This window comes from Lepidochelys olivacea (genome assembly GCF_965140295.1).
Source record: "Lepidochelys olivacea isolate rLepOli2 genome assembly, chromosome: 3".
NCBI lineage: Eukaryota > Metazoa > Chordata > Testudines > Cheloniidae > Lepidochelys > Lepidochelys olivacea.
Genome location: NC_140413.1, coordinates 136,262,670 through 137,416,102, shown reverse-complemented (window position 1 = coordinate 137,416,102; position 1,153,433 = coordinate 136,262,670). Strand labels below are relative to the sequence as shown.

At 41.0% G+C, this 1,153,433-nt stretch overlaps 2 protein-coding genes across 3 annotated transcripts; both read right to left on the bottom strand.

Annotated features, from left to right (window-relative positions):
• Positions 1-305,712: 305,712 nt before the first annotated feature.
• Positions 305,713-1,023,612, bottom strand: RYR2 (ryanodine receptor 2). The gene is made up of 104 exons (XM_084622892.1): positions 1,023,380-1,023,612; positions 848,429-848,548; positions 815,246-815,350; positions 787,429-787,449; positions 770,225-770,239; positions 764,049-764,123; positions 763,156-763,234; positions 761,275-761,387; positions 747,546-747,645; positions 743,600-743,696; positions 718,251-718,325; positions 713,245-713,401; positions 701,138-701,302; positions 699,029-699,150; positions 694,539-694,722; positions 693,369-693,504; positions 688,479-688,574; positions 658,355-658,473; positions 658,015-658,148; positions 656,048-656,289; positions 648,743-648,935; positions 646,398-646,614; positions 642,830-642,934; positions 637,354-637,457; positions 630,844-630,927; positions 614,938-615,097; positions 603,625-603,772; positions 595,853-596,061; positions 593,141-593,315; positions 585,260-585,468; positions 583,200-583,552; positions 581,037-581,151; positions 580,046-580,206; positions 578,272-578,431; positions 577,915-578,001; positions 575,332-575,558; positions 572,217-573,018; positions 570,084-570,284; positions 568,930-569,035; positions 565,838-565,981; positions 564,843-565,116; positions 556,467-556,581; positions 555,534-555,666; positions 553,583-553,686; positions 551,420-551,555; positions 550,229-550,415; positions 549,166-549,268; positions 547,138-547,258; positions 541,429-541,598; positions 539,150-539,370; positions 537,293-537,383; positions 530,643-530,783; positions 529,017-529,180; positions 524,866-524,944; positions 524,000-524,089; positions 522,892-523,029; positions 515,976-516,053; positions 512,273-512,348; positions 507,354-507,477; positions 505,262-505,377; positions 499,682-499,746; positions 498,284-498,405; positions 495,000-495,049; positions 484,736-484,796; positions 482,849-483,087; positions 480,376-480,457; positions 476,058-476,188; positions 474,073-474,393; positions 472,084-472,324; positions 465,546-465,633; positions 457,178-457,270; positions 454,121-454,291; positions 452,073-452,132; positions 445,479-445,613; positions 436,394-436,506; positions 434,823-434,919; positions 426,609-426,712; positions 425,821-425,872; positions 425,620-425,673; positions 413,026-413,125; positions 411,479-411,558; positions 403,854-403,930; positions 399,247-399,320; positions 386,613-386,693; positions 385,542-385,630; positions 384,722-384,850; positions 381,684-381,788; positions 379,414-379,495; positions 376,613-377,916; positions 375,556-375,623; positions 372,361-372,508; positions 369,692-369,778; positions 368,512-368,730; positions 361,879-362,009; positions 354,966-355,008; positions 352,967-353,100; positions 334,202-334,262; positions 332,001-332,147; positions 327,246-327,380; positions 322,585-322,741; positions 313,937-314,001; positions 312,077-312,177; positions 310,243-310,294; positions 305,713-307,152 (listed from the first exon to the last, which is right to left on the bottom strand). The coding sequence occupies exons 1-104, from the start codon at positions 1,023,425-1,023,427 to the stop codon at positions 307,057-307,059; spliced, it is 14,868 nt and encodes a 4,955-aa protein (XP_084479018.1). The 5' UTR covers positions 1,023,428-1,023,612; the 3' UTR covers positions 305,713-307,056.
• Positions 1,023,613-1,073,420: 49,808 nt separating this feature from the next.
• On the bottom strand, positions 1,073,421-1,151,811 carry MTR (5-methyltetrahydrofolate-homocysteine methyltransferase). 2 transcript variants are annotated; one of them, XM_084622196.1, is made up of 33 exons: positions 1,151,648-1,151,811; positions 1,147,357-1,147,571; positions 1,144,058-1,144,147; positions 1,142,935-1,143,004; positions 1,141,824-1,141,916; positions 1,141,615-1,141,721; positions 1,140,998-1,141,057; positions 1,140,108-1,140,202; positions 1,122,730-1,122,830; positions 1,121,512-1,121,573; positions 1,120,040-1,120,107; positions 1,118,489-1,118,568; positions 1,116,438-1,116,550; positions 1,112,413-1,112,553; positions 1,111,386-1,111,571; positions 1,110,325-1,110,504; positions 1,107,346-1,107,462; positions 1,107,108-1,107,248; positions 1,102,743-1,102,832; positions 1,100,676-1,100,828; positions 1,099,914-1,100,021; positions 1,096,915-1,097,015; positions 1,095,145-1,095,212; positions 1,092,998-1,093,118; positions 1,089,433-1,089,514; positions 1,083,471-1,083,569; positions 1,082,289-1,082,364; positions 1,080,561-1,080,716; positions 1,079,033-1,079,229; positions 1,077,275-1,077,475; positions 1,076,094-1,076,286; positions 1,075,179-1,075,291; positions 1,073,421-1,075,034 (listed from the first exon to the last, which is right to left on the bottom strand). In XM_084622196.1, the coding sequence occupies exons 1-33, from the start codon at positions 1,151,724-1,151,726 to the stop codon at positions 1,074,948-1,074,950; spliced, it is 3,843 nt and encodes a 1,280-aa protein (XP_084478322.1). In that variant the 5' UTR covers positions 1,151,727-1,151,811; the 3' UTR covers positions 1,073,421-1,074,947. The 2 variants fall into 2 exon arrangements, with proteins under 2 accessions (XP_084478322.1, XP_084478323.1); XM_084622197.1 differs by lacking the exon at positions 1,151,648-1,151,811 and adding an exon at positions 1,151,350-1,151,521.
• Between the last annotated feature and the right edge of the window lie 1,622 nt (positions 1,151,812-1,153,433).

Here is a 1,153,433-nt window from a genome sequence, read left to right as displayed (position 1 = left end):
GCATCAACAAACGTGGACAAGTTTGTTCCAGTTGACATAGCGTACTTGGACTTTCAGAAAGCTTTTGACAAGGTCCCACACCAAAGATGCTTAAGCAAAATAAGCAGTCATGAGTTAAGATGGACAGTCCTCTGATGGATCAGTAGCTGGTTAAAAGACAGGAAACAAAGAGAGGAATAAGTGGTCAGTTTTCACAGAGGAGAGAGGTAAATAGCAGGGTTCCTCAAAGATCTGTACTGGGACCACTGCTGTTCAACGTATTCATAAATGATCTGGAAAAGGGGGATGAATAATGAGGTGCAATATTTGCTGATGATACAAAATTACTAAAGATAGTTAATCCAAAGCAGACTGTGAAGATCTACAAAGGGAGCTCACAAAACTGGGTGACTGGGCAACAAAGTGTCAGATGAAATTCAATGTTGATAAATGCCAAGTAATGCACATGGAAAACATAATCCCAACTATACATATAAAATGATGGTGTCTAAATTAGCTGTTACCACTCAAGGAAGAGCTCTTGGAGTCATCATGGATAGTTCTCTGAAAACATCAGCTCAACGTGCAGCAGCAGTCAAAAAAGCCAACAGAATGTTAGGAACCATTAGGAAAGGAATAGATAATTAAACAGAAAATATCATAATGCATCTATGTAAATCCATGGTACACCCACACTTTGAAAACTACATACTGTTCTGGTTGCCCCATCTCAAAAAAGATATGTTAGAATTGGAACAGCTACAAAGAAGGGCAACAAAAGTGATTACAGGTATGGAACAGCTTCCACCCAAGGAGAGATTAAAAACACTGGGACTGTTCAGTGTAGAAAAGAGTTGACTTAGGGGGGGATCTGATAGAGGTCTATATAATCATGAATGATGTGGAGAAAGTGAATTGGGAAGTGTTATTAACCCCTTACACAACACAAGAATCAGGTGTCATTCAATGAAATTAATAGGTATCACATATAAAGCAAACAAAAAGAAGTAGTACTTCACACAATGCACAGCCAACCACTGGAACTTGGTGCCAGGGGATGTTGTGAAGGCCAAAAGTAAACTGAGTTCAAAAAAGAACTGGATAAGTTCATGGAGGATAGGTTCATCAACACGTATTAGACAAGATGGTCAGGGATGCAACCCCATGCTCTGGGCATCCCTAAACCTCTTACTGCCGAAAGCTGGGATCAGATGACATGGGATGAATCACTTGCTAATTGCCCTGTTCTGTTTTTCCCTCTGAGGCATCTGGTGCTGGCTACTGTCAAAAGACAGAATGCTGGTCTCGATGGACCATTGGCCTCACCCAGTATGGCCATTCTTTTACTGTAATAAGTAATCTCTTTGTAATGTCCCCTAGTGCCCTTCAACATGGTACAGTTTCAAACAGAACTATGTTAAAGCGCACTGGAGAACCTTTAGTGTACAGCAGCATGGTCTACACAGAGCAATTAATGTTCAACATGTTAGCGTGCTTTACAAATCATACCCCCGTAGTCAGCATTACTGCTCCGTGGAGACAAGCCCTTAGATACCAGTAACCATTTCTGCTGTTTTTCTGGTGTTTATTGGATAAACACAGATTTCTTTTTTGTTTGTTTGTTTTGTATCAGGCTTGTTTTATTAGTGTTTACTAGTTAAAACTGAAAAGCAGAAGCCCTATCTTCACTGCACAGGGATTCATGTTCAGAGGGTAAAGGACTGGGTAGAGCCAGGAACAGCTGAGCTCCATGTCAGTTGCTCTTGGGCCTGGCTTGAATGGGGTATTTGAGGGGCTAGGAGAGTAGAAACCAGCTCTGGGTTCTGCGTGCAGCTAGCCTGACAGGTGACAGAGCCAGTATTCTGAACAGTCCCAGTTGCCACTGAAGAATGGGCCAGAGCATTCTTGGATATCCCTGGGAGGACTTTTGGAATGGTTTGCGCTATTATGACAGCTTCAACCTGTCCACACTGTCACTAAACCAGGGCAGGCTGAAACAGTTCTTACTGTATTTAGTCCTACTGAAATAAAATCCAGTCTAACTAGTATACAGCATGCATGTAAACCATTGGAGGCATATTTGTATTGGTTGTTAGGGGGATTAGAACTGATCTTTGAATTGTATATTTCTCTAGTGTAGACAAGGTCTGATTGTGTGGATGTTGTCCACCAGCACAGAATTTGTTTCTGTTTGTCCCAATTTCAAAGTTTTACATTTCAGACAAGGGTAGGACAAAGTCATGTTAAGAATTGTAATATTTCTTGATCCAAGCTTGAACATGTACTGGTTGATAGCGTTTAAGCATTTTACTGGCAGGAAATCAGAGATCACCTCACCAGTGACAACTTTCATAAAGTAAGCATTCTCTTCTAGGGAATGTTCATCATGACTTCCTGGCATCAAGGCTGTAGTGATGACCAAATAGATATAACGTATAATCTGGCTGCCCCTCTAACTGCTGCTCCTAGCTCTACCGCTGTGGATGGTGTCCTGGCAACAGACCTTGTGCGTTCCCCTGCACAGGGGAGGAGGGCAGGCTTTAGAAGACAGCAATAAATCCATTAAACCCTCTCCGAATATTACCCATTTGTGTGAGCCATTATTGTTGATGCCATACAGATGTTTTGCAGTCACAAGTGGGAGGTGGTGGTGCTTGCAATTATAAATGATAAGAGCACAACAAAAGTTTTCTAGAGTTTTATCACACAACAGAGCCAGGAAAAAAAAATTGTCGCCACTGAGCAACATGAAAAAAATACTACTGTTTTAATACCTCCTAATTTCATTTTCTTCCCAGTAAAAGCTGGAGAATAGCGTGACATGTACTTTGGAGGATTTTCTTTTCTAATTTTATTACAATTGCTACTTAGTAATTGGATAGCAAGATAGAAAGAGAGATAAATATGACTATAAACACAGCAAAAGCAAATGAACTTCAGCATTGCTATGACACAGAACAATAACAATCTCCTGTTATTTATGGCATCAGCACTGCATTATCCCTCTGGACTATTACTGCAATAATGGACTATACATTTTACTTCAGCTTCAGTTACTTGAGTAATACATCAATATTTGCTACGACCGCCAAGATTTTCATAAAGACAAGCAGTGATAAATAAAGCACCCATTCCAGAAACATACATCAGGAGCATGGAGCTAAAAACTATGTGCTCCATTTCCAGCTGACTTAGAGGCACTTATTAAAAGGAATCCCAAAAGGAGGTGGTGCAAAAAAATGATAAATTGAATCAGAAGTTTAGGAACATGAGATATAATTAGAATGTTAAATCAGCTTGGGACTGTGTCTTAATATATAACTGTGATTGTCTAGTGTGCTATATGCGAAGAAGTGGAATCTCAACACTTTCCCACACGAGCAGTGGGGATAATGCAGTAGGGTGGAAGAGGAGAAGCGGGCTGCAGTTTGCAAGTATAGACCTGGGGGGTTTTAAAGCCACAGCCCATCCTAAATCCATTACATCCATTATACTTTGCATCACATTCCTTCTAACAGATACATAGTGTCTCTGTGTGTATTATATTAGTATATAAATATATATCTTAGTAAGTGCAATTTTGCCTGATTCATGAAGATGGCCAAACTGATTCAGAGTAATTCAAATTCCTCCACACATAGGGCTGGTTGTTTACCTGCAGATAGATTTAGAGCTGGTTCTACTCTGTGCTTCAAGGGTTATGTGGAGGCAGAAGGGAATCCCCCTGTTCCTGGCTTTGTCAAGCAGCACCCCCTAGAGCTTTCCCTCCTCCGTGTCTGGTATAATAAAAGTTCCCCCTCCTGTTTCAATCTACTTTAACCACTGACTCTACTATATGTAGTATATTTTATTGCCTAGGGACAGCTCCATGTTTGATGAATGTTGCTGGTGTGAGTGACTGCAGGCTATTGAAAGACAGACATTTTCTAGTTTGCCTATGGCATATAAGTCCCTAAAGCAACATTTTCTCAGCAAAATTCTCTCAGTAGCCTCCTTTAGTATTTTTTCAATAGGGTGCCACCATGCCTTTGCTGAAGCATTGAGTAACTCAAAGGTTGAACTACTGCCAAAAAACTCCCAAAGAAACAATATGAGTCTGTGTCAATTGCTAAGATTTCCTTGGCTTTAAATATGTTTTCCTTTAAAAAAACCAGGCAAATAGCATCAAATGCTTTCTCATTCCATTTAGCATCTCTGACAACTCTCATTTGCTCTTTCCATGTAAAGCAAAAATCCCATTAATTTCAATTTGGAGTTTCAGAGGAAAATTGCAAGGATCTGTGGGAAGGGGAAGGAGCCCACATTACATTTGAGTAGAAACATTTTGACCTGCATTTGACCTGCAATTTGAGATCTCAGATCAAACATTAAATTTTAATGGTACATCCTGGGAGAACGAAATATTTAGTTCCTACAATCTGTATACCAACTAAGCCAAGCACATAATGCATCTTCAGGCCTATGGAAACTAAAATCCTGACCCTGCACTCATTAAGTCAATAACAGTTTTGCCATTGGCTTCCTGGGGAGCAACATCAGACCCTAAATGCAGAAATCTTATTTTTAGTGCATTGCAGAGACTTTTTCCCCAGGCATGCCATTTCATGACACTATAAATTGGTGTAACTCCGCTGTTCTGTTACTATCAAAACAGAAGGGAGAAATAGAGATAAAACTAAGAAGCTGATAATACATCAAGAGCAGTCTTTTATTTAAAAATGTGTTAATCTCAAAAAGTTCAGGGGTTTTAGCCTCTGTTCTTATATATGGGACTATTTGTATGGAATGAGTCATATATCCATCAAATTCATACCCAAGAGACCGCTTCTCTGCAGGTACTACCAGAAATTAGAGATGAGCAATAATGCACAATCAATAATTTAGTCATCACATTTAGTTTGTTGCTAAGCTCATGGAATAGCCACAAATAGATCAAATATGTTTCTCATTTGGATACCTTTTTAAAATCTTTTTCTGTGGCTCAATCACAGATTATTCTAAATTTGAGCTAGATGAATAGCTTCAAAGATTATAAAACCCAAAGGTATCCTTGTGACCATCTATTCTAACCTCCTCCATAACATAGGCCTTAGGATTTCCCTGAATTAATTCCTGTTTGAACTAGAGCAGATCTTTTAGACAAATCATCCAATATTTCCAGTGACCGAGAATCCACCACACCCATGGGTCAATTCCAGTGTTTAATTACCAACACTGTTAAAAATGTGTGCTGCATTTCTAGTCTAAATTTGTCTAGCTTCAAGTACCTTGTTATATCTTTCTTTGCTAGGTTGAAGAGCCTTCTATTATCAAATTTCTGTCATTCCCCCCCCGCCTCCCATGTAGGTACTTATAAACCGTAATCAATCACACTTTAACCTTCTCTCTGATATGCTAAATAAGTTGAGCTCCTTGTGTCTTTCACTAAAAGGCATGTATTCCAATCTTTTAATCATTCTTGTGGCTCTTTTCTGAACCCTTTCAAATTTCTCAACATCCATTTTGGAGTATGGACACTAGAAATGGATGCAGTATCCCAACAGCAGTCACATTAGTACCAAAAACAGAAGAAATATAACTTCCCTACTCCTATTCTCCTGTTTATACATCCAAGGATCACATTAGTCCTTTTGCTCACAAAGTTTCACTGGGAGCTCATGCTCAGCTGATTATACCCCACATCTTTTCTCAGAGCCACTGCTTCCCAATACAGAGCCCCCCACCCATCATTGCTTCATTACAATTGATCAGCTAAGTCACATGGTTTTGTCTGAGTTCCCAGAAGAAAGGAGCATGCAAGCATTTTTATACTGATGACTGAAATCCATTTTGAAATTTATTTTCTGTGACCATCCTGTCAGAAAACCAGAAGAGTTGAATGTTTTGTCAGAAGCAAACACAAATGGTGTAAAAATGGCCAAGGTTATTTCATTTTAAGTTAATATTCGTGCATGTTATTTGGCTTTATTAACTCAGCATGCAAATCTGGATAACACAGTGATAACAACAAATTAAATCTAATCTCTTCAAGAAGGCAAACAAACTCAAGCCATCTCTGCTAAATCCAAAAACACTGAGTCCACTCTGTCACACTAGTGTCCTCATGCCTTCCACTTATTTTTTATAATGAACGAGTTGATGCAGAACTTAAATCCTTACTCATATAACCCCCTTAGGTACTTATTTGTTTATAAAAATCAGATTTCCTCATCTTCCAAAAGTTTATAATTTAATAGGAAACAACCCAAGCAAGAGGAGAAAACAGTCTAATTCTGTCTTTTGATGTATAACAAGTGCATCTCATTATATGTATTATTAATTGGTTGATAATACAGACTTAGTTAAGTAACTATTACAGAATTATTTAATTTTCTCTCAGTATTCTCTCTAGAAAAAATGTTAAGGCCAAATTCTCAGCTGATATAAATCAGCATAGCTTCATTGCAGTAATTACAGCTACACCAGTACATACCAGCTGAGGATCTGGTCCAAAGAATTCATACATTCTGGTTGCTGACTATGCTGTTGCAGAGTAAGCTTGGTACTTCTTTCTGTTTCCATTTGGCTGCAATTTCACAGTGAAGAGTTATTAACAGATGAGAAATGTACCTCCAATTTTTATTTTCATAGTTCTCTTTCAGTGGGTGCCCTTGTAGGATAATCCAAAGGATACACAGCAAGTATGTACTTGTGTATTGTCAAGGCTGAAATGGTAAACTGCTGTAAAGTATGAATCAAGAAACACAATTTGACTGGCCCCTTCACCCAAACAGCTTGAGCTCCTGTAGACTTTCCTTTTTCCTCCTTTCACTTTTCCTAACTATTCTGGAGTGCAAAGCCTGACTCCCTGTCTTTGCCCATAGAGATGACATACTGAGAAATGAATTGAGAACATGCTGAGGCAAAATTTTCAGAGGCATAGATTTTCTGGGAATATTTATCAGGTTTCTGCTGAACGGTATTACTAATCTTTGGATCATGAAGATCTTAATTCACTCACTGCATTTTTACCATCAACTGCCTGCCTAGATAGAAAGGTCAGATAATGTATCTTCTGTATTCCCACCATCCCTTATGCTGTCAGATAATGGTAAGGGATCTCTCCCAGAAGCAGCAGCTGTAACATATCTGGAAGTAACTCTAATCATGATACAGTCAGGTTCCCAACATATTGTCATTGTTTTTTTTAAGATTTGGGGGCACAGTTGCAGTGCAGTTTGGGGAGTACCTCAAAGGAGAGGAAACAAACAGGACTGGGCATCTGGTCTCAGGAAGAAGAATTTTGATAGTGAGGGACTTGAGGACAATGTTATGCAGGGAATGTGTCCTCCCATAGAGCAGCAATAGGTGCAAGTAACACCCTGAATAAAGAGCAACACTTTTATGAGGGTAGGAGAAGAGCCAAATGTGCAGGAAGTCTACAGGGCAGTGTTGCATTGGGAGTTCTCCCCTGATGCCAGATATATGCCTCTAGCAGGGGTATGATGTGTAATGCACGATGCCACCATGGCGCTAATGGTAAGACCTAGCCTCACAGTGGCATCATGAAAATAGATATCGCACTGCATTGACTTCCCTGGAGCTACACTATTTTACATTAGCTGAGGATCTGGCCTATTATTTTTATTCAAATGGATATTGAGCAGGAGCAGCATGACCAATGCAAGTTCCGTTTTCAGGTGGTTACGTTTCTCAGAACAAATGTGAAACTTGCGATTTCCCTCCATCGTATCATGGCCGGCAAGGGCAAAGTTCTGGAGGGCTTATCTGAACAAAGTCCCTCTACAAACTGAAAATATGACTGATGTGGGTGTGTGTGGGGGGGGGGGTAAAGGGGTCAGGGCTGGGGTCTGGGAGGTGCAGGGGTCAGGGCAGAGGGCTGGGTGTGTGTGAGGGGGGTGCAGAGGTCAGTGCAGAGGGCTGGGGGCGTGGGCTGGGGTCATGGGGGTGCTCCAAGCCCCCTGTCCAGAGCGGCTCATGGCAGGGGGCTGGAGGGGATATGTCCTAATTCCACCCCACTTCCCCAAGGCCCCGTCCCCACCTCTTCTCTGCCTCCTCCCCGGAGCAGCGAGAGCACTCCAACTCTGCTTCTTCCCCTCCCTCGCAAGGGCCATCAGCTGATTGGTGGCAGGGAAAGAGAGATGGGGGGGCAGGAACCCAGCATGGCAGGGGAGGGGGGACCTTGGCTGCCCTGCAGCAGCAGCCAGCAGGACCAAGCTTCTTCACCCTGCCCCCGCGCGGAGGGCGAGTGGAAAAGAGCAGGCCGGGGCAGGCAGGATTTTTAATGGCACGCTGCTGCCTGCCGCGGTCCCGGCCTGGGTTCAGCAGCGGGCTGAGCAGGGCCAGGCGGCTGGGACCTGGCAGACACCAGTGTGCCGTTAAAAATCGGCTCGCGTGCCATCCTTGGCACGCGTGCCATAGGTTGCCAACCCCTGCACTATTCCCTGATGCAGCATGTGGTGAAGGCAAATAAAATGGGACTATTTTAGTTTTACATGCTGCTTTCTGCAGACTGTGTTATCAAAACAAACAAACAAAAAATTCAAAAACCTACTCATTTTCTCCAAGTGTAACCTAGAATACAAGCAAAACCAGTATTATTTAGAGTAATACTCATTTGCATTAACTCTAAAGAAGAATTAGTAAGAACTTTGAAATTCTGATTGTCTTGTTAAGAGTAAACACACAATTTAGATTCTTGAAGATCTAATTAATAAATCCCTGATTGACACATAATTGAAAGTGTGATCAGCTGAACATAGCTGCTGGTTGTGGTGTAGCTGAGCCATCCTAGTGGTACGGTACAATACATGGTATAAAACCGTCATCATAATATTTTAGTGGTTATATGAAATACAATTATGCAAGCAAATTCCCAACAGAACTGTCTGAAAGCAATTTCAAAGGTATTTTTATTAAAAGCTATTTTCTTCCAACTTGCTTATGTTATGGTGGGAAAAGCTTTATGCCTTGAAGGATTTCTGAATGAAAGGGACAATTGTAGGGTATGTCAAGCTTTCCTCAATTATTAAGAGCACATCTGACACTTCAGTGAGTTGGTTCTCTCCTCTCCTTCCCACTGAATAACCAAAAAATAAAAATAAACAAAGACTCAGGGGGATTTTCCTGTGTTTGATAACTGGAAAATATTGATCCATTTCACTTTCTGTGTAGACACCATGTTACTGTTCGCAAGAGTGACCTGAACTATATCTTCTGATCTCCAGTCTTACACCTTCTAATTAAAGGCCTGCTCCTGCAGGATGAATGGGAAGCCCTCATCTAACTTGAGTCTGGGACGCTCAGCATCTATCAGGAAGCATTCAGAACCTTGGACGATCCAACCCTAAACAAATAGATGTTAGCAGACAAAATTAAAAGCATCAAATCTCTTACTATTCTGATTAAAAAGTGGAGTTCATAGTTAAGGGACTGGGCTATCTTTCTATTTAGATTGTTCATCACTGTGGTAGTCATAAGCTCCTCTTTAAAATAAGCTCAAAGTAAGTTTAAAATGCTACAATTCTAATTTGGTGGCACTTTGCAGTCACTTTGCAGAGAAATTCATTCCTACATGGGGTGCAAGGCAGCAGAGAATCAGACCCCAAATGTGTAGTAGCAGCAAACGGGTATTTCTTGGAATGACTGGAATTGTATCATTATTATTTATTTGTATTGCTTTAAGCACGTAGAGGCCTCACCTGAGAGCAGTTGGTAGGCAGAGGTGGGCAAACTACGGCCCGCAGGACCATCCTGCCCAGCCCCTGAGCTCCCGGCCCGGGACGCTAGACCCCGGCCCCTCCCCTGCTTTCCCTCTTCCCCCGCAGCCACACTGCCGCGCTGGCAGCACCCTAGCCCACAGCTCCTCTCAGGCAGCACAGAGGCGTGGCTGGCTCTGGCATGGTAAGGGGGTCAGGGGGTTGGATAAGGGGCAGGGGGTCCCCAGGGGCAGTCAGAGGACAGGGAGCAGGGGGCAGTTGGATGGGGTGGAGGTTCTGGGGGTGGGCAGTCAGGGGACAGGGAGCAGGGAGAGTTGGATAAGGAGTGGGGTCCCGGGGAGTGGTTAGGGGCGGGAGTGTGGATAGGGGTTGTGGCAGTCAGGGGACAGGGAGTGGGGGGGTTGGATGTGGGGGGATCTTGGCGGCGGTTGGGGAGGTCCTGGGAGGGGGTGGTTGGGGTCAAGGAGCAGGGAGCGTTGGATGGGTTGGGGATTCCGAGGGGGGCAGGAAGTGGGAGGGGGTGGATAGGAGGCAGGGGCCACGCTGTTTGGGGAGGCATAGTCTTCCCTACCTGGCCCTCCATACAGTTGCATAACCCCAGTCTGGTCTTCAGGCCAAAAAGTTTGCCCACCCCTGTGGTAGGCACTGTACAAACACATAACGCTTCAAAAAGCTTCCAGTCTAAATGGACAAGACAGACAAAGGGATGGAGGGGAAACAGAGACACAGAGAGGTGAAGTGACTTGGTGAAGGTCACACAGCGAGTCAGCAGCAGAGTCAGAAACAGAATCCAGATCTCCTGACTCCCAGTCCTGGGCCCCACATCCATCAGAAGCATCGGAGCTGTCTGTTATGGGCGGTGTCACCTTTGTCAGTGTTGTACCGTTCAGGGTTTCCCTATACCAAGAGAATTCCTTGCTGGCTGCTTACGCACCCCTTGAGTGGCTAGGGTTGACAACAGTCCCTTATTACAAAGGACATCCCTTATTTTGTCATCTCTGTACAAGACCAGGAGTTGCTGAGTGCTGCAAAAAGAAGCAAAAAATACCCCTGGCAAATGTGTATGAGTACTGCTTATGATAATTAATTATATCAGGAGGAGGGGTGGGGCAGGGGTGCTAAGAAAATAGTCCCTTATTTTTGAAATACAATGTTGGCAACCCTAAGTGACACAGAGGGATTTAGTCAGTAGAGAATAGTGGAGAAGCCGGCCCTGAATTAATTTTAGAATTCCAAGGACCCAAATTATCACCTACTGGCAGTGAGTCAAACTATACTTGCCTCTGGCTGTACTCAAGTCACTCTGTTGTAAAAGCTGCACTTTCCGGGTTAATTGAAACCGTTTTCTCTGCCGGCAGAGAGATGGCGAGTGACAGCACTGGGATGTTGTGCGGCTGGACGCTAGTTATAGCAATTATGCTCTTGAGTAGTTTGGGTTTAAATAACTCTATCAGCCCCTGAAAAGTCAGTCTGTTGTGTGTCAAGTAAACTTTGTCCGCTTTGTCTGCTTTGTCCTCTTCGGCAATGCTTTTGTATTGCTTTTTTCTTTTTTTTTTACATTATATGGTACATACAGACACATTGGGTCAGATTCCCTGGTAGTCTCTGGTTGCTGTGTGGTGCTCTGGCGATGTCAATGAGCTGTAAACCCAGTTAAACTGTCCAACTGAGCCAGGTTTATGATTATGCAAGGCACTGCATTTAGCCATATGGAATGGAAATCCATCCACCCCATGAAAAAACTCGTACTATGTGTTCCATTCTGTGCATCTGATGAAGTGGGCTGTAGCCCACGAAAGCTTATGCTCAAATAAATTGGTTAGTCTCTGTAGTGCCACAAGTCCTCCTGTTCTTTTTTTTATGTTTATGATTGTGTGCCACTGACGTAGCACAAAGCAGCCAGAGCATACCAATGAATCCTGATCCATTGTCATTGTGTATTATTCCAGACAAGATCTCATTTTCCATCAGCCTCAATTTGCAGAGTGAAAACTAAACAGTGATGAAGACAGAGCCCAAACATTTTACCTTGGTCACAGTATGTTTAATCCTTTTTCAAATCTGCACCAGGAAGGTGTTTGCTTCTTCAGACCCCAAATCCATCTTGCACCATCTGCACCTTCCCCAAGGTGATTGTGTGATATCCACAATAATATTTAGCATTATTATAGATTAGGGAATAGCTTAAACTCATTCTAATTACTGGGTCAAGATGATTAGTGCTTTAAATGCCTTTAGTCCTGAAGTATAAAGATCCAGCAAGACGACATGCCCATTTTTATGTCCTGTTTTATGTTTAGAATCTCCTAAATACAATTAGATAATTAGCACGGAAGGCCTTGCAGACAGTATTTCAGCAGAGTTTTAGCTATATTAATGATTACCCAGTGCTGTGCACAATGGTTTAATGAATCTATGATCCATAGAAAACAGGGCAATTTTTTGGCAGCATTCTCTAGCTCACTTTGGAATTGTGAACAGGGAAGTTAAACAGGGATTTCCAGCCTGTATATGGAAAGTGGATGGGGTAGACTGGGCCTTTTAGCTCATAGTCTAATGCCAGTGTTATTTTGTTAATAGTGATTGGGGGAATGGCATTCTTTTTGGATTACAAATGGAGAAGAATATGCAATATACAAGGGGCTTTTGATCATGGTGAGAAGTTGGGATGGGGGAAGATTGCCTGGTCTATTTATACATAGTAACAGGAAAGATATTGATCTTGGTCTTCTACACTCTGCACCAGATGAAGTGAGAGGGTCGGAACCTTGAGCACCAAAGGCAGAAAACAAAGTTTTATACAGGCAGGCTGAAGCATAAGTAATTTCTCCAAGACAATGCTGAGGTGCTGTGTTATAGGCCAAGAGAACCTTCCTATTAGCCTCCATTGAACCTGTTTAATTCTGCCCAAAGGAGCCATCCAGGGCAATTAAACTTGAGTACCTACAGTTCACAAGGGAATCAAGCACTACAAGGAATTGTCATCCTACTTCACTGAAAAGATCATGCACGTTTGGGAAGGCTTCTCAAACAGCCTGAATTTGCCCAGAATCACATTCTGAGAGTTCCAGAATGTCTGCAAAATTCAAGCTGTTATTTAAGAAAACATTAAGTTCCTAGCTTTTAGGGTTTCTGGAAAATCTTCCGGGTATAAAATAGTAATAGTACCTGTAGACAGAGAGCATGGAGCAATAACTCAAAGAGAGATGCAAACTTCCCATATTCATCTCAATGAGAATTTAACCCTAGAGACTACTGATGACAACTTAAATGTCAAAAGAAAAGGAGTACTTGTGGCACCTTAGAGACTAACCAATTTATCTGAGCATAAGCTTCCGTGAGCTACAGCTCACTTCATCGGATGCATATAAATTCTAAGACTCCATTCCTGTTCTGTGATGCTTTGGCCGGGGACAGAACAGGAATGGAGTCTTAGAATTTATATGCATCTGATGAAGTGAGCTGTAGCTCATGAAAGCTTATGCTCAAATAAATTGGTTAGTCTCTAAGGTGCCACAAGTACTCCTTTTCTTTTTGCGAATACAGACTAACACGGCTGTTACTCTGAAACTTAAATGTCAACACTGTTCATAATTGTAGCAGAAATAACTAATTAATGTGCTTATATCCATTGTGATTGGATACTGCAGATGTTAGAAAAGAAAAAAACCTATTGAATATATTACTTAGTCCCCAGATTTGTTATCTCTCGGGAGAGACAGAGTATTCCTGAGACTGGGCAGAGTTGGAAAGGAAAGAACATCTGTGTGAGCTGATCAGTGGGTTGCTTCAGCAGTTGGGTTGGTTAGCTTGAGGAAGACATAGTTTGCAGGTAATTTTGCAAGCCTTGCTAGTCTCTGAAAAGGTGATTGAGGCTCTGCAAATCCTTTTCTTCACTTTTAACATCTGGTAAGCTGCTATTTTATGTAATTAAAAATATTAAACTTTGGAAGGGATTGAGAAATTTTACTTACAGCTGCTAGGGAAGGAGAATGGATGAAAGGTCTTTGCGTGAGGTTGGGGCAGAATAGAGGTGAAAGGGAATTATGGCCTTTGTCTTTATGAAAGGGTGGGTAAAGTTGAGAGAAGGTTAGCATGGCTTGTTTGGAGGATGTTAGGAGAGGCTAGAAATAAATGACAAGTGCTTTTGCCACAATAAGTCCCTGTGCAGGGCAAATTTAATTGATGCGATGCAACATGATTATGACAACAGTACTGGCATCTGGAAGCCTGTCTGCACTAGAGCTCAGGTGAATTGGTGTTATCAATGGTGGAAAATGGGGGTAGGATATCATTGTTTACTTGACTTAGGATGGGTAAATCTATCCAAGTAAATTAAGAAATGAACCAAACTTTTAAGTGACTAATATCACAAGTGTCCCCATAATTCAAAAATGTAGTGAGACCAAGGGGATCTTATCCAGTTCCTCATAGTATTAACTTTGAGTTTAATGGAAGTGTCAACAGAGTGAAGTCTGTAGATTTGGCCTACTACATAGATAAATAGATAGATATAAACATTTAAAACTTCACAGCAAACCTAGTAAAAGAAGCATACATGATTATGACTGCCTGTTTTATTGCTTTTGTTGCCACTATTGTGTTCTCTCTCTTACACTACAATTTCTCACCTTTGTATCTTTCTGCATCTTTTTTATTTCTAAAAAGCAGTGACACACATAAGCAGTTACTTTCAACATTGGTTTAGCTTACCTAAAAAGTGTCCAATTCTTTGATTCTTTGAACAGTAATCTTAGCCTCTCACTTGATTTCATTACCCACAAGTGCTTGTACAGTAGCATGCTTCCCATATAGTAACAGCATGTGTGGACTGTAATTCAAACAATAACAGTTATGGAAGTTTTATACAGATAGGAAAAGGGATTGTTAGACATAGATTGGCTTGTAATTATAATCCATTTTTGTACAAAGTTGTTTTAGCATTAACTAAAACTTGGGTTTTAGCATAAAAATTGTATGTAAGGGATGTTTTGTTTTTAATTTGAAAAATATTTGTTGATTGCAGAAAAATATTTTAAATGCTTGTTGTTGGGTTTTGGTTTTGGTTTTGCTGCTAGGGACTGAACAAAATCTTTGGAGGTTTCCAGTAACTAATCCTACTGTTGTTTAAAATGTACGGGAGATTTTTTTACTGTCTGACCATTTGATACTGAAGGGTTGTGTTTATAAAATTAAGAACTAGTACCATGAGGACTCATTGTGTAGTATTCTTGGGGCAGTGCTGCAAAATGCAATGTGAAGAGGAACATGTGAAAGGGCTGCTATTTTTAATGTGATTGGAGGATTAAATTTAACCAGTAGGAGAGGTTTTGAAAATGTAATTTGTCTCCCGTATCTTGAACCATATTCTAGCACACATGCAAAGTTAAGAGTTTGGATCTGAAATCCTGATGCTGCCGTTGGGTGGCCTGCAACTCCCTTATCATTTTCAATAAAGTTGGTGCTTAATTATTTAAAGAAGGTGACCTTGCAAACCAAAGAAATCTTGATAGCTGTTAAAAACAAATTGCTGCATTGTTTATTCTTCAGCAATAGAAAATCAAAAGTCAGCTTAAATATTTAAAGACCATATTCGTAAATTTATTTTAAAAATATTTGCACAGACAGGTCACGTTCTTTCTTCTCTGTGTTTGTGTATGTGTAATCCTAATGCAGACTATACAGAATTTTGTGTAAAAGAAAAAAATAATGGTTTAGTTTGCAGTTTCTAGAGAGATACACCGTGAATTTAATGTAGCAATAAAAGAACGAGCATGGGGTAAATACATTTGCATGCAGTCTGGGTTTTGTAGTTCAGATGGTTTCTATACATCAATATATAAAACAGTCTGTACACATCATTCAAATGATTATTTTTATTATTTGTTTTTATTGCCATAACATTTGGGAGCACTAGTCATGGAGCCCATTATGCTAGGTGTTGCACAACACAGAACAAAAAGATGAAGGTCAATTCAGGATCACAGATTTCTTAGGAAAAAAGCAGGACAACAAAAGCATAGTAGGAGTTCCTCTCATCAAAATGTATGGTGGCTGTCTTCCAAATATTCAGTTACACATTTCCCAGCACTTCTGTGGGTGTCGGAATGGCATGTCTCTGATTCAAATTAGTCATCCATTGCAGACTGTGACAGACATCTGGCATGTATTCTAAAGCATCTGTTACAAGTAGCCACTATACATATATATATATATATATATTCTCTCTGGGGACCACTAAAATGTTAGCCGTGCAGAAGACAACTGGTGCATCATACATTCCAGGAGTCTTTTAAACAATTCCTGTATAGCATCAAATGTAATTCTTTAGAGGAAAGGTTACATTCCTTCCACAGTTCATTTTGTAATGGAAATAAAGAATAAGACAATAGAGTAAGACAGTATATCATTCAAAGCAATTTGGTTAATGCAAACATATTTTTTTAAATGTTAGAAGGCCTTGAACCCAGCTCTCCCACATCCTGGGTGTGTGCACTAACTACCGGCATAAGGAGGGGCGAGGAGAAGGGAAAGAGCACCACCACCTCCTCCTCTGTGTCTGTGCTTGGCACCTCTCTCTCCAGCAGGGCCCAATCCTGTAGACATTTTCAGAGGCTGCCTCCTGGATCAGACACTGCTGACGAGATAGGAAGCTAGCTGGAGGATCCTTCCAGATCTTAGGCATTGAGCAATTTAGTGATGTCAACACTTAGACATGGCCACTGGCAGAAACTTCATAGTCTAGGGAATTTAGGTACCTACAGTATTAGGTGGCAGCTGAGAAGGGGTTTTGAGGATCTAAATTTTGGATTTAAATGCCTAAAGTGGCAGTTAGGCCCCTAAATCTCTTCGTGGATCCAGCCCTCAGTGTCTAAAATGAGTCAGTAGGATACCGAGCTGTTTTGAAAAACGGGATCTCTTTTGAGAGTCTGATTTTTAACTTTGTTTGAAAGGATTGCAGGGTCATTCATGTACAGATGCGAAAATTATAGACATGTAATCCATAATCCTCAAAGGTAAACCAAGCATTTATAAGTCAACAGTGGTATAAAGGCCATGCAGAACTGATGTGGAGGTATGCTAGACATATTTGCTAAAAGTTGAAGTATGAATGTTCAGTTTACATTTAAGGATTATGGATTACATTTCTATAATTGTATAGTATTTTAAGTCATAATTGTGATTCATTCTCCACAACGCATAGAATACAAGCAGTAAAAGAAAAAGCAGACAGAAACCGTTAAAATCTTGGATGCACAAATATTTTCTAATTTTTTTTGTTGGGATCGTAATTTTTCCCAGACTTAGACTTGATATTTTAAAAGAATATTGTATAATTGTACCAGCAGCTGAAAACTTAGAGTGCAGATAATAATTGAAATGAGCCTGTCTTTCAATGCAGAACAAAAACCTAACTACTTACAGCTAATTGGCAGCATTTATACTTTCTTCTCTGGCAACACACTCTGAAAATTACCATCATCTAACCCTTTAGGTATCATTACACTGCTTGCACCCACTTTGTTTTAAGTGTGAACCTCATTCCTAGGGGAACCATCATTTGTCCCATCTTAGGAAAAACTGCTGGTTTTCAGGACAGTCCTGGGCTCCAGGTCGGATGGCTAAGAAAAAAATCAATTCTTGGTGTTTGCTCAGCTCCAAGACACACAGTCATGGAGATCCTGTTACAGCTGTGCTGGCTGCCTGGGCCTGCACTGCCAGGGCCTAACTCAGCACACAACCTGCTGTCCACTCCATTGCAGCACAGGGAATGTGGCCCATAGCCTGCCTGCTATAGTGAAAGGTTTCAGAGTAACAGCTGTGTTAGTCTGTATTTGCAAAAAGAAAAGGAGTACTTGTGGCACCTTAGAGACTATGAAGTGAGCTGTAGCTCACAAAAGCTTATGCTCAAATAAATTGGTTAGTCTCTAAGGTGCCACAAGTACTCCTTTTCTTTTTGCTATAGTGAAGTTCATCCAGTGTCCACCTGGCACTGACTAAGCTGGGATCAACAGTTACCATTCTTCCCTTCTCAACTCAGCATCCCACATCTCCAATCTCAATTACCTCCTCCCTCCATTCTTCTTCCTCCAGACCTCCCAACCCAGCAGCATAAACTGCTTGTCACTACTGTGTAAACACCAGAGGACATCGGCCTGTATCCACCATGGCCAGCAAAGACTGAAGAACACCCATGGACTGCCCCTGCTGCTGCAGGTAGGGGGACACCTAATGGAACCTCCATCAGGTGCTGGGGAAGGAAATATGGTGGATCTAAAGGAGTTCAGTTGGAAAGGGTGAGGAATTTTGGAGAAGAAAGACTATGAAGTACGTGCTTTTTTGGAGTAAGGGAGGGGAATATTTTACTTGGGGAATTTAACGTGTATCACTGGAGGTGGAAAATGTTTGGAGGATTCTTTTGTTAAACATTTGCCAATACATCATCATCAGTTGATACAATAAGATCCTTAGTCACTGCCATGAACTTTTACTGTCACACATCTAGATTTGTTTGTTACTTGCATATGGATCTTAATATCTTAATCCTACTTGTGTACCTTGAAAAAATGTCTACAGTAGCAACCCTTCTCCTGCTGGCCAACTTTTCTGATCAATGGGGCCAGCCTGTCACCCCTGTTCCAGCCACTATGCATCACTTAGACTGTGTAGAGTGGCCAGTCTCTGGCCCCGACTGGTGTAAATTTCCACAGTGTTGGTGCGCTCTAAAATAAATTACCACTATGCTTTGACGGACTAGATTTGTACTGGTAAATGTCAGTAAACATTGATTTCACTATACACACACAAACTAATGAAAAAACATTCTCATCAATATTAACTGAAATGTACAGATAGGCAAAGTAAGAATAAAGCTGCTTGAGAACTTATGAGAGTTTGATTTAAGGATATTTACTTTGTATTTGTTGACATGTGATGTTGACAGTTTGTGTTTTAAAGGTTCTAAAGCTTTAACTTTTTGAATCTCAACATCTGTCATTAAATAATTATTGTCTGACAGCCCCATAATTCCCCACAACTGTGAAAATTTAAAGAGATGCAAGTAATTTTAAAAATGCTTACAACTCATAATTTTGCACAACGGTGAAAATGTAAATTGATAAAAATGCTTAAAAATAAACAGCAACATTATCAATCAAAATTATATTTAAAAAAAATTCAAATTCTGCCACACATAGTTACATCTGACAACTCCATTCCCCCAATGGCCCAGGTAACATGCCAAGAGCAGGAGAGAGCATTTCATGGGAAGGTGTGGGGCAGAGTGTACCCATGGTGCACCAGTTCTCAATGGCATATGGTCCCTTGTGGACAATATCCAGCTGGCACAGATTAGATCAGAACTTCAGCTGCTTTAATTTATGCCAGGCCTGGGCAGTTTATGTTCTCTGATTGCTCCATCATTCTCCCTGTCTCCTGTGTCGAGTGAATTTCTGTGCAGGGAAGAATCTGGAACTAAATATTTTGACTTTTCTAAACTGCTGATATTGTTTGTTAACATAAGAACTCCTGGTTCTGCCTGAAAAGAGCAACAATCTCTGTTTTCAGTCCTGACACGCTGCCTCTTTCCCTCACACTGACAGGTAATTTCGAAAGCTTTCCCTACCTTTTTTCTGTCTGCCACATAAATGAATACAGTCAAGAAGGATCAGAACGTCAGAACAACTAAACCAAGTGAGAGAAGGAAATGGCACTAGAAAAGGGAAGAGGGTTGAGGTTCTTTAGTCACCAAAGATGATCACCTGAAAGGCAAATCCCTAACTCGAGTGCTCTTCCTTATCCTGCAATATGACCTATTATCCGCATCTCACACTTTCTGACTTACAGTTCCATTTCTGGAGATCTGACAATCTTATAATTTTCTCATCAGTGTGATGTGCAAGAAACATTTATTTTTTTTAAGTAAATTTTCTACATTCAAGAGAAATATAACCCAGCCGGAGTAGACAGACAGCAGGATTTCATAACTCGGATTTTTTCCTTTAAATATTTATTCACCAAAAATCTATTTTTAAGAATATGATTTTTATTTATTTTGATGCCCTGCCTCACCTTTTCTTTTTAGTTGCTGTCATGTTTTATGTTAACTTCTACAAGCAGGAAGCTGAAGTTATGTTAATGCAGGGCATGGGAACCAACATACTGCCTCTTCCTAATAAATATTGCAGATGGTTTGGGAATGGGGTAGTGATTAAAGCAAGAATTATAGGACCAGGCTACAGTCTATTTTAGCTGTCACACACCTCACAAAGATGTCTCCCTTGAGACAGATTTCACAAAGGTGATTCTTTAGTATTCTAATAAAAAGCAGGAAGCAATAGAGCAGTACACGACTGAAATACTCTACTAGTGTATGTTGCTGCAACGCAGAAATTGAAACAGTCAAGGCGTGGCGGGGGTGGGGCCTCGGAAGAAGGGGTGGAGTGGGGGTAGGGCCTGGGGCAGAGCAGAAGTTGAGCACCCCCTGTCACCTTGGGAAGTCGGCACCTCTGCCATATAGCTAACTGTACAGGTAGCTCTGTGACACAAACCATCTTGTTTCAGAAGACCTGACTTTCATGTGTCTATATTTAGGCGAGGATTTGCTCGTACATGACTAGGGCTGTCTATTTTAGTAATTATACTCTAAACAGATAGGTAGGACAGAGTGCCAAAAAGAGAGAGGGCCTGATTCTCTACTGCCTTGAACCATGTATAGTCTGACCTGTGGGTGTGGGTCACTACTGTTCAGATACAATAACATTCTACACCTGCTTTCCATTGGTGTAAACAGCTGAGCTTCATATGGTACAGATCAATGAAGAATCAGGCCCATGGCCACAAGCTGGGATGCGTTGACGTTAGTGCACTGGACTGGCAGTCAGCACACCAGAATTCTATTCCTGACTCTCTGTGTGACCTTGGCAGGTTGCTTCACCTCTCTATACCTCACGGTACTCATCTGTAGTATGGGTCTAATAAAAGTTATGTATCTTGCAGAAGTGGTGTGAGGCTTAATTAACATTGATAAAGCACTTGGAGATAGTCTTGAATGAAAGGCCACTACACTGATGCAAAGTATTATTGTTAAATGGCTAAGCAGGAACATCATAATTACCAAAAATATTCCACATTGATTAAATAGACTGCATGTAAATTAACTACCAAAAGTACTGAATGTTATGGTATCATCTTATATGCATAGTTTACTATAATTTTCTTAGAAATCTACATATTCCTTTTAGATTTGATATAAGAAGAGCCTAAGGACATATTTACACCTTATGTAATTGTAATACACAGCAGCTACTATAATATAATATAATATATTTTCCTTTCAAATAATGGGGGAAGTGGCAAAAGGAGTTCTTGTTTGCCCACAGCTTCCTCTCTACATGAAACTCCCTTGCCTTGAGCCCAGTGTTCCCCTCCCTCCAACAGACTCAGGCTTAAGTCTTCTGAGGAGGTTTCTCAAAGATGTGTAACTTCCACTCCTGCTTTGATTTACTCTCTTCTGGGGTTGGTGGCTCCTTTCTTGCTCCTCAGGATCTAGTACTTAGTCTCTGCACCCATCTTGTGCCTTGAGGGTCAACCTGCTGATCTTATACCATCCCAGTCCTAGAAAAGTCTTTTGTGGTGGCTGTGAAAACTGTGGTCCACTGTACAGCTTGCTAAAAAAATTGTGTCTGAAATTTTTTTTCAGCAAAAATTGCAGATTCAGCTACACCAAAAAGTTTTGTATCAGTTCGACCAAATTGTTTGTGTTGAACCCCCACTCCTCAAAATTCAAAAAATGTCTAGACATTTTGTTTTGACAGTTTCAAGATGAAATGTTCCAATTTTTCAGTTCAAAGTGGCTTTTTGTTCAGAAATTGTCTTCAAATTATTTTTAAATGACACAATAAGCTCAAAATTGAAACAGAAAATAATGTTCGACCCAAATATTTTTTTTTACTTTTCAATTTGCCAAATGTTTTAAAAAATTCCATTTTCCATTTGACCCAAAACTATTTTTTTCTCCAGAATTTCCAGCAAATTTAAAAATCCGTTATTCACAGAGCTGTAACCTAGTGAGGCTAAATCACTTGCCTTGTGGTCTTGGGAAGAAGCCTATTAGCCAGAAGACCTTGGTTCTAAACCCAGTCCTGATATTAGGTTGCTGTTCAACATTGAGCATGTCAGTGAAAAATCATTTGTTAAATGGGGTGTGATGCAGTGTAAATCCCACACAGGTCAACAAAGAAGGGTTAACAGAAGTCCCATTAGCTTACCTTGTTGCACCTGAAGGGTTTGTCAGGCTCAATTTAGTATCAGATGCCACTGAGGAGGTCTGGGTGACTGCCATAAAGGAAGGAGTTCAGAGCAGTAGGAGGAGGAGATTCAGAGGTAAGGAGGTCCTGTGTCCTTTCTGTATGGAGCAGGCCCTGAAGAGAAACAGGATAAAAATCTTCTTCTATGTGGAGCGGCTAAAGAAGGACCCAGTTGTGAAAAGGTGCTATTTTTTTGCTTCATGTCACTTGGTGAAGACACAGGAAGTAAAGTAAAATCCCTTAAGTGGGGCAGAAACTTTTGTTGTTATTCACTACCTGTATTTTAACACTGGTGAAGGACATTTTTCAGGACTTTGATGCCCTTGATACACTAGAGGGACCTGTCTGGAGGAGATGGATAACAATGCCATAAGGGGTTCTCTGCAATGGTAAAACCGTTATGTGGAAATAACGATACTCACCCAATTCAAAGAGGCACTGTGACAAGTAAGCTAAATAATATTTTAGAAGTGAACGTAAGTCAGGAGTTCCTGGCTTCCAGCTGTCTGCTTGATTAAAAAGATCTGGTGCTCTCTAGGGACCAGCTGTCATCATTGTGTAAATTCAGTCCTGCACATTTTCAAGCAAAAGCGTCTTCCCTGTTTTGCACCTTTCAGTGTGAAGCAATTCCAGTCTTCTGATGTTTTGCAAAAATAATGGAAACCTGGTTGAAAACTCCATACTGTGTTTTTTCTCCACAGTGTTTCATCAATTTCATCCCACTGGAAATATCTTGGCTGTTCTGACAAGGGAAAGAGACCTGAAAGCCCAAAAGGAGTTAGGCACCTAACTCTCAGTTTTGGGACACACCTGCTGAGCCTGGTAGGTGCTTAAATGCACTAGGTGTCGATGTTTTTGCAGTAAAAGTTCCCTGCCTGCCTATGTTTCTGCCTCTGGGCAAGTATACTGCTACCTCTCTAGACACCCGGTCACCTATCTCTTGCCTAAGCCACAGAGTGTGTCACAAAATGCGGATAGATAGGCATTTGGCCACCTAGTTTGCTTATGGGGCCTGATCCATACAGCCTTGAAAATTTGCAGCTATCCATGGACCATGTTTGTGGCTCAGATGCAGATATTAATTTTGTGTCCACACAGGGTTCTACAGATCCAGTAAGTGTTTTTGGGGGGAACCTACCAGATCAGGCCCCTTAGGGTATGTCTACACTACGAAATTAGGTCAAATTTATAGAAGTCGGTTTTTTAGAAATCGCTTTTATATATTCGAGTGTGTGTGTCCCCACAGAAAATGCTCTAAGTGCATTAAGTGCATTAACTCGGCGGAGCGCTTCCACAGTACCGAGGCAAGCGTCGACTTCCGGAGCGTTGCACTGTGGGTAGCTATCCCACAGTTCCTGCAGTCTCCGCTGCCCATTGGAATTCTGGGTTGATATCCCAATGCCTGATGGGGCTAAAACATTGTCGCGGGTGGTTCTGGGTACATATCGTCAGGCCCCCGTTCCCTCCCTCCCCCCGTGAAAGCAAGGGCAGACAATCATTTCGCGCCTTTTTTCCTGAGTTACCTGTGCAGACGCCATACCACGGCAAGCATGGAGCCCGCTCAGGTAACCGTCACCCTATGTCTCCTGGGTGCTGGCAGATGCGGTATGGCATTGCTACACAGGAGCAGCAACCCCTTGCCTTGTGGCAGCAGACGGTACAGTATGACTGGTAGCCGTCATCGTCATGTCTGAGGTGCTCCTGGTCGCCTCTGTGAGGTCGATCAGGAGCGCCTGGGCAGACATGGGCGCAGGGACTAAATTTGGAGTGACTTGAGCAGGTCATTCTCTTTAGTCCTGCAGTCAGTCCTATTGAACCGTCTTATGGTGAGCGGGCAGGCGATACGGACTGCTAGCAGTCGTACTGTACCATCTTCTGCCGAGCAGCCATGAGATGTGGATGGCATGCAGTCCTTCTGCACCGTCTGCTGCCAGCCAAAGATGTAAAAGATAGATGGAGTGGATCAAAACAAGAAATAGACCAGATTTGCTTCCCCCCCTCCCCTGTCTAGGGGACTCATTCTTCTAGATCACACTGCAGTCACTTACAGAGAAGGTGCAGCGAGGTAAATCTAGCCATGTATCAATCAGAGGCCAGGCTAACCTTCTTGTTCCAATAACGACAATAACTTAGGTGCACCATTTCTTATTGGAACCCTCCGTGAAGTCCTGCCTGAAATACTCCTTGATGTAAAGCCACCCCCTTTGTTGATTTTAGCTCCCTGAAGCCAACCCTGTAAGCGCCCCTCCCAGCGTCAGAGCAATGGCAAACAATCGGGCATCTGAGAGTGCTGTCCAGAGCACTCACAATGGAGCACTCTGATGGGGCTAAAACATTGTCGCGGGTGGTTCTGGGTACGTGTCGTCAGGCCCCCGTTCCCTCCCTCCCTCCGTGAAAGCAAGGGCAGACAATCATTTCGCGCCTTTTTTCATGAGTTACCTGTGCAGACACCATACCACGGCAAGCATGGAGCCAGCTCAGGTAACCGTCACCCTATGTCTCCTGGGTGCTGGCAGACGCGGTACGGCTTTGCTGCACAGTAGCAGCAACCCATTGCCTTCTGGCAGCAGATGGTGCAATACGATTGGTAGTCGTCCTCGTCGTGTCCGAGGTGCTCCTGGCCACGTCGGCTGGGAGCGCCTGGGCAGACATGGGCGCAGGGACTAAATTTGGAGTGACTTGACCAGGTCATTCTCTTTAGTCCTGCAGTCCTATTGAACCGTCTTATGGTGAGCGGGCAGGCGATACGGACTGCTAGCAGTCGTACTGTACCATCTTCTGCCAGGCAGGCAAGAGATGAGGATTGCTAGCAGTCGTATTGTACCATCTTATGCCAGGCAGGCAAGAGATGAAGATGGCTAGCAGTCGTACTGTACCATCTTCTGCCAAGCAGCCATGAGATGTGGATGGCATGCAGTCCTTCTGCACCGTCTGCTGCCAGCCAAAGATGTAAAAGATAGATGGAGTGGGTCAGAACAAGAAATAGACCAGATTTGTTTTGTACTCATTTTCCTCCTCCCCTGTCTAGATCACACTGCAGTCACTCACAGAGAAGGTGCAGCGAGGTAAATCTAGCCATGTATCAATCAGAGGCCAGGCTAACCTCCTTGTTCCAATAACAACGATAACTTTGGTGCACCATTTCTTATTGGAACCCTCCGTGCAGTCCTGCCTGAAATACTCCTTGATGTACAGGCACACCCTTTGTTGATTTTAGCTCCCTGAAGCCAACCCTGTAAGCCGTGTCGTCAGTCGCCCCTCCCTCCGTCAGAGCAACGGCAGACAATCGTTCCGCGCCTTTTTTCTGTGCGGACGCCATACCAAGGCAAGCATGGAGGCCGCTGAGCTCATTTTGGCAATTAGGAGCACATCAACCACCACACGCATTATCCAGCAGTATATGCAGCACCAGAACATGGCAACGCGATACCGGGCGAGGAGGCGACGTCAGCGCGGTCCCGTGAGTGATCAGGACATGGACACAGATTTCTCTGAAAGCATGGGCCCTGCCAATGCATGCATCATGGTGCTAATGGGGCAGGTTCATGCTGTGGAACGCCGATTCTGGGCTCGGGAAACAAGCACAGACTGGTGGGACCGCATAGTGTTGCAGGTCTGGGACGATTCCCAGTGGCTGCGAAACTTTCGCATGCGTAAGGGCACTTTCATGGAACTTTGTGACTTGCTTTCCCCTGCCCTGAAGCGCATGAATACCAGGATGAGAGCAGCCCTCACAGTTGAGAAGCGAGTGGCGATAGCCCTGTGGAAGCTTGCAATGCCAGACAGCTACCGGTCAGTTGGGAATCAATTTGGAGTGGGCAAATCTACTGTGGGGGCTGCTGTGATGCAAGTAGCTCACGCAATCAAAGATCTGCTGATATCAAGGGTAGTGACCCTGGGAAATGTGCAGGTCATAGTGGATGGCTTTGCTGCAATGGGATTCCCTAACTGTGGTGGGGCTATAGACGGAACCCATATCCCTATCTTGGCACCAGAGCACCAAGCCACCGAGTACATAAACCGCAAGGGGTACTTTTCGATAGAGCTGCAAGCTCTGGTGGATCACAAGGGATGTTTCACCAACATCAACGTGGGATGGCCAGGAAAGGTGCATGATGCTCGCATCTTCAGGAACTCTGGTCTGTTTCAAAAGCTGCAGGAAGGGACTTTATTCCCAGACCAGAAAATAACTGTTGGGGTTGTTGAAATGCCTATATGTATCCTTGGGGACCCAGCCTACCCCTTAATGCCATGGCTCATGAAGCCGTACACAGGCAGCCTGGACAGTAGTCAGGAGCTGTTCAACTACAGGCTGAGCAAGTGCAGAATGGTGGTAGAATGTGCATTTGGACGTTTAAAGGCGCGCTGGCGCAGTTTACTGACTCGCTTAGACCTCAGCGAAACCAATATTCCCACTGTTATTACTGCTTGCTGTGTGCTCCACAATATCTGTGAGAGTAAGGGGGAGACGTTTATGGCGGGGTGGGAGGCTGAGGCAAATCGCCTAGCTGCTGGTTACGCGCAGCCAGACACCAGGGCGGTTAGAAGAGCACAGGAGGGCGCGGTACGCATCAGAGAAGCTTTGAAAACCAGTTTCATGACTGGCCAGGCTACGGTGTGAAAGTTCTGTTTGTTTCTCCTTGATGAAACCCCCCGCCCCTTGGTTCACTCTACTTCCCTGTAAGCTAACCACCCTCCCCTCCTCCCTTTAATCACCGCTTGCAGAGGCAATAAAGTCATTGCTGCTTCACAGTCATGCATTCATTATTCATTCATCACACAAATAGGGAGATGACTACCAAGGTATCCCAGGAGGGGTGGTGGAGGAGGGAAGGAAAATGCCACACAGCACTTTAAGCACAGCACTTTAAAAGTTTACAACTTTAAAATTTATTGAATGACAGCCTTCTTTTTTTTGGGCAATCCTCTGTGGTGGAGTGGCTGGTTGGCCGGAGGCCCCCCCACCGCGTTCTTGGGCGTCTGGGTGTGGAGGCTATGGAACTTGGGGAGGAGGGCGGTTGGTTACAGAGGGGCAGCAGTGGCAGTCTGTGCTCCAGCTGCCTTTGCTGCAGCTCAACCATACACTGGAGCATTCTGGTTTGGTCCTGCAGCAGCCTCAGCATTGAATCCTGCCTCCTCTCATCACGCTGCCGCCACATTTGAGCTTCAGCCCTGTCTTCAGCCCGCCACTTACTCTCTTCAGCCCGCCACTTACTCTCTTCAGCCCTCCACCTCTCCTCCTGGTCATTTTGTGCTTTCCTGCACTCTGACATTATTTGCCTCCACGCATTCGTCTGTGCTCTGTCAGTGTGGGAGGACAGCATGAGCTCGGAGAACATTTCATCGCGAGTGCGTTTTTTTTTCTTTCTAAGCTTCACTAGCCTCTGGGAAGGAGAAGATCCTGTGATCATTGAAACACATGCAGCTGGTGGAGAAAAAAAAAGGGACAGCGGTATTTAAAAAGACACATTTTATAAAACAGTCGCTACACTCTTTCAGGGTAAACCTTGCTGTTAACATTACATACATAGCACATGTGCTTTCGTTACAAGGTCGCATTTTGCCTCCTCCCACCGCATGACTACCCCCTCAACCTTCCCCCCTCCCTGTGGCTACAAGCGGGGAACATTTCTGTTCAGCCACAGGCAAACAGCCCAGCAGGAACGGGCACCTCTGAGTGTCCCTGAAGAAAAGCACTCTATTTCAACCAGGTGACCATGAATTATATCTCACTCTCCTGAGGATAACACAGAGAGATAAAGAACGGATTTTGGTTGAATGCCAGCAAACATACACTGCAATGCTTTGTTCTACAGTGATTCCCGAGTACGTGTTACTGGCCTGGAGTGGTAAAGTGTCCTACCATGAAGGACGAAATAAGGCTGCCCTCCCCAGAAACCTTTTGCAAAGGCTTTAGGACTACATCTAGGAGAACCGCAAATGCCAGGGCAAAGTAATCTTTTCACATGCTTGCTTTTAAACCATGTATAGCATTTTAAAAGGTACACTCACCAGAGGTCCCTTCTCCACCTGCTGGGTCCAGGAGGCAGCCTTGGGTGGGTTCGGGGGGTACTGGCTCCAGGTCTAGGGTGAGAAACAGTTCCTGGCTGTCGGGAAAACCGGTTTCTCCGCTTGCTTGCTGTGAGCTATCTACAACCTCCTCCTCATCATCATCTTCTTCGTCCCCAAAACCTGCTTCCGTATTGCCTCCATCTCCATTGAAGGAGTCAAACAACACGGCTGGGGTAGTGGTGGCTGAACCCCCTAAAATGGCATGCAGCTCATCATAGAAGCGGCATGTTTGGGGCTCTGACCCAGAGCGGCTGTTCGCCTCTCTGGTTTTCTGGTAGGCTTGCCTCAGCTCCTTCAGTTTCACGCGGCACTGCTTCGGGTCCCTGTTATGGCCTCTGTCCTTCATGCCCTGGGAGATTTTCACAAAGGTTTTGGCATTTCAAAAACTGGAACGGAGTTCTGATAGCACGGATTCCTCTCCCCAAACAGCGATCAGATCCCGTACCTCCCGTTCGGTCCATGCTGGAGCTCTTTTGCGATTCTGGGACTCCATCATGGTCACCTGTGCTGATGAGCTCTGCATGGTCACCTGCAGCTTGCCACGCTGGCCAAACAGGAAATGAGATTCAAAAGTTTGCGGTTCTTTTCCTGTCTACCTGGCCAGTGCATCTGAGTTGAGAGTGCTGTCCAGAGCGGTCAGAATGGAGCACTCTGGGATAGCTCCCGGAGGCCAATACCATCGAATTGTGTCCACAGTACCCCAAATTCAAGCCGGGAACGTCGATTTAAGCGCTAATCCACTTGTCAGGGGTGGAGTAAGGAAATCGATTTTAAGAGCCCTTTAAGTCGAAATAAAGGGCTTCACTGTGTGGACGGGTGCAGGTTTAAATCGATTTAACGTTGATAAATTCGACCTAAAGTCCTAGTGTAGACCAGGGCTTAGGAAAGCTCACACAAAACAGGTAAGGGGAGGACTTTGTAATAACTCTTAGCCCATTTGTTAGTGTACTCACATGGGATGAGGGAGACTCCTGGTTCAAATCCTTCCACTCCCAGGGAACTATTTGACACCTCTCAGGTGAGTTCCCTAACCACTGGGCTATGGGATAGTCCCATATGGAGTCTCTTGTGTTGAAGTTGTTACACTTTTTGGATAAACAATGGAAAAGAAATTGGAACCAGGGGACTGGATCCTTGGTCTTCCATTGCCTAGATGAGTGCCCTAATCACCAGGCTATAGAGTCATTTCCATCTTTCTCTCTGGCCCAAGTGACTCTTTAATGGTGTCCCACATCAGACTATCCCATAGCCCAGTGCTTAAAGCACTTATGTGAAAGGTGGCAAATCCCAACTTCTCTCAAGTGAAGTGGGGGACTTGAAACCTGGCTCTCCCACATTCCAGTTGAAGAATCTAAACACTGGGCTACATGTCTGAGGGATGCCTACCTTCCCTACTTCCCTCTCTTCACCCTGATTGTTGCTAAAATGGTGCAGGTGCCTAACACCAAGAGAGGGTTTGCAGCTGAGAATCCCAAACAGAGATAAGTGCTTCCTTGTCACCCAGATTCGGGTATCTTGCTCGAAGAGAGAGGCGGAGCTAAGCACAAACATGCCGCTGGTCAGCATCTCCCATTGGGTAACTTAGGCAGTTCCCTGTTTTGCTTGCTGGCTTTTGTGAATTGCAGTCTAAGGTACCTCTTTCTCCCCAGTCATTGTACGAGGCTTGGGCATCTAAACCCAGGCTCTGTGAAGCCCAGTACATTTTCCAGGTGCCTAAAAATTAGGCATGGTGACCTCAGCATTACAATGCCCAACTCCTTTTGTGGATTCAGACCGAAAAGCCTAGTAATTGTGAAGACCTAGAGACAGAATATGAATTTACATATAACAGTGTGAACCCAAGTAAATCTATTGACATCACCTGTCAATAGAGTTTATTGGTTTTACGTGAAAGAGAATGTAGGCCTTGGCAAGAGAATTGTGTTTCAATGATGTGTCATGATGGAGTGCTTTTGAGATCTTGAATTCAATCTGCGGTCAGTGGAGTAAGACTTGAAATAATGGTCTCTAATTAATCAACCAATGTTTGAATTGGGGTGTAGATTATAGCATATCCCTATAACTTGTTGAGAAAAAGCTGAAACACATGAGGGGGGGAAATAATTTGAGGGCTGGAGTATACTGGGCATAAGAAGTAAAACTTTTGTGAAGTATGTTCGTACTCATTAAATTAGTTATTACAGCTGGGTGAAAATTTGTTAAAACATTTGTGTGTATTTTTTTCACAATTTCACACCCATGACATTTCTGTCTTTTGTAAAATTTTTCAAGATTGGCAATTTTCCTCACTTTAATCTCAGAATCTGACCAACAGGGTGGACTGTTGGGTTAAGATAAAAGAAACAGGAACATCCTTGTGTGAATAGCTTTTAAACATCTGTATATTTATTCAGCAAATTGGGCTTTGCATTCTCCAGTGGGTCCACAGACGGTTCAGTATCTGAACAGGATTCTTTACTCTAACTACTGATCTACACTACAAAGTTTTAATGATAAAACATGCCTTATTTTCACATATCTTTAACCACAACATAGAAAACCCCAAGCTGAAGCTTGAATTTTACCTGTTTTCCAGCTTGTATGGACTTCAAGCTCTTAACCTCCCTAGCCAGACTGGCATTAGCACTGCGCACTGGAACTTGATGTCTGAATTACTTGAATAAGTTTTCTTACAATGCTTGCTTGGGCACCATATCAAGTTTCAATCTAAGAATGTGAGTATCTGAGCCTACTGACATGTCAGCAAATACTTAGAGCTTGTCTTCATGTACAGCGGCACTGCTGCAGCAATTTAATGAAGACGCTACTACACCCACAGGAGATCTGCTCCCATCGGTGTAGTTAATCCACCTCCCCGCGAGGCGGTTGCTCTGTCGACGAGATAAGCTCTCCCGTTGACATAGCTCTGTCTACACGGGGGGTTAGGTCGGTGAAGGGTGTGAAAAATCCACACCCCTGAGGGACGTCGTTATACCGATGTGGGTCGGTTGTGTAGACCTGGGCTTAGTTTGTACATGCCTCATTCCTTATTTGAGCACAGTTGATTGTATCAATACAGTATTCATCAGGATCAGAAACATTATCTTCTGCCACCAATAATATGAATATATATGGGATGGATCCGAATACATTTGGAAGTGATTGTATTTATTACACTTTCACAGCGGTGACCTTTTGCAGGACCATTTTCTGCATCAATAGCTTTTTGTGTTTTGTGGCTTAATATGTTAGAAAGATGTTCCTTGTGTTTTTCCTCCCTGATTATTGCAAACAAGATGAACTTGATTTGGCTGAGCACCAGTGTTGTGTGATTCAATTTAAATTACTATAATCTACCAAAACTTATTTTAAACTTTCTCAGATAAGCATTCCTCTTAACCAAACATTCTAATTAGCACTTTGTGTTTAACAGCTGTTTTCCCTCCGGTCATCTTAAAAACCATAAGAGTAAACTCTTGTTTTCAAGTCATTTTGTCTTCAGATTTCCAACATTTAATTGCCTTTCTCATATGTTCTTCCCTTTAGCAACAAGGCTACTTTCCTCTGCTTTCCTATTCCCTCTTAGCATAGTTCTAAATAAGATTGAAGCATTTTGTATTATTTTTAAGCATCCAGTACTTAGTGCACTTTTTTTTTTAATCAGATCACCTCAGCTTGGCCATTACTCTATTCAAATGAACACATAGGCCTTGAAGTTGGCCATCGAGCACATCTATTGTGTTTCTCTTAGATTACCCAGAGGATGTTGTTAATTAATTCAAAAATACTATACTACATTCCTGTATAATAATAGGAACTGTTATATCAAATGACAGGAACTGTTCAACAGCTCCTTAAAGCACTAAAGACAAATTAAATTGACATGCCAAAATACGATATTTTTTTTTTCAACAGAAAGTACTGGCCAGAAAATCGCCCTTGGTAGACTGCATTCTGTCCAAAAGGGGTGAGATGAGGGAATTCTTATTTTGAATATGATAGTATCCACTGACTCCAATGAAGTTTGGGGAGCTGTTGTGTTAGGCACTCTTCAAACACATAGTAAGAGACAGTCCTTGCTAGAAAGAGATTACAAGCTATCTAGACAGAGTAGACAAATGGTTAGAGGGGATACAGAAGCACAGAAAGGTGAAATGACCCACGCAGGGTCAGATTGCACATCAGTGGCAGAATTAGAAATCAAATTTACGCCCCCTGACTCCCAGTCCAGTTTCCTCTCCACTAGAGTTTTTACCTGGCTACCACCTCTATTTTATTTTGAAAGCACTGCAGTATGCAGAATGACAGTAGCTGATGAAGAGCGGCCTGAGGCTGTGCTGGTACTGAGTTGATTATGTCTTGGAGGAGAATAAAACTGCACCACCTCCATATCAGAACTGCCAGTTGTTAAGAGTGAGGTCTTTAACTGGGACTGCCAGCAAATGAATTCCAGATATTATACAGTATAGTAAGAACTGATTTACTGTACCAGGCACACTCATGCTGCTTTGGGAGCTGTGATTGCAGCAGGTGTTGACAATACCTGAGCTAGCTTTGATCTAGCAGGGCCTACAACACAACCAGTCTCTGGGCAACCTAACCAGCACAATTGGCTTGCAGTAGGCTACCTAATTGGCTATATCGCCTGATTGGTTAGAAGGTTCAGCAGACCGGCCCTTAAACACAGCAGCAGTTCACTGGCTGCTCCCAGCATTTGCCTATGGCTGAGATTGGACTCAGCCTTGCCCGATTCCAGGTAACCAGGTTCTGGCCCTCAAATCTGATTCCTTGGCTAGTGATGTCTGCTCTAACCACTAGGCATGACCACCCGCAACCCAGTCACTGAGAGTAGGGAGGATGGGACAAATTCATGCAGTCCTCTGTGCAGCTGCAGCTTTGCTGCTATTTCAAGAATCTGGCCTGAGTTTTTTGCGGGGGAAACCCACAGCAGACAATCTGGCCTGAGTTTTTTGCGGGGGAAACCCACAGCAGAAAATTACTTTCATGTAGTTTGGGATTTCATTGTGAAAATTTCCCACAACTTTACTAATACCTCCAAGATTACAGAAAATGAAAGGTTTCAGAGTAACAGCCGTGTTAGTCTGTATTCGCAAAAAGAAAAGGAGTACTTGTGGCACCTTAGAGACTAACCAATTTATTTGAGCATGAGCTTTCGTGAGCTACAGCTCACTTCATCGGATGCATACTGTGGAAACTGCAGCAGACTTTATATACACACAGAGAATATGAACCAATACCTCCTCCCACCCCACTGTCCTGCTGGTAATAGCTTATCTAAAGTGATCATCAAGTTGGGCCATTTCCAGCACAAATCCAGGTTTTCTCACCCTCCGCCCCCCCCACACACAAACTCACTCTCCTGCTGGTAATAGCCCATCCAAAGTGGCAACTCTCTTCACAATGTGTATGATAATCAAGGTGGGCCATTTCCTGCATAAATCCAGGTTCTCTCACTCCCTCACCCCCCTCCAAAAACCACACACACAAACTAACTCTCCTGCTGGTAATAGCTTATCCAAAGTGACCACTCTCCCTCCAATGTGCATGATAATCAAGGTGGGCCATTTCCAGCACAAATCCAGGTTTTCTCACCCTGGATTTGTGCTGGAAATGGCCCAACTTGATGATCACTTTAGATAAGCTATTACCAGTAGGAGAGTGAGTTTGTGTGTGTATGGAGGTGGGGGGGTGAGAATACCTGGATTTGTGCTGGAAATGGCCCACCTTGATTATCATGCACATTGGAGGGAGAGCAGTCACTTTGGATAAGCTATTACCAGCAGGAGAGTGAGTTTGTGTGTGGGGGGGGGGGCGGAGGGTGAGAAAACCTGGATTTGTGCTGGAAATGGCCCAACTTGATGATCACTTTAGATAAGCTATTACCAGCAGGACAGTGGGGTGGGAGGAGGTATTGTTTCATGGTCTCTGTGTGTATATAATGTCTTCTGCAGTTTCCACGGTATGCATCTGATGAAGTGAGCTGTAGCTCACGAAAGCTCATGCTCAAATAAATTGGTTAGTCTCTAAGGTGCCACAAGTACTCCTTTTCTTTTTGTGAAAATGAAAGAACATTACAAATACTCATTTACTTTTCACCTTGACACTGTTTGTTTCTGGAGTAAGCTTGGCTCATTTTGGACAGTGAAATAACTTGGATAGCTTCACTTTCTGGTTCTCATGTGCTGTGTGCTGTAAGACCCAGCTCTCTACATATGCCTTTCCCTAATAGCTGCAGAATGGACCAACCACATTTCTCTGGTAAACAGACAACTGCAGAAAATATCCACCTGAGAAATCAATGGTGTAAGGATGGAGGCATGGAGAGCCTAAACCTTTCAGACAGAAATTATGCCTTTTAACTATAGGAGTTCAACAAGACATAGAGGCAAAGAGGTTTGATTCAACACCACATTACTCCAGGTTTATGCCAGCTATGATTATGGGTATATTATAAATACGTAGGGCCCAATTCTGCTCTCATTTACACCAATGTAAATCTGAAGTAATGTCCTGTGTTACCACAGACTTATACAAATGCAAATTAAAGGAAGAACTGGCTCATATTGCTAGTTGTAATAACAAAATATTTTGTTTGTGTTTCCAGCAGCACAGGGTAACGTGAAATAAAAAAAAATATTACCACAATCTCTTTAATTGACTTTTTAAAATTATTGGAACCATTGTAATTAATATTATTACTTTGGGACAGAAGAATAGAAACAACAAACTACAGTTTTTTAAAATAGTAAATAATGTGCCTACATGCTTAACAGTGTCTCTTTTAAAAGTTATCAAACACATAAGAAATCATTAAAAAAGATTAATCCTTTCTATAACTAAATATGTCAAATTGTAGAACAAGTGACTCACCTCATTTTGGTAAAGTATCTGAGGATTAGTTTTATTGTCTCAATTTAACATTTGAGCTGCTTTTGTAATTCATATAATTTATTGCACTAAGCTATTTTAATATATATAATGACTTATTATAATAAGAGTTATTTAGCAAAGGGAAATGAAAATAATATGAAAATGAAATGAAAATGAAAATAATAAGAGTTATTTAGCAAAGGGAAATGAAAATAGCATCTATTATGAAAGTTGACTTTTAACGTTCATTATTTTTTCTTTTGATGTAATTTACCTTTTATTTGTTTTGCTCAATGCTGTAGTAGGCTAATAATGTAATGATGGTGATGATACATGCCAGAATGTGTCTCTGTAATGAGGCTAATTTAACATCTTGTGCATTCAGTGAATGACATGTGACGATCTGTTTCTCATAGGTGTTAATAATATACTTCTGTCAACATCCTTGGCTAAATGAAGTGAATTCATTCAATGAGTTATTCTTATTATCTGTCTGTGTTATTGTCTCACTGTGTTTTAAATGTTTGTCTAATTTTATATGATCCAGAATACACATATACATGCGCTTAGGGTTATACTTTGTGATTATTGTAGTTGAAGTAATCGTTACTACTTCCAGTTCATAAAATTAAGCATGTGTAACACTTCGCAGGTTCAGGGCCTAAATTATTTTACAACAGTCCGTCTGACTTTTAAGTTCTCTAGACATAAGAGAGTGGCCATCCAGAGCACACTATAGACCAGATCTTGCAAACTCTCACACACATCCTTAGCTTTGCTCATGTCACGTAGACCTCAGTGGAAATGTTTTCATGCCTAAAATTAAGTATGTGCGTAAGTGGTTCGCAGGGCTGACGCCTTGACTGTGATACAAACAGCAAGCCATATCTGCAGTTTGTATAAGTGTATCAGCCTCACAATGCAATGCATAGGTTAATAACACTTTCAAATAAGTATTAAATGTAGTTTTAATGTATACAAACAAAAATTACATCCAGCAGTGAGGTCAGGCTGAATTCTGCAACATATGATATGATCAGAAGTTACACAGGTCCTCTGATAGCCAATGCTGTGCCCTGGCCATAGGATCATGCCGTAAAAAAAAAAAAAAAATTCTTCATGCTGGGAGGGCAGAGAAATCAACAACAGATGATGCACTCTGGTTGAATTATAGCGAATAAATAGGAAAGGAATTTAAGAACAACCTCTGAACTGAGGAAGCTAATCTCTGATGTGTAGGAAGTACTCACAAATTATTGTTTAATTGAGTAGAGTCTGGTTTAGGAGTTAATCACTGATAAATCCAACAAAACAGAAATTTAGGGAGAAACTATTAAAGAAAATATCCAACAAATTATTTTTTTTTTCTCAAATTTGGATTAAAACATGTCAGTGTTTCACGTTGACATTTTTTATTTAAAATAAAACATTTTGACATTCAGAAATCAAAAGGTTTATTTTCATTTTGTGGAACTGACCTGAAATGCTGGACCTGAAATGCTTGATTACAGAAGTCCCAAGGTGCCACCCCCTTCCCATCCCCCACCCCCCGCACATGGGGCAGAAGCCCCGATTTCCTCCTTCCCCTCCCCCCACGGTGGCTGAAGTCTGGAGTTCTGAGCTCCCTGCCCCAGCTGAAGCCCCAAGCCCCGCCACACACCCGGCAACCAAAGACCAAAGCCCCGAGACCTCCCTGCTGAGCCCTGGAGGTTTTTATAATATTTGGGGGGCCCTCAGAACCAAACAGTTATGAACCCCCAGATTAAACAATCTTAATGAAAAATCAATGCAACTCTATTTTTACCCCTCTATTTTTAAAGAGGGCTCAGTTGTCCTCTTACGTACACTAACATAAACAGGATCTAATACCTTCAATGTCAATGTAGTTGAAGTGGTGTAGAACTGCTTTGACTGGAGAACTGGGCCTTTAGCTAAAGTGCTCCTTCCAGCTCTATTAAATAACTTATGAGCCAAACATTTCTTCTTACAGAAGGATTCTCTATGAATTCTCTTCTCTTGCCTCTGAACCACTATAAGCCCTTTTCTACTTTGTGAACAGAACTAGATGGCTCAGGGGACAAGGGCTGGCCTACGAAGCCTTTGATAACCACTATGGTTCAACAATTCAAGCTGGCTGACAGGTTGGTTGTGACTGAAACTGTTAACATGTGATGGCTGTTTCACGGCATATGTGAAATTAATTGGTATTGTCTCATTTAGTCCCTAGTGAGAAGTTCTCTACATCATATGCTCTAGCATCACAATTGACACTAATTGGCGTCCTTATTTTATTGGAACTTTGGAAGTCTCAGAAGAGAACCCACGGACTGAATGGATAGAAAGTCTGAACTAAATTTTCACCCTTCAAGGTGCCCCTCCAGGGCACAGAGCTGAGAATACATTGGAAGTGTATAGAGAGGGAACTCTGCACTGCTGTAACCTGTCCTATATGTTAGATGTGGATAAACAGCGAAGTTCAAACTACAGGGCTTGCGAGGCACAGTTCATGTGAACTAAACACACCATAGATTTTTTTGGAGAGATTTTTGCCCTACCAATTGATAATTCCAGTCACTTCTGTCTAAATTAGAAATTGCTAAGGATCACAATACATCAGCGTTTGGACTTTTTACACAAGCCGTACAGAACTGCTTAGTAGATATTAAGTCACTGATTAGATCTAGCAATCTGATTAAGAGAGGTGGTCACAGAGCAGAATATGCTTTGTCTCTGAATTAATAGAGACTCCTTGCTTTGGGGAGTTTGCAGTCCAAGGATCAGATCATGTCTGCTCATGTATAAGTGTAAAAGGGGGTGAGGAAGCCATCAGGAACCCTCCGACTGTATTTTTTTCCAAGAGTCATTTAGATTTTTGGTGATTGTTGCCCATCAATCTGCAATTCCCCATCAGGCTGCAAGTGCCAGGGGAATCATAGCATGGCCTGTGACAGTAAAAGATATGGTGGGTTGCGGGTAGTGCAGTGGCCCCACCTCCCATCAATTGCAACCAATGGCCTGGGTTTGACATTTGAGGAAGCACCCCTTGCACTCTTACAGTGTGTGGCGGTTGTGTGCACTCCCCTGGTTCACTCAGAAGCATTCTGCTTGCCTATCCCCTATGCCTCCAGCCGCAACCACTGGTGCACTGTACTGCAACACACACCTATTGGCAGTGACTACTGGAGCCATAATCTGACCCCTAGCAGACATTAATACACACACCTAGTGCCCAGTGTCCAGGAATATTAGCTTCTAATAGCCGTTAAAGCAGATAAGAGAGCATGGAGATCACAGTTACTGAATTCTGGGTAAGGCTTTTGAATGGAGTGCAGACAATGTGACTGGAAAGGCCAGTCTACAACAATGGATTACACTTGGTCAAAGTTTTGTTTGGAAAAACTATGCAAATATTTAATTGATGAAAGGCACAACTTTTCAGTTTATTTTTAGATTTATAAAATATGCAAACAAAATACAAACAAGTTGACCAAAGGCAACTTCAGCTATAACTGCCCAGCCAAACCTGCCCTCAGACAATGTATTCAGAACTGGATAGCAGAAATGTGCTGGAGAGGGTTCTTAGGAGTTCCTTTTTTCAATTCTACCAGCAAATTGAAATATTTGTATACACTCCAGAGATAAATCCTCTCTTGCAGGAATGATTTAGAGATACATAAATGGTAAACTTCATCAGAGTCAGTGAAATCACCCTACCATTCGAGACTTATCTCTGGAGCTCATAAAAGTGCTTCTGAAGAGCATATTTTTTTGTCCATAGAGGGGTCAGATTTCACCAAATGGCAGACATTTTAAAAAGTCTTGCTAATATTAACCTTTATTTGTTAAATGCCAACAATGTGTTCAGAGCTGTACAGAACACAAAGGAAGACAGTACCCTTCTGAGGGAGCTTCTAAACTAAGCCTTTACACTGCCAACACTAAGGCATGTGTTTAGCTTAAAGCATGAGAGCCGATCTGCAACAAGATCATTGACATAATGGGCCACCAAGTGTGCAGCTTCCTGGGTTGCCATTTTTATGGTAATCAGTATCGTATATTCCCAAACCTGTATTTTGTAATGAAGTCCAAATGATGGGTCTTACCTTAACTTGATTTAAGATATAAACATTTTTTGATAGGTTCAGTTAAGCTACCCAGAAAAAGGGTATTTTATCACTTATAGGTCTCCACAGCTATGCTTGGAGGAGAGGTCTATAAAACAAGTGATCTGTTTTATCCCACTGGGACTGTTACTATCAATCAATGAGAGAATCTGCTAGTTGCTCTATGTTACCAGGATGCATTCTTATGGGTAAATGTGGAACATGCTCATCTGTAAAGATGCTTCTGCTACTTTAGAGGCTGATACATCTTTTGACACTGACGATGATGAATGGTGTGTAATGTCAATCAAAGAGGAGAGGCTACCAAGTCAGAGGCTCCCTGAACACCAATCAATCTCATGGCTCTGAAATAGCCCTTTAAAGCCTTGACTTGTCTAAATAGCAGTTGACTAGCTAAAAGGCCATAGCATTAATTAATTATCATACTTTTGTTTTTACCATATACAATAGTATTCTGTTCTACTAGCCCCTTTATACATCACTTTTAAGTGACATTTATTTTGATATCAGAGATTATGATTCTGACTGGGATGGAATGCTGTGGAATATCATAATACGCGAGGGAGTCTATTTGCATGACTTGGTCACGTTACTTGGAGGGGCTCACAACTGTGAATGCCGGAGCAGACTGTCAGAAAACAAGGGCAGACACCCCAAACTGGTGGTATGTTCTATAATTAGATTTCACCAAACCAGTAACAAATATGAACTCCTGCATCATTATAACAGACTTACCATAGAGTCAGACAGTCCCCTCAGACTCTCCACTTATCTTGCCACTCACACAAACTTTGTGATAAAAGATCACTTAAATGAAAAATCCCACCACATCAGGTTTCTCCCAGTCCCAAAAGACCAGTCACTTACCCCAGATCAGCTTGTACTCTGGATCTTACACCAAAGGCAATTCTAGCAGCCAATTCTACTGTACACTAATGAAAGGTTTATTGGCTAAGGGAAAAGAATGGGAGTTACTGGAAGGTTAAAGGAAGTAAAATATACATACAAGTGAATCACAGTCAGTAACTCCAAATGGTGGCAGTGATCTAATAAACTGCCAGTTTCCCAAAAGTATTTCAGGGTGTCTCTGGGGATCTCCACTTTCTATTGGTACACTTCCCTGTAAGAGTCCAAACAGTTCAGAGATGAATCCATGAATGAACCTTTTTTAAATCCATTCTTATATCTTCTTTTGACAGGAGACAAGCTCACAGTGTCTCTCACTACCCATATGGACTTTTCTTCTGATGACGCTGAGTGAGGAATGCACTTTGAGTGTTTGACCTGTGGTCATCCCACACAACAGCCATTCTGATAAAGTCCTTCATTGCATTTCACAAGATTTCTTTGATGTCTGATGAGTTATTTAGTTACAGGAGAATTTACAAAGTAAATGTTTGCTATCACATTATGTTAGGACACCTATAAGTAAAAACAACCCAAATAACATCTTTTGAAGTTTAAACACCCAAAACACTTATACATTGAACAATCACTTTGATCTAATAAATGAGTGAATTGGCCTGAATACACTATGACATGACCGGGTCTGCCAGCATCACAACCTGCTGACAAAAGTGAGTAGCAAATTGTGCATGTCAACCGCACATATTCTTCTATCACAAGGGAGGTTGGCATCCATTTCTAATGGGAATAGTAGAATCTGATTTCTCAGAATTCTAAATACCACCAAATTCTAGTGGTATTTGGGATTCTGTAAAATCTTTAGAATTCCTCTAATGTTGTGGTTTTGTGAAACTTTATTGAATTTGGAATGAAAACGTTCATTATTTCACTCTATTACAGTTGCTCTAGATATTACTATATTTTTTATATTTTAAAATTAATAAAAACTGTCCAATTCTGTCTCAAGTTATATGCACAATTTTTAACAAAATGACTTTAATTTAAAGTCTGTAACAGTACCCTCACCTCACCCAAAATAAAATTATTCACCCACCAAGACTTATACTCCTAAGTCACATAAGTACAATTGGGTGGTTGTTGTTTAGAAAATATGTATTTCTGCTAAAATGGAAGCCTACGCTGTGAAGACATGGAGGTCTGGAAGTAACCTTTTGCTCAGAGTCAGATATTAAAATGGGGAGTAGCCAAGAATTTACATTTTCCACACTCAAATGAAATTTGAAACTCAAATTTGTGGTTGCGTTCTAAATCTAGAATCCGCAATATACAAGAATGTTCTAAACATAATATTGCAATCTTATTTAGAATTCTTTTTCTGTAGATCTTAAGGCACTTCACAGAGGAGGATAAGTATCACTGTCTTAATTTAACAGGTAGGGAATAGTTGGGCAAAGAGAGGTGATGTAAAATGTAATAATTATGGATTGGGATTAGCCCACAGTTATCTTGACTCCAAGTCTAGTGATTTCGCCACTGGACCACATTGCCTTCCTAAAGCAGGCTGAGTATGTTGCTACATTGCAAATTCTATATTCATGATATTTGACTTATAACAACTTTTAACACTTAATAAAGTTACAAAGTGGGTTTTGTTGTTGGTTGTTTTTTTCCAGCTACTAGTCTATATATCTTTATTTAAGGACCACTAAAATGACACAAAAACTTAAAAAACAAGGCAGATTTATGGAAATAAGTGAATCATGGGTGATATTTCAAATTCCAAAAGGGGTTACAAAATAGAACCACATTTTTAGTTGTTATTGCGAGCATTTCTGACAGCAGAAGGAAGAAGTTTTGCTGAAATAAGGTATGTTTGTATGTATTTAATCCATGCTGGGAGTGGAATAATGATGATTTAATAGCTTAAAAGACAGATCAGTGGAGAATGTAATGAGAAAATGAGGGCGATATAATAAATATACTGTAATTATAAACTCATGCTGTATTAAATTTAAGCTTCTGCTAGCCTCTTGACCACGTCTTCTGATCTTTCATTAGTACTGTAATGGGGCCAGCCTTTTTTTTATAGTAAGTACTATTGATTCATGACTCTCTGTGTGTGTGTGTGTAAGTGTGTGTGTGTTGGCCTATATTCCCTCATCAACTTTTCTCTCAAAAATAGAGCAAGATAAGATTAATTTATGTACAAATGTATGATGTAAAAATATATGATGTAATGGCATCCCCATCAGGTGGTGTGGTGGCACTGTGACTGATGAGTATACCTAAGAAAGCAATTCTGATTTTGCTTTTCATGTGGAATCTATAATGCAATACTGAATTCTCTCCATGTTGAGGGTTTAGTTTAAAGCAGCCGTTATTTTTCTTCACCACATGATTGACTTTGAAATTATTTCAACCAGAGTAGTACTACAGGCTCCATTCTCACCAGAAAAGATAAGCCCTCACAAGCCAAAAGGTGGCATTTCCTCTTGCTGACCTCATCCTGTGCTTCAGAAGCACCTCTTCCACATGTGAACCCCACCGATCAAATTCAGTGGATAGAGATATTCTCTTTGTTACATTTCCCCCTTTATGGCTGCTTCAGAACTCAGATATTCCTTCTTTATGGCTGCTTCAGGACTCAGGAGGACTGCAAGTAGAACCCTGCACAGACTCTTGACAGCACAACCGAAGTTCGAACTACATTAGTCATAATATAGTGATTTTTTTTCAATATATATGTGATTTGTGTTTACAGGACACATTGTCAAAGGCACAAAGGTCAATTGATTGTGAGTTGTTTCATTGTCAATGGGAGTGAGATGCCTAGCTCCCACTTGTGCACTTGAAAGTCTCCCCATACACCTTTTATATAGTGTATAATGTAGACAACCTTAAAAGAATGACAGTTTTTAGGCCACATTCTCTCCTATTCTACTTGGAGTCAACGTTTCTGACTGACAGATGTGCTAAGGTGTAGCAATCCCACAAGGGGTTAATGGGCTGCGTGGGCTCAGGCAGCTCCACCCCACCACATCTGCAAGGCATGCAGAGACTGGAGGAGGAGCTTAAAAGGGGAGAACAGGAGTTTGCTTGTTACTAGGCTGGAAAGAGAACAGATCATGAGTCCTCAGCCCCTGAGGAAAGGGCTGACTGAAAGTGCTGCCCAAAGGCCCCTCCCTGAGGGATGGGAGGGCCAGATCCTTGATTTGCCCTGAGAGGGAATCAGTTCTCTCTGTTTATTTATGTTAATTCCCCTTTCTTTTTGTTGGTGGACTACTGTGGAAACAAAGAGACTTAAAAGTGACCTGGATGGAGGGCCAATCACAGGAAGAGACAGATGAGCTACTGGCAGCAGACACCCAGTCTGGGGAGCTGCAATGACACACCCAGACAGAAGGAGGTACCAGAGGTGAGTCAATCCCTTCACAGAGGTCAAAATGTAATATACAAAATGTGAAATAGTGGTTATTAATAAGCAATATTTCCCAGCTTAGAATATTACACAATGGAACTCAGGTAATATTGTGTATTAATTGTTAGTAAATATTGAATCTTTAATGGTGACCACTACCGCCAACACTAGGTGACAATCCATGCATTACACATGCCATTGAAAAAGCTGCACGCGGTTGTTAAGTTGCATATGTTTCAAGCTTGTATGTGTTAGTGTGGCAATGGGTCTTGATTACTGTGAAGAAGTTAGCTGTGATGCTTTCTTAATCATACTTCTTTTTCTGAAGTTGTTCAGTGTATGTATTCATTCTAAGATTATCACTCTCTCCCAGAAACACAGAGTAGCTTTTATTGGCACCTGTTTGTTTTGTTAGTTTTGCTTCAAACCAAACATAAGGCTTAATTTTGATAAGCACCTCCATTTCTGCAGGTGCAGTCGTTCAAGTAGTTAAGCATCCAAATAATAGTATTTATATCAACAATTAATTGTTTGCATAAAACTATAGGTACAGATATTGTAGGGGCAAAATCATGCCCATAAATTGGAGACTTTTCAGAAAAAAATCACATATTTTCAATGGTCATCACCCAGTTCAATGGGGTACATAACAAATAATTTGTGAAGCAATTCCAGGTATTACTTTTCGTTTGTCAAAATTTCATCTGTCATCATGCTGCCTCATTGCCTAGCATTATCTTAACTATCCTGAATAATTTTGTGTCCTCTGCTAATTTTGCCATCTCACTGTCCACCCTCTTCTTAAACACTAATAAATATACTTTAACAAGTTCTCCTAGTATGGAATCTCATGGCTTCCCACCGTTAACATTTTGTCAGAATACATGTTCAATTTTCATTATTACTTGTAGATTTCTGTCTCTTAGGGCTAGTCTAAACTGCTAAATTAGGTCAGTTTAAATATAGAGCTCAGGGCAATGAAAAATTTCATGCAACATAACAAAATTGGATTAAGCCCCATGTAGACGCTGTTGGGTTGACAGAATAATTCTTCCATTAACCTAGTTGCCACCTCTTGGAGAGATGGATTTACTACCATAAGAACCCTTTTCGTTACTGTAGTAACTGTTTACATGCACCCCAGCAATGTCATTTCTAGTGTAGACATACCCTTAGCCAGTATCTAATCCATAGCAGAACTTCATCTCTCTTTCTAGGACTACTTAGTTTCCTTTGTAGCCTCCAGTAATATACTTTGTCAGAGACTTTTAATTTTATTTACCAGCTTCTTTTACAATGTTTTTGTTGACATGTTGAATGGATTTTAGTAAATTGGATAGGCATGAATCCTATGGTGGATTGTCCTAGTCATAGTGTTTTTATCTAGGCTGTTTAAAATGCTGTTTTTAACTGTGTCACACAACTTTCTGGGTAAAGAAGTAAGGTTCAGTCCTCTGTTATTCCTAGGATCACCCATAATGCCTCTTTAATGACAGGTAGATAAAACACTTGTTAGCGTCAATTACAGAACAGAAACTGAATTTTAATTAGTGCATTTTTATAGTAACTTCTTTCTTAAGTTCCTTGATTACACTGGGATGTAAATCACCCATTAGTGTTGGTTGTCAGCAGTGAATTTATCAATTTATTCTGGTATCTTCTCCTGTGACATTTAGTCTTCAATTATCCCAAAATTGGATTGATCTTAAACCAGGAAAATTGAAACACAAAAGGAATTTTGGAAAGTTACCAGCAGCTGAAAAAGAGAGTTAAAATGAAAATTGCCACTAAGATTGTTAGTGATCAGTATTACACCAATATAGGAGAGGCTTGGCTTTAGAGAACATGAGAGTCACTGATGAAAGCTATGTTCAGAACTCCATAGAACCACAACAATGTAATACTTTAGACATATACATATAAGAATTAAAAAGAAAAGGAGTACTTGTGGCACCTTAGAGACTAACCAATTTATTTGAGCATAAGCTTTTGTGAGCTACAGCTCACTTCATCGGATGCATTCCGATGAAGTGAGCTGTAGTTCACGAAAGCTTATGCTTAAATAGATTGGTTAGTCGCTAAGGTGCCACAAGTCCTCCTTTTCTTTTTGCGAATACAGACTAACACGGCTGCTACTCTGAAACATATAAGAATTAGTTATACAAATGTGAAGGAGGGGGGACTTGATAGGTGGATCCCTCTTTACACTCTTTAATTATTACAAGATTTTTAACACCTGTTTGTACTTATGAGCACACAGAGCACTGGTGTGAATCTGCATAAATCCATCTAAGTCAATGTTATAGTAATTTACACCATCTGAGGATCTTGTCCTATATTGACAAAGCTGGCTGAAAGGTAAATTTTATGTGTTATACAGGCTTTACCATATAATTGTAAAGAATCACTGTCAAAGAATCATTGATGCTTGCCCAATAATCACTCATGTATACTCCAAATGACTTAATTAATGTATCTCCGCTGTCCCAAAACATATGAACTGTGGAAATTAATTCTTAAACGTGTTTGCAAGTGATTTGTCTCAAACATCATCTAAAAGAAAACATCTGTGTTTTGCTAGAGGCAGATGCAACATTTCTTTAATTATTATCTCTGTCACGTCATTTACGGAGGGGGTAGAGAGGAAGAAGGAAATGATGTAAGAGTTTGGGGCATTTTGTTCCCGGTAAAAAGCTCTTTGCTTTCACTCTTATAAAAGCTTCCACTGTATCCTCTTAAATTGCTGCTTAAACTTACCTTTGTTCTGATGCCTACAAATCACTACTTTCTGGCATTTGTTAGGAAAGTGGTAAGCTGTGACTTCTGCTTTTGTGCTAAACAGTTCATTTTATTTTTACTTCATCCTTCTGGCTGACCAGTCTGTCTGCTTTGCCTACCTGTTGCCTTATTTCTGATCAGAAGATAGTGAGCTCTTGGGGTAAGGACTGTGCTTTCATTAATTTTCTATATGATAGGGTGGTTCCCAAGAGCTACCCTAATAGAAATAATTATCATTGTCCCTAGGGAGACAATATGTAGTCCATTGCTATTTAGCAGACAGGTTTTGACCTGGAGCAATTAGTGACTGCGGGGACTCTGGTCGGATCCTAAATCAGTGTAAATTGGCATAGCTCCACTGAAGTCAATGGAGTTTTGTGGATTATACCACCTGAGGTTCTGGCACCTCATCTTCAGTTAAGACAAACACGTCAGACCTCAGATCTACGTATCCAGTGCTTTTTCTGAAATCATGGCTCCAATTTTGATCCCAGTGAAGTCAACAGGACTTCTGATCCTCTTTGCTCTGCATATTGTGTTGGCAATCTCATTAAGTAGGTTAACTCGTGAGACTTCCTGCCTCTGGTAACATCATGAATGCTAGGAGAACAGGCTTTCTCACAGTATGTCAGTACTTCTGGCACTTGTCTGAAGCTAGGAAGTGCAGTGATATGAAAATGAAAACTAATGGGGCGAAGAAAGTGTTACTCAATTTCTCGACTTCCAAAAAGGTTCTGGATAAAATCAGAAATGACTTGAATCTTTCCCACAACTCAAACAGAATTTTTTTTTTAAGTTGGAAGTCTTTGGATATATTAAAACTGGCTTGCAGATCCCTATCAACCTTTTCTCCACTAATATTTCCTGCACGATTTCTTTTATTTGTTGTATAAATGTTTCATGGTAGAATTCCAATTTATATTGTGGGCGGGGGAGTTAATCAAAAAATGAATTTCCTCCAACTGTTCTCCCTTGTGTTTTTATTTTATTATTATTTTTGGGATGTGCTCTAATAGACATCTATTAAATGTTCCAGCTGAATACCTCATTTAGTAACATAAGTTTAAAAATATCCCCTTGATTGTCTTGTTTACACAGTACAGTTTCACTGCATGAATGAAACAATAAGGGTCATGACTTTGACTTCCTTTGATATAGTTGTTGACAAGGCTGGAGTCACAAATGGAAGAATTGATCAGCTATCGTATAGATTTGGTTAAATGCATACAGTATCTATTGTACCACAATCAGGTTGATTGTGATTTAATAACAATAACAGTTAGTTAGAAAGTCTACTTTCCATTTCAAAATATTTTCTTTCTTCTAGCTCTAATGGTGCTCTCCAAGAGGAATAATGCACGTGAAAATTTTAAATTAAATATTCATGAACTTGGCATGACAAACTTCAGATGCCTTAAAACTATTTGAGATTAATGGTCTTCATCACACCTATGTTCCCTAAAAGTCTTTGTAGCAAGAACGCAGTTCCAGGCCAGCAAGCTGAACAGTGGTTCCCACCCTTTTTTGCTGGAGGCCCTGTATTGAGCTGGATTGCTCTCTAGTTAACTACTCGCTTCCCCTGATCACCATAATACCCCTATGAGGTAAGAGTATTATTATCCCTCCATTGACACAGACACAGAGTTCCTGATTCAATGAAGTACTTTAAGCATAAGTCAGAAACGTGCTTGAGTCATCCAACTGAAGTCAGTGGGTCTACTCACATATCTTGCTGATAGAAGGCCAGAGAGATTAAGTGACTTCACTATGGTCACAAAAGTCTAGACTAGCAAAAGTGGGAGCCCTGTATACTGTAACTGTAATACTTTACATTCATACAGTGTCTTTCCTTTGAGGACTTCACACTGCTTTTAACAGGTGACTATCATCATGTCCATTTTTCAGAGGTGGCAACTCAGGCACCTTTTCATTGATTTGCCAAAGGTCACACCCAAACCAGTGCTCAAGTCAGGAATAGAGCCCCAAAACTGTCTTACTTCAAACGTCATTCCTCTCATGTGCAGGTTCGCTAAAAATTACTGAAAGGCAAGGTTTGTGCTGAGGAGAGTATAACCAGGGGAGAAGCCACAAGGAAGGAGTAAAGTGGCCATATATTGGATGTTCCTCTTTAGAACGGTCTTTCTTCCCTACCAGCAAATCAGTGTTCATCATTTCTGCAGCAAATAGGGATCTAACCTGTGGTAAGGAGAGGAACCATATTTTTTACTTCCTCTTCTAAGAGTTTTAACCTATTGCAAGCTGTGGGATGAAGGCAAACAGATCTACTTCACTCTGATGTTTATCTTTCCGTTTTGTCATTGAGAATACTCTCAGCACATTTGTAGCAGACCCTCCACTGCACACTACAGGTTATACTTTTCAAAAGAACATGGCACCCCCAATGGGGACCAGACTTTCAAAACAGCTTAGATGCAAGATAGCCATCAGAACAAGTGTGCTTCTTTCCCAAAAGATCGCAGCATAATGGGGGGCTTTTGGATGCTGAGCACTTCTGAAAATCGGTCTCTGAACTCTTTGGAAAGTCTGACCAGAAGAGATCTGTTTCTGTCCAATCACCACAGCTCTATGTGGTCATTCCCCCTCAGGCAAGTCACATGGTAACTGGCCTAGCCATAGTACCATTGCTAATGGGAAGAAGGGAATGAATGGAAGCATAGACTGAGAGTATCTCAACTGTGCACAATTGGGGATCTGTGGGGTTTGGAACTAAAAATCGGCAGTTCCCTGGCTTCTGCAGCTTCCACTGGCCCTTCTCACTTTGGAATCCTTATGACTGCTGGGATGACTGGAAGGCAAGTGAGAACTCTGGCTTTTACAGAGTTAAACACCCTGCATGTAAGTTCCCCTTTGCACAACAAAAGAGTAAACAGGCCTGTGTATTGTTCTTGTAATTATAAAATATTTGTTGAGAGTAAATAATAAAGTTTGTCCAGCACCTACTGCTACGGGGTCTTAGTCCATGACTAGGGCTCCTAGGTGCTACACTAACACAAATAAATAATAAATATGGTAGCTTTTTCTTGCCCAGCAACTTACTCTAGAAGATATCTTGTGCTTAGGAGACTCCTGCTGTCTCAGATTCTATCAGATCATTGCAGAACTCAGTCCTTCAAAACAAAACAAAACAAAAAGACAGCAACGTAATAAAAATGCCTCTCTTGGAATTCTCTCGGACAAAGCCAATCAGTCATTCTATCCCCTGGAGATTCAGGATGCGCTGCCAGTGCAGAAAGAGACAATGTTGTGGGTAGGGATAAGAGGAGAGAGGGCGAAGGCTTACAAGGGGAAAAATAAAACAGGGTTTTGCCCATGGGGGAGCTAAAATCAACTTCCTCTATTGTCTTCATATAGTAGGTACCTGCGAGACAGACTCTTCTGTAGCTTCTCTAACTGTTTAGAGTCAGGCCATGAAAAAGGTTTCATCACCCTTCAACTAAAGCTCTGCTCGTCATCAGGAATGAGACGCAAAAATCAGTTCCCCTTAGAGACACTGTGTGATGGGAGAGAGTCCTGTGGATCCTCCAGGCCTTAGGGAAAGGGAAGCAATGAACACCTTTCATACCACTCCGGTACTTTGCCTCAGCAGTCACACAGCTAGAGCAAAAGATTTCTCTTCCACTAAGGCAGCCTATGAGGGGAGTGGAGCACAGCATACACAGATCCCACAATGTTCAGCAGCAAAAGCTCCTCTTAGCTCTGGCCTGGTATTTTCTTGTCTTCTTCCCTCTATTTTGACAATTATTTTTTTGAAATGAACTAGCAATTTCTAATGTTTTTATACATCACCCTTACATTTTAAATAATGGAAGAGGTTTTAGGGGGGGTTGAAGGTGGGAGGTTACCTGTGCTTTGCAAAGGCAGCCCTTAGTCTTAAGAATATATCTCTATAAACACACACTGAAACCATATCACATTGTGAATCGATTCCATACCTTTATAGATCCAAAATCACAAGCCTTGTTTAAAGCTGAAGGAGCAATACAACAAAAACAAATGCAATTACTATGGCATATAAATCAACGCATAGAGAACAATGGCTAGAACTGGTTCTTCAACTCCAGGGGAAAAAATTCTTCCAAAGGAGCTAAAGGATGCCTCTAGCTGCTAGTAGTAATAACAATAGAATAATACCTAGCTCTTATATAGTGCTTTTCATCAGTAGATCTCAAAGAGCTTGATAAAAGAGGTCAGGCCTATCATCTCCATTTTACAGATGGGCATAGAGAAGTGAAGTGACATGCTGGAAAATCACTCAGCAGGCCAGTGGCATAGCTGGTAAAATAATCCAGGTCTCCTGAGTTCCAGTCCCGTCCTCTACTCATAGGTCCCTTGAATCTGTGGGCTAGCCACTAGAAGGCAACCTTACATCTTCATCTATATTTGGCTTCTCCTGTCTTCAAATGTGTGCAGCCAAAAGCCCTGTGGGGAAAAAACCCCACCAGCTGGGTAGGTTGATCATTATACTGCTCAATAGCCTCTACTGATTCTGAAATGACAAGTGTTTGAGTAGTTAAATTTTAAATACATGTTCGTAACTAACCCACACTCTCCAATCTGTCAGCCATCTGACACTTTATTGTAACAAACTTTGCAATGCATGACAGATCATTTTACTGTTTCTTAAGACATTTTTGCAGCCCTTACTCCACAGCTTTATGTATTTGACTATTACTATAATTAATGAACAAGAATGCAAGTAGCAGTGGATTCAACAAGCCTGGTAACGTGGCAGAAAAATACAAGTTAAATACCTCACAGAATAGAAGGGTCTGAGGCTCATGTAAGGGGCATAGTAATTTATTAGAGCAATATGATTTTTAAAACTTCACTGTAGAATTATTGGGAAAGTCTTTCTCCCTTTCTTGTGAAAAGACAGTTCTTTAGACAAATAGCTATGGCTCTGCATTTCAAATGGCTGAAGAGAGTCAGTTCCTTTACAGAGTAATTACTAGATAACAAAATTATAATCTCTGTCTGGACCATTGAACCTTGTTAAAGGTGATTTAAGTAATCTCAGGGAAACTGAAAGCCTATTTAGAGAATAATTATTGCTGCTTAATATCTAAGTAACACAGTGGGAGTGCAAATCCTAGGTAGAAATGGTATAATAACACCACCATTTCAATTACTTGTGAGTAGCCCCTATAGTTTTCTTCAACAGAAATCTACCGCCATTTGTGATCTCCAAGATCATATTGGGCCAAAGAATATATGGTCTGATTCTGCACTCTTGAAGTTAATGGGAGTTTTGCTATTGGCTTCCATAGGAGCAGAATAGCGGCCTTAAAGTATTGCTCGCACACAAGTGCATCCGAGAAATTCTGTGCTTGTTTTCTATATGAAAAACAAATGGAAACTGCTTTTTCATTTGTCTTATGTTAAAAAAAAATTGGCGCAGTGGGGCATATCCTAGCCTGTGTTCCAAGCCTGAAGCTATGTCTATACTAGGAGTATTTTACTGGTATAGGAATACCAGCATACTATACTGGCAAACATCTCCTAGTGTAAGCACAGTTTTACCAGTATAATAAAACCACTCCCCATGAGAGAACAAGCTATGTTGGTAAAAGTGAAGTTTTTCCCAGCATAACTGTGTCTACAGGAGGGGGTTCTGCTGGACCAGGACAGCTCCGTCAGTCAGGGATCACACCTCCTCCCCCACTGATCTGCAGGCACAGCTATACCAAGTACGTAGTATATTCACAGACTGAGCCCCACTCCTTGGTGTAAGAACTCTATAAGATTCAAGAGAGGAATCTGCTCCAGCCACTTCTACAACCCATAAGGCTACAGTAGCTTCTGTCCTGCTGTGCCTTACTCTGTTTGGAAGGTGGGGAGGAGGTCAGTGTATCCACATAATCATGGGTCCACCAGGTCCCACACTTGTTCCTACCCCCCTCCTCAAAATGACTCACTACACCAGCATGGGAGGAGCCTTTTGCTAGGGTGGGCTCAACCTGTAGAGCGCAAATTCCCTACGTCAAGGTTTCAAACACCTTCCCTCCTTTCTGCTAAACAGATGCTGTGGATAGGGCTCTCTGTGGCTCTACTAGTATTTCCTCAGTAAGAAAAAATTACAGACCAGATTCAACGGTATGTGATGCAAAGTAGCCACAAACCTGGCTTAGCTAGACACTCTAATTGCAAATCTGGCCTGAAATAGGTTTAAGTGCAATAATGCACTGTTGCAGAAATAAATCAGAGCAGCTGAGCTGTTCAGCTGAAAATAATAGGACATGTATTTACCATTTTGCTAGAAGCTACAGCCACTGGCAATTTTCCCAGCACAAAAACAAATAGGTTTTTGACTCAGTTGTACAGTTTTTATACAGGAAAACAGATTCCTTCTGTCATTAATAACATTAATTGTATTTCCTCCAATGCACTTTATTTTTAGAGTCATACCAAAATAGATCTGATTAAAATAAATCAGTGTTTGGTGTATGGCTGTTTGCATGATGAAGTTGCTCAAGTGTTAGTGTATCAAGCAAATTCTGTTTACTGTTCAAGCATAAATTCTTTGCAATATAGACCACAAAACATGCATAATCAGATATGAAGAAAATCTCATTTTATGGTAACCTTAGTCTACAATTGTATCCTGACACTACACCCCATATTCTTCATAGTGATATTATGATATGAGTATAGCATAATTATGACGTATTTTATGCAATACAGGTTGCATAAGGTGTTTGGAAAAGTTATGATTTGCTGAATATGATTATCCTATTTGTATGCATGTATCATTTTTGTATCTGAATTTATAAATACAGACTATGTAACTGTACTTCAAATGTCAGTATTTTTCCACAAACTGATCTGGGAACCAAGTTTTGAAACAAAGGGCTCCGGTCATATGCTAAAGCTATATAAGGCAGGGAGTGACATCTTCTGTTGTTCTTCACTCCCCACACAAGAAGACTCATGGAAACACCTGAGAAACAAAGACTGAACTGGAGGAAGTACAGTACTTAACCCAGGCTAAGGGAATTTCTAGCCTGTGTGGGAAAGACCTGGGGATTCAAAGCTGTAAAGCCAGTACAGCTTGTCCCTTAAGAATCTGTAGCCTGCTTGTATCATCAGCCAGGTGAGAATTTGCTAATTTCTATCCTATGTTTCTAATAGTTTAGGCTCAGGTTGTGTTTTTGTTTATTTTCTAGGCAATCTGCTTTGCTCTGTTTGCCATCACTTAAAATCTATCTTTTGCAGTTAATTTGTTTTATGTTTTAATCTAAACCTGTGAGTTTGGAGTGAAGTGCATGAGTGAAGGCAGCTGAGTAATGTCATGGGAACAACATTCTTCCTGTCAGGATCAGGATTAGTGTTCTCAATATGTGCCCTATGATGACTTGACTTCAACTCCATGTTTTTTTTAATAAAAGCAACTAAGCTCTCAAGTAAAAACCTTAGAGGATGGGGTAGGTGTAGCCAGACAGCCAGCCCCCCCCCTCTCAGACCAGCATTGCTGGAAACACAGGAGGAAGACGGAACAGAGCACTTAACATATATTCCAGCACAGCCTTTGAAGCTGTGAAAGCACAGGTGTGCTGCTACAATGTGCCTCTGGGAACAGATACAACGATTAATCTCACAGCAGGCAGAGGCCCTGTGACAGACATGGCTCTTAGCCCCTACTAAATAGCGTGATGCACACACACCAACATCCTAGGTGGGAAAATATTTACCCTAATAAAAGGAATGTCCAGTAGTCGAAACTTATTGTTTCTCTCCCTTGCAAGTGTAAACTACTCTTGCAAAAGCTGGCGTCACCCCGACAGACCAGCCTCAATTTGGCATAAGAAAGGAGAAAGAGAATAAAGGAGTACAGAGGTATAAGTAGGGGACCTACAGCACCATGATTTTTGAGTGCTTTTCACTATCTATCTGCTGGTCAGATAAGTGACAGCCTCCCAAGGCTTCTGCAGCTAAGAGGGTCCCTATGCCTTGTCCCTTATTCGTCTTTCCGCGGAATTGAGTGACCGATCCTGGCTTGGCACCGCTGGAATCGAGAGATGCAAGGAGGGTAAGAAGCACCCACACCTGATCTCCTATCTTTAGTGTACACATATTTTGAAATAGAGCTCTATACTTTGTTTTCTTTCTTTGGGATTGTGGCTTCAGTTTTGTAACTTGTTTGTGTGTGTAACATCTCTACATTTAAATAAGTAGGCACTAGCAATTTTGTAACCACATGATTAGAATCTAGCTTAATAAATTTTGGTAACCATTTGTGCATAAGCCTGACTTGTTTTCTCTGGTTTACTGTAAAGCAGCCAACACAATTAAAGAACCTCAGCCGTTTTGGCTCTAAAGCCTGGCCATTAGGTGAGAGAACTAAGAGCCTAGCGTTGAGTTGTGCCGCCTCCACGGGGCAAACTCTTGGGGCACCTGTCAGTCAATCCTGGCTGCCCGCTGCGAAGGAGCTCTGAGCTCTAGCAGTTAAAGTCACGGGTGTGGAGAGGCTCTTAGTGCTGCCATTGGGGCACCTGTCAGTCAGTATTGACTGCCCGCTGCGAAGGAGCTCTGAGCTCTAGCAGTTAAAGTCACGGGTGGTTAGGACCTTGGGGCATCCGTCAGCCTAGCCCGGGCTGCCTGCCGCGAAGGGACAGTGCGTCCTAGCGGTTAAAATCACGGATGGTATAAACGGGCATAGCTGGCACCTCACCAAACATCCTTGGCCGTCGGCTAACAGTAGGGAAGAGAGTTTCAGCCTTGCTCAGATGAATGGAATAGAGGATGGATGGAGACACACTTCTCACAAACAGAGACATTAGAGATGGACGAGCAGCGCTAGATTACTCAGTCCCATCTCCTGCCACTGCAATTTGTTCTAGGCAGCTAAATTCCCTGTAAGCTGCGAGGCCGCACCGCAGCCTATTTAGCACCATGCAGGTGCTCAGGGAACCCGCCCAGGGACCTGCTGTGGCCGAGGGAGGGGCGCCCCTGCCACAGTCCCAACTTACCCTGCAGCCTGGACCTGCCGCAGCCAGAGCGGCCCGGACCCAGACGTGGCCAGATCGGCCCCAGGTTCAGCCAGGGTGGTGTGGCCAGAGTGTCACGGACCCAGCCACAGCCGGATCAGGTCCAGGTGCAGCCCCAGGCAGCCTTCCCCCAGCCCAGACCTGCTGGGGCCAGGGGAGAGGTGCCTATCCTGCTGCCCCAACCACAGAGCTCCCATGGCACGAACAGGTGCCTCTTTCCCCTCGCCCCCCTTCCCCCAGCCCACGTGCTGCTGTGGGGAGAGAGCGCTGGAAGAAGTCCTCTCTTCCCACAGGAGCACCCTCCTGCACCCCAAACCCCTCATCCTGTCTCCACCCCAGAGCCCGCACCCCCAGACAGAGCCCTCACCCCTTGCACCCAACCCTCTGCCCCAGCCCTGAGCCCTCTCCCACAAGAACCCCTCGGCCCCACCCCCACCACAGGAATTTTGTGATGTGCACCAATATATTGAAGGTGATGTGTCACACATCACCTCCATATTGGTGCACATCACAAAATTCATTCTGCACATGGGTGGGAAAAATTAGAGGGAACATTACTATACAGGGTTTTTTTTTTGTTTTGTTTTTTTTAGTGACTTATCCAGTTTAGTCCTTAAAAGTCTAAGGAATGGACCTCACATCTTATGGGAAACAATTCCATACCCTCATAATATCAGGTAGGTTTTCCTGAAATTCAGCTAAACTCTCCTTTCTTAATTTCACCCCATACTATATATAAGGTATTTATATGGCCCCCCATTACTATACAGTCTGAGTACCTCACAATCTTTATTGTATTTACCCTTATAATGCAGCTGTGAGATAGGGAAGTACCTACTATCCCCATTTTACAGATGGGGAACGGAAAGGCAAATTAAGACTTGCCTCAGGTCAGACAGGAAGTCTGTGGTAGAGCAGGGACTTAAACCTGGTCTTCTACATCCTAGACTAGTGCCCTAATGACAGGAACATCCTTCTTTTTTAGTTTTCTCTGATAGCTGTAACTCTTATACTGCAATTTGTTTAGTCCTCTTGTTGGTGCTCAATAGCAGCCACAGCAGGAACCCAGAGACTGGTAATACAACTCTCGGCAATTTTGCCTCCCGCTCTTATTTGCCTGTGGAAATAATGTGGCTGCACTGGAGTGCTCAACAGTGCTCACCTCCTATGCCCCCCACCTCTGATCTCTCTCTCTCCATCCTCCCCTGAATTCTGTGGTGCTCTGTGTTTACTGAGCTCTACTGGAAATAGATCCATGAGGCAAGCAAGAAGGTAGTGATGATTCAAAGGGGGCACTGCCTGTGGATCCATTACACAGATATCCTTTCTGTGCATAGAGGACCGTCTCCATGCATGGATCCAGGGAGCATCAGCCAGACCACTAACTCTTCTTCACTGGTTTCCCAGATGCCTCACTAGTACAGAGTAATATCCAATCACTCATTCAGGTGCAGAGACTGAAACTGTGTGATGCTCGGCATGAGGGACCCAAACCCATGAGCCACTATGTTACCCCTCTCAGCCTGAGCAAGTGAAAGCTTTGCTGCTGCTAAGCTATGTGTCAGCTTCCTGACACACAACTGGTCACCTGCCCCTGCCAGCAAACTTCAGGATTCTGCAAGGTAATGATCAGTGAATCCCAATTCCTGAGTCCTCTTGAGACTTCTCTCTGCAGCGTCCAGTCCCTCTCACTGGCCACTCACAGAAGTTATTACTAGTTTTGCTACGGCCAAAGAGCTTCTACGCTTCTGCTGGGTCCAAAGAGCTTCTTCGCTCCACCTTAATCCATGGTACTTAGATGATTTGTAGCAAAACTAAGAATAAATTGCTTGAAATTACTTAATCTATATTCTTTGCCAATAAAGAGTGAAAGATATATGATTATGAACAAAACCAAAAAACCCCTCCATTTCTAGTGTCTACAATTCTAGTAAGATATAGCTTTGCCTAACATAGTTTCATACTCATACCAAGTTATTTGCATTCTCCAGCCTGGTTAGCAGGGGGAGCCATCTTTTATAGATATGAAGCACTGGCTTCCTTGTTCTCTCAGGCGATGGATAATCCCAAGTCTTTCAGCCATTTCTTATATCCCCAAAGTTAATCCCTGTCTTCAAAGTGAGGAAGGCCTCTTGGGGACTCAGCTTATTGCATCCACCATGGAGCTGACACCATGTTAATTTTGCAGTCTCCTGTGATTTACAATGCAAATGATCTTTCTGCAGGCTCCAATGCAAATGAATACCTTTTGTCTCGGAACTTGGCCACACCTGGCTCAATTTGCAATTGAGACAAAGAGGTGTTTGTCTTTCTCCTTTGTCTAGGGAGGAAAAAATCCTGTTTTGCCTTCTGTGTCTGTTTCTAGATTCCAAATCATAATATCGCATATTATCCATAATTTCATGCACAGTGTTGTTACATACATTTCACACATTAAATGACCATCATGTTGTTAGTTTCCAAATAATATATTACAAGACCTTTAAAATAAATATCATGACAAGAGTGTGAGAAGGGTATTGAGCTGGTCAGGTCAGCTGAGATTTACTGTTACACATGAGGGTGCCTCTTGCCATCCGGCACTGGGGTGCTCTTAGGGTCACACTATGATAACTATGATATGATAACAGGGTCTCAGTTCTTCCCTTATCTGTTCCTGAAGCTCCATGGACTCTAATGGGAATTTAAATCATTCAGATGCAAATATGACTACACACATTTACTAATAGAAACAAGGAATCACAAATAAGTGATATTTAAATATATAGGGCCTGATTTTCTTTTCTTTTTTTTTTTTAGATGCCAGGATCTTATGTTGTGCCTGCCAATAAATGTATGTACAAATAAATACGGATGGAGTTCATAATATAGATGCTTCACCAGGTTATTTGAAGGTGTCTTTCGGTGTGTGTAACTATTATGAGTCTGCTTTTATGTACTACACCTCAATGTATGTTTATTAGCCGAATAAAAAGGTCTTGTACTAGCCTACCAACACAGCAACCAATATGTTCTGCACTTCAGTGTACAGTAGGGATGAAACTCATCAAAATGCAGATGCCCACATTAGGCTCAGTACCCCAGCATGAGAGCATACAGGCAGAGTGACTTCAGAGGGAGTGTTTTCCCGGCTGCAGTGATGGATTCCGTGATAGAAAGGCCATAACTCATGGAGCCAAGGGGGAGGGAGGGGCGGGAGGGTCACCAAAGGAGGGGCTAAGAGATCTAGTGGCCACAAATACACACTCAAGGGACACAAGGAGGCAGCAGCCACTGTTTCAGCCTACAGTGTGGAACAGCAAATATGGATGGGCTGTGCTACACCTCTGCATCCTGCTTATAAGTTCCGGTGGAGTGAATTAAATTCTCTCAGCCCCTGGAGGTTCCCTTCCCAAAGTCTGATTATTCTGGCCTCGTGCAGGAGAGTTGAATTGCACCGCTTATCTTTTAAACTGATTTCTTATATACATTTAAACTACTTCATGTGGCCAAATACTCCTCACACTTCCACAAGAGTCTTTTCACCAGTGGAACTCCACTGATGTCAGTGGAATAATTCCTGAGTCACACTGATGCGAAATCAGGCTCTGACCCTGTTTTGTGCGTTCTGCCATACATATAATCAGCCTCACTGCTACAATTTCACGCAGACATTTTGAAAATACTCTTGAGGCTGTTGCATGAGGTAGAGTTCAGAGAAAACACTTCTTAATTTTCAGGTCATCACATTCCAACAATCAATATTTTAATTTATTGCGAGACAAGTACCAGTGTGTCCAGTGCTGTGATCATTATACATGTTCTTATGATGTGATGTTGTTTTATTTATAATTTCTAGTCTAAAAGAAATTATAAGTAAAACAACATCACAGCAACATTAGAACATGTATAATGATCACAGCACTGGACACACTGGTACTTGTCTTGCAATAAAGGGACAAATTCTGTCCTGATTTACATCGTACTAAATTCCATTGGAAAAATGTAAGGGAAAAATCTGGCTCAGAGGTTTACAGCATTTTTAATATTTACAGGCTGGACAAAATTCCATTGTTCAGTTGGGGGCAGCTCCACTTGTTAGGAGCTGCACCCAAACCTATTTGAACAGACAAGGCTTTACCACACTCTTCAAGCTCCCACTGGCCTCTCCCCCTTAAGCAACCTGGGCTAGGTTTTTCTTTAACATGCCAGAGAAGAAGATGGAGAATTAACAGGAGAATAAAATAAATAGATCAGGCACATAATCCAAATCCAGGTGCTATAATGACCCGGGAAGCCATTCCACGACAAGAGGAGCTAAAAACCTCAACAAAAATATGAACAAATGGGAGGTGATATAATCTATCTGACTCACAGCTATCTTGACACTGCCTTATCTTCCCCTTTAGACCTGTAAGAATTATGACCTGTAAGAATTAAAAACCTGGGACTTATCAGATAGTTATAAATACCTGTGACGATTTATTTATGTCAAACAGAGGGTAGATGGTAGAATCAAAAGCCTCATAGGTGGATGCATGCATATTATTACTGCTACCAACATAATAATGAATATGGGTTATGCTCATTATATGGTGATCACCTCTGGTGCCAAAACAGTTGTTTTAAAAGAACTGAAATTACTGCACTGGGAATTCTGAGGATACCCAAGGGCAAATACAGGCATCTATAACTGAAATATCCATTTAATTTCTTGTCTCTCTCTCTCTCTCTCTATATATATATATATATATATATATAAAATATGGACTCTTTATTTGTTTTAACTGATAAATACCAAAAAAACACCCCCAAAACCAAAAAAGTATGAAATTGGCATTTATTTAATAAACACCTTTAATGGTTACCTATATCTAAGGGATTGTCTACACAAAGCAATAATGCAACTGGCGGGGATGTGATTTCTAAAGTGCACTAATGTTTTGCAGGTTGATTCGTTCATGTAGACCCTGTTGGTGTCCCCTTAAGTTGCCCTAGTGCACTTTAACATAGTGCTGTTGAAAAGAGTAGTATGTTAAAGTCACTAGGGAACATTACAAACAGATGATTCATTACAGTATATATTACTGCAAGGAGTAATGTATATAAATTACTCATTACAGAATATAAAGAGCCCCTTCTAAAACTTCATGTAAAGTGTATTTTTGTACATAGCTAAAATGGTTTTTAACTATTTCCATGGCAAGCATAGGATTTTCCATGACTGCTCACCAGGCTGACTTTCTATGCAACCACTATACAGGGCCCTGATGCTGGCTCTCAGCACATGGAGTGAATTTCATACTCTTGTGAGTAGTCCTATTAAAGTCCTTGGCAGTTTTCAGTTGCTTGCAAATTAAAGTGTTCTTCAGTCTGCCCCAAATTAATTAACAATTGCAAATTGCTTGGCAGAGGAAACAACTTTGCAAGTGCTGATTGAGAGATAAAAAGGGAATATGAGCCATCTCAAGTAACTGGTTTTGGACTTGGGTGGCTGTAGTAAAGGTATGGCTTTGGTACTTAGTGGTAAGAGCAATTTGTATTGTGCTGTTTTATGTGCCATGAATAAAAATTAAATCAAGTGACCCTGTTGTAAGACTAGTTTTAATAATTCAGCTGGTATCTCACTAGTCATCTCTTTCAACTAAATCCTAAAACTAATTGTCACATCTTTTGGTAATAGCTGCACTAAGACAGACACTGATCAATTAACAAGGGACACCTGAGTCCAGTTAAGGGCTGCCTGGGACCTTTAACACCCCACCCCTCCCCCAGTTAGATAGGAAGAGGAGAGGCAAGTTGCTGTAGGGCTAATGGTGGCAGTGAGAAAGGCAGCTTTCCTCCCTACAAGGGAATCTATCTAACTGCATGCTCCCTTAAGGGAAGGACTGGCACTTGGGACAATAACAAGGCCACCTTCCACCCCCAGAGAAATGGGGGTAGAAAAAGGTATTTCAATTTGTTTTTTGTTTGTGAATTTGTTTCTTTTTGTTCAGTGGAGGAGCTTTTCTTGGGCCTGCCCTGAAGCCTACCTGGGAAATATTGAGACATAAACCCCAAGTGGGGAAGTAAACAGCATCTGGAGTGGGGCTGACTTACTCCAGGCCCCCGGGCCAGAGGAAGAAGCACTGAGCCGGAGGAGGTGCCTTGCCATGTGCTCTTATTCATATCTCCCCAGAAATCAAGATAAAAATATGAAACAAGCAAGTGGCAATTATCATTTGCAGACCACTCATCCAGTCTAATATGGCTAATATCACCAACACAGCATCATTAAAATATTTGTGACAACAGACAGAGCTTAGAATACATGGAGTTAATGGTAGAGCTGGTTAGAACCTGAAATTCCCCTTCTGCTGGGAATTCCTAAAAATATCAATTGTTTTTTTGTTCTGAATCTGAAATAAAAAGTTGACATTTCAAAATTTCCCCTGGAACAAAATTCACTATAGAAAAATCTAAGTAACACTTTGTTTTGGCCTTTATTGAAATGTTCTGACAGGGGGTTGGAGGTGCAGATCTGAAAGTTCTAACTGTGTTCGCATCGCATGTAGGGGGTTGTAGAACCAGATCCCCAGCTGGTGTAAATTGGCCTATCCCCACTGAAGTTAATGGCACTAGGCAGATTTATGCCAGATGAATATCAGGCCTACACTCAGTGTCTCTACTAAATTGATAAATAAAGTAAGATGAAAGCCAAAAAAACCTCAAGACAAGATGTTATAGTGTAGTCTTTTTAAGGGAAGATGCTGAGGAGAAGGTTGGAGGGCCTGCTGGAAGGGCTGAGTTTTGAAGGAGAGAGGTTGCTTTGTGGCTGTCAGGATGGCCATTCCAAGTGCAGGAGGGAACATAATAGAAGAAGTAAAACTGAGCATAGGAATAGAGCCTGATTTTGGTATACTTTAGCTGAGCAATTGAGAACCTAATTACAGCACAGAATTCCCATTACCAGTCAGAGCAAAATTAGTCCCATTCATTTACTAAGCAGTGCTTCTGCCGGGGGGGGGGAGAGAAAAGATGGTTGCAGAGGCTGGAAGCAGCAGGTGGGAGGGGGTGTGAAGTGTGATATGGCAGTAGCCACTATGGAGGCATCAGTGCAGTCAGAGAAGAGACGGCAGCCTGGGACACATAACCATCTTTGGGAAGAGTCTGGTAGGACAATTCATATTGAAATTGCATTGGTGTTTTGGGAGTTTTTTTCATGGTTTTGGAGGGTAATGTCTGGCATTTCTTTCACAGGCTTTTGCAGGGCTTTACTATTTTTTGTAGTGATTTCCCTCACACCCTTGAAGACTCTCTTAGCAACACTGGTTGATCTGATTTTATTCAGTGTATAAGGTGAATCTGAAAGTGATGCAATGACAGGAGAGGAGATTCTACTTTTCAAAGCAGGGAGAAAGAGAATAAGTCTAGCTGAGACCAGTCAACAAAATGGAAAAGAAGAAAATGTCACGGAAATGGTTAGAACCAGCAAGAAAAGATTAATCTTCTAGGTGAAACAAGGGCTGCAGTTTCATGCCCTAAATTACTTTAAATCATAGGTTTTCAAATTGTGGGACATGTATGTCCCCCCACCCCCATGCAGGGACCCAATTAGGTTATCGGGGGAGCAAGCACCTGATATGAAGTAGAACATTCCTACATCCTTGCTACTTCCTGTGGCGCAGGAGTCAGCAGAGGTAACAGGTTTCTGCAGGCAGGTGCAGTGGCAACAGCCAGAGCACAAAGGGAGGCTCCAGAAAGAGGGGTTGGAGAGTTCCCACCCCTGCAGTGCTTGTTATTCCCTGCCCCCTCACACCGAACCCGCACATGCCATGGACAGTAGGCTGGTGGCAGCAGATAGTAGCACAGGGAGCGGGGTACAGGCAGCAGCAGTACAGGGGAAGCAACTGGAGCCAATGAGTAGAGTCAGCAGGTTCCTGATGAGGATTGTGGCCTGGCTGTGGGAAGAGTGGGGCTGCAGGAGGGGAAAACTGGGTGGTAGAATGAGAGAAAGAGGCCTGGGAGGAGCTAATCAAGGGAGTGGGGACAGGGCCCCGGGGGAGGGGTGCACATGGGATATGAATCTCCAAAGGAGGATGCAGTAAAAAAGTTTGTGAATCTCTTCTTTAAATGCTTGCAAATAAATGGGTATTTGGGGCACCCATATTTTTTTAAATAATTTGATCCCAATTACAGTGTGACAAATTCACACGGGAATGAAGATTTCATATGATTTATGGCCCAATTCTTTAGGTTTTGGGAGTCATAGCAGTAGAAGGGTGCTGAGAACCTCACAAGATTGAGCTGATAGATACTAGAATGATATTCTACCACTGGGCTATTTCAGTTCATCCACAATCTGATTGGAGCCTTGTTCATATAAATGCAATATTGCTGGCTGCATGGCACTGATTCTATGATTTAAACCATGTATTAATAAATACCTCTGATTTATTCACTTTTCAAGTACATTTCTCTAGGTTGGGGAAGTAAGCTTTGTTTATCTTGTTTTATGAACAAGACTCAAGGATGCAGACATAGATCTGACTTTAATGCTATTTCCTATATTTCCATCCTTTTCATCTTAAACTCCAAGTTCTTGTCTTGTCTTGTGACCTTTGGCTATGTTGTTTAAGCCTATGAAGGTATGACTTTTTGAGACAGTTCATATTTTATCCACACCCACGCATGATGACTAATAAATTGTCTGATCCAAGCTTCATGCACATTCTTTAAAAATTTGGAGCAGCAAAATGCTTGTTTTCTCTTTTAATCTAACCTATTTGTCTAATTGCAAATTGTTAGACTGAAAAGTTAAGGGTCACACTTAATTTTTTTCTTTTTTACCCAATTTGGGCAAATAATCTACTTGCATACCCAGAGTCTTTGGTGCAGCTTAATGGACCTAACAAGTCTCCGAAGATGTTAAAGACAAAGGACATTATTGTAAATGTTTTTAATTAGATTTCATCACTGATTTTTAGTGGGAAGTTCTGATTTACAAATGATGGCATAACATGGCCTCAGAGATGGTTTAAGTGACTAGAAGTAGAGGCATAGAATTAAGAAACCTAAATATGAGAGAAACTTCCTGCTAATGAGAATTGTTAAATTGTGGAACTATCTTCCAAGAAAAGGGGTGGAAGCTGCTGCAAATGGGAAATTTCAGAAAAAAACTGGACCACACTAGTCAATGTACAAGATGGAATAGGGGCCCAACCTTGCAGCCAGGAAAAACACCTTTGACTTCATTGGGTACTATGTGTAAGAAAGAACTAATGGATTGGCAGAGAGGTACTAAATGACCTAACAGGTCTTTTCCATGTCCTTCTGTATAACCTGAACATTATCCAATTCAGACACCCTTCCCAAAAAAGTTTTTTACCACATATGTTTTGACCCTGTTGTGACATGGGCAGACCAGATGCCAGCTCAGGCCAAGGTCCCCCTCTCTCAAATGGACACTGACAAATACATAGCTGGAATCAGTCTAGCTCACCTTTTTTAATATTGTTAAAAAAATTAGAATTAGAATATATTTAGTGTTTAGACTTTATTGAATGCTTCTGGGTGGCTGCATGCATTAATCTCACTTATAATATCTGTATCCTATATTGTAAGATAATATCTGAGCATTTGTATTGTGAGTCTCTGACTGTAAATCACCAGTCAGGAAAAGACATTAACTTGTGTCAGTTGCTGTGCTCCAACAGAAGGTGTTTATTGCCCAAAAGGGATGGCCAGTTGATACCAGATAGGCTATTGTGGAACACTAAAGAGGACAAAAGATGTTTGTTGCTTTTGCCTCCTCTCTTCCCACACCCTACATAAAGATGAGTCATGCAAGTAAATTCCTCCCATCAGGTCAGAGCACAAGTGAGGAAAGGCATAAAATTGCTAAGAAGGAACTGTATCTCTATGCTGCTTGGACTCTGAGGGGCCAAGTTTCTAGACATAAGAAAGGGATCCTCAGGTACTTATGGACATATAGAGCTTGCTTATTATTGAAGCATCTATTACCTTTTGAAATTTAAGATTTGTAATTCATTTTGTATATGTGTTGCCTGCTTTAACCTCATAAATAACTCTCATTTCTTTTTCCTATTTAACAAATCTTTACATTGTTTACTGTAGGATTGGCTACAATCTTTCATGTAACTCAGGAAAAAAGCCCACTGTCTTCTAACTGGACTGCAAAATCAAATCCACATCTAATCCATGTAGCTACTAATTTGTATATGAAAAGAAAAAATTCTTACAGACCTTATAAATGTAGCTTTTATCAAAAATAAAAGATCCTGTCCTGCAGGATTCATTCCTTATTCAGGCAAAAGTCCCATTGACTTTCCCAAATCTGCACGATTTGGCCCAAAGTGCCTAAATTACTTAAATTATTTTAGTTTTATTATCACACAAGTGTATGAAGATCATTATATCCTGTTGCATTTGTTAACTGAACAAAGAGAAATACAAATGGGAAAAGCTTTATTCCAAAAATTACTAACATGATGGAAATATATTTTCAGCAAAAAATGGAAAAGTCTGGTAATTTCTACCTTGAAATACTTGCATCCTGTATACATCAGAGTCTCAAATACCCTATTTATCTTCTGTTAAAAGCTATCAACGTTCTATAGAGAAGTCACATTAGCAGAATCCTTTCCCACACAATATTAGTATTTCAGCAGAAATCCATACAGTAGTATACACTGCATTTTCATTTGCCCATGCAGGAAATTCAGCTTGTTTCAGAACATAAACAAGATTATTTGAAATAACTTTTTGGGACACTTATCCTTACAACAATGCATATATCCTTTTCTATTTAAAGTTCTGTGAGGAAATATGGAACCCTTTCATTCCTAATATAGAGCATTCATCCCCACAGATTCTCAAGGATCCATAACTGCCAGATTGCTTAAATGGTAGAAAATTCCCTGTTAGCATATATTCTTCACCAATTACAGGTTTCAGAGTAACAGCCGTGTTAGTCTGTATTCGCAAAAAGAAAAGGAGTACTTGTGGCACCTTTAGAGACTAACCAATTTATTTGAGCATGAGCTTTCGTGAGCTACAGCTCACTTCATCGGATGCATACCGTGGAAACTGCAGCAGACTTTATATACACACAGAGATCATGAAACAATACCTCCTCCCACCCCACTGTCCTGCTGGTAATAGCTTATCTAAAGTGATCATCAAGTTGGGCCATTTCCAGCACAAATTCAGGTTTTCTCACCCTCCACCCCCCCACACAGAAACTCACTCTCCTGCTGGTAATAGCCCATCCAAAGTGACAACTCTCTTCACAATGTGCATGGTAATCAAGGTGGGCCATTTCCTGCACAAATCCAGGTTCTCTCACCCCCTCACCCCCCTCCAAAAAACACACACACAAACTCACTCTCCTGCTGGTAATAGCTCATCCAAAGTGACCACTCTCCCTACAATGTGCATGATAATCAAGGTCGGCCATTTCCAGCAAAAATCCAGGTTTTCTCCCCCCCCACCCCCATACACACTCAAACTCACTCTCCTGCTGGTAATAGCTCATCCAAAGTGACCACTCTCCCTACAATGTGCATGGTAAGCAAGGTGGGCCATGTCCAGCACAAATCCAGGCTTTCTCACCCCCCCCCCTTTTTTTTTCCCCGGGGACACGGACACACACACACACAAACTCACTCTTCTGCTGGCAATAGCTCATCCAAACTGACCACTCTCCAAGTTTAAATCCAAGTTTAACCAGAACGTCTGGGGGTGGGGAGGTAGGAAAAAACAAGGGGAAATAGGCTACCTTGCATAATGACTGAGCCACTCCCAGTCTCTATTTAAGCCTAAATTAATAGTATCCAATTTGCAAATGAATTCCAATTCAGCAGTTTCTCACTGGAGTCTGGATTTGAAGTTTTTTTGTTTTAAGATAGCGACCTTCATGTCTGTGATTGCGTGACCAGAGAGATTGAAGTGTTCTCCGACTGGTTTATGTCCGACTGGTTTATGTCCTAAGCCTCACCCCTCTGACAGAGATAGGGCCTAAGTCCAGAGAGTTGCCCATCTCCGCTAGTGATTCACAGCCTGGAACCCCTCTTTTGGAGCCAGATGGCTTAAGTGTACCTTGTGAGAATAAGCTGGGCACTACCTCCAGCTGACTGTTGGGTGGAGTGAAGAAGGCACCTATCTTTTAACTCTTAGCCAGTGATCAGAGCACTCAGCTGGGATATAGAAGAGACAAGTTCAATTCCCCCCTCTCTGACAGACGGTGAAGAAGTTATTTGAACAGGGCTCTCCCATCTCACAGGGCAGTGCTCTAACTACTGAGTTTTAGGACATTCTGATACAGGGCTTCCTCAATCTCTCGTGTTGACCCTGTTCTACTTTGGATAACTCACTAGAGCAGAGGGACTGGGTCCTAGCTCTCCCAACTCCCAGGTGGGCTGTAGAGTCCTTCTCTCTCTCTTGCCCAGTGACTAGATTCATACCAGCACTTTTGTGATAAAAGTATTCTATCTAGGCAGTGTAACAGCCAGCAAAAAGGAAATTCTGTCTTAAACCAGAGACTGACCTTGCCTTGAAGTGAATATAAATTGTGAATATTTCCCCCCATCCCTTCTAAATTAATATCACCACAACCTTCTGAGGAAACCAGTCTTGTTTGTATACTATAATTGAATTCAAAACAAACCCAGTTCTTGTGTCAAAACACACACCTCCTGAGAACAATCGGAAAGCAATTAAATTACAAGGTGAATGTTAGCTCTTCAGAAACATGACAGGACTTCGGTATGGAATCTCACTGAGAAGCCCGCAAACTGTCAAAATCAGCAAAAAGAAAAGGAGTACTTGTGGCACCTTAGAGACTGACCAATTTATTTGAGCATGAGCTTTCGCTCACGAAAGCTCATGCTCAAATAAATTGGTCAGTCTCTAAGGTGCCACAAGTACTCCTTTTCTTTTTGCGAATACAGACTAACACGGCTGTTACTCTGAAACCTGTCAAAATCAAGACAACCTTTTCCCCTTCACATTGAAATTGCCAAGGATGCCAATGCCCACATGGGGGGGGGGGGTAATAAAATAACATATAGGGTGCAAATGTACTGACTGTAGTAATAACCCTAGAAAACAAAGACTAGTCCTTGCAGCAGCAGTCAGCTGCAGCTGGGCTCCCAAGAATAGGACACACCTTATTGTAAATGATAATAAGGAAAGTTGAAGGTTTTCTCTGGCCTGATTGTGAACTCACTTAGCCATACCACCTACCATGGCCTGTCCCCTGGCTTGGGTCTTAAGCCAGCCAACACTAGACCATTGTCATCATTAAGAAGGCTCAAGTAGCTCTGGAGCATACACCACAAGTCTCTTCTGGTGAATGTTACTCTCCTGCAGTATCACAACCCCAATCTCCCAATGGCCATAGTGGCAAACAAAGATCACCATGCCTCCTGGGCTTAATAATGAATCTGGTTTGGAAACTTTCCCATCAAGAAATATTCTGCAAACATTTGAAAATGTAAACTTCAATGAAGGAGAGGATGGCACAGTGTGATGTTGTGTAGACCATGCACATTGCACACACCAAGAGCTCCTTGCATTCCTCTATTCTGCCCACCCTGCACACAAGGTCTTTGTGTGCAACCTTCCCATCCCCTTCTATTTCAGGGAATCCCTGCAACTTCCCAGTCTCTCCGTCTTGCCAAGTTGCTCTGTGTGTCCCCTGTTACCCCCTCTTTCCATGCCAGGGGCTCTGAATACTTCTCATTGTCCCGCTATAACATGGTTCCTCACTCTCCCACCCCATGGTAGGGATTTATGCACCCATTCATTTCCACTTTCCTCCCCAGTGCTGCTCGTCTCCCCATAACAGGGTCTCCCATTCCCATCCCGGCCAGGGCTTCTGTGTGATACCTATTTTTCACATGCCAGGGGCTCTGGGTGCCCCTATAACCACCTTCTTCCTCCCCCCCCCCAGGGTCTCCAGTTATCCCCCTATGCTAGGAGCTGTGCAAACCCTGTTCCTCCTAATTTTCTTTCACTTCTCTCTCCCTTTCCTGGTGTCAGCATTTTTAAATACTATTGCAAGGATGGGCAGAACTGAGTTGGGGGAGTATTTTTATGTAAGCAGGATCTGAATAAGCTCTCCAGTGACATCCAGTGATGCACTGGGAGAAAAGACTTAGGAGCAGACTGTGTTTACATAGATGTGTCTACTCTGCCTAGGTGCACAGAATGATGGAGCTCCTTTGCCAAAATGATCAATTCTGGCTGACTTCAAGTTACAAATCACTCTAGTATTCGAAGGCAGGATTAACGAAATGCTATCCTTAATGTATGAGTGAAGGGCAGCAGAACTGTGCTTTGCATATCTTGATTGAGGGGGTCCCAGTGAAGATGAGAAGGGGCATGGGCATGTGTATGTATACCTACCTTGTGATGTGGATTCTGCCTACAGAGGCCTGGACACCATTTGACCTTCTCCTCTACAGTGTTTAGTCTAATCAGCTCTGTCTTTAAACTCAGTCATTGTTTCGGTTCAGTGATTACCAGAGCTGACTCCCTGATAAGCAGCTCTCAGGGCTATGCCTTAGACCTGGTGTAGGGACAGGGGTGAAATGAAAGACAATGCGGAGGCTGTACTGGCAGTGAGGTTCCCTGCTACATAGTGAAATCATTAGGAGCTGAAGTCACTAAAGACCTGGGTTAAGCAGTGAAGGAACCTCAAAACAAGGCATGGCAGAAGTAGCAGAAAGTGTCCAACAGAAGCAGCCCACAACCGGCAGCAGCAAGCAGCAATCGCAGAAGCGCAGTGACCCCAGAGACAATGCTCAACACCCCTTTCCCCCCACTTCTGGGGTGGGGGATGAACCCCTATAAACACATCTCTGAACTCTGGGTCTTTGCTAAACAAGGACAGCCAACTGTAAGTGGGGTGCAGTGCAGGAAGAGGGGAGTAATGTGTTAAAGCAAAGTTTATTCATTGGACTTTGACACCACAAGGTGGGAAACTGAGACAAAGGACACTGCCCAGCACATTGTGGGGTAGGGTTTTTGCTTATGGTCGCATGCTTTTGAATATGGTTGTAGTGTTTTCCCAGACTAATGCTTGGTTTCCCTTTCCTTGTATTAAAAGTTCTCTTTTGTTATACACAGACGCAGTGCTTGTTCTCTGTGTGTGTGTGTGTGTGTGTGTATGTGTGTATAAATATATATATATATATATATATATATATATATATATATATATATATCAAAATATCCCCTCAAGCCCCTTCACCCCCTTTTCTGTTTTGTTAAGAACCTGATTGGTTTTTTAGTGTCCTAAAAATCCAAGGAGCTGGTCTGTGCTCACGTTGGGGGTAAAGGGGTTTGGGAGGATATTTTGGGGAACAGGAACTCCAAGTGGTCCTTTTCCTGAATCTTTGTCTAACTCCCTTGGTGATGGCAGCGATACCGTTCCAAGGACAAGGAAGAATTTGTGCCTTGGGGAAGTTTTTAACCTAAACTGGTAGAGATAAGCTAGGGGGTCTTTCATGCGGGTCCCCACATCTGTACCCCAGAGTTCAGAGTGAGGAGGGAATCCTGACAGCACCTCTTTCTCTTCTGCTGCTAAGAGTTGTGGGAAGCCGAAGGGGATAATAGGGGATTATTCCTTCACCCACTTACTTCCCTGGTCCTTCTTGCATGAACAGAGAACAACAATACCCGAAGTCTGAAGGTGCAAACGATTCAATGTTTATTGGGGTGAACTTCCAGCAAGCAATGATTCCAGTTTCCTTCCTTAGTGTCCCCCTTCCCAGCTCTGACGCCACCAAGTCTTGCCTGTGTCCCTGTTCCCATTCCCCGCCCCCTTTAGCAAAACATGATTCCAATTCCCCAACCCCCATTCCCATTCTCCCACTTACTTCCTGATTGACTGCGGACTATATAGTAAAACTTGAGTTCTGCTTACCATACCTTAACCAATCACTTTTACTGAAATTTAATTAACCAATCCTAACATATTGTAACATGATTATTGAACCAATTATATCCCACCGCCTTCATTGGTTAACACCCAACAAAAATAATTATACAGCAGACAGAAACAATCACAGAACCTGACGGAGATTATACAGACAAAGAATAGGGAAATGGGGACTACAGTGATAGAACAACAAAGAAATGAGGATTTCACACCCCAGCTATTGATAAGTGAGTTCTTGCCAGATAGGATGCTATCAAACTAAGTTTTCTTTAAATCTTCTAGGCTCTTCCTATTCTCTGGAGGTGATAGATTGGATCACCTTTTTAACAGCCCAAAACTACCTTATTTCAATGTGACTAGTTTGGAGTGTAATGATGTGACAATACACTTCCCAGTTTATGGCTGCCTCTGCTGCTTAGCTAAAGATCTTAGCCTAAGAACATGGCCTCAGACTGTCACAGTAAGAGAAGGCCCTTAGATAGGCAGACAGTGATTTTGATTCTTGTTTTGTATCTCTATAACTAGCTAAGTGATAAGAGTACACCTAAATTCTTAAAGTATAGGTCTTTACAGACAGGTCTGAATATCAATATCGTAGCAGAGGGTAGCGGGGCACTGTGGGTCCTTTCCCAATCCCCCGTGATGCATTGCTTCACATCCCAGCAATCCTTGTCCTTCCGTCCGCATTTACCATCCGCTTTCAATTGTTTGTATACTGCGGATCCTGCCTCTTTGGGATCCTGAATTGTTGACCGGTATGCTGTTCGCTCTGATCAACACGTCACGAATGGCCGTGGAATTATTTCTAAAACTACAAAGGCAAGTGGAGTGCGACATTGATCTCGCCATGCGTAGTAGCTACAACATGAGACTGTTTGTGGCATTCACGGAGGTGCTGACCACAGTGGAACGCCGCTTTTGGGCTTGGGAAACAAGCACTGAGTGGTGGGATCACATCGTCATGCACGTCTGGGATGCCGAGCAGCGGCTACAGAACTTTCAGATGAGGAAAGCCACATTTATGGGACTGTGTGATGAACTCGCCTTAGCCCTGCGATGCAAGGACACAAGAATGAGAGCTGCCGTGCTGTTGGAGAAGTGCGTGGCGATTGCACTATGGAAGCTGGCTACTCCAGACTGCTACCGATTGGTCACTAACTAGTTCAGAGTGGGAAAGTCTACTGTTGCATCCTGAGCCGAAAGACCATGACTCTGGGTAACGTGCATGACATTGTGGATGGCTTTGCACAAATGGGCTTCCCTAACTACATAGGGGCAATAGATGGCACACATATTCCAATTCTGGCACCAGACCACCTAGTCACCACGTACATTAATCGCAAGGGGTATTTCTCAATGGTTCTCCAGGTGCTTGTGGATCACTGTGGGCATTTCACAGACATTAACACAGGCTTATCTGGAAAGATGCATGACGCACACGTCTTTTGGAACACTGGCCTGTTCAGGAAGCTGCAAGCAGGGACTTTCTTCCCAGACCAGAAGGTCACCTTAGGGCAAGTTGAAATGCTCATTCTGATTCTGGGAGATCTCACCTACCCCTTAATGCCATGGGTTGTGCAGCCATACATGGGGAACCTTGACAGCAGCAAGGAGCGGTTCAACAACAGGCTGAGCAAGTGCAGAATGACTGTTGAGTGTGCTTTTGGTTGTTTAAAAGCCGGATGGTGATGCCTGCATGGGAAGCTGGACATGGCCAATGACAATATTCCTATGCTTATAGCCGTGTGCTGTACACTCCATAATATTTGTGAAGGGAAAGGTGAAAGCTTCACTCAGGGCTGGACCACAGAGGCTCAGTGCCTGGAGGCTGAGTTTGAACAGCCAGAGACCAGGGCTATTAGAGGGGCGCAGCACAGGGCCATCAGGATCAGGGATGCCTTGAGGCAGCAATTTGAAGCTGAAAGCCACTAATATTTGTCTCTATGCTCAGACGTGCAGTGCTTGTAATTCTAGGAGGTGATTGGTGCAGATGATGCAATATGTGGGTTTAACATAATTGAATGTTGCTTTGCAGGGCTCTGTTTCCTTTCAATTAATAGAATAAAGATTGCTTTCAAACCAACACAATTCTTTTATTAAACAACAACAATCAGAAGAGAGAGTCAAACCAAAAAAAGCATCGGCAGTGAGGGGGATGGGGGAAGGGAAGGTCCCAGGAGGAGGAGGGGTACAGGGACAGCTAAAGATTTGTGTAGGTCCAGATAAAACCTTCTCCTTTTGAGTACAATGGGTACTGTACTTCAGCAGGGCCAAACTGCAGAGGGATGGGTGTTGAGTGCAGTGGATTGTCCCGCATTGCTGGACTGTGAGGGGGGAGGAGTGGAATGCTGCAGGTATAGATTGGAGCCAGGAGGTTGTTAAGAGTGTGTTGGTGTCTGGGGGGAGCATGGGAAAGAGTTTTTTGCGACAGCAGCTGCAGGGGAGGGCAGGCGCGGAGCTGCTCGGTTTGACGAGCTAGTGTATCCTGGAGCATCTCTGCTTGGCTCTCCATAACCTTTAAGAGCTGCTCCAAGGCTTCATTCTGGCTTGCAGCATTCTCCTTTCAGTCCCTCATCTCACTGTCCCGCCACTCCTTCAATTCCTGTTTCTTAGCGGCAGAGTGCATTATAACCTCATGCAGAAAGTCCTCCTTACAACTTCTTGGCCAATTTCTAATTCTTCGCAGCCATTCACCATGATGACACAGTGGCACGGGAAAGTTACCGTTAATGGGGCAAGAAACAAAGCATCTCTGCCAAAGAACCATCTACACGAGTTTCCTGGAGATTTCTGAGGGAAATTCCCATGAAGTGCGGGAGTCAATCAACAGCCTATTCTGCTGCTCAGACGAGGCATGCGGGGGGAGACAAGCCTGCTTTCTGCAACCCTCCTGCCCCCAACCCTCGTGCCCCCAACTGCTTCAGCGATTCCCAAAATCAAATCCACTTACCAGAGGCCTCTCTCCTGTTTGCGCTTCGCCAGCGTCTGACAGCTGTGACTGGGTAGCCTTCTCTGGGGTAGAAAAGAGCTCCTAGCTACATGCATCTCTGACCTCCAAGTCATCTTCTGCCTCTGGGTCCCCCTTCCCCTCCCCGTGCAAGATTTCCTCCTCCTGGTGCGTGAGCCACTGAAGTATCCACAGTGGTCTTCACAGTGGAGGTGGGGTCACCACCGAATATTGCGTCCAGCTCTTTGTAGAACCAGTAGCTCAAGGGCACAGCAGCAGTTTGCCTCTCCTGCCTTCTGGTAGGCATTCCACAGCTCCTTCACTTTGACCCTGCACAGCAATTTGTCCCAGTCATGGCCCCTTTCTGTCATGCATCGTGAAATCTGTCAGTGGGTATTATAATTCCTACGGCCGGAGTGCAGCTGGGACTGGACAGCCTCCTCCCACACAAATGCCGATGAGGTCCAGCAGCACGGCATTGCTCCAAGCACGGGATCACCTGGTGTGTGGAGCAGGCATGGCCACCTAGAAATATGCGCTGAGACCATTGCTCACATCACCAAGCAAACAGGAAGGGGACTTTCAAAATTCCCAAGGAATTTAAGGGGTGGGGATGACGGTTGGTCACCTGAAGGCAGGGCAGTAGAGTTCAAACCGATGACCAGAGAGACGAGAACAGGCATTGTGGGACACCTCCCGGAGGCCAATCCCAGCGCTGTAATCGACCACAGTGTCTACACGGGCACCACAGCGCTGTAGCCCCGGAGCAGAAAGCTGTACATCTCTCAGCGGGGTGGTTTGTTTTTTTTAAAGCACTGCAAGGGTGCAGTTTCTGCGCACTGAGTGGCGTGGCAGTGCGTACACCTCAGGAGTTACAGCGCAGAAAGCTGCTTTACTGCCCAGAAACTTGCCAGTGTAGACAGGGCCTTAGTCTGTGTCTACGCTACCACTTTCAGCGCTAAAAATTTAGTCATTCAGGGGTGTGAAAAAACAGCCCCCTGAGCAACAAACGCTTTAGCGCTGAAAAGCGCCAGTATAGACAGCTACCACAACTCATGCGGGAGGGTTTCTTTTATCGCCGGGAGAGGACTCCCCCGGCGATGAAGCATGACTGCGCTGCCCACTTCACAGCACTGCCACAGCAGCTCTGTAATGTGGGCAGCATAGACATGCCCTCAGAGTGGTGAAAGGGGTATAGATAAGTGTCATAGGATAAAATTAAACAGAGGACTGTTTGGCTGAACATACAGCTAAGTGTTCTAACTGTGAGGTCTATTAAGCTGTGCCTACAAGATAATAGGTGAAGGTTTAATTGCTTGGCAAGGCCAGAGTACTATACACTACATTGTAAAGAACACTCCTACACTGATTAAAGTGAGGAATAAGTGAGGAGACTGAATGAAAGGCAAAAATAGACATTGCATCGGATCCTCAATTTGTATAAATCTGCATAACGCCAAGGATTTCTATGCTGCCTTCAATGGAGCTACTGTGATTTACATTAGGTGAGGATCTGACTCATTGTAATGTCTCTTTGTTTGTTTTGTTTTGTTTCCCCCAAAAAAGATTTTATTTCACTTCAAGCTGTGGATGCTCAATGTGACTAAGTGGGAATGTTTTGAGTCCTGTTTGTGCCTCAGTTTCTCCTATGTGCTGCATTGTTACCCAATGAGTGGAAGGGGATTGTTTGCTCTCTGGGAAGGCTGAGAGACATAGGCGTGGGTGTTGCCCAGCTGTCTGAGCCTTGGTCTCCATATCAGTGGAGCATAAGACAATGGCAAATCCAATTGCCAGGACATTCAGCAATCCCCAGCTTGAGATCAAAGGACTGGAGGGGTATGAGGTGGGGGACAAGAGCTGGCTGCTGGAAAGAGGAGGGGCTCTCACTTGGAGTCTGACAAAGGAGGCCAGGCGGGGAGACAAAGCTTGAACCAAGGGGTTCACTACAGTTTGGTGGGCTCTGGGCTAACCAGAATGGACTATGCTTTCACCTTCAGTTCTTTGTACTAACATAAGGACCTCCTGTGCTGTGTCACTACTAATAAATCCAACACTATTGTCGTGTCACTGCAAATGCTGGGTGAGGTGGATTAATTCCTGAAGAGCGTGCATGTCTACATCACATGTCTGTCTCAGTTAGACTCACTGAATGAAGCTCATGGTGTGAAGCAAGAGTATTGAAGGTCCAGAGGTCCATTCTGAGGAGGCGGTGAAGCCACATGGCTTACCTTGGAGGAAGAATGAGAGACATGGAGGGCTCTGGCACACTGAAGGGGCTCCTCCTAGAGCAGTGGTTCTCCACCTACAGGCTGCTTGCATATGACATCCTCAGGGTCGTAACTAGGGCAGGGCAGGAGGGGCACTTGCTCCAGGTGCAGAGCCAGCCAGGTGGGTGTGCAAAAATGGGGTGGCATAGGATCAGGCCCAACAGCATCAGCCTCCCCCTGGCGGGATCAGGCCCAGCACATCTGCAGGAGGCAAGGGTGCTCTGTTCCCCCGTCCCCTTCCCCCCATAGGATCGTTGGTCCAGTGACTGCAGCTGGAGAAGGCTCCCTGGCACTAGGACAGCTGAGCTATGTGCAGCTGAGGTAGGAGACCAACGAGCAAGAGGAGGAGAGATGTAGGTGGTTAGGGGTGTGGGGAGGAGGGTGCAGCTGGTACATGAGGGGGACTAGTGGCTGGGGGCAGTCCCTGGATGGGGGTGGGGTTTGAGTGCATAGGGGCTAGTCCATGGGTAGGGAACTGGATGCTGGAGGGGACCGTCCCTGTGCGGGGCACCCTGGTTCTGCAAGGCAGGCATGTTTCCAGCCCAGTGTTGGGGAGGGGGACAGTCTCAGGGGGTGTTGGTGATGCGGGGTGGGAAGTCTGGAGACGGGTTGAGGGGCAGTCCCTGGCAGAAGTAGTCTCGGTACATGGGTGACAGCCCTTGGCCGGGGTCTGGGTGCATGGGAGCAGTCCCTGGTTGGGCTGGGCGGGGGGGCGGGCAGTCTGGAGACAGGTTGAGGGGTGGGCCCTGGTTGGGAAGGTCTGTGTACATGGGGGGGCAGTCCCTGGTGGGGGGCAGTCTGCGGAGGTGCTGGTGGGCAGTCCCTGGGTAAGGGTTCTAGGTGCATGGGGAGGAGCGGTCCCTGGTTGAGTGGGCACCCCGCATCAGGCAGGGCTCCGCAGCCACGCTTTCCGGGCACTCAGCCCAGCTGCTCTGCCATCAGTAGTTTGGATGTGAGGGTGGCAATACACTATGTCATGCCACCCTTACAGTAAATTAATTAATTTTAGCAGTTAACGTTTTGACTTATTTTGCTCATTTAAAATGCTCTCGGTAGACATTTACCAGTGTTGAAATGAAAGGCACTATATTGATTTGAATTGTATTGCTGTCATATAACAAATACTAAACTTTTTTTTTGTAGGTGTACAGGTAGAATCATAGAATATCAGGGTTGGAAGGGACCTCAGGAGGTCATCTAGTCCAATCCCCTGCTCAAAGCAGGAACAATCCCCAACTAAATCATCCCAGCCAGGGCTTTGTCAAGCCTGACCTTAAAAACGTCTAGGGAAGGAGATTCCACCACCTCCCTAGGCAACGCATTCCAGTGTTTCACCACCCTCCTAGTGAAAAAGCTTTTCCTAATATCCAACCTAAACCTCCCCCACTGCAACTTGAGACCATTACTCCTTGCCCTGTCCTCTTCTACCACTGAGAACAGCCTAGATCCATCCTCTTTGGAACCCCCTTTTAGGTAGTTGAAAGCAGCTATCAAATCCCCCCTCACTCTTCTCTTCTGCAGGCTAAACAATCCCAGTTCCCTCAGCCTCTCCTCATAAGTCATGTGTTCCAGTCCTCTAATCATTTTTGTTGCCCTCCGCTGGATATTTTCCAATTTTTCCACATCCTTCTTGTAGTGTGGGGCCCAAAACTGGACACAGTACTCCAGGTGAGGCCTCACCAGTGTCGAATAAAGGGGAACGATCACGTCCCTCAATCTGCTGGCAATGTCCCTACTTATACATCCCAAAACGCCATTGGCCTTCTTGGCAACAAGGGCACACTGTTGACTCATATCCAGCTTCTTGTCCACTGTCACCCCTAGGTCCTTTTCCGCAGAACTGCTGCCGAGCCATTCGGTCCCTAGTCTGTAGCGGTGCATGATAGTACGTGTGTGTGTGTATATATATAATAATATATCCACACAATATATATAATATTATTATTGTGTGGATGCAGCCCACATAACATACAGAAAGCCACATATGTGGCGCCACAACGGTAAATAGATTGAGACTAGAGACTGTTCCGAAGCTGGGGCCATAGCACCAATCCTGTGGATCTGTGACACTCCACACTTGTAAAAACCAGCCTGCTTGGTATCTAATTATGGAATTATTTCCTGAATTTTAGGCACCTAAGTTTGAAACTGTTGGCCTTATTTTAAAGGTAGGTAAAGATACATAAATACATTCCCCTCGTGGTGGTGTTCTATGTAAGCTATTGCCTGTCCTTGCCACAGGGATGATAGGTGATTGTGAATGAGAGGGAGAGGAGAGCTGTGTTTAAAGTCAATGGAAGAAGAAGTTGTCCACATGACTGCAAATGATAGTGAAGTGTCCACAGGACAATCTCTCTGTTACAATGTGGGGCCAGATTTACAAAGGCGCTTGGGCACCTAAAGATTCAGAAGCCTATTGAGATTTACAGACTCACCTAAGTGAGTTAGGTGCCTAACTCCCATTGACTTTCAATAGCTTTTTAAATAGCTACATAAGTCTGGCCCATGGGCCATACTATGAAAACATTTGAGAAACCCTGGACCAAAGGACCAGTTGCATAGCTCTTTTCTTTTTTAACTTCTATGATGTTATACTTCGTCTATTCAATTTGACTATGTGGCTGCCAGTATAACTCTTCTTTATAATGTAATAAGGTTCATTTCCAGGGGACATGATTATACAAAAGAATCCCATATTGGATGGGGCACAAAAGGAAGGTGGCACAAACATAGATATTGTTTGATGGAACTTCAGTGTGCAAAGTGATCACTTTCAACAGCACTATGCAAACTGAATGTTTTTAAATTGGGAAAAATATTGGGGTGGGGGGGGAGAACCTACTGCATATCAGCTAATTAAAATTTCTCCTCAGTTCTGACAGCCTTCATTGCCAAATGAGCTTACCTTGAGGAGGAAGGAAATGTGCAAAGAGCATCAATTATGAGGATTAAATATGTTCAGTCGAGGGCATCAGAATTAATTTCAAAAGTTTGAATGACAGACAGTGAAATGCTATGAAGAGTGAAAGAGAAGAATTGATTCATATGTGGTCTGCATTCTTAAGTGAATGAATATAAAAGGCTATGTGATGAGACAAATTAGTTTCATTTGTCCATCAGGGTAAAATCCCAAGCTTTCCACACCAGCTCTTTTTTTTTTTTCTTTTCCCCTGCCCAAAATCAATGTAAAGGGGGGGAGGGGGAACACTCCCTAACTCCTTCCGTATAGCATTTCATTTCAAATTGATTTGCTATTACTGACTGAAATAGATGTATCAACCACCACCCCCAACATCAGTAATCTTATGGCATTAACCCATTCCCTGGTCTGAAGTGCTTACATGGAAGGGGAATGCACTGATCATCCAGAACTGGTTAGCTTGTGAACAAATCAGAGGATGAGTTAATTAAAAATGAGAACTCTTAAAATTCCCAGATTGTAGTTAGAAATCTCTCTCGCCTGAATTATTTTTTTAAGGATGGGAGGTTATTAATTAAAGATTATCTATAAATATGGTTACAGGTTTAGATAAAAAAGCAGCTTCCTCAAAGCAAGAAGTTGGCAAAAAAGTAACGTTGATATCAAAATGCTGATTGACATCAGTGATTTAAAATTCTGGCTTTCACCCAGTTGCTTGTTTAAACAAAACCATCAACTTCCCTGTGTAAAAGATGAGCTTTAGGACTTATGGAAAGGACTTATTGCATGATTGGAGCCAGATTCACCCCCCGATACACAGCGCACACTAACAAGGAAACAGGGGAAAACCACGAATAGGTACTCATCACATATCAGTCTGGCATGCCAATATTCCCAGAAATACATATTTGCTAGGACCGGCATCCCTGATAGGATTCAGCACAGATAAAAGGGCCAGTTTTTCATAGGACCAGCATCAGAGGAAAGAAACTGTTCCAGCTCCAAATAAAGCAGATGTTGCCAGATGCTGAACACTGCCTTTTGATGTTTAGATGGGTACTCAGTTTTCCATCACTCTTTTATCTCTTAACCTTCAGAGACCCAAATGGGATGTACAGGTATTTGAAACCGGCAGGGTTGAGACTTCTAAAGTTCAAGGTTTTGCTAATTACATTTTTGTGTGCAAAACTTAGCCCTTAATGTCACAATGGGAGCTGGATACTGAACTCTTTGCCCCCCCCTTCCCTCCCACACCCCCCCCCCAGATTTTTTATTTGATTTTATTCTCTCTCCCTTTCTCTCTTTTTTTTTTTTTAAATGCTCCTTTTGTGGTTTTCATTCTGCCTCCCACAGTTTTTGTGAGTGGCTTTTTTTGGTTTCTGTTTTGTTGTTGTTCTCCCAAAGGGACCCCAACAATAATAAAACTCTGTTTGACTTGAGCTTGCAAACCCACCTTGTCTGAGTAAGTATGAAATTAGATAAAAGTAGTTGAACATGCCTACTCTTAAATCTGTGACTAAAGACATTAGGCCAGATCTTCACTTGGTGTAAACTGGTGGTGAATAGATTCTTCTTACAGATTGAATTATTTAACAGGCTAGAAAGTTCCTTCTCCTTTCTAGAAGTGGTTGCTTCTGATCAGCATCCAGGCATTTAGGTAGAGAAGTGTAGTAAAGTTTTACTCCTGCTTTGACACTTCCATGGATAAAGAGTTTGCATCATTTTTCACTGCTCTTTATCTGGCACCATGAATAAACACTACAAATAAAGTTCAAATGGTTCATGTCCTTATACAACGCTATTTCAAATATGTCTACTAGAATATTGTCCCTTTTCACAGTTTCAGGACTAGATTCTTCCCCCCACTCACCCCCTTTACACTTGTGTAATCCCATGGAAGTCTGTGGAGTTCTATCAGTGACACTGAGGGCAGAATTTGCCATTAATCACATATCAAAATAGCTAATTATGAAGATTGAGCAATGTATTTTCTGAAATGTTTTCTATAGAAGATTGAGGGCTGTCATGCAGCACAGCCAGTGACTGCAGCCAATATGATGGATGTGATGATATATTGTTGCATGTCTAATTGTGTGCAGCCTCTTCCGAACATGTTCCCAGGTATGAGTTGCCCAGTTAAGTGCTTATGTGGAATTTTCAGAGTCCGAGATGGAAAGGCTCTTCCAGTTAAACTCCTTAAAGTAGTGGGAAGATTTGCACAAGGAATTACTCAGGATAGCTTTAAACATCCCATAGGGTTTTTTGTGCATAATAGCTCCACTCATAGTCCTTTTACATAAGACATATAAGTGCATAGTCAGCAAGCCATCTGAAAAACAGAGCATTAGAAAATCAGACTTAAAGCTTTAAATCTTTGCCAGATTTCAAACAAACGAGAGAGAGAAAAAGCGAGTTAATGGCTCCCAGTGTGACAAACTATCCATAATCTTGATGCTGAATTAAAAGTGGACCTGAAGTGCCAAATGTATAATACTCCTGCTCAGTCAATTTGCCTATCTATGTTCTTTACTAAACGCATCACTGTGTTATCTGGTCTACCAAGGTAACAACTGCCTGGGGATTCCTGGCAAAGGGATCCTTCCAACCAATAAGGAGATCTTACAGGTCGGATATTATCCAGTCAGCCACGTTTTACTCCATTAGGTATTTCTGGGTGATTCTTTAATCACTGTCCCACAATGCTTCTACTTTTCAGCAGCTTAATGGGCAAAATCCTCAGCTGGTCTAAATGGAAGTCACGGGAGCTAGGTCATGTTCTCAGTTGATGTAAACTGGCATAATACCTCCAGACAATGACATTCAGGAAGTGCAATTCCTTCTGCTCCGCAATGAGGTAGAGGGCCATAACTGAGCCCATATTCTGTAATGTAGTATATCCAAATATAATGAAAGGGTTAAATAATATTCGTTACTAATCAGGTGGGAAATAAATGAAACTCCTGAATTTCTGTGTAACTCCCACTTGGAATTCTCCAACTCCTAGACTGACAGACTGAGCCTCCAGGGGGTCCTACCCTATGGGCCACAACAATAATGGCTACCAGAGCCTCTGACAACATTGCTCAGGATACCTGGGTTGAGGTGGAGGAGAGGTTAGGTTCTGGAAGGGACGGATGAGTCTGTGATTCTATGATTCCAGTTAAATTGTCTCCCAGTGCTGTAAGCCTATTTCAGCGAACTTTTGATGTAGTAGAAATTCCAGCTGGGTCATGAGGTTTAACAACAGTGCAAATATGCTTGGTCCACATTTGTAGCTGACCAAACACCTCAATTCAGCAATATATAGAGGGGTGACGATTAGCAGAAAATCCAGTTAGCACAGACTTCCAGGGCTCACCCACAGGACTGGAAAGCCACCTCTTTTGCATTCTGGTACCTTGAAAAGTAGTATGTTCTCCAAATGTTGGCCAGCCTTTAAAGTGGAATATAAGCCCTGGAAGGAACTGCATCCCTCCCTCCCTCCTCCCCCCTGCCCTCCACCTCCATATTCGCATTTGAGACACTATGAGCATTTTGATTTAAAAAAAACAACTAGTACATGTCTCTTAGCATCAGGGGCTGCAAAAGTTGTCTGAGAACCAAGGATTGTCTAACAGCGGAATCGTGTAATGCTGAAAAGTATCAATATTGTGACCTTCCATAGCAAAGGTATGTTATGTGGGGGGATTGCTCAGCTTCTTACAAAGGAAAAAAAATGCTACCCTTGCCTTTGAACTGGCAGGACCTTTGGCTCTGGAGAGGAAAACCATTCTGTTGGAAGGGCAGGAGCAGCACCCCAAAAACTTCAGTGACTGACTGAGAAGGAGCCTGGAGGATCTGCTCCTGGAAGAACCAGGAGCTGTTTGAGTTTCAGAGGGTGAGAGGATTGGGATCTTCAGTAGGAAGAGAGACAGAGGAATTGTTTCATGGAGCAGCAATCATAGGGAACAGGAACATTCCCCGATGGAGAAGTTGATAGAACTAGTGAACTGAACAAGTGCAGGGTCTGCCTGCTGCCGTGGCCACTGCACCTCTCCATTCACTGGCAACTCCTCCTCTTCTTGCTCCTGCCCAGTCTGCTGTTGAGGCAGAGGCCCCACCCCCCGCCTCAAGTGACCAGGAGGAACCTGATGGACTTCAAGGATGCCGTCACCTTAAATCCCTCACAGAGGAATCCTCTGCCTGTCTAGAAGGGGAACGATGAGCCTGTGGTGCCTGCCCCCCAAACTGGGTACAGGAGACATCCCCAGTTGTCTCTAGTCATTTCTCCTTGTTAGGGTGACAGGGAAAGCAAGGAGATGGAGTCAGAGATGTTAACATTAGGCCATTGTTCACAGATTCAGTCCCGTGTTGTTTCGTTGTTACATTTCCTTTTAAACATATTTCAATTACACTTTCCATGTACTACTTTTAATAAACATTACCGTTTTCTTGACTGAAGATGGACTCTCCTTCCTAAGTATGATGAACGTAAGATGTATTTGGGTGTGGGAGTGGTCCCCATGATTCACAGCACATGAATGGGAAGGTGTAACCGTGTGGTGCCATCATACTGCAAGCACTAAGTTCCCTCTAAGCTGCGCAGCTGTGTGGCGGTCCTCAGGCAGCTCAACCACTGCCTATGGTTAGGAGTGAGCATGCAGGGGGTCCCCCAAAAGAACAGCTGGTACAGTCACATGATAGACAACCATATCATTCTGGGGAATAAAGTTCCTTCTTCTCCCACTTCAAGTACAATCCTCATTTCCTCAGCACTCTGCCATCATGAACCTTTCCAGTGTTTCCCACTTTTGGTATTCATGCATCTGCCTCTGTGGTCTACCAAGCCTTGCAAAACAAATGAATAGTAAACTTCTTGCTTCACATTCTCATTCCCTGCGTGTGGTGGGCAAAGTATAGGTATGGGGTATTGGTAGCCCCTGGGAAATCCCATCCTCTGAAATCAAGCGATTATTGCTGGAACTTTGCAGCAACCACTCATGGGTAGATCACAGTGTTAATTTCCTTCCAAAACTGTGCAACATGACCCTGGCAGTGGACAACCCCGAAGTTATTTGCAACTGATTGATAGCTGTCAGGGTTTGCTGGCTTCCAGAGGGCAATAGCTGTCCTCTTCCGCATGGCTTCCCAGAATAAAGTATTCTGGCGCTGGAAGTGGGGTGCAAGCTCCATAAAGGTCTCTTTCCTCATTTGGAAGTTCAGACACCACTGCTTAACACTCCAGATTTCCAAAATGATGTGATCACACCAACCAGTCTGGTTCCCCTACACCAGAAGTGACGCCCCCCACCCATGGCAATACCAGCAGTCACCATATCTGGTTTGTATTAACGTTCCCCCTCAAGGTCAGCCATCTTCCACCTGCAAATTCCAGCTTGCATGTAGCCAACTGCCTTCTCCACCACATAAATATTTTTCCACAACAGGAAACTGACACAGAACAAGGTCATCCATCATCCAGTTACAGCATGCCTTCCACCGAGTTTTGCAGGAGGGAGATGTGAGCAGGAGCTGTGATCAGCAAATGTGTGAAAACGGGATAGTACCATCTACTCATTACAAAGTGGTGCCAAGAGTGTCTCTCTGTGAGGAGTACCATTGCTGAAAGGGTAGCATCAACGTCGTGTAACAGTGGCCATGTGAAGTGTCTACAGCTTTACACCCATATCCAGCAAGCATATGGAGACACTCTTGCAGGCACTGGCAGATTATCTGGCCAATTTAGGAGCCCACACATGAATGCCAGAATGCTGACCCTGCCATCTGCGCCTTCTCTTCCTCCTGAGGCCCCAGCCCCGGCCAGGCCAGAAGCCGGAGCCTGGCTGTAATAGGATGAGCATATTCCCCCTGCCTCCCTGCACAGAGCTGACCAAGCCACCTGCCGCATGGAGCTGGCCAAGCCACTCTCTCCCCCACCCCACTTGAGGAGCTGGCCCTGATCATCAGTTGGCAAGAGCAAACAGGACAAATGTCCAGTTTTGTCAAAAGAGTCAAGAAGGCTGTGGCAGGGCTTAAAAGGGGACTGTCCTGGCCAAAATGGAATGTATGGTCACTGTAGGTTGTAGTAAAAGCCACCCAGGGAGCCTGGACGGCTGTGGGGTGCCCTGGACCATCCACTTGCCCTGGCCGGGGGAGGGGGGAGGGTTGCCTGAGAGCAGCCCCCAGGCCGTGTCCTTGGCCCACCCAGGGCACGTGGAGGGTTCCCAGGCAGCTCTCACCCCAATCCAGCTTCCAGCCAGGCCAGCAGGTGGGGCCATGGGGGAAGAGAAGGAGCAGGGCCTTGTGGCAGGGGGTTGGGCAGAGGATCCAAATGTTCTTTGTGCCCAGGGCCCCAGTAAATGTTAATCCATTTCTGTTTGCAGAAAACATATGCAAGTATGCACACAGTCTAGTAACCACATAAGCATGCCCGTGTACAAGGCCAGCCTTAGGGAAAATGGTGCCCTGGGCAAATGTGTATGTTGGCTCCCCCAGTTGCCCCACACCCTCTTCATCCCTAATCCCTGTACCCTTCACCTCTGCCCCCTAACCCCTGCACTGTGTCCCCATCATCCCTAACCCCCCTTCTGTGCCACTAACCCTGCACTGTGCCCCCTTTGCCCCAACCCCTGCACCACTTCTGTGCCCCCTTCACCTCTAACCCCTGCCAACTCCTGCACCCCTATCCCCTGCACTGTTCCCTCTTCACTCCTCAGCCCTGCAGTGTGCCCCCTTCACTCTTCACCCCTAACCCATGCACCTCCCTGCACCCCAATTCCTGCATCCACGTAGGGAAACTAACCTGGGTGCATAGAACAGCCAGCATTGCTGCTCACTGCCCCCTCAAATGCTGCTCCTCTGTGCACCGCTAGGGGGTTGTGAAGGGTGGGATGCAAAGAGCTATGTTAGGGCTCCCTGTATCCAGGTCACTTTCCCCACCTGGGCTGCTGCTCTTTTGTCCTCCCCTTTCACAGCCTAGGTGGGGAAAGTGACCTGGACGTAGGGAGTGCTTGGTGGTGGTGTTCCCCTTGCTCCTCTCTGCGCCCTCCCCCCAAGCCCCTTATGAGGGCATGGAAGAACTGTGGGGTGCGGGGGCAGTATCTCTGTGTCACTGCTCGCCTCCCTCCCCGCCATGTTTCTCCGCTGGGAGGAAGCAGGTAGAAATCTGGTGACCCCCCATGCAGTGCTTCCCTGCCAGCCAGGAGCAGCGTCTGACGCTACACCAGTAGTGTGCACCTCTGCACTGCCACATGGAGCGCCTGGGTGGTCAAGCAGGTGGCCCACCCTGACGGGTGTGGAAACATAGCCAAAGAGACGAGTTTTAGTTTTTCAGCTTTGAGTTTAAGAGGTGAGAGAAAAGCAGAATGATTCAGAGAGTCTCCAATTAACTCCCCCTGTCCACAAAGGGAATCTTTCAATAGTGGTGGGATCTAGTGCACAGGCTACTGACAGCCAGCCAAGACCTTCACAGGACTCCAAGCCTGCTAGGAGCCAGGAAAAGCCGTGCCCAGCCCAGGGTTGAAGATACAGTAAGAGAACCCTTTTTGTGTAAGCCGGCCACCGTTCAACGTGCTGCAACATCCTCAGGCTGCCATCTGCCTGGGAAGGTGCCAAGGAAGTAGTTGTGGGTTGGGGAGTTTTAAGAGTGCTGGGAGGTGAAGAATTTGTTGACGTGTTAATACAGTGTTGCAATAGTCATGTCTGTACCAGGATATTAGAAAGACAAGACTCTTCCTCTGGTCTGGGCAAGGTACTCTGAGTATTACAGCTATAGACAACATGGAACAGATCGTTTAGCGTAAGTAGTTAGCACATGTTGTAAGGGACTATTCACAGTAGAGTGGACCCTTAACACCTCTGCAGTTTTAGGACAAAAACAGGGTGTTAATAGTCACTCTACCTAGAATGGTCCCTTACAATATGTGCTAGCTACTTATTCTAAACAATCTGTTCCACTTTGCATTTCGGGAGTACCTTTCCCAAACCTGAAGAAGAGCTCTGTGTGGCTCAAATGCTTGTCTCTCTCTCTCTCACCACCAAGGTCCCACCTTGTCTCTCTTATGCTTAGCTACACTTATGTTTTATAGCACTCTATAAAAATCACCCCCCAAGCGCAGCAAGTCAGAGCGCTTTAAAGTGCTAGTGTAGACAGGCTCCGAGCACTGGGAGCTAATCCCCTCGTGGAGGTGGATTACCAGGAGTGCTGGCAGAGCTCTCTCCCAGCGCTCACGCACGACCACACTCGCACTTCAAAGCGCTGCTGCGGGAGCGTTCCCGCAACAGCGCTTTGAGATTTCCAGCGCAGCCATGCCCTAATAGCCTGGGACCAAAAGAGCTGCAGCTATACTGCATACATCAGTTTAGGTTAAGCATTTATGGACTGGTCTAAGGGCAAGGCTACACCTGCAGATGTGGCGTGCTTTGAGTTACACCAGCCTTCAGAGAGCACAGTAGGGAAAGCGCTGCAGTCTGTCCACACTGACAGCTTCAAGCGCACTGGCGTGGCCACATTTGCGGCACTTGCATGCTGGGATAGCTGCCCATAACACACCACTCCCAATGCAGCTGCAAGTGACTGCAATGTGCTTTTCAAAGGGGGGGGGGGTGGAGTGTGACAGGGAGCGTGTTGTGTGTATGTGGGGGGAGAGAGAGTGGGTTTTGGGGGGGCTGAGAGCTTGTCAGCATGCTGTCTTGTAAGTTCAGACAGCAGCAGACCACCCCTCCCCCGCACCTCTCTCTCTCTCTCTCTCACGCAGCATTCCCCACTAATGGTTGCTTTGTTTCGGAGCAGATAAGCAGCCGGCTGTCAAAAATGGAGCTTTCAAAGGGCATATCCGCATTCCTGCAGCGATCAAAAACAATGAAAAGAGTGGCCACTTGACTTAAGGGGATTATGGGACGTTTCTGGAGGCTGATCAGAGCACAGTAATGCAACACCTCATTCACACTGACATCCAGGTGTTTCAGCCAAGACAGAGCAAGCACTAATCTTCTCCCCGAGGTGGAGTATCAGGAGTGCTCTAGCCGTGAAGTCAGAGCACTCTACGTGTCTTGCCAGTGTGGACAGGTAGTGTGCTAGGGTGCCCGGGGCTGCTTTAATGAGCTCTAACTTGCAAGTGTAGTCAAGCAAGTGTAATTGTAGGCAAATCAAAGCGGACCAGTCAGGAGAAAGCTAGGACCCCTAGAGAGTCTGCACCAAGAGCAGTTGCCAGGACCCCACATGGCCATACACTACTCCAGCAAGTTTTCTGGAGGCTTTGGGTCTGAAATGTTTACAATACTTCCCAAGGCACTGAGGGAGCACAAGTCAGAAGGGGGCCCTCACACATTCTTTTAGAAGAAGATGCCTCATGACCCAATGTCTCCTCACATTTGCACCCATGCAAAATCTGATACAGTATGGTCTGAATCTTCATGATAGCTCCTGATCATAAAGAGCAATACATCTTTTAGAAGTATGTGGCCACATTCTTTGCTCCTTACTGGCCCCTGTGCACTGCTCTGGTGGCATGAAGAGTCCAGTAAGCAACTGAATCTCCCCAGCTAGGGACTCCCATCCACTTTTGAAAATTCTGGACAGGATATTTCAGCATAGATTAGCTGTGTAAACAGTACATACACAATCAGCAGCTGTAATCAAAACTCGCCACCTCATCTCTTTCCAGAAATTGGCCAGTGGCTTTTAGTTTATCCTTAAGAAATCGCTGCATTTGCGTGCAAGTAACCTTCCTCACAGCCTCTTGGTGCATTAGGTTTGCTGTGGCTTGCAGTTTAGCAGTTAGTGAATCAACACTTTGTGAGTTGTTCAAAAACCTGTCCAGAGACATAGATATTGATTTTCTATGTATTTCAAATATCTTTGGAATTTTTCTTTAAGAAAAACAACAAATGTTAAATGCTGCTAGTTTCCCATTTAGTCTGCAGTCACTTCATAATGTGTAACATATATTATGTTAGACAGAATACAAAAGGTTTTGTTATGTTAAACAGAGACGAGTTATTGAGAAATAATCCACTGATTGGCTGGTGAACAGAGAGCTCTTGTGAAATTAAAGGCACACTCTTTCCTCTAACCCACTCCATCTGAACTCCAATGGGAATCGTCTATGCATCTCTGAGGGCAGCATTTGGGCCCAGATCCACAAAGGGGATTAGGTTTTGAGATGCTGAACGTTGTGATTCCTAACTTTCAGATGCCTAGAAAATCACAGGAACATCACTGTGATCCACAAAGCCTGAGGGAGGTGCTATCAGAGATTCTTAGACAATAATAGGGAGAGATAAATGCCTTCAAATGTGATCCACAAGCCGACACGCTAGGCAAGGAGCCGCCTAAGTTAGTCAGTGAGAGACACTGGTCAGATGGGTGCGTGCTAAGACTTGCACCTCTCTTGGAGATAGGTGCCTGAGCACAGGCTGCAGGGAGGCACCTATCTCTGCTTGCGATTCATGGAGCGAGGGAGAGAGGTGTTCAGCTAACTAAGTCACATGTGGGAACCAATTAGATAGGCATGCTTAGAGACCACCCAACTCCACAAAGCAGTCAGGGGAGGAAGACGGACTCACCCAGGATATGGAAAACCCCTGTTTCATCTCCTCCTCCTGAGGGGAAGAAGGGATTTGAACAGGAATCGGTCACCTCTCAGTTGAGTGCCCAAATCACTAGGATATAGAATTATTCTAACTCTTTTACTGGCCCAACTAATATTTAATTAAAGTGGAACAGCGGGGAATTTCTCAGTCTCTCCCACTGAAGCCCTTCCACTGTGAATTAAATACTTAAAAAGAGTCACTGGGCCAGCAAGAGGGTACAAGTAAGTAAGACACTATTGCCTGGTGGTTAGGGATCCCGTGTAGGAGACCCTGGGCCTAGGTTCCCTGCTTCCGTGACTATTTAATGATTTAGCCAAACTGGAATTACATCAGACAGGAGAGAGTGAAAGCGCTCCACATCAAAATATCCCATAGCTCAGGATTTCCAGTAATTGCAATGGGCTTTGGATCAGGTACTTGGGATGGTATTTTTTCAAAAGAATTCAGAACCTAATTATTACTTATTTTCAAGTGCTCATCACCCACAACGAGGCCATCCCACATGCTGACATTTGAATATCTGGCCACTATGTTGGTGCTTAAACTGAACCTGAGATCTCTTGAAAATCTGGTCCCTCCCATACAGGGTTGGAGGAAAGAATTGAGCTTAGGGATCTGACTTCCTCCTCCTAGAAGCAGCCAGGCAGGATAGTTTTACAGCAGACAAAACTGCAGTGTGAATTGAAGTGTCCCACGTCTCCAAGGCAGCTCGCCTGGTTAAATCTGTATGGCATATCCTGCATGCATAGCAGCATGGTATGAATTTGGTGGCGCTGCTGAACAGTGAGAGCGTTTGACAGCACTGGAGGTATGTCTACACAGCAAAAAAAACCCTGTCACAGTGAGTCTCAGATCCCAGGTAGCCTGAGTGACTTGGGATTGCGGGGCAAAAAATAGCAGTGTAGACATCCCAACTTGGAAGCCTGGAGCCCAGCTTCCAAGACTTGGTGGTGGCGGAAGGTGCCAGATCCTAAGCACAAAGTCTACATTGCTATTTTTAGCCCTGACGGCAGCATCCCTACAAACTCGGGCTCTGAGGCCTTGTCTACACTGGCAAGTTTCTGGGCAGTAAAGCAGCTTTCTGCGCTGTAACTCCTGAGGTGTACACAGTGCCACTTAATGCACAGAAACTGCACAGTTGCAGCGCTGAAAAAAAACCACCCCGCTGAGAGGTGTACAGCTTTCTGCACCAGGGCTGCAGTGCCGCGGTGCCAGTGTAGACACACTGGTCGATTACAGCGCTGCGATTGGGCTCCGGGAGGTGTCCCACAATGCCTGTTCTCACCTCTCTGGTCATCGGTTTGAACTCTAATGCCCTGCCCTCAGGTGACCAACCATGAGCCCCACCCCTTAAATTCCTTGGGCATTTTGGAAGTCCCCTTCCTGTTTGCTCGGTGATACATGCAGTAGTTTCAGCGCATCTTTCCATGTGGCCATGCCTGCTCCATGCACCAGGTGATTCCCCCGCTTGGAGCTGCTGGACCTCATTGGCATTTGGGGAGAGGAGGCTGTCTGGTCCTAGCTGCACTCCAGCCATAGAAATGATGATACCTACAGACAGATTTCACGATGCATGACAGAAAGGGGCCATGACCAGGACACACTGCAGTGCAGGGTCAAACTGAAGGAGCTGCAGAACGCCTACCACAAGGCGCGGGAGGCAAACCACCAGTCTGGTGCTGTGCCCATGAGCTGCCAGTTCTATAAAGAGCTGGACGCGATACTTGGCGGCAACCCCACCTCCACAGCACAGGCCACTGTCGATACTCTGGTGGCTCGCGTGCCAGTCGAGAGTGGACTGAGCCAGGAGGAGAAAATCTTGGATGAGGATGTGGAGGGGGACCCAGAGGCAGAGGACAACTCGGAGGTCAGAGATCCATGCTGCCCGGAGCTCTTCTGTACCCCAGAGGAGGCTAGCCAGTGACAGCTGTCGGATCTTGGCAAAGTGCAAACAAGAGAGGAGGCCCCTGGTATGTGGATTTGATTTTGGGAATCACTGAAGGGAATTGTTGGGGGCAGGAGAGGCGCAGAAAGCAGGCTTGTGTCTATATGATGCGCATACCACCACATGCCTAGTCTGAGCGGCAGAACAGGGTGTTGATTGACTCCCTCACTTCTGGGAATCTGCCTCAGAGATCTCCAGGAAACTCTCATGGAGATACTCGTCAATCCACTGCAGCAGGTTCTTTGGCAGAGCTGCTTTGTTTCTTGCCCCATTAAGGGTAACTTTCCCGCACCACTCTGCCATCACTGGGGTGGGGGGTAGAAACTATTACTGCACACAGGCAAGCTGCATTAGGGCCAGGGCAGAAGCCACAGTTTTGAAGAAGACCCTCCCTATTCCCTGCTCATCCTCAGTGGCAAGATATCTTCCATAATCAGCACAGTCTGGAAAATGTGGGGACAGTAATGATTATAAGGCCACCCCTTCAGTGCTGGCTCTCCCCAAGGGCCATGTGCCCAGTATACAATAGGGTCCGGGAACAATGATTTTCCCTGCCCCTGCAGTTACTCACTATTTTGGGGGTCTTGTGGCTCATGTGTGCTTGCTTAGGGTCAGCCAGTTAGTGATAGGTATGTGAATAATGGCTGTGTTTTAAATCACTGAATCAGTGTTCTGTGTGTTGCAAACAATACTGTTTCTGTAAAATGTTGCATTTGGCTTCACAGATACACGCTTGGGAGCCCAGCCTCCCTCTTTGTTATCACGGGCTGAACAACTGCACAGAATTAGAAAGTGGCTATGAAGAACTAAAGAGGACTTTCTGTGTGACGTTATGATGCACTCATTGCACTCTGTGGCTGAAAAACATGACTTGAAGAAGAGTCAGTGAGAAGAGAGACCGAAAGGAGAACGTAGCACACCAGAATGAAGCCATGGACCGGCTCTTAAACGTTATGGAGCACCAAGTGGACACACTCCAGGTGCTACTAGCATTGCAAACAGAGCAGCTCCCCCGCAGCTGCTGTCACAAAACTCTTTCCCAGGTGTCCCCCAAACACCGCCAACACACTCTTATCAACTTCCTGGCTCCAGTCTGTACCCACTGCATTCCACTTCTGACCCATCACAGTCCAGCCCTGCAGACTCCCAGTACCCACTGCACTCAACACCTGTCCCTCTGCAGTTTAGCCCTGCTGAAGTACAGTACTCCAGAGGACAAGATTGCATATGATACCTGGACATACACAAGTCTTTAACTGTCCCAGGACCGTACCTCCTCCTTGGACCTTCCCTTCCCCCATCCCCCACAGCGCTGATGTGTTTTTTGGTTTGTCTCTCTCCTCCGGTTGTTGTTTTTTAATAAAAAAATTGTTTTGGTTTGAAAGCAATATTTATTCCATTAATTGAAAGCAAACAGAGCCCTGCAAAGCAACAGGCAATTTTCTTAAACCTTCATAGTGCATCATCTACACCAATCGCAATCATCTCCTAGCATTACAAACACTACACACCCAAGCATAGCAACAAATATTAGTGGATTTCAGCTTCAAATTGCTGCCTCACGGCATCCCTGATCCTTATGGCCCCGCGCTGCATCCCTCTAATAGCCCTGGTCTCTGGCTGTTCAAATTCAGCCCCCAGGTGCTGAGCCTCAGTGGTCCAGCCCGAGTAAAGCTTTCACCCTTCCCTTCACACATATTATGAAGTGTACAGCACACGGCTATAAGCATAGGAATACTGTCATCGGTCAGATCCACGCTTCCATATAGACAGCACCAATGGGCCTTTAAATGGCCAAAAGCACACTCAACAGTCATTCTGCACTTGCTCAGCCTGTTGTTGAACCACTCTGTGCTGCTGTCAAGGTGCCCCGTGTATGGCTCCATAAATCACAGCATTAAGGGGTAGGTGGGATCTCCCAGGATCACAATGGGCATTTTGACTTCTCCTAGGGTGATCTTCTGGTCTGGCATTCACAATCGATATTTGTATTAATTTGTCAGCATGCTAATATCTCCCTTTTAACGTGATTCTATGTGACAGGAATTGTTCTAAGTCTTACCTGTGCTAATCATAACTCCTTAGAATCGTGCTGAAAATCCAGTTTATAGTATTTCATGTGATTTTTTGTTTATTTGTTCCTTTTTTCGCATATCATCCAACTTGGAAAAACACACTAGAAAAATCAAGTTTTCTCTCTCTCTCTATTTTTTTTTTTTTTTGTAGTAATCATTTTCAGTTCCTGGTTCTCATGCACTTGCAGAATGACGTTTAGGTTCCTAAAGGAGAACATTTTTACACACACCCAGTCTGGCCTCCAACACAGTCCCTGTATGCTGCTGTGTTGGTTTGGAGGCTGTAGAGCTGCCCTAACAGATAGGGATTACCTCAGCATAGGTGAATGCTATGTCGTGAAAACTTTTATATTATAATAAATCTAATTACATTATAAGAAAATTTGGGAATGAGAGTGTTCAAGCTACATGACAGTATCCCTTAAACCTATTTATTCTGTGGGGTTTGGGCACTTGGAAAGGTAAGACTGGCTCAATATTTAAACACACATGCAAGAAAACTAACAATAGAAAAATTGTTGTTATTTAAAACGATACTGTCAGATCCCAGCTAGTGTGAATCAACACAGTTCCACTGACTTCAGTGCAGCTATGCCGATTTACATCAGCCAAAGATGATGGTCACCCATTCCACATGGGTGGGGCCCAGGCTTTAAAAAGCACTCAGGCTCCCACTGGCTGGTAAGACAAAGGCAGCTGGGAGATTGGGGGAGTTTGCCAGCAGAAGAAGGCAGGGAAGTAGGGAGGTGTGTTGTTTTCTTTTCTTTTTCTTTCCTTACCTTGCAGGTACTCTACAAGGAAGAACCTGCAATGGGAGAAAAATGGTGTGTTGCCGGCACCACTGCTCGCTCTTCCTCTGCCTGCACCTGTGGGGCCCCTAGGCAGACAGGGGCATCCTGACCTTGGAGGCTTCTACCCAGGCTCTGGTCTTGACTTGCTGAGAATAAGGCCTGTGTCTCCCTAGCCAGGAGTGATGAAAGCTTCCTAAAAGCATGGGCTGGGGGGGCACTGGCACCAGAATCATGGTGTCCCCCCCCCATTGCCCATTCCCCCAGCCCCCTGTACCACCTCTTCCTCCGAGCCCCCACCCTTGTGCCACCCCATCTCCCTGAGCCCCTCCGTGCTGCCCCTTCTCCTGAGCACCCCCCCACGCCACCCCTTCCTCCTCAAGATCCCACCCCCACTTGCTCCTTTTCACCCCTCCCCCATCACTCACCCTTACAGCCCATAAAAGGGGGGGCATGCTCCTCCCTTTTCTGGCATCCCTGTTCCTACCAATGAAAGCCAGATATGGGGTACCACTTGGTGCAAGTGTCATCTGTTGGTGGAGTTGCTCAAGAAGCAGGGTTGAGAGCTGCAGGAGGTTGCAGCTTATCTGCATAATCTGGAAGCACAAGGACTTCGTCAACAGGACACATGAGGAAACATCCAGGATGGAGAATGCTAGCTGACTACAGATGACACAGCGGCATACCCCACCCAGGTCCCCTGTCCATCGCAGTAAAGAACCAGTATGCTGTACTGGCCACAGAAGCAGACCCCAGTGGCTGAGGAGGAGGAGCCGCTTGCCCCCAAAGCTGAGAGGCTCCCAGTGACCATGCCCAAGAGGAGGACGCATACAGTGCTAATAGTCAGGGACTCCCTTATGAGGGAAACAGCAGCATCCATCTGCCAAACTCACATGATATCCTGGGGTGTCCAGGATAGATGGATGCTGCTGTTTTCTTTTCTTTTGGTAGATGGATGCTGCTGTTTACCTCATAAAGGAGTCCTTGACTATGCTGCTTGCCTGGAGCCCACATCCGAGATATTACAGAAAGATTACTGGGGCTGAACCACTACCCCATACGACTCATCCACATGGGCAGTAATGACACTGCCTACTATGATCCTGAGCAGATGAGCATCAACTACAGGGCTCTGGGAGTGAGGATGAAGGAGTTGGTTGTGTACTTGTCCATCCTCCCGGTTGAAGGTAAGGGCCCAGGCAGGAACATACACATCCTGGAGATGAACGCATGGCTGCACAGATGGTGCCAACTGGAGGGCTGTCACCAGCCTATAGGAGCAGCAGGAGGGAAATCAGTGGGAAAATCTGCTCAACATCTTACATGTCTACATACAAATGCAAGGAATGTGGGAAATAAACAGGAAGAACTGGCAGTATTAGCATGTAAGCTAAATTATGACTTAATGAGCATCAGAGGAACTTGGTGGGATAAATCTCATGACTGGAATATAGGTACAGCTTGTTCAGGAAGGACAGGCAGGGAAAGAAAAGAGGAGATGTTGCATTATACATCAAGAATATATTCACTTGTTCTGAGGTCCAGCAGGAGGTGAGAGACAGACTAGTTGAAAGTCTCTGGGTAAAGATAAAATGGGGAAAAAATAGGAGTGACATCATGGTAGAGGTCCACTCTAGAGCAGCAAATCAGGAAGAGGGGGTGGATGAGGCATTTCTAGAACAAGAAACAGAAATATCCAAATCACAAAACCCGATAGTAATAGGGGACTTTACCCACACACCTGTTGGAAAAGTAATATGGCAAACCACAAATTTTCCAATAAGTTTTTGGAACGTATTGGAGACATCTTTTTTGTTTCAGAAAGCAGAGGAAGTAGCCAGGGGATAGCCATTTTAAATTTGATTCTGATTGATTGGTTGCTAATCTGAAGGTGGAAGGCAATTTTGGTAAAAGTGATCATGACATAATAGATCTCAGGATTCTTAGGAAAGGAAGGAGTGACAGCAGCAGAATAAGGACAATGACTTCAAAACAACAGACTTTAACAAACTGGTGGGTAAATGTTCATGTGAAGAAAATCTAATGGATGAAGTAGTTCAGGATTGCTGGCAGTTCCTCAAGCAGAAAATATTAAAGGCACAACTAACAAACTATCTCACTGCGAAGGAAGGTTAGGAAGAACAGTAAGAGGCCAATATGGCTCCGTCACAAGTTCTTTAATGACCTGAACATCTCAAAGGAATCCTACAAAAAGTAAAAACCTGGATGAATTGCAAAGGAGGAATGAAAACGAATAAAACAAACATGTAGAGGCAAAATCAGAAACGTTAAGGAACAAAATGAGATACACCTACCAAGAGACATAAAAGGCAATAGGAAGACATTATTTAAATACATTATAAGCAAGAGAAAGATGAAGGAAAGTGAAGGTCCTCTACTTAGCAGGGAAGGAGAGCTAATAACTTATGACATCATGGCGGCTCAAAATGCCTATTTTGCTTCATTTTTCACTAAAAAGGATAATAGTGACCATATAGTCAACATAATTAATATTCACAACAAGAAGGAAGGAACACAAGCCAAAACAGAGAAAGAACTGGTTAAAGACTATTTAGATAATTTAGATGTATCTGAGTCAGCAGACCCTATTGCAATTCATCCTAGGGTACTTCAAAAAAACTAGCTGAAGCAATTGTGGAACTATTAGCAATTATTGCTGACAACTCATGGAGGATGGGTGAGGTCCTAGAAAGGCAAAAATAATACCTATGCTTAACAAGGGAAACAAAGAGGTCCCGGGGAATTATAGATAAGGCTAAGTTTTTGTCATGAATATTTTTAGTACAAGTCAGGGACAGGTCGCAGGCAATACACAAAATTTCACGGAAGCCCGGGACCTGTCCCTGACTTTCACTAAAAATATCCCTAAAGAATTGGGAGGCGGGTTCAGCACCCACTGCTCCTGGCTCCCCGACCATTGCGGTCAGTGGGAGCTCCGGGGTCCCCAGCCACTGTAGGGAATGGGAGCTGTGGGGTCCTCCTGCCTTCAGGGTTGGGCTGCTGCAGGGTCCCCTTGCCCCTGTGGCAGTTGGGCACTCATGGGGGTCCCCCAGCCACTTCCCATGGCTGGGCAGCTGTGAGGGGTCCCCTCCCTACCCGCTGTAGCTGGGTAGCTTTGCAGGGTCCCCCACTGCCTGTTGTGGATGGGCAGCTGCGGGGAGTCACCACTATCAACCGCGTCTGGGCAGCTTTGGGGGGGTTCCCCGCTGCCTGCTGCAGCTGGGCAGCTCCAGGGGGTCCCCACTGTTCCTGGCTGGACAGCTGAAGGGTTCCCCCACCAGCGTGGAGGCTGGGAGCTGCAGGGCAGGATGCAGGGAGGGGAGCTGGCTGAGAGGTCCAGCCCAAAAGAAGAAAATGTCACGGAGGTCAGTGGAAGTCATGGATTCCGGGACTTCCGTGACCTCTGTGACATAATCGTAGCCTTAATTATAGACCAGTCAGTCTAAATTCTATACCTGGAAAGATACTGGCACAAGTTATTAAACAATCAGTTTGTAAGCACCTAGAGAATAATAACTTATTAGGAATAGCCAGCATGGATTAATCCGGAATAAATTTTGCCAACCTAATCTAATTTCCTTCTTTGACAGAGTTCCTGGGCTACTGGATGGGGGGAAGCAGTAGACTTGATATATCTTGATTTTAGTAAGGCTTTTGACACAGTCTCACATGACATTCACATAAGCAAACTGGGGAAATGTGGTCTATATATGTTACTATAAGATATGTGCACAACTGGTTGAAAGACTGTAGTCAAAGAATAGTTATCAATGGTTTGATATCAAACTGAGAGGATGTACCTAGTGGAGTCCCACAAGGATCTGTTCTGGATCTGGTACTATTCAATATTTTCATTAATTACTTGAATAATGAACTTTGCAGATAACACCAAGCTGGGAGGAGCTGCAAGTACTTTGCAGGACAGGATTAGAATTGAAAAGGACCTTGAGAAATTGGAGAATTGGTCTAAATTCAACAAGATGAAAGTCAATAAAGACAAGTGCAAAGTACTTCACTTAAGAAAGAAAAATCAAATGCACAACTCCAAAATGGGGAATAATTTGTTAAGTGGTACTACTGCTGAAAAGGATCTGGGTATATAGTGGATCGTAAACTGAATATGAGTCAACAATGTGATGCAGTTGAAAAAAAAAGCTAACATTATTCTGGAGTGAATTAACAGGAGTGTTGTATATAAAACATGGTGGGTAATTGTCCCGCTCTACCAGTTACTGTTGTGGCCTCAGCTGGAGTCCTGTTTCCAATTCTGAGTGCCACACTTTAGGAAAGATGTGGACAAATTTGAGCAAGTCCAGCGGAGATCAACAACGAAACAGGTTTACAGAACCCGACCTATAAGGAAAGATTTTTTTTTCAATTATAATCACTACAATTGCAAAATAAGAATACAAATATGTAAATCTTCTAGCTCTAGTTTAATTCATTAAAACTAAATTAAATGAAGCCTTCATTTCTTTTGCATTTAGTTATAGCTACAGTACCTGCAACAAGAAAATCAGATTTAATTGCACAAATCACACTGGATAATCTGAGGATAAGCACAGTAATAAAGGAAATGATACACAGTGGGAATTTGGTTCCCTATACTGAATTAACTATTAGCTATAAAATGCTAATGAATAAATGCATTTCATTAGGACTCTAACGCTGATTCCCAACAATGGTGCCATTGAATTATACAACAAAAACAGCAGCGTTATCAGAAAGGACATATGGTGGACATGAATTTCCCAGGAAGGTTTGCCTCGTTAGCAATATGTTGTTTCTGTGGAAACACAATCATAACATTTAAAAAAAGTAAAGAGCACTATAGTATTAAATGCTGGCTATTCTATTCTATCCTAGTGCTGCATGGAGGTAAATATAAATAAAGCATCAAGGGTGTTACAGGTCAATGAGTCATGCCAGGTTTTTTGTGTGAATTGCATTTTTCCATTTTAAATCTGGTAAATTTAGGGTATAGTTTTTTGCATTTTCCATCAGGCCGACCGTATCTTTGTTTTGTTTCACGCGTTGTGCCTCTAATTCTGTGCACAACATGTTTTTCTGCCACTCATGTTTAATCCTGAAACTGAAAAACATCCCTTACCCAAAAAGCTTTTTAACTTCAAAAGTAAATTCTGATTCTGAATCAATTCATGTGTACGTCATTAATTGTCACTGCTTGCAAAAAAAAAAAAATTACTAAAAATTTCAAGAGAGTGAGAGACACAGTCTTATGTGAGTGCTTTATCTTACATACCTGTGAGTAAGTTAGCAATATTCCTGCACGCCCACTGAATGCCACTTTTCTGAAATTACATGTCACTGTACCACTACGCCCTTCTGATTCCTCATTAACACCATACAGGTAACTTAGGTCTGATGGACAGTAAAGAAATTCTGTGAAACTATATCAGCATAGTTATACCAGTGCAAAACTATAATGTAGACATGCATCACTGGTGCAAAGTGAAGCTTACACTGCTATAGCTTACTTTGATACACGGGTGCATCCCAAACTACCTTGATGTAGGTTCATGCAAGGCCTTACACTGTTTTTAGCCACCATTAATTAGTTCCAGACCCTAGCATGGCAATTGTATTGGCTTGAAATTGTCTTCATGTTGTCACAGATATCCTATAAGAACTAGTCTGATTTCCATCCACAGCCTGTATAAAGCTCTTCCCGATCAGCTAGACCCATGTACGAATGAAAGTACAATGCTATCTGTGGTTGGTATCACTTCTCATGTCTTAATGAAGCCCACTTGGTAACAGTAACTACGTGGCTGTAGTTAATACTCCATTCTGTCTTTGTTTTGTAGTGTTATGGTTGACCAGGTTTTAGAGCCCAATCCAATTGAATTCAGCAGAAGTTGGACCGGGCACTTAAATCACAAGCTCTCTGGGCAGGGGCCGGATGGGGGCACCATGGCCCAGGTGTCGGGCGGCAGGCACGACTGCGCTGGGGAAGGCACAACCTCCCCTTGCCTATTATATCTGCCACCCAGTCAAATCAGTAGATTTCCTCTTCCTCACTCTGTGCTTGACACTGTGCTTCACACAGTCTTCCCTGTTATGTTCTCCAGCAAGACCAATAACATCAACATGGTGACAGACCGGCAATTGACCACCTCATGGTCTAAAAGCAGCTCAAGCAACAATTATTGCTCTGTGACTGTCTGAGCAAACCTTATTCTCATGAGTAGTCCTATTGCCAGATGAACTTGGCATGATCTATGGTCTTTTTTCCCCACATTTCTGAGGGATTTCTTCCTTTCAAAAAGAAAAGGAAAAACATCTTTACATGTTCTCCCTATTCGCTAACAAAAAAATGCCCACCTCTAAAACCACAGGTAGAATGGACAACAATACAGAAAACAGGTAATTTTCATCTCTCTGTAGTAAAATGCTGGGAGTTATTTCTCAACTTCTTTTCCCTGAAATGCACGCACAAACTCTTTGCTCCCCAATTTTTCTTATGGTAAATGTATGTGACAGATTGACAATATCCTGTAATATCCTGAACATATTTTTGAAATTAAGACAAACTTTATTGAATTAAGTTACATGTAATTGAATTAGATTTAATACCTTTGGGGTACACTGTATTAAAAATTTAATTACATATGTGTTATGGTGGCATGATATGTACCTTCTCTAGTAGGAGGGGGATGGTAATGTAATTACTTGGGTTATCAGCCCTTTGAAGACACCCCTGGGGACATATGCATATACTAGTTCAAACTGGATTTTCCAGAGACCAACAGCCAAAGAATGAAGTTTTGGAAAACTAGCCTGGGTTTAACCTGACAAAGCGCCTTCTTTCTCATCCAGCAAATGGACAGGGTCCCATGTCCATTGAGGGCCCCAATTCCTAGGGTAGGATTGGAAGGCCTGGGCCTACTGAGGTCTCATAAGACTGTGTTTTGTTCTACGTTGAAGCTCTCTTGAACTTGTAACCAAAACAAAGCTCCTAATTTGGGGTGTTGAAAGACTGCTCCTGCCAGACCCATGTTAGGTTTGGGGTGATCTCTGGTAAATCTACTAGCATGTAGGTTCTTTTACTGTTGTTAATTTGGTTTCTCTTAAGAATAAAAGAGGCTTGCATAGGAAGTGCTGTAACAATTACAATTGTTAACCATCTCCAATGAAAAAGCAGGCAGGTGTGCTTGGGAAACCTGTCTGTTCTGGGAGTAACACAGTGACAGCAGGGACTTGAGCAGCCTAGATATACCCCAGTCAGAAGGGAGAGCATCACAGGTCTCCACCCAAGCAAGGAAACAGCTGGGAAGCTAGAAGCCTGCCAGTGAGTGTCCTTTGCTGGACCACTGAGGGGAAATACAGGTGCAATTGCCTTGAAATGTGACATATATCGTGGCAGAGTTTTTGGGATCCGTAACTCTGTAAATTGCATAAGTGCCAACAGCAGCAAAAGCATGTACTGTAGACGGAAAAGCACAAAGGAAAAAGACTCAGTAGTCTGTTTATGGGGGGAAATAGCAGAAAGAGGGAAAGGGGGAAATGAATTATGACCAGCTGAATTAAAATCAGGTGGTTGAGTTATGCTGAGAAGGACAGATCAGCCCTGCGGATAGAACAAAATCCCAGCTAGTAAATTTCCTGTATTTGAACAACCAGTCAAGAAACGATGGTTCAGGTTCACAGAGAACTTCCAGCCAGCTGTCTGAGAGTCCGGCACACTAGGAACGTCTTGGAGCCAATGCCCTGGAGGGAAGCAGGGAAGAGGCTGACAACTGTATTCCTTCCAGACCAAGCACATCACTGAAACAGGAGTAGTGGGCAGCTCAGTAGCTGGAGCAGAAGCAGCTGGAGGGGATCAGAGTGCATCTGGAAATCCAGCAGCTTAGAGACTAGTTGCAAGAGAGAGCGGATCAGTTACCATGTGTTAGAACACATCTTTTTTTTTCCTAATGAAGATGCAGACACAAGGGCAGGACACAATCTAGCCATACAGCGTGCACACAATGTTTCTGACACAGTCTCTTTCATCTAATACACATCATTTTCTTTGCACTGCTAGGATAGTGCGACATAAGTAGTCTGGTGGCCTGAGCTCAAGGGAAGCAGCCGTGCCTCCTGTTCTAATTCTAGCTCCCACAATTACTCACACTCTGTGCTATGGCAAGGCCCTGAAGTACCCACACAAAGTCTTCCCCTCCGTAAAATGGGGATAATAATATTTACTTATCTGTAGGGAAGATGACTTATTTACTCTTTGTCATGTTTCTAGTCATGTTTGAAGTTCTAAGGTGCTAAAGAACATTTAGTCAAACCCTGCAGTCATTACTTCACTGGAACTGCCTTGGAAATCGGTGAGAGTTTTGCCAGAGTAGGGACTGTGGAAGTTGGTCCACTTTTAGAAGCCCAGAAAGCCAAAGTCAGTAGCTAGTATAGTCCAAAGGACTAGAAGGCAAATACAATTTTTAAAAGCCCTTCTTTCTCACCTGCCATGTTTAATATTTATGACAGCCTAAACAATAGAGATGTGTCACTATTCAGCAGACAGCTAAGCTAGCAATGCAGTGAACCTTACACACATAAACAGAGCTTGACCTCAATTAATTAATTATGCTTTAGTCATTAGATAGTGCACCCCTCACTGTGAAGCACCAAACTAATGAGGCACAAAAGTGACAAACTCTTCATCATCCCAAGAGATGTGGCAAACCTTAATGAGGCAAAATGAACCTAGAGGAGAATGTGTCACATTGCTTTTTTGTTTCTTTGGGAATTAACATTTTTAAAATATGGCATGAAAAGAATGAATGTACAGATTGTTATACTGTCAGGTTTATTCAAAGTCTGCATTTGTATGCAATTAAATTAGATGTAATAAAACCTAAATGATACTCATTAGGAAACTGCAGCTACCTAGGGCTTGTCTTTATGAACGGCATTGCAGTGGCTACAGTGAATTTTTCATACCCCTGAACAATGTAGTGATACTGATATGGGTCTGTGGTGTAGACCTGGCTCTAGAGTCATTGGGAGTTAAGAGGACTACACATTGTGTGTTTGTGTAGTGTGTCTGAGACCATCAAAGAAAGTTAAATGGGCGAAGCAGGGCTGTTTGGAGTTTTACAATCAAGTAGCATTTTATCACCTTACCAAAACTCTTCATTACTAAGCAGATGTTGTCCCCACTGAATAATACACACATGAGGAAGTACCACGCAACAGCCCAGAGTCTCCCCTAATAGAGTCCCCTTATGCCACTCTGCATTGAATGCCAGGATATACACCCGTGAGGCTTTATGTAGACAAGCTTTGGAAAAATTGGCCCAGAGTTTCATTTTGCTTTGTTTTTCCTTATCATACACCAGTCAGTTCATGGTGGTGTAAAGTGAGAATAACCAAAAATATAGGATGTGCACTGTATCTCCCGAAACAGGATAATCTGCACCAAGTGTGTGGGCTGGTACCTTCTTCATTGGAGATGTGTGGCACAGGAAAGGCAGCAGGGCAGCTGGGTTCTTCACAGGCACACAAGCTGTAAAGTTAGTTTGGTAAGCTTAATAGTAATCATGCCTAATAATGCCTGGTCCAGCTCTGCAACTTATCTCTGAGGCCCTGGCCAGATTGCCAAACAAATGCACTGTAAAGAAGGCTGAGACAGCTGTAACTCATGCTTGAAGTATAAGTGCTCAGCCCTCCTCCAGCACATGTGTAGCACAGTTAAAAGAGATGTCCATGGACATGACCAATACTGCACTGGCCAAAAACCCCAGGGAGGGAGGCAATGCAAAAAGGACCAGTGTCTGGCAACGGTATATATGAGTCTCCCCAGAATACGGGTCATATACAGATTTCTCTGATTAAGGAATAAGAATATATATTCCAGAATATCACTGTATGCTCCTGTACTTCCCTGAGCGAGAAGTCTTAGAGGAATGGAGTTCTCTGCTTCCCCAATAGGGGAAAAGAGAAATGGCCAGCATTAGCCAGCTTCATTTACATGAATTATAATGTTGCTTAGCCATAGTTCCACCTTCTGTCTTTATGTTGCCTTAGTTGGAATTTATCTATGTTCCTATTATACAAGTAATGGATTGTTACTATGAATGCACTCATAAAAGGCAATATGAATTGTGCAAGATGTGCCTTGAGGTAAGTGGGTCACTAGGCCTGTACAGGGAGTAGATCCTGGTTTAGGAATGGGATTCAAGCTTACCAAGAGGGATATAGAGTGTTGTGTCTGAGGCACAAGGAATTCATGGACTCAGGCAAAGGATCCCATTTTACTCTTAGTTCCTCACATGGAGATTCTGAACCCTGTGTAGAGAGATTCTGTGGGACTGGACTAGGCTGACCTGGGAGCAGTGGTGCAGAGGTGACTTTGCAACAAGGCCTAATTGAATCAGTCGTGATGGCACAGATCTGACTTCACAGTAACCTGACAGTGAAGTGGGGTGATGCAGAGCTGACCTACCAGCGAGGATCAGGCCAGCACCAGCAGAACTGATGTCACAGAACAGGACCAGGTAGCTACACATCGGAGCAGGACTTGCTGGTGCAGCCTCCTGTGGAGTGGAGCAGACAAGCAGAGGAAAGCCATTCTCTGGTGCCCCCTGAGTCTGATTGGGCCCTGAGTGGGATTTTAGATGAGTGGGGATTGTTTTATGTGCAGGAGGTCTGGACTTCAACAAACCGGACGATTAATACTTGGATCTGTGAGGATGGCCATACTTCTCATAGAATAAAATGAGCAAAACCCAATTAGTGTACGTAAATATCTATACGGTGATTCTTCTGTTTGTTTTATCCTCCAAATAAAGAGTTCTAAAGACTCCTGAGTGCATGTTCTCAGGTGTGCTGAAAAGGAGCACTCAAGAAAGCAGGATTTATGGGACACCAAACTATCAAGGGATTACAATCAAGGATAGCAAGGTTATTAGGCCTACCTATTGTGGTACCATCTCCACAATGAAGTGTAACCCAGCAACAAGGTCCATATTCAATTTTTCTAGGGGTCCTTCTCTAAAAGATTTGTGTTCCCTTCGTATTCCCCATCTGTCCTCTCTTTTCCTACAGAAAGCTCAGTTTAAAGTGTTTTCACCGTTTTTTACTGGTGAAATGAAGTATCAAGAACACCCACTCAGTAATGTCCTCCCTACAGCTCAAATGGTGTACAAATATATTAACTAACTGTGCCCACTGTGTATGGGCCTGTTTGTGCTATACACTGTTTACAAGGGATGAGGGATTTTGGATGCTGGCCATTTCAGTTCAAGTTTTTGATTGTTTTTTTTTTGTTTTTTTTTGTAGAGTGGGGGCGGGAAATGGGGTCAGGATGGTCTTCTACGTTCTAGGAGGGAGTGTAAGCTAATGAGTGAAACAGGCCAGGATATCTGGTTTCTTTCCCCCTCTTCTGGGAGGAACTTTGGCATAACGGTTTCAAATCTCTTGCTCTGAAAGCTTTCTTCCCTCTCTAATGCATGCAATCTGTGTTGTGTCCTTTAGGTCTGCAGTCTCAGTCATGCTGTTCAGTCTGTTAGTTGGAGGCAGGGAAAGAATAGGTCTGGGAAAGGAATGAGCATGTGTTACCCATGCCTGCTTGGTGGGGCACTCTGTCCCCCTCTAGTGGCAGCAAGACCAGCTAGAGCTTGATGAGCCTGCTACAGCCTTGGCTAAGAGACATATCTTTTAACTCATGCAGTAGAGGCTCAGGCTCATGCGTCAAGATCGAGATCCCAGGTTTGAGCTCAGCAAAGGCTGCAGCAGGCTCATGCAGGACTAGCTTCCACTAGAGGGGGACAGAATGAAGATGAACATGACTCTATTTGATAAGGCTGTGGTTTAGGAGTTGTTTTGGTTTTTGAAACGATCTCTTAAAAAGAAAATCTCAATTCTTTTCCACTTAGAAAACAGGCAACAGTGATTTCACTATTGCCTACATATTTCTGCGGAATACATTTAGTGATTTAATAGCTGTGCTTATATTATAAAATCTACCATGGTGAAATGAGCCTTAGAAATAACATTTTTATCCAACAAGTCCCTCTTTGCATGGTAAGTGTCACAGGCATTGTCCTGCATTCCAAATGACCTTGCCTGTCCCAGTTTAGTTCCACCAGCTGAGCTGTGTTTCTGCTGTAATATCAAGGGGCAGTTGTGAACAGAGCGACTGCAACACCAGAGCCACATTCTGTAAACCTATATAAATAATTCTTTAGAAATCTCCAAAGGGCTGCTGTTGTGCAACTACCAACATGTTCTACTGAATGTACAGGATGTTCTTGCAATCTATGGACATGGAGAGGATTGGAGTTAGAGGGACAGAGCCACTTGCAACCGAATGTGATTCATAAAGCCCACTGGATGATACAGTTACACAAAAAGCTTATCAGAGGCAAGAATGGGGGATAATCTACTGCATAAAGGTATACAGTCTCCATCTCTTGATGCCTTCAAATCAAGGCTGGATGCCTTTCCTGAAGATATGCTTCAGCTAAAACACAAATTATGCTTTAGTCAAACAAGGTTTGGGGCTCAGTATAGGAAATCAGACCAGATGTTCTCATGGTTTCTTCTGTCCTTAAATGCTATGACTAATTCTTAGAAAGGAGGTGGGTGGGAAGGGAAATACCTTATACAAGTATCCTCCCTCCAAGATGGATTCTATGTTAAGTATTTGCTACATGGTCCAATTCTGGTCCAAAGGGAAAATCAATGCTCCTCAGAAGTATTTTAATAAGCCTTGGGGTGGGGAGTGAATTAGCAGGATCCAGAGGGTAGAAGACTCCATCAGAGTCAGGGAGAACACTCCGATGATTCCTTCAACTCTGGTACTAGAATTTTAACAAGTGACGCCTAAGAGCCTCCTCCATTTCATAGAGGTGCCAAAATGATAGGAGGAGGAGTGTGTGATGGACTGATAGATTATGATTTTAGCAGTTCTAGATGTCTCCTCTTTCTTTATCTAAGATACAATAAGCTAGCTCCTGTACCCTGCCAAAGAAATTTCAGCTGCAGATGGCCCAGAATTTGAAAAGGACCTACTCAAGTCATTACACCGAGGTCTAAAATGTACAATAAGGTCTTGCTATTTGCCATTGAGTGAGAAATACTAGCCAGCTGTCTCTGAGGAAAGAAAAATGCCTTGATATTTCAAGGCCAGTAATTTAGGCTATTCTTTCTGTCCTCTGCTAATTTAGTAAGACTTACAGATGTGAATTTTCTTTAATATTAATTTTTAAATTTATGTTTGTATCATACAGGTTGTGCATAGGAGTTCTGGGGAGGAATTAATGTGATCCTTAAAGCTATCACACACAAATCAGTATGGAACTCAATTGCTGATAGTACTTTCACAGATAGCTAGCTTTAGTCCACTCATGTGTGCTTATAATTCTAGCAGTTAATAATAAAAAGGGAGTCATAAAGGCAGGTTACTCAGATTTGTATATATTTATCAAAATAAAGGTTTTAATCTTGGGATTGTGTTTAACCAAGAAAAGAAATTGTGATGTACATCAGCTGAATTTTAATTCTAGGACCATATTTCACCTGTCTGTCCTGCAGAAAGGAAGTGTATTTTTTTTATGAGAACTTAATGTTTCTCATTGGACAAAACCTTGTAAGAAAGGAGGAATTCAAAGGTTCCAAGGCTGTACATTATAAATAAATAAAATCTCTCCACCCAACCCAGTGAAAAGGTCTGAACCTAGTGAAATAATCATGACATTTGGCTACTACCTCTGCAATGAAAAAAGTAGTAGGGCAAAGGAGTTACATAACAAGGGTGAAGATCACCCATAATCCACACACCTGACATATGAAATTTCCAATATCAGTCATGCTAGGCTAATTCATTAATTTTATTGACACGTCCTAAGTTTTAAGGATAAATATAAATGTTTTCCCCACTACCAGACCTCAGGACACAATTAACATCTATTTTTCTTGATCTATAATTATAGAGCTAGACAGGAAGCATAATTTCAGTTTCTCAAAAATTGAGTTTCCTTAAAATTTTTCATTCCAAATTAGGACATAAAGCCAAACTCTTGCTTGTAACCTTTAAGCTTAACCCCAAGAAAGCTGGTTTGGGTGCTTAATTTTTGTAATTGTTTCTTTTAAGATCTTGCAAAAAGCCTGAGTTCCAGATGTACTTTTTCCCTTTTTGTTTTTAATAAAATTTACCTTTTTTAAGAACAGGATGGGATTTTTTGTGTTCTAAGAGGTTTGTGCATGTTGTTTGATTAGCTGATAGCCACAGCTAATTTCCTTTGTTTTCTCTCTCAGCTCTTCCTCCGGACGGGGCCGGGGAGGGGAGGCAGGGCTTGAGGGTGCCCCACAGGGAAGAATTCCCAAGTGCTCCTTCCTGGGTTCAAAGGGGTTTTTTTGCATTTGGGTGGTGACAAGGTCAGAGAAAAGCTGTAACCTTGAGAGTTTAATACAAGCCTGGAGTAGTACGTATTAATTTTTAGAATCCTTGAGGGCCCCCACCTTCTGCACTCAGAGTGACGGGGGGGGATTCTGCCTTGACTGGGGGTTCCAAACTCTTCAGCTCTTGGTGTGACCTCGACTTTTATACAGTAGGGGCTGGAACTGCAGTCAAGCAACCGGACGGTGACGATCTGCTGGCACAATGCTTCTTGTAATGGGTCTCCTTCATGTGCATAGAGAGATTGTCAAAGGCTGGAATGGCCTTGCTGATGCTCTTTTGACTTCCTTTCCCCAAGATGACTGGTCTTGGAGGTTCTGGAATTTCAGTCTCCTCTCAGGTGGCTTGTTGACATGAAAGGCAAAGTTCTCACCTTCCCCTTGATTCTTGTGGTATTTGGACTCTACTTACTCCCTCCAAGGGTTTCAGACAAATCAGAAGGGAGGTCTACCTGTAAATCAGTGACCACCGCTAGCCCCACTCCCCAAACAATGAAATATCTGGGCACATGACTGGATATTTTTGAGGAAGTTATCGTGGTATTATCTGGGTGAAAGGTCTTGAGCTGACACTCTCACCAGTTCATGGAAAGTTCAATACAGCTTTATCAAAATAGCTGATTGCAAAAGAAACCCTAACAACCAGTCACGCAATATTCATCCAGCAGCAACATTAAAAATATGTTTGAACAAATTTATGATCAGTTTCATCACCCCAAGTTCCTTCTTAAAAACAAGGTATTTACAATAACTGGAAGAAATACAGGCAGAGTAGGGGCTGGAGAAGAGCTCTGTGTAAGCTCAAAAGCGTGTCTCTCTCACCAACAGAAGTTGGTCCAATAAAAGATATTACCTCACCCACCTTGTCTCTCTAATATCAAGAAGAAACTCACTTAAAATGTACAATTTTACATATTATATAATGCCTGTGTTCCCATAAAACTATTCTCTCACAGACTACATACATATTACATTGTGGGATTCCCTGCTTATACCTCCAGTAACTCCACCTGGTATTTGTTCAGTTTATAAGTAAAACATAAATAAATAAAAATATTTCTCTTAACTGCTGTTGCAGAAACTCAGCTTGAGATCTGGAACTCAGGTGTTTTCCTTTCTGTGCCTCACATCATCACTGGCATTATAGATATTTTTTGTTTACAATTCAAGATCAAAGGTAACCTTACTCTCTGTGGCCTGCATCCTGCATGCCTTTGCATGGCACATGGCAGAGAATGCAAAGCTCTTGCGCTCCAATGCAAGTATGACTGGAGGCTGTGGATGGGAGCAGGTAAGTTTAAATACTAGGAGCCATATTCTGCACCGAGAATTAAGTTCAAGTTCCTCCTATATTCCTCCTTTCTGCTCAAGAGTGCAAGGTACAAGGGTGATAGAATGGATGCACAAAGCAAGTTTGAATTCCTTTTCAGTCCTCACCATTAAATAAGGAAGTCCTTCCTATCTGAACACCTTCCACTTGGTAGTAGAGCACAGGTATGTGGGGGATGATGGGACTTTAAACATAATTCTATACAATACCAAAGTTATGCACCAGTGATGCATCTACTGAATTGCTCTAAACTGTACTTAATTTAATTTGTCCTCTGTGGAGAACAGCTTTGAGATGTTAAATACACCATATAAAGAATTGTAGAGTGTCTATAAAAGCTTACATTCATCTATGATCTTTGTGAACTTTGCCGGAGCATTAAACTAGAGGTGATTTGAAAAGCCACTGACAACCCTGAAACTTAAATTATAACAATTAGTCTCTGCTGCCTATTGAAAGGCATAGGAAATTAACTACACACAGTTTGAAGACATTTACAGCAATTGAATTGTAATGGTCAATCATTTTTAATGCATCCAGTTAGAATTTAAAAAGTTTTATACTGAGCTGCTTTATAAATGTTATTCAGTCACTTTATAAATATTTATTTTACAGAGTATTATTTATTCTATGACTTATAAACCTATTTTGGGTACTAATCATTGATGTGCCAACCAGTTTAGAGAAAATAAGAACCAACCCTGACCTCCTCCCTGCTCTCAAACTGCATTTGGTGCAAGAGCTGTGACTATTTTAAAACTTTTCGTTTTGCAGTTCTGATCAAGTTTCAGAGTAACAGCCGTGTTAGTCTGTATTCGCAAAAAGAAAAGGAGTACTTGTGGCATCTTAGAGACTAACCAATTTATTTGAGCATGAGCTTTCGTGAGCTACAGCTCCCGGATGAAGTGAGCTGTAGCTCACGAAAGCTCATGCTCAAATAAATTGATTAGTCTCTAAGGTGCCACAAGTCCTCCAGTTCTGATCAAGAGTGGAAGGAAGGCTATTTACGCTGTATTTCCAGCATGACTGGAGTAAGAAGTCACAGAAATATCACAAGATTGCCCATTAGTGCCAATAAAAAATTTTCTGTCACAAGTGCCTTTCAACAGAAAGGGACTTTAAAAAAAAATAAAATAACCGGGAAAAATTCTCTTTTCAGAAAAAACAAATCTTTGGTTCCTGGGGGATGGAGGAGGTTAATGAAAACCTGAAATTTCAAAGAAAAAAAAAGATTTTGGTCATTTTGGATTTTCATGGGGAGGAAAATAATAGTTTCCCAACCAGCTCCATGGCCTATGCAATTTGCAGACTACAGAGGGGCTTGAGTAACTGTGGCTAAACATCTGAACTTCTAGGTGCTTGATCCTTGGGTCAGGCTGAGGTCTGCTTAGTGCAGGACCCCAGGAAGGCAGGAACAAAGGAGGTACATTGTCTGCATCATGATCTAGGGATTGTCTGTCAGCTGCTTTGTCTCCTTGCTCAAATGGAGCAACACAAGGGCTTCACCAATCTGTACTGGCTGGTAACAGCCTCCACAAGGGATCTTTCAGCAGCCAGTGATCACCAGAGGACAGCAGCATTCTAGCTCTATCCAATTCCCTGGCCATGCCCCCAACATGCCAACTTCAATGCAAAGGTAGGAGGAAGTGGCATAGAGTAGCCTCTATTAGCTTTACACCTCTTGGAGAACTTGCCTGTACTGGGTACTGTTAGAGAGCTTATTCCTTCACTCTCCCACTTCCCTGGTCCTTCTCGCATGAACAGAGAGCAACAATACCCGAAGTTCGAAGGTGCAAACAATTCGATGTTTATTGGAGTGAACTTCCAGCAAGCTTAAATCCAAGTTCCTTTTTCCTTATTTTCGAATCCCAACTTACGTCCTGTTTGCCCCTAATTTATATAGTAATATTCTTAGCTGTACCTTAACCAATCATTCTACTGAAATTTACCTAACCAATCCTAACATATTGTAACATGATTAGCTAACCAATTATATCCCACCACCTTAATTAGTTTACACCCAGCAAAATGAATTATACAGCAGACAGAAACAATCACAGAACCAGACAGGGAGCATGCAAATAAATAATAGCAAAGTGGGAACTATAATGACAAAACAATACAGAAGTGAGGATTTCACAACTACATCTATAAAGACATAAGGGTTTCCCAGCTGTGTCTATTTATAAGTGAGTTCTTACCAGACAGAAAACTATCAACCTAAATTTCCTTTTACATCTTCTAGGCTCTTCCCTTTCTCTGGAGGTGATAGATCAGATCACCTTCCTAACAGCCCAATATTGACTAGTTTGGAATGTGAGGATGTGACCGTATGCTTCCCAGCTTATAGAGTAACAGCCGTGTTAGTCTGTATTCGCAAAAAGAAAAGGAGGACTTGTGGCACCTTAGAGACTAACCAATTTATTTGAGCATAAGCTTTCGTGAGCTACATCCGATGAAGTGAGCTGTAGCTCACGAAAGCTTATGCTCAAATAAATTGGTTAGTCTCTAAGGTGCCACAAGTACTCCTTTTCTTTTTCCCAGCTTATGGCTGCCTCTGCTGCTTAGCCAAGGGCATTGGCCTAAGACAGGGCCTCAGACTGTCATAGTGAGAGAAAGCCCTTTCACAGATTCTTTCTTGTATACCTCTATTAGTAGCTAAATGATAAACACATACCTACATTCTTATAGGCCTTTATAGGCAGGCCTGAATATCTATATCCTAACAGGTACATACTCAGCTGGTTGGTTAAGACAAGTTATGGCCTCTTTATACCACCAGAGTTGTGCAAAGGGGCGATACTAGGGGCCAGAATCTGGCCTCAAATCTCTCATGATCATGAGACAGCTATAAGTTCTAATGATTTCAATGGGCTCTACTCAGAGCAAGGTACTACTCACAGTGAATAAGGGTGGCAGTACTGTGTCCCTCAAAAAGTTCAATGGTAACAGGATTGAGCCTTTCATGAGCCCGAGAAAAAGGTAATACACAGAAAGATTTCTTTGGTTTCCCCTAGAATCCATTAATTGGGATAAAGGGTCAGAATTTCTAAGCTCAAGTCTGGAGATTTAATAAAAACATTAAGTCAGTCTAATCAGACACTGGCGATACTGAAAGTTATACTCATGTGGAAACAGTTTTCACAGGCCTTTATCACTTTGAAGCTGATTACAAAGCCAATTGAAGTAAATGGGAATCTTTCCACTGACTTCGATTGGCTTTGGATCAGGCCCAAATTTAGTAGCATCCCACAGGTCTGGTTTTACTTCATTTTTATTACTGCAAAATGTTTACACCAGGAATGCTGGCTCATGAAGCAGATGAGTGAAATGCTCTTTAAGAAAAAAAATGATTCCCATACCATTTTAAGCTTCAGTTTCTGACCATCATTTGATGTGTGTGTGTCTCAGTGGGTACTTAAAATATTGCTTTTTGCATGTTTATTTAAAGTTACAGCAAGTTTATCATTTCACACACTTAGCTGCTGGAATGTCTTTAAAAGCTTGTATGGGATATTAGATTACTCCTAACTGATCAAGCTTGCAATGTAGTTAAAATCTGTTGGAGGAGTAACAGAACTATTTAACACCCTGTCTTTTCAGAGCTGGCATGGTATTTGTTCATCTACAGTGCCTGAATCTAAATTTCCGTTCCATAAACTTGCTAAATTTGGCTCGTCTCCAGAACAAACATCCTTTGTTGATTTAGGAAATAATGACCCCCGCCACCCTCTTTTCTCTCTCTAAATACTGCAATATAAAATGGTTACCACGCTTTCTATAACTGTTGTTCTTTGAGCTGTGCTGCACATGTCTATTCCATTGTAGGTGACTTACAAGTAAACACGTATGGAGGTGGGTTCGCAGACTATCTGAGTGGAGATTGTAGGACAACCCATCCAAAACTGGCATCATCTCTGGACTGATGGGAAGTAGTATTACATGAAGCAAAAGTGTAGACTGAAGACCAAGTGTCTGTGATAGGCGCTTGCACCAAGAAAGCTGCAGAAGATACCTGTGCTCTGATAAAATGTTCTAACTGGTAGGGTTATATTAGCCAGATGGTAGCATAAACAAATACATGAAGAGATCCAGGATGAGAGTCTCTGAGCGGAAACTGGTGGGCCCTTAGCACTGTCTACAAACACTACAAACAACTGCATAGAAAATCTAAAAGATTTAGTCCAATTCAAGTAAAAAGCTAAAGCCTCTCTCACATCCAATGAGTGAAGATTTTCCTCCTCTCTGTGCTCATGGTATTTCTGAAAGAGTGTGGGAAGTAGATTGCTTGATTAACATGAAAATTAGAGACTACTTTCATGAGAAATTTTGGATGTGAGTGGAGATAAACTTTATCCTCATAGAAAACTATGTAGGGGGCTCGGATAGCAGAACTCTCAACCGGCCTATGCTTCTGGCTGAGATAACTACCACTAGAAATGTTCCCTTCATGGAAAGGTGAAGGGGAATGCAAGATGCCAGAGGCTCGAAACTAGGCCCCATCAATTTTGCTAGGACTAAATTCAGATCCCAAGGAGGAAGGGGTCTCATACATAAGGGTATAATCTGACTAAGCCCTTTAGGAATCGGGTGGCAATGGGATTTGAAAAAAGAGATCTATTATCCCCCAACACGTGGAAGGTTGAAATAGCCATGAGATCCATCCTTATAGATCGAATGGCCAAACTCTGTTTTAGATCTAGAAGAAAGTCCAGCATGAGGTCCAAGGGTGCCCACTTTGGGGATACACCTTTCCTACAAGACCAGATGGAGAAGCGCTTCCACTTAGTCAGGTAAGTATTCCTAGTTGAGGGTTTTCTACTATTTAGAAGCACTTTCTGAATGTTCTTGTGACAGAGTGCTAACTATGAAACCCTGAGTCAGCACTCTGTTCACAGCAGCTTCAATCAGGCATAGTAGATTGGAGCTGACGAGGCAGACCTGTGCCTAATTTGTGGATGGGGAAAAGCCCACAAATAGGCACAGGAAGGGAGTGAAAAGGGGGAAAGTATAAGTAGGGGCATAGCGAGCAGATCGAGGGACGTGATCGTTCCCCTCTATTCGACATTGGTGAGGCCTCATCTGGAGTACTGTGTCCAGTTTTGGGCCCCACACTTCAAGAAGGATGTGGATAAATTGGAGAGAGTCCAGCGAAGGGCAACAAAAATGATTAGGGGACTGGAACACATGAGTTATGAGGAGAGGCTGAGGGAGCTGGGATTGTTTAGCCTGCAGAAGAGAAGAATGAGGGGGGATTTGATAGCTGCTTTCAACTACCTGAAAGGGGGTTCCAAAGAGGATGGCTCTAGACTGTTCTCAATGGTAGCAGATGACAGAACGAGGAGTAATGGTCTCAAGTTGCAGTGGGGGAGGTTTAGATTGGATATTAGGAAAAACTTTTTCACTAAGAGGGTGGTGAAACACTGGAATGCGTTACCTAGGGAGGTGGTAGAATCTCCTTCCTTAGAGGTTTTTAAGGTCAGGCTTGACAAAGCCCTGGCTGGGATGATTTAACTGGGAATTGGTCCTGCTTTGAGCAGGGGGTTGGACTAGATGACCTTCTGGGGTCCCTTCCAACCCTGATATTCTATGATTCTATGATTCTATGAAAGCAGGCAGTGAGGAGAGAGAGAGAGAGAGATTGCTCTTTTCCCCCTGCTTGTAAAGGCATGAGGTATGTTGTGAAGTTGGTTGGACTCAATTATAAACAAACTGCACAGGGTGTTGAACCAGCACAAGGGTCGCTGCATGGTTTGTTGACTGAGACAGAAGCAGGACCAAGGAGGCCCTGTTATAGTCCTTCAAACAGGACTTTTCAAAGGCTGACAGCCATGAAGCATCCATGCTGTCAGATGGAGAGCTCAGAGGTTGGGATGGAGCAGGCACCCCTGTTCCTGGGAAATTACATCTGGATCCAATGGGGGCGACAGGGGAGGTTCGACCAAACAGGATAGCAGGGTCGAATATGAGTGTTGATGAGGCCGTGGCGGCGCTATAAGAATGAGGTGAGCATTGTATTGTTTCACCTTGAAGACAACTCCAGAAAATAAAGGAATCGGAGGGAAAGCATACAGGAGGGATTTCTTCCAGGATAGGAAACAGGCATCGGTCAGTGAGTCTGGGCTGAGCCATCCCCGGAAACAGAACCAATGACATTTTCTGTTGGTCCTTATTGCAAACAAGCCCACCTGGGGAGTCCCCCAGAGTTGGAACATGAACCTGGCTGTGTCTGGGCATAGTGACAACTCATGGTGATCAGAGAAGGATCTGCTCAGCTTAACCACTAATGTGTTCTATTTCCTGGAAAGTAAGCCGTTCTGAGATTCACTGAGTCAGCTATACAGAAGTCCCAATTGCGAACTGCCTCCTGGCAAAAGTTGATTCAACTGTGCCCCTCCTTGTTTGTTTATGTAAAACATGGTTGCCGAATTGTCTATCAGAATTTAAAAAAATTCCCCCACTATGTGGGGGAGGAATGCCAAGGAGGCCAGATGTACCACTCTTAACTCCCTGACATTTATATGAATCTCTAGAATCTTAAGATGACCAAAGACCTTGAGTCTGCAGGGACCCCAGCCTGGAGCGGATGTGTCAGGGTCTAGAGTGAGGGTTGGTAGCAGGAGGAGAAAGGGAACCCCCCCACCCAAACTTTCAGAGGGTCCACCCACCAGTCTAGAGATGACAAAACTGGTAGAAATGCCTTGGCCTTCATGAAGTCTAAGACTGCCCCCGATTAATTCTATTGTCTGTATCAGTTTTAGGATTGATTTGTCTCGATTTACTGGGAGCCCCAGCGTGTCAAACGTTGACAGGACAGTTCATATGCTGGGTAGGACTTGAGCCTCAGACTGACCTCTGATCAACCAGTCATCTAGGTATGGGAACACATGGACACCTTATTTTTGTAGATGAGCTGGTGCGACTGTCATGAACTTTGTGACCACTTGATCCACTACTACATCTGCACAGATGCACTTGGGTTAGCTCCTGGCATCAAAAAGAGTAACTGACGCTTAAGTCCTTAAAGTTAATAATTTCCTATTTTGGAATATGAATTGTCACCAACTGTTAGAACAAAGGCTCCCTACTGTATTTGGAAATAAATCACCTTTCTGTTTAAAGGCTTTAAAAAAGAGCTTGCTTCAGAATCACTGCTAAAAGAAACTAAATCTACGATCAACAGAATAAATGACTGTATCATGTATACAGTCTATTGTAATCTTGGACTTCTTGTCGTGGTTTAAAGCAAATATATTTTTGTGGGTCGATAAACTGAATCTGGTGTAAACTCAGACAAGAATTACTAGAATATAACTCATGCTACTGTTCTCTGTAGATAACTAAAGCACACACTGCTTCTCCAGTAATGATGATAAGCATGCAGACATACAATGTATTTACTTCAGTTGGAAGAGGTACTTAAGCAGAAGCGGTGGCAGGTCTTCAGTGGCGGGTCCTTCACTTCAGGTGTGTTCTGCGGCACTGAAGGACCCGCCCCCGAAGTGCCGCCAAAAACTCTCGTGGGGGCCCCTGTGAGGCCTGGGACAAATTGCCCCACTTGCCCCCCCACACCCCTCTGGGTGGCCCTGGGTTATAAATAGGCTTGGCAGAACTTGATTTCTTTTCTTATTGCAACAATTAATATTGATTTTTATTTTTAAGATTTTTCTATTTTTAACTTATTTTCCAGTTGCTGGAAATTATAGGGAAGTAAGGTTGGGGTTCGGACAGCTCTGACACCAGAGCTGCAGGGGGGCTCACTGCATGGCTGAGGAGCCCAAGAAAGCCAGGCACAAGGTGCAAGGCAGGCTGCAGTCTTGGCCTGGTAGAGCAGAGTCTCTCACCATGGCTGCAAGGAGGAGAGGAGAACAAGCCCCTGGCCATGGGGTGCTTCTGAAGAGTTCCTGGCTGGTGAGTGAGTGGAGCTTCACAGGGCTCCCTGCACAGCTGGGGGGGGGGGCAATGACATCTGATCCCTGCAGGCAGAAGGTGAGAGGAAGGCTGCTGTCCTGGCTGGGCAGAGCAGAGGATTCTGGCACTCTTAGCTAATGAGCGAGAGAGCAGGTCCCTGATAGTGGGACTGCAGAGGGCTCCCTGCACTGCCACAGGAGCCATTCAGCAGCAGGGTGACCTACCCAGCTGCTGGGGGTTCATCCTCACCATGCCCCCACCACACCTTGTGCCTTCAGGGTCTGGGTGTCACTGGCCCTGCAGCTATGCAGGGAGCACTCTGCAGTTTCGCTAGGGTGACAAAATGTCCCAATATTATCAGGACCGTCCCGATATTAGCGGCATTGTCTTATATAGGCAACTATAGCTCTTTCCCCACCCCCCAAAATTTTTTCCTGATTTTTCACACTTGCTATATCTGGTCACCCTAAGTCCTGCTGTCACGCACCTGCTTGCTCACTTGCCAACTGGGGTTTGCACGCTGTCTCTGGGCAGCAGCCGTTAAGCAGCAAGATGCCTTCCTCCATGGCAAGGGGCTACTCGTTTCCTTGCAGTCCTAGCCAGGAGTCTCTGCTCTGCTCTGCTCTGCCCTGCCAGGACCGCAGCCTTCCCCATAACTTGTACCTACAGGGATCAGGTGCCACCAGGCCTGCAGCAGTGCAGGGAGCCCTCTGCAGCCTACTGTCATGGACCTGCTCCCTCCTTCCCTCTCTCCTGTGACAGTAGGGCTGCAGAGGGCTCCCTGCACTGCTGTGGGGCTGGTGACACCCGCTCCCTGCAGGCGCACTGACGGTTACCGATTTTTTTTTGGTTGATTTTAGTGTATCAGCTGAAATCTATGTTTATTAACTGGAATCAAATCCTAACAAGTCTAGTTATAAGGCTTTACTGCTTAAGCAAAAGAAACTATATGAACAATCAGACAGCTTTTTACTGGAAAAGGGGAGATGGTCTTACCCAATGGAGTCCCTCACACTTCTTTTATCTTTGGGAGTGGAGAGGATATTTTTCATAAGGATCCTTTTCTTATTTTAAACACTCTGTGTAACACAGCAATGGGTAGCCATTCTTCCAATACTATTTATGCCTTCTATGATTAACCCCAGTGGCAAAAAAGACAATGATTTTATATATAAAAACACATCATTAGTGTAAACAGCTACTTAGAAAATAATCTGATCATAAATAGTCTATTATTTCACCAATCCTGCCAAATGATATGAAGCAAAAAAACGTGTGAAGTGGAACACTCACAACGTAACACTTAAGCATCTGCACCCTGCAACCTACAAAACTGTTGGTGTCAGAATATGGATGGGAGGTGAGCAGTCAAGAGAGAAAAGTCATAAGAACAATGAACTTTTAGTAACAGAAATATAGTAAGTCATTTGTTTTCAAGTACTCAAATTATAATATGATAATGTTAATTAGTAAGATATTGGAGGTATTCTCACACCCCAGGGTTAGAGAAGTCTGTATTTAACTCAAAGATGGAAAAAGTCCAATTAGATCATCTTGTTTCCGCTTCTCTCATTAGCACTTTTAAGAAAAATAAAATAAATCAAATGATTTAAGAAGGGGCTTGGCTCTGATAGCCACATTTTCTCATCATTATCTCATCTTGCAGGTATTTGTTTCATTGTGTGAAAATGTGTTAGATGTCGCTGTGGACACAAATATCGTCTGCAATCTATAAATGGCTAGAACCACCAGAAAACTCACTTCCACAGAAACCAAAATCTGATACTGGCAGAAAGGGGTGATCATTCACAAGCTTCCTCTCAACCCTACTGCAATATATCTATAAATCAATACAACTTATAGTACAATGTTTAAATGGTATCAGCAGGGAACCCCAGAATTTATCATTTCAGATTGTAACAAGAATAGGTTACTTTTTCTGTTCTCTTAACACTCAGTGACACAAGAAAAGGGATTCATTTTGTGATGGTTATAACCTCATCTCATAATCCCAGTAGAACTACAAACCACTTAGGATGCTCAGCTACGAATGGCTTAAATACTTCACCTTTTAAAAAATCAGCTCCATCACCTGGATGGTTTGCTCCATTTTTTTTTAATTGAAAAAAAGAAAAGAAAAAAAACCCACCCCAAAAAATGTGCTCTAGCCTTCGTCAGTCTTCTATGCCTCATGGACAGCAAGCATGTTTTGCTGACTGAGGACAAAACAGATGTCAGTGATCCCCTCTCAGACAGTGGATAGTACCAGATACTTCAGAAGAAGATGCAAGGAAACCTTGTCTTGAACAAATATAGAATAACCTGTCCATAGAGCTGTTTCTTCCTAGCCTTCATAAATTAGCATTTGGTTTATGCCTTGAAAAATGAGGGATACCCTTCTATACTTACAGGTTTTATTTTGTCATTTTTTTAATGCAATATAATGTAACTGTGGCTATTCCTTAATTAAGTAAGGGGCCTAATTCTTTTCTTCGAAGCTTAATACACACTTGGCCTCAATATCTAGTGTCAAGCAGTACCAAGGCTTAATTACAACACATTATATAAAAATCTTTGCTTTCAATGTGTTACCTTTCATGGGATGTGCTCTATTTTTTTATTTTTAAGAGGAAGCTTTCCGGTGTGAATAGTTGTTTGTAAGTATTTGTCAACAGAAACTTACTTGGCTTGAGTTTTAACTTTTATCTCTCCTTTGTCTCTTATTAAACATTCTCTGTCTTTTTGCCCTATATCCCATCTTCAACAGAACTATGGAAACATAGTACAAGTCATTACTCTGTCACACTCCTACACATTCTTTTTCTTATCTTCAGCAAAGAAAGTGAGTTACTTTTTTATTTGACAAAAACACAAATGCAAATTAGGCAAGTTACCCTAATTAATTCACATTTTTTCTATTTTTCAGAGGTCTGACCTGAAGCTTCCCCGAACTTTCTCTGTTAGCTCTCCCTGTTGAGAGTCTTAAGTGCCACTAATCACATAGTTAAGAGTCAGCGAGGAAAACATGTTTCCGAGTAGCAGCCGTGTTAGTCGGTGTCCGCAAAAAGAAAAGGAGTACTTGTGGCACCTGAGAGACTGACAAATGTGTTAGTCTCTAAGGTGCCACAAGTCCTTCTTTTCTTTTTTCAAGGAAAACATGTCACAGTAAGCAAACGGCCCTTTAACATTCAACTCTGCTGTGTTGCACAGGTTTCTTCTTTGCTAAGCAAAGAACCCTTTTCAAAAACACAAGGACAACTGAAAAAAAGCGGTCTTTTCAGTTGCCTTTTAAAATTTGTTTCCCTGAAGTTTCTATAGTGAAAAATTAAACATACAGCACCGCACAGTAAGGACTATATGTGTACATGCAGATACAAAATTAGATAAATGCTTGAACTATACACACAATTAAAATTATCTGTTGGGATTGATCTTGCTCTCATTTATACTAGCATAAATCTGGGGTCTACTGGAGTCAATAAGAGCAAGGTCAGGACCAGGTTTCTCTGATACACGGTGATTGATAATACAATTACGTGAAGGTAGATGCAATAGAAGTGTTTGAAGCTTGAAAGTGCGAATCAGGGGTTGAAAGGAAATGCTGCCCAGTGTATACTGGGGCATCTGCCACCCCCCAGAGTTATAGGGCCAGTGTCAATAGTGGGAACAGCAGTATTTCATTCCTGTTTGCTGTTTTTGGTAAGAAGGAAATTCCAAAGTGGATCTAAGGTAGGGGATAAAATGGGAGTGTTGGGGGAAATGGGTCAGCTGGCCACCACCCAAAGAAGTCAGGAGAAAAGAAATGGCTTATCTGCAACTCCTCAGAGATATTGGATGAACTTGTAAAAGATCATGAAGCCACAGGAAAATAAAAAGGGTTGTAGGACCTTTCACAGTGTCTTATCTCCTCACTGGGAATGGCCTATTCCCCAGTTTCCCCATCTTGCTGTGCTTGAGTTTCTCTTTTTCTTGGGTAGTATAGCTTTCAGGCCAAACTCAAAAGTCCTTCCTTTTGGGGTAAATAAAGATCCAAACAAAAGAAATCCAAACCTTCTCCTCTTGGGCATGGACTCCATGGAGTCCTTTGCCCTCAGTGGGCCAAAGTCCTTAGCATCTCTGCAATCTTGACTTTAACCCCTTACATTGGGGTTCACATTGGATTCTGTCCTCCCTCTCAACTACATACCACCTCCAGCCCTTAGGTCTGAGGATCAGACAACCCTATTCAGAACCCATTAGAGATAGTCAGCTTTGGTGAAAAATGGGTGGATGCGCTTGTAGGGGCTGCCTTTAAGGGATTATAGGAAAGTAGGCCAAGAGAGAATGAACTCTCCCTCACTTCAGGAAGGACAGAACCCTGCTGCTGTAGTAGTGGCTGTGCCCTCCTTCCAAGATGGAGCACTAGATTTTCACTGGAAGATGAGTCAATTGGTCCTCCTCCTCAAGCTCTACTCAGTTTCCTAAAACAGGGAAAGCTAGAGCATAACCAAAAATCTCAGGGATTGCTACTAACCTCACACTAGCAGACCGTAAGGCAAGGATTGGCAAACAGTCATTCTTAAATTGAATAATCCGATCACACTGAGCTCATTAGCTAGCAATAATAACTGGTTTCAGAGTTGCAGCTGTGTTAGTCTGTATCCTCAAAAAGAACAGGAGTACTTGTGGCACCTTAGAGACTAACAGATTTATTTGAGCATAAGCTTTCGTGAGCTACAGCTTCATCAGATGCATAGAATGGAACATATAGTAAGAAGATATATATATATACACATACAGAGAACATGAAAAAGTGGAGTAATAGACTAATTAATTAAGATGAGCTATTATCAGCAGGAGAAAAAAACTTTTGTAGTGATAATCAAGATGGCCCATTTAGACAATTGACAAGAAGGTGTGAGGATACTTAACTTTAGGGAAATAGATAACCATTCTCTTCAGCAAATTTAATATGAACTCACTCAGCAGCAGGTCTTCAGGGAGATCTCCACCCTTCACTTAGTACCCACACAGTCAAAGCAGAAGACTGAGGGGCTGACAGGCTGATTCCCCACTCTGGCACTTTGAGTGCAGAAGGTGGGGGCCCACAAGGACTCTAAAAATTAATATTTGCTACTCCAGGCTTGTATTAAATTCCCAAGGTACAGCTTTTATCTGACCTTGGCTTGGTAGATGCTGCCACCAACCAAGTGCAGAACCCCTTTGAGAGACCAGGAAGGCTCACTTGGGAATTCCTTCCTGTGGGGTACCCTCAAGCCCTTTCACCTCCCCACCCCCACCCCTGGGAAGAGCTGAGAAAGGAGAAAGAAAAGCAATCAGCTCTTTTCATCAGCTAACTAAAAAAACATGCGCACAACCTCTTAAGACATAGAAATCCCATCCTCTTCTTAAAAAAATGTAAATTTTATTTTAAAAAAGAAAAAATACATTTGGAAGCTCAGGCATTTGCTAGATTTTAAAAGAGTAACTACAAGGATTAAGCACCAAGAATGCTCTCTTGAGGTCCCGCTTAAAGGTTACAAAAAAACCAAAAGCACATGGGGTTAGCACAGAGGAGTCCACAAAGTCCATAAAGAAATAAAAAGAGATAAACCTAATTCTGTCTTCTTAGACATTTCCTGATCTACTTGAATATCTGGGGTTACAAATGAGTAGTTTTTAGGTACAATACCGATAATTGTTTCATACCTGGCCCAAGATTCTTACAACGTAGTTCTACCCTGTCTGCCTCTCCCCCCCGGAGCACAACAGACAGACAAACAAAAGGGGAGTCTTGTTTCAATTTTAAAAAATTCTAGCCTTCCCATTGGCCTACTCACTTCCTTTTACCTGTGCATAGTAGTGAGACTTTTTAACCCTTAACAGGTAAAGCAATTAGAGAACAGCTACTAAGAAGGTTTTTATAGCTGCTAGCTGCATGTTCATAAAAGGGAGCTACCCCTCACCCCTTCATTTATTACAGGGGCCCTCTTGAAAGGGCTCCTAATTAATGAGAATGGGCAGCTAAGGAAGATTACAATGCCCACCTGCTGTTTTGACTTAAAACTGACACTGTTTGTGGAATCAAAGACCGTTTTCACACTAGTACAGAAATATTTATAGACGCTGAGGAGGTTTTCCCCTGCACCTTCACAATCACAGAAAATCTGTAGGATATATATGGGATACACTGACCTTATCCTAACACATGATCCCTGACAAAGTGCCTACATAATTGATTTATGTTAACTCAGTAAGGTGGTGAAATCTCCTTCCTTAGATATTTTTAAGGTCAGGCTTGACAAAGCCCTGGCTGGGATGATTTAGATGGGGATTGGTCCTGCTTTGAGCAGGGGGTTGGACTAGATGACCCCTGAGGTCCCTTCCAACCCTGATATTCTATGATTCTATGATTCACTACTATCATACCCATACTGCCACCTCCGTTCCAGCTTGGTTTTCATGCAGTCAGCATTCATGTTCAAAAATTAAGCTTTACAGCTTTACAGGAAAGAGTAAATAAATGGCAAGTGCAGCATTTAGTTTAAATAGACAACTAAAGCTTATGCTCAAATGAATGTGTTAGTCTCTAAAGGTGCCGCAAGTCCTCCTTTTCTTTTTGCGAATAGAGACTAGCATGGCTGCTACTCTGAAACCTGTTACAACGCAAAGAAAAGAGAGCAATTGTTTATCCAAGGGAGCCAAAAAACAAATTAAAGAGTTCTAACCCCATGAAGTTAAAGGCATGATCCTTTCCTGTTTTATATGCGATGCTTCACCCACCATGATAAGGAGCTATAATTCTAAAATGAAAATAATTAATCAAATTTCAATGGGAAAAAAGAGCAAAAACGTTGAATGCAAAAGGGCTGTCTTGGTTTAAAATCCTCCTGTGATAAATGTGTATTTTATAAGGCATGTACTATACCATAGTTAACTTTGCAATTGAGTGCTAATCTGTGTGGCTTTGTAGGAAACAAAGCAATCAGCAGCTGCTGTGGTTGATTAAATGCTGAAGCAACTCTGAGGCTTTAATCAACTTTAAAAAAAATAGCTTTTTCATATCCAGTTGAATGAACATTTAAAATTAAGAACAAAATGGGTCAAATTAGAACCCAAAACACTGGAAAATATTTTCAGAAGCCCATTTATTGTCATGGAATGGGGGGGGAGGCAAGAGAAAGACAGATGGAAAGAGAAACATAAAAAAAGCAAGATACACTTCATAATGAGAACAGCTAACTTTTGTTTGTTTGTGGAGAATATGTGACACTACAGCATTGTTCCGCATGTGAGTTATTGTTTGGCACCTTTAAGAGTAGGTTTGTGCAGCAGTGTGCAGAGTAAAGACATTGCTCACCCAGCTAACACAGGTATAAATAGCAGTGTAGATGGCAAGCCACTGCCTAGGTGAGGGTGTGTGCCCTAAGGCCTAGAAGATGGCTCTCTACACACACCTCCCATATCTACACTGCTACTTTTAGCTCTTCCGTGTCTCACTGCCTCGAGTCTGTGAGAGCCTTTCCCTGCCCAATGAAACACTTCGAGGGGAGGTAGTATGGAAAGACTCCAGCAGTGGGGAGCTGCAGGAGCCTTCTTCCTATGCTTTCCCCCCGCCAGAGCCTTTCACTGCCATATGTAACTACACATGGCAATGAGCATGTTCGCAACCTGCCTTTTACTGCTGCATATAGCTACATGTATTCTAAACAATGTGAAACGTGTAGACAAGGCCTTTGAAGCATCCGGTGAGCATCTCTCACATCAACATTGCAGGTTTCAGAGTAGCAGCCGTGTTAGTCTGTATCCGCAAAAAGAAAAGGAGGACTTGTGGCACCTTAGAGACTAATCAATTTATTTGCGCATAAGCTTTCGTGAGCTACAGCTCACTTCATCGGATGCATAAAGTGGAAAATACAGTGAGGAGATTTATATACACACAGACCATGAAAAAATACACATTGCATATTCACAGCATCCTAGGAAAGGGGTCTTCTCCACACAGTAACAGATAACTCTCCAGAGTAACAATAAGACAATGAATGACACAAGTTGCTCTAATACACATGGGGCCAAAATCATGCCTCTATAACAAGATCCAATGGCTGGATACTGAAGCAAAATAAATTCAGATTGGAAATAAGGCATAAATTATTAACAGTGAGGGTAATTAACCACTGGAACAATTTTCTAAGAAATGAGGCAGAGTCTCCATCACTGGTAATTGTAAAATCAAGATTAGATGGGTTTTTGGGTGGGTTTTTTTTAAATATGCTCTAGTTCAAACAGGAATTAATCCCGGGAAGTTCTTTACAGGAAGTCAGATTAGATGATCACAGTGGCCCCTTCTGGTTTTGGATTCTATGAAATTCTATTTGCCTCAACAATTTTAATATCCCCCAAATGAAAAGAAAGACCACCATCATACTACAAATTTGCATATGTTTGGTCTTGGTTATAAATACAAATATAATTTAATGTTGCCAATTCATTTTACAAAAATTAAAAAAGAACAGTATATGTACAATAGGTCTGAACCTTTGTATGGCTTCAAATGTTGGGTACCCAGGAAGAGACAGGAGGACATCTTGAATACAGGGAAAATAAAAATTTAAGATGGATGCTTGGAGTTACAGGGATAGATCATGTTTGGAGTGAACGAATTAGGGAAAGTGTGAAGGTGGTACCAACTATACAAAAACGGAGGGAATCCAGGCTTAGATGGATTGGGCACGTGAAGAGAAGATCAGAAGAATATATGGGATACAGGATGTTAAACTTGGAGGGGAGTGTAAGAGAATGGTTTGAAGACCCAAAATTAGATGGATGGATGTCATACAAAAGGATATGACAACCTGCAGAGTTTCCAAGAAACAGCTTCAAGACATACTGTAATGGAGAAAACTCAAATTGCCGACCATATATAGATGGGACCAAGTCTAGAAGAAGATGACGCACAATAGGAATTTACAATCACTAGCCCCCAGCCCCTCCCCCACTGTTCCTCCTCCCCCACAGCCTCAGTGCACTGTGCCACCAGCACTCTGGCCCACCGCTCCTGCTGGGCAGTGCGGCAGCGTGGCTGGCTCCGGTATGGTAAAGGGACGGGGAGAGGGGGTAACAGGGGGCAGACAGGGAGCAAGGGCGGTTGGATGGGGTGGAGTTCCGGGGGGGCAGTCAGGGGATGGGGAGCAGGGAGGGTTGGATGGGGGTGGAGTCCCGGGAGGGCAGTTGGGGTCAAGGAGCGGGGGGGGGTTGGATGGGTCAGGGGTTCTGAGGGGTGCGGGAAGTGGGAGGGAGTAGATGGGGGTGGGGGCCAGGCTGTTTGGGGAGGCACAGCCTTCCCTACCTGGCCCTCCATACAGTTGTGCAACCCCGATGTGGCCCTCGGGCCAAAAAGTTTGCCCACCCCTGCATTAGGATACTTATTGGAAAGGGATCTATATAAGCATTTTCATAAATTGTAAGGCCAGGAGAGACCAGAGGCCAGAAGATCATCTAGTCTGACCCATAGAATTTCTACCCCTGTATTGAGCCCAATAATCTATGTTTGGCTAAAGCGCACCAACAAAAAGAACAGGAGTACTTTTGGCACCTTAGAGACTAACAAATTTATTAGAGCATAAGCTTTCGCAGGCTACAGCCCACTTCATCATACACAGAATGGAACATATAGTAAGAAGATATATTATATTACACTGACACACACACAGATAAGTTGGCATACAAACTGTGAAAGGCTAATTAGTTAAGATGAGCTATTATCAGCAGGAGAAAAAAACTTTTGTAGTAATAATCAAGATGGCTCATTTAGACAGTTGACAAGAAGGTGTGAAGATACTTCACCTAAGGAAATAGATTCAATATGGGTAATGACCCAGCCACTCCCAGTCTCTGTTCAAATGCAAGTTAATGGTATCTAGTTTTCATATTAATTCAAACTCAGCAGTTTCTCATTGGAGTCTGTTTTTGAAGCTTTTCTGTTGCAAAATTTCCACTAATAAATCTTTTACTGAGTGCCAGAGAGGTTGAAGTGTTCTCCTATTGGTTTTTGAATGTTATGATTCCTGAAGCCAGATTTGTGTCCATTTATTCTTTTGCGTAGAGACTGTCCAGTTTGGCCAATGTACATGGCAGAGGGGCATTGCTGGCACAGGATGGCATATATCACATTGGTAGATGTGCAGATGAACGAGCCCTTGATGGCGTGGCTAATGTGATTATGTCCTATGATGGTGTCACTTGAATAAATATGTGGACAGAGTTGGCATCGGGCTTTGCTGCAAGGATGGGTTCCTGGGTTAGTGTTTTGTTGCATGGTGTCTGGTTGCTGGTGAATATTTGCTTCAGGTTGGGGAGGGCTGTCTGTAAGCAAGGACTGGTCTGTCTCCCAAGATCTGTGAGAGTGAGGGGTCATTTTTCAGGATAGGTTGTAAATCTGTGATGATGCGCTGGAGAGGTTTTAGTTGGGGGCTGAAGGTGACAGCTAGTGGGGTTCTGTTATTTTCTTTGTTGAGCCTGTCCTGTAGTAGGTGACTTCTGGGTACTCTTCTGGCTCTATCAATTTGTTTTTTCACTTCAGCAGGTGAGTATTGTAGTTGTAAGAATGCTTGATAGAGATCTTGTAGGTGTTTGTCTCTGTCTGAGGGATTGGAGCAAATGCGGTTGTATCGTAGAGCTTGGCTGTAGACAATGGATCATGTGGTGTGTCCTGTATAAAAGCTGGAGGCATGTAGGTAAGTATATTGGTCAGTAGGTTTCCGGTATAGGGTGGTGTTTATGTGACCATCACTTATTGAGCACTGTAGTGTCCAGGAAGTGGATCTCTTGTGTGGACTGGTCCAGGCTGAGGTTGATGGTGGGATGGAAATTGTTGAAATCATGGTGGAATTCCTCAAGGGCTTCTTTTCCATGGGTCCAGATGATGAAGATGTCATCAATGTAGCACAAGTAGAGTAGGGGTGTTAAGGGACAAGAGCTAAGGAAGCGTTTTTCTAAGTCAGCCATAAAAATGTTGGCATACTGTGGGGCCATGTGGGTACCCATAGCAGTGCCGCTGACTTGAAGGTGTAAGTTGTCCCCAAATGTGAAATAGTTGTGGGTGAGGACAAAGTCACAAAGGTCAGCCACCAGGTTTGCCATGACATTATCAGGTATACTGTTCCTGATGGCTTGTAGTCCATCTGTGTGTGGAATGTTGGTGTAGAGGGCTTCCACATCCATAGTGTCCAGGATGGTGTTTTCTGGAAGATCACCGATGGATTGTAGTTTCCTCAGGAAGTCAGTGGTGTCTCGAAGATAGCTAGGAGTGCTGGTGGCGTAGGGCCTGAGGAGGGAGTCTACATAGAGTCTACCCTGCTGTCAGGGTGCCAATGCCTGAGATGATGGGGCGCCCAGGATTTCCAGGTTTATGGATCTTGGGAAGCAGATAGAATACCCCTGGTCGGGGTTCTAGGCATGTATCTGCACAGATCTGTTCCTGTGCTTTTTCAGGGAGTTTCTTGAGCAAATGGTATAGTTTCTTTTGGTAATCCTCAGTGGCATCAGAGGATAATGGTCTGTAGAATGTGGAGTTAGAGAGCTGCTTAGCAGCCTCTTGTTCATATTCCAACTTATTTATGATGACGACAGCACCTCCTTTGTCAACCTTTTTTATTAGGATGTCAGAGTTGTTCCTGAGGCTGTGGATGGCGTTGTGTTCAGCATGGCTGAGGTTATGGGGCAAGTGATGTTGCTTTTCCACAATTTCAGCCTGTGCATGTCGACAGAAGCAATCTGTAGAAGTCCAGTCTGTTGTTTCGACCTTCAGGAGGAGTCCACGCAGAATCCTTCTTTTTGTAGTGTTGGTAGGAAGGATTCTGTGGGTTAGTATGTTGTTCAGAGGCGTGTTGGAAATATTCTTTGAGTCGGAGACATCGAAAGTAGGATTCTAGGTCACCATAGAACTGTATCATGTTTGTGGGCCTGGAGGGACAAAAGGAGAGGCCCCAAGAAATGACAGACTTTTCTGCCAGCCTAAGAGAATAGCTGGAAAGATTAACAATATTGCTGGGTGGGTTAAGGGAACTACTGTTGTGACTGCTTGTGGCATGTAGCAGTTTAGATAGTTTAGTGTCCTTTTTCCTTTGAGGAGAAGCAAAGTTTGTGTTGTAAATGGCTTGTCTAGTTTTTGTAAAATCTATCCACGAGGAAGTTTGTGTGGAAGGTTGGCTTTTTATGAGAGAATCCAGTTTTGAGAGCTCATTCTTAATCTTTCCCTGTTTGCTGTAGAGGATGTTGATCAGGTGGTTTCGCAGTTTCTTTGAGAGTGTGTGGCACAATCTCTCAGCATAGTCTGTGTGATATGTAGATTGTAATGGATTTTTCACCTTTAGTCCTTTGGGTATGATGTCCATCTGTTTGCATTTGAAAAGGAAGACGATGTCCGTCTGTATCTGTACGAGTTTTTTCATGAAGTTGATGGATTTCCATTCCATATGGCTAAATTCAGTGCCTTGCATAATGACAGGTTTCAGAGTAGCATCCGTGTTAGAAAAAGAACAGGAGTACTTGTGGCACCTTAGAGACAAACACACTTATTTGAGCATAAGCTTTCATGGGCTACAGCCCACTTCATCAGATGCACAGAATGGAACATAGATAGATAGATAGATAGATAGATAGATAGATAGATAGATAGATAGATAGATAGATAGATAGATAGATAGATAGATAGATAGATAGATAGATAGATAGATAGATATTTTGTGATACAGCTTGGCCAGAGGGCAGCAGGAGAGTGTTAGAAGGGAGCCTTCTTTCCTGTAGAGGGAAGAAAGTTTGCTATAAATTAATTAAAGCACCTGAAGCCAATTAAAGCACCTGAAGCCAGTCATGATAAAAAAAAAAAAAAACCCTGCTTGAGTTGGCATCTACACCAGAGCAAAAGTGAAGGAGTGTTAAATGCTTTCATGCTGATTAAGTAGATCTTTATATCTACTTTGCACATGTATAAATGACTACACAAGGTGCAGGGCAATGGCAAATCAAATGCCAGGATTCTAGTGGGCCAGATTCTGCTCTCATTTACATTGGAATAAATCAGGAGTAATTCCCAGTTTACACCAGTACAACTGAAAGCAGAATATAGCCCAGCAGGTTTAAAATCAGATAACTTCAAGCTGTGCGATCACCATGCACTGGGTTCATTTTTGTCATACTATTATTATTAATAAAGTTTTTGTTTGGTTATTTGGAGACTGCAAAAGATATAGACACTCACTCTGTCCAATAGAAAGAAGATTACAAATTCTGGAGGGCAAAATTCTGCTCTCAGTTATGACAATGTAAATGGGAATAACGCCAATAGAACATCTCCAGCTGAATTCAGAATTTGGCCCTAAATATGTTTATACAGCTGGGTCATATTCCCAAGCCACACAGAGGGTGCAGGTGGTTATCAGAGAACTTGGATTTCAACTTGTGAAAGAAAGATATTCTTTCTGTAGCAGCATTTAATTTCTTGGCAGATTCCGCAAGCCTTTGTGTTGAGAGCTAAAAGATTCCCTCCCTCTGGGCTGTCATGTGACTGAATCAGAAACAGCTTATCTCTCTTGCCCTTTCTACAAGCCACACACTCTACCTTTTCAGTCACCTTATGTCCTGAGACTTGGTTTACTTTAGCCTTTGGAAATGGAGTCCCTGAGTCATATCTATTTACGAATGATGTACCAAATTTACTTTTACATTTCTAGGTGAAAAAAGCCTCATTCACACGTTGTGGTTTTCCCCAATCTTACTGAGCCCTACAGTTTCATTAACAGAATAGGTTGGGGCCTCCAATTTTATAGAAAATCCTATGCAAAGGATTGAAAATAGCAGAAGAAAAAGAACAATCTCCAAATATTCCTTCCTCTCTTCCTCAGTAAGAGCCACAGAATCATTATCGGCTGAGCTATTCCAAATATTTGCAGTCAGCCCAGTTTGCCTTCAACCCACCTCAGATCCAAATGCATCCTGCTGTGAAGAGCTGTCATTGTACTTTACTACTGGAAAGATTAACAACATCTGAAATGACTTCACCAGTCCTGGTTCATTCTGTTCTGTGTCCCCAATTACATGATGACCTCTGAAAAATAATTATAATTAATCAAAACTTGGCCCAGACACAAGCCATAATTTGGGATATCACTTATCCCATTCAAGCTAGATCTTTACCCTGAATGGCTGGTAAAATCGAGTGAAGAACCTCAATGCAACCTGGGAGTATAAATACCTCCCTCAAAGGGACTCTCCTAGTGACCCCACAGCATGCAATAGTCAGACTGTTTCTCAAAAAACACATAATTAACAATTGCTATTTCCTGACCCTTCTCTAATCTCACCTTTTTAGGATGTCAGATAGAAAGTAATGGTGAATAAAATCTAGCAGTTCCTGATCTTGGCAATTGTGCTGGCCCACCCAAGCGGGGCTTCACATTTAGTTGGGGCAGAGTCCAAGAGGTTGCTCTGCTGAAGGTTCTTCTTGAGTCATGGACAAAGGAGAAACATCTACGCTACTAAGCATATCAGCAGCCTTTGGCATACTTATCAGGCTAATTGCTTTAAAAGTTGAAAAATAAATAATCCTACAGTGTGTGGCTATCATTAATAGTATCAACATTAATTTCATTCTGTTTCTTTAGCTTTCAACAAGAGTAAATATAACCAAATCCTGCTTATCTTATTCACATCACACAATGAACAGGGTTGTATGATAGGTTTGCCTACAATCACAGGGGACTGGACTTGATGCCCCAAAAGGTCCCTTCCAGTCCAATGTCCCTATGACTTCTGTGAGATTATTCATGGGTAAAGTCACCTATGGGTTAAATTCACACTTGTGCAAAGTCTCAGCATGAGGTCTTGTCATAAATATAAAGGGAAGGGTAAACCCCTTTGAAATCCCTCCTGGCCAGGGGAAAGCTCCTCTCACCTGTAAAGGGTTAAGAAGCTAAAGGTAACCTCGCTGGCACCTGACCAAAATGACCAATGAGGAGACAAGATACTTTCAAAAGCTGGGAGGAGGGAGAGAAACAAAGGGTTTGTGTGTCTGTCTGTAGTCGTCTTGGCCAGGGACAGAACAGGAATGGAGTCTTAGAACTTTTAGTAAGTAATCTAGCTAGGTATGTGTTAGATTATGATTTCTTTAAATGGCTGAGAAAAGAATTGTGCTGAATAGAATAACTATTTCTGTCTGTGTATCTTTTTTGTAACTTAAGGTTTTGCCTAGAGGGGTTCTCTATGTTTTTGAATCTAATTACCCTGTAAGATATCTACCATCCTGATTTTACAGGGGGGATTTCTTTATTTCTATTTACTTCTATTTTTTTATTAAAAGTCTTCTTGTAAAACACTGAATGCTTTTTCATTGTTCTCAGATCCAAGGGTTTGGGTCTGTGGTCACCTATGCAAATTGGTGAGGCTTTTTATCCAACATTTCCCAGGAAAGGGGGGGTGCAAGTGTTGGGAGGATTGTTCATTGTTCTTAAGATCCAAGGGTCTGGGTCTGTAGTCACCTAGGCAAATTGGTGAGGCTTTTTACCAAACCTTGTCCAGGAAGTGGGGTGCAAGGTTTTGGGAAGTATTTTGGGGGGAAGGACGCGTCCAAACAGCTCTTCCCCAGTAACCAGTATTAGTTTGGTGGTGGTAGCGGCCATTCCAAGGATAACGGGGGTAATATTTTGTACCTTGGGGAAGTTTTGACCTAAGCTGGTAAAGATAAGCTTAGGAGGTTTTTCATGCAGGTCCCCACATCTGTACCCTAGAGTTCAGAGTGGGGGAGGAACCTTGACATGGTGGCACAGTGGTGGGATTAACCTGAAATCATTTTGAGATCCAGTTGAGATTTTTTGAACTAGAAATACAGATTTTAAAAAGGAATTTTTAGGAAGTCCAGAAGGCAGCTTTGAAACTGAAAGCAGCTTGGTTTCTCTCTGCTTTGTGGCCAAGCAGAGACAAAAGGGGATTATCTTGTGAATTGCAGGTTTTCTTTGCCTAGAGGCAGGGTACTTAACTCCTGCAGGGAAATTCACAGTCCTCCAACCCAGAGGTTTTTTTTTCTTTTCTTCCTAAAAGTAAATAGGGGGTGTGTGCTCTACCCATTTGCCTGGAGACAAAAGTGGCAGGGTTTTTTTAGGATTTTGATTTTTTTTTTGTTTTACAAGGAGCACAGGGTTGAAAAGAAATTTTTTTTTTCTTTGGGCTGGGTAAGCAGGTTTCCAAGTAGTTGGAGGTTTTTTGCTTTAATTTGGGCCCAGAGCAGACACAAGGGAATTGTCTTTTTCTGTAGGCTGACAATCACTATCAGAGAATAGGTATTCTATTCCAGCACAGCAAAATTTTACAGCCAAGTTTTGTTTGTTTATTTCTGAACCTCGGGTGTAAAGTTAGTTAAAAACAGAGAGGTTAGAATGGGCAAATCCTCAGCTCAACTACAGCTGGAATTAGCCAAATTTCAGGCTGAGGAAAAACAAAGGGAACATGAAAGACAGATAGAACTCATGCGGCTGAAGGAGGAGGAGAAGGAAAAAGAGAGGAAGCATGTGGAGGAGATGGAGAGGATAAAGGCCCAGCAGAATATACCAACAAACCCTAGCAATCCTTCTCCAGGTACCACTTCCCATCCCAGAAAGTTCCCCACCTACAAGGCAGGTGATGATACTGAGGCCTTCTTAGAAAACTTCGAAAGGGCCTGCCTTGGGTACAACATCTCTACTGACCAATACATGGTAGAGCTGAGGCCGCAGCTCAGTGGACCCTTAGCTGAGGTGGCAGCTGAAATGCCTAAAGAACACATGAACAAGTATGAACTGTTTAAATCCAAGGCGAGAGTCAGAATGGGGATAACACCCGAGCAGTCTCGTCGGAGGTTCAGAGCCCTAAGGTGGAAACCAGACATGTCATTTACCCGACATGCCTACCACATTGTAAAACATTGGGATGCCTGGATATCAGGAGCAAGTGTTGAATCTCCAGTAAATTTGCCCTTCCTAATGCAAATGGAACAATTCTTAGAGGGTGTTCCTGAGGAAATAGAAAGATACATCCTAGATGGGAAACCCAAAACTGTAATTGAGGCAGGAGAGATTGGAGCCAGATGGGTGGAGGTGGCAGAGAAGAAGAAAACTGGTCGCAGTTGGAGCGGAGACCAGAAGGGACCACCCCAGACCACACCCTATTACCGGGGGCCGCCCAAAGCCCCACCTACCTCCCAAAGAACCCTCCAGACCCCTTATCGTCCCACCACCCCGTTCTCCAGCAACCCTCCTCGCCCCAGTGACCCGTCAGCTGGACGATGTTTTAAGTGTAACGAGCTGGGGCATGTAAAGGCCAACTGCCCCAAGAACCCCAACAGATTACAGTTCATTGCACCGGAATCACACCAGAGGTCCACAGGCCCAGATACCTCCCAGATACCCTTGGAGCGGAGGGAAACTGTGAGTGTGGGTGGGAAGAAGGTCACCGCGTGGAGGGACACCGGAGCACAAGTGTCAGCTATCCATGCTTCCTTAGTGGACCCCAATTTAATCAACCCAGAGATCCAAGTGACGATTCAACCCTTCAAGTCCAACTCTTTCAATTTGCCTACAGCCAAGTTGCCTGTCCAGTACAAGGGCTGGTCAGGAATGTGGACTTTTGCAGTCTATGATGATTATCCCATCCCCATGCTGTTGGGGGAAGACTTGGCCAATCATGTGAAGCAGGCCAAGAGGGTGGGAATGGTCACCCGCAACCAGGCTAAACAAGCCGTGAGGCCTAGCTCTGTTCCGGAAACTTCTATCAGGACCCAGTCAGAGGTGATGGACCTGGACCCCAGGCCAATGTCTGCAACAGCAGTAGTGGATCCAGTCCCGGAGACCCAGACGGAACCAGTCCCAGAACCGGAACCAGCCAAACAACCAACACCAGACCCCGTGTCAGCACTGAATCCAGTACTTGCAACCTCAACACCAGAGGGCCCCACCGAACCTGAACTGGCAGCAGCCGATAACCCTACACAAGAGGCTCAGCCGGAGCCTGAATCCCAACATAGTGCACCAGCGGAGAGCGGTTCACAGTCAACAGAAACAGCTCCATCCCCTATATCGCTTCCAGAGGGACCAAGCCTAGGTCCACAATCCCATGAGGAACTGATGTCTCCAGCATCAAGGGAACAGTTCCAGACCGAACAGGAAGCAGATGAAAGCCTCCAGAGAGCTTGGACGGCGGCCCGGAGCAACCCACCGCCTCTCAGCTCTTCTAATCGATCCAGGTTTGTTGTAGAAAGAGGACTTTTATACAAGGAAACTCTTTCTGGGGGACACCAGGAAGACTGGCATCCTCAGAGACAGTTGGTAGTTCCAACTAAATACCGGGCCAAGCTCTTGAGCTTAGCCCATGATCACCCTAGTGGCCATGCTGGGGTGAACAGGACCAAAGACCGTTTGGGGGGGTCATTCCACTGGGAGGGAATGGGCAAGGATGTTTCTACCTATGTCCAGTCTTGTGAGGTGTGCCAAAGAGTGGGAAAACCCCAAGACCAGGTCAAAGCTCCTCTCCAGCCACTCCCCATCATTGAAGTTCCATTTCAGCGAGTAGCTGTGGATATTCTGGGTCCTTTTCCGAAAAAGACACCCAGAGGAAAGCAGTACATACTGACTTTCATGGATTTTGCCACCCGATGGCCGGAAGCAGTAGCTCTAAGCAACACCAGGGCTAAAAGTGTGTGCCAGGCACTAGCAGACATTTTTGCCAGGGTAGGTTGGCCCTCCGACATCCTCACAGATGCAGGGACTAATTTCCTGGCAGGAACTATGAAAAACCTTTGGGAAGCTCATGGGGTAAATCACTTGGTTGCCACTCCTTACCATCATCAAACAAATGGCATGGTGGAGAAGTTTAATGGAACTTTGGGGGCCATGATACGTAAATTCGTAAATGAGCACTCCAATGATTGGGACCTAGTATTGCAGCAGTTGCTCTTTGCCTACAGAGCTGTACCACATCCCAGTTTAGGGTTTTCCCCATTTGAACTTGTATATGGCCGTGAGGTTAAGGGGCCATTGCAGTTGGTGAAGCAGCAATGGGAGGGATTTACACCTTCTCCAGGAACTAACATTCTGGACTTTGTAACCAACCTACAAAACACCCTCCGAACCTCTTTAGCCCTTGCTAGAGAAAACTTACAGGATGCTCAAAAAGAGCAAAAAGCCTGGTATGATAAACATGCCAGAGAGCGTTCCTTCAAAGTAGGAGACCAGGTCATGGTCTTAAAGGCGCTCCAGGCCCATAAAATGGAAGCATCGTGGGAAGGGCCATTCGTGGTCCAGGAGCGCCTGGGAGCTGTTAATTATCTCATAGCATTCCCCACCTCCAACCGAAAGCCTAAGGTGTATCATATTAATTCTCTAAAGCCCTTTTATTCCAGAGAATTAAAGGTTTGTCAGTTTACAGCCCAGGGAGGAGACGATGCTGAGTGGCCTGAAGGTGTCTACTACGAAGGGAAATGTGCTGGTGGTGTGGAAGAGGTGAACCTCTCCATGACCCTTGGGCGTATGCAGCGACAGCAGATCCAGGAGCTGTGCACTAGCTACGCGCCAACGTTCTCAGCCACCCCAGGACTGACTGAACGGGCATACCACTCCATTGACACAGGTAATGCTCACCCAATTAGGGTCCAACCTTACCGGGTGTCTCCTCAAGCTAAAACTGCTATAGAACGGGAGATCCAGGATATGTTACAGATGGGGGTAATCCGCCCCTCTGAAAGTGCATGGGCATCTCCAGTGGTTCTAGTTCCCAAACCAGATGGGGAAATACGTTTTTGCGTGGACTACCGTAAGCTAAATGCTGTAACTCGCCCAGACAACTATCCCATGCCACGCACAGATGAACTATTAGAGAAACTGGGACGGGCCCAGTTCATCTCTACCTTGGACTTAACCAAGGGGTACTGGCAGGTACCGCTAGATGAACCTGCCAAGGAAAGGTCAGCCTTCATCACACATCTCGGGCTGTATGAATTTAATGTACTCCCTTTCGGGCTGCGAAATGCACCCGCCACTTTCCAAAGACTTGTAGATGGTCTCCTAGCGGGATTAGGAGAATATGCAGTCGCCTACCTTGACGATGTGGCCATATTTTCGGATTCCTGGGCAGACCACCTGGAACATCTACAAAAAGTCCTTGAGCGCATAAGGGAGGCAGGACTAACTGTTAAGGCTAAGAAGTGTCAAATAGGCCTAAACAGAGTGACTTACCTTGGACACCAGGTGGGTCAAGGAACTATCAGCCCCCTACAGGCCAAAGTGGATGCTATCCAAAAGTGGCCTGTCCCAAAGTCAAAGAAACAGGTTCAATCCTTCTTAGGCTTGGCCGGTTATTACAGACGATTTGTACCGCACTACAGCCAAATCGCTGCCCCACTGACAGACCTAACCAAAAAGAAACAGCCAAATGCTGTTCAGTGGACCGGAAAGTGTCAGAAGGCCTTTAACAAGCTTAAAGCGACACTCATGTCTGACCTTGTACTAAGGGCCCCAGACTTTGACAAACCGTTCCTAGTAACCACAGATGCATCCGAGCGTGGTGTGGGAGCAGTTTTAATGCAGAAAGGACCTGATCAAGAATTCCACCCTGCAGTGTTTCTCAGCAAAAAACTGTCTGAGAGGGAAAGCAACTGGTCAGTCACTGAAAAAGAATGTTATGCCATTGTCTACGCTCTGGAAAAGCTACGCCCATATGTTTGGGGACGGCGTTTCCACCTGCAAACCGACCATGCTGCACTAAAGTGGCTTCACACCGTCAAAGAAACTAACAGAAAACTTCTTCGGTGGAGTTTAGCTCTCCAAGATTTTGATTTCGACATCCAACACATCTCAGGAGCTTCTAACAAAGTGGCTGATGCACTCTCCCGTGAAAGTTTCCCAGAATCAACTGGTTAAAATCGTCCTTGAGATGTGGAAAATATTGTTAGTCTTTATGTACTTGGTAGTATATTTAGAGATGCATGTGTCTTATTAACTCTGTTTTCCTAGAGCTCCAGGAAGAAATCCCAGCCAGTGTTTCACCCTAGCTGAGATTTGGGGGGCGTGTCATAAATATAAAGGGAAGGGTAAACCCCTTTGAAATCCCTCCTGGCCAGGGGAAAGCTCCTCTCACCTGTAAAGGGTTAAGAAGCTAAAGGTAACCTCGCTGGCACCTGACCAAAATGACCAATGAGGAGACAAGATACTTTCAAAAGCTGGGAGGAGGGAGAGAAACAAAGGGTTTGTGTGTCTGTCTGTAGTCGTCTTGGCCAGGGACAGAACAGGAATGGAGTCTTAGAACTTTTAGTAAGTAATCTAGCTAGGTATGTGTTAGATTATGATTTCTTTAAATGGCTGAGAAAAGAATTGTGCTGAATAGAATAACTATTTCTGTCTGTGTATCTTTTTTGTAACTTAAGGTTTTGCCTAGAGGGGTTCTCTATGTTTTTGAATCTAATTACCCTGTAAGATATCTACCATCCTGATTTTACAGGGGGGATTTCTTTATTTCTATTTACTTCTATTTTTTTATTAAAAGTCTTCTTGTAAAACACTGAATGCTTTTTCATTGTTCTCAGATCCAAGGGTTTGGGTCTGTGGTCACCTATGCAAATTGGTGAGGCTTTTTATCCAACATTTCCCAGGAAAGGGGGGGTGCAAGTGTTGGGAGGATTGTTCATTGTTCTTAAGATCCAAGGGTCTGGGTCTGTAGTCACCTAGGCAAATTGGTGAGGCTTTTTACCAAACCTTGTCCAGGAAGTGGGGTGCAAGGTTTTGGGAAGTATTTTGGGGGGAAGGACGCGTCCAAACAGCTCTTCCCCAGTAACCAGTATTAGTTTGGTGGTGGTAGCGGCCATTCCAAGGATAACGGGGGTAATATTTTGTACCTTGGGGAAGTTTTGACCTAAGCTGGTAAAGATAAGCTTAGGAGGTTTTTCATGCAGGTCCCCACATCTGTACCCTAGAGTTCAGAGTGGGGGAGGAACCTTGATAGGTCTATAAACTAATGTCCTACACTAAGATCCTAAGTGGCTCTGATGTGATGGATAGTCCTTGTGCTGCCTTCCCCTTGGAACTATAGCCCATATGAATCTTTATTCAAGTAGGATTTGGTCACAGTTTGTAACAAAAATACTGTATTTCCACTTGCTCAAACTTGATTAAATATGTTCCTGGTCCAAATTCTGATCTCACACAGGTGAAAATTTAAAGTGATTCCATTGACCATGTATCAATCTCTGGCTATTTGTGTCTGTTCTGTGTTGTCCCAGTGACACAAAGTGTGTTTGTATAGCTGCTAGCACAGTAGAGCTAGGATCTTGGAATGGGTCCTCTAAGTGCTACAATAATATACAATCAATAAATAAATGCAATTTAACTGGCTAGATGAGATGGGTTTACGGCTTTTCTGTTCATACGAGTGATGCACAGTAGCTAGAGTATACTGGTGAATCTGCCTCCGAATGTATTCAATGCGGGGGTCACACCACACCACAATTACATCAGTACAAGAGCTGAATGTGGTCCATTGTTTGAATAATCATAGGCTAGATGACCAGGTGCACCAGAGCAGCTCTTGGCACACCCTGTGGTAGTAGAACTTTAGGCTGAGGTCTCTTGGGTCCCAGAAAAAGGCTCCCAAGGAACCACTCTGCTGGCCCAGATCACCAGAATGCATCTCAACCTGACCCCACCTCCTCACAGCCCTGATACATCAGAGGCATCTGGGAGGGCTTGTCAGCTATCTGAAGTTTCTGCTATGCTAGAAGAAATCTTCAACTGTTGATTTAAGGTAGCTTTAAATCCCCTGAAGTAAAAAGGGGACTTCAGAGGAGCTGAAAAACTTGCCCCATACATTGATAAAGAAAAAACTGGCATTTTTTTACCTGTTACAAATAGTATTTTGGCTTATCAATTAGTAGGAAATTTTTAAATGGTTTACTTTTCACAGTTTATTCTGTTTGTTTGCTATTTACATTTCACGCCACTAGAACAATTAAACCAAACTAGTGCAGGAGGTTTTTCTACAATCCCTTTGTAGTCTATTTTGCCTCTTGGTGCTCAGTAGTAGGAAGATGTTGCAAACACTCCTGGGATTGCTCATAGCCAAAATGCAAAGGTATCACTTTTAAAATTTCTAATACATTTGAGACAGCTTGAAACACAGCAACAAATAATCCGCAACATCTAAATTTTGGGCTTAGTCTATTTGTAAATATGTTTCATTACAATTAATAATCTGTCCAATGCTGTGTAGATGCCAGAATACAAAATTCTCCTAAACATGAGAACAAGTCTAGCAACTGCTCAGCTGTTTTTAGGAGTATCATTACCATTTTGCCAAGGTGTTTTTCCTTTACTGCAATCATGGATTCAGAGTTTATTTATTATAGGCAGAGCTGGTAACATTACTTATAGTTAAGCTTTCCTGACACTTCATTATAAGCCCGTTTTCAGTGCTTATAAAACTGTGTCACATTTTAGCTATTCAGACTGAAACTTTGCATGCTGGGCAGTCTGCTTAAGGCTGAATTTTTGGGGGAAAGTTTCAGCTAACATAGTTCAGCCATTTCTGAGAAAGGTTAGAGAAAATATGCTGTTTACCCCTCATCTAAAAACCTTCCAACTGTTTCACTGAGCAACCCCAGTGCCTCCCAGCTTTGAAGCAGGGTTCTGAAGTTTGGCACAGGGGTGCCATTGTGGAAATGCACCCATATTTCACAAAGTTATAAGTCTCCGAACAATTTCAGTTTGCACATGCTTGGTAAAGACTTGATAGAACTTGGCAGGTAAATTCTCTGAAGAGTCAGTCTGCAATGAAAATGCTCCACTCCTTCACAGCTCCTACCTGCAGACCAGACTGTGCACCTGTCCTCCATACATAGCAAGTGATCCATACATGCTTCATGCTAAGGCTGCAGGAACTGAGCAGGACTTTCCATGGAATAATTCCTCCCAGCTGCAGGGCTGCACTCTGCCTCTGGGCACCAGAACTGAGAATCCTGAGTGCTTTCAGTGCTCACCCTGGCTGGCATCCAAGCAGCAAGGAGAAGGAGGAAGCATCTAATTAGGAACCATCTAATTAGGAAGCATCTAATTTTAATACAGAAAGGTGATAAATGGAGTGGATATGCACTGGGGTGAAGTGCGTGTGTGGGGGTGGAGAATAGGGAGGTAGAGCCAGAAAATAGGGGGGTGAGTAAGAACAAAAGACGTTAGGAGCTGGAATTGGGGCACAGAGGTAGAATGGTCTATACCACAAAAGCACACTCCGCTCCCAAACCTGGAATTGAACCCAGGAGTTCTGAGTCTTAACATCCCTCTGTTGTCAGCAAATAGCTATGAAAGCCACAAAGTGAGAGTCTCATCCCCCTCTGCTGGCTGATCTAGATAAAGGATAACACTGAACTATTGCTACCACTTACTCAGTTAGCTAAAATGGTAGAGATCTGTGCCGTGGACCTAAAGTTCTCAACCCATCTGATGACCCACAATGGCTGTCAATATGGTTCCACATGATAAAAGTTACGTTTTTCATCTTACTTTTTAAAAAAAAATATGAAATTACATCCAAAAACTATGCTAAAAGAATGTTAAGGTTCGAAGCTGGGAAACTCCAGAAGTAAAGCTGCCTGGGCATTAGCATACAGTTTATTACATGCTCACACATTTTCTCCACAGGACCCCTGCCTCATTTAGTGCACAGGATGAACCAGCCCTGGGATGAATCAGGTTGCATAGTGAAAGAGACTGCTGTCTATAGGACCCCTGTCTCATTTGTTCCAGGAGTTGGGAAGCATGCAGCAAATGTGTCATTGAACTGAAGGAAGAGAAAGGATAGTCTTGTGGTGAAGGAAGTTGAATACGACCCTGGAATTTTATCCCTGCCTGGGCCACAGAACTGTTGAGTGATAGCAGGCAAGTCACATAAGTCAAAATGTTCAGTTGGCCACTAATTGCCTATTCTTTATTTTCTGATTATCGTGAGACATCTGGGGCTAGATTTGCAGAAATGCTGAGGGTTCACAAATGCAACTGAAGTCAGCAGGAGCTGTACTTCGAACAAATAAAATGCTATAGAAATGTAGAACCCTCTAAAAAATTAGGTCTACAGTGTCTGAAGTTGGGCACTCAAAATTAGTGGATGCCTTTGACAACTTTAGCTTTAATCTCTCTGTGTCTCCATTCCCCAGCTGAAAATTGGGGATAAATAGCACAACATAAACTCACTGAGCTGCTGTGAAGATCAATTAATTAGTGTCTGAAGAAGTCAGACACGAAAGTAAGGATCACCATAGAAATGCCCAGGAGGAAATAAATAATTCTGTATTCAGCGTAGGGTGTTAAATAAGGGCTGGAGCCACACACCAAATGAGGAGGCTAAAAAGAAATATTGAATAGCACTAGAGACAGCTGGAAAGTGAAATTCCCATTCCAGGGGAAATTCTGAAACCTTAAAACATCCTTCATCCCAAACCAGAACAAAAACTGAAATTTCAAAATTTCCTATGGACCCCAAAATTCTGAAATCTTGTTTAGAAAAAGTCAAAAGAACATTATGTTTCAACCATTTCAAAATGTTTCCAAAGCTCCCCAAGTTGCTCAAAGCCTTGACAGCCCACCAGGCAGGGAGCTGGGCAGCTTGTGAAACCTGGGAACAAAGGTTGAGGAGCCATGAACCTTGGAATTCCTAGGAACCCTGCCTCCTACGCAGTTTGCCTGGCAAGCTGCCCTGGAGTCAGGAGTCAAGGAGCCAAGAGCCTGGAAGTCTGGGCTGCTGAGGAGCCAGGAAGGCAAACCAGCAGGGAACCAGTCAAGAGTTTCATTGTAATTTTGTCAAACTCAACACACTCCTGTGCAACATTTCAATCTCAGCAAATCAGCATTTTCCAACAGATAAGCGTTCTGACGGAAAATTTCCATTAGTTTTAATAACTAGGCTTTCACTTATTGAGACAGGGGTCCCGAGGAAAAAAATTGCATGAGATCATGTAATTCAAGACTGTCACAATGCACATGCAGAAGGTGGCTGAATTTAGGTTATACAGGCCTGTGAGGGGCAGGCTGTGTCTTGGGAGAAGAACCACAGCAGAGTGGAGTTAATTCTGGTGTTGGGTCCCTGGAACAAAGGGCTATGTGCTCAGGGAGGTAGCCCTGGGGCTGGTGTTCCAGAAGGGAAACAGAACTAGCTATGAGAAAGAAGGTGGCTGAGAAGGGAAACTGCAAGAAACAGGACTACTAGAGATCCCTGGGAGAGGAGGCTGTGAAACTCTAGGGCTTGGTCTACACTACAGAGTTAAGTTGATGTAATGCAGCTTATGTTAACTTAATTATGTCAGTGTCTACACTTCAATACTGCTTCTGCTGAAGTAAGTGGCCTGCTACACCAACATAACTCCTTCGCCACGAGAGGTGTAGCGCTTATGTCCATGTAAAAAGAAAAGGAGTACTTGTGGCACCTTAGAGACTAACCAATTTATTTGAGCATAAGCTTTTGTGAGCTACAGCTCACTTCATCGGATGCATACTGTGGAAAGTGTAGAAGATCTTTTTATACACACAAAGCATGAAAAAATACCTCCTCCCACCCCACTCTCCTGCTGCTAATAGCTTATCTAAAGTGATCACTCTCCTTACAATGTGCATGATAATCAAGGTGGGCCATTTCCAGCACAAATCCAGGGTTGAACAAGAACGTCTGAGGGGGAGGGGGGTAGGAAAAAACAAGGAGAAATATGTTACCTTGCATAATGACTTAGCCACTCCCAGTCTCTATTCAAGCCTAAGTTAACTGTATCCAATTTGCAAATGAATTCCAATTCAACAGTTTCCCGCTGGAGTCTGGATTTGAAGTTTTTTTGTTGCAATATTGCAACTTTCATGTCTTTAATCGCGTGACCAGAGAGATTGAAGTGTTCTCCGACTGGTTTATGAATGTTATAATTCTTGATATCTGATTTGTGTCCATTTATTCTTTTACGTAGAGACATGCCTACATGCCTCCAGCTTTCACCCTGACCACACCACATGATCCATCGTCTACAGCCAAGCTCTGCGATGCAACCGCATTTGCATCTTTATACACACAAAGCATGAAAAAATACCTTTTTAATAAATATTCTTTTATGTAGAGACTGTCCAGTTTGACCAAGGTACATGGCAGAGGGGCATTGCTGGCACATGATGGCATATATCACATTGGTGGATGTGCAGGTGAACGAGCCTCTGATAGTGTGGCTGATGTTATTAGGCCCTGTGATGGTGTCCCCTGAATAGATATGTGGGCACAGTTGGCAACGGGCTTTGTTGCAAGGATAGGTTCCTGGGTTAGTGGTTCTGTTGTGTGGTATGTGGTTTCTGGTGTGTATTTGCTTCAGGTTGGGGGGCTGTCTGTAGGCAAGGACTGGCCTGTCTCCCAAGATTTGTGAGAGTGTTGGGTCATCCTTCAGGATAGGTTGTAGATCCTTAATAATGCGTTGGAGGGGTTTTAGTTGGGGGCTGAAGGTGACAGCTAGTGGCATTCTGTTATTTTCTTTGTTAGGCCTGTCGTGTAGTAGGTGACTTCTGGGAACTCTTCTGGCTCTATCAATCTGTTTCTTCACTTCCGCAGGTGGGTATTGTAGTTGTAAGAATGCTTGATAGAGATCTTGTAGGTGTTTGTCTCTGTCTGAGGGGTTGGAGCAAATGCGGTTGCATCGCAGAGCTTGGCTGTAGATGATGGATCATGTGGTGTGGTCAGGGTGAAAGCTGGAGGCATGTAGGCATGTCTCTACGTAAAAGAATAAATGGACACAAATCAGATATCAAGAATTATAACATTCATAAACCAGTTGGAGAACACTTCAATCTCTCTGGTCACGCGATTAAAGACATGAAAGTTGCAATATTACAACAAAAAAACTTCAAATCCAGACTCCAGCGAGAAACTGTTGAATTGGAATTCATTTGCAAATTGGATACAGTTAACTTAGGCTTGAATAGAGACTGGGAGTGGCTAAGTCATTATGCAAGGTAACCTATTTCCCCTTGATTTTTCTTAACCCCCCCCCCCCAGACGCTCTTGTTAAACCCTGGATTTGTGCTGGAAATGGCCCACCTTGATTATCATACACATTGTAAGGAGAGTGATCACTTTAGATAAGCTATTACCAGCAGGAGAGTGGGGTGGGGGGAGGTATTTTTCATGCTTTGTGTGTATAAGAAGATCTTCTACACTTTCCACAGTATGCATCCGATGAAGTGAGCTGTAGCTCACGAAAGCTTATGCTCAAATAAATTGGTTAGTCTCTAAGGTGCCACAAGTACTCCTTTTCTTTTTGCGAATACAGACTAACATGGCTGTTACTCTGAAATATGTCCATGTAGTTAGGGCAACACAGTGTCCAGGCAGACACTGCATTATTTACCTCAGCTGTTGGCCGAATGAGGCTGACAGCTGGAGTCCTCCTCCCCCGCCCCAGCACTGATAGCCCGAGCTGTCAGCGGGGTGCGGTGCTCACCCGGTGCCTGGTGTCAGTGCCAGGGCAGGGTGTGGGGACTCCGCTGAAATCATGCCTGTCAGACAGCTCTATCTGTCAGCACTGGAGCGACTGTCAGCATCAGGGAAGCCAGCTGTGAGCCACAGGCAGGGCTGAGGCTGTCAGCTCCAGCTGTTCGGGTCCCACAATGCTCCACTTCAGTCAGTGGAAGTGCTCTTCATGAGGATGCATACCATGGACAGAAGGAGCAAGTGTGGATGTGAATGACCAATTTCATGACTGCGGTGGCTTTATGTCAACTTAACTTAAGTCAACTTAATTTTGTATTATAGACAAGCCCTAGGAGCTCACAAAGGGTGAGCTCAGGAACTGTATTTTGTCTGTTATATGCGTATAGTTGGACAATAAACTCAGTTAAAAGGAGACTAGGCATGGGGAGAAGCCCTGCCATGTCAAAATCCCCATTGTCACTTGGCACTGTTCAAAAAAACACTGAGGGATAGTCCCTGCACCGAAAAGTTTACAATTTAATAGACATGGCAGACAATGGGTGGGAGGGGAAGTGACCTGCCCAAGTCACACAGCATCTTCCAGCCTACTGCCCTATCCAATGAGGGTGCTCTGCCTCTCTCTCTCTCTCTCTCTCTCACACACACACACACACACACACACACATCTTAAATCTCTATAGATTAATTTATTGAATTTTAAGAGGAAAAAACCTTATTCTTGATTAACCCTATTTCCCAAAACATCAATGGGCCATGTTCCAGACTTACATACCTGGACCCATTAAGAGTTTGCTCATTTGTTAGAACAGCTAATTTGATCCCTTCACTGTACTATCTGGTTCTGGATTACAAAATGTGGATTAAATGTTTCCCTTCAGATTCATGCACACCCCTAGTGCTTGTTTTGGCACTTCCCTCCCAGCATTCTGTGTATCCAGGTCAATAGAAATTGCACAGTGAGCTGGAGAGCAGAAAGTATGCTAGAAAAGATCCATAGTGCAGATTAAAGCACAGAAGTTCCCAATTAAGTAAATTTTAGTAGTTGTTGTTTTTTTCCCCAATGACTTGAACTGCTTTCAAGGACAAAAGCAAATTCATATTTATTGTAAACTAAAATATAGGACCTGATTCACAATTGCATTCTGTCTGCTTTATGCCACAAGCCAATCATTAATCCAGTGTAAGCATTTAAATAAGCTCATGGTTGCTTGCATCTCTGGAGTGGCAAAAGAAACTGGAGTGTGCCAGTGAATGCGGCCCTTAATTTTTTGTCACTATATTACTAGTGACCAGATTTAGCACGCTCAGACATAAAACTAGATATGATAAAAAATAAGCCCCTTTTCTTACTAGGTTTTAATTTAGGCATCATGACTGTTGTGATTCTTCTCATCTCTGTGTTTGTGCACCTCTTCTGATATGCATAAATCTTTTTTCCAGATTAACCAGGTCAGCCGTACAGAAGAATGCCCTCTATATTTTCTTTATGCTTTAGTACATCTAGGCTTTGGGTCAGAGTCTCAGCTGAGGTAAATGCTACAGTTTATACCATTGCTTTACACCAGCTGAGGATGTGGCCCCTTTCTTTTAAATGGAGATTTTTTTAAGGAAAGTTCTTTGTATCAGGGAAATGTAACAACTACATTGGTTTAAGCTTTTTGGTCTACCAGTCAGCTTGGATTTGTTGATATTTGCAGTAATAATTTCTCAAAAGGCCATAACCTCGGGTCAGGTACTGGATAGAGCCAAAAGTGCTTCGGTGATGAAATGGAAGGGAGTGTGGCTTATGTCTCCCAGTATGCCTGGTTTTTGTCACATGATCCTCCTGTGACCTGACTCTGGTACTCATTTTCCCTCCTCCCCATGTGCAGAGGTAAGCAAAACCTGTGACAGCTATGGCTGACCCTGAACCCCTTGAAGAGTCAGCTCACCCTTTGACAGTGCGCTTCTTGGTAATAATTTGTTACTAGTTATTAAAGGGACACAACTTCAAAAAATACACACCTCTCTCTGATGACTTTTTACATACTATTGTTACAAGTTCCAGCTAAATTTACTTTCAGAAGAAAATATTTTCTTTATTTATCCATTTGCTTACTTTATGAAATTGATAGTGCTATGTACCAGATTTGCTTTATCCCCTGTACAGGTGGTTAGTCAGTTTCCTTTGCTTTTTGGGTCTCCCCTGTTGCACAACAAAGGGCTTACATTTATATATATCCCAGTTTTGTTATAAACCTCCACATGGTGCCAGAATCACACACTGAATAATAAAATGAGGTTATAAGATATTATAGGGGAATATAGAATATTTGGCTGCAAATGGATGCTAAAATATGCTGCCTAAGGTGCTTTGATTTCAGTTAGCCTGGGACTGGAAACAGAAGATCATCCATGACAGGCTTGATGTAAAGCTGAGTGAGGAGAATGGAGAATATACTCTTGGACAGAAAAACCAGACTGGGAGTCAGGAAACCTGACTAGAGATGAGCAAAAGTCAAAATTTTCATCCCAGGAGAAATTCTGATATTTCAACGATTGTTTTCATTCAAAACAGTTATGAAAAGTCAAAATATCAATTATTTTCACAGAACAAAAAGTTTCAAATAATTTTTATTCAGAAACGTCAAAACATTCTGTTTTATCAAAACAAAACATTTCAACACTCTTGGATAGAAACCTTTCATTTTGCTTTGTTGAACTAAATCAAAATATTTGTTTCAGGTCAGTTCATGATTAAACTGCATCTGCTTATGGAGCTGTAGTACCTTATGGGAGTTATGGTTCAGGTGCTCCTTGCTTTCATTTCTCCATTCAGTCACAACTCCTTGGCTGAACTATATTTCCCATGATGCACCAGTCACCCGACCCTCAACTTGGACAGTGAAGACACCATGGTGCATCACAGGAGATGTAGTACAGCCAAGAAGTCCAGCCCAGAGGAGAGAATGAACTTTTACAGAAACTGGAGTTAGAATGTGTCCTGATTTTAGAAAAGGTTTGACAGACAGCACAAAATGCTCAGTGTGTGTAAAGCTAGCTAAAATGATCAAGCCATGAAAGGACTGAAAAACCTCAATAAAAGGGTAAAAGTGGCAGATCCTCCTCAAATTCAAAACACTGGTTTTCAGCTACACCCTACCTGATTCCTGTGGTTGCCACCTGAAGCCATATGTGGCAGTGGTTTAACAGGTAAAGCATGGCACTTGACGCATCCATGTACTGGATGTCCACTCGCTGAGTTTACACTGAGTTTGTTTGTGCACATTTCCCCCCTCACTTTTCAGATTATTTGTAGATGATCAGTCATTTTCCTATTCCTCCACTCAAAGTCTGGAGAAGAGAGTCTGAAGAAGTCGAGTAAATGGAAAATCAGGAGAATGAGAGAAAACAAACGTAGGCTCAATGCCTTAGCTCTATGAAGGAAAAATTAGCTTCTTCTGTTATCTGTCAGCTGCTAAATGCCTTAAAATGGAGATTTATAGCGGACATGTATAACTTGGTCATAAAAAATACTGCTTGAAGATATAAGAAGATGAACTCCTGAAAGGTTAGGGATGTGTTAACTCTCTTTTTAACTCATCTGCTCATCTAATTGCCAGAACATCCATCACATTTCCCGGTATCTTAGGGGATATGACTTACTGGGGGATCAGTAAGACTTGGCAGCAGGGAGGGGAAGAGAATGGATGCACCAGGAAACTAGAGGGACAGAGGAAAGGGCTGAAGAAACTAAATAGCAATAGTCAAAAATTTAAAAAAAGTTTGTGAAAACTCTGAAAGTTTCTATTTGAAAGTGTTCTCAAAGAACTGATTTTGAACATTTTCACAAAAGGTCCTCCGTTTTTCCTTTTAACCTCTCCCTCCCCTTCCCCCATTTTCTATTTTGTCACTATAAAAAAGGAAAAGGGGAGAGAGAGGAGGAGGGGAGCCATGGGGGGAAGGAATGGAAATTTTCTAAAGACAAACATTTTTTTAAAGTATTTGTCTCTGAAAAAAGGAAATTTTTCATTCAATAGTATTAGACCTTGTCAAAATCTAAGGGCCAAGAGGACAGCTAGAGAAGGCGGGGGGAGAATCTGATGCAAGGGAAAGGACGTAATCACAGTCAGATGTTCTAGAGATCCAGAAAGGCAGCGGAAAGACTCCAACACACCAGGCATTGGGAAGTCGGTGAATAGTGAGAGAAAGGAGGGGAAAGGATCTGATCCCCTGGGGGGCTTGGAAAAGCAGTTAGCAGGGATAATAGAAAGAAGGTATTAAGACACACCAAGGATCAGGAAGGGCTGACAAATTATGTTAAGGTAAGGAAGACACAGGAATGGATGGATCATGGATATGGAATACCAGCTAGGAAAGAGAAAGGAGCGGGGGGGGGGGGGGGAAATCACATATTTGTCTGGTGCTGTCCCTAAGAGTAGAGAAAAAAGAAGAAAAAGTGAGAGAGGAAGAGACAGACAGGAAGAAAAAGAAAGGAGGTAGACCCAGAGAACAAACATACTCTTTAAGTAGCATAGCGACCCAGCAACTCAGCTCCACTGAGTGCTGCTAGGACATCAGAGTTGGAATGGTTAAACTCCCTGGCTTAATTCCATTGTGAATGTGGAACTGTGCATAAAACGCAGGCATAATCAACAATTGTATCTTAATATGCCAAGTAACTGCTCCCCTGGATCAGTCAATTAAAGAATCCCCAGGTTCACATTACCATAATATACGCTAACTGCACCCAAGGAACCATTATGGTGTACCATGCTGCAGTCTAAGGACTCCCCAAGTAGTCATTGTCAGGATACACCCTAAGGTTATTCATTCAAGTTATTATAGCATAGTGTTTAAAATCTATGTATTAAACACTCCCATAATAGGCACTGATGTGATAGAATGTAGCAGCTACTGCCAATAATGTCAGTCACCCATGGGTAACAGGAGAAAACAACACACTTTCAGTGAAATTGAAGAACCACAATCAAATCAAAGGAAGATACACAATCACTATCAGTGTCATTCGAAATTGTAATGAGAGCAGTTTTTCCTACTAGGATTTAAATGACTGAATTTGTTTTACATTGCATTATTTTGAGAGGTTTTTTATGGAAGACTGTGACAAAAGCTCACAAAATGGAACATTCATGTCTCTCTCAATCCTCCTGTTGTAAAAATGTGTGAGAGACAACATTTTTATTTCTCGGGCAATTTTGCACCATCGTTCTACATTATCCTTAATTTCCTCACCCTGATTGTTAAACACATGTAAAATGTAAAACGCCCCCAACCATGAAGCAACCATGAAGCAATCCTCACTTGAAAACAGGTTCATTTTTAAAAGTGGTTTTACTTCCAAAATTTTCTTCAACATTTTTTTTCAAATAATTCCAAAATTTTCCCCTAAAAATGATTACTTATGCTAGTGCATAAAATTGGGGCGGGGGGAGATTTGAATACTTTTGCATTTCATATTTTGCACTAATCTATACTGCTTTAAAAAACCTGTACATATGCAAGATTATATAATGGTTCCCAGTCCCTACAACAGGCCACTGTATTACATCAGGATGATTTAAGAATGGAATTATGATCAGCACCATTCTAGAAATCAACAATTACATTTTAATATAAAACAGAACAAGACAATTTAGGCGCAAGCACATAGTGATAGCCCCCACAGTACAGACAGCATCTACACAGGTCTAGGGTAGTAAATATGACTGTGCTCTGTCCACATTAGCCCTCCCACCATTGCTAACATGGGTGAAGCAAACTGCATCGGTGGTATTGCAACAGTGGCAGATTCCACAAAAATGCTTAGAGAAGTCACCAGAGTGCATTGTATTTCTAGCTCTTTCTCCCCCTCCCCCGACCGTCCTAGCCGTTACAGTCCTAGCTTTTGCTTCTGTCACTAAAGATAATGACTTTGGCCCGGTCAACACTAAAAGGGTTTGCCAGCATAGCTATACCAACACTCTCTCCTTGTGTAGATGCAGCTTCAAAGGGCAAAAAAATCCAGTGAGCAAAATAAACTATACTGGCAAAAATACTTTTATGCCATTATAACTGTGCCGACACTAGTGCGTTTGCTGGTACAGAAAGGTCACAAAAGAGCCCGAACGAAGTCACACCCCAACATTATTATACCAACAAAAAAGTTTGGGTGGGTGCAGACCTGGCCTTAGCAAAAGAAGAAAAGTGCTTCAGCACAGTGGTGAATTCTCTTGAATGCCTCCAGACACCTCTACTGGGGTGGGGCGAGTCTCACCCTCACCAGAGCCATCAGTAAGTCCTGGGTCTCCAAACCTTATATAAATATCAACTAGAATTATGTAAAGAAAAGTATCCACTGCTGGAGGGGGCGGGGGAGAGGGGGGAAAAGGTACTGCTAACCCCACACATTCATAAATCTGAGTCAAGCCTCAAAAAAAGTGAGGCTGTTTCTTTTAAATTCTCATGATTTTTAAACCAGTGATTTGGTGGGTTCTTTTTATTGCATTCTGATTTTTGAGCTTTTAGAGGTCATATTTTCAGGTTATTCCCTGGTAAAGGAGGCTACTCCTCACAATGCCCCCTTGTGGTCAGACACAGCAGGGCCACTTTTCAGCACCTCCCCGGTGGCAACTGCCATGACCCTGCAGTGGTTTGCCTCCTTGAGCCCCATCCTCTGGCTAAGCCATGCCTTTCTGTCCACCACTTTCAGTAATATAGCAAGTTCCATAATAGGGTAGCCCTGTTGGTTAGGTGATGAGCCATCTGTGTCTTCCCTCGCCCAGATTCTCCCATTAAGGGTGGGGTTTATGCTTTCTTTGCATTCCCTGGGGGTTAGCAGAAAAACCCAGGCCTGCCCTCTCCACCAAGTTCCAATTCAGGGGCCAGTGGTATGCAGCTAAGGCCTGTGCCCAAAAGTGTTATACAGCTAGGGTTGCCAACCCTCCAGGATTGGCCTGGAGCCTCCAGGAATTAAAGATGAATCTTTCAAGATTATGCCATGTGATGAACTCTCCAGGAATACATCCAACCAATATTGGTAAGCCTATATACAACCCCTGGATCACTTTGCCTCCAGTCCCCTCTTTTCCAACAGGCAAAGTAATGACCTAATAACTGAAATCAAAGATAAAGTCTCAGACCTGACTGTTACGAGTTTCTCCCCTAAAGGTTTGGTAAGGTGTCTGCAACCAAAGCCTCAGGCAGCAGGACCTCTTGCAGTGGTCCTTCCCAAGAGTTCAGCATGTAGGTCAGTTCATCCCCACTATCTGCTCCTCTATTGTGCTGGCCTGTTCTCCTTTCAAGCTCCTCCTCCAAGCTTTGCAGGTGTGGTCAGGGTAGGGCCACTTGGACTTAGAGCTGCTGCTTAACCCCTTCCTTACCATAACAGGGTTTGTATAACCTGTCACATCTCTGCAGCTAAGAGGGCTAGAAACTTACTAGAAAGAAAGAAAGAAAGAAAGAAAGAAAGAAAGAAAGAAAGAAAGAAAGAAAGAAAGAAAGAAAGAAAGAAAGAAAGAAAGAAAGAAAGAAAGAAAGAAAGAAGGAAAGCTCTCAGCATTTAGTACATGCCTCCAGGAGCGGGGCCTTTAACCAAAACACCAAATATCATGAGACTTGTGATAAATTCATGGAATATGGCAACACTGAAAATGACAAAGTCCATTTTCAAGTTCCTTGGAGATCTGGAGGGAATTTTTATTTCACTACATTATTCTCCCCAGCAGGAAGCTCCCCCCTGCAGGACACAAGGGACCTGCATGAATAGACTCTCAGTGACAGAACTCAATTGAGGCATTTTTTGTTAATTCTTTAATTTAAAAATTATCAAACTAACAGTGGAAGAAACCTTCCGCCCACGCACCCACACTTTGAGCCAGAATTTCATAGATTCCATGCTTCAGGACTTTGCCATCAAGTGCCACTGCAAATCTCTAAAAAATGCAACACAGATTTTTATTTTGTTTCAATTTTAACAAACCTTGATCAGGAGTGCTCTGAATATTCTCAAGCCTCTTTAATCAGGCAGAGTCTGTGAAACATGTCAGGATGGCTTCTGACACTTGTGGAGTTAAAGTGAGCCATGCTACTTTGTAAATTAAAGGAAATGTTTGGTAGGAAGATACAGGTTGAACTTCTAACTTGAGCTGAATTACTGACTCATTGTGTCACTTGGGTGAATCACTTATTCACCTTATGCCTCAGTTAATGGTAAAATCTTACTAAAAGAAAGGAAGAATCTCCCTGGAATCACCATGCTCCATTCTTAGCTGATTATCCTAGATAAATACATTTCCTAATAAGAAAGCTCATCCAGAAACATTTGCTAACTGGCAAAAAGAGACATTTTCCAAAATGTCTAAATGACGTAGAAGTCTAAGTCCCATATTTAAAAGTGACTTGGACAATTAAGCATCTTCGTCCCATTGACTTCATATAGGGACTTTACAAAATTTTATCCTAAGCCCACATAAAGAAATGTGTCAAAACAAAATAAAAACCACCCCACAACCCTCTGAAATGTTTATGACCACGGCTACAAACCACAAAAATATCAAACAAGAGATTTTCATATTGAAGGAGGAGATACAGAATGAGCGAGGAGAAATTTTTAAACCAGACTATGTGCTATAACAGTTGTAAAGCATCTGTTTACACTGAGACTTGAACTGAGACTTCATCTGCACAAGTAGCAGCTCAATTACTTGAACTAAAAGAGAAATTTAAATTAGCTCTGGCAGTCACACTCCTTTTCTCCCACGCAGGCATGACTGCAGAGTATGCTTGGTCATGTCCCAAATATCATGCCTTGGCTGAGGTACGAGCAGTCTGAGATGATAGGTTTGAGCAGGAAGCTTGGTATTTACTCAGAAGTATTTTGTAAGCCTGTATTTTTTGCAAAAACCTCTTACGATTAGTACTTCAGGTTCTATCAGTGCACACAAAGCTGCCCCTCACCAGTAGACAGCCTGGCTCTCTACTGGCTGGAGGCCTAAAGAGGGTGTGGCTACTGTTTCTAATTAAGATACTCCTTTTCAGAATGAGATAGGGCTTGGTTTCAAAAGAAGCAGAGGTCTCAGTTCAAGGGAAGTCAACTTCTATGGTCTTTCCCTCATTTGCCCAGCAGAACCATAGCAATGGTGGTTCTGCTTTTTGGACCAACAACTCCATAGCAATATTTGGTCCCTAGAAGGCAAGAACAATGCTTAGTACACAGTGTGCGAACGTGGCTATCTGAACACCATAGAACAGAAATAGTGGAGGCAGAACCAAAGAGAAAACTCTGCCATTCACTGAAAAGTGTGGCACTTTGGGGCCACAGGTGAACATTTTTCTTAAGAATCCCAACACCACTGATACCTCACATCCAGGGCACAGAAGAGCTTGACTTCTGTCAGCAATAACATGGTAATTGCCAGCAGCCAGTCGCACTGGGGGGAAGAGGGGGGAAATTAGGGAAGAGAACCATGATCTTTCACACATATGACAGCATGCAGCTAGAGCAGGTCATACTTTTTTGGGGGGGAAAGGTGGGGGGGGGATGCAATGTAAGACTTTCATCCAAAAATGAGGTTTTGGCAACACCACACTTTTTAGTGGGTTTTTTTTAAAGAAATTTCAAATGAAAAATTCTCAGGACTTTTTTTGAGGGGGGTAACAAACCCTCTTACTCCCCTCCCCCCTTTTCACTAGAAAAGGTTGCAAAAGGAGAGAGAATTTGGAGAAACTTCTCCCCCTCCCCCTCCCACCCTCCACCCACCTGCACTTTCCAGTAGGGAAAAGTGAAATTTTCCCCATTTTCTTTTATCCCTTTTAAAGAAGTGATGGGGGGAAAGGGATGGTGATGGGAAGGAGAACCATGGAATGGTAATCAGGAGAACTGATTCTGTCTCCACTTTTGACACTGATTTGTTATGTGACGGTGGGTCGATTGCTTATGGCCTGATTTTAATTGTAGCAAGTTGATTTTAAAAGGAGCAGTGGGAAATCAGGCCATTATACTTCCTGTGGCCAGTTTCTTTGACTGTAAAATGGGAATAGTGTTGCTTATGCATTGTGGTAATTTTGAGGCCAATAGATAAAAATGCTGAAGAGAAATGGAGGATGAGTTTGTGGTTGAACACACAGTGCTTGGACTCAATTCTCAGCTCTGCCACAAACTCCATGTGACCTTGGGCAAGTCACTTAGGACCTGATTTTCACAGCTTGCAGTGAATTTAACTGGGGTTTTGGGTATATGCACCTTTGAACATCAAGACATTCATTTTTCTGGGCTTTAATTACCCATCAGTAAAATGGGGATGATAATCTTCTCCTTCTCCAACACTTTCTGTCTAGTCAATTTACATTTAAAGCTCTTCATGGCAGGGACTGCTCTTATTGTGTGTTCCTACAGTTGGACATATTGCATACCATGGGGTTCTGATCATGTTTGGGACCTCTTAGATCATAATCAATGTTATTATTACTAATAATGGTTACATGTTATTTGACTGTTATTCCAAATATGTGCATGACATTCAGTTTTCAATATTCAACCTTTGTAAAGGCATGAATAAAAAAAAATCCAAAGCATGAAATGCTGGGGTTTTGTTCAAATTATACTCAGTGTATAAGTGAATTATGCCTTTGAGGCAGCTGCAAGACCTCCCTGTAGAATGCGCTCAGGTATCCCTGTTGCATACAATTTACTCTTTGGCAAAGAGAGTATACATTTGTTTTGCAATCTACTAAATTTGCAAGCATTAAATGGTTGTGCCCTGTTCCAATTTGAGAAAGTGTAATGGTGCACTGCTATTATGAAAAATCCCATATTTTGGATGGACAGAAAGACTGACAGAGAAGGTTTCATTTCCTGTGTTACTAATAGTTATAAAAATCTAGGATAAGATTTTCAACAGGACTCAGCATCAGTCCAGTTCTTCCCTCCTTGAAGTCAAATACCAGCTTTGTAATTTTCATTAGTGTAGTCTACTTACAATGATTGTAGCTATCTGAATTAAACATGACTTCAGGACTTCACAAGAATATCTTCTTGTGAGACTGTGCAAGGTTTGATTTCATGAGCCAATTTTAAAAAGACTAAAGAGCCTGGTTCCCATTTGCATTAAGGTTCCTTTACACTGTTCTAGAAATGTAAAAAGAGACCTTAGTATAGAGACTTTAACAAACAATAACCACCCTCAGACAACCTGATCACACCTGTGTGCCGAAATCTGAGGACCACTCATCTTGTGTACCCTGTAGTCCAAAGGCTCTCTACACTATGAGCTAGCATGTAACAAAGAGACAAAAGTAGCCTCCTTTCCCCAAACTCTGCTGCTGCATAAAGGCAGGTACAACTGCATTCCTTGTATTCAAGGAGTGCCCAAATCTAGCACCCACAATAACAATAGCTGGTGGGGAGGAGTGGGTGAGGAAAGTACAGCTGCTCCCACACAGGGAGGATTGTCTGCTGCACCCTTTCAAAACGTGTATGCATGCAGCCACTCTCACCCTGCACTGCAGGAGCCATTATATTGAGGGGATATGCCCACCTGCTATCAAAACTGAGCACACTCTACAGGCCCTTCTAGATCCTTCACTGATACTGTAACCAAGATGTCTATAGTTGCTATAAATGCCTTCTTCCATATGGCAGGACGGGAGGCTATAAACTCACCTGACAGAGAAGGATCTGGCCATGGAGGTCCATGGTTGTCACCTTCAGGCTTCACTATTCCAATGCACACTACCTGGTAATGAAAATATCCAATTAATTTAAAATGTATTAACCCAACTGGTAAGCATCACAAGCTTCCACAAATATATCAGCCTGGTGCTTCAGATCCTGCACTGGTTCTCCTGAATAGTTCCTGGAGCTCTAGGAGATCCTGCAAGTGCATGTACCTAACAGGAGCCATCTGAGCCTATATATTTGGTAGTCTCATTTTAATGTCTCCAGCAATGGTGCTGCCTCTTACTCACCTGAGAGATTATTCCACAGCCTACCAGACTCCCACCATCAGGAATAGTTAGCCTAAACTTTGCTTGTGTGCATTTCATCTCAGTACTCCAAGTTATGCCCCTCTAAGCCTTGCTAAACGACTCCTCCCCCTTTTTGTTTCCTCCCTTTCCAGTTCTCAAGCACTCACTCAAGCACCCTGGAGCCGCAGGTGAATGTTTCAGTCTCCACGTAGAGAGCACTTATTTTCATTGACTTTTTTAAACTATCATGCAAACATTTCAATTACAATTTCATTACAATTTCAGTTTTTAAAACCCCTATTTCTAACAAACCATTAAAAAAAGGGGGTGTCTCGTGTCAGACTGGAGTTGTAAATGTTGTTTGAGAGTCATGGATGCTAAAAATATGGGCATGACAGAATATTGATATCCAGATCAAGTCTCCTTGATAGCAGTCCAATAATAGATGTAAGCATGTATGTACTGAGAAGTATCTCTAAGGCCAATGAATGTTGTACTGTTCATATTAACAATGTGAAACCACACAGAGAACTGTATGCTACTAAATCATGTTTGTCAGATGGGTAAAGCAGAAACCATTTGTGGTCTGTCAATGGAGTTGTGTCCTATACATGAGATAGAGACCTGATTACCAATTGCCTTGCACCTTCTGAGTTCCCTTATCCCTGTGCAAAGCATGTATCACACACTATCATTGTGATTATTAGCATTTTATACCCACTTTGCACAGATGTAAACAATGGTGGTTGCAAGGCCATGGGGAATCTGGCCCTATAACTGTGCCATCCGTTGTGCTTCTGTAGTAATTCAGGCTCTGCTGGTTAATTTCAAAAAGAAAAAAAATCAGCTGGCTCCTGGGCACTATATAGAGTATTTATGACACAAGTTGGCATCAGAAGCATGAAGGGACGCAACAACTTCCAGGGAAATTCAAAAATACGGGGGGCAGGGGAGAGAAAGGAAAGCAGACTGCTACCGTTGTTACTCAGCTTAACTAACAACAAGAAAAGATGACTGACTGAAATTCTCAAGGAAGAAGGCATCAAGGCAGTAACTTTGCAAAACCCAGCAAGCTCCAGATGGTTGTCATTTCACAGGGCTGCCTCAGCTGTTTGTGACATGAAGCGAACATTTGTGCCAAGCTTTCAGAAATAAAGTTTGCAGTGGTCGATGGGAATCACAGATGCTCTTTCTGAATGTACAGTATAGAATGTTAAATGTGTTCTTGCAGCATAGCCTCAAGAAAGAAAATGCTAAGATGTCAAAAACACACATATCTATCAAAATGCTTCCTGGGGGATTTAAGTGGTACAAGAATTATTCACCCTACAGTATGATTCACACCGAAAAATTGACCTAACCTGCTTTCAACATACTCTGCCAGGGGTGAACTCTCTCACAAACACACACACTATTTAAGAAGTCTCATCTAAGGGTCTTGTTATTTTACATAGATTTCATGTACCACCCAAATGTGTTTATGAGCAATGTTTACAAGAAAATTCTTAGCATTGGTTTAAAAATTCCCAGATTGAGAGACACGGAAATTATCTACAGAATCTATACAGCATGGGCAGCCGCAAAACAAGTCTCCCTCAAATGATCTACCAATATCTTTCATCCTGGACCCAAAAGACACAATCTGCAGGGTTAGAATAATTCCTCACCGCTATGTGTGACAGTAGCACTGAGTTATGCCAGTCATAGCTGCAGTTCTGTGATGGGAATAACTACTCAAACAAACGTTGGGTCCCCAACTCACTCCATATAAGGCACCAAAATGGTACTCGTGTGGTAATAAATTTTGGTCACTACCATTGCAAGATGGATTTAAACAAGCAACCTAGAACTTCTGATAGTCTCTTTCCAAGCCCCCTGTGTTATCTTATGTTCTTATAGGTTCTAAACGTAGCCAGCTGGGTCAGACCAATAGTCCATCTCACCCAGTATCCTGCCTCTGACAGTGGTCATGCCAGATGCTTCAGAGGGAATGAACAGAACAAAGCAATTTTGAGTGATCCATTCCCTGCCATTCAGTCCCAGCTTCTGGCAGTCAGAAGTTTAGGGACACCCAGAGCATGGACTTGGATCCCTGTCCATCTTGCCAAATAGCCATGGATGGAACTATCTTCTATGGACTTATTGATTTTTTTCTGAACCTACTTACACTTTTGGCCTTCACAACATCTATGATGGGGTGGGTGTTCACCAGAAATCAGCACTGAAGGGATTAAGGTGGCTCAGAAAGGGTCAATTAACCTTACAGGCGTCACTGCTAAACCCTAATTGAAGATGAAGTCCAGCTGGGCAAGAAGCTGAGGTATAAAGCCAACAAATTTGTCCCAGAAAGGGCTGGGTGGGGTAAGCTGGAGTGAAAATGGAGGATTTTCTGACCTTCAAATGATGATATCAGCAAAAAAGCAAAGCCAAAGAAGGAAATAAACCAAAATGTTATAATTGTAAGATCACTAGTCAAAGTAACACGATTAAGTGATGTTAACCCTATGAAAATAGCAGACTGGATTAAAAAAGCATAGGGGATATAGTAAGAGCCATGAAGCTGCAAGGTGGAAATCTTATAGTTGAATGTAAAAACAAAGAACAAGCTGATAAACTGCTAAAAAAACTAAAACACTAGGACAAATTAAAATAAGTTGCCAGCTACCATAGGGAAATGAAGGGAGAAGTCTTTGGGGTGCTGTTAGAACGGAACAATGATGAGATAACCAAAAGGATAGGAGGAAAATAAAGTGATAGCAGGTAAGCAACTAACTAAACGAGGAGGAGAAAGCAAGCCATCAGCACCAGTGCTGATTACATTTAAGAGAGGGACTCTACCTGAGAAACGAACACTAGGGTGTCAGATGTTCAGAACTATGCCATATATCCCCTATCCCATAAGGTGTTACAAGTGCCAACTGTATGGGCACGTAGCTTCTGCTTGCAAAGGGAAAACAAGATGCAGTAAATGTGAGGGAGAGCGTCCCTCTGAAAATTGTACAGAAGGGACAGAGGTCAAATGTAGTAACTGTGATGGTAATCATCGTCCAGCATACAGAATGTACTGCAGAAAGACAAGCTAAAGAGATATAAAAGACAAACATTGTTAACAGATATTATGCGGAAGCTGTAAGGCGACTCTCAAAGTATTAGGCAGAGAAGGATGAGAAAATCAGCACAGAAAAAAATGGAACTGCAGACAGATTCTCATTCTGTAAAGATTATGATAAATACGGTGGAAGGAATAGGCAATAATATATTAGTGGTGGAAAAAAGGTTTATTGCATTTAGGAGAGCAGTGATAAATTGTACATCACAAATGGGAAAAAAATGAAAATTATATCAAGGGCAGTGGAAAAATACTTGTATGTTAGCAATTTGTCAATGAACTGTATTCATGCAAATTTTAATGAGGTTAATGGTGAAATATGACTAGTATGGGAATCACAATGTTTTGCTGGAATGTGCACAGTTTGATAGAACATGGTCAAGAACTAAAAGAAAATATCTTGGAAATGAAAACTAAAATCAGATGTTATATGTATCCAGGAAACATGGTTGATTGAAAAGCTTGCTTTTAAAATTCCAGGGCACATTGCCTCTAGGCAAGACTGACAACTAGGAAGAAGAGGAGGCATTTGTACTTTCATAAGGGTAAGACTGAACTACGTAACAGTAGAGCATGAAGACATAAGCCTAGGATATAATGCTGTTGAGTTCCCAATGAAGAGAAATATTTCTTTAAGAATTTATAATATCTACAATCCATGTGGGAACTGAGAGCTCAGAGCTACAAGAAATAATAAAGAATGCTAAAAGACCATATATTATATGTGGTGACCAAACCAGAATAAATTGTGGTGAAGTAAGACAACTGATTAAAATGGTGCATACTTACAAAACAAATGTAGTGGTTTCAAACGATGGCACTCCGACTAGATCGAATGCAGCAGGTTTTTTTTCCTGCTTAGACTGGGGAATTGTAACAGCAGATGTTGCAAGTAAATGCAGCTGGAACATATATAAGGAAGAAGGAATGGGGAGTGATCATTTCTCTAGACTTATTACTTTTCAAGGGCAATAAGGTAATGGAAAATTACCCACCTGGAATTTCAAGGAAGCCACCTGGGAGCTATTTACAAATTAATGTACTGAATTTGTGAATAATCATGTGATGACATGGAAAATTTCAGTGATAATGGAATAATGGGATTAATAGCAGTAGCTACTGTAGCCATACTTAAGATGTTGAAGTACCTCAAAACTAAAAAACTCACTTCCATGGTGGATGAGGAGTACAACATGGCAATTAGAAAAAGGAACAAAGCCTATAAAAAAAGCAAAAAATGCAATGAATGCCAAAGATATAACGGAGTATAAAAGTAGTATGGAATAACAAAGAATTTTTTAAAAAATGAGAGAGTGTTGGAGAAAGTACTGTGAGTAGATAAATAAAGATACCAAAACATCAGAAATATATACGCAAATTAAAAGAATGACGGAAATTTAAACTAACGGTAGTCAAGTCCTACCTCTTCTTGGGAATGACAACATAGTAGGAAGTTCTGCTGAGAAAGCAGGAGTTCTAGCAAAAGCTAGTTTTACTGTCAGTCAGGGCAGTTTCAGGAGCAGTGCGTCTCATGGCAGTCTCTTCCTTGGATGGACTCCCTCTGTTGACAGCAGTCCCTAGGCAAAGTAAGCTTCTTCCTATTCACCACCCTGTCCTATGGTAAATTCCCCCCTTTAATCTCCTCCCCCTCAGGCTGAACCAGCCTTGCAGGTGTATCTCATTAGCTTAGAACAGGCCCAGAGGAGCTCGTTGGCCTTCTACATACCAGGGTGAGGTTGTCCTTTCACAGTACACCATTGACCACATTATTAAATTAGAAACAGAAATGCAAAAAAGTAGGAGTCACAAAGATTTCGTGCTAACTACCATTCTAGGTATTGAAAGGGCATATGACACATTTTGGAGGGACGGCTTGTTGTACGAAGTAAGTGGACTAGGGAAAGGGGAAGAATGTATGGATGGATTGGAGAATTTTTGTGTAAAAGAACATGCAAGTGAGAGTTGGGAAAGCTATGCTGAATATATATAATATTAAAAATGGTACACCACAGGGAAGTGCTACCATCCTGACCCTATTTAATATTATGGTAAATGATCTTCCAAACCAAATCAGTTAGGTATCACTCTAATTCCCAGGTTTCAGAGTAACAGCCGTGTTAGTCTGTATTCGCAAAAAGAAAAGGAGTACTTGTGGCACCTTAGAGACTAACCAATTTATTTGAGCATGAGCTTTCGTGAGCTACAGCTCACTTAATCGGATGCATACCGTGGAAACTGCAGAAGACATTATATACACACAGAGACCATGAAACAGTGGTGTGGGAGGAGGTATTGTTTCATGGTCTCTGTGTGTATATAATGTCTTCTGCAGTTTCCACAGTATGCATCCGATGAAGTGAGCTGTAGCTCACGAAAGCTCATGCTCAAATAAATTGGTTAGTCTCTAAGGTGCCACAAGTACTCCTTTTCTTTTTTCTAATTCCCAGGTGACTGTAATCTGTGGGTTCAGAGTAGGAATACTGAGTGGCAGAAAGGAAAATCAACAAAGTGTTAGGGGAGACCTCTGACTGAGGAAGTGCATGGGGTTTCAAGCTCTCCATTGCTAAATCCAAAGGATAGGGTCTTTACAAAAAGGGGAGTTACAAAGAAATGCAAATTGTATCTATATGGAGAACAAATAGATATAGATAAAGGGTTTAAATTCTTAGGAGTAATATCTGATACTAAATTACTTTGGAAAGATCGTATAAATTACATTAAAGATAAATGTTCAGGAAGGATTAACCTGCATAAAAGCCTTGCCGAGACTAACAGGGGTGAGGGGCAGATATGTAAAAACGGCTGATAGTATACAGAGCCTTAATCAGACCAGTTATTGACTATGGATGCCAAGCCTTTGGGTCAGCATCAAAATCAGAACATAAAAAATTAGATTTAATACAAGCCCAGGCACTACAAATTGCATATGGTGCATTTATTACAACACCTGTATGTCTACAAATAGCTGCTAGTGAAATGCCAGTTACACTACAAATAAAACTACTGAACCTTACTTTCTGAACCAGAGTTAATGGGAACTGCAATGATGAAAGGACCAAACAAATATAGACCAATGGATCCAAAAAAGAAAAAAAAAAACAGAAGAGGTAGTTATGACATATTGTATACCAACACTGGGAATTAGTACATCTAAAAGAATATCTGATTCTGTTTCTGTCATGGCAGCCAAACTTGTAGCAATAATGCTACCATTAAATTGGATCTGGGATATACCCACAGCAGCATGGGCCATTTTTTTAGATTTAATCTCAGGCCTGATACCCTTTTTTATTGCTATCTCAGTATGCAGAAGTTATTTAATCAATCAAATGATATTTCTAATAACAGAGTTAGTACTGATAGGGACACATGTAGCATTAGCTTGGATCCCAGAGCATATTGGGATAACAAGGAATGAAACAGTGGTCAAAGCAACTAAAAACATCATTGGAAGGGTTTTCACAGAAATACCCTGGGTAAAGAGGAATTCAGAAGTCAAGTACCGAAAAATGTAAAATAGGACTGACAAAAAAGGAGGATTAATGAAAGAAGAGAAAGAAGATTTTTTTTCAGTTGTGCCCTACCGTTGAGGATAATGACATACTTCAGGGTCTGGATAGGAAGGATGAAGTGCTTTGGTTTAGAGTAGTATCTGCCCATTGTGGCTTAAAAAATCATTGTCTAATAAATAGACACAATGCTAGACTATGTACACCCTGTAACGTGGAAGAAACAATTGATCACTTTTTATAGGTGTGTGAGGGCTTTGATAAAGCAAGGGAAAAGCTTTCTAAGGAATTTAAATGTCTAAGGTAAAAAAATAAATTGTGTTATTCAGTAAAAACATTGGGGAAATGAGGTATTAAAAAGGGCTTGTTATATTATCTGAAAGATATAGGGCAGAGCGAGAGGATATAAACTGCTAATTATTGAAGCTGGTGGAGCCTATAGACTATCCAGTCAAATCTGCTTTGCCATAAAAATGAGAAAAAAGGAAAAAAGAAAGGGGCTCCAGGTAAAGTGTCTGCAGCTGCTCTCTGGGCACAGAGAGGTAGGTAGGAGGAAACCCCAGGGGAGCAAATGCCCTGGGAACCTGTCCCTGATGGAAGGAGTTTGGCAGAGGCATTGCAGGGAAGAAAGCCTGTGGAAGGCAGAGTAGGAAGAAGCCCAGAGAAAGAGCAGCAAATGGTTGAGACTGTGTAGACCTTGGTTGCTGATGTATGGACATTTGGTCAGGAGGTCTTTGATACACTCAAACGGGAGGACTATACTGACCAGCCGGAGGGCCGAATCAGGAAGAAGGAAGGAGGGACAACACAGGGTGAGCAATTGATGGGGGGGGGTGCAAACTGGGAGAGAGCTAATCCCCAGATGTAGCCACATGGAGATGCCTCATGCAGCAACGTGTCAACCATTTTACAACATCCCATGGCAATAAGTTTGACAGGTTGACTGTGTGTTGTGTAAAGAAATGCTTCCTTTTGTTTGTTATAAACCTGCTGAGTAGTATTTTCATTGGGTGACCCCTGGTTCTTGTGTTATGTGAAGAGTTAAATAACACTTCCTTATGCACTTTCTCCACACCCATTCAAAATGTTATCAATCTCCCTCTATTATATCTCTGTCATATCTCTCTCCCCCACCTTGTCATCTCTTTTGTAAGCTGAACAGTCCCAATCTTTTAAATCTTTCCTCATATGGAAGTTGTTCCATACTCCTAGTCATTTTTGTTGCTCTTCTTTTGACATTTTCAAATTCTATTTTTTTTTTAAAAATGAGGCAACCAAACTGCATGCAGTATTGAAAATGTGGCCATACGATTTGACTCTCAGTCAGCAGCACTCGTTAATTTTTACAGTCAATCATGGATGCAAATGGAAACAATGGATTCTTTTCTAACCCCTGCTGAGAGCATTTGAATATCAGAAATAGTTTTCTTAGGACTCAAGAAGGTTGCCATATGGATATCCCTAGAGATTGAAATCTTCATTTTAACTACCAAAAAATACATCAAGTTCAGTAAGAGCACACACTTCCCTGAACTGTGTATTCCTCGCACGCTTCTCCATACTCCAATTCTGGCCCTACAAGAAGGGATATTCTTTTTCATATGTACTCAGTGTTGATCAGTGGAATACACCCTACAGAAAATCCTCTGCAGGACAGTTGGAATTTTAAGAAATTTTGGAATTGTGTGGAAATCTCTATGCCTCAGTGTCTCCCCAGTTCCAGATAAAAGACAGGTCTCTCCCCATGGCCCATTGGCTTCTCTGCTGAGGAGGATACCAATGCAATGGAAGTTTCATGATGAACACTTATCCATGAGGACCTGAAGTAGGTTCACCAACTTATTTCACATAGGTTTCCAAAAGGATGTGTGTTTTCTTTTATACAGGGAGAAGGATCTAGAGGAAATCAATGGATATTTTGAAGAGGAGGTAAAAGCTGATGGGAGAGTATACCCTTCATTTATACAGGATGCTACAGTGAAAGATGAGTACATGCAGTTTAAATCATTTTTAAAATTAATGCTAACCCTGGTGTACATGACATATGCTACTATCTCTTCTGTAATCAGTCAGTCCAAGAGATGGTTCCTGACATGGCCACTTCAGTTTAAAATAATGACAGAGATCCCTGCTGTATTCTCTGGGGAATGCTTGTTGCTAAAAATCATCTGAAATTCAGCCTGAAGTCTCCTGTAAATAGAGCAGCACTGAATAAACTGGAGAGAATCCCCGGGCTCCTGATGACATGATGTGAATTGAGCTTCAGAAAAGGATTCTAACATGGATAAAGAAGACTGAAGTAACCTCTTGAAGTTTGCTGATTGAAGGATATCTATCTAGACATTTATACCAAGCTCATCACCTTCCTACCTGAGCCTCTTACAATTTCTAAAAGTAAACAAAGCCAGGCCTCGCAGAATCCCACCAATCTCAGTTTTCAAGATCTTTATTAAGCCATTGGGGAAACTTGTGGGACAATAGCAGACAAAAGTGCCAGTCGTTCCTGGATGACACCCAGTTTTATGTCTCCTTTATGTTGACTGTAACGAGCACCATCTCTTAAGTTTCTGGTGCCTAGTATCGATCAGCACATGGATGAAGATCAGCTGGCTAAAGCTGGATCCAGGAAAGACTGAGGAGATGTTGGTGGGAAGAGGACCCTGCTTTGAAGAGCCCACTTCCTCTCTTAAATGCCCATCTGCCCTCAGCTTGTTCGTCTGCAGTCCTGAGATCTTATTGGACTCCTCAGTGTTACTAAATGCCCAAATAGCCATATCAACAAAAAATGCCTGCAGCCATCTATGATTAGCCAAATGATGGCACTGTCTCTGGTTGGACACAGATCTGGCCATGGAGATCCACGCAATTTATGACATCAAGACTTGATATCCCGCAGCTTAGTATACCTAGGACGGATGGCCCACGCCAGCTGGTACAAAATGCAGCAGCTCATCTACAGTAGTTGCACCTTAAAAGTTCCATCCACTTTGAAAATTGTTACCTTCTTGAGAGGTATTCCCCACTAGTACCAAAAGTACTAGTAGAATGGGTAATATGTCAAACAAGCTGAAAATTTTAAAGCAGACCCACAGTAGTCACAGGCAAAAATTGCTGTGAAAACATCATTCTGATGCTCCTCCCTCTGCATTGGCTCCATATTAAATACAGAATCTGGTAGAACTTGCTACCAGATGAGGTAAGAATTGCCATAAGACTTACCATATTCAAAACTAATGCAAAATTCATTTCTTCAAACTAATGTTCTCACAATAAGTACTACTTTCAGGGCTTACATTCAGCTGAAGCTTGCAGGGCTTCAGCCCTGGTGCCCTCTGCGGGGCTAAAGCCCCAAGTCCTGGGGCTCTAGCAAATAGTTTATGAAAATTTGAGCCCTGACTACTTTCTCTCTCTCTGTCACATACAAACACACACACACAAACCCCAGAAAACCAACAGAATTTTAATTCTGTTCAAGTATTTACTCCTGGCTGTGGAAGGAAGGACGGGGTGTTATTGCTGTCTTTTTTAAATATTTGGAAAGTGCCTAGAGAACACAATGACAGGCACCAATATAAGAACCCAGATAGATATTTGTTCTGTATTCTTTAGTAACCTTGTCTTACACCTGCTTTCACAGCATGAAATTGCCTCATTACATTGACCTTCAGAGATTAGCCCCTGAATAGAAAAGAAGGCTGCATAATATTTAATGTGTATAGGTAAGATTATCTAAAGCACCTGAGTAACTTAGGAGCCTAACTTGATTTTCAATGTAATTTGGGCTCTTATGTCACCTAGATGCTTTAGAAACGTTAAACTTATTAAACCACAGATTTTCATTTATTTACATATGGTCTGAAAATCTCTAGTTTGTTAATCAGTCTTCACGATCGGGCAGTTTCTGCCTCCCTTACTCGCACAGGACCTAATACAATGTCATTGATCAGACACAACAATTAAATTGGACAGTGATGGGGAGGAGATCAGTAAGGAATAACTGAACAAAAGCACTGAGTTCTAAGAAGAGATGTGAAAGAACACATGGTGATTGCTTGGAACATAAAATGAGAGTATTTTTCCAAACTGTAAGAGTAGCATGAAAAATGGTTCAGATGTGAGTGGAAGGAAACAGGTTATTTACAAAAGCGTACTTGCTGAGAAAACAGTTACATTATACGTTTGCTGTGAAAATAACTTGTGCTCTTAAACCAGATATGAGCATAAATTGGAGATCTATGTAATATTGCAAACTAGTGATAAAAGTAGTGATCTAGATTTATTTTGCATATTTCAGACAAACAGCTCCTAATACTTTGACATACTTTACTTATTGTACATACTATATATCAGTCATATATTTTATACACATGTGTGCGTACATATACAAACACACTACATAATATATGAAATATATGATTATGTGGTGTGGTATAAAGGTTTTATCAGCATAAATTTGGATTTGTGCCATCCCTGCCCTGTGGGAAGTCCAATAAGTGATGCAATGAGTGATGCATGTCTTCACAAACAAGTGCTCTTAGAAACATCATACCCCCCATCATGTATTCTGTACATAGAATGTGTTGACATGTTCAGACATGTTCTAGAGAGTTTTTCCAAAACTAGTGGGATTATTTTTATTTTATCATATTTTTTGAGAAACCCACAAAGTTTTTGATCCTGCAAGGTGCTAAGCACTGTGATCCAACCCAGCAAAACACTTAAAAACATGGGAGTGTTTAATCACATGAGTAATCCCACAATGGAGCAGTTTGCATTCTGAAAATTAAGCAGGTGCCTAAATGCTCCACTGGATGGGGGCCAGAATGCTCCACATTTAAAAAGCACAGCAATTCTTTTATAGTCAGAATGACTTTTTTAAATTATGAGACATGCAAAGTACAAAAGAAGAAAAATAAAAGGGCATATCCAATGCCTGCCTCCTCTGAGACAATCTACACTAAGCTAAATAAAAACAGGGTCTCTGTCTGTAGAGTCCTTGGAGGATTAAAGAAACAATATAGAGAAAACGGATGTAACAGTTAGGTGGCTCAGCAGTGTTTGTCCAGCACCTAGCATGTTGGGCCCCAACCCTGAATGAAGCCTTTTGGTATTACTGCAATACAAACAATAACAAATACATGACACTTCCCACTTGCAAAGCCATGCTCCCTTCATTATCACATGTTCAAATGTGCGGTACTCATGGCATGATAAATATATGTAACTCCCCTACCACTGCTACAAGTGTTATAGGAGCTTTAAGGACCAGAGAGTCAGGAACTAGGGCTACATATCATCCCAAAGTGGTTTACACGCTATATTTTACTAGGCAAAACACTAGAAAATATACTGCAGGGAACAAACCTGCTTTGGCAGTGGGATGGACTTGATATAGGACTTTTCCATCAGTGAGTCCTGGGATTTATTATTCATTAAGTATGTGAATTGCCTGATATGACAGTTCTGAATCCTATGCTATCTGATTCCAGCAGATGTAATTTACAATTAGACCTACAACTCATAAAAAGCAAATGATTTCAAATAACTGTACTTATTCCAGTACACAAACAACATTTCAAAGGACTCCAGCTCCTACATTTTTAGGATGAGAGTCCTAAAATGTTATTTAAGGGAATGGGAAATTTGGGAGTGCTCGTTATTTTTCATAACGAAAGCTTTGATATTTTCTTTTCTTTTGGTAGATGGATTTGGAGAAAAAAACATCAGCAGCTTGGAGAATGTTAATTATAAAACCTTCCACCTTGGAATGTTTCCTGAATACAGAGTCCTGTGATTAAAGAGAAGCCAGTTCAAAGAAAAGGTTTTTGCTGCAGGAAATGAAATAATTTTAAAATATAGAAAAGGGAAAAGAAACAAAGGTGAAATTTGAGATAGCTTAATCTATGGAGCTAGTACAGGCGTACTCTTCTAAGAAATATAAAAGAGGAAACAACCAAAAGAAGAACTTCTAATTGGGAACACTGCATTCGCTCTTTCTCACCCAACAGAATTCTTGTGCATGATAAAAATATTTCTGTATAGCAACTGAAACACAAGGAATGAGGAACTAATGTTGAAGCGGATAGGAGATTCAGTATGGATAAGTCCCCCAAAGTACAGACGCTTATCAAGACCTCTAGCTATCGATCTCTTCCCACTTCTAACCCATTTGCTGTATCTCCCCCTTCCTTCCACTGCTTGCCACTCTAATTCTTCACTCCCTCCGTTAAAGGGTAGTAATCTTTATGGCTGACCCCCCTCCAACACTGGCCTAAAGTTGGTGTCTCCCTTTCAGAGACTCCTAGTGTTACTTTTCTTTCTCACTCCTTTCCCCATCCAATAATTCTGTACCAAGCCCCCTTTAATAAAGCCAGTTTATGTCAAGTGGTGATATAAAGTACCCCCTGCTATCCATAGGCTGAGCTAGTACAGTCCATTCTGCTTCTAGTCCATCTACCCAGTGAGAATGAGAATGAACTAGTAAGTGAAATCTAGTTGCCCAAATGACACTGAAGTTTACTATACCTCGGCCAATTCATATTGTCTTTTTTAATTTGCTTAGCTCTCTTCTGGTCCTTAAAATCAATTTATTTTTGGACAATATTTTCATAAATGTTCTAACTCTGTACTCACTGAAATCAGTAGGCATTTTGCCATTAACTTCTGTTGGAGCAGTTACACCAACACTGGGTGCTTTTGAAAATCTTACCTTTTAACACAATGTGTGTGTGTGTGTGTGTGTAACATAAATTTAAACTGAATCACATTGTGGGTGAAGTCTTCGGCCTCACTGACATCAGGATTTCACCATGTGTTTATTTGTCTTAAGTATAATATACTTTAGGTATCAATGCACCTCAGGAAGTTTGGGATCTAATTCGGCATGGTTAGGCCATGAAGTTCTGCAGAATCAGAATTTGGAAACCCAAATCTTGTTGTGTGTTTCACAGTGTGTCTCTGTGAAATGCCTTGGCATCCTAAACTGCTTCCTACGTCAAAACATTTTGCTAGGCCCACAAGGCTTCCATAGAAAATCATCCCTGCTAACATGTCCCTTTCCCCTACCCCCAACAGTTTCAGAACTTCTCCTAATTGCCTCACTAATTGAGAATTTCAGAGTCCAGCAATAATTCTATCAGTGTGTCCCAGAATCCCTGAGATTTCTAACTATGGTGAGAGGTAAGGTGAAAATGAATCAGAGTAGTGATGGGTGGACCTCACACGGCTTGAAGGTTCAGTTTAGATAGACATCCAAAAGCGCAGATGCTTTTCCAAAGTTGGCCCAAATTATTAGGAACATTCTAAGTCTCCCAACTGGGCCCAAGTTGCCAACTTCCACATACCCTCCCCTCTACAATCTCACTACTCCTGCCCCTGAAGATCTGCCACTCCAACAACAGGTTCTGTCTGAGACTAGAGTGATGTGCTTCTTGCCTTACCTCATCTGGCAAATGTTGGTTTGTGGGGGTGTCATCCACCCCAGTCCTCCCCTTGCATAGCAGGTCTTCTGGGAGATGATTGACTGGCTCTCTCCACCTCTTTTTGTGGTCAAGTGTAGGTGATGGGACATAGCATCTGCTCCTCTAGGTCCTATGCTTCTTCACCATTTATTCCTCTGCACTCTGAGAATTTCTTAACATTTAGGGCCATCCAACAGTCATAATTTTTAACCCTGAAGAGGTGGTTTAACAAAAGATCAGAAGCTTGTTGACTGGTACCATATTTGACATTCATTTCAGTGCAGGATAAATAGATGCTAAGCTGACTTTTGATGTATCATAATTAAGGATCTACTTGGATTGCGGGATGATCTTCAAATAATTGCGGGTGAGTTGTGGACAAGACATGGAAAATTGCAGAAATGTAATAATGGAGCTTTATTAATAGTGGTAATTTGGAAAAGCTAGAGTAGACCTATTTTGTTTAAGAAAGAAATGAAGGAACAATATAAACACTCAAGTATTATGTTATGCCTGCTAATTTTTTTCATAACCAGACATTTTGCTGCAACTATATTACATTCATTTGGGGAAAAAAAGTGACGGGTACAATATAAATTTCAGAAGACTAAAAGTCTTAACACAACGGCTATAGAAATTGAGTCCAGTCACTTTAGCCTTTTACAGGCATTGAATGTTAATGCAGTACGAATTGCATATGCAAAATTGTAACCTCTGCCATATAAGCTAATTAAAATCAAAATTGTAGTGGAAGCCTAGTATTTCAGGAGCCGCAATTTCTGCAATATCGCAAATGAAGTAGGGCCTTAATCATAATATATATACTTCTAAAATACTTTACCTATAGTATAGAAAAACAACATTCAAAATGTTTCAGTTACATTATACAGTATATATAAAAATATATTGTACTCTGATGGCCAAATTCTACCTTCAGTTACACCCATGTCAATGCAAATAAGTCAATGGGACAAATTCAGAGCTGGTGTAAGCAATTGCACCTCCACTGAAATCACTGGACCAGATTTCCAGCTGGTGTCAGTAGGCATAGCTGTACCGAAGTCAATGAAGGTATGCCAATCTACAGCCGCTGAGAATCTGTCCCACAGTATCCAAGTCACATGTCCTTTGCACTATGGTTTCACCCCTTTCACAGATGCAATCTAAATTTTCAGTCCATGTGAGAGTTAACATTAAAACACTTGAAAGGCAAGTTAGACAAAATTATTTAATTTAGCCTTCTGTGAACATGTATGCACGCACACACACACACACACACTGCGGCTTGGGTCTTTTAATCTGATAGTGGTGAATGTAGTTTAATTTCAGAACAAAATATGATTGGAAGCAGTGTTGTCTGAAGCTCAGTAAATTAATGTAGCCAAATAGATTTATTTTATTTATTTATTTATTGGCACAGAGATTTTGTGACTCTGACACCAGAAAAAGCTGAATAACCAACTTTATTCATTTGCTCATTTGGTGGCAATTCACACGAGAGACTAGAAACAAGTGTTCAGCACTATGTTTTGACATTATTTCATGTACCATAGTTAAAATCTCATCTCAAAGAAAAGTTCTTGTGAAAGGCTTTAATTCAAAAAAAAGGAATATATAATTCAATTTAGGAAAGTATTTAATTATTCTCAAACCTCCTCTAGGGCTTTTTTTTTTTTCAGTTGTGTTTGTGTAATGATGATTTCCAATGCAAAATAATAAAGACCTCTTATTGATGTACTGTGCACAATTTATTTAGATGGAATATTTAGAGTTTTCTCTTGATCAGTTTGAATTGTATACAACACAGAATCCTCTGAGTATGTCTAAGCAAGGTACCTGACAATTTTTCACATCTTTATTGAAAAGCCTTTTTTCTTGATTCAAATACTAGTCTAATATCATGAATTTCTTAATGCTTCTAGGCTATAATTCAGACAGACGGGTCTATTTTTGCCAGCAGCAGTTTGTGTTCATTTGATATAACATTTGTTAAGCTTGAAGACTGTTTGTTTCGACGTAAACACCTAGCTGACCTTAAAGTCATCGTGACTTTTGTGTGCGTTACCCATTCCCCAGTAGTTAGAAGTGATTATCCCAGGTTAGAATATGGGCCTATAGAACAATTATTTTATTTGTTCTGTCAGCTGAGCTACCCCTGTTGTAAATTAAATAGTTTGAGCCTGATTCTGATCTCACCTATGTTTATTTTATACCAGTTTGACCCCCATTGGGCCAGATTTTCTGGGACATTTCAATTGCTTTGTTCTACTGCATCAATGTGAAACAGCTTTAAACCCAGCTTTACTGAGGAGTTAAACTTGGTTTACAGCTATTTTGTACCACGACAATAGCACAAATCAGCGGTAACATACTAGTCCCTGCTAGTTAAGGGAATGGAAACAGAGCCTAGGAGCAGATGTACACTTGAAATGCTTCATTGATGCAGCTGTGCTGTGCCACTGTAGTGCTTTAATGAAGACAGGCTCTTCTATCGGCATAGTTAATCCATCTCCATGAGAGGCAATAGCTACGTTTGCGGGAGGAGTTCTCCCTCTGATATAGCGCTGCCTACACCGGTGCTTAGGTTGGTATAATACATCACACAAAAGTGGGGATTTTTCACACCCCTGAGCACTGCAGTTATACCAGAGTAATTCTGTAATGTAGATCTGCTCTAATATTCAAATCCTTGTAATAAAGATTAGCTATATTAGGAGGATTTACTCGGCAAGTTTTATGACTAGAAGAGTTTTAAATTATTTACCCCATGTAAATCACAAATTGGTATCTACTTTCCATGTGAGATGTTACGTTTTCTATTTGTCATGTGTAGGCTATCAGGATGACCTGAAAAGCTCAACCTAAAACAGCATCACATCTTGAGGTCTCTGAATCGCCATTATGACACGGCATTGCATGCATTCAGGGATGCACAAGCTTCATTAACCAGATTGTTTATATATGAAATCTAGATGTCATTATGCTTGTTTCCCAGAGTTTTCCATTTTAACAAGAAAAGAGAAGAGAAGAGAAACTAAATGAAACCACTCTACGGTCTTCTTAGATTTTGACTTATTTCTCCACATCCTGATGTGTTCTTCCTCTTGCTGATCCACAGTCTTCTTCTGGTGATGGGACAAATTAGCTGCTTTAAATAGTTCATGCAGTGCACAGCCAGTCCAGACTGGGATAGTACAAATATGGTCAAAAGCTGCTGGTAAGGATCAGGGCCTAAAGTTTTCTTCTCACTTGGAAAACTGCCCTTTCAATCCTTTATCCTCTCTGTATTGTGTCATATCTAGGAGTTTTATTTCAGTTCCGTTTGAACACTTGCATAATCTTTTCCTTCTATGTGAAGATTTTCATCATCTTTTTACAAATTCCTCTGACAATCTGAACTGATTGGACTTATAAATTGTTCAGGGATTTTGTATTTCAGTACATTTCTGGATGTGGGTAGCTCATTAGCTTCCATATTCAGACATTTACAACTTGGAACAGGCTCTCTTACTCTGGAGGGAGTATCAGTATTAAATCCCTAATTATCTGTCATCCCTGTCAATGTATTCCCACAAGTTCTCAGCCTGTCCCTATAACTTTTACTTCCTGATCTGTATAACCAGCTCATTTTAAACTTCATGATCGGGGAAACCAACATCCTTGTCCTCCTTAAGTCATGAAGTCTTTCCTACGACTCTCCCCTGCTTCTCTCTAACATATTACTATGGCATGGTTTAAATCTAATGCTTCCTTTAAGAGTTCAGAGGTCTTGTATGAGTTTAGTCTTTGGGATTCTCAAGTCAAATAATGTTGCCATATTTGGGTCTTCATGTCGTGACATAGTATCAGAGCATGATATTACAACATTTTGTGTAAATATGGAGTAACACCTTGCTGTGATTCTGAATTGTGACTCACCACCATGTCACCATAATGCTTAAGATATAATTTCAGAATGGGTAGAAACCTTGTCTGATTAATGCTCAATTAAGTTAAAACCAACCCATATTAAGCCGTAATGAATTAAGCCACATAAATTGAGTATAGTTCTCCTCTGCACTGGTATGACCTTACTAAAACCAATGCAAAATGTCAGTGTATATCTCCAAATTGAATACAACTCAAAGACTTGTCTAAGACCTACCATGCACCGAGTACAACTGCACTATCCATTTAAAGTGACATATTACAGTCATTCTTCAGAGTACGGCCATAATGTGGGGTTGCATAAATAATGTCTCTCAGCAGCTTCCATAGCTGATTTCTTCAGTTTTGAATAAAATTGTGATTTTTTGTAACTGTCAGCCCTGCAAAGTCACACTCGGGCATATGAAAGTCAGGCACTGGCATTTCTGGCTGGTACATGGGCACCAATAATAATAGTTCTGCACTCTGGGGGTGAGGTCACAATTCCTTTGGCTGTGCAAGAGGTTGGATGCAATCCAGCTCCCTCTCCTATAGCTGTACTGACTCTTCAGGGCTGCAGAAGTGATACACATTTGTTTTTGTCAGTAGAGTGGAACAGATAGTACCTGGACTACCAATGGGGAGAAGATCTGTAGAATAAGGAGGTGTTCTTCTTCATGCATTAATTTATTATAATAACAGCATGTGAATACCCACAAGAGACTGATTTTCATAACAGGCCAGATTACATCTCATCTTAATGACAGCGTCCAGGGGAAAAGAAGGCAAAAGGAGTCACAATCCCTCCCAAAGTTTCCCTGGGGTGTTTTAATTCCATGCCATTGCCAGATTCACTTACACAGAAGAAAGCTTCAAGTGGTCATTTCTGCTGGCATTCCGACTGCTTTGAGAAATCGCTTGGCAAAAAGTGTTTGGAGAACTAGGGCTATTTTGGACAGTGACAAGAGAGTTTTTTCCAGTAAATCAGGGAGACCTGTCATTACAGGATGATTGAGGTTTTTATATAAATATATAAACATGGCCACTTACAGTGCAGTTTGGGACATCTGAAGGCATCTCACAGGCAGCCCCAAGTTTGATAATGATGCCAAGACAGGCAGAGAAGCCACTGTTGAGTGATGAAAGGTTCCCCTCCCCCTCAGACTGAGCACAATGCCTCTGCATTGCTCTCACATAAACAGGGAAAGTCATGAAAATATCAGTTGCTTCAAGGGTTTTTCCTTAAAGGGAGTAAAATTCAGCATATTATGCTATTCAGCTTTCCTGACCAGATAAAGCTGCTCCTTCTCCCTTTTCTAGACGGCTCACGCACTGGGTAATACTCAAGCAGAGAACCTATCTGAAGCAGTTTCTAATTTCAGACCCAACTCTTAAAGAAAAAAATGTACACACCTTGAAATATTTGGAGCTAGAATGTGGCCCTTTTACTCACTTTGTGACATTTACTCATACAAGCAGCCTCACAGAAGTCAGTGGGAGGAAGTGCCAGTATCACCCACACTGGATGTTCAAAAATCATGAGTCAGGCTCCCACAAAACCCAGGAGAATGGACTAAAAATCATGTGATTTTCAAAAAGTAATAAATGTTGAGTTCTTTTGATTTGCCTGCTGAGCCTTTAAGGTGCAATTTGGGTCATATATGCAGTCTCCTCAAACATGAGAAACTTACAAAAAATTATGAGATTCTGATCTAATCACAAGATTCCAGGAGTTGGGGCTTTACATAAAGCATCAGATATCACAAGGCTCTCAATAAATCATCCAGAACTGGCAACACTGAGGCAACAACTTTGGCAACAACTTTATTATCAATAAAATAAATGGAGTGCAAAGAATCATAGAATATCAGGGTTGGAAGGGACCTCAGGTGGTCATCTAGTCTAACCGCCTGCTCAAAGCAGGACCAATCCCCAATTTTTTCCCCAGATCCCTAAATGGCCCCCTCAAGGATTGAACTCACAACCCTGGGTTTAGCAGGCCAATGCTCAAACCACTGAGCTATCCCTCCCCCCAAAAAATAAAAAAAAGTAGTTATCATAGAGTACCAGGGTTGGAAGGGACCTCAAGAAGTCATCTAGTCCAACCCCCTGCTCAAAGCAGGACCAATCGCCAAAGTTGCACAGTACAGTCTTTAGTTCATGTATGTTTCCTCTCCTCCCCCCCCCCCCCCGCAATATGTTGAACTTCCTTCTAGGAGATGCTGCCTTTCTTGTCAATAAAGTTTCTTCCATTTCACACTTGAGAAAACAAAAATGATTCTCTGAGCAGAAACAAATCCTGGGTCCATGCCCAATGTGGCGTGAAAGAATAGCCTTTGCCACAGTCTATGCTCCTAAGACTAATAGTGCTATTTCTTTATATAACTTTTTTTTCCCTATTTTGACTTTTAGACTTACAATGATGGCTCTGATTGCAATCACACTGTAGTTTATGACACACTACTATTACAACATAATTATACAGTTGTTATGCCTTGGGATATTTGTAATTTCCACTAATTCATATTAGCAGGAGATTATATGACTGAATAACTTAGTTTGGAATCCTAGTTAATATGTTACATTGTAATTACTCTGAAGTTACACTGTTTGACATGTGTCCTTAGTACAGTATCCTGAAACAAAAAAGTCAATATACAGGTTTCATTTAATGGACCAAACTCTCTACAGATGTAAACTGGTAGCGTTCCTTTTAAGACAATAAACCAATTTACACTGACAGAATATTTGGTCCAATAAGCTCAGTGCAATTACAGCATAATTACAGTAATTATATTATGTTACCCTTACAACTGTACAGTTGTTATCCCATCCATTATTCTTGTTTATGCAAGATGGCAAAGTTAATATGAATAAAACCATTTTACAGATTTTATTAGAGAAGCAGATAAGGACAAGAACAGCACACACAGAAACAAATATAAAGCCAAGTTCATGTCTCCATAGTAAAACTCTGCATATCGACCTGGCTTTTGCCATAATAAATAATTCAAAACACAAAGCTAGCTCTTAATCCCTTAGTCAAGGAGGCAGAAGAAGTTGGATACTAGGTAACATCTGCTATATGTCATCTGTCTAAGAAATGTAATCCAACCCAAATTCCACAAATCTTGCCTTCAAACTAAATTGGCAAATGAATGTCAGTATGTGTCCAGTTTCTGGGTTCACTTTGTCTTTGGGAAACATTGACTGTTTTATATTATTTATATTTATATTCTTTTTTATCACTCACAATGAACAATTTAGTACAAAATGAAATACTTTTACTAGTCTGCTAGGTGTACATTTAATCAATTTCTTACAATAACTGACCAAGAAAATTCTTAATTTCAGTTCCTATTTTAATACATTTCCTCTGCTTGTCTTCCTTCTGTTGAGCAGTATTTACTCATATTATCACAAAACTTTAAAATAAAATAAAATAAAATAAAATAAAAGGAAAAAGTTGATCTTTCCCACAGGTTTTGCTGAGAACTTACATTTTGAGCACAGCCTCCATCAAAAAACATTTGGATCTTATCTGGTTTGGCATTAAAATTTTTCTTTGAATGAAGGAATGCAGCTCTAGGGGTGTTGAAATAATACAGTGGCAGAAATCCTAAACACAGAAGCATTATTAAGATTTTTCTGCTCACTCTCATCACTTTATTACCATTCTTTAAAAATGAAATCCTATGCACAAAAAATGCATCCAACTTGCACTTGGGGAAAAAAAAGGTTATTCACTCTCCAAATCAATAACCAGAGGAAACCGTGGTAATTTCAGAGCTCACTGAGTACCCTTTGGTTATAAAAATGCTTTGGACTACTCTTTTCATGTGTTCACTTCTTTTACAATTCAGCAATTGATACAGGAAATTCAGGTCACCAAATCATATACAAATGTATATTTAACAGTCCATTTTTTTTCAAATAAAATCCCAATCAATTAAAAAAACTCTCTATCTATTATGTCACCCTCTCAGATGTTTCAACAATGAGCAATCTATTATATAGCATAAAAGGGCACCTAAGCAAAGAAGAAAGTTAACGCTGTGGGTGCATTCTGTTTTACATTGTTTAATTCTTTTAAGTCCTGATTCAGTGCTCATTGAATTCAATGGAAAGATTCCCATTGACTTCAGTGGGAATTTGATCAACCATTTAATATCTTCCTGAGGATTTCTTTAAAGAATCATTGCATTAAATTGTACAGTAGATACAAAGGTCAGTAGATTAAACTGCAAAGTCTACAGAGGTGCTCAAGCCTGCAAAATATAAGAGTGAATTTCAAAAATGTCATGCTTTTGAAGTATTCAAATTGGGAATTTTGATTCAGGCACATCTCTGAGAAAGAAGTCTCAAAATATTTCCATAAAGTGTGTTTCATCAATAATGTGCCTGCTAGCACAGGGCTTCAAAACAGTACACTTAGCCATTACTGCTCTAGCACAATGGCTTGTTTTCATTTTCTTTCCTGTGGCAAACATTTGGCGTAAAATCATAGACCCACTTTGTACTCTTGGTGGTAGTTTTGTGAGTTTATATGTCGTGTGTTACAGGCATACCATTGAATTACAATGGCAGTTTTTAATACCCAAATTCTCTAGTGCAGACAGAAAATGTGTTCTAGGAAGGTTTAATCCCATTCAGCCTGGCCAGCCAAATTCTGTTAGAAACTGATTTAGCCACAACAAAATTTAAACTGTGCATAAGCATAGCGGATAAACTCACTTGAAAGCCTTGTGAAGATGGGGCATTACATTGCCCGAAGAGCAACTATATCTCCTTGCAAAGTAATCAAGCTGGTCTCTCCAGTGAAGTCTTTTCATCAGAAGACATACTCTCCAACAGCAAATGTGTCATGGCAACAAAGAAAAAAATTATTGTTCTGCTTTAGAATTTATTGTACACTATGGCACCTTATACATAATCTTTTTAGTACATTACCAACAGTGACTTATTTTTATTGCAACAAACCACCATATGTTGGTTGTGATGAACTGTTCCTTTACACACAGCTGGAGCAGGATATAAACCAAAATCTGAATATCCCCAAACTTTGGGGGGTATTTGGAATCCACACCTGGATCCAGATCTGAATTTTGCCGCTAGGCTCTCTCTCTAAAATATGGTAAACTAAATCCAAGATTCACACACCCCTTCATTTTGAAGGATTCAAAGTCTGGATCCTACTCTTGTAGCCTGGACCTGATTTTAGTCTCAACAGCTGCAATTGCTTTCTTTATAAAATAATAATCAGCAGTTGGTTTTATATGCTTTGTTGCTAAACCTGTTAAAAAAATGGCTAGTGCACTGATATTACCATTGTAATTCCAGTGACTTTGAACCTGCAGGCGCTGATAGCTCTCAAAGAAACAGATTTTTCAACCTACAGCTGGTCTCCCTTAATCTGATGCATTCTAGAACTATTGGAATGCCAGTTCCTTTGGTTTCTTTCATGCTTAGAAGGGAATACTACCAAAGGATTGAAACTTTTTGTTGTCTTTTATCAGTCCTTGACTTTTATCTTAATCAGGTTATCAAGAATTCTTTCTTAGGGAGGATGATGTGGCCACTCGATGTATCACTAGAACAGGAATATGAGCACTTCTGATTTTTAGTTCAAATGAGTTCATTGCTACTTTAAGGAGACTGATGTGGAGTGGTGAAGAGAACAGAGAAGCTACTTCACGGATAAAATTTATTCTTATGACAGAGACATACATGAAAATAGGGCGTAAGCTTCTTCACCAAGGGCAGTCGATGTAGTGGGACCTAACAAGATAACAGAACAGATACAGGAAACACTGAGCATAATGTAGACATCTCAAGGACTTGGACAAAGACCGCAAAGATCTACGCAGTTTAGCTATTAAAATTTCTCTTTCCACTTTATTTTGATTGGATCAAGCTATTTTCAACCTCAAAAAGGTGCTATGGCTTGAATTCTATATATCTTAAGGCATGGATACGATTTTCCAACCAACCATGTTACAGTGAAACACTCTTATTGGTCCAAATCCTTACTCATTCTCCCTGTGTGCATGGAGCCTGGCCACAGCTCTACATCCTGCCTCAGCTTGCCATGGAGCAGGGCACATAACCAGAGGGCACAGGATTCCTCATCAGCCATGGCTCTGTGCTTACCCAAAGCCCATCGCTCCTCCAGAAGAGGAATCCCAGACTGCTCCCTGCAGTGTCAGATATTTATGGAGTGGCACTGAGGGAGGCAATGCCTACCCAAGGACCCTGTGGGAGGGGGAAGGCAAAAGTGACTATGCACAAAGTGCTATCAGATACACCAGGTAAACAAACTGAGAAAATAACGTCTCCTTATCACAAATTGGATTGGGCTCCCCCTGCTGGTCACCACCCCTGATGGCTGTGAGGGGAAATGCAAGCCTCTGGATTCACAAGTGTTTTAAGCTTCCATTGGTCTCAGGAGACTGCAGCACTGTTTCCTCCCTTGGCCTCTCTGGCATATTTCCTGGGCACCAATACCCAATCAGCTACCCCATCATGGAAATGGAGACCCTCATCCAACTGGCATTGGGACCCCAGGATCAGCGTTCACCCCCAAAGTACCCTAGTAGCTTAAAAAAAAAAACCTTCCCCAGAATCCAACTGAAAGAGTGAGCCTTCTGGATTCAGTTCAACTCTTTCAAGGGGCATATGGGAGTTTTAGCATATAACACACAGAGAGACACTTTCCACAGAGACTAACACATTCTTTGCTTGTTACTTAATCACACAGACCCATACAAAAAATAATAAACCCTTGTGCATTTCCCTTCACTGTAGCTCACCCTTCTCTTGGGGGGTTCTTGGGGGACCATCTGTGTTTAGGTAGGGAGGATTGTTTCCCCCAGCCATGGTTCATCCAGCTCCTGTAGCATCTTACCTCATCTTAACACGGTAGAAAATGTCCAAAGGAGAAAATAGAGAAGCTTCTGCCCTTTTATAACTGTCCAATCACTCAGTCAGGTGTATCCCTTGTCAGCCTCAACAGGTGACCACAGAGTTCTAGGAGGTGACTTCATTGCTAAGTGAGCACTGAGAAACCAGTTCCTCTGGGCAGAAGCTAGCCTTTTGTCTAGGGTGTTTCCTTTTTGAATAGAGGACCATCATGATTTAAAAATGCTCTACTATTAAGCCTTTGCCACTAACACTGTTGCAATTTTAGTCCAACATGCAGGTGAAAAGAAAACAGGAAACAAAAGACTGCACTTCCAAAATAGAGTATGCAGCTTGGTAAAGATATATACCGAGTTCATAATCTCATACAGAATTCACAAATTGTACAGACAAATTCCCCAGTTCATCACACTCCTAACCTCTTTCAGGTATAATAAACTGAGGCGCTACTAGCAACAACAGAATTTAGAGCATTCTAAATACCACCATGTGATTACAGAGTTGGCATTATCCCTTTAACAGAACATAATATGGCACTGGCAACTCAGATTAAATATTACAAATAAGTAGCAAGTAAAATTCCTGGTTTTATTTTGGATTTTTCCATAATATTTTGGTCTCAGATTCCTAAAAACACAAAAACACACACTTGGAATTTCAAAAGTTGCCAGTCCCAGACTCTCCTATTACTATTTTTCTTGCCTCAAACAGAACTCCACAGCTTCCCTGATTTTGTTTGCTCTAGGCATCACTAATAGTAATGCTCCTGCATGTGGAGAGACATTATTAAGGGGAGAGAGACAGACAGACACACACACACAAAGGCAATTTGTTGTTAAGCATTCTTTGTCCATAAATTTCTTTTGTAATTAGACTTACCTGAAGAATGCAAAAGTGATAAGATAACAAAAGGAAGGGCTGTATTAGAGCTGAGTTGAAAGGTATATTCTGTAGTCAAGTATCCTTATCATCCATAGGGATGACTACTGAAAGTTATATGCACCCCTCAAAAGTTGTTTGTCCATTGCCTGTGTACCTAGCATGCACTATTTTTTTTTAAGTATTACATAATAATTATAGGTCATCAGAGGATTTCCTGTCCAGAGCACTGTGAAATAAATTGCATAAACCTATGAAATTAATAGCTTTAATTGTGATATACATATATCTTTCTGGATTATTCTAAAAAACAGTAGCTGAACCTTAATGTTGTTTACTCATTGACATTTTCTGTTTGTTCTACAGTAGCATCAGAGACCCAATCTGAGATCAGTCCCCATTGTTCTAGGCACTCTACATACTCATGCCAAAAAAAACCCTAAAAACCTAAAGAGAAAAGAGAAACAAAGGGTAGAAGAAAAGGGATCATTATTTTCCCAAATTTACAGAATGGGGTTTATCAGTGAGACATAGGCCCAGATTATCATGGACACCAAGGCCCTTCTTTTCCACCACTCTGGAAATGGAAAGTGGCTTTAATGGGGGAGTAAATTACATTTACACCCACTTTACAACTGCTTTCCACTGCCTGAGCAGTGCAAAGTGACATTTGGAGTACATCAGAATTCAAGCCTAAGGTTGTATCCTCTGAGATATTTGGGCATCTAATGACCACTGATTTCTTTTGAGAATGTGGGCCAAAGTGACTTGCACAATATCACATGGGAAATCTGTGCAAGAGCCTAGTGGTGAACTCAGATCTCCTGTGTCCCATCCCAGGTCAGGCCAGGCCAGGCCAGCACCTGAACCACAAGCCCATTCATCCGCCTTCCCCACTGGTGCCCCCAAGATGGCTATATTTTACCTAAGCAAATTACCAGTACAGCAGTCTAGCCCAGCCATGACAGATTGGTGTGCTACAGATAAGAAATTTCACAAGTTTCTTGCAAGGTTTACAGTCAACCTTCTTCCAAAACATATTATTTTTCTAAAATAGGTTTTGTTGCATTAGCATCAGATAGTGTCTCAGAAGAAATGCTAACACTTGGCATAAAAAAAAACTTTTGAAGGCTGAAGTTAAAAGCTGCCTTTCAAACAACTCAGTGAAAATCTCTCTGGGAGAAATCATAAAAATATTAGAAATAGCTAGTGTATCTTTACAGGTCATGATTAATTCCAGACAGTATTTTATATTTGATGTATACTCAAATAATAACCAAGGCCCACCCCAAATAAGGGGTCTAATCAGGTTCAGTGCTTACTTTCAGTTAAAGCTTTCTGAAGGTCAGGCTACATGTTGTTTCAATAAAACCTTGCATAGAAAAACGAAAGAAAAGTTTTACACTCAGGAAATGTAAGAACCTGTTACCCCAACCATCATTTCTCATTCTCCTTATTAGCACATTGCACACAATGAGAAGCCGGAACCATTTGGTAACCAAGGCTAGAAGTTTTTTGTACTATGCATTCATAGTTTATTCATGTAATGTAGAAATGAATTCACACAAGTGTTCTGAACATTCACTGATTCGACTCACCTAGCCTTCTGGATACTCCAAGCATGTTCATCCTCTGGGTATTGAACTGAAGGACAAGCTGAATTTACTTAGAACATTTCCAAATATCACTCCTTTCTTTTAAAAGAACATTTCCATCCTATCTTGCCAACAGGGCTTGGTCCAGCAAACAACCTCAGAACACATCTAGTAGTATCTGTGTATTTTTCAAACATATTTATCACATTTCTTTGAGGTAGGGAACTATCTCTCCCTTTTACAGAAGGGAAAACTCAGGCACGGAGTTTTGGTGACTTGTCCAGGGCTATATGGCACTCTGAGACAGGCAGGAACAAACTTCAGATCACCCCACTGCCAGTCGTGTTTGTAATTTACAAGGTAGTCTTCCCTCCTTTGGAATATAACAATGATCAGTGCATGTGTCCTCAGCAGAAGTGTGGCTGAGGTAAATAGTGCTTTGTGGAAATCCCATTCAGGACTGTTGCAAGTAAAGGTTAAATTGGGACACTTTATTTTATAGTAGACATTTGACCCATAATTAGTTTACACGTGTCCTACCAGGTTGCCAGCAGCTTCTCTCTCCTTACTCCCGCACCATGTACAACTGAGGAAGAAGATACTTCAGGACCACATGAAAATGGCAGCATGGACTAGCTGCTCACAGCATCAGCCAGCTGCAAAACAGTTTAAAGCAACAATTCCCTGGGTGCAGGAAATGAGGAGCAAATGCATAGGCACAGACTTCCAGTTTTCCCCAGGGGTGCTCCAACTCCGCACTGCCCAGAGGTCCCACCCTACCCCCACCTCTTCCCACCCCCACTCTGCCCACTTCCCCCATGCTCCACCTGCCCGCCACTCTCCGCCCTCCCCAAGATACCAAACAGCTGTGGCTAGTGGGTGCTGAGCATCCACTATTTTTTTCGGTGGGTGCTCCAGTCCTGGAGCACCTATGAAGTCGACGCCTATGAGCAGATGCAACCTATATCCAGTTGTAATTCACCACTCTGAGACTCCTTCCATCTCCTCACTTGGCAGCAACCACTCTCTCCATCCCTCTGTACACTGCACTCCTTCAACCAACAGCACCTTGTCCCCTCTGTCACTCCAACCGACACCCCACAAACCACCCCCACCCACTGATTGCCAACAACTCTTCTGTCTTATAAATGATAACATAACACAGAGATCCAAATAATGTAGTCAAAACAAAATATTTTGACCTTATGAGATTTCACCTTTTTGTCTTTTTGATATCTTGGCTGGTGACAAAGTCACACATTCTCCATACGTGTTCAGTCCTTGCACTCAGATGAGAACAGGGCTGATTATCTGGGCATCCTTCTTTTGGGAAATCCTGCATTTTCCTCATCCAACATGCCCTCCAAACTCTGAATATTGTATTAGTGTGACATCTACTGGAATACTGTGTCCAGTTCTCGTATCCACACTTCAAAAAGGAGGGCTTGGATTTGGGGTCTAAACCCCAAACATTCAACACAGGGTTAATTAAATTGAAATCCATAAAGAATTTCCAAGAATAAATAGATAATTCCAAAGTGCTATTTTGGTGCTGGATTGCCAAAGTAACCTTCTGTCCCAAGTACCACAGACTTCAAGGGCACCTTGTAGAACCTGGCCCTCCCTGACTGATTTCACCCTCAGATATCTGCAAATATTCAGATATCTTCCAAATGTTCCCCCACCTAACTAGAAAATAGCAATGAGTGGTGCCAACCTTTCCATGAGAGACCACTTAAAGGACAGAGACTTCATTCATCATATTTCGAGCACTGTGTCAGCCTCACTGAAGCACTATAGAAAAGATTAATTTCTTTTATTTTGTCTTAAAACATGGCTCTAAGCTTTGTTGAAAGGAGCACAGTGAGCCATCACAGCTCAGTATCTTTCACAGAGTAGCAATGGATTTTTCTTTTAGCCTCATTCAGCTACTGCTGTACCTACTCTCAACATGTTTTGAAGTTGGCAATTTCTTGCTTCCTGTCGGAGTATCACTGCTGTGCCTCTTTCTACCGCCAGACTTGACAGAACAGTTCAGGTAGCTTTTTGAAAGAACAGGACTTTGCTTTACTTTAAGCGGGTAAAGGAAGGGATGTGAGATCAGATCCTGGTTCCATCTCCTTTGTGAATTTGGAGAGCTCCCCTAACAAAGTTCATGCAAACAGAATCCCTGGATAGCATAAAACTGACTTAGCCAGCGATATGTGACCCAATCAGAAGCATGCTGAGGCAAGCAGGGGTGTAGTAGCAGGGGTGAAGCCAGAGCACACAGCACTCTGCCTATTCCCAGCCCACAGAGGAGTCCCTAAGGGAACACTCTAGATAATGTAAATTAGAGCAGCACTTAGGCTGCTCTAAATTATTCTTGGGATTCAGTTCAGCCACCTCATTGGCCCAAGGATCAAGAATGTGGAAAAGCAACCTAAAGACACCTTTCCCTCTCCATCCTAGAACCTGCACCAGGCACTGTTCACCCAAACCCAGGGTTCTGGCCCATGGACTTAGCAGCATCCATCCCCCCCCGAAAAAGGTTAGGTACAGTTAATGACACTATAAAATAAACATCTCCTCTGCCCCAGACAGACATATTAAAATCTCACTAGACAAATGTATATAGTTTATGTTTCCTGGAGACAACTATTTTTCATTCACAGATTCATTGTTTTTAAGGCCCAAAGGGATGATTTTGATGGTTTAGTGTAATCTCCTACATAACACAGGCTCTGAACTGTTTCCAGTTGAGTTGTGGACACAGAACTGGACACAGTATTCAAGTAGCAGTTGTAACAGTACCAAAACACAGAGGTAATGTAACTTCCCTACTCAAATAATCCACTGTTTATACATCCAAAGATTGCATAATCCTTTGGGGCACCAAGTCACACGGGTTGCTCATGTTCAGCTGATTATCAACCATGACTTCCAAGTCTTTTTCAGAGTCACTGCTTCCCAGGATCCTATAAGTATGGCCTGCATTCTTGATTCCTAGATGTACAAACTTGCACTAGCCATACTGAAATGCATATTTTAAAACACATTTTTAAAAATGTGTATGCCTCAAATCTCCAATGTGACAAAGTTCCTCCTCTACCTTGGTGGGTCCTGCACTTATTGGCAGATTTGCTTGCCTCAGAGATTCACAGCGGCTCTCAGTCTGGCCGCTTTCATGGCTCAAATCTGCCGTTCACTCAGATAATCTCATCACTGGCCAGCATGGGGAAAAGGAGAAGAATAGTCTCTGCTGAACCACCATGTGGGTCAGGGAACAACCCAGAGACTTCCCCTGTGGCAGAACCCACAGTCCAGGTCATCTTCTCCAGTGTCCGATCAGGAATTGGGAGGTTTGGGGAGAACCCAGGCCCACCCTCTGCTCCAGGTTCCAGCCCAGGGCCCTCTGGATTGTAGCTGTCTACAGTGCCTCCTGGAACAGCTGCGTGACAGCTATAACTCCCTGGGCTACTTCCCCATGGCCTCCTCCCAAAACCTTCTTTATCCTCACCACAGGACCTTCCCCTGGGTGTCTGATAACGCTTGTACTCCTCAGTCCTCCAGCAGGATGTCCTCTCACTCCCAGCTCCTTACGCACCTCTCCCTAACTGAAGGGAGGTCTTTTTTAAACCCAGGTGCCCTGATTAGCCAACCTGTCCTAATTGATTCAAGCAGCTTCTTCTTAATTGGCTCCAGGTGTCCTAATTAGCCTACCTGCCTTAACTGATTCCAGCAGGTTCCTGCTTGTTCTGGAACTGCCCCTTACTGTCCACTTACCCAGGGAAGAGGGATCTACTTAATCTGGGACTAATATATCTGCCTTCGATCACTCTTCTGTAGCCATCTGACCTGACCCTGTCACACCAAGTAATTAAACACCAATTTTTCCAATACTCTCAATAAATTTATTTCACAAACAGCAGCAAACAAATCCTGTTCAACTAATCTCCTGGTGGAATTTCCGTGAAAGCTGACAGAAGTGAAAATCTACCACTTATGTGGTTTCACTGTGGGCCAGTGAATCGGAATTTAATGAAGTTTAATATTTTACTAACTCACTTTTGCATTTTTTAATATCCCCAACGCAATGAGACCCCCTAGGAGAGAGATTCAAGAGCAACATTTTAGGACTTTGGAAAATGCCACATCTAGACCTCCTGAGACAGAAGAACACATTACTCTGACCTTTAAAGATGAGGATGAGATGAAAATAAAAGGAAAAAAAAAGGAGTAATCTTCCTCTGTGGGGGAGGGGAGAAAGACAATTAATCCAATCAGATTTCAAGGTTGTGCTATTTGGAAGTTCCAAATGATGAGGAGTGACACCTGGAAACTACTTGATTAAGCTTCACTTGTGCCGCCATTGGCTGTATAATGAGGGTGTCCACTGCAATCTGACTGTGCTTATAAGAATGAGAAAGAGGTAGGATGGGGATGAATTACACTAATTGAGAGTGGCTCTGACTGTATGAGGTAACAGCTATGCCAAATAAACCAATCAAGCCCAAGCAGTTACATCGAGAAGAGTCTCGTGTGAAGGCTGCCAAGTTGCAGCCATCATGTCTTCCTAAAGATTCTGATGGCAATAAATGAAGCTCCGGCTAGTTCATATGTTTTTATCAGATTTCTTCTAGGTGAGAGATTTTGTTATCAAGCTGTTGCAGAAACGTCCTAAAAGGCATCAAGATATTGATTTAGATAGACTGAGCAGAGATTTATACTTGATAGACGTTTGATTAAAAAAAAAACACACAACCCCGTCCTTTTTCTTAGAAATAGCTATAAAGGTTGAGGCTTCCTGCGGTTAAATATTACAAAATGTACTTAATATCCTTAAGACATGAGAGGCAAACAGAAGGGTATTGGCAGAGTCCTGATGATCTCTCAGTGATACAATGGGGCAAAAAGTTGCTTTAGCCACAAACTAAGTCAGGCTCGAGGGCCACATTTTAATCTGTCATTCAAATCTAATTCTGATTTCACACCAGCATAACTCAATTGACTGCAGAGGAGCTACTCTACATTTCCATGGGTGTAAATTAGAGGACAATCAAGCCTTTAAGTCAGCTCCCAAAACACAGATGGACCAAGCTTACTGAAGTTGTTGAAGAATCACATTTTAAAAACTGAACACGTTTTGACACGTTTCAGAGTAACAGCCGTGTTAGTCTGTATTTGCAAAAAGAAAAGGAGGACTGTAGCTCACGAAAGCTCATGCTCAAATAAATTGGTTAGTCTCTAAGGTGCCACAAGTCCTCCTTTTCTTTGAACAAATTTTGTCACTTCTGCAGAGACCTCTTGCTTGACATCTGGTTTCCGCACTCCAAATCAGATAACACAACCCTCAGGGATTTGCCAGGGGGAAGGGATTTAGAAATTGTGGAACAAAGAAGTAAAGGCAGAGAAGCCAACACTGCAACCCAGAGCCACAGAGGGATTTCTGCACCTAAATCCCAGATTTAAGGCAACATTCTGACCCATAAAACCACCATTTAGCTGCTGCCTAGCCCTGCACGTGCCTAAACTCTCCCTCGTCTCTCCTGCTGAAGCTGTTCCACTTTGGATAAATAATTAAATAAACATTTGCACAGGGGGACTGGAATGCAGGTTTCCTTCTTCCCAGGCAAGTGCCCTACCCACCAGGACAGAGTCATTCCCATAAACTCTCTCTTTCTGGCCCCCTTTACTATTTAAATATTGAATCCAAAGTGGAACAGCTTCAGCAGGAGTGACTGAGGGAGCCCCACATCAGAATATCCCATAGCTCAGTGGTTACAACTTTGTACTGAGAGGTGGGAGACCACTGTTTAAATCCTTTCTCCCCATCAGACAGAAGGGGGAATTGAAACCTGGTCTCCCACATTTCAGGTGAATGCGCTAACTACTGGGATAAAAGTTACAAGGGAGGCATTGATACCACCACTTTCTCCTCATCTGGCATTTCTTGCAAGCAAAGCCTAGGTGCTTAAGCCACCTGACTCCAGAAAAGGGTTTCCGGCAGTGAATTGCAAGCAGGCAAGCACTTCCCAATAGCCTGCCTAACTCTGTGAGTGAGGCAGATATAGGACACACCCTTCTCATCAGCATCTTCCATCATCTATATTAGGCAGCTCCCTGTATAGCTGGCTGGCTTTTGTGGATCCTATTCTTAGGCACCTATTTCTCCCCAGGCATCGAATAGGGAGCCTAACTCGGGCTTTGAAGATTCCAGTGATTGTGAAAGCACCAAAAAGTTAGGCATTGCAATGCGGAGTGCTGCCCCTTTGTAGATCTGGGCCCCCTTCCTTAGGGCCAATGCCAGTTTATGTCTGGCCCTTACTCAGCTTTGCAGAAAGAGGGAGGACAAAGGAGCTAAAATCTTTGTTCTGCCCGCCTAAGAATTAGCACTGGTCCCACCCACTCCCCCCAAACTGGGTACACCACAGAGAGAGGCCTGCACTATCCTAAAAGGCCATGCAAGATACTGCACACATGACCAGATGTGGGTAAAAGAAATATTAATCTCTGTCTCTCAACAAAAAGGTCTAGCTTACAAATACAAAGGAAACCCATTGTGTCTCCTGGGCATTAGAACAGATTTAATTAGTGGAGTCTCCGTCCCCAACCAGTGGCTGGAATAAACATTACTGGTGACAAACTCAACCTGGGACCTTCATAATCTCATGAGCAGGAGTTCTATTAAATGAGCCAAAAGGAATCCTCCCCCAGCTAAGTCCACCAGGAGCTCCTTTAAGCCTGTCCCAGCTAGAAGTCACTCTTTGAATATATTAATATGCCATGGCTACAGGGAGTATTGTTTTTTTAAAAAGTCACATGCTGAAAAAAAAAGAGAGTTTAGTTTTACCTCAAGAAAGTCAGCAACATAAAATCCCTTAAAGAAGAAACTGTAGGGCTGATCCTCAGCTGGTCTTAATCAAATAGCTCCATTGAAGTAAATGGTGTTACACTGTTTTCCAGCTGCTGAAGATCTGGCTCACTATATTCACAATATAGTTGTGCTTACCAAATCTGAGCAGCACCGAAAGAAATAGGAGGCATGAACTCATTTTTGCATTTACATCCTAATTACTCAATATAGAGTTCTCGCACTTCATGTGCCAATCCAATGCTCTGCTCTAGTACTGCAAAGGCGATCGCCCTACATGGGGATTCCTGTGGTGTGAGAGAGTCCCCAGTTGGCATAGAGTCAGTGTGACTGGTTCTTATCCCACTTACCAGCATTCCTCAAAGAAGAAGCTATGTTGGAAGCTTCAGGGGCCAGGACCCAAAACCTACAGTCTATTGGAGACAATGGGAGTTGAGGAAGCTCAAGCTGCCTTTGAAAATCAAGCCACTTATTTAGGTGGCCAAATTATTTATAATAATTAATTAATTAATTGTATCACCATTGAACAAAGTATGGATTCTGGTGCCTAACTTTAGGGATTGATTTTTAAAAATTTTCACACAGTTCCCTAAAAACACTTTGCACAACTTACTCAGAATTTATGTTACTTTTAGAGCTCCAGCAGACAGCATCTCTGCCTGCCAGATTGCTCATCATATACACCTACACATTCCCCCAGTGACAGAAATCTGCCTCTTCTAACTCCACTCTAACCACATTAGAATTTCTTTTTAAGAACTTGTGTGTGGTTCTCTCAGAAATATACACTACACATATTCCCAGCTAGGTTGAATGCAATTCAGTGGTACTCTCCTGGTATAACACATTGCATCAGCATTACCATGGTGTAAGAAAGCGACAGAACCATTAGCTATCTGCCCAAACAGTGAGACCTTCACAGTGTGTTTGAAGTTAAAGCCCCTGTATTTATTTCTCATTGCTGTCCATTCCTGATTGAGCGAGAGGTTGCTCCATAGTGGGATGCCATTGCAGACATCTCTCTTACCCCGTGGCTAGGCACATCACTTTCTGAAGTAAAGTCTTTTATCATTCCTGATCATTTAAAAAAAACCCCTTTTCTCACATTCCCTCTCCTTGCTGACATTGGAGTATAAAGTCTCTCTCTTTTTCAACCACATTGGTGGCATAATCATGTTTTCTGGGTTTGAACTGTGTTTTTGGTCTCTGCGGGCTTGTCTACATGAGTAATTCAGAAAAGTTTACCAAATTAACTAATGGTAGAAATTTAAAGTGGGTTAGGTAAACCGCATTAAGCCCCATGTGGACATTTTTAGGCCTGGTCTACACTACAAAGTGAATTCACTTTGCATTGACCTAGTTTGGCATGTGTTTAAACTCAAATTTGTCTCCACCGATGTAAGTGCCCCATTATAGTGACACCAAGTCTCCAAGTGGCATTGAGCCGTGGTCAGCAAATTGAGATTGACGCAGTGCAAGTGTAGACACTGCATGACCTATGTTGACCCTAACAATCCTCCAGCAGCTGTCACACAATCCCGGACATTGACCACTCTGGTCACAATTGTGAACTCCACTGCACAGGGTTTATGGAGACTGGAAGTCACACATCCCCATTTAAAGCCCAAAGTATTTTTGAAATGCCTTTTTCTGATTGCTCAGCTTGGTGAGCAAGCCTCACAGCCCTCCCTTATTGTGAACAACTACCCAGCAAACCATGTCAGCTTCACGCTCCAGACGCCCTATTGCCTGGAGTAGACACGAGGTATTGGATCTCCTGGGCTTGCAGGAAGAAGAAGCTGTATAGGTACAGGCTGCTAAGGGACAATCGTAGAAATGTGACTATCTGCGAGCAGAGGCAGGCAAAGAGGCATGACAGGGATCAGCAGCAGAGCCGCATGAAAGCAAAGGAACTGTGGCAGGTGTACCGGAAGGCCAGGGAGGCCTATAGTTGATCTGGTGCTGAGCCACAGACCTGCCACTTTCCCAAGCTGCATACCATGGTTGGTGGAGACCTCACCATCATCCCACAGGATGGGAGGAAAATGGGAGACATGACACCAGGGCATCCAGCTTTGCCATGAGCCAGGACCTCTTCAAGACTCCTCTGCAGTCTAGTCAGTTCTGGAAGCTGAGCATGGGCAAGTCCGATGCAGGAGAAGGAACCTCTGGTAAGTGTGTAAATGCATTTCCCATTGCAATGTTTACATGTACTGATGGAGCCTGACCCAACATAGCAGGACCCAGGTAGCAACTTTTCATTAATTTACTCATACTAGAAAAAGTAGCAGTACAACAAACAGAGGTAGAGTTGGCATCTGCTTTTCATTCCCCTCTATAGTTAGATGGGGTGGGGGTATGTATGAACAGGGGATGGCCCTTGAATCCTTCTGAGAGATCTCAATGAAACTCTCTGGAGGTACTCAGCAATCCTCTCCTGAAGCTTTCTAAGGATGGCTGCCTTATTTCTTCCTCCACAGTAGGACACTTTCCCACACCATTGTGTGATGACTTCGTCAGGAACCATTACTATAAACAAGCTAGAGGCATACAGGCCTGGGCAGCTTCAGGACACCAGCAGCCACTCTGCTTTCTGTGCCTTTGTTACCCTCAGGAGCAAAATATCAGCTAACATCACCACTGCGTGTGGAAAATAGTGCCTGTACTCAGGGCCATTGCCCTGCATTCATTGTCATGGAAATAGGGACCAAAATTGTATTGTTTCGTGCAATTAAATGATTCCCTCCCTTCCCCTCCACCGCTGTTGGACCATACTCACGAAGACTTGGAATGGAGAGCAGTACTGTGGACAGGCACTTTGAAGCTGTAGTGTCAATAAGCATGTCTTGTTTAAAACTTTAGGGGAGTAAGAGAAGGGAGTTCTAAAACTTAACTTTCTCTTTACTTTTCAACTATACTTATGATATCTCTGTGTGTTTTATCTGTAGCTGCTTCTGTTGTGGCTTGGAAGGGGTCTCCCCTCCGCACCTGTGGAATGCCTGAGCCAGATAAGGAGGAGAAAGAAGAGTGACAAGCCGTCTGGTGAGGCTCACAACCAGGAGTGCCAAACTCAGGGCAGACTGTCAAGAAACAGAGCACAAACCACAAACTGGCTGTGAGTTCTTTACTTAGATTTCACCAACAAACAATGATTGTTAACTCCTCAAGCACTACAGCAGCCTTAACAAGGAGTCATAGACAGTCTCCTTCAGTACTCTGGTTTATCTTGCCACCCAGGCAAGCCTGCCTTTGTGAAAGATGGTCCCTTACACCAAAAATCTCATCAATACTTAGGTTACTTCCAGTCCCAAAAGACCAGTCACTTACCCCAGGTCAAGTCTGTGATGGGTTGGATCACAGAACCCCACTGGGGGCTGCCAACTGATGTGCCAAGACTACGTCTGCCCCCACTTTCCCTGCCAGCTTGAGACTCCAGCACCCTGTCTTGTGGCACGAGACAAACCAGTCTGCTCCAACACAGACCTGGGGTCTGAAGCATGTGCCCCAAAGCTGCAGACTTAACTCAAAGCAACTTAAGAAGTGTTCCTGTCTTTAACACTCAGATGCCCAACTTCCACTGGGATCCAAACCCCAAATAAATCCGCTTTACCCTATATAAAGCTTGTACAGTGTAAACTCATAAATTGTTCACCCTCTATAACACTGATATGCACAAGTGTTTGCCCCCCACCCAGGTATTAATACATACTCTGGGTTAATTAATAAGTAAAAGGTGATTTTATTAAATACAGAAGGTAGGATTAAGTGGTTCCAAGTAGTAACAGACAGAATAAAGTGAATTACCAAGCAAAATAAAATAGAACACGCAAGTCTATGTCTAAGAAAACTGAATACCTATAAAGCCTCATACTGAGAGGAATTACAGTAAGCTTCCTTTTACAGACTAGTCTCCTTCTAGTCTGGGTCCAGCAATCACTCACACCCCCTGTAGTTACTGTCCTTTGTTCCAGTTTCTTTCAGGTATCCTTGGAGGTGGAGAGGCTCTCTCTTAAGCCAGCTGAAGACAAAATGGAGGGGGTCTCCCCTCCCCAGGGTTTAAATAGACTTTGTCTGGTGGGTGGACACCCCCACACCCCCTGTGTAGAATCCCAGCTACAGTATGGAGTTTTAGAGTCACATGGGCCAGTCACATGTCCATGCATGACTCAGAACTTACAGGTAGCAGCCATGGGTCGCATGCTACCTTGAACATCCTCAAGTAGACTTCTTATGTGGATTGGAACATTCCAAGATCCATTGTGTGTTAAGTGCCTCTTGACTGGGCACTTAATTTGCACATTCCTTTCTCAAGAAGCTGACCAAATGCTTTACAGAGGCTACTTAAAAATCAAGCCAGTACACAGCCAATATCCATAACTTCGAATACAAAAAGGATACATATATACAAATAGGATTAATAGATTCAGTAGATCATAACCTTTACAGAGATATGTTACATGGCATATGTAGCATAAAACATATTCTAGTTATGTCATATATACACTCATAAGCATATTTCCATAAAGCCTTATGGGGGGCACGTCACAAAGGGGACCCTAGATCTCTTACCAAAGATAACACTTGTAGCTAATCCTATAATAAACTAACTAAAGGTTTATTAACTAGGAAAAAGAAATGTTTTATTTACAAGGTTAAAACTGGTAAACAAAAAAGTGACAGTGTTTTAGATTACAAAAGTTGATAGTAGCTGCTATAATAGGCAAGTTTTATATGGCTTTTGGGCTAGCCCAAGCTGAATAGCTGGGGATCCCTTGCTTACGCTGAGAAATCTTTGCCCCAAGAGTTCAAGCAACATAGGGATAAAGTTCCTTCTGGTCAGGAGTTCAAACTGATGGGACCAGCGGAGCATTTTTGCACGTCTCCTCTTCATGGGCATGGGGGGAGAAATCAACAAAGTCTTTGGTCAACTGATGTTCCACAATAGCTTGTCTGATGTCTGTAGACTTTCTTTTGTTGGTCAGGAGATGACACCCCTTGTGGTGAACTAGTATGTCACACTTGGTAATGCTTTTCTCTTGACTGTGGGCATTTCCACTTTCAGAGTAAACACTATAGTTTTATAGTTACAGAGAAAATACTTAAAATATTATCTTATAACATAGGATACAGATATTATAAGTGAGATTAATGCATGCAACAACTTTTAAGCATTTCATAAAGTCTAAAAAATAAACCCCTTCTTATGACTCAGATAGCTATCAATACTAACCCAAAGGTGCGTTAGACTGGTTTCCAGCTATGTATTTGTCAGTGTTCAGTGAGGCCTAGGGGCCTTGGCATGAGGTGGGACCTGGTCTGCCAGAGTCACAAAGAGGACATGGGAGGATATCTTTTCTGAGATTCTGCAAGCCAGCACTGCTTCAGACTGTGAAGAGAATATTTTAGATGCTATGGAGAAGGAAAGCGCAGACAGGAGAAGGCCTAGGAGTCTCAGCAGGAAAAGGAGAAGGAAATGCACCAGGATATAATGGGGCTTCTCTGGCAGCAAACACACATGCTGCAGACTCTTGTGGACCTACTGGTTCAACAAGCATGTGCTTGCGTCCCTTTGCAGTCAGTGGAGAACTCCATTTTAGCACCTTCCTACACACCCCCAACATTCCACATGACATCAGGAGCCACTTCCCTATCCCTACCCCTACCATTCCATGCCGTGAGCAGTAAGGACAGCCACAGTTTTACATACACTGTTCCCTGAGAGCTACAGTCACTGTATGTGTAGCCAAAATGGACATCAATATTCTTTGCCATTGTTAAGTTCTGTTAATTTATTCCAGAAGTTTGTATTGTATTATTTTTTAATTGTACAGAGTTTCCATGCACTGGTTTTGGTATTGTGACAAAGTTCCTGCTCTACCTTGGCGGGTCTTGCGCTTATTGGTGGATTTGCTCACCTTGGAGCTTCACGGCAGCCCTCAGCTTGGCCATTTTTCTGAACCCACAGTCCAGGTCAACTCCTCCTGTGTCTGATCAGGAGTTGGGAGAATTTGGGGGAAACCCGGGCCCGCCCTCTACTCCGGGTTCCAGCCCAGGGCCCTGTGGAATGGAGCTGTCTATAGTGCCTCCTGGAACAGCTGTGCGACAGCTACAACTCCCTGGGCTACTTCCCCATAGCCTCCTCCCAACACCTTCTTTATCCTCACCATGGGACCTTCCTCCTGGTGTCTGATAATGCTTGTACACCTCAGTCCTCCAGTAGTCCACATTCTCACTCTCAGCTTCTAGTGCCTCTTGCTCCCAGCTTCTCACACACACACCACAAACTGAAGTGAGCTCCTTTTTAAAACCCAGGTGCCCTGATTAGCCTGCCTTAATTGATTCTAGCAGCTTCTTGATTGGCTGCAGGTGTTCTAATCAGCCTGTCTTAATTGTCTTCAGAAGGTTCCTGATTGTTCTGGAACCTTCCCTGTTACCTGACCCAGGGAAAAGGGACCTACTTAGCCTGGGGCTAATACATCTGCCTTCTATTATTCTCCTATAGCCATCTGGCCCAACCCTGTCACAGTATGTAATAAAGTTATATTTTTTGGAAAATAATTAATCACAACATATGCTACAGAATGCCTAGTGCTACTGAAAGCAGCCACTATTTGTTATTGCTCAGGGCAACAGAACTCAAACAATCAAAGACAAACACAGTGTAATAATTACAAAGGTACAGGAAGCACCGCAAAATTAATAGGTACAGTAACAAACAGTGTTATCATAAATATGCATAATTTCTAACAGCCACATCACATTTCTGTGTTTGACTGGCAAAGTGTTCTTCCAAGGCATCCCTCAGCCACACAGCTCCACGTTCACTATTCTAATAGCCCATGCATCTGGCTGTTCAAACTCAGCAAAGAGCTGATCCACCTGGGTGGCAACTTCTCCCCCCTTTTGCTTCACAGATATTATGCAGGACTCAACAGGCAGCTATAACCATTGGGATATTTTTCTCACTGAGATCCAAACTTGTGAGTAAGCAATGCCGACATCCCTTCAATCTACCAAAAGCACATTCAACTGTAAATATTCTGCACCTGATGAGCCAGTAGTTGGATCTTTCCTTTGTGCTGTTGAGGTGGCTGTTATATGGCTTCAGGGGCGAGGGGAGCAAGAGATAAGCTGGTTCCCCCAAGATCACTATTGGCATTTCAATATCATCAGTGGGAATCTTCCAGTCACAAAAGAATATCCATGCTTGCAGCTTTCTGAACAGGCTTTTGTTCTTAAATATACAAATGTCATGCACTGTCCCCGACCAGACAACATTAATGTTAGTGAAGCTTCCCTGGTGATCAACCAACACTTGCATAACCATAGAAAAATAGCCTTTCTGTTGATGTACTCCGCAGCATGTGGAGGCAGGTGGAGGGGCTCAGGCTCCGCAGCCCAGCTCCTGGCTTGGCCGGGGAATGGGGCCGCGTAGCCACCACCACCACCACACTTTTAGGAAGAATCCGTTGCCCCAGCACGAATGCCATCAACAATCTTGAATTGGTTTTCACTGTGTCCCACAGCAATCTGCCCTCCACCAAATCATCATGGCCCCTGCTGCTACTACAGTTCTTCTTGCAGCTCTGCAGCAACCAGCAAATTGTTCATCCTGGGTTTGCAATGCTCATGACAGTAGTGTAAGGCCATGAGGGCTCCATGCTTCTGTCAGAGAAGGCAGGCATCAAGAAACGAGGCGCGGTTTAGCGGATTTTTTTTTAAAAGCACAAAATAATGGGATGTAGATGACATTATGGGATGGAGAATGTTGCATAATGGGAACTCTCCCCTGGCTCCCAATCACCCCCTGTGCAATTAGTTTCTGGCCCACCATGCATTGCCACAATTTCCTGAAAGACAGCACATCAGACCATGGCAAGATGCACATTGGGATACCTACCTATGGTGCACTGCACTGTGCATCAACACAAGCATTCCTGTTGAGTATGCTCAGTGTCAACATAAGGAGCCAAGTATGCATGTGCATGAATGATACATTGACTGTGGTGGCTTATGCTGACGTAATATATGTCAACCGAGTGTAGCCATGACCTTATTCACAATTAAAATTGCCTTTATTCAGTTTACTTTGATTGTAAGTGACTTCAGACAAACCAAATTAAGGCCACTTTAATTCTGAATAAGAGCAGCCACACAGGGATTTAATGTGGTTAACCAATACACTTTAAATTCACATCTTTAATTAATTTGGATGAACTTTTCTGAGACCCCCTTGTAGACAAGCCCCCAGTTTCTTCTTCTTCACTGATTCTATGCTTGGTAAGAATCTGCCTTAGCTTTGTGCAGTTCATCAGCGTGAAGTAGTCTGGTCATGTCTCAGTTCCTTACAGTCTAGCTTGTTGCTGGTTTTGATTTATTTCTCCTATTGCCTTTCATATTGGGATTTCATATGTGGGCATAGTAGCTTAAGCAGAGAGGGGTAGAATTGTTTGATCTGCTTGTCTGGAGACTAGTGTTGCCAAAATAAGGAAATGATGTTTTCATTTGGACTTAATTTTTGAAGTGAAGGCAAAATTCACTGTTTTGGATGATGGCACCAGGAGTTGAATGTTATTTTCCTGTATGTTGAGTGGGATGGGAGAATAGATGCATTTCTGCTCAACAGCCATTGTTGCTGGCATTCCTGTGTACATATAATGTTTGTTTGGAGAGCTGAATATGTAAGGTTCACGGAAAGAGGAACTGTATTCTAGTAATCCCTGGCTGCTGGAAAAGCATGCCCTCTTAGCAAGTGGAGCTCAGTCCCATTTGAGAATCAGGCTCTAAATTCAATATTGTAGGGTCAGTCACACTGCTGTCGTTTGCTGAGCTAAAGGTGGGGGGTGGAATCTGGTTCTCTGCCTGTGCACATATTTATGTCTCCACAGATCTTTCTAGTGCTGGAAAGCCGATACTTTCAATTTTAGGTATAACCTTGAACACAGCAGGGAGATTCTGTAGGTGGAAGATATCAGAGTGCAGAGAGTCTTAGGTTAGGATATTTTGACCCACAGGTGTGTGTTTGGCCCTTTTTTCAGTAGCGAGGGACTATGATGTATTTTGCTTGTTCTTAATCCAGGCCACTGGAGCTGGTGGCCCAAAGCTCTGTGAGTAGGGTAAGTGCATCATTCTCCCTGTCTAGGGCTGTTCTCAAACATTAAAGAAAACACCATTGAATTTAAAGACAAATTACCCTCACTTTTAAACAAAGAGCTGAAGTGTTGGCTGCTAATGGCCCATTAATCTCTCAAGTATTTATTGTCCTCATCAATTAAGTCTATTTGATATTGAGCTAAGCGGATCTGAGCTGTTTTAACCCTTCCTGTTCCAAGAGGGAGACATCACAAATAGGAGCTTATCTAGCAAGCTTTATTATTTTAATAAAAAGAAAAGGAGGACTTGTGGCACCTTAGAGACTAACCAATTTATTAGAGCATAAGCTTTCGTGAGCTACAGCTCACTTCCTCAGATGCATATCGTGGAAACTGCAGCAGGCTTTATATATACACAGAGAATATGAAACAATACCTATTCCCACCCCACTGTCCTGCTGGTAATAGCTTATCTAAAGTGATTTCCAGCACAAATCCAGGTTTTCTCACCCTCCACCCCCCCACACAAATTCACTCTCCTGCTGGTGATAGCCCATCCAAAGTGACAACTCTTTACACAATGTGCATGACAATCAAGCTGGGCTATTTCCTGCATAAATCCAGGTTCTCACATCCCCCCACCCCCATACACACAGAAACTCACTCTCCTGCTGGTAATAGCTCATCCAAACTGACCACTCTTCAAGTTAAAATCCAAGTTAAACCAGAACATCTGGGGGGGGGGGTAGGAAAAAACAAGAGGAAACAGGCTACCTTGCATAATGACTTAGCCACTCCAAGTCTCTATTTAAGCCTAAATTAATAGTATCCAATTTGCAAATGAATTCCAATTCAGCAGTTTCTCGCTGGAGTCTGGATTTGAAGTTTTTTTGTTTTAAGATAGCGACCTTCATGTCTGTGATCGCGTGACCAGAGAGATTGAAGTGTTCTCCGACTGGTTTATGAATGTTACAATTCTTGACATCTGATTTGTGTCCATTTATTCTTTTACGTAGAGACTGTCCAGTTTGACCAATGTACATGGCAGAGGGGCATTGCTGGCACATGATGGCATATATCACATTGGTGGATGTGCAGGTGAACGAGCCTCTGATAGTGTGGCTGATGTTATTAGGCCCTGTGATGGTGTCCCCTGAATAGATATGTGGGCACAGTTGGCAACGGGCTTTGTTGCAAGGATAAGTTCCTGGGTTAGTGGTTCTGTTGTGTGGTATGTGGTTGTTGGTGAGTATTTGCTTCAGGTTGCGGGGCTGTCTGTAGGCAAGGACTGGCCTGTCTCCCAAGATTTGTGAGAGTGTTGGGTCATCCTTTAGGATAGGTTGTAGATCCTTAATAATGCGTTGGAGGGGTTTTAGTTGGGGGCTGAAGGTGACGGCTAGTGGCGTTCTGTTATTTTCTTTGTTAGGCCTGTCCTGTAGTAGGTAACTTCTGGGAACTCTTCTGGCTCTATCAATCTGTTTCTTTACTTCTGCAGGTGGGTATTGTAGTTGTAAGAAAGCTTGACAGAGATCTTGTAGGTGTTTGTCTCTGTCTGAGGGGTTGGAGCAAATGCGGTTGTATCGCAGAGCTTGGCTGTAGACGATGGATCGTGTGGTGTGGTCAGGGTGAAAGCTGGAGGCATGCAGGTAGGAATAGCGGTCAGTAGGTTTCCGGTATAGGGTGGTGTTTATGTGACCATTGTTTATTAGCACTGTAGTGTCCAGGAAGTGGATCTCTTGTGTGGACTGGACCAGGCTGAGGTTGGTGGTGGGATGGAAATTGTTGAAATCATGGTGGAATTCCTCAAGGGCTTCTTTTCCATGGGTCCAGATGATGAAGATGTCATCAATATAGCGCAAGTAGAGTAGGGGCTTTAGGGGACGAGAGCTGAGGAAGCGTTGTTCTAAATCAGCCATAAAAATGTTGGCATACTGTGGGGCCATGCGGGTACCCATAGCAGTGCCGCTGATCTGAAGGTATACATTGTCCCCAAATGTGAAGTAGTTATGGCTACCTTCGAGACACCACTGACTTCCTGAGGAAACTACAATCCATCGGTGATCTTCCTGATAACACCATCCTGGCCACTATGGATGTAGAAGCCCTCTACACCAACATTCCACACAAAGATGGACTACAAGCCGTCAAGAACACTATCCCCGATAATGTCACGGCTAACCTGGTGGCTGAACTTTGTGACTTTGTCCTTACCCATAACTACTTCACATTTGGGGACAATGTATACCTTCAGATCAGCGGCACTGCTATGGGTACCCGCATGGCCCCACAGTATGCCAACATTTTTATGGCTGATTTAGAACAACGCTTCCTCAGCTCTCGTCCCCTAAAGCCCCTACTCTACTTGCGCTATATTGATGACATCTTCATCATCTGGACCCATGGAAAAGAAGCCCTTGAGGAATTCCACCATGATTTCAACAATTTCCATCCCACCACCAACCTCAGCCTGGTCCAGTCCACACAAGAGATCCACTTCCTGGACACTACAGTGCTAATAAACAATGGTCACATAAACACCACCCTATACCGGAAACCTACTGACCGCTATTCCTACCTGCATGCCTCCAGCTTTCACCCTGACCACACCACACGATCCATCGTCTACAGCCAAGCTCTGCGATACAACCGCATTTGCTCCAACCCCTCAGACAGAGACAAACACCTACAAGATCTCTGTCAAGCTTTCTTACAACTACAATACCCACCTGCAGAAGTAAAGAAACAGATTGATAGAGCCAGAAGAGTTCCCAGAAGTTACCTACTACAGGACAGGCCTAACAAAGAAAATAACAGAACGCCACTAGCCGTCACCTTCAGCCCCCAACTAAAACCCCTCCAACGCATTATTAAGGATCTACAACCTATCCTAAAGGATGACCCAACACTCTCACAAATCTTGGGAGACAGGCCAGTCCTTGCCTACAGACAGCCCCGCAACCTGAAGCAAATACTCACCAACAACCACATACCACACAACAGAACCACTAACCCAGGAACTTATCCTTGCAACAAAGCCCGTTGCCAACTGTGCCCACATATCTATTCAGGGGACACCATCACAGGGCCTAATAACATCAGCCACACTATCAGAGGCTCGTTCACCTGCACATCCACCAATGTGATATATGCCATCATGTGCCAGCAATGCCCCTCTGCCATGTACATTGGTCAAACTGGACAGTCTCTACGTAAAAGAATAAATGGACACAAATCAGATGTCAAGAATTGTAACATTCATAAACCAGTCGGAGAACACTTCAATCTCTCTGGTCACGCGATCACAGACATGAAGGTCGCTATCTTAAAACAAAAAAACTTCAAATCCAGACTCCAGCGAGAAACTGCTGAATTGGAATTCATTTGCAAATTGGATACTATTAATTTAGGCTTAAATAGAGACTTGGAGTGGCTAAGTCATTATGCAAGGTAGCCTGTTTCCTCTTGTTTTTTCCTACCCCCCCCCCCCCCAGATGTTCTGGTTTAACTTGGATTTTAACTTGAAGAGTGGTCAGTTTGGATGAGCTATTACCAGCAGGAGAGTGAGTTTCTGTGTGTATGGGGGTGGGGGGATGTGAGAACCTGGATTTATGCAGGAAATAGCCCAGCTTGATTGTCATGCACATTGTGTAAAGAGTTGTCACTTTGGATGGGCTATCACCAGCAGGAGAGTGAATTTGTGTGGGGGGGTGGAGGGTGAGAAAACCTGGATTTGTGCTGGAAATCACTTTAGATAAGCTATTACCAGCAGGACAGTGGGGTGGGAATAGGTATTGTTTCATATTCTCTGTGTATATATAAAGCCTGCTGCAGTTTCCACGATATGCATCTGAGGAAGTGAGCTGTAGCTCACGAAAGCTTATGCTCTAATAAATTGGTTAGTCTCTAAGGTGCCACAAGTCCTCCTTTTCTTTTTGCGAATACAGACTAACACGGCTGCTACTCTGAAACCTATTATTTTAATGTTTTCCAGCTGCTCCCATTACAGGGCCACTCCTTCCCCGTGCCATTCCCACATGGTGAACAAACATCAGCAGGTGGGAGGAGCTTGCTTTGGGTGGAATGCAGCATAGTCCAGTGGATTGGGCCCTGCCCTACAACTGAACTAGGTTCTGTTCCTGACTCTGCCACTGAATCACTGTGTGACCATTTCATTTAACTTCTCTGTGTTCAGTTTCCCCATCTGAAGAAATGGGGATATCACTACTTACCTCTAAAAACCACTTAGAGGCAGTGCATCACACTGGCCTGAGCTTTAGAGCACCTGGGTTCTAGTCCAAGTCTGCTACCAGTTTGCAGAATGACAAACACTTCTACTTCCTGTGCTTCAATTTCCCCACCTGTAAAATGGGAATAATGATAGCAACCTCCTGTGTAAAGTGTTTACACATGTATGGATAAAAAGTGCTACATAAGAGCAAAGTATTAGAGAGAGATGAAAAGTGTCTTCTTTCCAAAGCACCTAGTGTCTACAGATACATTTTGCCTGCTGGCAGCAATAGATTCACTACAAACCTCTGTTGCCTTAAGTTTGAAGGAACCAATCTCAAAAATGTTGAAATAACAACTTATGATAATAATCCCATTTTGTTGACATGAGACCCTTTACCATCAATTTTTGCCCAGCCATTTATCAATTCAGTTCATGAATATGAACATCTATCACTATCTTGTGTAAAGTAAGATGAAAAAGACCCAAGTGCACTCATCTCCATGCATTTCTGAGGCACATAAACTAAACTCCAGAAAGGAATGGGTTTTTTTCCACTCAGATTTATTTTTTAAGTAATGATATACATACGATTGAGTGTTTACGAGAAATTTAAGGAAGATTATCTTAAATCTATAGAAAGGAATGTTATTAAATGCAATCCTACTTCTGTAATAAGTAACAGCAGCTAACCTCTCTCAAAATGTTACTGAATTATGAAGGCAATATTGGAAGTTCTTTGGGGCACGGACCCTCTTTCTGTTCTCTGTTTGTAAAGTGCCACAGACTAGCATAATGGGATCCTGGTCCATGACGGGGTATCTAACCACAAAATAAACATATATAATAATAATTAATAGTAATAAACTATAAAACATCAAAATATTCACCAAATCTTTACAAAGATTGTGGAAAAGGCACTGCTAAACCCTATAGTTTTTGTTGACTGCAGAAAACCAGATATAATGTATAAAAGCTTTAAATTATGCATTAAGGCTATCTTTGTTGCACACATTCATAGGGCAGGTATCACCACGTATCTGCTCGCACATTACATGGCTTAAAGCTGTGTCAATTAACATTTTTTCCAGGTAAGAAGAGTAGACATACCACACTCCCCTGCAGGCCACAGCTTTAAAGAAAGACATGGCCAGTTTACTGAGTTCCCAGGATTTCCTTGTTATTTGAAAGCCAGAGCAAAGAGATGCATCTTGCTCAGGTTCAATTCCCATTAAAAGCACTAAGTGACCTCACTGCAGGGTGCTACACTCTTGTGGTGACACTTCGCCTTACCAGTAGCTACAAGTTTAAAGACAAGCATGGTCAGTGCTCCAAAAACTGTGGTTAACAAACTCCTGCCCTTATTGAGTTCCCTTTTCAATACACCACTGAGTTTCAGAAGCACTCAAATGCAGTGGGTCTCAAGTTGTGTGCCTGCGGGAGCACTTGCTTGTGGTCCCTGGCAAGCTGGCTCCTCAATGTCCAGCTGCTAAATCACATTTAAGGAAGCCCCAAAAGCATTACATTTTATTAAATTTATATCTGTATTTAAACGTTATTAATCTTCCATGGAAGCAATTGGTGCAGCTTCACAGGAATGTTATGTGAACATAAATGTGAGGGACCCTAGTCCATTAGAGAGTCAATTGGATGAGACATGTCCATGAAACATTCTGACTATTAACTTGTCACTATGAGGAAAAAAATATATAAAACAACTCCTGCTCTAATCATAAAGCTGAACTGATCACGTCATATTCACAACTGTACCAACACATGATCTCACAAATGCAGAATGATGATATTCATTGAAGGATCATGCAGAAGAGGCAGCTGGGCTGTGAAGGAGAAAGTTATTAAAAACTTGAACATCTGACATAGTAGCAAAAAGAATAGAAACAATGACTGCTCTGAGGAAATGACTTTCTATAATGATAGTCTCTTGTAGCAAGATTATTTCAATATGAAAGTCTCCCTATAAAATTTTGAGCTTAACTCATTCCCTTCTATTTCCTTGAAAGTAAGGGATGCCACTCAGGTAGATCTTGCTGGGGCTGCAAAAGTAGAAGAGAGGTTCTATTTCAGTGTCATCATTCCTCATGCCCTCCCATAACCTTGCAAAGCCCCTTCTGCTGGCAATCCCCAGGGTCAGAGTTCTGCAGAGCTTTCTGGGGGGATGGGGTGGCAGAACAGATCCTCACAGAAGTCACCCTTACTTAGATAGCAGATATCTATGGGTCTACATTGCAATAGGAGGTATGATTGCAGTTCATGTACAAATAAGCAAACTAACTTTAATCTACCTGGCTCAAGTACTGGACTCAGCAGTGAAGCCATGGCAACATAGGCTGTACAAACCCATCTGGAAGCCTGGTTAGTTACCTGAGTGGCCCACCCGCATTGAGCCTGTACTAGTGCAGCTTCATTCTTACTGGTACCCGAGATAGCTAGATAGTTAGCTCACGTCTGTCTACACAAGCTGCAGTCATACCCCTGGGATTGCAATGTAAGCACATCCGAAATGAATGCTTCTTAAATTGGCATTACCGCATTTGCACATTTGGACCCATCTCTGAGAAAAATATTGTGCACAGGAGGAGGCTCAGCAGGTATGCGGAGAAGGAGGAGTGGAGAAGAGGAAAACAGGAAGGCACCAATGATCAGTTATGCAGGGGCTATCCTGGGAATTCCAGACGGCTCTGAGGGAAGATACTGTTTAGGCTGGTTGGCTGTTCTATCAGTGGTCTGGTAGCATTTTATAATCTTTCGGCATCAGAACCGTAGCTCCTAAATACCCTTTTCCCTGGCTTTGCTCTCTTCGTTCACAAAGTACTTGTCTACACTTGAAATGCTACAGAAGCACTGCGGCACTACCTATGCTGATAGGAGTAGGGTCTCCCATCAGCATAAATAATACACCTCATCTAGAGGGGGTAGCTAGGTCGATGGAAGAATTCGTTCATCAGCCTCGGTCGGTATAGCTACATCTCTCAGGGGTATGAAGACATAGCTATGCCAATGTAAGTTCCCAGTGTGGACCACCCCTAAGTATCAGTGATGACCTGAGTGAAAGGAGCAACAGGAAAGATAGCTACAACATCTACGGGGGAACTCTTGTGCTGACTCTGATCATCAGCATCATCAGGAGGGGTTTCAAAATATTATAGCTAGATGGTGCAGCTATAGAAACAGTTCCAGGTGGTTGGTAGCTTGGTAAAGTTATGTTGCTTCCACTCATTTATGAGGTTGAGTTTTCCCAGAGACAAAGAAGGTTTCAATAACTTTGCAGTTATTTTATTTTGCTGAGTCCATTTGGTTATTTGCATGGGTGGTTAATTAAAAGTGTGATAGCTAGTTTAGAAATAGTGTAAAGCTACCAAGGCTAAGGATGAGTGTTAAGAAGTATCAAAAATAATTTAACTAAATAGAGCCTTTGCAGAATTGAGCTGCCCTTCTTCCTGGGGATCAATAGGGTAAGGAAACAGACCCCCAACCTACTCCTCTGCGGGGTTGACTTGCAGGAAAATTTCTGTGAGATGAACCTTGCAGTTTCTTTTCTCCTCCTGTGGGCGTATCTCCAGAAGGATACAATCTGGGCCTTGTTTTATTTTATTAAAAATCAGGAAACAAAATGTTCACTGCTTAGAAGTAATATAATCTACAGATAACAATATAGATGCAAGATCTCGCTTTTTGTACTGCAGTAACCTTTTGTCTTTTACATTTCCTTTTGCAGAATGTCTTAATTTCAACATGATCATTGAGGCCAGAACTTTAGCCTTAGCATTTCTAAAAAGATTTAAACATTATTGGCCATCTCTGAATGGTAAACTCACTACAACACCAGGATCCTGGATGATCATTTGAACTTTGTTGAAAAGGTTTTCTTCTATGCATTTTATTGAGTTTCTCATCATTGTTTTTATATTATCTCAGGTTATCCCCTTTATCTTCATTACAGTTCACAGAGCCTAGATGACAGTTGATGGGTATGGCGGGAGGGGACGGCTTCACAGCTATTAGTCTGAAAAGGTTTTGTGGGCTTCTTTAGATCTGCCATTAAAGGGTCTGATTTTCTACTGGTTTTCACCTTGTACAGTCACAACTATGTAAACTATGTGGGTATAAATCGCTGCCATACAAGACTGACAGCACTGCTGTAAGTAGCTACACAAGCTGCAAGGCAATGAAGAATTAAGCCTCTTGTGTCTATGCTTAATACTTCAGCTCAAATTCCTCAGTAGTAATTCATACAAATGGCTAGAATCTCATTCAATAACTAGATCTGTACAGCTTTTGAGACAAAGAGGAAAGTTTTCAGAAGCATCTAAGAGTCTCAGGAGATTCTGAAAATTTTACCCAAAGCAAGATATTAGCACTTCTAGCAAAAGAGAAGAAAAATATCTATCCACAAAAGTATAGCACCATTACATTTCCAAAATTTAAGAACTGCAACTCTTCAATACTTTTACAATTTGTACAGTGAGCTACTATCATGGCAGTTAATCTATTTAATATTTTAGCGACCAACTAAACGTTTAATGATGCCATTAAGTCCCATGCATAGATGGAGCAAAACATTAGATGGGATTTGCTATACAGAAATGGAAAGGGAATTTTTTCCCATAGATCAGAAGCCTAAAAGTAAGACATTTTTCATATTTCTGTGTTTTTCCCAAATGCAATAATCAGGCACGTACTTTCAAACTTTATTTAATATAGAGAACAAGAAAGAACAAAAGTAAGGTCTTCAATACTGAGAGCGCTCAATGTAAATCTCTTCTATAGAAAGCTACATGTGATCTCAGAATATTCTGCCTCTGTAGCAGAAAGGGGAATCTTAATTTAAAAGTGTTGATTGCAAACCCAAGTCATAATGGATTTAAGTTTCATATTCCACACACATACACATGCTATATGTAAATTCCTACAAGCAAAAAGCAGGTATAAAACAGTTAAGGTTGCTTAAGGAAACACCCACCAATACTAACCTCTAAAAAAGCAAGAAATGCCCAATTAAGATATCTTCTCACACACATTGACCCCTACACACCACAGTCACCATTTTTAGTGACAGTCTCCACCCCTATAAATAGCTCCCATACACTTCTAACCTGTTGTGACATACGAGTGTACAAACCAGACTGAGTAAGGAGTGTCACCCCTACCCTGTAACCTGGGGTGCCCTTCACAGTGCCTTGCTGTTGTAGCTTCCAACCTGGACTGCTCTCAAACAGCTTCCAGCATGTAAGTCAATCCCAACTTTGTCTGTATGTGTGCTGTAGCCAGCCAGTCATACCTTGGCTCTTACCAGCCTTAAACACACTTCCAGTCCCAGATTTCCCCCCAGAAAAGTATATCCTGTACTGCCCAGTACTCTCCTGGGCAGTACAAATAATTAAGTCCATTATTTCTTTAAGGGAAAATCCAAATGGAGTCAACTTGAACACACCGGATTAGATAAAACAACAAAAGTTTATTAACTACCGTCCCACATAATTCACCTAATCAGCATGTTAGATTGCCAGAGTGAGATTCTTTTCTGACTCCTCAGCTTACGCCTGAAGCATGGGATTTGATTTCCCTTATGTTTCTCTGGATAATGTTGCTGTTAATAAAATTACTCAGTCATTTTTTCAAATCAAGCTCAAGTATTTGATTTGATGGCCTCCTGCGGCAACATAATCCAGAACTGATGTCTTGTGTGAAAATAATATATGTGTAAGATGATATATTTGTTGTATATGCACCATAAAATTGGCTAGGGTATCCATGGAATAAACTGCGCAGCCATGTGATAAACTGTATTTATTATGCACCTTTGACTATGTTTTCTTCTGCCCATCAATCAATCTGCTCCAGAGCTAATTCTAATATTCTAAACCACTGAGCAGTTTCAAAAAGCCACCATTTAGAAAAACCCTGCCATAAAAAAGAGTTGCCCTCTTTCCCACAAATATAGAATTACACACGTGCCTAGAGACAGATTATATATACTCCACATATAGCACACTACACACTTATATCAAAACCTGCTGATCCATTTAAGACAGCTGGTCTAACCTACTACTTTAGTTATCATGCACCATAAAGCCTACATTGCTATCGTTGTAACTCAGAATTTGCTACTTTTATCTTAGTAAACCAGTTAAAAATATGTGGCTGACAGTAAATTTACTGAAAAAAATTATCTTGTTCTTCACCTAGTTAACTTGGATTTAAACTTGGAGAGTGGTCAGTTTGGATGAGCTATTACCAGCAGGAGAGTGAGTTTGTGTGTGTATGGGGGTGGGGGGGATGTGAGAAAACCTGGATTTGTGCAGGAAATAGCCCAACTTGATTGTCATGCACATTGTGTAAAGAGTTGTCACTTTGGATGGGCTATCACCAGCAGGAGAGTGAATTTGTGTGGGGGGGTGAAGGGTGAGAAAACCTGGATTTGTGCTGGAAATGGCCCACCTGATGATCACTTTAGATAAGCTATTACCAGCAGGACAGTGGGGTGGGAGGAGGTATTGTTTCATATTCTCTGTGTATATATAAAGTCTGCTGCAGTTTCCACGGTATGCATCCGATGAAGTGAGCTGTAGCTCACGAAAGCTTATGCTCAAATAAATTGGTTAGTCTCTAAGGTGCCACAAGTACTCCTTTTCTTTTCACCTAGTGAGACTCTTAACTACCACTCATATTTTACAGCTGCACATCATTTTTCATCACAAAGAGATTTATGACCATGACTTGAGAAGCCTGAAATCTGAGGGAGTTTTTAGAGTGCAAGGAATGCAGTTACACCCCTGAATAAATTCAGCTTTTCACCCGCTCTAAGAGATAGAGAGGGAAAGTTTTGACTGAGGTTCCTACAGGACTACATAACCACATACGGTTTGACTTCGTCTGGGGTATCTGCACTAAAAAACACAATTGCAATTGTAGTCCTTCCCATTCTGTAATTTCTATGTAAATTAGATAAAAAATTTCAAGTTGTGAACTGAAAGAGTCCTGAAATTATGCTTTTTTCAGTGAATTCATATGACATGTGTCATCCTCAAGAACTAGAAAGAAACCAAGGTCTCTAAAGTTATAAACATTTTGCCTTATAGAGGAGGGTGAATATTAATTTTTTCTTCTTGTGTTTACACTTGTATTCTTTTCCCCCACCATAGTTTATGAAGAAAAAGTGATGCCATCATCATGTTAAAAAAAGTCAATTGATGGTTGATTTTGTGCATAAGAAAAGAATAAATTAAAACAACTAATTGTTGTCAGAGACCAGGATGTGGGTGGTCGTAGCTAGTGACTGGAGCAGGAATCAGTAGCCAGGAATCACAGTCAATGGTCAGAAACAGAGTCAGAGGCCAGATACCAGAGCCAAGGGGCAGAGCCAAAGTCAGACATCAGGAATTGGAGCTGAGAGTCAAAGCTGGAGCAGGCAAGTCAGGGGCAAGGCTGGAGCAGGGTTGGCTCCAGGGCAGGAGCTATCTCAGCTGTGGTCAAATGCTTTGAGCAGCCACTGAACTACTCCTGCTGCTGGGCTTAAAAGCTGGTCTGCTGACTCTTCCCACCAATCAGGCAGTGTTGCCAACCAGGCAGTCTGCTACAAGCCAGCTGTGCTCATTCCCTCACCCAGAGACTTGCTCTGCTGCAGGCCTGAGTCCTGACAATCGTTCCCCAATAAGCAGTTAAAAATTTTGTTTGATAATTTAAAAAAGTCAGTGTACATTTTTGATTGTAAGAAAATGATACTTGGGAGGTTTTTTATCCTGTAAAGTCTTTTTGAGCTGTAAAAATGCTAAACATAGTGGAAATAACATTTCTCGCTTCCACACTATAAAACAAGATACTATTTCCTCTTGGAGGAATAATAGTGTCTTTGTGATATATAGAGATGTGCGAAATAAAATAGATGATTATGGACTTGGCTAGGTCGGGAGCAATGGTAAATTAATGGGTTTTATATCAAAAGTAATTTTTAAACAGATATCTCTGTCTGGAGGCACTCTCTATCACTTCTGTTCCAAAATACTGAAAGTGCATCCATCATCCAAAAAAAATTGTTATGATACTAAGAAGCATGTTCTTCCTGTTTACCCTGAAGAAAATAAGCAGCACTAGTGAATAATATGGAAAGAAACCCAGTTCCATACTAATAACGTTTTATTTAAGCAGCTTCTGGAGTGCCAGAAGAGTATGCGTTCAGAGGTGTCAACATTTGTCTTTAACAGTTTCTACAGCAGGTCACAAAATCTCAGTGAAACATGAAGACCTGGGGTGATCATTCAGTGAGACACATGGTGGCTGATACTTTATAGGTGGGTAGGTGTTCTATGTTTACGTGGCAAGGAAAAAGTTAAATGTAATATTTATGCCGGTAGGGAGAAATGTAGCCATATAGCTTGAAACCAAAAGTTGAGAAAAAAATAACAGGAGAAAATTTTCACAAATATATAAAACGGTACTGTGTCTTGGAGATGAGGAGAAAAACCCAGTATAACTAAAATAAAGTGAACAGGCCAAATTTATCCCTGGGTAGCTACTGGCTGCAATGGAGTAACACTTTGGATGCCTTTTGCCCACCAATTATAATATTGATTTTTTTAAGATAATTAGCTATGAAAGGGTGTTGCAAAGAAAGAAATAGCACCAAAACCATTTTACCTGCTGTAAACTCTCTATGTGAAGGGGGAGGGGATCAGAAAATATTAATATTTACATACATTTTTCACAACAGAAAATAAGCTGAAGCTTTTCATTGCTAATACCTAAATGTATAATATTTCCAAGAGTTATGAATTGCAATAGAATTTTATTACTATCTTAGCTAACATTAAAAATCATATTCATTATCTTTGTAACCTTTCTGCTGGGTGCTTCTCCCAACAGAAGGACCAAGTTAATTAGAATATACCTGACTCATATCACCAAGATTTCATCCTAATGGAAACAACCCTGCAAGGCCCTGAATTTTGGCTAACTACTCAGGTCAAAAGGGCAACAATAGCAACACAGAATCGCAAATAGGGCTAATTGAGAAAAATCTAATATTCTGGCCATAAATTAGCAGTTACAGCCTTTTCCCGTCACACTGCCTGTTAAATCTGCCCATAGGGTACAGTGGCTACCTCCCTTTGAAGTACCTGCCCTTCAAAAGGGGGAAAGCCACCACCCTGTCCCAAAGACAGAGGGACCAGGATGGGGAGGAAAAGATCCAGAGCCTGCCTGTGTTAAAACAGAAAGTCTAAAGAGACAAGAGCATGGATGGCACAGATAGGACAGCAGACATTTAGTGAGCAGGCACAAGCTCAAGTGACAGATCAGCTACCCAGGCCAAATCCTCTCCTGGTCTCAGGCCAGTTCCTTCCACTGGGCAGATGTACACATTGCAAAAAAAACACCATCAAAGTTGTCTGCCTGGACAGAGATGGCAAATGAATGAATCGACATGGAAACTGAGGTATCCTGTCATGCCCACAGCGTGATGACCTTTTTAGGTCCAAGTAATACAGCTTGCACTGCTGCTGCCTGGGCTTTACCTGTTATTTTGATAAAGGAAGATGTAAGTTTTTAGTGCTGCCAGTCAAGCATTAAATTCCATTTCCCCAAACATTCCCACCCCAATACCTCTGAACACAATTGTAAGCATTATACCTCTTCTTCTTCTGAGCTTCTATTGAGAAAACAAATCATAAGATAAGCTCTACCAGAGAAAAGCAATCTTTTCAACTTTTCAAATCTTTTCAACTCTTCAGCAAATACAGATCCTTCTTTACCAAAGGACCAGAATCTTTTCCATCATTATAAATTACATTTGGGGAGGGAAAGGTAGATATGTTGTATGTAGAGGGAGAGAGGTAAAATGTGGTAGTACTGTCATGTTCTTAATTTTCTGTTCTGGGGGGAAAATGGTATTTTGATTCACTTTAATTATTAAGACGAGCAGATTGTTTCACTCTGCCCAAAAAGACACTGTAATATTCATTTTTCATGAACAGCATTTTAATATAATGTGTGAAATATCCCCACAAAGATGTTTATCAAATCAGTGCCTATGTGGGGGATTTTAATAAGCCTGGCCCATAGTATCTCATAGATTACATCCATTCATTATCTAGTGTCTTGGCCAACTTTAATCTCAGTTCCCTAAACAATCTGCCTCCAGCTGTTATCCAACTTTGTCCTTGCAAAAGGTTTTCATCAATCCTGAAGAATTTCAGAAAACAGGCTAAATGTGTTGCATGATTAGGATGGGCATAGATAGATAAGAGGAAGAAAGCATTTGTAGCAGAAATAGTATAGGCTCCAATTCAGCTATACGTAAGGCTTTCCCTGTTCAGTAAATCACTTAAGCATGTGCTTAACTGTATGCAGATAGTTAAGCCCCACTGAGGAACCTAGAGAGTGTTTAATTAATTTATTTTCCAAACAGGTCAGAATAGCAACAGCATAACAAAAAGGAGGACTTGTGGCACCTTAGAGACTAACCAATTTATTTGAGCATAAGCTTTCGTGAGCTACAGCTCACTTCATCGGATGCATTCCTCATGAAGTTTATAGGTTTCCACTCCATACGGCTAAATTTAGTGCCTTGCATAATGACAGGTTTTAGAGTAGCAGCCGTGTTAGTCTGTATTCGCAAAAAGAAAAGGAGTACTTGTGGCATCCGATGAAGTGAGCTGTAGCTTACGAAAGCTTGTGCTCAAATAAATGGGTTAGTCTCTAAGGTGCCACAAGTACTCCTTGTCTTTTTGCGAATACAGACTAACACGGTTGCTACTCTGAAACCTGTCAACAGCATAACGATACTCTCTGGATTTCCCCCCCAAACTTAGTGAAGCCTGTATTTAGCCAATGCTGTCTAACCACTACATTCACTGTCACAAAGCAACATTTCAGAAAGTCATTTAAATAACCGTTTTCCAAATGTGAAGGCTGAGCCATTTAGTTTGTTGTGATTCAGGAGAAGAATGCAACATCAGCTTATTGGAGAAATGGGATATGTGCAGCAACTGGAAACCATTATACATTTAGAGTCCAGAAATGCTAAAATAAGATGAATGGTGTCACCTTAAAATGTAAAACATTGCACTTAATAATATGCTTGATAAAGTGCACTTATGTACATCATATTCAACTTCACAAGCTAGGAATGCAAAGAAGAGGATTGCCAACAATTCCATATAACTGATGACAGGAATGACAAACTACTTAAAATAATCAGAATACTATAGTCCAAAATCCAAGGGAATTAAGCCATAAAATTGTAGATCCAGAAGATTTCTGTTAATGTCTTTGGTAGCTATCAGCTTTGTCTAAAGGAACAAATATCCTTATTTCCTCTCTAGGTCCCCCAAACTCTTTCAGTATTCAGACATACTAAAAGCTCAGCCCTTTCTATTCCAGAACATTTACCTGATCTCAGATACTTCCTTTCCAACTGCCTCTTCTCTCACCCCATTCACAAACTCTCTCCCCAGCTTAGTTTAAGTTGTTATTGGTGTTTTTGTCTCTTTAGAAAGAAACTATTTCACATTTAAAAAATTAGTTAGATGAAATGAAATTTTCTGCTTCTCCCAAAATAGAATATAGTTTAATATCATACTAAATTTCCCTTTTACTGACAAGTATTCTTTGACCACTAAGATTGGTGGATAGCCAGAGTGCTATGGGCTCCCATCCTCTCAGTTACCCTGGCACAACCCCCCTGCCTTCAAAAGGTTCTGAGAAACTCAGTGATTCCCTGAATTCATATTGGTCCATCCCTTTAAATGAGATGAGAATTTGGCCCAGTGTCAATAGAAATATTCAGCAGTAATTAGAATGTGATCATATTTGTTTATGGTGTATACTTATCAAGTAACATATCAAATACTACTAACGTGATTTGTTTAAAGATTTAAGGTTTTGATCTTGCAAGTCACTGCCCCACTTTATAGAAAGTCAACCACTGCGTCTGCCTGAAATGAACTGAAGGATTAAGACTTCAGATCATATTTCATTTCCCACACACACACACATTTTAACTAAATTGAACCAGTTCTAGGACACTTGCTCCTTTGTAGAGCTCACTGGATGACTGGTATCTTGAAATCAATGGGGTTGGGCACCTAAATCTTTGAGGATCTGATAGGCCCAAAGGCTGGTACTACTGGCACTGATAAGGGCTTCTCATTTGACATGCACAAAGTGTAAAACTCTTACCTGACTGCAACTAAGTGACAAAGAGCATTTCAAGAGCTTATTCAAACGAGCCAAATTGTACTGACTGCATGATTGAACACATTCACTGGGACCAACCTATTGAAATCAGTGAAAGTTTTGACATTGACTTCAAGGGGATCACGGTTGTGCCCTTAATAAGAAAGTAGCATGGCGATTTGTGGAACTTAATGAACATCTAGAGATGTTTATGTGCCGAGGTAAAGTAAAGAGCCCTTTTCCCAGCCACTCATTAATTTACAGGAAATACTTCACCTGGAGGTCATGTTGCTATGAATATGGTTTAATACATTAGGACCCTGTTCTGCCTTCCGTTAGATGGGAGTTAATTCCCATCAACTTCACTTGCCATTTCATTAAGATAACTGAGGGCAGAATTGGACCAGTAATCTATTCATGGCAAAAGTGTGAATCTTTAACTACTATGAGAAAAGTAGGACTTTATTTTAAATGTTCCATTAGGTTCATAAATTGAATTATGCCCACTATTATTAACACCTTTATTACTGCCACTATATGACTCAGTGCAGAAAAATATAGAGTTAACCTATTCTATGAATATACCTGTTTTACAAAAATATTGATTTATTTAATTTCAAACTTTAATACTTTTGAAATGAAGGAAAACCAGCCTTAGAGTAAGCATTTAGATAATAGATTTTTCTTTTAAAATTGATGTATGCAATTATACCTCTGGATCTTAAAAATGCTGTTTCAAGCAGGACTCTGTTTTGTAATGATTCATTATTTGCAGATCTGCCAGACATCAGGGAGTTTATAATACCTGCTTGGCAGCATCAAATATGATATATCGGGATGATTTCTTAGTACTCAAACAAATATTGTTAGCAAATTAAATACATGACTTGACTCAGAGGCAGTTGCTGTTTCACAGTCTAGATTTTGAAATGAAAGTATATGATTGACATTTAATAAAAAAGTTGGATACCGTGGGTTTTGTGACTGGGCATCATCCTAACAGGATCTCATAAAGCAATACTCCTTATATTTTGTAACATCAACTTACACATCAACTTATTTAAGTCAGACAGCACCCATGGATCCCGGGTCTAAAAAAACCATGCCCATTCTAATGAAACAATGCAGGGGAACCTGTCTGATTTCCTCCATACTGGACTTCGTTCTCCTGTAAGTTTTTAATAGGTGGGTGCAGCCTGTCTCTAATCAAGCATTTTCAGATTTGCCTCCATTTGGGTAGTGGATTTCATTTTATTAAAAACTCAGTTTCAAAGAGTTAATTATGGATCCAGAGCCTGCTCAGTTGTTGTGAAATGATGTAGCTCCATTGGCTTCCCTGGTGCTATGCCAATTTACACCAGCTGCAGATTTGGCTCATTCACTTAGATATTGTTTCCAAGTCATTTTTTCTTAGTGTACAAGGTCTCCAACGGGGTCTGTATTAATTTGCATCATATTTGACCAAAATTCCGCTTGACAATTTGTAATGCATGTATGAAAAGGAAGGAATTAAACTTGATGCCTACTACTGTAGTTGCAATCATAGCTCACATTAAAATGTTTTTATTTTTAAATATGTTGTTTCAGACACCCAGTGCAATAAAGAGATTCAAATTAGACTCAGTTATACCTTGGCAATACTATTTATGTCAGTATATTTGCGTGCATGTAACTGATGACATAATTTAAACTTTTTTAAATTGCCAAGCCACTTTATTAGTGTTTTAAACAGTTTACTGTGTATGCAGCAGTCACATTTATTGTGCAAAACCACAATTGTAGTGATGGCTCTATGTTAGAGTCTGATAAGATACTAAATACAAGATTTCAGCTGATATCCATTATGTTTTCTATATTGAAGAGTTTTTTTTTAAAAAAAAGGTCTACCCTGATGCAAAGCAGAAGCTCTAGACTATTGAATAATGCATGTTTCAAAAAGCCTGCCATAATATATTTACATGAGTGTAACAGCTCCAGTCAAGTAACTGCTCTGCATGTTTAAAAGTCTGTCATGTGTAAACAGTCGGCAACAGTTTTGAAATTGCATTTGTGGTCAATTTTGTGAATTCAGTTCTGTCATGCCACCCCTTTCTCTTTGTTCTTTTGTGGGGGTTTTTTCCTCCATAGTTAAAGGTAACATAGTTAAACCAGATTTAAGTATGTTAAGGATCTGATTTAAACCCAGAAAGGAACAATATTTTTTGAGTTTTTTAGCTGTTGATCCAGATTCATGATCCAGGCTCTTTCATTCATAATTTTTTAAAAGAGCCACTCTGACCATTAAAATTACATATCAGTTTAGGTATTTATACATCATTTTGCTTGTTTTAATTTTCTAAATGTATGTCATACTCTAAACCACATGGTAATGGCTTTAGCTGGTCAAAAAAATGCGTGTCAGTAACAGGCTTGACTGCACCTTCGACCCATCTCTGTCTTGAAGTGCACCCTCCTAAGATATCAGGCTCTGACTTTCACCTGCCCTGATGTGGAATCTCACTATGTTCCCACTTTCTTATATTGAGTCCCTAGGTTACAACACTCCTGTTTACCAACCATGGTAAATCAACAGGCCCAATAGGATTTGGCTGCCCCTGCGTGACTTCCCTTGTCTAGTGAGCCTAGGGTAACTTTGAGCAGCTTCTGAGTCACCTGCACATCTACCAATGTGATATACGCCATCATGTGCCAGCAATGCCCCTCTACCATGTACATTGGACAAACTGGACAGTCTCTATGCAAACAAATAAATGGACACAAATCAGACATCAAGAACTGTAAAACCAGTAGGAGAGCATTTCAATGTCCCTGGACACTCAATAGCACACTTAAAAGTGGCAATTCTTCAACAAAAAACTTCAAAAACAGACTTCAACGAGAAACTGCAGAACTGGAATTAATTTGCAAACTTGACACCATCAAATTAAGCCTGAATAAAGACTGGGAGTGGGTGGGTCACTAAAAAAATAATTTTCCCTCTGTTGATACTCACACCTTCTTGTCAACTGTTGAGAATGGGCCACATCTACCATGATTGAATTGGTCTCATTATCACTGACCCCCACACTCGGTAAGGCAACTCCCATCTTTTCATGTGCTGTAATATATATACTGTCTACTGTATTTTCCACTCCATGCATCTGATAAAGTGGGTTATAGCCCACAAAAGCTTATGCCCAAATAAATTTGTTAGTCTCTAAGGTGCCACAAAGACTCGTTGCTTTTACAAAATAAAGTATTATTTAATCTTAGCAGTAGGAACAAAGCATAACAAGAAACAGGGTTTTAACATACTAGGCAATATGCTTCTCCTACCTAAAGCTTAGCATTTCCCTATAAACATAGGCAGGTCTAGCTCCTTAGGATCCATTCAGCAGGGCCTGTGTCTCTGTGTCACTCTGCTCCCCTCAAGTAATACCCAGGGGTGGCACAGGGGTGGGGCATCAGGGGGAAGGGATGGCACTGGGGGTGGGGCCATAGTTCAGGCACCGGTGGCCCCCCACTTTTAGGGACCTTCTGCCTCTCCTGGTAGCACCCCAACCAAGTCCCTCTCCCAGGTCCTTGGGAACAGTCTTTATCTGTTTCAATGCTCTTTGTTTCAGTTTTCCTACCTGGAATGACCCAAATGCCACCACCTTGTGCCATGCAGATTGCTGGAACCAGCATGGACAGGGGTTAAACTTCAAAGACACTAAAACCTGTATTGTCTTTTGAGCACTGCTGCTTGGGTTATCTATAGCCATTGTGTGGTTACTTGCCAGATATTCAAAAAATATCCAGGTCTGAATTAACCCCTAGTAATCCTGTAGCAAACACCATAACAAACAGAACATATAATATTCATTAAATATTACAGTCATCTTCCAATTTCTTCACATTATGTGTCATTTTTAAATATATTTTTGTCCATTTTGTTCAAAATTTTTCATGAAACTTTTCATGAAATTTTGGTGGGGAAAATCCCCTGATTTCATTTTTATTTTTAATTTTCCCCCTTTCTCCCCACTACAAAAATATTTTAAAAAGTAAAAAGACACAGAAAGTGGGATTTTCCCCACAATTTTGAACATTTTGCAAAACAATGCATATATCTTGAAATTTTTCATTTCTAGATTTCTTTGAAAAATTCTGTGAAAAAAAATCTGTCATCAACATCCCATTATTTTCAGTAAAAACAAACCTGTATCCAGAAAATTTTGAATAAGTTCTAATAAATGAGTACCCTCTCGACCAGTGACAGTGCTAATAAATCAATACCCTTATTAACTATGACCAAACTTTTGATGCCTATTTCATGTGAACACCCAAAATTTCAGGCAATCAGAATTAAAAGCCAGTTTTGAAAATGTGGCTCTTTCTCTCTCTCCATGGCTATAATTGTTTTTATTTCTCTAAAGCAGGCAGGCCCCCCTGAGAAACAAATCTCAGAGGAAAATGTAATAGATAACGTTAAAAGTAGATATCTCCTTCAAATGAGAAGCATTCTGCTTGTGGCCACCACTGCCACCCAGGTTGGCATGCACAGCCCTCTTGTTCACGATGAGTATCTGTGACACAGGTGGAACTATGCCAGAAGATGGAACAGAAGAGCAGTTAGGAACACAACTGCTGAGAAAGGAGAGCTTCACATACTGAGTTGTGCAGTGGCAGCAATGAACTGATACCGGTTTGGGTTCCCTTTACAGCCCACAGAGCATAGCGGGCATTTATATGAGTGGCAAAGGGCCTCTAACCATGCTCCCTCCTGGCCTTCACTCCTACAAACCCATAAGTCTTCTTCCTCCCCCAAGGAATTTTCTCTCTTCACAAATGACCTGGATCACATCTCTGCCCACCCAAACCACCTTGGCCCTGGTCCACAAGTTGCCCCTTCAGTCTGAGGGATTTGCAAAGCACTACTAGTTGTGAGCCTTGTCTGCTCCCCCATGGCAGCAGTTGCAGCCTGTGCTTCATAGCAGGGTTGCGCGTGGGAGAGGTAGTGTGAGGGAGCATTAATAGCCCCAAGGCTTAGATATCATCGGTCCCACCCCTTTCTGGATCCTGGTTTTGTTTGGAGAGGATGTGTGAAAGTTATAGCTTCAGCTGTGTGAGGAGTGCAGTTGGCAGCTGTGCTCCTACTGCAGCCCCTCTAGCTGGAGAAATACTTATTGGTGACCAGCTGAGCCCTCCCACCCCGCTTTTCTCTGCTTTCCCAAAACCCCCATGGCAGCCACGCAGTTCAGCCTTCTTCCTTAATTTAGGAGACTCAATGTATCAATATAACAGTAAATAAGGAGGGAATTCAAATTCAGGGCAATTTGTAAAGACAGTTTAGCCTGAGTAAATATTACAGGATTGGGCCCTACATTAATATTTACACTAGATACTCCAAGAACCAACTTCAGCATGTCAGTAAAGGGATCTATGTCACCTTCATGTAGATATTGTACTTTTGTAAATGTACTTTATAGAAAATGTTCAGTAGATAGGTCTCCTCAATAATTCTGACCCTACATCATCTCTTGCCTGTGATTCTTTGTCATTTGTACTGTGTTAGTTTGAGTTACGTTGTATTCTTTTCAAGGCAGGGATTGTCTTCTTAACTGTTTTAAAATGCTTTCCACACCTCTGGTGCAAGGTACTTCTTGAAAATCCTCTTACACGTATATTCACAGAACAATTTCATTATAAGTGGAAACAAGTATAACCAGAATTGTAATCTGCATATTGCCATGCCCTAAAATAATTCCAGATTCTCATTTTACTTCTCTATAAACAAAATTTCACCCTATCCAAGTTTGCTGTGGATGAAATTAATTCCAGTTCAGAGGCTCCAAGCTAAAACTTCCCATACTACTTAAACTCAAATCCTGAGCAGCAGAGCACAGCCTGGATACTTGGCTCTGAGTTGCTCTAATGCATTGGTGAGTGGGGAAGGAGCATTGCACAAGTTATGACCCTGCCTCCAGGAGCCTGCAATTTAAAACACAAAGCTGGATCAAAAGAATCACAGAAACCGAAGGATGGTGATAACTTCGACTTTTGACAGATACATGGGAGTGGTGACAGAATTATGTTTATGTGAGTCAGGCCTGGTCTACCCTAAAAAATTATGTCAGTTTAACTATGCTCACCAGGGGTGTGAAAAATCCACACCCCTGAGCTACGTAGTTGATCTAAGTCCCTGTGTAGACCGCATTAGGTTAACAGAAGAATTCTTCTGTCAACCTAGATACCATCTCCTGGGGAGGTGGATTACCTACACCATTGGAAGAACCTCTCCTGTCAGCACAGGTAGTGTCTACATTGAAGCACTGCAGCTGAGCAGCTGCAGCTATAGTATTTCAAGTGTAGACAAGCCCTTAGCATTTGTCTTAAGAGAAGACATAGGGAGTTCTGTCATTGAATTCAGTGGGATCAGAATTTCACCCAGAGATTCTTATGTGAAGAGAGCGTGAATAACTGGAGCGTTATGTTAAGGCGGTCATTTGAGGCATAGAGGTCTTTTGGGGCACAGATGACAGCAAAGAAAGACTTGAAGATGAGATGGAGGGAAGAAAATGAAGGGAGCAATGAGGCTTTGCAAGTGATTAACATTATTATAGTAATATGTTGTCTCAGTGGTTAAAATAGGTTGAAGCTGGAGGGGAAGCACTCATTATACCAGCTATAGAGGACAGTAAGCTGTGCACGAGTGCAATTTACCCAAGCCAGGGAGAGAAAAGGAAGTTCCCTGTGCTTTAATCTCTAGGTATTCCTTACACTAACTACAAAGTAAGATAACACTATCTCTTTGCAAAGGCCAGTTTTTTAAAAAATAAAGGTTAATGTTAGCCATTTTACACACAAACTTTGGGTTTAACTGTTGGCAATGACTACAGTAATCCCTGCCTTTGCAGGAGGACCAAGATTTTAACTTTTCTCTCCTCTAAATCATTTAAAATGGTCTTACTGAATAGGTCAGTTCAACTAATAATTTCCTTTATGTCACAGCTGATCCCTGAAATCACACCAATAGTCCATTAACAGCAAATAATTAGGTAAGTGTATCGATGAATTCTAAGGGGAATGAATCTGTTATAGAGAGTGTAGCGTTCCAAAAGAGATGGCTGAATGAGAATTTACATACATCTTTGAAGGCAGGTGTTAGCATTTGTGATAGGTGAGCTGATGTGAACGCCATTTCCAATGCTGTGAAATTGATCATTGTGTCAATAATGGTGACTACCTCATTTTGGAGCTATGAATTTATTAACAGAAGACTTGCCAGGATAGATCAAACTAGTGGTTCATTTAAACCAGTGTCTTGTCTTTAACAATGATTTTCAGAGCAGTGTTCACGTCTACCTATGATTTGTACATCTCCTAGCATAAAGGAGTTTCCAGTGGGCCCCAATTTGGGTTCTACCATAATAGATATATAAACAACATGTTTCAGAAGGTGTGAACTGCCATAACATTCAGTCTGTAGCAGCTTGCCTATGGCAGAAAGCACTTCCTAACCCAGAGTAATTGATACTTTATCTCTTGAAGCATGAGGATTGATAAATACATTTTTATATCTAGGTAATGCAATCGTAATAATATTCTTTTCCACCACAAAGACTAATCTTTTAAAATGTTATTAAACTCTTGGCCTTTATGATATGTAGCAATGATTTTTGCAGGTAAATTTTGTATCATGTAAAAAAGCATTTCCTTGGATCAGGTTTAAATTTGTTGCCCATTAATTTCATTAGTTGTGCCCTAGTTCTTGTACTGAAAAAGTTCTTGTACACTATTAACCTGCTTCTATGGTAGGGTGACCAGATAGCAAGTGTTAAAAAATCGGGACGGAGTAATAGGTGCCTATATAAGAAAGAGCCCCCAAAAGCAGGACCGTCCCTATAAAATCGGACATCTGGTCACCCTAATCTATATTTAAAAACTGACCATTTATTCCAACATTTTTTCCTTTCTCTTCACCAGCTCTTAATCCAGGACCCTTACTCAATGACTCAAGATGCCTGTACACATCACTTGAAAGGCTTTTCCTTCAGAGAATTGCCCTCACTACCACCACCAAGAATGGTTTCCAGACCAGACAGAAGATGTGCACACTAGTCCTAGATGTTACTGCTAAATAAGATACAGTCAGGCACACAGACCTGCTGTAAAAATTATCTTTGAAGCTATTGAAGTGGGTTCTTGTTGTGGAACCATTGGTGATAGGCTGCCAGTTCCAAGTTTTACTTGGACAGAAAAACAGCTCCTAGAGGTCCGAAAACGATGGTCTACTGGAGGCTCAGTTCTAGCGCTGACACTTCTTAACCTCTTCACAAATATCCTTCCCAACACCATTGCCGAACATTTTACCGATTCAGGTGACATCTGTCTGGCAGTACAAGACCAGAATATTAGTTACCTTGACGAGGTTCTGAATTCTGAAATGAAAAAGGGATGGCTATTGTATTCACTATCGTAAAACATGTAGACTTAAACCTACTACCAAAAAGACAGTTTCCAGCTGCTTTCATCTATACCACAGAAAAGCAAATAAACAGCTCAATATCTTCCGGAATGAACACAAGCTGGATCAGGACCCAAAGTCTGTGTATCTAGGTGTTACCCTGGACCGTATCTTTACTTTTAAGGAACACCTTACCAAGACCTTGCTGAAAATAAAAGACCAAAAAATAACCTGATCAGCAAATCAGCTGGTTCTATCTGGGGAACCAATGTGTAGACATTAAGGATGCATTTACACTTGGAACTCAGGGTGTGATTCCCAGCTCGAGGAGACATACTTGAGCTAGTTCTAATCGAACTAGTGTTTTCCAGATAGAACGTAGCCGCAGCAACACGACAGATTAGCCATCCCAAGCATGTGTCAGTTAGAGACTCTCGGCGTGGCCAGCCCATTCCATAGCTGATGCTGCTACATTCTACTTTTAGCTCAATGAGAGCTAGCATGGTTATGTCTCCTTGTAGTTGAGAATTAGACCTCTAGCTACAAGGGTCAACATACTCTAAGAAAGTCTGGGCTTGCCTTCTGCTATTTTGTAGCTAGTACGGCTCAGTTCTTTTCACACAGGACTAGTAGATATTCAGCTGAATGAAACAGTACATATAACAACAGGTACCATGAGATCAACCAACCTGTCCTGGCTGCTGATCCTATCCAATATTGCCCCTCCTGATATCAGGTGACATGCTGCCCTGCAGAACCTGCTCCTGAAAGTGAAAGATATGTCACATGTCTAAAGATGTGTTTAATTCACTGAGCTACAGTCTCAGCTCAAGGCACCCATTTTGGGCAATTCCCCTAAGGAACCCTGATATCACTGCAAGGTGGCATACCAGCTGGCAAGAACAAGCTTAGTCAATGCCTGTCTTGTGACAGACTCAACAGTCCAGACTCCTGGTTTTGACTTTTCACAACATCTTTGGGTGAAGTTCATTTGCTTCAGATGTGAAGAGATCAGAGGTGCCACGGAGGACTTTCCAACAAACATGTGCAGTCTCATTCATGTCTCATAATTACAGTTAAAACGTGCTCTTAAGTGCTTTGCTAGATCAGCACCAATTTGAGGTGTAATCATTTCAAATATTCTAAGTTTTTGCAATATTTTTAAGCTACTGAACATAAAATAAATATACAGAGATTGAGAAAAAGAGCTAAGTCTGATCAGAAAAGAATCTATGAATTCAGTAATTCAGGGAAGCAGTGGGGGCAAAAGATCTATCTGGCTTTAAGATTAAACTTGATACGTTTATGGAGGAGATGGTATGATGGGATAACATGGTTTTGGTAATTAAATATTCATGGTAAATAGGTCCAATGGCCTGTGATGGGATATTAGATGGGGTGGGATTTGAGTTACCCAGGAAAGAATTTTCTGTAGTATCTGGCTGGTGAATCTTGCCCGTATGCTCAGGGTTTAGCTGATCGCCATATTTGGGGTCAGGAAGGAATTTTCCTCCAGGGCAGATTGGAAGAGGCCTTGGAGGTTTTTCACCTTCCTCTGTAGCATGGGGCACAGGTCACTCGCTGGAGGATTCTCTGCTCCTTGAAGTCTTTAAACCACGATTTGAGGACTTCAATAGCTCAGACATAGATGAGAGGTTTTTTGCAGGAGTGGTGGGTGAAATTATGTGGCCTGCGTAGTGCAGGAGATCAGACTAGATGATCATAATGGTCCCTTCTGACCTAAATATCTATGAATAATCTGGCCTACAGAGAGTATTTAATTTCCAAATAACAACTAGAGCAGAGTTTTAGAGTTATGTGGGCAATACAGAGCTTGATCACCTATAGAATGTCTTTATATTTCCTTTGATACCATCAGGCCTGATGCTTTTTCCCACTGTCAGGCAAACATGAGCAAATACCAATGAAACTGCACATGGCAAGCACAGAAGTTGAAGCATAGCACCCCGTGCACCCCAGCTCCCTGCCCTGAGCCTCCTGCAACACCCTGTACCCTTCCTCCACCTCAAACCCCTTCCCTGAGCCCCCTGCTGTACCCTGCACCCCCATGCACCCCAACCCCCTGCTCTGAGCCCCCTGCCACACCCCGCACCTCTCCTGCACCTCTCTTGCACCTCTGCCCTGAGCCCCCTCCTGCACTCCGCATCCCTCCTGCACCCCAACCCCCTTCCCTGAGCCCCTCATACACCCCGCACCCCTCCTCTGCCCCAATCCCTTGCCCTGAGCTATTCCTGTATACCGCACCCCCCACACACACCCCGCACTCCCTCCCACACCCCAGCCCCATGCCCCGGTCCTGCAGACAATTTCCCCACCCAGATGTGGCCCTCGGCCCAAAAATTTTTCCCACCCCTGACTTAGGGAGTGATCCAAAGCCCAACTAAGCCAGCGGAAAGATTCCCATTGACTTCAATAGCCACTGTTTTATAAATAGATTTCTCATCATAGTGGACAGCAGTTGACAGTTAAATGAAGGGGTTGAGCATAAATAAGCAAAAGGCTGTCCTACTGTAATAACTTAAGTGTCACTCTCAGAGGTGTTCCTGTTAGACGAAAAAATATGTATTTTCTCTTATTCATAACGTTTGTGAGGCGATGCTTCCTCCATGATGATGATGACGACAACCTTTCACGCAAGGGGATCTTAAATTACTTACCTTACTGCTTGTACAGTCTACATCCTGTGTTCAGAAATCAGTTTGCTGACCACTGAAGTATAGTCACAAGAGGAAACTGAGGCAAATGGGAAAGCAAGTTAAGTGACTTCTTGACACAAAATGAGCTCAGTCTATTAAACCATTCTGTTTTCTTCCCTAAAGTAGCTGAAGTGTAATGCCTTCTGTGGGCCACAGTTTCTTCAACGCAGCAAACTATACATTATGAGATTTTTTTTTTAATTTCTTGAAGAAAACCTGGCCCAGATTCTCAGCTATTGCTGAGGAACACTCATGGCAGCCCACTACTTCTGAGCTGGCTGTGTACCAGCCTGACCTCCTAGCGTAACTTAAAGCAGCCTGAAATAGGGCTTGGCTGGCATCCACTGTTGTAGGAGCTAGAGGTCACTTGTAACTCAGGTGTTCAACTTTTCAAAAGTTTTATCAGAAGAAGGTTCACTTTTCCATTTTGACCCAAGCCATTTCAAAACCTGCTTTCAGTTCCTTTACCTCTTGTTAGCAACGACCTGGAACAAACGCTGCATCCACATTCTACTACTTCCCAGTTTTATTTGACAAGTTTTTATTTTGGGCTTCCGTTTCTATTACAGTGGTTCTAAAACAATCAAGGTATTTCAAGCTCATCTCAGCAAATCAAGCTGAATTTTACTGTGCACACTCATTCTTCAATTTATTTGTTCAAATCAGCAATTTGTTGCTTCATGACTTGTTTCTTCTGTATTTTCCTACCTAAGAAATAGTCTGTCCATGATAAATGAACAATCAGATACTCTGTTACTCTTCCACTCACTGTCTGTGAGAGTCTTCCTTACACCTAGCAACTCTGCTCTGTTACCATATTCCCATCTGCCAGCTTCTTTCTGCTGTATCCCTGACTATAAGCAGTCAAGTCTCCAGAAACATATGATCTAGCTCAATTCAAAATATGATCATGGCCTTCAAATAGTACCCATGCAGGTATAATCTTCACATAACAGTGAATAGAACATAGGGGCAGTATTATGTGGAGTCCTGGATTTGATCGTGTCTTGAAATTGTAAAAGGTCACTGTCATGCGGTTGGTTCCCCTAGGGTGCCCCCAAAGGGTGTGACAGCATTCTGAGCTCACCCAGCCTTCAGTCTTCAATCTCCAGGTGGCCAAGAGCACAGGTCCCAGTTATGGGAGACAGCCCTCTGACTAAATCTGTTAAAGTCTACCCTTTCCGGGGTTATCAAAGATCAGAAGCAAAACCAAACAGAAATGAACACACATAGCATGGTAGGACTTTCTTCATTCAGAAAGCCTATGGTATCCTATAGCCCCATTCAATGCCCGCTGGCAAATCTCTAGTAATAGTCCCAAAGTAATGGTTCAGCCTCAGGCCCTTCTTTCTCTTGAAAGGGGTCACTTGAACAGCTCCTGCCCTCATCCAGGATCTCTTTAGGAGCTGGGGACTGAAAATCTGCTCTCCTACCAGATCCGCCACCAGTTGAACTGGGCTTTTCTCTTTTACAATTTCTCTCCAGGCCTGACACATCTTGCAGGTGTGTGGGGGGGGGGAAGGGAAGAGGAGGGGCAGGGCTGCTTGATCCCAGAGCGGTTCATTAATGCTTGCCTGCTCAATGTGGGATTTATACACCCCATCATATTCACATTGAATTTGACCTCTACCACAACATCAGAGCTTCTGTGTGCACCTCATTTCAGGCCTTTGGGGAATCCCTTTCTATCAGCTGACTCCACCCTGAGTGGCAAAACTGTACTTCAAAAAGGCTGGCATAGTTACCAAGCTAAGGTGTATTTAATGCAATTTTTGTAGTTGGACAAACATAAAAAAGGAAATGGTATTGAGCAAAGCTGAAGCAGATGCTGAATTTTAAATAGAGCAATCAAACAACATAGTCACATGTTTTATCTTTGATCACTGACTGCAGGAGGATTTTAATTAATAAAAACCCAGCAGCAATAGTCAACTGCATAACCTCACAAAGCAGAACACATTAGTTACAGCATGGTTTTTGCTGTTTTATTGCGTTAATAATTTACAATTGTCCCCCCACACAATGGGCCTACTTCATCCTAGTCTCATTCCATGGAAGTCTGTAGAATTAGAAAGGAAGTGAATCAGATTAATTGTGAATAAAACACAATAAAGTGCAGACAGAACAACTATTTTTGATGAAATAGACCTCTTAACTTCATACGTTAGTGAACACCATCCAAGGTGTGCTATAATCTTCCAAAAATTGTAGTCGTTATCGTGTATTATTCCTTAAATAAGAGTGTTGCTAAAACCTGAGAGTAACAGAGAACTTAATTAGTAGTGCTTTTTTCTTCACATAAATCAGTAAATGAGGTATGTGTGTGGCACACTCCATCCAAATTCCTAGGAAACCAAACCAGAACAACCAGAATGGAAATGTACACACTGTGCTATATGACACCAATGCAATTAAGGAATTGGCCACTGCAACCAATATTGAGAGGGGAACATCATGCCAGTCTTTTGTTTTGATGTGGACTACCTTTAGTGGAGAAGAATATTTAAGTTGGAACAAGCTATTGTAGGTATTGGACTGTGGGTCAACTCCTGCCATGAATTGGAGGATAGGCATTAAACAGAGAAACCACAACTAATGGGCAACATCAATCCTCATGATAGGCTGAAAGGCTTTTATTTAAGTCTGTGAAACTGCATTTCGCTGGCCTGAAGTCTATTAACCTTTATTAGTGCAGCGGATAGTTGACTCAAGTGACTGAATTTTAAAAGCACCCCTTAACACACATTCACACAGTAGATGAGCTCTGAATGAAAGATGACCAGATCAGTAAACTATATTTTCAAAACAATTTTGATCATGTACTTATTAAAATTCAGGAGATGTGTTTAAACTGTCTAAAACTCACAATCTGCCGTTTGTCTGTTATGGTCATTATTCACCATGAGCCTGGATTTGCCTAATATAAAAGCCAATAATATAATGTAATGTTTTCTATACAAATAATGGAGACACTGTTGGAAAATAGGCTTATAATAAGATAAAGTTTAAACTAATAGTCAGAGGCTACTTAAGACAATCTGCCGCCCTAGGCAAAATTTCAGTGTGCCATCTCCCCCTACGCCTACAGAAGTAAACGACAGACCCCAGCACTTCTGCTGCTGCTGCTCCCCCCCCACACACACACACACACACCCCCAAACCAAGTGCAGATGTTTGGAGGCTGACAGGACAGAGCGGGTCCTGGGGCGGCAGAGGGCACTGGGCCCTGGTGACAGACTCCCCGCTCCCTCTGGAGTGGGAACAGTCTGAAACCCAGGTGCGCTGAGCCAGGCCAGGATGAAAGTCCCCTGGGCCTCAGCACTAGGCCTTGCAAGCTGCTGAGACCCACACCCTGACTTGGCAATCCCCCAGTTGTTTTTGCCCTTCTCAATAACCCTTTCCAGAAGGGTTGGCACAAGATGCCCAGAGCTCGAGATGGGAGCACTCCCCAGGTCAGCACCCCTTGACAGCAATAGTTCCTTCCTCTGGAGGCACTCAGCTCAACCCAGCAGGTCTTGGGCACGGGCAAGGGGCAGCTCCCAATCTGTCAGGCCCATTTAATGGGCAGGGCAGACCCCCTCACCTTGCATAAAGCCACCCAGGCTGGGGTTGCTGATCCCCCTAACACAGGGGCAGGCTCCTTCCCAGTGGAAGAGTGGGGTTCGATGCACCTCAGCCCCCATACTTCTGGCATGGCTTTGCACCTGACTCCCCCAGTTCAGCCTCACATATCAGCCTCTGCACCACTATTTGCCCCTATTCTGCCCCCTGCTCCTGGCCTAGTCCTCAGCAAGACCCACACCTCCCAGTCCACCTTACTGCACCTTTCCAGGTGAGCTCCTTGCTGATAGCCAGGCTAGTGGCAGCGCCTCCAGAGCCCAGACACAGTGGAATTGAAGCAGCGGCTGCAGTTGCAGGTCAGGGTGGAACTAGGAGCTGGGGCAGGGTCTGAGGCCTGTCCAGGCAGCAGGGCTTGCAAGGGCCAGATGCGGAGCGGCATGAGCACCAACATGAAGCCAGGCAGGTCGCTGGGCTCGTGGCTGAAATGTGAAATGCAACCTACATGGAGCTACTATAAGGTGGGTGCAAAACCATTTTCAGAGAGTAGTTATCAGTGGTTCACAGTCATGCTGGAAGGACATAATGAGTGGGGTCGCACACGGATCGGTTCTGGGTCCGGTTCTGTTCAATATCTTCAGCAATGATTTAGAGAATGGCACAGAAAGTACATTTATAAAGTGTGTGGACTACACCAAGCTGGGAGGGGTTGCAAGTGCTTTGGAGGATAGGATTAAAATTCAAAATGATCTGGACAAACTAGAGAAATGGTCTGAAGAAAATAGGATGAAGTTCAATACGATTTCTGAGGATGGCAGTTTTCTGGGACTGTAGACTTGCGCCTTTAGGGCTGCCAATAGGTTGATCTATCTTGTGACCCCTATACCCAGCCTGTTGTCTGGGGCTGGTCTCCTGCTTTTGAGGCCTCTCAGCCTGGGCACAGGCTCCCTCCAGAGTTGATATTGGGGGCTTTTACCCCACTCTGGGCAGCATTATAGTTGCTGAAGTATTGAGCAGGGGTTGCACTGGGAATGACTGATGCCCATCATCGCCCTATTGGGGCTCAGCCTGGCTTGCGGGAACCAGCTCAGAGCCAGGTGAGAGCCTCAGGTGCCCTGGCTTTCTCTACCCCTCACACCAGTTCAGCTTTCCACCTTGGTTCACTCCATGGCGGTGGGAGATGAGGCTGGTGGGGCTGCCTGAGAGAGAGTGGTCACCAACCAGCTGGGGCCCCAAGGAGCAGGAAGTGGCTACCAGCCAGGCTTTTGGGGAAAATGCTACTGCCCCTCCCCAGCTGCTCTCTGCCCCCAGCATAGATAAGATGGTGGCTGTGTGTGTGGCACAAGTGTCAAGCAACTCAGGCCTGCTCCTGGGTCCTGACTGCGGCCGTCAGCACCAGCTTCTGGCATGAGACAGGCATAGAATCAGGCCCACCGATGGGGAGGGGGGCAATTGCCATGGGGCCGAGGCGATTTAAAAGGGCCTGGGGGCCCCAGCTGCCACTGGCAATGCAGCGGGGCTAAAGAAGGCTTCCTACCCGCCCTAGCTAAGTACTCCATTTAGGAAGGAACAATCAATTGCACACATACAAAATGGGAAATGACTGCCTAGGAAGGATTACTGTGGAAAGGGATCTGTGGGTCATAATGGACCACAAGTTAAATATGAGTGAATAGTATAACGCTGTTGCAAAAAAAGAGAACATCCTTCTGGGATGTATTAGCAGGAGTGTTGTAAGCAAGACACAAGAAGTAATTCTTCTGTGTGCTCTGCGCTAATTAGGCCTCAGGTGGAGTATTGTGTCCAGTTCTGGGTACCACATTTCAGGAAAGATGTGGACAAATTGGATAAAGTCCAGAGAAGAGCAACAAAAATGATTAAAACATGACCTATGACAGAAGATTGAAAAAACTGAGTTAAGGTAGTCTGAAAAAAAAAAGACTGAGAGGGGACATGATAACAGTTTTCAAGTACATAAAAGGTTGTTACAAGGAGGAGGGAGAAGAATTGATTGGCTTAACCTCTGAGGATAGGACAAGAAGTAATGGGCTTAAATTGCAGCAAGGGAGGTTTAGGTTGGACGTTAGGAAAAACTTTCTGTCAGGGTGGTTAAGCACTAGAATAAATTGCCTCGGGAGGTTGTGCAATCTCCATCATTGGAGATTTTTTAAGAACAGGTTAGACAAACATCTGTCAGGAATGGTCTAGATAATACTTAGACCTGCCATGACTGCAGAGGACTGGACTAGATGATCTCTCAAGGTCCCTTCCAGTCCTATGATTCTATGCAGGCGTGCTGACAACGACTCCGGGCCCCAGGGCAGAACAGTCAATGGGCCCCCCATGCACGCACAAGCCGCACCCGTGGTCCACCTCACATTTGGGCAGTGCTGAGCCTGTGCTGGCTAGTGCCCAGCAAGCTTTTCCGGCATGGCCAGGGCTTCCACATGCCTGTCTGGTAAGGTTGCCAACTGTCTAATCACGCAAACCCAAAGACCTTTGCCCCACTCTCTCAGTTAGACCATGCCCCTGTCCCGCCCCTTCTCCAAGGCCCCACCCCTTGCTCACTCCATCCCCCCTCCCTCCATCGCTCACTCTACCCCACCCTCACTCACTTTCACCAGGCTGGGGCAGGGGGTTGATGTGCGGGAGGGGGTGCATGCTCTGGGAGGGAGATTGGGTGCGGGAGGGGGTGCAGGCTCTGGGAGGGAGGCTGGTGCAAAGGGTTGCAGTGCAGAAGGGGGTCAGAGGGTCGGTGCTTATCTCAGAAAAGCTCCCGAAAGCGACCGGCACACCCCTGTGGCAGCAGGTCCTAGGCAGGGGGCCCAGAGGGTCTCTGCGTGCCGCTGCCCACTGGTATCACCCCCGCAGCTCCCTTTGGCCGCAGTTCCCAGCCAATGGGAGCTGCAGAGTCGGGGCTCAGGGCGGGGGCAGTGTTCAGAGACCCCCTACCCAGGGGCCGTAGGGACATGCTGGCCGCTTCCGGAAGCGGTGCGGAGCTGGGGCGGGCAGGAAGCCTGCCTTAGCCCTGCTGCACTGCCAGTGGTGGCTGGGGCCCCCAGGCCCTTTTAAATCGCCTCGGCCCCATGGCAATTGCCCCCCTCCCCATCGGCAGACCTGATTCTATGCCTGTCTCATGCCAGAAGCTGGTGCTGATGGCTGCAGCCAGGACCCAGGAGCAGGCCTGAGTTGCTTGACACTTGTGCCACATACACAACCACCATCTTATCTATGCTGGGGGCAGAGAGCAGCTGGGGAGGGGCAGTAGCATTTTCCCCAAAAGCCTGGCTGGTAGCCACTTCCTGCTCCTTGGGGCCCCAGCTGGTTGGTGACCACTCTTTCTCTCAGGCAGCCCCACCAGCCTCATCTCCCACCACCGTGGAGTGAACCAAGGTGGAAAGCTGAACTGGTGTGAGGGGTAGAGAAAGCCAGGGCACCTGAGGCTCTCACCTGGCTCTGAGCTGGTTCCCGCAAGCCAGGCTGAGCCCCAATAGGGTGGTGATGGGCATCAGTCATTCCCAGTGCAACCCCTGCTCAATACTTCAGCAACTATAATGCTGCCCAGAGAGGGGTAAAAGCTCCCAATATCAACTCTGGAGGGAGCCTGTGCCCAGGCTGAAGGGCCTCAAAAACAGGAGACCAGCCCCAGACAACAGGCTGGGTATAGGGGTCACAAGATAGATCAACCTATTGGCAGCCCTAAAGGCGCAGGTCTAAAGTCCCAGAAAACTGCCATCCTCAGAAACCTGCTGTCATGGACAGCTGCTTAGTTTGCCTATAGCTAGAGCAGCCTCTGTTAATGACTGAAAATAGCAAAAGCGACTATGTCAGAAATTGATGCTAGATCTGAAAAGGAAATCTGGCATGAGAGTGAACAGAAACTTAAAACCATCAGCTCAGTGTCGAGCAGTGAATTAGAAAGCGGAGACAACCAGGATGTATGAATAGGTAGGCAAAGCAAAAATCTGAAGAACACTGTGGAACTGTATGACAAGTAACAGGAAACTCATTCAAATAAGAGTTGAATAAATAAATAAAACTGAAGGGAAAAATACAGTAGAGGACGAATTTGAGAGAGATATATAGGTGGGTGATCTTGAAAAGCTTCAGTCTACTAAAAACCTGAGAGAAAAAGAGAGAATAAAGCCAAAGTTAAAAAAAAAAATTCAAGTCAATTTGAAGAGAAGCAAAAAGAAAAGGAGTACTTGTGGCACCTTAGAGACTAACCAATTTATTTGAGCATGAGCTTTCGTGAGCTACAGCTCACTTCATCAGATGTATGCCGTGGAAACTGCAGCAGACTTTATATATACACAGAGAATATGAAAAAATACCTCCTCCCACCCCATTGTCCAGCTGGTAATAGCTTATCTAAAGTGAGAGAGTGAATTTGTGTGGGGGGGTGGAGGGTGAGAAAACCTGGATTTGTGCTGGAAATGGCCCACCTGATGATCACTTTAGATAAGCTATTACCAGCTGGACAATGGGGTGGGAGGAGGTATTTTTTCATATTCTCTGTGTATATATAAAGTCTGCTGCAGTTTCCACGGCATACATTTGATGAAGTGAGCTGTAGCTCACGAAAGCTCATGCTCAAATAAATTGGTTAGTCTCTAAGGTGCCACAAGTACTCCTTTTCTTTTTGCGAATACAGACTAACACGGCTGTTACTCTGAAACTTGAAGAGAAGCAGTGATTCAGTGACTGGCAGGTGCCATCCAGAATAGCTGGGGCAGCATAAGTTAAAGAACAACTCCACAAATGTGAAGATTTAAAACCAAACACTAGATCCACAAGATAAGGTGGTTCAGGATAATTTATATATGATCTCAAAGTGATATTCTATTATCTTTCTGTGTTTAGTGTGAAGTATCTTGGTAGTCTGGAAGAAGTGGGGAAAAAATCCTGTTTGTACAGCTCTGAAGAAACCTGTGCAACCCCTGCTCAACCCCTACAACCACAATAGGCCTGATAGAAAAGAATGAGCACATATCTCTTTTTATGAGATGATAAACAATATTGTTTCCTGACATGAGACATCACCCATAAATATTAATAGGATTGCAAATGGCAAAGTATGGCAGTTACTTGACATAATATAATCCCTGATTCATCAAGACATTTAAGTCCTTGTGAAGTCCCACTGAAGTCTACTCAAGTGTTTAAAGTTAGGCGTGTGCATACTTACCTTGCTGAACAGTACTATGATCTTGACAGGCAACACTGAGAATTCTCATTGTTCAATCTGATTTCTTTTCTTTTCCTTTTTGGTCTCTAGTTTCTTCCTAGAGTCTGATTCTCATCTCACTCACAACAGTGTGACTGTGGAGTAACTATTGGAGCTCATGGAGTTACACTAGCATAAAACAGATGTAAATAAAGGAAGAATCGGGCCCATCATGGGCTGTTTTCCTTGCATTTCTTTCTGTTCCTTAATATAGAAGCTTCCACTCTTATTACATTTGGACAAAGTTAAACAGTTTATAACTCTTTGGGGGCAGGGATCATCTTTTTATTCTGTGTTTGTGCAGAACCTAGCACAATGGAGTCCTGGTCAAGGACTGGGGCTCTGAGGTGCTACAATAACACAAATAATAAAGAAGAAGAATATAGTGCAGAGGAATGAATGCCTAGAATTATTTCAATTCATTTCAATGTGCAAGTTGCAGATCATGTTTGTGTCACAGCCCAGATCAGTAAGGGATTGTGTCACTGCCTGCCCTGCACCTCTGGGTGCCTGAAATACCACGCTTCAGTGGCTCACAGCCTTGACACCAACAGCTAGCATACAAGCATGCAGGTCACTCCTGGGCTTCCACCACCCAATAATTGTTTGCAGGATGATCCCAACACCCTCTCAGTCCCAAATGTCCCCAAAACCATCTGCTGTGTAGTGTCCAGCCCTCTAGCAGAACACTTACAGAAGTTATTAAATTCACTGCTCCCTTAGAGAGACAGAACCCAGCAACTAATTACTTTGAGTGTGGGGGGGATTGACAAACACTCAGTTTTAATCAAGAGTAAAACAAGTTTCATAAACAAAAAGTCATACATTTAAGCGATACCAAGTAAAAGAAATAAAGATAGAAAGGGTTACAAGCAAACAAAAGTTAAAATATGCTTCTAAGACTAAAACCTGATTTAACAAACTAGAGTCTCTTATTCAAAGAAGTGTTTTTCACCAAGTATCTTTTCCAGCATGGCTGACCAGACTCTCCAGCCAAGACCCTTCACAGAGCTCAGATGCTCAGTTCCTTTGTTTCCACAGGTGAAGGATGCCAAAATGGCTTTTCCTCTCTCCTTATATCTTTCCTAGTTCATTGCTCCTGCTTCAAGAGGCAGACAGGCTTCCTGTAGGTGCTGTCTCCACTTCTTCCCTCCCTCCCACATCAACATTACTTTCCTCACTTGCTCTCCTGATGGCTTTGTTTACATTGCATGTAAATGTGCTTTTCTTTGGTCACACCTAGTTTAATTTACATCAGTGATGCATTTAAGCAGGGGGAACCACCACATTCCTTTTCTGGAATGTATTTGGCATGGCTTAGGCACTGTCTGTCAGACACATTTTAAGAACATATTTCCAGCACATGTCTATAAAGTCCTTTCTGGGTTTACCGTACATACATCATACAAGAATATTAATGATCAGTGAGTTATTAGTTTTCCAGCAATATATTAAATGCCACCTTTTGAGTATATATCATGACAACAGTGTGCCAATTGGCATTGGGGTGCTCTTGTGGTCACACACCTATAATAGGAAGTTGTGTGAAATAAATGACATCATTAAGGGGGTGGGTGGTTTTATTGAATTTTATCTGTTTAACAGAAAACTAAAAATGCTAAAGGGACTGTTCAAATATTATGCTTCGCCCTGCACATGCTGACAAGTTATGTATTTTGTAGATCATTGCTCTGTGCTTATTATATCAATGGCATTTAAAGCTAAAGATTTATTAAATGTTCAGTACTTCACAATATGTTATAATTTACAGCACAGTGATTGGAAAATACAAATTGTTATCCAAAAGCCCTTTGCCTAGCACAGATATTATTCTGTGTGGAAAAACACAAGATAAAATGTTTTGTACAATTCTTCTTCTGCACTAAAGCTTCATCAATTTTATAACTACAGTGTTTATACACAGCGGCCCTATGATTTTTAATGATGGAATTTACTTCACTCCCACAGGAAGCTTTCCTAGTGACAGATTACTATCATCAGCCACCATCTTCTCCTGAATTATAGATCACCCAAAGGGAGAGACAAAGATGGTCTTCCCATACGAAAATGCTTACTGATGAAAGTTCTTGTTTACATGGCAGAGCCATGTGGTGTTTGACAAATATCGGAGCTAAATACCAGATCCAGGCACTGGGGTATCAGAAGCACACTTTAGGCAACAGTGGTTCTAGGCTTGAGTCCTTTTTTATTTATTTATTTACACTAGGGACAAAAACCTACATTTTTTTCCTACTGAAGTTAACAGAAATTTTGAGTGTGCAAGAATTGTAGATTGAGGCCCTGATGGACAAATTTGTTCTTTGTTACCTTCACCTGTGCATCCCTATTGACCTCTGAGAGCGCTGTGGGTGCAACTGAGACTAAAATATAGCCCACAGTTCCAAATTCTGTTTCCATTACACCATTGCAACCCCACTGACATCAACACCAGTGAGAATGAGAGCAGAGGTTGGTTCCATGGGCTAGATCATCAGATCCTGAGCCTCTGACCTAAATTTGGCAAACCTGAAGTGATGGAAGAGCACAGGTGACTTTCTGCCCCCTTTCTTTCTGACCCTGGATGATACCTGTGGGCCATTCTAGCCCCTGGCACAAGTTAGAGCAGTATCAGTGCTATTTGTAGTAACTGTCCCCTGGAAGCAATCAATCAATCAGCCTTGGTATTTATATCATCTCCAATGCCTTGGCTCTGAGTGACCATATGGCTGTGCAGTGCCTTGATTCCATCTCTGAAAATGGGATGGGGTTGGGCAGTATCGTGTAGTCTGAAATAGCCCCAGTTTATTGATCTTAAAGGTAAACTGCAAAGCCCATCTTCTCTCCCTAAGATTTTGAAGAGGCAAGAGAAATATGAGAGCGGTTAGTAATGGTAGAGAGGGGATTGTTTCACTCTTAAATATGCCAGGTTTCTGATGGTTGGATTAGATGGAATTGCTGGAGCAGCAATGAATGGTATATTTTGATGATTGTATTGTAAATTATGTCAAGGGTGCCTAGAGCAAATGGAGAGGTGTTCTTGTTATAAATCTAAATTCATAAATAATAAGCACTAGATGGCTGCCTTGGGTTGCTGGGTTTTTTTCTTCCTCTGCTGAGCTCTGCTTAAAGAAATAAAAATTGCAAATCTTCTCTCGATATAATTTAATATTCAGGGACTAAATCATCCCTTCTTGTGAAAAAACTATGGGTGGTGTAACAACGAGAAAAAATGTCAATAGTTTTTGAAGCTGCAGAAATTCCATTCAGAAATCTTCCCTTCTGGGGAAGAGATTTGTAAGGACATTTCAAGAGAAGAAAGCACGACTAATTATACGTGTGCAATAATCTCTAAGGAAATCCCACAAGTGCAACTAAATGAAGGGCCTGTCCTTCTGTGCTGCTTTTTGGGCCCCTCCACATGCCCTCAGAGCTCACTAATGAGCTGTAGGATCACTAATACCCATGTAAGTTCGGACGGTCTCAACCTGGAGACCCCAGCACCACCACTACCACACAGTGACCTGCATGGAACTCAGTTTAATCACTTTGTGAGGATAAACAGCAGGAGTTAAAATTGGTTCCATGGAATCGAGGGTCCTGATCTGGGTCTCACTTGCACTGGATTAATAGCAGTGCACCTTCACTGCCTTTAGTGAAGGTAACCCTGGATTTTGTAACTGAAATCAAAATCAGGCCCTATGTATTTCAGACTTGATACTTGGACAGCAAGCCACTGTCTGCAATTTCTCCTAAACAGAAAAGGTAGAACATTAAGAGAAAAGAATCAGTCACAGCTTTTGAATTCTTGAGTGTTGATAAAATTCTTATAATGGATTATCCACGATTAACTGTAGTTAAAAGGAGAGTCAAACCCTGCTTATGCTTAATTTAAGTCTTAAAAAGAAATGTGGTATTATTTGTTGTTGTTATACTTGCATTGCTCATTTTTCTTTTGAGACATAATTGGCTTGATTCTGACCTCACTGATACTGGTTTTACCATAGTGTAGGTGTAAACTTCAAGCAGTGCAAATTGATGTAGCATCATTTATTTTAATGGACCTACGCTGATTTACACCAGCTGAAGACCTGGGATTGTAACTCCATTAATTTCAGTGGAGTTAAAACTCATTTTCATCTGCATAAGCAAGATCAGAATCAGGAACGATATGAAAATTGATGAGATTATTTTTCCTTTTGTTGTTCTTTATTGTTTATAGTTTAGTAACAGGGTACTTTTTAAGCCTTTGATTCATTAGTATTTATTTATGTAATATTTTAAAAATAACTAATACAATAAAGAAATGTTACTGTCTATTAACGACATTGATCTTTAGTGAGGTTAATGCTTTCACAATGAAAGTTCAGCTGCGGAAGTCACGCTTCAAATCTTTCCACTGATCTGAGAGACATTTCCTTTACATAAAGCATTTTGAAAAGTGCCTAAGAACTAGACCACAAAGGGACTTAGACTTTGCTATGCACTTTGACGTGCCAGTTAGGTTGGGTCAATTAGGCACCCAACCTCCCTATACAATGCATAAGGAGAGTCACCTAACAATGGGATCCACAAAAGCCAGCACACTGGGCAGGGAGCCACGTAAGCTAGCCAGTAGGAAATGTCAAGGAGAAGGGTGGGTCCTAAGTCCTGTCCCTCAAAGGGACTTAGGCACCTAAGCCCAGGTCAGACTTTCCACTTGGGATTCAAACTCATAAATCCCTAGGCTGGTTTTTGGCCAAAAAAAAAAAAGGTGGAGGAGGAGGTGGTGGTGTCCATACCCTCCTCCCCTTTTTAACTTTTAGCCTAGTGGTTAGAGCACTCATGTGGGATATGAGACACCCAGGTTCAGTTATCATCTCTGCCCAGTGTGGAGAAGGGATCTGTACTAGGGTCTCTTCTCGTCCCATGAAAGTACCCTAACCAGGCTCTCAATCTCTCCTGTTCCACTTTGTATAAATATTTAAACATGCACGGGTTGGAGAGAGAGTGACAATGACTCTATAACCTACTCTTTCCGCACCTAATGGGGAGAGCCGGGATCCAGTCCTCTTAATCTAATTCATCTTTAATTAAACATTAGACTAAAACATCTAGTTGGGGGTGGGGATAGCTCAGTGGTTTGAGCATTGGCCTACTAAACCCAGGGTTGTGAGTTCAATCCTTGAGGGGGCCATTTGGGATCTGGGGCAAAAATTGGGGCTTGGTCCTGCTTTGAGCAGGGGGTTGGACTAGATGACCTCCTGAGGTCCCTTCCAACCCTGATATTCTATGATCTGTGCACATGTTCACTGGCAGAAACATAGGCACCTAAGAGATTTTCACAGAGGAAATGTAGTCACCGACTGAGTTAGCTGGTAACTAAGTGGAGGTTTTTATGTTGTCAGTGGTTCCTAAATGTTGGATTTAGGCACCTCAGGTGGCAGTTAAAGAGCTATGTTTTTGTGTGGATCTAGCACTAAGTGATTTATGTTCTTAAGTCCCATTTTCAAGAAAGACTTTGACCCTTAAGAGCTTAACTCATTAACTGTCAATGGGACTTAGCATCCTAAGTAGCGTGACCATATTTCCCTACACTGAAAACAGGAAACCCAGGGTGTATATAGACCCTTCTGCCCTAGAAGGTTTCCCCATCCCCTCCTCTCTGTCCCTCTCCCTGACCCACTCTGCTTCTATTTCCCTCATCCCCTGCCCTCTGCTCACCTCTCTGCACTAAGAGAATATGAGTTGCCTGGTGTAGCCACTGGCCCGAGCCCCAGCACCAGCAGCCGCTGCTCTCCGGCCACCCAGACAGTGCTCAATTTGTCCTAGGGCTTAGCCCCAGCACGTCGCTCATTACACATTAAGCACTGCAGGGATGTCACAACTTTTTTTGGCAAAACTGGGCATCTGTCCCATTTGCTCTTGCTTGAACGTTCCTCTGCACCTCCATAGGGCAAGAGCAAATAGGACAAATGCCCAGTTTTGCCAAAATGTCATGACATCCAGGACAGATCTTAAACAGCGGACTGTCCTTGCCAAAACACGACATATGGTCACTTTACTCCCAAGGGCTAGATTTTCAAAGGCATTTAGGCATGTAAATATGCAGATAAGCACCTAGCAGGATTTTCAAAAGGGCTTATGTAAGGTTAGGCATTAACTCTCATTAGGATCATTGATGGATTATTTGAAAATTCCACTGTCACATATCTGCACCTTCAAGAATCTAAACACCTTTGACAATGTAGCCCTAAATATCTAAGTCACTTTAGAAAAATATTGTGGGATTCCAGGTATGTCCCACATTCCAGGTGAGTGGCCTTACGACTGGGTTATAAGCTATTTTGGCCTCTCTTTCTCTAGAAATTCCATCCTGGACCTGAAAGAAGTTTTGGTTTTGACAAATCAGCATTTTCCAACAACAACAAAAACTTAGTCTAAAAGTACCCAATCAGCTCTAGCTGGCAATCCTGCATATCACAATAATGCTGCACTACTGCTGTTTCAACTCCAGGCACAGATTTGTCTCAGTACAAAGTGAAGGCTGAGAAATGAAGCAGTCAGTACTGAGGTGTAGACCGTGCCTCCTCGTAGTCTGGTCTGCTAGAGTACTTCTCACAAACAAAGGAAAGGGGAATTAGCAGTACGCAACGGGCCCCAGCCTTCAAGCAGGGCAGGGCAGCAAACAGTCAGGGCTCTGGCCTGCAGTCAGATAGAGCTGTAGTAGTTTATATGCCCAGCTTTCAGGTAGTGGGAGGCAACAGTCAGGGCTCTGGCCTGCAGTCAGGCAGGGATGAGCAACAAGCCCAGTCTCAGGCAGAGGTGACTGAGGAGAGGAGGCCTCCTGGCCTATGGAGGGGAAGTACTGCCACTCCAGGGGTGGTGTGGAGGGGTAGGGGGACACAGACGCACCCAACTCCACCATGTCCCGGCCCAGAGCCCTAACAGTGGCAGAGTGGTCTGACACTTGGTCAGCAGGGAATCCACCTGCAACACACTTACCATGTTTCTGGTGGCACCACAGCCAGACGGTAGTCTGATTCCCTTGGGCTGCTTCCTATTCTCCCCCTCAGGTGTACCTGCATCTAGGCTTCTCCTCAGTCTCCCCTGGATACACCACCAAGGATAGCAGTGACAGCCCCTCAGCGTCAGGAGTGGCACGGTTCTCTGGAGGGCTCATGCAGGTCCTCGGGGCGGCAGCAGTTCTCCTTGGCATCCCACTCCAACAGCGGGGAAGAAGCATTTGCCTCCTTTGGCAGCTCCCTCGCTCAACTGAGTTCCACCCCTCTGCTTCCAGCGTGGAAGCATGGCCGTCTTGGTTCCACCCACCAGGCGACTTGTGGCCTCCCCTCTGCATCTGCCTCTGAGAAAGGCCACGCCTCCTCGCTACATCAGGTAATACAGATTTAAGACCGACAGCTCAAATTTACCTCTGCCTCCCTATGCTTATGCTTTAAAAGAAATTATCCTCTTAGACTGTTCTAAATTACTGGTAATTTATAATTTCTATACAAATGCCAGTTTCAAATAGAACCTGTCACTCAGTGATTTACAGAATCATACACATTCCCCAAAAATGGAATTTAATTGTGAATGTCTACCAACTCAGGGACAGATATATTTCTCTCTCACTCAGCTGTCAGTGGGAGGATTGATTCTGGACACATTTATGAGATAAAACATTGATTTTAACATACAATTTCTTTGTATTTGACTCCCTGCCCTCTCTCCTTTCACTCCTCTTCAACATAGTGAATTAAATCAGGGTGCTCTTAGAGACAAAGAGCTAGCTTTTGCCACTCTTCTGTGACCTGGACATCATGGGGCTAGATCCTTTATAGTACACAGCATGGTGACTCTCCAGCTGCTTTCCCTGAGAGACCAGGCACTGCTGTCTATCCTCCATCGGGGTATGCCCTGTTCCCCCTCATAGTCGACCTGCTGGTACAGACTGGACAGTCGCCAAAAGGTGAGTCCTGCTGTCTAGGTTCAAAGCAGCAAATAGTTCTACTGGGAAGCTTCAACCTGTTACTCTTATGGGGAATGTGAAGGAGGTTTTATTCAGCCCTACCCATTATGGTTATATGTAGTCTCTTTTGCATTACACGTGTGAGATTATGGGTTGTGAGCAATTTGATTTTAATGAGATTTATTGTTAGGAATTCCAGTCAGAACAATGTTTTGTTTTCATCTCATGATGATGACACTCTCACTATTAGATTTTGCATGGAATTGCTCTGCTAAGTGTCCCAATTTATTAACCTCACTGATATGCTATTAAGCACTCCAAATTTAAGGAGATGACTGATTCAGGTGTAGGACCCCAAACTAGCTCAGCTGTGCAATAACACTTGGGCTTTGCTGGTTTGATATTCTTACTAGAGCGGGGCTGAAGAGGAGAAGAAGCAGGTGTCATCAATCATTGTTTCCAACTGACTGACGTGCAGAACACTCACTCTAACGGTAGGGGGACTGTATAATCTATCATGAGGCCACCATCTCCTCTGAGAATCAATCCAGTAAACAGTGATTCCATGCTTCTCAGAATGAAGCACCCATGTTAATCAAATGGTGTGACACTGATGTGTCAACGTCTGCTGCAAGCAAGTTTCTGTGGAGATAGATTTCAAAGTCTGTCACCAAGCTCAGATTGCCAACTTCTCAATCAGATCCCCTTATCTGAACCAGTATGCCACTGGCATAGTTGAAGAAACAGACTAAGTCAGACAAAACCTTAAGGCCTGGTGCAAAGTCTGCTGGAGTTAGTAGAAAGACTCTCATTGAATTCAATGGGCTTTGTATCTGGACCATAGTGTGTTTCTTTTCACTATCCTGTGCAATCTTTGAGTCTGAGTGCATAAATCTGGCAGTGATTTTTTTCTGTCTGAATAGTCTCAAAAAGCAGAGAAAGAAAACGAAACTAAAAGCCTTGTTGTTATATGTGTTTGCTTGCTATTCTATTACCACACCATGAACTTAGTTAAATAAGTTAAATAATAAGGTGGCTCGCATGCAATTAACATTGACACAAACCGTCAAAATCCAATAAAGAAACCATTAAATCTCTATATGCCTAAAAGGCTAAACAAAAAGATTCACATACTCTGTATGGTACATCAGCACTTGCTCACCAAACAGCCACATAACATCACCACAGTCACTCCCAGCCTTAACCGTGGCCACTGATAATGAGGTGGTTTTGGAACAAACTGATAAATTAAACAATAAAAAGTCTCCAGAACCATATGGTAATCTCCCAAGAGTTCCGAAGGAACTCAGATATGAAATTGCAAAACTACTAACTGTGGTATGTAACCTATCACTTAAATCAGTCTCTGTACCAGATGACTGGAGGGCAGCTAATGTAATGCCTATTTTAGAAAAAGCCTCCAGAGGCTATCCTGGTTAAAAGATAGGAAACAAAGGGTATGAATAAATGGTCAGTTTTCACAGCAGAGACAGATAAACAGAAGGATCCCTCGAGAATTTGTACTCTGACCAACGCTGTTCAATATATTCATAAATGATCTGGAAAAAGGAGTACACAGTGAGGTGGCAAAGTTTGCGGACAATAAAAAAATACTCAAGATAATTCAGTCCAAAGCTGACTGCAAAGAGTTACAAAGGGACCTCACAAAACTGGGTGACTGGGCAACAAAATGACAGATTAAATTCAATCTTGATAAGTGTTAAATAATGCACACTGGAAAATATAACCCCAACTATACATACAAAATGATAGGGCCTAAGTTAGCTGTTACCACTCAAGAAAGAGATCTTGAAGTCATTATGAATAGTCCTCTGAATATATCTATTCAATTTGTAGGCAGCAGTTGAAAAACCAACAGAATGTTAGGAAGCATTAGGAAAGGGATAGGTAATAAGACAAAAAAATCATTATTAATATATAAATCCATATAAGCCCACATCTTGAATACTGCATTAGAATTGGACAAAGTACAAAGCAGGGCAAAAAACATTATTAGGGGTATAGAACAGATTCCATATGAGGAAAGATTAAAAAACTGGGATTGTTCAGGTAAGAAAAAAGAGATGACTAAAGGGGAATATCATAGAGGTCTATAAAATCATGAACAGAGTAGAGAAAAAGTGTTATTTACCCTTTCACATAACACAAGAACCCGGGGTCACCCAATGAAATTAATAAACAGGTTTAAAAAACATAGGGAAGTACTTCTTCATATATCACACAGTCAGCTTGTGAAACTCATTGCCAGGGGATGTTGTGAAGGCCAAGACTATAACCAGGTTCAAAAAGGAACTAGATAAGTTCATGGACGATAGGTCCATCAATGGCTAATAGTCAGGATGGGCAGGAATGCAAAACCATGCTCTGGGTGTCCCTAAGCCTCTGACTGCCAGAAGGTGGGTCTGGACAACAGATCACTCAATAATTGCACTGTTCTGTTTGTTTCCTCTGAAGAATCTGGCACCAGCCACTGTCAGAAGGCAGGATACTGGGCTAGATGGACGACTGGTCTGATCCAATATAGTCATTCTTATATCTTGGATTGATAGTTGTCTCACTTCTTTCAGCAAGAAATCTCTGTTAAACAAAGCACTATAAGAGGTAGAAGCCACTCTGCTTACTACGCTGGCTCCCCACAGAAAACCAGGTCAATTTCAAGGTCTTAGTACTCTTTTTTAAGGCTATCTTTGGCATTGGCCCATCTACCAAAATCTACCAAATCTACCATTTCACCTTGAGATCACAAGCTTCCTCTTCAGCCATGTTTCAGCACAGAATAATTTAACCCTCAGCACCATGAGAGGGTTTGTAGACTGCTGGCCCAAAAGTATGGACTTCCCTTCCAGAGGAAATGAGAATAACCATAGATTTTATTACTTTCCAAATTAAGTGTAAAACACACTTCTTTAAGCTTTCCTACAATATAATCAGTGAGAGAAACTACGAGGAAGAGGAGCCATACAAACACACACACAATTTTAAAAAAATCCAACGTTCAGCTACCTCCTAAGGAGAAATCTAGCCCACTTGTTAGATTAATTCTGGCATTTGGTGCGTTTGTGAGGTGTTCAGATACTACGGTAATGCGTATTAAATAGATCTGGATACAGGGTTGGAGTCCAGGTCCCTCTGAAATGAAGGGGACAGGACAGAATAGTTTATAAACACAAGGAATGGCATATGAAGAAGAATGGCTTCTTCTTGTCACCCCATTCTCCTCACAGTTTTTCTAAAACTACGACCTTGAGGCAGGCTGCAGCAAAATTAAATTGCATCAGCACTAGAAGACCTACATAAATCACACAAGCCATCTAAGTAACAGCAACAGGAATAAAAAAGAAAGAAAGAAATGAAAGCAGTGTTATTGATTAGATCATCAAGATTTACATATGCTCCTGAGGCCCCATACCCAAGCAGCCGGTTTTAAAACTAAACATTTCTCAGTCACACATTTCTACTAGGCTAAGCTAATTGTCATTGTGGATAGGAGAATAATGGAACCTCAAATTAGCCTCCTCTGATAGCATGCCACATCTGTTTATCTGTCAGTGTGGTAATACACCAGGAGTGTTGAGTAATTTGTTTACAATAAAAGACCAATTCACTTAAAAGTTTTGCAGCTGAAGAAGTGCATCAGGAGAATAGCAACTTTCCACTGATTGTGTTGCAAAGTTAAGAGTTAATCAAACATCATTTGCAGACCATTAGTCAACATACTAGTAAAAACAATGATGCTCTTTCAAAATGATCACAAGCTAAAAACTGCTAACATTTACAACTGGTGGTTCTAGCAGTCACAGAATGTCCTTCTGCCTATCCCAATTCCTATCATTGCAGCAGTGGTTCTCAACCCACTGGCCTTCGGGCCGGGATGGTTTGTTTACCTGCAGCATCTGCAGGTTCGGCCGCTTCCCTCGGCCCATGCCACTTCCCGCAGCCCCCATTGGCCTGGAACGGTGAACTGCAGTCAGTGGGACTTGTGATCAGCCAAACCTGTGGACACTGCAGGTAAACAAACTGTCCTGGCCTGCCAGCAGATTTCTCTGACTAGCTGCATGCCAAAGATTGCCGATCCCTGGATTAATTGAAAGAGAGCCTATCCTGGCAAGCACCCCACACTGCAGAGAAAGGTAAAAAAAAACAAAAAAAAAAAACCCAAGGTCACAGCTAATCTGACCTGAGAGAAAATTCCTTCTCTACCCCATATATGAAGATCAGTTTGACCCTTAATCATGTGAGCAAGAACCAGCCAACCAAATACTGAGGGAAAATTCCCAGGGCTAGCTCAGTACCATATAACAGGGTGAATATCAGAAAGTTCAGATAAATATCAAAATGTTTGGGGATGTTTATCTTTACCTCATCTAAACCATTTGAATTCATTAGATCTGCAGAACTGGACTGAATATTTTGAGAAGAGATTTCCTTGCAATGTTTTGATACTTCTTCCAGGAAATACAGAATTTCCAAACTGTAAAATATAATAAAAAGGAAAAATAACTTTTTTTCAAACAATAGACAAAAGTTCCATTCAGATTCTGATTGAGTCAAGAGGGGGGATTATTATTTTATCTCAAGATGGGTTCACATCAAAATATTCAAATCCAAATTTCCACCCAAATTTACCCAAAATTCAGGGTATGTAGATCCAGAATTTTGCTTCAGTCTGAATTTTATCAAAGCCGCACCCCTAAGTTGAGATTTAAAATACAAGGACACAGACTTTCATGAGCTACATGGTGAATCAATCGTTCTACTCCACCCCCAACCCAGCTCCATTCCATCCCCATTCCATTTTGGCAGTAGAAGCCCTATTATAGAAAAAAAAATTGTAATGCAGTGCAAGGGTTTTTTTATTTTATTTTTATTTTGAAAGAGTCAACAAATGACTAAAAGAGGACAGGACTGCAAGCCATATACCTGTAGCACAGAAATAAGAGAGAATTATATGACATTTTGACATTCTTTCTTTGTGTCATACTTTATTAATTTAATCCTTATGTTTTTATCTGTAAACAGTCCTTAACTCGATAATACAGTAGCATAATACTTTAAATATGTTAATTAGCCAAAGCAATTTGTTGTTAAATAATGTATTTCTGCTTTGGGGAATTCTTTCTTGGATACATGTCCCTCCCCCCCTTCCCCAATCCCATTTCATAATCAAGTTAAAGCAAATAGAACAAATCCTGAAGCCTTTACTCAGTTTTCACCCACTCCTTACTCAAGCAGACTCTGTTGAAATGAATGTGACCTTTGCCTGAGTAAAGTATGAATAAAAATGAGTAAGAATTTGGGCCACTGTTAAGATGAAATATCTTCCATTAATTTTCTTCAGTCTATTAAAATGCTGCAGGTTTGTATGGATGAGTTAAGACACACTCAGGAATGTTAAGATTTCTTCCTCAGCGTGGTACATATTTCACTTCAGGAGTTTTAGTCAGAGGCAAAACATTCCACAGTGTCAGTCTCCGCCACTGAAGGTGGGCTGAGAGAAATATCTATTCCTGTTTATCTCGGGCTTGGTTAATCATCAGGAAATTGAATCAAACCTGGCATGCTCACCAATCTCTCCGGGCAGATTTCTAGATGCAGTAGAATAATTGTATATAAAGGGCACTTCTATAGAGATGGAAGTACTACTAGAGATATCAGCTTTAACTTCAATAGGAAATAATATTAAACTTGGAAAAAAATACCTTAAACACAGAATAATAGTAATCCCTAGTGTAATGAAATCTTGAGGATGCTTCCTAATTATAAAATAATAATTGGGCTGAATAAACTTCAAGGAGAAAGGACAACTGCCTTGCTGACCTATAGGGAAGTGAGGAATATCATGCCAGAAAAGGGCTGATCCTGCTTCCATTGCTCAAAACTCCCATTCACATTCATGGAGAACAACACTCTGGCCTGAGGAAACTAATGAATCAAAGCACCCTTAAAAGCTTTATTTAAAATCCTTTCCCTTTGAGCAGTTTGACAGCTTCACTTAGTTTTTCTAGTAGTTTCTTCCTCTCTCATTTAAAAATGATAACTTCCCAGTAACTACCCAGAGGGGTGTTGACTATCATATGAAAACTGATGAAGGACCAGAAAGCAAGACCCACCAAATCCACCATTATGCCCAAACATTTGGTTCTGACAGACATTTATCCTCAGTCTCTATTATGCCTTGATCTTTTTCTATCTATGTCCCTAGAGCTCCGTAACCTGTTTGTTTTCTTGTGTCTCTCCACTTACTGCAAGAGCACTAACTCACATCCTACAGCTTTGATCACAGCTTCTACTGATACTGACAGCAGGAAAGCTTTCCGGAGTGAAACAACACTGGCAAGCAGCAGGTGGAAATAAAAACAAAGAGGCTCAGGTGTTCTAGGGACATCAGTGACACTACAGGCCAGAAGACAGCAGCTGGAGTACAAACGGGATCAGATGCACCAGCAAGAGCAAGAAAACACACAAATTAGTGACCTGGAATTCCACATATTTAGAACAAGAAATAAGAAGGCAAATTATACCAGGATGCCTGTCAAAACAATTTAGCAGACTAATCCACTAAGACCCTAAGATACCTTATCCAAATCCTGGATACTGCCAAAGCTCTTAATACTCAACAAACAGATAAAGGAAACTTCTTTCCTACAGTGCAGAGGCAGACTACACTTTCTGTAAGCCAGAACATCTTGGAAATGTCGTCACTCGTTGAGCCAGCTTATCATCAGTTTCATTTCCAGCAGTACCACAAAGAATAGAGATACAAACGTAGTGGTATTTTTATGTAATTGTAGCATTCACTATGTGCCAGGCATTTTTTAAACATTCAAGAAGGGATGATCCCTATTCTGATGAGTTCACAGTATAAAGGACAGATAGACAAGCAGACACAGGTTGAGGTAAAATAGTTGTCATTGTACATACAAGTCAACGTGATTCACTGTAAACAGCATAGCAAAAACAAGAGGGGGTTAAAGGTGGACAGATTAGGGGCCTTGTAGATAAACTCAGGGAACAACAATGGAATAGAGGGGATGGAAATGGGGGCTGCACAAAACTCAAGAAAGATAAATAGGGAGAACAGAGTCATTTAGCGTTTTGAAGACAGTGACAAGTGTCTGGATCCACAAAGGTATTTAGGTGCCTCAATCCCAGACTAAGGTACCTGAGTCCCAGTTTTGGCTCCATTGCAAACCACAAAACTCAAGCCTAACATCTGTAGGAGCCTTAATTCACCTAGCAACTAAGTTTTTGGAGGAAAAGGTCCCTCAGTGCCTATATTTCTGCTTCTAAGACACGCACATTGCAGTCTCCCTCTAAGCACTCAGGTGCCTATCTCCTACCAGAACCCCGGAGTGATTCACAAACCAGGCATTTGGTTGCCTAAGTGGCTGTGGGGCCTGATCCAGTAGGCATGCTCAGAGGTGCCCAAACTATTGGACTACAGAGCCATTTATTCTCACTCCCTCCCACTCTGGCCCAATGACTATTCCACTGTGGAAAAAAATACTTAAATAGTCATTCATTCAGAGAGAGAGAATGACTCTGCAGTCCAGTGATTCAGGCACCCACTGGGAGGTAGGAGACCCTGGGTCTAGTCTCCCCTGCTCCAATCACTCTTTCATTGTTTATTCACAGTGCAAAAGCCTCAACAAGCCCCACATCCATTTATTACATTCCCCTGAGAATTGGAAGAGCCCTGTTCAAATCCTCTCCCTGACTTTGGATGGGATAGAAATTGAAGCTTGGTCTCCCACAACCCAGGCAAATGCTCTGACCTCTGGGCTAAAAGTTTTAAGGTGGACACCACCACCACCACTTCTTCCAGCTTGCTGCAGAACAGCATAGGCACCGAACTCTAAAGAGGGCTCCTGACTGTGACTCACAAGCCGAGATAGGCATCTATATTCATTAGACAGGTGGGTCTTAGTACACAGCCCTTTCCTCAGTGTCTCCCATTGGCTCCCCACCTAGCATGCTGCTTTTTGTGAATCTCAGTATAAGGTTCCTATCTCTTCCCATTCATTGTATAGAGACTTAGGTTCCAAACCCAGGATTTGTGAATCACAGTGATTTTCCAGACAGCTAAAAGTTATGTGCTGTGGTACTCAGCTTCATAATGTCGAACACCTTTTGAGCCTGTGGGCAAAGAAGTTCTGATACGATGTGGATAGAGTCATTGGATGGATTTAAATAATCAAACTGATGAGCAAGGAAAATTACTTTAGTAGTTACAATTAGAATGGACTTAAGGGGACAAAGGGTATGTGTGGGAGGCAGGGGAGCAAGATGTTGTAATAGCAGATGATATAAAGAATATGATGAGGGCCTAAATGAGATAAATGAGATTTGGCTGTGAGGATGGGGGAAAAGAAGATGGACTCTGGAGATCTTGAGGGGGAAAAGGTAGCAGGATTTAGATATGGCCTGGATGTGTGGAGCCAGGAATAGGGAGGAGCCAAAGGTAACTCCCAGAAGACTGGCGTAAGACAGTGATAGGGAAATTAGTAGTGTTGTCAACAGTAATAAAGAGAGGAGGAGGAGGAGGCTGGGGAGGATCTGGTCTGCCCATGTAAAACAAAAGTTGATAACAAAGCATGCAAGAGGGGATACCAGAGAGACACACTAAGATACAGGGTTAGATGCAAGTAGACAGCTCAGTGCTGGAGAGATCAATTTGTGATTCATCAGCATAGAAGACATAGCTGAAGCCCCATGTGCTAATGAGATTGCCAGAGACAAGGTGGAGAAGAGGATGAGCAAAGGACCAAGGACAGATCCTGGGTACAACTACAGAGAGTGGAAGAGAGTGGAGGAAGAAGGAAATGGGAATAATCAAAAAGAGAAGAGATAAATCAAGAGGACAGTCTTCCAAAACCCTGTGAAGACAAGATGTCAATAAGGAAAGGATGATCCAACTGCATCTAAAGCAGAGGATAGACCAAGGAAGATGAGGAGGATGACTTATATGGCGCTTAATGCAGTCTAAAGGGTCCACCCACAGAGTTCCAGTTGCATAGCTGACACTCAACTTTCTGACCTGAATTTTACCTAAGGACTTTAGAACTGGGCTCCAAATTGTTTGAGACCTAAAAGTAAGGGAAGTTGTGTCATTCAAACATGGTAGTACTGCAAATTACTATTACTCGTCTAATAAAATGAAAATAACTGGCATGCACTCGCATAAGGTTTTTAAAAATCCTTTCTGTGATCATCATTGATTTATTCAGCCGGCAACCGTTACTTTTCAACTGAAAAAAAAAGTGCTGATGGGGCAATTACCCACTAGAAAGAGTTTGCAGCACAACTCTGTGATTTACAGCAAAGCACTGATGATGAACGACCGAACCGCACAAGTATCATTATTATAGGGACCGTAACAAACCATTTTGCATTCCAAAATAATGGATTAATATTGGGAAAACATTGCTGAAGCTGGACTCTAACTCTCCAGCTGATAAAATACATAACAATGTGATATCAAATTATCCGATTATTAAATGAAAAACATCCATCTTTTTTTTTTAGTTCAAGAATATTTGAAAGGGAAGAATAAAAAAAATATTTTCATGTGATGATTAATTTTCTTGGTATGAAATACCCTCAATGCATCGCAGAGAACTACAAACCTTAATACATTTAGAATTTCATTTGCAGAAAGACAGACAGGAGAAGTCTGATTCTTATTTGACAATATAAAGGGGCCTTACAGGGGGTAATTTACATCCAATTCACACTGCCAGAACTGTGTAAAGAGACTTCAGAATAAATGAGAATGAAGCTTTAAAACATTTTTTCAGAATTCTCTTACTGGCAATAAAACTCTCAAAAATCTATTTGACAGTCTGAGTTGGCAAAACTTAGGATCACACACATACCAGGAGCCAACATCAAATTCATGAAAATGTGCACCATATAAAAGTTACTCAGAAAGAGGGGAGAGAAAAGCATGATGATAACATGCTTTTGAAAAGGGTGGGAGTGCTGTGGCTGGTGTTGATGTACTGGGTTGTATTGTATGGCTAGGATTAGTTGGTGGGGTGAGGGTGTAGAGTGAAGCATGTGTTTATGCTCCTCTGGGCAGGAGACAGAATTTTCTCAGGGGCTGGTCTATGATTGTGGAATGAATTCCCCCAGAAACTAAGGACCATCACAAATCTCACCATCTTTCAGCTCCAGGTGCAAGGTGCATTTTTTTGACCTTGACATCTCTAACATAACCATAGAGGAAGAGTATATAAACACCCTACTAAAACAAGACATTCCACCGCACATGCTTCACCCATGGGGACCAGAGGAGCGAACAATCAATACATGACTGTCAAGGTTCCTTTCCCACTCTGAACTCTAGGGTACAGATATAGGGACCTGCATGAAAACCCCCCAAGCTTACTTTTACCAGCTTAGGTTAAAACTTCCCCAAGGTACAAACTATTTTACCCTTTGCCCTTGGACTTCCACTGCCACCACCAAACGTTTATCTGAGTTTATTGGGAAAACGTTGTTTGGAAACGTCTTTCCCCCCAAAATCCTCCCAACCCTTGCACCCCACTTTCTGGGGAAGGTTTGGTAAAAATCCTCACCAATTTGCATAGGTGAGCACAGACCCAAACCCTTGGATCTTAGAACAATGAAAAAAGCATTCAGTTCTTGAAAAGAAACATTTTAATAGAAGAAACAGTAAAAAGAATCACCTCTGTAAAATCAGGATGGTAAATACCTTACAGGGTAATTAGATTCAAAACATAGAGAATCTCTCTAGGCAAAACCTTAAGTTACAAAAAGACACACGGACAGGAATATTCATTCTATTCAGCACAGCTTATTTTCTCGGCCATTTAAAGAAATCATAATCTAAAGTATACCTAGCTAGATTGCTTACTAAATTCTAAGACTCCATTCCTGTTCTGTCCCCGGCGAAAGCATCACACAGACAGACCCTTTGTTTTTTCCTCCCCTAGTTTTTGAAAGTATCTTGTCTCCTCATTGGTCATTTTGGTCAGGTGCCAGCGAGGTTATCCTAGCTTCTTAACCCTTTACAGGTGAGAGGATTTTTCCTCTGGCCAGGAGGGATTTTAAAGGGGTTCACCCTTCCCTTTATATTTATGACACGCCCCCCAAATCAGAGCTAGGGTGAAACACTGGCTGGGATTTCTTCCTGGAGCTCTAGGAAAAAACAGAGTTAATAAGACACATGCACCTCTAAATATACTACCAAGTACATAAAGACTAACAATATTTTCCACCTCAAGGACATTTTAACCAGTTGATTCTGGGAAACTTTCATGGGAGAGTGCATCAGCCACTTTGTTAGAAGCTCCTGAGATGTGTTGGATGTCGAAATCAAAATCTTGGAGAGATAAACTCCACCGAATAAGTTTTTTGTTATTTCCCGTGGCGATATGAAGCCACTGTAGTGCGGCATGGTCGGTTTGCAGGTGGAAACGCCGTCCCTAAACATATGGGCATAGCTTTTCCAGAGCGTAGACAATGGCGTAACATTCTTTTTCACTGACTGACAAGTTGCTTTCCCTCTCAGACAGTTTTTTGCTGAGAAACACTACAGGGTGGAATTCTTGATCTGGTCCTTTCTGCATTAAAACTGCTCCCACACCACGCTCGGACGCATCTGTGGTTACTAGGAACGGATTGTCAAAGTCTGGGGCCCTTAGTACAGGGTCAGACATGAGTGTCGCTTTAAGCTGGTTAAAGGTCTTCTGACACTTTTTGGTCCACTGAACGGCATTTGGCTGTTTCTTTTTGGTTAGGTCTGTCAGTGGGGCGGCGATTTGGCTGTATTGCGGTACAAATCGTCTGTAATGACCGGCCAAGCCTAAGAAGGATTGAACCTGTTTCTTTGACCTTAGGACAGGCCACTTTTGGATAGTATCCACTTTGGCCTGTAGGGGGCTGATAGTTCCTTGACCCACCTGGTGTCCAAGGTAAGTCACTCTGTTTAGGCCTATTTGACACTTTTTAGCCTTAACAGTTAGTCCTGCCTCCCTTATGCGCTCAAAGACTTTTTGTAGATGTTCTGCCCAGAAATCCGAAAATATGGCCACATTGTCAAGGTAGGTGACTGCATATTCTCCTAATCCCGCTAGGAGACCATCTACAAGTCTTTGGAAGGTGGCGGGTGCATTTCGCAGCCCAAAAGGGAGTACATTAAATTCATACAGCCCGAGATGTGTGGTGAAGGCTGACCTTTCCTTGGCGGATTCATCTAGCGGTACCTGCCAGTACCCCTTGGTTAAGTCCAAGGTAGAGATGAACTGGGCCCATCCCAGTTTCTCTAATAGTTCATCTGTGCATGGCATTGGATAGTAGTCTGGGCAAGTTACAGCATTTAGTTTATGGTAGTCCACGCAAAAACGTATTTCCCCATCTGGTTTGGGAACTAGAACTACTGGAGATGCCCATGCACTGCCAGAGGGGCGGATTACACCCATCTGTACCATATCTTGGATCTCCCATTCTATAGCAGTTTTAGCTTGAGGAGACACCTGGTAAGGTTGGACTTTAATTGGGTAAGCATTACCTGTGTCAATGAAGTGGTATGCCCATTCAATCAGTCCTGGGGTGGCTGAGAACGTCGACACGTAGCTAGAGCACAGCTCCTTGATCTGCTGTCACTGCATACACCCAAGGGTCATGGAGAGGATCACCTCTTCCACGCCACCCACACTTTTCACTTCGTAGTAGACACCTTCAGGCCACACAGCGTCATCTCCTCCCTGGGCTGTAAACTGACAAACCTTTAATTCTCTGGAATAAAAGGGCTTTAGAGAATTAATATGGTACACCTTAGGCTTTCGGTTGGAGGTGGGGAATGCTATGAGATAATTAACAGCTCCATGAGAATGACAAATAGGTAGTCATGTTGTTTAATACACTACTGGAAGGCTCTCAGATATTAGAGTGATGAGCATGATATAAGCACCTGCATAGAACAGAACAGAAATGCTGTCCTGAATAGGTTCCCTTCTTGCATAAGGGCCTGAAATACAAGGTCTTTAGGGAAACACAATTACCCAGATTGGAATTTGGCAGGACACCAGTGTTCATACTTCTATTCATAGATTCATAGATTCATAGATATTTAGGTCAGAAGGGACCATTATGATCATCTAGTCTGACCTCCTGCACAATGCAGGCCACAGAATTTCACCCACCACTCCTAAAAAAGACCTCACACCTATATCTGTGCTATTGAAGTCCCCAAATTGTAGTTTGAAGACCTCAAGGAGCAGAGAATCCTCCAGCAAGTGAACCGTGCCCCATGCTACAGAGGAAGGCGAAAAACCTCCAGGGCCTACAATATTCCTACAATAAAAAAAAAGCATTAATATTTTTAATTACCTAATGTGAACAAGTTGTATGTTTCATCCAAAAGACACATAAGGATGTTTGATGGCCCACAAATTATTCAGATTTTTTTAATTGTCTCTTCACCTGCCGTTATGGGCATCCCTATATTGTTCACATCACTGCAGGATTGTGAGACTTGTCAGGGGCTCACCAAGCAGATAATAATGCACCATAGTCCACCCTGTATACAGGAAATCACCATCGAATAATCAAAAACATATCTACCTCCACCATTGTCAATACATGTATAAATGGTATCTCTCGTGGTGTTTCATGGGCTATGCAAGGTTCAGACTCAGACTCAGTTTGGAGCCTGGCCTCTGGGACCCTGTGATGGGGTTAGCTCTCAGATCCCAGGCTCTGGTCCTTCCCCAAATGTCTACACCACAATTAAAGAGCCACATAGCCCAAGCTCCATGAGACCAAGTCAGCGGATGCAGGCCAGCCGCGAGTGTTTAATTGCAGTATAGACATACCCAATATGGCCATCCAGATGAGTATGGACATATTAGGGCTATCTAAATTGCAGCACCAAGTGGAGGTAAGGGTCTTAAAACAGGGGCTGCACATCGAATATGTCCATATTGCAGCAATTGGATAGGAAGGTTGTGGCGTCTCCACATGTCAACCAGCAGAGATGTTAAAGTCCAAAACTAAGGGAAATAAGCTGCATTTGAAAAATGCAAGAGGTAAGCAGTGGAGGAAATATAAACAGGGACACACCTCTTTCTTTCCCAATGCTCCTCCAAGGGTGGTGCCTCTCCACACTGCCTTACTCCTGAAGTGGAATCTAAAAGCCTTAACTTAATATGAAGTTTGCATATTTAGTAGTGAAAGCCAAGGAACTGACTGATTTCTGGGAGTCTTATGATGTTATCTTCATTTTTCTACTATTGTATTGTTTGTTTTCCCCCATCTTCTGTGACATATTGAACTTCTCAGTAAGGGAAACGGGAGTTTTAAAAGCTTATCTGCATAATAAAATATGCTATCAAAAGCAGTAAATCTCTTTCTTCTATCCACTGTAAAAAGCTCTAGTGTGAAAGGTGGGGGCGGGGCCTTGGGGAAGGGCGGGAATCAGGGTATACCCCCTCCAGCCCCCTGCTGTGAGCCGCTCAGGGCAGGGAGCTGGGAGCGACCCCAGTCCACACCCGCAGCCCTCTGCCCTGACTCCTGCACCCCCCTCACACGTCCATGACCCCAGCCACACCCCCAGCCCTCTGCCCTGACTCCTGCACCCCCCCACATCCCCACCCCCACCCTGAGCACCAAACGGGAGCTCCTGCAACCTCCCCACCCCACATACCCACCTGCACCCCTTGCACCGAATGGGAGCTGCCCCAGGTAGGCGCTCCACACCCCAACCTCCTGTCCCAACCCTGAGCCCCCTCCCTCATTCTAGCTCCTGGACAGATCCTGCACCCCAACCCCCAGCCTGCTTCTGCACCCTAACTCCCTCCCAGACCCTGCATCCCCAGCCCTGTTCTCAGTGCACCCCCACCCTCAGCTTGGTGCAGAGAGAGACAAAGAGAATGGGCTAGAACCAGGGAGAAGGTAGGTACCCGCTCTGTGTGGGCAGGGGTGTGGGGGGGGATCCTGTTTATCCCCTCCCCAGCCCTGCTGCCCTTGCAGTTTACCCCCAGCCCCTCCCTTGCTCCATGGCCAACTCTAGCTCCTGCCCCACTGTGTTTTTGTCCCCAGCCCCTGCCTTGCTCCAGTCAGCAGGAACTAATTCTCCCCCCATGCCTCACTGCGCTCTTGCCCCTGGCCTCTTCTTTCCCCAGGGGGGCCCTCAAATATGTTTGGCGCCAGGCCCACAAAAAGTTAATCTGGCCTGGGCCCTTTAAATTGTCCCCAGAGCCTTGTTGCCAGAGCCCTGGGGTAGTGGCAGTGGGGCTCCAGTGGCAAGTTAAAGGGCTGGGGCGGTAGCGGTGGCCCGAGGCCCTTTAAATAGACCCCTTTAAATCACCCCCGAATCCCAGGGCTCTCAGTTGCCTCTGCAGCTGGGAGCTCAGGGGATGATTTAAAAGGCCAGGGGCTCCCAGCTGCTGCTCCCACAGCCCTAGCCCCAGGCCCTTTAAATCCTGATTTAAAGTGCCTGGGGATTTAAAGGCCCCGCCTCTTCCGGTTGAGGCCCCGCCCCCTCATCAGGAGTCCGGAGTACCGGTAAATCCTTTAAGTTACTTTCACCCCTGTATAAAAGAAAAGGTTCTACCAATCCCAAGGGATCAGACACATTACCTCCCAAATTAATGAATGTTTCAGATCTTACTCAGATACATGCTACAGCCAATTCTTATTAACTGAACTAAAATTTATTAAAAAAACAAGAGAGAGAGTATGGTTAAAAGATCATTGTACATACAGACATGAGTTCAATTCATTGGGGTGCAGATTCATAGCAGAGATGGTGAACTTCGTAGTTGCAAAGAGTTCTTTCAGAAATAGTACATAGTTTATAGTCCAGTGTCCAAATCTCATATTCAGGGCATACCAGCATAACTGGGACCTCAGTCTAGTGACTCAAACTTCCCCTGATGAAGCATAAACAGATCTGAGATGACAGAATCAGGACCCAAGGATCCTTTATACAATTTCATGTCTTTTAACAAGTTGGCGTTTCTCAGGGAACAAAAGATAATTAGAATGACTTTGAAGGAGGTCTATCACCAGTACTTAGCTATACGAATTAACATAAGGCAGTTTGCTTTTTCCTCCACCATTCACAGTACATTTCAAAGAGAGATGAATACTGAGATATCCCATGTTTACAATTCATTTAAATGCTAGGATCTTCTTTGATCCCTAAATTATCAGAATACAGCATAGACAGTGACTGTTGATTCCATTGTCCACCCTACTCATACATATGTAAATACACAGAAACACAAACATTATCTCCCCACATGTCTTTTGAGGGTTATTTATTTTGCAGGATGTTTAACCCTTTCTAGCCATGTGTCACACAGTTTATTTGTGTTAATTCCCCTTGCTTTTATGTTTGTGGATTATTCTGAAAGGGGAGAGTCTTTAAAATGAACTGGCTGGAGAGCCAAGTCACAGGAAGAGGCTGGTCATCACACAGTCAGAGTGACCGTTGGCAAGAGACACCCAGTGGGGAGAGAGAGCCTATGACATGCCTGGCCAAAAGTAGATGCCAGCTGTGAGTAAACCCATTCACACCAATCTACAATATAGATGAACTCATTTAAGAAAATATCTAAATTTGGCTTTGTGAGGAAAGACTGAAGAGCGTCACTGAGCTTTAGAAGTCAGACACCAAACAATCCCAAACCCGACAAGACCTGGATCACCCTTATTCATAAACTAGCTTGAATACAGAGTGCACATAAGAAAGAATTGACAAGAGACTTCTAGCAGACATGAAACTCATTCCTTGATCCTCTCAAAGAAATATGACGAAGATATATTACCGCTTAATCAAAGCAACTGCAGTCAGTCTAAGTTTATAATACGGTCCCATCTTTACATTTCCAGCTTTTCATAAGTTTCCTTAGTTTTCTTTGTAGTCGCCACTCTGTATCTAGAATCTTCCAGTTTTTAGTACTCCCAAGTTTCTGGACTTAGCATGCCTAGAGTTCTCCAGTTCCTGAATCCTGCAGTTCTTCTCAGCTCCAAAAGTTTTACCCTCTGTATGTAAATGAGGGGTACACAGGCAATTATTCTGATTAGCTTGTAAACAACTCGATCCTGGGTGTGTCTAGGGCATCTATTGTCATAATACTTACTTGCCAAATACAGTAATTGAGAATCTGAAAGCTGTGCATAATGGACTCTGCTCTTCGCCTCTCTTGGATTTTGCTTACTAGACTTAGTTTCTGGTTATGTGTTGTTAATCATTCCTTTTCAAATCTTCTTATTGGTTCATGCTCTGGTTTCACTTTCCGATATCATAGATAGTAAATGTTCTCTTCTTGTTTATACTTATGTAAGACTGTCATAAATCTAAAGGGAAGGGTAAACCCCTTTAAAATCCCTCCTGGCCACAGGAAAAAATCCTCTCACCTGTAAAGGGTTAAGAAGCTAAAGGTAACCTCGCTGGCACCTGACCAAAATGACCAATGAGGAGACAAGATACTTTCAAAAGCTGGGAGGAGGGAGAGAAACAAAGGGTCTGTGTCTGTCTGGGTGATGCTTTTGCCGGGGATAGAACAGGAATGGAGTCTTAGAACTTTTAGTAAGTAATCTAGCTAGGTATGTGTTAGATTATGATTTCTTTAAATGGCTGAGAAAAGAACTGTGCTGAATAGAATGAATATTCCTGTCTGTGTGTCTTTTTTGTAACTTAAGGTTTTGCCTAGAGGGATTCTCTATGTTTTGAATCTAATTACCCTGTAAGGTATCTACCATCCTGATTTTACAGAGGGGATTTCTTTACTTCTATTAAAATTCTTCTTGTAAGAAAACTGAATGCTTTTTCATTGTTCTCAGATGCAAGGGTTTGGGTCTGTGGTCACCTATGCAAATTGGTGAGGATTTTTACAAAACCTTCCCCAGGAAGTGGGGTGCAAGGGTTGGGAGGATTTTGGGGGGAAAGACGTGTCCAAACTACGTTTCCCAGTAAACTCAGTTAGAGTTTGGTGGTGCCAGTGGAGATCCAGGGACAAGGGATAAAATTAATTTGTACCTTGGGGAAGTTTTAACCTAAGCTGGTGAAAGTAAGCTTAGGAGGTTTTCATGCAGGTCCCCACATCTGTACCCTAGAGTTCAGAGTGGGGGAGGAACCTTGACAAAGACAAACTTTTAAACAGACAGAGGGATAAAGAACTAAATCCTAAACCATTTTATGTTAACATAATTATATCCAACTAATGTGCCACAAATAAAACAAAGCTTAACCACACAAGAGTTGCATTTGCCCTCGACCAAAACACAGTTGCTCCATCTAGTGACCTGGTGAGGTATACTTTAGACCTAAGTTTGCAGAGATTTCACCGTGGGTCTTTTATGACAGCCAAGAATCCAATATATGGATATATGGTACTACTGCACTCATCAGTTCTTCTGATACAAACCCCATGTTTATTTTGATGTATATCCCATGTGATCTTATTGACCTCCAGGTGGTTGTAGTCAGAGCTCAGTTTGATCCCATGTCTGAGTTACAATGTGCATGGTGGTGTGTTTTGATACATCTATCTTGGAAAATAAATACACACACACACACTTATTTAAATAGGCTTTATACTTTACACAACAATAACATTGTCATTATAGGAGCAAAGTGTAAAAGAAATGTAGGGTATTCAGATGGATCAGGAAGGTGTCACATTCTAGGGTGCAATCCAGACCACTGAGGGGATGACAACATCTGCCCTGTAACCTTGGGTGCCTCACAATGCTTTGCTGTTGTAGCTCCCAAAATGGGCTACTCATAACCAGCCTACAGACATGCAGGTCACACCCTGAATCTGTATATAGTTGCAGCCCTGATTCAGCAGCTCTAACCCAGCAGCCTGCCAGCAACACACCAGTCACCATCTGGCTCCCACCAGCCTGGGTTACAACCATCAAGATGACCCCAACACACTCCCAGTCCCAAATTTCCCCAGAACTGTGTGCCCTGAAGGGTCCAGCCCTTTCCTGGACAGCTCAGAGAAATAAGGTGTGTTGCTCCTGTAAAGATATAAAAGCCACATCACAGTTTATTAACTTGACTGGGAGTAAATACAGAATTCCCTTCAAACACAGAATTGGTAAAAATGAAATAAATTTATTAACAAAACTTACATAGGATTAAATGAGTTCAAGTATAAGGAATGAAGATACAAAGAGTTACAACAAAACAAAATACACTTCTAGAATTCTAAAACTTAATCTAGTAAGGTACAATCTTTGCCTAAGCAGGTCTCTCACCTATATTCAACCAAGAAGGGGTTGATGTCTCTGGGAACTGAAGGCAAGGGCTCTGAACCTTGTGTCTATCTACTGAAGGATGCCAAAGATTGCTTCTGTCCTAGTTTATACCTTCCAATGTTCAATGAACTTGTTTCAAGAGGCAGGATGGCCTCACGCATTTCTTCCCTTCTTGTGGGTTTCCCATCTTCCTGTATGATTTCTATGCAAATGGGGCTTCCAGTTTTTTCCTGATTCCACCATGCTTATTTTACGTAAAAGACAAGAAGATAGCCGTGACATCTCTTACTGTCTGGGCGGACTGTACAGCCTAATATCAATGAGTATCCAGAATTCATTATAGAATGTTAATCCATACATTTCACTATATTAATTACCTGTTGTCATTAGCTTTCAGTAAAAAAAAAACCTCACTTATGCACTCTTATAATACAACAATATTATATACGATCATTTGATTCAATTGCTTATCACTTGAAGTTCGGCCCCCATCTTCATAGACCAGTAAACCTTTGAAATGGATTCTTCTGAGGTTTACCCCTTAAAGTCAAGTTCATTCAAACCGTGACGAAGGAGACATGGAGTCTGGTGGTGAAGAAAGCTCCATGTTTTTTCTTCCCCCACTTGTTTGCTGAAAGGCAAATTGTTCTACTTCCTGTCATCTCCTTCCCTTGCTGTCTTGATAGTCCTGTTTCTGCTTATATGTAAATACAGACCTTCATTGTCTTTGCCTGAATATTGGGCAGGTCAGAGAATCAAAGACACATTCCTTTGTCTAAGATAGACCTATTTAACAACTCCCCCTGACATACTTGATTTACACACACCTTATTGATAATTCCAGCATATATTCATAACTCTTAATACACATCACATACATACATCATGAAAGAATATTAATTATCATTGAGTTATTAGTTATCAGGTGAAAATGGGCAAGAATTATTATAATAGTGTGTAGGGTGTGAATACAGGGGCACTTAGTGTCACAGAAGGATAACTTGATTTTTATCCTTGACTCTCCAACTCTTTTATTGTGTTACCTTGGGCAAATCTCTTACCCTTCATCACCTTAGTTTTTCCAAGTATGAAGTGAAGATAAGATACTTACCCATTTTATAAAGTGCTTTTAAATCTACAAATGAAAGGCTAGTTGAGTGCCAAGTATTGTGATTAGAGTCAAAATAACCTTACACATAAAATTGCATGCAAATTGGACCATACCTTCCAACAGCCTGACTCCTCTCACCTGACTGCTGAAATTCAATGCATGTCACTCACCAGCTGTTGCAAAATGCAAAGTTTAATATAGAAAAACATGAGTATCTTTTTATATTCCATTTAAGCAAAGAAAGCTGCTTATTTCTTTTGGAAAATAGGGACCTAGATGTACATCTCCAAATTATGTTCTTGTCTTGCCAATGGCTGTGCTCTCCACCTGTACATGAATGTCTAAGGAATTAAACCAGTATTGTGAATATTTACAATAAATTATTAAATAGCAGTGACAATTTGAGCCAATGGGAAATTTATAGAGATTGATTGCTGCTTTACAAAAATGATTTGCATTCTAACAGGTGTTTTATTATAATGTCTGTGAAGCTTTCAAATGTAGGCACCAGGAATGTGCTCCATGCCATCAGATTCTTCTAAATAAATGTATATGATTACAAAGAAGTGTAATGAAGCCAGTGAAGCAGTGCTTCATGACCTCCATTTTGCCAGTGTATGAATCACTCATTCAGCAGCATCTTGGGCTGTGGTTGCCATGCCAAATGAGGTTAATGAACAGCCCACTGTGTTTCTTTGCCTTTGCTACCATATGGAACAGAACAATACAGCGCCACTTGGACAAGGCAGGTGCTGAAATGTGTCCAAGTGAACGAGTCTGTATACCTGAAAGAGTACAGCATCTATTATGCTCAGTCCACTTTTCACTTCCTTTTTAATTCCATCTCTGAATAGTTCTTCTTTGCTTCCTTTGGTGCTCAGAGATCATTTGCATTTTGTCAACAAATTGCAGTGGAAAATCTGTTTAATTTCTTACCTCTTTCTCATGGGATACCATTACTTAAAGATGTTCTGGGATTTCCTTGAATCTAAATTCCCACACTCCATCCATCACTTTGTGTGCGCGCACCTGTAATGGGGGGTCACTCACCACTGGGGGGCCCCTGTGGGGCTGGATCTGTGGATCAGCTCTCATCCGGTCTAGTGCCATCCTCCATCGCTCACTCATCCCACAGCCCTTCTCACTTTTCAGGACTTGGGGTGCTCTCTGTGGCTCAGCCCTCCAGCCAAGTCACTGATTAATCCCCTCTTTCCAGAGTATCAAAGCTCCTCCAGACAAACTTCTGGATGCTGTATCAGGCAGTCTGCTATGCCTGCCAATTCCAAGTCTATGCCACTTTTGTAGTGGCTGGCAGGGGTACCCAGGCCCACCTGCTACTCTGGTTTCCAGCCAAGGTCTACATGATCTCAATCCTCACTGCTCTTTCCCTGGGCTTCTTCCTACTCTGCTTTACATAGGCTTTCTTCCCCGCAACTTCTCTGGGTAAACGCCTTCCAACAGGATCCAGGACTTTTGCTCACCCCTTGGTTTCCTCCTACCCACCTCTCTGTGCCCCAAAACCAACTTCAGACACTCTCCCTGCAGCCTCTTCCTGGCTTTATACAAGCTCAGCTTGCTCCTGCCCAGCTTGGCAGCAGCATCAATTAGACTTCATCAGTCCCTGACTCTCTTCCAGGTGCAGCTCATAAGGTTAACTGGTGGGAGGGTGGACTCCCCATCACAGCACCTTAGGGTTGTACTAAAACTAATTTACATGGAAATTAAAACCAAGCTATATTAACAATGATTGTCAAACTTTCACTTTCTATTCAACCTATACCAACTATTTTAAAAATGTCTTATTTTAGGACACCAGTTTCACTGCAGTTCAGCTCATATTGGCCCACAGTGAGTGAAATTCACCCCATATGTCACAACCAGGATGTGGGCAGTCAGACCTAGTGGTCAGAGTGGAAGTTGGGCCAGGTCAGGTACCAGAAGGCCAGAGTCTGAGATAGGCCGGAGGGTAAACAAAGAGGTAGTCAGCAGGAGGCAGGCAGGGATGGACGACTGAGTCTGAAGTCTCTTACATGCAGGGTGTGAAGCAGACATAGACAGGCAGTCTGTGCTGTTGCTCAGACAGCTCCCCATCATGGCTTCCTGGCTTAAATATTGGTGCCAGCTAATCAGTGGGCTGTGAGGAGCTCCCACTCAGGTCCTGTTGGGCGGTACTTCCTGATGAGCCCAGCCTCACGGGGTCCTCCTGCAGGAGTTTAGCTTAAACCTCCTGTGGTGATGTGGAGGCATCAGTGGCCCAGAACCCTTCCCCCTCTGCCATGGTACCAGATTCTAGCCCTGCAGGATCGCACATCAGGCAGAGGGCCAGCAAACAGCCCACTTAAACCCTATTTAAATCCTCAGTTTAAACCCTCAGGTGGGATTTAGGTTATGCCTACAGTAGGGGTATGATTCCCTGCTTGTGTACATCTACTCATGTTGCTCAAGAACTAGCACAGGTATAAATAGTAGTGTAGCTGCAGTAGCACGGCAGCAAGGCATGGTTGTGCTGGGCTGAGTGTGTATCCACCAGTTTCAGGCAGGTTTGTACATGGTATGGCTTAGACATGCCTCCGCTGCCACTACCAGCGTATATACTCACCCTAGCTCAATGAGAGCTAGAGCGAGCATGTGTATCTCAGCGGGGGAATCAGATCCCTAGCTCCTAGTGTAGACATAACCTTAACTGAGGCATAGGCCTTGCACTTCTGCAGGAGGTGAATTTCACCCAGTTTGAGCAGCCAGGTATAACTGGAGAGTTCCTCCACGGAGAAGGAAGAAGAAATCCTCCACCAGGCCACTGAATATCAGCGCAGCTCTTTCACAGTGACCAATCCATCATCAGAGCTGAAGTAGCCTCACTAGTGGTTTCCTTTCCTTTAACCACACATTGGGAGGGGGCTGCTGGATCAATATAATGACATGTCAGACTACAATTTACACCGGATCCATGAATCCTGCCTAAATGCAGCAGAAATACTCCTGCTCCACCACAAGATGGTCTTTCTTGACTACTTGCGCCTTCTGGGAAACCTTGATGCTAAGAACAAGAAAAATAAACCTTTAAGATAAATTGAGCCTTTATATGACAGTACTGGCCTCAATTTTTGAAAAGGGCTCCCCTAATCTGTGTGCACAATTTTTGTAATCTGATACACCATTTCTGATATCCTGAATACCACCAAATAATCTAGATTCCTCTCTCCCCTTATTTAAAAGGAAACTAATGTCCTCACTTCTTTCTATCACATATCTTCCACTAAAACTCAATTTGACTTCTACGGGAGCAGAATCAGGCCCACTATATATTACCTACACCCATGAAACCAGAAATCAGCAGTTACATTTTTATTTATAAACCAAGTCAGAGAATGTGTGTCTAAATCATATTATGTCCAGCTCTTATTGTAGATTATTTGTTGATTTGTTTTGTAACATGAAATGCCCGTCAGGGTGTACAAGAGGAGAAAAATCACTGAAGAGAAGAGATGACTATAATCAAGTTTAAAGACACCAGCTGATTCGTACATTTGACAAACATTGACTCTTCTTGGATTCTGAATAACTATGTAGAGCCTGAAGTTTGCAGATCGTTATAGACATTTTAAAAAGAAGAACAGAAGCAAATAAAAATAGTGGAAACTTAATTACCAAAGCTCAACTACTGTATAATATTGATTCAGAAAATTATACTGTACTTATAAGCTGTATTTCTCATACATTGTAAGACCTTATTTTTTCCATAATTTGGTCCACTCATCTACATTGAGGGGGGAAAATCTATGTTGAAAGCATAAGCAATATCTGGCAAGTGTAAGTCAGTTTCTGAAGTCTACTGTATGTCAAATGTGATCATAACCATAAGATAAAAGCATAATTCAGATATGTGTGCAAGCATACTCATAGTGGGCTCTATTAATATCCCAGTGCAGAGAATTCAAGGAAGACTTATGTACTAATCAAATTCCTCTATAAGGACTTAAGTGGTAGCTGGTCAAAATGTTTCATTTCAAATGTTTATCCAATGAAAAACACCTTTTTTTGTCTAAAAGGAAATTTCTACTGGAAACATCAGTTTCTGATAACATATTTTGGTTTTTCATTGAAAAACCAAACACCTAAAAACTGAATTTTCAGGCAATAATCAATTATTGCAGTTTTTAACAATCAAAAAAATTCAGCCACAAATATGGTTTTCAGCTGAACATTTTCTGTTTTCGGGTTTCCAGTTTTTCAGCAACAACATGAAAACTTTTAAAGAAAATGGTCAAAGAAAACAAACTTTTGTTTTTGTTAAACTTCTCAGGAGGGAGGAAATATTTTCTGATCAGTTCTCTTAAGCACTACTTAGGCTTTGTGCTATGCTGGACCTTCACACAGGAGTGAATTTCATTCAGCTGGAGCTTCCACACACTAAGAGAGGTGATTAGGCCCCTAGAGAGGATAGTTCCTTTCTTTTCCTTAGAGATGCAGATTTTAGTCACCATTCATTCTTTGAATAGATCCATCAAAGCCAAAATCCTGGCTGTAGATTGGAATTGAAGCTCATAAAAGTAATCTCTTTTCATAGTGGCTAAATCTGAATACTCTCAACTTTATGAAAGTTCAAACACTTTTGGCATCCAGATTTGTGTGCCACATTATAACGATTCAATTTAGACCGAGATCTGGAAATAAGATTCTTGAATACTCATGCTATTGCCCGGACAAGGAAGTCAAGACAGGATTCTGTTCTTGCCTTGCCATTGACTTAGCATCCAATACAACCCCTATTGAAATCAATGAGGATATTTCTATTGCTTTCAATGGGAGTTAGGTGCTTAACATGCTTAAGCACTTTTGAAAATCCCACTGGTTGGCTATCTGCATCTCCAGGTGCCTAAATATCTTTGAAAATCTGGCTCACTCTCTGTCTCTTATTTTCTCTCTAAAAAGGGGGTTAATAATATAGACTTACTCAGCATTGTAAAGTGATTTGATATCCTCACATAAAAGGCTCAGTGGAAATTATTATTATAATAAAATGTAATTGTCTTTATGAGCCTGACATATCACCTAGTGATGACTTCCTCATATGCTTCATCATATATCCAATTATATTTTTAATCAACTTAATAAAAAACAGCATCAATTATAATGCAAGTGAGCCTGTCACTTAGGTGGAATCACCCATTTGATAGCAAAGAATAATTACTATTTATTAGAACTGCATTAAAATTTTCAGAGTAGTTTTATAAGGTTCCATAAGGTCATATATTCACTCCAATCATTAATCTTCTCTAGGCATCTTTAATCAGGGGGCTTGATTCAGAGCCATTAAGTAATACGTTTGCCCTCAGATCTTAAATTATAATGCCCAGATTAATTTAAAAAAGAATCAACATGATTATTGAAGGATTCCCACATGTAAAGCTGCTCCCTGCTTCAAGTGAAGGATGACATAAAATTCAGGTTCACACTACACAAATTATAATATAGGCATTAAAAATAATTTGGGAGTCTGGGAGGAAAAGACCACAGGATTATATGCCTCTAGAATTTAAAATGAGGTTGTTGAAGTCAAGAAGTCATGAGATGGGTAGAGAAGCTTCTTGTAAAGGCGAAGAAAAGCACCAGGACTCAAACTTGTAACATCTAAGGTTGTCAGCTAAATTGTATGGAACAAAGAGATAGAATATAAATCCTTATTTAAAAACAAAACCGAGTGCAAAGCTTTTAGATACCATAGTGATCGACAAATTGTAATTTGAGCTGGGCAAAATTTTCCAACTAAAACTCTTTTTCACTGAATGATGAAGATTCAGGTCGACATTTTGAATTTGGCCCAAACAACAAAAAAGTGGAAATGCCTAAATGTTTTAACAGCTCCAAAACATTACATTTAGTGTGTGTGTATGTGGGGGTGGGGGGAACAGATTCACAAGGGGATTTAGGCACCATTCACAAAATGGAGGCGGAGGCACCCCCTGTTATAGCCAATAGCCCAGTGTTTAGGGCATTCACCTAGAATACAGGAGACCAATGTTCAGATCCACAATCTAGAGCAAGGACTTGAATCCAGTTCATTCCGCTCTCAGAAGAGTGCCCTAACCACAAGTCTATATTCTAAGGTGGGTGCCTCTTGGTCTCTCCTGTTGAAGCTGTTCCACTTTGGATAGCATACCTGAATAGTCATTGGGCCAGAGAAAGAACAAATAGGAATGACTCTGTAGCATGGTACCTGGGACACTCACTGCAGGGAGGGGAGGGGACACCTGGGTTTTAGTCCCTACTCCAAGAATGTAAGATCCAAATTATTAACATTAACTATAATTATTTACTTCCAAATACTCCCTTTATTAATGTTTTTAACTCATGAGTTTAGAATTCCTAGTTTACCTTCCAATAGTTAATAACGATAATATTTCACACAAACTATTCCAGGCAGCACTCCTGCTGAGTGCAGCCCCAAGAAAGTGTTCCCACCTGTTTCTCACACCTTGCTGATGGCTTCACTTGAAGCTGAAGAATCTCAGCCCCACTGAGGACCAGGACCGATGACTGTAAACTCTTTGGGGCATGGCCTAGCTTCATTTTGTTTTGTTCTGAGTTGAGCATATGACTAATCCCTCCCCCTTCCAGAAAAGAAAAAATGCAGAACAGTCATGGCAGAAAATCAGCCTGAATTCTTGCTCCAAAAATTTATTCATCTTAAGATTTCTAGAAGTCCCTGTTTGTTAGGTTGAAACTATAATAGTCTCAGATTGTATTTCAGCCAAAACGAGTGCAGAAGAACAGAAAAAGTAAGTTCAAATTTGAGTAACTTTAGAGATTCACATGTGGGTCATTTTAAGGGCTGGGCAAATATTTCTACAGGTCATTATTTTATTATTCAAACCAGTTTTCCCACCTTTAAAAGAGTGACAGGATTATGTTTTGCTGCAGTATGTAACAAGGTGTGGTACCACCTCATGCAAATAAACTGCTGGCTCATTTGGCAAGTATAAATCAGTTTCCAGCCTGAATTCAACAGACAGGAGTAGCCTTTTAGCAGAGGGAGCTAAGGACAGCAACACCATCTTCAGTGACTAAAAGGAATGACAAAACAGTTAATCAGTAATCAGTGTGATTGCCATTTGAAGCCTACATTTGCCTATTCTAACTATAGGGAAATAATGTAGTACCTCCTACCACTTTGTGTTAGCTGTTGGCAAAGGGAGACCACTATACAGTACTTATACAGCAAAGGAAAATGCAAATGACATTTCAGACACTAATATGAGCTCATAGAGCCACTTGCAGCCCATTGCCTCATTCTGTATCACAGGTAGCACTAGTCTGATGTTTTTCCACTTTAACTGAATTAAAAGCCATTGAGATTCTCAGAGACTCAGGCTGCAACACGATCAAATTATTCCACGTGTGGCAATAGATGTTTGTCTCACAGCACAATATGCATCATGCTGAAGGTTATCAAAGGCCCTGCATGTTTTGACAGCAGGACTGTCTGGCTATGTAGACTCCCTCCTCAGGCCCTATGCTACCAGCACTCCCAGCTACCTTTGAGACACCACTGACTTCCTGAGGAAACTACAATCCATCGGTGATCTTCCTGATAACACCATCCTGGCCACTATGGATGTAGAAGCCCTCTACACCAACGTTCCACACAAAGATGGACTACAAGCCGTCAAGAACACTATCCCCGATAATGTCACGGCTAACCTGGTGGCTAAACTTTGTGACTTTGTCCTTACCCCATAACTATTTTACATTTGGGGATAATGTATACCTTCAAATCAGCGGCACTGCTATGGGTACCTGCATGACCCCACAGTATGACAACATTTTTATGGCTGACTTAGAACAACGCTTCAGCTCTCGTCCCCTAACGCCCCTACTCTACTTGCGCTATATTGATGACATCTTCATCATCTGGACCCATGGAAAAGAAGCCCTTGAGGAATTCCACCATGATTTCAACAGTTTCCATCCCACCATCAACCTCAGCCTGGTCCAGTCCACACAAGACATCCACTTCCTGGACACTACAGTGCTAATAAACGATGGTCACATAAACACCACCCTATATCGGAAACCTACTGACCACTATTCCTACCTACATGCCTCCAGCTTTCACCCTGACCACACCACACGATCCATTGTCTACAGCCAAGCTCTGCGATACAACCGCATTTGCTCCAACCCCTCAGACAGAGACAAACACCTACAAGATCTCTATCAAGCATTCTTACAACTACAATACCCACCTGCGGAAGTGAAGAAACAGATTGATAGAGCCAGAAGAGTTCCCAGAAGTCACCTACCACAGGACAGGCCTAACAAAGAAAATAAGAGAACGCCACTAGCTGTCACCTTCAGCCCCCAACTAAAACCCCTCGAACGCATTATTAAGGATCTACAACCTATCCTGAAGGATGACCCAACACTCTCACAAATCTTGGGAGACAGGCCAGTCCTTGCCTACAGACAGCCCCCCAACCTGAAGCAAATACTCACCAGCAAACACATACCACACAACAGAACCACTAACCCAGGAACCGGTCCTTGCAACAAAGCCCGTTGCCAACTGTGCCCACATATCTATTCAGGGGACACCATCACAGGGCCTAATAACATCAGCCACACTATCAGAGGCTCGTTCACCTGCACATCCACCAATGTGATATATGCCATCATGTGCCAGCAATGCCCCTCTGCCATGTACATTGGTCAAACTGGACAGTCTCTACGTAAAAGAATAAATGGACACAAATCAGATGTCAAGAATTATAACATTCATAAACCAGTCAGAGAACACTTCAATCACTCTGGTCACACAATTACAGACATGAAAGTTGCGATATTACAACAAAAAAACTTCAAAACCAGACTCCAGCGAGACACTGTTGAATTGGAATTCATTTTCAAATTGGATACAGTTAACTTAGGCTTGAATAGAGACTGGGAGTGGCTAAGTCATTATGCAAGGTAACCTATTTCCCCTTGTTTTTTCCTACCCCCCCCCCCACCCAGACGTTCTTGTTAAACCCTGGATTTGTGCTGGAAATGGCCCACCTTGATTATCATACACATTGTAAAGAGAGTGATCACTTTAGATAAGCTATTACCAACAGGAGAGTGGGTTTGTGGGGGGGGACCTATTTTCCCTTGTTTTTTCCTAACCCCCCCCCCCCCCGCCCAGACGTTCTTGTTAAACCCTGGATTTGTGCTGGAAATGGCCCAACTTGATTATCATACACATTGTGAAGAGAGTGATCACTTTAGATAAGCTATTACCAGCAGGAGAGTGGGGTGGGGGGAGAGAAATCCTTTTGTAGTGGTAAACACCCATTTTTTCATGCTTTGTGTGTATAAAATGATCTTCTATACTTTCCACAGTATGCATCCGATGAAGTGAGCTGTAGCTCACGAAAGCTTATGCTCAAATAAATTGGTTAGTCTCTAAGGTGCCACAAGTCCTCCTTTTCTTTTTGATAATATTACTGCTTGTTCATAGATCAGAGGATATGTCAAGGGATGACTGCAGTGATTAGTAAGATTATGAAACCCAAGAGTCAAGCATCACTAGGGGGTTTAGAAGAACCGCATGTGGTTTTATATATTGCCCATCATAATTTTTTTCTGATGGACATAATTCCCAAGCAGCATTACATGGAATCTTTTGCTACTAGTAATATGCTTTGTCTGTGTTAAGTCTTGTCCTATCATTAATTGTCAGCCACCACAGTGGAGCTGCCATTCACCTTGGCAAAATTACTTTAGTAAGATATTAATATAGCTAATATCATTGGTAACATGCAATAAAGAAAAAAGTCAGGAGGAATTGTGAGACATTTTCTCTCAGTAAAATGAATGCTAACATATGTGCTCTAGTTTACTTCCCAGTGCACAGCCCTTGGGTGCAATGCTGTTGAAAAATTCCATTGCTGTGGTCTCTACTTTCTTCCTCTTGCCAAACCATTGAAGATATTTTAAAAAATCAGTTTCTGTGTTTATTTTATTTTAAATATTTCTAAATAAATGTAGTGCTAATGAAAGGCATGAATGGAGACTGACATCTTCTGTTCATCCACTGTATAGTACAGGTACAGCATTGGCAATAACTATGCAAGCTTCCATACACAGGTCTGGCTTCAAGCCGTCTGTCCACAGCTGAAAGGCAATGAGAGTCAGTTGCTAATCACCTGAGCCAGCTGGTCTCTTCTAACCTTTATTTGCTCTTTTTTCCTGAGTTCCTTGCTGCCTTATGAAAAACATGTGGCTCTGATTCTACATGTAAGCCAAGGTTCCTTCCCCACTCTGAACTCTAGGGTACAGATGTGGGGACCTGCATGAAAACCCACCAAGCTTACTTTTACCAGCTTAGGTTAAAACTTCCCCAAGGTACAAACTATCTTACCCTTTCCCTTGGACTTCCACTGCCACCACCAAACATTTATCTGGGTTTATTTTTATTAGGAAAGCGTCGTTTGGAAATGTCTTTCCCCCCAAAATCCTCCCAACCCTTGCACCCCACTTCCTGGGGAAGGTTTGGTAAAAATCCTCACCAATTTGTATAGGTGACCACAGACCCAAATCCTTGGATCTTAAGAACAATGAAAAACCATTCAGTTCTTGAAAAGAAACATTTTAATAGAAGAAACAGTAAAAAGAATCACCTCTGTAAAATCAGGATGGTAAATACCTTACAGGGTAATTAGATTCAAAACATAGAGAATCCCTCTAGGCAAAACCTTAAGTTACAAAAAAGACACACAGACAGAAATATTCATTCTATTCAGCACAGCTATTTTCTCAGCCATTTAAAGAAATCATAATCTAACGCATATCTAGCTAGATTACTTACTAAATTCTAAGACTCCATTCCTGTTCTGTCCCCGGCAAAAGCACCACCCAGACAGACACAGACCCCTTGTTTTTCTCCCTCCTCCCAGCTTTTGAAAGTATCTTGTCTCCTCATTGGTCATTTTGGTCAGGTGCCAGCGAGGTTACCTTTAGCTTCTTAACCCTTTACAGGTGAAAGGATTTTTCCTCTGGCCAGGAGGGATTTGAAAGGTGATTACCCTTCCCTTTATATTTATGACAGTGTACTTTATTGTTCCATGGGGCAGATCCTCAGTGGGTATAAGTTATCTCTGTTCAATTCAATGGAGTTATGACATTTTACATTAAATGAGACTATTTCCCCTTTAAGTTTAAGCTTGTGGTGGAATTTCAAAAGCTAAAATTAATGAATGAAATTTGGACCATTGAAGTCGATCACAAAGCGCCCTTGACTTCAGCATGCTAGGATTTCATCCTGTGAATGTATCATTCCCTCTCTCCAGATTGAGGAAAATTGGGGGAAGAAGAGGGAGTTAAATAAGGGCTATTCAGCACATTCTAGGACTCAATTCTCTTCTATAGTCGTATGTCATTAAGCATGGTGATTGCTTACACTAGGATGTCTCTAAAACTCTCTGTTTATTTTTCACATTGGTTTACATACATCAGAAAGGTAATGACAGTATGTGATAAAGAAAAGGGAAACTTTTCTGAAAGAGGAATTATTCATATTTGAAACCATCAGGAACTCCCCACTCAGCTTTTCAATATTGGAGCGGGTCAAACTTTGTTTTAAAAATGTTTTTCATCAAAAAATGCCCCTGGCAACAAAATCTTTCCCAAAAGTTTGTCATGATTGTCAAAAAGATTTCATTTTCACCAAAAAAAAGTACTAATTTTTACATCTCTTTCAAAATATTTATCAAAAAAGGGTTTCAAAATGTTTCATTTACTGAGCACTAGTCCTCAGTCAAATACAATTTGTAAAAAGTTCAGTAACATTCAATAAAGCTTTTAAATACCATAAAATTGTGAAACATTTTGGGGAAAAGAGATGTCCATTTTGAAAATTTCAAAACAAAAAACTTGAATTTTTTCCCTAAAACAGATTTTCATTATTTCTATTAGCTCTATCTGAAATTAAAGCCAACGTATGGGCAGAGAAGTTTTCTAAAAGTTTGAATGTTTAGTGCTTCTGAACATGCTGGTCTATTTGAATTCTAGAAGGCAGTGGGCGGAGCCCACCAAAGATTTGCCCCCTCTTGTGAGGGAGGATCCACAAGACCCAACTGGAAGTGCTGGTTTTATAGATTTAGCCAGGCCTACACAAGAAACTTTTGCTGATACAATAATGCCACATAAGGGTGTGATCTTTTATGACACTTTTATACCAGAAAAAAGCCCCCATGTAGATGCAGTTATATCAGCAAATAGAGTTCTTTTGCTGATATAGCTTATTTCATTTGTGGTTTGGTATAAATTATACCAGCTAAAAGAAATGTTTTTAAAGATATATGTTGTGTCTTCATTGGGCGGGGGAGGGGTAATGTAGGGAGTGTTTTCTGGCATAGGTATACCAGCAAACCCTTTCGAATGGAGACAGGTCCCTAGAGACTGAAGTCAAGTTTTCAAAGTAGTACAGCCAGAGCAGCAATTATACAAGTTACCCCACATTACCTAGTGTGCCTCCAGTCTGTACGTGAGGGCCATTTTGCGACTGAAAGGACAGTTTAGTCTCTATGCTGAGGCAACCCAGTTTTCTGCTCTGATTGCTGCCAAAGGGGCCAGTTAGTGCAAATGGTAATGTGGAAGGTTTGGGGATATTGATGGTTAGGAGCTTATCCTAAGAGATTAACTCTCTGGGTATGGTAAAAGCCACAAAGGGAATCCTAATATTTATCACTGATGCTTACTCCCCCTTTCCTCTCTCACACACATACCTTCTTTTTTATTTGTTTTTACTAATTTCCTGTAATTAATTCCTTGCTGATTAGTTGTCTAATTTTGTGTCTTTAAAAAGTACATCATTGATCACAATACTTCTCAACATTACAAACAGCAAATCTCAGATCACAGTATTGTTTCACTTGGCAACAACTGGAAAGGAAAGGCAGGTAATTATACACTGCTGTTATCAAAATCCCTTAACTGCATTCTTTAATGTTCCTTGGATTGCTAGATGACTGAGCTGTTTAGATTATATATTAATGTGACATTCTCCTATCTTCGTCCTCATTTACCAGAGGTAATACATGCTCATCTTCTCCACCAGTATGGGCAATGTATGTGTAGAAAACAATTCCTTCTACTTTTTAATGAACTCTTAATGGGCACAAGCTGGAGAGGCTGCCTGTCATCAATTTATATTTATTACACATTTACCTAAAGTGGTGGTGAATCATAAAAATAACTGTTTAAACTGCAGTGCCAACCAATCTCCATCATCTGTGTCATTACCTCCTGATTTCATTTGTCGCACGACTGTGTCCGATTGCATTAAATGCAGTAGTGTATGGGTCTTCAGTAAAACATTTTGGCTTTTGCAACTCCACAGATTTATTACATATTAATTCAAGATTTTAAATTTAGAAATGGGCACAGATCAAATGTTAAATCTGCATTTCCAAAGCCTGAACTTGTGTAGAGAGTTTTAGCTCAGGGGTCAGAGGCCCTAGATGTCAGTAACCGGTATGTGGGTGCTCATGCCTAACAGTTGGAGTAGGAGTCAGGAATTGGTAGTCAGAACCAGAGCCAAGGCCTAGGAATCTGAGTCAGGAACCAAAGCCCGGGGTCCGAGCTGGAAAAGTGAAGCAAGGTTGGACTGACTGAGGCACTGGTAATGTCAGAAGTAAGACAGGCACAGGAGAGATTGCAGCTGCGGGCATGTGCATTGAGCAGCCACAGGTATGTTGCTGTTAGGATTCAGAGCAGCACCAAGCAGGTGGAGTGGTCAATCAGGTCGCCCTGCTATGGCTCAGCTGTGCTCATAGGCTGCCTGGAAACTGGGCAGGCACAGCTGCAAGATCTCGCTGCTGCTATTAGAAGCATGAGGAAAAATCTCAACCTACAATTGTCATCAGATTTCATCCTGATTTTTAAAGCAGCCACAACAATATAATCTGAACTCCAAATGAATTGCAGACATAAAATAACACAACATAAACTTACAAAACACAGGCCATTTCTGAATATCAAGCCGTAAGTGTCCTTTCCAGTACTGTGCTTCTCATGATCCTATCAATTTAAATATTACAGCCCAAAATATCAATGCACTAACCTTGAGGTCATCATTTCAGATGTATTTGGTGGGTAAGGTGTAAAAAGTAATCAATTTTTTTCTATGGAAGTGAAGTAATGTTTATCCTAATATTCAACTGTACTTCGCTGCAGCTGCCTGTTGGGTCATGAATGACCCTTGATGAGTCCTGAGCCTTTTTGTATTAAATGTGGTTACAGTTTTTAAGCACTGTGCAAACATTAACAAATTTATACTTACAGACTTTCTATAAGGTAGGTATTTTTATTCTTGATTTACTAATGGGGAAATTTAGCAACAAAGACGTTATACGGCTTACCTCACACAAATCCGTGGTTGTGTCAGGAGCAGAACTCAGGATGCATGCCTCCCAGCTCTGTGCTCTACCCACCAAAAAGTAATGTCTCTCCTGAACTGGCTACCACACAACAACATAGAACTCATCTTGTGCTACCAATCAACAACCAACCAAACAAACCAAAACCAGAGTGCTAATAAACAGGTAAGAATTTGAATGGAAATGCAAGGTGGATATGCAAAACTGAAGGAGAAATTAAACAAGTAAAAAAGTACATTCTAAATGTCAAATTGCACTCGAGAGGAATTCAAAGGAGGGACAATAACAGATAAATGAAAGAACCAGCTCCTTTAAAGATAAAGTGTCATCAAAGGAATAGAGGAATTGTGGCCATTCAGAATATAATTTTTAAATCGAATAATCAATCCCTTTGAAGCAACTTGAAAAGCTCCAAATTAAGTTCTCATTCCATGTTAACGAAGTTGCTAGGGATCAGAACATCTAGAAGTCATTACAAAAAAAGTCCTCCAAACACAGAGATGAGGCATCAAGCCATTTTCTTTGGTGGGAGTCTCCTATGCTAAATGAGTACACAAGCAGTCTCCTTTATTCAAGTATGTCCCCTTGCAAGTGTAACTTCCTAAGCTGATGTGCAGGGGCAATGGGAGGGGTTAAGTACATTTCATTAAGGTCAGTGATATTGCCTTACCCTTACACTGAACCTCCATCATCCTTCATTCACAGCCAATAAGTGTGGGTAGGAAGGAGGGAGAGTAAAGGAAAACGAGGAATAAGATTGAAGAGAAAAAAAGGCGGCAAGGGGGTGGATGAAATTCTCCCTTTTGCTTAAAGGGAGCTTGGGGCGTTCTGAAAGGGAGAGGGAGGGGGGCTTTCGGATGGAATGCTGATGCCCAAAGATTCCAGGGCAGTGGGTGCAGGTTGTTGTGGGGAGCTGTCAGATGGAATGCTGATGCCCAAAGATTGCATGGCAGTTATGAGTGACAGGTTAGCTGAGTGAGACGAGGGAGGAGAAACTATTAAGCACTGCTCTGTCCGCTTGGGGGCTCTTCCTCTCCCAGCCCGAACAAGAGAAATGAAGTCTCACAAAACCTCTGAGCACTTAAGCCAGGTGTGTGATGGGGTGTATGCCACATCCGCATGGATGAAGAAGGTGCCAGAGGGGTCCTGGGAGCGGAGCAGGCCCTAACAATCATGTATGATAGGAAGGAAACTGCAGTCAGCACGAAGGGGTGCGTGGCAGTGATCGCCCTAAGCAGCAAGCTGCAGGAGTGACTCCTGAAGCCACGGGCGGAACTCTGAGCCCGGAGACCTTCAGCTGGACTCTACGGAGATTACAGCGAGCTCCCAGGGTGAGCCAGACAGATTAAGCCTGACTCAGCAGCCTAGCAGGGAGATATTTCAAAACACACTATGCAGGCACTGTATTGTTGGCAGCACTGTGAACTTCCCCACGCACACACACACACTTTTGAGGGGTCCTGGGAAGAAGTTGAATGCATTGCGGTTTGTGCCTTTCCTTTTGATCACCCCATCCAGAGAGACGTAAGAAGGCCCACAAAGGGCAGGGCCACTTTGCCAGTAGGTAAGGAACTGGGGTGCCACCCAAAGCAAATAACTGGGTGCAGTCAGGCTCTCTCACCATCCGGGAGAAGAACGGCAGGGGACTCGGTTATAGGATGAATAAAGTCAGTGCTAGACAGCATATCCCATGAACCCCTCACCAGCATGCTCAAAGGGCAGGTGAGCAGAGTTCGTGTTAGTAACTGTCCTGCATCAATAGATTTCTCCCAGTGTTATCAAGACGAGTGAATCCATTTCCCTCTCAGTGCAGAACAGAGAATTTTTTCCCACCTCACAGACACCTGCTGTCTCCCAGTAGAAGTAATTATCTTATTACTATTACCTCGTGATACAGGCATTTCTTGGGATACATTCACTCCTGCACTAGTAGGAACAACTGCACCTCTTGTAGTGTGACAAAACACATGGCATTTGTGCTACTTTCCTCTCCCCAGTTTCTACCAAGGCAGTTACAAAGCATTTTCTGGTCTCCCCAGGAAACTAAGTGCATCCTCCAGCCAACATTTGGGTGCTCCCTCCCAAGCCAGCCCCATACATTTTCTGGTCTATATTGTCCAACTCTGGGCTCCCATCAAAGCAGTGGTCACTGATGCATGCTGCTGATACGCCCCCTTTCTTGCAGATTGTCTACCACTGGGGATTTGGTATACAAAATGCTGTAACTGTTAGGATTTGTTTCCTGTGTACTGTACTTTTCAATTTTTTAGTAGGCTGTCAGTCCGCAGGGCCAGTGCCCCAGGAAGGCACATAAGTGTTAGTTTGTTTTATATACAGAGAAAACAGGCACAAAGAGATATTTAAGGGACTTATCTAATGTCACACAAGTCAACTGTAGTGTCAAGAATAAGCTCCCTGGAGTCATAATGTGCTGCTCTAGATATACCAGATTGCAAACTATCAATATGAAATAGTTCAAGATTAAACCTAGTGGGGACTTACTGAAGTTCAAAGAACGTATTATGTGTAAACCTAATAAACAAAATGTTAATTTCCCAGAAGATCAAAATGTAGGTTGAGCAAGTCATAAAAATGGCTTTCATTTCAAACCAGAAGAGTTCTTATATTATGTCGGTATTCAAAAAGGACAAGCGGGGTGAGCTGGAGCAACTGACCTCAATCCATGGCAAAATAATGGAAAAGCTAATATGGGCCTCAACTAATAAAGAAATTGAAGGATACGAATATAATTGGTGCTGATCAACATGATTTTATAGAAAATAGGTCATTGCAAGCAAACCTGATTTCATTTTTTGAGGAGCTTACAAGTTTAGTTGGTAAAGGTAGCTGCACAGATGCAATCGGCTTTTGAAGGCATTTGAATTGGCACAAACCACATCCTTATTAAAAAAAGATAGCACTAGATGGTGTCAACAAACCATGTTAAATGGATTAATAACTTGGTAACTAACTGATAGATCTCAAAAAGTAGCTGTCAATGGGGAATCATGATTGAATTGGAGTGTTTCTAGTGGTTTCTGCAAGGATTGGTACTATGCCAGATGCTCTTCAATATTTGTATCAATGAGCTGTAAGTAAATATAAAATCACTGCTGATAAAATCTGTGGATAACCCAAACATTGGTGGAGTGATAAATAATGAGGATGACAGGGCAGTCACAGACAGAACAGTCTGGATCTCTTGGTAACCTGGGCCCATTCAAGCAAAATGCAAGGTCAAACATCAAGGTACAAAGAATGCAGGGCATACAACAGCATGGGGGGGACTGTATCCTGGAAAGCAATGACTCTGAAAAGGATTTAGGTGTCCTAATGGACAAACAACTCAACATGAGCTCCCAGTTCAATGTTGTAGAAAAGTTAACATGAACCTTGGATGTATGAACAGAGAAGTAGAAAGTAGGAATAAGGAGGTGATTTTTCCCCCTGTAATGGCATTATGAGCAATAATGGAATACTGTGTCCAGTTTTTATGTCTTTATTTTTTATTTTACTTTCATTATATTACTTTTAATGGATGTTGAAAAATTGGAGTGGATGCAGAGAAGAGTCACACAAATTATTTGAGACATGGAGAAAATGCCTTATGGTGAGAGACTGAAAGAGCAACATCTGTCTAGCTTATCAAAGAGATGATTCAGAGGTGGCTTGATTACAGTGTATAAGTGCCTTCAAAGGCAGAAACTACTAGGTACTAAAAGGCTCTTTAATCTAGCAGAGAAAAATATAACAAGAAACAATGATTAAAAGGTAAAACCAGACACATTCAAATTGGAAATAAGGCACAGATTTTTACAAGTGAGGGTGATTAACCACTTGAACAAACTGCCAAGGGAAGCAGTGGATTCTCCATGTCTTGATGTCTTCAAATCAAGACCAGAAGATGTGCTTTAGTCAAACAAGGTATTGGGCTCAAAAAGGGGTAGCTGGGTGAACTTCTATAGTCCTAGCATCCACTTTTACTGCCATTTCTTTGAGTACCCGTTCTAGAGTATGAGGAAGCTGAATTCTCATTCACTGGAGACAAGCTTGCACTCATGCATTCTGTCACAGCCACCTAGTATTGTGAAATGGGGATTTCAGATCGCAGATGTGATGACAGGAAAGTGCACATGAAATTGACATCAGGCAGTGCTCCCAGTTTGAACTTATTATTAGAACTTTCCCCACTAAGAATTAGTATCTCAATTCCATACAGAAAGGAGACCAAATCTATTCTACTTCAACCCTTTTGGAGACTTTCCCAGAACATTTTCAATGAACAGTGAATTACATCAGAATTATACTGCATAACCTTCAATATTTGGGAGTTAAATGAACCATGAAAGGAGCTGTCTAAGTACAAGTAGGTAAATTACGACTTGTTTGTTCTTTTCTCTTCTTGTGCTTTTTTCTGAAGCGTGGCAAGGATTCCTATAAATGTAAATAGGTTTAATTGGCTTACATTTTAAGGTTTAAGTGGAAAATGTTGGATAAGACACTCCGCATACAGCTAACATTAATAGAGTGGCAAGGCTATACCATAGTCTACTGATGCTCCATGTTTATTGCAGCTGAAAGTACCTGATAACATTCAGACTGCAGTACTTGCTGGAATTAATATTGTACTGGGGAGGGAGGTGAGCTATTTGTTTTTAATTATTCTCTTCTACTTTGTCCAATATGCATTATACTGGCTATCAGTAGCACATATTTTTTCTTTTATGTTTTTGCTGTTAGGAGACTTTAATGTCTCCACATCTTAATTAAAAGATGTTGACTTTTGGCAATGAAGTAAAATACAATTTAATACAATTTATTTTTATAGTATCTATACAAACAATATCCCAAAATACAGTGTTAAATACATGGTATAAATAATTCATAGCAATGAAAGAACGGCAATAAGAAGTATAGACAAAGGAGATGTAGTTGTTTTCAGATGGGATTTGAAAAGAGGTTGGCAGTCAATGTTGCAAAAAAGCAAAGGAAGGCTTTTTTAGATGGCAGAAATTGCAGAGGAGAAGGCTCTCTCAGCAAAAGTAGTAAAATTATATGACATGACAGAAAGGAGGGTGGTGTTTTAGAAAATGGGATGGAACCGGAAGGGGAAAAGAGATCCTGCAAAGGAAACTGGTAGAAGTCCACTGAGGGCTCTTAAAACAAGGAGCGGCAATTTTGATCTGGATCCTAATATGACTTAGAGAGCTAACAGAGTCATTTAACAATATGGTCAAGCTTGTTTTAACATGTTGAAAGCCAAGAAGCAGTAACCAATAAAATCCCTTGGCAGTAGACGGCGCTTGTATGCAGTAGAAGGAAATTTTAATAAAAAAAAAATCAAGAGAAAAATGGTAAATGTTGTATAGTAACCTAAACTGCAAGGATACAGATAACAACAATCACATATAGCCAGGTTTTCACACATGTTGAGATGTAATCTTCCATAAAGCTCTAGATAGGCTTCATATTACAGACTCATGTGAAACTGATGTTATTGTAGAATGATAACTCTTATGGGCTTCACAAACAAATTGGTTTGAAACTGGTTTCAGAGTAACAGCTGTGTTAGTCTGTATTCGCAAAAAGAAAAGGAGTACTTGTGGCACCTTAGAGACTAACCAATTTATTTGAGCATAAGCTTTCATGAGCTACAGCTCACTTCATCGGATGCATACTGTGGAAACTGTTACTTCAGGTGTAAATACAGTTGTCACATCACACATGGCTTGTAATTTCAACAGGTAAATCTTGTGTCCCTAAAGACTGAAAATATAATGATGAGCATACAGAGGGTTTCAGGAGATGTCAGCACTGAAGTTAACTAGGGGAGAACACTTATCCCACAGAAAGCAGAAGTGGTTGTTCAAGAGGTATATTATTAAAAGAAAAAAACTAAAATCTTCATCATGACCCTGCTTCAACAAAGCATTTAAGCATATGCTTAACTTAAAGTGCTTAAGTTCTTGCTGAGTAGCAATGCACTTAAGCATGTAGTTAAGAGCTTTGCTGAATTGGGGCTTGTGTGATTATGTATAAAAATTTCAAAGAATGGTGTGTTTTGCTTATTTCTATCCCTTCTCTATTTCCATTCATCTCTGATTTCTTTCCATCTTGAACTCTTTTCCCATCATCCTTATGTTTTATTGTCCTTCCACACCTCCTGTCTCACTTTTTCAACTCTTATCGCCTCTCCCACAATACGTTACAGAATGAAAAAAATAAGTGAAGGGTTAAAAGGGGAATTGAAAAATACATTAGTAGCAGGGTGTCAGGTTGCATTACCCCAGTCTGATGCAGGCCAGAATATCAGCCAAAGGGATTCTTATATTCTAAGTCAAGCAATTCAGAAATGAACCAGCTCAAGGCTCCAAGTCAGTGTTGTTGGGGTTTTATCCAATTCTTTATTCTATCCTGCCATTTACCAAAATTCCCCCCTGCAGTGGCAATAGCATACAGTATTCTTTACTTCTCATCCTTCACTGATTTTTTTAAATTGCTAAGCACTGTTATGCAATTGCCATCTTTCACCCCCTAGAAGAAGGGTGTTAGAGGCAGTGTATGATCCTGTTATATTGAAAGCACTTTAGGATGAACCACAACGTGTTATGTAAATGTAAAAACATCATCAGATCCATGACACTCCAGTATGATCTGCAAGAGTCCAACATTATTTTGGAAACTCTCTCTTTCTGACATAGCAGAAGGATAGGCTGTTTGCTGAGCAATCATGCCCCTATTTGGGGCCAGATTCTGCCACCTCACTCACATTGAGTATCTTATTGTATAATCAGATATACTCAGTGAGAGTAAGGGTGGCAGAATTTGGCTGTTGGTACTTACATGGCATCCATCAGGGTAGAATATGAGTGCCTCCTAAATATTAAAGAATGTATCCTCACAGCACAAAATTGTCATTATCTCCTTTTTACAGATGAAGAATGGAGAGACCTAGGATAAGTGAACTACCTGAGCTACCACGGGAAGCATGTGTAAAATCAAGGAACAGAATCCAGATCTTCTGAGTCCTAGGGCAGTGCCTATACCACCAGCCTTTCCGCTCGTATCTTTTAACATAATAAGTAGCATATTTGTGTTTCAGGCATCTCATTAAGCATGTATGTAGAGACCACTGATGTTTAACTCACTCTCTTTTTAAAGGTGATCTCCGTATAATAATCTCTGCATTGATAGTAACACAGATCTGGCTCAAATGAAGAACTGAACCATACCCCCAGTGTTTTTTTCTTTAAATAGGAATATTAGGTACCTGGTGACTTTATGGTATTTGTTCTTTTTACTAAGAAGTAGTTTTTTATGGTTGTCGTACTGATACTGGAGTAGTTATCAAACTAAAATCAGCTGATGAGGCTAAAAGGCTACAGGATGTCCACTCGTAACTATAAAAGCTGTTCATATTTATATGGCCCCAATCATCCCCAAAGCTGGGAATACACTCTTCATAGATTGGAATCTCTGGCTCACATCATTCCTTCCCATGTTGAAACTCAAGAGAGGAAGCAGTTAGTAGGAAGTCTCTGCAAGGATTTCCTAATGGAGAAACCCAACATTGCCCTGTCAGGGGAGAGAGGGAATGTTCCCCACATCTCTTTCTACATGGTAAAAGTCATAGCCCTGCCTTAAAACTTGGCAGATCCGTAGAAGGTCTCCACCTCTGCACTGGTTTGCCTGTCTTACCAGCCCTGCATGTACCTAGCACCGAGGCTCTACCATGGATTCACCCTGGCTACTTCAGCCCCTAGAGTTCCAAGTGGGGAAACTCTGCAGATAAACTAATCTGGCCTCGGTATCTATTAGGCCAGGAAGGGGGCAATGTTCTTTTTTCTCTGTCTAACCCACTGGCACTGCTCATTTTTCTCTCTTTCACTATGCAAAGCCTCAAACACTGTGACGGGCCTCAGTTGGATCAGGATAGTGGGGATGACAGTGGTACAGAAAAAGTTGAGTACTCCTCTCTGCACAGATCAGATGAGGTACAGTTCAGCTTTTGCACTTCCTTATTTCATCCAAAATCAGAAGTGGCACTGAAATTTCCCAACAAGAATGGAGTTCATGATATACCTTGCTAACGAAAACAGCTGGTACCAGAAAGCTTGCAAGAAAATCTGTTCTCATCAGATTTCCAGTCCCATTTTGCAGGATCAGATTAGTATGATGGGTGGATCCTATGCTGCTTAGAGAAAGAGAATTCTAAAAGCTTGATACAAAGCCTTTATTTTAAAGTGTTTTCCTTAAGGCAGCAATTAAATTTTAGAGCCTTAATTACTTTATAAATGAGCTTTGATCTCTCGGTTGTGACTGCCTTCAGTTCTGTAGAAGATGTCTAATTATCTTATCTAAGTCATTAAATATGCATTTGCTAAAGTCATTTTCTTTTTCCCAAAAAGATGTTATCATAATTATTGATTTTCTTTCCTTCACAGATTATGATTTGTTTGTGTATTGTTATGTTTTATTGACTATCTATTTATCTTTGTGACCAAGTGAAGTCTTACCATCCTCCTTTAGAGACACTTTTCTTATAATGTGAACACTTGAAGTTCATGATTGCAGAACGAAAACAACATGACAATCAGTGAATTAACACCAAAGGAGGATACCTTTCCATCATCCTCTTTTTTTTTAATTGTTTGACCTTTTGTGCAAAGTTTAAGAAAAGAAGACTAAGAAGAAAAAGAGTAATACTATATAGAGAAACAATGTGTGCATTTAGCAGCACTCACTGAACACTAGAATAACTCCTCTTCCATTAGTGGAGAAAGTGATCTGAAAAACAAACAATAGCTGACTCACTGACAGCTCAGATATAGCGTAAAGGAAAAACATAAGTCTAAATTGAAGACCACTTTGAACTCTACCTTCCAAATCTTTCCACCTCTCATGGGCACAGGGAGCTGGAAGAAAATCCCAGGCTGAGTGCTGATCCCTGAAATGAACTTAGTTAATTCTGCTTCTCTGGACTTTTGTATGGAATTTATTCTTTCTGCAAATGTGTATGTTGTAGTGTTTTGGAAAAAATAATTTAAACTGTATTCAAAATTCTACCCTTGTTTATACCCTTGCAACTCCCACTGAAAAGTGCATAATTGTAACAGAGGGGAGAAATTAGCAAATTCATTCCTATTTATCTATATTCCTATCATTTATATGTGCACAAGTCATTTAAAGTCCAATTTAACTTTATGGAAAGATATGGTCTTGATTCTGATCTCATGCCAGTGTAAATAATGAGTAACTCCAGAGCAATAAATGGAGTTACACTGATATCAAACCAGTGGAAAATCAGAATTTGGTTCTGTAATCTTATGATTTAAGACTATACCAATTTATTAGAGTTTTGAAGATTATCCCCTGTACTACATAAAGCCTCTCCTTCCTTAGGAATTTTATTCATGCTAGTGCCTTTTAATTGTATTATGCAATATCATTGACTGATGAGGTTCTCTGTAATGTACCATAACTTGAGATACTCACAATTTGCATTACTTAAATTATTTATTTACCATTTCAGCTGGTTGTCCATTTCAGATATAACTATTGAAAGGGCTATGATGAGATTGGAAGTGATGGATCATGGGACATTTCCTGGGAAAGCACAAAGTTAAAGGTCTTGACAAATGACAGAAGATAACAAAAGAACTATAGATTGTTTGGCAAATGTGTTACATAATAACATTCTGTTTCTTCACCTTTCAAAGGGTGCCAGCAAAGGCATAGCTAGAATCCCTTTTGAGACAGCAAGAAACCGCAGTATAAACTTCAGCTGCGGCTGTCTCATGTGAAAAATCATGTAAATTGCCCACTTCAGTGGTATCCTGCAAAGCGTGTGAACCCCTTATGCATAACAATCTGTCCCACCTTGCATTTAGCTGATTTCCTTCTTCGGACCCGAAGAAGAGCTCTGTGAAGCTTGAAAAATTTATCCTTACACCAACAGAAGTTGGTCCAATATAAGATATCACTTCATTTGCTTTGTCTCTCTCATATGAAAAGGTTACAATGATAAATTACCTGATGAGAATAAGCAAGTCTTTTTTCCTTCATAGCTTTGGTGGAGATTTCATTTCCTTAACATTTCAGCCATGAAAGTCATAGGTGATTCCTATACTGGTGATGTTTTGCTGAGGATCCAAAAAATGACTTTTGGTAAAATTTTTGAAAGCACTTAAAATGACTCAGGAGCCTAAGTCCTGTTGACTTTCAATTGGCCTTAGATTCCTAAGTCACTCAGGCACTCTTGACATTGTTTTATAGTCCTGTAGTCTTAAAAATTCCTGCAGTACAGGAGTGCTTTTTTTACAGGAACTCATTGCTATTCAGGGCTCCTGCAGGGCAAGAGCAATTTTCCATTCATGTAAGCATGAAATAACCAGTAGGATGTTTTTGTAAAGGACAAAGAGCATACTATGTCTATGGAACAAGTTTCCCAAGGAAATCAAGTGAATCCAGAGTCTGACTGTCTTTAGGAAACTCTACAAAACCTTCTCTCTCAAAAAGGTGTATCCAACGTAAGACGGACACATCGTTGACACTGCCTTCCACCCAAAAAAATCCAACTGGCCAAAACAAATAAACCTTGAAACAAATCAAGCTTTAAAAAAATAATTGTAACCCTTCTACCAGATGGTGTAGGCAGCAACAAAAGCTGGGTTCAATATGTAAGGTTTCCTCTTAAGAATACAAAACAGAACTGGCTCCCATACACTCAGAGCATGGCAAAAATGTGCTGGTGGGACATGGATCCAAAACAATTAGCCAGATCGAGCCATGTTATGGCACATTGCTTCCATGCCCTCCTGGCCATCTCAATGGCAGTTTGAAGGACAAAGTTGTGTTTCCAACAGTCTTCACAAGACATGTTGTCCTTCTTGATGGAGCTGATGGCCCTTCCATTCATTGACCAGTCTATAATCCTAGCCCCAATGCAGCTGGCATACAGTTTGTACATGGTGGAGCAGAGAGAGATGGGTCTCCAATCCATCAGAGACTTCTTCCAGGAGCTGGGAGTGTGACAGAAGTGTTTGCACTTGATGAAAATGGCAGTTAGAACCAGACAACCTGGATCTTGTTTTTTCAGGAAGTCGTAGTGAATGCCATCTTTCCTTGGGGCTGTGTTTTTTGTCTTCATAAGTCTGGTCATTATTTCCTGTGATGTAAAGATTTCTTCCAGGCCCCCTTCATAGCTAAGCTGGGACAGAGGATGAAGGCATCCTGGACTACATAGTCAAACACACCACTAAAGTACAAGAGGCGGTTCTTGGATGGGATAGTACACTAGGATGAGAGCCTGTCCAGGATCTCTCTCATAGCCTTACAGCAGTTTGACTGGTATGGCTTCTGAATCCTGGATGCTGCTGCCAGATCGTACCAGCAATTGGTATTTCTTCTCCCAGCTTCCCTGCTGTAATTGTTATAGCTGGATGCAGGGGTTCTGTAAAAAGGCAGTGTGTTCTCCTGATTTCTCCCCCCCCCCATGCAATTTCTGCAGACAGGTCTTTAGTGAATCTGTCTAGAAGGAGGTCAAAGTCATCAAAGGAGTCTGTCCTCACCAACTCCTCCATCCAAGCAGCTTGCAATGGTGTGGCAACTCCCTTTCTAAGCTGCTGCTGCTCCTCTGGCTGCTCCATCTCAGAAGACATAGGCTGTAGGATTAGCCTGTGGCCACTGCGCATGACTTCTTTGTACTGAATCTTGAGGGGAGATCTCCAGTACAAAGAAAATGTGGAGGAGAGGGCATCCAGTGTTGCTTATTGAATGAGAAGTGACACAAGATTGTCTTGCCTTAGGAGTGGCAGGAGAGAGAGAGCAGGCCCTGTGCTGCTAAGTAGGAGATCCCCCTGCACAAAAATCTGGGAATCTGAGGAGGAGTCCTTAGCAAAGGCCAAAGGAGAAGCAAACAGTGGAGGTAGAGATGGTTGTCTGCCTGGTTCAGAAGGTACCGGAGAACTAGCAGGTACCAAGGAAATATAAGATCTCAGTGATTGAATGGGGCATCAAAGCAGTCATTGGTGGTATTGAAGATGGCATTTGCTTTGGTGGTACCAACCTAGTAGATGGCATTGGTACCAAGGATGTTGACACCTTCAGAAGTACCAGTGTAGTAGTTGGGGACACCTGTTTAGGTCCTGAGGGTAGCACGGATTGCTCTGGACATGGTACAAACTTTAACAATGCAGAGAGTTTAGAGTCTCTGCTGATTCAATCCTGATCAGAGCCCTAGTACTGAAGTATGCTTGGTACCATGGTTCTTTGAAGAGCTTGAATTCTTCAATGAGCTCCAGGGAGCAGAGAAGTCCAGAACTTCAGTGGTACCATTTTTCCAAAACAGTCCATTTCTGTAGTGGCTGAGATTTTTTGAAGCAGGTTGTATGGGAGGAGCTCTGGAACTCCTCTTGCTGGGTGCTTTGCCAGTACCCTCCATGTCCTAATCCCAGGAAGATCTAGGCAAACAGGATACAGCAGTTGACAGGGCAATGTGCTCACATGAAGGCTGATGCACAGGGGAGCATCTGGACCTGGATCCAAGGCTGGTTGAAGGGAGGGCTCCATCATAAGTAGCTTCAGTTTTAATCTCCTTGTTTTTTCTGGATCTGCTCTTAAAGGACAAGCAGTTCTTGCACTTGAATGGTGTGGGTTTGTCTCCCAGGCAGTGGATTCAGAAGGCATGTCCATCACTGACCAGGTAGAATGCTGGCAGATGAGGCAGTGCTTGAATCCCGAGGATCTGAGCATACCACAGCAACTATCCATCCCAAGGAGAAGCCCCTATCAGGAAGGGGGAAAATGGTTGTTTAACAGAATAAAACCCCGAAACCAAATAGAACTATAAAACTGTAAAGTAAAGGGAAACTAAGTAACTGAACTAAACTAAAACTAAAGAATCCTAAAGGCTAAGGTCTAAGCTACAGTCTAAGGTTGACATGCACATGCTGGATGCTCCATGTCACACCACAGGGTAGTTGAGAAGGAACTGAGTGCGGTTAGCCTGCGCAGTTCTGTATATTCTTGGTGCAGTGCAAGGGGAAGTCTAGAGTGTGTGTGTGTGTGCAGGCTGAACAGGCACTGCTATCAAAAATCTCCCATCAAAGGCGCCTGTGTACATCAACTGAAGCACCCATATGGACACTACTCAAAGAAACAGTATTGCCTTCCTAGATGCGTGATCTGCCTTTGACAGGTGTTTGTATACATATGGTAGGTTCTAGTTCAGGGGTGGGCAAAGTTTCTGGCCTGAGGGCCACATCGCGGTACGACACTGTATGGTGGGCAGGGTACGGTAGGCTGTGCCTCCCCAAACAGCCTGCCCCCCCGCCGCTATCCGCCCCCTCTCACTTCCCGCCCCCTGACTGCCCCCCTCAGAACCCTCCATCCATCCAACCCTCCCCCCCACTCCTTGTCCCCTGACCGCCCCCTCCTGGGACCCCACCCCTATCCACACCCCCTACCCCCTGACAGGCCCCCCAGGACTTCCACGCCCATCCAACCCCCCATTTCCCATCCCCTGATTGTCTCCCCCAGAACCTCTGCCCCATCCAACCCCCCCCACTCCCTGCCCCCTTTACCATGCCACTCAGAGCAGCAGGAGCTCGCAGCCACGCTGCCCAGCAGGCCAGAGCACCGGCAGTGCAGCAAGCTGAGACAGCGGGGGAGGGGCCGAGGGCTAGCCTCCCCGGCAGGGAGCTCAGGGGCCGGTGAGGACAGGCCCACAGGCCAGACGTGGCCCGCGGGCTGTAGTCTGCCCACCTCTGTTCTAGTTACTGCATAACTGCAGAATGGCTAGGTACAGTAGGTGTCTTTCCACAGTTTCATGGTTTGTCAATGGCTCTGGACCTGACCCTTTGGTATGGGGTAACAAGAGAAGGAATTCCTCTCAAGCATTTCTCCCCAAGAAGCAAAACATTGATCCATGACTTACAAAGACTATTATTGAGATTGGCCTTCTAAGGACTTGTCTTCACAAGACTATTTTAGGCAGTTTGAGGCCTACTGTTAAAAAAATAATAATAAAAAAAGCATACAGCCTGGATCAAATGTGTGGGGAGTATACACATGCCTTTACAAGCATGTTAATTACCTCAAGCTAATTGGTAATCAATTATCTCAATGTAAAAAGCTTGGTGTAGTCATACTCCAATTCCAGGTTGTCCAGGGTTAGAAGGTGTCTTAGATGTCCCCTGAATTTCTCTGCAAAGGCTAATCACAATCCATCTCTTCACAGAATATTGACTCATACATATAAAACTAATTAAACCATGAGTTAGGGATCACAATTTCCCTACTTACTGGTTCTGTATGATCACACAGCACAGGGAATTCTCTAATTAGCCCAGATTTGCACATCATTTACATGCGAAGGATCAGATAGAAAGGTCAAAATGCAGAGACACAAAAAAAGCATGATTTCCATCTATTGGGATATTAGTCATAATAGCTTGTGACTCTCTAGGGGAAATCAGAGGGTCTCTGTATACAGGCTCCTGTTCTTCTGATTCAGTTTTTGCTTTTAGAAATAATAACAAAGTGGTCAGTTTAAAAAAATTACATCTTTGAAATATTTTGTCTTAACTAATCAGGAATTTTTGGTGTTTTGTTTTGACTTTTTTGTATAGTTGTTTCAAAGTATTGCAGCAAACCTCCTTCTGCAGGAACGCAGAAGTGTGGATCATTGGAAAGCATAAATCAGACTATGTGCCTGGTGATAGTAAAGAATAAAGGAGAATACCTTTCTAAGATTGATACAGAAAGGGAGGTAAAAATCTAAGAGGACTTGCTCATCGCTTTATTGTCATAATATTTTAGACTTCTCTGGCATCTTCCATCATAGTTGTCAAAGAACTGTAGGGAGCTGGGTTAATATTTTACACATGTGATAACTGAAGCAGACTGCTTGTGACTTGCCAAAGTCCACAGAATGTCAATGGTAGAGTGAGAAACAGAACTTTCAAAAAGGATGTTGATAAATTGCACAGGGTTCAGGGATGAGCCACAAGAATGATTAAAGGGTTAGAAAACATGCCTTATAGCTGTGGTTTTCAACCTTTTTTCATTTGCAGACCCCTAAAACATTTCTAATGGAGGTGGGACCCCTTTGGACTGACTGAATAGAATTCAACTATAAATGCTGCATGTGCTCAGCATGCCATTTGATGCAGTGACAAAGGGCACCAGAAGTGGTGTTTTACCCACGAAAGCTTATGCCCAAATAAATCTGTTAGTCTTTAAGGTGCCACCAGACTCCTTGTTGTTTTTATGGTAACAACAACACTTCTCTATTTTGACCTGTAGGTGGTGGTATTCACATACTTTTGATTGATCAGAAAAATGGAATGCCTTTTCTGGGTTCTAAAACTTTATTTTCATAGTCACCTTTCGTGGGCCCCTTAGACATAGTTTGTGGACCACCAGTGTCCGCGGACCACAGGTTGAAAACCATTGCCTTATAGTGATAGTCTTAATGAGGTCAATCTATTTAGCTTAACAAAGAGAAGGATAACTCTAGGGTCTATAATTGCCTACATGGGGTAAAAATGATAATGGCTCTTCAATTTAGCAGAGAAAGTTATAACATGATCCAATGTCTGGAAGTGGAAGCTAGTCAAATTTGGACAGAAAATAAGGCATTCATGTGTTACCAGTGAGTGTAATTAATCATTAGAACAATTTATCAAGGGTCATGGTAGATTCTCCATCACTGGCAATCTTTAAATCAAGATTAGGTGTTTTATATCAGAGGTTTGAGCTGGGAATTATTTTGGGGAAGTTCTATGGTCTGTGTTATACAGGAAATCAGACTAGACGATCACACAATGGCCCATTCTGCCTTGGACTCTTGGAATCTATGAACTTTGGTCTCTGGACTTCCCATTGCATGATCATTCCACTAGATCAGTTATCCTAAATAGCAGAGTGATTTTTGGGAGCTCTGTGAAGGACATTGTAAATTCTTATATTTTAAAGTTTTGTGGGCTCCACAGCAAGAAAACTAAGCATGTTATATATCATGTGACCCCAGTTTAAGGAGGGTGAATAAATTATGTCAAGGTCAGCAATCTTTCTACATACACTGTAACAAAAATAATTTGGAATTAAGGCATAATTTAATAGTAACTGTTGTGGGCCATAAACATTTTCAGATAACACACGAACGACTTAAAAACTATTCTCAGTAGGCATATCATATATATTAGGCCACTCACTGTAACACGTGCTAGAGATGCCTAGAAACTAACTCTTTCCTGTCGTTAAGTATTAGTGTTGGAAATCTTGTCAGCTGCAATGAAGGAAGTCAGAATCTATTTCCTACTACTACAGTGGTGCCTGCTATGTTTCCCATCGCAACTTCAGTATTTTTCCTCGTTATTAGTAAATTTTCTCCCTTCATTGATTTAACAGAGTTGGTGAAATGGAGTCAATGGATTTATACTGAGGAAGAATATGGCTTGTTGTCAACAATGAGCAAATTGTCAGAAAAAGGATCATGTGATAAATGTAGCCTTCTTTTTTGCTCAGGAAGTGCTTGCAAATATTTTAGTAATTTGTAGTCTGTTGCCAGGTAATAGACAAAAAACAAATACAAATAATCTATTGTCATCCTTTCTCTTGCATTGAAGAGGGGAGGGAAAACATTCCTTCATAGCTGGCAGCATTCTATCTGACTGATGTCCATTACCACAGCACAGAATAGCAGCTGCATTAGATGTCCTCGTAAAAGACAGCAGTACTCAACTATGCCATTTCAATTTAGTGTGGGACTACAGAGACTACAGGTGTAAAAAATAAGTGTGTTCATTAATCTGGTTCATAACAAGAGATACCACCTTCTTCATAATTACTGCAAATGATCTCCCCAGTGATACTAGAATAGATCATGCACCTATCCATTTTAAGCATATCCATGGCATATATTTTCTAGGATGGTATTTGATGGAAGATTTATAATAATTTCAAGCTTCTTACCATAATTCTTCTCTTCCTTAAATAAACTATGCAAGAGCTAAAATAGAGGTGACCTTTTGAGAACATTCTCTCAGATATTCATTTTACCAGAACACACCAGTGAGTTTGATATTAATGGATGTTACCTAACTCCACTATGTGTTTTACAGTAATGATATTTTATAAACACACAAAATTGAAATTAGCTACCTTACAATGCAATGCCTACTTATCTGTAATATGTGCAAGACATCTCTGGACAGCTTTCAACAATCAAGTCATTTTCCTTTTACATGCCCGTATTTCCACTACAGATACTTTAATCTTTGTTTTCTATTGTTGTTGTTTAAGAATGCTATACAGAAAAAACTGCTGAAAAAATTCATAAGGGTACACAACAGCACAACAATATCAATATTTGTTAAGTACTGTGATCATGCTTGACTGCATTAGGGATTTTCTGACTCAAATTTGAATGTGTGGATTTCATGCCTGGGTAGACTGGACCAATGATGTAAATGAAAAGTACTTCCATAGAAGTCAAAGATGGATGAAGCAATCACCTAGTGAGGAACTGTACAAAACCCATCAATTATTTTCATGAAGTGGTACATTTATATTTAACCCCTGGAAACAGGAGAAAAATCAATATGCATATTTTCCAGTGGGAAAAGACACTAAAGCCTTGTCTACACTGGCAAGTTTCTGCGCAGTAAAGCAGCTTTCTGCGCTGTAACTTCTGAGGTGAATATACTGACACACCACTTAGTGCACAGAAACTGCACAGTTGCAGCACTGTAAAAAAAAAACCTCTCTCGACGAGAGGCGCTGGGATTGGCCTCCGGGAGGTGTCCCACAATGCCTGTTCTCGCCTCTCTGGTCATCGGTTTGCACTCTACTGCCCTGCCCTCAGGTGACCAACCATGAGCCCGCCCCTTAAATTCCTTGGGAATTTTGAAAGTCCCCTTCCTGTTTGCTCGGTGACTCATGCAGTGGTCTCAGGGCATATTTCCAGGTGGCCATGCCTGCTCCACGCACCAGCCAATCCCCCGCCTGGAGCAATGCCGAGCTGCTGGACCGCATCAGCATTTGGGGGGAGGAGGCTGTCCAGTCCTAGCTGCGCTGCAGCCATAGAAATTATGATACCTACGGACAGATTTCACGATGCATGACAGAAAGGGGCCATGATCGGGACACACTGCAGTGCAGGGTCAAAGTGAAGGAGCTGCAGAACGCCTACCACAAGGCGCAGGAGGCAAACCACCAGTCTGGTGCTGTGCCCATGAGCTGCCAGTTCTACAAAGAGCTGGACGCGATACTCGGTGGCAACCCCACCTCCACTGAGAAGGCCACTGTGGATACTTCAGTGGCTTGTGTGTCAGTCAAGAGTGGACCGAGCCAGGAGGAGGAAATCTTGAATGAGGATGTGAAGGGGGACCCAGAGGCAGAGGACGACCCGGAGGTCAGAGATGCATGCAGCCAGGAGCTCTTTTCTATCCCAGAGAAGGCTAGCCAGTCACAGCTGTCGGAGCTTGGCAAAGCGCAAACAGGAGAGTAGGTCCCTGGGAAGTGGCTTTGATTTTGGGAATCACTGAAGTGAGTTTTTGGGGGCAGGAGAGTTGCAGAAAGCAGGCTTGTGTCTGTATGATACGCCTATCACCCAGGCTGTGGGTTTATAAGAGTCCCCTTTAGACAGTTGCTGGCGCTCCTCCAATCAGCTTCCTCTTTGTCCTATCCCAGCTATAAGCTGTTCCAAGAAGCCATGGTGATTCTTTTAGAGGAAATAGAAACAAGGCTGGGAAAAGAGCTAATTAAAAGGATCCCACCTCACCATCAAAGGCTCATGCCAAGCCACCAGCCTAAGATCAGTGGTTTGCTACCCTTTGCCATAATGCTTACAAATATTTTAACAGTGGTTAGGCTCTTGGTGTGCTGAGGCTGCCTATCATGCTGGTCAGTACTGTTTCATTGTTCACTTGTACATCCCTGTCTGTCTATATAATTTCTGCTGTCTCTCGTTTCATACTTAGATTATAAGCTATTTGGGGCATGCACTTTTTTTCCTGCTTGTACAGCATCCAGAGCTGGGGTTCTGTAGCGGGGTGGTCACCCACTCCTGCCTTAAAACTGCCCGGGGAGAGGGCTGTGGCAGGGAAGGAAAAGCGGGGCTGATTGAGAGAAGCAGCCTCAGCTGGGGGCCATGCCCCAATCAGGCCATAACTGCCCTAATCAGGGCCCAGCTGGCCCTTATAAGAGGGCAGTGGGCCAGGAGCAGACAGAGTCTCCTCTAGCTGTGGAGGAAGAAGGGCCTGGCTGCTGGGGAGTGTACTAGGGTACCTGAGGTGAAGCAGGGCTTGGAGGCTCCAGACTGGAAAAGCCCCAGGCTACCAGCCTGGCAGATGGCCTAAGACAGGGTACTGGGGTTGCAACAGGGAAGCCCAAAGGTAGGCAGAGGCAGCAGGTCCAAACCCCCCTTGCCTATGATGACTGGCTTATACAGACTGCAGTCAGCCCCAGTGAAAGGGGGCTAGATGGTGACTGGCAGTAGCCCATAGGCTGAGGCGAGGTGGGGGTGGCTGGGGTTCCCCCAGGGAGGGGAGACCAAGATCTGTGGGGTATTGCCTAGAGTGGCAGCACCCTAGGTAAAAGGACACTGGGGTCCAGGAGGGACACAGGGGCCAGCGATGGCAAGACACTGGCAGAGGGTGCTCTGGAGCTGGTAAAAAGAGCTAATTCCCAGACAGCCAGCAGGAGGTGCCGCTGGGTGAGTCTGTGCCCCGTTACAGGCTCCCAGAGTGGAGAAGGGAGCAGCTTCCTCTCTGCCCCAGCTTAGGGCTCCAGCCTCCTGCCCTGCATCCATGGTCTCCACTTCCAGTCTTCCCTGGCCTGGTCAACTCATATGGAGATCATTGCAAAACTGAGGCCCAAGAGCAGAATGTTAAATCTGAACTTGTTATGGTGTAGCCCTTCTTGTGGTCTTCACAATGAAACATTTTGAGGAAAAAACCAGCAAATGGATCAGTGGCAGAGCTTATTGCAGGGTCAGTGTTTTAGACTGTACCTGTGATTCCCAACATACCAAGGAAATGTCTATTTCACAGTGATTATTTCTCATATTAACATCTTCTATTTATTCTGCTAACTCAACATTTTCCATGTTTCCACTCTGCCCCTTGTTCTTCTAATTTTTCCAACAACCAATTCATTTGAGTCATACTGCTGCAATCCCATTCTGCTAGCAATGTGAAAAAATAAGTCTTTTATTCAGAATTTTTCATTCAATATAAACTTCATACTACATGATTCAGCCCTATTTATTTACCTTCTTTTAAACTGTTCTTAAACTCACCTCCCATTTAATGTATTCCAAACAGAGATGCACTTAGATTCAGATAACTGCAATATTCACTTTGAGTATTTAGTAGAAGCTCAGAGTTAGGAACATCTCGGGAATGGAGGTTGTTCGTAACTCTGAACGAAACTTTATGGCTGTTCTTTCAAAAGTCTGGACTCTGACTTAATACAGCTTTGAAACTTTACTATGCAGAAGTAAAATGCTCCTTTCCTTTTTTCAGAAGTTTATGTTTAACACACAGTACTGTCTCTGCTGCTGCCTGATTGTGTACTTCCGGTTCCAAATGAGGTGTGTGGTTGACTGGTCAGTTCGTAACTCTGGTGTTTGTAACTCTGAGGTTCTACTGTATTATATGCAGTAATTTACCTTACACAAATTTGCTTTGGAAACATATAAAGGCAGAAAAGAAGAGGTTACTCACCTTGTGCAGAAATTGCAGTTCTTAGAGATGTATCCCTAGGGGTGCTCCACTTCAGGTGAACATGCGCCTCTTGAGGGGTATGCACACCTGCTGTAGAGCACCCATAGGGACAGTACTCAAAGAAGGTGTCATGTCAGCAGACAATTACATCTTTCAGTTAAGTGAGGAGGATTTACACAAGGGATTAGTTAGGTCCAATTTGGTTTTGTTTGTTCTTTTTACTTTCAGGAAATTTAAAGGCTGATATGTCAAGTGTATTTTGGCCCAGATCTTCCCATCCAATACCTGATGATATAGCTCCAAGACCATGTCATTGTAGATCCACGCCTGGTTGTACTGGTATGCAGGAAACTGTTATGGTGCTAAGTTCCACACTGTGCAGACTCCTGGCCTCCATTTGCACAATAGATACATGAAATTTGGCTCCCGGAGAACTTCAGCATTGGTGGAGAAAGTTCCTTTGTCCACTTATGTCAGTCATGTCTTTTTTGCCTGAAACAAGATTCCATACAAAAAAACCCCCATAAAGACAACCAGAAAGAACAGATAAATTGCAGAGATACCATTAAAATATCACAGGGACTACATAGAAAGATGTAGAAAGAAAGCCATAGGGAGGAGACAGCAAATTAAATATGAGCTTTTAGTGCAAAGCTATTGTGAAAAGCCAGTATTATTCTTGGATGTATTTGTAAATGATTACATGTAAAGTAAGAAATATGAGTGATACTCTATTAGCCTGGTGTGGCTCCATGTGAAATATTGTATGCAGCCTTGCCCGCAACTTTTTCGGAAGACTGTAGGAGAACTAAGGAAAATACAGAGGGAATCAAAAAACAAACAAGGATAAGAGATGGAGACATATGAGGAGAGACTGAAGGAGCTACATTTATGATAATTAAAATTAGACACAGAACAGACAGTCAGCAAACAAATCTACCCCTGCTTTCTGAAATGCCGGCTACTGTCTCTTAATTGAGGTTGTACCAGATATTAAACTGATACTACATTTGGTTAGTTAAGAAAGAAGGAAATTCTTATCTTTGTTTTCTAGACTATAATATATCTAAGGACTGGAAAATTATCACAGCCAAGAAATATTTCAAGGTAATACTGTAAATGAAGGGAATTAATCACAGTCTCAGAGGATCGTAGCAGTTATACCACTGGCCTGGAGATGAAAAATGAAAAAAATTATTAAAGACAAAGAAAATGCTACATTAGTAAGAGTAACTTGATGGTGGTTCACAATGCACCATACCTGCAGCTCTTGAAAAATGGCTTAGACAAGACATGAAAGGGAAATATATAGGGATCAAACTTGTAAAATACAGAGGGTGAGAGCATCAGCCTTAAAGGACTAAGTGGCCTCTATTTGTTCTTTCTGTGATTCTCTCATGTCAAAATTACTAATAAAATGACAGATGGATGTTCGTGATTGATAAAAAGAGACTGCTAGTGCTTGTGAAAGGTGCTACAGTGATCACAGGTACAACATAGATGGGGGCCTCCTAAGGTTCCTGAATCCTGACCACAAAGCAGGAAATCCCTTCCAACATCTTATAGAATCAAAGAAGATTAGGGTTGGAAGAGACCTCAGGGGGTCATCTAGTCCAACCCCCTGCTCAAAGCAGGACCAATCCCCAATTAAATCATCGCAGCCAGAGCTTTGTCAAGCCGGGCCTTAAAAACCTCTAAGGATGGAGATTCCACCACCTCCCTAGGTAACCCATTCCAGTGCTTCACCACTCTCCTAGTGAAACAGTGTTTCCTTATATTCAACCTAGACCTCCCCCACTGCAACTTGAGACCATTGCTTCTTTTTCTGTCATCTGCCACCGCTGAGAACAGCCAAGCTCCATCCTCTTCGGAATCCCCCTTCAGGTAGTTGAAGGCTGCTATCAAATCCCCCCTCACTCTTCTCATTCCCCCCTCACTCTGCAGACTAAATAACCCCAGTTCCCTCAGCCTCTCCTCGTAAGTCATGTGCCCAGCCCCCTAATCATTTTTGTTGCCCTCCGCTGGACTCTCTCCAATTTGTCCACATACCTTCTTATAACGAGCTAGTCTTGAAATATTTTGTATAACTTGTTCAAACCTTAACCACAAGGTAAGGGCTGAAACATAAAAATGCAAATATTAATGTATGTACTTACAAATGTAATTGGACCTTAAAATATCTAATGCTACATTAGATAAGTACTGTAATTGAATTCTTGGACATAATACAATAATGCTTTTTCAACGGGTGCATTGTCACATAGCCTTGTACTTCAGACTGGAAGTAGCTTTCTCCCATGCCACATTTCTGACTTCATTTTAATGTTTAATTCTTTCCAGACAGTTGCAAAAGAGTTAATTCTCTGCTGAATTTGGCAGCTGTCATGTGAATAAGCTATTAGTTATGCTGAATTCCTTTTTTACAACATCTCATTTCAGAAGCTTGCCAACAAAAATCTCAGGAAATCAGTTTAATCAGTGAGAAATAGTTTGTTAAAAGCTATAACATTTAAAGATTTCCCATCCTTTTTGCATGAATCCAAAATGCAGTACTTGAATAGCTTTCCTCCCTTTTCAGTATCTGACAGATTTGTTTGAAGGATTTCATATTTGAAGAACTGAATATCACCATTAGAATTAGAGTGAGTTACTGAAAATTCACAATTTAATAAGAAAAACATAACACTCTCATTACATGTGTTTCCATTTTCAACTTTTTGGAGTTTTCTTATGAATTTTATGTTTTGAATACCGAATCCAGGTCCCTGTAGCAAAGTGTGGGCTTGTATCTCAGTGGAGGGAGCAGGGGATGCAAAGTAGAAGACATTCACACCCATGTTCCACAGTCACTCCATGAAGCATACCTCCACCCACTTCCAACAATGCCAGCCAAATCTTGCTCATGTGAATGAACCTGTTATCAGCTGGGAGGAGGCATATGTCCCTGTGAATGGGGGGTGGGTGGCTGGGCAGATTTACTCAGTAGGTGCAGATGTATATAATGAAATGTTAAGCAGGGGGAAGGATAGCTCAGTGGTTTGAGCATTGGCCTGCTAAACCCAGGGTTGTGAGTTCAATCCTTGCAGGGGCCATTTAGTGATCTGGGACAAAAATTGGGGATTGGTCCTGCTTTGAGCAGGTGGTTGGACTAGATGACCTCCTGAGGTCCCTTCCAAGCCTGACATTCTATGAGTATATGCTGGATCTGTCCCACCACCAAAGATTGGCCCATTGTACTTTAACCTGGTTTCACACACATTGGGTGCTACAGAGACTTGGGCTCAAACAGTAGAGAATGCAGCAGCAGCTTTCTGATGTGGAAGGTCGAGATTAAGGAGATATCCCTCTTCTATTCATATAATCTGTCTGCAAAGTCCATATTCTTCCTTCTGAATTTAGTTTTTGAAACAAGTACTTCATTGATCTTTAAAACTAAGTCAACACCATCAGCCTGGCTCTCAGGAGCAAAATCTATAACAAACCATTACATGTACATATGTGAGAAGGAAAACCTCTTCTGCTAACATCTCAGGAGGACAGTGAATAAGAAAACAAATCAATTCCTGGCAGCTGTTTCCTATTTTTATAATCATAATTATAAACCAAAATCCTGGGTTCGAAGAGCCCCGGAATGTTAGGGTATTTGAAATCTGAACCCTGCTCTGCATCCACATTTCAAAATGACACCTGTATTTCTAGTCAGCTGAACTGAAAGCTTACATCTGAACAGTCCTGAAGGTTGGGAGGGATTGAAATATGTTTTTTGTGGCTTCTTTTCAACATCATATTCATACCAATTACTTCCCATTTCTCTTAGCTACAACTGAGTGCTAGTGAAGATACTAATTTGCCTTTATGACCGGATGAAGTTGTGGGCTAGGAGTGAAAAAGATGCAAAGTAGGATCACCACAAAGCACAGGAGAACAGTAATTTCAGCAGAAAGATGGCAGAGTGATCCTGATTGTTAAATCTGGTGTTAACTAGCAAACTCAATAAGAAAAGGCTCAAATGTTAGCAAAACCACCTTGCTTCCATTCTGAATTTCTCTTTTTATTTGTAAAGACTGTCATTACAATTGAAAAGGACTCAAAATGGACTGATGTACACATCATTGGTGCTTCATGATGGACCTGATGGACTCCCTGAATGGATATTGCTTCAGCTTTGATTTTAAAAAATGATCTAACAAGAAAATCTTTAACTCCACTATTGATCACAGGTGGCAAAAATGAAAGAAAGAGAAAAAGAAATTAAACCAAAACTACCGTTAAGTTCATAACATATACATTGTTGGCTGATGACACTGGTTCCAAATGTACAATAAAGCCCACAACACTTTATTACTATGAGTATGATTATTGTGATTGTTTTTCTCATGTTGATCAACTTGCTTTTGAAGGTTGTTGTTTTTGTTTCTTGGTTTTAAACTTGCATAATAAACATGCAATGAAATATTTCTTTTTAAAGTGTTTTTCAGACTTTCTGTTTTCATACAAAGATTTCATAAAGTTGCAGTGTTGCATCAGAGCATTACCAAAATAAGAGCAAGAGCAAAAGAGGAAGGTAAATGTGAATTTAGCTTGATGAGAATAACCTACTCTTGTCCTGAGACACGCCACTGTCTTATTAAAAAGGTGTGCACAGTCAAACCCCTCCCCCCACAACCTCACCAAAACACAAAATAAATATTAACTGGGAAGAAAGGGAGGGCACAAAGAAAAGATAAGATGTCGTCATGCACTCATCTTCTGCATAGCTCAACCCACATATAGTAAGGCACTATTTCCCCACAACTTAGTGTCCAAAACAATCCTTTACAGTGCTTTGTGAACTATATAGTTTCTTCCAGGATGATGAAATAAATAGATTGAATAAATGTCACTACCACATTATCCCACGTGTATTCTCAGAGTCAAGGGATTCATCTGGCAGTCTCATAAAATAATTGCCTCTTTGTGTGCGTGCATGTTATGTATGTGGATTTATGTGTGGGTGTATGTTTTTCCCCCCCATGAGTTGCTGTTTTAAGTTTTCATTGTTCTTTGCTCCATTGTTCTCAAAGCAAATAAACAGGAAAAAAAACCCAGCAAAGTCAGGTAATCAGAAACACAGCTTTGGTGCTCCAAAAAGCACACAGCTTTGGAGAATCGAGAAATCAGTTATTCCCTAAAGAGCTGGGAAATGGATGGACATATTTTCAGTGGTGATCCTCATTCGTATTTAGTTGAGCTGGTCTTCATACTGTTTTCGGAAGCAGTCACCAGCAGGGAAAAACTCCCAGCACCGTTCTTGATACATTTTCCATACATAGGATTCCTGCAAGACACAGGAGATTTAAATAATTAATCTGATTCAGTGAGAGTACATTAGCCACCCATCTTTCAAAAAAGTCTACACGCTGCTCTAAATTTTCTGATTCAATTCAAAATTGATCTGCTGTATTTGAACCTACATGTGATGGAACACAGTAACAACTGAGTTCATTTTAGTTTAGGCTTTTGGATTTCTATCTCCTGGATGAAAGTATTATAGAAACACATTTATGTTAGGCTAGGAAGTAGTTTAAAGAGACTCTTGAAGAGCTCAAGAATTTTGACCTTTCTGGTGAAATAAAAAATAGAGACAAAACAATTAGTTTTGCTCTTTTATGTCCAGGAGCAACTTGAAGCTCAAATACAGTTGCCTGCAATACCAAACTGTAGCTAAGGATTAGTGTTTTAATGATCCTTAACGGAACCCCAGCTGAATTTCTACATCAGCATTTCCAACATGCCTGTGTACAATGTATAAAATAATACAATGGCTTTAACGATATCAGTTTCTGGTAGAATCCATAAATGGGAGCAGTTCCCCCTAACTATAGGTTTTATCCCCACCTGTTTTAACATATAGTTCACTGTCCAAGGGCTCTAGTCTTGTCCTGATGTATAGCGCTTATGCCAAATATATCCCTACATTCATTGAATCTGGTGTATTCCACATTTTAAGGGTGACTCTTCAACTTTTGAATAATACAGTAAAAACAAAACAAGACAGCATTTTATTGTAGCAAATACCAGAGCCAGGAGGATTCAGTTGATTAGATAGCTCAGAGGCCTCTCTCATTCCCCACCTCTAAATGAAAGCATCGTATAACTAACCAGACTGGAGTGATTATTGGTAGTCACTGTCTGGACTCAGTGTATACAGTGGGTCAAAACACACAATATGTAACATCAAACAATGATGATCAAACAATGCAGCAGTATTTTTCCATAACAAATATTATCAATTTACAAAACAGAGGTAAACATCCTAGTCTAGTTTAACATGTCATTGTCCAAGGACAAAACACATATTCAGAAATAGTAAAACAAGTTTATAAAATGTGCACCCAGTCAAGACTGACAGGCTGTATATAGACAGAACATGATAATAGTAGTTCAGTATATTTGTCAGATTTCAAAGAGAACAGCTTAAACAAACAGAGCAAAAATGTGCTGTATCCCTGTGGTGTACTGCAATTTGTTGCTCTGACAGCAATCTGTGTGTGTGTAGGACCTGCAACTACCAACCACTTTACCGATCACTCTTACACAGCTCTCAGTGGGAATTCCAGCTGTCTGAGCATGTCTGGCACACTTTTTTTCCTGTTGACAATTGTAGCTACAAGAGGCTTCAGGAAGTGTCAAAAGGTTTGGAAGAACATTTCGAAGAGCAGTGAAGGCAAGAAAAAAAAATCTTGGTAAAATAAATCTTTGGGGCTTCATCTTCCAAAGGGTTTACCTTTTATCTGCACCCAAAAAAGCATGTAGGCACCTACATCTGGACTCAAAATGTGAATGTTTGTATAGAAAGCAGATCTTTACATTCCAGTTTATACAATTCATGCACATAGATGCGCATTCAAAAAAGGAAAATGTGGCCTGTGAAGCAGGCCTAACAAGCATCCTTGCCAAAAATATGGCTTAATTTTGGTTGCCCTTGTGGAGGTGTAAAAGGAACGAGGGCGAGGAAAGTCTCTTCTCATCATGTGCACCTGTGCAAGATGCAACCCATGTCACAATGTTTGTCGATTTTGAACGCAAGGAAGCATTAGTGCCAACAGTGTTTCACGTAACAGGGGTGTTGTGAGGAATAATACATGCATGACTACTACAGTGAGGTGAGCTTTATAGGTATGTAGCTAGATAGGAAGACAACCCAAAGAGGGCATAGGCAGGGCTCCACCTCACAGTAGTGCAGCTGGTCAGCACTGTGGGAGAACCTATGATACACTTCCCAAAAAGAGAAGTAGGAGGAGGCTCTGAGTACACTCGCCTCAGAGGACATTCTCTCTGGCCACATCCCTCTGGTATGGTGTATCTGCTCACCATCCATGGCTGTGCCATCTAAAGCCCCTGCAGAGTCCACTGAAATTAACAAAAAATAAACGAGAGTCCGCCATTCTCATCTGTTCAAGAGTGATTTGGAGGTGGTGTGCAGCAGTGTACAGTGTCTCTGCACGGCCCCTGTGCTGGATTGTTCCTTGGGTGAGCCAGCCCTATTCTGCATGGCGGTGTTAGGGGGGAAGGGAATGGATCCACAGTCCTGCCTCCTTGCTCTCCAGGTTGGGGAGACAGAAAGTGAGCATAGGGACTAATAGGCTGAGCTGAGCAAGTGGTTAGAATTTCATTTTGGATAAAATGTTGTGAAATTTAAGAAGCTTTAGTTTTATTTGTTCTTCTCTTAAATGAATGTCACCTGCCTGAATTTCATGTGTATCTGGGTTGTGTGTCATTAATGGACACACTGTTACACATTGTACATGATGAGCAAATTCTCCTTCCCTTGCCAAATTTGTGAATGCTTATTCCAATCTAAAAGTTAGAATCCAGTTTGTTATCCTCATTAAAAGGTGCCAGCCTCACTATGATTGTCCTTATGTCTAATAAGCCTGTCTCTTATGGAAATCACCAGCTTTCAATATTGCTTATACAATACCATGAGAGACAATGGTATTTTACAGAGAAGGATGGCACTGTCCTGGCTTTGAAAAGAATACAATATAAATTACAAATGACCAAGTAAGTAATAACAATAACAAAGGAAGCAAGGAAGATAGTCAATAGGAAAAAGTCTAGTGACTCGTTATTTTAATGGGATGTACGTATCTTGTTAGTTGCAATTTTTCTTTCCTGCTTATTTTGGGGAGAAAAGTTTTAAGGGTACCAGAACAGGTGCAAAGGTGCTGAAGAGGAGGTTAACAATGAAACTCTGGCCAAAATAAATGAGTTTTAAGGAACGTTTTGAATGAGGTCACTTGTTCCACAGGGAGAGCTTCACACGATTGGTAAGAATTCTCATCTAGTTGTGCCATAGTGAACATTCCTGACTTTTATCACTAGCACGTTTTAAATAGTACTGGAGTAAACAGTGCTCACTTACCTGCCCTGTATGCTCTGTTTCATCTTTGTTAATGAGATACATCAGAAAAAATCTACAGACAAAGGTATTTTCATCAGAAACAAGCACAGGGAAAGATCAGAAAACCAAGGTCAAATACAGATGGATGTTTACCATTATATTTTATAGAATAAGAATAATTCTGTTAATGGATATACAATATACGCATGCCATTTAGAATTTTAGATATGTATTAAACCACATACAATCTCAACACTTCTGAGGTTCACTCATCATTCATTTTTACAAGCTGATTACAATTAATAATGGATGACCCTCAAAAGAGTAAGAGATTCAGGTTTGGTTTACTATAACCATACAGCAGTTATGATGCTTAGATGAAGCTTTCCCAATGCTTCTAATATGAAAATTATTACTGCATTTTCTTGTCCCAGACCAGGGAATTAGGGCCTTACTGTACACACTTATGCTGGTGAATAGTCAAGCATTATTCAAGATGATTAAGGGTTTCAGAATCAGTTTATTAAACAGTTTATTAAAGAGGGTGCTTTATTAGACCTTGTGGTTCAAACTAGTCAATACAGATAAAAATCTGACAGCAGAATATAACCCTGTGGTTTTATTAATACTCTAGGCTTGATGCTTTGGCATATTTACACACAAGTTGATGATTTCATAATCTATCTCATTTTTATATTAAATCCATTTCTCTAGACATGACATCTCTCTCTCTAAAATATAAACAAAGCACGACCACTAATTTTGGGTGCCCAATTTGAGGTACCTAGGACCTGATTTTTCAGAGTACTTAGCATTAGATAGAACTTTATATATTTAAATGCAGCTTCCATTGACTTTAGTTGCAGCTGTAAGAACCAAGCACTTCTGTCTCAAGTTGGGTATCCAGACATAGGCGCCGACTCTGTGGGTGCTGCGGGGCTGGAGCACTCACAGGGAAAACTTAGCGGGTGTTCTGCCCCCACCGGCAGCCAAGCTCCCCCCGCCCCCACCCCCTCCTTCTCCAAGCACACCGCATCCCTGCTCCTCCCTCTCCCAGCACTTCCCGCCCACTGCCTAACAGCTGTTTGGCAGCGCTTAGGACTTTCCAGGAGGGAGGGGGAGTGGGGATGCGGCACGCTAGGGGGAGGAGGCGGTAAAAAGGTGGGGCAGGGACTTGTGGGAAGCGGGTGGAATTGGGCCGGGGCGAGAGTGGTGCAGGGGCAGCCAGGGGCAGGGACAAGCACCCTCCGGGCAGAGGAGAAGTTGGTGCCTCTGCATCCAGATAATCAACAATACACAATTAGTGACCACTTGTGAAAAAATTAGTTCAAATGGCTTGATTAGCACCACACAGGAACTCTATAGCATAGACAGTGATAGAATCCAGTTCTCCAGGGCTGCATTCCCTGCCTTAACTGTGAGGCTGTCCTGTTTATTCTAGCTGTTCCCTGCTTCATTTGCTATACACCTTCCAGTTTCTGCAACAAGTAACAGCTTCTTTCACTACACAGTGCTAATTCATTCCCAGAGCAGGGCTCATCCTGTGCACTGAATGAGATAGAGGGCCCATGGAATAAATACTGTGCAATCATGCAATTAAAGACTGCATCATAATACATATGCATAGTGGGGCTGAATTAAGGTTGCACAGGCAACCTTTAAACTGGCATTTCCTATCACAATGAGAAAAATGGAAAGGAATCTTTCTCTGTATCTCTCTTGTTCACTCATACAGCATGAGTGCATATAAAATCTATACAGTGGTCTTTCTCCCTTATTTTGTGGGACTGATCAGTTAGTTGCAAGGGCTGATGGAAGTAATGAGTTATTGAAGAGTTCGTAGTTCTGTACTTACAGATAATTGGCCAAGTTGTGCTCCTGCAGGGTGTGTGTTTCAAAGCCATGGGGCACTGTGTCAAAGTAGTCATTGCCTATCCCACAGACAAAGCATTTGGTCTAAAAAAAAATCCAGAAAATATACACGTTGTTGAAACGCTCTATAAGAGTGCTAGCTTCTTTGGAAAAAATACCCAATAAGCACACAACAATTTATTTGGAAATTCTGAAACATGAAGTATAATGTGTGCTTAATAAAGACTTTTGCTTTAAGGACTCAGCCTGAGCCTCAGCCAAGCACATGAACAGAAATGTAATTGCTGTCACAATCACTTCTTGATGTTTGGTAAAAAATCTTTGGCATCAACAACTGAATGGGAATAGATTGGGAGAAAGGATGGCATGAATTAATCAAGGCTGAAAAGCAATTTTTCCTTCTTATTCTCTCCAGGCTACCTAAACGAATATAAGAGTCACTGTAGTCCACAGCAATCTTTACCTCAAAGGCAGTTATGTTTACCCAGCTGAAACTGAATACACCCTCAGTTGAGATTACAGAACACAGCAGGTACCTGATACCCTTCTGGACTCTGACAGTCAGATTTTAACAAGAAAATGGGAACTCTGCAGGAACAGAATACTTTCACTTAGGATATCCAAAGAAAATACACAAGTGAGATTAACCATAACAGGGGACTGGACAAGGTGACAGCTTCCAGTCCTATGGTTCGTAACCTGGTTTCATTAATGCTGAACATTGGGAACCTCCAAGCTAAACTCAAAAGGCCTTCACCAACCACTGAGGTTAGTTTTGTTCTATTCAGGCACAGCTGACAAAGTTAAAATAAAATAAAATCCTTAGCATTAACATAAAAAGACACATGAAAATAAATTGGTAAGGGTTTTGGTTAGTTTTGTTAGTTTATCACCTATAAAGAGCCAGACGTACCAAAGAGCCAACTGAAATTGCAGGTAGTGGACAAATAGGTCTAAATTTGTCCAGAGCAGAATATCAGTTTTGATGAACTGTGACTGTGTCCTGTGTGATTCTAACTAGTAGTGCCAAAGTGCAGTCAAAGATCTCTCTCTCTACTGTACCCCTTTCACAGTCAGAAATGGGCAACAGTGAACACTATTCTGTAACCTGGCTGTTAGCAGAGCACATTGATTAAAAGGAATGGTACTAAGACTCTTCTACTGAATGCTACAGAATTGTTTATGTAGGCTTGTATATGATATAGTAATATCTTTGCTCTAAGTCCATATTTGAAAAGTCAATCCGTCGAAAAGTCAGCCATGGAAAGTCATCTCAGCAGACCAGACTCTCAGTTTTATTTGTAAAAAGAAAAGGAGGACTTGTGGCACCTTAGAGACTAACCAATTTATTAGAGCATAAGCTTTCGTGAGCTACAGCTCACTTCCTCAGATGCATATCGTGGAAACTGCTGTTACTCTGAAACCTGTCATTATGCAAGGCACTGCATTTAGCCGTATGGAGTGGAAATCTATCAACTGCGGCAGTTTCCACGATATGCATCTGAGGAAGTGAGCTGTAGCTCACGAAAGCTTATGCTCTAATAAATTGGTTAGTCTCTAAGGTGCCACAAGTCCTCCTTTTCTTTTTGCGAATACAGACTAACACGGCTGTTACTCTGAAACCAGTTTTATTTGTGTGACTTCAGTAATAGTTTCCCTTAGGTGTAACGGAGGGCAGAATCTTGGCCAGCATGCTGTTTGATACCGAACCCTTTGCATACTGCATACTTTCCTGTCAGTTTAAAATTACTCTCTGCATTTGGATAACGAATGGACATTCCAGCAACCAGCACTTTACTTAAGTATGCTATGGTGCAGCAACTAGGAGCTTATAATTTCTTACCTCCATGTCTTCTTTAACTTGTTCTTGTTGGTCTCTTAATTCTCCAAAAGCATCAATAATTAAACCTGGTGTTTAAATAAAAATGATACTTAACATTCAAGAGTACAATATGGCGAAATGTGCATACCCGTGGAAACCAAGGTTGAGCTCGGACGGAGAAAGATCAAATGGGAAGTTGTCTCCTGAAGTAGCAGAAACCTTCATATATTTTGAAAATCACTCTAGTGTCTAAATATGTGAAACAAAGCTGACTACACAAAAAGGAAATGAGTCCCTTCAACTAGGCTGGCAGAGATTTTGTAAAATACTTTTTAATTGGGTGCTATGGGACAAGTGGATTCCTGTTTTATATGTACAGCCCTAGCCTTTTCTTTTATAGAGTAGGTAAAAGGTAGACACACATTTGTAGGGTCATGGAGTCTTTATTAAAAAAAACCCCACTAAACCCACTAAGGATACTACTATATACTTAGCAGAGTTCATAGCTTTATTATCTGAATACCAAATATGAGAGATGGCCAGGGGCTATGTGCATCCTGCAGCTCCTGCGCTCACTATGCTTGTCGCTTAGTAATGGAATTCCATTAACAGAGCTCCGAAGAAGTAATGGGCCATGTCTTAGAGAAACAGAAAGGGAAAAAAATCCTAGGGTCAGAGGCCTATATTATAAATACAAAGGGCCCGATTCTTCCCTCACTTGCACTGGAATAAATCAGACCAATGCCACTTAAGTTAATGGAGTTTCCTGCTGTACAATTTGTGAAAGTGAGATAAGAATTAGGCTCAGGTTTTACAGTTAAGACCTGTCAACATATATTCAGTTAGTCACAAACAGGGAAACCAAACTGGAAAAGCAAACAGCATGAGATACACTGCTTGAGGATATCAGAACATGGAATTCTGTTTTTTACAAATGCCATTTAAAAACAAAAGTTTGCTTGAATCCTTGAGGCAACACATCAGAATTGTAAACAATTTGCCACACAGCTGAGAACCCTTATCTAAACACACCTATAAGAAACTGGGAAGTATCCTCTCAGAGCAAAACTCATCATCTAACTAAATGTTAGCTGGTACAAGGCAATCGAAGATCATTATTTATAAAAGCAGTGAAACCATCAAAGTCTTGGCTTGTGTTACTCCAAAAGGATGTATTTGTTGATTTGAATTTTTACAAACTGGAACTATAATAAAAGAATATCCTCTCCAATTCTCTGGGCATCCTTGACAATTTTGCACCACCACACCTTCTCTGGTACTTTTAGCCTGAACCAGCTAGGTTAAAATTAGCATGGGTATGCCTACACAAGCTGCAATCACACCTTGATTGCATAGACACATTGTAAACAAACAAAAATCTTTTAAATCTCCTAGAACAATTAATACCCCAGCATCAGCATAAATACAATAAAAAATAAATAAAGTCTCCAGAGTACCAAAGCATCACAACTAGCTCTACCCAACCCTCCATCTCCTCACGGCAAAAAAGGAAAAGTGGGTCTTGCAGAGTGCTCTGAAGGCTGACAAATTCAGGTTGTTATGGACTTGAGGGAAAGCAAATTCCAAAGATCCAGAGCCCTGTCAGCCACCTCCTCTCTTATAATGATTGGGCTTATGCTCGGGCATCTCCACTGACTACCTTGGGATAGTTTGCCACTTGGAGAAAGAAAGTCTCTGAGGTAGGTAGGTCGCAGGCCACTTTGGGCTTATAGGTCAAAACCAACCGTCTTAAAATCCAGTAACCAACAGTCAGCCAGTGCAGATCATGGGGTACAGGTTTCCAGCTGAGTCTCAATCTACACCCTATTCTCTCTCAAATAATGAATAAGGCAATGACATCTCCATCTGGGACAGTTTAAATGGAGATATAAAGCTACATGTCATCAGCACACTGAAGACATTGCAACCTATGCCTCCTCACTAACCTTTCCAAAGGCCTCATGTAAACAATGAACAAAAGAGCCGACAAGATGGAAACGGGGAATTTCCCATTGGAGAATGCCCTCAGGCAAAGAATTGTCCAACATGTATGAGCAAATCAACCTGACAAAATGACAGATAGCACTATACTATGTAGCCTTAATTGCAACATCCCGCCTCCCAGAACCCAACTATTTTGGTTGTATGGCAAATCCTTCAACTAATGATCTCAGTACGTTCATTCTAACAGGCACGCATGTTCATCTCTTCCCATCTGATATTGCTTTTTTAAAAGGTAAGCTTAGCCTTCACAAGAGACAATGGTGAAAAAACAGTTACCTACCCATAACTGCTGTTCTCCAAGATGTGATGCAGATGTGTATTCTACTTAGGTGTGTGCACACCCAGTGCAGCAGAGCCAGAGAACTTTGCCTGGCACTCATGACCTGTCCCCTTAGCCCTTCGTCTGGCCATATGAGTGGCCTGACCCTCTCAATTCCTTCACACTAAACGTCAGAACTACAGACTCCGATGCAGAGGGGATAGAAGGTGGATTGTGGAATACATGTCTGTGCCACATCTTGAAAAACAACAGTTACAAGTAGGTAGCCTTTTTTTCTTCTTCAAGCAGATGCAGCCATGTAATTCCAGTTAGGTAATTTACACACACTACTTGTAGGAGGTGGGGCTCTGATTCTCTTTTAACAAGGGCTGCAGGACTGCCTTCCCAAAGTTTCCATCTGATCTGGATGCAGCAGTAATGGCACAGTGGCTTTTAAAAGTACATACAGAAGACCAAGTGGCAGCCCTGCAAATGTCCAATATTGAAATGCCATTGATATTCCCTGGGCTCTTGTGGAATGAGTAGACATAGTCTGGGCTACTTCGTATGTTGTCAGGAAACAAGAATGTATCCACCTGGAGCTCATCTGTGAAGAAACTATGTGACCCTTCATTCAGTCTGCATATGAAACAAATGAGATGAGAAACAGAAATGTTTGGTTTTACCCAGATAAAAAGCTAAATATCGCCTGACATCCCGTGTGTGAGATGTTGTTCCTCTGGGGCTGAATGGGGCTTAGGGACGAACACTGGTAAATATAAGCTCGGTTCAACTGAAACTGGGAAACCACCTTGGATGAAAACTTAGGATGCAGCATCAGGGTTACTTTGTCTTTAGAAAACTGCATGTAAGGGTGCTCCATTGTCAAAGCCTGCAACTCACGCACCCTCCTTGCAGACGTTATTGCTACAAGGAAGGCAGTTTTCTGACACAAAGGGAGAAAGAAGAAGTTGCCAAAGGCTTGACAGGAGGTCTCATAAGGGCCGCTAAGACAGTATTAAGGCCCCATGCAAAGGAATCATTCTTTAAATAGTGGGTAGAGACAAGTGATTCCTTTCAAGAATCTCACTGCCATGGGGTTTGGAAACACTGACTTCCCATGGATTGACAGATAAAACACTGAAATTGCTGCCAGGTGGGCTCTCAATGAACTAAGTGCAAGACCAGAAGACTGAAGATGTAACAGGTACTCCAAGGTTTCCTGGATACAATCCAACTTCAGGATGATCAGGATTGGAGAAAAAGTATATAGGGGTGCTGATTCCCAGCTCAGGTGAAAAATATTGGTCAAGGAGCCCAGACTGAAACCCCCTCAGGAGCAAAAGAGCTAGCATTTCTTATTGTTTCTTGTGGCAAACAGGTAGATTGTCAGAATGCCCCAAACTGCAAAAACGAACCACCTGATGCTGGGGTTCAGAGACCATTTGCGCTTCAGTGAGAAATCTCTGCCTAGGTGATCTGCCGGGTGATCCCAGGTAAGTGGTCAGCAACGGGAGTAATGTTTCCTCAGTGAAAAACTGCCAGAGTTTGATGACCTCCTGACACAGCATGTTGGAGTGTTCTCCCCCCGTCTTGTCACATAATACATTGCAGTGGTATTGTTGGCAAGGATGTGCACCACCCAGTCCCTGATGAGATCTTGAAGAGCCTGTAGATGGCATGTAGCTCCAGGACATTGCAGATGGCATGAAGTTCCAGGACATAGATATGCCGAAAAGCTTCCTGTTGTGACCACTGCCCTTGAACTTTCCAAGATGAACTCCCCAATGTATTAAGGAGGCATTGGTGACAACAGTCTTGGTCATTGGGGACCAAGCGAAGGGAATGCCCTGGCACACATTGCCCTGAACCACCCACTATCATAAGACATCTGCCGATCCTGGATCAAGTCAGACTAGTCTGTCCAAGCGATGACGATTCAGATGATAGACCAACTTCAGCCACATTTGAAGAGAGTGAAAGTGCATTCTGGCAAATTGGACTACCTGTGTGCATGCAACCAGATGACCTAGTAACCTCAGGCATGCATGGGCTGAGGTTGAGGGTTGAGACTGCAGTTTCAGACATAGGTGGCAAATAGTGTAGAATTAGTCAGTCAGCAGAAATGCTCTTGAACTTGCAGAGTCTACCAGGGTCCCAAAGAACTCAATTCTTTGAGTTGGAACCAATGTTAATTACCCATTGTTTAGGATGAAACATAGACAATCAAGAAAATGTAGCATGAAGCGAACATGAGAGAGGATTTCTTCCCTGGACCTGCTCTCAGGAATTAATAGTTCATATGTGGGAAGATATGAATGCCCTCTTCCTGAGATATGTTGTCACTACAATCATGTATTTAATAAAAATCCAGGGAGTAGAGGACAGACCAAAAGGGAGCGTGGTGTACTTACAATGACAGTTTGCCATGACAAACTGGAGAAACCTCCTGTGACTCAGAAGAATTGCTACATGGAAATAAGCATTCAGAAGGTCTAGAACAGCAAACCAGTCATTATGATTTAAGGCAGGGAAGATAGTTGATAGGGTAACCACACAGAATCTCACATATCTGATGTATTTGTAGAGATCATGGAGGTCAAGGATAGGTCTCAACCCTCCTTTGGGCTTGGGGATCAGGAAACATCAGGACTAGAATCTCTGTCCCCGATGCTGTAGGGGGATCTGTTCTACAGCTCCATGCACCAGAAGAGACTGGACCTGCTTGAGGACCAGTGTCTTCTGAGAGGTGTCCCTGAAGAAGGATGGATTACGGGGTGGGGAGGAGGGATGGAGAGGAACTATATGGCATATCCCAACCTGATGGCGCTTAGGACCCAGATGTCTGTGGTATTCGAGTCCTAATATGGGACCAGCATTGGGAATGAAGAGGAACTGAGGATCAGCACGGGTGGTATTGAATGAGACACACTCCCATTTGGTACTGAGGCTAAGTTGGTATGAAGTTCAATGAAGGGATCTGCCACCAAGACAATGATGGTGCTGAAGTATGCATCAGTGTCTACGGGGCCTTCAGTGCCAGGCCCAGTGTTGGCCTCCATTAAACGATCTGAGGCCTGGGCAGCTCTGTGACACAGCCAGGAGATGCCAAGAGCACAACAGAGGATGAGGCAGTAGAAGTGATGGCACCAGAGCGCTCATGAATCAGTGGAGAGTCTGGGATTGAGAGCAAAGCAGGTCTGATGCCACCCAGTATGCTGCTCGCATGGAAACAGTCACTGCTAGTATCAACATCATGGATACTGCACTCAACAGATGCCCCATGGCCGAAACCAGAGTTGATGGTACAGGCTCTCACTGATTTCAGTCCAATACCAGGGAGAAGTTGGATAGACCTGCTCCATTCCACATGCCAGAGGGAGTATGGTGCAGGTCATCACTCCTCTTAGGAAATGAGGAGGAGTCTCCCCAAGCCCTGGAATGATCCCAGTTCATTTTATCAGACCCCTTCCTCACTGTACCAAAGGAGAGTGAATGACCTCTCTTCCTCTTGAGGGAAGTGCCAGAGCCCGAACACGGAATGGAATCGCTTGTCAGATCCAAAAGTGACCACTTATCAGATAAAAAGATGAAGGTCTCAGAGCTGAAGCAGTCTTCACGGTCTGCTCTACCAGGTGCCAATTCAGCTGCAAGTCTCTCGCCACCAGAGTCCTTTTTGTGAATGACTTGCAGATGGATCATAACTCTCTAATAGCTTAGATATATGATTATATTATATAATATGATTATATTAGCTTTAGATAAGCTATTACCAGCAGGAAAGTGGGGTGGGGAAGAGAGAAAACCTTTTGTAGTGGTAAACACCCATTTTTTCATGGTTTGTGTGTATAAAAAGATTTTCTGTACTTTCCACAGTATGCATCCGATGAAGTGAGCTGTGGCTCACGAAAGCTTATGCTCAAATAAATTGGTTAGTCTCTAAGGTGCCACAAGTACTCCTTTTCTTTTTGTGAATACAGACTAACACAGCTGCTACTCTGAAACTCTCTAATGTTTTCTTCACTGAGACACAATAAATAGCTTGCATGGGGATCACTATTGGACATGGTTCCCTCCCACGATGGACAATGCTTGAACCTGGCTGACGGCGCATCACAGGGCAGCTAACTACTCTAACTAAAACTTGTACTAACATGAAATTTAACCAAAGAAGAAGTTCTCAGAAATGGAGAACAAAAATCTGAGGTGAAGACACTGCAAAGAGCTCCAAATCTAGCCATGGGTAGTAAGAAGAAACTTATTGAATGGGTCAGAGGGCACTGCCCTTATATGGCCAGGGGAGGGCTAGCACTGCCAATACAGATACTGCTGGGCAAATTTCTCCAGCTCCGGTGCACTGGGTGCACCCATGCCTAAGCAGAATACACAGTTGCATCTACTCAAAGAATGTAAGTGATAGGATTCTTACTGAAAATTTGACAAAAAACAAGTATTGGATATTAAAAGCCTTGATTTTGTATTCCTTTTACGGGAGAGACTCTGTCTTCATTGGAAAAAGATTGAAAGGCTTGTTTACTATGGGCCAAACACTCCCCTTTGTTCTTCAAAAGGCACATAGAAGGAGGGCAGAACTATTGCCTCTGCTGCTCCTCCATATCTTCTCTTCTGTTGTATTGAACTTCTGTACTGCACTCACTGTGCTAGTATATGAGTGCCTTGAAAGTGGGACAACTCATGGAACGGATCCAGAAGGGATAAGGGCCAAAATGGATTGGAGGTCAAGCTATACTGGAGAGAACCTCAAGAGTCAGTAGTCTTTTGCACTACAGGATCCTGCCTACATGCATCTCCTCCTTCATATCTGTGGCAGTGATATGCGGTACACCCATCTTGGATGTGTGGCCCCATTCTCTGAAGAGAAAAGCCACGATGGAGGAGCTAGTATTGCTCTTAGTGGCAATAATGCATTGTGATTAAAGCACTGTAACTTGCCACAGACTTAAAGAGAAGCATGTCCCATTGTGATTGTACCTCAAAATGACACCCTGTACCTACATATTCACCACGGCTATGTGACTATGGTATGTTTTGTCCAAACTATGCCTTGTGAGGTATCATTTGAGAAGTCATGATCCATTGAATATTACTATCCTATTGAATTGTATGTACTACCATGGTATGTGAAATTATGAAGTTTGCTATATGGTTGTTATTGAAATATATTGTGAGTCTGGGAGATGCCTACAACTAGCCTTCAAGTGGCAACAAAGGAACAACTAACATCTCCAAGACAGATTAACATTAGGACTAGCCAGTCATGTATTGAAGGCCCATTAAAAAGAATCCACTCTCCCAGTGAACCCCTCCTGAACCACGTAGACAATGCAGGCCCAGTGTCTCAGCAGGGTATCTAGAACACATGATCCCTGACTCCATGTTTTAGACAGTATATTTCCATTTACATTGATTGGGGGTTATAAATTGGAGATTGTGACATCAGCCCCGGGCCTCTCTCTTCCCCCACCTACTCTGAAGACAAAAAGAACATTTGAAAGAAAAGACTTTGAACTGGGGAGATTGGCTCCAGGCTGAGCAAGGAATTCAGTCTGTGAATTAAGAACTGTGAACTGCTTATAGTGTCTAGTGAGGTGAGAAAAACTGCTTGATTCAAATCTTTCTTAGTCCGACAAAGTTTAGAATTTAGACTGTGATTTTACTTTTATTTCTTATGTAATCAACTCTGGCCTCTATGCTTAACACTGATAATCACTTAAAATCTATCTTTCTGTAGTTAATAAACTTATTTTAATATTTTTTTATTTTTCAGTGAGTTTGTCTTAAGTGTTTGGTGAATCTGCTCAGATTACAAAGGCTGGTGCATGTCCACTATCTTTTCATGAAATGGCAAACTAATTAATGAGCTTACATTGTTCAAGAGAAGATCTTGAGCAATGTAAGATGGTACATTTCGAGAGTGCAAGGCTGGGAAGTGTGGGGGATTTTCTGGTGTTTCCCTGTGTATGGTTCATGAGTGGCTTAAAGGGCATTCATGCAATTTAGCTGGGTGTGTCCCTGCATTTTGTTGACTGAGTGATTACAGCCTCTGGAGGGATTTGCTGTTTGTCACTAGCAAAATATCATGAGAGACAGGCCAGACTGGAGATTTAAGTGGGCACAGCAGTCCCACAATTCGAGGTTGTACCCCAGGTTATCACACATATCAAACAGTTTTTCCTCTGAATCCCCCTCTCCTTGCCCTGTCCTCACTCCTGGGGTTATGTGGAGTTGAGGAAAACATCCTACCTAGCCATTATCACCCCTCTTTGGTGAAATGTTGGTCTTTTAGTTCTCATTAACATCATGTATGTGGAGGGATGACTGTGGCACTAAGATTCCAGTGGTTTCAAATATCACTTCCCTGTGGCCACAGAGTATGAACACATACCTTGTATGATGGCTAGCAGAATGACAATTACAAAGAAGAAGAAAGTAATGTCAAAGATGATCCGATAGATCTCATATTCATCTCCTGCTGGATCCTCAATTTCATCACCAATGCCTCCGCCCGCACGCACTCCAACATACATATGAAACATGTAGCACTGGAAAAAAATGAGAAAATGAAAGAACACATAACCATTTAAATAACCCATTCTCCAAGATTTTGGCTACTTATTATTATGTATTTGTATGACAGTAGTACCTAAAAGCCCCAACTGAGAATGGGATCCCATTGGGAGGTCCTGTAGAAACAGAGAGACTGTTCCTGGATTGAAAAGCTTACAGTCTAAATAAGCAAGGAAAAGAAAGGGCAAATTTCTTATTTATTTAGAGAAGAGGAAGAGGAAACAGAGGCACAGAGAGGTGAAATGAAATTGCCCAAGGTCACACAGCAAGTCAATGGCAGAGCTAGGAATAGAAATGCAGTTTCCTGATTCTCAGTCCAGTGCCTTATCTATTAGACCATGCTGGCTCTCTTTTTTCCCCTCTTTGTTTGGGGGGAGGTTGGGTGGGGGTGGGGGTAATTTTACAGCAAGATTGGAAATGCTGCTGAGATTCAAGATGCAAAATTTCATGTTTTCCAATTGCACCATAAAACAAAAAGGAAAGAGTGTTACAACAATTTTACCTGATTGAAAAAAAACTGCTAATTGCTCGTAAGTTATATGGTCTTATTGTTTGCATAGCATGGCCTGGTGAAGTAAGCATGAGGCGACAATGCAGGCACTGCTATATTCTAATTCTGGCTCTGCAACTGAATTGCTGTGTCCACCTTTGATACCGAAGAGTCTGACTCTGTGTCTGTAGATATAAAGTGGAGATGAGAATACGTATTGCAAAGTTTCTCTGAAATGTAAAGTGATAATGATTACTATTATTGTAATCTGTTGCCTTTTAAATAAAATTGTATTTCTTTATTCTTTCCCCATCTTCAGTACCTCAAAGGAAAAACAGCTCCTGCGAATCCTTCTTCAGAGGACGTGTTAGAGATGCATGAGATAATTAATGTGCACTTCCATTCTGAAGAGTGACTAGTAATAGCAATGTGGGGTGTCTTGTTTACCACATCACAATGATCTCATATCAAATGTGCTCAGTTTAAGAGTTAAAATATTTTTTTTCTGACTCCCAACCCTACAGACCCACTCTGGGATCTTAAGATCAAGCTGGGCTCTTTTCTGGAATGACCACAACTTCACAAGTCATGATGATTCTACAGTGCGAATGATGTTCTCAGTTATACTTGCACAAGACCTTCCAGAGCCTTGTACAGGTGGTACTGAAGGCACTGTGCCACCTGCAGGATCATTATTGCTGCTGATGAGGCTGCGTTAGAAAGAGAAAGCTTGTCTTTTCAGAGCCCAGGTTGAGTTTTAGAGGGGGTGGTCATTTTTATCTGTAAACTGAGTAAATGGGATATCAAATTGGTGATATGTAAGAAATACGGAATCCCAAAGGTGCCATTTACATAAGAATTTTTCAGAGTACAAATCATACTTTAAGAGAACAAAATGAAAGTTTTAAGAATGAGAAATCTGGATTAAAATCCTGCATCTTTGAAAAGCAAATCAAGATGTTACACACTGATATTAACTCATTTGGTCCGGAGGAAGGGGCAACAGTGACAGGTGGTAGAATTAGTATATGGAATTGTGCTCTGTGCAGTCCCAAATGCACATAGGCAGGTAAAGAACATAGCTAGCTGTGTGCAAAAGTTCCAGCAGACGGATTTCATGCCTGATTCCATGACCATTGCTTCCACTGAGTATTATTTTACTTCAGGAGTAGTCACATTTAGATCTGGGGGCTATATGCAGACTAAGTTCCTCCTCAACATACATAAGGATAGCAGAATCTGACCCTTTCTGATTAAGGACAGTGCAAGAAGCTGCAATTCAGGGCAATTACTGTAATTTTTTTTTAGTCTGCAGGGGATGGGGCAGGAAGAAATCTATTTTGTTCAGGTTCATATACCACCTTTGTCACCTTGGTATCTGAGCACCTTCCAGTCATGCATTAAACAATTTCACTAACATCTGTCACATGTGGTTCAATTTCTTTCTCATCCTCCCCGCAGGGAGAAAATTGTATGTGTTTTGATAGCTTTTTGGTTTGGGGGGGGCTGAATAATCGGCTTACATGTGTCATGCTATCTTATACAAACTGTTCCAAATCAGAATTTTTTCACTCTTTGAATTTTTCACTCTTTGGATTATTTTACACTTTCCCCTCCTCTTGTACTATGATCAGAATAGGATCACATCACATCTCCATGTTGCTATCATTAGAAATGTAACCTCAACACACATCCTAAAAACATTCTTCATTTGATCCAATCAACAAATATGGCAAGAAAACTAGGAGCCACTCTGCAAACTGCACAACTGCATAGTATTTCAGACAAATGGAACACCTTTGAACACTAGGGCTTTCCCAATCTGAAGCTACGTTTGCAACTTGGGCATACTATTGTAGAACGGCAACAAACCCTGCCTGCTTATAAACTGTATTAGGTCCAGAATTATGTTGTTGGGTTTTTTTGGCACGATGGGGATGAAATTTATTTTTCTTTTGTGATGGACTGCTACTTGAGGAACCAGTTTCACACATTTGTCTTCCACTTGTAAGCACTGAAATAAAGTGGGCTTGATTGTGTTTTTGCAGTCTTCCCTGTATAAGTGGTGCATATGGTGCTGAAGAAAGACCAGTGCAGTAAAGACATCAGGCCTGAGAAAGTCATGTTTCCTTCCTTCATCCCCACTTTCTCCTCTGGCACTTTCCACTTGCAGAGGACAACCCCATAGCACTTCCAGTTTAGTTGCATTGACCAGTGCATTAGGAGAGGTGGCGTCAATGTTCCAGCCATTTCCACCTCTCCCCACCCACTTACATGGTCAGGGAGCATCAAGTCCACAGTCCCCATTTACTGCTATGCATTTAGACCCAAGTTCTGGGAAGGCCAAGCAGTTTCTTATTCCCCCTTGAATCCCAGTGTGGCCCTGTAGCACAGGCCACAATCTATCCCATTAGCAGTTTATCTTTATTCCTTTGATTTATCTTTATACAGAAAGTGTCCATTCATTGCATCTTGCCTTGCCTCCCTCCCATCCCTACAACCTCCACTCCCGACTGGATCAGATGATTCTGAAATGCAATCGATTCATTTCTCTCTGAAATCAATTGGAAATTCAAAATGGAATTAATTATGTCAAGCTACAAAAGTGCCAAGGAGATATCGCACTGTCGGTTATGGTACTTATACTTGAAAGTGGATGTTCTCTACTGGCTAATTTACAAACATGCTAAAGCTAAAAAGAAAACCTTTCCATTTCCTAATGAGTATTCCTAATGTATTTCAAATCAAATGGACTTCAAAGCACAGAGAAAGCTGACAGGTATTGTGGGCCAAATTCTGATCTTGCACTCTTGTAAATCAGTAGTAGCTCCATGGAAATCAGTGGGATTACTCTGGATTACACTGGCATAACATAGAAGAATCTGGCCCTGTATGTCATTGCTGTACAGCTAGTCAAATTATGCTCTGGGTTGCACTGATGTAACTCTGCATTAGTTCCACTAAGTCAATTTTGTTCCTATAGTTTTCACTATAGTTTAAGCCAGTGAAACTGGGTGCAGAAATTGGTTCTTAAGAAGTATCCTGTGGAGAGTGTAAGGCTACTTCATCTTAATAAAATACCTGTAGAATGTACCAACACCAATAACTAGGGGCTAAGAAAAGGCATGAGAAATCCAAGAGCCATAATGCGGTATACAGTAACAGGAATGATCTTATAATTATTTTGTTCACAAATAGTTCACAGCACAGCAATTTGAGACTTACAAAGCCACGGCCAAAGGAGGAAAGTGCACTCCCGTGGAAAATACCATAGCATTTTTACAAGGGTTTTTAGTAATGTTATTTTCTTTTAAATTTTTTCTGATTATTAGAATTTTTAAAATATGTGGTATTGGTTATTGGGAAATGAGGTAAATAATATGTAAAAAATACATCAGAAAGTCATTACATTCCTTAGATTTTGTAATGATCTAGGCAACATCTTCTGAATCAGCAAAATTTGACACTATCAGACCCTTTCAAATGGCAATTTAAAACAATTGGTAAATAACTGTCAGGCTAACATGCACCAGAAAGTTTCCAGTGACAGAGATGTCAACGGAAGACATCCAATCAACCAATTGAGGTTAGTGGGAATCATTGGTAACAGTTTACAATAACCACACAACTGTCTGTATGGCCTGTAAAACTGCAGCATTCAGAAGTCCTTTCATGCAACTTTTGAGAAAGCCTCATGCAGTGAAACAACTTTCTGACTTTGTTTGATTTTTTTAGTCTCACATAAATCATATCAAAGACTAATGTCACATTATTTCATCTTCATTTCATTTGTGGACACGTTCTCTAACTCCTGCAGGTTTGTATTACATTTTTTATTCCTTCATGCTTCACTGATAATCTTCCTGTTGTGAGCAGCCATCCTTCTGGCTATAGATATTATTCAGGAACAGTTGCATGAAAATAGGGGAGGGGAACAGGAAATATCATAATAACTTAAGTAAAGATGAGCAAAAAGCAAACAGACTTACTGTTAGCATATCATCACATTTCATATCTGGCATATCTCCATCTTCACTCTTGTTGTAGAATTTACGGAAAAAATTGAATGCCACTACTGTGTACAAGTAGACTACCACTGCCAGTAATCCCACTGTTAACACAAGCTAGAAGAGAGAATTATATGATGGATGTATTAACACCATGAAAGCATGCAGTGCAATTTTCTTATATGATGGGGAAAAGAGAGAAATAATAAACTACATTTACTGGCGAAGATAAACTCACTTTATTTACCCCCATCTCTCTCCCTCCCCAATCTGGCATTTTAAAAAGGAATTTTTGTTTTATTTTAGTAAAATATAAGTGTATTTTATGCAATGTTAGAGCATTTAAATTGGCTCATGAATGTTAAAATGTTTCTAGAACTTTGAGGCAAATGAACAAAAAAAATTAGCAAAAATGTAAATTCATATCCATACCGATATGTGCTCACATACAGACAGAAAAGAAGGTATTTCTATTCTGTAAGCTTAAAAAATACATTCCTGTTTCCTATTTATAGTATCAGTGCAGGTCACAAGTACATTCCAATGCAACAATTATTAAATTAAATACCAAATGTCTGGGAAATTAAAACGGTTGTAAGTCAATTCTGTGTACATACAGCATGTTTTGAGTTTGCCAGATACTCACTTGGAGCTTCTATCCAAGGATCTCAAAGTATTTTATGAACATCAATTATGTAAGCCTTTTACCTACCTATCCATGGATTTTAAGTATTATTCCCATTATATAGAATGGGAAGCTAAGACAGAGAAAACTTTCCCAAGGTCACAAAGCAAGTGTGCTGCAAAATAAGAAAAAGTCTCCAGAATATTCTAATTTCCTTAGCTTTTGTATGGAACAGTAGAAAATATGAGATCTTCGCTTTTGTGTTTGAAATTTTAAATGAGCAAAATTTGTAATGAATGTAGATTTAGAATGGAAGACAAATTTTTCTAGAAGTTAAAACCAGTTTTAGATTTACTGACCAATTAGATTTAAGAGTATTCTTTGATCAATCTGTAAATCAGTGCCACTATTTGAAAGTGTTATTTCATCTCCATGCACTTCCACTTTGATGCAAAACTACACTTCAGAAGCAAATTGCACAGACCCGACTTGCAAAATTTGGTGCATCTTGGAGTTTGTGTAGAAAAGTGGTATTAAAAAAGTTTGCTATCTAGCTTGGTGGCAATCTTATAGTGACACAGTTTCAGTTATATCTGAGGGATCCTAGAAAAAACAGCACATTAATGTTAGTGTAATATCTTCTCTCATAAATGGCAATAAATCCCCCCAAGTCCTCAATTGCTAAAGCATTAAAATATTGACTTGAGCCAGATGAAAAGTAGTTAGAAGTGAATTACAATTTCCTGCAGCAAATATTTGAAAAGAATGAATATTTTAACAAATAATTTTCATAACTATCTCAATTATGAAGTACTATATCACCTTACATTCTATGTACTTAACTTGTAAAGGCTTCATGTAAAAGCTGCAGATCTGCTCAATCATATCTGGACATTTAAAAGGACATGTGGCTGGAACGCTAAAATTTGACCAACCTAAAGTGAACGTAACTCAGTATTGCAAGTCTCTCCAAACTTGCATGCATCAACCTTGCAAAATTCTACCTGCCCATTGGTCAAGGACAACTAATTTTTTTTGGGGGGGTGGGGGGGACGACAACAGGCAAGTAAAAGATAATACTTTTTCTGTATCATTAGTCATCATTGTAATGGGCAAACAAATAGATATTGTGCTTCCCTTGGTAAATATGAGTCACAGTAAATGAAAAAACTTAGCACTGGTTTGTAATTCTCAAGTTGAAACCAGAGCAGGGTTTGCTTTTCTAACATATAAATTATCATTGTTTGCAACCTTTTAAAAAAGCAATTTTCTAGGCCCTGCAAAGAGAATCATGCAATTTTTCGAACAGGTTAAACTTTGAGGTCTAGTAATCATGTCAATGAGTGGTCATTGATCTTGTGTGACCAAATGTGCTTCTAGTTACCGGGCTAATCCTGATTTAAACAGGATTGACAGAGTACTGAATTTGGCTTTCTGTGTACACTAGTGATACTCACTATCTAACTGGGATGGGGCCTTTCTTAAATCATAGCAAGGGATATCAGTCACTTGCATTCACTTTCCTATCTTACATGCCACATCTCTGTGGCTGTCCTGTCCCATCTATTTTAAAAAACCAGAAACTTAATGTTATCTATGGTGATATTATAGCAGAGGTATGTACAATGTATGTCCATGAGCCTGCAGGGGTTGTTACTTTCCAGGACATAACTTTAAGACCTCAGCCCTTCAGTAGTAGCTGTATGAGCACTCTTTTGCCCACACAGATTTGACCTCATTATCAGGGCCTAAAGTGCTGCAATATAATAGTAACGCAATTATAAGCTCCCCACCAGAAGCTAAAGTATAGGGTAATTTCATTTTATTCATGCTCACACTCTATTTTATTATTCTAAGAGCAAAGGCTGCAGTAGGTTGGCTTGTATACCTGTGTGAGACTCACATTTTCTACTATACAAACCAAACTCATTTATTTAGTTACATTTTTAAAAAGCTCTTCTCCAGTGCTCTAGGCACTTGTTCAAACATTACAGTAAATAACTTGTCCTTTTGGAGAGTTGCTTCAAAGTGTTCTACTGGATAGCCATCTGTCAGGGACAGATTTCAACTCCCAGCAGCCACTGTAGCTGCTATGAAAAATAGATTAAAACACTTGTTTAAACATTTGTTGAAACACATTTAAATGAAGTTGTAGTGGCTACTGAGAGTGTTAACCATCCCCTGCACAGATCATGGAATGGAAACACAATGGGGACAATCCACTGTCCTACAAATATTTGAGGGACTCCAGAAAGACAAAGCAGAGACTCAGGGTGGCCACTCTTTCCTTTGCCTTAAAACATATTCCCTTATATTTCCTTCAAGTTTCAAGCAAATAGAACTTTGCACACATGGGGCCTACATAATTGTACATAGATCAGGCAAATAGATAGTTTTGCCCCACAAGTTTCCTAGAACAACAAATCTGAGATGAGAGGCAGAAAAAAAGTGATTTTTCACTATGTATCCCATAAAACTATTGAGAGGGAAGTCCTGGGTTTTCCTCAACTGGAAAATAAATTTTTAATCTGACAATTTCATATAAAACAAGGAAATATTCTCAGTTCAGTCTGTAATATCACTTTACTATAATCCAATATTGTGTAAATACAGTCTCTGATTAGCAGTATTTGAATTTTATCCATCATTTCCCAATTAAAGCAGCATTTCCAGGTCAGTGTTCTCCAACCCCCTAATTCTGAACCTAATTCTAATAATGAACCTCCCCTCCCAACATCCCAAGAACCCTATTGCTTCCCTCTCAAAATATTTAGTTCTACAGACAGACTTTGTGAGCCCCATAGGGTTTGAAAATCCCTTTTTTAGATAAGAAACCTGATTAATAGCTTATCAATGTGTGTGAATAAGCAGGACTGTCTCCTGCCTTTAAATATGAGGGGCTGCCTCACTGCATAATTTAGACTATAAACAGTGCCTGTAAAATTGGTGATATGGACAACCTAGCTGAGGGCAGGATTCACCTTGCATCTAATAGCTACTCACATCACACTCATTCACACAGATGAGGAGCCTGCTAAAGACTTACATTCAGATTGCATTAATTTGCTTAAAATAAAGCATAGTAGTCCATTTCTATAAATCACTCAACAATTAAACTGGAGCCAGATAGATATAGTTTAAATTGAAATTTTTGTGATGCAAAATGCAGTCTGCCAGCTGATGAGTTACTAACAGCAAAATCATGGAATGCTGTTTTTGTGGTTTACATTGCTGTGGTCAAAATCACGCGTAGCCAACTTGAACAGTGTTGTGTTTTGTCAACAAAAATTTTAAAAAAACCCAGTGACTAATCTATCAGGATCTTTAATCCTGATGTGCATTGTAGGTGAAATTAACCCAAGCTCAAAGGGTCATATGTAAAGAATAAGCCATGCTTAAACTCTGCATTAAGGTACAAAATTTCAGCCCAGTCCCCCAACCTGTTTAATTTAGCTCGGAGCTGGATATATCCATGGCTGGGGAGGAAAAGAAGGCTACCAACTAAATACATTGCCAGTCTATGGCTATTTATACAGCTCCGACTGTAGTAACCACTAGAGTTCTAACACACCCTCTGCACAGAGAGGCATAATGGAAGGATCCATGTAGCAGCAGATCCTCTGGCCCTCTCTCTGCCTCACCCCTAGCATGGTTGTACACAAGATGACATTGCAGAGAAAGCTCCCAAACCCTTTCCTATCCCTCCTTGTATATCAGAACTGCATCAGGTGAGTTGCTAGGAGGGTGTCTGCACCCACAGAGGATGACCTGTATTTTCCCTGAAGTAAGTACTTGTGTGGGCCTTTTGCTCTTGTTAGACTTTCAATATACTAGAAGCCAAGGATCATAGCAAGAGTGCTGCTATAACAGAACTAAATTGACAGTAAAACTTGGTTATTTTCTTTAATATATGTCTGAAATATAACTTCAGACATCATGATTATCCTCCAGCCCAGCTTCCTCATCAATACAAGACTAAACTGCAATTAAAGAACATTTCTCCTTTCAATCCTTGAGAAAAGTTTTCCCCAGTCAGTTTGAATTCAGCCACGGGATGAACCTAACTGAGCATTCCTTCAGCAAAAAAGAGAGAGGGAGATGAAGCTTGATACCTGTTTGCCATTATGGGTTACTGATGACAGAATAGTTCGTAGTGTCTTGAATCCCATTGCAATGTCAAGGAGATGAGCAGCAAAGAAAAAGTTGTTGTAATGGCCAAGGATTGACATAGTCATATACCAGGCTAGGTAAAGGAAAGACTATTAGGAAAAAAAGAGAGAGAATTGCATTAGGAAAACAGGAAATGAAATCTACAGCCTTTGAGTAATAACCAGTCTTACCTTAGTCACAAAGTAAAAGAGAGAATTATATTAGAGCTCAAACTTGCCTTTCTGTTGGGTATTCAGGTATGGTGGTTTACTACAGTGATGCTTGCTAGAGCTGGTTAGGAGTTTGATGACAAAATATTTTTTGTCAAAAATGCCAATTTGTCAAAACTCAAACCTATTCAGAAGAAGAGTAAGTTTTTACAAAATTTTCAACTTGAAAATTTTTTGAAGTGAATTTCAAAATTCTCCTTACATTTAGTTTCAACATTCTCCAACCAAAAAAATTGTTCTTCTGATTCCAAATTACTTTTCGTTCAGAAATGCAAACAAATTATAGTAAATAAAATACAGAAAAATTAAAAATGGTTGAAACAGAAATGAAATATTTTGAATTATAGAAACAAAAAGTTTGAATTGACCTGAACCATTTATTTATTTATGGATTTTCAGTGTGCAAAAATTTTGAGATTTTTACTTTTCATCCCAATTTGGGACAGGAAAATCACTTCCTACAAAGCTTTAATGTTTGGATCTCTGCTATTAAAGAAGGACAAACCTTAGATCAGGCTTGAAAACACATGGATATTTATAAAATAAGTTCAGGTTTGTCAGGGTTTTATTTTTTATTCTGAATGCTGTTGTTGCAGATATTTATAACGGAATAAGAGCTTACGACTCCACAACCCAACTATATATGATATTATAGCATTTTGCTCTCAAATGGTCAGGATTATAATTTCACCCAGCATTCAGCAAGAGAAGTAGATAGAAGCTGAGGGAAGAAATATCTTTCATAGTTGGCAAAAGAGGTAAGAAAAAGTATGAGAAATATACAAGAAAATGGATGCGTAGGCGGGCTTACATCCAATCCAGCACTGGTCATGTCACTGCTTTGGTTTACCTTCAATTTCACATCAAACCAATCACCACATCTGTTTTTTTCACAGTACTGCTCCCCTTCTAGGTGTGGTTTATTACTATAAAATAATACTCTAAACCTTCCAGACCTCTTCTCTGGGCTCATTTAGTCCTTTCAATTTATGATGGACTTTAGCTTCCATATAACCCTCCCTCTAGACTCAAAAGTCTTTACAGTCCTCAATCAGAGTTTCCTCTTGCTTATAGTTCTCCCTTCAGGCTCACAGTCCTATGCACCCCTCCGACCTCAGTGGTCTCTTGTTCCCTGCAGGTCCCTAAGCCTGGGAAAGCAGGAGAACTGCCACCTGCCCTTTCCCAGTAAGCTCCCACCCCAAACTCAGGCTCAGCAGGCCTGCTTCTCAGTCACCAGTTCTCCATCCTTTGCATGCATTCCCTTTATCTGGGGAGGTGAACTAGGCCTGGGATGGGGGAGGCTGAGTCCTAACCCTCAAAGGTCGAGCTCACCCTGTGACAGGATATCATTTGATAGGTTGGGTATTTTTTTAACATGGAAATGAAGAAGAGTAGAGTTAATAAATCACATTCTGTGCCATATTCTTCTACTTCCAGATATACCAGTGTAAATCGAGAGTAACTCCACTGAAATCAACTATCGCTATCTGTACTTGTTCTAGTAATTCTCAGTGGCTCCACATATAAAATGGAAATAGATCTAAGCCTGGCATGAGAAATTGTGATTAAAGTTGATACCCACACTAAAATAGTTCAGATTCACTCTTTTCTAATTTTTACAAAATACCACACACAAATTGTTGCAAGTTTCTGTGCACAACTGAGGTGCACAAAAACAAATCAGAGAAAGACCCAGCTGAACTCTACTGAAGTCAAGGAAGTTTCTGCAGATTTTTACCTGTATAACTGAGACAGGAGTTTGGCTTCCTGTCCAAGTTCACAGGTCAGGGTTAAAAAGCAAAATTACCTCCCTTATCAGATTAGTAAATTGTTATCAGTAGCATACAGAAGTAATCAGATTCATACATTTCAACCAATTTCTCATGCTTAGAACTCTGTTTTATTTTATTATACATGTAGTAAAATGAACTTACATTATCAGTGAAAACAACTCCTAATTTCCACATCTGATACTTTACGTCAATGGAATTTAGCCTGCAAAAAAAGCAGATGCATATAAAAGTTCAGTGAGAAATCACACAGCATCCATTCTACTGTAAGTGCATTATCCTGTAGGTATAATAAGCTACAATTGTCTTGTTTCTCCTAAAGTTGAAAGGAATAGTAGAATTCATATAGAGAACATGCTGTTATTGTGGGATGTTCCTATCTGAAACATTAGCAGGAAAATGTTTATATAAACAGATCTCATGTGTCTTTGTCCTACTGAAACCAGGGATGAGGGCTATTGAAAGAAAGGGGTATTAGGATACTACAAATGAAGCTGGGAAATTTGTGAGAGAGGAAGATGAGAGGGTTTAATCATGGAGGAGAGCAAATTTAGTATGTTTAACAACAGCAGCAGCAACAAAATGAATGGCAACTCTCTGACTGTGGATTAGATTGTGCCATTCTGGCATAGCCCTGCACTGGGGGCAGTGTGGAACTCCATGCCAGCCAAAGCAGCATAACAGAAACTATCTCAGAGAGGCAGAATGCCACTCGGAGTTCCCCAGTACACAGGGGCATCACACAAACTGTTACACTCCACTTTATGGGCTGCAGCATGTAGCTTCTCAACCAGGCCAGCCAGTTCCACTGGCCAGCTCAGCTTCCCATTACTCTCTACAACTTCCCTGGTCTCTTAAGGCAACTGATGCTATAAGGGAAGGAATTAGGCAACAGTTTCTACATTTGAGTGCCAGGGTTGTCATTCTGTCCAGTCATTAGAAGAGCATAGAAGATTCTTTACTTCCTTCTTTACCACTACACACCCATTAAAGGCTAAGTCAGAATCCAGTCTATACTTGTATGTTGCATCCCTTTCCCCTCACTCATTGTCTGTCTTTGTCCTTTTTAGTCTTTACACTCCATAAAACAGGGAATACGTCTTCTGTGTTTGGAGAGCTCCCAACACACCTTGGGTTCTACTGCAGTAGAACAGACACACATGAGAGATTTAAAATTAGGGATATTCATAGATAAAAATGAAATATTCATTCAGAAATCTACACCTGTTAGTATTTTAGTAAAATTATTTCCAAGAAATTTTCAATTACAGTTAGCATTCTATTACCAGTAAAAAATATTGTATATCCACTCTACAGTATTTACTCATTTGCTGTATTGCTACCAGTTACCGGCCGTTTTCATAAGAACGGCCATACTGGGTCCATCTAGCCCAGTATCCTGCCAGGTGCTTCAGAGGGAATGAACAGAAAAGATAATCATCAAGTGATCCATCCCCTCTCATGCTGTCCTTCTCCAACCATTCAACCCCTTCAGTGGCACAGCATCACTTACCCATGACCACTATGCTTCTCTCCTTCTTCCCCCTGAGATTGATTCTGACTTCTTACTCCAACAATCTCTTCCTCTCAACCCTGATGCTTCTTCCCCCCAATAGACCCCAAAAACTTAAAGCTAAATTTTTTATAATACAAATAAACCATTTTTTGTAAGCAGGTGAGACAAGAAACTAACAAGAGCCATCACCATGGCTGCTTGCTTGGGCATTAAGCCCTATTACATGTTGAGCCACTTTCTGGTTCTTTATCTTTATGGAGTGGAAATTATTTGAGCTATCTGTGAAGTGTTTAGCACAAATAGACCCTATTCTGATTGGGGACTTTGTGGACAATTATAATGTAGATAATTATATTAAAATATTATCCACCTTCTCCATATAATTATGAGCCAATTAAATGCTCCTTCAAATAAAGAGCAAACAACAATTATTAGTGTTAGATATAGTGTAGACAGGTGTAGTACCCTTGTCATCTCAAATTGTGTAGTGGTTCTCTAATGGGTGCTTGTGAGAGTTTTACCTAAGGCCACTAACATAATGTAATCTACTCGGGGCTTAAACCCAGGTCTCCCAAGATTAGAGCAGGTTTTGTTAGATTCTCAATTTCATGGACAGGACAATTCACCAAAAATAAAATAATTTCTCTGCTTTGATTAAGTGTTAACCATTCAGAGAAGATTTTGCCATCAAATCAGTTGAACTTCCATTCAAAGTAGTAGTAATTATTATTTATATAGCGCATAAGTCTACAAGGAGATTTACAGGTCAATAAAAAAGCAGAAGACCAAGTTCTATCTTATGTGCACTAGTATAAATCAGTAGTTATTTCACAGAAGTCAATGAAGTAACAAGGATATGAAACCTATGTTGAGTGTGATCAGAATCAGGACAACGTTCTCTGTCCAAAGGAACTTACAACATATTTAATTGTGATTCCGCTGATTTTACTTATAACAATGCCAATTTACTTAACACAGAGGAACTGTAAAGGTGGTGGTTGTTTGGATTAGTGGGAAATTTGTCCTTTGACTCATTCTCACACATATTTTTCACTATATAAATTTAATTTTACCACAGAAATGATACAGACGATACAGTAAATCATATACCATATTAACACTTATTTAGTCTCTTGCCACACGCAAACACGCATTGATTTCCATAGGACTGCTCACTGTGAGTAGAAATGGCACCATTGGGTTTTTAATAAACAATCTCTGCTGACAGCTGCAGCAGCACAGGAGCTAGCAAACAGAGCTGTAAACAGGGGAGTTTGAGTGGGAGTTCTGTTGGAGGAGAAGGTATTTGTGTTTGTTTGGCTTTGTATTGGTAGTATTTGTATGTGTAGAGGCTTGTAGGGGCTTTGTGCTGGGAGAGAAGCTGAGCCCTGATTAGGGGGCGGGGCTTCACTGACTAGGGGTCCTATAAAGGTAGCAGCCAGTCAGGCAGCAGCACAGACAGCTGCAGCAGCACAGGAGCTAGCAAACAGAGCTGTAAACAGGGGAGTTTGAGTGGGAGTTCTGTTGGAGGAGAAGGTATTTGTGTTTGTTTGGCTTTGTATTGGTAGTATTTGTATGTGTAGAGGCTTGTAGGGGCTTTGTGCTGGGAGAGAAGCTGAGCCCTGATTAGGGGGCGGGGCTTCACTGGCTAGGGGTCCTATAAAGGTAGCAGCCAGTCAGGCAGCAGCACAGACAGCGGCAGCAGCACAGGAGCTAGCAAACAGAGCTGTAAACAGGGGAGTTTGAGTGGGAGTTTGAAAGCGGAGTTTGTCTTGTGGTGCTTGTGTGGGGTTTGGTTTTGCTGTGGGTGGTGGTGTTTTGGTGTGGTTTGTGTTTCCCAGATTAACAGGATTTAGGTGGGAAGGCTATGACAGATTCAGAGGTGGCAGTGGGAGTGACCCATGTAGCAGATGACACAATGAAGATGACTGGATGTGGAAGCTGTGGTATGTACATGATCCTGGAGGGGGCACCTGGTAAGAGTTTTGTCTGCATGAAATGCCGTCTGATAGAGCTGATGGAGGAAAAGATCAGAGGTTTGGAGATGCAGGTGGAAAGTCTGGTAGAGTTTAGGAAGGGGTTTGAGCAGATTATGGAGCAAAGACATGAGGTATCTGAAGGGAAAAGCTCAGACTTGCAGATGGAAGCAGGACTAGGGAATTCTGAGGGGAGACTGGGTGAGGAAAGTGGTCAGTGGAAGCATGTGACTAAAAGAACTAGGCAGAGGAAAAGACGGGCTAGTGAAGGAGAAATAGAGCTTCAGAATAGGTTTGCAGAGTTGGAAAATGAAGAAGGGGCTCAGCAGGTAGTCACTGAAGGTGACAGGGCAAGGAAGAAGAGAAGAGCGGTTAGTCCTATAGGAAAAGGGGAAGAGTTAATGGAGATTACACCAAATATGAGCCCCAGGAGGATACAGGATGGGTTAAAAAGGATTACAAGGGAGAATGGGAATGGAAAAAACTTGCAGCCAGAGGGAACAGGGGATAGACTGGAGAATAGCACCGTCACTAGGAAAAGGCAGGTCTATGTGATTGGGGACTCTTTATTGAGAAGAATAGATAGGCCTGTAACCAGAGCTGATCCAGAAAATAGGAGGGTGTGCTGTCTTCCAGGTGCTAAGATACAGGATGTAGACCTGAGGTTAAAAAGGATTCTAAAGGGAGCGGGAAAGAATCCCCTAATTATCCTTCATGTGGGAACAAATGATACGGCTAGATTCTCACTGGAAAGTATTAAGGGAGACTATGTTAGGCTGGGGAGGACGCTTACGGAAATTGAGGCTCAGGTGATCTTTAGTGGGATTCTGCCTGTTCCTAGAGAAGGGCAACAAAGGTGTGACAAGATTATGACTATCAATAGATGGCTTAGGCAGTGGTGCTATAAGGAGGGCTTTGGGATGTATGGCCATTGGGAGGCATTCATGGATAGAGGACAGTTCTCTCGGGATGGACTTCATCTGAGTAGGGAAGGAAATAGACTTCTAGGATGGAGGCTGGCACAACTGATTAAGAGAGCTTTAAACTAGGAATTTGGGGGAGATGGTTGGGAGATGTCCAGGTAATCTCCACGCCAGAATTTAGCATAGAGTGGAAAGAAAATGAAGTAAGAGTGGATACAGCTGTAGGTAGGAGGAAGGGCAGTGTAGATACAAGTCTAATAGGTTATACTGGTAGTAAAATAACCGTGCCTAATAGGGTACAGAATGTGAGTGAGGCCAAACAGCAAAAATTAAGATGTTTGTACACTAATGCAAGGAGCCTAGGTAACAAAATGGAGGAACTAGAGTTACTGGTGCAGGAAGTGAAACCAGATATTATAGGTATAACAGAGACCTGGTGGAATAGTAGTCATGACTGGGCTACAGGTATTGAAGGGTATGTGCTGTTTAGGAAAGACTGAAATAAAGGTAAAGGTGGTGGAGTAGCACTGTATATCAATGATGAGATAGAATGTAAAGAAATAAGAAGCGATGAAATGGATATGACTGAGTCTGTCTGGGCAATAATTAAATTGGGGAAGAAAACTATTAGAGCCTCCCCTGGGATAGTGCTTGGGGTGTGCTATAGACCGCCGGGATCTAATTTGGATATGGATAGAGCCCTTTTTAATGTTTTTAATAAAGTAAATACTAATGGAAACTGTGTGATCATGGGAGACTTTAACTTCCCAGATATAGACTGGAGGATGAGTGCTAGTAATAATAATAGGGCTCAGATTTTCCTAGATGCGATAGCTGATGGATTCCTTCAACAAGTAGTTGCTGAACCGACTAGAGGGGATGCCATTTTAGATTTGGTCTTGGCGAGTAATGAGGATCTCATAGAGGAAATGGTTGTAGGGGATAATCTTGGCTCAAGTGATCATGAGCTAATTCAGTTCAAACTGAATGGAAGGATTAACAAAAATAAATCTGCAACTAGGGTTTTTGATTTCAAAAGGGCTGACTTTCAAAAATTAAGGAAATTAGTTAGGGAAGTGGATTGGACTGAAGAATTTATGGGTTTAAAGGTAGAGGAGGCCTGGGATTATTTTAAATTAAAGCTGCAGAAGCTATCGGAAGCCTGCATCCCAAGAAAGGGGAAAAAATTCATAGGCAGGAGTTGTAGACCAAGCTGGATGAGCAAGCATCTTAGAGAGGTAATTAAGAAAAAGCAGAAAGCATATAGGGAGTGGAAGAAGGGAGGGATCAGTAAGGAAAGCTACCTTATTGAGGTCAGAATATGTAGGGATAAAGTGAGACAGGCTAAAAGTCAAGTAGAGTTGGACCTTGCAAAGGGAATTAAAACCAATAGTAAAAGGTTCTTTCTTTGTTTTCTTCCTATTTATATGACTATAGAAGAAGTGGGACCGCTAAAAACTGAGGATGGAGTGGAGGTCAAGGATAATCTAGGCATGGCCCAATATCTAAACAAATACTTTGCCTCAGTCTTTAATAAGACTAAAGAGGATCTTAGGGATAATGGTAGCATGATAAATGGGAATGAGGATATGGAGGTAGACATCACCATATCTGAGGTAGAAGCGAAACTCAAACAGCTTAATGGGGCTAAATCGGGGGGCCCAGATAATCTTCATCCAAGAATATTAAAAGAATTGGCACAAGAAATTGCAAGCCCATTAGCAAGAATTTTTAATGAATCTGTAAATTCAGGGGTTGTACCATATGATTGGAGAATTGCTAACATAGTTCCTATTTTTAAGAAAGGGAAAAAAAGTGATCCAAGTAATTATAGGCCTGTTAGTTTGACATCTGTAGTATGCAAGGTCTTGGAAAAAATTTTGAAGGAGAAGGTAGTTAAGGACATTGAAGTCAATGGTAAATGGGACAAAATACAACATGGTTTTACAAAAGGTAGATTGTGCCAAACCAACCTGGTTTCCTTCTTTGAGAGAGTAACAGATTTTTTAGATAAAGGAAACGCAGTGGATCTAATTTATTTAGATTTTAGTAAGGCGTTTGATACTGTGCCACATGGGGAATTATTAGTTAAATTGGATAAGATGGGCATCAATAGGAAAATTGAAAGGTGGATAGGGAATTGGTTAAAGGGGAGACTACAACGGGTCCTACTGAAAGGTGAACTGTCAAGTTGGAGGGAGGTTACCAGTGGAGTTCCTCAAGGATCAGTTTTGGGACCAATCTTATTTAATCTTTTTATTACTGACCTGGGCACAAAAAGTGGGAGTGTGCTAATAAAGTTTGCAGATGATACAAAGCTGGGAGGTATTGCTAATTTAGAGAAGGACAGGGATACCCTACAGGAGGATCTGGATGACCTTGTAAACTGGAGTAATAGGAATAGGATGAAATTTAATAGTGAGAAGTGTAAGGTCATGCATTTAGGGATTAATAACAAGAATTTTAGTTATAAGCTAGGGACGCATCAACTAGAAGTAACGGAGAAGGAAAAGGACCTTGGAGTATTGGTTGATCATAGGTTGACTATGAGCTGCCAATGTGATATGGCTGTGAAAAAAGCTAATGTCGTCTTGGGATGCATCAGGAGAGGTATTTCCAGTAGGGATAAGGAGGTTTTAGTACCGTTATATAAGGCACTGGTGAGACCTCACCTGGAATACTGTGTGCAGTTCTGGTCTCCCATGTTTAAGAAGGATGAATTCAAACTGGAACAGGTACAGAGAAGGGCTACTAGGATGATCCGAGGAATGGAAAACTTGTCTTATGAAAGGAGACTCAGGGAGCTTGGCTTGTTTAGCCTAACTAAAAGAAGGTTGAGGGGAGATATGATTGCTCTCTATAAATATATCAGAGGGATAAATACCAGAGAGGGAGAGGAATTATTTAAACTCAATACCAATGTGGACACAAGAACAAATGGATATAAACTGGCCACTAGGAAATTTAGATTAGAAATTAGACGAAGGTTTCTAACCATCAGAGGAGTGAAGTTTTGGAATAGCCTTCCGAGGGAAGTAGTGGGGGCAAAAGATCTATCTTGCTTTAAGATTAAACTCGATAAGTTTATGGAGGAGATGGTATGATGGGATAACATGGTTTTGGTAATTAAATATTCATGGTAAATAGGCCCAATGGCCTGTGATGGGTTTTTAGATGGGGTAAGATCCAAGTTACCTGGGAAAGAATTTTCTGTAGTATCTGGCTGATGAATCTTGCCCATATGCTCAGGGTTTAGCTGATCGCCATATTTGGGGTCGGGAAGGAATTTTCCTCCAGGGCAGATTGGAAGGCCCTGGAGGTTTTTCGCCTTCCTCTGTAGCATGGGGCACGGGTCACTTGCTGGAGGATTCTCTGCTCCTTGAGGTCTTCAAACTACAATTTGAGGACTTCAATAGCACAGATATAGGTGTGAGGTCTTTTTTAGGAGTGGTGGGTGAAATTCTGTGGCCTGCATTGTGCAGGAGGTCAGACTAGATGATCATAATGGTCCCTTCTGACCTAAATATCTATGAATCTATGACAGAAATAGAAATAGTTTTAACACAGAAAGAAGTATGGCCTAGTAGGCCACACATGGGGACTAAAAGTATTTGTGTCCTAACCCCAATTTTACTACTGATTTGGTGTGTGGTCTTAAACAAGTTCATTGACCTCTCTGTGATTCAATTTCCCCACCTGTATACTAATTATCTAGTTCACAGCACTCTAAATCATGTGAAAATTAACGTTTTTATGCAAAATACAAATGTTATTAATGTTTTTTAAAGAATGTGTTGTTACTTACCTTCATACCCATAGCAATTTGTTTTCCATATCATCTCTTTACCCTATTTATTTCAAGTTTGCACATCACTTGATATAGTTGAGAAAATTAATAAAATGTTATCATATAAAAGTTACATGGGGCATGCTATTGCAGACACAAATCAAAAGGACAAACTTGCATGGTTACTAGTTCCCCTTGGAATATTATTGGCTAAGTTCACATTGTGTTTGATAGGCCTCTTGGTCAGAAAAGTTTTGTATAATGTAACTTTTTCTCCCCAGGACAACAAAATTATGCTGTCTTTGTATCTGACCACCTCCAAACTACTTAATGAGATCTCAGTGTCTGTCATACTTGAATGCACATTTGTTGCTCTAACATTCAAAAAGAATAAGCAATTGTTGCACTCCTATGGGTTTGAGAGCATCCTTGAACAGTGCTTCTGACTTGGACACTGGCCTAGGAACAGAGAGCTTTAGATGACTTTACCTGGAGGGAAATAATAGATTCCTCTGAGGACTAGTTATTTTGGGTCTTGAGTCCTCCAACTAGATGACTGCTAGAGAGTACTCTGCATAGGATGACCAGATGTCCCAATTTTATAGGGACAGTCCCAATTTTGGGGTCTTTTTCTAGGCTCCTATTACCCCTCACCCCATCCCGGTTTTTCACATTTGCTGTCTGGTCACTGTAACTCTGAACCTTAGTACAGTGAGGCAACAATGGAAGGGTATTAGGCTAGATTCTGCTGCCATTTACACTGGTGAAAATCTGAGCAATCCCATTAAATCTGTGCCATTGTTTAGAACATATCCTTCAAAACTACAAGACTTGACCCCTGCAGAGGAGAAGAGCTGGGCCCTATCTTGACTGATCAAAATAAAATATTGCAGTTTGTCTTTTGGGATGTGATCTGTTTTCCTTTCAGAGTTGAAATATAAAATCTAAGAGCCAATATTATGGTTCAAAGCTGTTCAACTGTTATACAACCTGGTCTCTTGCAGTTTCCAGACCATGAACTGCAAGGTGACACTCCGACCCTAAACTGGATGAAGAAATGGGAACAGTAGAGCCAAAAGGTACTGCCACCATCTGAGGACAATGTATTTAGGAATAACTCTCTTCACTGAGTGAAGATGATACAACAATATACCATGGATACTAATGGAAACTTAACTTTGACTGTAGAAGCTGCATTCTTAGATTCACAAAAGGGGTGACAACGATACAGGAAGGCCATCAGAACCCATATTGTTATTTAAGATCTGACTATTCCTACTGGTTGCCCTATTGCCTTGACAATGGCTTTTCTTAAGCTTTCAAGTTATCTTGCTGAAGGAAAGCAGAATTCACTTTAGAGTCTATAATTGCTTCCAGAAAAGTTAATGTGGTGTTTATCCTGATATCTAATTTCCTGAATAGAGACTAGGTATGTGTAGGATATGGATTAGTCTTTGAGCCAAACAAGCTCTGATGATATAGATGTCAAAATAAGGGCATACCAGGAGCTCAATATGGTAAAGATAAACTATTTTCAATCCCAGTCACTTTGGGTTGGATTTTAACCTTACAATCTAGCCCAATTAAGGGGCAGCATTTAGTTGAGCAGGAGCAGGGCACAAACTGGACTGAGATACAAATTCTTAATCATTCCCTGCTTTTCTCTTGCTTGGGGCAGGAGGTGGCATGGGGTGGAGTAAGCTGTGCCATTCCACTTTCCACTCATTCCATTTTGCATCAGTTCAGCTGTACAAAGCCCCACCCACTCCCTGTCAAACTCTGCAGGAGTGGAAGTAGGAGCCTAGTGGCAAGATGGGCAGCCTGAATAAGGGAGTAAGCAGCTCCTTACATCCCCCTTATTTTTCTGCATGGGCATGCACCCACAGAGGGCATGCACTCATTCGTGAGGCCAAGGTAAAAATTGAGGCTCTGCAGATATACTTAACGAAAAGGAGCTGTTGCCCAGTTAGAACATAGGAAACCTACTGTGTGAATCCTAAAGGTCAGGAGAACTGAACCAGTCCTAAAGGAGGGGATTATGCAGACCCTAGAAGCACCATTCAGAACTGGATGCTTCTGATAACTTAGGCCTGGTCTACACTGGGGGTTGGAGGGATTGATCTAAATTATGCAACTTCAGCTATGTGAATAACATAGCTGAAGTCGACGTACTTGGATCTACTTACCGGGGTGTCTTCACTGCAGTGAGTCAACTGCTGACACACCCCTGTCAACTCCACCTGTGCCTCTTGCCTCAGTGGAGTACCGAGTCGATGGGAGAGCGCTCAGCGGTCGATCAATCATGTCTTCACTAGATGCGATAAATCGACCCCTGCTGGATCGACCATTCCAGGGGGAAGTGTAGACATGCACTTAGTGAGTACACCTCTCAAAATGCCCCTCATTTTAGTCCCAAAGTTACCTCTATTTCAGAAAAAAATGGTGTCCTCTCACTTTTCATGTTGACATTTTTTTAAAATCAAAAGTAAAGAATCAAGCAACAGAGGTTACAAAAGCATTATTTACACTACATAAACGAATCCTACAGCATTTTAGTTTATTGAGTGAATAATTTGGTTTCTCTCATTTTGGGTCTTCTTTTGCAAACTGCACCCCACATTTGGGCGTTGGCAGGTCAAGAGGCATTCTCTTGAATCCCGGAGGATCTGGTATTGTATGAAGACCCAGTTTCGGAGGATAAGAAAAGTAACGGCAGTAAAAACTTCCATTGCTTCAAGTCTTGTGTCCGTCTACTCTTCCTGCCTTGGATGTATCACTGGATTAACAGATACTAGAGACTTTTCATGAGGAGAAGAAAATGCAGTCACCTTCTTGAGGTGCATGGGAGAAAGACTAAGTGGAGACCAAGTAAGATCTTTCTGTCCGCTACCGACTTGGAAAGTCATTAGAGCTTTTTGGGTTCTGGATTAGGGTGGTTACTCTTTTTGGTTTGTGTTAGGGGTGACCTATTTGTGCTTAATGGTTGTATGTTGTCATAAATATAAAGGGAAGGGTAAACCCCTTTAAAATCCCTCCTGGCCAGAGGAAAAATCCTCTCACCTGTAAACGGTTAAGAAGCTAAAGGTAACCTCGTTGGCACCTGACCAAAATGACCAATGAGGAGACAAGATACTTTCAAAAGCTGGGAGGAGGGAGAGAAACAAAGGGTCTGTGTCTGTCTGTATGCTGCTTTTGCCGGAAATAGACCAGGAATGGAGTCTTAGAACTTTAGTAAGTAATCTAGCTAGGTATGTGTTAGATTATGATTTCTTTAAATGGCTGAGAAAAGAACTGTGCTGAATAGAATGACTATTCCTGTCTGTGTGTCTTTTTTGTAACTTAAGGTTTTGCCTAGAGGGATTCTCTATGTTTTGAATCTAATTACCCTGTAAGGTATCTACCATCCTGATTTTACAGAGGGGATTTCTTTACTTCTATTAAAAGTCTTCTTGTAAGAAAACTGAATGCTTTTTCATTGTTCTCAGATGCAAGGGTTTGGGTCTTTTGTCACTTATGCAAATTACTGAGGATTTTTACCAAACCTTCCGCAGGAAGTGGGGTGCAAGGGTTGGGAGGATTTTGGGGGGGAAAGACGTGTCCAAACTACGTTTCCCAGTAAACCCAGTTAGAGTTTGGTGGTGGCAGTGGAGATCCAGGGACAAAGGATAAAATTAATTTGTACCTTGGGGAAGTTTTAACCTAAACTGGTGAAAGTAAGCTTAGGAGGTTTTCATGCAGGTCCCCACATCTGTACCCTAGAGTTCAGAGTGGGGGAGGAACCTTGACATATGTACATTTGGGAACATATTTGGTTGTTCCCAGTCTTTCATTCCTGCACTTCTACACTTTTGTTATGGTAACAATTAAAACACCTTATATTTTATAAAACAGATTAAGAACTAGTTCTTCTCCAGAACTTTGCTTTTCTAAGAACCATTGCCACCACATTATCTAATAATTTCCATAATTAAAGAGTGAAATGGCATTATGAAATGATGGAGAAAATAGTTCTAAAATCCTCTCAAATGCAGAAAAGTAGAAACTAAGACTGGTTGTGATGGTGAATTTTTAAAATTTTCATAATGCTTATATTGGTGGCTAGTATGCAAATATCACCTGAACGATTAACTGCTTTAAAATAGTTGCAGGATTTCTAAGACACAATGCATAACTGAAGTATCAGGGGGTAGCCATGTTAGTCTGTATCCACAAAAACAACAAGGAGTCCGGTGGCACCTTAAAAACTAACAGATTTATTTGAGTATAAGCTTTTGTGGGTAAAAACTTCACTTCTTCAGATCAACACATGCACAAATCTACAACTCCATTAAGAAAAAAGTTAAGTCTGGCGCTTTTACCTTAGTTTCAAGTGAACATTTGCCTAAACACTATGGAACACAAAACCACTATGGCAACAGAGAGCCAAGTCTGCAATAGCTGGGATGTCACAGGTCATAGTACTGATGAACTTGCAGAGTCGTGCCATAACAGTTGTACAGAACTTGCCTGCACTATGTTTGGCAACCACCTGTGCTATTTCTCCATCACCTTCAAAAGCACCAGTATAATCAGAGTTTCTTTAAAGGTCCATTTCATTCAGCTACTACATGCAAAAGGTTTTTCTTTTCCAAATACTACATTTTTTTTCCTCCTCAGGAGGTCTACTGATGCTGTAATGTTAATTGGAATTATAACTCTGAACTTTTCAGCCTGAAACATCTTAATGTGCATAAATAAAAACTGTTCAAAGCACCTACAGGGAAGCACCAATTGAAGAATAACTATCAAGTTAAAAAAAACTTTTCATCTTTTAACATTTTCCTAGAATGCTGTCCAAATCAAAACTGTGAAGAGCCATTTTCAATCAGCAAGGCATATACATTAACTTTTTTCACAGGTGCAGTCATTTTCTGTTCAGTGGAAAGCATGTTGGTGGTGGTTTACATATAAATAAAACTGATATGAATTTAAAAAAAAACAACACAAGTATGTAGGGACAAAATTAGAAAGGCCAAGGCACGCAATGAGATTAAACTAGCTAGGAACATAAAGAGTAACAAGAAAGCATTTTACAAATACATTAGAAACAAGAGAAAGACCAAGGACAGGTAAACCCATTACTCAATGAGGAGGGAAAGGCAAAAAAAGAAAACACAGCAATGTCCGAAGTGTTAAATGTCTTTTTTTTCAGTTTTCCCCAAAAAGGTTAGTAGTGATTGGACAACTAACACAGCAAACATGCATGTAAATGGGTAGGCTCAAATAAGGAAAGAACAACTTCAAAATTACTCAGACAAGTTTAGATATCTTCAAGTTGGCAGGGCCAGATGAAATACAACCTAGAACATTTAAGAACTGGCTGAAGAGATCTCTGAGCTTGAGAGATCTGAGCCTAATATCCTTCTCTGAAAAGATACCAAGCCTTGTGATGGGGAGAAGCAGTAGATGTGATATATATCAACTTTAGTAAGGCTTTTGCTACTGTCTCACATGACCTTCCCATTAATAAACTAGAGAAATATAGCCTAGATGAACCTACGATAAGGTGGGTACACAACTGGTTAGAAAACAGTACTCAATGGTTATCAACGGTTCACAGTCAAGATGGAAGGGCACGTGGAGTCCTGCGAAAATCGGTTGTGGGTCTGGTTCTATGCAATATCTTCATAAATGATTTGGATAAAGGCATATAGGGTACATTTATAAAGTTTGTGGATGAAATAAAGTTGGGAGGGATTGCAAGCACTTTGGAAGACAGGATTAGAATTCAAAATGATCTTGACAAACTGCAGAAATGGTCTGAAATAAATAGGATGAAATTCAGTAAGGACACATTTTTTTGTCTAAACTAAGAAAACATAAGAACAGCCATACTGGGTCAGACCAATGGTCCATCTAGCCCAGTATCCTGTCTTCTGACAGTGGCCAATGCCAAATGCTTCAGAGGGAATGAACATAACAGGAAATCATCAAGTGATCCATCCTGTTGTCCACTACCAGCTTCTGGCAAACAGAGGCTAGGGACACTCAGAGTATAGTGTTGCATCCCTGCCCATCCTGACTAATACACATCGATAGACTTATCCTTCATGAACTTATCTTGTTCTTTTTCAAACCCTGTTATAGTTTTGATCTTCACAACATCTCCTGGCAAAGAGTTCCACACGTTAACTGTGCATTGAGTGAAGTACTTTCTTTTGTTTATTTTAAACCTGCTGCCTACTAATTTCATTGCATGACCCCTATTCTTCTGTTATGTGAAGGAGTAAATAACATTTTCTTTCACTTTCTCCACACCAGTTAAGACTTCATAGACCCCCTTATTCCAAGCTGAAAAGTCCCAGTCTTTTTAATCTCTCCTCATAAGGAAGCTGTTCCATACCGCGAATGATTTTTGTTGTCCTTCTCTGTACCTTTTCCAATTGCAATATCTCATTTTGGAGATGCGGCAACAGGATCTCCACATAGTATTCAAGATGTGGGTGCACCATAGAAGTATATAGAGGCAATATGATATTTTCTGTCTTACTTCTATCCCTTTCCTAATGGCTCCTAACATTCTGTTAGGTTTTTGACTGCCACTGCACACTGAGTAGATGTTTTCAGAGAACTATCCACAATGACTCCAATCTCTTTCTTGAGTGGTGACAGTTAATTTAAACCCCATCATTTGTATGTATAGTTGGGATTATGTTTTCCAATGTGTATTACTTTTCATTTATCAATATTGAATTTCATTTGCCATTTTGTTGCCCAGTTACCTTTGTAATGCTTCGCAGTGTGCTTTGGATTTAACTATCTTGAATAAGTTTGTATTGTCTGCAAAATTTGCCACCTCACTGTTTACCCCTTCTTCCAGATCACTTATGAATATGTTGAACAGCAGTGGGCCTAGTACAGACCCCTGGGGACACCACTATTTATCTCTCTCCATTCTGAAAACTGGCTATTTATTCCTACTCTTTGTTTCCTATCATTTAACCAGTTATTGATCCATGAGAGGTCTTTCCTTCTTATCCCATGACTGCTTATTTTCCCTAAGAGCCTATAGTAAGGGACCTTGTCAAAGACTTTCTGGAAGTCTAAGTACACTGTAGCCACTGGATCACCTTTTTCCACGTGTTTGTTGACCCCTCAAAGAATTTTAATAGATTGGTGAGGCATGATTTCCTTTTACAAAAGCCACGTTGACTGTTCCCCGACAAATCGTGTTCATCTATATGTTGGACAGCTGTTCTTTACTATGGTTTCAACCAATTTGCCTGATACTGAATTTGGGCTTACCTCCTGTAACTGCCGGGATCACCTCTGAAACCTTTTTTAAAATTGGCATCACACTAGTTATTCCCCAGTCACCTGGTACAAAAGCTGATGTAAGTGATAGGTTACAGGAAAAATCAATTGCACAAACAGAAAATGAGAAATGATTGCCAAGGGAAGAGTACTACCGAAGAGAACCTGGGGGTTATAGTGGATCAGAAACCAAAGGTAGGTCAACAATGTAATACCATTGCAAAAAAAAAAGCAATCCTCTGGGATGTATTGGCAGGAGTGTTATAAGAAAAACACAAGAAGAAATTCATCCACCCTACCGAGCACTGATAAGGCCTCAGCTGGAATATTGTGTTCTGTTCTCAGCACCACACTTCAGCAAAGATGTGGACAAACAGGACAAATTCCAGAGGAGAGCAATAAAAATGATTAAAGGTCGAGAAAACATGACCTATGAGAAAAGATTGAAAAAACTTGGTTTGTTTAGTCTGGAGAAGAGAAGACTGAGGGGAGAACATGATAAAAGTCTTCAAGTACGTAAGAGGTTGTTATAAAGATCAGGGTGATAAATTGTTCTCCTTAACCTCTGAGAACAGTACAAGAAGGAATAGGCTTAAATTGCTGCAAGGGAGATTTAGGCTAGACATTAGAAAAAACTTTCTAACTATATGGGTAATTAAGCACTAGAACAAATTACATAGGGAGGCTGTGGAATCTCCGTCATGGCAGGTTTATAAAAACAGGTTAAATCAGGAGCCCCGTATCCTTCATAAAAATGGAGGGTGCATGAGGCCCCACCGCTTTTGTGGCCCCACCTGTTCCCCCGTGGCCCTACCCCCCATCAGGCCAGAAGCCGGGCGAGGTAAGAGAAACCCAGGGGTCCCGGGCCACTGTGGGGAGCCCTGGACCATCCATCCAACTTGGGCAGGCGGCCCAAAAGCATCCCCAGGTCCATGTCCCACCCACCCTCCCCCTGGGATGCACCACTCAGAGCAGGTGGAGGGTTTGGGACACCCCACAGTGGCCCAGGTCTCCTGGGCTGCTCTTACCTTGGCCTGGCTGCTGCTCTGAGGCCTCTGAGGCTCCACCCTCTGGCCAGGCCAGAAGCTGGAGCCTGGGGCACTGTGGGGTGCCCCGGACCCTTCACCTGGCCTGGCTGCGGGGCCCAAGAGCAGCCCTCAGGCCATTTCTCCACCACTCGGGGCTCTTTCCTTCTGGCCTGGTTGGGGGGCAGGGCCTCAGGTGAAAGAGGAGGGGCAGGGGCCTATCCCACCTCCCCTTTCCTCCCCACAGTTTCGGCACCACTGGGTTAGACAAACACCTGCCAGGCACGGTCTAGATAATATTAGTCCTGCCTCACTGGAAAGGGACTGGACTAGATGACTTATTGGAGTCCCTTCCAATCTTATATTCCTCTGTTTCTATAAGTGGTAACTAGATACAGCAAGATACAGCCTGAAATCCATGTTGATATTCTTTGCTCTGCTAGTCCATGAACAGTCTAGGTTTTTCCTAAAGGGTTTTGTTCTCTGAAGGCAGAACAGCAATGCTCAACATACATCCAGAGAATGACAGGTTTCAGAGTAGCAGCCGTGTAGATCTGTATTCACAAAAAGAAAAGGAGTGCTTGTGGCACCTTAGAGACTAACAAATTTATTTGAGCATAAGCTTTCATGAGCTACAGCATCCGATGAAGTGAGCTGTAGCTCACGAAAGCTTATGCTCAAATAAATGTGTTATCCAGAGAATGGAATCTCTGGTCTTTACTGATAATAAAAGTTTAAGAAGTATGGGCTGGATGAATGGATTATAAGGTGGATAGAAAGTTGGCTAGATTGTCTCGCTCAACGGGTAGTGATCAATGGCTCCATGTCTAGTTGGCAGCCGGTATCAAGTGGAGTGCCCCAAGGGTCGGTCCTCAGGCCGGTTTTGTTCAATATCTTCATAAACGATCTGGAGGATGGTGTGGATTGCACCCTCAGCAAGTTTGCAGATGACACTAAACTGGGAGGAGAGGTAAATACACTGGAGGGTAGGGATCGGATACAGAGAGCCCTAGACAAATTAGAGGATTGGGCCAAAAGAAATCTGATGAGGTTCAACAAGGACAAATGCAGAGTCCTGCACTTAGGACGGAAGAATCCCATGCACTGCTACAGACTAGGGACCGAATGGCTCGGCAGCAGTTCTGCAGAAAAGGACATAGGGGTTACAGTGAACGAGAAGCTGGATATGAGTCAACGGTGTGCCCTTGTTGCCAAGAAGGTCAATGGCATTTTGGGATGTATAGGTAGGGGCATTGCCAGCAGATTGAGGGACGTGATTGTTCCCCTCTATTCGACATGGGTGAGGCCTCGTCTGGAGTACTGTGTCCAACTTCTCCAAGCTCATCATCAGAAGCAAGATCCCCACAGACCAAGATAACAATCTGTAACCTCACTAATCCCCTCTTTGTCCTATGACTCCAGAGGTGTTAACAGGCCACTCTACCTTGAATGGTCCCTTACAATATGTGCTAACTACTTCTGCTAAACAATTCATTCCACCTTGCATTTTGCCGGTATGCTGGGAGTTCCTTTCCCAGACCGGAAGAAGAGCTCTGTGTGGCTCAAAAGCTTGTGTCTCTCATCAACAGAAGATGGTCCAATATATTACCTTACCCACCTTGTCTCTCTAACATCCTGGGACTGACACGGCTACAACTACATTGCATAAAACAAATGAAGTAAAGTTTCTAAGACTACACATCTAATTTTCTAAATTATACAGGATTCATGGCATTAACCACACGTAATTTCTTTTCACTTGTTTTTAAAATTGGAATGTACGGTGTACCACAGTGTCCATTTTTTCTGGCTGATTAATATTGCATGGAACCATCAAACGAAGATAATAAAACTTCCAGCACGGCTGTCATTAGGTCTTATTAAAATAATGGCAATATTATGCATTCAAACACTAATATAACAAAATAAATCCACAGCTCTAAAATAATTTGCTGTCCTATGACTTCTCTGTCTACCGTATCTCTCTAACTTCTGTTTGTCCATGACATTCACTAAATCATAAAATCAAGAACATTTATCATGTACAGAATAAGTACAGCATAGGTGCAGACTCATTTTCCTTCGGAGTGCTCCACCCCCCTCCGCCTGAAGCCTCGTCCCTCGACCCCGCTCTCGCTCTGCCCCCACCTCTCGAGGCCCCCATCCACCTGCTGTCCTCCCTGAGCCGCCAAACAGCTGATTGGGGGCAGCGCTGAACAGCTGTGGGTGGCGGGTGCTGAGAACCTGCTATTTTTTTCCCTGGGTGCTCCAGTCCCACAGCACCCACGGAGTCAGCACCTATGAAGCACAGCCACAACATTCAAAGCTAAATAACAAAATTCAAATCATTGGTTTTAATTTATACACAAAAACAGAAGGAAGTACTTACACAGCAGATAAGGAGCTATCTTTCTTTGGTTTCTTTTTTTCTCGGGCATCGCTAAAATCCAGAGCAGCCTTGTCCATTCCTAGTAACTCACTGATTCTGTCCCGGCCATAGAACTCCCCATATTTATCCATAACCTAAAGATTAGAGGAATGTTCAATACAATCAGTTGGGTGGGAGCATGGTAATGTTTTCATTATTATTTTTTTTTACATCTTATTAAACTAGATATAATTGTTTCCATCTTAAAATAAGTTACTCTAAATATGCTTATACAGCTGGTTGCAAAAACAATTAATTTATAATTTTTTCAACCAAAAAGGGGACAATAATTTTTGCACAAATGTTCACAATTTTTTCAATCAGCTCTAATGTTTAATTATATAAACACATTTAATATACTTTTAATAATGTGTACAAAATATGTATTATACATACACATGTATCAAACAAAAAACCTCATTAACAGGACTTACAGTTGAAAATGAGTTTCAGTGAAATCCAGCTAACACCCAAAAATATTATTACGTCTATGCTCACATAGATTCTGCCCCTTTCACAAAATAGCTGCAAATATTAAAATAGCTGGATATGAACAATTACGGGATGTAACCAGCTCCCCATCACTTCCGAATACTTTATTTCTCACTCTTATCGCACAGGATTTACTTATTTTTAACCTTTACAAAAATATACCCAAAGGAAAAAACTACAGACTACAGGCACATAACTGAATAAGAAATAGTATTGTATAGTCTCCTAATAATTTGTGGTTTAGACCTTGGTGGATATTTTTTGCACATTTTAAGGTCTTTTTTTTTTGTTCATGCATAAAAACAGCTCTGCATGATTGTGATTAAGGCAGTATCCTGGGGAGCAGAAAAGTGTGTGAAACAAAGAACCCTTCCTTAACACCACATTTTGCCTCTTTAAGACACGTCTGTTCAGAGTATTTCTCTACCCCAGCATACTAAACCAGGCATTCTACAATCTGATTGAAAACATAATCCTTTCTTTTTCCCCTCAGCTTTCCATTGGCTACTTTTTAATACATTTTCATTTATGAGCCCCTGATTAGCCTTCCCAGACAACTTTAGTGCAGACTTTTGCTATCTATCTATCTCCCAACAACCTTCAAATGTACAAATGGCATCTTCCTCAGCAAGGCTAACAAAACATAATTTTTTAGCCAAGGTAATAATTATTACAAGCCAAAAAAGTGAGAAATATTTTAAAAGTCAATTTCTGATAAATTTTCAATAAAAAACATTATTTCTCTGAAATCAGTGGAGTCACACCATCATGAAGCCTGTGTGACAGACATGAAACTGATCCAACAACTTTAAAACTCCTTTTTTGATCTTTATCAAACTCCTTAGAAAGATTTTTTTCCTGTGAGGATATTGTGATCTATAAAATTATCAGGAAGATCAGGGTTTTTTGGTGGGAACTGGAGAAGTGGCTGACAGTAATATTTATAAGAAATTAGCATCAATGTCCATATTTAAGCAGCTATCACAACTCCTTAATATTATCTATCTGTTGATGGATAATCTATAAATAGGTAGATATGTATGTACACACACACAAAACATACGGTTGCGTGTATGTAATATACACACATACAAAATTTCACACGCATCTTACATTTCTGATTTTTATTTAAAAAGGCAAATAGACTCATCGACTTATAGACTAAGGTCGTAAGGGACCATCATGATCTGTAAATTATGTGGAACACATTTTCTAAATTAATTGCCCAACCTGTATGCAAAAAATGTGTAACTACATATACAAAGTGGGTAAGAAATTTAAAATAGTGTAGAATGGTAGACACTGTAATCTACAGTGCATAAGCATTTATATATATATATATATATATATATTTTTTAGAGAAATGTACCATCTTCTATTACAACAAAAATCAGCACAAAATTCCAATAAACTTAAAAAAAATGAAAATAAATAATAAAGCCTAATGAAAAACAATATAAAGCATTACCTTTCTTTTAACAAACTTGTCCCAATAGTTGTTAGGAAAAGATCTGAAAAAGACAGAGGAGAAAATATACTTTGGAGGATTATTAGTGGACCGAGAAGTATAAAAAAATAACAAGAGAGAGAAAATACACACACATTGGTCTGGTCTTGCAATCCACAGACAGGCAATTCCTGTTGAAGGCAGTTAAGTTCTCCTATGTAGGGGCTCCAGAAACATTGTTGGAAGGTGATGTAGAATTCCTATATCTGCAGGGTTAACCTAAATCAAATACAGAGCGTACCTAGCTGGCAATTAAAATGTTGCCATAAAAATGATGGTGGCATTCGCCCTGTCTAATGTGTAGAGTTTATAAGGCTTGATCTTTCCCCATCAACATCCACATTAAGCCATTAGAGAACACTGCGATATGCTATGGGCTCACTTATCATCATCATTATTTTTATCTATTATTTGTACTACCATAGCACCCCAGTCATGGATCAGGCACTGTACAAACACTGAACAAAAAGATAGCTTTGCAGATGTTTATGGGGGCAGGAGGATCTTCTCCTAAGCATGAGGGGCAGCATGAGAGAAAGGACAAAGTTGCTTGTTTCAAAATTTAAAAAGTGGGAAATAGAGGTCTGATTAGAGTGGGAACTGACATTTCAGTATTGAATGACAGATGACAGGAATGTAAAGGACTGATGGTAAAGAGTCTTAAAAGTGAGGACCAGCAGCTTCTCTTTGATGTGATAGAGAAGGGGGAGCCAGTAGAGGGATTCAAAGAGAAGGGTGACATGGCCAATGCAACAGCACAAGAGAATTATCCTTGCCAAATCATATATAAGCGGGGCAAGACTGCATTTGTCAAGTCCAGAGAAAAGGCTGTTGCAAATACTGAGATGTGAGATGAAAGCTTGAACAAGAGTTTCAGTTGCGTAAATGGATAAGAAAAGCCATATCTTACATATGTTATGCAGAAAGAATCAACAAGATGCAGACATCCTGGATGTGAGGACCTAAAGAGAGGTCCAAATCAAAGATTATGCCCAGGTTATGGGCTGGAGTGCTGTTGTCCATGGCTAGACATCAACTAAGATATCCTGAAAGAAACCAGTGAAGAGAGAGAAGTGGCGGAGGGGAGGGTCTGAGGAGACTAAGGTAGCAAAAAGGTGGCTGGGATTGTGGACATGTAATTCAATTAAGTTGAAGAAGTAGAGTTGTTTAGCTAGGAAGATGGCAGAACTGAGAGGAGGGAATGAATTTGTAGTGGAGGAAGTAAGTATGGCCACAAGATTTCTGCCAGTGATGGTCTGTGGGAACAGGAGTGAAGGACATCCTTCACATGTAAATGAAACACAGCTACACTAAATGCATCTGCTTCATCTGGAACAGAAATTTTTGTCACCACAAATGTCATGGATCACTTCTAATTCAGGATACAAGTCAGAAGAGGAATGCACTTTGTAAATCTAGCAGAAATCATAACTGTCCCCTCAATCTAGGGCCTCAGCACATCACCTTGTCAATCAGTGGGCAATTTTTGATTAATATTCAATTCAGTTCTCTGTCTGTCTATGTATACATGCATTTATAGGGTCAATTACTGTAGTATCTAGGTGACAAATACAAGAATTTAAGCTTCAGCATTCACTGTGCAGGGCTGCATGCTCACCTAACCTGCTGATGATGTTGTATGCCATGTGATGTCTTTTCTTTTGGGTGGAAATCTACTGGGAGTGGAAAGTAATTTGGTTCATGATAGAGTTGGGTTAAATGATGAGAGTGCAATGCTCTGAAGGAAGAAAGGTCAACCTGAAGTAGGAAGTTTCACAGTTAGACTTTTCCTCTGAAAATTACTGGTATCTAGATCAGATTAGCCTTGTTTTGGATACCAGCAACTTCAGTGTACCTGCTGATGGCAATATTTGTTGAATGGGAGAGGGAGAGGTGATCCATTAGGCAGTTTATCCTTCCCCCACAAGAGACTTAAAGATGAGAACTAAGAAAAGTAACTATAAGAAAATAAAACAATATATAACAAATGGGAAAAGGGGTAAACTGATAGCAACGGATATAAATTAGAAGCTAGCAATTGTAGAAAATTGATAAGGGAAGGAAAAAGACACAGAGAAATCAATGACCATCAAAAGCTGGGAATGGGTGACGGGATTGATCACTTGATGATTACCTGTTCTGTTCATTCCTTCTGGGGCACCTGGCATTGGCCACTGTTGGAAGACATGATACTGGGCTAGAAGGACCTTTGGTCTGACTCAGTATGGCCATTCTTATGTTCTTATGTTCAGAGCAAGAAAAATAAGAAGTTTAAGTATATTAGGAACAAAAATGAGCCTAACAATGATACTGATCCATTGCTCTATGGAAATGGTTGAATTGTCAATAATATTATTAAAAAAGTCAGATGTTTTGAATAAATATTTCTGATTTGTGTTTGGGAAAAAGCCAGATTATGTATTCAGACCATAAGATGATGATGACGACATACTTTCCATTCCAATGGTAACACAGGAGGATACTAAACAGCAGCTACCAATGTTAGACATTTTTATGTCAGCAGAACCAGATAGCTTGCATCCAACAGGTTTAGAATAACTGGCTGAAAAGCTCTCTGGACTGCTAATGGTCATTTTCAATGAGTCTTTGTACACTGAGGAAGTTCCAAAGGATTGTAGGAAAGCTAATGTTGTGCCAATATTTAAAAAGGGTAAGCAGGTAATTATAGACCTGTCAGTCTGATATCAATTCCAGGCAAAATACTGGAATGGCTAATATGGAACTTGATTAGTACAGGATTAAAGGAGGGTGACAGAATCAATGCCAATCCAAGATGGGACTGGTTCTTGACCCTGTGCTATTTAACATTTTTATCAATGACCTGGAATAAAACACAAAATTATCACTGATAAAGTCTGAAAATGACACAAGGATTGGGGGAGTCATAAATAATGAAGAAGACAGGTCACTAACTCAGAGAATCTGGATTGTCAGGTAAGCTCAGTGCAAATAAACGATATGCATTTAAATATGGTCAAAGGTAAAGTCATACCTCTAGGAACAAAGCCTGCAAGCTCTACTTACAGGATGGGGGCTCTATCATGGGAAGCAATGACTGTGAAAAAGACTTCAGGCTTATGGTGGATAATCAGCTGAACATGAGCTCCTAGAGTGATGATGTGGCCAAAACGGCTAATATAATTCTTGGATGTATAAACAGGGGGATATCAATTAGGAATAGAAAGATAATATTACTTCTGCATTTGGCACTGGTTGAACTGCAACTGGAACACTGTCCAATTTTGGTGTTCACAGTTCAAGAAGGAAGCTGAAAGATTGTGGGAGTTCAGTGAAAAGCCACAAATCAGTAAAGATTTGGAAAACACGTCTTATAGTGAAAAAGTAGAAGAAATCAATCTATTTAGTTTAGCAAAGAGATGGTTCTGAGTTGACTCCATCACAGTCTATGGGTGTGTCTACTTTGTGATAAAAAAAATTAAATAATCGGCAGCACTGAGTTTCAGAGCCAGGTCAGCTGACTTGGGCTCACAGGGTCAGGCTGTAAAGCTAGAAAACTGTAGTGTAGACATTTGGACTCAGGTTGGAGCCCAGGTGCTGAAACCCCACGAGGGGGGAAGGGTCTCAGAGCCCAGGCTCCAGCCCAAGGTCAAATGTCTACACTGCAATTTTATAGCCTCTGAGTCTGAGCCCCAGTCAGCTGACCCAGGCCAGACACAGCCATGCCACAGATCTTTTATTGCACTGTAGACGTATCTTATAAGTACCTACACGGGGAATAGTAATTTGATAATAGAGGACTCTTCGATCTAGCAGACAGAGATATAAAATGATCTTATAGCTGGACGCTGAAGCTAGGCAAATTCAGACTCAAAATAAGGCACAGAATTTTAACAAGGTTTGGGACAACCCATTAGGGTTGTGGTGGATCCTCCACTGGAAATTTTAAATCAAGACTGGAGTTTTTTTCTAAAAGACAAGCAAGTCTTTAAACAGAAATAAATAAATTCAAGGAAGTCCTTGGCCTGTGTTATGCAGGAGGTCAAACTAGATGATCACAATGATCACCTCTGGCCTCACAATTTATTAATAAGATCTTGAACTGGACCTGATACTCAATGGGGAAACCAGCATATTAGGAAGAGCCCTAGCATGACATTTTCTCAGTTACTTTTATGCTTAGGAGACAGAAAGCTGTATTTTGGACTAATTGCCATGTCAATGCAGCTTCCGACAGCCCCAGGAAACAGGTATTGCAGCACTGCAACTTTGAGTTAGCCCAGGGGGTGATCTCTGTGATCAAGTTAACCAGGAGTGGGCTTCGTTTTCTTCTTAACTGGTGGTATAAAAACAAGTTCCCAGCCTCTTTATCAATTTGGAGTAATTCTGGTGTAAAACTAGGTTAAGTGTGCCTTAACATCTGAGCATTTACGCCACAGTACTTGGACTAGTGTTCTCAACTGAGGGGGCTGTCACAGCCATGAGCCTCTGCTAGATCTTTGAAATAATTTCACCTACCCACTAACTTTGTCTTCCTCATCCACTTAGATGACTAGTTGCAGCAGTGGACAGAAACACTTTTCCACCTCTCACAAGCAAGAAGACTGAAGACTCTGTTATTGATCTATGTCTGTGTTACTTCCATGCTGGATTACTGTAATAAGTTCTACATAGCAGAATCATAGAGTCATAGAACTGGAAGAGACCTCGAGAGGTCATCTAGTCCAGTCCCCTGCACTCAAGACAGGACTAAGTATTATTTTCAAATGCCTGTACTCTGAGTGAGATGACACACAGGAATATATTACTTCAAGTCCCTGTGTGCTGCACATGGCTCCCATTTCATTTTAAGTATTTGGCTCTCATTTTCAAAGCCCATAATGAAACAAGGGGCCCAACCACCTCAAGAACTGCCCTTTCTTTGCTAAGACCTTCCCCTCAATAAAGGTAGCAATAAACTAACAGGTAAGCTCTCTCTTTCTCTCTGAAAAAAAATAACACAACAAACCCACAAAGGAACAGAGAAGAGAGTCCTACTTGGATGACAAAGGGAATTTTAATTCTTCCATTGATGGCTACGTATCACAATGATCAGCACACTACAAATAGATACATCACTGTATCTAACTTTCTGTTTACCACCATTCATCTTTCTATTTTCATATCTCTCAATTCCTTTTTCCTGTTATCTTCCCTTTCCCCCCATGTCATCCTCTTTCTGGACCCTTTTTAAATGTATTTTTCCCTTTGCTCACCTCTTCTCTTCACTCTTCCCTGCTTTTATATATTTTTCCCTTTCTTGTATCTCCCTACCACTTCCTTTCTTTTATTTTCTTTCATTCTTGACCTGCAGACTATAGAACACTCTGTAACCTAACAAGAGCCAGAAACTACTCTTCAGTTCTGGAGAGAGGCAGGCCACAGCAGAGGAAGCTCTGTAGCTTTTTAATAATGTCTGAACAATTTTATTATATCTGAGTTTTCCAGATACTGTATATGTCTTCAAGTGTTATTCTTATTCAGTTAAACAATGCAAATAAAGTTGCTATGTTAAAACCATTTAATTATCTTTTCAAAAAACATAACAAGAAAATCAAGTATTCTGAGAAAGCAACATCTGTTTCTATTTCTCACTCTTCTTACTCTGCACAGCAGTACAGTACATTCTGAAGGCAGACTTTAGCTAGCTTCATTGTGTGTGTCAAATTTAAGGATTTTTTCCCAACCTGAAGAAGCTTTATTTTGTGTGCATGTTTTTGCCCAATATTTTTCTACTGTTTTGTGTCCTGGTACAGTGTTAGCACAACGGTGATGAACTGGGAAATAACTTTTATGTTTCATGAATATGGCACCTCCCTCTGTGTATATGTTTACGATGAGTTACTTGTTATAGAATTAGCTAAAAAGGGGTTGTTAAAGCAACCAAGTGGGAAAGAGAAAACTACGATAGAGCACTCAGAATAGCCAGTTTTATAGCTGTGAAGAGGTGACACCTCAGCCCCGATGACATAGTTGTTTTGCCAAGGTCAAGAAGAGAGAGGTCAAAAAAAACCCACTAAGCCACCGAGGCCTAGACAAGGGTGGGAGGTTAATGAGTGGCCAGAGACGGCCCTGGGAGTGTCAGTGACAGCTGACAGGCTGGCAAGGGAACACAGGGAGATAGAGAAAGCCTGCTGGGAGCAGGATAGTCTGTTTCTCCTAGCAAGAGAGGGGGATTAGCTGGGTGAAGGGAGTTTACAAAAATCTGGCAAGGAAAGATTGATGTGTAATACCCATGCCATTTATTGGTTCTACACTTTGTTATGCATGCTTTGTACCTTTGGGGGAATGAATAAATAATACTTTGTTTGGAAGACATTGTTTCTGAGTTGCTTTAGTCAACTTGACTGATCACAGGTCCCCAGAGCGAAAGGGCTTACAGGTGCCAAATTGAGTTTGGCTTGTCACATCAACACAATTAGGATTGATGTCCAGAGACCCAGTCCCAGAGTGGCTGGACCATGTGGTTCTTCCCAGAATGAGGTGCAGGAACCTGGGCCTGTCACCTGAGGGGTACACTCAAGGCAGTCTAAAGGGTTCCAAAGTGCAGTTCACCCAGTATCTATTGCAGTCACACTTGTTAGTAAATATAACACTCACCAACGTGAACTTTATTGTGCCTTGTTTTTTTTGCAGGACAAAAGTAATTTCAGATTCAGGCCCTCAGAACACGGATTAATAATCATGATCTACAACAATTCCTACAGATGCTTACAGTCTATTAGATTATTTTGCTGGAAGCCTAAACCCCATTGCCATCGTCCTCTTCTGCAAAACTTGAGAGCTAGCTATATACAATGTGTGTATTCCAGAAAATTCTGTACACAGCTCTAAAAGCTAAAGTAAAAACACTCACTGTGTGTTGATGACGAGTCTGTCCCACTGCCCTTTAATATCATCTTCTGAAGGCTGTTCTGTAATGTACAGCCCATCAAATTCCAATTTCCTTGCAACTTCCTTTTCACGCTTAAAAATAACCAGGGGAACCTGCAGTAGAAAAATAAACATATTAAAAATTAGTTCAAAATCAATGACAGCTCTGGGAGCTACTATCTTTTAAGAACAGCTAGCAGCTCATAAAAATTGCATGCACAGATTGAATAAGCTAAACCAGCAATCAGAAGGAAAAATTACATACTGCACATAACCTACGGTAGTCTTTCAAACAGTCAAGTATTTGACTAATGCCAGTAACCTGAGTATGTATAGATGAATGAGGCCCAGACCCTTTCGTGCCATACAATGACTTTGCACTGCACTGTTTCAATACTGTGGCCTCAGGAAGGCTCAGACAAATGCAAGGGGGCTCCTACAGTGGCACAGAGCCAATATAAGGGTTTGTAGATCACATACCTTCCCTGCTGTCAGCATAGCAGGGTGAAAAGGGACATGGCTAAAAAGTGAGCATATTGGGCATGCTCCTATGTCAGGCTCATCTGGGGTTGCATTAAGGCACCTGCGGCTGTTAAAGATTGGCATGAATTAAAGTAGTCCTGAGGCTGCTCTTAAGACACAGCAGGGGAAACAGCTGCACTGGGATGAAAGTAATGCAAAAGACATTGTTAAACTACTTTTGCACACCACCTCCTTGAGTTGTGCTCGGTGAACTTTGCCTGCCCCTGAGGATCTGGACTGCAAGGCTCTGGAGCAGGGTTGGCCTTATCATGAGGTGAACTGAGGCGGCCACCTCAGGTGCCAGACTGTGGGGTGTCGGGGGGCACCACTAGGACCCAGAGTGTAGACAATTGTGTCTGCTGCTGGTGCATATGTATTCTCTCTGCTCCAGATGCACAGAGATGGTGCAGTGCTGTGCCGGAGGAAGGAGGGCACAAGAGACATAACAGGCAGGCAGGAGAAAAGGTGAGAGGAATAACAGAAAGCAGCAGGAGCCGCAGGGAGAGAGAGGAGGAGGAGCCTCTTATGTACCTCTCTAGTACCCCCGGGAGCCTGGACTGATTAACACCAGCTTCTCAGGGAGCTTCCTGTTTCCTGCTGCTTCCCTGAACCCACTTGAGGAGAACAGGCAGTCAACTGACACAGTTGGAGCCAGTTAGGCCCTTAAGACACTGATATCTTCCCTCACTCGGGCCCTGCTACCAGCCTACTTATATGTCCCCTTCAATTGAGTGTTGAGAGCCACTATAGCTGGCACAGAACAGCAGTCATGAGTGAAAGAAGAAAACACCCCTCTGGGGCAGCATTCAGAAAAAGAAAGAAAGCAAAGGAAGGTTTTCTATCTAAGCAGGAAGGAGCTCTCCTGAGATACATAGACACACATGTTCACGGTGAGCCTTCCGGCCCCAGTGAGGATGTGAGTGGTGAGGAGATGCCTGATCTTCCAGTTAGTCAGACTGCAGGTGAGCTGGCAGCTACTGCAGCATCCATATCTCCATCTCAGATGGATGTAACCATGCACATTCCTGAAGAAAAGTGTAGATCAGAGAAGACTGTGGCGGAGGTGCAAGAAACAGCTGCTGCTGAGTTTAGTTCCTTAAGTCTCAATGGTCCAGGACTGTGGACCCACTTGATCAGTAGCCTGACGGACTTCCTTGTACTGCATGGGCCACAGCAAGTGAAAAACTTCATGTTCCCCAAAAACAATGAAAATAGACGTTTCCATCCAACACATTACTGGTGTGAAATCCCCAATGGTGACAAAGTGGAGAGGCCATGGCTTATGTACTCAAAAACCCAGAATGCTGCATACTGTTTTTGTTGCAAACTCTTCCAGTCTAGTATTCCAGCCACATTGGGTTCTACAGGAACAAAGGACTGGAAAAATCTATCTAGAAATCTGGCATGCCATGAGAAGGCAACAAATCACCAGAGAGCATTCCATAGGTGGAAAGAGCTTGAGATGAGACTAAGGTTAAAGACCACCACAGATGATCAGCATCAAGAGAAGATTGCATCATAGTCTCTTTACTGGCAAAATATTCTGAAAAGGCTCACTGCCATTGTTAGAATGCTTGCTACCCAAAACCTAGCACTGCGTGGCACTTCAGATCAGCTATATATGCCAAACAATGGAAACTTCCTTAAAATTGTGGAGCTGATGGCTGAGTTTGATGCTGTACTCCAGGAGCATCTAAGAAGAGTGACAAGCCAAAAAATGTACACACACCACTACCTTGGAAAAACAATTCAAAATGAGATCATACAGTTACTGGCAACAAAAGTCAAACAGAAGATTGTGGCAGATCTGAAGTCAGCAAGGTATTACTCTGTTATTCTGAACTGCACACCTGCCATCAGCCATATGGAACAAATGACTTTAATGGTGCGTTTTGTAACAACAACAGAACCTAGTGAAAATGTCCCTGCAATGGTGACTGTCAGAGAGCATTTTCTAGAATGTATTGACATTGATGATGTCATACCAGGAGCTGGTATGACAAATGTGCTTCTTAAAAAGCTGGAAGACATGGGAATTGCGAGAGCTGACATGAGAGGTCAGGGCTACGATAATGCTGCCAACATGAGAGGAAAGAACAGAGGAATACAGACACGGATCTGAGAGTTAAAACCTCGAGCTTTTTTTGTCCCATGCAGTTCTCATTCATAGAACCTAATGGACAGTGATGCAGCATCAGTTTCTAGTGAGGCTGCTGAATTTTTTAATGTAATTCAAAGCATCTATGTATTTTTCTCTGCATCAACTCATCGATGGCAAATTTTGAACATCTGGGAACATCCTCTCTGACACTGAAACCACTGAGTGCCACACAATGGGAACGTTGAGTGGAGGCGATAAAGCCTATCAAACAGCAGATAGGGAAGATAGATGATGCCATAGTTGCCATTATGGAGGAAAATGCTATGACAGGAACTGTTCGTTGGAGAATAATAGCACACGGAAATGGAATCACCAGAAACATACATAACTTCAAATTTATGTGTGGCATGACATACTATTTGAAATAAATGTTGTAAGCAAGAGACTCCAAGGTGTTGACCTATACATATATCTGGAGCAACTGGACAAAGCAAAGTCACACCTACAGTCTTACCGGTCAGATGAGGGATTTCAAAAAGTTCTGAAGAGTGCACAGAAAATGGTACAGGAACTTCACACTGAAGCTATTTTCCCACCCATTCAAGAATACAAGAGTCACTGAAGAAGAAATTTTGATTATGAGGCACAGGATAATCCCATAAGAGACCCTAAACAACAATTCAAAGTAGAATTCTTTAATCAGGTGCTAGATTGTGCAATACAGTCAGTTGAACATTTCATGGAACTCAAGGAACACAACAATACATTTGGGATGTTGTATGATATTCCAAAATTCCTCACTATACCTGAAGAAGACCTACACCAGCAAGGCAGGGCACTAGAGACAGTGTTGACACATGATGACATGCGTGATATTGATGCGAGTGATTTAGGTGATGAACTGAAAGCCCTTTCAAGATACATTTCAGCAGGACCAACTCCAAAGGCTATTCTGGAATATATGTGTACAAATAAGATGACCACCCTCTTTCCAAATGGTTTTGTTGCTCTGTGCATACTTCTAACGCTTCCTGTAACAGTTATCGTTGGAGAACGCAGCTTCTCCAAGTTGAAGTTAATAAAAACACATCTACACTCCACAATGACACAGGAAAGGCTGGTCGGCCTTGCAACCATCTCAATAGAGCATGAGCTGGCCCAGACTGTGGACCTTCAGCAGGAAGCAGTTCAAATCTTTGCAACCAAGAAGGCACGGAAAGCACCACTTTGATTATTCAAACAGATAAAAACACCAGTGTCATAAATATAAAGGGAAGGGTAAACCCCTTTGAAATCCCTCCTGGCCAGGGGAAAGCTCCTCTCACCTGTAAAGGGTTAAGAAGCTAAAGGTAACCTCGCTGGCACCTGACCAAAATGACCAATGAGGAGACAAGATACTTTCAAAAGCTGGGAGGAGGGAGAGAAACAAAGGGTTTGTGTGTCTGTCTGTAGTCGTCTTGGCCGGGGACAGAACAGGAATGGAGTCTTAGAACTTTTAGTAAGTAATCTAGCTAGGTATGTGTTAGATTATGATTTCTTTAAATGGCTGAGAAAAGAATTGTGCTGAATAGAATAACTATTTCTGTCTGTGTATCTTTTTTGTAACTTAAGGTTTTGCCTAGAGGGGTTCGCTATGTTTTTGAATCTAATTACCCTGTAAGATATATACCATCCTGATTTTACAGGGGGGATTTCTTTATTTCTATTTACTTTTATTTTTTATTAAAAGTCTTCTTGTAAAACACTGAATGCTTTTTCATTGTTCTCAGATCCAAGGGTTTGGGTTTGTGGTCACCTATGCAAATTGGTGAGGCTTTTTATCCAACATTTCCCAGGAAAGGGGGGGTGCAAGTGTTGGGAGGATTGTTCATTGTTCTTAAGATCCAAGGGTCTGGGTCTGTAGTCACCTAGGCAAATTGGTGAGGCTTTTTACCAAACCTTGTCCAGGAAGTGGGGTGCAAGGTTTTGGGAAGTATTTTGGGGGGAAGGACGCGTCCAAACAGCTCTTCCCCAGTAACCAGTATTAGTTTGGTGGTGGTAGCGGCCTGTCCAAGGGGTAATATTTTGTACCTTGGGGAAGTTTTGACCTAAGCTGGTAAAGATAAGCTTAGGAGGTTTTTCATGCAGGTCCCCACATCTGTACCCTAGAGTTCAGAGTGGGGGAGGAACCTTGACAACCAGTGTTTACTATGTAGACAAGAAAAGTTACATTTGCTGTTCAGGCATTTGAAAGTTAAGTGTTACTTAAAATTTTTGAACAAGGCATTTTAAGTTCTTAGTTCTCCTTTATTGAGGGAGGTAGCAGAGCAGTACCATAAGAGGAGTAGAACAGGAAGAAGGCAGAATTGAGACCTTTCAAAGTTTTGGCCCAAGCGAAGGGGCATGGGGGCATCATTTGAGCTCCCCGACTCAGGTGCCAAAATTTTTTGGGCTGGCCCTGCTCTGGAGGCCTTCCCTAGAACAGAACTTTCTCTAATGAGCTGGGTGACATTCAAAAGAAGTGCCTCCCATTGGGACTGGATGCGGCTGGAAGATCTTTAAGTTCCATTTGAATGGACTTTCCTCAGAAAAGTACATTCTGGTTGCACTAAAGCATTAATTACATACGGAGGGCTGTTTTATTGAACTTTTATTTTGAAAAGTGATTCTCAGCATTATTTCTGAATTTCCCCAAATTCACCTTTTATTTATCCACCCCACATCAGTGACTGTGCACCTAAACCATTCCCTACAGCTGGACAGCATTATATTGGAATGATAACAATTAAAACTATATTGCCTGATAATAGGGTGGATATTACATTCGATATAATAACTGTAGTTCAAATATTATTTGAAGACAGCTTCATAAAAAGTGTTTAATGGATTTTACTCACTCCCATTTTAACAGCAATTTCCAGACACAAATCTTGCACACATATAAAAAGCAATACAGTTGAGATGGATTTTTTTTTTAAAAGCAATGTGTGTCTACAGCAGCCACAGGCTGAGACTAGAACTGCTCCTTTTAAGGACAATGTCTTCCATTCAGGGCATCAGGAACTGTTGGAAATCATCATGGCAAACAGTTACTTTAATAGTTTTTTAATTCATGTCTACCAAGAGGATAAACATAAAAAATTATTTTTGAGAGACATTCCATAAAACTCACACAGAAAAAAGAAAGCCATATCTCAAAAGGCAGGACGTGGAGATGGTACTGTGTTTGCCACCTGACACCCAATCATGGAAAATGCGTTTCACTATGTATTGGTGTTGTGGAAGTATTTAAAGTGCATAAGGAAATCTGCCACCTAGTAACCATTTGCCTTCACTTGCAAAGCAGATCCTGTCTCTTTGGCAAAGAAAAGGTAACCGATTAAAGATAAGATGGAAAAATAACTAGAAGCCAAATAATTTCCTGCAGCATAAAAACCTGTGCAAAGAGAAATGCTATTCATGTGCCTCCTTTGAGTGGAGCTGCTGATCTGTTGCATTCCACTCCTGATAAAACAAGACTGGCAGAGGTGTAAAAGGGACAATAAGAAGGCCTTGATCAGTCAGAAACTCTAGTCCAACTACCACACACCCTTGGCAATATACGCTTCTTGTGCAGCACAGCCGGCTGACATGCAATGCTGCCATTGTAATCCATCCTCCTCTGGTCACATGTATCCCCCTCTACTTGTATTTGAAAGCCACAGGTGGCACCTCAGTCAGAACAGGGCTGGATTAATGTACATGGCAAATGGCCATGTGTTGAGCCTATGAGAACATGCCATACGGAGGGATTCCACCTCCCTCAAATGACAGGCCTCACTTTCTGAATTCTTGTGAGGTTCATCACATGCATAACTTATTTATAGGGGAGACCAGCAACATAGTGGCTCTTCATGGGGGTCCCCACCCTGTTTGTGCAAAATTTCTGTGATTTTGTTCCACTGCACATCACTCAATAGAAAGGAGAAAAGAGGCCTACAAAAACAAACAGTGTTAAATTCCTCGACCTCTTACTTTCAAACAGTAATATCCAATGATGCAGAAAAAGGAGATGACTGTGTGTAGGATAGCCAAAATCCGCAGTGTGGGTTCCATATAGCCACTGCTTTCTTCAAGGACATAGTGCACAGCGATGATCCTATGGGAGCCACTTTCCAGGCTGTTTAACTTGGAGTCTTCCTCAGCATTTACCACAAGAACTTCCTTTTCTTCTATCACAGCAGAGGTGGAGACCTGTTCAAATCACTCAAAGTCAGTGGGACAACTATTTCATTTGACAGGAGTTTTGCATTTCTACAGGCTAGGTACTATAAATCACAAGAGACAAACCAAGGGTGATGTAAATGGGGGGAAGGGAACCTTTTTTTGTGACAAAATCTCCTCTAGAAATACCTCAGAGATCCCTCCACTTTATTCCACTGGGATGACTGGTTTTGCCATTCCCTCACCATAGAAGAGCTGCCCCGAACTTGACGGATCACTTGGGATCCATGAGAGGCCATGTTCTGACCAACCCTGATCTGAATCCCTGATAGCTTGGCTCTGCCAGGGACTCGTCTAGGTATGGCAGCTTCCAGGGACAGGAGAGAGTCATCAGTGGAAAAGCGAATATAGCCTGGAGCAGCATTATCTAACTACCTTTTGAAGGACTGATTTATGCACTCCCTCCACAAATTGCACTCCCTCTCTTTGTGCAGTCTCTGAACTATGCAGACCAACTGGGGCAAGGTCTAGTGTGCGGGCCGAGAGGGGCTGTGCTCTGAGATGGTCTTCTGTGATGAGGAAGGTGAAGACCCTCAGTGTGCAGGCCCAGTAGGCTCTAAGTAGCCTTGTGCCTTATTTAATTTGAGTATTTAAATCGTTAACCCTTTCCTGCCTTGTCTCTGTGTGGAGAGGTCAGACATATAGATTTTTGGTATGTGTGGCATGTTTTATATAAGATTCTCTGATTGTTTAGAATTGTACTGATGGAAAAAATATTAACAGAAATTTTAATAGAGGTATCACTTTAACAAGATAAGCACTCAACACATTTGAAATATTAAGTCGACCCTTAATCCACTAGGCTATGCATTCTTTGGCTAGTTTTAATTGGAAGTTAGTGTGTTAATTTGGCTACGCAGTCTCCCATATTTTTCAAATTCATGTAATTATGCAGCACAAGGGTTGATTAGTAATAATACAACAAATTTACCTTATAGAAGAGCAGGATGAAGTTGATGGCAAAAGCAACAAACAATGCCAACATCCTCATGTTATAAAAATTGCGAGCAAAATAGTTCTGAAAATAAAAATAAAAAATACAGTTTATCTATAAATTATTTTATATATCGAGTTTCAGAGTAGCAGCTGTGTTAGTCTGTATTTGCGAAAAGAAAAGGAGTACTAGTGGCACCTTAGAGACTAACCAACTTATTTAAGCATAAGCTTTTGTGAGCTACAGCTCACTTCATCGGTGAGCTGTAGCTCACGAAAGCTTATACTCAAATAAGTTGGTTAGTCTCTAAGGTGCCACTAGTACTCCTTTTCTTTTTATATATCGATTTAGTCAACTTTGATGAACTCATAAAAATTACTTCTAAGAACCTTATGTTATAAAAATTATTCAAAGTATCCAAATCTAGAAAACTTGCAGAGTTTTACTGTTAAAAACCCTCAGAAGAACACCTCTTCCCACAATCCCCTCCAAAAATTGCTTGCATGTTTACCAAGGTTTTCAGTTAGAGTGGGAGAATCATAAAACCCAGCTGAATTTGGAACCAAATCTTAGACCTTGTGAGGAGTGAAAAGCTTGGATAACTTGGTCTTGAAATTATGTTGTAAGGCCACTGTACTTTCTAGTTCCAACTGCAACAGGATTGAAAGTGGAAATATGTTAGGCCACTGTACTTTCTAGTTCCAACTGCAACAGGATTGAAAGTGGAAATATGGGAAATCCCATGGAAATCCTGCTCCCATAAAGTCTGTAGCCTGACGTGGTTTGAAAAGTTCAGGTAAGTTTCAGATGTGCAGCTAAACTTGTAACCTAACTAAATCTTTTGGATCTTTCCAATGGCTAATTTTTAAAACATCCATAGTTGCTGCTCTTATCTCTCTCTACACGTATATAAAAAAAACACCATAAAAGAATGCTATAGTTGCAAAGTGAATCACTCAAAAAATCAGGGAAAGTTGAAGATAAGGCTGGACGTGTAACCGTAACTCTCCACCCCCTTTTGTGAATGCATTACAATTTACAAGATGGCATAAATATGTATTTAAATGGGGGGGGGAACTGTATTATTTGAGAAATATGTTCCTTTAATTAGTCTTATTTTCCATAAATATGGGCTTTCAAGACAGATTTAAAAAAGTAAATATTTCATGCAAAATGTACGACATCTCTTTTACACAGATTTAAATCTAGATAGGAAATTTTATATGAAGTACTGGGTTTTCAAAAATTCTTTAAATTGGTTTGTCACATGCCTCATAAATTTCTATCTCTCTCTCAGTAAAGGTAAAATTCTGCAGTCCCATGTGCTGCTGTGAAAGGTCTCACATACAAGGGAAATTGTCTATCACTGCCCTAGGGGCTAGAAAGCAGAAAGGCAGTGAAAGGTGACCCTGAAGACCCTTGAACACTATGGCCTCAGCAGTAGCTCTTTTTACAGGAATATGTGTGGTCGAGTTGTCATGCAGGCAGGTGCAGAGCTAATGGATTAGAGAGTTGCTTGGATCCATGGGTGGCTGGGAGAGAGCAGAGGAAACCTGATATACCTTGTGGTAGTTGTCATGGAAAGGCTCTCTAGCCACTACCACAGGTCTGAGACCAAGTTTCTTCAACCTTGTGCCTTTCAGATATTGAGCAAAGCCTCTGAATAGTGCTGGAGCCTGAGAGACAAATGTAATTTACCTGTGAGAGAGGATACTGCCATGCTTCTGAACTCATCAAATTTTGCTCTGAGTTCTGAGATCTCTCCACTCTAATTTTCCCCTTCATAGATTCCAAGGCTGTGGGAAGTGGTGGCCAGTACATCCCTCGGCCTGCACGGCTTCCCGCAGCCGCCATTGGCCTGGAGCGGCGAACTGTGGCCAGTGGGAGCCGCAATCGACCTAACCTGCAGACGCGGCAGGTAAACAAACCAGCCTGGCCCACCAGGGGGCTTAACCTGGCAGGCCGTGGGCCATAGGTTGCTGATTCCTGATCTAGTTTGACCTGTTGCATAACATCAGCCACAGAACTTCCCCCGAACAATTCCTTTTGAACGTCAGTATATCTTTAAAAAAAAATCTTGATTTAGAAATTGCCAGTGATGGAGAGTCCACCATGATCCTTGGAAAACTGCTCCAATGGTTAATTACCCACACAGCAGACTTGTGCTGCTTACTAATAGGACTTCACAGCTGCAATGCAGCTATGAACATTTGTGGCAAATAATTTTCAAGATTGCATATAATTCTTCCACCCCCTAAAAATACAAAATACATGTGCATCCATTCCCAGCCACAAACCCCCACATTTGCATTCACAAATTGGGTAACTGCATATACAACTAACAGCTTGTGGGGAAAAAAAAAAGAATGGTTTTGTGGTTATGAAGAGTGTACACGCATATTTAAAGGCACACATTACACGCAGCTTTGAAGAAGGCCATTAATGTTTTTAAAAAAATATATATAATTTTGCCTAGCACATTGGTATTTTCACTGTCATTTTGTTTTTATGCCTTTTTTGGGGGTGGGTTGAGGACAGAGAGTGAGTGAAGGTTGCTACAGCTTTCTCAGATGCACAGACACTTTCTGCAGTCCTTTGTAACAAGTTCCTGGTACACATAATTGGCTAACATGCAAGTACTCAGTCCAATGTAGATAACATCTTACAAGAAGTTTCTGCTGGTATGCTATGATTTTCTTCCAGAAGGCTGATTCCTGGACTTCTGGTTCTCCATATCTGTGTGCATGAAGCTGTCTCAGCTTCTGTTTCCCTTTGTCTTCTTTGGCTTTTTCTTCCTTTTCTCCATCTTCTCCCCTGAGAAAAAAAAATGAGCTCATAATGTGTGCTGAGTCACTGAAGATGACTAGAGATCTATTATAAACTTTTTCCCCACCCAGATGTTTACAGTCAGGGGTTGGCACCACCATGTTGTGCAACGGACACGTGACAAAATGCCCATACTTAGTGACGGACGTTGGGGGAAGGGGGGATTATGTCATTCAGTCATTCAATTTTTTGAAAAATTACCATGGACATCAACATTTTTACCACGGACACATTACTGACTCCTGTTTACAGTCCCACCACAGTAAGGGGGAAATCCTGTCCCCTCATGAAGCCACAGTCGCCATGATTCGTGCAGGGAAGAAGACGTGAAATGAAGAGGAATTCTCCCTCTCAGGCCACAAAGAAACGGCAAAAATGTTCTGTGGGTGATACTGCAGCCACTGCATTACAGTAGCCTCTCTTAAATGAGGATATTTGACTGGTGAATCCAGGTAATTATGGATCCATCTGCTCCACCCTTCCTATTTCCAAGCCCCACTCCATATTATTGTAGTTAGTACCAATAGAACTAAGCTCTGTTATGCACTTTGGGTGGCTCTCTTCTACCCTCAGCACTACATCACATCTGCTGTGGTGAGGACTCCAGGGTGCAGAGAAAGCAGCAGGATAGCACCATAACATAATATAGTTGACTTAAAACTTACAATACATTTATGTTTTGAAACAGAATAACTGAAAAGCATTTCCTCCTCTATTTACGAACCAAGTCTTGAGTTTAGGATTCTGTATTTCCTCTCCAACAGTCATGGATACCACAAGCACTTACTCAAATGGAGGAAGGAACAAGAATTGATTGTTGCAATTTCAGGTGTTTGTCATGTATCAGCTATACTAAGGAAAATGAGGAATCCTGAACTATGGGATGTAGTTTCACTCTATGTTACCAGTTAAAACCAAACACTGTATTTTGTATTCCATTACATTTATTTGATTTTTAACTCAGTCCTTCATTCTATTACTAATTTGGGACCTAAAACAGTGTTGCACTAATTTAGAAAAACAAAAGCAAAGAGAAAGGCTGAGTTGCACATTTGAAGAAAACTGACAAAGTTTGTGCTGCATAAAAATTTAAGAGCACTGAACTGTGATCCTGCAGTGAGCCATGCCCACACAGAATTTTGCTAAAGCCAAAACAATATTGGACTGACAAGGTTTGTAAAATCAAAATCACCCTGGTTTACATACCTAGCAGCTGCACACAGTTCATTAGGTGAACCTGTACCCAAAGACTTTGCCAAAGACCGTACACCTTACTATAAAATTGTTCTCTGGAACTTATGTGGTTCTGTCTGTATGTTTAATGCTTCTAGCCACTGTGTTTGCCAAGAAAACTTTAGATATGGACTAAATAATGCTGGTCAAACATTTTCTGATGGAATCTTTTTCTCCATTGGAAAATTCTGATTTTATGGAATCAATATATGTTGTGGAAACATTTTGACTCTGTCAAACCTTTTGATGGAAACCAGTCAGGCAAGCAGGTTGACCAGCCCGTCTGGTTTCCTCTCTGCCTGCCTACAAGCTGACTGGAGGGTCGGCAGGCAGACTGCTTGGGTCCCCAGCCTCCCAGCACACTGGGCAGCCTGTCTGGTGATGGCTCCCTCAGCTGCCGGCTTCTTGGGCTTACCAGCTAGTCGGCTCCCTGGGGTGCCCATCTGGCAGTTGGGCTGCCTGGCACCATAGTTTACATCCAATAGAAAATTTTCATTTTCAAATTTTAATTCCAAGTCAAAAGGAAAAACATTTGGAAATGTGACATTTTTCATAGGACAGGAATTCTGGTTCTGGCACAGCTCTAGAGCTGAATGTAAATCAAAGCATTTTCTTCCTTAATCAGCAGATAGCCTGGAACAATAGTTCTAGGAGTGATAAACTCCCTCTTCCATCTTAAAGGGGTTTTAACTCTGAACCTTAAAAATAACTATTAAATTTCAGGCATGTTCGCTTTTGTCCCACAATCCCACTCTGCCTCCCAAACCTGCTCAAATGCCAAAGGCCCTAACTATTCTCTGCCAAAACCTCCAGGGTTCCCCTTGGTGTGTGTGATGACATGTGTGGAAGATTGAAAAGTGAAATCTTTGGAACAGCATACAATCAATTGCATTCAGTATCACAAACAAATGCACGCGGGGCTACTTACATATTTAGCCTTCTAGTTTTAAATTCAAATGTTCCTGTAACTATGAGTCCGGTGGCACCTTAAAGACTTACAGATTTATTTGGGCATAAGCTTTTGTGGGTAAAAAACCCACTTTTACCCATGAAAGCTTACGCCCAAATAAATCTGTTAGTCTTTTAAGATGCCACCGGACTCCTCATTGTTTTTGTGGATACAGACTAACACAGCTACCCCTCTGATAAATGCGCCTGTGGAATTTCTGCACCAGAATGCTACAGAAGCTGGGGTTGTTGAAGTAGACATTAGGTTCAGTTTTATGTGGAGTACATGGGGCCTTGAACACAGGAGAACTTAGTTCCAAGTGAATTTGTCTGTTCAAGCAGCCCAGCCCTGGCTTGGACATACAGTGAAAGTTACACTCTTAACTCTCTTGGGGAAGGGAGGGAGGTAGTGTGAGACTATATTATGTTATGGTACTATCCTGCTGCTTTCTCTGCACCCTGGAGTCCTCACCACAGCAGATGTAGTGTAGTGTAAATTCTAGTCATTAAAAGACTTATCATAGAGCAGCACTATAGAGAAAGCTGACTGCTATCCCAGGTGTCACATAAATACAGTGATCACAGTCGGAAACAGGACTGGGAAGGATGGACTGGAATAAAGAAAGGCATAAAACCACCATAATGGCATCAATTTTATGCTGGTTTCACTGCATTGGGACTGTGAGGGGCTCCTTTGCCAGCGAGGATGATGTGTGAAAGGAAACCTACATTCAGACATGTGAGATGTCTCTATGACACAGAAATGAAGTAGCAAGGGACTACCTGTAAAGAAAACTGACTTCTCAGAAAAGCAAACTACAGTTCTTAGGAGCAAGATCTAGGGTTATACCTACTCTGCTTTTTCAGGTTCCGATTTAGTTTCTTCTTTCTCCTCCTTTTCACCTTCATTCACTTTCTGCTCCTTGAATGAGTCAGATAAAAAATGTCATAGAGTTTAAGGCCAGAAGGAACCATTAGATCATCTGGTCTGACCTCCTCTATATCACAGGCCACCAACACCACTTATCACCGCACACTGAACCCAACAATCAAACTGAGATCCAAGTATTACAACCTACAGGATACTAAATTGGTAGGTGAAACAGGAAGAGACTAGGAAGGGCTGACATGTACCATTGATCCAAGCCCTGCAATGGCAGGGAAATGATTAAGTGATACCCAGATAATCCTGGCAAGTGACCTGTACCCACAGGCTGCAGAGGAAGGTGAAAAGTCCCCCAGGTCACTGCCAATATGACCTGGGGAACAATTCCTTACCAACCCCATGTATGCTGATCAGTGAGACCCTGAGCACATGAGCAAGAACCAACCAGTTATGCACCTGAGAAAGAGAATGCTCTGTGCCCTCCATGTCCAATGTCCCATCTCCATTCCTGATGCTTCAGAGGAAGGAGATTGAAACAAAACCCTCCTAGAATACCTTGATGAAACCCTGAAGCATGAACTTTAGGAACACAAGACAAAACAGAAGTGTGCCCCAGGTTGAGCTCTTCCCCTTACCAACACAAACAACCCCATCTACAAAGTCTAAGCAGCATTATACGGTATGCAGCCTCCAAAACATGGCTAAAAGGCAACAGTCATACTGCTGAACATCAAGGCATTTTTTATTAACCAACACTACAGTGAGGGAAAATGACATTTCCTTTTGCATTTACAAAAGACACACTGAATTTTGAATTTAAAAGCAAACCAAATAACATTGACTAGTCTGAGCAGCTTCAAGCTCGTGATCCCAGAAAGACTAAACTTTGGTAATTCACTGTTCTTCTTTAAAAAGCATGCCACACTTAAGAAAAAAACTAAAATCACACAAACATAGCTGTAAGTTTTATTTCTGATCCACACAGAACAGACTGAAACACGGTGGATAAAAATATAGTTTGTTACCTGAATTTTTTCCTGCATCTCAGGTAATGGAAGTAAGGAAGGTGTGCTCAACAAATCACTCAGACCAGCATTTGGATTATGAGGAATCAGCTTATACTGGCCTCCTTCTCTTTTCAAATCCAAGCCAAATATGTCTGAGAGTAGGTCACCATCATCTGATAAAGCTGTCAGATCAGTCAGATCTTCTGCTGGCAATGCAGCTTCTGTGGGTTTCCTCTCTCCCTCTTCCCCTTCGCCACGTACCTCATCCTGAGTGGGATCTGGCATATTGGCTAAAAGTTCAGCTACCTTGATCTTCTTAGCCCCTTCTACCAAGCTTCCTCCGAGTAGCAAACTGTACATGATGCGAAAGAAGCCTCGGAAAACACTACAGGTGAAATGCAGTAAGCCCATCAAGATGCTCCAGTAGGAAGAAAATAAAGCCATGAACATGTCCTTCATGGTCATTTTCTTCATTTTCTTCATCTGCTTCTTTAGACTCTTCATGCTGAGCATTTTTGTAAGAGTCATTATATTATACTTGAGGGCTACCAAGGCTGACTTGACAGTCACAAGGGAGAAGAAGCCCATTCTAGGGTCCTGTTCCTCAGGCTTATCTTTTTCATTCTCTTCTTTATTTGTGGACCTCTCATTCAAATCTGACTCAGAGATCTGGGCAGCTAGCTGCATTTCAAAGATGGTATCCTCACAGAAATTAACAAAAAGTTCCATCTTTTCCTTCTCTCCTCCTTCATTTACTACATCAAAGATAAACTGCCTCTTTGACTCTTTAACCTGAGGTTTCTCCCACTGAGTTCGACTTGACTCACTTATTTCAAAGTAAACTCGCTCAATGCGCTTTGCACTACCCATGATTTCTATGCGTCCAAGGAAGGGCTGAAAATAATTCAGAACGCTCTCTGCTAGCTCAAGAAAAGTCTGTAACCGGGTATCATGGCGCATGTGCTCTGAAAGGTTGGTCAGGAGAACAGCAACATTGAAACCAATGTCTTTGGCAGGTTCATGGAACCGTTTCACAAATTCCTCATAATCCAGAGTCTCATTCTCATCCGTCTCAGCGCAAGATAGTAGAAACTCAGTTTCAGACTGGGTGTAGTGCTTATGGCTTTCCATGGCCTTCTGAAAGTCCCTCTTTGAAATTATACCCTTACCATCAGGGTCATATTCCTTGAATGCATCAGATGAAGTTAAATCCTTCAACTTTAAGAACATATCAAAAAACTTCAGAATCATCTCCACGTTGTTGGAAGACTCCACTAGCATGTCAACCATCTGCTTGCCAATAGTTCCATTCACAACATTACCTAAAGGTGGCAACATGCAATAACCAGTCATTGGTGACAATGAACATTTTGGCAAATAAAAGCATTTAATAATGATTACTGAAATCATCACATGGTAAGATTTACAAATTACTAAATGATCTGGTTGCATGCAAGTCTTCAGTGTATAACTATACAGGTTATAATTTAAAAATACTATACCAAATCAAAGATCTATGCGGAAAGATTGAAAAAACTGGGTTTGTTTAGTCTGAAGAAGTGAAGACTGAGGGGGCCATAATGACAGATTTCAAGTACATAAAAGGTTGTTACAGGGAGGAGGGTGAAAAAATTGTTCTTGTTTGCCTCTGAGAATAGGAAAAGAAGCAATGTGCTTAAATTGTAGCAAGGCAAAATTAGGTTGGACATTAGGGAAAACTTCCTGTCAGGCAGATAAGCACAGGGACAAATTGCCTAAGGAGGTTGTGGAATCTCCGTTATTGGAGGTTTTTAAGAGCAGGTTAGACAAACACCTCTCAGGAATGGTCTAGTTATTACTTAGTCCTGCCTTGAGTGCAGGGGACTGGATTAGATGACCATTCGAAGTCCCTTCCAGTCCTACACTTCTATGATTCTACAGAGATGCAATAACAGAAGTAAGTATAAGCACTGCTTTTGAAAGAAGGAGATAAATGTCAGTATGTATACATCAAAGACTTCTTTCACATTTAGTAGAGTGCTGAATGGGAGATGGAATTTAGGAGTGACATTAAGACTTTTCTTGCCATTCCTCTGACGAGCTTAGATATGCTGTGGAGATTAGGCTTTCTGGTTCTGAGGGAGAAAATAGGTATCTTTGGGACGATCTTTGTTCATTCAATGCCTAGCACAATGTGGTCCTGGTCCTTGACTGAAGGTCCCAGTGGCCACTGCAAATCAATAAATAAAGCCATATTTTACAATGGCTGTATGCTACTGCGTGAAGTTGAGGTGCAATAGTAGCTTTTGCAAATGTTAAACAGGACAATCCCCCAGAGCCATGATAGACCTACCCAGGTGAATTCAAAGCCCATTCTTTCATGGTTATGGTAATTGTCAATACAAAAAAAGTGTGATGTTAAATGCAGCACACTGAAGTTGCTAACACACAGTAAATAAAACAACTGATAAATAGTGAAGCTTCCTTCTGTAGCAAGAACCTTGGATTCTAGCTTCACCAGCAAATAGCATCTCATTTGAACCAAAACAGAAGCCAAACACATGGAAATAAGTAAATCTTCGTAATGATTCAAACTGAGCTGGCATGTGCATAATTAACACTGATTTAATTAATTTATACATTATTGCTCACCATGTAAATTAGAGTTATAATAATTCCCATGAGCCTTTAAAGATCAACAACTCTTCTGATAATAAACTAATGAACATTAAAATACTAAAAAAGGAAGAGACATTGGTTTTGCTGTGAAAAAAATATGCAGAGGAAAAGAAACAGTTATAATACTTGCAAAATAAACTTTTAAAATAAATTAAAATTACCTTCCAGCATAGACAACAACATGACCACCATATCCTTCTGAAGATCCATTAACTCTTTCAGTAATTCAATTTGACTGGAATCCTGCAAACATGAATCCATTGTAAATAAGACTATTTTGGGCCAATATTTTTAACAACCTCAACCCAGCCTCTGATCTTGCATGCACATATTTTGCACAAATAGAAACTTGTCCTTGTAAAACAGGTATTTTACACACACAACTGCCAACTTGAACTAGTGTTTGTGTGTGCACATGTAGGTTTCATTTAGGGAAAATCAGACTGAGAAGCTGAGAGGCCATTAGTGTATTTGGCCCTTTATGTCAGATCTGAAAATAAAAGGAAAACACATTTATCCAACTATTTACTCTCATATAGTAGCAAAACACATACACACACTCTTATATGTTTAGAAGAAACAGCAATTTAATACAGCCATAGTGCAAGTTGAGCTACTATGGAGAATAAAGAAAAGAAAAGCTTTTCTGATAGTATGCAGCTGTGTTGGAGTTGAAGAGATGATGCCTATATAATACTTTATGTTTGCTAAACTGATGTTAGTGTTGGGATGATCAGGTTCCCACCCACATGGCCGTAAGAAAAGTGTCATGACAGCAATAGCATTGAGTTACAAAGAGCTCAAATAAGACCAAAAAAAGTGACAGATCAGTCATAGTTGGGAACATTTTATAAGAAGTAAAACAAAGTTATTAAACTTCAATTACATAGAACTTTGACAATCTTTAACGATTTCATCTGAAATTTCCCCATGTTTGTTCTGTGCCTCATGCATATATTTCACCATAAAAAGTTCAGTGGCTTCCGACTACAAAGTTAGGGAAAATGAGTAGTTTTGCTGACGTTCAAATCTATTTCCAACCATTCTTGGAAGAGCTCTAGGGCCAGCCTCTATGAGGTACTCCAAAGAGGTACCATTTGCCAACCCCAATGAAATCCACCCAGATTTCGTCAATTTATGAAAGACTCTGAAAATCAGTATTTACACTTGTTCCGAGGAATTTATTAAAACTTTGCTATGAAAATACCTGAGCATCCCATCTGCATTAGGCGTGTTCAAAGCCTCAAAGATCTCTCAATATGTCAACTATACTGAGATACTGAACATGCTCCCAGTCCCCAAGAGCTTGAGCTCCAAATGGGAAAAAGACATTGCCACTGTCCCGTAGACTAAGAGGAAACCATCAGGTCTAATCTAGCAACTAATATTAATAATTCTATAAACTTCCCTCGCCCTATTATTAAGCAAAGCCTCATGGCTATGACATAACATGATCACATTTTTTTTTTACCATAGGAGTCCTGCATCATTCAGTGCAAAGGATGAACAGTGAATAAAGCAGAAAGCAGAAACTTTTAATAAGAGAAAAGGATGTCTTCTCATACTTAAAGCACTGCACTAGGACCCAAGAGGATTTTACTCCTGGCTTGGCCACAGACTTTCCACACGCTGTGGAACAAGCCTACTTTTTCATTCTTAAAATAAGTATATTTTGGTAACCATGACAATATGTGTAGGCTTTTGGTACACCTCTATTTTTGTACGCGTCTCCTCTTTATCATTTAGGAAAGGCTGCACTCATTACAGTGCCACCTGCTGTGAGAATATGCCTATTCATGAAGACGAAGAATGTCTATAGCACTAAGAAGTTCAGCAGAACTAAGAAATCAACCTTCACTCGACACTAAATCCCAACTTTCATCTCTGTGGTACATGCAAAGACTGGATTCTTGAATCATATCAGAATCTAAAATAATAATAAAAATAGCCAAAATCTTGGTCTTCAGAGCTCTATAACTTTAAATATTATAAAAGTAACAACAGAGATTAAAAATAATGATAACAACAATAAAAAAACATTTCCCACTTGTTGGGCACCTTTAATCTGAGTACATCAAATTATTTTTCAAATATTCCACCACACCCCCCGAGACAGGTAAGAAGGTATGTATGACTCTGCTTTACAGATGGGGAAATTGAGACACAGAGTGACATGCCCAAAGTTACAGAGGAAGTTGGTGTCTGAAGAATGGGTTGGATCATAGGAGTTGCTGTGTCATTCTGTAATCACTTGGCCAAGTTTCTCTCCCACTGGTTCATAGCCTATGCTGTCTCAATTCTTCTATATTCCCTTGCATTGTTGTTCTGGTCACGCTCTCTTAATATGAAAATAATTTGTTCGATCAACAATTCAGCTAATGTATTGTAAAAAGTTAGTAACTAAAAAATAAGAAAAAAAAGTACATGATACCTGAGATAGTTTCATCTGCATGTGGGCAAACACATGAAGAAAACCAACCACTGCGTCCCACAGCCTGCTGTGTGCCAGACTCTGCTGGTTCCCTGTACATGGACCCTACCATGCAGATGACAAGAAAAGGAGAACAGGGTTTATATGCAAGAGAATTACATCAAACATTAGGATAAAATTAGAATCAGGTTACCTAAAATATGACCAGCTGAGAGCTGCTACACAAGCATTTTAGGAACTGTTAAGGAAAGTGGAAACATAAATGGAATGACAATTTCATTTGATAACAATTACTGTAGAATATCCCTACCACTTCCTTTGCTTTAAGGCAACTAAAGCCACATTTTCAAAGTTCTGTGTAAAAAGGGAGCCACAAAAAATGGATCTCAATATTCACGGAAGAGTACCAGTTTGCACCTTTAAATTGGAATCTCATGAGGGGCACAGATGTTTAGTCTAATTCTCCTCTACTTAAGCAAATGTAAATCAGGACAGGTTTCAGAGTAACAGCCGTGTTAGTCTGTATTCGCAAAAAGAAAAGGAGTACTTGTGGCACCTTAGAGACTAACCAATTTATTTGAGCATAAGCTTTCGTGAGCTACAGCTGAAGTGAGCTGTAGCTCATGAAAGCTCATGCTCAAATAAATTGGTTAGTCTCTAAGGTGCCACAAGTACTCCTTTTCTTTTTGTAAATCAGGAGTAACAATGATAAGGTTCTGGTAAAATTATTTTAAGAAGAGTTGAATCAGGCCTCTTGTTTTTTGTTCAGCAAGTTTCACCTGTTGTAAAACATTGTCTGGTGTTACAATGCTATAATAATATTTTTACAAAAATCAGATGATATTTCAAAGGACAATGAATAAGATATTTATTAACACCGTGAACAGAATAGTTTGGGTGTAGCGGGCCAAATCTGTTAGAGCTGTGTGTATACATTTGCATATCACCAGCCTCTGCTAATACTTATTCAAGCTAGTACTTTCACAATTCACTCCTATGAAGTCTAAAATAATACAGATTTCCATAATGAAGATTTGAATGTGAATAAAAAAGTATAGTCTGTATGCTCAGTCTTTAAATAAATCCTTCCCAAGAGAAATTACAATGATTAGGGGCCTGAATCTTCACTCATATAGGTTTCATAGTCCTGTAAGTCCATTTAGTTTCAATGGAATTACTCCTGACATATAATGTGATCAGAGTCTGTCCCTATCTTTTAAGCATTAATTTTTGGGATAATTTCTCAAAAATAGTTATCAGATAAAGCTACTTTTTGGCTTATCAAAATGATCCTTTCATTGATTAATATAATTGCCATGATTTCATATAGTGTAGTTTTAAACACTCTCCTGACAGTTGAACCTCAACTTCCATAATGAAAATATTGTGTAATCAGCAAAAAGGCCCCAAATTATTTTAAATCACTTCATATTGTCATAAGCAGCATTTCTCACTCGATTATTTTACATGGGAAAAGACTAGTATATTGTAGCATACTGGTAGTGACATTCACTAAGAAATAAATGAATTATATGGGACCTCAATCTGCACATAGAGTGCCCACTTATGGGGAAAGAAGTTCTGTACATGGATAGAGGATCCAATATAGTATAGGATGAATGGCAGTGAACCTAACACTTTCCACTAACATTTATCACACATCCTTTTTTAAGAGAACAATAAAGGGTACATTAAAATTAAACCTAGGAGAATTTGATTGCCATTTTTTTCTTTAAAAATTCTAGCTAGTTACATAGAAAAGAAAAACTACATTAAATAACGTTATGAAGATTGCAAAGTCAAGTACTCAAAAGTTAGGAAATGACAGAATTCAAGTTTTTCCATAGGACCGAGCTTCCAAGGGGAGTAGTGGGACAAAAAACCTAACTAGCTTCAAGACTGAACTTGATAAGTTTATGGAGTGGATGTAGCCAATCTGCAACTGCTAGTAGCAAAGACCTACAATGATTGGTGATGGGACACTAGACTGGAAGGGCTCTAAGTTACTACAGAAAATTATTTTCCAGATGTCTGGCTGCGGAGCTTGTCCACGTGCTCAGGGTCTAACTGATCACCGTATATGGGTCCGAAAGGAATTTTCCTCCAGGCCAGACTGGCAGAGACCAGGTTTTTTTCCCCCCTCCTCTGCAGCATGGGGCATGGATCACTTGCAGGTTTAAACTAGTGTAAATGGTGGGTTCCTTGTAACTTGAAGTCTTTAAATCAAGATTTGAGGAATACAGGAACTCACAGAGGTAATGGGTCTTTTACAAGAGTGGATGGGTGAGCTTCTGTTGCCTGCAATGGGCAGGAGGTCAGACTAGATGAACATGACGGTCCCTTCTGGCCTTAAAGTCTATGAGACCCCTTGCCTTAGTCAGTGCACAGAATGGATGGTTCTCCATCCATGGCATGGAGACAGCTATTCCATTTTTTTCTTATCCTTCAATGTGGCGCTCCATATTTTGTTGCACCCCTTCCAAGCCCTGCACTCAGTACAGAATTATTAATTTCTTCTAGAACTTTTTTATGGTGCTCATTACATCCTGCCAGCAGTTTCTTCTTGTTTATTGCAAAGAGGGTCCAGGTCAGGCAAGTCTCTGCAGATCTGAAATGTGGCAATATGTCATGGGGAAAGAGTTTTCTCAAGCAGTGTATTCAGAGCTTTATAATCAAACTGACAAGAAGCCAGAGCACTGACTGAATATGCCATGATATTCCACTTACTAAGCACACAGCCACATTCTACATTAGTTTTACTTTTCAGATAAAGCAAATGTGAAGAACATAGTATGATACATTGCAGTAGTCCAGTCTTGAGGTGCAAAACAAATTATAATGGCAAGGTTCCTGTTGGAAAGAAAAGGACACAACTGGCTACATACTGGGACACAAGAAGTCTTGGTTAGCAAAAGAGGAGATAATTCAATGATACCTGGGAATCTGCTAGATTCTTAGTTTGCAAAAAAATAACAAAGGGCTACTACACATATTTCAAAACATTATTTCTTACTAATTTCATGCAATGAGCAGTTTACCTGAATATACTCTGTGAGAGTATTGAAGACCTGTTTTGCAACTTGAATTGCTTTGGAGAAATTACGTTGTCCTTGCTCATCAATAACATCCTTCCCAGAATAATACCAGTAGAAATCACTAATTGATTCCTATAAAACAGATGTAAGAAACAACACATGTAGGTCAGATATTCAAACTGCCACTCCTGTGTTCATCAGCATTTTCATAAAGTAAACTTTAAAAGCAAACTTCGTTGTGAGCAAAAAAAATATCCATTTATTCATATGGATTTAAAATAATCTCAGACATTTTAGGTATCATCAACATAATGCATTTTCTCTCTCATCTCCAGTGAAACCCACAGGGAAAAACAAAACAAAACAAAACCAAAAATCCCTTCAAAATCTAACTTTTGTCTAGATTACCTGGTCTTTTTGTTTATTTCAAGTTTTACATACACATATGGGCCCTTAAACTGACTAAATCATTAACATAGTGCTGTGTGCTGTTCATGTGAACAATGTGACTTTATACTGTCTGCCTGCCAGCTAGCTAAATCAAGGAACTGAATATTCTTTGTGCATAGAATTCTTCTTTCCATCTCCCTTAAAGAATGTCAGCTGAAACTTCATCAAAATGAGCTCCAAAACATAAAAAGGTTTATTGTTATTACCACCGAGCCTCTAAAGAACTTGCAAGGACACACAGTAATACTGACAACAGCAACAACAACTGAAAAAAGGTTGATTTTCCACATACTGGAATTTTTAGAAACAACAACAAAAATGCTAAAATACAGCTACCTGTATTTATTTGCAATTAGTATGTAAGATGGTTTACCTGAACTCTCAGTAAGTAATCCACAGTGGAGATGATAATATTGACAGTTGTGTTGTTACCAGTTTGAGTTCTCAAATAGTTCTGAAAATCTAAAAATGAGAGGATGAGTTCAAATTAACATTTATTTAAATCTCAAATATTTTCAGAATTATTTATTAAAATAAATTCTGGTACAATCCATTGGTCAAAGCCTACTTTAAAGGATTGAAACATCTTCTAAGTAACTTTCCTGTTTAAATCCATATTTTAATTCACTGAATCGTTTACATCTGCCTGAATGGTACCATCTTATTGAGGAGATCAAGTAACAGTTTACAAGTTCTAATATCTGGTTTCTCCTGTGAACATATTATAAGTCTGACTTTGATCTCACTTATATCAACTTTACACTGATGTCACTACATTAACGTCACTAGAATTATTCCCAATTTACACTAGTCTAAATGAAATCCGAATTAAATCTTATGCCATTACTGATGACAATGATATGAATATGTTTGACAGCTATAAACTGGAATCTTTTTTTATAATACCACAAAGTATATGAGTAAGTGAACTAATATTAAAAATACTTTAAAAGAAATTGCTAGTATTTCCTTATGTTATATATGAAAAACTATTGTTCCTCCTTCAATGAAGATCTACCATATGCTCCTGGGATGACATTTAAGCCCCCTAACCACCTTCAGTGAGAACCAGAACTCTAAAAATACTTTGCATGCCAAAGTACAATATGTTTGCTGCAAAGCCCTCCTTTAAGACTTTCCTCCCATTTAGTGATCAGAAGCTAAAACTAGAGTAAACTTCATTTTCTATTTAATTTACCTTTCACATAGTTCATGCTCCAGGAGTTTTATCATTTTGTGAGCCATTTTTTTCTCCCAATGTTTAAATGAACAAGGAAACTTGACATTTTAACTCCACATAAATATTTTTCTTTCATGTACAGTTCAGCTACTCAGGAACCTTTCATAATATTTCCTTAAAACTTGCCAAGCCTTCAGCACTGATGAGCTTTTATCCCTGGTTACCATCACCTTGGCTCAGCTGACTGGCAGCCTGCCCACAAACCTGAACTGTGTCCTTCACAAAGCAACTGGAGGAATCGGAAGAGGTCACAGGTGAATTCGTCATCCTGCATTACCTTTTCTCCTGTGGAAAGCCCAGATGGAGGTACAAATTATCACAGACTGTCAACTAGCTCCCCACTTCCCTTACCAAATCTCCATATTTAATCTAAAGTCACCATTAACAAACATATAAAATGCAATTTATAGCCACTATTCTATCTGAAGCATGGCATGTGGCTGGCAGATAGGTGCTATTTCTCTTCCATAAGAAAAGAACATTTACATTTCAAGACACAAATTTCTCTCTAAAAAATGCAGCAGCATGGGCTTGGCAACATTTTAGAAAAAATCCATCTTTTACACTCTTCTTTTATTTTTGTTGGCATGAAGTCTGCATCATGTACAAAGCTTAATACTGGATTTACTTTGTTCCAATGTTTGATAAATATTGAAAAGCCTGAAAAATTAATCAAGTATTGCAGAAAAGAAGACCTCTAAAAATATATTTTTAAAAGCAAACTAAGCCAACAACTTTATAGACATTTATGTTCTCAGAAAACACTCAACCTGGGATTTTCAAATGAGTCTAAAAGAGTTAGGCAACCAATTCTCATTGAAAGCCAGGGGATACTAGCCACCAAATTCCCTTAGTTCTGGTTAACCAAAGCACTAAGTATGTGCTTAAGTGTTTTTTCTGAATAGGGATGGACTTCAGCGTGTCCTTAAGGACTCTTGCAGAACTTGGCCCTACAGCCTAGTTTTTCTATAGATAGCGGTTATCCAGGTGTCTAGAGCTGTAAAAGATCTTCAGAATTGCTGAAGAAAATCTGGTACACTAACATGGTATCCATTCAATTAATTGTATCAGTACAGAGAGTCAACCTGGAAGTTTAAATGAGAAAAGGGGAAGCATTAGTGGCTCTAGGAAAGATCAGGGATTAACAAAGTAGAACTGGAAGCTTGATAAATTCGCACAGAGGGAAGACATAATAGCAAGCAAAACTACACTGGAGTATTAAAGGCAAATGATTTCATTATTAGGGCTTTATACAAATATTTTGGGGACAAATGGTTTCTTGGCAAAAATGGAAACAACTTTTTTTTAAATATAGAGAATTTTAATGTGCAATCATTTGTTACTTGTAGATGATGGCATAAAAATAAAAGACAAAAATGCAAGTAAATTGAAAAAGTACAGTATATTAATTCTGAAAGTTTTCTTAAAAATAGGAGGCATTTTGGACTGGTACCTGAACTTCTAAATCCAATGTGATATTAAGAACATTATCCTTTTTCAGTTGGTGAATAAAAGAAATAATGAGAGTTAAACAAAAATATAAAACTTCTCCCAGACTGGGAGTGCTTGAATTAGAGAGATAATATATATGCATATATAATGTATAAACAGGAATATGATTGGATGCTTACTGTACATAAAAATTATGAATGATTACAATTACAAATAGCCAATGGACTTACCAGTCCGCAGTCTGTGACTTTCAAAGTGAGAGGCTTCAGTATAATGGTAGGGTTAGGAAGCAAAACCATTTTGAAAACTAATGTGAACATTAAAAGAAGTATATAAAATCATTTCACTCTTTTCCCTGTTGGCCAGCAAGACACAATATTTGGTGACCAAACCAAGTATCACCAGGTGTATATAAAAATGCGGCAAACATAGGGAGACTTAAAATATCTTTTTTTCCTCCCCCTAATTCTTGCTGCATTCTCACTGAAATGGCAAAAAGAAAAAAAAATGCATAGTCCTCTCCCTGACAATGAATCAAGTACTACAGATGATGTTTAACACAATTTGTCTCTGGGTCAGACATTAATACCAGATATATAGCTTTTCAACTGTACAAGATTGAAAATCCGTTCAACTAATTAAATAACAAAACACAAAAGACTAAAAGAGGCTCCTGTGCATACAAGTAGTATATTAATCAACAGTACTATATATGAGCTCAATTCTGCAAGATGCTTAAACACTTTGCTGGACTTGGAATGTTCAGCATCTTGCAATATTGAGCATTTTATTTTTATAACTCAGTCGGATTCCTCATGTTTTAATATTAAGTATGTGCTTAAGTGCTTTGCTGGATTGGGGCCAGAATGCTCAGAACCTTGCAGGATCGAGTATTACTTTTGCAGAATCTCAATTATCTCTATGGAACCTGAGCCTGCAAAAACATATGCATGTAACTTTACTCACGTGAGACTTCAATGACTTCAAGGGGACAACACATTTAAGGAAAATTAATCATACATAAGTGTTTCCAGGATCAAGCCTACAAAAGGCCTAACCACACATTCCTTGAGTATCCAAATCTCTCAGACTTCAGTGGCAGTTTGGCATAAACAAAGAACACAGATCAAGACTATTAAGGAAATATTTTAAAAAAAAACCTACCTGCATTAATAATTTATAATAATTCCAGTAAAATTTATTTATATTACTCTTACAGTTAAAGATAGGTTCAATATAACTTTTTTTAATAGAGCAATATTTCACATGTATTTTATGTAGCCCACCCCACACGCACCTTTAAAAAAAAAGTTTGCCAGGTGGATATTTTCTTTTTCTTCTAAGTGAAATTTAACTCTGCCATGTGGGCTAACTGACCACTTTCACTTGGAAAAGGTGGGCGGTGGGGGAAGGGCATAATAAAAAGTGACATGAACAATAAGTTCAGTAGACGCTGCAAAATTAGGACCTCAACTGAGGAAAATATTTAAATATTTAAGCACATGAACACTTCAGCATGCTTTCCTGAATTATGGCCTAAATGAGGTGTGAATGTTAAAGAAGTACAGTCACAAGAAAAAACAGTGGCTTTTCTAAACAAACTACTGTACAAAGCTTGGTAGGAGCTTTCAACAGCACTTAACTGCACTGGTTTCTCACTTTCATTTCTCACTCAAAAAGTTTCTCAAAAACAATTAATATTCATATTGACTTTGATAATACAAGGTGCTGAGCACTCCAGACATGAATTTTAATGGAATATTCGTGCTTGAACAGAGCACGTACTTAAGTCCCTATTTCAGCAAAGCACTTAAAAGCATATGCTTAGCGAGACCATAGTGCTTATAACCTGGCAATACTGAGTGTCCCAGGCCTGACTTTTAAGTGGTTGTGTGTGTGTGTGTGTACTGAATATTAAAAATATATATTAATAAAATACATAAAAACAACACTAGATACAAGTTTGGTGCTATTAAAAACTTCAGCATCACTTTGACTATGGTGAGAGGGAAAGTCCAAAGTAAGAGGAATGGTTGAGGAGGACTTTAAAAATATAAATCTTTTGATAATGTCCTTTAAACTGGCTGAAAATATTTATTTTCATTTCCTCTTCTACCATTTCACCTCCCTCTTAGTACCTCTTCACTTTTGCTTTTCTTTCTTTTCCCCTTCTCAGGTTTTGGAGACATTCAGGGAAGGTGGGGAGGGACAGGAAAGCCTTGAATTAAATGATAGCAATATTCCTTTATAATGAAATCATTTCCTGACACATCAACTTCACTATAAGAATCAGTTTGCTGTAAAAGAAATTGCAATTTGCACACTGCAAAGCATTTGGGTCTTTCATTCAATGTCTCTATACAGAAGGTTTCATAATTTGGGTTACTATAAGTGGGTTTTCATTGAGATAATGCGTATTCAGAAAGACTGTCTTTTGAGGTTTTACTGTTTCAGTTTTATCCTCCCTCCTTCTAATATATTGGATCTGATCATTCACAGTACCTCATGGAAAATGTATTTACATCTGTGTAAAATGAGTACAAATCATACACAAAATTCTACCAAGTCAGAAAGGTAGTGTTGTATGCCCCCCATCACAAAGAACAAAGGCAGTGGTGAATCAGACCCATAGATTCCTTTTTAAAAACAAATGATATACATGTTTCAATGTTAATCACAAGCAGTTTTGAGCAGTATGCCTGTACTGATTACAGAGATCAAATTCTTCTAACCAGTAAAATATCTGACTCTCTTTTAGAATGACAAATCCTTGGCACTAAAAAAACAGACCATAATCTGACTCAGAAAGAAATGCTGGTAACATCAGCATTTTTTCAGGATAAAAACATTATTTAATAACTACAGAGAGGTGTCTCTTTGGAGACTACAAGTGACACCTCTGGAATTCAGATCCATTTCTTTGCTTAAAATCTAAGCAAGCCACTTTTGGCGTCACATACACAAATTCATGCCTCCACACACAAACATTTATACATATAGTGTACTTACAAATATACGTATTGCATATAGCATGACTTAGGGAGGTGAGTCACTGCTTAGGTAAGCTGCAATTGATGTGATGTATATACTATAGTACATTTGCTTAAACATGTAACTATTTGGTTAAAATGCTGCCATTGCCCATGTTGCACATAAATGGTATGGTTACACACATGAATGGCTTTATGCCTACAGTGTGTGCAGTTGCGAGTCTGATAATATGATGTATACAAACAGAAGCAACGTCTGCAGTAAAATAAAAATAAGACTGAATGTAACAAGCATATGTATCTCCTTGAAAGTGTTTGATTCTCAGTTCATTAATTCTTTCATACCCCCCATTTTGAAATCCCCACTGCTACTAATAGTTAAATAAATCTGTGGGACATTATATATTAAAAATATTTACCATTCTAAAAGGCACAAAGGCCCAATTTTGATGAATGCACAATTGTCAAACAACAAAGATCTGCCATAGTAACACCAGTTAATTTATTTCCACTAAAAGATTCAGAAGTTGTTTGGCTGAGTTACCAGTGCCACATGTCTGTCATTGTCTCTTTATTGCCCCACAGTTACAATAAATCTCATAGGAAACAGATCATTCAAGAGCTCAAACCAGATAAAGTAACCTACTCCCCCCCCTCCACTGAGCCACGCACAACTACCTCTGCTAGCCCAAGCAAACTAGTATTCGTGTAAACAGAAGTGCAGGGCCCTCATAGTTGGAAACTCTGCTAGTGAGATGAGAAGATGGAAAGGATTGCTACAGCACAGGCTGAAGCAGGCAACTCTCCCAAGTAACAGGATGCAGTAATGCTAGCAGGAAATACACCGATTCAGAACACTTCCTTATCAGCTTCAACAGCTTATAAATATTGCTGATATGAATTTAATTTCAAGATGTATGTGACTGCCACTAACACGAGGTCATGTCCTGCAAAAACTTAAGCACATACTTAAAGTTAACTGCTAAAGGAGTACGAATGGACCTCAGTGTAATAATCAGGCTCAATGGCATTAAAAACATGCTTAAAGTTAAGAGAATGAGTATGTTTTTGCAGGACTGGGGCCTATTTAACTAATTTGTACTATTATTGATTTTTAACAGCTCTTCTGTATTTTATTCTATCTGTGTTATGAAATGGAATGTATGCCAGTCATGCAGATTGGTGAAAGGCTAATCTTTAAAGGGACAACAATCAGGTCACATTTCCCATAATATTTAGATTTTATAAAAATAAGCTTTTTAAGAACCTAAGACAAACAGAAATAATTCCATTACATTAAAAAAATCCAACGGAACACTACACACTTTATTAATCAACATTTCCCTGCAGTGTTTTTCCCCCAAAGATTCCAGCACTGTACTGGTATATAAGACTATCACAATAAAATTGGCTAGAAACTAACTACAATTGTTCAACTGGGGAGAAATTAAAAAAGCACCTAACAACATAAAAAGAAAAAATAAATTTTGATATTAAAACAATTTCCTTTTTATAATTTACATGTCATTCACAAAACAGATAAAAAATTTTGTTTTTGAATTGATTTGGTTTTGATTTGAATTGATTCAAAATTGATTTTCAAATTTACAATATCTGTTTAAGAGATGTCAGCAGATTATAATATTAGATACTTTGCAAATTGTATTTAAAGGTATCTTTTAAAAAGTGGAAGTTAAATCCTATTGAGGAAAACAGAACGGACCATAAACTCTGGCAAGTGAAGTGTAAAACTATAATTAGGAAGGTCAAAAAAGAATCTGAAGAACAGCTAGACAAAAACTCAAAAAGTAACAGCAATTTATTTTTTAAAGAACATCAGAAGCAGGAAGTCTGTTAAACAACTAGTGGGGCCACTGGATGATCAAGATGCTAAAGGAGCACTCAAGGAAGATTAGGCCATTGCAAAGAAACTAAAGGAATTATTTGCATCGGTCTTCATGGCTGAGGGTGTGAGGGAGATTCCTGAAGCTGAGCCATTCTTTTTAGGTGAAAAATCTGAGGAACTGTCCCAGATTGAGGTGTCATTAGAGGTGGTTTTGGGAAAAAATGATAAATTAAACAATAATAAGTCACCAGGACCAGATGGTATTCACCCAATAGTTCTGAAGGAACTCAAATGTGAAATTGCAGAACTACTAATTGTGGTATGTAACATACCATTTAAATTAGCTTTTGTACCAGATGACTGGAGGATAGCTAATGTGATGCCAATTTTTAAAAAAGGCTCCAGAGGTGATCCTGGCAGTTACAGGCCGGTAAGCCTGACTACAATACCAGGCAAATAGTTTGAAACTATAGTAAAGAACAGACACATAGATGAACATGATTTGTTGGGGAAAAGTCAACATGTTTTCTGTAAAGGGAAGTCATGCCTCACCAATCTACTAGAATACTTTCACAGGATCAACAAGCATGTAGACAAGGGTGATCCAGTTGATATAGGGTACTTAGATTTTCAGAAAGCCTTTGACAAAGTCCCTCACCAAAGTCTCTTAAGCAAAGTAAGCTGTCATGGGATAAGAGGGAAGGTCCTCTCATGGATCAGTGATTGGTTACAAGATAAGGGAACAAAGGGTAGGAATAAATGGTCAGTTTTCAGAATGAAGAAAAGTAAATAGTGGTGTCCCTCAGAGGCCTGTACTGGGACCAGTCCTATCCAACATAGTCATAAATGATCTGGAAAAAGGGATAAACAGTGAGGTGGCAACATTTTCAGATGATACAAAACTACTCAAGGTAGCTAAGTCCAAAGCAGACTGCAAAGAGTTACAAAGGGACCTCACCAAATTGGGTAACTGGCAACAAAATGGCAAAAGAAATTCAGCTTTATAACTGCAAATTAATGCACATTGGAAAACATAATCCCAACTATACATAAAAAATGATGGGGTCTAAATTACCTGTTACCACTCAAGAAAGAGATCTTGGAGTCATTGTGGATAGTTCTCTGAAAATATCCACTCAAGGTGCAGTGGCAGTCAAAAAAGCTAACAGTGTTGTGAATCATTAGGAAAGGGATAGATAATAACATAGAAAATATCATATTGGCTCTCTATAAATCCATGATATGCCCACATCTTGAACACTGTGTGCAGAAGTGGTCACCCCATTTCAAAAAAAGATACACTGGAATTGGAAAAGGTTCAGAAAAGGGCAACAAAAATATTAGGGGTATGGGACAGCTTCCATATAAGGAGAGATTAATAAGGCTGGGACTTTTCAGCTTGGAAAAGGGACGACTAAGGGGGAAATATGATAGAGGTCTATAAAATCATTACTGGTGTGGAGAAAGCAAATAAGGAAATGTTATTTATTCCTTCTCATAACACAAGAACTAGGGGTCATCATATGAAATTAATAAGCAGCAGGTTTAAAACAAACAAAAGGATGTATTTCTTCACACAATGCTTTCAACCCCTGGAACTCTTTTCCTGAGGATGCTGTGAAGATCAAGACTATAAAAGGATTTTTAAAAGCACTAGTTTAAATCTTTAAGTTCATGGAGGTTAGGTCCATCAATGGCTATTAGGCAGGATGGGCAGGGATGCAAAACCATGCTCTGAAGAGTCCTTGGCCTTTGTTTTCCAGAAGCTGGGAACTGGCGACAGGGGATGGATTACTTGATGATTACCTGTTCTGTTCACTCCCTCTGAAACACCTGGTATTGGCCACCGTAGGAAGGCAGGATACTGGGCTACGTGGACCATTGGTCTGACTCTGTACAGCCATTCTTATGTTCTTAAAGAACACCATTCTAAAAGTTAACAATTTTAACAATAGTTTTATGCATCTCTCTAAACCTCATTCCATTTTATTGTTTAAAAATGAATGGATTATTCAATACGGCTGAGAAAACAAGTAGAGTTTTGCCTGTGAAGCCCTCAACTACTGTTTAAGTGTCCTTTCTATAGAAATGCTGTTGTGGAAATTTGAGAGTCTTCTGAAGATAAAAATCAACTGGCCTTGAACCAAAGGTGACACTGTAGCACATGACAAATATTGTCAGGCATCAGAAATAAAGTATTGTTATCCTTTGTAATTTAAAATTACATGGCAGTATTTTAAAGCTGTCTCTCAAGTGAGATCAGTCAAATGCAATTACAATATTCCTCTAACAAAGGGCAAGATTCACAAAAGGTTTAATGAAATGAAAAATGGGTCTAAAAATCTATTTTCAATTAGTAAAGAAGTTCTTCTAAATCTTAGTATTTTTTTCAAACATACTACTATTTAGTAGGTTGTAGAGATTGTATTAAATGAAGAATATGAATAATAACTCCAATTAAAATAAAATCAATCTCAGATAATTGTAGTAAGTCTATGTTTTTAAGGAGACTGCTAATCAATCTTCTATTGAAACTCTTAACAGGATAGCTGCACAGTCTGATGGTTAAAGGAAGAAAGTGGATGTCAGAATTTCTGGGTTCTTTTCCCAACTTGGGTAAATGACTTGCTATGTCATCTTGGAGAAACCACTTAATTTCACTGTTTTATTTATCCATCTATAAAATGGGTATAATTATGGTTACCTATTTTAGAGGGGTTTGTGGGGCTTAATTGTTTGTAAAGCCATTTAAAGTTTTCAAATAAAAGGTGTCAAGAGTATTATTGTTGTTAATATCAACAGATTTCAAAGTGATTAGTATTTCAGGGATATTGTATTTGGCTAAAGCAGAACTCCAGTAGCCTGACCCAAACTCTCTTTTCCTTGCTGCATTGTAAGTTTGATCTATTTAACCATACATCACAAACAACAATAATGATTTTAGGCAAACCACGCCAGTCATATAGGAGGGTATGTGTTTCAAATGGCAAGTAAGTTTTACAGAAGTTTCCTCACCAGCTAATTGTGAATCAGGTTTAGGAAAAATCATTCTGACCCAAGAACATATTCAAGTTTCTTTGTGAAGTCTTGTTAAAAGAAAAAAAAATCCTGTACGAGAAGAGTGCCCAACAATAGAAAGATAATGCAAGTGTAGATTAAGCAAATGCATTCCATTATCTGTTAACTAAAGAAAGGGCTTTGGGAGGAGAGAAAAATTGCACTTTCAAGGTTATCATGATCATGGTGAGACAGTATAGACAGAGAGAATTAAATGAAAAATGGAAAACCATCAGATGGGATAATGAACATTTGTGCGACTTTGATTCTGAACCTTTTTTTGTAAAACAAACATGACAATCAAAACAAATATACATACAGAAAGATACAACATTAAGTACACCACAAAAACAAGTAAGAAACACATTTGCTGAAGAACCGTCAGTGTTTTTACCAGTGGGGGTTCCAGGATTTTGTACAGGAAGGTGGTACTAGTGAAAGAGGAATCAGGACAAGGAGCTTAGGTGGTGATAGCACAAAGAGAAGAGTTGGAAAAGGGCAATAAATCTTACATCCATCTTAACTCACTGCAGGATTTTCTGCTAATGCCAATGTGGAGATGGGAAAAGAAATCGAGTTTTACAGAACACCACCGCTAGCTAGAGGTCAAAGCCTACTCCCATTGAAGTCAACAGGAGTTTTTAGAACTGACTGGAGTGAAAACTGATTCAGGCTCATAGTCAGTAATAACAAGTTAACAACTCACTGAAAAATACGTGCATCAAATGTAGAAGTCGTAAGGAACAGGTTATAGTATGTACGGTTATAGTATGTACTCTGGACCTCACTCCATTCCCCTAACAATCAACCACATGCTTCTGAATCTTGGAGTAAGTATCTGTCCTGTAAAACGGAATGGAAAAAATATATTCTCCCTGGGTCACCCAGTCTAAACCTTGGTGCTGTCTTGGAAGGACTTTTTAGATGGGTATTTGTAGGATTGCTAGCAGTTATGAGAGCTCAGCTACCCCATAAAATATAGAATGTCTAGCAATCATTCACAGCAGAATCTATCATTTCTCCTCCAGACACAATGGCTGGGCTTTCATAATGCTATCAGGCATTAATACCAGTGGCATTGGGCTGCCTATAACTCACATTCAGTGAATTAAAGTGAGCGTGCTCAGTGACAGATGAATTACTGTTACTCCTTGCCTCTAAGGGATACACATTTTCTCTGTTGTATGAAAAAGCTCTCAAAGTGGCAAATTATCAGGAATAACTGGTAACATCCTGATATAACCCTGAAAAGAAATAGCAGAGGTGTTTTTTGTTTTGTTTTTAAACTATCAGCTACTTTGGCAAGTACTGTAGTAGAAAATGAATTCTGACTGCATAGTGTAAACCTAGCCAGTGACAGCCAACATCTCCTTTCTATCCCAACCTCCAGCCCTCTCTGGATCCACCACTGATTTCCTGTGATTGCACAAAATCAATGCAGCGATAAAGCCACATTAAATGCACAACAAAAATACTACAGGAGGATTACAGCACAAGGGTTTATATATACAGATATATACTTTTTTAAAAAAACATCCAACCATTGCAAATACTGGGCCCACTAAAAAAAACAACAACCAAACAGAAAAATAAATCAAATAAATTAAAAAAAAAGCTTGCTGCTCTTACATCTAGTGTGCCAGTTACTGTGCAAATCCTGAGAAAGGGAGGAAGAACAAAGAAGTGGGGAAAGTTGGCATAAAAACGGAAGAGTTTGGAGTACACAATTATAATAATAGAAAAGAATCCACTTGTTTAAAAGCCTTATAGGAACAAAAAAAAAAACTCATGGTGTTCAGGAGCTGTACAGTGCTGACACAAAGCTAACAACAGGAAAAAATAAATAAAAGGCAGCTTGTTTTAATAATTACCACGCTCATGAGTGATGACTGAGGAAGGGAGGACAGGACATTTAGTTAAAAGAAAAGAAAACAGGAAAAAAGAAAAAAAAAGTTGAGAATTTGATTTTAGCAGATACAAAACATACTCAGTATTGGTTCTGGCAAATTAGTTCTGCACTAAAGAGAAAGAGCAAATACAAACAAACAAACCAAAAAATTCTCAGATGAGGAAGCATGAAAATACCTTGATATGAGAAGAGTCACTTATGCAGTTGTCAAAGGGTAGTTTATAGTTGCATGCCAAATTTGTAATTTCTAATAACTTTGGTAGATGATTAAAAGAAAAATGATCCTGTATCAAAAAACCCTTTTCAAAAGCCAAAATTATTAATAATAATTTCAAAATATATATATTAATGGAACTTATGCCCAGAATGTCCAAACATTCTGGAGAATAATTTGCAGAGAAACATGAAAGCAATGGTCAAAGCAGCCTATGCCTTACAAGACAGACAGCACTTCGGGAATGCAGAGTCACGGGGTCAAAGTTTATTCATGTAAATTGACTTTAATGAGATTACTCAAATGAGTCAGGCAAGGAGGATATGACCTACAATTTATTAAGCTATGGGAGCACTTTGGATGTAAGAGAAAATAATTTTAGAAAAGTACTTGTGATCTGTCTTAAAGGCATTCAGTCAAATTAAACAATGTGATGCAAGCATTTGAACAACCAAGAAATATGTCATGTAAAACAGCTACAGGCACAGTAGCCAAAGACATACGCAGTGAAGCAGGTATGAATTACGACCTCCAAAATACAATAATGAATATACAGTCAAGCTTTTTTTTCCCTTGTTTTTAAGAATAAAACCATATAACAGGATTAGCTAGTTGTAGGATTTAAACACACACAAAATATTATGAATGAAGAATGTAATTGGGAATAGAGAAAATGCGCTTTGGTAGCACTATTAGCACATAAAAAAATTACCCTATTGGTTCCAGACAACCACACTAATCGGATGACAGAACACATTATGTGACAAAAGAAAGAAACTAGCAATGAACTGACCACACAGAAGGTAGAAAACCCGAACTGTTCCAAAATCAGAAGTAAACATAAAATATCAGAATATTTCCCAAAAAGACAAATTACACTGTAAAACAGAAACTTTCACAACCAATGTCTTCCAAACAGCAGCTACTGTTCCTCGGACCTCTGATATTTAATGTATTCCTTGCTAAATTGTCTATTTTTCATTCTACCGGAGATAATTTAATAAATCAGTTGGGAGCCCTTCATTTTATTTTATGCTGAAACTGGTTAGCGATTTCGAAGCTGTTTGACATAAACACTGCTGTTTGTGATTGGAATCTCCTTTCAAATTTATTCATAATATTTTCTTTGCTACTTCAAAATGTTATCCTGCATTCCTCTGAGACATTCCCTCACTCTCAAACGTGCTCTACTGATCTTTTATTGTCTAGTACAGTCTAAAGTAGGCCAGTTAAATTATAAACTATCTGAAGAAATAATATCTCAACTTCACGCTTAAATATCTTGGTGCAGATTTACAAGGGTCCTTGACTATACAGCTTTGATGAAGAACAGTAAAAAGAAAAAGGTTATTTTCATAAGATGATAGTACCTGATCCCTCTTCTGTCACCATGCCAAGGCCCTCTGCTTTGTTTTGGCGTTCAAATGCATTTAGGTCAAGAACGCTGCAATGAGAAAAACAATATAGCATTTAGATTCTTTGACAAATCCAAAATTGTATCTTGTTGATTTTCAAAATTATGGAATTAAACTTAGAAATATAATTATCATCTTAGCTGGAAGATGGGAAATAGAGTTTAGGAGATAACTGAAATGTAATGTCACTAAAGCCAGGTACGCCATTCTTTAACAATGGGCCAAATTCAGTTACATGGTTGCACATTTGGAGAAATTCCAGTAAGTCAATTAAATTACACTGGATTTACTGTGGAAATGATAGCAGAATGCAGCTCATTATGATTTACTGAAAAAGAAAGTATATGTATATTATCTACATATCTCACGTCATAAAAATAATACATTATTATTTGGGTGTACACATAGTCCTCCATTATCTACTGGGAAATTACATAGTTGTGTAAGCCCACACAGGTCACTGTCTTGCCACACCGAAAGGAGGACAGGAAACATTTTATATGGATTTAATCAGACCCCAACTTTATTATGGGATGTCTGGGACTACCCGGCAGATAAAACTGTACAGTGCAGGTTTATGCCATAATTACTGGGGAGCTTCCCCCTTTTTCTTACTATTCTGTTCTACATGGAGCCATGCGGCTGAGACATGCTGAAGTGTTGTGTGCCCTCCTGCTTCAGCCTGCTCCATGTAAAAGGGAGACTTGAAGCGCAGAGCTGCCCCTTTTAAACCCTGCATTCCTCGGGGCTTTTGCAGCAGTTTTCAACCTCTCCCCCCTCCCCCAGCCATAAAGCACGATTCCCTTCATTTCACCCAATGTATTTTTACATTTTCAATTTATTTTGGTTTACTAAGATGTTTAAAGGTCTGTAGTACCATGCGGATGTACTTTGAAATCCAGATGGCATCAGCACAGCAGGCCAACATCTCTACATTGTTATGGTAGAGATAATTAGATTTTTTTTTTTACTGAAATATTTTTCCATCAATGTTTTTTTTGTTTGTTTTATTTTGGTGGAGAAAATGTAATTTGCTACAGAATTTTTCTTATTATTGATGGGAAATTAAACAAGTTTGCATTTTGTTTCTGTTGGGGGGGAAATCAATATGAATAGAAAGAAAAAAATATAATTTCATTTTGAATTTTCCTAGGAAAAATCTAAATGTTTTGAATGAACATTTTCAAATAACTTTGAATTAAATATTTTTCACTGGGTTGGGGAAAGACGCCTGTTTTGCTGACAACCTCTATTCTCTAGGCTGCTTAATCCCAAGCAGCAAACTCCCGAGGGAGCTGCGTTACTACTGGCACCCCCACCCCGCCATCTTCTGCAAAATAGACATAGCCAAAGGGGTCTCTATGGTTAGTTATGGTGTTTTTGGAAGTATTTACTATCATGTGGATTTCCACTCGTTAATCTGTAGAGACCGGAAGGAAACATTCAAGGTAGAGAAGCTTTTCACCAGCTCCATCATTGCCCTCAGGGTGCAAAAAGTGCCATGGAATTCTATAGGTTTGGGGAAGAGAGAGTTCATGCCATAATGGCTCCATCTCCTGCCTTCCCTGGGTTTAGTTCATTGTGCCCTACTTTACAACCTGCTCTCCTATGAGCCACACAGAGAAGAAATTATACAGCTCCATTTATCATAAATCTGTATACTTTGTTGATGGCTCATCTACCTTGCTGCAGGGATTCTCATTGTGACAGCTATTTTGTTCTTTGGATAACATAACAAAGGTGATGATCTGCAATCCCAGATGGGTTGTAACTTTCTGACGAACACTTCATATTTTATTTTTTTCTTTGCCAAATTGATCTTTATATTTTTCCAAAACTTCATAACCATTGTTATCATTCCAAAATATTCTACTTTTAATGAAAAAATACTTAAACTGCTATTTATTTTCAGGAAGAAAAAAATAATATAGTAGTTAGTCCAAGCCCTAGGACATCTGTCATGCAGCAGATTGTGCAAAAGAGAATCTTCCAGCAGCCAGATAAAACAGGATTAGGGATGTTTTTCACCAGCCTGGAACATAGCAGTCATAATGTAACAGTGACTTGGGCTCAATTTTAACTTTCTGTGCAAGTGTCTTTATACAATTATTGTATTTATTTATGCACTGCATGCTTATTACAAACACATTCAGAAACACGAACCTGCAAAAAGACCATAGAATGTCCTCCTGTCCACTCCAAATCAGATGACTCAGTTCCCTTCCCCACCTTCCAAAATTCTATTAACTCCCTCCCCACACAGAGGCCTCCCTGGAATTCTTGAGGAAATGACCCTTGTAGAGTTCCTTGAAGTTATTCAAATCTGGGCTCTGTTGGAGGATGGGAGTAGATGAGTTCCAGAGTCAAGGACCCCTCAATGAGAATGCCTTACCACTAACTCTGCAGGCTATTATCTTGGACACATCAGTCAATTACAAATGTCATATCATGTGAGGAGAGAGGTTGTGGCTAAGGTAGACAAGACCCAAATCATATGTCATTTATATGTTAGAACCACCACTTTAAATTTCACCCCCAAATTAAATGGAGTCCAATTCACATCACAGGCCCCATGTGCAGTGCACTCTTTGCACAAAACATGCAAAAATCCAATATCCCTAGACTGCAAATGTGAGTGGGAAATGGTGAGCAGACATTTCCAAATGGTTTAACAGCCTGTAAACATCAATGGGACAACTCAGAAAATAAGGTACTATTTGTTGTAAGGGTGGCAGAATTGGGTACACTGAAATCAAGGAATAAGTCATGGCAGCTGGCAAGGTGAGTAGCTGTGTAATTAGTCACAGGGACTCAGAAGTGGGGTACAAATATTCAAAAAGACAATGATTTACATAATCCTGCCTGAAAGCTGGAGATAAGCATAGCCCCAGGACAGTCCCACTATCATAGCATCATAGAAGATTAGGGTTGGAAGAGACCTCAGGAGGTCATCTAGTCCAACCCCCTGCTCAAAGCAGGACCAACCCCAACTAAATCATCCCAGCCAGGGCTTTGTCAAGCCCTGGGCCTTAAAAACCTCTAAGGATCAAAATTCCACCACCCATTCCAATGCTTCACCACATTCCTAGTGAAATAGTTTTTTCCTAATATCCAACCTAGACCTCCCCCACTGCAACTTGAGACCACTGCTCCTTGTTCTGTCATCAACCACCACTGAGAACAGCCTAGCTCCATCCTCTCTGGAACCCCCCTTCAGGTAGTTGAAGGCTGCTATCAAATCCTCCCTCACTCTTCTCTTCTGCAGATTAAATAACCCCAGTTTCCTCAGCCTCTCCTCATAAGTCATGTGCCCCAGCCCCCTAATCATTTTCTTTGCCCTCTGCTGGACTTTCTCCAATTTGTCCATCTCCTTTCTGTAGTGGGGAGCCCAAAACTGGATGCAATACTCCAGATGTGGCCTCACCAGTGCCAAATAGAGGAGAATAATCACTTCCCTTGATCTGCTGGCAATGCTCCTACTAATGCAGCCCAATATGCCGTTAGCCTTCTTGGCAACAAGGGCACATGTTGACTCATATCCAGCTTCTCGTCCACTGTAATCCCCAGGTCCTTTTCTGCAGAACTGCCACTTAGCCAGTTGATCCCCAGCCTGTAGCGGTGCATGGGATTCTTCCATCCTAAGTGCAGGACTCTGCACTTGTCCTTGTTGAACCTCATCAGATTTCTTTTGGCCCAGTCCTCCAATTTGTCTAGGTCACTCTGGACCCTATCCCTACCCTCCAGCGTATCTACCTTTCCCCGCAGCTTAGTGTCACCCATGAACTTGCTGAGGGTGCAATCCATCCCATCATCCAAATCATTAATGAAGAAGTTGAACAAAACCGGCCCCAGGACTAACCCCTGGCGTACTCTGCTTGATACCAGCTGCCAACTAGACATCGAGCCATTGATCACTACCCGTTAGCCAGCTTTCTATCCACCTTATAGTCCATTCATCCAACCCATACTTTTTTAACTTGCTGGCAAGAATACTGTGGGAGATTGTATCAAAAGCTTTGCTAAAGTCAAGATATATCACGTCCACCGCTTTCCCCATATCCACAGAGCCCGTTATGTCATCACAGAAGGCAATCAGGTTGGTCAGGCATGACTTGCCCTTGGTGAATCCATGTTGACTGTTCCTGATCACTATGGCTACATTCCAGGCTTATAGGAAAGGCTTTTCTCTCTGTGGTCATTTCATGTTCCTTTTCTCTCCCACAAAAACGTTTTTGTATTTGTATTTTATTTTTTGGCCCAGTTGCTGTTTAGCTGGGAGGGTTCTCTGGGTGCTTAGCCCAGCTTGGTTTAATTTTTTCAGTTATTATTTATAAAGACCCGGATATTGCTTTGAGTTAGTGGTTTATACATTAAATTAATTATTATTGTTTTGAAACCCTAGGAATATGAAAGGAAAACAATTTGGTGTGTGTCTATGTGTGTGCATGTGCTCCTTCCTGTCTCACCAGGTAATTCTTCCAACATCCTACTGATGTTACAAATCCTGTAGAAAAGAATCTAGATACAAAATAATAGATGTATTATAATAGATATTGTCTTACCTACATGACTGCATAAGACCAGCAAGGCTCTGAAAGAAGCCCACATCCTTTTTGTCCTTGAGGTAGTCGAGCATTTTCTACAGCAAACAAACCACATAGTATAAATGTTAAATCATTGGGTATCTGTTATTCTATGCCAATTAGGCAGTCGTGAAATAATTCTGATGGCATTTATAAATTAGATAAAACAGACCAATTGACTAAAACCTTGGTACCACAAGTCATGAGGATATTTTGTTACTGACCAAACCTTCCAGAGGAGGCTGCCACCATGACATGGACACTTTTAAAGGAATTATAGGAAATAACAACACTCACTAACCTCAGCACATTCAGAACTAAATGCAAACTTTAATCTTTGACTTAGCTTTCTGCTAGTTCATTCTACACATGCACACACACAAACTATAACTTAATCTATTTCTCTAACAAGCTGGAAAGGAAGAAAGAAGGAGAAATTGTTATTTCTTTTTAAAGGCATTTGGAAGGTTCTCTGACGTTTTGGTGATGACAGTTTAGATAGAATTACCAATATGAAAAAATAATTTCCATGGAATGATATTGCAGTGTTACAAATTCAGATTAAATAACTGTGACAGAATGTATCCCTCTGTCCACACCCTATTATTATAATCTTTGTACAAGGTATGTCTTGTAAGGTATCATTTGAGGTCTCACAATCTGCTGGTCAATATTGTTCTGATAAAATGTGTATGGCAACATTGTATGTGAAGTTACAAGATTTCCCTGTATGATGTTATTTACATATGTTCCAAACTGAGATTGGCAAACAAGTCAGTCTCAAACAAAAGAATGTATGCTCTGCTTAATTTGCATTTAAGCAGTAACCAGACCATTAAGCATGCATGCAGGAAGGGAGACAAAGGGAGTTCAAGCGGGTGAGAAAACCAGCAGGAGATATCCTTACATGTAGATTCCTGAATCTCAGCTTGAAATGTTTTGTAAGAGAGGGACCTCCTCTATAAAAAGGATATAAATGCCTCCAAGGGACCCCCCCTTTCTCTGTCCATCGATTTACTACACAAGACAGGACAAAAGAAGCAGCTATCAAACTGAAAAAGGGGTCCTGGCTCAAGAAGTTTGGCCAGTAAGACTGTCGAGAGCATGTAGTGAGAAAAACTTTGCTTTGAATTTACCATAGTTTGTTAAGTTAGATACTAGTTGCATTTTGTCTTTATTTCTTTATTTGTTTTTATTTCTCTTGTAACCATTTCTGACTTTTATGCCTCATTATTTGTATTCACTTCAAATCTCTCTCTTTGTAGGTAATAAAAACTTGTTATTAATCCAGTGTGTTTAAATTGAAGTGTCTGCAGAACTATTTGAAATAACAAGTTGGCATATTTTTATCTTAAGAAATAACAGACTTAAAACACAGTATTTGTATTGTCCAGGAGAGGGCTGGGCAGTACAGGACATACGTTTCTGGAGGAAAAGCGAAGACTGGTAATTTTCACGTACAAATATGTTTTTATCTACACTGTGTCTTGTTACTGCTAAAATCAGATAGACCCAATCACACACAGGCAACCCTGAAAATCCCAGCTCAGTCACCCTGAGCTATCACCAAGAACAGTTGCCTTGATCACTGTCCACATCTCTCAAACCATCCTTCCCCCTGCTACACTACTGTCCTCTACCCTTTCTTGAAACACTACCACTCTCCACTGAGGAGCCAGAAGAGCATCAGCAGATTCATCACACGACCCTTTGCTGACCTATTATTGTTCAGAAGATTTATTATAGGTGGTGCAGGAAACACTACCTCTAGTTAAGGTTGCCAAACACTTTCCTTTATCAGTCCCTGGTTTTGGTTGCTTATAACTTCACCAAACTAGAAGAGTTCAGCATCTCAGAGAATGAGGTAGGCTTAAAAATATCTTACTGCTGTTTCTTTGAGAAGCCACTACATCTTCATTCTTGGGAGCAGGGACTTGAAATTTGGCAGCAGGGTCACAGAGGTATCAGGGATGTGTGTTTTGCCATCCATACAAAAATTCAACCAAATTTGACCAAATTATAAGCATTTGCTAAGTAGAAACTTATTATAGGATGCTATCTAAATCATGTTAATTTTGTCTGGACTGCGCATGCTCCATCCTCTCACAGCTACTACGTGTAGACTGGTTAGTGCCACCCCCACTATCAAAGTGTGTGTCTCCAAACCTCACTAGTGGCAGGTCCACACAGAGGATAACAAACAGTTATCCTACAAGTTACTCTGTTAGCTCAAGTGGTAGAGGGCTCTGCTGTGGTTCTGAACCCTGCCAAGGATCCATGTTGGGGGGACAATATGGTTCCCTAGGATGAAACGGTTATGTTTTTAAGGTAGGTTTTTTGCACAGGCAACCTTAACTCTGGCATTTAATTAACTTCTGGGTGCTTGATTCTGCAACCTTAATGTTGTTGTAACACAGTTTGTCTAGATGTAATTATAGGGCAGTACTCAGACTGACCCATGCTCACAGGCTTCCTATTCAATCCCTTTTAGGGCTAAAGAACTTTAGACACAAAGAGTATAGAATATACTGAGCACTTCCAGCTCAGACCTCTTCCCCACCTCCGGAGCAGCATCCAGACCTCCTCCCCACCTCCGGAGCAGGGGCCCAAACAGGGGAAAGCTGCAGCTGAGGGAGTAAGGAACTTGCCAGTCTGTGATTTCAAGGAGGCAGCAGGTAGGTGCCTGTGACTGAAGGGGAAAGGAAGAGCAAATACTACCTAGTGCCAAAGCTCCAGTTCTCGAGCAAATAATGAGAGAAGCTAGCCAAAGCCAAACTACAAGCTCATCTAATTGAAGCTAATATTCTAGACCCAGCACATTCTGGATTCAGGCCATGACATGGAACTAAGATTGCTTGAACAGCAATGATGGATGATCTTCTGCTATCAATGGATACAGCGCAGACATCCATTATCATCCTTCAGGACGTCTCTGCAGAGTTTGACACTGTCAATCATCAGATAACACTTCCTTGGCTGAGAAGGGGTTGTAGGGATCCAGGGTAATAAATGTCTTCAGTCCTTCATGAAGGGACACATCCAATGAGTAGTTATGGGACACTACACCTCCATTACTAGACCCCCTCTCTTGTAGAGTCCCACAAGGATCAATATTCTCATTCTCTCTGGTCCTTTTTAACATCTACATGAAGCCACTAGGTGAACTCATCAGTTGACATGGACTCAAGTATCTGCAAAATGGAGATGACATACAGATCCCCCTATCTATCCCTAGGAGGTGCTGTAGCCATAATCAACAGGTCGGATTATGAACAGGAGGCTGCCAGGCAACTCTCCAACACCACATTCTACAGGCCACTATCCTCCGATCCCACTGAGGAATACCAAAAGAAACTACGCCATCTGCTCAAGAAACTCCCTGCTATAGCACAGGAACAAATCTACATGGACATCCCCCCCCTCCCGAACCACAACCAGGTGTATTCGATCTGCTATTAATGATCCATGAACCTGGAAATCCTGGACGCCCCATCATCTCAGGCATTGGCACTCTTACAACAGGATTATCTGGCTATTTGGACTCTCTCCTCAGATCCTAGGCTACCAGCACTCCTAGCTATCTTTGAGACACCACCGACCTCCTGAGGAAACTACAATGCATTGGTGAGCTTCCTGAAAACACCATCCTGGCCACCATGGATGTAGAAGCTCTTTACACCAATATTCCTCATGAGGATGGACTACGAACTGTCAAGAACAGTATCCCCGATGAGGCCACGGCACACCTGGCAGCTGAGCTTTCTGACTTTGTCCTCACGCACAATCATTTCAGATTTGGGGACAACTTATACCTTCAAGTCAGCGGCACTGCTATGGGTACCCGCATGGCCCCACAGTATGCCAACATTTTTATGGCTGACTTAGAACAACTCTTCCTCAGCTCTCGTCCCCTAGTGCCCCTCCTCTTCATCATATGGACCCATGGGAAGGAGGCTCTTGAAGAATTCCACCTGGATTTCAACAATTTCCACACCACCATCAACCTCAGCCTGGACCAATCCACACAAGAGATCCACTTCCTGGACACTACAATGCAAATAAGTGATGGTCACATAAACACCACCCTATACCGGAAACCTACTTACCATTATACATACCTACATGCCTCCAGCTTCCATCCAGGACACAACACACGATCCATTGTCTACAGCCAAGCCCTAAGATACAACTGAATTTGCTCCAATCCCTCAGACAGAGACAAACACCTACAAGATCTTTATCAAGCATTCTTAAAACTATAATACCCACCTGGGGAAGTGAGGAAACAGATTAACAGATCGAGACAGGTACCCAGAAATCACCTACTACAGGACAGGCCCAACAGGAAAAACAACAGAACATCACTGGCCATCACATACAGTCCCCAGCTAAAACCTCTCCAGCACATCATCAACGATCTACAACCTAACCTGGAAAATGATCCCTCACTCTCACAGACCTTGGGAGGCAGGCCAGTCTTCACTTACAGACAGCCCCGCAACCTGAAGCAAATACTCACTAGCAACTACACACCACACCACAGAAACACTAACCCAGGAACCAATCCCTGTAACTAACCTTGTTGCCTACTCTGTCACCATATCTACTCTAGCGACACCATCAGACGACCCAACCACATCAGTCACACCATCAGGGACTCATTCACTTGCATATCTACCAATGTGATATATGCGACCATGTGCCAGCCATGCCCCTCTGCCACGTACATTGGCCAAACCGGACAGTCTCTATGTAAAAGAATAAATGGACACAAAACAGACATCAGGAATGGTAACATACAAAAGCCAGTCGGAGAACACTTCAATCTTCCTGGACATTCTATAACAGATTTAAAACTAGCCATACTTGAACAAAAAAGACTTCAGAAACAGACTTCAAAGAGAAACTGCAGAACTAAAATTCATTTACAAATTTAACACCATTAATTTAGGCTTGAATTGGGACTGGGAGTGGCTGGCTCACTACAAAAGCAACTTTACCTCTCCTGGAATCGACACCTCTTCATCAATTATTGGGAGCGATTGTATTGGCCCTGTCAGCGCTGGTTCTCCACTTGTGAGGTAACTCCCTTCTCTTCATGTGTCAGTATAATAATGCCTGCATCTGTAATTTTCACTCCATGCATCTGAAGAAGTGGGGTTTTTTACCCACGAAAGCTTATGCCCAAATAAATCTGTTAGTCTTTAAGGTCCCACTGGACTCCTTGTTGTTTTTGTGGATACAGACTAACACAGCTACCCCATGATACCAGATCCTCCTATCTTTCACCATATATGACCACTCCATCACTACCACAGTGGCCCAGTGCTTGAACTAGCTCAGATCATGGAGGAAGAATAGCAGGTTGAAGCAGAATCTGAGGAAGACAGAGGTAATGCTAGTGGACAGACAAAAGCATTTTGAATAGCATGCAGCCACTGCACAGTCTCCATTAGATGAAGGCCCACATCCACAACTGGACAATTTAATCTATAGTTTAGCAGTGCACTTGGATTCCTCACCGATGCCAGAGTCTCGCATAACAGCATCCACAAGTAACACTTTCTACCTCCTTTAGTTGACCAGAAGAGACTGTGCCATCCTGGCGGACAGTAACATGGCCTCAGTTATTCACACTCTCATCACTGCTTGGTTGGATTACAGCAATGTGATGTATTTGGGAATGACACCTTTTGTGTTTAGGAAACTTTAACTAGTACAGAACATTTCCTCAGCAACACTGGCTACCAAGGCCCATCAAACCCACCTTCCACTGTCTACGCTGCCTTCTGTAGAATTTCAAATCAGGTTCAAGGTCTTGGTCCCATCTTCAGGGTGCTCCATGGCCTCGGACCAGGATATCTAAGACTACCTAAAGATCTGGGATGAAGACTGTGGTTGACAGCTACACTCCTCTGGCACAATGAAACTTTGTATATGTAAGCAGAGTCAGGATGAGCTCCACCCTGACATCTGGTGGTGAGGTGTGGCAAGTTGTGGAAAAGAACTTCAGGGGCTGATCTCATTTGCATAGGCACACCCACCCCGCCTAGAATGAGACCATAGCTGCCCAAATGGTCACTTTGGCTGCTGTGGGATCCCCAGTGTCTTTGTTATTGGGGCAGGAAGAATAAATTGTTATTACCCTGATTATGGGAACTGTGCTTGGAACTGTACTTGGCCTTTTGTTATGATGGAGGGACTCACCATCAACTAAGTCGCACTCGCTAGGCAAGGGTCATGGGTTCCAAAACTCTGTGAATTGAGAGAGGCTGGGGACAAGTATTAATACTTGGTGGCATGGGCCCCTTGGTGAGGGCCTTACATGCTAATTGCACTTCCTCCTCTCTCCACTGTGGAATATCAGAGCTAATTTTGATTTCATTAAAAGTCTAGTTACAGGCTGCTGAGCTCACTTTGGGCTAATGGTGCACCAGCACTGAGGCTCCCCTACTACAAGCTGAATTCACCAAAGAGCTGAACTGACTAAGAGCTGAAATCACTGAACGTTGTGTTAAGTAGTGGGGGAGCCTAAAGATATATTGCGGAGCCGTTTGCGGGATGGCTGGAGTGCCTCGTGGACAGGCTGGTGGAGCAGTTCATAGGACGGTGGGAGCTGCTTGTGGGCCGCAGAGCGGAGCTGAGCGAAGCAGTTCGTGGGGCGGCGAGCGGAGCGAAGGCCTATGGAGCTGTGGGGCGGTCAGCTTCAGATCATGTAAGGTGCCTCTTACCTCCGTCCCCATCTCCACCCAGGTTGGGAGGTAAAGCTCTGTAGATTAACTTTTGAACTCTGGGGCTGCCCTGACCAGGGACAGAGACTTTTGGGGCATTGGACTTTTGTGTCTTTGGGTGATTTGGGGTTGCTGGACTCAAGAACCAAAGGGAAAGGGCATGCCCCAATTTGCTTGGGGTGGGTTTTTTGCTCATGGGTTGTGTTATGAATCCTGTTGGTGGTGTTTCCCCAACATAAGGCCACATTGTTTCTCTCTGTTATTAAAAGACTTTTTGCTACACTCAGACTATGTGCTTGCGAGAGGGAAAGTATTGCCTCTTGGAGGCACCCAGCGGGGGTGGTATATATTTGTCCCAGGTCACTGGGTGGGGGCTTGAGCCGGTTTGCATTGTGTTATTGGAATGGATCCCCTAGATATTGAACCCGGCCCTTGTTGCTGCCAACTCTGACGGGCAGAAGGGTTACATATAATAAAGGTAAAGCTCATCTGCGAGTGGGATAAAACTGCCTAAGGGAGCCAGTCTGAGACTTTGGTGTTAACTCCCCAGGAGCTAAGGACCATCACAAACCTAACTGTCTTCCATTCCAAATGTTATCTCCATTTCTTTGACCTTTTCTGCTTTCACATAAACACACAGCAACACGTATATTTAAAAAACAATAAAAAAAAAAACCCACCAAAACAAGAAACTCCACTGCATAGTTCTCCCCTCGGGAGAGGAAGGCAGAACACATAACACATGACCAATGTTAGTCACATCACGTAATGTGCTACTGGAAGGCATTCAGATACTACAGTGACAAATGTCTATTAAGAACCTACATGGAATAGATTGGATAGAATGGAATGGTTTACCCTCAAACAGTTTACCTGTTGAACTGTAGAATTTCCTCCATTTAAGATGGCAATCCCAAGCTTTAAGGTGGCTGCAACCATGGGCCCCATCTCACCTTGAAAATATTAAACCATTATTTTAAGTTCATATTTAAAACACCAACCAACCAACCAACCTATTCTAACTTACCCTGCCTTAGGATGTGCACAGCATGGAGTGATTTACATGGAAGTTTACAGGAGAGGATCATTTAAATAATCTCTCTTGTAAAACAGACACACACATTTTTCCTTCACCATATCTATTGTGTGATTTAGGCCAGATCTACAGTACTGCTTGTCGATATAACTTTTGTCGCTCAGGGGTGTGAAAAAGCCACCTCCCTGAGCAACGCAAGTTACACCAACCTAAGTGCCGGTGTAGACAGCACTATGTCGCGAGAGATGCTCTCCTCCTCTTGCTGAGGTAGAGTAATTATGCCAACGGGAGAGCTCTCTCCCATTAGCATAACGCATCTTCACCAGACATGCAATAGTGGCACAGCTGCATAGATGTAGCACATAGGTGCATCTCATACTCTCTAAGAATACATAGATAAAGACTGTATTAAAAAGGAAAGAAAAAGATGAAAGACATGAAGAATTGTCATCAAAGAATATAAATTACTCTTCAGTCATGACAGCCTTGAGCAGCTGGTTCTGAGGTTGGATGCATAATTTAAAACTGCCTTTTCAGTTTAACAATGCCTTCTTACTGTATGCCCACATAGACAAAACTTTGACACTTCCTCAAGGACTAGCTGTGCGGTGAAGAATTTAAATATAGTAGCTAGAGGAAAGTTGGTTAGTTTTGCTTATGAAGGAGAGAGTTGTTTAAGTAATAGTGCAGTAGACACAGCACAGAAAGGTAGATGACAAGGAGAAATGATTGGTGAAAGAAGGGGCCTAATCATAGGTGTAGTTTGACTTCTATATTTGGTGAGACAGCTCCAGTCAGCCAATAGGGCCATGCATGGAAGGGCAAATTCCGCACCTGCCTGAGGCTTGCCGTTTTGGGGGTGGGCAACACCCCCCTACTCCCTCCCAAACTGCACCCGTAGGCCCGATGAACAGAAGCCTAAAAAGTTATCCTTCTTAGCAATATACAGTGAAAGGATATCGACGAGGCAGGGGATGAACTGATTATAAATGGGCATGGGTGAACTTGTTCAGAAAAAAATCAGAGCCTGTGCTAAGTGCACAGACATATAAATCCCAGTAATTCTGGAGCCTCACTTTGTCATTACACATTCCCAGTGCACATCAATGACCTCCCCACCATCTTTCACTCATTTCTACATCATCTGGGCTCCAGCCAGGGCCAGGAATACAAAAATACCACAAGAAAATTTCTTGTGATTGTTTTTCAGCAAACTTTTGCAGAATCAACTTCTAATCATCACCTAAATTTGGGGTATTTATTTGAAAATGAACCTAATTTAAGGTGTAGCCACCAATAATTACAAGGAGCAAGTTCTAGAGCCAACAAATCTTCAAAAAATAATCCCAAAGATTGTATATGTACATAAGCGGTAGGTCTTTACCTTTGCTGGCGCTGATTGTTTGAAGCACCATCTCTGCAGCACCCCGATCATGCAGTCTTGCTTGCTGGTACAGAAGCTTCTGTTTTTCCATTTCTTTTTCCTGAACAGAAATTCCAATCATTTAAGTTGAGGACTTCAATGACCATCAGCTCGCCAAAGATATTTTGTTATCTCTTAGTATATGGGCTCTAATGCAACATCATAGACCTATTCAACGCACACACAATGCTACTGAACAAATATTTAACATGTTCAATATTTCCCTCTGTGTTTTTCTTTTTATCCTTTTAGTCCTTTGTTTATCGGGAAGGAGTTCTCTCAATTGTAAATCATTTGGTTAGTTCAAAGCCCATATTCACAGTATATATGTACTGCATGTATCAAACTTGCACTTCTGTGCTATGTTTTGTGCAACACTTTATACTCTCTTAATAATCTTCTACAGCATGACCATAACTTGATACTGCTCAGCACATGGCTCTTGATGTGCAAGTTGTCCCTGAATGATAGAATAGCTTCATCGGGAGCTTCATTCATCTGGGAAAATTTGTTCAAGAAAGAATAATAGGCAGAGTTGTATATTTCAAGTAAGATGCTGACTTATAATACGAGATAGATTTCCCTAACCCACAACATATCCCAAAAGGATATAAGACAGAATACATTGTGCCTTTATATTTTGCATTCTCTGGTGGCAACAAACAATACTGCATGGTGCTGCTTGAGCAATGGCTGAAGTTTGCTCTTCATTATTTAAACTACTGAAAACATAAAGAGAAAACATAGAGGCACAGCTAATTCCAGGTGGGTATGAGCTTTCACAAGGATAACTGAAGGTTGCTGGAGAATTGAAAATGACTAAGCAGTGTAAGTTGCAAAATGGAAGTTGCATAGAGCCCTATGACTACGAGTCCATCGGATGGCGTGGTAGAAAAGCGTAGTCAATGGGGCATGACACCATCAATTAGTATCATGCCCAAAAACACAACGGCCAAAACACATATGACCTAAGAGCAGGAACAGCTGCAGCAGAAGTAGCCAGAGTGACAGCTTTGCTGCCATAAACTTTCCATCCAAAGTACAGAAAATAGACACTGGAAGATGGAAGAGGTTTAAAAAATGAAGGCTTGCTAGATACAGACCATGAAAAATAAAAACTAAAAAGAGGTAAAAAATAAAATGGGTTCAAATGAATGAAAAAAGAAACTTTAAAATCAAAAGCAAACCAACACAGACATTTATGCTGTTACCAGAGAGTTCTCGCTGGGGCTGGCAAATTTGTTTCTTAAATCTTTGATAATATCGTGCTGCGGAAACAAAATTCATCAAGTTTTTTTTTTTCATACTACAGTTAGAGCTCCTGTGGTTAAACTTTTCCCTTAAATTATGTAATAAGTCGAAATGGAGGCACAGAAAAGAAAAAGAAATATGGCAGCTTTGCTTCATGTGCAGCCATGCTAACGTCTGAAAGGTTTGCCTTCATGTTTAAACCTCTTCCTGTGAATTAAAAAACAGAACAAAACCATACACGTACACACAACCAAATAATCATTATACAAAACCAAATAATCATTACAACACAGTTTCAATACAGCTGCAACAAAATATTTTCATCTGCTTCAGAGGTCATGGAAAATCGATTAACATTTGATTTTTCTTTACATTTTCCTTTGTTTATTTTTAGACCCAACAATCTTTTCTCTCTTCCATTGCAAGAGTCACTTATTTACTTTTGTCTTCAGTCCTAGGTTTATTATGAAAGGACCTTTCGTTGGTAGCCGGATGAGGAAAGCACAGTAACATGGAGCTCTACCTCCATCATCTACAGACCAAGAGAATGGGTAAGTATGACGCCTGCAGTTGCACAACAAAAGAGAGGCGAGAAGATGCCTGGTCAAAAGGGTTTAAAACCAGGTTGGAGAGAAAGGAACTTCATGGGTTTTTGTATCCCGCTCTGGGAAACTCAGACATATAGATAGTTGCCAATGGCAGAGTGGTTCAGCAAAAACAAGATATGAAGACGATCAGTCCTTGGATAAGAGCTTCTAAAACTCACATTTCCCCTCTCAGTCTGGCTATATTTTCTGGTGCACCTTTCTCTAAAAAATGAAGGAGCAAGTGTGTACATGGGCTCAGGAGAGAAGGCAACCTGCCAGGAGTACAAAAATATGCCAGACCACTAGGTGTCCTGTTCAAGTATTATCACTTCTCTGAGGTGTCCACATTCCTAGATACAGTTGCTACTACTGAGGCAGCTATAAGGCTGGCAGTTGTATTTAATTGTGTTCACTCAAGCTGATCTGAAGGAATCTTGAGAAGGTGTTAGCTTAGTGAATTAATTTGACCTCATTCATCACACCATCACAACCACACACAAAAAATCATGCTAAAAGAAAAGTTTGGGATAATAAAAAAATTAAACATTTCACAGAGAGGATATTTTTAAAACTCTGACACTAAAAAAAATCAGTTATTTCTTGTGTGATCTTAATTTATATCATATAAATGAATATGAACACTGAGAAGTGTACATGTCATAAATATAAAGGGAAGGGTAAACCCCTTTGAAATCCCTCCTGGCCAGGGGAAAGCTCCTTTCACCTGTAAAGGGTTAAGAAGCTAAAGGTAACCTCGCTGGCACCTGACCAAAATGACCAATGAGGAGACAAGATACTTTCAAAAGCTGGGAGGAGGGAGAGAAACAAAGGGTCTGGGTCTGTCTGTATGCTGCTCTTGGCCGGGGATAGACCAGGAATGGAGTCTTAGAACTTTTAGTAAGTAATCTAGCTAGGTATGTGTTAGATTATGATTTCTTTAAATGGCTGAGAAAAGAATTGTGCTGAATAGAATAACTATTTCTGTCTGTGTATCTTTTTTGTAACTTAAGGTTTTGCCTAGAGGGGTTCTCTATGTTTTTGAATCTAATTACCCTGTAAGATATCTACCATCCTGATTTTACAGGGGGGATTTCTTTATTTCTATTTACTTCTATTTTTTATTAAAAGTCTTCTTGTAAAAAACTGAATGCTTTTTCATTGTTCTCAGATCCAAGGGTTTGGGTCTGTGGTCACCTATGCAAATTGGTGAGGCTTTTTATCCAACATTTCCCAGGAAAGGGGGGGTGCAAGTGTTGGGAGGATTGTTCATTGTTCTTAAGATCCAAGGGTCTGGGTCTGTAGTCACCTAGGCAAATTGGTGAGGCTTTTTACCAAACCTTGTCCAGGAAGTGGAGTGCAAGGTTTTGGGAAGTATTTTGGGGGGAAGGATGTGTCCAAACAGCTCTTCCCCAGTAACCAGTATTAGTTTGGTGGTGGTAGCGGCCAGTCCAAGGATAACGGGTGTAATATTTTGTACCTTGGGGAAGTTTTGACCTAAGCTGGTAAAGATAAGCTTAGGAGGTTTTTCATGCAGGTCCCCACATCTGTACCCTAGAGTTCAGAGTGGGGGAGGAACCTTGACAGTACATATGTGGATTTTCACCCTGAAGGCTTTCCCCAGCAAAGCTGTGCATGAGCTAGGAGTCTTCTTCGTCATTACCTTCATCAGAAGTAGAGTCTGTTCAAAACTTAGACATTTTTTCTGTTTTATTCTCAAAATTTTAATAGGTAAAAAGCAACCACATGGCAAAGGCAGATGCTAAATCTGCCCAGTATTTGTATCACAACTAAAAATTAATTTACTTATGGTTATGCTACAGTGGTATCTGATAGAAAAAAGTATAATATATCTTAGAATATGTAATAATTACAGTACATCAAAATATTACAGGTTTGTAATTGCTGAGAAATGTTGACATTTTTAATGTTAACCACCAACTCTCCACTACAGGAAGACCATTTGTATTGTCTAAAGTTTACATGCCTATAAATATTTTTTGTGGGTAAGCATATGACCAAGATTCATGATGTTACTTGCTCATTTCTTTGTATTGCGTGCTTGGCTTGTTTCTTTCTTGTACTGTGGACTATAGATATTCAGAAGACTAAGATAATCCAAGTGTTCTATTGCTTAGTGCAAGCAGTTTTCTTCACGTAGGTCTACACTTCAAACAATATCAAGAGGAGTTTGCTCTTTTGTGACGTAGCTAGTGATTTTGGATTCCTAATGGAGGAACTATATTTTTATTCACTGAGTTGGATGCTAGAAGAAAGGAGTCTTGTTTAAAGGCCACTGTTGTCAAAGATTTCAAAATTAGGATGTGGCACATGCAATTAGTCTGTAAGAAAAGCGGCTACCTGCAAATGCTTTGGGACAGGCTGGTTTTAGAGTATGAGTTCTAGGTCCCTGCTGAAAAGGAGATTGACCAGAATTATTAGAATGGGAGACTATTACCAAGAATGTTACTTTTATTTGACTTTCCCTCTTAGTAGTGGTATTGGTCATTGTAGGATAAGCGCCTCCAGAATCTGTGCAATCAGCAGACCCAAGGTAAGAGGTCTGGATTCTATTTTCATTTCATTTTGGTCTCAGTCTCTTTTCCAAGGACCACAGATGTGACTGAAATTCCTAGTTCATGGTTTATTAACTTTCCCATTTTCAGTAGTCTTCTTTCAAGCCACCAGCACTGCATACTGACAAATGGTCTTGAAAAATTCCATAATTTCTCTGGTTACTTACCTATTATCTGAGAGGAAAGACTGTGATAGATGTTATGTTGTTTACAGCAACTTGTGGGTTTCTAAGGGCTTTACAATTTTACTTTCTTCAGGAGGCATAAGACATTCATTTTAAATGATAGTGTAGTTGACTGAACCCGACAGGAAGATATACTTACGCTTCTCTCTCTGCATAAAGTGTAATTTATTTTTTAGTAGTTCTATGGGGGGAGGGATAGCTCAGTGGTTTGAGCATTGGCCTGCTAAACCCAAGGTTGTAAGTTCAATCCTTTAGGGGGCTGTTTAGGGATCTGGGACAAAAATGGGAGCTTGGCCCTGAGGTCCCTTCCAACCCTGATATTCTATGATTCTATGACTGCTTAAGCCTAATTCTTTGTAGTTGTTATCAAGGGACTGAAGAGCAAATTGGATTTGATGCAGTTTTTTTTGTAAGTAAATCTATAAAGCCTCATAGGTCTTTCAATCAAAGAGCTGGGGTCATACCTGGGATTAATTTGGACCAAACTTTCATATTTGGCTAACATGGGTGTGGTAAAATTTTAACTTGAAATATTCAAGCAGGAAGGTACTGTAGGGAGCCAGGTGATATTACGCGTGAGCAGGAACTGACAAGAGTGGAGCTCTGGAATATTATATACTAACACAGCATGGCTCTTTGTCTCTTTCTAGTAGCTATCTCGCATAGGATGGTTTGAGTCTACTACTCATGGAGTACTACTGCCTTTGAGGTCATGGATCTGGCCCGTTAGCTCAAGCAGTTGACACTTGTGCTATTAGATCCAGAGGCCTAGCTTCAAGTCCTAGAGATAGCCAACTAGGGATTTTGTTATAGTAGCAGGAGCTAAGTACCAATAAATCTATAATACTTATATAAAAAGTTATGAACATGTTCTGAAAGTCTGAAATAACTGAAATACATAAATGAAGATTAAAACAGAATAACCTGAGAGAAGATAAAAAGGAAAAGAAACAGTTACTTTAAGCTCATTCTGCAATGATCATATCTCCTTTAATTTATCCTCAGTTATCTGCTTTCCAAGATCTCCTCTGTCCTACAGCAGTAAAGGTCTCCCCCATCTTGTATGGTGTAGACAAGCTAACGCAGAGAATAAATCCCATTGCAGTTCTTACACAAGCAAAATGTTCATTTATGTCAGGGGTTGCTATGCATGGGGTCTTAAAAAAGTCTTTATGTTAAACCTTTAAATTTGCTTCATTCTACATTATGTTCTCTGGAGTAAGTCTGTTTTTAATCCTAAATTACACATGTTGAAATATACATAGGGAAAGTAAATGGACTGTAACACAGTGACTACTCAAAGCTTAAAATGTAGGCTTCAGAAGTGTGTGTGTGCACGCATGTGTGAGATAAAATAAACTTTTCCCATTCTGCTTGACAAAAATAATTTAAGTATTGCAATCTCTTGCTGCTGGAAGTCTGGTCCCACCAGATTTAGTTTTTCTTCTGGTTAAAAGTGCATTACTGGGATAATACCCAGCTGAGTTGAAACATCTTTTCTACACTGGAGTCCTGCTAGCATTATACAAAATAACATAACACAAAAGGAATTTTTCAAAGCACAGATGACAAAGAATGAGAATGAGGGAGGTAAAAGCAAATTCAGAAACTATCTAATTAGCACCTACAGGCAGGTACATGTATCATTAAAGTACAGTAGATTCATCTTGAAAGCAAAATTCATAATAAAAAAATTCTCTGCAATTATAAAAAATGATTTTCTCCTCTACTTGCAAAGCTCTCTTTTTTATACTTTGTTTCTTCTGTTTAAATTCTTTCCATCTTTTCTCCCCAGAAAGACAAATTATTGGCAACCGCTCCATGATGTCAAAATCTTGATAGAACTGCGGGGTGTGGGGAATGTCACTAAACATGCAAGTTTCAAAATATTGGTACATGCATTATTTGTGGGTCGGTGACTGCCTCAAACTTTGAAGATGTTCCTTTGGGATTTTTAGTTTGATCTGGTGCACTGTATACGGTATAAATGTGGTAGGGGATTGGGTACTGTACACATATGATTTGTGAACAATTCAGTTATCAGGACCGTATGTATATGGCAAGGAAAGATAGAGTTATATGTGTAAAGTGGAGAAAACTCTTTAAGGTTACTAAGACCATTCTTATAAGCTTCTTGGAGCACAACCAGGTCTTCCTTTCTATTTTTTGCCACACATGCTGATACTCAACAAATATTAATGATACAATGAAAACGTGGCTAGTCAAGCCATTTATGGCTACTTTTACCAGGCGTGCTGAGAATGCCTACGTGCTTGATTTCCTGGGTCTTAATCTGTGGTAGTTGCAAGGAGATGAGAAGGGAGAAAATGAAAAATAACATTCGGTCATAGGATATTTTGAAAAAGGAAGAAAATTGGGTTGAACTTTCTACTCCTGAATTTTTAAATTTTGCACCTAAAATAGCAGAAGAAAGATAATACTTCTTTGTATATAGTAGAGAAAGGAAAGATACTACAGTGCCAATTATTGTGTGTTAAAAAGTTATATGTTTTTAAGATGTGTGTTGACAAGCATCAACCAGCAGTACTTAGTGTGTTACTAGTGTCATTGGCTCTGTTGATCCTATCCCACAATAAATGCATTGATAGAAAATTTTTATATGATATTATATAGTTAGATTTTGAGAAATAGTATGTGACCATGTATTTATAGGTTGTATAGGAATGCACCTGAGGGCGGAATTAGGGTTGCATAATCAATCTAATTGTTTGCATTTCTGGATTTTGAACAGTTAAACGGAAAACATTTTTATTGCACGATGTTACATCTATATTATATATATATATACACACACACACACATATATATATATAGTGTGTGTGTGTAGATACTTGTAATTTAACAAAGACAACATAATATTAAACAAAATACTACTCTGAATTCAGTGAGCATTAAAGCAGAGGTAAAAATCTACAGGAACAAAGAAATTCAGAGTTAAGACTGCCACTGCACACTTATTACAGCAAAATGGGACTGAATTGTCTCCACGTAGACTTGCCTCAACATCTTTATTGCTTTCATTTTGACATTAGCATTGCCATGCCATTGCAACCTCATCCCCATAGACTTACATTGATATTGTTTTGTTTCATGTTTCCTGCATCCATATACTGGTTTGCAATGTTGTAGCAGTGTTATACTTGCAGTGTAGGTCAAATGAGATCACTCAAAACACTCATTCCTATTCAAATAGATAGGAATGTACAAGATTACAAGCATGCTCTGAAAAGAAACACACTTGGCTAGCAAGCTTGCAAAGCTATGTCTTCTGTGTTCCAATATTTTTTTCCTAAAATACTGAAAAGATAAATTCCTTTAAATAACCTATAGAGTTATACATTATTTCAATTAATCTCTTTGTTTACACCATGGGGTGGAAGGGGAGAGTGACATCTTTGAAATAGTTGCAAATTATGTTTTTTGCATCTGTATTATTAAAACAGTCCAGTGAAATTAAAAGATTTTTACAATCCAAGTTGGGAACCTATTTAGCACATCTGAGTCCGCGGTAATTTGAAATGGTTAATATCTCAAACTCTCCTTCCAGGCTGGGAGACGCTCAGCAAGTTGGGATATGCTCAGTAAGATAATTACGTAACTACTCTGTTAAAAATAATTAGGGGACAAATAAGGAAGTTACCAAACTCATCACTTGATTATCGTGGCATGTTTGTTTGCACCATCATGGAGGGGCAAAATTGTCCTCTTCTCTTTGACCACTGAGGGCTTAGCCAGAACCAGTTTGGTTCCTAAGTGCTGCAGTATAGGATTTGAGAGCCCATATAGAAGGTTTGAACCACCAATGCCCCATGCAGCCCAGCTTCACAGGGGATCACTCCATGTCCCCTCACTCAGTGACATGAGGTGGTCAGGATTGGTGAATTTTGCATATTCACTATCTGTTGCTCCAGACAACATGCAGCAGACAAACAGCAACAACAACAGGCCTCAGTATCAGCTTTGGAGTAGCTCCACTAATGCTGTCTAGCCTATGACAAAAGGATCTCCTCCTCTAGTACTCCTTCGCCCCCGCACCGCCCCCACCAGCATGTTGCTAAGGTCGGGGGATTGGGCTATGACAGAGTAAAACTTTTGGTCTTTTTTGTCAGCTTGATCTTGCATTTGTTATACAGGCAAAATATCCATTGGCTTCAGGAGTTTTTTTCTAAGTGCCAGTATGGGGTCCTTCGTTCAGAACAACTTAAGGATTAAGCTGTGCATAAAGCTATGCAACAAATGTATCCATTTGTCTCTTCAAAAACGTTTCATGCAGACTCAGAATGGCAAATTCTGCATTCTCCCTTTGACCGTAAGAGAAGATGTGAATATTTAGTAGCAGATTTTTGGCTCTAGATTTATATAGGATTTGTAGGGTGACATTTCACCATTTCTGTCAGTGAACACAACTTTGCTCAGAAATTCAAATCTCTTGCAACAAATTACAAATTTGCCACACTATATTTTCTTCAAGGAAATATTGGTTGTTTGCACAGATCCATTTCACTCTAGAATTTGGTATAAAGAGGTCCATCAGAAAAAAACCTTGAAACACCTAAACATAGAGGGGAACCTTGAGCTGGAATTTGTGTTATGTTGATATTAGTTTCTTTGTTGATAAAGTCAAGTCCCTGGGATTTGGCGAGTTTGACTCTATAAAGTGTGTGCAGACTTTATTTGTAATAGGGCTGTACCTAGAATGTGTGTAAAACTGATGAATAAATCACTGAACCAAAATGAGAGATTTTAGAAAAATAAAATTGACTAGATAATAGAAGTGACAACTGGGGGTGTCTAAGTACCTTAATTTCTATATACAAAGCCTCTGGCAAGAAATCAAATTCAATGTGTGGATCATTTCAATGGGATGAACCTTAGTTACATAAAATAAATTTGAGAGAGAACCTCTTCTTAAAATGCCATACAAAAGTCTCAGGATAATGTCTCCTTCAGCTATCAAGATAATCAACAAGTGAAACAAATTCTCCTCCAGATATACATACTGGGCTCACACTGAAGTAGATGGAAGTTCATCATGCAACATGGGAAGGCAGAATTTGGCTATTAGTTCCCCACCTTTTTACAGCCCTTAACAGGCAAGTTTTCTGCATCTTACTCTGTTGGCCAAAAATCACTCACATTCTATTAACGAAATCTTACTAATGAAAAATAAATTCCAAGGGAGCAAATGCAAGAAGTCTGCATGCCAATATTGCACTGGGGTGCAGACAGACACTTACTAAGGCCTGAACATCATTACAGCGGGTTTATATTCTGACCTGTGTGCTGCTCATACAGAGGCCCCAATATAGATTATTCATGCCAAAAAGCAAGAGTAAACTGCACAGGACATGGGCTGACCATGTCCCTTGACTTAAAGCTCTGTCAAAGAATGACCCTTCTGAGGTTCTGATTGAGAAGGAATTGCAGAGAGTTGAACATCAACCACATTGTACTGTCACTATTTTTCCAGACCCACAGAACATGGAATCAGTGGACGACATTCAACATTGGGATCCTAATCAGACAACTGTATTTCTAAGCCTTAACATTTCCTCTTGTCCTGCAGGAAAGGAGTGTGGGTATTTTAGAATTTATTGTTTCCTTGCTTTTGTGGGTTTGTGTCATGCATGCTGTAGGTGTATCAACTGCACCTGCTTCCACACAATGTTTTTTGTGTATTAGTTTCCTAGGGGCTTTTTTAATGCTTTATTTAGTGGTGATTAGACAAAAGCGTGCAGACTTGTGGGAGGAAGAAATGCAGCTGATCATGGAGTATATTTTATCTGTCAGCACCTATGAATAAACTTTCATGTATTAGCAGCTGCACAAAAAACTCCCTCTTCTGTAAGATAAAATCTGACAGAAAAACATAACTCCCGATGGAGCAGGTTGTATGTGCTCTCAGTCCCATCATGTGGCTGGAGTCCTGTGCCTGCTGCCAGGAGCCCAACCATCAGTCATGTGCATTCCTAGTCCCAATCAATCATCAGATTTGTATGCACCGTGCATAAACTTGAAGTTATCAGGAAAACAGCAATTAAAAATGGCCCTAAATCCAACAATCAAATTACCTCTTACTCTAGATCTACCCTGGACACACCAATCTAGCAAGTTTTTTGTAGATAGACAAAGTTTTTTTAAACAGATTTCAGTCAACAATGAAAAGTAAGACTGCCAAGCAAAAACTTCAGCTGGAGCTGAAATACAAAGTCTTCTGTTAAAAATGTATGAAGAGAAATCATACAAAGCCTATGTAGGAAATTCAATGAGCATAAAAACTAACTCTATGTGAAGTTGCACACCACCTGGCTACACACTTTTTGAGAAAAACAGAAATAAATGCCCCATTTTAAGCTCATTTTAGATTGCAACCCTAACTATAGAGTTTCTACCTGGTGCCCCATAATGAAAGATAACAACCACCAACCATTTTCATTGAACATGTTACAAATATTTTAGATTAAATGACCAACAGTCACTTAATCTACAATTCTATATTTAGATCTTTCAATTAGTGGAGAATTCGGAAAAAGTGTCAATTCACTCCAAAGAATTTAAATTGCAGAAAAGGTAACACACTTGATATTAGGCTGTGACCATTGGAACGACGACTTTGTTGGAGGAATCCTGGATTAATATGATGCCACACAAAGTTGGCTTGTTAAAAGAAAGCAAAAGTATGACAGTATTCCCTTCCGATCTGAAGAAGAACAGTTTCAACTATAGAAATTAAAGAGTGATAACTGGAAAAGAAGGAAACTGACATTTCTTGGAATAATGCCAGCAATCATTTTTTTAAAAGTACCATTGGCAAGAATATTAAGATAATATGAAAAAAATAAAAAATAAGTCAAAGGTCATTCCATTTTCCCTAGAAGGGAAAAATGTTTTTTGTATTTAATGGGGTCAAAAAGTTTCATATTAATCAATCCTTGAAGTTTTAAGATGAATACATTTTTGTTCAAAATGAAGGGTGCTGTGAAGATAAGTTATGCGAAAGCTGAAAATAGTTAGAAATATTTTAGACCTTTTACATGAACTTATCCAAGATGTTGGATCTAAAAGCTAAAAGTCACAAAATTAGACCCAGACAAATACACACACTTTTTTTTTTTTTTTTTACCTTGCTGCGTTGTGATCCTGTGACCTTAAGGAAGGGTGAGGACAAGAAGTGAAATAGCAGTAAGAAAAAATATCCAGAAATATTTTGCAGATAAGTGATTGATCAAACACATATGCAGATCTCCTGTCTCTCATTTCTGTGCTTTAGTCACAAGACCATGTGCCCCCTCATATAGTAATCACGATTACAAAGTCAACATTAATCTACCGTAAACGTAGAGTAGTGTCTGAGTTAGTGCAGTTATTTCCTATTCTAAACATCGGAAATAACATGCTACCTGTGGATAAATATTGACCTTTTCTTAACAGTCATTGCTCTATAAACAGAGATGCAAATAATGTACTAATTACTGCTACTATATATATGATATTATTGCAATAAACACTATTCTTTCAATATTTCTTACCCATCCAAACTCAGTCACCATTGAAAATCTTGTCAGACAGTTCTCATCAGAGTTTCAGAATGATTTGTGGTTCAGGATAGCAATTGAACTGTTACATGTTTGTCCAAATGGACTCTTTTAAGGTTCACTCATCAATTTTATATATATATATATATATATATATATATATATATATATAAAATGTGTGTGTGTGCTTGTATGTATATAATTATGTAACACTATCTTTTCTCTTTCTGTTTTACTACTATGAATCTGATTACTCATATTTGTTAATCCATCTTGTGACATGCAGTTCATTTACATAATAAGTTGCAGGAAGCCATGAAGCAAGAAACATAAATGTCAGTTAGAAGCTATGGAATAATGTATAATATGAAACAAGAAACAAAAAAGAGGACTTCAAACTTACTTCAAAACTCTTCACTTCTTCTTCACCATCATCATCCTCTTCATCATGACAGCTCTGAGACCATGTAAAAACAAAACATTCACAAATAAAGTTTGCTTTAAAAAAAAAACATGGCCACAGCTTGATATACACCAAAACTCTTTCAATCTCCCTTACATTCTCTTATTAAAAGGTAAATGCAAAAGATGGGGAAAAAGTTACCTTTGCCATAATGTCAGCATATGCCATATACAAGTAATCTTCCTCCAGTTTGCTAGGGAATAGAAGGGAAGAAACACTGTAACCATCAATGTAATACAGCATCTCCATAAACAATTGAAAACCTCAAATATTCAGAAGAGGACCAGAAAATTGAACATTCTTAAATAATTCTAGTTTCCAAGAGCACACCTTTTAAATAGGGTGTCCTGATTTTTGTTTTTAACCTCCTTTAATTTTTTATAAGGGTATTTCTACTCTCTTGTTAATTATAAGGGTCTTTTCAGGAAAAGAATGAACTAATAAACTAATACAGGCTGAACAGTGAAATTGACTACACAAATAGAGCTGAACAAACTGAAAACACAATTTTTTTCTAACTTCTTTAGTTGTAGGATTGTGAGGAGTTACTTCTAGCTATATTGTAAATCCAGCATTTTCAGATAACATAATTTTCAAGCTGTGGGTATCCCTTTCAATGTGGAATACAGACATTACTGAAGACACCATGGGACAGATTTTCAACAACAACCATAAATGTGACATTGACATTTGTAGGCATATCTGTTTGTTTGCAGAAAATTCTATGTACCCGCTTCTCAGTTATGGTAAGGCCTCTCTGGCAATATAATAAAGAATCAGGTCTCACATGTGCGGTCACATGCAAATCTGTCAGTGCTTGCTTAGCACTTTGAATATGTGACATATTGCATGGCAAAGAGATGCAATTTAAAAAATGGAAGCAGCTAGAAATTTTGCAAAAATTTCACAGCCCCTAACACCAACATTACCATTTTTCAGTTAAGGCTGTTCGACTGAAAAGCAGAATAAGCTGATGCAGCGGATCAACTCTTTTAATGCCTTCATCCTCCTCTGGTGGCTCCGCTCCAGGTTTCTGTGGAGAAAGAAAATTGGAATAGAAAAAAATATGTGCATTCTAAGTTATTTGTTGTGAAATCTGTCAGACTGTGAAAGTCGTATTAGATATACTATAATAATACATATCATTTGGGCTCTTTGAATACATGAACTGAACCTGTCCTAGATAGCGAGGATTTAAAAGTCCAGCTCCATGGAGTACCTTTGGGAACGGGTAGGCTAGGATCCTGAACACACTCAAACCATGAAAGTCCACAGCCCTGGATCACCCCATTCCTCATAAAAGCTACCCCCCCCTTTCCTGGATACCACCCCAAACCCTGCCACTGCTGTTTTCAGGATTAAGTTGGGGGGTAGCCTGAACACAGTATGGGCTACCACCCTAAGGCTGACAAGGCACTAACTATCTGCTCTACCTTACTGTAACCGCCTGCCTCAGCAGAGTGAAGAATTTTTCCTTGTTCCTACTACTTTATGGTGATTATTGTGACCTGCCAACCATGCTGCTTCTTGCTCCCTAAAGAGCCTGATGCATTGTGCAGTGGGGGAGGGGCTGTAACCCAAACTTGCAGGCCTCCCCATCATTTTAAGATGGGTGATTTCATGTCTACCAATAACACTCTTCAAGTTGGCAATGGTGGATCCTTTGACTAGTCCACATTCTTACTGTTAATGTAGATTTTTCTTCTCCTCGCTTTAAAGCTCTACATTGGCCCAAGTTTTTACATGCTTAGAAAAGGGCATCTTTGTCTGGTTGGTAATTTTTTCTTTTAGGTTTACACTCCTCTAGGGCTGACTTTTCTTTTAACAATTATTAATAAAGTGGCAGTTACCAGAGCAGCCCCTGAAGGTTTGGATTTGAAAGTATCTTCAAAGCATAATATTTAACCTGGTTTTATGGCCCTCCATGAATTAGTAGAAAGCCAACTTTCAATTTGCCAGCATAGTACTTCAGATAGTTTCAGTCTGCAAACCAGGGGTCCCCAAAACTGTAATATGTTGACCATCAGTGTTCCAGAGAACACTTGGTGGTGGTTCAAGGAGAACTGCCTAAGCACATAGTGCTGGATCCTCCTTGTTTCCACCTGCTCAAATACATTAAATTACAGATAAAAATATGCCCAATGCATAGCTGAGATTAATATTCCAAGTCAACAATTGTTGCCACAGGCATGTTATTTGATCACAATAGGAGGGGGTTGGCCATATGATGATTGCAAGGAGATTAGTGTTCAAAAGATTGTCTCTCTGTTAAGTGGCACACATTATGAAAAAGTTTGGGAATCCCTGCTTTAAACTTCAGGAAAGAAATCCTCAAGGAAAATACACTGGAACCCTATTTTACTCTGAGATATACACGTGCAACTCCCATTGAAGTCAAAGAGAAGTGAGTAGCACATTGGGGCAGAACAGAGCAAATTCTATTTTGAACAACTTTGATTATATATGAACACTTTCACATTTCCCTTCCTTTGGTCTTTATTATTGAGGGTATCTGCTGATAATTAATCTACTCCTGAGATTTATAAGAACTTATGTAAATCTTTTTTGAACCCCATTATACTTTTGGCTTTTACAACATCCCCAGAAATGAGTTCCACAGGTTGACTGTACAATGTGTGAAGAAGTACTTCTTTTTGCTTGTTTTAAACCTGCTGCTTATTAATTTCATTGGGTTATCCTGGTTCTTGTGTTATGTGAAGTAGTAAATAACACTTCCTTATTCACTTTCTCCACACCATTCATGAATTTATAGACCTCTATCATATCCACCCTTAGTTGTGTCTCTTTTCAAGCTGAATAGTCCCAATCTGTTTACTTTCTCCTCACACGGAAGCAGTTTCATATCCTTAAATGTTTTTATTGTCCTTCTCTGTACCTTTTCAAATTCTAATATTGTATTCTGAGATGGGGCAATCAGAACTGCACACATATTTAAGGTGTAGATTTATATAATGGCATTATGATATCATATGATTATGATATTTTCTGTCTTATTATCTCTTTCCTAATGGTTTCAAATCCTTATTCCTTCGATAAATGTATAATCCTCTCTTTCTGACTGTGAAGCATGAATTCAGTTGGGGAATAAGGAATAGTAACCATTCTTATTTTTAAAACAAACACTGATCCAGTTTTAAAATGTCTTTAGTCACAAAGAACACACAGGATACATAAGCAATTTAAATGTAATTAGAAAGTATTTCATAGTTACTCACAAGGAATCAGTTGTTCATTTTTGACTTTTCAAAGAAAATGGGGACTTTCCCATACTTACAAATTAAAGCTGAAATTCACCTATGCAGAATTTCAGCAAGAGCTTAAGGATCACTTGAGACCACTTAAGACCTCAAAATAGGTGCTGGTCCTACACACAAAGGTGAATTTCACTCAGAGAGATTTTTCTCATATAATAATATAGTGAGTTACTAGTAGCTATATTTTCTATAACTTTATTAAAAAGATGAACACGCAGTATAAGTCTTCACTTCACCAAATTGCTTTTAAAAAGAGAGTACACTTTGTAAATTCCCACAGATAATTCTATTTTTCTAAAAGGAAGAGAGATGTAAGATCTAAACTGCTTTGTGAATTTGTTCCTGAAGATCTTACTCAGGCAAAATACCAGGTGACTTTCCATTATAAGGACTAAGGAAATCACCCTGTCAGGAAAAGGCAGCTAAGCCTGAAAAAGGACACCATATTAAATTCACAAACAACAATTGTCAATTTTCACTCCAAGAAACTCAAAGTACTTATGCGCATTCATAAACGTATCCTCACTGCTTCTTTGTCATCCTCATTATTCGTTTTACAGATGAGTAAATTGAAATATTAAAAGATCATGGGTGAGATTATCTGATCTGCTCCAGTCTCTTCGCAGAGGAGCTGGAAAGCCAGCTTTGACGGCTAGCTGTGGATTCCATACTCGTATGGCACAGAGATGGCTTCTAGGCTATCCACTTCTAGCCCTTCTGGTATTGAGGTTGCGGCTAGGGTGCTGCTGCATTCCTGTTATCCCCAGCTAGTTTACCAGTCATTTGGGCAATAGCTAGCAGGTGTAGTTTAGAGCAGACCAAATACTGCTCTAAATTGTGTGAGTGATTGGATCAGTATTGAACTGGGCCAATTATCAGTGAGCTACAAATGGCTCATTCACAACTCGCCCCCCATTCAACTGTACCAAGTACTTACTGGATGTGGGTTTGGTTCCTACCTCGTCAAATATGGCAGTGCCTGTCTCATAATGCCTTTAAATTAGCCCATTTTCAGTGAAATAAGTCACCATTGTTATTATCCAGGACCAGGAGTGTGCACAAACGTTTAACAATACAAATCAGTGCTTACAATAGATAATTATGTCTGAATAATGCAAATTATAACTGCAGTCATATTTGATCATCATAGTGGCACTTTATTCTCTTTAATTAAATGACAACTTTCTATAACCCATGATTTCATCATCCAAAATACCTGCCTAAAGTTATAAAAACTGATCAAGCTAAAGAATGGAAGTTATATTCATTTTTTAATCCACGATATTGGATTTCAAAGGCCTACTACAAATTAAATGTAGGATCAAATTTACCAATGACTGTGTTAAGTGGAATTCATTGCATTATTATACTGTAGCATGGCAACAAGAACAAATGGATTTTCTGGTGTTTCTGGAATGCAAGGGTTCTTAATTTTCAATGTATTAATTAATAAAGTTTTGATTTATATTTATTTAAATCTAAAATTCACTACCTGTACAAACTTAACAAAAGTGGGCAAAACAAATACTCTAGGCATTATTTTAGGGAAGTTCTATGGCCTGTGTTATATAGGATTTCAGACTAGATGTTCACAGTGGTCCTTTCTGGCCTTGAAATGTATGAATCTATGAAAAAATTAATTGGGAACATTGTAAATTATAGTATTTCTAAATATTGAAGTGCCACATAATATAAGTTGAGTTACACTAACATTAATTGATTCAGTATCATTCCTGTTAAATAACTGCACTCAGTAATAGTTCCTCAACATAGTTTATTGCCAGAAGTCATATAATATCTAGTGTATCCATATAAACACAGGTGCATATATGATCTGTGTCTTTTTATTAAATATAGGAACAGTGTTTTTTGTAACAGTAAATTAAAAAAAGGAGGGCATGGTATGCCATCTGATTTAATTTCAGATAAACCCCCATTTGTAGTAGGGCACCACAGTCAAAATGTTAAAAAATAAATTCAAAATCTCATAATTTATTTTTGTGATACTTTTCAATAAAAGTAAACTTTTCCTTGCTACAGCGTGACCCTGGTGAGAGACTTCAGGCTGAAACCAACATTGTCCTTCTCTTTGTGAAGGGAGCGGCACCCTGAAATGTATTGATGCTGATATCATTACCTCATACATTAAAATGTGACAATGTTGAAACATTCACAAGAGGAGAAAATGCAGCTGTGGCCAAATTGCTAGTGTCATCCTTTCAATGTAGGGCTGTGCTTTTCTTTTGGGTTTAGCAGTTGTGGCAACTCTGTCAGACTGGAATAATCACAATTTGAACAGCAAAATGTTGGCCCATCCGTGGAATTTTAAGAAGCCAGGGAATAAGGGGCAAGAAAAGGTGAATTCCATTTCTATTATTGGAGGAAATAAAGTAGAAATACTGATTTCCTTTCATGAGAAATTTTCCAGATTACTTTGGTTTTTATAGCAAGTGTCTGACACCCTTGGCTGGCCTTCTGCATGTGAACAGGGTGCCTGAGCCTGCAAGGAGCTTCTAAGATTGGGAGACTGTATTGTAATTTACGGTGCTAACTTCAGCAGTTCCTTCCTCCTCCTACACCAGCCAGCAGAAAGGAGCTGGCATGGATGGAATGCATGCTGCCCTCTATTAAAGGGCACTGCAGGAGCCAATCTGCTTTGTGTTCCCCAAAAGGCATACTGGTGTGAGCCTTCTAGCCATCTGCTGGCACAGAGTTTATTTTGATCTTCCCAGAACATACACACATATCATGCTGAGATGAGGAGGAAAGGTGGCTAGATAGTGAAGAGAGAGCCTTTCATGTTATTTTAAGTTAGTTACTGTACCAGATGTCTGCATACACACCCACACACTGCTGCCACAAAACTGTCACTTCTTGCAATTTTGGGGAATGTCTCTGGGGTCACAAAGTAGTTCTGACAGCAAGGGTGAGTGTAAAGACTTTCTGTTATATATTTTGGTTAATTCATCTATGAACATTTTGTGTTTTCTTTTTCCAAGCCCTTACAGTTATTTTTTCTTTCCCCTTCTATTCTCCAGGCCATTTTGCCCTGCTTTTTTAATTTTTGAAAATACATGGGGGTGGATATCATAGAAATAAACTCGTACATGAAATAAATATCACCAGGGGGTGTCTATTTCCAGTCTTTCTCTTGGTCAGTGAATGAATGTTGCAGCAGGAGCCCCCTCCCCCACCCAAGAAGATGTGCTTCTGTGCTCTCTCCTGGATGCAAGCTTAGTTGCACATAAGTGGATTTGAGTTTTAAAGATTTTGCAGGAACAGTGGATGTCAGGGCACAGCATGTTCAGTAGTTCAGAAGTTGAGCAGTCTGCAGTTAGGCTGTGTGTATTGCGAAAAACAACTACAATAATTTATCCATTGTTTACTTCCAAAGATCAGGAACAATTCCTTAAGTGTTCTTTCTAGAGGTTTCCATTTGTAATCATTTTAAAGAGGCACTAGCTGCTATTAAATGCATTACCCTCTTTGTGTATGTGAATTTATTAAGAGTTATATCTGTAATAAAAAGATTTTTTCAAACTCTTCTGTGCTCTCATCTGTCTAGGGAATATAACTAACAGCATGAGGCCAAAATAGACAGTCAAGTCACGGAACACTATACACACAAGGGAGAAAAGGCCCAACATTATGCATAGGTGGAGGAAGCAAGGACCAGTTATGCATGGAGAAGGGTCTAATTATGTTCTAATCACTCTAACATCTTCTACGCTTTAGTTTATGACAGGTTTCAGAATACCAGCCATGTTAGTCTGTATCCGCAAAAAGAAAAGGAGGACTTGTGGCACCTTCGAGACTAACAAATTTATTTGACAGGTTTCAGAGTAACAGCCGTGTTAGTCTGTATTCGCAAAAAGAAAAGGAGTACTTGTGGCACCTTAGAGACTAACCAATTTATTTGAGCATGAGCTTTCGTGAGCTACAGCTCACTTCATCGGATGCATGCCGTGGAAACTGCAGCAGACTTTATTTATACACAGAGAATATGAAAAAATACCTCCTCCCACCCCACTGTCCTGCTGGTAATAGCTTATCTAAAGTGATCATCAGGTGGGCCATTTCCAGCACAAATCCAGGTTTTCTCACCCTCCACCCCCCCACACAAATTCACTCTCCTGCTGGTGATAGCCCATCCAAAGTGACAACTCTTTACACAATGTGCATGATAATAAAGTTGGGCCATTTCCTGCACAAATCCAGGTTCTCTCACCCCCTCACCCCCCTCCCAAAAACCACACACACAAACTCACTATCCTGCTGGTAATAGCTCATCCAAAGTGACCATTCTCCCTACAATGTGCATAATTAAGGTGGGCCATTTCCAGCACAAATCCAGGTTTTCTCACATCCCCTCCACCCTCATACACACACAAACTCACTCTCCTGCTGGTAATAGCTCATCCAAACTGACCACTCTCCAAGTTTAAATCCGCTTTTGTGAGCTACAACTCACTTCATCGGATGCATTAGAGAGCTGTAGCTCACAAAAGCTTATGCTCAAATAAATCTGTTAGTCTCGAAGGTGTCATAAGTACTCCTTTTCTTTAGTTTATGTCATTTTCCAGCTTCTCATAACCACAATAGATCCTACCAATAAAAAAAAATAGGGAAAGAGAAATGCCTGACATTAAAGTGTTAAATTTGTGATACTTGAGCACAGGAGGTTATATGTGTTTAGACTCTGAATAGACTGGCTGTCTAATCCTCACAAAATCATAGTTAATCACGTAATAAATTAAGGCTTTTTTGGGGTTAATATCTTATTATATTATTCTATTCATTTCTCTTTTTAACAATACTTCTGCAATATTCTGTTTCTCAAATTCTGGATAATCTTCAGAAATCTTCGGAATTGCTCAAAGCTATTAAAGACAATATCTACAAAAATCATTGTTAAAATATGCTTTTCAACTGTATGTTATCTTATGACTATATTACAAAAAGTGGAGAAATTTAATTTGTTGTTATAAAGTTGCTGAAAGCTAGATTCTGAACTGATTATTTTTAAATAGCCTGTTGTAAACAATTATTGTAGACAAGCAAGAACATTGTTAAATATTTTCTTGTTTTTATAACCACTGTCCAGTGAATTGCAATTCTAACCTAATCAGGAACATTTTATTTTACGCTGACAATGTAATGCATTGCACAAAAAGGGATCTACAGAAAACTGACTTCAACAAAACTAACTAGTTTTTAAAACTTAGGCAAAAAACAATTTTCCTGCCTACTACTAGTAGAAATCTCATTTACAGTTTGGCAATTTACTGATCGTATTCCCTCTTCTGTTTCAATCTTTGTCTGCTTTCAAAACAGTTCACAGTCTCTCTCAGCATAAACTCAAAACAGTTAAAATTAAATTAAACATTTTATTTCTTAATAATAGCAGCTCAGTTTTCCTCCCTTACCTTTGTGTATATAGAGGGGACCCTTCACAAAATGTTACGACTCATACCTGACTTCAGTGTGCACTGCATTGGGCCCTCAGTGTGAAAGATGGGGCTGAGCCATCTCCTCAGGACTGGTGCCCTTCACCCAGGCCCTACAGAGTGGGAGGAGGCTCAGCAGTGGACAAGAATACAGAGCCTATTTGCCGATGGCTCCCAGGATCTGACGGGTTTGGAGTAGGAACCATGGCCTTTTCTGCAGGGCTCAAGCTCTCCCTCCCTAATAGATTTCCTTTCCCTAAGCAACTTCTGTGGGTGCTCCTAAGGCAAGGTCTGGTCGGGGCCAATCCTAATACCCTGGTTTTATATTTTGTTCTTTTCCCTTAAATTCCTGTCTGTTCATTACACATGATTATCAATAAATATAATCTACAATCCCATTATCCCTGCACCCAGAACATACTGCTAAATCTTCTATCAGTTTATCTTCAAAGTAATGCTCTTCTGTTTCAATCCAAGACTTTTCGTAACCTTGAAGAAAGAGATTGACAGCTCGGTGCCTAAAAAAAGCATATTTAAAACAAAACTATTAATCTATCAGAAGAAGCTTTGCTCAATTTAAATTCATCTTATTCAGAGAATTGTGCAGCTAGTACAACAACCACTTGCACAGGGGGGGTAATATTTCCTGGTAAGACCTGTCAAAAAATATCCCTTTGTTTAATTAAGACTGCCCTAGAATTTTCAATGATGTCCCCTGTTCAAAAGTGTCTGGCATTAAAAACATCTACACAAACTAGCATCAGAATTTCAATAAATTATTCCGAGATCTAATCATTCAAGTATCTTTTGAAGCAATTAAAAATAGTAATAGAGAAATGCAATCCTTTCAGCGACGATGATCTTGTGGGATTCCATTAGTGTGTTTCATCTTGACTGTAAAATTTTCATTTAACACTATACTGCTGGGACCAGCAGCCATGGATGACTTTTTGTTTGGACTGGTGGCCAACTAACTGTATTTTTAATTTTCACGATTAAACTTGCATATTCAAAATCATAAATTAATTTATTCCAAACTAAGTAAAATTAAATCAATGCAGAGTAAAGTGAATTTCGCACCATGTTTTTATTTCAGAGATACTTGCAAGATAATAAGCAAAAACAAACTTTTTGTGTTTATAATTGAATCAACGGCGTATACCCAACAGAATAATCTTATGAATCCCCTCATTCATTTCAGCAATCATTTTCAAATGTTTGGGGTGAATGAAGAATGAAACAGAATTAACAAAAATATACAAGTCCAGTATGCACATATGCAGAAGCCCACTGAACCACTTTTAAAAAGTAAGAATAAATTAGTGGCAAAGGTGTCTCAGCCCCTATATCTAACAGTAGTTTCCTTTTAGAAGCAGGTACATAAGGCCAGAATCAACCCAATGTGACAGCCCAAACCATTGCCACCTTCCCTGGGGCGGAACCACAGACTCAGCCTCTGCAATTGTCATTGCCTTTGGGCTTGATACAGAATTCCCTTTTCCTGACTGAGCTTGGCAAGAGGCCAACTGATTTCTTGGCAGTGGTAGCATGCTGTACAATGGACACACACATTCTAGAAATACTTTTAGCTGGACTCGGCCAAACAACAATGTGTCTAGGGGAAAATCCTTCCTCCACAGCCACTGAGATTTCTCGAGTCATGGATTCTGAACTTCTGCTACACAAGGAGGAGTAGGGTACACAATCCTGCGTTTGGGCCATGAGCTCGATCATTGCATTTGGGTGTAAAAGCAGACCAATAGGAAAGAAATTTATACCCAGAGGAATGTAACAGAAGGGTTCACAGAGAAGGGAAAATCATGATCAGCTTTTTTTCACTTAGCACTTTTAGCAGCTCTTTTCAAAAGACGTATGACAAGAATGTAATAAATCATTGTAAATTTTCATTTCGGAGATAAAAACAGAAAGCAACATTATAGAACCTTGGTATGTGTATTTTCCTTTGTTTGAAGCTTGCCACTTCATTCTTACCTTGGCAGATTATACAATGGAGCCATTCTAAAGCAGGCCACTACTGCTCTTTTTCTCTGTTTGGACAGCAGTTTGTGCCACACTGCCTTTTTGGACCTCTGAGGATGCTCAACCTGGTAGACAAATTACACAATGAAAAGTAAACAATGCTTCTTTTCCTTGACTGACTTTTAATAAAAAACTAACCGGGGCACAGTCAGAGAACAGATAACAGAAAGTAACTGGCAAAAATGTTTTCTACACATTATTCAAGTGACCAGACAAATATTATGTGACCGACATGATTCAATGTCCCGTCTGGACTCTGCATTATTTTCCTCCTTTACTCTTACCCTAACCCTAGGCCATTTGAACTAGAGATTAGTATGTCACTGAGGCCATCTCTCATGTAATACTGGAATTCAATGAAAAAGAAATTACTTTTACTTATGTTTAAAATGTCTCTGTTTATACTCCTCTAACTACACTTGCTGTGGCTGGCATTGACAAGTAATGAACTTATCTATCGATCCCAATAACCCTGTATCCCCTTCCTTAAGCATGAATGGTCAGGATGAACATAGGGTGACCTAAAACACCTCAGTTGTGCCTGTGAATGCTGGAAATTAACATAGCTTTCTTTGTGACATATCAGTTAACATTTTCTCCTAAAACAATTATTTTATTCTACTCAAAACTATGTAATTCTTACTCAAGAATCTATTTTTTTTCCCATGGACCACCAATTCAGACAGAGTCATCATGCTGTTTGACTGTGCGCCAGTGTATTCAGTTTCTCTACCTCCTCACATCATCAAAAAGGACAATGGAAGTTAAATGTCACCTTAATGAAAGGTTTGATGCTCTCATGCATAATAAAGGAAACTATAGTACTTTGAAATGCATGACAATGAGAACATTTTTAAGGATACAAAACTGAATTTAGGGAAAGCAGTTATTAAACAGTATTTTATTAGTTTAGTGACCCATTCAAAATAAATAAAACTCACAAACAACACACCTAGCAGCTGTGAATGGAATCACTTAATTTAACAGGCAAAGAAATCACAGGGCATCCACAGCACAGTGGAGAAGAATTAATCTCAGTGAAAGACAGATTAAAGGCCACAGCCCCTTCCAAAAGAATGAGTAAAGTGAACCAAAGTTGTTATGAGAAAGGGTATGAAACAAATCACTCTGTTGCATTCATACTGAGAACCACAAAACAAAATGAAGCCATCAGAGCTATTAATACTCAGCCAAGCACACCCCAATGTGAAACTCATTAATAATATATTTACAAACTACAATAAAACTCTCTATACTTCCCAAACAGAAAAATCTCTGGCGCATTTTAGAAGATTGCTGGAAGTAAGAAAAATAGAAAAAATTAGACATGCACGAAAGAAAAAAACCTGATGGCACCTCCCTGCAGATGCAATAGGCAAAGCTTTCTGCATAATGACATCTGGAAAGCACTGGGATTTGCTGGGCTATAACGAAGTACCATAAAAATTAATGGAACTGATTGCTCCCATGGCTAATATTTTTCACACAAGATTAAAGAAATGGAACTACCCATTTACATGAGGGAAGCAAATGTATATGAAATACATAAAGAGAATAAAATACACAAGGCCATACAATGAAACATAATATGAATTTAAAGAGAAATGCATTAGAAAATAAGAGCAGGGATGTATGCAGACTGATCAGTTTAAAAAAATACACAGATTTCTTTTAGGGCTGAATGGTAAAGGGCAGCTACTGGTGTGAAGGAGAGAGAGTCTCAAATAATGATCTCAGTGGATCCAAAACAGGATGTGATTTGGGTTTTACAGTTACTTTAGTGTAGGAGTGTTAGAAAAATTTAAAGTAACAGAGAATCCCAATTCAGCAAGGTTCCTTAGTCTCTTGACATCCATCGGACTATTCACTTGTTTAAAGTTAGGCTGTGCTTAAGGGCTTATGTACACAAACATTTAGTTCCTGGCAAGTTGCAGTACGAATCTACCATGCACTAGCCTGTCATGGAATGTCTACATAGACCCTGCTAATACAACTGTTTGTTAGTGTGCTTTGATCTTCTGTTTCAAAGAGAACTAGATCAAAGTGAATTAACAGATTGTTAAAAGGCATCAGCAGGGTTCATGTGGACAGTTAGTCCACAGCAAGCTAGTGTGAGGCAGGTTCACACCCCAGCTGGCCATGAATTAATTGTTTGTGTAGATAAGCCCTGAGTAATTTGCTGAAGTGGGACCAGAATTCACATTGATTAGTAGAGTGTTTGCAGGATCAGGCCATAAATGGATACAGATACTAAATCTAACTAATGTGCATCATGAAACCAAACTCCTGAACAGAGAGAATTCATTGCTAGACGTTTTTGGCCAGTTCCAGTCAACGTTGTACAGACTGAGCTGTGCAATGTACATTCAGTGGACCAGAGAAGCTTACCACTTATATCTACTTTAAGCGGAGCATGGTAAATTAAGTGGGGGAAATAGATTCTCAAATATAATCCAGTGAATGAAAAATGCGTGAAGAGTCCGTATTTAGAATTTTCAGTTACTCCTATTGCCTCAGTCAGGAACAGTGAGACTTCAGTGAACCCCCAGTCCACGTCAAGACTGGACAGATATAAAAGTCCCTCTTGGGTCCTATACCATGCACAGCTTGACCTCACTAGAGAATGTGGGCTATAGTTTATTATCTATTACAATGTTAATAAAAAAAGGTCACATGAACTTATAATATAAAGCAAAATACTAGAAAACAAGAGAATATAAATACTGGTTGGATTCTAAGGTGGGCAGATCCCAATGGTGAATTGTGTGACTTTGCACATGCCGCTCAATCTCCAAGGGTACAATCAACTCAGCTAAACACAGGAAGAAGACAAGAACTTGAAGAAAACCAAATGTCTGTGATTATGTTTGCTGAAAAAATTTTAAAATATTATTGAAACAAAGAGGGAAAGTTATTGTGGTTAAATTTGAAATGCTGAAAATTCCCAAACTTTCATGAGAAGTCACCAAGATAACTCATCACAACTCATCATTTTGAATTACATTGTAATAAAGAAAATTACTATTACCAGTAGTTGTTTCTAATAGCTGCCTCTCTGATCTCAGGAGATAAGTTACTATAAAAGATTCCCACCCTTGGGTCCAATTTTTCAGAATAAAGCTACTGAATACTCTCCTAGTTCTAATTTTAAAGCTACTACACTGCCTCATCAAAAAGTAGTATCTACTGAGGAACAGCTATGGTCCCAAATGCCTTTAATAGTCAACTCATTTTCTGAGGAAAGTAATGATAAATATCACCAACACTGCAGGGAAAATAGATGGGTGAAATGGGTGAGTAAATTGGCACCCAGTATAATAACTACAATAACTTCTGAGAACAAATATTACAGGTATTTTTCCTTTTTTCAAAGGTATTTTTTTCTAATATAACCCTATTCCTGGGATCTAAAAAAAATGCAAGTAGTGCCCTAATATATGTTGCTATTAAACATAATAATAATAAAACTGAAACCAGAAACAGACATATTTTAATTGCATGTCAACTTAAGAAATATATCACTAACAGAAAAAATAACAAGATCAGAGGATTTTAATGATGAGAATTATAAAACACTTCTTAACAGATGTAAAAGATCATAGAATCATAGAAATGTAGGACTGGAAGGGACCTCAACAGCTCATCTAGTCCAGTCCCTTGCACTAAGTGAGGACTAAGTATTATCTAAACCAGTGGTTCGCAAAGCCGGTCCGCCACTTGTTCAGGGAAAGCCCCTGGTGGGCTGGATTGGTTTGTTTACCTACTGCGTCCGCAGGTTCGGCCGATCACGGCTCCCACTGACCGCGGTTCGCTGCTCCAGACCAATGGAGGGGGGTGGGAAGCGGTGCATGCCAAGGAACGTGCTGGCCGCCCTTTCCGCAGCCCCCACTGGCCTGGAGCGGCGAACCGCAGCCAGTGGGAGCCGCGATCGGCCAAACCTGCGGACGCGGCAGGTAAACAAACCGGTCCGGCCCACCAGGAGCTTTCCCTGAACAAGCGGCAGACCGTCTTTGAGAACCACTCATCTAAACCATCACTGACATGCGTTTGTCTAACCTGTTTTTATAAACCTTTAATGATGGAAATGCCACAACCTCCCTAAGCAATTTGTTCCAGTGCTTACCTACTCTTACAGTTAGGAAGTTTTTTCTAATGCCCAACCTAAACTGTCTTTGCTACAATTAATTAAAGTTTTTTTCTTCTTGTCCTATTCTCAGAAGTACCAGGAGCCAGCTTCCTCCCTGGGAAGGAGCAGTTTCCTCCTCCCTGGTGGTGCTACTGCACTCTTCTCCAGCTAATGACTAATCACAGAAGCATCCTAAAAATGCATTAGCAGGGTATGATCTGAAAGAGCTGACGTACTTCCGGAACCAGAATTCAGGCCACGATGCTATCCAAGCAATAATTCTTTGTAACTATATAGAGAACTCTATGTGGTTTACCTGTAAATCTCCTGGACAGAAACAGATCTGAGGCTAGCTACCAACTCTGCCACTTTTGTGCGCGCGTTAACATACCCACTAGTTTCAGGCCTGTGAGAAAACTGCAGTGACTGATGCAGTCAGACTGCTATTTAGACATGGTTTCCCTGTATGCAGCTTGACCTATTGTAGAAGCAAAACAAAACACGATGTGGATTTTTGTGTAGTACACTCAAATGATTTTTCAACATCTAATTCGTAAAGAAGGACCTGCCAGATTGTGCATGATGACTTGGACAAACTGTTGGGGTTCGTGGGCTGCTGAAGATGAAATATTGTCATGCTCTTGGGAAGGAATTTCAGATGAATCTGTAACACTACCTAACTTCTGAAATTTAGCATAAAATCTATCAACTTGCAGGAGAGAAGCTCTTCCTGCCCTTTCAGGGAGCTGTGAGATCCCACCCCTTCTGCAGCCACGAGTTCAGCAAAGAAAGAAACTGCTGGGAGAGTACTCCCAGAAACTCAGCCATCAGGAACAGTCGCAAGCAGCTGCAGGTGGTACAGCTGCCCTATGGGAAAAGAGGGGAGCTGAGACCCAGCTGGATTTACCAAGGTTATCTCAGGACCCAGACGCAAAACTGCAGGGAGATACCCAGTTCTGGGACAACAAAACCAATGTGGTCTCACTCCTTCCCACCAGTCATGGGAGCTTGCAGAAGAAAGAACCTCCTGAGAGGGGCCTCCCAGAAACCTGGCCAGCAGGAGCAGAGAAAAGCAGCTGCAGCAGGGACCTTTGGACCCTGATGACCTCATCAGTGCCTGATTGATTATTTCAGTTTTCACTCTGGACATCCTTTTCCCCAAGTGGCTGTTATGTACAACTCCTTCACTTACAGCCTCCTCACTTTAGCCTCACTACATCTGCCCTCCTTCTTCCCTGGCTCTCCTCTTTTCTCCTAGTCCCTTTACACCTCACTTCCATGTACCTTCTCCTTTCCTTCGCCTCCTTTTTTAGCGAACATTACATTTGTTAATCATCATTGTTCATTCTGCTTGTATGGTATATTCCTTTCCTCTTGTCTACTTAGACTGCTATCTCTTCAGGGATGAAATAGTCTCTTACCTGTGTTTTGTACAGTGCTTCTCACAATTTGTGAAAAACTGACAGGGGAAGCCAAGTGACACAAGAAGAACTCTACAGCCTGCAGAGTTAAGGACAGTAAGAAGGAGTTTTCAAGATATTTTAGGAACTAAAAGAATCCTGACAATGGTATTGGTCTATTACTAGATGGAAATGATAGAATTATCAATAATAATGCAGAAAAGACAGAAGTGTTCAATAAATATTTCTGATCCGTATTTGGGAAAGAGATGATATTCTCATCATATGATGATGATGATGACGACACCATTTGCATCCCACTACTACCTCCAGACAACGATAAACAGAAGCTATTAAAGTTAGCCATTTTTAATAAGCAGGTCCAGATAACTTGCATCCAAGAGTTTTAAAAGAGCTGACTGAGGAGATCACTGGACCGTCAATGCTGACTTTCAATATGGTTTGGAGCACTGAGGAAGTTCCAGAAGACTGGAAGTAAGCTAATGTTGTGCCAATTTTTAAAAAGGGTAACCAGGATGACCCAGGTAATTATAGGCCAGGGCAAGACCCTGGGCAAGATAATGGAGCAGCTGATACAGAACTCGAGTAATAAAGAATTAAAGGAGGGTTATGTAATTAATGCAAATTAACATGGTCTATGGCAAATAGTCATGTTAAACTGACTTGATTTTTTTTATGAAGTTACAAGTTTGATTGATAAAGATAATAATGTTGACGTAATATACTTAGACTTCTGTAAGGCATGTGACTTAGTAACACACATGTTGATTAAAAAACAATCATGTAAAATTAACATGACACACATCAAATGGATTAAAAACTGGCTAACTGATAGGTCTCAAAATATAACCGTAAATGGGGAATCACCATCAAGAAGGTGTGTTTCCAGTGGGGTCCCACAAGGATTGGTTCTTGGCCCTATGCTATTTAATATTTTTATCCATGGCCTGGAAGAAAACATAAAATCATCACTGAAAGTTTGTAGAGGACACAAAAATTACAGGAGTGGTAAATAATGAAGAAGATAGTCACTGATTCAGAGTGACTTAAGAGTGCTTGAAAAACTGGGCACAAGCAAACACTATGCGTTTTAATATAGCTAAATGTAAAACTATGCATCTATGACCAAAAAAATATACACCATACTTACAGAATGGAGGACTCTATCCTGGGAAGCAGAGACTCTCAAAAAGATTTGGGGGTCATGGTGGATAATCAGCTGAACATGAGCTCCCAGTGGGATGCTGTGGCCAAAAGAGCTAATGCAATCCTGGGATGCATAAACAGGGGAGTCTCAAGGAGGAGTACAAAGGTTATTTTACCTCTGTATTTGGTGCTGATGTGACCACTGCTGGAATAGTGTGTCCAGTTCTGATGCCCACAATTCAAGAAGGATGTTGAAAAATTGGAGAGGGTTCAAAGAGCCACGAGAATAATTAAAGGATTAGAAAACATGCCTTATAGTCATTACAGTCAATAAATATCTACATGGGGAACAAATATATAATAATGAGCTCTTCAGTCTAGCAGAGAAAGGTATTGTAAGGATCCTGGGATTCATTAAATAACAAACCAGTGAATGAGTAAGGAATAAAACTTTTATTAAAACCTAAAGCGCATCCATATTGAACTACTGTACACAGTTACCCTTTGTTCTCAACCCCCTGCTTCCAGGGCACATTTCAAAATTCCTATATTCATAATACTGCCCCTTCTGAGGGAGCCTCTCTAAATTATAATATTTCACAAACATACCTCTAAAGATATAACATGACCCAATGGCTGGAAGTTGAAGATAGATAAATTCAGACTGGAAGTAAGGCATAAATGTCTCATGGTGAGAGCAATTAACCACTGGAACAATTTACCAAGGATCACGGTGGATTCTCCACCTCTGACAATTTTTAAATCAAGATTGGATGTTTTTCTAAAAAATCTGCTCTAGGAATTATTTTGGGGAAATTCTTTGGCCTATGCTATACAGGAGGTCAGACTAGATGATCACAACAGTCCGTTCTGGCCTTGGAATCTACAATGGGCCCCAATCTCTGTTGGGTTCCCTCAGCACTAAAGCAATGCAAATAATAAAAAATAAATCAGTAGGTAAACCTTTAAACTCATTCACTATTCAAACTCATATTTTAAACTCTAAGTGTAAAGTCTTCCATATTATAAACTGGAAGCATACAGCCCAAAGGGAGGCTTCCTTCGCTGACCAAAAACTATGTATAGTGTAAATTATCCACAAAACCATCTACTAGCATTGAGGTCTCAGACACCTTTTATTCTTCCATGTCCCATCATCTGAAGTTATGATCTAGGGTCACTGAATTGTACATCTGTCCAGCATATACCCCCATTTTATGGGCTTTCTGGGCCAAACTCACCCAGAGATACAAGTGGCAAAAAGTGGTAGAGGGAGAAAGGATACGTACATAACTTAAGGAAGCCCCCAAAATGGGAGGTACTACAGTAAGGGCATAAGGGGAATGCACTCACTAAACATATCCCCTAGGCACTTTGCCAGTGGGCTTCAATGCAGACCCCAGCAGACATTCTCATTTGAATCCCCACTGGAGTGCAGCAGGCCAAACTGGCACTGAACAATGTAGTCTGTACTCATTTCTGTACCAGCAAGAGTGAATCTAACTCCTGTTTATTGAGTAACAGTTTGTGGAATTATTATCAGAACATAGCTTGTGTTGCCAAGCAGTTTGGATAATCAAGAGTTTATTGTATTTCACAGGAAATTTAATTATTTTTAAATGTACATATATTTACTCAGATTCATTTTACCAGCAGCCCTCACCTGGATTTTGAAAGTTATAACAGATACTTTATCAACAGGGTATCTCTTTTAAAAGCTATTTGAAAAAACAGTTTACAGTAATTAGTTCTTTAAGATTACAACAGGACAAGAAATCTATTGATAATCTGAATAGCCAAACTTCATATTAATACACAGCTTGTTACCAGAGGTTTGGGCAGTTTGAGATTAAGTATCCTTCTATGTAGAAAATCTACTGGGTCCAGGAAATACTAATGGGAACAAAATGAAAAATGTACTGATCTTGAGAAACTTCCATATTTTGTTATTTAACATAATGTTTACCAAATCATGGTCCACAGACCATTAGAAGTCTGTGGAGCATTTTTTGGTGGTGAATAGACAGATGGCTGGTCCGATAGTGCCAGCTAAAAGGCACTAAAAGAGTTAAAAATACACTTTCCTAATAATACTTTTCCAGGCAAACAATTGCTGGAGGTGCTGCAAGGAATTTATGTGATCACAAAGGATGAAGATTGCCAGAAGCTAATCTGTCTGTTAAGAGATGGTTCATACTATGAAAACATTTGAGATCCTCTGGTCTAAGCAGAGGATGCTTTCTTTAACCCACAGTTAAGAGTGTGAAACATTACCTGTGATTGCAAATACTTCCCATCATCTGCTTTTTAAAGTAGGATGTTATAGGACTGAAAAAAATCTAACCTGTTCCAGGTGGAAAAGTACATTAGCTATATGCAGAACTCTTTCCACGGTCTTCTCTGGATCTGAAGTATCTTCGGTCCTGTTTGGTAAATCTTTGTAAAGGGCCATCTGCCACCTAATGGCAGGATCCTCGAGCTGCAAGAACAAGATATTTCACACATAATCTAAACAAAGTACTCCAAACACAAGGGTCAAACAGTTTATGAAGTATTATTAACACTGCTTCTAAGACAACAGAAGGTCTTTTTCTTTTGCTAAACCTTTCCTTTTGAGTGTCTAACTGTAGCAGCCGGTACTGCTGTAATGTGGCACTGTTCCTTGTAAAGCAATGGGACAATGTATGCAAATAGAACTACTTAGCTACTGATTTGCTGAAAGTTTCTTGAACACTTAAAGGGGTCTAAAGAGATAATATACCAAGGAGGATGCCCAGTCATTAGGAACAAATCACCACCAGCAGAAAAGGTGATAAGCATTGTTTATATGGGATGTACAGCAAAATACTACGTTGTAGAGAAACTTTTATACGTTTGTCTCAACATCAAATCAAAGAGTACTGACTATGCTGCTGCATTTGGCACTGCTTAGCACTTCCAACTATACTGCTTTTCATTATGACTTTATTTATAGTCTTTGCACATTAGCAATGAACAAGATTAAAGATTTTTGACTTGCTTTTGTTTTCTTGAATTTTACCTTTTATCGTTAATGGCAAATTTCTAACATGACAGTAGTAAAATTAAAAAGATTAAAAGATTAAAAAATGTAGCCTGATGTACAAAGCAAAAGTGTTCTTTTCACTATTTGTTTCTATTTTATATGTAATTTTAAGGGAAATAAGTAGTTTTCTGCATTTCAATGATTTGCAATTTTACACCAAAATTAGCAATCTCACTTTAGTTCTTTTGTCACCCCAGTATTTGTGCTAATAAACATTGATGCTTGAAACACTTCACACACACAGCTATCACTAATTTTTGTGTAAGTGACATTGGTGATAGCAAGGCAGCCTGGTACATCTGATAACAGATTTTACTGAGAGTTATGAACCTGGGTTCTATTGCTGGCTCTGCCATCAACTGTGTGTCACTTTGGGCAAGCCACTTTATTTGTCTATGCCTAAAATGGGGATAATAATGCTTACTCACCTTTACAACACTTTTTATGATGTATGCATGAAAAGCACTATAAATGTGCTCAAATTATTATAAACTTATAGGTTTGCTCAGTAATAATTGATTATATCCTAGAATCTACCTTTAGGTTTTTGCATTTCTTAACAGCAGTCACATCCACCACAGTCTTTGTGTGAGCATATGATTGGATCATCATGACTGAATAGTCCACCAAAGACTTATTAATTGCAGGCAGAGTGGTCTTTTGAATTGAGGGCCCGCTGCTTTCAAGCAAGCTCTTTTGTTTAGGTAGTTTTCTACGGACACAAATGATTGATATTTCAAGGATCGAGTTAGCATGCTTGGAGTAAGACTTTCGTGACTGGATCTTCATCCATGTCAAAATGATGATGAGTCTTGTCAGCAGTTTCTTGAAAGAAAGGCTTGGTACTGAGTAATAGCATGCAGGCATGCAAGGAAAGGGAAGGCAGAAACAGTGAGGACAGGGGGAGACGAATGAATGATATTGACAATGCAACATATAAAACAAAAGAGACAATTTATCTAAGAAGGTCCTCAACCAATGCAAACTAACAAAGTGAAATAAAACAAACAGAAAATTACATTTAAGCATTAGGAGATTTATTGCACAGAATATGGTATCAAGTGAGAAGTGTAAGTAATACCATTTGGGCAACACTATAAAACATTTATTAAGAAAATAATGCTGCTGTTGTGGAGGAACTTTCTGCAAGCAAGAAAACTAGCCTTCCCACAAGGAATGAGAGTCAGTTGAGAAAAGCAGCTTCCCAAAAATAGAAATAAGTCCTAACATAAGAGATCCTGGATCATTAGGCCTATGTTTCTCACATGTGGATCTAGGTTGAGAAAGAAAAACAGGCAATTCCATGAGAAAAACAAGTAATCTGCCATTCTCTATTACAATAGAAACAAGATTTTTTGAAGGTGTCAGGGATACCTGAAGCCTTAGCATAACCAAAGGTTAATAAACTCAGAGAAACATGAAATTACCTACACAGATAGTTCTGCTCATTTTGAAAATTGTAAATATGCTTTAGTGTAATTAATATCAGGGCAAGTCATTCAAATATAATATTTTAGAAGTGTTAATTAATGCAAAGGAATCATACATTTTAAACTAAAATCTCCTTTTAAAATTTGACAGTGTTTATTGGTTTCAGAAAGAAAGTTCTTTAAGGCTATGAGGCACAAAAGTGTTTAAGAAGAACAAGTTTTGAAAATTAGGGTCTTGTATTTAATATGAAGTTACAATTGTAACTACACGTTTTTTACATGCTGTCAAGGTTCCTCCCCCACTCTGAACTCTAGGGTACAGATGTGGGGACCTGCATGAAAAACCTCCTAAGCTTATCTTTACCAGCTTAGGTCAAAACTTCCCCAAGGTAACAAATATTACCCCCGTTATCCTTGGAATGGCCGCTACCACCACCAAACTAATACTGGTTACTGGGGAAGAGCTGTTTGGACGCGTCCTTCCCCCCAAAATACTTCACAAAACCTTGCACCCCACTTCCTGGACAAGGTTTGGTAAAAAGCCTCACCAATTTGCATAGGTGACCACAGACCCAGACCCTTGGATCTTAAGAACAATGAACAATCCTCCCAACACTTGCACCCCCCCTTTCCTGGGAAATGTTGGATAAAAAGCCTCACCAATTTGCATAGGTGACCACAAACCCAAACCCTTGGATCTGAGAACAATGAAAAAGCATTCAGTGTTTTACAAGAAGACTTTTAATAAAAAATAGAAGTAAATAGAAATAAAGAAATCCCCCCTGTAAAATCAGGATGGTATATATCTTACAGGGTAATTAGATTAAAAAAACATAGAGAACCCCTCTAGGCAAAACCTTAAGTTACAAAAAAGATACACAGACAGAAATAGTTATTCTATTCAGCACAATTCTTTTCTCAGCCATTTAAAGAAATCATAATCTAACACATACCTAGCTAGATTACTTACTAAAAGTTCTAAGACTCCATTCCTGTTCTGTCCCCGGCCAAGACAACTACAGACAGACACACAAACCCTTTGTTTCTCTCCCTCCTCCCAGCTTTTGAAAGTATCTTGTCTCCTCATTGGTCATTTTGGTCAGGTGCCAGCGAGGTTACCTTTAGCTTCTTAACCCTTTACAGGTGAGAGGAGCTTCCCCTGGCCAGGAGGGATTTCAAAGGGGTTTACCCTTCCCTTTATATTTATGACACATGCAGTTTAAAGGAACAGTTTGAAAATATAGTTTCCACTGTCTAGTGATGAGAGATGCATATTGATTTAGGATAAACTTTATTCATTATGGTGAGCAAACACTATTGTTCTAATCCAAACTCTCCTCCTCATCCTCAAAACCATTTTGCAAATAGGAAAAGAAAAGCACATCCCTGGAGAGTTTGTCAATGGAAAATCTATTCTTTTACTTTAGATTCACTGAGGTTACTCTAGCCTTTATCACCAAGACAAGCTTGGATTTCATTAATAGGAGAAATCAAGAAATCATTTTCTTTCAATGGGTTTCAAACACAGGACACAGTATGCTAAACAGCAACAGACTTCACACTAAGAAAAGGAAGTTTCTTGAGTGAAAGCATAGGCTGAGGTCAAGGTATTAGCAAGTGTCATTATCTTAAGTCAATCATGAATGCAAACATCTTAATGGGGGCATACAAAATAAAACCCAGAAGAAATTAACTGGAAATTGAACACACAAAAACTACTGGAAATGGTAGACTCAGAGCTAGAAATCAGCATGAAATGAACAACACTTAGAACTGGGAAAATCATAGAATGGATTGAAAATGTCAGGATAGAAATACCTCTTCTCATTAGGGAAAAAACGCTGCTCAACTTTATGCATAAAATTATGTAATAAACATGCCAATTTGAAATCTGCCAGGTCGTTTATTTAACAGCCATTTTGCATGAGTTTTACCAAAGATCTCCACAACTCCCTTTTTCATTGCCTTCTTAGATTGCATATTCCTCTTTGCTCCTCAAAGTTAAATAGCTTTTCCATATCTAAAAGGGCCATTATCTTAGGCACTTTCCGGCTCAGAAGATGGTACTGCTACCTCTGGGGAAACTGGGAATCTCCTGTCTCAAATGGTATAAGCTTTCAGTGTCTAGTCCTACAGAGTCAACAAGATATTGGACCTTAAAATTTGGTGTGTTTTTAAATCATACTAAGATATACACCTTAGTCTTGTGAGATTCCCAGTATTCCCACCATCCATAAATCTTACATCATTACACTTCAGTGCTATACAAACAACACAGGACAATGTAAGAATATTATCAAGAAGATCTATGGTAATTTCATACTCACTTAAGTGATTTAGGAGCCTAGCTCCCATTTTCAAAAGTGACATACCTATTTAGGTTCTTAAGTCCCACAGGCTTTTGTCAAGGCTGAATCCCCATTCTGTCACTCCAAGTGCAGAAGGTGGGGGTCCGCAAGGATTCTAAAAATTAATACTTGCCACTCCAGGCTTATATTACACTCCCAGGGTTACAGCTTCTCTCTGACCTTGGCTTGATAAACACTACCACCGTCCAAATGCAAAAAAAAAAACCCTTTGAACCCAGTAAGGAGCACTTGGGAATTCCTCCCTGTGGGGTACCCTCAAGCCCTTTCACCCCTCCTCCCCCCAGGGAAGAGCTGAGAAAGAAAACAAAGGAAATTAGCTGGGGCTACCAGCTAATCAAACAATATGCACAAACCTCTTAGGACACCAAAAATCCCATCCTGTTCTTAAAAAAGGTAAATTTTATTAAAAACAAAAAGAAAAAAATACATCTGGAACTTAGGCTTTTCCTGGATTTTAAAAGAGCAATTCCAAAAATTAAGCACTCAAACTAGCTTTCTTGGGGGTACAGCTTAAAGGTTACAAGCAAACAAAAGCATCAGGGTTTAGCACAGAGGATATCCACAAGCCAAAATAAGAAATAAACCTGATAGCGTCTAACTAAACATTCCCTATCCAAATTATTTCTTCTAGGTATGGAAGTTACTTTTTCATACCTGGTTCAAACCTTACACAGCATTGCTGCTCTGTGTCCCTTCAGCCCAGAGAACAACAGACAAAGGGAAAGTTTCTTTCCCCATCTTAAAAAGTTCAAGCCTTCCCACTGGCTCTTTTGGTCAGGTGCCCACTTTTTTTTCTTTACCTGGGGGACTTTTTAACCCTTTACAGGTAAAGCAAGTAAAGAACAGCTACCAAGAGGGATTTTACAGCTAATTGGCTGGCTGGGTGTCCATCAAAGGGAGCTATCCCCCACTTTATTTATCACAGCTTTCAATAAGACAAGCTTCTTACATTATTTTGGTACATAAATGCCTAAATCCCATTGACTTTCAATGGGATTTAGGCTCTTAAACACAAAGCTGTTTTAAAAATGAGACCTAGGCTCCCAAATCCCTGGGCTCTTGACTTTTTTCTTAGGTGCCTAAATTACTTCGAAAATGAGATTCTGGCTAATAAGTCACATTCATGCGTTTGAAAATTCATTCCAATCATTTCACAAAAATGTTAAAAAACTAAACACTTCGACTCATTGAGCCAAATCTGCTGTTCCTTGGGGAGGGAGGCAAAAGTGAGTTTAAATCAAATTTGAGCCTCCAGCCCTGGAAAAAATTAGAGCATCTCAAGTCTACCGTACTTTGTGTCAGTTTGTAGCTTCTCCTGGGCCAATGCGCTCTAGCCACACTTCCCTTTTTCTATCACACCCTCTATTCCAGGGCTGCAAAGCAGGGGCAGTGTAGTGTCATTGTGGCAACACTTTACCAACCGGGGAACTCCCTTATACTGGGAGTACTCCAAAAGGGCTGGTTCTGCTTTCTTTATAACCCAAAATGTCATAAAGAGGCCTCAGCATTCTGCAGATTCCAACCCAGGTACGGGATGGCAGATTACAAATAGAAGAGCTTTTTCAATCTCAATTGTCACATTGCTATCCACTCTGAGCATATCACATTGCTCTACACTGCATCATTTAAGGCAGTGGGATCCTGGGGGTCTGCAGATTATGTCTAAGATTTACAAAGGGGTCCGCACCCTCATTCAAAATGTTTTAGGGGTCCGCAAATCAAAAAGGGTAGAAAGCCGGTGATTTAAGGTGTCAGTGTGATGAAATAAGAGATTCACCCTAAAGGGCCATGCATTATTATATATCAGATACATACTGTTAATATAAATGTAGCAGCTACCAAATAATCTGAATTTCTGGCAGAACATTTACAAATACTCTCTGAGCAAATAGCTGGATTTTTGGGTGCATAAATTAGGAGTAACGTGTAGGCAACATCAGATGAAGCTGAGACACTTGACAGCCTAGAGAAAGGGTATTCTAAATACACATTGGCTGGTCTTGAACAACTGAAGGGTTTCTGTTAGTTTTATGAAAAAAGAAAAAGAGCATACTTAAATATTGCATTTAAATTACCTTGCCCTGCAGATGAAGATTACTGTGGATAATATCCCTAACTTCATCTTCAGTGTCTTTCTGTGAAGGAAAAATACATTGTATCACATACATCATACAGAACATTCACTGAAATAAAGCAATTACTTGTGTTAAACAGGGACGTCATAGGCTATGCATACCATGTTAAGGAGCATTCTCTTGGGATTAAGATAGGCCTCAGAACTTCAGGATTCTATTCCCAACTCAACTGTGCTGACCTAGACAGCTGACAGCCGCTATGTACCTCAGTTTAACAAACTGTACACTGGGGATAACAATATCTGCCTATCCAGCGGGCATGTATTGAGGGTTAAGAATTATTCATATCAAGTACTTTGATATCCTCAGAGGAAAAGCACTGTATAAATGCAAAGTATTATTCTGATGATGTCTTATTCAAACACTGGGCAAGATTATGACTTTTATCCTTCTCTAATGTAGGTAATGACTTAAAGAGAGCTGCATACCAGCTGCAGTTCCTGAACATATTGTGCTGGAAACTGGTACAATAACTGCAAGTATTTGGAAAGCAAGAGCATAAAGTGGCCCCTACATACATCCTTTCACTGGTGTATGCTTTCTTTGCATCTGCACAGACGAAGCTGTTTTTGTCAGTGTGGAGGAAGGAGAGGCATTGGACCCTCCTTGTCCCTACTCTCTTTGGGGTGTCTAGCACCACTGTCCACATTGGTCCCCTCTCCTCTTAATTCTTATACACTAGGAGTAGCAAGACCAGGCTTGTGTCTGGACTCTGCACCAAGTGCAACTGAAGGCTCCCGGGGCCTACCTCTTAGGTATCTGGGTATGGCTAACCCCATTTTAGCTCTCCGGGAGTAGGTCTAGATTCCATCATTTATATCTGCAGTTATATTTATAGCTACCTATAGTCATTCAGCCCGTTGAACGATCATTTGCATTAAAATCATCATCATAAATACAGTCTGGAACCCTTTGCCCAAATCAGTGTAATGAATGGTACCATATGGAATTCTTTGTTGCCCACTCACCACTAAACAGAGAAGGACGGTCTTCTCAGACTTGAGTTCCCTTCCCCTCATCAAAAACCGGTCATTTTAAAACAGTATAGCTGTCTGAAGGTCATATATGCTTCTATGACATAAAAGCATTGCAGCTGCACTCAATTGTGATCATACTGTCAAACAAAGCTACTTGACTGTGGAATCATTCCTAAAAGTACCATCTGTATGACAGTGAAACCTCTAGGCCAATATAAAACTATGTAACCAATTGGGAGTGGTGAAAGTAGTACTGTATTTGGGAATCAGTTATGTTAGTATATTTATAGTTTCTATCTGTATTTCTAACTAACCAAAGTTTGTTAATATCTATTACTGGCAATTTTTCATAAAAAAAAATCAAACAGAAATAACTTTGTTATAATTGAACCAAAAAAAGTAGTTTAATCTTTGCCCATTCCAAGGCTTAGCTAGAAAAAAATACACTTACACAAAGCAACATATCCAAAAAAACATTTTTTTCAGCAAATCAAAATAAAATTAAGAGGTGTAAATGAATAACCATGGTGGTCATCCATGGTAATTTTTTACATAAGAGAGTACACTACTCAGTTATCACTGGGAATCCTTACAATTATGTCCACAAATCAACATTTAAATAATAAAAAACAGGTTTTAATGCTTTGCATTTAATTGTAGTCATAATTTCTTACTCTCTTGTCTGCAGGGTTGCAAAGACAGAACACTCAGCCCCAAGAAAAGAGTTTGAGAACGTCTCACATTTCTTACCGATCAATTCTGGAATGTTTTGATAGTCCTCTAAATTGAGTTCCATCTAATCCTTTTAAGCATGATCATTAGGGTCTGATCCAAACCCCACTGTGGTCAATCAAAAGACTCAATGGGCATTGGGGTCAGGTCCTGAGGATAGAGAGGATTAAAACAAGGAAAAGCAGGGAAATCTCACAGAACTCTGTTAGAGGAACAGTGTAATGTCACTTCTCCACTGCCCCAGATCTAGAAGAAAAAAAACACATGAAGAGGACCTACCATGCTGAATCTGTTTTTGGCCAGTGCAATTAACTCTTGGTCTCTGGGTGCACAAATATTTAGACCAATAGGTAGTAATCTCTTCAGTGCTGCTACAATGAGAGATGTCTGCACAGAATACCGGTCCCCTTTTCGCTTCATTTTCTTTCTCTCCTGATCAGAAAGAGCTGCCTAGAGCATATAACAAATATTTTATTATTATTAAATATCTACATCTGCAATGACATTTTAATTTACATTTTTCTACTGTTGCCTAGTTCTGACAATTTCATTACCATCTATCCAGTTCCATCCTCATCCAAAGATATTGCTCACTATGCCACACTGCCCTGTGTTTCACTCAAATACTTCATAAACATGAATATTTTCTAGAACAACTGTCTTTTTACTTGATCCCACACACTTATTTCCCTTCCTATATGTGAATGGACACTGTTCTTCAGTAGACACACTTGTCAATAGTCCTTTTATGTCTTTCCTCTTTGCAAACATGTGTCATTTCCAATTTCCAGTCTCTGAGTCCTGCCTTCTCTGTTTTTGTTGTTGCTGTTTAAATACCGCTACCTTTTCTGGGGGAATCACCATAGTTTACCATAGGAACCACTGAGTTCTGGCTGAAAAAGTGGTGACAGTAAACAAAAGTGTTGTCTGGAACCATGGAAAAAAGTGTTGTCTGGAACCATGGAAAAAATTGAAGTATCTGCAGCAGAATTTTCTGAGCTGAACACTAAAAACCATAAGAACATTTCTTTATAAAACACAGCATTGTCTTCTGGACTGAACACAGTATTGAGAATCAGACATTCCAGTGCCAGTTCTGCCACCAGTTTACATGCTGTCTCAAAGGCCTTACTTCGGTTTACGTCAGTGTAAAGGAGACCAGGAAGGTGGCCTTCCTCACCACGGGGGTGTTTTCAAAATGAATTCATTAACATTCATTTCATGCTTTGATTATGTAAAGTGTTATGTAAATACTGAGTATTATTTTAATTATACATCAAAAAGTGGAGTTCTCATTGGCTTTTGTTTGATGAGATTTTGCCATGTAGGAAACAGCAAGGCCATGTGAAATTAATAGGTCATAGAAGTTGGATTGTTTAGCTGTCTGGAATTTCAAAGAATCATGTGCATTTCAAAAGATGACATTCAATAGTTTTCTCCTGTTTGAAGACAAACACACATAAAGGGATACATGAAAAAATAAGCTAATGGGTGAAAAATAAGCTATTGTATGAAATGTTTGACATATATATGTGAAAAATACAAACTGATTAATTAAATTCAATGTTTACTAGTTGATATGCAGCTTTTGCAAAAAGAATCCTTTGAAGTGACACTTATTTAAGTGACTAAAAAGGAAATGGAGAATAAAATACAGTTTCATCATAATAATGCCTTGTCTGAATCAGGGTTGACAGATGAAAAGCTGTGCATCCAGTTTCATGTACTCAGAGTACACTGGTACATTTAGAAACTTCTGACACTTCCATAGCAATTTAACTGTGCTGTAACTGAGAGAACCCATTCACATTTACATGTTTGACCCCAATGTAGTCAATGGGGTGGCATGGGTGCAACTGAGATCAGAATTTGACACAATTTCTGGGAAAACTTGTTCACATACACTACATTTTTCTGTAATAAAACAAAAACTATAGAATACATGATAAAACTGTAGAGTTATACTTAACAATTAGACAATAACTGTCTAATATTTCTACCTTATTAATTAAGGGGAATTAACACATACTGCTAATGGGAGACAAGAGAACAGAGTATGTAAAATATCCTGGAAACAGGAACTGGGTTTTAAAATATATTGACTGTGTGTCCAAGGAGATCTGACTGACCCACGCCAGTAGATGCACATGGGTACACTATCAGCATTTCCCCAGAGAAGACAGGGTATTTGGACATTTTATCTGATTGAGTGAGGAGAGAAGATGAAGGAGGATCACTAAGAGGCATAGGAACACAGGGAGGAAAGGGGAAGTTAAATGAAAAGTTAAGTTAAAAAAATTGTTTTGATTCTCTGTTCAGGTTCTGATGCATCCCTCTTCACCGTTGTATCTCAGCACCTTGCAGAAGTGCATTAAATGATGTGACTAGCAGTTGTCATATGTGACGTTCTGTCTTCCCCATATTTTCTCTCCCAGGGGAAAATTATGTGAGGTTTTATTGGATGGGGAGGGGTGTTAATTTAAAAAAAAAATGTCTACTGTGCTATACATGTTTGTTATTGAGGACCACATCAAAGTAGTAAACCTTGCACTTGGACCAGAAAGCTGGGAAGTTTGGGGAAGTTCATTCTACAGCCTTGGACTGGCCCCAGAAAAATCTCTATTCCTGATCCTCCTAGTTAGTGATTTGCTTATTCCTTTAAGGATGAGGGATTATGTCTCGCTGAGTTCTGCTCAGCACAGGACTCAAGAGTTGGGGAAGATAAGGAGGCATTATACCATCTTTCTAAATCTCCCTCTCTCCCCTCCCCCCACCGAGTCTGGCTGCTCCAAGCTGTAGCCAGCTGAAATGCCTGCTCTCTCTTACCTTCATCCTGGTAACTACAGATATTCCCTGTAATTATAGTGGGGAATAACTCTAGAAATGGAAGACATGCACACACACTTTGCCCACGGTAGTAGGCATAATTGCATCCCATCATGCACCAGAGGCCAGATCCTGCATTGTTAGCCTACCCAAAACTCCTGTGGACTAGGACATTGGAGTGCAAAACAATTAAGGATCAGGTCCAACACCAGTAAAGAAGATAGATCAACTACTGTGATATGTGCAGCCAGTGATATAATAATCGCATGGCCTTTAAGCACACCTGATATTTCTATCCACCCTAGCCAAAGCAAGTAGCAGCAGCACAGTGAATTTTCAGCACTACTGGAGGGACCATCATAAATGGCAGGACCCTGAAATTTCACAGGAACATTGAATTTAAGGGATTATAAATGCGGAGACTTGCCGTTACAACCTACAAAGCTAAAACACTAAGAGGAGAGAAAGCAAGACGGGATAACAATATTTAAACTTTGCAGCTCATTGTACCTTAGACATCTTGGATTTGGTGTCAGTAATAAGGAAAGACATGTTGTTGATTTCATTCTGTACCACAAAATTCTGCTCTTCCCTTTTGAAATTCTGAAATGTTACACAGGAGATCTCAGTTAAAAGCACTTATTACATGTGAGAAATCTGTCCATACAAGTCTTGAATAATAAATATGGGTTCACTGGAACTCTGTAGATTCCACAAAGTTACAGTCTCTATGTTTTTAACAGATTCTCAAGAATATGCTAAATTCTGGCATTATTTATATTGGACAAATCTCAGATTTTTATCCACTCTGAACATAAAGTGGATCTACAAACAGATATCCCCTGATTTAAATGAAAGAGATGTATTTTTATTCTCGGAAGGGTCTGGTGCAGCTTTGAAAATCTATTAGGGAAAAGAGAAGGAAGGCAAAGAATTACCAGGAGCGAATGATATCAAAAGATATGATTGAAATTTTAGCCACAGTGCTTAGAAAGCTCTTCAGAAACTATTGTTGTATAAAAGAATATGATTGTGCAACATAATTAATTTGTATAAATGAAGTGAGCATTTTTATATCTGAAGTGAGCTTTAATTTCAATATTTTTTTCTCTAACACCTAAGGGAATATAAATTTCCAACGCGATATTAACATTTACATCTGAGCAAACAATATTTCCAATAACCTGACTCATTGAACTTAAACTTACCCTTTTAACATACGCAATAAGACTGTCATTACCAGCTTCTTGAACTGACAAATTATGTTTATCAGTTGTTGTTTTTTTAAATGGACTTTTCATTGTGAACAACAGCCCACTGTGGATATTTGAAATTCCAGCTGTTAGTTGTGATGAATCACATAAACCAGCGGTTCTCAACCGGGGTCCAGGAGTCCTTTCAAGGGGGCCGCAGGGCCCCGCAGCTGAAACCCAGAGCCTGATACCCGGCGCCCCTGCAGGGCTGAAGCCGGGAGGTGCGGGGCTGAATCCCCGAGCCCTGGTGCTCCCTGTGGGGAAGAAGCCCTGAGCCCATGGGCAGAGTTGGAGACATGGAGGGCATTGTGCCCCCCTCCCCCCAACTGCAGTGCAAGAGCAAGGCAGTCCCGGTGGCAGCTCCACACCTCCCCTGCACCATCTCGTCTCCTTGCTCCCTGGCCAGCTTGGAGGCGGGAAGCCGGAGCTGGGCAGTGCAGGACAGTTGCTGCTCTGGTTGGTGCTATGGAGCAGGGCGTGGCAGCATTCCCTTCTCTCCTCCTGGTGCCCCGGGTTGAAGCTGCTCCTCAGCTCTCAGCCCCCTTTGCTCCTGCAGAGGCAGGCGGTAAGAGCCACCCAGATGGGGAGACCCGGCTCCGAGGCTGGCAGACCCTTCTGGGAACAAGGACCGCAAGGGAGCCCTCCTTGCACACAGCCCCTAGCTACTCTACTCCCTGCCCCCTGAACTACCCCCCTGCCCGCACACAGCACCTACCTACCTCCTCCCTGCACCCACAGCCAGTGTTCCCTCTAATTGTTCCCACTCATGTACAGAATGAATTTTGTTATGTGCACCAAAATGAAGGTGATGTGTGACACATCACCTTCATATTGGTACACATAACAAAATTCATGTGGTGGGGGTGGGGCCTAGGGGTTCTTGTGGGAGGAGGCTCAGGGCTGGGGCAGAGAGTTGGGGTGCAGGGGTGTGAGGGCTCTGGCTGGGGGTGCAGGCCCTGCAGGGGGTCAGGGATGAGGGGCTCAGGGCTGGGGCAGAGGGTTGGGTGCAGGGGGTGAGGGCTCCAGCTGGGGGTGCAGGCTCTGGTGTGGGGCTGGGAATAAGGGATTTGGGGTACAGGAGGGTGCTCCAGGGCTATTGTGGGGAGAGAGGACTTCCCCCAGTGCTCTCTCCCCACAGCATCATCTGGGCTGTGGGGGAGAGGTGCCGGGGTAGAGGTGCCTGTCCCCGTTGTGGGAGCTCTGGGGCTGGGGCTGCAGGATAGGTGTCCCTCCCCTGGCCCCACCAGGTCTGGGCTGGGGGAGGGCCACCTGGGCCATGCCTGGGACCGGGCTGCTCCAGCTGCGCCTGGGGCCGGCCTGGGCCATGCTGACCTGGCCACGGCTGGGTCCGGGCCGCTCCGGGCCACAGGGTGAGTTGGGGCCAGGGGAAGGGCGCCCCTACCCCACCAGGTTCCCGGGTGGGTTCCCTGCGTGCCTGCACAGAGCTAAATAGGCTGCTGTGCGGCCGCACAGCTTACAGGAAACTTAGCCCACAGATACCCCATGTGCACACAACTCCTAGGTACCCACTCTCTGCACGGCGTGCTACCCCCGTGCCTGCACACAGCTCCTAGCTACCCCATCCCTGCACCCTAAGCTGTTTTCAGACTTTCTGAGCTGAGCCCTCCCACCTTTGAGTGATAATTTTTGGTTGTGTCTCCCCGCAACCCAGACAGGCTGGGTGGCCTGATGACGTGAGTCGGGGGTGGAGGTGGCGCTCCCTCTCTGAACCCAGCCATGCAGAAGGGACTTGAGCCTTGCTGGCCCCTGTCCTCTCAAAACAGAAGTCAAACTATGCCTATGCCCAAGGCCCCTGCCCCAAGGCCCTCCCACTCCCACTGGGCCCTGGAGTTTTCATAGCGTGTTGCGGGGAGCCACAGAGAGAAAAAGGTTGAGAACCCCTGATATAAACCACATGGTTTTACTTCTGTCCTCTGGCTGAACTAGTGTAATTTTTATAATTTGGAAGAAGGTTTAAGGAAGCCACGTTGTCTTTTAATCTCCTGTAGAGGTATCAGTTGATAGAGAGGCAGCAAATAAACAGGATTAAGGAGTTTTAGATAACTAAGCACTTTCTACTCTTGCCAACAGTAAGTTTGGCTCCAGACATCCTGCTTAAAAAAGTCCGATTACTGTAAAATATATAACCCGAGTGCAGAAATTAAATTAAATTTTGTCTTGTGACATTCACACACAGTCATTGTGTTTACTGAACTATAATTCAATGTCACTAAATAAATGCATGTGTACACATGGTCCAATCTATGAAGGTTGCCATCAGATCTTTATCTAACTTATTTAATTAACTCTGTGCTATGGCTCTAGTGAGGGATATTTGGAACACTGGATACTATTTTGTACGACAGGGAGGCAATCTCATATAGTATAGACCACTATTAGTGTGAATGCTAGAGTATGTAAGCTTCCAAATTCACTCTGTGAGCATTCATGAGTGTGAAAATTGATCACTCAAACATTCAAAGGAAGTGAGCACAAAAATGGATGCAAGCACCGCCAAAGCAAATTCATTTTAAAGTTTGTGAGAGTATTCACAAAATTGTTCTCTTTATTTTCTGAGCTCTAATTATATGACATATTTGAAATATATAGATAGGAATATTGTAGAAAGATCTAAAAATACAATGTCATTACTAGGGCTGGCTGGAAAACAGGAGTATTTTGTGAAAATGTTTCAGGTTTCAACATTTGCTTTTGTTCTACAACAGGACAACACCAAGACCCTTTGGAAAAACAGAGCAAGAAAGACAGCCGATTGATTATGGCACAACCCTGAAATATGACAGGTTTCAGAGTGGTAGCTGTGTTAGTCTGTAACAGCAAAAAGATTGAGGAGTCCTTGTGGCACCTTAGAGACTAACAAATTTATTTGGGCATAAGCTTTCATGGGCTAGAACCCACTTCATCAGATGCATGGAGTGGAAAATACAGTAGCAGGTATAAATACACAGCACATGAAAGGATGGGAGTTGCCTTACCAAGTGGGAGGTCAGTCTAACGGGACAATTCAATTAACAGTAAGATAACAAGGGAGGAAAAATCACTTTTGTAGTGATAATGAGAGTGGCCCATTTCAAACAGTTGACAAGAAGGTGTGAGTAACGGTAGGGGGAAATTAGTATGCGGGAAATTAGGTTTAGCTTTTGTAATGACCCAACCACTCCCAGTCTTTATTCAGGCCTAATTTGATGGTGTCCAGTTTGCAAATTAATTCCAGTTCTGCACTTTTAGGTCTGTTATGAGTGACCAGGGAGATTCAAGTGTTCTCCTATTGGTTTTTTGAATGTTACAATTCCTGATGTCAGATTTGTGTCTATTTATTCTTTTGTGTAGAGACTGTCCGGTTTGGCCAATGTACATGGCAGAGGGGCATTGCTGGCACATGATGGCATATATCACATTCATAGATGTGAAGGGGAACGAGCCCCTGATGGTGTGACTGATGTGGTTAGGTCCTATGAAGGTGTCCCTTGAATAGATATGTGGACAGAGTTGGCACTGGGGTTTGTTGCAGGGCTTGGTTCCTGGGCTGGTGTTTTTGTTGTGTGGTTGCTGGTGAGCATTTGCTTCAGGTTGGGGGGCTATCTGTAAGCGAGTACTGGCCTGTCTCCAAAGGTCTGTGAGAGTGAGGGATCGTCCTTCAGGATAAGTTGTACATCCTTCATGATGCGCTGGAGAGGTTTTAGTTGGGGGCTGCAGGTAACGGCTAGTGGCGTTCTGTTACTTTCTTTGTTGGGCCTGTCTTGTAGTAGGTGACTTCTGGGCTCTGTCAATCTGTTTCTTCACTTCAGCAGGTGGGTACTATAGTTTTAAGAATGCTTGATAGAGATCCTGTAGGTGTTTGTCTCTGTTGGAGGGATTGGAGCAAATGCGATTGTATCTTAGAGCTTGGCTGTAGACAATGGATCGTGTGGTGTGGTCTGGATGAAAGCGGGAGGCATGTAGGTAAGTATAGCGGTCAGTAGGTTTCCGGTATAGGGTGGTGTTTATGTGACCATAGTTTATTAGCACTGTAGTGTCTAGGAAGTGGATCTCTTGTGTGGACTGGTCCAGGCTGAGGTTGATGGTGCGGTGGAAATTGTTGACATCCTGGTGGAATTCCTCAAGGGCCTCCTTCCCATGGGTCCAGATGATGAAGATGTCATCAGTGTAGCACAAGTAGAGTAGGGGTGTTAGAACAACGCTTCCTCAGCTCTCGTCTCCTAAATCAGCCATAAAAATGTAGGTATACTGTGGGGCCATAAGGGTACCCATAGAAGTCCCGCTAACTTGAAGGTATAAATTGTCCCCAAATCTGAAATAGTTGTGGGTGAGGACAAAGTCACAAAGTTCAGCCACCAGGTTTGCCATGATAGTATTGGTAATGCTATTCCTGACAGCTTGTAGTCCATCTTTGTATGGGATGTTTGTGTAGAGAGTTTCTACATCCATAGTGGCTAGGATGGTATTTTCTGGAAGATCACCAAAGGACTGTAGTTTCCTCAGGAAGTCAGTGGTGTCTCAAAGATAGCTGGGAGTGCTGGTCATTGGATCATTACAAAACCTAAACCTAATTTCCCCCATACTAATTTCCCACTACTGTTACTCACACCTTCTTGTCAACTGTTTGAAATAGGCCACTCTCATTACCACCACAAAAGTGATTTTTCCTCCCTTGGTATCCTACTGTTAATTGAATTGTCTCATTAGACTGATCCCCCGAAATATGAGACACCCAGGTTCAAGTCCCTTCTTCTTGATTCAGAACTCGCATCTTTGTGAAAAGTTTCAGTTTTTACAAATTGGCATTTTCCAACAAAAAATGTTTTCATTGAAAATTTCCCAACCAATTCTAGTAATTACACGTCTTGAATTAAAATATTAGAAAGTGTTCATATTGAAAAAAAATCACGTACACTTGATTAAGCACTATAAAATACTACAACAAAACTTCTATATATTTTACCTTAGCTATTTTCGTTTGTTTTACATCAAATATTGTCATTGACAACAAAAAGATTTTACAAAATATGCTGTTCAGTTTGCACACCTTAAATGATTTTCCACATAACAAAATAATAAGCTAACCTAGCTAAACTTTGACGCAAACCTCCAAGGCATAAAATCAATTACTGATGACAATGACTTTGCTGAACTCCACTGCTTACCTACAGGCAAACAAACTTTCTAAATTCAATCAAAAGTCTTTGCATTTGAAAACTCTGACAGATTATAATAAAGCGTAAACTTATCCAGTTTCCATTTCAAATATTAATTATATTAGATAAATGATTGTTTCCTCACATTTGCATAGTGAAATGGCATAAAATGCAAACTGCATCACAATTAGATAAAAAATAATTGCCTAGATATTATCATATTGGTAATTCTGTCTATCTTAGGTTTTTCTACAGTGAACATCACTCGAGTACCACTATCTAAAATCCTGATCCAGCAAAGCACTTAAATATGTGTGTAAATTTAAGCATGTGAGCAATCCCTTTTAACTGGCATGCTTAAAGTTATTAACATACTTATATGTTTTACTGAATCAGCACCTAATTGTTGAACAGGTAGTTAGGTTGTGCCTGGTGGGCTTCATAGATAATGTTAGGTAAAATACTTCTAAGTACAGAAATGCTACTATACTATCACTCAGACTTGCTGGTCTGTGGTTATAGTGGTAAAAGCAATTTATGTAAAGATAACACTTCTTCGCTCACCTATTCCCTGTGAGTGTTCAGTCTCATCTTATTGGCAGTTTTCTGTTAGTAGTTTTACTGCTTTTTACTCTTGCACACATCGTGAGCTGCATTCTATTCTAAAGCACGTATAATCAGTGAAGTCCATAGCTTAATTCTTAATGCACAATCTTTGTTGCTGGTGTACAAGCTAGAAAAAACCCAGGTTGAGATCCCAGGACAAGTTTTGCAGGAATGGCATTAAGAGGAAATCTCCTAACTTGCAATTTAGCAAACTTCAGCTAGAAGTCACCAAAGATATGTTTATACTGCAATTAGGCACCCATGGCTGGTCTGTGCCAGCTGGCTCGGGCTTACATGGCTTGGGCTGCAGGGCTGTTTAATTGCAGTGTAGACGTTCCAGCTCAAGCTGCAGCCTGAGCTCTGGAATCCTCCCACCTTACAGGGCCCTAGAGCCCAAGCTCCAGCTGAGCCCAAACACCTACACAGCAATTAAACAGCCCTGCAGCCTGAGCCCTGCAAGCCCAACTCAGCTGACACAGGCCAGCTGCGAGTGTCTAGCTGCAGTGCAGACATACCCCAAGAGGCAAACATGGAATGCCAGGACGTCTTTTACAGTGACTTTTTAAAGCAGAACCCTGATTTAAAACATGCTGAGCTATTTGTCTGTCTGCTCTGTGCACAGAACTCCCATTGACTTCAGTCAGACACCTTCTCATACAGAGCAGTTACTGAAATGGCAAAATAAGTGAAATGCTTTCCTTTAAACTCTGTTAAAGAAACAGAAATCTGCAATGCAGTGTTAAGTCAGTGGAAGTAAAGTTACACACTCTCTTCAAAGAACTTCTGGATTTCATGTGTGCCAGTCTCATCGAGGATTCTTCGGTTACATACATTGTATCATAACCATGCCTATAGATTGAAGGAGGCTGGATATCCAGCTGTGGTGGGTAGATTTTATCATTTTCTGGTGAGTTACATCAATTTAAACTGATTGATTAGCTACATATTCAGACAAAGAAGGGAGTTTGGGGGGGAATAAAAATATAAGGCTGGTGGCAAGAACTCAGTAATGACCATCTGTACAGGAGCCTTATGAAAGAAATATGAGTTCTCGTGAAGAAATACATATTGTCAGAACTACAAGACACGACTGTATTTCTTCAACTTCACAGAACTTCAGGAGTGGCAGGAAATTAACAGACTCCTTGTCCACAGACTCCTCTCCATCATTGAGTACGTTTTTCCATGCAACCATTCAAAGATCATTATTACTGGTGGCAAACCGGAGACCCAAATTAGGACTACTCATAGCCCTTGCAGCTCTCAAGTGGAACAGACTGGCTACAAGGGATGACACGTTTAGCATCTTACAAGAAAAAGAGGATGGCAAACTCCTCATGATGAAGCACTGCTATCTGATTAATGGGGAGACAATAATGCCAGCCTCAACAGAGAAAGTATGATCCATCCTCACGGCCAGAAAAAAATGTGTCAATGGTGATTTATAAGTAAGGAGGATAAATTGCATTTGAGTCTATCTTGGAACGTTGCAAAAGGAAACCTCAAGTCAGGCAATCAGAACCAGCTTCCCCACACACTGTGGGATTGTTACAAATTATCCCATGATACTTCCCCCCACAACCAGTTTTGCTTGAACGACGCACCCAGCTGTATGATCCAATAAACTGATTTGCATCAGTAGAGCTATATTGCATTGCACTATATATCTATCCTTTTTGTGTCATATGGTTAAAGCAATTGGAATACCGTTAAAGAAAAAAAAGAAAAAGGAAATTGACGTGGGCAGGGGGTAACACACAACTTGCACCTCCTTCTCAAGGGATGGACATTGCTGTTAGTTAAATAACTGACCTATCTGCCAAGAAAACCACAGTAAAATAGAAAGTGTAAAAATTTACTTACGTGGGATTTTGACCAATAAATGAATACTTCAGCCACCATGCGGAACAATTCCTCTGCTTCTGAGTTGGGTTCTTTCAGCCATTTTGCCCTAAAATTAGATAACAAGAAGGAAAAAAAAACAACTTGGCGTTGATCCTTTCTGGCTTGGATAACGCAATTTTAACATTTCGCTTTGAAATCAATTTTTATACGACATCACCAGGAAAAAAGCAGAACGTTATGTGCATGTGTTTTAATTTATGCTAAAGTGGTCTTTTGATGCCCTACTTCAACATCTGAATACAGTTTTCCCATAATATCAATGTGGCAGGCTCCGACCTTGTCCCCGTGGGTCCCACACTTCCAGGCGGTTTAGGCTAGCTTCAGAAGCTCACTGCAACCCTCCATGTAGCCCTTCTCTCTCTAGGGCCAGGGATACAGTCTACTGAGCCCTTTTCATCATAAACCAGCAAGTAGGTTGGTGAGAGAATTCCCAGAGTCTCTGTTGCTCCTACGGCCTTATACCAAAACAGTTTAGCCTCCTGTCCTGACAGGGGCCTGTATCCCCCTCCCAGGAGGTAGTTCTGTAGTGGTGGGTTGGGGGGAACCCGGGCCTGCCATCTACTCCGGGTTCCAGCCCAGGGACCCTAATGGTAGCAGCTGTTGGCAGCCAACCTTTCACTGCCAGAGTTGCTACATTTCCCTGGGCCACTTCCCCACCGCTCTCCTGTTTCTCCCTTCTTCACCCTTACCTATGACTTGAGGGTGTCTTCATTAACCAGCCTCACTTCCTCTCATCTGGCTCCCTGGTTCTCCTCTGCCTGACTGGAGTGAGCCCTTTTATAGTATTAGAGGGGCCTTAATTAGAGTTAGGTGATCACATTAGCTTAATGGCCTGACCTGACTCTTTGTAGGTTAATCGGAGTCAGGTGTTCTCATTAGCCTGGAGCAGCCCCTGCTCTGGTCACTCAGGGAACAGAAAACCATTAATCCAATGGCTAGTATATCTGCCTTCTGCTACTCTGCTGTACCCAACTGCCCTGGGTCTATCACATATCCCTCCCCCCTGCTCAACACCAAGGGGTTGGGCAGCGTGGGATGCCAGATAGCGTATGCATGATAAGCCATCGGCGTTGCCATGGCGACTCCCTGCTCTGTGCTGTATGCGTAACTGGAAAGGTTGGAGGGATAAGAACCACCTGGTTACCCTTGTGTTCCTTTCCTTGTTCCATTGCATCCATTGAAGAGGGGCATGGTCGGTCACAAGGATAAATCAGCGCCCCAGCAGGTAATAACGCAACGTTTCCATGGCCCATTTTACGGCCAGGCACTCTCTCTCTCTACCACTGCGTATTTTTGTTCCCTCGGAAGCAGTTTCCTACTGAGGTAGAGAATTGGGTGTTCCTCTTCCCCAACCATCTGCGACAGGACGGCCCCTAACCCCACCTCGGATGCAACTGTCTGTAGGATGAATTCCTTGGTGAAATCTGGGGCTATCAATACCAGGTTACTGCAGAGGGCAGTCCATAGGTCCGCGGATGCCTTCTCCGCTGCATCGGACCATCTGACTGGATCAGGACCACGGGCCTTCACTAAGTCCGTTAAGGGACTTGCCCTTGTGGCAAAATGGTGGATGAAATACCGGTAAATCCCCACCACCCCAGGAATGCTCGGACCTGCTTCTGATGACTCAGCCGTGGTCAATTTTGGATGGCCTCTAACTTATTCAGTTGGGGTTTTACCAGACCTTTTCCTACCACGTAGCCAAGGTATTTGGCCTCCGTGAACCCTACGGTGCACTTAACACGGTTCACCGTAAGGCCAGCTTGCCTGAAGGTATCAAGGACTGCCCCCACTTTTTCCAAGTGGGTCTCCCAGTCTGGGGTATGAATCACATCATCCAAGTAGGACGCAGCATAACTGGCATGGGGGCATAATAACTTGTCCATGAGGCGCTGAAAGGTAGCTGGGGCACCATGTAGTCCAAAAGAGAGGACTGTATATTGGAAGAGACCCTCTGGTGTAGAAAACGCCCTCTTTTCCTTTGCATCTTCGGCTAGGGGAATCTGCCAGTACCTCTTAGTCAAGTCTAGGGTTGCCAAGTACTGGGCATTCCCCAGATGGTCTGCTAGTTCATGTATGTGGGGTATAAGGTAGGCATCAAACTGGGATATCTCGTTTAGTCGACGGAAGTCGTTGCAGAACCTCGTGGTGCCATCAGGTTTGGGCACCAACACTATTGGGCCGGACCACTGACTGTGGGATTCTTCTATGATCCCCATCTCCAGCATTTTCCTGACTTCCACTATTATTTCCTCCCTTTTGGCTGCTGGCACCTGGTAGGGCCTCATAGTTACTCCGGCCCCAGGGTTTGTGATGATGTGGTGATATGTCCCGGTTGTGCGACCCGGCTTTGCTGAGAATACATCTTGATATTGGGTGATCATCTCAGTTATCTCTTTCTTCTGGGCTGTCGTTAGATCAGAAGACACCCTCACCTGTTCAGGATTTTTGGGTCCAGCTCTTCTCAAACTACTGTGCATGCCTCTCGCGCATGCCAGGGTTTCAGAAGGCTGACGTGGTATATCTGCTCTAGTTTTCAACGTCCCGGTTGTCACACCTTGTAATTTACTTCCCCTCCGGGTTCAACTATTTCATAGGGCCCTTGCCACTCAGCCAACAGCTTATTTTCGGCCATGGGTACCAGTACCATTACTCAGCCACCAGGTTGAAACTGATGAACCTTGGCTTGACGGTTGTAGTAGGTTCTCTGGGCCTCTTGGTCCTTCTCTAGGTGCTCCCTCACTATGGGAGTGACCCGGGCTATCCGGTCCCTCATCCGTAGCACATGATCTATGACGTTCTTCCCCTCACCTGGTTCCTTCTCCCAAATTTCCTTGGCTATGTCCAGGATGCCTCAGAGGTTGCATTATGGAATCCAGTGGAAGCTTGGGGGACCTCATGGATGGCGAACATGAGGTACAGTAGTAGGTTGTCCCAATCTTTCCCATCCTTGCTTACCACCTTTCTTATCATGGCCTTGAGGGTCCGGTTAAATCTTTCCACCAGACCATCGGTTTGTGGATGGTAAACTGAGGTCTGCAGGGTCTGGACATGTAGCAGGGAACAGAGGTCCTTCATCAACTTGGACATGAATGGTGTTCCCTGGTCTGTGAGGATTTCTTTTGGTAGCCCTACCCGGGCAAAGACTGCCACTAATTCTTTGTCAATGCTCTTGGAAGCTGTGTTTCATAAGGGGACAGCTTCTGGGTAGCTGGTTGCATAGTCTAGGATGACAAGCACATACTGGTGACTTCTGTTCGTTTTCTCTAGCGGCCCCACAAGATCCATGGTGATCCGCTCAAACGGAACTTCGATGATCGGCAGGGGTACCAGAGGAGCTCTTAGATGTGGACAAGGGCTGTGCAGTTGACATTCGGGGCAAGAGGCACAGTACCGCCAGATGCTTCATGTACCCCTGGCCAGAAGAACTTCTGTAAGATTCTCCCCTGGGTTTTCTCCACTCCCAGGTACCCTCCAAAAAGTGACTGTGAGCGACGCTTAATATTGCCTTCTGGTGTTTCTGGGGTACAAGGAGCTGGTGTACCTCTTGCTCCTGCATTTCCACGACCCGGTATAGGAGATTCCTCTTGATCACAAAATAAGGCCCTGGCCCCCGGGCCTTTCCCTCTATAGGTACCCCATCTATCTCAGCCACCTCCTTCCTGGTGTTCTCGTACCTTGGGTCTTCCACCTGGTCCCGTCCAAAAGTCTCTCTCCCAGGGCTTATCAGCCCGCACTCTGAGGGATGTGTCTCTGCCCTCTCGGCTGGCTCCATGAGGTTGGGGTTGGAAGTGGTCTCTGACCCCTCCTCCATCTCGGGACCCTCCCCTTCGGTTGCCCGTGTACGTCTGCCTACAGAGGCGGCCCTCTGTCTTTGTATCAGGATTTGGGTACCCAAAGCCTTGGCCGCCCTTCTTTCTCTCTTGGTCTTCCTGCCTTTCCATGGGACAGGGAATAGCTCCTGGGAAATTTCCACAAAAAATGGGAGGTGACATTCTGCCGCAGAAGCCTCCTGAAGTTCGGGGAGCTCCTCTCCCTCCAATTCCTCCTGTGGGAGCAAGTTTCCAAACCTGGGGAAATCTCTACCTATGAGCACGGGGTACGGGAGGTTTGGGACTACCCCTGCTTTTACCCCAGTGACATTTCCCTGAATTTCAATTTTCACTGGTATGATGGGGTAGCAACTAACAGTCCCATGGACATGGGTTACCCCCGTATGCTTACCCTACATTAACTGGCTGTGCTTCACTAATTTACCAGAAATTAGGGTGATAGCACTCCCCGAGTCTACGAGTGCCATAGTTTCTACCCCATTCAACTTTACCTGCCTTGTATATTTATGTGGGGTGACTGCAACCCCTACAATATTGAGTAGGCTGCATGGGTCTAACCCATCCCCCAGGTTACACTGCATGGACTCTAGACATTGGGGCACTGGGCCGCTATGTGCCCCAACTCCCAGCACCTGTAACACTTATAATTACTTCTAGTCACTCCCCTATCACGTGAGTTAGGGGTTTATTCCCAGGGTCCCCCCCACTCAGGGCTTTTCCTTCCTTCTGGGTTCCCGGCTTGTTTTTGGTCCCCCTCTTTTTCCACCTAGGACTCCCTGGGGATTTGGCTACCCGACCCGCCAGGGTCAGGGTCAAGTGTTTGCTTCGTGAGGGCCTTCCTTGGGGAGTTGGGTCAACTCCCTGTCTGTCATCCATCTTTTCACCAATGTGATCATTTCGTCGTAGGTGGATGGATCATTCTGGCATACCCATTTGCGGAGATCTGGCGGCAGTCCCTGCATGTAATGGTCCATTACCAAAATCTCCAAAATCTCCTCTGGGCTGCATGCCTTGGGCCATAGCCACTTCCGAGCGAAGTGTATGAGGTTGAATAGTTGGGACCTCGGAGGTTTATTCTCCCTGTATTTCCACTCCTGGAACCTCTGGGCCCATACCGCTGCTGTCACCCCGATCGTGCTAGGATCTCTGCCCTCACCCGGGAATAGTCAGCGGTGTCCTCGGTGGGCAGATCAAAGTAGGCCTTCTGGGCCTCTCTGCACAAAAAAGGGGTGAAAACGCTGGCCCACTGCTCCTGGGGCCAGGCCTCATGCTGAGCAGACCTTTCAAATGAGAGGAGATATGCCTCTACATCATCCTCTGCTGTCATCTTTGGCAAACAACCGGTTGCCCTCAGGGTTTGGGTCCCATTGGACCCCCAGGCCTGGGTGGTGAGGATCTTGAGCTGGTCCATTATCTCGCGCAGGAGGGCTCGATATTGGGTTGCCTGGCTCATTAATAATTGGTTGGTTTCCTGCTGTAGCCTCATGGACTCCTGTTGTGCCATTGCCTGAGCCCAGGTTGCCTCCTGCTGGGCCGCCGTGGCTTGCACCAGCGCTCTCACCACCTCCTCCATTGTGGTACAAACAAAAACCCCAAACCAAAAACCCTAGTACACTTTTTTTTAAAAAATCTCTTTGTTCCGCCATGCTGTGAACAATCACAATCCCACTACTAACACCAGTTGTGACAGAACTCCGACCTTGTCCCCGTGCGTCCCGCGCTTCCAGGCAGTTTATGCTAGCTTCAGAGGCTCACTGCAACCCTCCATGTAGCCCTTCTCTCTCTAGGGCCAGGGATATAGTCTACTGAGCCCATTTCATCATAAGCCAGCAAGTAGGTTGGTGAGAGAATTTCCACAGTCTCTGTTGCTCCTACGGCCTTATACCAAAACAGTTTAGCCTCCTGTCCTGACAGGGGCCTGTATCCCGCTCCCAGGAGGTAGTTCTGTAATGGTGGGTTGCGGGGAACCCGGGCCTGCCATCTACTCCGGGTTCCAGTCCAGGGACCCTAATGGTAGCAGCTGTTGGCAGCCAACCTTTCACTGCCAGAGTTGTCAAATTTCCCTGGGCCACTTCCCCACAGCTCTCCTGCTTCTCCCTTCTTCACCCTTACCTTAGGGCTCCCTCACCAATGACTTGAGGGTGTCTTCATTAACCAGCCCTTCAGCCGCACTTCCTCTCATCTGGCTCCCTGGCTCTCCTCTGCCTGACTGGAGTGAGCCCTTTTGTAGTATCAGAGGGGCCTTAATTGGAGTTAGGTGGTCACATTAGCTTAATGGCCTGACCTGACTCTTTGTAGGTTAATTGGAGTCAGGTGTTCTCATTAGCCTGGAGCAGCCCCTGCTCTGGTCGTCAGGGAACAGAAAACAGTTAATCCAATGGCCAGTATATCTGCCTTCTGCTACTCTGCTGTACCCAACTGGCCTGGGTCTACGTCACCAGGTAAAATGCAATGGGAAATTATTTTTTGTGATTTTGCTCCAAATCCCTTCCCTAAAATTGAATTAAGTCTGCAATAAGGTACCATTAATTTCACTTTAAAATTGATTGTGTGAAGAAAAGTTATTTAAATTGAGTGTAGAACATAATTAAGACACAAAATGAAGTATCAAGAAACATAACTAGGTTTTGAAAGGATTCACTAAATTTTTTCTTTTCACGTACCTGTTATAGTCCACAAATCTAATCAACAAAGGGTAGAAGGCATAGAGGTCCCGTGCCAAAATGGTGAACTCATCTAGGATAAGCAGTTCAGCCTCAGACATGTCACCTCTGCCTTCTGCTCTTAGATGGTCTTCATCTGATACAACCATTGCTGCTTTTTTCTTCAACTTATCCATCAGTGGCAGGAAGTGGGTCTTTAAGAGCTGGGGCTTCACTTTGCTTATGATAGGCTGGGAAAACACTATTTAAGGCAAATCAATACTATAATAAACACTTGACCACAAAGCGTAATCTAAAACCTTTACCTTTTTTATCGTGTATTTTATTTTAAAGAACTAGGGTGAAATCCTGGTCCCATTTAAAGTCAATGGGAGCTCTGCACGGACTTCAGTGAGGCCATTTGCGGCAGGGAACATGTTTGCCTATGTTGTTTTACAGTGACTATCAAAATGGGGTTCCAGTCCTGGATGTTAACAAAAACATAAGCATCAAAAACAACAGAAAGAAGACAGTAAGCATTGAAAACTCATGTGAAATTGAATCAGAGGGCAAAAGTGACTTTTCCAGGGAGGAGAGAAAGTTTTACAGGGTGACAAATCAACAAATCAACTGTGTTTTCAGCCTTTCACCTTTGTGATTCTGAATAAGACCCAATGTAGTATCATCTTTCTTTAAAAAAAAAAAAAAAAAAAAAGCCTAAAAGTGAGCTCCCATCTCAAAGGAGTGTGTGCTGAAGTGGAAATTCTGATAATATTTTTATGATTCCTATGAGTGCCTCAGTTTCCTTGTGCTTTGCATTGCTATGCATGGAGTGTAAAAAGCTGTCCATGGGGCAAAACAGAGGATATGAGGTGTTGAGTCATGCAACTGTTAGGGTGATATGAATGGGTCATTAAAGGATTGGCTGAAACCAACCCATATCAATGGAGGATCCAGAAAGAGAATGGGAACCCCAATGGCCAAGACATTCACATTTAGCAACCAACAGCCAAGAAGAAGGAGATTCCCTCCCATATCTCTGCACGGAGAAGCAGAGCAAAGGCTCCAGCTGGAGAACAAAGGGGAAAGGAGTCAGGTGGCTGGGTTAAGAGCTGGCCTTTGGAGAGACACAGGAACACACACACATGGGACTAGGAACTGAGACTGAGAGAGAGCCTAGATAGCTTTGATGGCAGCATGGCTCAAGGGAGTCCTGGCCTAGCATTGGCCATGCTGAACTCTTAACCTTTGCCTCTCTACCCTAACCTAAGGATTTCCAGATTCTGTACATCAGGTGATAAATAAATTGTTGCTTTGTTTGGAAAAGGCTGCCTGGACTCGCTGCAAATAATCACTAAGAGCATTGCACCCTGAAGGGGCACAGCACAAGCCTTCTGCAGGAGTCTGGCTTTGGCTGGACTCGCTGCAGGGAACCATAGAGACAGATACAGTTTGTGGGTGCCTGAAGGCTCAGTTCTGGATTCTTGGAGGCCACAGGCCTGCCTCTGTGGAACTGTGTGCATCCTTGGGGCCCAAGCACACTAAAGGGGTCATACTCCCAAGGAACTAATTAGAAACTGGGGCACAGAACAGACCCTGTGGAATGGCGATAGGGTGTTAGTCATAAAGCCTAATGACAACACTTCAAGAACCAGATTTTGTAATAGCACGCAACTGCCTTCTGTACGTATAGATAAATGGTGGCACAAATATAATTCTTTTAGTTCAGTAAATGGCATATTACAATGCAGTGATGGCCATGGCTTATTATGAAGTTCAACATGATATATACCAATTAGTTTAAGATATAGTATCTCTCTTTCAAAGAACTGCTGTTTTATTGTCTCATTTAATTAGACTTTATATTATTCAAAGAGCCTGTAGAATATGGGCTTGATTCTCCTCCAACTTCAAGTGGGGTAAATATACAGTAAATCTATTGACATCAATGTGAACTGATGTAAGAGACAGAAGAATCAGACCCAAATTATTCATATCTTTAAATCTTACCTGCTAATCTCTTCATCCAGGCTCCCTCATCAATACCCAGGTTGTTATAGATGATTTTCAGTATGTTACCCAACAGAGTGTTCATGTGCTCTGAGGTCAAGGCTGTGCAGCACATTTCAGCCTTGTCGGGATTGTTTTCTGGTCCATGTTCCCACCAGTGTGACATGTAGCTACACAGCATAGGCAATATCACTTCCATTATATGTGGCATTTGTGTGTAACGGATACCAGACTCTGCCAATTCCACAATTTCTTCCATTAACTTCTCCAGGGAAGGAATTTTTGGACAAACCTCTTCTACACTGATTGGCAAATTGAGAGCTAGAAAATAATAAAAATAAAATGTATCACAAAGAGAAAACACATATAAAATATTTATATCCAAATGTTTTTCCATTCTACTTTTATTTTCTCTTTCACAGCATGTCCATCTGGCAGATAAAGCTTGCGATACAAAGAAAGAGTGCTTTTATGGAACTGAGTAGAGAGTTATACATTAGCTTCAATGGAAGTGTCAACTTGTGTAGTAAGATTAGTGCCAGTACTGAAGTTGGAGCCAAACTGTTTGTATCTGCCTATACTCTGGGCTGTTTTTCAAAATCAGGCTACGTCTCATTTTAATACTGAATACATCACACATATTTGTTCACAGAGCTGCATTAATGCTTGCTTAATTGAAGTTTGGAAAGCATTCTGAAATCCTCAGTAAAAGTATATTCAAATTATTATTATTACTATTAATAAAAGGATATTTCTTTCCACAAGAGATAGTATAGGCTAGTGTGGATGTACTAAAATTACCAGAACATATTACCTATTAATGTAGACACTGACATTTGCCAGATAGACTACTGTAGCTCTATAGAAGAATGAATCAGTTGCTCTTCTTTTAAAATTGAATGGCTGAAGTTATACATAAGATGCCATTAAGTAATTGTTGTATACTATAGCATAGTGTTTTTCATTTTGCAATATTTGTAGTATGCATTATATTTAGAATGAGAAATAACAAAATAAAACTATATTCTACTACTATGAAAGGTAGCTGTCCAGTTTTTAATTTCACCCATGGTAGTTTGAAATAATACAAGTTAATCAACAGAACCTCTAAAATATTTGCAATAGGAACAGCATAAGGCACAGCTTTAATTCCCCAATTATGTTTTTATTAAATAGCCCTCTGAAGGGGGCTCTACATTAACAAATTTCAGAGTAACAGCCGTGTTAGTCTGTATTCGCAAAAAGAAAAGGAGTACTTGTGGCACCTTAGAGACTAACCAATTAGCTCACGAAAGCTTATGCTCTAATAAATTGGTTAGTCTCTAAGGTGCCACAAGTACTCCTTTACATTAACAAATGTTTACTTATTTATATTTGCCTTTGCTGTGGTATTTCCTACACTTAAAATACAGAATACACCATAGCAAACAATTTATGTCATGCTATCCTAAGTATTTACTTGTTAAGGGCATACAGTGTATCAAAATATTTAGTCCCAATTAAAGATACGGGTAAGTCCCAGAGATGGAAGTAAGAGTTGAGGCTGAAAATGAGAGATGAGGAAATAAAACTGTTCATTAGGATATGCCATTTTATTACATGATAGTAGGCAGTATTAAAATCTCTACCTGATTTGCCATATAAAATAAACCTTATATAAAACCACTTATTTATATACAATACAAATAGCTTCTGTGTTGCAATGTATCAACGTGATCAGAATGAGGAGGAACTAGTTTGGCAAGTTAATTCCAAAATAATAATAATATCTCCATATGCAACACTGGGCAGCTCAAAAAGGAATGAAAAAATTGAGTTTTGCAAGATTTAACCTACCATCTAGCAAATGAATATAAACAGATCAGTAAATGAAAGGCAGGATTGTTGTAATAGAAAATGCATGTAAATATGCAGTGAGTAAGACAACCACAATTGTGTGTGAAATCCAGATGTTAAAATGCCTGCCTGCGAGGGTCTGGATATACCTGCTCTGTCTCTTGAAGACTTGGTGTTGTAGATAGAGTAGGTATTATGTTTGTTCAGATGAGTTTCCAAAAAGGCCACAGGGAAGGCACCAGCAAAAGCAGCCAAACATTCTCCTAAGGCTGAGCGCTGCCTGTGAATTCACAAATGCTCATTGTTATTTATACACACATATTTTTTTCTGAATATACTCAGAGCTAGTTCAGTATCATCCTTACTTTTATTATAAACTATAGTCTTCTCAAAGAGAGAATCTGCTACATGGTTATTACTACTAACACAGTAACAGAAAAATCCATTTAACAGATATCAGAGAACATCAACTTTCTGCCATTACACAAATAAAATGTTATATATAAAATGTCAAAGCTGGGCCTACTTATATTTGCCGAGAGCTACCAAGGAGCATACAAGGAAAACACAGCACTAGTACAATAACAATAACGATAGTAATCCTATTATTTCCTCTCAATTTCAGATAATACTGACTAAACAGTGTCTCCCATTGACCGAAAGCTACTGAATAAACTGATGGATCAAGAGGCCAAATGTTACCATCATTATATCTAAATCAGTGGTTCTCAAAGTCGGACCGCCGCTTGTTCAGGAAAAGCCCCTGGCGGGTTTGTTTACCTGCCGCGTCCTCACGTTCGGTTGATTGCGGCTCCCACTGACCGCGGTTCACTGCTCCAGGCCAATGGGGGCTGCGGGAAGGGCATGCCAGCACATGCCTCGGCCAGCACCGCTTCCCGCAGCCCCCATTGGCTTGGAGCTGCAAACCGCGGCCAGTGGGAGCCACAATCGGCCGAACCTGAGGACGTGGCAGGTAAACAAACCAGCCCGGCCCGCCAGGGGCTTTCCCTGCACAACTGGCGGACCGGCTTTGAGAACCATTGATGTAAAGGGTACATTAGATCCCACAGGCAAGTCAATTTTATTGTAGTACGTGACTGTCAAAATGACTATCAGGTGTTGTACCATTCTGAAAAGCTTGTGGGCAGCTTTAAATAAAGATGGCTTAGTATCAAGAGATGAACAAGCCATTTCTAATTTCTTTTGGACTAAAACATGCACGAGGAAGTAAGAATCAAACTGGAGAACTTGAGGAGATTCCTAGAAGTCACAGAAATTCTGCAGTTTTGTCAAAATCCTGCCTTCCTTTCTGACTTAGGAGAAAGGAGAAACCTGGAATTTCTGCTGTAACAGACTGCCATTGAATTCCCAATCCATAATACCCACAATAAACACAGGAACTTCAGCTTCTGACTCCATCATATCTAACTCCACTCTCATAGCTATTTACCCTCCTGATTTCCTCCCTGACCCACATTATGTCCTCATGAAAAGAACATGTTTCACATATATCTGTAAGATAGCATGCTATTCACTTTCTATATGCATTGATGCTTGTGGACTATAATAGATGAAAGAGGCCACTTCACTTTCACAATAGCTCTTGTATGAGTCAATATATAATTTCATATAAGACCAATATGTAAAATATAAGCCACTTAGAAAGCATTCACATATAATTGCATATATTTTTATTTCTCATTGGAGAGTAATTATTTTTAAACTTAATTCTATTTGTGATTAGATGGGGTGACAAGTGGGGGTGAGGTCAAAGGCTGAGGTGGCCATGTTTGTTATGAGCACAGTGTTATAGATAGATAGCAGTTCTGAAGGCAGTAGCCATTTGGAGTACAGTGACTATGTATGTCTCTCTGGAGTTACACATCCTTCCACTCTTATTGGATAATAATGGCTCTTTGATAGAGTACAGAGATTTCCAGACTAAGGGCTACTGAGAAATAATGTCGGTCATCATGCAAATCAGAGCCCTTTTACCAGGATGCAGTGGTTTGTAAAAGAAACAAGTTTACATAGTACAGAATCCCTGAATTTTGATAGCTGAAACAATGCAACTTATTTGACTTGACTTTAATTGACTTGTTGCAACCTTACATTCTGACTCCCAAATTGGTTGCCAGGAGTCCGGTTTTCGAACGGAATACCCAGTCGAAAAGGGACCCTGCAGGCTCTGGTCAGCACCGCTGACTTGGCCGTTAAAATTCCAGTCAGCAGCGCAGCGGGACTAAGGCAGGCTCCCTGCCTGCCCTGGCTCCACGTGGCTACCGGAAGCGGCCAACATGTCCCTGCAGCCCCTAGGCGCAGGGGCAATCAAGGAAGCTCCACGCACTGCCACCGCCCCGAGTGCTGGCTCCTCAGATCCCATTGGTGAAGAACCGTGGCCAATAGGAGCTGCAGGGGCGGCACCTGTGGGTGTGGGCAGCATGCACCATGCACAGCTGCCTTGCTGCTCCTATGCCCAGGTCAGGACCCCTTCCCACACTCCAACCCCCTGCCCTATATCATAACCCCCTCCTGCACCCTAAATCCCTCCCAGAGCCCACACCCTGCACTGCCTCTCACATTGCAAACCTCTGCCCCAGTACTGAGCCCTGTCCTGGACCTCAAACCCCTCATCCCCGGTCCCATCCCAGATCACCCCCCCCCAGCTGGAGCCCGCACCCCCTCCCACACCTTGCCCTAGTCCAGTGAAAGTGAGTAAGGGTGTGGGAGAGCGAGCAACGGAGGGAAGGGGGATGGAGTGAGTGGGGACAGGGCCTTGGAGAAGGAGGAGGCATGGGTGGGGTCTCAGAGAAGGGCAGGGGCGAGGTACAGGTGTTTGGTTTTGTGCGATTTGAAAGTTGGCAACCCTACCCGTATACAAGCTATGAGATTTAATGGAAAGGGGTAGAGAAACAGACACCCTGGCAAGGAAGTGGTCATTACACTCCTCAGTGCTATTCTGGGTCTGCTACTGCTTTGCTGTGACCTTGAGCAAGTCACTTGATCTCTCCTATTTGTCAGTTTCCCCCCCGGCAGACTGCAGATCAGGGTGTGCAAACTAAGGCCGAGGGCCAGATCCGGCCCCTCAGGGCTTTGGATCCGGCCCGCAGGATTGCCCCCCGTCGTGCCGCAGGCCCCGTGCCGCTCTCAGAAGCGGCCGGCACCATGTCCCTGCGGTCCGGGGGCAGGCAGAGGGCGTGGCGTGGGGCCAAGGCAGGCAGGCAGGGAGCCTGTCCTGGCCGTGGTGCATGCCGCTGCCACCCCGGAGCTGCTTTAGGTAAGCGGCGCCAGGCCAGAGCCCAAACCCCTCCTGCATCCCGCCTCCCAACTCCCTGCCCTGAGCCCCCTGTAAAATCCTGCACCCGTCCTGCACCCCTCCTCTGCCCCAATCCCTTACCCTGAGCCCGTTTCTGCACACCACACTTCCCCCCACACCCCGCACTCCCTTCCGCACCCCAACCCCCTGCCCCAGCCCTGCATACAATTTCCCCACCCAGATGTGGCCCTCAGCCCAACAAGTTTGCCCACCCATTCTGTAGATAATTAAACCTGCTGGGATGTTGCAGACTGTTGTAAAGTTTAATTAGTGTTTTGATGAAAGTACACACGGTTATGAATAAAGTTCTCTCTCTGCCTTGCTTTATGGCCTATCTGACTGATTCTGTAGAATCACTGATTGTTTTCAACAGTGATTTTTTGAGAATGAGTCCTTCCAGACCTGATTCAAGAGTCTTGAATTGTATAGCTCAGATCCACCTCTACTTGAAGTACAAATGCAAGAAATACATTTTTGATGCATTATGATTTTTTCATTTGATTTGTTAATAGAATCATGAATGAACAAAATTCAGTAATTCTGACTGGGTGTCTTACCCATTAGAATGAAACTGCAAAACGAATAGATAACATTTTATTTACAAAATGTAAAAACACCACATTTCTGTAGAACAAAGGTAAGTTTTTAACATCAGTCACGAACAAAGATAAATGAGGGATAACCATAAAGTACAGTGAAGTTAATCAATCTACAAGGAACAATTATAACAATAATTGAAATGAAAATTTGCGTTTTCCCCTTCTAGAACTCATAAAATTCTCTAAGTTCTCCTTGTAATTATACTTGTATACTGCTTGTATTATACAAAAAAAGTCAGATCCTGCAGTCCCAATGCAAGCATGAAATATATTTTAGAATAAGAATCTCTTCGGTTTTAATTGAAGACTATCTTTTTACATAGTTATATGCGAATATTTAAATTTTATTATACTAAATCACAATTCTCTTTTCTATTAGGGGTACTTGATTTTGCCCTGCTCTCACCCACAACTTCTCTCTACACTCCTTTTTGTGCTTTATTAAAGCTTCCACCTGAGAAAACATTCTAACAAAGAACACATGTGGTGACTACTTATACGATTAAGTGTGTATATGAAGATTCCAATTATGTACATGATTTTTCATCTTACCGCTCCACATAGATACTCTTGCTGGTTCCTAGAGAGTACAAGCTGGCCAATATTCTGTAACAAGAGACCTGAACATCTTCCACTAAGGGAAACAGACAAGGAAGAAGTAAAAAAAAAAAAAAAAAAAGGTTTTAATGCATTCCATTTTAGTCTACACAGTGGGTTTAAAATATAGAGACAATCTAATTATATTTAACTTGACAACCTGCATACTAATGAGTTCAAGCTACCAAACACCAACTATAGAAATCACTGTGTAAATCCAAAAAGTAGTCCTATGGCCAGATGCTGACATAGCTTTTTATGAAAAAATGCCACTTAATTCAATAGAAAGCATATACTGAGAACAATATCATATTTAATGTACCATAAACGCTCTCTATTTTGCTGTGAAAAATGGCAAACCATCTTTGTTAGGATAATGCATAGTTATAGAAGCTGAGACTTGATTTATTAAATAATCTATGCACTACAGTGTACTGAATCTTTTCCAATTGCTAGCAGTGCTTTAAAAGCAGGGAATTCTCACAGCAACTATCTAAAGTGTTAAATGAGTAAAAGGAAAATATAATCAGAGAACTAACCAATTTAAGAATGCATTATGCTTTGTAAAATATACAACAGTAGAAAAATACTCTTGCGGAACAGATTTTTAATTTTGTAAATTACAGTTAATGATTAATGATAGTATCTCATTTTTAGACAAAGCTACAGGTAAATAGCATCTAAATGATGTATTCATTAGTCAGGCAAGGGAACCAAAACACCTGATCCCCAAAACAACTTTTCTGTTCATTGCTTGTTTTCAGGAATAACAATCATCATATTATGCATTCTAGTGTAAAGACCAACACTGTTTTTCTATGTGCAGCTGTAAAAAACTGAATTGATCAAATTGGAGAGTAAAACAGTAGAGATGGTTTTTCAGTCCCTCACACAGTATGAGGCAGAGGCAGATATTTTTGATTGGCTGGGCTGACATTCTAGCTAACTCCTCCCACTTACGAGCCACTCCAGAGACTCTCTTCTAAAGCCAATAACTGTCATATCTGAATAAAACACTTTTTCAAAATTTATTAACAACAGATAAAACTGCCCAGCATTAAGAAGTAACTGCCCAACTGAGGGAAAAAATACACAAACTGGGATGACAAGGAGGGCTATCTCCTCCACAGCGAAATGGCTGTTATTCCTAAAACACAATGTGAAGAGAAGTGGTGCTTGTGTGCATTACATAAAATAGGTAAGCACAGTTTAAATTAACCAACAATTCATACTATTAGTGGGTTTATAATAACTGAATAACAATCAGATAGAATAGGTGATTAAAATCTTGTAAGTAATAAAGTATCAGAGGCTACTGATGAAATTCTATCGGGATCAGAAAACAAAAAGGAGTAGGAGTATACCTGATATTCTATAGGTATAGTCCCACAGCTTTTAAGTTTTGGATTATGTTAATTAGACACTGAAATTAAATGTCTTCAGCCATCATTTATAAAGAAATAAAAATTATAGTATAGCATCACCCAGTCAAATTATAAATATCAGAAAACCATTTTCCACAGAGCTATTTTATATTTTCTCAGGCATAGAAAATGCAGATGACTGAGTCTGATCTTTTTCTAGATCCTCCCTGAGTGGCCTCCTTCCTTGAAGCTGGCCAGCTCAGAAATGGAGAATTGTTGAAAGAGAAGAATTGCTGCCCACAATAGAAGGGGAGCTGGCTATTAGAATTCCCATGGGGCTTCTAAACAGTACAAGATTGAAACTCTGCTTTGTGGACTGTAAGAGGCACTGTGAGAAAACAGCTTTAGTCTCTCCAAAATGAGGTGATTTACAAAATGTACGTTCTACATCAACTGTGCTCCTACACTCCACAGAAATGGAGCTTCAGAAGTACCTCCCCACATCAGACCCTTGCAGATGTCTTCAGCAGTTCCTCCTGTTCTGTCTCATGCACCCATTTGACACCCCATCAACTGAAAGAAGGTCATGTTTGCAGCTAAAGTCAGGTGACATAACCTTGCTTGAAAAGTTTGAATGAATGAGGTTGCATTACAACAGATATCATCAGAGAACTTCAAAGTTCTATACAAAAATTAAGTTTGCAACACGCCTGTGTGATAAATATTATTATTCCCATTTTACAGATGGATAAACTGCTGCAGAGTGAGACTCCGTGATTTATGCCAGATCACATAGCAAGTCTATGGCAGAGCCAGAAATATAATCCAGATTTCTAATCCTATCTTCTAACCACAAATCCACACGCCTTCCCAAATTTGTACACAATGAGATAAAACCTGCATACCTTATTCTAAGCTTAAGACAAATTCTCATTTAAATCAGTGAACATTTTGGCAGAGTTTTGTCAGGATTTGTCCCCATATATTAGAAGCCAATCTGTAATAACCCTCAGTACAAAACAAGAAAGATCATTAGCTGTCTGGCATTTCTAAATAATACATACATATTATGTCTTCTCCAAATTGATGCTGTCCAATGTGTTCAAATAATGAAGAGAGCACTGGAAGGAGAGCCACTGTGGTGTAGTTAATGATTTGTGTCACTCCTTTTGGCTGATTTCTTGTGTGTGTAAACTGGCCTTGCTTAAGATTTTCCATTGTCTTCTCCAGATCTTCTGCGGCATTATCCAAAAATGCTCTCAATGCCATTTTAACAGACTCCAGACCAGTCTTCATCACAGTCCTGTGCATTACATATAAAAGAATTAAAGATCATATTCTGTTAGAGAAAGCACAAAACAAAGTCTATTCCTGACTGATATAAAAAAAAGACACACAAGATCTTGGGAAAACCTTCCTATTGGGTAAAATCTTCTTTCCCACAAGAAAGCAATTCAAGCAAGCATGTTCCAATTGAAAAGCAGTGTCAGAGTGTCACTCTGCAGACCAGAAGGGATTTCAATTCATTTTACATTGACTCGGCTTCTTAAGGAAAGGGCTTAAATGCTTCATAAGAACAAGGAATGAGGAAGCCTGCTAAATCATCAAAATAGAAAGCTTATGGTTGTTTGCAGCTGCAAGCCAAAATGCTACCCATAGCCAGATTTTGCTTCAGCAATTTTAAAAATCAGAATGGGTTTTCTGAAAGCCACAGTTAAAATCTGTAGTAGAAAAAGAGCAACATGAACATGTTGGTCATATAACTACAATCACTTGTATGCAATATTGTAATTCAGTGTCACTGTCCTCAAACAGAAACACAAGGCTAGCTGAGTTGACTGTAGGGGTCCTCTATTCATAGCAAAGTACAATTTCACAGAGTTTTCATTGTGATTGTGTGAGAGAACTCAGCCCAGGTGAAAAACGCTAGATTGACAGGCCAGGAGACTAAAGTAACCTCTTTTATTCACAGAATATGTACTGCATGGGTGGCAGCAATGCAAACTTCCATATACAGCTATATAAAAGTGCCTCAATCCTGACCTGGAGGGACCTTTCTATGGGTATGCCTTCACTGAAGAGTTAACTTGGGTGACTGGCACCTGAGTTAACCTAGCCTAAGTGTGGGCAGCCATACTGCAAAGCCATACTCAACTCACTATATCCTCACTGCTACTGCACTCACCCATGTGTCACCAGGCCTTCTGGGGGGGCACATGCCATGGTTCTTAGCGCTGGTGTGAGCTGCTCTGTGATTCTTCTACCTAGTGAATTGTGGGAGAACTTGTCTGTGCTTCTGGACATGTCAGGGGGAACTGTGAGGAGGGCATCCGAGGACTATCAGCACTTGAGTGGTTGAGTGGGCACTTTACTGGCTTGAACAAATGCAACAGCCACACTTTAGCCTATAGACCCAGCTGAGTCAGCTAGCCTGGGCTGAAAACACCACTAAACTCAGGTCAGAATTTTTGTGTTTGGACAGGTTAAGGGCAAATCTCAAATAATCACCCGAGTTAGCTCAGCAGTAAAAACATACTCAAAGAGTGAAAGCATGCCTCACTCTATGCCAATTCAATTCTTGACTTCTCTGATCATGAGGTTGTAAGCAAAACAGTAATTTATTTCCAATAGTTATGACAGTTTTTGAGACACTTATTCACTCGAGACAAAACCCATGAACAGCCAGCAGTTTTTGGTCACTACTGAACTGGCCTGGAGTTGGAACAGTGAGCTAGAGATGAAAAGCTCTATGTTCTCTTATCAAACCCTTGGGTTATCAAGAACAATAAAGAAACAACATTCAGTATAGGAACTATTTCAGCAGGACAACCCTTTTTTATTTTAGAAATTCTGTGGCCATGTACGGATAATCAGCCCCCCAATTCTACTGTACATGTGCTATTCAGTTTTAAGTGATTTTTGTATACTTTAGAAAATGTATTCAGCATTACCTTGCATCCAAAGTCTGGCCAAGTATATGAAGACAGTTGACTATTGATGTTGCATCATTTCCTAAACAGGAAGCAAAATGATCCACCAATTAAAATGAGTTTGCATTAAAGCATTCCTATTTTTGTTAACTTTTGTCATTTTCAAAGAAGCAGTAAATGACACAGCAGGGGCACAATTCAGCTTCTGCGTGATTTTAACAGTCAAGTTAAAAACATGCAGTTTGTTGCATTAACTTTATTTACACAGACAATAAAGCATTTCTGATCAAATAGCTGAGGCACTCAAAGCATCTCTCCCTCAAACATCTGAGGCACTCATGAAGCACTTAGATGTGATGTTAATTAGAGCTGCAGTGTACTATTTGTATTTCATTTAAGTTGTTGAAAATTTCACTTTAATTGATTCCAGTTTATCTGAGCATTCATTTTCTTTCTCTCAGGTAACAAAGGTTATCTAATGCTCTCAGTTTGGTGCTGCCTCACTGATACAAGAAACAAGCATTCATATAAGATGACAAAGATGTTAGACCCTGAACATAGCAGCTAAGCTGAAGTGATCTACTACGGGATCTTTGAAATCAGATATATCTTCCTGAAAAGCAACACAAATACTTCTCACAACTCTTGCAGTTCTCCACCTAATGCTCTATAATAAACTTTCTTATGATGAAGTATCAAGCACAAATTCAGACATTGGCATAAATGGATATCATCCACTAAAATAAGGAGTCTCATTAGTTAACACACAGGGCAGAATTTGGCCATACATACATGATCCATATATATTATTTCACTGTTTTAGAGTTAATTCCCCCACCTGTTTACAAAGATGGATTTCTCTCTCTCTTTCCTTTCTACACTTCTAAAATTACTTGGTCTTCAGGAACCAACAATTGAGTAGTAGTATGTTTTTAAACATTGATTTGTACCTACAATGAAAAATGATGTTTTTCAGTGAAATAGAGATTTTCAAAAGGCAGACCATAGAGAACTAGATGCAATGGTGGCATTTGGGAGGGCTTCTTTACATTACTCATAATTAAGGCTACGATTTACTCACAGAGATCACAAAGATCCATGACTTTACTGGACCTCTGTGACTTCTAGGGCTTCAGGAGAAAGAGTGGGGACTGTGAGCCCCTGCCCTGCAACTGGGGCTGGCTGGAACCAGGACCCTGCAAGCCCCAGCCCTGCTGCTTCCTCCGGGGGGCTGCAGCAGGGGCCAGGGACTGTAGCCGGAGCCCGAGACCCACAACTTCCACATGTCTGGGGCTTGGTGCTCCACAGCCCCAATATGTCCTGGGCTTGGCGGGGGCCATGGGCCACAGGCCTGTGGTGTCCCGGGCTTGTGGGGGCGGCAGCCAGGCCGTGCACCACAGCCCCGTGGCGTCCCGGGCTTGGCACAGGCTTGGTATGGGCCATGCGCCCCAGCCCCACGGCGTCCCGGGGCTGTGCGCCCCAGCCCCACAATATCCCAGGCTTGGGCGGACTGCAGCTGGGCCTGCCCCAGGGCTTCCACCAGTGGCTGCAGCCAGGCTGTGCACTCCATCCCCACGGCGTCCTGGACTTGGCGCGGGCTGCAGGCCCCGGCCCCATGGTGTCCCAGGCTTGGCAGGGCTGCAGCTGGGGCCGTGCACCCCAGCCCCAGGGCTTCTGCCAGCAGCTGCAGCCAGGCCATGCGCCCCAGCCCTGCAGCTTCCATCGGTAGCTGCAGCTGGGTCCATGCACCCACCCCAGCCCCACAGCATCCCGGACTTGGTAAGGGACACATGCCCTGGTCCCACGGCATCCCAGGCTGGCGGGGCTGCAGCCATAGCAGTGTACCCTAGCCCCACAGCTTTCGCCAGGGGTTGCAGCTTGGGGTGCACGTGCCCCTTGCGGCTTCCCAGTGTCATGTGCCCCCATGCTGGGGCTTGGTGGGGGCTGCAGTGGGAGTCACTCACCTCTGTCCCACAGCTGGGCCAGCTCTGGAGCAGGGGCTGTGCGCCCCCCATGGCTGTGCCCTCTGCTGTGGCCATATGGTGGGGGGCTTGGCCTGTCAGTCCCCCCACATGGGACTCCACTCCTTCCCCCTACCTAGCCCTGCCCCCCATTTATTTGTAGTAAAGTAATGGACAAGTCATGGGCTCCATGAATTTTTGTTTATTGCCCGTGACCTGGTCATGATGTTTACTAAAAATAACCGTGAAAAAAATTGTAGCCTTACTCATAATCTCACAGCAGGAACTGGTTGATACATTCTCTTATTTACATTCACAGCAAGAGTCCTGTGCTTTGCCAGGGTCAGCTAGTCTCTATAGTGAGGGTCAGTAGGGTGGAGTCTACTATAGTCTAAACATGCTGAAAACAAGCCAATTTTTAAGACTACCCCCCCAGAAGTTGTGTGCGTGTGCTTTCTTTCTGATAGTAAAAATAGGAAAAAACTTCACTGGGACATATCAGACTTACACTGAAGTAATATTAAAAGATTAAGAAATTAAAGAAAGTTTAAAAATTCCAAAAATTCTAAATTAAGGCCCTGCCTGAAAAAAGTGTATTAACAGGATTAATTTAGCTTCAGCAGGACCATTCACGTGCACAAGTCTTTGCGGGAACTGGGACTTAGGTAGAAAAACCAACCTTAATTCACTACTCTTCATTTAGTTATTGTTATATAATCACAATTCATTTGGAAACCTCTGCCCAACATGTATTAAACATGTTTAGAAGACAACAGTGGTTACAACACTGATGATCTGTCTACACTAGCACTTCCACTGTTCCTATTACTTGTGGGGCCATATATTTTTGAGAAAGACATCTAGTGTAGACATAGTCTATGATAGCTATATTTTTGCAACAGAAAGGGGTGACTTTTTTTTTTTTTAAGAAAGCTTAGCAATTGTGGAGAGAACTAAAAATCACAAGATCCGTATTGACATCCACTCCTATAACCTTCCTCATGTAAATTAGCACAGCAGCAACTGAAGGGTACGGCCTTCCTCCACAACTATGCTTTCCCAAATAGACCATAGCATCACCAATGTCTACCGACTTTTTAACTTCAAATATTTGAGATATTTGGAAAAGCATCCGAAGTTCAGATGCTTATCTGAACCCCTTTGGTCTGGAAATGTGCCTGGAAATTTTACAAGAATGAGGTCCATTATGAGATTTCCAGTACTTCCTTATTTTGTTTTGCCTGGAAACATTGTGAGAAGAAACTTTCATGAGGTATTTTCAAAGCCCAGGTTCTGATTCTGGATGTAGCTAAGGAAAATTGAATTGCTAACACTGTAAAAAGCAAACTAAACATTTTTGAACTTCACATATATGTTTTGTTTGGACCTAATTTGGAGAAAAGTATTCAAAATAACTCAGTACTTATTACACTCAAAGTTATAGTAAAACTACTGCCAGTAATTGGGAGACCCATTATACATGAGAGAACTTTGTGGATTAGCATGTATGCTCCTTTCCTCCTGGATTGTCTGCCCTAGGTATGTCAGGAAAAATTATGCTCTTACTTACATTGGTGAATTTGGCCCAACATCTTCACAGCACTATTTGCTTCTCAAACATAGGAGCAGGGACAGTGAGAATTCTGGGCTTTGCATTTCTTTAGACTTAGAGCATTTAGTTTTTTCCACTCTGTTTTCAACACATATAAGCACAAAAAGCAATTGGGGTGCCCTCGCTTTTAATTTATGTATATATGCCACTAAATTAATAAAGACCAGACCAATCTTTTTTTATTTCAAAATGTTGGGAGGCTATTTTGCTTCTAGGCTGAGACCACATATCAAATTTCAGATCACCATGATTTTTTTAAATGAGTTACAAATACCTGAAATTAGGAGTTTCTAATTAAGTGAATTCTACTGATGCAACACAAAGTTCTACAGCAGTAACACAACTGTGGCAGGTCTGCCCAAACAGACCTGTAGCCAGAGCACGGTACTAGAGCCTAATGCAGAACACATTCTTCTAATCCATAACATAGCCTTTCCATTATAAAACACTTTAAAACAACAGGGTACAGTAAATCAAAGCTAAGAAACCACTAGACCTTAAAGGAACTGCATACTTAAGTAACTGCTAAAGGAACAATAAAAATTGCAAGTGCAAAAACATTTTCACTTAAAGAGTTCAGGCTAAAAGCATCCTAGAAGTTAGTGTGATCACTGGGTATCTGAATGATTGTTCAACCCTGGGCTACAATCACAACAGATTTCATAAGCAAAATGATTGGGTTTAATCAGCACTTGGATGGGAGACCTTGAGGAAAAAATCCTAGATACTTCAGGAACTGATGTTAGTGATTAAATTCAGTGTTAACACCCTGCACTCAAAATCCCATGGATACTCATCTCCAGGATGCCTTAATGGAGGGATTTGTGCAGGTTCCCAGGAAGGAGCAAACAATCAGGCAGAAACAGCATCCCCTCCCCCTTAAAACACCACAGAGTTTTCCTCCTGAGTAATATCCTCTCTGTTCATGAAAGTGAATGGGATAAATCTGGTCAGTTAGCAGCATGGCTAACATTTGTTTCAGACTGTATGTCACTTTGTCATCAATAGTGAGAATAAAGAATTGGGCTGATACACTGATAGCTCTGAAAATAAAGAGAAAGCATCTCATACCAGAGTTAAACAATATTGAAAAGTAAATTAAACTATTCATAGAAAAAAAATTTTTAAATGAGGAAAATATAATTTCAAAGGCTCATTCCACTGCAAATAATTTGTGGAAAATTCAACCCATTAATAATAATGAAAGTGCATAAACGTACTCTCCTGAGTGCACAAATACAGCTCTCAAACAGTAAATTATCCTTGTTAAATCTCAGTTATCCAATAATCAGCATATAAGAAGTCCATGCTGAAGAATAACCTTAACAAAAATACTAGTAATTGTGACACTGGCAGACCAGCCAACCTGTGTATGACCCATAACAACTTAATGAGGCATTACAATTGTATCAGGATTAGGGTGACCAGATAGCAAGTGTAAAAAATCGGGACAGGAGGTGGGGGATAATAGGTGCCTATATAAGAAAAAGCCCCCAAAATTGGGACTGTCCCTATAAAAATCAGGACTTCTGGTCACCCTAATCAGGACAATTCACTTGTATGTGAATTTCAAAGAGATGTATTAGACCAGCAATCATTAACCCATTCATTTGCAGTAATAGAAATCAAGGGTAGATGCTAAGTCTGTGTTTACCTGTATCCTGAAAGAAGTTTAACAATGTAACCCAATTAGCTTGTAGATGCTTATTCCTTTCATGTCTCAATTGTTTTTACATTGTGTGTGCAACTGTGTTCAGTAGACTTTAAGATCAAAGATGTGAGACACTGCATGAAATTAACAATATTACATATATTGTCTTCATCTTATTTATCCAGGATATAATCTATGATCGGCATTCACCTTACATTAATCAGTATAACTAGATTACCTGTGTATGCACCGTAAATAGAATGTTAACTTCAAAGTGATGGGACAGTGTGCTCTCAACAAAGAAGAAACCTCAGTCACATGTTGTGCTCAAAGCACTTGAAAAACCTGCTTCAGCTGCCTGATCCTTTCATCTTTAGTCAGCTAAACTTTGAACATGGAAAGTTTAATCTGTGGGACTGAGATCTTCCAAGTAGTTACATGGAATACTCTGGAAAAGGCATGGAAAGACTCTAGCAGACTCTATATCTAAGCTGCATTTGGATTCTAACCTTTTAGGATAATTCCAAAGAGACTTTTGCAAGCCAGCAGATGGATCAGGATCACAGCAGTGATGTTATATGAACACTGAAAATCACTTGTATGTATATGATTCCTTAACCATTTAATAACTCCCTTCTTTTCTTTTATTAATAAGTCTTTAGTTAGTTTACAAAGGATTGGCCGCCAGTGGGCTATTTGGGTAAGATCTGAAGTACATTTTGGCCTGAGGGTAAGTGCCTGATCCTTTGGGATTGGTAGAACTTTAAGTATGATTAATAGGGTTTTCAGGAACCTATCACTTTATTACACTAGACTGTCTAGATGGGAGCCAAGGGCTGGAATGCCTAAAGGGGACTGTGTTTGGCTTTTTGTTAACCAGTGTGCTACTGCAGAAGCTCTTTGGTAGGTCTAATTATAGCATAAAATACCAGTTTGGGGGATTGTCTGTCCTATTTCTTGCAGTCTGCCCTGAGTCTGGCATTCTCAGTGTGGTCCATCCAGGCACCCAGTCACAGTAATCCAGTGTGGTTAACACACTTCAGGTTCTTCTGTATGGCAAACAATCATGCTTAGCTTCTGATTTTGTGTGGCGCACTCCTCAAAATTAAGGCAACACAGCTTTTACAAATGTCTTTCCTTTTACTATACACAATATGCTAATCTATCTTTGGGAGTAGTGTACAGATCCCATACCACTCATAAGAACGGACATACTGGGTCAGACCAATGGTCCATCTAGCCCAGTATCTTGTTTTCAGACAGTGCTTGGTGCCAGATGCTTTGAAGGGAGTGAACAGAACAGGGTAATTTATCTAGTGCTCCATTCCCTGCTGTCCAGTCCCAGCTTCTAGCAGTTGGAGGTTCAGGGACACCACTACAGTACATGTAGTTAATATCCAGCTAGTAGCAAGTCCCATACTGAGGCTACAATTAAGCTTGTTTTGTTCATTCAAACACACATTCCAAAACACATAAGAAGCAAAGTAAATTCCTAGGACCTGACTATATTCTAGATCTGCATGTGGAGCTCTTCCTCTTCCAGACAGGTCTTGTCTTCACTAGAAAAAAACGTGAGTTCTTAAATGAAGTTAGCTAACATAAATTCTAGTGAAGAGAAGGCAGTTTGTCGTTTTCTCGTGTGTTAGCAGTTCCAGGTGAAACTCTAGGCTCCTCCAGTCTTTATTTCAACCTGCTAATACACATGAAAACTACAAACTGCCCTATATAGTCATGAGGATTTTACTTTGTGGTATTTACCATATGTTAGCTAACGCAGATTAAGAACCAACTGTTTTTCCTAATGAAGATGCACCCACAGTAGTTAGGCTCAGCTGTTTCTGTGGCACCTATACCCTCCATCACATAGATCCAGCAAAGCCCTCTCCACACAATCCACAAATGGAGGCTGGTTGGGCTGGGATGTACAATGCAAACTGTCTTCCGTCTAGCATCACAGACCTTATATGAAGTTCACAATCTCAGTTTTTACAGTTTGCCCATTATCAATCCTACAAAAATAATCCAAGAGATTAATCCATGAAAGACTACTCCTGAAAATATTTCCCCAAAATGTAAAATAATAGAATACTAAGCTGGACAATCTGTCAAATCATGCTAACTGTGACTGTCTTGGTAAGCACCAAAATAAACCAACAGAGGTTGTAACATTCTGTGGAAAAGCAGCCTACCATACATGAAGAGCAGTGGTGTGACACACTTTACACTTTGTTTCATCTTTTTGTGGCGTAATGTCAGTAATCTCTCACATTTTGGGCATAGAATCATAGAATATCAGGGTTGGAAGGGACCTCAGGAGGTCATCTAGTCCAACCCCCTGCTCAAAGCAGGACCGACCCCCAATTAAATCCTCCCAGCCAGGGCTTTGTCAAGCCTGACCTTAAAAACTTCTAAGGAAGGATATTCCACCACCTCCCTAGGTAACGCATTCCAGTGCTTCACCACCCTCCTAGTGGAAAAGTTTTTCCTAATATCCAACCTAAACCTCCCCCACTGCAACTTGAGACCATTACTCCTTGTCCTGTCCTCTTCTACCACTGAGAATAGTCTAGATCCATCCTCTTTGGAACCACCTTTCAGGTAGTTGAAAGCAGCTATCAAATCCCCCCTCATTCTTCTCTTCCACAGACTAAACAATCCCAGTTCCCTCAGCCTCTCCTCGTAAGTCATGTGTTCCAGTCCCCTAATCATTTTTGTTGCCCTCCGCTGGACTCTCTCCAATTTTTCCACATCCTTCTTGTAGTGTGGGGCCCAAAACTGGACACAGTACTCCAGATGAGGCCTCACCAATGTCGAATAGAGGGGAAAAATCACATCCCTCGATCTGCTGGCAATACCCCTACTTATACATCCCAAAATGCCATTGGCCTTCTTGGCTACAAGGGCACGCTGTTGACTCATATCCAGCTTCTCGTCCACTGTCACCCCTAGGTCCTTTTCTGCAGAACTGCTGCCGAGCCATTCGGTCCCTATTCTGTAGCGGTGCATTGGATTCTTCCGTCCTAAGTGCAGAACTCTGCACTTGTCCTTGTTGAACCTCATCAGATTTCTTTTGGTCCAATCCTTCAATTTGTCTAGGTCCCTCTGTATCTTATCCCTACTCTCCAGCGTATCTACCACTCCTCCCAGTTTAGTGTCGTCTGCAAACTTGCTGAGGGTGCAATCCACACCATCCTCCAGATCATTAATGAAAATATTGAATAAAACCAGCCCCAGGACCAACCCTTGGGGCACTCCGCTTGATACTGGCTGCCAACTAGACTTGGAGCCATTGATCACTACCCGTTGAGCCTGAGAATCTAGCCAATTTTCTACCCAACTTATAGTGCATTCATCCAGCCCATACTTCTTTAACTTGCTGACAAGAATACTGTGGGAGACTGTGTCAAAAGCTTTGCTAAAGTCGAGGAACACCACATCCACTGTTTTCCCTTCATCCACTGAACCAGTTATCTCGTCATAGAAGGCAATTAGATTAGTCAGGCATGACTTGCCCTTGGTGAATCCATGCTGACTGTTCCTGGTCACTTTCCTCTCATCTAAGTGCTTCAGAATTGATTCCTTGAGGACCTGCTCCATGATTTTTCCAGGGACTGAGGTGAGGCTGACTGGCCTGTAGTTCCCAGGATCCTTCCCTTTTTTAAAGATGGGCACTACATTAGCCTTTTTCCAGTCGTCCGGGACTTCCCCCGATCGCCATGAGTTTTCAAAGATAATGGACAATGGCTCTGCAATCACATCCGCCAACTCCTTTAGCACTCTCGGATGCAACGCATCCGGCCCCATGGACTTGCGCACATCCAGCTTTTCTAAATAGTCCCGAACCACTTCTTTCTCCACAGAGGGCTGGTCACCTCCTCCCCATGCTGTGCTGCCCAGTGCAATAGTCAGGGAGCTGACCTCATTCGTGAAGACAGAGGCGAAAAAAGCATTGAGTACATTAGCTTTTTCCACATCCTCTGTCACTAGGTTGCCTCCCTCATTCAGTAAGGGGCCCACACTTTCCTTGATTTTCTTCTTGTTGCCAACATACCTGAAGAAACCCTTCTTGTTACTCTTAACATCTCTTGCTAGATGCAAGTAATTTCGTTTCTCTCATGGTTTTGTAAAATGATTAACAGGTGAACTGTGTCCACTTTGCTTATCCCAGAAGTCTGAAACTTCAAAACATGATGCCAAGCTAATTTCCATTTTTTTTTCATTTTACTGATTACAAGAAGGGTTTATAAACTTTTGGAATATCACAGTGCGGCAGCAAACAGATATTTTCCCTTCAAATAGAAAGGAATATATGGGAACTGGGTTAAGAACTGTATTTTTAATCAAATTGGAATCATCCAGATAATTATCCAAATGGATAATGATGGATGCTGAAGTCCTCACTGCTCCCATTATAGAAGATACGTACATAGGGACAGATTTTCAGCTAGCCTTCTATCAGCATGACGTTAGAAAAGACTGCAGAGAGTGAATGATTGTACCATGGGTGTAGAATAGACAATGAAGTGATTTTCACCAGGCAGAAATTAAGGACTCACCCGACCACTTTTATAGTCAAGTGATGTCTGAAACATGATAGACATGCAGATCTAGAGTTAAGCACATTTGGGAGAATGGAAGAATTCCACGGAATATCAGCTAAGCATTTCAGCCCACAACAGACTTTGCTTTAGTGACTTTCAGAGATAAAAAAAATGTGCAAATGCTAATCTGTTTCGACTTTAGCAGGCCAGTACTGAATAGGTATACAGCAGCAAATACTTTTATAATGATCTTGTTTGAATTCTGTTCCTTGGTAGGACAATGAGCCTGAGAATCGATCTCCTCTTAATCAGATTTACACACACTTTTTTTTATTACTACAAAAGCTCTTTTGTCCATCTAAAAACTGCTGTGATCTAACAACCTAAAGGATCATTAGTAGCCCATGAAGACCATGCATTCAGCCATGCAACATGCAACAAGGCAGTACATAACACAGCGTAAAAATGGCAAAGTAAACCAAGTGATGGCCATGCTAGTATTTGTCAACGGTCTCCTTACCAAACAGTGAAATCCTATGCCTGACAAGAACTCCAAGTTTGCAGAACAGGCTGAAGACAAAAGAAAAATAAAGAGAAGAAGGGGAAAAAAGAAAAAAAAGGGAGAAGAAAGAAAAATAACAGCTGATATATGAGCAGGAAAAAGCAACATGATGTCACGCAGAAATTCTCTGAGCAGAATGTGGGACTGAGAGTACTAAAGAAAGAGATTTAAAGTGCATATCCTTAACAAACATGGTTAAATAAGCACGTATTCTAATTAAAGAAACAAAAAACTGAAAGCAAAGCTAAGTAATATAAAAGCGTTCTATATGAACGTTTTATGAAAAACCACAAGGAAATAATCATTGAAGTGTTACAAACTAAAATGCAGTCAGTGGGCTATTCAAAATATCTTTGAAAATTTGCAGGGGAAATGTAAGGAAATCAGATTAATAGAAATGTCTGATGGTAAATGTTTAATTAGTCCAATTTGGATCTCATCATATTTAATAGATTAAATAATTAAAATGAAATCTTGTCCATTAAAACATTTAACTTAAATGATTTAAGATTAGAACTAAATAAACAATAGTTTAAGTGGTTAAATCAAACAAAATATGACCACTGGTTTTGTTTAACATGTTTAAATTAATTTTAGCACTGATGAATGGTGCCCAGTTGAGAGCAATGGGTAATAAAGTTTTATGTTTATTCATAGAAAAGGGAACAGCAGTGCAAGCTTCACCACACTGCCCCCCAACCATCGACTCAACCTTCATCTCCATCTCCACAGAGAGAGTAGTTCACTCTTCATGGCCCAGTTCAATCCTTTGCATCTTTTAGGAGAACATCACTCCGGGTGTATGTTGGTGTCTACTGTGGTGTCATTTTCTGTGGCAAGGACCTTAGTCCATTAGAAACTGTATTAAGAATATCATCTCATTTTACTTTGGCCACCAGCATCCTGGGCCTAATTCCAACCACTGATGTCAAAGTGAAAGACACTATATGTCCCATTATCCAGCCCCTGACCCATCTAGTCCACTATGAATAGTTTTTCAAAAGTATCTTATCATATATAATTCGTTTTGATTTAAAAAGTAACACATTAAATAGAGGTCAATCTATTCCTCCTGCCAGTGTATGAGCACAACACTCATCGACTTGAGTAGAAGCTGTGCTCACATAGTTGAGGCTGGAATTGAGCTCATGAAGCATGTCTAGCATGCCTAGTATGACCCAGCTGGCAACAAAGCCAAGGGCCTGATACTTGGGCTCATATCCAGAATCGATCCTACAAAATTGCAGTACTAAGAGGGGCTGTCTTGCTAAGTAGGCTGGTCTTAACAGAGAAGACATTAAATCAAAGTCCATGCCATCAGACTCTGGTCACTAATAAGGTAGAAGTTAATAATTCCATGGTACTTTATATAAAATGCTGGGGATAACCTCAGTGTCTTGGCCCACATTCACCCAATTAACACATCAAGATTTAATGTCCAAGGCCGTGTGTGTTTGCTGAGCACTAAGTGGTTGTTGGATTTGCCTATACAATCACTACATTGCCATTATCAATTCAAAACTCATCTACTTTACTGCCAAAAAGAAAACGTAGGTTTTGTTGGGTATTTCAAAAGACAAACTGTCTTTCCATCCTGGGAAAAACCTACATGAAGCCAGGGTCCAAAGGAAACTGAAAACAATTAAGAAATAAAAAACAGCTTTGGTGAATCTCATACCCCTTCCTAAATTCAATACTGAAATTAAACCTTCCCTCTTGAGTTTTACCTTGCCTTTCTCAAGGCCCCTGAAATCTTTGAACAGCTAGTAGGATGGTTCATGGCAGAGGACTGTAAGATGGAGTTCCTATAGCCCTTGAACATTCATCATCAAGAATTAATTTTGCAGGCTAGTAATAGATGGTTGGTCAGATGTGTTACGGTGTCTTTTAAATTCCTTGAAGGACTCCAGACAAAGCAATGTTAGAAACAAGATGTCAGAATAAGTGGGCCATTAGTTTGCTCTAATATGCCAACTATTATGAGTCATGTTCAATAAGGCTACCAGAGAATAGCCCTCATGTAAACACGTCAGCCCTCCGTATCTGGGTCACCTACTGGGGTGTGTGTGCTGATCTGCAGAGAACATCAGTCTGTGAAAGCCCTACCTAGTGAACTTTGGCTCAAACTGTAGCAGCTCATGCTTGCAGCTCTGGAGAGCCCCAGTCCGTTCTCCGGCATCAGCCAAGATGGTGGCTAAATATGCTGACTGATTCCTGCTGACTCATTGTGACTGGTGTGGCTTTTTTAATTCCACCCTTAGTTTAGAGCAGCAGTCCCCAAACTTTTGAGGGTCACACCCACCCTCACCCCGTCCACACCCTGGGGTGGGGGGCAGTGGACAGAGGTAAGGGGACTGCAGCCAGGTGCAGCTCCACTCCCAGCTCACCCCAGCCTTGGCCTCGGCCCCAGCCCTGGGCCAGGAACTGAGCCGCAGCTAGTGGCTGAGGTTGAGAGCTAGCGAGGTGATGGGAGCAGAGCCACACTGAGTCTGGAGATGGGGTCAGGCACAGGGCTGGGAGCCAGGGACACAGGTGGGGGCGGGACCAGAGCAGAGCTGGGAGGGGCTAGTGGCGCTACCTCCCTGCCCCCTGTAGGGGCTGGCATGGGCCTGCCACATCCCCCTGATATTCCTCCATGCCCCCTAAGGGGTGTGCGCCCCACAGTTTGGGGACCTCTGGTTTAGAGGAGGTGGAAGTGACAATTTAGCAGGAGTTTACATAAGACAAACAGGTATCTGTAGGTAAAGCCTAAGAAGAGACAAGCTTCGGGAGAAGGGTTGGGCTGAGACTTATGTTGTGTTACTATTATTAAGAAAGTCCCAGAAAAGATGTGAGTCAAATTATACACAGAACATCTTGACTCTTCTCAGAGCAGGGTGAGAATATGTTCTCACAATCTGCCATGGTTAAATTTTGTTCTTGAAAGTATTTGTGAAATTTTGCATGAACAGCAATTTTTGCACAGTCTTAGTACTTGTCTGTACTGTACATGAGTAAATTTAGATTCCTGTCCACCTGAATAACAACCACTGCTTTTTAAAAGTAGCATTGGATTCAGAGTCTGAAACACACACAGACTTTTGTGTGTGTGAATTCTCCCTTCTAACATCAATGAATCATCTTAATACAAGAAAGAAAATGAAAAACATTAGATCACTTGTGTTTCCATAAGGCTACTTTACCTCCCCTAACTAAGCTAAAACCTGCCTACACATCAACTATTGTTCTTTATTTATTTGTACCTTGTCACCATTTCTTTCTCCTTGTTAGAGGCATGTCCCCCGCTGCTCAGAGGCCTGCTTGCTGCAGATAGGAAATACAGCCGATGATTTTTGAAATACTGATCAATTAAAGGGAGCACAACCTGAAATACATCAGAGAAAAACAGGCACGGTCAACTCAGGGCTTCTTGTGCTCTAGTTCATAATATTCATTTCACATCACAGTTTCATGGCAAGAGGGATTTCTTAACGTGTAACATTTTTTTTCTCTTTAAATTCTGTTTATCCTTAAATTCCCCTTCTTTTTAAACAAGTATTTAGGATGTCAACCAAAAACATGAACTAAAGTGAATTTCTACTTTCCTCCTGGATTTTTAGGAGGGATATGAAGGGGGAAAGGTTATTTATTTATATTTCTAATAAAATATATCTATTATTACTCCAGATGCCTTTGACATAGCTTAAAAAAAATCTAATCAAAACAGCAGCCAGCCTGAGAGCAGCTCCCTGCAAAACTCAGTCTCCAGCAAAACTAACTGTTCTCCCCAACGAACATCTTTTCCCATCATTCCCCCTTCTCCTGCAAAAACCTCCCATGCCACCAAATGGAGTTTAACCCATGAACAGAGCATACTGTTCAGTGCCTATGGCTGATCCATCACCAGGCATGGATTCAAAAAAATAAAAATAAAAAATTCCAAACCTTATTTCATTTGAGAATAATTTTGAAAGGAAAAAGCAACATGAGTTCCCCAGTGGATGAAACTGCAGATGGTGATATATTTTGTGACAGCACTTTATAGTACAAAGACTATAATTTACTGCTAGGGAATCAGGGTCAGAGAATGTTGCAACACCTGTCTGCTTATTCATTAATGGATTGAAAAGGCACCTTGAATATGCACACACCAGGCAAGCTTATGAGTGCCAAAGGTGTAAGCAGAATTTCCTAATGTATAAAAGATAAATCCTTTTTGGCACAACCAGACATCAAGATAGTTTTAAAACAAGGAAAGAAAGCAGGAAGGTGACATTGGGAAATATCTAGTTGTATGTTCTCCAAGTATAGCTCACATTAACTGTCTAAAGATTATATAATAGAGACACAGTCTACCCTCCTTCATAACTGGGCGAAACCAGTACAGGGAGAACGTGGGGAGCTTATGAATACCTAGCATGATATGCTGTATACTGTAAAGAAAGAAGATAAAGGGAATTTAAGGAGAAAAAGGTAATTTTTTTCATAGATATATTTCATGTGATAGTCTGCTCAAGCTGTGTAGCTTTTCATTTGTCAACAATATAACAATAAAATTCAATACACATTTAATGTAGACCAATGCAAATATAACAAGAACAAACATGTTTCTTAACAAGCAGTTTCTGCACTGAAAAGGGATAAGCAAAGATATACTCTACTTTGGCAAAGAACTTGATTTCTTGCTCATAAGGGAACTGTTCTCCTTTGCCTCTGCTGCCACCATCTGTGAGTAGGAAGAGTTTAAGATGCATACTGAATAAATAAAATTACATGCTATTCTATACTTTAAATATGCACACTTCAGAGGAAGTAATTTGCTTCTCTTCTTTAGGGCTAGGTTTTAATATGCTTCAGATAACATATATTAGTTACATATGTATTTTAAGACTGCTTCATCCGATATAAGATACATTATAAAAGGGGGGTAAAAATAAGGAGCCAAAACCTCTGGTGGTGTATATCAGTGTAGCACCCTGGAAGCCAGTGGAGCTATGTCTAGTCAAGAATCTGGCTCAATGTTCTTATTTTTGAAAAAGCTGGTAACGTCCTATAAAGACCTTGCTAACATATATAAATAAAGCTAAAAGTAACAAAAAAAGAAATCAGAGTAGCTTTTAATTTACTTCATTTGATACAAAAAAGCCCATCCAGAATTTGGGGCCCCAACTTGATGTAGCCAACTTTTTCCCCATTATAAAAGCCTGTCTTGGGAGCCACTTCATGACTTTTTCTGTGGAAAGGCTGTGTCTAGGACAAGAGTAGCAGGAAAGGAAATTTGACTCTGTGTTTCAATCACAGATCTAGCACTCAGTTCTCGTGGCCTGCTGTTGTGGTTCTCTTGTTCAGTAGCAGTGCTCAGTATGATGCATACTGAGTGTAAGCACAGAAAAAAAACATAAGAAATAAAAGAATAAAGGAGAGAAAAATCTCTCTCTCTCAAATCACATAACTGAATTCCACAGAAAGAATTAAAGTTAGATTAGGGAAGCTCAATACCTCAAAAGAGTAATTATATATATGAACTACAAAGATTATGATTAAACCAGCTTTCCCCCATAATTTACAAAACTATTGGATTTTGATTGCATGGTTAAGAATTTTCTGTCTAAAGAATGCAATTAATTAAGAAGTACTCACTGGAGAGTAAACTTACTTCACTTGCCACACTACAATGAAACTCAGATACCATTTGATAAACACATCTGTTGCAATCTGCAAAATCCTGATAAGCAATTAGTGTTAGACACATGTCCAAGTGAAGCAAAAAACCTGTAACTTTTTCCACCCCATTTGTTTTGCGAAGAGGAAGGGAAATAAATCATTCTTTTTTTCAAGGAGTTTGAAACATTTACCGTGATCAAATGAGCAACAACTGTTCATTGCACAGAATAAAACACATGCTGTTTTAGATGGCTCTGAGCAGGTAAGAGTCTTCCTCACTTTAACAGTCCAGAAGGTTGAAAAAATTTAACCGGGGCTTTGATATTGTCCAACCAGTGTGGCAAATTACATGCACCAGGAGTAAAACCTGTGATAATGTAAGAAGTTATATGAACGAACTGCATCCTTTTTTAAAGTTTATTAGTGTGCTCTTTCACGCATATTCAGGGTTGGAATGCATCTTATAGGATCTGTCCTGTATAGGGAGCATTGAAGAGCTTCACTGTCCCAGTGGAAGCACAATTCCTCCCAGACCTTATCTAATTAGGCATTTTTCATCTGATTCCCCCAAACAGTGTGGTGTAGATAAGCTGAGAGAAGAAATTATGGGAGCACTAGTGTAGACAAGGTACTTGGGGCCCTCTGGTATTTTAAACCACTGTGTCCTCCAGGCAGCGGCGTATTAACGCCTAGGCCAACAAGGCCTAGGCCTAGGGCGGCAAATTTGCAGGGGTGGCAAATTTATAATAGCAGCCAGAGGCTGCTTCCCCCGGTGCCGGTTCGCGCCCTCCGCCCCCAGCCCCGCCCCAACTCCACCCCTTCTCTGCCCTCATTCCCCACCCCCTCCCTGTCCCTAATGGTCCCCTTCCCCAAATCCCCGCCCTGGCCCTGCCTCCTCTCCTGAGTGCGCCACGTTCCCCCCTTCCCCCCTCCTTCGCGAAGCTGTTTCGCGCACAAGCACTGGCAGGGAGCGGGGAGAAGCAGGACCTGGGGGCGAGCTCAGGGGAAGAGGCAGAGGCGGAATCGGAGCGGAAGTGAGCTGGGGGGGGCAGCAATTATTTCTGGGCCTAGGGGCGGCAAAATCATTAATCCGCCACTGCCTCCAGGACTACTTTGACCATAGTTAAGACAACACAGCAGTTAAAATTAGGGTGACCAGATAGCAACTGTGAAAAAATGGGACATGGGGTGGGGGGTAATAGGTGCCTATATAAGAAAAAGTCCCAAAAAACGGGACTGTCCCTATAAAAACGGGACATCTGGTCACCCTAGTTAAAATGCTAGCAGTTACTACCCCGATGGACGTGTTCTAGTGGTATGTCAATGACAGGAAATTTGAAGAAAAATGCTCATGCAAAGAGGGTGGATGACTGGGCACTAACCTGGGACATGGGAGACCTGGGTTCAATTCTCTACTCTGCCACAGACTTCCTGGGTGACCTTGGGCAAATCATTTAATCTCTCCGTTCCCCATCTGTAAAATGGGGTCTACCTACCGGCATGTTGTGAAAATAATGCTAAAGACAGTGAAGGACTCATCTACGATGGTAATGGGGGCCACTGAAGTGCCTAATCTAGATAGGTAGATAGCCCTAGAGCTCCTGTGAGCAAGGGGAGTGCAGAGTGGATGCACTACAAGAGGATACAACATGTGCTTTCCTGAATAGACGTCCCAAAACCAGGGGAACTTGTTCCACCCTCCCACTCTACAGACTTGTGCAGAAACCTCTATCTAGGATCAAATTCACCCAGTTAACTAAATGGGTAAAGTGAAATCAATGGGAAATCAGCAGACTGATCTGTTTCTAAGGGCTATATAGCCCCACAGTTCAGACTGTGGGGGGCCTGAATTGCAATGTGCACTAGCCTGCGGCACTGTAACTCCTCTGTGTGGACTCTATGGGCAGACTAAAAGGTACCAAGTTTGCATTAACTTAGTGCTGTTTAAATAGGACTACATTATCATGAACTAGGTTTGTGCCTACATTGTCCACACAGGGGAGTTACTACACAGCACACTAGTGTTCACTGCAGTTCACACTCATATAGCCCAAATTGTGTGTAGACAAAGCCTAAATCTCAATGCCAGACTACCAATCATAAATTAAATTTCCTTCTCTCTACTTGTCTACTCATGGAAATGTATTCTTTAGAGGTGCATCTCTAATCTGTCACTATTTATGCACTGTGCATCTTTCACTTACATTGGGCAAAAACTGGCATGAATTCTTTTTCTACCTAAATGATGTCAAATCTTTATTCTCCTGTTGGCATAACTCCATCTTGCTGGAAAGGCATGCTGAGCTGAGCTCACTTTTTATGACATTTCTGGGGTTATGTATGCAGGGCTGAACATTCAAGCCTTGTGTTCAGCCTCAGAAAATGCTTGGGGTGGGATGAGGGGGAGAAAGGACATTCCTTTCATATGCTCATGGACGTTTCAGAAGCCACTGTGCACATGTTCCACTGCCAGTAGGATTTACATGGCAGCGCAGGTGCCTGGTTTGATTTGCTCCTTTAAAAGCAGATGATAGTGAACCTTGACCGACTTGGAATAAATCGGGGTTAGAGAGTCACAGTGTTTTGTGAATTAAGGAGAAGGGAGTTTACATTGAATGGAAATTGGAAGTTCTTCATCCCAGCTGGCCAGCCCTCCCTCCCTCTCACCAATAGTTGATTCCCTCTAGTCAAGTCCGAGAACTCTCTACTGGTGTCTTTAATGAGGCCCTGATGTCTCCTCCCTCTCCCATTGCCTCCCAAATGAATCTTCCCTGGGTTCTATGACTGCTAAATAGGGCCGATACACCTCCCTAATCTCCAAGGTAATTATGGAAAGGAGAGAAACTGGCCAAACTCGGTCAGGTATGGCATATGGCTCTGTAAAGCAAGCAAAGCCCTGAAGAAATAGTGCAATACTGTAGCTAGCAAATCCTCAGAGGTTCCCTCACAGTCAACACTAGGAAGTGAAGCCCCATTATGTCCTTTGTGGTTACTAGAGAAATCTTGAATTGGAACACTAACACCATGTGGAAACTGAATCTAGCCACGAGTGTGGTGGCTTACTTGTTTAATGGAATACATTGGCATAAGCACAAGGAATCCGAACTTCCATGAGCCTGTGGGGTTTTGAGTAGAGTGTAAAATATTGATTTTCATGTGTAAAACTGTAAATAACTCAGGAATGTGGTTCACAACCTTTTCTATACTGGGCCTTTCCCCACTCCCCAGAGCCTCCCCCTCACCTAGCTGGGATTCCTCTCACGTTTAGCAAGATGGAAGGTGCAGGGGAGTCATGACCTCCTGACATCTGGCTGTGACCCCCAGCTTGGCTTTGGACTTACCGACCACAGATACCACTTCTCTCCCCTTGCCTTACTCCACAGATGAGAACAGCAGAGCCACTTGAACCAAAGTCTCATTGGTGTAGATGAGAGGTGGATGCTGGTTCTCTGTGAGGAACCCATAGCTTTGGAGTTCACTCCTCCCTACATGCTCTTGGTATAGCCTGAATTGGATGGCCTGCAGGGCACATGAAAGAGCTCATTTTTTCTAAGCTTTTGAAAAAGGGGGGGGGGGGATTGTGAGGGAGGAGAACTGATGAGGAGAGAGGCAGGTTTCATTTTTATTTTGTCTGGTTTGCTGATTGGGGATTACATGATTTAGAAGTGATGTTGAATTATGGTGGAGTTGATATTTGTATTTATATTTTATGGAAAGGACATCTATATTTATTTATTTATTTAAAAGTATAAACTAGGGGGTAATTAGCTCTGAAGCTTAGTGTAGCACCATCAGAGAGGAAGGTTTACTTCTACTGTTACCCTCTGAGAACTAGGAGTGGACAGGCTATTTCCTCATCTGCAAACATGATACTGCCGAGGTTTTTTTTGAGGGAGTGGCCAGCTGGTGTACCAGGAAGATGGGGTCACCAGGTTCAGTAGGCAGCTGGAGTCATACAGAATTGTAAGTAAGATGTTCCAGAATATGATGGAAGGTTCCAGAGAATAAGAAAATTATAGGTTTGAATTCATCGATCTGAAGGGGTTGGTTTGTGGCCACCTGCTGCACACAAATATGCAGAATATAGATTATCACCACAGAGCAAAAATTGCAGTTTTCTCACTGCTTTATATGCAGAGTCAGGAGACATAGTTTGTATTCCTCACTTCAGCTCTAGCTCTCTGAGACTCTGGATAATGATATATTCATTAATGTTATATTACTACTACTACTGTTGATAGTAATATTACAAATCTTAAAGATGATATGATTCAAAGGATTTAAGTTATCATATGGGTAGGCTGAAAGCCTTTTGTCTCAAACCTATACCTCAGGAGTGACTAGATGAAGTCTGAAAGGGCTACCCCACAGATAAGATGTTAAATCAGTCTACTATGCTAAGTTCTATTATAGCCATTGTACTGACACCTTCCAAAAAACATAATTAATGTCCTTCAGAAAAAGACCATACACTCTAAGAAAAGGATATTTTTGGAAACTATACATTTGTTTTTAATTTTTTCAATGCAAATTTCATCAGTTAAAATATTTAGTAAAAACATAAGTAGGTACTATACCAAACTCCAGAATGTACTGATGGGCTTCATCCACGTATCTTATCAGCTGCTGAAGGAAACTGTAAGCGAATCGTTTCTCAATGGAAGGTGTGTCTAACTCCAGGTCCTTTAATCCTCTGAAATAAGAAATAAATAATTTCCCACACACTGAAGGATGACTCAATGCAGTCTTAATTCACTAAATAGTCCAAAGCTACCTACTCTGGTACTTCTCAACTGTCTGTTAGGATAAGAAACATTTCTTATTTGGAGCCAAATTTTCTTCTGTCACACAAATTTGTCTTCTTTATACCTTTACTTATACTTTAGCCAGTTACACAAAAATACAGATTCCTCAAATAAGGCTTATGGAAAAACGGTTTTGCTGAAGATATTGCTCCCACATTTTAAGCTTCTTTCTCAGTTATGTGTTACTGTCTTACATTGTTTCCTAAGCTTTGACCCCTCCAAGATGAGTAATTTTGAAGCTATCAAAATATTCATATTCACAGAAAAAACATTCAGTAATAACAGTGCATCAAAACTCAAGTTTTATTTAATCTTTCTCATTGAATTTTTGCCAAAATGGCACTAAATTTTTGTCAGCAGTTCACTCTTTTAAGTTAAACTCATAGGCTAAAATGTCCATAACTGGATGTCTGAGGTTAGACACCCACACACACATTTATATCTTGGATGGTTTAGACACAACAAATCCTGCATGTACGCAGAGAGTTAGACTAGATGACTCTTGTGGTATCTTCTAACCCTATGATTCAGATAGCTAAATAACACCCTTAATTTTCAGAGGGAGTTAAGTGAATAGGACATCTGAGGATCAGGGCCTCTTACTGAATTGTGATTCCCAATCTGGGGCACCCAATTTTGAATTGTTTTACCTTTGACAATCCTATACAGTATACGACTACTTCCCAATGATTGATAACTACAATATAGCAGTAAATTTTATCTAAAGTACCATATATTCAACTACAATGTAGTTTGAATTTTAAATGCCTCTCCCCATCTCAATGGAGAGAAGTTTGGTTGGATCAGCAGGAAATGGCTAACTCCTAGAAAGGAAAAGAGAGAGCTCATGCCGACATACTGGAGCTAAGCTTCTTCATGCCTCAAAATGCACATAGGAATGTGCCTCAAGGAGGGTGAGAGATTATTCTGCCTCTCATCCAGGGGAGATGAGGGGAGGTGACTGGCTCTCTCAGCCAACCCCACCTCTATGTAAAGCCTTCTTGGGCCTCCAGAGACTGCTATTTCTGCAGAACAAACAGCAGCTGAGCAAAATGGAGCAATGTCTGGAATGACAAACTGCAGGAGAGCTCACAGATGTAGCAGCTAGGGACAATTCTGACTTCCACATGCCCCCGGGAGAAGAAGAGGCAGGACACCCCACTCCACGAGTTAGGGACTGGGCAGCAGCAGTGGCAGCTGGAGCAGAGGCCAGCCCTGAGGCAAGAGGTAGAAGATCAGCAGCAGCAGCTGGGGATGAGTGGAGACAACCTGGCAGAAGCAGGAGGTCAATTCACAGGCTACCTCTAAGCCACAGAGGGATCTAGCCAGGCTTTCCTAGAGGGAAATAGAGTCCTGGCCAGCTGAGGTGGGCAGAAACAATTCCTTGGTACTGGGGCAGGGAGGAAATTGTAGGCTTGAGGCCTGTTTCCCCTCACCCTCTGGATAAGACAGTCTCTCAGCATCCCCAGGGCAGTGGAAGGGGCTGGGAGTCCTCCCCTAAGTGTGGGATATAGAGTAGAAAGCAGGAGATGGAGCAGGGGAACCCAATGGAGCTGACAGTACTCAGATACAGGGGAGCTTTCTGAGGAGCACTGAATAACTGACATAGAATACCTCCCAGAATTCCCCAGTATACAGGGATTAGAATTCGGCCTGGGCTCTGTAAGCTAGGTTGGGGAAAGTTTCTGTTTCCCCACCCTGCCCTTACCAGGTACTCATGTAAGGGCCAAGCAGATTTGTTCCCTCATTATCTTAAAAAAACCCTTAAGCTTAACACTCCTTTAGATCCTTTTATATTAAACAAGATATTAAGGAGGGTTAATTATCTGCTGTGAAGCAAATTCTGTATTGGATGTGAATTTACCTGGAGACAACATATCCATTGATCTGTAGAAACTTGAAAATATCCTGTGCTTTCTCTCGGTCTTTGGCTTTTTCTTTGGCTGTCAGCGTGTCATAGGGAACCAGCAGAGGATGGTTGCCTCCTCCTACTACAAAATGTCAAGAAAATGACAAAGTAGTTAGAAACATGTGGTTAGATGGCACGTCCTTGTTTGTAACAAGCCTGTGACAACATGCAGTGCTTTGTAGGTCACTCTAACAACTAGTAAAATACATGATAGGTTCCTCTTTACTCTAAAGTACCAATAATTTACTTTTTTGTTTCACTAAGCACATTGTTTTCCCACACGGAGTATCTGAATATACATCTGAAGTATATTTATAGACCTGACTACATACATATTTGTAACTTAGTCAAATGTTCCCAAGACCTGCAAACCTCATGGTAGAAAGAAGCATCAACATCCTTGATAAAAAAAAATTCTAGTAGGGAAAAAGCACTTAAAAAGTTACAATTACGACTTCACATTATGCCAGTGGTTACGCTTCACAGCACATCACCACTCCCTCACTGCTAAAACTTGTGTCTGGTTAGATTTTACATTTTTGCTTTTTTCTCCTCTTTCCAAAGAAAATGTCCAACATGATCAGCTGTAGTTATCTTTAAGAGCTCACTATAGTATAATTAGTATATAAATAGTATAATTCAAAAACACTGCTGCTAAATACTGTGTGTCATTGGCTAGTCATACTGAAGTCACTGGCAGAAACTTCCAGGGGGACCAAAATTGCCCCTTTGAGAAGCAGAGTTCTTTGCTTTTTATAAATACAGTGGTAATAACAAAGGGCTCACATTTTTAGCAAAATAAAAGTGTATCGAGATAAATATCAAATTGTGATGTGGATCTATTTTATAGTAATACAAAAGTCAATACTACATGGAAAAATGTGCAAAGCATGATATTCAGGGATAATTCAGACAACTGATCACTCTGACCAGCTTTTTGTGGTGGAGAGAGAAAAAAAGATAATTAAGGAAATAAAATTTAAAATTTTCCAGAAAAATATGGCTTTATAATTTCTCACTGGTTGCACATACAGTCAGTTTTTCATGAGTATAAATCCATAAGATAATTATTACAACTACCAGTGTGCATATTTACATAAAAACATTATCTTTGAGTTTTTCTTTGGACTTAAGAATTCATTGGCTCTCAGTTCTTATTTCTCACCCAAAGTCACTATTCTTTAACAGCCCACAATTAATTACTGCGGAAATTACTATGACGTCACAAAAAATGATAACTTCAGGTAAGTATTTTGCTACCACAGCAAGTCTCTAATGAAAATATAACAGCAAGGAAGCAAATCCAATTCAGAAAACACTACACATAAGAAGAGATGTTTTCAAAAAGGAGATTCTTTAGAATTTTTCAGGAGGTCTGAGTAAGGTCTTTAAAATGCATGAAAAATGAAATCCTGGCAGACAAATCTATGTTTTCTCCATTAAAACAAATGGGTGCAGATACTAAATTAATATCAGGTATTTTTGGTTTTCGTGTCATGTTTCACACATGCTGCTGAGTTCTCAATGCTATTCCTTTAGACAGACATGAAAAACACATACAAAATAAATAGACATCCAAATCCAATGTAAATCATAAGAAAGCAAAACAACCGAGTTTTTCATTAGTAAGAAAAGCTTGTGCATTTGAGGGAGATGTGCATACGTGAAAAATGTTTAATAAAATATAAAACTGTATTGTCTGACGAAAAAGTGTCAACATTCATTATACAGCTGACTGCATGAATATCAATTATAGATACTGGGTGAAATCCTGGCAGCACTGCAGTCAATGGCAAAACTCCCATTGACTTCAACAGAGCAGGGTTCAACCTTTATATCTAAGGCCCCAATCTTGTAAACCCTTAGCCACGTGAGTGGTTCTTATTCATATGAGTATCTCCAGAGAAGCAAATGGGACACCTCACGTGAGTAATGGTTACTCATATTTATAGGAGTTTCATTTACATGTTGCTATTTTTATTTTTACTTTCTTACCATTTACAGAGTCAAATTTCTAAAATGGAAGTTTTGTAATTTATTATTAGTTTCTTAATTGTTTGTAGATTTCATACAAACTTTTTACTTAAGTTTCACATTTAAAATGCTTATTTATACTAAAAAAACCAAGCTTCATTACCACCCTTATTGCAAAAACAACTCAAACACGAAATTAATAAGAAAATATACCATACCAAATTTACATCCAGCACTATCTTTCTATATATTGAACTGCCACAAGTCATGAAAAATGAAATTCTTTGACCAAGTTCCATCAAGGTTTGCAGTTTGAAGTCAATGGCACTTGTGTATCTAAGTCACTTAGGTGTTTTTGAAAAGCTCACCCTTAGGTACCTAAATATAAGCTTAGAAGCCTAATTTTAGACTCCTGGGGGCAGATCCTCACCAAGTATAAACCGTACTGTACCATGTACTGAAGCACAGGATCTTTCCTTTATTTTTGAAAATTTTGAACTGTGTATAAAAAAGTTCACAAAAACTTAACATGCTGAAAGTATTGATAACTTTTCACAAGTTATCAATTTTGTTTAGAAGTGGCCAAGATTTTGTGTCACTAAGACAAAAACTTTTGATGAAAATACAGTTTTGGCCCCTGTTGCTGCAACACTTATGAACATGCTTAAAGTTTGGCAACATATGCAGCTGCACTGTAGTGAGTGGGACTACTCATGTGAGTAAAGTTTTGTACTAGCCTAAGTGGTTGCAGTGTCAGCGCCTTCACTTTCAACATTTTTGTTTCCTATATCAGTTTTATAATATTCAAGGTAGGGAAATTTTCAAAAATTTCCAGCATTTATGATTTAGTTGACTATGAATTTATATCTACAATTGCAATAGCACACATTTGAATTAGGTTTATAAAGTCTCTATGTAATTTAAATTATTTTTCCAATCAATGATTTAAATTGCTCTACCTTGAATGAGATGCTACATATTCTGTATGCAATGCATGGGGAATCTCACTGGATAAAATGCTCTACAAAATTAACATTTTAAAGCCTCCCAGGAAAACCAGAAAACTACAGCTTTCTGGAATCATGCATTTTCCCTCTGTGAAATAGTAACCCACATAAATATGCCCACACATCAAAAAGACTCATATTTCATAATTAAAGACAGTGAAAAGATCCACATGTACAAGGCGAGAACTCTATAAAGAATATTATTGTACTGAATGTACCTGACCATTAGGTGACAGCAGAGGATCATAATTTGAAAGATCTTTCTGCAAAAAGATCTTAAAAAAAACATACAAGATAACATAACCTTATGTATATACATGACCTGTATCAGACAGCTAAATTATTAGTCTGCCATTTTCATCTGTGGGAAAACAGATATATTCACTATATCACAAAATGGCAAATATATTGGAAAATTGTAACCATTTTTCACCTGCCAAACCAATCCACACTTCTTACCAAGTAGCACATACCCTCTCTATCATTCATCATAACTCCCTGCAAGGTTTTCAATAAAAACACACCCCTCTTTATGCTGCCTTCCTTGCCTGTAAATCCCCTTAGTTAATGAGTACACAGCAGCAACACCTCTGCCTTTTCAGGTGTCAAATACACCTCCCCGTTCCAAATGTCTAATCATCCTGCAACATTCTTCAAAAGTCCAAATCCCCTCCCCCCAAACTGGCTATTTAGGTTAGATAAATTTTATTTTAAAAAAATCACAAAGAAACTGAAATGAGGGGAAACATAATGTAAGATATGGAAATTCATTCTCTTATTTATCCAACACAAGGTCACCCAGATAAGGCCTTACTGCTCAGTAATACTAAGGCTTCATTTACACATTCACTGACAACGGTTTCAAAATTCTGCCTTCAGTCATACCCATGCAACTCCATTTGAGTCCGTAGGATTGCATATGATTAACACAGTGCAGTCAGCCAATATCTATAGAGCTCTAGTTTAAATACGTGAATAGTGGTGTCAAGCCATCATTAAAACACTAGCTACCACTGTACGGTAAATAGAAACTGAGATAAAAAGGAAAAAAAACAATTTCCATATTAGCTCTTTGCCTTGACATCTTTTGATGAGAAAAAAAACCTAAATTCCAGTCAGTGAAATGTACAATGCCATCACTATTTTTTTCCATGTAGCAATTAAACAATTATAACATCTACAGAATAAAATGTTAGCATTAAGGCGCAAAAAAAATAAAATAAAAACCTTAACTTTCTTTAACACAGAAGAAAACATAACAGGTAACAACTATCGTGTATAGTAATATTTACCATCTGGACCATAAGAGATTAGACAGAGTACACTATTTTCCTTGTAAAGCCAAGGAACTAATCTAGGTTTAATCACGTTTGTCAATTTAATCTGTAATGAATATAATTCTTGATTAATACATTGCTGGATAACTTGGCAATATGTAGAATAGTATGAATGAAGTCTAATTCCTGTGACCAAGAGTCTGGTATCACAAGGGAAATAAAATAAATAAAAGAAACCAAATGCAACACAACCATCAAGATGTTTACAAGTCTTAGTTAAACAAGCTCTTGCCCTCTCTTTTTCCTTATTGAATTAGTCTAATTCTCTGGGTATGGATGTCTCATTCTGTATTTCCATGAAGTGTCTAACACGTTTCTGGATGTTCAAAAATAATAATGATCATGATAATAAAGTAATTTGAAAATTTTGAACAATTGTTCTGTCTCGATGTCTGATTTTTCAGGTCAAGTTTAAATAAATGGTTTAATTTCTTTTTTAATTTGACCTTTCTTAATACTGCATCATAAACACATAACCTAAGTTGAGTCACTCTGAACTTAAAACACCTCAAAAAAACCCCAAAAAACAAACAAGCAAAAAACCAGAGATGATTACCTTTTGCTTCCAGTTCCATTTTCTTTTTCTTTGCCCATATGTTATGGTAGTTTTCAGCCATCATCTCAGCCATTGCCTTAAGAAAATGGAGAAGTTAATGATTAATGTTATAAATCTCAAAGAAAGGTAATTTTACAGTTTATATTTAATATCAAGATCTTGCAATGGCATTGTAATGTAGATAATATATAAAATTACATTTAAATGTTCACTTGCAAACTATCATTTTTATTGATCAGTCAAGCTGACAAATCTGGAACTCAACAGCTAAACCCAATACAGTTATTTATTCTGCACTGAACTTCTCCCTCAACCTTGCACAAAAGCCAAAGAAACCAGTTTTGTATGAAATACTACATCAGGCGGGGGAATGGAATCCATCCCCAAGCTGCAAATAGGCACAGAGAAGCTCTCTCCCTATGTTCCTGCTGCTCCAGTACTTAGTCTGTAGTGTGTCAGCAATGACTTTGCACCCCTTACATGGGTGTTTGTATTCACTGGATCCAGGTAATTGTGGATCTGCTGCCACAATCACAATTTCACTTCTCATTCCTGTAGGGGACTGGAGAGCTCCCATATGGGCTGTACCCTTAGATGCTCCTGTATCCCTGGGGTGAGGCAAATTTGTCCTTCTTGTTTTAATGTTCATCTCATCACAGTTTTAGTATGTCTTGATTAACGTTGTAATACATGTTTAGGTTCCTCATTTCTCACCAGTAGAGGGAGCTATTATGAGGCTGTCTGGGCAGGCTCGGCAAGTGACCTATAAGCCATGTGTATAACTTGAGAGAGATGGGGTGGGGTTAAGTGCTTCTATGTGTTGAGAGGTAACAGACTTTGAACAGAGAGGAAGTTTTGTCTGCCAGCATCTAGTACGCCTTGCCCAGCTTACTTACTTTAATGGCTGTATTGTAGCTTAGGAGCATTCATTTGGATTCTATTGTGGTTTTCAGTAAATAGTTAAAACCTACCCAGGTCTCTCAAACTTAACTGAATTGCTCTAGGGGAAAGAGCAGTTTGTAACATTCCTTTTGGGCTATGATATGTAGACCTGGTGCACAGTTCCTATTGCCTTCAATGCAATGTTTCGTTGCCCAGAATATATGAAAACCAGTCCACTCATTTAGGGGACTATCTATGGATTTAGATGCAAATTTTGGCCATAACGTGTCTGCATACTAAGACAATCTCTAGGAAAAGATGGGTATAGTAGAGCACCTTCATAGGACAAAACACATTATTTATATATATTTAATTTAACAATTCCAAAAATCCAAACACCCACTTTTTACTACTGTCAAAGCAGTTGCCTTTCCAAAAGCTACCAACTTAAGTCAAAGTTGGAGTATGTAGGCTAAGCTCTTACTTAAGATACATTAAAACCTCAAGTTACACCAAAATGAATCACACCTCATATTTCCCCTTATCTCTCACAAATGCATTGCTCATGCGCTTGAAAATTACAAGAGAAATCGTAACCTGACATAATGATGCAAATGAAATTTTAGTTAAATTTGCTTAGTTCTGGTGATGTTATTGATTGCGGAACAAAAGTAGGCTTCTAACCGAAAGCTAGCTTCAAACATAACTGGTGAAACCAGTTACTCTCGATCATAAGGACGGTCAGTATTGACTTCTAACTCACTGGAGGGCTGTAAACAAAGGGAAATTATCAGTGACAAATGGCAGATAGTGTGATGTAAAATCATGAGTATGGGATTGGTATTCACAAAGTCCTGAATTCTAAATTCAGTTCTAGTTCTAATGCCAGTTATTTGCAGTTTGGCCATGGGTAAATCACTTAGCTCCTCTGCTTTAAGTTTCCCAATCTGTAATACTGTGATAAATGCTTATCCACATCCCAGCAGTATTGTGAGGGTTAACTAATGCTTGTATGGCTTTTTGAATATGTGAAGTCCTGTATAAGTGATAAGCATAGTTATAATAATGGAGTAAGTCCCCAGTGGAATGCTGCAGGAACTAGTGTGACTCAATTTTATTCACCATCTTTAGTAAGTATTTGGAAGTTTAATGGCTTACTAGTTAAAATATAGCAAGGATACTTAATTGGGAGAAATTGCAAACTCCAGGGAAAGATACACAGAAATCTACAGTGGTTAGAAATAGAGACTGGAAACAACAAAATAATATTTAACCTGAGAAAATTTAGCCTGAGACTTTGGGGAAAAATAAGCTAAAACATAAATATTCGAAGTGACAAAGATATTGAACTTGGAAAGCAGAAATGCCAAGAGACAGCTAGGATTGGTAGTAGACCTGAAATTAGATCTATTAGAACTCTGCAGTACAATAGTTTATCCACTAAGTGATATTTTAGGATTGCATACGCAAAAAAACCAAAAAACAAAAAACCAGAGACCAGGTAATAGTGCCACTCCACACAACTCTGTATAATGCATCTCAATGCCAGAAATACACAGGAAACTCAGAGAATAGTAATAAACATCATGAATAAGCCAAAGGGATATAACTAAACTACAGACGAAAACCTAATTATGTGTAGACTGACCACATAACAGCCAAAGGAGAGATGATAATCATCTACAAGTGCTGTGCATCTGACTTGTGTTCAGTAAACTCCAGAGCAGGAGAGAAAATGCTTAGAGGAGTCACAGGGGATATTAATTAGAAGTAATGGCATGTAATTAAAGGGGAAAATCAGAAAAAATGAAATAGCAACAAATCATATATTTTAATACCAATAAATACTCCACTGTCAATACTTGTTATGAAACTTACATAAATTTCTGCATCTCCCGTTGTATCAAAGATACACAGGAGGTTTAAGTTAGGCACAGAGAAAGAGGGATGCTGAGATTGTGGATGTGCTAAGTACCACCTTCTCTTTTCCATTTCTACAGTGTTTCAAAACTTTCATTTTGTTATTAGAATTGCTGGGCAAAGAGTCTTAAATTTCATTTCACAATGGAAAAAACTAGAGCACCTTGTTCTTGGTACCTGACTTCAAGTAATCAACCTGGTGACTAATCTGGATATGATACTTGCAGGAAGTTATTTCTAAGGGAACTGTGTGTGGTGGCCATCCTGATTTATCAGATGATAAACAATACTGACTTGGTAGTTCTTAATAGTAGTGGACGCATTGGTATAGGTCTGTAAATCAACCACAGCTGATAATATTTCTGGAAAAAATAAATACTTTTAAAACACCATTGTCCATTTATTTATCACTTCAAAAGTTATTTTATTTTTACTGGCTCCTGATTATAAATCTGCTGAAAGATTAAAATTTAAAATCATGCCCCCAGTTAATTTCTCTTTTTCCTTCTTCATAAATACAAGGTGGTTTTTCATAAGGCTGACTCATGACCTGGCATTTATTTATTTTAGAAAGAAGAGTAGGCGAGGCATTTATTTTGAAAAACATCATACCATGAACTTTGCTAATAGCTACACATAAAAATTAAAGACTGATCCTGCAAGCCTTTGTGTGCGGAACTCCCATTAAAATCATCAGATTCTCTGCACACAGGGGCTTCCAGGGTCAATTGTTCCCTATATAAAACGTTAGGTTTTCAGCCTTAACAGTGCCTTTTGAACTGACTAAAACTACAGGACACTGAACTTTTGTTTTACATAAATCCACAAAAATTTAAGTAAAGAAAAAAGAAAATTTAAGTAAAAAAGAAAATACAAAAGCACTAACTACAATAAGACTTACATGCAGATCTCTGGAGAGGGTAACATTGCTCATGTCGATAGCTCGAGGGGTGTAACCATGGGCAGCATCTACAGACACCTGAATGACAGATGTGCAAAAAAGCAATGAAGTATTACAAATACTAGGTCCTAATAGATTTATGTCACCTAGATATTTGAGGCAATCGAACAGCTAAAGAAAAAACAAACTTGAGGTAGAAAGGAGCACTTACATATCCATTGGCGGAAAAACAGAGAGCATTACATTAGAGTTACATGAGTTTTCTTTTTTTGCCTAACAGCAATAATACTAAAAATGGAACAGATTAACTGGAACCAGGGGTAGATTTAAGAATGCAGATTAGTCAGATAACTGGCAATGTCTGCATTGTAACTATTTCCAGAGAAAGGTCACAATCAGGCAAAAATCTCTCCCCTTTGTCATAGGATGTCCTGGAGGACATCTTCAGAATACAACGGCTGGCGCAGGAGGTGTGGCTAGGATGTCTTATGTCTTGGCAATCCCTGGCAACCATATAAGCATAGTATTACAAATACTAGGTCCTAATAGATTTATGTCACCTAGATATTTGAGGCAATCGAACAGCTAAAGAAAAAACAAACTTGAGGTAGAAAGGAGCACTTACATATCCATTGGCGGAAAAACAGAGAGCATTACATTAGAGTTACATGAGTTTTCTTTTTTTGCCTAACAGCAATAATACTAAAAATGGAACAGATTAACTGGAACCAGGGGTAGATTTAAGAACGCAGATTAGTCAGATAACTGGCAATGTCTGCATTGTAACTATTTCCAGAGAAAGGTCACAATCAGGCAAAAATCTCTCCCCTTTGTCATAGGATGTCCTGGAGGACATCTTCAGAATACAACGGCTGGCGCAGGAGGTGTGGCTAGGATGTCTTATGTCTTGGCAATCCCTGGCAACCATATAAGCATAGTATTACAAATACTAGGTCCTAATAGATTTATGTCACCTAGATATTTGAGGCAATCGAACAGCTAAAGAAAAAACAAACTTGAGGTAGAAAGGAGCACTTACATATCCATTGGCGGAAAAACAGAGAGCATTACATTAGAGTTACATGAGTTTTCTTTTTTTGCCTAACAGCAATAATACTAAAAATGGAACAGATTAACTGGAACCAGGGGTAGATTTAAGAACGCAGATTAGTCAGATAACTGGCAATGTCTGCATTGTAACTATTTCCAGAGAAAGGTCACAATCAGGCAAAAATCTCTCCCCTTTGTCATAGGATGTCCTGGAGGACATCTTCAGAATACAACGGCTGGCGCAGAAGGTGTAGCTAGGATGTCTTATGTCTTGGCAATCCCTGGCAACCATATAAGCTCCTCTGAGCCTCCACTAGTCAGTGTAAATTACAGCAGCCTTTAGGGTATGCTAATATACCCCAAGAACTAGCCTGGCACTCAGTGGCCAGTATTGAGGGGGGAGACAAAAGGACACATTTATATCACAACCCTTCACGGAAGCTGTGATTAGCACTTACAAAGCTGACAAGGAGCCTAGCCTGTATGTAAAAATTGGTATTGAAGCTATATTGAATTGAAGCTATATTGTCTTTTCTATAACCTTTTGTATTGACAAAATACTGAATCCATAGTAACATTTCATAATGACAAAGGCTAAATGCTTAAGCAGTATGTTTAAACAGAACTGAGTTCTCTCCGATTACCCAAGCATGACTTTAGAAATGGACTTCAAAATCTGGATGAATTCAACAATGTGTCAAAAGGCCATGATATTTTCTCTCAGACTTGTATTCTAGGACAGCATTTTTTATTCTGAAAAGACCATTACTTCCATGTAAAATTAGGGCAATGTGAGTGTAAAATGCTACCACATCTCTTGTGATGATGTAAATGACTATTCATAGGGTAAGGCAACACAGAGCAAGGCTCCTACTTTCTGCCACATGCTTTTCTGTTTGATCAGGCAAAATTAATACATCAAAGAAAGGCAGAAGTATGAAAATAGTTTGTATTTTACTAATATATCCAAGTCAATGTCATCTAGCAGTGTTGCAGGCCACATGTCTTTTTTTAAGTGAGAGTAAAACTGAGATCATCAATACTGGTCTTTCTTTTAAAATTATTTTTAATTTTAGTTTTGGCTGTCCCCGAGACTCTTCTGTGGCACATTTAGAGGATGCCTCCTCCCACATTCCCTACATCATCAGAAAGAAGGAGCACCTGGGACATACTGACAGCTTAAAGACAAAAGACTGCTTCTTAAAATGGCAGCTTCAGCAGCCTAAGATGCCCCTGAAAATATTTTGGCAGCATGGGGAACTAGGGAAAATACCTCTTCTGCCACAAGAGGCAGACAGTTTCATGGGGGGAAATTAATTGTCTGGCTATGCAGACTCCCTCGTCAGGCCCTACGCTACCAGTACTCCCAGCTATCTTTGAGACACCACTGACTTCCTGAGGAAACTACAATCCATCGGTGATCTTCCTGAAAACACCATCCTGGCCACCATGGATGTAGAAGCCTTCTATCCCAACATTCCACACAAAGATGGACTACAAGCCGTCAGGAACAGTATCCCCGATAATGTCATGGCAAATCTGGTGGCTGAACTTTGTGACTTTGTCTTCACCCATAACTATTTCACATTTGGGGACAATGTATACCTTCAAATCAGTGGCACTGCTATGGGTACCCACATGGCCCCACAGTATGCTAATATTTTTATGGCTGACTTAGAACAACACTTCCTCAGCTCTCGTCCCCTAATACCCCTACTCTACTTGCGCTACATTGATGACATCATCATCATCTGGACCCATGGAAAAGAAGCCCTTGAGGAATTCGACCATGATTTCAACAATTTCCATCCCACCATCAACCTCAGCCTGGACCAGTCCACACAAGAGATCCACTCCCTGGACACTACGGTGCTAATAAGCGATGGTCACATAAACACCACCCTATACCGGAAACCTACTGACCTCTATTCCTACCTACATGCCTCCAGCTTTCACCCAGACCACACCACACGATCCATCGTCTACAGCCAAGCTCTACGATACAACCGCATTTGCTCCAACCCCTCAGACAGAGACAAACACCTACAAGATCGCTATCAAGCATTCTTACAACTACAATACCCACCTGCTGAAGTGAAGAAACAAACTGACAGAGCCAGAAGAGTACCCAGAAGTCACCTACTACAGGACAGGCCCAACAAAGATAATAACAGAACGCCACTAGCCATCACCTTCAGCCCCCAACTAAAACCTGTCCAACGCATCATCAAGGATCCAGTCCTTGCCTACAGGCAGCCCCCCAACCTGAAGCAAATACTCACCAGCTACCACATACCACACAACAAAAACACTAACCCAGGAACCTATCCTTGCAACAAAGCCCGTTGCCAACTGTGTCCACATATCTATTCAGGGGACACCATCATAGAGCCTAATCACATCAGTCACACTATCGGAGGCTCGTTCACCTGCACATCTACCAATGTGATATATGCCATCACGTGCCAGCAATGCCCCTCTGCCATGTACATTGGTCAAACTGGACAGTCTCTACGTAAAAGAATAAATGGACACAAATCAGTTGTCAAGAATTATAACATTCGTAAACCAGTCGGACAACACTTCAATCTCTCTGGTCACTCGATTTCAGACCTAAAGGTCGCAATATTACAACAAAAAGACTTCAAAAACAGACTCCAATGAGAGACTGCTGAATTGGAATTAATTTGCAAACTGGATACAATTAACTTAGGCTTAAATAGAGACTGGGAGTGGATGTGTCATTACACAAAGTAAAACTATTTCCCCATGTTTATTTCCTCCACTCCCCACTGCTCCTTGGATGTTCCTGTTAACTGCTGGAAATGACCCAGCTTGATTATCACTACAAAAGGTTTTCTCCCCCCCGCTCTCCTGCTGGTAATAGCTCATCTTAAGTGATCACTCTCCTTACAGTGTGTATGATAACACCCATTGTTTCATGTTCTGTGTGTATATAAATCTCCCAACTGTATTTTCCACTGAATGCATCCGATGAAGTGAGCTGTAGCTCATGAAAGCTTATGCTCAAATAAATTGGTTAGTCTCTAAGGTGCCACTAGTACTCCTTTTTTTTTTGCAAAGCTAAAGTGCTGTCACAACGTACATAGAATAAAAATTAATGTATATTTCAGATTTGTTTACAGTTGCAGTCAATTTAGTTGTTACTTGTACCTCTGAGAGATAACAATATTTCCAGAAAGAGGCATGATTTTTAAATTTACAAATTCTATTTAAAGTTTAACCCACTGGTACAACAAAACAAAGTTACAGCTTAAGTTTGCCATTTGTGTGGATAACTTGAAGGACAAAAGGAAGCTGGTTAATTGAGGCAGGTTCCCTCATTTGACCATGACCATTTATCTATTCTCTTTTCCTTCCCATAATCTACATACTGTTATTTGACAATGGCATTATTACCACTAGGCAGATTTCCCCATATTCCTCACTGATTTTTAAAAGATGTGCTTTACGAAGTGTGACAAAGTTCCTGCTCTACCTTGGTGGGTCTTGCGCTTATTGGCGGATTTGCTCGCCTTGGAGCTTCACGGCAGCCCTCAGCTTGGCCGTTTTTCTGAACCTACGGTCCAGGTCGACTCCTCCTATGTCTGATCAGGAGTTGGGAGAATTTGGGGGGAACCCGGGCCCGCCCTCTACTCCGGGTTCCAGCCCAGGGCCCTGTGGAATGGAGCTGTCTATAGTGCCTCCTGGAACAGCTGTGCGACAGCTACAACTCCCTGGGCTACTTCCCCATGGCCTCCTCCCAACACCTTCTTTATCCTCATCATGGGACCTTCCTCCTGGTGTCTGATAATGTTTGTACACCTCAGTCCTCCAACAGTCCGCGTGCTCTCACTCAGCTCCTAGTGCCTCTTGCTTCCAGCTCCTCACACGCACACCACAAACTGAAGTGAGTTCCTTTTTAAAACCCAGGTGCCCTGATTAGCCTGCCTTAATTGATTCTAGCAGCTTCTTGATTGGCTGCAGGTGTTCTAATCAGCCTGTCTTAATTGTCTCCAGAAGGTTCCTGATTGTTCTGGAACCTTCCCTGTTACCTTACTCAGGGAAAAGGGACCTACTTAGCCTGGGGCTAATATATCTGCCCTCTAGTACTCTCCTATAGCCATCTGGCCCGACCCTGTCACAGAAGTTAGATAACTTTGCCTCATGGCAGCACTGGCTCAGATTTTCAAACATGAGAGTTAAAAAAAAAGACAGCCATTTATGTGATTTGGTCTAAAATACCATCAGTCTTCATAATGACACATCTTCTGAAAATATTTATATGTATGTACTGGAGAGTCAATGGACCCCTTTGAAAAATGCCTCCTGTTTATCCTTAAGAATATCTTTTAGGGCAGTGTACTTAGAATTATGCACACAACTCCTATGAACAACAGAATGTAAACATATTCCTTCATTTCTCTCTGATACAAAATAATGTTTTCCTAATTACAACAGTTCAAACAGCGCTGTACATAAAAATGGCCACACTGGGTCAGACCAATAATCAATCTAGCCCAGTATCTTCTGACAGTGGACAGTGCCAGATACTTCAGAGGGAATGAACAGAACAAGGCAATTATTGAGTGAGCCATCCAGTCGCAGCTTCTAGCAGTCAGAGGACACCCAGAACATGAGGTTGCATCCCTGACCATCTTAGCTAATAACCACTGATGGACCTATCCTCTATGAACTTACCTAATTGTTTTTTAGCACAGTTATTCTTTCGGCAACATGCTCCACAGGTTAACTCTGCATTATGTGAAGAAGTACTTCCTTATGTTTGTTTTAAACCTGCTATTATTTTCATTAGGTGACCCTTAGTTCTTGTATTATGTGAAAGAATTAACATTTCCCTATTCACTTTCTCCACACCAGTCATTATTTTATAGACCTCAGTCATATCCCCCCCTCGTCATCTCTTTTTGAAGCTGAACAATCCCAGCCTTTTTAATCTGTCCTCATCTGAAAGCTGCTTCATGCCACTCATCATCTTTGTTGCCCTTCTCTGTACTTTTCCAATTCTAATATAGCTATTTTGAGATAAGTATTCAAAGTGTGGGCGTACCATGGATGTATATAGTGGCATTATGATATTTTCTGTCTGATTATCTATCCCTTTCCTAACATTCCTAACATTTTTACCTTTTTTGATTGTTGCTGCACACTGAGAAGATGTTTTGAGAGAACTATCCACCGTGACTTCAAGATATCTTTCTTGAGTGGTAACAGCACATGAAGACCCTATCATTTTGTATGTGTAGCTGTGACTATGTTTTCCAGTGTGCCTTACTTTGCATTACATTATCATCATAAATAGCATCATAATTGACCCTAAGCAAAGTGAAAAATTTCAAAAATTACATAAATTTTTCAATCTCAATTTAAAAAAAATGTTTAATACCAAATTATGTGGGAACTACTCTATTGGGAGATCTAACAAACTGGACATTTTCAGCTTGTTAATTCAGTCTCTTTGAGATGTATTTTTTGTTTACACAAAGTTTTTTTTTTCCTTTTTTTAAAACCACAAGCATTTTTTCACCCTGGCACAATTTGGAAGCGTGGTAACAGATTTTGCTTAGATTTTTATGTTTGGGCTATGGCCAAAAAGGGAACATTACAACTGAAAAGGAGAGTTTTCATGAAGTTTTGAGCATGTGAAATAAGACGTTAATAGACATGTGAACTTTACCTTCAAGTGAGTGCTATAATAAAGACACATGGGGGAAGCTCAAGAACATCTCAAGCAGATTTTGACACTTGCATTTTAAATACACCATTCCGGTAAAAAGACAGAGACACACACAATATCAGAACATAGTCTTTAATAAAATGGCTTGAAGCCTGTCACAGTACTCACCTGACTTGTCTGAGATATGCGACGTGTCCGATTATAAAGGGCCATACTATCTCCTTCCCTTGTCCTTTCAATCCGCCATCCCCAAGCTAGCATGGTTTTCAAAGATTCTTTGATTGGCCACCGATAAATTTCTTTTTCCTAGGGTAAGTACACATGGGAGTGACTGACTATCTTGATGATTGTATAACTGAATGGAATAAAATCTAATGCACTATTACTAGCCCTCTGCCCTGTTGTGTAGCACTGCAAATTTACATCCATTGAGACAAATTGCAAACAGCCTGCTGTGGGATAGAAACAGCAAAGAAGCAGTCTGTGCATGGATAAGAAGGCCAATTAAGAGAAACAGTAAGGGCAACTATTTATTCCTGAACCACTTATGCAAACCAAATCATATGGACATGTGATACATGCACTTTTTCAGTATCACGGATGAGTAAGGCTACGTTTTAGTCACTGGTATTTTTAGTAACAGTCACGGACAGGTCACGGGCAGTAAACAAAAATTCACGGCCCATGACCTGTCCATGACTTTTACTATATACCCCTGACTAAAACTTGCGGAGGGCTGCCTGGGGGCATCATGGGTGCTGGGTGAGGGTGGTCTGGGTGTTCGGGGACCTCCGTTGGTGCTGGAGGAGGGGGTTAGTGGGGCCGACAACCTGGCTACGTGCTCTCCCCACCCGCACCCCCCGCACCAGCAGAGTTTGGGTGTGGGTGTGGGAGTGGGCAGGGGGTTGGGGACAGGGTGAGGTTTGCTATCACATTGTAAAAACAAAGTGGAGACAAGACACTTTAGTTTTAACACAAGATAAACTCAGTGAGGTCAACCATGATTGGGGGCTACGGTGCTGACCTCACCTAGCTACCTCGCAATAAAAACTACAAGTGTTTTGTCTCCATTTAGGATTGTACAGTGAGGTAACAACCACATTAGCTATCTTGCTGTGTAAAACAAAACAAAAAAAAACAAACAAAAAACATCTTTGTGTCAGTGAAGACAAAGACAAAATGCCAAATTTCACAAACAGCCAGTTGCCTCTTACCAAAGATAGAGAAACAAATGTTTAGAAACATCTGTGTAATGAAGAATGAACAAATTCCTCACCTTTTCTGATAATAATTTATATTGTTTCATTAATGGCTGCACCTTGGAAGACTCAGAATATGTTTCACCATACATCCATCCATTTGCAAACTGAAAAAAGTGAAGGAAGAAAGGAAAAAGCAGTGAGAATATGAAGAAAGAATAATCAGAAATCTTATATTTATTTACTTATAAAAAAGAATTGGCATAATGCATCTGTAAGACTATTTTCTTATTCAAGTCTAAATCTTTTGCTCCCTTCCCCACCACTCCCTCACAACCTAACCTCCTGCCCTCCCCCCCTGCGTGCACGCACACACACACAAACACAGTGGAATCAGTTAGGTCCAATGTCATTTTTACTTCTGAATGTCCAGACTTTTGTTATTTTATCACAACATTTATGTTATCTTAAAGTAAATACATTTGAATATACTTTCTTATTTACTATTCTGCCAGGGTGTCTCTATGAATAGGGACAACACTCTTTGAGGCAGACAGCAGATTTTAACACCAAGCCTGTGGTTTTTACAGAGATATAAAATGTCTTTTGAAAAAATAAAACTTAAAGTGTGAAGTAACAAAACTACTTAAAAATCTACCAATTACATTTTTCTCAAAACAAACACACACACACACACACACACACACACAAACAAAATGCTGGTATGTCCAAGTTCTGACCAGATGAGTGCAGCTATAGAACTCTTGAAAAAAGCAACTCAAGATAAAAATGATGATACAGTCTTAGCCAGACATCACTAATGTAATGCTACAACAACCCCAAAAACTTGAGTAAAAACTTAAGTAGAATCCTCAGAAAATATAGGTAGAGCGTTAATATTCTGAATGCACCTCAGAATATTAAGAAAATAATATAATGTTACCTTTTCCATTGACCATTTATCATGAGAATGTTCTGCATATTTGTTAATGAAATATTCTAGCTTTTCAGGAATTGTAATACTGAAAAAGAAAAAAAACAAATTTCAATACATTATATATGTTATAATTTGAAAGGGTTCTTTTAAAGAAAATTTCGAAAAATTATAGAGCACTATATACTGCCAGTTAGAGTGTACTGTTGTGCTGCATTCCCCATACAGAAAAGGAGGACTTGTGGCACCTTAGAGACTAACAAAATTTATTTGAGCATAAGCTTTCGTGAGCTACAGCTCACTTCATCGGTTGCATCCAGTAGATATAGAAAAATGTTAGGACCATTATACAAGGCACTGATGAAACCTCATCTGGAATACTGTGTGCAATTCTGATATCCCATGTTTAAGAAAAATAAATTCAAACTGAAACAGGTGCAGAGAAGGGCTACTAGGATGATCCAAGGAATGGAAAACCTATCTTAAGAGAGGAAACTCAAAGAGTTTGGCCTGTTTAGCCTAACCAACAGAAGACTGGGGGGAAATATGATTGCTGTGTATAAATACATCAGACGGATAAATGCCAGGGAAGGAGAGAAGTTATTTAAGGTAAGTGCCAATGTTGATACAAGAACAAAGGGCAATAAACTGGCCAGCAACAAGTTTAGGCTTGAAATTAGATGAAGGTTTCTAACCAACAAAGGAGTGACATTCTGGAACAGCCTTCGAAGGGGAGCAGTGGGGCAATAAACCTAACTGGCTTTGAGACTGAGCTTGATAAGTTTATGGAGGGGATGGTATGATGAGACTGCCTAACAATGGTGTGTGGACCATCAGCGACTGCTAGTAGGAAATATCCTCAATGGCTGGAGATGGCACACTAGATGGGGAGGGCTCTGAGTTACTACAGGGAATTCTTTCCCAGGTGTCTGACTGGTAAGTCTTGTCAATGTGCGCAGGGTCCAACTAATTGCCATATTTGGAGTGAGAAAGAATTTTCCCCTAGGCCATGTTGGCAGAGACCCTGAGAGTTTTTCACCTTCCTCTGCAGCATGGGTCACTTACAGGTTTAAACTAGAGTAAATGGTGGATTCTCTGTAACCTGAAGTCTTTACATCATGATTTGAGGACTTCAGTAACTCAGCCACAGGTTATGTCTCTATTACAGGAGTGGGTGCGGGAGATTCTGTGGCTTGAGATGTGCAAGAGGTCAGATTAGATGATCACAATAGTCCCTTCTGGCATTAAAATGTATGCGTGTAATGACGTACAAAATGTGCTGAAGTTTTCTGATATGGATTTAGATTATTAACATCAACTTATTTGTGTTTTAACATATATTTCAGTTCCTATTTTCCAGAAATACAGTGCATATTATATACATAATATAAATTCACTGTCAACCACTTCTTGTTAAAGCAATTATAAACCTGCAAATTTCATTATATAGTTGAAATACTGCAGTTTATAGCCACTCAAAAAGGTACAAATTTCAGATCCCATTGAACGCCTAAAAGCCATTCAATATGAAAAATAAAAAAATCAATATGCAAATAAACTAGCCATCTTTCAGGTGCGCAAGAGGGTACTGAAGTTGAGATTGATTTACCACTACAGAAAGAGCAGTAATACTTTTCTTTCAAACAAAAACAAATACTACAGTACAGTGGTCACCAACTGGTCGATCCCGATCTCGGGGCTGCCACTAAGACAGGCTCCCTGCCTGCCCTGCCCCCACACTGCTCCCGGAAGCAGCCAGTGCAGCCCTGTGGGCAGAGGGCAGGGCTCTTGCAGAGGGGGGCAGCATGCGGAGCCATGTGCCGCCCGCCCCCCCCGGGACCACAGAGGCACGTTGGCCCCTTCCAGGAGTGGGGGGGCCAGGGTAGGCAGGGAGCCTGCTTTAGAGATAAGTGCTACCCCAAACCCCAGCCCTGAGCCCCCTCCCGGAGCCAGCAACCCATACCCCCTCCTGCACCCCAAACCCACTCCTGCACCTCAACCCCAGCCCTGACCCCCCTCCCAGAGTCAGTACCCCCACCCCCTCCTGCATCCAAACACTCTGCCCCAGCCCTGACCCCCCCTCCCAGAACCAGCACCCTGTACCCCCTCCTGCACCCCAACACTCTGCTCCAGCCCAGAGCTCCCTCCTGCACCCCAACCTCCGGCCCCAGGCTCAACCCAGAGTCCCCTCCCACACTGCGAATCCCTTCGCTCCAGGCCAGAGCCAGCACGCCCTCCCAAACCCTACCTGAGCCAAGTGAGTGAGGGTGGGGGAGAGTGAGTGACAGGGGGTGGGGGGGGGTGGGGAACAGAGTTAGTGGGGTGGGGCTTTAAGGAAGGGGCAGGACCTCAGGGAAGGGGCAGCGTAGATCCTGGGTTGCCCTTACATTCAAAAAGTGATCTTGGGTGTAAAAAGGTTGGAGACCACTGCTACAGAACATTTTCTAATGAACAATTTATCATATAAAGCAGTCTCCTACACCTGTGCTCCAGAAAAGGAAAATTGCTTACTGATAATTGTTTGTCATAGTACCCTCTTCTCCCATTCTATGACAGCGGATTAAGGGATAGACAATGTTATAGTGCCATCTACTGGGAAGCAAGGAGCGTCTGTCCTTTAATCCTTTGTCATAGGATCAGAGAAAAGAGAGATGTACAACAGTAATTATTCCAAGTAGTTAACAATTAGTGTAGTACTGTGCAAAAATTTATCGAGGTATGAAGTAGGAAGAAGCCACAAAAGATTCATCATGTGTGCTCAGCAGGGGGCTTGGGGGGGGGTTTAGGGGGCGCAATACAGTACTCTGCATGAAGTCACAAATTGAACAAATTACAGCCTGCAGCCATATCACCTATAATCACTTCTAAACGGGGTCAGGCCTGGTTAGTACTTAGATGGGGGACTGGCAGGTAAACAGCTCATGACGGAGGTGATATTGGTAAGGCAGTACTTTCTCTTTGAACCAATACCTCACCAATGCCTTAGTATGGCGCTAAGGGGAAACTGTGATGCTTCAGATGATGTCTTTTGAAAGAGGTTAAAAACCAGTCTTGACAAATTATTGTCCTTGAAAGTCCCATAACAACACTTTTTCACAGCCAGGAGTGTGGCCACCAGAGAGTTGGGCAAACTCTAATTATTTGGTTATTTATATTCTGTCTACCTAAAATTCACTCCAGCAATATCAACTGGATAAAGTAATCTTCATTTCATGTCCTAAATGGTTGTGTAGGACTGTTATGTAGTTAGACACTTAGCACATTACACTTCAGAGGTGATTGTACTTTAGTGGTGGGCAACATGATTCCTCTATTCAGGGCTAGATTGTGGCTTTTGCAGCCATCGTCACATTATGGGCGTGTGTGTGCATAAGCCCAGTGCACCAGTGGCAGCTCTTTGAGGTATTCTGCCTGTTGAGTGCTGAGATAGACAGAATGTCTATAAGGGCACTTGCGAAGCCATGCCTACAAGTAATCTTGTTGAAGAAGTAGCATGGTGGTCTTATTTCTGTCAAGTTTTTATCATCATTGTGTGTGCAGAAGTATGGGGCTATGGTCACATCCAGGATATTAAATCCATTTGGGCTTTGTGCACTTTGGGTGTATAAAATCGCTGGCTCTTGCACTCATAGGACACAAACAGTGGGATTCTGGCTGCCCATTGCAAAGATGTGGCAAGCTAAAGAGAGCGCTCCTTCTGGCCACTCCCCATCTTGGCACACCTGTGCAAAACAGCCAGAACGTGGGCTGTAGCTTGGAATCCTTCTGGATAAAAAGGCATTACATCAATGTACAATCACCACCACATTTTGCAGAGTAATATTTAAGTGGCAGTCACAGGAATTTAGCACTTGGCTCCTGTTAACTATTAATTACTTTTACAACTCCCAAAAGTGTGCTAGGTGCTTCTGAGAACGAATGGGTTCAGGTAGTTTAATTGCCATGCTGAAAATTTATCTCATTTGTGGTAAGGTGTCCAAGGAATATATAGTGAACCACTTGTGGCTTTCATGTTTTACAACCAAACAAGACCCCCATTCTATCTTAAGGATGGTAATTCAAGATGGGCATGCACTTATGTGTTTTCTTTACTACCATATTTCAATTACAGGCTTAAACTGTTCATGGTAAAAATGAGCTGCAACAGAAAAAGTTCATACTTTGAGGTATCAACAGGTTGTGGGTTAAAGTTCCCATCTGAATCCATTGAAGCCTGTTTTTCCATCATACTGACATAATTGGATTCCATGTAGTCTGGGGGTAAAGCTCCTGCAACTGCACTCAGGCAGGGCAAAGCCAGTTTGAACAGTTCCTGTTCATACTTCTGTGAAGAAACATGGGATAAAAAGACACAGTGGTGAATGGAGATTATTTCTGTTATTGCTGAAATTGACTCAACATTATAGCCATACATGAAGCCAAATTGTAATGGAACAACTTTTTTACTCAATGTGAAACAGACTCTCAGTTCTGAAAATAAAAAACTGACGTCTCAACTACACTGAAATACGACTGAATACTGAAGCTGGACTTAGGACCAAATCCTGCTTTCATTGAAGTCGAATGGAAAAACGATTATTCACTTTGGTGGGAGCCGGACTGGTCCCGCACAGGGTGCCAGAACAGAGTAAAGCAAAGGAATATCCAACATTTGTCCAAGAACCTGGATTTTCTATACCAAATGGCTTCCCATCATGGTGAAATCCTCATCAGGCTGGGGGAAAAAAACACTATATAATGTCCAAATGCATTATCTAAGTCTTGTTCAGCAAAGGTATAGATGATATTTCAAAGATAGTTGAGCTCATGTTTAAAATTTTTAAATGATCATGAAAAAACAGCTGTAATAAACATTTGCATGATTTAAATTTATTAAATTATCAATAGTTTTTCTTCCAAGGAGGAAACAAGTCCTGAAGAGATAATATGATGGTACTTATCACAAATTAAACTTAACTTCTAGATACATTTCATTAGCGCTACTATAGTGTATAATATAGGGCCTGATCCTACAAACTCATACTCGTATAAGTAGTCCTTATTACAGTGAGTGGGTGCATGGAACTAAAAGGTCCTACTGTGTAAGCAAGGATTAAGTATGCTTCCCTTCTTAGACTACAACAGCCAGAGGTTGTTAACCTTCAGGACACACTAAAAGGCCCATTTTTCCTCCTTACCTGTGATGAGATAGGTGATGGGGAGGACTGAATAGAGGTGGTGTAGGACTCTGGTGGGAATTTGGTGAAGAAGTGAATTAACATTTGTTATATTAATGCTGTTGCTGCATGAATTGATTTCACCTGTGGTAACAGATGGGTCTGTGTATCGGTGTGTTTTTAAAGATTGTCAAGGTAAGATCATTGGAAGGGCTCTCTTTTACTGTACAGTAATAAGAAGTCATATAAACAAAAAGACAAATAAAATGTAAGGGTATACAGGATTGGACCCCTACAGGATTGCATGGATACCATTTTATTTTTTAAAATGATTATATTTATCATGGAAGCAGCATATTCCTTGACAAATTGTTAAACTTAAGCATTTTGAGGATCTTATAAGTGTACACTATTATTAGCGATTTGATTAAATAGTATTAAAAACACATATAGCTTTAGCACATTCGATGTTTGCCGCATAATCTGTTGTGCATGTATTTTTCTTAATTGATGCAGAAGAATTTATAATGTAATTACATAATTTTGATGTTATTAATTCAGTTGAAATAAATACTTTGAATAGAAATGATCAGCGTATGTTGTGATCATGGAGAACTACATAAAAATTACCTTTTGAGACAGGGCATCAAAGATACCCCAGAACAACTTTCTGGATAAATGAAGTTCTTCTTCTGATGCAGCACCAAAGTTGCCCCACCCACTTGGCAGGCAATAATACTTCCAGCATCTTTCGTAATGATTTGTCAGCAACTAGAACACAAATATTTTGAAAGCATCCAAAATATATAACATAATTGATTGTGTTTATCTATCTTGACTTTCAAACACTATTCGATCCACACAATAATTACACACTAGAACAGTCTCTCAATTCATTCAAGAAGTTCATGTTCTAATATACTGTTTGCCTTTACAATCCAATAAGGAAAATTATTGATAATAATTACAATTTAAAAACAGTGGCTAAGCATTTTACAGTTTTCCAATTCTTAATATTCTGTAATTCTTTTAGATTTCAGATTAATGTTACTGCTTAACCTTAGATGGCACTTGTTGTAACATCTGTGGTCTAGTGCTTAAGCATAGGAAAGAAGGTGAGGTCCTCACCCTATTGAAGTCAATGGCAAAGTTCCAACAGACTTCAATAAAGCCAAGATATCACCCAGAGTGTTTGCATCCTGCATTTTATTCTGGACTCTACAATGACTGCTGCAGGAAGAAAACACAAGACATCAGGAATGTGATTTAACTAGGCAGCAAAATTATTAAGCAATACATCTTGGAACTATCCAGCAATAACTCATCCAGTGCAGGTCATCCTTCCTTCTGTAATCCGTACAATTTGGTAGAAGGCTTCTGTAAACCCCCAACCCCTCTCTTCTGCCTGATTCCAGCATCCCCTTGTATGAAGGATAAGTGGATAGGGAAGAAGGGGTTGTCTCCTTACTGTACCGGACATTAGGAGCCCCATCCCCATTCTCCACCTTCTTTAGGAGCTGCCTTCTCCTAATCTGCTTCAAATTCTAGTTTTTCAGGGAACCAGACTGTCTAGTGAACAAACATTTGCACTGGACACCTGCAAAATTGTGACAAAATGAATTTAAAAACCTAACCTCTTTCCACCAGCTCCCTCGCCTGCTGAGAGGAAACTGAAAAAAACCCTACATTGCCCACACCAATTTGGCACTAAGGGAAAAATTCCATCCCAACCCCAAAATACATCTAGTATGATGCTCACAGCAAGGCCCAAAAACCTGGTCCTCCTCTAATTCCAACTGGCAGAAATGGGCACAGAATGGTGCCCTGGAGAGGGGGAAGGGTTTATAAGCTCCCCCTTGGGTGCACAGTGGCTAATAAGTTTATATTGCCCCCTTCTGACCCAAAACGTCCCCCCCTTCCTGTCCTCAAGTCCACAAAGAGACTGGGTTCCCATGAGGAGGGGAAGAAACAAGGGGGAAATCTTTAAAGGGGCCAAGGGATTTATTTTCCTCCCTGCTCGTCCTTCCCACCTCTGAGGCTGAGGAACAGTGAGCATTTTGTGATCTTTGTCCAATCCGTTCACCTCTCAGGCACTGAGTTTACCCACCTGTGAAACAGGTATAAATAATACTTACACCTCGTGTATCTCAAAGGTGCATTCTTAAACTTAATTGAGATAAAGTGCTCTAAGAATTTAGATGAAAGATGCTATAAAAAGGATAAATAATTTTAATCCTTCATGATTCACTTAAAAACTGAAAATTAAAGGCGCTCAAAGAAATAAACTCCTTGAAACATGACAATTTTTGCTTTTAACTTTAACATTGATTGTAAAAGTTGAAAACAGACTGCTGGAGATTATTTTATTTCTGCACATAATTTACTTTCTATACAATATTTCTCTCTCAGAAATCCTGGGGCAGTCTTAAATCTAAAGAAGTTATTTATGTTGAGAGCAGCATACCATTTATCATCCTGAAGGCATATTGATAGCATTGTTCTATGACAGAAGTTCTTAACCTTTTCAATACCATGACCCTATCTTACACCAGCAAAGAGTTTCAGGATCCCCCTTTCCATCTGGCTATAAATGAAAAGGAAGGGTGGTCAGAGTCCCTTGGACCTGTTTGCCCCACCCTGAGGATCATAACCCCCAGGCTGAGAACGTACGCTCTATGAAACTTTTGTGAAAGACAACAAAAGTGAATTCTTGATATTTTGAAATTGCTTTCACCAGGAGGCCAGCAGCTATAAAGTAAAATTTTTGTCAGCACTGCAAAAGTTGCTGAGTCAGACTCTTAAAAGCAATAACAGAACATCAGGGGGCTGCATTATAAAAGCATGATTCCATTGTGTCTGGAATACACCTTTTGGAAAGCTCTTGGTTCCTATTTTCATTCTATTTTAGTCTTCTGGGCTGGAATCTTGAGATTATTATAGCTTCAAAATAACGTCACTCATGATGTGTTAGGATATAGATATTCAGGCCTGTCTGTAAAGGCCTATACTCTAAGAATTTAGGTGTGTTCTTATCACTTAGCGAATTATAGAGGTATAAAAGAAAGAATCAAAATCACTGTCTGCCAGTGTAAGGTCCTTCTCTTACTGTGACAGTCTGAGGCCCTGTTCTTAGGCTAAGATCTTTGGCTAAGCAGCAGAGGCAGCCATAAGCTGGGAAGCGAACGGTCACATCCTCACATTCCAAACTAATCACGTTGAAATAAGGTGCTATTGGGCTGTTAGGAATACAATCCTGTCCTGATAATGCCTATCGCCTCCAGAGAAAGGGAAGTGCCTAGAAGATGTAAAAGGAAACTTAGTTTGATAGCATCCTGTCTGGCAAGAACTCACTTATCAATAGCTGGGATGTGAAATCCTCATTTCTTTGTTGTTCTGTCACCGTAGTCCCCATTTCCCTATTGTTTGTCTGTATAATCTCTGTCTGGTTCTGTGATTGTTTCTGTCTGCTGTATAATTAATTTTGCTGGGTGTAAACTAATTAAGGTGGTGGGATATAATTGGTTAAATAATCATGTTACAATATGTTAGGATTGGTTAGTTAAATTTCAGGAAAATGATTGGTTAAGGTAAAGCTAAGCAGAACTCAAGTTTTACTATATACTCTGTAGTTAATCAGGAAGTAAAGGGGGGGAAATGGGAACAGGGAATGGGAGTGGGAAAATTGGAATCATGTTTTGCTAAGGGGGGGACATGGGAACAGGGACACAGGTAAGGCTCTGTGGTCTCAGAGCTGGGAAGGGGGACACTAAGGAAGGAAACTGGAATCATGCTTGCTGGAAGTTGACCCTAATAAATATCGAATTGTTTGCACCTTTGGACTTCGGGTATTGTTGTTCTCTGTTCATGCGAGAAGGACCAGGGAAGTAAGCGGGTGAAGGAATAATCCCCTAACATGATGTATTGTCACTAAAGTGGAGGACTCTTTAGAATATCTAAAGAACAGTTGTTGGCATGGAAGTTAAACAACAGATATACCGTTATCTCTTTACTGGAGAGTTCCAGGGAATAAAAGAAAAAAATATTAAGCTAGATTTTTTTGTTCATCTATTTCAACCATCCTGCAGAGAGAGAAAAAGTTCCATAGATAGATGACTCAAGTAAACAAACAAAATATTCTGAATTACAGCCAGTATACAAGGCACTGGACCTTCATCTTCTCATAAGTCAGAACAAGTCACGAGACACAAAACTTAAAATGTTCATAGTACATTATAATAGAGATACTAAATTCAAAGTTATAACTCCCTAAAATCTTCAGAAAGTCCTGTAGAGAACAGACGAAAGGAGGATTTTGACTCCAACCAAAAATGTAACTATATATCTGAAGTCCAGGTGTACTGCTCCCATGGATTTAAAAAGAGAACACAATGTTGTAACTATTTTCATAACTAAACAAAGACCAAGATATGTAATGGGAATCACCTAATTCTTCATCACACCTGTTGAATCATAGCTGTGACAGATCTGACAATTTCCTGCCATATCCTTATTGAATTAAGTTTAAATACCTATAGCATCCATTGTATTAAATGAATGAATTAGTGGTATTGTGGGGCGAGACTGTATGTAACCTCTTGAGGAGGGAGATGTGACAGATGTGAGAACTGGGGGTTCAAAGGACCACATTAAACAATGTGCCAGACAAGAATGGACTTTTTGGAACAAAAAGCATTACGTGGTTTTCCTGGGGAATATTTAGGGGGAGGTGAATGGCAAATCCCTCAACTCCAGTTATGCAAAAACCCAGTCTTTTGGGGCTATGCCCTGTGTGCTGCTGATCTATTACTGAAGACCAAGATCAAAGGCCTGAGCTGTAAAAAGAAATGGCTGCTCTGCCCAACCCATGTGCAGGTTCTGAGACAGTCATGAACTTGTAACCACTGGGACAATCCAGCTATGGGTTTTGAAGGACTGACACCTACCAGAGCCCAAGCTTGGAGCTGGGGTGATCTCTGGTAAGCTTTTAGAATACATGTAGGTTTTTATATTGTTTTTAATACTTTTTCTCTGTAATGCTTTCACCTTAAGAATAAACCTGCTTGCTTATAACAAGCTGTGTGGTTCCTTGTAATTGAGGGCAATCACATTGTTCATAACCTCCGGAGAGAAAGCAAAACGCAGACACTGGCCTTCCATGCACTCTGGCTAGCTGAAGATACCACAGTGCAGGCAAGAAACTCTGCAGCCTGGAAAACCCCCAGTCAGGAGGGAGAGAGGCACAAGTCTCTACCCAAGAGAGGTGACAGATGAAATTAAGTATGACCTGCTTCTTATAAAAGGAGGGAGAAAAGGCAAAATAAAAGGAGAATAGCTGAATGCCTTGCCGAAAGCTGTGTTGGGAAATCATCAGAAGCGATTTTTCATAGTTCACTAAAAAGCGGTAGCATATACAGTGGTGAATGATTCAGCTCTTGGCACACTAAGGCTTTACTCTGAGGACTCTGTGTTGGGGATCTTGTCTAAGTAAGGATATAAGTGTATGCCTTCATGGAACAGAGCCGCAACCAGTATCAACAGGAGACGATAAAACCTTTGGAGCCCGAAGACAACCTGAATGGTAGGAAAAAGATCTGGATTCCTCAGACGTCCCAGAGTAGCCCACTATCAGGCCTCATCCTCAAAGGAAACCTGCACAACACTTCCAGAAAATGAGCCCGGGAGTTCAAAATTCATAACTTTGCTAGACACTAAAATTCACGGTCTTAAACAAGACACTCGATTTATGGCTTATTACAAAATTCTATAACCCACTAACCTCCCTTTTTGTCCTATGACTACAGGGGTGTTAACAGGCCACTTCACCTTGAATGGTCTCCCTTAGAGTATGTACTAGATACTTATGGTAAACTATCAGCTCAATCTTGTATTTAGTGGTGACACTCTGAGTTCCTTTCCCAGACCTGAAGAAGAGCTCTGTGTAAGTTCAAAAGCTAGTCTCTCTCGCCAACTGAAGTTGGTTCAATAAAAGATATTACCTCACTCAGCTTCGTCTCTCTAATATCCTTGGACCAACACAGCTACAACACTGCATACAAAGAAAATGAATCAGTTTTCTGGTAGGAGAGAGACTAACACAAGAACCCAAGCTGGAGATCCTGGGGAGACACCCAGAAATTTACATGACCTTTGTTCTATTTATGCCTTGGAATCATCTCTCTCTTACCCTCTCTCCATCTTGTTTCTTTTTTACAAGGTGTCATAAATATAAAGGGAAGGGTAACCACCTTTCTGTATACAATGCTATAAAATCCCTCCTGGCCAGAAACAAAATCCTTTCACCTGTAAAGGGTTAAGAAACTAAGGTAACCCCGCTGGCACCTGACCCAAAATGGCCAATGAGGAGACAAGATTCTTGCAAATCTGGTGCGGGGGGTACAAAAGGTTTGGTCTGTCTGTGTGATGCTTTTGCCAGGAACAGATCGGGAATGCAGCCTTACAACTCCTGTAAAGTTCGTAAGTAATCTAGCTCGAAAATGTGTTCGATTTTCTTTTGTTTAATGGCTTGTAAAATAAGCTGTGCTGGAGGGAACGTATATTTCTGTTTTTGAGTCTTTTTGTAATTTAAGGCTTTGCCTAGAGGGATTCTCTATGTTTTGAATCTGATTACCCTGTAAAGCATTTAACATCCTGATTTTACAGAGGTGATTCTTTTACATTTTCTTTAATTAAAATTCTTCTTTTAAGAATCTGATTGATTTTTCATTGTTCTTAAAATCCAAGGGTTTGGGTCTGTGTTCACCTGTACCAATTGGTGAGGATTATCATCAAGCCTTCCCCAGGAAAGGGGGTGTAGGGCTTGGGGGGATATTCTGGGGGAAGACGTCGCCACGTGGGCTCTTTCCTTGTTCTTTGTTTAACGCTTGATGGTGGCAGCATGCTGTGAAAGGACAAGGCAAAGTTTGTACCTTGGGGAAGTTTTTAACCTAAGCTGGTAAGAATAAACTTAGGAGGTCTTTCATGCGGGTCCCCACATCTGAACCCTAGAGTTCAGAGTGGAGAAGGAACCTTGACACAAGGGCTTGAAGAAAGGACAGAATTGGAAGAGGAGTCAGAGATGAGGCATGAACTCTATGCTTCCGTGTGGACTGATCAGAAGTGAGCGTTAGAGGCTGTCACAAAGAATACTTTTTCTCCTTGCTTCCTGCTAGAGAGATAACATGATATTGTCTCATCTACAGGATGGAGGCAAGGCAACATACAAGAAATAGTACATTGTATAGAAGAAAATTAAAATATACTTTACGGTAAACCACACATACCTTCAGAGGCATCTTTGTTTGCTCGTTTAATAGAGGAACATCAAACACTAATCTCCTTAGCAAGTGTTGCATCATGGAAGGCCTCAATTGGCTGCAGGTAGACAGACAGTTTCAACAAAGCATACAAGTAGCTTTTATGCAATAAATAGACAACCCATTAAAGTAACCACACACTCCAAGGATCTGTGCCAATTGTCCTACTCCTTATGGATTTAGGAATATCTGAAAGTGATGTAATTGACACAGCAGATTAAAAATGCGTGGGAAGGAAATGAAGAGCAAACAATAACAGATGCATACTAAACAAAACTTCCAGAATATGCTACTTCCAGTGTGAACCATATAAAAAAAACTGTGAAAACACAAGCTCTAAAATAGAGAAGAGAAGGACAGGCGAACCAGAAAATGTAATATTCTGATACTGTATTTGATTATCACCGTGCATACTGTAACACATAAAAAAAGCACATAAGAATAATCTTTTGTATTGTATTCTTGCATTGAAGAAGCCATATAAACTAAGTTTTGACACTGTGGATGTACTATATTAGGGCCCAAAGAGTATTGGGCATCAGCTGGAAAGAGAACAAACAACAGGGATTTATCTATATGCCACTCTATATTAGGCAGAGAATATACATATAAAAAGTCTCTCAATAACAGCAAACCATGAACATATATGATATTGACATTATCAAGATTAAAATATTATTATTAACTACATTGAACTAAGGTTTAGGAAAAATGACCTTTGAGAAAAGGTTAAAAAAACCGAGCATGTTTAGTCTTGAGAAAAAGACAACCGAGGGGGGACCAGATAACAGCCTTCAAATATGTTAAGGGCTATTAGACAGTAGGATAAGTCATAATTGGATTTATATGCATCAAGAGAGATTTACGTTACATATTAGAAAAATCTTTCCAACTATAAGGTTAGTTAAGTACCAGAATAGGTTACCAAGGAGTGTTGTGGAATCCCCATCACTGAAGGTTTTTAAAAACAGATCAGACAAACATCTGTCAGGGATTGTCTAAGTATAATTGGTCCCGCCACAGCACGGGGGATGGTCTAGATGATCTCTCATGGTCCCTTCCAACCCTATATGTCTATGATTCTATAATATATGGCATAAAGAATTCAGTACACTGCTTTTATTTGCCCTGAATTTCTTTCAGTGGGACTTAGGTTCCTGAATGCTTGCACATTTTGAAAATGAGACCTGGGCACTTTTGAAAATTTTGCACTTGGGCTGCTAGATTGAGAAGGGAGAACATAGGCAAACATTCCAAGATGGAAAGAAGGTGACACTAACACAACTGATAGGTTGGAGAGTGTGCTGATCATGAACTACTATGTAATTAAAGATCAGCTAGGATTTAAAATGTAACTGATAACTGAATAGCTTCAGCAAGCAATATAACCTTCTATAATAAATCACAACATGGTATTATCAGTTTGCAATGTTAAAAATGTTCTTAAAAATAATACTCTATTATGTTCATAATTCCCTATTTATATAGACTTTTGTCCCCAATACAGTGCATTCTTTTGGTTTTCTTACTGAGGTTAATTGAGAAGAGTCTGTTAATAGAACAATAACTGAAAAATCTACATGTAATTACCAACTGTGCAACATGAATATCGTCAAGTATATATTTATTTAATACATCTTTCCCAGACTTCAGCAAAATGGAAAAATACAGTCTCTAAAGGGTGACAGTGTATTCAATAAAATCCATAACCATGCTACTGATAAAAGGTGATATGTAGTTAGCTAATCTGCCTTCGTGCTCTCGTATACATCACATCTCAGTATAGCAACTCATCTTTCTATGGAGTCTGGTATATTCGCTTACCCACAAATAGAGAGTAAACATTCTTCAATGGAATCCCGCTGAGCTTTGGTAAGAGAGCAGCCCTTGGAGAGTCTGTACACAGTATGTAATAAGGAATCTATGAGGGAGGCATGGTGCTCTGTGCCAGCAAAAAGAGGAGCACATCTGGTCAACAAAGGCAAGACTGCAGTACAAAGGTATCGATTCAGAGCCAAGGCCATGTCTGTAGCACTCAGAGCAGCCTACGAAACAAATTAAACCCAAACAATGAGACTTGTTTGATAAATATTGTTACAAAGGAAAATAACTACATTTTTCAGCTTTTGCTTATATAGTAGATATAAAAGGAATTAATTTTCAAAGGCACAAAGGGAAAACTCTCCTCCCTACATGCCATGTATGATACAATTACACACTAATTTTTCAATTATACTATAATTATTTTGTGGAAAATGTCAAAGAAGAAGGTGAAAATTGGATAAGCAATGAGACTTAGTACACGGAGAGACAGACAATATACATCCTACAGCATGCACACTCCATTCTAACCTCCTATATTCAGTCACTTGTTACTTTCCAAACATGTCACTTGATATGTAGAGATTTTTCCAGATGAAAAAAAATGAAAAAAAAAATATTTAAAAAAATTCGATTATATATACTATTTTTTCCCTGAAAAAAACATGCTATAGAGAGTTGGCAAAAATGGGGATCTACAAAATGTTAATCATTATTCAACTTATAAACTGTATGATATACAGATACACAGATATTATATATATAGGTGGGCTCAAGCTGCAGAAATTATTTTGAACTGTCTAAAGTTCATGAACCATTTGACAAGGGGTTTAGGGTCAGCCATTAGGAAGACTAGAGTTGCTTACAAAATTCAGATGCATCTTTAGATTTTGAACACACCACATATTGAGGTACAATAGAAGGTTTTGTTTCAAGTCCATTCTCTCTCTTTTAAACACACAAGGCAGTGTGTTTAAAGTATCACCTCTGGGTATTCACATCTCTGGTAATGTTGAGCTTTGAAACCTTCTGGAAAATAAAGGCAATTGAGGCACTGAACAATCAAAGTTGAGGTTATGCATTTTCCAATTGCCTTGATTCCTTCTGCAAAACTCAAGCATCCTATGAAGTCAAAATTCCTGGAAAGGTTCACTTCTTGGAATTGATGTTCTTGGTGTTCATAATAAACCTGGGCCCTACAGCTCCAAACCATCCAATAGTGACTTGTCTGGCATTTAAGTCAAAAGCAGCTTGCCTTGTTTCTTCACAAAAATGCACTTGTTTATACTTCATTCACGTTTGCAAGTTCTTTTCCCATTACTCTGAGGACTAGAAACTTTTTTTTTTAATAAAAACTTAAACTCTACAAAATCTGATCATATCAAATATACATCCAGTGGACTATGTTTCTGATACCTCTGCTCTAGGGTGCGCTCTTCCTGTTGCCAGCACAATTGTATATGATCTGTTTTCTGTAACTATAGAATGATGATCTGTTTAAAAAACAAGTTTCAAGTTCCTGAAATGAGACTACTAACATATAGTACCTTCTCGTTCAAAGTATCTGCTTCGGATGTAGAGAGTTATAACTTACTGATTAATGACAAATATTTTCCCTTTTAGCCTTGCAGAACAAACACAGCCAAGAATAATATGGATTTTATTCCTTATCCTTCAAAAAAGGGCAAAAATTCTGTGCCACTGGTATTAATGCTCACTTCTCTTCAGACTTTTTTGCCACCTTCCATCTGGAATCTTGAAGCCCAAGTCTCAGCCCTCAGACTCCCTTTTTTCCTTCTGGTCATATAGGAAAAATTACAAGGGACAGACGTCTGAAAATAGGAGACGGGTGATTCCAAAGCAGAAATAGGACAAGGTCAAGAGAGTTCGAGAGGTAAGAGGCAGACCCAGATCACAGAATTCTGGAAAAGAAATCTTTTATTTCTGTTCCCTAGGGAGAGGCCCTTAGTTATATCCACAGGCACCTGATCTGATTTTAGATCCAGGACTCCGGCTCTGAAAGTTTCTTTGCTGGGAAAGACACTGGGCCTCTGCAGGCTGGGGCCCTGGGCTTGAGGTGTGAAGGCTCTATAAAACAAGCATAATTTCTGGAGAATATGCATCTTTGCTGTTTTTTAAAATGTTCTCAAAGGTCAGCAGCACCATGGGATGCATCTAGCAAGTGGGAATGGACAGAGGCCACCTTGAAAGAGAAGAATGTCATTTTGTGAAGTGCTTGACAAGCTGAGGGAACTGACAAATCAAAGAATTTAAATCTTTACCGTGTCTAAGGAAGCAGCGGCACGGAGATCTGGCAGAAAGCCAACTTCAAGGAGATGTAGAAGGAAATCCTGGTCCTCAATTCCATAGACTCTGTCAAGGAACAAAACCATGGCTGCCTTGTGATCTGGGCAAAACCCCGCTGACATGTCAGGTTCCACCACAGTACCATCTAAAAGGAAGCAATAAGGCTTCAATAAAAAGGATTATTCTGCATAGGTAAGGGTATTGAGTATCTGTTAATATCCGAACATTTTCCACATGTTTATGTTACACAAAGGCAACCAGTTCATAGCTTGACTGAATAAAATGCGTATGGCAACCTAAATCCAGGTAAACCTTATAGTATAAGTATGTGGTCTCATTCATACTCTGGGTGTCAAAGCAGTCACGCTACCTGACTCTCTTATGTAGCATAAGAAAAATACCCTGTAATATATAGTGTTCACTAAAAAGGTCCAATGAAAAGTGAGCGGCAAAATGATTCTGACTTGTATATCCCTGGAATGCAGCACTGGTGAGAATACCTGAAAGGCAGGTTCATTAACAAAGGAAATGAGAACAAGAGATTACAAGAAAAAAATCTCAAAAAGGACCATTTACTAGAAGATCTTAAAAGGTGATGGAAATTCAGAGCTATTTTTTGAGCTTTAGGAAGTTTATACATGAAAACTATCCTTTGATGACACAATCAAGATGCTGGTAGTAAAGGATCTGTATAGTTATGTTTGAAAACATAACAGAAATGCTAATCCTTTTGATATTTTCTTTCCAAATAATTCTTTTTATTCCTGTATTTTATAGAGTGCTGTTTAGTTATAACTTCTGTCTATAATATGTTCTTATTTGTAAGGTAAATTAGCATTGCTGTGTTTATAACACTGTATTAGAATCAGGATATTCTTGTGCTGTAAGTGCTGCACTGAACCAAGCTGCATCCATGCCTGCAAATGCAGTGATAATTCTACTAAATGCCAGCAACATGGGGCTGACCCTGCTCCTGCCATGAGCCCTATGTGGGCTGACTTGGAGTCCCATTGAATTTATTGGGTCTCTGGTGTGACTGGAACAACAGAGACTTGGTGGGGTAGCTCACATGACTGGAGCGCTGGATGGGTATAAACTGTTCAGGAAGGACAGGCCGGGGAGAAAAGGAGGAGGAGGAGTAACTGTATGTAAGAGAGCAGTATGATTGCTCAGAGCTCAAGTATGAAACTGGAGAAAAGCCTCTTGAGAGCCTTTGGGTTAAGTTTAGAGACAAGAGAAACAAGGGTGATGTCGTGGTGGGCATCTGCTATAGACCACCAGACCAGGAGGATGAGGTAGACGAAGCTTTCTTCAGACAACTAACAGCAGTTTCCAGATAACAGGCCCTGGTTCTCATGGGGGACTTCAATCAACCTGATATCTGCTGGGAGAGCAATACATTTTTGGAGAGTGCTGGAGGAAACAACTAGGGGACATGCTCCTCTTGACCTGCTGCTTACAAACAGGGAAGAATTGGTAGGGGAGGTGAAGTGTGTGGCTACCTGTGCAGCAGTGAGCATGAGATGGTTGAGTTCAGGATCCTGACAAAAGGAAGAAAGGAGAGCAGCAGAATACGGACCCTGGATTTTAGACAAGCAGGCTTTGACTCCCTCAGGGAACTGATGGGCAGGATCCCCTGGGAAGCTAATATGAGGGGGAAAGGAGTCTAGGAGAGCTGGCTATATTTTAAAGAAGCCTTATGGAGGGTCGCAGGAACAAACCATTCCAATGTGCAGAAAGAATAGCAAATATGGTAGGCGACCAGCTTGGCTTCACAGAGAAATCTTCGGTGAGCTTAAACACAAAAAGGAAGCTTACAAGAAGTGAAAACATGGGCAGATGACTAGGGAGGAGTATAAAAATATTGGTTGAGCAGCAGGGGTGTAATCAGGAAGGTCAAAGGACAACTGGAATTGCAGTTAGCAAGGATGTGACGGGTAACAAGAAGGGTTTCTACAGGTATGTTAGCAACAAGGTGGTGGTCAGGTAAAGTGTGGGACCTTTGCTGAATGAGGGAGGCAACCTAGTGACAGATGATGTGGAAAAAGCTGAAATACTCAATGCTTTTTATTGCCACGGTCTTCACAGACAAGGTCAGCTCTCAGACTGCTGCATTGGGCAGCACAGTATGGGGAGGAGGTAAGCAGCCCTCACTGGTGAAAGAATAGGTTAAGGACTATTTAGTAAAGCTGGACATGCAGAAGTCCATGGGGCCAGATCTAATGCATCTGAGGGTGCTGAGGGAGTTGGCTGACGTGATTGCAAAGTCATTGGCCATTATCTCTGAAAACTCGTGGCAATCGGGGGAGGTCCTGGACAATTGGAAAAAGGCAAATATAGTGCCCATCTTTAAAAAAGGGAAGAAGGAGAATCCGGGGAACTGTAGACCAGTCACCCTCACTGCAGTCCTTGGAAAAGTCATGGAGCAGGTCCTCAAGGAATCCATTTTGAAGCACTTGGAGGAGAGGAAGGTGATCAGGAACAGTCAACATGGAGTCACCAAGGGCAAGTCATGCCTGACCGTCCAGATTGCCTTCTGTGATGGGATAACTGACTCTGTGGATATGGGGAAAGCAATGGATGTGATATACCTTGACTTTAACAAAGCTTTTGATACAGTCTCCCACAGTACTCTTGCCAGCAAGTTAAAGAAGTATGGGTTAGATGAATGGACTATAAGGTGGATAGAAAGCTGGCTAGATTGTCGGGCTCAAGAGGCAGTGATCTTGGAGCCGGTTTTGTTCAACATCTTCATTAATGATCTGGATGATGGGACGGATTTCACTCTCTGCAAGTTCGTGGCTGACACTAAGCTGGGGGGAGAGCTAGATACACTGGAAGGCAGGGATAGGGTCCAGAGTGACCTAGACAAATTGGAGTATTGGGCCCAAAGAAATCTGATGAGGTTCAACAAGGACAAGTGCAGAGTCCTGCACTTAGGACAGAAGAATCCCATGCACTGCTACAGGCTGGGGACTGACTGGCTAAGCAGCAGTTCTGCAGAAAAGGACCTGGGGATTTCAGTGGACAAGAAGCGGATATGAGTCAATGGTGTGCCCTTGTTGCCAGAAGGCTAACAGCATACTGGGCTGCATTAGTAGGAGCATTGCCTGTAGATCGAGGGAAGGGATTATTCCCCTCTATTTGGCACTGGTGAGGCCACATCTGGAGTATTGGTTCCAGTTTTGGGCCCCCCACCACAGAAAGGATGTGGACAGATTGGAGAGAGTCCAGCAGAGGGCAACAAAAATGATTACGAGGCTGGAGCACATGATTTATGAGGAGAGGCTGAGGAAACTGGGCTTATTTAGTCAGAAGAAGAGAAGAATGAGGGGGGATTTGATAGCAACCTTCAATTACCTGAAAGGGGGGGCGTTCCAAAGAGGAGGGAGCTTGGCTGTTCTCAGTTTGACAGATGACAAAACAAGGAACAATGTTGCAGTGGGGGAGGTCTAGGTTGGATATTAGGAAACACTATTTCACTAGGAGGGTGGTGAAGCACTGGAATGGGTTACCTAGGGAGGTGGTGAAATCTCCATCCTTAGAGGTTTTTAAGGCCTGGCTTGACAAAGCCCTGGCTGGGATGATTTAGTTGGGGTTGGTCTTGCTTTGAGCAGGGGGTTGGACTAGATGACCTCCTGAGGTCTCTTCCAGCCCTAATCTTCTATGATTCTATGTTGGGCCCATATGTGGGTGCAGGGCTATGCCCAGGAGGAGTTAGTTGCAGGATCAGGATCACAGTGTACATCTAAACTAGAGCTGGAAGGTGTAAATTCCAGTTTGAGGAGATATACCGGCACTAGCTCAGATCAAGCTGGCACACTAAAAATAGAAGTGTAGCCACTGTACATGAGCCATGGGAGGGACTAGTCACCTCAAGTACAATCTGATCTGAGTACATACTTGGGGCAGCTAGTCCCTCTCACCTCTGTGACTACACTTCTATTTTTAATGTGGTACCTCAATCAGAGCTAATGTGGGTATGTTAGAATTTTAACTTACCTTCCAGCTCCAGTGTAGGCATACTATAAGTTCTGCTGGAGATAAAGAACAAACAACAAGATTGTGGTGCCAGAACTAGGGGTTAGATTACCAGTCTCTCAGGAAAAGAGATGGCGAGTTGGATTTTTAAAAATTTTTTGTAGAAAAATAGAGAAAATATGTTTGTGGGTATAAAGACATGGATTGTCCCTATGTTCCCATTGTGGAGCTGCCGATGTGCCACACCTTAATTTCCCCTGATTGGGACAGCAATAAATTCACTTCAACAGCCCAGGGCAAGGACAATCCAACACACACTAACAAAATAGCATGTCCCTTCTAACAAGCTTTCTGGACAGGAGCCGTCACAATAAACGGTTTGTAAGGTTCTCACCTCAGCACCCTAGTTCAGAACTCCCAAATGTTGAAGTTGACAAAACAAAATCTGACTTTGGTGTGGTTAGTCTGTCAGAGAAACCACCACCCACTGCAACCTGCAGGGCTCCTTGTCCCCCGACCCTCCCAGGCTCAGTTAAGCTTTCTGCTGAATGCTGTTTAACGCAGCCTCACCCTAGGGCAGGGCAGTTCCTCCTTGATTACACCCCAGGCTGTCAGGGTCCTATGCTCTAGCTTTTCCTTTAAAGGAGCAGCACACTCCATCACAGTGGGATTATTTTAAAAAAGGTCTTAAGGGGTTCTTCATATCTATTTGTTAGTATTTTCCAGAAAAAAAGAAAAAAACTTTATCTGAAACCTACCAAAAAAGAACAGCATCTTAAAGGCTTAAAACAAAAAAAAATTCCTTAAAAAGCAAACAGAATGTGCTAAAAGTAAATAGTATGTGCTAAAGTGGGGATCAAGCTCCAGTTTCTGGTGTCAGCATCACAGCCGTACTGTCACCCTTCCCCTCCAGCAACAGAAACATGGAGGAGCATGAACAGCCTTTTGATACTTGTGCCCAGTGCACATACTTCAGGAAAGAAAGTGCTCCCAGTGCTATTATAGATTCAGAAATGGTAATGTTGTGGCATTGTGATAAAAGTAGGGCTCTATAGTAAAAAGTGAGGGGCTTGTTCCATTCTCTGAGTGTCAATATATTCTGAAAATACAGAAATGTTGTGTTTTATTTGCCAAGAATGAAAACAATAAATAATGTTCATGGTATATTAAATGGAACGGTTTAAATTAAAAAAATCAGATAGACTTTTTAATAAAAGCCAGATATGAACAATGGAACCTGTCTTAAGTGTTACCACAAGAAGCCAGCTAATTTTGCTTGCTGAATAAATTGCACTGGAAACCTAAAGGATACATTAAACTAGTTCCTTAAAACAGAGGGCGCTTAGAAGGTGATCCTTCATGAAACTTATCTTGTTCTATTCCCAGTAATTAGCCTTCTCTACTTTCCCTCCTGTGCACCTTTAAAATTCCCACTTTGTCTACCATTGTTAGGAGATCTGATGGCCATTGTAGACCCAATGACGATCCCACTGAAATCAGTGGAGGTTTTGCCACTGATTTAAAAATGGACATAGAATCACTATCTAGAAAATCAAAGAAAGTGGTATGACTTTTCTAGTTCACATCATGAATAATTAAATTCCCCAGTGTGGGAAATATGGATATAAATATTCACATATTAATAGCAAAATTCAAAAGAATGAGTTGACGCGGGAGAAAGAAATGCACTGCAATCATCTTACCTTTAGCTATTGTTGGCATGTGGAAAGGAATGCTAATTACACCCACCAGATCTTCCAGGGGAATCAAAGACCGCAGAATTGACCTGATCCTAATGGCTTCCCCTTTGCCAGCATGGATTAGCTAATGGAAGAGTAACAAAAATTAACATTTTTTTCCCTGTAACTATATTTGCCTGCATACTCTAGAAACCTTCAGAAGTACACATTTACAAGAATGAGTGCTGAGCCAATGATAAAAAAACATACACATTTCACTCAATATATATTTCATTTTTTTTTACCCAGATGCAAATTTGTGGGACTTAGTGCTATAAAGGTTTTATTATTAATGTAGAATGACTACATTTTCATGGTGAAATGCTGAGACCCCTGGGAAGAGGGCAGGGTGTCAACGTGTAGTAGGCTTGGTGAAAGAAAATCCATGAGATGCTGATGAGTTCAGCTATTCTATCATCATCAGCTTCACTATCTTAGTTAGCTTACGGCTCCTTCAGGGTGACCATGGGTTTATGAAAACTAGTCAAAATAATGACAGGTTTCAGAGTAGCAGCCATGTTAGTCTGTATCCGCAAAAAGAAAAGGAGTACTTGTGGCACCTTAGAGACTAACAAATTTATTTGAGCATAAGCTTTCGTGAGCTTTTATTTTATGCTCAAATAAATTTGTTAGTCTCTAAGGTGCCACAAGTATTCCTTTTTTAGTCAAAATAATGTTTATTCTTCAAACAAAACAACACAAAAACACATACAGAGAATTTATAATATAGATACTTCCAGTTTTTGAGGATGCCTAACCCTGTATAAACCTGACATTTGGGGGAACCTGTGCAAGACAGTGTTATTTAGAGAAATGAGGCCATAGTTTGAACTTCAATGAGCACAAGTGGTTCCTACCTTATACTTCCCACTCCCACTTGTCAGTTTGCCTCATCCACTTGTTGCATCTAGTCATAACCCAGGCCCCAGTAATGAAAAAAATTACATACATATTTAAATATGGGAGTAGCCCTAATAAATTTGGTGAGACCACTGACATGCATCAAGTTAAGCATATGCATAAGCCTTTGCAGGACTGGGGCCTAGACTGTAAACTCTCCGGGGTGGGGTCTGTCTGTTTATCATATATCTGTATAGCTCCTAGCACAAAGGACCCTGATCATTGACTAGTATCCCTAGGTGATGCTAATACAGTACAAAGATCATGGTGGAATACCACAGTCTATCTTTGGGAGTGGAATTGATTGTTCATGTTTTAATGGATGGCAACATCATTTTTACTTTCTTTTATATGTGAGTGATGTGAGTTCAAGTGTATGTAATGCGAGTAAAAAAATACTGCTTGTTGTTTAAGAAATAGTTTACAGCTGTGAAAAAAGAGGGCAGTTTGGTCTGGATAGTCTCACTACCACATGGGAGAACTTAGTTCAAGAGTATCTCTTTGATGCTTCAGGCAACTTTATGGGATATTTTCAGTCTCCTCGTAGGAAAGGAGGCAACCTGACATTTTGCTTTGTTCCTGTTAGCGACTGCAGAAATGCACAATAGGTTTCAGTGAGAGACAAAACAGGGAAGATTCAGGGGTTCTCCAACATTTTTCTTTGACTAAACCTTCTCGTGTATTCGGGCAAAATGGTGATCTTAGAGCCAGGTGGTATATCTTGACTGATGATTCTCTGCTTTCCCTACAAGCCCATACATACTGGTACACCCATTGGAAGTTCTGCACATGTAATAAGGGAAAATTACTGGAGCTCAGATGTGCCACACAGATTCTGAAGGCAGAATTTTGCCTCTGCACAGGTTACATGGAAATCCTTAAGAAACTGGCAACTGGACATTGGATTTAACTAATATCAAAATGATCCCACATACAGTTTATTTAAATCACATCTGCACATTTAAATATTATACTGGCATAACATTGTTTCAATACTAAGGGATAACATGTATTGCAGTGAAAAGGCCAATGAACTAAAACACCAGACTATCAGTAAGAAAATAGCTGTACTTGCAGAGACAAAAAACTTACATGCATTTCAGGGGCACAACGTCCTAACAGGTCAATCAAAGCAGCGTAAAAGGTCATGATGGCATTTCCCATGTGGATAGTGTCATCTTCTTCTTCCATCTCACTTTTTATTTATTTGTGACAGGAAACAAAATACAAAAAAAACAAGAGTTTTTCATCAGCTATGAAATCAGCACAAAGTTGGAGCCAAAGTCAGCTCACACTTACACTGGTTAAAATCCAGGGAGACTCCATCACCCTCAGAGAAGTTATTCTGGATTTATACTGAAGCAATTGAGAGCAGAATTTGGTCCTCAGTGATCATACTGACATTTCCATTCTTACTTTTTAACCTTTCGTTTTCTACTGTGCAAGCTATGTAATCCAATTTCAAGCACTCCTCTTTCAATAGGGGCAGCATTGCAGCAAGAGTAAAGTAACTAAGAAAGAGAATCTGTGTTTGTGGAGTAAAGAGGCATTTTTTTTTAACCTGAAAATATCTAAGGCAGCCATGTTGAGGCTTGGGCTGGATCCCTGGCTCTAGGACCCTGAGAAATGGGAGGGTCCCAGAGCTTGGGCTGCAGTCTGAGCCCAAACGGCTATACTGCATTTAAGCAGCCCCTTAGCCTGAGCCCCACGAACCCTAATCAGCTATCATGGGACAGCTGTGGGTGTCTAACTCCAAGGCAGACATACCCTAAGACTCCATCCAGCCCTATGGTGTTTGAGAAGAACAATAGGGGAAGCACAAGCTACATGCAGTCTCTCCCTAACTCCACAACAGGAGACTGGTTCCTATCTACACCTGACTGATAGGAGCAAGAAGGAATCCTAAAGATGCTGTTCATCTTGAAAATAGTCATCCAGACTGACATTTGTGAGTTCAGGGACAGTTGCAGGGGCCTCACTTGGCTGAAGATGCACACCCAATGGAATTTTCGGAAGAGGAGAGAATATTTCCTGCCCCACATCGTCAGATTATGTGATAATATTTTAAAAATATGGTAAAAAGAAATACTGAATTCCATAAATAGGATTATAAAACAAAAGGTGTAGGTAAACTGAACAGCCCCATTGCACCTACAGAGTTTTACTGGATCCATTACTTGGGGAAGGTCCATCTCTAGTAGAATCTTCTGATATTTTTATTGCTTCCTCCATGGCAGCAAGTAACCCGTTACCTCCTTCCCCTCTCAATGCTGGACCAAAGCACTCAGGACGACGAATAAGTAGCCTGACCACAACATTAGCATTCTCTTCAACACTCTCTCCTAGCATCATACAGAAAAAATATTGGTAAATGGATCCATTCAGTGTACATCTGAGATATGATCTGATATAAGGTGGGTGATGAATACACATTACATATGCATCAGTACAAGGCAGATTGGACTTAAATATGAAAGACAAAATTCAACTTTATTCAGCTGTTCTTAAAAAAAAATCAGATGTATGAAATTGTGTAATGCCAATAGAAAGAAGCAAAGAAGATTAGTGTTTACATATTTAAATTCTTTCACTCTTCTGTTGTTCAATTCTGCCTTCAGAAATTTCATATGATTAACACTTACTTGATATTGTGAAATCAAAGAGACGGAAAGTGTTAGACCTTGTGTGAATTTCATCAGCATATAGCTAAAAGATTTATAAATGAAACTCAACAAATCTAGTAGCATGGTTATAAGCTATTAGACCAATAGGATGAAGCTGAATTTTATATTACACACACACAAGCACACAACTTCTGATGATTATTGCAATGAAAGTTAAGTATACAGTAACAGAATATTTATTTCACTGAATTTTAAATTAAGTTATGGTCCAAAAAGTGACTAACACATATGCCATTCACCTATGGTAAAATTCGTACCAGTGCCAGAGGGCTAGTGCAAGAATCATTGCACCAGTTAAACACTTAAACCAGATCTTATATAGGCTTCCTGAGCCATATAAGTTTACTTTGTTCGTTATGTCATGACCTTTGACTGTATCTGTAATTTAAGTGCCTGTCTGTATGGCGATTTAGTGCCCAGCAAGCTGGGGCATGAACCTAGAGTGCTCCAATCTGCTGTGTACTAAGAGGCTGTGCGGATCCTGCTGCTATGCACTACAGAAAATTTAGTGTGCTATAGCAGTCCACATAGCAACTTAGTGCATGGCAAGCTAGAGCGCTGTAGAGTCAGACCTCAGCTTTCTGTGCAATAGATCACCATGTAGACAAGCCCTCAATGACAAATTTTACATATACAATTATTTAAACATTACAGAACAGTACCATTGCAAAAAACTGCAAAGCGAAGAAAATCCAGATACCGCTCTCCTTCAACTGGATTCCATCCAATGTCTGGATATCCCTTAAAAACCAGCAAAGGGCAGCTTTGCAAACCACATCCAGCCAAATAGCGAACTACCTAAAAATAAGGTAAGATGAAAAAAGACAAACATTTATTGTTGAAAAGGAGAAAGTTACTGTTTTTAAAAGGTAGTTTACTCAAACTCCCTCCAATCTGGCTTCCACCCTCTAAGCTCCACTGAAATGGCTCTAACTAAAGTCTCAAATGACCTCCACTTGGCCAAATCTAAGGACTAGTACTTCATCATCATCATCATCCTCAACCATCATCTACCAAACATGATCTACATCATGAAATCTTGTCCTCTCTCTTCTCTTCCTTCTTCTCTCATCATTCCTTCAGCACTTTGTTCAGCACTTCTCATTTCTGCTCCAACTTTCAGCGAGTGTCCCAAATGACTCTATTCTTAGTTCCCTCCTGTTCTCGCTTCACACTCTATCCTTATTCAAAAATAAGTTTACAACTAGTCTCTTTATCCTGACACCTTTCAGATATGCTCTTCCATTCTAACCAATCTCCTTCTGTCCAAACTAAACTCTTGGCCTGTTGTTTTTTTGGACATCTTCTTACCGATATCCAGGCATCAACTTAAATTCAATGTACCCCAAAATGGGCTCTCATTTCCCTCCTGTCCCCCAACCTGGCCTCTTCCCACTTCCTCATTTCTCACTCACCATCGACAACAATTCCATCATCCCTGAGACACAGTCCTGTCACATGGGTGTCATCTTTGATTTGGCCATTCCTCTAGACCCACAAATCCAGGCTACACCTAAGTCATCCTGCTTCTTCCTGAACATCTCTAAGATCCAGCCTTTCTGTAAGTGCAGATAAAACTCCCATCCAAACTTTCTTCATCTCAGGTCTTGACTACTGCAATCACCTCCTTGTTAACCTTGGAAAATGCCATCTTGCCCTTCTTAAATCCATTGATGCTGCTGCAAAGATCATCCTCCTGACTTGGAGTTCCAGTTATCTCACCCTCCTACTTCTCTCCACTAGTCCCCCTCCTTCTCCACATCAAGCACAAATTACCTGTCTACACTTGTATGGCCCTTCAGAACTTAGCGCCATTCTACATTTTATGATACTGAGATGTCCTCTCTGCTTTATCACCAACCTTTAATGACCACTAGTTGAATCTTCCTTTAAACACATTTGCACTTACTCTCAGGCTGCTCTCACACATGAGAGGAATGCCCCAAAAAAATCTGCAAAGCCCTTAACATTTTCTTCTTCATGGGAAGATCTATCGTAGAAAATTTTGCCAGTTTGACTACACCAGAACACCTGAACCAACAAAACCCTCCCAGCGCAGACACTGTTATATCAGTATAAAATTGCTTATACTCTTACAGCTTATGCCAATTTGGGGAACAAGCATAAGCACTTTTATGTCAATATAACTATGCCTACATGAAAACAATGAGGAGTCCAGTGGCACGTTAAAGACTAACAGATTTATTTGGGCATAAGCTTTCATGGGTAAAAAACCCACTTCTTCAGATGCATGGAGACTACACTGCAGCTTTTACTGATTAGCTATGTCAGCAAAAAAATCACTCCCTTATCCAACATAATAACTATGCTGGTAAAACTTTTAAGTGTAGATTAAGTCCCAGTACCTCCTTAAAACTCACTTCTGTTGTGATGCCTACAAAACACTTGACAGCGGCTAGGCAGCTGTAGTGCTGTAATGGTTGCTTATTAGGTTAATCATAATTGCTACTTTGTGCATCCCCACATGTGTTATCTTTTGTCTCATACTTTAAAATGAAGCTCTTTGGGACAGGGACTGTATTTTTGTACTTGGCCTAAGACAATCTGGTCTGCACCAAGACTGGGGTCTCTAGGTCCTACTGCACTACTGCTACATCGTAAAATTTTTCCACTGAGTAAATGTAAAGTTTTCAGATTGAAAATGTTCGAAAGCCTAGCATAGATAATACAAACAGAAGTATCACATGTCCAAGAAATATATGACTTCAGGTAATCCATTACTTGTAGTTATAGATGCTTGTTGATTCATATTTTATGTACCTACACACACCCTGGGAAAATGCTAGAAAAATACTATCATTAACCTTCTCCAGGTCAGGCTCCCTTAAAGCTAGTGCAAGTTCATTGTTATCCATCACAGATGCTGCTGCAACATCTAGAGGGGTTGATCCTCGCATAGAAGGGGAAGCTGTTAATAAAACAGTTGCCAAAGTTAGTAATTTAAATAAAAAATAATAAAGATGCAATAGCTTATAAAAATACAAACGTATCCAGAGGACAAATATATTTACCATTAAAGTTATAATAAACCATGGGGCAAACATCTGAGGTTTGGGCATTAATAACCAACTAGTAGCTGAAAGTCCATGCAGTTGTATGTGTATAATTTGTAATATCATGTGTGAAGAAAAAAAACAAGAGATGGCTGACAACTCAAAAATGTGATGCTAACAGACCACGAACCCCAGTGATGACTGAACCTGGTGATATTCTAAACAAAAAGGGCTCTCAGCTGTGCCTGCAGGGAGGGGCTATGCATGCCTGTTCTATGTATTTGCCTGTTTGTGTATGCTGGTTGTGTTGTTTTGTGGGTGGTTGCGTTTTGCTGGGAGGGTTATATGTATGGGGAATGAAGCAAGTGTGTTGCCATGAGGGGCTTTCAACAATGCTTGTAGCTGTTTTTATCACTTCATACTGACAAACAGACATTCTAGACGCACTCCAGGGACAATCCCAGAATTTTATTACACAGATACCACTTAACTATTTTTTTTTACCAATACCATTATTAACACTATAATATAAGCGTTCATGGTGCTGAAATTTCCAAGTGTGAGGCCCATATCAAGTCCCCTTGTAACCTTGTGTTTTCATTCAATGAGAACTTTATGCAAAATTATCTTTTTAGTCTACAAATACAAATGCTTCATTTCAGGTGGAAGATGATTATTGTTTTAGAGGGGAGGGTGAGTGGGAAGTTTAAAGAAAATCCATTTAGACATGGTTTGAGTTATGGATAATTGGGAAATATTTTTCAGATTTAAAATAAAAGGTTTTTTTTTCCCTTTTCTTAAAAAAAATGGAAATTAAATGAAACCCCCCCAATGTTAACATAATATTAGCAAAAGGTCTCACAGTAACATTGACTAAGTCCAGTACAAACACAATTTAACTGTTTTCACTCTAAACATACTTTTGGGCTATGCTTCTGACATGTAAAAATATGTTAAACATGAAAAATTTGGTAACTAAATTTTTGAGCATCAAAATAATCAGATACAACTATGTAGTCCAGAAGAAAAGCAGTAAAATAAAACAAAAGTGGCATTTCACATTTCTGTGCCATTTCTGAGCCTCAGCATAAGCATCGTGGACAAGATAATGTTAGCACGAAAACCTTACATTAGGATTCAGTTGTGAACTGCCTACCACACCCATGTAAGTGAACAAGCACCAGCTACTCTCCCACCCTCCTTGTACAGGTGGGCAGGCTCTTGGCTCTGCCTCTTCCCTATACAACCCAGAGCGTCTTGGCCTGTGTGGGTAGGGAGAAAAGCTGTCCCAGGAAAATCCCTGTAGAAAGGGGGAAGCAGGCATTGACCAGTGACTCTTACAGTTAAACTGTTCTGTTAAAGATCTTCAGCTCCTAGAGCAGCACAAATAGACTCTGCCCTTTACATGGGGAGGAGGGAAGGGGGTAATTACAAGGTGCAATCCAACCCAAAGGCATGAAATGATATTTTTGCTGAAATTGTGTCCATAATTTTGAATTCATGTAGGGTGGGCGGTTGTTTGTTTATGGGGTTTTCTGCATTAAATAATACAATTGCATAAGGTCTTTTTCACATTTAATAATATAGAAACTTCAAGTTTAAAAAAATAAAATCATGCTACCAAGCAGAATGTTGTGTTTTAAACATGGAGTTTGAAGGTTTTTGTACTGTTTTTCTGTTTGTTCATAACTTATAAATCAATGAAAACATTTAAAACTGTATTTTACACACAATTTAGGATACATTTTATGTTACTACTCACCAAGTCCAACACTGCTGTTTTCCAATAAGTAACTAAGATGATCAAACATAGCCTTTTGATTCTGCCTGCTGATGCGGCAGAAATAACATAGAAAACGACAGCAATTTGCCACCATCTTAGGAAACGTGATTTCCTAGACAAACAAGACTAAGTTAGAGTTGCAAAAATGTCTAAAAATCACCAAAAAATCATCATATGCTGGGTCCTTTTACATATTTGTCTTCACATATTTTTTTTGTGTGTGTATGTAAACACAATTAGGTAGGTACCAATCCCGCAAAATGATCTTCCAAGGGCAGATCCCATTGAAATCAACGGGACTCTGGGCAAGTGCATGGTTCATTAAGTTTAGTTGCACAGATTGTGGCCTTAACAAGAAAGAGAACTGGATTCACACCTAAACCCTAGATTCAAACACTGAAATATAGGAAAGCTCAGATGCAGAGCCTGATGTTACAGCCATCTCTAATCAGATGTTTCCAAAAAAAATCTTACTCTAAAACACTCTTCATTTTGGAAATCCCTAAGTATCCTTTTTGGTTTTTATATATATTAGAATCTTTTCCACATACCATGCAGATCAAGAATCCTTTGAAACCAATACCTATAAAACATAGTAGGTTATAAATGCTTTTGGCTGTCCTTCCTTTCCCACGTGAGAATATAGTACTGCTCGTATCCTATTCTAAATTCACAAACAAAAATGGAATCCTTGTAATGTAATATTATTAGGATAATAATTAGAAGATATACAACTTTTTCAGTAAAAGGTGATTCTACTCATTAAGAACTTGACCTTATATTGTGCCAATGGGAAAAGAACGGGAGTATAGGGCTCTCAGCACTTCCATGAGTTTCTGAGCACCTTGCAGAATCAAAGCTTTAAAAGGCCACATTCTAAATTCCCTCTCTTCTGCCAGTGAAATTCTTTACCTTGGATTCTCCTCCTCCGAGTACATTGACCATCACTTCCATGACAGTCTCATGCATTCCTAGAGCCCTCATAAGATTAGGATGTTGGTAAAACACTTTATTATTCATGATGTCTCTATAAAGAAACATAATAAGAAAATGGATTAAAATGTACTGTTCAGGGAACACATTTTAATTTCTCTGTCACATGATACTCACACAACTACCAGTCTGAAGAACAAGCCTGCTCTTGCAGTTCTTACCTAGGTATACCGCCCTGTGTTTGCACAGGGACAGAAGGACTGGGCACAAATAAAGTTAAGTGTTAGAAATTATTGAATTTTATTGATTGATTTCAATCCTTGTAATTTAATGAAATTCTAGAAAATGCACAAAGGATTGAATGCTTATTTCACTGTGTATTACCTACATGGAATGTTCGCAAAGCCACATGATACAGAGATCATAAGTCAAGTTAGAGGCCTTAGTTCAAATCCAGTGGAAAATACCTCGTCATGATGATGGCATGATATTTCCTCTCCTAACAGGTTAGCTGGATTTCAGCACATTCATACAGTTCGTGCATTCAGTGCACCTGAATTACATACATACCAATTTGATAGAACAAAACTCCTAGGGCTGTCAGAGGGAAGGGAGCAGAGCCAAAGAGGCATCATTCCGCCAGCCTCCGACTGCGTGCTGGACACCATACAGTCCATGGGCTGAGGGGTAATGTGACTGGATGGCATAGAGGGGGGTGACAAGTAGAGCTATTCTCTGCTGCATCATTCCATATAAAACCCACAAGGAAATTGGCCAAGGGGCAGGCAGAGAGGCATTTAGTTCTGAGTGGGTGGAGGAGATACCCAAGGGGTCGTGCCAAGGTCTAGCACCTTTCACAAAGGCCCCAGAATTAGTAGCATTTCCTCATGGTTTTAGGACATCCATAAGGTTAGAGGGTCATGACCAAGGACATTGTGGATTCTTCATCACTTGAAGTCTTGATTTAAACACTGGATGTCTGTGTAAAAGATATGCTTTAGCTCAGACAGAAGTTATGGGCTTGAAGTAGGAATTATTGAGTGAGGTTCCATGGCCTATATTATGTAGGAGGTCAAACTATATCATCATAATGGTCCCTGCTGGCCTTGAAATCGGTGAATCTAACATTTCCCTGACATTCCCACCCCATAGTGTCACCCTCTTCTTTTTTTTTTTTAATAACTAAAGCCTAAATCTGATATTTACTCTAATTTATTTTCATGCCACATAAATATTGGTTAGTACTGTATACTACATAATTTACATAGATGTAACCAATATGATAATTCATAATTATAACATCCTGGATTACCCCTATACAAATTGGTCAGACTGCTAGACGTGTTTTTTAATTAAAAAAAAAGATTTTAATAAACAACAGTCATAGTGGAATAAAAACCAAATACAGTTATCTCACAGAATAGCAATAAGATTTCCACAAAGAGGAAAACAATGCCGCAAAACAGGAGCCGTGGGTAAATGATATTAATAAATTAACCAGTCTAAGCCCAGTCCTTCAGTCCTTACTCCCACTGAAGTCATCGTGATCTCAGCCTGAGTACAGAATGGAAAATGGAACCCGAAGTGATGTGACAATGGAAGCTTCAATTATCCATTAAATAACAATTATTCTGCAGTCAGAGTTTCTAAGATTCATTCTGTCTAATTAAAAGATTGTACTATACAGGACAGAAGTGAAGGAATTTTTTTTTCCAGTAACAGAATGCACATTTGCAAACATTGCCCCAAATAACAGCACTAACAGTACTTGTACCATAGAAATGTGCCAGTTACATCTCCAAGCCTTAGACGTTTGCCTGTGGAATCTCCTATCAAGATCAGAAAAGAATTTAGAGTCTGGATAGGAAAGAGAATTTACGACATGTCTACACCGCCACACAGTTTGGACTACAGAGGTGTGAATAGCAGTACACACCAAAGTACTGTGCTGTAACATCCCTGTATGGCTGCTGCAGGCATGAACAAAAAGGTTCCTAGTTCACATTAATGTAGTTCTCTTCCAACAGGACTACAATGATGCAAAATAGGAAACCTTTAGTTCATGCCTGCAGTAGCCACACACGGGAGTTACAGTGCTATTCACACCCCAACAGCCCCAACTTCAGGGCAGTGTAGACATGTCTTTAGTTCCAGTTATCCTCCTGTCATCAAGTATTAGCCACATAAAGAACAATAATCATAAGAACTTTACTGGTTTTCCAATAAATGTTAACTTAAGTGAACTACTGCTCAAGAGAACATTCTTTCCTTTCTAGTGCACTTCAGCAATGCAGCTTTAAACATGAGCACCAGTTTTGAAAATTATGGTGTCAACATTATTTTACATAAAGATAGAGATGTCTAATAAACATGAATATTTTTTACAGTAATTACAATTTAAAAGCTGTAGCAAGCCTACAAATTATATACAACGTAGAAATAAATATGAAAGCAATGTGCCTCAGGTCAGAGGAAAAATGACTAGATAATTATAAATGAAGCAACAGTATTGTTAATTCTCCTGCTAATATTGTGAGTCTTGTGATATTTGCTGTTCTTCTTTTAGCTTCTGCTCCTGGAATTATGTGATTATGTAACTCAGCTTTAGTTAAAAAATGGTTGTGAAGAAAAGCTTGAAAACATGAACACTAAAATCTAAAAACCAGATGCATCAGCCACACTACACAATCTCTGTAGTGTAGTTGGCAGCTGTGTCATTACTAATAGTGCTTAACTCTATTAGCCCCTAATGACTTAGGTGCCCTCTCTGCCTGTTCCCCAGACAAGCCTTCAGGTCAAAGTTGCTATGGGATCTGTACCAGGAATCTCAACCCAGGAAAGCTGCTCCTGCTACGTGCCACTACGTGCCTGGCATCTACTCTGTGTGCCATGGGCCATGACCTTTTTAAAAAAGAGGGGCAAATCAAACCTTTCAGGGAGGCCACAGGCAGGCTGCTTTGGCTGTGTTCAAGAGCCTTAATTGCTTACTACTCTGAATAGCCATAAACTCTTCTATCTCTACACCACACCATGGCTTAGATTTTCCTCCTTCGTTGGGAACTGAGCCGTCCTGGACATGTAAGACACTTCAAGGATGGGCCAGTGGTATCAAGGACAAAGACTCTTTGAAAGCATAACTCTTACAATACTTGGCATAATTACTGAGCATATTATAAAGTGTGACAACTGAAAGACTCTGCTGTATTAGCTTATCTGCTGTATCTCTGAAATAACACTGTGATGAAAAAGACCTGAAGAAGAGCTCTGTGTAGCTCAGAAGCTTGTCCCTTTCACCAACATAAGTTGATCCAATAGAAGATATTATCTCACCCATCCCGTCTCTTTATTATGATGAAAAAGAAAATTGTGCCTTTAAATGTGATTGAGCAGTGCTCCCATTTATCCACTGGAAGAGACGGATAGTTGACACTAAAAGAACAGGAGTACTTGTGGCACCTTAGAGACTAACAAATTTATTAGAGCGTAAGCTTTCATGGGCTAGAGCCCACTTCATCGGATGCATAGAATGGAACATATAGTAAGAAGATAGATAGATATATATACACATTACAGATAAGTTGGAAGTTGCCATACAAACTGTGAGAGGCTAATTAGTTAAGATGAGCTATTATCAGCAGGAGAAAAAAACTTTTGTACTGATAATCAAGATGGCCCATTTAGACAGTTGATAAGAAAGTGTGAGGATACTTAACTTTAGGGAAATAGATTCAATATGTGTAATGACCCAGCCACTCCGAGTCTCAATTCAAACCCAAGTTAATGGTAGCTAGTTTGCATATTAATTCAAGCTCAGCAGTTTCTCACTGGAGTCTGCTTTTGAAGCTTTTCTGTTGCAAAATTACCACCCTTAAATCTTTTACTGAGTGGCCAGAGAGGTTGAAGTGTTCTCCTACCAGATTTTGAATGTTATGATTCCTGATGTCAGATTTGTGTCCATTTATTCTTTTGCATAGAGACTGTCCAGTTTGGCCAATGTACATGGCAGAGGGGCATTGCTGGCACAGGATGGCATATATCACACTGGTAGATGTGCAGGTGAACGAGCCCCTGATGGCGTGGATAATGTGATTAGGTCCTATGATGGTGTCACTTGAATAAATATATGGACAGAGTTGGCATCGGGCTTTGTTGCAAGGATAGATTCCTGGGTTAGTGTTTTTGTTGTGTAGTATGTGGTTGCTGGAGAGTATTTGCTTCAGGTTGTGGGGGCTGTCTGTAAGTGAGGACTGGTCTGTCTCCCAAGATCTGTGAGAGTGAGGGATTATTTTTCAGGATAGGTTGTAAATCTGTGATGATGTGCTGGAGAGGTTTTAGTTGGGGGCTGAAGGTGACAGCTTGTGGCATTCTGTTATTTTCTTTGTTGGGCCTGTCCTGTAGTAGGTGACTTCTGGGTACTCTTCTGGCTCTGTCAATCTGTTTTTTCACTTCAGCAGGTGGGTATTGTAGTTTTAAGAATGCTTGATACAGATCTTGTAGGTGTTTGTCTCTGTCTGAGGGATTGGAGCAAATGTGGTTGTATTTTAGAGCTTGGCTGTAGACAATGGATCATGTGGTGTGTCCTGGATGGAAGCTGGAAGCATGTAGGTAAGTATAGCGGTCAGTAGGTTTCCGGTATAGGGTGGTGTTTATGTGACCATTGCTTATTAGCACCATAGTGTCCAGGAAATGGACCGCTTGTGTGGACTGGTCTAGCCTGAGGTTGATGGTGGGATGGAAATTGTTGAAATCATGGTGGAATTCCTCAAGGGCTTCTTTTCCATGGGTCCAGATGATGAAGATGTCATCAATGTAGCGCAAGTAGAGTTAGGAGACGAGAGCTAAGGAAGTGTTGTTCTAAGTCAGCCATAAAAATGTTGGCATACTGTGGGGCCGTGTGGGTACCCATAGCAGTGCCGCTGACTTGAAGGTATATGTTGTCCCCAAACGTGAAATAGTTATGGGTGAGGACAAGGTCACAAAGGTCAGCCACCAGGTCAGCTGTGACATTATCGGGGATACTGTTCCTGATAGCTTGTAGTCCATCTTTGTGTGGAATGTTGGTGTAGAGGGCTTCTACATCCATAGTGGCTAGGATAGTGTTCTCTGGAAGATCACTGATGGATTGTAGTTTCCTCAGGAAGTCAGTGGTGTCTCGAAGATAGCTGGGAGTGCTAGTAGCGTAGGGCCTGAGGAGAGAGTCCACATAGCCAGACAATCCTGCTGTCAGGGTGCCAATGCCTGAGATGATGGGGCGTCCAGGATTTCCATGTTTATGGATCTTGGGTAGCAAATAGAATACCCCTGGTCCAGGTTCTAGGCATGTGTCTGCACAGATCTGTTCCTGTGCTTTTTCAGGGAGTTTCTTGAGCAGATGGTGTAGTTTCTTTTGGTAATCCTCAGTGGTATCAGAGGATAATGACTTGTAGAATGTGGAGTTAGTGAGCTGCCTAGCAGCCTCTTGTTTATATTCCAACTTATTCATAATAACAACAGCACCTCCTTTGTCAGCCTTTTTGATTATGATGTCAGAGTTGTTCCTGAGGCTGTTGATGGCATTGTGTTCAGCACGGCTGAGATTATGGGGCAAGTGATGCTGCTTTTCCACAATTTCAGTCCGTGTGCATCGACGGAAGCAATCTATGTAGAAGTCTGCATCCCTCACAAGACTTGACACACTTATGAGAATGACAGTGAGGCTTGAGCAAAGATTAAAAACCATCAGCCTTTTCATTAAGCCAAATATCTTGGTCTGAGCTCTCAGATGGTCAAAAGCTATTTTACTGCTCGCTGTACTCCCTGGATACAGGAATGGCTAGAGGCAACAGAGACATATTTGTATCTTCTTTACTGGTGGAACATAATAAGAATGGAATTGTTTTCCTTATTCCTTTTAAACATCTAGCTATGATATATCTGCCTCATATTTGAGATAGAATGTAATTGGTCACTGCACTTACAATAATTGATACATTGCTTTCTTTTCACTGAGCAGCTATTACGGACTCTGCAAGTGTTTGACTTTGTGAATCAATTAAACTATAATCTCTGGTTTCAACTGCATAATTTAGTTAGAGACTAGCCATTTATCAATCCCACAGAGGTGCTATGTACATGGCCCTACAGTTACCTCTTGAACTGTTAAGACAAGGTACTTTGAGCTGTTTCCCATGTGCATAGATCACTTAAGGGCTATCTTAGCAGTGTGTGTGGATTTAAGAATAGATATAAGATGATACATAGAAAAAATGTTTAGGGCAATTTGAAAATGTATATTCCAAGTTTTGGTAAAATTATACTAATACATCAGATATGTCATGGGCTTAAACTTGTAGATAGAACTTTTTTGTGGATAGAACTTTTCTGAAGAGGTTGAGACAAGGCGGACACAACATTTCAAAAATATAAGAGTTCAAAACTGAGCTGATTTCATTTGAGGTGGGATCACCAAGGGCAGACCTATACGCCCTCATAAGAGACTCCTCAATCAAAGGTAGGTGGAGGAGTCAGAGGAGATCATGGCCTGCTCATACCAGAATCTCATATCAGATGGGCAAAGTATCAGATCTCCACAACAAATATAGATCATGGAATGCTGCCTCCACGAGGTCCTGTTCAGAACCAGGACTACATATGGATACAGGAGAACTGCCAGGGTAAAGGGAGCAAAAATGACAAACAGATCCCTGACAATGAGTTAAGGCATCCCCCAGTTCCAACCTTTCTTGGATCTGGAGGTCTGCTTGGAGCAGACAGGTGCCTGGATCTGTGGCTTTTATGATACCTACAAGTTCCAGTACCTGGGCCTGAGAACTCACATGTTTCTCTTACGGCAGAGGGGACTAGATCTGAGGACTCCCTATGGTTATTAATCGTTTACCTACAGGGAAAAGGTCAGAGTTTTAGTGGCTTACTTGGTAATTCAAATAATTAAAATAGCACTAACTACATTTTGAGAATTAAATGATTAAATATATATGAATAATGAAATGCAAGTATAATTAGACCTACACAGAATTACAAATGGAAGAAAATGTAGGGAAGTTCTAATTCAAGTAGACAGATGCTATCTCATTAATTTAAGATCATTTTTGACCATACTTATCTACTGACAGTCATACTCTGGAGGGAATCTCACTGCTGCTCATAAAAGTACATTGCAATAAAATAATGTCACCAAATATATAATGCTTGAATCCACATAAAAAGAGAGAAAATGTAAGAGGCAAGCTGACCAGCACTTCCTGTGAGGTACAGAGCATGCTCAACTCATCATGCAGAATCAGAGTTAAGAGATGTGTACAGAGTGTAATTGCTACTGAAAAGTCAAATATATTTCACTAGTTACCACCAAAGGCATTTTTGAGGAACTAAAATGTTCCCAATTTGTCAAAACAATGGTGCAACTTCATACATAAAGTTGGGGTTATTTAACCAGGACTGACAATGCTCTGGGTCCACAGTCAACATGAGGGGGACATAAAAAAGGGATGTGCATTCTAGGTGTGCTCTACTAGGTGTAAGGTCTAATAGTGGGCAAGCTACGGGAGTGGTAGAGGAATCGGTGTGGGGATTAAGGCTGGGTAAAAACTTCTTTCTTGTTCTCCTAGACAACTAATGGCTGTTACATAGCATTCAGGGCTATGCTGCTTCAAGAGGAGAAAAAACACTGCCTCAAGCAATAGTAAAAAACGGAAGTGGAAAATCCAATTTTTCCCTTTTAGTGAACTCAGAAACATGAATTTGTGCTGACAGTTAGAAGATTTATGGAATAAACTGGTCTGAGTGCAATCATCACTCTTTTGGTAGCTGGTTTCAGCAACGCCAAAGCCCATTAACATCTCACAAATAAATGTATTCTCCTTAAACTCAAGTGGATGAAACCTCTGGCTTTGGTGTTGAAAGTCCCAGGGTGATCTTTACTGATGGCAGGGCTACTTATATGAATATGCAGCCTCTATCCATTCAATTTATAGAAAGGTCTAAATGCTGAACCTGATTGTATCCTTTAAAGTGAAGTTACAGTGTTTCAAATAGGACTGATATATTACTGTAGAACTGTAATGCTCTTCACTTTTGCTTCTCCCCTCTATGAATTTTCCAAAAAGATAAGACCTTATAGTGCAGTTTACTACTATTCAAAAGACATCTTTATTAACAATGCTTCAAAGCCTAGATCTTAGAACTACTGAAGCTCCTATCTATTTCAACCCAAAACTTCACTTTTAGCCTCCTTAAACCACAGAAATCATATTTACAGTCAAACAATATGCTTAACCCAAGTGATAACAAAATGAGACAAATAATTGGAAAGTAAGAGATCTGTCAATCAAATGTTACTGTACTCCAGTGATTTACCCTAATCCACGAATCATAAGCTTCTCTTCCTCCTTGCCCATTCTGACGCTAAGCAAGGAACGGATCTGGCCCAGGGATGCCAAGAGGTTGATTGTATCTTCCACTGATACACCATTTATGGTGTAGGTCTTCGGTAAGCTTCGAACCAGACCACCGATACCATCATACTGGCGATGCAGCAATACAAACATGGCCCTCACTAACTCCGGATCCTCTATTATTGACTCCTGAGCCCAGCGTACCATGGTCTCTGAAATCAATTGCTGAAGAGTGGCTAAAAAAGAATGAAGAATGAAAAAAATCAGAATTAATTTCTCATGTTTCTAATAACAGTCTCTTTGAATGCATTATGCAGCATATTAGAATTAGCACAATCAAGAAAAAAAATTTTTGTTTTCTTAACAGGCTGAGGTACAATGTAATACATTGTGTCAAGAGAAAAATATGCCATTATAGGGAAAACAAGCAGTAATATTTTGCTGCAAGAAACTAGCTTTAAAATAATAGATATCACTTCCACATATGACAGTGTAAAAGAGCACGAAGATGTACTGGATCCTCACTGGAGAGTGACTTTACAGCAGTGGCCAGCTCCACTTCCAGATACTTTTTCCATGAGTTTTGAAAGCATGAGTTTTTATTATTATTTTATTATTATTATTTATATGGTAGTATCACCATTGTCAGCTCCTGTGTATTGGACTATTAATTTAGGATACAGTGATACATATCTTATTTTAAAAAAAGTAAGTGTTTTGGCTGACATTTCAGACAATAATTGGGTTGAAGCAAAGATCCCATTGAAAAACCAATATTGTACACTCCAAAAACTTCAGTTAAGCCTGCTTTGAGTCAGAGCCATAAGCTTAAAGGTACACACAGAAGCTTCCCTTAAAATCTAACTTCCTATGACACATAACATATACGGAGATGCCAGAACTTTCCACCCCCTTCCCCTTCAGAGCAGGACTACACTGGACTTTAATTTTACTTACAGGGCTTCTTAGCATCATTATCAGCTGGTTTCTCATTTTGTTTCTTCTTTAAATATGTGACTTTTTCTACTAGGTACATCAGGCGACCTCTAATGGTTAAATCACTGTTTCCATCCAGGGCTCCATCTTCATCTAATTCAATTCCTGAAAGCAACAAATATTAAATGGCTAAAAAAATACAGTTGAATAGATGACAGCTGTGCTCAGTGTCCAAATGTGAAAATATACCAAACTGATTTTGTTCTGCTCTGTTAGCTAAGTGTCCCACAAACAAATACATATATAGTACTGCTTCAAAAGTTATACCAGTTTAAAGGTTAGAGTAGAGGACTGGGAGCTGGGAATCCTGTCTGCTGCTGTCATTTAGTCAGTGTGTGACTGTGGGTCAGTCTCTTAGCCTGTGCGTGCCTTAGTTTCCCCATGTGCAAAATGGGATAATACCTGCATTCCAGGGGATTTAGTGATGCTTGACTGAGGTTTGTATTTTGAGATCCTCAGTGGAAAGGCATTATAGAAATGAGGGCATTGGCATGGCTGTTAATTCATTTTTCAATGAGTAGGTATGAGCAAGTAACTCCATTCATTATATCATGGCACATGTGATAGGCAGCTATAAGGAAAAACAAGGTGTGAAAATGCAAAATATGTTGATTTGATGCAAGATTTGTTCTTCATTTTTATGGTTTCATCTAAAATAATGTAACTGAAACCTAAGGGTTTGGTCCAGGATGATAACTAATATTAAAGTGTCATGACTATATGAGTTCAAAGTAAAAATGACATTCAGTATTTTTTTTCAAATTCAGAATTATTCAACTTTTAAAAAATATGATGGTCACTTTTACAGCAGGATTCTACCTCACATTAGATCATTCTGCTTGCTCCTTTGGTATTTTTGAAAAAGAAGTTGGGTTGTTTTTAAAATATATTTGCCTTTTTTCCATTAATCCCTTTGTGGGATGCGATCTATTCTCTGTTTTCTTGCTTTTCACCCTAAGGAAAATGTTAATGCATAAGTCATTGATAAGACTACAATTAAGACATGGGTATTTTTAGTAAAAGTCACCTGTCCATGATTTGTACTATAAATACCCCTGACTAAATCTTAGCTGGGGGCTACTGCTCTGGGGAGCCCCTGGGAGGCTGCTTCTCTGAGGGGCCCCTGGGGCCAGCCCCACTGGCTCCTGCTCAAGATGTCCACGGGGCCAGCAGCACCAGCTGCCGGGGACTGCTGAGCAGCGGCTGCTTCGGCCACCCCCCGGACCACTGCTCAGGTGGTCCCCGGGGCCAGCCATATCGGCCGATGTTCGGGAGGTCCCCCGGGCCAGCTGCCGGGGGCCACCGAGCAGCGGCCGGTGCATCTATCCATGGGGCTGTCTGGGCAGCTGGCCTCTGGGCCAGCTCCTTTGGCAGCCCTGGGGTCAGCCACACTGGCTGCTGCAGAAGTCACGGAGGCCACGGAAAGTCATGGACAGACATGGAGCCCTAGTCATCAATAATCACATATTTTAAGAATTATAAACTGGTTTGTAAGGAAATCGCAATCTGATTGGTGGAAATTCCTTTTAATTTAAGTAATTAACAATAATGTAACTGAATTATCTAATCCAGTTAGAGTACAGAAACACTCCTACAGTTATTGATGCAAAAATGCCAGTTCCATGTGTCTGATTTGCAGAATATCAGAATGATTATTTCTTAACCAATACACAACATATGAATTCCCAAATTATGATTGGTTGACAGTCATCAGTAGCCAGTTATCTACAACCAAGAGTTGCATAATCTGTGTTTGTTTCCTTTTGACTACATAAATCTATGTACTCTGCCCTACTATAATCCCTCTTCTCATTGGCTTCTGTCTAGGTCTTTCGGTTTTTTGTAGCTTTTCTTTTCCATTTAAAATTGGAATATTTAATTTGAAATGTCATAACAACAACAAGAGTCCTTGAAGGTCCCTCCTGTTAAAGACCCAATTCTGGAAGAAACTCAAGGCAAAAAAATCAATTGGGTTCTAGACAAGTACGAAGCCCTGAGTAGCAGAGTCCCTTCCAGGATCAGGGCCTGAGTTAGGAAAAAAATAATAATCACATGACTCAGCTGCAGCTTTCTCCATGTGGGAGGGGAGGAGGGAGAATTTAAATGTGAAGCAGCTCAACTGCCACCTCCCTCTGCTGCTTGTCAACTGCTGGCTCCTTTTACAAACTGAGCAGCTAATTTTTCCTGTTTTCTACAGGTGATTTACAGAAGAAGGCGGCATGAATAATTTTAAATAGAGAAGTGGTGATTAACCACAGCTTTGTCTTATCAGTCTCTAGGAGACTGAAGCAAAATTTAAATGGAAGGAACCTCTTCACTGGATCTGCAGTGTCCACAGATGCGTGTTTAACATTTGAAAAATTATTTTGTTTTGGTTTCTTGGCATTTACTTTATTTTCTTACAATGGTCAACATTTCGACACTAAAGAGACTGTTGCATTTCATGTAATTATTGTAACAAAAATATTTGGACTGAGCTTAAGCACCATTTTCTCTGTCTGTCTTCAACAAAACCCCCAGCCTCAAAGTGAACTATAATGTTTTTTTAGCATGTTCATTTTTCATTTTCATTTGCCTTTGGAGAACTGGAACAGCTGTTATTGTGGTTAATAGGACCACAGTTATTTTGATAGAGTGAAATTCACCTATTGGTGAATGGGAGCAGTTTACCTATGGTACTGGGGGAAAAGAGGAGCAACAGCTGCTATTCTAGCCCCAGATTATTACTGAAGAGCTATAGAGCTTCCCAATACCCACAGGAGCTAGATTTCATTCACTAACCTCTGAGGAGTACCACACAAGTTCCATTTATTTGGAGCTTGTGTGGGAGGAATGAAATTTCCTCTTGTCGACTAAAATGTAACGTGTTTTCTTCTATTCTGATCAGATGAGAGGGTGCACTTGTATTATAATGACTGAGGAATCCACACCCCCTTGTGTATTATCTAGCTACCTGTTGCTGACATAATTTAATGGGTAGCTTGGTTTTGCTGAAGTTATTGAATCTGGCTAATACAGTTTCAGAGACAAGAACATTCCAAAATAGGGTTTACCACAATGTGTCATTAAGTCCTCATGGAACTCCAAGAGTTGATCTCTAATTTCTTCAGAGCAAGGACAATCACTTTTATCATCCTTAAAATTCAGAAGCATGTTAATCTTAAAAAGAAAGAATACAAAAGAAAGTTTAAAGCTTTGGGAGCATCTTTTTGAACACTTTGCAGTAGGCTAGAAGGGAATACGGAAAGCCAAGGATGCCTGGAATCCAAATATGTACTTAGAAGACCAATAAAGTATCCACAAGGTTTACAGTTAATCCGCAAATACTGCATTTCTTTTTGCACATTACCTCCATAAATATGTGCAGATAACAAATTTTAAAACATTTTTTTCTATTATAGAAATCTTTTAGGTAAACTGAACTACACAAATACCAGAGGAACTATGATTTCTGAAGAGGAAAAAAATCAGGCATTTAAGTAGAGTAGGTAAAAAAGGTAATAAAATGAGCATCAGTGTGAACTGACGGCTAGAGCACAGGATAGGATCAGGACTCCTGGGTTCCGTTTCCAACTCTGCCACTAATTAGCTGTGTCACCTTGGTCAAATCACTTAATCTCTCTGAATATCAGTTTCTCTATGTTTAAAATAGGTTAAAAAGGGTGTTGTAAAGTTTAATAAATGAATGTTTGTAAAGCATTCTGAAATCCAGAAATGTATGTCTATGCTAAGTTTTATTATTACTGCAGAATCTCATCTGAGAACTGTCTACTTTCCTATAATGCCATTGTATACATAGACAGAAGAGCATGACAAGGCTGTACTCTAAAAGCTTGTCTACACTGGGAAATTACACAGCACTAGACAACGCTAATACATATGAATGAACACAACATATTACTCAGTGTAGATAAAGACTAACATCCCGTGGTGTCATGTCATGATTAGCCCTAGTGTGGACCTTAGGGCTCACCACAACCGGCTGACTGACAATGTTAAACATGACCTATCCTTGACTGCACTGAAGTTGTACATCATGTATGTTTAAATACTTGATTTACCAGCATAGAAAAGGGTGAGAACCGAATGAAAATTTGAATGTTAGGACACAGCACTCTGACTGGGCTGGGATCCTACTTCCCTGCTTTGGCTTTTCTGCCACGCTCACAGTCTGGAAAAAAGAATAACTGCCCATTTTAAGTGGTACCTGCTCTTGAGGTGGAGACCGAAACTCTCTTGTTTTTCTTGCTGTCAGTGCGGCAGACATGTTTAAGGCCTGCATAACTTCATTGTATCGGAATCGCTGATTCTCTTGAAGCTTAAACACAAAATCATCAGAAAATGCTACAATGGCTTCTATCCGGTGACGTATCTGGCAGTCACAGAGGTACTGGAGTAGGTAACACATCTGAGAAAATATCAGAAAGAGGGCAACAAAAAGTAGACAAACTTTTAAAATATTCTGTTAACATATAACTGAGTGTGGGTACTGTAGACTTCAAGTGATAAGGCAGAACCTGTTATCAGATGAATTGACAGTAAGCTGCGATACAGCCATGCTTGAGTTAGTATTGGGGCTTATAAATTGCCATCTGCAGGAGATCTATCTGCCTCAGAAACATATACAAGGACATGGGAATTGAGCTAGAGTGAAAAGATAATAATATAGATTTAGACCTTGTCTATATAGCAATTTAGTGCACAGCAAGCTGAGGTGTGAATCTACAATGCACCGGCCTGCCGTGCACTAAATGGCTGTTTGGGCCCTTAGTGCTCTTAGTCTCTATTTCCAGTGGGTCATCTTTTGCATTTGTACATGGAAGCTGCAGAATGCCCTATTAAATTAGTTCCTTTTAGAAATTAATTCTGACCAGATGATAACAGTTGTTGCTAGGCTGATGGCTAAAATAATACCATTTTATTAGCAATTTAACTCCACAGTTTACTACCAGTAAAGATCTCCCTTAGGCCCAACTAATTACCACAGGGCAGCTCAAATGAGAGAGTACAACTTATAAAAAACAGAAATGTATCTGAATGTATTTGGTTAAATGTTTCATCAGCCCTCTAGTTTTTTTGTTTTGAGAGAGTGTGTGCACCTGTGCAAATGAGATAGCTCAGTGGTTTGAGCATTGGCCTGCTAAACCCAGGGTTGTGAGTTCAATCCTTGAGGGGGCCATTTAGGGATCTGGGGCAAAAAGTGGGGATTGGTCCTGCTTTGAGCAGGGGGTTGGACTAGACGACCTCCTGAGGTCCTTTCCAACCCGGATATTCTATGATTCTATTAATTCCTTTATCTTTCTTTATAAAATAATCACATCCATCTCTTATTCATTAAAGGTGAGGTCACCCAGAACAAAGCCTATGCACCACTTTTATCCCAATTAATCTAATTTGATGGCTTCCAGGGATTTAAGTGGTACCTAGGCCTTGTCTGTCTCTCTGCTCAGGGGTGAATTTCATCCTAGAAACTACATTGTGCCATTTAAGATTCCTTATAGAAAGGGGTATTGCACAGTCACACGGCTTCAGGGCAACAATGGGAGGCCTTCTGCCTAAACTGACAAAATGACTCCCACAGCTTCTGGGCATGCAGAGGCAGAATGACTATGTCTGCTACTATGCCAGTGCCGGTTCAGCCTTTTGTTGTTGTTGTTATTTGGTTGGTTGTTTTTTTCCCTCTGCTCTGTTGATTGACCAGCCCTTTTTTCTTGGCTTAGTCGCTCCTAGGAGGCACCAAAAATGGCCAAATACCTGACTGTTCCTGAATAAGCTCCATGTAGACAAGCCCTCAGCTCAACCTCTCCGATGTCCCTTTTCGGTCTCCTTATGCCTAACCACCCCGCCCCCAGGCCAGTCACTGCTCAACTATGTAACAGCCAGGAAGAAAATAGCTCTTAGAAGCTGCTCTCACTTGGTTATCTACTAATAGCCACAATTCTCCAAAGAAAGTTGAAGGGAAAATGTAATACATTATATATAAGTCGCTACTTCTAAATTTATAAAATGACAATTTTATTTTTTTTTAATTCAGAAGATATTTCTGACCTAATTATGTTTTATTTATGTCAGATTTGGTTCGAAACAGGTCTCACAACGTCCACCAAGGCTACTGTTATCATAGGGCAATAAAGAGGATAATGCAAAATTATATCATTAATAGCGATTATATTTTTAAAACACAATGTAAAAATGCACTACAGATGCACGTGTGCCTGCAAAAAAGAGTGCATGGCTTGAAATATGCTTCAAGACTGCTGTGTTCCTTGAAATATTTGAATGAAAGGAAGAAGGAAGTCTGAAATATACAAACAGCCACTGATACTGTCTCAGTCATTACCTGTAATTTTACTGGTTCAGGAAGTTTCATTTGAAGAAGGCCTTCCGTCAGCACCCGCCCCCCTTTGACTTCTTCCTCTCCTCTTTCTGGCTTTAGCTCCTCTGTACTCATCTCCTTCTCTGGCACTTCACTCTCATCCTCCTGGCTCATGCCTTCCTTGAAAACGCTGGGCTCAATCAGCTGCAAGATGTGTTTCAGATCCCCATTATGGAAGACTCCCATGATTAGCAGAGTGTAAAAAAGCTTGATGAGAGGGACAAATAGAAACTCTGTCGTACCCCCTACTGGATCTCTGACATGGAGGTTGCCCTCTTGAACAGCCTCAGTCAGCATCTCTATAGTTTTGGCCTTTAAGATATCCAGAGGAAATTCAGGGCTAAATTGATAGCACTCACTGCTAATGCTTACAAAACTGGGAGACGAGAACTGGATTCTAGGTCGTAGTGAGGTGCTGAGTCCTATACCAGGGAGGCCATGTTTTTTGTTCTCATCAGGGAACAGAGTAATGCTCTTGGTCTCATCTGTCATCGGAACAATAAATTCATTATTCATCATTAACCTGGCCGTGGCATAGGTGTTGAGGTGGATGTCAATGAGTAAGTCGTAATAGCCTGTGCGAAGCAAGCCTGGCATATACTTATTCTCAATGCCATACAGAAGCTGAGATTCATCCACATGGCTGCACATAGCATGTGCCACCCGGTTGTTCCCTAGAGCACAAACAGCTGAATACAATCGGAGGGTATGATAGTGAAATTTCAGCAATTCTTCCTGTTCTGTCAGTTCTAAAATATCTATAGACCTGTAGAGAAGAAGGGAAAATAGAGGAAGTTCCATATCAGTGCAGTAGCTAGGAACATAGGACTCAAAAAGCAAGAAAGTTATTCAGAATTCTACAATTGTGCAATATGGGCAAATTAGCCATTGCTCTGGACCTTGAATTTTTGAATTCCTAACTTTCAGGTATTTAAATTTGCAATTTTATAGACAACAGACGGCTTAAAAATCATGAGCCAAGCCTTGAAATTGTTTAGACTGTATAAAAACTATCACTTCAAAAAACTCCAATCGTCTTCAGTGGGAGCAGGATCAGGCAGAATTATTTAAAACAAATTTCCCTTTAGATTTAGATTAGAAAAAAAAATTAGATAATTGAGAACATAAAGACAACATTCAAACTAAATTTTCACTATTCATGCTACTTATTTAGTTTTCATTTCAGGCTGGACAATGAAAATAGACTACTCACTTTCACTTTTGGTTTCTCATCATCATTAATGTAATATTCTAGGCAATTTCACTTTCAGGTTCTTGTAGATTAGCACAATGCTGCAATATTTGGGTCACAAATATTGTGGGGGGGATGTATTACACTTGTTTTGAGGTTTTATTTAAATGTTTCCTTTAGAATTTAACATTAATAAAATCATGGAAATGCTTCTATTGGTCACAAGTTTTGTAAAAGCTTACTTTTACAAAAAATAATTTTGGGGTTTTTCATAACATAAATGTAGATTTTTGCTTTCAATTTCCTTTTTTTAAAAAAAAGCAAATAAAACCTATATGCATTGGAGTTGAGTAACAATCCTGCAAAGTCTTTCAGGTTTGAAACACAACAGCAATGGAGATTTCAAAACAATCTAGTTCATGAATACCTCTTGCTCTCATCTGTACATTTTTAAAAGTGAGATTAGATCATAATACAAGCTAATCACTTTTAGGCCTAAATCCTTCTCTCAGTGCCAAGACCAAAGTGTCAGGCATGCACAAGGAGATATCACAGGGGCAAAAAGAGACACCCTGCTCTGCGGCCAGCATGCCCCTGTCCTCAGACTTGATTGGTACTTTCAACTACCTGAAAGGGGGTTCCAAAGGGCTCTAGACTGTTCTCAGTGGTAGCAGATGACAGAACAAGGAGTAATGGTCTCAAGTTGCAGTGGGGGAGATTTAGGTTGGATATTAGGAAAAACTTTTACACTAGGAGGGTGGTGAAACACTGGAATGCGTTGCCTAGGGAGGTGGTAGAATATCCTTACTTAGAGGTTTTTAAGGTCAGGCTTGACAAAGCGCTGGCTGGGATGATTTAACTGGGGGTCGGTCCTGCTTTGAGCAGGGGGTTGGACTAGATGACCTCCAGAGGTCCCTTCCAGCCCTGATAGTCTATGATTCTATGGTATCTGAGCTAGCCTCTCCAGCACACCGGGGGGTGGCTGCGCCTCACCAGCTCCAGACCTGCTTCCTGTGCTGTGGAACCAAGTCCGTTCCACTTCCCCTGAGGCCCCTCATAGCCCTGGGAGAAGTAGCAGAATTTGCCCCACAATATTTTTTAACAAATATACTCAAGCTGCACACGATATTTTGGTTTTTTACTACGGACCACAATGCACTAATTCTCACTCTCCACATATTTCATGCATAGGTTTGAAGATAATATATCTGAAGATAATCAAAACAGTCCATTTGTTCTACCGAAATTGAGTTTTGATGAGCCTTAAAGCACACAGCATATCAGTTGTTTGATTATTGCTAACACAAAAATCCAAATAAATTACTAGACTACAAAAAAAAAAGCACTGAAAAACTTTGTACACACACAAGCTACAACTGAGGCTCCCTCCCTTCTGACCTATCTAATGCTTTGTAAGGATTAGTTTCAAAATTTACCAGCAGCTTTGTACATATTTCCCCTCTCAGCAAAATAATATACAAAACAAAATCAGGTATGCCTTGTCTACATCTCTATGTAGTTCTGGCGTCCACAGAAGCATGTGCTTCTCCCTGAGGAGAAGAAACCCAAATCTGTCATAAATGCTAATTGGCAACGTGTCTTTAATTCAAGAGATCTCTTGTTGTTGAACATGACTAGAAACAGTTTATTAAAACCAGTGATTATATTTATGTGACCCAGTTAATAATTCACTAATTGAATTTAATTGGGGCCCACAAGAAGGGATTCCTTTCTATGTCAGAATATATTATTTGTATTTATATATATTATACAAATGCAAGAGAGAAAGGGAACTGACTGTCTAGCAGACTATTTTCTTGCTACTTGTCTGACCTTATAAAACCCACACCTACTCTCATTCAGTTTATACATACAAACAAAGCCAACCTGTTTTCTTCTGGGATATGGAGAGACATGAACTGCAAAGGATCCAAGCACTGTACCATCCAGCCTTGACGTTCACTGACCCGTGAGATATCAACCTTCAGAAAGTGGTTTGGCATTCTGCTCCACAGCACATGGGTCAAAAACTGGACATGGAGACGGGGAGGGCATTGAGGGACTGGGTTTTTATGCTCGCTTTTGAACAAGCCAGCAGACAATGGCATTACATTCTGGAGACAGCAAGAGAAGAGACAGTTAGTTTTATAATCACTATAGGACAATGCAGTGTATGATAATACACAAGACAAATGTGCTACAAACAGATATGAAATCAATGCAATGAAACAAGCATAGTATGGTAGGAATGTCGCATTTTATGCAGCTCCCAAAACAGGCTGGGGACTGGTGGTTCTCAAAGCAAAATATAAAACACTAAATAGAACTTGCCTAAAGGGATGTCATAGAGGTTTAATATCTAGCTGCCCTGAAACCAGAGATATGAAATCCAGTAATCCTTACGCCCGCTGAAACCTCAGTCTTTCATTCCTCTGAGACAGAGTTCAAGTTCTGTGCAATTCAAGTTCGCTAGAAGCAAGCAGTTTGGGTGAATCCTTGAAAACTGAAGCCCAATCTCTTCTGTATGGACATTAATGATCCCATGGCCCTATTTGTAAGAGTAAGGGTTTGCCCTGGTATTTAAACCAAAAATTGTACCCCCATCTCCACCATCACAAGTTATTATGTTCTCCTCCTAATTCAGAAGAAGCTAATTTCAGCATGAAGAATAGGATTTAAAGGCTTCCATGGAACCTTAAAAAGTCTGTGTTAGTTCTTCTGGGCTGCAACCCTTTTCATGAGACTACACAGTATCCCATACATATAAATTGACTCTGAGCTAAAACAGACATCAGTGCATTGGATATATTTAAAAATGAAAATTCTCACCATTTTTACCTACACAAGTGTACATTTGAATTCTATCATTTTGATATTATTTATACTACCAATACTGATTGTTTATATTGCGATAGGACCAAGAGGTCTCAGTTAGGATCAGGGCCCCCTTGGGCTGTAAAAGCACATAAGTGGCAGTCCCTTCTCCAGAAGGCTTGCCACTCTCTTCTATTGCAAAAAATCACTTCTCAAGACTTGTTGCTGATTGTTAAAGCCAAACCAAGGTCTTAATAAAGGCATTTTGAGCTTCAGAAAAATAGGCACTGAAGACTAGATTCGGCTCTGGTCCTCTATAGATACACAGGGCAGTAAGGCCTCTACTACCCCCTGTCCATGTCCAGCCACCAAGGACATACCCAGATCGTGCCTCTGAGCAGGGGACAGGAGAGATAGCAGGGGCTGCCCAACCTATACATCCAGCGACAAGCCTATGGGAAGGGAATGGACATGGAGTGGATGAGTCCTTAGTTTGCACAGCAAGCATTACAACAGTTAGAGTAGCTGGCTGTGCGGACAGATATGGAGTATGCTACATCGCCAACCGTATTTTATGAAATTACTCCCTGCAACAAGAGAAAAGATGGAAGAAGAATCGTGCCTCTCGAAGCCACAATTGTTCCTGATGCTCCTCCTGAGAAGGCACAGCAACACACTGCTGCACAGTAAGCCTGGAGACTCAGGCCATGTCTACACTAACACTTATGCTGGCAAAATTTTTGTCGCTCTGGGGTGTGAAAAAATGCTCTTGCACCGACATAGATTGTTGAGCTGGTTTTATTATGTCGATGGGAGAGCTCCCTCCCATCAGCATAATGCATCTACCCGAGCGCTCTTACAGCGGCACAGCTGTATCGGTACAGCTGTGCCACTGTAAGCTTGTAAGTGTAGACATGGCCTCAATCCAGCACTAAATATCCCAAATCATTAAATTCAGCTAATACACACAGTAACTTTTGTGATACAAATCTGTATATAACTATCGTAATTGTTCTTTGCTACAGAATGACAAAATATAACCAGGCTCGGGGAGTGAAATATGAGAGTTATAGAAATTGACTAAATTTGCAGTAGTGACCGATAAAATGAGCATATAGTCCCTTTCACAATGTGAATAGTACCTCACACATTCGCACTGCAGGAACGTGTGATTTTAGAATCTTTTCACAAAAGGGTGAGATTCCTCCACAATGTTCGCATTCATTTTAGCTGTGACTACCTTACATGTTCATACCATAGATGTGATGGCTTCAGAGAAGACATGATATGATCTAATGAATAAATAGTGCATACTTTAAAATTGATCTAGTCATTTTTATTCATTGCATGACATACAGCATGAAGGGTGACAAGCATAAGAAATAAATATTGTATTTACAGTTTGGAAATATTTAAGTTCTCAGATGCAACCTTAACAAAATTGTTTTATTCTGTGCCATAAGATCAAATTTCCAAGCCTACTTGCAGGCAAGAACCAAAATATGTGCCTTACAAAATGCCATACTAAACAATTGCACAAACAAAAATATCCCTAACACCGGGAACATACTGAATTCAACAAAATAGCAACAACTGGATATTATCTGATATAACAATTAAACTTATAGAGAAACGAATAAGTGTGGTCTTATTTACCTTTATCCTTCCCAACTCAAACTGGAAAACATTGGGGCTTGTAGCTTGTGCAAATACTGCAGGAAATAACTTAGTACTTGGTTCAACCTAAATCACAAACAGAAATACACAGTGACACAAGATAGGAAAACACCATCAATGCTAGGAAACCTATCACTTGTGTCAACTGCTTGTAGGTACAAACTACTTCGTGAAACTCTAGAAGATCATAATTGGGGTTCAGAAGAGAGAGAAGATTACAATCGCATCAGAGGCAATGTCTTTTCCTTTCATTTCTATTAATAAATAAGGCTAGTAAAATTCAATCTACTAGCTTTTCTCATCTGGATGAGGTGACAAAACCAAATAAATATATACCTGATAATAGGTGCTCAGTTCCTTGCCATTAGCAGTGAAGGTTAGCAGACCACTGGCAGCATCGACCACGCAACCAATCTCTAGTCCATTGTTGTTGCGTCCTTGTCCAGGGCTCATGCTCTCTCCAGCGCACACCATATAGCAGTTGCTGCGTTTGATACTGAATTTCAAGAGATACATTTGTGGCTAGCAGGTGAGCTTGTATGGGAAGGTAGAGTTGTAGTCTGTTTATTCAAATTAAATTACACTGTTGCAACCATCAGGCTACTGCTGAAACTGGAATGTTGTATTAACGTCATGGTTGAAATCCTGGCCTTATTCATAGCAAAACTCCCACCGATGGCAATGAAGCCAGAATTTCACACCATGGATTTTCCAAAGTTCCGTAAAGATGGAAGAATTATTTCTGACAAAACAAGAACCGGCCCAAACCTTTACATGAACCAGACAAAAGAGATTCCAGGAGTTAACATTTTAAATCATTTATTTTTATGCATCCCTGAACTTACAGATTCTGACCTGCACCATAAGCAGAAATGCCGTGAAAGCATAAGAACAGCCAGCCTAATTCTGGCCTGACTAGAAGCAGGACGTACCACAATTCTAACAAGAGACTGTTCTCACTTGACTTTGCAGACTGAAGATTTTGCAGGCTCGGGGCCTGAATGACTGAAATGGCACACAAAGGCGGTACTGCTTCTATTTTTCAATATACATAATTTTGATCAGGCAATTATTTCACGTATTCTTCGCAGTGGAGATACAAACAGGTAAATTATATTAGTGATGAAACTTTACCGCACCTTTACCTGTCATCAGTTATTTTACTTTCAATAACATGGTACTACATCCATGGATCTTGACTTCACGTTTCCAAACAAAAACATAACAGCAGCTATACTGGGTCAGATCATTGGTCCATCCAGTGGTTCTAAACCTTTTCCGACAACTGTACCCCTTTCAGGAGTCTGATTTGTCTTGCGTAACCCCAAGTTTCCCCTCACCTAAAAACTACTTGCTTACAAAATCAGACATAAAAATACAGAAGGGTCACAGCACACTATTACTGAAAAATTGTTTACTTTCTCCTTTTTATCATATAATTATAAAATAAATCAATTGGAATATAAACGTTGTACTTACATTTCAGTACATAGCGCAGTATTAACAAGTAATTGTATGAAATTTTAAGCTGTACTGACTTCAGTAGTGCTTTCTGTGTAACTTAATGTAATACTAGGCAAATATCTAAATGAGTTAATATATGCCCTGGAAGACCTCTGCATACCCCATTTGAGAACCACTGCTCTAGCCCAGTATCCTGTCTTTTGACAGTGGCCAATGCCAGGTGCTTCAGAGGGAATGACCAGAACAGGTAATCATCAAGTGACCCATCCCCTGTCATCCACTCTCAGCTTCTGGCAGTCACAGGCTAAAGACATCCAGAGCATGGGGTTGCATCTCTGACCATCTTGGCTAATAGCCATTGATGGACTTATCCTCCATGAATTTATCTAATTCTTTTTTGAACCCAGTTATACTTTTGGCCTTCACAGCATCCCCTGGCAATGAGTTCCACAGATTGACTGTGCATTGTGCGAAAAAGTACTTCCTTTTATTTGTTCCTGCTCCCTATTAATTTCATTGGTTGACCCCTCAACATTTACAAGCCTGATTCTCCTCTGTAATTCCCATTTTATACCAGGTGCTAGATGTTTAAAAACATACCAAGTATAAAACAATTCAATTAAAAAGAAAAATAATTGGAACCAACCTCTCATGAACCTTTCCTTTTTCATCCCCTAGTGTCACTGTAACGGTGCGTACTCTGTCCAAGTCAAAGGTCATGTCATATTGATGGAAGTCAGATGTAATCCAGCCCACCCAGACATTAGCAGGTTCTTGCCCAGGAAATATTCTCACTGAGTAATAGTACTGTCAATAAATTAACAATATCGCATGGCGTTAATATCTGGTGTATGTTATAATTTTGATTCAGAATTAATTTGTTGTTTTAAAATCTCGTAGTTTATTTTTCACAATCTAACTGGGATGAATCAGCTTTTGTGAACAGATATAGTCTTGTCTGAGAGTAATTCATTACTAGAGCAATGGAAGAACGATGATTGCTTTGCACGGACATGTTCTTCAAAAAAGCGGTCTGATTTAAACTGAAAGACAAGAGGATAAAAAAAATGCATGCAGAAACATTGGCGGTATGTTCACATTACAGTAGTAGAGGATTAATAGACATACAGGTGCATTATTATGCCTGCAAACTCTGGAAACACAGTAAACTGAGCAGATTTAAGGGGCTGAGCCTGTCACTGATCCAGGCACAAAACTCCCATTACTTTCAATGGGACTTCCACATTTCATACTCTGAATCAGGATCATGTATTTAGTTGTTGACTCTAACTCTCTATGTTTGAGTAGCTCTGGGCTTGACTAGCTGTTTCAAAATAGGGCCATATTCTGCCTTTGTTCTGTTGCCCATGGAAGTTCTTTTAAGCACAGATCCAAGTTAAGTCTCTTCAAATAGGAGTTGTTTGGGATTTGGGGCTAAGTAGGAGGCAGGTCAAAATGGAATGAGTGTGGTGATCTCAAGTTTTGTTACACAGTACTACTGCAGAAAAGTGCATAAAAAATATGGCCTGGAAATAAAAGGGAGAAAAATTGAATGTGTTCACTGTGACTCCTACTAGCAAAAGTAAGCAATTGTTAGAAAAGCAAATAGCAAAAATATGAACACTGCGTTGCCATACCGTAGAAGTATGCATCAAGTAATCATAGTCATCTCTGTCATCTGCCAGAACATCCTCTGTGAGCCGTGCCGAGTGGCTTGTGCTGTAATCTGGCTTTGTCCTTCTGAGCATAAACCTGTAATACAGCAAAGTACTGAGGACGGAGTAAAATCACAACCTATATCAATTCTGAGCAAATCAATACACACAAACACGCACACACACACACACACACACAGGAATTCCGCAGATATAAATTACCCTAAAAGATTTAGTAGTTGGGTCCAGATTGTTATTTATTGTTTACATCAGGTATGGGTAGAATAAGTGCTTTACAGAAGACACAGGGTAAAATTTTCAAACTTGCCTAAGTGACTTAGAAGCTTAAATTGTTGGATCATATTAAAGAAGTTCTGTATTAAAATCACAAATGAGTTTGATTCCCCAGAGTTTAAATTCCAGGGTATTACTAATTAAGAGGTCTCTTGGTTTTTGGTACTGTTTCTCTCCCTCTATGTGTGAAACTTGCAAGCTGCTAACTGTGTTAGTACATTCTAAGACAGAGTCTGTTCTCAAAGCAATTCACAAGAGAGAGAGACTCAAAGCAATACTCTAACAACAGAAACAGCACCCAGAGACTCCCCACCCTTTTGTTGTATTAACAATTGTGATTAAAATAGAGATAGAGGATGTATGTGGATGGATGCTTGGTGTGGATAATAACTGAATGATCAGGGAGGTGCCAGCCTAAGAATCCAGTGTCCATCGGCTGAAGAAGGTGTCAAGTGGAAATAACCAGAGGACCCCACCCGGAGGGCAGACTGGAATCCACCCAACAGCCTCAAGAATGGGAGAACCAAAGAACAAGATAACATCTTGGAGCCGTCAGGAATGTGCTATCTGCTGATTGATTCAGCAACAGCATGATGAAGCAATTCCCATAGACTGGCATAGGAAGAAATTCCTATAAAAATAGACTCTAAAAAGTGAGAACTTTGGGGTCTGATTCTGCAAACCAACTTCCAGGAGCATCAGATGAGCATCTGACAAGGCCCTGCTCCCTCCTCATGTCCAGGCCACCTGGCCAGTGGCTTGGCATGAGCAACTCTAAGGCTGGTAACTATGATAACAACCTTGCAGAACCTGTGTGTGTGTGTGTTTGTATGAATGAATGTGTGACTAAATATGAGATTGAATGGAATGTTATAACTATAACTAACTGCTTACTATGATTCTTTCTGTATTCACAATAAATGTGGTGTTTTGCCTTTTTCCCTTTAATAAGATCCTGCTGGTTTTTATTTTATTGGTACAACAAAATCCTATTCTCAAAAGTCATTTAGGAGCCTAAGTTCCATTGACTTGAAATGAGTGTTTGTCTCTTAAGTACTTATGTCATTTATAAAAATGGACTTAGGCTCCTAAGTCAGTATGGAGCTTTTGAAAATTTTATCCACTGCCCCTATTCTAAAACTTTACAATTTAACATAACACAACAAGCTAGGGGGCGAGCAAAAGTACAGAGGGAATGGAAGGATGAAGGTTTCAGTAATATGTCTGGACAGTTACTAAGTTAGGTATGTGTATCTCATGGATCAGATGGGGAAGGGGAGGGTTTGTTTGATTACCTCTGAAAACGATAAAGATATAACATAGTGAATATTCTTGCCTCACTTAATTGGGGCATGGGGAAAGACCATGAAAGTTCAGATGTTCACCAAAGCTTATCTAAATATCTTTGGCCTTTGCTGGAAGTCTTATAAGCATCATTTTCTGATGAAATTTCCAGTATTTCCTAGTTTTGACAGGATCAGAAAAAACCCTCTGGCACTTTTAGAGTGCCTTTCATCGGAGAATGTCAAAAGACTGCATTTAGCCTCACAATACCCTTAGAGGAAGGCTTCTTTTATAGATTTCTGTTTCTTCTATTTAACAGATGATGAAAGTGAGGTACAGGGAGGTTAAATGATATGCTTATTGTTACACAATGATTCAGTGGCGGTGCTGGGAATAGAACCAAGGAGTCCTGACTGTCAGTTTAGCACTAACCACAACTTTACAAACTCTCCACAGAAAACTTTTACTGGTGATATGGAGAGGGATTTAAAATGAATTTTCTAGTAATGTTTAAAGCAAACCCTACCCACCGTATTATGACAAAAACAGATCAAATATGTTACTGACCTTTGTTTAAGACGTGAAGGTTTCTCTTGAGTGTAATCCTTGTGGTTATTGAACTCTTGTTTTGTAGCTTCTTTTTCTTTTTCTGCCCGATCAGGCACTAGGTGACCATGAGCTGTCTTCATCAGAACCTCAAAATCAGAATCAGCATCATAATCCTCCAAGTCGCTTTTTGGGCCAAAAAGACCAGTGCCTGGCAACCCTCCTGCTGATGTTTTGGAGAATACTTCTGCACACTCAATTGGCATGCTCAAGCGAAAAAACATGATGCCTATTTTGCTGTTCTGTGAGCCAAAGGACTTCTGTGTGACCTTCAAACAGGGGGAGCTGTCTACGGTGCCATCTATTCTCATCACCTATCAAATATAAAAGCTCATCTATTATAAAAGTATATGTCTTCTCCGCCTCCTCCCAAATGTTCCAGTTTGATTTTTAGCATAATATATTTAAAGTATTTAGAGTTACAAAATGATTACATGTTACAATATGGCCTAGACATTTAATTAAACATCAGCATGCCCTATAGCAGCAAGAGCAGGTAAATCCATTGACAAGTGAATGGAATTGCTTCCTTTTAGCACTGATAAACTGGATATACAGTCAAAGACTATCCCCACTATTTTTTGCAATAGTAATCCAACCTTGGCCAGTATGATCCATAATAACTCAAACACAAGGCACAGATATAAGAGAAAGAACAATATTTCTTTTTACCTATGCTTCCTGATATACTTCAATAGGGACAGAGTTTCTATTTCATTCAAATATGGCTTTCATGTGGTCTGGTAAAAACTGATCGCAATTGTGTAGAGTTATATGTATTTTGAAAACGTATGCATTTGTACAGATTTTTGTTATTGGATAAAACAAACAATCTGCAAACGGCCTATCGTCTATGCACATGGGTCCATATATAAATTGAGTAACAATTTCCGTTGAATTCGTGAATTTAGAGTATTACATTGAATTTGTGCACGAGAGCATAAAAAGGTGACCGGAATTTCGGTTCCTGTATTTAAATGCCTGTGGAGGACAGTCAGCAACAGTACATGTACAACTCTGAAGTGTCTTTATATATTACAGTCCATATTTTGAGAGAGAGAGAGAGAGAAATACTATTAAGATCGCAAAGGTGAGGTCACAGAAGTTAGGAAAATACCAGAGATGACGGTTACCAAGGCAGTCTTAACTCTGCTCCCTTGTGCATATGCCTTATGATACAGGGTAATATTTTCAAAAGAACCTAAGTCATTTAGTACCCTAAGACCCAGATTTTTAAAAGTGTTTAGGTGTTCCTTTGCTCAGCTGACTTAGGAACCTAAGTCCCTTTTGAAAATGAGACTTAGGAGCCTAAGGCTCATTAAAAGTCAATGAGAGACTCCAAAGAGCCTGTGTCACTTTTAAAAATGATATTTAGGAGTCGCAGTGCTGATTAGAGAAAGGTCTACATACCTCTAAAAACTGAGCTTAAGTCACTTAGGTGCCTGTGAAAATATTACTCATAATCTTTGACTTTTTTTTTTTTTGGGTAGAATCCTTGTCTCATTCAGTGTGGAGTTTGTATAGAGTGCAGTATAAAACTTATGGGACAACAAGATAAAAGCAAGTATTAAAAATTTACCTCACCCATGGAGCACTATCTGATCTACACTATTGAATGAAGTAGGAATCTAAGTTAAAAACAATATAATTCAAGATTGTTTCATGATGTACTCATGCAAAGGGGTAGCATTAAGGTTGCACAAGCAACCTTAACTCTGGAACTTTCAGGCTTTTGACAGCTCAACTTGGCAAGCTTAACATATTATTTTATTATTTAGGAGTCTAATACATTCATGCTCTTCCAAGAGATCACTCATTGGCTGACAGAATTCATCATCATGTTCTCATTGAGCTACAATCATAGTTTACCAGGGTGAGTAAGTGCATGTCAGATGCCAACACTGATATTCATATTCAAAGGGAAGGCTGAAATAGCAAAAGCAGCAAGTTAACTGTAGAGTTCATTTAATTAAAACAAATTTGTGAAAAATTAACAGGAAACCTTAATGTAGAACACAAACCTCAACGTGTTCATGGTTTGGTGGCACTGGGAAAAACTGAGGGAGTCTCTTGCTCAGCCACATGGTAATGTCTCTGTTTGTATTAACAGCAAAGGGTTCATAGCCTTCTTGTAAGCCACAGATAGTAAAATATTTCAGTGAGCTGACATCTTTGCCAAAGTTCATTCTTCCCACTTGAGACAAGCCCAGGCTGCACACAGGTATAAATCCTATAGAAAGAAAGAAAGAAAGAAAGAAAGAAAGAAAGAAAGAAAGAAAGAAAGAAAGAAAGAAAGAAAGAAAGAAAGAAAGAAAGAAAGAAAGAAAGAAAGAAAGAAAGAAAGAAAGAAAGAAAGAAAGAAAGAATTTATGCATCCCATATATTACAGAAGTGTTTTCTTGACATAACACAGCCAGAAATGGTTTGGGATAAAAATGCATGAAACCCAAAAAGTTCAAACTCCTGTATTAGGGCATAGTAGTCTACCTTCCAGGAATCAGCAAGCAGCACATCTCTGTTATTGTTCTGTATACAAGCCTCTCTAAAAGGAGATGCAGCAAGAAATAATATCACATACCAGATAATTCACTGTTCAGAAATATCAGACAGTGATTGCCATATTGACCATAAGGCCAAATTCTCTGCTGATGACCAGTGCTGCCAGCGCTCATGATTTTACAAGACTTACAGCATTTGATTTTGCTCATCAAGCTTCAGCTCAGAGTTCTGGGGGTTTTCGTTTTTTTTTTAAAACAAGAACCTCACCTTTCCTTTAAAAAAAATGTTTCTGGCCCCAATGGCTGCAGAGAAGAACTTGAAAACATGGCCCAAAGGTAACCTAAAGGTTTGAAAACCAGACGGGCAAATAAAAAGAACCCACATTTATTTCTTTAAATCTCATTATTTTTGTACCAATCTTATGATATTTTGGGGTCAGATTCATGACTTATGAATGCTTAGGGTAGGCAATATTGTACTGTAACTTCCGTGAAGTTGATGGATGGGGTTGTCCTTGTGTAGCATCAGGTGCAAGTTTGGGGCACAACGCGAGAACAAGATTGGTCTCTTGGTACTTCACATCTAAGAGAAGACCCTATTCATTAAAGAATGAAATTCACTCCTGTGCTGAGTAAACACAAGACCTATGCACCACTTCAAAAATTACATTAAGACATCTCTGGTTGTTAGGTTCAGTCTGTTATTTTAGAAAATGAAGAAAATGTATTTTCTTTCTCCTGTTCATCCTTCTTGTTCCCCTTTCATCTAACAATACTATTGAAAACTTATTTGACCTCTCTGCTAAAAAAAATAATCTATTAAGTTTAATAAAAGTGTCAAAAAGGTAATTCCCGTATTGCCCCCCAAGAAATGTAAATCTGGATGCTCCACTCCATTACGCTGGTAGAGGTGAGTAGAATCTAATGAAATTGGGAAGGAGAAATGGTAATGGTCAACAGGCAGAGCAGCTGGATCTTCCCATTCTTTGGGGCCCCTGAAATTAGGGGCTATGCAGGGTGGGAAGGAGCAGAGCCTCCATTCATGACATGCTCTGCATACACAAGTAGAAGAATGTCACAGCCAAAAGCCACAGTGGTTAATGCTGTTCTGCATTAACTTCCAGACTTCAAAACTTCCTCCGAATATTTCATTACAGATAAAAGAGATTCACTGTCATTTACATGTATGTTAAGCACAATAAACATAAGGCCAGAAACTACAAGCCGTAGACTCTAGTCGGTAAGATTAATATCTGAACTTCTATCTTTGTGGCCAGGCTCTTAGTAATGAGACATCAGTTTCATACACAGATAATGAGATTGCTCAGTCACTGTGATTTATGACTACTTTTTATTGCAAATCTATTAAATATCTATTGTTAAAATATTATACAAACCATTTCTCAGCAGAATATGAGAACTAAATGGGAAAAATCATATTAAACAATTTATAACAAGAGGAGTTACATTTGCATAAATCAATATATATTTAAATTAATATTTGCCTTGCAGTTTAACTTACAGGGAAGGTAACATGCACGCTGCACAGTTCAACGAACCATGAATGATTGCAAATGTTTTTAGGCAAAGCCAAAAATCACAGCTCTGTCTGCAGTAGGATGACAAATCTTGATGCATCACTCAAGAAGAGTTGTTCTTGGGAGCAATTGTCCCTGGGGGCAGCAGTTAGTGTAGTTACAGGAAGGGTGTTCAGAGAAGACAGCATGGACCTCTGTAATGCAACTCATCACTTGCAAGTTTCCACTTTATATATGGCAGGAGAAACCCATCTAGATATAAGTTTATCAGACTTACAGCACATGCCTGCCTGCCTAACACCTTGTCTCCCTTTACCCCTGTTTCTTATTGATGTAAAGCACTTTGAGAGTTCTTCAGCATGAAGGTCAACATATGAAGGTCAGTCACTCTTGGGTAGAACTGCCCAGCGCTGAGCAGGCATTCAAGAGGAAGAAGGAACAAAAAGCCTCCCTTCCCATTTCTCCCCTTGCAAAAGGGGAAAGCACAACTGCAATTCTTGTGCTAAGGGAGCACAAAGACAGTACAAAAGTAGGTACCGCACAGCAGCATTAATCTTTCCAGAGTGGGTGGTATTATAGCCCGGCCCCACACTCCACAACAACATGCTTGTAAAGAGTGGTGTCAGGATTCTCCTCCCCAGGCACTCTAAGGAAGCAGGCACTGGAGGAAGTGATGTGTCTCAGTGACTCAATGTCTCCTGCAGCTCTCAGTGGAGCAGTACAGCCCTGCACCATCCTCAATATAAAGAAGTCTTTAAGTAGCATTGATATAACATACACCTTGATGCAAATGACTCTGGAAACAACATACAATATTCCACACAAAACCTGATTTCATTTTTTTTTAAATAGCATTATAGATTGAAAACTATGAGTGCATGCCATGTTTGTATGAGGAGTTTTGGAACAGTCAGAATGCTATTGAAGTTATTAGTGACAGTACAGATGAAGCATTTAAGAAACTGTAGGTGTATTTCTTTGATGTAGATAGGATTTTGTCTCATAAAGGAAAAAATATATATTTAGAATGAAATTTCTAAGAAGTCCCTGTCATCCACTCTGAAGAAAAAAAAGTGAACATGTAAAAAAGAGCTCCAAAATTTACTCAAAAACAGGAAAGTGGAAGAATCAAATGCCATCTACATCAAATTCATGAGAGTTTGCAATATAAGAGCAGCTAGTTAAGGTGGGTTTTAGCAAGGGTCAATGTTTCATGTAAGGAAGTGGCAATATTTTTACCAAATTCTGTATCTACAGCTATTGGAGATCCAACTCAGATGAGATAGTCCCTTACTACAGCAATCAGCTCATAAATGAAAGAGCTTAGTTATGCATAATACAGGTAGTGGCAGTTGCTGTGATGAGCAGAAGCAGGCAGGAAAACAGTAGGAGTGTAGAAGCTGAGTATATAAAGAAAATGCAGTCCTGCATCTCATCACCCCTAACAAGAAAGGGAAATGAGTGGTGTACAAGATGACACACATACATTATTAATTCTACTACATGCATGCATGCATGTCTGTCAGATCTGGAGTAGCATTCTCACAGAGGCACACATTATTAGAAATATAGTACACAGTTGCTTCTCATCACACATTCACTAACTTGGTAAAATGAATAGGAATCATAACCTTAGCAGACACCTGTTTTTCAGAGATACCTTAGTACAATAAATACATCTGTAAGTTGTCTTTAAGTTACGCATATCTCACCACGCAGCCTACATTGCAATGAATTTTGAACTAAATCCTTACCCAGGAAAATTTTTCACTTGACATCAATTGGCTAAATGCAGAAGGTTCTCATTAACTCAGTAACCAGTCAGTGTGACATGCAGATGAGAATTCTGTATCATCAGCCCAGTTCCACAGGCACCAGATTAATCACCAACTCATTCTGCAATAGCCAAAATCCCCCAAATACCCCACAGTGGACCAGTATTTGCTGTGGTGCCTCATAAATTGAGTGAAAATGGTTGAAGATGCCTGTGGCAGCATTAATTTGCTCCACAGGTTAAATCCTGCCTTGACTTACATGCAATGCAACCACACCAAAGTAGATGCAGTTGCACAGGGCATGAGACAGGGTAGGATTTGCCTCTCCCCTCTCCTGCAGGTTGCTTCTGGCAGATGCATATTGAATAAGGGGTTTGATCCTGACTACAACTCCATCCACTTTTTCCACATCCAAGGTGAACCACATGATGCCACCCTTTGCTCACTGCAAAAGGATAAGGGCAGCATAATTTCTGTGTAATTTATACTCTTTTGGAGAAGACGGGGTGCAACTTGTAACCTTTTTGCCACATATACAGTGCAGACATGAAAATCATACTCTGAAGTTGCATTGGTGTAACTGGGGACGGAATTTGAATCATACTATTTACCTGGCTGAATATTCAGAATTATAATGCATGAATACACCATGCCTCCTGCATGAAATCTCTCTTGCACCTACATATATAAATGTGCAATTATCATTTAATAGTTATGTTTACTACTGACAAGAATGATATCTCAGTTCTGCCACAATTCTGTGGAACTCTTCTTGTTGGCAGCAGACCCTAAAATAGGGGCCTGTGAACCTGATTGGTAACTTGGCAGAGAGCCATGTTCCTTTTTCCCTGTTTGTAAATATGCTATAACACTAGCACTGGCTTATAAGTAGGCTGTGTCCTCTAAAGCAGGGCAGATGGCTCTGACAAATCGTCATCTTTTTCCTGAAGTGAAAAGCTTCATTCTGCAGCAACCTAAGTCTCCAACTGCCTGAAGCTGGGAGTGGACAAAAGGGGATGGATCAGTCAAAATTTCCCTCTGAAGCATCCAGTACTGGCCACTGTTAACCTCTCAATTACCCTATCAGTTCAATGCTTGCGGTGGGGGGTGGAAGAGATCATTCTTGCCTGCTTTTTGAGGGTAGGTCTACACTACAGCAGGAATGGACACTGAGATCGATCCACCAGTGGTCGATTTAGTGGGTCTAGTGAAGACCTGCCAAACTAACAGCAGATCACTCTCCAGTCGACCCCTGTACTCTACCCCCAACGAGAAGAGTAAGGTAAGTCAACAGGAGATTTTCTCCCATTGACTCCCCACAGTGTAGACCCTGCTGTAACTCGACCTAAGGTACGCCAACTCCAGCTACATTATTCACGTAGCTGGAGTTGCGTAACATAGGTCAACTTTCCACGGTAGTGTAGACATAGCCTGAGTTACAGCTGTAAGACTTTGTTCAGTAATAAGGGCTGCGAAGTTCACAGAATTGTGTACACTAGTAGGTGGAAGCAGGAGTCTTCTACTCACACTCACCACATCTTCTTTGAGTGGGGAATGTAAATGAAACCAGGAGCAGCTCTAGGGCAGCACTGACAAAAATGAGCACTTCCTTTTCTTATGGCAGAGCTGGGAAAGCTGATGCAGGAGTAGTCATTTAACTTTCATCAGTTCTACTAACTCTACATCCTACTAAAATAGAGGCCAAAGAAAGTACAATGTAACCTGTTATTAAAAGCTATAATTTTGAAAGCACAGTAACATACTCTAAGAGATGTGTGCTCATCAGTCAATGTAAGCGTCCTTAGCATGTAGAGACACATGCCATTTCAACTGACAAATGCACATGCAACAATGTGCTATTGCTCAATTACATCAACTTACTTACACTCTGTGAATATGGCACAGAAAATATTTACAGTGGGGATTAATGCTCACTATAGCAGACTAGAAAACTGAAGCTTTTTTTTTAATTAAGAGAGAGAAATAAGAATTTATTTTCATGACCCCAGAAAAGTGCTGTTATATTCAGCATTGTGTAGCACGGGGACAAGGCCCAAAAAGGAAAACCACTGTCCCATGACATGAATATGGGACAGGCAGCAGGGAAGTCATAGAAAGAGGATTTGATTCAAAGCCAACTCAAGTGAATGGAAAGACTCCCAGTGGTTAACCGGTCTTTTGATTAGACACCTTCTGCACTCTGTGAACTGCTCCACAACACTTTGATGACAATGTGGAGAGGAACTTGTGAACAGGATAAGGACTCTCTCTTCTATATATGTTTCTATTACAATGGGATCACACTCAGTGCTCTATAAATAATTAATATCAGGCAAGGCTTGAGGAAGCCCATTGTCTCTTGTATGTCTGCAGAAACATCTCTCAGAGTTGTTTCAATGCCTTTTTGAAACTGGAAGCACAAATTGCGTCACATAATACTGCAAATGCAGACAGAATGAAGCAACTTTGTGTTCTACATTGAATATTTTGAGGGTGAAATTCTACTGGGCAATACAATCATGTTTCTAGCAAGCCATTTAGAGATTATTTACCAATATATAATCATTCAGAAAAACAGAATACAAACTTTCAAAATATGCAGTGAACAAACACAAATCTCCATTAACAGGGACCTGTCAAGTCTGAGAGATTTAAAATTCCATCTAGCACTTTAATTTTTGTTTGTGGGTGTGTGCATTTTTCTGAGCACCACACTAAATTATTCAGAAACACTTTTATCAGACATTTGCAGCCCTACAGTGGTTCTGCAACTGTAGCTATTAAAATCAATTCTTAATTCTACATCCCTGTCACTGAAGCAAACTTGAGAATTAGGCCTAATCCAAAGCCCACCAAAGTCAATGGAAAAACTTTTCATTGTAAAAATCAAAATCAGAGCTCATCTTCTTTGCACCAACATTTAATTTACCTTCATTTTTCTTTTGAGGGCCTGAAGATAAACCTCAGAAACAACCCCCCCCGCCCCCCAAGTGCAAATATTGTTACACCCAACAGTGGTTTGATTACATATGGGAGTACTAACAGTCTGCAGCCAATTGCCTAGAAATGGGACAGCAAGATGCACTGTTTACCTGCGGTACAACAGTATAATGGCACAAGACATGCCTATTTGAGAGCTGTCTTATACAAGAATGCCCGAACGGTATTGCCATAGCTGCAGTGAATGGCGGTACTTGAAGTGTAGATTTCTTCGTATACAAGAAAAGGTGCAGCTTTCTGCAGGAGTGGCCCACAATTTTGGAACCTATTCCTGCCCTTTGTACAAAACGGATTAGATTTGTTGCCCTTCAGGACAGACTGAAATGTTTATTTATTTACTTACTCAAGCTTTAGATGTGACTGAAAGTTTTCTTTAGCAGTTGTACCTTTCATTGTTGATTGGCTTCTCCCAAAACACACAGTTTATTACAAAATCTTTTGCCATGATGCGATGCAATGGGTATGTGGTGTTTGTTTTGTTTCTATGTTATATTGGCATTAGGATATTTTTTAACCATTATTTATATTGTAAATGAAAGTTTATGCATACAAACCCCAGGGATGGGAAGTGGGTGCACATAAGCCCAATTAGGTGATGGGGGAAAGAGAGGTACACGTAAGCCTGGTTTGAAGGGAAACAGAAACACATAAAACTTCTTTATCAGGAGAAAAAAGAAAAGGAGGACTTGTGGCACCTTAGAGACTAACCAATTTATTTGAGCATAAGCTTTCGTGAGCTACCAGTTCTGAAGAAGTGCCTCAGTACTGTAACAAAATGATGAACCAAGCTGCTCTAACTGAAATCACTAGTGCTCAAGATCAGCATCATACAGTAATTACTATTCTATTTCCACTGATGTTCACCCTTTTGCCCTATGCAGTTCTCAGCTAAATGAGAGAAAGCAAAGTTACTGTAAAGCAATGCCAAGTAACAAGTATTTTTCTGCCAAACTATGCTGTGCACATGTGACAAAGCTGCATTCTCATCTGCTTGTACACCCACAAAGAGCATGTTAAAAGGATGTCAACCCACAATAGGCACAATCTAGCAACAAAAGCAAGTTAACAGCACAAAGCGTGCAACCACTTACCATCACCAACCTCGAAGTCCTTGAATGCAAGCTCTGAACCTGAGTCATCGAGCAGGATTTCACCATTCAGGGTGAACATCATGGTGTGCTCGTTCATGTCAACCATACATCCCACAACATCCCCTGCCAGCCAAGAGCGGCCAAAATGCTCATTACCCTGGTGCCACCGCTGGGCCTGAAAAGGATTTCAGAGAAGGATAAAAACAATGAGAGTATTTCCCTCCCCCTCAGTGATATGACTAATAATCATCCCCCTCAATTAACACAGCACTAGAATTAATACTTTTACAGCAACTCATTCTGAAACAATGCTCATGAGTATCACAATTATACTTTGAGAGTGGCAATCCTACAATTAATTTTGTTGAAGCTCTCCGAACATCAGCATTATAAAATGAGGCCCAGTGAATAGATGAGTTAAATTGATATTTCAGCATATTAGTAACACATGTAAGAGCATATTTTATTTTTATTTGGAAGATCTACAAAAGGTCTGTCATGAAAATAATATGGTCTCAATTGCAAAGTTAAATAGCTGCTTTATAGTATTTTTTAAATTTTATGCTTCCAAGCAATCTTCAAAAATATGTTATTCTTGATGAATTTATTTAGATTTATGCAACATGCTTGCCATGCTCTCTATCGGCCTGAACATGCTGAGCAATTCTTGGTGCTGAGCAATTCTTGGAAGTGATGAGCACCCTCAGTTCCCACTTGTTTCTATAGAAGTAGTTGAGGGCATTCATTACCTCAAAGAGTGGCTCAGCACCTTGCATGACTGACCTCTAGAGGAATAAATATTGCAGGTTTGGATGGATGCCTGTTGTGGAGTTTGCATGAGAGCAGAATCTAAATAAATACATACAAATTCTTAGAAAATTTACACAAAAAAACCCCACTATCAATGTACCTCTTCCTAACACACCCATTCTATCAGGACTAAGTTTCCATCCCTTACTCCCACTCCTCAAAAGCCTGGGAGAACACATGAGACTTGCGGCATGCCCTGAAAGTCAACAATCTCAAGCTCTCTTTGACCAAGGGGGGAGTGAATTCCAGAACTGCCGAACCTTCATCTAAAATCCCTCCTGTAAACAGCCTCCCAAATAAACTGGAATCTGTTAATTCTAGCACCTCAGCTGATCTCAACTTCTGTGGTACAAGAGGATAGAGCCATTCTTAAAAGATAGTCACAGCTAAAGTCCTTAAGAAATGTATCAGTCAAAACCAACACCTTATACAGCACCTGGAAATCAGATGGGAACTGGAATAGAACACACAGCAAAGGTAAAATGTGCTTCTTGCAGGAAATACAACTAAGAAGGGGGATAATGTCCATTTCATTAATCTTAGCAAAACAAAAAGTATTACTAAAATCCCAATATTGGCTTACAAATAGACTGAAGGAGTTTTTACCTGAGATTGTATTAGCTTGGAAAACTTGACTGATGACATGGTTTATATCTAAAAGAAGGCAGGGAGTAGCATTCTCACTGCTGCTTTAGGTGTTAGTGATCTTACACAGTTGCAAGGAAAACATCAAGGTCCCAACTCAGGATTTAGCAGGACAATTGATTCTCAGCTTTTTATTGTTATCATTTTCAAATATATTCAGTGCTCATCCTCTGCTAATGATAGGACACTGTGAATGGTTATTTAATTTGATCAGTCATTTAAAAAATTCTGACTTTTCAGTTCAATGTTAAGGCATCTCAATTTGTATCATACAACACTGTCAAATAGAAATGCAGTAACAACAATAAAATAGGGCTGAAGTAGGCTTGCTTGACAATCTGCAGTTCTGAAATTGAGTTTGTGAAGAGTAATGCTAACTTCTGTCAAGTATTATAACAACAACATAACTGTATTCCAACTCCAGACACAAAATGCAGTTAATATGCATTTTTGTACTAAGACATGAGTCACCACTAGTCTAGATAGCAACTGTTATCATGGCAGAGATTTCACATGCCTTCACACTAAAATGATGTTTTACTGCCACACTTTAATGAGTCATTTGACTCTTGTGAAGGATCAAAAACCAGTGGCATAAAAAAATGTTATGCTTATCTACATATTACCCATACAACTAGATTTCAGTCTTTCATTGTTTCTTTCATACTCAAGTTGGAGCTAGAACTACCTGCTTTCTCATACTTAATTTGTGCTAAATACTATCAGAAATTTCCATTAAAATTTAGTCTTCATTTTCATAACTTTTACATTCCTATATTCTTAACCAAATTCAGTCCAATGGAATTACTGCTGACAATGAAAATCACATTCTCTTTCCTATAGCTATTTCCTATCGGGAGATCACTGCACTAGGTTTCAGGAGAAATGGGTTCTAATCTCAGCTCTCCCAATGACTTGATTTAGGGTAAGTTACTTAAGTGCTCTGTGCCTCAAATACACACCCAATTTTGTACAGCATTTTGAGATTTTCAAACGAAAAGAGCTATGGAAGTGCCAAGTGCTCTTACTGTATTTTTGCCAAGTAATACGGTTCTACATTCTAAAATATTATTTTACCTTTCATTTCACCCAGACCCTAAAGAGGATTCTTAATATTTTCAAACACTGAAACAAAAGCTAAGGCACAGAAGGGCATTAAGCTGAAACAACTAGAATAGGAAGAAAAAATAAGTGATTTTTGTTAACAACTTACTGTCACTACTTACAATCAATCCCACCAAAACAAACTATACAAACCTTGAAGCCATCAAAGACAAAAGCTTGCTCATCTGAGCCAAGTTCCTGGTCTGGCTGGCAGCCTGGCCTGGTCCAGCCAACTCTCATGTCTCCTGCAGTGACAGCCTCAAACTCAAAGTACCATTTTCCAGCCTTTACTGCGTAAGTCTTCTCAGTGCGGAATATCCGGAACCTTTCCATTATCCCAGTGCACATGTCTGACCTTGTAGCTGCAGGGGGAAAAAAGGGCCCTTATGTTTATCTGATAACAAAATGAAAGCAATGAAAATAAACGGAGATTACTGTATAGTATCCATACCTCTCAACCTTATAGAAAAATATTAGGAAGTAGATAATGGGATTTAGCAATGATTTACCATAAGTCATGATGCTGTATAGCCAAGAATTGAAGCCCTGAAAGCTCAGTTAATCCAGTGACCTAGTGGTACCAATGATTGGTAATGCACATGAAAATATCAGAGACTCAGATTTTAAAGGCCAGAAGGTTAACTATGAACATCTACTCTGGCCTCCTTCATAACACAGACTACAGAATTTTTACTCAATATTCCTACTTCAAGCCCATATTGTATGGTTGAGATAGATCATATATTTTTGAAAGACATCCCATCTCGATTTAAAGACTTCAAGAGATGGAGTTTACACTACATCCCTAGATAAATTGTTCCAAAGAGTAATTACACCTCACTGTGAAAAAAAAGTGCTTTATTTTCAGTCTGAATTTTTCTAACTTCAACACCCAGTCTTTGGATCTTATTACGACACTCCTTGCTAAATTAGAGTCCTCTACTATCAGAAATCTTCTTCCCTAGTTGGTACTTAATCTGATATTTGATATGTTAATTAGATAGAGCTTCTTAAATCTCTCAGTGTAACACTGCTGTACAAATATTTATTTACTGTAATGAGTCCTACCCACAGTTATATGTGCATAGCTAAGGGTACTTGGACCATGTTATTTTAGCATCCTTTTTCTGCAGTGGGAGGAGTGGGCAGAAGGAAAGGATACATTTATCTGCATGAGTCTCTAACGCACCAGATGACCACATTTCTGCATTAGAAAAAATATCACAAGGAGAAAGGGCAGAGGGTTTGAAAAAACAGATGCCCTTTAAAATACAGTGTAGGACAAATAACTGGCATTTCTTATTATAATAAAACTGACTCATCTGAGGTTAAGTGGGTGAGGTCATATCTTTTATTAGACCTACTTCTATTGGTGGGAGAGACAAGCTTTTGTGAATACACAGAGCTCAAGGCTGTAAACTGTTCAAGGATAAAAGAAAAATCAATGTTTTTATGATGCTTGAAATCAGACCCAAAGAGGTATTTAGAAAATATTGCTGAACACTGAAATAACATATACGTTTTCAATTGAATAGACTATCCTTATTCACTTCCCATCTGTCATATATATAAAGGGAAGGGTAAACACCTTTAAAATCCCTGCTGGCCAGAGGAAAAAACCCTTTCACCTGTAAAGGGTTAAGAAGCTAGGATAACCTCGCTGGCACCTGACCAAAATGACCAATGAGGAGACAAGATACTTTCAAAGCTGGAGGAGGGGAGAAACAAAGGTTCTCTCTGTCTGTGTGAGGCTTTTGCCAGGAACAGGAAAGGAATGGAGTCTTAGAACTTAGTAAGTAATCTAGCTAGATATGCGTTAGATTGTGTTTTGCTTAAATGGCTGATAAAATAAGTCATGCTGAATGGAATGTATATTCCTGTTTTTGTGTCTTTTTGTAACTTGAGGTTTTGCCTAGATGGATTCTCTATGTTTTGAATCTGCATACCCTGTATTTACCACCCTGATTTTACAGAGGTGATTCATTTACTTTTTCTTCAATTAAAATTCTTCTTTTACGAACCTGATTGCTTTTCCATTGTTCTTAAGATCCAAGGGTTTGGGTCTGTGTTCACCTATGCAAATTGGTGAGGATTTTTATCAAGCCTTCCCCAGGAAAGGGGGTGTAGGGTTTGGGGGGATATTTTGGGGGAAAAGACGTTTCCAAGCGGGCTCTTTCCCTGTTATGTATTTGTTAAGACGCTTGTAAAGTCCAATAAAAAGTCCAAGAGCGAAAGGTAAATTAGTTTGTATCTTGGGGAAGTTTTAACCTAAGCTGGTAAAAATAAGCTTAGGGGGTTTTCATGCAGGTCCCCACAACTGTACCCTAGAGTTCAGAGTGGGGAAGGAACCATGACACCATCCTAAACTGTTGTATAGATATTGTGTCCTATTAAACAGTTGCCCTGACTGCAACAGGTAAAGAACAACACACAAGTTTACAGGCTAAAAGGTTACAGGATAAAAGTATCACATTTTCTGCCTTAACATACTTTTCCTTCAAGACTACTATGGCTACATAACAATTCACTCAAGAGGGGCTCAGCATGAAACACTATTTAAAAAATCTCCAGTAGACGGACACATTAATCTTACTCTTACCACTGACATTATTATGCAAACAGTGTGTCATGTATCTTGATCACAACAGATGTAAACTCCACAGAAAGATTAGTGGTACATGGCATAAGTGAACTATTGCAGTTCCTAATGCACCAGAGAACTGTGGAGTGGTTGGGAAATGCATGGGTTTAAAAAATAATCTAAGTCAGTAAATAAAATGTATTTAGATTTTAAAAACGAAAGAATGTGCATGTGTCACTTTGAAGTGCATGAATAAATCTATTATTCTCTCCTCTTTTTCCCTTACAACTGACACTGAGGTTTCACACTTTATCTCTAGCCTCTGACCCACTCCACTACTCTCCTGAGCCGATACCTGTTCTGGCCTCCTGCTTTCATGCACTCCTCTTCCTTCCTCCTCAACCGCCAACTCTTCTCTGGCTCCATCTCCTCAGAATGTAAGTATATTATGGTTTCCTCCACAGACAAAAAAAGCCAGCCATTGATTTTGTCTCTCTCTCCCATTATGCCACCACTCCCTTCTTCCCCTCAGCTCTAACCTTATTGAGCATGCAACCTACAACCATTGCCTTATCCTCTCCAACTTCGCTTCTGTCCTCCTCACTCCAACGAAACTGCGCTCACAAAGTTTTCTAATGCCCTCTTCTAGAAAATGTCTCAAGGTTTCTACTTCACCCAGAACTTTCTTGATCTCTATGATACTTCTCATACCTTCTTGACATCTTATCCTGTCCTCTTCCTATCTCTCTGGCTGATCCATGGAAAGAGATACAGAGGAGGAGAACCCACAAAACGATGTACCCAAAGGGCTCTCATGTTGGCTGCCTCCTTTTCTCACTTTACAACCTCTCTTTCATCCTCTTACACAGCTTCAACTACCACCTCTAAACTGATTACTTGCAAACTCTCACTATTCCTAACTTATCTTCCCCCATTCAGTCCTGCATTTTATCTGTTTCTGACACTTCCTTCCAAATGTCTCATTGTCAACTTAAACTTAACACAGTCACCCTTGTGCAAAGTGGGTGTAAATGGCAATGATCACATTTTACAAAGCTGTAAAGGACTACAAGGCACAAGAAGAAGGAGAAGGAGAAGGCCCCTTATTGCCTTCCCAATTCCCATATTCTCTGTCATTATAGACAATGTCATCATCTTACCAGTCAGTCAGGCCCACAACCTGGGGCTCATCCTTTGATTCTTCTGTTTCCCTTCTCCTGCATATCCAGACTATGTCTGGATCCTGCTACTTCTTTCTCCATAAGATTTCTAGAATTCATTCTTCTACATACAGCTAAAACGCTTATTCAGGGACTCGCTCATCTTGATTACTGTAACATCCTTCTCATCTCTGATCTTCCTGTTAGCTCCACTGCTTCCCTTCAGTCTGTACAAGAAATAGCTGCTAAAATCACCTTTCTTGCCTGCTGCTTTGACCATGTCAACAACCCACTCCCCATTTCACCTCTCCAATCCCTCCACTACCTTAAGTCCCAGCTTCTTGTTCGAGCCTTGAAGATTCTATGTAACTGTCTCCTCTGTACTTATCTGTTCTTGTCTCTTTTCCTGCCTTCCATCCCCTCTTCTCCACCCTGCCAGTGATGCCAGCCTCAGCAAAACTGCCCCGAGCTTTCTTCCTCACAGCTGTTTATAAATTGCATTTTCTATTCTTGCTGCTCTACATACCCACTGCCCTCGCAACATCAAATGCCTCCTGAAAACCCCCGGTGTCATAACTCTACAAGAAATTAGCTGACTACTAATAGCAAGGTTGAACAGAAGTTGGGAATAGTGTATATATCTAATTAAAAAAAACAACTAAACATCACCCAACAACTTGTATGTTTCACCCATTGCCCCTACACTTTGTCTGATTCACTGTATTTTTAGATGCCAAATAGCTCTGTATCTTCTTATGATGTTTGTACAGCATCTAGAACATTTGGGGTGCTACTGGAAGCAATAAATAACAATAAGGACACAGCTGAAGATACTCCATTTGGTTAACCAAGGCTTAAAAAAAAAATCATGAACCAAAAACCAGAAAACCACTAGAGATCTCTAAATCCTTTTACAATACACAATACAGAATTTGAATGACGAAGAGGGGCTTCCCACAATGTTCCAAAGGAAAACATCCTATGTCAGACAAGAAAACCGGAGAAAGCAACAATTCTGCAAAACAATCATATTATGTAACACATATATATAATATAGCAGTTTAACTCTATCAATTCATAGTATTGTCATATTCTAAAAAAGAATAAAAATACCCCGCCACAAGCTTTTCAAATACCTTGAACATATTACTTAGAAAAATGAAGGTTTATTCTTTATTTGCATTTATTTAATATTATTATTCAAATTTTATTAAGTCTAGGCACTAAATTCAGCATGTAATACATTGGCATAAAAGCTAAGTAGTATGCAACTAGAAACATCCAATTTAGTACAAACATAATAAAATAACTAAAAAACAGGACCCACTTCTGCGACACTTATTCATGAACGTTAGGGCTAAAAGCATCTCAGAAGTGTGGTATTTGTGCGTGTGAACTGTGAGTGTGTGTGTGTGTAACAATTGCAAAGTAAACCCCAAGAAGGGGACTCCATACCCCAACATACACCACAGAAGAGTCCTCCGTGGCAGTATAAATCTCCACACTACACTACAGAGGATGCAATATCCAGCATTTAGACAATCGATATACACAAGCATTGGTTCATGTTCTCTCAAGCATAATGTATTCTAAATAAATAAAATAGAAGGATATTGATAAAGTGAATTCAATATAAAATTACCTTATTTCACTTCATTTAGCATATTCCTAGAAAAACCTAGTGAATATGAAGGTATTTTGCATAATTTTCTCCATCCCAGCAGGCTCATATATTAATTGCAAAATAATTTTTATACGCATCCATACTCTTCCTCACATTAGCTTTATACCCCCACCCTCTTGCAAATTTTATTCTTACTAAGAATAGGAATATTTTGTGTGTGTTCCTGGGGGTAATGACCATTCTTTCTTCTTGGTAGCCTCATATGTACTCACCCACTTTCCCATCACGACACCCTGTTAAGCTTCCTCTGCAATGCCAGTCAAGGAGAAACCTCAAAGCAGTTTCTCTCTGAATTCTCAGAGGAGAACAATGGAGGTAATCAGGCAATTTTTCTTGGGCATTACCATTTCTGCTCTCAAGATTTCTGGCATACACCTATTTAAATCAGCACCTAAAATAGGGTTCTGAATATTTAAATCTTATAAATTGGGTTTAAATAATGCTTTCTTTTCATTATTCTTTCCTTCAGGATTATTGTAAACACAGAAAACTCTTTTTAATATTATTGAGAAGTTAATAACTGAGACTTATGAGTTTCATTCTACAATTCTACCATAGAAACACAGGCCACACATCTTGAAAAATAATTAGCTTTGGGCCCTGATGCAATCTACCGGATAGCTGAGAGTATCATTAATTAAAACATATGCAGACTTAAATGTTTAAGTGTAGTGAGAGCCATTCTGTTGAATTTACCATCTGTTATTTAATGAGCATGGCTAGTGGGACAGTGCTGTACGGTACACACAGCAACTCTCAGTCCTTAGTTTGCTGTCTAAAATGGACTAACAGCACATTTCAGACGCCAGCCATTTAGGGGTAATCTCAAAGTGGTACGGGCATATTGCCTTAATGATTTCATTATGTACTTATGTTCTGATGAAGTTAGGGACATCTTCTTAACTATCACCGAAGCACACAGAAGAGAACACCCAAGCACCAACATGCATACTCAAACCTGTCAGTTTATTTCCAAAGCCATGTATCCTAGAGCAAGCTTTATAATACATAATTATGAAAGCTGCCCTAAAACATATTTTCTCTGCGTATATCCAGTTTATAATTTCTGATTTTTTCCCATAATGTTTTTTCCCTGCAGCCATTATCTATTTTATTTCTTTATACAGCTGATTTCTTTTAAGAAGCAATGATAAAATAACATCTCCTCTGAGTGGCAGGTTATCTCCAGTAGGTATCAAATGCCAACTAAGGAAATGATGCAGGAAGTATCTTCCACACTCTAGATGTTCTGTGATTAGAATACTCATGAGCAACACTGCACAGTCTGTTCATTATCTGTAAATTTAAACTGACTGGGAAAGTGACCATCTTTGAAATAAGGGCACTCACAAATTGATCAGAAGTCCTTTCTAACGGCTCCCTACTATTAGAGCAATCATCTAAAAACTATTATAAAAATGGTGTCACTAGAGTCACAGTTTACAAGAATTTGTCACCTATTTTCTTGTCTTTGAGATTAGTTCTTGCACTGGACATTAAACCAGGATGAAACACTGGACAACAGCTCGCTTGCTACTTGCTTAAAAGTAGTTGAAAGAATATAAAGGTTCATTCTTTCTTGAACACGCATGCGTAACATCCAGTACTGCAGCCTTAAGAAAAGTTATGCCCATACACTAAGAAAGTAAACAAATCCTCAGCTTTTAGAGAAAAGTATTTCAGAGCCAATGATTTCACACAAACTAAGTTAAACTGATGTGTAAGAATAAAACAAAGTTGTCTACAGTCACATTCATTCAGGTCCACACTAAAGGATCCTTTGCAGTATTGGGAATTACATTATTAAATTTCTTACATACAGTATGTGTAAATTGGTTCTGAATCTGACTACAACCAAGCAAATTCACCAAATTCTGAGGTCCTTACTCAGTTTACACGGAGTTCTTTTACTCAGTTCTTCAATGGCTCTGTTGTGAAAGCTTGATGTAGAGGTTGAGGCAATGCTTGATTCAGACACCAGTTCTTGTGGAACACTACCATAAGGCTGAAGGACTCAGAAGATTGATTAGCATAACCCAATGGCCTGGGAAGACTTAGCGGAGTCCCTACATGCTGAGGTGTTTTTAGGGACAGAGCCTTTCTGGGTACCCATTCCCATCTCAGGAAAACAAGACACGGACTGAATGCAGGGTCATCAGGCAGACCAGAGCTGGAAGACAATAACTCATGCCACCTCTAAGAAATGAAGCTTAAGGCAATTTTCCTTGGCAATAGATGTGCTGCTAGCAAGTGACTTGAACGTGGAACACTTTCCTGATTTGGAATAGACATTGTGCTTGTTCATCAATGAGAGATGGGCACAGCTTGAAGCTAGTGGATTTGGTCATCCTCAGCAGCCCTGCAATGCCTCACGAAACAGTTCAATAGGGCTAAAAAAAAACATAATAAACTTAACAACAAATAGATATGCCTCCGTCATTACCAATACCTACTGTAACATTACATGGATTCTTGAGAGTAAAAAAATTAAATTAAATACCGTGATCTTGATCAGGAGCCTCCAGGTTGTAACCATAGCCAAGAAGGGTGCGGACGGCCTCCCGGAGGCTATCTTTGTTTGACTTCTTGGTACGATCATCCAGAAGGGCATATGGGACAAGGCGGGGGTTTCTTCGATTCTTCACATCCTACATAAGGATAAGTTATTAAAAATCATTGCAGTTTCAGAGAGACCAAGCTAAAATGAAACATTTTTCTTACAAATAAAATTGTAAGGACAGATAAAATGTACAGTAGCTTCAGTTTAAAAAATATGATTTGCACAAAGTGAAATGAAGACTTGCATAACACCACACATACAACAAGCATCTTGCAGAGGAAACTGAAGTTCTTGAAATCTACACGGACACTGAATTCAAAAGAAGCAAGTTATTCACAAATATTGATATTTAATGGCATGGCGTAAATTTTCTTTCATTTTCCACCAAATAATTTAATGGAAATATGTTCATGCAACACTAAGTGTGAAAATCAAGAACAGAAATGAATTGTTTACTATCTAAGATTTTGCACTCTCTTTGGAATGGGGATCATGTTTTTCTTCTATTTGTACAGCAACTAGCACAATGGTGTCCTCGTCCATGACTGGAACTCCTAAGAGCCAACATGATATAAATACTTGATAAATAATAGCACCAATGTTACACTACCCAAAGTGAATGGCTGGTTTGCCATTCATTTGAATGGAAGCAGGATCATCAGTCTCAAGATTCTTATCTTTATGTAGAAGAACAAAACTGCCACAACACCAAAATGTAAAACAACGGCTGCTTCTAATGTGAAATACTCAAGGCATATATTTTTCCAAAGAAAGTATTGGATTTTACAGTTCTAGTAAGAATCCAAGTGTAAATGCCCTTCCCTCAGTGTGATGCTCTAGTGTGGAATTTTTTTAGCATAACATAAGATAAACAAACACAGCTCTCTGCTCCCAGCGGAATGAAGCTATTAAGTGAGTTAAAGTTTGTTTTTAACATAAAGTTATTTTTTTTCCTTTGCAAAGGTCATTTCAATTGCAAATGTTGATTATATAGTCTATTTAGTATACATTATGACAATTCTAGTGAGTATTATAATTTGCCTTTCTATGTTTTCACTTTTGCACTTGAGAGTCTATTGGCAGTGGCAGAAGCAGTGCAATAGATCTCTCCATATCCTTACTAATTGTGTAGATATTAATTTTAAAAAAAAAATAGAGGTTAAATCTGCCATAATAAGTTGACTATTGTATAGGAACAAAAAGCAAAGATATTGGGAACTTTCTACTAACGGGAGATACCAACAATTGTGAAAATGAAAATATCACAAAATATTGTCTTAGTATTTTATTCTATTATGGTTCTGATTCAGAATTTTTCAGCTTTGTTCCTGAACACACTCACACACATTTCTGCATCCTCAAACAGCAGATACGTTTTGGTAGTACAAATACTTGTGGCTGTTTTCCTTCATTAGCTATGACATATCTAGCGATCTGATTTAGTAGCACCCTGGTAACTAGATACTTAAAGTGTACTAAAATGTGTTTTTTGCATGTCGAAAGGCTCAATTCGTTCCCAATGCAAAAGGGAAATTTGATCTTTCCTGTGGATTTTCTTTCTAGGACAAGCCACAGCATAAAAATTATATAACCTGGATGTTAAATGGGCCACCAAGGGGATAACAGAATATGTAGCAGACACACAAAAGGTGAGGTGCTGCTCTCCCCAAGAATGTTACAGGTCACTCATTTGGAGGAGCAGTGACACTGTTGGTGTAGAGATCATGTTTTTTATTACGAACTATAAAGAGCCCTTTTGTGGCTCTCTAGCCACACATTCTCAAACCATTTTGAGGGTGACCTCTACTCTTCTGTAGACACATCATTTGGTAGATGAGTGTTGCAGAACATGGCACCTCCAAAACCTTTACGTTCATTTTCAATTTATATATAAATTCAATCCTTCTTACTCTCCTAAGGACAAGTTACTGCTTTATAATATAAAGATTGCTGGGACAGAGAAGGGAAAATTTGGTCTAACCTGTGAATTTTTTTTCTAGAATCTTCCAGATTTGAAAGTCTGATTCTCCATTGGAGGACTGCATTATGTGCAGAGGTTTTCTAGTAATTACTTACTTTTTAAATAATTTAAATGACGAGTAGGTTTTCTTCAGGGAAACCCTTAAATATCTTGTCAACACTACTACAAATGGTTTGAGTTAAATAACATTTGTTAACTTTTACATATAGTTAGTTTTTTCAGCTTTGGAAGCTATCATTCTATCAAACACAACATTAGTAATTTACACCTGAATTCTGGATTGCTTAAGGAAAAAAGCATGGGGACTAGAAAAGTACCTGCAAATATATGCTGGGAATGGAACAGAGAGATATAGGAGGACATGAATTAACATGTTTGAGCATATATAGTGGAAATGCAGGTTCTAAAGGCTCATATCAGGCAAACAATGCTCCATACCAGCGACAGCTACCAGGAAATAGGTAGAAGGGATGGCCCAAAGAAATGCATACAAATAAGAACAATGTGGGCCATCTAAAAGGCTGTTAAAACTACTATTAGAAACAAAAGGATCAGGCCTATCAACCCTTCACAGTAGAAAGCGATAGTAAGGTGTATATGTGCATACATGCATGCTATAGGTATGTGGCAGGCACACAGAATGGATAAGTGATTTAGTGAGGGCCACATCATATATAGAGAGACTTGTATGAGAAATGCCACATAAAAGATAGTATGTGAAGGAGTGAGGCTGCAGAAGCATCTGTAGAACATTGTCCATAGCAGCACAGAATAACAATGTTAAACAGCCAGTTCGCACAAGCAGCTGTAAGGAAAGCAACTATTTAAAAGATCCAAAAGGAATCTCAAAGTCAGAGTTGTGCACTTTAGAGGTAAATCAACAACAAAGTGCTATTTTCCTATATAATCCCCTACTATAATGACATGCAATAATGCAGCTTTCAATGGAACAACTTACGAGTATGGTATGCAATTAGATTTAATGAACCTATGCACTGTTGTACTCGGACACTGCTGTGGAGTTCAACAGAAATGCAGGTCATCAGCTAAGTGGTTTAAGGAGAAGACAGACAACTAGACACACATTACAGCGCTTCTCAAAGAAGAGGAAATAAAAGGCACAACCACAGAAAGCATGTAATAGGAGGAATATCGGAAAGACATGGATAAGCAACTGACATGGTCACAAGTTAAGTGATTTAGAACATCAGGTATTTATATATATCTATTCCATTTATATATATCTATTAGAGGGGACCTAATTATTTCGTTCTCATAGCCGTGGATGCTGACAACAAATGGATCAAAAAATGATTAGTAGTCACCTTCTATCACTGAATTTAAGAAAAATTCTCTTGAAAGTGGATTCTATTCAATATCAAAGGAGCTATTCCAATAAAGTTCTATGTAATACCTCTTTATTTGGCACTGGTGCAATTGCAATTGGAATATTGTTTCCAGTTCTGATACCCACAATTCAAGAAAGATGTTGGTAAATTGGAAAGGGTTCAGAGAAGAGCCATGAGAATGATTAAAAACTATTCCTTATAGTGATAGACTCAAGGAGCTCAATCTGTTTAGCTTAAAAAAGAGAAGGTTAATGGGTGACTTGATTACAGTCTGTAGGTACCTATACGTGGAAGAAATATTTAATATTGGGCTCTTCATTATGTCAGAGAAAGGTATAATACGATCCAATAACTGGAAGCTGAAGCTAAACAAATTCAGACTGGAAATAACACACATTTTAAACATTTTTCACCATTGGAACAATTTACCAATGGTCATGGTGGATTCTCCATAACTGACCATTTTTAAATCAAGATAGGATTTTTTTTTTAAGATATTCCTTGGGAATTATTTGGGGGAAGTTCTATGGCCTGTATTACTCAGGAGATGATCACAGTGGTCCTTTCTAGCCTTGGAATCTATGAATCTTGAGTTTAGCTCCCTACTGAAGACCCTGCTCTTTCAATAACCTCATCCCTGTTGAAGAACACAAGAAGGAAAGCCAATGATTTTGACTAACTGCAAGTGTAAGCAGTAGGATAGCTGCTATAGCAGTCCACCTATTAAGCCTCTCCCCTTACTCATCACTAGTATTTGTAAATTGTGGCATGGGACTTGCAGGAGACAATGGCAAAATGTGGTATGATTGAATTCAGGTATTGCATAAATAGGATCCTGCTCCCAGATATCTTGAGTAACATCCCCACTAATAGTCCTTTAGCAGGCAATATTAGTCCTATAGAAGAGAAGTACTGGAATAAATGATCCCACTCAGGAAATACATTTCTCCACATATGATCCAAAGACACACAGTTCCTCAGAAGGTATATAACCCAGTTACAAATTTACCCCAGGGGTTCACACAGAATAGTACCTTGAACCTGCACTCAATTACTGTGACATGATTATACAAGAGCTTCTCCCAGGTGTCCTGCCTGTGGCACAAATGGTGTCTGCGCAGTTTCTATGCTAATCACCATTGGCATGATTGTCTGCAGTTCTATCGCAACCATGGCACCTTAGGCCTGTGCACAGCACATGGAATGAAAACTGAGTAGTTTATTTGCACAATACAAATAAGCTTTCTGGTTCAGAGTAATACATGTGTCCTACACTCCACTATGTCTTCTGCAGTTTCCACGGTATGCATCCGATGAAGTGAGCTGTAGCTCACGAAAGCTTAGGCTCAGATAAATTGGTTAGTCTCTAAGGTGCCACAAGTACTCCTTTTCTTTTTGAGAAATATTCTAGTTTGCCCAAAATGTATGGTGTCATCATAATTACTATGGTGTCTTGGTTCTGAAATTTGTTTATCCACATAATTCCTATATATATTGCCCACCGTTGTCATGTTTGACCTTCAAATACCACTTTACACTTCCAAGATATGGCAAAAGATCTGTCTTTTTACAATGCTATCTGGACAATTCATTCCACTTCTGAGAGTTCCCACTTTTTCTTCTCTTACTAACATGAAGCTACTGTTTTATATCGTAATCTTATGACAGAATTTGGCCCTTACAGAACATCTTACTGATCTAACAAAACAGCAGAAAAGGGGTGTGAATGTGTTTGTATTTTTAAAAGATACGTGAAGTATCAGCTGCATCATTTTTCCCCCGGTAGAAGCCAGTGACTGGCTCTGTTCCTCTTGTGGTGTCACAGCACTAGAATTGTGTGTGTCTCGGTACCAGTCCCTCCCCTCATCGCCAAGATATCTGAACACCGCAAGGGCAGGAGGACTGGATATTCCTATTCCAAGGAACGGATTAGCTTTTCTGCCTTTTCAATGCCCTGTGCCACAAACAGGACACATTGCTGTTTAGCAGTCTTCGGGGTTGATATACAGCAGTATAAATAATGGCAGGATAAATAATGAAAATGTAAAATAGTCATGTAATGCCAATAATTTTTAAAAGACACACCTCTGTATACTTTAATACAGCAAAATCAATTTTCACGTTTGAAAGAAAAGTAAGTGAAAAATTTTGAGTTGGAGGTTTTTTCCTTCCCCGTGTCTATGTTTCATTCACCCATGCGTTCTGATCACTTCCCCCTTCTCGTCTCAACAGGAGGGAAGTTTGGTCAGACCAGCACAGGGTTGACCAACTCCAGATCAAACAATGGTTTAGAATATTTTATATATGTGACTGAAAATTGTTTGACCCTGTCTTCATGCGAACCCACAGTGACACCTGTTGTCTACCATGGGTAATTTTTCCTACAATACACAGGGACATGGTAACCTATGCTTCATAACAACTTTAAAAAAAAACATCCTGTCTACATAAGGTAACAAGAATTTATTTCATGAAAACTGCTTTTTAATAACGGTTTTCTAGCACTCTCATTTTTGTGAAGTAGTGGCTTCAATGTCTGGGTCCTTCTGCAACAGAACATAACCAGACTGAAGAATGAAAAGGATGCCTTGCTGCAAAGTTATTAGATGAAGTAATGTACCATTTCTACTGTCTTTGAGGTCACACTTAAAAAAAAAAAAGCTGCATGTACAACATAGTGTATATAGCTGAACCCAGTGTCTCTAATCATAACATCAATATGGCCTATTTCCTACTTGTCATAGGCATGCCTGCCCTGTAGCCCTTCCCCCCACCCAGTTGCCACGCATGGGGCTGCAGATGTTCCCTGCCTCAGTTTCCCCTCACCAGAGTTTTCTCTTTCTCTGGAATTCCCATGGCTTAAGCCTTCTGGCAGGGTCACTCTGAGTTTAATCCCATACATGGGTAACAAAAGTCCAAATAAAAATCCCAAAGAAATAAAAGGTTCTTCTGCCCTGCTTGGGCTCCCCTTCAGCCCACCCTCTGGGGTCAGTTCCCAGTTCCTTCTAGGTTACCTTTGAGTTGTCTCTGGCTCTAAGATAGAGCACTGACTCCCAGACTACTTCACTGGAGTGCTTCCAGACCCTACTCCCTATGGTTCCTTCTTCAAATTGAGCTGAGTTTTCTCAGCCCCTTCATGAGGCCCAGATGTTTCAGGCTGTCATCTGACCCCAAATAATCCAGTCCCCTTAGGCTGGTAGGCAGCTAATTATGGCACAGGTGGGACTGAGTGAACAGGGCTGGTGAGCCCCAGGCCTCTTGCTCTTTAAAGAGGCAAATAGGCTGCTTACACTCCCCCTGCCCCACTGGTAGGCCCAGAGGTCCAAAAAGGGAGCAGAACTAGTGTAGTACTGCTCCACAAGGGTGTCAAGCTACAAAGAGCCAACGCAGGAGCTATCAGCAGCCCCAACCACGCTACACAGCTCTACATCATGAACATCCATTTGTGCCAGTGCAGAGAGAGGTCTTAGAGGTCTGGTGGACTGGAGAAGGGTCAGGCTATAGCAAGTATACCCATAAGTATGTGGCTAAACTATGTGGAGCATGAAGCGGGAGAGAGTAACAACTGTGGAGACTGTTATAGTTGACCTAGAGTATGTTTACACTGCAATTAAAAGCCCCTGGTTGGCCTGTGCCAGCTGACTCAGGCTCACAGGGCTCAGGGTAGGGGTCTGTTTAATTGTGGTACAAATGTTCTGGCTTGGGCTGGAGCCTGAGCTCTAGGATCCTATGAGGGGGGAGGGTTCTAGGGCTTGGGCTGCAGCCTGAGTTGAAACATCTACACTGCAGTTAAACAGCCCCTGAGTCTGAGACCGAGCCCTGCAAGCCCAAGTGTCTAATTGCAGTGTAGATATACCCTTCAAGCATAGCTCAGGGCTTTGCAGGATGGATTCTGTCTCCCACCCTCCAACTCCAGCAGAGAGAACCCAATAGTACAAACCCCAAGCGTTTGATAATCATGAGTCAGTCCCCAACACACCATCAGACTGGCTTAATTATCATGAGATTTTAAAAATAATGTATTTTGAGTTCTTTTGCTCTCTGATCTTTAAACCATTAGGATACATGTTTTCCATCTAATCTCTGCAACGAGGGCTAGAAACCTACTCTTTTTTTTAAAATGAAAATTGAAGATCTTCAATATTCATCTGACTCCAGAGTTATGAAAAGCACCAAATATTGCAAGATTAGGGACAAAAGTACAAGAGTTTGCAATAATGTAAACCCCATTTTTTCAGCAGGATTTAGACATAAATGCCCCCTTCCAAGCTGAAAACTTATTTTTAATCAGTTTGATCACAAATATGGTTTGAAGTTAGAGAGATGGTGAAGTACTTAAAGACATTTGGGACAATGAATTATGACATATCCTAGGCCAAACACCATCGACAGATAAGGATAAAATGACCCATAGTACAATCCTAATTACTGAGTTTACCAGAGATATATTTCGTCCCGTTTGCCTTACCTATTCAGGTCACATTCATCTCCCTCAGTTCAGAGAAAATGATCCGTCTGAGAGCAAACATGTTCTTCCTTAAAGGGACACTGTCAAGTATTTTCCTATTTTATTTATATCTATATATATATACACACACATTTGTTTTTCACGTACCATTGATATTCACTACCCTTCCATAAGATAACAAAATTATATTTTTCCTACTTGTTTTGTCCTTTTTCATTTCATAAACACTTGTTTGTGCCTCCTGCCTTATTTATGAAGCACAAGCTAATGTGGCTCTGACTTATTTACAGTACTTACTTGTTTGTGATCAGTGTCAGCATTGATGTCAGCATAGTTCTGGGAACAGGATTTATTATTTAACTTGTGCTCCCTCTGCTGGCTGGCTGGTTGGCTCTGCAGCAGCACAACAAAAATACTGGGTACAGTCATGCATAAACAGCAGCTATCATTTGTTAAAAATGTCCTTGTAAGCAGTGGTGGAGTGAGGAGACGATATGTAGAATCTGGAGGGCATTTCCCCTCCACATTATAATAATAAAAATAGGTTATATTTGGAACGTAAACTACTTGACAGTATCCCTTTAATTTGTAGCAGTTTTAGAATCACAGAATTTTAGAAATTAGATATAGAAAAGACCTACTATATAATTTAGTCCATCACCCAGCACAATTGTTCACTATGATATATTTTCTAATGATTGGTTCAATCAACTTTCAAATCTCGCCAAGCAATGAGTTTCCTTCCCCAGCAGACTATTTCACAGAACTATTTGATCTCACTATGTATAATACTGTATAGCAAACCATCACATTACCTTATGCAGTACTGTAACATGTCACAGTAACATGACGAGATGACAAAATGTAGCCCATGGTATAACCCAGTGTGGAAGCTAAGCAGAAGCACATATTAGCACAGATATGCATTAGCAGCTATGTTATGTGTATGACAGAACGAAATGAGAAGGTTTTGTTTTTGTTCCAATCTGGAACAAAAACGATTTTTGAAATGTCAAAAGTTGCTGCTAAATGAAATTGTCATCCTCCAGTCAGTTCTACTTATGAGGAATAAGTGCCATACCACATCTATTCTTTACAAAGTGGAGCCTTCCATATCTACACACAGGCACACAAAAAGAAACACACAGAGACCCTGTACATATGAATAATCTGAATAATGCAGAGAAACTGTATCTACCACCCATTCCTGCTCTGCCTCTTTCCTCTCCTCTCCAACCCAACCTGATAACATTTAAGAAATTCTTAGCTGGCCTCACTTACTTCCTTTATCACTAAGTATCTCAGTAATTCAAAGAGTATATAATTTGGTGGCAAAGTTTATTGTAATAAAGTTGGCAAAATTAGTCATTCTACAGAAATTCAGATGTACAAAGTAAGCTAAATTGCTCTCAGGACCTAAGGAACCTCAACCTTTACACCGAATTTACCTTGGATTGTCTATATTTTGCTAATACATTACAGTTTAAACCACTGTGTTAATTAGCAAATATAAACACACATTTTTGATCTACTGTGTTCTTAACTTGTTATTAACTGGTCCATTGTATATGCATTACTAGATTTGATTTTAGGCAAAGCAAAGCTTCCAGTGATTCTACCAAAGCTATAAGAATACCCCCATTTTTCACGGACTTTAAATCCTCTCAATTCAAGGCCACGAACTGCAACCATTTGGCTTCTGAAAGTAGATGAAATTATGGGTTGCAACCTGGAAATCACTGATAGCATTCTTTAATTTGCCAGTGATGTTGCAGTTGAGCATTAGGAAGCATTCCTTCATTCCAGGCAATGAATGCACTGCCTTCACAAAATCAACATGTGAAATTGTGGATAGAAAATACATGTGTCCACTTCTCCTATATGGCAATGTAGGGAACTATTTCTCTCAGAGTCTATTAGACCAACTCTCTATCGGAAACATAAAGGCACTTGAAAATGTCTGCATTAACACTGCATCTGTGAATGTAAAGTACATGATGGAATTTCACCAATGCTGAAGATGGCTCTGAATGTCTACACAAAGGATATCAGAGCCCATATTAAAAACATCCAAATGTAAACAAATATATTTGTTGTTAGTTTGCAAGCTGCTTAGACCCAAATATGGAAGATAGGTTTATACAATGACTTGCAAAGCCCCAAAATGAAGATACACTAATTGAGGGTGCTGGAAATGATATGTGGCATATTTCTTCAACATAAACAGTCTGTCAAATGTGATGAATAAAATTAAGTGATTCACTTAAATAAAACTGTAAAAACAGCAGGTTGTTTACTGACAGGAAAGCATTGCACACAGAATTAGTTTTGTTCTTGCATGTCAAACAAAATTCAAGATGTACCGAACTGCACTGTATAACTTGAATTCTTAACAAAACCAAAATGCAGATTTTGCAGGCAGAAAACAGTTGTGGTTCCTGCAAAATGCTGTTTTTCTTTTCAGAATGTCTTTTTACCCCCCAGCACAAATCCATGAAAACTCAAACTTTTTCCCAGAGGGTGGATTTTTCTATAGTTTCACTGTGAAATGCTACTGTACATTCTTTGGCAAAAGTGAAGATACCTGTCCTAGTTTGAATTCACAAATAATCACTACAGGGTTGGTGGATGTGGTCCACAATAGAAAACTGATACAGTGGTTAACCGTTAATAGTTACCGCAATAGATTACATTGTACATCTATGGGATTTTTATATTTATTTATCTTTGTCTAGAACAACTAGAGATCTTGAGTTTTGCTGCTAACAATCCGCCATGCTTTATTTTTACTCACTCCTGACACATAGAAAAAAACTCAGCACCAGAACTGGCACTTGAAACCCAGGTTGCTAGCCTCAATGAAGGAGCAAAAATTTGGATGGGCCATGGAGACTGAATTACCCTCCCACCCTTAACGGTGGTCTGCTAGACCAGATATGATGCATATTGTAGGGTAATTAGTAGAAGTTTACACTGTTGCTACTTGGGGGCTTTAGCTGTTCAGTGGACAAAGAGAAAAAGGTAGTCTCCCGGATGAGGGTATGTAAATTATTTTCCTACTGTAAATCATTGCCTACACTTCCTTAAGGGCTCAGAGGACAGCATTTCAGAGGCAGAGGGGAGCCCAAGACTTAATCTGTATGCTTTAGACAACACACAAAGAAATGCCATATCCCTTCCCCCAAGGTAGCTGTCCAGAGAATGCAAAGACACACCACACATTTCATTATGGCTTTCATAGAGAGTACTCTATGTGTAGAGAGTAAATCATTTATTGCTGGCAAGCTTAGCTATAATATACTTATTAACAACAGAAACCCAGATGCCAATAGTTTGCCCTCTTGACTGAGAGGCTAACATTCTGTCAGTGGTTTCCTCTAACCTCATATCCCAAATTCAATTGTACAATACCTCAATATGTGGCTGAACTTTCAAGTGTCCAAGTTTGCTCTTACCTGCTGGATACCATATGTCCAACCCTGCCTGATACGGTCCCTTGCCCACACATTATGAGCATTCTCTGCTAGTTTATCCACCATGGCTTCTTGAGAGGGGGTCAACTTGATAAAGCTCAGATCCATAGGAGCAGGCTTGTATCCACTTGATAACTGGTAACTGTCAAACAATGTAGAATTTGCAATTCGTGATTTAAAAAAAAAATCACATATTTCACTGAGAAAACACTAACAGATATTACATAGGAAAACTACTGCATCCACTGATAAAACCACAGAAATACAAATATTAATAATCCAGATAAGATCTAGGTTATAAGAATAATGCATGGAAATAATGCACAGAAATTTAGCTTTGGTTTCTATTTAACGATATCTAGAGTGACTGAAGAAGTCCATTTCATTAGGCAGTAACATGTGTTATTGGATGTGTAAGTGACTCAGAATTACCGAAGTCCAAAAAAGCTTTAATATACTTATTCTGGCATTTCTTCACATGCTTAAAGCAATGCAGAGATTAAAGCTGATATCTATGGAGGTTGACTAGATGATCATAATGGTCCCTTCTGACCTTAGTATCTATGAATCTACTATATGCACCACCCCCACGCCCGATCACAGTATCTAAGCACCTCACAATCATGAATAGATATCTTCATCCTGGGAGGTAAGGAAGGATATCCTTGTTTTACAGATGAAGAACTGAGGCACTGTACAGATTAAGTGGCTTCCCCAAAGACACACAGGAAGTCTATAGCTAAGCATGTAACTGAACTCCGGACTCTCCTGGCCCAGTGTAATACCTTAGCCACTAGACTATCCCTCCAGTACTCAACTTCCTATGACTTGAATAGGAAGCACTGCAAGTAGAGCGCTGAAAACGGGGAATGTAATGAACCTTGAAGAGTTCCATGTTATCATTTTATTGTTTCCCCATTAGCATTATTTGTGTGCATTTCCCACTCTGTCAATGTTTCCCTATGTGGGGGCAGGATTCCAATAGCATTCAAAGTAGTATTGTGAGGCCCATGCTCAAGAAACCAACTCATGATGTTCACAACCTGGCTAACAGTCTATCATTTTTAGGGAAGGTCATCGAAAGCCTATGACAGGCAAATATAAAAGTTTCTTGACATTTCCTTGACACTGGTCAATCTGGCTACAGGGCTGAAGAGGTGACAGAAATTGTATTGGTTGTATTAGTTGTGATTTCACTGACCATTGCTAGGAGGAGATCATCAAACTGTTGAATAGACTATTTCACTGGACTGAAGTGTCCACCTTACAGAGACTACAAATGATGCAGAAAATTATGAATGCTAAAAAAAACCCAAATAATTAATTTAATCAAACTATGAAGACCTATTGCCAAGAAGTGGGGGGGGGAGAGGAATTAGAGGTGAAATCACATGTATTTTCAGTAAAAGAAAAAAGGTACAAGAAATTATTTGTCCCTACTACTTGATCAGTGTCAAAAATAAGTTTATTGTAGACGTGGTAATAGAATCCAGAACTCCTAACTTTTAGTCCTGTGTCTTTTATCTTGTTTGTACCAGAGACACTATCTATAGGGAGAATTGAATGGCGGGCCTCTCCCTGTAAACTGTTATCTTCACAAGATGAGCTATGTTCACTCATTTATGTCTTTCTTAAAAGCCTTTAAATGTGATTTCTGATAGCAAAGTATAACAGACCTCTATGCAAAAACAGGTATCATAGCATGTATTTAATTTGAATTCTACAGTAATCAGACCTTCAAAGGGCCAAACAGAACAACACCACATCTTTGTTTTAATCTTTAGTTCACTTCTGCTGATACAGCACAAGAAATCAATTTTCAGTGATGGTTATTCCAGATGGTTTTTACTGTGCCCTTAATGCTTAATCAAAGCATTAATAAAGCGTTATGCAAATCACTGAAATAGTGCTAGGAAAATCTCATACAGTAATTTTGGAACTCGTGTCTTAAAAAAGCAGCTAGTTAATATAGATGGATTTTTTTTTAAGTACATTGAAATACTGCTATGCTGATGGTTAGAGTTCAGAATAAATGACTTACCCAACATTAATAAGCTGTTGCTGCTTTTTTTTTTTTTACCTGTCATGTAACTCATAGCTCTTTAGATCTGCCAACAGATATAAAAGAGCTGAAACTGAGTCTTCATTCTACATTTTTATTTTCTGTGAATATTCTCACTGGTGGGTTGGATAAGGTTCTATCAGTACAGTCACTTGCTCTCCACTACTGCTGCCTGTCGTTCAGTCCACCTGTATGTGGTAAACCGTTTAATAAGATGCAGCTCAGCAGAAGTGGATCAGCTTATTATTTTGTTAAGACTTTCTTTCATAAGGAGTCTGTTAAACTGAACAGCCAGTTAAACAGAGAGATAAAACAGGCTGATTAACAGATTTTTTTCGCCATGAGCGCAGATAAAACATATACCATTTTGGTCACAAAGGCATGTTGGTCTGTCGGAAAACACAGTTCTGGTTTCACATAAATTATACACATTAAAGAGCTGCCAACTGACATGGGAAAACAATAAAAACACTGAATTCAGAGAGTTTAACTAATCCGGATATTTTCTTGTATCTCCCTTGACTAGAGAATGAGAATACAATATTAACTCATCTTTTTTATCCATAGATCCTAAAGTGCTTTGCAACATTAATTAAGCTTCATAATACCCTTGTGAGGTACCTACTGCATAGTTCACTTAAGTAACAACTGGGGACATAAAGGGAAGAAGCCTACAGTCTAACAAAGTCTCTTAAACCCACATACTAATAGTTATTCTGAAAATAATTTCTTGTTCAATTTATTGCCCATGATCTGTAGATGCTTTTCTAAACTGTGCTTGTAAATGCTGTAAAACAATAGACTGGAATTAAAATATGTTTTAAACTTTGCAACTATTTTAAATTGTATAAGCCCTACTCTATTTTCCCTCCATCTTCCCTTTTTGACCCTCCTTTAATCTTGCTATAGTCAACTGAAGTCTTATTTTTTCAAATAATCATGACAAATAGGAGCTCAGAGGAAGGGTAAGTTCAGCATGATTGCTGGAATATTAATTGGAAACGGAGGTTTGTAATGAAGACATCACACAATCTGAACTAATTTATCAGAGGCATAAACAGCATCGTGATGATGGTAAATGTAAAATGCAAAATGTCCCAATCTGTTTTCTGTCCAACTATAAAAATACTTCTAAATAACTTATCAGCAACACATTCTCATATGTAATTTATGTAGTCTCAACAGTTACCAAAATTGATTTAGTTTGTTAATTAATTAGCTTTGTCTGGCAACTGTAACAATTATATCTAATTCCTGGCTTCTGTCAATCAATTTGTATTCATGAGATCAATTTATAGGCTAACATTTAATTGTTCTACACACAAATCATCTTCTCAGCATGACTTACTACAGAGCATTTTAACACTCCTGTTTGGGGGAATCAGTGAGGTGGCAAAATCTGCAGATGATACAAAACTATTCAAGATAGTTAAGTCTCAGGCAGACTGTGAAGAGCTACAAACGGATCTCTCAAAACTAGGTGACTGGACAACAAAATGGCAGATGAAATTCAATGTTGATACATTCAAAGTAACGCACACTGGAAAACATAATCCCAACTATACATAAAAAATGATAGGGTCTAAATTGGCTGTTACCACTCAAGAAAGAGATCTTGGAGTCGTGGATTGTTCTCTGAAAAATCCGCTCAATGTGCAGTGGCAGTCAAAAAAGCAAACAGTGTTGGGAATCATTAAGAAAGAGATAGATAAGAAGACAGAAAATATCATATTGCCTCTATATAAATCCATGGTACACCCACCTCTTGAATACTGCCTGCAGATGTGGTCGTCCATCTCAAAAAATATATATTGGAATAATGGAAATGGTTCAGAAAAGGGCAACAAAAATGATTAAGGGGTATGGAATGGCTGCCATATGAGGAGAGATTAATAAGACTGGGATTTTTCAGCTTGGAAAAGAGACGACTAAGGGGGGATATGATAGAGGTTTATAGAATCATGACTGGTGTAGAGAAAGTAAATAGGGAAGTGTTATTTACTCCTTTTCATAACCCTAGAACTAGGGGTCACCGAATGAAATTAATAGGCAGCAGATTTAAAACAAACAAAAGGAAGTATTTTTTTCACACAGCACACAGTCAACCTGTGGAACTCTTTGCCAGAGGATGTTGTGAAGCCAAGACTAGAACAAGGTTAAAAAAAGAACTAGATAAATTCATGGAGAATAGGTCCATCAATGGCTATTAGCCAGGATGGAGAGGGATGGTGTCCCTAGCCTCTGTTTGCCAGAAACTGGGAATGGGTGATAGGGGCTGGATCTCTTGATGATTACCTGTTCAGTTCATTCCCTCTGGGGCACCTGGCATTGGCCACTGTCGGAAGACAGAATACTGGGCTAGATGAACCTTTCATTTGACACAGTACAGCTGTTCTTATGGTCTTCTAAAGCTAAATTTCTTCTCAGAAAAGATTAATGCAATGGTAGACGACTACATACAATTAAATGACAAAGAGCTTTTGTGTTTTTCTACTGTATTTTTATATTTTATACTTATTTTCTGACATAAAGTATGTGACACACACATCATAAGTGCAAGATATGACTAGTAGTATATTTTAAAATTAATTTCTATTTAATCTGTCTTTAGTCATACAAAAAATGAGATAGTATTCTGTTTATTTTCTCAGAAAAACATAAATGTTGTTGATTGTGCCTATGAAAAAATGCTGTGCATGTCAGTGAAAAAAAAATCTGTGTAACTAAACATGACACCAGTTTTCTCCTTTGAGTTGTACCTACAACTTTAGCACGAATCAAGTTAAATGGAGCTGAAAAGTCACTACATTGCAAATGATATAAGGGAAACATATGCAATTTATGACCAAGTTCAGGGGATGTTAGCTGTAAACTCCATTTCTAAATCTGCTATTCAAGCACCTCACAACAAAATGGGAAAATCTCAGTTGACTGCACAGAGAAATATTAAGAATGTGTTTTGTTGTGAGCATGTCTTTAGAAGCTGACAAGGGAGTGAATTTTCAAATATAGTTCCTTTTGTCTTTCCTTTCAATTTGTCCTTGTCTTGTAGAGGACCAGGCATTTTCCCTTCATTGTGTGTCTCAACAATGAAGTCTCAGTTATGACAACATGGTTAAGGAAAATTGTAGCAATCATTTATAGTATCTGAGATAGTTAAATAGTCTACATATTTAATAGTGTGTATAATTTATATATTTTATAGGTTTACCCACTTTTTAGGAAAACAAATGACAAAATTATTCTCAGTGAGTAGTATTTAAAGAACCTGTGTTGCACTAAAAATGAATGTTCAAAATAAGTCTTCAGGAATATTTGTCACTTTTTCACTAAATGCCAGCATAAATAATATTCATGTCATTGCATCACCGCTTGCCCATGTACATCTTCTGCTCTTTTCCTAAGAGACACTAAATCCCAAATGTCATGCCACCTTTTGCCTTCCAGCATCTCCAGAGATGGGGACTCATGGACCCTCCCAGATCTCCTGCCACTACCATCTACCAGATTGGACTTGATGAATAAGCAGGCATTTGGGAAAACAGATTCGCCAAGCAGTGCTTTGCGGGGGCTCCCCAAAGTATTTGAAAATGCAGTACTTGACTACAGAAGACTGAGTAGGACAAATGGCAATTTTCTTTCATCAAGAAAAAGAGGTGGCTGATCATACGTTTCTCACAGTTTTCTGTAATTACTCAGAAAATAGATACTCAACTCGCATAAGGTAAAAATAACTGCACAGATATTTGTAAGATCTATTAAAGATCTTGTGGTTACACTAGCTCTATATGAAAGAATAGAAGCTCTTTAATGTTTCATAAAAGAGCATAAATTATCTACATATCACTTAAAAGTGAGAATATCAGCTGCATCGGTATGCCATTACTGATACTGCCCTCCAATAATGACATCAGAGTGGGAAAGTCAGAAAACATGGGATCCAAATTCTGGCCCTCAAACTGATTTTAATGGGATGTAAATGTTTTCACTGAGCACAGGATTTGTCATGTGGGTTTTAAACCAACTCCAGCAGCTCAGGCCAGAGAGCAAATGGATATTTTAAAATGAAAACCATGGAGCAAAGTCAAAGGTAGTATGGATCTACCTCACTAATGTCTAAAATCTGCCCCCAGATATACATGCAGTTTTGTGTTATGTGCCTGTATTTGAATTGCACTAATTACATAAAAGAACAACAGTTTTCCCCTTTTCCCAAGTGGGTAGTCAATATTTGGGGCCTTGATGGAATCTTTCCATTAGGAGGAGAAATTTATTATGCAAGTCAGGTGGTTCTTTGGTGCAGTCCTGTTTATTTACAAAGAACATATATAAAGTCCTGTTTTCCTGAATCCAATAAGAACAAACAGGAGGCATTTTCCTTGCTTGCAATTTCCAAGCCTGCCTCTTCAGTGAGCATTCTGCCCAAAAGAAGTCCCCTCTGTTAGCTTCCTCACACAGCCACACTCACACTGCTTCTCTTGGTGTCCGCTTGCTTCCCCTTTGCTTTCTGTTTCTGAAAAACACACACACACACACACACACACACACACACACACACCCATCTCCACTAATCATTATCCCAGCCACTGTGACTGCAATATGTCCCAGGGAAACCCCTCCTGTTTTCTCTCAGTTGGTTCTTCCCATGTGGCCCAGCACTTTCTGCATGATTTCTACTATTTCACCTATCCTACTCCATATGGAGATTCTTACTCCATAAAAGACCTTATTTGTTTCTTTGAATGGTGGCTAGCACACCCACCAGTTTCAGTGAGGTATGTGATTGCCCACAGACCAAAGACATGCTTGCTGGCAGCCATCAATATCCTCTAGCACAACAATACATTCTTTAATTACACCTCTGACTTGTGCAGCACCTTCCATTAAAGGGACTCAAAAGTGGCTTATAAACATTAATGAATTAAGCTCACAACACCATCGAGAGGTATTTAAGCAGTTTTACAAAGCATATAGAATTAAGTACCTGGTTTACAGAGTGGTTTGACCACACCCATCTCAAAATGAAGTCAGCGGGAGCTTCTTGTGGTGTAACAGGTTTTATTGCAACTTGTTTGTTACATCTCTCTGAAAAAGGCCCTAAGTAACTTGCTCAGGGTCACGCAGGAATTCTATGACAGCACCAGCAATAGAACCCACCCCTCTTGGCTCCCAAGTCTTGTGCTTTGGCCATAAGACAACTCTTCCCATTTCTGTTACCTTTAACTCTACAAAGCTCTACTGAGGGGGGGCGGGGGGGTTCAATCTAAGTTACGCAACTTCAGCTAAGTGAATAACATAGCTGAAGTTGACGTACATAGATCGACTTACCGTGGTGTCTTCACCGCGGCGAGTCGACTGCTGCCACTCCGCCGTCAACTCTGCCTGCGCCTCTCGCCGAACTGGAGTACGGGAGTCAATGGGAGAGCGCTCAGGGGTCAATTTATTGCATCTAGACTAGACGCAATAGATCAACCCCCGCTGGATCAATCGCTGCCCACCGATCCGGTGGGTAGTGAAGACATACTCTTAGAAACACACAGTGGAGTAACTAGACAGCATGTTGTGACTTCAGAATTAGAGAGAAAATAAAATAGGAGGCGTGTATCTCTCCAAATGGTGGCAAAATTGCTCTTTCAACAAAACAACCATGCACACCATGGCCATAACTGAAGGCAAGTTTGATCCTGAAAGATAAGATAGGAAAAATACCCCAAAGATAAACAAACAAGTTACAATAAAACCTGTTACACCACAAACTGTTGTGAGAGTTCAAGGAGCTAACAGAAAAATCACTACAGCATATCCAATTATTATAATTTTCTTTTGACTTGAGTTTGGCCATTCTGGCAGGGTGACTATTCTGTGAGCATCCATCCACCTTCAAGCATAGATTACCACCCATGAGAATGTACACTGAGTATCTACTCAACCTACATTGATCATAATGTGAAACACTACCACCCTCCTGTCCAGAATCATCATGAGACAGAAGCATGTGAAAAAGAATTAAGTTTAAAATAGTTAAATATGAAAAACAAAATGAACAAAAAACAATATTAAAGTAACTACTTGAGTTTATTCTTCTTTGAGCCTCACAGGGGAATCATGATATTTTTGTCATTAGTAGCCAAATGCACAAAATGTTACACTAATCGTACATCTCGGTATCCAAAACAGTTACAGAAGCCAAGTTAACATTAATAATACTGTACCACTGATCTATTGGAATGAGCCTATTCGTGAAGTAAGCTAAGAAACCTAAAACCAGAAGACTGTTGAGGTACAAATGAATAGTACAACAAAACAACCATTTAAAATGGGCCAGATTATATTCAGATACATGCACACAAGTCTTACTGGAACTATTTCTGCTCTCAATCTCATTGTGTAACCCTACTGAGCCAGTGAGCTTCCAGAGGTGTAAATGAACACAATTTCTGATAATCCTCTCTACAGAAATGTTAAATGTGTACCTAAGGGGAGAGTTTGACCCAGTGTTAGAAGTTTTTTATTTGAGCTACCTTTGTTTTACAAAATAAGATCTAATCAACCGGTTGGTTTGTGTTTTGCATCATGACTCTCTCAGATGTTTTCTTGATCAACATACAACAAATATACCAGAAAACTCTCTGCCTGGACAGTCGCCAGTGAAGTTAATGGTAATTTTTTTTTTTTAATCTAAGGGTAGAATCTAGTCCCTTAATTTTGAAATAACATTTTCAAGCTTGCAAGCACACAGAGAAATTTATAACTAGGAGAAGGTTCCCTGTGAAATAACAAGCAATCCTGACAGTTTCCCACTTAGAGATCTGTCCTACAAGGTGCTGAGTATTGTCAACTCCCAGTTAATTCAATGGAAAGTAAGGACACTTTGGCATTTCACAGGATTGGAACCATAAAGATTTCAGTCAAAATGTCAAATGGACCATCTTAAAAAGTTTTAGTTGAGAACACAGAACCTTTTAAGGAGAAAATACACAGTAATATGCCTTGTGTGGTCTGGAGAGGAGACTGTTAGTTCACCAGTGACATGACATCTTTAGCTGAGATGTAAAGATTTACATTAGACATATATCCTCATAATATGCAACTTTATTTTGTCCCAATTATTTTTAAGAATAGTTTTACTAAAATCTTTACATATTAGTCTTACAGATGAAGAAATAGTTTGGAAAATAATACAATGAACAGTTATGTACAAATGAAGAGATGGATATTTAGGATGCATACATTACACTGTCCAGGAAACTCCATTTTGGAAGGCATATGTATGAGATGCTGGAAGCATTTTAAAAGATTAAAATGAGAGTGAAGAACTGAAGAAAGAGTGACATAAAAGTGACATAAGCAATATTAAAAAGGGCCTAAAGGATTCCATGGGTAGTTTACCTGTTCACCTCACACTCATGCACATGACTTTAGTGAGACTACTCACAAATGTCAGGCTCAAAGGGTAATGATCAATGGCTTGATGTCTAGTTGGCAGCCAGTATCAAGCGGAGGACCCCAGGGGTCGGTCCTGGGGCCAGTTTTGTTCAACATCTTATTAATGATCTGGATGATGGGATGAATTGCACCCTCAGCAAGTTCACAGATGACACTAAGCTGGGGGAAGAGGTAGATACACTGGAGGGTAGGGACAGGGTCCAGAGTGACCTAGAAAAATTGGAGGATTGGGCCAAAAGAAATTTTATGAGGTTCAACAAGGACAAGTGCAGAGTCCTGCACTTAGGAAGGAAGAATCCCATGCACTGCTACAGGCTGGGGACCGACAGGCTAAGCAGTAGTTCTGCAGAAAAGGACCTAGGGATTACAGTAGACAAGAAGCTGGAGATGAGTCAGCAGTGTGCCCTTGTTGCCAAGAAAGCCAATGGGATACTGGCCTGTATTAGTAGGAACATTGCCAGCAGATCGAGCGAAGTGGTTATTCCCTTCTATTCGGCACTGGTGAGGCCACATCTGGAGTACCGTGTCCAGTTTTGGTCCCCTCACTACAGAAGGGATGTGGACAAATTGGAGAGTCCAGCAGAGGGCAACAAAAATGATTAGGGGGCTGGGGCACATGGCTTATGAGGAGAGGATGAGGGAACTGGGGTTATTTAGTCTGCAGAAGAGAAGAGTGGGGGGAGGGATTTGATAGCAGCCTTCAACTACCTGAAAGGGGGTTCCAAAGAGGATGGAGCTAGGCTCTTCTCAAGTGGTGGCCGATGACAGAACAAGAAGCAATGGTCTCAAATTACAGTGCGGTAGGTCTAGGTTGGATATTAGGAAACACTATTTCACTAGGAGGGTGGTGAAGTACTGGAATGGGTTACCTAGGGAGGCTGTCGAATCTCCAGCCTTAGAGATTTTTAAGGCCTGGCTTGACAAACCCCTAGCTGGGATGATTTAGTTGGTGTTGGTCCTGCTTTGAGCAGGGCATTGGACTAGATGACCTCCTGAGGTCTCTTCCAACCCTAATATTCTATGATTCTATGCAGGACTTGGCCCAACTGATCCAAATTCTGAATCATTTGTCATTTCTTTGAGTCTAATTTTGCACATCTAAGGGTCTGTCTATATGAGGAGTTATTCCAGAATAGCTATTACTGATTAACTACATGTTAACTACTGATTAACTACAAAGCTATTGCTGATTAACTAGATGCTTTAATCCCTAATTCCACTTTCTGAGTTAAACTAATTCTGAATAATGCACATGTCCTACAATAAGGGTGTCTTCACAGAGTGAATCAAGAATATTTAATCCACTTTAAATTTACACCCAACCTTATTCCAGATTAATTTACATGTCTAGACAAACCTTTAAACAGATCTCCCATTGAAATCAAGGGAAGTTTTGCACAGGTAAGGTCAAAACCCTTAAATACTGTAGCATGAATGGAAGGTATTAGCTTAGGCTGCATGTGAAAGTTGTGATACAGATGAAAGAAAATGTCCCCAAACTTCTAGCTGTCATGCAATCAATTACACTGTGACTACAGCAGTGGTCTCCAACCTTTTTACGCACAAGATTACACCTTGAATTTAAGTGCAACCCAGGATCTACCCCGCCCCTTCCTGAAAGCCCTGCCCCTTCCCTGAGGCCTTGCCCTCCTTCCCTCCGTCACTCACTCTCCCCCACCCTCACTCACTTTCACCAGGCTGGGGCACAGGGTTGGGGCTCATAAGGGCTGCAGGCTCTGGGCTGGGGCCAAGGGGTTCGGAGTGTGGGAGAGGGCTTGTCATAAATATAAAGGGAAGGATAAACCCCTTTGAAATCCCTCCTGGCCAGGTGAAAGCTCCTCTCACCGGTAAAGGATTAAGAAGCTAAAGGTAACCTCTCTGGCACCTGACCAAAATGACCAATGAGGAGACAAGATACTTTCAAAAGCTGGGAGGAGGGAGAGAAACAAAGGGTCTGTGTGTCTGTCTATATTCTGTCTTTGCTGGGGATAGACCAGGAATGGAGTCTTAGAACTTTTAGTAAGTAATCTAGCTAGGTACGTGTTAGATTATGACTTCTTTAAATGGCTGAGAAAAGAACTGTGCTGAATAGAATAACTATTTCTGTCTGTGTATCTTTTTTGTAACTTAAGGTTTTGCCTAGAGGGGTTCTCTATGTTTTGAATCTAATTACCCTGTAAGGTATCTACCATCCTGATTTTACAGGGGGGATTTTTTTATTTCTATTTACTTCTATTTTTATTAAAAGTCTTCTTGTAAGAAAACTGAATGCTTTTTCATTGTTCTCAGATCCAAGGATTTGGGTCTGTGGTCACCTATGCAAATTGGTGAGGCTTTTTATCCAACATTTCCCAGGAAAGGGGGGGTGCAAGTGTTGGGAGGATTGTTCATTGTTCTTAAGATCCAAGGGTCTGGGTCTGTAGTCACCTAGGCAAATTGGTGAGGCTTTTTACCAAACCTTGTCCAAGAAGTGGGGTGCAAGGTTTTGGGAAGTATTTTGGGGGGAAAGACGTGTCCAAACAGTTCTTCCCCAGTAACCAGTATTAGTTTGGTGGTGGTAGTGGCCAATCCAAGGACAAAGAGTGGAATATTTTGTACCTTGGGGAAGTTTTGACCTAAGCTGGTAAAGATAAGCTTAGGAGGTTTTCATGCAGGTCCCCACATCTGTACCCTAGAGTTCAGAGTGGCGGAGGAACCTTGACAGGGCTCCAGCCTGATCCTGGTGCGGGGGGTTGAGGTGCAGAAGGAGATGCAGGGTGCGGAGTCTAGGAGAGAGTTTGTGTGAAGGAGGGGACTCTGGGCTGGGGCAGAGTGTTGGGGTGCAGGTGGGGGTACAGGGTGCTAGTTCTGGGAGGGGGCTCTGGGCTAGGGTAGGGGTGCGGGCTCCCGCTGGGGAGCGCTTACATCGGGCAGCTCCCAAGCAGTGGCGCAGTGGGGCTAAGGCAGGCTGCCTACCTGCCCTGACCCCTCACCACTCCACAGTTCCCCATTCCTGGCCAACGGGAGCTTCAGGAATGGTGCTTGCAGGCAGGAGCAGCAGGCAGAGACCCCTAACCCCCCACCGCCACCGGGGGCCACAGAGGCGTGCTGGCCACTTCTGGCAGTGGCGTGGGGACAGGGCAGGCAGGGAGCCTGCCTTAGCTCTGCTGTGCAACTGGACTTTTAGCAGCCAGAAACTGCAATTGACTGTCAGAGGCTCTGGGATCGACCAGTTGAACACGACCTACCAGTTGGGGACCACTGCACTATAGTATTATTTTATAGAAAAAAGTAGTCAAACTGGCTTTTTTACTCCACATGGTGTGACCACACCATTGTTAGAAAGATGACTGAGCCAGCCAAGCAGAGTCTACAAAAATGCTAGTATTCCACTACATAGAAGAGAGCTTTATTAAAATCACATTATTGTTGCTGTAGGACTGCACTAATCCTGCTTCCACATAAACTTTATTCACAAAAACTAGCAGACAAATTGTATATCAAAATATTGCAGGTGGATAGCTTCCTGGTCATTACAGTTACACTATTTCTTGACTGGATAAAAGGACCTTACATCTGGAAAACAGTACAGATTTAACAAAAGTCTACCAAAACTGAGTTTACAAGTGCAGCCAAGCTCTGACAGCATCACAGAGCAGAGCATATGTAATATTTCCTGTGATAGGCCACAAGCTTTCTGTTGTGGTGGCCATTGTTTCCCAGTAACAAAGTGGGTCCATATTGCGAGAGAGTAGATGGAGTGGGTTTAGTATTGTCTTTGTAGCGTGACTATACTTGTCCAGAATTAATATTTTAAGTCGTGGGAATTGGGTCCATGTTTTACACATTTATTTTTTGGACTCCAGAAACAAAATTAAAAGGAATATAAAAGAAATGTCATTGTTCCAATACAAAAAGCAGAAGAACACAGTCAGAATGTCACCACGTGCTGACACCTGTTGGCTTCATCTGGTGTCTTTGTGGCATGGCACCTTCATGTTAAAATTGTGTTGCTGCAGTAATCATAAAACTTTTAAAAGAATCCAGAACAGGTGAATGAATCTTTCTATCAATCTGGATAATCTTAATCCAGCCATTCTAGCTATGGTAACATGATTTTTCCAACATGGCTCAAGTCTCAGTGTATCATTGAGTTTTATATAGATTTGCACACATTTCAGAATCACCACAACTTCACCAGATATTACTTTTGTATCTAACCATGTTTCATTGGCCATTTTCCATCCTCATATGCTCAGTGAACCCCAATTATGTATTACATTTCTCAACTAGTCAGATCAATCCAGAGTAGCAACTCATTTCATGTATTTTGCATGAAGTTGGAACATTTTGAGTGCCTAGTGGCCCATAACAAGTGGCAATTCCTTACAAGCTTTTGTAAGTGATCATGCTATTAACCTGATCTACTCATCCTGTAGCCACTGAAATCATGGGAGTTCTGCATGTTGAATGGCTACGTGATTGTGCGCTATAAAACCAATGTACCACCCTGAGGGTTAAATTGAGTTCATTGGGGAAGACCACTGACTTCATTGTGATTGCATGGTTATAACTGACAGAAGAATTCGCTCATCTGTATTTTCTACCAGAAGGGATGCCAGTAAGTCTAGGCACATATGAATTGATCCTTATTCATTCAAGCCATCATAATACAGCAGTGACCTCTTCTTCCACTTTACAGAAATCCTTGTTGCTTACTAGTAGCTCCTAATGTTTTGGCAGAGTTTCAATGAATTCTGCTAGTTGGGTACAGAAACCGTATCTCTATCGCAACTGTTATCATTCTCAAGTGTTGTAGCAGGTAAATTAAAATGATGGTCAGATTAATTCAAGATTCCTTCAGAAGGCCCAAAATAAACCTGATACAGAATGTAGTCCAACCTAACACCAACATAGCTAGCTCCTAATCCTGAAGTCCTTACTGAGTTCTTAGTCAGACACAACTGTATCTTGATGTCAACAGGAATTGTCACAGTAATATTATTTTACTATTAATTTTCTTTAGTTTTTTTTTCTGCCCACATCTCAATTTAAAGGGTCATTTGTTGGGACCTCTGATTTTTTCAGAGGCAATGAAGTTATGATCTCCAGTCCAATGGAATTCAAAAACTCTGAACATTGTCATGGATAGAGTGGCATAGTTCTTGTATTACCAAGTATGATTTCCTGTTACCTAGATATTGAATATGCACCTTAGTTAGTCTTAACTCTCCCTTTTTCAGAATGCCATTAATGAAGAAGAGTTTGGGGAAGTTTATCCAATTCCTTATTTTCCTTTCTTTATTCTTGCAAAGAAACTAGCTGTAGCCCACAGGAGTCAGCGGGTAGTGACATTCTAACTTTGATCATCTTTTTGAGTTAGAAATTATAGTCCTTCATCCCCTTAAATTTTTTTTCTTGACTCCAGAAAACAAGAATAAAAAACATACCTGGCTCCGCATGGCTCCCCAGAAGCAGCGACATGTCCCTGCTGCTCCTAGGCGGAGGAACAGCCACGAGGGGTTCGGCGTGCGGGGCTGGGGCATGGGTGGGGGGTGTGCAGTGCGTGCGCTCTGGGACAGAGTTTGGGTGCAGGAAGGAGCTCGGGGCAGGAGGTTGGGGTGCGGGGGGGGTTGGGGTGCCAGATCTGAGGGTGCTCCCCTCAGGCGGCTCCCCACAAGCAGCAACCTGTCCCTGCTGTTCCTAGGCGGAGACACAGTTAGCCTCCACCCGCAAGAGCCAATGGGAGCTGCGGAGCCAGCACTCGGGGCAGGGTGGCGGCAGCGCGCAGAGCCGCCTAACTGCACCTCCACCTAGGAACAGCAGGGACAGGTTGCCACTTGTGGGGAACCACCCAAAGTGAGCATCCCCCGGATCCAGCACCCCGCACCACGCCCCCACACCCAAACTCCTTGCCTCTTAGTTAACCGGAATTTTTCACTTACCAGCACCCCACATTCCCCCAACATCCTGGATAAAAAAAGCTTTTACTGAATATGTATGTATATGAGGGGATTTTGAAAAACACCTAATGAGTTAGGAGCACAAGATCCAAAGAAAGTCTTGTGATGATAGTAGGTAATATGAACATGCATGACGTACATGCAGTGCAATGGTATGCGTGGACCCATGTTTTATTCACTTATTTTCTGGGTACCAAATACAAAATCAAAGTAGATGAAGGAGGTCCGTAATACATTTCCAACCCAAAAAGCTGAAGATCACAGTCAAAATGTCACTACATGCTGACTCCTGTGGGCTACAGTTAGTGTTTTCTCTTCTCCCTCTTCCCTCCCTACCTTTCTTCCACACACACTTATTAGAACTCAGTCTCCTCAACTCTTCTTCCCTCATTAAACAATAAAACAAAATAAAAAGGATGTGTTTGAATTTTGACTTACTTCTTAGGAAGTTTCAGTTTTTTCACTTTTTCTTCAGCATATTCATCAGCAATTCCTACATGACAACCTAATGCCAACAGGGTTCTGGAAGGCAAAACCAGTGATAAACTGTCACTTTTATATATTGGTTTCTGTTATCAGATATACAGAACAGGACCCTTATGTCAAATTAGGCCTACAAGAACTACAACATAAAATTCCTTTTTTATGTAAAGATTCTTACCGCACTTCTTTTGAGGTGTGTGTTACACACTTCTGTATACTGTTGGAAAACTTTATTAGGATACTTCTAAGTAGCCTATTTAAAATGTTAGATCAGACTTGTTATTACAAAGGAGCTGTCATGGGTAAAAGTTTCAAATACATCTGACTAAGATAGTTGGATGAAAAACTCCTCCCCTCCCTCCCCCCCAAAAATGTTTATTAAAAGTAAAAAATTATATTGGTCAAGTACATTTCTGTTTCCATACACATTCCAGAAAAGGCTCCTCAGGTAAGCAGAGCAGATACTAAATACTCTCTTTTGAGTTAAATACAATATAAATATAATACGCACAGCTGTAAATTGACTCTGAATAGATTGGTATAGCCTTCTGAATTTTTTCAATATACCATCTAAAAATCATGACTATAAACTGTCATTCTTTTTGTATTTCCTGATGTCTTGAGACAATTAGCAACTCTTATTTTCTCCCAACTCATAATCAAGGAGTCCATGAAACACTGACTTCACTTCCGAAAAGGAGGACGATAGGTTGTTTACTCCAGGTAGTGTCAATACTGCTCCTTTGATATGCCAGAGAACTTGGTGGACGAATGAAACAAGGTGTTCCTTTCCCGAAGAGACAGAGCATACTACCTCTGCAGTGATCTCAGACTCTGGCCAAGCCAAACAGCGTACTGATACTCTACTTTTAACTTTCTTTCTTTAAGTGGGACTCCCATTTTGGCTTTTTAAAAAAAAGGTGGCACCCTTGTCATATCAAAGGATGAAATACTGGCAGGAGTCAAAGATCAGAAATTCTAGGAAGGTGCATTCAGTTTATTTCTTTAGAAAATGTTTGATTTTTAAATGCTATTGTTTTGAAACAACACCACTACACTTTTTTCAGCATGGAACCAAATAAACTTCTGCAACGGCATGTTATATAACATACACAAGTTTTTACTCAGCCAATGAATACAACCCCCAAAGGTATCACAGAAGGAAATCGGAGGGGTCATGAGTCATTGAAATTTTTAGTACGATCTAAAAAAATGAAACCTTCACTACTCTGCCTACTTTCCACACGCCTTTATCCTTCAAGATTAAATATTCTCCATCCATCTCTCAAAATCTACACACAAGTGAATTATACAGGTTTATCACTGATACATTTTTATAATTACTTTTATAGTAAATTTAAAGGAGTCCTGAATTTTTTTTCTTTGAATAAACGGTCATCAACCTGAAAAGGCTGGACAACACTGTCCTACGCCATGACCATTTTATCTGATGTAATCGAACCTCTACTGAAGCATTTTACAGTCCTCTATCACAGGCTGAACAGACAGGTTATTCAAATCCACAGGCCTACAAATGATCATATGTTGCCTTGTGAGGACAATGCGTACAATCTAAGGGTCCACAGTTTTTGTTCTGGTTTGCCAAAAACTGTGATTACATTTTCTTGTTGTTATTGTTAGCCTAAAGCTATCAACTGAGGAAAGACCATCATGTTTGTGATAGACTGAATGACTGTTGTTTTACATTATAATATGCTGTAAAAGTTCAGATAGATATATTTTATTGACTTTTATCACGCAGTCTGAGGGCAGGAACATCTCCCTTTTAAGTACTGACAATTTACTAGTGGGATCACTGCTCTCAGTTAACATCTTTTTAGACTGTGTTCATTTCTAAGATGATATGAAAGGAAAAACATCAGAAAATGTCACCTGTCATCTTTAAAATGTGATTCTTTTAGGAAGACAGACTTCAGATATTTTAATTGGCAACTAGTGGGCTTATCTGTGCTAGAAAATATTTTAGCTGATATTAGAGGGGTAAGTGTCAGACCCTAATTTTTCCAGTGTCAGAGTTACAAATTTGCTGTTAGTAAGATGGCTGGATATGTTTTAGTTCTCTTAAAACTACAGAAGTGTATAAGTCCTCAAGTTTGGACCCAGATTAGAACTTTCCCCGAATTTGAGGGTGTTTTTATCCATAACTTTGGCTCAGACTGATTAAAAGAGAGACCCAAGAGATATGAAATCGGGATTAAGATCCCAATTTTCCCATCACTCAAAGGGCTGGGGATGGAAGGTTTGATTTGGGCTGATTCTAGTTATACCATTCTTTCTTGATTTTACTTTCCGGTGCATACTGCTGCTCAGGGTGTTATGCAATACCATATTTATTTCTCCTTGCAGATGGATCATATGCTTCAACTGATTCTTAAATCTTATTTTTTCTACTGTATGAAAAATAAATAGTATTGTTATCTATTATGAACCCAAATTTTCTATTGATTATTTTTCAATAAGGAATTATGTTTGTTGGTCTATTTTTTAAAACTTATGCTCAGTCCCATAAATTCGTATTTGTTTTTAGTATCAAAAAGAAAAAATAAGCTCTGAAATAGAACTTATTAACACTATTTTCAATTGTTGATGCACAATACAAGACTAGATGATGAACTGAGTTATACCACTGACCCTCAGAAAACAGAAATTTAATCCAGGACAAGGGGCTCAGTCTTCTACATTGCCTCCAACTTGCATGTGCAAAAATATTCTGACATTGCACAAATAACTCTTTGATAGCTGAAGACTTACTTGTCAATCACCAATACAGTATTTCATAGTGTATAAATGTGTATATTAGACAAGAGGCTCAACCCTTTAATCACATCACTTTCTCCTATCCAGGGTAAGACTAGACACTAAGACCCAGATTCTCCATTTCACTAAAGCCACCAGCTGGAGATTCCCATTGGAGAATGCCCATAGGGAGCATCTGCTAGCTTACAGCTAACAGTGTATCGACCTCCTATGCCAGCTCTCCCAACCATCACCAGTGTAAGGGGAGGGGAGGTGTGTTGTGGGAAGAAGGTGTACGGGAAGATTTTGGCAAATCAGTAAAATGCCTGAAACCACCATTGCTTATTGCTAACAGTAGCCAAGTCAGCAGGAAGCACTGAACCACTACTGCTTATAATTAAAAGTAGCCAAGTCAGCAGGTCGTAAATTGGCCATGCAGCCTTAATGTAACCAAGGCAGGAGGGCAGGGGGGTTCAGGTGCCACAGACAAGGCGGCTTGACCCCACGTCCTTCCTGCTAAGAATGTTAAAATTGCTGATATATGTATTTTAGAAAAATAGGAAGTCTGTCTATATGTGCCCCCGGGAATGTTTGTCAGGGCCCCTAGGCATGGACACATTGGAAAAAACAAAACATATGTGGTTAAATTGATGATCAAAAAAAACCCTCTTGCTGGACCTTTAAAAACTGCTTGCTTAGCAAGTTTTCTTTAAGGGATATGTCATTGTATTACTAAGGGGGAAAAGTTTGAGGTAGCTGCACTTCTCAGAAGGGTTTCTTCTGGGACGCTCCCTCTGGATGCATCTTGGGGTCCCCACTGACAGACGGAAGTTTGGCCAGCGGGAAGCCTGTCACGGTGCCACTCGAAGGCCACACTCAGCTTCAGTAATTATCTAGGGTTTGGGGTGTTTTACGAACCTGTTGCGGATGTGTGTAAATGCTTGAGACTAAGTAAAGTTTAGCTTTAAATGAAAACACTCTTGTGTTGTCCTGTTTGTGCCAGCCATCTATCGGTCGGATGGCCGTGTCTCCCTTATTTCCTGACACCACTTCGCACACAGTAAAAGTTACCAAGAGCTTTGGATTAAAAGAACCCCCGCTAACAGAGGTGGAATGGGGAAATTGAGTTCTGCTACACCAAATCCTCCCTGGTATAAGAGAGCTTACACAAGCAGAGTAAATTATAGCAGTAGCCTTCCTGCTCTAATTTGCATCCAGACCAACTGGCACTGAATCAGGGAGCCACAAGTGGAGGAAGGGGAAACTGGGGCCTTGAGTCAGATTATAATCACCCTTAAATTTACAATTCACATAGACCCACTGAAATCACTTGGACCTCTCACAGACTAAGGTATATAGTATAGCATGAAAACCAAATAAACATATTTTAATATTAAACCATTTTCAGTGACAACTCATTCTTGAATTTTGACATTTTACAGTTTATATTATTTTTATACTTCATATTTGTGAAGGTGTACCATAATACTACCAAAAATACTGAAATAGAAGCATAACAAGAAGAAAAGATGTGGCAGATGATATGATTCAAGTCTTTTTTGATTTCTGCATCTCTGATCTAGTAAGGCTGGCAGAAAACTGTCAACAACCACAAAATTAATTAAAGTGCAGAGCTATTCCTCAAACCTCGAGACAGCGCTTTCAAGTTTTGAACGAACACTCTAATACAAAATGTGAAGACTATGACATTGTTGTGTAAAGGGTTATAAGAAGCTTTAAAAAAAAAAGATGCTTCCTTTCCCTCTTTCTCCCCCCCCCCCCATTGAAGTTGAGTACTAATAGATTTAAAACCTCAGTTAAAGGACTATTCAAGCTACACTGAAAGTACCTTCAGATTCAAATCACTACAGGGGACATTAAGAGTGGATTAATGCACTATTCTTCCACTCGTGTAGACTAGCAGAAATGAAAAGAGTCTGACACTCTCATTCTAGTTCCTAGTGGATAAATTTCTACATGACAAAGTCACCATAATACAACACAACTAACAGTGTGTGCTTAAGAAAGGTCCAGTATTACAAAAGTAAGGCTCTTGCAGGACTATAATCAGATGCATTATTAAAGCGGCAGGGTGGGCAAGCTGCTATACAGTGGCCCTCCATTCACTTAACTAGCAGATTCTATATATTATGAGTAATAAAAATATCACTATACAAAACAACTAATTTCATATTATACATACACAAAATGACTTATGTTTTTTCCCAGGTCAGATTAGAAGGCTATGAGGACCTGGGACTGTAAAAATGTCAGGACCCCATAAAAGCCATGATGGGTATTCAATGGGATATTATTAGTATACATTAAATGTTATGAGAGACTGTGGCTTCCTATGTTTATGTCATGGTTCTATAAATCCAACAATTAATCTGGCCCTGAGACTGAAGGCAAAATTGATGGCATCACTTTTGGAGTTTCACAAACTGGACAGAGATTATCTTGGAAAATGACAGTGCTGTACTGATTGAGAATCCCATGAGCTGTTCTTGAAATGTTGCCACTTAGCTGAACAGAAAGTTGGGCTGATTTTCCTGCATTGGATGGAGTTCACCTTATAAGTGGATACAGCCAAAACATTCTTGCCAGAAACAATTTTTCACCAGTGCTCATAGAAATGTATCTGAAGAGCAATTTATTTTAACCAAGTATCTGGTATTTCCAAAACGTGTTCTGGGGAGGATGCTTCAAGCCCCCTAAAAGTTCTTTGCACCTACACTCCATGGGTATACACTGAGTCATACTCTCAATATACACAGCATATTTTTCTTAGAGGAAAGTAGGAACATTTCCATCAAAGTGCCACTTAAAATGTATGTTGATTCTGCAGGGTCATCTCTTTTCTAAATTAAGGTTACAAAAAAGGCCATATATTTAAACTGGAAAACAAATTAACAGACTGCAGAGAAGAGAGATAGGGAAAACCGATACACATCCTAGTTTTGACGTTTTTATTACAGGTAAGGAGAGAATTTTCAAGAAAGTCTCTTATTAATATAGTGGCAGCATCACACTGCAGATGGAGGATGAGCAATAGTGACCAGCTGAAATACTCTAGCATTCCAAGTTGGGAGGGTCTGTAAAATTCACACATGTATGTGCTCATCGGCAGGTCGGAGGTGGTGGCAACCATCCAGATAAAGTATGCTGAAGTAAGTCTTATCCAGCTTCTCATGACCACAAATCACTGTTTATTGTAAAACTGTGCCTAAAGAATGAGAACTAAACAACGTTAAAAATAAAGGGTTCCTCCTACTTCTGTGAGGTACACTTTGGACCCACTTCTCACACCTTCTGTCCCAGGGGAAAATGGCTCTCCTTGTCCTTTCATCATTATCAAACTGTCATTGTGTTGGTGTGACAATCTCAAACATACCAAAGCAGGCAGTGCTAGTCAGTACTAATAGGAAGTTGCTTTGAGGCAGGGAGATAATTATTGTTATAATACCTTGGACAGTTTCAAATTCCCTGGAGACTGAGAAATGGACTTTCAGTACCACAGTTTGTTTAGCTAGTATGGCCTTTTCTAGTCTCAAGTCTATTATTCATCAATATACAGTAGTTTGTCGTTTCTGTATTACTACCCTACAGATAAACAAACTTCATTGATTGGATTAGAATTTATGACACCACAGCTGCTTAGTTGCATGAAAAAAACTTGCTGTAAGACTGTAGATGGTAGAAACTTACTTCAGCGTCTCAAGTGACATTTGTAAATTATAATTTCGTTCCTGCTCTGGCAACTTTGAAAACTCTACCAAGCACGGGTGTTGTCTTTTGTTGTCATCTCTAACCTGCAAGACAATAACGGAGAGAGTTTAAATGTGCCTTAAGAACCATAGTAATGATTAAAAAAAAAAAGACCCTCAAAACTTGGAACTGATCGTCAGCCCTACTGAAACAGGGTATTTCTTTGATCCAAAAATAGCCCCAATTTCAGAACATAAAACATTAATCATTAAGGAAGATTGGCAAAATTTGGCTCTCAGTAAATAAGACAAATCCAAAATGTAATACATTTTAAACATGAGCATCAGTACATATTATTCAGTAGTTCACAACAGGTACACACTGAGACAAACATACTGAAATAGACTTAAAAATATTATTCAAAGATAACCAAGACATTAAGGATTGCATAGAACTCAGCATAATTTGACAGACTGCATCATAAAAAGTCAGTTCAAATATCATTTAGGGACTGTCTGTTCCCATTCTCAGAGTAGTTTGTGCAAATTTGTGTATGGGACTTACATGGCTCAACTGATGTGCATAATACAGAAAAAAATAACAATGATATTCAGTTAAGGCTAAACCTCCCCTTCTCTTAATTCAGGCAATAATGTGTTTCAGAAAATGACTCAAAGATGGCCAGCAGGATACCAGCAGACAGAAACTGTAAAGCACACATACAAAATTGGCATAAATAATGTACTCTTATTAATGGGAGGTAGAGTCAAGAAGGGAGTCATTTTCAAAACCTTTTCATTTCATCCAGTCATAGCTTTGCCAAAAATATTCCTTTCAGGCTGAAACTTTCCATTCTTAGCTTCATTCTGACATCAGCCTCAATCAGGGAGTGGAGCCTAAGAGTTAGAACAATAGACAGGGTGACAGATGTCATGAGTATTATTTCTAGCTTTGCCACTGAAGTGAGAAAGCAATAACCACTGTGGTCTCAATTACACCATCCATAAAAAGATTATAATACTTCACAGGGATGTTTCAAGGCTTGAGTAATTAAAGTTTGCTTTGCAATTATTAGCTAAAAGGTGCTGTGTAAGTGAAAAGTACAATAATTGCTGAACTGAAAGTACTTTTAACTCAACAAATTTAGTTCAAAAGTTTTTCAATAGAGGGCTAGAATGCAGGGGGAAATGGATGTATATTTTTTTCTTTGGCACTCATACAAGTTTGTTGTTGAAACTTGAATTAACTTTGCTTCTTGACAGATGCCAGTCTCTGAAAATGGCATAGTAAACATGAAAATTTAGGTCACCAGTTCTGCAGAAACATTCAGGGGGGAGAGCTCTGGGGAAAAAAATCCCTGAACACAAGTTGAGGATTCTTCTCCTCTCTACTGCCCCTGCACCTGCTGGAAAAAGCTGCAATACCTACTCCTAAACCCAACAGATCCTTGGGAGGGCCAGGTGCCTTTCATTCTAAGGCCCTGTGTCCTTGCAACAATTCAACCCCTTTCAATCCCTGTTAGCATGGCTTCATTGGATCCACACTACCAGTGATTCCCTTGGTTGCAGCCATCTTTGCAGGGCTTCATGAAAAACAATACAGATGCAACCCTTTCCCATGCATATGTGTAGGGACTGAAAGAGATGGAGAACGTGCATCCTTCTGGCTCCATCCCAAACTACCAATCCTTGTGCACTTCTGTAGGATCTAGATTAGGGGTGGTACCTTAGAGGTAGATGGCTGAACTCTTTGTTCCATATGGAAGTTGGGGGATTCCCATGCAGAGGATCCCTTCTGTGTGCAGATACCCAGGAAGCACAGTCTGGTCCTTAGTAACTTTCTTTCGTTTGGGTCATTTAAATTTTGAGACTCTGAGAAGCAGCATCTTGATTAACATTTTCCATTTGGTCATGTCAGCGTTTGTTAAATGGCCATAGGTAAACTAAGGTAGGGAAAGGGACATGTGCCAGTGCTTCCTGCAACTATACAACTCAACTGGCCAAAAGTTGAACCGAGGCGTATAATGAGATGCAGCTACCCTACAGTCTGACAGCTGCAGTAACCTCCACACAGTGGATCTGCCACTGCTCTACCCACTGGTTTCAGGTTGAGAAGTAGGAGCATCCCATTATCTCAGAATAGATCCTCATATGAAGTCAGTTCACTCAGGTGTTTTGACAGAGAATGAAAATTTAGCCCTCAGTTATGCAGGAGCCTTGTTAAATAACAAAAGAATGTCACTATATGATATTTTACCCAACAAGAAGTCCTTCGTATTATTTTAATACACATTTTTAATTTACTATTTCCCCCCCAGGGAATGAGAAAATGCAGTGGATTGGTTATTGTGATATTCATAATATTTTGTGTATTTAGACTGCCACAAGCACGTAGGAGCCTGATCTCAAAGATGTATTCTGCTCCCTTGATACCAGTGGTACAATTACCCTGACTTCCATGGGATCGTGATCAGATCATTTATCTCTTTGTGCCTCAAGGTTATTTCAAATCTATAAAATTAGGATCGTAATACTTACCACATGGGGCTGTTGTGAAGATAACTTCATTAATGATTTTAAAACACTCAGATCTTTTTGCTGCAAAAGCGAAGTATTACACTATTGCTATTAAAAAACAATATTTATATGTCAGAGGAGCAGCCGTGTTAGTCTGTATTCGCAAAAAGAAAAGGAGTACTTGTGGCACCTTAGAGACTAACCAATTTATTTGAGCATAAGCTTTTGTGGCCTAAAACCCACTTCATCGGATGCATGCAGTGGAAAATACAGTAAGAAGAGTAAGAAGATATATATAGACACACAAATAGAACATTTGTATTATTATTTAAACTGGATTTTTTTTACTTAAAGCTATAAATAGGTTTTTGTTTACTTGTTCCAAGAAAAGAAAGGCCCTCAATGAAGTGCAGATAGCAAACCATGTACAATTAGTTCCCAACTCTTAGCCTGATCTGTTCTTCTAAAATGCTGAATTTGCAGTCACAGTTAAAAAATAAGAAAGTCTGTAATAGTTGTGTTGGCATGAAGGTGCTGCCAAATAAGTTTTTTGGACCTCAGAAAAAAGTCATCTACTATATTTAAAGTGATTGCCTGGCCCAGCATGTTGCATCAAATCCAGGAGCTTTTCCCTTCAATTTTTATTTAAGTTTCTTAATGAAAAAAAGCAGAAACATCATAACAATAAGTCCAAACGCAGAATGAAATACTACAGATTTTTTTTTAAAACTTTGTGTTCTTTCGCAGATGTGGTACTGCTAACAAGAAATTTGTTCTCTCATCAGACTCTCTCTGTCTTATATATGGAAAGTATCAGCTCACTATCTCCTATGTATCAGTAAATGAACTGGACACCATTTGCCATGGTATTTACTTACCATAGCTTTTTCATATCACAACACCCTCAAAATATCTTTAGTCATCGTTCCTTTTCATTTTTTCTGTCAAACTCCGTGATAATGGTTATCAAGCTGAACTGAGTACAACAGGTTATTTATTGATTTTTAACATGAACAGAATCTACATGGAATATTTCTTCAGGTTAGATGGATTACATAATGTTCTTTGGCCAGACAATGGAAAGATTTACCCACTCCCACATGGAGCAAAATCATTGGAAACTGATTTGTACAGTCTGAGATAGAGAACACTGAGATAAGAATTGGATGCGCTTTTTAAATGTATTTTGAAAGCTTTCAATTTCAGAATTTGCTCACGGTATATAGAGATCCACATGGGAAAAGGACTCAATGCGGGGTCCAATGAAAATCCACGCTTCAGTCATGAATTGAATTTACTTAGTCTTGGATCACAGCTTCTTCCCCCCACACTCTAAACTTGAAGTAAAATCAAAATAGTACTGTAAGATTCTTCTGCTCTACAAACTGTAAACATTATTTGATAATAAGATTGTGTGTTCAAAGTATGTTTGTAGGTTGTATGTATTTTTTTCTTTTTGAAAACAACAACTTTTGCATTTTGAATATGTTGCTCTCCTCTGGACTTTCTCCAATTTGTCCACATCTTTCCTGAAATGTGACGCCCAGAACTGGGCACAATACTCCAATTGAGACCTAATCAGCGTGGATTACAGCAGAATAACTACTTATTGTGTCTTGCTTACAACACTCCTGCTCATACATCCTAGAATGATGTTTGCCTTTTTTTTTTCTGCAACAGTGTTACACTGTTAACTCATATTTAGCTTATGATCCACTATGACCCTCAGATCCCTTTCCACTGTACTCCTTCCTGGGCAGTCCTTTCCCATTTTGTATGTGTGCAACTGATTGTTCCCTCCGAAGTGGAGTATTTTGCATTTGTCCTTATTGAATTTCATTCTATTTACTTCAGACCATTTCTCCAGTTTGTCCAGATCATTTTGAATTTTAATCCTACCCTCCTAAGTACTTGCAACCTCTCCCAGCTTGGTATTGTCCGCAAACTTTATAAGTGTGCTCTGTATGCCATTATCTAAATCATTGATGAAGATATTGAACAGAACCAGACACAGAACTGATCTCTGTGGGACCCCACTCAATATGTCCTTCCAGCTCGACTGTAAACCACTGATAACTACTCTCTGGGAACAATTTTCCAACCAGTTATGCACCCACCTTATAGTATCTCCATCTAGGTTGTATTTTCCTAGTGTGTTTAGGGAAATACATAAACAATAAAATCATAGTTTAACATAGGCACAAAAAGAATATAACTCACATAAGGGGTTGAGGGACAGTTGGAGATTTCCTGGCAACTCTCTTTCCTTGAGAGTCCACAGAATTATTTTTTTCCATGAACACTCAGACTGGGACTCTAGCAGGTGCTTGTTGATCAAGGGAGGCAAGGCATGCTGAGGAGCACCGGTTCTGTATGGCTTATTCCCTTGGCAACCCAGTGAGTTTACCAACAGAAGTCCATCCAAGAGTTAATCCTGATCTTTACTTCATTGACTCCATGACCATGATTTCCACTTCTATCGGGGAGGGAAGATAGTGCACACCCATGGTGGGGGAGATAATGACAGCATGCCCCTGACATGTTACAGGAGCCTTACGGCTGCTTTACATTGCACTGCACTGCCCCCCAAAAACTGTTTTGCAGCCAAGACAGATGTGGTGCTCCACTTGCAACTCTTTTCCTCTGACGGTCTCCTGTCCAAGTGCAAGTTGAAAAAGAAGAGCCAGCTGTGCTGTTTCTACACCAGCCTGGGAAGCCACACCTCGCCAGTTAGACCGACTTTAAAACTCACCATAAAGCAGCCTTAATGGACACCAGGATTTGGCCCAATAGCTTTGCTTTTTGGCTATATGAATACTGTTGGTTTCCAACTATTGGGGAGAAGGTTAAAATCTACCCCGTTTTAGCAATGGAGAAAATCCAGTATGATCAGAGTGGTGTCACCACACAGTACAAGAAGAAAATAATTAACAGAATGTGAAATTTAAAAAGGTACTTACTGGGCCATATTGCCAGCCAAGTTCAATTTTATTCATAACCCAGAGTTCATGGATGTTCTCCGCTAATTTTTCTCTAATTCTTTCCAGGTGAGGAGGCAATACAATCTAAAGACAGAAGAGAGACAGAGCCTATTACAGATAAATTGTACTACTGTGCAATCCAGCTACTGTACTCTCATAACCAACACTGTTAATGTAAATAGTCAGTTAGACTAAATTAGAGATCTCTCAAGCCAACCATAATGAAATTCATATGTTTTTCAAGTGCTCTTTCAACAGATACATGTTAATCTGTGCATTTCTGAGTATTTTATGGCTCTAAAGATGGGCCAGAAAGGGGAAACGGAGAAAGAGATGTAGACACAACATGGAAAAAAAATTCCTCCAAAATATCTAGAAGCTGTCCAAACTGACAGTATTTCTTCAGTTACCTGATAAAACACTAACACAAATGTCCATTTTTCAGCAAAATGCTTTCCATAACAATTGTTTAAGGGAATATAAATACTACAGACTCCTCCATTGGTGCAGGAGCCTCAGCCTGCCTCAGAATCATAGAATATCAGGGTTGGAAGGGACCTCAGGAGGTCATCTAGTCCAACCGCCTGCTCAAAGCGGGACCAATCACCAATTTTTGCCCCAGATCCCTAAATGGCCCCCTCAAGGATTGAACTCACAACCCTGGGTTTAGCAGACCAATGCTCAAACCACTGAGCTATCCCTCCCCCAGCAGACAGAGAGGTTCTGATGTTTTGGTGATAAGTAGAGCACATGGCGCCTGGGGAGAAGGAAAGATTCCCCAGTATCCCCCACGAAACTCCCCAGTACACAGTGCAGTTCCTAAGACAGTGAGTGCACTGGAGACAGAATTGGAGTCTAAAAGTTTACCAACGTTTTCCTAGAAAAGCACTTTGTCATTTTGCCAACACAAACTTAAAAATTCAACAGTTTGTCTACAAATGTACGGAATAGAAAGGAAAAACTGAATTTTTAGGCAGAATTTTGGGGAGTCTCTGACTCCCGCAACACATTAAAGATCATGAAAATAGGTCAGCCTTCACTTTTCATAAAAGCAGTGACTTGCTCTTGACCAAAATGTCACCTCTCCCCAATGTTATTCAGTGAGCTTTGTGCAAGTTTCTGTCCTCAACTCCAGTCACGTTGCTCTCATACCTGCCTGCTCGCTCCCCTCTCTACACTGAGTAGGAAAGAACCAGTAAGGTCACACACACAATGTAAGTGTCTTGATGGGAAGTGTTGTATCAATATGTACAATGCATTTTCACTCTCTTCCAGAGCTTATACACTATTCTAATGGTGGCCTTATAAGAATCTAAATAAATGTGTAGGTAAGTTGTGCTCACAAAATATATCCCACATTACCCACTAGCTTCAAATGGGTACTGAATCTAGAGAAAACAATTACAGATTCAATATGCTATATAATCATTGGTACTATTTCTCGAAGGGCTTTCTTCTCCCATGTAGTTTTGCAAAAACAAGCTACTTTTTTTGGAGACTGAATTCTTAGGATATCTTTTGTTCCTGTAAAATAGAGGCAATGGTAGTCTGGGGGTTGGAATTTACATTTTTCCCCCATCGCATTTAGATGTTAACACTGAACCCTAACGATGATGCTATTAGCGTGAATACTGTTGACTATTTTACTGCTGATAATTTTAGTATAAGCTGCTAATGAATGTCCTGGTCTGTTGTTCAGGGGTGCACTGGGAAATACTATGAGGGAACAAAAGCAGCCACCCTTTCACACCAAACACACTATTTTACAGGGTAATGCTATAAATGGTGGAGCCCTTACAAAGTTCCATGGCCTGTCCTTAAATTATCCCCAGAACGCCAATGTTAATGTTAGCCAAGACTAGGAAAGGTCAGGGGCAGGAAGGAAGAAAATCTGCCATTGGGCTTCCTTCCAAGAATCGGGATTGCGTTGCAGGGGAAGGGTCCCCTTCAGTTTTGTGATTAGCAGGCAATTTTGATTTGTCCTCCCTTCGGCTGATCCACCTTGCTGCTGCTTCCCTACTCAGTGCACAAAGGGGAGCTAGGAGGCAGTTATGAGCGTAACTGGCAAAAGTCAGAGCAAGAGTGGCACTGATCCAGGAGCCTGATGCGGGGATGCATGAGAAAAAGAATTTGCCGCTGAAACCACTCCACTATATCGGTGAGATGAAGCAGAGGTGCTGCCAAACAAACCTGCAGAAGATCAATCTTTTGGGGCCAACTTTGAAGAAAGAGTAGGATTGGGAGGGGACTGGGTAAAAAAAGCCCTGTAAGGGAAATCAGGAATACAAATCACCCTAGCTCTCCCCGAAATCAGTTCCACTCTCCTGCAAAAAACAGACTCCTGGAACATAGTGCTAAATTATTAACAAACCTGATATTACATTACTCACCACTATTACATGACAGGACCCACAAAACAGAAGAGTTATATTTATTAAACATACAAATCTCCAGCAAGCTGTCTCAGAGTCATTACTGTATAAAAGAGCACTGTCAAAACATGTATGCCTCAGCCTTAGTCTACCTTAAAAGCTGCATATTACATAGCTGGACATGTGCTGTCTGTTTCACAGGAGGATTTGTTCTTTCTTGTTCAACCATTTTATGGCTGAAAGTTCACTAAAAGTGAACATTTAGGGCCTGATCCTGTATACACTGAAGCCAATGGCAATATTTCCATTCATTTCAGTGGGAGCAGGATCAACAGGCAGGCCATTCATCCAGTTTTAAGCCAGTCCTGTTTTTGGAAAGGTTTGTCCCTGCCTGGTGGTACCGTGGAGAATGCCATTTTGCTCCATCCCCACTGGTGCGACCTCACATGCCTGGTGTGTGGGAGGTCATGCCAGTGGGGGCGGGCCCACACCATTCCAGAAGTGTAGCAATGGCCGGCATTCTGGGGATGCGTCAGTTGCCTCTCTAAGGATCAACCCAATTAAACAGACTACTTGCTATCTGTTGTCATAGCTGGAGCTAGAAGCACATTTCTCTTTAATGTTAGCCTTCATTTGTCAACTTTTCTATTTCTCCATAATAAATACCGATATTCAATAAAGCACAAGGATAATGCAAGTTTAATTTATACCATTTTCTGTGCATAATGAGCCAAACTCTGCTCTCAGTCACATGGCAACCTCAGTAAATAAAACAGGGTTAAACGTGGCCCAGTGCACCTAACATGATCACAAGCCTTCACCTTTAAAACATTGTATCAATAAAAAGTTCCATAATAAAATACTTGTATCATCCCCACAGTTACCACTACTTCAAAGGTCACTCTGTTTTAATCTAGTTTCACTCCAAGGATAAAACAACATGTGATGTCCTAAGGCTCATGAATATGAAATAAATAAAATTTCTAAAAGGTAGCAACAAGTTCTTTATTGTGCTTTGCATGTCCCAGTATTCTCAATGGTTAGCAATAAAATGTACCAAATCAGCACAGAAAGGAAACCCACATGTTTGAAACAAGTTGCAAGCTCAAACATGAAGCTAACCTGAGCCTGCAATGTCTATAGTTGAGAAAGACTGTGGTGTTTAGTTCCCTTACCTGGCTAGTATCCACGGGAACTGGTGTGAAGGCTGCTTGGGATAAAGAGATGGTTGGACCCAATAGATCTCTTGTACATTGGTGATCCTGTTTGTATTCTCGGCTATGTTCTACTTTTAGCTTCTCTTTTGGTAGAACAGCTTCAAAGCAAGGTGCATACCCAAGTGGAGGCAGGAATTTGAATTCTCCATGGCGGCCTCCAAGCAGAAAACGTACCCTGTAAACAACAGCAGCAATTTATGCAATCATAACACCTCCAGTACAAATCTGTGGTTAGTCTTTTGCCCTCAATGGCAACCTAAAACCTGCAACTTCTTCACCATATTAAACATTTTCCTCTCAAATGTAACCTGGTAATTAGCACTGGGGATTGTGGGGAGAAAGAAGGAATGAAGAAGGAACAGGTGCATAACTAGAAGAGATTTGGCCACTCCACGAGCTAATCTCCACCTTTTATTCAAGAGTTTTAGAGAGATGGAGGATAATGGAGAAGAAAGTGAGAGAACACCAGCTTGCTAAAAATGCCTAGAAGTCAATAACCTTCCAAGCATCCAAAGTTTGGCCACAACCCTGGAGACAGACAGATTGCCAATCAGAGCTAAAACTAGGCCCAGAACCTTTCCCTCTGACATCCCTGAAGTTTGGGAGATTTGAAAAATGAGACCCAAAAACTCAATGGAAAATCATTCCATACTCTCTCCAATAGCATGTGAAACCTTCAGAACATGACACAAAAAAACTCATTTTACTTTCAACAGTACAAGTTTTCCACATTTCCATGTTCTGTAGCTGTACAATGATGCCTATCACTTTTGCCACTGCAAGGCTCTCTGAGTACAGAGATGAGCATAAATTAGTGATACAAAACTGAGAAATTCATCTTGGTGCAGTGTGATTTGGAAGATACCAAAAAAAAAAGTCAATTAATCCCTAGTGTAACTATAATGGCTTCAGTAGAGTTACACCACAGGAGAACGTTGTGTATTTGAATTTTATTCTATTCTGGTTCTTATATGGCCCTCATCCCAGTAGTATCTCAACACCTTCCAGAAGTCCATTGAGCTATTTGACTAATATCATTCACATATGGTTCTTTCTTTCTTTCTCCTTCTCCTCAAGGAGAAATTATGTGGGGAGGATTTTTTTAATATAATTTGTTATATGTACATTGTATTATATGTATATATTAGCAGAAGTAATGTGGAAAAAGTACACTTTGCATTTAGAATGAAAGGTATGATTGATGATGGTTAATTCCTGTAGGAGTTTGTCCCACAGTCTTGGAGCGGCTACCAGCAAAGCTTTGGGCCTGCATAGATTGGATTTAGCCTTGCAGCATGTGGTTCCATTGTGCCTGGGCAACAGGCCTGCAGACGGTACTCTGGATCCCAAAATGTGAAGCAATCTTTTCGGTAGCATGAGCCCAAACCATTGAGCACCCTTGAATTAGAGGACCAAGACCTTGAATCTCAGTTGTTATTCTATTGGAAAACTGCACTGTGAGCAGAATACAGGTTAAATGTCCTAGCAGTAGCCTGTGTTGCTGAAGAAACAAGCTACTGCATTCTGTGCTAGTTGATGGTCCTTGGGGGCCCACAGCTGCATATGCAGGAAGATAGCATTGCTGTAGTACAGCCAGGAAGTGACATGAGCATGTGTAACTGAGGCCAGATTATAGGTGCTAGAACATTTTACTGGAGAGACAAGGTAGATGAGGTAATATCTTTTTATTGGACCAACTTCAGTTGTAGAGACACAAGCTTTCGAGCTTACACAGAGCTCTTTTCCAGGTCCCAAAAGAGCCAGCTTTTAGTTTTAGTTAGAACATTTTACTGGTAGACGATGCTATGAGAGTTTAGCTTTAGCAAGAAATCCCAGAGTGCACCTAATCAGCAGACAGAACTGACCAATTGTGCTTGTGTATCTTCAACTAACAGAGACTACACTGCCATTGGTGCATTATGGAAAGTACATTTTTTTACATTGCAGAAATCAGAAAAATTCATGTACATAAATGGATGTTTTTCTTTTAGTTTGGCTTAAAGGCTGGCCTGGCACCGAATGTTAGCAATGTATGTTGTGCTGGCAGCTAAGAAAGGAGACAGAAGATGTTGTTAAATCCTAAGTGGAGTATATTAGTGAACTACCTGAACATGTTCGCATGCTGACAAATGCCAGGTGCACTATCCCTTCAGGACTCCTTTCAGCTCTTACCTCACTCCACCTTTATGGAACAGGCAACATGCCAAGAAGGCAGATGTCAGAAAGGGAAATGAGGGGGATGGTAGCAGGGGAATAATTGGACATGTTCACTGAAAACAGGAAAAACTACAATGGATGCTAACTTTATTCCTGCAGCAAAGCTGACAACTGGAAAGAAGAGGCCATCTATGTTGAAATTCTCAAACATCCCTTGAACTGGTTGACCATTTATCCGGAATGAGATGCTTGGGGCACTCAGATCCAAACAGCAGCTGATGACATCATCCGTTCTTAACAGATGAGGATTGGGAGAATTCACTGTCCGTGCAATACAGCCTATGGAGAAAAGGAAATACATTTAGAACAACTTTAGAGAGTCACATAGAAAAGGTTTCACTAAAACCTAAAAATTTTACTTAAAAAAAAAAATAATGAGGTAAACAGATGGAGTACATGTGCCTGGATTCAGAGATATCAATACTAGATTATCAAAGAATTAATAGTAAACTTGTAATAAAGTGCAGATATGCACTCACTGGCATCTGCAAATATTATTTTAATTATTGCACATTTGTGCTTAATGCATCTGGAAATAAATAATGGTCCTATTTTGAGGCTCAAAAAAACTCATAAAACTGAAATTTTACCCCCATTTACACCACAATTCCAAATTCCAAAAAGTGGATTAAAACCTGAAGGAGAAAAAAATACACCTTATTTAAAAAATGCCTACATTAGCTGGCCAGGATCTTACCTGGGCTCTCTAGGGATGCTTCTGAGCCACTGACCAATAGAAGATCAGTATTTCAGACTTTTGGTGCTTGTTGCCAGGGAGGTTGGAAATAAAAGTCCTTCATATCACTACTGAGCATCCAAACCCCACAATCACAACAGGAGCTTGTGTCAAAAATTCCTTCCTTTTATATTCTATGTAAATATAGTTTAATGTATACACTCAACGAACCCAACTCCCCAGAACATTAATTGAAGATTAAACTAACAATGCATGTCACACGTTTGCGTTAGAAATGTGTATTATTTTGACTTTTGTTTCAGTTATCAAATTCTGTACAACGTATGAGGAGTGCTGAATATCTTAATCATAAAAATAAAATTAGATCTTCTCTTCTATCATCAACGAGCCCATGATATAGTGTGGAGTAAAATATATCAAAATGCTAATCTATAATATGTCTCATCATCCAAGATAAACATAAATTTGTTCTTTGTAAAGTGATTTGAAGATGTAAAATCAGGAAGTATCATTATTAAGGGCCAGACTGTGGTACGCTTGTTTACTCTGTGGAGTACTGTACTACTCAGCGTAAATAAAAGGTATCATAATCAAGCTCTAAAACAGAAATAATGAAGATTTGTAAATACTTTTTCACCATAGAGGTGTCTGTTACTTTGCTCTGATTTCAATTAACCCTAGACTGTATCATTCTCTTCCCCTGCACCCATTTAAATAACACATCTCATTGTATTACATATAAAATTCCTGATCTCCAAGAAGAATCATCTACAGAAGAAATTGGAGGTAAGATATAACACACTTCTGGCATTTTGTTTATCTATAACATGAGATATGGGAAGAAATATGCAAGTGAAAAACCTCTGGAAATGGATTTTAAAAATGAGACCTATAATTTTTGGAATACGTCGGGCAAAGCAGAGTGCATATTAAGTACAGAACCCTACAGTTAAACTGTATTAGCCACTTATGGTGTCAAAAAGGGCTAATGTGACCCTTAGTTACATAAACTGAGTAGTAAGCAATAGCAGAAAGGTGATTTGATCTCAGTATGCTTCATTGGTAAAACAGATATTAGAATACTACATACAGTTCTCATTAGTGGTGCAAATGTAATCCATTTCTTACCGGGTGGGGGGCAGCAGAAAATGGGAGGCACGTGACCTCCTCACGTGACTCTCCACATGATTTCTCCCCACCCGACCCCCAGCCTGATGCCTCCACGCTCTCCCTGTCCCCTCCCCATGATCCACCCTCCCTTACCCTAGGGAGAGGTGGGTCCCTGTCCTCCTCCCTCCCACTGCACTAGAGACTTCAGAACCACAGTGCGAAAGGAGCAGAACTTGAGGCCCCACGCCTGCAGCTCCTCCGGTGCGGCTGTACCACCCAACCCTTCCATGCAGGGTCTCCTCTGTCTGTACAGCAGCCCTCCCAGAAGACAGGGCCGGGGGTGGGACTGGGGGCGGTACAGCTGCCAGCGTGAGGAGCTCCTGGCGTGGGGCCACCTCTTAGCCCAACTTTCTGCTCTTTTCCCCACTGCGGTTCTTGGGAGAGCCCTGTGGTTCAGGAGAGGACACGCTGCGTGGGAGGGCTGGGGGCAATACAGCTGTGCCAGAGGACCTGCCGGCATGGGGCCCTTGTCTTTCCGGTATGCCGTACCAGCTATAAATATCTTGCTGGTGTGGCGGACCGGACCGCCCCACTTGCACTGCCAGTTCTCAGGTCCTCCCTGTAAAAATAAGGTTGAAAATTCGATAAGGTGCAAAAAAGAGCCACAAAAATAACTTGAGGAATGGAGAAAATGCTTTACAGTGAAAGACTTATGCTGAACAGACTGAATTCTTTATCAAAAAGAAGATAAGCCCTTTCTGTGCCAAAGAGCTTCAGGAACCTCCTGGGAAAACAGTGCTCACTAGGACCTCATGAGCACCCATCACCTTGCAACACTGAGATTACAATAGGTTGTGTGGTCCCCAGATGTCTCTTTTCCTTCCTTTTGGTGGCAAACTGTGGGTATAGGGACCTTTGCTCCATGCCCCAAAAACTTTACGCTGTCTTAACAAACAAAAAACAAAAAACCTTCCTTTTTTGTAAGAGCAGTTGTGATCGAGACAATTTTAACTTAGCTTTAGATAATATTAGGTCATTTGAGATGTTGGTTGTGCAGTTTAGATTCACAGATCATCCCCGGCTGAGCTCTGAGGAATCATTTCCAATACAGACTCTAAAGACCTGGATAAAAAGTCCAGGTTTAATCATTGTATGTCATGGCCTTCCATTTTCCTGGAGTCAGGTGTCCATACCTGCTGCCTTATGTGTTTTGAAAATTCTACTCTCCAGAATCTTGTTTGATGTTCAAACTCCATCACTTTTCCCAGGCATGTGGAGGCTGAGTAGCTTGAGGGGGGATTTTCTATTGGAGCATGCGGTGGAGAGTCAGTTAATTACTTTACGTGATGGCTCTGATCAGGCTATTTGTTGTGGCATGAAATTACTTGAGACTGGTCATTTTAATTTTTCTCATAGCAACGAAAAATATAAGTGACTGTTAATTGGATCTTCTTTTTATTCAATAAAAAGAATAATTGCTTCTAATCCTGGAAATTTTCTCAGCAAAAATGGAAAATAAAAATATGAACGTACAAACCTACTTTTTTTAAAATCAAAACTGACCTCTGTTATCTTCCTCTACTCAGCAGAGGCACAAGTCACAGGATCAGCTGCAAGTCTTTCTCCATGTATTAAATAGTAACAATCATAATCATAAGTAAATCTTATATGTAAATTGGAAAAATAATTTCTCCTCTGTCTTGTTTTATGGTAACTGGCATTTCTTCCCTGACCTTTCCAGGATCAGCACTAAGAAGCAACAGCTTAATATGTTACCAGATATTTGAGTGCAATTTATCATGGACAAAAAATACATACTGTATGTTACCCCTGCTGGGACAAAAACAGCTCAAGGACATTATGTTACATTTCACTCTGGAAATGCAACAGCAACCTTAAATGAAAATGAGATTACTGGAATCCTGGAAGAGGAACAAAGTACAAGAGCACTCTTGAGAGAGAAAATTTCTACTGTTTTCTCTCAAAAAACAAAACCACTCTCCCCCGCTCCATTCATTTTATATTTAAGTAGTTTCTGGCTTCTAAAGTATTCTCTTACCTACAGTACCTCCTGCCCATCCCAGAGCTCCCGTGCTGCTGCGTCTCTGAGATATTTCATTATGATTCCTTTGAAGCTGAGGAGGTCTCAGGCTCCAAACCAAGCCCAAACATCTACACGGCTATTTTTAGCCCCACAACAGGAGTTTGAGTCAATTGATCCAGACTCCAAGACTCACTGCCACGGTGAGGGGGGTTGTTTTTGGTACTATGTAGGCAGACCCTTAGAGTTCAATTAATGCTCAAGTGCATATCCTATCAATTCAACACTTAAAAACATCAGTTGGGACAACTAACATCCAGACCAACCTCAATTTACACGCCTTACCAGATCAGAATATCCAAATGCTCTCACACACACCTCGACGACACAAACATCCCTTTCATTTCCAACGTACAGTGACCTATAAGGTCCAATTCTTCACAATCACACAGCTCTAATTTCAACCCCAGCTAAACAGAGAATTAAAAACTCATAGTTCTGTGGAGGAGAAGGTACCTTCTCCATCTAGCAAGACTTCTTTAGTTCACCAGTCTAAGTCACTGGGACAAGAGCTCCAACTGGCAAACTTATTCAGTTTGCAGGAGACTCAGAAGGAAGACATGCCAGGGATAGAGGTTTAAAAAACAAACAAACCTCAGCTCAGGGGATGCACATGATCAGCACAGATGAGGAAAAAAGGGAGACAGTGTCAGAGAATAGAAATATATGGATACTGTGCTATGCATAGGCTTTCTTGGCATAAGTTTATGACAAATATGGAGAACATATTTTTCTCTGTGATACTTGATATCACCACAGTGGCCTCAGTCAGCAATAGAATAAGGTTTTTGCAAAAGAAAAAACAAAACTGATTAATTCCAATAGTATATCCAGTGCCTCTCCTACAGTTAGCACACAATACTTCTCTCATGTAAGGGTAAAAACTATGATTTCAGATTAATTCTATCCTGGGCCAGTGACACTTTTATGATTGGATTTCCAGTCTAAACACACAAACATTCATGAGACATGCAGTCAATCTAAATTTATGCAACTAAAATATTTATATCACTGCTAAATAGTCTCTGTTTCTTCCATCTTCCCTACCTGGTGAATATCATATATTGTATTCTATTAAGATAACCCATTCACACACATCACATGCATACATACTTAATATCCAGCATCTAAACTTCTCAGAACATGTCCTGTAATGGCATCTACAGGAGTGGTTTACACATTTACACTGAGATTTTTCGAAGCTGCTTAAGGATTATGTCCAAATCACCTGGGTGGCTTTGAAAACCCCACCATCAATGCATTCCCTTCTATCTGAACAGAAACACAGAGAAGTACTTTTAAAATGTATGACACAAAAGTTTCCTTACTACATATTCAAACAAACTCAATATGCATCACATACACAGAATGGATAGGCCAGTATGCTTACGTAAGTCCCCATTGTCTGGCTTTAAGAATTTCTAAACATTTGAACTAAAATGAGTATATCAAAGAACCCCCACCCCACCCCAAATTGATATGGCCTAAATATCTCATGTTGGTTTTATAATATCACAGAGGGATTAGAAATCCAGTCTACCACTGTGAGAATGCTTGTCAGACTTCATTTTCTGTACCTTTGAAGTTTTAAAGCAAAGCTTTGGAATGCACTGTTAAAAAAAAAAAAGCCTTGGGCGGAACCAGATTATGATTCCATCTATAAATTGCATTGTTTTGAATTCAACTGTCTTTTAGATGAAAGTAGTCAACTTAAAAAAACCCAGAATGGAACTCTGATTCTGCATTTTACCCCAAATGCCCTAGCATTCATAGAATCATAGAATATCAGGGTTGGAAGGGACCTCAGGAGGTCATCTAGTCCAACCCCTTGCTCAAAGCAGGAACAATCCCCAATTAAATCATCCCAGCCAGGGCTTTGTCAAGCCTGACCTTAAAAACTTCTAAGGAAGGAGATTCTACCACCTCCCTAGGTAACGCAGTCCAGTGTTTCACCACCCTCCTAGTGAAGAAGTTTTTCCTAATATCCAACCTAAACCTCCCCCACTGCAACTTGAGACCATTACTCCTTGTTCAGTCATCTGCTACCACTGAGAACAGTCTAGAGCCATCCTCTTTGGAACCCCCTTTCAGGTAGTTGAAAGCAGCTATTAAATCCCCCCTCATTCTTCTCTTCCGTAGACTAAATAATCCCAATTCCCTCAGCCTCTCCTCATAACTCATGTGTTCCAGACCCCTAATCATTTTTGTTGCCCTTCACTGGACTCTCTCCAATTTATCCACATCCTTCTTGTAGTGTGGGGCCCAAAACTGGACACAGTATTCCAGATGAGGCCTCACCAATGTCGAATAGAGGGGAACGATCACGTCCCTCGATCTGCTCGCTATGCCCCTACTTATACATCCCAAAATGCCACTGGCCTTCTTGGCAACAAGGGCACACTGTTGACTCATATCCAGCTTCTCGTCCACTGTCACCCCTAGGTCCTTTTCCGCAGAACTGCTGCCGAGCCATTCGGTCCCTAGTCTGTAGCTGTGCATTGGGTTCTTCCGTCCTAAGTGCAGGACCCTGCACTTATCCTTATTGAACCTCATCAGATTTCTTTTGGCCCAATCCTCCAATTTGTCTAGGTCCCTCTGTATCCTATCCCTGCCCTCCAGCGTATCAACCACTCCTCCCAGTTTAGTATCATCCACAAATTTGCTGAGAGTGCAATCCACACCATCCTCCAGATCATTTATGAAGATATTGAACAAAACCAGCCCCAGGACCGACCCCTGGGGCACTCCACTTGACACCGGCTGCCAACTAGACATGGAGCCATTGATCACTACCCGTTGAGCCTGACAATCTAGCCAACTTTCTACCCACCTTATAGTGCATTCATCCAGCCCGTACTTCTTTAACTTGCTGACAAGAATGCTGTGGGAGACCGTGTCAAAAGCTTTGCTAACGTCAAGAAACAATACATCCACTGCTTTCCCTTCATCCACTGAACCAGTAATCTCATCATAGAAGGCGATTAGATTAGTCAGGCATGACCTTCCCTTGGTGAATCCATGCTGACTGTTCCTGATCACTTTCCTCTCATGTAAGTGCTTCAGGATTGATTCCTTGAGGACCTGCTCCATGACTTTTCCGGGGACTGAGGTGAGGCTGACTGGCCTGTAGTTCCCAGGATCCTCCTTCTTCCCTTTTTTAAAGATTGGCACTACATTAGCCTTTTTCCAGTCATCTGGGACTTCCCCCATTCGCCACGAGTTTTCAAAGATAATGGCCAATGGCTCTGCAATCACAGCCGCCAATTCCTTTATCACTTTCGGATGCAACTCGTCCGGCCCCATGGATTTGTGCATGTCCAGCTTTTCTAAATAGTCCCTAACCAGCTCTTTCTCCACAGAGGGCTGGCCATCTACTCCCCATGTCATCTACATACATGATTTATTTTGATGCTGCTAGATACCACAGACTTACTGGAAATGGCTGTCCCACATCCCTTTATCAAAAAATTAAAAATGCTTTACCTGACCACAGATGAAGACCATCAAATCCATAAGAGTACAGGTCATCGCCAACACCATTTCCACCCCATTCTTCACCTCCCCCAGGGTAGGGTGAATAGCCCTCTGTTGAAGCCCAGCCCACTCGAAGATGAGTAGCTTCTGCTGTCACAAAGGGCTCCACATAGTCCACCATAAGCTCATAGTACCATTTTCTGTATTGGGCGGAGCCTTCGCTGATCCCAAGGAAGATATTGGGTCTCATGCTTAAAACAAAGGGGGAAAATGGGTAGCCATAAAAACAGATTAGAAGAACATGTTACAGTAGTTAGATTTCTTTTTCTCAATTTGTGTTTACCACTTATTGAATGTATGTCTTGTTTCATTAGAAGTGAAGAACAAAATGAAAGTTCTTCAAAATTTCTGGTGGAAAAGCTTCCCATACAGTTCAATCAAAATTGTAATTTTCAGCAATTAAACCAGCACTACTAATCAAACACCTGTAATAATACTGTGCACTTTTAAGTACAGTAGAATCTTGGGAATAGTGGTTGTTTGTAAATCTTATGGTTGTTCTTTCAAGTTTACAACTGAACATTGAGTTAATATAGCTTTGAAAAACTGTACTATGCAGAAGAAAAATGCTGCTTTTAACCATCTTAATTTAAATGAACCAAGCACCAAAACAGTTCCCTTTCCCTTAATTTTTTTTATTCGTTTTCATTTGTTTCTGCTGCTGCCTGATTGCATACTTCCGGGTCCAGCTGAGGTGTGTGGTTGGCCAGTCAGTTCGTAACTTTGGTGTTTGTAATTTTAAGGTTCTACTGTACAACTTTACTAATTCACATTGCACACCTTCAAATTTGCACACACAATAATGACAGCCTCTTCCCGCACCAACAGAAAAAGTATAGTGAGTAGATACTGTAGAATGGTCTCATTCTGCAGTACTAGGACTTTATTACACTTATAAAATGTACTACAGAACACTTTACTGTGAAATGTTATAACTAAAACTACAATAAATTTGTAAAATAAATGTTCACTTATTCACCAATTTGTAAATCCAATAATTCATAATGGTATACCAGCCATTCGTGCAAATTAGCAATATAGATCACTAAAATGAGGTACAGAAGTTCATTCATAGATTTTAAGGCCAGAAGGGATCATTGTGATCATCTAGTGTGACCTTCTGTGTAACACAGGCCATAGAACTTCACCCAACAATTTCACAAGTCCATAAATTCTGTTTGAGCTAGAGCCTGTGGTTTTGTTTTGTTTTTTAAGGAAGGTATCCAATCTTGATTTTAAAAGACTTTTAAAAAGTCTGTTATCACATTTCAGAGTAGCAGCCATGTTAGTCTGTATTCTCAAAAAGAAAAGGAGTACTTGTGGCACCTTAGAGACTAACCAATTTATTTGAGCATAAAAAATTTCACTGAATGCATCCGATGAAGTGAGCTGTAGCTCACGAAAGCTTATGCTCAAATAAATTGGTTAGTCTCTAAGGTGCCACAAGTACTCCTTTTCTTTTTGTTATCACATTGTTATCATTCACATTTTTATATTTACGTTTTTCCTCCCACTCAATGATTAAATTACTTATTTGCTGGTATAGGACCCTTCACTTGAAAGGTCAAATTCTCTCCTGCATAAACATATGCTCAGTGTAGGAATGGGGGTGTATCAGGGAGCCATTTAGAGCTGTCCGGTTCTCTAACTACTGCAACACTGCCCCAGAATTAAGTTTAGGTTTGCTTTTACTTACGACAGCTGGCTATAGTTCCTGTTCAGATTCTTATGGATATAATTTATCAAAGCCACAATATGCCAGTTAACACATTGTCTTTAGAAAGATTCACAGAGGTGATTCCTGTGCTATGGTTAAATAGATTTTTCTCTTAATGACTGCAGATATCGTCTTAGCACAAGAACTCAGATTCCTTTTGCTTTGATGATCTATATTTAAGTAAATATTTTTCTTTTACCTGCTCACATGGTTCACAAGGCGTGTCTGTAGGAGGAGATCTCTTCCTGGTAGGAGATTGTCACAGATTAGATGTTGATTAGACCGCACAGCGACTCCATGGCATACACAGAGAGAGCACAAGACATCTAAAACCTATAAAAGAAATTAAGTTCTTTTCACTGTAATTTACTTTTCATATTAGAACATTAAGAATCAGCATGGACTACTGAAGGGAACTGTATTGATACCCCATCCCTTCGAATGAGATACACATTTTACCATTTGGAATTTCACTTTTACAGATAACCTGCTTTTCTTATTCAGTGCAGTTCCTTTATTCAGAGAAATATCTTACATACCTTATGGTTTCTTCCATGTTTGTCCAAAAGACAGATAATCGATTTAATATGTCCTTCCTTAATAATGTTTAGAGCTTCTGGACTTTCCACCAACACACAGTGCAAAACCTCCAGAATTCCTGAGAAGGTAAAAAATAGTAATCATGTATTGATTATATAATCTCACTAGCTGAAAGTCTGTGCTATTGCCCCCATGAAATCTGTAGAGTCATGTGACTCCTGGACAAAAATATTAGGCAACAAGCATATGAATGCAAAACATGTAAAAATTGCAATTTAATAATGTGCATGTGACAACTTCAGTGCACTTCACCTAACTCAAACATACCAACCTCTGTTCTAGTTCTTTGTACCCGAAGCACCATTTCCCTGACTCCCCCACTCTCCAACTGCTCTGGGGTTTCTCCTCTGCCCAGGTCCCAGTAGCACCACTTCCCAAATTCCCCCTCCTCCAACCACATCATGCTGCCCCTGGACCCTTTCTCTCCTATAGGGCATTACATGAAGGCAGGGCTCAGTGGCAGGGCAGGTCTGCATCCTCAGCCCCAGGGCTCTAGAACAGAGTGCTGCCAACATGACCCCTCCTGAAGACTGTGGGCACAGGGAAGCTTCTTGAGTCATCCCTAAAATCCTGGGACTTGTGATCAGTTTGTGAGAGCTGGCAACACTACAACACTGCCTTCCCCTGGCTGCTTGGAGGGGACCCCCCTTACCAACCACTACACCCAGGCTGGGGGAGCTGTTGTTCTACCCCCTCCATCTCCCATCCCCACCACTATCCTCTGTGCCCAGCTTAGCCTCTCTCTTGTCCCCAAACAACACAGCACCCCATTCCCCTGAAACATCATCAGACTCCTGGTCCTCCCCAGCACCCCATTATCCCCATTCACCTTTCACAGAGTCTCTACTTCTCCTCACATTCCCTGTGTAGTACATCAATGATAGTGTGGCAGCCATTGTGTGTGTGGGGATGGCTTCAGTCGCATTGAAAACAATGGGAGGAGGCAGCCAACCTCATTAAGGGCAGCCTCATTCCCCCATGCGGATAAACTGTAGGGAAACAGCAGCCACTTGCTGGCTTCAGGCCCATTGACCAAAACAGGAGATGGGTAACCCACTGTCTGTCCAGTCACCCTCATATAACCAATAAAATTGCTGCATGCACGTTAAGTAAGGGTAATAATCGGTTGAGCCACCTCCAATATCACAAAGGTCTAAAACTCTCGGCATGGCACAGATACATACTTTATACCTGTGTGATGTACAGCTACGGTAATTCATAAAGTCAAAGTGACTGAGAAATTAAAAAATTGGACAGTAACAGACTGAAAGCTCTCAACCATGCTTGTAGCAGCTTCCATCACTTCACACTGATTTAGACAGTTTAGGCTTCAGAGTGACACAGAGAGTGACATCCCAGTAATCTTATTATATAGATAACTACACATGGGCGTCACTGCACATTGCATTTGCCCAGCAATCGACAAAGTTTTAAAATTGCTGCCTTCAACAGTATACAGTGAACAAATAAAATAAAAGAATATCATGTTGATATTGTTACTGATAGGCTTAGCAGAACAAGTGGATTTAGGGACAAGGTTAACAGAAGAGTAGTATATTACAATTCACTTTGATCTCTGCAGATACATTTGATAATTATTGTTCACAAGCAAAATATGAGAGAATTCCTGGCCCCACTGAAGTCAATGGCAAAACTCCCACCAACTTCAAAAGGCTCAAGATTTCACCCTACGTATGTACTACAGACATAACACACACACTGTGTGTGTGTGTGTTTGTGTTTATATTTTCCCGCAGCATAATATTGTCTGAAATATGTAAAAAAAAATTCAGTCACACTAACAATGCACCAAAACTGAAACTTTGAATCCTGCCCAATGCTGGAGGAGGGGCAGATGTGAGATTCCTAACACAGTGACCCGGTGTATGTCACTGTTTTGGAGGGAACGTTCTCGCAGCCGGAGCAAGACATCCTGAAGCACTTCAGAGTAGCAGCCGTGTTAATCTATATCCGTAAAAAGAAAAGGAGTACTTATGGCACCTTAGAGACTATCAAATTTATTTGAGCATAAGTTTTCGTGAGCTACTGCTCACGACATCGGATTCATGCAGCGGGAAATACAGTGGAAATTCCACTGCATGCATCCGATGAAGTGAGCTGTAGCTCACAAAAGCTGATGCTCAAATAAATTTGTTAGTCTCTAAGGTGCCACAAGTACTCTTTTTTTTTTAAGCACTTCATACGCTCTGTGTATATCACAGCTAAGCAGGGATTGAAAACTGCTGTTGTTTAAGAAGCAAACAAATAGAATCAGGATGAAATTGAGACACACAAAGAACTAAGAACCACTAAATCACCTGTAGCCTCCCAATTAAACGTAATTACCATCCCAATAAAGCAGCAGTCATTGCCATTAAGAATCATTAGACTTAAATCCCTACAATGTGCAGTAAGACAGGATCCCATGTGTACTGGGTCCAGGCACCATTGCTTCAGGGGGCCTCCAAATTTGGCAGCCATAAGCATCATGCATGCAGTTAATTGCTATCAACTGCTGCTGTTGCTGCCTCCTGAAGAAACAAGTCACAGGATTGAAAAGGAGGGCTGAGAAGCAGTATTGAGCTTAGCAGTTACACAAGGTCTAGTGTTAATCCTGTCATGTCATGCCTCTTGTGACCTTCTGCCTCTCCCCCATCCCTTGTCTCCAAGATCACACCCTGACTCTCTGAGTGAGATACATGCTCTCTTTTCCTGGAAGCGGGCAGTGGTAACACCACAGCATCTATTCCCACTCTGCTATGGAAGGAAGCACCACCCAATACTTCTCTGTAAGACCCAGCTGCATAAGAGATGTCACATCTTTCCTGTTAGTACACGGAGTGAAGGGAGGAATAAAAGATCAACTACTACCTCAGAAACAAGAGCACCCATCACACCAAGCGTCAGAGAGGAAGAGGACAGAAATCCCTCATGTTCTTGCAGATAGGAATGGAGGATGTATTTGCTGACCTCACAAAAACTAGAAATGAAGAATATTCCCATTTGCTAGTGTGTCAGTCGGAAGGGGAAATCCTGCCACCACTCCTCCCTGCAGCTAAAAGGGCAGAGATACACTCTCACTCTTCTCAGAAGCTAGAACGAAGAAAAGCAAAAATAACATCACTTCCACCAATCAGAACTCCTCACCCCTCAGTGAGGGTCCTCAGTGCACAGGATGGACAGTGTGTAGTGAATGAGTTAGAGGACACTTACTGAAGAGTAAGGATAAATATAAATACTGGTCATCTGCCGCATCCATTACACTACATCTGTCATGCACACTGAGGGTATGAAACAAATCCCACGCAAGTCAATGAGATTTTTAACACTGACTGCAGTGGGCCTAGGATCAGGCCCTAACTAAAGAAGAAATTATAGCATGTGACCGTGACACTGAAGACTACAGCATGAGGAAACAACTGTCCTCAACATATAAAATCTAGAACAAGTTTCTGTCAAAACTCGGCAAGCGTTTGCCAGAGGGGTGTAGAAAGCATGCTTCTATGACTTTACGAACATGTTTTTATTATTGAGTTCCAATTTACTCACAATAAAAAACACTATTTGGACACACAAAAGAAGTATTCTTCAAGTGACAAAAGGTTTACTCTGATTTATTGATGTGAATTTTGTTGCTGTTGTGAGGAACAGAACACCCAGATGAGAGAAAAGAAGCAATCTAAACCAAGGCTATTACACCAACCCTCCAGTAAGGATGGAGAGAGCAAAACAAATTTAACACAACATGCTGACATCTTTTAATGAGAAAAATAAATGCTTTGGTGGACAATCTGAGGAACAACAGAACATAGTCTGGCATGCAATAAGCTGTTTGTGGGGACTCAACGAATCTAAAAATATTCTAAACTACCTAACAAAACAAAAAATAACAAATATCTGAAGAAAACACATCATTATAGCGTTTATGAAATGCCACATTATGCAAAGTAATCAGTGTTTCTGAAAATAAAACAAAAAGAAGAAAAATTGAAATACAGCAGGCATGGAAAGAATTAAAAGTAGTTAGTATCTTTCAAGTGGCCTTAAAATGAACCCACTTGCATTAACTAACTAACTTCTTAATGTATGAAAGAAATATGGAATAATATTATAAGCATAATTCAGGAATCCTTTATGATAAAGTAATCTATGGTCTCTATAAAAATACCATAAAGTTCCCTTCTAGAGGAGTTGCAAATAACTTCTCTAGTATATTTGTATTGTCAAAGCTAAATAACTTAATGCCATTAGTAGCTTTACTGTAGGAATAAGCCACAACAGGCATGTATTGGTAGACTAGTGATACATGCTTCTTTGTGACACATAAAATGGAAGGCCCAAAACCTCCAGAGAAATTCATCGGTATCTAACTCCTGGTGTGGTTTATTGCTTTTAGTAAGAATGCTAGTTTTAATTTTAAAATAAAACAAAAACATTTTACATTAGTTTTATTGGGGGAAGGTGTGTAGGTTGTGCAATGTATCATCCTATGAAAAATAAATGCTAGTAGAAAGATAAAACAATTGCAAAGAAAGGATTAGGGATACCTTTTATTAAAAAAAAAAAATTTTAAAGGTTTTTCTGGCTTCTTCAGACTCCTACCTCCACCTACTTATCCTCTATGAGCCAGGGCTGCTCTGTCTGTAGCAATGTATGGCACAACAGCCAATTTCAATTCATTTGATATTGAAAGCCCAGATTAGTTTTATTCCCCAATAAAATGTGAGCTAATAATTGTCACTGGGATTTTCAAGGACTTCACTGAGAACTGGATCAAGTCCATAGTAATGCTGAACAGCCAGCCAAGCTCACTGAATAGAGGAGGGTAAATCTTAGGGCCAAGGGCAACCACTCCTCGTAGAATGGAGTCCTAGTCGGTGCAATATTAGGCCTGAAATTTCAATGCACAGAAGTCAGCACATTCCAACACAGTGTTAGTTCAGTCACATCTCACTGCCTCACTGTAGCGTACATTTAACAGCATGGCCATGAACAGTAATCCAACAGTACTCCACATGTCATGAGATCCAGTGTTACTAAGTTATGGTTACTATGGCAACCATAACTTTTGAATTTCCAGGCTTGTGTGATAGAACAACACTAAGATTATGGATTCAATCACAATATTTTGGGTTTATTTTCAAAGATTTTTGTTTGTTTTTAATACAGTAAAAAAAGCCTATGTTGAAGAAGTAAATGATGTTGAATAAGCAAGTATTATCTCCTCGACTCCATTTCCAGACCAACCAGCCACCTCTCTATCTATCACACATTATCACTGTAGCAACCGAGCCCTGGGTATCAAACACAGAAAAAACCCTACAGATGCAGATGCTCTCCCGGCAGCCATATCCTCCCATGGACAAGTGCCCTGCGTTCTTGGACAACATCTTCTGAATGTGTAACTTGATCACACATTGATTGAAATATGCCTATTTGTTCATGGTAAAACAAAATGGGCCTGTCCCTCTCTCCTTGGAGCTGCCTAACAGTGATCCAGTCAAGAAGAATGTGTTTACTGATATGAGTTCCTCTAACAGAAACAATGGAAACACACAAAGTATCACACCAACAACTCTATCTAACAGAGATTTGAAACCAAGGATGTTTCTACTTTTACATGATCTTTTCATCCACACAAACAACAGTGGGATGTGGAGGGTTTTAATTATAAATGCTGGCAGGAGATTCTATTTTAATGGGTCAACATGAAGTGGAGAAAGAAGTTTGAAGACTAGCAGATAATTTCAGTCAGATGCAGTGATCCCTAGTGTATGAAATTTGAGATACCTAGAATAAAAATAATTGTTTTTCATACGTGTCTTTAAAAATTATTTCTCCCTTACTTACTCAAAAACTAATCTCTGCTGTTTTCTGGAGATCAACATTTAGAAGATTAACAGATTTTCAGTTTGCACTTTACAAGTTTATCCAGTATGCTACTGTTTCTTTAAATTTTTAGAAGGATTAGTTAATATCAGCTGAAGTTTATTCCAGACAGTGAGACACTACACTTGTTTTAATTTATGCATCGAAGAGACAGAATATTTGCATTTTCCACTCTGTTTCTTCTGTGATGTCTCAGTGCTAAAGAGGTCCAATCCCAAACACCTTTTTACTCACACAAATTCTCATCTTTTAATTTTGCTTCAATAAAGAACTCCAGATCAGGACAAAAATAAGAACGGTCTCCCAGTACTGGTTTCTGCTTTCTTCAGGCCTGGTTTAATTTTTAATCTAATTTGTATCCTACATAATTTTTTTACATATATGTTTGACTTTTATAATCAGTTTCCAATTCTACAGCATTCAAGAATCTGAAAAAGTTTTAGAAACATTAATGAATTAAGCTACACAACACTCCCAAATGGCAGGTAAATAAGTATTATCATGGGGAAACTGATGCACAGAACAGTTACGTGACCTCCCCATCATACAAAGCAAATCACTAGCAGAGTGAGTAAAGGCACTAGGAACTGCCGCCTCTCAGTCTTGCTCTCTAATCACCAGTCCACACTCCTAGCAGAAACACTCTCTTCTAGGGCTAATTGACATCTAATGGAATTTTGCTAGAAGCATTATTTTGGATACAACAGGACTGTTTTTAGTTTAGAATTTTTCCATTTAAGACACTCTTCAAACTAAAGATGGGACAGAATATGAAGGCTAGTTTATTAAGCAGTGTATGTCTTCATAAGCACATGACACCAAAGCTCAATAATCTGCATTCCACAGATGGAATTTAAGGGTTTGTGTTTTTTTATAAAGCTCTAAAATACTGTGGGCAGTCTCTCTCTCACCATTTTAGACTCACATGTATGTAGCCTGCAGAAGTGTAAGCCTCCTCAGTAAAAAGGGGTGGGGAGGTATGTCAGGAGGGGCACTCATCTGTGGAACCTACCAGTCTTTGGGACAGGGACCTTGTTTTCAAAGAATTAAGAAACTAAACTGAATTGTTTTTATTTTCACACTGGTATGAATAACCATTGCACTGTTGTCACTGCATGATGGAAAACCCAATGGAGGCTGTTATATGAGAGTTTTAAATGTATATTACATTTGTAAGTATTCAATCTTTTCTTACTGATTTGCTTCCTTGAACATTGATTTGCTCTCACTGGAAGCAGGATAGCATTCTAGTTCACTTCAGTGAAGGGAGAAAATCCAAATAACTGATCAACATGTCTCCAATATGCAAAGTTAACCTAACAGACATGGATAGTATTGAGAGTCAGGAGTTGTCCTTCCTCCCCTCCACAAGTGGGCAAGCAAAATATAATAATAAAAACAAAAAACCCGAGCGACATAGAAGTATGGTGCCTCCTGGAAGTAGGCATGTCCTGCTCACCCGCCCCTAGAAACGGCCCTGCTTGGAGTGTTCCACACAGAAGGCAAAACAATTCCTTAGCTCAAGGGTTAGGGGTCTGTACTGAGGATCAAAACTGCCTCAATTCAAACCCTGCTGCCAACTACAAGGGAGGAGAGTCCTTATGGTTGAACGTGCCAGCTTATGGTGCCAGTCCTTATGGTTGAAGTGCCAGCTCTTGCCAAGGCTGTAGGCATCAGCTAAGCACTGACAAATTCATAGCTGGAAGCCAGACCAGCTCACCTGTATGTTCATGTTGTTCAGGATCGGTGTTGAACTTGTAAGAATATATTCAGTGTTTAGACTCTATAAGATGCTTGTAAGTTGCTGCATGCATTAATCTTACATGTAATGTCTATATCCAGTGCTATATGGTTTTTCTTCATCATTGTAAAAATGCCTGCTCTGAAATTTGTGAACAGAGTCAGAAAAAGTGGTTCCCCTCCCCATCCAGAAGAACTATCAAGACCAGATGAACCATTGTGGAACATCGCCATTCAAAGGCTGGTAGAATGGCCCTCTTACACCCATGACGGTGCTATGTGCAAGAAAGCACATCCCAGGAGTTTGAGTTCTGGAAGGGGGAAATAAAGATAGCTAACATGAAGATTTTTCATCTCTTTGCTGTTTGAACTCTTACAGGGGCTGGAGCTAAGAAACAAAAAGCAGAGATTCATGGGGTCAACCTGGGTTAGCCCTAAAAAGACATTCAATTCTGGCAGATTACATATCTCTGTCACCTTTTGGAACCATAGACTGAACTCATTTGTGCATAGATGTTGCCTGCTTTAAACTGAAAATAACATTTCTTTTTCCTAGTTAATAAATCCTTAATTAGTGTACTATAGGATTGGCTACCAGCATTGTCTTTGGTATGAAATCAAAGGTACAGACTGATCCAGGGTAAGTGACTGGGAGCGACCTGAATATTTTGTGATTTTTGGTGTAAGTGACCATTTATCACTGGAGTGCCCAAGGAGACAGTCTGTGACTCCATGGTAGGACTGTTACAGCGATCCAGGAGTTCACATTTGTTACAGGGTTGGTGAAATCTAATTATAGAATGCAACACCAGTTTGGGGTGTCTGCTGTGATTTTGACAGTCTTCCCTGAAGTTGGCACTCATGATCATGAACCCCTTCAGACAGCATGACAGTTGGAATTTCTGTTTTTCCACTTTTCTATAAATTTTAGAAGTATGATCAGGAGACTACAAATTTGGTTTTCCAGGCCGGCTATACCCTATATGTACAGATCATGTCCTTTATTAAGAGGGGTTTTTATGTTTTTCTGGGGTTTTTTGGTGGGTTAGCTATTTTGTATGCACAATAAGGTCACTTCAGATATAAGATGCTGTGTTTCGTTTTAGCTGGTCACCTTCCTTAGCAGAAGGCTGTGAAATCATAAAGCATTCTGAGTTAGGTGGCCAGAGAGCAGTGGGCTGCTGGCTGGGCATCCCACTCTGAAGGCAGCACTGCAACCAACAGCAGCAGAGGAGTAAGGGTGGCATGGTACGGTATTACCACCCAGACTTCTCCACTGCCACTAGAAACAGCACTGCCTTCGGAGCTGGGCACCCAGCTGGCAGCTGTCGCTCTCCCCTCTGCCTTCGGAGCTGGACAGCCAGAGAGCGGGAGCTGCTGGCCGGGAGCCTGGGGGAGCAGGCGAAGGCGTAAACCACTACAGACACAAAGAAGGGGGACGCTATGAAACAAGCTTGAGAACCCCTGCTGTAGGACACACAGATCCACGCACTCCACATCTCACATGAAGTCTCTTATTTACAGATAAATATTGCTCTGAAAGTTAAGTTAACTTCTTTTCAGTCTTAAAGATTTTGATTACTTGTATTCCAACCAAATTCTACCTCATATCTACTTGACTCTGCAAACTATATCCAGTAAGCCCGAGGGAATATAAATTATATATGGGAGTTTTAAAATGACTTTTATATCATTTTTTAAAGTGAGAAGAAAGAATCTAAATGGTTTATCTTTAATAAGATTTTCAGCTCAAAACCCAAAGGCCAATTAGGATTCTAAGTGAGAGATTTGAGAATGATCTACTTCACATAAATATCTTAAATCTGGAGATAGCTAACATTAAGGTTTCCTAGCTTTCTAAAACATGATGGTACCTGCTTGTGATTTACAGATATTTACAAACCATTGCTAATTAGAATAAGAATAAAATAAATTTAAAATATTTTATATGTTGAAAGATTTTCAAAAAGTTACTGTTACTTATTATAAGAGATAGGATCAAATTCTGTTAATCTGATTCACATGAATACATTTATTGTCTTCCATGCAAGTATGCACATAAGTAAGCAAGCACAATTTTGCCCAAAGTGTAAGTCATTCTTAATAAGGAGAATGAAATGTAGAACTAAACAAAGCCAGGCTAATCTTGGCTCTGCAAAATCTCAAGAAATACTCTTCCCCACCCCCCCAATCAAAACCAAAACAAGGGGTGATCTAAAACTGGATCCTCATTCTATTTAAACTCCAGAGTTTAGACAAATTATTCCGGTTTTAGACTCTCTTTTCTGAGACTCTTTTGCCAAGTAAGGTGTTGTGGTGTTTTAAGTGTTACTGTTATTATAACCAAACTGTCTGGCAGCAGAGAGAATAGACAATTCTATTTTAGAAAGCTTGCCTGATTTCCTGGCAGAAATGACCACATTCCCCTGACATATCTTCAAAGTGGTTTACTTGAAGAACAGAGAGTCTACACTCAAATATAATTGACCTCAAATAGCTTCTTCCTTCTGAAATCTCCTTTGTAATGCAGTTGGGATTCAGACAGGAGTGCTGAAAACAGCCTAAGCTTCAATTTGGTGAGTGAGAATACATCAGAGAATCACTAGAAATGTACTTATTATGGTCCCAAATGGTTTCATGCTATCATTTCATGTAGTGGTACTTATAATGGGAATATTAACAGATTACCATCTATGGTCTTAGAAATGGCACTTTGTATCCTAACTACTCTCACTGAAAGGCATCACTGAAGAAATGGATGTTCTGCTTAGAACCATACACATCTTCAAGTCCTTATTTTCACTGGAAGAAATTCAAGAAAACATTCACTCCGGAGACAAAATTTAGAAAATTTCCATAGTAAAGCTGAATTAAATTTCAATCTGGCCAAGAAAAATTACTATTTTTCCTTTACAAGTGGCACTTTAGAAAAATTGATTATTTTAGGGGAATACATCATGTCATTATACTTTGGTTAAAAGATGTAATTTCAAGAATCATTTATTCATTTTGTATACATATCACTGCAAAGCATGTGGTATGTATACTTTCTGGCACCAATCCAAAAAACACAAAGCTTAAAGTTAAGCATAAAAGTCCTCTTAATTTCAATCAATATTAACATGCTTAAAATTAAGCAAATGCTTAATTGTTTCAGAGGCCAGAGCTCTTGGTAACTTGCAGAATTGAGCCCTAGATGTTATTCTGGAAAACTCAAACATACGAGTGAATTTGCAGATCATGCTGGAATCAGGCGGCCAGTACTAAAGTGACCTACTTTTCATAAGACTGATTCAGAACAACCTGAATCTGAACTCTTGTACCACAAATAACAATCTTCAAGACTTCTGTGACCTAGCACAGAAGCTGGATGCATTAGATTGATTGATTGAAGGTGGGATTTTCAAAAGCACCTAAGTGATTTAGGAGCACAAGTCCCACTGAAAGTCTATTAGGTGTTTCTGAAAATCTCACCCCTAAACTTTTATACAGTGCTTATCACTAGCTCCAAGATCATAAAAGCACAAAAGTTAACATTTTAACAACAAAGATTTCAAAAATCTTTCCAGCCTCTACTAAGCTCCTCAATAGAATGAGCCTCGTTATGCAAAAGAATTGAACAGCCAACTTTTTAATAAAGACTCCTTTACAACTTATAAAATACACATATGATCCCTTACTACATTATCATAAAAATGAATTTTCAAAGTTAAATTTTCAAAAGTGACTAGTGATTTTGGATCACAAAAACATGATGGTTGGATAGTGCCCAACTTGAGATAAATTAAAGGGAACCTGATAAGTATCATATACTCAGGTCCCTTTAAGGGGATTCACGTTGTTAGGTTAATTCTCATACTGTCTTTCGGACAGCGAAACAGCCACCAAATGCATTGTGTGTCTCCTGGTGTCCTGTCCTGAGCCAAATCTGGTGTGTTACTAGGTAGGATGCCTGTGAGAGACAGGTGTCCATTGATGACATCCAATGATTGTGTTTTAGGTATTACAAGGGAATGGGGACCTTTTTCAGTGGGATTCAAATTGGACCCACCTCCCCGCAAAAAAGTCTATGCACCCAAAATCCTAAACTGTTTCTGAATATCATAATCCCAGTATGTTACATAAAATGTGAAACAATCTATTATAAAATTATTGCATTGTCGACTATTCAAAAAAGCTTTCAAAAGAACAAATAAATCGGTACTCAAACTCTACGCAATTTCTAGGTTGTGACAATAAGGGATCTTGAAAGTGGCTCTGTCAGTTTTTAAGCGACTGATTTTCTTTTCAACTCTCTCAGACTCAAGTGTTCATGAAAGCAAGGAGCTGAAAGAACCAACCCAGTAGGTAGCCCCAAAATAATGCCAACAACTTCCATCTTGCGCTGCAACATCTACATGTAAAGGACCTTTTCTTTCTTATATGAAAGCACCCATGTTCTTCCATGTTCTTCCAGTACTGCCAGCACCAGTGACGTTCCCCAGCCCTTAACTGCAGCAGCCCTCTACTAGGCATCAGTGCTATGGGGAGCTGCCTGTGCATGCACTAAGGCATCAACGCTGGGAAAGCCCAGGCAGCAGCACAGAGACCTCAGTGCAACCTTAGCTCCATATACAGTTGCTGCCTCAAATCCCCAGCTGCATTAAAGAGGAGTGCCACGAGGAGCCAGGAGCCCAGCCATATAGGGGCTAGGTGAAATCAGCACTGCTGTGGGGGCAGCAGGCAGGTGTGGATGGAGACAGGTGTATATTAGCATTTGTGCTCCCCCCACCATGCTGCACCTTCAGATCTCCTGCCAGAATTGACAACATCTCTGTGGAGAACGAGAGAATAGAAGTAAGAGTGGGAAGGAACTGACTTGTTGGGAGCAGGAACCGTCAAAGTGGGGCTCTGTGCAGGGATGCACGTGATAGAGAGAGAGTCAGCATTGGTGCCCTGGAAAATAGGTAAGAATTATTTTTAAAATTATTCGAAGTAGGGGCAAACCTGACACCCCAAAATCAGAAATGCACATTCCCAGCAAGGTCAGTGGTTCTTATGATATTTTAACCCTAAAATGGAGTGATGATGATATAAAAAGTCTTATTTTTTCCATGAGGATATCTCCACTGTCCATTACTGGAAATAACCCCTGAAAAAGTTGTTTTCAATATTTTGAGACAGCTGTTTTCAGGGTGCAGTGTGACCAATACAAGTAGATTTAGATTAGAGCTGTTAGGGACTGTATTTTGCTATGTCTGTAAAGTGTCTAGCACAAAGGATCCCTGAACAAAAATGGCACTGTGAATCATAGAATCACAGAACTGTAGGACTCGAGGGGACTGTCATAAATATAAAGGGAAGGGTAAACCCCTTTGAAATCCCTCCTGGCCAGGGGAAAGCTCCTCTCACCTGTAAAGGGTTAAGAAGCTAAAGGTAACCTCGCTGGCACCTGACCAAAATGACCAATGAGGAGACAAGATACTTTCAAAAGCTGGGAGGAGGGAGAGAAACAAAGGGTCTGTGTCTGTCTGTAGTCGTCTTGGCCGGGGATAGACCAGGAATGGAGTCTTAGAACTTTAGTAAGTAATCTAGCTAGGTATGTGTTAGATTATGCTTTCTTTAAATGGCTGAGAAAAGAATTGTACTGAATAGAATAACTATTTCTGTCTGTGTATCTTTTTTGTAACTTAAGGTTTTGCCTAGAGGGGTTCTCTGTTTTTGAATCTAATTACCCTGTAAGATATCTACCATCCTGATTTTACAGGGGGGATTTCTTTATTTCTATTTACTTCTATTTTTTATTAAAAGTCTTCTTGTAAAACACTGAATGCTTTTTCATTGTTCTCAGATCCAAGGGTTTGGGTCTGTGGTCACCTATGCAAATTGGTGAGGCTTTTTATCCAACATTTCCCAGGAAAGGGGGGGTGCAAGTGTTGGGAGGATTGTTCATTGTTCTTGAGATCCAAGGGTCTGGGTCTGTAGTCACCTAGGCAAATTGGTGAGGCTTTTTACCAAACCTTGTCCAGGAAGTGGGGTGCAAGGTTTTGGGAAGTATTTTGGGGGGAAGGACGCGTCCAAACAGCTCTTCCCCAGTAACCAGTATTAGTTTGGTGGTGGTAGCGGCCAGTCCAAGGATAACGGGTGTAATATTTTGTACCTTGGGGAAGTTTTGACCTAAGCTGGTAAAGATAAGCTGAGGAGGTTTTTCATGCAGGTCCCCACATCTGTACCCTAGAGTTCAGAGTGGGGGAGGAACCTTGACAGGGACCTTGAGAGGTCAACTAGTCCAGTCCCCTGTATTCATGGCAGGACTAAGTATTATCTAGACCAGTGGTTCTCAAACTAGGTGTCACTTGTTCACGGAAAGCCCCTGGCGGGCTGGGCAGGTTTGTTTACCTGCTGTGTCCGCAGGTTTGGCCGATCGTGGCTCCCACTGGCCGTACTTCACCGCTCCAGGCCAATGGGGGCCGGGGGAAAGGTGGCCAGCAGGTCCCTCAGCCCACACTGCTTTCTGCAGCCCCCATTGGCCTGGAATGGCGAACCGCAGCCAGTGGGAGCTGCAATCGGCCGAACCCACAGACGCGACAGGTAAACAAACCGGCTCAGCCCACTAGGGGCTTTCCCTGAACAAGCGGCGCCCCTAGTTTGAGAACCACTGATCTAGACCATTCCTGACAGGTGTTTGTCTAACCTGCTCTTAAAAATCTCCAAAGATGGAAATTCCACAACCTCCCAAGGCAATTTATTTCAGTGCTTAACCACCCTGACAGTTAGCAAGTTTTTCTTAATGCCAGCCTAAACGACCCTTGCTACAATTTAACCCCATTCCTTCTTGTCCTATCCTCAGAAGTTACCAAGAACAATTTTTCCTCCCTCCTCCTTGTAACCTTTTATGTACTTAAAAACTGTTATGTCCCCTGTCTTCTCTTCTCCAGACTAAACAAACCCAATTTGTTCAATCTTCTGTCACAGGTCATATTTTCTAGACCTTTAATCACTTTTGTTGATCTTCCCTGGACTTTCTCCAATTTGTCTACCTCTTTTCTGAAATGTGGCACCCAGAACTGGACACAATACTCCAGTTGAGTGGAGTAAAGTAGGAGAATTGCTTCTTGTGTCTTGCTTACAACATTCCTGCTAATACATCCCAGAAGGATGCTTGCTTTTTTCCAAGTGTTACACTGTTCAGTCATATTTAGCTTGTGTCCCACTATGACCCGCAGATCCCTTTCTGCAGTATTCCTTCCTAGGTATCATTTCCCATTTTGAATGTGTGCAACTGATCATTCCTTCCTATGTGGAGTACTTTGCATTTGTCCTGATTGAATTTCATCCTATTTACTTCAGACCAGTTCTCCAGTTTGTCCAGATCATTTTGAATTTTAATCCTATCCTCCAAAGCACTTGCAACCCCCACCCAGCTTGGTTTTGTTCGCAAACTTTATACATGTACTCTCTATGCCATTATTTAAATCATTGATGAAGATATCGAACAGAACCGGACCCAGAACTGATCCCTGCCCTTCATGTGCCCTTCCAACTTGACTATGAATCACTAATAACTATTCTCTGGGAATGGTTTTCCAACCAGTTTTGCACCCACCTTATAGTAGCTCCATCTAGGTTGTATTTCCCTAGTTTGTTTATGAGAAGGTCATGCGAGACAATATCAAAATCCTTACTAAAGCCAAGATATACCACATCTACCACTTCTCCCCCATCTACAAGGCTTATTGTCCTCTCAAAGAAAGCTACTAGGTTGATTTGACATAATTTGTTCTTGACAAATCCATGCTGACTGCTACTTATCACCTTATTATCTTTTAGGGGTATGTCTACACTACAAAATTAGGTCGATATTTTATAGAAGTCGATTTTTAGAAATTGATTTTATACAGTCAATTGCGTATGTCCAAACTAAGCGCATTATGTCGGCAGAGTGCATCCTCACTACCATGGCTAGCATCGACTTATCTGTAGCTATCCCACAGTTCCCGCAGTCTTCGCTGCCCACTGGAATTCTGGGTTAAGCTCCCAATACCCGCAGAAAATTGTTACAGGTGGTTTTGGGTACATGTCGTCAGTCGCCCCTCCCTCCATGAAAGTAATAGCAGACAATCGTTTCATGCCTTTTTTCCGCGCAGATGCCATACCACGGCAAGTGTGCAGTCCGCTCAGCTCGCCAACACCGCCGCTGTTGTGTCCTGGGTGTTGCCGACAGCAGACGGTGCAGTAGGACTGCTAACTGTTGTCATACACTACTTCCACTGCAACTCTGCTCTGCTGCTATTGTCTCAATAGCGAATTTCTCCATGTTGTCTGCCATGGGCTCCCAGGTACGTGTGTTCTTCCTCAGGAAATGTGCGGAGTGCTAACCATCATCCTCCACTGCTTCCTCTGCAACTCTGCTCTCCTGCTCTCTTGAATTCACCTCGCAGGTCCTCTCGTCATTCTCTATAAATATCTATTCTCGTGGCATCTGTCGTCAGCCACCGCTTCTGCTGCAACTCTGCTCTCCTGCAGACGCCATACCACAGCAAGCATGGAGCCTGCTCAGATCACCATGGCCGTTATGAGCATTGTAAACACCTTGCGCATTATCCTGAAGTATGTGCAGAACCAGAACCTGCAAAAGCAGGTGACGGCAGCGCGGTGATGAGAGTGATGAGGACATGGACACAGACTTCTCTCAAAGTACAGGCCCTGGCAATGTGGACATCCTGGTGGCAATGGGGCAGGCTCATGCCCTGGAACGCTGATTCTGGGACTGGGAAACAAGCACTGACTGGTGGGACCGCATAGTATTGTAGGTCTGGGATGATTCCAAGTGGCTGCGAAACTTTTGCATGCGTAAGGGCACCTTCATGGAACTTTGTGACTTGCTTTCCCCTGCACTGAAGCGCAAGAATACCAAGATGAGAGCAGCCCTCACAGTTCAGAAGCGAGTGGCGATAGTCCTCTGGAAGCTTGCAACGCCAGACAGCTACCGGTCAGTAGGTAATCAATTTGGAGTGGGCTGCTGTGATCCAAGTAGCCAGCACAATCACTGAGCTGCTGCTATCAAGGGTAGTGACTCTGGGAAATGTGCAGGTCATAGTGGATGGCTTTGCTGCAATGGGATTCCCTAACTGTGGTGGGGCGATAGAATACATTGGAATACATATCCCTATCTTGGGACCGGACCACCAGGGCAGCCAGTACGTAAACCAAAAAGGGTACTTTTCAATGGTGCTGCAAGCACTGGTGAATCACAAGGGACGTTTCACCAACATCAACGTGGGATGGCCGGGAAAGGTTCATGATGCTCGCATCTTCAGGAACTCTAGTCTGTTTCAACAGCTGCTGGAAGGGACTTACTTCCCAGACCAGAAAATAACTGTTGGGGATGTTGAAATGCCTACAGTTATCCTTGGGAACCCAGCCTACCCCTTAATGCCCTGGCTCATGAAGCCATACACAGGCACCCTGGACAGTAGTAAGGAGCTGTTCAACTATAGGCTGAGCAAGTGCAGAATGGTGATAGACTGTGCATTTGGGCATTTAAAAGCACGGTGGCGCAGTTTACTGACTCAGTTAGACCTCAGCAAAACCAATATTCCCATTGTTATTGCTGCTTGCTGTGTGCTCCACAATATCTGTGAGAGTAAGGGGGAGACATTTATGGTGGGGTGGAAGGTTCAGGCAAATCGCCTGGCCACTGATTACGCGCAGCCAGACACCAGGGTGATTAGAAGAGCACAGCAGGGCGCACTGCGCATCAGAGAAGCTTTGAAAACCAGTTTCATGACTGGCCAGGCTACGGTGTGACAGTTTTGTTTGTTTCTCTCCTTGATGAAAACCTGCCCCCTTGGTTCACTCTACTTCCCTGTAAGTCAACCGCCCTCCCGCCTTCGATCACCGCTTGCAGAGGCAATAAAGTCACTGTTGTTTCAAAATCATGCATTCTTTATTAATTCATCACACAAATAGAGGGATAACTGCCAAGGTAGCCTGGGAGGGGTGGGGGAGGAGGGAAGCACTGGGTTGGGTGGTGGATGAGGGGAGGAAGGAAGGACAAGGCCACACTGCACTTCAAAACTTATTGAATGCCAGCCTTCTGTTGCTTGGGCAGTCCTCTGGGGTGGAGTGGTTGGGGGCCCAGAGCCCCCCCACCCACCGCGTTCTTGGGCATCTGGGTGAGGAGGCTATGGAACTTGGGGAGGAGGGCGGGCGGTTACACAGGGGCTGCAGCAATGGTCTGTGCTCCTGCTGCCTTTCCTGCAGCTCCACCAGATGCCGGAGCATATCAGTTTGATTCCCCAGTAGCCTCAGCATTGCTTCCTGCCTCCTCTCATCGCGCTGCCACCACCTCTCATATTGCTCGTCCCTCCTGTTCTTGCATTCATTTTCTGCTTTCCTGGACTCTGCCATTGTTTGCCTTCATGCATTGTGCTGAGTTCTTTCAGTGCAGGAGGACTGCATGAGCTCAGAGAACATTTCATCGTGAGTGCACTTTTTTCGCCCTCTTATATTCTTATCTTTTTTCACCTCTTTATTAGCCTCTGGGACGGAGATGATAGGGGGAGCACTGAAACATTTGTAGCTGTGGGAGGAAAAGAAGGGAGAGTAGTATTTGAATAGACACGTTTTAGAGAACAATGGGTAGATTCTTTCACTGTGAACCAAGCTGTTAACATTACATAGCACATGTGCTTTCGGTACAAGGTCACATTTTGCCTCTTATATTGAGGGCCTGCCGGTTTGGTGTGAGAGATCACACACGCAGGGCCGGGCAACAGAACTCAACTTGCAGGCAGCCATGGTAAGCCACACTCTTTCAGCTTCTTCAGTCTTCATAACATGTGCGAATGGTTTCAAACAGCAGAGCCCTCCCTTCCCATACCAAGCACCCATGGGGTTGGCCATTTAACAGGAGGAGCTGTGCTGGCCACGAATGCATCCCAAATCTTCAGGGCAAATGAATCATTAAACACGCTTGCTTTTAAACCATGTATTATATTTACAAAGGTACACTCACCAAAGGTGCCTTCTCCAGCTTCATGGTCCGGGAGTCCGCCTTGGGAGGGTTGGGAGAGTATTGGCTCCAGGGTGATACACAGTTCCTGGCTGTCGGGGAGAATGGTTTCTCCGTTTGCCTGCTGTGTGCTATCCTCATCCTCACCATCATCTTCTTCCTCATCCCCAAAATCTTCATGCCTGTTGCATGAGACTCCCCCCTTGCAGATGTCCAAGGACAGCGGTGGGGTAGTAGTAGGGGCGCTCCCTAGAACTGCATGCAGCTCATCATAGAAGCAGCATGTTTGGGGCACTGACCCGGAGCGGCCATTTGCCTCTTTGGTTTTTTGGTAGGCTTGCCTGAGCTCCTTAATTTTCATGTGGCACTGCTGCGGGTCCCTGTTGTAGTCTCTGTCCATCATGCCCTTGGAGATTTTGGCAAATATATTGGCATTTAGTCTTTTGGAACAGAGTTCTGATAGCATGGATTCGTCTCCCCATACAGCGATCAGATCCAGTACCTCCCGTTGGGTCCATGCTGGAGCTTTTTGGCGATTCTGGGAAAGCATGGTCACCTAAGCTGATGAGCTCACCACGCTGGCCTAACAGGAACTTTTGAATTTCATTTCCCAGGGTTTTTCCTGTGTACCTGGCTAGTGCATCTGAGTTGAAAGTGCTATCCAGAGCACTCACAATGGAGCACTCTGGGATAACTCCCTGAGGCCAATGCCATCGAATTGCGTCCACACTACCCCAAATTCGACCTGGCGATGTTAATTTCAGCGCTAATCCCCTCATCAGGGAGGAGTACAGAAATCACTTTTCAGAACCCTTTAAATAAAAAAAAATGGCTTCGTCGTGTGGATGGGTGCAGGGTTAAATTGATCTAACGCTGCTACATTAGACCTAAATTTGTATTGTAGACCAGGGCTAGGTGTTTGCAAATTGATGGCTTCATTATTTGCTTCATTTCCTTTCTGGGTACTGAAGTTAAAAGCTGACTGGTCTGTAATTCCGCAAGTTATTTCCCTTTTTATAGATTAGCACTATATTTGCCCTCTTACAATTTTCTGGAGTTTCTCCCACCTTCCAGGACTTTTTTAAGATAATCGCTAATGGCTCATATCTCCTTGACCAGCTCCTTGAGTATTCTAGAATGTATTTCCATCAGGCCCTGGAGACTTTAGAAAGAAAAGGAGTACTTGCAGTACCTTAGAGACTAACAAATTTGTTTGAGCATAAGCTTTCGTGAGCTTTAAGACATCTAACTTGTCTAAGTAATTTTTAACTTGTTCTTTCCCTATTTTAGCCTCTGATCCTATCTCATTTCCACTGGCATTCACTATGGTAGAAGCCCAATTGCTACTAAACTCCTTGGTGGAAACAAACAAAAAAGTTATTTAGCACTTCTGCCATTTCCACATTTTCTGTTATTGTTCCACCGAGTAACGGGCCTACCCTGTCCTTCCTCTTGCTTCTAAAGTATTTGTAGAATGTTTTCTTGTTACACTTTATGTCTCTAGCTAGTTTAATCTCATTTTATGCCTTGGCCTTTCTTATTTTGTTTCTACATACTTATGTTATTTCTTTATATTTATCCTTTGCAATTTGACCTAGTTTCCACTTTTTGTGGTACCCTTTTTTGAGTTTCAGATAATTGAAGATTTCCTGGTTAATCCAGGGTGGTCTCTTACCATACTTCCTGTCTTTCCTACACAGTGGGATAGTTTGCTCTTGTGCCCTTAATAATAGCAGTTTTTCAAAGAGACAACTCTCTTGAACTGTTTTCCCTTTAGACTTGTTTCCCATGGGATCTCACCTACCAACTCCCCAAGTTTGCTAAAAGTCTGCCTTTTTTAAATCCCTTATCTTTATTGTGCTGTTTTCCCTCCATTACTGTATCCAATCCTTAGCATGGGATTCAAGAGGTTAAAGAATCCACATCCTAACTTCAGCACCAGCAGCTCCCATCAGTGTCTTTGGTGCCCTCTGCAGAAGCCCCAGGTACGGGGGATGGGAAGATCTGGGCTAGGCCAGAGGAGGGAGTGGACCAACTCAAGCTTGGCAGAGGTGGTCTTAACACCTTAGTATTTCCTCACTGCCACGCACCCCATAGGAGTACTGGGTGTCCACTGTCGGCCAAACCAGCCCCCACAATTCCACAATCATGAAGGCATAAGCCACCTCCCTTCAGTTCCGGTAGAAATTTTTCACAATGAAGAATTCCATCTAAGTAAAAAATTCCATACGAAACTGATGAAATTCCTCAACTGGATTGTGGGAAATCAAGGCTATTTCTATTTATTTTTAAAAGGTGATGCTAAATGGCAGAGCCAAAGAGGTGATTTTAACACAGGTGTCTGCTGTCTTGCACCAGGAGTCCCCTCTTTTGTAAGCTCCTCATCAAAGGCAGTATTAGACGTCACTGCATGAGGAGACCTGCATGGCTCAAGGTCCCAAAGTGACAACTCCACTTCCCTCACTAAAGAGAATCAGACTTCTAAACATTGGCATATACTGTCAGAATACCCCGTAAAATGGTGGAAGCGTCCTTGTAGAATCATTCATATCAGTTGTAATCACCCCCTGCTGAGACATGTCACTACTCGGTAAACAGTTGTGACAGCTGATCCCTGTTCCTATGGTGAGAGCAGTGCTTGCCCTGACATTGACTGAACATTTTCCCTTGGCGTCTCAGGGAAAGAGAGTAGTAGTGAGGGACAGGGATATGTGTGTGTTTCTTATTACAAAACTAGGGGGGAAACTGACAAATCAGTTGCCTAGGGATATGTCTGCCTCCACGGCTGCTGCTGATCCTTTGAAGGTGACTGAGGCAACAAATGTAACAACTTATACGAAGTGATGATCCATGACTATAGCATTAAGGAGGGCCATTCAGCAATGGAAATATGCTGTTTTGACACAGGAATACCACAGAAAAAGGCTGAAGAGAACAAAAATGTGCCTGTGACATTGAAAACACAGCACGAGGTAACTTTTCCAATTTCTATGATTCTGATACATCTGGTCAGCGTTGTGCAACATTCAGGGCACCGAGGGCGGGCACCAATGCCCCCTGGTGGCACTTCTGCTTTAATATGTCAACTGACAAGTATATATTGGCATATGGGAGAAGCATAAAAAAAACTATTGCTGGAGAGGAAGCAGCAGAGGATGGAGCAGCAGGTTAGAATTCTGATCAGTCTTCTCACAAGACATTTAGAATCAATGAATGATGCAAGTGAAAGGTGGCTGATTATGCTGCTGCCAGTTCACAGAGCAGTGTTGCTGGCATCACAAATAGCGGTAGTATGCATTCTATACATTATGTTGGAGCCCCCTGAAATGGCTGGCACCCCAGTATTGGGACAAATAAGATCCAGTTGCCTTGTATCCCAGAGAGAAACAGTGTAACAACCAAATGACACAACAACAAGGGATGAAATATGACTCAAATCAAACATTCAAAAATGCAATCAAGTCACTGTTATTATTATTATTGCTGTGATTACTCTAAACCTCTTCTGTTCTTAAAGCTCCTGACTTCAATATGTTGAAGATTAACGCACAAAAATACCAGAACCACATGTAGATTTGTGTGAAAAAAGTGGCGCACCTTGATGACAAGTGCAGTTCCATATAACCACAGATTTGTGAACAAGTAAGCAGGGCAAACTGAAATCATGACATTACCCTGAATGAAAAGGAGTACTTGTGGCACCTTAGAGACTAAGTACTCCTTTTCTTTTTGCGAATACACACTAACACGGCTGCTACTCTGAAACCAGTACACTGAATGTTGTTCAGTTCCATTACCCTTCTGCTCCAACCCAGAAGTCTTAAGCCCCTCCCTCCCAGAGACTCAATACCTAAAAGTTATTGCTGATCCCACTACTAATGGTCAACTCTCAGAGTGCTGCATTATATTACTGTAAATGCCATTATGTCCATACTCATTGTGAAAAAATAATGAAGAACACACTGAAGAACACAGGAATTGCCATATTTTATCAGACCAGTGTGTCACAACCAGGACATGAATGGTCTGACCTACTGGCCGGAGCTGGCGTCAGGAGTCAGACAGGGTTAGGTTCAGGGGTGCTGCCACACCTCTGGCTTGAAGAGATTTCAACCATATACAAAGGTTACAGTTTTGTTCAGTGACTTTCAAACCCCCACTATACAAATTGTTCCAAAGCCGCTGGTCAGGTTTCCAGGAAATCACAGTCCGAGACAGGCCAGAGGGCAAATCAAGGTCAGGTGTCAGTGAGGGTCAAGTTACCAGGAGATCAGCAGCAGCCAGTAGGAGCAGGTATCTCAGGGGAAGCAGTACAAAGCAGGAACAACCTAGCTGCATGTACATATTCCTGTCCTGTGCTGGGTTTTTATATAAGCTGCCAACCAATCAGGACCCCCAGCATTCTGCCACTCGGATTCCAGGACTGGGGTCCTCTGTGGAGTTCAGTTCCTATTCTGACAACAACTAGCAGGTCACTGGGTGGCAGGTTGGAGCTTACAAGTGCTAACGAACCCTCTGGACCATGATGGTTCCTGATACAGTGGTTGTCAATGACAGTGGCTAGAATCAGATGTTTCAGAAGAGAAAGTGCAAGAAATCCAATACTAGACTATTATATAATAACCTGACTACAAGAAAAGTTTTTCCCCCCAGCAGAAAAACAGTTGTTGGTTGGCTTATGCCTTTTATAAGGTTAATATAATATACCTTATACATTTTAAGTTATGTTATGTAATGGTGATGTTGTTATCCATATTACACCAAATAAGCGTTAATAGAAAAAGTTAAGACTGTTAATGTTGCAATGTCAGACAACCAAATGTTAGGAAATTCTAGAATTAAGATTGCCTGTACAGCTGTAATTTGGCCCTCTTGTGTATATGCGTTATGATACAGTCTTTAATTATATGGTCACGTACTATTTTTTTCCCCAAAACTGGTATTTCCTAACATTTGTATTTTTTACTTTGCAACTTTAATGTTCTTTTAACAAAGATTTGTGTAGCTAGTGTAATAGGCAAGCTGAAAGCAAACTGAGAAAAACATTAAAGCTAATGGAATTGTGCTGATTGATCATCAGCAGAGTGGGAACCTTTAGCTCTATAGCATAGCCCTCTGCCATGGGAGCTAATGGAGTGACTGATAGCAATAGAAGCTTGTGGGGTACACACACTTTGCCCTTGGCTTTCACAACTATTTGCTGATAACAGAGGAATGGTGAGAATTAGGCTTCCTTTCAGTTCTGGAGAGGAGAATACTCTCGTGGTCACAGACCTTTCTGCACCTACTCTCCCCAAGCCTGACCTCTTCTGCCCATCGTACCTCCAGTCACTCCATCTCCTCATCCCATTCCCAGTCTCTTTGTCCAGCCAGTCTCATCTCCCCGCATGAAATGTTAGTCTTCACCCCTGCTTGAGTCTTCCACAGCCAGGCTCCTTGTCCCGCTCTCCTTGCCCAGCAAGGTCCAGACTCCCCAATACTCCCAGTTCCTCATTTAAACTCAGCCTCTCCATCCGTTGGTTCCCAGTCTCTTTGCCAAGCCAGTCTTCCCCATTCCACCCCACCAGCTCCCAGACCTTCATCCCCTGCCCACCAACTCACAATTTGTCACCCATCCAAATGCTTGTCCCAATCTACTCCCTATGCTCCCCCAAATCCAACTCTTGTGTCCCCTCTCCATATTAGTCACTCTTCCTCTTCACTGCAGGGGCACCAGCATGGGAAGCATTAAGGAGTAGAAGAGGGAGTCTCTCTACTCTCTGTTCCAGGACAGTGCAACAGCCACCCACAGTCGCTGGAAGCAGCAATTACAGAGGAAGTCCCACGCAACCTCTGAATCCCCGGGCTCCAGCATGCCCAGAAGAGATGAGCTCTTCGTAGGACTAGGGCTGGTTAAATACAGGTATGTTTCAATCATATTTAAAACAAGTTTTCTTGACAATTTTAATTATTTTTTTTGAATTCTCCAATTAAAATACAAAGCCAAAAAAACTTAAATTGATTTTTTCAACTTTCAGTTTGTTTTCTGTTATTGTTTCCCCATCCCCTTTCTGTCCCTTGTGCCCCCTCTTTTATTTTCCCCTCTTTCCATTGTGCAGCTGAATAGATAGATGAGTGGGAAAGGTAAAAAGTGGAGATTTTTCATCAAAAAATCTGAAAATCTGGAAAAATGGCCATTTTTCATCAAAGACCAGTATTTCATGAAAAATTTCAGCCAGCTCTATCTAGGACGCAGTAAGTCAGTCAGGATAAGCCTATCAATCATATCCATTTAAAGCATTCAAGTTTCTAAACAATTCACCAAAAGCTACATAGCAAATGCATGTCTTTCTTTCCTTTGTAAAGGATTAATGGCTTTTGCTCCTGGTGAGGCTTGTGAATTGGTGGTGAAAAGAAATTTGTGCAGACTATGCAAGTAGTGACAGAAGAGTCTACTATGTTCAAAAGCCTCAAGGCAATAAAAAACCCCTATGCACTAAATTCATATCAGATGTGCGTGTGCCCCTGATGTTGCTTCTTTTAAAATTTGTTTATATCCATTTTTCCTTTTTAGTTAAAGCTGAAATTTGCAAGACAAATTATTTTGGCAGAGAACAGAGAAGTTAAATAAAACTGTGCTATTCTCTGCTAGATTGTTAAATTATCTACACTCTTGAAAAATAGCTCATGAAAAATGGGAAAAGAAAGAACGGTTATATTGATATCCCTTTTATATTTTTTCCTCAGCTCACCTGTTTCTCAGCTCTTCCTCTCTGTCTTATGACTCACCCCCAGTTTGCAAGTTATTCACCAAAAGAACTCATTGCCTGGCAATCTTTAACCAAAACAATAAAGGTATACACATTTTTGTTCTGCATTGCACATGGAATTTTGAGCAAATCTAAGAGGTATGGAATTAATTTGCATGAAGTGTACAAGACAGGTGTCATAGTAGTCCTCTTTTCTTCCCATAAATACTTTATTTAACCCACTACATTGAAAGCGGGGGAAAGAACAACAGGCTAAAAGGTTATGGTCATTTTTCTTTGCAATATTACCTGTAATAGTCATCATATTACTTCGCCTTCACATCAGTAATGTGACTGTCAGCATGGAAAGTGTTCTTGGGAAACAGTCAAAAATCAATCTCAAATGTCTAGACCCAGCCACTCCTCCCTGGATCCCAATTTATAGCTGTTAAGTCAAGATTTGATTACAATCTACCTAACTGCCTGTGTGACATCATACTGGTACATTCTCAGTTTGACAAAGATAATTTTTAAAAGAATGAAAAAAATTTATTTAGAACAGAAAAAAATATAACTATTACATCAACAAATTAAAAAAAAGAACTGGATTAACAGCCCTTAAATTAGCATTTTAATTTATAGAAATACAACCCTGGTTTCTGGCTTGGGATGCAAGAGATTCTCTAATGCTAGAAAATTTGTCACTGGTATATTTTCTACTGGATCAAAATGAAGGAGGTGGAAACGGGCAAAAAAAAAAATAAATAAATCACACTATCAAATTTTAAAAAACAAGAGTTTTGTAATAAATAAGCAAATTGACTGTTTTAAACTAGTGGGAAGTGAGACACTTTGGTAAAATAAATAAATATCTTTCAAGTGGTGCCCAGATTCCCAGGGATGTGCACTTCAGAGCTATAAAATAAAATGCCTTAAAATATTTACTGTATCTCTCATCAAGCCACCCAGGCCAACAGAAATTTTGTTTTGACTTAATGGAGTTCTAGAAATATTAAGGTCATGTTGAATATGCATAGCTAAGCAGAAGAGTACTGCTGAGCATCCTAAATGCCAATTATTTATTATTCCGCACAACTATTCCTTTTCAGTACAATCCACGGTACTACTCAATCAATTTCCTAGTTTTGTATGTTCGAAGGCGGTGGTTCTCAAATGTATTTGATCGTGCCTTACTTCTTTGTGTTTGTAATAATTTCTGCCCCGACCCCTGCCACACAAGTACATATAGAGCTGCCTAGCCCTGAAGGCAGAGTGAAGAGTGGTGGCTGCTGGCTGAGCACCCAGCTCTGAAGGCAGTGCCACCGCCAGCAGCAATGGATGGCATTACCACCTTTACCTCTCTGCTGCTGCTGCTGGCAGCGGAGCTACCTTCAATGCCAACACCGTACCATGCCACCCTTACTTCTCCACTGCTGTTGGTGGTGGCACTGGTTTCAGAGCTGGGTGCCCAGCCAGCAGCCGCCACTCTGTGGCCATGCAGTTCTGCAGGCAGAGCGGCTTCTCTCACCCCTCCACTTCTCCAGAATACATTCCACACCACCTGCAGTTTGAAAACCTCTGTTCTAAAGTTTTAAAAGAATTACCTTGAATGTTGGTAAGTTAAAAACAAAAGTATGTTGAGCCGCCAGAGTAACATTAATGATAATGTGAATCCCATGCTTAGTTTATTACTTCCAGAGGAGGTAGAAGCAGGGATCCTTGGAAGTACAATTCAGCAATCAAAGGTGCCTGGGTCCATCATTATTAGCTTCTCTAGAGAAAGTGCCAGTTGGTCACCCCAGACATCAAGATGTGCTGGGCATCTGGCACAGGGCCTAATCAAGATAGTAAGGAAATTAGGTAATTACATGGGGAATAACTGAGATACTATTAAAGAGTCTAGGTATAAGCCAGGCAATTTCTGACCCACCCATGCTCCTTCCTGTTCACCTTGTACAAGGCTAACTGTGAGGGGTGGAAAAATGATCAGAAACAGAAAAGGGAAGAAGTGGAAAATGTATGTATCCAAGATAATCTCAGTGGTTAATACTTACAATATCGCCTATGTCTTTGTCAATTTATTAATTCCATTTTGGTTCTGTGAATGCCATGTTACATTTCAACCTCCACGTTGAATATAAGCTTTAATGTCGCTTTGAGCATTTATTTTTAAGTGGAAATTTAACATATTATGGAAAGACTATACAGGGGAAGCTGTGACAGAGCAATCAAGAGCTATCAACACTGAATGTGCCTACCCTAGTGGAACAATGGATTTGCTACCAGCAGAACCACTGACCGAACAATGCTCTGCCCAGAAGCCCTGAGTTATTTCACCACCAGAAGACAATCAGGCTAAGAAGGCTGGGAAGGACACTCAGGAGGATTGCATTCAGCAGTTCATTGTTTTCCATACATCTGGAACTCGATTGTGCTTTTCAAGGGAGAAGTGTGTGTATAAGAAATTCCTTTGCTTAGCCTGTAATTCCTTGCTTTACTGCCACAGTGTCCATGAAGAGCATAACTAGGAAACCAGAGCTCCCACAATGAGTGGACTCTGAAGAATGTATCTAAGCAACTGGGGCTCTGGGGAGCTGTGGCAATGGTTCCAGAGTCAGACTGTGGGCTCCTACTGCTGAAGTACTTGAGAGCGTGCATGAGACACCCCTAGAGCTAGGAACAGTGATCAGTCATTTCCCAGACCCAGTGGGTATTAGATGCAGATGGGAGCAAATGGCTGGATCCAATCACAACAGACATATGCACCACTTAAGTCCCTCTTGGGCTTTTACACTGTCTCTCTGGACTGGGGTAAGCTTCACCCGAAAGGATTTGAGCAAAGCAAACTCAATTTAAGACATAGGTGCTTAAAGATAATTCTTAAATGCATGAGGGATTCAGTGGTTGGAGAAGAGTTAGACTTTTTATTAATGCTTTAATTATTATTATTTTGTTATTTTGAAAAGCAATCAGCAGCCTTAAATGTTGAAATAAACAGTATAACAAAGACCTACTCCTTTTTGACAAACTTACTTGAGGGCCATCTTTCATGGTAGCATTCTGCACCCATACTCATTGAATTATCAGCCACTTTATAAAGTGCTTTGGTAAACTCTTTCCCTTCCCCCTCCATCACCCAAATGACATGGATAATCTGACCAATACCAGCACTGTTGCAATTTACATAATACCACCAGATTTTGCATTGCCAAGATCTTTTGGAGATATAAAACCAAATCATTAAAATACAAAAATAAGAATTCTTCAGTATCACATTTAAAATAAAACTTCGTTCTGGCTTTAAATATGCTGATAAAAGTAATATTCCCAATAACCAAAACCAGAGTTTCAAAACAGGCAAATGTACTTTATGAGGAAAAAAACATAACCAATAGTTAGAGCCTTCTGACAACCACACATATTATTTGAGAAACCAATCTACCAATGAACTTGGAAGGTATTGTACACTAAAAGTCCTACCTTAAAGCCAACACAAAGATTTGCTGGCAGGATATGCTGTTTGGGGACTATTCATGTGAGCAATCCTGCTTCTGTATTTTGCATATCAGTGATAGTACCTCTTCAGAAGGAAGCTACTTTCCATAAGGTTCCACTGAATTTATTTTAGATATGAAGAGAATGCCTCCTGCATTACTTTCCACAGTGAAATAAATTCACTAGTGTATTTGAGTTGTTTGAAGAGAGACTTTAGGCACATAAACCTGGGGAGTACTTCCTATCTGAGCCAGTCCAGCAACAAAAGTTTGTATCATACAAAGCATGAAAGACTCTAGAACACTGTAAGCTTATAAAAAAATCTCATAACTAGGCAAGGTTGAGCCTGAACAGTGATTAGCTGGGAAACCTTCAAGGGAAATTCAGGGACTACAAAAATCATGTTAATGATTCACAAGGTGGCACCTTTCCTCATATCATTATAAAACCAATGCATACATATCATGCTGAGGGCAATTGTTGACAGGAAGATAATCTTCTGCATGAACTGTAGAAAAAAAAGTCTTAATCACCCATTAAAAATCCAATAGCACCTTTCAACAGGAATAGGCTTCTGACTTTGGCAATCATATTCTCACTTATCAAATACAGTTACCTAATTGTGCCTATATTACAGATGCACACACCCCGTGGTTCTTGAGAACAACATACACTATATAAATTTAAGATATCTACCATTATAGTTTGATAGACTTATTAGAACAAAAATAGACTTTGACGTGAAGGGAATTATAGACTCTATTGGTGAAAGAGACAACCCAGAAAAAATAAAATTGTGAACTTCACAGTTTGGGCTGAGGTCCTGTTTGCCTCAATTGGAAAATGGTGGTGATAATATAAAAAGGTAACCAAGGATGAGACCAAATTCAAATGTTATTCACAATAGAAATGAAAGAAAAAGGAAAAAAACCAACAACCCTAATTCATTGCTTTCCATAGATCTCTAGATTGACCTAGTTTTTATCACTATACAGTAGTAAACATTAAAAGAGTATCAAAAGTATACCTAGAACTACAATGATAACCAATGAAAGTTGTGGGTCAAATCTTGCTTTCCCCACTCCAATCTATTATCCCATCCGCACAAAAAATTCAGAACAGTATGACTGAATGAGTGCTTGATCATTTCTTTATAAATTTTTGAAGAAGAAACTGGGAGGGATGAAAAAGGAGATACAATACTGAAAAACATACCAGAGGAGGCTTCCAATCTTTCCAATCTGCTGATCAACCAGTCAAGAGATCCAGAAAACTGAGCACAGTTTTTACGATTCCCCCTAATAAGTGCCGCTATTAAAAGAAGAAAAACAGAAAAAAAAGTTAATAAATGTGTCCAATTCTCATGAACAGAAACCCCATAATTCCTGTGATGAACCGTGATCCAACCAACCAGATGCAAAACAACTTGGCAAATGATTCTATTGAATAATAAAATTTGTAGGATTTTGTCATCATCAAATTGCCCATCACTGTAAAAAAAATTTATCTAAAGCCAACAGTCATCTTCCTAGATCCCTTCTTGAATATCAAAGTAGTCCATTTTGAAGGAACAAAAAGTAAGTCCATTGGTATTTCTGAACAAATCCTACATAGCATTACTGTTGGAGGAGCAGGAGGGTATTGGAAAGGAGGAGGGGGAACACACAAACCTAAGGGGACAGTAGGATTTACCTTGTACTGGCAAAATAAGTATGTTCAAGAAAGAAAAAGAAAAAAGATGACAATGAATTTTATGTTCAGGAAATGTTTGTCAAACTTTCTGCCCTTATGGGATTTGTACTTCACAGTACTATAAAGGTACGATATTAAAAAAATTTGATCGGGAACAAAGGAACTTCTACATAAATTCTAAATGGAAGAATTATGCTACCATCACTTATCTCTAAATTAAGGAGACCAGAAGAGGTCTCTGATGGTAACAAGGCTTCACTCTTCAAAACATCATGTCTTAAGATAGTTTAAAAGAAGCATTTACAGTGTTATCACAAGTAGTGTTAAAGTCATCCAAAAAAAAAAAAAAAAACCCTGGGCAAAGTTCATCCTTGGACAGAAATGGAATTACAGATGGTGAGAAGTAAATGTGGAGAGGAGTACACAGTGACAATTTCAGGACTTGAAGAACCTCACCTTCTTCCCAGGGGGGAAAAAAACCTACCAGGGACTAACAATTCCATCTAGAGTGTGGAACAGTGCAAACTGCTGTTCTTATGCAAGCTTCACATGCAGCTCTACCAAAGCATCAATCTTAACCAGAAACTTCCCCTGCCATTCTCGTCAAGAGAGATTGCTGATCACATTGGGAGACTGTGTATATTTCAAGGGCTAAGGAGACCAGGTCTGTACCTGGCTTTGCCACTGATTCACTGTGTGACTTTGGGCAGTCTCCGAATCACCCTATACCTCAGTTTCCCCATCAGTTAAAAGGGCTAATAATACTTGCATAACTTCCTAAAACACTTTGTGAGCTACAGATGAAAAGCACTCTATGAGGGCTAAGTAATATTGTTTGGTTCTTAGTTATGTTATATTGCGCTATGGTTTTGAGATATTGATTCAATGCCATTAGGAAATGCATTTACACCCTTAGAATTGTGGCCTCAGTATGATTTGAAGCTGGGTCTGCTGCAGACATGAAAGGCCAGGGTATGAATGCTAATCCTTTACATCACTAAACCAGTGAGTTGACAGAGTGGTTTTAGGGAAGCAGGGGAAGAGAGGCTGAAAACCTAATGGTCTGTGGCAAATCATCTTTCTCTGTTCCTGTAGAACCACACTCTGAGTGGGAAATGGTGATCAGAGAACAGTTCCACTAAAGCTTCATTTAGAGGCATTCAGCTGTAGCTGTAGATAATTTTAGTACTGTTCAGGTAACCAGCACAACTAATCACAAAGCACAGAGAATCCCTAATGGCCTATTATGGCAGAAGTGATATAGAAGAGATGCATTCCTAAAATCACACATTTGAGATATAAAATTCATCAAAATTACAAACGCTCACATTCTACATAGAAGCTAACTCATTTAAATATTCTTTTTTCTTAAAAGGGTCATTCTTTGTAACAACGAACTATAAGACCATGTTTTGAGCTAGTATATTTAATAGGCTATCAAGCATTTTGATTACACATTTCATTTTTCAGAGAGTTTCTGAGCCATAGCATTTTTAATGTTACTGTAGTGTTTAGATGCTGCTTGTAATTATTAGAACTGGGAGCACTGGCTGTTGGGAGTCTGAAAGGACAGGAAGCAGGAAGGAGGAGGGGAAGTTGAGGAGGCGGAGTGAGAGCTACCGAGGGTGCAGCAGCAGCTTGGTAAGAGATTTCCACTTTAAAAATAAAGTCCTGTTGACGTTTGTTAGTACCTTGCCTGGTTGCTATAACATTTTGGCGACAAGGAAGGGATCTTCTGCCTCTGAACCCACCTGCACCCTTTCTACAAAGCCCGGGTGAGCCTCCAATTGCTTTTAATGCCTGGATCCATACGTTTGAGACTTATCTGCTTGCAATCAGTGCTACAGAGATTTCTGAAGTAAGAAAGTGTGCTCTGCTAATCCACTGCCTTGGAGCAGAAGGGCAGCGTATATTTTACACGTTTCCCCTTGCAGATGATAAATATGAGACTGCACTCATAGCATTAAAGAACTTTTTTGTGTCAAAAGTGAATGTAGTAGCTAATCGCTACAGATTTCACCAGAGTGTTGCTTCCCTGAGGAGTCTGATTGTAACTTGTGACTTTGGGAATATGGCAGATGAGATGATTAGAGACCACCTCATTGAGAAAACAACCATGCTTCCTGTAAGGGAACACTTACTTCTAGAACCACAACTTACACTAGAAAAAGCAATAACCATTGCTACTCAGATTGAGTCAGCTACAGCTGAAGCCAAAATTTTGAGCATGGATACAGGAGGCACAGTCCATGCTGTGACTCCTTTGCAGAAAAGTTCACTATCGCTGCAGACAAACAATTACAAGAGGAAAACTAATGAAAAACCACCGAATGGCCACTGGGATTAAGTATTCCAAAGAGCTACTTGATGAGCACACACTACAAGTAATACAAAGAAAAACATAAATGCAAATATATCTAGTAGCCACTCCATTCATTTATTAGTGATAGATCTGGTTTCTCCGATATTGCCACCATATACCCTATTTTGACACCTGATGCTCTCTCATTCCCTCATCACCATCTACCACTCACCCACATTCTCAGTGACCTAATGTTGATTTTCTGTCCAACCTGATAGACTTTTGTTCCCCCACCCTTTTCTCCTCATTCAACTTTTAGCCCTGGATCAACTCCCCCACTTACCAGAATGGCCACTCACTTCACCTTGTCTTCATTAAAGAGCGCTCCTTCTCTGATCACTCAATAGTAGAGTTCCTTTTCTCTGAACACTATCCACTTCCTCCTTCTGTATTTCATATTTTCCCTCTGTCCACTGCCCTCACCTGGCTCTTCTGTGACCATCAGTCCATTGGTATCTGTGACTGCTCTGCCTCTCCCAGCCTCCACTTCTCCACTATTGATTCAGTTCTCTCCCCACCTCCCAAGATGCATTTGCCGCTCTCTATTTTACACCACAAAATGCTTTCCATTTATTCCCAACATCCAATTCCTTTTAGACTTGATGCCAAATGCCTCTGAATAAAGTCAAGATGCTATGCAGGCTTCCATCCACTACAACTTTGTACTCTCTCTTGTTAATTCAAACAGCAGCACTGACTCTCATCCCCACAAGCTTGGCTGCCTATTCACAGCCTTCAGCTCCCTCCCCTTAAAAGCCTTTCAGACACCTCTTCCCTCTCCACACAATATCCCACCAGCTTTCTGCAAAAAGATTGATCAGAACTCCTGTGATCCACCTCCTCTTTTTGCTCCTTTTCCCCCTCATCCTCTGAAGTTTCCCACCTAATCTCCACCTCCAAAACCTCCCATATGCCTCAGTAGTGACTGGGACTGGTGAGGTGAGGAAAATGGGACTGTAATGAGGAGTCGGGTGGGGAAGAGACAGGACTGGGGCAAGTTGGAAGGGATGATTTGGGGAGTTGTGGGGGAAAATGGGCAGAAAGGTCTGTGCCCACTAGAGAACACTCCCCTCTGGAGCCTGAATGAGACCCAAGATTCCCGAGTCTCACCATTCCTTTGTGGTCAGCAAATATCTGAAACCCACTGGCAAAGTGTGTGCAACATCCCCCTCCAGTGCTAGTCTACATATAATGCAACATGATTTCATGTAGCAAAATCTCTGCTTTTATCTGATCCACACTGTGAGGGAAAGAATGGAACATTCCTGTGGCAGATTTTGTCTGTTTTATTTGAAGAAAATGGCATCTATTTGAAAGCTGCTCACAAGGTAAGAAATGTTCAATTAGTTTTGGCAGAGTATGGGTGAGGCAGGAAAATATAGCAAAATAAATGCAGTTTATTATGTTGATTTTTAAGTTTATTCCATTGGTTTAGAAGTGAAGGATTTATTTTTATATAGTCATTTTGCCCACAACTGAAGAGCAGCCACCTCTGGGATGAAAATCAGTCAACAGGAGCAGCATATAGTAACAGAACAGAAAGTGAAGAATACTGTATCCAATTGAAATTATTGGGAGAAATGTTCAGGAAACAGAAGGCTACCACATAAGTGAAAATTTGGCCAGGACACCAAAACCCTTACAAAGAAGGTAATGGGAACTTTAATGACCACAGGTAGTCAAGATCTTAGTTTTACATCATCCAGAAAACAGCACTCCCCACTCAGAGACTGTGCCTTTATGCGTGTTTATACAGAACCTGACAATGTTGACTGAGACCTCTAGGCAACACTACAATATAAATATTTTTTTCCAACAATGTGCAAGATACAAATGCAAAAATCATGGATTTGTCAAGATATCCATTTACTTTAATCAAGGCATACTCACTTCCTTTTATTCATAACTACTCTTCCACACTCACTGAAATGGAAGGTCTTCTCCAATATAGTCCCTAGATAATTTCAGTGGTCTTTGGTTTCAGATTTCCATTTCACCTGAATAGATTAGTTTGCTGTCAAAAAATCCCAGACAACCATAATATGTCTTACCTAGTAATTCATACAAAGAATTTAGAATAGATTTCCAAGTCTCTCCTGCTTCCTTCCCAGCTACGTCAGCAAAATGGGCTGCACTGCTGTACACGTGCAAGCGATCAATGCATTCAAGGACAAGGTTGATCATACCCTAGAAATAAAAAGTTCAGGTTTTCAGAGAAGAAAATATCTCTTCAGTACAAAGATGTCAATGTAGATTAAAAGACGACAAGAAAAAAAAGATACATGACAAAAAAGAAAAATAAATGTAAAACACAAAGTAGATATGTAGCAGATGCAGCCAGCTATCTCTGGGGGAAGTTATTAAGGAAAATGCTGAAGAATATTTTACAGTGCTTTGTTACTAGCATATTTGCTCTATGAGTCTTCCAAAGTGAAATTAAATACCTGAGTTCCAAGATCAATTACTAGTGGCACCAGTGAAGTAAATGGGATAACTCTCATGCTTAAACTAAGGCACATGCTTAAGTACCTTGCTGCATCAGGGCATAATCCAGTACAAAGAGAGGGAGCTAATGAGTCTTTTATGACAGTAATTACTAATTACATTTGAGGGGAGAACATAAGATCATAATTCAGGGATCCTGAATGGCACCTTAGTAATTCTGATGTTCAGAAAATTGTATTTTTTTTAAAAAGGGAAAGGAAATAAAACCTTTAATTTCCCCTCCAAAAAATCCAAATAAGTACAGATCACAGGCAGGAGCAGACCCGAAAAAAACTAATGGATATCCCACATAAGCAAAACTAGTATCAGATGTGCAGCCATCTCAAAATTAAAATAAATTTTAAAAAATTACTGAAATGATTTATCAGATTGGATTCTGACAATTGATGTACTGCAACAGAAATTTACTAAAACTAGGCTCAGCATTACAGGTTGCCAGTTACATGAATCATCCATGAAACTCACAAAAAGAAATTAGATTTTCAAAATGATGCTATTAGTGCAGATAGTTTAATATCAAAATGTCCTCCCAAAAGCTATTTTCATAATTGAAAGTGTCCCCTCTACCATACTGAGCTCTATGGTTACTCCTAAACCTGGGTTTCCCACAAGACACCCAGCTACCTATAACGTTATTGTTAGGTCAAATCAGGTAAAAACCCTACTGGCGTACACAAAGTGGGAAGTACAGTAACAATGTAAAGAAAAAATGTTACCTCTTCCTGGAAGAGATTTTGTCGATTCTTCAGTGCTCTTAGCCTGTTCTGTTTGTCTTCATGTTCTAAATGTTCATCTGGCAGGTGGAAGTAGCCGATCAAGTCCTGAAGGCTCAGACTGACTGACTCAATGGGAAAGTCAACTGTGGAAGACTTCACTTTCTTGCTGAGAGCATCAAGGCCCCTAAAGTGAGTTTCAAACACTTCTCTAAGTTTTGAAAATGAATTGATTTGTCATTGTCTTTTTTTCTCTTCACTGCTTTAAAATCAGACCTGAGTTCTCTGCTCTAAGACTGTCCTCTCAATGCTTCCTCCTCGCCAACAATAAGTCAAATGCATTGCGAAAAGAGAATTGGTAAAGGAGACTTATATCAGTTCCATTCAGCTTCATATTTGGAGTGATGAAGGAAATACCATGGACAAAACAAAGGAAACACAACTTTTACACCTGCTCAGAGTGTTTCTGTGTTATCAGGTCTGTCAAGGTTCCTCCCCCACTCTGAACTCCAGGGTACAGATGTGGGGACCTGCATGAAAAACCTCCTAAGCTTATCTTTACCAGCTTAGGTCAAAACTTCCCCAAGGTACAAAATATTCCACCCGTCGTCCTTGGATTGGCCGCTACCACCACCAAACTAATACTGGTTACTAGGGAAGAGCTGTTTGGACGCGTCTTTCCCCCCCAAATACTTCCCAAAACCTTGCACCCCACTTCTTGGACAAGGTTTGGTAAAAAGCCTCACCAATTTGCCTAGGTGACTACAGACCCAGACCCTTGGATCTTAAGAACAATGAACAATCCTCCCAACACTTGCACCCCCCCTTTCCTGGGAAATGTTGGATAAAAAGCCTCACCAATTTGCATAGGTGACCACAGACCCAAACCCTTGGATCTGAGAACAATGAAAAAGCATTCAGTTTCTTACAAGAAGACTTTTAATAAAAATAGAAGTAAATAGAAATAAAGAAATCCCCCCTGTAAAATCAGGATGGTAGATATCTTACAGGGTAATTAGATTCAAAAACAGAGAGAACCCCTCTAGGCAAAACCTTAAGTTACAAAAAAGATACACAGACAGAAATAGTTATTCTATTCAGCACAGTTCTTTTCTCAGCCATTTAAAGAAGTCATAATCTAACACGTACCTAGCTAGATTACTTACTAAAAGTTCTAAGACTCCATTCCTGGTCTATCCCCGGCAGAAAACCAGCATATAGACAGACACACAGACCCTTTGTTTCTCTCTCTCCTCCCAGCTTTTGAAAGTATCTTGTCTCCTCATTGGTCATTTTGGTCAGGTGCCAGCGAGGTTACCTTTAGCTTCTTAACCCTTTACAGGTGAGAGGAGCTTTCCCCTGGCCAGGAGGGATTTCAAAGGGGTTTACCCTTCCCTTTATATTTATGACAAGGTCACTTACACACTAAATGAAGAGCTAGAACTAGAAAACATTCTGAAGGAATCACTGTAGGAGCAGGAGGAATAGTTACCAATGAAGAAAGAAGGATCTCAGTTACAGAAAATAACTCAAAAACATAACTAACACTTATTATGGCCCTGCCCCTCCTTCCTTTGAAGTGAGCTTTGCAACTGACTTCAGCAGGAGCAGGATTGGGCCCTATGCAATAATCTTTCTATTAAGGTCACCAACTGTTGAGGTCCCAGGCCTCGAGTCAGCAAGATTCTTCAGAATGTACCCAACTTTCAGCATGTGAGCAGTGCCATTGAAGTCAACGGGATTGCTCATAGGGTCAAAGATGGGGGACATCTTTAAGCAACTTGTTGGGGTCTACGATATGATTTATTTTACAATGTGAAACTCTCAGGCAGAAATAACTATCATAGTTCTTTATCCTTTTTGCAACCTCTTATTCAAAGTCAATACACGACAGTATTTTCAGACAAAACAGTAATTTATGGTTTTACTTACCTGGGTGAGCTAGAAAGAACCAAGCTACAAAAATAAAATCTCAATAAATAGCACACAATCAATTTACTCACAGTACAATAAAGTATGTCAACATACACAAAAATGGTGAATTCTCATAATTATTTCCAAAAGAAATCTAAGAAACATGCTCCTTCAAAGAAATTCGTAAATAATGCTTTGAAATACGATCTAATTCAATTTGTGCTTCTTAGAATAACATCATGCTAAAACTGGGTTGTTAGAATAGAAATATGGATGCCACTTGTACTTCTACATAATTTCTCTTCTTCAGCGTTACCTACATTTTTAAAATTGTTACCATAACAATACTTTTTCTCTCACTTTTTCCTGTATAGCATTCTTAGGAGCTTCTAAGAGAGCCTTCACAAAAAAGAAACTATCAAGGGCTTTACTCTACATTCTTTATTTCGAATGTCACATAATAGGCAACTCTTCTAGCAGGCACTTCTGTCTGTCACATCATGAGTAAATGGAGATTTACGTTTTCAATAAATTAGCATATCTATATATTATGGGTGAACATGGATCCAGGCCAGACACACTTGAAACCAATATCTCAGCTCTCTTTTGGCTTTGGGAAGGGAGTAGCATGAGACTCACTCATTATTTTGCTACTTCCAGCTACAGTCAGAAACAATACAAGAATGTCCTTTTGTGAGCTATTGGGTTAACAAAGAGGTTCAGGAATTAGGCTCTTACCAGTGCCATTTAAGAGAGGGTTCAGAGTGGGAAAGTTTACTATGCTGAGTTGCCTACAATTCTCTCATTCTCAGCAGGCCAAAATATTAATTGATAAAACAATTTATATACACTCCAAGATATTAGAGAAACAAATAACAACATAAAAGACAAAAAAGCAAACAAAGGGAGCACAGTGGAAAGAGAAAACTCGGTAAAATAATGATCTAATGGTGTGATGGGAAGGAGGAAGATTCAGGTTTTTCAGAAGAAAACATTTACAGCAAAATATTGAGATTACGAAGAAATAAAAATAAAATCTTTTTAAAAGATATAAATGGTAGGTGGAGATGTCAGAAATCATGACAATTCTAATGGTTCTAGAATTCCAATTCTTGGATTATTTTAAGACGGAGGAGGGAGAGGGATATGTTCTCTGAAAAAATTTTCCCAAAAAGTTCTAAAATGTTTTTGCAGAATCTCTCATACATTTCCAAAAAACTCAAAAGGTTTTATTTGTAAATCCATATTTGTCCAGGTTTGAAATTTCACAATACAGCAAAGAGTAAGAACTTAACCCCTGATCTAGCAAAGCACTCAAGGTCACGATTAATTTTCACATGAGTAGGTCCTTTGACTTCTTCTGGAGCTACTGTGAAGGTAAATTTAAGCATTACTTAAGAGCATTACTGGAACTGGGCCTAAGTTTGCAAAGTAAAATGATACAGCAAGGCAAGCAAGACAAGGAGGAGGAGAAAAGCAATGGAATTAAATTAAAGATTTTTGAATTTGAAAAATGACATCTCCAATTAAGTAGTGTGATGGAAAGGGCTATATCCTGCTTAACCTTGCATAACTATATAAGGAGCCCATAGGTAACGAGGTAGCGAAGGCAGATATCTTGCAATGCAGATGAGGACATGGCTCTAGTGTGATCCTGGCATAGCCTGCTAAGGACACTAGCAGATGCAAATATACCATGAAGGAATGTACATTCATGCCCACAACCCAAGGTCTGAAGACGAAAGTGCTTTGCTTGTTCCAGCTTTATTTTTAACCAGCATAAGGCAGTCTGGACACCTGGCAAACTATCCATAGAGTGGCCTTGAGCTAGTGGTATAGTTGAATAAAACTTATATTTTGTGCCACCAAATATATATGATAATAAACTGATTTTTTTATTTTTCTTTCGTGTCTTCACAAAACGATTTTGAAGGCCATGGTTTAGCTAACAGCAAGCTTATGACTTCACTCTTTAGTGTTGACTAAAAATCACTTAGTTTGGTCATAAGGCAATAAGAATAATATAAAACATATCAGCCAAAATGCAGTCACACTCAGTATTTTATTACCCACAATCAGAACAAATAAACAAAATCATAAAAAGCTCTAAGCAGGAAGGATGATTGCAATAATTGGTGCCCATCTACAACAGTTATTGTACTGTACTGCTACTATTTTATGCAACAACACTATTCTTTCATTTTTCCTGGCAAAAGCATCAATTTTAACTGTAGTTAGAAAATAAAGCACCTCATGGCCTGCTTGATAGCCTCACAAATTCTGGCAGATGAAATTTTTCTTTTATGTTTAGTTCGAATCTTAATGTCAACGTTAATGTTTATAAATTTATATCAAGGTTGGAGAAGGGAAGATTAGAAATGGAGAAAATAAATGGACAGTAATTCTTCTGCAGATTCCCCTTTGCTTATTGTTGATAAAGAATTACAAGGCCTATTATTGCAAATATTGGTCTATTTTTTTTTTGCAAAGCTAAATTGCTCACCGTGATGTCAATGATCATTTGGGGTGGGACATGGGAAAGGAAAAGGACGACAGAAAAGGTCCACAGTAAAACATACCTTATAAACCTGTTGAAAAGGAAGACTGTACTACGGATGACTCGTGCTGTATGGGATTCTTCATGCTGAGATCTGGACAAGGTCAAACCATCATCCATGTGGCCTTCATGGTGCATTATAGCCTGCAAGACAGAGACAAAGACCAGCTATTGCAAAGAAAAACAGAAGGAAGTTCCATGTTCCTTATTTGTAAAATATGTAGTGTGAGGGGAGGGGTGGAGTAAATACAAAAATACACACAGAGAAACCAAAGTTAATCAAAATCAGATTAGCCTGTAATTTAGTGCCTGGTATCCAGTTATACCCTGGTATTACTTAAAGCATGTCCAGTTCCATGACAATTTTAGTACTACCACTTCTGAAAGGCTTATCTACAAAGCCATCAGAAGTCAGTGTTTTCCACATTAAGGTCATATCAAAATATATATGGCTTTACCTCCATAGGAAAGTAAATATATGGGAATATATTAGGAATGGGAAACATAAGAACTATGCTGAACATCGGCTCTTTCCCCTTATCCACCTGCACATAAAACCTTCTAAAATTCAGCCACGTCCAGAAATGGCTGACCCTGGATGCCAACCCTTTTACTGGCCCTCTTTCTTAGTACACCCTGGATCACTAGAGAAAAGCCTAGATTTGATCATGACATCATGACTAGCTATTATGTTTTTAAAGATATTAAACCTAGTGTATTAAACGATGTCAGTTAACATATTCTTAAACACCACCTATGTTCTACCGTAAATGTTTGGGGATACTTTTCATGTAAAAAAATGTTGTACATACTAACAACATACATAAAGCAAACACTTTTCTTAACAGAGCTGTGTTTATGTTGATCATATGAGAAAACAACTTCAATGCACTGTTGTGCTTAACATTTTCCATGCACAAGAATAAAAAATCAAAGTTATGGTTTCCCATTACTTGGCTGTTGTAGGCCTAATCCAGTGCCCACTGATTTCAGTAGTAGTCTTTCTATTGAGTTCAATGCATTTTGGATCATGTCCAAGTTGCTGTGCAAATTATAACTTCAAATTTCCTGAGTGTGTGAGAGTGTAAAATCTTAATCATAATATTACATTGTTGTTGTTGCCACCTTACTTGTTAAATATTGAAAGATAAATTTAAACACAGAAAGGCAAACTGCTGGTGCATTTATCCGATGAACTCATTCAAATAAATTGATATTTCAGACAAACATTCACAGTGAACACAGGATTTATTTTATCTCAGGCATTTTCTTCATTAAGAATTAATGTCATGCCATGTTAGAAATTTAAAAATAAAAAAAATGTGCAAATATAGCATCTGAAACATGGCTCAAGAGTGAAAAGCACCTTTTCCCCTCCTTTTCAATGCTCCGATAACCACAAATAGAATCATCATATTTCAGGGGAAAAAATACACCTCTGGACTGAAAATAAGAATCAAAAATTTCTGCACAAAAGGCAATATTTTCAGAACATTGCCCACACCTGAAAGCACAGATGTTCAGTTCAAGTGCTTTCTCAACACAACTATAGACCACTGGAGAACAGAATTCTACATGGTACTGTTAGCATTCTCAGACGGTTATATGGTTCTTTCCTGCAATGAGCCAAACAGCTTTCCTTTGAGCACTATCAAATTCAAGAACATTTGTAAGCTAACAGCTGTAGACTAACAAGAGTAGTTGGATTTAGTTTTTAACTTAAGGAATTGATGCAGGCTGCCATCTTGATTTTCAAGGCTTTAGGATACATCTCCATTGCAAGAAATGATGTGTCTTAACTCTGGTTAGCTAACCCTACGGAGCTTACTCAGGTTAAAACAGTGAAGGCACAGCGACTTGACTTTCAACACGGGTTAGCAGCTCGAGTTAAAAGTCCTTAGGGGAGCCAAACTGCTCTGTCTTCACTGCTATTTTAACCTAAGTTAAGACCACACTTTTATTTTATTTTTATATTTATATTTATTAGAAGACAACCCCTAATATTTGATAGAAAGGAAGGCTTAAAATATTGAAGATGTAGAAATTAACAGCAGCCTTTGATTTTCTTCAATTTTTCCCATGTCGCACACAGTTGTGAGTGAATGAAATGTATCCTTACTCACGGTCTTACCTTGCGTTGCACAGATCCCATTCTTACAGACTTTGCATCCACAGACTGGTACGTGAGCCACAGGCCTGTGTCTGCATGTTGTATGTAGCATACTGAGTCACCATACTTTATTTCAGATGCTCCCATTCCATCAACCTCTTTTCTCATCCCTATATCCAATTTTTCCTAAAGTGAAAAAAGGTGCAAGCCCAATTAATCAATAAACACAGCAACAAACATTGAATGCTGGATGTTATTTTCATTGGTTGAAGGAACTGTAAGAACACTGTAGACATTGTTGTATTCCCTCATTGCCAAAATGATTAATAAAGGGGGAAGCAATAAAAACCACTAGCTTGTCAGCCAAATACTTGAATGAAGAGAGAGAGAGAGATCTTCTCTGTACAAAATCCAGGTGAACATTATTGAAGAACATATTTTATATTCTATGATCTGATTTTCCAGTCAGTTTAATCCCAGTGAGCTAGCATAAAATGGTATAAACAAAATGGAGAATCAGACCTTATATTGGTTAATCAGATTTCAGTTTTACTAGCCTATGCTCTCTGCAGAGCATTCCTCAGAGGTACAAATTCTGCTCATCCTACTCAATCTTCAATTAGCAGGAGTTCTGCACAAGCAACACCAGTACGACAGATCTCAAAGTAGTTCAGGTAAAGAAAACAAGAAAGTCTGCTCCAGTATACAACTATGTGTCTGAAAACACGAGACATAACAGGCATACTGGGTCAGACCAACGGTCCATCCAGCCCAGCATCTGTCTTCTGAGAGTGGCCAATGCCCAACGCTTCAGAACACGGCAATTTCCAGTGACCCATCCCCTTTCATCCACTCCCAGCTTCCGGCGGGTGGAGGTTTATGGGCACCCAGTTGCATCCGTGACCATCTCAGCTAATAGCCAATGATGAACAGGGATTGTTTAGCCTGCAGAAGAGAAGAATGAGGGGGGATTTGATAGCTGCTTTCAACTACCTGAAAGGGGGTTCCAAAGAGGATGGCTCTAGACTGTTCTCAATGGTAGCAGATGACAGAATGAGGAGTAATGGTCTCAAGTTGCAGTGGGGGAGGTTTAGATTGGATATTAGGAAAAACTTTTTCACTAAGAGGGTGGTGAAACACTGGAATGCGTTACCTAGGGAGGTGGTAGAATCTCCCTCCTTAGAGGTTTTTAAGGTCAGGCTTGACAAAACCCTGGCTGGGATGATTTAACTGGGAATTGGTCCTGCTTCGAGCAGGGGGTTGGACTAGATGACCTTCTGGGGTCCCTTCCAACCCTGATATTCTATGATTCTATGAACCTGTCCTTCATGAAAGTGTCTAATACTTTTTTGACCCCACTTATGCTTCTGGCCTTCACAACATTGCATGGCAACAAGTTCCACGGGCTAATAGCACCATGTGAAGAACTACCTCCTTTTAAGCCCACTGCCTATTAATTTCTTTGGGTGATCCCTGTGAAGGGGTAAATAACACTTCCATACTCATTTTCTCCACACCATTCATGATTTTATAGACCTATCATATCCCCTCTCCCCCTTAGTCCCCTCTTTTCTAAGTTGATCTTTTCAATGTCTAATCATTTTTGATGTCCTCCTCTGTACCTTTCCCAATTCTAATACATCTTTTTTGAGATACTGCATGCAGTTCTGGTTGCCTATTTGAAGTGTGCCCAAACCGTGGATTTATGGAGTAACATTATGACATATTCTGTCTTATCTATCCCTTTCCTAATGGCTCCTAACATTATTAGTTTTTTGTTTTTTGGTTTTTTTTACTGCCGCTGCCCATTGAGCGGATGTCTTCAGAGAATTATGCACAACAATTCCAAGATCTCGAGTGCTAACAGCTAATATAAACCCTATCATTTTGTTTATATCATTAGGATTATGTTTTCCAATGTGTATTTCTTTGTACTTAATATTGAATTTCACCTGCCACTTTGCTGCTGTCACCCAGTTTTGTGAAATCCCTTTTGTAAGTCTTTGCAGGCAGCTCTGGACTTAACCATCTTGAATAATTTTGTATCTGCAAACTTTATCACCTCACTGTTTCCCCTTTTTCCAGATCTTTTACAAAGATGTTAAACAGCCAGGTCCAAGTACAGATCCTTGAGGATCCCACTATTTCCCTCTCTCCATTGTGAAAACTGATCACTTTTTCCCACCCTTTGTTTTCTGTCTTTAACCAGTCACTGATCCATGGGAGGACCTTCCCTCTTACCCTGGGTTTGCTTACTTTGCTTAAAAGCCTTTGGTGCTTGTCAAAGGCTTTCTGAAAGTCCAAGTACATTATATCAGTTGGATCACCCTTGTCCACATGCTTGATGATTCCCTCAAAGAATTCTAATACATTGGTGAGGAATGAATTCCCTTTACAAAAGATGTGTTGATTCTTCCCCAACATATCGTGTTCATCTGTGTGTCTGATAATTCTGCTCTTTACTACAGTTTCAACCAATTTGCCTAGTGCCAAAGTTAGGCTTACTGGCCTGAAATTGCCAGGACTGCCTCTGAAGCCTTTTTTTAAAAAATCAGCATTACATTAGCTACCCTCCAATAATCTTACAGAGGCTGATTTAACTGATAGGTTACATACCACTGGTCCCTCATCTCCAGCCCCTGCCCTGAGCCAGGGTCTGCTGCGGTCTTGACCTGGCGGATTGTAAGCAGGCCCTGCAGCCCAGTGGGAGCCCTTCCAGTCGCAGTTTTGTTATCTCTGGCTATTCTCTCATAGCCCCAGCCACTGCTAGCCTCAGTCTCAAGGAAGGAGCCTGTTTCAAAAGGTCTCTGAATAGTCCCACAGTCCAGTTCTGCCTTAAGGAATTTCTCAATAAGGTATGCTGCCTCCTCCAGGCAGGTTACCTGGTAGCATATGACAAAACTTCTCCTGCACCACCATCTCTACAGTTTTCTGTGGGGAACATACCTCGAGCTTTAACCAGCAAGAACAGAAATCCCATAACTGTTGAGCCTCTGCTCAAAGCCAAGAGTCTGGGACAAATTCTTCCAATCATAACTAGCAAAAATATCCTTCTTTGCTGGTCCCAAATAGTCCACATGCCTGCATTCAATGCTCGATAGGCCTTTGGGGAGGTCCCCTCCATAGCACCATGTGCAGTCTGAGCCTTCCCTGTCAAGGACAGGGTTTCTTTTGATGGCCCACACATCTTAGGGCTATTGGTGCGCACCTGCCCCCTGTTCAAAGATCTCCAGGGAGGCCTCGGGGTTCTCCTCCAGCCCCATCTTAGTGAAGAAATCCTCCCCGATACAGAAGTAACCAAGGCATCACCCTCATCTGAGAGTTCCAGCCATCCTGATCCAGCAGTTAGAGCAGAAACCGCTGCTGCTGCCATTGAGACTACTGTTGCTGCTTGTGCTTGTTGTGTTGTTGCTTCTGGATCAAGAGCTGCTGCAGCTACTACAGTGGCTGACATCATTTCCCCAGCCATTTCAACAGGGCCTCCCTACCTATTTCTGTCTTCCGGCTATAGTAACTGTTTGTATGTATTCTCCACCAAGTGTCAGCTGGCGGGCACAATGTATTATTTAAACACAAAAACGTGAAGTAACACAAAACAAAGCGATTCCCCTGACCAACACCAGCTGCAGTCTCCAAAGGTCTTTCCCTACCCCTGCTCAGCTACAAAGAGGGCATGCCCCTTCCTTCAGTCCCCTGCAGAGTCATGTGACAGGCTGGTAGCTGTTAACCTTCTCTTGGCTGTTCCACCCTTTCACACCAATGCTTTGGGAATGACTAGAATGGTTCTAGCATAGCAACCGCAGCAGTCTGGGGACGCGGCTTGATAGTGAAGGCTGTCAAGGGATATTTGTCTTGAATTAAAGAGAAACACAATCTCCGAGTTAGTGAGGGATTTGCAATGCATTGCTTACGTAAATGGAGTAGTCATGAGTATCATCAGAAAGTTTTTGTTCACAAATATGACTGGATTTCTACCTCCTACAAAAATTATAAATGCATTCTGAAGCACTTGAAAAAAGTTCTAAATTATTGTTCACAGAGAATTCTTAAACTTAAGTTTGGTAACATTAGGCATCCTAAGAAAATATATTCATTGATTCACTTCATTAAATTGCTTTTGATGCAGATTTTAATCTTGCTCTGTTTGAATTCCTGGGGTGATTTAAATTCTTTTCTTCCTCCAGCCAATTATTTGATATATTGTAATAGTTGACTTGTTCATGCATCTGATACTGATTGTAGAATATACTTTTAGCTCATAATTAATTCATGGATATTTGCTTTAGATATATTATTTGTTCATATCATGTCTCTTAGTGTTGTATTACATTACATTATTTTAAAATGTAATACAAATATGTGGAGATAACAAAAATGTAAAAATGTGAAAGCTTTTATAATAGGAAGCTGTGTGCAAATACTGATGCAAGAATCACCACATTAGGTCCCATTGTTACTTGAACAAATGACTGCCCTGCACTGTAAGCAGGGTGGCCTTTGTTCAGGCTTGCTGGAGGAAGGCAGTAGTGCTTTATGGCGGTGGGGATGAGGGGGAAACAAGGTCAGAACCTGCTGTAAAAAGGTGGTGTTGGTCAGCTTTGCAGCCCTGATGCACCCCCTTGGAATGTAAGGGTGTAAGGCTTTAAAGGTGCAAGTTCTGGCATTGGAAACCCCTTTCTCCACACAGCAGGCAAGGTAGCAAGTTGTGTGCAAATACTGATGCAGTAATCACCACATTAGGTCCCACTGTTACTTGAACAAATGAAAAGCTGATTTCAAGCTTCTGAATTGCCAAAAAGCACTAGTCTTTTTTAACTAGAGGCATTTATCCATGTACTTCCACAGTCTAAGATTGTCTTTTTCAGTTTGGCTTCTCTAAGACTTTACTACAAACTTTAAGCATAGGAAGTTTTTGTCTCTCTCCTGTGGACAAAAGGTGGAAAACGTCTAACAAAACCACAATTTGAAAGAGTGGCCATCTCAGGTTCTGATGTCCAGAAACAGATAAAATCAGTATTATAAAGAGGACAGGGCTCCACTGAACATGGGTAACTATGGTAGAAAAAATATATTTACATTTGTCCCTACTAACATAGGGTATTATAATACTCACTGCATTGTTTTGTTAATTCAAAATGTGTATTAATAAATGTACTCTGTAAAGTATCATCTTAACATGATATATATGGAAAGGGAAAGGAAAGTTTAAATTAAAATATTCAGTACTTTCTTTAACAAATATCAACTGTTATAGAGAATAAAGACACGGCTAGAACATATCTGAGGTGGAGTGGAAGCTACAACAATGGTTAACATCATTCACTTACTGTGTAAGGTTGCATGCTGACAATGTGAAAAGCACGATCTCAGTCCCCACCTCAATCCAAAGAACTTTCCTTGGCAACTAACAAACAAGTCAAGTTTTTGTTTAGAATGAACTGAAACACATTCAGCTTAACTCTTTCCATAATTGTTATCAGTGTTACAAGGCACTCCGGGACCATCAGCTATTGCCCCATATAGGTCATGCCTATATCAATTTTATAGTATTTTGAATTCTATAGACAGCATGATGACGTGTGAAGAATATAGAGGCTAGGAAAGCTAGGGAGTGAAGGATGGACTGTGGTAGATGGGAAACTGGAAAGGAGGAGATGTGAGAGGAGGCATGGGTATAGGGGAAAGTGGAAGTAGCATGGCAGAGAGGAGGCAGTTGTATGCTGGGCTGCACATGAGGGTAAGAGGAAACTGCAGGGTGCTCCAGGGAAAGTCAGAGCAGGATGATGCCTTCCTGGTAATACATACGCAGACAGTTTAAACAGGTTCAGAGGACTCATCATATGATCTAATATAAACCACCTCATCGCTGTCAGAGAAAAGGTTGAAATTATCACACTATGATTTGGTAGTGATATGATGCCTGCTGGACAATCTCCACATTATGAAGGACCCCATGCCACTTTATCTGTAATGCTACAGCCCTTAATTACATGATCACATGCTATTTTCCTCTTTCCCCCCTCCCCCAACTGGACATTTTCCCCAGTGTGATTAACTTTATTATATTTATAAAGCAAGAGCTCTGCATAGTTATATCTCCACCGTACTGAAATCACACTTGTGACATTTTTCAGAGTAACAGCTGTGTTAGTCTGTATTTGCAAAAAGAAAAGGAGTACTTGTGGCACCTTAGTCTGTAAGGTGCCACAAGTACTCCTTTTCTTTTTACTTGTGACATTGTCAGCACACCAACTTCTAAAGCACGCTAAAGTTCAGAATTCTTCACACTCCATTCATTAAATCAGAATACAAAGAACCGAATTCACTGGTATGCTCCACTCCAGTGTAGTAAAGCAACCATAAACCTATCTTAACTGGACAATTTTAGTTTGAACAATTCTAACAGAATCTTCCAAAATTGAGCCTGGTGAACAGCTCTCCCCAAAAGGAAATCATCATAAATACAGGTCTTTTTCTGTGCATACCACCTTGTACTTTTAAAGGCTAATGTAACATAACTGTATCTTAATATCAGTGTTGAATGTGCATGATTCAATCTACTTAGACTTGAAAGTGTGTTTTTACTTCAATATTTCTATATAGTGCCTGTGCAATATGCATACTAAAGATTCACATAATTAAGTTTTGCTCTTGGAATTTTACCCTTTATCATCATCCCCTTCCCGTAATTTTTGTGGCATTCCTTTGACGTTGACATTCTATCAGATGTCAATGAATAGAAAGCTACAGTATGACTTGTGTTTTCAAGTGACATTTTAATGGATTTCCTGAGCTCTTTTAAAAAGAGTCAGACTGGATGCGTAATACTCACAAGTGTATCATAATGCAGCATTTTATTAAAATTGACATATTTCAGCCCCCTCAAAAATCAGGGGGTGTTGTTTAAAAGTTAGTGGGAGAAAAGAAGAGACTTTTGTATAGAAAGAAGAAACATGATAAAGCTGAATATTTATTATGTAATGATATTTTTCCACTACACAAAAAGAAAATGCTAAAGTCTTATTTACAATATACAAACCCCACACATTTAAACTACTGCAAAAGGCATATTTTTATGGCAGTTTTGCTTACTTACTTAGGGCTGCAATCCTGCAAATAGTTCCACTCTGGCAGACTCTGCTCCCAGAAGCCAAAAGGACATCCACATGGAACAGTTTGCAGAAACAGGGCATATGAGATTGTTCAAACCTCCTTTACTAAGAACCTGCCAACATGTCTCCAGTGTTCTATTGACTGTGGAGTAACCAAACTTCTGATCATCCAAATGTATTTTAGTTCCCCCATGCATTTCAAGAATCTGAATCCCACTACAATTCTCCTTTATGTATGTGTTTAGCCTCCCTGAAATGAGGGTTATCTGCTGCAGCATCTGTATTTTGTTTAGCATGTCCTGAGGAGGATATTTCAAGCACTTCTCGGGATTCCAAGTACTCAGTGTTCTGTGCCTAAGTAACCCCTAAAGAATTTTCAATGGGTTAGGAATGCAGCAATTTTAAAATCAGCATATCAAAATAAATCTACTTTACATGATCAATTATTGGATTAAAAAATGGCATTTACATGAATTAGTTTTTTATTCTTCTATAGAAAATGCTAGAAGTAATCCTAGACAGCTGTGTGCTATAGGGCAATAACCTCTACATTCTATCAGCCTTATTGACAATTAGAATTGTTTGCTTAAATTATTTCAAGAGAAAAAAATTATATTAAACTTATGTTTTACATTAATACCCGAGTCCTTACTCAATAGTTCAGTTCATTACTATAGGTTGATCATTGTTTTACACATTTTGATGGGGGCACTTACACATTTGGACATGGCATTTGACAAGACAGAGTTTAAGACCCAGTCCTTGGATGTAAGAAGCTGTGTAGCTACAGCCAACAACCCAGCAATTTAACTAAGAAACCACGGAACTCCTTCTGATTTATCAAGTCTGTTTAGAAACAAGCACCTGACTCCTAAAAGAGCTGGGGAATTTAAAACAGCAGCCAGAAGAACATCTCCTCCAGCATCTAGATATAGACAGATGGTATATTTCCCTATTCTCTCCCATGGCAGATTTTCAATTACAGCATTCTTTAGCTACATCTTCAGTTTGCACTCTAGTGGATAGAAGTTTTAATTTCTCTTTTGAGCTGTGATTGGGGGGAAAAACCCTTATAAAGCCCCAGTCAACTTCTAAATCAAATTTCCAGCTGAAAAATTTGTTCTTGCTATTATAGCAAGCACCACTGAAGATTACCACAACTCAAATAGAAAATCTCTTTTTTTCCCCAGTTTGTTTGTCTTGTGACTATGTATATAGTTAGCTTCCCTGATTTGTCACTGGTCAGGTGTCCTACCCTCATGTAGAACTCTCACATGAATGGTCCTCCCCAGGCTCTGCAAGAGCATTTACCAGTGACAGCGGCAAAGCTGAAATTGAACACACTTCAGGCCAGCATGTGCACACAAATGTAAGGAGGGGTGGCCCTAGGTATGTTGCTCCCAGGACCCTCCAATGATCCTTATAAAACACAACAGTGAGCAGAAAAAGGCCCAAACTTATTCTTTATTTATTTAAAGGAATTTTTAAAACCTCAGGACAAACTATTTAAAATGTGCCCTCTCTGACAACTTGAGATTATCCCTTTGACTATGTCCATTCCACAGCTTCCACAAGCTGGTGAAAAAGCTACTATATTGACCAACCTCACACAAGAAATAGGAGAAATTCCCATTAATCTTGAATCTGTAATCCTCTGTTAGTAGAGTATAGTTGTGTATTCCCAAGCTACATTAAAGGATGCAGTTATGGCATTCAGCAGCCCATAAACAGCTACATATAAAAGAGTTGACGAATACTGAATTCTGCATCAGTATTGGTTTTAATTACTGACCTCAAACAATTGTTTGTGAGAAATATTAAAGAAAGAAAGAGAGGGAACTGACAAAAATTTAGATAAAGTATATAACAGAAATGGGCATAAAACAAATCCACTGATCTGAATGCCTGTGAACTTTACATATGGATCAGAACTAAGTGGTTTGGAAGTTTCTCACATATATTGGTGGCCCCGGTGTAGGAGGAGGAGAAATGGTTGTAAATTTAAAAGAAGAAATAAACTATCTTAAAAACCGAATGCATTTTAGTTCTGTTTTATTTAACAATGATCATTCTTACTGAAATATATAATTGGTCAAAAACCTGACTTTCAGAAAATAATCCTTCCCACGTGAAAATGCTGTTTGTTGCTCACAATATCAATTTTCAAATTAAAATTCTAACTATTTAATGTGTGATGAAGTTTTGGGCATCACATTTCTTTATTTTGCAAAGATGTTTAAAGAACATTAATACGAGAGAATATTCTGATTTTTTTTTTCAGTTCCTTCTGCCAGTCAAAACCGGGTCCTGATATCTAAACTGTAAATAGCCCCACAATACATACTGTGTTCAATTCATGACACAAGCCATAACAGTGCTTTCTCAATTGCACCTGCAGTTAGTTATTGCCTGCAGAGGTGCTGGTGTGTACCTCTGAGGTCGTGGAAGGAGGCATTATAACCAAAGAAGCACTGGAATGAGGGTGAACAGGACTTGCTGCCCCCGTAGGAAAAATGTAGTTGGCTTTCTTGACATATTCCTCCTGCTGATGTTCGTCACTGTAGAGGTAGTCAAGGCCATGCCCTGCTCAGATACATTCCTTCTGAGCTGACTAGTATTACAGGCTCATGAGCACACAGCAAAATTTCAGCTGCTTTCTCCAATTCAGGGGAAAGAGACTCCAGACTTCCCTCCTCTAAAGAACTCATTCTGGGATAGCTATGATTTGACCACACTTAAGTTTGATACCATCGAGCAAGAAACTTTGGGTTAATTTTTCCCCCACTGCTAAATCTGAGGCCTGACAACTCTATTTCACAGCAAAACATGACACTAATTTAACAAATTCTGAGTTGCAAACTAAGTGTAATGAATTCATTTTCAGCAATTAAGTGCAGACATCCTATGGTCTTTCCCCAAGCTCTTCCACAGTCTATAGTTAAAATGGATTTTGACGATCACAAAATTAACATCAAGTCAGAGGTCATCTCCCAATGTGACTTTTCCAGCAGGTTGTTGGGCTGTCCCTGAAGCAGCCCCAGAAGGAGACTGACTAGGGGAGTCACAATTGCCTTGTGTTCACCCTACTGCTCCTGTGAAGGAGTAAATTGTGCCAGGTCTATACCAGCTGCAGCATATCCTCCCCAGTGTGCCACTATAATTAGAGAGACAGATTCCAGATTTTTCCTAGTTACGACTCCTTCCCCCACACCTACATGAAGTGGGAGGGATGTAAAATATGAGGAGCCAATTTCCCCCTGCTGCCAGAAAGCAGTAATAGTCAACACAAGCACAAGAGAACATGTTAAGCCCCCACTGGTCTCTTCAGCCAGCACATAAGCTGGGCCACAGTCTTGCCCTTCAGTAATGGTAATAATGATAAATACTCCTCTTTAACATAACAGATTATCAAAACTTTTGGCCTGAGGCCTCCAAAGATTCTAGAAGTTGGGTTGCCTCTCAAATAATAGCTTAAAAACCACTACTAACTACCACTACTTTAAACACTGCATTCATAACAACTGATGCAAGCTTACTGAACACTTGGATTAAAAATAAAGGAAGTAGATCTCAAGAAATTGGATGTTGTAATTCTTAGAAACTCAAAGATTAAAATGCCTCAACAAGCAGAGTACTTTAACGAATCAAGACACGTGAAGCATTTCCTAGGCTGAAGCCTTCACACAGGTGCATCTTCTACTAAATTAAATGGAATTTCTGCCCGTGTAAGGAATACAGGATCAGACCACAGGACCCCTTTCTCTGGGTAAAATGTCTAGAGTGGCAAAAAGGGGCAAGAGCAGAGAGGAGGATCTCAAACCAGAGTGTAACTTTTTCAAAGCCCACAAGCTAGCTTCCCCTCCACCCAAATCATCATCATGTATCTGAAGCTTTAGAGCATTCCCCTAAGAATTCTGTATACACAGGATTTCACTGTTTTTCCTGCCATGTCTGAGGATTCTACTGTCACAGTGCTCTTTTTCACTATGTTTTTCTAATTGGGAGAGAGAAAGCCATTGTCTGAGCACCCAAACTATAGCCACCAGATCTAGCCACCAAAAATCCCCAACACCAGATTACACAAAAAATATATACCCAATTTCAGGTGCCTAATTATTGTTTATGACCCTTAGTGTACAATGGAAGAAACTATACAATGTCTAAGGAAAATTCCCACAGAAATGTTAATACAATTGTTAAAATTTGTAACAAAAAGCAAACATTGTAAAGGATAAACTAACAAAAGTACTAATTTTGGAAAAACGAAAATTTTCACTGATATTAGGCTGCAACTGCAAACACAAATTGAATCACAGCACATTTTAAACTGTTCACTCACTACACAAAAAATGTACACTTCCCTAATTTGAAGTACCTACAAAAAATTTTAAACGAATATGCTGAATACATAATTTCAGCTAACCTAAATGTACATTAGATTCACAGATAAATCGTTTAATTCAATAAAACGGATTTCTTCATTTAATTTAAAAGAAACAATCATGTAACTGCCTCTCATCTCACCAAACGAAGTAAAAACAGTGAAAGAACTACGGAAGTTCCCAGAAAAATTGTTAGAGACACCTGGAGATTTTTCATAAGTGGGTAAACAGAGTAACAAAACCACCAAGCAGCACTACCCAAGGGAAATAATGTAATATAGCTTTTTGGAATTAATTCTACTATTCTGAATTTCCTTATTTATAGTGAAAAGGTAGAAAAATAGGAAGGATTCAGCTAAGCCATATAGTGGAAGATGTATAAATGCCACAAGGAACGGACAAACGTAATTCAGTTCATAGAAAGCCTAAGGTGCAGCATTGAGTCTGGGCTAACTGAAAGCTTGAATACAGAAGCAGATAATAGAAGAGGCCCACAGGGATAAAAACGCAATTGAATGTTTGGTAGCACCTTCACTTCATTCATTTCTCTATTTTTTCCCTAAATGTATTTGAATGCTCATTAAAAGAGAAATCAAACATTGCCAGGCACATTAATGCTGCATTTGTTTTGTACCTTGGAAGACCGAAAACAAAATGCTGTAGATTTCACGTCAGCTTTCTCTTTGTCCGTAAGAAGAAGACTCTTGTCATCCATGAGGCTTAAATATTTCCCTGTTGTTATATGTCTTAGTCTGAATAGCTGTCCCCATCTAATGTGGCTTCCACTCCACCTAATAAAGCAAGTTCAAAGAAGGATTCTTAAACAAAATGTTTAAAATTTAATGTTCTAGACCAAACAAACATATTTAAAGATTCATTATTATTCAGATTAGTTGCAAAATCATTGGCACAGAATGTCAAAGTCCACCCGTCATAGTACAGTATTAACAGAAAAAGCTACAATGTTTTTGGCTATCTGACGCGGTATCACTCCAAGAGGTACAATAAACTCATGTTTAAATTAACCTGTTAATAAAAAGTATTATGACAAAAGAAAAAGGTAAATGAATTATGACTTTTTCCAGTCCCAAAGAAGTGGAGACAGGAGGCTTTGACTAGAACCAAGAACACCATCAGTACAGTTTAACAGGTTCTTTTTTTTTTTTTTAATCTTTTCACTGGTGGAAAAGATTACTTCTCTGAGCTGTATTTTCTGCACTGACAAAAGGAAATACCATCCGAATGGCTTGAAACCTGCATATGCAGTGCCTCTCCCCTGAGCCACTCTGCCATAGCTCAAGAGAAGTCCTCTCAGGTATAATGAAAGGAAGCTGTCAGTGGGATATTTGAGAGGAAGTTTAGTCCCCTTTCGTTACAAAAAAAAAAAAAATCAGATGTTGCAGAAATGGCTGCTTACTGACAGAAAAACAGAAATAATTCACAGATGGATTTCAGTAACTAGAGGATTTTACAGATACCCTATTGCATCCAGGAGAGGAGATCTCAGCTCCAAAGTATGAGCCAAGACCAACCAGGTCCTCACTTCAACATTTTATCCACTTGTAGCTAAGTTCACTGAGCTTCCCAGATCACTCCTCTGCTCAGCTGTCTGTGCCCTCAGATACAGTGCTCACAAAATGATTATAAAACCAATCAACAAGAGCCTGCCCATATGCTTCACATTCTGCAGGAGATAAAGGGAAAGAAGAAGGGATGCTCCCACCCTGGAGTTCCACTCACAGTGGACTTCAAATTGAGGCACAGAAAGAGCAGGGTTCCAACTCCCTGCTTCAGACTGAGCCTCCTGTACTAATCTCCTGGCTGTACTCCAAATGTGTCGAGGTACTCCTCCATCAGCTTTCTCTCATAGGACCTCTCAAACTTTACTTAGAGTGGACGCTTGGGAGGGAAGGGACCATTCTTTTGTTCTGTGTTTGTACAGTGCCTAGCACAATGGGGTCCTGGTCCATGACTGGGGCTCCTAGGTACTATCACAATACAAATAAAGAATATTCCATTTTGTTTGAAACAGCTCAAACTCATCATTTATGGGTCAAATATCACTGACTGGTATTGGTGAACCTACAGATATTCTATTTCAACTAAATCTAAATTATCCCACATATCAGAAGCTTGCATTGCCCCTTTTTGTTTTTATATAAATTCTTATGTACTTTTAGAATGAGCCCAAGCACATTCCAAAACAAATTAAATTCCGAAACAAATTAAAAGTTTTTCCCTGTATGTGTTTCATATGCATCTGTACACTAGCCTAGGTCCTATTCAAGGCACATCACATACGTCATTATCACTGTAGACCAGTGTAACAGATTTAGACTATTATCTGTGCAATAAAAATATCCATTTGTTTAAGCACCTCTTCATAAGTGCTAGGTATACTGTCTGTGTAAATCCTGAAAACACATTTGGCAGCCATTTTCACAATATAAGTAACCTCTTGGCTTCCATTTTCTTAAAGAATTGGGGAGGTTCTTGGTTGTTTTAAAACACACTAGAGAGACAGGGTTTATTTCTGTTGCCTACTCTTTTTTTTTTTTTAAATGACAGTAAAAATGTTGAACTCTGCTGTGGGATTTTTAGGTGGGGAGGGAAGGACGATTTATATCTCATAAATGCATTCCCCCCCATTAAGTCTTTTATATGGCAAGGTGAGCACCCACTACCAAAACACATCCAATACATACTACTGTCAGCTGGCATGAAGATTCCATCATTCAACCATATAAAGACCCAGGGCCTGAGTCTCAGTGATCACGTTGCAGCACTTGGGCCAGGGAAGGCAAAAGTGGCTGAAAATCTCTGCGTTCCTCATTATGGAGCCATGCAGGAGCCTACCTTAGAGCAGACTAGGGCTGCTCTAACTTACACTGCTTCACATGGCCATTATGGACTATAGGAAGAAGAGAATAGCTGAAGTGTAATGCACCCCAACCACACTTCCAATTTGCCCTTGAGAGATGGCAGCAGAGCGCGCACTGCCCTTACACTAGCTCTAACCACTGAGGAAGCTTTCTGGGTAGTGAATATTCTGAGCAGGCTGTTTCTGACCACTTAAAGGCCCCCTCTGCACAGCCAGAATGGCATAAAAGCGCTTTAGCATAACAGACTCAAGCCCACAGACTACTGTGAGCAAAACAATGATAAACGCTACCACCAGCTGCTCTGTACAAAAGATTCCTAACAGTCTGGTGTGAATTTACATTGAGACTGGCTACGGAATCAAAGCTGTGCAATGCTTCAGGGGGTTCTGTGCTAGTGAAGAGAATTCAAAAACAAGAATGGAAATTGTATGGAAAAAATTGTATGGAAAATCCCATCAGCATAGTCTGGGGGAGGAAGCTGGACAGCCAGAGCACAAGTTCCAGGTTGTAGTGGGTGGAGAGGAGGAAAGACAGTGATTTTAAGAAAAAAGAAAAATTGGGAAAAGGAAGTAGGACCGGGGAACAGTGATGCATTGGTGACAGGGCTTGCACAATTGTAAAAAAGAGGGGGTGTTGATTTATGAACCAACAGCAATAATAGTCTTAGAACCAATCTTATTAAGAAATATTCTTCTAAAGAAAAGATGAATAGCATAAAACAAGATCTTTCAAGAGCTCTAGGTTCCATAAAAGGAACACTAAGCTATTCCAATTCCAATGTATTTTCCTTGCAATTACTTAGGCCTTTCTCTCATTTCCATCCACCACTTGATCTTTCCTTTTCTAGTCATAGCCCGTGCTATCCTTCCCCCTCTGATAATTCTTTGCCTAAACCCTATCTTTTTGCTCTGTCCAAGCCTTCCTCTCCTATTCTCTTCTCAGAGGAAATACTGAGTCCACTTTCTGTTGTCACAACCTCCCTCCCTACTGGACTTTCAATATCCAGGTGCCTGTGCCAGGGTTTATATTAGCGAAAACACGCATAAATCTGGGCTGTTGTATATTTCCTCTGTGTTGAATCATAAAAACTCCCAGATTCAAGTAACCTTTCCGAAAGTTTCAAGAATGTGTAAGAATGCACATGCATATTATGTTACTCCATCTAATGTACCAGGAAACTCTGTGACCATATCTGCACACAAAACCGTGTAGTATAATACTTACTAGAGCAAGCCTTGCCCCCGCAAAAAAAAAAATCTTACAGTCCAAGCCTGGAAAGACATTAATCTAAGTAGCCTCATGACTTCTATGGGATAAAGCTAGGTATGTGCATAAATCTCTACAAGATTGGAGTCCTAGAATGTAAAATGTTGGGTTTACTCTCACTAATCAGCACTACTTATTGTGGTGTTTGCAGGTCTGAGTCATTGATAGAGAGATTTTCAGGACAGGAAACAGATTTTAGTCTTTATTTGTTAAACATGTAAATGTTGCACAATATAGTGTTGTATAGTAGTAATAACAAACATATATACAGATTAGACTGATTTGTCACAAATCATGTGTCCAATTCGATACATTCAAAATTTATTTCTAATCACTGATGCACATAAATTTGTCTACTTAGCACCAGCTGGAAAGTTATAAGATGACACCTTTGGTAACAAAATAATACATCTGAAATTTGGCAATAATTGTGTCCCACCCAAAAAAAAAAAGTTTAACATTTTGATAGTAACAGTCATGTTCCTTGTAAAGAAAGATTACTCCTGTCAGGGCTGACTTGTATTGCAGATTCTTCTGACAAGTTCTCTAAACCTGCAGTCTGTACACATTGCCTGTCAGTTATGCCATAAGACTATCAAATTGTAACATAACTCACTGTTCCTGTTCCATTATTTGCCAGGTGGTACACACTGATGGTAAAATACTACCCTGAAACATGTGAAGAGAAAGGTTTGGGAAACAAAAAGGCAGCGATTCTCTCATGGTTTCATTGCTGTTGCTCAAGCACAATTTAGTCCAAAAGCAACTAAAGGGGAGTGGAGGGAAATCCTTCCATTCCCCTTATATATATATTCAACGTCTTTTAACATCATCCCTTTAAATGGCATGCACAGATTAAACAACATCATTAGAGTGTAACATTTCCCCACAGCTATTGTCATTTAGTCTCTAAAATGATAATTTGTCACTTCACATTTTATCATAACTGCATACTTGTGAGTGAAACTTTAAGGCATGCTTGTATATTACAGTCACAGCTAAATAAGACACAATTCCCAGCAAGCAATCCAACTTTACATCATACTTTTGTGCGAGTTTTTCGGTTTATTTGGGGCTTTTTAAAATGCATCAGAAATTTATGGGGACAAAGCATAGTAACATAAAATCTTATTGGAATATGACCACCATGCAGGAGCTGTCCATAACCATAAATGACTGGAAAAGGGAAAATAAAACCACAAATATTTGAAATTAAAACAGAATAATCGAACCTGGATGTGATTCAGCAACATATTTAAGCACACACCTATCTTTAAGCACAAGTAGTCCCAGTGAAGACAGTGGAACTATTCATGTGCTTGAAGTTAAGTACACGCTTAAGTACCTTGCTGACTCAGGGCTTTCATGTTTGCTTCTAGTTTTTACCTACTGTGCTACTGACTTAGAGACTGACCCTACTCTGACTGAAGTCATACAGCTGATCGAGTTTGATTATATTGTATATATTTTTTCTTTGCATATTGTTACTTACGCAACTCTTAGAGTCTCTAGTCGCCAAAGGGAACGAGCATGAATCGACACAGCACCACCTTCATAATGGACAGTTCTGTAAATCAAACAAAGCAACGTTCTGAGATGAAAATTCTGATATCTCGTCTTTAACTTTCAATTTGTTCGGTTAATTGAGGATTTTTAATTTCAAGGTCCAAGACAATCCAGTTAACTGTTATTTAACAATTATGGTTATCAAACTCAAAAATAACTTGTCCCTTAAATGTTCTGATCCACTTGTTCATATACATTATTTTGTTTTTAAAATGCATAATTTTATCAAACATTTCTTTCCACTATCACATTTATACCACATTCAAAAATGTAAACCTCAGTGTTTCTAAGGATCAATTTGCCAGGGGAAAAAATATATAATCTGAAGATTAAAACATTGAATAGCAAAACTCAACACTAAAATAGATATTTCAAAACCAGAAGTAAGATGGTGGTGTTCGAATTTCTCATTAAAAACAACAGAATAACACAAGAAGTTACAAATGTGCCAAAATACTTATTTGAAGATAAGGAAGGACTAATTCCAACTCCAACGCGTCAACGGGAGGCAAATAAAGCATAAGAGGAGCAAATGTTAAAATATTAATCCAGGGCTAAAAGATAAAGCTAAAATGTTGGGGAAACAAGTTAAACAGAGGGAGCCACATTATTGACATCCTAGATGAATGAGGTTTCAAATTATGTGAGAAAAAAGTAACTCAAAATAGAAGCAAAATATGCTTTGTGTAAATTCAAATAAAAATCACTGACCCAGATAACTCCTTCCAAGATCCATGCACAGTCAGTCTCCTCTCTGTGCGCATCTACCTCAAGAAAAGGTGTAGGGGCAGTTCCTTAACATTGGGGGTAAAATCCTGGCCCTCTCAAGGTCAAAGAGTTCTGTTGACTTCAGTAGGGCCAGGATTTCACACCAGGCTTTTTGTTTGTTTTTTTAAAAATGGGATTTTAGCTAAATTAGAAATAGGCTTTTAACCATTTGCTTGTTCGTCTGTTAGTATGATCTACACAATATGTTAGGATGGCATTGCTGATGAGCCAAACAATGGACCTGATCTTGCGAGTTCTTACTCAAGCAAAACTCCCATTGACTATTTACATTGTAATTAGTGGATGGTTTGCCTGAGTAAGGACTGGGATGATATTTTTAAGTAGTCATGGCCAGCCTTTCAGCTGGCATATACAGTCAGAGTTCTATTGACTTTAATAGATCTTTGACAATATGCACAAGTTGAGATCTGGCCTTGATTTCTGGCAGGGGCTCCTTTTCTTCCCCCATCCCCTCCCCCCAAGTACAGATTGACACTGATCCTTTTAACACTGTTCCATTTATGAGAACATATCAATTATTTTAATAATTTGGATCATCCTAAAAGCTTTTTTCTTTATCAACTGTAGGTGTTAAAAAGAATTAAAGCTCATTTATGTCAAGGCAGATTGCTTCTTAAATATTATGAACCAGATGACAAGCAAAAGAAACTTTTGCCATATTGTATCTGAACTTATATATTCAGAAGTTTGCCTATGTCAGTACGTGGCATTTTTCATACAGCTGTGGTTGGCTTAATACTTTCATACTGCATGAAAAAACAATATTACATCAAAGTAATATCACTGATCATGAGTCCTGATGTAATGCCTGGAAAAGGTGTAAGGCCTGGAAAACATTTGCACTGGATAAAACCCTGTGCTGGTTTCTCACCATCAAGTCTAATATTTTCTATATTTAATTTCCTGGGTCTGTTGCAGGAATAGCTTATCAGCAACAGCATGAGGGGCCTCCAACAAGCTCTCAGACGTCTCTGCAGAGGGAACAACAGTGCCAGTTAAATCTTAAACTTTTATTGAAATCAACCCTCAAGAGCACAATAAACATTCTGAAAACCTGTGCTCCAAGTCAGGTACCATGATTTCATGTTTTGTTCTTTTTTTGTACATGGCCTACCACAACAGAGGCTCTACTAAACAACACATAAGCAGCCACACACTGTTTAAAATCATAAAATTCTTAATTAGCCTTTTGCTTATTTCCCTATAAAATTAGCTGACATTTCACAAAATACCAAAATTCAAGACTGATGCTATATGTGGTTGGAATTCTTTCTTTCAAATAGTATAAAGGCTTGTTCTAGCAGTTAGAAGGCCATTAAAATGTGTGTGAACTCAGTGAACTCTGTGTGATATCCTGAAACCTGCAGGAGACAAAATTATTTCTAATGTTGGAAAGCCTGAAATATGGCACTAATCTCATACTCTACAGGTATTTGTTTGGCAATGATCCAGGATGGAATATATAATGAATCCCAGACCAGTGTAATTTAAAATACCTTTAGAAATACATGGAGTGAAACTGAAAGAATGGGTTCTTTATGGTTGAACTGATTTGTTTTATGTCAACCTACATCCTCTTTTGTCCTCAAGATCATTCAGATATCCTAAGGGCCTAAAGCCACTGGCTGCCCCACTAACGGGAAGGATGAGTCCTGGAATGCTCACCTGGGAGGAATTTGGAGGCTAATGGGAGAGGAAAGCAGGCTACAGGGAAAAAACTGGGAAATGTAAATACAGTATTTAGCAGCCTCTTACTGGAAAATAGTTTCTAGCACATTCTCACCCATTTTCTATGAATGAATATGGTACCATGGAGTAATCTCTCTTTGTGCTGTAGCTTTTCTATGAATAATGCTTTGCAGGACTGCAAAGTGAAACTGAGTGCTTCTACCCTGAAAGTGCTTCTACCCTGAAAGAATGAGTAACTCCATAATACAAAGAGAGCTACCCTCAGGGCACCATCTGCATTTAAGAAGAGAAAGCTACAGGATAGGCACAGACAAAAGTAAATAACAGATTAGCCAAATAATGAAAGTTTATTTTTTTAACATTAGAAATATAATTTCTCTGCCCAATGTGAACTTCTAAAGAAAGCACACAAAAAAATCTCCCAAAGCCAGGAATACTTGCTCCATGGCCAGTCAATTTATTCAAGAGAAAGGGTGGCATGCTATATGTACAATAATGAACACTCAAAGCCCTATATCTGGGAATTAGGAGGGTATTTGTTTGGCGTGTGAGAGTGAGGAGTAGACAGAGCTAATGTAAAATAAAGTCCCCACTAGTCTAGGCACAAGAAGAACAGGTCCTATCCAACCCTCGTATCATCTAAGAAAATTACCTTGTAGATGTGGTGGCTGTCACCCCTAACTCCCAGTCAACAGAGAGGAGCAGGGATGCCACTACCTTCTCAGCTGTGGCAGAGGACTCACTGAAATTCTACAGTCAGTCTCCCTCACTTCATAACTGTCTGCAGCAAGTTGCTACCCCAACCCACCCCATTATGATCAGATGTGGTGTTGTGGCAGCTCTGCCTCAATTTTCCCCCTCCCTGCCAGACTGTCCTTTGGCCTACTCCAGCCATAGGAGTGCCCTGTCCCTCCAGCCAGACTACTTTACAGAGTTCTACCCCTTCTGGGTCCAAGAGTCCTTTATCAAAGTACTCAAGTAATATATACAAAATCTAAACCGTCAGCATGGCTGGACTCAGCAGCCAGCCACCTCATTGCAGGCATGCCTCTGTTGCTTTAGACTGTTCTTCTGTCTCTCAATCCACCACATCATTCAGGGGCTGGACCACTTCTCCCCATAGTCATGTATTCAGGGAGGCTCCAACTGGGCTTCCAGCTAGCCCCTAGAGAAACCTGTCTGGTCTTCTCCCCTTTTTCTTCCTCAGACTTCCAGGCAGTTCTTCAGAGAGAGTGAAAGTGAACTCCCTCACCTCCAACTTTCCTCCTCCCAACTGGGCTCACCCAGCTCTTTAGGGAAACAAGCCCTGATTTCCCCTAGCTGGACTTTGTTTCTAATTAGGCTAGGCCCACATTCCAGGTGCAACAGGCAGATTAATTGGCCTCTCAGATCCATATTAATACTTTCACAGCATGTGTGGGGTAAACTCCTCATCACACTGCTGTTTGGTTTCAAAGAAAGGCAGAGTGAAATCTGTGGCCAAACAAACAAATTTTATTTCTTCCAAAGTAGATTTAGCTTTTCTTAAACAAATTGTAGCATATATAAAACTAAGAAGCTACTATCTTCAGTTACATCAGTGCAACCTTGCGGAAATCAACAAGGTTACACAGATAGGCAGAATTTGGCTTGAAACTTAGAATGTTAGACAAATAACAGATGTGTGTGCGTTAACATGAAGTCTAATCTTCATTTGTTACCTTCTTCCATCCCCAGAAAATAATTATTAGAATTTACTTTATATCAAAGTGGCTTTCACTGTTGTTCCATTTGATGTACCCCATTACTACCATTTATCTAGTACTTACAGCAGTTCAGAGTCCAAATGAACTGTGTTTCATTACATTTTAATCCTTACTGAAGGAGACCCAGAGTTTTTACAGTAACCCTTAACAGCAGGTGACATTACTGAGATAAAACACTCACTGCTTTCCGTTACACCTGTGCAAATCTGTAATAATTCCTTTGGATACAAAGGAGTTATTTCAGATTCACACTGGAATAATGGAGAAAACAAAAATATACGTTGTTAAGTGCAATAAAGATTCAAATTACTAAGTGAAGAGCAGTACAGAGAAACAAATCCTGCAATAGTTTATATTATTCATAATCTGATAAATACAGACAAATATAATGGCAACAGAAAATGAAGAGGGGGCAAGAGCCCACACAACAAGCCAGGCTCCTCTCCCTAAAAGAGGAGAAAAAGAGTATAGTCAGGGCCACAAAATACATTCCTCTTCCCCAGTGAGGCGCTCCATAAAACACTCCTGCCATTTTCCTTTCCTTTTTCCAATACACCCTTTAAATATTTTTTCTAAGCTTACAGACCCATGCCATTAGGCATTTTTATTTCAAGAGAACATAGTTGTAATAAACTCAGAGTCCTCAAGAGTCTGACGTTCATCTTTACTACAAATCTTTAGCTTGTTCAGTTAGTCTGTATAACGAAGCTAGAGAGACAAGGTGGGTGAGGTAATATCTTTTATTGAACCGACTTATGTTGGTGAGAGAGACAAGCTTTCAAGCTTACACAGAGCTCTAGGAAGACCTGAAGAAGAGCTCTGTGCAAGCTTGAAAGCGTCTCTCTCTCACCAACAGAAGTTGGTCCAATAACAGATATCTCACTCACCTTCTCTCTCTAATATCCTGGGACCAACACAGCTACAACAATACTACACACTATAATGACGCTGTCTTTTGTCTGACCTATGGCTGTTTATTAAGCCTAACACAACCAGTTCTTCTTGATCATGACATTAATCTATTTAATTCCTTCTAATACAAAGTCACTAGGGCCTAGAACTTGCTAATTTGCTCACTAATTCCTTGGAGTTCACATACTGTAACTACAGCACCAAGGACAGCTCATCCTTTCCTCTGTTCTTCAGCTCTCTGAACAATTCTTGGCTCCACACTGCACAATTCTTGGCTGTAAGTGACATTACTGGGACACGAAAGTAGGGGCTAACCAGAATTAATCATGTTCCCACTTGCTGATTCCTAACACACTTGTGCTTATCTTTGTGAGATGTACAGCAGGAGTTTGCACTTCATGACAATTGGTAAATCTCAAAAAGGCAGCAAGACAACTGAACATCCAATTACAATAATGAATTAATTACATGGGTTAAAAATAGATTACTGTATACCAACTTCCCCCAGAGAACCATGAGCCAATTCATATTCTTATTACAATATTGCAGAGCAGTGTGGGGACACAGCAGCCACACCAATTAAATTCACTAACTGCAATGCAGGGCACTAAATGAGATAATCTATTCCATTTTGATATTGTTGAAATGTACCTGATTCAATAAAAAGCAAATATTAAATTATACTGTGAGGAGATAATGAAGTACAACCAAATGATTTGAAACAAATCTAGATGTCACAAATGTTAACAGCTTTTCTTTTTATTTCTCAGTGTCAAAAATGTTAAGATCTTATCTAAACAGCTTTCCTTTTTATTTCATATTTTTAATTAACAATTTTCTTTTAGTTTTATATGCATAACAGCATGGTGCTTTGCATGGATTATAAATGGATTAATAAATAAAATAAACTTCAAGGGCTTAGTTATAGTTCTTAGAAAAAGAACCATACTGGGGTCCCTAGGGGATGGCATACTGCCTACGTAAAGGTGGCTGGAGGTTTTATGCCTCCAAAGATCAAGACCAGATGTAATGACTCTGGAGACATTGGAGGAGGTAGGCTCACCTATGAGCTTTGCTATACTTTTGAGGGAAAAAATAGCTTGTATCCTCCCAACACGGAAGTTCTGCTGCACAGGGAGGTTGGAACTATGGCTGTAACCTCATTTCACCCTCTGGGGCATGGAGCACTGCCTGTGGCAATAGCTGCTCCTTTTCTTCTGGGAGTGAGACAGCGCAGACACCGACTGCCTCTGTTCTGGAGCACTAGAAAGTGGAAGGAAAGCCCACACTGTGCTCTCTACCACACTTCTGATCACAGAAGCTCAGAGTCGGAAGGGACCTCAGGAGGTCATCTAGTCCAAACCCCAACAGGAGATTATTTATCTCAGTTTGAATTGGCAGTCATTTTATTTAAGACTAACATGGGTTTATTGTAACTGTCTAATAAAGTTGGTGTCCTGGCACAATTCTAGTTCAGATGATGACATTCAAAGTTACACTTAAAAGCCAATTATATAAGATAGTCTCTTCATATCCTGCTCAAACCTGCTGCGTGTTTTCTATGTACTCAGATAGCCGTTGTATTTCACACACAGGTGGCTACACGCTTAAGTGATGGACCAAGTTGTTCTGTGTTTAGTTTATTAATCCACTGGTAAAGCGTGTGAAGAGCTTGGGGTCCTTCTGAGTGAATATATAATGCAACATTGTTACCTTTAAGATTATGGGGGGTTTTAAAAAATCAAAGAAATTGTCACTTGTCAGTGTGAATTTTGGGAGCTCAAGCCTTAGTCATAAATATTCCTTTCCTTGTGTCAGATATCAACCTTTTCTGGGTACAGTGCATATTTGTGAAGTTATTAATGCTATATCTAAGAAAATGTTTACAGTTGAAAGAGACTGATATAGGTTCCATTACCTGTAACAAATAATTTGCCTTTTTGGATTGTTGACCCATATATGCTAGGCTAAGATAGGTATATTAATATATGTGGTGTGAATTTTATATATCTATATAACATTTCTAGCAGCTACATAACCTAAATTGGCTTATGTCTCTCTATAATTCTGTTCACTTATGCTACATATGCCACAACACCTTGCATTAGCTGAAAAAGTAAATCAGGATCACAACATATGGGTGTTTACTATAGAAACAGGTAAGGAGTTACTTTCACAGGCCAGTACTGGAATGTCCCAAATGCAAAGGAGAAGATTCATGAGTGTTCTATGCTGGTACAAACCAAGGGGGTGCCTTCATCCCCTTGGTACTTGGAATGCATGTGTGCAGAACACAGAGATAAGGGTAACACCATGGTACCATGTCAACATCTGTACCCTAGAGTTCAGAGTGGGGGAGGAACCTTGACATACCAGAAAAACAAAGTGGAAAGTTTCTAGTTTCAGATGACACACACAATGCATTTTTACCTGTAAACACATTGACTAAAAAAAAACAACAACAGCTTTAGGGGTATAACTTCAGGAGCACACCTTCTGTATAAGGTGAATTTAACAACACTGAATGAGACTGCTTCCCAAAAACTGGTATCTTATTGAACCTTTCTTCCTATACTATAGTATTATTGACTTTTAGCAATAAACCTGAATGGCATTGGTTATTTGGTCTTTTAAATATATTTCATACCAAACCAAAGTGTGATCAAGCAATTGACTATACAATGTATCAACAGGATCTAATCTCTGTTCAGCCACTTTGAATATGAGTTTCTTTACTTCATACACTGCCTATCCAGTTCTGAGTCTAGCAGAAAGTCCTAAACCTCATTTGCAAATCCTTAACTGACCAGGACCTAGAACACTTTAGACTAGAGAATTCCAGGTACTCCTCAAAAGGAGGGGAGGCAGAGCTGTTGAACCAGTTTCCAATAAATTAGGCTGAGCCTAATACAACTCTTAATACAGTAATTTTCCTACTGGATAATTTAGGCTCCTGACAAACCGAAGCCTGACCCCTCCAATGAGATCCTGTGTAGAAGTCAGGAGATCCATGATCCCTCCCAGGGGCATGTGTTATATAATATGACATTTGTGGAAGAATCCCATGGTGCAGGATACTTTAAAAATGCATATAACCGTCAGAATAGTAAATTACTTGTCATCTGTAATATTTTAGGTCCTAATCCTACACTGAGAACTGTATGGGTAAACCTCACAGCACAGAGCCCCACTGAAATCAAACTCCGTCCCCAGTGCCCTGTGCTGGACTGGCATTCCATTTTATATTTCTTAGTAATAAAAGACAGCTGCTCATTCTTTTCAGAGGGTAATTATTATCGTTACAAAGAGTAACAACTCTAGCTCATTATGATGATCATGGTCTTGTGATGAGTCAGTGATTTTTTATAATAAGCACCTTAGAATTGGGACCTAAAGAGGAGCTGGAGAATCCAGCATGGTGACCCATCTCACCAATAATGCTGCTGTAGACTGGATCCCAAAATTCAAAGATGGGAAAAACAATTAAAATAATAATAATAATATAGTTATTGTAGGGCTGAAGCCCTCTATGTAAGTCCTTTCTGTTTCTCAGTCCAGTACTATATTAAGTGTCCTCAACTTTGCTGACTGCTTTTAACTTTACTATCAGTCCTTGTTGGACTGACAAAAGACAAGTATAGGAGGGAATTTCTCTCTTAATTCTTTCCTTCCTGAGACAATATATGCAAGAGTATTTCTCTGATTTCACAGACAGACTACAGGAAAAGTGATTACTTACCAATCAAAAGACAGATAATTTTTGGGTGGGTTTTTGTTTTCTTTGTTCCCCCACCCAAGACCTATAGCATAGTGTCCCTTTCAGAATTTTAGTTTTGAAGAAAAAGCAGTTATGATTTTGAAATTCGAGGTCACAGTGGAGAGATTTCCATATTTCTGAATAAGCAATTATAGAATATCAGGGTTGGAAGGGACCTCAGGAGGTCATCTAGTCCAACCCTCTGCTCAAAGCAGGACCAATCCCCAATTTTTGCCCCAGATCCCTAAATGGCCCCCTCAAGGATTGAACTCACAACCCTGGGTTTAGCAGGCCAATGCTCAAACCATTGAGCTACCCTCCCCCAAAAGCTATCAGTGTTCACATGCTGTGATATCGCTGTCAAATCGATTTTGAATTAATCGATTTACTGATTCATTTATTGGCTTCCTATCAAGATCAATTGTCCTTAGAGAGCTATAAGTTAACTTTGTCCTTCACTCAATCAATATTTTCCTGTTGATGCAAACAAAAAGCCTTTATATTCACCTCAAGAGAAATTGATGACCACATCCAGCCCCTTTGAATCTTTTCACTTGCTTCTTTCTTTGTCTCCTGCATCAAATTCAAACTCCTCATCCTCACCCCCCTCTCCTCTTTCTGCTCCCTTTTTCACTCTGCTGAAGCCACATACATAATTACTCACTTCATGTCCTTCCACTGATCTCCATGCACTGTCCCATGTGGCTGATCCCTCTAGCACACGCTCCCCTCCACCAGAGATCACTCTCCCTCCTCAAAGTCCTGCCGTAAAACACGCTTTTTCCTACAAATCCTAAACCATGAAAGAAATGCTAACAAAAAGATTAAAAAATGCTTATTCAAAATTAAAAAAAAAAAAACTCATGGAACTAACAATGCACATGATGAACTTCAATGCCCATTCATTTTGTTTTGCTCTTGTATCTTGTATCCCATACATTAGTACATTATTTATACATTAGTACAGTATTTATAGGATCATTTTATCAATTACACATCTTTTTACATGACACTAAAAGGCAAGCCATCAGTTCCTCACAGCTCCTTAACTTGTTGTTCAGTTCCTTTCCTTATCTCTGTTTTGCATACTAGCATTCCAGGTATTGGTGCATGAAAGTACATCCTTTGTTTGTAACAGGGTAGAACAATCATATATCTTGTCCTTTCCCTTTGGGACATTCCACTACTGGCCTGTGAAAGAAACTCCCTACCTGTTGCTAGGAGAACACATTTATATGCTGATCATGACAGTTTTCCTATCTACTTAAGCCAAAACTTACTTCAGCTAACACAGGGTATTATGGCATAGTTAGCACAAGAGAAAAGAATTATAAAAGATAAAGGCCAATTTGGGCTATATAACTGTTATTAATATTATGTGCTTAATGCATTCTCTCTCTCTCTCTCTCTATATATATATATATACACACACACACACACACACACACACACAAACACACACGGTGCAACTAATATACATTATTACTATGACAAAGACATGTGAATGTTTAAATACTTTGGGCCTTATAACAGCATTGTTTATAACAGCATTGATCAGTATATGCTGGGCATATAATTTTAAACACCAAAGAGATGGACCCCATACAAGAATCCAGATAGATTAAATTTGACAAATACAGTGCAAAGAAAGAAGCTATAAAACTTATGCACAACATGATCAGGACTCAAAATTTCTGACACTCCTTATCTCTCTTCACTCCTAAGCAGAATGTAATAAAGCCATATGAACTTTAATTCATATGATTTCTGCTTTTAGACAGGATAGCCTTTGACATCTCATCAGGATCGTGAGCCATGTCAGAGGAAATATGTATTCTCTAATTCTCATAATACATATTTTTCTACCCTTCGGCCACTCTGTCCCAACTAAAACCATAGAGAAAAATAGTTACTATTTTGCTGCCACATTCCATTCCTACTGTCAAAGTTTCTATTAGATTATTTGTCCACTCCAACTGTATTCCTGAGCCCCCCAGGAAAGACCCAACATTCTATGTGCAGCAGACAAATTAGATGATTCTAAATGTTTCTTCATTTCTCAAAGCTTAAATAAATGACAGTGTCTTATCCACAATGGACCTTTCCCCCCTATATTTTCCTTGATATTCTTCTCTAGCCCAGCAGAAATGTTCAAAATAAATGAATTTTCTTGATGATATTTGATGTGACATTCGTTTTTCCTTTAAAAACTCGGTGCCCTATGGATGTTCACTACACAACTAGAAATTATTTTAGCCACATCACATATGTAGACAGAACATCCTCAAGTTCCATGCAACACAATCAGCAACATCAGAAGCTCCAAGGCCCTTCACGTGCAGCTCAAAAGGGTTTACTCAGAGCACCTATTACTGCACCAAAATCTTTATTTCTAATAACAGTTATTAACAGAGAAGCTGGTGTGGACTTGACTGACTCTTCTGCAGCAGCCAATATCATTTCCAAGTCCTGTAATTTTTCAGTTGAGCAGCCTCTCATTTTCTAAATATACAAAGACATACACACAAAAAAGAGTCTACAGCATTATAGATGATTCCATCTCATCTAATAATGCTTTTAGAGGTACAGATTTGACAGGTGGGAAGTGCCCAGAAACCCACAGACAAGATTAAATATTCTCCCTGCTTTTGTTGTGCTTTAGGATGAAAAGGTAGAAATCTGCTCTCTTTCTTTCCTCCTATTTCTTCCCATTTCCTTCCTTGTTTTCCTTTTTTTCTCTTACTGGATATTACTTCATATTTTGTAACTTCCATCAAACTCATCTGACATGGAATGTCAGAAACATAAATCAGGAAAGTACTACAGCTTCAGAGGCAAGTGAACGCTATAGCTAAGTTTGCAAACTTTTATTTCCTTCCTATTTACAAAGTGGGGAAAATACTACTTCCCTACCTCGTGTGAGGTATTGTGAAGATAAAGAACTTGTATTACATTACTGAAGATCATAGAAGTACCTAAGATAGACATAATTGAAGAAAACGTGCTCATCCAGATGGGAAGAGGGGAGTTAATACAGTCTGGAAAAGATGAAAAATAAATACTTCACACTTTTATTTTACGACGTGGTTATTGCGCACAGACCTGATGCTTGACAGTTGAAATTGTGCAGATAAATAGTCCGAATACTCAGTCGTGCCCTTGCTTGACTTGAGAGGAAAAAATGTAAAAATACATAAAGATAACTAACTGAGGAGTCACATATGAATGTGCTCATGGAGCAACTGCTAAAATGTTAGCAGAGCCTAATTAACTCCCATACCCTTTTATACGTCCCTTTTGCCTTAGTACTAAAAGGCTGGGCCAGCACAGGGGCTGCTGCTCTCCTGCTGATTCTTGGTACAGTTTTCAGGCAGGACTATTTGTAACTATTTGTTACTTTTCAGTGAAAGACTCACAAACCAAAAGTCTCCCAACAATTTGCCACAACATAGTATGCACACTATGTTAAAGGCATGAAACACTATGTCAGCAGGTGTGAAAAAGTTATGCATTCCCCCAGTTTTAAGGCCTCTAAATTCTTCCTGCATTCTGCAATACACTGAAAATGTCAAATAATCCTTTGAAACAATGTAAATTTCTATTTTTTCCCACTGCAACTATACAGCCAGCATAATGTAATTAGATACGTTATTTTGTTAACCAAATCTTGCAGAAAACACTGTCTGCAGCCAAAGCAGAACAGGAGCCAGGTTGGAATTCATCCTCTTTCTCCGCAGCCCTTAGGCATCCCTCTTTATCTCTAGCCATGTAGCCTAAGATAGAAAGGAATTCCAGGGAAGGAGGAGCCAGCCCCAAGAGCCACACAGACTCTTTAGCCAGCAGGGGCAAACATAAGCAATAGCCTTAGGAGATTCAAAAGCATGAAGAGGATATGAAGCACAGCCAGGTTTACTCCTTCCCCTGGGAACTCCCAGAACTATACAGGATTGATTCCCCCCTACGCTGGAGATACTAAGACCCAGGCAGCACCTTCCCCCCTGCTACTCCTAGCCATGTGGGCTCAAACAAAGAAATTCCAAGGAAGAACCAGCCCACAGGGCTACAGAAACTCAAGCCAGCAGGAGCAAAGGCAAGAAGCAGGGATTGCGGAACAGTGATGTCACATCAAGCCACATTTCCACAGTTCTGACTCAGGACATTTCCATGTGCTGAGTGGATATTTGCTTCCCTGTTGCTCCCTCCCCTATAATCCCATCAGCTCAGACTTACTCCACAGGTTCTCCATGCTCCCCACCTTCCTTCCCTGCTGAATGTCCTCTTGCTTTCCTCTGTCCCTTCTCTCTTCCTTTTTCTTCTATTTACATAATCCCAATTTAACAAAATTCCAACTAAAGATTTTGAAAACAATGAAGAAATCAACCAAGCTCTACCCCTGGAAAAAATAACTGTGGCTCTAACACAATGTTTGAAAACTGTAACTCACTTCCTTCTGCATGTGCATTCTATCTTGTTTCTTGATGTTGTGTCTGTTTTACCTAAATTGGGGCAGGAACTGTTTATTACGCTAGGTTAACAGAGTTCCTAGCTGGGTTTTTCATTGGGCTCTACACAAATAATGATACAATCATAATGAGAACCCAACGTCAGAATCTAACTGGAAATATCTTTACATACTAACAAACAAGAGCAATTTCAACATACATTTGTGGTATAAGGTTTGCTTGTTTTTAAAAAGGACAAATACAAAAAATCCACATTTACATTCATGCAAAGTTCCAAAACAAGAGACTCAGGAAACACAAAATTTAAAATTTCTACAACAACACTAACTTGGCCGCATTGCGCATCATGTGTATTTTATCACACACCTTCAAAAACATAAAATTAAATAATTAAGTTGTACAGTTAACAAGAAAAATAGCAACATCTGTTATGTGGTTGAGTAACATTGCTGGAGGAATCTTACACATGTGTATTTCCTGACTCTCAAAAAAAAAAAAAAAAAAGCTGTACATCCTTAATTTAGTATTAACACAGCATCTTGCTTTCAGCTGTTTAATTAAAAAACAATTCTATGTAATTTCTCACAAGCAATTCAGTGCATGTCTGCTCCAGACACCAACTTGCCCCCTAATTACAATAATTTTAGATATGCCCTGGATGTTATGAATTCATAAATAAATCCTCAAAATTATAATCAACAAATAAAGAAAAAATGCAGTGCTACAATTTCAAGAGAAGACACAAAACACAATGCAGGGACCATTTCAAGCTGCTTGGAATCCAAACAATGTTTTAAAGCTTCTGTGTCAGACAAAAAGAAAAGGAGTACTTGTGGCACCTTAGAGACTAACCAATTTATTTGAGCATGAGCTTTCGTGAGCTACAGACAGTTCTCCAAAAACAGGATTCAGAAACATTGTTAACAAATTACTCAAATTTAAAGAGGAAGAAGATAAGAAGGGATTCTCTAGCCATTACTTGAGTTTATAATTTTTTCAAAAACGCTGGTAAGGAAACCATTTAGCCACAGCAGATTCTTAACATCATATTTAGATCATGCTGATGACTTGAATTAGACAGCAGGTGAAAAGGTCATTTTCTGTATGCTGACTGCACAAAAAAGAATGCATGAAATCATGGCCCTGTTCAAGTCAATGGCAAAACTCTCATTGACTTCATTGGAACCAGGATCTCACCCATTCTTTTTCTTCTTTATTTCCATCAGTACATATTCACAGTAGATTCTGAGCCTCAAATACTGCTACAGTACAATATGTTTCTGTTACACACTGTAATACTCCCTAGGGATAAAGGCAAAGAAAGTCAGAGAAAATCATACCTATAACAGTGGGGGGGAAATGCACATGGCCGGGGAGGGAAATAAATCAGAGAAAACAGTTGAAATTATTGCAAGTTGCACACTTCAACAAATTGCATTCAGGGAATGGCCTATTTTGTTGCAAGCTGCATAAGTTCCACCGTAAAATTATGAATATGTGAAATATCTTGGATGCAAAACCAGACATCTGCCCAAACATTCTGCTAAGGAAAGGGGAATAAGTAGCAGATAGCAAAGTGGGTCTAAAGTAAAACATGGGCCATGCAAGGAAATGGGATGAAATAAGAATGGAAAAAGTAAAGGGCATTTAAGAGTGTGTTTCCTGGGACTATTTGTCTTCAGAATGCAGAGGCCTTGAAAAGAATTGTAATCTATGCACTGGTGGGTCAAATATGATCCAAAGTTCAGGTTTTGTAAAATCAATATTTCACAAAACTTACGTCCCATAGAAATATTTCTGGAAATACATTTTAAAAATGGAATGAAAGCACTTTAAATATAAATATATATTTTCATTCTACTATTAGAGTTGCCAACCCTCCTGGATTGGCTGGGAGTCTCCCGGAATCAGAATTAATCTCCCAGTGGCTACTGAAACCAATCTGGGAGATTTTAATAGACCGCTAAAAGTCCGGTTGGCGTGCTGCCCTCCCCCCCCAACCGAGTTCCAATTCCACAGCTCCCATCGATCAGGAACCACAGCCAACGGGAGCTGCAAAGGGCGTTGCCTGCAGGCAGAGGCAGTGCACAGAGCCACCTGGCCAACCCTGAGCCTAGGAGCCGGACATGCCGGCTGCTTCTGGGAGCTGCCCAAGGTAAGTGACACCCAGTTGGAGTCCACACCCCAAACCCCCACCTGTACCCCAACCTCCTGCCCAGCCCTGAGCCCCTCCTGCCCCCAAACTCCCTCTCAGAGCTCACACCCCAACCCCCTGCCCCACTCCTGAGCCCCCTCCTGTACCCAAACTCCCTCCAAGAGTCCGCACCCTATCCTGCACCCCAGCCCCCTGCCCCAGGCTCAGCCTGGAGCCCCCTCCCACACGCCAAACCCCTCGGCCCCACTCCCCAGCCCAGAGCCTGCACCCCCTCCCAGCCCCCTACCCCAGCCCGGTGAAAGTGAGTGTGTGCGGGGGAGAGCGAGCGACGGCAGGAGGGGGGATAGAGTGAGCAGGGATGGGGCCTCAGGGAAGGGAGTGGGACAAGGGTGTTTGGGTTTGCGCAATTAGACAGTTGGCAACCCTATTTACTCTATCATTATGCTTATGCATGAGAAACTAAAAGTGAAAACAACTAGAAGTGGGTCTTAAATAAAGAGAAACTAATTAATTTTCATTGTCCAAAGTTAGAGAAATGCAAAAGTATTTCAGCATAAACAAGTAAAAAGTTTAAACTAGTGTAAATGGTGAATTCTCTGTAACTTGAAGACTTCAAATCATGATTTGAGGACTTCAGTAACTCAGCCACAGGTGATGGGCCTATTACAAGAGTGGGTGGGTGAGGTTCTGTGAGCTGGAATGTTCAGGAGGTCACACTATATGCTCATGATAGTCCCTTCTGGCCATAAAGGCTATGAGTCTATATCATAGAATATCAGGGTCGGACGGGACCTCAGGAGGTCACCTAGTCCAACCCCCTGCTCAAAGCGGGACCAATCCCCAATTTTTGCCCCAGATCCCTAAATGGCCCCCTCAAGGATTGAACTCACAACCCTGCGTTTAGCAGGCCAATGCTCAAACCACTGAGCTATCCCTCCCCTGCCCCAAATATAATATATCTGATATTAAAATGTGTTCCTATTGTAATAATCAAAGGAATTATCACTAACACAGAGATGAAGAAATGTGCTTTTAAACTGTATGATTTTTAACTGGACATGCTGCCTTCAGCCTTTGCAGTTATAAAGAATATTAGAGGAACAGGTTTTATTCCAAAGCAATATTCTTTTCAAGTTTTAAGAGAAAATAATACATCAAAGTATATTTGGTAAAGCTCTCTGAGGTTTTTCTTGGGAATAGACTGCTGGTAGCTACTGTGACATCTTGATCCCACTGACTTTTATAAATGAGATCAGTTTGTATAATTTTAATATTTTGCTTTCCTTCAATTAATTTCATATCAATGATGCATTCGTCTTTTGTGGAAACCAGCTAGCCTTGTTGTATCTTATTATTTAATATATTTTGGGGTTTTTAAACACACAATTCTTTGAATCGTAAAATCACTGATGTCCAGGTCCCATTAAGGCAACATCCTGCAAGGTGCTGAGCTACTCTTACAAGATGCTGGGTTTTTTCAGCTGTGACTTAAGGTGCTCAACACCATAATTAGTAATAGCTACTCTATTTTTTTCTGCTTACTTTTGGATTCATTTGGATTCATGGAAAAGCCAGCCATGCCTCACTTGTGTGTGATCATCTCAGGTTCAAAATTTAACTTTAAGTAGATGCCCAAACTGCAGGCCTCCCTGTGCTCTACTCAGAAGGGACTCCACTTACCATCATCCTGGATGTGAAGAGCTACCACTCTATTCCTCTGTATCCCTCACTAAATAAAGAGGATAGGTAGCTGTCCTACTCATATCGTCCCTCCCACAGTCTGCTGTCTCCCACCTGCCTCTTATATTCACTTGCCCCCAACAGTTCATGAATCACAAAGAGAAAGGCACCAGAGCCAAATCAACCCCAGCTCCCAGCACTGTACCTCAGGAATATACCGTCTTGCACTGCTCAAGATGGGCACTTCGTACAAACTCACTGGTAAAGATAAAAATGTATTACCATTAAAAGGTAGATTTTAAGTGATAGGCAAAAAGTCAGAGTTAATTACCAAAAGAAATAAAATATAACCACGCAGTCTAAACTCTCAACCCTATTAGACTGGGTAACAATTAGATTAAGCAGTTTTTCTCACCCCATTGGATATCACAGTCCTTAATATACAGGTTTGTTCCTTAAACCTGGGCCAGTCTCCTGTATTGGAGTCTTGTCTTCCTCTCAGTGTCTTGGTTGCTTGCAGCGTAGGTGGGGGCAGGAGAAGGGCCTAGTATGTGTCTGCTCTGTTTGTTTTATGCTTCAGACCACATGCTCGGAAAACAAAAGTCTAGGCATGTCTGGGGGCATTGCTAAGTCTCCCCAAGCAAGGATGAGCAAGGTGTGGCCTCATACAGGTGAGACATTGCATCGTAGCTCCCTTGCTAGACAATGGTTGTCGATGGGTTGATTGATACCCCACCTGGGTGTTGGCTACTTTCCTTGCTGTTGCCTTTGGGGAGCAAATGTCTGGCTGATTCCCCAACTTACAGCATGTTTTAATGACCATACAGCACAATTCTCATAACTTCATACGCATTAATTAATTAATGCAATATATATATATATGGATAGAGAAATGACTTTCAGCAGGTCATAATCTTTCCCCTGATTCCTTACAAGGCATGCTGTATACGTAAGATCCCAATTATATAAAAATGAGGACTATGGGGGTTCCAGGATGTTCCCCCAAGGTATAGAATGTCACACCCTGCATTCCTTTCAATCTGCCCCCCACATTCCCTTGATACCTCATAGTTTCCTAACATCCCAACTCCCTGCTGCCCACATAGTCTTAATCCCTGCTCCTCCACATTCTCTTGTGTCTTGTCTGGCCCTCACATGTCACAGCCTCATTTCAGCCACATTAGAAACAACATCAGTTGACAGCCATCTTGTTGATTTCAGTCACACTGACCTATAATGAAAGGTGGCAGCCATTTTGGTTAAGGATAAAACTTCACATGGGTGTAGGCAGAAATTTGAAATTCATGGGAATCCTTAAAACAAAAACTCTAGCCCTGGAGCACCCCCAGAGTCAGCGCCTATGTAATGGGCTCTTCAGTCTAGCAGAGAAAGGTATAACATGATCCAATGGCTGGAAGTTGAAGCTAGACACATTCAGACTGGAAATAAGCAGGAAATTGTCAAGAGTGAGAAGAATTAACCATGGGAACAACTTACCAACAGTCATGGTGGGGTCTCCATTGCTGACAATTTTTAAATCAATTGGATGTTTTTCTAATTTACATGCTCTAGGAATTATTACGGGGAAGTTCTATGGCCTGTGTTACACAGGAGATCAGACTAGATCCCACAATGGTCCCTTCTCACCTTGGAAACTATGAACAATCCCAACATTCACTTTTTCATTTATTTTATGGCACACACCACATTTTTGTGTTTTGTCATCAGGGTAAGCTAGCTTCAAAAACAGACCAGAAAATAGTTGTGTCTAAATTAACTTATTTTTTTTAAAAAAACAACAGCTTTAACCTCCTTCCCCACCCACCTCCCAAACAACAATATAATCTATTTGCTTACTATTAGTGCATCTGTAAACTTCATGACAAATGCACAGTCTTGCAACTGGCTGCAGAATCTGTCCCCAGCCACAAAAATGAACACAGAATCTAAGCTTTCATATTACAAATGTTACAGTCCTGACTCTCCACCCTATAAATCTGTTACACCAGTGTAACTCCTTTGAGTATGCAATAATATATTTTGTGAAGAAAACCTTCCAAACGTGAACTGAGTGTAACCAATGCAGTGATGTCTGACTTGTCTACAGGCAGGCAACTGTGAAAGGTATAAACTATCTCTCATTCTCCTCAGGTGTTAACGATGATACCTAGTGATGGAAATGTAACATCAGTATTATTGACTATTGTACTTCTGATCATTTAAGCAGACAAATTCAGCTAATATCTTATTCATCGTTGCTGAATGCAGAGGCCAATACTGAGGTGGGAGATTGGGAGAAAGCTAGTTGCTGTCAAGGGTGCTCAAGTGTGGAACTAGGAGTTCAAGTCCTGCCAAAAAAATATAGTCTCTTCCAATCCAGCTCACAAGGAGAATGAAAGAGGAGATGCATTTTCCTACCCCATGCCAAAAACCTCCGTCTCTTACTGTGAAGCTCTCATCAGGAACCCAGAACCATAAGCCATTGTGTTACCTTTCTGTCTCAGCAAGAGTGAATTGTGCTGGAAATTAGACTGTGTCCCCAGATCCCTGCCACACCAGTCAGTACACCTCACCAGCAAACTTCTTGAGATTCTGACAGTCTATATCTTGCCCTTCAGATAACATGGAGTGAACCCCAATTCCCAAATTCTTCAGACACACCTCTCTGCAGTGTCTAGTCCTTCTTACTGCGCACTCACAGAAATTATTAAGTTTGCTGCCTCCACACAGACAGAGCACACACCAGTCTGTTAGCTTAGGACTTACTCTTTACTAAATAACAGCACTGAGATGGTTTATAGTAAAACTAAGAATATGTTTATTAATAAAGAACAGAGACTTAAGTGATAATAAGAAAAAGAAACAGATTTGTTTACAAACAAAAACAGAACATGGTTTCTAATGACTAAAACTTAAATTTTAACATGTTGCAATCATTGCCTAAGCAGTTTTCTCACTTACATCAAGTTACCAGCATCACTAGCCCTCTAGGCCAGAGGATCCAACTTTCACTTTTCACCAACTGAACCAGAGGGTGCTGTACCCTAGGTCCCCAAAGTGATGGATAACTAGAATGTCCTTTTCCTCTCCCTTATATTTTCCAAAGACTACTGTCTTTGTCTCTGTCTAAAGAGCCAGAAAGACTTCCTGGGATGTGCACTCTGTCCCCCGATGTGCTCACTGGTTTCCTCTGCCACTTATTACCTTGATGGCTTTGTTAACCTTCTATGTAAATGTACTTTTACCTCAGCCTGTATCCAAGCTCGTCAGACAGGTAAATCCACATTCCTTTGTCTATGGCAGACTTGATTTATGCACTGCCTCCAAAACACATTTTAAGAACATATTCCCGGCACACATACATAACTCTTTATATACAACCCGCACATATATCATGCTATGATATTCCTAACCAGCCCATCACCAGTTTACAAGATAACTTTTGGATATATATTACAACAACGTGTTGGGGGTAGAGAGGGTGTCAGGCCTTATATGAGTTACATTATAGTGGGCCCTCTGCCAGTGGGCATCGCGGGACTCTGAGGGTTACAGTTAGCTACCAAAACCTCCACTTTAACCTTTAGCAATTTCTATAATTCAGTTACGAGTCATGTCTACTGAAATCTGAAAATTAGGGGGCAGCATGAAACAATGAATTTAATAACTTGAGAAAAACAAGGACTTTTGAACTGAATGTATTATTCCTTCTCCTATATAATTCTATTAAAAAAATTTTTTTTTTTTTATTTACCCTGAAGCTGCTGTAGAATTTCCAGCCTGCCTCATTGGAGTGCTACAAAAATCAACACTACATACTTCAGATCTCGCTTGCTACAGATTATACACAGCCTTGCTTAATATGCATATAGATTGGGGGGGGGGCAGAATAGTAAAATACAGCTTTAGGGCACCATCCCACTATGTTCTGTACCCTCTGACCTCAACCCAACACATGCTTAGATTAAGTATGTGTGAAGCCCCATTTTAAGTGCTCTTGCTGGGTCAGGGCTGGAGTGCTCAGCTCCCTGTCAGGTCAAATCACAATATCTATGAAAAATAATACTGTTGCCTCTAAAACACCACAGTATTCTACCACTTGAACTAAAGTATCATCACAAACAACTTTTTCCATCCTCCCCACCTCCCACCCTCCATTCTACCCTCCAACTAGTCGTTAATTACTTGATGGGTTAGGTATCTACAAGTTCAAGATGAACCTGCTTAAAACTGCTCCCTCATTTGCATGTATTGAGGCAGACTAGTCTGTCTCCTATGAATACATTATAAAGGCTAGTGAAGCCTCTTTTACGAGCAGTCGTTCCACCTGGCATTTGTGGCAAAGGCACTGCTCCCAAAAACTCTATCTTACTTTACCGCATTGATTTTTTTTCTAAATTAATGAATATTGTCAGAACACTTAAATGAGCTTTCAGACTTTCTTCCCTTCTTCACATCTGTACTTTTCAACAACCTACACAAATTTTTAAATAGTTTTAAACAATTTTTAATAAGGGACATATATCACCACAAACAATACAGCCAAATTCCAATCATATTACATTGGAGTATAAGGAGTGTAAGGGTTTGAGAGAGGGTCACATGTTGCACACAATGCTTGTATTATTATTGATTTTAGTAACCTTTAGAAACCTACTCAACCTATCTACCCACATGCAAATTCAAATAAATTTAACATGCACTGGAAAACATAACACAAAAATAAACTGTTAAAACAAAGCTGTCTGGTACAGAAACCATCATACTTAAATGATTTATTCATTATAGACATCTGATGCCAGGCAACAAAATCCAATAAAGTTGGTATTTTAGGGCTATCTAATCTTTTGAGTATTTGAGAAAAAGGTTTAGGAGAAAAATATCTTTTTATTCACTAACTGAGCAAATCTGATTCAGAAATCAGTGAGTCAGAATGGGTATAGGATCCTGCAATGCAATTTTTAAGCTGTCATTTTGAAAGGTAGAACTGGTCTTTGAAGACTTACTGAAACAAAACACAATTCTAGCTTTATGATTAAAGCCTGCCTTCAGACAATTCCAAAAGTTACCAGCACAGATGATGCAGAATAAACATACCTCCAAATATAGCACAACTTTAGTACATACATTGTGTACAAAATGTCCTATATCTAAGGCAGTGATACTCAGACTGAGGCTCATGAGTTGCAAGTGGTTCTTTAATGTGTCTCCTGCAGCTCTTTGCAACACATGATATTAAAACACTGTGATTTAATTATTAACCAGTTTAAGTTATTAACCAATCGGGATGCTTTTACTATGTTGTCAACCAATTGTATTTGATAAAATAATAATACTAGGTGAGTCATTTTGCTGTGTGTGTGAGAGAGAGAGAGAGAGAGAGTGTATGTGTGTGTGAGAGAGAGACAGAGAATGAATTCACACTACTGTGGCTCTTTTGGGTAATGCTGATTGCTAATTTGGTTCTTGAACCACTGAAGTCTCAGTATCCCTGATCTACGTTGATTAAATGCATGAGAAATAAGGACAGGGCAAATAATTAATTCTACAAGGCAAATAGTGAATCCTACAAGTTTACCACCCACCAAAATTGCCCAGACCTTTCTGGGTGTAGCCCTGTCAGTAGCCAAATGCCACATGTCAGATATAAAGTATGCATACATTTCTAACAACTGAAATTAGGCTCCACAAAAATCTCCCAGAGATGAGTGCATCCTCCTGTCAGAGACCGGGGGCGGGGAGTACTAGTCCACAATAAGATATAAAAAAGATTTTATGCAGTAGCTAAGTTTGTGAATATGTCAAGAGGAGAAAAATGTGAGACATGTTACTGTGTTTCCTAATTTCGGAATGCTGGACTTTGCACCCTTAAGCTTCTTTTAATGTATGGGATTTTTTATGTTGTATATTAAGTTTAAGAAGAAATATAATTCCCTATCGTAAAGGTACAGCCCTATTTTCTTCTTTAATTTGTGTTTAATTTAAAGCTCATTAAATCAGTACTTGATGCTGCAAGCCCTTATGTGTTATCTCACTGCAGTTAAAGGAAGCTTTGCAGGATTTACACAAAAAGGTGGACGGGCAATATTCAAGATCCTCCCCCTACTTCTCAGTCTATTCACAGTAGCACTTCCTGGGGGGAAGCAACAATAAATGCTTCACCATATGGGCCTATTATATAGTATCTAAATCTAATACATGCAATGGTCACACTTCAAAAAAATGTCTCCATTTTGAAACCATTCTAGGGTTCAAGAGATATTCCAAAAACTTTAAATGGGGAATACCACTGGAACTAGTAATATTGGAGGGGAACGGACTTAAGTGCGACCACTGTAATTCTTTTCATTAGCCTAAAAAAAAAAAGTTTTACCCAGCAAGGGCTATCTAATTTCTTTTAGCTGTCTTAGAAGACAACTTGGAAGGGAAAAGATTTGTTTTATGAGCAAGCCTAATATGGAAATTAGTGAATCACAAGGAATATGGGGAGAAATATTTTTGAAACACTAAGAGAAAAATAATTCTTTTGATTATATGCTGTTCCTATTTTCCTATATCTAAGCAGCTTTTCACATCTGTATAAGTGTATATCCTATCCTGGCCTGCTTCTCTCTATAACGCCTCTGCTTGCATTAATAGATTATGTAAACCGTTTTTTTTTTTTACGTCTTCACTTTTTTTCCCAACTTTTCAAACTTGCCAGCAAACCAAAAAAAAACCAGTTATCTGCCCTGCTATAGTGCCTGAAACTAGACTCACAAGCCAGTATTTAGCCACCTGAATCTGAGCTCAGAAGCCTACCTTCAGTCACCCTTTTCTTTAAAAAAAATCTTTGACTTATTTATTGTGTTTAAGAGGCAGGAGAGAGAACCCAGAAAAGCAGACATGCAAGGCAAAACCTTAAATCTGCAATGCTATAAGCAAGAATGAAGCAAAACATAATCCAGGGAGCTCTGGGGCATATCTAGCAAAATGGCTACCCTACAAACAAACTGGTAGGTTACAAACAAAGTAATTTACTGTCTTGAGATAACAATTTACTTTGACTGCTTAGAAATCAAACAATTATTAAAATATTTCAGGAGTTATATACAAGTATCTTCTCCTCCATGTACTAGTTTCTATAATCATTCAGCTAATTCAACTGAAGAAATAATCTGTCCTGATAAATCAGTGCGAAAAATCACATTTTCATACAACATAAAAACTACATTTTGGAGTGACAGACCATACTATTAATTTATAGTTCAATAACACCTCAAAAGTAAAGAATTCTTATTTTACCTCCCATTTGAGTCATCCATCTGACTACTCATCTGAGACACAGCAACTCCCCAAATACTGTTCCTTATCACCATGCTGAGGTAGTGGTGAAATGTAATGATTCAAAAGACAGACTCACACACTGAACTACCATTACAAATTCCAGCTGCATTCTAGATTTCCTTCAGAGGCTCCCATCAAAGAAATACCTATGCCCCCCAGCTTGTAAGATCTTGCTATATCACCTCCTGAGGTAGTGTGTATGCTACAGAATGGATCAGTAGTGAAAAAACTGATGAAGTTTGCCTACAGGTCTTTGTGGACATTAAGGAATCAAATCAATCATAAGAAGAGAACATAGTTAATCCTGCCATTCTGTCCATCGCAACAGGTCAGTTGCTAGCACAGTGGGCGTGAAGGTTTCTTGGCATTTATGCTCCCAGATTTGGTTTTTGGCTAAGGACACAAGCAAAAAGGTTACTCAAGTCATTAATTTAAAAGTTGCTAACTTTTTAAATTAAATCTGTTTCCGTTTTCTTCTGATTTCAGTTGACCTGCTTGATGTTCCTAGATTAAGTCCACTTCCAATAGAGTTTATTTCTTTTGCAACTGAAAAGGAAGTAAGGTTAATGAAACTGAAAAAGGGAACTCCAGAGTAGGCTGTAAGTTTCATACCAAGAGTTAATCTCAATGGGATCTCTCCTTAGGATAAGCGATGGCTGTATCAGTCTAACATGCTGAAATATTGCAATATCAGTGACAGTCAAAATTAATTCAATAAAGCTTGTTACTCCTGTATGTGTTTTAGTCTTCAAGTCCTACCTTCGCTGTTCTTCTCCATGTTCCCCTGAAGGAACAGTCAGGCATTCATCCATGTGACCATGCAATAGCCTCAGCACATCACCTCCTATCAGATATCCTTGAATGAAAGGAAGAAGAGAAAGTCATGGATATTGGTCTGAGCTGAACCACAAAAAACATGTTCAAACAATGTTAAAAGCTCACTTGCTGGCTGGCCTCAGAACAGTCTCCAATTGTTCCCCATATCCATACCATGGGTGCATATACAGATCTGGGACCTGCAAGCACACACAAGTGTGCATGGTACACAGCACATGTGAAATTGAAGACAGTAGTAATAAATCCCTAATGAACTCACTTAAATCTCAAAAGTAAAAGTAAGAACATCAGGAAATTAGAACCTTTTCCTTCAGCCCCATTTTCTTTGTGCATGTGGTACTAAAAACTGACTGAATGTTATGATAGCCTCACAATGCCTTCCTATAATAGGATGAGCTAAGAGGACAGAGATTCAGTCAATTTCCAATTCAATTCAATGAGATTTTATTACCCTGAAAAGCTATACTAGTGTTGCCAAAATGTAATAAATTCAGTGCCTAACCATGAATTTCTCCTTGCTAGTATGGATTTATATCAGGATCTGCATCTGTACATGATTTGAGGGCTTAATTGCCTTGGTTTTACTATAGTAGCAAAAAGGAAAGTAAAATTGCCATTGGCATCCTACTGGTATAAAATCTTTGTATCAGATATTTTGTCCTTGGATAGAAATAGATTTAGCCACATTATGGAGCCAATCCTGCCTTTATCTCCCTGGGTGCAGCACTAGTGCCCGCTCTTTCATGAGAGAGGGAGCAGGACTGGGTGCTTGCATCTCCAGCGCAGCAGTGCCAAGCTCTTTGCATGGCCATGCTCCAGGAGTAGCCTCCACAGAGCGGTTCTACTGCCACTATGTGACAGGGGTATGTGAATTCCTCGCCTCCTCTTGCACAGGTCTTCCCAATGTCCTGCCAAGATCCTCAGCCTAGGCACTGGGGACTCAATTTGCCCCTTTGCGAACCATTCTTCATATGTATTTGATGCACTCATATGTTCATAACCCATTTGTTTTTCTCCCAGGTTTTTCATTCATTCATTCATTCATTCATTCAACAGACAGCTGAACAGGTAGATGCAGGCGATGGGAGCGTTTTCCTTAACAGGAAAAAAATTGATTTTTGTTTTGTTTTTTGAAAGTAGGAGCGGGGGAGAATGTCCCACCCTCCTCATACTCAAAAACAGTTATTCTCGATATACTTTTGTTCAACTTTTTGAAAAAGCATTTATCTTTGGGTACAAAACAAGCCTGGAAAAAATTCAGCCTGAAAAGTATTCATTTCAGAAAGTTATGAACATGTGAAAATAGGATGCTAGAAAGGAAATAGTTATATAATCTTATAACAAGAAAGGCTGTGACTGCTATAGATACTTTAGCCATATTGCAAAGCAATTACAGTGTACAGAATTTCAAATATAAATGTTAAAAGTAGCACATTTATGAATATTTGAAATCTAAGTATATACTAAGAAAAAACCCTTTCAACCCTATATGCTCTTGAGCAAATTCAGTGCCTACATTTATGATTCAATATTGGATTAGCATTTGGCTTTCTTCTCTTTTATTTTGAGATAGTACAAATTTATTTGGGGAGTTTTCAGAAGTGAACTTTTGATTTGTAGGTAAAGGATTTTGATATGATAGCTTATTATGATTCCTTCGGAGTCATTACCAGACACATTTTAATTTTGTGATATGGATCGATATTGGGGTTAATACAGATATGTGTATTCAGACGTATGCCCATCTTCAAAAGGCAAAACACTGCCCAAAGAAACTCTTTGTAAACTGCCCCCATGCAATTTACAGTACAGTCTTGTTTGACTTGTAGTTAAAGACCCACTTCCACTAAGCAACTTACGTTTGCTGATTCCTTAACACAGGTTTGTGAAAAATAGTGCAACCAAGTTTTACAAAGTAACAAATTCATTTAAGTTGGCTACAAATTCCTATTTCACATAATGGACTTATGTACATTTTTACTTAAATAAAAGCCATTGTTATGTTACTGAAATGTTTCAAAAATCTGACACAAATGTCTTCTTGTTTCTACAAACTAATGTAAAACAAAGAGCTAAAGTTATAACAGTTTTTTTTTAAGAGAATGGAAAATTTTGATCCAGAACAGGTGTTCTCTGGAATTACGTATACCTAGAACCAATAACTTTGCAGTTTGCATTCAACGATGTCAAAGCATTTAATAGACACTAATTAAATGAATGTCACCTTGCACTCTGGGATAACAATTATCCATATTTTAATTATAGATAAAATAAGGCACAGAGACCAAGGTGATTTGTCCAGGGTCATACACAAAATCAGTGCTTTAACTTCAAGATCACCCTTCCTTCACAAAGGACATAGACTTAATTACAGTAGTGATTGCAGGCTTTGCTGTAATAAAGTCTTCACTACTAATAGTAATTGTTTCTGACGTTACCCAGATGATCACCTATGCAAGGGAAAATGCTGCTCCCAAAAATTAAGTCAAATTAGGTAGTTAAATGCCTATACCTATAAAAGGGACAAAAAGGAAAAATTGTATTGACTTGAGTTTCAATCAAATGCTCTGATACAAAAATGCAAAACTGGCATCATTTTCACATGATTGTCTGTGGGTATGAACACCTCATCTGCTACTACTTTTCAGTCATGCTAGACTATGCACTGATAATTGCCTAACAATTCACTGTAGGCAGACACCATTTTATTCAAGCTCTGAATGTGTAAAATGGCTCTGTTACCCTCACAGAACAAGGAAAATGAAGATAATTGGTGTTAATGACAGTGTTAATCAAATCAGAACAAAACCAGCAGAAATACCTTCCAGAAAAATCTGTCAGTTAAAAAAATTTAAACTGGTGGGTGTTATTTTGTTCTGTTTATTTTTTAAAAAACAAAATACACCCTGCAGTAGATTGGGAAAGTAAGTATGTCTGTGAGTTTGCTAAAAGGACTGTCAGTACAGTATTTATAAAAGTAAATGACAAAATTAACTTTCTACAGAATTACAAATTATTGAGTTTTCTGCCACAAGAGATTATTTTGTAAGAAGGATCCCTCTTTCTCCTCTGCCTCCTTCCACAGATGTACTAACGTGTCATGGTGTTGAAATTCAGGAATCCTTTGCCCAAATTTCACTTCAACAGTTGAATAAAAATTCTTTCTAGACCCTAAATATAACAGACCCATTCTACAGCCTGTCCCATTCCTGGCTCGTCCTCATCCATGGCCCGTCTCAGTCCCATTCTCCTCACACAAGCAGTCCCATTCTCCTTGCCCAGCAAGTCCTAGGCTCGTCCTTCAAGACAGATGCAGGGAATGAACCCAGGCCCTTTGGATTTAAAAGCATGAACATCTGCTGCCTGAGTTAAAGAACAAGGCCCTTAGCTGGAAGCAGTAGCAAACTCATAATCCTCTAAATGTGCTCTAACTATTAGAGGTGGACAAACAGCATCACTGTGTTAGTGTGGGCTACACACATATATAGAAATTGTTTGGTAACCTAAACATAGGGGTCACTATATATATTGCAACCTTAAGATTGATATGAGAGAGTAATTTTAAATTTGGACTGTAAAGTACTCTATCATTTATTTTCAACATAAATGTGACTTTAGGATAAAAACATTTAGTTCATTTTTTTCATTCCTCAGAAATAAGTGTGTAGAAAATCATTATTATACACTTCAGCACAGTTTTTATTCTTTGTTTTTGGAACATATTTTTTTATATCCATTTGTGAGATCAAATGTTCATGCAAGGGAAACCCCATTGCTACAGTACACTAATCATTGGCAGATTTTTTGAGGGGGATTATTTAATTCACAGTCCGGGGGACTCTAATAACTAAAATCAAGTCAATCTTACCTTGGGCTACTTCACTTCCTGAACTGATTGGGGCTACACTCCAGAGTGTTTGCTGAAAGGCTGCATCAACATGTAAGCTACCATTGCCATAAGACAGATGCTACACAAAGGAGAGAAATTAGATATTTATTACAGATTTTAAAAATTCCTATCAGATTTTAATTAAATCACATGGAAACATTCATTCAGTATTCACACACAGGAATAGTCTCCCTTGACTTTCACAGGCCAGGCTTACATATTCAGTACATTCTATCACAGGGACACATGTACAGTAGCTACAAATGAAAAATAAATCCTCTGAACCATCCAAAATTGTTATATAATCCAATCCTGATTCATTAAATTTTATCTCTACATATGAAGCCCAGCAATATGTATCTAGGTCCTCAGTTCACAACATACAAGCATCTGCTCCTGTCCTGTAACATTATGGTTTTTATGTAGGGTCAAGCAGGTCAGGGAAGCCACACCCCATACATGGCAGATACAAGAGAAATCCAATGAGGGGAGAATTACAATAATCTAGGATAGATTGGTAGAGGTGCGAGTGCCCCAGGCATAGTCCACATTAGAGAGAAAGAGATAATCCATCTAAACACCACAGAAATGGCGAAGTCTGCCATAAAGTTAGCTGATCTTAACTAAAAGCAAGGAGAAAACATCCTGGGTAGGAAAGATTAGTCTTATCAAAATGGAAATCTGCCCCTATTTTATATCACTTCCCCTTTGATATTCCCAAAATTATTTTTCAAGTTATTCAAAAGTCTCTTGTAATTTTATTTAGCAGTATCCTGGACCATGAATCCATCTGATGATTTTCTGACACCTGAAAATGAAAGGTGGTTTAGCCCTACTCAATATACAACATCACTGGAATTTACACTTGTTATCATTTATAGGTTGGCTATACTAGAATAGAGATTGTTTATGACTTCTTCCTCGGAGGGAAGCAGAAAGTCTGGTGCCAATTCATTGCCTCTTTCACCACTACTAACATCTCCTCTGAGTGTTTAGACTCAGTGGTTGCCTATTCATTTCAATCTGGGAACAGATTATAGATTTTCTAAATTTGGCACTGGTTTATTCATCCTCCGTGCTTCTCAATGCACTTGGGGATGGGGGGAGGAGATATGCGTCAGGATTTACATCTCATGAATTAAATGTATGTCTAAACTGCATTCACCATGCCAATCTATATCTGCTGCACCAATCACCAAGTTCACCAGAAGTATGATGCAGATACAGGTTCTCCCTGATCCAAGTAAGGTCCAGGTTATATTGAGCCATTATAGAGGAGAAAATATCTATGTGGAGGAGAAGTAGGCAGAAAAGGGAGGAAAATACCCTCTGAAACAACTGAGTGAATAATGACATACCTAGTCACTGTTTCCAGGGAGTAGCGGAGGCAGCACTAGACTAAACCCATAACAAGTCTCTATTTGCATTAGAAAGGAAGTCATATAAGTGATTCTGCAGAACATAAAGGTTCTTGGTGCTTTGGAACAAAAAACAGTTTCTACTAACCTTTCTGGTGAGATCCAAAAACAAAGAAATCTTTTAGCACTTCTGCCATTTCCACATTTTCTGTCATTGTTCCCACCCCCTCCCCCATATTGAGTAACAGGCATATGCTGTCCTTGGTCTTCCTTTTGTTTCTTATGTATTTGTAGAATATTTTCTTGTTATCCTTTATGTCTCTAGCTAGTTTAATCTCATTTTGTGCCTTGGCCTTTTTAATTTTGTCACTACATATGTCTCCCTTTTTTTTTAATGTGTAATCTGCTTTGCTAATGTACTCTCTACTATCTTGGAGTGAGTGCCTAATACATTGCCCTCCTTCTCAGGTTTCAGAGTAGCAGCCGTGTTAGTCTGTATTCGCAAAAAGAAAAGGAGTTCTTGTGGCACCTTACAGACTAACCAATTTATTTGAGCATAAGCTTTCGTGAGCTACTTCATTGGATGCATTCAGTGGAAAATACAGTGAGGAGATTTATATACACAGAGAACATGAAAAAATGGGTGTTATCATACACACTGTAAGGAGAGTGATCACTTAAGATAAGCTATTACCAGCAGGAGAGCAGGGAGGGAGGGGGGAGAAAACCTTTTGTAGTGATAATCAAGGTGGGCCATTTCCAGCAGTTAACAGAAACGTCTGAGGAACAGTGGGGGGTGGGGGAGGGGAGAAAATAAACATGCGGAAATAGTTTTACTTTGTGCAATGACCCATCCACTCCCTGTCTCTATTCAAGCCTAAGTTAATTGTATCCAGTTTGCAAATTAATTCCAATTCAGCAGTCTCTCATTGGAGTCTGTTTTTGAAGTCTTTTTGTTGTAATATTGCGACTTTTAGGTCTGTAATCAAGTGACCAGAGAGACTGAAGTGTTCTCCGACTGTTTTATGAATGTTATATTCTTGACATCTGATTTGTGTCCATTTATTCTTTTACATAGAGACTGTCCAGTCTGACCAATGTACATGGCAGAGGGGCATTGCTGGCACATGATGGCATATATCACATTGGTAGATGCGCAGGTGAACAAGCCTCTGATAGTGTGGCTGATGTGATTAGGCCCTGTGATGGCGTCCCCTGAATAGATATGTGGACACAGTTGGCAACGGGCTTTGTTGCAAGGATAGGTTCCTAGGTTAGTGGTTCTGTTGTATGGTGTGTGGTTGCTGGTGAGTATTTGCTTCAGGTTGGGGGGCTGTCTGTAGGCAAGGACTGGCCTGTCTCCCAAGATTTGTGAGAGAGATGGATTGTAGATCCTTGATAACCCTCCTTCTCAGTTTCAGTTCTTTATGTGCCCAATCAGCAACCATCACATGGCTATCTTTTAAGTCTGTTGCCTTATCTGTTTTTGCTGTTTTTCTAAGTAGTGTGAAGATATCTTTTGTTGTCTCAGACATTCTACTATTAAAAGATGTCACTTGCAATAATCCTACAAAGCCGGCACGCTACATAGTCAGAATCAGTTCCATTAATAGGTATTTGGGGACTTCTGATGTACTGTAAAGACTACAGAGAAGCTACTGAGAACTGTCCGGTAAATAAGAACTTCGATTTTTAATTATTATTATTTACTTTACCAAATTAACAACTGTTCACATACAGTAACATTTAGACAGTTATCAGAAGTGTATTTTAAATTATTGGACTGTAACAGTAACCAAAGTAATGAGTGCTTTAGAAAATCCTAAACTAAGTTACCTAGATCAGACCTGAGGAGCAATGGCAGATTCTTGACACCAGTGACTTTAACATGGGCCTTCATTTTTTTTTTATTATATCTGACATACATTCAGATTGCTGGGAGACAGTCTACAACAGGTAATCACTAAAATAATAGATTTCAGAGTAACAGCCGTGTTAGTCTGTATTCGCAAAAAGAAAAGGAGTACTTGTGGCACCTTAGAGACTAACCAATTTATTTGAGCATGAGCTTTCGTGAGCTACAGCTCACTTCATCCGGGAGCTGTAGCTCACGAAAGCTCATGCTCAAATAAATTGGTTAGTCTCTAAGGTGCCACAAGTACTCCTTTTCTTTTTGTAAAATAATAGAATGTCAACTACCAACAGCATAATGGTGGTATGTCATCCCATCTTTCTGTTTCCTGCCTGGTCTCTCTGAGTACATATCTTACTGCTATGACATAATACAAGCATTGCAAATCTGCCTACTGAGCTCCCAGCTCATTGAGATGAATCAGGTAACAAGCATTAATGTGAATAGAATGCTATCTCCTAGTTATGCTTTTTCCACAGGACACCTGCCTCATTCAGTGCATAGGATGGTTTGTTCTCACTGAATGAGCAGGTACTTTATATTTTCTTTTCTCTTCATTGTTCAGTGTGTGGCTCCATGTGTCGCATACTGTGCACTATTCAAATCCTGCTCTGAATACAGAATTATTAATTTCTTTATGGGCTTTTCTATACTGCTCATCACTGAATCACCTGAATGCTTCACCAACATTAATAAATTTATCTTTCCAACACCCCTGCAAGGAAAGATGGAATAATTATTTCCATTTTAGAGATGGGTGACTGAAGCACAGAGGCTATTCATTATTATTAATCTGTATTACCGTAATGCCTAGGAGTCAGAGGTGGATTACTGTTTCGTGGGGCCCTGGACCAGAGCAAGTGGGGGGGAAGGGGCCCTCAGCATACCTTCCACCTGCAGGCTTGCCCCCCATTCCACCTCTTCCGCCTGTAGCCTGCCACAACTGCACATCATTCTGCCCCTTTCCCCAACGGCCCCTCCCCGTTCCACCCCATTCTGTCCCCTCCAACCGTGTCCCCCATTTGCTCCTTTCTCCCCCCTGCCCTACTGCAGCCCAAGACCGGAGAAGTTCTGTCTCCACTGCCAGGGCCCTGGGACCGCAGCTGCAGCACAGAGCCAGAGCTCCTCCAATCCCAGGCCCGCAGCTTCCCCTGCTACCCCACGCTTCTGCACGGGACCGGGTTGCCACTTCTCCCGCTCCACCCACCCAGCACTGCTGCCAGGGAGTGCAGCATTGTTAGGGCATAGGGGTTTGCCCCACCCCGGCACTTGTCTGCTGGGAGCGCAATGCCCATTTTTCTGGGACCCCCGCAATTGGCCGGGGCTCCTGAGCACAGGCCCTGTGGGCCCATTGGCTAGTCTGCCACTGCTAGGAGCCGTAGTCATGGACCAGAACCCCACTGTGGTAAGCACTGTACAAACACGTGAATATGGTCTGATTTTTCAGAGAACCTAGTATTTTATAGCATTTTATTTCACCGCCCATCTCCCGTTGACTTCATTCGCAGCTGTCATTACTTAGAACTTCTGCAGACCAAAGGTATCTCAAGTTGGGTACCCAGAAAATTAGCAACATATGTTTAGTGGCCACCTGTGAAAAATTTCATTTAAGTGACTTGCCCAGTATCACATAGGAAATGTGTGGCAGAGAGAGAATCCAGTTCTCCTGGGAAGCATTCGACTGCCTTACCTATGAAACCTTCTTTTATCTTCTTGCAGTACCCTGCCTCATTCACTGCACACCTTTCAACTTCTTAACAAATGAAACACAGATCCTACAGACAACAGCCTCATTAACTATCCAACTTGACTCACCCCGTTAGCACCATCCACTGAGTGCACTGAATGGTCCAGTGAAAAAAACAGAATGTGACCATGTAATTAAAGATTATATCATGCTGTTTTTAAAAAAGCAAACTGAAAAAAAACCTCAGAAATTCCACCCTATGGAACCATACTGACTCCCACACTGATCATCAGGGTTAGAAGGTTTAGATGCAGAGCAGAGGCCTCTGGCACTTGACATAACAAGTAACAGAGCAGTAGCAGGTTGTCACCACTGTATGGACTGCCAATACAGGAAGAAGAGGCATACATTTTGCCAGTGGGTTTTACAGTTATGGACAGACAGGAGAGGAATGTTGAACTTAGGATTCCTAAATTCTATTCCAGGTTCTGAGGAAAACCCATGCTCTTCCACTAGTCTGTCCCTTTCCTGCCCCATGTCCTCCAGGCTGTCCTTGTCCCAGTTTCTCCACCCTCCCTATTTCTCTCCAGGGTCCAATACCCCCAACGACACCATTTCATCCCAGCCCCCCCACACCACCCACCCTCCTCTTGTCCCACTCTCCTGTCCACCTTTGTCCCAGTCTCCCACATTGCAATTCCCTCATCACTCCGCTGAGGGATGTTTTCTCCTTGCTGCCTGAGAGCCATCAAGGAGACAATGACAGCGGAAGAGAGAGAGTCTCCCAGCTCTCAGTTCCTGCACCTGGCACCACAGCCCCTGCTGCCACGAGCCAGGTGGAGCAAATGCAGGTGAAGTTCTGCTCAGCCCTTGCAGCTTCAGAATGGAGCATGCTCAGTACAGACAAATCTTTGGAAAATGAATCAGTCAGACTTTAAGATGTCTCTACTGAATATGTGAAAACATTTTCAGGGGCTGATAATTTGGATACATTTGGGCTGATTTTCGCAGAGATGGCAGAAGGTACATCCTTACAGTGAACTAGCTGTAGGACCTTTTTCAAGATGGGCAAAACTACATACTTTTGCCCTAATCTCATTCTGAGAAACAGCTGGACCATTTTCACTGAAATTAAAAAAAAAAAAAAAAAAAAAAAAAATCCGACTGAGGCAGACACCCATCACGGAAAATTTCAGCCCAAATTCTTTGGCAAACTAAGCAGCAACTGAAAATAGTGTCTTGTAATGGACAGCATCAGGCAACCTTAGTTGCTAGCTGCACCCCCTCCAACAGGAAAGGAATCAGACCCAAAAACAGCTGTTAGTCAGTCATAGTGTTTAAATCAAAGGAAAGCACAATATTTTATAAATATATGTAAACTCTGCAGCCTATCTATGATTTCTGAAAAACTGAAATCTCCTCTAGCACAGCAGGTTCTCCAATAATTTGTAGCCTCATTTAACATAATATATATTGGCCTAAAGGAAAACAATCTCTCACAATCACAGCTCTGTTCATTGGTGTTCACTGCAGAATCTTGTGCATTCTGATTTACTGAAATGCTTAAACATGAGAAGGAATCTCTGCACGAACCTTCAAGCCATGCCTCTAGTATCACAATTACATCCAGAAAACAATAGCTCCAAATGACTAGCTCATTTTATTTTAAATTCAGCACTCAAGGCATGCACAAATGCTGACACGAGAGAAATACAGAGTGCACTCTGGAAACAGGCAATATATTTCAATCCACACATTTCCTTCACTCAAGGAAAAACATACTTAAATACTTAAATGTACTTAATGTTTCTGTACTGAAGAATGTGCTGGTGTGCACAGACCAAAATAAGAAGAAAACAAAAAGCCTGCTGGAGGCTTCCTTACAGCTAAGCCATGTCAGTGCTGATATCTCATCTAGTGGTAGCTGATAATTATGTGCTCTTTAAATTTCTCAGCCCTTCCCAAGTAGCAAAAAAGGCTTCCTTTCTGGTGCAACTTGAGAAGTGTATGTTAAAGATTATACTGCAGCTATTAAAGCCACTGCTGCACTGAAGGAGAGAAAAGGGTTCAGGGGGGCACCACACCAGTAGCAGTGTCTGGAAATATTCTGCCTGCAAACAATGCCTCCTAGGGTGCTTCAGGACTCTACATGACACCAGCAATGGCAACATCATTGAAGCAGGCTCCGTATCACCTAGTGTAGGAAATGGAGGTCACAGATTTGCTCCAGCTTCTTTGGAGCACGTTAGACCCTCCAGTGGGGCTATCACCCTTGCCCTTTTCTTCTCTTTGCTTAGAGCAACGGGGGGGTTGGGAGGGGGGCACGCAACCCTGGTGTTGCACAATGAGATTACCAGGGGGTATAAGGACCTGACAGGGTCACACTGAACAGCCAGAGTCAAGAGGGAGCTCTGTTTGGCGAGGCTCTATGCAGTCAGTCTTAGCTGCTTGGACCAGGCTCCCTGACCGTCTTACTCCCCCACCACTGCAGTTACCTTCCTCTGCTGGGAGGCTGGTGGGGACACTGAGTGGGGAGCTGAAAGCTACACCCCAGAAGTACTCATCCTCTGGAAGAGAGAGCCCCCTGCTGACCCCAGCCCTTCAGCACAGCCCCATTAGCTTCCGCTGCACAGGTGGGGAGCGAGACAGGCAAGGAGCCGGGTCCCAGCAACTGAGACTGCCCAACTGCTACAGGGAGCAAAAGACTTCTGCAGCTGCACAGGGTGAGTCCCCCCCTTAGAAAGAGGGGGGCATGCATGGGACACGCATCTCTGATGGAGGGCTTGGCAAAAAATGTTGTGGAACCTCTGGCTTAGAGAACCAAGTAGCTGACTCTTGCCCTCCAGGTACCCTCTTTCTCCCCAACTCCATGCAACTCTGCAGCAGCATCCAGAATATGGCTCTAAATGAGTATTGACCCTGTCAGCCATGGGAGAGAGGGACATTTTTTATTTCTCAGAGTATTGACCCTTGCCAGCCAACCAAGCAATACCAGTAGGTTCCAAATCATGTCTTGAAAGGACCTGCCTCACAAAAGCTGTGCCTCTGAGAGGGAATTCAATGGAATAGAAAGGATGTCTTCACAATTTTGCTTAGTTCTCCTTATAGAGACTGGGATCGGGCAAAGGGAATGTGATGTAAAATAACCATGGTATGGCCATTTTTATGCCAGGCATGGAATCAAAGTTCACATAACTGTATTTACAGCTAGTTAGCCTCATGCTTTCTGTTCTTTATACTGCGGGAGGGAAGAACATTTGATTTTAAGATTATTTTAAAGTAAGCAGTCTTCAAAAAAAGCATAAGGGAGAAAACCGGCTTAGTGCCTTCACAAACAAAAATCACTGAACAGCACCCACCCTGCTAATTTGGCACGTATAACTTCACTTCTGATTCAACTTGTTTTGTCCAAGTCAGCGGACATACATGATACTGACAACGGTGGATGCTGTCAAAAGAGCATTTAGAAACTATATTTGCTTACAAGAAGGAAGAGAGGAACAGGGAGGGAAAGTAAAATCCCTAATATTGTAGCTGAGTAAAGTTTTCATAACACAGCTAAAAACTTGACAGGTTTGTATACAAAAATGAAATGGAACCCAGGATCACCAAAAGATCTCTGAACCTTTTGAGCAAACCTGAGTAGAGGTTTTTTGGTTTTGTTTTGTTTTGCGGTGGGGGGGGGAGTGTGGGCGGGGGGAAGAACCAGCCCCTTGCATTCTGGGAAAAGAGCTGAAAATTCCAGATTTTGACCCAAAATTAGGCAAAACCCAAGAAATTTTAGTAGGATTGAACACTTTGCTAAACCCCAGTCCCTTTACATCCATCTGATGGAGCAAAGCAGCCAGAAAGGTAGCATAAACAGCCAGCCAGGGACCCCTGGGGCCATGGTAAGTCCTTAGCTGTTGTAGAGCTGGGACTGCTAGATATACACTACCCCTTTCCAGCCTCCCCCATCTACAGTAGGGAATGTCAGAGGTGGGTGGGAGGGAGGTTGTAGCCTGAGTCTAGGAAATATATAAATATAGGAAATGCCACTCTACATCAGACACAAGGTCCAAGGTCCAACTAGTCTTGCATCATGATAGTGGCTATTTCCAGATGCTTTAATAGGCAGCAGGTTTAAAACAAACAAAAGTGAGTATTTTTTCACACTTTTCACAGTCAACCTGTGGAACTCCTTGCTAGAGGATGTTGTGAAGGCCAAGACTATATCAGGGTTCAAAAAATAAGTTCATGGAAGACGGGTCCATCAATGGCTATTAGCCAGGATTGGCAGGGATGATGTCCCTAGCCTCTGTTTGCCAGAAGCTGGGAATGGGCAACAGGGGATGACCACTTGATGATTACCTGTTCTGTTCATTCACTCTGGGGCATCTGGCATTGGCCACGGTTGGAAGACAGGATACTGGGCTAGATGGACCTTTGGTCTGACCCAGTATGCCCGTTCTTATGTTCAGAGGAAGGAGAAAGAATGCCTCAGTAGGCAGATGTGAGATAATCTGTCCCCCATGTTAGGTATCAGCCTAATCTCTAATAGTTTGACAGTTTAATATCCCTTCCAAATTTTTATCATAATTAATTATGATTACATAAAAAAGCCTATCTTAAAAAGGAACACTATTAAGGTTGTACGGTCAAACACTCAAAAATTAGGAAATACCAGAAATGAGGTTGCCTGTGCAACCTTTATCCAACACATACAGTCTAATTACATGATCACATATTATATTTTTCATATAAACCCTGCTTTGTTCAGTGCATAGGATGGATGGTGTTCACTTAATCAGCAGCTATTCAATTTTATTTATTTAATTTAATTGTTTTATTCTAATTATTCAGTGTGTGGCTCCAGGACTTATTTACTAAAAGCTATTCAAAACCTGCTCCGAATACATGGGAAAAACTATGTATTCTTCCATCCGCATTTCCACAAATGACTGAATCACTTGGGCTGAAATTTTCAGACCAAACTGTTAAAGTTTAGCCAAATCATAAGCAAGTAAAAAGAGGGTCTCATCATCAGAACTGTAGGGCAAGCTTAATAATAGGCTGCACTTCAAACCCCACCTGTAACAACTTTGGTTATTCCCTTGCACTCTCTGATTGCAGGCTCTGATTGCATAATGGTTCTTGTATTCAAGACCCTTTTATGGCATAAATAAAGATTTAGAGTGAGTACCTTTCCTATTTCACAAGCAGCTGTTCCTTTGTCCTGGGAGGGTGACAGAGGTCAGCTGCACTGTATTAGAAAATCTTCCAAATCAAGATACATATTTTTTTGAAAGGAACCTCTCCCTGCCCCCAGTCAGTCAGCAATGCAGAAACATTTTCAGGAAGAAGCTTCCATTACTAAAGAGATCAAAGTATTAGTTTCCTGTATTTTAAGTCATTGTCATCTTGGATGTGAAAGAGAAGCAAATCTCAAGACTTCTTAGATTTGCATAATACAGTTGCAGACCCGCATTATACTCAGTACAGTAACTATGTGTCTCTTATGATGTAGAAATTATTACACTGTATTGAACATCTCTGCACTGAAATAACTGCAGTTTTCAAGTTTTTAAATTAACTTTCTGTACTTTTCTAACACATTACTCAGCCTGAGCATCACTGACCTCATTGCTACTAATTCTCATTTTATCTTCATCATTCCTCTTGTACTTCATTTTCATATCTATGGAGTTTGTTCTGAGGGATGTTTAAAAGACTAACAATTCATTGTTATCCAGATCCTTATTAACTTGAAATACACAAAGTGTTAATTGAATGTTAAAAGATTGGCATATTTGAAAGCTAGCAGTGGTGAGCTCTGCTATCAACCACACATATTTGGCACACATCAGTGAAGCAGCAGTTTTTAAAAATACACATTAGATGGTGGTACATCCTGGCAACATTTAGACATGTTTACAGAACTCTGTTGCCCCAACAGGGAATACAGACTGGTTATGGGTCCAGTCTAATGGCCAGCAACATTTATAAGAGAACATCATTTTGATCTACACTGACTGGGTTGGGCAGAGTCACACTGTCCCTGAAAGGAAGTGGTCACAGCCCAGTGCAGATACTATAACAACACTTTGCTTTTATGGAATGTTTTTAAATCAGTACGTCAAATCACTTTAAAAGAGATGCGACCCGTGCCTGCCGATAGTGGGGGGAGGTGGTGGCGTGGAGTGAGGGCAGCAGCTTCAGCAGTGTTACTGAGCATGATCAGTACAAGCCAAGCAGCAAAGGAGAGAAGGGAGGACTTGTGGCACCTTAGAGACTAACCAATTTATTTGAGCATGAGCTTTCGTGAGCTACAGCTCACTTCATCGAATGCATACTGTGGAAACTGCAGAAGACATTATGTACACACACAGACCATGAAACAATACCTCCTCCCACCCCACTGTCCTGCTGGTAATAGCTTATCTAAAGTGATCATCAAGTTGGGCCATTTCCAGCACAAATCCAGGTTCTCTCACCCCCTCACCTCCCTCCAAAAAACACACACACAAACTCACTCTCCTGTTGGTAATAGCTCATCCAAAGTGACCACTCTCCCTACAATGTGCATGATAATCAAGATGGGCCATTTCCAGCACAAATCCAGGTTTTCTCACCCCCACCCCCATACACACACAAACTCACTCTCCTGCTGGTAATAGCTCATCCAAACTGACCACTCTCCCTACAACGTGCATGGTAATCAAGGTGGGCCATGTCCAGGTATTACCAGCAGGAGAGTGAGTTTGTGTGCGGATGGGGGTGGGGGGGTGAGAAAACCTGGATTTGTGCTGGAAATGGCCCACCTTGATTATCATGAACATTGTAGGGAGAGTGGTCACTTTGGATGAGCTATTACCAGCAGGATAGTGAGTTTGTGTGTGTGTTTTTTGGAGGGGGGTGAGGGGGTGAGAGAACCTGGATTTGTGCAGGAAATGGCCCACCTTGATTATCATGCACATTGTGTAGAGAGTTGTCACTTTGGATGGGCTATTACCAGCAGGAGAGTGCGTTTGTGTGCGGCGGGGTGGAGTGTGGGAAAACCTTTGTGCTGGAAATGGCCCAACTTGATGATCACTTTAGATAAGCTATTACCAGCAGGACAGTGGGGTGGGAGGAGGTATTGTTTCATGATCTCTGTGTGTATATAAAGTCTGCTGCAGTTTCCATGGTATGCATCCGATGAAGTGAGCTGTAGCTCACGAAAGCTCATGCTCAAATAAATTGGTTAGTCTCTAAGGTGCCACAAGTACTCCTTTTCTTTTTGCGAATACAGACTAACACGGCTGTTACTCTGAAACCTGCAGGGAGAGAGTGACCCTGCCCCGCCACCACATGCATTCCCTGGTCAGAGCAGGGAAGAGACTTGCTCTAGGTGTCACAACACCTCAGCAAAAAAAAAAAAAGGCAGAACTAGAACTCAGGTCTCTTGATTTACAGCCCATTGCTCCACCTACTGGACCATAATGCCTCCCTAACAATGCAGTAGTTCTTCCTTGGATTTGGGACAAGACTGTTCAGCCGAGAAAGTGTGTCACATACTTTATTACTGCTGGTAAAGTTATTAATTCTCCACACTCACTTTTTACACTGCAAATAGAAAGCAGTCTTTGGCAAAAGAGATCTGGCATTGACCACCCTCTTATATGGAAGATTATGCTCACTTCTGACGTAGTAGATAGTAAGCAATCTATATGCATTGCTTTCCATCCCTTCCACCTACCCCCAACAAATAGCCAAGATGGCAGAATTACAACACAATAATTCTCTTGTATTTTAGGATGTAGTGTGCTCTCTTTCTGCCCTATACTACGCAAGATGGGATGATACAGTCAAAAAGATTTACACAGAACACCAATAAATGGGTGTGATGAAAAAAAATTACTCTAAATTATCTTGTTTACCAAAATATATATATGGCCAAGTAGGTTGTAATAGCCCCAAAGAGGTTACTTATAGACTATAGGTAAAAACACACTTTTTTGCTTATGTATTTTTTTAAAATCTACACTTTTCTCAGTCTTAATCATATCTTATTTAAATCATAGATGGACTATATCTTGATATATTTCCAACTTTTTCTTTAAAATACAATTAACAATGAATTTCACAAATTACAAATGGTACTTGTGATACAAACAAACTAAAAAAGCACTGAAATTCAAGGCCTGAGAAAGAAAAGAGGAGTTAGATTACTATTGTAATGATGTAAGATTATTCCCTTCACAATTAGATGAGTTTAGACTCATTATCTGTTTTTAAATGATTATTGATTCATTGACCAGTTTGTTTTTCAACCTTAACCTTATGCAGGTAGATTTTTTTTTAATTCTGATATACAGTTTTATTTCATATATGAAAAGGCTGTTAATCTCAGATCTAGTATACAATTCCACAGTTATGTTAGGATCTTCTATTGTATGAATCCATAATTACTATTTCATTTTCATACAATTAGTAAATTTATGCAAGAACCAGTAATATCAATATCATTATCCTATATACCAATGTCACTACTTCCAGACCTATGAAATTTTGGTTTATGTAATGATATCCGTGTTAGCTCTTATGCTCAAGCAATATTAACAGCTATTTATATCTTATCAAACACTGAGATTGTATTATTTAATCTATACTTTAGAGAAAAAATTGCAAATCAAACTGTAGAGCACTAGCTTTATTAATTTCCTTGTCATTTTCTGGAACATCATTTCTATAAGACAAGCACAATCTACATATTCTTACTGTAGCACTTACTAAGTATCTTTCGGAAGATATACTAACTAAGATGAGGTCATCTCCAACACGCACTTTTTCTCCCTCTGATCGCTGTTTGGAGGCAGGATGTATGGTCCACCAGCAGGCTTCACCTTTGTTGTCATGGGTTAATGAAAGAGACATTAGAAAGGAAATGCTTGGGATTATTCTTATTTCTTCAGTTTTATTTGGATTTTTTAAAAATTCCTTATTAATGTCCATATGTACTTTAATACCTTGTATATAGTTAACACTTTGTTTGACATACCTTCCAGAAATATGATTCATGACAGTATATTCATCAGCTAAATCACTAGGGGTAGTCAATCTCTCTGATTTTAGTTATCATCTGTAAAATATGGGCAATATTTCCTTTCCCCCATCCTAGGAGACTGAGTTATAGAGATATTAAAACCTGTTATATTTGAACGTATTTCTTAACCTAAATACAAGTTCAAAGGGTTTATTTTTAATGATTCAAAAGGTCTGAGCCCTGATGTCCTGACCTCGCTTTTACTCACTTGGGCAACACACCCCCCCATCCACCTTTCCCATCCCCACCCCCAGGCCTGAGAGTCCAAGCTTCAACCCAAGTCTCAATATCAAAGCACCGTCTACACAGCTAGTTATAGAGCACTAGCCCCACGAGCACAAGTCTGTGGACCCAGGCTCAGAGGCTCACTCCCTGATGCAGTGCTGGCCTACCCAAAGTCAATGGGAGTTTTGACTGGCTAAGGACAGAACAAGCTGTCCTTGAGTTATCGCTCCTGCATTACCCATAAAAAAAAATCAGTTATGGCTCAGAGGCTTATATCCTTCCCTAGCAGAGATGGGAATATTGAAGAGGATACGTGCTCAGCCAACAGAGTGTAGGAACAACTCACATGTGTTGGAATAACGGTCTGGTCATGATCTGTGATGACAAGATAGGACTAAATTCTAAACTCTTTAGAAAATGCAAACCAGTCTTCTTTCACTAAGAGACTTTCCTGGTCACTATGTCACAAGGTTTTGAGTAAGGATGGGGAAAAAGAAATTCTCCTCTGAGAACGAGGGCACAGATATTGAGGGGAAATCCACCAATGAGGACGCAAAAGAGATTATCAAAAATTAACCTGCTAATTTAACAATGTTTACTTTTACTACGACTATAGTCAATTCTTTGTTCTAACTCCACTAGAAGGCACTGTACATGAAGCTTTCACTCATAACAAGAGTATTTGTTAATTTGTTTGCAAATTAGTTTCCATAATGAAGCCCGTTATTTTTGACAGTAGTTAATATTTCAGCTTTTGGAAAAAAATTGTTCCTTTTCAAATATATATTATAAAATCTTACTAATTAAACAATTTTGTAGCCCTGTGAGCCTTGTAGGAAATTGTCTCCAGTCAACAGCAGCAGCAAAGGAGAAAACTCATCTGTACCCCTCACCTAACTTTAGTAAGCAGAGGTGATTTCTCTCTCTCCCTCTTTAATATTAAAAAAAAAAAAAAGAAAAAAAGAAAAAGAAAGAAAGAATCAAGGAAAAGCCAAACCACCTACATTACTGCAACATTAATGATGTAGAATTAAAATAAAAAAATGCACAAGGATTTTACCGCAACAATAACTTGGGCATGTGCCATATCCTTAATATCCTATGGCATGCATTTTATAGCCTAAAAAGACACATTAAACTACATATTCAGTATGAAAAAAATGGAATATAAAATATTGCATATGTGGAATATGGCCATGGTAACGTTGTAAGAATCTTAACTTCTGCACCTTTAACTTTGTAATCACACCTTTTTAAAGTAGTTTGCATTTATATTAATTTAATCTAATGATTAAACAAAAGGAATCCTCAGTGGCATGGGGTTCCTTAAGAGATAATTTCACCTGTTGTGTCTTCTTGCAATCCCACATCAAATGCCAATTTATCCATCGAAGACCGTGAGGTGGAGAGGCAGCAGAGATACTACCGGAAAAAAATAACATGTATCAGTAGTTTTTCTCGTGCCTGATTCTTATTCTGTTACAAGCCATCAGCCAGCTATTACAGAACTTTATATCACTTCTTGAACAATCCTAACCACTCTATTTTAAAGCACCAGGATTTTAACTGCCTGTTAATGAGAACAGCACTTGAGCTAAGATTAATGTTCTGAAATAATGTCGTCAGTCTTCGTCTATGTCAGCTTTTCAGTGAAAAACAGGGAGAGCAATGCTGGCAAGAGCAGAATGATTTCCACTGGAGTCTAATTTCTAAGATTTTGATGGGTCTTTTAGGAAGCTTTGAACCTGGAAGCTCCAGAAAGGGATTGAAAATGGCAAGATTTCTGTCTGAAATATATGCAAGGTTCTGTCTCCTTGTCCATTCAATCTCTGGCCTGTGTTCAAATTGTCAACCAGATGGCAGTTGTGGCAATACTGTAGGTTATGTAATGTGAACAACTATCCCATTGGGAAAGGAAATGAGAAATCATGAACCCATTTAACATAGGTCAACAGACAGGGATCAGATATTAATTATTTTGGTCTGTATCAACATGGGCTGGATTTCAAAAGAGAATCTACAATTGAAAGACTCTTTCTCCTAAAGACCAGTCTCCTAAACCATTTTGTCTCCATATGTTCAGTGGGAGAAACACTTCTCTTGTGTGAATAATTCACAGGATAATTTTAAATGGCAATAGATTGAGTGTTATCACTTGTAGCTACCATATACTGACAGAAAATAGATACCAACACTGGCATCAACATCTACACATCAAGGTAAAATTCATACATACCATGCCACTGTAGGAATGGCGCAGCAATATTGCATGTCCATAGAGAAGCGTTCGATGACCACCACCTTGTGCAGTCTGTACAGATAAAGAAAAGTGGTTGATGGGCAGGTTAGATTAAAATTAGACCCTTTTACCAAACATAATTGGTTTCCAGGTAACATTTCCTTTTATTTCCATTCAACACCCTCAAACCACAAAGGTATCTGCCCCCTGCTAGTTAAATTAATTTTTTGATACAGATGAAGTTCGATGATTTGACAGTAGTTAATATTGCCAATGTGTTCTCTTTAGCTGTGTAATCCAGTCACGAAACCTTTGCTGCTTCTTACCATAGTGAAATTTTAATCAGAATATATTACTTCAGTTGGAGACTTTTCAGAAAAGACTTGGACAAGTGATTCCTGAATTAAACTGTCATTTCATATCACATGTTCTTATCTGACTGATATGGGCAAATTATGGATTTTGCATCCAGCCATAAAACTCAGTACAGATGTTCTTTGTAGAGGTCTTCGGGGAGATAAAAATCTTTCCCCTTAGGCTGAAAATGGAAGTGAAGCCACTCTTCAGGCCTCAGGAGTGATGTAACTTTGATGTGTGTTGTGTTACCTTCCATATGGGAATGGCCAGTGCATCTGTGTAGCCACAAATCAACAGGTCCTGTCAAGCCCCTTCCAGCCCAGATTCCTGAAATATTGTCCCCCATTTCCCAAGCACTATCATCACACTTCTTCGACTGCATTCAGGGATGTCCAAATTCGCAGATGTTTGCCTCCCGGTGTCCAAGTGATATCAGACAGCTTGCATTGTCTGACAGGACATTAAAGCCAAAATGCTCAAAATTGCCCAATTTTTCATGCCCATCCTGAGAAACCACTTGTTGAAAGTCAACAGGATCTGTGAAGGGTCAGAACGTTCAGAAATCAGGCCCAAGGCATTTCAAGTTGGACATCCAAAACTGGGAATGATACTCTTGAAAATGCCAACATGAGTGCACATTGTCTTGATGAAAATGAAACTAGGCAAGTAATAAAATCAATGTTAACACAAAGACACTGCAGGTAAGCAATTTTTTACAACACTGAGATGTTTTGTTTTATATATAATCAGAATACTCACTGCCTGCCAACAAAAACTAATAATTTTTGTTACAGCACGAGTCACTTTTTAATAGAGTGGACTTCATTACAGTGCACATTTATTTTCACAGCTTCCTGTACATTACGTATCATCCACATGTAAATATGTTTTAAGTCTATAGCTACAATGGTTTTATATAAAGATGTAACCAATGTTAGACTTTGATGTAAGAGTACTCCCATTTGAAAGCCCAAGTTTTTATTTTCTCATCCACAGCATTTCCAATTTCTCTTCCATCAAGGTGGAGTGAGCTCTTAATTGACTGGAGCTTCAGATTAAAAAAAGTGTACTGTACCCAGCTAAAAAATGAATTGGCAGCAACAAGACGCCATTATCTCACTGGCAGTTTGATAGCAATGCTGAAGCTCAATCTCACTGAATTGCCATGGTGACAACTCTCAATTTTTCCTCAAATAACAGTTTTGCTTCTCCTAAGTTTTACCTACCACAATCAAACATTCTATCATGAAGGCAGACAGTTTGTAAGGACATACAACTCAAAAGTAATAATTTTAGTGTTTTTAAGGACGATCCATGGATCATGGCATGTACTTAATATCAAGTTTTTGGCTTTTGTCAGAGTATCCTTTATTTTCAATAAAATAAACTGGGCATATATACAGGTACATTTGTAAAAATTCATGGAAGATTCTCACTCAGTAAACGTGTTGTTTGGGACATCAAAGACTGTGAATTCTTATTACAATAAACCCCAAGTCATGGTTTCTCTCACAAACACAAAGTCTTAATTATTATATATAAAAACCTAGCTGGAGACACTAATTGTCCAAAGCCACATGATGATTGGATGGTTGGTACTTTAAGGATGTCACACCTGTGTTTTTTCTACTCCATAGCCTTGCCTATATATAGAAGTTGCACTGATATAAATTCCATCACTTCAGTGAAATCAATACAGATATTTTGGTGGAAAGCATTCCCACAGTTAGGCTTACACCAGTGCATGCTGCAACACCTGTGTCCCACATAGCAGCACACTGAACCGATGTAAGTCTAGTGTAGTATAGAATGGTGTTCTTATTCCCCGGACCCCTGAACTGCCTGCAGGCTCACTGCTAGATGGGAAGTTTCACACCATAGTGCACAATATGACTGGCATCTAAGGGAATTGAAGGAGTAGAGATCAAACACACATAACCTCCTCCATTGTATCCTAGAAGGCATCTGTTGTCTGCCCCAGTCCAAACTCTTCACTGCGCATGTGGATGACGGACAGAGGAATGCAGTTCTCATAGAATCATAGAATAACAGGGTTAGAAGGGACCACAGGAGGTCATCTAGTCCTGCTCAAAGCAGGACCAATCCCCAATTAAATCATCCCAGCCGGGGCTTACCTCCATAGGTAACCCATTCCAGTGCTTCACCACCCTCTTAGTGAAAAAGTTTTTCCTAATATCCAACCTAAACCTCCCCCACTGCAACTTGAGACCATTACTCCTTGTTCTGTCATCTGCTACCACTGAGAACAGTCTAGATCCATCCTCTTTGGAACCCCCTTTCAGGTAGTTCAAAGCAGCTATCAAATCCCCCCTCATTCTTCTCTTCTGCAGACAAAATAGGCCCAGTTCCCTCAGCCTCTCCTCATAAGCCATGTGCTCCAGCCCCCTAATCATTTTTGTTGCCCTCCACTGGACTCTTTCCAATTTTTCCACATCCTTCTTGTAGTGTGGGGCCCAAAACTGGACACAATACTCCAGATGAAGCCTCACCAATGCTGAATAGAGGGGAATGATCACGTCCCTCAATCTGCAGGCAATGCTTCTACTTATACATCCAAAAATGTTGTTAGCCTTCTTGGCAACAAGGGCACACTGTTGACTCATAGCCAGCTTCTCGTCCACTGTAACCCCTAGGTCCTTTTCCGCAGAACTGCTGCCTAGCCACTCGGTCCCTAGTCTGTAGCAGTGCATGGGATTCTTTCATCCTAAGTGTAGGACTCTGCACTTGTCCTTGTTGAACCTCATCAGATTTCTTTCGGCCCAATCCTCTAATTTGTCTAAGTCCCTCTGTATCCTATTCCTACCCTCAGGAGTATCTACTACTCCTCCCAGTTTAGTGTCATCTGTATCTCATATCCATTGTTAGATAGGAAAGCCAATCCTTTTATACAGGTGATGATTCCAAAGGCAGATAGACTTGCCAGAGGATAACCGGAGTATTGATGCCATTGAGGAGTTCCTGGTTCCACACAGGTCAATTCTTCATTGAGTGGTGTGGTGTTGGATAGGAATGGGAGGACTTCTTGCTCCGGTGTTACTACATCAGTGTAAGTACAAGACCATATTGCCACTACCTCAATTTAACTAGTGATGTAGAACTGTGCCAGTAAAAAACAAAAACAAAAAAAAAAGAGGAAGAACTATATGAAGTTAACTCATGGATCTACTGGTGGGAGACAGGCATGTGTAAATGTATGACTGCTCTTACCCAAATGAAGATATCAGTGCAATTTTCTATGTAGAATAAATCGCAGTAACTTCTGATACTCTTTGGAGCATGACCACAGAACTGTAATGCTTGAATAACTGAACAGAAGTCCTAATTGCATCTCCTTTAATATATAAAAATTTAAGCAGTTCCAGTCACCAAAGCCAGCAATTAACAACATCCCACAACTGCTGAATGTGTGAAAAGAAAGCAAGAGCTAAAGTGCATTGTAATGAAGAATTATTCACTAAAAAGACTCTGAGTTTTTAAGAACAAGTTAACAGCTTTTTTGCAGCTGCAAAAACTAATTTTATGATGGGTACCTCATGAGAAGGGAATTATGGTAAATGTAAGTGCAATGATTGGAATTGTAAGGAAAAATTGTTGTGAAGCTCTAACAGGAGTTAAAGTTGATTAAAATAATAATCAACTGTTCCATATTAGAACCTTCTAAAATATGGGCCCCATGATCTACACGAAATATGGAAAAAAACAAAAATGCTACCGATGTTTGGCTGACCACTGTATAACACGTAAACTTTTATTTTCAGTAAGAGCAGTTATTAAATACAGAGAGAGTGGTAATACCTTCCTTTGATTTCTTCAGCAATGTCTTCTAAAGCAAAGACTACAAGATACAGTGGTAACTGTTCCAAATGTCGATTTTTTTTTAATGGCAACTACTCTAATGTTTTTAATCCAATGCTTGTAATCTTTAAAACAATATGTATTGATGTTGTATTAAAATGTAGTATTCCTCGCATAAAAACCTGAGGCACTGCATTATTTCCCAGAGCAAATTGGGCCCTCAAGGCTGCAGATAATTTATTACTATCATAGGCTTAAAATGCTAAAATGGGCTTAAAAACTGCCACATGACAAATACAGTAAATAGGGAATTACGCACAAGAACATTGTTGACTACTCTTTTTTTAATGTCAAGTTCTTGATACCTGTCAAGTGTTGATGCTGGGTAAAGCTAGTCATTCCACCAAATATATATGATTTTATTGTAGGAATTGTAGTTGTAGTTGCTTTAATTCCTTTTTCTCCATACAGAGAGGTGAATGGAGGACACTTTAATGCTGTAAGAGCTACTGCAATGACAACATTACACAATTCTTGTAAATCCAAGTTTGGTGGGATCTTGCTCTTTAACCTTCAGGTCACTGATTTGCCCAGTTTTACTCCATTCAGACTCAGAACGTTCAGCTCATTAGCAAAATAATACAAATAGAGACTATAAAAGTACTATTTCATGTTACAGAGAGAATGGAGGCTATTAATAAAAACAACAAACACAAAAAAAATATTCATGGGGGGAAGCTTTCCATGCTTAGCTTATCTATGCTCCACCTATAGATTTAGAGAATCAGTCTAAAAGGAGGAGATTTTCAAAGGCACTAATGGCAGTTCTGGTTCTACAGTGACAATTTGGATGGTGATAATGGGGCAAGCAAGAGGTGTACCATGAGAAAGCATCAGTAATTATACAGATACAGGGTGGAGACATTATTCCAGCCCATAGGCTAGAGCAGCAGATACAGGAATGGAAGGTTGCGTGCTGTAATCCCAAACCCAGGTTGTGGGTTTACAACATATTGAATTATTCTACCTTTATTCAGTTTAAAAGAATTTCACTTCTTTCAGAGAATATAAACCAATAAATACATTGGTAGTCAGATACATTGGAGAAAGAGATTACTATTTAGAGGAAAGGGCAGAAAATAGACAAACACCACATTTTGGATAAATCACTGAATAAAAACTAAACCTTTCAGGGTTCATGTGAACTTTTCAAAACCTTTTGAAATTTACCTAGCACTTCCTTATGCCCTAAGTAAAAGAGTTTCCAGAATTAGGGCACCATATCCAGGAATGTGTTTATTCAGATGACTTGGGGGTGGAGATGCCATTGCCATAGAAGAGCTCAGCCATCCCAGCTGATGTATTAAACCATCATGGCAGCATTCCAGATACAGCAGAAGCAGAATGCGTTGCACCTGTTTTCAATATGTTCCATTATTTTTTTTACTGGGACATTTATCTGTTTATTGCCACAAGATGTATTATTATGTGCCAAACCCTGTATGACGCCAATCCCATTGACTGCGTAACAACTAATTGGAAATCGCAGAAATTGGCCAACCATAAAAAGAGGTGATACAAAGAAAGAATAGAGACAACAAATATATAAAAGCTATTAAATATGTATCAAATGTTATCTTTTCAAAATCATTAAAATACAGTTTAGCAAAGGTTGGGAAAGTTTTTCACCTCTTTAGAGAATTGCTTTAAATATTTTAAAACAGTTCTTAAGAAAAAGTTTATCTGCCACTGTTAAAGTTATGCCTTCAAATATTATTGCCCTACACAGTCCAGAGTGCCTACCTCCGCCCATCCATGATCATTAAAAAAGCCTTAAACTAAGTTAGTGTGGTTTCTAAATCCAAAGCTTTCAGAAGTCCAAGAAGTAAAAATCTGGTGAAAGTTTGATATTTACTTTAAAAAATAAGAGATAAATAATTAATTAAATGGAATAGTCAAAAGTCATACAAAGTACAATACTAATTTTTTAGCTTGCTTACCTTCATCATAAATTTCTGCAGAGCCATGGGGCCGGGGGAGCAAAAGAGAAAACATAAAATGAATATTTGCTCTCAGTCACTTAAAAATGTGTTGTGTTTTCCTTAAAATAGTCAACAAGATGCACTGAAGTAAAATAATATTTAAAAGCAGAATTTACCACAACAATTACTATACAATTACAGTATATGCTAGAAAGCACATCTGCTCAAAACAATTCTTCATAAATTCTGTACAATAATTTCCTCAATTTTAGTCTCATATTAAAGCATACATCAGACTAAATAGTTTTTATTGTATAAATTAAAATGGAGTGCAGTGAACACAGGGGTCACAGTTGAAATATTTTAATAATGTGCTCTGCAAATGCCTTCTAACTTCACTGCAGGTTTCCACATTCAAAATGCAGTGATCCAGACAGCAACACAACTGATAGCAGTGACCATGTTATAAATAGCATGTACATAGTAAACTAAGAAAACATAATTGCTACTGATATTTCTTGCATATTAACTCTAAAGAATAACTCCAAATGCCATATGTACTATGATGCCAAAGAATTATGGAAATGCATAATATAGTTTTCAAATAACTCATATATGAATTAAGTTGGCGGAAGAATTCTTCTAGTTCTACATAGTTAGAATACGTGGTAATTACTTATGCTAAACTATTGTTCCATCTTGTACTTAGCTGTGATACTCTGAGTCATTTTTCCAGACCCGAAGAAGAGCTCTGTGTAGCTTGACAGCTTGTCTCTGTCACCAACAGAATTTGGTCCAATAAAAGATTATCTCACCCCACTTGTCTCTCTAGTAACCTGGGACCAACATGGCTACACCATCACCCAGTAAGAGGTAAAACTAGTTCAAATTATTCCTCCCAGTGTGCTTTACCTAGCTTTGTCAACATTTAATTTCATCTGCCATCATGTTGCCCTTTCCTACTAAGTCCCTCAAGAACCTCAGTTCTCTGCTTGTCACTCACCTACGTAACTGTTATCCACAAATGTTGTGCTATCCTTGCTCAGACCCTTCTTTAGGTAATTAACAAATATATTAAACGTCAGTCCAAGTACAGAACCTTGTTTTCTGTCTCTTAGCCAGTTTCCAATCATTTACAGTACCTTTATTTCTTATCCCAGGACTCCTTAGAGATTCCTTAAAAGACTCTTGAGAATGCCTTTATCAAAGGTTGGTTGTTATGGTCTTTTTTCTTTCTCTTTTTTTTTTAAAACCCAAATTAAATTTACCACTTGGTTCACCTTTGTTGACATGATCAAGGAATTCTAGAAGATTATAGAGACAATTTTTCTTGATAGAAGCTGTACTCTTTTGTCTCTATCATATCATGTTTGTCTGGGTATTGTATAACTCTAGTTATTGTTTCAGCCAGTTTGCATGGTACTGAAGTAAGGTTTATTAGTTTATAATCCCTAGGATCACTTCTGTGCCTTTTCTAAAGACAGCCCCACTGGCCACACACACTACTACACGCCATGTGCACCAGAAATAACCAGAGGGAGGATAGCCCTCAAGAGCTTTCCCCCAATCAGTAGTACTGGAGGGGCAACTCTGCATGGCAGGCACCTATCTGCACACAGTGCCTGCTTGTAAGGGGCACAGCTGTACAGTGCAAGCCTTAGGGGGAACCTCCGGACACACCCCACAAATTGGTACCACTACTTATTGAACAGAACTAGAGCATTCTAGATACATCTGCCACTACCTGGTGAGAGAAGGTTCTTTTAAAAAAAAAAAGTGTCTTCAAACTACATCTCCTATCTCTCATTCACTGCAAAAGGAGAATGCTGACTTTCAACAGGATTAAAACACCGCTGAAAAAAAATCTGCCATTCAGAAAGGGAAGCGTGCAATGTATAACAGTTCCACAGCTATCGCAACATCTCCCTACACTGAGACACAGAGCTCCCACGCTACTGAAATATCAGCAGATGGCTTTGATGGACTCCCAGGAATGTGGCGGGTGGGGGGGGGCATACGTTGGAGGCACTACTCCGTGTATTCTGAGCTCAGGGGCGGGAAGCTAGAAGTGGGGACACTCTTCTGCTCCATTATATTTGTCCCTCTCCATGCCTCACAGTGGAGGTAAACACAGGGCTCTTGGCTAGGAAAAATAATCCTGAATTTATCTTTGGAAATTAACTACACAGAGTTATACTATGAGATATCTTAATGCCATCCTAAACAAGGACTTGAATACTGACCTTGAGAGATATTGCTTAAAGACAGGATTATATTGAAGTTTTAAAAAATACATAATATAGATTTATAAAGGCATGAAATCTAACAGGGGAACAGATATTAAAACAATGAGTAAAATAACATCACCCATAACTAAAAAGCAAAACGAAAGAAGAGAATTAACAGTAGGGAAAAGTTTTTTCTAAGTTACATGCAACTCCACTGGCCTGTCAGTGAAGTTGCAATAGTGTAATTGAGATCATAGTTTGCCCAAACATGTTTAGTCACATAAACCTATGAAAAATGACTATATGTTTCCAAGTCCATTACAATAACAAACAGTACATACAAAATCAATTTTAAGGATGCCACAACAATAAGCTCTATATTACAGGCATTAAAGGTCTGAGAAGTTATTGATTTTCATTTTAGTAGGGTTACCAGAAACAACTGTGAAAAAAAGGGACAGGGGTGGGGAGTAACAGGTGCCTATATAAGAAAAAGTCCCCAAAAATGGAACTGTCCCTTTAAAAATGGGACATCTGGTCACCCTGCATTTTAGCCAATAAGGCACAAAATAATATTTTATTACATTCTGAAATTTCAGGATGCATTGTAGGTTCTCCTAATATTTAGAGGCATGGACCAGAAGACAGATTCAGTTCTGATGATACTTTGAGTTCTGAGATATTTCTACAATGAGTATTAAAGACTTTAGGTGAAAACCCAGCCCCACTGAAGTCAATGGGAGTTTACCATTGACTTCAATGAAGCCAGTATTTTCCCCCTAGATTCATCATTAGAGTTCATCACGAGGTGTTATAGTTTAGAACACACTCAACTGGTATTTCATCTAGTAACCAGTTTACTAAGAAGATGGCTATAGTTGTGACTGTAATTTATAATACAATCTATTGGTCTATAAAAAAACAGATCATTGTTCAAATGCCTCCCTCTATCCAATGGTGCTACACAATTCTTTTTTTATTCATCTTTACATTGAGACCGACTCATAAGGCATTGAACTGTAGTTCTCAATACAAATTAAAATATTTTGAACATTTAACACGTTTTGTTTTTTCTCTGAAGTTTTGCACATATGGATTTCCATAGATGTGCTGCTTGGTAGAAGAAGGATGTTTTTCCAGATACAATATCATACTAAGGTCCTGACCACTTGAAAGAGATGAAGTATCCTAACCTGATTCCAGTTTGGATAATCCCAATCTGCCAGCCTGAATTCCCTACATTCAACCGCAAATGGTATTTAATCTCTTGGGGCCAAATCCTGGGAAGAGAATCAAAGCCTAAGTACAGGTTTCAGAGTAGCAGCCGTGTTAGTCTGTATTCACAAAAAGAAAAGGAGTACTTGTGGCACCTTAGAGACTAACCAATTTATTTGAGCATAAGCTTTCGTGAGCTATAGCTCACTTCATCGGAAGCATTCAGTGGAAAATACAGTGGGGAGATTTATATATCTAGAGAACATGAAACAATGGGTGTTACCATACACACTGTAATGAGAGTGATCACTTAAGGTGAGCTATTACCAGCAGGAGAGCGGGGGGGGAGGGGTGAGAAACCTTTTGTAGTGATAATCAAGGTGGGCCATTTCCAGCAGTTGACAAGAACATCTGAGGAACAGTTGGGGGGGGAGAGGGGAAATAAACATGGGAAATAGTTTTACTTTGTGTAATGACCCATCCACTCCCAGTCTTTATTCAAGCCTAAGTGAACTGTATCCAGTTTGCAAATTAATTCCAATTCAGCAGTCTCTCATTGGGAGTCTGTTTTTCAAGTCTTTTTGTTGAAGAATTGCAACTTTTAGGTCTGTAATTGAGTGATCAAAGAGACTGAAGTGTTCTCCGACTGGTTTTTGAATGTTATAATTCTTGACGTCTGATTTGTGTCCATTTATTCTTTTACGTAGAGACTGTCCAGTTTGACCAATGTAAATGGCAGAGGGGCATCGCTGGCACATGATGGCATATATCACATTGGTAGATGTACAGGTGAACAAGCCTCTGATAGTGTGGCTGATGTGATTAGGCCCTATGATGGTGTCCTCTGAATAGATATGTGGACACCGTTGGCAACAGGCTTTGTTGCAAGGATAGGCTCCTAGGTTAGTGGTTCTGTTGTGTGGTGTGTGGTTGCTGATGAGTATTTGCTTCAGGCTGGGGGGCTGTCTGTAAGCAAGGACTGGCCTGTCTCCCAAGATCTGTGAGAGTGATGGGTCGTCCTTCAGGATAGGCTGTAGATCCTTGATGATGCGTTGGAGAGGTTTTAGTTGGGGGCTGAAAGTGATGGCTAGTGGTGTTTTGTTATTATCTTTGTTGGGCCTGTCCTGTAGTAGGTAACTTCTGGGTACTCTTCTGGCTCTGTCAATCTGTTTCTTCACTTCAGCAGGTGGGTATTGTAGTTGTAAGAATGCTTGATAGAAATCTTGTAGGTGTTTGTCGCTGTCTGAGGGGTTGGAGCAAATGCAGTTGTATCGTAGAGCTTGGCTGTAGACAATGGATCGTGTGGTGTTTCCTGGATGGAAGCTGGAGGCATGTAGGTAAGTATAACGGTCAGTAGGTTTCCGGTATAGGGTGGTGTTTATGTGACCATTGCTTATTAGCACCATAGTGTCCAGGAAGTGGATCTCTTGCATGGACTGGTCCAGGCTGAGGTTGATGGTGGGATGGAAATTGTTGAAATCATGGTGGAATTCCTCAAGGGCTTCTTTTCCATGGGTCCAGATGATGAAGATGTCACCAATGTAGTGCAATAGAGTAGGGGCATTAGGGGACGAGAGCTGAGGAAGCGTTGTTCTAAGTCAGCCATAAAAATGTTGGCATACTGTGGGGCCATGCGGATACCATAGCAGTGCTGCTGATTTGAAGGTATACATTATCCCCAAATGTGAAATAGTTATGGGTGAGGACAAAGTCACAAAGTTCAGCCACCAGGTTTGCCATGACATTATCGGGGATACTGTTCCTGATGGCTTGTAGTCCATCTTTGTGTGGAATGTTGGTGTAGAGGGCTTTACATCCATAGTGGCCAGGATGGTGTTTTCAGGAAGATCACCAATTGATTGTAGTTTCCTCAGGAAGTCAGTGGTGTCTCGAAGATAGCTGGGAGTGCTGGTAGCGAAGAGCCTGAGGAGGGAGTCTACATAGCCAGACAATCCTGCTGTCAGGATGCCAATGCCTGAGATGATGGGGCGTTCAGGATTTCCAGGTTTATGGATTTTGGGTAGCAGATAGAATACCCCAGGTCAGGGTTCCAGTGGTGTGTCTGTGTGGATTTGTTCTTGTGCTTTTTCAGGGAGTTTCTTGAGCAAATGCTGTAGTTTCTTTTGGTACCCCTCAGTGGGATCAGAGGGTAATGGCTTGTAGAAAGTGGTGTTGGAGAGCTGCCGAGCAGCCTCTTGTTCATATTCATAATGACAACAGCACCTCCTTTGTCAGCCTGTTTGATTATGATGTCAGAGTTGTTTCTGAGGCTGTGGATGGCATTGTGTTCTGCACGGCTGAGGTTAATGGGCAAGTGATGCTGCTTTTCCACAATTTCAGCCTGTGCACGTCAATGGAAGCACTCTATGTAGATGTCCAGTCTGTTCTTTCGACCTTCAGGAGGAGTCCACCCAGAATCCTTCTTTTTGTAGTCTTGGTAGGAAAGTCTCTGTGAGTTGGTATGTTGTTCAGAGGTGTGATGGAAACATTGCTTGAGTTGGAGACGTCGAAAATAGGATCTTAGGTCACCACGGAACTGTATCATGTTCATGGGGGTGGAGGGGCAGAAGGAGAGGCCCCGAGATAGGACAGATTCTTCTGCTAGGCTAAGAGTATAGCTGGATAGATTAACAATATTGCTGGGTGGGTTAAGGGAACCACTGTTGTGGCCCCTTGTGGCATGTAGTAGTTTAGATAGTTTTTCTTTTGTAGAGAGGCAAAGTGTGTGTTGTAAATGGCTTGTCTAGTTTTTGTAAAGTCCAGCCACGAGGAAGTTTGTGTGGAAGGTTGGTTTTTTATGAGAGTATCCAGTTTTGAGAGCTCATCCTTAATCTTTCCCTGTTTGCTGTAGAGGATGTTCATCAGGTGGTTCCGCAGTTTCTTTGAGAGCGTGTGGCACAAGCTGTCAGCATAGTCTGTGTGGTATGTAGATTGTAATGGATTTTTTACCTTCAGTCCTTTTGGTATGATGTCCATCTGTTTGCATTTGGAAAGTAAGATGATGTCTGTCTGTATCTGTACGAGTTTTTTCATGAAGTTGATAGATTTCCATTCCATATGGCTAAATTCAGTGCCTTGCATAATGACAGGTTTCAGAGTAGCAGCCAGGTTCATCTGTATTCACAAAAAGAAAAGGAGTACTTGTGGCACCTTAGAAACTAACAAATTTATTTGACCAGGCGGTCTGTGCTGCTGGACAACAACAACTAACACAAATCAGAGAGTTGGTCCTTATTCTCCCTCTAATATGGATTTGGCCCACTAGATGGGTGCAGCATACTGAACCACTGGCCACTGACCTAACACAGTACTGACCTTCCCACAGAGAGTGTAAGGGAAATGCTATGCAAGTTTCTCTCTGGGGATTATAGGAAGTGTACAGACTCTTCTGCTTCTGCTGCCCCTCTGTGAAGCAAACACACAGCTTTGCAGCTGTCTGGAGTATTTTTACCCCCATTGTGCCTGATTTTTTGGTGCTAGGTGAAGTGAGTCCTGTGTATGTAGTTTACAAAGTGCTCTGCGTTCCCCTGATGGATGAAAGGGGCGATATAATGTAAAACATTATTTGATATTATCTACTGAAGTAGTTGCCATTTTCATAGTTTAGACCACATTTTAGTACAGAGAGTGTTTCCTTACAATACCCCTTTTATTCTTTATCGTAACATGCCTCTGACAGCTATAGTTATTGCTTACATGAAAACCTAATATTAGGAATGTCTTTGGTGTATTTTTAGCTTGGTTTTATTGTGGTTTAGCTGCTGGGAATAAAAAGAAATAGGCAATCCAATGGCAACAGAGTTTTCTGCAGTCCACTGGTGATGCATGGACAACAGTTCTACAGCATGATGTTGAATAGTAAAGGGGAAAGGATTCATAATAGAATATTAGAAAGATATTTCTACTGGTGCATACAAAAATTCAGACCTCACATCAATTCAGCCTTGGAGAGAGAAGTGCATTTAGGCAATCACCACATTTATTTCCCTTAAATGGAACTGAGCTACAATCTCAAAAGTAAAGAGCTTCATCAAATCACATAATCCATAATACTCTTAGATTAATTTAAAATAATTATTTTTTATGCAGGACTTTCAGTTCTGGATTAAATTATGCCTTTAGGCCCTGGTCTGTAAAACAGTAATTCCATATTAAAGACAACTTTTAGTATAACTCTTTATTTGAGCCTCATGTGGTTCTCTCTTCCATCCTTCTCTCAATTTTCACTTAAGTCATCAAGATGTGTATATGCCTAAATTGGCTGACCATGTGGTGACATAGCTGAGACCCTTGTTCTTCCTCCATTTGTCCTCCATATATTTCAGGTGATGTCCAAAATAAGAATGTAAGTTCTTCAAGGAAAGGGCCATGTCTTTGTATTTGTTCTGGAACATTCTTAACATGGTTCTACCCATAATAACATAAAATATCTATACTTCTATAGATGTACTCAGTGATACAGTGCACACAAGAAAATTCTCACAGAACATTCACATTCTCAGATGACTTGTTAAAAACATTTGAAACTGTGGTAATTAGGCCTCCTAAGCTATGCAACTAATTACTTTTAAATGATATTGCAGATGTATTGTACCCTTTGCTATGCTTTGCTGAAGCTTAGTTCCTCGCTGCCATTTTAACCTCTGAAACACCCCCAGTTTCTTTTTTCTGCTCATCTCCAAACTGTATTTCCTAGAGGCCAGCTCTTCTGTTTTATTCTGTTCAACTCATTTTCTGTTCCTCTCAATCCAGATTCTCTGTTACCTAACCAAGCTCCATGTGGGATTTGAAAGTAAGTGTTTTACAAAATATCTAAAATGTGTTCCTCTCTCACTGTAAAAGATTTACTTGCATACCAATATGAAGAATAGCCTTATCACCAATGTACATGTGGGCTGAAACAAACAGAACTCATTTGAGGGAGAGAAAAAGGCTAGTATTTGATTTCAGCAGAAAAGGTTCATCAATTTGATTTTTCCTTAAATATTTAGGGCACAAGTGTACACCACTGAAGTCAAAGGGAATTTTGTCATTGACTTCACTGGGTGCAGGATAAAGCACCTACTCTTCAGCATTTTAGCATTTAAGAAAAATATCTCTTGCTTTCTGAAGGTTATGTAAAGGAAACATTTTGATGAGGATTATCCACATGGATTTAAAAAAAAAAAAATCACACCTGGACATATGAGGGTCAAATTTTCTGAAGAGCTAAAATGTTACCATTGCTTTCAATCAGAGCTATCGGGTGCTGAGCAATTTTGAAAAAGAGTTGGACAGCTTCTGCACATAGAGAAGAAGACCTGGAGCCACCTTGCTTGTTGATATAGACAACTGCTACCACGTTGTTGGGTAACATGAATGGGAGGAATGCCTGACAGACAAGACAGGCAGTTCTCAATTCCAGGACATTAATGTGCATCCTGGCCTCTCTTGGTGCCAGAGGCCTTGGACTGTATGACCATCCAGGTGGGCACCCCAACCAGTAAGGCAGGAGTCTGTGGTGAAATTAGCATGGGGGCTGGGAGATGTAAACAGAGTGCCGACCAGGACCTTGCACAGGTTGGTACACCACCTGAGGGAGGCCAGGACAATCTGGGGGAGCAGGACGGGCCTGTCCAAAAGGTCTGTCTGCAGTTTGTAGATCAACTTGAGCCATAGTTGGAGACAGTGCATGTGGAGGCAGGCATAGGGCATTATGGGGGTGCAGGCTGCCATGTGGCCAAGGATGGAAAGACATTGATGGACATAGGTGTGCAGACTGCAGTGTAAGTCCATAATGAAAGAAGTGAGAGTTGCAAATCAGTCCACCGGGGAGAAAGCCCAGATCACGAGAGTGTCCAGGTAGGTCCCAATAAAGGTGATCCACTGAGTAGGTATGAGGACTGATTTTTCCTTGTTGATACAAATGCCCAAAGGGCCCAGACAGCTGAGAGGAGTTGGTTGCATGTCATCACAATTAGGAGCCAGTCATCCAGGTAGGGAAACACGGAGTGGCCAAGGCACCACATGTGGACTGCAATGATGGTGAAGACTTTTGTGAATACCCAGGGAGCGGTGGCGATACCAAAGGGGAGCACAAGAAACCGACAGTGGGTGTCACCAACATTGAAACAGACAAATCTCCAGTGAGCTGGGTGAATGTTGATGTGGAAATACGCATCTTTCAAATTGAGAGCCACAAACCAGGCTCCCTGGGAGAGGGAGGGGATTACGAGGGGGAGCATGACCATCCAGAACGTGAATTTTCGTATGAACCTGTTGACTAACCAGAGGTCCAGGATCAGACAGCGGCCACCTCCCTTTTTCAGAATAAGGAAATATGGTGAATAAAAGCCATGGCCCTGGTAACACAGGGGGACTAGTTCTATGGCACCCTTCCAGAGAAGGATGTCTGCTTCCTCTCGGAGGAGAAATCCATGGGAGGGACCTCCACAGCCACCATGGAGAGGGCAGCGAGGGGGGAAAGAAGAATTCTATAGAGCACCCCCGGTGAATGATGTGGAACACCCTGCGGTCCATGGTGTTCATGCCCCAATTGTGGGCAAAGAGGGCAAGACAGCCCCCAAAGATGACCTGGAGCCCCATGAAAGGGATAGGAACAGTTTCTCGGTTCTCGATGGAGGAGTCAAATCTGCTGCTTAGATTGATGTTGCAGGAGGGTTGATGGAGCGGAGGTGGTAGCGGTGGAGTAGCAAGACCACTGAGCACACTGGTGATGGTGGGATGGCTCCTGCTGTCTTTGAAAGTAGGGAGGATAGAGGGTGTGGGGCATAGGCAAAAGGACGACCTCTGCTGCCCATGAGATGGGGTATAAATGCCGAGCAACCACAGCGTGGCACAAGAATCCTTCAGTCAGGGTAGGGAATCATCTGTCTAATCACTGAAAAGTTTATGGTTATAAAAGGGGAGGTCCTCATGCGTGGTCTGGACCTCCTTAGAGAACCCAGACGATTGGAGCCAGGAGTCTCCGAATACACCAGAGAGCATGATGCATTGTCAGCGACATCCACAGCTGCTTAGAGGCTCAGCTTGGCAACCAATCTGTCTTTGTCCAGCAGCATCTGGAAGTCTCACTGCTTGTCTGGTGGTAAAAGAGCCTGAAACTCCGAAAGCTTGCAGTAGGTGAGAAAGTCATATTTCACCAACAGGACCTGATAGTTGGTGATACAGAGCAGGAGTCCCACAGAAGAATAAACTTTCCTGCCTAAAAGGTCCAGCTTTTTTACTGCCCTGTCTGGAGGAGTGGACTTGAGGTGTTGTTGGCAAGTGCATTCGATCGCCGCATGAACTATCAGTGATTTGGGGAGTGGGTGAGTGGGGGAAAAGGAAGTGTGTGCCCTGAGACGGGACAAAAATACCTTTCTGCATGTTTAAGAATAGGGCTACAGGCGGCTGGTGTATGCCAAACCGACGGCACTAGTTGCAGAATGGCCTCATAGACAGGGAGGGCCATCTGGGAGGGTCCCGGCAGTGGCAGAATATCCAGGAGCTGGTTTTGTGGGTCCTGGATCTATTATACCATGAGGCCAATGGCCGCAACTACTTGCTGAAGCAGGTTGTAGTATTTTTCCTGGTTATAAGGAGGAGAGAGGAAGGGTGGAATCAGTGCCTCATCCGTTGACAACAAGGCTATGGTAGGGACCGATAGCACCAATGGTACTGGCTGCGCTAGGTCTTCCCCAGGGTTGTCATAAACTGAAGAGGGCATGGTGTGGACAGGGGATGGTCGGTAAGATGTCACTGGCGGAACCCCATGGTCCCGATACAGGTCCTAGGGAGGCCAGTAGGGTGAAGCATAAAGATCACCGGTGTCAGCAAGCCACAGGGATAGTGGAACCATGGCTCAGCAGTAGGGCCGGATGCCAATGGATAGCGCAGTCGGTGCCTGGGATCTGGTCTGCAACACTGAGTAGGGGGAAAGGAGGGATCCAGCTCTGAGAAGCACTCTGACTCTGAGGATGGTCTGGCAGGGGAGGAGCTGAGAGTGCTGGTGGTGCAAAGCGGGCGGAAGAAGGGTGCCAGTCAGCAAGGAGCAGGAGAAGTTCATCCACCGGAGAAGGCAGGAGTGAGGTGCCTGGGGTATTGGAGAGCAGTGGGGAACCAGGGTATGGGAGCAGAAGCTCCTCAGGAGGCATCAGCTATTCCAGGTGACCGGACGTATGGGGAACCACACACGACAGTCCAGAGGGGCCCGGCAGCGTCGACAGTGATGGCAGTACCAGACTGGTGAGCAAGGCTGGCAGCAGCACTGACGGATCACATCGGTGCTTCGCCTTGTGCTCGGTCCAGGGCTGCTTGGGAGTTGGAGCAGCTGGATTGGTGCGTGACTTTTCACCCAACCTGGCTCGGCTTGTGGAGGCAACACTGTGCTGTGGAGCGGTCCCTATGGAGGAGCTGCCCTGATGTTCACGTCACTGCTTCTTATGTTCACAGTGTGGCTTCATAGGCTATGGCAATACCGATGGCTCCAGGGCCTGTTAGGAAGATAGAGGGGCACTCACTGGCAGCGATGGATGCCGTTCTGACAAACCCACCAGTCCCACATCTAACTGCACACATGGGCGCATAGCCTACTCCACTAGAAACCTCCGGAGGCGAAGTTCTCTAGCTTCTTGTGTCCTGGGTTGGAACAACTGGCAGATGGTGCAGCCAGAAGCAAGGTGGGCTTTGCCGAGGCAGAAAAGGCACCATTGGTCCTCGTCACTCACAGAGAAGGAACGCAGGCACGAAGTACAGTTTTTGTATCCAACTGACCCCTGGGAGCGGGGGGAGCTCCCTGATGGGGGAAGAAGTCCGATGGGGGAGCCTAACTAGCTGAGTCGATCAGACACTATATGCAACTAATACCACTATAAACCCTATATACAAGGGGAAAAAAGTAGGCAATCAGCTCTTTTAGCAAGCTAAGAACACCAAAGAACAGGGGTTCTGACTCTGGCTATGCAGCAATAAGAGGGGACTGGAGCAGCATTGACCCGTACGGCCTCTTACAGCCTTGGATGTAAGCACACAGACAACGCATGACACAAATGTGGGTGAATGGACACTACGACAAAAGTGTTCTGACTCCAGTGCATGGCACACATGTGCATCCACCTTGGGAATCCAAATAGGGACTATCACTTGAAGAAGAATATATGATTTTCTTTCATCTTTTCCTGTCAGTATTTATACTTCCTTCATCTTAAAGAAAACATACCAGGAAAATAAAGTTCCTACATATTCAAGTATGAAAGTGATATTTTTCAAGCAGTTGGACCCTGCAGTGCTGTCTTGTATTGGTGGCAAGGTCTTGGGGCCCCACCACTTGATCTGCTGTCCACAATTACACAGAAGCCTGTCTTTTGTAAACTCCAAAAGTATAACTGGGTTAAAAAAATTAGATAAGTTCATGGAGGATAGATCTATCAATGGCTATTAGCCAAGATTGTCAGGGACACAATCCCATGGTCTGTGTGTCCCTAAACCTCCAACTGCCAAAAGCTGGGACTGGATGACAGGGCCTGAATCACTAAAAATTGCCCTGTTCTGTTCATTCTCTCTGAAGCATCTAGCATTGGCCACTGTCGGAAGACAGGATACTGGGCTAGATGAACCATTGATCTGACCCAGTATGACCATTCTTATGTTCTAAGAGGAAAGATAAATCATGCAAAAAAAATCCTTTTAGACTCTCTATTCCCTGGATTTACACATTCAATTTTTTTTTGATAGCTTGCATTTTCATTCGCATTATTACTGGTGGAATGCATAGCAACCCCTATATTAAGATAGCCCAAGCATTTCCATTCTGAAAAGGGCATTTCCAGTTTCTTTTAACTTTCTCAAAAGTGCATCTTTTTAGTTGAAATTTGGTACACTTGTTCTCAGTTATTTTTTTCCTGAAAGTTTCACCAAAAATAGTTGAGCTGTTTTCAAACATGAAGGAGTATGGGGAAAAAAGAGGCTTTTGTGTTACTAATCTTTCTGAACTTTTTATGAGATGCTCTTAGTGCCTCAGAGGATGGTGATGGAAAGATAACATTTTGCAGCTACATAGACCCTGATCCAGCAAAGCATTTAAGCATATTCCTGTTTCTCTGATCAGGGCCACTGAAAACCTCTCTCTGATCAAAAGCCCACTTAAGACAATGGAAAGACTTCCATGGGCTTTGGATCAGCCCCACAGTTTCTAGATTGCAGATATGACTTTCAGCGATCCGATAAAATCATACATATTTGGCAGAGCAGAAATAGTTTAAAAAAATTCACTCATGTGCACTGGTTTATGTTTTACAACAACAACAACTATCTACTGGTGCACACCTGCATAAATAAAAAGAGTGGAATTTTCGAACAAGTAAATTATCTCTCTGCATTCTATATGATTTGTTCATGCATAAGGAAGCTGAATGGAATTTCAATTTCCTGTGAAACTGTCTGTGAATGGATATATGGAATGAGGCAAGGGATCCAGCCTCAATGATCACGTATTCAGTATATTGAACAGCTTTCTGCTACTGTCTAGAAAATAGTTGCACATTTCTTATGCAATTTTCAAGTTGCTATGTTCCTTTAATATTAACTGAATTAATCCAATGTAGAGCTGGGTGAAAATTTTTGGACAAATAATTTATTTGCCAAAAAAACGTAGTTCCAGTTGAATTGGCCAAATAGTTTCAACTCCAAAACATTTTTTGGGATTCAGATGCAATTGATCCCTTACAATTTTTACCCCAGTGGTTAGAGCATTCACCCAGGTTCAATTCCCTCCTCTGCCTGATGTGGAAAAGGGATTTGGACTTGAGTCGCTCACATTGCAGGAGAGTGCCCTAAACTGGTGGGTTATAGTATGGGTCTCTTGTTTTTGTGAAGTGGAATAGCATCAACAGATCAGTGGAGCAGGGATCTGAACATAGATCTCCCAAATCCTAGGTGACTACTTAACCACTACGCTGTAAAGTAATTCTCTCATTCTAGCCCCATGACTATTCATTGTCATTATGAAAGATTATGAATTGCCACTATGCATGACAATCAATACTCATGGAGACATAGAGAAAACAAGTTTTCCTTAGATTTTTTTGGAACCAAGCAAAAAAAAATAATCAGTTATTTACCAAGCTCTAATCCAAAGAATATGTACCAAAAAACATACTGAAGGCCAGATGCCCAGCCTTGGTTAAGTCCTCTTAGCAACCTCCAGCAGTGCAAAAGCCACTTCAAATTACCCTAAAGTTGGGGATTTTCCAAAAGCTAGAGGAATTTCACAATGATTTAAAGCTAGCACAGCTGGCTTTATACCACCTACTCCACACCCTCCAGACAGGAAGCATTCCAAACTGGGCTTTAGCAGAGATGGTCAAGACATGGGTGCACTGAGTTAAGAACTGTGACTAATCTAACTTTCACCAGGGGTCAGTTCAGTCCCAGTATCCTGGGAGATATAAGGTAGCTTAGAGTCATCTTTCCCATCCCAGCTACACATGCTTGGCACAATTAGGATCCAGCCCAAGATTTCTGATGTTATGAAAAACAGGACTTAGCAACTTGAATTAAACTTTTCTCCAAAGCAGAAATACGGAGAATGTTCGGATATCCGGCTTATTCTTATAATTGGATAAGTATCTTCAAGAATAAACCAAAATTATTATTTTGATTAAGCAGTAAACAGTGTCAGAATGTGCATTATTAGGCTTCCAATTCACATCTCAACTGCTTTGTAAAGCACAAGGACCAGGGCCAGATTAACCTGTCACTGAGTTCTAGGCCCCTACTTTCTTATGGCTAACAACAAACAGCCATGCAAGTACACCCACCATGGCCAGGCTGCAGATTTTCTGGAACCAGCTTCTCATCCTGCTGCTGCTCAGGGCAGTGCTCACCATGCTGGAGGGGCAGCCAAGCCAAATCTGACTGAGTGGTGTTATGACCTGGTGCACTGGATTGCAGAACTACAGGATCAGCTGCCCATCCGTCACAGTGAGCAGCACCCTGAGCAGCAGCAGGATGAGCTGCCAGTCCCAATAGATCCATACCATAGCTAACCCAGTCACAGTGAGTATGATGCGTGTTGCCACCCCCCATTCCCCCAAGAATTTGTGTCTGAGCCACATGCCTCGTTTGCCTATACGTTCATCTGTCCCTGACAAGGACAGGTGCTTCTACACCTTAATACGGTATATCCTGGTGTGGCATATTACAAACAATGTATTTATCCCAAATCCCAAAATGTATTTTACGCTGAAAAAAGCTTTTCTATTTACTACTATGCCAGAAAAACAATGCCGGAAGTTGGTGCAAAGTTGTGACATCACTAAGAGATTCCAATCAACTAATAAGAACATGACTTTGGTCATGGCCCAAGTTACCTCTCAATTACACTGATGCAATGCCAATAAAAACAATGGAGTCACATGGGCTAACCTGAGAGGAGCATTTGGCCCTCACTGTTTAAAAATACACTCCATTCCCTATCAACACTTAGTTCACTAATGCTTTATAAAGCATTTGAGATCCTCTCACATAAAAATTGTTCCGCTACTCTTATATTAAGCAAACACTTACAATTAGACTGTAACAATCTATAACTGTTGAATTAATATTTATTAACCAGCTATTAAATATGTATTAGTCCTCTATAAATGGAACCTTAATAAAAAGTGTAACTATAGAACTGCTGTTCTTCCCATTTACATACAGGAACAGGATGCCACAGATGTTCCAGATTATTTGCAGATAAAATTAAGGACTGATGAATCATGAAGGTCTTTAGACTTTCTGGGCCAAATTTTCAAAAAGGCCTCTACCTTCTTTCCATTTGCATGTGCATAAGCACCTTCACCCCTAGGTGAGCAGATGATAGAAATTACATAGGATAATTACACAGGAAAAACCTATTTGTGCAAATGGATTTTTAATATGGAAATTATATCACGTTTGCACAGAGACCTGCATCTCAAATCCTAATACAGGCTGCCACTTGTGATGCCCTGGCTCGGGCACCAGCAGCAGGGATAGGACCTAGGACATCTGATCAAAAGCATGACCTTCAACTGCCTGAACTAAAAGATCCAAGTCTTATAGCTCAAAGGCTTTATCAGATTCAAACTCATATGTGGTCCAGCCATTAGAGGGGGAGAAGGGACAGAGAAACACATTTTGTAAGCATGGATTACACACTAGTGTTGAAGGCCACTTTTTGAAAGTTTGACCCTGCTGGCTTGAAATAGTTCAATACATTACATTTAGTAAGAACTTATGTCTGGAACACAAAATAAAACATTTGTGCTGAGAGATTTTTCCCATAACATCTATAAACCATTTATATTTATATATTCTGTAGCAGCTGTTCACCATTTTAAAATATTCATCACACACAGAATTTGGAGCTGCATAAAATGACACTATTATTTATCAGTATTAACAATTATCTTATTGCCATGCATTGCAAAATTACAATGTGTGCATTGGAAAGACAGTAAGGTTTTACAGGATGGAGTTAAAACATTAGATAGCAAGGCTCAAAATTGTAAGGCAACAGTCAGAATTTTATAGGGCTTAATACTACAAGAGAAGTTATAATTACAAAAGAAAAAATAACAAAAATCCTTTCTGTGTGTGATTTTTGATGGAAAAATGATTCAGAAATCACCAGACCCTGCCTGGTGTAATAGCCTCTCTTTTGAGCCCTGCAAGTTCAAGTGTTATGACACACACAGGATACCAAAAACAGACATAAGAATTAATGGCAAATATGGAATTTTTTTGATCAAGCAAATAAAAGACAGAAGCACATACCCATTTTTCCACATCAACTAGCTGTAGAAAGAAAAAAGCAAAAAATCAGTCATCTATATCTTTGAATATAGTGAACCACAGTTTCAAATTTTCAGAAATCTCTAACAGGGATGATAAGTAAGAAGCCACTGCCCATTTACTTCCCCTCCTCCCCCACATGCCAACAGCTATGTTTTTCTGAATATTAATTTCTGCAAAGTACTTCAAATTTTGAAAGCCTAAAATATCGACCATGAAGTCCGATAATTAACTACAAGATTAACACACATTTGGAGTCGAATTAATTCAATACTACATTCTAGAACACAAATCTAACTGTATTCTGAAGTACGCCACAGGCTTCCAATATGTACTGTACTGTACTACACTAAAGAATCTGCCTGTTCTCCCCTCTGTGCGCGCAGCCACAACAGTACACATTTTGCTTCAGAGGGTATAATGGCTTCCCTCCAATGTTTTTCATTTTAAGGGGGTGCTATTAGATAGAAAACTAATATGAGGTGAGGGTATAGCAACCCTAATCTCTGCAGCAATGTCACCTGGAACATATAACGCCCAACATCAATGGACATTACGTGCAAAACAGTAGAAAACAAAACACCAAAATGTCATTTTATACTTTTGTAAGGGGGAAAAAAACTGAGTCAATCAGTTTCAATGTTTAATACGGTAATTAATTTAAAAATTATCACCTGGGAAAATGTTTGGGCCCTCTCTATAAAGTTTCAGAAAGACAAAGGACTGTCTACTGAAATACACTGGCTGCCACTAAAAAAAATAGCTCTGTATTTCCTTATATTTAGAATAAAAAATACTGCAATACAGTAAATCATATGCCCTAATGTTTTACTCCTAACTAATGCTGCTGATCTTTTGTTAACGAAGACCACTGTAGTAGTTCTTCATAAATTTTCACTGAATGCTTTAGTGCAAAATATGAGTAATTTCAAACAAAAATGTTTCAGTTCCTTATTACCTGAGGAATCCCTATAATATAATGATCGCTCAGGCCCCAAATGTAGGTTTTATTATAAAAACTGTTCAATAAAAATCAAATGTTTTCTCTTTTTTGATGATATATCATTTCAGTTAATAGAGAGTTTTGGATTTCCAACACTACCACATTCCACTAATGGAGAAGAGAAACTGTTATACAACTTTCAATTTGTCATTCGTTCTTAGTTTTCTGGGATTTTGACTGTTTGGACTGAGATCCATTATGACAATTCTAACAATTGTCGATAATATGTGTTACCTGAACCCTGAGTTTGTTATCTACTGCAGTCAATATTAGAGAAATCCTTTCAAAATTAAGCTTCCTATGTTTTTAAATAAATTAAGATGAATAAGAAATAACGACCATGCTGTACAAAAAAAAAACAAAACAGGTAATACCTAAAGCCAAAAAAAGCAATAAGACAAAAGATATCTTACTAGATGAAAAGGAGTAGTCAGGTTAATTTCACTTGAGAGTTTGCCATTCATCATCTTGTTTTCTTGACATCCCTTATGCTGAAATTGTACGTATGTGCTATTTTGCTTCACAATCAGATGGGAAGTTGATGCAAGAGAGAGCTAAATTAATTAAAGCTATATCATGTTGCCATGGTTCTTCTGGAAGTTTTTCTGCAAACCCAAAATTTACTTAAGTGAATTAGGCAGCCAGAATTGTTTTTGGGAAGGCTGTGAATCCACTTAAAGCTCAAGCTGCATTATTACTTGTATTAATCAATTGCCTCCTTATTGCTGACTTGTCTATTTGTTTTAGCAGACAGCAAAAACATTTTACAGTTTCAAGAGTCAAGCTTAACTTTAGACCACGTTCTCAGAGGCTGCAGTACACATTGTACCCATGTATTGGCGCTCTCAAAACCCTACCTTTGCAAGTACTTGCAGGCTTTTGAACATGCAAAAAGGACCTGTACAGATTGGTCTATGAGTGGAATTGTTTGAGTTGTACACATTATGTATATCAGGCTTTGCAAGCATAATGGCGCATGGGCAATTTTGTGGATGCACCCCTTGCACCTATCTTTGAGGGAATGACCCTTAATCTAGTGTAAGAATACACATCCTTCCATTGGAAACCCTTCATTCTTAACTATGGCCAAATCCTGCAGCCTTTAGTCCTTACTCAGGCAAAATCATCACTAAAACTATATTACATACACTCATTATTCTAGGAGAGCCTCTCACTCTTGTTGTAAATAGTAAGAATGCTGGGGTGAAATCCTGGTCTTGATGAAGTCAATGGTCAAACTCCTATTGACTTCAATAGGGTCATGAAATCACTCTACTGTAGATATAGCAATATATTTTTCACAGCATGGTGATAAACACACCAGCAGCCATTCTACACTAATGCTGCCATATTTCTAATGCTGGTGCTGTCAAGGGAAGTTGCTGGAGGCGCAGTACTTTTCAAAAATCAAGCCAATTATGTAAATGCCTCAGTACTGCCTTAGGATCCTAATTTTTAAAAATCTGGCCTGTAAATATTGACATTTTCCTCTACCATTATTTATTACGCAGGACAACAAATTCCCAACGAAATATGGAAGGCAATATAAGTAGTGTGGCATAGACTCTAATGTTTATATTACAACTTTTGCCAAAAGAAAGAAAATAGCATTAACTAAGGCTGGATGACCACTATGCAAAATTTGATGAACTTATGTAGATGTGGCCAGCTAGCAGATCCCAAAACAGGAGACAAGAGTACTTTGCCCAGAGATTGTTGCTGCTCCTAAGGACTGGATTTTAATGCTTAACTGACAAAGGAATATTTCTTGAATTTATGTAGGGAATGAATGCTATTACAGTTATGAGGACTATCTGAATTAGAAGTACAGTACTAGTCCACTAGAGAACACTCCAATTTGCAAATTAAAAATAAACTCATCTGATTGGAGATAATCACCTTTAAGAGGCCTACTCTAAAGACAGGGGTATATGACCACCTCCTGCAGGAATTCAATATGTGTAGTGCTATAAAGAGCAGAATGAGGTCCAGGGTTATATTCTATTACTTTGTGGGGTTGGAATTAGAGCTGGATAACATTTTTTGTACAAAAAAAAATTGTCAGTGGAAAATACAGATTCAGCAACACTAACGTTGAGCATGAGTCAGTTTTGCTGAACTGTTTTGATAAAAAAAATTCAACATTTTTTAAATGAAACATTTTGATTTTTCAGTTCAAAGTGACTTTTTATTTCAAAATGTCTGTTTCTCATGAAAAAATCAAAACCATTAAAAATTAAAATTGAAACAAAACTTTTCAATTTTGTCAAAATAAAATATTTCATCAACCCAAAAATAATTTTCAATTTACCAAAGAGTTTAAAAAAATTCATTTTCAGTTCATCCCAAGTGATTTTTTTTTCACAACTGCCAACAAGGAAAATATATATGTTTTTCTACACAGCTGTAGTTGGAATAAGGTTGATACTCCCATGAAGCATATAATATTAGGATTCGTACAATATTTTCTTTTTATGACCATACTGACAACATACTACAGAGCAGTCACCTTTTGCTTGCACACACTTGTACAAGCACAATAAAGCTCTCCTGAAGGAACTTAAGGCTGTTTCACTGGTTTAACATGGTAGTTAGCTGTGGACTTTGCACCAACCAATGGAATAAGTTCTATTTCTTGGCATCTCTATTGGAGTCCATGAAAGAAATCATCATATCACCCAAGTATTCATTTTAAATCTGTCAGGTCTCAGATGAAGGACAGGTTATGTGACAGCAGACCGCTGTGAAATCCAAAGTTTCAATTCTAAGTTAATCAAGCCTGAAAGCCATAGTCTCTTCAGCCAGAAAGGCATAAACAGTATCACTGCTACTGTCTCATTCCTATCTTTTGTATTGCTGTGAGTAGCAGTGGAAAAGGTGAAAAGACATGTAACAGGGACCTTGCCCATTTTGCAAGAGGTCATTCTCCATTTCACCTCCCAGGTCTTGAAACAGGGAAACAACAGGGCACTTTATTGTTTCCAGATGCAAACCAATCAAGAACCAGCCCACCAAACTGACTTACCATGAGTGAGATATTTCTGGGTGTAGGAGTCACTCTGCTAATCCAATTTTCTACAATTTAAGTTGTGGTGTTCATCTCCTCCTCAGTGAGAAGTGCACATTCAGAGAGGAAAACTTTGCTCCACCCACGATGGAACTTCTCTCTCAGAGGTAAGGCTGATCACATTCTTCCTAGTGATTTATGAAAACTCAATCAGACATGTTGACTGCCATGACCTACACAGGTCTGTTATCTCTAGAAAGGATATTGCTTCAAGACTTCAATGTATTATTGTGCTCTAGCTGGTGGATGTTGTGTTCTCTCTCTTTTTGGTATCCATTCCCTGACATGAATTGGGAAGATCCCTTAAAAAAATTGATTCTCTGCATTCACCGGGTGAGAGAGTACAGAGTATACAACTAGACCTGGATCTCTTCTAATGAATGAGATAGGGTGGGATGCAAAGGCGTGACCTCGAATTATTGGACAGAACTCATCTGAACTCTAGAATATTGAAGCATGCCTGTGAGTGATATCAGAAGTCTCAACAGGCTCCAATAAGAATTGATTTTCTGTTTCTGTGATGCTACTTGTTTTCCTTTATGGCCATCTTTATCTTCTGTTAACATTCTTCTGAGATGGGATCTGGTACCTGATAGCATTCATCCTCAGCCCAGGCCTAGGATTGATTTCTCTGGCACCATGTGAGTGTTCATCCTGAATCCAAGAACTATATCACTGTGTATGTGTGTTTCAGCTTTGTCTCTGTACTGAATTCTGTTCAGAAAAAATTGTCTCGGAAGAGATAGATGAATTTTCTTCTTCCCTAATGCTAATATTTCTTGCTACCACGTTCCTGGATACCCCAGGAGCACATGTAAGATCAAATGGCAATAATCAAAGCTCGGGGTGGGAGAAAAGGAAGGCTCCCATCCATCTGAAAAACAAAAATAATTGTCTGAGAATGGTGACATGGGAATGCTTTGAAGGTAAGCCTCCAGGGAGAATTTATTTAGCTGTTTCAGAGAGGGCCCTGCTCTGTTTGTCCCCAATTCTGAGGGTAGAAATAGGATGCAGAGTGGGTTGTAATATTCTGATCTAAAGTAGATGATGGATGATTTTATTCGTGTCATGAATAAAACCCCCTCCATAGGTTGCTGAGACAGGGAATGGGGTAACACTGTTCCTGTAATTCTTCCACAGTTTCACAGGGTACCTACCCTCCTTGGACATAAGAATGTAAGAATGGCCATACTGGTCCATCTCGCCCAGTATCCCATCTTCCAACAGTGGCCAATGCCAGGTGCTTCAGGGGGAATGAACAGAACAGGAAATCAAGTGATCCACCCCCGGTGCCCATTCCCAGCTTCTGGCAAACCTCTAGAGGCTAGGGACACCATCCCTGCCCATCCTGGCTAATAGCCATTGATGGACCGATCCTCCATGAACTTATCTAGTTCTTTTTTTGAACCCTGTTATAGTCTTGGCCTTCACAACATCCTCTGGCAAAGAGTTCCACAAACCTGCTGCCTATTAATTTCATTGGGTGACCTCTAGTTCTTCTGTTATGAGAAAGAGAAAGTAACACTTCCTTATTTACTTTCTCCACACCAGTTATGATTTTATACGTCTCTATCTCTCTCCCCTTAGTCATCTCTTTTCCAAGCTGAAAAGTCCCAGTCTTATTAATTTCTCCTCATATGGAAGCTGTTCCATACCCCCAAGCATTTTCGTTGCCCTTTTCTGAACCTTTTCCAATTCTAAAATATATTTTTTGAGATGGGGCGACCAGATCTGCACACAGTATTCAAGATGTGGGCATATCATATTTATATAGAGGCAATATGATATTTTCTGTCTTCTTATCTATCCCTTTCCTAATGATTCTTACCGTCATTTGATCAAAGCTATAGGTAGCTCTTTTTGTTCCCAGACTTCAATCTGAAGTCTGATTCTGACAGCTGCCCTCTATTGCCTCAGAGCTATTAGCGCTGCACTTGTTCTAGCTATGACTTGAAAAGAGGTATTTTTTTCTTGTTGCACTTCATTGGAATGCTTCAGTCTGCCATACGACTGTATTCCTTTCTACGGTATCTTGCAGAAGTCAGGATTGTATGTCAACTTTTCTGACTCTAAATAGCCTCAGCTTGCCATAATGTTTCCCAGTACATCACTAGCTAGAAACCAAACCCCATATACCTGCATGAAACAGGTTTGAATGCCACTTTTTTCCCTCTGCACCCAGCTATGTATCACTGTCCTGTCCACCCATATTAGTGTTCCTTGTGAAAGCATATGGGGGCACTTGCAGTGTTAGATGACAGTTCATATTTGTTTGTTTATTGCTGGCCTGATACCACTTGAAGAAGGGGGCTGAGGTAATGCCTGCCTGTCCTCAGCTGCCCATGAAGGGCCTACATCATGAAGAGTCCACTCTTTAAGGTAAAGCTCTCCCCTGCTTAGATGTGCAAAAACCCTGACCAGGGAAAACAGCCATATTTATGTTGGGTAGCAATACCAGTTACATTTGGACTAGTGCAGAGGCCCATTATTGCTCTTTCTAATGTTGGCAACATCTGTGCTATATCATGTGCCCTCTCCCCATGGTGTGCAGGGAAATGAAGCGCAGCTGAGCACCGCAGTTCGAGGTGTGGTAGCTGATCCAGGCTACAGGGAGATCTTCCATCTGGTGTGCTGCCCTTCTGGCTTTACTCCCCTCATGGAGAAAGGAAGGAGCTCCTTGGCCCAGAGCCAGCATCTTTCCAATCCCACCCACTTCCTTTCCTTCCCAAGGGAAGAAAGCCAAGGCAACCCCACCCAGACTGGGCTATGAGGGAAAACTTTGCCCACAGAACCAGCTGAGCTCCCCAGCAAGACACTCAATTAGTCAGAGGGAAGCAGGATATGCAGACCCTTGCTTTTGCTTCTGTCTTTCTTTCCTCGGCCCAGCTCACCCCTCGACAGGGCATCAGCCTCTTCAAACACTTCACAACAGGAAGCAGAACTGAGAAGACAATCTCCCCACAGATTTGAATCAGACCGACACCAACTTTGTTAGTCTAAGATTTGAACAGAATTTCTCTGAGAAAAGTTCTGCAGCAGGAAGGGCTGGCTGAACTTCAAGCTGTTGTGATGGCATTAAAAACTGGAGGGAACTTCATGAGGTGGGCCTTTCCCCTGCTGCTAATGACTGAAAGGTCTGGTTCTGTCCCCCAGGCTGAAGTACCCATGGTAACAGAACTGTGGACATTACCACAAGGAAGAATGGAGAGCAGATATAAATCCAACCTACTCCTATCCTCCACTGTTTTCAGCGGAACACAGCAACTTTGGCAACTGGGTACTGCACACTGCAAATTAAGTCTTCATATTCATTATTTTGCGGGGGGGGGGAGGGTGTTATTAAAAGAAAATAGAGGGGAAAGTCTATTCCTCTCACTGCTCAACCAACCCCTCAGAAGTCTCCTCTACAAAATCATTCTTGCTAAGACAATTATGAAGAGATGCAAAAGAGCAGACTTCTACACAGTGAAAGTGACAAAGTACATTTCAGACAAAACATCCAGGTCTTTACGTGAAAAAGAGCATACAGGCATAGCCATTATTTAAAGTTTAGAGAGCTAGACAAACACAGCACTGAGCTGCTATACTGGGATTTGATCACATAGATTGTTACCATTAGTGGGAGTAATGAGGCTAAATCCTGGCATACGGCACTAAACATGTGCCCTTTAGACTTGATTACGAAATGAGTGGCTTTAAAAAAAACAAAACAAAACAGAACACATTTGTGAAAAAAAGATGGATTTAAATTTAAATCATAGACAGTCACCAAAGCAAGCAGGCTATTTGTGGTGGCCCAAGTAGAGTTGGGCAGAGATCTGGGGTAACAGATCTAACCTCCTTCCCCTTGCTGCAGTAGCAGGACTGTCACATCCATAAGACATGACCCCCTAAAGTCCGGGGTGGAGAGAAGGGTTAGCAGACAGATCTGAAATATTCATAAAATTATCAGCTATACTTGGACTCCTTCCCAAACCAATCATTTTCCTCCATTCTAAGACTGTCAAGGCTGAATCCCCACTCTGTCATTTTGAGTGTAGAAGGTGGGGGCCTACAAGGATGTTAAAAATTAATACTTGTCAATCCAGGCTTGTATTAAACTCCCAAGGTTACAGCTTTTCTCTGAACTTGGCTTGGTAAATGCTGCCACCACCCAAATGCCCAAAAAAAAAAACCCCTGAACCCAGGAAGAAGCACTTGGGAATTCCTCCCTGTGGGGCACCCTCAAGCCCTTTCACACCCCCATCCAGGGAAGAGCTGAGAAAAAAAACAAAGGAAATTAGCTGCTGCTAGCAGCTAATCAAACAACATGCACAAACCTCCTAGGACACCAAAAATCCCATCCTGTTCTTAAAGGTAAATTTTATTAAAAACAAAAAGGAAGAAAATACATCTGGAACTTAGTCTTTTGCAAGATTTTAAAAGAGCGATTCCAAAAATTAAGCACCCAAAATAGCTTTCTTGGCGGTTAGCTTAAAGGTTACAAGCAAATAAAAGAATCTGAGGTTAGCACAGAGGAGTCCGCAAGCCTTAAAAAATAAACAGAAATAAACCTAATCATGTCTTCCTAAACATTCCTAATTTACTTATATATTTGGGTTGTTAAAATTAGTTCTCGATATGATCTGATGGTTTTCATATCTGGTTCAAACTTTAAACAGCGTTCCTGCTGCCCGTCTCTTCAGCCGAGAGAGAACAACAGACAAAGGGAAAGTTTCGTTCCCGATTTTAAAAAGTTCTAGCCTTCCCATTGGCTCTTTTGGTCAGGTGCCCACTTTTTTTTTTCTTTACCTGGGGGACTTTTTAATCTTTTACAGGTAAAGCAAGTAGAGAACAGCTACCAAGAGGGATTTTTCAGCTAACTGGCTGGGTGTCCATCAAAGGGAGCTACCCCCCACCCACCCCTGCCACACACACACTTCATTTATCACAAAGGCATAGAAAGTCATTTAACTGTGTTTCGCTGCATACAGGGAGTTCACATAGGCTTTCCTCACATCTTTGCACCCCTCCCCAAACAGACACAGAGGAATCCAACTGACTCGACTTCCTACTGAGCCTTAAGTGACCGAGGAAGTGGGTCAGATTTTGCCCTTTGTACACAGGCTACCCTGAAAATAAAATCAGATAATAGTTTCCTGTTCAGTGGTGTGAAAAACAAGTCTTAAACAGGACAACCAGGAGAAGTGATTAATTAGCCATGACTGGATGATTAGCTAGGAGTTAATAGGCTCATAATACAATTAGGTTGGGACACAGTTTTAAATGAGCGGTGGCCATATACAGCATTTGCCTGAAAAAACTAAATGATCTAGGAGTTGGAGTGAAATCTGTGAAATTAAAATTTCAGTCCTCTCCCATGGTAGGAAAATGGGTTATATTTCATATGCATGTCCATGTACACTGTGGGCAATCTGACTCTGACAGTCTGTTAATAAGACCTGACATGGATTAAAGAACGTGCAAGAAGAGTCTGCCAATATTACTCTCAATATCAAAAAGGGTGAAGATATGCTCACACATTACAATTAGGACACCGTATTAAAAGTTACTACATGAGTTTATTCTATGGTTGGTTAGCTTCTCATATAGTCCAGAGACTATAGTTTAATGCCCTGCTTTCAGAGCTCTGATACACAATATCTTTTGGGCATGAAAAAAGATGACAATTTGATTAGCATAGTTTACTACAAAATCATCATGCTTTTTATAGAACAAAACAATGGCATCCTGGAGACTGGAAACTGTTGCTATCGGGGGGGAAAATTCTGATCTTGGATCCAGAGAGCAGACCCTGACTCTGCTATTCTACTCAGCTCTATGTTAAGAACTGTTATCAATAACAGTTACCATGTATCAATATCCAAGAGCTATCAATTCCACTTGAGAGGTGGAGGCGGAGGGGGGGGGGGAATGTTACAAAAGGTATAACCAAAAATAATGGGATGAAATTAGGAAAGCAAAATTTAAACGAAACAAGGGAAACTTAGTTTCTCACTTGTCATACAGACAGAACGATTGTGTTTGATACAAAAGGAATTCAAAGTTACATTGTTCACCACTGAACTCTGAAGTCAGTGGTTGTGTCCAATATAAACAGGTTCAGGTCATCCAATGACAGTAAGCAGAACCTTTTACAGTTAGAAAGGTGTGACTAACTGGTAGCACACTTTGATTTATTTGTTTAAGACTGAAAACCACTGGTCTATGTCTATGCAGTCACCTCTGACAGTGGACAGCAGCAGCTGATTATCTCTACCTAGCAACACAAAATAAGAGTTTAGAATATGAACTGAATACCGTATCCAGCTGAAATTTAAGGAGAAATTTAGATGCGTGGTTTTGATCTGCCTCAGTTGGAATTTAGTAGAATGTTTCATGAAAAGTTCCACAAATGGCCAGGTCTATCTGTGCAAGTCTCAGCCAAAATGTAGCACACCTCTCGCAGCACAAAGACACTGAAGCAGCTTAGGCAGAAATGTTTAAAAAGAGAAAAAGATGCCCAGTTGGTGGCTAATGTGTCAATCTTGTTCATATGGGGAAGTCAAACAAAACGTTCTAAGGTTCTTTGGACACAAGCACAATACAAATTGCATGTATTTGTCCTAGTCAGTTTGATTTCCATACTATGTTCACCATTCTAGTGTCTGCATGGACATGTATTTTGGTTCAACAGGTCCTTTCATCCATTTAAGAAAGAGGATTTCATCCACGGTTAGTTCAAATTTTATTTGCATCACCAGTTAATTACATGCAAAAATCCTGCTTAAAAGAACATTATTAAGGTTGCAAAATTAAGCTCTCAGAAGTTAGGAACTGCCAGATTAAAGTTTTCCCCCTTGTGCATGTGCATTACAATACATTCTAATTACAGAATCATGTAGTATTTTTTCTCTGCTGACAAGAGTAATGATGAGACTCAAGAGATCTTGGGTTCTAGGCTTTAAAAGAAAGTGGGTTCTAGTGAGCACAAATGCTTCTGCCTATTTACCCCATTTCTTCCCAGTCCCATTCTCCTCACCTAGCCAGTCCTAGTCTCCACTCCTCAGGCTTTTCATCCCAGTTCCAGTCTCCTTTCCAAGTCACTCAGTCCTCCCACCCCCCGTACTCCTCATCTGATCTGTCTGTCTCTCCCCACCTTGCCTCTAGTCTCCCACCTTGCCACATTCCCTGTCCCCTTTAGTTCCCAATTTCAGACTCCTTCCTGAGGTTCCTCATCCAAGCACGGTCTCTCTCCCTCCACCATTTTCTTGTCCCAGTTTCTTTGCCGAGCCAGTTCCAGTTTTATCCCACATCCCACCTCCTCATTAGATCGGTCTCCCCTCTCTCCTGACCTCCTACCCCATCCCATTGATCCTCAATCCCAGGCTACCTACCCAGCCAGTCCTAGTTTCAATCCCAACTCCTCATCCAATCTCAGTCTACCCCTCATCCCCATTTGCCTCGTCAGTCCCACACTTGTCCAGCCTCTCCCCCTGCTTGCCAGTACCAGACTCAGTCCCCACTCCCTCCTACCAGACTCAGGTCCTAGTTTTACTCCCCTCAGGCTGTTTATCCTAATCAACTGCCCTTGCAGATCAAGGTCTTGACTGTAAGAGCATCCCAATGACAGAGGGGTGCTCAACAGACACACTCCGTGCAAGCTCATATACTGGCTGGGAGCATCGGCAGACAGACAACTACAGCCACAGAGCATTTTAAGGCACTCAGGGTTCCAGAGCAATAGGTAACCACCTCTCACTGGTTTAGGTTGACCCCCAAAATATACCAGTCCTCTATCCTTTGAAATCAGGAAGCTTCTTCCTCCACATTACCCAACCCAGCAGGGGTGACACAGACAGCATAGGAGAGAGTTTCCCTGCTCTCAGTTCCTGTGTCCGACTTTGGCTTGGCCCACAGCAGTCCAGAGCTACAACTGCAAGGAAAGTCCTGCTCAGCCCTGCACTGGGGGATGTTCAGTGAGGACAGAATCACCAGGGAAAATAGCTGCTAAAAGAAGTTGCTACTGATCATTTGCATACTACAATTTTTCAAAAGCTTACAACGTAGTGAAACTTGGGCAGATTTTTAATGGGATGGAAAAAGTCACAGCCTTGACACAATGGCCATCCCCCTGGCCAAATGGCAAGCTTCTGCTCCAAAGCAGAAGAGTACTTGTTATTTTCAAATAAAAGGTTATCCAAATTCTTTAACATGAACAAAACATTGTGTTCTTCCCTAGCCTCATTCTCAGGAACAGCAGAACCGTTCTGACTAATGATTTTCCAAACAAGTTCTGCCTGTGACACATACAAGGCTTGGATAAATGCTTTGGATAAAAATTATAAGCAACTGAAAAAATGGTCATATTACTGAAGGTGACAGGCAACCTTAACGCTTAACCTTAACCCTCAAGGGAGAGTTAGTCAGGCAGCTCTTTCATGATAGCTCCTCTGTTGTCAGTATATCAAATCATAAGACCAATTCAGAGATGAGTCTAAGGGAGTCTTGGTCGGATCCATCAGTGTGTATGTTACACCGTTTTAGCCTCCCTTATACCTCATCCATTTACTAAAGTGTAACTTACTCTCCCTTACCATATCCCTTCTGAATTTGTCCAGTGAGACAGTGTACAGGAGTCTAAATTGGTTTAATTCAGTCCAATGGTCCAGAGGAAGGAAGTAGCAAGAAAAGCCTCTAAGAGGAGGTGTATAATTTTGTGGGCTGAAATAGGCTACCCCCATTCTGAACCTATGACATATCCTGGCTCCTCACAAGTAAATTACCTGCCTTTAGACTCTTTTATATCTAACTTACACCATCTTACATATCACCTCTCAATTTGACTTAAACTGGAGAAATCTAATAAACCAGGAAGAAACCAGTACTACTTAAATTGATGGAACCGTAAAATCTGTTCTGAATTGGGAGGCAAAAGGGCTGAAAGTTCAACTCATAAAAACCCACTTTTACAGCTAGGAGAGTTGGTCATGAATCAAAAATCTAAAACTGCTTTAAATATGGCAAAAAGACATAAGATAAGGCATTTGGGAAATTGTTCCTATTGCATAAAGCACTGGTTAATGTTTGTAATCTCCAAATCCTCAGGAGGTTTGCATCCCGTGTTAACAAAGGGTTTAGAGGTTTTAGATTTAAGTACGAAACCATTTCAAAGTGGTTTGTGGCAAATTTAAAAAAGACACATTACACAGAAGATCCGTTGCTAGAAAGAGAACCCTAATGCTTTCCTAAGTACTCCAGTATATGACAACAGACATTTCTTCTGCCTTATTGAGAAAGAGATATTATATCAACTGGAAAGTGATTATTTTTAGATTGTGAATGCTGCTCCCCCTTCCCTTCTGAAGAGTCTAGGTGACAGAGTGCAACTTTACCTATTGTACAAAAGAGTCTTTTGTTAGAGGATAATTTTTATAAAGAAGATTTGGTTTAAATCTAACAACATGTGTGAAAAGTCACTGGGGTTTCAGACAACAGTGGTAAACAGGGGGCCTGACAGGCACAGAGCGTTTCTTGTGTGTACATTTCCCCACACAAAGTCCACAATATGGTGTGTGCTGTGCACTGTGGTATGGATGGCAAGGAGCAGGGGTTTGAGCTACAGACAAGTGTGCACGCACACACACAAACCCCTGCACAGACACACATACATATACCTTGTCTACACTGGTGGTGGCAGCACATAGGGTATATACAGCTACATGCCGCAATGAAAAGCAGGCTGTAGATACCTGGGACAGGGAAAGGTTCTGGCAGGGGAGAGCTGGCAGAACCTTTCCCCACTTCCTTCCCCCTGCCAGAGCCTTTTCTCCACAGCTGGAGCCTTTCCTTCCAGTGGGGAGGCACCAGGATGCTAAACTGCTAAAAACAGCAATGTACACATGGGGAACACTAGTTGGATGTATAGAGAGCAGTGCAGGGTATAAAGCCTAAGGTTCTAGCATGTCTATACTCTACTCACCTATGCAATGTCACTCCATATACACTGCTATTTATACCCATGCTAGTTAGATGTGTAGTGTCTGTATGCTACACGTTGCCCAAAGTGTAGATGGTAACTTAACTGCCAAAATAAAAATCCCAAACAAAACCATTCCTTCCACTTCCCACCACCAGTTTTTCCTTTTACGTATGCACATCTAGGCTGTATTCTCCCCCTCCCTGTTGCTCCTGGATGCACCAACTTGGTGTTGATTACTGGAGCCACCGGCAGGGGTTGGGCCCAGACCTCCTCTAGAGACACCTGGGGCACAATGCTGTAGGTGCAGGCAGCCGGTGAGTTCCCCACCTTCCCAGGGGCAGTGGGGCCCAGGCTTCAGCCCTGGGGTGGAGAGGAGGCAGGCTCTGGCTACAGGGCTTTGGGCTCCAGCCCCAGGTTCTGGCCGCACAGCAGCAGTCCCCAGACTCTGGCCACACAGCTTTGGGCTCCATCCCGGAGTCCCATCCTCTGGCCATGAGGCTTTGGGTTGTGGCAGCAGGGATTCAGGCTCTAGTCCCCTACTGCTTCCCCAGGCCTCCATCCAGGACTTAATTTGTCCCCAGGGTTGCCAGGGCTGAGTAAGTCTGCTGTGAAAAGTGATACGTGTATGTTTGTTGATAGCACTTTACATAATAGATTTATTAGCTAGCAATAAATAAATTACAATGATTTGGGCATGTATACATGCATACTTATTTGGTTTTCCTAAAGCTAATTAAGCATTTTAGGAAAAAAGTGTGTGAGCGGCCACCAGCAAGAGTTGGTGGCCGTATTCTGAGGCCACCAAAAAATTTGTGCCGAGAATGCAGTTTAGACTCATCACATTAAGTGCTGAATATGAAATACACCCCTAATAATAATAGAAATTAAAAGATCAGCAGCTCATTAAGTTTATTTTCTGAACTTTGTTTTTTTTTAAGGCCTGAACTTGCAAGATGGTGATTTCAATGGGAGTCAGAGCATTCAAGACCTTGCAAGATTGGGCCCTTTTGAGTAAAGCAGACAAACTTACTCAGCAATATGAAATATTGCTAGGATTTAGCAAGCAACAAAAATAGATCTGGGCAACCAACAGCGTTTTCGACTTAGACACCTCATGCACTTGTGGGAGGTTGGCAGACAGATTACTCCCTTGTCTCCTCACAACATCCTCTTGCATGGTTATGGTAGCACCACCTTTTTTCCTGTCCATTTTCTCCCTCTCGTCCTGTTCTGTCCTTTTTTGTTTATTTAACTTCCTTTACAAAAAGAATTGCTCTTTATCTGGCTTCCTTTTTCTCTTGTAATGCCCTTTCTCTGTTCCCCCACAGTATACTGTGGAAAGTGGTAGCCGTCATGAGGTTGGGCCCCATTTGAACTCAGCTCAGCTGGAAGAACAGAAAGCATAGGTCAGCATGCTGTTGCCTGAGCCTCTAAGGGCTGGTCAACAGAACAAAGTTAATTTGACCTAATGACATTGCTGAGGGCTGTGAAAAACATCATGCCCTGTGCAACATAGATAAGCTAACCTAACCTAAGCCGCAGTGTAGAATTCTTCTGTCAACCTAGCTAAAGCCTCTCAGAGAGGTGAATTTACTACACCAGTGGAAGAACCCACTGATGCATTTCTAGTGTAGAAGTACCCTAGCTCTCAACATATGAGCTGCTCCTACGATTGGCTGCCTTAAGTGGCCGCAGTGGGAGAATAATGAGATCATGGGCACCTTTCAAGGGGCTGTGTCACTTTACCTGCAGCTGTGGTAGCATGTTTGCAAAGGGAAGCAAAGTGGCACTTGGGCCAGGAAGCTATCCTCCTCCTTTCTCCTCTTTCCCTCCAGCTGGTTTCCAGGTGCTGCCCTCTCTGTGCTCACACCACCAGATTTGGAAACAGTGCTCCAACAGAACACTTTGTGCACTGCTGTGAATCAAAAAGCAGTGATGGGCAAACTAAAAAACTTGGTTCTGATAAGGACCTAAAAGAAACCAAAATAATTTAGGGACAGTATCCAGACTTTTCTAGCCTCTAAAAAGCTTCAGTTTGGAGTTTTGGGAGAAGGTTGAGGTTCAATCTTATTTCAGCCTGACTGATTTGTCCATCCTTACAAATAAATTGATCTATTAACATAACACTGTGGGTTTTAGGCTCCCTGCAATCAGATCTGTGCGAGTGGGCCCAAGCACAACCCCACTGACTTGAATGAGGCTCTGCACAAGCATAATGGTCTGTCCACAAAAATCCAATTCCAGGACAAAGGTCTTAAATCAGGAGAAAGTCCATACTGGCTGCTGAAGCACAGAAATGGGAGACAGGAAAGCTGGGTTCTATTCATGACTCTGCCAAAGTTTTTGTGGCCTTGGACATGTTTCTTAACCCATCTGTCCCTCACTTTCCTCATTTATAAAAGACAGAGACAACACCAAGAAAGGTGCTACAGAAATACAGAGTACTATGTACAGGGGAGGATTAATTTTCCTCACTAGAATACAGTATCTCCACCATTTGAAAGGTGTTTGTAACCCTCCCTTGGAATTTGCAAGCTCCTGAATTGCCAGACTGAGCCTCTAGGGGGCCCTACCAAAAGACTACAACTACAAGGGCTACAAGAGCCTGGCATTTGTGGACAGAGGGATGAGGACAGAAGGGATCTAGAAATGCTTTCTGAGGCCAACAGTGAAGTTTCTCCATGGGGTGATCTGGACAAGCAGTCCATTGACCCAATGACAGGACTTTACTGCCCCCCAGCCCAAGGACAGCCTGACTTAGAGAGACAACAGATTTAGTTTCAGTTTTGAGTTTGGAAGCTGAGAGTGACACCACAGCTCAGTGAGTCATTACTGAACTCCCACTCACCACAAAGGGAGTTCTTGCACTGCCATGAGATCTAGCTGCACAGATTGGGCAGTTCCCACTATGCAGCGACCAGCATCCCCAGAGAAAGATCTGACCTGGCACTGGCTACTGTGAGCCAGCCGAGACCCACACAGGACTCCAGATCAGGGAGCCAGCAAGCCTGGTAGGGGTTAGGAGAGGACCCTGCCCCACCCCAAGGTGAAGATAAAGCAAGAGAGCTATTTTCATACTTTTGCTGGAGCTTTTGTTAATGTATTTTATTTATCCCTTGTGTACTGGGCTTTACGCTCCTTGCCAGCTAGTTGTATTGATTTTCTCAAGGGACAACACCCTCTGCATGGCACTGTGAGGAGTCATCTTAGATAGAGGCATTAGGAGCCAAAAAAGAACACAGGATCCAACCCATGAGAGGAGAAGGGAGAAGCTGCTCCTAATATTGGTGATACCAAGCTTCCAGGAGAGAGAAGGGCAGAGTCTTAAACCGCGCCTCGGGGAGAGCTACATTTGTTATTCCCATTATACACTCAGGGAATACCTGTTTTCTAAGAATAAAAACTTTTTAACTGTACCCACTGTTGGTAGTAACATCAAAGGAAATTTTGTATCAACATCAGCACAGAGGAAAATTCTTACCACTAAGCCTATAGTGGGACTGCTATTATTTCAGGCACTCTAAAGGCCAGATTTTGCAGGGTCCTAAAATATCCACCACATCCTACCATTCAATGATTCTAAGATGATTGTTTCGGGTTTTCTTATCAGAATCATTTTTAAAGGTTTGCATATAGATTTTAAACCCTTCTCCCTTCTTTAATGCCCCTCCAAAAATATACCCTTCCACACACACTTTTAAAGGGTTGCCAACCCTCCAGGATTGCACTGGAGTCTCCAGGAATTAAAGATTGCCATGTGATGAAGCTTCCAGGGATACATCCAACCAAAACTGGCAACCCTATCTCTCTCTCCACACACACATATTTAGCCAATTAAATTAAAAAAAAGAATTAGAAAGTCATTCTGGTTGTGAAGATTAAAAATATTATCCTTCATCCTTCCCTACTTCCTACCTACCCTTAGATATGGAATAGGGAAGTGTCAAGAGTAGAATAATAAAGCATTTAAACAATAGAGCATCCACTCCTGTCTTGCAGGGTTTTGTGTTTATTCTTTTATTGGGTCAAATGAAAAAAAGTGGATAGCTCTCTAGTATTTCCCAAACAAAATAAAAAAAATTGATTATTAAAGAATAGCCACACATCAAAGGATGTTATCTGACCACACAAACAGTTGTTAAGTAGAGTAGAACATATGTTCTCATTGGTCCTGTCATTTCATTTAAGATATTGTAGATTTAATCAAAGGTGAAGCTAGTGTGGCTTCAAATTTCATGTTGCAAGTGGAAGCTGCAGATCTGCTGTTTATATTACAAGTTTGCATGTGCGATTGCAGCATGTCTTCCATCCTTAGGCTTTTAATAACACTTCAGAGCTGCTCAGTGACAACCGCCTGGAAACCTCACAGGTCTTTCAGATACTCTGTCAGACCCTACAAGCTGTGCAGGGATGGACTTCATCCCTTCCCAGATTCTCCTCCCTTCTGTTCACCATACCAGACCCTTTCTCACACACATAACTATACACACAGCAGACTCAGGTGCAGCTGAGACAGCAACTGGCTGTATTCCAAGAATACCACACAGCACCTAACGGATGAGGTCCCAGGCAGCTGTTGCGTTGAGCGGATGCTGGCTGGCACGCGCAGAGTTCTTATATAACTGGTGTGGCATCCTCCAGTGGGCCACAACCAATAGGGGGTAAGCTATACTAATTCAATTACAAGTTCTGGACAAACTGCATAAGTTCCTTGCACAAGGTTAGTGTGAAGTAATACTTTGTAAAGCTAACAGCCAATAGCTGCAGGTATCACAAAATTATAGCAAGTGTGCATATTATAACTGATCTGTTTATATTTTAACTGCATATTCACTTATATTATTGTCAAACATTTTCCCCTAAGCTTATAAATATTTGGTTCTTATATTCTCAAAAATAAATATTTAGCTATCTGCTAAGTTCTCTTCTTCTTTCTTGTCACTTCCCTGTTCAGGATCGGCAACTTTTATAGCCTTCTTCCAAAACTCATGATCATATGCCAGGCTGTCATGCAGATTGTTCTCTCCAAGATCTGCCAATATTTAGTCCACATACTGAGCTTTTGGTCTCCCTGTTGGGCAACTCCATCCACAATCATTGCAAGAGCAATCCTAGCAATATAACTCTCTGATCTCTGCTGGACATGCCTATACCAACATAGCCTAGGCTCCCTCCCCCCTCAGCTTGTCTTTAGTTGGAGTGACCTGCCTTAAGTCCCTCACAAGCTCTTTTTGTTTCCCATCATGGAGTGTCCTTAATGTCCTTTTAATGTATTTTTATGTATTATAGGAATTATATGCCCAATTCCTACACTAAAAATGCATTAAAAACATTAAAGTTGTAAAATCAAACTGTCAAAAGTTAGGAAATGCCAGAATTAAAGCTGCCTATACAACCTTAATTTGACTCACTAATGCATATGCATTATGGTACTTCTTAAATTACATGAGCATACACTATATTTTCCACAGGCCTCTTCCACATTCAGTGCACAAGATGGATAGTGCTCACTTAGTGAGCAAGCTACTCAATATTTTGTTTTCTCCCCATTGTTTAATGTATGACTCCATGTCTTATTTACTTTAACTATTCAAACCCCTGCTCCGAAGACATGAATTTCCTCATGGACTTTTCTATGGTGCTCATTACTATAGTATCGGAGTGATTCAAAATATTAATGAAATTTATTTTTACAACACCCTTGTACAACAAGGGGCTTGTAGTCTCCCAGCTGTACAAATGGGGAACTGAGGCCCCAAAGCCCAAATTCACACAGATACTTAGAGGTTTCAGAGTAACAGCCGTGTTAGTCTGTATTCGCAAAAAGAAAAGGAGGACTTGTGGCACCTTAGAGACTAACCAATTTATTAGAGCATAAGCTTTCGTGAGCTACAGCTCACTTCCTCAGATGCATATCGTGGAAACTGCAGCAGGCTTTATATATACACAGAGAATATGAAACAATACCTATTCCCACCCCACTGTCCTGCTGGTAATAGCTTATCTAAAGTGATTTCCAGCACAAATCCAGGCTTTCTCACCCTCCACCCCCCCACACAAATTCACTCTCCTGCTGCAGTTTCCACGATATGCATCTGAGGAAGTGAGCTGTAGCTCACGAAAGCTTATGCTCTAATAAATTGGTTAGTCTCTAAGGTGCCACAAGTCCTCCTTTTCTTTTTACAGATACTTAGGTGTCCAAAGAGTCATTGAGCCAGAGAGAGAAAGCCTCTCTGCCAAACTACAACTGACGAGCCGTATGCGGCTCTTTTACAGTTAAAGTTTGACTCACGGAGCCCCTCACACACTCCCCCCCTCCCCCCCGCCCATTCTCCACCTACCAGACTGGAGGGAAGGAGCATAGGTGCCGACTCCATGGGTGCTCCAGAAAAAAATTAGCAGGTGCTTAGCACTCATCAGCAACCAAGCTCCCCCACCACCCACAGCACCTCCCGCCCACAGCCATGCTGATCAACTCCTCCCCCTCCCTCCCAGTGCCTCCTGCATGTTGCGTAACACCTGTTCAGCAGCATGCACAAGATGCTGAGAGGGAGGGAGACGAGCAGGGACGAGGCATGCTCAGGGGAGCAGGCAGGGCAGGGGCAGAAAGAGGCAAGGTAGGGGGAGATTGGAACATGGGTCCCCCACATCCCAGACGAGTGCACAAACCACTGCACCCCACATTTACGTGCCTGTCTCCGGTGAGAAGGGCAGAACTTAGGACAAACCCCATTGGTCAGCATCTCCCATTCGCTGGTGTAAGTGGCCTTCTGCTAATGTGCTGGCTTTTGTTGATCGTCTTCTAAGGCATCTTCCCCCCGCCCCACCCCCTCATTGTAGGGAGCCTAGGTGCTGAACTAGGCTTTGTGGATTGCAGTGTTGTTCCAGTGATTTTCCAGGTGCCTAAAGATTAAGTATTGCAATGCGTTGCATCACAGCATCTAAGTCCTTTTGTGTATCCAGGCCAGAGAGATTAAGGTCAAAGATTTCTTCTAATTTTGTGTGCCCAATTTCAGACACCAACAACCTGATTTTTCAGAGTACTCAGCATTATATAGCACTTTATATGTTCAAAGCACAGCTCCCACTGACTTCAGTAGCAGCTGTTAGCTCAGCACCTCTACAAGTCTCCAGTCAGGCAAATGCAAGCTCTGGAGAGGAGCACTCTCTCATGGACACAGACTCTTGCTCCTTCCACCCAAGTGTGATCCCATTCTGGCCTATCCCCCACAATATGTCGCTGTCCCAGTTCTGTCTTGTCCCAACCACTGGCTCCTTGGCCCAATCCCATTCTCCTCACCTAGCCAGTCTCAGTTTCCACTTCTCAGTTCTCTCATCCTGGTCCCAGTCTCACCCTTCCAGCTTCCCCTTCCCAGTCCCAGTCTCCCTGCCAGTCTCTTGTTCAGTCATTTTAGTTCACCCCCAATCTTCCAGCTCCTTGTCCTCAGTCTCCTTGCCCAGCTAATCCCAGTTTTTTATCCAATTTGTCTTTCTCTCCCTCCGCCCCACCCCAGTCTCCAGTCAACACTACTACTCACATTCTCTAGTCCCAATCTCCCTTGCAGAGCTCCTCACCCAATCTGTGTCTGCCCCACCCAGCTCCTTGTCCCATTCTCTTTGTCCAGTCAATCTCAGTTCTTTTCCCCACACCCTGGTTTCTCATCAAATCTCTCCTTCCTCCTAACCTTCCTCCCCCGCTACACTTGTTCTCAGTCCAAGTCTTCTTGGTGAGCCAGTCCCAGTCTCCTGCCTGGCTCCTAGTTTCCTTGCCAGCCAGTCTCAGACTCCCTCCATCCCAACTACCAGTTCCTGTTTCCCACTTCACACTCTCCTGCCAGACTCCAATGCCAGTTCCTGCTCTCCCCTTCACTCTGCAGACTTCCTGTCCCAATGTGCTCCCTTCACATCTCCCACAGGTCCAGCTTTTGTCCTCATTGCATTTGAATCAGGCAACTTCCTCCTCCATGTCGTCTGGACCCAGCACAAGGATCAGAGTAAAGGAGAGAGTTTCCCTGCTCTCAGATTCAGAACCAAGATATGGACCTGACCTGTTCATCATCAAGCCAAAGATGCAGTTGCAGGAAAAGCCCTGCTCAGTCCCAGGCAGTGAAAAGAAAGGCCACACCCACCAAGTTTCAAGTCCCTGTTCCAATACACAGGAGCGATAGAGCTTTTCAAATAAAAAGCCCACCCAATTTTTTTTATGTGGAAAACACATTTTTTTCTAGCCTTGTTGTCAGAAATGGCTGAAATTTTCAAAAACAGAATTCAGCTTGAGGCAGATACCCATATGGAAAATTTCAACCTAAGAGGTAAAGTTTAGCAAAGTTATAAGCATCTGCAAACAGGGTCTTATAATGTGAAGTGTTGGGTAACCTTAATAGATGTTGGTACCTGCCCCTATTATAATAATCACATGTCCTCTTAATAGTGTCATTTTTACTCTATATAGTCCTCTCTGTGTAGAACTTTTTCCATGACTCTAATCATCCTTGTCAACCTAACCTACATTGGATTTCACCTGTCACAGTGTTCCCAACTGTGTAGGCTAGTTAGGGCCTTCTTCAGTTCTTCATAATCTTTTCTAGTCATGACAAACTCTGTGTCATCTGCAAATTTTGCTACATAACTTTTCATCTTTTTCTTTGGAACAATAATATTAACCATGTGTGTGTTAATGGTGCTAGTAGAAATCAATGGGGCTTCAGTTTCCCCATATGTAAAGGTGGGGAGAGGGGATCTACATCACACAGATGTGAAGATTTTATTCATTATAAGGAATTTTGAGATCTTTGTTTGAAACATGCTTTTTAAAGTATGATTCATTTTTTAAAGGATTTTTTTTTTTTTTGCTTTCACAAAAAGACACTGGCTACTGACAAATTTATTTGACAAGCAGCTAGTTTCATCTTTCATTCTACTACAATGTATTTATTATTTTAAAGAAAGATCAAATAAATATCTGATGAATAAACAGTGATACACAAAATTAAATTAACCTGGCAACAAACGATAATTTACCATAATTGAACATGAGCAGAAATACAGCCTTTATGCTAGCTAGAACAAAAACCTGCTTCTCTCGTGGCTGAATTAAGTTACATTTGTCCTTTGTGTTGTGTTCCCTGAAACAAACCCAATTATACCATGATACAAGTCATTTGCTCTCCTTTGTCCTATAATATTTCTTCTACTCCTCTGTATTTATGATTCACCTACATGAGGCTCGCTAAGCTAGTACCTTAGAGTTATATATTAAACGCCCCCCAAAACAAGTCTAACCAAAGTATACAAAATGTAACTGACGTACAACTTGCCAGTATCTTTTTATGTGAATGTGTGAGAGAGAAAGATCAGTATGTACTATACAGGTAATGTCTGTCCATCACAGATATTCATAAAAGTGATTCAGGCCAGGAGTATTTTCTTTGATAGTAACATTAGCTATGTCTGTCACAACGGTATGATGCATTCTCTTCTCACTTTGGCCTGCAAGGTGGAGCCCTGGCCCCGGTCATTTTTTCTTGTTTTTGTAAAACAGTAGTGTCTAGACTGAGGCACCAATCAGAATCCATTTTCTTAGGATACGTAGAGTGCAAATAGAATGGGAGAGTCCCTGCTCTGAGGCAGGCTTATTTCAACAGTTCTGGTATACCCACCCGCTGAACAGGACCTAGTTCTGACAACATGGGAAGGAGGGTAGGAGTGTGTGTGTGTGTGAGAGAGAGAGAGTGTGCGCGTGCATGCGTGCACGTCAGGGCATGAAAGTCTGTCATGGATTTGCTATTCTTATCAGAAAAAATTGAACAGAATTCTCCACAGCAGGATGTGGTCAGGTTTGGGTTTGCAAGTGACTTCTGAGTCAGATCAGCTGCATTGGTTGAGATCTGGCAGGTGCTGTAATCATGGAGAGGGAACAGGACAGGTCCCTGTATATTCTTTATGATGGGGCTAGTTGGCTTTGGGGTGGGTTTCCTCATGACCAGCACTCCTGCCTTATATTTCATTTTTTTTACTTTATTAGAGAATCACGGTTACTAGTGGAAATGTAGGAGGGCTTTTGGGGGCTGGGGTGCCATTTGTAGAGAACAAGTAGTGTACACACACACACAGACACACGTGTATATATTTATATATTTTGTACAAGATCATTGGCTAATGATGAGATAAATTAGAATGATGTTGCAAAATCTCTGTCATGATATATTAAGATGACCTTATACTAATACTCAGGAGTCCACACAGTATCTGCTTAGTATCTTCTGAATGAGACATAATGAGAGTGAACTTGAAGTACATTTAATAGACTGCCACATCTTCCCAGTCTTCATTCCACATAAATATTTGAGTTTCTCATTGTCTTCGATTATGTGGCTCTAGGGATATGTATGTTATAGTTTTAAACAAACAATAAAATTTTGTAGAATTTCATTTACTGTTTCCTGTCAAGTGGTCTTCATTGCTAAATTTCGTAGTGAAATTTTCAAGTAAAAAATACTTTGTGTTTTACTTATTTTTCCATTGTATACAGCTGTTATGCTTTAATAGTTGATATTATGCTATATGACAATGGCATAAGATTTTTTTCCCCCCCAGATATTAAGGAGACTGTATCTTAATGCACATGCAGATGGGAGCTAAATTAAGGTTGCACAGGCAAATTTAATTCTGGCATTTTCTAACTTTTGCCTGCTTTTCATTGCAACCTTAATAGTGTTACTTTAATGTATTTTTATGTGTAACTAAATATATAAATATGTATGGCTTAGAAAAGGCAGAATGAACTCCTTTTAACACTTTGGTTTTTGATGTTATTTTAAAAAAATAAAAAATAAAAAAGGAATACTGCTTACTGGAAATAAAGGCAAAGTGTTTTTTACAAAAATGACCACCATGAAAATATAATAAATAATCAACCTGTAGATTTCAAAGTCTCAAAATATTGGGGGCAAGAACTAAGCAGGATATTTAAAAGGGCTGTAAAGAATTGTCCCTATTATTCTTCATGGCTGAGCGTTTGAAGGAGGTACCCCGACTGTCAACAACCTTAACACATAGGAATCTGCTCCTAAAAGAGCTAGGTTATTTATGAACAGCAATATCTGATTTCAGCCTTACTTTGTGTAAATCCCACACACTGATCTCTGCCGAAGGTACACAATTCTCAATAAGGACGATGGACTTCTTACAATATCTGGACAAGCCTTACACCTGATCTGGAATTCTTTGCGCACTCAAATCTGCAGCTAAAGTCCATGGCATTTTTCATGTGTAAGGAATCCAGAATCAGGCCCTTTTTTTGAAGATGATGTATTGCTGATGTTTTTCTTACCTGTATCAGAAGTGGGGATACTGAAATGCTAACTACATTTCATAACCAACCGCAATACAACATGTGTCACCATAGCAAAGCCTTGCCTAATCCAGTCTCAGTCAGCCCCTTTCTCCTTTTTGGGGTCCCTAGTAATGGCACATAGACTTGTATTTCATTCAAGTACATTCCCTTCTTGAGGTTCTGGTTTATTAAAATAGATCAGTGTCATCTCAGATCAGGCTCATCTTTCCCAGACTCGACAGTCTTTCAGGCCCTTGCTGGGCTCAGCAGTTCCTTCCCAACACAACTGCCTGGTATTTCTTAAGCCGCCATTTTTGTAGGGATGCCCCCCATGGCAATCAGCTCCAACCAAGCCTTTCCAACTCACTGATATAGCGAATCCCTCCCCAGGTCCTCACTGACCCTGGATCTCCTGAACAAGCCTTCCCATTCTTTGTGAGTGTCTCTCAGATGCTCTGCCTAGGCACTCTGGGGAGTTGCCAGTAACCTTCCCTCTTCCCAGAAGACTTGAACTCTCATGGACTGTTCCTCGGCTTGCCTTCTGTTGCTCATCAGGCTGGATTCCTAATCTTTTGTTCTCAATGTACTTCTGGACTGAGAGATAAACTAATCACAAGTGCTCCTTCAAAAGGCCAGCTTGCCCTGTGACTGCAACTTACAACTAAAAAAATTATGGCTAGACAGAAAGTTTGCCAATAGAACAAAACATTGTAAAAATACGAAGATTAAGAGCAAAAGAAAAATGTTTAATACTGGACTTAAAAACAGTCCCTTCTAGTGTTCTGTTGTGGCCCTTCTGAAACCAGAATAGAGAAGCGAATCTTATTTTTTCCTCAGCGTGGTACAACATGCACATGCTCCCTTCCGCCATGTGCCGCAGCTCTGGATCCCTCTTGGATTCACCCCAATGGTGCTCCTGCTATTGTTGGCCCAGACCTATCCTTACTGGGGGCAGAATGAGAAGTCACAGGAACACAACAACTGAGTTCCTCAAATATTGTCAGGTTTCAGAGTAGCAGCCGTGTTAGTCTGTATCAGCAAAAAGAACAGGAGGACTTGTGGCACCTTAGAGACTTATGCTCAAATATTGTTGTGGACATATTGCCATCACTACAGTTCCATTGCAACATCTCTGGACGTCATTTGCAATTGCACAGTTTTGGGGTTTTTTTTCCGAGGGCAGGGGCAGTGTTGACAGCTCATGCTTTTTTGGTGGATGATTGCAGTACGTGCTTGCACTCCTGGTGTATGCTTTCTCCATGGATTTGCTTGCTATTAGTTGCAGTACTTGCAAATTCCAGAAAGAGCAATCCCAGCCTGTAAGTATGTAATTACGCGCAGATCTCAAACATACTACTCTGTGTACTGCTGTTGCAGTTAGTCCTCGGAACAAATGCTCAGAGACACCACATGCTCTGAAGCATGCATGGGAATGTTCCTGGATTTCATATCCCAACTATCATTTTTTAGGCTCAATGCCTGACATTTTCTGGGACTGACTACAGCATATTAGTTTGGAGCTTCCTTTCTCCCAGGCATTCTCAGAGCTTCCAGGGGGTCTGTTTTTCTCCTGCCAGCTATCTTGAGTGACAGATTTGCTATTAATCCCTTCCACTGTTTTGTCTCTGTATGTTACTCCAGTGCTACAGCCACTCTTCCCTTGCCACTCTTCCTCAATTGCAAGCAGCATTCAGGATACAGTCCATGCAAAGTATGTGTGCAATCCTAAATTATGTGACTGTAAGGTAAATGAACTATCCTCTATACACAAAATTAATCATACTATTATGATTTATTTGTAGACAGTTATTTGCTACTCAGAGTTGCTATTTCCTTCATCACTCATGAATACAAGGATGCCTAATTTCCGTATTCATCTAACACCTCTGATTAATATGACATCTTCAATTTTAAATCTGAACTAGTGGACATTTTTGCTCAAGCCACATAGAATAGTGTCATCTTTTTAAAAGAATTAAAAACATGCCTGATTCTGCATTTTAATATTACTGAGTATTTTGATTTGATACAGTGGTGTTTATATGCCACTAGGATGCTCTACAGGCACATAGCCCTGCATTTGGATAGGAGCCTTAATTCTTCTTAAGCCATGATTTAATTATGTGTCTAAACTATGATTATTTTGTTATAGTGATAGTAAGAATGCATTTTCCCTAAGCCACCCTTAATCATAATTTCGCAAATCCTACAGTCAGCTCACTAATTTAGGGCCTCATCTTAAGAGGTGCTGAACTCCCACAACTCATTGACTTCAATGGAAGTTGCAAGTGCTCAGCATTCCTCAGGATGAGGCCCTTACTGTACTGAAGAATGAGACTAAAACTACACAAAAAGGAAGTCATCGTGTTAGTACTGTGGAAGAAATGTTATATATCTCCAGTTGATCAAAAAAGTCTAGGTTGGATTACTTACCCCTTCTGCTTTCTCCTCAGTGTTAGCCAGCATTTCTTGAAGAGCTCGCACTGACAAGGATTGTTCCAGCACAAAAGTACAAATGGAGAGATCCGGTGGAACATTCTAATTGAAGAAAGAATACAAGATTACGTTAATGATGTGGTTGCCATCAGCCAAAGGTTGCTATAAAATCGCTTCCCAAAGCTTCCGTTGCACTCTTACTGTCTCATTGAATCTGAACGGATCTACTTCTAAAGCACGAACACAGAAAACAGAGCGATTATTACACAATTTCTAAAGAGGTGTGTATACACAGATCTATTTTATCTTAAAAGCGGTTTATATATTGTACAATATTCCAAACAGAGCTACACTGAAACATTAAGGTTGCAAAGTTAAACACTCAACAATCAGGAAACGACAAAGCCAAGGTTGCCTGTGCAACCCCTACTGAGTCAGTGTGTGTTATGTTCCTGATCCACAGAGGATATGGGTCTGTTACCAGCTCACGCTGTAGCGACTCATGCATTTAGAGCTAGAGGTCCTTGGTTCAATACTCAATATATCAGCCAAGATGGTGGCAACCAAACCTACATTCCTTACCTTTCCTCCCTAGTGTGCATGCACTATGATGCAATCTTTAATATCACAAGCTGGACAGATAAAACAGATCAGTAGCAATCTATAATATAGGCAGATACAAGTCTAAATGCAGTTTTGCAGATTTCAGGTGTTCTTGCTTTGCACATCTTCATAAATACTGGCTTTATTTACTGCTTATGGTAATGCTGGGGTTTTATTTATTTTTTTAAACATATTTGCTCATAAAGGTACCCTACACATAAATTAGGTTCCTTATCTACTGTCTTGACTACTGCAACCTCTTTCTCTCTGGCCTCCCTGAAATCCCTACCTCACTCCACTCGGGTTTTTTCTTCTCACAAGCACTACTGTACTTTCTTCTAAGCAACCCTTTACGCATGGAACATTATTTATTAACATTACCATAGCACCTTGGAGCTCTAGTCCTGGGGCAGAACCCCATTGTGCTAGGCACTCACCACAAACTAGCTTATAAAGCCACTACCTTCTTTCAAATCCCTCCCTTCAGACCCACTTCTACTATGATTACTATGAGGAACTTCCAACTGTCTTCATAATACTGTAGTATCCTCAGCACAGGGACTCTGCTTTCACGCTGTGTTTGTATGGCACCTAGCATGATGAGCCTCCAGTGCTGACTGGGATCTCTAAATATGGCTATATGAATAATTAAAATAAGTAATACATTTATTAATTAATGGATACTTATTAAGAGAGATTGGGAAACTCAATTTTCCAGTGAAAAGCAGGAACATATTTTTCACAAAACATTCATGGGGAAAAATTTCCTATTTTTGGACCTACTCTAGTTGGTTAATTAAGAATTAGAGGAAAGAGAAAAAACACGAGTTTTTGGCTTGCGTATTCCATGTAGATACCATTTGGGTAAATATGATCGATACAGGATGTAATTAACTAACTCTTCAATATTCTAAGAAGCTTTAAAAATATTGCAAATATGCATTTAAAAAGGCAGACCAACACACCTTCTCTATTTCCATTTTAAAAAACCATTCAGGAACATTTGCAAATATTTGCAAATATGTAGGAAGCTTGGCATAAGAGATTCAGGACTACGATAGTGAGAATCTGACTCAACTAGAAACTTATAGACATGTGTTGGTGATGTCCCATTGCAAAATAAAGATATTATCAATCTATACTAGATTAAAATGGCAAGAGTAAAAGTCACCAAATACCTGTCATTTCCGGTTTGTGTCCATGATCCTGATCCCATAAATTGGGGAATAAGAACCTATATGTAAAGCCCTGGACCATCCTGTGAACTTTCCCAAATAACAAGAATCTGTCACAGGGAGAGAACATCCTGTCTGAGGGAAAGTCTATACTACAGCATTATCTCAGCACAGCTGCACCGATGTAGCAGAACCACTGTGGCACTTCTGGTGAAGATGTGGTATGTCAATGAGAGAGCGCTCTCCTGTCGGCATAACTACTCCACTTCGGCGAGAAGCGTGATGTAGTGCCAGTGAGGACAGCACAAAACTTGTGTCACTGGGGGCGGGGGAGGAGGGCTTTTTCACACCCCGAGGGACGTAAGTTAGATCAACTTAAGTGGTAGTGTAGACCTGCACTGAATGTGTTACTTCTGTATTGCTCTTGTTCAGCTGAAATACAGTGGCCCACACAACTCTGATAACCTCTACTTTTGTGTTGCCAGGGAATGATTAATACAAACAGAAGGTAAAAAAGCCACATATATTTATAATTGTGTGACTAGATACGTGCAACACCAGATGACCTCTCAAGGTCCCTTCCAGTTCTATGATTCTATGAACACTGTTTTTAAAAACTAAGCACATTTATATCCACACCCCATTTTACTCTGAAGGTATTTTATCTCCTACTCTGAGAAGGCACCAGTCCTTTTTATAAACTCCTGATTAGATAACGAGGCTCACCTTTCCTTAATTGTATCAGTTTCAGGAAGTAATCCAGTTGATTTCTTTTTATTCTACCCACTCACTCTCATGGACCAGGGAATTTAGTTGTCCATCTCAGACTTTCCAAGGGAGCAGAGGTTCGGGTGGAATCCACAAAGGGCTTAGCATTGCGATGTATCTCTCTCTGGCCTGATGACTATTCCACTGTGCATATACACTTAAATAGTTTATCTGGCCAGAGAGAGACAGAAGGAATGTGAGAGAATAACTCTGTAGTCCAGAGGCTGGCACACCACTGGGCTGCAAGTTATAAGGCAGGCACCATCACAACCTCCACCTCCAGCTAAATTTTGAACTGCACCCAATCTGGGACTAGTGTTCAGAGGCTGCCTCCCAGGATGGGCCCCGCATGTGACTTAGGCAGCCGAATGCTTGTCTTTCTCCAGTGTGTGAATTGCTCCGGGGCTCAGGCCGGAGACAGGCATTCAGACACCTAGAGTGGGACAGCAATTCACATACCCCAGTGGAAACATTCTAACACCTAAGGTACTTTTACAGTGGAAAGTTAAGTGCCAAGTGAGTTTAGGCACCTAGGAGGCCAGGTGGCTGCCATGTGAGAGTTTTGTGGATTGTAGTGGTGCTGAAGATGGGAAGTTAGGCATCTGAACTCCAGAATAGGGCACCCAGGTTGCTTTGTGGATAATACTCTTCATTTCTTAGGGCACTAGTCGCCTGAACCTGTCTCTGTGCCACTGTCCAGGTCAGGGTGGATTCCCTTTAGTGAGGAAACAGTGATTGTCAAGGCTAAGAAAGCATTTCTTGGCACATACAGAACTTGCATGCTTTGTCACAGTCTAAGCTTATCTAAGAAGTATAGAATACAGATAATACAAGCTTGTATTATTGCAAAAAGTTGACATTGAAAAAATCAGGTTCACAGCCCAGCATAAAAATGGATCACAAAATTAAGCAGAACGACTGTGTATGAAACAGTAATGCCTAAATTACAAGCTAAGAAAGTAGAATCTCATTGCATGTGAGGACTTTTCTTATGTTAATCAACGTACTTCTACTCATACTTCTACACCTTTCCTTCGTGTATCCAGCACCTCTCTTTTCCTTTGTTCTTGCTCTTTTCTTCATATATTAGTTGTATAATTTAGTTTCAGGAACATTTTACTGAGTATTGTAGATCTATTTTACATCATATATATTTTGCATTACAAGATTGTGTTCACTGAAAATTCATGGACTTTTTAAAAAAAATAAACCCTTAAATATAAAAGTTAGATGTTTGCAAATTCATTTTCCTCAAGTATCATTCCCTCTATGAAAAAAATGTTAGTGTATCTGTAATACACAATACTCATTAAGAGCTCATAAAATGTTACTTATTATCCCAAAGTTTAAAGCAATCCTACTCTGTTTTATAACCAATACACATTTCATTACCCTCCAGGATTTTATTTAAATAAACTAAAAGCAATTTAGCAAGAGACATGGTAGATCACCTATCACTGGCAATTTTTAAATCAATATTAGATGTTTCATAAACGAACTGCTCTAGAAATTATTTTGGGGAAGTTCAATGGCCTGTGTTATACTGGAGGTCAGAGCAGATGATCACGGTTTTCCCTTCTGCCTTGGAATCTATGAATCAAAATATTGCTTGCATTTTAAAGTATTACCCTACGCTAAGAAACTCAAAGTTGAGCAAATGTTTTCTTGTTTTCTTAGAAGTATAAAAATAATTTAAAGTAAAAACGTGCCATCACCCTGGTCCATGGCATATATTAAAAACACACATTCAGTCAAACTTCCAACATCAAAAAAAGCCTAAGTATGTATAAGTTTCATTACCACTCTCCTTACTATGGTTTCTCAATAGCTTCCTAGACATTAATATGGCCTATTTTGTCATAGTATTAAAGCACCACACAAAACTTTAGTTTGTCCTTACAATGCACCTGTGACATGGAGAAGAATAGTTATCCCAACTACACGGTGAGAGAACTGAGGGCTCAAATGTAAAAGAGGTTATTCACTGCTAAGAGGTCCACTTGGTAAACACTTGAAGTTTTCCATTCTAATTTAATCTCAGAGAATTGAGCTGCCTGTAACATTCCAATCCCCCCACCAAACCCTCCCAGCCATGGTCAAATAAAAGTTCAAACAAACGTCTATTCCACTGTGCTCAGAAGTCAGCTATTCTGGACCTGGTACACTACTCTTTTTACTGCTTGTTTTCCAATAAATAAAAATCAGGTTAATTGTTTTCAAACCTCTCTTTTTACTTTATCATCAACTCTTACAAAAAACTTTCCTCTTGTTATCCTCACTTTTTCACATCTACCTGCACTGGGAATTGCATTTCCTAGCTGCAGTGTAGCCACCCTCATTGCCTTCCATGCGAATTGGGACTCTCAACTCACAGGATGAGGCCCTTATGACATAAGGGCCCAATTCACAGGCCACAGAAGTCAATGGGAGTCTTGATACTGGCTTCAGTAGGCTGTGCATCAGGCACTAAATGAGCAAATTTAGAGTTATATTAGGAACATTTTGCTACAAAACCATCACTACCCACCAACTCATCCCTGCGGTGCCACACAAAGTCACAAACACCAGTGACCAGTTGAAAATTTACAACAGCTTAATAGTAACATTGAATTATTTCTAAGTTCCATGGAGGATAATTGCTACCGACACTAGCAATTATTACCTCTGCATTCAAGCTAGAAGTCAAATATTGTTGGATCATATTAAAGTACTTCTGTATCAAAATCACAAATGAGTTTGATTCCCCTTAATTAGTAATATCCTGGAATTTAAACTAAGACGTCTCTTGGTTTTTGGTACTGTTTCTCTCCCTCTCTGTGTGAAACTTGCAAGCTGCTAATTGTGTTAGTACATTCTAAGACAGAGTCTGTTCTCAAAGCAATTCTTTGTAACAACAAACTACTCACACAGAGAGAGACTCAAAGCAATACTCTGTACCAACAGAAACAGCACCCAGAAACTCCCCGCCCTTTTGTTGTATTCATCTCGCTTTGTTAACAATTGTGATTAAAATAGAGATAGAGGATGTATGTGGATGGATGCTTGGTGCGGATAATAACTAAATGATCAGGGAGGTGCCAGCCTAAGAATCCAGTGTCCATCGGCTGATGAAGATGTCAAGTGGAAATAACTAGAGGACCCCCGGAGGGCAGACTGGAATCCACCCAACAGCCTCAAGAATGGGAGAACCAAAGAACAAGATAACATCTGGCAGCATGGAGCCATCAGGAATGTGCCATCTGCTGATTGATTCAGCAACAGCATGATGAAGCAATTCCCATAGACTGGCATAGGAAGAAATTCCTATAAAAATGGACTCTAGAAAGTGAGAACTTTGGGGTCTGATTCTGCAAACCAACTTCCAGGAGCATCAGATGAGCATCTGACAAGGGCCTGCTCCCTCCTCATGTCCAGGCCACCTGGCCAGTGGCTTGGCATGAGCAACTCTAAGGCTGGTAACTATGATAACAACTTTGCAGAACCTGTGTGTGTGAGTGTATGAATGAATGTGTGAATATAAATATGAAATTGAATGGAATGTTATAGCTATAACTAACTGCATACTATGATTCTTTCTGTATTCACAATAAATGTGGCATTTTGCCTTTTCCGCTTTAATAAGATCCTGCTGGTTTTTATTTTATTGGTATAACAACATCACTGTAAAATCTGCTAAAGTAATGGTTGTATTCATATCAGTTTATTTGAAGGTTATTTCACGTACATTTGCAGAATTGGATAATGTGCGAATAATGGCCTTTAACATGAAATATGGCTGATGACTTCAAGAGCAGCAAGTAATGCTTTATCTGTTTCCATCTGAAGTATTTTTAAAGGACTAGATTTTCTTTGTTAGTTCTTGTTTGGTTATGTACCATCTATATTATAGAAAAGTTGTCTGGAAAACCCAGTCATAATCATACACTAACATGCATATAAGAACTTAAACAAGTAGGTTTTCCAATTATCAGACCAGCAATATATTAAATTTCAAAAGATGATGCAGTAGGGATAGGGGAATGAAAAATAAACTATATCGGAATAACTATTAAACTTTGCATCATTGATTATGATATGTGAATCTCGAGGTCAGTAATGTTAACCAAATTCATATATTTTAACTCATTCAACTCTATTCAACATAAGGAAATATTGTATAACTGTCTTTAATATTTACTACAATAGTTGGTTTGTTTAGAGATAATTACCTACATTCTAGAACTCTTTGTATAATAACCTCTCTGGGCATTTTACTATGCTTATTGCCACAGTATCTCTGTACTAAAACACTCCATGTTAATATTTGTGTAGTAAAATGTGCTTCACTGGCATACCTCCATGGGCAGCCTGATATGCCAGTTAAGCAACCATTCCCTTTATTAGAAGCCTATTGAACGAGGCTTTAGCATTACTGATCATGAATAAAAGACAATGGGTGGATTTTTTCCATATTATTTCAGGATCTCTAATTCTAATTCTGACTCATCACAGAAACAACCCTGGAAGAAAATAGGCACATATTCAGGACAGGCTCTGTCAATTTTAAATTAATTTAATTTAAAATAATGCCAACAGCCACACTAGCCTAGGCTGGCAATGAAGGCCATGGACTCAAAGCTGTCCCTTGGTATGATTATTCTGCTGTTCATTCAGTAAAGAAAAAAAACTATGTATCTTTTCATATGAAGGGGGTTATGATCTACTTGCACAAACAATGCTGACCTCAATGTCTCATGAATGTGTGTGTAAAACGGAAGCACCATCATCTTCAGCTGTAAAGACGGTTGTGTCTCTTCTGCTTTCTCTCTGTTATAAGTTATCAGCAAATTCCCTGGTTCCTCTGATGGAGCCCATGACATTGCTTTTGCTGTGACATCCCTCCACTTCCAATCTTAGTTGCTAAGGGGAACTGACTTGATGTTTACACAGGTCTAAAATGTTCAAACTCAGGTACCTAAAGTTAGGTTCCTTATCAAGTGACCTGATTTACAAAATTGCTGAGCATCCACATCTTGCACTGACATTAATAGGTACCATTGCTGCCCAGCACCTCTGAAAAACTAGGCCATTTTGGTGCCTAACTTTGAGAATTGAGGTGGAACAGTGGGAATGAGGGTTTAAGCAGAACATCTGTACCCCTGTTCATGGGAGTAGACTGACAGAATTGGAATGAATTACCCACTTCCAAACCTGCTCAAACTTCCAGAGCCAAAAATCTCTTTTTTCAGTCCTACTTATTCTGCCTTTTTTGAAAACTGCTAGTGGAAAAGCCCCTTGTATGTGTATGTGTGTGTAGTTTTTTCTTTTTCTTTCTTTTTTTTTTAAAAAAAGAGACTAAGATATAGACCATATCAACTTTTAAAAGTCAAAGCGAACAGGGAATAGCAAGCCAAAACTGTTCCTCAGCCAGCATTTATCCCATGGATTATCTGATGATTAATGGTTCCATCCCTACTAAAACTGTGTAATAGGTGTAAATGTAATGGGTATGCTTTGTACATAAAGGCTGAAACCATGGGGCTTCCCCAACAGAATGGTCACTCCCATGGTGTAAGCACTCCCATGGTGTCAGCTCACCTGTATTCATCACAACCAAGACAACGAACCATTTCTCTCAAGTTTATGAAATGAAAATGACTTTTTAAAAATTTGTGATGTAATTTAAAGAGATTTTGCAATATTGGCGCTTAAAGAGCTTGCTGGAGCCAGTGCTAGGTTCTTTGGTGCCCTAAGCCAACAGAGGATGTGATGTCTTTCATTCCATTGTTTCCGGCTTACCTTCTCCTAACAACCAAGTCAGCCCCCTCAAAACATCATTCATTTGGGTCCCTCCAGCTTCCAAATACTCTAGAAATCAGATTCAGGAGGACTAGTGGATATATAAGGCACTCAGATGTTACCATGTAAGGGGCAGTCAGTTTCTAGGATCCTGTATACAGGTGCATAGCTCTCTCTAGACTCAGACCTGTTATAAAGCACTCAGACTGTGCGTAAAAAACACACCACTCTGGCTGCCATGGGAGTCAGCAGAAAACAATATAATAGATATAAATCCAGAAATATAAAATGTTGGAGTGTCTCTCTGTGGCAGAAGGAGCTAAGAGCAGGGTTAGAGGAGTCCTTAACACAGCAACCTGAGAAAAAGCAAGTTCAAGAAGCAGCACAGGTTCAGGTTTAAAATTTGTTATTTAAGTTACCAATAAAGGAATGGGGTAAGTATGGACCATATCAGTGTGCATACACTGAATTAGAAGGAGGATGATTTGAGAGAAACCCATTGGGTATCATTAGAAATAAGTAAAATCTGGATACCATAGATACATCTATCAGATTTATTAAATACTCTGCAGTCAGAAGATGGTGGTTTGTCTGGCTATGCCGAAAGAATGACAGGAAACATTAGATATGGGTTTAATCAGGCTGCAACTTTATTATTAGACAGATGTCTAGGACTAACCCAGCGGCTAAAATATGTGCAGTGCAGGTGCAAAATTTATGTCCCTCCAGCAGAGTCACTGCCGGGACCTTACCAATTCAGGGGGAGGGGGGGCTTTCACCAGCTCCCCCCCAACCTTTTCATCCAGGTACCTCCAGCAATTCCCTTGCCAGGACCTTATCGACCACAGCCCATCATAGGAGGGGTTAAGGTGGACTATAATGATGGGGGGGTTGGCTCCGTGCTGTACCAATCACAGGAGTCCCCAACTGCCCCCGGCTTGCTCTATTACCAAGCACCTCTCCTTAATTCCTTTTCCAAGCCATTTTTTCATTCTTTTGTGCCTTAACTTATGGAGTACCTGCACTGAACATCCACCATAAGGAGGCACCAGCCATTAGCTTGGCTGCCTCCTCCCCACACCCACCTGCATTCCCAGAAATCTCCAAATGGCCTTTTGCCTAGCAGCCCTTCTGAGGATAAAGGACCCATTGTCCCATGTGTGATTGTTGAGGGGCACCAGCAGCTGCATTGTCCTTGACCCGGTTCTGCAACAACCGCCCTCCACGGAGGGCCTCATAGGTGACTCATCCTCCGGATCCTTGAATAGACAAGAATCCTTAAAAGAAAAAGGAAACAACTTGTAAGCTGGAGCCAAAAATCTGCATTCCACTGACCACATCACATTCCAAGGTTCCAGAAAGCCCGTGGCATGTGCTGGGTTCACCGCTATCCCTTGTTGGAAGCTCATGAAATCTGTGCAACTGGAAATGAGACAAGGCGTCTGCTATGCCATTATTCATGCCCGGCACGTGCTTGGAAGAAAAACAGATGTTGAAGGTTAAGCATTGTAGAACAAACACCGAGGAAGGCGGAAAAATTCCCCACTGCACCTGGCCAATATGGTGGTAAGGGAAAAATTCCTTCCCATCCCCCCTTAGTGGGGCTAGCTAGCCCACAGCAGATATAGCTAAATACCTGGCATATTTGTGACCTAATTTGCTGCCCAGCCTATTTGAGTGAAGAGGGGAGTGGCCAGGCCCAGATGACCTCTTTAAACCCCTCATTCCTAGGTGATGAGTCATCCACAACGCTGACTACTCTTTCAGCAGCTTTACGTATCCCCTCCTCCCCCAAGCCAGAAAGCATTGCCTTCTTCTCCCGGCCAGCCAGCTAAACTCCTCCCTGCTTAAGTGCAGGGCGGCGATTAGTAATAGCCTAATGACTGGATGACCACCCAGTTTTCTGTGCTGTCTCCTCAGAAATGAAATACCATAAGTCAGATGCCTATGTAGCTCATACCTAAAGATGCCCTTAGACTGTTTTGTTTCCATGCTTCAGTAGCTACCTAGCTGATTACCATCTCAGTTTTCTGTAGCTGTTCTCACAGACTAAGAACACCACACACTCACAGGTGTCTTGTTACCATTTGGAGACTAGTTAGCATGCCTATTGTTGAAATCAGTTGTTCCAGTTGTGATGGTCCAATGTCAGTCTCAATCAGCCTTCAATTAGCATGATATTGCTTCATCTCTTTATCATATCTCTGATGTGGTTCCTCTACATCCATAATGGGAAGGAATATCCTGAAGTGTGAGGACTGTAATTTCAAAGCCCTATCCAGATCTAAATCACCCTGAAGCATATCAGCCTTAAGAAGGAGAGTGTCCCAGGTTTTAGAAGGATCCATGTTCTCTGCGTCCCATCTCAGACTTCATGAAGTGTCTGGATTATTTTGACATTAGATTTGTGCTCTACAGATTTCCTATTCATTTCAGATCACTGAAAGAAACTTGTAGAGTTAAGTGGAGAAAAGACAAATAAGTGGATGTTTGAATCTTTCCTTTGAGTTGACACTACAGTTGTCAACTAACAAAGCATCTTTGTTTCCCAGTTTTCCACATTTTCTACTGCAGAATCCCCTCCTAAAACATCTAGCAGTAGAAAAATCCAACCATCGATGAATTAGCAAAAGGTATGCACAGAGAAAAATATAACTGTCCTGGAACAAGCAGTGCAGTAGTTTGTTTCAATTTATCACCAGAAATCACTCTTTCATTCCCAGACAGGTTAGCATGACAGTAAAAAAGACTGAAATCATCTCCTTGTCTAAATTCCAGATGGTGAGCATCAGCTGCTACCTCGTGACAAGAATTGAATCAGGGTGGGCAGTGGAAACGTTCAGTTTGTTGACACAGTTTTCTCCTGATAGTTTCCTTTAAAAGTCACATACAGTCTGTTTCCAATGGCATGGTCACATTAGTAAGACATTGTTTTTCCGCACATTTGTAGGCAGCTCCTAAGCCTTTACTGTAGTTTTTGTTGTTGTTACTTCCTCATTTCTACATGGGTCTTGAAAACCTGCACCTTTGGCATCTTTGCCTGTTAAAGCCACAGGTAAGGTGTATTTTCTTCTAATATTTTTCCCCGTCCTTCCCAATGGTGGTGAAGTTTTAACACTGGTGAGCCACTGAGACACAATGATTTCCCTTTGGTGATTATGTCTCCCGGTTTGGTCTCTGAAATGTTAAAACTCTTAGCAGTAGATAACAGTGACATGGCTGGGGATTCACACGTCCAACATTTTAACCTTATTAGACAAACTCGGGTCAGTCTGCCTGGCAACCATGATAGCAATAGGAACTGCCAATGAGGGAAAACTCAAATGGACAATATCTTGTAGTAAATCACCATAAGTACAAATGTACTAATTTTGCAAGTAATTAGGACAACCCCATGCCAATTAATCAAAAATAGAATCCCATACAGTGGTTCACAGGCACATATACAAGTTAACAAACATCTTGTTTAACTGTACACTGATCAAATGGATTCTACTGTATTATGTGAATCTCATCTGAGCAATTCAAATTTTTTGTAAAAATACAGCTCACTTTAATTTTTAAAAAGTATTAGCTCCTCAGTAACTTGCATCTGCCACATAATTAGCAGTCTGCCACATCTGAGAGCCACTGAAACTTGGCCTTGCCGCAGAAGTTAGGTGTGTAGATCCCTGTTGCAGGAAATATAAGATCTTGCTTATGGATACAAAAGTCACATTGAATGTCTGAGTCCTGTTTCGTTTTGTAATGCTTTCAGTTATTTCTTATACATTCAACACTTGTACCCTGGTTCAGTGTTGGCATGATGATCATAATGTAACCTTGCTTGTTTTTAACCAAATAAATCAGTTCAAAATACCTAAACCATCAACAAAAATTACATTTCTGTCAATGTCAAACCTCATATAGTAAAAGGAAACACTTAAAAATACTATAATAGCAAGAAATTAACTGAAAAACAATATCCTGCAACAGGCCAGAAGAATGTTTGAGAGCTGTGTAAAATGGCCATAATGCAAATGAGAATAGGGCCATTGCATTTTGCTTCATTTAGACAATATGATTTGATTGGCCTGCTTCTTGAGTTTTCCTCAGTATTTAATGGCTCCTGCCTTTGACAAACATTTCCATTTCATAACATGTGTTTTTCTCAATGGCAAAACAGAAACACTGCATCATTTTGCAGCAAGCTACTACACGTGCAAATCAGAGTTAAGTACAGAGAAGCCAATATATATGATCATTTAGGAGTCATTGCATTGCTGTGGTGTTTCTTTTTTTCTTGCCTCCCCCTTTTTTTGTCTTGTCATCTCAAGTTAGCACACAAATTTTATTTATTATCTGAAAAATCAGTGTGGCAGTCTCTTGATCAGACTCTCAAGATGGAGGTTTTCCACGTGACTAATTATGCCTTTATATTACTATTTTTAAAAGTTTTACTAAGTAACTGTTGTTGGTAATTAGAAATAGCGTGTGGAGTATATTTTTATGTAAAAGAAAATTGAAAGCTTTTGTGCCAGCTTTTTTATTTTAAATTCTCAAATGATATGACCATAACAGCACATTTCAAATTAGGTTTTACAATGGAGTACTCTGTATTTGAAATGTAAGCAAAAAAACAAATACTTTTTGGAAAACATATCAATACTTTTATTTATTACGGTAATAAATTTAATCACTTTCATTTGCAGAGGCAGCACTTTAGAACTTTTAGGAAATTAATTTTTGATATAGCACAAGCAAATTATCTATTTTGTTTCCATGGTGATGAATTAGTTTTGTTTGTTACACTAGATCTGTTTTGCTGCTTGAAACATGGATGGAATCATTTCAGTCTCTACTGCCCACCTAAGAAGTCTTAATAAGGAAGACTATAAATGGTCCACAAGAGCCATTATGAACAACTGAGTTAATCACGGGATTTTAAGGAGTCTAAATGAATATTTATGGCTCTGATCCATTCTTTCAATTTCCATTCACTTTTTTAAAATCAACATCAATCTAAGAACCGCACTATACAGTGTCTTTTCCTGGGTTTGGGGGGGACAGATGTCTTAATAAACCACCAAAATACATTTAAGAAATGTATTTTGGTGGTTTATTACAGTGCCACACTAGCAATCCTCTATTATCTGTGCCTTAACTTCCCTTTAAATTACCTTTTTGGAGTTGAAATTTCTCTTGCTTTTCCTCGACTAAACAGAAAAGCATACTTTAATATGCACCATTCTCCTCTCAAATATACAAAATGGATTTTTATTCCAATTTTCTGCTTTCTGCACAGGTACAAATTTCCTATTGACATCAGTGAGAGATTCATTCCTGCAAGGTGATTTGAGATAGAGATCCACTGTATGGAAAGGAGAATCTAGCCTTAAGCTTGAAGGAAATTTGTTTAGCTGATTTTAAGTTACAAGCATAAAAAATTGTTTTATCTATTACAACATTCTTTAGGCCCTTTTTATTTTTAGTTACTTTGTGCTGACTTTTACACTCAGTCTTTCACAGTTGGGGAGAAGCACAGTAGGATAAAAAAATTACCAAGCAGCGTTTTCAGCTCAGTATATATGGACAGACGAAACTCAGCAACTTCCTTATGAATGGAGAAAAAAGTCACTTCATACCAATCTATAAACTACACAGCAACTCAACTGAAACAGATTTTTATAATCAAATGTGCTAAACAAAAGCAGAACAGATTTTTTTTGTCCCAAGATGTTGAAAATTAAAGTGCATAAACTGGTCCACTGAAGGAAAAATCCCCAAAGATTAAGGTACAGCGGAAGATACAGACAGTCCTAACCCTCATTCTGATTAGTTGGTTTGGCCTTCTCAGTATCACCAACTTCCAACAGAGAACAGCTGGGACCTCATTGCTGAAAGTCAAAGCAAAAAACTTTCTATCACCTTTGGCCAAGATCAGACTTGTTGCAAGCAGGTGCATTTCCAACTAAACTTGATAGAGATGTACTTGTCCTTGTCTGGTCTTAATATATTACATGTGGAAGGGAAAAAAGTCAGTGAACAAAGCTCACAGAGGCAAGCTGGCTAAAGGGAAGGAAAGCAGATGGAAGGGCGGGAGGACCGCCCCAATAACCCGAGAGCAGGGTGCCCTTGGGCTGGCAAGCAGAGCAAGAACAGATCTCAGCAGCACTGTGGAGCTGAGTGTACTAGAGACTGAGCAGGATCTGTCTGCACTGTGGAAGCACGGTCTGGTTTGCTGCTGGGGAGAAGGCTTTTCAGTGGGATAGAGGCAGCTGGAGAGCAGAAAAGCAAAGCAAAGATCTCATTTTAAAAAGAGGTAGTGTTGTAGAGGATGGCCTTCTGCCAATTTACTTGAAGTTTAACAGTGGGGTGACAGCTTGTGGGATAGATGGCTACAGTTACTAAGGGTACAAAGCCTAAATTGGGTGGGTGGCCAACAGCCATCCCGTGGAAGGACCGCACACCCATGTGCACTCTGAGGAGAAGCTCCATGATTCAGTGTTCTTGGTCACCTAGGAGAAGCAAAGCCAAGGCAGTCATAGATTAGTCCAGGAATTCTAGTCACCTCTTCAGCCTTAAAACTGAACTGCATGTGCATGGATGTACATGCTGGCTTACAAATGCATGTCCAACATCCCAAGTGTCACTTACTGTGCATATATCATATCAGATTCTCTCTCATCATACAGGGTTGGTTATGTCTTCCCTTCTCTTTAGTGCTCTCAGCATCCCATGTTATTTACTCTGTCCAAAGTTTCTACAACTGCCATTTAGAAACAAAAAACAGTGGCTATTTCCTACAGTCTCCAGTGTTTGGATTCAGGCTGGTGGTAAATACACCAGGTGTAATGCTGTAAACTTTAGCTATTTAGTTAGTATTTAGTCTCAGAAGTATTTCAAAAGTCAGGCACCTTTTGTCTTCCCTATGATACAGGAGCAATCTCTTGTTGCAAGCCATAAAGTATCTTGAATGGTGAAATCTGGTTCCCTCTGTTGCTGCTGCTGCAATCTTACATGAAGAATTTGTAAATGCTTGGAGCTCGATTCTGATCTCAGCTGCAAATCTGGAGTTGATTCCACTGTCTTTCAGTGGGTGGTTCCAGATAACTCCACAAAACAGATGAAGTCAAGCTCTAAATTTACACTACTGTAACAGAGCAAAATCTGTCCCGTAAGGGTGAATTCTGTCTTTAGTTAGTTATGCAGATTTAGTTGCCTTTTTAAAAAAAGTGACAGGATTGGGTACATGTATCTGAGTGTAGAATTTTGCCTAACCATTGTCTTTTTGTTGTTGTTGTAAGACACATGGTACAAGGACTAGGAATGTGGTTCAGTTTTGAAAGCAGCAGCAGGATTTATGTGCCTATATATACACCCACACAGCATGTACACACAAGTTGAGCATTTGATTACTGGTGTTGAGGACAGGAAGGTACAGATACTCTAGGGCAATCTAAAAAAAAAGATCAAAAATAGAAAAAATTAAAATACATATTCAAAATAGCTGGGACGGTTCTCTCTTATGTCTCTAAAGGGAACTATTTCTCACTGAAGTATACAGTGCAAAAAAGTCATCCAAAATTTTTAAGTTTAATTAATGAGCCATTGTTCCAGTAGTGATCAGATCCGTCAGGAGGCATGCATATTAGTATTGAAGTGCTACTGATGCACATCTCTGATTGCATTTGGCTTTCCCTCTCACACCACACATGCAACCAAGGCATGCAGCAATATCCAGCTAATGCACTCTACCACGGCTCATTGCTATGCTACCATCTATCAAGCTAGCTTTGGGATGGCATCATCCTTGGGAAGTAAAAGTTGTTATGAGAGCACTTAAAGGGCTTCATGCTGAGTCAGAGTTAAGACTCAGCTTCAGTGATACACATTGCCCACTCCAGGCTTCCAGATGCAGGACAGTAATTTGCTCATGGAAAGTAAATTTTAAATGGTCAATACCATTACCCCCGTCCCAACCATATATCAATTTGCTACAGAGCTAATTTCAGGCAGGACTGAGGCTTTCAAAGGAATCCAAGCTTACTGACCATTAGCCATTCTTCCAGAGTCCATGGAAGGAACAGGAACAGCATTTCTATAAATTTGCTGAGAGAGAAAATCTACATTGCAGCACTTTCCCATTATTCATACTTGTCTAATGGATATTTAAATGATTTTATAGGCAATCTCTTTCATACTTCACATTTCAGAAAGTATAATATTTTGTTTTAGAAAACCTCATACAATACTTTTCACGTAAGTTTTGTACCCAATCGTTCTCTTCTTTTTATACTATACTTCTGCTCTAGCAGGCAAAATATTACAGACCTTGATATTATAACAATTTGGCTTTGCTCTTTGCTAATGATCAATCCACAGCTTAGACATTAAATTAATCATAGCCTAGTTAATTTTAAATGGGTTTTGATAATTTATGTGGTTATCATTAACTTTGATTAACATCTCCCAGAATAATTGCCTCATTTATTTCTGGTCGCAAACGTTCCACAGTTGAGTCGTAACTTAGAAGAATACCAAGAAATACTGAAGTTTTTCCAACCTTTGCTACCATTAAGAGACATTCAGATTGGGGTGGATGGCTCATAGGATTTGTATGGGAGCACAGATCAAAGCTGGCCCAAGTTCGTAAAGATTCAAAGTCATCGTTTCTTATGGTTCTTTGGTCACATGTAACGTAAGGTGGTCCTAGTGGGAAGGTAATCACAAACTGTCCCTTTTTTTTTTCACATCAGCAAAGAGATCTAACAGCTTGAAGTCTGAACTAGCCTCTCACCCCTAAACATCTTCCCTTCAGTAGAGGGCTAGGATACATGGATGGGGAAAGCTTTCATTACTGCTGTTAGGCTGGGGACTATAACCTGAAGAGGGACTCATCCAAGACCTTCCACGAACACTCAATTTCTTTATGAGATTTTATTTATTAGTAAAATATTAAAGCCTGTTGCTAAGTCAAACTGATCATTTGGGCAGGAAAGATTAGATAGTAGCTATCAGTACGGGCATCACCATACTATTGTGACATTACACCCTGCCATTCCTTTTAGTGACAAATTAATCTCAGTAGGACTGACTTGCTGTGAATTTCATATCCACACATACATTTGAAGAACCTAAAGCTCAGCAGCTCCAATGTCCTCCAGGTTACACGTGATTAATTTAATTTGGGCATTCTAAGGCTATGCACATAGCCACCCAATCAGTGTGCAAAGCCAGGGCTCAGACAGAAAGGACTATGAAACTCACTTCAGCCTATAACTGAAATTTGGAAGCTTTGGAGAAGACCCAAGACACTACAAAGATAAGAGATGAGAGAAAAGACTAGCCTGAACTATCAATCAGGAGAAAAAAATAGTATTTGGCATTTATATACAATCATAGAACTGGAAGGGACCTCAAGGAGGTCATTAGTCCAGCCCCCTGCACTCATGGCAGGACTAAGTATTATCAAGACCATTCCTGACAGTTGTTTGTCTAACCTGCTCTTGAAAATCTCCAATGATGGATATTCCCCAGGCAATTTATTCCAGTGCTTAACCAACCCGACAGGAAGTTTTTCCTAATGATCAACCTAAACTGCCCTTGCTACAGTTTAAGCCCATTGCTTTTTGTCCTATCCTCAAAGATTAAGAAAAACAATTTTTCTTCCTCCTCCTTGTAACAACCTTTTACATACTTGAAAACTTATGTCCCCTCTCAGTCTTCTCTTCTCCAGACTAAACAAACCCATTTTTTTCAATATTTCCTCACAGGTCATGTTTTCTAGACCTTTAATCATTTTTATTGCTCTTCTCTGGACTCTCTCCAATTTTTCCACATTTTTCCTGAAATGTGGCACCCAGAACTGGACACAGTACTCCAGTTGAGGTCTAATCAGTGTGGAGTAGAGTGGAAGAACTACTTCTTGTGTCTTGCTTACAACACTCCTGCTAATACATCCCAGAAGGATGTTCGCTTTTTTTGCAGCAGCGTTACACTGTTGACTCATATTTAGCTTGTGATCCACTATGACCCTCAGATCCCTTTCCGCAGTACTCCTTCCTAGGCAGTCATTTCCTATTTTGTATGTGTGCAACTGATCATTCCTTCCTAAATGGAGTACTTTGCATTTGTCATTATTGAATTTCATCCTATTTACTTCAGACCATTTCTCCACTTTTTCCAGATCATTTTGAATTTTAATCCTATCCTCCAAAGCACTTGCAACCCCTCCCAGCTCAGTATCATCCACAAACTTTATAAGTGTACTCTCTATGCCAGTATCTAAATCATTGATGAAGATATTGAACAGACCCGGACCCAGAACTGATCCCTGCGGGACCCCACTCATTATGCCCTTGCAGCATGACTGTGAATCACTGATGATTACTCTCTGGGAATGGTTTTCCAACCAGTTTTGCGCAAACTTTATAGTAGCTCCATCTAGGTTGCCTTTCCCAAGTTTATGAGAAGTTCATGCAAGACAGTATCAAAAGCTTTATTAAAGTCAAGATATAGTGCATTGAAGCTATAGATTTCAAAATGGTTTTCTAGAGGCAGTTAAGCATTATTCCTATTTTACAGATGAGGTAGAGATGACAATTCTGTAGGGCAAGAACGGTGGAGGTGCCAGTGTGGTTTGTGTGTCGTGCACATCATGTGTGCCTATATAGATTTTAAAATCTATATACACCTACACAGATAAAAAGCCCACTTTAAATAATCATGCTGGTGGTAGACTCAAATAGTCTTTAGTTATATAATCATACTATTTTTTCATCAGGATCCTTAATTTTTGAAGGCATATTTGTCCTCAGTGAGACAGCTATTTATTAACTTTGTGAACCCTAAAAAATATTATATTTTCGCTTGTGTATTTCAGCCCCTCTCCACCACAGTTGGGATATTGTTATTTAAAAACAGCTTGCATTTATTACTAAATTGTATATCCTCCTCACTCAGCCAAATCAAGGCCAATGTTCACTGGAGCAGTGAAACATCTTTCCAACTTAAGGAGAGCTCTCCCTGCCCAATTTTAGATCTCTACCCCAAACCTCCGAGAAGCCTGCACTGTCCAAAATATGGTCACAACCCTTTTTTTCTTTTCTTTTTTTTGGTGGCAAAAGTATACTTTATTCATTCCCTTTGCTGTCAAAACAAGCCAAATGTTTTTTGTTCAAACTTTGAGGAGCCGGGGGGCAGGAGCGGCAGGGCAGGAAGAAATATAGTCTTTGGGCAAAACGCAGAATCTGGAAAATTTCAGCTGAAAAGATGAAAGTTTCAGAATGGTATAAGCAAATGTAAAAGTTTTTGGAATGGAAAAAACTGTCTTCATTTTACATGTAAAATGAAGACAATCTCAGAGGCATATTGGGAGAATGTACTGATTCATAGGCCATCTGATTCATGCAAGTAGTTCCATTGGCTTGGGACTATTCACACAAGTCAGGTGAACAAGATTTAACCCCATGTTTTGTAGTGCTTTAAAAGTATTCAGTGCTAAGCAGTAATCTCAGTTTTACCATGGCTACATGAACAAATTAAACAAGTATCCTGTAAAGTAACAGCTTTCAAGGGCCTACTGTAAATTAAACACTTGTAATTTCGTGTGTTCTGAGTTTAAAATATACAATATTATAAATCTGTCAGTGATTCGAGGATCTAGGATTGTCAGCTACATTATCAGCATAATTAAAATGTAAAAGTGTTTTTATAACTACTGTACGTGTATTAAAATGTATTCTGCTTTAAGCAACCGAGAGAAAATTAAAATTTCTGAGCCCTACAGTGAGAACTTCATAGAATATGTCACTGCAACTTTTCATTAGCAGTTCTATAACAAAATAAAATAATAAGCAGGACTACAGTGGTACTGTACTTAGAGCCAGCAGCCACTATTTTGTTACTTTCACCAAACAGCTGTCACAGAGCTGGGAGGAAAATGTCTTTTGTCTATAAAAAGCTCAGAATGTTCCTACAGTTACTTGCACTATGCACAGTCAAATCATCTATTGCCTGTCCCACTGCACCTTTTCCCAAGACTTGGTGCTTTTGTACTAAAAGACAAAAAAAAAAAAAATCCAACTGGATTTGCAAAGGCTCTGTTTTGAACAGGATGTGAAAGTCTCCCTGCCATTGTTAAACAGATTAACTTGGTTAAAGCAGAACATCACAAACTATAATGAAACAACAAACAACTATTTCTAACAGGAGAATGACGACACAACAGGAACGTAAAACAAGTGGATTCCAGAAACTAGGCAAATACTCGCTAATCCAGTTATGCGGTTGTATGGATTGTTAGATTTGGCAATTGACTTTGTTACACCAGATTTCTATTTTCATGGCAGTATCTCAGTCAAGATTCTCTAGCATCATAACTGATTTTCATTTTGACTGAACAGATCCATAGATGTATAAACAATAGCAGAGCTAAACAAATAGAACAATTTCCCATAAATATTTATTCAGATTGGACAGTGAATTTTCATTTGACAGTATTTGTGAACCTTTCAAGTTTTGCCAAAATCTGAGTTCTCTAGATCTCCTCTAGTCCATTCAATTTGTGCATCATCGTGCCATGTTACCAGAAATATTTTGGAAAAAGCATATTTTTTTGAAATCATGAACACTCAAATATTTGCAAAAAATAAACTACAAATTGTAGATTATACTGAAAATTCACAATTCATGTAATACTGGTTAATTACATAAATTACATATTTTTCCCCCCGACTGGATGACTTATGCAACTAACCAAAGAGTAACTTCAAATTAAAAGTATCACAATCAAATATGCAACTTGTGTTATATTCTGTGGTGGTTGGTTAGTTATATTTATTACATAAATTAACAGATGAGAAATTGTCTATTTGATTGCAATATTTACAGTTCCAGTGGTCTGCATGCAAACAGTTACGCAAAATTTTGCAGATAATTTAAAATATATCAAACTGTCCAGACACTTCAACAATGGGTGATGGGAGTGAATCAAAGAAAATTATATGTTGTGAATTACTAGAGATAAAGAAAAAGCCTATTAGGTCTAGTCTATTCTCCCTGTCACAGTCAGGTTGGCTCCCTACATTAGATTTTCTGGTTTTGTCCAGTTTTTAATGTGTTACGCAATCTTTTAAGGTCGCAGTGTTTCCAACACCTCACTTGGGAGGCTCTTCTATAGTAGCGTTCCAAAAGATTCCTGTAATTGCTTCTGCTTCAAGCACAACGTTACACCATTCAGTGAAATTCAGCATTGGTTAAGGCATGCAATATTCCGAGTACTTGGCTGCACAAAACCTTACTCTCAGTCCCCTATGTAATTCTTTATCCTATCTTGTTCATATACCTTGTTATCAATGCCAGGATACAATGCCTGAATTTCTCTCTGATATGGAAATTATGATCTCCATAATCTGAACCTTAAAGGATTATTACTGAGTAATAGAGAAGATTCTTTTGAAAAATATGCCCTTGAAAATTCCATATGAACTGACCGATAGCAACATAATATTTTGAAGTAATAGGATAAGTGGTTGGGCTCTGAAAAGGAATTCCCATTCCTTGCTGAGTGTACACTTTGTTTCTCCATTTTTTTTAAATTGAAAAAAAAAACAATAGTGGCATTTATAGATAAGCCTCAAACTTAAACACATGTATGCTATTGACTAACAAGGTAACAAGGTAAGCTCTTCCAGAGAGCAGCCAGTCAGAGACTCCAGCCAAAGCAGGAACCTTTGGACATTCCAGGCAAAACTGGACAGTGTTCTCTGACTTTCTCTGCCCTGTGCTGATAGGCTGTTTGCTCCAACTCTCCCCTTTCCTCTCCCTCACAGTCTCTTCACCTCAGTTTCATTCCACACCTGCCCCTCTTACTTTCTTCATTTCCCTCTCCCCATCACCTCCCTCTCCTTGTCTATTCTTTTTCCCTCCTACGTAAATCCATCCCCCAAAAAAATCAATAAATAATTGTGAACATGGCATCTGCTGCCACTACATTGTTCACTCTTCTTAGACCCTTCCACAATATTTTCTCATTTTTCTCTTGTATTCCCCCGCCTGCCTCTATCTATAGTCACTTGTTTTGTACTTAGATTGTAAGCTCTTTGGGGTAGGGAGTCTTTTTTGTTTTGTGTTTGTACGGTGCCTAGCACAATGGAGTTCAGGTTAATGACTGGGGTTCTTAGGAACTATAGGAATAGAAATAAAATACAATAAAATAAAATGAATAAAGGCTTAAGCAAGAAGTAGGTTGTATACTAATTCTTATTTTGTGCTGCTAAATCTAAAGTTAAAAATTAATATTTAGCCTCTCAAATAAAGGCTAGATATTACAGCCAAGCACCAGGATCCATCCTGGAGCAATGTACTCTCACTTCCAGCTGATCTGCTGCACGGGGAGAATGAGGAAGAAGAAACCTTCCCAACTTCACATTTAGTTGCTCTGTATGTTATGATAATTAGATTCCTTCTGAACTTCCTTTAAAGTTAACAGTGCCTTCAGCATAAATTATGATCATCATAGGAATCACCAAATTGTTGCAATACAGACTGTAGCTGGAATCCCTTTATTAGCGACTACTGAAATAGGGGCATTCAGGCTATCCAGGAAACAGCTGTAACAATAGTGTAAGTTTATCCATTTAGTTGTGTCCACCATAAGATGAGTGATTACTATCTCTGAGTCTAGGTCATATCTTACTCAACTGTGTAAATGTTTTTCTGGTTTATGGTTTTGTTTTTTTTAAACAGGAGTGGGGCTAGGAAATCTGAGATTCCATGCCTGCCTTTGTCAGATTTTCTGTGTGATCTTGGGAAAAACAATTAGCCGCTCAGTTTTCTCATCTATAAAATGGACATGGGCATAAATAATACCTCTTTCACAGAAATGATTAATATTTAATTAATATTTTTTAAACAATTTGATAACCTGCTATGGATTGTGCTATAGACATAACTTTATCATCTCTATAAGTACTAGGCCAAATCCTCAGTTGATCTAAAACTGCATAGTTCCGATGCCATTTTACATAAGCTGATGATCTGGCCCATTGTGGCTTGCATTGCTTAAGAGGTATATGTTATAATCCTAAGGAATATTGGAGAAGTTTGTTGAGGTAACATCTTTTGTTGGCCCAACTTCTGTTGGTGAGAGAGACAAGCTTTCAACCTTACACAGAGGTCTTCTTTAGGTCTACCCAGATTTTTGATGACCTCTGTATAAGCTCAAAAGCTTGTCTCCCTCACCAACAGAAGCTGGGCCAATAAAAGATATTATCTCACCCACCCAATAACCTGGGACCAACATGGCTACAAGACTGCATACAATCCAAAGGAATACCACTTCACTGTATAATTGATTCAGTTTGGCATTCCATGCCTGTAAGCGTTGCTCAGTGTTTGAAATAACACTAACTCGCAGTTTACCTATGCTTTATCAGTGTGCCCAGTGGGGATGATTGCGAACAAAAATTGTGTTCATATTGTGTTTTGAGTAGCCCTGTGCAGAGTTTCATCTCCTTTATGTGTTATGGCCCAAATCCACAAAGGGACTTAGGCACTGCAATGCAGAGCATCACAACGCCTAATTTTAGGTGCCTAGAAAATCACTAGAAGAACAATGAGATCCATAAAGCCAGAGTTTGGCACATAGACCTCTATATAATACATGGAGAAAAAGATAAGCACCGAAGAAAAAGGGATCCACAAGAGCATACATGCCAGGTGGGGAGCTCCCTATGCTAGCCAATGAAAGATGCTGCTGAGAGGGGGTGTCTCCTAAGCCCCGCACCGCTCTCACAGCAATAGTTATATAAGTCTGGGCTGCAGGACAGCACCTATTTCTGCTTGGGACCCACAGTCCAGAAGCCTTCTCCTACAGTCAGGCAGCTTAGGCACCTAAGCCATTTCTTGCAAGCAATGCCAGAAGAGAAGGATGTGGCAGTGCCTTCCTTATAACTTTTAGCTCAGTGGTTAGACCATTCACCTCGGATGTGGGAGGCCCAGGTTCAATTCTCCCAACCCCACTCTGTCTGATAGGGAGAAAGGATTTGAGCAGGGGCTCTCCCACCTCTCAGAAGAGTCCCCCAACCATTGGACTATGAGATAGTCTGAAACGGGGATGCATCAGTCTCTCTTTGTGAAGCTGTTCCACTATAAAAAATTATTGGGCCAGAAGGAGAACAATTTTATAGGTTCATGGGTAGAGCACTCATGGGGGGGAGGGAAGGGGCGGGGTTAGGAGACCCATGGTCCCTCAGTCCTCCTGCTCCAATGCCTATTTATATGCTGGGTTGGGGGGAGAAATTGAACAATTTCACATAACCTGCTGCTTGATTGTTCATTTATTGAAAGACATATTAGCTTCATATACACTACCTCAAGAGATTGACTGAATTGTCTGCATCTAGCAAAGGGAAACTTTTGAAAAGCCATTTTTTGATACACAAACTTCTTGCAAGTGGCATTTAGATGTAGCGTGATCTTTATACATAGTTGAAAGTAAATTATCCTCTCCAATGAAGAGCCCAGTTCCAGGAGGTGCGGAGTTCTGGCTCCTGCTGAAGTTGGTGGGAGTAGCAGGAGCTCAACACATGTAACACGACTGGGTCCAAAAAGAGCAGGATCAAGCAATGTGGCGAGTTCACTTGCCAAACACGACGGATGAATATTATCCCTGAGCTTTCTGTAAAATTTCCTCATACCTACCCCACTGCTAGAAAGCTTGTGCACTGTATAAATGGAGTAGATTAAAGAGTACCATTTGGTTTTGTATTACTACTAGAACCTACTATGCTTCTCTGTTTCCACCAACATCTCCAGTTTCTTACAGGCTAACAACTGTTTGTTGAACTAGAAAGTATCTTACTCGCTGTTTTGTGAAGCGGGAAAAAAAGCTAAAATAGTGGCAAACCTGGGACATTCTGGGAAGAGTCTTTAGTGGTGATCTTCAAATAATTTTAATCAGCTAGAATGTGCCTTCACTGCATGATGCCCTTTATTATATTGATTTTCTATGCACCCATCATAAGCTCTAGTTGCATAAACAATTTACTTTTAACAGGACAGGAATTGTAATTAACCAATGGTAAAGCTTTAGAACACTTCCCCATCCCCTATAAACTAAAAACCAAACTCCTTGGATTAAGCAGTGTCCCAATCAGCCATGCAGCAGGGGTCCCAGTGGACTCAGGGATGGGATTAAAGGTAGGGTTGCCAACTTTCTAATTTCAGAAAACCGAACACCCTTGCCCAGCCCCCTTTCCCCACAGCTCCTCCCCCACTCACTCCAGCTCCACAGAGAGAGCTGCTGCAGACCCCCTCCTCATCCCCTCACCACTGGCCGGAGCCTCCAGCGTCCCTTTTCGACCGGGCATTCTGGTCAAAAAACCGACAAGGTTGCCTTCTGGCAACCCTAATTAAAGGGTGGGAGGCAGACTGCATTCTGCAGCTGGGACAGAGTACAATTTGACACTCTCAATGGGCAAAAGGGTAGGGATCAAGAGAGACATAATTGGGAGACTATGGTGAAATAGAGGGAGTTGCCAGAAAAGAAGTTTTCCTTTTCTTTGCCTGGTTTATTTCCTGCTGCCTCTAGCCTGTAGGGTGGGCCCGCATTTGTGCTTGCTGCCCTTCAGTAGCTGGTTATATAAAGACTAAGAGCACTAACCCTATAGCAAGCTAACAGCTTTACTTCAAATTATAGATGCCAAAAGTCAAGAGATCTATTCCCCAGGAAGCATGAGTGCAGTTTAGCAGACAAATGTAATGTCTGTGTATGCATCCAGTCATGGACCACTACAACATGACTGAGCTGAAAGAGCACAGATCTTTCCTAATGATTAGCTGGGCAGGAACAACATAATCATCAATAGCTGCTTTTCAAATCAGACAAGTACAGCAAATTCCTCCTACTCAAAACATAATTCACTGAACACCTATCACGGCTAACAAGTTATATGATGAGCTGAAAAAGAAACTCAAAAATTAGTGGAAGTCAGAGACTAAAATAGTAGTGGGATAGTGAGCTAGCTGGCCCGTAGAAAAGAAAAAAGAAAAACCTACTGTGAATCAGTTCATGTGCAACTGATAGAAGATTAAATCCTTGGATGAATAAAGGGACATTTCCCATTCATTGCTTGCTAAGACTACGTATGTAGCTCTTGTGGACATTATGGAGTGATTATTCATGTAACGCAAGGCACCAGAGCAATACCCCTCCAAAAGGAGGAGATTTTTTTTTTTGCCAGTCTCCTTCCCCTGCAATCCTTAATGTTATTTCAGAAAGCATGCATGGTTGGTAAAACAACGCTACATGAAACACTATTTCTGTAACCAGAAATCAGCCCCAATACGCCTCTGTTCATTCAGTTCCTGCTTAGTGAAACCTAAAGGTGGTCCTTGATTTTCCGAAACTATGGTAGATCACTGATAAGTGCAAGGTATGCTTTACATGATAGACACCTGTGCAGCTCCCCCAGCTACCATGGGAGTCATGCATATGAATTCACGGGCAGGATGTGGCCCTCGCATTGTGAGAATAAGTTTTTTTTTAAAAGTCTGCCCCCAGTTAAAGCTTTGTCTTCTAACAAAGCCATCATTACACCTAATTAGTTAACATTATGCAACAAAAAAAAATGCACAGCATCAATCCCACTCATTCCAGAAACTAGGACAGTCATCTGACATCGACTCTCAGCTCAAAGAGCAAACGGCTAAGACAGACAACTCCAGTTACTGCAATAATGTGAACAAATTTATAATTAAGATCCTAAATTTTACTATACATATTCAGGAACTTTAAATACTATGCTCCCTAAGAACAAATGATCAGCTTCTATGATGTCTACTTTAGCCGCCTGAAAAATGAAGCATTTTTCAAACTAAATGCTCTGACAAAAGCATTTTAAGGGCTAAACCTAGTTATAAACTGACTTTTATATTGCCTTAAATAAAAAAAGATATACCCACAGTGTTTCTATTTAGTACCGTCCTTCTGCACTCTATAAGCTCCCAATATGGAAACAAAAATATGGAGAAGCCCACCCCATAACACCAAATATTTTCCCAAATATGTGACTTTTGTCTGACAACTCAGTAATTGCTTCTGAAACCTTTATAATCAACCCCTCTTCCTCCCTGCATTTCTACCATTGATGGTAGATGAAATGCAGAACACTAGCATGCACTGAATTTGTTGAAATATTTTCCCTTTGCATTATTAACAGACCTATTTGCTCCACTTCAACTTTTAATTTATTCCACAAACTTAGGCCACTTTCCTAGAAATTAACAAAACAATTTAAGTTGCCATAAAATGTTCAGAGTATTAAGTGGCAAAAGCAACAGATGGAGACGGTGGTGAAAGGGGATAGAGGTCATCCAAGAAGCTGATATTCAGACTTCCTCTTAACATTTGTATAACTCCACTCTTCAAGCTTTGCTGACACATGAAGTAAGATCACCATTTATTTCTTCATTCTGTGATAATTCCTGAGTTTGCAAATTAGTGGTTTAATTAGTAGTGAGGTTCTACTGTAAAGTTCAGAGAACATACAGCACCATTTATTCCCTTTATATGAATAATTCATAACTCTCAACGTGGTTCTACTGCATAAGGGTGTATTCTACCTTAAGGAATATGCACTAGAAGGCTGAATTTGGATACCTGTGAACACAAACAGGACAACCAGTGCAAAAACATTCACAGCGTATGCAGCTTGTCCAATGAAAATACAAAAAGGGCATTGCTTCAGTTTGCTGAAAAGCAGCATATCAAATACACATTAGGTCATCCTTAAAAAGTGCCAGTAAAATACATGTACATACGCAAAAAATAGATTACTGAGCATGCACACATCCATTTCAGACAGAAAATGAGTTACATGTTGGCCCAACTTCCTTGTTTGCATCTGTATATTTGTGCTCTCAAGTGCTATTACAGTACTTATTTGCAAATAAAATAATCTGCAGGCACAACTTAGACTCTGGCTTTTGTGTCTCATAACGGCAATATTTTCATTGTATGCTAGTTTACTTAGGCCACGCTTGTGACTTGGCACAACACTGCAGGGAAGTAAGGAATAAGACCTCCACTGCAGACCCTGTCCAGCTGTGCCAGGTTTACCCAGATTATGAGCCTCAGTCTGAGAGGACAACAATGGTTATGCACCTGTTAGCTCCCCATGAACGAGTGAGGTAAGTTGGAGTGTAAGCGGACACATGGTTTCTATCCCCTTGTGCGTGCCACAAGATGTTAGTCCAGTGACAGATAGTCAAATCACTTAATGAACAACTGGAAGTGCACAGGTGAGGACCCAACAGAATAGAATAAGCTGGAAATAAGATGAGAAGAGAGTATGCTACATCTACTACAGGGCCAATAATTCTTACTCTTCCCCTCCTCCCAGCACAAGACAGAAGCTCCAAAGGAACTTAACTTGTCTGAGGGAGAGATCTTTTCTGGAGCTCCTCCTGGGGCAGCACAGCTACCCACCACCCCCTACAGAGGAGAACAGTATATTAATGGGTTAGTGGCTGTGTTTATGAGCTCCATAGAAGAAGTGAAACATGCAAAAGGATACGACTGAGAAAAGAGAAGGCGGCCAGAGCAGAAAACAGCATGATACTTTTATTATTACCTCTTATCCTCTCTCCTCTTATTTTTAGGTTTATTACAGTAGTATCTAGGGTCCAACAAAGACCAGGGCCCCACTGTACAACACAATGTATAAACTGATTAGTAGACAGTCCCCATTCAGTAATTCATTACACCCATCATTGAATCCTGTCTTAGGGGTAGTGACTGAGCACTCCCACAGTATAAAATAATTATACCACCACCACTGGGAGAGGGAGCTCCCTCACCCTCCCATCATGCATAGCACACCTAAAAGCAAACAAGTAGTAACGAGAAGGAAATACTCACTCCGGGCCTGGGCCTGCTCCCAAGGAAATCAATTCCACCTCTGTTACTGGTTTCAGTGGGAGCAAGACCAGGCCCTTTGCGACTGACCCAGCTCCCTTTGAAATCAATGGCAAATCTCCCATTTACTTCAATGGGTACTGGATCAGGCCCAATGTCCTCAGAGTCTGATAAACACTCAGACCCCCAAGCTATCAACTAAACCAAAGAAAAAACTAAGGAGACTCTCACTCACTATCCCCCACCAAATTAACGAATCAACAAGAAGAAAAAATTCTGGAATCTCACTAAATACTTTGGGATGACTGAATTAGTGGAATCACCATGAGGGGGGCTACCCCAAACAATGTTACCCCAAATAAGGGCCAATAGAACCTTCACTCCATATCATCCTACTTTGTTTATGATGTTTTACAAAAATAAAAACCTAACTTTAGAATAACAAATTTATTTGAGCACTTCAATCTCTCTGGTCACTCGATTACAGACCTAAAAGTCACAATATTACAACAAAAAGACTTCAAAAACAGACTCCAATGAGAGACTGCTGAATTGGAACTAATTTGCAAACTGGACACCATTAAATTAGGCTTGAATAAAGACTGGGAGTGGATGTGTCATTACACAAAGTAAAACTATTTCCCCATGTTTATTTTTCTCCCTACTGTTCCTCACACGTTCTTGTCAACTGCTGGAAATGGCCCATCTTGATCACTAAAGGTGGGTTTTTTCTTCTTCTTCTTCTTCTTCTCTGTCCTGCTGGTAATAGCTCACCTTACCTAATCACTCTCATTACAGTGTGTGTGGTAACACCCACTGTTTCATGTTCTCTGTGTATATAAAATCTCCCTATTGTATTTTCCGCTGCATGCAGCCGATGAAGTGAGCTGTAGCTCACGAAAGCTTATGCTCAAATAAATTGGTTAGTCTCTAAGGTGCCACAAGTACTCCTGTTCTTTTTGCGGATACAGACTAACTTGGCTGCTTCTCTGAAACCTAACTTTAGAATGTTTTTGTAGCTTTTTAAAATCTTTGAGACTATTTTTAAATATCCTCACTATTTATAAAGCCAGGATATCTTAGTTCCATGAGTCCAAATTGCAGAGGGTTCAGAGGGATAGAAAAATTATAAACAGTACATTTTAGAAAACGCTAAAAAGAGATATCTGATTTATAGAAGAACTATTATAACGTCATGATGTTTAAGGTCTGTCAGCAAGAGGGAAAAAATCCCTTATGCTATTAGAAAAGAGGGATTCTTAACTCTCTAGTGACAAAGCTGCCATTTCTGGCCCTGGTGGTTCACAAAATATCAAAACTCAAACCCAACAATAGTGGAGGGCTGCATATTCCCAATCCTGAACTCCAGACTACTGTAAGGTTGTGTTTGGGACAGGGGAAACAAGTTCCACATGTGGGATGAAAAATATTTTTGGAGGGCTAATATTGGAAAGGACTACTCCAGTACCATGCATTTAGATCTTAAGAAGAATGATTCACTTTAGAAAGCATAACATTTTTTCCATATCAGTGAGATTTGTATATACAAATAATGACCTGGTCTTCAAAACAAAGAAACAGATCCTATTGGCTACAGAAATGGATTAAATGTCCCTTTAGTTCTATAAAGCCTAACTAAGGTCTGGGTTTTCCACACAAGGAATAGAGCTGGTTAAAAATGCCCTTCACCCCCAAAAAGTGAACTTTTTTTGCCAAAATTTAGAAAAATTTCTACAAGCTCTAACATCATGAAAGCTACTTAAAATTGAATTCACCTGCAAAAGAAAAAAATAGGTTTGTGCCTTAGGTGTCACAAAGAAGCAACAAAGTAGGATTGGAAGTTTTTCCATTTTCTCCTTGCTTGTTGAGTAAAAATTCAAGACTTGTGTACCCTAAGGGGTTTTTTGTGTGTTTGTGTGTCTCCTGTAAAACTCTGAAGAGTTGTTGGAGAACTAGAGTATGACATGAGTGACAATAACATGAACCTTGAGCAACTGAGGGCTTGTCTTGACTAGGGTGTTTACCTCACGTTATTTGATTGAGGGAGTTACCATGTTTTCAAATTTATTGGCAAAGGCTAGTCTGGACACTCCCCAACATTTGTTCAAGGACACAAATGTCTGTGCTGACTTGGACTGAGAATAAAAGGTAGCTGTAAACATTTTTCACTTGAACTATTACACACCTATAGATGAGATCTGGCAAGACTGATTTACATTTACTGATAGTTGACTTCTAACTGATTTTTTTTTTTTTTTATAATCTACCTTGTCTGGCCTCTCAAAAGGTTATTATTATTATCTATATTACTGTAGTGTCTAGGGACGCCAGTCATGGACCAGGACCCCATTGGGCTGGGTGCTGTACAAACAGAACAAAGACAGTCTACAATATCCACAAAACCCTTTTAAATGCTCTTGCCTAAATAACAACACATACTTAAGTATTGTAGAGATAATGTTTTTGCCTGCCCATAATGCCTCTCTCATTTTCTCTTTCTCCAGTCAGCTTTGTGTTGCTGGTCTCATAATTCTCTGACTCTCTCAATGCTTCATTTCTTCAGATGGGCTCATTTTAAGACTTGTAAGCCTTTGAAAAATTAAAAACGACGGCCTTTAGTCTTCTCCCCTTCCCCCGCAACTCTTACAGAGCTAACAGAGTATATGGTGACTTATCAGGCACCTGGAAAAGATGGTACTGAAGAATTAGAACTGCTTTGAAATTTATAATTCTCTTCACAGTCATGAACATTTTATATGAGATTGGATGTTTACTATCCAAAATTATTGAATGATAATTCACTCATTAAATAAACTAGACTTTCTGGCCTTAGAGGCAGCTAGTACTGCAGTTCCTTCTATCCTGAAGTATTTTTATAATTAAAAAGACTCACTTAAAATGGAACAGCATGAATGAATTCATCCAGATCATTGCTATTATAATGAATCATTAACATTCTAATAAAAATTTTATGATGATGAATAATACAGTCAAAATGATGAGACATGGAAAATAAAGCATTACTCTGCAACGTATGAGAGATAATGTATTTAATGATAAAGTGATGCTATGGAAGTTGGTAGGCTAAGTTTTGGGGGTTTTTTTAAACAACCTCAATACTGATCCCTTCTGGAGATCTTACTTTCTAGATGCTTTTCATATATTTAATTCGCTCACCAAACATTTATAACTGATCTGGAGAAAAAAATATTTATAAAAATAGAAACACGTGGCTACTTAATATCAATAAATATCAGTTAACACAAACAGCTGTCTAATTTCCTCCCTTAGAAATGGCTTTTTGATTTCAGTGAGAGATAGCCAAGTTTATGAACGCAGAACTGAATCTCAGTGTGTGAACACTCATTTGTTGAACAGCAACCTTCATTGAAAAAAAAAAAAATCTTCTTATCATTACCATACTATATTATAGAAAACCATTATGTAGGTTGGATACAATTTGATATTTGCACCAGGATTGTGTATCTTGTCACATTAGAGAGATTCAAACAAACAATTATCCCAAAGCAAACAGCACAAAATAAACCCTTACTTTTATCACATATACCCACTGGTGGGATAAATATCCTCTGGCAACAGCCTCAATGCCACACTAAAGAAATGCATCTTTGCACTGCACTAAATTTGCTCTGTAGCACACCAAATTAGCACACTAGTGAACTGGCAGTAAGGAGCAAAATCCTAAGATGAGCTTCAAAGACCAGCCCCCCAGTATATTGCAGTCATCCAGCCTGTAAGTGACAAAGGATTCAGCCTGCAAGTGTCATGAGGGATTAAAACCTTCATTATGGTATCTGGAGATTTATTTGACTTGCCCATGCCTTTAGATAACTTGTTTACTATATGTCACAGCAAGCAATATTGTACCAACAAGAAATTTTCCCCTTGTTAATGACATTACAAACAGCGCTACATTCAGACAGCTTGCTATACCTTAGAATTTGAAGTGGATTCCAAAAAACAGAGCCTGTTGCCAAATCCTTCTGCCGCAAGGCACAGTTTCTGTTGCTCCTTGTGAACAGTTGCAGTGCATTGCAGAACCACTTCATCATCCTACAAAAAACAGACAAAAATTGAACATGGTTATGGTTTCGATCCTATAGGACTTTGGGAAGCATTTACAAAGGCATAGCTAAACATCAGAAGTAATCAGCCACAAACAGCAATAGAAGTAAATCCCAGGGTAGCTTTCATTCCCGGAAGGGAAAATTTGGATGATTCAGAGGGAATCACCACAATAATGCGCTAAGATGCATGTTGTTTTGTTTGTTTTGAATTATAATGAACATCTCATCTATTAATATTGATTTTTGTTTCAAGGATAGACACAACAATGATTGGGGCCCCTAATCCTACTATTACTGTAGTCAAAGGAAATGTTGCCCTTGACTTTCACAGATCCTAATTTAGACCCCAATCCTGCAAAGGAATCTGTTCCCAAAGTCTTTCAGATGGCTCCCTTTCCAGTTTTGGGGCCTTAGATGTCGCAGTAAAACATTGCTACAATGTGTTTATATTCTAACACCACATTTCTTTTTAAGAAATGCATCACAACAAAAATAATGTACTAATGTAATGTAATAAACACTAAACACTTTGCTGACTCTGACTTATGAAACAAATGAAACAATGGAAAAACAAACAGTTTTTCCAGAATAAATGTCATTCAGGTGACTATGAAAAGGTTGCACTTAACATCAGGTGCACAAAATATTACCTAACAAAAATGTAGGTTGATCAATGCAACCAGAAGCAGGTAGGAACCTGTAAGTATGAAACTCATTTTTATGGTCATCAGTGCAGTTCTTAATTAAACACACACACAAGCTGCTACATTTCTTCTATGTCCTATATGTAGACCAAGCATTTTCACGATAAATGATTGAGCTTCAAGTTGCTGGAGATAATGGGGTATGGTAAAGTTAAGTAGTGTTAATTCCCAGGAAATGCTATGCATCTCAACCACTTCTGTGAAATATTTTATTGACCCAAGAATCTCTTTACTTACATTCAATGGCTCTTTGTAGCTAGACATGTGCTGCTTACAAGATAATTTTAATTAACTATATAATATACCTGAATGTAACCATGTAATAACACCTGGGGAAGAGTCACTTAAATGTCTATTGAACTCACAAGGAGAGCAGAACTGGGGTGGGAAAAATGAAAATTCTTATCTACTCTGCTCACCATTTTTTACTCCTATGCAAAGGAAGGTTGTATATACTATGTGAACCAAGGGACTTTTCATCCTTAGCATCAGTCTGTGGATTCCAGGACCTGTTACTAATGCATTTTACATGACTGCTTGGCACTGAAAATTCAAGAATTTGCTGAAATATATTACTGCCCAAAAATAAATAAAGCCTCAGTACAGCAGTACATTAACTTCACACATAAAAGAGCTGGGCGATCAAGTATCTAGAAACTAGTACCTCTCCTCTGGGTGAACTCTTCTTATACCCTGTATCTATCCACATGGGCCTCTTGTACACCAACTTTCAGTACTTCAGAGCTGCTTTGTTCATTGAGAGGCAAAAAAAATCATTTCTAATAAAGCCTTAGTTTTAGAATATTAAAATAAAAACTTGAACGTTAATTTTTGTTGTTACCAGTCTGGAAACTTAAGTCCTCTCTTTCTCCAAAGAACACATTCATAGAACCTTTTCCTGTCCCCTTCCCCTAACCAATCCAAACCCCACTAGAACAGCAACCACCGTTACCAGTTGCCATTGGTTCACCCCACTGCCTGCAATGACCCTGCCAATAGGGTGTGCAAAGCAGAGTGGCAGCGTAGCCTTGTGGCTACACCAGAGACAGGGAAGTGAGGAAGTGCAAGTTCTCTTCCCAGCTCTGTCATTGATTCGTGATCTTTCTTTGTGCAAATAATTTAATCTCTCTGAATCTCTGTACCACTCTGTATAACGGAGCTAGCAATGACAATCCACCTTTGCATAGCGCTTGGAGATAGAGTATTAAAAAAGTATTGCATTTGCACGCCATCTATCATTATTATTTGCTTAAAGCAGCAATAACTAAAAGGGTTCTTTGGCTTCAGAAATGCAGTTCCCTGACACGCAGCACCACATTTCCAGACTACTGCTACTTCCACCTGGCCATGCCCCCATTACTGGTATACAGCCCAGAATACATGTTGGTGTGGAGGAGATGCTGATAGTTACAAGGTAGGAGAAAGCATACAGTGTAGCTGACACACCCCACCACACACTCCCTTAACCCATTTTATACAGATTTTCTCTGATTTTGCTATCTTGTGCAGTGGAACATACGGCCCGTTGCCCTTAAATTTGTAGCTCAAAAACAAAGTATGCTATCTTAAAAATAAGATAAAAATAAAATAAATAAATAAAAGTTTGAATAGCTCCTTCCAAATGTACTTCCTATGACTTAATAGGTTACCATGAGATTTTCACTGACTAGAATGTGAATCAGACATGTTTTGCAATGTACACAGATATGTATAAATTTGAAATACATGCTGTATAATCATGGAGTGGTTGAGCCTCTCATTTTAGTTAGCAGCTTGGGCTTGATGGAACTCACATATCCATATTGTCCAAAACATTTGATGTCTTTGTCAGAGTAAATCAGAGTCAGATTTAGTTAATTATAATGCTCATTTGAGTTAATTTTCATTCTTGTGCATGCCACTAGAAAAGCATCTAAACAGTAATACCCTGAATTCAATCTTCTGCTTTTGTTGGCTGTATGTTTAGAGGAGTCTGACATATTTGCACCATCACTGCACTGCAGAATTGGACTCAGAAAAAAAATCCCATTCTTTTTCTATAGACTTTAGAACTTTAAGTAGACCATTTTCTGAGTATCAGTGCATTTTTCACACCTATTTATAGATCAGGGTATGTTCTCCCATTAACATATTTCTATAACCATAGGTGTTAAAATATAGAATTTCCTTAATTGTAGTTGTTATAAAGTCACTACAAAAAGACCTTGTGACATTCAGAACAGCCCCAGGGCAAAAGGATTGGGCACCACCCTGATATCTAGCAATAAGTTTCAGCTTGCATGACCAGCCCAGTGTACCCCAACTCACTATTGTTATAACCTGTATCTAAAAGGTGTCATGTCATTGAAAAGCTCATAACTCACTGATTATTAATACAATTGTGTAATGTAGGTGCAAGCAATTAATGCAAAGTGACAGACGCCAGCACCTTGTACTTTTGTGGAAACTCCTGACAGATGGAAAGTCAGCCGTGGCTGGAAAGAGAAACTATCTTGAACAAAGCCTACATGTTGGTAAATTAAGTTTTAGACTTTTAGATGCAGGTTTTCACTTTTGTTTGCTTGTAACCCTTTCTAAGTTTATTCCTTTTACTTAGTATCACTTAACTTATGTCCTGTTGTTAATAGGTTTGTTTTATTTTACTATAAACAGACCCAGTTTTGTGTTTGAAACTGTTTACCCCAGTTGAGTTAAAAAGTGTGATGTGAATGTCTCTTTACAGGAGCAACAAATATTTCTCCGAAGTGGACACTTCAGGGCACACAGTTATGGAGAAATTTGGGACCGGGAGTGTGTTGGATTCATCTTATTGGCAATGGCATTGGAACAATTTGTGTAGTGGGGGTGCTAAGAGCCATTGAAGAAAACTAAACCCTGTATATGATGGAAACCACTTCAAGTCAAGCAGTGCGGCAGCACCCCCAGAACCCTTAGTTCCAGCACCCCTGCTTATTGGTTGTAACCAAGGCTGGTGGGAGCCAGAATGGGGCTGTGGGGATGTAGACAGGCTGCTGGGGCCAGAGCTGCTGAACCAGGGCTGTCTAAGCACATAGACACTCAGGGTGTGTCTACACAGCAAAGAAAAACTTACAGCTGGCCCATGCCGGTCAGTCAGCTCAGGCTCACAGGACTTGGACTGCGTGGCTTTTCATTGATGTGTAGGTTCTAAACTCAGACTGGAGTCCAGGCTCTAGGACCCTGCAGGGTGGGAAGGTCCCTGAACTCAGGCTCCAGCCCTAGTCCAGAAGGCTGCACAGTAATGAAACAGCCCCATCCCCACAAGCCAGTCAGCTGGCACAGGCAAGCCATGTGGTTTTTCTTTGCTGGATAAACATAGCCTCAGTGTATGACCTGCAAGCTTCTTGCTGATTGTGTGCATCCCAGGCTGGGAGCTACAGTAGCAAGGCATTGTAAGGCACCCAGGGTTGCCGGGCAAGTGGAGACACCTCCACACTGGATTGTGCCCCCCAAACCCTGACTGGACAATGAGACCTATTTCTAATTTCCTCTCAGCCCTCATGTAAAGAGGACTGAAGTATGCCTTATCCTAACTATTTAATGGGCACTCAATGTACTTTTCAAATATTCTTAAATCTTTAATTAGGAAGTTTCCCAAACTGGTTCCATTCCTTCTTTAACCTTCTGAGCACTTTTACACCCCATCCATTATGTTGGAGAGGTTTTCTGACATCACAATTTTAGCTGTCAGTCACCTGTCAGGTTCAAATTGATAAAAGCACTTTATGTCTCAGATGGGTATAATTGCATCCTTCTAAAAGTTAGGTAATCACATTTTATTAGATATTCCTACTCCTAATCACTTCTCTCCTACCCTCCTGATTTTCTGCTTAAAGTCCTTTGGTACAGTCAACAGTAGTTGACAAAAACACCTTAAAAACATTTAAAGAATTCAATAATTCTAAATACCTCGTACACCCTCTAAGTTGTCCACAGTCATTTGAATGCCCCATGTCCTCTCTCCTCCTGGAGAGAATCTGTCCTAAAGTTCACAATACCCCCAGTGATGTTGGGAAGTATTGTTATCTCCATTTTACGCAAGGGAAATGATTTACACAGATTGAATCACCTACCCCAGGTCACACAGTATCTGTGGGATAATAGGAATTGTATCCAAATCTCTAGTATCCTTCATCACAGTCTTAACCACAAATCATTTTTCCTCCCAAGCTCACAAAGAATTTGTATCCCTGCTAAAGGTAATGCAGTACCCACCCACAAGTTCTCATTTTAGAGTCATGAGAAGGTTGCAGGCTAATCTACTTATCCACACTAGACCTCGAATGTCAGCCAGTACCTAAATAAATCATTAAATTATAATGTCTCTGCCAACGGAAAGATATCCTGCTTTGCATTACGGCAAACAACAACACAGTCCCAAAGAGGATGGAGAGGATGCTACAGCTGATTATCCAACAGTGTGACATTCCAATAACTTCTTGCATTGTTCTGGACTATAACTGGATTGCTCATTTTTGAGCGTGTTCCTTAAAATAACCTTCTTCAAGCTGTATTCTTCAAGCTGCATTTTTGAAAAATGGATAGATACTGTGTATCCCACAAAGTCACTCTTGTTTAAATATCCAACTCTGAAAAAGCCAGGACTACTATTGAGCCAATAGCAACAAGTAATCTAAATAATAAGATTTCAGTAGTGTCACTCTGTGTGTCACCCTGAAGTCTAACATGTCTGAGTCACTGAGAAGCAAGGGAAGCAGCTACAAGCATGGTTGAGAGCTCTCTATTCAGAATGTCACGGTGTTGAATCATCACTGAGTTTTGTGGTCTGTTGCCATCCAATTTTTAATTTCTCAGCCATTTTGACTAGGAATTACACCCATGCAATGTACAGCTTCAGTAAGACATAGCTATGTCATGCCAAGAGTCCTAGACCATTGTGATATCAACGGTGACTCTCACAATCACCACTCATACTCTACAGCTAATTTGCATGCAACACTTTCATTGACTGTAGAGGAAGACTGGAGAGACGGTGTCTATCTTTGCCCAACTGCCACAGTTCTTCAAAAACCAACCCCACACAACAATCAGCACAGACATCTACAAACACAGAGAGACCCTCTCCATAGCACACCCTCCTCACTCACCACCTGCATAAATCTCTCAGCACAACTCCAGACAACATAACCAACCAGCCCCAGCACACAAAAATCAACACAGCCCACCTTCCTTCCCCACTTGCACAAAACACACAAAAACCCCAGACACAAAACACAACCAGCACACACAGTAATCCCTCACTGCAGCATACACCCTGCATTAACCACCTACATAACTCACCACGTCTCCCAGAACTACCCCATACCACAACTCAACACAAATCTCCCAGCATACCACACACATATTTACTAAAAAAAAAAAAAAACCAGAGCAATAAAGCCATGGGTCATCACGAGTAGGATCTTAATATGCAATATAGCTGTTCATTATAAGCTACTTGATTACTTAATAAATTGTTTCTACTTGGTGGAACTATACCAGCAACTAAATGATTCAGCAGAGGAAAAGAACCCAGTATCCATACAATACTATTTAAAAAGAGTCCTAAAAAGAAAAAGTTTGCCAGTTCACAGCACAAGACATGGCAAACTACATGCCCAAAGAGACACACCAGAGGGCCAGGTTAAGAGAAGAAACTGTTTTCTGTGGGTAGCAAATATCCACAGACAACTAGCATAGGCCTATAATAGATCTTTATTTCTTCTGCAGCGCTCAGATAATCTCTGTTCTCCAACCTAGTCTCTCCTGATTACTTGAATGAGTGGCACGCATTTCATGTAAAGGGTGGCTGATGGCACATTTTAAAGCGTTGGCATGCTATCTTTTATCATCAGATCATTTCTATTATTGATCATTTTTAAGTCACAGCTGAGCATGAATGATTTCTTTGAAATAATCATACTATTTTGGTTTTGCCCCTTTAAGGCCATGAAAAGTAACACTATGTGAGTAGTCAGACTTGCCCAGTCCTTGAGCTGTCCAGAGCGGAACTCTGGTAATTATTTTCAAACCCCTGGAGTTTTTATAGCATGTTGGGGGCACGGGGTGGCTCCAGGAAATACTCTAAGAATTTAAGCCCTGGACTTGACTAATCCTTAACCTCCTCAGTATATTACAACTATTTAAAGGATTACAGCTGGCTGACTGAATTCCCACAGATCATTGTTCAAATAGGCTTAGTCTACACACATACCCAACTTTATTTCTGCCCCTCTATTACCTTTCATAAATGCTCTATCAGCGGTGGGGGAGGGACCAGGACATTTGCATTCTGTGTATTTCTGACACACCGTTTGGTAATAGTTTTTGAACAATCCTGTCTCATTTTTAATTCTGCATTGAACTTTAAGCATTATACTTTTCAAAATGTTTATCAACCATGCCCTTTGCCTTTCTCATCATTCATGGACTGACATTCATTTCATAGTGGCTAGACTCTACAGAGCTTACCAAATACAGTGCCGATCATTTAGCATTGAAACAGTGTCAGTGATCCATCCAGATGTGTCTCAGATTTTAAAATAATATGCACTTGAATAGCACATTTCACCCATGGATCTCAAAGCATTTTCCATACATTAATTAAGCTTCACATCAACCTCCTGAGAAGGAAGGAATGTGGAGGAAGTGTTCACTACACAAGTAAAATGCAGTCTGCTCTTAAGTGAAATGCAGCTGTTTTTCCAAACCCCAAGTTGTGCAGCTGGGTTGACTTAATTTTTTTAGTTTAGGCCTGGCCTATGATTAATAAATTTCCTTGCTAAGCCAATGTTTCTTGTCCCAACTATTTTCTTTGGAATTTACTAGCTCTCTCTATTATTGCACCCTTCCTTTCTCTCTGTCAGTCTGTCTTTCTCCTTCCTGCATGCTATTTGCCCACCCACCTCAATTCTACTACTCATCTGTACAATCTTCTTTCCATCATTTTTGTCCTTCTCTGTGCTATGGCCTAATGGAGAGAGTTGATTAAAACATCACACAGTCTGTATGCAAGTCTGCTTTAAAATAAGAATATCTTTAGTAGAATCTGAGTCTCACAAGCATCTAACCACTGAAAAACTTCAAACCCAGGACACTTGATTGGGCTCAAAGCAATAGTTATTGCCACACTTCCTCTTTTGCAGATTATTTTCAGTCTGAACCCTTTTAACTGAAAGAGAACAACTAACTATTGAATTGGTAGGGTGAGGAAGAGAGAGAAAAAAATGCATGTCATATACACTGCATATGACATTTCCTGAAAATCCTTTAAATTACATGCTTGTCAGATTAAAGTAGCTACATTTCAAATGTGAAAACCCAACATCATTGATTAATACATATTTTCAGAGTGCCTAATGACTATTCCATTTGTTCATCAGAATAGTTCAGTTAAGATAAAAATGAAGGGTATCCAATTGTTTCTTCCTATACAAAGTTACCCTGGAAAAGATAGATAAGGGAAATAATGTTATACTGTAAAAAGAAAAGGAGTACTTGTGGCACCTTAGAGACTAACCAATTTATTTGAGCATGAGCTTTCGTGAGCTACAGCTCACTTCATCGGATGCATACCGTGGAAACTGCAGCAGACTTTACATATACACAGAGAATATGAAACAATACCTCCTCCCACCCTACTGTCCTGCTGGTAATAGCTTATCTAAAGTGATCATCAGGTTGGGCCATTTCCAGCACAAATCCAGGTTTTCTCACCCTCCACCCCCCCACACACAAATTCACTCTCCTGCTGGTGATAGCCCATCCAAAGTGACAACTCTTTACACAATGTGCATGATAATCAAGTTGGGCCATTTCCTGCACAAATCCAGGTTCTCTCACCCCCTCACCCCCCTTTTGGTTTTTGGGAGGGGGGTGAGGGGGTGAGAGAACCTGGATTTGTGCAGGAAATGGCCCAACTTGATTATCATGCACATTGTGTAAAGAGTTGTCACTTTGGATGGGCTATCACCAGCAGGAGAGTGAATTTGTGTGGGGGGGGTGGAGGGTGAGAAAACCTGGATTTGTGCTGAAAATGGCCCAACCTGATGATCACTTTAGATAAGCTATTACCAGCAGGACAGTGGGGTGGGAGGAGGTATTGTTTCATATTCTCTGTGTATATATAAAGTCTGCTGCAGTTTCCACGGTATGCATCCGATGAAGTGAGCTGTAGCTCACGAAAGCTCATGCTCAAATAAATTGGTTAGTCTCTAAGGTGCCACAAGTACTCCTTTTCTTTTTGCGAATACAGACTAACACGGCTGTTACTCTGAAACAATGTTATACTGTATAAATTACAATCCCTCTGAGGATTTACTCTGCTTCTACAAAATGTAATATAAACTTTTCTTCCATATGTCCAACCCCTTCTGATTATTAGCTCCAAGTTTGTTGCTTTAACTATGCAAGAGAAACAAAATACTGTAGCTTCTACTACTACTAAGGTTTTTGCATGAAAAGTTGATGATAGACAATCTAGAAATTTGTTGCAAGTAAACAGTTATTTACAGGAAATATATATAGCAGTACATTGAATAAAATATCTGAAAAACTTGACTACTACTTTTCCAGATGCTTCAATATTTTACAGGATTTAACAGCCGCAAGGAGGATATAGTAAATAAACATGCAATATTACTTTAAAGATTTAAGAAGTGGTTTGATGTAATTATGACATGCTGATGTGGTATTCATGTTATCCAATACAAACCACATCAAAATGAAAAATCTGATGCAACTTTAACTATGGTCTTGCTCATGTTCCATCATGGTACTACTTTATTCTGAAAATACCATATAAAATACTTGGAGACTATTAAATCTGCAAAATTAAGCACCTAATGCCTGAAAATGTCAAAAGTTATGGCTGCACATGCTGATTTAGTTCTGCCCCTTCATATTTATGCATACAGGGCTTGATCCAGTTAGTACTGTAGTCAATGGAATCTTTCCATTGATTTCAATAGGCAGAGAATCACGCCCACAGTGCAACTTTTAATCACATACCATTATTTCTGCAGAACTGTGTATCATTCAGCAGCTAGACAGTGTGCAATGAATGACGAAGGAGTTCACACATTTGTTTTAAATTAAGGTATTACAACAGAAATCAAGACAACTGCACACTTGTTTTCTGCCTAACAAAATTTTAGAATAATTTATGCTTTACAAATATTGAGTTAGCCTAACACCACCCAGGGGAGGTAGGTATTATTCCATGAAAAGATTAAGTGACTTGCAAAGAAGGCAAAGGAAGTCTGTGGCAGAAGCAAGAGAAGAACCCAGATTTTCTGACTACTAGGCTTGTGCTTTAGCCACAAGCCCACCCTCCTCCCCTTTAGCAACACAAGACTGCGTATAATTAATACTAATAGTAAAATTCCATTTACACAGTAAATATTAGTGCCTGCACTATCCTGAGGGAAAACAATCCTAGAGATGTTGGAAATGTTAGAGCTAGAAAAAGAAGCTGTCACTGGCCTACTCAGGATATATACAGTGTTGATTCTTTAATAATTTGTCTTGTCCTGTACAAAGAGTCATTTTCATAGGCATTAGATAGTCTTCCTCAGAAATCATCCCGCAGGACAGGAAATCACCTGGAGTACAAGTGAAATTGTGAAGACTACTGTTGGGGAAACTGGGGCATGGCCACTAGGTAACTCGAGGGGATGGAAGACCACGAGTGTTGATGAAGCCCCCTCGCACTAGGCCCAGGTGTCCTTGGCCCCCCCTCCTGCCTGGAGGCACTGCAGCAGCTCTGCGTACTAGGCCCAAGTGTCCTTGGCCCCCCCGCCTGGAGGCACACACAGCAGTTCTGCTGAGAATCTGCAACAATATGTTGCAGAGTCAGACTGCCTGAAACTAAGCAAGGCCACACAGGGCAGATATGGAAGAACAATGCTGAATAAAGCAGCTTTATGTATAGTTTAACAAATGATACAGAGAACCAGGGAACTAGCTGGGAACTGGATTGGCTGGCTATATGGATACTTGGGGCAGCTTGCTATTGGATAAGTATGCTGGGAAAAGGGATGTATAAAAGCCTGTGTAACTTCCTGCTCTGTGTACAGGATTTGAGATTCAAATCTCCCTGTACCTATTTGAAGCTTCAAATAAACTTTTCTGCTTCTCCACCCCGTTGTGATTATTGGGTGTAGCACACCGGGTAACGAACCACTCAAGCTGTTGTTCAGCCTCTCGGCACTGGGTGCCGGCAACACTACCGTAGTAGATGGTGGTTTTGTTGCAGTAATCGATACAGCCTCTAGCAGCAGCATAAACCAGTTGGTTCCACTCCCTTTCCCAAATTGCTTTCTCTACTTTAGTCATCTTCTTACTTTATAAGTTTACAACTGTATCATGCTGATCCACAATACCAGATTTATTTGTCAGTAGAGAAATTGTATCTCAGGACATTTAGATTCGTAGTTACTGCATGGTATAAAACCTTTTTGTGCCAGAGCAAGGACACACTGGGCCTACCAAACAACAAGCCCTGAGTATAAGGTAGAAAACCTTTGTGCACCTCTTGAACAGAGCAACATTACATGGGCAGAGCAGAGAGTTTATCTAAGCATGGTATATTGACATAGCACAAAGTGCGAGTTCTAACTCATGTCAGCAGACAGATTCTAGAGCTGCCAGAGCAAAAAGAAGATAACCTTAGTAGGCTTCAGCACAGCACAGAACTGAGTAAAACTGAGCAAGTGGTTCAGCACATTTGGGTAACAAGAAGATTACTCTCTGTGATCAGCAGAGTGCTTTCTTCTGAATCACACTGAGTTCAGTGTCAGACCCTGCCAGACCAGATGCAAAACCTGCAGACTTCTCTCCACTGCTACAAATGATCAATGCTCCCCACAGACACACTTTCCAGATCCATGGGTCTGACATGCTCACCACAACAGGTGGTATACCTTATCAAATGCGCTCAATACGCCAACAACTATGTGGATGAAACCAATCACTATGCTCTTGAATGAACTCATACAAGGAAATGATTTTAAAAAAAAACAACCCTAACACACCACATCAGCTGTGGGAGAACACTTTTCACAACTCAATCACTGTATCTGACCTATCAATACTCATCCTCAAAGAAAACCTGCACAGTGCTTTCAAAAAGATAAGCCTGGGAGCTTAAGTTCATAACTTTGCTAGACTCTAAAAATCATGGCTTGCATAGGCACACTGGATTTATGGCTTATTACAACAATCTATAACCCACTAATGCTGCCACCACAGCTGCGTCCCCCTGCCCTTTCTTTTCCCCAGAGGAATGTTAATGGGCCAGTTCACCTGAATTGTCCCTTGAAATATGGTTTAACTATTTACGCTAAACAATCTGTTCCACCTTGTATTTAGCTGTGACAATTAGAGTATGTTTCCCAGATCTGAAGAAAAGCTCTGTGTAAGCTCAAAAGCTTGTCTCTCTCACCAACAGAAGCTGGTCCAGTAAAAGATATTACCTAACCCACCTTGTATCACTGAGTTAAAACTGACAGCATTGCTCTTCAATCACCACTATAACCTTCAACTGTGGATTCTTACAAATCTACAATTCTCTAGTGACACTAATGGTGCATGGCAAACTGAAAACAGATTTCTGCATATGACTATAGTCATGTTACACAGTTTCCTCCAGAGACTATCATATTGAGTCAATATGAATCAATCTCAGATTTGGTTTCAGGATACAATGAGCTTGTGTGTGCAAGTTCTTGATGGATTCCTAATATAAATATTCTTGGAAATGATAAATGAGTCATCCCAAATGAAAATGTTATTACTTTTCCACTATCTTTGTGGCCCTCAAGCTTGAAAACGTCAAGTTCAGTTGTCAGTTTCTAATGACAATTATTATATCTGTCTACAATCATTGTTAACAATGGCAACCCTATTATCTAACTTTGTTGACAGATGTGGTGGAAGATATTTTCTATAAAACATATTTATCAATTTATACATGAAACCAGCTGCAGGATTGATTTCAGCTACTGAACAGCCCTTCTCAAAACACACTGGGTCAAATTCATCACTAGTGTAACTCTGCTCAAGACTTCAGTGGAGAACTCGGTTGTTTACACGAGGAATTAATTTGACACACTAGCCTAAGGGCTTATCTACCTGGTAAGATAATGTGCTGCACAGGTGTGTAATGCACAACATGTTAGTGTGCACCAGAAATCAATTAGCCCATGTAGACCCTGCTGGGGCCCTTTAACACAGTGCTGGGTGAAACAGTACTATTTTAAAGCACGCTAGTGTGCACCAGCAGGGGTACATGGACCAATACACAACATGTTAATGCCATTTAGAAATCATATCCCCGTAGAACATATTTTCCCAATGTGTTGACAAGCAACAAGTCTTGCTCCCCCTCCACTGAAGTACTATCAGACTGAAACCAGAGGATCAGGTATTAGCAATGGTTGCAATTCTACTTCTATAATAAAGCTTGTTAGAAAGTTTCTGTGTAGATATTCAGCTGTATGTTAGGAAATAAATAATGTTACTACGGAGACCGGTCCTTTAGATTAAAAACTGGGATTATTTTGAATGCAAACAACTAGAACAGTTTTTAAATCCCTTAAATAAACCTTTCCCTCTGAGACACTCATTCACTGTAGTGCATGCTCTCATTTCTTAGAGTGAAATTAAAGATAAGAGCTCTGTCTACACTTCAGAACCTATGCCAGCGTAGCCATCTCATGGAGACTCATTTAAACCGACTGAAGGCATTTTTCTGCCAGTGTGGGAACACTACCACGCAGAACAACATTAGCTAGGTCAACAGAAGCACTCTGTTGGCATAGCTGCAGCTACACTGGGGTTTTGTTGGCATAGCTATGTCGGACAGCGATGTGGGGTTTTATGCCAATATAAAAAAAATGTAACTGTAAACCAAGTCTCATTCTAGTGTCCATCTGTTTTCAGCACTGTACTGCACTGTCAATATATTTATCCTTCTTTCAATCTGAAACTGCCTTATTTAATGAAATGAACTGCTCCAGTTCATCCATTTCTCATCAGAGGCCTTCTCCTTGCTATGAGAAAGCCACTGTACCTTTGATGACTATTTCCTTCTTATGCTCAAATAAATTGGTTAGTGTCTAAGGTGCCACAAGTACTCCTTTTCTTTTTGCGAATACAGACTAACACGGCTGTTACTCTGAAACATTTCCTTCTTGTACTCTAGTTCCTTTGGAAAGTTTCTTTGGCTGGTTTCCTCAATTTCCTGTTACTATCTTTGACATGCAGTCCATTCCCTCCTCCAGAAATTAACAAAAAGATTACATATGAAAAGGTCATGACAGCCATACATGAATAATTCTCCTAGGCATGTCAACGATTCAATTTCCAGCCAGGTTGAAAGGCCACAAAAAGGCCATCAATTTTTAACAGCTTTCCCTCACTACCTTCCTGGTCTGGATTTGAAATGGTAACCTGAAAAGTGTGCCCTATTACAAACCCTTGAGCAATCTCAACCCTGACAACACAGTTCTTAAGCATTTCCACCATGAGAACAATTGAAAGAGATAAACCATTAAAACGAACAGTTTCCAGGCCAAACCCACCTCCAATCAGATGATTTCACACAAACACACACACACACCCCACTAATCAATGGAACAAAGATTATGATGTCTTAAAATCCTGGTTTGAAAACTTCATAACCAAAAACACAAGCCCAAGAATCCAGCTATCAGGAAAATAACCACACACTATACAGCAGAGGTCTACTGGTTAAGTCACTGGACCAAGCCAGGAGGTTCTGTTTCCAGCTCTCCCACTGACCAGCCATGTAACATTGGGCAAATCACCTCCCTGTACTTATGTTTCTCCTCCCTTTTCTGCTGAGACCGTACACTCTCGTGAGACAGGGGCTGTCTCTTACTATGTGTTTGCTGGTGCCTCGCACAGTGGGGCTCTGATCTCAGTTGGGGCTCCTAGGATATCCTAACCGCAGCAATAACACAGCACAGTACAAAAAGAAAGGAGTAAACAGTGTGAAACATTTCCTTGTGCCGCATGAAGCACTTTACCTGAAATTATAACCACAGTTTGAGTGGCCATAAAGGCTGACAAACATTTATATCTCTGCCAACTTGTACCTGTTGGGATTCAGATATGTGACTCACAATAAGCTGGATATTACAGCAAGAAATTAAGCTTGTTGGCTAAATTGTAGATTTAAGATAGTTAGAACTAATATCTCATGGAACATTTAGAGAAACACATTTAATACCTCTTCTCCCCATCTTTCCACATCGATGTGGAGACAGGCCAACCTGTGGATCAATGTGGACATGCAGCCCGTCCATCTTAAATACCATATTGTTGATATTAAATCTGCTATTTGAGATTTACTGATAAAAGCACTGTACACGCGCACACACACATTATTTCCGTGAAGCATTTTAGGGCTTCTGGTTTTGTGGGTTTATTAACTTAATTTGGAGGGGTATTTTTAGCAATTTTTAAATTCTATGTAGATATCCAAAAATTAGGGGTATTCAGGGCTTTCTTTGTATATTGTAATGAGTAGTGTAACAACATCCATTACTCCTTACAGTATATACGGCATTACCATACTGTAGTGAGTAATGTCTTTGTAATGCTCCCTAGTGCACTTAAACGTAGTATTGTTTCAAAGAGCACCATGTTAAAGCACACTGGGGAATCTTTAGCACGTACCAGCAAGGTTTACATGGACCAATTACTGCACAACATTTTAGTGCCCTTTAGAAATCACACCTCTATAGTCTGCAGTACTGCTCTGTGCAGACAAGCCCTTGGATACATGGAACCATTTCTGGTGTTTATTGGATAAAACACCAATTTAAAAAAAAAAACAGGATGTTTTATTGGTATTTATCAATTAGAAATGAAAATCAGAAGCCCTAAGCATTGGCAACTCTATTAATGCATGAGAATCTCAAAGTGAAATTTGTCAGACTATAAAGGAACTAAAAATACTAGTCTATTTCCAGAGGCCAAGCGAAGAGAAATTAAAACAGCATTGATAGTATATTTAAAATTTTCAGGTTTAATAATCAGATGTGTTACTTGTAACAAAGGTAAGGCAACTTGTTAAAACAAATAATGTTAATCTTATTGCGTTCCTTTGAGTGATTCCTGCTACAAGAAAAAAAATATAGGTTATAGATTGTAGCAAGGTTCTGTGTGCCCTGCAGCTGTTGAATTTACGAGGGAATCCACTTTATTCCACCCTTTCCCACAGCCATGTGCTCCAGAATCTAAGCTTTCAGTTTAAAACCAAAATGTTGCTAGTCATAGTGGTTGTGAAGATGATTTCAGTATGAGCCAAGTAAAAAAAAAAAAAGTTGTATAGCCTAAAAACCAGTACCCATGAGAGGTGTGAACTGCATTTGTAAGTATTTTACCATTGTGGCAGATGTATCCAGTTAATGGGCTATAATCCCTAAATACCACACCAATGCCCTCAACTGCGCTGTACCCAGCTACCAGAATGTCCAGCTTACTCCCTGGCAACTTCTATGATGCAGTTGTGCGCTGTCAAAAAAAAAAAAAAAAAATCTGTATCACAAAATCAAGTACAAACATTTAATATAAAAAACACAGGGATTACTATTTTGACTGCTTTATTCATTTTCACATATGGCGTTTTAAAATTTTCTTATTTAATTAAGCTGCGACAGAATGTTCATTCTGTCAAAGTTCAGGATCTCTGCTGAATTTAGGTCCAGCTTGTCAGGGAGTGCACGAGGCCATGGTTTTCTATGTGTCAGGGAATCTGTGTTTCAAAAAGTGCTGCAACTGGGTTACTGCCATGTTGACACTTAAGAATGCCAAAAAAAACCATCGTCAACTAGAAATGAAATACAACTGTATAATGTCTGAATATTTTCTGTTCAAGTTTTATTTTTCAATCTATGAAAGAATGTTAGTTAATAAAAAAAACAATTCAAGATTAAAATATTCAAGCCACTAACATTATATGCTGGTCTGCTCAGATCTACATAAGAAAACAAAGCAGGCAGCAGTAGAAGACTAGATTATTATATACTGTGTATGTCCAGTTATTAACAGAACATTTAATAAGCAGATCCCAGTGCATTCTGTGTTAAAGCAATCTTGTAAAATAATAAAAATGTATGAGTTACTAAAAGATTTTTTACCCCTCCCTGCAGGATACTTTTAATTTTTAATCATTTCTCTGTAGTCCTTCATAGAATTACTGTAGAGCTGAATGCTTCACAGAAAACTGAGAGACTCCACTAGCATGCTGCATATTGCGGCAAATGCTAACCAAGAAAAATTAAGGGGCCTTCAGCTACATAGTAAAACAGTTTCTTAATATGAGGTGCTCACACCCACAATAACCCTTTGCAACTTCTAGTCAGGTGCAGTATGCAGGCAGGAAAGCAGAAGCTGAGAAAAGAAAAAAAAAAAAGGTATAGAAATGCACAAATCTTTCAAGCTTGTGAATATGATGTAATGTTCGGACAATGTTTTCTACTTCTTCCCCAGGACAAAAACGCAGTGGCTATCATAAATGAGCCAGGGAATGGAAAATTGTTACTAGTAGGTACCCAAAACACCAAGATATCTGTCATTTATTTTTACTATAATTGCATTGGAAATCTCTTCACTTGCATAGTTAGGTAAAAGCACAAAAATCAAACCTTATCAATCACGTATTTTAACATATTTTCTTCTTCTGACAATATTTACAGGATATGATGCACTTCACTTTCCACCCTCCCTCAAAAATAACACACAGACACTAGAAAAAGCTTTGCAATAGTCTTATAAATGATTGCAAAGTGAACTTTCCAATGCTCTAAAATAAAAAAAAATATATCAGGCAAAGGTCAAGTCCGGACCAATCATAATCAGAAATGTTAAGTATCAAATGCGGGCATGTTAACATGTTGGTCTCAACTTATTTTCAGTATTACACATGGAAGGGAAATTTTGTCATCATTTCATTTGTGCTCTGACCACCATGGCACTAAGAATGTCATTGTGGCACAAGTAGAATGTTAAGCTTCACTTAAACAAGCTTAAAGGATTCTCATTCAAGGAGATAGTCCCTAGGAAGTTCTCATGGTGAGAACTGCTGAAGTAGACAGCTGCTTCTCTGTTTTACTAAAAGTAAAAATTAAATCACTACTAAGATTAAAACATATGAATCAACCATTTTCCGGAGGCAGCTATCTGCTGCCCTGCTTGCTTTGATTGCACTGGTACATTTATTAGATGTAAGAGATACCAGTGAAAACTGAATTAACATTTTAACCAGGAAAAGTAGATTCAGAATAATGGTTTAATCACAGGTGAGACAACATTAGTCCAGGATAAATTTAAAGTGTAGGCTTTCTATTAAATATAGCTACATGAATATTTTTTCTAGCTTTCCCAAATACTCTTGATGCCTGAACAGCTGTATCTTACTAAAGATTAAAAAATTGTAAGGTATAGTGCTTAGTTTGAAAAAAAAATTGTAGCTAGTCCAAATCGGACACTGAACAAACCCTAGCGTGCCTTCCTCTTCACAAGATTAGTTTGCAGTGACTGTTTCATTCTTTCATGCAAACCAACTGTTGTAACGTTAAACGTTCAGAAGTAGGAACGATACATGGCTCTGATCCTGCAAATACTTATGCACGTGTTATTTAAACTATGCAAATAATCCCACTGAAGTTAAACACATGCACAAAGGTTTTGCTTGTAAAGGACTGAGGCCTGTGATCATATTCAAACACTTGACAACAGAAGTGTGAATTATTGTGTTAATTTACAGCAAATGTTAACCTCATTGCTTCCCAATTATCGGATATAAAAGGGAATGACAGTGGAGTTTCATTCTTAACTTTCCTACTGGTTCACTGCATTACTTGAGGAAAGTCCTTTAACATCTTAATGTCTCAGTGGTAAAATGGCAACCTACTTAGATTCTTCCCAAAATGGTTTCAAGACTTCATTAAATAGCACTTGTAATGGGATCCCTCCAATATAAATACTAATACATCATAAATTCATGTTAACAGTCAGCTTTAAAGGAACCTTATGCAAAATTTGAGTAGCTATTGAAATTTGGTATGTTGTGAATGATGGAAAATATCACATCTCTTCCATAAAGAGCTTTTATGTTCCATTATTGCCCATTACCTTAGCCAAGGAACAGATAACTAAGATTGAGGGACCAGTCTGGCAAACTCACTTGAAGCTGACCCAAGTGAACCACTGTGTATTCAGATTAAACTGCTGAACAGTTATCCCAGTTCTACCTATAACCCAAAGATCCCTGCATCCCCTATCATGACTTCAGAATTTGGCCTTTTATACCGGAGGCTTTGCACTCTACCCCATTTCTTCCTTTATCTACAGACAGCTGCTGTGGACATCATGTTAAGAGGGAAGTAGTAACAGGAATTTAGAGCCAGGAACTGGGCTAACTGATGAACCATCTCTAAGGCCTAGTCCACACCTAAAACTTAGGTCAACCTAGCAACATCTCTCAAGGCTGTTAAAAAATTTCACTCCCTATATGACTTACTTAGGTTAATCTAACTCTGGTATAGATGCAGCTAGGCTGCCAGAATAATGCTGTCAACCTAGCTACCGCCTCAGAGAAGTGGATTACCAATATCAACACAAAAACCCCCTTCTATTGACATAAAACCAGTCTACACTACAGTGCTACAGCAACACAGTTGTAGCTGTGCCACTGTAGCATTGTCATGCCCCAAGATATTCCTCAAGGCAATTTAAAAATGTAGTAGAGAGGCGGTGAAGACAGGGGAGAGAAAATGCACATTCCTGGAGGGCTGTAGGAGCTCCACAGCGCTTGCCAGCTTCTTCAGACAATAGTAACAGACTAATGGCATGCTGCTAGGCCAACTGGACTTTTTTTTTTTGGTAATGGCTTAATATAGAGACTATTATACCACGATTTAGGTTAGTACTAAAATTTCAGTATCTGAACAGTTTTTCTGTTCAGACTTAAGGTATAAGACATAGGGACATTAAGAAATCGATCACAGTCACAGCAACGTCACATAGAAATGTGTTTATTATAACAAAAACTTTGGACATTTCTAAAGGGGTAGAACATATTGTTCACATTACAGCATAATGGCCAGAGATAGTGCAAGACGTTTACATATATATTTCAATGCAAGACCACTCCTGAGAATTGAAGCTATAATTCAATGTTTCTGGTTTTACTAGGCCTCCATTCACCAATAATGCTACTTCAGCAGCAATTAGACATAAAAAGTTTGCCCTTTCCCATCTGTTGCCATATATTTTAGCAGAATTTATGGTTACCTAGAGAGTCTCATAACCCTTTTCCAACAACGCAGAGATCTTAATACCAGAGATATAAAACAACCCACTTTGGAAGGTAAAGGTGTATATATTGCACGCAATATTGGGAAAAGGTCAACATTTTACACCTGAACTTGGCTTGCACATTATACTGCATTGTGCACAGCATCTATCGCAGTATCAATTAGTCTTGGTATGTTCATTGTAATGCACATTCTTACAGCAAAATCTACAAAGGCAGTAAAAAACAAGTAGGAGCCAAATCTCAAGCTTGCACTTTGCTGCACCGAGAGAAGGCAGCCCTTTTAGGGCATTATCACTCAAGATACTATAATATGCAGGAGTCAAACCAATTTAAATCAGAGAAGCCCCAACACAGCTGAGAATCAAGACATGACAGCAGTAATGAATAATCAATAGTCTCAATGCCTCAGAAATAACACTGGAGAGGTCAGGCCAAGAAACAATTAAAAAACTTGATCAACAATGCCCATAGCAGGGAAACGTAACACAAATCTCTGAAAGAGGTATGGAAATAGACATTAAAGGTGAATATTAAGTTAGTAACCAAACTACTGGATTTTATCCTTCTTTAAGATTAATATTTACCTACAATCAAAATCACCACAAGGATAAACAATTTAGACAGTACAGTGGTTTAGGGGCTTCGAGGACAGGACTATAATCTAGTCCTGTCCTCGAAGCCACAGACACACTAAAGACAGACACACTAAAGGCTTGATTTTTTAACACTAAAACCAATGGGGGTTTAGTGATTGACTTAAATGGGAGCAAGATCAACCGCTACTACAAGTAGTTACTTGTGATCTTAGCAGTGCAACTACACATTACTAATTAGATACCTGTTGTGGGTATCTTGTAGACAAATTCTACTTAAAGTGAATAATTTTAAAACCAATCAGAACAGAGTAGGACAGTTTATTGGCAAATGAAATAAATGTTGTGCTCAGGAGGAACTTGCTCTTGGAAGATGCTCAATACCCTCTATTTCAATGCCACAAGTACTCCTTTTCTTTTTGAGGATCCCCATAGTCATTTTGTACCCTCACCTCACGGATATCATAACAGGTTCCTCCTAGCTCATGTCCCCATTTCCACAGTAATCCTCTGGATGATTAGGACATACATATCATAGGCAGCGACTACTACAGTTAAGGACGCAAATACACAGTATTCACATGCTTACAACTTCCCAAATAATTAACAATTTGAGCTATAATATCCATGCTGCATGTCTACTCAAAGATTAACTTTTTTGGAACATTTTATTAAAATTCCTTCAGCCCTTTTTGAGTTCCATGAAAGTAAAAAATACATATTCTCTCATTTTAAGAAAATAATCTAAATTCACATGTGCATGGAAAGGGCTGCAGTGAAAACAGTTGAAGTTTGAGATTTGAAATTTGGTGTGGAACTAATCCTCACAGGATTAGTGTTTTTGCTTGGCTTGAAACAAAAAAACAAAAAAGCCAAAAACAAAAAACCCTTTGCTTTGATTCACTAAGTTATAATAGTTTAAAATGTAAATATTGAACATATATCCCATAAAAAACATTCACGTGCAGAGATGCTCATCTCACATGGTTGATTCAAGAAATGTACACACCTCTGGTAAAGCTGATGGACTTCTGTGCTCCATAAGACAGCAAGCAGCCCTGCTCCAGTCCAATAAAGCCACATAAGCTAGTAAAATGTGCAAGCCAAAAAGAGTTTTAATTTCTTCTATTTCTAAACCCATCTGCTTTTTTTTTTTGGGGGGGGGGGGGAGGAAGGAACCACCTAGGAAACTAAAAACCAACAACTGCAACGTTAAGCACGCAAAGGTAAAAATTACAAAAAAAAGTCAGGAAATGCAAAATTTAAAGTTCTAAACATAATTGGGCTGCAGTGCTCATTTGCTCTATTTTTTATTTTCTTCTCTAGAAATATGTAAATTAAGATATTGCTGCCTATGCCCAGTCCCTAAAAGGTGCTAAGGACCTGTGCAAGATGTTACTTCAAAGGGAAGAGACAGGATTCATCATACTGTACGGAACACTCAGCACCTGGCAGGATCAGTCCTGGGTCATGACTGAAGGATCTGGGCCAGATTGATTAGGGGAACTGCCTTCAGCACAATCACAGAAATAAGTCCTAGCAAAAACACCTTTAATTGAAAATATTATAAGAAAATGATTTTTTCATTTATTTTCAGAAGCACCGAAAATCCGTTCAGGTGACTACATCTATTCCAGCTTCCCTGCATTGAGCTAGGCTTCCAATTAGTTCCATTCAGCAGCATTAAAAATGAAAGGGGATAGGGAAGGAAATCAAACATAAAACTAAAAATCTTAAAATCTATTTTGATGCTTGTTGACTAATGGTACATGAAGCACCAGTTACACATTGACACACTTATGAGAATCCATCAAAGCATTGATATACTTTTTGGCATGAAGCCTGTACACCACCTAACTAATTGTTTATTAATAAACATATTACTTTGTTTTCCCAAAGTGTCAATTAAAGCATAGTAGTGCAAGCACTGCTGATGGGTAACACCAGCACACACAAAGTATACTAAGAAAAAGAGACAGTCAAATATCTTTACCAAAAAAATATTTGGGGGGGAGGGTAAAGGTAAAGTAAAGAAGATGGTTATACAATAAGTGCTGTATTATACCGCTCAGAGAGGACTGTATAATATTTATATTTGTTACAAAGTTATCTGGTCTTACTGGTGGCTATTTGTAATTATTATTATTTAACACATATTGCAGCAACACCTAAAGGCCACAACCAGGGTGCACCCCATTGTATTAGGTATTGAACGAACATATTACATAAAGGCTGCAGTCTCCAAAAGCATAGCAGCATAGTCAGTGAGAGCCAAGAGCTACTTATCTTCAGTGTCCTCTTTGCAGGCTGGAGCCAGAGATCCCTTTATAATGAAAGCATAGCCCAAATGCTGGCGTTTGCAATATCTGATGGAGCTATGTGAACTTTTGACTTTAGTCTTGTGGCCTTTTGGGAAATGGAGTTTAGTAACTGGAAGCTGTTTAGTTGCAAGCAGTGTTGATTTTTTGCTTAAATTAACGAAGTGACTCTACTAACAGAGTTTTTGTACTGTATTAAAGATCAGGGAAGAGTTACCTGCAGCTCCTGGAGATAAATGTTTTTTGCGGACAAACGTGGTGTTTGTTTGTTTTTAAATGGAGAAGCTGATTTTAATTCTTTTGGGTGAGAGGTTAAGTAAGTTCATACTTTACTTCCGCCAGCAGCCTGTGGCTACTTGGAAATTGGAAAGACTCCTGTGGACATCAGTGGGGCCAGGATTTCACCCTCAGTGAGGAGCACAAGTAACTGCCTCTGGTAATTGTTTCTATGCAGCTGGACGCCTTTGCCCACACGGCGCTCAATTGGCATCAGTTGAATCCACACTGGCACATGGGTTCTGTTACACAGACCCAGTTGTAAGACCAATATAAGAAAGTATAGTAAAATCTTGGTCTCATGGGGAAAAAAAATTCTCATGTGATTCATAGAATCACGATTTTGTCACAAATTAATAAGCCATCTTAAACTGTTAGTAGTAACTTCTTGTATTTTGACTATTTTTCTTCTTTATTTTTAAATAAAGAGATTTATATAATGCTTTCCTAGTTTTTCAGTGAGGGATCCCAGCCACTCATAACATTATATTTGGTTCTCTTGTATCTGTCATGTACTTGGATTCTGAAGACATGCTGTATTTGTATATGTAAATATTTACACCTACGTGTGTCTTCTCCATCAGCAAAAGATTTTCTTTAAAGAAAGATCATCTACCTTTCCAACTGATCTAACCAAATCATTCTTTTAATATTTCCCCTTCACCACCACATAAAATTCAACCTTCATGTCCTTGTCACCAAAGCCCTGCATAGCTCATCCCACTTCCTTCTTGTCCAGCCTAGTCTCTTAACAGGTTAGCCCCTTCCACCCTCCTCTGAGCTAATAATGTTCAAAAGCACGAGTACATCTTTGTCACAAGAAAAAGAAGTAAAGATGATAAACACCAACTATTTTCAGAAAACTGAGCTAAGTATCTATTTAAATTAGAGGTGCACCTAATTGTACTGAAGGAGGTAATAACTCAAAAAGACAACAAATCCCTCGGGCCCAGATGGGTATAAGAAAGCAAAGATTAAAAAATTAGCCTCTTTGCTAGTTAGATAATGCCAATTAATACTGAGTGTAGGACCCAAACATGCAAGTGTTGAGCACCCTTTTCACGACATGATTAACACTGTGTATGTAGTAGCTGCAAAATACAGTGTCTATGGAGCTACCAGAGTAACAGCCGTGTTAGTCTGTATTCGCAAAAAGAAAAGGAGGACTTGTGGCACCTTAGAGACTAATAAATTATGCTCTAATAAATTGGTTAGTCTCTAAGGTGCCACAAGTCCTCCTTTTCTTTTTATGGAGCTACCGACTTTTGTGCTGCTCCACGGAACATTTTACGTACATTTGATTAAGTAATTGGTTTATTGTAAATAATTTGCATATAGCCACAAATTCAGCTATCATCTCTAAAGGTGGTGATTCACAGATCTATCCCTCTACTCCTCCTTTAAGCCAAACTTCAGGCCAAACTAAAAATCTTGGCTTGTCTTTCTGATATCTTACCATGAATGTCCAGCTGTCAATTTAAGGTCAAAATAGCCAAAACAGAGCTCTTAAACCCAAGCTCTCCCAGCTCCCTATGGACACCACCACCATCCTACCTCTCGCTCATGTCTAACCTGTGCACTAGTTCTGACTGCCCTCTCCCTATATCTTCACCTTCACGCTATGTTTAAATCTTGCAGATTCTTCCTGCGTAACATCTTTAAGATACGCATGGGCTTTCCTCTCCATCCACCTACCTAAAATTTTCATCCAAGCTCTCACCATCTAGAGTTTTGATTATTGCATCCTCTTCTCTGGCCTTGACAAATATAATTGTGCCCTCCTCACATCCATTCAGAATGCTGCTGCAGTGATCATTTCCCTAGCTCATTGCTTCGACCAGGTCATCCCTCTTTGCACTCCTCCTCTGGCTCTCTGCCTCTCCCATACACTTTTGCTGCTGATGCCACCTGCTCCTTCTCATGCTTGGCTCCAGCTGGAGAAGCAGAGGCAAAGAGACCATCTGGCTGCTTGCTCAGTAAATAAAACAGTGGCTCCTGGTGGCTTCCAGCAGCCACCCGACAGCCCAGATGAATGTGTGACATCACCAGAATGTGTCAGGTACCAAATGTGAGATTGATATGGGGCTGCTAATTACCATGCATCAACTACAGCTCATCTTATACAGCAGTAGACCACATAAAAACTCTCACTTGTGAAGACCTAAATCAGATATTAATTAGAGCAGATCACAAAATAGTTTTTCCCTCATTAAGTTTTGATGAACAAAAAATTCATTTGCATTTTCTTTAAATTTTTTCAAGTTTTTTTTTTTTTAAAAAAAAGCTAAAAATATTTGGGTAGTTGCCCAAAAAAACCCAATATTTTTCACTGTTCAGGCTTTGTTTTTCAAACACAAATATGTATATTTTCAAAGAAGATTAATATTTGTGTAAAGATTTCCATTTTTGTGGGAGAAAAGTAATTTTCCATTGAAAAAATGTTTTGACAAACTATTCAACCAGCTCTAATGCTAACATTATACCGAGAACATTGGCCTCCAGGCTAAATAAATTCATTCCTCATCTGGGTCTCAAGAACTAGAAAGGGTTCATTTCTGGCTGCAGTTATCTTTTGTCACACTTTCCTACATGCTTAGCCTGTCTACTGAATCCTTTTTTATAATTAGATACAGAAAATGCCTTTGTGTGATTGTTTTTCAATTTTTCATTATTGCTAAGTTTTTATTTAGCATGTATTTTTAAATTGTGGAATGGGGTTCTTTAAAGTCTGAAAACAAACTGGACTTTTTAATTTGCAGATGTAAATGGGGCAGGAGGCCCTCTCACCATTTTTGTTTTCTATGGCAGGTTGTAGGCGCTGCTCTGAGTTAAGTGCTTCCATGGACCAGCCACCAAGACATTCTCCCCTAAGAAGGAAAATGCTTCCTGGAGCTCTCTTGTGCATGAGGGACTGCACAAAATACTACAACAAGTACATGGGCAACATAAGGGGAGGCAACTCCCCTACTTTCCACCCATCTCTTGGGGCACCATGTAATCTCAGACGTTATCATGGAGCACAGAGGACTCCAGTGCAAGGCTGCCCAGACCTGATGGAGGTGAAATACAGGGAGCAGGCAGCTCCTTACTTCCTCCATTAACTGTGCACCCACAAAATGTAGTCCTATATTAAGTGAGCTGTTTGCCTGCTTGATAAAGCAGTGTGGTCTACATGTTCGCTATTTGCAGTATGTAATTGTATCTCTATTCAGATCTCTGAATTGTATCTCTTTCAGTCTCTACCTTAGGAGTGGGGAACCTATAGCCTGGCTCTGACCTGCTGCTTCATTTAATCTGTGCTGCGGCAAGTCTCCGCACTCCAGGCCAGAAGACCCAAGCGTCAGTGCCCCTGGAGCTGAAAGCACAGCTCGCCGGGTTGCCAGAAGTCCGATTGGGTTCGCGCAGCTCCAGGAAGCGACCGTTATGTTCCTACAGCCCTTTATTGCTCCTGCTCCTGGGAAGCTCCGCACGCTGTCCCTGCCCCCAGTGCCAGCTCCACACCTCCACAAAACCAACATCAGTATGAGGGCTCTTGAGTCCATGAGTTTCTAGCAAAGTGGCTACGTTTTAGGCTTATGCAAAAGTGAAGCAAAGTAGTACTAATAAGCACTTACACGGCACTTTTCCTTTCCATGCACTTTACAAACAAGCGTTCAGAAAATTAGAACAGAACTATGTTAAGTAACAAACAACCACAATTCTGCAACTGGATCTGTGTTGGCAGACCCCTACAACTGTTCAGAGCTCCACTGAATCCACCCCCTACATCCAATTGCAAGACTGGAGCTAATGTTAGTAATAACACTTTAAGTTTATATACCTTTTTAGTCCAATGATCTATTCATACAAAGTAGATTGAGGCATGACTTCATCCACTAGTGAAATGTAACCACTTCAGAGTGGAACTCAGCTTTTTTTAGGAGAAGGAATGAAACCTTCTCCAGTTGTTCCTTGAGGGGGAATTTAGGCAGGCAGGATGTAAACACATGACTTGAAATTAAACAAGGACTCAGGATCTACAGCCTCTACTCTTTCAAAATACCAGTGGACCCTGTATCCTCACACATTGTCATGATTTGTGTTTCATGGCTTCTCCAAAAGGTAGCAGTACTAACAGCACAGTACCCTCCCATCCCCCCAAGCTCTATGCTAAAGCACTTGCTAAGGACTTACTCAAAAGCAAAGATCTTGATCTAGTGAATCACCTACACCTGTTATTACAGCAGCTGCTGTTCCATAGAGGTATCCCATGTTAGTACTGACCAACATTCAATCTGGCTTACTTTCTGAAAATCAAGGAGGACACACAAAGCCTGGCCACAGTCAAATAGCTGCCACAACCCTATCTGAATATATTTCTAAAGAGATGTTCCCCTTGCATTCCCTTTCTTTTACTTTCATTCAAGCAGGCAAATAAACCCTGAAAAAGAGAGCAAAATGAATGAGAATGTTTGGTGGTGTAACACCACTGTGGGCTTGATCCTACACAGCGCAGATGCTGTGTTTTGAATATAAGCATAAACTACAACATGAATATAAAAAACCAGGGACAGAGGAGACATGACTCATCAGCAAGCATACTGCTGCATGGCTACCAAGTTGCTTTTTTTGCCTAGAAGATGAGAGAAACAGGTGATGTCTTTTAGACATAGAACCATAGGATTAGAAGGGACTGCAAGGATCATGTAGTCTAAACCCCAGCCAAGATGCAGGATTTCTTGTGTGTCAACCATCCAAGACAGATGGCTACCCAGCCTCTAAGACCTCCAGTGAAGTAGATTCCATGAACTGCTTAGGCAGTCTGTTCCATAGTTCTACTGTTCTTACAGTTAAAAAGTTTTTTTTCCTGAGATTTAATATAAATCTATGATATAGTTTGAACCCATTGCCGCTGGTCCTGCTCCCCCTGCAAGAGAGAACCATTCTACCTCCATCTTTTTTATGGCAGCTATAACGTCCCGCCTTAATCATCTCTTTTTAAAAATAAATAAAATAAACAACCCACACCCACACCCAGTTCCTTCAGCCTTCGCTCATACAAGCTTGCATTCCATCCCTTTGATTATCTTTGTCCTCTCCTCTGTATCCTTTCCAGTTTCTCTACATCCTTTCTACAGCAGTGACCAAAAGTGGATACAGTACTCCAACTGAAACCTAACCAGCACTGAGCAGAGTGGTACTATCACCTCCCGTGATTTGCATGCTATGCCTCTGTTAAATCAACCCACAATTGCATTGGCTTTTTTTTTTTTTTGGCACAACAGCATCACATTGACGACACACATTGAGGTTGTGATCCACCACAACTCCCAGATCCTTCTAAGCAGTGCTGCTGCCAAGCCAGTTATTCTGCATTCTGTATTTATGCATTCGGTTTTTCTTCCCTAAATGTAGCACCTTACATTTGTCTTTGTTGAATTTCATTGTCTATAGCCTAGTTCTCCAATTTATCAAAATCCCCTCTGAATGTTAGCTCTCTCCTCCAAAGTGTTTGCAACCCCTCCTAGCTTTGTCATCTGCAAATTTGATTAGTATGCTTTCTATTCCTACATCCAGGTCACCAATAAAGATGTTCAGTCACACCAGACACAGAACTGATCCCTGTGGAACCCCACTTGAGACCTCTTTCCCATCTGACATCATGGAATGCCCTTATTCTACCCACATATGCCCACTTTAAGACTAAGGAAAGCTGGTTCACAAAGTTCTACCACTTCTACTCTGTGCAGAGAAACACCATATTGCTTAATCGACATGGACATACATAGCCTCTGTTCACCCTCACATTGGAGTAGGAGATCCTTGCATGTTGTGCATGTAGTTGCAAGGATAGAGCTCTAAGTATTCTGAGGAGAACACAGGGTATAAATTCTTTGTTCTAACAGACAGAGATCCTGGCCAAAAACTTTTCAAACCTGAGTGCCTAATGCGAGTATTCTAAATCCATATCTAGTCATCTAAATGTAAGTGGCCTCACAATGGACACCCAATAATTCTTTTGAAGTAAAAAGGATCTGGGGCTGCTCAATTCCACGCCGGAGAAACCACCCACACCCCCAGAATAATTTATATTTTACGTGCCTGAATATGAATTTGGCAGCCTAACTTTAAGCAGTCAGCACTGAAAACTTTGTCCTCTGCCTTTTCTATATATAAAATAAATGTATACTTAAAAACTAAAGTGATGTGCTCTTTCCTTGTACCTATCTGGAGAGAGAAAGATCAAGTAAGATCAACTTGGAAAACTAGATGCTCTCCTGCACCGAGTGAAAAACTGCAAAGATACAAGCCCCACATTGCCAGTTAATTTGCTAACATCTAGCACTGCACACCTGTCTTAAGAATTCTAGAATGTCCCAAAGAGACCCTTTTCGTAACAAACAAAGCCATGGCCTTGTTTCAGTTTCATCCGTAAAGACATGCCTCTGCCCCAGCATGTCACTGACCTGCCTGCGACTCCAGAATGCAATAACTATTGCAACCACCACCCTAGTAATAATGTATCTCTGTCTGATCCAAACAGAAGGTGTTTAGAATATAGATTATTTTGGGAGGACTGGCTAGCTAAGGGTTTACCTGTAGGTGGTGGATTTCAATCTAAACCAGATCAGTAGCATGGGTCACTTACATTTGCAATCTGATAGCTCTTCTATTCTGTGGCTACGTAACAAGGAGTCTGGTGAGCTATTCACATCACAGAACATCACTACAACTGTCTAACCATGCTGGCAGTCCCAGTAGAGGTGCCATGGACTGAATTAGCATAGAAACTCAACTATCCTGACATCCCTAGAGATGGCCACTACAGGTCAGGTTTGAGGCTCGTGGCAGGCAGGGGCATCATGGTGAATCTGGCACAAACACTTCCCATTTCTTTTTCATACCTGTTCTGTGCATACACAGAGGAACTTGCATCTCAAGGGCTCTCAACCACATTCCTTTCATGAACACTAAATTCACACACACACAAATATAAACATTTTAAGAGCATCAAACCCACTCTGAGCCTCCTGTTTGACTGCTCCACTCCATAAGGCCACACACGAGGACTGGGCTAAAGTTTATAGAATTAACGGGCATACTATGCTGAAACAGTCGTCTCTCCTGCAGCCTCCTAATCCACCTCTTGCGGCATCTGCCACTCACAACAATCTCCAATCGCCATCTGTTCCCAAATGGTTCCTTTGCAGGTACTCACCCACACCTACATCCAAGGTGAAGTGGTCACAGGGATAGCAGTGACTGGGGAACCCTAAGAAGGGACGCTACAGAGAGATGCGTCTTTTGCTACATCTACCCCTGCCTTAGTCCAAAGCTTCCTTTATATACTCCAGTCCAGACTAAAACTGGGCCAGTAGAAGAAAAATAAAGAACATTTCTAGAAACTTGATTTACTAACATGGGGAGGAGGGGAAATAGACCCAAATTTAAAAAAAAAAATCAACACCCGACAGTAAAACAAAAAGATGATTACAAAGGTGAAAAAAATGCCTTCCCCCTAGGGGAGAAGGATGGGAACACGCAGCCCATTGTAGAGGATGAGGACTATTTTGTGCAATAAGATGCAGTGGCCCTTGCTTTCTGAAGTTTTGCAGCAACACCCTGCTGAGTAGATAAGTTAGCACCCAGAGCTATAAGCACACATCAGATGTATACCAATAAGCTAAAGATATCAGGCAAACCCAAGGATACAGTGAAGATCAACAAAAGAGGGATATGGAGATGCTGAGGAAGAGGCAGGAGATATAGAGGAAATTAACTGGAATGGAATACAAAATGTACATATCATAAGCCTACCTAAGAGGTAAGAGTGTCTGAAACCCACAGATTCCTTCTAGTCAGGGTTACCAGATGTTTTTAAGAATCTCTGTAAGGAAGATCAGATCAATACAGATTAAGATAGCAGGACAAAATGCCAAAAGGATAAAAATGCCAAAGAACTATAATAGTGAAAATACACAAGGTGAAAGTGATAGAAGCAATTCAGAAAAAAGGAACAGTGTGAGAATACACGTGACAGAATTTGTTGTCCAACACATTTTAGTCAGCTACAAAACAAGAAAATATCAAATTCATAGAAGTAAAGAAGCTACAGCAATTGAGCATTAAGTTTGTGAGGTATCAAGCAAGTAGTGTTAGAAGTATATCATAGAAATGTAATTTATTCATTCTTCACAAAAAATCAATGGCCCTGATAACTTTCCTGAATAATCTATTGGTAAATGTGACACCTCAGAGGAGAGATGCTGAGGTTTAAGCAGGAACACACATCAGTACTAGCTTGGCATGCAAAGAATTAGGTTTAGTATAAGTAATTATGATTTGGAGTGAGGTTTTTTTCCCCCCTCCTTTTCAATACTCTTCTCCATGGGTACAGAAGGAGAAATCATGGTAATGTCATAAGGTTTTTATGGATTACTGATTTTAAGGGCAGACAGTATGTTTGGTGCTGTACAAGACAAAAAGATATATAATCATATTTTTTGTGATCATAAGACACAACTGACAAAAGCCCATCTGTGGTTCACTACTCTCTCAGCAACAGGCCTGACACTCTCACTACACTACACACAGTAGTGTCATTATTTAAAAAGGTGACATGTAATATATCATTTGAAATCTATCACACTAGTCATTAATGTCACTGTGAAAGGTTTGTAACAACTCTGTAGGTGAAATTAAGGATACTCTCCAATATGTCCTGGAGACTGTAAACTGTCTAAGGAGACAATAAAGGTTTCTTCTACATAAAGGGGAAACTAAATCTGGTGGTGAACACCCTCTCCAGGAAAGAGGACTCTGACCTGTTGCCTCCGGTCAGCTAGTGGCACCTGCAGCTTTGTAAAGTGGGAAATGTGACCCAAAGAGGATCCCAAAGCCAGAGAGCACGGGGGTTCTTGATATCTAGCACTGAGTTTCAGATGGCTTGACCAATGTATCCCTACTCATTGGTGTCAAGATCTGTATCTAAAATGTTTCTTTTAATATATCATTGGAAAATTAAATGACACTGGTGAATAATATAATTGTGAAATGTATGTATTAACGCTATGAGAAATAATGAACATTCACAGATATTATGCCTTAAAGTCTCTGACCAAACACAGAAACAAACAGGTTTTCCTCCAGACAGGAGGGAAGACAACTATCTACCTGTCCCTAATTAAATTAAGCAAGGTGTGACCAAAAGCCGTGGAAGCTCTATTTACATACAAATCAACAGGAGGATGGAAAATCCACAGGAAGAGAAGAACAGCACAAGGTCATCTTGAGTCTGAGGACAAAACATGGAGTATGGTTCTAAACTTAACGTGCTGCATCAGCACAGCTGCACTGATGCAGATATGCTCCTGTAAGGCTTAAGTGAAGACACTCCTCAGCCAATGGGAGAGCCTCCCCATCAGTGTAGTTAATCCACCTCCCCAGGAGAAGGTAGCCATGTCAATGGGAGAAGCTCTCTTGTAGACAGTGCTGTCTACTGGGGGGTTAGGTCAGTGTAACTGCATAGAATCATAGAATATCAGGGTTGGAAGGGACCCCTGAAGGTCATCTAGTCCAACCCCCTTTCAAAGCAGGAACAATCCCCAATTAAATCATCCCAGCCAGGGCTTTGTCAAGCCTGACTTTAAAAACTTCTAAGGAAGGAGATTCTACCACCTCCCTAGGTAATGCATTCCAGTGTTTCACCACCCTCTTAGTGAAAAAGTTTTTCCCTAATATCCAACCTAAACCTCCCCCACTGCAACTTGAGACCATTACTCCTTGTCCTGTCCTCTTCTACCACTGAGAATAGTCTAGAACCATCCTCTCTGGAACCACCTCTCAGGTACTTGAAAGCAGCTATCAAATCCCCCCTCATTCTTCTCTTTTGCAGACTAAACAATCCCAGTTCCTTAAGCCTCTCCTCATAAGTCATGTGTTCCAGACCCCTAATCATCTTTGTTGCCCTTCGCTGGACTCTCTCCAATTTTTCCACATCCTTCTTGAAGTGCGGGGCCCAAAACTGGACACAGTACTCCAGATGAGGCCTCACCAATGTCGAATAGAGGGGAACGATCACGTCCCTCGATCTGCTCACTATGCCCCTACTTACACATCCCAAAATGCCATTGGCCTTCTTGGCTACAAGGGCACATTGTTGAATCATATCCAGCTTCTCGTCCACTGTCACCCCTAGGTCCTTTTCCGCAGAACTGCTGCCTAGCCATTCGGTCCCTAGTCTGTAGCGGTGCATTGGATTCTTCCGTCCTAAGTGCAGGACCCTGCACTTATCCTTGTTGAACCTCATCAGATTTCTTTTGGCCCAATCCTCCAATTTGTCTAGGTCCCTCTGTATCCTATCTACCACTCCTCCTAGTTTAGTATCATCCGCAAATTTCCTGAGTGTGCAATCCACACCAGCCTCCAGATCATTTATGAAGATATTGAACAAAACCGGCCCCAGGACTGACCCTTGGGGCACTCCACTTGATACCGGCTGCCAACTACACATGGAGCCATTGATCACTACCCGTTGAGCCCGACAATCTAGCCAACTTTCTACCCACCTTATAGTGCATTCATCCAGCCCATACTTCTTTAACTTGCTGACAAGAATACTGTGGGAGACCGTGTCAAAAGCTTTGCTAAAGTCAAGAAACAATACATCCACTGCTTTCCCTTCATCCACAGAACAGTAATCTCATCATAGAAGGCAATTAGATTAGTCAGGCATGACCTTCCCTTGGTGAATCCATGCTGACTGTTCCTGATCACTTTCTTCTCATCTAAGTGCTTCAGGATTGATTCCTTGAGGACCTGCTCCATGATTTTTCCAGGGACTGAGGTGAGGCTGACTGGCCTGTAGTTCCCAGGATCCTCCTTCTTCCCTTTTTTAAAGATTGGCACTACATTAGCCTTTTTCCAGTCGTCCGGGACTTCCCCCGATCACCATGAGTTTTCAAAGATAATGGCCAATGGCTCTGCAATCACAGCCGCCAACTCCTTTAGCACTCTCGGATGCAATGCATCCGGCCCCATGGACTTGTGCACATCCAGCTTTTCTAAATAGTCCCTAACCACTGCTTTCTCCACAGAGGGCTGGTCACCTCCTCCCCATGCTGTGCTGCACAGTGCAGCAGTCTTGGAGCTGACCTTGTTCGTAAAGAGGCAAAAAAAGCATTGAGTACATTAGCTTTTTCCACATCCTCTGTCACTAGGCTGCCTCCCTCATTCAGTAAGGGGCCCAAACTTTCCTTCGCTTTCTTCCTGTTGCCAACATACCTGAAGAAAGCCTTCTTGTTACTCTTGACATCTCTTGCTAGCTGCAGCTCCAGGTGCGATTTGGCCCTCCTGATTTCATTCCTACATGCCCGAGCAACATTTTTATACTCTTCCCTGGTCATTTGTCCAATCTTCCACTTCTTGTAAGCTTCTTTTTTATGTTTAAGATCCGCAAGGATTTCACCGTTAACCCAAGCTGGTCGCCTGCCATATTTACTATTCTTTCGACACATCGGGATGGTTTGTCCCTGTAACCTCAATAGGGATTCTTTGAAATACAGCCAGCTCTCCTGGACTCCTTTCCCCCTCATGTTATTCCCCCAGGGGATCCTGCCCATCAGTTCCCTGAGGGAGTCAAAGTCTGCTTTCCTGAAGTCCAGGGTCCATATTCTGCTGCTTACCTTTCTTCCCTGTGTCAGGATCCTGAACTCGACCAGCTCATGGTCACTGCCTCCCAGATTCCCATCCACTTTTGCTTCCCCTACTAATTCTTCCCGGTTTGTGAGCAGCAGGTCAAGAAAAGCTCTCCCCCTAGTTGGCTCCTCCAGCCCTTGCACCAGGAAATTGTCCCCTACATTTTCCAAAAACTTCATTGATTGTCTGTGCACCGCTGTAGTGCTCTCCCAGCAGATATCAGGATGATTGAAGTCGCCCATGAGAACCAGGTTGTGCGATCTAGTAGCTTCTGCGAGTTGCCAGAAGAAAGCCTCATCCACCTCATCCCCCTGGTCCGGTGGTCTATAGCAGACTCCCACCACTACATCACTCTTGTTGCTCTCACTTCTAAACTTAATCCAGAGACACTCAGGTTTTTCTGCAGTTTCATACCGGAGCTCTGAGCAGTCATACTGCTCCCTTACATACAGTGCTACTCCCCCACCTTTTCCACACCCCTGAGCAACATAGTTATAACAATATAGGTCTGTAGTGTAGACTTGGCCTGAGTCTGGGAAGAGAAGGAGAGAGAAGAAGCCATCTTGGCATCCATCGCTGAATGGACAAGGGGCCAGAGCTCTTGCAAGCTGAAAAAGATGGGCTGAAGTCTCTGGAAAGAAAAAGACTGGGAAGAAAGCTACTCTGAACCAAGGTTGTAGCTTATAGAGTTAAGCCTTAACCATTAAAAAGTATATTTTTATTTTTGTTTGTTTGTAACCTTTTCTAGCATTATTCTTTCTAATAGACATCACTTAACCTACATCCTTTTGTTAATAAACTTGTTTTTTTACAACGAAAAACTCAGTGCTGTTCTTGAAGGGAAGGGTGTATTTACCCCAGTTAAGTTAATAAGCTGTAATGTGCTTTTGTCTCTTTAAAGGAACAAATGAACTCTAGTATTTCTTGGAGTGTTGCAGGAGAGGGCTGAACACTTCAGGGCAAATAGCTTTGGGGGAAACTGGGAGTGTGTTTGGGGTCACCCTTGCATACGATGTTACTAGGCAGTGACACAACCCCTCCTTTGGTCTGGATTGGAGCCCAGAACATGACAACGACATCTAATCATAATAGTTGTGTTTAATATAGCAGCACCTCTTCCAGCCCTCACCCTAGTGGAAGCACTCAGATCTCCACATAGTAGAAATGCAAACAACCACAAATACCTCACCCACTTCAGTATTATTTGTATAAGGGCAAAACAAAAATATCATAGAACACAGTCTAAAAATTCAGTACAATACTAACAAGACAAAATGATGGGGAAAGGAGAAGAGTCAAACAGGGAGGCTAGCAGTGGCTAAATCCGAACCTACACCCTGAAAATGAAGTACGTTTAGTGGTCTTTTATAAGCACAGAAGAATGAGGTGAGGCAGATTATTAATGGGAAACAAGTTCAACACTATAGGAGGTAAGACAATAAAGGTTTAGTCACCTGCAGATCTACAAGGTGTTGGATGTAAAGTTAAAAGGCAAGTGGTATAAAAGCACAGATACCCACCAGGCTGAGGCTCTCAAGAAGGTACCATTGTGCAACAACCCCCATGGCTGGGTCATCCGTGGGGAACGAGCCCTGCACCTCTGCATCTAAGTGCATGAGACTCTCTTGCCTGAGCTAAAGGACCAGATCCATTCATTGAAAGGCAGTAGCAGACTCAAACTTCTTTATGTGATCCATCTGCTAGAAGGAGACAAAGACCCACAACTGGGTTATTATATGGGGTGCAGGTTGTAATGGGGGTACAGTTTGGCACCACATGGCTACTAGAACCCCACCCAATGCATTCTCCTGTGTTCTTGCTCCAGAATGTTTTGGTTTTCATGAAATGTCATTGCCTGGCTCAAAGACAGAAGAAGAGGGTTAGCTTTAAAGCCTACTTCTAGCCATTTAAAGAGGCCCAGCAGATAGGGCACAGGACAATGAGTCAGGAGTGCTGGGTTCTGGTCAAAGCACTACCACTGGCCTGTTGTGTGTCCTTGGGCAAGTCACTGTGCCTGTTTTCCCATCTGTATAATAGGGATACTTACTCACCTTTGTAAGACATTATATCAATGGAATTTGTGTCCTTAAATCATGGTGCCCTTAACTAGACTAAATTTAAATTTTAAGACTTTCAGACTAAATATAATGTGCCTTTTCAGTAACATGGCAAACTATATTTCAATTTATTTTCTTTAAATCTAGCAAAAACATTTGAATAGCATGCTTTGAGTCGAAGTTCAGGGTCTGGTACAACCATATTGGCGGCAAACATTGTGTATGGCATGACATCCCAGAGGTAGATTTCAAATACTGACTATAATTTCTAAGCATTAAACCTGGTGAAATAATATTTTCATCTGACTCACATTTCTCCTAGATTTTAAAAATCTTGGAGTATAGGTATGTTGAAATTTATTAAAACTATTTGTGGTCAAAATGTAGAACTTAATTTAATTAACTGAAATATTGGCTATCTGCAAAAAGAAATTTGAGAGTTTTCAGAAAACAACAGTCCTAGGATATGTCCAGATGCATTAAAAAAAGGAGAGTAAAATTATTTTCCCCAAGTTTCAATTTGAATTCCCTTTACTGCTCTAGTCTCACTTCACCATCATGTGTCAAAATGAACACAATCTAGAAAATGACTATAAACTTATAACCAAATCCTTTACTTCTGACCTAAGTATAAAAGATACATATTTTTCCCCAAGTCATATTTCCTCCCTTTAGACCTGACCACTAATGGATGGTTAGGCTGAAATTAACTACCTTCTAAGAGACTCTCCCCCCATACTCTCAGGAATCTTCCCACTTAAGGGAAAAGTGTCTCAGTTTTAACATAAATACATCTTTCTAAATTAAATACTGTAATAGTGAAATTAAGCAAAATACACAGTTATTCCCACTAACAAAAGCATTAAATACTATGCTGAAATCAGTGAGACGGATAGATTTAGAAAACAGAACTCTACCTCAAACAGCCATAAGAATGTAAGTTAGAGCAACCCCAAGGAACAGAACAGATGAGAGGCGGAGATAAAATTGAAAGCAGAAGTAGGGTATAGGTTTAAAATTTTCAGAAATACTTATTAAATACAACTAAAAATACATAAATACTTCCCTAACATAAAACTTTTCCATGTGTAAGGAACTGCTGTAGCTGACACAAGGAAGTTACCAGTGAGAGTCAGTCAGTTTCACTCTCTCTCTCAAATATATATTAATTATATAATGGTATGACATAATGGTATGACAAGAGACACTTGCCAATGCTGGTCAGCTGCAAAGTTCAGCTAGTACTTTGTTCCTACTGCTCTTCAAAGATGGCAGTCCCTTGTGAGAGCAGATGCTCTCTCCAGTACATGCAGCTCTAGTCTCTGCATGCTCTCTAGATAGATTGTCTGAGCACACTAAAGACTAGGAGACCCATTGTCAACTCATTTACTTAGTCAGCAAAAGAAAGAAAGAAACAATCAAAATAAAATCAAGGATAATGCAATATCAGATATTTCTTAGTATACAAATAAATGTTCAATATTTTCTGAGACTAATTGAATTTCAATAGTGAAACCTGATCACAGCAGTTGTTAGTAAATCTTGGCTTAGAAATGGGGTGGGTTTGTCTAGTGATAACTATCAGTTTGGTGAATCAGTAAAAAGGTGAGACTAATTAAGTCTCTACTGCTCATATGAGGGAAGGAAATACCTCAGCTGTTGTAAAACAAACTCTCATTTCATAATAGGCATCACTGTTTTTCGTCATCTGTTTCCATCAGAAATTATTTTCCCTAGCTGGTCTGGTGGCTTTCTGCAAACTGCCCTAGATTTGCAATAAATCGATGATCTTATTGCTCACCAAACAGCAGAAGCAGAATATGATACCAAAGTCCATATACCTTGGGCTCTAGAGAAATAGCAACATTTACAGGAGATTATGTTTATAGAGTTGACCAGCATTAGCATGGATCTCCAGGAAGATGTTGATCCTCCTTTTGTCTAAAGAAGGGGTCTCAAAGTCCCAGCCCGCAGGCCATCTGTGGCCCAAGAACCTCCCCACTGCGGCCCATGGAGGAGAGACGCAGGCAGACACACTGCCAGCAATGTCTGCTGCAGGCTCCCCCCCTCCACTCCCCAACTCCCATTGGCTGGGGGAGAGGGACGGAGATACCATCACTAGTCACTGGGCAGAATCAGCCATGGAGGCAGCATCATTAGTTGCCGGGCAGAGTCAGCCATGGAGTCAGCGTCACTTCTTTTCACAATGAATATAAACAAGTCAAAATACCAAACAACTATCTGATGCACACCTTGCTGCAACCCTGACGGTTTCAACTGCTCAGTCACTGAGGCCAAACATCAACAAACTGAAGCATTGCCAGGTGTCTGGCACACACTAAAATCTCTGGCAGGTGAAGAATTGTATAAAGTTGTATCCCAGTTTTATTATTTCTAAGAAGTTCAAAATAAAAAATACAATATAAACGTTTTCTTTTCTAAACACCAACTTCAGTAACATTATTGGCCCGCTGGGAGGATTTGAGGACTGGCACTGACCCTAAGGTAAATGGAGTTTGAGACCCCTGGTCTAAAGTGAATACCACTGCCTCAGAGACAGATGGGTTCCTGATTTATCTAGCTTCTGATATGGCCCCAGTCACCATATTATCTGAATGCCTCTGTGTCAGTGAATGAATTTATCCTCACACACCTGTGAGACAAGAAATTATCTCCATTCCCAGGTGGGGAAATGAAGCATGAAGAGATTAAGTGACTTGAGAAGAGTCATATAGGAAGCCTATGGCAGAGTCAGGAATTAAATCTATGTTTCCTGAGCCCATGTCCACAATTTAAAATTATATTTCCTCCCATATGGTTTACACCTGCACCCCGCTCCCAAAGGAGAAGGGGGGGGGGAAAAAGAGTCCTAGAATAAGTGTAGGGGAAGCTTAAGACAGAAGACCTTTGGAATACTCAGGATGAAACAAAAAATTTACAAATTCATAACTACAATATGAACCAGCTTTTAATTGCTAATGTTCTGAGATTTGTATCTTAATTACGTGTAAGTAACAATTTTTGCCTTAATATTTAATATTCTACAATTAAGAAGCCAGAGGAATTTCTCTGCAATTTTAATGAAAAAGCTATTTTCAAGGTCTAGGGGCACTTGGCTGATGCTGCAGAGACGTTCTATAAGCCTGAGGATACAGGATGGACTCAGAATACAAAAGTTGTGATAGCACTACAGAGTCACTATTTTTTATGTACTGGGAAGGAAGTTTTGAAGATAACCACTCAAACTAGATCCTCTGGTATGTAGAGATTTCAGATACAAATCAAAACAGATTCAGATCCCTGGGATGGGATAAAAATGGCAGTGTGTGGAAAACCTAACAACTCCGTTCAGTCTGGTGCTGGTTTACTTCCCAGAGAAATAATACCTTTAAAAATTATATTTTTAAATCACATTTCATAGAAATAAACAGTGTATCAAACCAATCAATGGTTTCAGAGTAACAGCCGTGTTAGTCTGTATTCGCAAAAAGAAAAGGAGTACTTGTGGCACCTTAGAGACTAACCAATTTATTTGAGCATGAGCTTTCGTGAGCTACAGCTCACTTCATCGGATGCGTACCATGGAAACTGCAGCAGACTTTATATACACACAGAGAATATGAAACAATACCTCCTCCCACCCCACTGTCCTGCTGGTAATAGCTTATCTAAAGTGATCATCAGGTTGGGCCATTTCCAGCACAAATCCAGGTTTTCTCACCCTCCACCCCCCCACACAAATTCACTCTCCTGCTGGTGATAGCCCATCCAAAGTGACAACTCTTTACACAATGTGCATGATAATCAAGTTGGGCCATTTCCTGCACAAATCCAGGTTCTCTCACCCCCCTCCCAAAAACCACACACACAAACTCACTCTCCTGCTGGTAATAGCTCATCCAAACTGACCACTCTCCAAGTTTAAATCCAAGTTAAACCAGAACATCTGGGGGTGGGGGGGTAGGAAAAAACAAGGGGAAATAGGCTACCTTGCATAATGACTTAGCCACTCCCAGTCTCTATTTAAGCCTAAATTAATAGTATCCAATTTGCAAATGAATTCCAATTCAGCAGTTTCTTGCTAGAGTCTGGATTTGAAGTTTTTTTGTTTTAAGATAGCGACCTTCATGTCTGTGATTGCGTGACCAGAGAGATTGAAGTGTTCTCCGACTGGTTTCTGAATGTTATAATTCTTGACATCTGATTTGTGTCCATTTATTCTTTTACGTAGAGACTGTCCAGTTTGACCAATGTAAATGGCAGAGGGGCATTGCTGGCACATGATGGCATATACCACTTCAAATCCAGACTCCTTGTTTCCCCTTGTTTTTTCCTACCCCGTCTCCCCCAGATGTTCTGGTTTAACTTGGATTTAAACTTGGAGAGTGGTCAGTTTGGATGAGCTATTACCAGCAGGAGAGTGAGTTTGTGTGTATGGGGGTGGGGGGGGGTGAGAAAATCTGGATTTGTGCTGGAAATGGCCCAACTTGATTATCATGCACATTGTGTAAAGAGTTGTCACTTTGGATGGGCTATCACCAGCAGGAGAGTGAATTTGTGTGGGGGGGCGCAGGGTGAGAAAACCTGGATTTGTGCTGGAAATGGCCCAACCTGATGATCACTTTAGATAAGCTATTACCAGCAGGACAGTGGGGTGGGAGGAGGTATTGTTTCATATTCTCTGTGTGTATATAAAGTCTGCTGCAGTTTCCATGGTACGCATCCGATGAAGTGAGCTGTAGCTCACGAAAGCTCATGCTCAAATAAATTGGTTAGTCTCTAAGGTGCCACAAGTACTCCTTTTCTTTTTTCTTTAAACCAATCAATGTGAATGTTGAAGGGAGAGACCTACATTTTTCCAGACATACCTTATACCATTGGTTTATTACTACAGATTTAAAATATTTTATTTAATTTTCCCCCTCGTATCACAAGCTAGCTACAAAGCTTTTAAGCTCTCTGAATGCTCCACTTCCTCCTTTTCTAGGGTTCTTTCTATTTGGTCTTCTTGACAAAGGTTTGATTTTCTTAACATGCTTGACATAGCTTCTAGCATCACTCATGTTGGTGAAAAGCATCTTCCTCAAGAAATGCTCTCCTGACATTGTCTCAGTTTATACCGAATAGCTGCTTGAACTAAACATGGAGCTTTTGAAGCAGACATGACTTGATTACATTTACATAGGAATTCTGGGTTCTCTCTTGTCCTAGGCAAATCCCTGAATCTCTCATATGTAGCAATAAGGGTTGCATAAGCCTCTAATCGCCACATTTTCTGAAGCTACTCTCGCCTAATTATGCACATTTTTCCAATTCTGTACAATGGATGCCTTTGAAAATAAACCTTTACATTATGTATAAATACTGCACTATAGTCTAAAGAGGAATTACTGCAGTATATTTGTTTACTTAATTTTTTTAAAGTTACTGTGGGCACTATTTAAATGAGTGGGGGAAAGAAAATGTTAATAAAGTCAAATGTGATATGTATGACTGTATGGCACCAATGTGAATTTAAACAAACGTAGGGGGGAAATCTAGATGCAATATAACCCATTTGTTTTTAAATGTTATGATCTTGCACAAGACACTTTGTCAATTAATATGCAGGAGATAGACAGACCACAGCAGAGTGTTAAATGGAAAACAACTATTAGTCTAATTAAAAGCAGCACCTAAATAAAAGGCAACACACCACAATCTCGGTCCTTCTTGGCTATTGACATGCTTTAGGCATACAAATAAGCTAAAAAATTCTATTACAAAGCATAGAGTTGTTTCTCAATTAATAAATTATGCGTTTTACTTCAATACTGGATGTAGAGAGCTTTCTGAGCTATTTCTCCTAAGACATATTATGAAGAAAACTGAAATGAGGCTGCTGCTATCTGGTAAAGTATAATTCAGAGTTTTAATCTGGAAAGGATTTGTGTTGATGTAGCAAACGTTATACTATCTCTCTAAGGGATATTAGTACATATTTAACACCACTAATAATGGGTAAATGAGGTACAGAACTGTACTCAACAGCACATGAATACACTAGAATAGATATCAGTAACGTGTTTTTTGTTGTTGTTGCTGTTTTTAAGTTGAAGGAAACGTTTTTGTACTATTGGGCCAGGTTGTTATGCAAACAAGTTCAAAAACCAACAACTCTGATTTCTATTTATTCTTTTCTATTCAAAGCCAGTCCTTAACAAAACACTTGATACTTACATGGAAATGCACAGACGAATCAGTTATGCCTTACAACAACCCTGTAAAGAAGATACATTTTAGCCATTTCAGAGATGAAGACGTGGAAGAGAAAAATTAAGGCTAACATTTGCAAAAGTGACCTGTGATTTAGGTGCCTCCCTTATTGAGTGCCCCACGTTAGACACTTCAAACCTTACTTTCAGAGACAATAGCAAAATGAAATCAGTTGCTGTAGGTACTCCACACCTCTGAAATCAGGTCCTAGGTGTGTCTAATTGAGCACACAAATCGGAAGCTACTCTTGAAAATTTTGTCCAACATGACTTACTTCACTGCACATCAATGACAAATATGACTTTTGGCACCATTTAATTCAGACAAGCTATTTAAAGAGTCACTTTCAAAGAACTGAAAAACAAGAGAAATCTGTTAGGAAAAGGAATCCTAGCCCCATGCTATCCATCTAGCTTAGGTATTGCAGTGGCACTCATCTTCATAGTATATGGACACCTTACAATATTTATCTTTACAAGATCCCTGTGAGGAAGGAAAGTGCAATTATCCCCATTTTACAGATGGGAACTAAAGCACAGAGAGATGGGCAAGTCTACACTATGGGGTTAAGTCAACCTAAATTACGCAACTCCAGCTATGTGAATAACATAGCTGGAGTCGAAGTAGCTTAGGCAGATTTATGGCAGTGTCTACACCACACTGGGTCGATGGGAGAAACTCTCCTGTTGACTTACTTTATGCTAGTCGTTCCAGTGGAGTACTGGAGTCAACGGGAGAGTGATCAGTGGTCGATTTAGCAGGTCTTCAATAGAGCCACTAAATCAACCCCCGGTGGATTGATCACCGCAGTTTAGACATGCCCTAAAGTGACTTGCCCAAGGTCATAAGAAGTCTATGGTGGAGCAGGGAATCTAGCTTGCATCTCCCAAGCCATAGGCTAGTGCTCCAAACACTTCCTCATGCTTAGCCCACTAGATTATTGTAAATAAAGAGATGAGGAATCAGAGAGGAGGAAAAAAGGGGGAGACTCTGGCAGAAAGCTGGTGTAGTAGAAACAATGGAATCATGTCTAAAAGAGGGGAGGAGAGAATGGGAGTGGGAGACAGAAAGAGCCTAAATTTGGCAGACAGAACAAAGCTAGTTGGAATATAGAGGGAAAGGACCTACTTAGGAAAATTCATACTATTTTTTCCTCCCAGATGAAGGCTTTGATTTTACTGTTTTTGTTCCCTTCCATTTTAACCGCCAAGATCCAAATCCTGAAAACTGTACTCAGTTTCTACTCTGTCTTTATACCAGTAAATCATGTGTTGATGTCAGTAGGAGTTTTGTTGCATTCAGGACCCAAATAGAAACTGAGTAAGGAATTCAATATTTGCCCCCACCCCTCCAAGATACAAAGCATCTTTAGAAATTGTAGACATCATATTTTGTTTTCAATCTGACTTGAATCACCAGGATATGGAGGCACACAGCGAGAATACAGGCTTTTTAGTAACACAGCTTTGGCACCAGGCTATGATGTAGACAGAAGACCTTTTCCATCAGGCTTTTAGACGGTTAGCACATCATTTTAAGAAATTATTCACTGTATGTGTTTTTGAAGTAAAAACTTTTTGTACTAAAAATACTTCACAGTCAAATGCTTATTTTTAGTTTGGAACCTGACCAAATATGAGATATTGACCAGATACTTCTCCCACCCCACCTCCATACACCTGTGTTGTGCTTCTAGGAATGTTTTCTTCTTATGATAAAGAGTTAAATTCATCCTGAGCATGTGTGCGAAATGATATCGCTACATTCTTGACAAGTAAATCACAGTGCTCCTTCAAAGCCAAATGTACCAGTCTCTTGGCTACTCAAAATACAGGTTTACAAATCATAGGTTCATAGAAGAAAGTATACAGCATTACGAACATTTAGTCTGACCTCCTGCATACCACAAGCAGTACAATTTCTTCTCTCCTGTGTAAGTGAACAATGTATTGCCTACACAAATAAATCAAGGACAATTATGGCAACAGTTCAATGGGGATATGACGGTGGATTTGTTTTAAATCCCTAGTCAGGAAGACTCGATTTAATCATGGATTTCTACATAAAAGTGCATTCTCGTTGGTTATAATCTTCATACATATTCTTCACTACTCAGAGATAGATGTAGGTTTCATTTTTAGAAGGTACACACTATACATTTTTAAATATATTTTGAAAACTTTTCAGATTAGTTTTACAGCTATATCAGAAAATGATTGATTGTTTGGTTATTTCATTTACCAAAGGTAGCTGAAGCAGATATTTATGAAGTCATTGGGAGGTGAACTATCATTAATATTTGGAGGATTTTCTTGCCATGCTGTATTAGGTGGAGAACATCACCAGACAGACATTTAAATTGTTTTATTTAATAGAACAACAACATTATGTATTCTGGATTTTTTTCTTCAACAGCAAACATAACAAAACGAGCATATGAATTTTTGAATTTAGTTAAACATTCAAGGTTTTTAAAATCAGGGCTGTTTTTGTTAAAACTGTTTTTAACTAAAATAGTTAAATGAGATTTTTTTAAAAATCGACTGTCAGCCAGGTCAACATGAGAAACTTAAAATATTGGCTTCTGCAGCTAACGCCATCATCTTCACCTTCATTTTCCTGTTTGTTCATAATCTGAGAAAGAAAAACAAGCTTTCCTGCTTTTTCAGGACCCAAATGATTTCTCAATTTGGAATGAATTAGTCCAAAGGAAGAAAATATTCTTTCTACACTGGCAGAAGAAGCTACTGCTGTTAAAAGTGAGATTATCACTTCAACAGTCTCTGAATCCAAGCGCTTAAGTGACTTCCACCAGTTCGCTGGTGTGACTTCCTTTAAAACATCAGCAAACATGTATTTCTTGAATGGTTCACCCTTAGCTCTGAAGTTTATTATAGTTGGCATTATGGGGGGATGATTGCTGGATGTCCATGTCAAAGCAAACTCCCCTTCTTCAGCAGTTATGGTTTGACCCTGGTACCAAGTACTGAGAATATTTGCAAGAAAATGAGCTGGAGATAGTGCTTGTTCCATTTGTTTTTTTAATGCTTGTAATTTAACTCTGTTCATTGCATGTTTCTCTTTTTAAGATCTCACTCAGTTCCTTCCAAATTTCAACAGCATCAGTAACAAAACAGCTATTTCCCTGCATTTTCTTCAAGGCTACAGAAATAGGCTTCAGGGTACCCAGCATGTGTTCAACATTTCTCTTAAGCCCAACGTTGAGAACTCTGTCTGTGACAGTGCCTCCTATTTTTTCATGATTTTGTTCACAAACTGTCATCAGATTAGGCCAGTTCTTGAGACAGTGCTCAAAACAGTCCACTACTGAGTTCCATCACACGTCTTGTGGGAGAGTTAGCTTGGTTCCTCCCACTTTTTTCAGAGCAGCTGCTGCAAAGTGGTTGTTACGGAAGTATTTTGCAATTTCAACAATATTAGCCTTTATTTCTGGAACACTGAAGTCTCTGGCTAGGAGGTGCATCAAGTGAGCACTGCAACCGTATGTTATTAGCCTGGGACTCTCTTCACTCTCTTCTAAATCATTTCTTCTCATCTTGGATACATTTGCAGCATTGTCTGTGACTCCATACTAAACATTTGAATTTTTTTCCACCACAGTTAGTTATAGCTTTTATTGCTACTTTTTGTAAGTATTTGCTGTGTGTGCGCATTTCCTGATGTATCAATTGTTTCTGTAAGGAAGACATTCTCTTCTTCTGTTGTCACACAAGCACGTACAACAGGATCATTGTTGACATTGCTCCATCGAGATTCAGGTTCACAATTTCACCCTCTAGACCTTTTGCACACTGGTCAATTTCTCTTTCATACACTTTATCCAGCAATTTGCCTGTGACATCTGCTCTGTTGGGTGGACTGTATCCTGGTCTTAATGACTGAACCATGTTAATGAAGACTGGGTTCTCAATCATATGGAAAGGAGACTTTGTTGCATAAACAAACCAGGCAATTTTTTCATCAATTACCTCTTTGTGTAATCTGCTGGTTCTTATCACAAACTTATCTATGGTTGTTTCTGGATGATGGAGATGTTTTTTTTCTTTTTGCTACAGGTGATATACTGTGGCTGTGTGACATACATGATGTGACTGACTCACTATAATTGGAAGATAACTCTGAAACTATAGAAAATGATGGTGATCTTGAAGGTGGATAGTCTTCAGAGTCCTGTATGTTGTCGATGGATTCTCCTAAACAAAATAAGTCAATGCAGTTATTTAATTATTACCATACTGCTCATTTAGTATTACTCATTGCCTTCACTGATACTCAGTACTACTTTAAAGGTGAAATTGTAAAAGGAAGATCTGCCTATTTCAGCTATTTATTTTGTATCACAACTGCATCTAAAAGGATAGTACCATAGTGCAGGGGTGGCCAACTGTGGCTCCAGAGCCACATGGCGCTCTTCAGAGGTTAATATGTGGCTCCTTGCATAGGCGCTGACTCCAGGGCTGGAGCAACAGATGCTAACTTTCCAGTGTGCCAGGTGGTGCTCACTGCTCAACCCCCTGTTCTGCCCCAGGCACTTCCCCCACTCCATCCCTTCCCCCAAGACCCCTGCCCCTTCCCCCGAGCCTGCCATGCCCTCATTCCTCCCCACCCACTTCCCCCCCAAGCCTCCTGCGCATGTGAAACAGCTGACTGCGGCAAGCGGGAGGTGCTGACTGGTGGGGCTGCCAGCAGGCGGGAGGCGCTGAGGGCTGGAGCTGATAGGGGGCTGCTGACGTATTATTGTGGCTCTTTGGCAATGTACATTGGTAAATTCTGGCTCCTTCTCAGGCTCAGGTTGGCCACCCCTGCCATAGAGTAGCAACTATATTTTTTGCTCAACCATGAGAAGTCAAGAATAGTCCAGAAGGAAGACTGGCAGTCCTGAAGAAAGAAGTATGAAATAAAGAAGTTTACCAACCTGAAGATCCTGCAAGATCAGACATGTTCCATTTATCATCTTCAATGCAGCTTCCTCCTGAGAAGGCATGCTTCTCATGATGTTGTTTTATTCGGGCAACCAGGTCTTGCATTTCTTTGTTGCACTGTTTGCATTTTGCACACATGCCGGTCTTACCCACAGGTAGAGGAACTTCATTAAAATATTACCAAACTGGGTCTCTTTTACAGCCTGCTGCCATTATAGGTTTTCCCTTCTAGCGAGAGAATGGTATGGTAGATCTCAAATCAATGAAGGCTACACTCAGAAAGACCTCAAGACTTCTGGAATGTGCTGCTCAAACAGTTTCACTTTTGTTTCTACTGCCTGCCCCTCTCTTCTCACATTTATCTCCAGACTTATTCTCCTTGTCCAGATCTATTCTGCCCCCAACAATCTTCTATTCATTGAAATTTTTGAAACTTTGCACTTTTAGAGAGGTAAGGGATTGATTCTGTGTACACAAGTTTGCAGAGGCACAATAGGGTTGAGGTCTGTTATTTCTCACCTCTATATATTATTTATTTAAGAACATTTTTGCTGTTAACAAGCATGTTATCTCTGGAGACACAAATCCACAGTTTGAGACCTGCAAAACAAAGCATCTCTGGTGGTATCTTCTAGACTGAGCACTGAGTCCCATTGGGTAGATAGAAAGATTAACCTAAAGAATCTATTCAGAAGCCCCTGGAACCCCATAAGATTGGGTCCCTTAATCTGTGAACTATTGGAACTCATTTACAAAACTTTTCTTAAACATTTCCTGAATATATTGTCTCATGCTATAGAATTAGAATTTATAATCCCTATTCCATGATGAGATACCTTTGAGCTGTAATGTATCTGTAGATACGACTTTTGAGGAAAAAAGCATTTTATAAAAAATCAGGTTTAAATTTTAAAAAATCTGATTTTTTAAAAAAATAATTGATTTTTATCCACCCTGGGATGTGAAAAGTTACTTATAGTACAAATACATATAATAAAAAGAAATCAAAAATACCAAATGCAATACAGTTGGAAAATACTCTGAAGATAACAACATGCACAGCTGGACTGGAAAAACTTCATAAGCTGAGTTGAGGTGGTTCTCTTTGTAGAAGAGATGGTATGGTTATGGTCAGCTTTGGTGAGAGCTGGGGGGACACTGGAGATCTAGGTAAGGAATAGAAGAGAATCGGGGTATTGGGGGGGAGAAAGGATGGAACTGGTAGTTATTGCCAGCTGGTAAAGTTCTGTAGCAGAAGAAATTAGCAAATTCTGTAGAGATGATGGCAAGCTGAGAGATGGGTGGGAGAAGGAATGAACAAACAATTACTGCCCATAATGCTTATTTCAAGAGCCTCTGACAATCATTACATATTTTTCCTTAGGGGCAAGTATCTTCTCAGTGTGTTCAGCTTGCCTGTATCAAAGCTATCTGTTTTAAACCAAGGAGAGTCAACTACAATAATTTTGTGGCATTAACTTGTATTACTTCTATATTCATGATCAATAAATCATATACTTCATCCTACAAGTATCCTTTTTTATAGTTTTTTTTTATCAGCAAAAAAACCTGGGCACAGATCATTTTGGCTCTCCCCCAGACTTTGTCTCCCTCTCCCTCCCCCACCTCCTTAACAGCCATAACACGGAGAGTTGGTTGCCCTGTGGTGCTACTCTCCTGGTTTCTACTTGTTAAATCCCACTAGAAGATGGCTAAATACAAATATTTTCCTAATGTGAGTTTCCTATGAGAGGAACTACTGTAGTTGCCAGTCGACTAGGATGGGATTATGCAAGGGAAGGGAGGTGATCCACCCAGTTGCAAATGGGAGAAGAGATGCCCCCACAGGACAAACGGTTGAAGTGTGATCCACACTATCAAAAGTCTTAGAATTCTTGTCACAAGACTGGTTTCAGAGTAACAGCCATGTTAGTCTGTCTTTGCAAAAAGAAAAGGAGTACTTGTGGCACATTAGAGACTAACCGATTTATTTGAGCATGAGCTTTCGTGAGCTAAGCTGTAGCTCACGAAAGCTCATACTCAAATAAATTGGTTAGTCTCTAATGTGCCACAAGTACTCCTTTTCTTAGCTCACGAAAGCTCATGCTCAAATAAATTGGTTAGTCTCTAAGGTGCCACAAGTCCTCCTTTTCTTTTTGTCACAAGACTATCACAGTCATTAGCCAACTGGTCATGAAAAATCCATTAAGTTTCAGTATTCTGTTATTAATATGCAGCAAATACTGTATTTTTCAATTTTGCTCTAGGAAGTAGCTTTTTCAATTTACTCTAAACTTGGCAAACTACAAACTGGAAGAGAGAGAGTCAAATCTTTCCTTACAAAGACTCAAGTGAATATCAAAGAGCTTTAAAGCCCAGTTGTGTATCTCCATTGCCAATCTCACTCCTTAATATAGGTGATGCAGTAAAACATGTAGTTGTAGCTACACTGTTTATAGTGCAAATATAGTAATGTGGTCAATGCAAAAAACAGAGGGACCAAATCTACAAAGTCAATGGCAGTATTTCCAAAACCATGCTCTAAATTAATTAATGCATTATTGGTGAAAATTTAAGCATAAAGTAAGTTTGAAATTACAGATTTGCATCAGCTGCAACTCATTCTATTTGTACGTATAATACTGTTTTTATGATGAGAATAAATAGCTTGCATAAATTCTTTTTCTTTAATTACATGGGCAATGTAAGAGGTATGCCTGCTATAGAAATTATGAGTCAAACTCATCCCTGGTATAACTCCATTGATTCTGATAGAGTTATAGGGTTAAATTCAAAACCTGCCTAACTTTAAAATGGCTTGACTTTTGTGTCACTAAATTCAACTATAATGTTGTATTAACAGAGATTTTATAATTGAATTCCTTGTTTGCTTTTTTCTAATAGTGAAAGAAAACACTGAATGTCCTTATACTGGACTAAATACAAAGTATGTCCTTATTTCAATGTACAATACAAGATTCAGATAATCATGTACAGAAATAAATGCAGAGAATGCATGTTAGAGGGTTCAGATAAATGAACACTTGTATACCCATCCCCTGTTTTTAATAACTTGGGACTTTCCACTGAAAGATTTAACAAGATACAGGAGTGCAGTATGTGATTTTTCAAACACTCAGTATCTTTACTTTTATTCTTCAAATATGTAAAAGAAAAAATCAAGCTTGTGTGATGCATGGAGCTACAGAACTATTATTCTTATAAGGGCAAGACACGCAGGAGTGCTGATAATTTCCTGGCATGGGTGAGGATCACAAAAGGTTATCACACCCCTGTAACACAGCAGTTGTCAGTATCCAGTGGCTACTGTTAGATAGAGAAGTCATAACTACTACTCCTTTTACTCCTTTTTTCCACTCAAAATGTAAACTACCATAGAGTCACCATAACCATAAAAAACACTGTTCTCATGGAGACTTTATATTTGTTTTTTCAATAAGCTGATATCACAGTCATTCAGATTGAAGGCAGACTGTTGCTTTTTACTTTAGATCAAGAAAAACAGAGACAAAGGTATGGTCTGATTTTCAGATGTTTTGTGCACTTATAGCTGAACATGCTTGACACTTCCAAAAACCAGGCCTACAGTTTCATAAAAAGAGCTCTGTGTATCAAAGCACTGTTTGCTCGCTCTGTAAGCGTCCAGATGCTATGACATACTGACAAAAAGAAGTCTAGCTGAGATCCCCAAAAGGATAGTAAATGAAACCTACAAACATAGGTTTTAACCTTTTCCCTTTAACTAAATTTTCTACCAGCATTATTTTTTATTAATTGTTATTAAGATAACCTCCAGTTACTGAGATATTACCAAATGGCTTATTGCCTATCTGGATTTGTAATGAGATAGCTTTCAGCACCAGTTCAGCTGAACCCACTGTGGATTCTCCTTGTCAGTGCCTAGTTTAGCCATTGTAGGAGAGTCTGAACCGCAGTATTTCTGGCACTCAATGGCTGCCTGGTTACTCTCCAAAGCAGGCCACACTCTTGTGATGCTTAATATTGTATACTGCACTTGTCACATGGCAGCTACTGTTGTAAAGAATGCACATCAGTTTCCATCTAAATCTTTTTCTAAACACAACTTTTAAAAAAGTACTCTTTGGGGTAAATTTTACATACTTGGTCTGACCTAAAATGAACTCTGAATAAAAACCATTTAGCTTTGAGTTGAGAATTAAAGAGAAAGGGGAGATACTTCCCTCTTTTGCCCCCCCCCCACTCCCAACTTAAATACATTATGACTGATTTTTTTCCAAGGGCAGGAGAAATAACTTAAAATTGCTATACTTAACAGTTCCGGTTTAGCATGTAAATAGTACTTAAAGAGAAGTGTGTACTTGCTAACTCAAAATTATTAACATCAGTGTTTACATTTTAATGAATATTGAACTGAAGTAGAAGGCTCTACATGAAAGTAAGTGTATTTTATTGTTTGTATTAGTTATCAAGTTAAGAGCAGCAACACCACTTCCTTTTTCAGTTACAGTTTAATAAGATTTAACTTTCTAGAATTTAATTTAGTTAAAATTACATCTTCTTAAAACTAACATCCTGGTCCAACTGAAAAAAAGTGGAAAAACTCCACTTATCTTCCATTAAGATCTGGAATAGACCTTATATAACATATATTTCTATCCAATAAAGGGGCTTCTAAAGAAAAGAAAAAAATACTTGCATTTACACAGCACTTCATATGTTCAAGACTCTGTAGACATTATCTGACTAATTACGATTGCACACAGTCAGCAGTTAATTAATGAGTAACAAATACATTTTATCAAGATTAGCTTCTTCCTCTTCTGGAGCAAATATATATCTAAGCACTTATAAGTGGCTGAGAGCTTGATTCAACATGTAAAGATCCAGAGAACTAGAATCCAGTTCTGCAGGGCCACAGGTGACCAATGCTTCCACGCCACAACCTGACAGCTATAGCAGAGCTGTGATCAATGTCTTATAAACCTTGGGGATTAAGCACCACAGGAAGTGCCTTCCATAGAAGACCTGTTTGGCACTACTCCCCTATATCTCCATGACCTCCAATTGGTCCAGGAATACTATCTGAGCATGGAAAGTGTTCCAGGAAGCTTGCTGTACAACCTGGCAGTAACCAGCCTGTTGCTACAACAGACCCTGCACTTGTTCCTTACTTCAGACGGACTCTGCTCTTCATCTCTAATTCCTGGCTAGATACCCTGATTCTGGGTCTGACATTTGGCCTCCCTCACCCTCCCTGTACTGTGATTACTGCAATGGAATGTTATTTCCCAGAACAGATGGCTGAGAATATTATTCTTTCCCTATCCTTCCTCCTCTAAATCTTAACCAAAGCCCCAAAGCCTAGTATCAGTACATAAGCAGCCAAAGAACTTGAATTTGTGCTCCTAAATCAACTACGCACTTTGGAAAATCCCACCCAAAAAAAGATTATGCCTTTCTTCATAGTCTGCTGCAGATCTATTGTTGAAACAACATACTTAAGCACATACTGAAAGAACACATTATACGCTACAGCTTTTGTTAGTGAGCCTCATGGATCCATCCAACAGTCTAGATCCATCCTCTTTGGAACCCCCTTTCAGGTAGTTCAAAGCAGCTATCAAATCCCCCCTCATTCTTCTCTTCTGCAGACTAAATAAGACCAGTTCCCTCAGCCTCTCCTCATAAGTCATGTGCTCCAGCCCCCTAATCATTTTTTTTGCCCTCCGCTGGACTCTTTCCATTTTTTCCATATCCTTCGTGTAGTATGGGGCTCAAAACTGGACACAGTACTCCAGATGAGGCCTCACCAATGCCAAATAGAGAAGACTGATCATGTCCCTCGATCTGCTGGCAATGCTCCTACTTATACAGCCCAAAATGCCATTGGCCTTCTTGGCAACAAGGGCACACTGTTGACTCATACCCAGCTTCTCGTCCACTATAACCCCTAGATCCTTTTCTGCAGAACTGTTGCCTAGCCACTCGGTCCCTAGTCTGTAGCAATGCATGGGATTCTTCCGTCCTAAGTGCAGGACTCTGCACTTGTTCTTGTGTGGAATGGTCCAGGCTGAGGTTGATGGTGGGGTGGAAATTGTTGAAATCTGGATGGAATTCCTTAAGGGCATCCTTCCCATGGGTCCAGATGATGAAGATGCCATCAACATAGTGCAAACAGAGTAGGGGCACTAGGGGACGAGAGCTGAGGAAGCGTTGTTCTAAGTCAGCCATAAAAATGTTAGCATACTGCTAATCTGATGAAGAATAGGACTTTTAAATGGTGAACAAGTTCCTCTGATTTACGAAATTCAGTAAATCAGGATTTCTTAGTGTAAGTACTAGAATTATGAGCTACAAGTTTTGGAACCAATATTTCTACCAATGGAATAGATAACACGGTAGCTAACAACTGCACTGCTTTCTTTTAGAAATTCTTTAAATAGTGATACCTTTGCAGGGAACAGCTGAACACTTTTTAGTCACTAATTTTGTTTAGTTACAGAAAACTTACACAACTGAGTTTAAGATATCTTAAAGAAGAATTTTGGCTTGATAAAAGTAAGCTCTTTAGATATTTTAGTTGTATCTTAGAAACATTCCAAAAAGAGGGAAAGAGATCTTTGACTTTTGTTTTTAAGTCAAACATCTCCTCTCTGAGAGAGGAGATGCAGATAATCAGCCAGAATTCATGATCCAGCAGGTAAATTTTTTCCCCAAAAAATCGTATTTGTTAGCAGCTTTTAAATACAAAATCTTTCTGCACAGATTTTTCTTATTATAAATTGGGGAAGATGATATCAGGAAAATGTATTCAGAATGTAAAGCACTAAGCCATGTAACATGGCATAAAACACTCCGAAATTCATAGGTGTGTGCATCAGAGTTTTTGGTTCTGTCTGCTATAAAAGTAAGAGGTTGTTTTTTTAGCACTTGGAGCAGTAAGTGCAGTTCTATGACCTGTGCTAAGGGGAAGGTCAGAGTAGGTGATCACAACAGTGCCTTCTGACCTTGAAATCTGTGACTCAATCAGATAATTTAGACCAAGACCATATTTCAAACACTCCCAAACTTGCTGTGCCATCTCTAATTATGCTGTAGTCCATTAGGATTAACATATCACTTGTTTTATAGTACAAAGAAGAGTAATACAACAGGGTCTCAATTAATAACTCAAATTACATCCCAATTCAGCTCAATATTTGAGCTGTTTTCCAGAAATCAGTTAGGTTTCTGTAAAACTGATAACATTTGTGACATTCAATTTGTTGTATAATTTGAAGTGACTGCTGATCGCACTGCTTCTTACACACACATCCCACCTTTGATCTAACATAAACATAAAAGTTTTCTTAACACTTCATACAGATTGTGTGGCCAATGTTAAACAAAATTCTATGTACAGGGATTGTCAAATCCTGCATCTGCTTCTTTTTTAAAACTACATTTTGAAAATGTTCCCCATTGATGATTATTGGTCTTTGCATATCTGCCTTAATTTTAGTTTGCAAAAAGCCAGATATGACCCTAATGATATTTTTCTGTCTCTCACCATCATCTAGTAAGGTACACTAACACCACATCTTCAGTGAAATGCTGCAGTCATATTTAAAGGTGAAGGGTTATAACTTTTTTCCACAAATCAGCTAGAATCTTTTCTTCTGTCATTTCAACCAGCTCAGTGAACTATGATCCCCCTTCATGAAATGGATATCTAAATGGAACTCTAATCCAGTTATTCAGCTGCAAGCACCACTATACTATAGTACGGCTAGATTACAGAAGTGACACTGTGTCCAACATTGCTAAATTGTGTCTTTTGCTATGTCATTGACTTGGAATAATGGGTTTATAAGCTGTACACTCCCTGCACCTATGTGGCTATACAAATATGTTTTGGTTGTACCAGTCATTCATCCTCTCCATTATGTTAATTTACCAGCTCCACACACAGTGTTTCAACTAAGAACAAACCTGCTTTGTAGCTCACTTTTCTGTTTTGGACAGGCATATAGTTTCTCTTGTTGAAATGTGGAACAGTCACTATAAAGTTGTTGAGTGAGTTTGAAAAATAGATTGTCATCACATAGGTACTTAAGTTACGGAAAAAGGGTACCAAAGAAACCATCTTTTCATTTGAAATAGTATTATTACACTGCATGGTCAGGTACCAGATTTTTTTCTAAATTGATGCAATAATATGCCACCAATTTAGTAAGACTGAACATTTGCATTAATTTTTTTTTCAGGACATGAGCTAAATTCTGTCCTTAGTTATCCCAATATAAATCCAAAGTAACAACCCTTTGACTTATTGAAGTTGCTCTGGATTTGCGCCAGAGCAACTGAGAGCAGAATTTAGCCCAAGGTACTCAACATTACACAATTTTAAAAAGTCAATGTGAATGCTGTATATCTAGAAATTAAAGCTGAATACTTTATCATAAATTCTATTCTTAAGGTTAAATCATCTCAGAATTCAGAGTCTCTGAAGAAAATTATTCCACTGTTATGATGGAAGCACAACTGGACACAATTCAAAAGGCCAACATGGAAAACAGAGGCAGTGGACTTCTCTGCAAAGAGTTTTATAGGTATTACTGACAGTTTTTATTAGGCTTCATTTTAGAAAATCATTGTGTTTCTCTTGCATGGTCAACCAGCACAATTCCTTTTAATAGGTTTTTTTTTGCAGTGAGGTGCATCTCTGAAAGCTCCAGGTTGGTACAACATCTTTTTCTTAGGTATAATTTGTATGATCCAGCTCTGCTAATAAAACTAAATAAATACTCACACTATCGTGAGGCAAGGAAGCAAATCTAGCTCGTTTTTACTTGTTTTCTTATTTTTGCAGCAGAAACATTAATATTTTACTTCTGTTTTTTTCCCCATGGATGATCAGTTAATTTTCTAGCAACGCATTTACAAACTAAGCATGTTAGATTAATGCTTTCTACAAGAACAGTAAAGCAATACCAGTTCTTTCTCTTAGCATTTGCAAGAAGGGGGGAAATTCCACCCTTCCTCCCTTTTTAAAGGTCAGTCACTAAAGGGGAGTGGAAGACACACCAACTTGTTTTCTTACCTCTCCCTCCATTTGACCTCGCAACTGATTATCTCAGATTCTGATGTTAGCTAATAATGTTTCACAGAGTTTGACCACGCTATAGGCACAAGTCTCTAAGGGTAAAAAGCATTAAGTGGCTACTAGAAATTCTTCCTTCCTGTCACACAGATGTATTTGTGATGTAGTGCCCAGCGTGTGGCATGTATTCCTGGATAGGTTAGATAGCTGTTCTCCCAACACTAGCTCTCCAGTATGTTGGATCCATTGCCATATTAGTATATCGTTATGAAAGAGGTCTTGGTGGCTTACAGTGGTGTTTATCAGAGAGTCATTAAAAAGTAAGATGTGGGTTAAAGCAATCTCCTTTGTCTGACATTAAAAAAAAATCCAACACCACCACTCCCCACCCACCCACCAAGAGCTTCCTGTGCATTGAACAAGAGTTACACCAAAGGAATCCTGATAGCCACACACATCTTCAGAGAATGGAGGTAGGGCTGGAGCAAGGGTTGTGAGTTTAAACACACAGTTTAACTACCCATGAGAAATTCTCGCAAAGATAGTGTGAGGTTACGTCTACAGTTGGAGCTGGGGGAGTGTTATTCCCAAATTGAGGACACATGATTTCAAGCTAGCGTGCTACAAATAGAGTGCCCAGGCCATAGGCACATACTTGGGGCTGACAGTCCTGGCAGTGCAAGTGGCAAGATGGGCTACACTTTATTTAGTGTGCCAGCTCAGAGCTAACTCGAGTACATCTCCTCCACCTGGAATTTACACACCCAGCTCTAAGTGTAGACATACCTGGGTGTTAAGCTTCAAATAGTCAATTTTTGGCTGAGAGTCTGTGAGAGCCACAGGAAGAGAGCTGCTGCTTGCTTAGGGACAGGGCAGAATTGCTGGGCCCAAGGTCTCTACCAAAGGAAACTAATTATTTGTGTGCTGTTTTTACCATCCCTGCTTCAGAAAACAGGACTCAGGTCAGAGATAGTGGAGGAGGCAGAGTGAGGGCTGCCAGCTCCAGCAGTGTTATTGAGCATGCTCAGCACAAGTCAAACAGCCAATCTGGGCAGGGCACATGACCCCCTCCATTGCGTTGCCTCTGACTTTGGTAATTTTTGTAGCCCAGTTTGTTTGTTTACACCATGCACACATCTATTTTTGCTCCAAAGCCGTGAACGGCCCTGTGAGGCTCCAAAATCTGATTCTGCTTAGCAGAGGGGCAACATTATCAATATTGTGAATATGTCCTCATTCCAGTTTCTTTTCCATCTGTAGCAGAAAGGGCACTAGGGAAGAATACAGACAAGCTCTGCAATGAAACCGAGACAAATAAATAACTGCAGTGATAATACCTTTTCCTTATTCTAATAAAGTTTCTCGTTCAATATTAGAAGAAAGGAACTCTTCACAGTGATTCTTTACCATTGTCATATGAAAATATCAGCCTTTTGCTTTAACTTCTTTGCTCCCAGTCAGAATTAGTGGTACATTCAATTGAAAGTGAGGAAAAAAAACAAGAAAATGGATCCATTTAACACTCTCCTCTCCATATCTCCAGGGACTCTGAGATCACTGGCCTGTGCCACCATATCTACACTGTTATTGTTTCCCGTGCTAGCTAGATAAAAGATAACACAGCTATGCCAACCCATGCTATAGTCACATCTTCGTTTGCAGTTTAGACATACCCTGAGTTTCATCATCAAGTCGGGTAACTCTGCAGCAACACAGCACCCACCAGCCCTGAGAGTCATGTTAACTAATGACAGGTTTCAGAGTAGCAGCCGTGTTAGTCTGTATTCACAAAAAGAAAAGGAGTACTTGTGGCACCTTAGAGACTAACAAATTTATTTGAGCATAAGCTTTCGTGAGCTACAGCTCAGAAGTGAGCTGTAGCTCACGAAAGCTTATGCTCAAATAAATTTGTTAGTCTCTAAGGTGCCACAAGTACTCCATGTTAACTAATGTTGCTAATTCACGGTGAGGAAAGAGTATTAAGCCAAATTGGTATAACTGAACTTAAAGCTATTTAAAAAAAACTGTAAATGACTTTTTAAAAACAGCTTGTATAAATATTAGTTATTGTTAACACTGTGTTCATCAGTGTATATCTAGAGAAGTATAAAAAAATTAAAGAGGAACTCGTAGCTACAACTCCCACTCCCTCCTTAAGTCCCCTGGCACCTTTCCAGATCAGTGAGATAGCGTAAATTTCTAAAATACACAGCAAAATAGGCAATTTCACCACAACAAATATTTTATAAACCTGCAAAGCAGCGCTGAGATTACAAGGTTTGCGTGGCATTCTGTCCACTGAATCTTGATCAGAGTTACAGAAAACAAAGCAGGCAAAATAATATCCCTTATTTCCTTATACTGGCAACATGCATTGAAACCATGCTCAAATCACAGACAGTTTACTGGTGGACCAACGAGCTCTTTTACACACACTGCTTCTCCCTACCCTCATCAAAGCCGTAAGCCTGCCCACTGCTGCTGTCTTTACTCTTTGGAATGCCGCAGTGGAACAAAGCTTGCCTTATCAGCACAGGGCTCTCTGGAGACCTAAGGATGCAGGCTGCATCATCCGCAGCCTATTATCGCTGCAGCCATTTGACAAGTACATTCAGATGCTGAGCACTTGCTGCAGGCCTTGGCTTCAATCACAATACACTGTATAAAGCAAACTGGAGTGGAGGGAAGCTTTCCTTATTTCTTTTCATAGGCGAACAGGGATATGGGGAGCTTCTGCAATAAACACACATTTATACTTACTGCATTAATAATCTACCTGAATAAAGCTGTGGCTCTTATTGCGATACAGCTACTAAAGACATTTCAGTATTAATCTGAATAGCTTTATTCATGACATGGATTGTGATAAGACATTTCCTGGCAAACAGAGTTACACATTGGCAGCAAATAAAACATCATGTCACTCACATGTCATTACTGCATTTAGTTTGTCAGTCACCGGCAACTTAGTAGACTTAAAGGATATACAGTAAGTTTTTTCTGCTGGTTTTTTACACTCCACACACAGTTGTATGGTGTAAATGTCTTCTGAGGTGACCATGAAGCACCTAGATTTATTAGTAAAATGCAGTAGGTGTCTGGTCCTGCAAACCATCCTGCACTCACTTGAGGCCTGAACCAAAGCCAGTGAAAAGACTCCTCTAAGCTACAGTGGATTTTGGATCAGGCCCTTGAAGCCAACAGGACTACTTGCAAAATTAAAGTGTATGTTGCAGAATCAACCCTATAACTTGGAAAGAACAGTTATCGGAGTGCACCATTGTGTCACACAGAAGGTATTCCAAGATACAGTGTGACTACACCTCGGCTACATAATCCCCAAGCAAAGATATCCCATAAGGAGTTAGGGCTTCGCACACCTCTGAGCACCATAAAAATAAAGAATTTAGTAGCCCTTTCTTCAGAACAAAATAGAAAGACATCGCTGCACAAAGAGCGTGCAATCTAGTTTTTAGGTACAATGCAATGCGTGTCAGTAACAAATGGTAGGGAGGCTACAGAGTGAAGAGCAGCAGTAACAAGCACACACAAGAACATAAGAATGGCCATACTGGGTCAGACCAAAGGTCCATCCAGCCCAGTATCCTGTCTACCGACTGTGACCAATGTCAGATGCCCCAGAGGGAGTGAACCTAACAGGTAATGATCTAATGATCTCTCTCCTGCCATCCATCTCCACCCTCTGACAAACAGAAGCAAGGGACACCATTCCTTACCCATCCTGGCTAATAGCCATTAATGGACTTAACCTCCATGAATGTATCCAGTTCTCATTTAAATCCTGTTATAGTCCTAGCCTTCACAACCTCCTCAGGCAAGGAGTTCCACAGGTTGACTGTGCGCTGAGTGAAGAACTTCCTTTTATTTGTTTTAAACCTGCTACCCATTAATTTCATTTGGTGGCCCCGAGTTCTTATATTATGGGAACAAGTAAATAACTTTTCCTTGTTCACTTTCTCCACACCACACATGTTCATATACCTCTATCATATCCCCCCTCAGTCTCCTCTTTTCCAAGCTGAAAAGTCCTCGTCTCTTAAATCTCTCCTCATATGGGACCCTAATCATTTTAGTTGCCCTTTTCTGAACCTTTTCTAATGCCAGTACTGTACATCTTTTTTGTGATGAGGGGACCACATCTGAATGCAGTATTCAAGATGTGGGCGTACCATGGATTTATATAAGGGCAATAAGATATTCTCAGTCTTATTCTCTATCCCCTTTTTAATGATTCCTAACATCCCATTCGCTTTTTTGACTGCCGCTGCACACTGCGCAGATGTCTTCAGAGAACTATCCACGATGACTCCAAGATCTTTCTCCTGATTAATTTTAGCTAAATTAGCCCCCCATCATATTGTATGTATAGTTGGGGTTATTTTTTTCCAATGTGCATTACTTTACATTTATCCACATTACATTTCATTTGCCATTTTGTTGCCCAATCACTTAGTTTTGTGAGATCTTTTTGAAGTTCTTCACAGTTCTCAATCCATGAAAGGATCTTCCCTCTTATCCCATGGCAACTTAATTTACATAAGAGCCTTTGGTGAGGGACCTTATCAAAGGCTTTCTGGAAATCTAAGTACACTATGTCCACTAGATCCCCTTGTCCACTTTGTTGACCCCCTCAAAGAACGCTAATAGATTAATAAGACATGATCTCCCTTTACAGAAACCATGTTGACTTTTGCACAACAATTTATGTTCTTCTATGTGTCTGACAATTTTATTCTTTCCTATTGTTTCCACTAATTTGCCCGGTACTGACGTTAGACTTACTGGTCTGTAATTGCCAGGATCACCTCTAGAGTCCTTCTTAAATATTGGCGTTACATTAGCTGTCTTCCAGTCATTGGGTACAGTAGCTGATTTAAAGGACAGGTTACAAACCATAGTTAATAGTTCCGCAATTTCATACTTGAGTTCTTTCAGAACTCGTGGGGTGAATGCCATCTGGCCCCAGTGACTTGTTACTGTTAAGTTTCTCAGTTAATTCCAAAACCTCCTCTAGTGACACTTAAATCTGTGACAATTCCTCATATTTGTCACCTACAAAAGACAGCTCTGTTTTGGGAATCTCCCTAACATCCTCAGCCATGAAGACTGAAGCAAAGAATTCATTTAGTTTCTCTGCGATGACTTTATCATCTTTAAGTGCTCCTTTTGTATCTCAATCATCCAGGGGCCCCACTAGTTGTTTAGCCGGCTTCCTGCTTCTGACGTACTTAAAAAACATTTTATTACCTTTTGAGTTTTTGGCTAGCTGTTCTTCAAACTCCTTTTTGGCTTTTCATATTACATTTTTACATTTAATTTGGCAGTGTTTATGCTCCTTTCTATTTACCTCACTAGGATTTGACTTCAACTTTTTAAAAGATGCCTTTTTATCTCTCACTGCTTCTTTTACACGGTTGTTAAGCCACGGTGGCTCATTTTTAGTTCTTTTACTGTGTTTTTTAATTTGGGGTATACATTTAAGTTGAGCCTCTATTATGGTGTCTTTGAAAAGTGCCCATGCAGCTTACAGGGATTTCACTCTAGTCACTGTACTTTTTAATTTCTGTTTAACTAACCTCCTCATTTTTGCATAGTTACCCTTTCTGAAATTAAATGCCACAGTGTTGGGCTGTTGAGGTGTTCTTCCAACCACAGGAATGTTAAATGTTATTAAATCATGGTCACTATTTCCAAGCGGTCCTGTTACAGTTACCTCTTGGACCAGATCCTGCACTCCACGCAGGACTAGATCGAGAGTTGCCTCTCCCCTTGTGGGTTTCTGTACCAGCTGCTCCAAGAAGCAGTCATTTAAAGTATCAAGAAATTTTGTCTCTGAATTTTGTTCTGAGATGACATGTACCCAGTCAATATGGGGATAACTGAAATACTCCACTATTACTGAGTTTTTTATTTTGATAGCCTCTCTAATCTCCCTTAGCATTTCATCATCACTATCACTGTCCTGGTCAGGTGGTTGATAATAGATCCCTACTGTTATATTCTTATTAGAGCATAGAATTACTATCCATAGAGATTCTATGGAACATGTGGATTCATTTAAGATTTTTATTTCATTTGATTCTACATTTTCTTTCACATATAGGGCCACTCTCCCTCCCCCCTTCCCCCCCCCCCCCACTGCACGACCTGTTCTGTCATTCCGATACATTTTGTACTCCGAAATGATTGTGTCCCATTGATTGTCCTCACTCCACCAGGTTTCTGTGATGTCTATTATATCAATATCCTCCTTTAAGACGAGGCACTCTAGTTCACCCATCTTATTATTTAGACTTTTAGCATTTGTGTACAAGCACTTTAAAAACTTGTCACTATTTATTTGTCTGCCCTTTTCTGACGTGTCAGATTCTTTACATGAATGTTTCTCAACTGATCTGGCCCATACTTTATCCTCTTTCATCCCCTCCTCCTGACTAAACCCTAGAGAATCTCTATCAATGGACTCTCCTCTAAGAGAAGTCTCTGTCCGATCCACATGCGCCTCTGCAGCAATTGGCTTTCCCGTATCTCTTAGTTTAAAAACTGCTCTGCAACCTTTTTAATGTTAAGTGCCAGCCGTCTGGATCCACTCTGGTTTAGGTGGAGCCCATCCTTCCTTTATAGGCTCCCCCACCCAAAAGTTTCCCCAGTTCCTAATAAATCTAAACCCCTCCTCTCTGCACCATCGTCTCATCCACGCATTGAGAGACTAAAGCTCTGCCTGTCTACCTGGCCCTGCACATGGAACTGGAAGCATTTCTGAGAATGCCACCATAGAGGTCCTGGATTTCAGTCTCTTTCCTAGCAGCCTAAATTTGGCCTCCAGGACATCTCTCCTACCCTTCCCTATGTCATTGGTACCTACACGTACCACGACCACCAGCTCCTCCCCAGCACTACACATAAGTCTATCTAGATGCCTCGAGAGATCCGCAACCTTCGCACCAGGCAGGCAAGTCACCATATGGTTCTCCCTGTCACCACAAACCCAGCTATCTAGGTTTCTAATAATTGAATCTCCCATTACTAACACCTGCCTTTTCCTAATGACTGGAGTTCCCTCCCCCGGAGAGGTAACCTCAGTGCGAGAGGATACCCCAACATCGTCTGGAAGGAGGGTCCGAGCTATAGGAAGATTTCCCTCTGTTCCCGTTGACTGCTCTCCTTGTCTGGGCCTTTCATCCTCCTTAACAGCGCAGGGGCTGTCTGACCGGAAGTGGGACAAATCTACAGTGTCCCAGAAAGCCTCAGCAACACACCTTTCTGCCTCCCTTAGCTCCTCCAGTTCTGCCACCCTGGCCTCCAAAGCCTGTACACAGTCTCTGAGGGCCAGGAGCTTCTTGCACCAAATGCACACATACGCCACCCGCCCACAGGGCAGGTAATCCTACATGCTACACTGAGTGCAATAAACAGAATAGCCCCCATTCTGCTGCTGGGCTTCTGCCTGCATTTTCTCCTACAGCTACCTAGGTTAATGATAGGGTTTTTTTTAAATCAAGACGTTTTGATTATAGTTTAAAGGTTTTAAAGAAGGGCAAGTGTACCTTGCCCCTTTCCCACTCCCCTTCTAAACTCCCTCTCAAAACTCCCTGTTAGTGGTCCCTGGTTGCTTGCTCACTGCTTTATAAAGCCCCGGCCTTCTTGATAGCCCTCCCCCTGACTAAGGCTCAGCCAATGAACAGAGGCTTCTAGAGTTCAAACCTTGTTTAGAAGCTCACAGCTTCCAACTGCTGGCCACAGCACACGGTCCTTCAAACAAACAAAACAAACAAGCTCAGCACACAGCAAGTAACCCCCGAAACACAAACACATACTACAGACAGCCACTTACCCCAAGGGTCTCGTATTTGCTCCTCCTTCACCTGGAGAACTCCCTCTCGAAACTCCCTGTTAGCGGTCCCTGATCACAAAGCTCCCTGGTCGCTTGGTCACTGCTTTATAAAGCCCTGGCCTTCTTTTAGGCACACACTTTTAGGCATAAGCATTATCTTGATGGCTCAATAAAGCGTTGACGGGGGGTTAAATAAAAGTTATGACTCACACCTTGTGAGCATAAATGAAAGCTGTTGAATGAAGAAAGGGTAGCAGTTAAGCTAATCAGAATGAGGTAGAGATTTTATGTCTAAGAGAGCGGGGGGAGGGGAGGAACCAGAGGTGCTTGTGGAAGAAGTGTACAAACTAGGAATCATAAAATGACAGATTGGAATAAGAGGTTAGAGGGGAGTTACATGATCCTGTGAAACAGCCCCACTGAAGTCAGGGTGTAAAGTTAAACACCTGTTTCTTTGCAAGATCAGAGCCTGGTCTACACTTAAATTTACATTCACACAGCTGTGTCAGCCAGGAGCATGAAAAATCCACACACCTGAGCAACACAGCTGTGCCAGCCTAAGCCCTCGTGTAGACATGCTAGGTTCAGAGATGAAGGCTTCTTTCAACTTGTCATTCAGGGAGGTGGGGTTCCTACACTGACAGGAAATCCCCAGCTGTTGCTGTAGGCTGTGTCTAAACTATGGGGTTATGCCAGCATAGCTATGGTGCTGTAGCTATCAGTATCCTTTCATAGGGTATGTCTTCACCATGGGGACAAGGACAGATGTAGGTAGGGATGAAGCAACTGGAGAGCCCTGATTAAGAGGATCTGCGATTAGAATGTTTGTTGACTTTGCAGATGTCCTGATTCAGTAAGGCCTCAGCAACACAGGGTTTTTGTACCAATAAGATGTGAAGTTCTACTGAAATTATTAAAGCATTACAACCCCAAAGTGATAATGCAGTTATCTTAATTCCCTTACAGAAGAAAATTGTAGTGCTATAAGCACCTTAATAACAGTATGTCTGCCTCCATACTACATTATAAGATAACCTATCACTATAGTTAAAATGTTTTGTAAAAAGAAAAGGAGTACTTGTGGCACCTTAGAGACTAACCAATTTATTTGAGCATAAGCTTTTGTGAGCTACAGCTCACTTCATCGGATGCGTTTAGACAAGCTCCAAGGATAGTTTAAGTTACTCTTAAACATGGAACAGAATATCATAATTGGGAGGAGAGAAGGAAGGCATGGGGAGATCACATGTGCAAGATCATGTGAAATTTAACAGGAAGTTGATTTCTCACATAGATAGATCTGTGAGTTGAGATTCATGTTAAATTACTTTGTTTTCAAAATCTCACTCTTTTGAAACTATATCACAAGAGCTGACAAGCTCATGATTTAAATTGGGTATTAAAAATGCACAATGATTTGACAATATGCTTCCAAGTAAGCTAGGCTTCTAGTTCATAAAGCATATGTCCTGTCCATACTACAGCAAATGCTAAGATACCAACAGCATTTTAAAAAAGAAAACCAGTTTGATTGCAGCTTTCAACGCTTTGCCCTGAGCATTGATTATGCATAGTGGTATTAAAATTGGTACTGAAAACTGTTGTGAAGACAAGGGACCAAATCCTGCAGCTTTTACTCAGGTAAGGAAGGGTGGCAAGAATAGGTCCTTTTTACAGAAGTGGACTGAAAACTTCAAGTGTATTCAATTTTATGTTTGAGTTACTGTTCAGGTTATGAAAGAAACTCACTAAATAGTTATTTTTACTGTTAATTGTGTTCATAACTCAAGTGATCATTTTAAAAAAATGTTTCTATACTAAGGTTAACATTTTTGAATGTATGCACTGTTTTTGAGTGCCTTGATTTTGGGACCAGGATTTTAGAAGGGTTCTACACACACAGTTGGGGCCAGATTTTTCAGAAGAGCTCAGCTTCCCCTGATGCACCAAAATACATGGCCAGATTTCCAGAACAGGTCAGCAAATTATGTAACCAAGGGTGCTCAATTCTTTTGAAAATCTGTCACAATAGAAGCTGCTAGACATCAAGCCCTTCTGAAAAGCTGGTTGAAAACAAACCAATCACCTTCCAAGCACCCCCTCATGACCTGAGGTCACTCTGCAGGCACCCTGCCTCAGTTTCCTTTTTCAACCATAGGATCATTCTATCAACCTACTAAACACCTCTTCTCTAACCCAACCACACCCCTTCTTTGGGATAGATTCATTAAAATAACAAAATCAATTCCACAATAAAGTTCACAGATCTTCAAAAAGGTAATACTCACTATCTTTCCCAGTAGGGTTTTGCTACCTGGGATCTTTTTCCTGAACACTCAGGATCCTCTACCAGAGCCTGACCACTCTCAACAACTACTCCCTGCATTAGCTGAAATCTTATTCCAGCTTCATACTGTGTCTTTCTAAGCACCCCGCCACCGCTACTCTTTATAGAGAAATCCTCTACTCAGTTCCCAGCTGATATCACTAATTAAACCCATACCCCATTCCAGGTGAGGCAGGCAGAGAATTATGCAGGGTTGGCCAGCTTCAGCTCTTAAAGGGGCAAGACCATACACTACAACTGGCTCTTATCTAAGTGCAAAAACTAGGAGCAGAGCTCTTTTTAAAATCTGACTCCTTGTGCCTGATCTTTGGAAATGCTGCAATGGCACCTCAGGGAAGCAGTTGCTCAGGTGCCTCATGCTCCCATTCTCCTCTATGAGCTAGTTTGCCTGGTCAGACTACATCTCACCTGATCTACCACAATCTCCCCTCACCGTGATGTATCTGCCTGGGTAGCCCAACACTTAGAGGAGAATGGGGACATGAAGAAACTGAACTAAACTCCCAAGAGACATCACAGCAGGCTATTCAAATCAAACTGAACAAATCAAAACATTTTGCTTTTCAGGCATTTGTTTTTTCAAAAAAAAAAAAAATCCATGGAAAGCAGACTCTTCTTGCAAAAAAAAAAAAAAAAAATTGGTGCCCCAATTAGTCCTGCATATGAAGGTACCATACCAGCTTAAGTGGCGTGGCTGTGCTCTGGAGACTACCATGGGCCTGGGAATCCTTCCTGCCAGGCCACAGAAGGGCAGCAGATACACTCCACGGACATTATTTCAGCTGCAGACGTTACCCAAGCTAGTACAGCACTTCCCACCTGTGCAGGAGTATGGGGGGTGGATCAACAAAGTCACACTTCCACCAACATGGCTATCATTTTCCGGAGGCCCATCTATCCCGAAAGCATGCTGAGGCACTGAGAGCTCCTACCGAGCAGACTTTCACGCCACATAGGCAGTGAAGACTTCCTATATTGAGTCCTTAAATCCTGCCTTGTTCCTTTCCACAAAAAAAGCTCACTGATTCTGGAATTTCAGAGTCCTTTGCACTTGTTGAGGAGTGGGCAGGATATAACTCAGATACCCACAGTGAAGGGTTCAATATAAAAACCCTATAAAATAGAGTGAATATAGGTATTTATAAATAATGTTTTCAATATTTGGAGAGAATTAACAGGTACCTGAAGGGACATGAGAAAGGAACAAAGAGCAGCAGTTCTATAATGTAGCCAACAGCCACCCTTATCTTTAATTAATGAGCACAAGGATCAAAACCGTAGTGTTTTAAGCTGGAATGTTTAATTGCTGTGCAGCAACAACCACTGTATTTTATTAAAGGTGTTGTCACCTTAAGACTCCTGGCAGGTTACAATGTGGCCCTCAATTGGGTAAAGTTTTGGCAATCTCAATGTATTGTCTTTGTGAAAAGCATATATTCACTTCACACTACATAATGTTTCCTGTCTAGTGCTATAGTCAATACTTATTACAGTCTGGTGATGAGGGAGGTAGGTGTCTCATATTTCAGAGAGGAAATGGATATGCTTCCTTTACATCTGTTTCGAATATGGTTTATATTGCTAACAACTTTGTAAAACCATACATTTACACTGATCATTTAACAGAAAATAAAATGATAAGGACCTCTGTGGGTGAAAAACTATTTTAAAATACCTTCTCATTAGCTAAATTAAGCTAAGCTACAAAGCAGATATTTTATTCATGGTGAGAAGGGTTTTTCCCCCCTCTGTACATTTTATCTTCAAAAACAAGAGCTGTCCTGAGGAAAAATTAATCAAATCATTTATTTAGAACTTATATTCTCTCCCATTTTTAAATAGGGTGGATTTATGAAGTCTTCATTGACTCAGCTATACCATTTTATACCATTTGGGGATTAATTTTGTTTGTGTTTGTTAAAATATTCAAAATCACCAGAGTCATTAAAAGTGAATTTGCCATTTGGAAGTGTTCTTTCTATTGTCAGAAACTAAAGAGATTCCAGAGAATTAAACAAGTAGCATCATATCCTTATTTACAAAGTCCCTGTAAACTTTGTTCTTATCACAGCTGCTAAGGTGAAATTCAAAAGGCAAAAGCAAAAGCTATTGGGGAAATGATTTAAGGGCTATGAATCATCTGATGGATACAGACTTCCACATCTAGGGCAGCTCAAGTGGTTCAAATCTCAAAGCTCAAGTAGTTCAAACCCACTTAGCCATCAGGTTATGATGACTTATTATTACCTATTTGGAATATTATATATCTTCTTAGAGTGCTCTCTATTTTTTAATATAGTGACTTCCATCTGAGGTTCATAAAGAGTTATCTAAAGATGTATTCAGCTTCACATCTCCCCTAGAAAGTAGATGAATTTTATATTTTATAGAAAAGAAACTGAGGCACAGAAGAGTAAACAACTCACCCAAGGTCATACTGAAAGTATGATGCATAGCTGAGAATACACGCCAACTCTCCCAAGCTTTAACCTCTCTCTCTCTCACACACACACACACACACACACACTTTCTGATCTAATAAAAGGTTTTATTCTGGTTTTAGAATAGTTCTAATGAGGCTCTGCAAGGCCCTCTCTCTCATGTTCTTGACCACACCTCACTGAAAATTTCTTAGAAGAATCAAGTATGCAGTGTAGTTGCAGCTGTGTCGGTCCCAGGAATTAGAGAGACAAGGAGGGTGAGGTAATGTCTTTATTGGACCAACTTCTGTTGGTGAGAGGCAAGCTTTCAAGCTACAGAGGGCTCTTCTTCTGGTCTGGGAAAGATACTCCCAGCATCACAGCTAGGGGGAATGGATCAGCATTCATGTTGCACTCCCCGTCAGTACACAGCCCAGGCTGAGGAAATTAATGATCCAACCAGTGGACCAAATTTGATGATGAATCCTGGTCACATACCACCTGAGGCACATTGTGCATATGCTAAGAAGTGTCACAGCTAAAATGCAAGATGGAACAGATTGTTTAGTGGAAGTAGTTAGTTCATATTGTCAGGGACCATTCAAGAAAGAGTGGCCCATTAACACCTCTGCAGTTATAAGACAAAAAAGGGGGAGGGGGGGCAGTTAGTGGATTACAGATTGTTGTAATAAACCACAAATCCAGTGTCTCTATTCAGTCCATCATTTTTCGTGTCTAGCAGCGTAATGAATTCAAGGTTCAAGGCTCATCTTTTGAAAGTGTTGTGCAGGTTTCCTTTGAGGATGAGGACTGATAGGTCAGATACAGAATGATCACTTTGTGACAAGTGTTCACCCACAGGTGATATGGTGTTTTTGTCTTTTAATGTTTTCCTGTGTGACATCATTCAAGAACAGAGTGATTGTCTGGTTTCACCCATGTAGTTATTGGGGCATTTAGTGCACCACAATGTATACCACATGTTGTGATACTCGATGGGCATCCTGAAAGAAATCTTTCCTGAACCCCCACTTCTGGCCTTCAAACAACCCCCCAATCTCTCCAAGCTCACCAGCAGAAGCAAGCTCCCCACAGACCAGGACACACCAACTCAAAGCAGCACCAGACCCTGCCAGAACGAGATACAAAACCTGCAGACAAGTCTCCACTGCTACGATCATCAACACACCCTTCAAGATCCAGTGATCCTGCACATGCCTGTAATCACTCCATGTGGTATACCTCATCCCGTGCATTAAATGACCCAATAACAACTATGTAGGTGAAACCAATCACCATGCCTTCAAATGAACTTGCCCAGGAAAATCATAAAAGACAAAAACACCTACCACCTGTGGATGAACACAAGGGTTGCCAACTTTCTAATTTCTAAAAACCGGACGCTCTGCCCCGCCTCTTCCCTCTGAGGCCCCACCCTGCCATACTTCTTCTCCTGAGGCCCCACCCCTGCCCCTACTTCTTTCCCAAGGCCCTGCCCCTGCTCCATCTCTTCTCTCGAGGCCCTGCCCCCGTTCACTCACCGCTTTCTCCTCTCAACTCCAGCATGAGCAGCCCCAAGGGACTTGCAAAGCCCCACTCCAGCAGGCCACCTGGGAGTGCAGGTCAGAAGAGCGCTGCAGCTGCACAAGAGCAGCCAGTCCCGCTGACAAGCTAGAACGTGGCCCTCCTGCACAGCAGCCTCCTGCCTCCCTCTGCGCTGCCTGCCCAGCAGCCTCCTTCCCCGACTGCTCGAGCCCTTCCCACATTGGAGCTGCCTGAGACCCCAGCTGGGGGAAGTGCTGGCTGGTGTGGAAGCTCATGTTGACTTCCCTCCCAGGGACTGTTCCATGCAGACTGGGAGCCCCTTACCCTGCTTGCCATGGGCCCCTGCCCTATGCTGCAGCCCTGCAAACCGTGCTCCTCCAAGGGGCCGCTTGAGCCAGTGCATGCATGCTGCCTTGGGATTCTTCAGAGCCAGGCAACTCCCTGCCCATGGTAACCGGACTTTTAGTGCCAGGTCCCCTTTTCCCCATCACCTTCAGATAGCTGAAGAGGGCATTGGGACAAAATCTATCTCCGGTTATTGTTTAGTAAATTGTAGTGTAGAGGTATAAGGCTTTCCCTATGACTTCTTTGTTAAATGTGGGATTTTGTACCAAAGTTCTGCAGCCATTTCATGGTATTGAACATATCTAGCTGTGCCTCCTAATCAGCTCTTTTTGGAATGTAGTTTATTTATGGTGTGTAGTTTTCTATCCATGCCAAAAGGATTTTTATTTAATGCTATGGAGGTCATAACTCCATATGATTAATGGAATGATAAAAAATACTGAGATAAAGAGAAAGTTGTTTTTTTATGTATTTATTGCATGCTTTGTGGCAGCTAGGTACATTTGATGTGCCAAGAGAAAAAGTATGGAATATGATCCTTATTCACATAAATTCATTTCATACACATTTCCTCTCCCATGCACACCAAAAGACGGCTGAATAGATAATGGTCCTTATAAACTGTCAAGATAGAATATAATAAACTGATAACATACATATCAAAAAGAACATTATCAGACAACAATTAAATATAACATTTAGTCATTCTCTTGCACCCACTCCTGAAGTTAGTTGAAAAAATTATTCAAATATTTTTAAACACCAATTAAATAAACATTGCCAGGAATATCCTTTTTAAAACATTTACAGCCTGCACTTTCCAGTGCTCTTCAAGCAATGGATAAAAGTAGCCATTTTCACCTGATATACAATCGTAAATGAAACTTAAGGGTTGTCACCAAGTGTTTCTGAAAAATGTGTCATTTTCTCATTGTGCTGCCAAGTAAGATTTAATGCCTGCAGTATCGATACTTTTTTCCATCCTTTTTATTTAAAAGCAGGTTATTTTGTCAGTTCCAATTATTGCTGAGTCTCTAAACACAGGTTCAAATGCTGGCCAAAAATGAATTAGAAAACACAAAGCAAGGTATTCAGGACAGCAACTAAAAACCATTAACTCAATAATCATTGTATAAAGTTTTAGGAATCCTGGCAGCACCAGGACTGCAACATGGGTATGCACCCTAAATACACACAATATGCAGAGGGTCACAGAATTGACACCCTAATGAAGGTCATTTCAGTTAAACTCTTGTTTTCACTCTTAAGTTAAAACACTGACACACAGGCTGAAATTTCTCTATCAAGCCAAAGAGAAATTTCTTTAACAAGCTTCTACAAAATATGATGTTCCTTTTGATTTATGCTGCCTTGAAGAAAATGTTTCTATTTTTAAAGTCTTCCCACATTTGTAATTCGAAGAGCTTTAAAAAAAAAACCACTTTTCTATGTACTTATTCCTCAGTGGTAATTAAATATTCATGGTAAATAGGCCCAATGGCCTGTGATGGGATATTAGATGGGGTGGGATCTGAGTTACCCAGGAAAGAATTTTCTGTAGTATCTGGCTGATGAATCTTGCCCATATGCTCAGGGTTTAGCTGATCGCCATATTTGGGGTCAAGAAGGAATTTTCCTCCAGGACAGATTGGAAGAGGTCCTGGAGGTTTTTTGCCTTCCTCTGTAGCATGGGGCACGGGTCAGTTGCTGGAGGATTCTCTGCTCCTTGAAGTCTTTAAACCACGATTTGAGGACTTCAATAGACATAGGTGAGAGGTTTTTTGCAGGAGTGGTGGGTGAAATTCTGTGGCCTGCGTTGTGCAGGAGGTCAGACTAGATGATCATAATGGTCCCTTCTGACCTAAACATCTATGAATCTATGACTCAGTGCAGGCATCTGAAATATTTTTAAAGAAAAATACTTTTACTGTTGTTATTATTATTTTATTATTGAATTTTATTCCATTGATACATAGGAACTCTGATCAAGGATCAGGGCGACTTTATACTTGGCATGGTACAAACAAAAGAAAGATCTTTTCCCAAGAGGAGGAAGAAACAGAGAAATGAGATGAGGAGGGTTAGAAGGATCAAGTAGCAATAAAACCAACAGAGGATAGCAAAAAAGCAGTTTTACCAAACAATTTTTTCAACATATACCATACTGTGGACATACTGGAGTGTTTCCCAAACGGTGGGTCCCAACACACCAATGGACTGGGGGAAGGGTCTAGGTGGGTCACATGTGCAAAGGTGATCCCCTTGCACTCTCACTTCCGATGCACAGCAGCAGGACAGAGGAAGCACTCAGAAACAGCAAGTGGTGGTCAGCAACCTAGTAGTGAGCACCTCACCGGGGCCCAGCCACAAGGAAAGACAAAGCAACTAGGGCTGCAGAAGGGGGAAGGGCTGGGAGAGTGACAGCAAAGGGGTTGGGTGGGGGGAAGCCAAGGAGGGAGATGTAAGGCTGCAAAGGGGAGGAGGGAAGCAGGAGCAGGGGTAATGGTGTGCCCTTAAAAAAGACAGAACACAGTTGGTGGATCACCACAGTAAAACATTTGGGAACCACTGATCTATTGTGATGCACAAATTGAGAACAACAAAGACAAGCACCAATGCAGCAGCCAAAGCCCTAGGATAAACATCTAGCTGTCAAGGCCCACACCTAATTCTGGCTGGGAATTTCCTGATGGAAAACGCAGTTTCAGCAAAACTGAAATTTTCCATGGCTCTCAAGACTCCTCAGGCTGCCCGGTTCCCTGGCTTCCCAGCAGCCTACCTGGTGGGGAGTCTGGGAGCCAGGGCTTCCCAGGCTCCCCAACTCTGTGGCAACCCCACCTAGCATATCCAGTTTTTTGTTCCAATTCAGCATGAATATTTTTTCAGAAATGCAGGATGGAAACTCCAGCTCCTGCACAGGTCTATCCCTAAACCTGCTCAGCTGCCCATCTGTGAAACAGGGATAATGCTTATCCACTTTTCTAAAATGCTTTTAAAACATTGGGTGAAAGGGGTTATATACAAGCAAAATTCTTGCCACAATTCCCAACCTCCAACCTTTGGCTACTGACACTTGTGGCTACTAATATTGTCTCTGCTTCCTTATACTCCCCTGTCTGTCTGTATCCATCTGTTGTCTCTTGTCTTATACGGAGATTGTAAGCTCACTTTGTTCTATGAGCTGTACAGGACTACGCAGAGTAGATTCCTGGTCCTTGACTGGGCTCCAAGGCACTACAATAATATAAATAATAAATAACACAGTGTAGCCTACAATCTGGGTGCCTGCAATGGGGTGTTCACTCCCACACTAGCCCAGAAAGGGTAGCTGTGGCTCAGAAGGGGTTAAATAACCAGAGAGGCCACACCTGAGGGAGAGTTAGGCTTGATAGGCGATCTCTGATTGGGAGAGGAGCCCAGCTGAGCAGCAGAGGTGGGACTAGTATAAGACCAGAAAGAAAGGGCAGAATGGGGGCTGCTGGGTGGATGCTTGCAGTCATTCTCTGGGCTGACTCAGAGGGAAAAGGAGAACACCAGGGGGAAGCAGAAGTCCTGGAATCCTGGCCCATATGGAATGGTTTAGCCAAAAGGGTGATACCTTGTTATAACCCCTGTCTTGCAAAGTTTCTTTTTTACCTTTAAGTGGTTTTGAATGTTCCCTCTGATAGTTTCCCATTCAAAGCCTTAATATTGCACAAAGGTAATACTTGAGCCTTGCATTGCCTCACCAGCCCAAAAAGGCAGGGTGACCAATCCCTCTTGGCCAAATGGGCCATCACTGAGACACATTATCGCCTGGTGACTAATTTCTACTCCAAGTCCATAAAGTATACTTTCAATATAAATACATTATTCCATAAATATTACCCATCCTATGAATCTTGACAAGTTGTAAGCTTTCTGTAAATACCGTACATGTTACTCTTTATGGATAAATATCCTGGGAGGTAAGTTTGGTAGGTCTGAGATGAGGGATGTTTGCAAAAAACGGGGGACACTCTGCAACAGGGTGTCTGTGTCACAGTGACCAGGCCAGCCTTAGGGAAAATGGCACCCTGGGCGAACTTTCTTTGATGCCCTGTAAGTATTTCTCCCTGCACTGCCAGTGGCTGCTCAGCGGACAGAGCAGCAGGCAGAGCAGCAGCGGTGCTGCAGGTGTCATGCTGCTAGGAGGGCGGAGAGGGGATGCGTGTGAGCACCTGGCTCCCGCCCCGCCGCCCCCTTTGTCCCTTCCCCCCACCTCCTGGGTGGGCATGGCCCTTTTGCGGCCTCTTGACCATGACACATACACCATGGCGCCCTGAGCAGTCACCCACATTGCCCACCTGTAAGGCTGGCTCTGACAGTGACCAATAACAGTTCTGTCCCCTATAAATTGATTGTCTGATATGTGAACAACATACAGGCTTTTTAGGGGTTATTTTAATATATTGGACAGGGTTTTTCTTGTCTGTTTTATGTAAGGTAGCTCTAACTCATATAATCTTGTCTCTTTTCTCCAGATGAAATTCTTTCATGTGATTTTTTTTATTGCAATCTTGAAAATCCATTCATCAGTGAAATGTATCCATTAAACATGAGTTTACAGAAATTTCTTAAAACCTGTCTACCCAGACACATCAAGATGATTTTCCATATATGGGGCAGAATGCTAAACAAAGCAGTCTTGAAAAAGAAGACTTTTAGTATCCATTATTAATCGACACAAAACAATCAGTGATGAAAACAGTAGTTGATGCACACACTATACAGTAACCCAAGGAGTTAAATCCATAAGGAAAAAAGAATAAAAGCCTGCTGCTTTCCTTTTGCCATTGTAGCATCTGCTCTTTTAATCACACCTACACGTTCTGGCCTAATACTCTCCTCCATGTTGATGTACTGTGTTTCTCTCTCTCATCCCCTCCCTTTTTATTTAATCTAGAAAAGATTATGAAAATAACCTAAAGACAAGGTTGTACATCTTAATCCCTTTCTGGACAATATTGAAAGAAGGAAAGGAGCTTAAAGTTAATGTTTTTCATGGCGTCACAACACAGAAATGCTTTGCTCTGCTACAATCTTAGTATGGTGATTTCAAAACACCAGAATTCACCTTAGGGAGGACCGAACACATGATGTATTCATACTAAATGTGCAACCTTGAGCTGTGATCTTTTCCCAATCTCACAGGGTATCCCTGCTCACTAATTGGAGACCTTTGATTGGGGGAAAAACCCACACTGGTGCTAGAGGTGGCATTGACAAGTCAGTGAGTGGCACTGTTCTCTCTGAATCAATACTGACCCAATGCCCCAGGCGTGTTGGAGTGTCATTTTTTTAACTGAAACAAAACAGAGAGCCTAACCACTTGTGATCAGAACAATCTCAAGGTACCTTTTGTCAGGGTACAAAATGCCACTTGAGTAACTGCATTCAGTTTACCTAGATTTGCCCTGCAAATTCAATAGGATATCATATTATTCTTCAGTCACTTCACTAAAAATGTTGAGTAGTGTTGCTGTGTGCTGAAAAAGAGCCCATATATTCCACCTCAGGAATTTTTGTGCAAGTTCAGAAGGATAAATCAGCTAGACCAGAGGTTCTCAAACTCTGGTCCATGGACCACCAGTGGTCCGCAAGCTCCATTCAGGTGGTCCGTGGATAGTTCCCTCTAAGGTGCACACCTGGGCAGCCCACACAAGAGAATGAAGGGCCACCCACCTAATTAGTGGAGCCGCTAATTAAGTGCCTGGATCCTGGAAAAGACACACTGCAAGGTGAGGTGGTGCCCGTAGGGGGAATACAGGGTAGGTGGGAGGGGGCAGTGGGATGAGAATAGGGGTGGGGGCAATTTGGGATGTGCAGGGCTGCAGTGGCCAGAGAAAGAGGTGACCTTCCCCAGCTCCAGGGCTGTGGCTGCCAGGGAGGGACAGCCATCCTTCCCAGCCCCAGCTCGGGGGCTGCTGTGGTGAAAGAGAGAAGGAGAGACTCCCCCTCCCTAGGGGCTGCCGCAGCAGGGGAGAGAGGGCACATCCATTGCATTAGAAAGGTATTAGAAAGGTACTGATATTAAAATATGAGTTGTGTGCTTTTATTTGTAGAACATAAAAACATTAATTATTATTAAGTTTTTTTATGTAGCACTTTTATCCAAAGCGCTTTACAATAGTTAGCTAACGGTACAAACAACATTTGGAAAGATCATTAAGTGGTCTGCCGAGAACATCAGCAATTTTCAAGTGGTCCGTGGAAAAATAAGTTTGAGAACCACTGAGCTAGACAACTGTGCATGCCCAGCTGCGTAGTGAGTAAAACAATGTTACCACTTGTTAATTAGCACCCTTGTTAGCAGGCTCAGAAGAGAGGTCAGATTTAGTTATCTGCTTTTGCCAACAAACTGATAGCTCAATTAACATTTTTTGCAGCCCATCACTAGGACTCACTCCAATGTAATTCCTCAGTTTTGATATGGAGGAGGAGCCTTGTTTTGTAGAAAGATGTTATACCAAAGTTACTGAGTGACAACGTCTCTGTCGGGAAAATTTTGATGATCTTATATAATATAACCCATTTTATACAAATCTGGCAAAAACTCAGATTTAAGTAACCAGTTGCGAATCAATCAAACTCATTTGAAAATGCCACAAGACAAAAGAACTTTTTTTAGCTTCAACTTGACAATTCATCTGTTCAAGAAAATTAATAACCTCAGATACTCTGATTCCAATATGTTTAAACTCTAATATGAAGCTCTTGGACATAATGCTGATGATACAGCTTGTGTGGCCATGTAGAATAAAGCACATCACTCAACTGATTTGTAACAAAATAATTAAGTGACAAACATGGTTTACTCTTGATTTAACTTTGTACAGTAAAGTGACACTTATTACAGTACTTCACAGTCTGTTCCTCCCTCCTCCTTTCCTCTTCACTAGTATGTCTACAAACTCAGTTTAATATTTTAAAGGCATTGTTTGGTAGCAATATTTTTTCTTGATGCATCTTGATTTCTATATCCATGTCCAAACTGGTTTACACAGGATTTTCCTATGGATACTAAATGCTCTAGACGACCATCATCCAAAATCTACTTTTTCAAATAATTAAAAGAAATACCATAATTCCAGAATCTTAAAGCCAAACTATGAAGCAGTTGAGGCAAAGATACATAGTGTACTGAACCAAGTCAACACTTACCAAACTTCTGACCTACCAAAGGTACACAAGGATTTAAAGGACTATGGAATCTCTGTGTCCTTATTTAATCCTTTGCCTCTGTTCGAAGAGATAAAGGAGGAATCTGAGGGCCATAATCTACTGGATTTCTCCATGGATTTTAGAATATCCGTAAGGACGGCAAACTACTCTGCATTATTTTTTTTTGGCAATCATCCCCTGCCTCCACGGGCTCTGCATCACAACTGGTACATCTACATTGCAAAACAAACCAACAGCAGCAAGTCTTAGCACCTGGGTCAACTGACTCCAGCTAGTGGGGTTCGCGCTATGAGGCTAAAAATAGCAGTGTAGACATTCCCACTTGGGCAGCAGCCTGGGCTCTATGACCCTTGCTCCCAAGAAGGTTTGATATCCACAGAAGTTAGTGCTGACAGGGTCAGTTTGCTATACATAATTCTTATGGGTTTCTCAGGGACCAGTGCTCCATAGAATGGATGTCCTTCCTGCTCCAGTCCCCACATCTGCCTCACAAAACTGCAGCACCCAAGCAGCAGGGGTGTCTGATTATCATTTGTTTACTGACCAGCAGGATCATATGCTAGGATAATTTTTTTCTACAGCCTTTAAAGCAAATCACACAAGGAATTTAGGAAGTTTTTTTAACTAAGAGTTGATCTTACTACTTGAAACGACTTGATTTTTTCAGTCTGAATGTACTGGCAAGGACTTGTACCTTTGACTATTGGGAGGTTTTTCTTGGTGGAATTTTTTTCACTTATTAAAAGCAGTCAATAAAGCCAAAGTTATACTCGGAGTCAACTCAGCATATCAACTTTTACAGAGCTCAGGAAGTCCACTGCAGCTGGAGATGGACTTCCTAACTTGCCCAAAAGTTACACATGGGCTTTTAGAACTCCATGTGATGCAGCAGTTCTACTGCAAGCTTCCTATTGTGCCTATTACAGCCCTATGAAATTCCAGTAATGTGTGCATAGCATAGAGATATTCTTTAGGAAGCCAGCAACCAGCAGATGCAGGTTTCCTAAAGCACTTAGACGTCTACAGTAGAAAGCGGTGCTGCTTTCAAGAGAGCCCTCATGATCTAGAACAGTTTTTCAACCTGGAGGTCACAACCCCAGGGAAGTCACAAATACATATCAATGGTTGCAACTATTCTGTCCTTCTCACATTGCTAAACGGGATGGAGTCCCAGATAGACAGAAGGGACGGTCACAATATGGAAAAGGTTGAGAAATCCTGAACTAGAGATTAAAGGAATATGCAGTGAGGGCTATCTAAGATTCCCAGATACCTTCCTGGCAAAGATTAAGCCTCACCAGTGGAGGACAACTTCTCTGTTCTTTCCAGTACCATTCACTCTAGATCTTTCCCCCAACCAACCAGCATTAAGTCCATCTTACAAGGTTTGATCTTCAACCATCTTGTCTTCACCCAAGTCCCCGTTTTGTTGAGCCACTAGGAAAGCAAACACACTTTACCATCCAGATTATATCAGAAAATGAAAAAGAACAGATAGTACATCTGGCCATACTTCCTCACTATCTCCCTCCAGTAGCCCCATGGAGTGCAGAAGATGTGACAAAACAGAACCCTGCACAAGAGTTCCCCAGGACTAATGAGCAACTGCTCAACAATTATCTTCTGGGTGAAATTCGGGGTCTATGCACCAGTTAAGTAAAACTTCACTCTTCAAAATGGGTGGTACAGATAACTTGTGCTAGATCTCTGCAAAGCATAAATTCCATCCTAAGAGAGAGAGGAAAGAACAGAACAATTGAAGACTGATCCAGTTTGGAAAAAAAATTCCATATTGATATCCATAACTAATATTTCTATAACATATATACATACACATTTTATATATAAAATGTATGCTATGGAAATATTATATAAATAAATACATATATAGCAATTCGGGGTTGTTTTTTAATCAGGCAAGACAATTACTAAAAATGATATATTCATGTAATTCTCTGTGCAAGCACATTACTGTACTTTTCTACTAAAAATTTCAATTTATTTTGGCTGTGAGATTAAATGTGTGCCAGAGAGAGCATTCACACACTGGTCTGTGACAAAGGAGAAAATAATTAAAGCTATCATCTTGAGCATAGTGATAAATTGAACATGACTGGAGGTGCAGAATCAAGTCCCTCTACAACTTCATGACTAAAAGCAGCAACTAGGACTGTTGATTAATCGCAGTTAACTCATGTGATTAACTAAAAAAAATTAATTGCGATTAATTGCAGTTTTAATCGCACTGTTAAACAATAGAATACCAACTGAATTTTATTAAATATTTGTGGATATTTTTCTACATTTTCAAATATATTGATTTCAATTACAACACAGAATACAAAGTGTTCAGTGCTCACTTTATATTATCATTTTTATTACAAATATTTGCACTGTAAAAATGATAAATAAAATAGTATTTTTCAATTCAGCTCATATAAGTACTGTAGTGCAATGTCTATCGTGAAAGTGCAACTTACAAATGTAGATTTTTTTTGTTACATAGCTGCACTCAAAACCAAAACAATGTAAAACTTCAGAGCCTACTAGTCCACTCAGTCCTACTTCTTGTTCAGCCAATCGCTAAGACAAACAAGTTTGTTTACATTTACGGGAGATAATGCTACCTGCTTTTTATTTACAATCTCATCTGACTATGAGAACAGGCGTTCGCATGGCACTTTTGTAGCCAGCATTGCAATGTATTTACATGCCAGATATGCTAAACATTCATATCCCCCTTCATGCTTTGGCCACCATTCCAGAGGACATGCTTCCATGCTGAAGATGCTCATTAAAAAAATAATGCATTAATTAAATTTATGACTGAACTCCTCAGTGGGAGAATTGTATGTCTCCTTCTCTGTTTTACCCACATTCTGCCATATATTTCATGTTATAGCAGTCTTGGTTGATGACCCAGCAAGTGTTGTTCATTTTAAGGACACTTTCACTGCAGACTTGACAAAACGCAAAGAAGGTACCAATGTGAGGTTTCTAAAGAAAGATACAACACTGGACCCAAGGTTTAAAAATCTGAAGTATGTTCCAAAATCTGAGAGGGATGAGGTGTGGAGCAGGCTTTCAGAAGTCATAAAAGAGCAACACTCTGGTGTGGAAATTACAGAACCTGAACCAACAAAAAAGAAAATCAACCTTCTACTGGTGACATCGGACTCAGATGATGAAAATGAACATGCGTCAGTCCGCATGCTTTGGATCGTTATCGAGGATCAGCATGGACGCATATCCTCTGGAATGGTTGTAGAACCATGTTGGGACATATGAATCTTTATCACATCTGGTACATAAATATCTTGCGACACCGGCTACAACAGTGCCATGAGAACGCCTGTTCTCACTTTCAGGTGACATTGTAAACTAGAAGCGGGCAGCATTATCTCCCGCAAATGTAAACAAACTTTTTTGTCTAAGTGATAGGCTGAACAAGACATAGGACTGAGAGGACACGTAGGCTTTAAAGTTTTACGCTGTTTTATTTTTGAATGCAATTATTTTTTTGGACATAATTCTACATTTCTAAGTTCAACTTTCATGATAAAGAGACTGCACTACAGTAATTGTATTAGGTGAATTGAAAAATACTATTTCTTTTGGTGTTTACAGTGCAAATATTTGTAATCAAAAATAAATATAAAGTGAGTGCTGTACACTTTGTATTCTGTGTTGTAATTGAAATCAATATATTTGAAAATGTAGAAAACATCCAAAAATATTTAAATAAATGGTATTCTCTTATTGTTTAACAGAGCGATTAATCACGCAATTAATTTTTTTAATCTCTAGACAACCCTAGCAGCAACTACCTTTAAAAAAGAGAAACAGCAACTAAATGAAAGATAATACATATGCCTGCCCACTTGCATCAAACTGGCGCAACTACAGTGATTAATCTTAAAACAGAATGTCGCCAAAACGTAATACCAACAGTGGACCTACATGTGACTTGGGCAGACCAAGTGCTAGCTCAGGCCAAGATCCCCCTGTCTCAACTGAACACTGCCAAATACATAGCTGGAATCAGTCTGGCTCACCTGTGTGTTACTATTGTTAAAATGGGTATTAGAATTACCCACCTTTCAATTCTTGTACTGATCCCCATATTGTCCTTCTTAAGTAATGATTTCTCATGTGGTACAATATCTAATGCTTTACCAAAGTTTAGATAGAGAAATGTGATAGATCTAATCTATCTAAAAATAACTTATTAAAGAAAGATATCAGGTTAGTCTAGCATGACCTATCTTTGGTAAACCCATGTTGCATTGTATCCCATTTTCCATTTACTTCCATGTTTTTTATTATTCTTTCCTTAAAATTTTGTTCTAAAGCCTTGCATGCTACTAAGGTCAGACTAACAGGTCTGTAATTGTCCAGTTCATTTACCCCGGCTTTCTTAAGTATAGGTACTACACGTGCTAGTCTTTTGTCACAGGAGCCCACCGCCCACTTGGTAGAGTTCTTAAAAATCTTTGCTACTGAACTTGCAATTTCATGTGCCAGTTCTTCAGTTCTTACAATATTCTGGGATGATGATTATTCTGTCTCCCCAGCTCCCACCTCTGACTAGCTCTGAGTTTTACTTCCACCTCTGATTTCCATTTTCATCAGCCACCCTGCCTTTGCAGAGGTATAAGTAGAGTAATGCCTTGGGCCAGAGAATCAAAGATGAGGGAACAGCAACTGTCCTCCCCAAACAGCAATGCAAGGACGCTGGCTGAGGTCATTGAGAGCATGGTGAGAGAGAACAAATGAACAGCACCTATTTTACCATAACATCCAAAATAGACAGACAACAATATTCACATAACAAATGCTCAAAAGAGCCATCCCAAACTTTGAAAGAAATTTGGAAGTTTAGCAGGGAAATACAATAAAAATATAGGAACAGCAAATAAAATGGCCCTAACTTAAAAAAAATATGAAGAGACAGCTTTTACCTCCTTCCATTTCTCTTCAGTTTCTCACCATCCTTCTCTCTTTCCCCCACACAATTGTTTTCTCTCATTTTATTCAGGCTTCTCCGCTTCTTCTTCTCCCTGAGTCTCTCTTCCTACCCTTTCAGCACCAGCTTTCCTTTTATTCTCTATTGTCTTTCATTATTTTCCGTCTCCCCACCCCCCAACAGTGTTGTCCACCCCCTCACTTTCTTCCCCAATATGTTATCCTTACCCTCTTGCTCCCCTTCTTCCATGGGGCTGAACTTTATCCCCCTCAGCCCTTCCCTTTGTTCCTACTTCGCAATCCATTGTCTCTCTGAACCTTCCACATCTCTTCCTCCCTCAAGACTGCCTTCTCAACACCTTTTTGGTCTACAGCTTCTTCTCCCCCGCACATCTGAATCTTTCTTTTCCTACCTGCATCTCACTTTTCTATGGCCCCTGCGGTGGGAATCTACCCTAACATGATCATTCCCTCCAGTCTCCCACCCACCTTGAGATTCCTCCTCCTTCCTAAGTGTCCCCTTCCCCCTAGTCCTTGGGTCTCCTCCTCCTTCACCTTAGCCATGCAATCTCTTGTCTTTCCCTAGGGTCTCCTATGCCCTTGAGTATCTGCCCCCTCTCACTACCCATCTCTCTTTCCATCACCACTCTCTGACAGTGTCATGGTCTTTACCACACACCCAAATTCTCATAAGCATCAAGCCACCAAGCCATCAAGAGACGGTTGGAGGGCTGATATACTGCACTCTGTTGGTGCCTTTGCTCCTGGTCTATAGCGAGTCACAGACAGAAGTATAATGAAAATGCAAATTCCCCAACTGTAATCCCATCTGGCTCCACTTCTCAATGAGGGTTTTTTAAAACAAAAATAGTGTAACTGCAATATAGAAGCTTATATATTTTCCAATTAAGTTGAGTTTTTCCCCTTGTTGTACTATCTTCTTAAGTTAGCACTCAGACATAAAATGGGTAGCGCACCTCAGGATATCACTGTTGGCCTAAATGTGAGCCTTTTTTGTAGCACTCCAATCTGTGAAATGAATGACACACTATGAAATGTGGGAAAGAGAAATTAGATGCTAGATTTAGTGACAAAGAGATGCTAGAATGTACCATGACTGTAGATGCCTCCCCTGTATTTTTTACAAGGCTGCCTAACTTTCCTGTGATATCTGATACCTTCTCCCACACTAGGCAAGTAACCACTTGGTTCTCTCAATCCTCATAGACCCAGTTACTGATATAGTTCTATTCCTCTATGACTACAATCTACATCTTCTAATGACTGTACTCAGCATAACTGGCTCCCCCAGCTGTCCTCTTCTTTCTTGGAGTCCTTCTTCCAGAATTTCTGCATCTTCTTCTGAGGAATCAGGGCATTTCTCAGAGTATGTCTTTGTCGTGGGTACACAAGCACTTATTGGACCACGGGATGGATAAATTGCTTTTTGGCCTGTTAAGCTTAGTAATTTACACAGTCGCAACTTATTGCTGAATCCAAATATGGAGAAAATACTTATTCTTCCAATTGTACAATAAGGAAACAAATCCAAGGTCACCTTAGTTGGGGAGTAAATGTATAATTCTCAAGTCACCTTGCAGCTTTACAACTTCACCTGTATCCACCTCTTTATGCACCACACTGTCATATCATACTGAGCCAAAACCCTTTCTAATATTTTGCATTAAAGTTAGTAAACTTCTGGCTGGAAGATCTGATCATTCAGTTTTTTTAAGTTGGGGTAAGGAAGTTTATCTATGCACTTAACTGGTCTCTGGAAACTGTTGAAACATAATATTTTGGGGGAGCTGGGGTGGACGACAATTCCCCAAGTGCTAAATTTTCACTGGCAATGCTGTAGTTACACAGACCTGTTAACGTTAACTGGAGTTGAGGAAACAACTTGCCAATAACCGAAATGAAATTACAACCAGGGTTGTTTCCACTTTAGCCTGTTTGTGATAAAATGCACAGCACAAGTCCATATGGCTACACAAGTGTCTTTGTTGGAAATGTTTTATGATACATATAGCAAGGGCACTCTAGGCAGACTGTATAACAATTTCCAGAGAACTGTAATTTACTATAAAAGTGGGGCACATTGGCTGCCTTCTTGCTTAACCTTTAAGCAAAGTAGAAACATCAATTAAAAGATACATCATTAGATTATCATCTCTGTATTTTTATAGCAGTTCTTGAAAAGACAGTTCCCTGTCCCAAATAGGTTAGATGCAACCCTTGATCCTATGGCATTGTATAATGTTATACATTTATTTGACACACACCCCAGTTCCATATACTTTTTAATAGACATCCACAGTGCTGGTGCTTGTGCATTTTCTTAAAAAACAGGCTTACTATCTCCTATTATTTTAAGACTTATCTATGTCATCTTGTCTTTTATTCTCCATTGTTTATAATATCTTCTTAGAAGATGGAATTTTTAAAACAAAATCTAATTGTCCTTTTTCATTTAACTAATATTGATTCCCTTTCCCCCTTCCCATGCACGTGGCTTAAGTTAAACAAAGCCATCTACATTAACAACTTCATAAAGCTCATAGTTTATCTGTGTACTGGCTTCATCAGATATCAGAAGCCCAGCTCTGGGAATACTGTGAGGGAAAGGGGTAAAGTTCTGGTTACAGGGAGACAAGGCTGTATCAGGGGGACTCTTGGGACTCGAGGCAGTATCAACACAACCTACCTCCTCTCCTCTCCTCCCTCAAATGGCAATTCTCACCTCCTTCCTCAGACAGGGAAGCAGCAAAGGAGAAGATAACTGCTGCAGCACATGAGATCAGAGGCAGCAAGAAACCAGCACAGGGCCTGTACTGGTAAGTGAAGTGGCCACAGATGTCAGGAGGGTGGGGCGTGCCACCTTCTGGGGTGGAAGATCTCTTTTGATCTACATTGGGGGATGAGGTGAAGACTAGAGAGTTGGAAGGAGTCTCTCCTGGGGAGTGAGAAGCAGCATGATCTTATGCATAGGGCAGTGGACTGGGACTCGGGAGGTTGTATTCCACACTCTGCCACTGACCTACTGTGTGACCTTGATCAAATCACTCCAGCCCAGATCAACAAAGGTATTGAGACACCTAACTCCCATTGATTTCAAACACCTTTGAGCATCTGGGCCGCCTTCTCTCTGAGCCTGTTTCCTTCCCTTTCCACCCTTTGTCTGTCTTGCCTATTTAGATTTTAAGCTCTTCAAAGTAGAGATTGTCTCACTCCATAGAGTGCCTAGCATAATGGAACCCCGATCTTTGTTGTGATTTCAAGCCACTACTGTAATACAAAGAATGACCAACTGGAGGTAGGAGCAAGATGTAAGATGAGTTTATTCAGCTCTTTTCTATTACTTTAGTCCACTCAAAAAAATTAAGCAGCCTTCTCTGCAGAAAAAAATTAGTAAGCTAATAATTTGCAAATGTCTTTGCCAGTGCAACTCCTGGACCTACACTATTTTGTGTGGAATATAAAACTGTTAAATAAAACAAAACTGTTAAGTAAAAATATGTGAAAATGATTCCTCATATACCAGAAAACACAAACACACACACACACACACCCCTAGTGGTAAATTTTGCAGCTTTCAAGGGCAATTCTTTGCCACTTGTACATAGAGAGAGAGATTAGATTAGATTAGATTAGATTAGATAAAATAAGATAAGATATGTGGTCTTTGGAGACTCCATACATTCCAAATTTCACACGGGAATGCTGTATACGTGGCTAGACTTCTCTTTTGAAATGAAGTGTTCTTAACTCATATATAGCTTAAGTCAACACAGAGCAAGTAGAGGGAGCTGGTTCTACACTGAATTAAAGGAGCAGAGAGGTTTTGTTGAGGGGTTCTCTTTTTTCTTAGAAATCGTTGGAAAGGTCATAGTCTGCTGGACACAAATTCTATTTGTCTGAGAATAATAAAGAAGGTCAGACCCTGCTACAGATGAAAGTCCTTCAAATAGACTATGAGGAACCTAGCTAACAAGTGGCAATTTGTTACTATATGCAATCAAGCCTTTCAGCCCAGCAAAACCTTAACATAGGGCAAAATTCCTGAGTTACTGCAATAAATAATATGGGAAACTTTCAATGATGTAGGAATAGTTTATTTTAGCAGACCTAATATATTATAAACTTAAGTTACATCATTCAGCTGGGTAGCTTCACAGAAATTGGTGAAAAGAGGTGTCATTGTGCCTCCCTGTGCCCAAGATGGACCCTTATGCCCCAAAAGGGAGAACAGGTGGCATGGCAGCTGTTTGCTCTATTTTTGGACTTCTACTAGGGTTGAGCAGCTTTAAGATAAAATCCAAGTTTCACAGGAATTCCACTGGCAAAGTCTGCCCAGGGGCTTCGCTGAAGACATGCACCTCCCCAGCCATCACTATTTTTCTACTAGTTCCCTAGTCTCCCAAGCAGAGGGGAGGTCGCAGCTGCTTTCCACTCTCACAGCCTCTCTGCCCAGTGGATTTACCAGTGCCAGAAGCCTCCACTATAGTCTATGCTAGCAAAAGCAGACAGATTTGAGGCAAAGATTTGCCAGTAATATTTCTCTTGTAGATTTATCAGAATAAAAGGAAATAAGATTTCATGTGGTTTAGAGGTAAATTTGAGGCACGCTGAGAGATGTTTGAGATTATACTGTGTGGACCTTACTGCTGGACTGTTTTATACATTTGTATATTATTTGGGGACATAACAGGATTTTTTTCCCTATCTTCTGATCTTACTTCCTTTGTCTGGCTGACCCTCAATGCAGCAGCTTGTCTCAACCCTAAAGTACATGAGCAACCCCATGTAACTCTATAGGGAATCTGTAGTGAATTTCCATTGCACTACCAGTAAAGTTATATCATACATATTATTGATGCAGTGCATTGGTCCGAAGACCTAAGTCAACATTATAGACTATGGAAAATTACTAAAAATAGCAACTAAATTAATTCTAAATTTATCTTCAAAATCGTGTCCATGATCCCACTGACTGACAGAAAAATGTCATTTTCAGACAAAAATATCAACAAGTTAATACAGTTCTAAAGATATTGGGAAAAAATAGAATAACTATTATTAATCTACTCCTATACCTCTTTCCATGTTCTCTCACACAAAGGCTAAAAGCACTATAATCAAGGTCTGAATCACGAACTGAGTTTGAAACACTTGCCATTTGCTATTTTGAGTCTTTTGTGTCACTATGATATATTTTGTGGTTCACAATAGGATAAGGAGTTTTTAGTTCAACTTTGGGGCTTATTGTAATGATAGTGATGGTCTAAAAAAAATTCAGAAACATTGTTAACACAAACCATTTGTTTGCAACTTTTCTTGGTGTTACAGATTCCTTATCATTTAGTCATTCTGACTCCTAACACTTACCATCTCAAGCAAAGTTCAGTTAACAACTCAGATAATGTTCCCCCCAGCAAATGCAGATAAACTATAATAAGTCTGCTGTTTGAGAGCCTGGAATTGTCCAGGAGCCCTTTCCATTTTAGAACTCCTACTTTCATTAGATGGTAAATATTGTCACACTATAATTTTACTCCTAATGGAAGCTTGTATGCAAAATTCTGAGTTCTTTGGGACTCCCAAAGGAAATATTCTTTTGTGATCATGAATATGCCACACAATTACAGTATATACTGTTGTGTCATATATGGGTTTTTGATAGGCTAGAATATGAATGAACAAATTCAACATTTTTCTAAACCACTGCACTGCATAATTACAGGGAAAAATTACAAGAGTCACTCTGGGATAGCAAGCTCCTGATGAGACTCAAATGCTATCTACATTTGTTCTTTTCTCTAGATAGCTTAAAAGCTTGTCTCTCTCACCAACAGAAGTTGGTACAATAAAAGATATTGTCTCTCATAAATATTTAGGTATTTCTAAATGGCTGATATAAATATCAGCAAGCAGGTTATAGATCTGTTTAGTTAAGAAATGGAACTTTAGATTGGAGGTTTGTATGGGGGTGGGTTTGTTTGATTGTCTTTGGGTTTGGATTTTTTTGTTTTACAATGTTCCCCATTAAACACAAGTCTGATGCATTCACAGAAGGTATACAGCACATAACAAGTGGACCACCAAATTCTGCACTGGCTTCAGCTACAGGTAAGCTGTAGCCCATGTAGAGTGCATTGCAGTAGTCCTATTCTGAGTCAGAGTTTAAGGCCAGAATGTAACACCATATCCTCTAGTCTGACCTCCTGAGCAATACCACCACCCAGTACCCACACACAAAACCCAAAAACTGCAATTAGACCAAAGTATTATAGCCCACAGGAGATTAGACTACTGTGTACCCCAGGGAAAGAATAGCAGAGACCTAGGTGAACCTATATCTGAGGCCCTTGCAATGGCTGGGAAGTGATTAAGTGAGATGTACCCAGATAATATGCCTGCAGTGAGATATACCCAGATATTTGCCTCCAGAAGAAGGTGAAAAAATCCCCAAGGTTACTGCCAATCTGACCTGGAGGAAAAATTCTTTCCCAACCCCACATACAGCAATCAGTTACACCCTGAGCATGTGATTAAGAACCATCCAGCCAAGCACCTGAAAGAGAGACTGCTTGGTACCACCTCAGAGCACTGGCCCTTCTCATCCAGTGTCCCATTTCCAGCTGTGGTCACCTCTTATACTTCAGAGGAAGATCGAACAGCTCCAGAATACATTGAGAGTGGGTGGAGAGAACCCTTCCTGACCCCTGCAAGTGGTCTGTTGAAGCCCTGAAACATGAAACATAAGATATAAACCAAAAGAGACCCCCACAGCTGCCACACCCTCCCCCCACAATCATAAGCAGGGATCCTAGTTTTCCCGTGGTAAAAAAAAAAAATCTCTGATTAAAAAAACCATAAAAATCCACAGTTTTCCGCAACTAAAATGAAATGCTGAACTTTCATTTCCCTGACCACAATATATACAGCTATCAGTTGAACACAATGTTTTATTGATATAGTTACAATTTTTAAGCTGACAGCCAGAGCCCCAATCATTCTCCTGATTACCCAAATGTTTGATGATCTGGCCCCAGTCCCACTTAGATCAGATAATCAGGGTTCCACTGTATATATTTTTATTTTTTCACAAAATGTAAAAACTAAAGATTCTCTGTAAAAAACACAAAATCTGTGTTTTTCCGTGGCAAACAGATTTCTAGAATCCCCGATCATAAGCAACCCTATTATACAATCCAACTTAAATTTGCCCAGCTCATGCTGAAAACAAATTAAGTTGTTTGCTCCCCACAACTCCTATTGGGAGGCTGTTCCAGAACTCCACTCCTCTGATGATTAGAAACCTTCTAATTTCTAGTCTGAATGTGTTCATGGCCAATTTATACCCAACTGTTCTTGTGTCAACATTATTGTTTAGTTTAAATAGTCCTTCACCCTCCCTGGTGTTTACTCCACAATGTATCTTCTATAGGCAGTAGTCATATCCCCTGCTCAGCCTTTGTTTGGTTAGTCTAAGCAAGCCAAGCTCCTCTAGTTTCCTCTTGTAAAATACGTCCTCTACTCCCCTGATCATCTCTGCATCTTTTCTAGTTTGAATTCATCTTTCTTGAAAAGGGGTGACCTGAATTGTACACAGCATTACAAATGAGGTCTTATCAGTGCCTTGTACAATGGCATTAATTCCCCTCTATCTCTACTGGAAAAACCTCATCTGATACATCCTAAGATTGCATTTACCTTTTTCACAGCCACATCACATTGGTGGCTCAGACATCCTGTGACTGACCCACACATCCATGTCTTTCTCCTCCTCTGTCACTTCCAACTGATGGCCCCCAGATTGTAGCAGAAATTCTTACTATTAGACCCTAAGTGCATGACCCTACACTTTATACTAAGGAATTTCATCACATTTGTCCCTCCAATCTTCAAGGCCATCCAATTCTTCCTGTACACTATTCCAATCCTCCTCTGTATTGATGATGCCTCCTACCTTTGTACCACCAGCAAATTTCACTAGTGCACTCCTACTTTAATAAATAGGACAACAGTCACTAATAAAAAACTGAACTGAATAAAAATATTGAATATTGAGGTGATGAAAGCATGGATGACAGCTGCAAGATCCACACCTGGAAGAAATCATCCTAATTTGTTTTGCCATATGAAGATGAAAAAAATAAATCCAGCTATTGCTACTACCTAATCGTCTAATAACGGCTTGAAGTCTAACCAGATTCCCAACTAGGGCCATGTCTACACTTACCGGAGATCAATGCTGCTGAGATCAATGCAGCGGGGGGTCAATTTAGCAGGTCTCATGAAGACCTGCTAAATCGATCACAGAGCACTCTTCCGTTGACTCCAGTACTCCACTAGAATGAGAGGAGTAAGGTAAGTCGACGGGAGAACGTCTCCCACCAATGCAGTGCGGTGCAGACACCGTGGTAAGTCGCCCTGAGCTACGTCAACTCCAGTTATGTTATTCACGTAATATGAGTAACGTAACTTAGGTCGACTTACCACGGTAGTGTAGACAAGACCTACCCCACAGCAAACATAACCTCACTTGGAGGAGCTGATATTATGTATATTGTTGCTTCTCGTTGCATCCTTCAACCAACCATCACCACCTCAGTCTTATCCAGACTGAATTATGCCCTGCTAGTTTTCATCCCTGCACTAATCTCATCCAAACACATTGATTTTAATGACTGCTCTGGCCGGTCAGAGTGGAGGCAGAGCTGAGTGTCACCAGCTCTGCAATCCATCTCTCCTCCTAAACCTCCCAAAGGCCTTAGCTGCTTTTAAACATGAGGGGTAACGACACGGGACCCCACATGGGAGCATGAAAGAGCAGCAATTGCCCACCAATTCTCTTTGGTAAGGCCAGCAAAGTAACAGGGGACTCTGCAGGCTGGGGAACATATGGGTACCTCACTTTTTCCCCAGCCAACTGGCCACGCTGGGACATGAGGAGGCACTGTGATGTATTCAGAGTTGTGTTTTAAAAGAAACACCCAGAAACATGTGAAAATGTATATTATTATGCCTTTCTGACATTGTTTTCTGCCTATGGAGGTTGCTTGAAAGAGAATATTTATCATACCAAAAGAGAAGAAACAGAAATGAAAACGTTTCCAAGTTGGAAGCTGATGTTTTCTAATTTAAAAAAATGTTACTCACTGTTTTGTATTTTCTTCCTCACCCAAACAATCAGAAAGGAACAGTCCTCAATTCACACCTCTGGTTGATCTGTTAGGTATTTTATCACCCATAGCCTAACACACACACACACCTGCCTACTCCCTCAGAAACGCCTGCTCATAATTTAGTCTGCTATGTGTCATTCCTAAGAGTGATAAGATTATTTTACAGGATAAAAGCAGTGTTGCATGAAGACATTTAAAGAGTGTTGTCATGTTTCTGCCTGCCATTATCTTTACCAAAACCTGGCGTAAAGAGGGGGAAGGATTCTGCAAATAATCCATAAATAATTTTATGATGGGATTTCAAAAGGCAGCATATTACTGAAAAGAGATAATGGCCAGATAGTGATTTTATGTTATTATTTTAAACCTAAGGCTGGATGAAGTAATACATCACTGGAAATGAGTGTGCCTCCAACTGGTATTGTTTTCTGGGCTTTTATGTGGTTTCAGAAGCTAATAGAAATTAACTGTTCTATCTCTGACAAGCTGTACAATGCCATTTGGCACAGATGCAAGCTGAAAAAACAGAAGTTTGAAGATCGAAGCTCATTAATGGCTTCATTATATTAAGAGAAAGGAAGGCTGTAATTAGTCTGTCACCATTCCACTTTTGAAAGCCTACAATGACATAATTTGGGTGTGATCAAATTGGAATCACTTGAGTATATTTTTCCAGCCATATTGTACATTGATCAATAGGGGTGTATATCCACTAAGCCTTACAGTTGCCTATTGCTTAATCATACTTTACATCACAAATGAAGTATCTTGTAGCCTTTGTAAAGATATTATTTTCTCATTACCATGAGATATTTTTCTGTTAAGGCCCGGATTCAGGAGAGCATTTAAGCACATGCTTAAATCCATCCCTGTCCAGGAAAGCACTGAAGCATGATTTAAATTCAAGCATATACTTAAATCCCATTGATTTACATGAGACCTGAGTTAGATCTTAAATACTTTCCTGAATCTGGACCCAAAATTGTTAAAGTAAATATTAATTTAAAGATAGATCTGTGCAACAGATCTAAGTGCATCTCTTACAGTGTATTTTATAGCTCCTTTTGACCTCTGGATTGTTCAGTAGTTTTTGAAAATTAGGCAGATATCTAAATATGGTTTTAAGAGCCTAACTTTAGATGCTTATTTTTGGAAATTTCGGCCTAAAAAAAAAAAAATCTTAAAATCTGTTCTCCACCAATAGAAAAGAACAGAATTAAATTTCTGTAGGAATACAAGATGCCTCTCATACAATAAAGAAAATTTTTAAAAAAAATTGAAATTGAAATTACAGAAAGTTAATTGAATTACATGTCATCTTGAATTAGGCATAATTTAGGTTATACATAATGATATTATATATGAATGCTAAGGATGTGACTAACTCTTTGAAATTATATGGTTACAGTATTTTGAATTACATGTTTGAAGAGGGGCAGGGAATCCAGTAAACTCCCTTCTATGCAACTGCATTTGCAATGTCTGCTGTGTTTAAAAGGATTGCCCAACAAATTTCCCTAAAAAGTAAAGTAATAGTAATTATTACTGGTAATTAATTTCACTCATGTAAAATCAAACCCATGAAATAAATCGTTAGGATGTTTTAACCGTTAAGGTCCAAATTTTCAAAAGGAATCTCTAATTTTCGGTACCTTGAGAAACCTAGGCCCTGAATTTTAGAGGTGCTGAGTATCAACAACCACAGCTGAAGTTACTGGGAGCTGTGGGTACTAAGCACATCTGAAAAGAAGACACTGAGTGTCAAGTTGGACACTCAGGAACTGGGGCATCCAAAACTAAAGGGTATTTAAAATAATTTGATGCTAAATGTGGATTTACCTTAAAGTGCAGATGATTTCTCATGAAATAAATCATACTCCTCAATCCATTATCATGAGGTTCTTTATTAATATGCTATCTAAAAAGTTATTTATTCAGGGAACACATTGTAAACTATAAAATTGATTTGAGCTTCTTCAACTTGTTGTATAAAGTCGGTTGGAAATGATATAAAAACCAAATGGCCACTTAACTTTTGATTACACATTCGGCCAAAAATAAAACCACACAGAAGACACCGGATATTCAATCATACTTCAGTCCAAAAGTACATACTTATGTCAGTGGCTGGGGGTGCCCCATAGTCATTTTCAAAACAACTTGCAATTCTTTAGCATTCATGCTTTTGTGTCTGTCTTGCACGAGACAGACAGTAAAAGAGAAACCATTATATGTATTATTCAGGGCATCCCACAGGACGTTAGGAACTTTATAGAAAAGTAAAAACACACTTCCTGCCCCAAAGAGCTTCAGACATAAGTTAATGTGTATAAATTAGGTCAAAATGACTACTAGTCTCAATAAGATACAGTCACTCACTATCAAAAGAATACAGAGAAGCCTCACAACCCCTGCAACAGAGCCAATTGCCAAATCAGACCACTCTGTCACTGACAGAAATCTACCTCGGTTCAAAAGAGACTGCTTGCTAAGAGACAAGTTTAAATTAATATGCACATACACCTCCCATTGACTTCAATTGGAGCCCCTTATGGACATCAGAGGACAAAGTATGCCACCTTGGTTAGCATGGGACCAGTGTCACCCCTCCTTTGCAAAGCCTGGAAGGGATTAAAGGAATAGCAAACAGGCAGTGCAACTTGCAGAATGAGAGGAGTGGCACCTAAGCAACTCACTTCCTTTCCCTATTAAAAGTTGTTCTTCCGCAACCACCACTCAGCTGTGGCTCTACTGAATTTGAGAACAATATGACTGATATGGGGAGGAGCCAGGGACAAGCCTCTACATGGAATGAATGCCACTAAAAACTGGCATAAATCCTTAAAGAAGTTACTGATGCTTTGTGCTTTCTACTCGCTTTGGGGAAATGGGGGAGAGAAACTGTTCAAGCACAGCAGGGAAACGAATGGCAGCAATGCTCAGGTGAGACATGCTGCCAGGGGAGAAAGGAGAAAGGAAGTAGCAAGGCGAGACAGGCATTCTGTATGGATGTGAGCTTGGGATTGGGTTCCCTGTGAACCTTCAGACTCAGCACTAAAAGCCATGCAATTCTGTCTCTTCGTGCAACCAATAATCTTTCTCCCTGCAGTTTTAAGAGTCTTCTTCCTGTGCCCGTGTGTTTTTCTGCAATAGGGGAGCATAAAGAGCTATGGCATTTATTCCACTTACTGTACACTATTACTTCTGCTTTTACCAGTGTCTTCATAGAAATAGGTTTCAGAGTAGCAGCCGTGTTAGTCTGTATTTGCAAAAAGAACAGGAGGACTAGTAGCACCTTAGAGACTAACCAATTTATTTGAGCATAAGCTTTCGTGAGCTACAACTCACTTCATCGGATCCGATGAAGTGAGCTGTAGCTCACGAAAGCTTATGCTCAAATAAATTGGTTAGTCTCTAAGGTGCCACAAGTCCTCCTTTTTGTCATAGAAATAGCATTTTATAGCAGAACTTGTGAAATTAAGAAGTGCTGATTAAGCACTTAGATATTTGTTGAGGCAGGGGTTGAATCTTCCTCTAGTTTTGTGCTATGTTGAACATGCTGTCAGTGCTTAACAAAAAAAAAAAGTATATAGTTTAAAACAATCTAAAGATTTATCGAAGACCTGGCTTATCCCTATATTTATTCAATCGTGAAATTCAAAACAACTGCCCCTTCAGAAGCTCACTCTATCCTCCTTGGTGATTTCATGTACAAGCAAAGCAATAACTAACAGATCATCCATTTTTCCTATTTCTGAGCGTTCTTGTAAGCCATAAAGGCAGCAGCCTGCACGTCCCCGATGGTTCCACAGAGGTTGACAAGCACAACAGGAAGAAGTTTAGCAGGTTTTATATAGATATAGCACAGTGTATCTTACTAAGCCGAGACTATATGTTGGCTGTAGTAATCACAAAATTGGTCCAAAATATTAAGGGCAGAGAAATACACAAGAAAAAGTTACAAGAAGAGGTGGCAGGTGATTGAAGCAATCAGAGGGATTTTAACTACTGGTTTACTGACCTCTCAGTATTTACTAAGTAAAACTACTGGTTTACTAAGAGCTTTAGTACTGTATGACCTTCAGGGCATATTATTCGTATTAACTCTCCTTCTGTACGTAACTAGTTTTGACCTCTGAAATGTCCTTAAGTCTTTCTATATTACTGAAGTTACAAAGAATGTCAATTTAGTACTGGCTAGTGAACCCAGAACGGTAGATTTTTTTAAAAAATGAGCTGTATAGCTAATTACCAAATCTGCTGGTTCACAGGCTACATTGCTTATCAGCAAGATTTAAATGTTCATACATGTTAACTCTACCTCTGAACTCATGACTGGCCAAAACAGAAATGTAATTTTAAAAGTAGCTATTTAAATTAAAATGTCTAGAATAGGGAGTAGTCTGTAATAAAGCTGGGAAATAGGATGCAAAAATTAATATTAGAAAAGAAAACTTGTATCACCCATGTCTATTATTGCTTTTACTAATGTTAATATGGCTTTACACAGTTCTGCATTTTTGTACAGCAAAAACTATAAAATTAGATTAAAAAAATAAAGAAAAAAAGGTAGACATTAGTCTGGTACATTTTGTACCAGAAGAATGAATGAAATGACATTCAGGGAAAAGCTGAAAGGTTGTGTAGTCCATTAACCTGGCTATGTTGAATGTTTCTCTGGAAGGCAAATACCATCATAATATACCTGGCCCGAGAACTGTACAATATTATTCTACCATGTGTGTGTGATAAGAAAACGAAGGAATTCTTCCTGACCCTATCTGGTGATAAATTTATAACCTGAAGAATAAAGTTTGATAGTCACTGTAATTTCCCTCCTAGCTTGTGATACTTCAGATGCTTCTCTTATTCACATAAAAACACACATTTTGTGATAAAAAGGCCATGGTTGTTTATATGCTAGAAACACAATGTGTGCTCTTTTATCATGTAATATTATTATTATTTTATTTGTATTGCCAAAGCACCTAGAGACCTCAGTCAGGGATCAAGGCTCCATTGTGCTGCGCCATGTACACTGATGTATTGTACAAAAGACAGTCCCGGCCCCAAACAGCTTACAGTAGTAGCATATGACAAGAGACATATGGTGATAAACAAGCAAATGAGGAAGAGAAGGGAGAAAGGAGACAATTAATAACGTTTGGTAAGCACTGACACACACAATCGTCAGGGGTGGAGACGATTGATTGCTCATCAGTGATGGCGCCCCAATGACCAATGCGGTTATGGGCGTGATGATGATAATGATAATAATAATAATAATTAATAATTAGCAGCCACAGCCTACCAACTGCCTAGACACTGTCAATATTTTGTAGACATTGTAACAGAGAAATCTGACGGACAACAATCTGGTAGTTTTGGATTTTTCAGGGATTTTCCTCTATTTTATGCCACTATTTTATGTTCAGAATTCCCATTAACTTCAATGGAAATTTGATGCTGATCATTGAAATGGCCAGGCCATAACTGGATAGTGAAAATATTTTGTAAGGGGATTGTTGATTAAGTTTCTGAGTAAACCCGCTTCTCACCAACTCTACTACCCGATAAAAGTGTCACATTTGTGATACTAAAGCCAAGCCACTTTCAGTCTCTCCATTTAAAAATCCCCATTTTAAAGGATTTATAACTTCACACACGTGATTAGTTCCAGGTTGAAAGTGCCAGAGAGTTTTCTCAACATAAAAAGGGAAATGTCTTTGTAAAATCTGAATAAAAATTGGTTTGGCCAGCATTTTTTGTTTTTTTAGGTAGCTGACAGTTGAAAAACAAAAGATCTGATTCTGATTCCACTTACACTGGAGTGGGTCAGGAATAATTCCATTAAACAGTAAGTGAAACTGGCATAAAACAGAATAATTGAGATCCAAATCAAGGCCTCTACTTTTCAGTTTCTTAAAAGACAAAAGAATATGAGAGAGATGGAGAGAGAAGGAGGGTGAGTTATAGAACATTAACTTGAACAGGCACTTAAGAGTAAATATATTCAACGTGCTCCGCAAGTTTCCCAATATCCCAGCACATTGTGCTAATATCAGTTGAATGGATATTGTGGGGAAAAAATAATTAGGCACAGATTTGAGACATTTTAAAATGTGACTATTCCACATGTGCAGCAAATTAATTAGAAGAAAATTTTCACTAAGGGTCCAATCCTGCTCCCATTGAACTCAATAGCAACATTTATACTGATTTCAATTATATATAATTAGACCCTAAGCCTCTCACTTCAATGAATAAACTAACCACACTGTATAACTGTCTGATATTTCTCATGATTCTGTCAGCTGCAAAAGCAGCAAATGGGTCTAAATTCAAGAACGTTAGCATATTGAGATCCATCATACTTGAGATGGCATCTGGATTTTATTACATTGGTGGAATGCCATCTATTATTAATGGGTTCTTTAATTTTCTTGGTTTGCAGAATAATGGGATGGGGAACAAAGTTAATCTATCCTTATATACTTGTCACGCACTAAAATGTATAGCATGCCTCTGGACAATGCACAGTACAGGTAAGGTACAGTATATGCTGCAATAACTAGGCACAGTGGGATGGAGATTGGAGTTTCACAATTAACTCAAATTTATTTGCTTTAGAATATTAAAGATGTTTCACAAAATTTTAAAAATAATTTTTCACTCACTCAATCTCCTTTCCACTATCTCATGGAAGATCAAAATCTGAATGTTTTCTTAATGGCTTAGTCTCTCTCTGTTTCGGGAACTGTTAGTGAATTGGTTGTTATGGTACTTCTATTTTTAAAAGAGCAGACTTCTGTCTTCATCTAGATCTGGAAGCACAAGCTAAATGAGAATCAAAAAGTATTTAAAAATCAGTATAATGGGAAATTATGGAGCAGGAAAGTACATTCAGAGTGTGCCTGTATCCCAAACTTTATTGTTAGACTAACAATAAATTCTGCCATTAAAAAAAAATCATTTTGAAAACAAACATAGCTTGAAACAGGATGTTTGCTATAACAAGTTTTAAAGTTATATCCTTTTCTGGTCCTATACATCTTGAAGCATGAACATTGCTGTTACATATTTTTCTCCTTTTATTTGAAAAGTTATTTAGTTACCAAAATTTTTTAAAGTATTCATGTTTCATTATTGGTTAAAATGATGACTGCTACAGAATTTCTGCTGCATAGAATCATACAATATCAGGGTTGGAAGAGACTTCAGGAGGTCATCTAGTCCAACCCCCTGCTCAAAGCAGGACCAATCCCCAACTAAATCAGCTTATGTCAACCTCCAAAATCAAAATGGGAAACCTTTCCCCTCCCCTAAACTCATAAAACTTTATAAAAGTGCACATTTTCAAGTAATCACAGAAAGAATAAATGTAAATCAATATAATTTCCTACCTACATGTATAATTTCATACATTGGTATGTGCAGACATAAATACAATTGATAGTGTCATCTAAACACAGTACAGCACAATACTTTGAGTTTATCAGCTGATATGCTAAGTGCATTTTGTAGCACTGAAACCACAATTAAATCTTCAGCCCTAACTCTTAATAGCATGGTTTATTTTTCTGATGATATTGTGGTCAGCAAACACAGGAATTTTGTCTGTTTGCTTCGTTTATAAGTAATGTGGCACCTGAATTTTCACTTGCAGTTCTTGAGAGTCCCCTCTATCACTTTCAAGAGAAGTGCACAGTTGGACAGGATGAGAGGTATGGAATTAGACCAGGGGTTCCCAAACTTTTCTTCCCTGAGCCCCACCTGTGCAGCTGCAATACGCATACGGCCCACTATTAATACTTCTTGAGGAAATTATTTATTACATACATATAAACAATAATGCTGTAAATAAACAATGTATGTTTCCTTTTCGTTTTAAGGTATACAATTGAATGATAGAAACCCCTAGCAACATCCAGTCAAAGAATTGCTTCAAGATCTTTGAAACCAAACAGTTTTAGTAAAATTACATTTTAAAAAACGTTGAGAGCCAAATGTGGTGTTCAAACAGGAAAAACACAATTTTGTATAAAAACTGAACAAGATTACATGAGTCACGTGGCTTTAAAGATTTACTAAGAGCTTGACCGGAGGATGCAGTTACAACTTGCCCCCCTGAATCACCCAGGACTGTGTCGCGGCCCACAGCCCATATTTGGGGATCCCCTGATTTAAACCACTCTTGGGGAAAGTATCTCATATCACAATGACAGACAATGCTGTTTCTGGCAAGTTGGACTGTCTCTATTCTTTTTTCTCTGAATACCTTTTCTCTATTTTTTTCCTACCTCTTCTTTCCCTCTTTCCCCTTGTTTCTCTCCACTCTCCCCCTCACCTTCACTTCTCTTCTGTCCCCGCTCATCTTCATCTACCACCTCTCCCTTCTGATCCCTCCTGCTTCACTTTATATTTCTCTTCTCTCCCAAGAACAGGCTTTCCTCTCACCATCTCTTCCCCATCTTTCTGTCTTCCCTTCTTTAACCCTACTTTTACCCTCCAGTCTCTGTGCCCCTTTTCTTTCTTGCCCCGACTCCACTCTGCATTTCCTTGGTTGTCTCCATATGGTTTTCTCTACTTCTCCCTTTTTTTCTATCCCTGTGCCCCTTCTAACCACCCCTCTGTACAAAATCCCCTGTGCATCAACAATGGAAGTTTGGGTCCCGCTTTCTTACACCTTACAATTGGCACCATAGACTAGTTCTAAAATTATACTTGACGTTCCCAAACAAGAAACCTGTAGATTTTATTATGAAAATTACTTCTAACAGAACAGTGGTCATCAAGTGTGGAGATGGTTCAAGTCTCCCACATTGAATGAACAATGGACTTCCACAGGAATCTGTACTCATCCCAAAGCTCTTTAGCATATATATACACAGCTGACCTGCCACCCACCTTGGCAACAAGGTTCGTGTACACTGATGACATCTGCCTGGCAATAGCTAGAAGCTGTGAAGAGCTGGAATCCTGCCTGTTATCTGACCTTGACATAACACTTTACGAAGTGGGGACTTAAATTAAACATGCTGAAGACACTGACATCTTGCCAACCTGTTAGCTCATCGACAGCTGCAGGGCCTTCTGAACAATAAGCCAAACATTTCTGAACCATACCCTCCTTATTTATGCCCTCTGTCTTTTTGACAAACTATCGAGAAGACATGCACCAAAATCCAGTCGTAAGTTGCACTCCTCCGCAGGCTTGCTGGCAACTCATGGGGGCGGGGGGGAGGGGGGAAGTAGCACTGCAACCATATCTACCAATGCCCTAATTGTTGCACTTGCCAAATACTGCATGGCACCCTGGGTCTCCAGTTGTCAATGTTGCAAGTTGGAATCAGCGATCAACTCTGCCCTTTGTATCATCACTGGTGCGACCCAGACAACTCCAGTTTCCAACCTTCTGGTCCTGGCAGACATTGCTGCCCCAGCAATTAGGCAGGAAGGCCACATGACTGTGTGTAGCCAACTATCAAGACAGTCTACTTTACAATTTCATCTCAAAGTCACATCAAAAATGCTGATTCATATCAAGACACCCATTTTCTGAAATAGTTGTGCTTCTCAGACAGTGCATCAGACACGACCTTTCTAAGGAACAGTGGCAACAGGCAGTGCAGGACTATATTTTGGATCGATGGTGCACTTCTTGGCAGATAGTCAACTCATATCTGCATCCCCTAGTCTCATCCCAGATCAACTCTCGCATGCCCCTCAGAACACACATGTGAATCAAAAGATCCTTCTTCATTACAACATTGTAGTCACAGGAGGAGATTAACTTACATCTTTACCTTTGGGGCTTCTTGCGCTTCCCATCCTGCCACTATGGAGCTCAAGAATAAACACCACACCATCTGGTTATGGACTGTCCTCTTTATCATCTTGATGGTGGATAGATGCACCTGACATCTCCGGATGATGCTGCTATGATGGATTGGCTACATCACTTAGTCCAACACCTAATTCATTGTTTGTGCTGCCACACAGTGCACCAGTCACCGTCTGGTGTCTCCCCCTCATCATTTTGAGGATTAGCTCGAGCTAGAGGCCCTCCTTCCACAGTTTCTTTTCCCCACATCTTGATTCGATCCGTGGCTTCACTCACTCCCATATCTGCAGCTCTCTCCTCGTGGCTTGGCCCCCTGGACAGGTCACTTAAGTCCTCCATGTCAAGGTTCCTTCCCCACTCTGAACTCTAGGGTACAGATGTAGGGACCTGCATGAAATCCTCCTAAGCTTACTTTTACCAGCTTAGGTTAAAACTTCCCCAAGGTACAAAATTATTTTACCCTTGGATTTCCACTGCCACCACCAAACTTTATCTGGGTTTATTGGGTGGTTTGGACACGTCTTTCCCTCCAAAATCCTTCCCCACTTCCCACTTCCTGGGGAAGGTTTGGTAAAAATCCTCACCAATTTGCATAGGTGACCACAGACCCAAACCCTTGGATCTGAGAACAATGAAAAAGCATTCAGTTTTCTTACAAGACTTTTAATAGAAGTAAAGGAATCACCTCTGTAAAATCAGGATGGTAGATACCTTACAGGGTAATTAGATTCAAAACATAGAGAATCCCTCTAGGCAAAACCTTAAGTTACAAAAAAAGACACACAGACAGGAATAGTCATTCTATTCAGCACAGTCTTTTCTCAGCCATTTAAAGAAATCATAATCTAACACATATCTAGCTAGATTACTTACTAAAAGTTCCAAGACTCCATTCCTGTTCTGTCCCCGGCAAAAGCAGCATACAGACAGACACAGACCCTTTGTTTTTCTCCCTCCTCCCAGCTTTTGAAAGTATCTTGTCTCCTCATTGGTCATTTTGGTCAGGTGCCAGCGAGGTTACCTTTAGCTTCTTAACCCTTTACAGGTAAGAAGATTTTAGGTCTGGCCAGGAGGGATTTTAAAGGGGTTTACCCTTCCCTTTATATTTATGACACTCCCCTTCTGGGGAATCACAGTCTTTCTAGACCCTGCTGTCTAGTTGACCTCTTCCACTCCCTTAGACACTACCCAGTGGCTGGGGGGAGGACCTGGGCCCACCCACTGCTCCAGGTACTGGCCCAGGGGCCATCTGTAGAGCCCTGCGCAAATACAAATTTATATCCATGAATGTGGATATCCGCGGATATAAATCACAGTCCGCAGGGCTCTCCCAGGAACTGCAGCAGCAAAAGGAGCTGAATATGGGGCTGCCGCTCCTAGGAGCCAGGGCCGGCAGCTCCTCCAGCATTGCTGTACCGCCCCCAGCCTGCCCACTGGGGCGGACACAAGGCTCGCCTGTAGCTGTCCCTGGTCGTGCTCTTGTGTTCAAGCGGCATGCATGCCCCCAGACAGGAGATGCAGACAGCTGTGTGGAAGAGGCAAGGCTGGGGGTGGGGCTGCCAGCATGTGGCGCTGGCTCCTGGAAGCGGCAGCCCCATGTTCTGCTCCTTTCACCGCTGTGGACCCTGGGAGAGCCCTACGGTTCTGCCAATACCGATTTATATCAGTGGATATCCGCATCCATGGGTATAAATTTGTATCCATGCAGGGCTCTAGCCATCTGTACCACAGTCACCTACAGTAACTCCTCACTTAATGTTGTAGTTATGTTCCTGGAAATGCGACTTTAAGAGAAATGATGTTAAGCGAATCCAATTTCCCCATAAGAATTAGGTTCCAGAGAAATTTTTTCACCAGAGAAAAGACTATATATATATATATATACACACACACAAACACACACAGAGTATAAGTTTTAAACAAACAATTTAATACTGTACACAGCGATGATGATTGTGAAGCTTGGTTGAGGTGGTGGAGTCAGAGGGTGGGATATTTCCCAGGGAATGCCTCACTGCTAAATGATGAACTAGCAATTGGCTGAGCGCTCAAGGGTTAACTCGTTGTTAATGTAGCCTCACGCTCTACAGGGCAGCAAGAATGGAGGGAGGGGAGACAGCATGGCAGACAGAGACATAAACCGTGTGTGTGTGAGAGAGATGTGCATTGCCCCTTTAAGTACGCTGACCCCACGCTAAGTATACTGCCCTGTTAAGCAGATCAGCAAGCTGAGAAGGCAGCTGCTGTCAGAAAGCTCCCTCCATCTTGAGCCTTGTCGTGTGTCCCCTCTGCTCTATGGAAGATTGGGTAAGCAGGGTGCAGGAGCAGGGGGACACCCTAACATTAGCTCTCCTCTTCCCTCCCCCCCCACCCGCACAGCAAGCAGGAGGCTCCTGGGAGCAGCTCCAAGGCAGAGGGCAGAAGCAGCACATGGCAGTGGGGGGAGGGACAGCTGAACCGCCACAACTGATAGCCTGCTGGGCGGCTGCCACACAGGGACCTTAGGGGAGTGGGGAGCTGATGGGGGGCTGCCGGTCCATCCTGGTTCCAAGCCCCACTAGCTAGCTGCAACGGGCTGCTCTTCCTGCAAGCAGTGGACAAAGCAGGCCGCTGCCAAACGACATTATAAGGGAGCATTGCACAACTTTAAAAGAGCATGTTCCCTAATTGATCAGCAACATAACAACAAAACAACATTAACTGGGACGACTTTAAGTGAGGAGTTACTGTACTACGTTCCTTTGCCTCGACTATCGCTGCACTTTCCTGAGCCACGTCCCTGAGGCCAGAGCACCCTACTCAGTCCCAGCTGTCCTCTGGAGCTCCTTCTCTACTCCCCAGATCCCTGCCTGCACTGCTCTGTCCAAGGTACTAAAGGGTTGCAGCCTACTAAGGACATAGTCTTCTCTCCTTGAGCCCCCAGCAGCTACTGATCCTGCTCTGGCCCTGCAACTCTTCTTATATGGGCTGCTGGGCCTGGATTGGCTGCTCCTCACAGCGCCCCTCCTATTGGCCACTTCCCTGCGCAGCCTCCCCAGGCCTTCTTTAACCCCTTAAATACCAGTGCAGGACACACGCCCCATCCCAGTGCCATCAGAAGACATACTTCAGAAGGTTAACAGGACAGTAAATCACTACAGCACATCAACTTGTCAAAACAGCTGACTAAATACAAACATTATTCACAAGATAAAATCTAAATCCTCTCTAAATAACTGTTGTACTAAAGGGAGGTTTCCCTGCCCTAATGCACCTAATTAACGTTATGCACAATTTAAAAGGTTAAAATAAAGATTATCAGAGTCCTCTGAGTTCTTAAACTTCTTTCTAATGTTTCCTAAACCATACAAACCTTATTTCCTTCTTTACAGATAACAGGAGTTAAATCTCTTCCACAGCTTATCTGCCTGCTATGGAGAAAAGAGTGGGAGGAGGGCAATGCTGTCAAGTCCTTCATAGCATTAAATTATTCCAAACAGCAGAGACCCTTGTGTAACAATGTTACACTTCAGAGTTTACTCCTTTATGTTCCAATAGAGACATGAAGTGGGGTTCTGTTACATTTGAGTTATACCGCTATACTGAGCTATTTATTCTGAATCAACATAGAAGGCGATTAAAACATCTAATGAAGAGGCAGAAGTTTGTCTTGCACTACTTTGGAGAAGGAATGCCTGAATATTGAAAGGGTCTATACTCTGAAAGATGGATTTCTTTTCACTGGTGTTTATGCTTCCCACCCCCAGGAGTGATGTGGGAGATTCAACCACTGCAATCCCCAGAAAGCACAGCCTACTCATAACTGCCAGCAGGGATTCAACTAGAACTGTACTGCAGAGATCTGCAGCAGTCTGTTTCATCAAATATTCAGTAATGCTTTCAAAGCCAAATAAAGATCCTATTTGCTGCCCCCCCCCCACAACTATCCCCTTTTGTAGGTTTCCACGACCTTTATGTAAAAGATTTGTTGCCTAAACTGTACTTAGGAAAAAAATCATCTGTAGCCACATCATCTCGTGTTATTTTATATAATCTATGTAACTATAAGACCAATAATAAGTAATTACCACTTAAAGGTAAGTGAAGTCTCATAGTCAGAAGCTAAGAACCAATAACAGTAAGAATGTAGTGATCTCTCTTCCCTTTCTGTGAACTAGTGGAAAAGCAATGAAATTGTCTGAAGCTGATGCCAACTTCTGCATTGCAGATAAATTCAAACTAGTACTGAAATTAGCTAGAGCAAATATGCTCCCAATGAAGATTTATTAGAGGGATACTATACAGAAAAGAGTTATATTAGAGCAGAAAAAAATAACTTTTACCACTCAATGATGGTTGTTAGGTTGTTAACATTGAAAGCATTTGTAAAATGTAATGTTCACTGTTGATTTTATTAGTTTACTCTTAAATTTTATCTAATTTTTTTAATTAGATTAAGAAAATTAGAAGTTAAATATGCCTTGCTCTGAGCATGCGCTGCTGCTAGAGGAGATGGCTCTTTGTTTAAGTCCTTTGTGACATAGCGGGATTAGCCATGCTCATCTGAGACCCTTATGGCTGATTAAGGAGTAGTATCGGTGGGTCCAGAAGCAATCCTCTGACATAGGATAAATGCTTCCTTTTTTATTATTACTACTATTTAGTGAGTTACTGACTGGTTGCAGCACATGATTGTGTAGTCCTCACTCACATCACCAGTTGTCACAGGCAGCTGGTGAAGATATTTTTGGTGGAGGGAGAGGGACTGTGCTTGCCCTGCACTCATCCCGCAACAGAGGCTCCTGTCCTTCAGGGCTGATCCCAGTTCTGCATTTCAGTCAATTGGCTCTCACCACTCAGATTTGGAGGTGCCTGTCACAAAGTTACTTGATGAGCACATCTGGATGCAGAACACCCCTCCCCACTCCCTTCCTGGTCCTAGTGCAGGAGCCTCAGGACTTCCTCTCCCCCTCCCACCAGGACTCTCTGCTCCCCCCATAATCACCTGAGGATCTTCTCCCTCCTCAGGACTACCCTTCACCCCCTAATCCCTTCAGGATCTCTCCTCTTCCCTGCGAGCCTCATCCTGATCCCCAGTGTGGGGACGCTAATCTCTGCTCCACACCACTATCATCTCCTCCACCCGGGAGACCCCAATTCTTCACTCAGACAGGCCTCTCCTGCTCCTCTGCTGGGGCTCAACAAATGCCATAGCTTTTCTTCCCTGGCCTGAGGCCCACTCTAGATCTGGCTGCTGAGCCTTCCTGCACAGCAGAGCCTGCTGCAACCAGCAACTTTGCAAATTTCAGCCCTCCCAGGACTCAGGAATTTCGCTCAACCTGTTGGGAATCCAGTGTGCAGGTGGCCCACTCCCCCCAATGAAGTCCTGCCCAATCCCATTCCTCGCCCTGCCACCAGCAGACACAGGACTTTGCCACCCAAGTGGAAAGGTGCACAGGCAGCAATGAGGCTCAGAAAATAACAATGCAAAGAGAGATTCGGAGGGGGCGGCGCTCTATCTTATGATATTCTATGATTCTATCTTGTCACCTACTACCTATGCTAGTTATGTGTCTCATGTGCACATATGCGCACAGTTTTTGTTTATTCACTCAGGCAGAATTTATTGATCTCAAAAGGCATTTGTGCGTGTGTTATATATGTAGGTACTGTTCATCTTCCTCACTGATTTCAAAATATCAAAGCAAATGTGCTTTGAACACCAAAAAGAAGAACTTTTTCAGGAGGCATTTGGAAAGGATGAATCATACTCACCATGAGTCTAATTACTGAACTCAACAGAAGGCATATAAATGCACTGTCACATTTCAAACTACATTTAATTTGATAAAGATTTACCATGATTACACAAGAATACCTCCTTGTACTTTATAATCTGAGTTACTAAATACAGAGAATCTGATATTAGTAGATTAGAAGGCACTTTTTATTTCCCAAGTATGTGGGAATGTGTTGTGGATGTAATGTATTTACATACCTTTAAACTAACAGAATCATTAAAGTGCTCTGAAAAATTACTATGGCCAGCTGAAACAATGATTAGAAGGTTTCATCTGTGCTTGTCCTTTTCCTAATTCATCTGTCATTAACAAACCGAAACTAGCAAACGAACCATGTAATATTGTTTCCAATAATAGCCTCAGAAAGACTGCTTTGTTACAGATAATTATTCAGAAGCTATCGAACAAGGGTATCTTGTAATATAGCCTTTTATAAAAGAAATCTCTGGAAGCCTAGACCTGTTTGAATTTTCACTCAACCCTTCCACACCATGGTAGAAGAAGGGCTATTCAAATGCTAATCAAAATTAAGAAATTTCATTACACTCTAAAACCACTGAGACAGTAATAATGTAGACATGAGAGAGCTTCTATGTCCCTGTCAGAATCAAGATTGCCCCATTTTCTCCATTCACACCACAGCCTGTCCTCAAAGCTATATTCACCATTCTTCTGGACAAGGGAAAAGAGGCTCCATTCAAAACTTGTCAATACTCAGCCCTTAATTACCCCAAGGAGTCACTGTAGGAGGACATAAGATAAATACCTATCTTCTCCCTGTGGTGATCATATCATCATTACTCCAATCCAAGGAATGAGAGCCTGGACTAGAAGTGAACCCAGATATCTCCATAGGACACTTTAGTACACTACTGCTTGCCAACCTAATAACCGGAACCTATTATAGAAAGTTCAATAGAATTTAATAGGGAATGTACCAATAGGGATTATAGAAAAGTAATAAGGGTCTATAGAAATTACTTTTAAAAACAAAATTTAATAAACAAATCTTTCTATAGGCTTTTTGAATCATTGTATACCAGCAGAATTCCATAGCAGAAGTATAGTTATTTATTACATTTTCTAGAATGTGTCAAAAACTATAGAAAAGGTTGTTCAAGGATTTTTCAGTACAGGTTGTCTTTACTTCACTTAACTTACAAATGCAAATAGAAATCAAGTATCCTCTTTCTCCTCCTGCCCCTCACATTCAAAGAACCCCCATTTAAGCAACTCTGACTTGCTAGCATTTAGGATATATTAAAAGATTTAGTACCACTTGAGAGGTCCCAGTTCACATTTGTTTTAAAAAGCTGACATTGTTTATACTTATAATGCTGTATAGTTTTTCCCAATCAAACAATAACCCCAAACACTGTTTCTCTAACAAGACAAAGAACACTGTCTATTAAGGTGGCTTGTATCTCCCACTAATGTAACTGGGAATTTTTAGTGTGAATGCATGGCAGACCAGACCTGTTTTATTTTATTAGAATATGTGCAAGGTTAGACAATGTAAACAAAGTAGGAAACAGGCTATTTCATCTATCAAAAGAAAATATATCAAAATTGTAAAGAATTAAACGTTCCTACACGATTCTTGCATTCAAAATATAACCATTCATTAGAAAGACTAAAATTACATTTCTCTGTAGTTTGGGGTGGGTGAGAGGGAGTTCCCACTGACTTCAGAAGGCATTGTGCATGCTAGGACTGCAGGATCCAGCCCAATTTAGAAATGAAATCTGAATTTTTTTTTAAAGAGACAGGACATACTTAAATGTGTTATTCCAGGAAGGCTTTTCACTCATTTTTAAGAATTCAGTACTAATTGACAGTTCAGTCATACATAAGTCACCCACAGTGTAAGGCTGTACACTGAAGTGTACCACCCCAAAAGGAAGCTCAGGGAGGAGTTCCCCCTAGAGAAAGCAGAAATCTTTCTGCAGTTTCCCAGCATGCCGGGGAAACACTCCTACTGCCACGCCACTTCAGGGGTTGTAGCTTCTCCATGGCCCAACATCCTCCCTACCTCTTTTGGTGTGTCTTTCACTCTAGGAGCTGCACAGGGGGTGTACAGGGGCTACAACTGTGCCTGACTGCTACAGAGGTGCAGAAGGAGGATACCTTGCATACCTGTGGAGGAGCAGGCCACAATCTAATAATAAATCCTGCCAGTAGCAGCTGTAGCACTTGTCAGATGTTTTGTAGGACTTTTAAAACTCAAAAGATATCCATCCATATTTTGCTATAGGTTTCCACAGGTCCCAAATAATGGGGAAAGTGAGAAAACATCATTATTTGGGAATTCCTGAACTTTGAGACAACACTAGGAAAGAGAAGCAAAAGATATCTACCTAGACTCCTCCTGCTGGTGAATTAGTCATAACAAATTTCTTTGAAAACATATACCAGTGAGAAGTCAGTCCAACCCAAGTTACTCTACTGCTTTTGACAAATACAACCAAAGGTGAAACAGTAACATATTACATTGACAAAATCATAATTCAACCTACCAGAAAATCCGAAAAATCATTTTGCAGTATTCTTGGAATGGTTCAGAACACTAAGTGCCATTTACATCTTATATCCTCTACCTCATATTGCTCCCAATATTAACTATAACAAAGCAGACTCCCATTAAAATAGCTGATGTGATTTCTCACTTCCCAAAGCTTGCTGTGAAACCATTACTGCCTCAACTTCTAAATGTCAAATGTATTGGCAGCTATATAATAATTTTCATAGCAAAGCTTATAAAAATTGTGCACAATTTTTATAGATTGTGATTTCCCATAATTCCCATCTATTTACCCAGCTATCATTACAACTAATAATAAGTTTTAGAAATCTGTGTAAGTCACCCTACATACGAATCACCAAAAAAAATAATAATTTAACTGACCAAAGCCTGGCATAAAAAATGTATACAATAGATCAAAGGAATTAAATGCCATATTTACCCCAACTTTTTAACAGGCAGGGGCAAGTATGAGTGAAAATTTAGGGAGAATTCCCTTATTTACCATAGCTGAAAATAGACTGTTATGACCAGATAAATTGGTGTCATATATAAATGATTATGATATTATTCATATTGAGCAATAAGTCAGTAACTGTTTGTTGTTTATCGCTTCCAAATGATCTCAAATACCAGTAAATATCTTCTTATTTGCAACTGTAACAGGGTACACTCCATTCCTATCCTCTGATGCCCCATCTCAGACTCTGTCCAGCAACTTCGCGTGAATTTATTTATATTCGAAACACCGATATAGTCTCACGCTGCAAAGTATTAACACTATTTCCTGCCCTTTCGTACCGAGCCAGGAACAGATGTCTCTCTTCCTTGACCTTTCAGACCTCTCCTGACTCAGCTAGCCCAGCTCCTCCCCCTCATCCTTCCTTTGTCTTCTTTTTTATCTCTCAAGGAATGGCTAATTCGTTCATCAGCCTTCTCAGCCTGATCAGCTACATATCCCCATTCACCCTTCTCCAGGGGAACTGATTGGTGCCTAAGTGATCAGAGTGCTGGCCCACCCTAGACCAAAAGGCTCTCCAGATGAGGCACCCCCCTCCATTTGTTAAACTTTTGAATACCTTATTTTTATTAGCCCATTTCATGACTTTGATGTATGATTTGCATGCATGATTAATCCCTGTCATATAAGATTATAAATTTGCATGCTAGGATCTGTAAATCTGTATTTATTCATGCCAGATATAAGCAAATAAAAAAATTGTTTCCTCTAACCTTATACAAATTTTTTTAATTTTAAGAATAACTGAAATGAAATAACTGAATTTATGCTTTGCTCCTCAATTTCTTCTGCACTGGGATGATCACTACTGCCTAAAGCCCAGTCTATGTTGTTCTGTTTCAAATACTTTCCCATCAAATTTGTCCCTTGCTGCAACCGAGATTTCAGTTGAAATTGTCGCTTCCTATACTGAGCCCCTGAAAGCGTCTTTGGGGCCATTTTTTATTTTCTATGGGGAAAAACAGACAGTATTAGGGAGAGTAAAAGTCTATGTTCCACCTCAGAAAATCATCAAACATTAAGTGTTAAGCATGGCAAAAGAAGTAACAGTATTTACGTGTCAGACAAGGTCAGCTCCCACACTGCTGTCCTGGGCAACACAGTATGGGGAGGAGGTGAGCAGCCCTCAGTGGTGAAAGAACAGTAGTATTTAGACAAGCTGGATGTGCACAAGGCCATGGGTCCAGATCTAATGCATCCGAGGGTGCTGAGGGAATCGGCTGATGTGATTGCAGAGCCATCGGCCATTCTCTTTGAAAACTCATGGTGACCAGAGGAGGTTCCGGACGATTGGAAAAAGGCAAATATAGTGCCCCTCTTTAAAAAAGGGAAAAAGGAGAATGCGGGGAACTGCAGACCAGTCATCCTCACTTCAGTCCCTGGAAAAATCATGGAGCAGGTCCTTAAGGAAACCATTTTGAAGCACTTGGAGCAGAGGAAGGTGACCAGGAACCATCAACATGGATTCACCAAGGGCAAGTCATGCCTGACCAACCTGATTACCTTCTGTGATGGGATAACTAGCTCCGTGGATACGGGGAAAGCAGTGGACATGATATATCTTGACTTTAGCAAAGCTTCTGATACGGTCTCCCACAGTATTCTTGCCAGCAAGTTAAAAAAGTATGGGTTGGATGGGACTATAAGGTAGATAGAAAGCTGGCTAGATTGTCGGGCTCAGCAGGTAGTGATCAATGGCTCAATGTCTAGTTGGCAGCCAGTATCAAGCGGAGGGCCCCAGGGGTCAGTCCTGGGGCCTGTTTTGTTCAACATCTTTATTAATGACCTGGATGATGGGATGGATTGCACCTTCAGCAAGTTCACAGGTGACACTAAGCTGGGGGAAGAGGTAGATACGCTGGAGGGTAGGAATAAGGTCCAGACTGACCTAAACAAATTGGAGGATTGGGCCAAAAGAAATCTTATGAGGTTCAATAAGGACAAGCGCAGAGTCCTGCACTTAGGATGGAAGAATCCCATGCACTGCTACAGGCTGGGGACCGACTGGCTAAGCGGCAGTTCTGCAGAAAAGGACCTGGGGATTACAGTGGATGAGAAGCTAGATATGAGTCAGCAGTGTGCCCTTGTTGCCAAGAAGGCTAACGGCATATTGGCCTGTATTAGTAGGAACATTACCAGCAGATCGAGGGAAGTGGTTATTCCCCTCTATTCGGCACTGGTGAGGCCACACCTGGAGTACCGTGTCCAGTTTTGGGGCCCCCACTACAGAAAGGATGTGAACAAATTGGAGAGAGTCCAGCGGAGGGTAACGAAAATGATTAGGGGGCTGGGGCACATGATTTATGAGGAGAGGCTGAGGGAACTGGGCTTGTTTAGTCTGCAGAAGAGAAAAGTGAGGGGGGATTTGATAGCAGCCTTCAACTACCTGAAGTAGGGTTCCAAAGAGGATGGAGCTAGGCTGTTCTCAGTGGTGGCAGATGACAGAACAAGGAGCAATGGTCTCAAGTTATAGTGGGGGAGGTCTAGGTTGGATATTAGGAAACACTATTTCACTAGGAGAGTGGTGAAGCACTGGAATGGGTTACCTAGGGAGGTGGTGGAATCTCCATCCTTCGAGGTTTTTAAGGCCCAGCTTGACAAAGCCCTGGCTGGGATGATTTAGTTTGTGTTGGTCCTGCTTTGAGCAGGGGGTTGGACTAGATGACCTCCTGAGGTCTCTTCCAACCCTAATCTTCTATGGTTCTATTTCTTTTATACTGTTGTGTTGATAGGGGTTCGATAGATATCTCCGCTGTCTCATTAAATATGTCCTTTACTAGTCGCTACTTATACTCTTGAAGTCTTAAAACACAAGTACACTTTCACAATTACACAATAAAACAAGGTTCACAATATTGAAGCTGGGGTTTCACTTTGTTCTTATATCTCACTGATTGACTGGCACGCCCTGCCCCTTATATACTCACGTGGGCATGGCTGACAACATTCTAGGAGGTTCGAGGGAAATGTAGTTCTCAGAAAGCCAGGAAGGTTCCATGACATGCTACAAAGGTCCAGAACATTCTAGGAGGTTAGTGAAAAATGAATCCACATACAGAATACCGGAAACATTTTACTTCAAACAAATTCTATTTTCCCTTTTGTCACTAACAACAAAAACAGCACCTCGAGCCTGGCGTCCCCCACGCTCAGCACCCCAGGTGCTAAATCCGGCCCTGGGCTCACCTGGTTAGTTTCCCACACTCTGTCACAGCAACCAATCCTTAGTCCTCTCATACAAAGTCCTTTGGGACAGAGCTTTTATTTGGTGTTGCTACACAAGTTTGGAAAGGATGTGAACAGTGATATTGCTGCAAGTACAGGGCAGCATGCAAATGTGGTCTATTAATAATAAGGTGCCAGGCAAAATGTAATGAGATCTGCTTCAGATTTCCCTCAACCCTCAGTTCCTATACAGCCATTTCAGTGTAAGCACATTATAAAACAGTATCTGCTCAGCCACTAAGCATTTACAGTCCTCCAGTGTTATGAAACACTATGTTACCAGCAGCAGCGATGGCAGCATTTCATGCCTCTCGCAGAGCAGTGAGGAATCAGTAAAAGCATATGAGGAGGCTATTTAGCTTCTTTGTGGTAGAATATTCCACTGTAATATTTTCACCAAGGGTGTTCTTACATTTAAATATGCTGCAATGCCTAGAATAACAACTATGGGAGGGAAACTGTATGATTTATAGTATGTTAATCCTTCCCAATGGGGATACATATCAGTGTGGGATTGTTGGGGACACTGGGCACTACACTAGGTAACTCGGGAGGGTGGAAGACCACGAGTGTCGAGGAAGCCCTCCTGTTCTAGGCCCGGATAAACCAAGGCCCCTTTGGTCCTTGAACCCTCTGTGATCCTGCATAACTCTGAGGAAGCTAGCAAACAAACAGACAGGTTTGCACACGGCTTGCCAGCCAAGGCCAGCTTCGGCCTGGGAAACAGATAGATAAGGCAGAAATGTTTAGTGAAAACCAGTAACAAATAGGACCAAATAAGGCAAGACTCAGGCAATGTTCCTGAGGAAAAACACAACTGGCTGCTTTAGCTGATTGACTACGGTATTGTACGGGGCAACAGGTAATTGGTTGCATAAGCTTGTGTAGTGAAGTAGGAAAAGGTATAAAATGTATACTGGAATCTGCTGCACTGCTGCAGGATTTGAGACAGCTTAGTCTCCCTGCACCCTATTTGGAGCTCCAAATAAATCTCTCTGCTTCTCCACCCTGTTGTGGTCATTGGCGTGACGCACACCGGGCAAAGAACCCAGCCGTTGCTTGCCTCGGGCACTCTGTGCCGGCAACAGGATTGTAGCTTCATAAGTAGCATGGGTATCAGAGACTCCTTGGTTTTATTTTGCAGGGTTTGCCCCAGCTCCAACACTCACAAGACCCATCCCAACTGCATTTATTAATTTATGGCACAGATGCTTTGAGAGGACACCAGACATTTGGAATCCAGCGTCCTAATGGTTCAGAGTTTAAAAAAACATAATGACAGTTAATTATTGACACTTGTGACTCTTTTGGATGATTTTACAGCCAGCTTTCTCACTCTGAAATGTGATTTTCTAACATTGTAAAGAAGAATGTTACATTTTGTAGAAAAATATGTATTTCAAAGTAAAACATACAATTTACATGCAATATGAAAGTAGCCCTATGGGTGGTATTAAGGAAAACATAGAGCCACGCAGTCAAAGATTCAACGTCCAAGTTGACCATTTAACATATGTGACAATTATTGGATGCAACAATAAACAAAATGGAGGAACAAGAAGTGTATGTCTGATTTTTGGTTGAATATCCTAGCTATAATAAATACAACCACTGCACATCTAGCACAAATGTTTGTTTTATTAGTTTGTACAGCACCTACCACAATGGGATACTGATCCCTGACCGGCACCTCTAGGTGCTACCACTGTATAATTTATTTTTAAAAAAACAGACTGGACTTTAACTATGAATGAGCCACATATATCTGAAGAATTCAGTGATGCAGTAAATACATACTATTTCAGGCATTCATTATAATTTCTAAATATTCAATATTTATATGAGAGAGAAAGTGAGTACTTGATATAGGGGAAAAAATAAATATCCTGTCTTAAGAGCTTAAGGTCTAACATGACAAGGGAAATAGATAAGAAAAATCAGTTCTGCTAATGGAAATGGTGCAGAGATCAACCTGGAGACAGAGGGATAGACAGGACCTGCCACAATGGAGAAGTCCAGCGTAACCAAGGCAACAGATGACAAAGGGTAGACACAGTTATTGGTATCAGGAATAATGAAGAAAGAATAGATTCTAGAGAAATTATAAAGGAAAGAAATATGATTTGAGGAGAGTTCATATATGTGAGGAACACAGACTCAAAGATGATGGTGAGAAACAGGGCGAATGGTACAGCTGTCAAAGATCACAGAGAAGGGCAGAGGTGGAGAGAGGATAGAAGGAAAAAGGACAAGATTTGTACAGACTGAGTTTGAGAGGGTGATGGAACATCCTTGGTGAAATGTCCATAAGACATTTGGAGAAGGGAGATTTGACAGAGAGAGAGAGATTATGGTGCCAGATAGGGTTTATTTAGTCATGGAGTCATGTAATCAACTATTGCAGGGAAAACACAGAACTCTAAATTGAATGCTTTGCAGGTAAAACCCATCTATATACTGTATGTAGGGTTTTTTTTATCTGTGACAGATATAAAACTGATCATTTTATGTATAAAAATGTCAGTTACTAACAAATTTGAAATGTTCACTTTATTTAGTTACTTCACTGTATTATCTAGGAGAGAACACAACAAAAATTTCTTATAAAAATGTAAGAAGGAATTGCACAGTTCTGTGATGCATAATATGGATCTGAAGTAAGAAGTATAACACACTCTGGTTGGTCCATAAAGGTGTGCGACATCTGAGAACATACACAGGTATATTAGATAGGATTTTTTTATTTTTTTAAAAGAAGAGGGACAAAAACCAACCACTGATTGAGAGGGTTAGGAAAAGGCTTCCCTGATGGGCAAGTTATTCTATAATTATCCAGCATGGGAATTCTAACACTTTCCTCTCAAGCATTCTCTCCAAATTCTGGACTAGATATACCACCAGTCTGATCCAATATGGCAATTCCTATGTTATTAAACTCCAGATTATAATATGCTTATACATTCATTTAGGAGGTATGTTAAAATATACTACCACTGTGAAAGCAAAATGTAGTCATACATAGGGCCGAATTAACCATTAGTCAAATAAGGCTATAGCCTTAGGCCCTCCTATTTTAAGGCCCCACTGGTCAGGCAGGGGGTGCGGCCAGGGCTGGGTGAGGGAGGGCAAGCTTGCTCATGCAGTCCCGTTGAAGCGCTCCTGCCAGCAGGAAAGGCAAAGCAGCCCACTGTGGCTTGGAAGGAGCTCAGCCAGCAGTTTGCGGCTTCTGCTCTCTCCTTTCTGCATCTCCCCGCGCTGCATGAACACACTGCCAGGTATGCAGTTAACACTGGTGACCGGACACTGGTGCCAGCTGTGGGTGTAGTTTGCGCAGGCTTCCCCCTCCCGCCCCACCGCTCTCCCCACCCCTGATTTCTCCAGACCTCTGCTTAGCTGTCAGGGAGGGAAGAGGCTCCCTCTGTCCCTTTCCTCCGCTGAGGCTGGTAGGCAGCTCCAGGACACTGCCTCCTGGAGCCATCATATTATATGTGTGCTGTGTTCCACTTCTGGACAACTGGTGAGTGCCTGAGGGCGGGGGGGCAGGGCAAGGGGCTGGCAGGGGAAAGAGGCAGTACCAGAGCGGTAGGGTGGGCAGCTTGCACAGAATCTGCACACACTCAATCCAGCTCCATCCAGAACTACTGCCCCTTCCATGTATAAGGAACGAGTTCCTACACATTTGTAGGAAAAACAAAACAAAACATCCCATTCTGGATACCAGTACTTTAACTTTTACAGTACCTTCCGTCGAGGGGCTTCAATATTTATGATGTACTGTGTTCAATACTGTATTGAACTGTACTAAAAATCAAAAAGATCCATTTTTTTTCTTTGATGTCTTTTTGTGTACTGGGATGCACAGGCAACCAAGTTCTTTCCTTATGCTCAGCCTAGTTCCACAGGCCAAAGCATCTTTGTACTTTTAAGGGTTGCAAAAGCACTGGAGGAAGCTCAACACACAATGTTGCAGGTTTCTCCCTCCCCTCTCCCTCAAGGATTTTAAATCCACTTCTTAGCAGGCTATGATAGAAAGACTGGATGAACAGGCTAAAGGCAGGTTCTGTCCATTTGCTGGTTCTCTAGCAGTTCAATCCATCATAAAAGTACTTCACATTTAATTTCTTTTGAGTTTCATCCCAAAAACTTAAAGCTAAATAAATGGAAAATGTTGGGTAAGCATGGAATGTGTGTGATTCAAGAAGGAAATGAGAACACAGGCCAATTCCTGCTGACAGTTACACCTGTATAGCCTTATTGACTTCAGGGAGAACAGATTTTTGCACAAGAATAGATTTTGGTCCCTTCTGCTTTTTCCCACCTAGTATAAGCAGAATCTCATTCACTTTCCTCCCCTAAACTCTGAACACTTTAAGGGGAAAAAATAAGCAAGGTCTGCTTGAATTACACATGCAAAACAGGAAGCTCTCCTTTCATACTACACCAACCTTAATCAAACACCAGACCTGATGTAACAAGGGTGTCACTACAGCAGCCTTGGTTGGGGGCAGAGAACACAACAGAGAATAGGTCTGTTTTGTCAACTCCATTCAAAAGATGAAAGGGTTTAGATTAAGTTTGTTTAATGTTTGCATAGTGATTTTGAAGAGTTAACATAGTGCAGAAGTGATAAATATTATGACTGGGCAAGCATCTAAAGATCTGAGTCACGTCCAGCTGTTACCTTTTTCTTACAGATAGCTTAAAAAGAAACAAATGCAAACCATAGGGGGCTGGTGCACACAGAACTCGTGCTTAAAAAACCTTATGACAGAGCTGCTGACCACACATTCAAGAATAGATAATACTTAGTCCTGCCATGAGTTCAGGGGACCAGACTAAATCACCTCTTGAGGTCCATTCCAGTCCTATGATTCTATTCTATTATTCTAATTGTGGAAGAGCTCGGTGACAGAATGGCCTGATGTGGTGATCACTGGAGACTAACTACACAAACTGGGTATCATCCCACAAATAATATTTGGGTTCAATGTGAAAACAGTAATTCATTGTCCTCAGCCAGTGCAACACTGGGAGGCAGCTTTCAGAGCAAGACAGCATAAAATACAATGCCACCCAATGTAATTTTCCCACTACTACTTCCTCTGTTCAGTGGATTTTACACCTGAGTGGTTTTCTTTTACATAACAAAAGGGTATGTGGTGTAGAGTCCATAGCTTGGGGGAAACACCTGCAGCTCTTGGCTTTGCACTGTGTCATGTGGAGAGCTGAGGGCAGAAAAACAAGGTGGAAAGAGGTGAGCAGGATCAGGAACGTTGCAGTGTTCATCCTCCTACAGATGAGCACTCCACTACCTGGGAGGAAGGAGGCCTAAGAGAAGGACAGTGTGGCATCCCTCGTCCTACCTCTTACTCAGAAGTATCTGTTTGAAGAATTGAGTGTCCTGAGAGTAGAATAAACTTGTTAAATTTGCATACATAAATAATATGTAAATATGTATGTAGATAAATGTTTGATGACTTCATAATTTTTTTTGCAATACGTAATTCATACTTAGGCCCTTCCCTCACATTAGCTTAGGCCCCTCATAAACTTAATCTGGCCCTGTTCATACATATAAACAAGACACAATACTTGATTCCTGCTACCTTGCAGTTTTGTACCTTGTATTTTCATTTACGCTTGTCCAAAGTGAGTAGAAACACTGCCAAATCAGAGTGGCAGTGTTCTATACTCATTTTTATAGGCGTAAATGACTATACAAGGTGAAAGGCCATGGAGAATCAATGCTATTGTATTTCTTACTCCTAAATATATTTGAAGATGCAGTTTCAGTACATTTTCTATTTCCTCACACAATGTTAATCTCAGGCTCTATGCAGTTATAAGTTATTCACTATAAATAAATGGCTAGGAAGCCTGTCTTCAGTTCAACAGGCAGAATAAGGCACATGGCTGATAAAAAGCACATAGAGACAGATCCTCAGTCAATAGTGCCAGACAGTAGCTAGCCCATGGAGTGCACAAAGGAAGAAGGGAAGGCATATAGGCCGTGATTTGTCACTGTTTCAGCACTGAAGCTGGTACAGGGACAGTGGGAAGACAACTAGTTCTGCCCTTAATCTGGGGTTGTGAAGTATGGCTCAGTAGACTATTGCCACAATGGGCACTTTAGAAGTGCAGAATAACCAGGGTGTAAGAGGGCCCTGTCCACTCCTGACCCATACCCAGAATACCCCCTGCGCTACAGATTCCTGAAAGAAGTGAGGAATTTAAGAGTTGGAGGAGCTGGCTCAGTGGTTCCCACAAGAAGCCTCTTGCACCAGAAGCATGGCCCCTCCTTACTCCGCACATAATGTGCGTGGCTGCTTAAAGCCCACAGAGAATTATATGGGAACAGCGGGTTACAGAAGGTTCAGTCCTAATCATTTTGGCATAAACGCAGATATGGAAATCCTGCCCACGGTTAGTTCAGCACACACACAAGCCAGCAAGAGAAACTCAGCAGCATGCATTGTAAGATGTGCTGCTCATATAATCCCCAGAGATGTATGCTCTTTTCGGCCATTCTTTCTCTCTTACTTTAAAAAACACACACACACACTGCACTAGTCTGCAAAACAGTAATAGATACAATGTGCTATCTTATACTCAAGTCTCATTACTTTTATATCACTCTCTATGTGCAGGGGTGCTGTGTAGAAAATTCTGTGTAGAATTTACACAGTAATACGTTTTACAATTATAGCTCAGCTACTGCTGCACCACATGTAAGAATACTTCCCTGACTGCTCTGAAAGACTCAGACTCGGTCTACACTACAGACCTATATTGCTATAATTATGCTGCTCAGGGATGTAAGAAATCTATACCCCTTAGTGACCCCTATAGACAGTGCTATGTCAACAGAAGAGCTTCTCTCATCAACATAGCTAACACCTCTCTGGGAGGTGGATTAATTACACCAATGGGAGACACTCTCCCATCAGTGTAAGAGCATCTTCATTTAAGCACTAGAGTGGCACAGCTGTACTGATGCAGTGTATTAAGGGTAGACCTGCCCTTTGCATTCCTTACAGCTGTAGTTCATCAGACCCATGCAAGGAAATAGCAATATTACAGGCAGAGCAACTTTAATTCAGCCCTCCTGTGCACATGAATTATGATGCAGCCTTTAGCTACATAAGTATGTATTCTTTTTTCCACAAGACCCTGACCTCATTCAATGCACAGTATAGATTAGGGTAGGCAAACTACGGCCTGGGAGCCACATCCAGCCCTTCTGGGGCTTGCCCCGCTCCAGGTGTGCCAGGGCTCCACACGGCTCCCGGAATCAACAGCATGTCCCCACTCTGGCTTCTACACATAGGGGAAGCCAGGGGGCTCCATACGCTGCCCCCACCCCAAGCGCTGCCCCCACAGCTCCCATTGGCAGGGAACTGCAGCCAATGGGAGCTGCAGGGTCAGTGCCTGTGGACGGGGCAGCACGCAGAGCCACCTGGTCATGCCTCCGCATAGCAGCCAGAGAGGGAACATGCCGCTGCTTCCAGGAGCTGCTTGAGGTAAGCGCTGCCCGGAGCCTGCACCCCGACCCTCTCCCATGCCCCAACCCCCTTCCCGCCCTCCAAACCCCTCGGGCCCAGCCCGGAGCACCCTCCTGCACTCCCAACTCCTCATCCCCAGCCCCATCTCAGAGCCCGCACCCCCAGTTGGAGCCCCCCCACACACACCCAAGCCCCCTGCCCCAGCCCGGAGACCTCTCCTGCATCCTGAACTCCTCATATCTGGCCCCACCCAAGAGCCCGCACCTCCAGCTGGAGCCCTCACCCACTCCCACACCTCAACCCCCAATTTTGTGAGCATTCATGGCCCACCATACAATTTCCATACCCAGATGTGGCCCTTGGGACAAAAAGTTTGCCCACCTCTGGTATAGATAAGGGGCTCATGAAGTAAGCCCCTTTTCAGTATTTTCTTTCATCCTCATTGTTCCATGCATGGTTCTGTATCTTATTTACTATACACCATTCAAACCCTGAAGACAGACTTGCTAATATCCTCATGTGTTTTTCTATTGTTCTTATCATGTAGTATCTCTGTGCTTCATAAACATTAAAGAATTTCTTTAAAACTGTCATATGAGATAAAGTCGTAGTCTTATTCTCATTTTACAGATGGGTAAATAAGGCACACAGAAAAATTACAGAGATATAAATGTGTCCGATAATTTTAGGTGTCCAATTTGAGAATGCCACAGGCCTGATTTTTCACAGAATACTTGGTATTATGTAGTATTTAATATGTTCAAAGCACAGCTCCCACTGACTTCATTTGCAGCTGTGAGTGCTCAGCACTTCTGCAAATCAGGCCCCATCATCTCAAGTGGGGCACTCAGAAAATGAGGATATACAATTAGTGAACACCTGTGAAAAGTCTGGTTAAAGTGACTTGTCCAGCATCACATAGGAACACTGTGGAAGAAACAGTCACATACTCAAATTCTCCAGGGCAGCATTCATCTGCACTAATCATGAGACCATCCTTTCTCTTCCTGCAGCCCCGTGGCTCATGCCCTACACAACTTCCATGTTCAGCAACAAATGAAACAGGGGCCCTACAGGAAACAGCCTCCTTCACTATACAACCTTGATGCACCCACAGAGCAGGTCCATCCTGTGCACAAAAGAGCATGTGATCATGTAATTATCCTGGTACACAAAAAGGGGCCAAATTAAGGCTGCAGAGGCAGTTTTATTGTGTTGCTTAGGCTATTAGTGCTCTAATCAGAAGCATGGATTGGACTGGGCTTTACAGCTACAGACAGATAGTTCTAAGGAGAGCTGGATGGAATGTTTTGGACAAAATGCAACTGGGGAGGGTTGGAGAGACCTTATGGCCTAGGATATTGGAGACCCAGGTTCAAATCTCTGCTCTGCCTGATTCAGAGTGATCTGTGATTAAAAAAAACCCCTGCTCTCAACCTGGCAGAGCGTAGGCTCAAACTTGAGTCTCTCCCGCAAGAGCCCAGTGTCCTAACCATCAAGACATAGACAGTGGTGTTGGAACAATTTTTATAGTGGGGGTGCTGAAAGTCATTGAACAGAACTGTAGATCCGGTATATGATGGAAACCACTTCAAGCCAAGGGGTGCTGCCACACCCCCAGTACCCTTAGTTCCAGCACCCCTGCACATAGAGAGAGTGATATACACCAAGCGTAGCAGCAGCTAGGTAAGAGACAGTTTGGTCTGATTCGATTTTTAAAAGGAAAGTAAAATTTACAAGCTCTAGGCTGGAATTAGGCAGTCCAAAGACAGTAATATTTCCCAGAGAGGCAAGAGATAATTTAATTTGCCAACCAAGCCAAAGTAGGCTTCATAGTAAACTGAGCTACTCGATTATTGCTGCTGTGAAACAATTTTATTTGATTTTTGAAGAGAGGTAGTTTCTCTCTAATATTTTGTTTAAATCTTTCAGTTGCAAATTTTGCTGCTGCTGTCAGGAGCAGGAAGTTTAATTTGCAACTCAATTCTTGATTTATATACTGTTTTAAATACATTTATATAAAAAGTGCTTGGTCTTTAACATGGCCATAATTTTGGCTCAACCTACATTTGACACTCACAGAATGAAGAAGGAACTTGCAAAATTTCTTAGGGAAGTGTCCCAGGCTACATCTACACTAAAGCACTTACAGCAGTGCATTTGCACCACTTGTGGTGAAGATGCTCTCAGCTGATGGGAGAGAGCTCTTCTGTCAGCTTAATAACTCCTGCATCCACAAGAGGCGGTAGCTACATCAGCAGGAAAAGCTCTCCTGCCAACACAGCGCTTTCCACACCGACACTTAGGTCGATGTAACTTACGTTGCTCAGGGGTGTGAATAATCCACACCCCTGAGCGACGTAAATTATACCTAAGTAACTTGTAGGGTAGACAAGGTCTCAGAAATGCACACAGAAAGCTACATTTATTACTGTACGTGTTGATGGATCCACTGACACTTCTGTAATTGAGCAAGCATTATCATGCATCAGATTTGTGCAGGATGGAAAACCCTTTACTTTTCTTGTTGATATAGTAGATTTGGAATCTGGCATAGCTGATGGCTGACAACTGGGAATTAATAACAACTTTCGAAGTTGCGGGGATCAAGGCAGAGTGGTGCTGTTTTGAATGATCAACTCTATATTTCAAACCAAATGTACATCATTCATAATATCACTTGAGTATTAATTTTTTTATTTGAATTTGAAATAAATTGCTGCATAATCTCAGTTAGTGCTTGCAATCTGACTGGATGTGGCAGCGGCATTTTAATTTGTGTTGAAGTAAGTGCAAAGCTAAATGATCAGATATGCCAATAAAAAGAGAATGAAAGTGATGGGCCTATCACAGTAATTGAAAACAAAACAGTTTGCAATAGAGAATTTGGGGATTCACCCAAAAATTGGAACAGATGTGTTTTGTTTGTTTGTTTTGACAGATAAGCACATTTGAAGTCTTAGCAGCCCAGAACTAGTGATTGAAAAAGATTCTTAGCCTGGTACAAAATTCTCCTCTTAATCTCTTCAGTTTATCATTCTTCACGGGCCTACAGTCAGACAGTAACCAGCCAGAAAAAAATTATTTCTTTAGACAGATAATTACTTGTATTGACAAAAGGAGCAGAGCAATTCTCTCACAGTGTCACTAAGCTATCAGTGGCATCCAAACGAATATATATATCAGTGGCAACCAAACTAATATATATATATATAATTGTACGAGATAGTAGTAGTATGGGGCCACAATGACAGCTAGCTTGATATTCTTAAAGGAATTGTGTCATTTGTGGTAGCTCTAAAAATCACTCTGATGTGCACGCATCTTTGAACAATACCACGTCTGTCTGTTGCATCCACTTGTTTCTTTCTTGTAAGCAGGTGGGCTATTCTAAAAGGGAAAACTCCTGTTCTCAGACAAAGTATATGTCAACATCATGCCCAAAGAATAGAGCATGGAGGCAGAGCAAAGGGGCTCTGATGTGCATAAATATGGCAGACAAACCCAGTGTCTTGGGTTTATTGTTTGTAAATCACGTGGGGAGAAATACTGGCCCCGCCAAAGTTGATGGCAAAATTCCCATTGACTTCAATAGAGCCAGGATCTCACACTCAGTGTTTTAACAATATTGCAGCCCATATTTGGAAAGAGCAACAGAGTTATACAGCATGTCAAAAATAGTTTTTACTGCCGGCTTGCGGCAACACCAGAGCTGGTGTCCCTAAAGCAATAGTCCTGAAAATGAAGACCTGAATCCAGAGCTGGCTACGGGCCAGATCTTTATTGAACCCAGCCAGGAGGAAGTCTAAGCTGTGTTGGATACTTCATTCACTAAAATCCACTGTTAACGGTACAAGACCACTAGACAACACGGTTTCAATTAAGCAAACAAAGGATCTCCCCCTACTGTAGAGAGGTGAGTCTTTGTTTTCCTAGTCAAAGTGTGTATCATCATTCTGAGCAAAGAGAAATCACTTGACAAATACATCACTACTCCTACAATCAAACACCGTTAAACACACAGGAAACTTTTCAAACTTAAAGTAGCAATTTTATGTTTTAGCAGGCAAACTCAGTACAGCAAGAAAAACAAACAAACAAGCCACAGGCAGCAGGTAAGTATGAATAATCTAACAAGTGATGAAGTGAAAAAGGACCAGTCACATTTTGAGATGTAGTACAAGGTTATTACACCAATTTAGTTTTTTTAAATTTGAAATTGTCTGTACATTTCTTGTTATTTTTAAAGTGTATAAGTAACAGAACAGGGCTTTCTTTACATCAACATTGCTGCTTTTATCTCCATTACTGTATCAGCAGTGCCCAGAACTATCAAACAATGTTGGCAGTGTGCCTATAAACCCAATTAATCACACTGATGACTTAGTAAAATGCAAGAAACCACAAAATTAAGATGAAATAAGTATGATATGCTCTGGCTGATGGTTATAGGTTTCAAAAATAAATGCACGTAGAAAAGTGAATGCAGTTACCAAAATTTCACTCATAAATCAGACATTTGTGCACACAAATATCCTGAATTGTCCATTATACACACAGATACTTTATTTGATTTGCATGCCTAGTCAAAATAATTGCACATGCAAGTTCCATGTTCAAATGCATGTGCATTTTTTAAATTTGGCCCAGAGTGGGTGTGCGTACACGTATATACATACATATGGTATCTATCTATATTCTCCCTCTTTACCCACACATATAGTTTGTAATGTTCTCTGGGTATCTTCAGGTTGAAATAGATTAGGTATGATTATTAGGTAAGCTACAAGAGAAGACCAAGACTCCAATGTATTATAATTTTGGTTTCATACAGACAGACAAGTTTCAAGACCTTTAGCAATAACCCCAAACATACAGCATGAGGCAAACTCCATCAGAACACCTTCCATTCTCTATTTGGTACTCCAACAGTCAACAAAGTGACAGGTCTATAATATAACTAGAAATGATAAATGCTATGACATCACACAGTATGATTTTAATGGCATTGATCTGTAGATGCAGCTATCAATAATAGACTTTTTTGTCTCTATCTTTTGCAAAATCATAATACAAAAGTGAATTGAAATTTGATTACTTAAGCAAAATAAAATATAAATCAATCATTTTTATGTCAAAAGCTTTATTTTCTAATATACTAAGTAACCCAAGTTTGTGTGTTTGTAAACACACACACACATGCAGCTACATATATGTTAATACATATACATTGAAAAGATGGTACAATATCAATTAAGTGAGGAAATATATCTGATACTAGTTCCTAGTTAAATACATCAAAAGATAATTATGGCCACCTCTGATTGCATTGGAATCCTAACCAAGAGACATGAATCACAAACTGAAACAACTATACCTCTACCACATGGTTTGACTCAACAAAGCAATGAGGAGTCAGTAATCTGACATTTGCCATCAATTAAACTACTAAAATAGGTAGATTATACATCAAAAACCAGTACTGGAAATAAATTAACGGAAAGAATAAAATGGAGGAAACCCAAAAAGAAAACAGGCAATAAGATACACTCTGAAAAGACCTGAATAAAGCAGACTAAGGGATTGTCTACACAAATAATTAGCCTGCAGAAAGCAGGGGAATGAATTTACCCTGCACTAGCCTGCTGCTAACTAAGGCCCTGTCTACACTGGCAAGTTTCTGCGCAGTAAAGCAGCTTTCTGCGCTGTAACTCCTGAGGTGTACGCACTGCCACGCCACTCAGTGCAGCGCTGTAAAAATACCACCCCAACGAGAGGGGTACAGCTTTCTGCGCTGGGGGTACAGTGCTGCGGTGCCAGTGTAGACTGGGCTCCGGGAGGTGTCCCACAATGCCTGTTCTCGCCTCTCTGGTCATCAGTTTGAACTCTACTGCCCTGCCCTCAGGTGACCAATCGTCATCCCCACCCCATAAATTCCTTTGCAAATTTGAAAGTTCCCTTCCTGTTTGCTCGGTGATACATGCAGTAGTTTCAGTGCATCTTTCCACGTGGCCATGCCTGCTCCATGCACCAGGTGATCCCCCGCCTGGAGCAATGCCGAGCTGCTGGACCTCATTGGCATTTGGGGAGAGGAGGCTGTCCAGTCCTAGCTGCGCTCCAGCCGTAGGAATGATGATACATATGGACAGATTTCACAATGTATGATAGAAAGGGGCCATGACCGGGACACACTGCAGTGCAGGGTCAAAGTGAAGGAGCTGCAGAACGCCTACCACAAGGCGCGGGAGGCAAACCGCTGCTCCGGTGCTGCGCCCATGAGCTGCCAGTTCTACAAAGAGCTGGACGCAATACTTGGTGGCAACCCTACCGCCACTGCAAAGGCCCCTGTAGATACTTCATTGGCTCGCGTGCCAGTCGAGAGTGGAGGAGGAGGAGATCTTGGATAAAGAGGTGGAGGGGGACCCAGAGGCAGAGGACGACCCGGAGGTCAGAGATGCATGCAGCCAGGAGCTCTTTTCTACCCCAGAGAAGGCTAGCCAATCACAGCAGTCGGATGTTGGCAAAGCGCAAACAGGAGAAGAGGCCTCTGGTAAGTGGATTTGATTTTGGGAATCGCTGAAGCGAGTTGTTGTGGGCAGGAGGGTTGCAGAAAGCAGGCTTGTCTCCCACCGCATGCCTAGTCTGAGCAGCAGAACAGACTGTTGATTGACTCCCTCACTTCACGGGAATCTCCCTCAGAGATCTCCAGGAAACTCTTGTGGAGATACTGGGCAACCCACTGCCGCAGGTTCCTCGGCAGAGCTGCTTTCTTTCTTGCCCCATTAACGGTAACTTTCCTGCGCCACTGTGCGGTCACGGGGGGTAGGGAAGACCATTGCTGCACACAGGCGCGCCGCATAGGGGCCAGGGTGGAAGCTGCAGGCTTGGAGAAGACTCTCCCTTGATTCCCTGCTCACCCTCAGTGCCTAGATATCTTCCATAATAATCACATCCTGTGGAAAGTGTGGGGACAGGAATAATTATCAGGGCCCCCCCATATAATGCTGGCTCTCCCCAAGAGCCACATGCCCAGTGTACAGCAGGGTCTGGAAAGAGGGATTCACCCTGCCCCTGCAGCTACCCACCATTTTGGAAGTCCTGTAGCTCATGTGTGCTTGCCTGGGGTCAGACAGTTAGTGACAGGTGTGTGAGTACTGGCTGTGTTTTCAATCATAGAATCATAGAATATCAGGGTTGGAAGGGACCTCAGGAGGTCATCTAGTCCAACCCCCTGCTCAAAGCAGGACCAATCCCCAATTAAATCATCCCAGCCAGGGCTTTGTCAAGCCTGACCTTAAAAACTTCTAAGGAAGGAGATTCTACCACCTCCCTAGGTAACGCAGTCCAGTGTTTCACCACCCTCTTAGTGAAAAAGTTTTTCCTAATATCCAACCTAAACCTCCCCCACTGCAACTTGAGACCATTACTCCTTGTCCTGTCCTCTTCTACCACTGAGAATAGTCTAGAACCATCCTCTCTGGAACCACCTCTCAGGTACTTGAAAGCAGCTATCAAATCCCCCCTCATTCTTCTCTTCTGCAGGCTAAACAATCCCAGTTCCCTCAGCCTCTCCTCAGAACTCATGTGTTCCAGATCCCTAATCATTTTTGTTGCCCTTCGCTGGACTCTCTCCAATTTATCCACATCCTTCTTGTAGTGTGGGGCCCAAAACTGGACACAGTACTCCAGATGAGGCCTCACCAATGTCGAATAGAGCGGGACGATCACGTCCCTCGATCTGCTTGCTATGCCCCTACTTATACATCCCAAAATGCCATTGGCCTTCTTGGCAACAAGGGCACACTGCTGACTCATATCCAGCTTCTCGTCCACTGTCACCCCTAGGTCCTTTTCCGCAGAACTGCTGCCTAGCCATTCGGTCCCTAGTCTGTAGCTGTGCATTGGGTTCTTCTGTCCTAAGTGCAGGACCCTGCACTTATCCTTATTGAACCTCATCAGATTTCTTTTGGCCCAATCCTCCAATTTGTCTAGGTCCTTCTGTATCCTATCCCTGCCCTCCAGCATATCTACCACTCCTCCCAGTTTAGTATCATCCGCAAATTTGCTGAGAGTGCAATCCACACTATCCTCCAGATCATTATTGAAGATATTGAACAAAACCGGCCCCAGGACCTACCCCTGGGGCACTCCACTTGACACCAGCTGCCAACTAGACATGGAGCCATTGATCACTACCTGTTGAGCCTGACAATCTAGCCAACTTTCTACCCACCTTAAAGTGCATTCATCCAGCCCATACTTCTTTAACTTGCTGACAAGAATACTGTGGGGGACCGTGTCAAAAGCTTTGCTAAAGTCAAGAAACAATACAACCACTGCTTTCCCTTCATCCACAGAACCAGTAATCTCATCATAGAAGGCGATTAGATTAGTCAGGCATGACCTTCCCTTGGTGAATCCATGCTGACTGTTCCTGATCACTTTCCTCTCATGTAAGTGCTTCAGGATTGATTCTTTGAGGACCTGCTCCATGATTTTTCCGGGGACTGAGGTGAGGCTGACTGGCCTGTAGTTCCCACGATTCTCCTTCTTCCCTTTTTTAAAGATTGGCACTACATTAGCCTTTTTCCAGTCATCTGGGACTTCCCCCGTTCGCCACGAGTTTTCAAAGATAATGGCCAGTGACTCTGCAATCACAGCCGCCAATTCCTTTAGCACTCTCGGATGCAACTCGTCCGTCCCCATGGACTTGTGCACGTCCAGCTTTTCTAAACAGTCCCTAACCACCTCTTTCTCCACAGAGGGCTGGCCATCTATTCCCCGTGTTGTGATGCCCAGCGCAGCAGTCTGGGAGCTGACCTTGTTCGTAAAGACAGAGGCAAAAAAAGCATTGAGTACATTAGCTTTTTCCATATCCTCTGTCACTAGGTTGCCTCCCTCATTCATTAAGGGGCCCACACTTTCCTTGGCTTTCTTCTTGTTGCCAACATACCTGAAGAAACCCTTCTTGTTACTCTTGACATCTCTTGCTAGCTGCAGCTCCAGGTGCGATTTGGCCCTCCTGATTTCATTCCTACATGCCCGAGCAATATTTTTATATTCTTCCCTGGTCATATGTCCAACCTTCCACTTCTTGTAAGCTTCTTTTTTATGTTTAAGATCCGCTAGGATTTCACAGTTAAGCCAAGCTGGTCGCCTGCCATATTTACTATTCTTTCGACACATCGGGATGGTTTGTCCCTGTAACCTCAACAGGGATTCCTTGAAATACAGCCAGCTCTTCTGGACTCCTTTCCCCTTCATGTTAGTCCCCCAGGGGATCCTACCCATCCGTTCTCTGAGGGAGTCGAAGTCTGCTTTCCTGAAGTCCAGGGTCCGTATCCTGCTGCTTACCTTTCTTCCCTGTGTCAGGATCCTGAACTCAACCAATTCAGGGTCACTGCCTCCCAGATTCCCATCCACTTTTGCTTCCCCCACTAATTCTTCCCGGTTTGTGAGCAGCAGGTCAAGAAAAGCTCCCCCCTAGTTGGCTCCTCTAGCACTTGCACCAGGAAATTGTCCCCTACGCTTTCCAAAAACTTCCTGGATTGTCTATGCACCGCTGTATTGCTCTCCCAGCAGATATCAGGAAAATTACAGTCACCCATGAGAAGCAGGGCGTGCGATCTAGTAGCTTCTGCGAGTTTTAAATCACTGAATCAGTGTTCTGTGTGTTGCAAACAATACTGCTTCTGTAAAATGTTGCATTTAAACTTCACAGAGATGACCTTGGGAGCCCAACCTCCCTCTTTGTTATTGGCAGCAGAACAGCTGCACAGAATTAGAAAGCGGCCAAGAAGAACTAAGGAGGACTTTCTCCATGAGGTTATGATGCACTCCGCCACTGAGAAACAGGAATTGAAGGAGTGGCAGGATAGTGAGAAGAGGGACTGAAAGGAGAACGTGGCACACCAGAAAGAATCATAGAATCATAGAATATCAGGGTTGGAAGGGACCCCTGAAGGTCATCTAGTCCAACCCCCTGCTCGAAGCAGGACCAATTCCCAGTTAAATCATCCCAGCCAGGGCTTTGTCAAGCCTGACCTTAAAAACCTCTAAGGAAGGAGACTCTACCACCTCCCTAGGTAACGCAGTCCAGTGTTTCACCACCCTCTTAGTGAAAAAGTTTTTCCTAATATCCAATCTAAACCTCCCCCACTGCAACTTGAGACCATTACTCCTCGTTCTGTCATCTGCTACCATTGAGAACAGTCTAGAGCCATCCTCTTTGGAACCCCCTTTTCAGGTAGTTGAAAGCAGCTATCAAATCCCCCCTCATTCTTCTCTTCTGCAGGCTAAACAATCCCAGCTCCCTTAGCCTTTCCTCAGAACTCATGTGTTCTAGACCCCTAATAATTTTTGTTGCCCTTCGCTGGACTCTCTCCAATTTATCCACATCCTTCTTGTAGTGTGGGGCCCAAAACTGGACACAGTACTCCAGATGAGGCCTCACCAATGTCGAATAGAGGGGAACGATCACGTCCCTCGATCTGCTCGCTATGCCCCTACTTATACATCCCAAAATGCCATTGGCCTTCTTGGCAACAAGGGCACACTGCTGACTCATATCCAGCTTCTCGTCCACTGTCACCCCTAGGTCCTTTTCCGCAGAACTGCTGCCTAGCCATTCGGTCCCTAGTCTGTAGCTGTGCATTGGATTCTTCCATCCTAAGTGCAGGACCCTGCACTTATCCTTATTGAACCTCATCAGATTTCTTTTGGCCCAATCCTCCAATTTGTCTAGGTCCTTCTGTATCCTATCCCTGCCCTCCAGCATATCTACCACTCCTCCCAGTTTAGTATCATCCGCAAATTTGCTGAGAGTGCAATCCACACCATCCTCCAGATCATTTATGAAGATATTGAACAAAACCGGCCCCAGGACCGACCCTTGGGGCACTCCACTTGATACCGGCTGCCAACTAGACATGGAGCCATTGATCACTACCCGTTGAGCCCGACAATCTAGCCAGCTTTCTACCCACCTTATAGTGCATTCATCCAGCCCATACTTCCTTAACTTGCTGACAAGAATACTATGGGAGACCGTGTCAAAAGCTTTGCTAAAGTCAAGAAACAAGTCAAGAAGTAAAGTCAAGAAGCCGCGGAGCAGCTCTTAAACATTATGGAAGGCCAAGTGGACATGACTCCCTCCACTTTCCCATAAGTCTTAGCAGAAGAAGAGAAAGAGGTGCTCTGTGGGATAGCTGCCCAGAGAGCACCACTTCGAATAGCGCTGCAAGTGCCACAAGTGTAAACACGCTCTTGCGCAGGCAGCTGTCAGTGTGAACACACAACAGTGGCTTTCCTTTGGCGCTGAGTGGCACTGCAACTGCCAGCGATGTAACTCTGCCAGTGTAGACCTGTCCTAAGGCTATGTCTACACTAGAGATCTTACAGCAGCACAGCCGTACCAATGCACTTGAGCCGCTATAAGATCGCTCGTGTAGCCGCTTTATGGCGATGGGAAAGAGCTCTCCCGCCGACATAATTAAATCACCCCCAGCAAGTGATGGTAGCTATAGGGTGAAGGTCTCCCGCCGACATAGCGCTGTGCACACAACCACTTATGCCAGTGAAACTCATGTCGCTCAGGGGGGTTGTTTATTTCACACCCCTGAGCGACATAAGTTTTGCTGGCATAAGTTATAGTGTAGACAAGGCCTAACTCTAGTGTGAACTTTGCTGATGCATATTAACAGTTCATTAATGTACTCTGATTAGTCCCATTTCAGAGAGGACTACCTCAAATTGAATTAACGAACTGTTAACTCACTGCAGCTGTGTCTACACAGATAGTGGGTAGCGGACTAGTGTGGGGTAGATTCATACCCCAGCTTGCCATGAACTCATTTTCTTTGTGTAGCCAAACCCTAAAAAGTACAATAATTTTACCATTGGTAGGGCCCATAAGAGTGATTTATGAATGAATTAAACATGTAGATGGATGGAAAGGAGAATCTGGCTCTAGCACAAAATACAAAGGCAGAAAATATTAATTGAAAAACAGGTTGAGAGTCTAGAACTACCCATGCTGAACTTGACTGAATCTGTTGCAAGGTAACCTGTGGTATTGCATGTAGTATTAGAGTGGATTCATCAATAAACAGACCTGATGAAACTGAAGCTTGCATGAGCTAATATGCAAATTAAAATCTGAGATAGGACTGCTGGCACTTACCTTGTGTATAGTTATGGACCATTCTAAATATATTTTTGATAATGTATCGCTGTAACAACACCTGATTGCTGGAAGATGAAGTTGGGAAAAAAGTCAAAGTGGAAATAGGATGCAACATTTTAACCCTGAGGACAATCAATCTTTGGGACACGTTATCAAGGGAAATGGTCGATTCATCTTTACTTGGAATATTCTAATAGAGATTGGATGTCTAGTCTAAGACACTTGCCCTAGTTTAACCACAAGTTATTGGGCTTGATAAAGTTCACTTACGACTTCAAACACCACCCACTGAAGTCAATGGATATTTGATCAGATCCTTACATAGTAGGGAAGAATAATGCCCTCTAGTCCAGGAATCACTAGGTGAAACTCTATGGCCCGCATTATGCAGGAGAGCAGACCAGATGATCACAATGGTCCCTTCTAGCCTGAATCTATGTCCCAGGGCTAAGTTTCTGATGTTTTGTAGTTGAAGGGCTACCTTTAGTTGTGTTACCTTTACATAAAGAACTAAAAAAAAAGGCAGAGACCACAAACATTACCAGACAGCCTGCTCAATTGATGATGGGAGCTAGGTTCAAAAGCTGAAGGCATATACAATTTTAGGTTTCTGGCAGCTGCTATGTATTTAGGATCCACCTCTCACAAGGTGCTGAGTGCCCTCAGCTCCCATGAAAATCAGTGGGAGCTCTAGGTGTTGAGCACTTGCCAGAAGATGTTCAGCACCTCACAGATTTGACTCCTTGGAGCCCAAAGGCTTTTATCAAAGTTGCCATAGATAAGCCTTGGGGTCCTATGGCTAAGCACACCTGTTTGAATTCTTATCCAGCTCGTACTTTGCTATGCTCAGAACAATGCTTTAGTAAGTAACTGAACTATTAATGTCATGTGACAGGGCTACTTTGGACCACCACAAACAGGCTGGATAATTTTGAGTTTACAAACACCAATGTGTTATTTATTAGATCCCCTCTACCAGTTTATCAGTACAGCGGTAGCCTGGTGCAGCAACATACAAGTGGACATAAACTTCCCCCTTAGCCACCTCTTTGGGAAGGGACAGGGTAAGATCTCTAGATCCTGGGGCTCCTACCCCCTGCCAACCTCCTCCCCTTGTACTTAATTCCTCTCCTTTAACTGTTTCCACCTGATAGGTTGATAGTTCTCATTAGCTCATCAGCCTCTGCCCAATTAAGCCATTAAGCACTCATCTCCCAAGTAAGACCACTTCAGGGGAAAACAACTAGTACATTAGTGACCAGAGTGCCAGGTCAGCTCTAGGCTCCTAGCGCTCTATCACATGTCACAATAATAGAACATGCAATGCAACACTAAAATACATAACTGCTACTTCCCCCAGGGAGGGGCATACCAGCAACAAAATAATACAGCTAAAGATTGTCGTTTTATCTGAGTAGTTGAACTATCCCTTGCCAAGTCACGCAACCTAGCAATTTAGCAATGTTTTATTTGAGTACTTGAACTATCTATTGCCAAGTCATGCTGTGTACTTCCCATAAGCTCAGAAGACTTGAGTAACACTGATCCTTATACTCATACCACATTTCAGACTATGATTTCTTGAATTATCATTATCCAGAGCAGAAGGAAGGGGCTTTTCTGATCACTTCAGGAAGGGCATTCAATATGTAAGGGACAGCATGGAGGAAGGTAGGAATAGGCTTGTGTAAGAAGATGATGTAACAGGGTATGCTGAGTCATGAGCTGACTCAGTACCCTATCACTCAAATCCCCACCATTATAGCTTAATTGGGACCTAACTTGAAGATGAGTTAACAAGTGGAGATGCAGCTAAGGGGCTAATTAGAGGGGGTGGCAACCGAAGCAGCTGGGAGCAGGTAAATTGAGAGAAAGCAGAGGCAGGCACTGCTCCCTTTCCTAGAATCAAATGGGAAAGTTAGGTTTGGAATTTTAATAGCACTACAGGTTGTAGCCTTCTGGAACAAAATAATAAAGCACAGGCTGGTGAAGGAGACCTGAAATGGGTGTGGTCTGTACTTAAGGCCGGAGAGGATTCCCAGGGGGCCATTTTGTGACAAATGACAAATAGGCAGACAAGAATAACATCAGTGCAAGAGCAGAGGATGCAGTCAAGTGACGTGATAAGAGTTTCTAACAAATCAGACAGTGATCGAGTTTCTGCTAGAATCCGTATTTACAATGATTTTACTCTATAAGATGATTTATTTTACCGATAGGGTTGAGAAAGTCACACACCAGTAATTTATACTTTACCTTTCAACTAAAAAAGAGTGATCAAAGTTCCTAGGTCATTTGGGTGCTCAACTTTTAAGAACGCCCAATGTCAAGCTGACTGTACTTCATCAATCAGTAAGACAATTGTGGTAACTAATAATATAGTTTAATGAACAGTAATAATTTGTCACTGCTAGCTCAGCATTTCAAAGTGCTTTACAACATTTAGTTAATTAAATCTTACAACCACCCTGTGAGATGCATGTTGTTATCCCCATTTTACAAGTAGAGCAAAGGTGCAAATAAGAAAATCCCCATATTTGCCTTTTTAAAATGTCATGATTTTTCAAGCCTGGCCCATGATTTTTGAATGTTTGGGGCTGGCGAAACTGAAAATGTAAACATTTCACTGGATCCCAAAGCATTCAGGGTTTTTCTGTGGAGAGGTGGGAATTAGGGGCCTTCATCTCAGTCCGTAAGGAGCTCAAAACTGCTCGCTACTCATATCCATATAGCATATCTCCCTACTTACAGATGTTCTCATGTGCATTGCACAACTTCCCCCAAAAAACAGCTCCTGTGTTTTCTCTCTCTTCTTTAAAATCTCTCCAGTGGGTGTCTCACTTGGTAGGATTATCTGTCCCACAACAGTGTAGTCAATTTTTCCCCAGGTCAGATTGGCAGTGACCTGGGGAGAGGTTCATCTTCCTCTGCAGTAGGGGCTCAGGTCATTTGGTAGGATTATCTGGATATTTCTCACTTAATCAATTCCCTGCCCTTGCAGGAGCCTCAGCATTGGGCACCTCCGCCTATGGCCCAGAACAGTTTAGTCTCCTGAGGGCTGTAATACTTTAGTCTAATTCTGATAAAGCAGCATGGGCTGTGGCAGTGTGGGGGTGGCTGGATGGTGGTTAGTGGCCTGTGATGTACAGGCAGTCAGATTAGATCATCTGGTGGTCCCTTCTGGTCAAACTATATGACTATGATGTTATATACTGGAGCAGTCTAATTAGCCCCTATATACTGTAAAACTGACTAGACCCAAAACTAACAGTCTATTTTCATTGTTCACACACCTTTATGTAGTACAAAAAGGGAACCCACACCATAAAACTCGAAAAATAAATTAGCTTTTTAAAATTCTTTCCTTACTAATACCTTGGATTATTAAACAACATTTGTACAGTAAATTGTTTAATATAAATATTTTTAACCTGACATTCTGATAAATTTGTTTTTCGTCATTGAATATAGTTCTTCATGAGAAATACACTAATACTGGGATGATTTATTAGGAGTCAGATTTCCCAAATTAAAAGGATACCAAAATGGTAAGAAAGGAACAATATGCCTAGGTAATGCTATTTCTCTGGCTTAATGAGATAGAAAGGTTATGCACCAGGAACTGTAGTTCTCCAATATGGAATGAATGCCCACAAGAACTAAGGACCATCAAAAACCTCCCCACTTTCCACTCCAAGTGTAAGGTGCATTTCTTTGACCTTGCCTTCTCCACTAGAAACACACGTATATTTATAAAAAAAACCAAACACCTCTACCAAAACAAGACACTCCACAGCCCATGCTTTTTTCACTGAGCAGAGGATGAGAGAACAAACACCACATGACACATATGTCGTCATGTTGCTTAATGTACTATTGGAAGGTGCTCAGCTATTACGGTGATGAGCACAGTATAAAAACCTATATAGACTAGAAAGTGTATTCTCTTTGCATAAGCACAGTCAAAGTATGCATACTGGTGCTGCAAAGATTCAGGAATCTTCTAGAAAGTAGTGCCCATTGAGGCCCACTTCCAAATTGAAATATTTGGACCTAAGCCTATAAAAGGACCAGAGGTCCCTAAATTCCTCGGGTCCTTCTGCAAAACTTCAGACTTTTGATAAAAGAACAATTTCCAAAGACAAGGGGAAGGTGAGCGGGGTGGGTGAAACTGCAGAGACAATACATACAGAACTAAACTGAAATTTTCAAAACTGAAAGGTTTCTAGAAATTATTTTGGAATAAAGCTAAAAATAATTCCTTTGCAAAGTCTATGGAACAAGCAATGACTTCAATGTTATTTGCAAATATCTAACATTGTTCAAGCAGTTCTACTCAAAGAGGGAGATGGGGCACTTTCCATAAAAAATTATATTGTAAAATTGTAAAAGCTGCAATTCAAAGATAAAAAGCAACACTGTTTATATTATCACAGGTATTAATGACAGACTGTACAGAAGGCTTATGAATAATGATAACCATACTGCCTTTATAACAGTGGAAGACCTACATGAGGAGTGCTCCTCCTTTTGGGACTCTCAGACAATTGCCCCAGCCTGCTCTATGTTTATACATCCTCTGAGAAAGTTATCCCTGTAACCTTGGTGTTAAGCAGAAGCCGTGTTCCTACTTAGCCTGTCTATAATTATAATTTAATCATTTTATAGCTCATTAATTTGTATCTTCTTAGGGACTGCAAGAAAAATAAACCTCTAATATTAGTCAGCTGCTTAATTCTACAGCCCCCCATACATACACATGACCAATAACTGCAATTAGCTGGAATACAGTTTTTTGTTACTGTTTTTATGGGATCTGCAGTGAACTAACAGTTGGGTAACCTTACATAACACATTTAAGTACGAGACATCTGCAAGTGCGCTCTTGCATATTAAACGTGCTGCATAGAATGGCTACTTTAAGATGAGAAACATCCCTGTTGGGGTTTATTCTTCAGATTCCACCTTAATATGGTATTTTTGCTCTCGTTAGAAACATCGTAAATTACAGACCTGGTAGTATGGCAGCCAACATCCCTCAGAGCGGTTTTGGTTGCTTTTTCTTGACTCAGAAATGTACAGGAGCTAGTTCACATTTCAGCTGGATCAGATACGCTGGGTGATAACATCAGTGTTATTTCTGACAGTGAATAAAGCTGCCTATTGCAGTGCCTTTTGGTTTTATTTCAGCCTAGTAAAATCCAATTAAATTCCTGGATATTGATTATGCTGGGGCGGGGAAGAGGAAGAGATGAAAGGAGACTTTTGGGAAAGCATTCTATCACTGTATTTCAACACAATTAAAGAGTCTTGATCCATCTGAAATTTAATGAAGGTGGCCTCCAAGTGGCAAAGAGAAATTCAATTTCAAATGCCTTAACCCAGCAGGAACACCTCTGTTACTGAAGTTTCAAAGATATGAGGGTCATCTGTACGTTACACTACTCTACCACAATGCATTGTAAGATTTTATTAATACATTGCTCTAACCTTTCCTTATTTTCCACTGCTCAAAAAAGATGAAAAAACCACATGTAGCAAACACACTACATTTACTCTGTTTCATAGATTACCCATTGCTAAAAGAATGATCACATTATAGGAATTCATTATTGATACTGGAAATATTTCATCCAAAATCATCCACAATATGGATGATATACTAAGGGAGTTACTGTCCTAGAGACCCAGAATCTGATCATAACAAGGGAATTTGGTGTTTGACTTTTAGAGTCAAAACTCAGATTTAATTATGCTCTCACCAAATATCTTGTATTTCATTTGACTACTTCTTCAGGGGGAAGGTTTGTTTCCTTGATCCCTCTGTAATGCTTACAGATTATAGATTTCGTAGAGTTTAAAGGCCAGATAGGACATTTAGATCATCTAGTTTGATCTCCTCTTTATCATAAATCATTAAATTTCACGAATAACCCCTACACAGAGCCCAATAATTTTAGTTAGACTAAAGGATTTCAGTCCTCAGGAGACTAAACTGTTGTGCGCCACAGGCAGAGAACAGGAAAGACCAAGTTGCTACCAATGCTCGAGGCCCCTGTGATGGGAGGGAATTGATTAGATGAGATACTCGCAGGTGTTATGGTAGTATGTTTTGAGAGTGGTCGGGGCAGACTGCTTCCCAGCCTCCTTAAATTGGTGTTCCATATATTTATGGAATACAGATACACAAGCAGGAAGAAGGAATAAACAAGTTCATCTTTAGTCTAACATAAAAATTATAGGCTACCTTGAAATACATACACAGGAAACATAGGGGATAATAAAACAGTTCATGAACTATTATGAAACATGAAACAAAAATACTTTAGGCATATACAAGAAAACTATTCCAGAATTTACTTATTGCCCAAAAAACATCTTAGATCACCTTAGAAACATCTTCTGAGAATTTCTCCCATTTTTATTCTCTTAGGTATTCTTAGGACTAATAAATCCAATCATTATTAGGCAACTCAGGATGTTCCATCTGCAAATATTTCCCTTACCCCAGATAATCAGACAACTCCTCAGTTTCTAGTTAAATAGTACATGGCATGTGCATCCATGTATTTCCATGGAGATGCCATCTTCAGATTCTTCAGCATGCGATTAGAGCCGTTCTGCATCCCACTCACCAACACTTAAAACTTGAATATGAATGTATCAATTAGCTCACAAATTTCCCTTGATTTTTAATCAAATAATTTTGTTGAACTATGATACTACTTGAGGATCTACATGCTCCTGCCACCACTCAGCAATCAGAGGCCAAACATTTCCCTCTGTATTGTAGATGTACATTTCATAAACTATAAAGCCATAATAGCCATCCTTTTAGATCAGTTTTAGCAATTTTTCTCTTAATTTTTTTTTTAATTTTTATAAAACTGTGGCTTCCTGAAGTGAATCTTCTGTTTCCCAGTTCTTTTGTTTTTATTCAGAAATGTCATGAATACAAGACATTAATATGCATTTTATTGTTTTAAATTAAGTATTTGCAGCTCCATACTGTTGGGGTACCATTAAAAACCACTAAATACCAAGGCCCAAAAAGCAAAGCACCTCAAAATTGGTAGCAGAAAAAAAATGACGAGATTTGGCAATATACAAATATAAGGTTTCTGGACTTAGAGTAATGTAAAAATCCCCTGACAAACTTGTGTTTGCAGAAGATAAGTAATGTTGACATTAAAGAATCATAGTGTGCTCTCCAAACCTCCTCTCCCTGCCTCCTAATAGATGAAGGGGGAAGATAATAGACATATACCAATTTATAACCTTGAGGTATAAAAATGAAGGAGTGACAATGACGAGATTAAGAAGTATTAGCTATATTTTGAATAAATGGTAATGATGGATACTGAATAAGTATAGATAAACTAACATATAGGCCAAGCCCTTTCCCGGCATGAGTGTTTTTTGCCAATTTTTCTTCTATATAAATTGCTGCTTTGTTTAAAATGATATTATTACTGGCAATAAAAGTAATGCGTCATGTTGGAGGATGTAAGCAAGAAGTACAAACATTTAATGATAAATAACGCCCCCCGCCTCACACACAATTCTTTAGGAATCATCCAGACCAGTAAGGGGTTCTGTCACCACCAGCCTCATAACTTTCAGTGTCTTAATGATATGCTGCTGTGATTCAGCTCTCTGACACCAGGTGCCAGCCTACAAGCATAAGGACCCACCCTGGCTTCCACCCGCCTAGTTCTTGCGGTGTGACCTCAAACAATTCCTGTTTTATAGATGGAAAAAACAGTATGCAAAGATTACAGTGATCTGACTAGGGCACACTGCATTGTCGTGCCAGAGCCAGAAGTTCTGGAGGTGCTGTTTGCAACTCCATAGTTAAGGTTGAATTCCCTTTTTTGCACTTAAAGCAGAGATTCAACTTCTGTTATGTATGAAAAATACAGTGCATCCTCCCCAGATTTACAACATTTACTCTTTTGAGTAGAGAATACATTTTCCTGAAAATAGAACCCAGCTCTCCTGACTCCATTGCCTCATCCAGTCCTTAGCCCCCGCAAAGTCCATCTCCCCAAGTTCTTAACTACCAAACACCTGGACTTCTTCTCTCTGGTTCGTCACCCCCAAACGTGTGAAATCTGCTCCCAGTTGTCAGTTCACTTTGGCACACACATTCTACACAGTTTGCACATCCGAAACCTGCTTGAGATAAAAATAAACAAAAGTTTACTTACTGTAAACACTGTATCATTGCTCTAACTCAAGGATTGGCAACCTTTGGCATGCGGCACGTCAGGGAAATCCGCTGGTGGGCCGAGACAGTTTACCTGCAGCATCTGCAGGTTTGGCCGATTGCAGCTCCCACTGGCCGCGGTTCGCTGAGGGATGTGCTGGCTGCCACTTCCCACAGCCCCCATTGGCCTGGAACGGCGAACCACTGCCAGTGGGAGCTGCGATCGGCCGCGTGATCCCTGCTCTAACTGTACTGACAGTTCTGCGGCCTGACCCTTATTCAGAAAAAACTAACATTGGACTTCAGTGGGAGTTTTGGTTCGGTATGGAGTGCAGGAGCAGGCCCAACATGTGGGGAAATTTTTAGTTTCTCATTAACTAGGTTCGGCATCACTCTGCTGTAGCTCATCATACAACAGCACATCATTTGTTACTAGGGGAAAATTTCATACAGTGGAGGAAACTTCAGCTTTGTAAATTTCAAGTGAAACATTTCACCTAAGGACCCTAGTCACTTCTTAGCCAGAGGGACTGGTACATTTCTCCTTTTATTCTTAAATCAAAGCTGACTGCAGGCTTCCAAATTTTATAACAATTTCTTTATGCAGACTGACCTTTGCCTGCAGTAGTAACCACCAAATTCATTTTGTTTCCAGTGCAAAGAACAGAGTTCTCTGCTAGTCACAAGAGTTCTATACATAACACAATCTAAAAAGTATCACATAAGACAAATTTCACTTCTATGAACCTTTTTCCCTCGTGCCCTCAATAGCAGCCATTGGATATTATCCCTATATGTTTACTCTTCTTGAATTCAAAGTAGTGTACAAGTTATAATAATTTACATACTCTGCTAAAATGCAATAATCTAAAATAGAAAAGCTAACCAATTTCTGCAAACAGAATTTCTTCAGTGGTAGTTGCTGCTTCACCAAATGTTAAAGGAATCATTCCAATTCTTAGAGAATCTATTTTAAATCTGTTATGCTATTGATTCTAGAATATCTAAAATCACCATAATAGAGCCACTAACGGTCAATTGGTATTTTCATTATGACCTCCCTCACACACACCCCATTTTAAAAAAAATATGTACTTTATGTTATGACCTTTTCAAAATACGTCAAGTTTAACCTTTGGATTGTATTTGCTAGCCCCAAGACTTTAATGTGAAGGTTTATTCCAAAAACTGACTCTCTGAAAAATGACATCCTGGATTCCATGTTGTCAAGGTTCCTTCCCCACTCTGAACTCTAGGGTACAGATGTGGGGACCTGCATGAAAGACCCCCTAAGCTTATTCTTACCAGCTTAGGTTAAAAGCTGCCACCACCAAAGTGTTACACAAAGAACAGGGGAAGCACCCACTTGGAAACGTCTGCCCCCAAAATATTCCCCCAAGCACTACACCCCCTTTCCTAGGAAAGGCTTGATAAAAATCCTCACCAATTTGCATAGGTGAACACAGATCCAAACTTTTGGATCTTAAGAACAATGAAAAAAGTAATCAGGTTCTTAAAAGAAGAATTTTAATTACAGAAAAAGTAAAAGAATCACCTTTGTAAAATCAGGATGGTAAATACCTTACAGGGTAATCAGATTCAAAACATAGAGAATCCCTCTAGGCAAAATCTTAAGTTACAAAAAGACCCAAAAACAGGAATATACATCCCATTCAGCAAAACTTATTTTATCAGCCATTTAAACATAACAGAATCTAATACATATCTAACTAGATTGCTTACTGACTCTTTACAGGAGTTCTGACCTGCATTCCTGCTCTGGTCCCAGCAAAAGCATCACACAGACTGAGAGGACCCTTTGTTCCTCCCCCCCACCAGCTTTGAAAGTATCTTGTATCCTCACTGGTCATTTTGGTCAGGTGCCAGTGAGGTTATCTTAGCTTCTTAACCCTTTACAGGTGAAAGGGTTTTTCCTCTGGCCAGGAGGGATTTAAAGGTGTTTACCCTTCCCTTTATATTTATGACACATGTTTATTGCCTCTCAATGGCTCTAGGTCAGATGTGCCCATTTCATAACTAAAAATGCATTTTTTTTCTTAACTGCCAGCCCTGCAAATCCAATCTATAATCCAAACATCAAAATGAGTTTTTTCCTTCTTGTGCGTCATTAACAATAACCAGGGTCTCTGGAGGCCTCTTTACACCATCATTCCTACAAGGGCAACTCCATTGTCTTCAGTTTATGCTCTCAGTAACACCAATGCAATCCCATTCCCTATTGTGGGTTTGTTCGGATGTCAGTAATTTTAATTTATTGAATAATTCCACTGATGGTACCAGAGGAATCCATCTCACTCTTAGCTGCCTTGTCATATAGTCTAATTAAAAAACTAAAAACCCTTATTATGCTCACGAAAGCCACTTATCAGAGTAGAACCTCATTTTAATTTCTTTTTTGGGGAAAGTTCATTTAGTCCCATACCATATTCTTATAGATTGGAAATGCTGTTAAGTATTATATCTTTCCCTCTCCCACATTTCATCAACAGTATCCCCTCTTCAGTCCTCTCAGGGTATGTCTACACGGGGATTAAAAACCCATGGCTGGCCTGGGTCAGCTGACTCGGGCTCCTGGGCTGAAAAATTACTGTGTAGACATTCAGGCTCGGTCTGGAGCCTGAGCTCTGGGACCCTGCAAGGATGGAGGGTCCCAGAGTTCAGGGTCCAGCCAGAGCCCAAACATCTACATGGCAATTTTTAGCCCTGGAACCCGAGCCCGGAGAGCCCAAGTCAGCTGATCTGGGCCAGCCGTGGTCACGCTGCAGGGCTTTTATCCCAGTGTAGATGTTCCTTCAGTTTCTCCTCCTAGTGTATCAGTGTCGATAAATGCAGCATTGCACAATGGAAGGAATAATATGAACCATTCACACTTGTTGATGGTTTCTAAAATTAACTGTAGTCACTGAGAAAATAGACCCAGGCTTCACTGTAGCCAATTTAATTAAAACACTTGCTTAGTGCACAGCAGTGGTCAAAAACTAGCAGGAAAACAAAAATAACTAGTAATCAACGCCTAGTTCTTACATAACATTTGTGTCTATCAATCTCCAAGCAAGATTTTCATTCCTATTTTATAGTTGGAAAAAACAGCATGCAAAGATTACAGTGATCTGACTAGGGCACACTGCATTGTCGTGCCAGAGCCAGAAGTTCTGGAGGTGCTGTTTGCAACTCCATAGTTAAGGTTGAATTCCCTTTTTTGCACTTAAAGCAGAGATTCAACTTCTGTTATGTATGAAAAATACAGTGCATCCTCCCCAGATTTACAACATTTACTCTTTTGAGTAGGTTTCAGAGTAACAGCCGTGTTAGTCTGTATTCGCAAAAAGAAAAGGAGTACTTGTGGCACCTTAGAGACTAACCAATTTATTTGAGCATGAGCTTTCGTGAGCTACAGCTCACTTCATCGGATGCATACCGTGGAAACTGGAGGAGGTATTGTTTCATGATCTCTGTGTGTATATAATATCTGCTGCAGTTTCCACGGTATGCATCCGATGAAGTGAGCTGTAGCTCACGAAAGCTCATGCTCAAATAAATTGGTTAGTCTCTAAGGTGCCACAAGTACTCCTTTTCTTTTGAGTAGAGAATACATTTTCCTGAAAATAGAACCCAGCTCTCCTGACTCCATTGCCTTATCCATTTGATCACACTGCCACCCTGGCAAAAATAACATTCAGTATTCCAGGCAGGGCCTTCTTTATCTTTACTCATACACATACAAGCGAACAGCTGTCAGTCAGCCTACCTTCAGTAATAACTAGTATACGAAGAGCCTCCTACAATGATTCTGGAAGCGGTGCGAGGCCCATGGGCCGGATACAAATCCCTGATGGACCGGATTCGGCCCACGGGCCTTAGTTTGCCCACCGCTTGTGTATGTGCATACTTATTTGCTTTTCCTAAAGTTAACTAAGTGTTTTAGAACAAAAGTGTCAGTGCGGTCACCAATAAGAGTTGGTGGCCGCACTCTGAGGCCACCAGAAAATTTGTTGTGAGAACCCCTGAATTCTAATCAACCATTCTAGGGATCAGCAGTACAGCTCCAGTGCCTTCAACGCCCACTGAGTTGACATAAAACCATGTCTACACTACCACTTATATCGGCAAAACGTATGTCGCTCAGGGATGTGAAAAACACACACCCGAGCGACATGAGTTTTGCTGGCATAAATGGTAGTGCGCACAGCACTATGTCATCAGGAGAGCGTCTTCCCCCAACATAGCTACCACTGCTCATTACAATGGTTTAATTATGTCGATGGGAGAGCTCTTCTGTGCCACTGTAAGCTCGCTCGAGTAGACATGACCAAAGACACTTAATACCACACAGAAGTGCTCAGCACCTTTCGAATCAAGTCCTGCCTGAGCAAAATGTCTTATTTTGAAAGCAGAACTGATGTTTTCTATAGTACTCAAAATAAATGCCCTGATCTAAAAATAACAGCAATGATACAAAACCAATCTCCGAATTTCAGATACAACCAAAATGAACTTCCTCTGTTACGATAAAAAATTAAATGTAATGTGTGTATTTATGAAGCTGATAAGAAGTAGTAATTCTCCTTAATGAAAAAAAGCTTATTTATCTCTGAGAAAAAAGATTGCTTTTTTCATGGTGAAAAAGAATTTGGGGTCTAAAGTAACACTTGAGTAACTTTCATAATACTGAATCATACAGCTGATAACCTCTGTCCCAGTTAATGGTAACTGGGGTACCCTGTGGATGGCGCAGATAACATGATACAAATTATTTGGGCCATTTTAAAAGTATACAGTTAAAACAAATGTTCTTATAGAAGAACAGTATTTCAGCATACAAATAGAGACAATCCAGTTCTTTAGGGAGATTCCTAATCCTTCCCAGAAAAGAGAACAATTATCAGAAGGGGTGTGCTACATAATCTTACACCGGCAGTCTATTAAGACCCAAGTACTTAGTGGCAAGTTCAAACATCCAAGAAATAACTTAAAGATTTTTTTAAGAAACCTTTATCAGTGCAATATAGACCTTTGAAACTACCTGTACAAAGCTGAGGACTATCTTTTTAGTTGCTTGCTCAGGGTAAATATTAATATTTGTAAAGGTTAACGGACCGAGAGTACAGAAAATGGGCCTCTCCTGTTGTATGCATTTAGGCTAAGTTCATTGTAGATAGCTGCAGTACAACATTCAGTGCTTTGTACTTTTAGGGACTGGTTATGCCTCCGTTAAGTCAATGGGAGTTCTACAATTAACTTAAGTGGGAACAGGATCAGAACCTTAGCATCCTCAGTGACCATAATGGGCCCGAGATGGTTTGCAGCTCTAATTGGCATCAAGAGGATATGTGTGTTATAATCAAGGGCAGCTTTAAACTCCTTTGAAGGATCACCTCCAATTCATAAGTAAATAAAACTGTACCCTAAATCTCTCACAGAGACTATCAAACTGGGTCATAGGTAATGCTTCATGAATACAGAGTAGATGGTAGTTTAATATCTAGTCAAACAATCAATTAATTTCAGTTAGGACTGCTGGTAGAATTTAAGCCATGAGGTGAAGAGCCAGTGTTTTACTTGTGGCACCTTAGAGACTAACCAATTTATTTGAGCATAAGCTTTCATGAGCTACAGCTCACTTCATCAGAGCTCACGAAAGCTTATGCTCAAATAAATTGGTTAGTCTCTAAGGTGCCACAAGTACTCCTTTTCTTTTTGTGAATACAGATTAACACAGCTGTTACTCTGAAACCAGTGTTTTACTTGCAACCAATGTGCACTATGACTTTGTAAAACAGAATCAGTTACAGGTCTATGGCCAACAATCACATGGTATCATCAATATTTTTTTCCTAGCCTTTTGCGAACGAAATATTCCCCTACAGTGTATTCAACAATGTGTTACATAAACCCGCTTGTCTTCTACATTTTTGTTAAATTATCTCTTCTCCTCTTCTCAGTCAGTAAGAAAAACATCCAACTAGAAATTTCCAAAGGCATTTGATGGTTTTCTGTGGCAGATTATTCTATTTCAAGGAGTATAATGCTGTTATAAATCCATTTCAGCCTCACAGCTGTTCATTCTCCCACTCCTCCCCAATAAAATAAATCATTGTGAAACAATACAGCTACTAATATCTAGCCATAACTTTTGGATAAGAACTTACTGCAGCAATGTGTGCTTCCCAAGCTCTAGATGTGGTTCCAATTGTCAACCTGTAATTCTGTAACAGACAAATCACCATAAAAAAAGCCACTCACCAACAAAAAATCGCACACGTACATAAAGATACGTCATTTTATTAACTTTCAAACTCCTACACTTGCCACCTAAATAAACCCTCTGCTTTATTGTTTATATTGATCCATGTTTACTTACTCCATAAGTAAATCAAAAAGTACAGCATGGCTTTCTTACGTGAACAAGAATGTGAATGCCATAGGCAGAAAATAAATCAACCTTCCAAGTTCTAACAATTTCTAACGTACAGTATTAATTGGATTACTTTACAGGATTAGAGTTTTAGGAACACTTGAACTTCTAACTTAAGAAGTTCTCAGAGTGGGTGAATGTCACTCCTATGCAGAGGGCCAGCACAAATTGTTCATAAAGCTTTGCGTTAGCCCTCCGTAGTGAGGTGAATTTACCCAGTATGAGGGGCAACTACTGAATGTGGCTCTGTCAAGGTTCCTCCCCCACTCTGAACGCTAGGGTACAGATGTGGGGACCTGCATGAAAAACCTCCTAAGCTTATCTCTACCAGCTTAGGTCAAAACTTCCCCAAGGTACAAAATATTCCACCCTTTGTCCTTGGATTGGCCGCTACCACCACCAAACTAATACTGGTTACTGGGGAAGAGCTGTTTGGAAACGTTTTTCCCCCCAAATACTTCCCAAAACCTTGCACCCCACTTCCTGGACAAGGTTTGGTAAAAAGCCTCACCAATTTGCCTAGGTGACTACAGACCCAGACCCTTGGATCTTGAGAACAATGAACAATCCTCCCAACACTTGCACCTCCCCTTTCCTGGGAAATGTTGGATAAAAAGCCTTACCAATTTGCATAGGTGACCACAGACCCAAACCGTTGGATCTTAGAACAATGAAAAAGCATTCAGTTTTCTTACAAGAAGACTTTTAATAGAAATAGGAGTAAATAGAAGTAAAGAAATCCCCTCTGTAAGATCAGGATGGTAGATACCTTACAGGGTAATTAGATTCAAAACATAGAGAATCCCTCTAGGCAAAACCTTAAGGTACAAAAAAGATACAGAGACAGAAATAGTTATTCTATTCAGCACAATTCTTTTCTCAACCATTTAAAGAAATCATAATCTAACACATACCTAGCTAGATTACTTATTAAAAGTTCTAAGACTCCATTCCTGGTCTATCCCCGACAAAAGCAGCATATAGACAGACAGAGACCCTTTGTTTCTCTTCCTCCTCCCAGCTTTTGAAAGTATCTTGTCTCCTGGTAAAGGTAAGCGAGGTTACCTTTAGCTTCTTAACCCTTTACAGGTGAGAGGAGTTTTCCTCTGGCCAGGAGGGATTTTAAAGGGGTTTACCCTTCCCTTTATATTTATGACAGGCTCTTAGTTTGAAAGTGAAGATTTTTTACCTGTGTTTTTCTTAGAAGTTCTAGAACTACCAAATGAAACAGAAAGACATTGTAACGTAAGAGACATAAATAATTCAGAAAATAAAAAATGAACATTTCCAATTTTGCTTCACTAATGGACCCATAAGGAGTTCATAGGGAAGAGGAAAACCAATAAATGTGTTAGATATTCTGGACTACTACTATATGGATATACTAACAATAGACTAATTGACACCCCAATGGTGTCTTTGTGATCATTGAAATACTGAGTGATTCCATCAGTCAAGACTAACAAATAAATTTATCTTAAAGAGCCTTATTCAATTTCCATTGAAGCCAATGGACAGACTCCCATTGACTTCAGTGGAAATTCTGGCAGGCCCCAAAACCACAAGCCAGGGCTTCAATCAGGATTTCCGGGGGGGAAAGAATAATTCATATTTTCTGATAAACCAAAAGGTCCTTTGCTATACTGTGCTCAATAAAAAATACCAACTTTGCAGATTGATACTGTATCTTGAAATGACATCTGCCTAGAAATTTCAGTGGATTAGAGTTGATGTTAGAACGTCAATCTAAAATAAAACAGCCTCCTATGCCAATAAACCATTTACTTCCTAAATTCAGATGTGGTTTACTCAAATAATACATACATTAATTTTTACACTGTACAGTCTAATTCTCCCCATGCCACCTACCCATTTTTCTCCTTCCTCTCCAAAGACATCATTTCCCTACTTCCACTTGTGACTAAACTTCTGATGGCCCCATACGCTTTTCATTCAAGCCAACTTTTCATTCAGGAGAAAGCCAGGCAGCATACTACACCATTCCAGAAGAAGGGAAAGTTCACCTGGTAGGACACAGTGTCTCCCCTCACCCCACCTACCTCTGAATTAAAACTGAGTGTTCCTTGGGACTACCAAAGTGTGCAGTGGATACTCGCTTTCTCTTTTCCATAGACAAGGTGGAGATGGGGAGGGAAATTAAGGAAACAGGACTAGAAAAAATTACCTGCCACATATTAACTAGCCAATAGCCAATTTAAAGCATGATGGAGACTTCTGTTTGTGGGGGAGAATTTCAATAATCTTCTCCCAGTCTACGGGATGTAATTTTTTTTTTTTTACCGTTATGAGTACAAATGCATGAGCAAGAGACCTTGCTGAATGCCACTGGCGTGTTTTTCTTACTGAATCTAACCAATTTACAAAGGGAAGAGAGAAAACCAAACTGCTTCCAAACTTCCAAAAAGTCCAAGGATATGTACACATTTGAGTTCATCCATAAAATTAACTCACACTTTTCAAATGCCTCTTCAGATTTATGTTATAAAATCTGTATGTTTTAGGTTTCTTATGACTAGTGCAGAGAAGAATCAGATTTCCACCCAAATAATTATATTGTTTGAAGTCTCCAGTTCAATCATGTATAGCTGATGGCTCTGTTAAGCATTTCAATTTGCATATCGTATTCCACAACTCCACAGTATTCTTACACCTGATCCTGCATATCCTTACTTGTGTGAGTAATCTTTATTCATGCTTTCAAATATTTACGAGTGCTGCCTACCTCTACATTCCAGACACAAAACAAACAAAAATGTTAAAAATCTTACAAAATGAATCAACAAGAAATTAAAGACTCTTTATTACCCACATTAATCCACCAGCATTACGCATAATCAAGACTATCAACAAGTATCCCCCTGCTAACCATCTCCCTTCTGAAGAGCTAGGGGTAACTGATCAGCTTTGCAGCATACTCTGGAGACTCAAGCTCTATAAGACCAACACGTGGAGGGCAGGAAAAGGTAATTCCAAACTTAATAATATCAACCTCTTATAAAAAGCCCCGTCACTGAAAATGCCCAGGCACCAGTCCATTAAGGGCTTGATCCTGCGCCATTAAAGTCCATCAGAGTTTTTCCATAGCCTCGAATGAGCGCAGGATCAGACCCTAACCCAGGGAACTCTAAGGGCAGGCCTCACAACGCTTAAAACACTGCAGCGGCACAACTGCTCTGCTGCAGATGTTCCCCTGCACTGCTTCAGGGAAGATGTTACCTGCGCCTAGGGAGGGCTTCTCCCATCAACACAAGTGAGTATCGCCCCTCTGAGAGGCTGTAGCTCTACTGACGGGAGAGTTCTCCCATTGACTCAGCGCTGTCTACAAAGGGGAACAGTTCTATGCCACTCAGAGGTATGGTTTTTTCACACATAGTTATACTGACCTAATTTCCTAGCATAAACCAAACCTAAGATGAGCACCTCATTTTATCTCAATGACTGTACCAACTCACAGGAAGAGGCATTCTCTCAGGTAACAGGAACTAAACCATTTAGTGTTCAGTGGATGAAAGCCAACACCCTGAAAAGCACCTAGAAATGAACTAGAAGCTATCACAGATCTCCCAGTACAAATATAATGTCCTTCCTGAATGGGGCACCATTCACCATTAGAATGGTGAATTGGACATGTAGGTGTAGCCTCAAGGACACCACGCTGCAGAATTAAATCTACTGATTTAAATGGGGCTACTTCTGTGATTAAAGGTTTTCAGCATCACTCCCATACTAAAGAAAAAATTACAGGAGTTATATTAGAGGTATGTACAAGTGAAAAGGCATTAGCTCTAAATGTCTTAACTGTTTTCTTTTTGTCAGACTCCTAATATTAATTACTAATAGGTTGGCAGGGTTTTTGTTGTTGTTTTTAATTTAAAAAAATAATCTTTATTCAATATATACTATAAAGAACAATTCTGTGTTGACAACTTGATTTACAGCCTTTTCTCTTTTCAATCTTTAGCTGTTTCTACTTATTTACCAAATAATCTGTAATGGTTCTGTATATAATACATAATGACTTTTTGAAAATGCGTAAGATTCACTGGCTCAGATTTAAAAAGTGATTAGGGAGTTAGTAAAGCTGAGATTCCTGACACAATGGATCATCTAACACGCAAAGACCAACTCAGAGCCATGTAGTTAGCAAACCATTAATTCAGCAGACTGCTTCTCAGAGCTATTACACTGTACTGGGTGAATGCCTACAGTATTTAGGGAATTTTCAGTTTTTGCCAATGTGGCCACCAGTCATATGCAGTAAATTCAAGTGATAAATGTAACATCAACTTTTTTCCCCGTTTTATATCAATATATTGCTCACAAGCATTTCCCAGGATTAACCATGCAAGCTAAAGACAAGCATAGTGTGGGGAAGGTGTTATGCAGACTTCCACACACCAGTGTATAAATGCATCTCAACTCTGATCCATGTTATCCTTACTATTCCAATTCTGGGCTTCTCATGAGCACATACATACATTCACACGTCTGTGATGGTGTTGTACTCTGGATCCTGTGTTTAAGCAGGCACACTCTATGAATGCCACTATGTGCTACTTTTAATTTCCTGGCAATAACACTTCTCTTGATGTAACTGGCAGGTTCTTTGTTCTCCATCAGGCTTTTTATTAATAGTGCTAGATCTCTCTCATTCTACTGTTATGCTAGATAATCATATGGTGTACAACTTCAGCTCTGCTTTAAAATATTGTGGTTATACAGCATGTCTGTTGGAGAGCTCGTCGATGGACCAGCGTGTGCCACGTCACTAGCAATATCTTTACTGTGGAAAATGTCAATTAGGGATAAAGGTTAAACTAGGATTTATTTAATATGTGACCTTAAAAGAATTTGAATCCCAGTTTCCAAGATTAAGGGCTATTGTACTACTTACGATGCTGATAGAAATATTTTGTGTGTCTCCAGAGTCATCCCTATTGCACATTAAAGCCTGGATCAGATATAGTGAATTACAGTATTTATCTGCTGCTCCAACAGAGGGGAGAGTGGTCAGTCTTTTTTGATACATTCCACAAAATTAATTGGTGAGTAAATGCATATACGAGTGGTTTAGGTCCATGTACAAGTACTATCAGGTTCACTTTACTATAGATACATATTTAGATATATATTCATACAATAAATATTCAGTCACATAATTTACAGCCATTTTTATTCTTCTTCCTATAAATAAAAACAAGCTGCAAAGAAAAAAACTGGAATGTCCTCAGGATTGTGGTCGGACCAAGAGGACACATTCATCTATCTAGGTATTTAAATGGCCCCTATCACCATAGTAACTAAGCGCCTTATCTCGGACTGCTTCAGAGACAAATTCCTCGTGCCCATATCAAGAGGTTTGATTATCTTGTGTCCAGCCTGTTCTTTCCAGTTGCACTATTAATTATATTGATTTTTAACTAGTACATGAACATGCAGCACACAAATCCATTAATTATTCTCAGTTTTATGCTAATGTTTATTAATACTGCCACAGTGTTCATAGTTATTGAGGATCATATCAATCCAGTGTTTACCATGTTGGTTACATAGTCCATTCACAGTCTGGCATTATTCTTTGTACACCTTTCTAATTTCTTCCATTCTTCCATATTAACCATGTGTATAAGGTCTTTGGCCAGCATTATCCCTTGGCAAGCCCCTTGTTAAACTCACACAGAAATTAATGCCAATCTTATGCAGTTTCGCACAGTCAGATCACCTGAGAGAAGGGTTTCACCCAAGCATGGATGCCCCCATTATACACAGAGCCCAGACTTTACAGTGAATCCTCTGGAGGGGCTTCCATTGAGTCAGAGAGAAGGGCTGAACCAGCTCTCCTCACTTTCTTCTCCTGCAGTAATTCTGACGGTCAAGATCTGACCAATTTTGCGTCCTTTTCTCACATTAGACGAGTGAAGGTTGGGGCCCATGCTTTTGTGCTGCATCTATTAACATGATGTCTTCTGAAAAGCTGAACTATAATGAACTATCATGAAAACAGAAGTGTCTGTAATCACCTGACCACTTACCGCTTTCCATGACCTCACAGTGTTTAGAATATGAACAAACAGTTGTGTCATGATACTACAAAAAATATTCTACACATCAGAAACTCACTAATACACATTTCTTGAGTGGTCACCATTATAATGTCAGCTGTTACCACACTGTGGTATCTAACACATGGCAGTATCTCCATACTTCTAACAGGAAATAATTACAATATTTTAAATGTTACAATGTAGTAACCACTGGCTTTAGCAAACACTAATTCAGAGCACAAAACTGGAAGTCTCTTCCCACTTTTCATTAAATATTGGATAGTAGATGCTGTTCTGAGATCTAATATTACTAAGGCTTTGTTAGCTTTATAAAAATCTACTACAGTATATTAAATAAAAAGAAAATCTATAATTGTCAAAATAAAAGGACATGGTACATTTTGCAGTGCATTATCCTAGTTACTCTTTGCTTATTTCAAGTTTGGTTGCCAAAAATTATGAACCTAAATGCATATTTAGGCACTAAAAAGTGCCCTGATTTTGAGAAGGGTTGAGCAACCAGCACTGCCATTCAAGTCTCCAATTCACAATAGATGCCTCAGTCTTAGTGTGAATTAACAAGATTATATTATATCTTTATTTCAATAATGTGAAAGAACCATATCATTAAGCTCTCTCACTTTAGCAGCATATTTGAAAAATCTATTTACTTTACCCAAGAAGAAATTTTAACACTATTATATAATAGTGAAAATGACAACACCTCACCCACCTTTTCTCTCTAACATAAGGAAAAGCAAGAGATATCAAAATAAATGAATTATTATATAATTATCAACTTACCGGCATTCAAGATTACCAGTGGTTTTATAAAACAAATATATAAAATTACACTACTACCAAAGCTGCTTTGAATCACTGTTGGCCTACACTATTTTTTGGGTAGTCATCATTTTTTTCTGTTAAGACACACAGACAGTGACTTCCCATAAAAATGTTCCACTTGTGTTCTTGATATCATCACTGTGGTATTCCCTACAGCTAGAGAATACTGCAATAGCTCTATTTTGTTATGATGGCAATTTTAAGGCATTAAAATTAAAATTAATTAATTAAAATTAGTAATTAATCTAAATTACTGTAAAAATTTCAGTTTGGGCAGCTAACCCCCTCTTGCCTATTCTTTGATCCATTTCTATGATGTATACATCTCATCAGGCAACAGGCATTCCATTTTGAAAGCAGTCAAATACTGCTGTCACGTGAAGTATACTGCTGAAACACCCCGATGTGGCTTAAATGTTTAAGTTTACATGAACTTACTATAGGTCTCATAAGTAAGGGCAGAATAGAGACCAGAGATAGCAACAATGTTAAGACAAACACAAAAGCTACATGAGTCTATTCTCACACAACTAATGAGAGAATTTACTGAGCACAGTTAGTTTGGGAAGTGAAAGTAATCCTTTTCCCTTTGTCTACAATGAAGGAAGATTTAGCACAGGCTTTTTCAGACTGTTTGAATGATGGAGAAACTAACTTCACATACTAAACTCAATTTTCAGCCCTACTTCTTCACCAAACCCAGACCAATTCCCTTGAAGATTTATGATTTTATTCATTACATCTGATCACAGGGCTTTTCTTAAGTTTTGACAAAATCATAAAAGGAACTTGCAAGATGTCAAGACTGAAAATCTTCAGTGGCTTTTACTTTTTCCAACCCTTTTACTAACTTTTTTTTTAGTTTGATATTTTTCAGGAATGATCATAGCTATGAACTCCATATTTTTCATATTCTCTTTCTCACTCAGAAATGATGTCTGAATATTCTTTCAAGATTTCATGAGAGATTTACAAGGATATTAATGCCTTCTAACAGGTACACGCAGATATCCACATGACTTAAGGAGAAAAGCTAGACCTATATGAAATCTGTATGTTTGTAATATAGACGTGTTCTTTGAAAAGATATATACTAATCAGGGCTTCTGGACTATTTAGCTTCCCCCCTCAGTGCTCCAGGAAACAGTCAAATAGCTCAGTGAGGCCATTACTACACTACAGAGTTATGTCGACTTAAGTTAGGTCGACATACAGCCACCGCTGTAATTAAACCGCTGTTGCATGTCCACACTATGCTCCTTGTGTCAGTGGAGTGCGTCCACAGTAGCAGCAGCTCTTGCATCAACATAGAGAACGGTGTACCAAGGGTAGCTATCCCACTACGCAACTCGCCACCATCTGCCGGAGGGGGTATTGGGAAGGGTTTGCAAAGCCTCCTGGGGGCAGTTTCAGCATCCCATGATGCAGTTTTCTCCATCCCCTCATTCTATGGGCTTCCTATTTTGCGCCACTTTTCAACAACCCTCTATAACCTGCGCGCTCACCAACTCTGTCAGAAAGCCTGGATCCTTCACTGCTTTCCAGTACTGTGGTGAGCATTATGAACACAACACACCTGATCCTGTAGTATTTTATGAGCTACGAGTCTGATGATGATGCCTTGGTGTCTCCCTTGCTCTGTGCCATGGAAAGAAACAATTCAAGATTGCTGAGCAATCTCACGGAGCAGCTGCACATGGTGGACCGTCAGTTTTCGGCTTGAGAAACAAGCACTGAGTGGTGGGATCGCATAGTTATGCAGGTATGGACTGCAGAATTTTCAGATGTGCAAAGCCACCTTCCTGGAACTGTATGCAAAGCTCACCCCTGCCCACCTGTGTAAGAGAGCTGCACTGGGAGCGGAGAAGCGAGTGGCGATCGCAGTGTGAAAGCTCGCAACACCAGACTGCTACCAATTAGTTGCACATCAGTTTGGAGTTGGGAAATCAGCTGGGGGGGTGCTGTGATGCATGTGTACAGGGACATTAATCGCCTCCTGCTACAAAGAACTGTGACTCTGGGCAATGTACATGAATTAGTGGATGGCTTTGCAGCAATGGGGTTCCCTAACTGTGGTGTGGCGATAGATGGCATGCATATCCCTATTTTGGCCCCAGACCACCTTGTGGTAGTAATACTATCTCTATGGATAGTAATTCCATGCTCTAATAAGAATATAACAGTAGGGATCTATTATCAACGACCAGGACAGTGATAGTGATGATGAAATGCTAAGGGAGATTAGAGAGGCTATCAAAATAAAAAACTCAATAGTAGTGGGGGATTTCAATTATCTCCATATTGACTAGGTACATGTCACCCCAGGACGAAATGCAGAGACAAAATTTCTCGATACTTTAAATGACTGCTTCTTGGAGCAGCTGGTACAGGACCCACAAGGGGAGAGGCAACTCTCGATCTAGTCCTGCGTGGAGTGCAGGATCTGGTCCAAGAGGTAACTGTAACAGGACCGTTTGGAAATAGTGACCATGATTTAATAACATTTAAGATTCCTGTGGTTGGAACACCTCAACAGCCCAACACTGTGGCATTTAATTTCAGAAAGGGTAACTATGCAAAAATGAGGAGGTTAGTTAAACAGAAATTAAAAAGTACAGTGACTAGAGTGAAATCCCTGTAAGCTGCATGGGCACTTTTCAAAGACACCATAATAGAGGCTCAACTTAAATGTATACCCCAAATTAAAAAACACAGTAAAAGAACTAAAAATGAGCCACCGTGGCTTAACAACCATGTAAAAGAAGCAGTGAGAGATAAAAAGGCATCTTTTAAAAAGTGGAAGTCAAATCCTAGTGAGGTAAATAGAAAGGAGCATAAACACTGCCAAATTAAATGTAAAAATGTAATATGAAAAGCCAAAAAGGAGTTTGAAGAACAGCTAGACAAAAATTCAAAAGTAATAACAAAACGTTTTTTAAGTACGTCAGAAGCAGGAAGCCTGCTAAACAACCAGTGGGGCCCCTGGACGATCGAGAAAAAATTTTGAAGGAGAAAGTAGTTAAGGACATTGAGGTCAATGGTAAATGGGACAAAATACAACATGGTTTTACAAAAGGTAGATCGTGCCAAATCAACCTGATCTCCTTCTTTGAGAAAGTAACAGATTTTTTAGACAAAGGATATTTAGTGGATCTAATTTACCTAGATTTCAGTAAGGTGTTTGATACGGTGCCACATGGGGAATTATCAGTTAAATTGGAAAAGATGGGGATCAATATGAAAACTGAAAGGTGGATGAGGAATTGGTTAAAGGGGAGAGTATAGCGGGTCATACTGAAAGGTGAACTGTCACGCTGGAGGGAGGTTACCAGCGGAGTTCCTCAGGAATCGGTTTTGGGACCAATCTAATTTAATCTTTTTATTAATGACCTCGGCACAAAAAGTGGGAATGTGCTAATAAAGTCTGCAGATGATACAAAGCTGGGAGGTATTGCCAATTTAGAGAAGGACCAGGATATCATACAGGAGGATCTGGATGACCGTGTAAACTGGAGTAATAGTAATAGGATGAAATTTAATAGTGAGAAGTGTAAGGTTATGCATTTAGGGATTAATAACAAGAATTTTAGTTATAAGCTGGGGACGCATCAATTAGAAATAACGGAGGAGGAGGACGACCTTGGAATATTGGTTGACCACAGGATGACTATGAGCTGCCAGTGTGATATGGCCGTGAAAAAAGCTAATGCGGTCTTGGGATGCATCAGGCGATATATTTCCAGTAGAGATAAGGAGTGTTAGTACCGTTATACAAGGCACTGGTGAGACCTCATCTGGAATACTGTGTGCAGTTCTGGTCTCCCATGTTTAACAAGGATGAATTCAAACTGGAACAGGTACAGAGAAAGGCTACTAGGATGATTCGAGGAATGGAAAACCTGTCTTATGAAAGGAGCCTCAAGGAGCTTGGCTTGTTTAGCCTAACCAAAAGAAGGTTGAGGGGAGATATGATTGCTCTCTATAAATACATCAGAGGGATAAATACCAGAGAGGGAGAGGAATTATTTAAGCTCAGTACCAATGTGGACACAAGAACAAATGGATATAAACTGGCCATCAGGAAGTTTAGACTTGAAATTAGACAAAGGTTTCTAAACACCAGAGGAGTGAAGTTTTGGAATAGCCTTCCAAGGGAAGCAGTGGAGGCAAAAGACCTATCTGGCTTCAAGATTAAACTTGATACGTTTATGGAGGAGATGGTATGATGGGATAACATGATTTTGGCAATTAATTGATCTTTAACTATTCATGGTAAATAGGCCAAATGGCCTGTGATGGGATGTTAGATGGGGTGGGATCTGAGTTACCCAGGAAAGAATTTTCTGTAGTATCTGGCTGGTGACTTGCCCACATGCTCAGGGTTCAGCTGATCGCTATATTTGGGGTCGGGAAGGAATTTTCCGCCAGGGCAGATTGGAAGAGGCCCTGGAGGTTTTTCGCCTTCCTCTGTAGCATGGGGCACGGGTCACTTGCTGGAGGATTCTCTGCACTTTGAAGTCTTTAAACCATGATTTGAGGATTTCAATAGCTCAGACATAGGTGAGAGGTTTATTGCAGGAGTGGGTGGGTGAGATTCTGTGGCCTGCATTGTGCAGGAGGTCGAACTAGATGATCATAATGGTCCCTTCTGACCTTAATATCTATGAGTCTATGAGCTACAAAAGGAGCACTTAAAGATGATAAAGTCATTGCAGAGAAACTAAATGAATTCTTTGCTTCAGTCTTCATGGCTGAGGATGTTAGGGAGATTCCCAAACCTGAGCAGTCTTTTATAGGTGACAAATCTGAGGAACTGTCACGGATTGAAGTGTCACTAGAGGAGGTTTTGGAATTAATTGAGAAACTTAACAGTAACAAGTCACCGGGACCAGATGGCATCCACCCACAAGTTCTGAAAGAACTCAAATGTGAAACTGCGGAACTATTAACTATGGTTTGTAACCTGTCCTTTAAATCAGCTACTGTACCCAATGACTGGAAGATAACTAATGTAACGCCAATATTTAAGAAGGGCTCTAGAGGTGATCTTGGTAATTACAGACCGGTAAGTCTAACGTCAGTACCGGGCAAATTAGTGGAAACAACAGTAAAGAATAAAATTGTCAGACACATAGAAGAACACAAATTGTTGCGCAAAAGTCAACATGGTTTCTGTAAAGGGAGATCATGTCTTACTAATCTATTAGCGTTCTTTGAGGGGGTCAACAAACATGTGGACAAGGGGGATCCAGTGGACATAGTGTACTTAGATTTCCAGAAAGCCTTTGACAAGGTCCCTCACCAAAGGCTCTTACGTAAATTAAGTTTCCCTGGAATAAGAGGGAAGATCCTTTCATGGATTGAGAACTGGTTAAGAGACAGGGAACAAAGGGTAGGAATAAATGGTAAATTTTCAGAATGGAGAGGGGTAACTAGTGATGTTCCCCAAGGGTCAGTCCTAGGACCAATCCTATTCAACTTATTCATAAATGATCTGGAGAAAGGGGTAAACAGTGAGGTGGCAAAGTTTGCAGATGATACTAAACTGCTCAAGATAGTTAAGACCAAAGCAGACTGTGAAGAACTTCAAAAAGATCTCACAAAACTAAGTGATTGGGCAACAAAATGGCAAATGAAAATTAATGTGGATAAATGTAAAGTAATGCACATTGGAAAAAAATAACCCCAACTATACATACAATATGATGGGGGCTAATTTAGCTACAACTAATCAGGAGAAAGATCTTGGAGTCATCGTGGATAGTTCTCTGAAGACATCCACGCAGTGTGCAGTGGCAGTCAAAAAAGCGAATGGGATGTTAGGAATCATTAAAAAAGGGATAGAGAATAAGACGGAGAATATCTTATTGCCCTTATATAAATCCATGGTACGCCCACATCTTGAATACTGCGTACAGATGTGGTCCCCTCATCACAAAAAAGATGTACTGGCATTAGAAAAGGTTCAGAAAAGGGCAACTAAAATGATTAGGGGTTTGGAACGGGTCCCATATGAGAAGAGATTAAAGAGGCTAGGACTTTTCAGCTTGGAAAAGAGGAGACTAAGGGGGATACGATAGAGGTATATAAAATCATGAGTGGGGTGGAGAAAGTGAACAAGGAAAAGTTATTTACTTGTTCCCATAATATAAGAACTCGGGGCCACCAAATTAAATTGATGGGTAGCAGGTTTAAAACAAATAAAAGGAAGTTCTTCTTCACTCAGCGCACAGTCAACCTGTGGAACTCCTGAGGAGGTTGTGAAGGCTAGGACTATAACAGGGTTTAAATGAGAACTGGATACATTCATGGAGGTTAAGTCCATTAATGGCTATTAGCCAGGATGGGTAAGGAATGGTGTCCCTTGCTTCTGTTTGTCAGAGGGTGGAGATGGATGGCAGGAGAGAGATCACTAGATCATTACCTGTTAGGTTCACTCCCTCTGGGGCACCTGGCATTGGCCACTGTCGGTAGACAGGATACTGGGCTGGATGGACCTTTGGTCTGACCCAGTATGGCCATTCTTATGTTCTTCTGTGATGGAGTACATCAAACAGAAAGGATTACTTTTCTATGGTATTGCAAGCACTGGTGGATCACCAGGGTCATTTCACCGATATCAACATGGGCTGGTTAGGGAAGGTGCATGATGCACACATCTTTAGGAACACAGGCCTGTACAGAAAGCTGCAAGCAGGGGGCTTTCTTTCCAGACCAGAGGATTACCATTGGGGATGTGGAAATGCCAACAGTGATCCTGAGAGACCCAGCCTATCCCTTGCTCCCATGGCTCATGACTGGCTCAGCAGGAGCGCTTTAACAACAGGCTCAGTAGCTGCAGAATGACTGCTGAATGTGCCTTTGGTAACTTAAGGGTCACCGGTGCTGTCTCCTCAGCAGGCGAGACCTCAGTGATGGCAATATCCCCCTGGGCATAGCTGCCTGCTGTGCACTTCATAGCATCTGTGAAGCAAAGTGGGAGAAGTTTCCCCAGAGGTGACACGTGAAAATTGAATGGTTGTCTGCTGATTTTGAGCAGCTAGATACCAGGGCTATTAGAGGGGCTCAAAGGGGAGCTATTCAGATCAGAGAGTCTTTGAAGGAGCATTTTAATGATGAGCCACAGTAATATGTGTTGCTGTAATATGTTGAGTCTGACACTAGTTTTTTCCACCGTGGTATGAACCTTGTAATGATTGCTGTGTGTGCACTACTGTAACAATGCAAATGCACCTATTGCCACTGTCTGTTAATGTCAGCAGCAGTTACCATGTGTTGGAGAATAATAAAGATTCAGTCACGTTCCATAAATTGATTTTTATTCCACACCCATCCAAACATACCAATGTCATGTTGAGGTAAATGTCATACACACAAGGAAAAGTATCTTTAAAGGGGAAGGGACACTGAATTCTCAAGCACATATGCCAATGAGGCTCTCACAGCGGGGTGTCTGTCCTGCTGTCATTGTGCATGATCTCCTATGGGGTGGAGTGCCTGGGGTACTGCTGCAGCCACAGAGGATATGTGGAATGGGGGAAGGTTGTCGGGAGGTCCTGAAATGCAGTTCTCTATGGGCTGCAAGAGGAGGTGAGCACAGATGTGTTCAGCCTGAAATTCAGTCAGCGGCTGCAACATGTCTGTTTGCTCCCTGAGCAACATTATCATCTGGCCCTGGCCCTGCTTCCTTTCCTCAGTATCCCTCCACATTTTCTCATTGATTGCAGCACCTCCTGGAACATGTCTTCCTTAGACCTCTTCTTTCTTCTCCTGATCTAGCCGAGCCGCTCCGCCAGTGTGCGTGAAGAGACCTTCAAGGCCACATCTGCAGCTGCTAAAGAAACAATGGACAGAGGTCCTATTGTCAGTGCACTTCCAACACTGGATCCAAACAAATTACAAGAACAACTTTCTCACTTTCCCTTGAAAGTCAGAGTACAGTGGTAGCCTCAGCCGTGGTAAGTATGGCCCATGGGGGGAGGGGGAGAAGGGGATGAATTGGGACAAATCAGAGGTGGGGGTAGCACTGGATTATCAGTACAAGCACATGGGGCTATTGTATTAAATACTGGCACTGGGGATAAATTGGGACATGGGGCGGGGGGATTGCACTGGATTATTGTACTGAATACTAGCACTGTTTTCCTGGGCCAGTGGTAACTGTAGCTAGTATCTCACTCGTGAGGGTAATCAAGACTGCAAGGGAGCACTTCTGCATGAGTGTGGCTGCAGACTGGGTCCAAATGCTGCTAGCCTGTGTGCTGCAATAGTGTCTGCTGAAGTAATTGCCAAATGGCGCGGGAAAGTGTCCTACCATGGAGGAAGAAACAAGACAGGCTTCCCAAGAGACCTTCAGCAGAGGACTAAAGATTACCTCCAAGAAAGTTTCCTAGGAACTTTCTATGGAGGATTCACGTGACATCCCAGTGCGCATAAACAAACTTTTCTGGAGGCCCCCTCTGCCTAGCTGTACAGGGGAATGAGAAACAAATAGCAACTGTACCCATACTGGTTATTTCACTATCTCTTCAAGCCTGATTAAAAAAGCAGTACGTGAACAGATGCGTCCCTGCAGTATTGAAGCAAACTGAGTACTTACCAGAGGTTCCCACCCCTGCATTAGGCTCAGCACAGCTGGACTGCTGGGAGTGGCTAGATGGCTCTGGAATCGAAAGAAGGTCCTGGCTCCCCACACCACCAGATCTCCCTGTTGTCTGCCCCCCCTCCTGTTCTGCTTCCATTTCCTCATCCAGCATGTCATCCTCAGGGTTCACTCCAGTGGCTAGGGACTCCAGTCCCCCCTCACCCCCTGAAGTATCCATGGGGCTCTTGGCAGTGGAGATGGAGTCACCACCGATGATGCTGTGCAGCTCCTTTTAGAAGCAGCATGTCTGTGGCTCCACGAACTAGAGCGACTATTTGCCTTTCTTGCCTTCCAGTATACCTGCCTAAGCTCCTTGATTTTTTACATGGCTCTGCCATGTGTCCCTGTAATAGCCCTTCTTCTCCACGCCCCGAGCGATCTGGCCACAGATATCGTTTCTGCGGCTGCAGTGGAGCTGTAATTGCACAGCCTCCTCTCCCCACAGACCCAGGAGATCCACCGCCTCTGGTGCACTCCAGGCAGGAGTGAGTTTTCTGCACGGAGCTGGCATGCTCAGCTGGACAGTAGTTTTGTTAGTCCTCCACTCCGAGCAAACAGGAAGAGCAATTTCAAAACTTCCTGGGGCTTTAAAAGGAAAAGAACACATATCTGTGTACCTGGCTACAAGGCAGAAGAGTTCAAAACAGTGACCAGAGCGGTCATGGTGGGCATTGTGCAACACCTTCTGAAGGCCACATAGGTCGATGCAAGCGACACAGTGTCCACACTGAGACTGTGTCGCTCTAACTACATCATCCTAAGCACTATGCCTCTTGTCCAGGGGGTTTTATTAGCTTGGTGTAGCAGGTGAATTAGAGCAGCGGAAGGAGCATTGTAGTATGTACGCCTCCATAGTTAGGTTGACATAAGCTACCTTACATTGACTAACTTTGTAGTGTAGAAAAGCCCTTACCTTGGTGAGTACTTTTAAAAGATCAGCTATGAGCTAATTTCCTTGTACAGCTCCATCCCCCCACCCCCACCCTAAAAATTTAAGAAAATGAGTAGTGTCAGTGCCTCTCTTTTCTTTCCACCCCATTCTGTTCCTCAAAAGGTAGACACCAAGGCCATGTCTACACTACCACTTATGTCGGCAAAACTTATGTCACTCAGGGGTGTGAAAAAACACATCCCCTGACCACTATAAGTTTTGCCAGCATAAGTGGCAGTGTGCACAGCGCTATGTTGGCAGGAGAGCTTCCCCTGCCGACATAGCTACCAGTGCTCATTGGGGGTGGTTTAATTATATTGATGGGAGAGTCCTCTCACATCAGCACCCAGAAGCTACATGAGAGATCTTACAGCGGCACAGATGCATCAGTACTGGAAGTACAAGGAAACCAATTCATGGCTTAACCACTCCAATACTTGTGATTTTTTATTTCCATTCCACTCATTCTGAAAAGTGGCCCTGACCTTTTTCCTCATGCTTAAAAACATTGTCCTCTGCACAGAAACCAAGTCTGCAAAATATCACCCCAAAAAGTTATTTATTACCTCCGGACAAGATTTAAGGGTCTGATCTTTCTTACATTGTAGTCAACAGCAAAATTCCCATTGACTTTGATGGTACAGGATCAACCTCTTAACTTTTCAAAACACAAATAAAATTGCTCTGTTTTTACTTCCACTTTACCAGTGAAAGGGAAATCCATCTCTGAAAACATATACAGCTTAATTTTCCCAGAACTGCTGCACTAAGGGATTCATCAGATAAGCCATAAAAGAAATCTCATCAATCCATATTGGCAGATTTGGGGTCTTTCCATGGTATGTTTATTGGATTTGCCAGAATTGAGATTATATTTATAGAATAATAAGTACTGTGAGTACATTTCTAGGCATTCTGCCTGCAAACAAGAGTCTTAGGTTGAAATCCTAGCTCTACTGAAGTCAATAAGAGTTTTGCCATTGACTTCAACTTAACCAAAGTTTACTCTTAATACATATAATAGAACGTCACTAACTCATGCTGACTGTAAGACCCACTGCAACTTAATATATTTTACAAATTAGTAAGCAAAACAAACATTAAAAGCAGTGACACTATATCACAAGGTGTATTTTGTTCATAGTGTAGGTTAATGTTAATGATTTATGTCAATACCTCATAATAGACTAATAAATATACCATGGTGTATTTTTGTGGAAGTTAATGGATCTTCATAATATGAGACCTCATTACAGCATCTGCTATTAAATATTTGCTGAGTGAAATGGAGACAGATGGCTGGTTTTGTGTACAAATCAGCAAAGTAAGATTTAGAGAGGCACAATTGCACACTGCAGGAAGAACACTACCGACTTGTTTCATCACCAGCCAGTCAAACTGAAACAAAGTCACACCAAGACAAATCTGAACTCCTCTCACACATTTCATTAGGATGAATTAATTTTAAAGCTTAGCGAAAACTGCTCACTCATTAACAATATTGAAACAATGGACAAAAAATCCAATTTGAATCAGTCCATTTTTATTAGAAATTATAACAAGGTCCAGTTTTGAGTGATTGCAAAGATGCCATCCCCCTCTCCCCCAAACACTCTCAGACACCCCTCACAAAACCAAATCCAAACCCCAAATGACTTAGTCAATTCAGGAAATTCAAGCAATATTTTAGAAGTAATTTGAAAGGAACACCATAAACTTACACTTCCTGCCTGACATTGTTTAACCTACTATTGTAACAAGTAACACCTGTAACTGAAAAATTATAGAAAAAAAAATCTGTAGTTTTTAGTTTATTTTACTTGTACATTTGACATCACTTTGTGTAGAGTCATTTTCAATGTTTCCCCATCTAGTCAGTTTCCCCTCTTTGGTCCTGATTCAGAAAAGCACTTAAGCATATGCTTAAATCTATCCTTATGCAAAAAAGCACCTTAAGTACTTTTCTGAATCAGGACCTTTGTGTGTACCTTTCATACAGCAACAGCGGTGAGAAAACCAACTTTTAAAAAAAATGATAGGTGACTGTGTAAAACCACAACACTTGGCAGGGGAACTCATAAGCAGATGTAACACTGAAACTGTATTAAACTCATATTTTGAAACCGACTAATTTACAAGCTAGTAGAGTTCTTTTAAATCCTATAGCTTTTAACTCCTGTGAGAAGCCCCACCCAAGCCCTTGATCCAACAATGAACTCCATACATGGCAGATTTTAAAATATATTTATATATTAAAAGGAATAGAAATCCTCATGCCTCAGGACATTAGTCAACTAACTGACGAGGATTGGAAAGCAACTTTCTTGAACCTCTCTTTGAAGCAGCTGATAAAGGCAACTCTGACACATAAGGCAGTGAAGTAGATTGATCACTGGTATGGTCCAGTAAGAATATTCCAATGTTCACATCAAGTGTTCAAATACTTGAACCAGTTTGTAAGAAATCAAGGTATTTTTTGCATATAGTTCACAAACAAAAGAGGGCTAAATTTGTTGGATAAGTTGTTCACTACCTATAGTCCACTCAGCTCAATTCCAAATCAGAATCTGAGCTCATATTCAGTGCTGACACTGCAGTGCAGTATTGGAAGGAGGAAGGTGGATACATTGCAATGCTAGCCATTCCATCCCTTTTATGAGATGCTGATCTGTGGTCCTTCATAACAGTCTCCGGTGAATATCCAGGAGTCACATATTGTGAGTCATAAATGGTACCTTTTAAAAATTGACAAGAGTGTTCTGTTCAATGTACTCTCTCAATAAAACTGGTTCGAACACCCAAGGCTGTTTTTGAAAGGTTTGCTGAGTGTATATATGTGGCTGTGTTTTTACACATGGTCACTGCAACGACCAGAATCTAAGTCATCATCATAAACCACTTGAAGATACCTGGTATATGAAAAGCACTATAGAAAAATAATGCAGTACTACTGCTTTCCACTCTAGGATACACCTAGAAGAAATTCAGCTCATGTTTATTTTCCTTTTTATTATCTGTAACAATTTGCATGAAGGCAAGATCTTGAAGATCGCATCAGCTCCTGTTGTTTATCTTCCCTGTATTTCCACAGTGGTTACTGTGAAAGAAAGACCTCAATTCAGGACAGCACTTTAGTACATAACTTAAGTATGTGCTTCACTTTAAATCTCATTTAATTGCTGTCCTGGAAAGGAATGCTTTCCTGAATAGAGGCCAATGTGATCTTGAAATACTTGGTCTTGTAGCCCTCAAATGTTACTGGGCATGGCACTCATTTAGACTCAAACTTAAATCCACAGAAAACCTAGTGGTCTCCTACTGTCATGATGTTACAAATTGTTAAATTTTGACAGTGAAGTAATAAAGTACTTTATTCATGCTTAAAAAGTGAATCCTGCATAATTTCACTCTTCCTGTTGAAGTACTTTTTAAACTGTATCTCTGATTTTGCATCCCTGTCACACTTTTTAAGGGCCTATTTCACATTTTGGCACTGGCAGATTGAGAGCTATACTGGAGAACTATAAATTCAGGTGGGAAATGAGAAGCAACAGATTTATTTTTTTTAAAAGACAAACATACTACTTCATTTCTAATTACCCTTTCAACAAAATGAAGAAAGGCTAAGTAAAGAGTGGAACACTGAGTGGAACACACAGATTCCATTGACCAACTATACCGAAAGAAGGACAGGAGACACTTGATATGGATTTAATCAGGCCGCAACTTCATTATTAGATGTCTGGTACTACCTGGCAGATAAACATGTACAATGTAGGTAACCCCCTATTTATTCTGTAATTACCCAGGGGGCTTCCACCATCTTCCCCTCATTTTTCCATCCCGGTCCCTCCAGAAAAATCCATTGCCGGGACCTTACCATCCACCCCCAACTCATAGCTATAAGGTGGGCTATAAGAAAAGGGGGTTGGCTCCCTGCCGTTCCAACCATAGGAACCCCAAACCCCCCACTGTTCCATTCCTTTAACCAGCACCTCCTTTTTAAGTCCTTTACCAGGCCATTTATCCGGTCACTGGATGCCTTCCCTATGGAGTACTTGCACTGGACATCCGCCACAAGGAGGTGCCAGCAATTACCTTGGCCACCTCCCCCACAACCCAGTCAGAACAAACATCTTCCAATAGCCTTTTGTATAGCAGCCCAAAACATGACCTGCCCCCCCACACCAAGTTTGATAGGTGAACCCCCATTCTCCCAAATGAACTCAGTTGCCCCTTGCACTATGCAAGGATCATTGAGGACTCCTACAACTGGGTTGCAAATGCCATGTACTGCAGCACCCACCCCTTCCTGATGGGCCATATAAGTGACCAGCATTCCAGATCCTGAAATTGGAAGAACTTTTTACAACTTTCTTCATAGCTGAGCCATGTACCCAGAGCCAAGGATCTGCATGCCACCGCCAATCTGATATGCCAAGGTTCCATAGCACCAGCAGGATCTACTCAAGTTTGTCACTAGCTCCTGCCTGGTACAAGCCCTCCGCAATCTGTTGAACTGAAAACAAGACAGGCCATCCGCTATGCCATTATCCACCCCGGGCATGTGCTTGGAAGGAAAAGAGATGTTACGGCTTAAACATTGTGGCACAAATGCCCTCACTAAGTTCATAACCCTGCAATTCTTCAAAGAGATGATTCCGTTTGATCTTGAGAAAGGAGATTTGCTCGGGTTGTTATCTTTTTCTTTTAGGTATCACCGTTATTACAAGCATATTGATCTTAGCTGCCTTGCAGCCTGTTGAGAGGGGTTGCAGCACTGCTGGTTTTGTTTCCATGTGTTGTAATTGTGTCCTGTTACAAATATCTGAAAGAAGAATCTAGCTCAAACTTTAAAAAATGCTACAGAAATTGATATCCCACCAAAGTCATCCCTATTGCTTTTGGGGAGGCTCCTTGGGAACATTTAAATTACAACATAATTACCCCCTACTTTAGACATATGATCGCTCCCAAACTTCGTTTACATCACAGGTTAAATCAAATTCAGGAGGTGATGGCGTTGGAAAGCCTGAAAGCATCTTTATCCAATACAAAGGATACAGTTACCTAGCGCCCTCTTGAAAGTTTAAGATTAGCTTGGTTCCAGTGATAGTTTATAGCTCTGTTCCATAGGTCTTTCCTATGATGGTTTTAGAGAGTCCAGGTTAGGGTTGTCAACCCTCCAGGAGTGTCCTGGAGTCTCCAGGAATTAAAGATTAATCTTTAATTAAAGCTTGTCATGTGATAAAACCTCCAGGAATACCTCCAACCAAAACTGGCAACTCTAGTCCAGGTTTGTACCAAGAAGATCAGCCTTTTCACATATGTATTATGGAAGGAGTCTGATTGTTAATATGAAAAGATTTCCTGTTCTTCTTCCCTGGAAGTCTGAATTGCTTTTATTTCAGACAAATTATACATTCTGGTAAAGAATTTCATGTTATTTCTAACTGTTATGAGCTATAAACAGTTTATATTCTTGAATGTAGAGACTGACATGTGGATGTTTATTTTGTACTATGCATGTTCTTTTGTTTCTTAACATTAACAAGGATTAATACAGATGGGGGCTCTCCCCACTCCCATCAAATCCATGCGGGGCACAAGCTCCCCCCGAGTCCCTCCCAACTGCATGCATGCATTTGATGAGGGGAGCCAGAAAAGAGGAGTTTGTTTCTGGCTGAAAATTATATATCTACTATAAGATTATTACCAAATGGAATGTTAAACAAAGTTATGAGTCTGAACACCGTCCATGCTGAGGTGTGAAATTCATAGGGCTAAAAAACATTTCCCTGAGGACTAGCCTAATGATACAGAAGCAGCATTCTAGTCCATGTCTCAAGGATTCTAAAGCAATTTTAGCATTGCTCTTCCAGCGACTCAAGGCAATAAAAGGTTACATTCTCCTCTCTAAATGGGATGTATCAGACTTGTTGCAAAAGGAATCAAGAATCCACACCAGCAGAAGTTTTGCAGGGAGCCATGCATGCAGCCATCTTGTCCAAAGAAGAGGTAGCAAACAAAGAAAAACAGGGAGATTAGACGAAGTAGGAGAGACTAGAGAGGAAAGGAACACAAAAATATAGACCAATATAGGGGACACACACAAACTCAATTTACATTTAGTTGAATGTAAAAAAATAATTTTTAAAAAAAATCAATGGGAAAACTGTACTTGTAAAGACTAAAACCCCAATTTTCTCTCTTTAAATATAAAATGTCTAACATATGATACTGACATTCCAATGCAAAACTTCATTTATGCTGCAGAACCTTTCCAATTTCATCTAAAAAGTGACTTTTAAAAATGCAGCAGTGATTGTATACAGCAGTGTGCAAAGAATGCTAACTGAAGTGTAGTGGGGTTTATAGATTATTATCCGCTATGGAATTACCTGAACACAGAAAAGCATTTTACAGAGGATCACAAACTAGGTCCTTCATGGTATGTTTTATCTACCAAACTATTAATACACCCCTCTATCCCTAATAACCAATTGATTAAAAATAAAGACACCCAAATTGCATTCATTATCAGGAAATATTCAGTTTGCAAACTAAATATTTTATCAATGCCATGTAGAAAGTATTACAAATGAAATATTGAGCCCTGGGAGGTTAGTCAAAAATTGCAAACAATTAACTAAGACATTAGGGTGAAGCCTGTTTAATATTTAAAAAACAAATGAGTTTTCCATCTCTTTTCATACAAATGTTCCCAGCGCAAGTGTACAGGGGAGGGAAAGGGGTAGGTTGAGGATTAAGGCAGGTCACCATATAGAAACAATTTTAGATTGGTAATTCAAAACTTCACAAAAAAAGGAAATGTCTAATGCCCTTTTTATCTGTATGTCTAAATCCCTCCATCAAAAAACTTCCCACTTCTCCAAATTGCCACCTTCTTCAAGGTCATTTTCTTACCAGGCCAACATTCTAAGAATTTTTAAAGGATAATCCCAGGCTAGGATTGCCTCTTTATTGACAGCAGGACATCCGTTATCAGAAGAGTTCTTTTACGTAATGAGCTGCTCCTGTCAGGGTCTGTAGTTTTTAACATTACCCTATATGTACATAGTGTGACATTAGCATGCACATTGCTTCAGTTTCCCCATTTAGCATTTCAGATAACACCTCCATGAGCTAAACTTAACATTTAAACCTGCAGTAAACCTGTAAGTGCACAGCTCTTCCAAAATATTTGTACCAATTTTAGCACCAGGAAACAACAACCAAACTCTCACAGACTGTGAAGCCATATCTTCTTTCAGAGAAAGCTGAAAAGCAAACTCAAATCTATTTGCCAGGACTGCAGTACATGCCACATAATATTAACAAGAAAAAAAGTGGACAGTTTTGTGTTCCCTTTTTCAACATTGCATAACAATTGTACTCGCAACAAGACCGGATGTTTTGATGGATTCAAAAAATATTTAGAGTAGATTATTCCTTTAATGAATCCAGTTTGAAGCAGACAATGTAATAAGAGAATTATCCAAACCAGCCTTCACAATGTTGAAAAATGATACAAACATGCTCTGCCATATACCAGCTACTTGAGTTGTTTCTCCTTTTTTCCCACGCACCTTTTTCTCATTACTTGTCACAAATCAAAAATGTTTTCAAAATGTGACTGTGCTAAATAAAAAGAAAAATGAAGTTTAAGCTACACCATACAGTTTCAATGTCTCCACATATGCAAAGTCTACACTGCTCTCAAAACTACCTAAATATTTGTGTACAGCAATATTCAAAAACACCTATTTGTAAAACTTGCTAGGACTTCCTGTATAAATAGCACTTGGGAGATGGTGCATGAGGTGAATAAAGGCAGTGGCTGATGAGAAATAGTCCAAAATGAGCATAATCAGCACTCATAATACAGAGCCAAACTGAGGGAAGAAATGCTTGGGCACTTTAAAATGTACTGCATTTAAAAAGCAAAAGAAGAAAAAAAAAGATGTTTGTGAAAAGATGTAAGTACTAATCCACCTTCAGTGATGATAATGCCTGCAGTTGTTGGGGTTTTTTGTGAGCAGGGGGTGTTTTTGCTTTTCATTTTGTTTTTGCAATAGGCACTACAGTTGCAGCTTTGAGGCTGAGCACTGCTGCTTGGTTAGTATCTGCAGTGTACAGAACAAGTCAGAGGGTGGAAGGGGAGCGCTGAAAGATACTTGGGGGAAACGGTGTTGCTGCCGAGCCTGTGATGCAGCCTTGCCCGGCACCACTCATTCTCCAATTGTCCGCTAGCAAGAGCCTGCCCTGCCTCGGGGGTCAATCCAGGAGTAACCACAGGCGAGCCAAAGCCACCGCGCACGTTACTTTTAATTGTCACCGCATCGCTAACGCACAGCTGAGAGCCATGGCTGCTCCCTCGCGCTGCATTCCCACGCAGGCACCCGGCCAGCCACCCAGCCCAGCCCCAACACTTCTCTCCTTCCAACCACCACGCAAGGCGGGCCGCGGCTCCCCGGAGCGAGCCCTCCGCTGCCCCCACACACATGCACCCCGACACCGCTCGGTGCACGGCGACGCGTTCTGGTTTTCTGCCGCGGCGCGTGTGCGCGCCTGGGAGAGCCGGCGAGAGATGGGGCAGAAGGGGAATTCCCGGCAAGGCTCTCCCAGCCCCCCCCCCTCAACTCCCCCCGGGGAGTGGGGCTTCCCCAGCACCGTGGACACAAGGCTCAAGCTCCCCCTCAGCCCCCGCATAGGCACGACGCTTGCAGGACACAAGCTCCCCCCAGTCCCCCCCAGCTCCGGGCATGCCAGGTTCTTCCCCACCCTTCCCACGCGCGCCAGGCACCCCTCGGCCCCCGCATAGGCACGGCTCAGGGAGCCCCCCTCAAACCAGTGCAAGGCGCACGCTCCCCCTTGGCTGCCCCCCCCACCACCACCACCACCACCGCACCTATCCCCCTCCCCCGCGCGCCCCACAGCTCCCCGGAGCGCGCGGTGCTTACAGTTCGCAGGAACTGTATCTCGTCCTCGCCCTCGCCCCCTTCGGCCATGGCTCCCCCTCTCGCCCGGCGGCGGTGCCCGGGCTGGCGGGGCTGCAGCTGGGGGGGGGGGAGAAGCTCACGCGCGGCCCCGCGCCGGACTGGGGGAAGTGGGAGCGCCCCGGAGCCAGCAGCCCCAGCCCCGCTGTGCCGGTCTCGCTCTCTCTCCGCAGCGGGTTGACGGCGCTGCCCGATCTCCTCAGTGCCAGTGCCTGGAAGAGGAGGGATGTGATTCACTGCTGGGGGGGGGGAGGGCGGAGCTGCTCGGCTCCCCCGCTGCTGCAGGTGATCCGCAGCCGGCTCCCTCTGCAACGCAAACCTGCGGCCCAGCGCCCCTTACTGGCTACTCGACAGATAGCCTGTGGCTGCACACCGGGCCCACAGACAGTGTCACACTGCTGGTGTACCACACTGGACGTTGCGGGGCGGGGGGGGGGGGGGGGGCGTGCTGCAGACGGTGGGCAGCGTTTTCAAATGGCCACTAGCTGTGGGCGCCCCACTTCGGAACTCCCCGACCTCCCCCGCAGGGACCCGATTTGCAAAGGTGCTGAAAACCCACAGCTCCATTTAGGAGCCTCTGAAACATTAGGCCCTGCCTGTCTCAAGTTGCACACCCAAAACTGAAGCACCCGGAAATAGTGGCTACTTTAGCAACTGGGACCCGTGCATGCGTATTTACATAAGGTTTACATATTTTTCTGTACGTATAACATGCACAGAAAATGGAGGGTCTTTTGTGTGTGTAGGCTTAGGGGTTGTGGGACTAGTGACCACTATAGTTGAGTTTCCATTCTAACCTCCTGTTTTCAGTTGTTTCATAACTTTCAGAAACTTTCATGCTGATATTTTTTAGTCTTCATCTCTGATTGACAATTTTTTTTATAATTATGATCAAAAAATTCTTTAGGCATTAGAGTAGGAGGATAGTCAAAAAAATACATTTTCCCTATTGTTTTAATTTTTTTAAAAATTCTTTTGAACTTTTTTGAAACAGCTCTAGCTACAAAACTGCTCTCACTGTGGAAAGTTGAAATTGGTCAAGAAGTACTCATTTAATAGAGGTGGCTTGTGATTCAGATGAGTTTTGAGTTTTTGCAAATCACACTTCATGCACATGCACTGAATTGAAATGATTTTTTAAACACACTTTAGACTAATGATAAAAATATGATTAGATTTCCTTGCTACAAATTTTAACCATATTGCAACCGGGTCTTCTGTTTTAACTATATTGTAATTGGGGCCGTTGACTAAGGACCCAATCCTCCAAATATACACATAAACAGCCATATTGAACTCAATGGGACTACCCATGTTTGTAAAGTTCTTCTCATGTGTAAATATTTCCAGGATTAGGGCCATGGCTAGATTGTAGTACATATACAACTTTCCTTTGTATCTTTTAAGGTGAGCAGCTAATGGGGAAAAGTGTTACACTTACGGCACATGTGAGAAGAGCACTGTAAGAAAAAAATGGAAATTATATAAACAGCTCACAGAACCATCAAAAGGCTGAAATGTTTTGTATAATTTTCAGCAAAACATCATCAGGAAATGTACAAAGTAGCTAATAGCAAAGATTTTTCTGAATAACTGTGGGGAAAGAAAGATTAACTGTAATTGAAAATACTGTTTCATGAATCATTCACAAAGCAGCACTGTACACACACACACACAAATACACGGCATATGTGTATAACATATGTACCCAAAACAAAAACTTATTAAGGCTGCTCAAGTGCATACAGTATATCATCAACACAAACATAAAAAACCCTGAAATCACTAAAGTCCTCAACCACCATAGTTTTGTCTTCTCCATATTATTTCCCCTCTCTCACACATACACACACACACCCCTCCTCTCTTCACAAAATTTGCCACCTTTGACTCCAACCGAGTAGAAAGGTTAGAATTGTTTTCAAATTGTTTAAAATGTTGCACTGGTGTTGTGTTGAAGCAGGAGATTAGTGTGTATTGTGTAAGGTTTTAGTCAATTGTGTTGTGTTGGAAGATTAAGAGAGGGAATTATTTGCTAAATGGAAATAACTTGTGATCGTGTTAGGAAGTTACTGTAATGTCTGTAGCAGTGCTATTTAGGTGAGGTAATGGGAAAAAAACACACATGCAATACCAAACTTTGTTAGTAATTGACATTTGTGGGTGTCAGTAAGGCTGCATGTTATGTGTGGAGCTGGAACACACCCACACATGTGTGTTCCTCCTACAGCTGTCAAGGTGCTTCAGTCCTGCTCTCCCTGGTGTGCATGGGGAGCAGCTCCAGGGGCTCTTGACACACTGCCATCCCAGACCTTGCTGGGGGGGCAGTTCCAGGTGCTCTTTATCCCCATCTCCAAGAAATGAAGGGAATCAGCTGCAGGGTCTCTTCAACTCCACACTTCTGTCCTGTGAGAACAGTGTTGGCTGCTCCCTCTACCCTAGCCTAAAACTTCTGTTAGCTCCTATGGGGTAGAGAGCTCCATCTGTCTCCTGGAGCAGCCCTCATAGACTCATAAATTTTAAGACCAGAAAAGACTATCATCAGCGTTTGGTCAGCCTTCCCGCACATCGCAAGCCACAGAACCTCACCCACCCACTCCCCTAATAGGCCCATAACCTCTGTCTGAGTTACTAGAGTCCTCAAATCTTGATTTAAAAGACTTCAAGTTACAGAGAATCCACCTTTTATTCTGATTGGATGCCCATCCCCAAGAGGTAGGGAAGAGGGAAAAGCAGCCAGAAAGGAGGGAGAAAGGGCCAAAAAAGCTTCTGGGCAGAACTAAAGATCTCTGAAGGCTGGAGTTTCTCATGTCATCCCCAGACTGGCTCCAGCAGAAGCCCAAAAAGCCCATTAGTGGTGATGAAATCAAGAGAGTGACAACACTGGTATTTATAGATGGTGGGTGAAGGTGAGGTGATGTAGCAAAAGCAAAATCCTGGCTGTCAGTTGCAAGGTTGGGATGAGGAGTTAAGTAGTGAGTTCCTGACTTTTAATGTTTATGGGGGTGGCTTTTTTAAAAGTTTGTTGTGTTTTGATTTTATGTCTCCAATGTCATTACAAGTTTAATTGACAAGTTTCCATCAAAACATTTTTTCCATGGAAAATGGCGTAACAAAAATATAATTTTTTATCTGAAAATGGAGTTTATAAAAAAAATGGATTTTAATTGAAAAACCAAAAACCTGAATACCATTTTTTTTCTTGTTGGCACCTCAAAACAGTTTTTGTTTATTAAAAAAAAACAGAAAAAAATTATCAGTTTTGGACGTTTGTGGGTTTTTTGTTTTGGGGTTTTGTTTTGTTTTTACAAAAATCCAAAAGATTTTTAAAAATTCAACAAAAGTGGGGGAGGAGGGAATTCCTTTTAGTAAAACTTTTTCATAGGAAAAATAATTTCCTGACCAGCTCTAGTCTATGTCAGTGCTGATAGTTACTCACATTGGGCAGCTATCAAAATGGAGGTCTTATAATCTGTTTGTCATATATAGCTCTGTTTCTCCTACTAGACCCCCACACAGCAGCACTCTTCCCCATGTCCTGCCTCAGAGCCCTGATTTTGCCTCCCCATATATGATCCACATCACCCCCCCACAACTGGTCCCTTCACAGCCCTATTCTTAATGTTTTCCCCCATAGCCCATTCCAAAATATGTTTCTCTCTCACCCAACATTCCCAATCATGACCATGCCACCCTATTCCCCTCCTACATTCAGACATGAACATGCATCACCAACATTAATACATATCATTGTTTAAAAGCTGAATGTGGTAGGAAGTCAGGTCTCTCCACCTGAAACTTTCCTTTGCCAAATCACATCAAGTTTCCTAAAAGGAGAAAGTGGCTCAGGAATAGAGTTGCTACCTTTACTCCTGAAGCAATTCAGCTGCAACACTTCCCCTTCTTCCACAACTTGAGTGAGAAAAGGAGCATCAGTGTATGAAATGCTTCCTGATGCTGCTACCTTGATACACTGAGACAGTAGAACTATAGAGAGCCCTTGGTACGCCAATGCGTGAAAGACAGGCCCTTGCTCGCACTGAACAGCTGCTGCTTGGTGTGCTGAACATCCAAGACCTCAGCACCCAAGCAACAGTGTCTCTGTTGAGATACATCAGTGTAGAGACCCATCATACTGTTAGTGTATGTTGTTAAATGTGCAATGTGGCCAAGTTAACATTACTGTGAGAACCGTAACATTTTCATTTCCTGGATTTTGAGCATATGAACTCATAACCTTAATATTATATTAACATAAGTCTTTTGAGTACGGGCATAGATATGTCTATCTCTCTAAAACAAATGTCCCAGTGCAGGGGAGCCACCACAGAGTTTCTGCCTACAGTATTGGTCAAAGGCATTGTGCAGACCCTGTTGACAATACAGCCTATAAGAAATTCACAAGTTTTTCTTCACTTCCTGTCTCTAGTGGCATAATCTACTATATGCACAAAATAAAATATAAATATTTTCTTTTTCTCCCAGCAAAAGGGTAAAATAACTTGAGGACAGAGTTATAAAATTATCCAATCTAAATAATTCTGATACAACCAAAAATACATCCATCTTTACTATTGAAACTAATACAAGCCTGAAAAATGCTTATGCTACAATGGCTATCACAGTACAGAACCACTGATTTTTTTTTTTGAGTTCTGTGTGTTTACACCTATATTAATTTCATGTTCTTAAAGGTAAGGAATCAAACAGTACTAGTATGCATGAGACAGTACAAACAGACACAGTCCAGACCTTCTCACACTGCTCTGTCAACATACCTCAGAGCTGGCTGACAACAGTTCTGATAAACCCTGAGCAGAGAACCAGTTAAGATGAATTGTGTAAGACAGTGAGGGATTGTTTTTCCACCCACTTACACCATTACAAATCAGAAGTCAATGGAGTATAAAATCTGTGCCAGCAAGATCAAAATCAGACCCTGACTCTTTTGTCCTGTGGACAAATGGTGACTAGGGAATAGAATGAGAGGATCAAACTCTTTTCCAAACAAATTTAAAATAGGATTTCATTTCAGATTAGCAACGGTTAAAGACTGGGGATGATTAGGTACCTAGAGCAAACAAAGTAATATGCCTGTTTACCTAGTCAGATTTAATAATGTATTGCATTTTTGTTTTGTTAGTGTGTTTGTACAGCATCATGAAAATGTAAAGCACTATATAATAATATTACACTATTGTTTAAATGTTATATGTACAGGTGCAAGGCTCCAGATATACGACACATACACACAAGTATATTTACTTTCGTATGTTATCATCTCAAAAAAATAAAAGTGAGGTTCTTTTCTTTTTTTATGGGGATTCTGATGTTCGTAGATAGATTCATAGATACTAAGGTCAGAAGGGACCTTATGATCATCTAGTCTGACCTCCTGCACAGTGCAGGCCACAGAATTTCACCCACCCACTCCTGCGAAAAACCTCTCACCTATGTCTGAGCTATTGAAGTCCCCAGATCGTGGTTTAAAGACTTTAACTCACACAAAAGCAAAGTAGTACAGAATCAAGATTGAAAATGCACTCTTAGCCCACTGTAGTATGCCTAATGACAGGAAATATCTCCCAGTACTATGTGTTGTACAATGTGTAGCAGTGGGTTAGAGGGATCCTGCTTCCTATTGTGACAAATGAAGCTGGTGAGTCTGTTGCAAGGTATAATGTGGAGTGCACCTGAGGCAGTGCCTGAAACTCTACAATTGATGTGGATAGACTGCTGAAATGAGGACAGACACACGAATGGTAAACACAGGGGGAGGTGCCATCCCCCCCATCACCCATACCATCCTGTACCAGTGTAGCCACTTCGTTCATTTTTATAATTTAATTGTGTTATTGTTGTAATTAATTCATATGTTATGTCATATAGAATCAATGTGTGATGAATAAGTAGGATAGGATTATAGAGGTATAGTTAGGACAAATAGTTAGGAGTGACAAGTCTGTGTTAGGTATATAAAATGTAAAGCCATAATTCAAGGCCTACAGGCTAAGACCTATAATATTTCAGCTTAGCCACATTAGGCTGCTGTCTTAATGAGAGGGTGACCTAAGACTGGCCCTATGCCAATAAACCCAGAAGATTACTACAAAGGAAATGCCAATAGATGATGTTACAGAAAAATAGACTGCAATGTACCCATCTAGCTCACAAGACACCTGATCGTAACATCACGGGAAGTTCTGTTCTGACCGCAGGTTACCATGGGAATGTGTACATAAATGTTAATAAGACACTAATAAGAAAAAAGGGAACTAAGAAAACACCTATGAAATGTGAAGCACCCCAAAATTTATGGGGTGGGGAAGTATGCATAAGGAAAAGGAGGTTTGGAACCCTCATGCAGCCCTACACAAACCACAAACTCTCCCATCACACACACCCCAGTGGTCATACCAACCAAGATGAAGAACATACCAAGAACCAACATGTCATCTGAAGGTTCAAGTGGTGTATCTACATCCAAACATCCCAAAGCACAAATACAACTACCTACTGAAGAACCAGCGTTTCCACAAACTAAGGCAATTCCTGATGTTTGTCAGTCAAACTTTTCCCATTTACTGAAGTTACAAAAGACGACTACTGGTGCACCTCTTGCAAAAAGCTTACGAAGAAGGAAAGTTTCCCACTGCCGCGATTGGTAAAACTGGAGGAACTTGGTGTGCCAGTCCAATCAGCAAAGCCAATGCTGACAAACTACGTGAAAAGGCTGCAAAACACCAAGCCTCCAGACTGCATCGACATTCAGAAAGCCTTATAAGCCAGTCATTGTCAAAGCCAGTTTTAGAAGTACTTAATGAGGCTGTGAAGAATGCTGGAGATATAACACAGTTTATGTGAACCAACTTGACTGTTGCATCATACTTTAAGCAAGAGATACCACACACTACAAACTGGAGGCCAATGTTAAGTGCATTGCCACTTATTAACCCTAAAGTTGGACACTGGTTCTGGTTGAAGCACTTACATGAGAGGAAAGTGATCAGGAACAGTCAGCATGGATTCTCCAAGGGAAGGTCATGCCTGACTAATTGAATTGCCTTCTATGATGAGTTTACTGGTTCTGTGGATGAAGGGAAAGCAGTGGATGTATTGTTTCTTGACTTTAGCAAAGCTTTTGACACGGTCTCCCACAGTATTCTTAAAAAGAAAAGGAGTACTTGTGGCACCTTAGAGACTAACCAATTTATTTGAGCATGAGCTTTCATGAGCTACAGCTCACTTCATCGGATGCTCACGAAAGCTCATGCTCAAATAAATTGGTTAGTCTCTAAGGTGCCACAAGTACTCCTTTTCTTTTTGCGAATACAGACTAACACGGCTGTTACTCTGAAACACAGTATTCTTGTCAGCAAGTTAAAGAAGTATGGGCTGGATAAATGCACTATAAGGTGGGTAGAAAGTTGGCTAGATTGTCAGGCTCAACGGGTAGTGATCAATGGCTCCATGTCTAGTTGGCAGCCGGTGTCAAGTGGAGTGCCCCAGGGTCGGTCCTGGGGCCGGTTTTGTTCAATATCTTCATAAATGATCTGGAGGATGGTGTGGATTGCACTCTCAGAAAATTTGCGGATGATACTAAACTAGGAGGAGTGGTAGATACGCTGGAGGGCAGGGATAGGATACAGAGGGACCTAGACAAATTGGAGGATTGGGCCAAAAGAAATCTGATGAGGTTCAATAAGGTTAAGTGCAGGGTCCTGCACTTAGGACGGAAGAACCCAATGCACAGCTGCAGACTAGGGACCGAATGGCTAGGCAGCAGTTCTGCGGAAAAGGACCTAAGGGTGATAGTGGACGAGAAGCTGGATATGAGTCAGCAGTGTGCCCTTGTTGCCAAGAAGGCCAATGGCATTTTGGGATGTATAAGTAGGGGCATAGCGAGCTGATCGAGGGACGTGATCGTTCCCCTCTATTCAACATTGGTGAGGCCTCATCTGGAGTACTGTGTCCAGTTTTGGGCCCCGCACTACAAGAAGGATGTGGATAAATTGGAGAGAGTCCAGCGAAGAGCAACAAAAATGATTAGGGGTCTGGAACACATGACTTAGGAGGAGAGGCTGAGGGAACTGGGATTGTTTAGTCTGCAGAAGAGAAGAATGAGGGGGGATTTGATAGCTGCTTTCAACTACCTGAGAGGTGGTTCCAGAGAGGATGGTTCTAGATTATTCTCAGTGGTAGAAGAGGACAGGACAAGGAGTAATGGTCTCAAGTTGCAGTGGGGGAGGTTTAGGTTGGATATTAGGGAAAACTTTTTCACTAGGAGGGTGGTGAAACACTGGATGCGTTACCTAGGGAGGTGGTAGAATCTCCTTCCTTAGAAGTTTTTAAGGTCAGGCTTGACAAAGCCCTGGCTGGGATGATTTAATTGGGGATTGGTCCTGCTTTGAGCAGGGGGTTGGACTAGATGACCTCCTGAGGTCCCTTCCAACCCTGATATTCTATGATTCTATGATCTGTGACAACCCACATTTTAGAAGAGTTAAATGCTTATAAATTGGACACCAAACATTTAATGGAGCTGAAAACTTCTCTAGACATTGTGGAGTGCAAGCTTTGCTTTGAGAAAATTGTAACTCTAATCTCTCCTATACACACTCCAGAGGCCATTTTAACTTCAATACCCAAAAAGATAATGGAGCAGATGATTAAGCAATCAATTTGCAAATACCTAGAAGATAATAAGGTGATAAGTAACAGTCAGCATGGATTTGTCAAGAACAAAGTGTTTCAAACGAGCCTATTAGCTTTCTTTGATAGGGTAACAAGCCTTGTGGATGGGGGGATGGGAAGTGGTAGGTGTGGTATAGCGAGTACACTTATAAAGTTAGTGGACAATACCAAACTGAGAGGGGTTGTAAGTGCTTTTGAGGATAGGATTAAAATTCAAAATGATCTGGACAAACTAGAGAAATGGTCAGAAGGAAATAGGATGAAATTCAATAAGGACAAATGCAAAGTACTCCACTTAGGAAGGAACAATCAATTGCATATATACAAATGGAAAATGACTGCCTAGCAAGGAGTACTGCAAAAAGGGATCTAGGGTCATCATGGATCACAAGCTAAATATGAGTCAACAATGTAATGCTGTTGCAAAAAAGGCAAATATCATTCTGGGATGTATTAGCAGGAGTATTGTAAGCAAGACACAAGAAGTAATTCTTCTGCTCTACTCCATGCTTACGAGGCCTCAACTGGAGTATTGTGTCCAGTTCTGGGCACCACATTTCAGGAAAGATGTGGACAAATTGGAAGAAAGTCCAGAGAAGAGCAACAAATTATTAAAGGTCTAGAAAACATGACCTATGAGAGAAGATTGAAAAAATTGGGTTTGTTTAGACTGGAGAAGAGAAGACTGAAGGGAGATATGATAACAATTTTCAAGTACATAAAAGGTTGTTACAAGGAAGAGGGAGAAAAATTGTTCTTGTTAATCTCTGAGGATAAGACAAGAAGCAATAGATGTAAATTGCAGCAAGGGAAGTTTAGATTGGACATTAGGAAAAACTTCCTAACTACTAGGGTATTTAAGCACTGGAATAAATTGCCTAGGGAGATTGTGGAATCTCCATCAATGGAGGTTTTTAAGAGCAGAGATTTTAAGAGCCTACTTCACACCTACTTCATGGGTGCTCCAGGGCTGAAGCACACACGGGGAAAAATTAGTGGGTGCTCTGCACCCACCGGCAGCCAAGCTCCCCTCCACTCCCCCACGGTCCAGCTCGCCTCCGCCTCCTCCCCCTCCCCTGAGCATGCCGCATCCCAACTTCTCTGCCTCCCTCCCAGTGTGGAGGAGGTGGGAGAGGAACAGAGATTTGGGGAAGGAGTCAGAATAGGGGCAGGGAGGGGGCAGAGTTGCAATGGGGACTTTGGGGAAGGGTTTGGAATGGGGGCAGAAGGGGGCAGGGCAGGGGTGGAGTCGGGGTGGGGCTGAGGGAAGAGGGGGGTTGAGCCCCCACCGGCGTGAGCAGAAGTTGGCACCTATGCCTGTCAGGGATGGTCTAGATAATACTTAGTCCTGCCTTAAGTGCAGGGCACTGGACTAGAAGACCTCTCAAGATCCCTTCCACGATTCTATGATCTACTCACCTAGCACAAGTATGAGCTGCAGAATGTTCAAAAAACATTTAAAAAGCCACAAATTTAATGTCGTCATTATACTCTTTTTTTTCAGCAAGAGTCCAAAAAGACTGAACATCTTGGAAAAAATAGAAGATGCTCTGGGACTGAAGTTCAAATTAGTCCAACCTGGAAAAACTGTCTGGTTTTCTCATGAGCAATTCTGCGCTCTTGTCTTAAAATTACTCCAACCGTTATTACTGGCTTTGGAAAGTATCTACCAAGATGGGACAGATCTAAATAGGCTGGTGAACTACTTTTCCTACTACATTCAGAGAAGACAATCACCATTCTCTGTCTTGTAAGTCTACTGCTGAAACCACTTGGGTCATTAAACAATGCCATCCAGGCATCTGCTACAACAGTAGTAGATCTTTGTCCAGCAATTTAAGCTAAACTTGGATCAGTCAGAGAGATATCCATTGAAAATGGAATGGGAGAAGCTAAGACTTCAATCCAGAACTTGACTAATGAAGACAGTTATATTGAATCCTTAAGTGAAGAGGAAAGAAGTGTTTGTTTAACCAGCTGAAAGAGTACACAGACTTGATTTTTACAAATCTACAACAGCAACTTCTGGATTCTACTCAATCTCTACGTAGCTTTTACAGATGCCTGTCTTATAAAACGCAAACAGTTGAATAGAATGAGTCACTACCAGCAATGGGGCTGCTGTGTGACCAGGAAGAATCGAGAATCTGAACACAAAGTGGAATGTCATATGACAAATGAATGAAGATTTGACTTCAACTTCTTTTTTATCATCACTAGTGGCTCGACCCGATCTTTGTGCTATGTTTCCTGTGATGAAAGAAGTAGGAATTCATATTTTGCTACTCCCAGTCATGACAGCAACAGCTGAGCATTCTTTTTCATCATTGAATAAAATTTTATGTTCTGAAAGAAATCACCTTCTGCCTGATCATGGGACTGAAGTAATGTGCATATCTGTAGAAGGACTGGAATTACAATGCACACGAGAAGCCACCAAAAATGAATGCACTGCATTCGAGAAGTTCATTAACAGAGTTGTGCAAAATTACAACAAGAAACCAAGAAGGATATAGATGTAGTGCTTCATAGAAGGCTTGAGTAGCCAAATATAATTCGTGTGATGCCTTTAAAACATGAGTTAAATCTAATAAAATTGGCATGAGACATTTTCCAGTTTTTACTATAGGGCCATACACGCCACCTTTGCCCTCATGGTCTCATCCCTTGGCCCTCACCCACCACCCCTGTAAATTTGAATGCACTCCCTAGTTTCAAGTTTTGGCGAAAATACTGCTCTTATGCATATGCATAACATGTTAGGCCTCGTAAGAACAAAAATATAAAAGAGGTTCCCTGGTGGGGCTAAAGTGGGAATACCCTGAGGAAAGACGTCATAGGGAAGATCCCAGCAGGAACCACCCCTTTATTGATGACCACCTGTTGAGAGACTCTGTAACATCTTTGGGTATGTGAGTATGAATGTGGCATTGGCTATTACTTGGGCTCTCTCAGGTTGTGTAGATGTGTATATGAGCATAACTTATAATACAAACAAGATTTTTTATTTGTAACTGTGGTTGTGGTCACTGTATTTGTTCTTCGTGTGCTCCTAAGAGTCTCCCAGTCTAAGAGAATCTTAAAGGGTAACTTTCACACTATTGATCTGAAACTATGGCTGCACAGGAGCTGTACGGACATTATAGTTTATCACAGGGCTATCAATCAATTCAGTTTTTTTAAAAAGGCTACATCAGCATTCAATTGGCTCCAATGTGAGGGTCCTACCATGTAACTTGGGGTTGGTTCTCCTCAGCCTACCCTCCAAAACTCAGCTCACTCTGAGTCCTACCACCCTACCCACCCCCCACAGAAGGACAGAGGGTGCAAAAGGCTGGAGCCCTTGACCCACAAAGACCACAAGATCTCATCCTATCCTGTGAGCCCAAGGTCCATCACCAAAATTCCAGGTCTTTTACCTCTGGGAACTATTCATTTTTTCCTTTTAAGCACACTGGAAACCAGCTGCAAATTGTGATGAATTAACAATTTTCATAGAATCATAGAATATCAGGGTTGGAAGGGACCTCAGGAGGTCATCTAGTCCAACCCCCTGCTCAAAGCAGGACCAATCCCCAATTTTTGCCCCAGATCCCAAATGGCCCCCTCAGGGATTGAACTCACAACCCTGGGTTTAGCAGGCTAATGCTCAAACCACTGAGCTATCCCTCTCAACCCAAGTACCTCAGTTAGGTACCAAGCACGTTCCTACTTAACATTCTGTGGCTTGAAGGTGCTGTGAGGAAGGCAAAAAACTCCCAAGTCTTCTGCCAATTAGCTCCTGGCAGAAAAAAATCTTTCTCGACCCCCCAAAAGGCAATTGGCTAGACTCACAGCATCTGTCAGCCCAGAGTCCCATTCCTAATTTTGGTGGGGCTGCTGGAATGGAGCCAAAAGAAGCTTCACTTGGCCCCATTCCAAGTTAAATCCTGGGAGCTGGGGAATGCTGGCCAATCAGCTTCCTCCCCTCCAGCTGGCCAATGGTTGCCAGAGACTTCAAGGGGGTGGGAGCTACCTGGCTGCTAGGACTTTCCCCTTTCACCTCCAGTCCCATCGAGTTCCCCCACCCACTGAGGCAGGTGGATGGCATTTCTTTCCCCCTATATAGAAACCACAAGGTGTTCTTCAGAGCAAAGCTCAAAGCTTTTCATTTCCCTTTTCAGTGTCAGTGTGTGGCAATATTAATTGGCATGAAGGGAGAATGAGATTCTTTTTTCCTACATTCTTTTAGCTTTGGAGTTTATGTTGCCCTTTTAGATTTTTTTAAAGTTGTTTTCTGTTAAAACCCCCAGATGCCTTTGAGTTCTAGGCTCTGAAAAAAATAGTTTATTTTTAGATGCCCTATTTCTTAATGCATATACAATATACATTAAAAGTGGAATGCTAAAGGTGAAATTTCAGCCTTAACTCCGAATATCCTTGCGTCTGTGGGTTTATGCTCTGCTAGGAGATTTATATAACTTACTAAAACAATACCCTGAATCCTCATGGGCAACTTTATTGTCACATGCATGTGTCTTTGTTCCACTCACTTTACTTACCTTTAAATTCAAGTCACATTCCTGTTTGTTTGGGAAAATCATTATAATTCAGTCTTGGGAGCTGATTCCAATTTCCCTAACAGTTGGTGAAAATCAGGAGTAATTTCTTTAAAGTCTAAGGAGTTGCAATGGCATACAATTTTTGTAAGTGAGATCAGAATCAGGTCTTTGATGTTTTCAATAAGCAGCTATATTTTTAATAATCCTGGTGTACTCTGAATGATTGTATCCTTCAGTTCCTAGACACGGACCAAATTCTACTTCTATTACACCCAAGCAAATCAATTGCTAGGTCTAGAAAAGAAATTGGGAAGAATTCAACCTGTGATTTTTATGAATCAATCTGGTTTCCATTCTACCTATGCCATAGTATCTAAGTGCCACATAAAGCCAGTAAAACTTCATTTCTGTCCAAAATATGGCCCAGTGGAAGTCAGCTGGAGTAGCCAGCCTGCAATTGGTTTGACCATTTACAAAAATATTCTTCATGCAGTTGGTTGAAATTTACTTTTTTTACAGACTCTCTGGGAGATGCCTTTGTCAATATTCAAAAAATTGTCTGGAGAAGCTGAAATAATGAGTGTTGGTTGAAATTTAAATGAGTGGGAGTTTTGCCATAGACTTCAATGGGTCTCTTTGAAAGTAGTTTGTTGCTGACTGTGATCACCATTTTAGGCTAAAAATGTTAGATGGATTACACAGAAGATACATAAATGTGAAAGCTGATCCCCAGATGATTTTTATTTTATGTTTAACACTGTCTTAAAATGTTATCTTTCTAAACTGTTTCATACATCCTCTAGGCTTGATAATGCATTCCTTATGGTACCCAGAATTTCCCATTGCAATCAATACGAGTTTTAGTTGTGCAAGATTTGCTAGATTATAAATCTATGACTGTACATGATGTAATTTTATATTAAATCATTTAGAGAGATCATGGTGTTGCTAAGCCCATTAGAACAATAGAAAGCAGCTGTCCTTTTGCAGTTGTTTCTCTAAAGTCAGTGCTTAGGTTCTTTATTGTGATTTTTTAGTTACTTACTATTATAGTGTTGTGCTGGCAATATTTTAGGGAAGGTTGACATGGTATTTCTCTTTAAACTGTTAGTTTCAGTTACTTACGCATTGTGGAAAAATGAGGGAAGTTCTCCTCTCACATTAGCCACAAGCCTAAGAGTGATTTAATATTTTTTCCCCTGTGTACACACCAAATTTGACAGTGACTGGCTACTCTGGAGTTCAGCTTGTTACATTTAGTTTTAAAAGAACTTCACTATTAGCTGACAATGATTTCTGAACACACACAATACTAACAAAAAAAGAAAAGGAGGACTTGTGGCACCTTAGAGACTAACAAATTTATTAGAGCATAAGCTTTCATGAGCTACAGCTCACTTGACAATACTAACAGACATCTTCTTCCTCAAGTTAAAAAAAATAGCTAGCTTCAAAGAATATTGACTGTTTAAAAAAATCTGGGCTTTTTTTTTTTGGGTATTCTTCAATTCTGTGGTGCACAACTGTTCTATAAAACTGAAACTTTCATTTTAAATAGCTGGTATATTTAGATTTCTTATGGTTGCAAAGAAAACTTCTGGAACTGATTTACCACTGCATCATTCCAGTTTTATAACCATAGGGAATCAAGTCCTCTGAATGTGAATCAAGCTTAAGCTGATGCACTGTTGGCTTATCCCACCTTCAGGCAACCAAAACAGTAAGTCTGAGACAGGTGTAAACTGCTCCAATTATCAAAGTGACTGGTTGATTCTGAAGTCTAATGATGATAATATAAACCTCAACATTGTTAACTACTTCACTGCTGATCATTTCAGCAGGAATATTCAGTTAATGTGCTGTCACATAATCCCAAACCACATGCCATGCCTCCCCAGGTGACAGAATCCTCACTATCCCAATTGCCTTCATCTTGCCATGATAATTTCTACAATGAAGATGTGCATTGTCAACCCACACACATTGGCACATTGAAAACTGAGTGGCAGACTGAAATAAAATGACTCTGATACATCAGAATAAATAAGTGCCGCTGTACTGATTACATTATACATTTTTATATTAAGTTCAATAAAAGTCTTCCTTCTGGAATCTACCTGAAGCTGTTGCTTCATTGCCAGTCTGCCATACTGGAGTGTAGCAGAAACAGAGGGCTTTGCTTCTGAACTGAGGTGCAGTTAGCACATGGGGCCTTGCTTCTAATGAAGAGCTGCAGAGCTGTGTCTAGCGTCAGAATGCAATACAGATTATACATAGATGCCCTTACTCCAAAGAGTTTGCATCTGAATTATGATGAGAACAAACAGAAGATCACACATAGGCAAGAAGAAGGACACTGTGATTGTGCCGTCATTTAGGAGGCTAGTGCGCGTGTCCTAAAGGGAGTGACTTTTTTCTGTTTTTTTTTAATGTCAAATAATAATAATTTTTTCCATCTATCAAAGGCAAAGGTTTATCCACCTCTTTGAAGAAGTGGGGTTTGAGAAGGGAGGAGGCATGGCATGCTGAGTCAGGAAGTACTCTCCAGTCCTAGGAAGAGAAGGTGTGGAAACAAGCATGGGAGCCATTCAATGATCACTAGAGGAACACACAAAACTTTGGGGTAAAATAAGACAAGAACCAAAAGGTAGTGGAATTGGGAATAAACACACCCTGCTCCATAAAACACTTCAATTTTGCACCACTTCAAAATATCCGTAATTACTAGTCTTAACCCCTAAATTATACTAGGTGTCAATACACATATCCCATTAAAATGAAGATGAAGAGCTTCTGTTTCTCTCTCTGTAATCTAACTGTTTGCATCTTTCCTACGTATTCCCCCTCCAAACTCAGTACCCCATCTCCATGGTAACCCCCCACTATCGCTTCAGTTAATTAACATGGCAAGGACGGGGGGGGGGGCGAGTTTTAAGCCCAGACATCTGCACTGCATTTAAACAGCCCCTTAGCCCAAGCCCTGAAAGCCCAAATCAGCTGGATCAGGCCAGCCACAGGTTTTTAATTGCAGTGTGGACATAACCTAACTTACACCAGGAGTGAGCACTACAATAAGAAAAGCACAACGGTGGCTTAAAGCCAGTTTTGGTCCCATCTTGTTCCTATGCCAAGTGTAGTTCAGCTGAAATCGAGAATTTGGGCCATTTAGGGTACCTCTACACCACCCACGGCAGCGAGCTTCCCAACATGAGTGGACAAACTTGTGCTTGTGGGGCTCGCATAGTGCTCTAAAAATAGCTGTGTACTCTGTTCTTTGAGTTGTGGCTTAGGCTGAAGCTCAGGCTCTGGCGCCCAGGGTGTGGGGTGGTCTTCGTAGGCCAAGCTGCAACTTCAAAGCACTGTCTATTGACAGAGCTATTTTTAGAGTGCTAACATGAGCCCTGCCAGCCCAAGTCTGCCAGCCCTGTCGAGGAGGCTCACTGCCGCAGGCTGTGTACATGTACCCTAACTTTACCTCCATCTCCTCCTCAGAGCCATCCCTAGGGGATGGTGAATTGGGGCCGGACCCCATGCTTTGGGGATCCCACGGGCCAGCGCTGCATGGGCAAAGGGTGAACCGCTGATTGGGGGAGGCTACCCCCCAGCCCTGCCCAAGGGGGAGCGCATGCCCTGGAGCGAGAGGGCACGGTGCCGCTGCAGCTCCCCAGGCCCAGGAAGGAGGGCACCGCCGAAGCGGGGCCCTGAGGGTGTAGACTGTGGGCAAAGACACACCTGGCACCACCTCCCCCAGCCTTCCCTACCCACCCCCACACAGTTGGTCCCAGAAGTGATGTCACTTCCACCCCAGGCCCCACACCCCCTAGGGACGGCCCTGCTCCTCCTTTTGATTGAACCCTGAAACAGAAGAATGTGAAATACGTCAAATATGCCATCATGTTGCTAGTTATAACTCCACTGTCCTTTGCAAAAATTTCTGCTGACCGTCTCAGCACCAAACCATTCTGAATACTCATACATCATGATGGTGCAGTCTCTGAGCATACCAACACTGAGGGCAATGGCTGACATCAGCCGTGAGCAGAAGGCAGAATGGGAGACTAAGAGTAGGTATAACCTATTTTAGGACCCTTTTTGAATGTTTTGAAACCTGACCAATGTTTACATAAATCTAAATCTATTGTCTTTTTAAATACACATTTGCTAATGCCAGATATTGCTTCTTTACAAAAGTTTGCCAACCTAGTTTCCTGTTTGATCCTACAAATGAGCCTGAACCCGAAGCCTGTGATCAGAGGGCACTTAAGGTTTCCTGGGGCCCTGGGCCATGACAAGTGGAGGAGCTCCTCCCCATCCCTTCTGCCTGCAGTCCCGCCCCTGTTCCACCCCTTCCACCTCCGGCCCCGCTCACAGCCCCACCCCTTTCTGCGCCTTCCCCTGGGGCCTCACCCTGTTCCACCCAGGGTCCCCACCCAGTCTGCCCACCCCACAACCCGTTTGCTCCTTTCTGCCTCCCCCGCACCGTGGCCCTAACACCGGAGAAGCTCTGTCCCCACGCCACAATCCCAGGGCTGTAGTGGGGAGTGAGAGCTCCTCCATTCCCAGGGCCGCAGCAGGGTTCTGGGTGCTGGGGCTTCCCCTGCTGCCCCACAGCATCTGCCAGGGACAAGGTCAGGGGATCACTGAGGGGGCTTCCCCTGTTCCACAGCTTCTGCTGGGGTCAGGGGTTGCGGCAGGTGGGGGGCTTCCCCCATCCCATAGTTTCTGCTGGGAGTGAGGGTGCTGCAGGGGCTTACCCCCACATCTGCCAGGTGGTGGAAGCCGGGGGCCCCCCAGTTGGTTGGGGCCCCTGGGCATGGGCCCATGGGCCCAGTGGCTAATCCGTCACTGCCTGTGATCCAAACACCCCACAAACCTTAGAGCACTAGGTGAGTGGAGTGTGGAGAACTGAAATTTAGATTTTGGATCCATCATTATTTACTATGCAAATATCTCACTCATTTTAATACCTATAGTGATGACAAGCGCAAAATTGTCACTGGAACTGGGCAAACTATTCAGAGCAAACAGATTTTAATTTAGCCTTTTTTCAGTTAGAAAGTGATCTGCAAATAGACTGTTTTACTAATGTATTTGATATTCATAGTTATTCAGATATGTTATACAAAAATATTTCAGGCACAATTTTGAGGATTATTCATTTGTATTCTGTCTTAGGTTATTCATTATTTGTCATTGTGGTGTTTACCTAAGTCACATGGGATTGTTTCTGCTTCCTGGATGACAAATATCAGAGGAGCAAGCAACAAATACCCTGTGTGGACACAAATAACTGTCTGTGTGCCAATACAGATATCCGCGTGAAAAACAGCCAGACATTCTCAAAATATTTGCATGAAAAAATAAAGCATTCCACTATTTATTTTATCACAACTAATTCACTAGACAAATAAGAAGGTAGCTCCCCAAGTTTCATTGTTAATTATTTTTATTTTTATTATATTTCAAACAATTAAACAGATGATTTACTTTTTTTTATAATTAGATTGATTCCAAAACCTAAATTGCATTTTTTGTCCAAGTCATTCTGATAACCTTGCTGTCGGTTACCTTCTTTCTAAAGGCATATGTGAGCTTTAATTTCCACTTGACACTAAAAGTTGTGAATCTAAACACTGCTGGAGTAATACAGGGGAAAAAATGACTCCTAAATTATGATTAAGCTTTGCAGCAATAACGTAGTAAAAGCCCCACAGAGATAACACAACAAAAGTCACAGAGATTTCATTCCCGTTGAAATAGAGCTCTAAATTATTATTATTATAGATACAGTATCTGGACAATGACATAGAATTAATAAATAATCTGAATATTATTGCTTCTTTCAGTAATGTTTTAAAATAACTTAAAGCATTAAACAAAACTATAAAACCAAAAGGCAAATAGATTAAGCTATTGGAAAAATAGTGACTAATATAAGTGATTGTCCTTAGGCTAATTCCTTAATTGGAGTCCAATATCAAGCACTGCAGGAAAGCAAACAGCTCTGTCAGAACTTCAGGCACTCTTACTGGAACATCATATTTATAGTTACTATATTTCAGTCCTTTCTGCAATTAAATAGAAACCTCTTTTCTGAAGGCTTCTGAGGAAACTATATGCCACAAATATGTTAACGTTTTATTAATTGCGCTTTCATCCTCTAAAATTAATAATATACACTTCACCTCTGGTACTTGGCCTGAAAGTGAATGTTTACCTAACAACAAGAAGTACTGGGGGTGGGGGGAGGAAGTACAGATGGTCCTAAAGCCAAATCCTACCGCTTCACACTCTAGAAGTCCCAGAAAACTGGGAAAGGTCTTAGCAACACACGAATTGCCAGACTGGATTAGACCTTAGTCCCAACTAGTCCAATAGCCTGCCTCTGTCAGTGGCCAGCCCCAGATGCTTCAGAGGAAGGTATAAGAATCCCACAGTAGGCAGATGTGAGGTAATCAATTTCCTCCTCCTCCCTAACCCATATTAGGTCACATCCTGGTTTCTAATAGTTAGAGATTGGTTTAAGCACTGAAATAGGAGGTTTAATATCCCTTCCAAAATGTTTATCATTAGTTATAACAATTCTGGATATCCTTGTTATCTATATAAAGATCCCTTTTTTAATCCTACATCCTTGACCTCAATGACTTCTTGTGGCAATGAGTTCCACAATCTAACTTTGCATTGTGTAGGAGAATATTTCTTTTTAAGGGTTTAGAATTTGGCACCTTTTAATGTTATTGAATGTCCCCCTTGTTCTTGTTGCATGAGACAAGAAGAACAGGAATTCTTAATCTACCATTCATTATTTTACGTTTGTCTATTGTGTCCCCTCTTATTTGTCTCCTTTCTCAGATAAATAATTTCACTCTTTTCAATCTCTCTTCATATGAGACTTTTTCCAGTCCCCTAATCATTTTTATGCCCTCATCTGAATCTCCTTTAGTTCTGCATCCTTTCTGAGATGGGATCACTTCACAGTAGTCCAGTTGAGGGCACACTATTCAGTTATATAATGAGATAATATTTTCCATCTTATTTATAGTCTCATTCCTTATGCATCCTAATAATCTTGTTTGCCTTTTGGACCGCAGTCAGATCCCTTTCCTGAGATGAGACTGTTAATTTAGAGCTATGTAAGGTGTATGAAGAGTTTAGGTATTTGCCTCAAATGCAATTTACTTTGCATTTATCAACACTGAATTTCATTTGCCATCATGTTGCCCATTTGCATAGCTTATTTAGGTTTCTCTGAAGTTCCTCAAGTCCCCTCTGATCCTAACTAACCTAAATGATTTTGTCATCTGCAAATTTTTCTACTATATTACACACACCCTTTCTAGACCATTCATAAGTATTAAACAACACAGTGTCACATATGGTAGAGGCAACCAACTATAACCCTTTTTGTCATGATGAAAATTGGCATTTAATCTTAATCCTTGATTTCTGTCTCCTAGCCAGTTTTTGATCCATGACAGTACTTTGCCTCTTACTCATGATTACATAGTTTCTTTAGCTACTTCTTGTGAGGGACCTTGCCAAAGGCCTTTGGGAAGTCTAAATGAATTATGTCAATTGTTTTCCCTTTATCCACTATTTTACTGACATGTTCAAGATCCTCAATAAATCTGTGTGCTTGACCCCAGCCTCTGTAATGGTACAAAACAATAGCCTTTGAGCAAGTTCAAAGTTTGAGGAAGTTCAAATCCAGATTGTGACACGGGCTGATATCGCTCTCTCCTCAAGTTCTGAGCAGCCACTTTCCAAAGAAACAGCAGGGCACCAAGCAGTTTGCCTCCTCTTTTTAGATCAAAGGTCTGCAAATTATAAATCCATCTTTGGTTCTCTGAAGCATGGTTAATTTTACACTGTCACAAATTGTAGTTAGAACAGACCATTTAATCAGGTTACAAAACATGTTAAAGGTCCTATCTCCACTACAAATTGGAACCATATTTGTAACATGATTTGGGGACAGTCCTGTCGGAACCATGTTCCCAATCTGGTTATATGTGTGGTGGAGACAGGGCTTTAATGGATGGAACTGACACTCTCCAAATTGGATTCAACTACAGGATTCTGAGTGCTTAGTCCACTGAGAATGACTCTGTCTGGTCCTGGTCTCTCAGGTTTACTCTTGGGATGCAGACTGCCTGTCTGGTACACCTTCTTGGAAGTGGGATCTCATCATTCAAGCCCAGTCCTGAACCCATCCCCCTCCAAGTCTCCCCAGTAGACTAAGCAAAACTCCCCAGAGCTCCAGCCACTTGGGCAGTCAGATTTAGGGTTTAAACCTTCCAGAATACGACAGGAACAGAAATGCACTCAGAGACTGTACAAAGTAACTTCTTAAACACAAAAAGAAAAGGAGTACTTGTGGCACCTTAGAGACTAACCAATTTATTTGAGCATAAGCTTTCGTGAGCTACAGCTCTTATGCTCAAATAAATTGGTTAGTCTCTAAGGTGCCACAAGTACTCCTTTTCTTTTTGCGAATACAGACTAACACGGCTGTTACTCTGAAACCTTCTTAAACACATACACTTTATTCATAGAGAAGGCATAGAGACTTACAGATCCATGCTAAAACAACAAACCCTGCATGCAAAAACTGTCCCTCTCTTATCCTCACCATGCCGGGCCTTTCAGGAGTCCCAGGGTCCCCCAGACATCACTCCTCTGACTCAGTCTTCTCTTCCTGATCATAGATTCTCTTCTGCAGCAAGCTCTCTGCAGCTTGAGCTGATCAGGCAGTCAAAAGATTCCCCAGCTCAGATAGCTTGCCACTTTATATTTCCTGAATTTCCCAGCTTGAGTTTTTAAGAACCAGTTCTAATACCTCAGTTTTCGTTCTCCTGCTGGGAAATTTCCATTGCTCCAACCCACCCACTGCAGACAAGTTGGGGCAAACTGGTTTTCCCTAGGCTGCAAACATCCCATTATTCTAAGGTGCTCCCATTTGAATGGAATTCAGGTTAAGCACTCTTCATTGATCCAGGTCTGGGAGATGCTTGACATCAGCCCTGGTAGCAGATAGCTGATTCAATATTCACTGAGTATTCAAGGATACAGCAATTTTCTTTAAAATCCCTCAGGAGTTCATAAATTGTACATACGTTATTGTAATCACTTATGATGATTTCAGCAAAGAAAAGGGGGTTTACACAAACAAAATCAAAAAGAAAACAAACACATAACTTAAGTTATAATCTAGCCCTCTGGGAACTGCATGGAGCACTCTTGCCAGAAGCCTTCTGTATTCACTATTTTCTAGGTAACTTTTTGCAAAGTTTCCTAGGTTTCATCTGTGTGCTCAGTTGGGTGTTTAGGCCTCCAACCCTGCCTTCTTAGTCCAGCCTTTACACCTGAGTGAGAACTAAGAAGGGAGGTAACCTCTTGGGCAGAGGCATATTAACGCCTAGGCCAACAAGGCCTAGGGCAGCAAAATTGCAGGGGCAGCAAATTTACTTCCCCCAGCACTGGTTCGTGGCCTCTGCCCCCTTCCCTGCGCCCCTTTCCCGCCCCCTCCCTGCCCCTATTGGTCCCCTTCCCCAAATCCCTGCACCGGCCCCACCTCCTCTCTTGAGCACACCCCATTCCCCCCCTTCCCTCCTCCTTCATGAACCTGTTTCCCACACAAGCACTGGCAGGGAGCGGGGAGAAGCAGGACCCAGGGGCCCTCTCAGGGGAGGAGGCAGAACAGAGGTGAGCTGGGGCGGGTAGCTGCTGGGGGTGGGGGCGGCAATTATTTCAGGGCCTACGGGCAGCAGAATTATTAATCCTCCACTGCTCTTGGGTGCTGGTGATTATACAAGTCTTCTGTAGCCCGTCAGATGGAGTGTAGGTTCCTTTCTAGCACAGTATGATTTTCCTCTTCATGCTGAAGGGTAAACTCAAGGAGTCAGAACCTGATTAGCTTTGGGCTGTGAGTAGAACACAGCAATGCCCATGAGACAGTGAAGTCTTTGACTGCAGCTGATATTTTTCAGCTTAGTTTTTGCTCTTCTCTAGTGAACCCTAAAGTTAATGACAACATTTTGTATCTTTCCTTTCACTGTATTCATCTTCCCAGTTGCTAGTCAGTGGCAGCACTTAATGATTTAACCAGCTGGAGCCTGTTAACCTTCCATCTATGGCATCTGATTTTCTTCTTTATGTTAACAAAGCTGATATTTTACATGTGTCAGGTTGATGGGATTTAATAGATCAGATGGTATTTTATGCTCCCATTTTACCTTGTTAAATAACTATGAAAAGTTCAAAGTGTCTCAGTACCAATGAAGCAGGAGCTGGGCCATAGATAGAAACCTTAGGTCAAATCCATCATTGTCAAAAGACTGTTCCTCCATTGAAGTCAAAGGATTTGCACCTTCTTACACATGGCCACATTTTGGCCCTCTCTCTTTAGAAATTGCAGAGTTTGCAGCACACGGCAGCCTCTCCCAGTTAGAGCTAAACTCCTGGTATCCACATTGTGAAGAAAAACAGGTGTGTTGGCTAGCTCAGGGCAAATGACACCTGCTCAGATATGGCAGCCACATCCCTCCACCTAGCGCTCTCTTGAATGCTAAATAGGAATCCTGCCCAGAAGTTTTTGAAGACTGCTGAGCCTAAGACTTAGAGAAAAGAGAAACTTCTTGTCCTTCCTCTCTCCTCCCCATACTGTACTGGCATGACATAACACTACTCCACCTGCCCTTTGAAAAAAGCCATCTGAAAAAAGCAAATTTGCAATGGGTGATCAGTGAATTCCCCAAAATACACTAAAAGGTGAACATAGATAAAACACAGTCCCTTCCTTGAAGAGCTGGCAATCTAAATAGACAAGGCAAACAAAATACAAGCGAATGTGATGTGTTGTACCTCAAAGTAGCACCCTGTAACCCTCATATTTCTAACTGGTAATGGTTGTGATATTTCATACAGGGCATGCTTTGCAAGGTATCATATGAAAGGTTATGATCTGCTGAAATTCATTGTTCTGTCACAATGTGTGTATCATCATTATATATGGAATTACGATATTCTGCTATATGGTTCATATTGAAATATGTTGTGTGTCTGGGAGACGCCCACAGCTAGCACTCCAGTGGCAACAAAGAAGGTGCCCCACACCCAAACGGACATGAAGCGACCATTGACCAGCAAGGGAAATGTAAACAAGAGACTTACAATTCTGTAAGAGACAGTTGTGCAAGCACCAGATAATGGGAATTGCTCAACTCTGTGACTCAGCAGGGCCCACCAAAAAACGTCTGGGCCAGCATCTTCCCTGGGACATAAATTATAAAATAAAGGACAGTGGCATCATGAGACCACCTCTCTCCTCCCCCACTTATGCTGAAGGCAACAATAGTGATGGGAAGACAAAGACTTAGAACTGAGGAGATTGGTTCCAGGCTAAGAGGGAAATTCAGCCGGTGTATTAAAAACTGTAACCTGCCTGCATCATCCAGTGGGGTGAGAAAAGCTGTTTGATCCAAATCTTGCTTAATCTAATAGAGGTTAGGATTTAGAAGGCATGTTTACTTTTTATTTTCTTGCGTAACTATCTCTGACTTTATGCCTACCACTTATAATCACTTAAAATCTTTCTGTAGTTAATAAACTTATTTGAATATATCATCTTTTCAGTGAGTGTGTCTAAAGCGCCTGGGGGGATCTGCTCAGATTACAAAGGCTGGTGCACGTCCACTACCCTTTGACGAAGTAGCAACCTAATTAATGAGCTTGCATTGTTCAACAGGTGTTGTTGAGCAATGAAAGACGGTACAGTTCTGTGGTGCAATTCTGTGGCTGGGGGGGATTTGCTGGTGTCTCCATTTGTATAGTTCATGAGTGTCTTCATGGAATTTAACTGGCTGTCTCTCTGTATACTGGTGGCTGAGTGATAACTGCACGTGGAGGGTTTGCTTCTTGTCACTGGCAAAGCATTGTGAGACAGCCAACGGTGGAGAGTTTAGGGGACACTGGTCCCACAGTTTGAGGTTGCACCTCAGAGATCCTATCACACTCACCCTCAGTCATGCCTGCTTAGTTCCCAGAATTAGATCATCAGACCTAAGGTTTCTGTTCAGGTAGCTCACGTCATCTTTATAAACTACCAAAGAACTTTATACATTACTCTGATGTCAACTAATTAGTTCTGCACTGCTTGAGCCTGTTAAACAAGACACAGGGTATCTGGACTTACACAAAAGAGTGTATTAAAATCTCAATAATAAACCCATGATGTTAAATATATTTTTTCTCAGATCATAATTGTAGCCTTGTTCAAACAGTTTCCAACTTCCCTCCTGAGCATGGCCTTGATGGTATCAAGGAATTTTATGAGCAGGGTCTTTTCTGGAGCAACTACATGGACAGCATATGAAGGTGAATTTAAAAGAGTGAGAGAAGGCACCGTGCAAGAATTAAATTATCAAAAATAAGCATGACAGAATTTTCCTTTATGGAAACACTTACCTTGTTGAAATATTCCAAGCAAGGTAATTTACAACCCAGCCATGGACAAAGCACAATAAGAGACATTTGTAATCCCAAAATTAGAAATAATATTTTTAAATTATAGGATTAAAATAAATTATAAACAAACATCAGGCATAATGCGGTTTTGGAAAATCTTTGCCTTTCTTATTTTTTTGTTGTAACTTTTCAAAACATTTAAAAGTGTTTGTTAAAATAAACAGTAATAATTTTGTTGCTTTTTTAAATCATACAAAGTTTCCATCACATGTTATCACTGCCTTAAATTACAATATTTTGTGAAACTAAAAAATTTCCCCCCAATGTTCTTTATTGAGCAGTTTGTCTAGTAACATTACAGTTACTGCTCTGCTTGGAGAAATTCCTAATGGAATTATGGAATGATACTGTCTTTTCACAGAGGTTAAGAACTTCCAACAGGCCTAGACTGAATTTAAGTTTCCAAAATCAAAGCAGAACATGTCAAAAGTCTCTTATGTGGGATATAGGGTGTATTCTGCACACAAACTACTGCATAGCCTTTACACTAAAACAGGGGTTCTCAAACTGGGGGTTGGACCCCTCAGGAAGTCACAAGGTTATTACATTGGGGGGTCATGAGCTGTCAGCCTCCACCCCAAACCCTGCTTTGCCTGCAGCACTTATAATAGTGTTAAATATACAAAAAACTGTTTTTAATTTATAAGGGGTGTCACACTCAGAGACTTGCTACCTGTGAAAGGGGTCACCACTACAAATGTTTGAGAAGCACTGCACTAAAATGTGTGTAAATATAGCAGCAACAAATTAAGAAATTATGTAGCTTAACTTACATTTATTCAGATACTTACTTTTTTATATTTTTATGTTAAAATGGTGAATGATGCATTTCTTATTTACTAGATGAATTTTTTACTTGTAATTTGTGTCAATCTCTATTTGGATAAAAAATAAAAATTCAATAAAAACAAAGAGCATTCATTTTTAGTTTTTTAAAAACTACCTTAAATGTGCTTGTTACCACCTTTTTTTCTCATCACAACATTTTGCATTTAAAACTGACTTATTAAATAAAGGCCACATTATCTGTAGTTCGTGTATTGAACTAATTGTTCAGGTTACAGTGTCCATCACAATTTTTAGAACTAGTAGATCTCATCCTCTCATAGTCTGTTTTTATTCCTAGATTGGAAGATGAAAACAAGCTTTTCTGCTTTTTCAGCTCCTAACTGATTTCTTAATTTCAAATGAACTAGTTGAATAAACTGAAGAGAATATTTTCTCTGAACCTGCAGAGATGCCACAGTTGTTTAAAACAAACAAAAAACCCACCACCTTGTTTAGCACTTCAAACTCTCATTCCAGGTACTTAGTCAATGACTTCCAACCTTTCAGTGACTTACTTTCTTTAACACTGTGTCAGCAAACAGATATTGCTTAATACTTATTAAAATCATTAAATACTTTTTAAAAAAGTTTAGACCTTAATATACATTGCCAATTTCAAATTTAATTGGCAATTAATTTTAATAAACCTAACTTGTATTTAAATATTAAAACAGGTTTTAAATATTAAAAAAACCCAATTGTTTACTCATGCAGTGTGCCGTCATCAATGACAGAGGAGGAGTCAAAATGACATTCTTTTTAACATTAAGAAGTGTGATAGCCTCTGTTGTAAAATAAAATCTCAGTGTATAGAGGTATATGGTCTGATTCTCAAAGACTGTTTAACACCACTTTGGAAGTGTAAGTTTGAGCCTACTTTAAGTTTTCTTTACACTGCCGGAGCAGCATAAAGATGCCCTAATGTAAATAAGAATCAGCCCCAATCAGGACCTTAATGGGCAATCCATCCATTTTGGTTCTAAGTTTGCTTTTCTATAAAATGTAGACTGTTCCTCCTGCTGATACAACACCTTGTAATTCCAAAGTATTTGCATGTCATAGGGATCTGTCATAGTCACTGAGTGGTGCTGATTTGGGGCAAAAAGGCCATTTTTCCAACGAAAAAACTTTTTGTATGAAAAATTTCAAAAAACATTTTCATAAAAATTGTCAACATTAGACCGGCTGTTCATAAATTTTCCATAATATTTTATCATAAATATGGTTACTGACAAGTTTGTTTTCTTGAGGGAAAACTGGACTGTTGGTAAATGAAATTAAAACAATTTTGATAATCACCTTGATAGATCAGTCCTTCAGCCCTCATATAGATTGCACCAATCACAACACATCTTCCATTCTTTTCATAACCTGGCCTTCCTTCTCCATGTGCGGCCATGTCTTTTCACCATAAAATCTTCCCATCTCTTTGGAGGTTGGCCGAGTGGTCATTTCAGTTCCCGTGCGTACCACTCAGCGACAGCTGCAGTCCATCGATTGTCAGTGAGCCTCGCTATATGCCAGGCCCAATTGCATTTTACTATGCCTGTTGTCAATGACGACATCCTGAACTCCACTCCGCTGTCTGATCACTTCATTAGGGACTCAGTCACGGATTGAAATTCCCTGAATTCTTCTTTCCATCACCCTCTCCATGACAGACAGTTGCTGCTCCTCTGTCTTCATCAGCACCCATGTTTTGCTGCTGTACAACTTTGCTGGCAGTACTGCTGAGTTGAAGAGACTGGCGTGCGTTGCCTTGTTGATTTTTCCTTGGAGGACATCCTTGATAGAACTCAATGCACACCAACCTGCTTTCTTTCTTCGTGAGAGTTCACCCTCCTGATCGTGGCACATGTTAATTTCTTGGCCCAAATAGACATATTAATCATAGAATCAGAGTATCAGAGTTGGAAGAGACCGCAGGAGGGCATCTAGTCCACCCCCCTGCTCAAAACAGGATCAATCCCAACTAAATCATCCCAGCCAGAGCTTTAGAAAGCCGGGTCTTAAAAACCTCTAAGGATGGCGTTTCCACCACCTCCCTAGGTAACCTATTCCAGTGCTTCACCACCCTCCTAGTGAAATAGTTTTTCCTAATATGCAACCTAGACCTCCCCCATTCTATTTGTTCTCCTTGGATTGTTATTTGGGCTTTTGGCAAGGTATCAGACCACATACATTTAATTTTGGAGCAGTTAATTTTCAGTCCGACTTGACTGCTTTTTGTGTTGAGTTCTCACAACATTTTCTGTAGCTTAACAGTATTTTTGGCGATCAACACAATATCATCCATGAATCTGAGATGGTTTAACTGCTCTCCGTTGACGTTGATTCCACCCTTCCAATTCATCCGCCTCATTACCATTTCAAGGCAGGCTGTGAAGAGTTTTGAGTTTTTTACCCACAAAAGCTTATGCCCAAATAAATCTTAGTCTTTAAGGTGCCACCGGACTCCTTGTTGTTTTTGTGGATACAGACTAACACAGCTACCCCCCTATACACGTCTCCTTGTTTCACACCTTTCTTAACTGGGATGCGAAGGGAGGTATCAAATAAAGTTATATCTGTAGTGCAGTCAGAATTTGCTTCTTTTAATGGTTTGATATAGTTTGTGTCGATGTTCTGCTCTGCAAGAGCTTTCAACACTGCATTGATCTCTACACTTTGAACGCTTTTTCCATAGTTGATGAAGGCAATACCTAAAGGGAATTTGTGTTCCCTTGTGTGTTCCAATAGCTGGTTTATAGTGAAAATATGGTCCATTGTGCTGAAATTACTTTGAAAACCTGCCTGCCCCCTCAGCTGTTGCTTGTCCAGACGCAGAGAGTCAGTTTGTTATTATTTTAGTGAATAGCTTGTAGACATGTGAGAGCAGGCATATTTCCATTCTTTAGATCTTCACAATTGCCCTTCTTGTACAGCAGGATGGTGTTGGACTCCTTCCAGCTAGATGGTATCTTCTGCATTTCCAAGTAACTGCTAAACCTCTGAGCAAGGGTTTCCCAGAAGTCTTGGCTTCCAGCTCTTATTTCGATTGCCCATCTCTACCTGGGACTTTTCCTTCCTTAATTTGGTGAACTGCATGTCAAACTTCACTGACGAGGACTGGAAGTACGTCATTGGTCTGTTGAAGTGTTGGTACAGGGACATATATCTGAGACGCGAACAGTTTGGCTTGAAATCTTTGCAGATCACTTCCATCCCTGTTCTGTCAACTACTGGTTTTCCATCCCTGTTCTTCAGCACCATTATTGTTGACCTGTACAACGTCAATTCCCTCTTGCATTTTTTGAGGCGTCTGCGATCTTCAGCCATCTTTAAGAGCCTTTCATTTCGGTACTTCTCAAAGTCCTCCTTTAGTCGTCTTCTTTTTATCAACTTGCAGAGGCAGGAGTACTCAAGTTTTTCACCATCATTTTGTTTCACATTCCTCTGCTTCTCTAGCAAGTTCCACATTTCCTTGGAGATTCTTCCCTTTGCTCGTTTTGGTTTTTCTTTCTCAGATAATTTCACACATTGCCTCAATTTATCAGTGAAGTTTTTATCATCCTCATTGCAGTTATCTATAAGACTCCAGTCTTCCTTAGAAATGTTTGCTTTCAAGATTGCCTTATCGAATATTTTTGGCAGCTGTCTCTGATTTGCCATCTGTAGCGCTTTCTTCTCCACCTTTTCGATGAAGTTGAGCCATGCTCTGAGCAAGCGATAGTCACTACCGGTGTTAAATGATGGTACTATTGGGATGTCTTGTACAATGTGCTGCTTATTGATCAAGAATGAGATTGACTATATTATGTTCTTCGCATTGAGCACAATCCATGTTCACTTCCTCTTGGCCTTCTTAAACCAGGTGTTACCAATAAACATTTATTTAATCTCTGCCAGAGTTGCCAGTCACTCACCTTGTGAATTCCATTCGCTGATACCATACCTTCCAATGAACTTTTCACCTCCTTTCCCACTTCCAAGTTTAGCATTGAAATCTCCCATCATGATCGTATACGTGGATTTTTGAGCAAGGTTTTCCTCAAGCTCCTGATACATTCTTCCACATCATCATCTTTGCTTGTGCTTGTGGGGGCACAGATCTTAATAATATTGAGGGTGGTGTTCTTGTTCAGATGGAGGTGTAGCACTCCAATGCATAATGACTTGAATTTGTAGGAGATGATTTTTGAAGACCATTCCTTGTTGATGAAGCTGATTCCTCCAACGGTCCTTGCACCTTCTCCTTTTCCCAACATGGTAGTACTTTCATTTCTCCACTTCACTTCCATCTCCTTTCTTGGTTATGTTTCGCAGAGACCAAGGATGTCACAGGCTGTCCTTGCCTTCTCCTCCATTAGATGGTTGAGCAAATCATCTCTTGTCAGTGTCCTGCAGTTATAGGTGCACACTGAGAGGGCAATCTTTTTCTGGTCCCTGAGATTCTTAACAGCCTCCTGTCGACTGAACTCCCCACCAACATTGTAGAGCGTACTGAGGAGCACACAAGGAGTTGGGACCTATTTATTCGTGTTGTTTTAGCCAGTTCTTCATCCACCCATTGGCTATGCTGTCGGTGGCGCACTTACCTCCTCAACTTAGCTAGCACCCAACCTCAAGGAGGACGACAACTGATCCATTTTGACTTCTGTGACATGGAAAGTTGACATGTTGAAATATCCACAAAATTGTTTCCCATTGTTTGTCTGGCTAGATCTCTCTCTTCATAAATTCCCAGGCCAAAAGGACCATTGCAATCACCTAGTCTGACTTCCTCTATAATACAAGCTGAAAATAACTCCAAGCACATATCTTTAAGTAAAATAAATTTTAAACTCAAGATTGTATTAAGTTGTCAGGGACGGAGAATCCACCATGACCCTTGGTAAATTGTTTCAATGGTTAATTACTTTCTCTATGTCAAATGTAGCCTTATTTCTAGTCTGCATCTGTCTAGCTTCAACTTCCAGTCACTGGATCATGTTGTACCTTTCTCTGCTAGATTGAAGAGCCCAAAACTCAACCTGACTCTCACCAAATAAGAACAGGGACCATGAACTAGAAAAATCTGGGAAACCAAAACCACAGTCCAATTAGAGATGTAACTACGAAATCACTGAGAGACTGGAGCATAGGATACTTTCTACTCTACTGTCCAAAATGTGAGTATGTGATACATGAACTCAGGTTAGCAGGAATGATAAATGATTGAGGAAGTGATGAAGAAAAACTGAATAAAACCCTGGAAGGTGGGAGAGAAGAGTGGGAGGAAGAGGGGCAGAGACAGATTTTAGTTAGTTCTCACAGAGCAGCCTCTCTCTTTTCCCACTTTGGCATCACTTGGAGAGAGAGAGACAGAGAGACAGAGAGACATGGCATCTGTCTATATTTGGGGAATAAAAAAAGGTGTGTTTTTAAACTTTAACTAGTGTTAGCAATCTAAAATTCCAAGGGCTGTGCTCTCTGGAAGTCCTAGCACCATCAACTGAACACTGCCACCTCAGCCTCATCTCTGCTCCTCCTGGGGCTGTTTCATCCCCCTCCTTCCAGGCCTTGGGTGGGTGGCAGGGTCTCCCCTTTCATGCTGTTCATGGGCCAGTCCACCCCTTCTCCTTGGCTTGGCGCAACAGAAGAAGAGCAGGGAGTTGTTCCATTACTCATAGGGAGTGAGGGAAGACACCCTATACTCTGAGATCTTTAGCTCCTTCTCTCCTGAGAGAATGGCTTTGGGTTTGGGGGGGGGGGGAGGGCAGAGAGCTCTTCCTGTAGCTCTGATTGGTTTCTCAGCCCAAGGGTACAAGCAGCCAAGCAGAGACGCTCTTTCCCGGCCCTCCCCCATCCCCCCAACTCTAGCAAATTTCAAAGCTGCAGCTTCCCCCTTCATCATGAGATAGTCTCTAACCCCTCACTTGCAAAATTTGGTAATAGTGGGTACCTAAGACATTCTATTACCCAACACCACACCAGTCCATAAACATAAACTGCTGACAGCAGACCTATTAAGAAGCTGTAAGTATTGAGATTCACACTGATTCAACTTCACTGGGAAGATGAAGTTGCTTCAGACCTCTTTCTCTCCATGCAAATCAGTCAGTGTGTGTATAAATTTTCCATCTGTGTCCTCTGTCAAATTGTGTTGGGTAAAACTGTTTTTTTCCCTTTAATCCTACCTCTCTTCCTTCAGTTTCTGCTTTCCATACAGCAGGTGGATGATCTATTATGTAGTATTAAATTATGTGCTTTCCAAATTGCTTATATTTGAATATTAAGTCATAGGAGTAGAGTAGTAAAACAGAAGTGCCACCCTAACACATCCCCATGTATTTCAATAGAATAAAAAGCATCTGGTGCAATATAAAGGAATTATCAAATGGCAAAGGGAAAACAACTTTCTTGGTGGACAATTAATTAAAATTTTGATCACAGCATCAGAACGAAGTATGATACTTAACACTTTTTTCTCTGGCTGTCTTACCCACATGCAGTTTCTCATTTATGTACAAAAACCTGAAGTGTATTGAAAATGTAATACCATAAAATAAATTAATTTCTGAACATTAAGTGCAGATTAATGTAGTATTAGACCCCATATTTAATTTACTTAACTACTTTTGAATTTTCCTGTGCTAGAAAGCTGCAGAAAATTAGAGGGGCCTCACCTGTTTTATGCCACTCTTACAATATAAAACATTGGGGCCTTGCATAACAAATGTGCAGGTCTCTGCTTCTGCAGAACTCAGGAGATCCACAAGAGTGGAAAACCTACAGCTGACTAGAGGCCTGTGGACAGTAAATAAAGTGACATGCAGGGACCAAAGAAAGTCCCACTCGTGTGCACCTCGGAAACTCAAGAAAAACTGTGTACATCAATGTGGTGGTATGCTCTGCATCCTCGTTTCAAGATCCCACTGCAGTCTGCGCGCGTGCGCGCACATGCAAAAAAGTGATCAGAGAGAGCAAGAGAAAAATGAAACTTGTGCACCATTACAGGTCAGCTAATTCCAAAGGACATAAAAATAAGAAATAAAAAGCACAATTAAATTAAAGGAAATCATAGCAACTTTATAAAATCAGGATTAGTCTCAATGTACTCTGTCTCTGGATTCCAATAAACTTTATTAAGTAAATGACATTAATAGATAAAAAGTTACAGAAAGTAAAATAAAGCAAGATGGTTATGACAGCTGAAGTTAAACCTAAGATCTTAACATGGAATATTTAAAGTTTTATCAAGCAGCAATAATCAAACCTTGTTAAATCATTTCACAAATTCTTATCACAAAGTGGTGATTTTAGCAAAATATTTTCAGTACAGAATAAAATTACAAAAGTGAAGAATCTTTTATTACAGATCTTTGTTCAACACTTAACAGACTGAACTGTTTTCTGCAGTTATTACATTCTGAGCTTTTTAAAGCTTCGGGGATCCCTAAAGTGCTCAGGGGTCTGCTCAACTCTTGAAGATCCCTGTGAATATAAATTCTGCAGAGTCCTCTTCATCCCACTTTGGAATTAGTCAAGAGGAAGAGTGAGTAAGCCCGGCTCCCTATTGATCTTAAAATTAAAACTTTGCCACTTTCAAACACATACCTTATGTTAACTTTCACACCATCCAAACAGCACCCCACAAACCACCTCAGCTTGCCCTCTAAACTACATCTAATAATATACACATACAAAACCATCTATATATTTTCAACAAGTCACACTCCTTTTTCATACCAGACTTCAAAAATGGTAATCACAAAACTGCACTTCTACACTAACAGTATTGATAGCTAACATTTGACAGAAATTCCTAAATAAACCTTCCACATCATCATCCCATGGCTTTCATTTAATACACTATAAAAAAAACAAACAGATAAATATCACTACTGCCACTTATATCAATATGCTCAACTATCAAAAAGTACCCTAACACAATGGGGGCAAATTGAATATGCAGTGTAATTTGGTTGGTGTGACAGTTGAAGCAGAGTAGGTACTTGAAAGTTGCAAAATATGGGGATACCCTACCTACTAATTTCCAAACAAACATTTAGTTTTGTTTGCTTCTTTTTACAAGTATGATAGGGAGCTTTAAATTACTTGAGGCGTTATCTGGAGTAAGCATTAACAAACCTTGCAACTTTAAACTATCTCAGAGTTTTTTTTGTGTGTAATACAAATACATACATTCCTTCCAGTTACATCTTTGCACTCCTAGTCGGAAATAGTGTTTTATCAGGAATAGTAAACTATGATCATACCCCATTGTATTTAAGGTTTTTGCTTCATGGAGTCCCAATTATTCCTCTATACATAGTGAGTAACCTGTTAGCAAAAACAGAAGCACACATTATAGAGTTGGGCAACTCATGTTTTAAATCAAGTATTCAGAACACATTTTCTAACAATGATTATTTGTTTAATCTAAAAGCAGGTAAAACACATTTGAGATATTTTGTAACTTATGAAGTTGAAATCAACATTTAGATGGAAATTCTTCAGTTCTTTTGACTATTTGTAATTGGGCAGCAACTCAAAATAGGTAGAAATTTAGTTCAATTCTACATCACATAACGGACACTGTTCAGGTATTAAAAGAGGGTTTTCTTAAGGGTTGAGAGAAGGGAGAGGTGTAAATAATGTGTAAATAAAGTGTAAATAGGTTCTTCAGGGGCCTTTTTAGGGTGACCACAGGCATCTCGGTTCTTTCTTATATCCTTTCCAAATGGTTCTTGAATTTTGAACAACTCGCTGTAGACAGACTAAGAATGTGAAAATGATTACGTACTAATAATCCCAGATTCCTAAATAAAAATATTAAAATGGCTATGAAGGAATTATAAAAGGTAAAGTTTCATAAATTAAACCCAAAAGCCCTGTCTTGCTTTTTTACTGGAACGTGAACATATGACGCACAAAGCATACTTTCTAGGCTGACTACTAAGACCTTTTCTTGGGAGACCATACATGCTGTTAGATAAGATGTATTATCAGTGTTCCCTCATGTTGCTAAAGGAGTTATAGAAACAGTGAAAGGATGCAGCAGGAAACTGTTCAATCATTGGTGTTGTGGTTCATCAACAATTTTCTTTTAATACAACTAATAAATTAAAATTCAGTTTGTTATATACTTCTGCATTTAACTGCATTTAATAGGAGAGAGATGCTAGTCACTTTGTTGACTTTATCCTTCCAATGAATTTAGATGATTGGGTGATGGACATGGTTATAAACCTGAAGAGAACAAAAAAAAAGTTTTCTACAACAATATTTATTATGTGGTACAAAAGGAATATTTAACATTGCTCTAGAAACGTGATTAAAGAATTCAGTTTAAATTTAATTCACTATGTGAGATTATGGTATAATTTATGTTGGAAATACCTCATAATTATGGGGATGTCCAATTACTCTCTTCTCTCAGCATGTACTTAACCTCAAAAGTACAGAATTCCAAAACTGCCAAAGAAACCTCTCTTTTGGAATTTACCAGCAACTGCTGCAGAATATCTCATCTCCAGCAGTGAGGCGGGTAGAAGCCATGAGGCTTGGCTGCAGAATTCCAGGCAAGCTGGGAAGGGAGGGTGATGGGCCGGGACTCTGGACAGAGTTTCTCAGGCGCACAACAAATAGTGATTGATTAAACTTGTACCCTACTTACAGCAGTGACCAGCAGTCACAGTAGCATGTTAAGAGACTAAAGGGTGGGGACTCGATCCCTAGTTACAGGGAGGTCATCCTGCCCAAATTACTAAAATGCTTCTAATCCCTCACATAGATCAAGAAGGGATACAACCTAGACCCTGAGTTACAGGGTGGTCAGTCAAATTTGCCAACTTATGGTGCATTAATGCCAAGTGAGAGGGGGGCAGAGACCTTTCCCTCAACTACAGGAAGGTCACACTGGTAGAGGTAGCAAGTGCCCCAATACGTCTCATAAAAGAGAGAGGCTTGTGACATGCACCCTAATTATAGGGTTTCCACGCTGACTAGACCGCCCACAGAGACCTGAGCCTCATTACAGGGAGGCCACACTGCTCAGGGTTCTAAAGCAAACAATATCCCCCATGAGCCAGGGCCACGTGACTTACAGCCTTATTACAGAGTAGTCGCTCTCACTAGCCAGCCACAAGGGCATCATAAAAAGGCCAAAAGGGTCAACCTGAGCCCTGTTCACAGGGCGGTCTCACAGCTCAAAGATATGTTCCCTGCCTAAGAAAGAGGATAGCAACTCTTAGCCTAATTATAGGGTAGTCACTCAAACTAGCTGAAGAAAAGAGCATAATTGCAAGAGACAAAAGGGAAGAGATCTGAACTCTGGTTACAGAGGGGGTCACATGGGCCATGGTACAAAACTGGCTCTCAGGAGAGATGGGGCCTACACCCCAGTTACAGGGTGGTCACACTAGCTAGACTGCCAATGGGCCACAATGCCAAAAGGGCAGAGACCTAAACCCAAATTACAGGCAGGTATCAGTACCAATGGCACTAAAATAGCCCTAATCCCTTCTAAACGAGAGGGATTCAACCTGCACATCAATTACAGGGCGGTCCGTTCCAATTAACCAGCTACAGGGGCCTAATGCCAAGAGCCTAAAGGGCAGTTTCTCCTGAATTACAGGCAGGCCACATAGCTCAAGGTACCAAATGCCTCAATCTGTCCCATAAAAGAGAGAGAGGCTTGTGACATGCACCCTTATTACAGGATTATCATGCTGACTAGACTGCCAACAGGGCATAATGCCAGAAGGGCAACACAGCAAAGACCTTACCCTAAATTAAATCACTCAGGGTTCTAATACGCTCAATATCCCTCATAAGCTGCAGCCACGTGACTTGTACCCTCATTACAGGGTAGTTACTCTCACTAGAAGAGCAGAATACCAAGAGACCAAAAGGGCCGACCTGAACCCTCATTACAGGGAGGTCATACTGCTCAAAGACATAATCACCCACCTAAGTAAGAGGATGGACACTGTCATGAATATAGGGGGAAGGGTAGCAACCTTTATGTATGCCAGCCCATTCAGTAGCATAAAATCCCTCCTTGGCAGCTGTACTAGATTGCCTGTTAGGATATAGATATTCAGGCCTGTCTGCAAAGGCCTGTACTCTAAGAATTTAGGTGTATTCTTATCACTTGGCTAGTGATAGAGCTATAAAAGAGAGAATCAAAATCACTGTCTGCTGGTGTAAGGGCCTTCTCTTACTGTGACAGTCTGAGGCCCTGTTCTTAGGCTAAGGCCTTTGGCTAAGCAGCAGAGGCAGCCATAAGCTGGGAAGCGACCGGTCACATCCTCACATTCCAAACTAGTCACATTGAAATAAGGTGCTATTGGGCTGTTAGGCACTATCAGGACAGGATTGTATTCCTATCACCTCCAGAGAAAGGGAAGTGCCTAGAAAATGTAAAAGGAAACTTAGTTTGATAGCATCCTGTCTGGCAAGAACTCACTTATCAATAGCTGGGATGTGAAATCCTCACTTCTGTATTGTTTTGTCATTATAGTTCCCATTTTGCTGTTGTTTGTCTGTATAATCTCTGTCTGGTTCTGTGATTGTTCCTGTCTGCTGTATAATTAATTTTGCTGGGTGTAAACTAATTGAGGTGGTGGGATATAATTGGTTACATAATCATGTTACAATATGTTAGGATTGGTTAGTTAAATTTCAGGAAAATGATTGGTTAAGGTATAGCTAAGCAGAACTCAAGTTTTACTATATAATCTGTAGTCAATGAGGAAGTGACTGGGTGTGTGTGGGGGGGTGGGCATGTGGGTGTGTGAGATGGGAACAGGGAATGGGGGTAAGAAAATTGGAATCATGTTTTGCTAAAGGGGGAGATGGGAACAGGGAATGGGAGTAAGGAAGTTGGAATCATGCTTGGCTAAGGGCAGGAATCGGAACAGGGACATAGGTGTAAGGCTCTGTGGTGTCAGAGCTGGGAAGGAGGATACTAAGGAAGGAAACTGGAATCATGCTTGCTGGAAGTTCACCCCAATAAACATCGAATTGTTTGCACCTTTGGACTTCGGGTATTGTTGCTCTCTGTTCATGTGAGAAGGACCAGGGAAGTAAGTGGGTGAAGGAATAAGCCCCCTAACATTGCCTTACCAGTACAGGGTTAAAAGCACTTCAAATAACCTAGCTGGCACCTGACCAGAAGGACCAATGAGGAAAGAGAGAGAAGTTAAGACAGCCTTAGGAGAAGCCTTGGCAGACTCTATATACTCAAGGCAAACTGAGCGCAAACGAGCGAGACAGCCTTGTTTTCCCAGAGTCTGCGGACTTGGGGAAAATGCTTCGCAACCTTAACTATGACACTTACCTGCTTTCGTATTTTAGAAAGGAATATGCACCACAGTTCTTAGGAACACTTATACCTGTTTTAGTTTAGCGAGGGGCCTGGGCCACAAAGTTTAGATCCAGATCTGAACTTGTTTGGGTTGTTCCAATTCAGGGTTTTGGTTCAGTATCCATCTCTAATTTCAGTATGCATATTTAGTGAATGGGTCTGTTCTTGCTCAGGAGGAGATGCCATTTAGATGACACTTCAAAGCAAGGATTCAATGTAATTCGAAGTACAGTAGGATTGAGACACAGCAGCACCATTAGAAAGCGATTTAAATCAATTCTAAATTGTTTAATTTAGCATTTGATTTAAAATCAGCCATTTTCTTTTCAATTATAGATCTTAATTTATAACTCCAATGCTTCCCAATTTCCAGTGCCTTTACAGTTTTCCTGACATTTCTAATTTTACTGTTTGTAAGATAGCATGATGAGCATCAGATAGGGCATAACACTTACAAATGCTGAAGCCAATTCTTTCAATTCCACCGTGTAGGAAACAAACGCCTTCCAAACTGATTGGTAATTATTCATTTTTATTTTATTTTAGACACTTTTAGAAACATTTTAGTGATTTATTCTTCTATGTAGTTAGACAAATTAGCAACCCGTTCCTGCTGCTATTGCCTTCATGGGAGCAGGATCTTGAGCCTAGGATATTTTTGATATTACACTAAAGATTTCCTTTACACTGACATTGTTAGTTACCTCAGAGGACCTTCCTTTCTGCCTGCTTTCACTGACCATTACTAGTTAGGTATTTTATCATACTTACAAAAAGGACTTATCCCTCACAAGCCTATGGAAACAGTGGCCAATTTGGGCAACCCGAGAAAGCTCTTTATGGGAAAACAGTGAGAAAATGCATAGCCATAATTCATCACAAAGAAGCAGTCACAGAGAGATCACCTCTCACTTCTACTATCCTAAAAACAAATCAAAGCAACAGGCCATTACAAGGAATGGAAAAAATATGATTCAGTCTCTAGTGGACAGCTAATTCCTGTCCATGCCAAACAGTAAAACAAACAAATAAGATGCAGGTATTGAAGAGAAGAACATTATCTTTTGTTTCACTCTCAAGCAAAGTAACTTTTATGCAATGGGAAAGTGTATTTCCCCTCTTCCATTTCCAATGTGAGGCATCAGAACCATATATTTCTTAATTTTAACCACCTGGATTTTGTCGTGGTGAAGGGTGAGGGGTAGGCTCACCTGTAAGGAGGGCAAGAAAAGGGGGGACCCAATCCTGTGGGGGACTGCAAATGTCACATATTGCCTCTCCCTGGATCTACTGTAGTATTCCACCTCCCCTCCAGTACAATGGTCCCCAGTGCAGGGATCACCCCTAAAACCTAACATGATCTTTCCTGCAGTTGAACTTTCATAATCCAACTTTCTGGGGGAAGGAGGACCCCAGTGAATGAGATGGGGGGCACTGTTAGATTGGGGTGCGCCCAAGGAAGAACCCCTCCTTAGGATTCCTGCTCCTGATGACTAATGCCCCCATTTTTGGCGGGGAAGATACCTACTTTGAGGCTATTATGAAGGCGCTAAGAAAGGCCAGGGGCAGGAAATTTGCTTGTCCTACCCCCAGGACCGCCCTGGGAAAATGGGGGGTACTTTACAGAGGCTGGAGTAATCCTATAGACTCACATGGGTTTTGTAATGCTCACTGCAAATCTAAGAAGTGCAAAAATAAAGCACCTAGGTACAGAAAAAATTGGAAGTTTCTTCCAAGTAAAAAAACATTTTAAATGGAAAGAGGATAAAAACTGTTCAATAAGAACCTCGATGATTAAGATGTCAACCAAGCTAAATTATTGTCCCCTTGTGAATAACTCCCATGAATCCCTTATTTATACGGTATTAGGATCTTTCATACAATCAGACTTAGCAGAATTTAATCCACACCTCAGTGGAACAACAAATCATCCTAATTAACAAAATTTCTGTTATAACAGAAGCGGGTACTCTCTGATGTTTTACAGACCATGTAGGAACTATAGTGAAGGATAAAATCCTAATAAAACATGTAAAGATTTACAAACTGTATTATCTATGCACAAAGGGCATAGCACGTAAAAGCTATGCACTTTAAAGTTTAAAATCCATTTTCTCTATGCATGTGAAAGAATATTTATGCTGAGCAGCATTCACTTTGAAAGAGCATTGTCATTAATTATTCTGCCATCTCTCTTACAAAGCACAAAGGTTTGCTTATAAAATGGCATGAATGTTAAACAGATATTTATGAAATAAGTTCCATCCTGGCTGTCTACGTTAAGCAGACACACCCTATTATCCAAGCAATATTGACTGTACTAAGCAACTATGGGGTTATCAAACTACAAAAGCCTATTTTTTCTAAGCTGCTATTCTAATAGCAGCTGCCTTCTGATTAGCCAACAGCTTCCATCAACTCATTCCCCTTCTGTGCTGTTATGTTCAAAGCTACCGCATTGTACCCCAAACTACACATAAAAATTAAAGTTTTTCTTTTTTAATGCTGCCCAGTTATCATAGCACTGTAAATGTTTGTATGCATCTTGACATACATCTGGTTTGCTTATGTGAACGATGACTGGTAGCTTTAGTCTTTTGAACTGTAGGAGACATTTTATGCTCAGACATGTTTTTGCTACTACTGGGTTATTACTCAATTATCATGCCTTTAAAGAAATTAGAGGTGTTAAGCTATGTTTTGTGTCCAGCAAGGCCATGCAGGTATAATAGCTAATGTTAATGGATTATTCAACAAAAATGTACCACACAAAAAGGACCACTACAATTTTATGTCATGTCAATAATCATTCCTCTGGCAAGAAAAATGCGTAGGTGTCTGCTGTTTAGTATTACACTAGCATCTGCAATCTTAAGTAAAAGGTTTCATATGTCTGGTCATAAATGATCATTCAAATACTTATTGAATAATTTCTAGATAACCAAGGCACTGTAACTCCAGTACACTTAACTCCTTTTTTCTTTGAAAAAGAATAGAATGATAGGACTGGGTGAGTACTCTGAAAGATTTGCTCAGATTTTTAGGTGAATTTGTGTTTGTCATTTTCATGCCTCCTTTCTGTATTTGAATTTGGTGATCATTTATGCACTCTATAGAGTTAATTAAAAAAAAGTACCATCAATATTTCACCGATGAATAAATTAAAGTAAATAATTGTGAATTATTTGGTCAGCTCTGTCTCATAATCTTACATACATAAGAATCACATTCCCACTTAAGTGTAAACACCCCTGAGATAGAACGGCGCATCTGTTAACAGTACATAGCAATATTACACAATAGTTTAGAACAAGAAATGAAAAATCTCTCTTACAGAGGGGGGAAAAGGAACTGTATTGATCTCTTTTCATTACTAGTGATAAAATCCACTGTGAGCAAGAATGTGAGAGTCTCCTTCTGATGTCATTTCTAGGCCTCATTATGGGCTTTGGCCCAGATCCATAAAGCTATTTAGGCTCCTAACTTCTATTAAAATGAATTGAAGTTAGGAGCCTAAATGGATTTGTGAATCTGGGCCTTTGTTCTTTAGATTATCATCTCTCTCAACTCAGCCTTTAATGTATTCAGGTTGATAGCTGTCTGAGGGATGTAGTCAGTACTGATGGCTGGTAGAATGGGGAAGCTCATAGTAATTGCAAAGCAAGATTCTTGGAACTTCTTGTCTGACACCTGAGGACTAAATAATTTATCTTGAAACTGACATAGAAACAAACAGTTGATAGGACGTATATTTGCTTTGAAGTCAAAATAATCAGCGTTTTCTTTCTAGATTTTGCCCTTATATCTTTGTCTCTACTCCTGTAGGCATGTTTGGCAGTTGTGACACTAGCTGCTGGCAGTATTCAAGATTCAGGGTCTCAGGTAGGCAAACCAGATATCCTTTCATTCAGAGCACAGTGAGGACTATGTTAAAAGAACAGTTAAACAGTAACTACAGCCAGCCAAAGGAATGGAGGTTTATAATTAAAGACTCAGACTTCTATTATCTAGACCCAAAGCATACTGCTTCTTTTAATCATAGAATCATAGAATATCAGGGTTGGAAGGGACCCCAGGAGGTCATCTAGTCCAACCCCCTGCTCAAAGCAGGACCAACCCCCAACTAAGTGTGAAGTAAGTGTGAAACCTGTGCCTAGCCTCTACCTCCACCACATGAGAAGGGATTAGAAGTATTGGGAAAATACAAAGCATTGAATACTTTTACAAAGCATTGAATACTTTTACCAAGCTTTTTAGAGCAGCATTCTTTACAAGCTAGAGATCTGCTGGGACCCCAAGAACTCCAAAAGGGACAAAAGCTCTCTATAGTAGTTGCACTTGGATATCTTGGTTGTGTATTTAGCATATGCCAGAACCAGGGGCGTGAGCAGGAATAAAAAAAATTTGACCACTTTGGAAGGGGCATGTTCTGTGATCTCGCCGTGGTCCAGGGGGGCTGGAGGAGCTCGCTCTCCCTGCCATGGCCCCGGAGCTGGAGAAGTTCTGTGTCCCCACTGATTATTGGCGGGGTATGCCTCTGCTTGCCCCCACACCCCTTGGGCACGCCTCTGGCCAGAACCTAAAGAGATTAAATAAACTGAGTGAAAGGAACACAATCAATGGTGAATCCGCAAGCCAACAACCAGCGTGTCGTCGTCTTTCTTTGGGAGTTTTATATGGGGAAGGGCAGATTAAAGCTAACTGATAATCATAATACTTAGAATTGTACTTGGGTCATAAAGAGGGCCATACCAAATTCATGGTCATGAAAAATGCGTCATGGACCATGAAATCTGGTCTCCCCCCGTGAAATCTGGTCTTGTGTGCTCTTACCCTATACTATACAGATTTCCCAGGGTTTCCCAAATGGGGTCCTGGCACAAAAGGTGGTGGGGGGTTCGCAAGATTATTTTAGGGGGGTTGTGGTATTGCCACTCTTACTTCTATGCTGCCTTCAGAGCTGGGTGGCAGCTGTTCTGAAGGCAGCAGCGCAGAAGTAAGGGTGGCAATACCATACTATGCCATCCTTACTTCTGCGCTGCTGTCAGTGGCTCTGCCTTCGGAGCTGGGCTCCTGGCCCGCAGCAGCTGCCGTTCTCCAGCCACCCATCTCTGAAGGCAGCGCCGCCACCACCAGCAGCAGTGCAAACGTAAGCGTAGCAGTATCGCAACCCCCTACAATAACCTTGCAAACCACCCCCCCCACACACACACAACTCCTTTTTGGGTGAGGACCCTTACAATTACACCACCATGAAATTTCAGATTTAACCCAGAGAGGAGCAGCCAAGAGGCTCGCCGCATGGAGATAGCAGAAGCCATGGGCAGCAGTGTGGGCAGCAGTGTCCGCCATTGCCTCGAGGGCCGCCCTGGCCACAGTCGTGCCCTCATCAAGGATCACTCGGAACTCCTTCTTGGAAGCTTCAGGGAGTGACCCTTCGAACTTGGCCATGGCTTGCCACATATTGAAGTCATATCATCCAAGGAGGGCTTGGTGGTTGGTCACTCTCAGCTGAAGGCTGGAAGATGAATAAACCTTTCATCCCAAAAGATTCAGCCTCCTCGAGTCTTTATTTTTGGGTTGTCCTTGCCTTTCCTTGTGGTTAACTGCCTCGACCACAAGGGAATTGGGGGCTGGGTGGGAGTATAAGTACTCATGCCCTTTGGATGGCAAGAAGTACTTGCCTTCACAGTCCTTTTAGAGATAAGGGCCAGGGAAGAGGGGATCTGCCACAGGGCATTAGTGATCTGAGAAACCCCTTCATGAAGGGGTAGAACCACCCTGGCAGGAGCCCAGGAGCAGAGGACGTCAAACAGAATCTCTGAGGGCTCTTCCAATTCCTCTGCCTGAAGCCCCAGGTTAGAACCGACCCTCTTCAAAAGTTCCTGATGCACTTTGGCATCATCCTGAGGAACTGGGCGAGGGGGCCCTGTGATAGCCTCCTCTGGTGACAGTGCCGGTGCTATGGGAACCTCCACGTCCACTCGTGGTCCAGCAGCTTGCTCCCCTGGGTCCTCCTGGACCTGTGGGATCTTACCCCCCAAAGTCTCCAACACCGGAGTGGGACAGGATACTGAGACCGCTGGCCTCTACGAGGCTCCCGACACTGATCAGGCAGCCTGGGAAGGCTGGGTGAACCCCCCAGGGTTCCACGGGTACCATGGCACTGGCCACTGCTTTTGGGGCCATGGGACATGTTTTGGTAATGTAGTCAGCAACGTCGGTACCGGGGCTTGTCCCTCAGTCAGGGAACCTCGCTGTGAGCTGGAGTTACCAGCAGAGTGGTTGGTCCTGGGCGACCAGGATCGGGCTGAGCGGTGGCTCTTGTCCAACCAGTGCCAGTCACTGCATCTCAAAGCCAACCTGTCCGAGTGAGACTGCCTTGGTCAGGCTCTCGGGGACCGATGGTGTTCGGTGGATCTGCGTTGGATACTTGGCAATCCACGCCTCATGCTATTCAACCAGTATCGGGATGTTGAATGGGACTGGGAGTAACTATGAGCCAGTTGCTGAGAGGATCGTCCTGAGTAGGGCGACCTTCATTTTGAAGATGGGCAATGACGGCCTGGCGATCGGCGGTCTTTGGTGCCCGATCGGTACCAGGTCCTTGAAGATGGTCAGGACCGATCCTGGAGTTCTTGCCGAGTGACACATGCCTCAGAGGATCTGTGCCAATCTACTGGCGAGGTATACCTTAAGTCCCTCAATCAGTGCCCCCAGTGTGGGGACCAAAGAGGGCTCCGCTGATCCTGCCTCTCCCATCCTGAGGCATGATGGCTGTGGGCGGGCGAACGCTGGCAGGACATCCCTCTCTATGATGAATGGTACCACTGATGCGGGGACACGCATAGGTCCCAACGTGGGTTTTCCCATGTTTTCCCTGCAGGTGAGGATGGCACAGGGAGCATCAGGAACTACTGAGCTGCTTGAAGGATATCGCGCTCTTCCTTTGTACTAGGTTTGAAGGACTTGCAAATACCTCATTAGATGCCTAAGCACCTTAGGCAGCTGGGTATGTGGATTGCTGACGGGCATAGGCCATTTGCAGCGATCGCAGGGCTTAAAGCCTGGGGACAGAGGCATACCCCAACCCTCTCCTGCGTCCCATTTGGGACTAACAAAGTGTTTGAGAACTACTACTAAGGGTAACTAAGAAAACTACTAATTACATATAATTAGTTTACAGGATTTCAAAGTTTGCAAGAAAAGAGAAGGAATCAATGCTAGCCGAAGCAGCAGACGTTCCAGCATCATCACTGGCGGAAAGAAGGAACTGAGGGTGGGGGGGGGAAGCCAGTGGCGACCCTTATACTGCGCCATGCAGGTGCCACTCCAGAGGGCACCAGAGCCAGTCCCCTACGGATACCGCCCAGGGAAAAACTTCCAGCGCTGGTGCATGTGGCAAGCACACACCCCTAATATGGAATGGACATGAGCAAGCACTCAAAGAAGAATATGTCTATTCTTCATATTCATCTAACTGGAATTGTCTGTTTAGAGAGACTATCAGAAAAAGCCAAAACTTAATTGAAAGCCACTGCAGAACAGTAAATTATAAACTCCTGATTGGGTGAAGAGTGGGGGTTGCTGTTTGTATTGTATTTGAGAAGCACTGCATCTCAGGAGCACTTATTTTCTGAAATCAAACCAGCTGAGCACAGACAAGATTGAGGCATGTGTTTAAAAAACAGCATGATTTATGGCAATAAATCAAGTATAAATTTTACCAACATATCTCTAAAGAGCAGTTTGTTAAATTAGTCCTTTGCCTGTCCAATGCAGCTTTTCATCTGTCTGCTTTCTGAAAAACCACTTTGCTAATCTACAGAAACATCCGCACGTTTGTTCTCACAAGGTCAGGGTACAGAAATGCAGAAGGAATCTATCAGCCACAAATTCACCTTTTCAGAATGAACCAACATTTATACTTTACACATGACACGATGTAGTTCAAAACAGATTTCACCATCTTTTTATAACTTGAGAAATTTTCATCTTAGAATAATCCAATCATCTGTGTAAAGAGATACGTTTAAAAGTGTTGGTTACTTATCAAACTAATGCACACTAAATTCTCCAGTTCAGTTTGAGGTCACAATGGATGGTCTCTCAAGACATTAAAAATGTCAGTTTAAGGCAGTATTGCAGCTGTAGACTGCTGGAATCACTATGCACTTCCAATGGGAGCCTCAAAGAAAGAGACAGCAGGCACGTATTTGTGATAAATCTTGCCTCTAAACAGTAGGAGGGGTCTTCAACTGCCAGCCAGAGATACAGTTCTAGATCTCTCCTCCTGTTCCAAGGGTCTGAGCTTGTGGAAACTGATATGCTCAAGCTGTGATGCTTACTTTATTTAATTATTTAGGCAGCCCATTGACTAGTTTCACTTTCAGAAATCTTTGAGGTCGACCAATCAGGGTACAATCCATGCCTTATACAGAACGGAGATGCTGTCACCAGAATTGAATCTGACTACTCATGGCTGTAAAGTGCGTACGTCTGGGCAGCATTAGATCCAGTATGTGCATTAGCATTAGTATGTGCCCCCATTTAGTTAAAAGGGCCAACAGATTGAAGTTGCAATGCAACAAAGCATTTAAATATATGATTAACTTTAGGCATATGCTTAAATCCAACTGACTTCAATAGGAATTAAGCACATACTTAAGTGTTTTGCTGCATAAAAGATCTGAGGCATTTGTTTACAAAAGTACTCACAAGATGCTGCATTGACTTAGCAAATGGGTAAGTGGGGGAGCAGGCTCGATTTTGTGTCTATAAGCCTTGACAATGACACTAACATGAACTGAGGCCTTCATGACTAACTCTAAAAACAATCATCCTGAAATGGCTGAGAGTGGTTTTGTAACACTGCTTACTTTGCACAAACAGCAAAGGTTAAATGGTGGGTTTTACTCTGGTGCTCAGCATCCTTAAGGCTTGTTACTGTATTTTGTTAAACTGCATAATTTAAAATTATTGTGGAATTAAACTCCATGTTACTAAACTGTACATTAACTATGGTCACTCTTTATTAAGATGTGTACTCCATCTTACTACTGTGTAATAAACTTTTATACTGAATGCAATTCTAATTAATAGTAGTCATAACTCCTCTTATCCAACCCAACCATACAAAACAGTTCAGGAAATTAAATACAAAAATCACATTGAGGGTCAGATAAGCACCCGAGAACAGCACCATTATAGGCAGAGTTAGTAGTACTGCCTATTATTAAGGTTACCTGTTCCTTCCCATTATAAGATCCTGTTTTCAATAGCTTATAACTTTGCCAAACTGCAATAGACTGAGTTACTTTGAAAATTTTCAGCTAAAATGGTTCCACTCTTTCTGAGAACATGGCTAAGGAAAAAAACATTCTTCTGAAATGTTTAAAAAATTCTGGCGACCTTTTCTTTGAAGTTCTAACATCCAATGCTTTAGAGCGGAGACTTGAAATTTGGTAGAGGAATGGCCTCTGTGGCAGGCCCAACTGTGTGTGCAGCAGGGAAGAGGAAATGGCTAAATGATTAAAAATTAAAGCCCTGCCTTCAAGTTAAAATAAAGCACCAGGGAGAGCAGATTTCAAGTCCCATCTTGAGAGATCTGAAAAAGGACAATGTTTTCAGGAAAGACTTAGAAGACAACTTTAACCACCGCTGTCTCAAATTTCAAAGCAGTATATTCCTTTCATATTTGAACTTAACGTCTTTTTAATAAAAGGAATCCCCAAGGAAAGTAAACAAAGTTTGCTTTTAAAAAATCATCGATTTGCTCACAAGGTAAAACTATCCAAAGGACGGTCTTTTCTCTCAGAACCTGCTGTGATTCTTTTGAAGGGATCAAATTAGAGTCAGAAAAGGGATCAAATTTGTGTCTCATCAGTTAAGTCAACTGACATTTAGGACCAAGCTTTCAAAGGAGGCCACAGTTCGTGAGCCCACAGAAATGTATTAGCACTCATTACCCCTCTAAACCCTATTTACACATGAAAAAATGAATCTCTGCCTAACTGGCTTTTATACATGCAAAATTACACATGTTGCATGTGGAAATGGAGATTTTTGTGGGAGCGATGACTCTGTGTACATTTTTATGGACAAAGCACTTGCATGAGCCTTTGAAGGTTGGGCTCTTGGGATTTCCTAGTGGTAAGTACCAACACAACATTGTCATATCCACTATATCTTTTCATTTTCTTGTAACACTCAGAGTAGTCAGCCTGATCCTGCTTCCACTGAAGTTACTGGTAGTTGTGTTACTGTTATCAGTGGAAGATCAAGATGTAGGAGCCAGATTCTGATCTCATTTATACCAACATAACTCCAGAGTAATCCTACTGACTTCAATGCAGTTACTTTGGAGATGTGCCAATACAAGCAAGATCAGAATCTGGCCTTCTTCTTCCATCTACCAGCAAGGGGGGGAAAAAAGATATGCCAGTTATTAGCACCTAGAAAAGGCCCAACTATAAATTCTGAGCCGGGAAAATTAAAGATTCCAGCCATTAAAGATTAACTTTCATAGGGAAAGAGAGACATTTTAGGACTGGATTTTCATTTGTACTAAAGCCCTCTGATGTCACTGTGGCAGTGTACAGGGGCCTCGCATTGTGAAGGGACCTGAGTGTGAATGAGAATCAAGCCTTTCAGTCTCTTGCTCTATGTAGTTTCTATTTACAAAAATAATCTCTAGGTGATTAAGTGGGGAATTTTCCAAAGCACTTAAATGAGTTCAGAGCAAACTCACTTTCGTGCTTGGGAAAATCCCATCCAAAGACTTAAACACAGAATCATAGGGCAAAGTGTATATTAACTACAAAGTAGGTCAGATTTTATTGCATATTTTATGTCAATGATCTACTTTAAACTGAGGTTTGACAAGGATAGCACTACCCATAGACAGGTTTCAGAGTAACAGCCGTGTTAGTCTGTATTCGCAAAAAGAAAAGGAGTACTTGTGGCACCTTAGAGACTAACCAATTTATTTGAGCTTAAGCTTTCGTGAGCTACAGTTCACTTCATCGAAGTGAACTGTAGCTCACGAAAGCTTAAGCTCAAATAAATTGGTTAGTCTCTAAGGTGCCACAAGTACTCCTTTTCTTTTTGCGACTACCCATAGAGTAATATTTATTGTTAAAGGAGTCATATATGCATTTTTTTAGTACATTTCAAAAGTCAGATGAAGGTTAATATTGTAAGGCAATATTTAAATACCAATTGATTACTAACAATATACTTAGAAGGGGGGGTCTCTTTACAACACAGATCATTGTTTTTGACAGATACCAGACTTAGAAAGCAGGACTTTCTCCTCAGTGTTTCCTAAAAGTTATTAAATACATAGCTCTGAGCTAGACTAGTCCCTACTGCAGAGATTATTAAAAAAACATTTATAAACAGTGAATTTATTCAAAATTAAATATTTAGAGACTAAACTTGTAGCATTATCTATTGCTTACATTCAGATCAGATGACTAAGCACAGTAATTTGATGCAAAAGTTTTGTCATGTAACAGTTTTTCCAACATGTTTTTGCTTAAAAAGTAGTAATTGTGTGAAAACACATAGCAGATATTTCCAAAGGCCTTTTCTTCATTATCAGTAAGCAAAGGTATTGCAACCACAGCTTGAATATTCAGGCACCCAAAGACTTACCTGCAAGTAACATATTAAAGTCAGTAGCTCTTTTCATCTGCAAAGTAAATTTCACAATACATACCAGTGAGGTAGGAAATATTATCCCCATTTTACCACTACAGACAGTGAGAGTCAGAGATAGCATGGTTTGCCCAAAGCCAGAGAAGACCTGTCAGAGCTTGGAGTATTCCAGGCTTTCAATTCTGTGCTCAGTCACACTATTTAATTCTTTAGGATAATACAGCATTACTGGGATTGTTTCAACTGGGATTGTTTCAGACCACCACATATCTTTGGTGGTTACAACAACAAAAATAATCAAAATAGCCTTAGTGATACAACCTTCTTTCTGATATAGCAAGATTGCTATACGAGCATGGGGTCTGGTGTTCTCCTGAATACAGGAGAAGCATCGGTATAGTGAGGGGGGAGAATAGATCCCAGGTTGTTCCCTACCCACTAAATAACCTCCCCATTACTTATGAGGAATTCTTTTATTCAATGTCTGTGTCTTTTGACTTGCTGATACACACGCCATTTAAAGACCAGAAACAAAATTCCGCATTATTTTACCCAGTCATTTGCTTCAGTGCAAACGTTTGTCCCAAGATTATTAAGGTGTGAGCCAGTTCTCAAAACCTCCACAATGGAAAAGAAAACCCTGTGATCTCTACATCTAGCCCAGTTATAGTATTTGGGCACAGAAATGCACAATTATGATTGTGAGGTCTGTAGAAGATTTCAACTACTTTGCCAAAAATTAACAAAGAATTAGACAAATATGTGGTGGGTTTTTTTTTTGTGTGTGTCAGCAGGTGATACTACAAAGTGAACAGCCTCCAAAGCCCACTGAGAGGTTCTGTCAATAGATGCAAACGACAAGATTCTAAGTCCAGCTCTGTTCTGTTTCTGGAGAAGAAATGGGAAAGAGCAAGGCAGAGACTTTCCCCTGCCATCCCACAAACAGTTATTCCGAATCATATGCCAGGATGGGCCCCAGCCATTTCTCAACCTCAGCCACTGGCAAGTTTTTCCTCAGGGCATAATCTTCAACCTGCAAAGAAACCGGAGAAAGATTTTAACACATTGATTAGTAAGTCTCCATGATTCAGTGTTTCCAAAATACTCAGAAAACTGCTTGTTTCAACTATTCAATCAGTTTATTTGAAGCTCAACTAGATCATGGAATTCAAGTTACCTGATCCTTACATATTTTACCAACAGCAAAGTATTTGGATTTGGGGTTGGAGAAGTAGAGACCTGAAACTGCGGAGGCAGGTGTCATTGCTAGTGATTCAGTTAACTGAATACCTGAAAGAAAAAACAACATTTTGTTTAGTAACTGATAGTAACAGGCGTAAGTTCGGGAGATGTACTGTTTGGCAAACTGAAAATTCTGTGACAACATTAGGCAAATTCAAAAATGCAGATTTTCAATTAACTAAACAGATAAATAAACAGTAGTTCAATATTCCTTGTGTTATTTATTTTTATTAAACAAAAAATTTTCCTTGGGCACTACATTTTCAGTTTTCAATATGCTGCATATTTTTGTATCAGCAATGCAGGTCTGCAATGTAGAAGTTCTCAGGGATAAACTAGACATTTTGGCATCTGGGAAGGGAGCATTAGGGGTTTTTGGCACCTAGGAAGGTAGTTTGGGATTAGCAGTGAAATAGCTGACCTTTAAAACAGCAACACGAGAGGAACAGGGCAGTTCACACTTTCTAAGAGGTCCTGTTTGAGGCTCTCTGCAGACTGAGGAACACAGCACTACATTGATCTACACTCTGTTCACCTTTGGAAGGTTTGCTTGCGGCCATAAGGACATTAGAAATGTTTTTTTAAATGCAAACTAGATTCTCCTACAAAATTCTCTAATACACAAGAACACACTAAGATGACACTGTTCCATAAAAAAAAACCCCTGGCTGCAGCAAAGGAACAGGGGCAGGAGGAGTGGGGGAGGAGAGGGGAAAGAGATTTTCCAACTGTAATTAATTGTTTTGATTTTTGTTTTTATGCAGCTCTGCATTGAATACTTTGTCACAGAGTTTTAACTCCTTATTCAGGTTTCCCCTTATAAAGGGGAAATAAAAAAGGTTGCAGGGACCTGTTGCCTCCTCAATGTTTGCAAGTTTCCACATGGTGAGTTTTTCAGTGTGGTCGGGCTGGCTCGGGTACCCAGGAGCTGGACGGATTCCATCGTATCTGATCCTGCGCAAGTCTGAAATATCCAACTGTTCACTGTTGCAATAAGCCCAGAATTCTTTTCGGACCCTTTCATGGAGCTCCTCTGCAAATGCCTGGGAACAAAGAGTAAGTATTCTCTTAATTTGCAGAGATTGCCAACAGCAGCAATTTAGTCCAGGCCAGAAATGACATGGTCAGATTTCATTTACTTCTTTGTAGGAACTCTCACCATGGGTAAATAAGCATCATACAAGCAAACTGATTCTACTGAAACACACACAAAGCACTTCTGGGTTTTTTTGGTGGTGCTTGACAAGCCTGTGTACTGGAGATGGGAAGGAGGTGGCTGGTAACCGGATGACAATACAGGGCCGAGCTGTAGAGAAGATGTTTAGACCTTGCCTACCCTGTACCATTTGCCCTGGTTCGAGCCAGTGGCGTAGCTGCACCATCACAGACTTCTAGTACAGACACACAAAGCTGCTACTTGTGTCAGAAGAGCTTAGCTCTGTTTGAAACTGGAGAAGTTCGACTGATGCAAATTCCAGCTTTCCTTGTTTTCACTAGAAGTTTGCACCAGAATCTGGCACATGACTGGAATCAGGACAAACACCCACTGTAGAGAAGTTCTTAGACATAGTGGGTCAAATTCTTCCTTTGGATATACTTGTGCGGTTACCATTAAAGCCAATGGAATCCCTGCATTTGTATCCAATGGTAGAACTATTAGGTCATTTTAGGGTCCAAAAAATTATCTGAGGGAGTTAGAGATACTTTTAAAAAAGAGGCCCAGTTTACAACCTGTTTAAAGCTACTTGCTTTTTTTGAGACTTGACCCTAAAACTCTCTCATGATGGAAAAAAGTCTGGAAAGCTGCACTGAGTCTCAGATTCCCTTGTTGCTCATGCTGACTATCCTCTCTCTCCTCAAGACACATTCAGTGGCAAGAAATCTTCCATTTCAGATTTAATGAACAGGACGCACTGTGTCACACAACACCCACTTTTATCTAAGAAGGTGAAGAGGTGGCTGTCAAGTGAGCCCAGTGGAGAGTTCAAGGGAAGTATAAGCGGCCGTCCAATCTGTAATAAAATTTGTTACCTCTGCTATACGATCTCCCAGTGCTTTCACCATTATGCTGTTGTAGTCATCACACTGTTTCTCATATTCCTTGCACAGCTTGTCTACCCCGAAGCAGGCCACAGCGAACAGGCCTAAATAGTCACGAACACCAGAATCCCCGGGGGCTATAAAATCAGAGAGGCAGTAATATGGGTCTGTGCAGGAGGAGTCTTTTTCGGCCTAAAATTAAAAAGAACAACAAAAGTTGCATCAACAAAGAAAACTCGGGGTGTGTTGTTTTTTTTTTTTAAAAAAAGCACATTGCTCAGGCAGGCCTAGAAATGGGTCCATCTATTTTCCCTCAACAGGAGAGAAGTTGTTTTTAAACCAGAAGGACTTCTAGATACAAGATATTCTTATCAATATCAGGAAGCAAGTACTATAGGCCAGGCCTAGATGCATGATGCCTTCTGTCTGGTCTGAATCAGAGACAACGCTCTCCCTTCAGTTCTGTGCGGTGGTTCCACAAATCAGATACTGGTATTGTCCGCACATTAAAGGAGGACAGGCTATGGGAAGGAAGAGATGTCAGGCAGAGCTGAAGAGAATTTTGACCTTGATTTTTTGCAACTAGCAAATTAATAAGGAACAATAGAACACTGGCCACTGGGGGATACAGCAGGTCAATGGAGAGGCCTTTTCCATCTTTAACACTGTTTGACACGAACAGAGGAAACTGTCAGACCGAATAAGAGGATTAGTAAAACAGGCTATAAAAAAAAAATGCTGTCAAACACACAAAACAAAGCGGGGGGGGGGGGTTGGGGAACTTTCCCCCCTAATCTCTCTCAGTTCTAGTAATCTTAAGGTTTTCTTGTAACAACAGCAGTAAAAAAAATTTCAGATGGAAATGTGGTTTGTAAACTGACAGTGATCATCTAACAATGCTGTTATCTTTGACAAAATCCCGCTGCATGTCTCACAGAATCCACACCTGTACACAAAACTGTGCTCCAGAAATTCAGTTTTCATATTTTTTTTAATTCGGTTTCTAAAGATCATACAGATAACTCTGAAAATATGAACTAAGCATAAACTGAACCAACATTATTTTCCTGGGATAGCTTGAAACAGTAACTCTGAGAAATCCAAACTTCTCCATTCACCTGAATGGGGTGTTAATGCAAACCGAAAGATGACCATTTAAAATGTCAATAATTAACTATTTTGCTACTAATCTGTTAACAGAAATGGCTAATAAATGTGTTTATTCTGAACTGCTTCCCCAGGTGAGAATTAAACAAAAATAAAGACTGCAGATAACTGCAGGAAAGACATTATTAATGTTCAGACTTAATTCATTCAAAAAAATCTCATTTTTAGTATAAATTAAGCTCCCATAGAATTTCCAGTTCGATGGAGGATCTTGGTGCAAAATTTAGGTCGGGTACACAGGGTCTTGATTATGAAGTTATGCAGCACCATAGATGCACAATGGTGCTTTATGGCTGCTAAAATATTAGAAGAAAAAACAGAAAATGAATCTGAAAAGATGAAATCTAAGGAGTGTTCTGTAATACACTGTTTCACCATTCACAGATCTTATGTTATTAATTAATAATAATTTTTGAAAAAGGCAGAAAGGGGATCAGGAGATGACTCTTCCTTTGTAGCTTGCTCTCAGATTATAGCTAACTTCATTTTCAGCATGAATTTTAACATAATCCCTTTGTTCCAACTTCACAAGCCAACGCAAAAGAACTTTATAGTAGGTCAGCAAATACTCCATCTTCCTACCTGTTGCCTTAAACCGTAAAATTTAGCTATTGGTTCTGAAGATTGCAATGCTTCTTCTGTTGCGTATAAATGAATATCATCTTGAACACTCTGCGCTGGCCAGAACCCAACCAGGCCCCTGGCTTGCAATTTCTTTTGGCTAATCAAAGTTTTTAGTAGGGTTTGAGCATCATTATAAACTCTTTTAGCTTCTTCTCCTATTAAAAAAAAAAAAAAAAAAAAAAAAAAAAAGACATAACTTTAACCAGCTTTCCAGCTTCCCCCTCCCCACTTTTTAAATAAATACACTTTCTGGATAATCCTGCTGCTATTTCCTCAGTCATTTTTCTTATTGGTTACTACTGTAGCATTTTAGCTGTTGCTAACAGAGAAGGTGTCAGTGCGGTCATGGTTACACAGTTGTAACAGTACACCTTCTGCACAAATACTTCAGCCAGCAGAATTCTAGTACAGTAAAAAAGGTGGAGCAGAATAAGTGAGGTGGGCAGACTGTACATGAAAGTACCTAAAATACCCCAGAAATCAGATTGTGGTTGGGACCCCCTTAAACCCAAACACCTCACAGACACTGTGCTGTAAACTGTTACCGGTAACCATGCCATACTGCTTTAAAAGAGTGAGCCCAAGTGTGTCTTCTTATCCAAACATACAAGACCACATAAACCAGTAGTTCTCAAACTTTTGTACTGGTGACCCCTTTCACATAGCAAGACTCTGAGTGCGACCCCCCTTATAAATTAAAAACACTTTTAAAAATATATTTAACACCATTAGAAACGCTGGATGGAAAGCGGTGTTTGGGGTGGAGGCGGACAGCTCACAACCCAGTTTGAGAACACTTGACATAAACCATCCTCTCGTCGATAGTATCCATTCCTTGGTTCCAGTGAAATTGGGAGCTATTTACAAACTCTGCTACTGTATATTACATACTTCATGTACGTTACATACCAAATTATCTGGCTTCCCAATATAGTCAGAGCCCTGTGTGGATACCAAATTTGTATCCGCATCCCATCTGTGATCCACAAACATGGTCCACAGCTATCCGCATGTGCGGATACAGATATCCGCCGATATAAAGCAGATATCTACAGATTTGCAGGGCTCTAAATATAGCATAGTAGAAAGAACACTAATTTTTAGAGGTTTGGATACAATTGCAGCTTTATTACATATGTTCCAATGGTCTTCTTTTAAAAGTACTTTTCAGATTATACATAATGGGACCCAGGGCTTCTAGTGATGTCATCCAACAATGAATATAGACATATCAAGCCCTCTAATTTTCTTCATCAAAATATTTTCCTTTGTTTTGACATACAAGCGAACTCTTTACAGTTGGGGCCTAAATATTTCCCACTCACTTTTCATTATTAATCTTTTGTACCAACATTTTATTAAAATACTTTCTAATTCAATTGAAGTTGCTCATGTGTATTTGTGAACAATCAGAATACCGTATATATTTTAAATAACTGATCTGTCTGCATTGCCTTCATACAAGAAATGTTATTTCAATACTCACCCACTGCTTTATCATTAAAAATTTTAGGAAATCCTCGGTTGGGATATTTGCCCCGAAGTTGCCAGACATCAAAAAAAGGCTTCCAGTCAATGTATTCCACCAGCCTGTCCAGGTTATAATCTTCAAAGACTTGAGTGCCAAAGAATTTAGGTTTAACTGTAGGATTTTAAAGTAGTTTGTCATTAGGGAAATACCACATATTGCTGAATCTTTTACAGACAGTAGAACTTAAGAGTTACGAGCTGACCAGTCAACCACACACACCTCATTTGGAACTGGAAATATGCAATTAGGCAGCAACAGAGAGAAAAATAAAAGCAAATACAGTACTGTGTTAAACATAAACTACTAAAAAAACTAAAGGTAAAATAGCATTTTTCTTCTGCATAGTAAAGTTTCACAGCTGTATTAAGTCAAATGTTCAGTTGGTAATCTTTTGGAAGAACAACCATAATGTTTTGTTCAGAGTTACAAACATTTCAGAGCTATGAATAAACTCCATTCCTGAGGGGTTCATAACTCTGAGGTCCTACCGTACACAATACAGCAAGGAAACAAAAATCATCACTACCATTTATAACTTAGTTTTCTCGTTCCCAATGCTTTTGAACCGTTATCAGCATGTGTGCGCCACAATGAAGTATTTAAAGTGGTCATCCTGATGAAGACTGTCACAATAAACTGAAGTAAATCTAACTATAACATCACTATTATCTGATACACCAGCCTAGAAGATTCTCAGGCATTAGTCTTGACATATGAAATTTAAAGTTCCTTCATTAGTTTATCCAAATCAATATTGATTGGTACTTAATTGTGTTGGACTCATGAAGTTATTTTGTTGATCATAGGGCTTAGAATATGTCAGAAGTGGGCAGATGCATAGACAACCTTCCACTAAATGCTTTCTATATTGATGCTTTATATACAACTCTTCTACTCAGACACAGCCCAGTTCACCAGCATTGTATGCTGTGGAGTTCCACACAACAGCTAGTCGGGAAGCTATGGGAGCTTTTGCAACTCCCACACATCCACTAGGATGGAGATGGTGAAGGTACATGTGCAGTGGTATGGTGTAGCTATTGGTCCAGCATTTGCACCTTCCCACCTTCTCTGATACCTTAGTAGGGACCTTTATAAAGATTAGTTACTAGAAACTGAGTGCTGCATTTTGGCTCTGTGAAAGTAGGCACTACTGAGTGCATACCTAGAGAAGCTGTGGAATTTCCAGCATTGGAGGTTTTTAAGAACAGGTTAGACAAACACCTGTCAAGAATGGTCCAGTTATTACTTAGTCCTGCCTTGAGTGTAGGGCACTGGACAGGATGACATATTGAGGTACCTTCCAGTCCTACATTTTTATGATTTGATTGTATGTACTATAATGGATCTATGGTTTTAAAATGATGTACAACACTCACTTTTTGGCAATGTATAAAAAAAATAAAATATTTAAATGGCTATGTTTTTCACAAGTTGGAAATCAGAAGAAACAAAAATAAATGTAATGGGACCAAACATCTGCAAGCAAGAGAAAGAAAACACTTCATTTTAGGCCACTGATCTCCCATTTGTGCAACAACAATCCCTTCAAATTCAACAGATACCAATTTATTTTCAAGTCATGATGCTCCCTCTGACAGGAACCACACAGCTATATCCAGTGAGGTTATCAAGTATTAAGCATTCAATTAAAAAAAAAAAAAAAAAAAGAAGCAAACTGACCAGGTTTATAGTCTGACAGCCAGTCATTATGGAAACCTTTTCTCCTAGCTTGCTCTAATGACAAATATCTTCTTTCCTGTATGGAAATAAAAGATACATTTATACAACCTCTCAGCTTTGAGCAAAGTAACTTCAATGGCCTTGTTACAGTCTGAAATGATTTCGTTGAAATTAAATCTGTCCTCAGATGTATCCTCATCATCTAGCAAGTACCTTGGTAAGACTAAAATAAAACGTACTTTACAATGAGCTCATCAATTTACTGTACTACTCTTAACTGACAGACATTTCTAGTTGATTTAGCCTATAAGATTATCAAGCATTAATCTCCCCACATAAATTTAAGTTCCTTTATTAGTTTAAAAAAAAAAAAAAAAGAGTACAGATGCATAGGAAGGTGCTGCATTTTATCTCTGTTGTCTAACCTTGCTCAGAGCAAGTCTAGACGACAGCCATAAAGACCACCAGTGGTTCCCGGTACACAGGATGAAATCCTGGCCCAGTGAAGTCCATACAAATTTTGCCATTGACTTCAATGGGTTCAGGAATTCACCCCTGGTCTACACTATAGTTCCAGGAGTTGCTGCACCAGTGGTAGTGCAATTATGGGAAACTTTAAGCAAGGTGCTCCCAGCAGAGGACCCTAAGTTTTGAAATCAACTTCACTTGCAAAGAGGCCAAAGTCAGAGCTGGTTGACCTTCGAGAATGCTTCTTTGTCTGCCTTCTCAGACAGAGGACCTAGGAGTTGTCTTTAGTGCATTCCATACTCTCATCCCTCATAGTCAGTTTGTCTCCAAATCAATTTTCTCTCTCCCAACATTTATAAAACTCAACAGTGGCTTTCTGTCCAGAGAGCTAAAACTCTTGTCCAGGCCTTCATCTCAATTACCGTGCAGAGGCACAAGAAGCATTGAGTACATTAGCTTTTTCCACATCCTCTGTCACTAGGTTGCCTCCCTCATTCAGTAAGGGGCCTACACTCTCCTTGACTTTCTTCTTGTTACCAACATACCTGAAGAAACTCTTCTTGTTACTCTTAACATCTCTTGCTAGCTGCAACTCCAGGTGTGAATTGGCCTTCCTGATTTCACTCCTGCATGCCCGAGCAATATTTTTATACTCATCCCTGGTCATTTTAGAAGGGAAAGAATTTATATAATACACAATGCAGTTTTATTTACCTTGAGAGACTCATAGTGGTCCTGTCTAATATCTTCATACTCCTCTATTATTTCTTCAAAGAAATCATCTTTCAGGTTTTCATCTAGTAGCTGAGAGCACTGAGAAAGTAAAAGGGAGTTTTAGCAGTAGGAAAGCTGCTGCAGCATGGACAAGTTTGAACTTCAAAGTGAGTCATCAGCCTTTCATATTGTAGCTTCTGTGGGTCTTGTGACTGACATAGCAATTTCCTAAAATATCTTTGGGAGGCCTTATTGAATTAAGTTTTAGTACATTTGGGGCCCAGTATATTAAATTAATGGGTTGTGTATTATTGTGGACCAGGGTTGTACATAACCTCTCTCTGGGAGGGGACAGGATGTGAACCCTGGGAAGCGTTATGAACTTCAAAGAACTATACTGAACAATGTGCCGGACAAGAATGGACTTTTGGAACAAACAGTGTCAAATGGTTTGCCTGGGGAATCTCTACTGAAAGGTGAATACAAATTACCCACCTCCATTTATGCAAAACCCCAGTTGTGGGAAGCTATAGCCTGAGGAGGGGACCACCGTCTGCTTACTTTCTGTTCCTGAAGTCTCAACATCAAAGGCTCAAGCTGAATTAAGGAAATACTGACCTATTCATGGGTATTATGAACTTGTAACCACAGAAAACCCCCTTTATGGGGTTTGAAGGCCTGACTCCCTGCCAGAGCCCTTGTTGGAGTTGGGGTGATCTCTGGGGTAAGCTTATTAGCATGTCTGTAGAGTCTTTTGTTGTTTTAATGTTTTCCCTGTAATGCTTCCACCTTAAGAATAAATGTTTTTTTGGGAAAGAGCTGTGTGATAACTTGTGACTGCTGGCAGTCACAGTCAGGAGGGAAGGGAGACATGGGTGTGTGATCAAGAGAGGTGATGGGTAAGGAGCCAGGAGCCTAGAGCAGGTGCCTTTGGTGGAGCTCCGAGGGGGAATACAGGTGCGGTTGCCCTGAACTGTGACAGTTCTTATCTAGATCAGGATGATAATGAAGAGCCCAATCCCATCACTAAAGTACCAGTGAGCTAGTAAATCATCATATTGTAGATGAGAGACTAAGTCAAACATATTAAAACAATACTTCAAACTAACACTGACTGGTGCAGCCAGGCTATACCTCTAGCCCCGCCATTGTCAGCTCTCTGGCCTTTCTGAGAGTGCCGAAAGAAACAATCCCCATAAAGGCACAGAGTCTGATTCACCCTGCCTCCCTCTCCCTTGCTGTCAAGACTCCCTCAGATGGGACCAACCCTACTCGTGCTTTGCTCCCCACTACCTGCACCCCTTTTGTTCCTGGCCTGAAAGAGCTGTTGGAAACCACTTGCAGATGGAAGGACGGGGTGGGGACTCCCTGCAGGCATGATTCTAGATATGTCCCCATTTGCCAGCAGCCACCCCCTACTATAAAGTCAAAATAAAGCCCAGGACATTAGTTAATGCCCAGATAGCATCATCCCAGGAATTAGCTAAATGTTAGTCATTAGTTAATGGCTAGCATAAGGGAAAGGAACCAATTTAAAATGGCCAATACTTCATACACGGAGTAAAGATTGAGTTAAACCGCACTATGGGGAGGTGGCAAGGGGTGCTGTAACCCACTGTCTTCACCGCCAGATGAGAAGGGCAGCATCTGACAGAGTGACAGCCACCCAGGGAGGCTCAGAGGATAAGAAAAGAGACCCAATCCTTTCTCTCCCCAATGAGGAAAGATGCCTGCAAAGAAACTGGAGGATGCACAACACACATTTGTTGGGGAGGGTACAGGGAGAGAAGGCACAGTATGCATGTGGGGAGAGGGCAGAGGCACTGTGTGATAGCGAGTTCATTCCCACACCAGCCTTGAAGCGGTTAAGGGCCTCAGAAGGGTCCCATTAACCATATAGGCCGCACTGGGGGGTGGCTGGCGGGGAAGGGGAGAGTCAGGCTTCAATGACATGCATTAACAGAAGATGCGGTCTAGCTAAGGCAGGAGCAGGCTGGGCTTGTATAAAGCCAGGGAGTTGAGAACAGAAGAGGGCTTGAGGGAGAGGGTCTGCATTCACTCTCTGGATATAGGAAAAGCCCTGGGAGCCTAGCCCTGATGGAAGGGGTTCAACCAAAGGAGTCGTGGGGAAGAAACCCTGTGGAAAGCAGAGTAGGAAGAAACAGAGGGAAAGAGCAGCGAGTGTTGAGACTGCGTAGACCTTGGTGGCTGCTGACAGGGTCCCTGGGCTGCAATGTGGAGTAGTAGATGGGTCCAGCTTCCCCTACCAACCTCTGGGGAAGTGGCACAGTCTGGGAATTGGCACAAAGCACTGCCTGGGACGGTGCACAGACTGTTGGTCTGGAGGAACTCTGATACCACAGAAGGGGAAGACTACACATTGACCTTGCCAGAGGACTGAGTCATGAAGAGGGACTGCTGTGAAGTACGGGAGGAGAGACCACTGTCGAGACAGAGTGACTGACAGAAGTGGGTGCTGGACCAGACGAGAGCGATCCCCAGATCCAGCCACAAGGGGATGGCCAAGAAGTGAATGAACCTCACCTCATACAGGGTCAATTTGCTGGAGATAGGAAGGAAAGAAAGAAGTGGGTGTTATAAAGCATGTTTTGACTGTGTATCTACTGGAGTTAGGATGTGGCTCCTTGAGTCCTTAACATGATTAGGACATGTTCTTTTTTGTCCATGTTACCAAAAAGACACAATGCCTGTACGACAGTATGAGAGTTCAGCCTGGCCAAGGAAAGTGCTGAGAGGAGGAGACTGCTAACAGACTTTGAGCAGGCCCAGGAACCAGGCCAAGGCTCAGCCAGAGGATTCCACATTCTTTTCTATGAGCAATTTTCCTGTTCTGAGGAACAGCACATACCCCATAACTCCCTTGGTAGGCAGTTTGAATGCACCAGCATCCATCTTAGCACCACACTGCTATCTTCTACAATAGTTACAGAACAGAAGACAATGAATCAGCAACTAGCCTCACCCAATTCAATAGCTTGTCACTGCAAAATGCCTTGAATTATAATCAAGGTCTCTTAAATGATTCCTTATGTCACTGTAGTTGTGGAAACGGGCAGTTAAATATAATGGGCTAGACAATCATAGTAATTGAGAAACAAGTCAGCCAAAGTCAATCAGGAAATCGTAAGAACATCTCAAGTGAGCAAACTGCAATTAGGAGATTGGGGTCTGTGTTAGCATCTTTTTTCAGTTCTCAGCTGCAACCCCAAACTCAGGCAATTCAACAGTATATTAAAGAAACTTTTTTCACAATGCTGCTCGGATTTTGTCCATAACAAGCATTTTCTTCCCACAGAACAGGCAGGGACACTGATACACAGAAACCTTATGTCTCATTGGATCTGCTTTAGTCCAGGGACATATACATAAAGGCACTGCAGAGGCACAGGGTTTATCTTTGATGCCAGGAGCTGCTTCCCCTGGGAATATCCCATCAGAGGGTGTTTCAGAAGAGGGAATCCAGTAAGATAATGCAGACCCCCATCAGCATTAACTCCAGTGGGGAAATCTCTGTGGGAAAGGGACAGGAGAAACACCACCACGAAGTGCAGCTGTCCTCTGTCTCTGCCAACACTTGGCAGATCCCCTTCCCAAAAGTAGATCCTGAGGCCTACAGAGAAGTTTCCCTGAGGTTTGGAGGATATGGAAGAGAAATGATGACACTCCTTCCCCCCCCCCCCCCATCCTCAAGGTTTTTATTTCCTTTACCCCAGGAGGAGATTATTAGGTCCTTTGAGCAACTGTCTTCTCTATCATCAGTCATTTTCAATGGCAGTACTTTAAGTCTTTACTTTCCTTTAAAATTTAAAGCATGCAGTCTTTAATGACAGAACATGTTAGGAAAAAACTCATCACTTAACATGAACTCTAGACGACATGATCGTTTTAAAACTAAGACTTAACATTTGAAATTCTCAAAGCTTCTTCAAACTTCTGGCTTACTGAAAAAACAGAGAGTCCATAAAGTTAACGTATACTTTGCTTTTACGCATCCATCGTGGAGTACGAAAATGATATTTTTATGGAGTCAAGGGGGCAGATCTATAAGATACAGTACTGTAGGTGTTTCCCAAAAAGAAATTACTCAATGTGAAGAATCGAAGTTTGAAAAAAGCATAAGCCAACCCCAGGATAATATATTTACGAGCAAAAGCATGTAATTTGAGATTTCTATGATTCATATCACAATTTACATGTGAACATAAGAACGGCCATACTCGGTCAGACCAATGGTCCACCTAACCCAGTATCCTGTCTTCTAACAGTGGACAGGACCACATGGTTCAGAGGGAATGAACAGAACAGAGCAATTTATCAAATGATCCATCCCCTGTTGTCCAGACACAGATTCTAGCAGTCAGAAGTTTACAGACACCCACTCACTACTCTTTCCCTCTGTTTCTTTCTACTCCGCCTTCCACAGGTTTTCTTCTCCACAACTCCTCTGGGTGAACCCCTTCCTTCATAAACAGACTCCTAGGGCTTTTTCTGTGTCCAGTATGGGTTGTGACCCTGACCACCCTGGCTAATAGTCACTGATGGACCTATCCTCCATGAACTTACTTAATTCTTGTTTTAACCGTTATACTTTTGGCCTTCACAGCATCCCCTACCAATGAGCTCCACAGGTTGATTGCATTGTGCAAAGAAATAGTTCCTTATGTTAGTTTTAAACCTGCTGCCTATTAATTTCATTGGGTGACCCCTGGTTCGTGTGAAGGGGTAAATAATAATTCCCTATATACTTTCTCCACAAATTCACAACTGTATAGACCTATCATATCCCCTGTGCTCCAGTCATCTCTTCTCCAAGATGAGCAGTGCCAGTCTTTTTAATCTCTCCTTATATAGAAGCTGTTCCATACATCTAACCGTTTTTGTTGCCCTTCTTTGTACTTCTTCCAATTCTAATATATCTTCTTTGAGACGGGGTCACCAAAACAGCACATGGTATTCCAGGTGTGGGCATGCCATGGACTTACATAGTAGCACTACGATATTTTTCTGTTCTTAAAATATTTAATTTTGTCCATGACTGCTTTTTGCATTCAAAAGCAGCATAACACCATACAAATCTGATAGAGTGACAGTGTGGGGGAGTTGCAGATATTTATTTTTCATCACATTTGGATTTCCTTGTGTGCATTGTGTTTATTTATGTAGATATTATACTGGCAATTGATATGGATTAAAACAATATGCCTTAAGGCGATGACCAGCTTCAACAATGTACAGCAGTGCTGGGTCTAGGGAACAAATCTTACTTCGTATCACCATGGGGCCAGCTCTCAATGTGAGAGATGATTCCAACTGATAAACCGGTGAGTTCCTATGGAATAACTTTTTAATCCTTCATTTCACCCATATATTGGCCACACCCTCATAATGTGGAATGTTACTTCCAAGCGGAAGTTGCCTGATGTCCAGCTCATGAACTGGCCTGACAAAAACCTGAAGCACTGCTTCACTCGCTGACACACTCTGAAAACAACCCTGCTTGGCAATGAACTCAACCCAGCGTAGAAGATAGGGGGTATCCCTGACCATGGGTTTCCCTCCTCTTGGTGACAGTGTCATGATGAGTACTACCAGGCAGACCTGGTCTGTAGGAGTTAGCTTTTAAAAAGCAGGAAGAGGCTTATTGGTGACATTCTTAAAAGTTAAAAGCTAACCAAAGGGACCTGAATGGTTGGTCTGCACATGCACCCTTTGCTAAGGGCCGGCTCAAGACTTAGGCACCTCTTCATTCCCACTTAGGCTCTCAAAATAGGCTTCAGTGGGATTTCACTAGTGCACAGGCCTTGATCTGGCCCCATGAACAGGGTGACTTTTACCCACAGGTGAACTTGCAGGATCAGGCCACTTCATATAAAATATACAGCACTATGGGAAGGGGTGGGGTGGGTGTGTCTGAGCGGGAGAACCGCGATCCAGAACTTACAACCACCACACTCTTGGATGCATCAAGGACATGAATGACCGGTGCGCTGTACCGTGGGGCAATTTTCACAGCTGTATGTGTTCTGAAATGGGAAAACAGAACAAAAGTAAGTGTTGCAAACCAAGGTACAAGTCTTTTCAAAACCATGATGCACCGAGACACTTTCAAGGTTGTGCTTTTTATAAAGACTTTAAAAAGCCAAGATTTCTTCTGGCAGACAATGAAATCGTAAATTTACAACTAGAACAGAAGATGAAATTAATCCATTCATGTGCTGTAAATTGATCAATAAAAACACAGATATAATTTATATGTATAATGGCACTTTCCAAGGGTATCAAAATTCTTTACAAATATTGAACCAAATTCTGTGCCAGCTTCCCCTACACAACCTCATTGACTTTCAAAAGGTTGCAATACAGAACAGAATTGTGCTCATCAATTAATTGAGCCTCATAATACCCCATGAGGTTGACGTTTAAGGCTAAATCCACTAGAAAAAAATATTATAGTTCCTTCCGTACATCTTACAAGTACTTCTGTTTAAGTAGGTTTCAGAGTAGCAGCAGTGTTAGTCTGTATCCACAAAAAGAAAAAGAGGACTTGTGGCACCTTAGAGGCTAACCAATTTATTTGAGCATAAGCTTTCGAAAGCTTATGCTCAAATAAATTGGTTAGTCTCTAAGGTGCCACAAGTACTCCTTTTCTTTTTTCTGTTTAAGTAGGCCTCTTGTCCTTTAACAGTGTTCCGCTAACACAGACAACTGATGTACTGAGATTGACAGTACATAAGGCATTCTATTGTAGGTACATGTAACAAACCCACAGCCGTTAGAACCAAAAGCACAAGCACCCACTCACCTGAACTGAAGGAGGAACTTTGTAATGCGCACATTAGGCAAGCTGTCTGAGCAAGGTCCTTGCTAGGACCAGTCACTAGAGGGAGACATGGTCTCTCTCTCTCACACACACACATCATATCTTGCTTGCAACTGCTCTAGGGCTTCCAACACCCTTAAACTCTTGCTTCCAGTACCACCAAATTGCACACTTGGCTACCTGTGGTACTTAGTTTTGACAGTTGTGTCCAGTACTGCAGTAATTAAAAAATGAATTACACACATAATTGTAACATGTAGATGTGCAAAATGTATTGCACACCAAAACGGGAGAAAAAAGGGCAAAAGGATGGGTCAGTGGTTTGGGCACTAGCCTTGTTCTGGGTTCAAGCCCCTGCTCTGCCACTGACTTCTTGTGTCACCCTGGGCAAGTCACTTCTCAATCTGTGCCTCAGCTCCCCATCTGTAAAATGGGGATAACACCACTTCCCTAAGTTACAGAGGTGTTTTGAGAATAAAGACTGAGACACACTCAGATACTACAGTAATGGGGGCCATTACTGTACGAAAGAATAAAGATTAACTGGATAGGCATGGCCATCTATTTAGATGCTTATATGTACTTTAAACATTGAGTGCAAGTTTAATTTTTAAACTTTAAGAATCTAAGACCTTAGAATTATTTCCGAATAAAGTGAAAATAATTCCACATTTTTGCACCTTCAATTCTCTGTGCTGAAGTCTTGAGTTGTGCATTTAACAATGCAATGTAAAAAATATAGCCCATAATATGAGTTGTCATATTAATCTTTATATGCAGTAATGTTGTAGCACTGCTGGTCCCAGGATAAGAGAGACACAAGGTGGGTGATGTATGTATTACTGATAACTCTGCAGTATAAATTGTGAAAGCTACCTCTTTTGGATCTTAGTTTGGTTTCTTTTGATAACCATGTCTGGGATTTCAGTCATCAAGGAATAATATTTGCTTAAGGTCCAAACCTCTTCCGACCTTTATTTTAATATGCAAAGGTGGGAAAAAACCTGAATGGACAGATACATGGCACCGTTATACAGTGAGAATGCATCTTTTTAATATTTTTAAAATTATCTTTCATAAAATCATCAAGTGTAATACATTGCCACTATGTCTGCAATTACTAAGAGACATTTTAGTAATAATGGAAGTATGTGCTTCTCAAAATAAAGACGCCCAACTATGTATATCCTGTCTGTGGATCTATGCATCTCCTTCTCCCTCAGCAAAACTTATTTTCCCCACACCCAAGCAATGACTGTGTTTGTAATATTGACATTCATCTATGGAAAGGAACTAGAATGGGTGCAACTTGGACTCCACAGGGTGAGTGCAGATGGCTCTTCATAAACAGCCTTTGAAGTGTATTTGTCTGAATGTAAAAGTAAATGTGTTATCTTACTTTGAAGAGTAATAAAGAAAATGCCTCATTCTCCAAAATCTGTGATGAAGCACGTGCCTTTGATTTAAAAGTCCACATACATTTTACATGCATTGTAGTCTGTGTCTGCACACCTGCATATACACAAAACTACAACATATAACAAACTGTACATATGTAAATTACTCTCCAAAATCTGAAATGAAGCTTACATCCTTGTAGTTTACTTCATCTTCATATGAATGAACTGTGCAAGGCTGTTTCAAAATGACTGTGCATTGGGACCCACAAATGACTAACATTTAGGATTGGAGGCAGGTAGCCCTCCACTAATTAGGACAAAATTGCTTGGCTGAAAGTCTCAATATTTGAAATCTCAACATTATAGGCAATGAATGAGACCCATGCAAGTAAAAAGGTTATTTCATAGATTTAAAGGTTGCTGTATTTTAAAGTTTACATCACAACGGTCTTCTTAATCTAGTCAGTTCCTGTAATGTTACTGAACCATCTTGCCAAGGCCACTTGGTCCAGGACTAATGGAACCACTGATCAGAATATGCACAAGCTGCTGGTAAAGAAAGAAGCAATACTAATGCTTCCACAGGGTCAAGAACTGACCTCTGCCATCTCCAGAGTTGTCACCTGCTTACATCTATTGAGAAGGTTAATATTAGATGTCAGGTGTCAACATTGTTTTTTAGAAAATCGTAACAGTAACACCATTTCATTTTAATGTATGCAAGAGAATGAGATCACAGTCCCAAAACAGACTACCAAATTCAGTATTTAGTGGCATGTGTGCAAGTGGCCAGAATGTGTCTTTCTTAGCCTGCTTCAAGGGGACCCGGAGTTCAATCCTCAAGCTGCTGCACACACTGATCCTGATCCAGCAAAGCACTTAAAAATAGGCTTAAACTTTAAGCATGTCAACAAGCCCACTGAAGTCAATGGAACCATCATCTGCTTAAAGCCTAGCTAAAGGTGAATCTGCATGGTGACTGATCTGCAAAGGGACTTGCCATGATGATGATGACAGCATCATCATGATACGATTAAAGTTAAGTACACTCAGAAGTGCTTTGCTGGATCAGAGCCAAATTGCTCAGCTCCTTCCATGAAGGTGTTGTGAGGGTGGGGATCTGGTCCATGGTGGTAAAAGAGTTTTGGGTTCCTCGAGATGAAAATTATAACAGCAGCAGTACATGGCGGAGAGAAGAGTTACCCTTCTATGTATTGTTAAAAAAAATATATATATATCTTATATTTGATGGTATTTTAAAAATATCCTCAAAATATCTTTCTTACTTAGATGTAGTTGCTCCTCCAATCAACAAAGGAATCTTGATCTCTAATCTCTCCATTTCCTTGGCAACAAAAATCATTTCATCCAAAGAAGGTGTGATCAGACCAGACAGGCCAATTATATCTATTGCAGATTAAACAAAAATGGGTTAAAAAAATTTACTTAGGAAAGTAGTATTGCACAATACGAAGTTTAGCTACAGATGAAAAATTTTAAAATCAGCTTTGTGCTTCAGACACCAAAGAGAGAAAGTGTACTGTAAAAACACAGCAGTTATTAATAAAAGATAGTATTTCAGAAGCACTGGGTGGTAGTTTTGACCTAACTGGAAGATACAAAATTTTCAGAAGAGGCAAATGATTTTGATTGCCCAACTTTAGACATATTGGGCCTCGTTCTCAGAGTATGGAGTATACGCAGCTCCCATTGACTCCAGCTGGAGTTGGGAGGTGCCCACCAGTGGCATCTCCCAACCACCTTGAGACCTAAGGTATCTCAAGTTAGGCATTCAAGATGGAAGAACCAGATGGCAGAAACCACTTCAAATTTTGGTCAAGGTACCACAGTCTCAAAATTTAAATAAGGCTGTGATGGGGTGTATACCGCGCACACACACTGAAAGAGTTACTGTGGGCCTGAGAGGCCTGGCTGTAGCTGGAGTGTGGAACAGGCTCAGTTAAAGATGAGTCCCAGCTGAGAGGTTATAGTTTAAAGGCAGAGCATCTGGAGCAGAAAGGCACTGCAGGGAGGAGAGGCAGGAACTCTGCAGTCACTTTCTGGGACTAGAGCAGTTGTGAGGAGAGAGACCAAAGTGAGATTTGGCCCTGGGATCCTCCATTAAGTAGAAAAGTCTGTCAAGAGGCCAGGAGACACATGGAGCAGCCACCAGGGTGAAGCACGCTCCAGTGGTGAGCTCTGATAAAAGTGCAGAACCTATACTTCCAAGGAGAAAGTCTGGAAAGTGCTCAGCTGAGGAACAAAACAGAGCACCAGAGAGGGATGAACGAACAAGCTCAAAGGCGGCAGAAGTGGGCTTTTCTTTTGTACTTTTACTTTGGAATTTGATTGGGAGATTCCAGGGGAGAGTCCTGCAAATCCCTGGCCCTTAGAGAAGAGTGTGAGAATAAGGCCTCATAAAAGGCTATGGTTGGAAGAAGTCCAGAAAGGGAGCAGGGTTAGATTTGAATAGACAGACCTTGTCTGTTCGCTACAGGACCCTGGGCTGGAACCCAGAGGAGTGGGAGGGCCTAGGTTCCCTTACCAGCCACTGGAGAAGGTGGAGTGAAGCCCCTGAGAGAAAGACGTGAGGACCAGAGGGCCCAGAGTTAGGGCTGAGGACCTGATACAAGGTTTTGGACTTTGGTTTGCTGCACTTCTTGTTACCATGGAAGAGGTGGACTTAAATCATGACCTGGGCAGAGGGCTGAGTTCCAGGAAAAGAGAGCACCACCAGGCCAAAGTGATTGTTGGCCGGGAGCTTTAGAGGTGACAGAACCTGCTACACCATGCCTAGCCATGAGAGGACACACTAGTGGTGAGTGCGCCCTTTCAAAAAGGCATAAGGAGTTGGATTACTATACACACAGCCCTTGGGGACCCTCATCTACCATACTGGTGCTTTCAAACCCCCATCTGTATTCCTGCATAGTTCACGTCCTCCAAGCCACAACACATAATTTGAGAGCAACTGGGACTTGGTCCAGACAAGTAGTTCTTTATTGTCCTAGAAAGATGAATTCTGGTTTTAACATGCACTGGTTTACAAGTTCAGAATGGTTCTAGAGGCCAAGAGTTCTATTCCTAACTCTTTTTCTGACTTGTGACATATTGGAGAAATCACTTAACCTCTCCAAGCCTCAGTTTATCCATCTGTGCAATGGGTATAATAGGATTTACCATTTCACATAGGTATTATTTTGCCAAGTGTTTTGAAATTCCTGGATAAAAGGTGTCAAGTAAATACCAGATACAAATAGCAACAACAATAAAAAAAGAATAAGTACTTAAATTCTTACTTATCTACGGTAAAATCTTTACACTGCCATGCTATTCATAAGTTTCTCAAACTTTAGAAGTATGCCTCATCAGCAATATAATTCAAATGTGTTTAAAATCAAACAGCTGAAAAGTACAAATGAAATCTCTGTACCTGCTTTGTTGTCAATAGCAGCTCTCAATATCTTATCACACGGAGTCATGACTCCTAAATCGATAACTCTGTGAAAAGAAATGTAATGGTACAAGACTTCCTAAAGTTAACAAAAACAGAGCATTTTTGAATGAAGATCAAAACACTTCATTATAAACCACTGGTCCAGTACTGCAGCATTGTATTATAGAGGAAGACCACAGAAATCTGAAGGCAAAGGTGGTGGGGGGGAAGGGGGAGGTGGTCCCTTTTTGCAGGTTTATTATTCTGGAAATACTGGTGACCCTGGAGGACTTTCAGCTCCTGAACGGATTTCAGAGGATAAAGTATCGGGGAGAGGAGAGGACTGAGAAATTGCACAGTCCGACTTTTTTTAAAAAAATTTCCACATTATTTTTATTTATGTAATAAACAGGGATGGAGGGGGAAGAGATGTGAATAAACTAAACACAAATAATATGGAAAGCAGTGCTGTTTTCACATAACAATTTTGGTGGCAAACAAATGTATTTTAAACTATGATTTTGACAGTATTTAACTTCACTCATTCTTCCATTTTTTTTGTTCAAATTTGTTGAACTTTTGTTCAAACACTAATGTAGTGAAGGCTTTTAAAAAGTAGTAAGCAATAAGTTACTGATGGTAAAACATTACGGTGGTAAATTTTAAGTGTGAAGAGAGGAACAGAATAAACAAATACAAAAAACTAACATCAGGGCTCAAAAAATCCACTTGCTTTGGGCAATTGAGGCAACCTGTACCATAAACTTACGTAGAACTTATGTTTTCCTTTACAAGAAAATTAACTTTCTATTCCTTATGACTGTGTAAATAACTTTCCAAACACACTTACAGTAAACCAATACAGTGTCACCTTTCTGAATCTGCACAGGTAACTCAAGTGCCTCTGTTACTGCTCATAACTGTGCAAAGCAGCAGTAGAGCAAGGCTGACAAGCCTCTGGTCAGTTCCACAAGCTGCTATTCACAACCATGTGGGCAGCAGGAAAAGCAACAAGAATCATGTCAGTTCCATGCTGCTTTGGCAGACAAGGAGTTATTCATGGGGAAAAGAAGCCAAACAAAGGGGGAGGGAGGAGCCAAGTATCCAAGTACTCTGCTTGCTGCTGACCTCCACACCCCTTGCAACAGCTAGGATGTTCTGCATAAGGGACAAAAAAAAAAAAAAAAAAAAGGAAGTTTAATCTTCTTTCCAGTAGCTAGAAAAGGGAAGAATTTTAGATTTATAAGATGCCTATTAGCCAGAGGCTGATATGAAATACAGGTCCCTGCCCCAAGCAGTATCCTGGGACAGTACCCTGTCTGAAATCCTCGCTTTTCCTTCTTCCCAGCAACTGATAGCAGGAAGCTGGGTTTTTCATGTGGGTACTTCCCCTGGATTTTGATGGTGGGGCCTCAGTGCTAGGTGAGCCTCTCAGCTTAAATTTTAAAAAAAAAGAAATTATCAACCTTCTCAAAGACCTTCAAGTTTCAAGGGCTTGTGGCTGTGAAGAAAAAGTTGAAAAAAAGGACCTTAAAGGTTCAAAAGCAAATGGCACATAAAAGTAACCCGTTTATTTTTCTTCTAAAACCTTGTGGGTTTAAGTCAGTTTCCTGGTTCTTTTTGTTGCTGTTTTTAACTCATAGGACTAGCAATCCTGCCCCTTGCTTTTTGCCCTATTCTAGTTTCTTCTGACAACAATTTTTATTATAATTTAGAAGAGAATATTATACTGTAAAGAAAACAGGGACAAACAGCTAAGCTCATTACCTGAAATTGTTGCAGCCTAGTACCACTCCCACGATATTCTTGCCAATATCATGTACGTCTCCTTTTACAGTAGCTAGCACTATTGTGCCATGGTAAGGGTCCTGCAAGATGAACAAACATCTCAGTATTTATAATTGTGAGGAAGGCTCAATTTGTTTGTACCGCACCCAGCATAATGGGGTCTTAGTCCACGAGTGGGGTTCCTAGTGCTACTGCAACACAAATCAATATTAAATGACAATTATTAACTGAAAAGTAACTGATTTCTGAGACCGATTTAACTGGTAAAACTGTTTTAGAGCTGAACCCTATTTTGTTCAGGGTTACACAGACTTGAACTTGTGTAGTACCGCTGCTCTAAAATATAACAATTGCACTAATATTCTAGTTTAATTAGATAAAATATTTAGAACGGAGAACGACTGCTCAGAACCAAGTGCACGTTTGTGCCTCGAGGATAATTTTGATCTATTTGAATGTTGTACTGAAAGGGAAGTGAATTATGGATGGAAAGGAATTGAGGAGTAAAGTTTCACACACACCAAAAGAGTTCGAATCTTCTACAACTCAGTAATAACGGGCCAGACTCTCTAGTCCAACCTGGCTATTTTATATGACTCAAGCTGCACAAATTGGCCAGATTCGGGACATCAATGGCCAGCAGAGAATTCCCCTTAAAGATCAGAACCTACCAAGGGTGTAAACCTAGACGAGGGAGCTCCAGCGCCAGATGCACCCCCAATGCTGGCACAGAGGGCACTGCCAGTGATGTGGCAAAAGTAGAGTCCCCTATAGTGATTCTCCCTCAAGAACCGTATGTCAGTGGCATACCTTAGAGCAGTCCATAGGCTGCTATAATTCCATGTCTGGACTGGTGCAGGACAGGGAGCAGTCATAGGCTCCATGATGGCTCCCCGCTTCCCTGCATCAAGCAGAGCCCAGGCAGAGGGGAGAATATTGCATATTAAAATACAACTAGAAATATACATTTTGAGTATCTTCTCTCCTATACGGATCCAGGAACAGTCACCAGATCTCCTCCTTGGAGCCTCCGGTGCCTTTTCTGGGCTTGCTAGAACACTTTCCATTATGCATCTCCATAAATCTCAGCGTGCCTACTAATGAAGTGTTCTTTCAGCAATCACTGCTGCTCTCACTAATAAGTCTTTTTGTGAAGTGCTTGCATCTCTGATCATCTACAAATCCTTAGCTCCTCAAGGATATTGCTGTTTACTAAAATGGCTAATCTCTTAACAATACTTCTCTCTTTTAGGAGAGAGGGCATTTGAGAACACCACACCTAATGATGGTTCACTAGGAAACATCTTAGAGGAACTACAGTGATGAATTTTGCGGAGCGTTTTCTGTTGGAATACATAAAAATAAATTTAAAAATCTATTTAATCAAGTGAGTGGCGGGGGAAAACTATATGAAAGTATGATGACCTAGTAACCACTATAGACTTAGCCAGTGATGAAAGCTCTAAGGAAATAAAGACATTAAGGGGAAAGGAAGAAATAAAATCTATACTAGACAAGTACTTTATTTTAGATGTACTCTATTTAAACATGGTCATTTTGATTGCTGCAAATGAGGTGGAGTGCTCCAGTAATGGCTACGGACCCAAATTACTCTTTTTATTCTGCTACTGGCTGTGGTTGCAGACCTTTTGTCCTCTCAGTGACTGAAATGGTCCTGGAAGGAACCATGAAAAAGTGAAGTCTGTCAAGTGTGCAAACGTGCTTTCAGACGGAGGCTGCAAGGCATTCTCCTCCTGCTCAACAGCTATCTCCAGGAGCAGTATTTCCAGGGGAAGACTCTATAGCTCTCACCGAGCAGATGCTGCAGGAGGGACTGCTCAGTCTTGCTCATTTTTCTCCCACCTTCCCCATCAGAGCAGCAGTCTTACATTGAGCAGGAGCTGACTCTTTCTTAAAATCCCTCAAACTCTGTTAGCTTCCCTCTTTGGTGACACAGAGTTCACCAAATGCCACAGAGGTCACAAAGCTCACACGGGGCCCAGTCCAGATTCTTATTGGCACTGGATCAGATACAGGCAGTCACCCTAAGGAGGAATACTAGGGTGCACACAACTTAAAATAGACAGGAGTTGGTTCGGAACAGAGAGCAGCAGAAGCAAAGAATATGTTGCTGCTGCGAATGGAAGGGAAGGGAAAAAAAGTCTGCAAAATCATTCTCCAGCAGGAGAGAGAAAAATCCATGAGAGATGGCTAAGGGAGGAGAAAGAGAAAAAAAGACATGCTCTCTCTCTCCCGTTAAATTATACGGAATTTTTTTCTATTAAAGTCCTTCTTTCCAGCATTTAAAAAAAAAAAATGTTTAACCATTATTTCATGAAAGGCATAACCATGTAAAGAATGGATAGCAAATGGAAAATAAATTCTATATCAAGAGGCCTTGATGTCCGCAGCACAAAACTATAAATCCATTGAAAAGTATTCATCTAAGGAAAAGCCCAAGAAAACTTACAAATTTTAGGTTTACCATTTCTCTGGATTTCTCCTGATTTTTTAAAATTCTTTTACATTATGCTGCTGCAGAAGTTTCCATTTGCCACAACATCTGCTGCTGACAAACCGCAGAAAGCAGATCTTGCTGCAGAATTTGGATCTGACATCGCATCCAGGCCCCCGATAATTGGCAAAGCCATATGGGATTTGTCATTTTCAGTTTACCAGCGTTATTCCACAAATTCTGAAGTTCAAACTAAAAACATATACGACATTTCAGACCCAACCACAGAAGTTCTGGTGTTTGGCTTCAGGTCACAGCCATGCGGAGCCTGAGCGTGCCACGTGATTTGGACTCCTAGCCCTAATTCGTACAAGATCCACTTGGAACCACGCCTAAGTTCACACACTGAGGTGTGCCTGGCCTAGATTTCAGGTTTTTAAAACAAACAATTCATATAGATCTATAGCCCAGCTTCAGTGAAAGATAGTTTTACAGAGTTACAGCACAAGAGAGCACAACTTACCTCTTCTTCAATGCTGACGGATTTAGCTCTCTTTTCCTCTCTTTCCTTTTCCATGAAGGGAATGAGGTGGCCAACTGCCTTCTTCATAACTCGAGCAGACTTTATCACCTGAATTGACAAATGGAGGAAAGGAGTGTCAGACACAGAGAAACTACAGCCCTTCAACAGCCTGTTTTTCTAACCAGTCACAGAAAACCTGCAAACCAAAATACACATTTGCAAACACAGATCCCACTCTTGCGGCGAGCTCCATGCTGTCCAACTACTGCTCCATGCAGAGCCCCACTGAGTGCCTGGAGCTCACTGTAGGAGCAGGGCTGTGTGGCCCAATCCTGACAAGTGCTTAGTAACCACCAAACATAAATAGCTCAATGTGAGTTGAAGGAGCTCACCTCTTTTCAGGATCAGGCCCTTAAGTAAAATCCACTGAAGATGAAATTACAATGCAATGGTCAAAGAGGTGCCCACCAAGCAGCATGGAAAAGAGATGGGGAATTGAAAAGAAAGGGAAGGAAACAAAACAGAAAACCCAACAAAACCCCACCTACAAAGAAGGGTCATGTGCAATGAAAGAACAAAAAACATCATCATCTTAATAGCTACATCTACTTTTTTAGCATTTAAACATTCCACTTCCTTTGGAAAGGGAAGCTGGATAGAACCACTTATGGACACTGATTATAAGCAACAACTGGATAGATAATAGAGAGGCTAGGTTAAACTTGTGGAAATACAAGAGACAGGGATTATTCTAGTCTTTACCTGAGGCAGAAACATCTTTCCAGCACCAAAAAGATCACCAACAACTTTCATGCCATTCATCAGGGGCCCTTCAATTATGTTCAGAGTTCTGGGATATTTTTCATAGTTTAATCTTGCCTCTTCTGTGTCCTCAATGACGAATTTTTCAATGCCCTGAAAAAAAATTTACAAAATTTATATATATAAATAAAATAAAAATCCACACATATATACACACACACTCTGTGCGTGTATATGTGTGTGTGTGTGTGTGTGTTCGCTCGTGTCGGTGTTCTCCCCATAATTTTCAGAGTCCTTTTAAAAAAAATCACAAAATCAAAAATTGATCAACTTTAGACTGCTTATCTTCAAGAATGCATCATAACTATCTTTCAATTACTTTTTCTTGGACAGCCTTGCTCTCATTAAAATATGCATAAGATACGCCTGAGGGAATTCTGTGCCAAACTTAAAAGTTCTGTGCCAAAAAAATTAAAAATTATGCACACAATATTTTAAAATTCTATAAAATTCTGCAAATTGTATTTGTCAATAAATAAATGTGGCTCCAGCAGGCAGTGGGGAGCAAAGGCCACTGACTACGTTGAGGTGGGAGATCACCCTGAAGCCTGCACCTCCCCCAGTACAGACACAAAGCAGTGAGGCTGCACCTGACCCTGACTCAGTGCAAGGGCTGGCCCTGCCCCTCTGCGCCAGTTATGGGCAGGGAGGCTCAATCCAGCAGAATCCAAGTGTGGTGGGGCTTGGAGTGTGGGAATCCAGGTGTTTCCTGAGACAGAGACGTTTCTGCGTGGGGCAATATGTGGGAAAGTGGCTCAGTGGGAGATCTGGATATATAGGGGCTCGTGCAGGGGGTGCAGGGGCAATGAGACTCTACGGGGAGGGGGACAGTGGCACGTAAACCCGTCTGTCCCCCCCATGATTCACCTCTGTTTGGAGGGGGGCAATCTTCGGTGCCCCCCCCCGCCCAAAACCCTGCACCCAGGGTCATTCCCCCACCTCCCCACCCCACCCACCCACCCCCGGCTTCCCTACAGTTTTCTGCAGGGAAGCACAGGAATTCTGCAGGGTGGGGATGCATTTTCTGTGGGTGTGCAGTCACACAGAATCCCCCCAGAAGTAATAAGAACATAAGAATTGCCATACTGGATCAGATCAATGGTCCATCTAGACCAGTATTCTGTCTTCTGATAGTGGCCAGTGCCAGATGCTTCAGTGGGAATGAACAGGGCAATTTATAGAGTGATCCATCCCCTGTCATTCAGTCCCAGTTTCTGGCTCTCCAAGGTTTAGGGACACCCAGAGCATGGGGTGGCATCGCTAACCTACTTGGCTAATAGCTACTAATAGACCTATTCTCCATGAACTTATTTAATTTTTTTTAACCCAGTTATACTTTTGACATTCACAACATACCCAAGCAATGAGTTCCACAGATTGACTGTGCACTGAATGAAATACTTCCTTGTATAGGTTTTAAATCTGCTGCCTATTAAATTTATTGGGTGACCCCTAGATTGTGTTATGTGAAGGGGTAAATAACACTTCCTTATTCACTTTCTCTATGCAATTCACTATTCTTTATTTTGTATGCAATTAGTAAACTGTCTACAACAAGCATCTATCCAAACACTGACTAATCATGAAGTTACATAATTATATTTTGTGCTAACTCCCAACATAAACAAATCTTTTTAAAGAGTTTCAATGGAAACCAGTTTATGATTACATGAACGCTGCTCTTCATCGCATTTGCATCCCAAACATACCAGCATCTTTTTAACAGAAAGTGAAATGGAGTAGAAACAGAACATTAGAAGTGAAGCTGACCAGTCAATTCCCATTCACCTAGTTGAGTAAATTGCAAGTGAAAGAGTCTAAGCAGTGAAAACTAAACATGATTATTTGTTTGAAATTACTTGTGTTATTAGTAACATAGGCAAGAAAGATTATGAATTTTAAGCCAACAGTGGCCTTCTTAAGGACTATATCTTGGTAACAGCAGGTGGGCCACAGGTATGATATCTGCATACTTTGACTACGTAAAGTAACTTTATATAAATTCACCTTGACAAGTGAGTATTCCAGCCTTTCCTCCACAGTGCTATCCCGCCATTCATCAGTCTGTACCATTTTCTTTCCTCCTTGGGCATGAGTCTAAAATGGATTGAGAGAGAATTGGAGTCAGTGGGAATTTGACTGGGTACAGGACACAGTCATAACCTCAGAATCTGGTCTTTTATTTTTCTAGGAATCAGAATTTAAAACTTCACACACATCCCACACTAAACGTTTTTAGGCCTTTGAAAGTAGTATTGTTTATACAAGTACACAAAGCACTATGCGTCTGATGCTCTACTGATAAATAAAACTGACACCCTCTGAAAAGCATGTTGTAATGAAGATGTAGACACAAAAAAAAGACTTTAACACTACCACCACTAATAAGACATGCTGAAAGTACTCAACTTTAGGTTTCTACTTCGGAATGTAATTTAAATGGATCCCAGGCCAGCCCACTGCACAATTCATTTTAAAATCCTAAATAATTAATTTGGCATTAGTTCAGTTCTGCTGGAGTAGAGTTTATGTTACGCCACATTCCGGATTACTTTTGAATTAAAAGACATCCAGAACTATTTCATGCTGGGAAGTTTCATCAGTACAAAATAGCCAACATACACTTTCTTTCTCTCATTTCAGGCTTTAGTCCCATAGCAGGATTTGTTCTTAAATACACAAATATCCACCAGAAAGGTACATGGTTGAGGAAACAGAAGATCATTACATCCATCAGTGCATTTGGTTCAAGTCAGTTTGCTTTCTGCAAACTGTTCCCATGGTGCATTTTGAAAGAGAAAAATTGCCCTAAACACTCCCACATTTCATTGACTTCTGATTGTCTCATCCCATTGCTTTGGATGTTTATTATCAGCCTTTTAAAGGTAGGACCATGTATTTGTATTGAGCTCAACTGACTTTAAAGTTTCTGCAGAGCTACCAAGCCTTACACCACTTTATTCTCTTCTCCCATAAACCTTCTGATCTTGTTCTACCCTCTTCATGAAATGGCCCTCAACCCTTTTGGATGATCCACAGAGGAAACTAGATTGGATCTCATCTATAGAAAGAATAAAGTCAGCTGGAGCCAAAGTGTTCTCCTTAATGCCTTGTCTACACCAGAAACTTGGAAGCATTTTTCTGCCCCAGTGTTACCTACAGTGGTAGCTGTAATGTACACAGCAAGCAGGTGTTCTCTCTGTGTCAACTTCCCCTGCAGATAGCACAGTAGCTGGGTCAAAAACAGAGATAACTGAGAGGCCAGATGAGGATGGCACATTTATATGGATATAAAGGTGCCTGAGGGAAGCGAGACTCCAATTTGCAGAGGGATGAAACAGAGAAGAGAACGTTTAAATAACCAGTGGCCAGTGTAAGTCAGAGTAAGAGGAGACTAGAAAATCACATGTTGCTGTAAATGAGATCCAGGATACAGGCAACAATGATTATAGATTGGTGAAGGCTATGGGAGTCAAGCACAGAGAGGATGAGTACATCATGGAGGCCATCACTCACCCTGAAATCCCCAGTACAGAGAAACTTGGCAGAAGAGACATTAACAAGAAGTCAAATAAAAGAGGGAGGCAGGGTGGATAAGATTTTTGAAAGGGAAGTGGTAAACTAGAGAGAGTTTAAACAGTAGAAGGAGAAATGGGGTTGGATGGATGAAAAAGGAGAAAAAAAGTAATAATCTTGTGCTGGGCCTCTGGCCATGCATTTCAGTAATGGGATCAATTTTACTCACAATTATGTAGCATGTAATTAATGTATAGAATTTGCTGCTGCGCGGGGGGGGGGGAAGCCCACACTATGAATGGATTTTTACAGTAGGATAATTCTGGACACAAAGGATGGAAAACCATCTTCACTAAGGATGGAAACACTCCCATTGACTTCAATGGAGCCAAGATTTCACCCTAAGAATATTGCAGCTATGCAAGAGATGAATGAATCTCATGTTTCAGGTGCAACCTGATCCCGCAGGGGAGGTGGGACTGACAAAGAGGAAATCTCCACCCCCGCTACACACCCCCAGTGTGCAGCACTGGACGACTGGCAAGGTGCATTGCTACAGGCAGGGGAGGTGGAGGGAGGCTGCCTCACTCTGAAGCGCTGTTGGAGGCAGGATACCAAAGATGGACTTAGTCTGATCTGGTGTTGCAGTTTCCACGCTCACTGCATGTTAGCACTGTAAGGATTTCTACAGTTGACATGAAGGAATAAAGAAAATATGTAGGCTTACAGGGTGCAGCATCCAGTAACAGTTAAATACTCTCTGCAGAGCAGAAATCAAAGCAATTACACATGCCACACCAAATCAGTGAAACACACATATGAAATACATTTTTGAAGGGTGAAATTCATTCCAATGCACAGGGCCTGCACAAGGCCTTATATACCACTGAAGACTCAGGGAAGGGCTTTAGTGGTATAGTACACACAGTCCTGCATGGTTCCCCTGCATAAGGCTGATCTCACCCAAAAGCTTTACTGAAGCACAATACAAAGCTCTAAGAAAGTGCCATACAAAACCCCCAAGCCAAAGTTCCTATCTCCAGTGCAGGCCACATTTCAAAGCTGTCAGTTGTGGATTTTCTACAGATCCCCTACTGGAATTTTATGTTAAATTTTCATTCAGGTTTTAGGGATGTGCTGAATAGATAAATTCTCTCTTTTTGGTAAAGAGCATGGGACTGTTCCAACTTCTGCAATAAAAACATCTACCCTGAGAACTGGGTAGAGAGTCCAATATCTGATACAGTAACAATTCACATACTGAGACTGTATTTTTCCATGCTCTTAAGATTTACCAGAAGAAAGAGCTCATCTGCTTTACCCAACCATGTTACTGCTTTTCATGCTCTATTTGCATTCAAAGTCTGCCTCTTGCAGAAACACTTACGTGGTCCCTCTTGAGGGCTGTTGAATAGGATTGATTGGGCTATTAATTCCCTTTAACATTAAGGGACACCACCATAAATTAAGACATTTAGCCTACTGGACAGAGATATTTCTGGTTTAAAATAATCCCCTTTGGTTCTTCCACCACCACCACTTCGGGCCAAATTTACAAAAGGTATTTAGATGTCTAACTCACGTAGGTGCTTAGTGAGATTTTCCAAAGCATCTATTTGAATTTTTAGGTTCCAGAATATCTTTGTTAACCTGGCTTTTAAACTATTTTATTTTTCACACCCTTTGGCTCTTCTATTTCACTGTAATGCTCTAGTTGTTTTTTTATTCCTCCCTGCAACTGCAGATACCATAAATATCCACAGTTTACCATCACATCCAGGAAAGAATTTGTAAATCAACTGGTATTAAAAGAATAAAAGCATTGTACAAAACAACCTTAGTAATAGTATTAAGTCTTACATAAAGTGTGTGCTATGAGGACGAGGGATGACATGGATAGAAAAAAGTTTTCCTGTTATTTATTTTAAATTTACTGCCCTTGTTATTATACAGGCATGGACATAGTTGTGTCCTACAGGCCAAACACAATCCATGCATTTCAATAACACATCCTATAGTCCCCCTCATCTTTAATAAGGGGTGTGGCCTGCAGTCATTCGAAATAGCTCTTCAGTCTGGTTTACGATTATTCTACAATGTGCCTAGTAACTTACTTGGAAATCCACAGGAGGGTTGACACCAGTTTCAATGGGACCAGAATTTCACTTTAAGTCTATAGGGTTGTTAATCTGGCACCTTTCATATTCCTTTAGATAGGTACTTACATGGTCCCTATCACCAGTCTCTCACAAATGCATCGATTAACATAACACCCCTGTGGGGTCGGATAGTTTTAGCTGCCTTTTACAGATGGGGAGATGAGAAAGAGAGGGAGATTAAATGACGTGTCCAAGAACACACAGGAACTCTGGCACAGCTGGCACCTGAATGCAAATCTGAGTCCCACTAGAATGCCTTTACCACCGGATCACCTTTCAGGCACACACAAAATGCTCTCTGTCCTCCAAAAAGACATGTAGGGGCTGGAGTTGCAAAAGAAAGAGCCCTCTTCACTTCCTGGGATGATCCCAGCCCCTAGTGCAATATGAAATTCTGCTCCAGAGGCAAAACAGTCTCAACAGAAGGTACGTTTGCCACATGCTCTCCTTAGGAGTCAGAAGGACTCTGATTTGGTAGGCACCTTCAGGGCATGATGTAAGCGTATTCAATTTGGTTCAGTTTTTTTCCCCATTTGCTTTTAATAACGGAGCTGCTTACACCAACTGGGCACCTTCTACTACTCCCTGTCAGAGGCTACATAAATGTGTGTTTTAATCTTACCTGGTGTGTCAGCACTTAGATGCAACAGCCTAGGTTCTGTAAAAAGGTTAACAATGACATAACACTGAAAGTTACCTGGGCATAATGTAAAAGCTTCTCTGTTGCATCTGGGTCTTTATTCCAAATCAGATTCTCACACAGCTGTAGAAGTTCCTTGTGAATATCATCATACACTGGAAGATTCCCTGCATTCACTATCCCCATGTCCATGCCGTACTGAGAGTACAGAAAAAAAGATCAGCAGCAATATCCATAAAACCTCACACCACATATCTGTGGAGCACAAATAATGTACTCGGAAAGCACATCATACCTTAATTGCATGATACAGGAAAACTCCATGCATTGCTTCTCGAATGGCTTCCATCCCCCGGAAGGAGAAGGACAGATTGGAAAGGCCTCCACTTATTTTAGCTCCTGGCAGTGTTTCCTAGCAACAGGATCAAAATATCAGCATGGTCAAACTTTACAGAAATGATTCCTAAAGAGGTGTTGGAGAGGATCTAATGATCCACAAAGAACTTGTTCCAGGTCTGTGCGGTGTTGGCAAGTCATATGATGATAGTGCCTCCCTTCCTCTCCTTGGTTCCAACTGCTTCTACAGTTATCCAGGCTCTTCCTTGCAGAGAAGAACTTGAATATCTGTAGAAGAAGCTGGAAACAGAAAAAGGAAGAACCAACCTAGCAATACATAAGCAACTTGTGTGGTTCCCAAAGGGATGACGGGCTATCATGAATGGGATCATGACTGGGAGGGGTGTTCCACATAATAGTAAACAGGAGGGGAGCTGCTCTCTCAAGATGTGTTCCACACTATGAAAGTCTGACAACTTCTGCTTTCTACAACAACTAACATGTTCACTTTTCCTTAAACTGAGCAAAGAAACCAGGAAGAAAAGGGATCCAACATAGTAACAACTCACAGATTATCTTTCTCAACAAAAACTGTAAATTAATTATCTGTCATCCAATATTAACTAGATCCTGTTTGTTAGATTTTTTTATTAAGAAGAAGGGCTGTCACTGCATTTTTTAGTCAAAACTCACAGAGCAGCCAGGGTAAATTTAGTAAAAGTCACAAGGTGAGGGTAAATGGAGCGTAAAGTCACAGGAGCACTATTTAAAGTGGGTGGAGTCCTGCCCCCAGAGGGTAAGACGTTGCAGAACAAGCCCACCCCACACTCACCCGGCAGTGGTGGCTCCTATCCTGCGGGGCTGGTCCAGCTCTGCCCTGTGGTCTGTTGGCTCTCGTCATAGCATGCAAGCAGGGCCTGTTTCCTACAATGCCCCCACTCCAGCCCTAGCACCACCAGATCGCTTGCCCCAAACTGGGTTGTGGCTGGAAAAGTGGCCATACCATGGCCCAGGTTCCCTGCTACTCCTGCCCTAGAAAATCCCAGACACACAGAAAAATCCTGTCCACAATAAAAAGTAATAGACAACTAGGTGGGGGGGGGGGGGAACCCACAGTATCAATGACACTTACCACCATGACAAACCTGCAGCCCTATTAATAAGGCCCAAGGTCTAGGGCCAAAAGTAGCTGCAAAGCTGAAGGTTTGCAGCAGGGAGGCTAAAAGCAGCAGACATCCTGTGCAGGAGGATTCTGCCTCCTCTGCTCATTGCAGAGAAATCTCTGTGGGAGGCTTCCACAGTTTACTAGAGGAGAAGGAGGAAGATAGTGACATGGCCAGTGGATCTGTGAATAGACTGCTTTGCGGAGGTACGGTGAGTCACATCCATACTACTCCTCAACAAGCCCTACTAGCAATCAACACCTGACTGTAGTGAATGCAATGGAGATCTCTTCCCACTCTACCTCAGAGAACTCCTCTGTAGTTCCCTGAAATCAGAACTTTGATGTTTATGGGATTAGCACTTAGGACAAAAAGTTAATGGGTCAAATAGCATTTTGGGGGCAATTACCATGCATCTCTGATACGGATGAATTCATTAATTCCTTAAAACTGAGAAACTCTCAGACTAAGGCCAGAAGGGACCAGCATGATCATCTAGTCTGACCTCCTGCACATTGCAGGCCACAGAACCTCATCCATGCACTCCTGCAATAGACCCCTAACCTCTGACTGAGTTACTGAAGACCTCAAATCATAATTTAAAGACTTCAAAATACAAAGAATCCACAATTTTTTCTAGTTTAAACCTGCAAGTCACCCATCGCCCAGAACACGCACATCTGTTGATTGCCAACACTTCCAAGGTTATCCCTGGTTTTGGAATTATTTTGTGATTGTTAAATATCTGGGTCAGGTTTTGGGCAACTGTGGTTCTGAACAGCTCAGACTATGGGAGTGTAGAAATAAAGGACCCTCCAAATCATTGTCTTCCCAAAGGGAATCAATCATTGCCCTGCTACTTACATACCCAGCATCCGCCTGCCTTCTCTCAGCAGGCCTGTGTCCCCACTTCATACACACACACACTTAACTTGAATTGTGTTTTTTAGGGAGCAGCTGACAGCCCTCTTCTGGAAAGGTGGACAACTAATCCACCTCTACATCCTGTAACAACCAGACCTGGAAGAGCTCCTCCATTCTCAGTGCTTCCGCTGCCAAAAGTGCCTTAACACGCAACGCTAGAGTCATGCCACAGGAATACCCTGGGCTAGCTTGGAATCCAAAAATCTCATCTGGTGACTGGAAAGGCTTTCTGAGTTCAACTGATCCTGGACAGAGATAGGACAGGGTGTTGCCTGCTCATCTCCCAGAAAATATCTCAAATAGAATCTGTTTGCAAGGGCTGGCAACAAATAGAACCCATCACATTGCCCCCTCAAATATAACGGTAGAATGGGTGACATGCCTTTATACAAGTGATGCCCTTTATTTCTGGGTGTCCCAACAGGTGTACTGTGACTAAACAAAAAGTAAAGAAAGTCTTACATTAGAGCATAGACAAAAACCTGACCTAATCCAGCCACAATAATTGAACTTAATTAAACAAGTCAGCTTTCACATGTCTTGAGAGGGGCCTTTTGGCCAGTGTGCTGACATTTTATGAATGTTACTTCATTTCATTAATACCAATATATTTATGGTACAGTTTATGGACTGAGCTAAATTGAAAGCACTACATAATGTATAATGTTTCCTATTGGAAGCATAGCAGTGTTGAGAAACTACTGCAGTTCACAGGAGTAGTCCACTATTATTAATTTAAGAAGTAAATTATTGTGAAGCACTGGGGATTTTTTAAGTAGATCTGCATGACGTTATAATAAAAAAACAAAAAACAAAAAAAAAAAAACAGCAACAGCCAAAAAACCCCTCACTTTTATGGTTTTAGCTGCACTGATGAAGTTAATTGCATACAGGTTATGTTCTTCCATTCCAGTCCCTATGGTCAGAATATTGGGGTCAAAAATTATATCGTTTGGATTGAAGCCCACTTTCTTCACAAGGAGGTGGTAAGCTCTGGTGCACACTGCAATTTTAGTTTCCGTTTCTGTGGCCTGGAAAAATAAAAGAAGGGGTATGAAAAGAAAGCATTTCTGCTGTGTAACACAAGAGACAGGATGGAACCAAAGCTCCAGAGCTAAGTTGGCAGGTCTCTCATGAATCAGAGTTACCAATTCGAACACCATGAACTTGGGAAAAGATGAGATTTTGAGTTTATAAAGTCCAAGTTTAGGCATGTTCAGAGCTGAGGGGTCTTGGTTTAGTCCATTAGAGAAAGGAAGTAGGTTAGATTGAGAGAGACACTCCACGGTTCCGGTATGGGCCCCATTTCCAGCATTGCAGCAAAACTTAGGACAGCTCTGGCAAGAACAAAACTAATTCACAAATAGATCTGAGCTTAGTTCTCTCTCTGATCCATATGCCAATCAGTTTCTGAACTAGAAACCTGAAGTGGAAAAGAACTATAGAATTTAAACAGAAATTTTATCTCTGCTATAAAATTCCTGTCTACCCCACTGCCACAATCGTCATTTAGTACAGATGGCATAGCCTTGTGGCACACCAATACCGCTGCTACTACTGGCAGACCTTGGCCTCTTATGATGGGGCCCGGGGCTGCTCTATATGGCTCAGGTCTGATTCTGTCACTCTCAGTCTTATAGGAATGGTATATTCAATTCAATCAATCCCGTTGTTTCAAATAGACTACCCACATGGATATGGTGCTATCTCAACACAATCAGGCCAACAGGTCAAAAATGTCTCTAGATTGGGTGGGCGGGGGACGAAGAAGGTGTTACTAAGATTGTATAGGCCTCTAATCGTATTTGACCCTAACTACACCGGCACTTTACCTCCTCCTCCTCCTATGGGAATAGGGTGCCGGTCATCTCAAAAAGTGAAATCTGTCACATAATAAGAAAGTGACACTCACTTGACCCACTTCATCAAAAGCCATGACCACCACAGCTGCCCCATACAACTTAATCCTTCTTGCTTTTTCCAGGAAATCATCTTCACCTTCTTTCAGGCTGATGCTGTTCACAATGCATTTCCCTTGGCAACACTTCAAGCCAGCTTCAATCACAGAGAAATTTGAAGAATCGATGCATAACGGCACCTGTATCCAGCAGAAAGATAAAGAGGGGACGTGCAAATTAGCAGCAAATTTTCCCTGAGAACCATCCACCAACTTAAACAAAAGGCTGGAAAAGCAAACACAAAATTCATCAGGTTTTCAAGCCTGCTTAAGGATAGGAATAAAAAACAGGAGAAATCTACCAACAAAATAGCACCCAGAATACTTGCTTTCAGTGCAAATCTCAATGCAACTCTAAATACAGAGCTGCTATGGTGCCTCCATAACATGCACATTATACAGAGATCTCTCTCTTCCCTGCTCTCCTCCCCTGCTTATCTTCCAGCATGCAAGTATTGGTTTTTAGAAAGCCAAATTCCTTGGCATCAGCAGGTTTCAGTATCATGTGGGAGAACCTTCCTATATCTACAGTGAACTCTGGACCCTTGTTCTGCAGACAGATGAGATTTACGTATGAGAACACTGCTAAGCACAGCACTCTACTGCTAGTTTATATTGTGCATAGTGGTTTTAAAAAGGACTTGATATTCTGCTCTGCCAACCAAAGGAAAAATGCAGCATGCCTTTGAGTTGGCAATAAAAGACAATGCAGCTCAGAAGGAGTGTGCTTAAAATCTGTGTTTCTGTGGGAGGCCATTCTGCTGCACGCCACTTAGCACATGTGACACTATTCTAAAGGGAAGGAAAGAACCCAAAATTCTGTTGCCTGTGGCTTTCCCATCACAAAACTAGTGCAGGATAACTGAATGCACACACTTCCTGTTTACTAAACATGACAGTCTGTATCAACATTTTACCAAAATATGATTCACATATCAACAGAAATCTGATTGAATGTGCTGTGGGATGAATCAAGTACAACCTTAGCAATGTCAGGTTCTGAAGCAATGAAGTTACAAAATCTGGCCATAGCACTTGGCCCATCCAGCATTCCATCATCCATATTGATATCCAAAATCTGGGCTCCCATCTCAACTTGGGCCTTGGCTACACTCAGAGCTTCCTATGGAGAGATTTAAAATGAATAAGCGGAACAAATGAGTTAGTCATGATGGAGACATTATTTCACTTTCCCAAACAAAGCTCTCTGAATTCACCCTATGTTGTAGATTATCAAAATGAGAGCGTCTCCTTCTCTGATTAGTTTTATAAAGGTTCCTTTGTCGACATAAGATAAGTAGGTGTCCTCCCACATATCCTTGGAGCTTCAATCAGTGTGTTGTAAAAGGTCATGAGGCTCTAACTCTTGGATCTTTGAGAAGCCCAGCTGTCCGAAGTCTCAGAGGTTAATTGCTCTCACGGGTGAGGGATGTAGCTGAGCTAAGCTACACCGGCAGACTTTGTATAAAAAGTCACTTGCTAGGCAAACCTGAGAGCCACAAACAGAGGCATTTCAGAGGCAGTTAAGAGTGGGAGTGAGAAAGGCTTTCCTTCCAACTCTACATGCAATATTAAGGAGGCCAGACATGGAAGAGTGGTGGAGGTGTGGCCACATGCTCTTTTCTGCCTGAAGCCAAAAGAGATTTCCTGTGCATTAAATGCAAGTTGGTGACTGCGCTGGAAGAAAAGATTTGCAGTTTGGTGGGGCAAGTTGAAATGCTCCTGGGAATCGGAGAAGGTGAGCAGTTCCTAGATAGCCAGGTTTGGGAAAGAAGAATGGACCAAAGAAGAATAGAACTGGCCACCAAAGAATTGGAGAGAAAGTCAGTGAGGAGTCCTGGCAGTTCATAACCACCAGAGGCAAGAGCTCAGTGGCATTCCACATTGCTGGAGATAGATGAGAATAGGCAGCCTGTGGCCACCAGAGAAAAGAGGACCAGAAGAAATTCCACACAAGCTTAAGTTTCATATGGATACCAGGTCCTCCATTTGGAAACTGTGGAAGATACCTCTCAAGATCCAGCAAGTGGAAGCGTACTCCGTTTAGGAAGGAACAAATCAGTTGCACACACACAAAATGGGAAATGACTGCCTAGGAAGGAGTACTGCAGAAAGGGATCTGGGGGTCATAGTGGACTACAAGCTAAATATGAGTCAACAGTGTAATGCTGTCACAAAAAAAGAGAACATCATTCTGGGATGTATTAGCAGGAGTGTTGTAAGCAAGACACGAGAAGTTAATTCTTCCATTCTACTCTGCGCTGATTAGGCCTAAACTCAAGTACTGTGTCCAGTTCTGGGCGCCACATTTCAGGAAAGATGGGGACAAATTGGAGAGAGTCCAAAGAGCAACAAAAATGATTAAAGGTCTAGAAAACATGACCTATGAGAGAAGATTGAAAAAATTGGGTTTGCTTAGTCTGGAAAAGAGAAGACTGACAGGGGACTTAACAGTTTTCAAGTACTTAAAAGGTTATTGCAAGGAGGAGGGTGAAAAATTGTTGTTCTTATCCTCTGAGGATAGGACAAGAAGCAATGGGCTTAAATTGCAACAAGAGAGGTTTAGGTTGGACATTAGGAAAAACTTCCTAACTGCCAGGGTGGTTAAGCACTGGAATAAATTGCCTAGGGAGGTTGTGGAATCGCCATCATTGGAGATTTTTAAGAGCAGGTCAGGAAAAGTTTAGATAATACTTAGTCCTGCCATGAGTGCAGGGGACTGGGCTAGATGACCTCCCAAGGTCCCTTCCAATCCTATGATTCTATGACACAAAAATTTGGGGAGTGGTAAATAATGAAAAATACAGGTCACAGATTCAGTGCAATTTGGATCACTTGGTAAACTGGACGCAAGCAAGCAATATACATTTCAACACAGCTAAATGTAAATGTATACATCTGGGAACAAAGAACGTAGGTCATACTTACAGGATGAGAGACTATCCTAAGAAGCAGGGAAACTGAAAAAGATTTTGGGGAGAGTGGATAATCAGCTGAGCATGAGCTGTCAGTGTGATCAGCTGTGGCCAAAAGAGCTAATGTAATCCGGGGATGCAAAAAACAGGAGAATCTCAAGGAGTAGAGAGGTTGTTTTACCTCTATACTTGGCATGAGTGTGAATGCTGCTAGAATACTGTGTCCTGCTCTGGCGTCCACAGTTCAAGAAGGATGTTGATAAACTGGAGAATGTTCAGAGGAGAGCCACAAGAATTAAAGGAATAGAAAACATGACTTATAGTGACAGACTCAGAGCTCAATCTATTTATCTGAACAAAAAGAGAAGGTTAAGGGGTGACTTGATTACAGTGTAAGTATGTAGATGGGGAACAAATACATAATAATGGGCTCTTCAATCTAGCAGAGAAAGGTCTAACCAATCCAATGGCTAGAAGTTGGAGCTAGACAAATTCAGACCGGAAATAAGGCTTAAATTTTAACTATCAGAACAATTTAGAGTCATGATGGATTCTCCATCACTGACAATTTTTAAACCAAGATTGGATATTTTTCTAAAAGAGAGATTCTCTAGGCATTATTTTGGGGAAGTTCTATGACCTGTGTTATACAGGAGGTCAGACTAGATGATCACGATGGTCCCTTCTGGCCTGGGAATCTATGAATATACCTACCCAGAAATCATTAGTACTGCAAAGCTGTTGTCATTTGGTCTGCAAAAATGTGATGATTTAGTCACAATGGCCTATTAGTGCCTTCAATTTTAAACACAGTTAGCAATGGGTTTTACTGAAAACTTTACATGGTCACAATCAATTTTAATTGCAAATGATTACGGGAAAATAGCCTCCTGGAATGGACTACAGTAAGGACCTGTAAGTCACAAACTAAAATCTTCTTAGCCTCTTACGGTAGATCTACACAGCAAAGAAAAACCCGCAGCTGGTCTGTGCCAGCTGGCTCGGGCTCACGGGGCTCAGGCTGAGAGGATGTTTCTTTGCTGTGTAGACTTCTGGGCTCGGGCTGGAGCCTGGTCACTAGAACACTTCAGGGTGGGAGGGTCCCAGAGCTCAGACTCCAGCCCAAGCCCAGAAGCCTACACAGCAATGAAACAGCTCCACAGTCTGAGCCCCACAAGCTCGAGCAGGCCAGCCGTGTAGACATACCGTATGTACTTCATTATTGGAGGCTGTTCTCTTGTTTATTAAGCTGCAAAACAATGTGTGTGTTAGGAGGAGAATATTAGAGTCCTTCTTCCGTTATTTGAATGCTTATGTCTGTTTGCTTTGTTTTTGTCACTTGATTGATCTGGGGGGCAGAGAACCAAACCACCTTTCTATTGCTCGCAGCCCCAACAAACTGTGGTTCAGTTTTCCTCATCTCATGCCAGACTCAGCTGCTACATTTTAGGAGGTCTCACTCCAACCAAAGCTCTTATCTCAATGGTATGAAATAGAACAACTTACTTTGGGGGCAAATCTTCAGGTGGTATAAAGTACCATACTGCCATTTGCCTCAGTGGAGCTATGACATTTACACCAGCTGAGGATCTGCCACTCTGTCTTTTCATTTTGAGCTGGCACTGTTCTAAGTTGTAGTGACCAACTTTTCTTGGGCACCTTTCCTATAAACCGCCCCATCCCGCCCCTTCTGCTCCCCCTCCCCCTTTCAATCTCTAGCTCCAGACTGCTGAAGATACAGCACAAATCAATAATTATTTATTTTCTTTCTATTTTCTCCCTGGCTATATAGCTAGTATTAAAGGAGAAACAGCTCTTTCAATAACACTAGCTAACAAAGAACTTGGCAAAACCCTAACTGTGGATTCATCAACAGCTATTATGCTCAGCCAGGAACCTAAGTAAGGAAGAGCAATGAGAAAAAACCAGGAAAACTAAAGAGGAGATTTTACCTTCCTATAGCTGGCGTGAGAGGAGGGCTATATGTAGACCTAATAAGTAACTAGTAATACAATGCAATGGAAAAATACTGTAACCATATAATTGTTTAGAAAAAGTAGTGTTAGAAGCCTAACTTAAATGGGATGCTCACTTCATAGTTGCCTGCCATGATGAGCTTAGCAAACTTCTTTGATCCTGCCACATTGCAACGTTCACCAATGTTAACGAAGTTGGTGTATGGGCCAATCCTGAAGGGCTCAAGACCTTAAAGAGACATTTTAGAAAAAATTTGTAAAAATGCAGAGAAAAAATGGAAACATTGTAGAGAATAAGCAATTTATTGTCAGTCCAAGAGATAAGACCAGATTTATCTGTGGGAATGTGGATCCCTCAATTTATCAAGCTGAAACTGGAAATACATCATTTCGTCCGCAAAATTGTCATGGCAATGGACAAAATCTTTTTCAACAGCAAAATTTTTAATTGCAGGCTCTAGCAGCTGTATCTCCTTTACAAAGGGTCAGAAAATACTGGTGTAGGTGGACCATCACACGAGTATGCTGATAGGAGACAGCCTCTAGAAGAAAGAAACTCTACACAGCCACACCCTCAGGTATCTCTAGCATCCTGATCTTGTAGTTCTTCTGGGCACATCCCTCCCCATCAACACCAATGGGGCTTTGCATGTGGAATGGCTGCAAGGTTGGTCCTTAGAACTTTGTAGTTGCACTATACACCATACGTAATAAACCAGCCCTAGCTGTAATTTTCAAACTTAGGTGCCTAACTTTAGGCACCTGAGTAACTGGCTTGAGTTTCAGAGACAGCGATCAAATGCAGCTTACATGGAAACATGTCAATGGAACCAGAAGGTGCTCAACACCTCTGAAAATTAAGCTACTAACTGTATCCAAGCTTGAAAACACTATCCCAATTTATGAGCACCACAAGTTAAAATAATGATAAATGGCATATAATATTAATTCCTCAAGAAGATTAATTAATAATGCTGAAGACAGGGCTTATTTCCAAACATGCAAATACCTTCATGTGACTTCATACTGTGACATTAAATCCTTCTGCTACCACTTTGGAAATGTGCCCAACAAGGATGATGAGTAACTTACTAACTGACTCCCAAGGGCAATGGCTAATTTGTCTAATTAAAAATTTCCCAATTCATTAAAAAAATATTTAGAAGCTTTTGTCCGCAAATACTGTATATTGGCCTTACAGCTGGATTTAAGAAATATATCAAACAAGGTTCCCATTACACAGGAAACATAAGGTGGTATGGCCCTTTAAGAGTCTGCTCTCTGTCTGTGACTAATTAGCTACATCCCAAGATATGGGTCTGAACCCAGAGATCAGGCAGTATCCTGCAGGTCTTTGATAAAAGGACAAGCAGCAGCAGCTCAGTTGAGAGTAAGACCTACAGGGACCAGTTAGGCTCCTCCTGCAGACCCTAAGCCAAGACCCAATTTGTTTAATGTATGCTGAATTGCTTTGGTTTGGAGAAATCAAACCCAACCCTGAAGAGACAGGACTGAAATCTTGCTACTTTTGCGAATGTTATATGGTCCCCTGGCTAGAGAGCCGGCCCAGAGGCTTATAGAGGGTTTTGGCTAGCTGGTGTGTATAGAGGCAAACTGGGTTCAAAACCCACATTCTAGATTCAGATTTACCATGGGTTAATTCCATCCGCACCAGTCAAGCGGTGTTACAAACCTGAACCAGCAGCATGATACAGTAACGGGGCATTTCCCTAGGATCAGGAGACCTGGCTTCTATTCCTGGCTCTGCCACTCACCTCCCACATGACCTGCAGCACATCAGCTCACCTCTCTGTGTCTAAATTTCTCCATTTGCACAAGGGGATAAGCATACTTATCCTTTTGTGCGAAGTGCTTTGAGATCCACTGGTGAAAGATACATAGGCTATTATTAAACAAGACTGAGGCCAGTGTAGGTCGGGTCTAAGAGACATTTCTACTGATTATGAAGTTGATAGTTTCACTAATTATTTAGCTGTAACTCGAGATGGGCCCAAGCTGTGAACTTTGGATCTGCATACACAACTTTCAGAAGACAGTGTATTTGGCTATGGAGTTGGGATCTCGCCCATCCTTTCTGGTCTCTAGAGAGCAGTAACTCAGTACATGTCACAAGATGAAAGTCTCAAGCTGTTATGCTCTCTCTTACCTGACAGCAGCATATATCCTTCTGAAACGAAGGAGGGGGGAATGCGAGGTTTACATGTTTTTACTGCTTCAGCAATCTCCCTGAATAACAGAAGGAGGCAAGAAAAAGCTCCGGAGTTAAGAATATAATTTAATTAAAATCAAAATCCTCTGTGTAATATTCAAATGAAATGTACTAGAAAGAGACACCCCTCTCCTCTGTAATTCAGCCCTGCCAAAGGGTAACACATTTCATTTTGTGCAGCCAAAAGCAAAAATAAATGTTCTTCAGAAATATGTTATATCCAAATTGTAGTAAGTGTATGGAGCTAAAGACTTCTATCAGATACAAAATGGAAGATTACCACCCCCTCATTTACTTATGGGTAAGGCTACGCTTATGTCATGGAGGTCACCAAATCAGTGACTTCCACAGACCTCCATGACATTTTCTGCTTCAGCCCCTGGGGCCAAGGGACTAGAGCTGGCAGCCAGCGGGTCCCCGGCACGGTTACATCGATGGGCAACAGACTCCTCAGGTGGCTCTCCTCAGGATTCTGGCAACAGCCTCGCAGGGGGAGAGGGGGAACTCCACAGCTCCCAGCCACCATTGTGGCAGAAGAAACCATGGAGCTGCACCAACAAAAGTCACAGACAGGTCATGGCTTCCATGAAATTTTATTTATTGCCCATGACCTGTCAGTGACTTTTACTACAAATAACCAGGACAAAAATCTTAGCCTTACTTATGGGTGGACAGAGAGATTCTCCACACTACTGCTCAGCCCCAGAGGTTCCCATCCAAAATCCTGACTTCTCGAACATGGATTATTGTGTAGCAGCAATAAGGGATGGATTTCACTAACTCTCTGAGCTGGGATGCTTCTCCTAATGGCCCTGAGGCAACCCAGGATGAACACAACTAATATGACAGCATGGCCGTCTTCCCTCTCTTGGCTTCACAATCAACTAAGGGTAACGTGCCATGCCTCCTACACTTACACAGGGCATCAGAGCAATGATGGCTCAGAAGGGTTAGCTTTTCCCTATCCCTGTGGGAGAGGGGGGTCTGCCTCTTGTGAACACTGAAGGAATAAATGCAGGAAGGATGTCTTCCAAATTACTATTTCTAGTGAGGCTGTACTGAAACATTTCTCCCGACCAGATGGGACTGTCATTTTAACCCTCTCAGATCCTTGCCATGGCTTTGTCTCTTTCTTCCTTTTCCCTTTAAAGCAGCTTTGTAGTATTATCCCACAAAAGCTATAGGAGCAGCACAGCAGAGGAAGGAAAAGGAGAACACAGGGTTTTATTCTGCAACAGTTTTAGTCAAGACAGGGGACCAGGTGTATTACACTTGTTTTTACCACCCTCCAGCCCCTGCAACAACAGGCTACTAATGCAGGAGCACAACACTGTCTGGCCCACAGGCTACAGCAGCTCGATCTCAAGTGGGTTCTCTATTCTTTTTGTGAAGAGGTCTTAACCCAAATCATGGAACTCCAGTTTGGAGGAACAGGGACATTTTCCTTTCCTGTGCATTTGAATAGACTAACATGACCTGTGAAGTTACCCGATATGTGCTGGAGTGGTACCACAGCAACCTCCAACTATGTTGACCAAACCATCCAAAGCAAAACTCTGTGTGCAAGGAAAAGACTATTTAGTTTCAAGTTGATAACTGCATCCAACAACAGGCAATTCACAAAAACGAAGGTAAAAAAAAAAAAAAAAAAAATCTATATTCTCTAAATATCAAGCAAGCTAAAGCTCCCTAAAAAAACCGAAATGAAGCAATGTTACTGAATTAAACCCAACTCAAAGTAGTCCATTGAATTTTACCCCTCTGGTTTTCAGAATCATTACTTCCCCGTAACATTTATTATTCCTTCCTCTTTATTCACTCCCAGCTGCTAGTATGGCAACCCTCTTGTCTCTGGCCTAAAAGCTGTGGACCAAATTTGCAAATGTGAGTGTAAATCAACACACAAGGCCAAATGTTCCACATTGCTTCAGATGCTGCCCTCCTGATGACACTTTAAAGCCCACACCCTTCTGCTAATCTCAGGTGGACAGCAAAGGTCAAATACCACTTTGCAGAGTAATCAATGGAAAAACCGGTGTCCTGGACAACTCTTCCTCTCCCAAAAGTGGTTATAATGGCTATGACTGTGCAAGATAGTGCCAAGTGCATAAAGGCTGCTCAGTTTGCATGCACAGTACTTAACTCCCTATTTTACAAAATGTTTTGAAGCACTTGTATATTACAAGATAATATACAAAACTCAATTCACTTTTATTTTGATTACTTGACAGTTAACAGTCAGTAGCTAGCTTCCTCCTCCATCAGTGGGAAAATCCTCTTGGAAACCAAATTTCCAACTGTTGTAATTTGTGTTGCCTGCCAACTCAGGCCAGGGTTTCTCAACCTGGGGGTCATGATCAATTGTCAGGGGGTTGTAACCACCCTGCCCTTCCTTTATTGCTCTATAAGATCTTTGTTAGATGGGAGGGTTGCCCCAGGATGGAAAAGGCTGGAAATCATCAACATAGGTTAGTGTTACCTAAGTGAGCTTCTTTTCCCACTGCAGGTTTCCTGCACAGAAACTCGGGGAAAAAAAAAAACCCACCCACCCACTGAGATTTATGTTCACAGTTAATCACAAAAGAGGGTAAGCTATTTCCAAAAAGAGAGGGAGTGAGAGAGTGAAAGAGTGCAAATGCTTGCAGATCTCACAAGCTAAGCAACCTTCCTGCTACTTAATGGGCGGGAAAAAAAGCAGGAATGACTTAGGGTTTCAAAATTCATTAAATAGAAGTTTCTCCTGATCTGAGTCAGCAAGTGCCACTATTCAACAAACTGGTTACAAACTGCTGGAGAAAAGTGGTGTTTGTAACATACAAAAGAGACCCCAGCTAAATACCCAGGTGATACTTGCCTGAGAACCAATTAACAAAGTGCTACAGTAAGACCGCATAAAGTAAATGCAGAGACAACCATGTTACTGTGACAGGTAAAACCTATTCATGAGAAATATTCCCTACCTTTATATGCTTGGCAGTCACTTCAGGGGTTTCGTCGTAACCTCCAAAGGCATTGGGGAGACCTTGAGAAATATTTTTAGAGTATTACAATGTGCTTAAACCGCACAAAGAGGAGACATTTAAAGCAGCTGCACATGTAGAACTAAAATGCCTTATTGCACTTGTGATCATTCAATGAGTTGTTATTAGTTGCTCCTGAAGGTGACTTCACTTGTGATTCCTCATTACAACTAATTTTTTTTTAAAATGTTAAATTCTAAATGTTTTTCTAACTCACAGTAGTCATGACATTTATTTCCTAAATAGTTGGAAAGTGGAATGCAGTAAGGTAGGAAGAAAGTTTTGGGGGTTGTTTTTAAAGGAATTATTTCCTTTAACCTAACACCTATGCTGCTATAGCTACTGAGTGCTGTTAAAGTGCCATTATTTCCTTTCAACTGAGCAGTTGCTACACTTCTAATAAATAAAAAATGTATTAGTCTTTTCTTAATTACAGAGTTGGGAGTAGTAGTCTGACCTGGCCTTAAACTACTTGCTTTTCAGAGTAATTATTTTCTTTTCCAGGCATCAAATCCTGTCTCTAAGCGGGAAATAAAATTTTGGATAGTAAAAGAATAAAGAAAAGTTTTGGAGCAAACTGCTAGAATATCAGATACTTGAGCTGCTAGAAAATAAAATCAGTTTACGTATGTGTTACCAAAGGAGTTTTGGGTAACGGAGGTTTATTTCCCATCCATCCCTACTTCTCTTTCACAGAAAATGTTTGCTTAAAGCTGCTTGGGGCAATAAAAGAGCCTGATCCTTCAAACTTTATTCACATAAGCAGCCCTTACTAAAACAAGTAGCTTGAATGACTTCATTGGGACTACTCAGAAGAGTAAAGGTTGCAAGATTGAGCCCCAAAAAGATTTAAATTATCCACCATTCACCTGAAACTGCTCCGACTGAAGTGGATAGGCACAGCTGCTCAATTAAACTTCGAGATACACCCTTTAATGAGAATGATCAAATAACTCACACTAGACAAGCTTCTAGGCCAATAGCAGCTTTTTTGGGGTGCTGAAATATAACAAAAAAAATGGAGTGAAGATGATGAGCTAACTACATTGTGTACACTGTGACTGACCTGTAAATTATCTACCTGGTGTATTAATTCTAGTGGTATGGAAAGGCTGGACTAGTTCCCTTTGTGTGTACACACACGCACACAACACACACCTGCATTGGGATAACAGATGATGTAGGCCGTCGTACATTTCCCAATTGTTTCAACGAAGGGCCTCATTTCCACTGCCCCTAATGCACAGTTTAAGCCAACACTGAAAAAATAAAAATTGCATTTATTCCTGGTTTAAAGCCAAAACAAGAACACCACAACAAAGAAACACTGGCAACAATGGTACTACTCTCCCACTAGTAACAGCATGTCTGTTAAAGAAAGGAAGCAGATTTTATCTCTCTCTATGTAAGACAGTGTACAAAGTACCAAATGTGTTTTTGATTGATGCGTGTATTATATAAAAAACTTCTTTATACAGAAATTAGATACAGTGCTCCTGACAGCTAATTTCTTAGTTATTATCTACTTAAAAAAAAAAAAAAAACAGTTTTCAGGTGCCTAAGTAGCCCCTGAAACCACAGTTAAACTTGCCCTCCCCTACCAAAATCTGAAATGGCTCCCCTACTGCCTCCCTGCCTGGTTCACATCTACAGAGTGCGGCTCTCTGCCACGTGCCTGCTGCAGCTGCACGTACTCTGGCCCAGGCAGACCACACTAAGGTTTGCAAACTGGTTGGGGCTCAGGAGCTGCAGAGAACCAACATTCATCCCCATTCCCTCCTCCAGCTGCTGCTAAGGACAGAACCCAAAGGTTTTGGGTGATACCTCCTACAGTACCTGTGGCTCAATTAACCCTCTCTAGCACTGAGGTCCCCTGCTCCAGACTGACCACAGTGAGAGTTGTTGTATTATAGCTCTGAGTCTCCAAAACTTCCAAATAGCTGACTTTGCCATGTGCAAATGGCTAAATTTAAAATATAATCACAGAAACTTAGGACTGGAAGGGAACCTGGAGAAGTCATCTAGTCCAGTCCCCTGCACTCATGGCAGGATAAGTATTATCTGGACCATTCCTGACAGGTGTTTGTCTAACCTGCTCTTAAAAATCTCCACAACCTCCCTAGGCAATTTATTCCAGTGCTTAACTACCCTGACCATTAGGAAGTTTTTCCTAATGTCCAACCTAAACCTCCCTTGTTGCAATTTAAGCCCATTGCTTCTTGTCCTATCCTCAGAGGTTAAGAACAACAATTTTTCTTCCTCCTCCTTGTAACAATCTTTTATGTTCTTGAAAACTATCGTCATGTCCCCTCTCAGTCTTCTTTTCCAGACTAAACAAACAATTTTTTCAATCTTCCCTCACAGGTCATGTTTTCTAGACCTTTAATTATTTTTATTGCTCTTCTCTGGACTTTCTCCAATTTGTCCACATCTTTCCTGAAATATGGTGCCCAGAACTGGATGCAGTACTCCAGTTGAGGCCTAAATAGCCCAGCGTAGAGCAGAAGAATTACTTCTCATGTCTTTCTTACAACACTCCTGCTAATACATCCCAGAATCATGTTCACTTTTTTTGCAACAGCGTCACACCGTTGACTCTTATTTAGCTTATGGTCCACTATGACCCTCAGATCCCTTTCCGCTGTACTCCTTCTTAGGCAGTCATTTTGCATGCATGCAACTGATTGTTCCTTCCTAAGTGGAGTACTTTCCATTTGTCCTGATTGAATTTCATCCTATTTCCTTCAGACAGTACACGCTCAGATTTAAAGTCATTAACCATTCATATTCTTTAAATAGTAATTTTTCCCCAGAAGTTTGCAGTTGTTTATTGTTATTATTAGTTTGTTTATTTATTGGCTTAAGTTTTTTCCTGTTGATTTTCTGTGAATAAATGTTGCACCGGTGAGCTGATACAGATGAAGTTTAAAACCGATCCGTATATATTTTTATTCTTCTTTTAAGGATAACAGATAAAACACACGTTTAAGTGCATATTGTTAAAAAAAAAAAAAAAGTGTGCCCACAAGATGCATAGCGCAGCTCCCCCCACCTCAGTCTAGCCCACCTCAGCTCTCCCACTGGGAAGAGGCTGGAGCTACCCCTGCAGAACTCACAATATATATTACTTTCCTCATGCTATCTAGCAACCTGCTCCAATTACTGTATATACTCGTTCATAAGCCGAGTATTTTTGGTAAAAAGGTGATGCATCAAAGAGCAGGGGTCAGCTTATAAAGAGGTCTACACCAAAATTTGATGATTTTAAACTCTATGAAATCATTGAATTGAATATCTAATATATTGTAATACTGGAGCGTCTGCAGGCATGGAGTCCCTCAGTTCCCTGTGGCCGTGGTTCGCCGTTCCCAGCCAATGGGAGCTGCGGGAAGTTCCCACTGGCTGGTAACAGCAAACCGTGGCCACAGGGAGCTGAAGGGCTCTGTGCCTGTGAATGCTCCAGGTAAACAAAACGTCCCGACCCACCTGCGGCTTACTCTGATGGGCCGGCAGCCAAAGTTTGCCAACCCCTGAAATATAGGGTCGGCTTATGAAAGAGTCACGCAGTTTTTACCTATCCATCTTGGGGGTGGGGGGTCAGCTTATAAACAAACGGGCTAATGAATGAGTATATACAGTAAGTACCGCCCACTTTCCTCAGGGAAGTATGTAAAAGCTTCATTATGTTTGCAACATCCCATGGGAACATCTTAATTTTGCTCTTCTAGAATACTAGCGTACTGAGGCACAAGCCTGCTGCAACACTGGGAATGGTAAAGCAAGGTTTGAAATCAAAGTGCAACTGGAAAGTGACCATATATCCTGGCAACATTTGTGCCTACTGCTTTCTACACTGTAGGTGTGAAAGTACAAGCAGATCCAAAATGCTAGGATTTAATGAGAAAGAGGCACTGCCTTCTGCTACAGGAAAAAATGGAGACGACAAAGATCAAAGAACTGCCTCAACCCATCCAGTTTGGAAACATTTTTCCTTGCTAAAACATTTTTAAAATTTGGAAGAAACTGCGTGCATCAGTTAAGTTGTCTAGTGACAGCATTAAGCTTGTACAACTGAATTTACTCACCAGATAGATCCTATGCCTCATTGATTTAGACATAAGAACGTAAGAATGGCCATACTGGGTCAGACCAAAGACCCATCCAATCCAGTATCCTGTCTTCCAACAGTAGCCAATGCTCGGTGCCCCAGAGGGAATGAACAGAACAGGCAATCAAGTGATCCATCCTCTGTCGCCATTCCCAGCTTCTGGCAAAGAGAAGCTAGGGACACCATCCCTGCTCATCCTGGCTAATAGCCATTTATGGACCTATCCTCCATGAATTTATTTAGTTCTTTTTTTTTTTAACCCTTTTAGAGTCTTGGCCTTCACAACATCCTCTGGCAAAGAGTTCCACAGGTTGACTGTGCGTTGTGTGAAGAAATACTTCCCATGTTCGTTTTAAACATGCTACCTATTAATTTCATTTGGTGACCGCTAGTTTTTTGTGTTATGAGAAGGAGAAAATAACACTTCCATATTCACTTTCTCCACAACAGTCATGATTTTATAGACCTCTATCATATCCCCCCTTAATTGTCTCTTTTCCAAGCTGAAAAGTCCCAGATTTTTTAATCTCTCCTTATACGGAAGCTGTTCCATACCCCTAATAATTTTTGTTGCCCTTTACTGAACCTTTTCCAATACATCTTTTTTGAGATGAGGGGGACCACATCTGCACACAGTACTCAAAATGTGGGCGTATCATGGATTTATATAGAGACAACATTATATTTTCTGTCTTATCTATCCCTTTCTTAAGGATTCCCAACATTCTGTTTGCTTTTTTTCCACTGCCGCTGCACATCGAGTGGGTGTTCTCAGAACTATCCACAATGACTCCAAGATCTCTCTCGAGTGGTAACAGCTAATTTAGATCCCATCTTTTTATATGTATAGTTGGGATGATGTTTTCCAATGTGCATTACTTTGCATTTATCAACATTGAATTTCATCTGCCATTTTGTTGCCCAGTCACCCAGTTTTATGAGATCCCTTTGTAGCTCTTTGCAGTCTGCTTTGGATTTAAATTTATCATCTGCAAATTTTGCCACCTCACTGTTTAAGCCTTTTTCCAGATCATTTATGAACATGCTGAATAATATTGGTCCCAGTACAGACCCCCGGGGACACCACTATTTACCTCTCTCCATTATGAAAACTGACCATTTATTCCTATCCTTTGTTTCCCATCTTTTAACCAGTTACCCATCCATGGGAGGACCTTCCCTCTTATCACATGACAGCTTACTTTGTCTAAGAGCCTTTGATGAGGGACCTTGTCAAAGGCTTTCTGAAAATCTAAGTACAATATATCAACTGGATACCCCTTGTCCACATGCTTATTGACCCCCTCAAAGAATTCTAGTAGATTGGTGAGGTATGATTTCCCTTTACAAAAACCATGTTGACTCTTCCTCCAACAAATTATGTTCATCTATGAGCTGGACAATTCTGTTCTTTACTATAGTTTCAAACAGTTTGCCTGGTACTGAAGTGAGGCTCACTCACCTATAATTGCCAGGATCACCTCTGGAGCCTTTTTAAAAAAATTGGCATCACATTAACTATTCTCCAGTCATTTGGTACAGAAGCCGATTTAAATGATAGGTTACAAACCACAGTTAGTAGTTCTGCAATATCACATTTGAGTTCCTTCAGAACTCTTGAATACCATCTGGCCCTGGTGACTTATTACTGTTTATCTATTTGTTCTAAAACCTCCTCTAATGACACCTCAATCTGGGACAGTTCCTCAGATCTGTCACCCAAAAAGAATGGCTCAAGTTTAGAAATCTCCCTCACATCCTCAGCCATGAAGACCGATGCAAAGAATTCATTTAGTTTCTCTGCAATGGCCTTATCGTCCTTGAGTGCTCCTTTAGACAACATTACAGCAGAGATCTTTCACATGCATAAGCTTCTTGAACAATTTCACCAGCATGAGGCACAAACACATTTTCTTTCAACATCAGATAGGCAAGTGCCACTCTTAGGGCCCTCTCCTGAATCCAAATAAAGCCAACATTCCTACACTGATGTCCAAGGTAATGCTCCAGGCATACAGAATAAGACCTTTAACATACTTTGTTCCCTGATCTCCCATTCACAACAAGCCATGCTTCTAATGGACTCCAAGTCACCCCTTGTCATTGAAAAAGTCAGAGTGCTAAACTGACTGGCTCTTACATTGCTTCTGAGGGATAAAGGTGAAAGGAGCCTTCCCCTAACCAGGCATATCAGCAGCAACTCCTAGTGGCTGAAGAGGGACAAAAGCTACCCCAACGGGATGGGACGGAGACAGGGGGGTGCTGGGACAAGACCATGGCCAATAGCCAGCTGAAGTAGCCTGCCACAGAGAGGGCTGTAGGGATGGTACAGTGTTATACTCCCATGGAACTTCCCACAGTTCAGGGGCAGCTCAGCTCGGGACTGGGGTGGGTAGGAAAGAAGTCAAATCAACTACTGTATGTTTCTTACATGTACCTGGGTGGGAATTATGCAGGTAACTGAATCAGAGCAAAAGAATTTGCATGCTGACTGTGTGATTACTGAGAAGTAACTATACAGGCAGTATACAAACCCCTGGGCTCCAGTTGGCTTCTAATAGCCAGAGAGTGGGGATCTGCATACTGTCCAATTATTTTTCCATAATTGAACATGCAACTCCCCTTACTCTAACAGGTTGTGGCATAAGAGTTAAGTACGTAACTTTATAGCTTTTCTGAACTCTGTTTGGCTTGGAGCATTCTATTTAAATATACCATAGATTTCAAGGGAATCATTTTACCACCCCCCACTGATTTTTGTGTTTAAGCACGTACAGGTTACACACAGATAAGTCACTTATATGGACCCCCAGACACACACATCATGCACTATGGAGCAGGAAATGTGTCATTACAAAGATGGGAAGACCATTTATTTTCATGATATAAGGAAGGGCTCAGTCAGGATAGCTGAAGCAAAGTAAAGATAAGGATAGTTAATGAGGCCATCCATGCCAAATGTAGATAACAGTGTAGATGCAATTGCATTTATGTCATGTTCGATTTATAAACTGGCAGTTCAGGGGGTTTTTTGTTGTTTTTTTTCAGGTTGTCTCTTCTTAGTAACCAGCTGCATTTCCCTCTGCCTTATCCCAGCTCCATCTGTCTCTCTCAACACAGGCTCATCTGTCGTTCTCTCTTTGCCCCACCTCAATGGGGAGATATTTTAGCGGCAAGTAGCGTAATCGATGAATGAAAATATTTTGACACTCTCACTGGATTTACCACGTATCAGGTACCAAAACCATTTCTTCAGACCTTCTGAAGGAGGGGCGGTCAGTGGGTTATCTCAAGTGCCTATACACAAATGCACAAAGCCTGGGAAACAAGCAGGGAGAACTGGAAGTCCTGGCAAAGTCAAGGAATTATGATGTGATTGGAATAACAGAGACTTGGTGGGATAACTCCCATGACTGGAGTACTGTCATGGATGGATATAAGCTGTTCAGGAAGGACAGGTCGGGCAGAAAAGGTGGCGGAGTTGCACTGTATGTAAGAGAGCAGTATGACTGCTCAAAGCTCAAGTATGAAACTGCAGAAAAACCTGAGAGTCTCTGGATTAAGTTTAGAAGTGTGAGCAACAAGGGTGATGTCGTGGTGGGAGTCTGCTATAGACCACCGGACCGGGGGATGAGGAGGACGAGGCTTTCTTCCGGCAACTCGCAGAAGCTACTAGATCGCACGCCCGGGTTCTCATGGGAGACTTCAATCACCCCGATATCTGCTGGGAGAGCAATACAGCAGCGCACAGACAATCCAGGAAGTTTTTGGAAAATGTAGGGGACAATTTCCTGGTGCAAGTGCTGGAGGAACCAACTAGGGGCAGGGCTCTTCTTGACCTGCTGCTCACAAACCGGGAAGAATTAGTAGGGGAAGCTGTTAGGATATAGATATTCAGGCCTGTCTGCAAAGGCCTGTACTCTAAGAATTTAGGTGTATTCTTATCACTTGGCTAGTGATAGAGGTATAAAAGAAAGAATCAAAATCACTGTCTGCTGGTGTAAGGGCCTTCTCTTACTGTGACAGTTTGAGGCCCTGTTCTTAGGCTAAGGCCTTTGGCTAAGCAGCAGAGGCAGCCATAAGCTGGGAAGCGACCGGTCACATCCTCATACTCCAAACTAGTCACATTGAAATAAGGTGCTATTGGGCTGTTAGGCACTATCAGGACAGGATTGTATTCCTATCACCTCCAGAGAAAGGGAAGTGCCTAGAAAATGTAAAAAGAAACAAAGCCCTGGTCTACACTAGGACTTTAGGTCGAATTTAGCAACGTTAAATCGATTTAAACCTGCACCTGTCCACACAGTGAAGCCCTTTATTTCGACTTGAAGGGCTCTTAAAATCGATTTCCTTATTCCACCCCTGACAAGTGGATTAGCGCTTAAATCGACGTTCCCAGCTCGAATTTGGGGTACTGTGGACACAATTCGATGGTATTGGCCTCCGGGAGCTATCCCAGAGTGCTCCATTCTGACCGCTCTGGACAGCACTCTCAACTCAGATGCACTGGCCAGGTAGACAGGAAAAGAACCGCAAACTTTTGAATCTCATTTCCTGTTTGGCCAGCGTGGCAAGCTGCAGGTGACCATGCAGAGCTCATCAGCACAGGTGACCATGATGGAGTCCCAGAATCGCAAAAGAGCTCCAGCATGGACCGAACGGGAGGTACGGGATCTGATCGCTGTTTGGGGAGAGGAATCCGTGCTATCAGAACTCCGTTCCAGTTTTCGAAATGCCAAAACCTTTGTCAAAATCTCCCAGGGCATGAAGGACAGAGGCCATAACAGGGACCCGAAGCAGTGCCGCGTGAAACTGAAGGAGCTGAGGCAAGCCTACCAGAAAACCAGAGAGGCGAACAGCCGCTCTGGGTCAGAGCCCCAAACATGCCGCTTCTATGATGAGCTGCATGCCATTTTAGGGGGTTCAGCCACCACTACCCCAGCCGTGTTGTTTGACTCCTTCAATGGAGATGGAGGCAATACGGAAGCAGGTTTTGGGGACGAAGAAGATGATGATGAGGAGGAGGTTGTAGATAGCTCACAGCAAGCAAGCGGAGAAACCGGTTTTCCCGACAGCCAGGAACTGTTTCTCACCCTAGACCTAGAGCCAGTACCCCCCGAACCCACCCAAGGCTGCCTCCTGGACCCAGCAGGCGGAGAAGGGACCTCTGGTGAGTGTACCTTTTAAAATGCTATACATGGTTTAAAAGCAAGCATGTGAAAGGATTACTTTGCCCTGGCATTTGCGGTTCTCCTAGATGTAGTCCTAAAGCCTTTGCAAAAGGTTTCTGGGGAGGGCAGCCTTATTTCGTCCTTCATGGTAGGACACTTTATCACTCCAGGCCAGTAACACATACTCGGGAATCACTGTAGAACAAAGCATTGCAGTGTATGTTTGCTGGCATTCAACCAAAATCCGTTCTTTATCTCTCTGTGTTATCCTCAGGAGAGTGAGATATAATTCATGGTCACCTGGTTGAAATAGAGTGCTTTTCTTCAGGGACACTCAGTATAGCCCATTCCTGCTGGGCTGTTTGCCTGTGGCTGAACAGAAATGTTCCCCGCTGTTAGCCACAGGGAGGGGGGAAGGTTGAGGGGGTAGTCACGCGGTGGGAGGAGGCAAAATGCGACCTTGTAACGAAAGCACATGTGCTATGTATGTAATGTTAACAGCAAGGTTTACCCTGAAAGAGTGTAGCGACTGTTTTATAAAATGTGTCTTTTTAAATACCGCTGTCCCTTTTTTTTTCTCCACCAGCTGCATGTGTTTCAATGATCACAGGATCTTCTCCTTCCCAGAGGCTAGTGAAGCTTAGAAAGAAAAAAAAACGCACTCGCGATGAAATGTTCTCCGAGCTCATGCTGTCCTCCCACACTGACAGAGCACAGACGAATGCGTGGAGGCAAATAATGTCAGAGTGCAGGAAAGCACAAAATGACCGGGAGGAGAGGTGGAGGGCTGAAGAGAGTAAGTGGCGGGCTGAAGACAGGGCTGAAGCTCAAATGTGGCGGCAGCGTGATGAGAGGAGGCAGGATTCAATGCTGAGGCTGCTGCAGGACCAAACCAGAATGCTCCAGTGTATGGTTGAGCTGCAGCAAAGGCAGCTGGAGCACAGACTGCCACTGCTGCCCCTCTGTAACCAACCGCCCTCCTCCCCAAGTTCCATAGCCTCCACACCCAGACGCCCAAGAACGCGGTGGGGGGGCCTCCGGCCAACCAGCCACTCAACCACAGAGGATTGCCCAAAAAAAAGAAGGCTGTCATTCAATAAATTTTAAAGTTGTAAACTTTTAAAGTGCTGTGCTTAAAGTGCTGTGTGGCATTTTCCTTCCCTCCTCCACCACCCCTCCTGGGATACCTTGGTAGTCATCTCCCTATTTGTGTGATGAATGAATAACGAATGCATGACTGTGAAGCAGCAATGACTTTATTGCCTCTGCAAGCGGTGATTAAAGGGAGGAGGGGAGGGTGGTTAGCTTACAGGGAAGTAGAGTGAACCAAGGGGCGGAGGGGTTTCATCAAGGAGAAACAAACAGAACTTTCACACCGTAGCCTGGCCAGTCATGAAACTGGTTTTCAAAGCTTCTCTGATGCGTACCGCGCCCTCCTGTGCTCTTCTAACCGCCCTGGTGTCTGGCTGCATCTAACCAGAGGCCAGACGATTTGCCTCAACCTCCCACCTCGCCATAAACGTCTCCCCCTTACTCTCACAGATATTGTGGAGCACACAGCAAGCAGTAATAACAGTGGGAATATTGGTTTCGCTGAGGTCTAAGCGAGTCAGTAAACTGCGCCAGCGCGCCTTTAAACGTCCAAATGCACATTCTACCACCATTCTGCACTTGCTCAGCCTGTAGTTGAACAGCTCCTGACTACTGTCCAGGCTGCCTGTGTACGGCTTCATGAGCCATGGCATTAAGGGGTAGGCTGGGTCCCCAAGGATACGTATAGGCATTTCAACATCCCCAACAGTTATTTTCTGGTCTGGGAATGAAGTCCCTTCCTGCAGCTTTTGAAACAGACCAGAGTTCCTGAAGATGCGAGCGTCATGCACCTTTCCCGGCCATCCCACGTTGATGTTGGTGAAACGTCCCTTGTGATCCACCAGAGCTTGCAGCACTATCGAAAAGTACCCCTTGCGGTTTATGTACTCGCCGGCTTGGTGCTCTGGTGCCAAGATAGGGATATGGGTTCCGTCTATAGCCCCACCACAGTTAGGGAATCCCATTGCAGCAAAGCCATCCACTATGACCTGCACATTTCCCAGGGTCACTACCCTTGATATCAGCAGATCTTTGATTGCGTGAGCTACTTGCATCACAGCAGCCCCCATAGTAGATTTGCCCACTCCAAATTGATTCCCAACTGACCGGTAGCTGTCTGGCGTTGCAAGCTTCCACAGGGCTATCGCCACTCGCTTCTCAACTGTGAGGGCTGCTCTCATCCTGGTATTCATGCGCTTCAGGGCAGGGGAAAGCAAGTCACAAAGTTCCATGAAAGTGCCCTTACGCATGCGAAAGTTTCGCAGCCACTGGGAATCGTCCCAGACCTGCAACACTATGCGGTCCCACCAGTCTGTGCTTGTTTCCCGAGCCCAGAATCGGCGTTCCACAGCATGAACCTGCCCCATTAGCACCATGATGCATGCATTGGCAGGGCCCATGCTTTCAGAGAAATCTGTGTCCATGTCCTGATCACTCACGGGACCGCGCTGACGTCGCCTCCTCGCCCGGTATCGCGTTGCCATGTTCTGGTGCTGCATATACTGCTGGATAATGCGTGTGGTGGTTGATGTGCTCCTAATTGCCAAAATGAGCTCAGCGGCCTCCATGCTTGCCTTGGTATGGCGTCCGCACAGAAAAAAGGCGCGGAACGATTGTCTGCCGTTGCTCTGACGGAGGGAGGGGCGACTGACGACACGGCTTACAGGGTTGGCTTCAGGGAGCTAAAATCAACAAAGGGTGTGCCTGTACATCAAGGAGTATTTCAGGCAGGACTGCACGGAGGGTTCCAATAAGAAATGGTGCACCAAAGTTATCGTTGTTATTGGAACAAGTAGGTTAGCCTGGCCTCTGATTGATACATGGCTAGATTAACCTCGCTGCGCCTTCTCTGTGACTGACTGCAGTGTGATCTAGACAGGGGAGGAGGAAAATGAGTACAAAACAAATCTGGTCTATTTCTTGTTCTGACCCACTCCATCGATCCTTTACATCTTTGGCTGGCAGCAGACGGTGCAGAAGGACTGCATGCCATCCACATCTCATGGCTGCTTGGCAGAAGATGGTACAGTACGACTGCTAGCCATCTTCATCTCTTGCCTGCCTGGCATAAGATGGTACAATACGACTGCTAGCCATCCTCATCTCTTGCCTGCCTGGCAGAAGATGGTACAGTACGACTGCTAGCAGTCCGTATCGCCTGCCCGCTCACCATAAGACGGTTCAATAGGACTGCAGGACTAAAGAGAATGACCTGGTCAAGTCACTCCAAATTTAGTCCCTGCGCCCATGTCTGCCCAGGCGCTCCCAGCCGACGTGGCCAGGAGCACCTCGGACACGACGAGGACGACTACCAGTCGTATTGCACCGTCTGCTGCCAGAAGGCAATGGGTTGCTGCTACTGTGCAGCAAAGCCGTACCGCGTCTGCCAGCACCCAGGAGACATAGGGTGACGGTTACCTGAGTGGGCTCCATGCTTGCCGTGGTATGGCGTCTGCACAGGTAACTCAGGAAAAAAGGTGCGAAATAATTGTCTGCCCTTGCTTTCACGGGGGGAGGGAGGGTGGGAACGGGGTCCTGACGATATGTACCCAGAACCACCCGCGACAATGTTTTAGCCCCATCAGGCATTGGGATCTCAACCCAGAATTCCAATGGGCAGCGGAGACTGCGGGAACTGTGGGATAGCTACCCACAATGCAACGCTCCGGAAGTCGACGCTTGCCTCGGTACTGTGGAAGCGCTCCGCCGAGTTAATGCACTTAATGCACTTAGAGCATTTTCTGCGGGGACACACACACTCGAATATATAAAACCGATTTCAAAAAAACCGACTTCTATAAATTCGACCTAATTTCGTAGTGTAGACATACCCTTAGTTTGATAGCATCCTGTCTGGCAAGAACTCACTTATCAATAGCTGGGATGTGAAATCCTCACTTCTGTATTGTTTTGTCATTGTAGTTCCCACTTTGCTATTGTTTGTCTGTATAATCTCTGTCTGGTTCTGTGATTGTTCCTGTCTGCTGTATAATTAATTTTGCTGGGTGTAAACTAATTGAGGTGGTGGGATATAATTGGTTACATAATCATGTTACAATATGTTAGGATTGGTTAGTTAAATTTCAGGAAAATGATTGGTTAAGGTATAGCTAAGCAGAACTCAAGTTTTACTATATAATCTGTAGTCAATGAGGAAGTGACTGGGGTGGGGGTGGGCATGGGGGTGTGTGAGATGGGAACAGGGAATGGGGGTAAGAAAATTGGAATCATGTTTTGCTAAAGGGGGAAATGGGAACAGGGAATGGGAGTAAGGAAGTTGGGATCATGTTTGGCTAAGGGTAGGAATGGGAACAGGGACACAGGTCTAAGGCTCTGTGGTGTCAGAGCTGGGAAGGAGGACACTAAGGAAGGAAACTGGAATCATGCTTGCTAGAAGTTCACCCCAATAAACATCGAATTGTTTGCACCTTTGGACTTCGGGTATTGTTGCTCTCTGTTCATGCGAGAAGGACCAGGGAAGTAAGTGGGTGAAGGAATAAGCCCCCTAACAGAAGCTAAAGTGGATGGGAACCTGGGAGACAGTGACCATGAGATGGTCGAGTTCAGGATCCTGACACAAGGAGGAAAGGAAAGCAGCAGAATACGGACCCTGGACTTCAGAAAAGCAGATTTTGACTCCCTCAGGGAACTGATGGGCAAGATCCCCTGGGAAGATAACATGAGGGGGAAAGGAGTCCAGGAGAGCTGGCTGTATTTTAAAGAATCCTTATTGAGGTTACAGAGACAAACCATCCTGATGTGTAGAAAGAATAGTAAATATGGCAGGCGACCAGCTTGGCTTAACGGTGAAATCCTTGCAGATCTTAAATATAAAAAAGAAGCTGACAAGAAGTGGAAGATTGGACAGATGACCAGGGAAGAGTATAAAAATATTGCTTGGGCATGTAGGAATGAAATCAGGAGGGCCAAATCACACCTGGAGTTGCAGCTAGCAAGCGATGTTAAGAGAAACAAGAAGGGTTTCTTCAGGTATGCTGGCAACAAGACGACAGTCAAGGAAAGTGTGGGCCCCTTACTGAATGAGGGAGGCAACCTAGTGACAGAGGATGTGGAAAAAGCTAATGTACTCAATGCTTTTTTTGCCTCTGTCTTCACGAACAAGGTCAGCTCCCAGACTACTACACTGGGCAGCACAGCACGAGGAGGAGGTGACCAGCCCTCTGTGAAGAAAGAAGTGGTTTGGGACTATTTAGAAAAGCTGGACGTGCACAAGTCCATGGGGCCGGATGCGTTGCACCCGAGAGTGCTAAAGGAGTTGGCGGCTCTGATTGCAGAGCCATTGGCCATTATCTTTGAAAACTCATGGCGATCGGGGGAAGTCCTGGACGACTGGAAAAAGGCTAATGTAGTGCCCATCTTTAAAAAAGCGAAGAAGGAGGATCCTGGGAACTAGAGGCCAGTCAGCCTCACCTCAGTCCCCGGAAAAATCATGGAGCAGGTCCTCCAAGAATCAATCCTGAAGCACTTACATGAGAGGAAAGTGATCAGGAACAGTCAGCATGGATTCACCAAGGGCAAGTCATGCCTGACTAATCTAATTGCCCTCTATGACGAGATAACTGGCTCTGTGGATGAAGGGAAAGCAGTGGACGTGGTGTTCCTTGACTTTAGCAAAGCTTTTGACACAGTCTCCCACAGTATTCTTGTCAGCAAGTTAAAGAAGTATGGGCTGGATGAATGCACTATAAGGTGGGTAGAAAATTGGCTAGATTGTCAGGCTCAACGGGTAGTGATCAATGGCTCCATGTCTAGTTGGCAGCCAGTATCAAGCGGAGTGCCCCAAGGGTCAGTCCTGGGGCTGGTTTTGTTCAATATCTTCATTAATGATCTGGAGGATGGTGTGGATTGCACCCTCAGCAAGTTTGCAGACACTAAACTGGGAGGAGTGGTAGATATGCTGGAGGGTAGGGATAGGATACAGAGGGACCTAGACAAATTGGAGGATTGGGCCAAAAGAAATCTGATGAGGTTCAACAAGGACAAGTGCAGAGTCCTGCACTTAGGACGGAAGAATCCAATGCACCGCTACAGACTAGGGACCGAATGGCTCGGCAGCAGAAAAGGACCTAGGGGTGACAGTGGACGAGAAGCTGGATATGAGTCAACAGTGTGCCCTTGTTGCCAAGAAGGCCAATGGCATTTTGGGATGTATAAGTAGGGGCATTGCCAGCAGATCGAGGGATGTGATCGTTCCCCTCTATTCAGCATTGGTGAGGCCTCATCTGGAGTACTGTGTCCAGTTTTGGGCCCCACACTACAAGAAGGATGTGGAAAAATTGGAGAGAGTCCAGTGGAGGGCAACAAAAATGATTAGGGGACCGGAACACATGACTTATGAGGAGAGGCTGAGGGAACTGAGAAGAGAAGAGAAGAATGAGGGGAGATTTGATAGCTGCTTTCAACTACCTGAAAGGGGGTTCCAAAGAGGATGGATCTAGACTATTCTCAGTGGTAGTGGATGACAGAACAAGGAGTAATGGTCTCAAGTTGCAGTGGGGGAGATTTAGGTTGGATGTTAGGAAAAACTTTTTCACTAGGAGGGTGGTGAAACACTGGAATGTGTTACCTAGGGAGGTGGTGGAATCTCCTTCCTTAGAGGTTTTTAAGGTCAGGCTTGACAAAGCCCTGGCTGGGATGATTTAATTGGGGATCGGTCCTGCTTTGAGCAGGGGGTTGGACTAGATGACCTCCTGAGGTCCCTTCCAACCTTGATATTCTATGATTTACTCTCACAGCAGGAGCTGACATGAGGCTGGCACCATGTAATGTTTTGATTTTGAAAGTACGCCTATTGGAAACCTGGAGCATGCTTACCCAATTTAAAGGCAAAACGTTGTACTTCCTAACCAATATCAGCCCCCTCCCCCATCCCAGGCAAAAAAGTCTGAGAAAATTAAATGACCCTTTCACCATGCCCCAAAGGCCAACAACCTTAGGCCAGAACTTGGTGAAATTACTGCGGTTAGTATAATAAGCAGCAGTTACAGTGCACCATTACTGTGGCCATCTCTTCTCTTCCCCCATTTGTTTGTTGTAGCCACCAGTTGTCTCTTGTCATTGGCAATGGTTGTAAAGCTCTTTGGGGCAGGAAATCTCTGCGTGTAAAGCAGTTAGCTCATGAGAGCCTTGCTTCCCCGAATGTGGCTTCTAGATATGACCACAATACATACATACAAACAAACAGGACTCTGTCAGACCAAGGGAGGAAGCTAATCCCACATCTGAGGGCTGTTCAAGGAGAATACCCTGCCACCTGTCCTCAGACGCTCAATTGTAAGAACTGTAACCAGCAGTTCCTCAGCCAATATCAGCTATGCTGATCGTGCACAGAGTGAGTGTGTATAAGATCCTTAATCAAAATCAAAACAGTGACTTACAGATCAAACTCATTATCCCAAATCATGTTCAGGAGCAAACTGAAAGCATGTGCAGATGTCCAAGAACAGGTATAATGTACTCCATGTAGGGAGCACAACTAGACACAGACAGCCAGACTCATTTACACCACTTTGGTAACGTAAAGAGACCTTAAAGTGGGGTTAAGTGTAACTCACTCTCATTTTAATGCTTCGTCTGCCATGGCAGTGTAAAGTGGCATTAGCATAAATCGGAATCAGGCCCAGAGTACTGTATTAAATGTTGTTTAATACAGTCCTAGTTTCTGCTCCAGTGCTCCTTCTATCCTCCCTAGAGACATTAGAGTCATGAGTACCTTGTCTGAGGCTGAGATCTGTGCCAAGCATAGATCTCTATGCTGTGATAGTGAACGAATCAAGCAGCACCCTGTTCCAAGCGACTCCATATGTTACTTCTGCAGCACAGTCTGGTCTGGGAAAGTGGCTCTTCAAGGGGGGGGGGGGGCGCGACATGTCAGAAAAGCTGGGTTCATTGTATGTTAGTGCAGTCTCACACTTCTGCATCACGGAGATGACAGACTTTTTTAACTGGGATTTTGTTGTAAAAAAACCAAAGAATGGCTTGTCACGACATACACCGAGTACATGTCTAATAGCAAATGAAAATATTTAACACTGCAGGAAAATTTTGCTAACTACAGGCAAATACATAAAGATTTAAAAAAAAGTAACGAGAGAAACAGGGAGAAAAGAATACAGAAAAGCACAAGGATGGGGGGAAAAAAGGGGAAAGCATGGTTACATGCAGGGCTCTGTCTTATGCAGCGGCCAAATTTTACAGAACCTAAGCTTTCATATAAAAAAATTTTTAGCATTTATGTTTGCATGGAGAAGAATATATTTTTATTAAATAATCACCTAGAAGTGTCAAGTGTTTTTCAGAACAAATACATCTTTTTGAGAAAAAAATTTAGTGAACATTTGGAATTTTGGAAAAAATCAGGGAAAAGGATGCTGCAACGACATCTCATGACCTGGCCCTATGATCTGACACTGGAATCTTTTCTTTACTTGCTTCCCCCCTTTTTTGTAACTATTATTTGTTTCCTTCACCAAATCTATCTAGGCCCAGTCTACCCCAGATATTAACTGTTTGCAAAGTAAATTTGAAAGTCTGGGCTTCAAATCCAAGCACAGCTTCTGACATTAATTTTAAAACAGTTTGGTCTTGTCTATATCAGTCAAACTCCATTTTCCAATATGGTTCACAGTCCAATGTGGATCAGGCCTCAGTTCACACATTATTAGGGGCGAAGAAGGTAGAGAAGTGACTCTCTTCAGAGAGACAATGGAAAAGCAGCTTCATCTCTCTACATGAGAAAGCAGTTATTTCACCTTCTGCCTACTTTTGAAGACAGATATCATGGGACTCACTTAGGTCCTGGCTACACTGGGTTCAGAACCACACCACTAGCATTTGAAAATTACTGTGCTCATGGCCAGTTGTTAGTTGCAGGGTTCTAGCACCATTTCCCTTATCACCATGGACAGGAACTTTATTAAGCTGCATAACAGTAATAAGGACTCATAAAAGAGGGGTATGCTACACCATGGTTCTCAGGAAAAATAATTCCTGGTTACACTGGACAGGGAAACTACACTATACTAGCGACATACACGGTTAAATATGGTTGCAGATAGCAATCTCCTGTTGACGGGGCCTTATAAAAAACTTACCATTACTGTCTGGTCTTAGAATAATGGACTCAAGAAAGCACATTCTCTTACCAAAGTGGCTCACTGTGGGATACACTAATGACAAATGCTTCTCCTGTCTGGCCAGAGAGAGTGCGTCCACTCTTATCTACAATAGTTCCAGAAACCTAAAATACAAAAGGGATTGGGGTTGGGGTGGGGATAAGAACATATGTTATTAATACTGCCCTCTCAAAAGCCAAAGCAAGATGAAGAGTGTTTGGTTCCAAGTGATGACAGGCAACCCATGCAGGAAATCAGAATATTTTTTTCTGTGCAACCTCCCCAAACGTTCTAGCAAGTAGAAAGAAACTTCTGACCAAAGAGCTTCAGAAGGTCACTTTGCTAACCTTTATTTTCAATAAATAAATAAAATCTCTTGGGATGTACAGTTTGTTGGTTGATGTTAACAGCTAAGGATCCTAACTGCAATCAGAGCCCGCCTCCTTCCCTCACCATCCATAACTTCTATATTTGTTATTATTTAAGCCCAATCCTGCACTGTACAATGCACAAGCAGATCCTTGGGCCCACATGGAATCTCCCTGAAGTCACAATACAGAGAAGAATTGGACGCATTAGATTGTAAGCTTTCTGGGGAAGGTACCGGAGTTTCTTTTCAAAAACTCATCTGTGAAGGGCCATGAGAAAGTATGAAGCTTTATAAATAATAATGCTTTGACCTCAAATTCTCCTATAAAATACAGAGAGTAATGTTTTCCCACTGTCCTAAGGATAACAATACAAAAAAAGCAATTCTAGAAAACATACTGACTTTTTGCATGTTATACTGTGTGTGTTTTGTTTTTAAAAAATGGACCCATGCCATCACCAGCTGAGCTGCCACCTCAGTCTTGTTAGGGAACCACACATAAAAACATTAGATCATTTTAGTTAAAGTTAGTAAAATGTTTTGTGCTTACAAATATTGGTCTGGGATCATACTCTTCCTCAAACAGTTTCTTGAGAGCAAAGAGAGCTGCCTGTTTAAAAATAAAGGTTACAACAAGTTAATTCAAGTTAAGGCTTGAATAGCCTTTTACACAAAAAACTTACCATACAATATTGCTAGAGATTCTGGAAGAATTTACTACATTCAAGGGCATTCCTTCACGCCCAGAAACCTCTAGGTTCTCTCACATATTGTGGTGGTATCCAGCAGCTAGGCAGCCCGAGGCTCTTTTAGACCCAAAAAAATCACACCAATGCACTTGCTAAGATTTGTACACTGTTATTCGTCACTCACATTTACAGCATGTAGGATAACCAAGCTTTTAAAGTCTCTGTGTGTTTGTTACATACATCTACTATATACATCCAGAGTGTGAATTTAATGTGTTTCATACAGTTGCATATATTCTCAATGCATAACCCCTACATATGAATCCATTTAGTCCACAATAGTTTCCACAGAATTTCAACATAAGATGGATCAGTAATATATAGGGAAAATTCTTGCCTTAGCTCCCACACCAGAATTTTTTATTTAGGCATTTAATAAAAGGTTCAAACCACTTCCAAGTTTTCCCAAAAGTCTCACCTTGGCATTGGCTGTATCAAATATGGTTTCTACTAACAAGATATCAACCCCTCCATCTAAGAGTCCTCTGGCTTGTTCTTGGTATGCTTCAACCAGCTCATCAAAAGCTGTAAATAAAAATTAGTTTAAAGTGGTTTGTCTCATATCCAAAGACATCTTCTTGTAACGTATCATAAAAGGTAGAATAGAATTAAATTACAAATACTTACTGATGTTCCTATAGTCTGATCTTTCCACTGAGGGAGACACAGAGAGCGTTTTGTTTGTAGGACCCATAGCACCAGCAACAAATCGTCTACTCTCTAGACAAGGGAAGAAATGTCACTCATCAACTCTAGCCACCTACAGTCATAATATTGTAACCATCACTTAAGACAGCATGGCAACAATGTAGATTTAACTCAGAGTGTCCTGTTCCAAAAGCACAAGTCCCCACCACTTGGGATAGAGGAGAATCTAAATTAGCTTTGGATAGTTGAGTAGTTCTGATTCTATCCAATAAGGGTCAGCAGTATTTACAAACAATGCCATTGCAAGCCATCAATTCAGTCCAAGCTTTATGGCGCTGTGCTGTGCATTTAAAAAAAATCATCAGGCAACTTCAGGCAACAAAGAGTACTTTAAGTTGCCTGATCATTTTTAAATGCACAGCACAGCGCCATAAAGAAATACTGCAGTGCAATATAACAGATATTCAAATCGCTACATTTAGTTACAAAGAACAGTGAACCACTTAAATATAATAAAAATATAAAATTAAGGCACATTTTTTTTTTAAAGAACCAAATCAGGGAGGTATTGTCTGGACAATCTAATGACAGGTTTATAAACAGAAAATGCAGCTTGGTGTTAGAATGAGAGAGAAAACGTGAAGACTTCTAAATTACGTTATCCCTTTATCAAGTGTTCTTGTTAGATCGGTAGGTCTCTACTAACAGAAATGTAGATGAAGAAGTCATTTTTAGGAACGACTGCCCATTTAGGGCTGATGCTGTGAGCTATTGAGTACCTCCTGGCAGATGCTGGGTGAAATAATGGAAGGTGGATTTCAGTGGGAGTTGTGGACTCCCAAGAAGCACTCAGCACCTTGTGAAAGAACCAGAGTAACATTTTGCATATCTAAATAGCTTATGAGTCACTCATGCATTAGGCTCCTCTTGGAAGCCAATTTGCAGCATCATTGCTCCCAGATGCAACCAACTGCACCAACCCAAGTCACAACATTTCAAAGCTTGTAATGAGACGATAGAACATGTAGAAGGGAATGTTTGAATACAAAGAGGAAAAAAAAAACAAAAAAGCAAACAAACCACCATTCACCTGTCTGAGCAGTCACATCATCAGCTGCTTTTCTGGCCACCTGTGCTGAGACTTTGTTTAACTGATAAACCTGGAACAATGACAGCCAAATTACTGTGTGCTAACAGAAAAGGCTAATTCTGTACATTATGTCTCTTCTATGAAGAAAACTAACTAAGAAACTTACAAGAGTCAGTCACCCTCTTCTGTGGCAGCATGCAGTGCATTCTAAGTGCTCTATACTATAGGCCAGACAAACACATGAAAGCATTATGGCAAAACTTTAAAAAAATAAAAAATAATAAAAAAACCCACCACACACACACACCTCTGGGATACCCCAGCATGGGGAATTGCTTTGTTCCATCAATCTCAGAAAGCAAACTGTAGTGATGCGATTATATGACGGATACCATATCTACTACGTCTGTGTCTAAAACGGATATTGTAAAATTAAATGATGGCAAAGGGACTAATGGCCAGTTCTGTAAGATACCGAAGTTAGCGGGAGTTGTCACCTTGAAGGAAGGGGCCCTATGAAGGTAAGTGCAGCTTATTGGGAACAGCAACTCTGATTTAGATGGTATGTTTCCAGGTATTGTCATGCCATCTGCTGAGATATCATTTTAAAATGATGTGACCGATAGGCAGCACAAACCTGAGCTTAAGAGAGTTCTAAGCACTGCAGCAAAACTCTTACTGCAAGCAAGACAGACCTCTGTGCCAAAGAATAAAATATACATACAACGTTAAGAGACAAAACACATTTCCAGTGTGGCACCATCTTGTGAAACTGGAAGCACTGAAGCAGAATGTTCTTGTTCACAGAATGAGACTCTTCTGCGAATACTCAACTGATGAAGCCCAATACAAATTATTACTGTCTGTGCCTTCATTGACAACTGTCCTATCACAAGTATAATTTTCATCCTAATATTACCGTAATAATGGAAATGTGTTATAAGTAAATGGGATATTTCTCTGCTGAGCACCAGAGACCCAACCAATCTCACCTGTGTGCCCAGAGACAGTGTGCAGTTAGCAATAAACATAAATCTTGTGGTCTCTGGGGACTAGGTTAATATTGGCTGCTGGGACAACAAATCTTGAATATCTTAACATGTAAGTGGCTTAAAATTCTTACCAGATGCTCAAGGTCATAGTCAGCTTGTGCAACTTTGGTGCTGCTGAAAGTGTTTGTTTCAATTATATCAGCCCCAGAGAGCAAGTATTCCTGCAACAATAAAAAAAACAATTGAGAACTAATGATTTCAGATCAGGGGATGGAAAAGAAGGGAGTCAGCGGATTCTAACATTTTGTGATTTTCAGCTGAAGACAAAGGATAATTGCCTCCCAATTCACAGAAGACCAAATCCTACAGTTCTTACTCCTGTTGCTTTGAAATAGTGTTTAAACACATTTGAGGTTACTCAGAGTTTTAGTGTTTAAGGTTATATTTATAAATCGTTTTTAACCCTTTATAAACTATCAAGGTTCCAATTCAAGATGGATTAACTTAACTTTAAGCGTGTAAATAATCTCACTGATATGCTTCAAGTTAGACAACCTTCAAGAATCAAGGTCTAATAGATGTTATAAACACATAACAGGCATGAGTAGCGTATGTTATAGATGGCTGCAATCAACCTACTGAAGCATTTATTAAAATGGAATTAACAGATGTTATTAACTCTTTATAAACTATGTATAAATGTACCCTTAATAAATTATGACCATGTTTGTAGGCTGGGGTTGAAATTCTGGCACCACTGAAGGAAGGGGGGAAATCAGCTGTATGTTAGGCCTTTCAGCAAAATGCAAATGAACAATCACTGTAATTCCATTTCAACACTCCTGAAGCATAATAAGCTTTCACCTATTAGGTCTGATCAGAAAGGCTTAGAAATGAAAAAAGGTTTCTGAGATAAACAAAATATTACTCCAATACAAATATCATTAGGGTTCACTATTGTGTGGATTTTCTTAACAGTGCGTGAGAAGATGAACACACTTCAAATGCTAAAGGAAAATTACATGATGATTTTTATATTTGGGTCATAAAAGTACTGATGTGATTACACTATTGAGTATACACCATTGGGATTTTTCTAAATGAAGAAAAATGAATTTAATGGTAATTAAGGCAAATAAAATTTCAATCAAACAGATGGTGGAATAGGAACATATCTAATGTTAAAGACAATATTAATTTTAAAATTAACTAACAGAAAACTGATAGTTCTCCTCTCTACTCCCTATTCTGGGCACACGCACGTACACACACACACACAGTTGTGCAGATCCAAAGGGCACAATGACATTTATGATATCTTTTACACACTTGAGTTTCACTTTCACCTCCAAAATCATTTATTAAATGACAACAATTTTGACCCTTCAAGCTCTTGTCATTTTATCAGGCACAGAACATTACTGAACACAGTATATTAGTAGGTAACAATGCACTTGAACTGGGAAATCCACTTTGACTTTTGAAAATAGACTACTCACCATCTCTTCCTGTTGGAGCTTACTTATCAGTTGAAGGACACGTAAAAGCTATTTAAAGGCACGGGGCGCTTCTGTGCCCAGTCCACCATATTTAAAATTTAAGGAAGTTGGAGGGGCAGTTTTAGGGTTATTTTCTATAAATACTTGAACCTCCAAGAATTCTGAAGAGCTCAAACATAGGTCTTTCCACACCTGTAAACTTCATCAGATGAATTAGTTGGGAGGAAGGAGATGACAAACTCTGGAGCTCCAGCCTGCAGAATTTCCAAAGTTCAAAGTCAATCCAGTTTGGTTGACACAACTGGGTCACTGAGCAGACACCGCTATAGAGCTTTTTCCCCTTAAATCTCTATAGGGCATTTAAGTCACAGCTTCTTTTTCATTTTTGTTCTTTAAAGATTATGAGGATTATAGTAAAATGTTAGATTACTCTCTTTATACTAAATTTTAATATTTCACAGTAAAAATATTAAAATAATGGTGATTGTGAAATGCTCAAGGAGATTAAGAGAGCTATAAAAATATAAAACTCAGTAATAATGGGGGATTTCAACTATTCCCATACTGACTGGGTGCATGTCACCTCCAGTTTGGATGGCAGAGATAAAATTTCTAGACACCATTAATGACTGCTTCTTGGAGCAGCTAGTTCTGGAACCCACAAGAGACAAGGCAATTCTTGATTTAGTTCTAAGTGGAACACAGAGAGTCTGGTCCAAGGGGTGAATATAGCTGAACTGCTTGGTAAAGCAACCATAATGTAATTAAATTTAACATCCAGGGGTGGGGGTGAGAGAGAATACCAAGAAAGATCATAATTGTAGCATTTAACTTCAAGAAGGGGAACCACACAGAAAAGAGGAAGCTAGTTAAACAGAAATTAAAAGAAACAGTCACAAGAGTGAAATGCCTGTAAGCTGTGTGGAAACTTTTTCAACACACCATAATAGAGGCTCAAATTAAAAAAAAACAGAGGACCAAAAAAAGGCCACCATGGCTAAACAAAAGAAGCAGTTACTATGCAAAAAGACATCCTTTAAAAACTGGAAGTCAAATCTACTAAGGAAAATAAAAAGGAGAATAAATTCTAGCAAGTCAAGTGTAACTAGGCAGGCCAAAAAAGAATTTGAAGAACAACTAGCAAAAAAAAATGTAAGAACATCAGAAGCAGGAAGTCTGCTAAACAATCAGTGGGGCCACTGGAAGACACGGGCTAACGGAGCACTAAAGGAAGACAAGGCCATTGAGAAGCTAAATGAATTACTTGTAACAGTCTTCTCTGTAGAGGATCGGAGAGATCTCCAAACCTGAGCCATTCTTCTTAGACGACAAATCTGAGGAACAGTCCCAGATTGAAGCGCCAGAGGTTTTTAGAACAAATTGATAAATTAAACAGTAATAAATAACCAGGACCAGATGGTCCTCACCCAAGAGTTCTGAAGGGATTCAAATATGAAATTGCAGAACTACTAACTATGGTATGTAAACTATCACTTAAATCACTTTCTGTACCAGATGACTAGAGGATAACTAATGTGACATCAATTTTTTAAAAGGCTCCAGAGGCAAACATAGCAATTATGGGCCGGTAAGCCTAATTTGAGTACCAGACAAACTGGTTGAAACTGCAGTAAAGAACAGAATTATCCTATACATAGATCAACACGATTTGTTGAGGAAGTGTCAAAGCAGCTTTTGTAGAGGAAAAACATGCCTCAGCAATCTATTAGAATTCTTTGATGGGTCAACAAGCATGTGAACAAGGGTGATTCAGCTAATACAGGGTATACTTAAAAAGATTAAGTAGAAGATGAGGGAAATTCAGAAATTAAAAAAACACCATTAACAGTTAAGGTTGCACATAGAAATCATTCAGAAGAGTCAGGGTTTTTTTTAAAATCAGAACACTCAGAAGTCAAGCGACTCAATACCTTGTGAATTTTGTAGATTATATCAGGCTGAGTTATACTCAAAAGGTCATTGTTGCCTTTCAGATATTTTGGATGATCCTTAAATTCTTGCCCTCGAAAGTCCTCTTCTGATAGTGCATGCTGCTGGATCATGGTCCCCATGCCTCCATCCAAAACCATAATCCGCTCCCGCAAAATAGAGTCAATTTCATCTTTCAAGCTCTTCTTGGTATTCACTATTAAAAAAATTACAGTTAAAACAAAAGAAAGAAACTTTGAAATTCCTTTATCCCTCCCCCCACCCACAAAATACATAATTTTTTAAGTATAAGTACCTTGAATTTTCAAAGTTAATTTCAAACAAGAGTTATTTATTTTATTATAAAATAATGATCAGTTATGGTACTGCACCTGAAGTTGTGATATTTTAACATGAGCAAATAATATGTTATAGGTCTCTGACCCTACATCTGTCTGAGCAGAACCCTGCCGCAGGAGCCTCACTTGAGTAAATGCAGATTCACCTGTATGGAGTCAGCTGCAGAAGTGGGGCCTAAGTAACCATTTCCATAAGCAACTAGGCATATAGATGTTGACCTATCCCTTCCATTATATCAGCACTTTTTCACTGCAAATTTTGTATCTCTCTTTGTACATGGTCTCTCAGGGCCCTACTCCTGCAGTCTTTACACAAGCAAGACTCCTACTGAACTAAGTGGGAGTTTCACCTGAGTAAGGACTACAGAGTCAGCTCCAGCCTTACAGACTTTATTTCCTTGGTAAAGGTCTGGGACACACCCAAGTATCTCATCTGAACTTGATTTTCAGTTATAGATTTATTTGATCGGACAATTACCGTGCTCCAGTGAAAAAGGCTGCCTGATTCTTTTCAGGGCTAAGTGAACACCTTTTAAAGTTTCCTTATGCAAAGGAAACATGCTTTAGCAGTGAAGAATTCATCTACTACCCAAATACAAATATAACACAGTTGTTAGTGATGCTTGGACAATGGACATTCATGCATAAAAAGAAACACAAAACAATGAAGGTTTGTTCCGAAGCTCATTGTTGAAGACCACAGAAAGATTCACATTTACTTCAACACACTTTGGATAAGGACCTTAGGTCCAAAATTTGGGTTTTGTTTAGAAAGAAAAGAGGGGAGGGGGGATTCAGAACTTAAAATGAATAGAACTGTGTCCTGACTTTTAAGTGAATATCAATAATATTTTTTAGAGATCCACAAACACTGCCGTGTGGTGTTAGAAAGCAAACCACAAGCATTGTGCTAGTGTGAGGAAAAAAAACTAATAGAGCTGGTCAGAAAAAACTCTGATGAAATACTTTTTGTCAGGATTTGCCGATTGCCAAATCACATCATTTAGCAGAGAGACCATTGGTTTCCTCCCAACCTGCCCACCTGGTGAGCTGCTGGGGACTCCATGATGTGTGTCTCCAAGGCCACCCACCTCAGAATCAAGGCTTCATAACGTTTTGCAGAGAATTTTGATTGGGGGGGAAAGGGGGGGATGTTATTGTAAATGGGAATGAAACCAGTTTTGGAAATATGGAAATCCTCCCCCCGCTGGTGATAGCTCAACTTAAGTGAAAAGAAAAGGAGTACTTGTGGCACCTTAGAGACTAACCAATTTATTTGAGCATGAGCTTTCGTGAGCTACAGCTCACTTCAGCTCATGCTCAAATAAATTGGTTAGTCTCTAAGGTGCCACAAGTACTCCTTTTCTTTTTGCGAATACAGACTAACACGGCTGTTACTCTGAAACCTGTCAACTTAAGTGATCACTCTCAAATAAATATTATACAAGGTAACCTATTTCCCCTTGTTTTTTCCTACCCCCCCCCCAAGACGTTCTTGTTAAACCCTGAATTTGTGCTGCAAATGGCCCACCTTGATTATCATACACATTGTAAGGAGAGTGGTCACTTTAGATAAGCTATTACCAGCACGAGAGTGGGGTGGGAGGAGGTATTTTTTCATGCTTTGTGTGTATATAAAAAGATCTTCCACACTTTCCACAGCATGCATCCGATGAAGTGAGCTGTAGCTCACGAAAGCTTATGCTCAAATAAATTGGTTCGTCTCTAAGGTGCCACAAGTATTCCTTTTCTTTTTGCGAATACAGACTAAGACAGCTGTTTCTCTGAAACCTCTCCTTACAGTGTGTATGATAACACCCATTTTTTCATGTTGTGTGTGTATATAAATCTCCCCACTGTATTTTCCACTGAATGCATCCGATGAAGTGAGCTGTAGCTCATGAAAGCTTATGCTCAAATAAATTGGTTAGTCTCTAAGGTGCCACTAGTACTCCTTTTCTTTCTACAAAACTGAATTACTTTTCTCCACCGAGTGTACTTAATAAACAGTAAGTGGACCTAACCACTTCAACGTCTACACTGAGAAAAATGCAAAAAATAAGCTAACAGTAAATAGTGAAAAATTGAGTACATTTTAAAACATTCTTTCCATCTGAATCATCTAAACATGGTTCTCCGGATCACAAAAGTTAAAAACAAAACACACAAACAACCTGCTATATTAACAGTCTCTCTAGCCATCTGATCAACTGCAACTGTCTATTTGGACCCTCATTCTGCAATGATTATGGGAAGGGTCCTTCCAACTTCAACAGAGCTTTGTATATGTCCACATACATGCATCTCCCTACAGTACCAGGCCTTAAAGACTGGCGAATAAAATAATCTGTTGCTTTATATAAAAAAAAAGTAAAAGCACATGCTTTTGTACAGTCAATGAGCAAAAGGCAAGATACACTGTGACAGACACCTGCAAAAAGCTTCTTCAAACATAAACAGGAAATAGCTTAGTTGCTAAGAGCAAGAAGGTTGAGAGAGAAAACCAAAACAAGCAAATTATATGGGAATGCTGTGTTAGTGGGTAGTGTAACTACCACTAGTACTATTTTTATTTCAGTCAATACTGGATTCACATATTCACCAACATGATGAAAAAGATCTGCGTAGTACTTCCAAACCTAAAAGTTCAAATACCCCACTAATCACTCCTATCCTCCACACCACCCAAATAATGGATGAGTTTCGAATTTATGAAACTTTTTTACAAAAAAAAAAGGGGGGGGGGCATTTCTTCAATCTCCTATATGGTTTTTGAAACTTTAGTGATAATCTGCCACCCCTGGCCTTTTTTCTGAGACCATTTCCGGCTGAAAATTCCACTTTACCTGCATGCAAAATGCACGCACAAAAATACAATGCACCTTTGTTACAACGAACCCCTGGGGGGGGGGGTCTAAGCCATTTGTCTGCTATAGCCAGGGGGCTATGAAAGCGAGATGGCGGGGGGGAGACAGGGCACTCTAATCGACACTGTTAACAACCGAAAAACTATGTTTAAATAGGTAATGGGCATTTGAGGTCAAATACAAGATCATCCGAATCCTGGGCATTTCCAGTTTCCGCTCACTAGCGTATGAGTTAACCAGCAGGGCGACTTGCATCATTTACAAAGTTTGTTTAACCCGGGGGCACGGGACCCTGCCAGGTACAGGCAGGCCGATGAGTCAGAGGCAGGTTTCTAAATTTCAGGCGCTCCTTAAAAAAAAAAAAAGTTACGCACGAGGATCATCAGCGGGTGGAACAAATACATTTCACGGTAAAACGGGACAGCGCGCCTCGGTTTTCCAGGTAACGGAGAAAATGAGGCAGGAGCCTCCCCGCCGGGAAACCCAGAGCAGCGAATTGCTCCTCTGAGCCCGGGAGCACACGCAGCCCGAGCACGCTCGCCGGGCGGACAGCAGAGGCGCTGCTCTCCGGTTGCACGAGGATTGCAGCCGCTCCCCCCGACCCCAGGGTCTTGGCAGAGGGCGACACGCAGAGCCCCCCCGCCCGGGCGGGCGGCCCCCGGCGCTCGGCTCCCCACAGAGCCAAGGGCGAGGCAGCCCCGCGTCCCACGCGCCGCCCCCCAAGCCCAGGGGAGCCGCCGGGGCACGCCACGCTCGGCCCCGTAGTTACCCGGCCGCTGGGGGAACTTGTAGCCGGCGGGCGACATGCCGCAGCTGCAGGGCCGCCCGCTGCTGCTCCTCTTCCTCCGGCAGCGGCGGGGCGGGGCCGGGCCGGGGAAGCGAGCCTGGGCCCGAGCCGCCACCTGGGCCGCTCCCCGAGCGCGTGACACAGCAGCCGGGCCCGGCGGCTCTGGGCGGGGGTTGCCGCCGTGCGGCAGGGGGAGCGCCTCAGTGAGGGGATGAGCCGGCAGCTGCCGCCGGGATCTCAGAGCAGCAGGGCCTGGGCCTAGGCCTAGGGAGGGACCCACCTCTAAAAACCAGAGAGTACTGGGCCGTGAATTCATTCCCCTTTTGTCCTGTGACAGACCCAGCTCCATAGCCCTGCATATCCTGCGCTGCTGGGGGCAAGTACAGGAATATAAGAATGGCCGTGCTGGGTCAGACCAGTGGCCCATCTAGCCCCGTAGCCTGTCTTCTGACAGGGATCAGTGCCAGATGCTTCAGAGGGAATGAACACAACAGGGTAGTTAGCTAATGATCCATCCCAGGGGCTGGCAGTCGGAGGCTTTGGGATGCCCAGAGCCAGGGGTGTTCGTGTTCTTCCCACTGCCTCCCTCCCAGCACTGGTTGTTTCCACCCTTCTGGAGAGGCTGCAGTAGACTGAAAGGGGAAAAAAAAAAGTCAGTTGAAATGGCTGATCCACCTTTGACAAGATAGAGCTATTCTTGCATTACTGCTGTCTCTGGGAGAGGTCCGTCTGATCCAAGTGGCCCCCAAGAAGCTAGCACAAACCGTGGTTCTAGAATATACCAGTGTGCTGACATTTGCAATACGCCAAAAGCTTACTGCCAGCTTTTGGTTTAAGGTACTTAAATATTTGTAATTAGCCAACACAGCACTGGTTACAAACCCTCTGTGGGACAAAAAAGACCTAGAAACCCAGATAACTTAGTGCTGCTAATAAGTATCACAAAATCAACTTCATGAGTCAAGAAAAGGGATTATTCACAGTGAAGAAATACAATTTGACAAATTAATTATGCTAGTATATACAAGTAAGAAATTTAAACTTATAACTAGACAAATAGCAATATAAAATTGACATTTGTTAAAAAGAACAGAGACTAATGTGGTCATTAGCTCATATTAGTATTTATAAAGCTTACATTAAACCCGATGAAGAATCTGTTTTTCCCTTATAAATGTAGTGGAGGAGAGCAGGAACAAGATGTATCATCAGGTAGAATGAACTCTTTCCATATATGAAAGGGAAAAAAATTCCATTAATACAAATATTTGCACATATTTCTGTTATGTAACTTAAGTGGAATATTACACGCATTAGCCCATTTAAAATGAATAACATGAGAAGTCAAAGTTTTCTCTGTGAATGACATCTAGTACAGGTACTTTAACGTATCATACTCAAAGATTCTGGTCTAATATAATAAAGATTGCAAGATATGGCTGAAAAAAATTACAGTTTATTTATGTACCTTAGCTATTGTCAAGGAGCTGATTTCAACAGTTATAGTGTATTGTAAACCTGAATGTGTATCCTTAGAACTTGCCACTAAATGAAATATGCTTCAGACAGATGAAAGTTACACAGTGAATTAAATCTAGGAGCCCTGACGTGATGAAAGCTGCTATGGTGGAGGAAGCTACAGTATGTCACAAAGAAGAATCAGAAGAGATCACAAAGTACATTATATCAGATAAATAAATTTATGCTAGAAGGAACCATTATATACATCTGTAGTCTGACTTCATGCATAAACAAAGGCCATAGCATTTTACTCAGTAATTCCTACAACAAGCTTTATAACTGGTAATTGAACTAGAGCATACCTTTTAAAAAGACATCCCCTCTTGAAGTAAAGACCTCATCACTTTGGAGAATTTATCACAACCGTTGGTAAGATGACACCTCCATCTACCCCCAAAAAGCCAACCAACATAAAACCCCTGAAATAAATCAACTGTAAAAACCATAACAGTAGAGAGCAAAAATTAAAAACACACACTACCCTATGCAGAGATTTTAACCAGATAAAGGAGAAGTGCCAAAGACTCCATGAGGGCAGTCCACTT

What these genes read in the sequence shown, in the direction of transcription:
- RYR2 (XM_084622892.1), bottom strand. Translation starts at nt 1,023,427, where the DNA reads ATGGCCGAAGGGGGCGAGGGCGAGGACGAGATACAGTTCCTGCGAACT. An exon ending in AACATGGAAGAAACCATAAG is followed by an intron (nt 658,149 to 658,354) that starts GTATGTAAGATA and finishes TTTCTTTTATAG; the next exon opens with GTTTTAGATGTCTTGTGCTC. An exon ending in CTTGTGAACCATGTGAGCAG is followed by an intron (nt 656,290 to 658,014) that starts GTAAAAGAAAAA and finishes CTTTGTTTTAAG; the next exon opens with CATGAGACCCAATATCTTCC.
- MTR (XM_084622196.1), bottom strand. Translation starts at nt 1,151,726, where the DNA reads ATGCAGGGCTATGGAGCTGGGTCTGTCACAGGACAAAAGGGGAATGAA. An exon ending in GTGCAGCTAAAACCATAAAA is followed by an intron (nt 1,107,463 to 1,110,324) that starts GTGAGGGGTTTT and finishes TCCTGTTGCTAG; the next exon opens with GAAACACTGCCAGGAGCTAA. An exon ending in TTTTAATGATAAAGCAGTGG is followed by an intron (nt 1,079,230 to 1,080,560) that starts GTGAGTATTGAA and finishes TTTTTTTAATAG; the next exon opens with GAGAAGAAGCTAAAAGAGTT.